The sequence below is a fragment of the Cadophora gregata genome (genome assembly GCF_030347475.1).
Source record: "Cadophora gregata isolate MNR1 chromosome Unknown scaffold_9, whole genome shotgun sequence".
NCBI lineage: Eukaryota > Fungi > Ascomycota > Leotiomycetes > Helotiales > Ploettnerulaceae > Cadophora > Cadophora gregata.
Genome location: NW_026695932.1, coordinates 305,078 through 1,277,242, shown reverse-complemented (window position 1 = coordinate 1,277,242; position 972,165 = coordinate 305,078). Strand labels below are relative to the sequence as shown.

General features: G+C 47.1%; 295 protein-coding genes and 4 non-coding genes across 326 annotated transcripts; 157 read left to right on the top strand and 142 right to left on the bottom strand.

The window, feature by feature from the left end:
- Nucleotides 1–28,642: 28,642 nt before the first annotated feature.
- On the top strand, nucleotides 28,643–30,232 carry ONS95_014726 (uncharacterized protein; the record flags this gene model as incomplete). Its single annotated transcript, XM_058508396.1, has 1 exon — nucleotides 28,643–30,232. One exon carries the CDS (start codon nucleotides 28,643–28,645, stop codon nucleotides 30,230–30,232), a length of 1,590 nt encoding a protein of 529 aa, XP_058356083.1.
- Nucleotides 30,233–32,677: 2,445 nt separating this feature from the next.
- ONS95_014725 (uncharacterized protein) lies at nucleotides 32,678–33,799 on the bottom strand (the record flags this gene model as incomplete). The annotated part of the gene is made up of 1 exon (XM_058508395.1): nucleotides 32,678–33,799. The coding sequence occupies one exon, from the start codon at nucleotides 33,797–33,799 to the stop codon at nucleotides 32,678–32,680; it is 1,122 nt and encodes a 373-aa protein (XP_058356082.1).
- A 1,059-nt stretch (nucleotides 33,800–34,858) lies between these two features.
- ONS95_014724 (uncharacterized protein) lies at nucleotides 34,859–35,792 on the bottom strand (the record flags this gene model as incomplete). The annotated part of the gene is made up of 4 exons (XM_058508394.1): nucleotides 34,859–35,385; nucleotides 35,453–35,565; nucleotides 35,646–35,717; nucleotides 35,779–35,792. The coding sequence occupies 4 exons, from the start codon at nucleotides 35,790–35,792 to the stop codon at nucleotides 34,859–34,861; spliced, it is 726 nt and encodes a 241-aa protein (XP_058356081.1).
- A 1,308-nt stretch (nucleotides 35,793–37,100) lies between these two features.
- Nucleotides 37,101–39,763, bottom strand: ONS95_014723 (uncharacterized protein; the record flags this gene model as incomplete). The annotated part of the gene is made up of 5 exons (XM_058508393.1): nucleotides 37,101–38,579; nucleotides 38,704–38,782; nucleotides 38,835–38,986; nucleotides 39,058–39,215; nucleotides 39,268–39,763. The coding sequence occupies 5 exons, from the start codon at nucleotides 39,761–39,763 to the stop codon at nucleotides 37,101–37,103; spliced, it is 2,364 nt and encodes a 787-aa protein (XP_058356080.1).
- Nucleotides 39,764–42,790: 3,027 nt separating this feature from the next.
- On the top strand, nucleotides 42,791–43,588 carry ONS95_014722 (uncharacterized protein; the record flags this gene model as incomplete). The annotated part of the gene is made up of 1 exon (XM_058508392.1): nucleotides 42,791–43,588. One exon carries the CDS (start codon nucleotides 42,791–42,793, stop codon nucleotides 43,586–43,588), a length of 798 nt encoding a protein of 265 aa, XP_058356079.1.
- Nucleotides 43,589–43,882: 294 nt separating this feature from the next.
- ONS95_014721 (uncharacterized protein) lies at nucleotides 43,883–46,603 on the bottom strand. The gene is made up of 4 exons (XM_058508391.1): nucleotides 45,499–46,603; nucleotides 45,127–45,365; nucleotides 44,846–45,079; nucleotides 43,883–44,799 (listed from the first exon to the last, which is right to left on the bottom strand). The coding sequence occupies exons 2-4, from the start codon at nucleotides 45,196–45,198 to the stop codon at nucleotides 43,927–43,929; spliced, it is 1,179 nt and encodes a 392-aa protein (XP_058356078.1). The 5' UTR covers nucleotides 45,199–45,365; nucleotides 45,499–46,603; the 3' UTR covers nucleotides 43,883–43,926.
- A 185-nt stretch (nucleotides 46,604–46,788) lies between these two features.
- Nucleotides 46,789–46,860, top strand: ONS95_014720. The gene has a single exon. It is a non-coding gene; the product is annotated as a tRNA-Arg (tRNA).
- Nucleotides 46,861–47,442: 582 nt separating this feature from the next.
- ONS95_014719 (uncharacterized protein) lies at nucleotides 47,443–48,678 on the bottom strand (the record flags this gene model as incomplete). The annotated part of the gene is made up of 3 exons (XM_058508390.1): nucleotides 47,443–48,091; nucleotides 48,168–48,396; nucleotides 48,474–48,678. 3 exons carry the CDS (start codon nucleotides 48,676–48,678, stop codon nucleotides 47,443–47,445), a joined length of 1,083 nt encoding a protein of 360 aa, XP_058356077.1.
- Nucleotides 48,679–49,472: 794 nt separating this feature from the next.
- NTO1 (nuA3 HAT complex component nto1) lies at nucleotides 49,473–53,146 on the bottom strand (the record flags this gene model as incomplete). The annotated part of the gene is made up of 3 exons (XM_058508389.1): nucleotides 49,473–50,487; nucleotides 50,535–51,571; nucleotides 51,623–53,146. The coding sequence occupies 3 exons, from the start codon at nucleotides 53,144–53,146 to the stop codon at nucleotides 49,473–49,475; spliced, it is 3,576 nt and encodes a 1,191-aa protein (XP_058356076.1).
- Nucleotides 53,147–55,248: 2,102 nt separating this feature from the next.
- ONS95_014717 (uncharacterized protein) lies at nucleotides 55,249–61,327 on the top strand. Its single transcript, XM_058508388.1, has 2 exons — nucleotides 55,249–59,365; nucleotides 59,420–61,327. Exons 1-2 carry the CDS (start codon nucleotides 58,427–58,429, stop codon nucleotides 60,956–60,958), a joined length of 2,478 nt encoding a protein of 825 aa, XP_058356075.1. The 5' UTR covers nucleotides 55,249–58,426; the 3' UTR covers nucleotides 60,959–61,327.
- ONS95_014716 (uncharacterized protein) lies at nucleotides 61,310–63,290 on the top strand. Its single transcript, XM_058508387.1, has 2 exons — nucleotides 61,310–61,759; nucleotides 61,818–63,290. Exons 1-2 carry the CDS (start codon nucleotides 61,455–61,457, stop codon nucleotides 63,250–63,252), a joined length of 1,740 nt encoding a protein of 579 aa, XP_058356074.1. The 5' UTR covers nucleotides 61,310–61,454; the 3' UTR covers nucleotides 63,253–63,290.
- On the bottom strand, nucleotides 63,291–64,635 carry RPS7 (40S ribosomal protein). Its single transcript, XM_058508386.1, has 2 exons — nucleotides 63,924–64,635; nucleotides 63,291–63,865 (listed from the first exon to the last, which is right to left on the bottom strand). The coding sequence occupies exons 1-2, from the start codon at nucleotides 64,196–64,198 to the stop codon at nucleotides 63,499–63,501; spliced, it is 642 nt and encodes a 213-aa protein (XP_058356073.1). The 5' UTR covers nucleotides 64,199–64,635; the 3' UTR covers nucleotides 63,291–63,498.
- A 510-nt stretch (nucleotides 64,636–65,145) lies between these two features.
- ONS95_014714 (uncharacterized protein) lies at nucleotides 65,146–67,312 on the bottom strand (the record flags this gene model as incomplete). The annotated part of the gene is made up of 2 exons (XM_058508385.1): nucleotides 65,146–66,172; nucleotides 66,225–67,312. 2 exons carry the CDS (start codon nucleotides 67,310–67,312, stop codon nucleotides 65,146–65,148), a joined length of 2,115 nt encoding a protein of 704 aa, XP_058356072.1.
- A 1,287-nt stretch (nucleotides 67,313–68,599) lies between these two features.
- On the top strand, nucleotides 68,600–69,112 carry ONS95_014713 (uncharacterized protein; the record flags this gene model as incomplete). Its single annotated transcript, XM_058508384.1, has 1 exon — nucleotides 68,600–69,112. One exon carries the CDS (start codon nucleotides 68,600–68,602, stop codon nucleotides 69,110–69,112), a length of 513 nt encoding a protein of 170 aa, XP_058356071.1.
- A 3,767-nt stretch (nucleotides 69,113–72,879) lies between these two features.
- On the top strand, nucleotides 72,880–74,094 carry ONS95_014712 (uncharacterized protein; the record flags this gene model as incomplete). The annotated part of the gene is made up of 1 exon (XM_058508383.1): nucleotides 72,880–74,094. One exon carries the CDS (start codon nucleotides 72,880–72,882, stop codon nucleotides 74,092–74,094), a length of 1,215 nt encoding a protein of 404 aa, XP_058356070.1.
- A 2,460-nt stretch (nucleotides 74,095–76,554) lies between these two features.
- On the top strand, nucleotides 76,555–79,372 carry ONS95_014711 (uncharacterized protein; the record flags this gene model as incomplete). Its single annotated transcript, XM_058508382.1, has 5 exons — nucleotides 76,555–76,662; nucleotides 76,879–77,150; nucleotides 77,223–78,157; nucleotides 78,207–78,357; nucleotides 78,406–79,372. 5 exons carry the CDS (start codon nucleotides 76,555–76,557, stop codon nucleotides 79,370–79,372), a joined length of 2,433 nt encoding a protein of 810 aa, XP_058356069.1.
- A 402-nt stretch (nucleotides 79,373–79,774) lies between these two features.
- Nucleotides 79,775–83,501, bottom strand: ONS95_014710 (uncharacterized protein). Its single transcript, XM_058508381.1, has 5 exons — nucleotides 83,425–83,501; nucleotides 81,825–83,367; nucleotides 81,607–81,723; nucleotides 80,843–81,553; nucleotides 79,775–80,735 (listed from the first exon to the last, which is right to left on the bottom strand). Exons 2-5 carry the CDS (start codon nucleotides 82,087–82,089, stop codon nucleotides 79,990–79,992), a joined length of 1,839 nt encoding a protein of 612 aa, XP_058356068.1. The 5' UTR covers nucleotides 82,090–83,367; nucleotides 83,425–83,501; the 3' UTR covers nucleotides 79,775–79,989.
- On the top strand, nucleotides 82,530–86,514 carry CDH1 (substrate-specific activator of APC-dependent proteolysis). The gene is made up of 3 exons (XM_058508380.1): nucleotides 82,530–84,140; nucleotides 84,327–84,454; nucleotides 84,510–86,514. The coding sequence occupies exons 1-3, from the start codon at nucleotides 83,815–83,817 to the stop codon at nucleotides 85,886–85,888; spliced, it is 1,833 nt and encodes a 610-aa protein (XP_058356067.1). The 5' UTR covers nucleotides 82,530–83,814; the 3' UTR covers nucleotides 85,889–86,514.
- On the bottom strand, nucleotides 86,515–89,002 carry ONS95_014708 (uncharacterized protein). The gene has a single exon (XM_058508379.1). The coding sequence runs from the start codon at nucleotides 88,509–88,511 to the stop codon at nucleotides 86,814–86,816; it is 1,698 nt and encodes a 565-aa protein (XP_058356066.1). The 5' UTR covers nucleotides 88,512–89,002; the 3' UTR covers nucleotides 86,515–86,813.
- Nucleotides 89,003–89,164: 162 nt separating this feature from the next.
- SMC1 (Structural maintenance of chromosomes protein 1) lies at nucleotides 89,165–94,694 on the top strand. Of its 3 annotated transcripts, XM_058508376.1 has the most exons (6): nucleotides 89,165–89,384; nucleotides 89,434–89,527; nucleotides 89,577–92,550; nucleotides 92,599–93,273; nucleotides 93,324–93,486; nucleotides 94,358–94,694. In XM_058508376.1, exons 1-5 carry the CDS (start codon nucleotides 89,354–89,356, stop codon nucleotides 93,339–93,341), a joined length of 3,792 nt encoding a protein of 1,263 aa, XP_058356063.1. In that variant the 5' UTR covers nucleotides 89,165–89,353; the 3' UTR covers nucleotides 93,342–93,486; nucleotides 94,358–94,694. The 3 variants fall into 3 exon arrangements, with proteins under 3 accessions (XP_058356063.1, XP_058356064.1, XP_058356065.1); XM_058508377.1 differs by lacking the exon at nucleotides 94,358–94,694 and having other exon boundaries at nucleotides 92,599–93,740; XM_058508378.1 differs by lacking the exon at nucleotides 94,358–94,694 and having other exon boundaries at nucleotides 89,165–89,527; nucleotides 93,324–93,740.
- Nucleotides 94,695–98,472: 3,778 nt separating this feature from the next.
- Nucleotides 98,473–101,026, bottom strand: ONS95_014706 (uncharacterized protein). The gene is made up of 2 exons (XM_058508375.1): nucleotides 99,646–101,026; nucleotides 98,473–99,599 (listed from the first exon to the last, which is right to left on the bottom strand). The coding sequence occupies exons 1-2, from the start codon at nucleotides 100,393–100,395 to the stop codon at nucleotides 98,568–98,570; spliced, it is 1,782 nt and encodes a 593-aa protein (XP_058356062.1). The 5' UTR covers nucleotides 100,396–101,026; the 3' UTR covers nucleotides 98,473–98,567.
- An 868-nt stretch (nucleotides 101,027–101,894) lies between these two features.
- Nucleotides 101,895–106,210, top strand: ONS95_014705 (uncharacterized protein). 2 transcript variants are annotated; one of them, XM_058508374.1, is made up of 5 exons: nucleotides 101,895–102,783; nucleotides 103,307–103,751; nucleotides 103,823–104,031; nucleotides 104,082–104,436; nucleotides 104,482–106,210. In XM_058508374.1, exons 1-5 carry the CDS (start codon nucleotides 102,703–102,705, stop codon nucleotides 105,174–105,176), a joined length of 1,785 nt encoding a protein of 594 aa, XP_058356061.1. In that variant the 5' UTR covers nucleotides 101,895–102,702; the 3' UTR covers nucleotides 105,177–106,210. The 2 variants fall into 2 exon arrangements, with proteins under 2 accessions (XP_058356061.1, XP_058356060.1); XM_058508373.1 differs by having other exon boundaries at nucleotides 102,761–103,751; nucleotides 104,482–105,172; nucleotides 105,232–106,210.
- Nucleotides 106,211–106,842: 632 nt separating this feature from the next.
- ONS95_014704 (uncharacterized protein) lies at nucleotides 106,843–107,424 on the top strand (the record flags this gene model as incomplete). Its single annotated transcript, XM_058508372.1, has 3 exons — nucleotides 106,843–106,850; nucleotides 106,942–107,161; nucleotides 107,329–107,424. 3 exons carry the CDS (start codon nucleotides 106,843–106,845, stop codon nucleotides 107,422–107,424), a joined length of 324 nt encoding a protein of 107 aa, XP_058356059.1.
- A 1,322-nt stretch (nucleotides 107,425–108,746) lies between these two features.
- ONS95_014703 (uncharacterized protein) lies at nucleotides 108,747–111,860 on the bottom strand. Of its 2 annotated transcripts, XM_058508370.1 has the most exons (7): nucleotides 110,827–111,860; nucleotides 110,734–110,774; nucleotides 110,363–110,685; nucleotides 110,105–110,307; nucleotides 109,906–110,055; nucleotides 109,783–109,816; nucleotides 108,747–109,731 (listed from the first exon to the last, which is right to left on the bottom strand). In XM_058508370.1, the coding sequence occupies exons 1-7, from the start codon at nucleotides 111,086–111,088 to the stop codon at nucleotides 108,924–108,926; spliced, it is 1,821 nt and encodes a 606-aa protein (XP_058356057.1). In that variant the 5' UTR covers nucleotides 111,089–111,860; the 3' UTR covers nucleotides 108,747–108,923. The 2 variants fall into 2 exon arrangements, with proteins under 2 accessions (XP_058356057.1, XP_058356058.1); XM_058508371.1 differs by having other exon boundaries at nucleotides 110,105–110,685; nucleotides 110,827–111,069.
- Nucleotides 111,861–114,549: 2,689 nt separating this feature from the next.
- Nucleotides 114,550–118,113, bottom strand: TIF32 (eukaryotic translation initiation factor 3 subunit A). The gene is made up of 2 exons (XM_058508369.1): nucleotides 117,778–118,113; nucleotides 114,550–117,719 (listed from the first exon to the last, which is right to left on the bottom strand). The coding sequence occupies exons 1-2, from the start codon at nucleotides 118,045–118,047 to the stop codon at nucleotides 114,768–114,770; spliced, it is 3,222 nt and encodes a 1,073-aa protein (XP_058356056.1). The 5' UTR covers nucleotides 118,048–118,113; the 3' UTR covers nucleotides 114,550–114,767.
- Nucleotides 118,114–118,480: 367 nt separating this feature from the next.
- Nucleotides 118,481–119,532, top strand: GNG1 (Guanine nucleotide-binding protein subunit gamma). Its single transcript, XM_058508368.1, has 4 exons — nucleotides 118,481–118,659; nucleotides 118,720–118,920; nucleotides 118,974–119,065; nucleotides 119,119–119,532. Exons 2-4 carry the CDS (start codon nucleotides 118,763–118,765, stop codon nucleotides 119,145–119,147), a joined length of 279 nt encoding a protein of 92 aa, XP_058356055.1. The 5' UTR covers nucleotides 118,481–118,659; nucleotides 118,720–118,762; the 3' UTR covers nucleotides 119,148–119,532.
- Nucleotides 119,533–119,541: 9 nt separating this feature from the next.
- On the top strand, nucleotides 119,542–121,262 carry ONS95_014700 (uncharacterized protein). Its single transcript, XM_058508367.1, has 6 exons — nucleotides 119,542–119,780; nucleotides 119,863–119,872; nucleotides 120,242–120,286; nucleotides 120,407–120,542; nucleotides 120,648–120,725; nucleotides 120,773–121,262. Exons 1-6 carry the CDS (start codon nucleotides 119,692–119,694, stop codon nucleotides 121,099–121,101), a joined length of 687 nt encoding a protein of 228 aa, XP_058356054.1. The 5' UTR covers nucleotides 119,542–119,691; the 3' UTR covers nucleotides 121,102–121,262.
- A 199-nt stretch (nucleotides 121,263–121,461) lies between these two features.
- ONS95_015079 (uncharacterized protein) lies at nucleotides 121,462–122,535 on the bottom strand. Its single transcript, XM_058508766.1, has 2 exons — nucleotides 122,214–122,535; nucleotides 121,462–122,043 (listed from the first exon to the last, which is right to left on the bottom strand). Exons 1-2 carry the CDS (start codon nucleotides 122,532–122,534, stop codon nucleotides 121,999–122,001), a joined length of 366 nt encoding a protein of 121 aa, XP_058356053.1. The 5' UTR covers nucleotide 122,535; the 3' UTR covers nucleotides 121,462–121,998.
- Nucleotides 122,536–123,368: 833 nt separating this feature from the next.
- Nucleotides 123,369–124,549, top strand: PP1 (Serine/threonine-protein phosphatase pp1; the record flags this gene model as incomplete). Its single annotated transcript, XM_058508366.1, has 4 exons — nucleotides 123,369–123,548; nucleotides 123,618–124,019; nucleotides 124,098–124,397; nucleotides 124,457–124,549. 4 exons carry the CDS (start codon nucleotides 123,369–123,371, stop codon nucleotides 124,547–124,549), a joined length of 975 nt encoding a protein of 324 aa, XP_058356052.1.
- A 2,646-nt stretch (nucleotides 124,550–127,195) lies between these two features.
- Nucleotides 127,196–131,833, bottom strand: ONS95_014698 (uncharacterized protein). Its single transcript, XM_058508365.1, has 2 exons — nucleotides 130,511–131,833; nucleotides 127,196–130,446 (listed from the first exon to the last, which is right to left on the bottom strand). Exons 1-2 carry the CDS (start codon nucleotides 130,544–130,546, stop codon nucleotides 127,945–127,947), a joined length of 2,538 nt encoding a protein of 845 aa, XP_058356051.1. The 5' UTR covers nucleotides 130,547–131,833; the 3' UTR covers nucleotides 127,196–127,944.
- Nucleotides 131,834–133,267: 1,434 nt separating this feature from the next.
- Nucleotides 133,268–133,567, top strand: ONS95_014697 (uncharacterized protein; the record flags this gene model as incomplete). Its single annotated transcript, XM_058508364.1, has 1 exon — nucleotides 133,268–133,567. One exon carries the CDS (start codon nucleotides 133,268–133,270, stop codon nucleotides 133,565–133,567), a length of 300 nt encoding a protein of 99 aa, XP_058356050.1.
- Nucleotides 133,568–149,950: 16,383 nt separating this feature from the next.
- Nucleotides 149,951–151,223, bottom strand: ONS95_014696 (uncharacterized protein). Its single transcript, XM_058508363.1, has one exon. The coding sequence runs from the start codon at nucleotides 151,004–151,006 to the stop codon at nucleotides 150,197–150,199; it is 810 nt and encodes a 269-aa protein (XP_058356049.1). The 5' UTR covers nucleotides 151,007–151,223; the 3' UTR covers nucleotides 149,951–150,196.
- A 359-nt stretch (nucleotides 151,224–151,582) lies between these two features.
- On the bottom strand, nucleotides 151,583–152,634 carry ONS95_014695 (uncharacterized protein; the record flags this gene model as incomplete). Its single annotated transcript, XM_058508362.1, has 2 exons — nucleotides 151,583–152,153; nucleotides 152,201–152,634. 2 exons carry the CDS (start codon nucleotides 152,632–152,634, stop codon nucleotides 151,583–151,585), a joined length of 1,005 nt encoding a protein of 334 aa, XP_058356048.1.
- Nucleotides 152,635–153,073: 439 nt separating this feature from the next.
- Nucleotides 153,074–154,518, bottom strand: ONS95_014694 (uncharacterized protein). The gene is made up of 2 exons (XM_058508361.1): nucleotides 154,370–154,518; nucleotides 153,074–154,307 (listed from the first exon to the last, which is right to left on the bottom strand). Exon 2 carries the CDS (start codon nucleotides 154,305–154,307, stop codon nucleotides 153,306–153,308), a length of 1,002 nt encoding a protein of 333 aa, XP_058356047.1. The 5' UTR covers nucleotides 154,370–154,518; the 3' UTR covers nucleotides 153,074–153,305.
- Nucleotides 154,519–154,758: 240 nt separating this feature from the next.
- On the top strand, nucleotides 154,759–155,949 carry PDX1 (pyridoxine biosynthesis protein; the record flags this gene model as incomplete). The annotated part of the gene is made up of 1 exon (XM_058508360.1): nucleotides 154,759–155,949. The coding sequence occupies one exon, from the start codon at nucleotides 154,759–154,761 to the stop codon at nucleotides 155,947–155,949; it is 1,191 nt and encodes a 396-aa protein (XP_058356046.1).
- Nucleotides 155,950–156,208: 259 nt separating this feature from the next.
- ONS95_014692 (uncharacterized protein) lies at nucleotides 156,209–158,059 on the bottom strand (the record flags this gene model as incomplete). Its single annotated transcript, XM_058508359.1, has 5 exons — nucleotides 157,489–158,059; nucleotides 157,343–157,443; nucleotides 157,257–157,273; nucleotides 156,292–157,133; nucleotides 156,209–156,232 (listed from the first exon to the last, which is right to left on the bottom strand). Exons 1-5 carry the CDS (start codon nucleotides 158,053–158,055, stop codon nucleotides 156,209–156,211), a joined length of 1,551 nt encoding a protein of 516 aa, XP_058356045.1. The 5' UTR covers nucleotides 158,056–158,059.
- Nucleotides 158,060–159,954: 1,895 nt separating this feature from the next.
- On the top strand, nucleotides 159,955–162,315 carry CYP7A1 (Cholesterol 7-alpha-monooxygenase). Its single transcript, XM_058508765.1, has 3 exons — nucleotides 159,955–160,090; nucleotides 160,139–161,943; nucleotides 162,000–162,315. Exon 2 carries the CDS (start codon nucleotides 160,738–160,740, stop codon nucleotides 161,692–161,694), a length of 957 nt encoding a protein of 318 aa, XP_058356044.1. The 5' UTR covers nucleotides 159,955–160,090; nucleotides 160,139–160,737; the 3' UTR covers nucleotides 161,695–161,943; nucleotides 162,000–162,315.
- A 2,668-nt stretch (nucleotides 162,316–164,983) lies between these two features.
- ONS95_014690 (uncharacterized protein) lies at nucleotides 164,984–167,354 on the bottom strand (the record flags this gene model as incomplete). The annotated part of the gene is made up of 3 exons (XM_058508358.1): nucleotides 164,984–165,827; nucleotides 165,876–166,356; nucleotides 166,424–167,354. The coding sequence occupies 3 exons, from the start codon at nucleotides 167,352–167,354 to the stop codon at nucleotides 164,984–164,986; spliced, it is 2,256 nt and encodes a 751-aa protein (XP_058356043.1).
- Nucleotides 167,355–168,206: 852 nt separating this feature from the next.
- On the bottom strand, nucleotides 168,207–169,167 carry SAR1 (COPII coat GTPase; the record flags this gene model as incomplete). Its single annotated transcript, XM_058508357.1, has 6 exons — nucleotides 168,207–168,247; nucleotides 168,303–168,602; nucleotides 168,655–168,720; nucleotides 168,795–168,834; nucleotides 168,955–169,058; nucleotides 169,149–169,167. 6 exons carry the CDS (start codon nucleotides 169,165–169,167, stop codon nucleotides 168,207–168,209), a joined length of 570 nt encoding a protein of 189 aa, XP_058356042.1.
- Nucleotides 169,168–169,805: 638 nt separating this feature from the next.
- Nucleotides 169,806–173,726, bottom strand: ONS95_014688 (uncharacterized protein). Its single transcript, XM_058508356.1, has one exon. The coding sequence runs from the start codon at nucleotides 172,802–172,804 to the stop codon at nucleotides 170,477–170,479; it is 2,328 nt and encodes a 775-aa protein (XP_058356041.1). The 5' UTR covers nucleotides 172,805–173,726; the 3' UTR covers nucleotides 169,806–170,476.
- Nucleotides 173,727–176,797: 3,071 nt separating this feature from the next.
- ATP16 (delta subunit of the central stalk of mitochondrial F1F0 ATP synthase, atp16) lies at nucleotides 176,798–177,575 on the top strand (the record flags this gene model as incomplete). Its single annotated transcript, XM_058508355.1, has 5 exons — nucleotides 176,798–176,899; nucleotides 176,949–176,978; nucleotides 177,109–177,262; nucleotides 177,314–177,492; nucleotides 177,543–177,575. 5 exons carry the CDS (start codon nucleotides 176,798–176,800, stop codon nucleotides 177,573–177,575), a joined length of 498 nt encoding a protein of 165 aa, XP_058356040.1.
- A 341-nt stretch (nucleotides 177,576–177,916) lies between these two features.
- ONS95_014686 (uncharacterized protein) lies at nucleotides 177,917–181,227 on the top strand (the record flags this gene model as incomplete). Its single annotated transcript, XM_058508354.1, has 1 exon — nucleotides 177,917–181,227. One exon carries the CDS (start codon nucleotides 177,917–177,919, stop codon nucleotides 181,151–181,153), a length of 3,237 nt encoding a protein of 1,078 aa, XP_058356039.1. The 3' UTR covers nucleotides 181,154–181,227.
- On the bottom strand, nucleotides 181,228–182,471 carry NAT3_3 (N-terminal acetyltransferase). Its single transcript, XM_058508353.1, has 3 exons — nucleotides 182,192–182,471; nucleotides 181,431–182,053; nucleotides 181,228–181,378 (listed from the first exon to the last, which is right to left on the bottom strand). The coding sequence occupies exons 1-2, from the start codon at nucleotides 182,358–182,360 to the stop codon at nucleotides 181,629–181,631; spliced, it is 594 nt and encodes a 197-aa protein (XP_058356038.1). The 5' UTR covers nucleotides 182,361–182,471; the 3' UTR covers nucleotides 181,228–181,378; nucleotides 181,431–181,628.
- A 758-nt stretch (nucleotides 182,472–183,229) lies between these two features.
- ONS95_014684 (uncharacterized protein) lies at nucleotides 183,230–184,457 on the top strand (the record flags this gene model as incomplete). Its single annotated transcript, XM_058508352.1, has 2 exons — nucleotides 183,230–183,885; nucleotides 183,950–184,457. The coding sequence occupies 2 exons, from the start codon at nucleotides 183,230–183,232 to the stop codon at nucleotides 184,455–184,457; spliced, it is 1,164 nt and encodes a 387-aa protein (XP_058356037.1).
- A 264-nt stretch (nucleotides 184,458–184,721) lies between these two features.
- ONS95_014683 (uncharacterized protein) lies at nucleotides 184,722–185,389 on the bottom strand. Its single transcript, XM_058508351.1, has one exon. It carries the CDS (start codon nucleotides 185,127–185,129, stop codon nucleotides 184,791–184,793), a length of 339 nt encoding a protein of 112 aa, XP_058356036.1. The 5' UTR covers nucleotides 185,130–185,389; the 3' UTR covers nucleotides 184,722–184,790.
- A 4,863-nt stretch (nucleotides 185,390–190,252) lies between these two features.
- On the top strand, nucleotides 190,253–192,261 carry ONS95_014682 (uncharacterized protein; the record flags this gene model as incomplete). The annotated part of the gene is made up of 3 exons (XM_058508350.1): nucleotides 190,253–190,501; nucleotides 190,799–191,453; nucleotides 191,576–192,261. The coding sequence occupies 3 exons, from the start codon at nucleotides 190,253–190,255 to the stop codon at nucleotides 192,259–192,261; spliced, it is 1,590 nt and encodes a 529-aa protein (XP_058356035.1).
- Nucleotides 192,224–194,907, bottom strand: ONS95_014681 (uncharacterized protein). 2 transcript variants are annotated; one of them, XM_058508348.1, is made up of 3 exons: nucleotides 194,282–194,907; nucleotides 193,035–194,233; nucleotides 192,224–192,983 (listed from the first exon to the last, which is right to left on the bottom strand). In XM_058508348.1, exons 1-3 carry the CDS (start codon nucleotides 194,285–194,287, stop codon nucleotides 192,920–192,922), a joined length of 1,269 nt encoding a protein of 422 aa, XP_058356033.1. In that variant the 5' UTR covers nucleotides 194,288–194,907; the 3' UTR covers nucleotides 192,224–192,919. The 2 variants fall into 2 exon arrangements, with proteins under 2 accessions (XP_058356033.1, XP_058356034.1); XM_058508349.1 differs by having other exon boundaries at nucleotides 192,224–194,233; nucleotides 194,282–194,448; nucleotides 194,501–194,907.
- A 2,759-nt stretch (nucleotides 194,908–197,666) lies between these two features.
- Nucleotides 197,667–201,486, top strand: ONS95_014680 (uncharacterized protein). Of its 2 annotated transcripts, XM_058508346.1 has the most exons (4): nucleotides 197,667–197,964; nucleotides 198,039–198,072; nucleotides 198,245–200,397; nucleotides 200,448–201,486. In XM_058508346.1, exons 3-4 carry the CDS (start codon nucleotides 198,817–198,819, stop codon nucleotides 200,841–200,843), a joined length of 1,977 nt encoding a protein of 658 aa, XP_058356031.1. In that variant the 5' UTR covers nucleotides 197,667–197,964; nucleotides 198,039–198,072; nucleotides 198,245–198,816; the 3' UTR covers nucleotides 200,844–201,486. The 2 variants fall into 2 exon arrangements, with proteins under 2 accessions (XP_058356031.1, XP_058356032.1); XM_058508347.1 differs by having other exon boundaries at nucleotides 197,667–198,656; nucleotides 198,724–201,486.
- A 1,378-nt stretch (nucleotides 201,487–202,864) lies between these two features.
- Nucleotides 202,865–204,390, top strand: ONS95_014679 (uncharacterized protein; the record flags this gene model as incomplete). Its single annotated transcript, XM_058508345.1, has 2 exons — nucleotides 202,865–203,596; nucleotides 203,719–204,390. The coding sequence occupies 2 exons, from the start codon at nucleotides 202,865–202,867 to the stop codon at nucleotides 204,388–204,390; spliced, it is 1,404 nt and encodes a 467-aa protein (XP_058356030.1).
- A 3,355-nt stretch (nucleotides 204,391–207,745) lies between these two features.
- ONS95_014678 (uncharacterized protein) lies at nucleotides 207,746–210,594 on the top strand (the record flags this gene model as incomplete). Its single annotated transcript, XM_058508344.1, has 4 exons — nucleotides 207,746–208,073; nucleotides 208,129–208,149; nucleotides 208,206–208,260; nucleotides 208,308–210,594. 4 exons carry the CDS (start codon nucleotides 207,746–207,748, stop codon nucleotides 210,592–210,594), a joined length of 2,691 nt encoding a protein of 896 aa, XP_058356029.1.
- Nucleotides 210,595–211,536: 942 nt separating this feature from the next.
- On the top strand, nucleotides 211,537–213,952 carry ONS95_014677 (uncharacterized protein; the record flags this gene model as incomplete). Its single annotated transcript, XM_058508343.1, has 5 exons — nucleotides 211,537–211,555; nucleotides 211,615–211,651; nucleotides 211,736–211,876; nucleotides 211,922–212,056; nucleotides 212,104–213,952. The coding sequence occupies 5 exons, from the start codon at nucleotides 211,537–211,539 to the stop codon at nucleotides 213,950–213,952; spliced, it is 2,181 nt and encodes a 726-aa protein (XP_058356028.1).
- Nucleotides 213,953–214,463: 511 nt separating this feature from the next.
- ONS95_014676 (uncharacterized protein) lies at nucleotides 214,464–216,170 on the bottom strand (the record flags this gene model as incomplete). Its single annotated transcript, XM_058508342.1, has 2 exons — nucleotides 214,464–215,730; nucleotides 215,815–216,170. 2 exons carry the CDS (start codon nucleotides 216,168–216,170, stop codon nucleotides 214,464–214,466), a joined length of 1,623 nt encoding a protein of 540 aa, XP_058356027.1.
- Nucleotides 216,171–218,569: 2,399 nt separating this feature from the next.
- ONS95_014675 (uncharacterized protein) lies at nucleotides 218,570–219,537 on the top strand. The gene is made up of 4 exons (XM_058508341.1): nucleotides 218,570–218,697; nucleotides 218,777–219,064; nucleotides 219,123–219,241; nucleotides 219,293–219,537. Exons 2-4 carry the CDS (start codon nucleotides 218,962–218,964, stop codon nucleotides 219,413–219,415), a joined length of 345 nt encoding a protein of 114 aa, XP_058356026.1. The 5' UTR covers nucleotides 218,570–218,697; nucleotides 218,777–218,961; the 3' UTR covers nucleotides 219,416–219,537.
- Nucleotides 219,538–219,598: 61 nt separating this feature from the next.
- On the bottom strand, nucleotides 219,599–220,680 carry ARC19 (Arp complex subunit). Its single transcript, XM_058508340.1, has 5 exons — nucleotides 220,572–220,680; nucleotides 220,183–220,509; nucleotides 220,008–220,133; nucleotides 219,915–219,959; nucleotides 219,599–219,863 (listed from the first exon to the last, which is right to left on the bottom strand). The coding sequence occupies exons 1-5, from the start codon at nucleotides 220,572–220,574 to the stop codon at nucleotides 219,855–219,857; spliced, it is 510 nt and encodes a 169-aa protein (XP_058356025.1). The 5' UTR covers nucleotides 220,575–220,680; the 3' UTR covers nucleotides 219,599–219,854.
- A 487-nt stretch (nucleotides 220,681–221,167) lies between these two features.
- Nucleotides 221,168–222,721, top strand: UBP6 (deubiquitinating enzyme; the record flags this gene model as incomplete). Its single annotated transcript, XM_058508339.1, has 1 exon — nucleotides 221,168–222,721. One exon carries the CDS (start codon nucleotides 221,168–221,170, stop codon nucleotides 222,719–222,721), a length of 1,554 nt encoding a protein of 517 aa, XP_058356024.1.
- A 471-nt stretch (nucleotides 222,722–223,192) lies between these two features.
- ONS95_014672 (uncharacterized protein) lies at nucleotides 223,193–224,263 on the top strand (the record flags this gene model as incomplete). The annotated part of the gene is made up of 4 exons (XM_058508338.1): nucleotides 223,193–223,260; nucleotides 223,400–223,595; nucleotides 223,660–223,976; nucleotides 224,062–224,263. 4 exons carry the CDS (start codon nucleotides 223,193–223,195, stop codon nucleotides 224,261–224,263), a joined length of 783 nt encoding a protein of 260 aa, XP_058356023.1.
- An 887-nt stretch (nucleotides 224,264–225,150) lies between these two features.
- On the top strand, nucleotides 225,151–225,496 carry ONS95_014671 (uncharacterized protein; the record flags this gene model as incomplete). The annotated part of the gene is made up of 2 exons (XM_058508337.1): nucleotides 225,151–225,267; nucleotides 225,320–225,496. 2 exons carry the CDS (start codon nucleotides 225,151–225,153, stop codon nucleotides 225,494–225,496), a joined length of 294 nt encoding a protein of 97 aa, XP_058356022.1.
- A 1,985-nt stretch (nucleotides 225,497–227,481) lies between these two features.
- On the top strand, nucleotides 227,482–228,506 carry ONS95_014670 (uncharacterized protein; the record flags this gene model as incomplete). The annotated part of the gene is made up of 2 exons (XM_058508336.1): nucleotides 227,482–227,982; nucleotides 228,042–228,506. 2 exons carry the CDS (start codon nucleotides 227,482–227,484, stop codon nucleotides 228,504–228,506), a joined length of 966 nt encoding a protein of 321 aa, XP_058356021.1.
- A 563-nt stretch (nucleotides 228,507–229,069) lies between these two features.
- ONS95_014669 (uncharacterized protein) lies at nucleotides 229,070–229,785 on the top strand (the record flags this gene model as incomplete). The annotated part of the gene is made up of 3 exons (XM_058508335.1): nucleotides 229,070–229,571; nucleotides 229,624–229,701; nucleotides 229,754–229,785. The coding sequence occupies 3 exons, from the start codon at nucleotides 229,070–229,072 to the stop codon at nucleotides 229,783–229,785; spliced, it is 612 nt and encodes a 203-aa protein (XP_058356020.1).
- A 442-nt stretch (nucleotides 229,786–230,227) lies between these two features.
- On the top strand, nucleotides 230,228–231,982 carry ONS95_014668 (uncharacterized protein). 2 transcript variants are annotated; one of them, XM_058508333.1, is made up of 2 exons: nucleotides 230,228–231,385; nucleotides 231,501–231,982. In XM_058508333.1, exons 1-2 carry the CDS (start codon nucleotides 230,478–230,480, stop codon nucleotides 231,775–231,777), a joined length of 1,185 nt encoding a protein of 394 aa, XP_058356018.1. In that variant the 5' UTR covers nucleotides 230,228–230,477; the 3' UTR covers nucleotides 231,778–231,982. The 2 variants fall into 2 exon arrangements, with proteins under 2 accessions (XP_058356018.1, XP_058356019.1); XM_058508334.1 differs by having other exon boundaries at nucleotides 230,228–231,389; nucleotides 231,501–231,909.
- ONS95_014667 (uncharacterized protein) lies at nucleotides 231,909–233,859 on the bottom strand. Its single transcript, XM_058508332.1, has 3 exons — nucleotides 233,067–233,859; nucleotides 232,532–233,013; nucleotides 231,909–232,477 (listed from the first exon to the last, which is right to left on the bottom strand). The coding sequence occupies exons 1-3, from the start codon at nucleotides 233,301–233,303 to the stop codon at nucleotides 232,207–232,209; spliced, it is 990 nt and encodes a 329-aa protein (XP_058356017.1). The 5' UTR covers nucleotides 233,304–233,859; the 3' UTR covers nucleotides 231,909–232,206.
- A 932-nt stretch (nucleotides 233,860–234,791) lies between these two features.
- On the bottom strand, nucleotides 234,792–235,238 carry ONS95_014666 (uncharacterized protein; the record flags this gene model as incomplete). Its single annotated transcript, XM_058508331.1, has 2 exons — nucleotides 234,792–234,889; nucleotides 234,986–235,238. The coding sequence occupies 2 exons, from the start codon at nucleotides 235,236–235,238 to the stop codon at nucleotides 234,792–234,794; spliced, it is 351 nt and encodes a 116-aa protein (XP_058356016.1).
- A 619-nt stretch (nucleotides 235,239–235,857) lies between these two features.
- On the bottom strand, nucleotides 235,858–238,206 carry TEF1_2 (translation elongation factor EF-1 alpha). 2 transcript variants are annotated; one of them, XM_058508329.1, is made up of 7 exons: nucleotides 238,145–238,206; nucleotides 238,019–238,082; nucleotides 237,828–237,895; nucleotides 237,702–237,760; nucleotides 237,308–237,446; nucleotides 236,255–237,259; nucleotides 235,858–236,203 (listed from the first exon to the last, which is right to left on the bottom strand). In XM_058508329.1, the coding sequence occupies exons 2-7, from the start codon at nucleotides 238,021–238,023 to the stop codon at nucleotides 236,136–236,138; spliced, it is 1,344 nt and encodes a 447-aa protein (XP_058356014.1). In that variant the 5' UTR covers nucleotides 238,024–238,082; nucleotides 238,145–238,206; the 3' UTR covers nucleotides 235,858–236,135. The 2 variants fall into 2 exon arrangements, with proteins under 2 accessions (XP_058356014.1, XP_058356015.1); XM_058508330.1 differs by lacking the exons at nucleotides 237,702–237,760; nucleotides 237,828–237,895; nucleotides 238,019–238,082; nucleotides 238,145–238,206 and having other exon boundaries at nucleotides 235,858–236,081; nucleotides 236,140–236,203; nucleotides 236,255–237,700.
- A 5,887-nt stretch (nucleotides 238,207–244,093) lies between these two features.
- ONS95_014664 (uncharacterized protein) lies at nucleotides 244,094–244,904 on the top strand (the record flags this gene model as incomplete). The annotated part of the gene is made up of 2 exons (XM_058508328.1): nucleotides 244,094–244,193; nucleotides 244,252–244,904. The coding sequence occupies 2 exons, from the start codon at nucleotides 244,094–244,096 to the stop codon at nucleotides 244,902–244,904; spliced, it is 753 nt and encodes a 250-aa protein (XP_058356013.1).
- A 1,527-nt stretch (nucleotides 244,905–246,431) lies between these two features.
- Nucleotides 246,432–250,133, bottom strand: ONS95_014662 (uncharacterized protein). Its single transcript, XM_058508326.1, has 6 exons — nucleotides 249,891–250,133; nucleotides 249,681–249,845; nucleotides 249,225–249,627; nucleotides 248,919–249,181; nucleotides 248,245–248,866; nucleotides 246,432–248,027 (listed from the first exon to the last, which is right to left on the bottom strand). The coding sequence occupies exons 1-6, from the start codon at nucleotides 250,039–250,041 to the stop codon at nucleotides 248,015–248,017; spliced, it is 1,617 nt and encodes a 538-aa protein (XP_058356011.1). The 5' UTR covers nucleotides 250,042–250,133; the 3' UTR covers nucleotides 246,432–248,014.
- On the top strand, nucleotides 246,850–247,881 carry ONS95_014663 (uncharacterized protein; the record flags this gene model as incomplete). Its single annotated transcript, XM_058508327.1, has 2 exons — nucleotides 246,850–246,951; nucleotides 247,018–247,881. 2 exons carry the CDS (start codon nucleotides 246,850–246,852, stop codon nucleotides 247,879–247,881), a joined length of 966 nt encoding a protein of 321 aa, XP_058356012.1.
- A 675-nt stretch (nucleotides 250,134–250,808) lies between the features above and the next one.
- ONS95_014661 (uncharacterized protein) lies at nucleotides 250,809–253,632 on the top strand (the record flags this gene model as incomplete). Its single annotated transcript, XM_058508325.1, has 6 exons — nucleotides 250,809–250,955; nucleotides 251,008–251,390; nucleotides 251,441–251,647; nucleotides 251,694–252,121; nucleotides 252,186–253,546; nucleotides 253,618–253,632. 6 exons carry the CDS (start codon nucleotides 250,809–250,811, stop codon nucleotides 253,630–253,632), a joined length of 2,541 nt encoding a protein of 846 aa, XP_058356010.1.
- Nucleotides 253,633–253,882: 250 nt separating this feature from the next.
- Nucleotides 253,883–255,655, top strand: ONS95_014660 (uncharacterized protein; the record flags this gene model as incomplete). The annotated part of the gene is made up of 4 exons (XM_058508324.1): nucleotides 253,883–253,954; nucleotides 253,999–254,108; nucleotides 254,166–254,780; nucleotides 254,827–255,655. 4 exons carry the CDS (start codon nucleotides 253,883–253,885, stop codon nucleotides 255,653–255,655), a joined length of 1,626 nt encoding a protein of 541 aa, XP_058356009.1.
- Nucleotides 255,656–256,541: 886 nt separating this feature from the next.
- Nucleotides 256,542–260,063, top strand: EFR3 (plasma membrane localization protein; the record flags this gene model as incomplete). Its single annotated transcript, XM_058508323.1, has 2 exons — nucleotides 256,542–256,756; nucleotides 256,832–260,063. The coding sequence occupies 2 exons, from the start codon at nucleotides 256,542–256,544 to the stop codon at nucleotides 260,061–260,063; spliced, it is 3,447 nt and encodes a 1,148-aa protein (XP_058356008.1).
- Nucleotides 260,064–261,642: 1,579 nt separating this feature from the next.
- On the top strand, nucleotides 261,643–264,832 carry ONS95_014658 (uncharacterized protein; the record flags this gene model as incomplete). Its single annotated transcript, XM_058508322.1, has 4 exons — nucleotides 261,643–261,827; nucleotides 261,884–261,955; nucleotides 262,092–263,629; nucleotides 263,685–264,832. The coding sequence occupies 4 exons, from the start codon at nucleotides 261,643–261,645 to the stop codon at nucleotides 264,830–264,832; spliced, it is 2,943 nt and encodes a 980-aa protein (XP_058356007.1).
- Nucleotides 264,833–267,004: 2,172 nt separating this feature from the next.
- ONS95_014657 (uncharacterized protein) lies at nucleotides 267,005–267,779 on the top strand. Its single transcript, XM_058508321.1, has 2 exons — nucleotides 267,005–267,242; nucleotides 267,307–267,779. Exons 1-2 carry the CDS (start codon nucleotides 267,220–267,222, stop codon nucleotides 267,536–267,538), a joined length of 255 nt encoding a protein of 84 aa, XP_058356006.1. The 5' UTR covers nucleotides 267,005–267,219; the 3' UTR covers nucleotides 267,539–267,779.
- A 53-nt stretch (nucleotides 267,780–267,832) lies between these two features.
- ONS95_014656 (uncharacterized protein) lies at nucleotides 267,833–268,723 on the bottom strand (the record flags this gene model as incomplete). Its single annotated transcript, XM_058508320.1, has 2 exons — nucleotides 267,833–268,050; nucleotides 268,142–268,723. The coding sequence occupies 2 exons, from the start codon at nucleotides 268,721–268,723 to the stop codon at nucleotides 267,949–267,951; spliced, it is 684 nt and encodes a 227-aa protein (XP_058356005.1). The 3' UTR covers nucleotides 267,833–267,948.
- A 326-nt stretch (nucleotides 268,724–269,049) lies between these two features.
- Nucleotides 269,050–270,717, bottom strand: ONS95_014655 (uncharacterized protein). The gene is made up of 3 exons (XM_058508319.1): nucleotides 270,428–270,717; nucleotides 269,445–270,348; nucleotides 269,050–269,397 (listed from the first exon to the last, which is right to left on the bottom strand). The coding sequence occupies exons 1-2, from the start codon at nucleotides 270,468–270,470 to the stop codon at nucleotides 269,639–269,641; spliced, it is 753 nt and encodes a 250-aa protein (XP_058356004.1). The 5' UTR covers nucleotides 270,471–270,717; the 3' UTR covers nucleotides 269,050–269,397; nucleotides 269,445–269,638.
- A 682-nt stretch (nucleotides 270,718–271,399) lies between these two features.
- On the bottom strand, nucleotides 271,400–273,009 carry ONS95_014654 (uncharacterized protein). Its single transcript, XM_058508318.1, has 2 exons — nucleotides 271,759–273,009; nucleotides 271,400–271,708 (listed from the first exon to the last, which is right to left on the bottom strand). Exons 1-2 carry the CDS (start codon nucleotides 272,733–272,735, stop codon nucleotides 271,582–271,584), a joined length of 1,104 nt encoding a protein of 367 aa, XP_058356003.1. The 5' UTR covers nucleotides 272,736–273,009; the 3' UTR covers nucleotides 271,400–271,581.
- Nucleotides 273,010–275,518: 2,509 nt separating this feature from the next.
- Nucleotides 275,519–276,665, top strand: ONS95_014653 (uncharacterized protein; the record flags this gene model as incomplete). Its single annotated transcript, XM_058508317.1, has 4 exons — nucleotides 275,519–275,646; nucleotides 275,701–275,972; nucleotides 276,028–276,245; nucleotides 276,291–276,665. 4 exons carry the CDS (start codon nucleotides 275,519–275,521, stop codon nucleotides 276,663–276,665), a joined length of 993 nt encoding a protein of 330 aa, XP_058356002.1.
- Nucleotides 276,666–277,161: 496 nt separating this feature from the next.
- Nucleotides 277,162–279,902, top strand: ONS95_014652 (uncharacterized protein; the record flags this gene model as incomplete). The annotated part of the gene is made up of 2 exons (XM_058508316.1): nucleotides 277,162–277,217; nucleotides 277,268–279,902. The coding sequence occupies 2 exons, from the start codon at nucleotides 277,162–277,164 to the stop codon at nucleotides 279,900–279,902; spliced, it is 2,691 nt and encodes an 896-aa protein (XP_058356001.1).
- ONS95_014651 (uncharacterized protein) lies at nucleotides 277,212–282,763 on the bottom strand. The gene is made up of 3 exons (XM_058508315.1): nucleotides 281,994–282,763; nucleotides 281,146–281,943; nucleotides 277,212–281,084 (listed from the first exon to the last, which is right to left on the bottom strand). Exons 2-3 carry the CDS (start codon nucleotides 281,481–281,483, stop codon nucleotides 280,433–280,435), a joined length of 990 nt encoding a protein of 329 aa, XP_058356000.1. The 5' UTR covers nucleotides 281,484–281,943; nucleotides 281,994–282,763; the 3' UTR covers nucleotides 277,212–280,432.
- A 55-nt stretch (nucleotides 282,764–282,818) lies between these two features.
- Nucleotides 282,819–285,327, top strand: SUB2 (Suppressor of the cold-sensitive snRNP biogenesis mutant brr1-1). 3 transcript variants are annotated; one of them, XM_058508314.1, is made up of 4 exons: nucleotides 282,819–283,278; nucleotides 283,763–284,173; nucleotides 284,223–284,583; nucleotides 284,634–285,327. In XM_058508314.1, the coding sequence occupies exons 1-4, from the start codon at nucleotides 283,041–283,043 to the stop codon at nucleotides 285,115–285,117; spliced, it is 1,494 nt and encodes a 497-aa protein (XP_058355999.1). In that variant the 5' UTR covers nucleotides 282,819–283,040; the 3' UTR covers nucleotides 285,118–285,327. The 3 variants fall into 3 exon arrangements, with proteins under 3 accessions (XP_058355999.1, XP_058355998.1, XP_058355997.1); XM_058508313.1 differs by having other exon boundaries at nucleotides 284,223–284,891; nucleotides 284,945–285,327; XM_058508312.1 differs by having other exon boundaries at nucleotides 282,819–284,173.
- Nucleotides 285,328–292,137: 6,810 nt separating this feature from the next.
- Nucleotides 292,138–294,744, top strand: ONS95_014649 (uncharacterized protein; the record flags this gene model as incomplete). The annotated part of the gene is made up of 5 exons (XM_058508311.1): nucleotides 292,138–292,174; nucleotides 292,334–292,454; nucleotides 292,506–292,546; nucleotides 292,609–293,041; nucleotides 293,100–294,744. 5 exons carry the CDS (start codon nucleotides 292,138–292,140, stop codon nucleotides 294,742–294,744), a joined length of 2,277 nt encoding a protein of 758 aa, XP_058355996.1.
- A 2,030-nt stretch (nucleotides 294,745–296,774) lies between these two features.
- ONS95_014648 (uncharacterized protein) lies at nucleotides 296,775–297,874 on the top strand (the record flags this gene model as incomplete). Its single annotated transcript, XM_058508310.1, has 2 exons — nucleotides 296,775–296,995; nucleotides 297,067–297,874. 2 exons carry the CDS (start codon nucleotides 296,775–296,777, stop codon nucleotides 297,419–297,421), a joined length of 576 nt encoding a protein of 191 aa, XP_058355995.1. The 3' UTR covers nucleotides 297,422–297,874.
- Nucleotides 297,875–299,085, bottom strand: ONS95_014647 (uncharacterized protein; the record flags this gene model as incomplete). The annotated part of the gene is made up of 2 exons (XM_058508309.1): nucleotides 297,875–298,908; nucleotides 299,013–299,085. The coding sequence occupies 2 exons, from the start codon at nucleotides 299,083–299,085 to the stop codon at nucleotides 298,034–298,036; spliced, it is 948 nt and encodes a 315-aa protein (XP_058355994.1). The 3' UTR covers nucleotides 297,875–298,033.
- Nucleotides 299,086–299,273: 188 nt separating this feature from the next.
- On the bottom strand, nucleotides 299,274–300,062 carry ONS95_014646 (uncharacterized protein; the record flags this gene model as incomplete). Its single annotated transcript, XM_058508308.1, has 1 exon — nucleotides 299,274–300,062. The coding sequence occupies one exon, from the start codon at nucleotides 300,060–300,062 to the stop codon at nucleotides 299,274–299,276; it is 789 nt and encodes a 262-aa protein (XP_058355993.1).
- Nucleotides 300,063–301,640: 1,578 nt separating this feature from the next.
- On the top strand, nucleotides 301,641–302,090 carry ONS95_014645 (uncharacterized protein; the record flags this gene model as incomplete). Its single annotated transcript, XM_058508307.1, has 1 exon — nucleotides 301,641–302,090. The coding sequence occupies one exon, from the start codon at nucleotides 301,641–301,643 to the stop codon at nucleotides 302,088–302,090; it is 450 nt and encodes a 149-aa protein (XP_058355992.1).
- Nucleotides 302,091–302,373: 283 nt separating this feature from the next.
- On the bottom strand, nucleotides 302,374–304,112 carry ONS95_014644 (uncharacterized protein; the record flags this gene model as incomplete). Its single annotated transcript, XM_058508306.1, has 6 exons — nucleotides 302,374–302,861; nucleotides 302,915–303,274; nucleotides 303,322–303,684; nucleotides 303,736–303,846; nucleotides 303,902–303,982; nucleotides 304,043–304,112. 6 exons carry the CDS (start codon nucleotides 304,110–304,112, stop codon nucleotides 302,374–302,376), a joined length of 1,473 nt encoding a protein of 490 aa, XP_058355991.1.
- Nucleotides 304,113–304,547: 435 nt separating this feature from the next.
- Nucleotides 304,548–307,193, bottom strand: ONS95_014643 (uncharacterized protein). Of its 2 annotated transcripts, XM_058508305.1 has the most exons (3): nucleotides 306,839–307,193; nucleotides 305,725–306,780; nucleotides 304,548–305,679 (listed from the first exon to the last, which is right to left on the bottom strand). In XM_058508305.1, exons 2-3 carry the CDS (start codon nucleotides 306,262–306,264, stop codon nucleotides 304,714–304,716), a joined length of 1,506 nt encoding a protein of 501 aa, XP_058355990.1. In that variant the 5' UTR covers nucleotides 306,265–306,780; nucleotides 306,839–307,193; the 3' UTR covers nucleotides 304,548–304,713. The 2 variants fall into 2 exon arrangements, with proteins under 2 accessions (XP_058355990.1, XP_058355989.1); XM_058508304.1 differs by having other exon boundaries at nucleotides 305,725–307,193.
- ONS95_014642 (uncharacterized protein) lies at nucleotides 307,036–308,831 on the top strand (the record flags this gene model as incomplete). Its single annotated transcript, XM_058508303.1, has 3 exons — nucleotides 307,036–307,268; nucleotides 307,324–307,686; nucleotides 307,730–308,831. 3 exons carry the CDS (start codon nucleotides 307,036–307,038, stop codon nucleotides 308,508–308,510), a joined length of 1,377 nt encoding a protein of 458 aa, XP_058355988.1. The 3' UTR covers nucleotides 308,511–308,831.
- Nucleotides 308,832–310,113: 1,282 nt separating this feature from the next.
- ONS95_014641 (uncharacterized protein) lies at nucleotides 310,114–310,587 on the top strand (the record flags this gene model as incomplete). The annotated part of the gene is made up of 1 exon (XM_058508302.1): nucleotides 310,114–310,587. The coding sequence occupies one exon, from the start codon at nucleotides 310,114–310,116 to the stop codon at nucleotides 310,585–310,587; it is 474 nt and encodes a 157-aa protein (XP_058355987.1).
- A 348-nt stretch (nucleotides 310,588–310,935) lies between these two features.
- On the top strand, nucleotides 310,936–311,616 carry ONS95_014640 (uncharacterized protein; the record flags this gene model as incomplete). The annotated part of the gene is made up of 1 exon (XM_058508301.1): nucleotides 310,936–311,616. One exon carries the CDS (start codon nucleotides 310,936–310,938, stop codon nucleotides 311,614–311,616), a length of 681 nt encoding a protein of 226 aa, XP_058355986.1.
- Nucleotides 311,617–312,298: 682 nt separating this feature from the next.
- On the bottom strand, nucleotides 312,299–314,934 carry ONS95_014639 (uncharacterized protein; the record flags this gene model as incomplete). Its single annotated transcript, XM_058508300.1, has 7 exons — nucleotides 314,152–314,934; nucleotides 314,028–314,104; nucleotides 313,919–313,970; nucleotides 313,684–313,858; nucleotides 313,517–313,632; nucleotides 312,929–313,412; nucleotides 312,299–312,879 (listed from the first exon to the last, which is right to left on the bottom strand). The coding sequence occupies exons 1-7, from the start codon at nucleotides 314,413–314,415 to the stop codon at nucleotides 312,299–312,301; spliced, it is 1,749 nt and encodes a 582-aa protein (XP_058355985.1). The 5' UTR covers nucleotides 314,416–314,934.
- A 127-nt stretch (nucleotides 314,935–315,061) lies between these two features.
- ONS95_014638 (uncharacterized protein) lies at nucleotides 315,062–316,882 on the bottom strand (the record flags this gene model as incomplete). The annotated part of the gene is made up of 5 exons (XM_058508299.1): nucleotides 315,062–315,086; nucleotides 315,179–315,755; nucleotides 315,821–316,095; nucleotides 316,144–316,365; nucleotides 316,428–316,882. The coding sequence occupies 5 exons, from the start codon at nucleotides 316,880–316,882 to the stop codon at nucleotides 315,062–315,064; spliced, it is 1,554 nt and encodes a 517-aa protein (XP_058355984.1).
- Nucleotides 316,883–319,137: 2,255 nt separating this feature from the next.
- Nucleotides 319,138–319,633, bottom strand: ONS95_014637 (uncharacterized protein; the record flags this gene model as incomplete). The annotated part of the gene is made up of 4 exons (XM_058508298.1): nucleotides 319,138–319,190; nucleotides 319,243–319,359; nucleotides 319,416–319,540; nucleotides 319,620–319,633. The coding sequence occupies 4 exons, from the start codon at nucleotides 319,631–319,633 to the stop codon at nucleotides 319,138–319,140; spliced, it is 309 nt and encodes a 102-aa protein (XP_058355983.1).
- A 1,978-nt stretch (nucleotides 319,634–321,611) lies between these two features.
- ONS95_014636 (uncharacterized protein) lies at nucleotides 321,612–324,363 on the top strand. Its single transcript, XM_058508297.1, has 4 exons — nucleotides 321,612–322,516; nucleotides 322,563–322,987; nucleotides 323,036–323,649; nucleotides 323,699–324,363. Exons 1-4 carry the CDS (start codon nucleotides 321,904–321,906, stop codon nucleotides 324,060–324,062), a joined length of 2,016 nt encoding a protein of 671 aa, XP_058355982.1. The 5' UTR covers nucleotides 321,612–321,903; the 3' UTR covers nucleotides 324,063–324,363.
- Nucleotides 324,364–326,015, bottom strand: ONS95_014635 (uncharacterized protein; the record flags this gene model as incomplete). The annotated part of the gene is made up of 2 exons (XM_058508296.1): nucleotides 324,364–325,074; nucleotides 325,137–326,015. 2 exons carry the CDS (start codon nucleotides 326,013–326,015, stop codon nucleotides 324,961–324,963), a joined length of 993 nt encoding a protein of 330 aa, XP_058355981.1. The 3' UTR covers nucleotides 324,364–324,960.
- A 1,841-nt stretch (nucleotides 326,016–327,856) lies between these two features.
- On the bottom strand, nucleotides 327,857–329,901 carry ONS95_014634 (uncharacterized protein). Its single transcript, XM_058508295.1, has 3 exons — nucleotides 329,503–329,901; nucleotides 328,650–329,452; nucleotides 327,857–328,602 (listed from the first exon to the last, which is right to left on the bottom strand). The coding sequence occupies exons 1-3, from the start codon at nucleotides 329,673–329,675 to the stop codon at nucleotides 328,106–328,108; spliced, it is 1,473 nt and encodes a 490-aa protein (XP_058355980.1). The 5' UTR covers nucleotides 329,676–329,901; the 3' UTR covers nucleotides 327,857–328,105.
- A 540-nt stretch (nucleotides 329,902–330,441) lies between these two features.
- On the bottom strand, nucleotides 330,442–331,788 carry ONS95_014633 (uncharacterized protein). Its single transcript, XM_058508294.1, has one exon. The coding sequence runs from the start codon at nucleotides 331,716–331,718 to the stop codon at nucleotides 330,849–330,851; it is 870 nt and encodes a 289-aa protein (XP_058355979.1). The 5' UTR covers nucleotides 331,719–331,788; the 3' UTR covers nucleotides 330,442–330,848.
- A 2,313-nt stretch (nucleotides 331,789–334,101) lies between these two features.
- Nucleotides 334,102–336,237, bottom strand: ONS95_014632 (uncharacterized protein; the record flags this gene model as incomplete). The annotated part of the gene is made up of 2 exons (XM_058508293.1): nucleotides 334,102–335,780; nucleotides 335,832–336,237. 2 exons carry the CDS (start codon nucleotides 336,235–336,237, stop codon nucleotides 334,102–334,104), a joined length of 2,085 nt encoding a protein of 694 aa, XP_058355978.1.
- An 8,057-nt stretch (nucleotides 336,238–344,294) lies between these two features.
- Nucleotides 344,295–345,739, top strand: ONS95_014631 (uncharacterized protein; the record flags this gene model as incomplete). The annotated part of the gene is made up of 2 exons (XM_058508292.1): nucleotides 344,295–344,641; nucleotides 344,698–345,739. 2 exons carry the CDS (start codon nucleotides 344,295–344,297, stop codon nucleotides 345,737–345,739), a joined length of 1,389 nt encoding a protein of 462 aa, XP_058355977.1.
- A 793-nt stretch (nucleotides 345,740–346,532) lies between these two features.
- ONS95_014630 lies at nucleotides 346,533–346,637 on the bottom strand. Its single transcript has one exon. It is a non-coding gene; the product is annotated as a tRNA-Ala (tRNA).
- A 382-nt stretch (nucleotides 346,638–347,019) lies between these two features.
- On the bottom strand, nucleotides 347,020–347,105 carry ONS95_014629. The gene has a single exon. It is a non-coding gene; the product is annotated as a tRNA-Ala (tRNA).
- Nucleotides 347,106–347,647: 542 nt separating this feature from the next.
- Nucleotides 347,648–347,866, bottom strand: ONS95_014628 (uncharacterized protein; the record flags this gene model as incomplete). The annotated part of the gene is made up of 1 exon (XM_058508291.1): nucleotides 347,648–347,866. The coding sequence occupies one exon, from the start codon at nucleotides 347,864–347,866 to the stop codon at nucleotides 347,648–347,650; it is 219 nt and encodes a 72-aa protein (XP_058355976.1).
- A 232-nt stretch (nucleotides 347,867–348,098) lies between these two features.
- On the bottom strand, nucleotides 348,099–349,367 carry ONS95_014627 (uncharacterized protein; the record flags this gene model as incomplete). The annotated part of the gene is made up of 3 exons (XM_058508290.1): nucleotides 348,099–348,236; nucleotides 348,292–348,793; nucleotides 348,844–349,367. 3 exons carry the CDS (start codon nucleotides 349,365–349,367, stop codon nucleotides 348,099–348,101), a joined length of 1,164 nt encoding a protein of 387 aa, XP_058355975.1.
- A 733-nt stretch (nucleotides 349,368–350,100) lies between these two features.
- ONS95_014626 (uncharacterized protein) lies at nucleotides 350,101–352,621 on the bottom strand. The gene has a single exon (XM_058508289.1). The coding sequence runs from the start codon at nucleotides 351,237–351,239 to the stop codon at nucleotides 350,217–350,219; it is 1,023 nt and encodes a 340-aa protein (XP_058355974.1). The 5' UTR covers nucleotides 351,240–352,621; the 3' UTR covers nucleotides 350,101–350,216.
- ONS95_014625 (uncharacterized protein) lies at nucleotides 352,622–356,879 on the top strand. Its single transcript, XM_058508288.1, has one exon. The coding sequence runs from the start codon at nucleotides 352,635–352,637 to the stop codon at nucleotides 354,111–354,113; it is 1,479 nt and encodes a 492-aa protein (XP_058355973.1). The 5' UTR covers nucleotides 352,622–352,634; the 3' UTR covers nucleotides 354,114–356,879.
- Nucleotides 356,880–358,639: 1,760 nt separating this feature from the next.
- ONS95_014624 (uncharacterized protein) lies at nucleotides 358,640–358,984 on the bottom strand (the record flags this gene model as incomplete). Its single annotated transcript, XM_058508287.1, has 1 exon — nucleotides 358,640–358,984. One exon carries the CDS (start codon nucleotides 358,982–358,984, stop codon nucleotides 358,640–358,642), a length of 345 nt encoding a protein of 114 aa, XP_058355972.1.
- A 3,731-nt stretch (nucleotides 358,985–362,715) lies between these two features.
- Nucleotides 362,716–363,120, top strand: ONS95_014623 (uncharacterized protein; the record flags this gene model as incomplete). The annotated part of the gene is made up of 1 exon (XM_058508286.1): nucleotides 362,716–363,120. One exon carries the CDS (start codon nucleotides 362,716–362,718, stop codon nucleotides 363,118–363,120), a length of 405 nt encoding a protein of 134 aa, XP_058355971.1.
- A 2,596-nt stretch (nucleotides 363,121–365,716) lies between these two features.
- Nucleotides 365,717–369,644, top strand: ONS95_014622 (uncharacterized protein). The gene is made up of 3 exons (XM_058508285.1): nucleotides 365,717–367,427; nucleotides 367,530–369,427; nucleotides 369,553–369,644. Exons 1-2 carry the CDS (start codon nucleotides 366,096–366,098, stop codon nucleotides 367,677–367,679), a joined length of 1,482 nt encoding a protein of 493 aa, XP_058355970.1. The 5' UTR covers nucleotides 365,717–366,095; the 3' UTR covers nucleotides 367,680–369,427; nucleotides 369,553–369,644.
- A 685-nt stretch (nucleotides 369,645–370,329) lies between these two features.
- Nucleotides 370,330–374,316, bottom strand: ONS95_014621 (uncharacterized protein; the record flags this gene model as incomplete). Its single annotated transcript, XM_058508284.1, has 5 exons — nucleotides 370,330–370,556; nucleotides 370,605–370,910; nucleotides 370,959–372,751; nucleotides 372,894–373,631; nucleotides 373,688–374,316. 5 exons carry the CDS (start codon nucleotides 374,314–374,316, stop codon nucleotides 370,330–370,332), a joined length of 3,693 nt encoding a protein of 1,230 aa, XP_058355969.1.
- Nucleotides 374,317–375,054: 738 nt separating this feature from the next.
- Nucleotides 375,055–376,021, bottom strand: ONS95_014620 (uncharacterized protein; the record flags this gene model as incomplete). Its single annotated transcript, XM_058508283.1, has 5 exons — nucleotides 375,055–375,088; nucleotides 375,474–375,518; nucleotides 375,577–375,649; nucleotides 375,811–375,817; nucleotides 375,971–376,021. The coding sequence occupies 5 exons, from the start codon at nucleotides 376,019–376,021 to the stop codon at nucleotides 375,055–375,057; spliced, it is 210 nt and encodes a 69-aa protein (XP_058355968.1).
- A 226-nt stretch (nucleotides 376,022–376,247) lies between these two features.
- SMC5 (Structural maintenance of chromosomes protein 5) lies at nucleotides 376,248–380,454 on the top strand (the record flags this gene model as incomplete). The annotated part of the gene is made up of 6 exons (XM_058508282.1): nucleotides 376,248–377,576; nucleotides 377,626–378,516; nucleotides 378,569–378,641; nucleotides 378,690–379,431; nucleotides 379,486–380,210; nucleotides 380,259–380,454. 5 exons carry the CDS (start codon nucleotides 376,248–376,250, stop codon nucleotides 379,853–379,855), a joined length of 3,405 nt encoding a protein of 1,134 aa, XP_058355967.1. The 3' UTR covers nucleotides 379,856–380,210; nucleotides 380,259–380,454.
- A 151-nt stretch (nucleotides 380,455–380,605) lies between these two features.
- Nucleotides 380,606–382,554, bottom strand: FUM1 (fumarase fum1). Its single transcript, XM_058508281.1, has 3 exons — nucleotides 381,928–382,554; nucleotides 380,853–381,876; nucleotides 380,606–380,801 (listed from the first exon to the last, which is right to left on the bottom strand). Exons 1-3 carry the CDS (start codon nucleotides 382,391–382,393, stop codon nucleotides 380,609–380,611), a joined length of 1,683 nt encoding a protein of 560 aa, XP_058355966.1. The 5' UTR covers nucleotides 382,394–382,554; the 3' UTR covers nucleotides 380,606–380,608.
- Nucleotides 382,555–384,147: 1,593 nt separating this feature from the next.
- ONS95_014617 (uncharacterized protein) lies at nucleotides 384,148–386,447 on the bottom strand (the record flags this gene model as incomplete). The annotated part of the gene is made up of 1 exon (XM_058508280.1): nucleotides 384,148–386,447. The coding sequence occupies one exon, from the start codon at nucleotides 386,445–386,447 to the stop codon at nucleotides 384,276–384,278; it is 2,172 nt and encodes a 723-aa protein (XP_058355965.1). The 3' UTR covers nucleotides 384,148–384,275.
- A 1,003-nt stretch (nucleotides 386,448–387,450) lies between these two features.
- On the top strand, nucleotides 387,451–389,039 carry ONS95_014616 (uncharacterized protein). The gene is made up of 4 exons (XM_058508279.1): nucleotides 387,451–387,569; nucleotides 387,650–388,426; nucleotides 388,478–388,705; nucleotides 388,823–389,039. The coding sequence occupies exons 2-3, from the start codon at nucleotides 387,933–387,935 to the stop codon at nucleotides 388,581–388,583; spliced, it is 600 nt and encodes a 199-aa protein (XP_058355964.1). The 5' UTR covers nucleotides 387,451–387,569; nucleotides 387,650–387,932; the 3' UTR covers nucleotides 388,584–388,705; nucleotides 388,823–389,039.
- A 1,114-nt stretch (nucleotides 389,040–390,153) lies between these two features.
- On the top strand, nucleotides 390,154–390,840 carry ONS95_014615 (uncharacterized protein; the record flags this gene model as incomplete). The annotated part of the gene is made up of 1 exon (XM_058508278.1): nucleotides 390,154–390,840. One exon carries the CDS (start codon nucleotides 390,154–390,156, stop codon nucleotides 390,838–390,840), a length of 687 nt encoding a protein of 228 aa, XP_058355963.1.
- Nucleotides 390,841–391,610: 770 nt separating this feature from the next.
- ONS95_014614 (uncharacterized protein) lies at nucleotides 391,611–392,818 on the bottom strand (the record flags this gene model as incomplete). Its single annotated transcript, XM_058508277.1, has 2 exons — nucleotides 391,611–392,034; nucleotides 392,109–392,818. 2 exons carry the CDS (start codon nucleotides 392,816–392,818, stop codon nucleotides 391,611–391,613), a joined length of 1,134 nt encoding a protein of 377 aa, XP_058355962.1.
- A 577-nt stretch (nucleotides 392,819–393,395) lies between these two features.
- On the bottom strand, nucleotides 393,396–396,112 carry ACU9 (Malate synthase, glyoxysomal). Of its 3 annotated transcripts, none has more exons than XM_058508274.1 (4): nucleotides 395,729–396,112; nucleotides 395,209–395,668; nucleotides 393,945–395,154; nucleotides 393,396–393,889 (listed from the first exon to the last, which is right to left on the bottom strand). In XM_058508274.1, exons 1-4 carry the CDS (start codon nucleotides 396,041–396,043, stop codon nucleotides 393,832–393,834), a joined length of 2,043 nt encoding a protein of 680 aa, XP_058355959.1. In that variant the 5' UTR covers nucleotides 396,044–396,112; the 3' UTR covers nucleotides 393,396–393,831. The 3 variants fall into 3 exon arrangements, with proteins under 3 accessions (XP_058355959.1, XP_058355960.1, XP_058355961.1); XM_058508275.1 differs by having other exon boundaries at nucleotides 395,734–396,112; XM_058508276.1 differs by having other exon boundaries at nucleotides 395,209–395,542; nucleotides 395,734–396,112.
- A 474-nt stretch (nucleotides 396,113–396,586) lies between these two features.
- On the bottom strand, nucleotides 396,587–398,056 carry ONS95_014612 (uncharacterized protein; the record flags this gene model as incomplete). The annotated part of the gene is made up of 6 exons (XM_058508273.1): nucleotides 396,587–397,088; nucleotides 397,153–397,408; nucleotides 397,465–397,614; nucleotides 397,661–397,683; nucleotides 397,736–397,889; nucleotides 397,945–398,056. The coding sequence occupies 6 exons, from the start codon at nucleotides 398,054–398,056 to the stop codon at nucleotides 396,587–396,589; spliced, it is 1,197 nt and encodes a 398-aa protein (XP_058355958.1).
- Nucleotides 398,057–399,923: 1,867 nt separating this feature from the next.
- Nucleotides 399,924–401,011, bottom strand: ONS95_014611 (uncharacterized protein; the record flags this gene model as incomplete). Its single annotated transcript, XM_058508272.1, has 3 exons — nucleotides 399,924–400,023; nucleotides 400,074–400,199; nucleotides 400,251–401,011. 3 exons carry the CDS (start codon nucleotides 401,009–401,011, stop codon nucleotides 399,924–399,926), a joined length of 987 nt encoding a protein of 328 aa, XP_058355957.1.
- A 3,244-nt stretch (nucleotides 401,012–404,255) lies between these two features.
- ZRT1 (high-affinity Zn(2+) transporter zrt1) lies at nucleotides 404,256–405,556 on the top strand (the record flags this gene model as incomplete). Its single annotated transcript, XM_058508271.1, has 3 exons — nucleotides 404,256–404,524; nucleotides 404,593–404,719; nucleotides 404,768–405,556. The coding sequence occupies 3 exons, from the start codon at nucleotides 404,256–404,258 to the stop codon at nucleotides 405,554–405,556; spliced, it is 1,185 nt and encodes a 394-aa protein (XP_058355956.1).
- A 515-nt stretch (nucleotides 405,557–406,071) lies between these two features.
- ONS95_014609 (uncharacterized protein) lies at nucleotides 406,072–408,101 on the top strand (the record flags this gene model as incomplete). The annotated part of the gene is made up of 6 exons (XM_058508270.1): nucleotides 406,072–406,270; nucleotides 406,439–406,547; nucleotides 406,695–406,897; nucleotides 406,988–407,086; nucleotides 407,200–407,396; nucleotides 407,567–408,101. The coding sequence occupies 6 exons, from the start codon at nucleotides 406,072–406,074 to the stop codon at nucleotides 407,867–407,869; spliced, it is 1,110 nt and encodes a 369-aa protein (XP_058355955.1). The 3' UTR covers nucleotides 407,870–408,101.
- A 4,108-nt stretch (nucleotides 408,102–412,209) lies between these two features.
- MCM1 (transcription factor of the MADS box) lies at nucleotides 412,210–413,008 on the top strand (the record flags this gene model as incomplete). The annotated part of the gene is made up of 3 exons (XM_058508269.1): nucleotides 412,210–412,461; nucleotides 412,544–412,678; nucleotides 412,727–413,008. 3 exons carry the CDS (start codon nucleotides 412,210–412,212, stop codon nucleotides 413,006–413,008), a joined length of 669 nt encoding a protein of 222 aa, XP_058355954.1.
- A 1,612-nt stretch (nucleotides 413,009–414,620) lies between these two features.
- ONS95_014607 (uncharacterized protein) lies at nucleotides 414,621–416,992 on the bottom strand. The gene is made up of 2 exons (XM_058508268.1): nucleotides 416,606–416,992; nucleotides 414,621–416,508 (listed from the first exon to the last, which is right to left on the bottom strand). The coding sequence occupies exons 1-2, from the start codon at nucleotides 416,645–416,647 to the stop codon at nucleotides 415,012–415,014; spliced, it is 1,539 nt and encodes a 512-aa protein (XP_058355953.1). The 5' UTR covers nucleotides 416,648–416,992; the 3' UTR covers nucleotides 414,621–415,011.
- A 2,690-nt stretch (nucleotides 416,993–419,682) lies between these two features.
- Nucleotides 419,683–420,564, top strand: VMA4 (V-ATPase V1 sector subunit E; the record flags this gene model as incomplete). Its single annotated transcript, XM_058508267.1, has 3 exons — nucleotides 419,683–419,715; nucleotides 419,818–420,326; nucleotides 420,414–420,564. 3 exons carry the CDS (start codon nucleotides 419,683–419,685, stop codon nucleotides 420,562–420,564), a joined length of 693 nt encoding a protein of 230 aa, XP_058355952.1.
- Nucleotides 420,565–420,896: 332 nt separating this feature from the next.
- On the bottom strand, nucleotides 420,897–422,957 carry ONS95_014605 (uncharacterized protein; the record flags this gene model as incomplete). The annotated part of the gene is made up of 2 exons (XM_058508266.1): nucleotides 420,897–421,523; nucleotides 421,587–422,957. The coding sequence occupies 2 exons, from the start codon at nucleotides 422,955–422,957 to the stop codon at nucleotides 420,897–420,899; spliced, it is 1,998 nt and encodes a 665-aa protein (XP_058355951.1).
- Nucleotides 422,958–425,221: 2,264 nt separating this feature from the next.
- ONS95_014604 (uncharacterized protein) lies at nucleotides 425,222–429,824 on the top strand (the record flags this gene model as incomplete). Its single annotated transcript, XM_058508265.1, has 4 exons — nucleotides 425,222–425,686; nucleotides 425,736–428,896; nucleotides 428,951–429,486; nucleotides 429,547–429,824. The coding sequence occupies 4 exons, from the start codon at nucleotides 425,222–425,224 to the stop codon at nucleotides 429,822–429,824; spliced, it is 4,440 nt and encodes a 1,479-aa protein (XP_058355950.1).
- An 841-nt stretch (nucleotides 429,825–430,665) lies between these two features.
- ONS95_014603 (uncharacterized protein) lies at nucleotides 430,666–431,988 on the bottom strand. The gene is made up of 3 exons (XM_058508264.1): nucleotides 431,698–431,988; nucleotides 431,099–431,641; nucleotides 430,666–431,044 (listed from the first exon to the last, which is right to left on the bottom strand). Exons 1-2 carry the CDS (start codon nucleotides 431,916–431,918, stop codon nucleotides 431,356–431,358), a joined length of 507 nt encoding a protein of 168 aa, XP_058355949.1. The 5' UTR covers nucleotides 431,919–431,988; the 3' UTR covers nucleotides 430,666–431,044; nucleotides 431,099–431,355.
- Nucleotides 431,989–432,952: 964 nt separating this feature from the next.
- SEN1 (DEAD-box type RNA helicase) lies at nucleotides 432,953–439,597 on the top strand. The gene is made up of 4 exons (XM_058508764.1): nucleotides 432,953–433,404; nucleotides 433,515–433,829; nucleotides 433,877–439,388; nucleotides 439,455–439,597. Exons 1-3 carry the CDS (start codon nucleotides 433,361–433,363, stop codon nucleotides 437,475–437,477), a joined length of 3,960 nt encoding a protein of 1,319 aa, XP_058355948.1. The 5' UTR covers nucleotides 432,953–433,360; the 3' UTR covers nucleotides 437,478–439,388; nucleotides 439,455–439,597.
- Nucleotides 439,598–441,870: 2,273 nt separating this feature from the next.
- ONS95_014602 (uncharacterized protein) lies at nucleotides 441,871–442,182 on the top strand (the record flags this gene model as incomplete). The annotated part of the gene is made up of 1 exon (XM_058508263.1): nucleotides 441,871–442,182. The coding sequence occupies one exon, from the start codon at nucleotides 441,871–441,873 to the stop codon at nucleotides 442,180–442,182; it is 312 nt and encodes a 103-aa protein (XP_058355947.1).
- Nucleotides 442,183–442,481: 299 nt separating this feature from the next.
- Nucleotides 442,482–444,824, top strand: ONS95_014601 (uncharacterized protein; the record flags this gene model as incomplete). Its single annotated transcript, XM_058508262.1, has 1 exon — nucleotides 442,482–444,824. The coding sequence occupies one exon, from the start codon at nucleotides 442,482–442,484 to the stop codon at nucleotides 444,822–444,824; it is 2,343 nt and encodes a 780-aa protein (XP_058355946.1).
- A 290-nt stretch (nucleotides 444,825–445,114) lies between these two features.
- Nucleotides 445,115–446,606, bottom strand: ONS95_014600 (uncharacterized protein; the record flags this gene model as incomplete). The annotated part of the gene is made up of 5 exons (XM_058508261.1): nucleotides 445,115–445,239; nucleotides 445,365–445,902; nucleotides 446,004–446,032; nucleotides 446,102–446,353; nucleotides 446,411–446,606. 5 exons carry the CDS (start codon nucleotides 446,604–446,606, stop codon nucleotides 445,115–445,117), a joined length of 1,140 nt encoding a protein of 379 aa, XP_058355945.1.
- Nucleotides 446,607–446,903: 297 nt separating this feature from the next.
- On the bottom strand, nucleotides 446,904–450,110 carry ONS95_014599 (uncharacterized protein). The gene is made up of 12 exons (XM_058508260.1): nucleotides 449,856–450,110; nucleotides 449,776–449,803; nucleotides 449,654–449,715; nucleotides 449,383–449,573; nucleotides 448,863–449,297; nucleotides 448,748–448,799; nucleotides 448,683–448,692; nucleotides 448,500–448,629; nucleotides 448,261–448,400; nucleotides 448,068–448,181; nucleotides 447,856–447,961; nucleotides 446,904–447,771 (listed from the first exon to the last, which is right to left on the bottom strand). The coding sequence occupies exons 1-12, from the start codon at nucleotides 449,913–449,915 to the stop codon at nucleotides 447,618–447,620; spliced, it is 1,482 nt and encodes a 493-aa protein (XP_058355944.1). The 5' UTR covers nucleotides 449,916–450,110; the 3' UTR covers nucleotides 446,904–447,617.
- Nucleotides 450,111–450,429: 319 nt separating this feature from the next.
- Nucleotides 450,430–451,311, bottom strand: ONS95_014598 (uncharacterized protein; the record flags this gene model as incomplete). Its single annotated transcript, XM_058508259.1, has 2 exons — nucleotides 450,430–451,037; nucleotides 451,119–451,311. 2 exons carry the CDS (start codon nucleotides 451,309–451,311, stop codon nucleotides 450,430–450,432), a joined length of 801 nt encoding a protein of 266 aa, XP_058355943.1.
- Nucleotides 451,312–451,631: 320 nt separating this feature from the next.
- Nucleotides 451,632–453,121, bottom strand: CHS5 (Chitin synthase, class 5). The gene has a single exon (XM_058508258.1). The coding sequence runs from the start codon at nucleotides 452,609–452,611 to the stop codon at nucleotides 451,835–451,837; it is 777 nt and encodes a 258-aa protein (XP_058355942.1). The 5' UTR covers nucleotides 452,612–453,121; the 3' UTR covers nucleotides 451,632–451,834.
- A 147-nt stretch (nucleotides 453,122–453,268) lies between these two features.
- Nucleotides 453,269–454,209, bottom strand: ONS95_014596 (uncharacterized protein). The gene has a single exon (XM_058508257.1). The coding sequence runs from the start codon at nucleotides 453,908–453,910 to the stop codon at nucleotides 453,302–453,304; it is 609 nt and encodes a 202-aa protein (XP_058355941.1). The 5' UTR covers nucleotides 453,911–454,209; the 3' UTR covers nucleotides 453,269–453,301.
- Nucleotides 454,210–454,355: 146 nt separating this feature from the next.
- On the top strand, nucleotides 454,356–455,041 carry TIF11 (Translation initiation factor 1A; the record flags this gene model as incomplete). Its single annotated transcript, XM_058508256.1, has 3 exons — nucleotides 454,356–454,376; nucleotides 454,463–454,541; nucleotides 454,674–455,041. The coding sequence occupies 3 exons, from the start codon at nucleotides 454,356–454,358 to the stop codon at nucleotides 455,039–455,041; spliced, it is 468 nt and encodes a 155-aa protein (XP_058355940.1).
- A 662-nt stretch (nucleotides 455,042–455,703) lies between these two features.
- ONS95_014594 (uncharacterized protein) lies at nucleotides 455,704–457,787 on the bottom strand (the record flags this gene model as incomplete). Its single annotated transcript, XM_058508255.1, has 3 exons — nucleotides 455,704–455,732; nucleotides 455,784–457,506; nucleotides 457,578–457,787. 3 exons carry the CDS (start codon nucleotides 457,785–457,787, stop codon nucleotides 455,704–455,706), a joined length of 1,962 nt encoding a protein of 653 aa, XP_058355939.1.
- Nucleotides 457,788–458,786: 999 nt separating this feature from the next.
- ONS95_014593 (uncharacterized protein) lies at nucleotides 458,787–459,044 on the bottom strand (the record flags this gene model as incomplete). Its single annotated transcript, XM_058508254.1, has 1 exon — nucleotides 458,787–459,044. One exon carries the CDS (start codon nucleotides 459,042–459,044, stop codon nucleotides 458,787–458,789), a length of 258 nt encoding a protein of 85 aa, XP_058355938.1.
- Nucleotides 459,045–459,566: 522 nt separating this feature from the next.
- ONS95_014592 (uncharacterized protein) lies at nucleotides 459,567–462,422 on the top strand (the record flags this gene model as incomplete). The annotated part of the gene is made up of 2 exons (XM_058508253.1): nucleotides 459,567–459,617; nucleotides 459,663–462,422. 2 exons carry the CDS (start codon nucleotides 459,567–459,569, stop codon nucleotides 462,420–462,422), a joined length of 2,811 nt encoding a protein of 936 aa, XP_058355937.1.
- A 425-nt stretch (nucleotides 462,423–462,847) lies between these two features.
- Nucleotides 462,848–464,474, bottom strand: MRS2_2 (magnesium ion transporter). 2 transcript variants are annotated; one of them, XM_058508762.1, is made up of 3 exons: nucleotides 464,367–464,474; nucleotides 463,792–464,299; nucleotides 462,848–463,719 (listed from the first exon to the last, which is right to left on the bottom strand). In XM_058508762.1, the coding sequence occupies exons 1-3, from the start codon at nucleotides 464,445–464,447 to the stop codon at nucleotides 462,923–462,925; spliced, it is 1,386 nt and encodes a 461-aa protein (XP_058355935.1). In that variant the 5' UTR covers nucleotides 464,448–464,474; the 3' UTR covers nucleotides 462,848–462,922. The 2 variants fall into 2 exon arrangements, with proteins under 2 accessions (XP_058355935.1, XP_058355936.1); XM_058508763.1 differs by having other exon boundaries at nucleotides 463,792–464,474.
- Nucleotides 464,475–464,670: 196 nt separating this feature from the next.
- ONS95_014591 (uncharacterized protein) lies at nucleotides 464,671–465,435 on the top strand (the record flags this gene model as incomplete). The annotated part of the gene is made up of 1 exon (XM_058508252.1): nucleotides 464,671–465,435. One exon carries the CDS (start codon nucleotides 464,671–464,673, stop codon nucleotides 465,433–465,435), a length of 765 nt encoding a protein of 254 aa, XP_058355934.1.
- Nucleotides 465,436–467,678: 2,243 nt separating this feature from the next.
- ONS95_014590 (uncharacterized protein) lies at nucleotides 467,679–467,958 on the top strand (the record flags this gene model as incomplete). Its single annotated transcript, XM_058508251.1, has 2 exons — nucleotides 467,679–467,699; nucleotides 467,767–467,958. The coding sequence occupies 2 exons, from the start codon at nucleotides 467,679–467,681 to the stop codon at nucleotides 467,956–467,958; spliced, it is 213 nt and encodes a 70-aa protein (XP_058355933.1).
- Nucleotides 467,959–468,780: 822 nt separating this feature from the next.
- On the top strand, nucleotides 468,781–470,664 carry MRS2_1 (magnesium ion transporter; the record flags this gene model as incomplete). The annotated part of the gene is made up of 3 exons (XM_058508250.1): nucleotides 468,781–469,398; nucleotides 469,481–470,112; nucleotides 470,226–470,664. The coding sequence occupies 3 exons, from the start codon at nucleotides 468,781–468,783 to the stop codon at nucleotides 470,662–470,664; spliced, it is 1,689 nt and encodes a 562-aa protein (XP_058355932.1).
- A 540-nt stretch (nucleotides 470,665–471,204) lies between these two features.
- ONS95_014588 (uncharacterized protein) lies at nucleotides 471,205–471,853 on the bottom strand (the record flags this gene model as incomplete). The annotated part of the gene is made up of 2 exons (XM_058508249.1): nucleotides 471,205–471,770; nucleotides 471,823–471,853. 2 exons carry the CDS (start codon nucleotides 471,851–471,853, stop codon nucleotides 471,205–471,207), a joined length of 597 nt encoding a protein of 198 aa, XP_058355931.1.
- Nucleotides 471,854–472,468: 615 nt separating this feature from the next.
- Nucleotides 472,469–473,068, top strand: ONS95_014587 (uncharacterized protein; the record flags this gene model as incomplete). Its single annotated transcript, XM_058508248.1, has 2 exons — nucleotides 472,469–472,649; nucleotides 472,743–473,068. The coding sequence occupies 2 exons, from the start codon at nucleotides 472,469–472,471 to the stop codon at nucleotides 473,066–473,068; spliced, it is 507 nt and encodes a 168-aa protein (XP_058355930.1).
- Nucleotides 473,069–474,384: 1,316 nt separating this feature from the next.
- Nucleotides 474,385–475,837, bottom strand: ONS95_014586 (uncharacterized protein). The gene is made up of 4 exons (XM_058508247.1): nucleotides 475,344–475,837; nucleotides 475,186–475,293; nucleotides 474,823–475,134; nucleotides 474,385–474,772 (listed from the first exon to the last, which is right to left on the bottom strand). Exons 1-4 carry the CDS (start codon nucleotides 475,648–475,650, stop codon nucleotides 474,699–474,701), a joined length of 801 nt encoding a protein of 266 aa, XP_058355929.1. The 5' UTR covers nucleotides 475,651–475,837; the 3' UTR covers nucleotides 474,385–474,698.
- A 210-nt stretch (nucleotides 475,838–476,047) lies between these two features.
- Nucleotides 476,048–477,546, top strand: ONS95_014585 (uncharacterized protein; the record flags this gene model as incomplete). Its single annotated transcript, XM_058508246.1, has 2 exons — nucleotides 476,048–477,040; nucleotides 477,090–477,546. Exons 1-2 carry the CDS (start codon nucleotides 476,418–476,420, stop codon nucleotides 477,544–477,546), a joined length of 1,080 nt encoding a protein of 359 aa, XP_058355928.1. The 5' UTR covers nucleotides 476,048–476,417.
- Nucleotides 477,547–477,871: 325 nt separating this feature from the next.
- Nucleotides 477,872–479,253, bottom strand: ONS95_014584 (uncharacterized protein; the record flags this gene model as incomplete). Its single annotated transcript, XM_058508245.1, has 5 exons — nucleotides 477,872–478,418; nucleotides 478,469–478,647; nucleotides 478,697–478,783; nucleotides 478,832–478,994; nucleotides 479,045–479,253. 5 exons carry the CDS (start codon nucleotides 479,251–479,253, stop codon nucleotides 477,872–477,874), a joined length of 1,185 nt encoding a protein of 394 aa, XP_058355927.1.
- Nucleotides 479,254–480,912: 1,659 nt separating this feature from the next.
- ONS95_014583 (uncharacterized protein) lies at nucleotides 480,913–482,358 on the bottom strand (the record flags this gene model as incomplete). Its single annotated transcript, XM_058508244.1, has 3 exons — nucleotides 480,913–482,027; nucleotides 482,083–482,195; nucleotides 482,306–482,358. The coding sequence occupies 3 exons, from the start codon at nucleotides 482,356–482,358 to the stop codon at nucleotides 480,913–480,915; spliced, it is 1,281 nt and encodes a 426-aa protein (XP_058355926.1).
- A 1,778-nt stretch (nucleotides 482,359–484,136) lies between these two features.
- On the top strand, nucleotides 484,137–485,102 carry ONS95_014582 (uncharacterized protein; the record flags this gene model as incomplete). Its single annotated transcript, XM_058508243.1, has 1 exon — nucleotides 484,137–485,102. The coding sequence occupies one exon, from the start codon at nucleotides 484,137–484,139 to the stop codon at nucleotides 485,100–485,102; it is 966 nt and encodes a 321-aa protein (XP_058355925.1).
- A 61-nt stretch (nucleotides 485,103–485,163) lies between these two features.
- On the bottom strand, nucleotides 485,164–487,590 carry ONS95_014581 (uncharacterized protein; the record flags this gene model as incomplete). Its single annotated transcript, XM_058508242.1, has 5 exons — nucleotides 486,645–487,590; nucleotides 486,381–486,598; nucleotides 486,158–486,331; nucleotides 485,568–486,111; nucleotides 485,164–485,507 (listed from the first exon to the last, which is right to left on the bottom strand). Exons 1-5 carry the CDS (start codon nucleotides 487,411–487,413, stop codon nucleotides 485,164–485,166), a joined length of 2,049 nt encoding a protein of 682 aa, XP_058355924.1. The 5' UTR covers nucleotides 487,414–487,590.
- Nucleotides 487,591–489,864: 2,274 nt separating this feature from the next.
- On the top strand, nucleotides 489,865–492,507 carry ONS95_014580 (uncharacterized protein). 2 transcript variants are annotated; one of them, XM_058508240.1, is made up of 4 exons: nucleotides 489,865–490,522; nucleotides 490,573–490,932; nucleotides 490,980–491,539; nucleotides 491,592–492,507. In XM_058508240.1, exons 1-4 carry the CDS (start codon nucleotides 490,286–490,288, stop codon nucleotides 491,677–491,679), a joined length of 1,245 nt encoding a protein of 414 aa, XP_058355922.1. In that variant the 5' UTR covers nucleotides 489,865–490,285; the 3' UTR covers nucleotides 491,680–492,507. The 2 variants fall into 2 exon arrangements, with proteins under 2 accessions (XP_058355922.1, XP_058355923.1); XM_058508241.1 differs by having other exon boundaries at nucleotides 489,903–490,522; nucleotides 490,980–492,507.
- Nucleotides 492,508–492,684: 177 nt separating this feature from the next.
- Nucleotides 492,685–493,325, top strand: ONS95_014579 (uncharacterized protein; the record flags this gene model as incomplete). Its single annotated transcript, XM_058508239.1, has 2 exons — nucleotides 492,685–492,859; nucleotides 493,045–493,325. The coding sequence occupies 2 exons, from the start codon at nucleotides 492,685–492,687 to the stop codon at nucleotides 493,323–493,325; spliced, it is 456 nt and encodes a 151-aa protein (XP_058355921.1).
- Nucleotides 493,326–493,514: 189 nt separating this feature from the next.
- Nucleotides 493,515–494,375, bottom strand: MET8 (Bifunctional dehydrogenase and ferrochelatase; the record flags this gene model as incomplete). The annotated part of the gene is made up of 2 exons (XM_058508238.1): nucleotides 493,515–493,698; nucleotides 493,750–494,375. The coding sequence occupies 2 exons, from the start codon at nucleotides 494,373–494,375 to the stop codon at nucleotides 493,515–493,517; spliced, it is 810 nt and encodes a 269-aa protein (XP_058355920.1).
- Nucleotides 494,376–494,589: 214 nt separating this feature from the next.
- Nucleotides 494,590–496,721, top strand: PEP7 (carboxypeptidase Y-deficient; the record flags this gene model as incomplete). The annotated part of the gene is made up of 4 exons (XM_058508237.1): nucleotides 494,590–494,865; nucleotides 494,911–494,933; nucleotides 494,980–495,842; nucleotides 495,910–496,721. The coding sequence occupies 4 exons, from the start codon at nucleotides 494,590–494,592 to the stop codon at nucleotides 496,719–496,721; spliced, it is 1,974 nt and encodes a 657-aa protein (XP_058355919.1).
- A 169-nt stretch (nucleotides 496,722–496,890) lies between these two features.
- On the bottom strand, nucleotides 496,891–498,900 carry LAT1 (pyruvate dehydrogenase complex dihydrolipoamide acetyltransferase component (E2)). The gene is made up of 3 exons (XM_058508236.1): nucleotides 498,408–498,900; nucleotides 497,684–498,358; nucleotides 496,891–497,629 (listed from the first exon to the last, which is right to left on the bottom strand). The coding sequence occupies exons 1-3, from the start codon at nucleotides 498,714–498,716 to the stop codon at nucleotides 497,213–497,215; spliced, it is 1,401 nt and encodes a 466-aa protein (XP_058355918.1). The 5' UTR covers nucleotides 498,717–498,900; the 3' UTR covers nucleotides 496,891–497,212.
- A 581-nt stretch (nucleotides 498,901–499,481) lies between these two features.
- SEC7 (guanine nucleotide exchange protein for ADP-robosylation factor) lies at nucleotides 499,482–504,985 on the top strand (the record flags this gene model as incomplete). Its single annotated transcript, XM_058508235.1, has 2 exons — nucleotides 499,482–500,738; nucleotides 500,786–504,985. The coding sequence occupies 2 exons, from the start codon at nucleotides 499,482–499,484 to the stop codon at nucleotides 504,983–504,985; spliced, it is 5,457 nt and encodes a 1,818-aa protein (XP_058355917.1).
- A 636-nt stretch (nucleotides 504,986–505,621) lies between these two features.
- ONS95_014574 (uncharacterized protein) lies at nucleotides 505,622–507,902 on the top strand (the record flags this gene model as incomplete). Its single annotated transcript, XM_058508234.1, has 4 exons — nucleotides 505,622–506,014; nucleotides 506,097–506,258; nucleotides 506,307–507,678; nucleotides 507,730–507,902. 4 exons carry the CDS (start codon nucleotides 505,622–505,624, stop codon nucleotides 507,900–507,902), a joined length of 2,100 nt encoding a protein of 699 aa, XP_058355916.1.
- A 1,277-nt stretch (nucleotides 507,903–509,179) lies between these two features.
- On the bottom strand, nucleotides 509,180–510,236 carry ONS95_014573 (uncharacterized protein; the record flags this gene model as incomplete). The annotated part of the gene is made up of 4 exons (XM_058508233.1): nucleotides 509,180–509,386; nucleotides 509,453–509,924; nucleotides 509,983–510,034; nucleotides 510,110–510,236. The coding sequence occupies 4 exons, from the start codon at nucleotides 510,234–510,236 to the stop codon at nucleotides 509,180–509,182; spliced, it is 858 nt and encodes a 285-aa protein (XP_058355915.1).
- A 3,036-nt stretch (nucleotides 510,237–513,272) lies between these two features.
- TEF3 (translational elongation factor EF-1 alpha) lies at nucleotides 513,273–517,279 on the top strand. Its single transcript, XM_058508232.1, has 3 exons — nucleotides 513,273–513,848; nucleotides 514,032–516,923; nucleotides 516,978–517,279. Exons 1-3 carry the CDS (start codon nucleotides 513,658–513,660, stop codon nucleotides 517,099–517,101), a joined length of 3,207 nt encoding a protein of 1,068 aa, XP_058355914.1. The 5' UTR covers nucleotides 513,273–513,657; the 3' UTR covers nucleotides 517,102–517,279.
- A 2,308-nt stretch (nucleotides 517,280–519,587) lies between these two features.
- Nucleotides 519,588–520,439, top strand: ONS95_014571 (uncharacterized protein; the record flags this gene model as incomplete). The annotated part of the gene is made up of 3 exons (XM_058508231.1): nucleotides 519,588–519,823; nucleotides 519,895–520,005; nucleotides 520,058–520,439. 3 exons carry the CDS (start codon nucleotides 519,588–519,590, stop codon nucleotides 520,437–520,439), a joined length of 729 nt encoding a protein of 242 aa, XP_058355913.1.
- Nucleotides 520,440–521,723: 1,284 nt separating this feature from the next.
- Nucleotides 521,724–523,148, top strand: MDH1 (Malate dehydrogenase, cytoplasmic; the record flags this gene model as incomplete). The annotated part of the gene is made up of 4 exons (XM_058508230.1): nucleotides 521,724–521,792; nucleotides 522,042–522,159; nucleotides 522,255–523,045; nucleotides 523,101–523,148. 4 exons carry the CDS (start codon nucleotides 521,724–521,726, stop codon nucleotides 523,146–523,148), a joined length of 1,026 nt encoding a protein of 341 aa, XP_058355912.1.
- A 2,157-nt stretch (nucleotides 523,149–525,305) lies between these two features.
- On the bottom strand, nucleotides 525,306–529,595 carry ONS95_014569 (uncharacterized protein). Of its 2 annotated transcripts, none has more exons than XM_058508229.1 (6): nucleotides 528,343–529,595; nucleotides 527,801–528,292; nucleotides 527,209–527,710; nucleotides 526,799–527,159; nucleotides 525,759–526,746; nucleotides 525,306–525,706 (listed from the first exon to the last, which is right to left on the bottom strand). In XM_058508229.1, exons 1-6 carry the CDS (start codon nucleotides 528,742–528,744, stop codon nucleotides 525,548–525,550), a joined length of 2,904 nt encoding a protein of 967 aa, XP_058355911.1. In that variant the 5' UTR covers nucleotides 528,745–529,595; the 3' UTR covers nucleotides 525,306–525,547. The 2 variants fall into 2 exon arrangements, with proteins under 2 accessions (XP_058355911.1, XP_058355910.1); XM_058508228.1 differs by having other exon boundaries at nucleotides 527,209–528,292; nucleotides 528,343–528,915; nucleotides 529,098–529,595.
- A 2,008-nt stretch (nucleotides 529,596–531,603) lies between these two features.
- On the top strand, nucleotides 531,604–532,125 carry ONS95_014568 (uncharacterized protein; the record flags this gene model as incomplete). Its single annotated transcript, XM_058508227.1, has 1 exon — nucleotides 531,604–532,125. The coding sequence occupies one exon, from the start codon at nucleotides 531,604–531,606 to the stop codon at nucleotides 532,123–532,125; it is 522 nt and encodes a 173-aa protein (XP_058355909.1).
- A 969-nt stretch (nucleotides 532,126–533,094) lies between these two features.
- ONS95_014567 (uncharacterized protein) lies at nucleotides 533,095–535,781 on the top strand. The gene is made up of 2 exons (XM_058508226.1): nucleotides 533,095–534,682; nucleotides 534,747–535,781. Exons 1-2 carry the CDS (start codon nucleotides 533,457–533,459, stop codon nucleotides 534,967–534,969), a joined length of 1,449 nt encoding a protein of 482 aa, XP_058355908.1. The 5' UTR covers nucleotides 533,095–533,456; the 3' UTR covers nucleotides 534,970–535,781.
- On the bottom strand, nucleotides 535,512–539,231 carry ONS95_014566 (uncharacterized protein). 2 transcript variants are annotated; one of them, XM_058508225.1, is made up of 6 exons: nucleotides 538,278–539,231; nucleotides 537,840–538,215; nucleotides 536,969–537,241; nucleotides 536,495–536,917; nucleotides 536,169–536,406; nucleotides 535,592–536,121 (listed from the first exon to the last, which is right to left on the bottom strand). In XM_058508225.1, the coding sequence occupies exons 2-6, from the start codon at nucleotides 537,921–537,923 to the stop codon at nucleotides 535,964–535,966; spliced, it is 1,176 nt and encodes a 391-aa protein (XP_058355906.1). In that variant the 5' UTR covers nucleotides 537,924–538,215; nucleotides 538,278–539,231; the 3' UTR covers nucleotides 535,592–535,963. The 2 variants fall into 2 exon arrangements, with proteins under 2 accessions (XP_058355905.1, XP_058355906.1); XM_058508224.1 differs by lacking the exons at nucleotides 537,840–538,215; nucleotides 538,278–539,231 and adding an exon at nucleotides 537,317–537,459 and having other exon boundaries at nucleotides 535,512–536,121.
- ONS95_014565 (uncharacterized protein) lies at nucleotides 538,800–539,099 on the top strand (the record flags this gene model as incomplete). The annotated part of the gene is made up of 1 exon (XM_058508223.1): nucleotides 538,800–539,099. One exon carries the CDS (start codon nucleotides 538,800–538,802, stop codon nucleotides 539,097–539,099), a length of 300 nt encoding a protein of 99 aa, XP_058355907.1.
- An 838-nt stretch (nucleotides 539,232–540,069) lies between the features above and the next one.
- ONS95_014564 (uncharacterized protein) lies at nucleotides 540,070–540,894 on the top strand (the record flags this gene model as incomplete). The annotated part of the gene is made up of 1 exon (XM_058508222.1): nucleotides 540,070–540,894. The coding sequence occupies one exon, from the start codon at nucleotides 540,070–540,072 to the stop codon at nucleotides 540,892–540,894; it is 825 nt and encodes a 274-aa protein (XP_058355904.1).
- Nucleotides 540,895–541,273: 379 nt separating this feature from the next.
- Nucleotides 541,274–542,936, top strand: ONS95_014563 (uncharacterized protein; the record flags this gene model as incomplete). The annotated part of the gene is made up of 3 exons (XM_058508221.1): nucleotides 541,274–541,468; nucleotides 541,519–541,782; nucleotides 541,839–542,936. 3 exons carry the CDS (start codon nucleotides 541,274–541,276, stop codon nucleotides 542,934–542,936), a joined length of 1,557 nt encoding a protein of 518 aa, XP_058355903.1.
- A 2,451-nt stretch (nucleotides 542,937–545,387) lies between these two features.
- ONS95_014562 (uncharacterized protein) lies at nucleotides 545,388–546,352 on the top strand (the record flags this gene model as incomplete). Its single annotated transcript, XM_058508220.1, has 3 exons — nucleotides 545,388–545,415; nucleotides 545,469–546,145; nucleotides 546,197–546,352. The coding sequence occupies 3 exons, from the start codon at nucleotides 545,388–545,390 to the stop codon at nucleotides 546,350–546,352; spliced, it is 861 nt and encodes a 286-aa protein (XP_058355902.1).
- Nucleotides 546,353–552,415: 6,063 nt separating this feature from the next.
- Nucleotides 552,416–553,075, bottom strand: ONS95_014561 (uncharacterized protein; the record flags this gene model as incomplete). Its single annotated transcript, XM_058508219.1, has 1 exon — nucleotides 552,416–553,075. The coding sequence occupies one exon, from the start codon at nucleotides 553,073–553,075 to the stop codon at nucleotides 552,416–552,418; it is 660 nt and encodes a 219-aa protein (XP_058355901.1).
- Nucleotides 553,076–556,232: 3,157 nt separating this feature from the next.
- ONS95_014560 (uncharacterized protein) lies at nucleotides 556,233–556,667 on the bottom strand (the record flags this gene model as incomplete). Its single annotated transcript, XM_058508218.1, has 1 exon — nucleotides 556,233–556,667. The coding sequence occupies one exon, from the start codon at nucleotides 556,665–556,667 to the stop codon at nucleotides 556,233–556,235; it is 435 nt and encodes a 144-aa protein (XP_058355900.1).
- A 2,759-nt stretch (nucleotides 556,668–559,426) lies between these two features.
- Nucleotides 559,427–559,882, top strand: ONS95_014559 (uncharacterized protein; the record flags this gene model as incomplete). Its single annotated transcript, XM_058508217.1, has 1 exon — nucleotides 559,427–559,882. One exon carries the CDS (start codon nucleotides 559,427–559,429, stop codon nucleotides 559,880–559,882), a length of 456 nt encoding a protein of 151 aa, XP_058355899.1.
- A 1,752-nt stretch (nucleotides 559,883–561,634) lies between these two features.
- On the top strand, nucleotides 561,635–566,729 carry ONS95_014558 (uncharacterized protein). Its single transcript, XM_058508216.1, has 4 exons — nucleotides 561,635–562,296; nucleotides 562,402–562,886; nucleotides 562,949–564,743; nucleotides 564,796–566,729. Exons 3-4 carry the CDS (start codon nucleotides 563,322–563,324, stop codon nucleotides 565,333–565,335), a joined length of 1,962 nt encoding a protein of 653 aa, XP_058355898.1. The 5' UTR covers nucleotides 561,635–562,296; nucleotides 562,402–562,886; nucleotides 562,949–563,321; the 3' UTR covers nucleotides 565,336–566,729.
- Nucleotides 566,730–569,302: 2,573 nt separating this feature from the next.
- On the bottom strand, nucleotides 569,303–571,611 carry ONS95_014557 (uncharacterized protein). Its single transcript, XM_058508215.1, has 2 exons — nucleotides 570,115–571,611; nucleotides 569,303–570,008 (listed from the first exon to the last, which is right to left on the bottom strand). The coding sequence occupies exons 1-2, from the start codon at nucleotides 571,089–571,091 to the stop codon at nucleotides 569,393–569,395; spliced, it is 1,593 nt and encodes a 530-aa protein (XP_058355897.1). The 5' UTR covers nucleotides 571,092–571,611; the 3' UTR covers nucleotides 569,303–569,392.
- Nucleotides 571,612–573,404: 1,793 nt separating this feature from the next.
- ONS95_014556 (uncharacterized protein) lies at nucleotides 573,405–574,475 on the bottom strand (the record flags this gene model as incomplete). Its single annotated transcript, XM_058508214.1, has 3 exons — nucleotides 573,405–573,755; nucleotides 573,807–574,259; nucleotides 574,326–574,475. The coding sequence occupies 3 exons, from the start codon at nucleotides 574,473–574,475 to the stop codon at nucleotides 573,405–573,407; spliced, it is 954 nt and encodes a 317-aa protein (XP_058355896.1).
- A 206-nt stretch (nucleotides 574,476–574,681) lies between these two features.
- On the bottom strand, nucleotides 574,682–575,175 carry ONS95_014555 (uncharacterized protein; the record flags this gene model as incomplete). The annotated part of the gene is made up of 2 exons (XM_058508213.1): nucleotides 574,848–575,175; nucleotides 574,682–574,736 (listed from the first exon to the last, which is right to left on the bottom strand). Exons 1-2 carry the CDS (start codon nucleotides 575,108–575,110, stop codon nucleotides 574,682–574,684), a joined length of 318 nt encoding a protein of 105 aa, XP_058355895.1. The 5' UTR covers nucleotides 575,111–575,175.
- Nucleotides 575,176–575,852: 677 nt separating this feature from the next.
- ONS95_014554 (uncharacterized protein) lies at nucleotides 575,853–578,271 on the top strand. The gene is made up of 4 exons (XM_058508212.1): nucleotides 575,853–576,803; nucleotides 576,861–577,029; nucleotides 577,100–577,290; nucleotides 577,433–578,271. Exons 1-4 carry the CDS (start codon nucleotides 576,209–576,211, stop codon nucleotides 577,486–577,488), a joined length of 1,011 nt encoding a protein of 336 aa, XP_058355894.1. The 5' UTR covers nucleotides 575,853–576,208; the 3' UTR covers nucleotides 577,489–578,271.
- A 279-nt stretch (nucleotides 578,272–578,550) lies between these two features.
- Nucleotides 578,551–582,214, top strand: ONS95_014553 (uncharacterized protein). Of its 2 annotated transcripts, XM_058508211.1 has the most exons (10): nucleotides 578,551–578,867; nucleotides 578,965–579,843; nucleotides 580,227–580,291; nucleotides 580,366–580,419; nucleotides 580,480–580,524; nucleotides 580,603–580,647; nucleotides 580,699–580,746; nucleotides 580,890–581,239; nucleotides 581,375–581,485; nucleotides 581,566–582,194. In XM_058508211.1, the coding sequence occupies exons 3-10, from the start codon at nucleotides 580,288–580,290 to the stop codon at nucleotides 581,980–581,982; spliced, it is 1,074 nt and encodes a 357-aa protein (XP_058355893.1). In that variant the 5' UTR covers nucleotides 578,551–578,867; nucleotides 578,965–579,843; nucleotides 580,227–580,287; the 3' UTR covers nucleotides 581,983–582,194. The 2 variants fall into 2 exon arrangements, with proteins under 2 accessions (XP_058355893.1, XP_058355892.1); XM_058508210.1 differs by lacking the exons at nucleotides 578,551–578,867; nucleotides 578,965–579,843; nucleotides 580,227–580,291; ... (2 more) ...; nucleotides 580,603–580,647; nucleotides 580,699–580,746 and having other exon boundaries at nucleotides 580,775–581,239; nucleotides 581,566–582,214.
- ONS95_014552 (uncharacterized protein) lies at nucleotides 582,212–584,242 on the bottom strand (the record flags this gene model as incomplete). Its single annotated transcript, XM_058508209.1, has 2 exons — nucleotides 583,566–584,242; nucleotides 582,212–583,506 (listed from the first exon to the last, which is right to left on the bottom strand). Exons 1-2 carry the CDS (start codon nucleotides 584,002–584,004, stop codon nucleotides 582,212–582,214), a joined length of 1,734 nt encoding a protein of 577 aa, XP_058355891.1. The 5' UTR covers nucleotides 584,005–584,242.
- A 32-nt stretch (nucleotides 584,243–584,274) lies between these two features.
- Nucleotides 584,275–586,516, bottom strand: ONS95_014551 (uncharacterized protein; the record flags this gene model as incomplete). Its single annotated transcript, XM_058508208.1, has 1 exon — nucleotides 584,275–586,516. One exon carries the CDS (start codon nucleotides 586,514–586,516, stop codon nucleotides 584,423–584,425), a length of 2,094 nt encoding a protein of 697 aa, XP_058355890.1. The 3' UTR covers nucleotides 584,275–584,422.
- Nucleotides 586,517–586,761: 245 nt separating this feature from the next.
- On the top strand, nucleotides 586,762–587,375 carry UMP1 (20S proteasome maturation factor; the record flags this gene model as incomplete). Its single annotated transcript, XM_058508207.1, has 2 exons — nucleotides 586,762–586,764; nucleotides 586,905–587,375. 2 exons carry the CDS (start codon nucleotides 586,762–586,764, stop codon nucleotides 587,373–587,375), a joined length of 474 nt encoding a protein of 157 aa, XP_058355889.1.
- A 632-nt stretch (nucleotides 587,376–588,007) lies between these two features.
- On the bottom strand, nucleotides 588,008–588,954 carry ONS95_014549 (uncharacterized protein; the record flags this gene model as incomplete). Its single annotated transcript, XM_058508206.1, has 2 exons — nucleotides 588,008–588,162; nucleotides 588,246–588,954. The coding sequence occupies 2 exons, from the start codon at nucleotides 588,952–588,954 to the stop codon at nucleotides 588,008–588,010; spliced, it is 864 nt and encodes a 287-aa protein (XP_058355888.1).
- A 1,945-nt stretch (nucleotides 588,955–590,899) lies between these two features.
- On the bottom strand, nucleotides 590,900–592,342 carry ONS95_014548 (uncharacterized protein; the record flags this gene model as incomplete). Its single annotated transcript, XM_058508205.1, has 1 exon — nucleotides 590,900–592,342. The coding sequence occupies one exon, from the start codon at nucleotides 592,340–592,342 to the stop codon at nucleotides 590,900–590,902; it is 1,443 nt and encodes a 480-aa protein (XP_058355887.1).
- Nucleotides 592,343–592,521: 179 nt separating this feature from the next.
- On the top strand, nucleotides 592,522–594,026 carry ONS95_014547 (uncharacterized protein). Of its 2 annotated transcripts, none has more exons than XM_058508204.1 (2): nucleotides 592,522–592,885; nucleotides 592,987–594,026. In XM_058508204.1, the coding sequence occupies exon 2, from the start codon at nucleotides 593,281–593,283 to the stop codon at nucleotides 593,749–593,751; it is 471 nt and encodes a 156-aa protein (XP_058355886.1). In that variant the 5' UTR covers nucleotides 592,522–592,885; nucleotides 592,987–593,280; the 3' UTR covers nucleotides 593,752–594,026. The 2 variants fall into 2 exon arrangements, with proteins under 2 accessions (XP_058355886.1, XP_058355885.1); XM_058508203.1 differs by having other exon boundaries at nucleotides 592,522–593,711; nucleotides 593,775–594,026.
- Nucleotides 594,027–594,690: 664 nt separating this feature from the next.
- Nucleotides 594,691–596,132, bottom strand: ONS95_014546 (uncharacterized protein). Its single transcript, XM_058508202.1, has one exon. The coding sequence runs from the start codon at nucleotides 595,582–595,584 to the stop codon at nucleotides 594,811–594,813; it is 774 nt and encodes a 257-aa protein (XP_058355884.1). The 5' UTR covers nucleotides 595,585–596,132; the 3' UTR covers nucleotides 594,691–594,810.
- A 144-nt stretch (nucleotides 596,133–596,276) lies between these two features.
- ONS95_014545 (uncharacterized protein) lies at nucleotides 596,277–598,662 on the bottom strand. The gene is made up of 5 exons (XM_058508201.1): nucleotides 598,583–598,662; nucleotides 598,375–598,531; nucleotides 598,029–598,276; nucleotides 597,304–597,957; nucleotides 596,277–597,254 (listed from the first exon to the last, which is right to left on the bottom strand). The coding sequence occupies exons 3-5, from the start codon at nucleotides 598,248–598,250 to the stop codon at nucleotides 596,574–596,576; spliced, it is 1,557 nt and encodes a 518-aa protein (XP_058355883.1). The 5' UTR covers nucleotides 598,251–598,276; nucleotides 598,375–598,531; nucleotides 598,583–598,662; the 3' UTR covers nucleotides 596,277–596,573.
- Nucleotides 598,663–600,933: 2,271 nt separating this feature from the next.
- ONS95_014544 (uncharacterized protein) lies at nucleotides 600,934–602,748 on the top strand (the record flags this gene model as incomplete). The annotated part of the gene is made up of 1 exon (XM_058508200.1): nucleotides 600,934–602,748. The coding sequence occupies one exon, from the start codon at nucleotides 600,934–600,936 to the stop codon at nucleotides 602,746–602,748; it is 1,815 nt and encodes a 604-aa protein (XP_058355882.1).
- An 806-nt stretch (nucleotides 602,749–603,554) lies between these two features.
- ONS95_014543 lies at nucleotides 603,555–603,660 on the top strand. The gene has a single exon. It is a non-coding gene; the product is annotated as a tRNA-Gly (tRNA).
- An 839-nt stretch (nucleotides 603,661–604,499) lies between these two features.
- Nucleotides 604,500–606,433, bottom strand: ECM4 (S-glutathionyl-(chloro)hydroquinone reductase). Its single transcript, XM_058508199.1, has 4 exons — nucleotides 606,095–606,433; nucleotides 605,804–605,938; nucleotides 604,975–605,712; nucleotides 604,500–604,873 (listed from the first exon to the last, which is right to left on the bottom strand). Exons 1-4 carry the CDS (start codon nucleotides 606,218–606,220, stop codon nucleotides 604,628–604,630), a joined length of 1,245 nt encoding a protein of 414 aa, XP_058355881.1. The 5' UTR covers nucleotides 606,221–606,433; the 3' UTR covers nucleotides 604,500–604,627.
- A 585-nt stretch (nucleotides 606,434–607,018) lies between these two features.
- On the bottom strand, nucleotides 607,019–610,328 carry ONS95_014541 (uncharacterized protein; the record flags this gene model as incomplete). The annotated part of the gene is made up of 4 exons (XM_058508198.1): nucleotides 607,019–607,756; nucleotides 607,805–609,791; nucleotides 609,839–610,209; nucleotides 610,323–610,328. The coding sequence occupies 4 exons, from the start codon at nucleotides 610,326–610,328 to the stop codon at nucleotides 607,019–607,021; spliced, it is 3,102 nt and encodes a 1,033-aa protein (XP_058355880.1).
- A 485-nt stretch (nucleotides 610,329–610,813) lies between these two features.
- On the bottom strand, nucleotides 610,814–612,414 carry FPR1 (FK506 binding protein proline rotamase rapamycin-binding protein; the record flags this gene model as incomplete). The annotated part of the gene is made up of 7 exons (XM_058508197.1): nucleotides 610,814–611,033; nucleotides 611,399–611,440; nucleotides 611,489–611,530; nucleotides 611,718–611,738; nucleotides 611,805–611,865; nucleotides 611,930–611,994; nucleotides 612,185–612,414. 6 exons carry the CDS (start codon nucleotides 612,412–612,414, stop codon nucleotides 611,413–611,415), a joined length of 447 nt encoding a protein of 148 aa, XP_058355879.1. The 3' UTR covers nucleotides 610,814–611,033; nucleotides 611,399–611,412.
- A 6,312-nt stretch (nucleotides 612,415–618,726) lies between these two features.
- Nucleotides 618,727–621,073, top strand: ONS95_014539 (uncharacterized protein; the record flags this gene model as incomplete). Its single annotated transcript, XM_058508196.1, has 2 exons — nucleotides 618,727–619,237; nucleotides 619,287–621,073. The coding sequence occupies 2 exons, from the start codon at nucleotides 618,727–618,729 to the stop codon at nucleotides 621,071–621,073; spliced, it is 2,298 nt and encodes a 765-aa protein (XP_058355878.1).
- A 2,176-nt stretch (nucleotides 621,074–623,249) lies between these two features.
- On the top strand, nucleotides 623,250–625,236 carry ADE4_2 (amidophosphoribosyltransferase; the record flags this gene model as incomplete). Its single annotated transcript, XM_058508195.1, has 8 exons — nucleotides 623,250–623,348; nucleotides 623,409–623,602; nucleotides 623,654–623,683; nucleotides 623,740–623,910; nucleotides 623,976–624,403; nucleotides 624,457–624,667; nucleotides 624,717–624,812; nucleotides 624,864–625,236. 8 exons carry the CDS (start codon nucleotides 623,250–623,252, stop codon nucleotides 625,234–625,236), a joined length of 1,602 nt encoding a protein of 533 aa, XP_058355877.1.
- Nucleotides 625,237–625,462: 226 nt separating this feature from the next.
- On the top strand, nucleotides 625,463–628,125 carry ONS95_014537 (uncharacterized protein). Of its 2 annotated transcripts, XM_058508194.1 has the most exons (5): nucleotides 625,463–626,155; nucleotides 626,221–626,772; nucleotides 626,897–627,031; nucleotides 627,078–627,907; nucleotides 627,958–628,125. In XM_058508194.1, exons 1-5 carry the CDS (start codon nucleotides 626,096–626,098, stop codon nucleotides 627,986–627,988), a joined length of 1,608 nt encoding a protein of 535 aa, XP_058355876.1. In that variant the 5' UTR covers nucleotides 625,463–626,095; the 3' UTR covers nucleotides 627,989–628,125. The 2 variants fall into 2 exon arrangements, with proteins under 2 accessions (XP_058355876.1, XP_058355875.1); XM_058508193.1 differs by having other exon boundaries at nucleotides 625,987–626,155; nucleotides 627,078–628,125.
- On the bottom strand, nucleotides 628,126–630,404 carry ONS95_014536 (uncharacterized protein). 2 transcript variants are annotated; one of them, XM_058508192.1, is made up of 5 exons: nucleotides 629,766–630,404; nucleotides 629,604–629,710; nucleotides 629,378–629,552; nucleotides 628,552–629,324; nucleotides 628,126–628,502 (listed from the first exon to the last, which is right to left on the bottom strand). In XM_058508192.1, exons 1-5 carry the CDS (start codon nucleotides 630,037–630,039, stop codon nucleotides 628,437–628,439), a joined length of 1,395 nt encoding a protein of 464 aa, XP_058355874.1. In that variant the 5' UTR covers nucleotides 630,040–630,404; the 3' UTR covers nucleotides 628,126–628,436. The 2 variants fall into 2 exon arrangements, with proteins under 2 accessions (XP_058355874.1, XP_058355873.1); XM_058508191.1 differs by having other exon boundaries at nucleotides 628,126–629,324; nucleotides 629,766–630,120.
- Nucleotides 630,405–631,109: 705 nt separating this feature from the next.
- Nucleotides 631,110–631,442, top strand: ONS95_014535 (uncharacterized protein; the record flags this gene model as incomplete). Its single annotated transcript, XM_058508190.1, has 1 exon — nucleotides 631,110–631,442. One exon carries the CDS (start codon nucleotides 631,110–631,112, stop codon nucleotides 631,440–631,442), a length of 333 nt encoding a protein of 110 aa, XP_058355872.1.
- Nucleotides 631,443–631,567: 125 nt separating this feature from the next.
- On the bottom strand, nucleotides 631,568–633,102 carry GRE2_5 (methylglyoxal reductase (NADPH-dependent) gre2). Its single transcript, XM_058508189.1, has 2 exons — nucleotides 632,556–633,102; nucleotides 631,568–632,491 (listed from the first exon to the last, which is right to left on the bottom strand). Exons 1-2 carry the CDS (start codon nucleotides 632,749–632,751, stop codon nucleotides 631,665–631,667), a joined length of 1,023 nt encoding a protein of 340 aa, XP_058355871.1. The 5' UTR covers nucleotides 632,752–633,102; the 3' UTR covers nucleotides 631,568–631,664.
- A 1,009-nt stretch (nucleotides 633,103–634,111) lies between these two features.
- ONS95_014533 (uncharacterized protein) lies at nucleotides 634,112–642,240 on the top strand. Of its 3 annotated transcripts, XM_058508187.1 has the most exons (9): nucleotides 634,112–635,446; nucleotides 635,501–635,921; nucleotides 635,974–636,193; nucleotides 636,246–636,358; nucleotides 636,421–636,853; nucleotides 636,915–637,364; nucleotides 637,433–640,443; nucleotides 640,495–640,827; nucleotides 640,880–642,240. In XM_058508187.1, the coding sequence occupies exons 1-9, from the start codon at nucleotides 634,932–634,934 to the stop codon at nucleotides 641,717–641,719; spliced, it is 6,336 nt and encodes a 2,111-aa protein (XP_058355869.1). In that variant the 5' UTR covers nucleotides 634,112–634,931; the 3' UTR covers nucleotides 641,720–642,240. The 3 variants fall into 3 exon arrangements, with proteins under 3 accessions (XP_058355869.1, XP_058355870.1, XP_058355868.1); XM_058508188.1 differs by having other exon boundaries at nucleotides 634,896–635,921; XM_058508186.1 differs by lacking the exons at nucleotides 634,112–635,446; nucleotides 635,501–635,921; nucleotides 635,974–636,193; nucleotides 636,246–636,358; nucleotides 636,421–636,853 and having other exon boundaries at nucleotides 636,914–640,443.
- Nucleotides 642,241–643,111: 871 nt separating this feature from the next.
- Nucleotides 643,112–643,600, bottom strand: ONS95_014532 (uncharacterized protein; the record flags this gene model as incomplete). Its single annotated transcript, XM_058508185.1, has 2 exons — nucleotides 643,112–643,176; nucleotides 643,231–643,600. 2 exons carry the CDS (start codon nucleotides 643,598–643,600, stop codon nucleotides 643,112–643,114), a joined length of 435 nt encoding a protein of 144 aa, XP_058355867.1.
- A 3,470-nt stretch (nucleotides 643,601–647,070) lies between these two features.
- Nucleotides 647,071–650,894, top strand: ONS95_014531 (uncharacterized protein). Its single transcript, XM_058508184.1, has 2 exons — nucleotides 647,071–647,503; nucleotides 647,678–650,894. Exon 2 carries the CDS (start codon nucleotides 647,867–647,869, stop codon nucleotides 650,543–650,545), a length of 2,679 nt encoding a protein of 892 aa, XP_058355866.1. The 5' UTR covers nucleotides 647,071–647,503; nucleotides 647,678–647,866; the 3' UTR covers nucleotides 650,546–650,894.
- Nucleotides 650,895–651,094: 200 nt separating this feature from the next.
- Nucleotides 651,095–655,555, top strand: CHS2_3 (Chitin synthase, class 2). The gene is made up of 2 exons (XM_058508183.1): nucleotides 651,095–653,697; nucleotides 653,763–655,555. The coding sequence occupies exons 1-2, from the start codon at nucleotides 651,453–651,455 to the stop codon at nucleotides 654,950–654,952; spliced, it is 3,435 nt and encodes a 1,144-aa protein (XP_058355865.1). The 5' UTR covers nucleotides 651,095–651,452; the 3' UTR covers nucleotides 654,953–655,555.
- Nucleotides 655,556–657,840: 2,285 nt separating this feature from the next.
- On the bottom strand, nucleotides 657,841–659,146 carry ONS95_014529 (uncharacterized protein; the record flags this gene model as incomplete). The annotated part of the gene is made up of 4 exons (XM_058508182.1): nucleotides 659,017–659,146; nucleotides 658,498–658,957; nucleotides 658,363–658,449; nucleotides 657,841–658,301 (listed from the first exon to the last, which is right to left on the bottom strand). The coding sequence occupies exons 1-4, from the start codon at nucleotides 659,092–659,094 to the stop codon at nucleotides 657,841–657,843; spliced, it is 1,086 nt and encodes a 361-aa protein (XP_058355864.1). The 5' UTR covers nucleotides 659,095–659,146.
- Nucleotides 659,147–659,346: 200 nt separating this feature from the next.
- Nucleotides 659,347–662,324, top strand: ONS95_014528 (uncharacterized protein). The gene is made up of 5 exons (XM_058508181.1): nucleotides 659,347–660,101; nucleotides 660,155–660,595; nucleotides 660,657–661,092; nucleotides 661,141–661,851; nucleotides 661,908–662,324. Exons 2-5 carry the CDS (start codon nucleotides 660,425–660,427, stop codon nucleotides 662,174–662,176), a joined length of 1,587 nt encoding a protein of 528 aa, XP_058355863.1. The 5' UTR covers nucleotides 659,347–660,101; nucleotides 660,155–660,424; the 3' UTR covers nucleotides 662,177–662,324.
- A 1,131-nt stretch (nucleotides 662,325–663,455) lies between these two features.
- On the bottom strand, nucleotides 663,456–664,530 carry ONS95_014527 (uncharacterized protein). Its single transcript, XM_058508180.1, has 3 exons — nucleotides 664,103–664,530; nucleotides 663,688–664,055; nucleotides 663,456–663,637 (listed from the first exon to the last, which is right to left on the bottom strand). The coding sequence occupies exons 1-3, from the start codon at nucleotides 664,217–664,219 to the stop codon at nucleotides 663,565–663,567; spliced, it is 558 nt and encodes a 185-aa protein (XP_058355862.1). The 5' UTR covers nucleotides 664,220–664,530; the 3' UTR covers nucleotides 663,456–663,564.
- ONS95_014526 (uncharacterized protein) lies at nucleotides 664,531–667,698 on the top strand. 2 transcript variants are annotated; one of them, XM_058508179.1, is made up of 5 exons: nucleotides 664,531–664,816; nucleotides 665,120–665,304; nucleotides 665,358–665,433; nucleotides 665,480–665,844; nucleotides 665,892–667,698. In XM_058508179.1, the coding sequence occupies exons 1-5, from the start codon at nucleotides 664,778–664,780 to the stop codon at nucleotides 667,351–667,353; spliced, it is 2,127 nt and encodes a 708-aa protein (XP_058355861.1). In that variant the 5' UTR covers nucleotides 664,531–664,777; the 3' UTR covers nucleotides 667,354–667,698. The 2 variants fall into 2 exon arrangements, with proteins under 2 accessions (XP_058355861.1, XP_058355860.1); XM_058508178.1 differs by having other exon boundaries at nucleotides 664,531–665,304.
- Nucleotides 667,699–670,056, bottom strand: ONS95_014525 (uncharacterized protein). Its single transcript, XM_058508177.1, has 2 exons — nucleotides 668,915–670,056; nucleotides 667,699–668,816 (listed from the first exon to the last, which is right to left on the bottom strand). The coding sequence occupies exons 1-2, from the start codon at nucleotides 669,631–669,633 to the stop codon at nucleotides 667,904–667,906; spliced, it is 1,632 nt and encodes a 543-aa protein (XP_058355859.1). The 5' UTR covers nucleotides 669,634–670,056; the 3' UTR covers nucleotides 667,699–667,903.
- Nucleotides 670,057–673,334: 3,278 nt separating this feature from the next.
- On the top strand, nucleotides 673,335–676,307 carry ONS95_014524 (uncharacterized protein; the record flags this gene model as incomplete). Its single annotated transcript, XM_058508176.1, has 4 exons — nucleotides 673,335–673,677; nucleotides 673,745–673,786; nucleotides 673,870–674,532; nucleotides 674,583–676,307. The coding sequence occupies exons 3-4, from the start codon at nucleotides 674,341–674,343 to the stop codon at nucleotides 676,305–676,307; spliced, it is 1,917 nt and encodes a 638-aa protein (XP_058355858.1). The 5' UTR covers nucleotides 673,335–673,677; nucleotides 673,745–673,786; nucleotides 673,870–674,340.
- Nucleotides 676,166–690,058, bottom strand: RO1 (Dynein heavy chain, cytoplasmic). Its single transcript, XM_058508175.1, has 3 exons — nucleotides 689,622–690,058; nucleotides 677,271–689,569; nucleotides 676,166–677,215 (listed from the first exon to the last, which is right to left on the bottom strand). Exons 1-3 carry the CDS (start codon nucleotides 689,911–689,913, stop codon nucleotides 676,748–676,750), a joined length of 13,059 nt encoding a protein of 4,352 aa, XP_058355857.1. The 5' UTR covers nucleotides 689,914–690,058; the 3' UTR covers nucleotides 676,166–676,747.
- Nucleotides 690,059–690,109: 51 nt separating this feature from the next.
- On the bottom strand, nucleotides 690,110–691,546 carry ONS95_014522 (uncharacterized protein). The gene is made up of 4 exons (XM_058508174.1): nucleotides 691,384–691,546; nucleotides 691,082–691,327; nucleotides 690,941–691,033; nucleotides 690,110–690,844 (listed from the first exon to the last, which is right to left on the bottom strand). Exons 1-4 carry the CDS (start codon nucleotides 691,442–691,444, stop codon nucleotides 690,744–690,746), a joined length of 501 nt encoding a protein of 166 aa, XP_058355856.1. The 5' UTR covers nucleotides 691,445–691,546; the 3' UTR covers nucleotides 690,110–690,743.
- A 150-nt stretch (nucleotides 691,547–691,696) lies between these two features.
- EXO84 (exocyst complex component exo84) lies at nucleotides 691,697–693,976 on the top strand. The gene is made up of 4 exons (XM_058508173.1): nucleotides 691,697–691,949; nucleotides 692,005–692,568; nucleotides 692,618–693,537; nucleotides 693,589–693,976. The coding sequence occupies exons 1-4, from the start codon at nucleotides 691,773–691,775 to the stop codon at nucleotides 693,935–693,937; spliced, it is 2,010 nt and encodes a 669-aa protein (XP_058355855.1). The 5' UTR covers nucleotides 691,697–691,772; the 3' UTR covers nucleotides 693,938–693,976.
- A 127-nt stretch (nucleotides 693,977–694,103) lies between these two features.
- Nucleotides 694,104–696,066, top strand: ONS95_014520 (uncharacterized protein). The gene is made up of 7 exons (XM_058508172.1): nucleotides 694,104–694,512; nucleotides 694,602–694,643; nucleotides 694,692–694,797; nucleotides 694,847–695,380; nucleotides 695,429–695,501; nucleotides 695,551–695,600; nucleotides 695,651–696,066. The coding sequence occupies exons 1-7, from the start codon at nucleotides 694,354–694,356 to the stop codon at nucleotides 695,671–695,673; spliced, it is 987 nt and encodes a 328-aa protein (XP_058355854.1). The 5' UTR covers nucleotides 694,104–694,353; the 3' UTR covers nucleotides 695,674–696,066.
- A 1,037-nt stretch (nucleotides 696,067–697,103) lies between these two features.
- Nucleotides 697,104–698,504, top strand: ONS95_014519 (uncharacterized protein; the record flags this gene model as incomplete). Its single annotated transcript, XM_058508171.1, has 1 exon — nucleotides 697,104–698,504. One exon carries the CDS (start codon nucleotides 697,104–697,106, stop codon nucleotides 698,502–698,504), a length of 1,401 nt encoding a protein of 466 aa, XP_058355853.1.
- Nucleotides 698,505–699,049: 545 nt separating this feature from the next.
- On the bottom strand, nucleotides 699,050–701,421 carry ONS95_014518 (uncharacterized protein; the record flags this gene model as incomplete). The annotated part of the gene is made up of 2 exons (XM_058508170.1): nucleotides 699,050–701,310; nucleotides 701,370–701,421. The coding sequence occupies 2 exons, from the start codon at nucleotides 701,419–701,421 to the stop codon at nucleotides 699,050–699,052; spliced, it is 2,313 nt and encodes a 770-aa protein (XP_058355852.1).
- Nucleotides 701,422–702,212: 791 nt separating this feature from the next.
- On the top strand, nucleotides 702,213–702,821 carry ONS95_014517 (uncharacterized protein; the record flags this gene model as incomplete). Its single annotated transcript, XM_058508169.1, has 1 exon — nucleotides 702,213–702,821. One exon carries the CDS (start codon nucleotides 702,213–702,215, stop codon nucleotides 702,819–702,821), a length of 609 nt encoding a protein of 202 aa, XP_058355851.1.
- Nucleotides 702,822–703,152: 331 nt separating this feature from the next.
- ONS95_014516 (uncharacterized protein) lies at nucleotides 703,153–705,138 on the bottom strand (the record flags this gene model as incomplete). The annotated part of the gene is made up of 3 exons (XM_058508168.1): nucleotides 703,153–703,858; nucleotides 703,967–704,750; nucleotides 704,817–705,138. 3 exons carry the CDS (start codon nucleotides 705,136–705,138, stop codon nucleotides 703,153–703,155), a joined length of 1,812 nt encoding a protein of 603 aa, XP_058355850.1.
- A 1,931-nt stretch (nucleotides 705,139–707,069) lies between these two features.
- ONS95_014515 (uncharacterized protein) lies at nucleotides 707,070–708,738 on the bottom strand (the record flags this gene model as incomplete). The annotated part of the gene is made up of 4 exons (XM_058508167.1): nucleotides 707,070–708,363; nucleotides 708,410–708,431; nucleotides 708,486–708,599; nucleotides 708,657–708,738. 4 exons carry the CDS (start codon nucleotides 708,736–708,738, stop codon nucleotides 707,070–707,072), a joined length of 1,512 nt encoding a protein of 503 aa, XP_058355849.1.
- Nucleotides 708,739–709,602: 864 nt separating this feature from the next.
- EGT1 (Ergothioneine biosynthesis protein 1) lies at nucleotides 709,603–713,320 on the bottom strand (the record flags this gene model as incomplete). The annotated part of the gene is made up of 13 exons (XM_058508166.1): nucleotides 709,603–709,787; nucleotides 709,859–709,940; nucleotides 709,993–710,246; nucleotides 710,294–710,679; nucleotides 710,732–710,807; nucleotides 710,855–711,536; nucleotides 711,937–712,226; nucleotides 712,280–712,301; nucleotides 712,362–712,375; nucleotides 712,430–712,544; nucleotides 712,590–712,828; nucleotides 712,882–713,000; nucleotides 713,054–713,320. 13 exons carry the CDS (start codon nucleotides 713,318–713,320, stop codon nucleotides 709,721–709,723), a joined length of 2,613 nt encoding a protein of 870 aa, XP_058355848.1. The 3' UTR covers nucleotides 709,603–709,720.
- Nucleotides 713,321–713,906: 586 nt separating this feature from the next.
- On the bottom strand, nucleotides 713,907–714,239 carry ONS95_014513 (uncharacterized protein; the record flags this gene model as incomplete). Its single annotated transcript, XM_058508165.1, has 1 exon — nucleotides 713,907–714,239. The coding sequence occupies one exon, from the start codon at nucleotides 714,237–714,239 to the stop codon at nucleotides 713,907–713,909; it is 333 nt and encodes a 110-aa protein (XP_058355847.1).
- An 802-nt stretch (nucleotides 714,240–715,041) lies between these two features.
- On the top strand, nucleotides 715,042–718,095 carry NUF2 (kinetochore-associated Ndc80 complex subunit nuf2). The gene is made up of 4 exons (XM_058508164.1): nucleotides 715,042–715,081; nucleotides 715,335–715,499; nucleotides 715,555–716,730; nucleotides 716,780–718,095. The coding sequence occupies exons 1-4, from the start codon at nucleotides 715,049–715,051 to the stop codon at nucleotides 716,891–716,893; spliced, it is 1,488 nt and encodes a 495-aa protein (XP_058355846.1). The 5' UTR covers nucleotides 715,042–715,048; the 3' UTR covers nucleotides 716,894–718,095.
- Nucleotides 717,000–718,095, bottom strand: ONS95_014511 (uncharacterized protein). Its single transcript, XM_058508163.1, has one exon. It carries the CDS (start codon nucleotides 717,901–717,903, stop codon nucleotides 717,058–717,060), a length of 846 nt encoding a protein of 281 aa, XP_058355845.1. The 5' UTR covers nucleotides 717,904–718,095; the 3' UTR covers nucleotides 717,000–717,057.
- A 137-nt stretch (nucleotides 718,096–718,232) lies between these two features.
- APL6 (AP-3 complex subunit beta) lies at nucleotides 718,233–720,900 on the top strand (the record flags this gene model as incomplete). The annotated part of the gene is made up of 3 exons (XM_058508162.1): nucleotides 718,233–718,302; nucleotides 718,377–718,522; nucleotides 718,639–720,900. The coding sequence occupies exons 1-3, from the start codon at nucleotides 718,263–718,265 to the stop codon at nucleotides 720,898–720,900; spliced, it is 2,448 nt and encodes an 815-aa protein (XP_058355844.1). The 5' UTR covers nucleotides 718,233–718,262.
- Nucleotides 720,448–725,546, bottom strand: ONS95_015075 (uncharacterized protein). The gene is made up of 4 exons (XM_058508761.1): nucleotides 724,963–725,546; nucleotides 722,464–724,699; nucleotides 721,632–722,356; nucleotides 720,448–721,585 (listed from the first exon to the last, which is right to left on the bottom strand). Exons 1-4 carry the CDS (start codon nucleotides 725,166–725,168, stop codon nucleotides 721,573–721,575), a joined length of 3,180 nt encoding a protein of 1,059 aa, XP_058355843.1. The 5' UTR covers nucleotides 725,169–725,546; the 3' UTR covers nucleotides 720,448–721,572.
- Nucleotides 725,547–725,732: 186 nt separating this feature from the next.
- On the top strand, nucleotides 725,733–727,414 carry PPG1 (putative serine/threonine protein phosphatase). Its single transcript, XM_058508161.1, has 4 exons — nucleotides 725,733–726,062; nucleotides 726,116–726,349; nucleotides 726,396–726,650; nucleotides 726,714–727,414. Exons 1-4 carry the CDS (start codon nucleotides 726,047–726,049, stop codon nucleotides 727,166–727,168), a joined length of 960 nt encoding a protein of 319 aa, XP_058355842.1. The 5' UTR covers nucleotides 725,733–726,046; the 3' UTR covers nucleotides 727,169–727,414.
- A 5,188-nt stretch (nucleotides 727,415–732,602) lies between these two features.
- Nucleotides 732,603–733,936, bottom strand: ONS95_014508 (uncharacterized protein; the record flags this gene model as incomplete). Its single annotated transcript, XM_058508160.1, has 4 exons — nucleotides 732,603–732,733; nucleotides 732,800–732,848; nucleotides 732,921–733,246; nucleotides 733,840–733,936. 4 exons carry the CDS (start codon nucleotides 733,934–733,936, stop codon nucleotides 732,603–732,605), a joined length of 603 nt encoding a protein of 200 aa, XP_058355841.1.
- Nucleotides 733,937–735,194: 1,258 nt separating this feature from the next.
- On the top strand, nucleotides 735,195–736,539 carry ONS95_014507 (uncharacterized protein; the record flags this gene model as incomplete). Its single annotated transcript, XM_058508159.1, has 3 exons — nucleotides 735,195–735,258; nucleotides 735,308–736,457; nucleotides 736,506–736,539. The coding sequence occupies 3 exons, from the start codon at nucleotides 735,195–735,197 to the stop codon at nucleotides 736,537–736,539; spliced, it is 1,248 nt and encodes a 415-aa protein (XP_058355840.1).
- Nucleotides 736,540–737,111: 572 nt separating this feature from the next.
- Nucleotides 737,112–740,501, top strand: ONS95_014506 (uncharacterized protein; the record flags this gene model as incomplete). The annotated part of the gene is made up of 3 exons (XM_058508158.1): nucleotides 737,112–738,121; nucleotides 738,234–738,685; nucleotides 738,739–740,501. 3 exons carry the CDS (start codon nucleotides 737,112–737,114, stop codon nucleotides 740,499–740,501), a joined length of 3,225 nt encoding a protein of 1,074 aa, XP_058355839.1.
- Nucleotides 740,502–741,834: 1,333 nt separating this feature from the next.
- ONS95_014505 (uncharacterized protein) lies at nucleotides 741,835–744,105 on the top strand (the record flags this gene model as incomplete). Its single annotated transcript, XM_058508157.1, has 1 exon — nucleotides 741,835–744,105. The coding sequence occupies one exon, from the start codon at nucleotides 741,835–741,837 to the stop codon at nucleotides 744,103–744,105; it is 2,271 nt and encodes a 756-aa protein (XP_058355838.1).
- A 40-nt stretch (nucleotides 744,106–744,145) lies between these two features.
- On the bottom strand, nucleotides 744,146–745,541 carry ONS95_014504 (uncharacterized protein). The gene is made up of 4 exons (XM_058508156.1): nucleotides 745,503–745,541; nucleotides 745,192–745,438; nucleotides 745,057–745,139; nucleotides 744,146–745,009 (listed from the first exon to the last, which is right to left on the bottom strand). The coding sequence occupies exons 1-4, from the start codon at nucleotides 745,510–745,512 to the stop codon at nucleotides 744,291–744,293; spliced, it is 1,059 nt and encodes a 352-aa protein (XP_058355837.1). The 5' UTR covers nucleotides 745,513–745,541; the 3' UTR covers nucleotides 744,146–744,290.
- A 351-nt stretch (nucleotides 745,542–745,892) lies between these two features.
- ONS95_014503 (uncharacterized protein) lies at nucleotides 745,893–747,040 on the top strand (the record flags this gene model as incomplete). The annotated part of the gene is made up of 3 exons (XM_058508155.1): nucleotides 745,893–745,956; nucleotides 746,006–746,331; nucleotides 746,381–747,040. 3 exons carry the CDS (start codon nucleotides 745,893–745,895, stop codon nucleotides 747,038–747,040), a joined length of 1,050 nt encoding a protein of 349 aa, XP_058355836.1.
- Nucleotides 747,041–747,049: 9 nt separating this feature from the next.
- Nucleotides 747,050–747,659, bottom strand: ONS95_014502 (uncharacterized protein; the record flags this gene model as incomplete). The annotated part of the gene is made up of 2 exons (XM_058508154.1): nucleotides 747,050–747,396; nucleotides 747,440–747,659. The coding sequence occupies 2 exons, from the start codon at nucleotides 747,657–747,659 to the stop codon at nucleotides 747,050–747,052; spliced, it is 567 nt and encodes a 188-aa protein (XP_058355835.1).
- Nucleotides 747,660–748,277: 618 nt separating this feature from the next.
- ONS95_014501 (uncharacterized protein) lies at nucleotides 748,278–748,733 on the top strand (the record flags this gene model as incomplete). Its single annotated transcript, XM_058508153.1, has 1 exon — nucleotides 748,278–748,733. The coding sequence occupies one exon, from the start codon at nucleotides 748,278–748,280 to the stop codon at nucleotides 748,731–748,733; it is 456 nt and encodes a 151-aa protein (XP_058355834.1).
- Nucleotides 748,734–748,996: 263 nt separating this feature from the next.
- Nucleotides 748,997–750,522, top strand: ONS95_014500 (uncharacterized protein; the record flags this gene model as incomplete). Its single annotated transcript, XM_058508152.1, has 4 exons — nucleotides 748,997–749,270; nucleotides 749,291–749,589; nucleotides 749,640–750,280; nucleotides 750,330–750,522. The coding sequence occupies 4 exons, from the start codon at nucleotides 748,997–748,999 to the stop codon at nucleotides 750,520–750,522; spliced, it is 1,407 nt and encodes a 468-aa protein (XP_058355833.1).
- Nucleotides 750,523–751,548: 1,026 nt separating this feature from the next.
- Nucleotides 751,549–753,666, top strand: ONS95_014499 (uncharacterized protein; the record flags this gene model as incomplete). The annotated part of the gene is made up of 3 exons (XM_058508151.1): nucleotides 751,549–751,812; nucleotides 751,862–751,940; nucleotides 751,988–753,666. The coding sequence occupies 3 exons, from the start codon at nucleotides 751,549–751,551 to the stop codon at nucleotides 753,664–753,666; spliced, it is 2,022 nt and encodes a 673-aa protein (XP_058355832.1).
- A 309-nt stretch (nucleotides 753,667–753,975) lies between these two features.
- ONS95_014498 (uncharacterized protein) lies at nucleotides 753,976–757,482 on the top strand (the record flags this gene model as incomplete). Its single annotated transcript, XM_058508150.1, has 2 exons — nucleotides 753,976–754,640; nucleotides 754,695–757,482. The coding sequence occupies 2 exons, from the start codon at nucleotides 753,976–753,978 to the stop codon at nucleotides 757,480–757,482; spliced, it is 3,453 nt and encodes a 1,150-aa protein (XP_058355831.1).
- On the bottom strand, nucleotides 757,217–758,527 carry VMA16 (H(+)-transporting V0 sector ATPase subunit c''). Its single transcript, XM_058508149.1, has 5 exons — nucleotides 758,423–758,527; nucleotides 758,342–758,376; nucleotides 758,197–758,288; nucleotides 757,836–758,144; nucleotides 757,217–757,786 (listed from the first exon to the last, which is right to left on the bottom strand). Exons 1-5 carry the CDS (start codon nucleotides 758,478–758,480, stop codon nucleotides 757,681–757,683), a joined length of 600 nt encoding a protein of 199 aa, XP_058355830.1. The 5' UTR covers nucleotides 758,481–758,527; the 3' UTR covers nucleotides 757,217–757,680.
- A 186-nt stretch (nucleotides 758,528–758,713) lies between these two features.
- On the top strand, nucleotides 758,714–759,182 carry TOA2 (Transcription initiation factor IIA small chain (TFIIA 13.5 kDa subunit); the record flags this gene model as incomplete). The annotated part of the gene is made up of 3 exons (XM_058508148.1): nucleotides 758,714–758,760; nucleotides 758,823–758,970; nucleotides 759,030–759,182. The coding sequence occupies 3 exons, from the start codon at nucleotides 758,714–758,716 to the stop codon at nucleotides 759,180–759,182; spliced, it is 348 nt and encodes a 115-aa protein (XP_058355829.1).
- A 903-nt stretch (nucleotides 759,183–760,085) lies between these two features.
- Nucleotides 760,086–761,266, top strand: ONS95_014495 (uncharacterized protein; the record flags this gene model as incomplete). Its single annotated transcript, XM_058508147.1, has 3 exons — nucleotides 760,086–760,432; nucleotides 760,684–760,780; nucleotides 760,847–761,266. 3 exons carry the CDS (start codon nucleotides 760,086–760,088, stop codon nucleotides 761,264–761,266), a joined length of 864 nt encoding a protein of 287 aa, XP_058355828.1.
- Nucleotides 761,267–762,077: 811 nt separating this feature from the next.
- ONS95_014494 (uncharacterized protein) lies at nucleotides 762,078–763,217 on the top strand (the record flags this gene model as incomplete). Its single annotated transcript, XM_058508146.1, has 1 exon — nucleotides 762,078–763,217. The coding sequence occupies one exon, from the start codon at nucleotides 762,078–762,080 to the stop codon at nucleotides 763,215–763,217; it is 1,140 nt and encodes a 379-aa protein (XP_058355827.1).
- Nucleotides 763,218–763,494: 277 nt separating this feature from the next.
- On the bottom strand, nucleotides 763,495–766,301 carry ONS95_014493 (uncharacterized protein; the record flags this gene model as incomplete). Its single annotated transcript, XM_058508145.1, has 2 exons — nucleotides 765,820–766,301; nucleotides 763,495–765,765 (listed from the first exon to the last, which is right to left on the bottom strand). The coding sequence occupies exons 1-2, from the start codon at nucleotides 766,240–766,242 to the stop codon at nucleotides 763,495–763,497; spliced, it is 2,694 nt and encodes an 897-aa protein (XP_058355826.1). The 5' UTR covers nucleotides 766,243–766,301.
- A 1,084-nt stretch (nucleotides 766,302–767,385) lies between these two features.
- On the top strand, nucleotides 767,386–768,274 carry ONS95_014492 (uncharacterized protein). Its single transcript, XM_058508144.1, has 2 exons — nucleotides 767,386–767,747; nucleotides 767,808–768,274. The coding sequence occupies exons 1-2, from the start codon at nucleotides 767,702–767,704 to the stop codon at nucleotides 768,218–768,220; spliced, it is 459 nt and encodes a 152-aa protein (XP_058355825.1). The 5' UTR covers nucleotides 767,386–767,701; the 3' UTR covers nucleotides 768,221–768,274.
- On the bottom strand, nucleotides 768,275–769,760 carry ONS95_014491 (uncharacterized protein). Its single transcript, XM_058508143.1, has 5 exons — nucleotides 769,421–769,760; nucleotides 769,315–769,346; nucleotides 769,224–769,239; nucleotides 769,043–769,130; nucleotides 768,275–768,984 (listed from the first exon to the last, which is right to left on the bottom strand). The coding sequence occupies exons 1-5, from the start codon at nucleotides 769,606–769,608 to the stop codon at nucleotides 768,835–768,837; spliced, it is 474 nt and encodes a 157-aa protein (XP_058355824.1). The 5' UTR covers nucleotides 769,609–769,760; the 3' UTR covers nucleotides 768,275–768,834.
- A 465-nt stretch (nucleotides 769,761–770,225) lies between these two features.
- SVF1 (putative cell survival pathways protein) lies at nucleotides 770,226–771,529 on the bottom strand (the record flags this gene model as incomplete). The annotated part of the gene is made up of 4 exons (XM_058508142.1): nucleotides 770,226–770,324; nucleotides 770,374–771,178; nucleotides 771,233–771,448; nucleotides 771,507–771,529. The coding sequence occupies 4 exons, from the start codon at nucleotides 771,527–771,529 to the stop codon at nucleotides 770,226–770,228; spliced, it is 1,143 nt and encodes a 380-aa protein (XP_058355823.1).
- A 410-nt stretch (nucleotides 771,530–771,939) lies between these two features.
- On the bottom strand, nucleotides 771,940–772,976 carry NIT2_2 (Carbon-nitrogen hydrolase; the record flags this gene model as incomplete). The annotated part of the gene is made up of 5 exons (XM_058508141.1): nucleotides 771,940–772,296; nucleotides 772,347–772,425; nucleotides 772,472–772,761; nucleotides 772,809–772,901; nucleotides 772,956–772,976. 5 exons carry the CDS (start codon nucleotides 772,974–772,976, stop codon nucleotides 771,940–771,942), a joined length of 840 nt encoding a protein of 279 aa, XP_058355822.1.
- Nucleotides 772,977–810,896: 37,920 nt separating this feature from the next.
- Nucleotides 810,897–811,444, top strand: ONS95_014488 (uncharacterized protein; the record flags this gene model as incomplete). The annotated part of the gene is made up of 2 exons (XM_058508140.1): nucleotides 810,897–811,025; nucleotides 811,118–811,444. The coding sequence occupies 2 exons, from the start codon at nucleotides 810,897–810,899 to the stop codon at nucleotides 811,442–811,444; spliced, it is 456 nt and encodes a 151-aa protein (XP_058355821.1).
- Nucleotides 811,445–811,766: 322 nt separating this feature from the next.
- Nucleotides 811,767–816,413, top strand: HRK1 (serine/threonine protein kinase; the record flags this gene model as incomplete). 2 transcript variants are annotated; one of them, XM_058508138.1, is made up of 4 exons in its annotated part: nucleotides 811,770–812,743; nucleotides 812,793–814,087; nucleotides 814,412–815,783; nucleotides 815,833–816,413. In XM_058508138.1, exons 2-4 carry the CDS (start codon nucleotides 813,830–813,832, stop codon nucleotides 816,411–816,413), a joined length of 2,211 nt encoding a protein of 736 aa, XP_058355819.1. In that variant the 5' UTR covers nucleotides 811,770–812,743; nucleotides 812,793–813,829. The 2 variants fall into 2 exon arrangements, with proteins under 2 accessions (XP_058355820.1, XP_058355819.1); XM_058508139.1 differs by having other exon boundaries at nucleotides 811,767–813,730; nucleotides 813,837–815,783.
- Nucleotides 816,414–817,116: 703 nt separating this feature from the next.
- On the top strand, nucleotides 817,117–817,937 carry HSP10 (10 kDa heat shock protein; the record flags this gene model as incomplete). The annotated part of the gene is made up of 4 exons (XM_058508137.1): nucleotides 817,117–817,119; nucleotides 817,311–817,538; nucleotides 817,782–817,840; nucleotides 817,913–817,937. 4 exons carry the CDS (start codon nucleotides 817,117–817,119, stop codon nucleotides 817,935–817,937), a joined length of 315 nt encoding a protein of 104 aa, XP_058355818.1.
- A 1,012-nt stretch (nucleotides 817,938–818,949) lies between these two features.
- Nucleotides 818,950–821,211, top strand: ONS95_014485 (uncharacterized protein; the record flags this gene model as incomplete). Its single annotated transcript, XM_058508136.1, has 3 exons — nucleotides 818,950–819,187; nucleotides 819,273–819,955; nucleotides 820,022–821,211. 3 exons carry the CDS (start codon nucleotides 818,950–818,952, stop codon nucleotides 821,018–821,020), a joined length of 1,920 nt encoding a protein of 639 aa, XP_058355817.1. The 3' UTR covers nucleotides 821,021–821,211.
- Nucleotides 821,212–822,475: 1,264 nt separating this feature from the next.
- ONS95_014484 (uncharacterized protein) lies at nucleotides 822,476–823,716 on the top strand (the record flags this gene model as incomplete). Its single annotated transcript, XM_058508135.1, has 2 exons — nucleotides 822,476–823,165; nucleotides 823,216–823,716. The coding sequence occupies 2 exons, from the start codon at nucleotides 822,476–822,478 to the stop codon at nucleotides 823,714–823,716; spliced, it is 1,191 nt and encodes a 396-aa protein (XP_058355816.1).
- Nucleotides 823,717–824,453: 737 nt separating this feature from the next.
- ONS95_014483 (uncharacterized protein) lies at nucleotides 824,454–825,554 on the top strand (the record flags this gene model as incomplete). Its single annotated transcript, XM_058508134.1, has 2 exons — nucleotides 824,454–824,722; nucleotides 824,782–825,554. The coding sequence occupies 2 exons, from the start codon at nucleotides 824,454–824,456 to the stop codon at nucleotides 825,503–825,505; spliced, it is 993 nt and encodes a 330-aa protein (XP_058355815.1). The 3' UTR covers nucleotides 825,506–825,554.
- A 463-nt stretch (nucleotides 825,555–826,017) lies between these two features.
- On the top strand, nucleotides 826,018–826,342 carry ONS95_014482 (uncharacterized protein; the record flags this gene model as incomplete). Its single annotated transcript, XM_058508133.1, has 2 exons — nucleotides 826,018–826,030; nucleotides 826,083–826,342. 2 exons carry the CDS (start codon nucleotides 826,018–826,020, stop codon nucleotides 826,340–826,342), a joined length of 273 nt encoding a protein of 90 aa, XP_058355814.1.
- A 753-nt stretch (nucleotides 826,343–827,095) lies between these two features.
- TVP15 (Late Golgi vesicles protein) lies at nucleotides 827,096–827,807 on the top strand (the record flags this gene model as incomplete). Its single annotated transcript, XM_058508132.1, has 6 exons — nucleotides 827,096–827,115; nucleotides 827,215–827,283; nucleotides 827,342–827,385; nucleotides 827,436–827,450; nucleotides 827,506–827,574; nucleotides 827,635–827,807. The coding sequence occupies 6 exons, from the start codon at nucleotides 827,096–827,098 to the stop codon at nucleotides 827,805–827,807; spliced, it is 390 nt and encodes a 129-aa protein (XP_058355813.1).
- Nucleotides 827,808–832,085: 4,278 nt separating this feature from the next.
- Nucleotides 832,086–835,977, top strand: CIR1 (putative electron transfer flavoprotein subunit). Its single transcript, XM_058508131.1, has 4 exons — nucleotides 832,086–833,285; nucleotides 833,339–833,887; nucleotides 833,935–834,482; nucleotides 834,526–835,977. Exons 2-4 carry the CDS (start codon nucleotides 833,487–833,489, stop codon nucleotides 835,347–835,349), a joined length of 1,773 nt encoding a protein of 590 aa, XP_058355812.1. The 5' UTR covers nucleotides 832,086–833,285; nucleotides 833,339–833,486; the 3' UTR covers nucleotides 835,350–835,977.
- A 371-nt stretch (nucleotides 835,978–836,348) lies between these two features.
- On the bottom strand, nucleotides 836,349–837,703 carry ONS95_014479 (uncharacterized protein; the record flags this gene model as incomplete). The annotated part of the gene is made up of 3 exons (XM_058508130.1): nucleotides 836,349–836,806; nucleotides 836,909–837,217; nucleotides 837,370–837,703. 3 exons carry the CDS (start codon nucleotides 837,701–837,703, stop codon nucleotides 836,349–836,351), a joined length of 1,101 nt encoding a protein of 366 aa, XP_058355811.1.
- Nucleotides 837,704–842,128: 4,425 nt separating this feature from the next.
- On the bottom strand, nucleotides 842,129–843,866 carry ONS95_014478 (uncharacterized protein; the record flags this gene model as incomplete). The annotated part of the gene is made up of 3 exons (XM_058508129.1): nucleotides 842,129–842,734; nucleotides 842,908–843,320; nucleotides 843,779–843,866. The coding sequence occupies 3 exons, from the start codon at nucleotides 843,864–843,866 to the stop codon at nucleotides 842,129–842,131; spliced, it is 1,107 nt and encodes a 368-aa protein (XP_058355810.1).
- Nucleotides 843,867–845,877: 2,011 nt separating this feature from the next.
- On the top strand, nucleotides 845,878–846,543 carry ONS95_014477 (uncharacterized protein; the record flags this gene model as incomplete). Its single annotated transcript, XM_058508128.1, has 1 exon — nucleotides 845,878–846,543. One exon carries the CDS (start codon nucleotides 845,878–845,880, stop codon nucleotides 846,541–846,543), a length of 666 nt encoding a protein of 221 aa, XP_058355809.1.
- Nucleotides 846,544–847,390: 847 nt separating this feature from the next.
- On the top strand, nucleotides 847,391–848,651 carry ONS95_014476 (uncharacterized protein; the record flags this gene model as incomplete). The annotated part of the gene is made up of 4 exons (XM_058508127.1): nucleotides 847,391–847,413; nucleotides 847,465–847,602; nucleotides 847,664–847,761; nucleotides 847,834–848,651. The coding sequence occupies 4 exons, from the start codon at nucleotides 847,391–847,393 to the stop codon at nucleotides 848,649–848,651; spliced, it is 1,077 nt and encodes a 358-aa protein (XP_058355808.1).
- Nucleotides 848,652–848,755: 104 nt separating this feature from the next.
- Nucleotides 848,756–849,693, bottom strand: ONS95_014475 (uncharacterized protein; the record flags this gene model as incomplete). Its single annotated transcript, XM_058508126.1, has 2 exons — nucleotides 848,756–849,497; nucleotides 849,563–849,693. 2 exons carry the CDS (start codon nucleotides 849,691–849,693, stop codon nucleotides 848,756–848,758), a joined length of 873 nt encoding a protein of 290 aa, XP_058355807.1.
- A 143-nt stretch (nucleotides 849,694–849,836) lies between these two features.
- On the bottom strand, nucleotides 849,837–850,562 carry ONS95_014474 (uncharacterized protein; the record flags this gene model as incomplete). The annotated part of the gene is made up of 2 exons (XM_058508125.1): nucleotides 849,837–850,054; nucleotides 850,121–850,562. The coding sequence occupies 2 exons, from the start codon at nucleotides 850,560–850,562 to the stop codon at nucleotides 849,837–849,839; spliced, it is 660 nt and encodes a 219-aa protein (XP_058355806.1).
- Nucleotides 850,563–851,715: 1,153 nt separating this feature from the next.
- Nucleotides 851,716–852,426, top strand: ONS95_014473 (uncharacterized protein; the record flags this gene model as incomplete). Its single annotated transcript, XM_058508124.1, has 1 exon — nucleotides 851,716–852,426. The coding sequence occupies one exon, from the start codon at nucleotides 851,716–851,718 to the stop codon at nucleotides 852,424–852,426; it is 711 nt and encodes a 236-aa protein (XP_058355805.1).
- Nucleotides 852,427–853,273: 847 nt separating this feature from the next.
- On the bottom strand, nucleotides 853,274–858,468 carry ONS95_014472 (uncharacterized protein). Its single transcript, XM_058508123.1, has one exon. It carries the CDS (start codon nucleotides 857,760–857,762, stop codon nucleotides 855,240–855,242), a length of 2,523 nt encoding a protein of 840 aa, XP_058355804.1. The 5' UTR covers nucleotides 857,763–858,468; the 3' UTR covers nucleotides 853,274–855,239.
- A 3,140-nt stretch (nucleotides 858,469–861,608) lies between these two features.
- ONS95_014471 (uncharacterized protein) lies at nucleotides 861,609–863,069 on the bottom strand (the record flags this gene model as incomplete). The annotated part of the gene is made up of 2 exons (XM_058508122.1): nucleotides 861,609–862,087; nucleotides 862,142–863,069. 2 exons carry the CDS (start codon nucleotides 863,067–863,069, stop codon nucleotides 861,609–861,611), a joined length of 1,407 nt encoding a protein of 468 aa, XP_058355803.1.
- Nucleotides 863,070–865,276: 2,207 nt separating this feature from the next.
- ONS95_014470 (uncharacterized protein) lies at nucleotides 865,277–866,518 on the top strand (the record flags this gene model as incomplete). The annotated part of the gene is made up of 3 exons (XM_058508121.1): nucleotides 865,277–865,312; nucleotides 865,433–865,636; nucleotides 865,704–866,518. The coding sequence occupies 3 exons, from the start codon at nucleotides 865,277–865,279 to the stop codon at nucleotides 866,466–866,468; spliced, it is 1,005 nt and encodes a 334-aa protein (XP_058355802.1). The 3' UTR covers nucleotides 866,469–866,518.
- A 2,032-nt stretch (nucleotides 866,519–868,550) lies between these two features.
- ONS95_015074 (uncharacterized protein) lies at nucleotides 868,551–869,507 on the top strand. Its single transcript, XM_058508760.1, has 2 exons — nucleotides 868,551–869,046; nucleotides 869,141–869,507. Coding segments are annotated over exons 1-2 (357 nt in total). The 5' UTR covers nucleotides 868,551–868,690; the 3' UTR covers nucleotides 869,142–869,507.
- Nucleotides 869,508–869,771: 264 nt separating this feature from the next.
- Nucleotides 869,772–870,465, bottom strand: ONS95_014469 (uncharacterized protein; the record flags this gene model as incomplete). The annotated part of the gene is made up of 2 exons (XM_058508120.1): nucleotides 869,772–869,914; nucleotides 869,970–870,465. The coding sequence occupies 2 exons, from the start codon at nucleotides 870,463–870,465 to the stop codon at nucleotides 869,772–869,774; spliced, it is 639 nt and encodes a 212-aa protein (XP_058355800.1).
- Nucleotides 870,466–871,098: 633 nt separating this feature from the next.
- Nucleotides 871,099–871,812, bottom strand: ONS95_014468 (uncharacterized protein; the record flags this gene model as incomplete). Its single annotated transcript, XM_058508119.1, has 1 exon — nucleotides 871,099–871,812. One exon carries the CDS (start codon nucleotides 871,810–871,812, stop codon nucleotides 871,099–871,101), a length of 714 nt encoding a protein of 237 aa, XP_058355799.1.
- Nucleotides 871,813–873,241: 1,429 nt separating this feature from the next.
- On the top strand, nucleotides 873,242–873,712 carry ONS95_014467 (uncharacterized protein; the record flags this gene model as incomplete). Its single annotated transcript, XM_058508118.1, has 1 exon — nucleotides 873,242–873,712. The coding sequence occupies one exon, from the start codon at nucleotides 873,242–873,244 to the stop codon at nucleotides 873,710–873,712; it is 471 nt and encodes a 156-aa protein (XP_058355798.1).
- Nucleotides 873,713–874,809: 1,097 nt separating this feature from the next.
- On the bottom strand, nucleotides 874,810–876,067 carry ONS95_014466 (uncharacterized protein; the record flags this gene model as incomplete). The annotated part of the gene is made up of 3 exons (XM_058508117.1): nucleotides 874,810–874,920; nucleotides 874,974–875,593; nucleotides 875,695–876,067. The coding sequence occupies 3 exons, from the start codon at nucleotides 876,065–876,067 to the stop codon at nucleotides 874,810–874,812; spliced, it is 1,104 nt and encodes a 367-aa protein (XP_058355797.1).
- Nucleotides 876,068–878,512: 2,445 nt separating this feature from the next.
- ONS95_014465 (uncharacterized protein) lies at nucleotides 878,513–879,459 on the top strand (the record flags this gene model as incomplete). Its single annotated transcript, XM_058508116.1, has 3 exons — nucleotides 878,513–878,689; nucleotides 878,763–879,009; nucleotides 879,065–879,459. 3 exons carry the CDS (start codon nucleotides 878,513–878,515, stop codon nucleotides 879,457–879,459), a joined length of 819 nt encoding a protein of 272 aa, XP_058355796.1.
- Nucleotides 879,460–880,413: 954 nt separating this feature from the next.
- Nucleotides 880,414–881,904, top strand: ONS95_014464 (uncharacterized protein; the record flags this gene model as incomplete). The annotated part of the gene is made up of 1 exon (XM_058508115.1): nucleotides 880,414–881,904. One exon carries the CDS (start codon nucleotides 880,414–880,416, stop codon nucleotides 881,902–881,904), a length of 1,491 nt encoding a protein of 496 aa, XP_058355795.1.
- Nucleotides 881,905–882,295: 391 nt separating this feature from the next.
- On the bottom strand, nucleotides 882,296–885,883 carry ONS95_014463 (uncharacterized protein; the record flags this gene model as incomplete). Its single annotated transcript, XM_058508114.1, has 3 exons — nucleotides 882,296–884,031; nucleotides 884,080–884,151; nucleotides 884,197–885,883. 3 exons carry the CDS (start codon nucleotides 885,881–885,883, stop codon nucleotides 882,296–882,298), a joined length of 3,495 nt encoding a protein of 1,164 aa, XP_058355794.1.
- A 1,109-nt stretch (nucleotides 885,884–886,992) lies between these two features.
- On the top strand, nucleotides 886,993–888,139 carry ONS95_014462 (uncharacterized protein; the record flags this gene model as incomplete). Its single annotated transcript, XM_058508113.1, has 1 exon — nucleotides 886,993–888,139. One exon carries the CDS (start codon nucleotides 886,993–886,995, stop codon nucleotides 887,977–887,979), a length of 987 nt encoding a protein of 328 aa, XP_058355793.1. The 3' UTR covers nucleotides 887,980–888,139.
- Nucleotides 888,140–888,605: 466 nt separating this feature from the next.
- RPS17 (40S ribosomal protein S17) lies at nucleotides 888,606–889,221 on the bottom strand (the record flags this gene model as incomplete). The annotated part of the gene is made up of 2 exons (XM_058508112.1): nucleotides 888,606–888,968; nucleotides 889,075–889,221. The coding sequence occupies 2 exons, from the start codon at nucleotides 889,219–889,221 to the stop codon at nucleotides 888,606–888,608; spliced, it is 510 nt and encodes a 169-aa protein (XP_058355792.1).
- A 424-nt stretch (nucleotides 889,222–889,645) lies between these two features.
- On the top strand, nucleotides 889,646–890,212 carry ONS95_014460 (uncharacterized protein; the record flags this gene model as incomplete). Its single annotated transcript, XM_058508111.1, has 3 exons — nucleotides 889,646–889,651; nucleotides 889,774–889,850; nucleotides 889,966–890,212. 3 exons carry the CDS (start codon nucleotides 889,646–889,648, stop codon nucleotides 890,210–890,212), a joined length of 330 nt encoding a protein of 109 aa, XP_058355791.1.
- Nucleotides 890,213–892,167: 1,955 nt separating this feature from the next.
- Nucleotides 892,168–895,964, bottom strand: ONS95_014459 (uncharacterized protein). Its single transcript, XM_058508110.1, has 2 exons — nucleotides 894,996–895,964; nucleotides 892,168–894,836 (listed from the first exon to the last, which is right to left on the bottom strand). Exons 1-2 carry the CDS (start codon nucleotides 895,081–895,083, stop codon nucleotides 892,399–892,401), a joined length of 2,526 nt encoding a protein of 841 aa, XP_058355790.1. The 5' UTR covers nucleotides 895,084–895,964; the 3' UTR covers nucleotides 892,168–892,398.
- Nucleotides 895,965–899,782: 3,818 nt separating this feature from the next.
- Nucleotides 899,783–904,937, bottom strand: ONS95_014458 (uncharacterized protein). The gene is made up of 12 exons (XM_058508109.1): nucleotides 904,610–904,937; nucleotides 904,007–904,535; nucleotides 903,735–903,952; nucleotides 903,545–903,689; nucleotides 903,342–903,476; nucleotides 903,059–903,292; nucleotides 902,246–903,009; nucleotides 902,038–902,200; nucleotides 901,533–901,982; nucleotides 900,574–901,462; nucleotides 900,047–900,524; nucleotides 899,783–899,986 (listed from the first exon to the last, which is right to left on the bottom strand). The coding sequence occupies exons 1-12, from the start codon at nucleotides 904,823–904,825 to the stop codon at nucleotides 899,864–899,866; spliced, it is 4,344 nt and encodes a 1,447-aa protein (XP_058355789.1). The 5' UTR covers nucleotides 904,826–904,937; the 3' UTR covers nucleotides 899,783–899,863.
- Nucleotides 904,938–905,734: 797 nt separating this feature from the next.
- Nucleotides 905,735–906,358, top strand: ONS95_014457 (uncharacterized protein; the record flags this gene model as incomplete). The annotated part of the gene is made up of 1 exon (XM_058508108.1): nucleotides 905,735–906,358. One exon carries the CDS (start codon nucleotides 905,735–905,737, stop codon nucleotides 906,356–906,358), a length of 624 nt encoding a protein of 207 aa, XP_058355788.1.
- Nucleotides 906,359–906,462: 104 nt separating this feature from the next.
- ONS95_014456 (uncharacterized protein) lies at nucleotides 906,463–907,528 on the bottom strand. The gene has a single exon (XM_058508107.1). The coding sequence runs from the start codon at nucleotides 907,334–907,336 to the stop codon at nucleotides 906,596–906,598; it is 741 nt and encodes a 246-aa protein (XP_058355787.1). The 5' UTR covers nucleotides 907,337–907,528; the 3' UTR covers nucleotides 906,463–906,595.
- Nucleotides 907,529–907,831: 303 nt separating this feature from the next.
- On the top strand, nucleotides 907,832–909,442 carry ONS95_014455 (uncharacterized protein). Its single transcript, XM_058508106.1, has 4 exons — nucleotides 907,832–908,453; nucleotides 908,517–908,609; nucleotides 908,673–908,803; nucleotides 908,862–909,442. The coding sequence occupies exons 1-4, from the start codon at nucleotides 908,165–908,167 to the stop codon at nucleotides 909,150–909,152; spliced, it is 804 nt and encodes a 267-aa protein (XP_058355786.1). The 5' UTR covers nucleotides 907,832–908,164; the 3' UTR covers nucleotides 909,153–909,442.
- Nucleotides 909,443–910,106: 664 nt separating this feature from the next.
- Nucleotides 910,107–910,838, top strand: ONS95_014454 (uncharacterized protein). The gene is made up of 2 exons (XM_058508105.1): nucleotides 910,107–910,296; nucleotides 910,348–910,838. Exons 1-2 carry the CDS (start codon nucleotides 910,200–910,202, stop codon nucleotides 910,542–910,544), a joined length of 294 nt encoding a protein of 97 aa, XP_058355785.1. The 5' UTR covers nucleotides 910,107–910,199; the 3' UTR covers nucleotides 910,545–910,838.
- Nucleotides 910,839–911,389: 551 nt separating this feature from the next.
- Nucleotides 911,390–914,029, bottom strand: ONS95_014453 (uncharacterized protein; the record flags this gene model as incomplete). The annotated part of the gene is made up of 7 exons (XM_058508104.1): nucleotides 911,390–912,210; nucleotides 912,266–912,579; nucleotides 912,635–912,740; nucleotides 912,793–912,892; nucleotides 912,942–913,375; nucleotides 913,425–913,807; nucleotides 913,889–914,029. The coding sequence occupies 7 exons, from the start codon at nucleotides 914,027–914,029 to the stop codon at nucleotides 911,898–911,900; spliced, it is 1,791 nt and encodes a 596-aa protein (XP_058355784.1). The 3' UTR covers nucleotides 911,390–911,897.
- A 541-nt stretch (nucleotides 914,030–914,570) lies between these two features.
- Nucleotides 914,571–915,068, top strand: ONS95_014452 (uncharacterized protein; the record flags this gene model as incomplete). The annotated part of the gene is made up of 2 exons (XM_058508103.1): nucleotides 914,571–914,760; nucleotides 914,887–915,068. The coding sequence occupies 2 exons, from the start codon at nucleotides 914,571–914,573 to the stop codon at nucleotides 915,066–915,068; spliced, it is 372 nt and encodes a 123-aa protein (XP_058355783.1).
- A 1,800-nt stretch (nucleotides 915,069–916,868) lies between these two features.
- ONS95_014451 (uncharacterized protein) lies at nucleotides 916,869–919,648 on the bottom strand. Its single transcript, XM_058508102.1, has 2 exons — nucleotides 918,776–919,648; nucleotides 916,869–918,726 (listed from the first exon to the last, which is right to left on the bottom strand). The coding sequence occupies exons 1-2, from the start codon at nucleotides 919,418–919,420 to the stop codon at nucleotides 917,089–917,091; spliced, it is 2,283 nt and encodes a 760-aa protein (XP_058355782.1). The 5' UTR covers nucleotides 919,421–919,648; the 3' UTR covers nucleotides 916,869–917,088.
- Nucleotides 919,649–927,477: 7,829 nt separating this feature from the next.
- Nucleotides 927,478–928,934, top strand: ONS95_014450 (uncharacterized protein; the record flags this gene model as incomplete). The annotated part of the gene is made up of 2 exons (XM_058508101.1): nucleotides 927,478–928,580; nucleotides 928,643–928,934. 2 exons carry the CDS (start codon nucleotides 927,478–927,480, stop codon nucleotides 928,932–928,934), a joined length of 1,395 nt encoding a protein of 464 aa, XP_058355781.1.
- A 2,127-nt stretch (nucleotides 928,935–931,061) lies between these two features.
- On the bottom strand, nucleotides 931,062–931,592 carry ONS95_014449 (uncharacterized protein; the record flags this gene model as incomplete). The annotated part of the gene is made up of 2 exons (XM_058508100.1): nucleotides 931,062–931,181; nucleotides 931,233–931,592. 2 exons carry the CDS (start codon nucleotides 931,590–931,592, stop codon nucleotides 931,062–931,064), a joined length of 480 nt encoding a protein of 159 aa, XP_058355780.1.
- Nucleotides 931,593–931,624: 32 nt separating this feature from the next.
- On the bottom strand, nucleotides 931,625–932,331 carry ONS95_014448 (uncharacterized protein; the record flags this gene model as incomplete). The annotated part of the gene is made up of 3 exons (XM_058508099.1): nucleotides 931,625–931,761; nucleotides 931,817–931,917; nucleotides 931,964–932,331. 3 exons carry the CDS (start codon nucleotides 932,329–932,331, stop codon nucleotides 931,625–931,627), a joined length of 606 nt encoding a protein of 201 aa, XP_058355779.1.
- A 773-nt stretch (nucleotides 932,332–933,104) lies between these two features.
- On the top strand, nucleotides 933,105–935,816 carry ONS95_014447 (uncharacterized protein). Its single transcript, XM_058508098.1, has 6 exons — nucleotides 933,105–933,716; nucleotides 933,764–933,827; nucleotides 933,879–934,074; nucleotides 934,120–934,599; nucleotides 934,650–934,940; nucleotides 934,988–935,816. The coding sequence occupies exons 1-6, from the start codon at nucleotides 933,577–933,579 to the stop codon at nucleotides 935,434–935,436; spliced, it is 1,620 nt and encodes a 539-aa protein (XP_058355778.1). The 5' UTR covers nucleotides 933,105–933,576; the 3' UTR covers nucleotides 935,437–935,816.
- A 1,095-nt stretch (nucleotides 935,817–936,911) lies between these two features.
- ONS95_014446 (uncharacterized protein) lies at nucleotides 936,912–937,191 on the top strand (the record flags this gene model as incomplete). The annotated part of the gene is made up of 2 exons (XM_058508097.1): nucleotides 936,912–937,019; nucleotides 937,084–937,191. 2 exons carry the CDS (start codon nucleotides 936,912–936,914, stop codon nucleotides 937,189–937,191), a joined length of 216 nt encoding a protein of 71 aa, XP_058355777.1.
- A 426-nt stretch (nucleotides 937,192–937,617) lies between these two features.
- ONS95_014445 (uncharacterized protein) lies at nucleotides 937,618–937,803 on the top strand (the record flags this gene model as incomplete). Its single annotated transcript, XM_058508096.1, has 1 exon — nucleotides 937,618–937,803. The coding sequence occupies one exon, from the start codon at nucleotides 937,618–937,620 to the stop codon at nucleotides 937,801–937,803; it is 186 nt and encodes a 61-aa protein (XP_058355776.1).
- A 686-nt stretch (nucleotides 937,804–938,489) lies between these two features.
- On the bottom strand, nucleotides 938,490–939,450 carry ONS95_014444 (uncharacterized protein; the record flags this gene model as incomplete). The annotated part of the gene is made up of 2 exons (XM_058508095.1): nucleotides 938,490–939,183; nucleotides 939,233–939,450. 2 exons carry the CDS (start codon nucleotides 939,448–939,450, stop codon nucleotides 938,490–938,492), a joined length of 912 nt encoding a protein of 303 aa, XP_058355775.1.
- Nucleotides 939,451–939,551: 101 nt separating this feature from the next.
- On the top strand, nucleotides 939,552–943,932 carry ONS95_014443 (uncharacterized protein). Its single transcript, XM_058508094.1, has 3 exons — nucleotides 939,552–939,901; nucleotides 939,986–941,167; nucleotides 941,220–943,932. The coding sequence occupies exons 2-3, from the start codon at nucleotides 940,215–940,217 to the stop codon at nucleotides 941,944–941,946; spliced, it is 1,680 nt and encodes a 559-aa protein (XP_058355774.1). The 5' UTR covers nucleotides 939,552–939,901; nucleotides 939,986–940,214; the 3' UTR covers nucleotides 941,947–943,932.
- On the bottom strand, nucleotides 942,122–944,492 carry ONS95_014442 (uncharacterized protein; the record flags this gene model as incomplete). Its single annotated transcript, XM_058508093.1, has 2 exons — nucleotides 942,122–943,932; nucleotides 944,000–944,492. The coding sequence occupies 2 exons, from the start codon at nucleotides 944,490–944,492 to the stop codon at nucleotides 942,122–942,124; spliced, it is 2,304 nt and encodes a 767-aa protein (XP_058355773.1).
- Nucleotides 944,493–948,718: 4,226 nt separating this feature from the next.
- On the top strand, nucleotides 948,719–949,261 carry ONS95_014441 (uncharacterized protein; the record flags this gene model as incomplete). Its single annotated transcript, XM_058508092.1, has 1 exon — nucleotides 948,719–949,261. One exon carries the CDS (start codon nucleotides 948,719–948,721, stop codon nucleotides 949,259–949,261), a length of 543 nt encoding a protein of 180 aa, XP_058355772.1.
- Nucleotides 949,262–949,511: 250 nt separating this feature from the next.
- On the bottom strand, nucleotides 949,512–951,737 carry ONS95_014440 (uncharacterized protein). Of its 2 annotated transcripts, XM_058508090.1 has the most exons (5): nucleotides 951,076–951,737; nucleotides 950,763–951,019; nucleotides 950,187–950,703; nucleotides 949,742–950,114; nucleotides 949,512–949,686 (listed from the first exon to the last, which is right to left on the bottom strand). In XM_058508090.1, exons 1-5 carry the CDS (start codon nucleotides 951,296–951,298, stop codon nucleotides 949,620–949,622), a joined length of 1,437 nt encoding a protein of 478 aa, XP_058355770.1. In that variant the 5' UTR covers nucleotides 951,299–951,737; the 3' UTR covers nucleotides 949,512–949,619. The 2 variants fall into 2 exon arrangements, with proteins under 2 accessions (XP_058355770.1, XP_058355771.1); XM_058508091.1 differs by having other exon boundaries at nucleotides 949,742–950,703.
- Nucleotides 951,738–952,905: 1,168 nt separating this feature from the next.
- ONS95_014439 (uncharacterized protein) lies at nucleotides 952,906–955,840 on the bottom strand. Of its 2 annotated transcripts, XM_058508089.1 has the most exons (6): nucleotides 955,644–955,840; nucleotides 955,480–955,491; nucleotides 954,408–955,430; nucleotides 953,938–954,357; nucleotides 953,640–953,875; nucleotides 952,910–953,582 (listed from the first exon to the last, which is right to left on the bottom strand). In XM_058508089.1, exons 1-6 carry the CDS (start codon nucleotides 955,661–955,663, stop codon nucleotides 953,209–953,211), a joined length of 2,085 nt encoding a protein of 694 aa, XP_058355769.1. In that variant the 5' UTR covers nucleotides 955,664–955,840; the 3' UTR covers nucleotides 952,910–953,208. The 2 variants fall into 2 exon arrangements, with proteins under 2 accessions (XP_058355768.1, XP_058355769.1); XM_058508088.1 differs by having other exon boundaries at nucleotides 952,906–953,582; nucleotides 954,408–955,491.
- Nucleotides 955,841–955,956: 116 nt separating this feature from the next.
- Nucleotides 955,957–957,273, top strand: ONS95_014438 (uncharacterized protein). The gene is made up of 3 exons (XM_058508087.1): nucleotides 955,957–956,515; nucleotides 956,571–956,707; nucleotides 956,757–957,273. Exons 1-3 carry the CDS (start codon nucleotides 956,260–956,262, stop codon nucleotides 957,231–957,233), a joined length of 870 nt encoding a protein of 289 aa, XP_058355767.1. The 5' UTR covers nucleotides 955,957–956,259; the 3' UTR covers nucleotides 957,234–957,273.
- A 287-nt stretch (nucleotides 957,274–957,560) lies between these two features.
- Nucleotides 957,561–958,129, top strand: ONS95_014437 (uncharacterized protein; the record flags this gene model as incomplete). The annotated part of the gene is made up of 3 exons (XM_058508086.1): nucleotides 957,561–957,692; nucleotides 957,747–957,943; nucleotides 958,024–958,129. 3 exons carry the CDS (start codon nucleotides 957,561–957,563, stop codon nucleotides 958,127–958,129), a joined length of 435 nt encoding a protein of 144 aa, XP_058355766.1.
- Nucleotides 958,130–958,506: 377 nt separating this feature from the next.
- On the top strand, nucleotides 958,507–959,636 carry ONS95_014436 (uncharacterized protein; the record flags this gene model as incomplete). The annotated part of the gene is made up of 3 exons (XM_058508085.1): nucleotides 958,507–958,789; nucleotides 958,846–959,161; nucleotides 959,216–959,636. 3 exons carry the CDS (start codon nucleotides 958,507–958,509, stop codon nucleotides 959,634–959,636), a joined length of 1,020 nt encoding a protein of 339 aa, XP_058355765.1.
- A 3,106-nt stretch (nucleotides 959,637–962,742) lies between these two features.
- Nucleotides 962,743–965,623, bottom strand: ONS95_014435 (uncharacterized protein; the record flags this gene model as incomplete). Its single annotated transcript, XM_058508084.1, has 6 exons — nucleotides 962,743–963,636; nucleotides 963,707–964,426; nucleotides 964,476–964,791; nucleotides 964,839–965,329; nucleotides 965,375–965,490; nucleotides 965,554–965,623. The coding sequence occupies 6 exons, from the start codon at nucleotides 965,621–965,623 to the stop codon at nucleotides 962,842–962,844; spliced, it is 2,508 nt and encodes an 835-aa protein (XP_058355764.1). The 3' UTR covers nucleotides 962,743–962,841.
- A 931-nt stretch (nucleotides 965,624–966,554) lies between these two features.
- Nucleotides 966,555–968,469, top strand: ONS95_014434 (uncharacterized protein; the record flags this gene model as incomplete). The annotated part of the gene is made up of 6 exons (XM_058508083.1): nucleotides 966,555–966,778; nucleotides 966,861–967,036; nucleotides 967,090–967,277; nucleotides 967,327–967,398; nucleotides 967,454–967,992; nucleotides 968,070–968,469. 6 exons carry the CDS (start codon nucleotides 966,555–966,557, stop codon nucleotides 968,467–968,469), a joined length of 1,599 nt encoding a protein of 532 aa, XP_058355763.1.
- A 21-nt stretch (nucleotides 968,470–968,490) lies between these two features.
- ONS95_014433 (uncharacterized protein) lies at nucleotides 968,491–971,863 on the bottom strand. The gene is made up of 3 exons (XM_058508082.1): nucleotides 970,274–971,863; nucleotides 969,635–970,225; nucleotides 968,491–969,589 (listed from the first exon to the last, which is right to left on the bottom strand). The coding sequence occupies exons 1-3, from the start codon at nucleotides 971,346–971,348 to the stop codon at nucleotides 968,637–968,639; spliced, it is 2,619 nt and encodes an 872-aa protein (XP_058355762.1). The 5' UTR covers nucleotides 971,349–971,863; the 3' UTR covers nucleotides 968,491–968,636.
- Nucleotides 971,864–972,165: the final 302 nt, after the last annotated feature.

Here is a 972,165-nt window from a genome sequence, read left to right as displayed (position 1 = left end):
GTGAATAAGAGCTACTTCAGAGAGCTAAGTGAGCCTATTAGCGTGCTCCTAGTAGCGGTAGAAAAGACTGTTTTTATAGCCCTTATTCTTTAATACGCGCGGCTCCCTGAAAGAACTAATTAAATCCTTGAGTTTAAATATATATTTAACTTATAAGTGTAAAACGCTAAAAAGAGTTATTTTAGTACTTATTACAACGGTTATTATTCTGTAATAGGACAAGATACGCTAGTACGCAACGTAACGGTTACTATTCTACGTTATAATAGTGAAAAGAGCTTTTATTAGGCTTATACGCTAAAGAGGTCGTTTTTATAATCGACTTACCCTTTAAAAACCCTTTATTATCACTTAATAATATCTTAGTTAAACGTTAACTAATTTCCGCGATTTTAGCAGCTAATTAATAGTACGAACTATAAGCTCTTGATATAATACTCAGGGTAGCTGTAATAATAGCTCTCTAAGTAGAAATACAACTTCTACAGAAAATTAAGATAAATTAAACTAATTAAGAGTTAATAACAAAGCTAAGTTATTCTCCTTAGTTTAAGGTACCCCTACTAGAGTGTAAATACCTAGCACTAGTAATATAAACTAATCAGAGGTAGAAGAAGCTTCTATAACTAGACCTAAGTCTCGCTTATAATAAAGAGATTCAGCCAATAAGAGTCTAGTAGACTAAATCGCCAAACTACATAGTATAATACAAGAGTAAGTTAAAGAGAATCACTTATTACAGCGAGAACTACAAGAGCTAAAAAACTCTAACTCTAACCCTAATCAAGTAAGAGATAAAAGCCCCTCAAGGTATATTCGTGAAAATACACTTGGAACAAATATTATAGAACGTACCAGGAGTAGGCAAAGAGATAAGGAAAAAACGCCTATAATATATATTATAACTCTATCGCCTAATCGACTAATCAGAGAAGTGAACGCTACGACTCGCTTTATAACTTAAATTCAAAGAGAGCTTCCTAGAGTGTCTCTACCTCTAATTTCCCTTGTAAATTCCTCTTTTATTAGAGATATAATTAGAGCTACTATCGTAGGGGCCCTTAACAGGTTTCCTAGATATAACGACGAGTAGCGTAAAACCGGAAAAATACGTGATCCGAAGCCGCTTATAGATAGCGTAAACCCTATATTCAAGCGATAGGAATTATCAATTATTTCTAAGCTAAAAGTAAATTAAGACTACTTCGATAACGAGTTTACTTATATAACTTATATATATAATATAACAGAGGGTAAAGCATAAGAAGCCTTATTTATAAGGCATAATACGTATAGCGGGGATCCTTATATGCATTATACGGAGCTAATAGCTGATTTATGTAAGATCTTTGTTATAAAGCAAATATTAATATACGAAGCCGAATACGACAGCTTATATATATCATCTACCGACGATTTTAGTGATTTTAAAGCTAAATTCCTACGCCTTGCTAATAAGGCTAGAAAGCCTAGGGATCGCTTAAAAGACCACTTCTATATAAAGTTATATCCTAATCTTAGAGCTACTATAAAACCTGTAGTAAACTTTATCAACGGATTCAACGAGTTTTACCAAGCTGCGCTAAAATCGCACGAATAAGAGAAGCTAATAGCTTATTAAAGAAGAAAAGAGTCTGTTATTATAACTAGCGGCTCTAAAACCTCTGGATCAGCTCGTAGAGAGCAAAGGACGTAAAATCGTTATAATAACAATTACATAAAAAAGACTACCGAAAAAACTACAGCTATTACAGCTACAAAGCCTAATCAGGAAGTACACTGTTATAGGTGTAATAAGGTAGGGTATTTATTACCTCAATACCCTGAGCCTAAATCAGGTGATCTTAAAGAGCTAGATTAAGAGGAAATCGACGAAATCAGCCAATCAGAGAGCGAAGCTGATTTAAAAGAAGAGGCTTAAAATAAGACCCTTTTTTAGGCGAATATAGCGACGTAATAGATCTAACTAACTTAGACCTATCGACGCTAATAGGCGGTCCACACTTTACCTACCCTTGTCGCCTTAGTAAAAACGGATATTCTATCCAATTACGCTCTTTAATCGACACAGGCGCTAATAGCTTCGCCTTCCTAAATAAGCCTTTTACTAGGAAATTATAATATCTCTTTGGCCTTACACCTCAACAGTTATTACAGCTTATTACGATAAAAGGCTACGACGGAATCGCTAATAATCAGATTACGTCTTATCTCTCTCTCTTTTTTACAATTAATAAGCGTAGAATAGTTAATATACCTTTCTTTTTACTAGAATTAGGTAATTATAACCTTATTCTAGGCCGCATTTAGCTAGAGTACTTTAAAGTATTACTAGATATAGCGGGAAAAGCCTTAATTTAGCCTAGCGAGCTTCCTAAGAGCGTTAGACCTTTTTATAAGGAAATATCAATTAGACGAGAGTAACTTAAAAAGAAGCTAATCGATAAAAATTATTAAGATAATGTTAATCGACGTCTAGAGGCTTAAAAGGCTAAAGAGCTTAAGCTAGCACCTATTATTATAAGTAAGAAAAGGAAGCGTAAAGCGAATCGCCCTAAATTAGTAGCTAAAAATTCGTTTAAAAGTAAGCTACGCGAATAGCTTAAAACTATAGAAAGAGAGTTATTAGGATTTTCTAGTTCTAGCTCTTATAAACCAGTTACTCTACGTTATAAACCAGTTACTTTATATTATAATCCATCTACCCTACTAAAATCGAGAAATCCTACTAGCTCTTCTCTAGATATTTTTACTATTAGCGCTACTACTTTTAGTTGAATAATAAATAGAGATAAAGGGCAGGGAACTAAGCTATTTATAACTAGCTTATACGAAATCGATCAGCTAATAGCTGAGCTTTCCCCTAAGGATTAAAGCGAAATAACAGCGAAAGTACCTAAGTTTTTAAAGGACTTATACGACACTTTTAGTAAATAAGAGTCTAATAAGCTACCTCCGCATAGAGACTATGATCATAAGATAGTTCTCAATAAACCTTATAACTTAAAATATAGTTCTTTATATAATATGTCACGGGAGGAGCTAGTCCTAACTAAGGAGTACTTAGAGGATAATTTACATAAAGGCTTTATAGAGCCTTCGAACGCTCCCTTCACTTCGCCGGTCTTATTCGTTAAAAAACCAGGGGGTAGCTTACGCTTTTATATTAATTTTAAGAAGCTAAATAAGATTACGCGAAAAGATTACTACCCGATTCCTTTAATCGATAAGACGCTAGCTTATATTAGTAAAGCTAAGATATTTATAAAGCTAGATATTCGATAAGCTTTCTATCGAATTAGAATAGACCCTAATAGCGAAGAGCTAACTATATTTAGAACACGTTATAAAGCGTATAAGTATAAAGTACTACCTTTTAGTCTTACAAATAGACCCGCTACTTTTCAAAGGCATATAAATAACGTCTTATTAGACTATTTAGACGATTTTTATACTACCTACCTTAACGATATTCTTATATATTCCGAAGATATTAATAAGCACGAAGATCACGTGCGAAAAGTTATTAAAAAGCTAAGAGACGCCGGCTTATAAATCAACGTTAAAAAGAGCAAGTTTTTAGTTACACGAACTAAATACTTAAGCTTTATAATTATAACTAAAGAAATAGAAGTCGATTAAGATAAAATCTCTATAATAAGAGATTAGAAAGACCCTAGCTTAGTACGCGAAATACAAAGCTTTTTAGGCTTCTATAACTTCTATCAACGATTTATAGCGAACTACAGTAAAATCGCTAAGCCACTTATTAATCTTATAAAAAAGGAAGTACAGTTTAAGTTCAATAATAGCTATAAAGATACGTTCGAAAAGCTTAAAAAGAGCTTAATTACAGCACTTATACTATATCACTACGACCCGGAATTAAAGACTATAATCGAAACCGACGCTAGCGATAACATAATAGTAAGGATATTATCTCAAAAACACCTAGATAGCGAATTTTACCCTATAGTGTTCTACTCTAAGACTATAGCCCCTGCTAAGTGTAATTACAAGATATACGATAAAGAGTTATTAGCGATTATAAAATCGCTTAAAAACTAGAGATCTAACCTAGAGCGTACTTACTAGCGTATAAAGATCTATACTAATTATAAGGCACTAGAGTATTTTATAATAATTAAAGCTCTAACCAGTAGATAAGCGTATTAAGCTGAAGCGCTAGCTGATTATTACTTTATTATTAGCTATCGTAAAGGTTCTGAAAATACTAAAGCCGATATTCTTATAAGGGACGAAAGTAATACTAAAAATTAAGACGTTATAAAAGTAAAGTATTATCTAAAATCGTTATTATAACCTAATCAAGTAGAAGAGGCTATAAAAGAGGATTTATAGCTAGCTTCTATAAGCACTATTATAGATGACTCCTACTTTATTAATAGGCTTTTAAGAGCTAATAGATAAGAAAAGTCCTATAAGCCTCTAAGGATAGAAGTAAAAGAAAAGCCTAATAGTAACTTCTCACTTAAAAACAAGCTATTATTATATAAAGGAAGACTATTAGTCCCTGACGTCACTAATTTACAATATCAGCTAATTAAGGAGGCTTATAATCAGATCTCTACAGCTCACCCTAGTAGAGATAAGACCTATTAGCTTATAAAGGCTCGATATTATTAGTCTAATATACTAGTTGATATCGCCAACTACATCAATAGGTACTACGATTATCAAAGGACTAAAAAATCGACAGATAAAACACCGGGGTTATTACAACCTTTACCGATTCCTAAGAAGCCTTAGTGCGATATTAGTATAGATTTTACGAAGCTACTAAAGGATCGACACGGCTATAACTATGTAATAGTAGTTATAGACCGTTTTACAAAGCAATCGATTTCTATTACTTATAATAGACGAATAAATACTAAGTAAATAGCTATATTATTTATAAAATACGTCTATTAATACTATAGCGCCCCGGATATGATTATAAGCGATAGAGGCTCTTAATTCGTTTCTAAATATTAGCAAGAGCTATATCACTTATTAGGAACTAAATTAAAGCTTTCTACAGCGTATCACCCGCAAACCGACGGTTAAATAGAGAATTATAATCGCTACTTAAAACAGCGACTACAAGTATTCTTAAATCACTATTAAGATAACTAGTCTGAAATACTACCCTTATTAGACTACGCGCAGTTAATATTACCGCACGCTAGCTTAAGGTGGCTAAGTCCTTATAAAGTACTTAATAGCTATAAGCCTAAGATGTCCTTTAATTAGAAGTAATTATCTAGCGAAGCCGCTAATAATATCGGAAAAAACAATATAGCTGCTATAACTAGATCTAAAACTCTATCAGAGTCCTTAAATTCAGGCGCTAGTAATAACGCTAGCTCGAATAATCGTTAAGTGTTAAGGTCAACTACTCGACACTTAAGCGAGAAATATTAAGGTAAACAAATATCTAGACCAGATCCTACACTAAGTAGTACCAGTTATACGCCAGTGCGGGAGCTAAAGGGTAGCTCTACCGTGCAAAAGGGTAACCAAAGTATAAGGGGAAATAGCTCTATACTATATAACGGGAGCGATATTAGGTTACCGGATTCCACACAGGCGTCAATTCCACACCAAAACACGGCAATTCCCGCGTCAATTCTAGGACCCGGATCTAACGACGAACCTCGCTTAGCTCTACTACTATTTGACGCTAATACGCAGTGTACCAGAGATAATAACACAGTTACGTAATACGAACGTACTCAAAGGAATAACGTAATAAACACCTTACGGCGTATATATGACGTAATAGAGTATACGAAGGTATATATAGGTAAAGCGCAGGCCTCTTAAAGAGAGTATATGAATCATTCGAGATAAGACGTCGATTTTACTATAGGAGATCACGTGTAGTTATATACGGAAAACCTCAAGTTAATATAGCCCTTAAAAAAGCTAGACTTTATTAAGCGAGGTCCTTATAAGGTTATACGATAAGTAAGCTACGCCTACGAGTTAGAATTACCTCCTTCGATGAAAATCTACCTTATTATTAACCCCTCTTAATTACAAAAAGCATATAAGCGAGCTGATAATAAATCAAATATCACCGACGCTATGGATAATATAGAATACGACGAAGACGAATACGAGCTAGTTTATATACTAGCTTATTGTTATTACAACAATACGATATAATATCAAGTGAAGTAGAGAGACTACCCCCCTGATAACACGTGGTACAACGCAAATAGCTTTAGTAATTCAGCTAAAGCTATATACGACTATCATAAAATCAATAGCGGAAGACCTCTTAGCTAATCAAAGCTCGCCTTTAACGCTCTATTACAAAACGACGATTTTACTTTTACAAGTAATAATCTTATAAGCGAATCAGAGGCTAAAGATTAGCTAGAATAGCCTATTATAACTATAACCCTAGTCGACGATTCAACTAATATCAACGAACTAGAGCCTAGATTCCCTGCTCTATAGCTTACGCCGTAACAAGCTTTAGAAGCTAGCGAATTAGCTTCCTTATTACCAGCGTATTTACTTTACCTTACTAAGCCTATAGCTCGATTCTTCACTAAACTAGACAGCGTAGTAAACCCCTTTTATCAGGTATTTAACGAAAAGCTCTTAATACTAGACGCTTATAAGTCGAATTATAAGATATAAGGCTTAAAACCTGATAGAGAGCGTATTACAACCTACGTATAAGCCTGGAACCGAAAACTCGTCGAAATCGCCTGTATTATAATACAAATAGAAAAAGCTTAGCGAAAGGCTAACCCTAATAAGGAATAAGCAGTCTAGGAATATCTGGTGAATATATACTATTTATAGTTATAACACTACTAGCGTCAAAAAAGTGCTTTGTTTTATCTGCTTATTAGTTTAGTTTTATACCTCTTTTTACTTGCTTTTAATCTCTAATATATAATAATTACTTCTACTTTGTTTTTTTAATCGTTTTATTACGCTTTTAGGCTTATAACTCGATTTTTTTAAAGGGGGGGGTGATGTAAAGGTAGTAGTAACTACTTCTTTACTATACCCGATTAGGAAGAGTCTAGAGCTCGGCAAAGCTCGGTAAGACTCGGTAGAGCTCAGTTAACTCTAAAGGGGTTTACCGATAGTTACCCACTTAGTTATACGCAAAGGGAAATAACTCTACGCTACTATGGGAGTTTACGTCAAGTTTTACGTTAAGTGTAATTAGGCCTAATCGGGAATAGCCCGGGGAATTTATCTATATAGGCTCAAGCGCCCTCCACGGAATCGAGGGCTCCTCAGCTTGATATTCGCGCTAATAGAGAGGTTATCACCTGATCCGTGGTTATTTCGCTCACGTGCTAGCTAACGCTAAACCGTGCTATTACAACTCTTTTACTTTCTTTTCCTTAAAAGAAGGAAAAAGCTATAAGAGTTAATAGTCTTAAAGAGAATAGTATATAGAAGTAAGAGAGTTTTAGCTTTATTTTAGATTAGTTTTATAATTAGTTCTTTATAGTAATATCTTCTTTATACTTTTTATATAAAAGTAGCCCTCTATAGTGAAACTAGTAATTAGTCCTTATTAAAGTATTATTATAAAGTTACTTATTAGTACTTCGAATTAAAAGGTAATTATCTTAAAATAAAAGTTATTCTTATCGCTATATCTTACTTAATTATAAAGAAATAAATAAGTAATAAAAGAGAGTTATAAGGAAATTAATATAAGAAAAATAAGTAAATATATTAAAATACCTTTACTATAAGTCTGAATCGACCTTAGTTAACCTCTTAACTTACTCTTTTACTTTTACTACTAACTAGTTAATATTAATAAACTCTTAGAGAGCTTTATTTAAACTAGCCTTTATTATAATATTAGTAAGGTTACTTACTCTATCGATCTATTATATCTCTATTAGTTCTTTATACTTATATAATTAATAAATTATTATAATATTAATTATTAAACGCTTCTTCTTTATAGTACTAAGCTTAATAATATATTTATAAAAGATAAAGAATTAGTATAAACTATAGTAAGAAGCTTTAGAAAGCTTAGATTATTAGTTACTATATTAACTATAGTTACTAGAGATATTAATATATTAATCTTTATTAATATAATATATAATTCCGAAGTAAGTACTACTTAAGTAACTCTTTTATACTTTATAGAACTTATATATATTAAGTTACTAGATAAAAAGAACCTTTAAAACTCCTTTGATTTAATTCTAATTACTAGTACGAAACTAATCTAAAAGCTAAGGTCTTTATTATTTATAAAAGATCTATTAATAAAAGCGTAGATCTTTATAAAATATAAGTCTATAGGAATATATTATAAACTTCTTCTTTAGTTCTTTATTTACTACTTAAGATATAGATTTAAAGCTTTAATATTATTAAGAATTAAGTTTTAGTACTATACTACTATTAATAAGTTAAATATAGCTTCTAGTTAATAGATTATTATAAAATAAGCTCTATAAGCCTATTACTCTATATAAGCTTTCTTATAATCTCCCTTAGTAATATTAACTTATTTAAGCCTTATACCTTAACTTTTCTAAGATATATAAAAGCTACTCTCTTTTATATAAATAGTATACCTATTAAATATTAGTGATTCGGATTAGTTTAGAACTTATATTAGTTTAGTTATAAAGCTAGCTCGATTAATCGCCTTTTACTTCCTTATAAGGAATATCTTATCTTCTAGAATAAAAGTATTATTTATTTATATTCTTACGATTCTGAACTTATTAGTTCCTTTAGTACTTACTAAGAGATATAAGTTATAAGTTAATATTTCTATTTAAAAGCTTCTTATATAATACTTATAGGATATATTAAACTAATAGTTTCTAGACTTAAATATATTATATAATAAAAGTATTATTATAAATATTATTCTAAGTATAAACTTATTAGTAATCTTTTCTAGTAGCTATATAAATATCTTATAAAGAAGCTTTATTACTACTTAAGTATAAGCTTAAGTAATATCTTATATTACTAGCTTTAATTCGGAGTTATTCTAAGTACGTTCTAAATAGCTAAGTACTATAGCTAAGTATATAAAAAATCTTTAACTAATCTATTAGATTATTAGTAATTAAGTTAAGATCTCTTATTTACTCTTATTATTAAAGTATTAAATAATAAGCTTAGATTTCTTATATATACAAGCTTACTATCTCTTTACTTTTAACTTTATTTACTATTCTAAACTTAAAGATATACTAGCCTTTTACTCTAAAGTTATCTTTATAAATAAGAATAAAAATACCTCTTTTAATAAGAGCTTTATATTCTACTTAATAAGATCTTTAGAATAGTAATCTTAAGGTTATAATCTTACTCTCTAATTATAACTTAATAAAAAGCTCTTAATCTTTTATCTCTTTCTTTATTAAGAATACCTTAATATTATATACTATATATATCTTAGTATTATAATTATTATTAAGTATTAGTAATCTATCGATCTATTTTATAAATAGGATCTTAATATAAATAAGTTTTAGTACTAATTCAGATATCTTTTAAATCAGTTATTCCTAATATTAAGTATTTTCTAATAACTTTTCTTTTTATAACTTAATATTAGAGTTATTTATAATAAATAATTAGATAGAAGTAAAATAAAATATATATATTTTATTATTTTTTATATTAATCTTATATTCCTTATTATTTATTCTTAAGAAATTATAAAATCTCTTCTACTTCTTAGATTTATTTTTCTAAATAAGAACTTTATTATTAATCTAGAGATTATAAATATAAGTAATTCTAAAGCTATTTTAAGTAACTAATATATTATTAACTTTATATATAATATAAAGCTTATATATAATCTTTATAGCTTTCTTAATAGTAGCTACTTATTATTTAACTAATAGATTAAGAGAATCTAATTCTATTATCTTAAAGTATATACTAAAGATTAATAATATAAGAACTAAGCTATTAGGTCTAGCTATATTATTTATAGCTTTAATAGCTATTTATAAGTGTTTCTTAGTATTAAGATCTTTATATTCTTTTATAATAATTTTATAAATATAATAAAATAGATAATAATATCTTTTTACTTTACTAATAGAATAATATACTTCTATTAAAATAAGTTTAAAAATAGTTCCGACTAACTTAAGTAAGCTCTAAAACTCTTTAAAGTTAAAGTTTATTCTATAGTTATAAACTATAAAATTAAGTAGTTTTAAATATATATTAATTTATATAACTTTAAATATATTAAAAATAAATTAAGTAAATATTAAACTAGACTCTTTTTAAAGCTATCTTACTACTTTAAATCTTATCGCCTTATTAACTATATAAAAAGTATACTAATTACTAAATATTATAATATTAATATAAATTATATAATTAAAGTTAATATTATTATAAAGTCTAAATTAGAACTAATATAAAGTATTTATATACTTCTAGTAGTACTTATATATCTCCTTTACTTATTGTTACGAACGTACTCAGAAGGAGTATCACGTGTGTTTTAGCCCTGAGGCTTAGTAGTATTACTATATAGAGAAGCCAAGAACTAGGAACGAAATCACGAGACTATATATCACGTGATAGTATAAAGCTTTTAGAACTATAGGATCTAAGGTTCCTAGAGCCTAGGATCATAGGACCCGTAAGGATCTAAGGCGAACAAAGGTTCTATATAAGACTAGCACGTCTACTATTAGATAGGAGCTTCGTGCTTAACTTTAAATAGTATTCTAATACTTAGTAACTATCTTCCTATCTATATAATACACTTACCTCTCGATTATTAGAGATCAACTATAGCCTTCTATATTTACAGCGAGTAAATACCGGACCGTTACACTTATTATATAATATTAGAATTTAATATATAACTTTCTTAGTCTAAAAGATATTATAAATATTATACTAATAAGTATCTAAATCGCTTATAGAGTCTATAAATCTCTATTTTTATAAGTTAATAAGCTAATACGTCTTTATCTAAATACTTTAATAATTAGTAATATTAATCTAAAAGAAGCTATATATACTTACTTTTCCGGATAATTAAGTACTTAATATCTCCTTAGACTAAGGTATTAGTAAGGTTATTATAGTAGATCTCTAGCTTATTAAGCTATTAAAGGTATATTAAGAATAGTATATTAATATTTATAATTATAAATTCTAGCTATCTAATAAGTATATTAATTATAATAATTCCTAATATAACTCTTATACTAGCTTTAAATTAGATCTAATAATATCTTACTTCTCTTTTATTACATATAACTTTCTTAATTTATTATAAAGCTTATAACTAGTTAAGACTACTTATATTTCTCTTTAATACTCTAGTATTAATTAAAAGACCTTAAAAAACTATCTTAGATTACTAAGTAATAAAAGCTTCTATTATTATTTTAAGCTTAAGTTACTTAATTATACTTTAAAGGATATAAATAGCTTTATACTTCTTAAAGTATTAAAGAACTTATCTTATATTATACTTTATTTCTAATATATAAAATATAATAATAAAATATATTACTTTATCTTTATCTTCTATATCTACTTTAGTATTATTAAAATAGTTATTATTATTTTCTATTAAAGTATTAGAATCGTCTCTTTTATAGTTTTTATTAGTTCCTCTGAATTAGTTCTAATTAAGCTCTAAATCTAACTTCTCTTCTTTAAAGTATATTATATATACCTTATAAGACTTTTCTATAAGCTTAATACCTTTAGCTTTCTATTTTATAAAATACCTTACTTTTAAAGCTACTTATTTTTAGTTAAAGTAATAGCTACTATAGTAGTTTATCTTCTTATAAATAATATAACTTATATAGCCTAAGAAAGCTTTAAATTTATCTTTTTATTTATTTCTTAAAGAGAACTTTATTTTTTAATCTAAGTAATAAGTATTATTATCTATATAATATACTTAAAATTAATTCGGATTATTTTTAAAGTATCTCTTAGATTTAGATTCAGAATCTTATATAGTTTCTATACTTATAGCTATATAAAAGCTATCTATTAATATAAGAAATATTAGAGATAACTTAAATAAAGCTATTTTAAATAAGAGATTCCTTAAAACTTCTTATACTAGCTTATTATATAATATCTTATTATTTTATATACTATTATCTTTAAGACTTAATTAGATACTTTATAGCTTTCTTATAAAGCTTTCTAACTATATTAGAGCTAATTTACTTTTCTAAAGTAGCTTATTCTAAAATATAGAAAAAGTTATATTAAACTATTAATTTAAGTATTAATTAGCTTTTTTCTTTATCTTATAGTTATTATAAGTAGCTTATACTAGCTTATTAAATAAGTACCTTTTATTCTAGAGGTATTAATAGTAGTATAATAAGGCTTTATCTTAAAATATAAATAGAAATACTTTATATTATAGTATAAACTCTACTAATACCTATTAATAAAGATTAGTAAAGATATAGAGCTTCTTATTAAGATAATTTCTAGCTCTATTATATTAAAGCTCCTTAGTATATATCTTACTAAAGCTTATAAGTGATTTTACTTATTCTGAAGAGATTAGTTCTATAATATACTAACTTAACTAAATAAGCTCTAAATATAGATTATTTTAGCTAAGTACTTAAAAAGGAAGTAATATCTTATCCCTTAAGTATATTATAAGAGCTAAAGTAAGATCTAGTAAACTATTATCTATTAGTCTCTATATTAGAGGCTAATTAATATACTATCTTTTTAATCTTATTAGAAATAATTCCTCTCTCTTAATATTAATAAAGAGAGAGATTCTATAGAGATCCTTACTTTTTATAAAAAGTTTAATATATAAAGGTCCTTAAGAGCTTAGATACTAAAATAAAACTTAGCTCCTTAGAGAATTATTTATTTATACTCTTCCTTAGCTATCTTAATACTTAATCTCTATATTCTTAGAAGTAATAATCTCTATAGATAAAGATAATATATTAAGTAAGTTTTAATAAAGTATTTATTATACTTAATTCTCTTCTAGATTATAATTCTAAATATTATCTAAAAAAAAGTCTAAATAATAAGTCTAGTAATAGCTTAGTTTCTTATTTAGTAAGCTAAGTATTCTCTTATACTTAAATTACTACTATAAGAGCTTAGGAAATCTATAATCTTTTTTAATATTAAATATAGACCTAATTCCTTAAAAGATAATCTTAGAGCTTTTATTATTACTTATTTATTATCTTCTTAAAATTATCTACTATTTAATTAAGAAAATACTCTTAAAAGTCCTGAAATAATATCTCCTTATAAATACTTTTTCTTATAAAATAGTTTGTAAATCCTTAAACTAGATTATTATTACGAACCCTTGGCGCTACGGTTCAGTTGGCACCCATATAATAATAAAACTATTAGTAGTACTATAGGGGCATTAGTACTAATAAGGGAGCGGTACTATCGATAGGGTAGCACTAGCCAGGGAATAATATAAGATAGCGAGTAGTACTACTATATACTCACGCTTCAGTAGTAATAGTTACCTAGATTATAGTAGATAATAGGTTACGTAATAAATCTCTAGATCCCTAGATCTCCTTATAAGAAAGCAGATCTAAGGATCTAAGGATCTAGTATCTTAGGAGATCTAAGGCGAATAAAGGTTCTATATAAGACTAGTACATCTACTATTAGATAAGAGCTTCGTGCTTAACTTTAAATAGTATTCTAATACTTAGTAACTATCTTCCTATCTACGTGATATACCTACCTCTTAATTATTAGAGATTAATTATAGCCTTCTATATTTATAGCGAGTAAATACCAGATTATTACACTTTAAGCACTTTCTTATTAGAGGTACTAACTCACGAAGATAATATATCCTCTATTAAAGGATCATTGAACAACTACTTAGCTCCTACTAAAATCTTCGACCTAAAGAATATACTTAAGATTACCGCCCCGGATCTCTACTACAGAGACTAATCTAAGCTTAAAGTATACCTCACGTAAGTTAAGCTCTATACAGGCTTTAATAGTTACTAGTTCATTACAGAGACTAATAAAGTCCTTTAGGCTTTATCTTTCCTCCGGGGATCTACCTTTAACTAGATCAAGACTTTCCTCTTAGACTATATTTAGAACTAGACTAAAGATAGAAGAGTCTCTATAGTAATAACTAAAGAATCCTAGAAGATCTTTATAACTTTCAAGGGTTTCAAGTATAAGATTAATCACGTCTTCAGCGATATTAATTAGAACTATACTACTAAACAAAACATCTAGAACCTAAAGCAGGTTAAGTTAGTAACTACGTATACTACTACCTTCTAGTAATTCGCGAATTAGACTAGCTAGAATAATAACGCCCTTCAAGTATAATACTATAAAGGATTAAAAGACAGAGTAAAAGATAAGATAATAAGATCAGATACGCCTACTAACTTATAAGAACTTATTAAAATAGCTATTAAGATTAATAACTAAAACTATAAGAGGGCACTTAAGAAGAAAGGCTAATACTACTCTAGAACATATATATACTAAGGAAAAGGGGGTAATAATAAGAAACTATTCTACTCTTAAGAAATAGAACTTAATACGATATTCCGGAAGCTAAGTTATTAAGGAAAGCCACATAGTAGCGGGCTATTTAAGAAAGTTATAAGCAAGTAATAAGAAAAGAAGCTATACTTCAAGTATAGCTTTCCTAGTTATATAGCTAGCTCTTATTAATAAAAGAAGTCGTAGATAAACAAGAAATATACTAACGTAATAGGATATAACTCTTATAATAAACTAACATAATAACTCGCTACGACATATTAATATATAACTATAAACGAGCTTAAAGAGAATTATATTCACACTTAGTTAGGCGATTCTAATAATAATAAGCGAGATTCCGCGAGTGTTATAGATTAGCTTAAGTAAACTATCGTTAGCACGCCCCCTAAGGACTATATATATTAAGATAATAATAGCTCTAGGCCAGATAATAACACAGAGCTAATACCAAGTAATAATAAGGAGGAAGCCTAGGAACCCGAGTAGACTCTAGAACTAGGGCTACCTTAACCTAAACTCTTAGGACTAAGAGTAAGTAAAACTTAGGAAGTTACTTAAAGAGAAGAGAGCTTATATTAAGTTAGCTATAATACTTACTACTAGACTAATATAGCTACCGGGGTTACTTATTAAGAACTAGGCCTTATTAGCTTAGGGGGTCTACTGTAAGAAGTAAGGTACGAAGTAGTCTACCGGGACTATAAGCGTATCAGATAGAGAATAGCTGGTAGCTAGGAAGGACTAATAACTTTTATATAGCACTTACTACTCCAGAATACTATTATTCTTAACACTAGCGCGCTACTAGAGGTAGGCGAGGAATAGGAAATTATAGCTAAGAACCGATATAATAGGATATAAGTCTATATTAATAATAACAGCTAGTACTATTACGAGATATATAACCTAGTAATATATACTGAACTCGGAATAGGGCTTATATATAAGATTAGCCTAAGCTATAGTAATCGAAGGGTATAGGAAAGTGTTCTTAACTATAGCGTATATTAGGAATATTTCTATATATAGCAACTTGCCGCTATTAGAGATAAATATCTTATATTAGAGGTTAAAATCAAGGGAGTTAAGCTTTAAGTAATAGTAGACTCTAAGGTATAAGGGAACTTTATATCTCTTACTATTATACTTAAGCACTACCTATTAACCGAAGTAAAAGATAAGGGATACTACCTGGTACTAGCGGATAGTAAGGTCGCCTCTAATAGACTAATCGAGGTTTAAACTACTCTAGTTTATATAAGTATCGCCAGATACTCTGAAATAATCTAATTTAATATCGTTAAGATTAGAAAGCACGATATTATCCTAGGATTACTATAGATAGAAAAGTATAATCCTATTATTAATTAGTAGATAGGAAAACTTAAGTTTAGTTATTACTAAGATTACTATTACTTACTAGGAACAGAAGTAGTAAGTATTCGAGAGGTTAGCGCTACCTCTAAGGAAGAGCTCAGATACTAAGATAAGGGTCTACTAATAAAAGATATACTATTAGTATATAAGAAGTTTATAGTACTATTCAAGGAGGAATAAAGTATTAAGGCCTTACTAAAACACTAGGACTACGATTATCAGATCAAGTTAGAACTAGGTACTAAACTAATATTCTAACTACTTAAAGAATATTTAGTGATAAACTTAATAATAATCAAGTAATACATCGATAAAAACCTAGTGAAAGAATTTATCTGAGAGTCTAAATCTCTATAAGAGAGTAATATCTTATTCGTAGAAAAGAAAGATAGTAGACAACAAATATATATCAACTACTATTAATTAAACGATACTATAAAGAAGGATTATTATATACTACTATTAGCTAAGGAGCTATAGGATAGACTTATTAGAGCTAAGATTTTCACTTAGCTTAACTTACAAGGAGTATATAACCTTATTAGGATAGCTAAGAGAGAAGAAGAAAAGATAGTATTTCACACTTATTTCAGTTACTACAAGTATATAGTTATACCCTTCAGCTTAACTAACGTATTAGCTATATTTCAGCGTCTAATTAATAATATTTTACAGCCTTACTTAGACGTAACGTGTATATACTATTTAGATAATATACTAGTCTACTCTAAATCAGAGGAGTAATATATAAAAGATATCACAGCTATTCTCTAGAGACTAGAGGACACCTACTTATTACTTAAACTAGAGAAGTATAACTTTCACGTGAACAAGGTTATTTTTCTAGGCTATATAATCACTACTATAGGATTAGCTATAGATCCTAAAAAGATTAAAGTAATTATTAAGTAGATAGGGCTCACGAATATTAAGAAAGTATAATCATTCCTCGGGTTTACTAACTTTTATAGGTGATTTATTAAGGATTACTCGAAAATCGCCGGGCCACTCACGGAGTTAATCTATAAGGATAAGGAATTCTACTAGTCTAATAGCGCACGAAAAGCGTTTGAGGCACTTAAAGCGGCTGTAATAGCACGGTTTAGCGTTAGCTAGCACGTGAGCGAAATAACCACGGATCAGGTGATAACCTCTCTATTAGCGCGAATATCAAGCTAAGGAGCCCTCGATTCCGTGGAGGGCGCTCGAGCCTATATAGATAAATTCCCCGGGCTATTCCCGATTAGGCCTAATTACACTTAACATAAAACTTAACATAAACTCCCATAGTAGCGTAGAGCTATTTCCCTTTGCGTATAACTAAGTGGGTAACTATCGGTAAACCCCTTCAGAGTTAACTAAGCTCTACCGAGTCTTATCGAGCTTTACCAAGCTCTAGACTCTTCCTAATCAGGTATAGTAAAGAAGTAGTTACCACTACCTTTATATTACCCCCCCCTTTGAAAAAATCGAGTTATAAGCCTAAAAGCGTAATAAAACAATTAAAAAAATAAAGTAGAAGTAATTATTATATATTAGAGATTAAAAGTAAGTAAAAAGAGGTATAAAACTAAACTAATAAGCAGATAAAACAAAGCACTTTTTTGACGCTAGTAGTATTATAACTGTAAATAGTGTATATTCACCAGATATTCCTGGACTACTTGTTCCTTATTAGGGTTAGCTTTTCGCTAAGCCTTTTCTATTTGTATTATAATACAGGCGATTTCGACAAGTTTTCGGTTCCAGGCTCGTACGTAGGTTATAATACGCTCTCTATCAGGTTTTAAGCCTTATAGCTTACAATTCGACTTATAAGCGTCTAGTGTTAAGAGCTTTTCGTTAAATACCTAATAAAAGGGGTTTACCACGCCGTCTAGTTTAGCGAAGAATCAAGCTATAAGCTTAGTAAGGTGAAGTAAATACGCCGGTAATAAGAAAGCTAATTCGCTAGCTTCTAAAGCTTATTACGGCGTAAGCTATAGAGCAGGGAATCTAAGCTCTAGTTCATTAATATTAGTTAAATCATCGACTAGGGTTATAGCTGTAATAGGCTGTTCTAGCTAATCTTTAGCCTTTAATTCGCTTATAAGATTATTACTTATAAAAGTAAAATCGTCGTTTTATAATAGAGCGTTAAAGGCGAGCTTTAATTAGCTAAGAGGTCTTCCGCTGTTAATTTTGTGATAGTCGTATATAGCTTTAGCTGAATTACCGAAGCCGTTTGCGTTATACCACGTGTTATCAGGGGGGTAGTCTCTCTACTCCACTTGATATTATATCGTATCGTTATAATAATAATAAGCTAGTATATAAACTAGCTCGTATTCGTCTTCGTCGTATTCTACGTCATCCATAGCGTCAGTGATATTTAATTCGTTATCGGCTCGCTTATACGCTTTCTGTAATTAAAAGGGGTTAATAATAGGGTGGATTTTCATCGAAGGAGGTAATTCTAACTCGTAGGCGTAGTCTACTTATCGTATAACCTTATAAGGACCTCGCTTAATAAAGTCTAGCTTTTTTAAGGGCTATATTAACTTAAGGTTTTCCGTATATAACCACACGTGATCTCCTACAGTAAAATCGATATCTCGTCTCGAACGATTCGTATACTCTCTTTAAGAGGCCTGCGCTTTACCTATATACACCTTCACACGCTCTATTACGTCATATATACGCCGTGAGGTGTTTATTACGTCACTCCTTTAAGTACGTTCGTATTACGTAACTATGTTATTATCTCTGGTACGCTATATATTAGCGTCGAACAGTAGTAGAGCTAAGCGAGGTTCATCGTTAGATCCGGGTCCTAGAATTAACGCGGGAATTACCGTGTTTTAGTGTGGAATTGATGCCTGTATAGAATCCGGTAACCTAATATCACTCCCGTCGTATAATATAGAGCTATTTCCCCCTACACTTTAGTTACCCTTTTGCACGGTAGAGCTACCCTTTAGCTCCCGCACCGGCGTATAACTAGTACTACTTAGCGTAAGATCTGGTCTAGATATTTATTTACCTTAATATTCCTCGCTTAAGTATCAAGTAGTTAACCTTAACACTTAACGATTATTCGAGCTAGCGTTATTACTAGCGCCTGAATTTAAGGACTCTAATAGAGTTTTAGATCTAGTTATAGCAGCTATATCGTTTTTTCCGATATTATTAGTAGCTTCACTAGATAATTACTTCCAATTAAAGGACGTCTTAGGCTTATAGCCGTTAAGTACTTTATAAGGACTTAGCCACCCTAAGCTAGCGTGCGGTAATATTAACTGCGCGTAGTCTAATAAGGGTAGTATTTCAGACTAGTTATCTTAATAGTGATTTAAGAACGCTCGTAGTCGCTATTTTAAGTAGCGATTATAGTTCTCTGTTTAACCGTCGGTTTACGGGTGATACGCCGTAGAAAGCTTTAATTTAGTTCCTAATAAGCGATATAGCTCTTACCAATATTTAGAAACGAATTAAGAGCCTCTATCGCTTATAATCGTATCCGGGGCGCCGTAGTATTAATAGACGTATTTTATAAATAACGCAGCTATTTACTTAGCGTTTATTCGTCTATTATAAGTAATAGAAATCGATTACTTTGTAAAACAGTCTATAACTACTATTACGTAGTTATAGCCGTGTTAATCCTTTAGTAGCTTCGTAAAATCCATACTAATATCGCACTAAGGCTTCTTAGGAATCGGTAAAGGTTATAATAACCCCGGTGTTTTATCCGTCGATTTTTTAGTCCTTTGATAATTATAGTACCTATTAATATAGTTAGCGATATCAACTAGTATATTAGACTAATAATATCGAGCCTTTATAAGCTGATAGGTCTTATCTCTACCGGGGTAAGCTATAGAGATCTGATTATAAGCCTCCTTAATCAGCTGATATCATAAATCAGTGATATCAGGGACTAATAGTCTTCCTTTATATAATAATAGCTTATTTTTAAGCGAGAAGTTACTATTAGGCTTTTCTTTTACTTCTATCCTTAGAGGCTTATAGGACTTTTCTTATCTATTAGCTCTTAAAAGCCTATTAACAAAGTAGGAGTCATCTATAATAGTGCTTATAGAAGCTAGCTGTAAATCCTCTTTTATAGCCTCTTCTACTTGATCAGGTTGTAATAACGATTTTAGATAATACTTTACTTTTATAACGTCTTGATTTTTAGTATCGCTTTCGTCCCTTATAAGAATATTAGCTTTAGTGTTTTCGGAACCTCTACGATAACTAATAATAAAGTAATAATTAGCTAGCGCTTTAGCTTAACACGCTTATCTACCGGTTAGAGCTTTAATTATTATAAAATACTCTAGCGCCTTATAATTAGTATAGATCTTTATACGCTAGTAAGTACGCTCTAGGTTAGATCTCTAGTTTTTAAGCGATTTTATAATCGCTAATAACTCTTTATCATATATCTTGTAATTACACTTAGCAGGGGCTATAGTCTTAGAGTAGAACACTACAAGGTAAAATTCGCTATCTAGGTGTTTTTAAGATAATATCCCTGCTATTACGTCGTCGCTAGTGTCAGTTTCGATTATAGTCTCTAATTCCGGGTTGTAGTAACGTAGTATAAGTACTATAATTAAGCTCTTTTTAAGCTTTTCAAACGCATCTTTATAGCTATTATCGAACTTAAACTGTACTTCCTTTTTTATAAGATTAATAAGTAGCTTAGCGATTTTACCGTAGTCCGCTATAAATCATTAATAGAAGTTATAAAAGCCTAAAAAGCTTTATATTCCACGTACTAAGCTAAGGTCTTTCCAATCTCTTATTATAGAGATTTTATCTTAATCGACTTCTATTTCTTTAGTTATAATTATAAAGCTTAAGTATTTAGTTCATATAACTAAAAACTTACTCTTTTTAACGTTAATTTATAAGCCAGCGTCTCTTAGCTTTTTAATAACTTTTCGCACGTGATCTTCATGCTTATTAATATCTTCAGAATATATAAGAATATTATTAAGGTAAGTAGTATAAAAATCGTCTAAATAATCTAATAAGACGTTATTTATATACCTTTGAAAAGTAGCGGGTCTATTTATAAGACTAAAAGGTAGTACTTTATACTTATACGCTCTGTAACATGTTCTAAATATAGTTAGCTCTTCGCTATTAGGGTCTATTCTAATTCGATAGAAAGCTTATCGAATATCTAGCTTCATAAATATCTTAGCTTTACTAATATAAGCTAGCGTCTTATTAATTAAAGGAATCGGGTAGTGATCTTTTCGCGTAATCTTGTTTAGCTTCTTAAAATCGATATAAAAGCGTAAGCTACCCCCTGGTTTTTTAACAAATAAGACCGGCGAAGTGAAAGAAGCGTTTAAAGGCTCTATAAAGCCTTTATATAAATTATCCTCTAAGTACTCCTTAGTTAGGACTAGCTCCTCCCGTGACATATTATATAAAGGATTATATTTTAAGTTATAAGGTTTATTAAGAACTATCTTATAATCGTAGTCTCTATGCGGAGGTAGCTTATTAGACTCTTATTTACTAAAAGTGTCGTATAAGTCCTTTAAAAACTTAGGTACTTTCACTGTTATTTCGCTTTAATCCTTAGGGGAAAGCTCAGCTATTAGCTAATCGATTTCATATAAGCTAGTTATAAATAGCTTAGTTCCCTGCCCTTTATCTCTATTTATTATTCGACTAAAAGTAGTAGCGCTAATAGTAAAAATATCTAGAGAAGAGCTAGTAGGATTTCTCGATTTTAGTAGGGTAAATGGATTATAACATAAGGTAACTGGTTTATAACATAGAGTAACTAGTTTATAAGAGCTAGAACTAGAAAATCCTAATAACTCTCTTTTTATAGTTTTAAGCTGTTCGCGTAGCTTACTTTTAAACAAATTTTTAGCTACTAATTTAGGGCGATTCGCTTTACGCTTCCTTTTCTTACTTATAGCGATAGGTACTAGCTTAAGCTCTTTAGCCTCTTAAGCCTCTAGATATTAATTAACGTTATCTTAATAATTTTTATTGATTAGCTTCTTTTTAAGTTACTCTTATCTAATTAATATTTCCTTATAAAAAAGTCTAACGCTCTTAGGAAGCTCACTAGGCTAAATTAAGGCTTTTTCCGCTATATCTAGTAATACTTTAAAGTACTCTAGCTAAATATAGCTTAGAATAAGGTTATAATTACCTAATTCTAGTAAAAAGAAAGGCATATTAACTATTCTACACTTATTAATCGTAAAAAAGAGAGAGAGATAAGACATAATCTAATTATTAGTGATTCCGTCGTAGCCTTTTATCGTAATAAGCTATAATAACCGTTAAAGTGTAAGGCCAAAGAGATATTATAATTTCCTAGCAAAAGGCTTATTTAGGAAGGCGAAGCTATTAGCGCCTATGTCAATTAAAGAGCGTAATTAGATAGAATATCCGTTTTTACTAAGGCGACAAGGGTAGGTAAAGTGTAGACCGCCTATTAGCATCGATAGGTCTAAGTTAGTTAGATCTATTACATCGCTATATTCGCCTAAAAGAGAGTCTTATTTTAGGCCTCTTCTTTTAAATCAGCTTCGCTCTCTGATTGGCTAATTTCGTCGATTTCCTCTTAATCTAGCTCTTTAAGATCACCTGATTTAGGCTCAGGGCATTAAAGTAATAAATACCCTACCTTATTACACCTATAACAGCGTACTTCCTAATTAGGCTTTATAGCTATAATAGCTATAGTTTTTTCAGTAGTCTTTTTTACATAATCGTTATTATAACGATTTTACGTCCTTTGCTCTCTACGAGCTAATCCAGAGGTTTTAGAGCCGCTAGTTATAATAACAGACTCTTTTCTTCTTTAATAAGCTATTAGCCTCTCTTATTCGTGCGATTTTAGCGCAGCTTGATAAAACTCGTTGAATCCGTTGATAAAGTTTACTACGGGTTTTATAGTAGCTCTAAAATCAGGATATAACTTCATATAGAAGTGGTCTTTTAAGCGATCCCTAGGCTTTCTAGCCTTATTAGTAAGGCGTAGGAATTTAGCTTTAAAATCACTAAAATTATCGGTAAACGATATGCGTAAGCTATTGTATTCGGCTTTATACGTCGATATTTACTTTATAACAAAGATCTTACGTAAATCAGCTATTAGCTCCGTATAATACGTATAAGGATCCCCGCTATACGTATTATGCCTTATAAATAAGGCTTCTTATGCTTTACCCTCTGTTATATTATATATATAGGTTATACGAGTAAACTTATTGTTAAAGTAGTCCTAATTTACTTTTAGCTTAGAAATAATTAATAATTCCTATCGCTTAAACATAGGGTCTACGCTATCTATAAGCGGCTTCAGATCACGTATTTTTCCGGTTTTACGCCGCTTGTCGTTATATCTAAGAAACCTATCAGGGGCCCCTACGATAGTAACTCCAATTGTATCTCTAATAAAAGAGGAATTTACAAGGGAAATTAGAGGTAAAGACGCTCTAGGAAGCTCTCTTTAAATTTAAGTTATAAAGCGAGTCGTAGTGTTCACTTCTCTGATTAGTTGATTAGGCGATAGAGTTATAATACATATTATAGGCGTTTTTTCCTTATCTCTTTACCTACCCCTAGTACGTTCTATAATATTCGTTCCAAGCGTATTTTCATGAACATACCTTAAGGGGCTTTTATCTCTTACCCGATTAAGGTTAGAGTTAGAGCTTTTTAGCTCTTGTAGTTCTTGCTATAATAAGCGATTCTCTTTAACTTACTCTCGCATCATACTACGTAGTTCAGCGATTTAGTCTACCAGACTCTCATTAGCTAAATCTCTTTATTATAAGCGAGACCTAGGTCTAGCTATAGAAGCTTCTTCTACCTCTAATTAGTCTACATTACTAGCGCTAGGTATTTACACTCTAGCAGGGGTACCTTAAACTAAAGAGAATAACTCAGCTTCGTTATCAACTCTTAATTAGTTCAATTCATCTTAATTTTCCGTAGAAGTTGTATTTCTACTCAGAGAGCTATTATTACAGCTACCCCGAGTATCGTATCAAGAGCTCATAGTTCGTACTATCAATTAGCCGCTAAAATCGCGGAAATCAGTTAACGTTTAACCGAGATATCATTAAGTAATAATAAAGGGTTTTTAAAGGGTAAGTCAATTATAAAAATAACCCCTTCAGTATATAAGCCTAATAAAAGCTCTTTTCACTATCATAATATAGAATAGTAACCGTTACGTTATGTACTAGTGTATCTTGTCCTATTATAGAATAATAACCGTTGTAATAAGTACTAAAATAACTCTTTTTAGCGTTTTACACTTATAAGTTAAATATATATTTAAACTCAAGGATTTAATTAGTTCTTTCAGGGAGCCGCGTGTATTAAAGAATAAGGGCTATAAAAACAGTCTTTTCTACTACTACTAGGAGCACGCTAATAGGCTCGCTTAGCTCTCTGAAGTAGCTCTTATTCGCTGTCGTAATGTAATAACGTTTCTAAAAGGGATATTAGCTCTTGTAATAGCTAATAGCGAATAAGACGCTAGTCCGAGTTGGGAGTGTTCTTGACGACTAGCACGACACTTAATGGTCGGATTATATAGCCAAGTCCCGTGACCTAGTTAGATATTCAGAGTTAATATAAGAGTATTAGGCAATAATAAGCACTTATCTGCTTTTAGCTAGCTTCGCAATTCTAACTAATAGTAAAGCTAGGCGATTCTAGCTTTCAAATAACGCTAAGCTAAGCGTAGTCTTATAACTTCGTATAAGTTATCTATTATTATATAACCGAGTAAGTAGCGCTAGTAAGGTAGCGACGATAAGGGTTGAAAAATAAAGGCTCGCTTAGGGTGATAAGTATAAGTCGTCGGGATATTATTACGCTGTTACCGGCAGTGTGATTTAAGCTTAATATAATATAATAGCATAGTTTAGCGTTAGCTAGCACGTGAGCGAAATAACTACGGATCAGGTGATAACCTCTCTATTAGCGTGAATATTAAGCTGAGGAGCCCTTGATTCCGTGGAGGGCGCTCGAGCCTATATAGATAAATTCCCCGGGCTATTCCTGATTAGGCCTAATTACACTTAACATAAAACTTGATGTAAACTCCTATAGTAGCGTAGAGCTATTTCCCTTTGCGTATAACTAAGTGGGTAACTGTCGGTAAACCCCTTCAGAGTTAACTGAGCTCTACCGAGTCTTACCGAGCTTTGCCGAGCTCTAGACTCTTCCTAATCGGGTATAGTAAAGAAGTAGTTACCACTACTTTTACAAGAGTTAGATTAAGTACTAAAGTATTATTACTACCTTCCTCTTCCTTAGAGAGTCGATTAATTAGTATAAAGCTACTACTTAAACTAGAATTACTAAGACTATTAGTTAAACCTTCTTTTAAACCGCTTTTAAGAGTTCTATAAGTACTTATCCTCTTATAATACTTCAATAGACTCGGATTATTTAATAGAGCTTTCCGCGTCTTATTAATAGTCTTTAGATACTATAGAGCTATAAGAATCTCTTATAATATAAGTTATTAGATTATATCTTATAAAAAGAAGTAGAAAGAATTAGTTAAGAAAAGGGAAATACTTATAGTTATTACAAACGCACTCAGAAGGAGTATCACGTGTGTCTTAGCCCTGAGGCTCGGTAGTATTACTACATAGAGAAGCTAAGAACTAGGAACGAAATCACGGGACTATATATCACGTGATAGTATAGAGCTTTTAGAACCATAGGATCCAAGGTTCCTAGAGCCTAGGATTATAGGACCTATAGGGATCTAAGGCTAACGAAGGTTCTATATAAGACTAGCACGTCTGCTATTAGATAGGAGCTTTATACTTAACTTCAAATAGTATTCTAATACTTAGTAACTATCTTCCTATCTATGTGATATACCTACTTCTCGATTATCAGAGATTAACTACAACCTTCTGTATTTACAGCGAGTAAATACCGGACCGTTATAATAGTATTCTATTCTACGATTTTAGCTATCTCCTTATATAAGGTATATATCTTCGCTAATATAACTAATATAACTAATAATACGTCCTTTAGTGTAAGAGCTTTAGTAATAGTTATAATATTTTAAAGGGTAGTAATAGCTTCCTTAATAATAACTTAGTCTCTATTAGTAAGGGCGTTAGTAAAAGTATAATATTTATTAGCTATATAAACTAGGATCTACTTTTATTAGTATTTAAGAGTTATAATTAAAGGGGTTATAAATAGGATTCGGAAAAGAGATACTTATAAGTTTATATTTATTCTTATTCTTAATATAATACTAGTACTTTAAGCTACTAGAACTCTCGAATTTATATAATCTTATAATAGTCCGGTATTTACTTATTATAAATACAGAAGGCTATAGTTAATCTCTAATAATTAAGAAGTAAGTATATTATATAAATAGGGAGATAATTACTAAGTATCAGAATACTATTTAAAATTAAGTATAAAGCTCCTATCTAATAGTAGATATACTAGTTTTATATAGAACTTTTATTCCCTTAGATTCTTTAAATACTAGATCTATAGATCCTTAGATCCCTTCTTTTACTATAAGATTTAAGGATCTAGGGATTTACTATATAATATTAAGTCGCTAAGACTAGCGCTTTTAACTATAGTACTTAGATTATATAATATATATAACTACTATAGTACTATAAAATCCTAGACGAGGAGTTCTCCTAGGAGTCCTTACCTCTTAGAAGACTTCTTCTAGGAGCAGGTGTCTCCCTAAGCTTATAGTCTCCTAGCCCCTCCTACCTAGGAGCCCTTAGGCACCTAGGGGAATCCCCCTAGGAGCGCTAGGCTCCTAGGCGGTCCGTGACAAGTCTCTTATTAACTTTCTTCTAATAATTAATATATCTATAGTACTATATATAGAATATTACTAAGAGAGTATTAAGAGAGCAGGGAATTAGTACTAATTTATATTAGTAAAAAGCTTTATTACTATATTATATCTTAAAATAAGATATATTTACTCTTAAATTACTTAATTTATTTAATATCTTTTAAAGAAATCTTATAATTAGTAAGAATCTTTAAGGTAAATAGTATTAATTTTGAACTTATAGTTATTATTATTATTATTTAATAAAGAAAAGAGAAAGTTTCTTAGAGGAAAGTTATCTTTATATAAATAAGTATATTAGATTTAAGCTTAATTTAAATATAATATAATATTATTTATTATTATTACTTAGCTATTACTATTATCTTCTACTTTTATATTATTAACTACTACTAGATAGAATATTAGCCTTTCGATTTCTTAGAACCTTATATTAACTTAATAATAATATTATTTAATTCTTTATAAGTTTATATATATTCTTTATATTCTAAGATATTATTTAATAGTAGATTACGATTTATTTATATCCTCGCTTAATAAGAGGAGTACTTTTAGATAATAACTAAAGATATTCTAACTATTAATATATATAAGTTAGATATTTATTACTTTATTATATCTTTAATTCCTTTTATTATATCTATATTCTCTATTTTATTCCTTTTATAGTTATTAGAAACCTTTTATTTCTAAAAGAAGTTTTACTAGTATTAGTTCGTAGACCTATATTATAAAAGTATAGAGAGTAATTAAAGGGGATAAATAATCTAAGTTAAAAGAAGGACTACTTTCGGATATAAATTAAGAGTTATTTAGGAAGTAGTATATATTCTAACCTTTAGATACTCTTTATAATACATACTTTTAAATACCTTTAAACTAAACCTTAGATTTTAATATATATTAATATACACTTGTTATTTGTTTACTAGTACGATACTAATAATATACTAAAGTTCGAGAGGTCCTAGAATTAGCTATAATCTCCTTAATTTTCTTAACTTTAGAATCTCAGTTAAACGCGTTGAAAAAACGCTATTTCGCAGGCGTATCGTATCCTTTAAGGTTTTTTTTTCTATACTAGAGGATATCTTTTAGTTACGCTCCGTAATTTCCGTACTATCGTGGTGATTTTAAAATTTAGTGTTGTTGACGTGTTATTTTCAAAAGGGGAAGATTAGCGTCCCACGAATTCCTGCACCCCCTGGTAAACCACCAGCCACGAGCAACTACAGTTGGAAACCTGTATTTGCCGTCAATATCTGCCGAACTCCAATGGCTCCTGCAGTCGTCTACGGAGGTACAGCTGGTATCTTTTACCCCCAGTCCAACAGGGGTCCCCGGAACGCTCAACTTCAACACAGTAGAACTCCCTCAAAAACAACTCGAATTCAATTAAAAAAGTACCTCTATACTCCCCAAGTAGGGGCGAACACAACGGTATAACTTTTGTCAACTTTTTGTGTTGTTGTTGCTGCCGTTGCAAGGGATTGAGAGGATGCCAAGAAAAACAGGGGGTAAAAGATACCAGCTGTACCTCCGTATGCACTCCATTTCAGCCGTCGACGGGGATTTCGGGGAGGAGTTCTTTGGGCGGGTTAGCGTCTCCCAGTCAGTGGCTGGTGCTTGTCGCCGCTAAAGCTTCAGGGCATCGCTTTCTGAAAGGAATTCCCCCACCCCGCCCCGCCATGCTGTGCTCTGCTGTGCTGTACTCCAGCGGGCAAATGATTCCGAGCCAGTCCTGGACGACACCTCATCAATTGCTGACCAACAAACAACACCAAGGTGTTCTTGATAGACTTCTTCAAGCAAAATTCTTCCTGTCTCTTCAATCCAGTATTTCGGTTAGAACCAAGGCAAGCGACGATGTCGTTCATCTCAGCTGTATTATCGTGGTACACACTGGCGGGCCTTGCTGCCCTCCCAGTTCTGATACTGTTCAATGACCTATGGACGTGGTATCGCATGCCACCAGGACCTACACCAGTTCCATTCATAGGAAACAAGCTGCCGACCTCAAAGCCATGGATCCAATTCCAAGAATGGTCTAAGAAATATGGACCAATTTTCACTATCTGGGTCGGCAGACGTCCAACCATCGTGGTCTCTGATCCTCAAGTGGCTGTTGACTTGATGGAAAAGCGAAGTACAAAGTACTCATCCAGGCCAAGATTTGTTGTCATGGGAGAGATGTACGGAAGCGGTTCTGTTCTAATGCAGCCTTACGGCAAAGAATGGTCAATTCGGAGAAAGCTACTTCACCGAGCTCTCACACCAGCTGCTCTTCGAACGTATAGAGCAAGACAAGAAGCCGAGTCCACACGTTTGGTCTACCAAGTCATGCAGAGCCCAGACAACTGGGAGCGAGCATTCGATAGGTTCACGTCTAGCGTTGTCTTTTCAATTTCGTATGGAAGACGTATCGACTCTGTGGACTCCAAGACCATCCGTCAACGGCTGGACTTCATGCAGTTCATGGCTTCTCTGAACGTTCCTGGGGCTTATAAAGCCGAGTCATTTCCATTCCTGAAACACGTTCCATCCATTTTGGCTCCTTGGAAAAAAGAAATCGAAGATCATGCAAAGATGGAAGCGGACGCCAACATGTCGCTTCTTGACGATGTCAGAAGAGATCTGAGGATCGGCGAAGAGAAGGGCCATGAGGTTACTCCTTCACTCGCTTCAACACTCCTTGCTGTTCGGGAAAAAGAGGCAATTCCCTTACCAGACAAAGATTTTTCATTCGTACCTGCCTCCCTTTTCGGTGCTGGAAGCGACACCACTGCATCTACGATGTGTTCCGGAATTCTCATGCTAGTCACAAACCAAAATATTGTTAAAATGGCGCAAGAAGAACTGGATTCAATCGTTGGCACTGACCGGCTCCCAACTTTCGATGACGAGGCCAACCTGCCATATATTCGAGCTCTTGTAAAAGAGATTCTCAGAATTCGTCCCGTCGCAGTTCTCGGAGGAACTCCTCATGCCTCAACTGAAGACGATGTCTACGAGGGATACCACATTCCCACGGGAACAACAATTCTGGGTAACTCGTGGGCCATCAACTTGAATGATGACTATTATCCCAACCCTCATCACTTCAATCCGGCCCGCTTCCTTGATCAGAAAGACCCACGTTATGTTCCCGAGTTGAAGGGAACGAAGACTCACCCTGCAAAAGCGGGACATTCCAGCTTTGGTTGGGGTCGACGGATATGTCCTGGCGCAGATCTAGCAGCGAACTCGCTGTTTATTGCTGTTTCGAAACTTGTTTGGGCGTTTGATATTCTACCCACGAGGCAGTACGATACTTTTGATTACACTGATGGATTTAACATCCGCCCAAAGCCATTCCAGTGTTTGATTAGAGTTAGGAGTGCGGAGCATCAGCGTGTTCTGGAGAAAGAAAAGTCCATGGCTGATAAAGAGATGGAGAAGTTCCCTGCATATGACTAAAGCTTAGACGGTCCTATTTGTAATAATCTTTGTGATCTGGGAGTTACATAGATTCCGCTTCCTTGACAAAAATTACAAACATGTGCATCACTGTGATAGCACAAATTATGCTTAAAATATGAAAATGGACTACTCTGTCAGCTGTGCAGTACCAAGCCAATGAGCCAGTTGGGTGGAATTAGCTGAACACACCTCTTTTCTGCGGCTTACTTCTCAACGTGTATATCAGTTCTAGGCTAGACCTAAAATGTTGTGAGGACAACTACGATCGAACCAGCAATGAGACATTTCATGATATTACAGGTGCTTCAACAAACAACTTTTCGAAGACGCCGTTGTGGGACCGATATCAGTATAATCAGGCTAAGGACGTTCACAGCTTGTTGACGATGCCACAATGTCGGAGCCATCGCACAGCAACAACGAGACAGCGGTCATGCACGCAATAATCTTCCTTTTTTAGCCTTTCCCGGCACTTATGATGATAGAAAGCGTTAGATTTCTCTCTAAGACCTACCTAGTCATCGATAGTCTCACAATTCTAGGATTCAGAGTATGCGACAAAGACCGGGACATGGCGCCGCGCCCACATTTGCTGCTGACATCGACATATGAAGAAACGCTCGAATGGTACCAAAAGCACACAAGGTCGACAGACAGCATCGAGCAGATATTTTTCATGTCACATTCAATCTCTAATTTGCAGTTTTTCTACTGGCAGAGACTTTGAGCAGGCACCTGCCGGCGCCACATCATCGGCGCCAGGCCAACCTCACCGTCGCTTTGCTTTCCAATCCACCAACTACGAACTGGCACCTACAAGGTGTATCCAAATAAGCGATTGGGCGCTCAATTGGATATACTCTACTTCAGCCGTGACATCAGTTCCAGGAGACATGTCCAGTCCTATCAGCGCGTTACGTGAGGGTGAAGGAGGGGGGAAAGAGGGCCACATGGTATTTGCTGCACGCCTCATCTGGAAGTATTAACTTATCAATACTTTGAGTCCAGCTCCATATTGGGCTGGCGGGCAAGGTCGCGACTCTAAAAGAAATGTATGGCCTGTAAGGTTCCATTCACTCGAGCCCCTTTAGGATGGTACAATTTTGCTTTGCAGGCAAAGTTCTTTTCTTGTTCTTGTTATCTGATTGCCTTTGTTTTGCCCACTCTCGCGACATCAACATCGAGAATGTCGTAAGCCGGATCCCAGACAGGGGTCCCAGTAACATGAATTCAGGACGAAGATGTTCATTCTTGCAGTATGATGTTGTAATCTTTCGCCCCACAATATATTCTGATCGAGCATCCGCACCTTTTAATCGAAAACGAGAGTAGTGCTCCACTCTGCTCTTGTCCTGTCGCATCCATCATCTTCTCAAACAGACACATCTCACCCCGCATCATAGTTAGCTAACCATATTAAAGGTTCATTTCTGTTCTTGATTATTGGATGAAAATTGTTCATCGTTGCTATACTATGTTGGACGGAATCTTGCGTATGAACATGATTCTAACGGCATCAAAGTGAAAATTAGAGTTAGGCCTATAATATAGCAATGAAAACGACAAATATTTCAGCTGAGATTATGTATTGTGCTTGTCAATCGTGTCTACCATCACCACTCAATTTCTTTCGATGATATAAGCTCAGATGGGACTTCAAGTCGAAAGAAAACAAACATTAAGCGAGCTGCTTCATAGACCAGGATATGTAGCTCCGGCACCACCCGCCAAATCCGAAGTCATTTACTAGGAGGAAGAACAAGTTCATCAATACTCACAAGTGTTTTCTTTTGGCTGCAGATATTACATGAAGCGAAATCGAGTTCGGTCAACTTTGGGACAAGTCTCAGATCAGAAGCAGTTGACTCCAAAAACAGGAACCAGCGACACTTCTGACTTAAGGACCACTGCTCATAATCCAGTTCCCCTACAAGTGAAGTGCCACGTTAACAATGCACGGCAAATTGTAGAAAGGATGGACGCAGTTGAAAGATTCGAGTCTCCAGAGTTAATTCGCATAGATACCATCGCGATTTTGAAAGCGCTTGGCCGCGAAAGGAAATTCTGCTATGGCAGAGAAAAAATGTCTAGCATCAGATATGTACTCATAAAGATCATTATGTCTGTATACAGGAAGAAAACACGCCCGGATTACCAAAGAGTACTGTACAGAATCCCAAATATTCCCAATTGTCACCGTTGACCCTTAAAACTCCCTGCTAACCATCAGTTGGGTCATTAATCACCGCTTTATCGAGCAACTCTAAGAGGACAAGTATTGGACCCTGCTGACCTATACAAAGAGTAGATCTTGCTAATCACCGTTCCACAACACTGATCGTATCAAATGTGCAACCAACGTTCCTCGCAAGGTGTCATGAAGCACTCCAGAGAAGAGAAATGGCGGAAATCTGCCAAATGCCTAGCCCTCAGATTAGACACTCAAGAGATTTTACCAACCCTTTTCTTTGCTACTTGGATTTTTCTACCCACACGATCCACATCCTCATCAACTCTCTTCAGCATCTCGTTCTGTAGCTCCAGCTCGCCATGTATTGCCAGTCCCATCTCCTTCTGCCTCCGCACGATCTTAGCCAATTCCTCAACATCTAGATCTTGGTCCTGCATCATCTGCTTCTGCAACTGTACAACGCCTTCATTATCCAACTCGCGCGTCTTGTCCGTCTCTGGTACGGGCGCTCCGAGGACTCGACCGGAGGGTCGATTTACATTTGGTCCGAATAGGGCATTCTTATCCTGTTGTGTAGCAGCCGCGCTTCCGTTACCGCTGCCCTTATGCTGACCCTTCACCGCAAGACTCACAGCCAGCTTCTCCAAGCCTTCCCTTTCGACTCTCGCACTACCCAGTAAGTCTCTGCGTCTCCTCAACTCTCCCGCTCCGACCTTCCCCTCGGTGCCTCTCTTTTCTCCCTCACTCATGATCTTCAAACCCTCCTCCAGATTAGCCATTAAGCCTCCAGCCTTAACAAGGCACCTCTTCGCATTTGCCCCAGCCTCATGTTGCGCTTGCGGGGTCGTAGCTCCATCCCTCCTCCCTAGAAACAATCTCGCATCATGCAGCTGCCCCTTCATCTCCCTATGCAAATCCAGCCACACTCCCGGATCCGAAGCAACATGTCCAGCACCCAGTACACCCAACCGCTGATTCGCCTGCACCAGTTCGTTCTTCGCACTACTTCCACTCCCACTGCTCGAAGGCAAGTTCAAAAAACTCCTCCACACGCTCGTCTCCCTCCAGCGCTTATCTGGACTCTCGGCTACGGCTCGCAGATAGGCTTCGAGTCCCACACGCCGAGTTTCTGTGAGCTCGGGGGACGAGGCTGTCGATTTGAACCAGGATTTTGCGGGGAGAGGTGCGGGGGGTGGGGAGGAGACCAAAGACGTAAGTTGGCTGTGTAGGGTACAGAATTCGGAGTAGCGTTTTTGTATGACGAATGTACGGAGGGGAAGGCGAAGGGAGATGTTGTAGAGGGTGTAGGGTTTGCTGGCTGGATCTGAGGAGACGATGGTAGAGGGGATGGAGAGCTCGATGGGGGGTGCCATGGCTGGCTGAGAAGATCTGCTATGTACCTCTGATGCTATTTGTATTGCGAAAGACCTTAGGACTACCGGGGACGTCGCGAGTCTTGCAGTAGTTGTTGATGGTGGTTTATGAGTTCATGTTGTATTTACCTCGGGTGCCTTCCTTGGTGGAGCTCGTGACAGGGATAGGGGTCATTGGCTTGGCAACGAAGAAGCTGTCGGGAACCAATTCGAGCCAGTTCTTTTACCCATCGTGGTCTGCATTTAGTCAGTCTGCAACATGAAAGTCCTAAATATGCTTCTTGAAATGGCAAAGTCATTGCTTCTTGAGCATTAGTGGCAATTGTCTTTCGAAGCTACAAGCAAGAGTTTCACGCAAGATAATTACCAAGGCATACTGACCTTTACAACAGTTACATCCTGAACTAGAAGGCAAGTAAGCAAATGCATTCACAAGTATGTCAGGTTTGGAATCAACACATCATAGATCATGTATACTGGAAGTAGAAATAATATTTAAGGGACTTCATGACTAGGATACTGAAAGTCAAGCATCGAAGTGACAGAAGACTCCCTAGCAGACATACCTGAAATGACTTCAATCTTTGATTCTTCTAGGTCTTTATGTGCCGAACTCTTTCCCAAACAGTGGTTCTTGTCATTTACTGTTAAGGTTGCAGAAATTACATCCTAGTAGAGTTCTAGGCAATGCCTGTTCGCATGGAATAAGACGTTCTGGGGAGACTGAAGCAATGGCTGAGGGAAATTGGGTACTTTGTTTTCTAGTCTGAACCAGACCGCATGACCCAAATGTTGTTCACACAACCAAGGGATCCAAAGAACCGAAAGTCTTTTTGAATGAATTGATTCATCGAAACCTGAAATCTTCTATCAGATCCAGTATGTCATGTCGCTATGAAAGTCTGCAGGCGCACAAGTCCGTCAGGAACCTATAAACAATGCATCTTCCTTCGTATGCTTTCGAGTAACTCCAACAGCCTAAGAGATTCAGTTTTGCATTAACTACAGTCACTGCAGTGTGCCATCGCCCATCAAGTCATCATTGCATCATTAAGGAGTCTAGAATGTCTCCTGGTCGTCAAGACCCTCCGCCTCAGCTGGAATTTCGAAGCCGTCCTCCGTCGAGTAAAGAATGGTTTGGATATGCTTGATCAAGCCGTCCTCCTGCTTCTCGATCTCGGGATCTTCTTCACACGCTTGTTGCACCAACAATTCGATATCGCGTAGTTTGCTGAAGTAGAAGTCTCGCTCTCGCTCCAAGCCTTGTACTGTTTCCTTTAATGTGGCGTTCTCCTGCTGTAAAGCAGCACTTCCTGCACCTCCTACACCCGCTACTCTTGGTCGCCCCGTGGTTGGTGTGGTACCTCTCTTAGCTACGCCAGCAGATGTCCGTGGTGCAGGAGCAGTTGCTGGGGGCGGCGCGCCGGACCCTCGTCGTCTGGCAACAGCATCGTAGTCACCACCAGGGAAGTATTGATCCCAATACCGCTTCGACCATTGTAGGAACTCAAGGTTATCTTGCATCTTGCACTTGATCAATTGCTCAACGTTAACGGGACGGTCAATGCCATGGCGGGTGAAGCAGTCTGCAGCAGAGGTTGATTAGTATTTTGTTTTCGGGGCTTGGCGTTTGACGAGGGGTAGATATCTTACTTTGGAGGATCTTGAAGTTCTGCAGGTATGCGTACTCGGTATTCACATTGAACTTGACTCTGGACATGGGAACATCGAGGTAGATGCTGTCGAAGATCTGGCAGAGCGCGGCACTGACAGCGGGGTTAGCAAGGCACAGATAGAATAGATAGAGAGATGGTGCGAGGCACTGCGGGGGAGGGGTCAAACCTACCCAGTTCCACATTGTTCGACTTTGGTTACGTTTAGCTGAAGCAGGTTGTTGAGCCATGCCACGAGCTCCTGTCTGCAGGAAACGCGCTGTTAGATTCTCGTGTTGCCGGTGTTGGTTATGCGATGCGACTTACCTGGATTCTCCCATCTTGAGGCAGTGGGATAGGGGAAATTATGGCAGATCGAACGTTATGAAGGGTATTCCTTGTAGAACCTTATAGTGTGTGCTGGAACAGCAGCCCCTAGCTGTTGTGGGAGTGTTCGCTGAAGTTGAGGTTTGGTACGGGTATGTTGAAGCGCGATTGAATTGCCTCCTTCGATCTACTTTTGTCACCAGGCAATCGCAAGCAGGCCTTCCAAGTGATCGCTAAGGCAACGGTGCACGTGACTAAACTCTCGATCCAATCATCTGCATTCATGGAGCAGGGGCAAAGTGGGTTGACTGATCAAGGTGGCCGTTATTTATGACCAGCAAAGACAAGCGAGAATTGAGAACATCAAAGACGTTGGTTTATACGACTCACAATGAGTCTTATAAGTACCGAAATTTTCTGAATCGTTTGGGAATCATTTCAAGGAAGCAGTTTTTTCAATGAGACCCTTTTTGTTACATAACTTTTAGAATCCGTTGTATAAGTTGAAGCTTGGTAACTTTCCAAGTTGTGAGGCTTTCGCCTGACACACCGTCTCCTCGCGTGCTACTAGGTACAAAACCAATCCAGATTTTGGTGATTGGATGTTTCAACTGGAAGATGTCGAAAGGTTCAAGAGTCATTGCCCTCAGAAGGCATTAGAGAATTGAATTCGGGACTATGAAATGGATCCGCCTCGGATTCATGAGGTCTGCATTCTTCAGTAGGTGTCATACGTGCTGAGGTGCTGATATTTATTCACAAGCCTGAAGGAGGATAAGAAACAAATCGACTGGATTTCTTGTTGAATAATCACTTATTCACAACATAAACTGCGTAAAGAATCCTCAAGGTCATGGCACTTTTGTCACCTGCTGCCGCCTGAAGAACCGGATCTCAAGAGCCATTTAGCCCATTCGGTGAAGTCATGCTTACCTAAGTTATGATATCTGCGAATTACTTATGCTAGTAGACTTTCAGTGACCTTGGATGATGGATGCATTTCGCAAGCCAATAACAACAACTGGGCTTCAACTCAGCCATAATGAATTAGTTATCACTCTCCATTTGAAGATCAACCATGTTCTCGGATGGCAGACATGATGCTTCATTGTTTTGCTTACGATCTAGTTGCGACGCAAGCATACCCTTTCTCTGTGAAAATGCCAATCGACATCAAACGCTCCGATTCATGTAATTCCCCAAACGCCTAGTTCTTCATGCCAAAAATGCATATAAAGTATGTACAGGAAGAAGGGATTGCTCTCCGCCGAGCCAAACACCACACAGGGCATTCGTTTTGTACGAGACAAGGCTCACAGCATCTAGCACTTAGGAGTAGTGGCACTAGCTACCTCGAAGTATGAGATTGCAGCACAGAAGTTGTTGCGGTTATCTTTGTCCAGCGCAGCACTCTTGCCATCAAGAGTAACCATGTTTACGGCAGCTTTCGTAGACAAGCCATACATGTGGATGCCAGCAGAGTTCTCGACTGAGACCATATTATCCTGGCAGCTTGCAGTATCAAGGCAAACTTGGCTGTAATTGTCGAAGAAACTGTAGAGACCAGCACCATAAACGAAAATTTCGTCAGAGTCAACAACTCGGAGACCCCAAGCCTTGTTGACAGTCGAGCTGCCGCTGAATGAAGGATCAGCGTAATTTGCTTGAGATCTGAAGGGTGTGGTGGCATCTGGGTTGCTTTGGAAGTATGGTGTCTCGGTTTGGATGAGAGCCATGTAGACATTGGAGGCATTGGTAAGCTGGTAATTGTAAAGAACGTTATGCTCAGAACTCGTGCCGTACAGCCAGACTGGACCCTCCTCAGATGAGATAAGTACACCACGTCCGTTGTAAATATTTATTTGGTTGTGGTCTGCGAGATCAAGCTCATGATCAGAAACCCAGAACCAGGTATTCTCGAGATATGCGGTGGCCTTTGACGTGATGTGCAGAAGCATAAAGGCACCGATGCAAGCTGGGTTTGCCGGAGCAGTAACTGTTGGGTTCTTGGAGCAGGTATCGGACTGCAACTTGGTTCCGGCAGATCCACCAATGCGGAAGTGGACATCCCATAATCCAGCAGAGCCTTGCGCGGCCTCCTTGACATTCCACTCCATCATGATGGCACCTGGTTGCGGGCCAATGGTCTCAAACATCAAGTCCGACATCTCCACGGATCCTACATCCCCAACTTCACCGACTTGGAAGACAGGCTTTGGGTTATTTTGGTCCTTGAATGTGCTGGAGCCTCCTACCATGATAAGTGGCCAGATTTCCCCGGTGATTCGGATGTTCTTTGGGACCTTGACTGTGCTAGTGACAACATAGGCTCCATGGTCGAAATAGACAATATCTGATGGACTAACGGAATTGAAGAGAGTTTGGATCGCAGCCGTATCATCAGTCACGCCATCACCCTTTGCTCCTGCAGCCTTGACACTCTTGAAAGCAGAAACAGGCTCCTTTTCATATTGTGGCTTGGACCTCGTGAAGATGTTACCGGCAGAGTTCAAGAGAGAAGCAGGCTTTGTGACAGGGGTTTGTGGACCTTGAACAGCGCTGCCGGAATTCGCGGCCTTGTAGTTCCGGCCTTGAGTCCATGAAGTAACCTTAGTATTGCCTGCCAGAATTGTAGCCTTGGTTGCAGGGTTGGAGATGGCGACAGGAACGTTTGGTGAGAAGTTGACGTTGTCGATTATGAGAGATCCATTTGTCGAAGCCTGGTTCGTGGAATAAACTGTGGAAATACCGATTGGAGTATTGGATATAGTGCTGTCTACGAGGAGAACGGATCCCACTGTCTTGACGGTAACAGGGCAGTCAGCAATTGAGATATCTGGATATTTTGAGAAGAGGAAAGGACACGTCTCTAGAGAGTCTTGAGACCTTCAGGAGAGGACAGAAATGAGTTCCCCCAATACCTACCTGGCTCGATGCACCTCCATTTGCCATGTCAATTCCTATCCCGCAATTGTTGATCGAGAGTCCGGACAAAGTCCATGCCCTTTATAGAATGTTAATTGGCGCCTACAATTCCGACAGCAGGGAAAACCCACCAGTTCCAGTTCATGAAAACAGCAGTTTGACACGAATTGAAAGTCAAATTACGTGTAGTAAATTGCTGGGAACCGAAGAATGCACCATACTTTCCGCCATTGAATATTAGATCAGTCATGAATCCGCCCGAACCATTGTCCATAAAGATTCCCTAAGGGCTATATCAGCACCGTGTCGCTATTCGCTCTGCAGGACTAAACGCAGTTAAGTAAAGTGGCTTACCAATTGCGCATTTGAGGATCCGCCATCCGTTCGCATGTTGAAAACGATATTTTGGAGACTCGTAGCTTGAGCAACTTGCCAATGAATACCAGCACCAGCGCTGACCGGCATTGCAGTTGTATCAAGGACGAAATTGCGGATTTGTCGGAAGAAGTTGTCTGTTTACATTGTCAGCTGATGCTTTGAACACGATTTAGGAAGCAAACATACTTTGGTTAGTGTACCAGTTCACGCCTCCGTCCGCATACGGGTCAGCATCCATCAATGCCATACCCCGGAAGCTAGGGGTGGCCTTGATGACCGGAAGGTTCGTGGCGTCTCCGACAAATTGAGTGTAGTAGTATTGGATTAGGGGTGCTGAAATGGAATAGGTTCCCGCTGGAAAATAAACTATCGCAGGTGTTACAGTAGTAGAGTCGCATCCTTGACCACATCGAGAACCTGCTGTGATGGCAGAATTTATGGCGGCGGTATCATCGGTGGTGCCGTCTCCCTTAGCGCCGAAGTCCTTGACATTTCGGAAGACTTGATAACCGGCGATACCATAAGCTACAGTTCCTTGACGGGCGATGGACTCGAGCCAGTAACCGCCTGCTGCTGCGGCTTCAGCGCCGGTGGTAGCTGGAGATGGGGACGGAGCAGGCGCGCCAGAGACGACGAGGAGGAAGAGGCACAGGGCCGCGAAAATGGTGGAGGAAATTGCCATCGTAAAGTAGTACCAGCTGCTGTAGGATGTTCGAAAAGAGCGTATAGACTGGTCGTAGATCGGTCAGCAATGTATGTCGAAGCCTTATTCGGGACGTTACGAGCAGATAGTATTGTGGGAGTGGAGTTTTCGGGCGCCTTGATCGAACACGTGCTTTTGCAGGAATATTTCGAAGAATGTGGAAACGAACGATGATGAGGAGAACAAGATTGAGAAAAGGGAGAGAGCGGTCCGCCCAGCACAATAGGAAGAAGATGTGATTGTCTTTGACGTGTTTTTTTTTGGCGGGGTCGCTTCGATGAATGTAGAAGTATGAAAACACGCGAAGGCGGCAGCCGAAGGAGGCAAGCGCGATGTGGAACACGAGCGAATCCAAAAAACTCACAGGTAATGACTTGGTTTGTCTCTCGCGGAGAAAGTGAGCAAAAGACGAGCGGTGACTGGAAGGAGGGTACTCTCCACTTTGGACATGTCTGTCCTCGGACGCGATACTTATATCTTGACCTACAGTATCCACGCCTTCCCCTACCTCAAACAGCGCCCCCTCGGACGAACCAATGTCCTGGTGGCTTCTCGGGACATGTGGTCCAAGCAAGCTTGAACTAGACTCATGATGAGGATTGTCTCTTCGCAGGGAGCCACGGCCAACGACAGCCATCAGATCTATCACAAGCCTCCGAAGCTAGCTGGGAATCTTCGATACTCTACTTTCAGGAGATGCACCGTGCAAGACCCCGACACGTCTGACCAGTAGTCAGGCGGTCGCTAAGCCAGGAGGGCCGAATCGAAACAGTCGATCTGGCGGGAAGCCGAGACTTGGGATGCGGGAGTGGCACTTGATTCGAATGGGTGTTTTGATGTACCGGGGTTCTGGGCATGTCGTTTGTTCGTAACTTAGGTAGTAGCATTGATATCCCCCTGCGCAATTACAGTAGCACAGTACAGTCTTTCGGCTCTAAAATCCGGATTGGGCTGGTACAAGTGTACAGAGAAGTTATGGAGAAGGAGCAGTCGCACGCACTCGATGGTTTGGCCTTGGTTCAAATCATGTAGAGCTGCCCCGTGCGTACCACGAAGCTGGGCTAGTCTTGCCAAGAATTGATAACCACGACGAAGATTGGGTTGAGATGGCTGGTATTTTGGACGTATATGTTCTGTTCTGTTCTGTGCTGTGCTGCGCTGTTTGTGTCTGCTGTCCCTGACGAACTGCCTCCCTTGAGGTGGACAGCCTGAAACTGCTAGCTGGATAGGGACGAAGCGCGCTGGACCTGTGGTTGGTAGTCGTTGTGCCTTCGGAGATTTCACAGATTCGCCAGCGCCTGCGTGGCGCATAACCGATGCTGCATCCAGGAAAGTGCCCGTGAGAATCTTCTTTAAGTCACTAGCCACCCATCGGATGCCAAGGAGGCCCATCAGATCCCCAGTGGGCCTGTGGCACTGATCAGTGGCCGTGAGTCTGGAGTAGTGACCAAAATGTCTTCAGGGGTTCAACGTTTCGCTACATCAGAAGATCACCCTAGGATCATAGAGTATGCACCCCGCAATATGCAACGTATCACTTGTCCTGTCCCCCTCCTCGTCTTCCCTGAGATCTATTACCAATATGTAATCTCTTTCTCGGCCTTTTTCATTCCGCTACCCCAGATTACGACACAATGTCGAAGTGTGACTGTGTATCGTGGTGTGTGTATTCCGAGTCATCCACGTTGTGTAAAGCATGCGGTTGTCATCCTTGATCCTGAAGTCCCCAAGCCACAGGTGCTCAGGCCATGTGTGAATGTTTTGTCCATGTCGTTTCACTGCTAGCCATGCACATGCTTTGGTTGGTTCGAAAGGCTGTGAGTTGTTTCGAAACATAAAGGGGCTGACACATCGGCGGTATCCGGCAGAGAAGTTCGGATGGAAAAGAACATCAAGTCTAAGCTTTTATCCGCCGACTTTCCAATACAGGGAGAGCAACAACTAGATCTTGCGGTCCAGGTTTGGGTAGACACCCCGTCAGCTAACCCCTTTTCCCTTGCTCAAGAGGAAACCATGCCCCGGGCCACTGGCTAATCGGCAAAGAAAACTTTCTCAATTTATGCTTATATGCGCGCGAGCAAAAGCTCATCATAGCCCATGTCGATTTACATTCCTGGGTCTTGACAGCAGTTCAAGGATTCGCTGGCCTCTCCCTCCAGTAGGGAGACTAGGTAGGTTGGGTAGGTAGGTAGGTCGATCAAGTCACGTGTCTGTCCGAGAGCTCATTCTCCTTCCTTTCCTGCTTTAGACTCATATATTTTGTGTGAATGGGATGTTACCAGAGTAGGTCGGGCCGATTATTGTGATTCCTGTTGACTAATTGAGCTTGAAAGGCACCTCGAGATCTATTCCCCGATGCATCTCGGCTCACTAGATGCTTTTGAATTGTCTTGTGCTTTGAAGACCGGCTTATTTCCAGGGGGTTCAGCCATTGTAGGCTCTCATATGAAGCCTCCAATCCACCTAGCCTTGTGAGTCTCACAAGCTCTATTCTTTCGTAATCTTCTCCGTTCATCCCCATGTTTTAACTTCACGTTCCTACCGCGCTTAAACTTCCTGTCAAGTAGAGGAACGGACCGAATGAGATCTTCCAAGGTCTTTTCCCAAGCATCTAATTTATTGTCCATAGATCAGAGAAGGTCCGAAGATTAATCTCAGCCGAGACGTCGATGATGATTCGTATCCTCGGTTTGTGCATGAAAGGATCGCTCAAAGTCACGTCTTTTCATCCTACCTACTCGGAACCCTTCATCCTCAAGGTACCAGACAATTTCTATAGGCAAATAACGTATGAATCATTCTTTTGAGTCCTTCCACAGAGCTGGGTAGATTATGTAGTATGGAAGAGATCATGTGATGGTGGATGCTCAAAATGACTCCTCGCCGCTGTGCCTTCATTTCTTACTCAAAACGTAATTCATAGCATAAGATGGGAACCTCGCACACTAAATCATCAATACTAGAGCAAAAGAATTTGTTAGGCGATATTATGCCATACACAAAGCAATGTCGTGTGCAACCAAACAAACAGCGGAGCCCAACGAAATCAATGCTCTCCCATATGGCGCTGAACTACTAGCCAAGCTTGCCGCACCAAATTTCCTTAGCCTACCAGTGGAATTACACCAAGAAATCGCCAGCCACCTCAAAACTGCCGCTATCCCAGGTACACGCCATCTCCGAATGACATGTCGCCTACTATGGAATACCATCGCCTCAGAGTCAAAACAAGACCTACTTGAGCTCGAGCGGTCGGAGCAGTGCATCGCCCGTGGATTTATAGCTTGCACCATCTGTCTGCGTCTCCGTCACGAAACGAAGTTCGTGGACAAGATGCGGACTATTAAGAGATCGGACGGCACTCTAGCCGTGCTTCGACGAGCCAAGAGGAGATTCTGTATCGATTGCGGCCTAGCACGTAAACTCTACACGCCTGGCTGTTATTTCCAGATCGATGGAGTTGGGTACACGATGTGTATCAGAGACAGAGGTACCGAGGAACTCCAAATTTCGGCGTATGAGGCTACGGAGCCAGATGAATGTAGAGAGTTGAAAATGCTGAGAAAAAGGTATTGCCGGAAATGCTGGCTAAGGATCAGGAGAGATGTCCTGTGCATTCTGGATGACATGGAGAGGGAGACTGAGCGTGGGGTCATGGATAACAATACTCCATGGGAACAAGATATCATGGGTCTTCAGTTCTCAGTGACGCCAAGACTTGTCAAAAGAGATCTCTTTCTCTGCAGGCTGAGGGAGGATTTTCGAAAAGAAAATGACGACAGCATGACTATCAATTTCGCGTAACATAAAATGAAAGTAAAATGCCAAATGCATGCAGGCGCAAATCTATTGGGGTCTCAAAGCACCACCCTGCATATTTCCATACTTTTCCAGAATCTGCCTTCTCCACTCCTTGCCAAAGATAGCGATTGGAATTCCAATACTACCGACCCCCAAGATGATTCCACCGAGTGTGGCGTGCATACTCCATTGCCCGACTCTTGCAATCCATGGTTTGATGATGAACGATAGCGCGAAAGGAAGGACATAGGACACGCCCATGACCACTGCGATACTGGCAGCGGCAAAACATGGAAATGCTTCCACAGCCCAGAGGCTATTCTGTTGCAAAGTCAGTAAATCTACCACAGATCAACCACACACAAGGCGCTTACGCAAGTGTAAAGAGAGATAAAGCTGAAATACATCATTCCATAGGCCGTAAATATCCAGCCATAATGTAAGTGCCGCTGCGCAGCAAGTCCATACAAGAACTGTGCTAGGAAACCAGTAATCACAGGAAGGATAAATGAAGGTAAATAATGCTCGACGCTCTGTCTCCCACCATTCCTCGTCGCTAGCCGTCTTGTAATCTTGCGATTTAGGAGGCCCGTGATAGGAAAAGTAGCAAGTGAGCCGAGCCCACCAGCCAGCTTGATCAGCGCTACCTGATCTATCGAAAGACTGTACGGTGGAGAAAGTAGCAGGACTCCGTACCCGAGATCGAATGCCAGAATACCGGTGGTAGCAAGAGCGTTGAGTATCATGACCCAGAACACCAAGGGGTTGAGCAGAAGCAAGAGGATTTGAGGATAGATTGCCCCCATTCGGCTCCACCTATTCGGTATATCCAGTCCCCAGACCTTCAACTCATTGACCTTCCGCTCAGCACATGTGAGCGGAAGCTCAGGCAGTTCCTTGTCCATGCCAACACCCCTCCAATTTTCATAAATTGTTACTCTTTCGGCGGTTGATTGAACGAGAACACGCCCGTCGAACGCAAGCGGGGGCCGGTGGAAGTAGGTCTCGGGACAGAGGAAGAACGCCACGACTGATGAGAATAACGCAAGTAGAAATAGAACGTGGTAAAAGCCCCGCCAAGTATGAAATGTGCTGTCGAGTTTCGGTACTACTGCAATGAGAGCATTCGATATTGCCCCGCCTAGCGACCAGAAAATTGATAGGACTATGATTCGTTCATGAATAAAAGTAAGGTCAATCAGCATCAAGCCGAGCTGCAGAAGTAAGTGAATGGAATCTTGACTGAAATGATATACTTGCAGCAGAGAATGTAAAGCCCGATGCAACTGACTGTAAGCTCTGTGCTGCAACATGGTGGTAGAAGTTTGGCGAAAGAGCAGCATAAATAGACCCCACTGCTAGGAGAATATTTGCGAGTAAGAAAACTGGGCGTCTTCCGATAGCTAGGGACAATGGAATCCAGATAAATTGAGAAAGCCCTACGCATAACAGCGAACTTGAGGCCATTGGTGTGAATGCAAGGATTGAGATTCCCTGTCACAATTAGAAGATAGCACAGGACTTGAATGTTAAGAATTCACCTGTGGTAGATAATCGACTGCCATTACTGGAACAAGAATACCCAAGCTCTGAAGCTGCATAACGGCAAGCATCGCAAAGAAGAAGACATTGCCCAATACAATCCTGCGCTTTGCCGGGTGCCAATTGAGAGGGTCTTTTGGCGAGGAGGACGGGATTGGGAGCTGTAGCGTTTTTCCATCCGAGGTGATCAAAAAAACACTTGTGCTGATGCTGGAGCCATACGGAGACTCTTCTAGAACTAATGACATGGTTCAATCAATAACCTATAACTCGGTTTGGGAGTGACCACTATTGATAGCTCCGGGAAGGAAGATATAACGATTGTCGACCAAAACAAAACATGGTGAACTTGGAAATCATGGGCAACTCACAAATCTTATGAGCATCACTTTTCCGGAGAGAGTTTGAACCTAGATCTCAGAAAGGTAAAAGTTCCTGTATACTACTGCAGGTCTGCCTCAGATGTCTCGCAGCTGTTGAATGGTCCATAGTGGAGGAGATCTCTCCGCTTTGTTGGATAATGCCATGAGAAGAATATCCAATCAACGCGAGTTGAAGACGGTTTCAATGATATCAAGCGCGAAAGGAATAAAGACCATGAAGTAAAGCTCGGGACTTTTTCCGCTTACGATCAGTCCGAGGCCTGTGTGTTGCGGGAGCAGTTTCAAGCAAACTTTAAGCAACCCCACCAGCGGTCGCCAGACCTTTAGATAAGCCGAGATAAGATAACTAGGTGCAAGACCAGGGCGGCAAATTCTGTCCCCGTTGAGTGGAATCCATTCCCATTGGAACGTTGTTCACTGCTCGCAACTTCGTTCTTCCTAGCGTTAAGCTGTCTTCACTCATCATACTTTGCAGCCATACACGTGCACCTTCTCCTCGCCTTAGACTTCCAATTTCATACGCCGGAGCTATGGAAAGTAATCCGGAGATTCATGTACCCCTGGCAGCTGTCGATACAGAGTACCGTCAGGTCACCATCTGGCCCAACCACCGGGATGGCCGTAGTGACACAGTCAAACGTGCCATATATTGACTATGTAATGTGCCAGAACCTTGTGCGTCGACCACAGTCAATCAAAATATGCGAAGCGAGGAAGATGACAGTGTGATGAACTATTGGCAGGAGCTTGGGGTCTAGACCAGGTTCCCCGCCCTTGGAAGATGGTGGCGCAGTTATGGTGTTGGATTTGATTAGTTTGGAATGATAGACCCATCTATTATCCAAACGGCCTTGAAACTGAAGTGACTTCTTTTCTCACACCGATTTCTAATCTGGCTCAAGCAACGGCACTGAAGATACCGTACAGAACCTCTATCCTATCTGATGCATCAGCAAGTGTTTTGAAAAATTAATTCTCGGGTCCTCGAAGTGTTGTAACTTCACACTCATCAACAAGGTATACAGCGTCTCACCACTTGGTGGTTTGCCAAGAGTAATTCAAGATGCGTTTGGAAGAGGAAACTGTAGGATGACGAAAATGGCTTGGAATCTGAAGCACAAAATGTGCAGAAAGTATTTGATGCTGACTAATAAATGTCCTCGATTGGACAAGGTATCTCGTACCATAAGTGGAAGAATTTTCAAAACAGTGGGCCCATTCCCATCGTCGTCACAATGTATTCAAGGATCCAAATAAGAACTCGAAACTCATTCATCAGGACCACTGGCCCAATGGCAAGGCGCTTGACTTCGAATCAAGAGATTGTAGGTTCGACCCCTGCGTGGTTCATCTGGCAAAATACACCTGTTGTATATTTGTCTTTTGCAGTTTTGAACAAACGCTTTTGTTGCTTGGCTCGGGTTTTGACGCATGATTTTTATGGTCTTGGCTGCACGCAGTCTTCTACCACAATTTGACTTGCCGTTTTCACTTGGGGTATGCCTGTGAAATTTGGTACACCATGAATACTGTAGGCATAAGAGATATAATTAAGTACCTTTGATAATGCTTTCTGGGTCTCGTTTCGTAGAGAAGAGACCGAGCCGATTCCCGTCATCATAATAAGGATAATCCCGTTTTCTTGGGTCCGGCAATCACCCGCCATCAATGTATTCAGCCAACGGCAACAAAACATCTTCAAGTGATGGTATTTGCAATTAGTCACAAAGATTGTACGTGATACCTATAGGGCGATCTATCTATATTGTTTCACATATCAAGATGTATCAAAAACTGCTGTCCAATGCTGGAAATCATATCCATACCTAAGCCCGCCTGCTTTTTTGTACTAGCAATTTGATACAGCCGCCCAACCATCCTTATGCTTGATAAGACTTACAACCAACTCCAACCCCCTTCGACAACTTCTCCTTAAGCACCAAATACATCTTCATAACCAGTCAAAGTAAACCGATATCTGACATCATTATTGTGCACCCTTGTTAACGCACTCGCCAGACCCTCCTTGCTAATCTTGATCTCCTCAACCCAACTCTCAACCTTCTTATCGACAGCTAATTGCAACATAGCAAGGACTTCCTTCCGGCTTCCCAAATGACTAGCACCAATCAAGCATCCGTTGCTCAAGAAGTCTTGCGCCTTGACCTCCTGTCCACTGCCCTCTGGCAGACCAACAGAAACGAACTTTCCGTGCACGTCCAACAGAGCAAGGTACTGACTCAAGTCCATACCCTCCGTTGAGCTTGCTGTGCAGACGATGAGGTCAAAGGTCATGATGTGCTCCTTGTTCCAGTCCTTGTCGGCAGTAGCCAAGAATCCATCAGCGCCCATCTTCATCGCGTCGGCTTCCTTGGAGTGTGACCGGGAGATGGCGTATGTCTCTGCACCAAGAGCTTTCGAGAACATGAGTCCAAAATGCCCGATTCCTCCCATACCGACAATGCCGACTTTCTTGCCGGGGCCAGCACCATTGCGGACAAGAGGGCTGTAAGCTGTAAGGCCGGCGCAGAGCATAGGAGCTGCTTTGGTGGTCTCAAGGCCATTGGGGATCGGGAAGACCCTGTGAAATACTAAAGTCAGCTTACTTTGCACACATGGGGAGAGAAGCTTTGTGGGAAGGAATCGAGGAATCTTACCAGTGCTCGTGTGTGCGTACATGAGAAGAATAGCCTCCTTGGGAAACGATTCCGGTATCTGGCCACTTCGCACCGTAGGTATCCAATTGGTGGCGGCAGTAGGTCTCGTTATCGTTCTTGCACTGGCGGCAGTTGAGGCAGGAGTAAGATTGCGCGCCTACACCAACTCTTTGGCCTGGCTTGATGAGAGTAACTTTAGGACCAACGCGAAGAGCTGTGCCAACAATTTCTGAAGTACAGAGTTAGGAAACGTGAACATTATTTTTTGTCTCGGAAGGAGATCCAAGAGACGACGGGAGGTCCTACCATGACCAACACACAATGGGAAATGCTGCTCGCCCCATCCACCGCTTATAGTGTGCAAATCACTGGCGCAGACACCGCAAGCCTGGATCTTGATATCGACATCGAAATCGCCAAAGGGCTTTGGAGTCAGCTCATTGAGCTTGAAATCGGTCCAGTGCTTTGGATCCTCAATCTGGAAGCCTTGGAAAGTGTCTGGGTAAACCATTTTGGGAGAAAACCACGAGATGGATGAAAATGGAAGTAGAGAGAAGATGGGATGAAAGAGACTTAAGAGGTCAATTTTTTGCAGCAGCAGAAGAGGAAGAATAATGTAAAGAGAGAAAAAGGACAAGAGGAAGAGCGGAGGTTAAATGTAACCTGCCCCTCACCAGGCGACTTCACAGCAAACAAAAAAGTTCCCCCACTCTCATCATCATGGCGGGGTTCTTGCATACCCATCCTTGCAGCCGTCCTGCGTAGGGATCCATATTATCCGTGGTATCGTATGGAGAGGCGTTTTCCCCAGAAGAAAAGTTGTACTGATGTTCCGACGCTCGGGCTTCTGGAGGAAGTTTTCCCACCAACGAGATTGCAGCTATCGGGGGAAAACGTGACAAACACAGCAAAGGCAGGACCATGGCCAGCACAAGAGATTCGCTTCTGCATGGAGATTGAGACTGGTGCCAGTGGGTTGGTAATTGTTACACTTTAGCAAAGAATCGGATCCCAAGATCTTTGGTAATGGTTGGGGAAATGTTCGTTGCACCGAGCCTCGGACAAACTTACGGCGAGTCACCCCGAGGCCAACTGGTACCAGGCAGCGCGATCTCACCACCTACAGATACTAAAAACAAAAGAATGATGTGAACAAAAATAGTGATACAATTGAAATTGCCGCGCGGATACCTTGCCCAATGTTGTCCCAGTGCTTTAATCGTTGACCCTTAGAACTCCGCACAATGAACGCCAAAACACAGCTGGAAAGATCTATGATACAATAGCAAATACAGTATCGGTAAATCAACGCCTCCGGGCTTTCTTCTTTGCCTTCCCTTTCTTCGCCTTTGACGGACTAGCAGTAATGACACTGCCAATAATCTCGGTTGGGCCGGTTTTGAAGTCAGCCCCGAGACCTTTTAGCTCCTCATCATCCATTTCACTGAGTTCCTCGCTGACACTCGACATGACATCTGCTCCTTGCAGAAGACTTGTGCCTTCTGGTTGGAAATCCTTCAGATAATATGGAATTCCGCCGTTTGCCAATATGTCCGCCTGATCGGTGGTTGTATCGCCATTTGAGGTAGGTGGTGTTGGTGGTGCGGGTTGCATGATATCTTGAGCTGAGACATATCCATTTGTGTCTGGAGGTGTGTCTGAACTCTTGATGCCATTTGCGTGAAATTTCTTTTTCGAAGCATTCGAGTCAGCCTCAGGGGGTGCAGTATCTGTATTAATGGTATCATCTCCAGATGGCAGGGCGATATTAATGCTCTCATCTACCTCGCCCGGTGCGTCTAACATGTCTACGTCTTCAGAAACAGCTGAGGACCGATGTGCTCCAGCAGTTTTGACGTCGCTTCCATCCGGTCGCGCTTGGGTATCTTGATCGATATCAAGATCTCGTTCTCCTACAGAACCTGCATCACCAAGAGATACCGAAATTGAATCCTGGCCGGCAGAATAGCTAGAGTCGAGTAGCTCCATGAGATCCTTCAAATGTCTGTCGACGGGCTTGCCACTGATTTCAGCTTCCGATTTCACAGCCGCTTCTAACTGTGGTTGGATGGCTTTGATGATTCGCTTTCCAAGTCGACGCCGTTCTTTGATGTCAAGAGGTGTTTTTTTGATCGTGGATCCTTTCTCAAGTTCCCTTGAAACTGCCGTCTCAGGCTTGACGGGAGGCTCGGATAGAATTCCATATCGAAAGATCTCGCTGAAGTCGTGCGCAAAGGACATTGCTGTAGTATAAAATCGACTATCGACCTTCGCTTTCAGCCTCAATAACCCATCTGTGAATATAGATCTGATATCAAGCCTAATTTGAATCAGCACTGAACATCTTAACGGCTGTAGGATACTCACGTAAGTGATTTGTCAAGGACTTTGGGCAGCATCCTTGCTACAGGGAAGTAGACCGAATCTACAAGGTCCTCTTCAAGCGCCACCGCTTTAAACTTCTCTACTTCTCGCATCACGATGTCATCCGACAGGGATTTCAATTTTTCCAGATCTTGGATTAGAGTCTGAGCGAACTCGATTCGACGATTGAGTCTTGTTCTGCCAGCAGGACCCATTCCAGCGAAGTTTCTGCGAGTGATTTCCATGGAAGAAAATGTTTCCATCTGTAGTTGTAGTCGCTTGAGTAAAGCTGCACCTCGTCGTGCCTCGCGTTTAAGTGTCCAGTACCTACATGCATCCGCTGTGTATTCCTTTCGCTTGTGGATGTTGAAGCGCTGAAGGGATTTTTCAACAATATCGAAGCTATAGCGTGGGATGACGGGCGCGCCAGAAGGGAGTTTCCATACCGGCTTCTGCGGTTGGACCCCTTTCTTCTTACCATCAGCGAGAGCTAAAGCAAACTTAGCACCTGTGAGCTGTGACTCATCTGGTTGATGTTCGGTGACGGCGTGCCGATGCGTTGCTGCCATTGCCAGTGCCGACGCCTGGCTGTCTGCCCATAAGCGACCACGCATAGTTTTCTTGTAAAAGTTCCTAGCTTCTCGAGTCGCTCGCGTAACATCATTCTCCTTAGCGTAGTCCGAAGGGCAATGTTTGTCGCAGAAAGCCTTCAGGACAGTAGTACCATCGAGAACTGCAAGCGTGCCATGGTTGTTTTTCATCTTCAGAAACAAGCGAGCTCTCCTGGCACATGTGACATGGAACGCTTGGTAGCACGACTTGTTCCCACACTGGATGCAAGCACCCATGCGTTGATGACAAAGGTAACAACTCAATTTCCATCGAGTCTTTGGGACCTTCTCCACTTCCATTACCGGTTCCATAAATGTATGGTTGCCAAGTGATACTTCCGGAATCCACATAGCGCAGAGCAGATGTGCCCATTTTGAAGCGTTTGTTTGTTTAAAAGCTCCGTCTGTGTTCGGGCAAAAAATGCAGGTCTGTTTGAGATTTAGTTTTGAGGCAATGTAACGGAATTGGAGGCCACTCACGGGGATGCCACGGCCAATTAGTTGACATTTCCGACAAAGCCACTGGCCTTCGGGTATAAATGGGACACCGTAACACTCCTGATGTACCGCCAAATCACAACCATCACAAAAGACAATGGCATTGGTATTTTCACAATCTCCATCATCACAAATGGCACATTTACTGTCCTGCTCCTCTCCAGCTTGCGGCTCACCGTTCACTGCCGCAGCTGAACTCGATCTAGGCCTGTGTGTCTGTGGTGGTTTTGGATTTGGCTTTGGTATACGCTTCTCTAGCGCGTGCCATTCTTTTTCGATCTTAGTGATGGTGATCTCGAAGATTTCTCGGGTGATCGGCTCCCAACTCGATGATTTGCGCTCCGCGTTATAGGCTTCCAGCCACTTATCATCCTGCTCGTCCATATCATATTCTACACGACCCACAGTACCAGTTCCTGTAGGAAATATGCCTTCCGCATCGCTCTTATGCCCAGGTCCTAGGTCTATTTCTTCGTCCAGATTTCCATCAGAGACTTTAATGAGGGTTCGCTCTGGGCGAACAAATATGTCACTCTCCTGATAGCCAACATTTGCCATGGATTTGTCCACGTATCGTACGAGCCCAAGAGCCTTATCTTCGAATCGAGCCAGGGTGTCGGTTTTTCGGTATGATGGTTGCGGCAAAGTCAACCTCTCCTTCGCATTTATGTTGGTCACTGGTGGCATCGCCTTGGGTGTCTTTGGCAGAGACAGCGCAGGGGCGACGATGACGTTGGTTGCACCAAGTTCCTTCATTGCTTTCGCCGTAAAGAATGCGACGGGGTCCTTTGGAGGTCGCCCCGGTCTTCTCTTCCCACCACCTGGTGTTCCAGGGATGCTGATAGTCAAAACCTCCCCATTAATAGAACCAACAGGTGTGGGTATGCCGTCACTCTTAGCCTTTGAGTCGAGAACACCGTTGGGTGTCCGGAGACCATTCGCAGATGTCTCGCCTGTTCCAGGCGTGACTGGCCTTGAATCCAGTATTCCTTCAACCTCGTGGGCGCTGAAGGCGCGCAGTGAGGCATCGATATCAAGATTGGGGTGAAATTCTTCCCACGCGCGTTCTTCTCGTGGTTTGTAGCCATCACTCTGTACTACAGCAGCGGCCTGAGCTGCAGAGGTAAATCTCATAGGGGGCTGCTGCGATCTCGGGAGGACTGTTCGTGTTCGCGTACTTCGATCTCGTCGATTATATACCTCAGGTATCAGACCCATGGCAGCGTTCTCTCGACCAATTCGTCCTCGTGGTCCAACGTAGTTGTATCCTCCTGGTCCAGTGCCACCTACTGGTACCTCGTTCCCCTGATCATCAACGTATCTGCCTCCACCTCCAGGGCCACCCGGAATGTACTTTCGTCTTTTCAGAGGTGGTTCAGAGGCGACGTTCGCAGGGATGGATTTGTCAGACGGGGCCGCGCCAACTGATCGCGGTCGAGCTGTACGTATTCTGGAGGATGCAGGTCGGCGGGGCGTTGCTGGCAGAGGAGCCATTGTCCTCTGCATTCAAAGTGGGCAATGTGTCGGGAGTCAGAACAGACTGTGGTGGGGTTCAGCGCGTGGAGTCCAGATGGGGGGTGAGAGGTAACGCGCTGGCTGAGTAAGGGATGGATCGCATCGAGTGTAGATGTCGAGAGGATCGCGCTTGACGCGTAGTATTACAGAGACTTGGTTATGTACACTGTCTGGTCTAACAATGTACCTCCGATGAAATCACTGGCGAGCACTGGACGTTGGCAAAGAAGGAGTTGAGGTGTAGTCACTATAGCGAGGTGGTTGAAAGTGGCCTAGCTCCGGAGAAAAGTATTACCGGTGCCAAGCAAGCAGAGCCTCATCTTGGATTGAGTCTGGGGTACGGAGGTATTAGTCTAAGCTTTGCATGGTGCTGTGTCGTCTTTTAGTAGGATCCTCAGATTTCTAGTTTCTATGTGACGTGAACCTGTGCAATTCCTATCGGAAAAATGGAATTGATTCGGATTCTCAACTCCTTTTAGACAGCTCAAAAAAATAACGTATTCCTCAACTCCACGCTTTTACCTTCCTGCGCTACTGCGTGCGATAACATGGTCGGCTCAACGTAGTACAGGCGTGCCAACCAGTACCTAGATGTATTTATTGTATGTCCAGTGTCCAGTATATTTCGTGCCACGCATGGTATATATATAGCACGCGGTCCAGTTCAACAATTCCAGACTCTGACTAATAATATCAGCAGATAGATGTGAGATTATTATACTTATTGCGAGACCCTGAAACTCAGTCAGGGGCCACTTTTCGAATAATTGCGAGTTGTCCAGCTGCAGGCTTCTGAGTCGATGGGCTCCATAATCAATTGAGCGACCAAAAATATTTGTGGGACACTGTGGAGTCAGCATTAATTGTCTGATTGACTTTTGAGCTGCAGGTGCCAAGCCCGATCCCATCAGGGAAAGAAATATCAGGCAAAATCATAGGAAATTTTCGAAAAAAAAAAAGTTCCACCAAGCTTTACTGTGCTGCTTTCGAATTGAATTCTCACATGGCTTTAGTAGGACGGATGTCCAACTGAGATTGACAACTCTCCTATCACTTTTTAACAGATTTACCAGCAAATATTTTGATCTCTTCCCACTGTAGTTTTCAGTGTCCCATCGGTATTTAATTGAAAAGTGGTATTGTTGGCCAAAATAGCATTCGTTTCGGTCAGTAATCTGCGCCATGTGTTCTGTTCTCCCTTCGCTTCTGAATAATATCATCATACCATGAATTTCAACTTTTGGTTTGCACCTGGAGCATTATCAATGATCGAACTCTACACTCGAGCTTCTTCGACACGAGAATTCTGCATCACAGATGTCAGATGTTCTCTTAATTCCTGGCATGGCTCTCCTGACATAGCTCAAAGTCGAGTATGCGAAGAACAGGAAGATGGACATTATTTGGTAGACGCCGCTGAGTGACATCTTCTCAAGGGGACACGAGCGGGTGTAATCCCGAACAATATATTCATTCTGGAGCTAAGTCAGACTTTCCCTGGTGCCTCTCTCCGCAGTGCACTGCTTCTTCGATCCCGGTTAGTGAAATTTCTGATGACGATGGGTACTAGACCAGAGGGAGAACACAAGTTGTGGTCGAATGTACAAAAATACCAAGAGACCGCAAGGTGGCCGTGATATTCGGAGCTCTACAATATGTTTCATTGATCTTTAGGCACTTACATGTGTGTAAGAGGCTGTTAAATCCGGGCCGTCGTTTGCTGCCAGCAAGCAGAAAATCTCGTGCGAGTTTCTGAAGATGTCAAAGAGGAGCCAATGCATCTCGCAAGGAAAACATCTATAGCTCGAATTTCTCAAAATTTCCGATTGTGTTCGACTTATTCACCATGCGTGGGTACAATACCGTAAAAGAATTATCTTATCTGGCAGAGATTCAGGGCTTGGGAAAGAGGGTGAGATGTGACCAGCGAAGTGATTAGCTCTGAATTGGGTGGAATCTCAATATTGGCCGACGTCCTGTTGGTTCTTATACAGCCCCGCTACTTTCACTCTTGAATGTAGTGCCTGTAAATAGATCTCTTGAACAATTGAGATTAAACGGTACTGACAGCTCTATTAGAAGCTCTGTTCGCCTACACGGATGTACCTCGCTTCTGGTGTTTGGGGAAAGTATACCTTTCAACCTCTGTGCTAGCTTCGCAGCTGATGACATAGCGTTATCTCATTGGCTTCCGGAGCACAAGTTAATTTAAGAAATGCGAACTTTGACTTGCATGAAAGTCAAAGCAGGCCTGCGTTTGAACGTGTCAGTTGTCGGACGATTCGCAAAAACAGTTGATTGTTGGCCACCGGTGGACTTCATCCAGTGTGATCAAGCACAGATATTGCCTGTGATATTGCTACTTCCACGAAAGTAACCATGGCCTGATAATGCCAATGGCACCTTCAACACTATTGATTGATTCGAAGTAGCATACTGCCGAAGTTGAGCAAAACCCCTTTACGTTCTCGGGGAGCCGCGTCTCTTGTGATTGATCGATGTCTCTCATTTCAAAACTTGAGCACAAGAATCATAGCGAAAGAGCACAAGGCAGCTCTTGCAGTCTAACATTAGAAGGATCTCGTGAAGTTGGGTCTCCAAATGGCCAATTACAAAACATTCAAAAAGCAGCAGCACTTTTCGGGTATTTCGAGCTGTCAGCCAGAAGTTTAAAGACGTGGAGGCGTTTTGGAGAGCCTTTAGTGCACCGACAATGACATCAGAAGCGCCTCGGAGACTCCGTACCCCAGATTCACCTATCAACAGGAGAGCTATTTCCCGTTGGTACACCATCTACTGGCCAAAGAAATGGATGGAAAGGGACGAGCGGAGTGTTCTCTTAGATTCCAAGGGTATCGAGAGAAGAAGGTTATCTTCATGAAAGAGCTGTCACGGTCGCAGGGCTTGCATCACCAAGCCCGATGACGACAACCCCGCTACCAAAAATCCAGGGTCCAATCATACCTTCCACCATCTTCCCCACGTTCTGTCTACTCGAGCTACTCGAGCTACTTGAGCAACTTTAGATACCCTAGGCTTCTTCTGACTGTTCTCACGACTGAACACTTCGATTGGGTCAGCTTCCCAGATCCCTCTACTGCCCAAAGTCGAAAGCTCTCGGTAGACAAACCTCCCGGACTTGGATGTAGATCTTGCCGGCGTGTGCTCTAATGCTTGCTGATGCAAATATTACTCCTCGATCTCAGAGTGACAGGAAGGAACTCTCGGCTATCGTCACACTCTCAAGAGGGCGAGGAGGGGTATCGGGCCAAGTGATGAGGTACCTGGAGATCCCCAATTCACATACAGTACTTCTTGGTTATGAATGTGGGGCATAGTAAGAGCGGCCGCAGCACGGATGGATCAACAATGGAATCAGATCCCTTGGCCATACCTTACTGTATTGATCGGATATCGCCAGTCCGGACCTACAGTACTGTACTACTGTACTAATGGTTTGAGCTTATCTCCCCGTCCACTTCCGCAATAATATATTTTGCCTTTCCACGGTACAGTGTGTCCTCGATGATCAACATGTCATGAAAGGAGATTCCGAATATTCGAAATTGAGGCGAGCTGGAACACTCCCCTCAATGCTCCTTAAAAATTCTGGACCGGTCGACGTTGAAGACGTCTCCAAAGTATATAGCTGTTTCGTATCATCGTGGCTGGCGGAACTCTCGCCTTGGCGTCTGGCTGGACCCCATCACGCCTTTTGTGGTGGTTGCTGGAAGCGTCGTGGGCTGAAAATCCCCAGTCGAGCCTCTGCCCGGTTCGGGCATCGCCAGGGCTGGATAGGGCTTAGACGGTGTGATTGACAATTCCAGGCAGCCAATAACGGGAGGATCGTCAAGCCCAGCAGATACAGTACAGTAGCACATTCACACGCACTGGAATCGAGATCCTTGATCCCAGCGCACATCAAGCGAGTCCAGGAGTCCTGGAGTCCAGCCTCCATCACGCTGAAGCTTGGAGCTCTGACAGCCCCGTTCCTCCTCCTCGGAATCCTAGTGTGGGGGAGAGGGTCACATCGAGATATCCCCGGCGGGCCTTGATTGTCTTGGGGGACCTTCGCTTGAGGGTTCCAGGTGCGACCGACTCAGCGACAACACCGTGCGGGCAGTTCATGATGGAGTCTGATGTACCTTATGCCCCTGCCTTGCTGCAACAAATTTTCCCATGGCCTCGCCTCGCCTCGCCACGCCACGCCACGCCACGCCACAAGAAAGGAAAAACAACAATTGAACAGCGAGACCTTATCAGATATGTAGGTACTGTACGGAATAGGTAGAGAGCACAGTGCAGGAGCTGCGCGGGGTGAGCATCGATCATCAACTCGATCCAGCAGACCACGGCCATCTCAGGGCCTAGCCGATTCCTGTCCCTCGTTTACTGAATCGGCGAAAGTGGTACAGCTGAGGGAGGATATAGCGAGCGGGGGTAGCGTCTTCCAAGGCGAAGAGCTCATGGCCATAGATTTGCCTCTTGGTCTGTGGTTCTAACTGTAGTTCCATTGCACACCACCAGGCCAGAACGGGGCCAAGCCATCATAGAGGGCTACGGAGGTACTGTGTACCTAGTACGGAGGGTAGGGTAGATAAATTTACTAGAGAGCAGAGAGTCGCTGCTTTCAGCTTCAAGCCACCACCACCAGGACCAGGGCACGACCAGGGCACTGCGATTCCAGATTTCGCGGACTGCAGCCAGCCAGCCAGCCAGACAAGCAGCGCGTGCCGGCCAGGCTCCTTGCTCTTGGTGCACCACCACTACACTGCACTGCACTGCACTGCACTGCACTACACTACACCTCACCCATGCCAGCACCTCCACCTCCACCTCCACGTCCACGTCTTGCCGCTATTGAAAGTTCACGCTGCGAAGGTCTCGTCCACAGGCGGCGGGGCGGCAACCACCACGGCTGGCTGCCCCGGCTGAGACACATGCTTGCTTATCATTATTCGTTAAGGTATATCAAATCCGAGTCCCATCATGGCTCCCAGAGCTGTCTCGTCACTTTTCTTTCGACTTGATTATTCGAGATTCCTAATCTCATACCTTTCCCTCTCTTGAGCCTCCATATTGTTTGGAACATCTGATTGAACTGTACCCTACCCAGAGAAGCTCCTCTGCGAGAGTCGGTCCCTGGACACTAGAGCTGCTTGATCGACAACTGGCGGCTCGCCTTGACGTCGTACCGACGATCACAGAACACCCAGCGCAGTGACGCTCATGCAAGTGGAAATAATCCAGTGACTTGTACAATATCTCGAAATGAATATCAGCATGTCCCTGGCCATGTCAATGGCTGGTAAGCCAAAAGTACCCTCCAGAGCAAGCTCGATACGAACGCCAGCCAAAGAACCTGTCAGATCCAGTTCGGTATGCTCCAAGGACTTTTCATTGTACAAAGGAGTTTCAGAGAGACCGCTGGGCTGGAAACCAAAACGACCAGAGAGGAACCCAGGAAGGCTCTCTTTCTGCAATCCAACTCTGGGAGAACCAGTAATTGAAATGAATGTAAGAAGGTGGGACGGCGCAGCAAGGAGATCCGTTGAATGGGATGGACTCAGAAGAGTAAGATCTCAACTTTTCTGTGTGGTTGACATACCTGCTCACATGTGTCGTCAGGATCCCGAATTATGGTACAACGATGGCAATTGTCTTGTCCATTTGTACGGACAGGGTCAATCCAGACGAGGACCGGCATTCAAGATTCCCATGGACGCCCTTCTTCAAACAAGTTGTCGCCCCCTTCTGGACCGATTCTTAGCTGCTTCGCCGGGAAGCTCACCGTCCTCGCAATGCAGCAGCGATGACAGCTACTTCGGCCATTCGAGGCAGAGAACTTACGAACTTTACATTCCAGCCCCAGCTAATGTCGACCGAGGAGAGGCGTTTCTATACCACACAGCAACGAGGAATTTTTTCGCCTGGGTTTTTGGAAAGTCTCTTGTCGGAGTCCACCTCGGCGGTGCGCTTGTAGGGCTCTTGAATAGTATGAATGAGTTTCGATCTCCAGACGAGGACAATGTTCAGGGTATCATCGACTATATGGATGAAGAAGGATATGCGGACATGAGGAGTGCCCCAGATCATGCTTTGGCAATTCTCTACTTTGCAGAACACTTCCGATTCAGGGACCTTTGGATTGATGCATTTGCACACTGTACTGGCATGAATGAGAGACTCATTGTCAGTCCTGGATTCGAGGTAAGTTGGAGTTGCAATGCTCTTAGAAAGTAGACCTCTGCTGACACGGCGAAGTTCATTGCTAGAACCACCCGCGCGCTCGTAACACGATCGAGATACGAAATGGATATGAGATTGGACCAATGTGGAGAAAGACTCAGCTCCTTCCTCTCAGACGACCTCTCCGATTCACACCTCGGCCTATCATCCGCCGCGCGAGCTCACCTCGACAAGTTCAGATCTTTCTTACAATCCTACTACGTCGCCAAATTTGGCTATTACCCACCAGCATCCGAAGATGGACGTGCTGCCTTTCCCAAACACATCTATGCTCAAATGTGTTCGGAATTTCACAAGCTATATGAATACATGGTGGATAAGTCGCGCACAAATGTCGACTCTCTCCCACTTACCCACTCGGGCGGAGTGTGTGTTTTGCAGAACGTGCAGGCATTCGACCAGCGGCACAAATACCAACCATTGGAGCATCCATTTCCTCTACTCCCAGAAAGCGAGGATAATTCGAAGCCTCCAACAAACAAGCGATTTAGTCTTTCCTTCAAAGCAGACAAGATGAAGCCAGATCCACGACTCGTGACGCTCGCTCACCTCGTCAAGGCTACCAACGTACATGACCAAAGTCTCCTTGACTCAACACTTGTCCGGGCATATAGAGGCTTCGAAAAAGACTGTGTCTTCTATCCTACCAAGGACAGACACGAAAAGTTGTCTCAAACCGATGCTCGCAAGGTCAGATGGATTCTCGTCTATTCAATACTGCAGACTCTACTTTCAGCAACCTTGGCTCCAGAGGAGGTACGCGACACACACAATGTGCCATACAACATTTGCGTGCTCACAGCCGGGTGTCCACCTTGGAAAGAACGGCCGTACGAGACTCTTGTGAGAACGCAAACAGACCAAACGAAACTTGACTTCGAGGCAGCAACCTCGCAGTCGCCGGTAGACAACGAGCCCTACTCTCCATCAGAGATCAGACCCGATATCGACTACTTTGCCATCACACATGCTCGACAGAACAGTGAGATCTCGCTATCTTCCACAGCATCGAAGAAGGGAACAGTCAGAAGAGCACTCAGCACTCTTGGTAATATGCCCGAGCTTCGCCATCCCAAACCTCAGCGAGCATCGTTCCACGAGATTTTGGTCCACGGATATGGCAACGGTACGAATAACGTTTGCATCACAGCCCGACCTGCAACCACAAGCCCAGAAGATTCGCCACACAAGGTATCTTTCGATTCTGGCTCGTCATCTATGGAGGATCTCTCCTCGAGATGGTCGAATACTTCTTTCGGTGGTCCTGACAGTCCTCTGACCAGTGCCTCCAACAGTCGAAGAGGTTCCGATGCTAGTGTTGAGATCTCGAAGAAGTCTATCAAGAACTTACTTGATCGACCATTGAGTGCATTCGGCCTGGCCAGACCACCAAGCAGTCTCTACTCAGAAAGCGTTTATAGCGTGGATCCATTGCAGCCAGACCCATTACAGGTGAAGAAGGCTGACCAGGAGTTTGTGAAAGTTACCACGGAGGTGAAGGTTGAGTATGAGGAGAAGGATGAGCCGATCCGAAACATTCATGTCGCATTCTGAAAATGTGGCTTTCAAGTTTTCCTTTGTGTTTGGAGTCTCTGGAGGGAAGGAGTTGTCCGGTTTTCATGATACCCAATCACGCTCCCTTCAAGTTTTGTTTCCTTGTTTCAAGATTGGATGTCGTGATAGACTTAATGTCTAATTGCATCCGAATACTGTATAATTATAATGTTAGATACTTGTTCATAGGGATTAGCTAGGCAGCGGACAATAAAATTTGGTCTGGATACTCAGAAACGTTCAAGTCCTCTCGAAGCTTGTCGCCAAATGAGAGCCATGAATATCATAAAGTCATCGAGACGACCAAAATTATGTTGTAGGGTGGTTTGTACCAAAGATACCCTTTTCAAGCTGACATGGCGGCGTGGAAAAGAAACGTGAGAGACTCAAAGAATTTCGCGAGACCTCGAACACGTCCTCCTGGCGTCCTAGCGCGTCGTCCCTTATCTCAGTCCGAAGACCACCACAGCTCTCCACACCACCCATCCACCCCACCATGTCTTCCTTCACACCGTACACCTACTTCCAGTGTCCCTGCACCGACACCTCGACACCTACGCGCAGACTCGGAGAAGATAGTCCCGTCGTCTCAGAAGCAAACTCCGAAGATGATGACCGAACCTTTGACCCTCGAGCTCCCCGCGCAAACTACAGCTTATATCCTCTCGAACACCTGCTCTACTGCGAAGACTGCCATCAGATCCGGTGTCCGCGATGCGTTCTAGATGAGATTGTGACATGGTACTGCCCGAACTGCCTTTTTGAGGTGCCGAGTAGCACCGTGAAGACTGAAGGGAATAGGTACGCTTCCTAGCATCTTAAGCTTCACATTCGGCTGGCTAATGGCATTGGGATTCAGATGCACACGTAGTTGTTTCCAATGCCCAATCTGCATCGCCCCTTTATCTGTCAGTAGCCTTGAAGCACCACCCGACGGCCTCGGAGCAGAACATGCTTCTCAGAATGGCACTTTCGTCCTCAATTGTGGATTCTGCACATGGAGCTCGAAGGAGATAGGCATACAATTTGAGAAGCCGAACGGGATCTTCGCACAGCTGGCTAAGATCAGAAATGGCGGAGAGGCTATCGTAACGGCAAAAGAGCGACGAAAAGATCGCGAGGACCGCAAGAGAGACTTTTCAGGGACGTCTATTTCTGAGGAGAGTCCTAATCAAGATTCATTTCAGCCGCTGGACCCGAATGAAAAGTTAGATGCTGCGAGTCAGTTCTCGAACTTGAAGGCTTTCTATCAGTCACAGCTTGCGGATTCAACATCTGTCGGGGCATTGGGGTTTTCGGGCGATTATGGCTATGGTTCTCCTGGAGCGCTGTCTAGAATCATGGGACTATATACTGGGGGAAGCATGGTGGACAAGAAATCCAAGAGTAAAACCGGTAACATGCGAGAAGCACAAGACGCTCTTGAAGGTCTCCAACTCACACCCTCGTCGGACGAAGAAGCTATCATGAAACTCCACACCCAAGGTTGGCACAGCACATCAACAGCAGCTCAGCGCAAGGAGCTACCAAACAATGGCGCACAGTTTCTTACCGATCTGCGTCCCATAGCATATCTCCTCCGCACGAAGCGTTCTAAGCGGTGCAAGACATGCCGACATATCCTCTCGAAGCCTGAATCTAAGATCCAGACCACTCGCTTCAGGATCCGTTTAGTAGCGCTGAATTACATCCCCGCTATCAACATCAAGCCGCTGCAAAACACATCCGCACTGGCACTTACACCTATGAAGCCCGTGCAATTTTTACTCACTTTCAAGAATCCTCTCTTTGATAGAGTGAAGGTTACCTTGGCTACGCCAGCAAAGACCCCCGGGAGATTCGGAAGCAAAGTCACTGTTCTGTGTCCACAATTTGAAGTTGGAGCCAACACCGATGCGTGGGAGGAAGCATTACGCGAAGGCGGCAACAGGAACAGCTCTGGAGAGAAGCGTCGCACGAAAGCTGAAACAAGTGAAGGGCAGAACCAAGCAGAAGCCGGCAAGGTATGGGAAAGAGGTCGGAACTGGACGAGTGTGGTTCTCGAGGTTGTACCTCCGCCGTTGAGGATTGATGGACCGGATTTCATGAGAACTGAAGAGCAGAAGAAGGACGATGGGCCGTTAAGGGAGGACGAGGATGTGGTGGAGATTCCAGTATTCGTCAGGGTGGAGTGGGAGACTGATGCTGCGCAGGAAGAGGGCGCCGGCTTGGGTGGCAAGGATAAAGATGCGAGAGAGAAGAGAGAATTGGCTTATTGGTGTGTGCTAGGTGTTGGGAAGATTGCCAGAGGTTAGATGGAACAATGGCTGGCGCAATATACCCATTTGATATTTGCACATTTCATTATTCTCGTGTCTCATGTAGTACTATACATCTTTTGGATTTGTGACGTGATGAATTGAATGGCAAGCATTGACATTTGCAAGCCGAATCTATCGAGAAGCCCTAGCTACGCCTCCCATGTAGAACAGATCCCATCCTTCCATCCCAACCACTCCATTCACGACGAAGCAACGACTTTTGACTATGAAGCACCACATCTAGTACTCAGCAGGGCCAGATTGGGGGAACTCGAAACCGACACCACGACCGGTCAATTTTCTGTAGACCTCAGAGTAGGTATCGAGTCTGTGATCAACACCACCCTTCTCCTTCTCATCCAAGACAACCTTCAAGACCTTGCTGCCATCTTCCTTGGTGCGGAGACGCTTGCCGACGATCTCGACTGGGTAGACGAGATCGCTGAGGATGGCGTCGTGGACGGCAGTGAGTGTTCGGGAACGGGGTCGCTTCTGAGTCTGCGAAGTGCGAGAGCGGTTGGAGCGCTTGGGGCGGGGGAGAATGCGGCGCGAGGCGAGGAAGAGGACGTGGCGGTCGGAGAACTTCTTCTCAAGCTCACGGGTGAGACTGCATATTCAAATCAACAATCATTCTTCCAGGGCAAGTAAGGGAAAGAGCTACATACCGTTGCTGCACACGGTGGAAGCCCTGAAGGGATGGGACGGGGACAAAGATGACAATAGCCTTCTTGCCGTGGCCAACTTCGACCTGTAGAGGATCAAAAGTCAGCATGCGATCTCCATGTTTGTTGAAGAAACAATGGTCCGCAGCCCGTCCGATTCCGAAAGTCCACAACAACTTGGGCGGCAGAAGCAGAAGCCAGCCAAAACTTATTCTCTCGAAAGAGGCAAAGAAGAGCCAGCCAAGTACGACCCGCCGAACGACAAACATCCATTGCATAGCATAGCACCACAATTGCAGTATGTATCCATTCTGTATCTCAAGTATGCTAATATAAACCCCTCATGCATGTATGTATGTTTCTGAATGTATGCTGTCTGCCAGCGGCGCCCGCGTCGTCATTTCGTTCGTTCGATTCTACGGCTGCGAGCCATTCCGATATCTCGTCGCAAATATTGCGACATTGATAACGAAAATCTGGTTCTAGAGAAAGAGCTTTTGTCAATTGCTTACCTCTCTGGCGGAGACGATCTGAAGAGGGCGGAGAGCGGCCTTGAGGTCAGAGGTGTTGCTCTCAAGGTCGTACAGAGCGCCAGCAATGCTGGTCTCGAGCTCGCTGGGCTTCGCACGCGATGGGCTGTTGGCCGCGATCTTGTTGATGGCACTCATGATTGCGGTTTGTCGTAAGGTCGAAAAGAGAAATGGAGCGCTTCGATATTTCGCAGTTGGTCTCGGGCGAGGCGTGGATTTCATCTGTGGGAGCTAAGAGGTTAAGCGAGTCACATGATACCCCTGCTCAAATTGGCCAATCAGCCACTGGCAACTCTTGATGCTGTACTGTGCTGCGTAGGAACGCGTATTTCCATACTGAGTCTACCTTGAGTGTTTACAAGTAGTACAAATTTAATCAGCATTCTGTCACTTCGAAAGCCGCCTGCAGCTATTTTTCAGCTCTCGTGTTATGGTTGACATTATACATTATTGGTAGTGAAAAGGAGCTCATCGAAATGAGCACGCAGGTCTTTGTTAAATGAAATTCCTGGTACGCCAATAGGACTCGCTAAGTTAACAATGCAGATCAAGCATGTCCTTCACATGCCTATTACTTCTTCGCGGCTTGGTTTTATAGACAGAAGGGTATATGTAAAGCCCAATCCTCGGGATTGCTTCCTCCAGTATACAACTTCAACCCCTAAAAATCCATGCAGTTGGCTCACTTCACTCAATCAAACATCTTCGACCATACCAGTTGGCAAATCGATTTTTCTGATATCGCTGCGCAGCTTGTCGATGTTCTTAATTCCTTTGCCGAAATCCAATATCAAAATCTTTGGATCTTGCCCAGTGCTGATGATTCTTCGGTAATCTGACTTGGCTCCTAGTACCCAGCTAGCATGCCAATGAGGAAAGACGAGGATTTCTTGTCCTTTCTCCATATTGAACACCTTGATAGAAGTGTCATAACTCCCAGATACCAATCTTCCGCTAATCGAATCGATGTGGAGTGACCGCACCAAGTTGTCGTGGGCTTCATCAATGGTGTACATGAGTTGATGCGTGTTTGCGTTCCAGACATTTATAAGCCTGTCGTTTCCAGCAGATGCAATGTATCTCGAATCCTCAGAAAATTGGCTGCATGCAAGGCCCTTGCTGTGATTGCTCAAGGTTTGGATGATATTCCCAGTCTCAATATTCCACATCTTAACAGTGAAGTCGCCGCTACAACTCACGATCGTGTTTCCGCGCAATTGAACTGCATTCACGGGTCCGCTGTGTCCTCGAAGCTGCTTGAGGAACTCACCCGTCTGGCGATCCCAAATACAGATACTTATATCTTTGGAGCACGTAACAATGTACTTCTTATCAAATGCTAGATCGAGGACAGCCGCTGTATGGCGGTGAAGCCTTCGTATCGGCCTATAGCCATTCTTGACATCATAGACAATGCAAGTGCTATCAGATGAGCCAGTGACTAGGATGTCCTCGTCGTATTGTAGACAGAGAATTGACTGTTCGTGATGTATAGGGAAAGAGACGGTCTCTGGCAAGCTTTCTTGTTCCCTGACAAAATCGCTTTCTTCAAATGCGCTCCCCGCTTGTCGTGCCGCGTAGTGTACTGGGAGATTGTCGTTATCTTTCAGAATGGAAGGATCGTGAACCACGTTTGGTGGACCAATGACAAGTGTACAAGAGAGAGTCTCAATGTTCCAAATTCTTATGGTCTTGTCACGAGACCCTGTGATGATTTTGTTCCTGTAACATGTTAGCATGCAACTCAGTGTCAATATAACAATACCACGCTTACTCATCGAACTGGACACAATAAATGCTGTCCAAATGGCCGTGAAGATAGTGGGCGTCACAAACCCCAGTCTCCCAATTGCCACGAAGCTGAGTTCTTGCTTGAGACAATGCCATCCAGTCATTCTCGGGGCTGTGAGCAGGGAGTCCAACACCAGCCCCTAAGGGAATAGGTTTCCCAGTAGCATATGCCTGAGTCTCCTCTCTCAGGAAAACCTCTCTCCAAACCTGCTGAGAATGCGCAACTTCATACCAACGTCGAGACACATGAAATAATCCCCTGAGTGTCTTCGCATCAACTTGGCCAAGAATTTGCATGGCGAGTTCATTCGGCAATGCAGTGATAAAGTCGCGGTTGATCGTCGAGCTTGCAACCGCTGCTACCACGGTGCTCTCGGCTTCAACCTCGCTCTCCATCCGCCCTGGATCCGAGCCGTCAAACGGCATGGCGATCGCGCTCTCTCTATCTACATCCCCGCTTGTATCTGACAGTGTGAGATATGGGTTGAGTCTTTCCCTGCCGTGTTCCATTCCATTGTGCAGAGCTGCATTTTGTCGTGCCGCAAACCCCCCATATCTCGGTATCCTAGGTGGCCGATTGCCACTCCCTGGGATAGGTGCAGACATATCCTCTTCGTGCGAGTCGAATGGGCCGTCTGTATCATAGCTGACCGACACTGCCCGTGAGTAGCGGTGGAAACTTGTGGCTGTCTTCAATCTCTGCCAAGGGCTTTCAGGTTGTGCGTTTTCTTCGCCAGCCACACAAGACAGATGTGAAAAGCGCCGCTGTCGGTTTTTAATGGAGACCGAAGCTTTTCGAAAAAGGCCTTTCAAACCTCCAGATTTCTTTGCGTCGTCTGGTGCCAGGTACATTGAATTGTCCGACAACCCCTGTGTTCTGAACAGATCTGTGTCCTTCCGAGTGAGAGGTAGGGATTGCAGCCTCTGTCTAAAAGGAACGGCTTTGAGAGGTCTCGAATCACTCTCATCCGGCCAGAGAGTCGTGCTGTCATGGCGTGGATTTGCTGCTGGGACTGGGGCATCTTCAGTGCCGGTAGACGCCCAATCCTCATACCGAAATATCCTGGCCATAACGCTCGGCTGTCGCGCCGTTATTATGTGCAAATTTCTGCTACAACCTTTCCGTCAAGCCGTTGGAAGAGGCTGTTCAAGACTATGGAAGATGGAATGTCGGCATATAGCAACGAACGGTGTGGTGGGGTATGCTGTTGTCCGGGCCAACAGTGGATTCGCAGTAGGGGATTCTCCGCGTGGCCGTGGTCATGAATTACTTTAGGTACCTTAGGGAAAGGTTGGTAACGTAGACTTCTTTGAGTAAAGACTGGTGGGAGGCGAGGGGAGTCAATATATGGGAGGGCGAGGAAAGGAATGGGCATAGGCATAGGCAACGAAAGATGAAAGGAAGGAGCGCATATTTTATGCGAGGGACGGAGGGAGGGAGGGATGAGAGACAGCGGCGCGGGATGTTGATGAAGGGATGGATGTGGTTGTCGCACCGAGCACTCTGCAGCGAGTGTTTACCCTCAAAGAGGAATCCATGGTAGACTAGCCTGCTTAGGGAAAAGGGTTTGCCCCCCTTCCCCTTCCAGTTCCAAGTGACCCACCACGCCCACGCAGGTTACCGTCCCCTGCGCTTCGAGTGCCACAGTGCCACATGTGATGACCAAAGGTCGAGTAGGTAAGGTAATTATTACCTATAAATTTTCGGTACGGTAGTAAATTTACGGTACTGTGCTGTGCTGCAGTAATTTACCTAGTTCGTCCTAACTTACCTAACCTCGCCAACCTTGCAAAGTTTTCACTCCCGTCTCAACAAGGCTGAGTCGGTCTGCGTCTGTCTGTGCCTGGATGCTGACTCTCTCTCGAAGTTCTGGAAGTCCTGGAAACCCACCAACGTGAACCGAACCAACCGACTCAACAGTCTCAACAGTCTCAGAGACATCGGTCAGGCCGCGACTCGTCTGCCAAACCAAAACCACTGAACCTGCGAGTAAGTCTGGGACACAATAAGGTACGGGTAGAGTACCGGCGATGTTGATGCTGCATGAAATACCCGACTCAATTGGACCCGCTCCGAGATAGGTTTCCTGCACTCCGTGGTGCATGAAATGAAATTTCATCTCAATCCCAGTCGATGATCAAGGAACGAGCCAGGGTCCAGCGTTTCAAGCCTCGTCCATTTCAGACCTCCAGACAACTGCATCTCAAACGTGCATCCAGGTATCAAAACCCTTTAGACACTCGACTGAGTTGGACACAAGAACCATCGCCAAAAACTGGAATAGACCCGTCTTCACCGCATCTGCAGTCTATCACACCACCCAGGTCCCCCGCACTCAGCCATCTTCCAACAGTAAAATGCCGACCCCAGCTTTTGCCCTCCCCAGGTTCTACACCGCCTTTTTCCTGATCATCGAGCCTATTTCTGCTCTGGTGGGAGCTTTCTATGCACATTTTCGACCATTAGAATACCTTCAGCTTACGCATACTGGTTCTGCACCTTCGTGGGAGAGTACCATACCCCTTTCCACGTCCATCGTCCTCTCTCAACTCGCCAACCTATATCTCCTCTTTGCTATAAATGAGGCTCTGGTCCTACGATCTACATCCGACCTCCGTGTATGGAAGACGGTCTTGTTTGGACTGTTACTGGCAGATTTTGGGCATCTGTATAGTGTGAAGGGTTTGGGCGCCCAGATATATTGGAATGCGTTGAAGTGGAATAGAATGGATTGGGGTAATGTGGGATTTGTCTATGCCGGGGCAGCCATGAGAATGCTGTTCTTGGCTGGATTTGGTATGGATACTGCCAGTGGGAGAGATGCTGCTGAGAGAGCCGCTCGCAGGGCGAATCTTGAGAAGTCCAAGTGAGCTGTAATTTTACTTCTATACCTGTATGCCTGAAGCGGAAGAGCATATTTCCCGACATTTCGACTTACCAGAATGCATCTTCGAAGTGGAGATACACCAGTCCCTTGGAATGTCCCTTCCAAAAACAAGACTGGAATCTATATTGACAGTCCTATAAATCGATCATAGTTGCCGGCGGAGGCTGGCAATCTTTTGAACGAATCGTAATACATAAGCTCCAATTTTGGAGGCTACATTTCGATGTTTCTCGGTATGTATTAAAGCCAATTCATTTTACAGATCTATTCTGCATGCTACCTAAACTTTGATTTCCGTAGATTTCTTGATTGAATCCCGTCTGGCATGGTTTACTTAACATATATGCTACCTCGTCGACCCTTTCATCCTTGCATTCGCTATTCAGAGCTTTGTGGTGCAGCTCTCTCCCAAGGATGCCCTTTCTCCACCTAGACAAGGATTTTCACTTCAGAAGAGGCTCAAATGATCAAGCAATCACTTCGAGATGTTTGTGCGCTACATGTACCTGCGGGCGAGGTCGGTCATCTCGCAAGTGTTGCAACAAACTGGTTCGCATCCGCCCGTCCGCTAAATCTTCCTATTACGAGCAAACCACTCCAATATTGTTTCAAGTTCTGATCTGATACTTTGTTAAACATAGCACCACGTATGAAGGTAAGGGCAATGGGAACTTCTGACAGGGTATTCTTCAACCTCATCTGATTTTCAAGCGGGTGACGGCGCTTGGTTCATCCTGAGGTAATGATACAGTCGTACGTGCCCTTGCGTCGGCAGTGTTCAAAGAGTAAAGACTTGATCCATCAATCAAACATATAAGATACCTAGTGCCAGTACAGTCGTTCACGTTGAACTTTCTAGTACATGTTGCGTCGCCATATTGGAAGCTTCACTTGTACGATTCTTCTCACGATCAGAGGTGAGCTCATACTCTCACGATACTCAATCCAGCTGATAGCCTCCATTCACTATTAATCAGATCGGAATTCAATTCTTAGCTACTACTTTTATTCATAAAAAAGTTTTATTGCAAGTACCCACGTTCCTTCGTCACATTGATGACTTTTTAAAATCATAACAGGCTTATGGTTTCTAATAGACTGGTCGCTTCTCGGTCGGATTGATTTCCGCCTTATCGCGATCAGTCTGGGAGTTTTGCACGTTTCCTTTGATTGGATGGGTTGGCCTTGGCTTTTTTCCACATTTCTTATAAGGTGAGGTGGTCTCTTAAAAAAAATGTTTGAAGCCTTTCATGCTCCCTTTCGACTGTTTCATGTGTTCTTTGATTTCTTGTCAGTCGCCGCACATCCTACATTGCTGAGCCGAATCTCATTGCAGGTCTCAATATCTTGCATTAAAGTCGCTTCATCCAAAGGAGCAACTTCAATAAGGTGGTGTATGTACGGGGTAGTGGCCGTTCCTCACAAACTTGACGCAGGTCTCCTGTTGTTGACTTTGACGCCTTGCGTTCGCTTAATCGTTTTCCTCCGGGTTGTTGCTGATGTGATTTCCTCCCCCTTTCAACAGCACATTCGCATTTCCCTCGCGCCTTAGGACTTTCCATAATTCAACCTCATTCCGCTTTCTTTCAGAGGCAAAGGCATTATGGAGCTAGTTTTACCATCTGTTGAGCTGAGTATGGTGTGTTTGAGAAGCAGTGAATTCCTCGGCACACATTGAGGAAGCCACGCAGGTTGTCAAAGCACATTATAACATTGTAGTATTTCAAGCTCCAATTAGTCACTGGTGAAAACACGATAAATCTGAGAACTCTTAGAGCCCTTCTCTTACCCTGCCTCAGAGTATAAATCTGACCAAATCTCGGCGCTGTCAACGACAGCAAGAAAAGATGGAAGAATTCTTGGCCCAACGCGTCCATTTGGACGCCAAGTTAAAATGCATGCGACAAGGAGTTAAGTCTGGGGATGTCGCGATCGAGGAGTTGAGAGCCCTTGAAAATAAGTTGTTCCGTGAGAGTGAAGCTCTCCATGCGGAGTCAATGCACGAGTATTAAAGATCTGAGGTTGGTGAAATAGACTCTCGGTTAGACCCTTGTAACAACATTGTCCCTGTTGCCACTTCGTCATTAGAATGGATTTCCGCACTAGCATTTACACATATGGGTGGCTCTTTCAATGTACTTGAACTCATTCGTGATCTGCTGTGAGAATGATGAAGCTGAGACGAGAGTTGAAGAAAGCTAATTCTCAGAAAGCACACTTCCAGCTCGCCAGAATTGAAAAGCCGCGACAGCCCATTCTTCCAGGTATCACGAAGCAGTGTGGACACACGTGTCTCCTCGAACAAATTGAGCTGATACTTGCCAATAAGTCAGTGAATAGACATTGGATTGTAGGCTGAAGATCAGCAAAGCTTCAATTTCACCGGCATCCTGCATTTATTGCGCTTCTCATCATCCCAAAGCGGGAAGAAAGGAGGATGTTGACCTCGGGTGAACCAACCCGTCCATTAACTGAACCGACTGCAATGGATCAAGCAACTTGTTTCGTTGCGTATCGTAGAAATCTGAAACACGGTATGTTAAGAAAGAGCTGTTTGGTTCGTTTCTGAGTTCTGTTTGCTGTCCTGCCGGAAGCGGGCTGCCCATTCTGGGAATGTTGGCTTGACTGCATACGGAATGCGGGAATATACTGCTTGTTGCACTCAATCCCAGCAAAGTTTCCGCAGAGACGGGAGAGTAAGTATGCAATTCCAGCAGAGCGCATGAAGGAGAGTGAGACATGAAAATGCGATGTGCAACAAAATGAGAGTGCTTTGGCAACTAGAAGGAGAGAGTGATATGTTGGGTCTCGAGGCAGTTGGAGAAGAGGTGTTTGCCCGTTTGTTAAGCGAGAAAGCGAACAACATCGCGGCACTCCAGTCAAAGTTATTGAAATATTAAATCTTTAAGGAAGCCATTGAATTTAAATCATCTCCTCTACCGTATATCCATGCACTAAACGTTATCTTTGGACCCTCCAAATGGCTAGGCGATCATCACTCACTCAGCGACAGTTGAACCATCGTCCCTAAACCCCAGCAAATTCACCTGCAACGACCCAGCCCGATACAGAGAGCATGATAATTGTCTCCGAGATTTTTTTCAATATCCACGAAGAAGGAAAGTACCTGGACGACGCTTCCAACTCCAAAAGTCATTATAAAATCACGTACTCTACTGGTAACAACTTCAACACTCAACATTATCTGGCTCCAAAACAGATCTTACTAAAAGCAAGAGCCACGTAAACCTCAAAGTTCGCCTCCAAAATGCCTCCTCACCTCTCATAGAAGTTCTTTCTCAGCATTGTCTTGCTGTAGTATACCCCATCATCGATTGAAGAAGATCTCGCAGTTTCGATAGCCGAAGAGACGAACTGCTGTCAATTTTCTCAACAGCGCACGGCAGCGTTTCATATTCAGGATCATAGAGACATCTCCTACAACGATCGATGATTATGTTTCGCTTGTTTTCTGATGATATGTCAATGTCGATTTTGCATGAAGCAACGATCACGTTCTTACATTGCTGCAGCCCCACTCCGAGAAGGGAAGGAGCATGAGGACGCAAGCCCTCAAACGCGGCCACCCAACTTAGTCTGAACAGCACAACTGTTATTGTATGATCCAAATCTCTTGTTGGACGCTCTATCCGAAACTGGTCTGACTATTCGTACCCGTGGCAACCAGTCACCACTTGATAGTGTAAAATACATGGAAATCTCCATCGCGTTTGTGCCTTGCCGCCAACAATGATGCCACTCCCCAGAAGATGGGTACCCATAATCTGCTTCTTCATTGCCACAGCCATACTTTGGATCTTCTCACCTATGCGAACCAGATCTCGACAGAGCCTCTTGTGGCTTCAGTTGAATGGCTCGGCGAGCCATGGTACCGAAGAACTCCAACTCGCTGCTGAAGGCAACAGAATATCGAATCACTTGATCCACAAAAATACTTTTCAGCCGGGAACTATCAAGCCAGTAGGACAGCAATATACAAGAACGCTCGTCATACCACGAACATCATCGGAAAATACAGATTGGGTCCAGGAATATTTCCAGAAGGACGAGTACTTTGACTTCAAGTTATACGTTGTAGATGATGTTGGTGCAGCATTATCCATACCAAAGAACAAGGGGCATGAAGTGATGGTATACCTGACATACATCATTGATCATTATCACAACTTATCAGACGTGAACATCTTCATGCACTCCCATCGCAAGGCTTGGCACAACAATGACCTGCTGGATGGTGATGCTGTGCAGGTGGTAACTCGACTGTCATCAGAGAGGGTTCAGAGAGAAGGTTACATGAACTTGAGGTGCCACTGGGACCCTGGCTGTCCAGACTGGATGCATCCTGGGATGGTAGAGGAGGATATTGGGAAGCAAGAGCAGACTATGCTGGCGAGGTCTTGGTCCGAGTTGTTTCCTCTGGATCCTATCCCCAATACATTAGCACAACCGTGCTGCGCACAATTTGCTGTCTCTGGGCACAGGATTCAAGAATTACCATTTGAGAGATATGTCTACCTCCGGGAATGGTTGCTGAGGACGAGCATGTCGGATTATTTCAGTGGAAGAATTTTTGAGTTTATTTGGCAGTTTATTTTCACTGGGAAGAATGTGGCATGTCCTAAGGAGTATGTGTGCTATTGTGATGGTTTTGGGATTTGTTTTGGAGGGGAGAAGGAATATGATGCCTATCAGGAAAAGGTCAAGGAGAGGACACAATTGGAGGAAGAGCTGAAGACATGGACTGATTTAAATGACAAATGGAAGTCTGGTGATAGAGCTGCGGAGCAACCAGAGCCTGGCAAAGACACGGAGCTATTCCAGAAGATCGATGCCAACATTGCTTGGTGCGAACTGAAGCAGAAGGAAGCAAAAGTGCGAGGCGACGTGGCGCAGTACAGAGCGCTCGAAGCTGGGAGGGAATGGAATGACGGAGATGGGTACTGAATGATCATAATGATCACATATGCCCTGTTCTTCTTGTCACAGTACGCTACTCTTTCAAGCTTCAAGAGGTTTCACACGATAGCCCATTGCGATGTTCTTGTGGCGGCTGGAGTCCCGAAACATGACGGAACACTATCATGCCTTACGCCTATCTCATGCACAGGACAGTGTACTTGCCATGACAGCTATTGCTTTTGTTGAGAGTATTTGATGGCAGACTGAGGGGCAGATATCTTTAGAGCTGTCGGCAAGGGGTCGCTCAAAAGAAATATTCATGCATCGCATAAGTTTAGCAGGGAATAGGAATATACTTTGCAGCATGTGCAAGTTGGTGTGCCCCTGACGCCCCTGCCCCCGAACAATTACCTCTCCTCGCAAAGTGGTAGTAAATTTACATCTGGCTTCTGGATCATCAATTTGTGAAAAAGAAGTTAAATAGCATGCAGCTCGCCCGTTACAGAAGTCGTCCACGCCACCAAAATGGTCCCTCCCCAACCGGCAGCGTGATGATCGAGCCCCAGCCGCAGGCGACTGTGTTCTTCAACGTCCTGATCCGGTCCATGCCCTCGGTTCTGTGAGGTTTGTTGTCACATCGCTTTGACGAGTTCCCGGAAAAAGTCAATTGATAGTCGTCCACTCATCTTATCGGACAACTTACCCCCGACTGCACCCTGTCATCCAGCCAAGCATCCTGTTTAGAGCTCCACACGAGCTCAAATTGGGCTTGCGCTTGTCTAGCTTGGGAAATGGGCAGATCAGCAGTCGATCAAAGCATCCGGTACACGAACGAGACTGATGAGACCTTTCGTCATCAGCGTGTCCGTTTGTCAGTCAACAGACACAAGGGAACGTGGAGAGAAGCCAAGGGGAGCGGGGGTAAATGAGAGGAAATTTGGGTTTCTGCTTTGGGATGCAACGCTGCGGTTGATAACCTTAAACCTTCACAGACATGTCAAAGCAGAGAATTGAGCAATTGATAGGCAAGCCACAATACTACCTGACGGACGCTTCGCTTGTTGCCATCAGTCGGGTAGCTCCAGCTGCAGATAGACCGAACCTTGGATTGTGAAGATATAATTTACATTATTAGATGGAAAAGAAGAAAACATGCTTATTGAAGTCAAACGCAAGATTGTTTTGTTTGTGCAAGCAAGCCACTGCGTCATCCACTCCATACCTTTAATCCGAATAGGGCCGCCACCTAATGCATTTCGGGATGATCACGGAGGATAGATTCTCAGAACCCTGCATGTTCCCTGGTCAGGTCCCTGAAGAAGCTCGCTTCCCCTGCCCTGCGCACACCACGCGCTATTGAAGAGGAACCTGGTCTCGTTGTTGATGATCTACATACAGCTTCCACAGGGCCTCTCTTTTGGGAATGAATATACGGGGAGCTCATCTCAATCTGCTCCAGACTCTTGACTCAGGATGCTGGTGCTGTTTGCTGTTTACTGCTGTCCTTCTCTCCCATGCCAAGATGACTTCACGACCTGACTCCATCACAGTCTCAGGGGAAAATAATAATCAAAGCACCCAGCAGCATACCCTCTGTACGGAGAAATTAAATGCTGCGCGGTCAGATGCACCAACGGGAAAAAAAAAACAATCATCGCATCGTAGAGTACTGGGGTGTCAAGATCGAGAGGATCTGATCGATGCTTCTGAATTGCGACCTGTCATCTTTTATGCCCCGCTGTCTGGGGTCACTGCCGGGTGAGAGTGGCTTGTTACCAACGAAGTCGTGCATAAAAGCGACCTTATGTTTACTTCTGCCGATCGTGAAACGTCGTGGACGACATCGCTTGATACTTTCAACTTGCGATTGAAGGAAGAGCAGCCGGGCAAACAGAAAATGAAATATTTATGTAAGGGGTTTTTAATGAAGTACATGCAAACGAAAACACATTCGTCTGATGGGTGCATCGCATCGATTTACGGGAAGTCCAAATGTGCTTGCCGTGCAGGGGATCCTGTCCGAAGTCCACTCTTGCCCTGAGAAGGGCCCGAGTATCGTGAGTTTTGCTGCTGATCTTCAAAATGGAAGACGTCTACAGCACGCAAACGCAAACCTATCCCGCGAATTCAATCCAATAATGGTCGCGGTCATTATTGGGTTTCATCGAAGTGTGTCATTGGCGGGAGGGGAGGATGGTGGTTGAGGTGGACGAAAAGTCTATGAAGCCTACACTGCGACTAGTGCAAATAGTGTCGACCCAGCGCTCGCTCTCAAGTGCAACGGCCACGATCCGATTCTTCAGCCCGTGCCCAAGCCAGTTTGGTCTGCGTCTGCCACTGCCACAAGCAAACACCGCCAACGGCACATAGTCTTTCTTGCCTGGACCCGACTTCGTGCCTGCAGCTTCACGCTGCTGCACGGCAGCCAGGGAGTTCAGGGAGTTCAGGGAGGCCCGGCCGGACCACTTACACCACTTTGGCCCACGGTGGCTGCATCATGGCGAGATGTCAAGCATAGTCAAAAGCACATGCACTGGCAAAGACGTTCACTTCAGCAGATCCCAGGCCCAATCCCCATCCCAGGCCCAATCCCATTCCCAGGGCTGGTCTTTAGTAAGTCTTTCCCCTGTTCTGGATCCCGTCCCAGTTCCTCTTTAGCACAGTGCGCGTCTACATATGGCTTCCCAGCCCCATACCCAGTCCTTGTAGTCTGCCCAAAGCTCCATACCCTCTTCAGCCGCGGCATACAAGACAAGGCACAGACTCTGGGCTTTCCTAGCTACAAATGTCATCAGACGACGCTCTGTTCATATAGCTCACAGTCCGTAGTTTCCCACTCCGTCAAATGTTCGCGAAGATATGAACACTTTTGGACTTCGACGACTTCCGCCCATCCACGACCAGCAAGACCAAGAATCAGAGGCTGGTGCAGAAGTAAAAGACATTCCATTTTATAGACCTCCAAGAATTTCTTCCCGGAAAGACGGGCACGAAAAGTCGAAGAATTTGGACGGTTCAAATCCCATTCCGCATACACACGATCTGGAAGCATTGATCGCTTCTCCACCTCGTTCCCCATTGCGAATTCCGTTCGAGTATAAGTGAGTTTTTTAGGTTTTTTCTTTTTTGTTTACATATGTTGAACGTGGAACGGTGCTGACAATACATGAAAGCGGCAGCAAAGTGATTGATTTTGCTCCTACAAACAATATAGCATCCCACGAGTCCACACGAGAAGAAGAGCAACCACAGCCAGAGGAAATAATGGACCGATTAGACCTTGTTGATCGCCCAGAATCGAGATCAGAATCTAGAGCTGAGTTCAGATCGGAGTCAAGAGGAGAAGCCAGAGGAGATTCCAGAGCAGAGTCGAGAGCTGGTGGTAGAAAAGCACACCGTCGTGCGAATGCAATGCCTTCAATCTCGTCTCCTTCTGAGGAGGAATCTGCAACTCGATCGGCTTCTCGTGCTTCCGACAGATCCTCATATCAGACGAATGCGACTTCCCTCCCGCCCCTCCAACAGAAAGGTGTAGACGAGCATGATCAACTAGAGCCATTGGACGAGGAGGACATAGATCCGGGCTCGTTTGACTTAGTTGCAACTGCACCGGAAGGCATCAAGCCATATTCTTTGGAGACCAGATCAGAGCAGCTCTTCTCAACTGAGCATCTCCAGGTCATTTTCAATGACCCTTCTCTTCTCCTGCGATTCACAGCCTTTCTCAGCTCCCATAGACAGTCTTCTATCCGTATTTTGATCTACTATCTAGATGCGATCAAGGCATTGAAAGCAATCAGCTATTCGAATGCAATCGCAGAGGCTTTGGAGCCCATCAACGGATACGATTTCACCGCTGCCAGGAATATTAAGACGATCAACAGTGCGCTCGAGGAGAAGGCGAAACAGGCTTTCGGTGTCCTTGTTCGAGAGGATCTGCCGGCCTACATCACGCACACTTATTTGCAGACTGTTAGTTTGTCAATTCAGCGAAGAGTAACTGGAACCTTGCCACCAAATCTCAGAGAGGCTTCGGAAGGTCTTGCCGAAGTATTTTGTCTAACGGATCCCTCAAGACCAGACAACCCGATTGTCTTTGCATCTGAAGGTAAACTGTCTAGATCAATTGGGAAATGAACAATCTAACAGTTGATCAGAATTCCATAGAACGACCCAGTACGGCATGTCTTATGTCATTGGCCGCAATTGTCGATTTCTCCAAGGCCCAAAGACGAATCCATTCAGCGTCAGAAGAATCCGGGAGAAGATTGAAGCTGGTGTTGAGCATTGTGAAGTCTTCCTCAATTAGTAAGTACTTCCAGGAAAATGATTCGGCGCATTCTAATCATTTGTCAGTCGACGCGATGGTTCACCTTTCATGAATTTGCTCATGTGTGCGCCTCTTTGCGACAGCCGTGGTACAATCCGATATTTCATTGGTGCTCAAGTTGATGTGTCTGGTTTGGTCAAGGAATGTTCCGACCTCGAATCTCTGCGACGTGTCGTGATTAAAGCAGAGGAAAATGAAACCCGCGACCATCATGATGATGACCTGGAGTATGTTGCTGCGGATTCAGCTCCTAAAGATGAGTTCCAGGAGCTTAGCGAGATGCTCAATCTTCAGGAACTGGATACAGTCCGAAGATGGGGAGGGAGAATGCACAAGGAGGCACAGGAAGAGACACAGGACACTAATTACCAAACTGGGAACTGGGGCAAGCCTCGCTTGTTGATCAATTCGACCAGTCCCGATGGACCACCTTCATTCTCCAAACCCTCCAGCCGAGGCAGCGGTCGACTCAGTGGAATTTACGAGAACTACCTTCTTGTCCGACCGTACCCAAGCCTGCGAATCTTGTTCGCAAGTCCCAGTCTTCGAGTGCCTGGTATCTTGCAAAGCCCTTTCATGGCCAAGATTGGAGGGTCGAATCGTGTTCGTGACGAATTGACACAGGCATTGGCAGATGGCCGTGGTGTCACTGCAAAAGTCAAATGGGTTTCCAAGTCTGATCTTGAAGGAAGAAACAGGTGGATTCATTGTACCCCCTTGATCGGAAGCAATGGTGCCATTGGTGTCTGGATGATTGTTATTGTCGATGATGAAGCTTCGACGGCCGCGGATAAACGGTTCAAAATGGCACCCCCTGTGGATCCCAAGTTCGGTCGGTCTATTCCTGCACACAAGGATGATAACGGCAGTCTTCGGGATTTCGCAATGATGAATGGCGCTAGACATCGCAATGAAAGCATACGGGACAGCAGCAGTGTTCTGAGTCACCACGAGACGGAGAGAAGTGCCAGTCCATACTCTTTGAGGATCTAAGTCGGGCAAAGACGAGAGTGATTTCATGAGAAGAAAATTGAGGAAAAAGGAAAAAGGAGGTAATCTGTTTCACTAGCCTGGGCGGTTTGTTTTTGATGCAGCTGTTGCTCCATGATTGGTCTGGGCACGGGGACGGAGCGTGTTATACCACATGGCGTTGATGGCTGCTACTTATTTTGCTATTATTTTGTTGTTTGGCGGGAGCTACAGGACAGAGCCCGAGAAAATTATTCTCATGTACAGATAGAGAGCTTCATTCACATGAAAGAGATTGTTACATCTCTTAGCTGATACCAAATTAATATATACTTATATCTCACATGACTGTGAACTTCAGACGTCCTATGATTTTTATATTGTCAGCTTTCAATATGCATGTGTTATTTGCTTCTCCTTTTGCTCAGTGGCTGTGGCTCACATCAGGGGCGGCCTCGCCAACGGACAGCGGCGAGCTCTTCTGAATTCGTGTTAAGCAGTCGAGGAGTCGTGGCATGCATAGAGCACCAGTTGACTGAGGCTTACACGCAGAACATTTTTCAGTTCATCATCGTATTCTCATTATTTGAGCTCCTCCTCTGCAGACTCAAACCCCCAGCCTCTTCTACAACTCGTTTAAATTACACCTTCCTCCTCACCACCTGCGTCGCATTTCCACTTGCACTTCCTCCAACATTTCCATACACAATTCCATCCTCACTCGCCTGCTCAGCCCACGTACTCTTCAACCCCCAAACCTCCACCCCAATAACAGTCTCCTCGTTCAATCCCCCAGCCCTAATCTCAACTGTATCCAGCACGCCCTCGGGATAAAACGTCACTGTCCCACTGCTTCTTCCGCCATCCAAAAACACCTCGAGAATACTCCTGTCGATAACACCCTCTAGCGTGAATGTTCCATCTGGGTTAAGCACATTGCCGATGGAGAATTTATCCGTGAAGAAGGGGTTGGTTTGCCCGAAGCCGAGGACGTTGGCCCGGGAGAGCCAGAATGGATTGTCGCCACCGAAATAGAATCCACCAGAAACAGACTCCCGCGTGGACGAGGAGGAGAACGTGAAGTTGAGTGTACCCTGTGCGCGTGAGAGAGCAGGGAGCTTAGTCACGTTGACGCGGAAGTAGAGAGCGCCGCTGGACACGGAGCTGTAGGAGGCGAGGAGGGTGTTGTTGCCGAGGGAGGCATTGGTGATGAGGGGTTCTGGGAGGAGGATGGGGGACAGGTCGTAGGGTGTGCTGATTAGAGCCCAGCCTGTGCGGGTGGCGTTGGAGACGAGGTAGGAACGCCGGGGAACGCCCATGGCGGAACGCCAGCCTTCTTGGGTACCGGTGGGCACCTGTTGGGCGTATTGCCAGTTGGAGGACCATGCTGCGAAGGGTGTTAGTGGTACGATTCGATGGCGTAGTGTATTTGGAAGAAGCGAGCAATGGAGAGGAGACGAGAAGTGAAGAGTTGGAGCTGGGACAAAAGCTTACCGATGAAAACAGGATCAGCCTCTTCAGGCAATCCATAGAAGAACTGCCCAGCATAACTATCCTTTCCAAAATCCGCAATCCTAGCTGCTCCGTCCACAGCCTCAAAATGCGTCCCGTTGAAACTTCCAGGGAAGTATTCCGTGATCGAACCACCCAAAGGCGCACCAGGGTTAACACTGATCGCCAACAGCCACATCTTGTCTCCGCCTAGCACAGGCATGGAGACCAAGTTCGGGCATTCATATTGCAGGCCGAGAAGACCGTGCGATGTGAAGTTCGAGGCGTGAGTCCAGGATTTGAGATCAGGGGAGGTGAAGATACCGATCACGAATTCTTGGGCATAGGCGATAACCATCACCCAGTGATCCTCGTACCAAATGACTTTCGGGTCACGGAATTGGGTTGATGGTGGAGAGGCGCGGAGGACGGGGTTGGAGGTGTAATTGGTGAAGGTGTAGCCGCCGTCGAAGGAGTAGGCAATCTCTTGCGTCTGCTCGGCTGCGGTGTTAAGTGTGTAGATTGCTACTACGCCATCTGTCTGGTTGGGGAAGAAGCCGGATGTGTTGTTTGTATCAATCACGATGCTACCGGAGAAAATCTGGGAATTGGGGGTGGCGAAGATGGCGATCTTCTCGTTTTGCCAGGTGTAGAGATCTTTGGATGTGGCATGTCCCCAGTGCTGGTTTCCTGCTACTGTTGAGGTAGGGTTGTCTGGTTTGTGTGTTAGCATGGAGTGTTCTTGTTGTAGTGGTGGAGAAATTTACATTGGTAGTAGAGATGCCATGTTCCATTGCTGTCCAAGAAACACCCATTCGGGTCATTCATGAAATTACTGGGTGGTGAGAAATGGACCTGTGGACGCCATTGGCCATTGTAGTCACCTGCTCGCCAATTAATATATACTTTTGTTAAACCTTGACCCCATGGGGTAGCCGAGAGCAGCCTTTTGAAAACACAACACTTTATGGGAAGAGGTGCTAACCTGGAATGGGCGCATCTGTCGGAACTCCAGCATCGAATGCTGTAGTCGTTGCAGGAGTAAGAGCGGTTGAAGCGTTCTGTGCAACTGCAATCGCAGCAAAGGCAAGACTTAGGAACAACATGATGGTTGGGATCGATTGGCTTGGGCTCTGACGAACTGGGGAGACAGTTTCGAGGCGGGATGAAGTACCGTCTTTATAGCTTTCTGACGGCACGTCTTCGCCTTCTCGATCGAGTAGGCAGTCGTACTCCATTGCAGTAGTCATTTTCAGATTGACTTTTTACTCTTTACCCATTCTCCTCTTCCTTCTCCTCATCTGACTAGGAAGCACACAGGTATGACGGGGGTTTACCAAGGAGCAGCCGCTTGACAGGCCCATCTCCAATCTCCAGATTCCCCTCACTGGTAATTTTCTGCGGGGTCTGGGACCAGCACTCTTAAGTCTTGCCAGTAGGAAAGGAGGGGTAGGTTGACAAGCGGGGAGAAGGCGAGCGAGCGGCTCCAAAACATGGATGCAATCGTCAATGACAAGGAGACTAGCACTCGTCGGACCGACAAGCACGACTGAAAAGTGGCCGTCGGGCTGCTGTCGTGCGTCAGGGAAGGGACTCACGACTCACGGTCCTGGTGGGAGTATGCCGGGTGAACTACACTACACCGTCATCGCGGCTGGACTTTTCGGGTGAATTATTCTCGTCCCATCCATGGCAGAGACTGGCAGAGACTGGCAGAGACTGGCAGAGACTGGCAGAGACTGGCAGAGACTGGCAGTCGATGCCAACAATTGGAAAACTTGGCGAGGGGGAGGCGGCGCCGCGGCGGATACAGTACATATTCTCCTCTCCATGGAGTACCCGAGTACCCTTGCTTCGTACCTACCTAGGTAAACATGCTCGCATCCTAGCAACTTTATCCAGTAAATTTATCTGGGTTTGATTGTCTAACAGCAGTCCAGCACTTTACTTTCCACTCTGAAACTCATAACAGCGGCAACAGATCCAGAAACCCCATAATAAAAAGTCGCGATGTTGTGTTCCATTGTCATGAAAGTCTCAAAGCCCCGCCTCCACCACCTCTTTACGCGCTTCAGAGCAGCGCATCCAATCGTTCCGTCCCTGCGACCCCCCGAGTCCAGCCCTGACCACTCGGAAGACGGCCTGTCGCGTCTTCTCATTCATAACAAAGAGCCACCAGGGGAGCGAGGGGCGAGCCGATGAAACGCTTATTACTGTATTGGGTATTTGTTTTGATCTGGCCTTGCATTGACATGAGCCCTGAGGAGCAGAGTCGCGATGTCGACCGCGACGTGAGGTCTCCTTGACGGTCTCTGCTCTGGTAGCTGCTGCACCATGGTGGAGAGGGATATCGAGCGTGCTTTGGTACTATCCTCTCTTAACTCAGCATTGTGCTTCTCTTCTTCATCTTCTTTCTTCAAATTGCGAGTTCGCAACCTTACAACAATTCATGTTCTGGGTTGTCGTTCTGGCTGGCTGAAAAGTGAAGTCGTCTATCGTGAATTGCAACGTGCAACTGGCTTAGGGCGCTTGATTCGGCTTAGCGTACTCCGGACTTCGAGTTCACAACCTCCCCTTACGCATACGATTGTCGAGCTCCCGCCTGCACGAACAACAATAACGACGCCCAATTCAACCTCTCGCGGACTACGGCTGTTGCGTGTGGTGGAGGACTCTTGCCGGCAATCTTGCAGTCGATGCAATTGTGAAGAAGGCTGAGAAGGACAATAATCATCGCTTGGGGTCGGAGAACGAGGCGATTGCGGTGGCAGGGCAACAATTGATTGTCAATAACAACATCTCAATTCCACGACTATTGCGCGTAACGACGAGCTTGCTTTCTTCGGAGCTTCAAACATTTGTGGACGGTCAACCAGTCGAGACCGACTCACCAGAGGCTGTAGAGCAGCGGCAGATCTGAAATCGAGCTCGAGACGGATCTTCGCAACTCATTCCTGCTTCAACCAAACAACACCATGGGGGCCCAAGAAGAGCTGTTCACCTCTGTGATATCTCGTGCGCATATTGCAAAAGCTGCAAATTCTCTCAATACACCGCCTGTGGCTACTCCACCCCGCAGCGCTACCCCTCGTCCAGCGGGCGAGAAGAGGAAATCAGATCGGAAGGCGGCAGAGGAGAATGCGCGACATGGAAGATCTTCTGGGACACCTGGTGCTTCAGCGATCGATGCGAATGACTTGAGCAAAGCGCTCTTGAAGGAATTTGAAGATGCTGGAAGGCCGCGAGATGTGACGCCTGGAGGAAGCCCAAGCAGAAAGCGGCAACGAGTGTATGGTGACAGGTGAGCACGTTACTTTTCTGTCAAGGAATGTGGCTGGGCTGGAGGCTGCAAGCTGCGAAGAGAAGGCAGATGTCATAGGACGACGCAATTGATCTTCAGACAGTCAGCTTCCTGTGCACCCGCTGTCACTTCAGCTCTGGCGTGGCGAGTAGGATTTGGGAACATGCAAAATGCTGACTATTGCAGATTCATTCCGAATCGAGAAGGACAGGATCTTCAAGCCAGCTTCAGTCTACTTCATGATGATGGATCTCCGGCAACTCCCTCTAAACAGAAAAAGCGTACTCCTCATGGCGAGCTTCATTTCCAAAAGAGTAAGCAGGAGAAGAATTATAAAATTCAACCCTTTTCGCTGACTTAATCTTTTAGCTGAAGAAGCAAACCGAACATTTTCGACGTTACTTCGACATGAGATCTTTGATACGACTATCCCACAACCCACACCCCCAGATCTCTCGCCAGATCCCTCCCGCTTACCATCATCTCATTCGACGACCGTTCATGACCCGACACGCTCACATACACCCCCTAATAATACATCTAATACATCTCTTCCAGCCTCTATGACACCCTCGACTCCTCACAAGAACCTCTTTACATATATGTCACCGAGACATCACACAAATATTGCTGGACACCCCACCCCCTCAAGGACACCCCAGAGTCGACATGGCCCGCATCTTGACTCCAGGTCAGAGCTTTACAGTCTATCTCCTGTACGACTTGGCAGCCAGCAGATGTTGTTGAGCCCGAGGAAACAGCCCCGGGCTGTGAGCAAAGTACCCTACAAGGTTCTGGATGCACCAGATTTAGCGGATGATTTCTATCTTAACCTTGTAGACTGGGGCAGTAGCAATGTGCTTGGTGTAGGACTTGGAAGCTGTGTGTACATGTGGAATTCACAATCTGGTCGAGTCAACAAGCTATGTGAGCTCCAGGATGATACTGTCACGAGCGTGTCTTGGATTCAACGAGGCTCACATATTGCCATCGGCACTGGGAAAGGATTTGTTCAAATCTGGGATGCCGAACGAGTACGGCGACTAAGGACTATGACAGGACATACGGCACGGGTCGGAGCACTTGCTTGGAATGATCATATTCTCACCTCTGGCTCTCGTGATCGATTGATATATCATCGCGATGTTCGTGCACCGGATCAATGGCTCCGAAAGCTTGTAGGACACAAGCAAGAAGTCTGTGGACTACGGTGGAACTGTGAAGATGGGCAGCTTGCTTCTGGTGGGAACGATAACAAGCTCATGGTCTGGGACAAGCTGAACGAGACTCCTCTCTGGAAGTTCAGTGAACACACAGCAGCTGTCAAAGCAATTGCCTGGTCACCTCATCAGCGTGGACTTCTCGCATCTGGAGGTGGAACAGCAGATCGAAGAATCATTTTTCACGATACATTGCGAGGTACCGTCGTCAACGAGATTGACACTGGATCCCAAGTCTGCAACCTCGCTTGGAGTAAGAACAGCAACGAGATTGTCAGCACGCACGGCTACTCCCAAAATCAAATCGTCGTGTGGAAGTATCCCAGCATGAGCCAAGTTGTGAGCCTAACAGGGCACACCTACCGTGTCTTGTACCTGGCCATGAGTCCTGACGGACGAACAATCGTAACCGGTGCGGGCGACGAAACTCTACGCTTCTGGAACGTATTCGGCAGGAAACCCGGACAAAGAGAGGATGGCGACGCAGGGGGCGGTGGAAAGCTTGGGGACTGGGGTGTGATTAGATGAGCGGCATCATCGCTCGTATCTTGGCTTTTGCGCTCATGGCTGTCATCCGCAAGACATAGATGGCGGAGGTTTGACAGGTGAATGGAGGAAGAGAGGCAGGCGTGGAGTGATCTTTCGAACAAGCATAACTGGCGTTTTCGGAATGTGCTAATATGGTACTGGAACAATGGGGTACACTATGGGACATGGTTCTGGTCTGGTTTACATTACGCATTTTCATGAAACGAGCGAGCGAGTGAGCGGCAACCGGAATGGGTTATTTTTGGGATCATTTGCTGTTTTGCTTGTTGCCTTTGCTTGCGATTTGAGCATAAGCAAATGCAGAACATATGTGTGTCGCGACCGCCGTCATATCATATGAGGCTGGCTGGTTGACACGGTGGCTAGATGGATGCATGCATGGATTCAGAGAAATATTCTACGCCGATAGCTAGGCAGGCTCTGTTTTGTGCACCTTGATTGACAAGCAGCTTAGCTGAGGTAGCAAGCTCGCTAGCTAGTGAGAATGCAGGACACTGCGAACGTAATCAATCTCAACTACCTAGATATCGTACACTTCGAGCTCCTTATTTATTCACAGGGTTGTAAGTGGTGATGTGAGAATCATCATTGATTTCAATTGGAAGTGGGGTATTATCATAATATCTTGAAACTGATGGACTACTATTCATTCATGCCTCATCAAAACAGACTAAGCGAAACAAACGATGGCGCCGTGGTATATCCTCCAACTTTCCCTGCCTTCCATTCTCGATGCCGAAACCAAACCAGACCCAACGCAATATACTGTCATAAACCATTGCCAAACCACAATTCGCTCCTTGTAAGGGAATATACTCTAGCTGCCCCCTGACATTTCATTCAGAAGGAGCTTGATACTGAGAAAGTTTAAACCCAAAATAAGAGATAGAGAAAAGCTCCAGAATCATTGAGGCAGGTCTCCAATCTTCCGCTCGCGTGCCACGTCCCTCGCTCCTCCATCCATGTCCATGCCCGAACTGCCTCCTTGGTCGTTCAAGAGAGGTATTCTATCAATACTCCTGCTCCGGGAATGGCCTTTATCCCCACCGTCACCCTCCAGTACAGCACCCAGCTCGGCACCTCCATCCGGCCTCGGCGTCATCAGCGGCGAGGTGATCATGTCCGGACTATTCTGCCACTTCAAGACCTCCTTCTTCATAGCCTCCAACTCGTTTTGAAAGCGCTTCCCAAACACGTCAATATAGTACGTCGCACCATTGTACACCGACCAGCAGAATACCGCCATCAGGAAAGTGGCTGATGCGTAACGGTACCAGAACCATATAGGGCATGGCAGCATAGTGGCCACGGCGTATGAGTACTGGATCATCATGAATGCCGGTTCCTGGAGAGAATTAGGGAGGGACAGCACGAGCTTGCCAATCCAGGCTTTGGAATAGGACTTTCGCAGCCATGTGAAGGATGTTGGACGCCCCGCTGCGATCTTCTCGCGGCGCCGGACAGTGATGAGGAAATGGTAGGAGAGTTGCCAGATTGCGTAAGGAATGGTGGACCAGAGTGTCATTGCCAGCAAGCCGTAATGTGTCTTCGAACCTGGTGGTGAGGTCTTGATCGTCCAGATTGCTGGGAATCGATCGTGTTGGTGGGCTGGTGTGATGAGATGGACCAAGCAATGCAGTGTCACGCAGGGCATGATGTGGATGAATAGACTGGTGACTTTGTCGAAGCTGTGGAAGACCATGCTATTCCTCCACATGGCAATGGCGATGGCATTGTTTCCGAATGCCAGGCAGTAGGTGCTGATGAATAGGCGTTTGGAGTTCGGGAAGAACCATATTGTCAAGACGCACATGAAGTTGACAAAGTAGCAGAGGTCTGCTAGGAAGTAATGGTAGCCTCGTTTGTGATAGGTGTAGTATCGGATGGGCATGAAGTAGAGAAGTTGAGCCGTGTACCAGTAGTGGAAGAATTCGGGGTACCCTCCGATCAGATATCCGCTGATGAGAACGTTCAACACACCGCAAATGAATGCGATCTTCTCTCGAGCCGTGACGAGCTTGGTATCATTCCAACGTCTTCCTAGCCTGTCGACATTCTCGCGCATCTTCTTTCTGTACCTGTCCAACTGCTCGTCTGCCGTTGGCACACGTCTCCTCCATTGTTCCACCACACGATCTTTGGCATACGAGCCCCGCGTTTTCAAAGCATCTCGTTGCTTTCGAACCTTGTCGGTTTGTGCTGATATGTTGCGTTGAAGCTTTTCTAACTGTTGAGGAAGTGCGAAATTGTCTAGTAAATCAAAGACTGTAAGTCTCTCAAGTGGGGGAAATGCTTCCCAATCCTCTTGATATGATGAGCTTCCTGAGAAGGACGGGTTTCGTGAGAGTCGCGGGCTTCCGGGAGTTGACGAGGACATGACAGGTGTTTTGCTTCCATCAGGCGGCGAGGAGCCCGTTGAAGCACTTTGAACGCGTGCCAACTCTGGAGATAATCTGCCGCTGTCTATGGCCTGCTCAGAGCCTGGTATGGGTATAGGTTCCGACATCTCGAATATAGTACGGGTGTGGACAGTGGATGAAGAGACCCCGAATGAGACCCTTCGAAGAAGACTTCCTCCTTTTAAAACTAAACCGTCAGCCATGGGAATTGTGTTGATTCCAGAGCATGTAAATAAAAGAGCAGAAGGACTGGTTTCTGTCCATGAGAGCCTTATGCAGCAGTAGCTTACCTCGGAGTAGGATCTGAGTAAGGTAGTCGTTCTAACGTCAACTAGGTTGCTCAAGTGATCAGAAGCGCGACCGCATGTGGCCAAAATATGCGGTGAATCGATTTCGGCAGCTGAAGATTAATAAGAGAGGCTAGAGCGGATGATACAGCGTTGTAGAGGAGATAGTTGCGCGTGGGCGATGGCGATATCTACGCGTAAGTGGTTGGAACCGTGTAGTTGAAGGTCGTGAGAGAATGGTTGGCTCAGAATCGTCTATGGTGCTGGCTTTGGACTCGACGTTTTGCGGATCGTGCAAAACATTGAATAAAGAACCTTGCTGCTTCGGGATTATGTTCTTTGTGGGATACCCTTCGTACGGTTATTGCATTGAGACATGTGTCATGGAAAGGAAAGTCACAAGCAGGCAAGGTTTCATTTGGGAGCTCTCTCACGCCTCCGTCATAGTACAGCTGAATCCCCATAACTTTTGGCACAGCGGCCCGTCGATTTTCCGACTTGATACACGTGACTGTAGACACTCAGACAAGCGCGACCATCTCGACGCGATCGCGACTTCCAAATGCCTCTCCCTCCTGACCGCATCAACAACCCCTCACCTTTGACGTCGCCGCCTGAGCAAGTTCGAGGTCCAGAATCTTGCGCTGTATTTCAATGCGCTTGGACAGAACAATTTCTCCATTGTGACCACTTCAGTCGACAATCCCACCTCGCAAAGAGCGCCCCTCTCTCCATATCGAAAACGCGTCAGATTCAACATGGGAAAGTTAATACGACTAGAACTCTTCAGTAAGTCGGTCGCAAACCGTCTTGAATCCCTGGGCTCACAGGTGTATAGACTTCAAGTCCTATAAGGGCCATCACACTCTCCTTTTCGGCGATTCCTACTTCACATCGATTATCGGTCCCAATGGCTCGGGAAAATCGAATTCGTAAGTAGTACAAGGCGAATCAAGGAGTGTCTATACTGATTCAATGCAGAATGGATGCCATTTCTTTCGTGCTTGGTATCAAATCATCCCATCTTCGCTCCGCGCATCTTCGAGATCTTGTCTACCGCGGCCGCGTTCTGAAAACCTCCAAGATCAATGATGATGGCTCTGCGGCTGCACCTGCCGCAAATGGCAATGCGAATGGTGATGGCGAGGCATCGGATGAGGAGACACAGTCTCAGCGTCCTGGTCGAAACGATCCGAAGAGCGCGTGGGTGATGGCTGTCTACGAAGATGATGCTGGAGATGAGCAGAAATGGAAACGCACAATTACCAGTCAAGGATCAAGCGAATACAGAATCAACGAGCGTGTAGTTACTGCGCAACAGTACAACGAGTCGTTGGAGACTGAGAATATTCTGATCAAAGCCCGAAACTTCCTTGTCTTCCAGGGAGATGTTGAGGCAATCGCGTCGCAGTCACCAAAAGATCTTACGCGATTGATTGAACAGATATCCGGAAGCTTGGAATACAAGGCCGAATACGAGCGCTTACAGGAGGAGTCGGAACAGGCTGCTGAAAATCAGAACTACAACCTTCACCGACGCCGTGGCATCAACTCCGAGATCAAGCAATATCAAGAACAAAAGAAGGAAGCCGAAGCATTTCAAGCGAAGGCAGACGAACGCGACGACGCAATTGTCACTCACATCTTGTGGAAACTTTACCATTTCCAGCGCGTCATGGAAGAGTCAACCGCCAGTATTCAGGAACATCAAGAGAATCTGAAGGAGTACCGCCGAGGTGTTGAGAAGTACGAGAAAACCCTCGATGAAGCCCGCCAAGCTCAGACCAAGGTCAGCAAAGATGTCGCCAAGGTGGAGAAGAGTATCAAGAAAAAGGAAAAGGACGTTGAAGCCAAGGAGAATGACTTGGTCCCGATTGTTGAGAAGGTCGATGTCAGCAACAAAGAAATTGTGATGATCCGGCGGAGGATCGAAAGCGTCATTAAGGAACGCGATAGTCAAGTCGCGGCAATTCAGAAGACGAAGAAGGATTTAGCGACCGTCGAGAAGGCCGAAAAGCAGTTCGAACTCCAGTGGCAAGAGACTTTGAAAAAACAAGGGAAGCAGCTGAGCGAGGCCGATTTCAAAGAATACAACAGTCTCCGATCTCAGGTTGTTGCCAAAACCGCGAGCAATCAGTCCAAGTTGGACAACCTAGTCCGACAAATGAAGACGGATGAAGTCACCGTCAATAGTCTTAAGGGAAAAGTCGAGACCCTTCAGGCTGCCGTTGAAAAATACGAGGCCGAAGTTGCTTCTATCAACGAGCGGAAAGAAGCTACGAAGCTGTCCGTGAAAGAAATCTCCAAGAATATCGACGCCAAGAAGAGAGAGTTCAACCACATCCAGTCTGAACGAGTACGAATTAATCAACTGCACACGGAAAAGGAAGAAAAGCTCCAAGCTCTGATGAAGACGATCGATGAAGCAAATTTTGGTCGAAGACAAAATGCAAAGGAGCAGCGGACCAAAGACACAATTGTTGCGCTCAAGCGCCTATATCCTGGAGTCCGTGGTCGTGTCGGTGATCTTTGCAAACCAAAGCAGAAGAAATTTGAGGAGGCCGTCAGTACTGCTCTGGGTCGAGACTTTGACTCCGTGGTTGTCGACACAGAAAAGATCGGGACAGAATGCGTGCAATATCTCAAGGACCAGCGAGCAAGCCCTATGACCTTCATTCCCCTCGACAACATCAAAGTTTCCGCTCCAGACGCCAATTTGAAAGGCCTGTCTAAGGCTCGCCTGACAATAGATACCATTGACTTTGATTCCTCCTTGGAACGAGCCATGGCCTATGCCTGTGGAAGTTCTATTGTTTGTGACGATCTGGCAACCGCCAAGGATATAGTTTATAGGAAGCACATGCAGGTCAAAGCCGTGACTTTGGAAGGATTCGTTATTTACAAGGACGGACCAATGACGGGTGGTCGTCTTCCTGAGAACAAAGGCAGCAAGCGAAAATTTGGAGATGATGAGATTGAAAAGCTGAGAGCCCAGGCTGAGAGGTTCCGAGAGGAGATTGAGGCACTTCCTAAAGTCAATCGGAGAGGCACAGCAGAGGAGGCACTTCAGAGTGACCTGGGCGCTCTCGAACAGCGTCTAGCTTATGCCAAAAGTGAGCTGGCTGCGTTTGAGCAGAATCTCACAAGCAAGAAAAAGGAGCTGGCAAATCAACAGCGCCAACTGCAGGAGATGACACCCAAGTACAGAGAAAAACAAGGTGAACTCGAGAGCATCACAGATACCGTCAACGAGTTCAAAGAAGCTGTCGCCAAAGTTCAAGACCAGATCTTTGCTGGATTCTGCAAGCGGCTAGGCTACTCAGATATTCGTGCATACGAAGCGCAGCAGGGTAGTCTAGAGCATGAAGCCGCCGAGGAGAAGAACAAATTTGTCGTACAGAAGCAAAGATTAGCTCGCCAAGTCGAATGGGAGTCTAATGAGCAAAAGGGAACGGATCAGCGAGTCAGGAGATTGGAGGATTCTGTCGAGGCTGTTGAGCGACACATTGAAGAGCTTGGTGAAAAGAAGCAAACCCTTGAGAATGCTATCGATGTGGACCGAGCGCAAATTACTGAACTCGAAGACGAGGTACACAAGTTGAAGGAGAAGCTTGCGGCGAAGAGTGAGAAGGTTAACCAGGCACGCAGCGAACTGCAAAAGCGAAGCAAGGAGATCGACAGCCGGACCAAGGCTATCGCATCCTTGGAGACCGAAGTACAGCGCAACGCTTCTGGCAGATACGCCTTGCTTCGACGTTGTAAGCTGGAACAGATCGCAATTCCTTTGACGGAGGAGTCGAGGAAGCTCGACTCGCTCCCTGTTGATGACAATGTCCTTCAAACCGACCCTGATGCGATGGACGTAGACGACGAAGATGATGAGGCAGCGGGGGAAGTAGTCAAGGATTATGGCATTGAAATCAGCTTCGAGGATCTTGAAGAGGATCTGAAAAAGGTAAGTCAATACATCATTCTTGTTGACTTGTCCCTAATGATATGGCAGCCTGATGAAGAAGAGGTCGAGGAACAACTGTTGCAACGAATAGCCGACCTAACTTCGGAACTTGAAAAACTCAATCCCAATATGAGAGCTATTGACCGCCTGGACGGTGTTGAGGCTCGTCTCAAATCCACTGAAAAGGATTTTGAGGATGCCCGGAAAGCAGCTAAGAAGTCAAGAGAAGCCTTTCAAGAAGTCAAAGAGAAGCGCTTCGATCTTTTCAACAAAGCGTTTACACACATCTCCGAACAGATCACTCATGTTTACAAGGACCTGACACGATCTTCGGCTTTCCCTCTCGGAGGTCAAGCATATCTTGATATTGAAGATAGCGACGCGCCCTACCTGTCAGGAATCAAGTACCATGCCATGCCTCCTTTGAAGCGATTCCGCGATATGGAGCACCTTTCGGGTGGAGAAAAGACGATGGCCGCCCTTGCACTTCTATTCGCGGTTCACTCGTATCAGCCAAGTCCTTTCTTCGTACTTGATGAGGTCGATGCTGCGCTTGACAATGCCAATGTCGAGAAGATCAAGAATTATATTCGGGAGCATGCTGGTCCTGGAATGCAATTCATAGTTATCAGTCTGAAAACTGGTCTTTTCCAGGGTAGTGAGAGCTTGGTTGGTGTATTCAGGGACCAGGAGGCCAATAGCTCCAAAACTTTGACCCTCGACGTAAGTTGTACTTATTCTAAAGTGATATCAGCATACTGACTCTAGTTTAGCTGCGTAAATACGTCTGATTTTTACTTTGCATTTGGTTTCGGTTCATGGTTGAGGAGTGGGAAACTTGACAGTCTCGCTGGCGGTGGCAAGTCGTCGGCATCAAGCATGATTACGAGGAAGCAGGGATCTCGAATGAGGTGGGGGGTGGTATATATGTTGGATGTAAGTGTTTCTACCTTGGGGTTCGGAGCTAGGAATTTGCTATGCGGCTCTTTTGCACATGAGACGTTTCTCTGCCAATTGGAGTGGAGAGATGAGGAAAGATTGATCTTTATTTCCTGCCTGTATTCTTGGCCCTATGTCGCTCCAGCATGTGAGCATCTACGCTGTCCTTGGGCAATTAGACATCCCTCACCAAGTGGTCATTGCCTTAAAAGTTGCCCTTGTGCCATCTTGCATTGTCCACCTTTTGGGATAATTGCACAATGAGTTCTGATCACCTTGAGTATCACTGTTTTGCGCACTCCAACCGCGCTCCAGTCAAAATCTGCATTAGCTCTCTCCTACCGACTTCCTTCACTTCGATGCAAGAGTTTCGATGGAGTGTTCCAATTGGATCCCGAATCGCAATTCTGTTTACCGCCAGTACTACATTCAGATTTGCTTAAAATGTCTTGGCTCGAATCTAAGCAGATCGTACGAAGTGGCAGTATGGTGTAAGCGTCGAAGTTTACGTTTCGTCACAGTGCCCGGGAAATTAGTAGATTCATTGTTAGGACAGAGCGGATCTCTGCTCTGCGTTCCGGGAAACTTAAGGTACCGGATTTTCAACGGATCATGCTGCTCTGAGTGCCTGATGAACTAGGTATTCTCAAGGCAGGTTCAGTTCGCACGTTGGCAACCAATCAGTATTAGAACTTCACTTGATGTGAATGCTGCAAAGGTACCTTCGACAATAAAACGTGCTAAAAGTATATTAATAAGTGACGTTGCAATTACTAGTGTATTTCTACAGCAATCCCCCCTTTGTTGATTTGCCAAGTTGTGCTAGTTGTAATGCCCCTACATAACCTGATTCCTAATCAAACTATAGAGGAGTCTTGCACCGGCAAAGACGGCGGGAAAGTATCAAGCTTGATACGAGAGCTTTGAGTGGTAGGCGTGTGAAGTCCAAGGTCACCAGGCGCTTAAAAGCAGGCCAGCAGCTTCCGGCAAATTCTGACTGAGGAGCTCATGCAAGGTCTCAGAAGCGCAGTTTTGGGGTTGAAATCTCTTCCCATTCTAGATCTCAATGATATTTTCCATATTGAGACCTCTTGCTTGAAGGCTTTACTGGTACTTGCCTCCACATCCAGTGAATGGGCTACCTGGGCACGGTCACAATTAATCAATATATAACAACACATGCAGCATTCGAGATAAAGTGGTTCATAGTAGAAAGTGACTTGAAAATATCAGCAACGTGTAATGCAGATGTTGATGTCACGGCTAATACTTCACCCCGACGAGCTCTTGTAAGAAGTATTTGTATATGGTCGATGGGGCTGTGCCTCGTAACAAGATTTTCACGCCCAGGAAAAGCGTTGTTTCTTTCACAATCAGTATCTCGTTTATTATTCGATACAATAATGATATATTGCTACTCGAGTTTGTGAAGCAATCACAAGTCTGTGTAGCTTCCTTCACTCATCACCTTACCAACCTCGACAGAATTCGGTGCTAGCATCCTCCCCGAGTATGACAACCTCCTTCCCATTTGGAACAAACTCCTGATCTTTCCACCAAACATATCCCGCTGTCTATCTATAGTAATTTTATCCCTTGCAAGCGTTCAGCTTACCCAAATTTTCCAACGCCTCCAACAACCGCCCAGGCTCAGCTTCAACCTGAGACACTTTAAATTCTCCGACGCAGCAACCTGCAGCCCGCACCTATCACTTCGCACCCCTCTTTACAGCACACTTCAGCAGCGTTTTCGTGACATTAACCTGTTCCAAGACGTGTTTGCGATCAACTTGTATGTTTGGATGTCACTGAACGGAGACACGCTCTCAAAATATTGTGCATTCATGCCATGCAAGGCTTCTGATCGATCTTCACCTTGTCAACTGCGAAGTATTGGACGAACCGGTTTCAACGAGGCCGCTGATCTTCACGTCAGTGTGCAAATAAATCATACGAGATGCAGAGGTGCTGTGATAGCAGATTGGAGCTTGAATTCAAGGGATGTGGTTCTGATAATTTCCGAGGAAAGCCTCAAAAGTAAAAGTGACTGCCTAGATTTGAAAGTCTGGTAGCGAGGGGTCTGAGAGTATCGATTAATTTTTCCGTCTGGATTTGAAGGTTGTTTTGTTTGATGATGTTTATGCGGTTTAAGCTTTAAGTGTTTAGGGTTCGGTTTGATGATCAAACCCCCAGCCGAACACCCACCTTCGAGAAGGTCTCACAACCTCTCTCCAAAGAACAGATTTAACAGAGAACTGTCTGTCTGTTCAATTCAGATGATTCTCAATGTTATAAGCTTCAGTACATCAGCAACGGATATGTAGTGCAGCCAAGAATTGAAAGCCAAATTACAATTCGAGATGATGCTGCATGCAATCCATTTCCGGGTTTCACTAGCGAGCTGCTTCAATATTGACAACCGTGCAGCCTCCCCATCCCTCCCTTATGGAACCAACGACCCCCACTCCAATGCAGGTAACCGCCCTGATTGACCTCGTTACCAAACTTGTCGTCTGCGATGTGCATCAGAAAAGTCGACTTCTGATATATCGATGTGAGTGCTTCGCTGATTCGAGGTGTTTCTCATGGAAGCACCGAGGTCAAGTCAGGGTCATGTACTGCGCTGCGGAACTTGCATGCAGTTTACAGCTCGCTACCACTCTTTTGGATTGCTACTTGCAACAAAGGCATCTTTGTGACACTGTTTCTCGGGTTGCTTGCTTCTTCTGTTCCATGCGTGTTGAGTCTGACCCGAGTCTCTCAACCCAGCTTAGTATCCGCTCGAGTCAAGAGTTGATAGTTTGAGGTATGGCTTGCATAATCGCAACCACACTTCTGATTTGCTACTTGCAACAAAAAGTTGTTTCTTTCCCAAAACTGAGGCGGGTCATCGTCTTATTCGAAAAGTTCTTCGAGCACAGAGCCTTCCGGACCATAGTTTGATTACTGGCATGCAGTCTAAAGGCTCGCTGCCATTCTTCTGTATTGCTACTTGCAACAAGGGTCAGTCTTTTCGTTATATCCATTCATCGATGGCTATTCTTGTCTACTTCCACTCGGGATGTCTCCCAGCACAGAACGCTCCGGGATGATGGCCCCATCCGCCATTGTCGACTTGCCTGCTTACATACTCCAACATCCTAGGACTGCTGCTTACAACAGAAACAGCATCTTTCTTGTATCCTTAGTCTCATTGCTGCCCTCAATCGGGATACTTCTGAAGCAAAGATATCTCACAGAACGAGTCTACCATCCAATTACATGCACGCCAAATTCGCTACCACTTTTCTAGACTGCTACGTCCAATGTAAGCCACTGTCACCCTTACCTATCCAAGACATCCTTGCATCCCTCACCATAAAAGCCTCTCAAATGGGAATAGCTCGAGTCAGGGCTAGACATTTGAACTGTCGTTTCTGACTTGTCGTATAGCGAAGTGCAACAGAACATCTTGCGTCCTAATATTTAGCTAGTATTCGACGTCTTCCTTCCGATTGGCTTGTGTTTCAAACTTGAGTTCGTAAACACCGCCAAGCAGCCAATCCCAACAGAGCAGAACACACAACAGAAGTCGTCGTCCCTACCACATATCGATCTCAGCTGTCAAACTCTTTACCTTGAATCGTTGACATTAAGCAGAAATCTGGGAATACTAGAGTCATGGGAGTTATCCGATGAGCCTTGGTCCGTGGGTGATCCGAACCGACCTCATCCGAATCAATCTCCCGTCCATATCAAACTCCCCACAATCCTCTGCCGAACAACCAAACTGCCGGAATGCGACATGCAACAGAACTCTATCCAAAGTGATCGCCCGTCAAACATTCACAGTGAAACTCAAATGCGGCCAATGTGACAGATGACTATGCATGGAGACGTGGTCCAATCAAAGTGCACGCAGTATGTTCGAGACAGCTTGGAATGCAAGATGTCTTGAGATGACAGGAAACATCAGAATTTGAAAGTAAATAAAGGAAGATCACCGTCTAAAAATGCACAAATCTACGACTCTTCGCTGATGAAAACAAAATGTCCGTTTCTGCGTTTCACCTTGAAACTGTACCAGATACAAACTTCGAGCCAGGCCAAACACAAACACAAACAACAGCGGCAAGTCGGCGACATGCCAACTCTCTCCGTCATCAAGCATCGCGGCTTAGTCACGGTCGAACTGGAAGATCTCCTAATTGAAATGACATGTCACTCCCACACGCCTTAGATGCAGATCTGCGACCACTCTGGCCCCATGCATGAAGCGAATGGACTCACGTTTGCTCTTTTCTCCTCAGTGTTTAAATTAACCCCAAGGAAGTCTGGACCTGACACGATTTGCAACAAAAATGAAGAAAGTGAAAAGTGTAAATCAGCCAATATACATTTGTGGAGGTCGCTTGACTTAGAAGAGACGGGAGAGACGACGGGCAGACTGCTGTGGCTTACATTGAACTTGCGAAGCCAGCAAAGGGTACAAGACCGACGACTTGATGAAGTATGAACGAGATAGAGGTTACGGAATAATGAGACTGAGATGCATCAAACGAAAACGCGTTAAGCGTCAAAATCAGGCTGTAGGAGAGCCAAATCATGTAAGCTTTTCTCACCAACCCTCACACACACATGTAAGGAAACAGGACAATCGCTTCTGCAAACGGGAGGATACAGAACGAGGCGCATCGGTTCCAAGTTTCTCGATCGCGACATGCAACAAAGAAGACAAACACATTGTTGACCAAATGTGACCTGTTGTTCTTAAGCCTCTTGAAGAGGCGGGAGGTGGCAGGCCTGGAACAGCGTCGTCTGTTGTGTGGCGGATCTAGATCTTGAGCCTGCCACGAGCGTGGCTGCGGCGCTGCGGGCGTGCGTGCTTGAAACCAGGTACAAAATTGCATGTCATGTTGCACAATACCGAGATCCAGTCTACACTGTAGATCGTGTATGCAGGATGATATATGTGGACGGTGCTGACTTCACTGTTTTTGATGGTAATATGTAGCCTGTTAAGATATGTATGCCTATCAAAATGTGAGGTACGCACCCATGTGTACGTCGCTTGCTTCCTGGATATGGCAACTCGACTCTTACCCCTCCACAACATCCTTCTCAACCTCCCATTCCTCCCAAGTCGGTTTATCAAAACCATTCGGCCTGCTCGCCCTCTCAAACCCAACCCTCAACCCTTCCACTGTAACCGGACTTCTACACCAGCAGATATCCTCCCCAAACCCCTTACTGTACGCTGTCTGCATCAACTTTCTCTCAAAAAGCTCTGGATGCACCCTTCGCATGCTCTTTAAAGCTCTCCCACCAACCTCATCAACGCTATCCGCATGTCTAAGCCCAAAGAAATCCTCATCGTGTTCACGACGCACGCGCTCTTTTACTTCAGGGCCGTAGAGTCCTAAACCAAGGAGGAAGACGTCATATTGACAGAGACTAGTTCGCCCTATCCAACTGCCTCCTTCCGTGGCGCGCTTGTAGAGAGCAGTTAGAGCTGCAATGGCTCCCATACATCCAGTACCATAGTCGGACATGGGAAACGGGGGGACAACCGGCTCGTTCAGGCCCATGAATTCGCCTTGCGCCCATGCTACGCCTGTGTAGCAGTCTGCAATTTGTTGCCAGCCTGGTCGACCCGCCATGTCGCCTTTGTCGCCGAAACAGTCTTCCGCAACATAGATTATGCCTTTTCCTCGGCCTTTCGTCAACTCGACGAGCTGTTCCGGTCCGTATCCCAGACGCTCCAGACTTCCTGGTCGGTATCCATCTAGCACTACATCGGCGCTTTGAAGAAGCTCTTCGAATGCTTGACGGCCGGCTGGGGTCTTCAGATCGAGATCACAGGTGTGTTTTCCAGTGTTCCCATCAACCTGGAAGAATGGGACGTCGGAGAGATTGGGAGAAGTGACCTTTATCACCTGTGCACCGTATTCTGCAAGGGTACGGCCGATGGCTGGCCCGGCAATGATACGGCACAGCTCGAGGACACGGATGCCGGAGAGAACTTGAGGTTCAGAGGAGGAGGACGAGGATGAGGAAGTTGGAAATGGGACTGGAGGAGAATCGGCGATCTTACGGACTTCCCATGGTGGAGTGGAGAGAAGTGTTTGGCCCTGGGCTGGGATTAGCTTGGGTTGTTCGAGAGAGATGGTTACGTACATGGTTAGTTTTCTTGAATTCTTCCCATTTGATAACAGGTACGCCTGCTTGCTTTTCCCTTAAGTTCATCTTCTCTAACTCCGGAATAGTAAACTTCTTGACATGGCTCTCGATCACATCGATACATTCTCGGTAGTCTGTCAAATCTGGTCGATATGCTTCCAAACCAATCATATTCAACGTCTTGCCTGCTTCCAGAGATCCATGGATATGATAGTATTCCCCAGGAGTCTTGGTCTCGTACAAGTTTGCAGATAATCTGCGATATAAGATCGCCTGTGCCTGGAGCAAGTCGGTGTCTTGGCACGTTAGAATATATGATTCCACAGTAGGGGCAGAGAACTTGCTCTTTAACTTGGATTTGACCTCAGGATCCTGCTTTCCCATTCCTGCAATCGTTGCTATGTAGGTTGAAAAGAGGAAAGTAGCCGTTCGTTCCAGATCCACCTCTATTTTTCTTTTCGTTGTTTCATTTGGGAATCTTAGATGAGCGAGAGCTGCAACTGCACTTGCCTCCACTGATTTCAGAGCAACAGTTGCTTCGGTTTCCTTGAACGGGCAAGGAAAATATATTTGAGTCCCATCAGTTGCTGTAGTTAAAGTGACATCCTCTAAATGCTGTGCGAATTCCGCTGGAATCTGGTCCCCCGCGACCTTTCTCAGGAAAATGGTCGCTTTCCTACTGCCATCCAGCACCGAATAGGAAGCACGAATGCCGTTTGTGTGACCAAAATGATTATTGACGACCATCGTGCTATTGCGGACGCCACGTTTGCTCCGGCATGACGATAAAAGGCATCATATAAATATGGGCAAGTATCGATGTATTTGAAGGCGGGTATGAGATGCAAGCGGCGGGTAATGCCTAGGTCTGACAGCGGTGGAGGGGAAAGCCGGACAAGATTGAGCCAGGCAACCCTTGATTTAGGAGGTTTGAACAAAGATTACACTACCTGAAATTGGCCTGGCGTTCGGGTTTGACAGTGCACCTGTAGTGATTTTACTTCGAAGCCGGGTACATTAGGTAAGTGTCGGGGGCGTTATCCGATGACGGTCCCTGAAAACTCCACTGTAAGCTCGCCGTAATGCGTCGTTTTGATTATCCCGAGGCGGAGCGCTTCAAGAGAGGGTTTTGCTGAACATGGAAGCCAAAAAGGTTGTAACCGGCATAGGATCGAGATGATATCCTAGAAGTTCTTCCGGGCCTTGATTGATTAGTTACATTGCGTCAAGGAGGGCATCATGGAGGGGTAGTTTCGTGGCGCCGGATATGCCCAGTCCAGACGGGGGTGTTCGCGCAATCGAGAACGCAACATCAACAAAGACGGCTACATGCTGGATCATACCAAATGAATGAGAACGGGCAACAAGTCGAACCGATCACACGGAATAGCATACATGGAGGGGTTTCAGGGCAAATCTCCTGTTTATGCATGCTCCCGCTGATGCAATCCAGCGGAACAGTCGGCAACAGCGGTTCTACAACAGTAACCCCTGTATTCCGGAGGAAAGAGCTGTGAACGAGGTTTGTGAGGGGTTGTATTTTCGGATGTTGGCTATTCGCGATAGGAATCTCGATGTCGGGAGTTAACTGATCAACGAGGTGAAATTGATGCCTGTGCACTTCTTGCACAGGCTTTCTAGTGCTGTCAACTCGCCAGATATCCAACCACTCCATCCACCCGGGCTACTTTGCTCCAAATCAGATCAGTTACCATATTGTAGTTGGCGTTGCAACTCTCGCTTATCTCTACCTCCTGGGTGTTGATGTTGGTTAGGGGTGATACCAAAAGAAACCCGATACAATAACGGATACCGAGTACTCGGGTCCACGAGGTATTGCTTTCTCAACCACATCTGCTTTGGAAGCGACCAACATCAAGGCACCGGATAATGTTCGGGCAATGCAGAGGTTGAGATGCGTGCGCGGAACGTGGCCAAACTGAAAAAGCTTTGTAAAATATGTTTTGATCACGACGGATCTTTCGAACACGCAAACATCTTTTATGAGGCGACAGCTGCGGACTTTTACATATCCAGGGCATCATCTGGTGGCGGCAGGGAAGCCGCAGTATCCATCCTCTGCCATCAGCTGCTGGATCGGGGGGACCTTGGCGACGCAACACCAAACATTCTGGAACCTACCTATCAAGCAAAGCCGTAAGCCGGAATCCGTAGGTATGCATGTCTCACAATATGTATAGAGAGAGAGAGAGAGAGGGGGGGGGGGGGGGGGGGGGGGGGCTGTAGATGAAATGAAAGGTGGGAGTTGTGTTTGTGCAGACAAGAGAGAGCAGGTTGAATTAATGCTAAAGCAGGTGCGGTGCGGTGCGTTGCAACTTTGCTTTTTCATAGTACGAAGGTACATGTCTAGATTTACAGTACAGTGCACTGCATTAGTATAATAAGTTACAGTACCAACGGGACTGTCCCAGGTCATACAGTATAATATTAAATATCAGATCAGAGCAGGCCACGCCAGACCAGGCAAGGGCAAGTGCAGCCCGCCCAGCCAAGCCTAGCCATCTCTTCACATTCCTGCGCTCTACGTAACGTACGTACAGTACAGTACAGTACAGTAACTTGACGTCGCCCGTCAAGAAGCAACTATCAATTGGTAGTCGACCGGTCTCCTGATAATACACGGCATACAATACTGTATTTGCCCAGCGCTTCATCGATCAGTAGACTCGGACTGTGCTTTGTGGTGTCGGTGTCTCTGTGTTCGCCCAGCATCCGACGGACTTGCGTCGCATTCCGGCTTCTCTCCGACCCCTCATCCGAGCAACTCCTCCTCTTTCACCCGCTCTATCGCCTCTCACAGAATTGCTCCTATACCTACAGTACCGACGATATCCCTGCCCTGTCCGATTAACGTTTGCAGTGAGCCGCAGGGTAGGTAGTCTCCAGCTTTCGTCGGAAGCTATCTACTACCCGGAGAGAGAGGAGCAGCCTCACGTTACACATTTATTGCATTGGCCGGATGTAGTTCAGCAGCACAGGCTTTAGTCTGGTCACTCTTGAGGGGCATGGTCAACGATAGAGACAGACGAAACCATGACACGGCCGAAAGTGGACCCTGACAAGCGGATTCGTACGGCCCAAGCCTGCGAATCCTGTAAGCGGAGGAAACAAAAGGTCAGTATTGCTTCTCCTTTACCTCCTGAACCTGATGTTATGTTTCTCGATAAAGAGAAAGCCCACTGGAATTACGTTCATATCACATGATCCATATTTCGATGTGAACACAGCCCACCTATCTGGGTACATCCGTGGCCTACATCGGTGGACATATATGCACACCAGTACATCTACGTCTAAAGCGGGGGAAGTTCCGCCTCGCACCAGATACGTCCAGTTAGTGGGACTGCTGATTTTCATAATCGAGTCCCTGATGCGGAAATTGAATGGCTTGAAGGAGTATTTCATATTGTTTCCACTTTCTGTCTCAGCGGGCGTATTAATATGGACTTCAATGGCGACCATTGCTTGCAATTCTTATACCGTGTAGTGTGTCCCAGTGTGTGCTTATGAATCATACTCTTGGTTCCTCACTCTGAGATTGCACGCCTCTTGTCACTCAATCCGATTTCAGACCTTTCACGAGCGGTTAAAGCTAGTGTAGGGAACCGACGACACTGACGCTGACGGGGTTCTATAGTGTAATGGCCTGCGGCCGTGTCAAACATGTACAAAGCGAAGCCTGACCTGCACATATGGAGAGGAGACCGGATCTGAAGGCATACAAACATCCCCTAAGCGTCGGATGTTGGAGGCTAGTCTGGACGCCCCCAAAAGTGTTACCCTTTCCCCTGGACACGGCAACCGTCTCTCAAATGGGAAGTCTCTAGCTCGACCGGAGAACAAGCAAAATGGAGGGAATGGGATCTCAGATAATGGGGATGGCAGTATCAAACCCCTAGATCAGTACCAGGACGGCCTCTATGGAGGGAAATCTCGGCGACGAGGCTCCAGCGATCGTCACATATCAGACGAAAGCATAGTATTCCACTCTGGAGCGTCGAACAATACCAACGGTCAAGAAGAGGAAGTCGCTGACTATTACGAAGAAGGCCGGATGTTGCAAGATCCAACCGGTAGATTATGTAAGTCTCCACGACTTCAAGAATCCCGACTTTCTTGGTGCAGGTCAAGCCATGCTAACAGGAGCTGGTAGTATATATTGGAGATTCGGCAGTATTGTCTTTCTTACAATTCATCCGAATGATTGTTGAAAGCGTGTCTGGGCACTCTGATTTTACTCAAGACCCGATGAGGCACATGATTGTCGAGAACACTACGTCTTTGCCGGTAAATGTGCGACATACTCACCTTCTTCCAGACAGGCAGACAGCCAATGTTTTGGTCGATTCTTACTTTACAAACGCAAGTTGAACTTGCCCCATTACAAGTGAATTCTTGTTAACAGCACACAGATAAACGGACTAATAGAAGTCTGTCATCGAAAGACTTTTATGACTTCACTCGAACAGTGCTACACAGATCCGCTTAGCATTGACCCAACATGGCTATGTCTGCTTCATCTTGTATTCGCAATTGGCTTGGTCATGGCCTCGCCAACCCCGGGATCGCCAGAGGATTTCGTTATCAAGAAATTGAGAGCAGATAGATCAATTGACAGGGCTGAAGTGTTCTATGCCAATGCAAAACATTTAAGCGATCCATTTACAGGCTTTGAAAATTCTGGATTTTGGAGTATACAGGCCTTGACACTGATGTCTGTTTACATGCTGGCTGTTTCAAAGAGGAATGCAGCTTACGCATTTCATGGTAAGAATATCATGCCTTCCACCGCTGTAGTCTAATTCCGTACAGGTATGGCCGTCCGATCTGCATTTGCAGTGGGCCTTCACAGAAAAGAAGCGATGAATCTCTTTGGCGAGGCCGAAAAGTCTGTTCGCAGGAACCTCTGGCGGACGCTGTTTGTCCTCGATCGGTTCCTTTCAACGTCTCTCGGCCGACCAACCGCCATTCGGGAGAGCGACTGTTCAGGAGACACTCTTCTGACCGGCGAACGAGCTCCATTTCCTCAGGCGCCCTTTCCAACAGCTGCGAATGCGAGTTTTACCAGTCCGAACGCTGTTGGTCTAGAGGCATCAGTCCGCAGTTGCCACGTCATTGGAGTAATTCTGGAAAAGGTTTACTCACAGCGAAAGATTTCAACAAAGCTTGCACAAGAGATCGCAGATCATTGCAAAGGTTGGCCAAAAGCCCTTGATCCAAGTCTGAACCACACACAAGCACATTCCGCTTCACCTAGTCGAGGAATTGCAATATTGCACGTCAACCTGCTCCACTTCCATTCCCTCATCCTGCTAACCCGGCCATTTTTCCTATTTTTGATGAAGAAAAAATACACAGCCCCTGAAGATGCTGGTCAAGGCATTCATGTATCACGGATGGAAAAGTTTGCTATAGCATGTGTGGTTGCTAGTAATCAAAGCATCGCTTTGGTACAAAGTGCAAGAGACAGCGGATATTTGTCACAAAGAAACCCTTTTGTACTGTGAGTTTGAGACATTCAGTTGTGTCGATATGTTGGGCGCTCTTCGCTAACCTAGGCAGATACTTTCTTTTCGCTGCAAGTCTTGTCGTCCTGTCCAATGAGTTCTGTGGTCTCTATCAGAATCCAAACGCCAGCACTTCAATGGTCACTGCCATCAATATCATGCATTACTTCTCTGAGCAAGACCCACAAGCACGCCGTCTACTTGTTATCTTGACATCATTTCGTGATGTCGTATCCCAGGAGCAAACAATGCCAGCCCAAGGACACGACGCCTCTCGAGCAAGTGGGGCCATTCTACCATCAAATCCTGCTCTTATAGAGGAAAACAACGACGCAATGGCAAATCTGTTCCAAGGAGGCTTGCCTTACCCAGGCAATAGTCCATCACTCTCCTCACCCCTAGTTGGATTCAATACCGCACAACGCGAATCTCAGCCAATGTCCTTCTCGACACTGAATAATACCACATCTCAAAATAACAACCACTTTTCTTCTCAAGGTCAACAAGAACAGCGTCCTTCATCTCGCCAAAACTCCATGGACGCCTTCGTAGATCTCGCACGAGTCACAAGCAATCCCAATAGCGGCGATAGCAACGATGGGAATGAGTCCTTCGCCAACGAGGAGATCGATTTTGAAGCCTTCTATAATTTTCCGTATTCAAATAGTGCTGTTATGACACCAGGTCTTATCTCTAGTATGACACCAGGTGGCATACTTGGGGAGTCACAATTAAGACCAGACGAGATCCAAGGCTTCGGCGACAGTCGGGTGCCAATGTTCGGGTTGACGAACATGGACTTTACGAATTATCCCTAGTACCACCGCCCTGATACCAGATCAGTGCTTATGAGAGTCTTGGGACAATTGGAATGAATTACTGATGTTATAATGCTACCTGGGCTTTGAAAGCGCATTCAGTGGGCCGGCTTTTTCTAAAAGAGGGCTGCAAGGGTTGTGTAAAATAGGCGAACTGGGTTGGACCATCAAAAGGAGGCTTCTTCTCGGAATGGAATTCACCATTGTTTACCTGTGCATGATATCGGCTTTCAAAGGAACGCTTCGCCCATCAATATATATGCTCAACAGTCCCTGCACTTTCAGCCCATCTACAGCAGATAAACACGTCGTTCACGCCACCTTTCTCATCGCCAAGCAACCCTACCCCACTCATAGGTATGCATCAATCCAAGTCGATCCCCATCCATCCCCATCCATCCTTCTCCTTCCTGATAATCATATTACCCCGCTTCTTGTACTGTATGTCCTTTTCGTTTCATGTGATACCAGCTGTTACGAGAGATTGATCCGTGCAATCAGCGTATCGCCTCCCCCTCCCGTTCACCTGTTGCCTACACTGTTAAAGTGACGTCAGCCCTAAAATACGTACCTTTTAGATTGTATTTCATGACTGAAAGGAGGAACGATATGTCGCGAGAAGGCTCAATAGAGAAGGAGAGTGTGCTTATCGACGTCAGCGATCTTCACATTCAATGCACACTCATCACGATCCATACCTGACCCCCACCGTTCTGGCCAGCCAGCTTCGAGTAGATAAGTAGGAACTGGTTCTCTGATCTACTTATTTATTTCTCTCTTCTGTTTACTTGATCAAGACAATTATATGTTGAAATATAACTCAATCCGATAAACAATAGAATCTTAAAATGGCAGAGTATGCCCCCCATGCTTAATACCTCTCCTTCCCACACCGTCTTCTCTTCTCCATACAGCCAGAACCTTACTAACCGCCCTCACCCTTTCAGATCTCTCACAACATCCACTGCAATCGCAGACGACAGCATCGGACACAGCCACAAGCATACCGCTGATCCCTCAACCACGGCCAACACCACCACCGAACATGGCCAAGAACACGAGAAGAAAGGTATCTTGGGCAAGATCAAGGATAAGCTGTCCCCGAGCAGTAACAACCATGGAGGCTCGCAGTCGGTAACTGGTGGGGACGCGACGCATATTGGACGGGTGAGTTTTTAAAATTCTTGTGGTTTGTATGGTTTGTGGTTGGCTGAGTTCGTTGTTTGCGATTTCACAACTGGCTGTGTTTGGACTTCGTTGCGTTTCAGTAGGGGAGGGATGAATGTTATGAGAGGAGGAATCAAAAGAAGCGATGTGTACTGACTTCAAAGCAGGACGAAGGAGTGAAGCATGCCTTTGGAGGAACGGCTGTCAATGCAGAGACTATGCATCGAGGTCCAGCGGCGGGTCAGGACTTGAACAGAGAGTAAGATAGGGTCCGTTAAAGCGTACCATTTGGACATATTGATTCTCCTTCAAGTATCTTTGGGGATGGAGCCAACATATTGGATCTTGGTACATGATTGAGGGTGGAAGCTGGGCGGGCCTGTCTGTTTATTGTTTGCGCAGTTCATGATACCTATTCGTGCGGTTTTTTTAAAGTTTTGAATCAATGTTGTATGCAATCTATTCAGTACATTCTTCTCATCTTCCGGCACTACTCACCGGACACCGTTTTGATCTACGCGAGCCTGCCAGCTCTCATTTCCATTGTGTCCACCATCAGAACACTGCAGCAGAAGCCTCAGATTCAATCAAATCAGACACTCTCACTATTTGATAATGCTCTCCAAATATGTGAATCTCACTGAACGGTTCTCCATCTCCCAAAGACACCATAAACTTACTGTCACTTGTTCGCTTGATCAATTGTGAGTCAGTTCCAAACCACCTACATACCATCTGTTAACCCCCTCTCAACCGCCTCACAATCACCTTTGAGAGGGGCCTCCAGATTGCGATATACAACAAAACCTTTCACAATTCTCTTCTGAAGGCTTATTGGCTACGGGAGAGGTGCTGGAGATCCACGTGCCCAGCAAGATGTTGCTTCAGGTAGGTACGGGTACCTGACCCATCTCGCATCCCACAATGTCCTCGTTGGAGTTCCACGGATATTGTCATTCGAACCTCTCGTGAAATTGATCTTATTCGCAGAAGCCAAGAGTCCCTCGCAGAGGACATACCTATTGAGTTCGGTCACTATGACGCGTGACCACATTAGAATTACCATCAACTGGATCTCTCGAGCTTCAGTCTTTCAAGGTAAGCATCCATGGTACATGAAAGCTGGCCAGTCAGGATACTAAGAGTACTAAACTCACCTTACTCTCCCTCGACTCTTCCAGACTCTAAGGTATCCAAACTTGGCTCATCCCACTCAATCCCAACCCAAGTAAATAAGAACAGGAATTTGCCCACCAACTCCAAAATCTCCGTGAGCCGCTTACCGACTCCCCTATCCTCCTCATTGTCACAGAGCCGAGTTTTGCAAGTCCACAGAAAGCCAGAATAATAGCTACATACCAGGACAAGTGAGACATCAGAATTACGATTTGCAACAAAGTCAATATCATGCTTTTTGACCGGGTTATTGATTTGTTTGTTGGCAATCGCATGATAATTCGCTTACGGCCCCTTGCTTGGCTACAGCCACAACAGTCGGCTAAGACTGGCACCACCCCACTCTGCCGCCTGGACGGCAAGTGCAGGTGAAGGCGGCTGAATCAGCCGAGGACATGCGAGATGTTGTAATTACAAGACTATTTTATTTCAGCTACTTTCAACTGGCTATCATTCCTCTCCACGGCTTGTAGCATCTACCACAGAACTAAATACTAAGGTAAAAACATTATGAACGAAAAGTAGTCACAAAGATTATTAGAACGAGTAAGGAAATGGACTCTAGATGGGAGCGCTCATCACCCGTCTATGACCATCCCGAGTTCCACTTGCCGCACCTGTTTCCAGGCTGAACGTCGTTGTTCCATTTGTAGCAATCCCACCATTGGCTCTTACATTTCTGAGTGGCGGTATCGTAATTGTCCCCTCGGCGGTTGTTGCGTCGGTTATTCTTGCATCCTTGAGCATATGTATCGATACAGCTCCTGTATTGACTGTCACAAGCATCCTTGCATGCTTGCGTTGGGCCGTTGTTACCGCCCCGGGGGTATGAAGGGCAGTTCTTGGATTGGGGTGAAGTGTAAAGCTTGAAAGGATATCCAGCCTTGTAGTCGGAGTAGATGTTGTTGCAAGTCAAGCATGGGAGCCCAATATTTCCAACAGGAGCTGAGGAGCTGTATCCTTTACCAGGGTTATGTGGTTGCTTGCAAATGTTCGTATCCGTTGGGATAGGTACACAAGTCGTAGGAGATGCTGTGGAAGATGTAGTGCTTGGCTTAGCAGTTGAGACTGGACAAGGGTAGACTGTCGTGGATACCGCTGGAGGCTGAAGGGGCGGGCCAGAGGGTGGATATTTTGACTTGCAGTTATCCTTCGAGCAGTTGTTTCCTGGGCAGTAGCCGTTACAGTAGGACGAAATTGAAGTACACCAGCTGGAGAATTCGAAGCAGTTCATGCTCTCTGGGAAACCAGCATTCAAGAAGCAGGACGCGACTTGAACAGTGCATGACGAGAATGCAGACCAGCACGAGTTCTTGTCGGTAAACTTTGGGATGGGGTTCGAGCACCATTTGCCGCATTTGTACTCACAAGTCGGGGTTGGTGAAATAGTTGTACTGGGAAGTGTCAATAGGAGCAAGAATGTCTCTCTGGTCAAGAACGCTTACGTTGATGTGCAAAGCGAAGCTGGCTTGGACGTTGCTATTGGAAGTTAGTGCATGAATCGTCCAAAGAATTTGTAGGATTTGAAGCGAAGTGGAAACTGAACAAGGTAGGAAATGGATGCTCACTGGTTGTGGGAGGGGTTGAGGACGATGATGGCAGCTTCGTTGTAGATGTTGGCGATGAAGATGTCGATGATGAAGTCTTGGTAGTGGATGAAATTGATGAAGATCTAGAAGAAGTCGAAGTCGTAGTTGGTGGCTGGGTGCTGCTTGAACCTAAAAATTGATCAACAAAAAGAAGCGGCAGAAGTTAAGTAAAACTCACTGGATGAGGTAGACGTTGGAGGAGAGACAGAGCTGGAAGATGATGACGATCCTCCCTCACATGGCTCTGTGGACTCCAAATCCTTGGCGACGTAAAGATCAAGTGTTCCCCGACCACCACAGGTTTTAGTAGAGTCTCCGTTGCAAGGCATGTCACATTTGCTGCTGTCGAGCGGCAAGGTTCCATTTCCCAACACAACACCACTAATGGCAGATCAACATTGTTTCCCAGAATGATTGCAAAGAAGTGGAGACATACCAATAGCACTCAGAAGCAAACTCGAGGCCTGCAAATGAGTAACCACCGGCCTTGCAAGCTTTAAGACAGCCCTCCACGGTCATTGTAGCGGCAACGACCTGATCCTGTCTCCAAGCCAGGGAGCGACCCATGGAACCCTCGCTATAACAGCCTGATTTGACATAATCGGAGACTGTAGTGTAATCGGCAACCGGAAAGGTAGGATCTTGGTAGATGCTGACACGATTGAACCCTCCACAGATCTCGGAGTCATCCCCTGCACAGGAGAAGTCACAGTCGGCCTCATCCGCTTGAATATTGTTGACTGAAGCACCACAGAAGCACTGTAGAAGTCAGCTTTATGCAATTCTGAATGACATTTGTCGACATACCTCCTCGCCATATTCAAGTCCAGCATACTGATAGTCATTCCCTAAGAAGGTGTTACACCGAAAGGCCCAAAACAAGTTGAGCTTAGAGCATACCTTTGCAGAAGGCGACGCAGTCCTGCACGGTTTGGTTCTGGTTTCTGGGCCCGGTATATAACAGGGTACGGGGGCTACCGTTATCAACAAAGCATCCAGCGTATTTAAAAGGAGTGAAATCAGTGCAAGAGGGCTGAGGTGGCTCCTCGTTACGCTTTACAGGGTAAAGCCCAGCATTGACACCGGAAAAGAGTGTAAGTGCTGCCGAAGCAACAGTCAAGGATTTGAGGTTCAACATGACGATGTTAAAAGGGCATCTCATCTAATTGGGGCTCAAGTTGGAAAGTAACGAAGGTAAAGAACGGAAGGTGGACGCTGTTGAACAGACAGAGAGTAAATGAGACGACGAGGAAGGAAGGCAGACCATATATAGAAAGCGCCCCCCGACATGACTTACGTTCCTGAAAGGTTACACCTGCCCTACAACACTTTCGGACGAGAAGCATGTTTGGACACAGTGAAAGTATGTGGAAGGGACGCTTAAGCATTCAAAGGCAGGGTAGCGCCAACCGAACCCATGTAATCGAGAAGCTCCCCAGGTGGCCAGACGCAGCGTGGCGCAAGTATCGTGACGCTTGTTGAAGTAGGCCAATCATGTAAACTTTGACCCTAACAGTTGTGGGAAGTCCGGTATGGATGGGGACGATTTGTGTTCAGGGTTTTTACAGCCAGGTTGAACAGAGGCCCTAGTCGCCGTGGGCTTCGTCCGATCATCCGGGAGGTGTTGAAGAGATTCGGAGAATTGAACAGTGGCCGAGAAGTGTAAGATCCATGAGCATTTAGTGGTAAATTACTTTAGCGCAGTAACTTCGCTATTATTTCTCCTTGCTATCAAGTAGCCCATGCATCTGCATCTGCTGAGTTGGGTGGACTCTGGCAGAGTTCAGCAGCAAATGTGACACCTCGAATCTCGATTCGTTCGGTCGACTCCTCATAGGTTCTGGAAAGACATCTGGAGCTTGGAGTGCATGGGCCCCAGAGATGCAGCAGAGATGTCTTCGTGATTGGATATATTTCGAAAAGGGGGAGGGGGGCTGATGGAGATGGAGGCGTCGGTGATGGAAATTAAATCCTCGGTTAAATAACTCCCGCAGTCTCTTTTTGGCCCCCCTGCACGCTAGATATGCAGGAACACTGAACACAAGCCGCCAGCATCTTTTGGAAGGTCGCCTCCAGAGCTTGGACGACTGCATCCTAACCTCTTCTCTCTTCGACCACAACAAGGTGAGGTGTTACACTAACTGCACTGCACAGACAGACTATTGATTTTGGAAAGAAAGAAAAAAGCTTTTCTACAGTCTAGCGAAGAGCGAGGCGCCAATCGGCTTCAATTTGGAACCGAGAGCGACTCGGATCGTGGCAACTGTAAGTGTAAGTGTTGATATTCCAGCTGGACCTTAGATTAGAAGACAATGCTTATGGCTTCTAGCCAAGAGCCCGGAACCCGACACCTTTGCGCAGGAAAAGAACCAGCTGCAAAAGAACGTCCTGTATTCGCTTCAGGACTTCCTGATCCTCAGACGTACGACAACAGCAAGTTGCACAGCATAATATTGCCGCGGTACTCTAGTCACTACCTGCACCCATAGGATTGTTGCTGTTGTGTTTCGATGCTCACCGCATGTAGATACGGCACTAAACACAACCATCCTATCAGATGCCACGTTTTGGAGCGAGCTGAGCGTGAAAGCCAAAACACAGACACATCCGATGGAGAAGACGACCGCACGGCCATTAACCCCCGCACAAAGAACCAGATAGAAAAGCCATTTGTTTCAAATGCTACCGAATCTTCCGATACCTCAGAGAGGCATGGCACTACTTCTGCAGACAAAATAAATGCCCGGATTCCTCAAATTAGAGATGTTGACTAGTTTCCTCCGAATTGACAGTCCGTTTGTTGATAGCCTCGGCGCTAAGGCAAGTGCAGGGACTCTCTGGACCACCATACAGGCACTGCCTCGATTCTCTCGTCGAAAGATGATAACACACGTCAAAAGGACACACGATGTTTGTTGGCCGTTCCTCCAGTAAAGACCCTTCTTCGGGTAAATATTCGTTCTCGTACTCTGTTCGATTTCCAATGGCCCCCGGATTGTTGCAATACTTCTGAATCGGGACAAGGGTATTGACGACGCATCCTATCGAGAGATTTCTGACTCTTTCGCAGAATACAACGGGGGTTGAGGAACGTACTAGTACCGAGAGGATCGTAGATTCAGCTTATGCCACTTTCCGAGGTCGAATGAGAGGTTCCTGAGACCGGTCAAGCCAATCATGTGCTAACCGCATAACCATCAGGGCTAAGAGACATCTCCAGAACCGATATCTGTCCAGCTAAATAAGTCCTCGGAAGCCGGCACTTCAACCACCAGCCAGATACCTACTGTTTCTACAACTTTCCGAGTGCAATCAGGCACATGTATGTGCTGCACATCCGTGAATACTGGCTCGTCTCCTCTCCTTTGACATCTCCTCGGCCAACTCGTGAGATGCCAGTCCCATGGCAATTTGCTCGGCACAGCACAAGATGATAGACTGAATGAGTAGACCTGACATTAATGTTGTTTGAAGGAGAAGTTTCCAGCAAGGCTTGAGACTTAAGGAGCTTCTTCGAGGCTCGATTCTGTTTCATGCGTCCCGGCATGGATTCCACCTAGCTGGCCCTGAGTCAAGCTTTTCCCTTCTGTCGATCTCCCGCAAGATATCACAATCCAGACTTACAACTTCACGCTAGAATAGAAGAACGCCCGGTGATTTTGTGACTAACCACAGCACTGCAACAATTCAAAGATTCTGCGCAACCTTACCCGTGCCAGCTCCGAGCATAAGACTTTGAGCAAGCTGTACATTCATTCCCCACGTCAGACCTCAACGCGCTCAACTTCTACAAACTTAGAGTCCGAGAAGACTGGGACCAATAACAAAATATCAAAAATGAAACGATCCCCAACATCAGCAACTTGCACGTCTCTCAGGCTGCAAGCAGAATTCCACACCAGCTTACTTCCGAAGATCTCATAGCTCACCTCCGCCCGCTAGAAGAGAAAAGGCCTTTCCACCCGAGTTCATCTTGCACAGACAAGCTTTTTCAAGACAACACTGATCGTCCCAAAGAAGCCATCATCCCATACCAAACTCTCAACGCAAAGCACACACGGAAATCGACTCCCTCCGAGTCTACACACGGCCTCATGCAAGCCATCTCATCACAAGAATTTGATCCTCGCAAAGCGTGAACTTCAACTTACCGAAAACCATTCGACGCCAAGCCCATTGGAGGAAGTACAGCTGCACGGCTCGCTTTCTCAAGGTTGCGACTCATCGGAAAAGGCTGCAGGTTACAGCTTTGTCACATGTGCCTGGAGCTACTGGACGCAATTTGCTGTAGATTTTGATTCGACCAAGATCCAACTAAGTTGGTTGTCTCTAGGCCCGGCAGGCCAGCCACAGCTAAATTAACAGCAGTGGCTAGTTCTTCCTGATTTAGATAGAGATAACGCCAATGGACAGAAAGGGAAGTAACAAGCTTGCGGCTAACTCCGGCCATATGACCACGGTACGGGATGATAAATTTACTTGGCGGCTATCAACACTGACTATTCTTACTGTGACTATCCAACTAAGTTTTCGGAGTACCTGGTCTCAGGAGCATCAAGTGAAAAGGTGGAGGAGAGAAGGGACTACCTTCAAAGGATTTATCGAGAAAATGTACTGTAAATCATCACAGACATAAATGTATTCCATTTTCACTTCCTTCATTCTCGACCATGCTTCGTTTCTTCCAGGCGAAGAGGCAACCTAGTCGCATGGAACCATAGAACGCCTATTTAATTACAAGATGCATGCAAACGCGACCCCTGAGATCGTGATTCCCCAGATTTGTCCCTCGAAACGCAACGCAACCCGCAACCGCAACCGTGCCCGATAAAGAAACCCAATCAGTTCTTGTTTCGGAGATGGGGAGGCACGAATCTTCCAGGGGCACCACTGGGCTTGAGACCATCACCTGATGGAGTCGCAGCCGGAGCAGGCGAGCCATCACGTCCCTCCTCACCTCGTCCAGACCGACCGCGCGAAAGTGGAGCTCCTCCGGATGAGGAAGGAACTCGGGCTGAAGGGGGAGGACCGGCTGGCTCTCCACTGCTGGCCTTAGCTGCTTCTCTGTCTCTCCAGCTGGGCTTGCCACCCGCGAGGGCAATGCGAGGAGGACCGGTAGCAGCAGGGCGATCATTCGAATCAGTTCGCTCCATCGGTGGAGCACGACTGGCTGGAGCAGCACGTGCCATTGGGGATTCTGTGCGAGTTGATGGGACCTCCTTGCCTTCTGCTCTGAGCTTCTCCTTCTCTCTCCATCCTAGCTTAGCACCAGCAAGTGGTAATGGTGGTCTGACAGCTCCAGATGACCCGGATCTCTCCATAGCAGGAGGCGGACCTCTGGGTGCGGCCTTCGCCTCTGCGCGTCTCTTCTCGGCTTCCTCAGCTCTCCGTGCTTGTAGTGCAGCCATCTCCAGTGCCTCCTGTCTCTCCTTCTCGCGAATCGCTTTTAACTCGGCAAATTCAGCCTTCTTCTTTTCGTCACGGGCAGCCTTCTCCTCAGCCTCTCTTGCTGCACGCTCTTCCTCCTCATGCAAGATGCGCTCTTGCTCGGCGATCTCTCTCTTCTCACGTGCCTTACGCTCGCGGAACTCCTTCTTGCGTAACGCAACAGCCTTCTCCAACTCTCTCTGAGCATCACGTCTGCGCTTCTCGAACTCATCGTGTCTGCGCTCAACAATAGTCTCTCTGTAGCTTTCGTAGTGGCTCACCAGGCGGCTCAATCTGTGCTTGAGTTCGACGCTTTCTTGATGCTTGGCTTTAGCGTCCTTGAGGGTCTGCTCTTTGGTCTTTTCATAGGCTGCTAGATCCTTCTCGCGCTGCGAAGCGTAGTCTTCAGGCAACTTCTTAGCTTCCTCTTTACGGAAAGCTCGCTCAAGATGATCGATACGTTTGCCAGTCACACGGAGCTTCTCGGTCATGCTGTTCTTCTCTTGCTCGAGCTGGGCGAGCTTCATGCGGCGGATGTCGTCGCTGCCAATGTTGTCCAAGTTCTCCATATCGATGCCGTCCTTATCCTTCATCTTGAGCTCCGCAATCTGCTTCAAGAGCTCAGCCTTCCGCACTTTCTCCAACTCAGCCTTCACACGCTTGTCTTCACGATCCTTTTGCTCCTGTGCAAGGCGCTTGTCTTCGGCTTCCTGGAGTTGGGCTGCTTTGATACGTTTGCGAGTTGCATCTTCCTTCTCCTTTCTAGCCTGAATTTCTGAGGCTTCCTCCTTTCGCTTCGTGATAACCTCCTTTCGCGACAGAATATCGAGATGCTCTTTCTCAGCGCCTGCTCGTGCCCTAGCATATGCTGCATCTCGAGCTTTGATCCTCGATTCGTTGAATGACGGATCGGTGTATTGGCAGGTGATGAAAAGCGATCTGGCAAGGCGGGTCAATTGAGTTCGGACGATTTCTGATGGAGTGCTTTGGAGTCTTTGCACAGAAGAAGTCTCGCTCTCAGCAGAACCACTACCAGAGTTGGCCTGAACAGCCTTGGTGGAGGAGAAAACATCAGTGTCAAAGCTGAGAACACCAGTAGCATGATCCATGCGGATAGCAAGGTCACCCTTCTTGTTTCCATTCATGATGAATTTCTCGATAGTATCTCTTGTGACTTGGAAAGGCTCAGGGAACTTAGCAAGATTCTCAACAAACTCGAGGTCAACGGTCTCATAGACTTGAGACAGCTGCTGGAAGAGTCTGGTAAGAATAACTTGTTGAAGAGGCAGGACATATTTCTCCATTTCGGGATCAGTGCCAATCTTGGCGAGGATAGGGGAAATCTTTTGGCAAATCGACAGGGGATGGAACTCGACCTCGAGGATCTGGTAAAGCTCACGAATCTCAGGGCGAGCACGCTTCAAGAGGCCCTTGCTCATAGCATCCTTGAAAAGGACTGCACGAGTTGGGGCTTGGGCCATGCCGAGAAGGTGAGTGAGACGAGAGTTCTTGTTCTTCTTGGCTTCATCAATATCAACCAACGCACCGCGGGATCTGGAAGTGCTGATGACAGGTATGGCGAGAGCAGATAGAAGGACGAAAGAAGCAGCCTTGGAAAGATCTGCCTCCGAAGTTGCTGGGTTATCGGCCTTCTTGCTCTGGCCAGCTGCAACCATAGAGGCGGATTGACGGAGGAGATTGTAGTATCTGGACCAAGCAGCAGCGTGGAAGAGGTAGTTCTCTCCAACCAAGAAAATGCGGGTCAACTTCTCGTAGTAGTTGGCCATCATAATGTTCTTTGGGGGCCGCTTGCTAAGGTTGAGTAATGTATGGATATCCTCAACACTTCTGAAAGCCTCCTGCCACAACTCAAGTTCAACTGCGACATTCAGCTGTTGGAAACGGGTTTCGAGATGGCGCTGGAGAGTATCTGGATCGTTAAGGTTGATAGCGTGCATCTGAGCAGAGTACTTCGCAGCAGTCTGAACATGATTTCGGAGGAGCTCGCAGAGTCTGCGGAATTCGGTCTTTCGTGTATACTTCTGGCAGAATTCAAAGGCTTGCATAGCAGTGCTCTGATACATAATCTCCAATCTCGCGTTGTTTCTGAGGATGTCCAAAACCGTTCTGTAGGTTTCCCAGAGAAATTTGAGCCATGGTGTAACGATAGCTCGATCTGTACGGTCTCTAGATTGTTCGCCAGAAACGGTAGAGAGGAGGATGGATTCCGGAGTTTCGCTGGCCTCGAGATCATCGACGCCTGTAACAGCATCGGTCGTCTCGAGAGAGGATTGTACCTCGTCGGCCTTCGCTTGTGCGGTCTTCACTTTCTCCTCTGCCAACTCGATAAATTTCTTCAGAACCAACTAATCCCCATTTATCAGCACTGCTATCCTGCGCCTAGCTTGATGGTTCCTCTCTTACCTCGATTGTGCCAACATTTGTATTCTGACTGATATTCTTGTACTGATACAAGGCATCCTTCGCCAGTTTTCCCTTCTTTTGCTCGACTGATTGCTCGACGAGCAGTATCATAACCGGCTCCAGGGACGTAATAGGTGCATTTCGGCTTCTCTTCGAAGTGATGTGTTCGTGGAGGAGACTCAAGGCAGCAGGCGACTGGCCCACGCCCATGAGCTCATGAGCGCGCTTCAGCACATTCTCCGGCTTCGTGTGGGGCGGCGGAGGAGGCATGATGGGCAGCTTGCTGATGGGGTTTCGATCAGCTTGATGCAGTTGTTGGGGTCGCGACGATGAGGTTTTTTCACTCTGGGCAGATTTCGTGTGGGATCACAAATTACGCGAGGGGTCGAGCTGAAGCCTTAGCTTGCGCCTGAGGCATAAGGCCACAAGCACTGATGAGAATGTTAAAGCGGCACTTAGAACTAGGGTAGCAAAACAAAGTAGCAGGTTTGGGAAGCAGAATTCAAGATGGATGATTTTGAACATAGGCAGGCAACGATGTTTTGAAATAGAACGGGAGACAACATTTGTGGGACAAAAAAGAACTTCAAGGCTTGAATGCTTCAGAAATTCACTACCGCGCCAAGTGACCCGACAATACAGAGGGGCACTTCTCAGCGCTGCTTTTGTATCGGAGTCAATGCCACTAAGCGTTAGACTAACCGCTCTTGAACCTCTCCAAATTGCTGACTTGCCCAGTGTCTGAAGGGGTAAGGTAGGGACAGAGCGACCACGACTTCAACTTCCGTCAATTCAATCCCACGGCTGACAGCTCAATCGCCTCAACAGCTGTCCAGGAAGCTGTCGCAACCTCCTAATACCCTGATTTCAGCCAGTCCTCAGGTACGCCGAGCTCAGATCTCGTCACTCTAACGTCGGATCAATCCTAACACGCTCGGCAAGTTGATTAGGAGTCGCGACCGCCCTGAGCGACGATATCTTCAAAATGCCTTCAGGATACTCCTCCCGCGAAGACCCCGGCCAGATTAAAAAGAACAAGCAATCGATGGCGGATCTTAAGCTACGACGTCTCACAGAATTGAACACACGTTTGAGGGAGGACTTGGAAAGGGAGCGTATTCCAGTTTCGCAAGCATCGAAAAGGTATTGACCGAACGGGATCTGCATGCACAGGGCTACAGGCTGACATCTCGAAGCATCATCTCGTATACGAACAGCACAAAAGACTTCATGGTACCATCTGTCTGGGGCACTGTCGACAAGAAGGACGACCCATACGCTCCACAACGTGAGTTATTCGGCTCCCACACCCCTTCATCGTCACTAACCAAGTAGATGCAGAATCCGGAGGCTGCTGCGCTGTCATGTAGTCTAATGCGACGGACGAGTTCGAGATCAACAGGCGTTCACAGGCGTAATGGATGAGTCTGCAGTAATACTTCGATCCGCATCAGTAGCGTTGGCGGATGGTTTTCACGACGAGGCTCCCAACAACCGATGGATGAATGGATGAGGAGCATGTAATATTTCAGTCAGTGGTGTTTTGCAGTAGGGCTGCTACTTCTTGTGTATAAGTTACAGAATGATTCACGAGCGCGTGTCGTCATGCCATAATCGATGGCCCATTTTCCTTTCCAATCTGGACGTTCTAATCACTCGCCCTGAATGCATTGTGAGCCCCATTTTTTGTGCCCAATCCGGTCAGTCGTGGGTGTCCACAAGCGAGCTAGAATGCCCAGCGGCGAAGTTTACAACCTTGATATCAAATCACCAATTCCTTACCTTACAAAGACCGCGAGTCAGTCCCAATACATGTTCTTCTCTTCCTACGACGGACCCATCAGAAAACTTTAACGCAACATATCGCCATTTCACAACGTCAAAGCTAAGATCAACTTACACTACCTCAAGGCCATGGACAGTCAGGACTCATCTTCACCAACACCACCGCGATACCCTCGGGTGACAATTGAGTTCTGCACACAATGCAAATGGCTACTGAGGTAGATTGAGTCCTCCTCCTTGGATCTTGCTTCTCCAAGTCCTAACCAACATCGATAACCAAGTACTAACACCCCTCCTCAGGGCCGCCTACGTAAGCTATTCCCGCTTGGCTCCTCAACTCATGCTGTCAGAACACAACATCATTCCGTCGAGAGTTGATCAGTCCTATCCCCAAATTCCCCACTGCACCATTATGGTCTCAGATCTCCTCAAAGGCATGGACTGCGGTCCCCCGCATTTGTCCCCCTCACCTCAGCATGACATGCCATAGGGTCCTCGTCTAGCACGTGATGCCTTACCTGAACTGGGTGCATTTCCCTGCATGCCAGGTGTGAGCTTCTGCAGGGGAAGATCATGACACATTTGATCTTGTCGAGTTCTTAATATGTTTCTGTCTGTGTGCTGTGTGTTAGAATCGTGATTTGGAAATGTGCTAATGGTATGACTTTCGGATGGACAGTTTGCTCAGGAATTGATGTCGACGTTTTCGACTTCTCTTGGTGAAGTAAGCTTTGTTTCCTCTAGTGTAATGTTTATCGACTTTAGTGCTAGAGATGGTGGAGCGTCTGTGTAAATTTTTTGGATGGCCAGATGAGTACCAGAGTGCGTGCTAAGCTGCTGACAGGTAGCACTGCAACCTTCGACAGGAGGAACATTCATCGTGAATTTACAAACAGAGCGTCGGGGCTCGGTACAAGGTTCTATAGCCTCGATAAATCAACATGTCCTCTGGGATAGGAAGGCCGAAGGAGGATTCCCTGGTTTGTTGTCTCCATCTCTCTTCGGAGAAAATTCTTTCATGGTCAACTTGACAAAGCTTCTTCTTGACACTACTTCATATCAAGCCTTGCTAAGAACAAGTATAGAAACGAGAGAACTGAAGCGCCGAGTGAGAGATGCCATAGACCCGAAGCGTGATCTTGGTCATGTAGACGGGAAAAAGAGTGAGTTCATTTCGCCCTTGCCAAAAACAGCACTGACAGATGAACAGGTACCTCGTCAAGATCACAACCCTCCAGCCAGCAAGGCTCCGAGCCGTCATCTCTAGAGCCTGCGCCCCAGAATACCACTGGCATAAACACGCCTATCCCAAGGGCCATCAACCGTCTTCAATCTCCTCTGGGTAGCAATGAGAGGAAATTCACGCCGATGGATGTTGATGTTGCCTCGAGGCCGACTTCCAGTAAAGGAGATGCTGGAGAGGGAGCTATCAATCAGGATGCTGGGGAGTTTGTGAACTCTAGAGGGAAGATTCAGGTCGTTGGGGAGACTATTGGAGGGTTTTGCAAGCCAGGAGAAGATTGTGAGGATTGTGCTTAGATTTTGATTCATCTCGGGTGTCAATTAAGTCACGTAAATTCACATCTACTGCAGATTCGTGGCTGTCTTGGGAGAAACGTAATGTCCCGGTGTGCTTCCGAAGATTTATGATATGCCCACTTATCTCTGTACTCCTGTTGCTTCGAGTTGCATTGGCAGTGTATGAATCTTTCAAACCAAAGATCATGGATGAGCTACATCATCAAGTTGAATCTGACGGTGGCAACATAAGGCAAAAGTAGACATCAAAGTGCATTCAATCAAGACACAAGAATCTCGGAGAAAATTTAGTGATTTGCCTGTCTAGACTTGGCCGACTTGGTGCTTGGCTTTGCTCAACCAATGACTGTTGTTGTCTGGATGTTCTTGAACAATCCTATGAGCTCTTCTCCTGAGATCTTCTCCAGAGATGTTATGAAAACACGATTCCGAGACGCAGCACAGCAAGGAAAGTGTTGGTCTCAATGTCGCTCCCGGGACTCGGAGCATAAGCTTCCCCTCGGTACCCCTGAGACGATCCAGGTCGTTCGATCTTTATTTAGATACCCCCCAGATCCCCAAGTAGTCGCTGCATTGAATCTCCAAATCGATGCAAACTACTAGAAGAAAAGCCATGGCACGCGATCTGGTTGGAACTCTACTGTACTGTTGAATAAAGCCCCAGATCAAGATCTAAAACCCCCACTGATCTCCACGTCTGTTTCGTGTCTGATGTGTAGAGATGCGTCTAAAAAAGTGGACCAAGTTCGTCACTGAGCCACGGAAGCAGCTCACCAAAAGCAAGTGCAAGGAAAAGAAGCCAATGCCAGCGCAGCTACCGGAGGAGTGACAGCAGGCCTAGAAGCAGCGAGCGATTCAGGTTGGATTTGCTGCATAAGGGCTGGAAGTCATTGCTGCTTACGCACTGCAGGCACTCGACGGCGTCAGTTTGAGATCCCGGGACTTTGATTTGATCAGTCAGCCCAGGAGGGGGAGGGGAGGGGAGGGGAGGGGACAGAGAGGCGTGAGTGGAAGGAGGGAGAGTTCGAGGGTTGACTTGAAGCAACAACTCCTACCTCCCCTACCTAATTTACAATACAATAATACTTAGCTAGATACTTATAGGTACTTACCACATCTTGCTCCTTACTGCTTGCTTGCTTGCTTGCTTGCTGTGCCCTCCACTTGGCCTGAAGGGATTGCCTCTTTGATCTGCCCTCGACCGCACTGCACCACACTGCACTGCACTGCACCACTCCTGTCTTCCAACAACATCTTCGACGACCAGAGCACCATCGACGAGCACTGAATCCGGCGACTGCGATCACGCAACCATTTTGACTCCCAGCAATCCATCTGCCCATCCAGCTACTGTGTTGCCCTTGTTGACTTGACTTGACCGACTTGACATTCTTGTTCTCGTCGTGCACGGAAACTTTAATCCCACACCGCATTCCAAGAGCCTTGCCTTGCCTGCCCGCACCCCCCAAGCCCAAGCCCGTCCGCTGCGGTGCTGAGAGCTCCCGACGATATCTGCCTCTGCCTCTGCCTCTTGTTGCTCTACACACCGAACAGAGCACTGCATATCATCATCTCTCAAGCTGCACCCTTTCTATCCGCCTTCTCCGCCGGCCACTTCATTGTGCGACGTTGTGTCAATCCGGCCTCCGAGCTCTGCGGCAGCGGCATACAAAGCATAGCCTTTTTAAGGCTCTCGTTTATCAAGCGCAAAACACAGAAATCGAAATCCGAACGAGCCCGCAACATCAACTTCACCTCACCTCGAGTCCCAACAACCACATCATCCACGAACTCATCTTCGACTCACCAGCATTGTCTGTGAATAAGCGAACGCAGCCCAAGGCTTGCAGTAAATATCTTGACGACCAAAACCTCGATCGCGTCGCCATCTCCACAGGCGAACCTTTCATCATCGCCCGCCCACCCCGATCTTCTACTGTGAATAACAAAGGCGACGAGCACTCGTGCAGTCTCTCATACCACGCGGCTTTCTGCAGAAAGCTCCACTGAGGCCGATCTCACTTCATTGTATGTAATCCCGCCTCTGCACTCTTTGTTGAGGATCCTGTCCACGCGCCGCCAAATTTGCATCCCCAGTTTGTCAGCCTCACACTAACGTTTGAACGCGTTTCCAGCTCGAGAAGTGAATCACAGTCCTCCTAACAGCGGATTTGAATATACGAAGTTCTTCATCCCCCACCTTACATAACTGCGGAAGCCCCAACACACAACCCCGTCTCCTTCTTCCCCAAGAGAGGACAGAAGCCATGGCGGACCAGAACGATGTAGATCTCGATTCCATCATCGATAGACTGCTGGAAGTTAGAGGCAGCCGACCAGGCAAACAAGTTCAGCTCCTGGAAGCCGAGATCCGTTATCTATGCACAAAGGCCCGCGAGATCTTCATTTCTCAACCTATCCTTCTCGAGCTTGAGGCTCCCATCAAGGTACGCTCCTGTGCCACCAATATCACCCCACTCAAGATGTACATGTACTGACCTGTCGCGTGCCTGCAGATCTGCGGTGATATCCACGGTCAATACTACGATCTGCTCCGTCTGTTTGAGTATGGCGGCTTCCCACCAGAGGCAAACTACCTTTTCCTTGGAGACTATGTCGATCGAGGCAAGCAATCTCTCGAGACAATCTGCTTGCTCCTGGCCTATAAGATCAAGTACCCTGAAAATTTCTTCATTCTCCGCGGCAACCACGAATGCGCCTCAATCAACCGAATCTATGGCTTCTATGACGAATGCAAGAGACGGTACAATATCAAGCTGTGGAAGACCTTCACCGATTGCTTCAACTGCCTCCCCATCGCAGCAATCATCGATGAGAAGATCTTCACAATGCATGGTGGTTTGAGCCCTGACTTGAACTCTATGGAGCAAATCCGTCGGGTCATGCGCCCAACCGATGTAAGTCTATCCATTTCTTTTCTTGCCATCTCTCGGCTCCCCGAGAGAGGGCCTGAGCTCTGACTAACCCAATTCTAGATCCCTGATTGCGGTCTTCTCTGTGATCTTCTCTGGTCTGATCCAGACAAGGACATCACTGGCTGGAGCGAAAACGATCGCGGTGTCTCCTTCACCTTCGGTCCAGATGTCGTATCTAGGTTCCTACAAAAGCATGATATGGACTTGATATGCCGTGCTCATCAGGTCGTCGAAGATGGTTATGAGTTTTTCTCAAAGCGGCAGTTGGTAACACTTTTCAGTGCCCCCAATTACTGTGGAGAGTTTGACAATGCCGGAGCAATGATGAGTGTGGATGAGAGCCTGTTATGTTCGTTCCAGGTTAGTTATCTACAAAGATCCGAAAACATCCAGCAGCCATTAACCTTTTTCCTGTCCAGATCTTGAAGCCAGCGGAGAAGAAACAAAAGTACGTTTACGGTGGTCTTGGTGCCAGCAGGCCCGTCACTCCTCCGAGGAAACCCAAGCATTAGTGAACTATTACGAACTTCTATGTGTATAGCAGGTTCGGACGCAGATAAACACACCTTCGCGATTTTCTCTCGAGTCTCCGGACAAAAATCTCGCCAATGCGCTACTCGAACCGTCTATTTCCCATCCTCAGTCTCGATTGACCCAAGCTCTACATCTCGAACATCACTCGACCTCTCATCCGATAACATAACTATGGTGGCGTGCGTGCATACCTTGCGTCACACGGCGGGCTACCTCTCGACGACATGTCTCGATTGTACACATCTCCTTTTCCCCACCACCCATTCAGCTAATACGATCGAACACCCCATGCATGAGCCTCGAAAGCTGCGAATCGAAACGACCAACCACGACTTTCACGACGAACTTATCCTCCAAAAGAAAGAAAGAAAGTTTACAGGGACAAGCGGGGGTTTTTCTTCTTCATTCTTCGTTCTGGGGGCGGCATATGGGAAACTGGTTAAATGGAGCGAGCTTGGCTCTGGTGGCATCTTCCAGTGTGTATATGAGATTATGATGTGCGAGAGGCCTGCTTCTTCTGCGCGCAATGTTAAGGGTTACTTTTTTATCTGTCTGTGTAGCTCTTTTCTCTTTTCGACCAATCAATGCGACTGACTGAACGAACGAATCCGCGAATTGACGACCTGTTTGTATGGCTATACTGATTGTGGGCAAGGCAATGGCAGATCTAGCGTTAGGGGTGTGAGAGCGGGGTGGGCAGGGTCTGATTGTGTTTAGGTTCGACTTGCAGTCGGCACTCTGATATGCTTGCGGTGGCTGTGTGTGGACTTCTTCTGGCTTTTCCCTCCTCTTCTGTTCTTCTAGTTTGACCCTTCTCCGTCTTGTCTACTGCTGCCATAATTAATAACTGCTTGCTTTCGATGCTTGCACTGCTCCACACCGAGCGATCTGATTTACATTGCGAGTGGAGCATGTGAACTGACACGGAACGAACCTTTGGTGATCTCAAACATTGTTTACATATTTGGTCGCGTCTGTTAAATGACACGGCAAAAGGAATTTACTACTTGTACCTGATTTGTTCAAACTACCGCTCGCTTACCGTTGTTTGTAGATTGTTGATGTTTCCCATTCCAGCCTTTCCTCTCGCTTGGTCGCCTTTATATTGACATGCCAAGCAGGGAATTCGCTTCGTGATGGAGAGATATACGTCCTTTCATTCCATCTGATGAGCAAGTACTCGTTTCAACCATCATCGGACGTTGGACAGTCATCTGCTTTTTAGCTTCAGCCAGTCTTTCCAAGCTGTGACATCCAAGCCCTGAGCTTTGGGCGGCAATCATGCCAATCGTTGTCCTCAAAACCGAGATAGCGTTTCCCTTGCCTATGCTAGAGGATTCGAATTGCACAGGTTATGTACCCTGCAAAAGCCTCTAGCTGCCAAAAAATTGTCAAAATTCACACTCGCCCATCACCAGCCTATGCACCGAAGGTATATACATGATCATTTGGTGGCATGAGACTATCTGCAAGCCCCCCTCCGTGTCCTTATGCCTGACCATTTGTACAAGTGATTTTCTAACCCCCTCCTCACATCCTCTATTCATTTCTTTTATTTGAGTGGTCTCGAGTTATTCTGTCATGCCATTTATGCGTTTCAAGCTTTCCAGGATAAGATAGGCAAACACTACGGTACTATTCCCATCTCACTCAACATCCAGTCGCTCGCGCCTTCATCCCCTTCACGAGCGCTCTAACCTTCCGTCTTCTCTACTCTGCTCGAAATAAATTATAAATTCGTTACGTCACATTCAGCCATTCATGGTCGGGATCTCAGCTTGACCATATACCATCCAGCAAGTCAGTCAATCAGTCAGTCGGGGTATCAAGGCCAGCCGATTCTGGACACCACTGGACCGAAATTAGGTGTGCACATCAAAGCAATCACTTGCATCTTATAGTGTCCTTCCTCTTACTCTCCAAAGGATCATTGAGCTTGCTTGGGTAGGTAGTACTTACCTAGCATATAACCTCTCCAATACACAGACTCTCCAAACTATCTTGGCTGATTGATTTGTATCTGTGAATCTAGCTCTATTTCGATGAGTCTCCGTTCTTGTGTCTTCTCTTCTGCCGGAATCTGGGAGGAGCCTGATACAAAGGCTCAGACTGGGCTCATCAGCAACTGGGCCGTGTCAATGGTGATTGATGATCTATGTATCCAAGTCTATATATGCTACTCGTCATCACGAAGTCACTGCAATGTTCTTCTCGCTACTACTAAGCTTGCTGAGCCTGACTTGAGACATTATATGTTTTATATACGGGAGAGACGGAGGGACGGAGGGAGGGTACGAGGGCAGGGACAAAGAGAGTTACGTCCATTATGGTAGGGAGATTTGGCTGAGCTTCGAATGAGGGGAAGTACGAGTTTTATTTTTGGAAATGAATGGTTGGAGAGTTCAAGGGGAGCGGAGAGCGTTCATAGGAGTGTGAGTGTAAGTAACTGTTAACATCTGCGAGTGTGTGGAAGACTAGACCAAGGCAAATCGGGAGGAGGGCGAGGTAGATATTGGGCCTCTGTATATAGCCCCAGAATGGGTGAGGGATGCTTTGACAGTCCATGGCTAGACTCACAAAGTGTTACTAAATCACATATCCCATCATAGTCAGTTTGAGAGAAGACGGCATCTTAGCAGCTAAAAAAGGTTTGTTTCATTATGCCTCCCACCTCCAGTACCAGCCGGGTCATGCCATGCCCATCCATCCATCCATGTCGTACGTGCGTTCGTTCGTCTGGTCATTTGTATTCCCGCTCGCTCAATGCAGATACAACAAACAAGAACAAATGCCAGCCATCATCAGGGTAAAAACCAACAGAATAAAGCATCAAACGCCCCATTTCCATCCCACACTCCATAGACCAACCCGATGTAAAGTAAAAAGGAAGAAGAAAAGAAAAGGTATCCCATATTTTACAAAGCCTCCATACTGTCCCACCAATCTGAGATCTAGCTTTCGCACCAAAATGCTTATCAGAAGAAGAAGTAAGAAAGAAGAAATAGGTGACATTCTCTCTCCACAAAGACATGTCACCCCACTCGGTAGAAGGAGAAGAAACAGCATAAGAAAAACCAAAAGTGAAGATGACCTCCCAACCCAGACGCTATGCTGATGACAAGGAATAAAACGAGAAACGAGTAGACCCCGTCCGCCCCAAATTTAATGCAAAAGTCTTTTTGGTTCAAGAAACAGCACACACACCAGAGTCGAAATGCAACTTTTTTGGGAAGAGAAGAAAAAAGACCATGGGTATCAAGAACAGCCTCCCAAACGTAACTACCGCCGCCGCGTGGACGTTGATGACCCGTCCACCGCAATCTCCGGTTGTGGTGGCAATCCTCCAGTGAAGGGGACCGCCGGCGGGACTTATTTATCCTAATGTCCGTTGACTGTTGGCCCGAGGTGTGGTAGGACTCGGCCGAATGGTGTTCGCAGGACTGTAATCCGGGCTCCCAAAGGTTTGTTGGGGATTCCGCTGCGAGTCCCAGCCTTCTTCGCTCAGGACGGAAAGCCAGCCATTACCAACCTCGTTCCGCAACGCTTCGAGCTTCTTTCTATAGATCTCTCCGCTGACTTTCCAGTCCTCTGACTCTTTGTTGTTTTGTGATTTGACGAGAGGAGTGTCGTATGTCACTGTCTCTATGGGGGGTAGTCGCGGCACTACCGATGTATCTATCCGAGGAATATCTGTCTGGCTCTGTGTCTGTCGAGGATCTGACGGCATATATGACGGAAAGGTACCGGGTGATGGATCGGGACTGATACCATATCCACTGTCGGACCCTGCAGCGGTAGACGTTGCTTGCTCTGTTGCAGGTCTGACAGCAGGTTTCACAGGCTTGCTAGGAGAAGTTTCTGAAGTCGAGAGGTCAACGATTCTTCTCTTAGGCGTTCTCCTCCTTCGCCCAGAGGAACTGGTATGTATCTCGCTTGTTGTAGCTGCTGGTATCGGCCGTTCCTTGCGTAATACAGAAGGCTCTCGAGAGGAGGGGTATTCGATAATTGGCTTGTTTACTTCGAACGCAGAGGGTCCGAGGTCTTGTGGAGGAGGCTTGACAACGGGCACATTCGCTTTCTCTGCTACCCTTTCAACGAGTTGCCGTCTTTCGCTGTAGCCTGGCGCATATGTATCAATCAAAATGTCCTCTGTATACCCAGGAGTGCTTCTGAAGAGGTTGAAGATGATCACTCTGTAGCTGCCATGAGTCCTCGTAAATGGATTACCAGACACCCAGATCTCTCTGATATCGGGTATTCCAGTCAGTCTCGCCAGCTCGGTAGGATCTGTCATCTTGTTGTCCCGCAAGTCGAGTCTCTCGAGAGGGTAGAGTCTCTCAACACCAGCAATAGATATCAGTCTATTTGACCGAAGGTTCAAGGCCGAGATCGCTGGGAGGGGATTTCTGGTCAATGAATGAAGGGAGTCAATCATACAATTCGACAAGTTGAGGGCCCGAAGGGCAGTCAGAGAGGCAAGACAATCGGGGATCTGTGCGAACAGATTGGACGAGAGATCCAGAGAGTGAAGGGTGTTGGCCAGCGGTGCCAAGCTCGAGGCAGATATGGAAGTCAGACCGTTATCAGCAAGACTGAGATGCTTGAGAAATCTCCATTTAGATGAGGGTAAAATCCCCATTGACAATAGATTCGATGAACTGCTCCGAGGATTGTGCCAGCTTTCTGACATGCTCGAATGAGAACTGCCTGATCCAGATCTCTTGACTTTGTGAGAACCTCTAAGATGGCCATGAGTAGAACCAGTTCTTGAACTGTTAGGTCGCATGGGAGAATTGCTCCTTGGCCTGGCCTTGGTGGGAGACTTCGCGCCATCCGACCCGGACCGCACAAGTGAAGCCCCTCGCTCTTCGCTTTCATCGCCAATATGATTCCGATCATCAGGTGAACCCGGTGCTGAGTTTGATTTGACCAGTTCCGCATGTGCCATTGTAGGACTGCGTCTAGGGCTGGTAGCCGCTGCCCATGTTGAGGTTGGAGACATTTGTGCTTTGGAAGATCTCCGCCGTCTCTTGTCCATGTCGTCCAGCACAATGTTGATGAGCAGATCTGCAGGGTCGTCTACTCCAGCACGCTTCACAGTCAAAGATCTTAATTGTTCAGCAAGACGATCCCATCCGAAGAACTGTCGAATGTCGATATCACTTATCTCCAATGCACTGATATTCTTGAAAGCGAGAAGAGGAACAGCGCTATCGAATGGGAATTCTTCGTAGCCTTCTATTAATCGGGCTCGACGATCCGGTGCCAGTCTCAGGCAAGGGATCTTTGTGAATGCCGAGTATAGGTATTTGAGGTCGGCTTCGATTGCAGCCTTCTGCTTTTCGGTTCTAGCAGCAGCGCCTCCAGATCCTAAGCGAAAATTTGACCATAACGAGGACATACCGGACATCACACTTCGCACACTGGATACGGAGTGTATGGACCCATTATCAGAGCCGCCGCGGCCTTTCGGGCGCTGTGACTGGCTCAAAAAAGAGACATAGTTGGCTGCGGAAGTATCTGAGTGTAGATTTTCCAACCGCACATTCATAGGCCCTACCGTTATACCTAGATCTTCGAATCGTGACAAGAGGTAGAAGAGGTGATGGGGCGTAAGAGCAAGTTTGGCAGGTTTAATGTTATGCGAGGCAAATGTCAAGTATGGGAGGGAGAGGGCTGCAGCGAGTGTGCTCGATGTCGTAGCAGAAGAAGCGGATGAGGGAGGGTGTGTACTTGTTGGAGAGGTGGGAGTCGCTGCCCCTCCAACGGATCCAGATACACTCTGTGAAGAACCATGCTTAGGAGCCTGCTGGCGTCGCAATTGTAGAGCGTTTGCCAAAGCCTTCTCGTGCGTTCGAACAAAGTGAGCCAAGTTCTGCTGGATGTTAGCCTCGTGTCGTCGGAACAGGGAATACATAAACCTGCGGCTGCCTGCCTACCTTTATAAAGAACTGACCATCCTCGGTGTCCATCATTGAGGATGCATGTGGTTTATCGCAAGTGTGTAGGGAGTCTAAAGCCCTTCGGCAGACACGACGCGTTGAGAAGGCTACCCACTGCCTTGTATCTCAACTTCGGAGGGGCTCGTGTGATAGACGTGCGACTCGAGTTATGGGGAGAGAGGAGGAGGGAAGGAGGGCGAGGCGGTCTAGAAGTAACACAACATTAGATCAGTCTTGAAATGCGGCTTGAATGAGAGGAACGGAAAGCAAAAGAGAGAGAAGTTAGAGACGAGCAGTTGAGCGATTGGTCGCGGCCTTCTCGACAAAGCTACGTCCCGGTGTTCTGGGTGAAGCCTGGGGCATTTGTGAAAAAGTCTCGACACGCTCCTGGGCACGATGGAGGGGTGAATAACACGGTGCCGCGAAGCAGACGACGTGGACTGACGTGCGAGAGTGGGAGAGAGCGTTGCAGACGTACCTCGAGGCAGAGTTGAGGCCGTGGTCGTGCTGAGCACCGTGAGCAACACAGCTCCAAGTACAAACGCTCTGGAGCAACGAGGGACAGAGCAGAGTAAGTAAGTGGAGGACGGAAGAGGAAGTTAAGAGGCCGACGACATGTAGTAAAAGTTCCTTCTCGTCTGTCTTCCAGTGCAGCACAGCGGTCCCTCTCTCTGTCTCTCTGTCTCGGGACGGGCCAATAATAGTGGGTGCTAGTGGAGATGGGTGGCTTCTGGCTTCACGACGAGTTTGTCTGCTCATGCAAGTGTATGCAGAGCGAGGTCGGGCAGGCTATCTCGTTCGTCCACAGGCCAGGCCGGCGCAAGCATCCACTCTGCTGGTTAGTGCTGCAGGCAGTTTGGACCAGGCAAGGGTGACTGATATGCGTCCAATGTCTTCCTTGTCTCTCGAGTGCTTGCAGATGCAGGCGCCGCACGCACAAAACAGCAAAGTCGAGTATGCGAGTATTGGAGCAAAGAAGTGGAGAGGAGAAGAGAATGGATGTCAAGTAGGTAGGTAAGTAGTATCACGATGAGGCCGCAGAGACGATAGCGTGTTTTAACAGACGGCCACGGCAACGGCAGGGAACGGACGAGGCCGAGAAGAGAAAGGTAGATGAGTGGGTGTGTGGGTGTGTGGGAGGATGTTGGATGACCGTGACTTCAAATGACAGAGGTAGTCATCAGTAGGTAGGTAGATACCCTTAAACTGGGTGTGTACCGTATTTGAGTCGTGAGTGAGCGCTGAGAGCGGCTTTGTTTTGCAATAATGCAGAGCAAGAGGCGCTCGCTGATAGATTTACGGCGCAATGGCCAGGCAAGGGCATGGGGTGGCATGGGATGGGATGGCATGGCATGGGACGTCCAAATTTCGGGTGGAGGGCCACGATGCGGGCAAATCAACGCAGAAGAAGCAATAGCGCCGCTGTCTGTGCTCGAACAGTGGAGACCGTTAAGCAAAATAGCGTTTGCTAGCGAGGTGAACCCTGAAAAAAGATGTCGTGATCCTTCCTGAGAACCCTGACAACCCTGACAACCCTGACAACCCTGATAACCCTGACAACCCTGACAACCCTGACGACTCCCTGACGGGCGCTCGCTAATTTGACAATCTGACAGGGTCGCTCTCACTTCTGCCCGTGCTGCTGTCGCCTGTGTTTTTGCCGTCGGACGCTGGCTTCTGTTGACTTTCTTGATCGGTGGGGGACGACAGAATCAATGTGGATATGGATGTGGAAATGGATATGGATATGGATATGGATATGGATATGGATATGGACATGATTTGGATAGTTATTGTACTGCACTGTACTGTACTGTACTGTAGGGTAGGTAGGTACGGCATCACCGCTCGTGTTGATAGTTGATACTGAACTTTCCTGTGCCTGCTTTCAAGCCATATCGATATCATATCGATTATGATAGTCAGATAACCGCCTGTCTTGGTACCGTACATCACATTACGGAGCACATTCCAACGATACAGTAGTGGGATGTAAACCCTAATATCTCTTCAGGGAGGGATCGGCCTTGTGTCAACTAAACCGTCCATCGACTGGTCGTCCCTCACTCCCAGCGCTGCTCCTTCGTTGCTGCATCTCCGGGATAGACAACACTATTCGCAAATGCAGTCAACAAACTGCTGATTACACGATTCTCACTTTTGCAAGTCTGCAAATCTGCAAATCGTCAATTCCTCAGCTCAGCTCAGCTCAGCTCAGCTCAGCTCAGCTCAGCTCAGCTGAACTGCGCACTTGCATGTTTTACGAATGCAGCAATTAATTACCACTGCCTGCCTGCGTCGCCCTTTTGCCGTGCCTTCTTTCCTTCAATCCTTTCAGACCTGTCAACACCACCAGCGAGCAAGACACATTTAGTGAGATATCCAAAACAGCCGCCCATCCTCCTCCATCTCATGCTCCAACCGATCCTCGCCAGACGCTTCCAATACCAATACGCGGTGTGAGTCGTGCCAATTTCTCTCTGCCCTCTTGGTCCATTCCATGACACTATCCCGACTGTCACCGCCGTCGTCCAGCACGATCGACGACATCAACAGGCTGGCCTCGAAATTGCCTCTCCGGCCTGAATTGGGAGATCCTGGTCGGTGGGGGAAAGTCGCTGGGTTGACCGCCACGCTGACTGGCTCCAGTGACATGCATGCCGGGTCAAGCCTGCAGTGCGTCTGCCTTTGGGTCTTGGCCTTGGAGGGGTCAAGTCTCGCTGTCTCAGATGCCAATATCAACTGCTAGCCGCGATGACCTCCAAATCTCCAACATCCAGTACCATACCGACCAATCAGCCACCGAGGTCAGATCTCGTTCTTGACCCCCGCGAAAACGACCTCGTCGCCGTCAATTTTGGGACTGGAGGCGAAGGCAGGCAAGGCGCCAACATGCTTTCACGGCACCTTCATGGCCCGGCCAGACTCACATTCTCTACTCCCCGCTTCAACATCAGACTCCAACACTCGCTCTTCGTTGCCACACTCAATGCCTTTTCATACGGTACACACCACTTCCAACAACAAACCCTTGGGCAAATCTACCTAGGGTGAGGGATACGAGACAGCCGAATCAGCCTCAAGCCCGGCGCGGGTGAGGTCAGGCGAAACCCTCCCAATCCTCTGCATTCCTGATCCGAGTCTCAACACCCACTTCCATATCAACCACCCTCAGTCAGCTGTCAGGTGTCAGCCCAAGAGATGATTATGAAAGCCTGGTCAGTCTTGTCAGTCTTGCGTGTGCAACTTCTGGCTCAGAGTGGCTAGCTATCTCAGCTGGAATGTGTTTTGATTTAAATGTTCTTCAGTGAGCATTAATAAATTGCCTTCATTCACGCTACAGAATTGTCAAATGCAGGACGACGCACTTACCACAGAGTGAACGGTGTGCAAGAAAGAAAAGCAAGTATGACGCTGTTTGGCTGCATCGCAGACTCACTATTCGACAATGGAATACTCGATGTAGACTACCGAGGCATCCTATGCATGCCAATCATTGGTCTGGTTTGGATGGAATCTGCAGCATTCCATCTCGCATATCACCAGTCACCACGACCGTCCATCCAACAGTGTGGGGTTGGCCGTCGGGACAATATGGAATGAACCCCAGCATCATTCCATGCCATGGCATTAGTACTTACCCAGGTCCAAAATACACACCTGACTCTATTCCTAAGCTTCTACCACATCTCGATATTCACTTTCTACTTCTAGCATCCGGAAGTCTCGGGGGTGTCTGATTCGATCCCATCGAGGTTCACCTGTAAACCCGTACTGGACGGACCTACCTCCATGAAACTTCTCAGTGGCGCGACCATCACATTGATACTTTCCACCACGGATCGCGAGAGCGAATGGAGTTCTAATCTGTACTGGAAAGGAAAAGCACAACACCACGATGACGGGCGCAATTGATCGTGAAGTCTGTTTCGACAGCTGTAGCGCATGGCGGTGAGTGAGGGGTTGACAAGTTGGACCCTTCCAATCCCACCCAGCCACCATCCCTCGTTTGCCCCTCTGCCCCTCCATGGTCCCTCCCCTCTTTGGGCGACCAAAAACCTTATTTTCTTATCACAGTTGCTCCGTGCACCAAAATGCACATCACGGAACGCTAAGATCCTGGCCTCATCCTGGCGGCATGTGCGCTTCATCGAGAAAGTCATCCGACGCGAACTCGAGGGAGTTTCCTGCCTCTCTGAGACTTTGAGCAGCGTCGATATTTGGCACCAAGAGTATTAGCTTCGATCCGATGCCGGTCTTCCACACCAGATTGTATTTCACCCTTGCAGTATCGAAACACTTCTGAAATCGTTTTGAGCGAGCTTGTTTGCCTCGTTGACCAGGGTCGACGATGCTCACCGATGTTTCATCAGTACATCAAGTAACGACAACAATTGATGTCCAGGCGGGTAAAACACGGATCTACCAACATGAGGGGAAAGACGAGAAAGGGTGAAAAAGGATAGGAGAGTCAAGCGACGGTCCTACTCTCCGTAACTGGCCCCAAACATCTGCAGTACAACGCTCATTTGGTGTAGATCTCCAGGTGGGGGATTTGACTATCAGCGAATGCTTCCAGAAACGTGGGATAGATCGAGTCAGGAGCCTCGTCTTGACTCGGCATCCAGAATGCTTGATGAAGTCATATTCACCATACCACCAGTAGTAACTCAATCTATTTCAAGCTTTGAACACCTGTTCAAGCGATTGGTCTGCCTGTAAAATGTCACGGAATTTACATCAGCATCACGTTACTTTAACAGGACCCCTATTATCTGGCCAAGGCCGCAGAAAAGCCTGGCGAGACACATTCCAACGTCACTCCGCCCCTCAATAATCACAACACAAGTCAAGTCAATCAAAGAAGTCGAATTGAGACTCGGTGAGAACGCCTCCCCAGGAATTGCCATCTGGGAGGCAGGTCGGCGTTAGTTTTCCATGCCTCGTCCCTGCGATTCTTCTTTACTTCATGCCCGATACCCCACCAACGTCGCATTGCGGGGGTCACCCTAGACTGTTGACACGTCGAAGGATCCAAAAACTACGTCATTTTCTCTATCTTATATCCTGCTGTATAGCTTTGAATGTACGAGTAGCTTCGTTCTGTTCGTTGGCTTCTGTGAAGGTCAACTCCTGAGACCAAGTGGAGTTTTCGCTGGTGATAGTGCGATGCGTGGTGAAAGGCAATCAAGGCTTGCTAGAGCACTGTACTATGATCGGGAGAAAAATCTCCTATGGACCCTGAATGTCCCAAGGTTAGTTACCATACGCTACCCGTACTATCCCCCCCCAAGCTTGAATGTTAAACTGCCAGTTTTATGGGCGAAGGCCTGACTGAAGTCTTCTGATTAGCTGAATACCCTAGACAGCTCAAAAGCACAAGCTAAGATTGTCATAATTACAGTTGCATAAGGAGCTACTACAGAGAGAGAGAATCTCCTATATAAAGGGGTAACGTACTCAGTAGTACGGCCTACAGTACTGAGTCTACGCCTATAATCCCTATATTTCTAACAGCCCTACTATTCTCTATATCTGTAGTAAATAGAGCCTTCTAAAGCAGTATAGCGCTAAATATTCCCGAAGCGACGCCAGAGTATCGCCGAAGCATTACCGATAACTTATATTATATAAGGAGCCTCGATTATACCTTATTAACTCCTGTAATATACTAGCATATATATAGTGCTTACGTCTCCTGTTTTCCTAGGAGTTTAGTAACTTTACAGTATTTATAATAGTCCGGTATTTACTCGCTGTAAATATAGAAAGCTATAGTTAATCTCTAATAATTAAGAGGTAAGTGTATTATATAGACGGGAAGATAGTTACTAAGTATTAGAATACTATTTAAAGTTAAGTATAAAGCTCTTATCTAATAGTAGACGTGCTAGTCTTATATAGAACCTTCGTTTACCTTAGATCCCTTAAGATACTAGATCTTTAGATCCTTAGATCTGTTTTCTTATAAGGGGATCCAGGGATCTAGGGATCTATCACGTGACTTATTATCTACCGTGATCTAAGTAACTATTACTACTAAAGCGTGAGTATATAGTAGTACTACTCGATTATTCTTATATTATTCCCTAGCTAGTACTACTCTATTAATAGTACTACTAATAGTTTTATTATTATATAAGTATTAACTGAACTATAGCGCTAAGGGGTTTATAATACTATCCCCCTCTTAGCTTAGTATAGTCCCTACGCTTAAGTATAACCTTAAGAAATATCGATAGTTGCTAATAACTATCTTCCTTATCTATTATATCTAGTGTTATAAAGAAATCGAGTATCGCTTAGATAAAGAAAAAACAGAGTATCTAGCTCGCGCTTTATATCAAGTATACTATATAACTTGTAAAGCCTTATTCCTTCTGCTATAGCTTTTCCTATACTTACTTCCTAGATTTATCTATTTCGAAACGATACTCTAAGTGTATTTACTTAAAGCGTTATAATTATAATACCTCAGGGTATATCAAGAGGTTCACTCTTAAATAACTTATATATTAGTTTAAGATAGGAAAAACTATAACCCCTGCTTACCCTCTAACGCCTCCCTTTAAGCCTGTCGAGGATAATTCTACTTCTTAGTTCCCTGCCTTTAAACTTAACACTTACTTAGTATCTTTTTTCAAGGGCCCGGCTCCTAACCTTAGGTCCCCTTCTTTCTAAGTAAACTTAGATTTCTTTAATAGAATCCCTGTAGAAGCTTAAGGTAGTAGAAGTTAGATTTAGGTTCTTAAGTATTTTCTAATTATAGGTACTTTTTCTATTTGATTAGATATTTTAGTTTACTATAGAAATACTAATAGTTAAGAATAGCTTCTACCTTATATTTAGCGTTTAGATTAATCAGTTATATTTCAGTAATAGGAGTAAGTAGTACTCCTAGTAGTACTAGTTCGAGGAGAGATATATAGAATACTAGGTAGATATTTATTATTTTTAGCAGAGCTAGTTAATAATTAACTAGTCCCTTAACTTTAGTAATCCTAAATAGTCCTAGCTTTTTATAATCTAATTTATAACTTAGTCGTTTAGTTATAATATTCTTTCTAAGTAAGTAGACTTTATCTCCCTCCTTAAGTATTAGTCTTATACTACGCTTTCTATTATAGTAGATTATAGATCTTTACGTGATAAAGAGAATATTAGTTAATAATTCTTTATAGAGCTATTTAAGCTTACTTACTTATAGTATAGCTTCTTACGCGGTACTCTGACCGGCTATTAGTAGATTATATACCGTAGGATTATACCTATAATTCGCGTAGAATAGCGATACTCTAATAGTCTCTTAATCCGCGCTATTATATATAAACTAAGTAAGTAAGAGTAGTTATACTTAGTTATCTTACTTATAATTTATATAATACTAAAGATAAGTCTCTATTATCTAGTTAATTCGTTCTATCTATGTATTAGTCTAAGGATAGAATATAGTTAATATTTTTTACTTTATTCTTAAGAGCGTGATAAGAGTTTTCTAGAACTTCGAGGTAAAGAGCTTATCTCTATCTAAGATAATCTTATCTAGTATTCTATAGCTTATAAAGATTATTTTAAGGAATACTTACGCTATTATAAGCGTATCTTATGTTCTAAGTACTAGTACTATATATATATACTTTATGAACTTATCTGTTATTATATAGATTGAATCATATATAATTCTTATAATTAGATCTTTTAAGAGTAGTAGCTTAACTATGAAATCTAAAGCGATTAATTTCTATAGGCGAGGTAGTATTATTAGTAACTTTATGAGCTTATATAAAGTATAGTATAATACCTTGTTCCGGATATATATATCATATAACGCTACTATATTTTTAACTACCTTCCTTATTCCTAAGAAGTAGTATTCCCTAGATAGCTTAGATAGCGTCTTAGCTACCCCTTAGTATCTATAAGCGAGTAGCTTATACTAGTACATAATAAATTTAATCCTATCCCTAGTAAGTATATAGATTCGTTCTTAGTATAGAAGCGTGTTATTTAAGGTGAAGGAGAATCCTTTACTTAGCTACTTCTTCTATTTAGTTATAACTAGGTTATTAGTATAGTCCTTCCAGATCTTCTTAGTGACTTAGCCTGTTAAAGCTAGCTATCGGTAATTAACTATTAATGAATTACTATCTCTTCATAGTATAGTATAAGATTCGTAAGTTTTATTTATAAGATATTCTAGTTTCCTACTTAGAGTATCAGCTCGAGTATTTTCTATTCCCTTAATATAAGAAATTCGAAGCTTAATAGTAGAGAGTGTTTTATACTAACGAACTTACTATTAGTTCAGTTCCTTAATAGTTATAAAGTAAATAAGATTCTTATAGTCCGTTAGGATCTATACCTTATAAGCAGCGCCCTTAAGGTAGACCTTCTATTTACATATTATATCCATAATTACTAGTAACTCCTTATTATATATATTATAGTTAAGTTCTACTAGTAATAGTTTCCGTGAATAGTAAGTGACTAGTTACTATCTTCTGTCCTTACCCAGCTAGCTAAGTATAGCTCTAATAGCGTAGTTTAAAGAGTTTATCTTTATACGTATCTCTTTATTAAGAGTAAAGGAAGTAAGTACTAGTTCCGTGATAAAAGCCGCTTTAAGTACCTTAAATACTTTTTATACGCTATTAGACTAGTAGAATTCCTTATCCTTATAAGTTAACTCTATAAGTAGCCCGGCGATTTTCAAGTAGTCTTTAATAAATCGCTTATAGAAGTTAGTAAACCTAAGGAATAATTATACTTCTTTAATATTCATAGGCCCTATCTACTTGATAATTACTTTAATCTTTTTAGGATCTATAGCTAATCCTATAGTAGTAACTATATAGCTTAAAAAGATAACCTCATCTACGTGGAAGTTACACTTCTCTAGTTTAAGTAATAAGTAAGCGTCCTCTAGCCTCTAGAGAATAGCTATAATATCCTTTATATATTACTTCTCTAATTTAGAGTAGACTAGTATATCATCTAAATAATATATATACGTTACGTCTAAGTAAGGCCGTAAAATATTATTAATTAGACACTGAAATATAACTAGTACGTTAGTTAAGCTAAAGGGTATAACTATATACTCGTAGTAACTGAAACAAGTGCGAAATACTGTTTTTTCTTCTTCACCCTTAGCTATCCTAATAAGGTTATACGCTCCTTATAAGTCAAGCTAAGTGAAAATCTTAGCTCTAACGAGTCTATCCTATAGCTCTTTAGCTAATAGTAGTGTATAATAATCCTTCTTTATAGTATTATTTAATTAATAGTAGTTAATATATATTCATCGTCCTCCGTCTTTCTTCTCTACGAATAAGATATTACTCCCTTATAGAGATTTAGACTCTCAGATAAATCCCTTCGCTAGGTTTTTATTAATATATTATTTAATCGTTATTAAGTCTATTACCGAATATTCCCTAAGTAGTTAGAATATTAGTTTAGTACCTAGTTCTAACTCGATCTGATAATCGTAGTCCTAGTATTTTAGTAAGGCCTTAATACCTTATTCCTCTTTAAATAGTATAATAAACTTCTTATATACTAATAGTATATCCTTTATCAGTAAACCCTTATCTTAGTATCCGAGCTCTTCCTTAGAGGTAGTACTAACCTCTTAAATACTTACTACTTCTATTCCCGGTAGATAATAGTAGTCTTAGTAATAACTAAACTTAAGTTTTCCTATCTGCTAATTAATAACAAGATTATACTTTTCTATCTATAATAGCCCTAGGATAATATTATACCTTCTAATCCTAACAATATTAAATTAAATTATTTTAGAGTATCCGGCGATACCTATATAAACTAGAGTAATCTAGACCTCGATTAGTCTATTAGAGGCGACCTTACTATCCGCTAGTACTAGATAATATCCCTTATCTTTTACTTCGGTTAATAAGTAGTACTTAAGTATAATAGTAGGAGATATAAAGTTCCCTTATACCCTAGAGTCTACTATCACCTAAAGCTTAACTCTCTTAATTTTAACCTCTAACGTAAGATATTTATCTCTAATAGTAGTAAGTTACTATATATAGAAATATTCCTAATATATACTATAGTTAAGGATACTTTCCTATACCCTTCGATTACTATAGCTTAAGCTAACCTTATATATAAGCCCTATTCCGAGTTTAGTATATATTACTAGATTATATATCTTATAATAGTACTAGCTGTTATTATTAACGTAGACCTATATCCTATTATATCGGTTCTTAGCTATGATTTCCTATTCCTCGCCTACCTCTAGTAGCGCGCTAGTATTAAGAATAGTGGTATTCTAAAGTAATAAGTGCTATATAAAGGTTATTAGTCCTTCCTAGCTACTAGCTATTCTCTATCTAATACGCTTATAGTCCCGGTAGACTACTTTATATCTTACCCCTTATAGTAGACCCCCTAAGCTAATAAGGCCTAGTTCTTAATAAGTAACCCCGGTAGCTATATTAGTCTAGTAGTAAGTATTATAGCTAACCTAATATAAGCTCTCTTCTCTTTAAGTAACTTCCTAAGTTTTACTTACTCTTAGTCCTAAGAGTTCAGGTTAAAGTAGCCCTAGTTCTAAAGTCTACTCAGGTTCCTAAGCCTCCTCTTTACTATCACTTAGTATTAGCTCTATATTATTATCTAGCCTAGAGCTATTATTATCTTAATATATATAGTCCTCAGGGGGCGTGCTAATAACAGTTTACTTAAGCTGATCTATAATACTCACGGAATCTCACTTACTATTATTAGAATCACTTAACTAGGTATAGATATAATTCTCCTTAAGCTTATCTATAGTTATATATCAATACGTCGCAGTAAGTTATCGTATTAGTTTATTATAAGAGCTATATCCTATTACGTTAGTATATTTCTTATCTATCTATAACTTCTTTTATTAATAAGAGCTAGCTATATAACTAGGGAGGCTATATTCAAAGTATAGCTTCTTCTTATGTTATTTATCTATAACTTTCTTAGATAGCCCGCTATTACGCGGCTTTCCTTAATAACTTAGCTTCCAGAACGTTATATTAAGTTCTATTTCCCAAGGGTAGAATAGTTTCTTATTATTACTCTCTCTTCCTTAGTATATATATATTCCGGAGTAGTATTAGCTTTTTTTCTTAAGTACTCTCTTATAATTTCAGTTATTAATCTTAATAGCTATCTTAATAAGTTCTTATAAGTTAGTAGACGCGTCTGATCTTACTATCTTATCTTTTACTCTATCTTTTAACCCTTTATAGTACTATACCCGAAAGGCGTTATTATTCTAGCTAATCTAATTCGCGAATTACTAGAAGGCAGTAGTATATATAGTTACTAACCCGACTTACTTTAAGTTCTAGATATTCCGTTTAGTAGTATAGTTCTAATTAATATCGCTAAAGATATAGTTAATCCTATACTCGAAACCTTCGAAAGTTATAAAGATCTTCTAGGATTCCTTAGTTATTACCGTAAAGACTCTTCTATCCTTAGTTCAGTTCTAAATATAGTTCAAGAGGAAGGTCTTAATTCAGTTAAAAGCAGATCCCCGGAGAAAAGACGAAGCTTAAAAGACTTTATTAGTCTTTATAGCGAACTAGTAACTATTAAAGCCCGTATAAAGCTTAACCTACGTAAGGTATACTCTAAGCTTAGATTAGTCTCTATTATAAAGATCCGGGGCAGCGATCTTAAGTATATTCTTTAAGTCAAAGACCTTAGTAGGAGCTAAATAATCATTTAATAATCCTTTAATAGAGGATATATTATCTTTATAAGTTAGTACCTCTAACAAGAAAGTGCTTAAAGTATAATAGTCCGGTATTTACTTACTATAAATATAGAAGGCTATAGTTAATCTCTAATAATTAAAAGGTAGGTGTATTATATAAATAAGAAGATAGTTACTAAGTATTAAAATACTATTTAAAGTTAAGCACAAAGCTCTTATCTAATAGTAGACATGCTAATCTTATATAGAACCTTCGTTCGCCTTAGATCCCTTAGGATACTAAATCCTTAGATCTTTAGATCCGTTTTCCTATAAGAGGATCTAGGGATCCAGGGATCTATTATATAACCTATCGTCTACTATGATCTAGGTAACTATTACTACCGAAGTATAAGTATATAGTAGTACTACTCGATTGTCCTTATATTATTCCCTAGCTAGTACTACCCTATCAATAGTACCGCTAATAGTTTTATTATTATATAGGTGCCAACTGAACCGTAGCGCCAAGGGGTCCGTAACAGTATTAAAGCATATAAAACAGTATAAGAGTACACCTAAATCGCTCCCTTATTAATAATCTCTTACTCCTGCTACTCTTATTCACCCTTCTTTATAACTACCTCGCACCTTCCTTTTATAGCTACTAAGATATTCCTTACTAGCCTTCTCTCTAGCCTCTAAGGTATATAAAGGTCGTCCTCTTCTAGTTCTATTTCCTTTCCTTTTTCCTTTAACCGCGGAATAAGATTTATCTTAACTATTAGGTATAATAGTTATATATTATATTTTACTTGATTCGTAGTTATATATTATCGTTAAGGAAGATATTTATTAAAAGACTAATTTTCCGCGAAGAATATTCTATTTTTTATAGGTTCTACTACTAGAAACAGCCTTGATTTATACAGGTCTACTATTAATTAGCTAACTATTATTAATCTTAGAGTTATTATCAGAGAATTAGTTATTACCAGGTAACCTTATATACGTCTTATATCGTTTAAACGATTCTAAAGGTAAAGCCTTTATAAGAGTATCTACTATATTATTATTACCTAGAACATGTTTTACTACTAACTTATTATATAAAACTATATTATCTCGAATATAAAACTAGCGGATATTAATATACTTTACCTTTAGATAGAATTTCTGTTCTTTTAAGAGAGATTCAGCTCTAGCGTTATTAAGATATAACGTAAGAATTCAGGATAGCTTTATATCAAGGTCTTTCTATAGCTTAAGTAACTAGGCTACTTCTCTAGAGCTATTACTAGCAGCTATTATCTCAGAATCTAAGCTAGAGAGAGCTGTAGACCTTTACTTATTAGTAGCCTAAGAGATTAGACCCCTGTAGAACCTTACTATCTATCCTTAGAACGATTTCCTATTATATTCTATCTCCTACGTAGCGTTAGTTCAAATATCGAATATATTATTATCTAGCTTTCCCTTGTATTCTATTCCGATTCTAAACGTTATTCCGTTACCTTCTATATGTCATAGATATCAGAGGAGAGGTTTCATATCTTAAAGGTGAGATTTAAGGGGATTTGATATATACCGCGCTAGCTAGCCTATTATATAGGTAATATCAGGTTATATAAAGTTCGAGAGGTATATTAGAGAGCTGATAATCTACTGAAACAGTGAGATCTCTTTAAGGGAGGCTAGTATAATACCTTTATCTTTAGCTAACTCCCTTAGTACTATTCTAGCAGCTATAAGTAAGGCATTACCTCTAGCTATAGCTATTCTAAACCTTTCTAGTAGCTTTTATATATAGGCTGTTTAATAAATCTGCAAAGTCTTATTCTTCTTATCCCTCTTAACTTATAGGCCTATAAACGTATTAATAGCTCCGAGGTCTTTACTTTTCCAGGTCTTCAAGAGCTATTTCTTAAGATATTCGCAGTCGGTAAGGTTACTTATAATTAGTATATTGTTAATAAAGACTAATACGTACGCTCTATTCTTAAAGATAAAAAGATTAGAGTTAGCCTCTAACGCTTCTAGACTTAGCTTTTCTATCTTATCTTTAATAAGAAGCTACTATTCCCTAGGTGCTTATTTTAGGCTATAGAGAGAGCGTAAGAGCTTCAGATATACGTCTTTCCTTCTATTTAGCTCTAAGTGAAGCTTATTCCATATCTCTAGCGTCTTATCGTTCGGAATTATTATATATATATCTTCTTTCAGGTACGCGTTTAGGAAGGCAGTATTAATATCGATATACTTGATCTCTAGGTCTCTTTTAGCTATAATAGCGAGTAGTACTCGTAAGGTAGAATAGCATATAACGCTCGCGAAGGTATCGAAGTAGTTAAGGCTATGTTTTTACTTAAAGTCTCTTACTACAAGCCTAGCCTTTCGCTATACTATAGAGCTATCAGAGTTGATTTTATTACGTATAACTAGTCTTAAAGATATTAGTTTCGAGCTAGAGGGAGGCTTACTAAAGTATACTCTATAGGTTCCAGCGCTTTATATAGCTTATAATTCCTTGAGAATAGTAGCCTTCTATTCCACTAGATTCTCCCTTAGAGCTTCTGCGACAGTTATAACCTTAAGAAGTTGTATAAGTTCACCCTCTAGCGCAATTAGCGCTATTTAACAGGTTAGTACCTTATTAAGGATTTACTAAGAGTATAGCTTTATAGTTGTCACTTAAGCGGCTTACTCGAAGTATTATTTTCTACGCTATTTCCTACTATATCTTAACAGTAGAGTATTATTAGACACGTTTACTAGTTAAGTCTATTCAGGGAGGCGTTAATTAGACGCTCCCTTAGTGTCTCCTACTATATTTTCTACAGCTAACCTTCCCCTTAAAGGATTTTCAGCTTCTATAGCTAGCCTCTCTCCTAGAGGTCTTTTAGCTTCTATAGCTAGCCTCTCTCTTAGAGGTCTTTCTAAGCTTTTAGTACCCCTAGCTAGCCTCTTAGTAAGTGCTAGACCGGTAGCCGGTAGTAGAGGTCTTTCTACTGCCTTATTACTACTTTTTAGTATAGTTTCCTTACTACTAGTATATATAAAGTATATTATATACTCGTTAAAGCCGCAGTTAGCTATTTCTAGTTCCTTAAAGGTTTCTATGTTTAAGAGCCTATAAGTTAAGGTATTAGCTATACCTACTAATACGAAACACCCCGGAATTATCCTTTACTTTATTTTACTCTAATATAGCCCTAATAGATACAAAGGGTACGCTATAGAGCTAAATACTCTTATTTTAGAGAGGTTTACAAGCTATCCTTTATACACTTCGATTAGAGTAAGTCTAGTAGCTGTTTTATATAGTAAAGCAGTAGTTAGGCGTCTATTCTTTAGCTTTACCGCCTACTTAATAGTATAGCACTATATATTCTCAGGTATCTTTATATTATAGAGAATTAAGCGTATAATCTTAGCTAGTTCATATATCTATCGCTCTACGACTCTATTCAGAGAGTATTTATATAGAGGAGAGGGTTTAGGAACGATTCTACTCTCTTATAGCTAGTTAATAAACTTAGGACCGAACTCTCCCTTACTATTATTAGTCCTCTAGTAGATAATTATACAGAATTTACTTTGCCCTTAAGTTTTAAGCTATAGCTTCAATTTCCGAATAACTAGTTAAATAGTTAACGTAGACTTATTAACTAAGAGATCTACCTAACACGTCCTCGTAGTATTATCTACTACTAAAAGGAAGTATTTATAGCCGCGAATTAAGTGTAGTAAGATACTAGAGATATTAGCGTATAGTCGACGAATAAGTATATTAGTTCTACTATCTGACTTCTTATTAAAGTACTTTTTTATATAACCTATAAAGTAAGTCTTGTAACACCTCTCTTCCTTTAGCTCCGGAATAGAAATTAGTCTTATTCCGTAACTACTATAAGTAACTAGTTTCTTTAAATAGGCGTAATTTATATAGCTTAAACGCCTATAGAGCAGATCTGCCTTTATTTCCTCTATACTAAGCTAACTCTCTATTTATTCCTTTAGTAGCTTTAAGTCTAACGGAATTACATTATATATAACTTAATATTAAGGATTTATATCTAGAATATATAAACCTCTGTTTCTTATACTTATAAAAGCTAGTTCACTATTCCGGTATCTATTTACTAATATCTTAGTCAGTTCCGTATTAATTCCTTTATCTAAGAGTTAATATATTAATACTAGCTTTATAGCTCCGAAGTTAGGTATATACTATACGTCTTTAAAGGTTAACTTATTAATAGTAATATCTCTATAACCTTTAGCTATTAAGTACGAATTAGTCGCTATTTTAATATATTTAGCGTTACGCTAGCGCTTAAGTTACTTGAACTTAGCTAGAACTCCACTGAAGTAGCGAGTAGCGCTAGAGTCGATTTTCTAGACAGATTCTATAATAGAGATTATTAATAAAGTATATTCTATGTCTTCAGCGTAGTAAATCTCTTCTAAAGGGAATATAAGATAAGTATTATTATCTTTAATTTCCTCTACTTTATTAGCGCTATCTCTCGCGTAAGTATTCTTAGCTTCTATATAGTCTATATACTAGTAGCTATAGCCTTTGTACCGGGCACACTGATTTCAGCCTAATTTAGGGCGATTTCCTCTCTTTTCTACGCGCCTTCTATATCTCTATTAGTTACTACCTCTACTATTATTATTCCGTCTTTCCTATCTTCTCCTATTCTTATATATATTACCTCTCCCACGTGAGTAGCTTCTACCCCTCTAGCCTCTACTATCTCTACTACCTCTCCTTCTATTATAGCCTCTATTCGCGTAGTTCGCGGTGTTACTAGTAGCTACAAGTCGAAGCTATTCCCTCTATTAAATTTAATATTCGTTAAGCTTTTATATAGTATCTCTAAGATCTAAGTCTTACGATTCTAGGGTAAGCGCTATAGTAATCTAAGCTCCGGACGCTAGTAATAACTACAATAGCTTAAGACGTATATTCTTATTAGTAAGAGGTTTACTATTACCGCTAAGCTTTACTTTAAAGAGTAAGAGCCTTATAATATAGTTCTAAAGTGTTTCCTCCCTTAGGATAAACTTTATCTTAAAGAAATCGTCTCTTATATTAGTAAAAGTAAGACTCCCTTAAACTACTTTACTTTTATCTACGTGAATAGCTTCCTAAAGAGGCTTAGTATCGTTTAGTTTAATAATATCTCTATACTTAGGAAAGAGAAGCTTAGAGATTAAGTTAATAACTATTTTAAAAGCTTCCTTCTTTTCCTTAGCGTGAGTATTCTACTAATTAACACTATTTAGCACGCTAACTTTAGTAAGAATATAATAAAGAACACTAGCTCTAGCTAGCTCTTATTTAGTCTTAAGCTCCTATTTAAAGAAGTTATCGAACTCTAATAGAGTTTTGCCTTTTAAGGCTCCGGCGACGTAGGGAATTAGTGCTTTTAATTAGGATAATATCGTAGCGTAGTAGCAGATATACTAAGAGTTAATAAAGTAGAGATCTTAATAAAAATGAAGTTTTTAAGGTCTTTTTCGATCAATTGGAATTGCTACTATATCATAATTACAGTTATATAAGGAGCTACTACAGAGAGAGAGAATCTCCTATATAAAGGGGTAGCGTACTTAGTAGTACGGCCTACAGTACTGAGTCTACGCCTACAATCCCCATATTTCTAACAAAGATATGGTCTCTATCAAGAGCAAGGGCAGGTTTAGAAGGTTCTAGAGACCTACCAGGGCTCAAAGCATTTCTATTTATTAGACAGACACCCTAGACAGCTATCCACACAGGCTCCAGTTTTCATGAGATTTAACATTCAAGCTTGGGAGGGGATAGTAGAGGTTCACCGTTACTGATCGTCGCCTCTGGGCAAGATGTTCAGCGCTCGCCTGCTTGTTATCCCATCGGTCTACGAACTTAATCACCTGTTTGCAGCTTGGACGGTTTAAAGGCAGTGGCCGAACCCAATCGTTTAGTAAGGCTCGTTCGCCCTGATCTACTCTACCTTGTGTACGGTGCACTAGGTCAGGAGAATTATTGGGGATGGCCAGGAGGCTCGGTGTTTCATTGATTCGGCGATGTGTAGGAGATACCTGCTCAGGTATCTCCCACCGTCCTCGGATAGTCCTCGCAAAGTCGATGGCAATCACCACGCTAGCAACCCCCACCGCTCCTCTCCTGCACCATCACCACTGCCGAAATCGGGTGTCTGCTCACTGTCGTCGCAGCTACCAGAGTATCTACATCCTGGAGTACGGAAAGTAGGCCAGGGAAGAAGTTCAGATGGTCAGGAGACCGCTGCTCGGAAAGAGAAGCCTCTCCTCAATCAGTTATCGAGCCCCTGACTACTGGTATACCCGCCCACTTCCAACTCCTCGCTCCCATCGCTGTTCTCCAGTATCCACTCGCCAAAAGCAACGTTTTAGTGCTGGCGGTGCCATTGGTGTGGGTATGTTTACTTACCGCCGGAGCTATACTGTATAAACAGTCCCCGCGTAGCCGAGTTGACTTCTGAGATCGGGATCGAGATCGTGCATCCTCTACGCACATGTTTGGTCATCAGATAATATTCTGTTTGCAAAGAACACCCGAGATCGGGACATCAATTTGATGATTTTGGATGTATCTGTGGTTTGGAGGTATCTCGGGACGTCGGATGTGGATAGAATGTGTTGGCAAGTATTCTTGATGGCCAGCTGAGGAGAAGAGTTTTCTTGAGGAGGATAGTATGCGATGTGATGGGATAGCTCGTAGTCATAGCTTGTGCAAGTGAATGGGAATTGGGATTGATGTCGTCAGGTGTGAACTGCGATGTGCGACTACAAGATCTCAGGAGCAAATGTGAAGTGGTTTGAGAGGGCAGTAGACGAGGCACGAATGATGTCTAGATGATGTGTAAAGTGCAGACCTCCTCCCATCTTGCTGAATCCGGTGAGTTTGAGGAAGTATCGCAGCGAGACAAGACAGCAATGCAGCTGGTCGGGTCTCGCTGAGGAAGGTGAATGCAACGAAAAGGTCAACAATAAACACGCACGTGACAACCGCCGCCTCAATCAGCCTTTCTAAGGTTTACGGAAGATAGAAATCAAGGAGACCTACAATACGATCATGTAACCAATATCAAAATATATTTGATCAAGAGCAATAATGTAATAAATCCACAAACCCCCTTTTGTACGGCAATCCTCCAAATCCATGCCATACCCTTCACGTGTTCCACTCACTTCCTCGTCGTCCTCCCTCCCTCCCATTTGTTCATTTAACAGTGACCTCATCTTTTGTTGCACTTCGTAATTTTACGTCTGATCAATTAAACGATTGACAAAAGATGGTGAGGCGATGGGAAGAGGGTGGTGAAGTGTTTGATAATCGATTGGGAAGCGAGCTGTGTGTAAACAGTTAAGCGAGACGCTGTGTGATGTGATGGAGGGGGGCCTATTAATGGGATTTGGGATTTGGTGCTGAGGAGTGGTGGAGAGCTTGGGGGGTAAAGTCGATGTGCATTGTGTAATCGGGGGAGAGCTAGAATCCTCACGGCGCTACCTTATTACTTGTCCAAGTTGATGCCTTGCTCTTCTTTTACTGTTGACTTTCACGTCTATTAGTAGCCTCACCGGGGAATAGACAGCACCAAAGAACTCTCGAAATATTTGAAAACAAAAACCTACACGTATTCGGTCTGACTGGCATGTTTAAACACTTCTTAGAGAAAAGGTACATTGATTGCAGACCTGGTAGTATGGGCATGTTTCCTTGGACCAAGAAACATTTTCTAATATGAAGCATCTCCAAAGCTTGCTCCTCAATTCCGCAATACAGGACCCAGGAACAACATCCACCGAAGCGCCAGCTTCAATTCGTAGGTTAGCGGCAGTTACTCAGCAGCTACAACAATACAACAAGCGCAAACAGTAGTGACCACCGGAACGACTGCTGACTGGTCCACGCACGTTCAAAGATTGAATGCTCAAAGTGACAACAAGAATGGAGAGTTTTCATCCTCGAATTCGTCGCAGGAATAGTGACCATCTTCCCGTGCCGGTATTCTTCTCTTTTCAAAAAAAAAGCAAGACTGACAGAGTGTCCTGTGTATCATTGGCGAATCGAGCATGTTTTGGTCTCGTGCCTCGAAAAGCTCGTTGGACCTCTGGATGTTGCCTGATCTCAACTCTTCAAGAGCAGAGAGCCAGTGAGCGTCTATGGGGGACACATAGGTCTGACAAGAGACAACACTCTGACACTGCGAAAGCTCCAGGGGTCGGAAGTCAAGCCTGAAGAGAAAGAGAAGTGTTTCTCGCGTCCAGCCCTCTTCAGCCAAAGGTGGTGTGGGAGGTTCGTCATTGACGAAATTTTCGATCTCGACGCCCACTTCCAGCAGTAAATTCCGAAATTTGAAGAAAGTCGATGAGTATCGTATCGCCATAGAAGTAGGAGTGTTGCCTCGTATTAAACCCAATTCGCGGAAGTTAGACCACCACCACCAATGCTTGGGGTAAAAAGGCTCTACAAAAGCCACAAGATGCAAGTTCAGTCCACCGTGGGCAAGCAAGTATCGAGCTGAGTCCCGGACACCAAGTATTGTCATTTCCAAAACAATCTGATGCGCAGGGGACAGCCACTTTAGAAAGGTAGGAGAGTTCACATCCGGTACAAGGGAAAGGACGGCGCCTAAAGCCTGACAATCGCTAATATATATGGTTTCGGAAAGGATCCGAGCAATACCTTGCATTGTGGCTGGGCAGTCCAGATTCATGAGATCTTTGAGAAGCGGCAGCATCCAGTAGAATGCCGCAGGATATTCTTTCTCGTGAGAACAAGCTGGGTGTTGGCACCTCGCGTGACGTAGAAGTGATCTGAGTGCATACAGGCCGGGACAATTCTAATCATCCAGGAACTCAAACTGGCATAGAAAAAGTCTCAATATATTGATCATTTCATCGCATTTCATCGTTTGGAGGTCAAGCGTCCCGGAACATGCCCATGATGCCACGGAGCTTTGCCATCCATTAGCGTCTCAATTTATATTGGACATATAGGTATGACTCACTCACGACCATCAAGAGACCGTGCTTCAATATCAGCTCCCTGGGTGAGTAGCAGGCGACAGGTGTCTAATTTCCAAGACCTGGCCGCATACTATATCCACGTTAACAATATCCAGTGCAAATGGTCACTAGCAATTCACAATACATCGTCCCAAAAACAAGTGAGTGAGACTTACAAATAATGGAGTCATACCCTGCGAGTCCCTATCCCATGGCGATGCTTGTCCGTTATCGAACAGCCTTTGGATAGCCTCGTTATCCCCTTGCGAGCACATTTCAAATATTAAAGCATTGTTGGGCACTGCTCGCTAAGACTTCAAACCCCAATTAAGCCCTTCGTTAGACGTCCCCAGTAACACCTGAATACCAAAGCTTAAGCCAAAACGTAGCAGCCATTGAGATGGATGAAACGTGATTATGGTTTGGAAATGATCTGGGGTAATTTCTTCTGCGTCGTCATCTGGCTCGTTAAGCTCAGCAGGTGCCTCCATGTACAGTGCCCAGGTAGCTGCTGGATGTTGAACTGTATGTTCTTGTCCCTCGATATTGAGACGGCGAAGATCTTCTCGGCTTTTCGGTCGCTGAAGCTGAGACGGAAACCATGGGAGATTTTGTCCAGCAAGTGCTGTCTCCCGAGTGACTAGCTTGAAGTCCTTCTGAAACTGGAACAAGGCTGTGTTCATCATGTTCTCAAACCCATATCTAGTAACCGGATTGGATATACCAGCAGACACCTTGTGGCACTCTCCTCTCAGAGCCTTGAGGTGGTCGTTTATGCCTTGGCTATCGCTAGACACGTTCATTGTACCTTGTGATCGCTGCTGTAAGAGCGCAGCTACTCCTTGAGTGATATTCGCAAGGCCCTGCTGTTGGAATTGGCTATCAGAATTAGCAAACTATCCTTCAGGAGCTTTGACTTGTCTTACTTCTTCGAATGTTGTGTTGCTAGTATTAAGGTCGACTTCATCTGGCTGAGAACATCTTGGTACTTTTTTAATTTATCTCCATTCCACGCAAATTTGATTGCAGCCCATGTCCGCCTACGCTTCTTCCTAGATACCAAACCACGCTGAGACTCAACAATCATCTCTTCAAGTGTCTGGATGCTCTCAGCACATGAACCTAATGCCGCATGTGTTGGAGATAATGCCCTCGACTGAGCCTGCAACGTAGAAGCTTCTTCACGAATGCCATCGACGATGTGTGAGATAATGTTCAGCTGTTTGGCGATGGTTCGGACATCCTTTGGGCAGTCCTTCACCGAATCCCAAAAGTCACAAAGTTTCTTGATACCACTTCCAACCTGGGCTGCCAGTGATACCACAGCGATGACCCCAGACGCAACCGACAGTCCATCCATCGTGATTTTATGTTCTCTAGCTCACGAGACTCGAAATTCAAAGCCGATTACTTGTCCAACCGCAAGGTTTTGTGACACTTCCTGGTTGTACTAAAGACCTGCGTCAAGACGTCCTCCTGCTGCAATTCCAAGATCGGAAGACGAGACGCTGATCACAAGGATGATGTTGGTGAGTTGGAGCACACCATGAAATCCTCCTCTGAGGATGTTCTCTTCTCGAGGTCCAATACGCAGCCTTAAGGTATAGACTGCACTCCTTGGCAGAGAGCCTCACATAAATCATCTTGCAACCTCATGCGCACACGGTGACGATTGAGTCTTGACCCGATTGGTCAATTTTGGCCCCAGCAAGTTTATGATATGGATCTACGAGTGGCCGTATTATTCGATATGATGGTATTTGTTTGAAATCGACGGGTCTCTAGTTTTAACATTGATACACCTATTGACGTAAAAATAGTTCAGACAGTGCTATTTATATTTGAGAATGTCTAGAGTTGTCCGGCTTGAAACATAAGTAACAAATCTCATACGTTTTTCATCTTCTCTTGAAAGTTTCTTTCCACTAAACTTGTTACCAGATGAGTACTGAAGATATCTGTATTCATTCATAATGGCGAGTATTCTGATACATACATTATTGTACATTGCCATAGAACACAGGATTGTAATTATGCCTTGATCTTAGCCAGTCGATCCAAGGCTCTTCCACCCTCTAGTGCCCATCCTGCTGAGATATCGACTTTGTATCTCTGGTTCTGAATGTCCACTTTCATCATTCCCTCTCTAGTCCAGACCCTCTTCAACTCAATAAATAGCTTGTAAGTCAGTTGACTCATTCTCCTGAACGGTAAAGTCAACAAGTGGTTTCGCTCATATTCCAACATTCGTTGTTTCTCCATGGCCTCAAACTTCGCTCTCTCTCGCGATTCATGTATTCTGGTCGTCTTGTTGACTGGCACAAATCTATGCGGCAGCTCGATCTCCTCTGGTTTGACATAGAATTTTCTTGCTGGGAAGAAAGGTACAGGGAACATTTTCCTCAGTTCAACCTCGATTTGCAGTTCAGACGCAGTCGGGCCACTTCCTGGTTTGATGAGTCCCTCTTTGATCATTCCAACGTTCCTAGGCACTGCTATGATGCTCTTCACTAATCTGGCAGGTCCCAGAACTAGCCAACCACCAAGACAAGCCATCAAAAAGCTCACTCCTCCCAATGCGACTGGAATCCAGGTGGCTAGATCCGGGGGCGCAAGCAAATAATTGCTCCAGAAACTGATGGCTGCATATGTGAAGCAGAAGCCAGCTGTTCCATAGCATGTCAAGATATAGACCGTATGTGAGGGAGCTTCGTAAAGATGCGTTGAATGTGTCTTCTCTGCCAAGCTCGTGGCGTAGGACTTGTAGACCAGAGGAGCTGGCGTAGGCGCTGGGGGAGCGGAAGCCTTAACTGTACTGGCAGATTTGAGTGGTGTACTGGAGGGCTTCTTCTTCTGTATAACCTTCTTCAGAGGCGTTGAAGAACGGACATTCTTCGCTGCTTGGAGAAGAGTAGTAGAGGATATGAACCGCGGCTGCTGATAGCTCGTGGATAGGAGGAAGAAGTGAGCTGTTCGGGGGATTTTGTATGCACACTGGTGCCGTAAGAGGCAGCCCCTTGAGAAGGCAGACATCTATACGTCACAAGAGTCAGCAAGATAGCACACGTTTAAAGAAAAACCGAGTCAGTGCCTACATTGTAGAAAATGCCTGTAAAGACTTCAAATCTTGTTGTCCAAAAATTGTAGCCGCATCGGTGAGTCGGCGAAAGTCACCGCCCTAGCGCGCGACGGAGGATTTGGCGGGTCTCAACACTCCAAGCATCTGGAGATTCTTCAAACTCGCGACCGGTTCCTCCCACCAAAAGCTCATTTGAGCTCCAATTGTCCTCAGAACAATATGTCATCTTTCGCGACAGCTTGCCGTCTGTCTGCGAGACTCACCTCGAGGCAATTGCGACAGGATGCTTCCGCTCGAGGTGCGTATCCCAACCAAGCTTTCAACAAATTATTCGCCGAATGAGTTACTGATGAATTGGCAGGCTTCCGCACGTCGACAGCATGTCTCGCCGCTCAGAACTTCACCATGCCAGCTCTATCTCCTACAATGACCGAAGGCAATATCGCAAAGTGGGCAGTCAAGGAGGGGGATACGTTCTCCGCTGGTGACATCCTGCTGGAAATTGAGACGGACAAGGCATCCATGGACGTAGAGGCTCAAGACGATGGGATAATGGCAAAGATTTTGCAAGGGGACGGAACGAAAGGAATCAAAGTAGGCGCTCGAATTGGTGTTCTCGCAGAACCAGACGACGACCTCAGCACTCTTGAAATACCCGCCGAAGACAGTACAAACTCATCTCCTCCAAAAGAAGAATCCAAATCCGCACCCTCAGAGACCAAATCCGAAGCTTCTCCTCCGAAAGCATCAAGTCCAGAGAGTTCGTCCTCTTCTACCCCAGCAAAGAAGTCCTCCGGCCCAGCGAAGAAGCAGACCTACCCACTTCTCCCCTCGGTCGAGCACCTCATTCACGAGCACAACATTGACCCCTCCAAAATCGACGAGATGACCCCATCAGGACCCAACAATCGCCTGCTGAAGGGTGACGTTCTTGCCTACCTGGGCACAGTGTCGTCTTCCTACCCTGCCGAGCTATCTAGCAAGATCTCCAAATTGAGCCACCTCGACCTGAGCAACATCAAGCTTGCAGCACCTGCTCCTAAGCCAACAGCAGAGAAGGCCGCAGCGTCTGCACCAACCCTCGAACCAGTTAAAGATCTAGAAGTTGCTGTACCGATTTCGATGAAGGCAGTGTTGGAGGTACAGAAGCGAATCCAGAGCACTCTCGGCGTGTTCATGCCACTTTCAACCTTCATCGCACGCGCCACAGAAGTCGCGAATGACGATCTCCCACGCTCAAATTCCTACAAGCCAACCGCAGATGACCTCTTCAACTCCGTTCTCGGTCTTGATAAAGTCGCTACTGCATCAGGTGTTCGGGGTTCCTTCCTCCCTCAAATTACTGCTCTACCATCAGCTGCTCCTTGGACGACATTTGCAAAGACTCCGGCAAAGAAGAGCGACATCATTGATATCTTGTCCGGGAACAGGGGGGCTGCTCCGAAAAGATTGACTGGGAAGCCTTTGCCAGGGTTATCAAACACAGTTAATGTATTCAGTTTGACTGTTCCTAAAGGAGAGGAGAAGAGGGCACAAATTTTCCTGGATAGAGTGAAGACTGTTCTGGAAGCTGAGCCAGGGAGATTGGTGCTGTGATTTCACTTCGTGTAATATAGTCGAACAAATAGAATGATGATACCAACGATTTTGAGAGCATCATTGATGGAGAACCTGTCGAAGTGCTAAAACCAGGAGCAGTCCAGCATCAATTTTGAGAAGACTAGTATATGTACCGTCCCTCGATAGTCTCTACTACGGCACCCCCACTGATCAACTACAGGTACGCTTTATCAAGCATGTCACCAATTACCTACATCCACTTACTGCTTGGCTATCGATCTTCCCACTCCATCATTCACTTCACTGGTAACGAGGGCTCCTGGGATCAGTCAGTATGTGCCTCACACTTATGAGAACTTGTGAAGTTTAGTATCTCACAATCGTTCCGACCGAGCTGCCTGGTAGTTCCACTAAGTCCTCGAAGTGGCCACCCATGGCGGCAAAGTTATATAGTCCATCAACAAGCACACTCTCACCATCGACGTTATTCTCATGCTCAAAAGCGCCGAATCTCTGACCAACCTGTCCCTCCACAATGGACTCATCATACTCACTCGCAGCAAATACGTTGGTACTCTTGTCTGGAGCGTTGGTAATACGTGGCTTCACGGATATGTGGAAGTGGATGGGTGTGAACACATCCTCATTCCTGATACTACTTGCGGTAGAGACTCTTCTGGCATTGGGCATCTCTCCAGTGACATGCAGAGGCTCGGGCTCAACATATGCCTTGTGGAATTTTTGCGACATGTGAGAGAGCTCGTTCTCCAGTTCAGTCGTTTTTGTGTGGACGCATTCCTCAATTTCCTCGAAATTAGATTGTGCTTTGGCGACCAGCGTATGTGCCAAGTCCATAGATCTCTTGATGAGTTTCTTAGGTGGAGGAGAACGGGGAGGCGTAGGAGGGACTGATCGGGGCTCCTGGAGGGTGGCATCTATCCCAGCGATCCTTTCGTATTTCAGAGCTGCAGATCCTTGCTTACAGCATACAGCCTCATCGCCTTCTGTAGCAGCCTTTCTCATCTGTGGCCTGCCTGGAGGCTGAACTGTGACTTGGCTCTGATATGCTGACTTCTTTGGAAGAGGTCGTTCGAGCAGGAAGACGAATGTGAATTCGCGTGGTAGACCACCTTCTTGCTGAGAATTCTCCTCGAGTGACCACACCAAAGTGGTATCAGGGATTTTTGGACCCGTGGAATAAGCGAGAGCTGGCGGGAGACCTACTCTAAGTCAGTATTGGAGGACAGAGCGGGATATCCAGCAGTTTGTCGGTCTCATTAGATTTATTAAGGAGCTGGGAGACAGGCATCTCCTTAAGGCAGGTTGTAATTGGTTCAACTCACTGCGTGTCGACCCTTGACTGAAGTCCCGTTAGCATGCGAAATTGAAAGTGACCACTTCTGAAAATATGAGATGTTGAACGACGTACATTCTCATGAAGCTTCCCACCACGAGGTCCTTTTCGAATCCTACTTTCGGCTCTAGGTCAGCTTTGGCAGGTCCCTGAGCGACCCCCAGAGAAGCTCCAAGCTATAATGATCAGCGTGGTTTGATAAATCATGGATCATTATCCACCTGAAAATTCCATTTCAAACTGGCACTGCTGATCCTCCCAAAAGCAAGATGCGGCGCAAATCTCAACACTTTCAATGGTGCACCATCGCGAGTAGTCGCTCTAATCTCAATCACTGCACTCTTGAAACGATGATCTTCGCTCAAAGAAGGATGCAATGTAAACGCGATGGCAGCGAATGTAACAAATGTCTTGGAAAAATGCTCGCCTTGATCATCCACGGCAGAAGTTGGATGTACATTCGGCGAAATGAAGACGCCATTTTGGAGCCGTTGAAGATGTGCTGAGATGAAGGAGTCACCGAAGAAGTGTCGTTCGTAAAGCAGGTTATGCGTCAATTGGTATTTGTGAAGAGGGATGTGAGTGTTTGTTTCGAACTTGATAGGTGGTTCGGCTGTTTTGCAAGAGATGACCTGGGCTGTTTGTGGGTCGGTTGTGAGGCTGAGGGGAGCCGTGGATGAAGAGGGTGATGAAGCCATTATAGGCAGAGATGTGCTGGGTAGGAATACTTGCAGGTAGATATAGAGAGCTTCTGGCGATAGTGATATATTGTACAATTGGAGGTTCATGAATGGAAGATTCTCGGATCTGCATTAAGCTTGGATTGCGTGCTTCATTTGTATCCTTTTAGGAAGGAACAGTTCATCCATGCAGATGTTGGTACTTTCCTTGCGGAGGTCATAAGTGTGCAGACACTTATGGAGGAACTCGAAAATAGCAGCAATAGAGCATGTGTTGACAATGGAAGCGGACTAACTCATGATGTTTGGATTTACTCATGTCAAGGCTCTCTTAGACTATTGTATACCCTTTCTTTCGTTACGACTTAACAGCCGCTCTATAATTCAGCATATCGTTTAAAGCAATTTGCACTAGGCATAGTAATTCTTCTTAGGCTGAGAATCGCAGATCACAGAGCGTGGATGGCGAATGGAATTACTGTAGCTCGGAACTCAGTCCTCTGTACATTTGTTGACCATTAAGCGAGGTTCTATCCCTGCGATCCCTAGCCGCAACGGCGGTGTTCTTCAACATCACTGGCGTTAGTGGAGACGGAGGTCTCCACTGCCTTTCCGATGTGCTGTCCAAAGCTATGCACATAGCTTCTGCAATTCCTTGAAGTTTAGACCACTACAGAATTTGGGTTTGCCGGGAGAGTCGATGAGGCTCAACCAGGCTGACTACAGGTAGCAATCACCAGGCCGTTCCACCGATGGCGTGATCGTCTATTGCAATACTGGCAGTCTAAATCGAGCTGTCCGGCTATTACAGCTTTAAAGTCTCCTGTAACCGCCCAAAGAGTGAACAAACTGCAACAACGTTGCCAATAAGTTCGAGCGCTGAAGGTCGTCAAACTCTTAATGACAACATCATGTCTGCCCCTCAGATTTCTGTTTCGAAGTACAAGATACTTTTGACAGTTGACTTTGCATTGAGGCTCATAAGAACAGACCGAAAATGGCATCCTGACTAGAAATTCCAGCCCTGCGAGCAGCTTTGCAAAGGATCCCTGTTCGTAAAGTCAGATAGAGGCTTGGTTTCTCTTGGGAGATGTCACATCCTGAAAGCTTCCAAAGCTTAGACAAGCAATTCTAACCAAGAAATACGGTATACTTTACCAAGCGGCAAAAGTTGCCCACTTCCCAACTTTCCACGATCTTCAAAGGAAGGTGTGTGAGGTCAAGATTAAGGTTTGGAGATCCGAGATTCATCCGAGCTGAATCCATGGATCATCTTCGATCCAAACCACATCGAAAATGTTTCCAACCGAGATCCATTCATCAAATCCCCAGTATCATCGATCCCATCCATGATCAACTTCACCAGTTCTAAATGAGCGCTTGACGACGATGACAGTCTCCGGAGGTTTATACAGCCGCGATACTCTCCGGCTCTCGACCTCCCGAGTCTTAGCCTTCTTTCGGGTGTCTTGAATGCTGAAACAGCTCTCATGCAGACCATGCAAAGAACACGCAGGCATCGCATCGACCGGTGGCAGTTGCAGATCCTCCCATTCTGATTGACCAGACCAGCAAGCTCGAATTAGAGATGATCTCGGAACAGGTCTTGCGGATTGTGCTTGGACTGTAGTTGGTCGACTACGACGATTAGCACTGAACTAGTACTCGACTAGCCTAGGCTATCAAACCGATAGAATCCCAGGTGTGCCTTCCTACTGGACTTCAAAAGTTGCAAAGTCAAGTTCATTCTAATTATTTCATTGTCATTTTCCCCGAAGCGATTGCTACGTCCTACTTTCTTTGGTTATCTCATGACGCACCAGGGTGCAGACACGGGAGCTTTGCGACCTCAATTGAGGTGATACATCTTCGAGGGTTTTGCGCACAAAGGAGGATCAGTGGCCGAGATGACGACAAATCTCGAGAACGGAGGCTCTTTCACACAGTCGATACTTCGCGGTACTGGAAGCGATGCATTAATTCTAACAGTGGCTGTGGCGGTAGTGGGGGTCCTAATTCTTGTAATGAATAGTTTATCAGTCTTGGACGAGGATGAACCATCCTTGTTGAAATCGCAGATACCCTTTTGCGGCCATTTATTGGGCATGTTGAAGTGGCAGGTTGGATACATGCAGATGTTGAGGTACTTTAGAATTTTTGAGTCAGCAAGTCCATAACTGACTGGAGACAGCGCGAGAGTTCCTTCGTACCCAGCCTTCACCTTGCGGATATTCTCATCACGGATCTACGTCATCTGCGACCCATCTCTTATCCAAGCTGCGTATCGGAATACGAAAACCTTCGACTTTGGATCCTTTGTTGTTGAATCGTCACAGCGTGCTTTCAATATTGGGGAACGAGGAATGAAAATTATACGTGGGGAAACATCCCCAGATTACGATCCCAATGGGCCCTTTTTAAATGGAAACAATGGAAATTCGTTTTTGGACGAGAATCACAAGATAATGGTGGAATCACTTTCTCCTGGCGCTGGCTTGTCGGAATTATATCAGGGCGTGCTCGAGAAAGTAGCGGCGTCTCTTAATGTAATCAACGAAGATGGAGCGACATTCGGTCTTTACAGATGGGTTCGAAATGTCCTGACCCTCGCAACTGCGGATGCACTTTACGGGCCAAAGAGTCCCCTAAATACTGACCACAGTCTAATTGACTGCCTTTGGTATGTTAATGTGCTACTCCTATCAAAAATCCAAGAAAAATTTCCACTATACGTCAGATATCAAATCTGGCTAATCTGCTAACAAGTAGCATAGGGACTTCGAGGAAAAGATGACTCTTCTAATGCTCAACTTCCTCCCCACCGTCATCGCTCCTAAAGCATATCTGGGGCGAAGTCGCATCAAAACCGCGTTTACGTCCTTTTACGCCAACAATCACGAGCTTACAGCGTCGAAACTCATACAGGCCCGCCTTGCCTGCTCCCAAAAATGGGGTTTCACTCCTGACGATATTGCCAATTTTGAGATTTCCACTCTCTTCTTGGCAACTACAAATTCAGTACCAACGTCATTCTGGCAACTGAGCTACATTCTCTCTTCACCAACACTCCTAGAACAAATCAGGACCGAGGTAGAGTCCATTGTGAATCGTCAACCAGCCACAACGGATGGCAAAGAGGAAGCTGTAATGGACATTACCCGTTTCCAAACTAAGTGTCCGCTTCTGCTCTCTACCTTTCACGAAACGCTCCGCTTAGTAGATGCTGCGACATCTGTCCGTGCCGTCACACAACCTACAACGCTGTCCTCTGGATCATCCTTATCGTACACACTTAAGTCTCCTTCGGTAATACAGCTTCCATCTGGGATAACCCATACGTCTCCTGCTATTTGGGGTTCAGACGCCTCACAGTTCAATCCTCGACGCTTCCTCTCCAGTACCAAAGCGACTCTTGACAAGCCCACACGCCAAGCACAGAAGCAGGGCTACTTTCCATTCGGAGGGGGCAAGCATTTATGTCCGGGTCGACATTTCGCCATGATGGAAATTCTAGCATTTGTGGCTGGTATTGTGGTTGGGTTTTCAGTCGACAGCCAGACCAACGACACTTTCCAGGTCCCTGATATGGCTTTCCAAAAACTCGGCACCGCAGTCCGGAAACCGGTCAAAGATGTCGACATCAGACTGCGGAGGAGAAAGGGGTGGGAACATGTCAGGTGGAGATTTGATTTCGTGGGTGAAAGCAGTGTTGATTTCAAAGCGTTGATTGGGGAAGATGAGGAATAAAATAATCAGCATCGCAGAGATACCTACCTATCCAGTAGTGGGGGGTCTCTTTCAAGAGTCTGTATAGATCTCAATTGTAAATAAAAGAGAGGCAACTCAGAAAAGCTGGCTCGACGGTTTAGATTTCAGAAAGATACTTATCTTAAATTGGGCAGCTCGTATCATTGGTTTGTAGAAACTACGAGCGATGTTTTATACCTAGGTAAGGCTGCGACTAGCTATCTGCCGCATCTCTTGGATCCACAGCAGGTGCGTAGATAATATTCAAAAGTACAAAACATAAGAGTATTAATCAATTGCGGAAGAACGTTGAGTAATTGTACGGCTGACAGCAGGGCGACAAAGCAACGTCAATCGGCTGGGTCCGGGCTTGATAGACTCCTATCATTGCTGTGGCGAACTAGAGAGCCAAAGAGTCGGCCTTGTAAAACCTACCATCCTCCTCAAAAGATAATTGATATCCAACAACCAGAATGCAAAAGGGATGATTCCGGAACGGGGAATTGAACCCCGGTCTCCTGCGAACAAATTTACTGTCTATTAAACAGATCATGAGAGGCAGAAATGCTAGCCACTACACCATTCCGGACATCTTACACCATTGCTGGTATTTCATTGTGGAGGAAGAATTCTTATTTTTAATCATATTATTAATAATTATCTGTGGGTTGCGAGATCGGTGCGAGGTGGGCTTTTAGTGGTGATTTGTGGGCTTTGATGGCGCCGGATCGGACTGTGAGATCCCTGTGGAAGACGGGGTGGTTGTTGAAGTCCCCCCACCTTTGTCAAAAGGGGCTGGGGCGTTTAGCGACTCACAGCCGAGGGATTGTAAACAGAAGACAAGCGAGCATGTTCAAATTGCAAAAGACCGAAATCCTTTGTCCGGAGGACATATTTAGCTTTGTCGTTGTCTGCCTAGATTTTTCTCGGTAGCTGTCATCGTCTCATATCCACTCAGGTCATATGTTATGTTGCCATCGAAGCTGAGTACTTTTGCTGGGTTCCTTCCATAGGCGGTATCTCGAAGTCATCACTTCTAAAATTTGCACTACCTGCTGCTTTGAACCGGACAACACGATATCACCTCATGACTGCAATTCTTAAGCGTATAATTATGATAAACGTGTAGCCTATCATACAGGATGGTTTTGTGGGAACATTTTAGAAATTAAGTGTTGTTTAAGTCACGCGAGCAGCAGCCTAGCAGGCTATTGTAATTGGGAACGGACACTTGAGTATTCAAAGTTGAATCTGGCGATAGCGAATGAAACTATAGCGAATGAAACTATAGCGAATGAAACTATAGCGAATGAAAATGTGTGATGAATGTCTTCAGTCTTATGTATCTGCTGAAAATTTTGTGAAGTTCGAATAGTCCATGATTCCCCCCTTTTGAGCCCCCAACTGATATGTGTGTTAGGGAGACCAGTTTAGCTACCATCATACTTCCCGAGTCTTAGAACTCGTCAACTACCTGTATAACATCAAATGGATTCCACTTTCACATTGGTCACCGCTGTGGCACGCTTGCAGAACAGAAGTCGCCTCATGTCTTGAGCACTTTCGTGTGATTCAAATGCTATCCCCTTCTTCGGTTTCCTTCGGTTCTTGGGCCCAATCTTGATTGAAATATCAGATTCATTCATTTTCCATAGTCAACATGCGGGCTGTTTTGGAAGGAGTAAGCTGTGCGGCATGGAACCAGCTTACCACTCGAAAACAGTCTCGGGACAGTATTCCGCAAGGAAAGGAAAGAGGGGGCGGGCCCTGGAATGTGCAACTTCAATGCAAACCCTAACTTTCTATTCTGGTTTGTGCCTTACGAGTTTAATCTTGGCCTTTACCATTGGCATGTATGTTGACACATACTTGTCATCACTCGAGGTGTTCATGCCGGTGTCATGCACAACTGGACTGGCACAAAATACTACTTGAACGTAATGGGTTCTTCCGAAGCTCACCTACTTATTTTATCTGCCAAATTATATCGATCAATGACTCATATGGGTGTTCTCATATAGAGTGGAAGGAGGAGGACTTTGAGTTGGTGTAATCTTGGCCTCCTGCTGGGTTGAGTCTGCCATTGTTCCGTGGTAGGACTCAAAGACGTGTGTGGGTTGCATATGTAAATAGCAGATGTCTTTACTTACACAATTCTCATTGGAACTCCTCGATCAAGTGTGATTCCAAGTCAAAAACTGGCTGGGAGGTCCCATCAGGTTTAGGAGGAGTGGCTGAGTCTCGTTTCCCGGAACAGATGCGAAGACTCTGTACCGTCTTTGTATGAAGCATTTGTTTCTCGGTATTAAGAATTGTTTTAAGTTGGTGCAGACATACCGCTCGTCGGCTGTTCTCCTGTCGTCTCGGAATCAGTGATGTCCTTCCAACCAAGTTGGAAGTCAACCGCATTGAGATTACTTCTCAGCTTCTCTGCATCATATAGAATAGCACTCATGTCATGCAATGGCGGTGGAGATAAGACCTTATGTATCCAAAATATCTGGCAGATAGATCATATGGTCATGTTATGTGGTGGCCAACGGCTAGCCAATCCGGTTTCATCAAGTTGAAGGCTTCTATGTATGTTTGTTACATCAAGGCCACTTGATATCCTTAGTCCGTCTGATCCTTTGATTCTTACATGGAAGGCCAGCCCACGGATTAATGTCTTCAGCCAGAAAACGCCCCCGACCAAGGAAATCCCACTGAGTGTTCGCTGTCAGGCATGACCGGCAAGGTAACAAAAAGATTAAAGGTCTTGGGACAATTTAATTTCCGTAACGGCTCCAAAAGTTTTCCGGCCCTTGCAGTTGGTGAATGCAACCAATAGTACTGTGGAAGAAGCATAGAAACTTTGCGGAAGCAGAAAATGTCGAATGCAGAAGGCTGAGTTCTAGTAGATCAGCTGGTGTAGCTTTTGACAGATCTGCTTCAAGATGATGGTACTGTCTGAATACGTGAGGTTGAATGCTGATAGCTGGGCTCGCTTCAACGTTATTTGTGGGAAGATGAAAGCCAATCGATGCTCTGACACGATGAGGCTGCTCATCAACCTGGGCGATCTTCAGCTCGTATCAAGGAAACAGCGACTTGCGGTCTAAGCAGAGAGAGCGTTCGATGACGAAAAAAGACTCCTAGACAAGCGTGTCTAATGCAATAACTATATAAATCAACCAAGGCAGATCGCCTCAAGGTGCTGTACTCCCAATCCATGCAGTCGTTTTAGTTCTGGTCCTATACAATCCCCTCCTCTCTCTGATCCGACAAGTAGCTCGCACCGTTCATTCATTCATATGGCGGCCTTCAAATCCAACAGCAAGCCATCCTTCTCCTCCTCATCTGTGTCTTCCCCGGTTGTCCCAACGTCCACATCAGTCTCAATCCCATCTTCATCTTCTGTGCCTGTAACCTCGCCCTCACCCTTCAGCAAAAGACTCCTCATATCATCCTCGCTCAAGATGCTCTCAATACTACCTCTCCTAACACCAACTCTCGTCTCCCTCCTACCCCTCTCAATCATTCTCTCCACCTTCATCCTATTTGCCAGAAACTTCAACTTGGGAAAAGCGCTCTGTTGTCCCACGTGTAACATGCGGCCCAGCTGTTTAGGATTAGGATCTGAGAGGATACGCCAGAAATCCGAGACGACGGTACGTGGCCAGATGGTGATCGTGCCCGAGAATTGCTGCAGCCAGATCTCGCTCCAGTCCTGACCCAGAGGGCGAGGAAGTAGCTCCAGATGCCGGAGGACTTTAAGCCATTTGTTCAAGTCAAGCTTGAGGTACTGCTCAGTCGCGGAGCCGAGGAAACCTCCGCGCCAGCCGCGACCACGACGATGGGTTACGGGTTGACCAACAGAGCCGCGTGACGAGAAGAAAAATAGATTGATGTGTGGGTTTACTTGGGAGACGATGGAGAAGTTGACATTGAAGTGCAGATTCAAAGCCTTGAGAGGAATGTCGGTGCGAAGACTGCCGTCTTTCCATTTGTGGCCAAAGGAGTAAGGGGTTAGTGTTCCGGTGCGTGTTTTCATCATTAAGACGACAGGATTGAGGATACCTGGCACAGCCGCGGATGCGAGAACCGCGGACCAGATTACGCAGTCTGGTGAAGTCAAGTAATTTGTGAGGATTCTGTCAACGGGTTAGCGAGACAAAAGGAGGGAGCTTGGGCGAACCGACGTAGGCGAGTGCGGATCTGCCGGGACGCAAGATACATTCAATATCCTTCCAGTCCTTTCATATGCCTCTCTGAAAGTCATGCTGCCTCTTGTGAACCAACTGCACTTCTTCGCCCACTCCAGCGAGTCGAATCTAGCACCCGTCTTCCACCATCTCGGAGCCCATGTAGTAAAGCCTTCCGAGCAGGCATTGATTCTGCCAGCAAGAGCCGGCACAAGGAGCTTTTTCAGTTCCTCATTTGTCCTAGTCGCAATCAGAGCAGCAACCAAAGCACCGCCTGATGTGCCAGTAATGACTTCCGGTAGAAGATTGGCATCCAGTAACGCTTTACAAACACCAAAATGGTAATAAGCAAACGAGGCTCCTCCAGAGAGGCATAGTGCTGTCCGACCAAAGTTGGTATGCATGCGCTTGAACAGGGTCCGCTTTTCCTCTGCGTCCAACTGGTTCGTATTAACCAATATAGTAACACCTTTCTCCACTATGAAGCTGTCAGTTACATATCCACTCTGGAAGCTGGGGTACAGGTACCCAGGGAATATACATACCCTCGTCAATAAAGTCCTGGACCAGATTTTTCGTTCCATAGTACGTCTGCGAATACAACCTCGAGTTTTCCACGCCCACGAAATTATTCTTCACACACGCTTCCACCAGAGCTTTGAGATCCTCAACTGCCTTTTCTTCGCCGCCAGAACTAGCACTGCCGTTACTCGAGCCTTCGATCCTCCTTCTACACCTTCTCATCTGGTCCAGCACCCTCTTGACAGTCTTGTGGTCATAATATGCATATTCATCATCCTCCTTCCACTTCTCGTTTCCCAGAAATGTATCCAACTCTTTGGCCTCCTTAACCCAATCCGCGTAATTAGTCGTAGCATGCAACTTCCTCCTCAGACGTTCTCTCTTCCCCCTCCACGCCACAAAGTGCTCATAAAGCCAAATATACAGCCGTGTCCACAAATAACTGATTCCTAACCCTGAAACCCATGCAATGACGATACATAGTAAAGGCCACTTCAATAATGTGTATAAGTAGCCTTCTCGCGTCTCATCGCTGCTCCGCTGCTTTTTCCGCCGGCTCTTACTGCCTGCTTTGGTTTTCTTGCTTTTGCTGCTGCTCTGCCGGACAGGGTTCACAGGCGCCCAGTCGTTCTGGGCGGTGATGAAGAGGCTTTCACGACTGCGGGCTCCGTCGCCTTTACTGCGAGCACTGTCCGTACTACTGCGCCCCATGCTGGGACTCCGAGCTCCTGTGACGCCATGTCCAAGTCCGCTTTCATGAAAGCTGCCAGACGGGGTGGGAGAGAGTAGGTCGTCGGTGGAGGGGCTTGGATCAGGGGCAGAGAGCGCGCTGGCGAAGGCTTGGAGGTGCACCTCGGAGAGGAAATCGCGGTGGAAGTCTGGGAGGAGGGATTCATCGTAGCCTTCGTCTGAGAGGGGCGATGGCCCGTCAGTCTTGTGGGAGAAGTCCGCCATGCCTGTCCACTGGGATGCTTGCTTGCTGCTTAGTGGATACCTGCGCTGTCTTATGTTGGGCGGGATCGAAGAATGGCGGTTGAGAAGCAGTGTGGCATTTTGTTGCCTCTTGCTGGTGCGGTAGAGATGTGAGTGCTGATGGTGGGGTGAAGTTTGTGGTGAGAGTCAGGATGGTCTGGTCTGGGGATTGTTGGGAGAGTGACTACTGTATCGCATGACGTCGGTGTGCCGTGATATCTTCTTAGTTAGACATTCCAGAACTTCCATACGAGAAACATAAAGTTTACTCAATTGATAAATCAAATTCTACCTGCCTTATTCAACTTATTACTTTCAAAACGCGTAATATTCTGGAAGTATGGTAGCTTGACGCCCAACTTCAAGCCTCTTTAGCTTGGACCGAGGTTTGATATCGTTAGCCTGACAGGTCAGAAAACTGGCCTCGACTGTGTAGGGCAGCTTTATAAAACCCAAATGAAACGGTTTTCAGTACCCTCTACAAAATAGACCTGTGTTGTTCAATCTGGCCTGAGAATTGCTTCGAGTAACGGCCAGAGCACGTCAACAAAGTTCGTTGGTAGTAAAGAGGGAATATTGCTTGATCGCGATACTATGCTTGGTACAATTATGCCGGCCATTTCAGACAGACGACTTTAGGAACTCCAAAGTCATACCATCCCCGTCCTTGCCCAGGAGCATGAAAAAACAACGACCTGTATAAACTCCGCCCAATCATAATGATCGCCAGCCATAAAATGTCTCTCCTTTCTCTCATCTCGTGTCGTCCACGCTTGCAATCATCAACTCCACCGGCCACCATGTCCAGTCCTCCTATGCCCTTCTATCAACTATCTAGACGTACTGGGACAACCATCTGATAGCATCACCATAACCTGTTATACCAAGTCAGAACCCACACTTATACCAAGGAAAGGTTGGCAGAACTACCTTGTCTCATAACAACAGAGCACATGAAAACCTCAATCGGTCTAATATTCTCAAGCGGAACCTTGCCCTTGCCCGTGGTTTGATATAAGCCCAACCGGTGTCTCAACTCATCTTCACTGACTGCGTCTGGGTGATCAATCTTGTTGCCCAGTACGACAAATGGAACTTTGCCCAATTCCTCCATGCACAACAAGGCGTCAAGCTCGGCTTTTGATTCGGAGAGACGTTCGTGGTCCTTTGCGTCGACAAGGAAGACGATACCGGACACCTCAGGGAAGTAGTCCTTCCAGAGACGGCGAGCTAGGAAATTTGTAAGCTGAGTTTTGCGGAGATGATACTTGTAAATATATACCTTGTTGATGGCCACCCAAATCGAATGTGGTGAACTTGACATTGCCAATGGCAAGCTCTTCGGATGCTAGAACGCTGTCAGTATGCCGCACGTGCTGATATGCTTGCGCCGCTGGCGTCTCGTGAAAGGGCAGTACTCACTGGGATGGAGAGTAGGCTGGAGGATAGCTACGCGGTCGTTCTACATCGCACTCGATCAGTATGTTGTCTCATATGAAGAGGCATGTAACTCTGTGTCCAGCGTCGCAGGCGGCCTCTACCAGTCCAACAATGGTCTTCCCCCCAAGCAGGCTCAACGCACCTTCAACATGTGCAACAAGGTTGTCTTTCCGGCGTTGTCGAGACCAAGGAATAGGAGTTTGGCATGCTTGTTTAGGAGCCCGAAAGAGGCGAGAGTATCCCAGACTGTGCAGAGGAGAATGTCAGCTTGTTGTTCCAACTCGCCCAACGTTCTTGCTCTCCTCGGAGTTCTGCAGAGGGTAGGTTGCCACTTACACCAGTTGACAATCCACATCTTGGCTTTGTGCGTAGATGGACTTCGGATTCGGTGGATTTAAAAGGGGTATTTTGTGGATGCTGCGATGCTTCTATCAAGAAGTGAAGTCAAGTCTTCCTGGCACAGGTTGAATGTCAAGTCAAGGTGTTCGATAAAGATGCGCTAAGAAATGCACTGAGACCTGGATTTCAAGGCAACAAATTCCGATTGGGATGGAACAATGACAGAATAGATGACGTTTTATTGTCTTGAGTGACACAAGAAGAAGCTGCGGCTCAGTATGTTTCTCTTGAGTTAATCACTACCAGTCAAACAAATTAATGCCGTAGTAGTACAAAAGCCACAGCAAAGGGGGGAAGATGACGATGGGTTTATTCTCCTCGGTATGTGATGGTACAGGTTTAAAGCAGCTTCGAATCTTCCTTGTCATTGCAAAATACCGAGGGTGGATGACAGATCCAGTACAATATCAGTACGTCTGTGGAAGTGATCAAGTGCGACTATTACACCTGGCGAAGACAATGTTATTGCCACGATGGTCATACAAGAAGGGTAAAATCAAAGATCTCGCAAGATTACCTCCTTTGAAAAGAAGACATTCTTAAGCCGCTAATGGAAATCCTAGTCCAAAGTCATCAGAGCTCTGATTCACTTGCAAATATGTATCACATGGAGATAATCAGAAATAGATGTAAATATTGTGCATCGCTAAATATCAGATCCCATCGCGGAACCCAAGCCGCTCAGCCAAAGTCATCGAGAAACAAAATACAGCCAGGCGGATGCTTGCCTCTCTCTGACCAAAAGCAACTCTATCCCCGAGCTATATGCATATGCTAGCTTTGACATCCCTAAAGCTTGCTCGCTCACTTGTTCAGAAGTGTTCATACTGCCTCCCATCTCCCAAATGCATCCGGCGCTATGCAATGCAACGATAAGCCCGCTAGAAGAACCAAATGCAGATCCCAAGAACACAAATCCCTGTCACGACTCCAGATCGCTGAAGAATTGAATAGAAGAAAATGTTATGTTGGATCGATGTATGCATGCATGGAAAGACTCAAATGTTGACTGTCTGTATCGCTCGTCAGGTTGCACGCGCTGGGTATCAAGTCGAACAATGATCTTAAATATGAATATGATAAGGAAATAAAAGGCGTGTATGTACAAGTGGCCCATCCCCATTCCAGACATTGTCGTCGGTAATGTATTGGGGTAGTAGAAGTGAGTATTTACAAAGGAATAGTAGAAGAATATGAGATGAGCGAGTAAAGTGACCGCGGTCAACTCCAACGCCCGTGTCTCCTAAGATCGTCGTTGTGACTTTCTAAGCAGACAACATGTATGGATCGTTTTGACCAGTCTTGCCGGCCATGAGCAGTCCTAGCTCTCGCATTCGTTCGGCTCCTTTCCCGGGTTGAGGTCTCCGGTCGGAGTGACCCTTACTCTTACGATTGCATTGTTTTTGATATTTTTCCTTCCGACGCTGGCGCTTTTCTTCCAGACCCTTGACGATGTCGATCGCGCCACGAACATGACCATCAATGTTCTCGTTGCCTTCGGTGGCATTGCCGTTGGCAGCAATTAGACGAGACGCATGATAGGCACGACAAAATGCATTGGGCGTGCGTGGAAGCGACTTGGTATGCGTCAGTCCTGGCCGAGAACCAAGTGGTGCGAATGCAATGGCCTTAGCAGACGTGGGCGAAGCGGCTGGGGATCGGACAGTTTGCGCTGGTGGAGGTGAATGGATGCGTTTTGGTGAATGGCCAAAGAGCTTTCGGGGAGGAGGCGACCGAAGACGCTGCTTTGGTGGTGGTGGAGAATGAAGTCTTTGTTTCGGAGGGGGTGAGTGATGTCTCCGAGGGGGAGGGGGAGAGTGGAGCCGTCGTGGAGAAGGAGCAGGTGACTTTCGGCGCATCGTTGTTGAGCGACGGCGACCGAAACGCTCATCATCCGACTCTTCAAACTTGCCATGCAGCCAAACAGGTTCGTCACTATCATGACCAGTGCCGATAGCGTCGTCCTCATCTTCTTCATCCTCGGGATCGGACGTTGGGAAACTAGGGTCGATATCCTGTGGTGTTTGTTTATGCCTTGCGTGTTTTCGGGCTTCCATGCACGACACATATGCATCCTCCAATGGACGATCCTCGTCAAGGGTTCCACAGACAAAGTCGGTACTATCAGGTAGGTCAGGGGTTCCTGGGCGGATCTTGATAGGACGACGTCGAAGTTTCTTTGGGCCAGCTTCAGGCTCCATGTGATCCAAAGAATCGATTGACGATGTTGAGGCAGTTCGGTGAGCTGATGGACGGTAGATGAGGGCTTCAATAGATTCTCTGCCGGGCAGTCTTTTGCCTGGAGTCCAGAATGAGAACTCCCCTTCAGCATCACTCTCGTCAGACTCAGCAAAGCCAGCTTCGTTGTCTGACTCGTTTCCATCAGATGCCGCATCGCCCGAGTAGTCGATGGAATTCCGATCTTCATCCTCGTCTTCGTCCTCTTCTTCCTCATCATTCTCATCATCGGTATCGTTTCCGTCCTGAGTCTCCTCATCCTCATCCTCTTCTTCTTCGTCCAATGCCTCAGCCTCAGCTTCATTTCCAAGTTGACGGATAGCATTCTCTTTCTTCAATGTATCATTAATTGTTAACTTGGCTCTGACGATCTCTGCATCCCTGAGGATCCAGTCATCCTCTTGAATTTCCTCGCTTGCAAATTCATGAAATCGAGTAGCTTCAGATGAATTGATTGTCTTTTCATCAGCAATGATGTATCTAGGCTTGACACGGGTTGCGACTGGGCTTTGCGAAGCACGTCGAACTGCTGAGTTCGAGTCCTTGGGAATAGAGCGAGGTGGCTGGCGTGGAGATTTCCTTGGAAGAGACGGTGATCGACTGGGGTTTCTTTTGGTAGCATCGGACGATTTCTGTAAAGTACTTTTGGGGGCATCATCCTTGGCTGGCTTGGCTGATGGCTTTGGTCCAGGACAGGCAAATTTGATCATACACTTTCTGGGTGCTGCTGGGGGTGGTGTGGCTGGCTTTTCTACCACAGGAGCAGCTGCTTCTTTGGCTGCCTTGGCAGCTGCTTCCCTCTTCCCATCACACATGAAAGTGATACATCTCTTCTTCGGTGCCTGGACGACGGGTTGCACGACTGGCTGCGCTTTGGGAGAGACGCCCATGACTTCTGATAACGGGGTGTGGCCTATAGTCTTTGTAGCTGCAGGCATTGGAGCCGCTTTTGCGGCCAAGGAGTAATGCGTGAAGGTTGTATTTGGTAAAGGAGGGCTCGGTGTGTTAGTTCTGGCAGGGCTCGTAAGCCCACCATCACTCGTAAGTTCTGCCGTCGACGCAATGCTGGCATTGCTCATCATTGATCGCCGACGAGTCAGGTCTGTAGTAATGTGGATATCGGATTTGTGAATCTCGGTTTCATGCTCTGGAGCGTGGAATGCTTTTGTTAGGAGGGACTCCTTTCGAGCGCCCTGAGGTCGGATCAAAGATTTTTGAAATTCAGCCTGTGCTTGATCGCGACGAGTTGAATGGTCTGGCGGCTCGTCGACGTCTGCTACAAGGTCTTCGTCTGCCAACGACGGGGATGTGGCAGACGTCTGGGGACGCCATGTGAAGAAATCCTGTATCCCCATTTCGGGCTGTTTCGTGTTCTGATGTATTAAGAAGGGAATGGATGTGTCCGCGTTGAATCGACTGAATGTCGTCGTTCGGATGCGGTATTAAAGTTGAAGGTTGAAAGTTGAAAGTTGGTGATGTCGTTGCGGATCCGGGTGGCGACTCGCAACAGAAAAGTTCGCGATGTGGTACGAAATTGCTGTGAAAATAATTGGAGTCTTCTGGAGACTTGGAAAATAATCGGAACTGATCGAGAAAGTGGTAGCAGGTCTACACGATGCTGTGTTGTCGTCGAATTGCCGTCGCGGGGCAAGGTCGTCGAAACGCTGCTGGAAAGTCGTCCCTAAGGACCGTATTGCTATAATCTAGACGACATAGTTCTGTATGCAGGTATCCAGGTTTACTTCGACGAAGCAGAAAGGACGAGAGACGAGAAGCAGTGTTTCGTGAGCGATGATCAGTGACGGAAGAGGTTGTTCGGGAGGTTTTGAGTTCGTGTTGGAGTTGTCGTGGTGTGGTTGAGGCTGCGGTGCAGGCTGGGCGACTTGATGTACAGTTGCAGGGTAGCGCAGGGCTCAGAGGGAGGACTGTCTGTCTGACAAATATAACTGAGACCACGCCTCTTGACCGCAAAAGCAGGGAGGAATGCTTGGCTGAGGACCGTTGTACGAGATCGATCTCAGCAGCGCAGCCTTGGCCACGCCTGAATATCAGAAGGATGTGCGAAGGCCAAGAGAGAGAGGTGATGCGAAGAGGTCGCGCGATGGAGTTTGTATTTGTTTGTGTGAGGGAGGAGGGGGAAGAGGAGGGAAGGGAAAGAGGATGGGAAGGTGGGCAGCACAAAGAATTTGAGAGCGCAATGGAAGCCAACGTGGGCAGGTGGGTGGGTGTGTGGTGTGTGGTGTGTGGTGTGTGGGTGGGCGGGTGGATTCAGGTTGGTGCGGGAAAGACGTTCAGGGCTTGGGCGCGCTGGCGCTGGCTGGCGCTGTTTTGCAGGACAAGACGAGCAAGACTACCTAGTATGTAACTGGGGAGGAGGGAGGCTGCTGTGCTGCGCTGCGCTGCGCTGCGCTGCACTGTCTCGAGTAGGCAAAAGGGCCGGGCAGGGTAGGAAGCGAAGCGAAGGGCAAACAAGCACAGGACCAGGTTACGGAAGCATGGAATTTTTGCTGGCGGCTAATATTTTACAGTACTGTACTGTACTGTCTTTGCTGCTAATAAAGTATAGGACGGGCATGGCGCTGTAACCCTTACCACAGGCAGGTCAGCATTGTCCTTCGGTCCTTTGGCTCGTCCGTCATTATTCTGGTACGGTATTTTTCGCTGCCAAACAAATCCGGAAACTACTGAACAGGAGGAACACTGCTCTGACCTTTGTGCGCGCGCCACGATGGCAAAACAATCTGCAATTTGACAATCCAGGCTGTTACTGTCTACGGCTTAGTTACGGTGAAGAATAGGACGCTGAGAAGCGGAACTGAAATTTGAGGTGCTGATCCGGGCACTCCTTCGGCGGGAATAATACGGCATGTTTTGCCCCAATCTCTCGGTTTTGTCTTGTCGTGCATAACAAAGCCAAACAGCCTCTTCTTCAAGTCGGTATACCGGCTACTCGACTGTACGGCAGGCCAAAGGAGGTATTATACTGTATCTTGTGTGGTGCTCATAACTTAGGCCCACACAAATATCTTGAGTGTCCCTCGCATAACAGAGTCTCATAGCTAGAGCGCGTTGAGGTCGAGGGTCTTGGAACGGCATCGACGCTCATCCGTCTGCCCAGGAAGTCAGCGCTGGCCGCTCATCCCCGTCCATCCCCATCCCCATCCCCATTCGGTCGCGGGAAGGGCTCCATCGTCGCCATCTACCGTAACTTTATCGTCTAGTGTTCACTTTGCCAATGCTTTGCTATTGTAGTAATTGCTTTGTGTTGTCCCGTCTGCTATTGGCAAGCTGACTTGTCAGTGGACCAACGGCGCAGCAAGTCCCTTCAAGCGACCCCGCTTTGCTTTCTTCTGGTAAACCCTATCGTCATTATTATGTTATTATGGCATCACGCCCAACAGCTTTCGCCTCGGTACCCTCAGGACTGGACAGCCACACGCGAATGTAGGCAGTCGCGGCAACAGATATATCTCTTCGTCAGTAAACCTGGGTCCGTGACCTCTTCCTCTTCATCTCCAGTCTCCACACGCCGCTCTGCATGCCAACAACTGACGAGTGGTCTGCGCCGGTGCGGGGTCGTGGTTGAAACATGATTCTTCAACGTGGGGGTTGAACTTTCTCCAAATTGTCGTCAGATCAGCCAAACATCAGCCGGAATCAGCAGCGTCTTGGAGCTGAGCTGCAACGTCGCATCCCTCATGTTGACGCCGCGACGACCATCTATTCCAAGACCAGAAACATGTTTCTGATCCTAGTCAAGCCAGTTTGTCTTTCCGCTGCGAGTACTGTATCTTTTCTCTCATGCATCGCGTCGCGTCGGCAGCAACCGCCTCTGCCTCTGCCTCTGCCTCTGCCTCCTTCATTTCCCAGTAGTACCGTTGCACCATGCAGGTAGTCGTTCTTCCACAACATGATGCGGTGCTCATTCGTGGCTTTCGTGGCGGCCAAACACCCAAGAACCCAAGACTCCTCTGCAGCACGGTGACAGCTGCATGCAAGTAAAACTGCATGCGGTGAAGTACATTTACAGTACAGAGCGTAGCACGAGTAATGGATGTATTTCTGTCCAATTCCCATCTCACGACTTTCTGCCAGGTGGTGTAGTTAGCCAATGGCTTGCCAGCAATCTGGAGATGTCAAAACGTGTTGTCCTTGATCTTGACCGCCATATGTACCCCACATTCTATCGGAAGAAGGTTGGAGGTTGCCCCTCTTCTTTTCCACCGCTCTTGACGTGTTAAATTGTGCATGGGCTCAATTGCAGTAGTACCGGTAGCTGCAAATGCTAGCAGGAAGACAGGTGCAAACCCTGATAAGCGGATCCTGATTTGCAACACTGGTACTCGTAGGAAGTAGCCTAAGTCAGATACGCGCGCCGACAACGGCCCCTTGAGTACTTCCGCTGAAGATGTTTTGTCCGCAACACTCGTTCGAAAAAGTCTCCATCCGCACACTGCCATACAATACGAGATACGCCGAGGCGGTGAAAAGGCTTTGGCTGTTGATGAATGAGAGTGAGACTACTCGCTACGGTCATCAGAAAGAATTGTCACCGCTGCGGATGACTTCGCAGTCAATAAACTTACTCAGACACTGAATCAAGAACGAGATGGTGTGACCATCCAATTGTGTCCGCAATGAATAATCTCACCCCATGCAAAGAGCTTACGGCTCAAAAGCTACACGCAGCACAGCATCGTAAACTCGCTTCCATAGTGTTTCTACCTCCGTAGCAATCCGGCACGACTTACCGATTGTGTGCTGATGCTTCTGCACGACAGCGAGCTTCTGCAGAGTAAAGGACCCTAGAGCATGGTTGAGCTGCATGGCGGGGAGAATTCAACATGAGGGATTAATGGTCACCAACCAATTTTTCGTGGACGAAAGGGACCGTCTCAACCGTCTGTTCGGGATCCTCCCTTTTGAAGGTTTTTGACTGGTTGAGATTTGGTGCAAAATTGGGGAGCAAAATTTACGGCTTTGATGAAGATGTGTAACACTGTAAACCGTGCGGTGAGGTAGAGATACCAAACATGACAGGGGATTCTATGGTGGTCGAAGAAGGCCAGGCCAGCAACTTTAATCCCACTATCACGTGAAAATAGTCAGATGACCTTACCGCATGATACATGTGATAAATCTTCTGAAAGATGTCCTTCTGCCCTCCCTTGAGAAGATGTTCAAAAATAGTCATACTGAAGCCATTGATATGTCTGAGCCGAATGCGGCAGCAATCGGGAGCTTCATCACATGACCGAGCTAAGGAAGCTAGCGTACGGAGCGAGGACATCGCAAAGCTCTCGCCGACGAGTTAACAACGCCAATTCCAATTGAACCCTCAACTCATCATGAACTCCCTCAAGATTGCTCGTGTGGCTCTGCGGGCGCGCCCTGCAGCTGTCAAGGCACCCCTTCTGCGCAGAGGATATGCTGAGGCTGTGTCGGATAAGGTCGGTAATTCGCAGACAGATTTTGCTTCCCTGGCTAACAACTGGGCAGATTAAGTTGAGCTTGGTTCTTCCTCATCAGGTACGTTCGAGTAACGTTATGGACAAGAGGGAAATGAAATGGTGGCAGTTTTGGCGGTGCGGGTGAATCGGATGTGTTGAGGACGGTTAAGGGAAAGAGTCAGTACATCCCAACTGACGGGCATCAACAGTCCATCTACAAGTCGCAAGGAGTCGTCCAAGTCAACATCCCCGCCGAATCCGGAGAGATGGGTATCCTCGCCAACCATGTTCCTTCAATTGAGCAGCTGAAGCCCGGACTTGTTGAGGTTATTGAGGAGAGTGGCTCCAGCAAGCAGTTCTTCCGTATGTTCGCCAACCCTATAACAGCAGTCCGTAGCTAAAAATCTGCTTTAGTCTCTGGAGGATTCGCAACTGTCCAGCCAAACTCGGAATTGAGCATCAACGCCGTTGAAGGTTTCCCACTGGAGGATTTCAACATCGAGAACGTCCGATCACAAATCTCGGAGGCACAGAAGATCGCTGCTGGAAGTGGAAGTGAGCAGGATATTGCTGAGGCGAAAATTGAGCTCGAGGTTGGGATACTGACCTTTGATTTTGAAGGTCGGCGCTAATATGAATCTAGGTTTTGGAGAGCTTGCAAGCTGCTCTCAAGTAAAGGTACCCTTGGTTCTAGTTGAGCACGAAGGACTTATAGAGGTAGCGGCTTTGTACATCACTGTTTCTTGAATGCATACCACGGAGACTGATTCATTGATTCTCTTTCGGTAAAGTGACTGAGAGTCGTTCCTTCCTCACTTGATATCATGGTCTGTACTGGACTTAGTATTTCGCGTTGCAGCATTGAATTTATTTCTCAACATCATCAACAATCGCTGGACAAGTTGTTCGGCGACTGTAAATCAGCCATTAAATGGTCATATCATTTGCTTTCCTTATTACTATCTGGTGATCCACTTCAGCAGCTCCAATGTCTTCATTCCAGCAGAGAACTTGATAATGGCCGCCAGCTACCCACGCCGAGCAAAACCTCCAGCTTTATCATCATACCAATATGACGGAAGGTCTCTAGAAACGTCTTCAACCATTCGAGTCCGGAAACGCTCGCGAGATGCCATTCCCCAGGGAGCTGTGGCTTCGCGCGTCAAGCTTTTACAGAGTTTTAACAAACCACGGCCAACGAGATCTTTTACCCCTGCTCCCAAACGCACTCGAGAAGACTCCCGCTCCGGTTTTGGTCGTCGCATAAGCCGCCGGTTTGGAAATCCTGCTATTCAGAGTGCCCAACCTGATGAGACGCCTCGAGTTGAGAGTAGACATTCATTTCTCGGACTCAACCCAGTCCGAACTAATCATGAAGAAGAGCATGCCTTGACCGACCAGACTGTACAGTACAGTCGATCCCCTGGTATAAATGGACAGATTGGTCAGGAGTTAGATGCAAGGAGACAGTACGACGCTGTATCTCCATGGGGTGTGCTCTCGAGGACCAGATCAGTTCGGGGCGTCAATCATCGCGGCTACAGTACAGACCTTGATGCTTTGAAAGAAAATAACTCTTCAGGACATTATAGACCGCTGAGGATACAATCTTCGAGGATGCCTGGCACTACCAAGAAGGATACTGCTAGCATACACAGTCACAAAATTGACCCACGCCGACCAAAGTTCATTGACTCGGAAGCTTCTATCGCGACAACCTCTACAATTCGCCGGCAGAATGTACGAGATCTCTTTGATGACTATGGAATTCAGAGGCCAGCTGGACTTACCTCTAGAGAGGTGTCGCAGGATGTGGGTGAGCTGAGAAACGGTTCTAGTACCCGGACATTTTGTCATGTGTGCTCATGGAGTAACAGCCGTACATCAGTCAAATGCATGAGATGTAGCCATCAATTTTGCATTCACTGCACAGAACACCCCTCCCATTTGCCTACTACTCAGGAAGAAGATACTTTAGATCATGTCGAGGTATTCACCAAGCACCGACAGGGAATCCGCAATTCAATGCCAAAGCCCACAGAGAATCTAATTGAGCATGACCCAATTAAGCGATATCAGGCAAGGCCAGATCCTACTCCACTGCAGTCAAGAAAGGGAACCCGGAAGCCCTCAAGTCCACCCATCAGGTTTCCCGATTTCTACGATTTCACAAATCCACAGAGATCACCGAGGAAGATGCCCCAATTGCAAGATAGTTGCCAAGAACCAGTGCCGATACAAGAACTATCTGGGCGCAGGACCACAACCAGTGTGAAGGATTCTCCTTTCTTGATTGCTGATCTGAAATCACCAAAGCAGTCGCTTAAATTGTTTCCTTCTGTGAGACGAGGAGAGGCATATCATACAGCACACAATCACCACAAGTACCATGGGAAGCACGATTGGCTTGCCAAATATGTATCCACGGTACAATCGGAAAGTCTTGGTTGTGACGTCTCTATCTGTCGTGCAACACATCACGGTCATCCGTCATTTCGCCATGCGTCTGACTGTCCGAGAAAGAAGCCGAAGCAGCGCGTTCCTGAAGACACCGAAAATGGTTACATTGCAGATACGAGCCGGGTCGATGATGCAGTCTATGTCCAATCTAGATGCAATTCTTCGTTGTCGAGGCCTGATCCTCGTCTGGTACAACAGTCGGGTCCGGGGTATTCTCATCTTACTAGCTCATCTGGACCAGACTCGTGCGATTCTCCAGTTATGAAAACTGATTATTCGACCCACGATATTCCAGAATACGTCGAATGTCGTGGATATCCTCGTACAGGCCACGCGCGGCATGGTAGTCCTGTCAGTTCGGGAGTTGTTGGTGAATGTCAACATTGTCTTGACGATTGCCAGTGTGCAGCATGCCAAAATACTCATCACAGTGTGAGATGCTGCGTGCATACAGATCATCAAACAATCGTACATCACCATCACACGCCCAGGAAGGTGGTCACAATCGAATGGTCTGAGGAGCACTTTCCGACCAACGTTAGAAACGTTCAGTCGCAGACTCATGTTCCACCAGTTCAACATCACTCGTTGGAGCTCCAGCGCGATGTAGAAACACATGCCAAAGAGCACGATACATCTCAAAAGCCAGCCTACACCGGTGAGATAGCCAGACCAGCTAATTCTACGTCTCCAATGTCAAAAGCCCCCGAAGAGATTGTAACAAGTACCAAGAACGTCAAAGAGACGGGATCGACTGGAGTTGAACAGAATGAGAAAAAATTCCAAGATGTTAACAGACGATCAAAAGAAGATACCCTCAATTTCCGAAGTACCCCTCAGGAACATTCAAGTCTCGAAGCCAGTGCCGAGCCAGCCGTTGGCGCATGGTTAACAATACCGTCTCCTCATGAGCATGACCATGTCCACAAACGGCGGAATAGCTGTTCACAATCCAGAACGAGCTCGCTCGATAAACACAGTCACGCAACAGAGATAACAGGTGCCATTAGTCCACCAACCCCACCACAAACCACACCTACAGAAGTGGAAAATATCACCCGTAAACTTTCTACTAGATTTAAGCAGAAGGATCACTCACCCGTACAACCCAAACAAGTTTTCGGCACTCGAGAAGAGCTCCAGAAAAGCAAACAAGACTACACCTCGCAACTCGGACTCTCAGCGCGGAGCGGCGTTGCGGAACTTGCACAGCGAATTGAACAAAAAGCAAATAAAGATCTAGATGATCCTTATCGAGTGACTCGCACGCCGAGTATCAGCAGCAAGGGAAGTATTGGCAGCAAGAAGAAGAATTGGAGGTTGAAACTTGTGGATTGGAATCCAGAGGGTCGGAAAAAGAGGGGCGAGGAACATCGCTTGAGTGATGATGAGGTTGTAAGTGAAATGGAGAAGGAAAGCTATAAGGCTATGCCGTCTGTTTCGACGGCTACGACTGACTGGACGAATTTGACCCACGGTGGCGAGAGTGAGATTAAGGATGAGGGAAAAGACGAAGAGAATAAAATCAAGACGCCGAAGGAACCTGGCAAGGAACATAATTTGAGTGTGGATGAGGTTGTACTGGAGGATTTTGTGATGGAGCATGAACATGATTGTGTCCAGAAGAAGAGGTTGGAGGAGGTTGGTACTAGCAGAGTGGTCAAGACTGAAATTGGAGAGGAGAAGGATCTGGGGATCTTGGGTATCACAATCCTGGTGCATCTTGCTGGACGAGAGGACTTGGTTGCCAGAGTTGGGAATTGGACGGGCGGTGAGTTGAAGAGCGAGGCGTAATGCTTTTGTGGTTGAAAAGGTTGGAGAAAGTGACCAACAGGCTTGAGTTAGGCTAGATCAGAATGTAATGAACTTGGTTTCTTTGCTTTAGATTAGGTTTGCAATGAAACTGTGCATAAGAGCAGCGCCACTTTGGAGCCCTCCTACGCGTACTGCTTCTATACCCACGCTCTGAGGTGCAATACTGCCAGATCGTTGCGCGCTGCCCGGCTACAGTATCACTTTCTAATGTAGGCAAGTGAGTAAGCGAGCAACCACTTATCGGGAGGCACATTACCACCCTGAGCCATCGAAAACCCATCGTTTCCCCAAGCTTGGTTCTTGGTGACTCGATATAGCATGACCATATCTGAGTAAAGCACCCAGTTTTTAGACCGCTATCCTTCCCAAAGCTCGACCCAAAGCCAATGTATTACCCGCCAACGCTGTCTCCCTCTCAAGACAAGAGTCTCTTCTCAGCTTCCCGATTAACACTTCACCACACATCCTCCGGCTGCACCTCATGCATCTCCCCATCACTCCTCACATGTTTATGATCCTTATCCCTCTTCAACGGCTTCCTCATATCCCACGCATCTTCTCCCTCCCCATCATCCTCCTCTCCAGCACTCTTCCCCCCACTCAAATCATCCACATAATACCCCTTCACAACCCTATACACGCTATAACCCAGCCCCTTGTACAGCGCCTGAGCGATCTTGTTACTTTTGCGGACGAATAGGTCCACAAAGAAGGCGTTGTATTCGTCGCCGGCGACTTCGAGTGACGAGGAGAGTGTTCGAGCGAGGCCGAGACGGCGCGCGTAGGGCGAGACGGTTAGAGCTGTTATATGGGCGTGGAAGGGGAGATAGTGAGGACTGGAAATGTAGTAGGAGGGTGAAGACTCGAGTTTGCCCATCACTGTGGCGAGTGTGTCAGTCTTGTATTCTGGGAGCTGTGTGACTCGCGATTATGGTTGTACCCCTCCATATCCACCCAATAAAGCCGGTATATAATGAATAACATGTATAAGGAGGAATGTAAGAGGTCTAGACCTACTGTACCCATCAATCGTCCCATCTGGCCCTTCAGCTACATTAAATAAATGTGGCCAGCGCGCCAGATACGAGAAGTAGAAATTCAAATCGTATGTCTCGGTCAGAGGATCGAGGTTGGTGGGGTTGAATTTGAATACATCACTTGCATGGAAAGGTCGAAGAGATGTCATTTTGTCGTTAGAAAAAGATTGTGTGACTTCCCATGGTGTCCAGGTGCTGGTAGCTGAATACAATATGAAGTTCTTGTCCTGGTGTTCTGATAGCACGAGGGTACGGCACGGGAGCGGGATGTTTTAGTTTGTCTGTTGTGACGGAGTTGATGGTTGACTTTAAATTCCCGGGTGAGTGTCGGCAAACATAGATCCTAGCCGGACATGCAGGAACAACAGCACAGCTCGATTTCCCAGCAAACATGTGGATGAACATTATGAAGCAAACAACAAACCTGGCGATATCGAACCTGATTCCTAGTATCTCGACATCGTCACAGCGATATCCGAAAGTAAACGCAACTTGGTAGGACTGGGACAAATCCAGCATCGCTTTGATTTGCATTGCATTGCCGTAATCTCAACGACAGGGGTCCTCCCACCGCCAATCGCAAATCCAGGAGCCGCGATAATATTGACCAGGACGATTATTTTATTACTGCGACTGCTGGCTGCTGCATCAACGCAATAATAAAGCACAAGTGCCTGAACCCTGTCATATCAACCACGTCAAAATCAAACTGAAAACAACCAGTGGAATACACAACGGAATACCATTTGACGCGTTGTGTCTTGCTCAAACGCCGATACCAGAACGAGGGCAAGGATAACGATTCGCGGTGTTGAAGGACAAAGGGGAACAGACGCAGACTTGAGGTTTTTTGAGAACACCGAGGACAAAGGATCCGGGTACTCGCACGGGACATTGTTTTGATCCGGCTTTGCTTTGCTTCTTGGTGTGAGATTTAGGGAGTTGCGTTACAAAGGAGACAGTAAGGCGACGGATATTCAAATTGGAGGACTACCACTCCTTCACCCATACCTTCGCGATGGCTGCTTCGCCGCGAACGCCCCAGCATAGTCGCGGACCGTCTGCCATTGACCTCTCCTTTGCCACACCCCTCTCCTACAACGAAAGCCCCCGGCGACATTCGAAAGGCAGTCTCACAACACCCACATCTCCCAATAGACACAGTCTCACCAGGTCCGACTCCATCAGCGCAGATGTTTTCGGTAGTGGTGGACCAGCTGCGCAGTCGAATGGGTTAGGGAATCTGGCGGACGAGTTGGCGGATGCGTGGGAGGACGGTGAAGAGGAAGAAGACGAGGACTATGAACCAGATATGAATTTCCAGGAGGGAGGGGACGAGGGTAAAGAACCAACGAGGGATAGTGGTGTGGATGTTACGTCTTCACCTGTACAAGCACAACCGAAATCAGCGAATCTGACTCCGCCGACTCTAATGCTAGCGAGAGGACATAGGAGGCAGACGAGCGAGTATGATGGGAGTGATTATGGTGGAGACTCAGATCTGGAGTCTCCTGGAATGCCGCCAGGTTTGGTGGCTAGGATGGATATGGTGGAGAGTTTGGCGAGGAGGGGAACGGAGAATAATGGGACAGATAGGGACGGTGTTGTGAAGAGAGTAATAGATGGCCTGAAAGATCTTGGGGGACAATCTGGTGTTGAGGGTAATGCTACGAGGTTCGTTTTTCCCAACTACGCAAATGTCGTTTCTCTCCAGGGATGTAATTGACAAAATAAACAGACTCGCAACCGCCCACTCCGCACTATCAACACACATCCTCCACCAAACCCGCCTACTCCAATCCCTCGCATACCCCCTCTTCTCCCCTCTATCTCTCCCACCAGACGAGGAACTCATCGACGAGCTCATGCCCCTCCTCGTCACCATCGGGGATTCAATACCCCGGCCCACAACCGCCGCCTTCACTTCCCTTACCCAACTCCACGGTCTAACAGCCGACCTCATCCAAACACTCAACTACCTCTCCGACACCCTCCACATGTCACGGCAGACGACCACCACAGCCACGCGGCGACTGCGCAGTGTGAGGGAACTTGTTGCGGAGATGCGGAAAGAGGAGGATGCAAGAGAGGAGGGAGAGAGGTGGCTGGAGAGGCATAACTGGAGTGAGAGGCTAGGAAATAGAGAATGTGCGGACGTATGTGGAGATGTTGTGGGCGGGTTTGAGGAGGTGTGTAATGGGTGGAGGGCGAGGCTTGTTGCGCAGGCGGAGGCTGTAAGTGCGTAATCGGAGCAAATCTACAAACAACCAGGTATTAGACACATCCTAACAGCATATCCATTATTTTGCGTGTTTGGTTGTTTTGGAGGAAGGGAAGAGTGCGTGGATAGGGAAGCGGACGTTTTTCCTAATCTGGTAGATTTGCATACTGGGAAGATTGGGCGGCTGGTTTGGGAATAATGAAATAACTGACTGACTGGAATGGAGGATCGGGGCGGGCGTTCGAGATTCTTTTTATCTTGAATATAGACATATTCTATAGATGTGAGCAAAATAGATGTCTTGCATTCTCCTAGATTTCCTCCCCATATTACTGAAACATCTCTTCGATCCTTCTCCTTATTCTTTCGTGTACAAACCTCTTGGAGTACCTTCTATTGAGATGTATAAGTCCGCACTATCGAGATACTTTGGGGAGAGACCATGTACAGGTATCGTTTCGCCATCTCTTGAGTTGACTTTCTCTCCGAACATTCTTGGACCCTGGAGAAGCCCTTTTGCAATGTTTCCCGCTACTTCATCGTTCTGTCGTCCCAGTGTGAGCATCAGATACTCCATTTTCAGATGTGGAGGAAGGAGAGGATTGAATTGAGAACATGTTTCAGAGAATGCTTGTGAAGAAAAGGTTACTATACTGCTCAGAACGCTCGTTATTGGAAGTGTTGAGAGGGCTTTCATATGCTTTCATACCGGGTAAATAAGAATATGTATGTGACACTCGCAGAAGTGGCTCTCGTCAATCTCTAAATCTGTGGTTTTGTTTTGAACAAGAGAAAGAAACAGGGGATTGGAAGTGGGAGGTGTAATACATTATACCCCACCTCTCGTATAGAACACATATGAAGGGAATAAACCGTCTCTTCAGCTGTTTGAATGGAATTGTGGATTTGTTGTGCACTGACTGTCGAAGGTGGGAAAATCCCGTTCGAGCCCGAAGCGAGCCATCTGCCAAGACATACGATTATTTTTGCTTCCTGCAGCTTTCAAATCGACTTTGCATGATAACATTTTATTGGATAAACTGCCAAAAGTTAATTGGTATATACTTTCGATGCATATCGTACACCTTGCCAATCTCTTGGCCCTGATAGAATTGACGCCGTGGTATTTGATATGGTGAAGAGTATCCGAGGGTCTCTGCTTGCCAAGACACCTAGGTGACACCTATTTTTCCTTTCTCTGGCAAAGTCTTGAAGTTAGTCCACAAAGCCAAGAGTAACAACCGTACAAGGCAACCAATCGTTTCCAATATCACTTTGATTTGTTGCAAGTCGTACAGCTTGCCAATTCCTTGGCTTCGAAATTTAAATGTCTTCACGGTCGGGAAGATCCGAGTCTTTGACTACTGCCAAGGATACGAGATCCTTCTTTTTCCATATTCTGGTTTGGCCAAGGCCTGAATGAGAGGGGCGATGGATCTGCGTGTTTTGGAGGGAGTTTGCAACGCGATCACATGGGATATAGCAAAATGAAATTATTATCCCCAATCTAATTGTGTTTTGTGAGGGAGGTGAATGCGTTGGATGTGGACAATTCTCGCTTGCGAGGGCGAATAGTGTTTGATTGCCCAAAGTCAATACAGAAGAACAGTACTGGCCGGAGATCATGGGAACGTTATTTGTCATTTGTTGCCAGCTGCTCAAGCACAGTTTTGTTGCAAGTCGCACTTTGTACCAAGGCATGGCATATCTGTTTGTGTGAACTCAGAAGATAAAGCTCCCTTCAGCCAAGAGAGACAGACATTCCTTATTCGATCGTCAGCCTCGACACAGAGACAATCAGGACTGACAACGAAAGCCTCAGAGGACGAATCGGATGGCCAGAACGAAAAATACGTTCATCTCTGTTGCACATCTCAGAATTCTCCAAGCCACGCCATTCCGGGAATGTCTGCTAGATTCAGGAAATAATGGAAATAAAAGCAGGGAGCTCGTCAGCCAAGGCCATTACCATCTCCATATCCACGTAAAAGTTAGGAGTGAATCAGCAACCAAGTGCCGCTCGTTCCACTCTCTTCCACAAGATGGACAGACATGAAGGTTTTGTTGCACATCTACAATTCTGGGCGTCTGATTAGAAGGTCTTGGAGTTGATGACTGTAGACGCAGACACTGTGAAGGAAAGGACGTAAAGTTCCGGCTGCATGCTGTTGACTGTCGCCAAGGCTCTGATGCCCATGCCCATGCCCATGCCGTACCGAGCAGCGAGCAGCGAGCGTGTCGGCGACACCCGAGACCCCTAGGCTCGCAAACGGAGAGTCCCAATATGAATATTGGTCTTGGCTCGAGATGTAAGGCGATTAAGGAGATGGGAGGGGGGTGAAGAAACTTTTGATGCATGTCTACAAATTGTCCAAGAGGAGCTAGTGATGTAGGGGCGGGAGGGTGCAGTTGATCTTGGAGGGCAAATTGAAGGGGTCATCGCTTCCAGAGTATCTCCAGGAACAAGGCGCCGCTTACAGAAATCGTGATGGCTTCTTTGCTGGTATGCATTGATAGAGAGGTATCTCCTGAAAGTCTCCGACTATATCGTGACATTTCATACTCAGCAGTTGCAAGATTCTCTTCAAAATGAGCAGGAGGGTTGAGAGGGGATAGGTTGTCCCGTCCACTACCAAGACAAACAAGCAGAGTCTAGATTTAGCGAGAACCGACAACCATCCCTTTTCCCTCTTGGTCCCAAGAGAAATGTAACAAACCCAACCGACCAAGCAAACCCTTGACTTCGGAAGCAGCCATCCTTCTCCGTCTCCTGCAGACAGAAGCCTCAGCGAGATGAACAACACCTGCTTGCAGCTTTGTTGCATGTCTACAAAGCTTGGAAGGGTCTTGGAAGCCCGCCCGAACACTCTCAAGTACCGGAGCTAGCTGGTAACCTGTTGGCGGGTTTGCTTCGGGAGTGTTCACCGACACCGAGTCTCTGGTCTGGTGGGGATAGTGTCGTATCAGGACTCAGGAGTCGTCAGAATGCTGACAGACCCTTGATAGGGCTGAGCAGTGGAAGGGATGATGGCAGACACAAACGGCAACGGTGTCCTCGCCCGAGTCATCTCAGCTCAGCTGATCTCGAGTCACATTCTTTTGTCTTTTTGCAAAAAGTTCTGATGCACATCGCACCCTTCATGCAAGAGAGCGGAGTTGGACGATTTAGAGTATTTTCTGGTGTCTCAGAAGAAGGGATGTTCCAGAATGCTGAGACCAGCTGACCTTGATTCGTCGTCTGAGACTCGAATAATCACCTCCCAGCCTCAGGAGTCAGCTCCTCGATTCTGATTGCTCAACAACAAGAACAACGGGATTTTCTGTTGCATGCCGACAGAAAATCATCTTCCGGTCTAGAATGATGTGGCTGTTGTGCCTGGAAATGTATCTTTGATTGCATCCGGGCATGTGCAGCGGCGCATTGCATTTTCCAAGGGATATACTCCAGTCACATCTCTCACGATCCAGTAGGAAGAGTTGAAAGGGGGGTGTCATCTTTTGTTGCACGATCTTAGCGGAGGCCCAGCTATCCAAGGATTCGGAAGGGCTTTTGGAGCGTCGAGATTGATGCATGACCTGCAGGTCATCCATTCCATTTATCCCATGCATGCGGGATGGTCGGGGTCCTTTCACCTGCCAGGCCACCGGCCATGCACGGGATCTCTCGAGGGAAAGCGTTGCAGGTTTGGAGAGGAGATCAAAGCTGGAGGAGGGTTACACAGAAAAGACGAAGGTGCCTTTGTTGCACGTCGTAAATTATGGAGCCATACAATGTGGCTTTTGACCGTTGTTGTGTGAGGGTTCTCTAATTCTACCTCGTCTGTCCGACTGTACAGCCTCAGGAACCTTACAACGATAGACAAGCATCAGCTGTCAACTTCGCACGGCAACGCGAAGAAAGCAACGGGCCGCCTGTAAGTTGAGAACGAATCGTTTTTGAGAGAGCTGGATGTTCTGAATTTCTGTTGCATGCCGTAGCTGGATCTGCACAAAATCGAGCGGTCCAGACGGCGGTTATGGGCTGAGAGATCGTCAACCTCATCCTGATTCTACCCCAGGCACGGCCATCTGCATCAGCCACTGTTCGAGGAAGATCCCCTGACCGAGCATCCGAACGGTCAAAAGTGAAGGGGAAGAGAAAAGATCACAATCTTTGTTGCATGCCGCACTTTGATCTGCAAAACTGGCGTCCACTTTTGGAGCGTTGGAGTCTCTCTCTCGCTCTCCATTATTATCGCTTAGAATCTTGGGTAATCTCTGCTTCGCCTGATCGTGCTTGTATCCTGGTTTGGCTGCAGCTACAAATGAGCATGCTCCTTTGCTCTGCATCACCCTCAAGCTTTGGACTCGCGACAGGCTCGTAAGGTCAAAAGGACAAGTTCATCATTTCCACAGAATCTGTTATTGTTGTTGCATGCCGCAAAGAGCGCCCAGTTGCCAAGAAGGCTTTTGGTCGTCCAGAACATCCGAAAGAGGAAATCCAACATCCCATTCCAAGCCCTGCCCAAGCCAGCCCAGCGACAGGTCATAGGAAGCAATCAAATCAGAACAGGACAAAGCGATGAAGGCGACTCTTTGTTGCAAATCGCAGTTCGAGCGACATTTCGACTTCCTCTTTGAGAACAAACTGGAGCAATCCAGACCGTGAGTTTGGGGTTTTGGCGGCAAGCTCAGGTCCCCCTTCCACCCCACGCCCACGATATCCGGCGCCTCCAGCTGCCAACCAACTGTAGGTTTTCAGTTTACGGACGTACCCACGCTCATGCCCACGCCCACGCCCACGCCCTCGCCGAACAGCAAGACCCCTAACAACCCATAAACAGCAGGATTAAGAGAGCACAGTAAGGTGAGCACGGTTTTGATGCACGTCGCATTTTCAGTGATCTGCAAAGAGATGGCAGCTTCTACGGGTCAGACAGGCGCATCTGGAGTCTAGACGGGGCCTTTTCCATCGTGGCTTCACCGGATGGGAGAAGGCAGACAGACGCCTTGGGCTTACTCCGCCCAGCAAAGCGAGGGGGTCGGGGGTCGAGGGAGTGAAGTCTTTGGATTGGGCAGCGAGCAATCATTGTTGGCAGAACAGAAGTCTTTGTTGCACGCCGTAGGGTCGATCTTTTACTCGCCAAGTTCAAAGTCGGATTTGGTCGGATGATTATTGAGGAAGGCCCGGAGGACATTCAGGATTTGGGGATTGGGGGGCATGAATCGCCCGGTCTAGACTGCGGATCTTCAGCGCAGGGGTGAGACGCGTGTCTGACATCCATGTGTCTAGTCTAACACGTGGCCGGAATGATTGCGGGGATCTGAATGGAAGTAGATATAGATAGATGGCAATGGGAATATATCTTCATTACCTGGCTAGAGTAGGAGTGCTCAAAATTGTCCTGGATTTCTGTGAACTGATTGAAACTGCGTGGTGTTTTCTTATCGTCACGAGCTCGCGGTTGCCAGGTTCGTTGGTGTTGGTCTCACACCTTAAGCTCGCTTCTCATCTGTCGATCAGCCTAGCCTAATCCTGAACAAACATTGGAACATCACCAAGGGAGCAGGAGATCAACTAAACCATATACGAGTATCACAGGTTCTCAAAGCATCAGTGATTATATGCTCTCTTCACCACGCAAGATAGGAGAATCTTGATTTCTTTTCCCTCTTGTCAAATTTCACTTTCTCGTTCAATCGCCCCATGTGTTGAATTTCTACCCACTTCGCCTTGTTACCTCATATCATCTAGAAATCTCCGGGAATGTTCTCGTCACTTAGATCCCCTGTCTCGCAACATATGATACTATCCTCTCCACTTCTACACCCACGTCCAAGATGATACACATCGACCACTCACTCCTCGCCAACGCCACCCAACCACCTCCAGAACCTGCACTCCCAATCTTGGCTTCCCATCTACTTGAGCTAGAAGAGCAGCAACAGCAACGGTTCACACGTTACGGGAGGCCACGACGACTGAGTACAGGGTGTAAAGAGCTTGATGATGTGCTTGGTGGTGGTGGTATTGAGAGAGGCATTGTGTTGGGAATCAGTGCGCCTGTTGAAGGTAGAGAGGGGAGGTTGGTGAGTTGGCTCGTCTTATTATCTATGTTGATCTGAAATGGGTCATATGGGCCTTGTGTGAGAGGTTGGATAAGCATGCCCGGAATGAGACTTGGGAGTACTCGCATTTTCGTGGCAAATGGCTCTTTCACGTGTGGGCTGTCTATACTACATTTTTTCAACGATTCACTGCTTTCCATCTTTGTTGATCTCCACAAGTCCCTTGATACGCTTACCTCTGTCATCCTGTCCGCCACTACTATCTCATCCTTACTCTTTGTCTCCAAACATGCATTTGGCCACGGCTAACAACTCCAGCTGTCCCTACACCTGCTCGCCTCAGCTCTACTCGTACATCTCTCCGGACCATCAACCACCAAATCCCGGTCACCAAGAACCAAAGTAACAATAATTGACACCACCGGCTCTTTTCCGCTCGCGCTCCTCGCTTCAGTTCTCAGAGCTCGATTTTTAGAAGCCTACTCCCTCGCGACTCAGAATGCTGTGAATACGGGGAACTATGCAGTCCGAGAACCTAAGACTAGTGAAAATGGTACTCGCATGGATATGAGTGAGAAGGAGAGTGCGAATATTGATGAGCAAGTCCAGAAGTGTCTGGAAATGGTGGCTATCAGTCGCGTATTTGACATCGAGGGTTTATGGGAGGTCATTGGGGAGGTGGATCGTGTTGTGTCTTTATCAAGCCCTGAAGTGGATGGGCAAAATCAGAACGCAAAAGCTGCTCTTGATGTCACACACGAAGTAGATGCTGCGGTAGAGCAGGAAATCAGAGACGACGCACCTGAAATCCTGGACAGTGAAGAAGATTCTACACCGCCGTGCGATATTCCACCATCCGTTTCGAAGGAGAAGGATCAACATGATAGAGAAGACGAAGGTATGGAGGTCATCGTTGTGGATAATATGACTCATATCATTAATGAGCTATTTGCTAGGAAAGAGAAGAGCGAAGGTATGTTTCGTTCCTCTTGCCCCCATTAACATTCTCAAGTTTCGAAATCTACTTTGCAACGAGAAAAAAGAAAAAGGCAGAATGGTAGAATGGTAGAGCATAAGACTGAAAGCCCTGACCAGCACACACTCTCCTAGCCCTCCTTTCCTCAACCCTCCACATCCTCTCCAGAACAAACAACATCCTCACCATCCTTCACAACTCCACAAACCCAAATACCATCAACACGAACACCAACACCGCCTACCAACCCCCAAATGCAAATCAGAACCAGCCCCATCGCCAAAACCAACACCAACAACAAATCCAAAATCCAACCCGCTCCATCTTCTCATCTACCACGCAGAAACCCGCACTGGGACAGATCTTCGCGCAATTCCCTGATCTCCACCTCCTCCTCCATCCTCTACCAAAAGGGAAGAGCGATGCCGAACTTCTGTATAGCGGCGAATCAGACCCAAGGGTCTTCAATGAAGATCACACTTCAGACATCGGAGGTGGTGATGATAGAAGCGTACGCTACACCACAGTCCTTGAAGTCCTCAAGGATGAAGCTCCAAGTCTTGGTGGTATACACGATGATGATGACGATAATGATGAGAACGAAGGCGGAGGGGGAGAATCGAAGAGGAAGAAATTCGCGTATAGAGAGCAGAAATGGACAGCTCTTGATGTGAGGGGTGATGGGTTGGCGCTTGTGCCTACGTTTGAGGACAAGGGTAATGCAGGGACGAGGGTGGAGGAGGGGTTGAGTGGAGGGGTGGGGAATGTGGTTAAGATTTGGGGGTTTGGTGGCAGGAGGGTTTGAGCTTGGGGTTTGGGTTGGGTGTTGAATGGAGGACAGGTATGGTGGTGAGAGTGAAGCGGGATTCAGTCACCATCGAGTTGCTGCTAATAGTCTTTGTGGTAGCCTCGTGTCTGTGGAATGGCTGATGGACTGGCTGCTTGAGGACTTAATAGAGTATCAGTCGCTGTTGTAACATTCAAGGAATAGCTTGGCTACGATTTGAAAACAAACATTTTTTGTCTGGTGACGCAGTAGTTCGCTAATTCTTTCAAATTCACAAGTAAAATTCCACGTCAGCTACAATCACAACCAAGTATCCAGGAGAGTTCAATGTCATATACAGTATTCGCATTTTTCTGTTTACTCACTGCGGAAGCCGTAATCCTGCTAAGGAGTAACTGTATCGGTATCAAGACCTTCATTCCCAAAATTCAGCCGCAACGCCATGCTACTGTAGTCCAGTCCAAACGACTGTGTACTTCGAAAAAAAGAACCAAAATCGGACAATATTTTTGTCCCGTCCCGGAACATGAAAAGGTAAGGAGACGGACTATAGATACATTGGTGGCAAGCCTTGCGCGGGTCGAGACAAGCCTAATATCAAAATAGAAGATACAGGTTGTCAAGGAGCTAGATGTCCATGAGGTGAGGACGAGTTTTAAAGGTTAATGAACAAGCTTCAAGCTGCCCATTCGACAACCTCGAGGGCACACATGACGAGGATGAGCGTTGAGGGTAGAATCCTGTTTCTTGTTAGCTGTTTTCGTGAAGAATGGAAACGAAGATAAACGTACCAGATAACGTAGCTCTGGAAGAGCAATTTGCTCATCACGCCCTCGTAGACACCGTTGATTTGGCAGATCTGTGCCAACTGCAGAGCGCTTGGTGCACCAGTAAGCAAGAAGCAAACGATGACGAAAATTGGATCGTCCAGGATGCTGACTGGGACGTATTTTGCTGCGAGAGCGAGGAGAGGAGCCATGATAATGGTTGGCAATAACATTCGCGAGATGAGAGATGCGATCATAAGTTTGGTTCCGATTTGGTTTTCCTCGGAATCTGGGTCAAGAGATTCCTTGGGGAGAGTGTTGCGTGCGAGGTTGGCGCCCAACACCACTAGAATGAGAGGAACTGCAACGCCTCCTGATTGACCAATAGCTCGTGTGACAGAGTTGGCGATGAAGGAACCATCTTCGAAGAAAAGACGTTGAAGGTTGGGAATCGAGGCTACGATAATAGCGAGGAGCATGGCCCATAGAGGTGGGTTCATGAATTCCCAAAGTCCAGCGAAGAAGTTGCCGAGCACAGAGTAGACCTTTGCAAGCACATTCTGAGCTGGGGTGGGGAGAGCTCCAAAAGCTTTCTGAGAGGTCTTCTTGATGCCGTGGGTAACATGGAAGATACCACGTCTTGACTTCAGCTGAATCGTAGGAATGATTCCTCTGACGCCATCTGGAATCTCCCAATCGTCACCTGGAGTGGGAGTGCGAATGCTTGGGAAGGAAGTGATGTTGCCGTTCGACACGTGAGGGAAAGCATTTCCATTTGTAGGCGTAGGTTGTACGTTCTTTTTCATGTCATTTTTGGTATCCTCGTCGTCATCCGAGTCGGCAAAATGGGCATGTGTGACGGGAGTTCTACCTCCAGACTCAAATGACACAGTCGAGGAAGAGCCATGGCCATTCAGTACTTGATACTCCTCCGGCGCGCTGCCATCAAGGCCAGGAATCAATTCCGGTTCATCTCTGTATCTGCCTCCCTCGATGTCGGAGTTTTCCTCTTCGTAACTCTCTGGTGGTGCAAGCAGGACGTGGTATCCCCAACTCCATCGAACGAGCTGTCCTAGCTGTTGAAAGACTAGCAAATAGAGAATGCCTCGTGCCGCCACTTCATCATCGTTATCCCCTGGAATCTTGTCCCAATGTAATCCGCGAAGTGTCTGGGCGAGTGATATAACGAGCGAGATTGGGAGAGAATTCGAGTTTCCGAACACCTGAGTCACTTAGTCTCTTGAAAATAGCCCCCATTGTGAGGAACTTACACCCATAGCAGTCACAAAGTTTGCAGGTCGCTTCTTGAATCCAAATCCTTTGGAAACAGCCACTGAGACCAAATATGAGACTAATGTCTGAACTACGAAAATGACTGGAATGACGGCGAGTTCCACCAACTTCTCCGCAGTCAATTGCTTAGCCAATTTCGTAAAAACTAAATCTAGTCAGCATTTTATTCTTGCTACCATATCCTTTATCGCACATACTCAGACATGGTGTAAAAAGAGCGACGTTCAAGTTCGCCACAAACTTCTGCTTGTCTGCATCGAACATGCCCTGTCTTGCGACAATATAGCCCGGCAAACTAACACACACGACCTCCATCACCGCCTCGAAAACGAGGAGGATGAGATGTCCCAACGGCGGATGCGCATCATGATCGTTGCGGATAGAGAGGAAGGAGAAGTTCGTGGTGGTGGCGATGGGAGGGCCATAGTTGCCAGCAACTGCATTGAGACGGTATGATGTAGGATTGGTGAAGAAGCCCATTTCGGAGTGAGGATTGACGGCCTCGACCGTGGTGAGGAGATGTGAGCGAGGAAGATGCCCTCTTGTTGTTGTTGCTGTTGTACTTGTATGAAGTGCTGAGGGCAGAGGAGACTTCAGATGTAATGCCGCTCGCTGCCTTTCAACACTTGGGCGGGCCGATCTGATAAGCGGCGTGGCTACGCGAAAAAAGCAAGGCAAGAGCTGACTGAGGTGGCTGGGCTTGGGCCTTGGCCTTGGCCTTGGGACTTGGACGTGCACAGCGGATATCTTCCAGAACCAACACCCTCCAACGAATTCTGCCGTTTTGCCTGGAAATCGTTTCTTGTTTCTTGTAAATTCCCGGATGAACCCGACGGAGGTTGTTTATCGAAAAATGAGGAAATGAGAATGAGAAAGGATTGTGGTGCTGCAAATCCAGCTGTGAAATGGCGAAGTTGTCCTTGCGTGTTTCTAGTTTATCGTTCGTGCCTTGGCCTTTGTGCTGTGCTGTGCAGTGCAGTGCTACTGGCCTGGAAAGTTACGCAATCCGAGTCGCTGTGATTTTCGTGATTGGCATCGAGTCGACAGCTCACAAAAGACGCAATATCAGGTGGAGGGTTGGCGTCGTGAATGTTTTCGTCCCCACGCTAGAGCGGCCATTTTGAAGCACTTAATGTGTCAATGTCAACTGTAGGTAGGCAGGCAGATACCGACTTTTTGATATTGCTATCATGAAGAGAAAGTGCCTCATCGCAATCGTTATCAGCGGTCACCGCTTCAAACTAGAGTACAGTACAGTACTACAGTACTGTCCTGTACCTGTGGATTCCAAAAGGCAAGGTTCCATTCCACGGGTAGTCTTCCGCCTGTCACGTCAAACTCGTCATGGTATTGTAGGTAGATCATGATCATGCACTGTGGCTGCAAAAATCCCCAGCCACGGCATGACGCGGTGTTCTTTCAAGCTCTGCCAAGGGTCCTTCTGTTCGCCTATTGCCTTGGAATTTGGGTTGGCGGTCAAGTCACCAGGACTTTCTCTTCCAATATTGTTTAGATGCACAGGTACACACGACCTTCGAATGAATCCTCAGATACTTTCCCAATTATGGTGTTTCTTGGCTTCTGGATTACTCGAAAACCTCGATCTTAGCCCAACCAGGCGTTAAGACCAAGGCAAAAGAAGTATGACACTGGCTCTCTTGAAGCAGCCGTTCCCTGCTAGATATCTGAAACCGTGGAGAACTCTTACTTTCGATCTGCTGCTACTGTAAAGGACAGGTGCCATCAGGCTCTTCATGTTGACAGTCTAATGTTCCCAATTTCTTGGCTCTGACAGAAGCCAGTACAGTAGCATTCATGACCTGGTTTTCACACCCCCGTCTTCGGCACTCAACTGCCGGTCTTGAACCCAACTGAAACTACAGCCTTTAGACCAGGCATTAACCTCTATCAAGTCTGGAGACAACCATATATTTCTTTTCATGGTAATCTAGGGTCTTGGAGTCCTGATTAAAGTCCGCTTCTTCCCGCCATTCGCTGTTTCTTAGTTCAAGCTTACCATATCTCCAGGTACTGCACGCTCTGTGCATGCTACATACTTTAAATGCAGAGCTGTCGATGTCTTGGTGGTTTTGAGTGTGGCCAAGATCTGCCTCGTAACAAGAAGAATACTGGAACGTTACATTTCGTTTGCTTGTTCAAGTATAGCGAGCTCAAGATTCTTTTTTTCTGCAAGTGGATCTGCTAGACTAAGCCTTCCATTGTTAGTAGGACACAAAGTAAGGGACCATGAAGTTGGGGCTTTCCCTGTAGGTTTCTGGAAACATCTGTGGTCATCAGGGTTTGATTATAGAGACACCATTGAATCCTCAAATATATGCTCCTTTGGAGACTAGAAGCACTGTTTTGAATGTACCTCTCACCTACCTGGGTATCATGTGAAGGGCAAGCACTGGCAAGTGTCACGATGGAAATGTTGGCGCTGTTCATATTTTCTTCTCTCGTCTGTATAACTACCGTTTTTGATAATCCAGGGCGACGAAAGGCTGATCAGAGGCTTTCTACGTGGTTACCAGTACCTTTGACACTAGGTAGATACGAAGTACCTACGATTTCATGTCACCTGATAGACAATGTTCAGTATCAGACGTTCTACAGATCAGCACGCGGAAAGTGCGCCATTGTGGCGACGAGAAAGAAGTGGTCGCTTTCAAATGTAACCCAAAATTTCCCTTCTTTCGCCTCCGAAAAAGCTCGTAGCTGTCTCCATAGGTACTCCACACTTGCTCGGCATGCCCATCAAAAAGTATCCATCACCACTTGACCCATCGACCAATCAGTGCCATGAAGTGCTATTTCATCAACATGCAAGAAGAGCGGTAGTAGTCCTTTAATTCGCAATATTCCGGTCAGCACGGATTTTATGATTTCATAGCCACAATGCAAAACTTCAACCCTTGAACGCTACTTGGAATAATCTAAATATATATTTCTCCAGACCTGACATGCAAGTTGGGATGGCATTCAACTGAATGTGGAAGGTCCAAGCAAGTTTAGGGGCGCCCAGGTGGACCTCGAGTTTTGAGAAGTTTCTCCTTCTGGAGTGCATCCGGCGGTGACCTACTGGCGTTCAGGTCCCAGGGAACATATCCACCCAAAGGAGATCATATGGCGACTGTGGCTTGCCTTGCCCAGATTTATCACCAGGACCACGATATTTTATGCGCCCTGGAACAGCTCTTCGCGGGGCGGAGACCTGTTCAGATTTGGATGTGAGAACTGCTCCGGTTCCAGTTTTGATATCGATAGCCACTCATAGTGGGGGAAACAAAGTCAAGCCACGACTGCCAAGGTCAGTGCCAGTCCCAGAATCCAATAATGCGCATCCTCGTCGAACCCCTCGTCCCCTCGTCCCCTCGTCCATGATAAAAGTACTGCCAAATAATGGTAGCAACGTCATCACACATGCTACACTCGCTGCATCTGCATCTGCATCTCCATCTCCGTCTCCGATGCCTTTGCAAAACCACAATTAATGTGATGAGTGTGAGCTGCTCAACCTTGCAGATGGTTCATAGCCAACGAGCTCCAGAGCATCACTGTCATTATCCCCTTTGCACGCCTCTGATACGTTTAAATTGTCCAGAAGAGTTGAGAGTTGCGAGCAGGCTTCCTAATATATCCCTGCCGCAAAAGTACATGAGTATGTCAACGCAAGAGCATACAGACATCATTTCGTTCCATCATACCTATAACGGATCCATTCTTACATCTCAGCATATAATCCCTTGGTTTTTCTCTACCAGGAAAAGTATAGACGCCCAGTCATTCAAGTCTTGTGTCGTCTCGTCTTAAGCCAGGCCTCTCTACTAGCATCTTCTTACTTCGCTAGATCAGATGCATCTGCTTCTACTCGTACTTCTGATCCAGCACCTCACCTAAGCCCAAACTCAGACATACTGACTGCGTCTCCACGACTCAAGATCTGACCTCGTTACTAAGGTCCTCGCCCGCGCTGCTTCTACCTTTCGATCGATGCGGCCATCTTCCGCATAACCTTAGCATCGCGCCTAATCGACTATCCAGCTGTTCAGCTAATCCAGTCCTCGTTAGCTGCACAGCCTCAGGTACCGAACGAACCACCCCAGCGACCATTGCCCACCCTGCCTGCCCTGCCCTGCCCTGCTCACCAAACCACTTTTTCCCCTCCAAAGTATCCAGACCCTTCTATTTCCACAACTCCATTTCGACGGTCCAGCTCCTCTTTGGCAGTCCACGATACCCAGACCGATCGCCCTCTTACTCGAAACGCCCCAGGCTACCACGTTCCTTTGATAGTTGCAGCCCGTCAACATCGGCAGAACCAATCGGAGCGTGCGGCATTTTGATAGCAGAGTCGGTCCTAATCTTCTTGATCCCCCAAATGCCAAGCGCCTTTTTGCTGACTATGCGCAACGAACAGACTCCGCGGATCTTCAATTTCTATTCTAGAGATCTCTTCGATTGGATCCTCCATACTCTGCTCATGCCACATAGCTAGAAACTTGGAACAACCATGGCTTCCCCGCCAGTCCCCACACCTAGACTCCCGCGCGACGAGTCGATCGAGGCGATTGATTTCGCTGCCAGTCCACAGTCGCCAGACTCTACCTTAGACGAAGAAGATGAGTCCCCTCTGGCAAGCCCTACCCCAGAGTCCTCAAATACTCCTCCTCCACGCCTCCCCTCCCTCAAGTCCGACTCTCAAGGTACAGCGTCCATGACTGCGTCCTCAACACCGTTAGGCCTACTACAAAACGCACGAAGACCATTACAACCACCACCCAGTATGTCGGGACTACGAGCAGCGCAGACTTCACAACAGTTACCACAAAGCATGGAGGCGAAGATGAAGGCGTTCCATCTCTCGAGACAGGGCACCCCACCCATGCGTCCAGGCGTTGGGGGGGCATCGTTGTCAACAGGTGCTGGTCCTCTGCCAGATCAACCTAAGTTTGGTGGACAGGCTATGGGAGGTCTGCCAGGAGGATTACGCTTGCCACCGAACATGCGACCTCAAGCCCATAACTTTGTCTCAGCTCCAGCAGTCCCGAAGATGCCAGTGAAAGGCGGACTAAGCGCCAGACGAGGCATGAAGCTACCGGGAGGCCTACCAGGTTCGGTTCCTGACAGCCCAAGCACGCCAAACCTCAATGGAGATACTCCGACCAGGACAAATAGTGACAAACCTGAATCGATGTTCGACAAGTTTTCAGAGTTCCTCGATGCTAAGAACGGCACTTTGAAGTTCAAGAACAAGGCAGTCATTCATGGAAACGGCATCGATTTCAACTCCGGCAGCACTTTCAGTATATCGTTAGACGAGGTCGATACATTGGAGGAGTTGGGTAAGGGAAACTATGGTACCGTTTACAAGGTCCGCCATTCGAGGCCTAGGATGAGAAGACCTGGACTTGGATTGGCTGGCAACAAACATTCATCCTCTATGTCGACCAACTCCTTGAACGATACTGTTGCATCAGAAACATCACCCAAACCCAGCGGGAACACTAGTGGGGTTGTTATGGCTATGAAAGAGATCAGATTAGAGCTTGATGAGGCTAAGTTTGCCAACATCATTATGGAACTCGATATCTTGCACAGATGTTTAAGTCCCTACATAATCGACTTCTATGGTGCTTTCTTCCAAGAGGGAGCGGTCTACATCTGTATTGAATTCATGGACGGTGGCTCGATCGACAAGATCTATGGAGATGGTATTCCAGAGAATGTACTGCGGAAGATCACCTACGCCACGACACAGGGACTGAGAACTCTAAAGGACGATCACAACATCATCCACAGAGATGTCAAGCCTACGAACATCCTTGTCAACACGAGAGGTCAAGTGAAGATCTGCGACTTTGGCGTCAGCGGAAACTTGGTTGCCAGTATCGCCAAGACAAACATTGGTTGCCAGTCCTACATGGCTCCCGAGCGGATATCTGGAGGGGGGATGTCACAAGCTGGTGGAGCAGGTGGAACATACAGCGTTCAGAGCGACATATGGAGTTTGGGTCTGAGTATTATCGAGTGTGCGATGGGAAGATATCCATACCCACCAGAGACCTACAACAACATTTTCTCGCAACTAAGCGTAAGTTACTTCGAGCCAAATAGTGGCGAACCTTCTCTAACTTTTCTCAGGCAATTGTAGATGGTGAGCCACCTGATCTCCCAGAAGAAGGCTATTCCGCTACGGCACGCGATTTCGTCCACGGCTGCCTCAACAAGATCCCTAAACTTCGCCCTACGTACTCCATGCTGCTCGCCCACCCTTGGCTAGCGGGCCTCTCGAAACCACTCACCATCTCCGAAGAAGATGAGGACGAAGAAGCCGAATTACCCACAGGATTCGCTGATGGAGAAGCTCCGAAGAAGGAGATGGGTGCTGGACGCGGAACCGAAGATGAAGAGGTCGCCGAGTGGGTCAAGAATGCTATGGAGCGCAAGATGAGGGGGCTGATGGGCGAGGCCGCTAAGCCTGCTCTTCATGCAGCACCCCTGGATACCGTGAGCCCTGCAGTGACGCCCTCAGCTTAGAGTAGGCTGGCCTGCTCTTTGATCGTTCGGGCATGTAGCCTCTGACTTGCACCTGTACGGGGTACTCAGAACCTCTCGCCAAAAGCAAGATTTCGTGACTTTACATTCGACCTTTTCCTCCCCCATGCGAGACATCCACTCAAGTCTTCTCATTTATTATGAGGACGAATAGGATACGAAGGGGCAAACGCCACTCCATTTCGACGAACATTATGATGACGGATTGCATGGATGATGAGTGATGATGGACTATGGATGATGATTGATACATGCATTTTCAGCGAAAGCCTGTGGGGATAAAAATTGAGTGGGTGGTTCTGGGCGAATTTTCTTCTTCTTTGTTTCAAGGGCACAATAACACCCCACACGTACATGTCTCTTTTTTCTTTGTTGAGGAGATGCTCATTTGAGATATGAGAGTTGAGAATGGTCATGGGGAAAGAATGGAGATGTGAGAAGGAAGTGTGTAGATGGAGAGTTGGGTATAAAGATTGAGAGGAAGGAGGGAGTTAGATACATACAGTGCGCGGCATTACTGGGCGCGCGTGTAGCATACATAGCTGGTAGAAGATGAGCCTGCGATCACCGAGAATGAACGGTAGATGGCAGCTGGAGGAACGAATGAAACGAAATTGAGAAGCTGGATCAATCTGCCCTCCTCGCGAATTTGACAGACGTGACTTTAGTAAATTTCATTCCACCTCCCGGGCTCTTTGCTTCCATGGCGGAATAAAATACATCCACTTTATTTGACCCAACAAGATCTCCTATGTTGTGAAGCGGTCAACCACATTTCCCGTTAACGTCTGTGGTCGATTGAATTCGGCTCGTAAAGCCAGGTGCTCATTGGTAGTTGAATGCACTTACCTGCTTGCTCTTATTGAGCATGGGACGATACTCAGACAGAAAGAAATGGAACCTCCTCTTGGTATTTGAAGCTTAGATGTAACATAGATGCGAGTTTGGCAGTGAGATTTTGTGTGACAAACATCATGGCTTTGATGACAACATTAACTTCTTGACACAATATACAATAAATGCCCATCTTAATGGACGTATGTAAGATTACTCTCGTATCTCAAGTTTACATGGCACAAGCCTTCTGTCTTGTGGCAGTCATAGTTGAGACTGATATCGTCCAAAGGTTCTTGATCGCAATGACCTCGTTATCGTAGCATGACTGACTTTTACTGCTCCTAGAGCATGGTCTGATTTATTTATATAGAGAGTGCGAAAGCTATGTTGCTTCGTTGTCAGAGCTTTTTAGATGTTACAATGTGGTTCAACTGTTGAGGTTTCGCTTAACGGGATTTATGTGAATAACAGGTCAGTTCACCTCGCCTCACGTCCATAGGTACACATCCAATCCCACATGATTCGCTAATTTACAGGTATTCGCTTTGCTGACTTATTTGAAATCCGTTGAGTACTCTGGGATCATCAGAAATTGTCTCTCATCTTAAGACATTTCAACAGATGCGGCCATTTGATAATGCATACGACGACTCGTGATCCAGATACTTTGTTGCGATCAATCAAACTCTCCAACCCATGAAATTCACAGAAGTTATGGCAAGCATAGGTGTGATGTCTCAATGCGGGAATCGGCATGACCCACTCTCATCCATTCCAAGCACGCATATCCAGTAGTTGAAAGGATCTCAACCGAGATGCGACACGATCGTTTACATTCCATCCAGATAGAAAATATTTAATAAGACTATACTGCTGCTTTCTTTGTCCATTTAACTCAGCGTTCTTGCGTAGCTAGTAAGTGTTCGGTAAGGCAGGTCGGGCCTGCCATTTTTAGCGAGGCTAGTAAACAACCTCCAACCCTCCTCCTTCATCTCAACAGCCATCGTCGATCGTCATACCCATCATCATCATCATCATCATCATCAACAGCATTCACTTTAGCCCGTTCCAATTTTGCTTGCCACTATTCTTTATACGATATATTCAACCTACAAGGACTGCTTGCCGTGATTCACCACTCGGTCAACCAAACCTCACTCCAAATCATGGGTGCTGCATGCTCCTCCGAGCAAGGATATGATCTCTGTGGTCCAGCTCGTCCCCGGCACCAGGAAACAGCTCCGGGACAGGACAAGCCAGTAGAAGTGCCTAAAGCTGCCAACGTAACCCCTGAGCCGGAGGATTACTCCACCAGAGGCACCCATCGTAGCAATCACACTCAGAACCACCACAATGGCTCAACACGACAGATCCGCACACAAACTATTCGACAACCAAAAGTCAAAATAGAACGCAGTTTATGGGGACGTCCTAAACCAGAAGAGCCACAGAATACCCTCAACGCGAACATTACAAGAGAGGCTGAGAAGCTGAGAGGAGACGCGAGGACAAGGTATGAGCATATGCGTCCAGGACCTGCTCCACCGGGAGATGAAGCTCGTAGAAGGGCTGAAGGGAAGATGCTTACCCCCCAGCAGTATCTCCAGGAAATGGGCAGGAAACGTGGTAATTATTATGCGAAGAAAGAGGAAAATGCGAGGAAAGAAGAAGAGGCCAAGATAGCCGAAGAAGCAAAGAGGGCAGAAAGGGCGATGAAAATAGAAGAAACGAGGAGGGTAGATGAAGCGAGTAGGGCAGAGGAAGTGAGGGAAACAGAAGAAAAGGAGGCGGCTCAAAGAGGTGACATGTTAACTGTCAATTACGATGATGTGGAACATGTACCCTCAGAGACAATTGGCCAAGAGGAAACTGAGGTACGCAACAATAACAACGTGTCGGTGAGTACAGGTGTCTTTCATGTCTCGAGTATCTTATAGTACTCCCAATTTGGCTTGAATGGGTGTTGAATTCAATGTAGACAACAGCTGCGGTTTCTGACTCCAACAATCCTCCCCACCAGGACAACGATGAGAATATGGCGCCCCCATCCAGTGTTCGTATTATTCAGAATTGCATGGAAAGGAACAAACATGCCATCGAAAATCTACATGACGACATGAATGTTTGGCTCAAAGCAAGTGTCATGTGCTACGACATCAGACATTACGATATGACCATCGAGAGCCGAAAGAGAATTGAGAAGAACGAAAACACCTTCTACAATACAGAGAAGACCAAGATTGATAAGCTGTTCGTAGTTTACCCTATACCGAATCATAGGTTTATCCCTTCACCGAACCAGAAGTCGGCTATCAAAGAAGGCGTCGTGCTGACCCTTAGAAAGCTGATGGACCATCTTCGTGAGGTTTCCATCGCCGCAGCCAAACATGAAGGAAGAGAAGCAGACTGGAGGGTCATCTTTTGCGAGGAGCTGGCGCCATACTACGAGTATGCACTTGGTATTTTCGATGGTGGCAAGCAGCTTGAGAATCGGCTCTGGTTTCTGCAACTCATGGAAAAGTTTGGCTCACCGGTCCCGGCTGAAGAACTTGCAAAGTGGGATGAAAAAATGTCTGGCGTGTATGGTATTGGTGACGAGGCAAGAACGGCGGAGGTTGCTTCGAGGTGGCGAGTTGCTCCGACTGGAATGAAGCCTCTGTCGGAGTGGATCAATATCATCAATGGACAGTAAACGTCTAGTGGCGGCTTGCCGTTTTGTACAGTCCTGTGCTAGTCCCAGATGGCACTGACGACGATCATCGGGGTGGTGAGTATTGCTTCATGAATCGGCATGCGATTTGCTATGTCCTGTATTGCTAGAAAGTGGTTATGAATGCCACTGTTATCATTGACCTGAAAGAACTTCCCAAAATCAACGTGTGACATTCGACCTAGCTGAAATATATATATATATATATATATGGGAGACTACTGACCGATTAAAAATCCAGATTTCTCATAGAATGTTCTCAGTCTCGACTTTAGAAGAAGGCAATGGCGATGCTGCAGGACCTGCAAATCATGATAGGGGGATTTCAAGATCCAAGAGTCAACAAAGCCTTAGGCATGATGGCTTACAATGCTCCCCGGCGTTACGTTTCGGAACACTCGGGGATTGTCGCTGGCGTGGAAACAAGAGTTGGAGCTGCATAGAAGACGCGGGGAGGGATGAGGGATGAGCTTTATTTGAGGATCTATTTCCTTGAAGTTGAATTTGAGTTTGAATGAGAGACTACTACGGAAGTTCGGAAAATGGCAGTTAGTGCATGGAGTTGGTAGCTAGTCTGGCAAGTTTCCTGTTTAATGCTCTTGTTTCCACCGTTCGTATTAGACATTGTGTGGAATTGAACACTGTTCGTTGATACTGGGGTGTTGGTACATTAGAGAAGGATTATGGGAGAAGTTAGTGGCTTGCTTGGGCTTCGTCATTGTTTTCGATAGTTTAGTGTCGATGTTGGTGTCGCTTAGCAAGCGAGTGTGGTTTTCAGGAGAGGGGGGAGAGAGAGAGATTGGTCTCGGCAGCAATGTTATGTTTGGGGGTTTGGGCATCAGCTTATTACTTACTTGCTAGCTATGTTTGTCAAGTTGAACTCTTGACCTCTGGGCTCTTGGGTTGATAGTTTGAGAACGTCGAAGAAATGGTTTGGGGGGGTCGGGACTTAGCGGCGATATCGAAGGCCTATCCTTTGTTGTCTTCCCTGAAGCTATCTCCGTATATGGAGTAGACATCTGCTATGTTGGCAAGTACCTGTGATCTGGAAGTCCATTCGTGTTTTGCGGTAGTTGGTGACGAGATGGGCGATGTGGTGAAAGTGGCAGGGAAGAGGTTGGGAGACAGGACTGGATTGAGTTTTTGAATTCTTTTAGCTGCAGATGCACGAGCGGTGAGAAGACGCCGGACGTGACGTGGAATTTTCTTGAGAGTGATATTGGATGAAGTTTTATACAGGTACTCGACGAGGTTTGTTGGCTTTTAATTTCGTTAAACATTGTCACCAATTTCTTATCGCTATCACTGGCCTTCGTACTTCATACCTGCGGTACTGAAGATTCCTCGATTTTGCGAGCGGGCGGTGTGTGCATTCATGGGGCTGGTGCAGGGTTTCCAGCCACACCAACCACAACATTGCCATGCCCGCCATGCCATGCCATGCCACGCATCTGCGGTATATCCGCATCCGAAGATGCCGTGGGCCACATCTGCGAGATGGACGGGATGCATGGCTATGTGCCAAGTCGGGAACACTTTCCTGCCCTGTTTCTTGGGAATTTTGGACCAAGATGCATCGCTTTCGGCTGGGGGGTACGTGGTGGTGATTGGTGAGGGGGAAGCTTGGAAGCTTGGGGGATGTGGAAACAGGTATTTTGGAGATTCTTAATTTTATGTAACTTGGAGGTAGGCTGAATGGGAGGGTGGCTGGTGGATTTCGTGGCTCTAAGTAATGAAATGTTATGAGCTTCCTGAAGCGGATGACATTGTTTGATGCAGGCCGCTGTGCTGGTGATCCATGGACACTGGAATGCAGGGTATTTGGATGTGGGCCAGTGGTAATTAATCCGTCTTGATTTATGCCCTTGCAGTCATACAGTACAGCTGACGCAGAACCTAATTCGTCCCGCAGGATATACTCCGTAGAGAAGTAATGAATTGACTAATGGCAGTAGTGTAGGGAGAGTGGTCACTTACACTGGATATCGTGAGTTTCATAGTATTGTGCACGGCCAGTTGGAGCGATTGTTTCGTCAGGTTGAGAGACCCAGCTCGGCTAACAAAGTGTAAACACGATCGACATGGCAATCGCCGGGTTTGTTCCAGACGCTTGCTTTGCTCTGTGCTGGTTTGGGAATCTGTGGGAGACATCTGTCTGATCTAATATTGGCATACTGTATCTATGTAGCTGCAGCTCGAGCTCGTGTGCAGAAGCTTACATTACTCGTGCCCCGACGTGCGTCTGGCTGGATCCATCCCTCTCTTGCAGAACTTTACTTTGGAACATTCGATTACTTGAGTCTATCAATCCCTTCTTGCCGGATCCCTTCCCTTGATGATGATGATGCGCACAAATGTTTCAATTGCGCAGGACTATTTCTAGCAGACTATGCCACGCCACGCCTAGCAAACTAAGAACATATGATTCTGAGTTGACCGCCGAGAGAGTAAATTACTAGGGCAGCGCCAGTTCAATTGCAGCCCAAGCCAAGCCAAGCCCACCACGCAAAGCTCGGCCTTCTACTCGTACCTCCGTACCTTAGGTAAGGTCGCTGCAAAGGAGGCAGGCAGGCAGGTAAGGTACTACTAGTACTCACTCGTAAGGTAGGTCTCGCTTTCGAGTTGCACCCGCAAGCGCAAGGTATAGGTAGGTATCCGCCATCCGGTATCCACACCACCTGGGCACATGTGCGTGCTGGCCAGCGCTCAATAATCCACCTCCACTTTCTTTATCTCCCTCATCCCAGGCCCATGCCCATGCCCATGCCCATTTCCATCCAGGGCACGACATTCGTTTGTTTCTCCTCAGCATACCCCCCTTCGTTGTCGACCAGTCTCAGGACTTCACGGTTGCTCTGCTCTCCCATATTTACAACACCGACACGAGACGTAGGAGGATGCAGATCATTTGTCGTGTTCATAATCTCTAATCCAGCCGTCATTCGCCAAATTTGGTGGTGGCTTCACCTTCGGAAGTCGCCAGCAGCCAACCAAGCAACGACGCCATTTGGTACAGCAAAAGTAATTTGAGCATACAATTTCTATCCTCAGCCTGCGATCCGTCGACCCATCGATCCAATACTATCTGCAACGCTCGTTTTCATCTGCAACCGAACAATCGGAGGAGCCTGCCCAAGTTTCCAAACAACGGTTGCGTCGTTTCATCTGGACGCCGGACGACCTGGGAACACGTCACTGAGCCTCGGGCTGCATCAAACAATTCTACAAGTGATACAACCTCCCTTTCAATCTGATCAACAACACCAACTCCGCCGGGCGTTGGCCCGTTTCATTCCTCGATCTCCAACTTCCGATAATTTAATATTCACCTCCAATAATGGCGCGTTTACCTTCGTTAAGGCCGGCATCCTGGGCCACTGCCGCCATCTCCTCCCTCGCGATATTGAACACATTCATACCTTCGGTACAAGCACAAGATGACAGCGGTAGTCTCGAGACGATACAAGGCACGAATGCTGCAGGCGAAACAAGTACGTTATTGGTGGACAGATACCCGGCATTGTACAGCGGGGACTTTGGGGACTGTATGGGAGGACAGAGCTTGCTCAACTTGACGTCTTTCGACGGTGCCTACTATGCCGATAATATGACCGTTCTGTTCAACCTCGCAGGCACAACCAACCTAAGAAATGAGTCTCTAATGTGTATGTTGATCCATGGGCCTTTTGTTCAGTGACATGCGGCTAACCTTGACCATAGTGTATATCTCTGTTTATGCCTGTAAGCTGAGGAAACTCGAAAAACAAAAGGAACGGGAATACTGATGTAGTTTTTAGATGGAGAAGATAGGTTCGATCTGGTTTTCAACCCATGTAATGCGAACTTTGGAAGGTGAGCACTCCAAATACCTGGATGAAAGCGCCTTCTAACAAGCACAGTCTGTGTCCATTGAACGCCAGTGTTCCCATCACCGGTGGAGCTGTCATCCCAGTATCGAGTTCAGATGTTTCCGCAATTCCTCCTATTGCTTTGGGTATCCCAGACTTCGAGGGAACGCTGATGTTGAGATTCTTCTCCAATTCTTCCAAGACAGAAATTGCCTGCTTCTCGGCCGTCATGAGGAATGGAGCAAGCTTCGCACACCCAGCAGCCGTTGGATCTACACTAGGCGTCTTCACACTTATTGCTCTTATGGCATCGTTCTTTACAGCCATTTACGGAGTCAGCATACCTCATATGCGAACCCATTATGCCCATTCCTTGTCAGTGTTGGTGATCATCGAAGTCTTCCAATCGATCTTCTTCTCCGGAGCACTCTCTTTGAACTGGCCAAGCGTCTTGCCTGCTTTCTGGAGTAATTTTGCTTGGTCAGCTGGCATGATCTCAACTCCAACAATAATCAGTTCGATCAACAGCTTCACCGGAATTTATGGGAACGCAAGCCAGGTTGGAGGCGCTGGATCCACAGTATTGAACAACAATGGCGGGCTTCAGCAGCAGATTTACGGACGCTCGATCTTCCAACGCAGCTTGGAGATCGCTCAAAAAGGTGAGCAACTTGCTAGCCACTTGTACAAGCGGGCAGCAGGAAACAGCACCCAATCAGCAAAACTTTATGAATGGGCCGGCGTTCCTATCTCTCCTGGACTACCAACCCCTGGAGACTGGTCTGGATTTGCCGGGTCGCTTTCGCTTGTCGACGTCCCAGCTGCTGACGCATTCATGGTTGGATTCTTGTGGCTGCTCATCCTCATTGCTATCTTGATCGGGGCTACAATCGCCTTCAAGTGGTTGCTCGAGGGGCTGAGTACCATAAACATGATGAAGAAGGATCGCTTCGTCATCTTTAGAGAGCACTGGATTGGATTCATCGGATTGATCGTTCTTCGAACCCTACTGATCGCATTCTTTATGATGATGACCCTGGCACTATACCAATTCTCTTACGGAGGGAAGGCAGGACCGATTGCGATCGCTGTTATTGTCTTTCTTATCTTCTTCTTCGGTGGATTTGGTGTTTGCTATTATGCCTGCTTCTACCGAATTCGTTTTGGAAAGTACGAGTCTTCTCCCGACCGAATCCACTTCCAGCGCAAGAAGGTTCTGAAGTTTATTCCATGGTACAGTGCAGCCCGTGAGAGCTGCCTCGATGAGGAAGATAAGGCGAAGACCGCGGGCTCCATGTCATTCTTCCAGATTAGATTCGTCAACGACGACCAGGAGCAGCAAAGCGTCCACCAGAATGCCGACTTCACCAAGCGCTTTGGGTGGCTTTCCGCTCGATACAGACGCACGCGTTGGTGGTTCTTTTCCTTCTGGGTTATCTACCAGTTCATCCGCGCTTGCTTCGTAGGTGGTGCACGCAACAGCCCAACTGCTCAAGTCATCGGTCTCTTCATCTGGGAGATCATTGCCTTCATCGCAGTCACTTGCATCAAGCCTTTCGAGGGACGTCGAAACACTGTTTTGGCGGTCTGGATGCTTGGTCTTAGTAAAGTGGCAACAGCTGGTCTCTCAATTGGTTTCCTCCCCAAGCTCAATCTTGCCCGTATTCCAGCGACGGTCATTGGTATCATTATCATTGTGATTCAAGGATTCTTGGTTGTTGCTGTCCTGATTCTCATCGTCTTGAGCGTCATCTCCAGCTACATGTCGGTCATGCGTAACCGCGAGGAGTTCAGACCCCATGGTATGGCAGACATCCGTCTCAAATACTTCGGACACCTGGAGGATAAGGAGAGGGATGTTCCCCCACCACCTCCGCCAGTGCCAGAGGAGCCAAAGGAGCCATATTTTACAGTCAAGGATGTTCGCCGTGCACCCAAGATCGAGGATGAAGACGTCGACTTCGTCCCGGATCTGACCGATCTCAACCCAGCAGCTTCGCAACACTCTCTAGCTGGTCCCCGTGCCAGCAGAGCCAATTCTATGGCAGGTAGCATGAGAAGCCACTACTCATCATACGGCAACCTACCATACGGAGCCCGTGTCCACAGAGCCAGTTGGAGTTCACGCGATTTCCAGAACTGGCAGGAGGATAATGGCCGAGCTTCACCACTCAACACCCCATCGAGACATGCTAGTGGACACAACACCGTCAATAACTCGATATCTGGAATTCCGCTTGTTCGACCACAGCCATCCCACAACAATCTGCGTCCTTCGACCCCAACGAGAGAACAGCAGAGACAATATCAAAACCAAAGAGTAGCTTCTGTCGAGTAAATAGCAGGGGACTTGACTTTTACGACATCATGAAAAGAGGATAGATAAATAGGGAAGCAGGAATACACCATGAGCAACCAGAATGTTGACTCTTGATACTTGCACAGCATAGGCGTTCATTTCCTTTGTTCATTGTCGGTTGGCTTGGCCTGTACACATGGTCGGTGGCCTGGGGTTTTCTGCTAGACTGGAGCTTGCATTTGCAATCTTGCATTGACGTTGGAAGGAGTACGCGTAGAGCGGCTTCAACACGTTGTAATTGGTTCTTGCATTTGGATGGGATGGAGTTGATGGAAATGAAGCGGTGTCTAGGTAATCTGCGGATCAGGGCATTGCAGGTTCAGCAAACAGACGAACATGAGTGCTTCTTGCGAAATGCAGACTCGCTCGTCACAATACAATTTCATAATTCACTCAAGCCCTGTCTTTTGTTGATGTATTTTATCACGAGTGTCGTGTATCTTCAAGGAAGGTTCGCTGATTAGCTGCTGCTATGAAGTTTTGTAAGAGCTGGTACTACTCTAAGATAGAGATATAAGGCCTCTCGAATATGTTTACGGCACAGGAACTTTCTTGGGTGAGTTCCGTGGACGTGTTGCGAAGCTGATTTGGTGCTCTTTCACAGGTGTGCACTTACCCTTTTGAGGGAATCCAGAAGCGAGGATCGAGAAGTTCACTTTCACTCACTTCCACCCGATTGCGTCGGCAACCTTCCACCTTGCCTTCTCTACTCATCAAGCCCTTTCTCCAAACCAGCGGGCCACTTTGAACCTTCTCCTACATACTTCTCCTCGTCTTCCAGCGCTCTGTCTGAAGAGTCAAGTATCCGCTGTGACGTTCTGGGCTTCTACAAGTCTCTCTGTCTCCTTCAACTATCTCCCCTCTGAACAATCCCAGGTTGATTGGAGAATTGGGACGCGCTCAACGCGTGGGGCAGCCGAGATGTTCTACAGTCATGAGAGTAAGTAGTACTTCCAGAGCGTCAACGCAGGACAGGTACCATACTAACATTTCTTGCAGTCTTAACAAGCCGCAAATATGGCGTTGCAACCATCTGGTAAGCTGTTCTGATCATTAACGCGTCAGATCTCTGCAAATAGCCATTTGGGAGTTTTCTAGAGACCACCGGCTGACTGAAAAGGTTGGTGGCCACACTCGGCGCGAAGTCAAACACCAAGAAAGTCTCCAAGAAGGCAATCCTCGATGTCAATGTCAAGAAAGCTTGCGAGACCATCATCGAGCCAGAGGCACCAATGGCATTGAGACTCCAGAGCAATCTTCTGTAAGCAGCTTGTCCTCCATAGCCCAAATCCAGCTAACAGCACAGCTATGGGGTTTCCAAGGTCTACAATCAACAATGGGAATACCTTCTCTTGGACACGCAGACAGCTCAGAATACCATGCGGACGCTTATTAAGGTTGCGCGTAGTGCGGAACTCGACGCGGCTGCAATTAAGGCTCAGTAGGTTTCAATTCTCGTTAGACAGATGACGAACTGACCTGTCCTAGTCCTGATCAACTGATTATGATGGACGATCCTGCCTTTGTCATCGACATGCCTGCTCCTCCACTCGATTTCGACTTCTCAAACATGGAACTCAACCCAAAAGGCGACTCTCAGCGGTCCTCGCAATCCATGCTTTCCATCCGTGGTCGCAGCGGCTCCGTACTTTCACAAGCCTCCGCATCTTCGCTGCTCGGGTTCAACATTCCTTCAAGCAATGGTGGATCATATCAGCTGCCTATAATTGACCCTTTCGGTGACTCATCTGCGCAGAAGCCGTTCGGAAACGGCCTTGGCATTTTCAATGATGAGGAAGACCTCATCTTGCAAGATGATGATCTCTTCGACTTCGATGCAGATGGGCAACTTCGCGATATCCCTGCCAGTGAGAGAATCGCCCGTCGAGCTGCTAGTATCAATCCCCAGCATCAAGTTGGAAGTGATTCTGCTGCCAGTGGACGTGTTCGAAAGGAGCACGCAGATGCATTTGTTGGTCGGATTCAGAGTCTCGACGGCGACGGCCATTTCGATCTGCCTCTGTATGATGAGGACATGCCCGTTTTTCCAGATGCTGAACCATTTCCTCTTATGACTGGCGGTCTTGGTGGAATCGATAGACCCTTGCATTTATCCGATGAGGATCGAGTCATGTCTGCTTCCGACGAATCTTCCGTCTCTGCTGAAGCTCCCCAGCGACGGAAGAAAAAGGCCAAGCGCCCAACCGTTGATGCTAGTACTGAGATTCGTAATGCCGTTCTCAGCCAGTGGATCATGGAGTATCCTGAGAACATGGCAGCAAGTGCTCGTGTCAAGATCAAGCATCACGCTGCTACACAAGCTAAAAAGAACGCTTTTTATTACGTTTACGGTTCTGGTATCAATTCTGCAGGAGATTTCATCGGAGCAGGAAGGTTTGCTAACCCATTGGCAATGTTCTCCGGCAATGAAATCATGGCCAAGATTACTGGCAACCCAATCCCTGAGCCGAAGTCTAAGAAGCGTACGAAGCGTACTCTTGTAGTGGACGAGGAAGATGAGGAGGAAAACCCTAACAAGCGAGCTAGGGAGGATGAAGTTGGACGTGGTAGTTATGAAGACGACATGATGTTGAACCTGGAGGACGACCAGTACGCAAACTCCCACGAACAAAGCGTTGAGGTAGGCAGAGATGCTGCAAGCGCTCTGGCCGACCATCCTCCATCAGCAATGCCATGGAACATCTCAGCGTCTCTGCACTCCCACCAGCGCGGTCAGTCGTCTTCCGTTCAAGGTCGTGTTGGAATACTCGGCTCTCAGGTCGGCTCCGTCACTGGTCGGCGTCTCACTTCTCCACTTGTAGGTCGTGGCTCAGCGATACCTGGGGACCTTGAGCAGTTTTCTCAGCTGATGGATGATGACATGGTTATGTATGGTCGTGACGATGATGGTCTCGGAAGTGCAAGTCAAGCCTCTGGTTTCCATCCTGGCGGCATGCGTACATCCAGTCAAGGTGCTGGAGGAGATGACTTTGAGATTTTCGGCGCCGCCGCTGGTGTTGATACCCAGACTGCAGGCAGCTCTCAATGGATGAAAGATGTCATGGATCGCGAGAGTAATAACTTCTTCGAATATCTCAGAAACAGTATCGAGGAGAAGTCTGGCGACGAGCTTGGTGATGAAGATGATGCTGAGCCACAACAAATGAGCGTCACCTTCGAAGAGCTGTTCGTTCCAGAAAAGAACTCCTATATTGTTGCCGCTCAGGCTTTCTACCATATCTTGAGTCTTGCAACGAAGAGAAAGGTATGGGTCGAGCAGGATGTTGGTGATGAGTTATTGATCCCATTCGGAGAGATTAGAATTGGTGTTGTCTGATCGCAAGGTGAGTAGTGCTTTGTTTTGCATGGTCGATTGTCAGAGTCATGTATTTTCGACTCTCATTATTCCAGAGGAAGCGGATATGAGAATACTGGAGTAGGGGATACATTTGCTACACCAGATATTGCTTGGAGATTTGAGATGGAATTATGGATGAATGGTCATGAGGCATGATTGATGGATAAGATACCCATTTTGCTACATAATTAGGGGTGTTTCTCATATGGTTAGAGATATTCCATTTGCTACACAACATACTTGCTAGAATAAATACACACAATTGACAGTCCAAGCATTGTTACGAACTGGGAATCGCGAATCAATATCATAACATTAAAGTGGTCAAGAAACTACTGCGTCAAGCGGACTTGCCAGACAAAACGTTGTGATCAGCATCAACATTCCTCCAGAGTGGGTTACTAAAAAAGTGACATTGGCTTACAACGCTCCTGAACCTGGGTTCTAAAGGTCTCTAAGATCCTGAATTGTAGAGGCATTCATATCTCCATCATCCCATCAAACCAAGCACGAACATCAACGCTTCATCGAAATGTACCCGAAGCCACCCAGTCGTTCCATCCTCTCTTCCCCAGCCCTCATCTTCTCCCTCATCAAGACCTCTCAAACCAAACACCCCATTCCCGAAACTCATCACCTTGTCATCCTCTGACATAAACTCCTCCCACGGCTTTTCACCATACGCAAACGCCGTCCAAGTCCTCGCCATCTCCTTAGAGATGACCTGGCATTCAGAAGGCCACGAATCGGAATCGTTGTTGAATAGGAAGATGGCACATTGTCCGTGGGCGGCTAGGCAGTGCGAGGGCCCGGGGAATGGAGAGGGGGTGCTGAAGCGGTAGAGGTAGGATTTTGTGTCTGAGGATGTTGACACAGAGGAGAAGGATTCGGCGACTTTGAGGGACGGGTAGTGGAAGATCACTGCGGAGAGGAATCTTCTTAGGGCGTCTCTATATGCTTCTGGGGACATCTCTTTCTCCTTAGCGAAATCGAAGCCGAAGAGAGAAATGAAGCGAGTGCTGTCCTCTGGGTTGGGGAATGCGGATAGGAGTTTGGAGTGGAATATGGATTGGGGCAGGAGTTTGGCGAGCACGTCGAAGATGATGGCTTCGACGAGGGTGTTGCCGATTATAATTTCTTTGCAGCGGGTACTGGGGTGTGCATCGCCAAGTTTCCATGCTCTGGGGAGATATATTCCGTCTGCTAGGGGGGCGAGAGTCGTGCTGAGGCCGTTGTTGGTTATTGCTTCTTCGGGGGTGAGGAGCCGAAGTGCTTCTAAGCGTTGATGAGACGTCTCAAAGGCGTCGACTCCGGACTTCTGGCAGAGTTTACTCCAGCTTTTGTCGAGGAGTGGGAGGGGAAAAGGACCCATGGTAGGGGCACATCCTGACATGAGGACGGCACGATCGAAGAGAGGGTTCCCGGACAGCATGTGCATGTGAAGACTTGCACTGCCGGCGCTGACCCCAAAAGCTGTTACATTATCTGGGTCACCGCCGAAATCCTTGATGTGGGATTGGATCCATTGGAAAGCTGTGCGTTGATCGTGGAGACCGAAATTGGCGAATGGGTCTGAGGAAGATGGAGAAGTGGAGGCGTGTTCTGAAAGGAGGTCTGAGGATGCGGCGAAGCCGAAGATTCCTAGGCGGTAGGAGATTTGGACGATGATGACGGGGTGGTTGTGAGTTGAGGCGATGGTGCTAAGCGTTGAGGGATAGAAGCGAGGATCTGAGGCAGATCCGTTTTTGAATGCTCCTCTGATAGGGTGTTTAGTAACAGCATTTCGAGGGTTATATCGCTATTGAGGAGGAAATTAAGGTAAGAAGGGATCTTTAGCCTACCCGTGTATCCAAACCATTACAGGTAGTAGGGACTTTGGATCATTACTCGTCGGCTTCGGCAGAGCATTTACCGGGACAGAGATATTCAGATTTAAGCAAGCGAATTCATCTTCCTCAAGAGCCGGAGCCTTGACATTTGCTGCTATCAAAGATACATGGGGCGGCTGAGGACATCTTGGTCCGAACTTCGTAGCATCGAATGGGGATGAAAGCGAGTCTTGAATCTGGCTTTGGGTCCATCTCTTAGAGACGGATGCGTAGGGTATTCCTCTGAAAAGTGCGAGACCCGCTTCAGTATCTTTTGCAGCTATTAGGTCTGCTGATAAGCTTGGACAGTTGTGTTGAAGAGAGTCCATGTTTCTTCAGATTTTTGGTAATAGACTTGATACTAGGTGAAATAAGGACTTGTTGTCTTTGAGGTATTGAATTTCGACAACGTGAGAAAGCTGGGCTCCGTCGGGGCAAGAATGGCCCGTGTCCCTGGACACGGCGAGTCGGGATCTCACCTGCGTCTTGGGATGGATCTCATTGGTTCATTAAGTCTTTGACGGACGTCGTGCAAAGGATTGAAACTCGACTGGTCAAGGAATCGAAGGGGTATGGTGCCTATGGTTGATATGTACTCTGGTTCAAGCCGAGGCTCGATGAACCGCAACGTAAAAACTCGTGATGAAACACAGCTCTTTGAGTGATTCTGATGGAGGGACCTTTTGGCGATCACCATCCAGCCGTATGAATGTTCACAACGGATGTGCGCGCAAATATTGGTTTGCACTGGAGGAGTTGTAAGCTGTCAGCTGGGAAAGACTTCGAGTGTTATTTCGGTATCTCGCACCACGTGACGGTCGGTCCCAACTTCAAAATCTTTTCTCCTTCTTTCATTTGATTTTTCTTCTAGATCTTGCTCTTTGGCATTGGTTAGGATCATTCTCACTGGATTTGGTGTTCAAACAGAGCTGGGCGGAACTCAAGAGAGTGTACTCTCATCCAAATGTGCACTGAATTCGCCCGTTGTCCCTCGTAAACACTCCTTCAACTGGAAAAGATGTTATTTATGCTATTCTCCAACAACGAATTTTTGGTCAAAGTCGTAACTCGAGCTGAGTACTTCAGACAGGTAGTGGACGAACGATGAAGCGGTCCCGAAATAGACCATCACGTTGTTTGCTTCGCTTAATTTAGCTTAGGGTTGTCATCATGTTGACTTCGAAGTTGTGTACAGCGCTTACTTTCTCCTCTAATGCTTTACATCAGTGCAACAAGCTGTAGCGTGATCCTACTTACAGATTCTCAATTGGAGAAAGCCGAACTATCCTCTTTCGTGCTCTTGGCTCCATTCCAATACAGCCATATCAAATTACCCGGTTGTCAACAATGCGGAACATCTATTGAAGACGGTCACACGATATTAATTGCTAGTATGTATCAATATTCTCACCATTTAGGAAAGCTGGTAGGCAAAAATCTAGAACTAAAAGGTAGAATCTTCTTGAAACCCACCCAGCAGTTCAGGTCCAGATAAGATATCAAATGTGAAGCAACACCACAGGAGATCTTTCTCTGGATAAGCATAAAGTCTCTACATGACTGCAGTTGACAGACATGCAAATTGTGCCAACCCCAATGGTGGCGGGACTCTAGAGTCTGCTTTTCACACATCAACTGTCGCTGATAGTCTCATGATGTCTACATTCTGCATGTTTTACTACAAAGAAATCAGGATCATAATCAGAACTATTCATCTATTTGCAAATTGTCAAGACAGCGAGGTGACATAGTCATGCCTTCTGACCAAAGGATACCCCTCGCATCCCTCCACTGCGTTTCATTCCACGTAGTGGTCGAGCTTCCTGCCATGAACCAGAAATTTACCTATTTATCAGATCTATGGGTACAGCTGATGCCCAGCTGAACTTCGAAAATTTACAGAAATGGGGTTCATATCTGTCATCATGGCGTGCTGAGGTCTGAGTATCGCAAGAGGCCTGTTTTTTTTTTTGACACGACTTCCAAGTGGAGGAAGCTCTGAGACTGGATCAGACTCGTCATTCTCCCCGCGCGATTTATAGCAGTCCTTCATCGCCACTTTCGCCTTACTCCTAAGCACTGCATTCGCAGCTGTCAAGCTATCCCTCACCGAACGCCAGGGAAACTGCCGCAAGGCTTGGGACTCTGGAGCAGAAATGTGCTGCTCTCAACACGCATATTATGGAAGTGGTGCTGAGTATTGTAAGTGACTGATGAGAGATCTATCCCTTTTAATCTCCAATCTGCACCTTCATGCAAGATTGGAGCATTTCAAAAGACAGCATTCGGTGCCGGCATGAGATCCACACTAGATGGAGCCAGCGGCATAGCTACAGCCCCAACGTCAAGCCCTAATTCTGGAGACTGTCCTGTTGGAATTTGTCGGGCAAAATGTGGATTTCGTGTCACTGGTCCTAAGTACCGGGGTTAAACATGAGGAGCTGCCTGGCCAGAAGTGCATAGATCGGAGCGTTTCCCGAGCAGCGGAAGAGACTTCGCAGAGAATGAACAGAGAACGATATTCTACTTTGCCCTTAACTGTTTGTGATTTATCTATTGAGGTGTGCATTGTATTTTCATTACTCAATTCAGGGTGGGATGTTTTGTTGAGAGACGGGATTTCGCTTCATGTTAAGCGAAGAGAAAAGGGGCTTGCACCTGCTGGGTTTGTGGAACGATTGAAAATGGGTCCTTCCTTCGTCGACATTCTCCCACTACTTACGATGGCCATTCTCTTAAAGTTCCTTCTCTCTTCACACATATCATCAACTTTTGGAACTGCAGAACATCGCAAGCATCATCGCTAGGACGTGTCAAATCCATCATCATTGTATCAACTTCTTTTGCTTGACTACTGTAAGTATTGCGTATCAATTCCAATCTTCCGCAGCCTGCTCAACATCTTCTGCAGCCGTGGCTAATCTGTCTAACCTAGCAAATAGGCACCCAAGAAACGAAAAACTTCTATAACATGGTCTATTCCTAATACTCGTAGCCACAAGTAGTGTCTTCGCCCAAGGCTACGGGAACATTAATCCAAATCAAGCTCACCATAACAAATTGCCACGGGTAGCAGATGCAGCACGGCCAACAGCAGAGTCACGCCCAAATCTTCCGCCAATGCTCCCAGAGTACAAGGCCGAGATCTTCCAGTGCCAAATGGGAGCTGAGATGAACGGTTACTGCTGCCAGACCGTGACCAAGGATGGTGTTGGCATGGGCTGTAAGTGATCCATTTGCTTTGCTGGCTCATCAACACGACCAGCTGACTTCCTACCGAGGCAACAATGCGACTCCCCTGATAGCAAACTTCATGCAGGAGATCATCACTTTCGATTGCCCAATGATAATTAAGGAGGTAAAGCAGAAGAATACAATCGGTGCATGCTGCTCTCCCAATGTGGGTTTCCCCTTCTTGAATTTCATTTGAGGCCATGCTGATGCTTTCAAGGCGACCATGGTTACTCCAACAATGTCTCTTTACAAGTGCCAGGGATCCACTCTTACCAGAATCGACGTCGAATCTAAGAAGCCGTCTGTTGTGGGACCAGTGCTGGACACCCTTGAGGACTGAAAGAGGCGTGCGGCGTGCTGGGCATCAGAAACGTGGTGTATTACAGACAGTAAGGAGGTACTTTGACGATTATGAGGTTCAAGGACTAGTGGAGGCGCTCTGGCACATTGTTTTGACACAGGACGGAGAATACTTAGAAGGCTCAGAATTTTAGATCTTAGCTTCAATCGAGCCACTCTTGTGTTCTTCCACTGCTCAGTGCTGTGCATCGGCAAGAGCCCATCTGTCACCGGGAGGTGTGCAAGATCAGCGATATAGGAAAACTCTTACGGCAACAGTCAAACTTGATTGATTCTGTCATCCAGGTAGAAGTCGTCATCATCTTTGCCTCGTAAATGACACGGTCTTTTGTGCCTCCAAAACGCCACTTTGATCTTCCATTCAATGCCAGACCTACAGCCACCCAACGTCATGTAGACTCCAATTCCTGCCAGAACGCTTAATCGAACTGTGTCTCTGTCAGTAAACATATATGTTTTGCAAAGTAGATAGAACTCACAGGTGTCAAGAAAGATTCCGCTACAAATCTAGCACGAGCGTTCAACTGTAGGGGGAATTAGTTTCATCGGAGCGAAGCATAAAGAGAACCTACGAAAAGCTTCATCTCCGAAATCTCCTTGTCAACCTCCTCCATAAATTGGATAATGAAGTCCACCAACTTGTGCTTCAGCATCTCCTCGGTATGGAAGTTCGTAATCAAGAATGAAATGTCATAGCCCTATCACTGTCAGCGTCCAGCTGTCCCAGCCTCATAGTCTACCACCTACCTTGACCGGTTTCCTCCGCAATATGAAGAAAGCCTCCGCTCTTTGCGTCAGGAATCTTGTGAACTTATGGACCAGAATATGCTCAATCTCATCTGCCTGCTTGATCTTAATGCTTATCCGGACGCTGTTGATACTAGGCTCGATCAAGACTCGCTCATTCTCATTACGGGCAACAGTGAGAGGATTCAGTAAAACTTCGGGGGATGTCTGGGCCTCTATCTCAGGAACGTTGTGTCGTTCTGAGGTTTGCGATGCAAAGTTCGAGAGACAGAGAGCCGCCGTCAAGGAGCTTCGGACGCATTGAAGGTATGGTCGCAACGATTGAGACTGCAGCGCATTAGAATGACCCGCAGCCAATTTCCCCCACTGGAAGCTTAAAGATGCCTTACCATGATATCTGCTCGTAAGTCGTGATGTTCACCAACTACTACCTCCAGCTGTGATGTGGGGGATGGTCGTTGTCCGGGCTGGCACTGGCTTGGTGGGGTTGGATCTCAGGCACCCCGGGCTTCGCAAGCGCGCTAGTTGAGCCACCGCCGCTCTTCTGTTTATTTGGCTTCAACCCTTCCTTGACTTCTTCACTACTTCGACACTCTGCCATATTCACGCTTTTGTCAAGGTAGAGGCAAGAGGCTATTTTCTGTGGAAATTCTAGAGGTCCTCCATACGATACTCTCCCAGCCCAATCTAAGAACCTTCTCTCCACCACCGCGACCCCGCCACAACCATGGCTACCATTCCAGGTTTGTAATCTACCCATTAGGCACTCGATGATATAATACTAAAAGCAGCAGTGGTTGTCAAGCACCAGGGCAAGAAATACGACGTCGAACTCGATCCTACCTCCCTCGGCGAAGTCTTCAAGTTCCAGCTTTATTCTTTGACTGGTGTCGAGCCAGACCGACAAAAGATTCTAGTGAAGGGTGGCCAACTCAAGGATGATACCGACCTCTCGAAACTCGGCGCAAAGCCAGGTCAGACTTTCATGATGATGGGAACAGCTTCTGGGACTGGTGATCTACAGCGACCTAAGGAGGCCGTTAAGTTTGTTGAGGACATGACTGAAGCTGAGGCCGCACAACAAGTCGGCGCTACTCCTGCTGGTCTACAGAATCTGGGAAACACCTGCTACATGAACTCGGCGTTACAAACACTACGGGCTGTTCCAGAATTGCAACAAGAACTGTCCAGATACACTGCTGCGCCAACTCCTGGTGGCGGCGCTGGTTCATCTGCCCTTGGAGACCTTAGCATGTTTGGACTCGGTGGCCTTGGAGCTTCTGCAGATTTGACTGCAGCTCTGAGAGATCTGTATACGCAGATGGGTCAAACTCAAGAAGGTTTCCCGCCATTGGCATTCTTGAACGCCCTCAGAACCGCTTTCCCACAATTCGCCCAGAAGTCAAAGACTGGTCATGGCTATGCGCAACAAGACGCCGAAGAAGCTTGGTCGCAGATTGTCCAGCAGTTACGACAGCAGCTCAGGATTAAGGGCAAGGGTGATGGTGACGAGGATACAACTTTTGTTGACAAATACATGGCAGGACGATTCTCGTCTGTCACCGAATGTGATGAGCAAGCTGCGAAAGACCTCGGCGAAGAGCCTGTGAACGGTGAAGATGTTTTCCTGAAGTTGGACTGCCACATCAGCGGTACAACGAACCATCTCCGGGATGGTATTTTGGCTGGTCTGGAGGAGAAGATTGAGAAGAACTCGAGCGTTCTTGACCGAGATGCGATTTACACCAAGAAATCGAAGGTCGCACGACTACCCAAGTATCTTACAGTGCACTTTGTTCGGTTTTTCTGGAAGCGCGAAGCGCAGAAGAAAGCGAAGATTATGCGAAAGGTCACCTTCCCAGATGAGCTGGATGTGGTTGAGTTTTGCACAGACGAGCTCAAGGCAATGTTAATCCCAGTACGAGACAAGGTTCGTGAGGTGCGAAAAGACGAAGAGGATATCGAGCGGGCCCGCAAACGCCAAAAGAAGATCCATGACAAGGCTGTCGCAGATGAAGCTGCAGGCATTGTTGATTCTGTGTCCGAATCAAAGAAGGCCGACGATAAGAAGACCGACGATAAGAAGAAAGACGACAAGAAGGATAGCAAAGATGCAACTGGAGATGTTGCGATGGAAGATGTCGTTTATAAGACCGACGCCGAGATCGACGCTGAGAAGGCCGCAGCTATTCTTGAGGCCAAGAAGGAACTTCACGCTTTGATCAATCCCGAATTATTGAAGGATGAAGGAGCAAACACGTCCGGTCTCTACGAACTTCGCGGTATTGTCACTCATCAAGGTGCCAGCGCAGATAGTGGCCATTACACTTCTTATGTCAAGAAGCAAGGTCCCCTTGACCCTAAGACTGGAAAGCGCGGCGAGGAGGACGGAAAGTGGTGGTGGTTCAATGACGATAAGGTTTCCGAGGTTGAGGCAGAAAAGATTGTCACTCTCTCAGGAGGTGGAGAATCCCATTCTGCTTTGATTCTTCTCTATAGAGCTATTCCTTTGCCATCCGCGGAGGGCACTTCCGAATAAGTGGTCATGATGTATGAAGGAATGTTTGCATGGCGAGGCGTTACGTTGAATTGGGGCGTGGGGAAAAGTGTGGCGGCATGTTCTCGATAGAGAATTGGAGGACGCTGAGAGCAAATAGATCTTCGTTGATGACCTGACGTGCTTGCGCTATCATTCGCCAAGCGTCTGATAAATGCGTCTTTCAAAGACTAAAACCTGGTGATATTGATGTTACCAGACCAAGCTATCCAAAAGTAACCAGACATGGCTCGTACGGAAACTTTCACAGCCTTTCGAGCAGTCATGAGCCAGATTTCGGAGACATGTCTAGTCCGGATGTCTACTCTCCTTTTATTGGCTGGCTGGAAAGGAAGTGGAAAAGTAGGCGAAATGTCTCCGGAGCTTTGGTGCCAACTACAGATACACATATAAACCTCAGTCTCTCCTTCAAACAATAATATACTCTTCACAACATCAATCCACTATCCCAACATGTCTGATCATACTCATCACCATCAGTCGCACTCTGAGAATACTGATAAAAATCATTCTCATTGGAAGTAAGTATTCTCCTTCATATGTGTGCCATTCAATTGAATGGGCGATACGAAGAACATTTGCGACGTCACCCAACCCTACACTTCAATTTGTCTACTAGCATTCTATGAAAACGTGATCTGTAAACTGATTCTCCTACAGTGAGGCCGCATCAACATACAATTCCAAGTTCGCCAAGACAATCCAGCAGATAATCGACGAGATCCAACAGCACCATGAATGGATCGGCGTAAACTGGACAGAGGAGTCTGATAGCGAGAATGAGAGCTCTTCATCATCACCAAAGAAGATCGTCCGGCTACTGGATTATGCTTGCGGAACTGGACTGGTGTCACGTGTAAGTGTATCCTCCACTTCCTACAGCAATCAAGAAGAGAACTATAAGCTAATGGATAGAACAGGCATTAGCACCATATGTCACCCAATGCATAGGTGTCGATCTTACTGAAGGAATGGTGAAAGAATACAATACGTCAGCTCGCAACCAAGGCATACCAGAATCCGAGATGTTGGCCGTACAAGGAAATCTCATTGATGCCAACACGCCGAATCCTCCAGTGTTAGCCGGCAAAGAGTTTCATGACTTTGATATTGCGGCTGTTGGGCTCGGGTTTCATCACTTTGATGATCCCGGGCTGGCAGCAAAGAGGCTGGCTGAGAGGTTGAAGAGAGGAGGTGTGTTGTTCATCGTGGATTTCTTGCCGCATCAGCACTTTCCGTAAGTTTATTTATATTTCATCTTACACATTCATATGATATTGGCCCATCTTTCAAGGCTCGGGTTCTCAGCTGACTATTGTCAGAGCAAATGGTGAGGATAGCCACAATGCTGCTAAGACTGTCACACATATGGGTTTCTCTCAGGAAGATGTCAAAAAGATGTTCGAAGACGCTGGTGTGGGTGCAAATTTCGACTACAAGGTTATTGGGAAGGGAATTGTATTTGAGGGTGGTGGGCAGAAGATGGAGCGGAGTGTATTTTTTGCCAAAGGAGCGAAGCTGTAATCGTATTGGATACTTTTGAAGCTGTGCACAAGGAGGACAGCAATGAGATCTAAAATCTATTTATCTTCGAAAGTCTCAGCGAGGGAACCTTACCCAACTTGAGAGCAAGGAAGACAGTCTCACAACTGGACGAGCAGAAAACGAATGTCGCTGGCCCTTGGCAGGGGATCAATAAGCTATGTTACAGTGGTGGACGGTAGGTAGACTGCTGTAACTCACTTGATCAGATTAGTACCACTTCTCAGCCTCTGTTTGACCACGGCTATTCCTGAACCGGCTCACAGATTTGGTTCGGGGAGTCGGCCACGGTGGAGAAAGTGAATCTTCGAAGACCAGATCTTTCTACTATGTGATCAAACTGTAATACTTTTGTTGCACATCGCAAAGTGCAATTGCCAATTCGAGAAAGCCATCAGTCGTCACTACGTCGTGTCAGACACTTCGGAACGTGCGAGTCCGACTCATGAAGGGCCTCCTAAACGGGACTCTCTCATAGTTTTTGACGCACGTCGCACTTCTGGATTTGCCTCTTCCGGAAGTCTGGGTTCGAAAAACGGGATGTTCCGTTGTCGAAAGAGGCAATTGCAATGTGGCCATGACATCTCCTGTTCAGGTGGCTTGCAGATGTCATCGACTTTTGATAGTGCATAATATGTGTTATCAAATATTCTTCGGGAAGAAGTATCACAGATCGTCTGCGATAGAAAGGCGCAGAGGAAATCATTGACTTCGGAGGAAGTTGTTACTGGATCGAGGCAGCCCTGAACCGAGGCACAAGCCAGACATGCCTTGCTGATCTTTTTGGCGAGCCAACTTCAAGTACAGGAGCGACAACAGCGATCGAACGAAGACTCTCAGCCAGCCACGGACGGGCTCAGAATTCCAGAATGTCAGCCCAGCAACAAAAGATCCGAAGGATAGTCTGGACGGGTGCAATTGCATCGGTGACAGCTACTGGAGCGTGGTACGGTGTGGGCCTGAAGACGAGATCTGAAATCAAACAGGTATTAACTCCTTTCGCCAGTTGGCCCTGTGATACTGACGTCAAATTTGCAGAAAGTGGAAAAGCAACGCGAGGCAACACCCGCAGAGAAGATCGCACAGCTCGAGGAACAACGTGGCGGGTTGGTCGCAAAGAGGATAGGCTTAGAAAGGAAGATCAGGGAGTTGGAGATGAGAGCCAATGGCGCGACACGAGAGGAGAGTATGCAGGGACGAGAGAGAAGACGCTGATCGTGCAAATCGAGTGTACTGGTGTTTGGACACAGGGAAAGAGACGCAATTCTCCGATGGAGATAGGAACGAAGCCGTGGTTTACGTCGGAACCAGCATCGATTACAGCCCAAGTTACGACCGTCCCGATGTTGCTCGGTTTTCCCTGGATGTGTTCTTAATAGCCTTCAACACTCTGGACCAGTACCAATCGTGTTTTCCCTGAGCCAGACATATAACGAAGCACCAGGATGAACACATCGACATCGTCTTCTACGGCCCCGAACGACCAGATCCTCGAATACATGCGCCTCTGCTAATAGTGACTCACTTTTTCAAGTTCACAAAACCCGCATCAACAGTGGACACAGCCTAGACCGAAGCACACTCCGACGAATTTATACAGTGCCATCCAAGTCTGAGGTTGTCAATGCTCTGCCTCCCACATCTTGCCCAGCTATCACTGGCAGTTTATGCCATTTGCGGCAGAGTTTTGGCATATGTTCAAGCAAATACTACTTCATACTTCTGGTACATCTGTCGTTCCACTCCAGTTAGGTTAGGATGCATTTGAGCCCCTATGGACTGCTTTTGTCGCCTAATTCGCGAAAGGAGTTGCCATCCCAAACTCGCTCCCATTCCGAGCGACCGAGGGACTCTATGCTTGGTTATATCGCCATTTCGTTCTCGTTCTCGGATTTGGCATCTATATGGGAAGTGTCGAAACGATTCTGGCATGGGAAACTTGGCATATCATTCCAGGATCTTTCAGATACGGATGGATAACATGGTTCGAACTGATGAGCTGTGTTTATGGATGAGTGACTTCGGCTAGGAAGTATGTGGTCGCGGACTTGGCAACCAGGCGGCATTGTAGCAGACCGAACAGCTGGAATGGAGACAAGGGCCCCTTCACTCTTGGACAGTGGGGATGCCGGCAACTTTCCAAACTCTTGTAAGGAAGAAGCAGATCATATAATTCGAATTCTACCGAATATATCGTCAGGATTATTTGCCCCAATTTTGGATCCCCAAACAAAGACTGTCACTAGGCTCTAACATGGTTTCTGACGAGAGCGATGGGCTATATAAATGGGGTTTGAATATGTGCCTGTGAATGAATACTGTCCTGGATCACATTTCGGTTCTTGCCGCAACTCATTTTGTGGACCTTGTGACGGACGAAATCTGATAAAGATAATCTGTTTTCATGGGGACTTGCGTAGTCCCAAACTCCTGGTAGGTTCAATTTTTGCCAAAGCTTGTCAACGACATGAACTCAAGCCACGGATCGAGATGGGAATCCCGCATTCCCGTCAGTGGGCTTTTCTCGCGCTGGTTGCACTTGAGGACTTGAATATAGAATGACCATGGGCATTCTTGTATTGGGTAATTGTGAAGAAGTCGATGACCTTTCCTCCCCTTGGAGATTCTTGAATTAGTCTCGTGACGATTATTGCAAGTAATATTATGCGTGTGATTCTCGCCGACTGGCGTACTCGAGATGAGTGGAACAAGGCACTGGTAATCTGCATTTCCAGATATTCTCCCATTTGAAACAACTAGGCCGCTCTGGCACTGGCAGGTCGTGGCAGCCGTTCGAGCTGTTCGGATGGCAGTCATCGTAATGACAGGCCAAAGCAATCTTAACTAACAAGGATAATCGAAGTTGATTCTGGTTCGAACGTCACTTAGCAGCCTTCCGACAAGGAACATACCAGCTTTCCCAGCCCTCGGACATCTCGGGAATCTATCTCGATGCTTGGAAAGCTGCATTCGCATTGATACACGCCATACTTCTTACTGGCATACGTGACCTGACCATGCTCATGTTCCCAAGTCTGCGGGCCTGGCCAAATATTGGTGGATTCCTCCGAAATATGATCCTCGAAGACCTGACGATAGAGTAATATGCGCTTGTGTTAAGGCTTTCCAATGTCGGCTTCGAATGCCCACAAATTCTCCAAGGAAATAAACCTGACGACGAACGGTGTCAACAATGCTCGATGTCGACTTTGTGCGGCTTGCGCAGAACACATCACCCACTGCCTCTGCGTCCGAGACGAGAGGCAAAGAGGGACAAGGGAAAAGGCAAGGAAAAGTCAGTGCTTGGAAACGAAACCTTTGATCCTGGTTCTCTTGACGTTAGTCGCGAGCCAATCGATTCAGAGCGAAGAAGCCTTCTTAATCGACCATCTGCCAACTTTGACTGGGCGCGAGACGACCAACTTTCAACGATTCTGGAGAATCTTGACGATACTGGAAGTCGAAGAGGCGACGACCTGGAGAAGGAAGAGCAACAGCAACAGCAACAGCCCCTCACTCCCACTCCCGAGCAAGCGCTAAGAAAGCCGCGAGTGATAAGAGCTCGTGTGAAAAGGACTCGTTTTGTGGAACACCTTTCGAGCCCAGGACATATATCAAAGCAATACAGGGAAAAGATGTCCTCCATGTCCGGCAGGAGAACTCCAGAGACCCCGCGGCCTATTGCGGCGCCACCGAGAGATGTGAGTTGATTGTTTGTGCGACCTGGGCCTAGAAGGAAGCTAATGCGTTATCTCTGAAGCTCGAGTCGATAGCTCATATCGACAAATCCCTTGTATTCGAACATTTTACCACGGACGATGCTTGGGAGCTCGGGTCTGCGCTGCGGAATCGCCTGCTACCTCTCGCCACACCTGTTGTAATCAATATTTCCCTCGCGAACCAGAATCAGATCCTTTTCCACACATGCACACATTCAGGTGTGATGCCCGATAACGACAGTTGGGTCTCAAGGAAACGGAAGACGGTTCTGCGATGGGGTTGTTCGACATGGTACATGCACTGCAAGTTTGACGGCGATGAGATTGCCTTCAGGGAGAAATATGGCCTGGGCAATAGTGCGGGGGAGTATGCCATACATGGTGGGGGTGTCCCAATCAGGGTGACTGGGGTGGAAGGTGTCGTTGCCGTCGTCGTCGTGAGTGGATTGAAACAGAGTGAGGATCATGGTGTAATTGTGGAGGTGATACGCGAGTTGTACTATTGACGGGGAGTTTGGTAAATATTGGCCGGGGCGTGTACTGTATGAATAAGGAAGTCAGGGGGCACAGGTCACTGAACATTTGGTATTTGGAATTTTTGTATCATGATAGATTACCCCAAGACCGAGCTGATTACAGTTTGGTTCCGCAATGAGCGAGTGTTCCTTCACGTTATGGATGAATGCGAATAATGTGTTACACCTTGACCATCTGTCGTCAGTCTCTATGCTTACTTGTTTGGCACTGGTTCATTCTCTCATAATTCTATAGGTATATCATGGCATACAGGTGTGTCCTTGGTCTCTAAATGTATGAGCACAGTGCAGCTTTGAGTACAACGTTTCCTCGCCCCGAGAAGAGGACTGGGAGGTCCGCTGAATTGACCAAAATGTCTCACTGGTAATGTACCTCGTGCTGGACTTGTTGACCCTCCAGATCCTGCGGACTGATGCAGCTGTTGTTAGATTTATACAAAATCATGTCACTTCAGTGCTTCGTTTCTGACTCTTTGATACCTGCCAACTCCTTTGCATTATTAGCCTTGACTTCAACTCACAAGTTTAAAGCCATGAATCAAGTGAAGTTCGTAGCAATAGTCGTTGCTCTCATTTCGACAATCTCAGCCATCTCCCTCCCAGCCAAATCCCTTTCTCAACGAGCCAAATTCTGTGTGCCAAACAACAGCTCATCTTCCTCCATCAATGGCCCCTTCTCCCTCACAGCAGCCGACACTATCAAAGACACGCATTCAACCAAGCCAACACACTTCATGTACTTCCCTCCTCCATCATCTGCTGCCACCGCTGGCAACGGTGATGTACTTGTCCTCTCCAAAACACACTACAAAACCGACTTCAGCTTGACGAACGGCAAACTCATAACCCCAAATGGCATGTCTTGCTTAATCTACTTCGAAGATCAACCACAGGGAACACCTGTCGTCTGTGGCGCATTCCAGAATCCAAAGTCAATGGCGAGAAATCAGACTTGGAGGGCTGAGGATCAGTGTCTCTTCAACATTCTAACCAAAGTGCTGGTTCCTGTCTTCAATGGTGTTGTATATCGTGAACGTAAGTTATTTACGTTCTGTATCACTGGTATAGTTATTGATTGGGTATACAGCTCTACAAATTCGTCGATCTGAGCCTGACAAGCTTCTTGATTACTGTGGAAAAGGGTGCGACAATACTTATGAGCATTGCAAGTTTCGCTGATCCAAGTTGAAGGATATCTCACTAACATCTTGCCCTAGATCCCGCGGCATTGATAGTTGAACCAGCCTAGCTGCATCTTTCCACTGAGGGCAATGCTCCAGGCGATGCCTTTGCTGGGTCCCATGTTTTTTAAGCCACATTACATAGATTTGTTTCTTCCTAAAGCTCATGTTCCTGCGCGACAAATCTTCTAAAACAGCCAGAGTGGCTCGCTTTGTTTGTATCATTATGCTGCCAGCGGTCATTGCTCTTAATGCAGTCGTTCTTTACTCGACGAGTTCAGATCCATAGTCTCTAGGCTTGTCCGTTGGATTGATAACCTCAAGCATGAGCTTGAATGTTAGAAATTCAAAGTACACTCTGTAGCGGGTAACACTCTATACAATCTCCACAGTTATAGAATCTCCATAGTTCAGGTCAACAAAGCAGAAGACAAGGTAAGCGAATGCCAAGACTTTCCTATGCGACACGGTGGAACTAAGCCCCGTAGCATCATCAGCTTCAACCCTGAAGAGGCTGTGTAAATCCTGCTGCAACATTTCCTCCAGGTTGGTTAAGTTGGCAAATGAGAGTCAATTTTTCTCATCACTCGCAAGCAGCCACCAATTTAAAAAGTTATCAGTGAGTACTGTAGTCAAGAGCCAACCAGACATGAAGCATCTGGCACGGTGTTGGGGATCGATGATGGTGTGACCATGTATCCTCACCCTCTCAAATATCCTCCCCCAAATCCTGTGCTCTCTATCTCTCCTGACCCTGAAGATGGTTGCTATCACGGACCAGAAACAGCATTCTGAGGGTAATGTTCCCCACCCAGAGATCGACACTACCAGCAACACGATTCTCTACCATATCTACCATACTGGACACTATAAAAATGGCTACTCGATTCATGCGCAGAGCGACTCAAACACACCTCTAAATCGCTTTCCCGATTCCCCAGTTGGCACAGATAGCCATAATGGGTCTGCACGATCGAGTCTCTTCAGCTGTCAACGAACGAACACTGCGAAGAAAATCAGCAAAGCGAAAGCTCTCGACAATCCACGATGTGATCCTAGAACCGAAACGTCTCCGTATTTCCTTCATCTACCAAGTCTCTACGGCAAGAATCCCCCATACACTCTCCGCCATGGTGGTACGAAAGCGGCACCTACAGCATGCTTGCTGCACTGTTCAGCATTTTGGCGGACATGGGAATTGGAATTTGGGGACATACTGGCACAGCCTGGAGTCGTCGACGGGCGAGGTGTGGTCAATATCAAATATGGGACGAACAAGGGTCTTGATGGGACTTTTCAAGGATACGAGGTCCGCTCGAAGAGATACATTGGAGAATCGGGCAAGGCATGGCATAAAGAACAAGCCCTGCAAGAAGAGAAAATTGTCGAGTTAGGTCAGAAACCGAAAAGGGAAGAAGTTGTGTCCTTGAAGTGGACGGCGCCTTTTTCTTTCCATACACGCGAATATCAATTTACGTGGAGAGGTTTCGATCTTGTCTGGAAAGGAACACAAACAGTCCGGCCAAGCAAGATGCTATTTCGTCCCTTTCTGCGCTACAATAATCTGAAGCTGGTTGTTGCCATCCCAGGGCAATACGGAGAGGAACCCGAGGCGTTAATATTGGCTCGATACGCGTCTGTCGTATCTGGACGTAAATCTGGTCGGTTGTAGGTATTGGGTGAACCCACTCTTTCCTAAGAAAACGTCCGAAGATTTGCTGGAGACAAGTGCTATTGTATTCTTCGATTATCCATGATATTAGACTTACTAACTGTCCGACAGAGAAGTCTACAAGCATGCCATTGACTACTTTTTGACCCAGAATGCGACTGTTCTACAGCAGTATGAGACCGCTACGGCTGACATGTCTCATGGTGTCCATGAGCAAGAGAAGTCTCCCACTGTTCGGAGTGCTGTCCCTGAACCCAGTGCTAAGACTTCCCAACGATTCTCTGACCTCGTGGTGGGTACTGCTTTGTGTATGATCATTGGGGAGTTCACAAAGCGTCAAGTTCTAATTTCTATATTACTTGCTCTGGCGGGAGCTTATGACGGTTGACTGAGTTTCAAAGCTCGTGTCGTATTACTTGGGTACAATTATTATACCCTCTGACGAATCTCATCAACTTTATAGCATTCAAATATGATGTTGCCCAGTGCCACTCGCATCTTCAAGAGGGTCCTTCTCGATGCTAGCCTACATTTGTCAATAGTGAAATCATCATGCTTCGCTGTGCCGAGTTCTGTACATGTAGCACCCCTTTCTCGCAGCTTTGTTCAACGTTTAAAATTTTCTCCACAATGCACTCAGGTGCAAATAGGTATGCAAGGGCTTCCGAGGATAATCATTTTTGGAAAGCTGGAACCGCCTTTTGTTCTAATAATAAATACAGCAGTGTGAGTACACTTTGGTATCATTCCAGCATTGCAATATTGCACGGTGATCCTCATGGTGGTTTGTTTGCTACTTCCGCGATCAACTAAATACTCAGTCTAAATCGGGAATAGGCAAATGGTTTAAAAGCTTCACTTTCCGTCCAAGAGCTTTCAGGGCCTTCAGAGCATTCTCATCCCTCAGCCTCTCAGTCTCTTTCTCGTCAACCAAGACGAAATCATGTCTTAGCACCTTACTGCCTTCCTTCACTCCGTATTCCTTTGCCGTTTTCGCATCGGCTGGGCTGAAGTCAACAATCAAAGACTGTTTAACACCAAAAACTGCATCAGAGGTCTCGTATGGATCGCCACGAATGTACAGGGCACTGCAATAAGTGTTAACTTGGTTAAAAATTTGTAGAATGTCGGTTGAGACCTACGTGATCAAATGATCCCAGCCAGGCTTTTCAAACATGAAGTGCATATGTGCTGGTCTCCATGGATGCCTCTTCAGCAGCTTCAATAACTGACCCACAGGTCCATCATGTGGAATTGGATACGGCACTGGCACAATTGCTTTGAACCAAAACACTCCATCCTTGTCACTCTTCATCACACATCTTCCATCTGGCCCTTCTCTGTCGGCATGTTGGACATCATAGTGGCCTGTACTATCCGTTTCCCAAATATCCACTTTGACCCCTTCAATTGGTTTCCCATTGACATCCTTGACGGTGCAGAGAACCAAGCAAGGCTCTCCCTCAGTATCTTGCGACATGAGGTCTCCATGTTTCATGGTTTCTGCTTCGTGTGTATGAAATGGACCGAGGACGGATCCTTCCGTGCTCGCTGGAGGTTTCGGGTGGTCAATTGCGTCAACAAGGAGAGAGAGTCCAAGAATATCGGAGAGGAGGATATATTCCTGGTAATTACGAGTCAATGAGAGGGCAGACTTGAGGCGTGCAGCAGACTTACATGGCGCACATCAGTGCTGATCTGTCCAACTCTAACAAGAAAATTCAGAGCTGCCATCCATTCCGTCGTGCTCAACCTCGTTTCCCTCGCGAAATCGTGGAGATGCGTAACCAGTCTTTCCATCACATAGGTAAGGCGTGGGTCCGAGGACTGCGAATTGATTATAATGGTGTTTTCTGTAATGTTGTCGATATTTAAGTCCTTCATAGGAGGCACGTTGATCTCTTCGGATGCCATTTTGAAGTTCAATTGCTGCTGCTATCTGAATGATTGACCTAGAGAGAGCGAGGATGGTTGGATCTAACGCGGGGTCGACAGAGTATTTGTAGCTGGATAGCTTCTATACTTTCCGCGTTTTCCGATCCGAAACAAGTCGGACTAAAGCCTACCTACCTAGGAGTCATGAACCTAAATCGCGGAAACGTAGAAAAAGGCAACGCATTGGGGTTGGTGCGAGGTTTGTCAGTGGTTGTCAATGTTTTGGACTTCACTCGTCAGCCGGGTACTGATATCGGCTCCCCATATGCGGGGGATTTGCGAGAGGCATGTGGGGATTTGTGTCAGGGTTGAAAGTACCTGTATCACGTGGCGGGATAAGTCCCCGCAGTTTCCGCAACTGCCGCAAGAGGTCCCGATCATACTGTTCAATTGTGAAAGATAATAATGGGTGAGTTGGGAGTGGTCCAGATCAAACATGAGATCTCTGAGTCTTCTGGGCGAGTAATAACATGCTTTTGGTTTACCCAATGGACATTGGGAAAGCCTCCAGATGCATGTTTTCGTGTGAGCTTCCTTAGCGAGCTTAGCTACTCAGAGAGAAGTGGCCTTGCATCCTAACGTGGATTGAGGTCTGATTATCCAGAGTCTGAAACTCCTTTAGGCTTGATGATGAACTAAGTGGTCTCAGTCTTCCCATATCTTCAAAGTATCCAACGACATCAAATAGAAAAATAATCCGACGGTAAGGCAAGCACCCTTCTGTTGACTCGCAACAAATAAGCGAGACCCGGGGTATTCTGATCACAGTTGACAACATTTCGGTCAAAGATTGTTGGTAAATAAAGGTGATTTAACATTCTATTGACCAAGGTCGGGTGCGAAGATTTGTCATCTCGACTTCTTTATTCAGCCTTCGATACCTGTGTCGTGGCCTGCGAATACAGCTCAAACCCTGCTAATTTTGGAGAACCTGGGAAAAAACATTGAGAAGCATATCCCGTACAGGGCCATCTGGATCCATCTTTTCGCTTACAAGTTCTCTTATTAAAGTCCTCAGACCTCGTGAGGACATTCGGCAGTTTCACCTACCTACCGATTGGCGGCGCCAGACATGAGTGGGGTTGCGGGATCCCAGCCACATCGCATAATCCGAGACTTTCAATCAAGTCGGATTATGCACTCGCCAATTCTTTGTCTCTGACCAATGCAATGGTGTCCAACAGTAGACTTCCGTAGTTGTAGAAGTACTGAAGACTCGTTGGAACATTGAGCTGAACGCAAGAATCGGCAGAATCCCCTCAGGAGTGCTTGCAAGAACCCTTCGGTGTGAGACTAGTAACTTCGCCCGTTCAACAGAACCATGCGTGACATTTCCATGCCATGGATCCGATATATTGTCTCGTAGTGTCTGACCAAAGTCCCATAAAGAAAAGAAGACATTTGTAAGCTGATCAACTATAAATTTGGACGCCTAGACAGCATAGATGTCGAGTCTGTTTTCGTTGGTCACATAATTCTCACTCTCCTGTTTCTGACAGATATCCTGGTCGTGTTATATTGATAGGAACTGCTTAGGAGAGAGGGACGAGCCCTCTGCTGGGTACCTGATAAGCGGTTAGATGGCTGGGGATGAAAGTACTTGCCATCATCCAGAACATCTATGATGTCAATATGTAGAACCGTTGAAGAGACGAGCATACTTGAAGTAATGACATTGTGTTGGCAGATCCCAACGTGGCCGATCGTAGGTGTGTTTTGAGATGTATGTCCTGAATGAATATCAGAGCACACGTTGGCCGAAACACCTCTCCCAACCACGATTTCAATGACTCTCCAACCTGATACGCGGATACCCAGAAAGTAGGTAGAAGCAACGAGTTTGCCGGGGTATATCGGTGCACCAGACGAACAAAAGCTCAAGCCTCTTGTTCCCAGCAGAGACACATTTTCCATTCTCCCCGAGGAGCTGCTGGTGTTTCAAACATTGGATTGACTATCACCAAAATGTCTGATGTATTTGGCGTATTACTATGTCAAGCGCTCATCAGGTAGGCAGGGTTTCTATGCCGAGCCTTGATGTAGCACATCGAGGTCTCCAATGCAAGATTGAGTTGGCGTTTCCCGACGCTTAAGACCTTAGCTGGGCTTCTCATACAAAGCTCCACCTATATTCATATGTTTGTACGATTTTCTTGTACTCAGGTCTAAGCGTCGGGAAACGCCAACTCAATCTTGCATTGGAGACCTCGATGTGCTACATCAAGGCTCGGAAAGAGGTGAAGGGGACAAGGTGGAAATTATACATACAAAAAGGTGGCGGCACTCAGGTGGGGTGGGAAGGAAGGGCAGGAGCGACGCATCAACTTGATGGTTGAGGCGTATCCCCTAAGCTGCTGTTAACACACTTTTACAGGGCGTAGTGCTGAAGCGAGGCGCTAACGTTCTAGTGACTGCCTGAATTACAGGGCATAGGCGCTACCCTAGGCCTCTAGAGAAATGTGTGTTCTGAACGGCAGCTTAGGGGATAAGCGGCAGGTAAATTATCATGCAAGTGGCGGTAAGGGAACAAAGGGGGTTTCAATCGTCACAGAGGTTTCACTGTCCGAGAGATATTTGCAAGTTCAGGTGTTCAGAAATCCATTGCCATTCTTCGCGAAAAATAGCTATCTAGACCGTAGCAACCCATACCATCTCCCAGCCTCGAATATCTTGACACATTGCGACCAGGAAAACAAATTTTCGGAAGTTTGGGAAGTTTACTTCTTGGCACCAGCCTTGACAGCAGCCTTTGTGACCCTGGAGAAATTCAGTTAGTGAAGCTCGGGGTCTAAAAATTTCGAATGAAATCACTCACTTTCCGGCCTTGTCAGACTTGACAACGGACTTGATAACACCAACTGCAACTGTCTGGCGCATATGTGAAAGGAAAGTCAGCAGAGATCAAGAAGCAAAGGGAAGGGGGTACTTATCACGAACGGCGAAACGTCCAAGAGGTGGGTAATCAGTGAAGGCCTCAACACACATGGGCTTGGATGGAATCATCTTGACGATGGCAGCATCACCCGACTTGATGAACTTAGGGGCGTTCTCAATGGATTTACCGGTACGACGATCGATCTTCTCCAAGAGCTCACCGAACTTGCAAGCAATGTGGGCAGTGTGACAATCAAGGACTGGGGCGTAACCAGCACCGACTTGACCAGGGTGGTTAAGAACGATGACCTGGGCGTTGAAGGACTCAGCTCCTTTAGGTGGGTCGTTCTTGGAGTCACCGGCAACGTTACCACGACGGATTTCCTTGACGGAGACGTTCTTGACGTTGAAGCCAACGTTGTCTCCTGGGAGACCCTCGACAAGTTGCTCGTGGTGCATCTCGACGGACTTGACTTCAGTGGTGACACCAGCGGGGGCGAAGGTGACGACCATACCGGCCTTGATGACACCGGTCTCGACACGACCGACTGGCACCGTGCCAATACCACCAATCTTGTAAACATCCTGGAGAGGAAGACGGAGGGGCTTGTCAGTTGGGCGGGAAGGTGGGTCGATAGCATCAATGGCCTCGAGAAGGGTCTTGCCGGAAGACTTGCCAGCCTTGGTCTCCTTCTCCCAACCCTTGTACCATGGGCAGTTGGAGGAGTTGTCGATCATGTTGTCACCATTGAATCCAGAGATAGGAACGAAGGCAACAGTCTTTGGGTTGTATCCGACCTTCTTGATGAAGTTGGATGTCTCCTTGATGATTTCTTGGAAACGGGCCTCGGACCACTTGGTGGTGTCCATCTTGTTGATGGCAACGATAAGTTGCTTGACACCGAGAGTGTAGGCGAGGAGAGCGTGCTCACGAGTCTGGCCATCCTTGGAGATACCAGCCTCGAACTCACCAGTACCGGCGGCAATGATGAGAATAGCGCAATCGGCCTGGGAGGTACCAGTAATCATGTTCTTGATGAAATCACGGTGACCAGGGGCATCTGCAGAAGATTAGCATGTATATGAGATTCTGAGAATGGGTAGCATACCAATGACGGTGACATAGTACTTTGGGGTCTCGAACTTCCAGAGAGCGATATCGATGGTGATACCACGCTCACGCTCAGCCTTTAGCTTGTCAAGAACCCACGCATACTTGAATGAACCCTTGCCCAACTCGGCAGCTTCCTATTGTGAGGGTCAGCAGCTGTAATAGACATTGCGGTGCGATAATGTAAAGCTGTGGTAATATCGAGTTAGGAAGGTGGGGTGAGGTTGTGTTGTTGTTGGGCAGCAACTGCGGCGAGGTGTTGCAGTGTAAACGCTCGGGCGCAGAAAAATCGAATGTGGGATGCCCCACCGAGGGGCAAATTTTGCGATAAGCCCAGCAGCAAGGCAGAGGTGAGGGGTAAATTCAAGACATCGACAAAGAAATATTCTTACCTTCTCGAACTTCTCGATGGTACGCTTGTCGATTCCACCGCACTTGTAGATCAAGTGACCTATTGTATATTGTGAGCGAGTTGTTTGAAGGAGACGTCGTTGTAAAGGTGTTGGAGGTTGGCTTACCAGTGGTGGTGGACTTTCCAGAATCGACGTGGCCGATAACGACCACGTTAATGTGCATCTTCTCCTTACTGCAGAGGGAGAACTGGATCAGTAAAGTGTCCATTAAGATCAAGATCGTCATCGCCATGATGTCCTCGATGGATGGTGGATAGCAGAAGGCTGGCGCAGGAAGGAAGATGGATTTGACTCACCCCATGATTGCGGTTGTGGATTATTGACGGTTTGTGTGTTTTTTTCTTTTGAAAAGAGTTGAATCTGTTGAGGTCGAAGTCAGCAAGGAAGGCTCTTGTAGTGGATCGTGGGTGTTGAAGACGTACTGCACAGAGTGATTGCTTGAATCGGGGTATGTGCGACGAAGAGGAAAGGAAGAGAAGAGATTTTGAAGAGGAGGGTCGAGGAATTTGTAGGTGCGGGACAAGTGGTGGACCAAAAAATTAAGCGAGCAGGCCGTTACACGCTAGGCCGCTAGCGTCTGGCCGAATTCTCCTCCTCAGCGTCAAGAATCAACGTCATTGAGTCAGGCCGACAGAGTGTATTTAATAGTGATACCATGAATACAGACGGAAGACATTATATGTAACTTCATAATGGCGACCTGATGATTTCAAAAGAGTGTGGATTCAATCAGATCCTACGATGCCCTCATCCTCCTCCGGCGGTCACATGAAAGTGGGGTAACACAGAGCAGGAGGGGTAGTCTCCCGGCCAACAAAGAATTCTGCACCGCCTTTGTTTGAAATTTTCTATTCAACTTGCTATCGGCACTATTTTGGGCTCAGATCTGAGTCTACATCGGGCTTGGAGTCATGGGCCAAGATGAGTAAATGGATCTAGGAGTTCAGAGCCCTCCATTAGACCACTGCTTCACATCCTTAGGAGCGAGGAAACAACGCGGAGATTGCAGCTCAATATATGATGATCCGATCTATGAGCTGTTGTAGTCAAGTCAATATTGTTAAATTTTGAGGAGTCATTACATATTTTTCCTCCCTATTACTGCCGTTTGTGTTTCATCCTTGCTGCAGCGGATACTATCTTCTGAAGTCGATATCAGTGAAAGCTCTGCCATCTGTCAGAATCCCTTTGCATATTTGACAATCAACTACGTCAGTTTCTATGAATTGTTGCTTTCACATTGCCACCATGCTGCTTTGTCTCTCTACTACACGGGTCATCTCTCCAGATTGAATCCTTCTTTGAGTTGCCATGACATTCTCACCTTTGTCTGCAGGCACAAAGACCCGCGAATCTACACTGTGAGGCATGAAAGTTATTCCTGATTCGCCGCCTGACTCACTCCAACCCATTCCATTTGCTCGCCGCCCCTACTCCGCCACTTTTGCATGAGCGCGATTTGACACTACAATACGCGTAGCAGCAGAGCGCAGCTTTACGGAAGAACGCTCAAATGCTACATCCGATGTATAAGTGGAGGTCACCATATGAGGGAAGGACTAGAGCAATAATTTCAACGCTCTCTAATAACTCGCAAGAGTACTTTAGCAGCTGTCTTCTTACTGTTCCAGCCAAGAACGATCGAAGTCTGCTGTTTGACAAGGGTTTTGTCACTTCGTTCAGCGGGCCTCAATTTATCAACTGTTTGTTGTCAACATCTATCCTGCTGCCATCGTGTCGCTCTTGATTCTGTAAAGCCCGTGACTTACCTCAACTTGGACTGAGCTTCCCGGCATTCTGCATCTCACTTTTCCTCCGCAGACAATTTTCCTCCGAGCACTATTAAAGGAGTCTTTCTCAGGATGTGCTGGGCGGTGAATTGTTCTATCGTGGTCATGGTAATCGTCTTTGCCGTAATATGACCGCTTACCCATTCTTTCCTGGCAATCTCGCCAATCTTGTACCTGCCTTGGTCTTTCGTTTCAAATGTAAACCAACATACAAAACATCTGAAGTTGGATAAGAAACTGTAGTTGCCTCACTTCAGCATGGATACACAAGTTCTACAACTTCGATTTGGATTGAATAAAGAATGAAAGATAGCCTGAGATCGTGACTGATGCTCAAGCCCAACCTAGCAACCCAAATAGGTAGGCTTTAACGTTTGCCCAGTAGCTAAATTACACGCAGCTACTGGTTTTAACTTAGTTCTAACTTTTTTGTCTCTGCCTATGTCCTTGATTTGGTTCCAGCGCAAGCCGTTGGAATCAGGACATACTCTATCGAACTATTAAAGGTCTCAGTCTGGATATCAACCTCGCTGGTATCGGAACCTTGACGGTCATCTTCACAATGTTAGAAGCGTCTAATGTGACTGATTGATAATTGCTATATAGATTCTTCCAAAGTTAACTACAGCAGTCAATAGAATGAAAGGGATGCTCTTTGCAGACGGCTAGGCATGAGTTGAAAAAAAAAGACGCCATTGAGTAGTACACTCTTCACGCCCTCTTCATACATACTGGTTGTGACTCGTAGCTTCAAGTGAAGCTGATGAAGCTTTAGCACCATAATCTTGGATGCTTAAATATGGTCAACACAGCAACATAATTCCTTCTAATGAATCATGCAACGTCTCTTATGGAAAACACCTCAGCGACGGTACCAGGTTTTCAAGTGGATACTGACGAGAAGCTCAGTTGTCAAGCATACTTACAAGCCTTAATAACGTGGTATGCCGCTAAACATTTGCCAATTTGAGGGGTATTAAGAGTACCCGTCAACAGCATTTTCCGAGAGATCCCTCATGAGGACAAGTCCTCCTCATCTCTGGCGTAGAAGACAGCCTCACTATTAAAGTCAAAGTCGTACATTTCACTCTACCGGCTACTTCTTCATTCGCCATGGTCTGGTGCGACTGTTCTAATGCAAAGATGGTTGGCCGCCCAAGCAGGTATCACTGCCATGTTCTTCGTCATTGTTTGACTCTCACAGGCCGCGCTTTTATCACGCTCCAAAGTGCGAAAATGACGAAACATGGCACTTTTGTCAAGCTTCAAGTCAGTGAGAACGTACTTGCTCATCTACCTCGTCATCATCTGGTCCCCGCATGAGTTGGTGATGGATTGATGCGTATATCTTCCTCATATACGTACCTCTATTGGGGTTTTAGCAACTTGTTTTCGTCACATGCTCGCCTAATTATACTCCCTACCGTCATGGTCGAAGCCATGAAACCATGGCCAGTCTTGGATGGTCTTGTGGTTGATCATCCCGAAAGGCTTTCACTCTCAAGTACGGTGTTCACATCTCAGTCCCCCAACGAACTTCAGCTGCTTCTACTCAGTGCATGATGTTGAATAAGTACATACCCACTATGACTGAGATATTCTGCCGATCCTATAGACTGAATATCTGTGCTGAGACAGAATCCGTGGCAGGAATGAGACGTCAGCTCTTTTCTTGACCGGAAACACTGGCTCAATTCTCAAGAGGGCCGATGGGGTCTCTTGATGAGCTCTGGCCGCTAGAGATGACCATTGCCTTACCTCGTAGTAGGCTCCGCCGAAATATATGGCAGCCTTTGAATGAGTGTGGCAACTACTCAGATGCAGCCCACAGGTCTCGCTCATGTCCTATGCCAGATCCGGAAGATATGGGCTAAACGCAAAGCTCCCAATGCTGAGACACTAGCTTAGCCTTTCAGCCATCCAGAATCTTAGTCTACCCTCCAGCGGAATGCTTATGCTAGACAATTGGTCCCCACCTTTGGTTGGTGCCATTGGTATGACGGCAACTGCAGCCCATCCTTAAGCCTATTTATGCATCTTAGTCTACTCAGAGCCGCTGGGGATGGAGAGTTCATCTACTGGTATGTCACATCCAGGCACAGTTGCTTTCAACAAGGCTGCTCTGAATGATCAGAAAGATATATACAGTAAAGACAGGAGATTGATCTCGGTGAATGAGGGGGAATGCATGAGAAGATCCAGAGATACCTAACTCATCATCGAAGTGGCATCAATACAAGCGTGTGTTTAGACCCTGGCGGATGGTAGTCTCTAGAATCTCGTCTCGAGCCGTCGTGATGAGATCCCGCTATTGGGCGCCATTAACCTTCTTCTCAGACCAGCCGGAGACAATCCTCCTCCAGCCAGATAAGATATTGACTCTAGAAAGATATCAACAGAATCAGGAGTGACGTCTATCTACCTTTTATGTCTAGCATTGTTGAAATGCAAGTTATTTCCTCCCCTTACCAATGCAGCACAAGAATTTTCCAACACGAATATCGTTTTGTCCCAGTTGCTCGAAATTCCGAAGTCCTCGAACACGCAAGCCTTCATGTAAGACTCGGTGGTGTAGAGGTAAATTTCGGAAACTTCTACAGAGTTGCACATTCTACATTTGACTCGACGAGCATGACAACGAGTTTTGACCAACCACGATAAGAGCGGAGTCGTACGAAAAGACGGTTCTCTGCATCGTCCGAGCGACATGATTGGAGAAGATAGTTAAATCTTGAGCAATTCGGTATCAAGACTTCAGAACCAATAAGAGCGTATGTATGGAGAACAACTAATTACGCTTCGGCTCTTCACGAAGTAGGTCACAGATACAACATGAACGATATTGAGCACAAGATGCTAGAGTCCAACCAGGGGCGAAATCTTGTAATAGTGGCAGGAAGTTTCTGTTGAGAGTCCAAAAAATATTATGCCAATATACCAATATGAGAATCATTTGTGAACCTTTCTGAAGTTCAGCGCAACTTTTATGGTTGCGCGAGGAAAAGTGTGAAAGACAACAGCTCACGTCTCGAACGCAGATCATTTCTCTTTCGGAACATTCCGTTCTCTTATCAGAATTTCAAATCAAGTGGATGTCGTTCAAGGCGCCTTCATTACATGATTTGGAATAGATATCCAATACTAGCATGTAATGTCGACCTGCATATGCCTCATCCGGCGAAGGCAATTGGTGCTTCAGCCGTGCATCCTTCCGTGAAGTCAGATAGTGAGAAAGACGCTCGCAGGAAATCACATATGATAGTGCTTTACTTTCATCAGGTAAACTATTGAATCATGCATACCGTCCCATGTGGTGTGAGAAGTCTCCATCAGCACCTAAGAGACGAGCGAAGCAAGAGGTAAAGCAATTGTCACATTCAATAACCGAACACAGCTCCCAAGCGCTACTCTAATTTGGCGTCATGCTGCATACTCACCTCATTCAAAGTCAGTCAACTAATTGAAGCCAACTTGTTTTCCCCGCACATGGGCGACTGGAATCTTCGCTTTCAAGAGTGGTCTCTTCTCAGAATCAACTCAGTCATCTTTTGGTTCATGTTCTTCTCCTGGATTTTCAACTAAGTTCGGAAGACCGGAATCACTCTCACTGGAGGCTGAAACTGAGCTCCTTAGTCTGGCTGAAAAAGGGACCAATTTGCGTCATCGTCTCCCAGACTCGTCTGCAATTGCACCTCTAGAGAAAGCCACATGCCCAAAGTAAGAAAAGTATAGTGTGTTGTCCACAAGAGTTAGGAAATAATAAGGGTCTTTGGGCGCAACCAAAAAAGCCATCTACGTCTCACTGGGAAGTCTAGAATAGGTCCGAAGATCCCCGCGGGAAAATGTGGCAGACTCTAGAGGCTATGATAGGGCTGTTTTTCAGCGGCTAGTGCTAAGCTTTAGTGCCTAAAGCTTGTTAAAGCTTGGTTGCTAAAAGCTACCACAGCGCTGGGACTAGGCGTCGTGGGGGGGCAGAGAGTGGATTGGTCAGAGGTTCTAAGCTGTACGAGATGGAATTTTGGGCTGAACTTTATTTCTTTGTTCACAGATTGTTCCGGGATGAAACTTCGGAGAGATCTACAGTCTTGTTCTGCGTTTTGAGGTTGGTGTTGTTGAGGGAGCTTTTCTACCATCACAGAATGTTTGGTCATTGTTGACCCTGCTACTGTCAGCTTACGTCGGGGGCTGTCAATTTACTCTTCGGCTCGACTATTTCTTCAATTTAGACTTTAGAGTTGAGGTCAACAGTATGAGTGTCCCAAAGATTTCGGTTATCTGTATTAAAGCTTCACGGGAGATCGACAGTCTGGACTCAAGGAGGATGCGGTAAGGGCGAGCAATCTATTTGGTAAGAGAACAATCGTCAAGAGAGCCACAACTGTAGCTGAATATTTCATCATTGTCGTCTCTTTTATGTGATTCGGATCTACTGAAAATCTATAAATCACCCACTCGTCACCTCACGTCACTGACCATCTTCTCTTCATCATCACAACAAAGCATTGTAAGATTTAAAGGTCTTCGGCACGCTTGACCTCAATACTACCTAGGGATTCTCCAGATCTCCAAACTTCCAGCATCATGCACTTCTCGATCGCCATCCGATTCCTCGCCCTCACCTCCACTCTCGCCGTTGCGGCTCCCATCCCACAGGGTGCTGGCGTTGGTGCTGGCTGTGATGGTTCGTCCCAACATCTCCCTAAATCCCATCAAAGGCCTCGAGCTAACAACTCTGTCAGCCATTCTGACCGACGGTGATACTGGCTCTGGCCTCCTTGTCAAGGAAGCCGGTCAAAACGCCGCCTCACTCCTCAAATCCGCTGGAGCTAAGCGACAAGGAGCAGGCGTCGGAGATGGCTGCAATGCCATCTTGACCGATGGCGATACTGGTTCTGGCTTAGCAGTCAAAGAGGCTGGGCAGAACGTTGCATCCCTCCTCAAGTCTGCTGGAGTAAAGCGCCAAGGTGACAAAGCCGGTGCTGGGACGGCCGCCATCATCGGTTTGATCAGTCCCGACGCTGCGGCGTACCAAGAAGGCTTGACTGATGTTATCGATGGTGACGGTACGAGTGACAGTGCTGTTATTGGTCAGCAGGTTGGTGTTATTGAGGCTCAGGCCGGGTCTGGTGCAGGCAATTTGGTGCCGTCGAAAGTTCCTGCAGGTGCAAAACGCCAAGTTGATAAAGCTGGTGCTGGAACGGCAGCCATTATCAGCTTGGTCAGTCCAGACGCTGCGGCGTACCAAGAAGGCTTGACTGATGTTATCGATGGTGATGGAACGAGTGATAGCGCAGTCATTGGCCAACAGATCGGGGTGATTGAGGCCCAGGCTGGTAGTGGTGCAGGGAACTTGGTTCCTTCCAAACTTCCTACAACACCCAAGACAGCTTGAGTGTCTGAAGCTGAAACTTGGATTGACTTCAAGGAATGGTAATGATGGTATGATGTGTCATGATTTATGACTTGCTTGTGCTCTTGACTTTTGCAGCGAGATGTAATTTTAGCGTTCAGCGATGGTGTTTGGGACTGAATTTTTTGTACTATATTTGGATTTGAGCAGACAGTATTAATAACAAGATAATTACTGATCTTTTTGCAAAATCTCAATAACTGCGAAGTGTTCAATTTACCTGTCCACAGAAGTCGTCAATGTAGCTGCAGGGTACGGTAAGATTTGTTTAGGATGAGGAGAGGCTCGCTTACCATGAACTGCCAAGCACCACAGTCAATACAAGATCCATTTCTATTTACTGTAGTTGCGTCACAGAGTTAATATTGTGTTGTCCAATAACTCCGCGTACTCACAACACTCGTCTTTTTACTTTTTTCTCATCCACTTCGACCTAACATCTAATTATCTTTTTGCACGCGGGACGAACCAGCAGCCTCAAAACGCCACGAGGATGTTCGAGCCGCACCCCAAGCAGCAATCCCACTTTGACAGCAAATGCTTTCATCACCTCATAAGAAGCCACAATCCAGGACACGTCAGCCATTGGTCATGTAGTAGAATAGCCTGGAACCAAGTATCGTGATTGTGTATGATTTACTTAGTCATATATGGATGTATGCTCTGGGCGTCGAAGCGACAGTGTTTGTAACGTCGAAGATGAGATTCTATCGTTCACCTGAGGCATACTATCGTGCTGATGGTTCTAGTATCAACAATTGTTGCTGATGCGTTGAACACCATCCCGCTCCATTCCTGCCCCTAAACGGTGTTCAAAAGAATAGTTACTGCATACATTCAAAGATAAGTAGTTGAGTAGTTGAAAGATGGAGTGATGATGACAGGCTTCAACGCGCCCTTTGAAATGCGGCGAAGTAGATTCCACCATCCATTATAAACTGGACAGATGCAAGTGGATACTTGCCAGACACGTTCAGCTGCCAATAGAGTGCTCCAAAATTCTTCTCCCGGCAGCCAGTCCCAACAGAGAAAAACGCTAATTGCGACTGCCATAAATTCAGAATGAGAAGTTGGCGATAGAGTGGGGTCCATTGGATGGAACTGGATAGTATTTCTCAGATGTAATGGACACTTCGACCACGCCACTGTAAAGATGGTCGAAGTAATGACATTTGGATGAAGGTATATTCGTTCAGTATTTCATGGCGGGATGGGCGCTTGCAGAGCTTTGATTTGTTGACAGGCTTTAGAGAATAGACATTACGCCCTCTGGGCGGTCAAAAACATGGCTTGGAAATTTCTATGAAGAATTACTGGAGAATAGAGCCACGTTTTGAATTTATTTGGGCTAAGACATCACCTGGACAGCGTACTTTCTCATCGTTGGCATTTAATATCATTCAGGCGAGTGTAGGTTTGGCTTCTGGGATTTGCTGGCTTGCTCTCAACACATGTGGATGTGTTCATCATGACCTTCGCTAGGGGCTGTTGGCCAACACCGTTCAATCCCTTTGCAAAACCTCGTATGTCGTCTCGGACTACCGAACCCCTGAACTCCTGAAGTTTCAGATGTGTAAACAAGTAATTCAGGGGCTCTCGGTTAAGTTATAACTTGCATGTGATGTACGCTCTCGCTGTACCCGTAGGTACATTTTACAGTACCAGGCGAGCCAGGGCGCCACACCTGATCCGCCAAGACGGACTGCCGACAAATGAAATGGGCGGCCGTGACTCGGTACGGACATGACCTTTCATGATGAAGCTGGGGCTTCTATGTTCAACAAAAGGAATGAAACGCGTCAAGTTCATCTTTCCAGTTCTCGCACCATTTAGACCTCCAATCCAAATCGATCAACTTCGGTATCCAGCAGCGCAGCGGTTCAACAGGTGTAACTCGCAGCGGGTTTTCCTTACACATTCAGGAATCATGGCGAATCGTCCAACCCTGGTTCCTCCACCACCTATCAATCCAAACAAAGCGGCCATTGAGAATGTGTTAGAGTTAACGGAGCTAGCAGCAATTGCTCCAGTGCGTATCCCTTTCTGCCATCTAAATCTGGTTGGGAAAATCCTTTTCTGATGTGTGCTGCGACAGGACATTTTCTCCAACACCAGGCCGCTCTGGCATCCACCAGGAGCCCGAGGAATATACGGCGGCGCTGTTATTGCACAATGTCTAGCAGCAGCGCAGCGGACCGTTCCTTCGAACTTCTCGGTCCATAGTATGCACTGCTACTTTGTGCTCGCAGGCGACTCCGAAATTCCAGTCATGTATTACGTCGAACACGTTCGGGAAGGCAAGTCGTTCGCAACTCGTACTGTGCAAGCCAGGCAACGGGGGAAGGCTATTTTTACAACGACGCTTTCATTTATGCGGGAAAATAGCGGAGGCAAGAAGCAGGTTAAGCATGCTGTACCTCTTCCGAAAGAGGTGCAGCTGCCGGATGATGATTGTCAAGATGTAGAAGCAATTGGGACGAGCCCCTTCATAAGTCGCAGGATCGAAATATTGAATCGAGACAGCGAACATCCACACGAAAAGCGGACGAGACAATGGATCAAGGCTAGGGGCAAGATCAGTGAAGAAGGAGGACACCAGGCACATCTCAGTGCGTTGGCATATATGTCAGATTCATATTTCATCGGTACAGTGTCGCGGATACATCCTCTATACCGACCAGGAGATCCATCGAACCTGAGGGACGAAGATGGTTCTGAAGGTGTCAAGAATCCAAAAGGGTTACCTGAGATTGGTATGATGGTCAGCCTGGACCACAGCATTTATTTCCATGAGCCAAAGGGCTTCAGAGCTGACGAGTGGATGTTCACTGAAATGGCGAGCCCTTGGTCTGGGGACGGGAGAGGGGTTGTTCAGCAGCATATGTTCGCTGCAGACGGGACGCTAGTCGCGACTTGCTTCCAAGAGGTGTGTACCAGTTCAGAGTTCCGAACAAAGTAATTTATTAATGTTTCATTAGGGAGTCGTGAGACTCAAAGAGTCACGGGTATCTTCATCGAAGTTGTGATTTGTGTCAATATTTTGATATAGTGGTTCTTTGATTATGTCTTAGATTTATATCCATTGTATATGTTCACGTAATTATGGTTCGTCCACCCGTCACCTCAAGGACGGCAAACTCGTTCAAACAGGCAAATCTGTGGACTTACCAAAGCCTCGATAGTGTCAGGCCAAGTAGTTGTCATATGTGTTATGCCTCCGTTGCTTATATGCTTTGGCTGTATTAACTTACAGCAAAATACAGTTGTCTATATCCCATATACTCTCTTTCAATATGAATTCTTAACTGATAAGTCCTTTTATGCATCCTCCAGGTGCTCACTCTTGAGCTTTTCTTCGTTACCCACTAATGGCACCAATTGAGTACTGGCAAACTTCCTTGGAGGAATTCCACGACTCCACAGCTCGTCCATCTCGACATACGTCCTACCCTTGGACTCTGGAATCATGAAGAAGATAAACACAACCGCGAAGATCAGAATGCCGCCAAATACAAAAGCGATCTTCCCTCCCATATTTCCTTGATCGGGATTTACAGCATACGGCAAGGCAAAAGCCCAAATCGCGCCGCTGAGTCCGTTCATCATAGTAGCCAGTGCTTGTGTTGGGCTTCGAAGGCGGGATGTTGGATTCTCGGAGATGATGGGCCAGGCGCAAGACCCAATTGTTGCTTGGTAAACGAACGACCAAACAGCCATGAAAGCAACTTGAACCCAAATGGCGCTCGAGGTATTGATGCAGGCGACAATCCCAATCACGAGCAACGTCACGCAGAGAATGCTGCAGCCGTAAAGAGCTGTACCGCGACGGCCGAATTTCTCAACGAGGAACCATCCACACATGTTTCCCACAACCATCATCCCACTAAGACCAACTGTGGCGTCAAAGGCTTGTCCGGAGGGGAGACCAGCTAGTTGCATGAAGTCTGTTATCTTGGTCAGTATGCTGCGTTAAGAGAAGTTGGGAAAGACGCTCACAGCTCATGTATCCGATCACCCAAGAATTACCACATGCGTTTTGTATGAAAAGGGTGCTGACAGCAGCCAATGTACGCCTCCAATTGGCCTTGTTGAAGCACTCTGCGTACGATCCCGAGGTCTCATTCTCCGCTCGCTCGCGGTCCAGTGCAGCCTTGATATCAGCCAGATGACCATCCACATCATAGTTGGAGTTGTGCAATTTCGCAATGTTCTTCCGCGCCTGGTCCATCTTCCCATGAGAAACAAGCCAGTACGGAGATCTGGGATGTCAGCAAGTTCAAGACATATTCAATGGTCACTCACTCCGGGAAGAAAGGCAAGAAAGCAAGCCCGACAGCAGCAAAGCCCCACTGTACAGCGAACAAGATACGATAGGACATTGGTCCTGAGTATTGACCCAGAGTTGTCTGCCTCATCACACCAAACCCGATCAATTGACCGAGGACAATGGAAAAATTCATCCCAGACGTCAGAGCGCCTCTGATGGACAGTGGTGCAATCTCCGAAGCGTATGTGGGAGCTACGGTAGTGAAGCAACCAAGTGGTATTCCAGTCAGGATCTTAGCTCCAAAGTACTCTGCCGGGGTAGACGAGAAGTATTGCATAAATACACCTCCAATGGTAAGGAAATAAGCAGAGAAGATGCAGACTTGGCGTCCCCATCGCTGGGTCGCCCATCCGGTTACAAAGCCACCAAGGACAATTCCTAACATGTCTGTCAGAGCAAATCACGGTGCAGCGAGCGTGAGGATGAAGTACCGCCAAGTGTAGCAGCTTGAAACCCCAATTGCCAATTCGCATCAACAACGTAGTCTCCATCATATGGACGTCCGAATGTCTCCCTGAACGCTGGAAGAGAGATTACTGCGGATCCGGCTAGAGAGTCGTATCCGAACATGCAGCAGATGAAGAACGAGTACAGACCTAAGAAGATCAGTACAATTGCTGGAGGCACGTTTTGACACTTACACCAGAGTACTCCCTTCCAATTTTCTTTCAAGGCATCGACTCTCGTCTGAAGATGTTGGTTCTCTTCATAATTAGCAACAGTCTCCGAAGTGGCCATTGTTGTTCTTGGCACGGCTTCGACTTGTGTCGTAGTTGATGTATCCCTGTCCATTCTACCCAGGCTGCGGAGCGATGTGGTATAGAACAATGCAGAATAAGAAGGTTTGCTTGACAGGCGTGCAATATTCGCGGAGATTGATTGTCATATTTATAAAAAGAGAGCCCCATGGTGTTCATGGTCCCATATCTATGCGGAGATATGCGGAGGCCAACCCTGGAGCGGCGGAGGAGACTAGTCTCCAGATTTGTCCAGTTTCCAGGTCCAGGGGCATGGAATCGACTTAGGAACTGGGGGAAAAGGGACCGTGTCCTCATTTTCAAATAAAAATGGTCGGAGAATACCTGGAGAATAAGCAGGCGAAGATGGAAGTAATCAAGAAACAGGCCAGCTGATTGGTTTGTGAGTGTTGACGTGGTGGTAGTGTGAGCTTGCGAGTCAGGACAAATGGCTTGGCTTCCTCCATTACTCAGATTTAGCTGTCTAACAGGGATCAAGATCTCCAGAATGGGGCGAAAGTCTCTGTGCCGCTTCTCAACTCAGCGCCTCGTCCCCACCTCGCTGGAGAATATACGGAGAAAGGAATCTAGCGTGCAGCATGTGGGATTCGGAGGTAGATTGAGAGTGGGGGAACGTCGAGAATGTCGTTTCCATGAGCCGTCATGCTTTATGCTACAAATGTATGTGACCCTGAAAGCGAACGAAAACTGGGACTGATTATCTCTTTAGCTTGGCAGAATTTTGCTGTGTGGAAATGAGACTCATCTATAAATTGAACATGATGAAATGCAGTCCGACTATAAAAAACACGTCCAGCAATCATGTCTCCGATAAGACCATCTCACGAGGAAGTCGACATCAACCTGCTCCTGACCCAGCTTACTCTTGATGAGAAAATCTCATTGCTCGCTGGAGCAAACGTTTGGGAAACAGTTCCCATTGAACGCCTAAACATCCCATCTCTGAGAGCACGCACTCCAATGTATGCTGTAATCAATCTCAGCTAATTTTTTGAAATAGGTCACAGATGGCCCAAATGGAGCACGTGGTAGCCAATTCTTCGATGGGACAACAGCAGCTTGTTTCCCCGCGTGTGTCTCAATCGCTGCAACCTTCGATCGTGCTTTAACAAAACGGATTGGCAAAGCACTCGGTCAGGAGTCTCAGACCAAAGGTTCTTATGTGCTCCTTGGACCGACTGTCTGCTCTCATCGTTCGCCTCTCGGAGGTCGTAACTTCGAAGCATTCTCAGAAGATCCCATCCTTTCTGGTGTTCTTGCAGCGGAGTATGTGAAGGGCCTTCAGTCTGAGCATGTGGGAGCCACGATCAAGCATTTCTTGGGAAATGAGCAGGACACCAGACGGTTCTCTGTCAATGAGTTGATATCAGAGCGTGCATTGAGGCAAGTACATTTGAAATAAGATGATAGTCAAACGGCTAAATCTAGTGCAGAGAAATCTACTTGCGGCCTTTCGAGATAGTCGTCAAGACATCTGATCCCTGGTGTCTTATGACTAGCTACCCGAAAATCAACGGCGCCCACATTGACACCAGTCAGGAATTCTTGCAGAGGATTCTTCGGCAGGAATGGGGGTACTCGGGCCTGGTGATGAGCGACTGGGGGGCAACCACCAGCACAGTTGAGAGTCTGAATGCAGGGTTTGTATTCTGGTCCTTACCGAGTGGAAATGCTTACCTGCTCTAGCCTCGACCTCGAAATGCCAGGAAAGTCCAAGTGGCGAGCTCTTGAACAAGTCAAGCCAGCCATTGAAGCTGGTGAGGTGCCAGAAAGCACCATTAATGACCGTGCACATGCCGTTCTGCGTCTTCTGAAGAAGACTGGCAAATTCGGTGAGCGCAGGGCAGATCTTCCAGAAACTGCCCAGGATTTGCCTGAGCATCGAGATTTGATTCGACAAGCTGGAGGAGAAGGCATCGTGTTGCTGAAAAACGAGGCTATTTTACCACTTAACAAGGGTCAACTCAAGAAGATTGCTCTCCTTGGCCCTCTTGCAAAGCACGCTGCTGCCCATGGAGGAGGCAGTGCGTCGTTAAATTGCCATTACAAGATTTCCCCGTTTAATGCCTTCTCTTCTCGCTTGGGGTCTGATGTTGATGTGACTTATTCGAAAGGTAAGTTACTTCTAAATTTCAGTATCGTACACGCATTGCTTAGAGTCAAGCTAAATTATTGCAGGAGCTCATATATTCAGGGTATATCCTGACATGGAAGAAGACTGCAAGACTTCTTCCGGGAAACCAGGGTTCACCGCCAAGTACTGGAAGAACTCCACATTCGAGGGCGAACCATTCCATACGGCGGATTTTCCTCGAGGTTCTTTCACAACCCTCATGGACACCGCAGTCGAAGGCAAACTTGGTGTCCGATTCACAACAACATACACACCATCTAGCTCGTCAAGCCCATATCTAAGCTTCAGCACAATGGGACCATCGAAATTGTTTATCGATAGTGTGCTCCTCTTCCAGCAAAACAAGCCTACTAAAGATTCGATGTCTTTTCTTCTGGGCGTGCAGGACGAGCTCCAGTCTCAGTATGAATTCAAAGCTGGCAGGTCTTACGAAATTCGCATTGACACAATTCCGTCCCCCGAACCAAACGGGGAGCTCTACCTCCTCGACGGCCAAATAGCTGCTCATCTCGGCTTCATCTCACAAGCGGAAATGGAACTTGATGTGCTCTCAGAAGCTACCAAACTCGCAGAAGAGGCAGACATAGCCATAGTTTTTGTTGGTAACAACGCGCAGTGGGAAACGGAAGGCCAAGATATGAACGACATGAATTTGCCCGCAAATGGATCTCAAGATCGGCTTGTTGCAGCGGTAGCGGCAGCTAATCCTCGTACCATCGTAGTGAATACGACGGGTGTTGCTGTCACAACACCATGGCTTGACTCCGTTCCAGCATTTTTGCAAGCTTGGTACGCCGGACAAGAAACGGGAAATGCTATCTTCGACGTCCTGTTTGGGGAGGTAAATCCTTCTGGCAAATTGCCAATCTCATGGCCAAAAGAATACGAACATACAGCTGTGTATGGAAATTTTGGCATGGATAGCTATGAGTCCAGGCAAGTCGAATATGTGGAGGGTATTTTCGTCGGATACAGACATTTCGATAGAATGTGGGGTACCGAGAAGGAAGTGCGGTGGCCGTTTGGCTTTGGCCTGAGTTATACGACCTTTGAACTCACCAATGCAGGGGTCGATGGTAGTTTTGAGGATCTAAACGGGAATGGAGTGGTCATAACTGCTGATGTTGCCAACACTGGGAAGGTTGCAGGTGCCGAAGTTATTCAAATGTATATCCTCTCACCTAATTCTGGGTCAGAGGAGCATCCAATCAAGTGCCTTGCTGGATTCGAGAAGATCAGATTAGAGCCTGGCAGGAAACAGAGCATATCTATCAGGCCGAGTGCTCAGCAGGCAGCTTACTGGCATGCTGAGACAAGGAAGTGGAAGGTACAGGCTGGAGAATATAGACTCTGGCTGTCGACGAGCTCGAGTCCCGATGACAAGAAAGCCAATCTCAGTCTAAAAGTAGGCACTGATTTCTATATCGATCCATAGGTAGAGATAGAATCAATCAACGAAGACATTAACTTACGTAGATATTCCCGGACTAAGCGTCGACCTTCTGGTTTGACGTATCTTCGCAGCGGGTTCCATTTATTAAAACGAAGGTGGAGACCGAAGCACGTGCCGTAAACACTATTTTGACCGCATCTGAATTGGAGAGTCGCCGAGAAACTCGTAACTTATTCCTTTTATGTAAAGAGGTGCTCTATCATATATTTACTCAGCAAATATATCAGCAATTCAGCACTGCTCATGCCAGCGAATATTTCTTATTGAAACCCTGTTAAAGATTGTGTAATGACCACGTCACGGCGAGGGCAGCAGATTGCTCGAAAAGCCTGCGATGGTTGCCGTGATAGGAAGATCAAGGTCAGCCCTTTGGGACTAAAATTTGTCTTACCTAATTGAAATAGTGTACATGGGCTGATGGGGCCGAAAGCGAGTCTCGGTGTGATGGGTGTATGACAGCAGAAATTTACTGCACATTCCAAATGACCCGGAAGCGAAGGGGACGTCCTCAACGGTCAGTGGTCTTATGATGTTTAGGTACTCTTCTGCCCCTGATTTGACGAATATGCAGAGATCTTGAAAGATTCAGACAAACACAAGTTGTTCAGAATGACTTGCCAAGTCCGAGACTTCATCACCAAACTCTGCCATTGAACACGCAGGTGGCGATCGAGCACTTTTGTCCTATACAGATCTTCCACCAAATCATTGAAGACTTTTTGCATGATCTGTATCCCATCGCTCCTCTAATTCATGTCCCATCCTTCAATTTTCAGATTCAAGAAAGTCTGTACCAGACGGACCCGAAATTCCTTCGCCTTTGCTTGTCGCTCTGTGCGATGACAATTGCCTCTCTTCCGCGAAAAGCAAACATTTACCGCTTTGGACATTACACCAGTACAAAAGGTATGGTAAATAGAGCGTGCGTATTGGTGACGGCTAGTCGGCTTGCTACATCACCAGACTGGGCAGAAACGCCGTCGGTCAATGATCTGATATGCTCGCTGTTTCTTGGAATGGCAAGCCATTACGCCCAGTGTCCAAGACAAGGATGGATTTTGATAAACGAAAGCAACCATTGTTGTAGGTCCCTCAATTTGTGCCACCAAGATGGCTACAGAGACTTGGATGCTGTTCAAGCTGAGATTTGCAAAAGAGCTTTCTGGATGCTGTACATTGTCCAGATGTATGTTGGATCGTTAAACTTAGGAGCAATGACTGACAATGAATAGACATGATCGAATTTCACATCCGGAACCTTACACTTTGATCGGAGAGATTCCTAGCTCTGCAGATTGGGACTTCCTCCTTCCCATCTCCGTCTCAGATAACGAGTTGGGTACAGCTTCGTTGAACGCGCTTGAAGTAACAACTACGCCCAGTATAGCAGGCTTTGTCACCCTCGTCAGGGTCTTCCGCTGCTTGCGAGGTCTTCTTTCTGTACATGTCACCAACACTTTCTTCCAACCAAACTCTCAGACACAACAGAGCCACTTTCTCTCCCCAGCGTCTCTTCTGGCCACCTTCACTGCTCTCTCCTCGGCTCTGGATGACATTCCACCAGAGCTCAACATCCTTGAATTCCAAAGACATCCCGATCAACAAACTCGAGAAAGCAACCACTTTAATATCATGAAATCAAATATTTACATCACTAAGCTTTATCTTCAATGCTGGATCCTCGACCGCTATCTCAGCATCCTCCCACCCGTTACCTCGCCACAATCCCCCACTTCAACACGTTCTGAGGCTCAGCGGCTTCGAAGTTACAGGCAGGATATCACTCGACAGGCACTTCAAGTACTGAAGTTCTCTTCCCAGAACACTCTGGAAAGTCATGGTGAGAGCATGGTGATCAAGATTCGAGAGATAGCAACGAGCCTCTTGGAGCAGGAGCAGGAAAATGCTGGGTCACAAACAACAGTTGACGGACAAGATGGTGACTTGAGGAGCGAGACTGATGAGAGTGGAGCAGGCGGTGGAAATGATTGTGTGATGGCGTCGTTTTTGCACATTTTGGCTGCTTTGGATTATGCTCATCGGCAAGCGGTTGACATATAGGTCGTTTGCGAAAGAGGATTCCTATGGTCACCTGTACACATAAACTAAACGTTAACTCCTTTGGGCTTCACGTCCTTCCATTGTCGCTATTGGTATCTTCAAGTCCTGGTGTTTCGTTTCCTCGAGGGGCAGGGCATAGCGCCTCAACAAAGCGCAAGGCGTTGCATTATGATGCTTTCCCATAGTTTCTCTGAATAATAGAAGATCCACTCCATACTTGCATCCTTCCTCGATCATGCATTGTCAAGAGGAGTCGTCCAGATCCACTCAGCGGACTCGACCAAAATCACTTGACTTTGTGTGTCTTGCTCTAAAGTGACGTGTGATCTCCGAGACATTGTGATGCAGAGGCTGACAACCTGGACAAGGATGCGGTCTCCTAGTTGTCCGGTACGTGTACGACAGATTAAACGATCAAACAATACTCGAGCTGAACCACCTGGACGGTCTGTTGTTGCTCAACCGCTTTTCTCCCTACCTCACTCAGTAAACACTGAACAGGGACAACACAAGGGGTCTTTCGCTTGATGGTTCTGCCCTGCGTCATCATGCGCTGTGCCACGCTAACCTGCTTCCGGGCGGATCAATTTTAATGCGCGCGGCGGACTTATGAACGTGGCCATAATCCGTCTTGATCTGGCTTGTCTGCACTGGCTGGAGTCTGACTACTGGATGCCTCGGATCAAAACAAATCAGGATAGACTCAGCTGACGCCAACGCCTCTCCCTTCGCTCGGAATCGCCATTCGCAGATGATGAATACACCTTCCAGATACCCAAGCCTTTCACCATTTCCATTTCGCAATTTCGAGCAATCCCTCCTGCGACGCAATTGCCTAGGCTGAAACCCTGACGGTGATCCCGGGTTGTTGACGCGGCCAGACCAAATGCACGCCATACGACAAAAATGTCGGCCGAAGCATCAAGTATTGATCTTGAAATGCTACCCCAGAACTACCAAGGGTGCCGTCGATGTGAAGCCAAATTCGAGCGAGTTGAGCTACTTGCTGTACTATGCGACAACGCGACGCAGCAAGGTGCAGAAGGTGGGAGCATTTCTGGAGAAGAAGACAGCTAGTGATGTCTGGCGAGCAAGAATAGGGTATGTGAAGCTGCAGCATACAGACTGGAGAGTATCTTTTTGAGTGCTGTATTGCCTGCTAACTTCATCGCATAGAAATGTACAAGTTACGCTCCAGATCCTGGCCTCGTTGATCGAAAAGGCACCAAGAGACCTTCCTTTGTACGCCCCGTATGTTCTCAAGATCCTTAACATAATTCTACGTTCGCGCGACATTACTATGGTCGAATCGTCCATCCCAACCTTCGAAGCTTTCTGCGAACACCACGATGGCGCATCTCTTTCGGCGGACCAGGAGTATTTACATCAGTATGAGGAGATAGTGGGAATATACGCCTCGTTTGCCTCAACAAGGCCCCCCCAAACGAAACCGCCCACAAGTGCACCAGTGGCGATTCGATGGAGAAGTGCTGGCTTACAGGCAATCAAAAGCGTGGCTTCCTCTGAAGCCTTGGCCTCACTTGCTGGGAGACAGTTGGATGTAGTAGTCCCGATCTTGTTGGAGAATCTTTGGACCGATAATGATGAATTTATCGATCTTCTGGAGCACCGAGCTGGAGTGGAAGAGAAGGTTGATACTGAGAAGCTCCTTCGGCGACGGACCAGTATTGCAACTGTAAGAACAGCCGATACAGCGGGAGAGGGCAATGCTCTGGCTTTGTCTGCCACTACGGCCGATGCGGACAAGGTTGCGGAAGAAGATATTGGGGTGAAGGCCCTACAATGTTTGAAACAGGTTTTTGTGGTGAACAACAGGTCGCAAATCCATGCCGCGACTTTAGCCACGCTGAAGTTTACTGCGGATCGAGTTGCCCAAGGAGAAAGTGTAATTGAGAAGAGTTATCTTCGTGGAGGAGAGTACAGAGGTTGGGCAACGAGAATATTTGAAATGATTGCTAGATGGACCCCCGTACAGGATCGGTACATCATTCTGGTGACTGCCATGGATGCGTTGGTTCGAAGCCAGGTTGCCGACGCCAATCTCCGACACCAACTTGTTCTTGCTACCATGGTTGACTCGCTGCTCAAGTCGGACATAAATTTGATCGGGCTGAGCGTGATGGACGTTTTGTTAGGCCTCATACAGCATGTACTAAGATTGCTCCAGTTGGATGGTGCTACACCTCATTATCAACAGGAGAATGGAACAGGCGTGTCTAAGTATGAGTCTGGGGATCCATCACCCACTGCCAGCGGTGGCGTGGCGACAGCTGAAACTGCCGCGGTGCCAACACACCTGAGAAAAGAACTGTTGGATCGACTTCAGCAGTGCATAGGTGATCTTGCCACGCACGTATATTATGCTGATCAGATATCTGATATGGTCTCCGCTATCCTGTTGAGATTGAAGCCGTCCCCTATGGGTGGAGGATTCAATGCAGTTTCTGCTATTGAGAATCCAGTGGCTGCATCGGCTGCCATCACGTCTGTTGGTGACCTGACAGAAGACTCTGGAACAGATGGATTTTTCTCGTTCGATACCGCCAAAATTAAAGCTCTCGAAGCGATCAAATCCATTTTAATTGTAGCAAGCACTCGCAACAACATGAGTGGCGTTGGGAGCTTGGGGAGAAATCGAGTCCCAGTACGCGTCTGGGAGGGAACCCAATGGCTTCTACGGGATGCGGATGGCCGGGTCCGAAAAGCCTATGCAGATGCTTTGTTGACTTGGCTCGACCGAGAGGTGACAAGAGCCGATCTCCGAGTATTCGAAGAGAAGCCAAAGGGTTTGACCAAAACAAATCGGGACGAGTCAGCGACAAACTTATCAAAGCGAGCAGTGTCAAATGCATCACACCGAGAGAAACCCGTCAAACTATCTCGGATGACTTTCCTCCAACTACTTCATCTTGCGATCTACGAAAACGCTCTCCAATACGTCGACAGTGAACCAGACATCGTTCTATTGCACCTGTTGCTTGCAAATCTTGTAGAGAATTTGGGTGTCAATGCTGTCAAACACGGGTTACCTATGATATTTCGGCTGCAAGAAGATATTCTTGAGGCCGAGACTCCTTTGGCAAAGATTCGAATGGGCAGCTTGTGTCATGGATATTTCTGGACTCTGAGTGAGAAGTTCGACTTCGATACTTCGCCGATTGGCAAAGTCATCGAGTCCGAGATTACTAGGCGCCGCAGCAAGATGTTTTGGATTGAGCGAGTCCGCCTCCCTCCAATAAGCCTTGATCAGATTGGTACTCCTGGACAAACGACGTTGGAGCAAGCACTTCCCATGGGAAAAGTTGAGACCGAGTCACTACGGCCCTTTGACGATCGCTTTCAAATGGTCATGCTGATTTCACTTTCTTATGCCGAATCGTTATCAGCCCCTTCATCAAGTCCACCCACGTCTCCTGGCAGAAGCTTCAGTCATCCAATCCTAAGCAATGCTGGGCCTACAGGAGAAGACGCCCATGCAATGCCAGATAAGATCAAGGAGCAGATGATGACAGAATGGAGCAAGGAGGCTGTAGTTGCGATGGTGCTAGAGGGCAGCAAAACAGTGTCCTTAAATGGCTCTAAGACTGGTACTAATGTGACTGGGCACCGCAACTTTTTAGCTGTCAATGGGCAAGGAAATACTGGAGCTACGAATAGTGGATCACAATCTCCGCAGCATCACACTCACCACAGCCATCGAAGCCGGCCAAACTCAACCTATGGCCTTGTTGGGGGACTCGGAGCCCTACAAAAACTCAGGAGAGGCAGCGAACAGTCTCCTGCACCCGCAAGCGGGTCTAGTCGGAACTCTGTTACTCGAGTGGATCAGTTAAAGAGAGTGTTATCTGGCCAGCAGAACAACGTCCCTGGTACAAGTCGCGTCGCACATAGTGATGCAAGCAGCGACAGTATGGTCAGCTATGACTTCACTGCTTCGGAAGTCTCATTCAACCCCAACCAGCAGACGGCTGGTTCTTTGGAGCGTTCTGGGTCACTACGAGATTCAAACGACAGGCCAAGATCGAAGTCTCGAGACCGAGTCGCGTCAAATGGGGAGCATCAACGTCCGTTGTCATCCCACCCAGTTCTGCAGAATATCAATCCTAACATCAAGGAAGGAAATGAGGATGATCGTGACGGTGTTCCCCCTGTGCCGCCTCTTCCCTCATCGCTTACTGCGGAAGGCACAGCTGTTCACGATCACGCACTTCCAGAGCTGCGCAAAGGACGCAGTGTGAGAAGGTCTGTGAAAAGCCGGGGCGGCCAGAGTTACCAAGCATCTCCATGGGGCGAAGATGTTAATCCAAGTGTGGATCTGGAGAGCTTACTGAAAGGGATCGAGGTTGGTGGAGAACAAAAAGGGAATGTGGCAAGACCGCCGTACTGAACATACCGGGTCACTGCACATAAATTTTTGCTCATTGTTGATAGGTAGCTATTCAGCCAATGTGTATTATTATCACTTTATAGACTGGAAGCGTGGCGCAAAAGCAGAGCGGGTTTATAGCGAAATTGATTGTATAATTGGGCTCTCATTGCCCAAGATAATACATACTGAAAGACTCCTTCCTGGGCGAGTCTCTTCATTGGCACCACCGGTCTTTTGCACTGGCTTGAATTGACTGCCACACCGTTCGCCGTTGTTCCGGGCGGGTTGTGGAATCCGCGAACAATTGAGGAGTACCAAGGCTCACTCCGCCAGCCCCTCATTCGTTACCTTATCTCACCGACCAGCTTCTCACGCCAGCCCATGCAGCTGGTGCACCAACTTCAGCCAGCCAATACAGTGACTCGTCCTTCCCTCTGGTCATCTCGAGTCCTGCAGTCTTCCACCCTCCAGCGAGTCCTGCAAAGTCCTGAACTTGTCCCACCCCCCTACCAAATGGCGACAGCCTCTCAGAGGGCTGCTTTCGTGGCCCGATGATCGCCGCGAACATTGGGATCCGCTCGAAAATCGTTGCGTTGAGACAGCAATCGTCGCGACAGACAGAAATAGAATCAGTAGGCTTTGCTCTAATTATAGAGAAAGGGGTGCTGGAATGCTGTATTTATATGAATAGTCCTTCTCCTCCATTTCAGAGTCCGACCCGACGTACAGAAACATGACTTGACACCAAGCTGGATTTCGCGATCCAAGATGTCGTTTCGAATCATCGAAAGCTCAACCATCAATCCAAAACGTCCAGCCCTATTTCGCAGACCGGCTTGGATACTTCTCAACTGGAGGCAGTACTCCCTACTATCTCCTTTGAGGACTCCCAATCTACGACGGAAAGACCGCTATTCAAGTCCTTCACACGCACGCGCAGGACTTGATGACAGTCGAGTGAAGCAGTAGCCTAGGTACTGCTCACTGTCACAAGCATCTATCACCAATGGCAGGACTTCGACATATCGGTAATTTACCCAAGCAGCAACGCCTATCAGCCTGGTCAATCGCAATTGACGCCCAATGGTAACGCAGCTGCCCCCCAACCATGATCGTCGTCCTCGGTCAGCCCAGCGGTGTGCCTTACGGCAGTGGCTGAGGTTGCTGAACCCAAAATGTGAGGCGAGCGCAAGGCAACCATCACAACCCACACCCACTTTGGCTGACAACAGCTCAACGCACCTCAAGGAAGGACGCGAATCCATAGGCTGGTGTGCAATTTGCTGTTAGTAGGTCGGTTTGCGAGAGCGATTGACTCCGTTCGGTGAGAGCGATGCCTCGTGCTGCTGCACCTTGGACCTTGGACCATGGACCCCACACTCCACTCCACGTGCTCCAGGCGCACCTTGGAAGAAGTCCTAGAGTCCTGCCTGCTGTTGTGTCATGGACGTCTGTTCATGGCCGAAAGGACTTATACTGCTTAGGTGGCAATGTGTGTTGTTTTCTGCATCCCTTCTTGTTTCTTTCAAAGTCGTGGCAAGTCACCATACGATTTTAGTCATCATTTCAATCATTTCCAGTGCTGAAGGACTTCACAATGGCATTCCTTCGCAAGAGAAGCGGTAGCCAGTGCTCGTTTACCGAAGGAGAAGATGAGATTACTGTAAGGAGGATAGAGCAAACAGATCTCACGCGCAAGGCACGATCAGACACAATTCAGTCTGCGAGATCCTCATGCTCAAGCGTCGACATTTCGGACTTTGCAATCCACGATTCTTGCGTGTAAGAGGCTCCTCGTTCTTGTCGATTGACAAACGATCCATAAATTGACCAATTAGTATGCGTAACTTCCCAAAACATAAGTCCTCACATCTTCGGTTCTTGGCGTGGGTTGCATACGTCCGCAAATAGTAGGTGTTCTCGGGGTCTCTTTGGCCCTTTCAAAACTATGACGAACGATCCTTTACCTCTCTGGATTCTTGCAATCATCCAATTCATATTTAGTTGCTTCTCAATTCCGCAATACTGATCTCATCTCTTTCGCAGTACCGACGAGTATATCACGGAAGATGAGCGTAGGACATGTCCCTTATTATGGTGTAGAGAGGTCTTCGCGAACCAAGAAGCCATGCTCCAACATGTATGGAACTGTCCAAATCTTTCTAAAGGACTGTATTGGTGCTTCCATTGCCAAAAACCGGAGCGAGTCGGAAAGTTCAATTGCAAAAGATGTCAAGGAGCTCCATCCCGGACCGATCGTATGACCTCGGTTGCGAAGAAGATATTCTCAAAGCTTGGGGCCAAACCACATCGATCAGATCACAATACGAATTCATCATCATCGGATTCCCCACAAAATTCCTCAAAGAGCTTCGAGCAGTCGGAAACCCCCGTTCCTCCCTATTTCCAAGACCCCTTAATGAGCTGGAGCCATTCAAGTACCCAGGAATTGCCAAACTCGTCTCTCATCCCTGAAATGGCTGGTGACTGGACAGCTGCATCGCATGAGTTACCCGATACATGTATCTCTGAAATGGCGGGCACCGAATGCCCAATTGAGCTTGCCGGTGGGATCGAAACATGGGAGGACAATTTCTATACCGATAATTTGGAGGACTGGGACATACCTGCAGTATCTTCTCCGAAGGTTAGAAGGTCTTCTCCAAAGCTCGAGATCGACACTTCTGTTGCTCATACTTCACAAACGACGAGTTGGATCGATACGCCTCTATCCGCGACAATTATATCACCAATGAGCGCGTTTAGTAAACTCAATTCCAGCAGTGACGCCAGTCCTATCGAAATTTCTCCTACCGACAGCGTTGTGAGCGGAAAGTCATTCTTCACGGATTCTGGGTATTCCAGTGCTACAACACAGTCCGCTACTTCCTCCTCAACGCGCTTTGATCGCTTCCCAAGCATTGGCAATAGGAAGGGAAAGAAGCGGGAATTCGGGACCGTCTCTCAGGCTTGGATCGAAACCACCGCCTTTTCCATTCCTCACTCAATATCTTCAATGGTGGCGAGACCAGATGTCATGGAAAAGGCTGACAGCTCTCCTAATGTTGTACACTCTGCTGGCAGATGTACGGGGTCTTCCAAACCGACATTAACCTCGCCACATTGGCACGATGCGCCAAGTCTCGTCCGGGCCTTCTCAGAGAGTCTAAATGCTCACCTGAAGCACACCAAATCTGCTCTACAGATGCTACCACAAACACCAATCACGGTGGAACTTATGTCTATGTCAAGGACATCAATCTTTTCCGTTGGGCTGGAGGTGCTAACAGGCATTCTCGATGGCCGAAATCCAACGGCCCTTGTCCAGATATTTGCCTTCACACACATTGCTTGCGCCCTAGCGATTGCGATGGAAGATGATGAAGCGAAGATTCATACTCATGAGTGGTTTCAAGATTCTTTGCAGTGGGCAAGTGCCTTGAGAGGAGAGAGGCAGCAGAAGGGTTACGACACAGTGGCAAGGGTCATTTGGCAACCTCTCGAATCCTTAGTGTACGCCATGCCCAGTTGTGCTATTTCCAAGGAGAATTCCTTGGCTAAAGCATGCATGCATTTTTTGGATAGTAAGCTAATCCTCCTATGCTTCACTATACTTGAAAAGTAAGCTAACGTCATCAGTATTCGAGAGCTTTGGTTCCCATCAAACAAATGTCTCTATAGCAGCTTCGCAATTCAACTTCGCTCAAGCTTCATTCGAACACAGAGCCAAAATCTGTGTGATTGACGAGCTAATTAAGAAACCACGCATTGAGGCTTTCATTGAGGATGTTGTCAACGTTGAGAGACGACTGCACCAGGGCCAAATTCTCAACACTCGAAGCCTTGAACTTGAGCTCATATATGCTGGCAAACTTGCATCTCAGTCAGATGCCACATACAGCAGATTTCTGCAACATGTCACATCACTCTGTGACGTTTTGTACGCCGCGGAATCTTTGGGCATGTCTAGAAGGGGATACCAGGTGCGAGACATAAGTCAAATCAAGCAATTGATGCTTGATGACAACTTCGACGAAGAGTCGGAACATGGTGATTTCAGACATGCAGAAGAGCAAAAAACCTGCATGTCCGATCTCTATGGTGATGATGATGATGATAATTTCTTGCTCCTAGATCAGGATTTCGTGTCAACTTCTGAGGAGGCTGTGGCAGTCGACAAACATGACGTGGCAGTGTTCAGCCGTGACTGCGACGAAATGCTCGGCTTCATAGACGATAGCCAAACCAGTGTCCACCTTGAGAGCCATCAATATCGCATGGTTGACTCATCACCACCGACCCAATCTCGAAATAAAAATACACAGCGCTCACAACCACCCAGAATAAACGTCCTCCCACCAACCCCGGTGCCACCACCAGACTCCATCGCGCCCGCCGCATCTTCTTCCGCGTCCATCTCCCCATCACCAACAAATACAAACCCTCCGACCCCCTGGAACTCCTCTTCCCAACACCGCTGCCACTGCGGCTACATCCCAAGCGGCGAAGAGAAATGGAAAGCCTCCAATCTCCGCCGCCACAAACGTGTCCAGCATGCTGCGGAATCGAAAGTTTATGTTTGTCGCTGGAGAGGGTGCAAGAGCTCGTTTACGAGGAGCGATAATTTGAGGTGTCATGTTAGGGAGAAGGGCCATTATGAGGGGGCTGAGGGGAGGAATGGTGAGGGTGGTGGTGGCCGAGGCAGTGGTGGCGGAGCTACGGAGGAGGAGGAGCCGACGAGGAGGAAGAGGAGGAGGGTTGGTGAGGATGGTAACAAAAGAGTTTGATCTGATGATGCATTAAGGGAGCTGGCTTTCTGTTTCGCTATCGGGACTGTATTTATTTAAACTGCATTGGGATGGGAATTCGCATTCGCATTACTGGAGTTGGGACTGGAACGCATCATAGTTTCGTCGATACCCAAACTTCTTAAATACTGTAACAGCACGAAGAGTTCAAGTAAATAGATATTGGAGCTGAATTTGACCCTTATCACCTCATGCTTGCGCAATCCGCCTTCAATTCCTTCAACTTCTTCAATACGCATCTGGACTGCGTCGCCGCAAATTGACTTACTACTGTAGGGTATAAGAGAGTCTTAAAATCCAAGTCCTGAATATCTTCCTCAAGTCCATTGGCAGGACTTCAAGTCCTGACATGAGCACTGGTTTCTCTTTGAAGTTCCACACGTTGGTGGCGGTACTAAGGAGTCCTGATTTCGGAACAAAGGGATCGAAACTTTTTGACTATGATGTGCAGGTGGACTTAGAAGTTGCATCGATAGTTTCCTCCATGGATTGATAGGGAATGCGATGCGTGCCCAGACTCCGAGCACCACATATCTAGCCTCAAGTTCATACAGCGCAGCAGTCGCATAAAGTCATATACTTTAAAACATTGTAATAATTGATCAAATTCCTCGCCACATCAGCCTTACGGGCTGCGGGCGCTATCTTCAACAATTCTACCAGAGGAATCATGGTATCACAGTCCTGATGCCCCACTTCGCAAACGCTTTTGGAAATTGTTTGTCACTCCTTGTGGCGCATGAGGTTCATAGATCAGGGCATGAATTCCTGGATAGCTCAACTTGGCTACCTGCCTTGCTGTCGTGTGATTGTGACATCCTCCGGGAAGATGTGGATGCCCTAGTGGAGGGAGGCTTAGTGATGAACCTGCTTCATGAAGAAGTCCAAATGTCACGTGGAGTTGAATTGTTAGGTGACCGGTCTTCTTGCGTGACGAAGGGAACGCTTGTGAAGTTGGGAGCTGTTCATTATGACACGGAGAGAAGATGCGACATGTTGTATGAGTTCACATTCTATAGTTGGGATGGATCCATTCATAGTCATTCTTTTGAAGCCGCGTGAGCCACTGTCTGAGGATGCAGTATCGAATGCGATCGCCATAATACATGTTACTCGTGCTTACATTGGCGACCACACTTGAGAATATGCTAAGACTGGGCATAATATCAAAACAGGTTGTTGTGTCATACGTTGATTCCTTCGTCCAGCTTGACAAGCAGGCTTACCACAAATGTTATACCTTGGCGATGTGGCGAGGTTAGCGAGTCATCAAGGACTTCAGGCGAACTGCATGTCCTCCACATGCTAATAATTATTAAATTAAGTGACTGATAGATCATTATAGTACATTTACTGTGACCAAAATACTCAACTGGTGGGGTGCGCGGCTTCCGTGGCCAAGTTCATGGAAGCGTTTTTCACGGGGGCCTGCCTCTCAAGTACCGGAGGATAAACTGTCGGGAACTGTGGAAATATCAATTGGTTGTCGATGATGACTTGGCCGTGAGACTCCAATCAGATCAGATACTACCCGAATGAGTGCGGCTTCAATGCCAGTTGCTCTTCCATTTATCGGGTATCTGCTTGAACTCTGCCCAATCGTTCCGAAAAGCCAAAACCGCACCTTCAATAACTCTATCGAACCACGAGGTCTACCGATATGCTTTGGCTGTCGACTTTTCTGCGAATTCCCAAATGGCGCTACCTGAGACATGGAAGGCTGCACAGTCCCACAAGGACCATTCAGCGAGGTGGTGTGGCACAGAATGATTTTCAGGACTGGTGCCCAAGAAGGCTGTCACTTTGCAAAGGAATTTTTTGGAAAGACTGCATATTGTTGAAATTTGACAGTATCGAGATATGGCACAGCATGATCGGCAAGGACTGTAGCATAACCGTTCCACGTCCCACCCCAATGCACCGAATACTGTGGTAGAGAAAACCAAAGCGCGGACCAATTCCTCGCTTATTGAAAAACAAAACAACAAGGATCCTGGAATCTCACTGCCGAGCTCTGTGGACTGCCTTTCTGTAATCCGTTCGTAGTGTATCGTATTGGCTATCTTTCGAAATTCCTTGCTGACGTGTTCGTCGGCTGTTTGTTAGGATTTAAGGATCGAAAGGCCACTTCTTAAAGTTGTGAACAGAAATCGCCTCTGCAAAGCTTGACCACTTAATTTCCTCTGAGGAAGCCAGCGACATATCTGCCTTACTTCTTACAGGCTCACTCTGTCATGTCAACTGACCCATTTAGATATCTCTCGTTCAGTTTCGTGCACGAGTGGGTTCCTGCCTCCAATTCTCCCTCACCGCGACTCGTTCTCACCCTTGAGCCACACACGCTTCGCTGCCTAACGACTTGACTCATGCTACCAGAAGTCTCCCAAAAGTAACAAATCAATCTTTATATCCAGTCATGTCTCTCTGATTAATCTCTTGCTAACATAGTGTAGCCCTTCTAGACCAGGTGCAGCTGTGATGGCGCCAATCAGTCCGGAATACAGCCCACTCACACTCGAGAACCTAACGAGGCTTCAAATCGCACCTCCAAATCTGGAAGCATATCTCAGTACTCCACAGGACTTTGAGAAAGTACTCGTTGGAAAGATGACGTGTAAGACGGGCATGGTTGATGTGTTGAGAGCCTGGGATCGGCAGTGGGAAAAGGCGGCGAGAAATTCATAGGGCAGCTCGAATGGGCAGTACGTGTGGGGAGATGAATTTGGACTTTCCTATTGATTTTTGGAGTAAATCTAAGGAGAAAACCTCTGGTTCTTTGCAGTTTTGGGTAATCTTGATGGAGGCTGGGTAATCGCGGATGTTCAAGAAGATTCGCATATGATAAGAAGTAACAAGAACAGCAAAGCTGAGCGGATGCGTCTGAACTTTAAGATACAGGGGTAGTGTGAGATAACGCAACAGGAACAGTAACAGTAACGAAATTAAAATCTTCTCTGCAAAAATCGTTGAAAAGCTGATCTCCGAACCGTAACAACCAGCAAATCCAAGAAGAGAAGTAACATCAAGTCTGCAGGGTAATGCTCTTATCTGTCCAACTTATCCTGGCAATTCTAATACTTCTGTGGAAAAGCCACCTAATGATTCGTGCAAGTGCTCGCACATGTGATCCAAACCTTCTCCCACTGCTTCCTGAAATCAGAAAGAGTTTCTTTCTTCCAGCCCTTTGGAACTTCCATCTGCGTGCCATATTAGTCATCCTTGCTTTATTCAAATCTCAATGGCATATATAGTGCCGTAAAATGCGGGTACGAAATACAAGCTGCTTACCTTCTTGCCGTTAAAGCGCTCAAGATGCTCTGCCATACGATTTGCCATCTCCTCAGTCCAAGCTTGCACAGCCACCAATTCGCCCTCGACACCATCTGCTCGGCCCATACAACCTCTAACTTCTGCCGTCAGATTGGCAACCTGCAGAACCCAATCCTGAATATCAGCACAAACATCTTGCATCATGTGATCACTCCGGAGATCATGAACAATGTAAGTAACGAGAATGCTTTGGAGGCGGTTCTTGAGAACGTATGATCTCTCAACTAGATAGAGTAGCTCGTGAGGTGGAGAGGAGAAGAACCTTGGGTTGTGGAAGTAAGCTGTGAAGTCGAAGCGCTTGCCCTTACACTGGGGACATTTTGGTGATCGTAGGGAGAAGGAGGCGAGTTCTTTGATTGGTTGGAGAGCTGAGGATGTTTGACTGAACGAAAGAAGTCCATTGCTCTTAAATCCAGGAGTAGCTGAGAGTGGCGACTCGGGAATTGCTTCGACTGCTCCGCCGCGAGAGTTGCTGCCTACTTGGTAATTGCCGAATAGTAGTGTTTGTTTTTCAAGTAAGGCTTGTTCAGAAGGATCCATTTGGGCGATGATGAATCTTGTAGGAAGCGCATCTTAAAAATGAGCAGCTCTTGAGGACTTTCAATGTAGATGTTAACAGTGAAAGGATGCTAGCGAACATGCATTAAGGCTCATCACGTCCTCGAACAAAGCATTCTTTGAAGGCTGGATTTGGACTGGTGGGTCACAAGTCGCAACTTCAAGCACACTGGATAGAAATCATTTCTCTGGGGGTGTAACATGAAATTATGTGCTGGTATGCTGTCACAATGATTTTTGATTTTTCGATTGTCTTGTTTCTGCAATGACATACATTCTCGACGTTCTCAAGCATACAACTGGCGGGCCGTGAATTGAATTCTCTTACCTGCTTAAAACTTCTACCTATTACTGTAGCCGTGCATAGTGTGCTTAAGACTCAATTTTTTCTCCAAGCACAAGAAGAGCGGAGATAATCTCTTCTTCTTGTATACCGTAAAGTGGGCACAATGAACGGGTGGGCGATGTTGTGCTGAAGCGTCACAGAAGGCTTTGTGTAACGTACCTGTGTAGGATACACTATTGAGAGAAAAGAAACAAAGACTGCTGACAAGCCGCAAACCAGGACATTATCTACTCTCAGGATCGCTAAAGACCGAAAGCAAATCCCCAAGAGAGGTTCACGTGATCTTCTGAGTTGATGGTCATCTGTTGTTCTTGCTAAGTTGGTTTTACTGCCCAGACAGAAAATTTGAAGACGTACTGGAATAATACGACGTGGAAAAGTTGAATTTTGATATCACTGCTGCCGCTATTCGACGCGTGATGCTCCTGAACTCAGATGATTTATTGAAGTCTCCCAGTCTATTTGGAGTTCTCTGGCAACTCAAATCAAATCTGAGGCTCATTCTCCTGAGGGGAAATCTTTGTTTCAAAAGTAAAAAGTTCCCCTGTACATTACCAACTTAAGATCGTATCGTCTTGTCCGCTCAGAAACTTTCCACTCGTAAACTCTCTCGTTGCGTTATCAATCTTGGCTACCACTCCCTTGATCCCATCGTCCACGGAGACTGGAGCTTGCTCCATCCCCGCCCCTGTCGCAGCATGGTTTCCTAAATCTGTCCTCAGCCAGCCTGGATTTATCGGAAACGCGATGATTCCCGGGTTCTCCATATGGATCTTTCTCGTCACAAAGTTCAGAGCGCATTTGCTCGCTCCGTAGGCAGTATTCTCAACCTTCAAGTGGTCCGTGCCACTTATACTGCCGGCACCACTGGAAATAGTAACAAACTTGGGATTCGAGCTAAGGTCAAGGAGTGATGCGGTGGCCTGGAAGAGAAGAAGTGGACCCATGGTGTTTACAGTATAGTGGGAGAGCATTTCCTCAGGCGGAGTGTCTCGGGCTGGCCCGAAATAATTCGAGATTCCGGCGTTTGCAATGACGGTGTCAATATGAGTGACTTGGTAGGTCGATTTCAAGGCTTCAACGACACTCGATGCATCTGTTGTTGATGCAGAGTCCAGCTTGAGTAAGATCAATCGAGTATTCTTGCCTTTTGGAATGGCATCCAGTTCTGCCAATAATGAGGGGCTGGTGTGTCGAGCTGTACCGATTATATCATGGTCAGCTCGAGACAAATAGATCTCGAGGAGGCCTCTGCCAATTCCTAGGTGAATTTAGCAAAGCTTCGACGAACGTCCCTCGAGAGTGTTGATGAACGTGAGGAACTGGATCACGTAAATTACCTCGATTGCACCCAGTAATGAGAACGGTGGTATTGGATACCATTGTTGAAGACTTTTCTGCCTTCTATTTGCAAAATCTTTCGTTGTCAAAGAAGGAAATGAGCTTTGGTGGGTTATAGTTACGGTCATGAGTAGTCACTGCGCCATCGGGCTAATGACGTCAAAGGCTCTCGGCATTCACCAACGAGAAGGCGAGGCAGCAGAACAACACCAGCCAGTAAAAGAAAGTATCAATAAAGCACTTACAGTGTGTTATTAAAGAACCATGATTTGTTTAGCTATCCCGTGATTAACGCTTTAAGGTAGCTAGCTATCTGGAAAGCTTTCATCATGGCACAAGGACGGCAGGACGGATCTAGCTGTACAGTAACGCTAACAACCTACGCGAGACAAAAAGAAAACACCACGTGATGCGGTACAGAACATTATCTAGGTATACCTAGGTAAGCTATCGACCATTGACTGATTTATGAGTCCATTCAGCTAGCTTGGCATTAAACATGCTTATCATAGTGATCGATAGCTTCAAGCAGTCATAAGTCCACCACGAACAACCCTCCGCATTTCCCGAATCCGGATTTGATGCGCCACATGCCTAATAGTGGATGGAGACTCTAGCAACGCGCTGATTGTTTTCCCCCAAAAGGAAGTAGCATCTTTAACAGTTCAATACACCATATGACGACTTTTTCTCTTAAGCCATCAATTTGCTAATAAAATCTGCCCCCGAAGCGTCCGTAGGTAGTGAGACAGTCGAAGGTTTGTGTGGAGCCTCTGCAAGTGACGTTAGTTAATATACTGTATAGAGTGTGCCCCATACCTCAATGCTGCGTTCGAACTCTGAAAGGTCAAGTTTGATCTTTAGGAGGAATATTGTGGTAAAGCAGATAAATTGATAAGTTTACGTCCTGGATCGCAATAGAGCCGAGTTGATATTCCTGACAAACTTTGAAAGCAAACTAATCAAGAGTTGGATGTATTCTAACGCTTTTGGTTATGTGCCGGTCCCTAATCTTACAATATTTTCCCATTCCTCAGTTGTTTTGAAGCAGTAAATCATCGAGCCAAACGGTCAGCAATTTGTCTATAGAATAATGATTCAATCCCAGAGAGAGAAACCCCGGTCATCCACGCCGTATCACGCGGGTTCCTGCTCAAGTCGCTCTGTGGTCACGCTCAGCGGAAAGAGCAGCTCTTTCCGTCTCAGCCAATTTAGGAGGTCCCTCACCATTCGGGAATGGTGCATATCTGTCGATCAAGTAGTACATATCGTCACAGGCTCTATACTTCTGGTCAGCGATCAGACTGTGTTTTATCCGAGGAGTACTAACGTTTGTCTGACAGCTTTGCCTTGATCCAAGTGATTGACGGAGTAGATGACATTGTAGTAGATACAGTACATGCGGTTTCTGTCGTCCCATTCCTCCTTTGGCTCACTTGGTCCGCAGTGGCGGAGATATGTTTTCGTGTATATCTTATTGTGGACTTTGTTGTAGTGACACCTCCAGTCACCAATCTCCATTTCGTGGTGGGCGTAGTATGCACCTGAATCATACACGTATATGTTGCCGCTATCGTACGATGTGCCAGTGTTACCCTCCCACAGATCGCCGTGTATCAAGCAAGGCTTGATACTGCGACCGTCTCGCTCGAGATTACCAATCAATCTTGGAATGACGTGGGAGAAAATCCTCCTTTCCAGCGTTTTTAACTCCTTCCAAGATCCGTTCGCCTCGAAGTCAAGATCAGCCACATGGCGCAACAACCGGGTAAATAATACAGTCCAACTCTCTTCAAAAGGTTCCACCGCCTGAGGTATTCGACCCTGGCAGGTCGTGATGTGAAAACCGAACTTCCCTGTGGGGGAAATACTATTGCGATGAAGTGCAACTAGTTTGGTGCATAGCTGAATTGGGTCCGGAGCTCGGTCACTCATATCGACGAATTCCTGCAAGAAGAACCATGTGTCGGGTTCGCTGACCAGATATTTGCCCCATGAGTGTGGCTTAGGAACAAAATCCGGCATTGTCTTATATATCTCAGACATTGCATTGAACTCTCCTTCCATCATGGTGCGACCTGAGTCCTCGGATGCACACTTAATGAAGTACTGGGACTGAGAGCCATCAGGAAGCTCAACGTTGAGACGCGCGGTGATCGTCCAGGCAGAAGTACCATATCGATTTGCAGAGAGGACTCTGCTTCCCACGGGAAATTTGGCTAAGACATTTTCATCAAGAGGAAAGTCGCCTTCAACTTGAGCATTCGAATGAGGGCGAGTCAAGAGCTCATGGATCGTAAAGCTCATATCGCTGCTATGGCAAGACGCTGGGGAGGTGTCAACGCAGAGAATAGGAAGATGAGAACAGAATGTATATTCGCGATTTCCTTTCGATTCTCAGAGACAGAGAGAGGTATAGGAGTGCTTAATAAATTGATCATGTCCGACTGACAGGATGGGACGGAATGCGGGCCAAGTGTAGTACCACATCGACGGCAGTTATCCTCACGTCCAGCTCTTGATCCCGCGGCGACTCACTGCTAGTTACGTCAACTGATTGCTTTATTGAAACACGATTTTTGTAGTGAATAGTAATCCTCAGGACTATAGCTGAATTGTTAATAAAAGACTCTAGATTTACACTGAGCTTGAGCATGATGACCACCGTTGCGGCACACGCAGCACAACAAAGGAAGCATTTCAAACAAAGGGGTGCATGAGCTGCACCAAGGACCATTTCGATCCACTTGCAGGTGCTAATCATTCAGATCTGGGAATAATGAAACAGGAAAGCCTTTGTCATGTTGGCTCGCTTTTTCAAGAACCCAACAAGGGAACATGCAGCTATGCGAAGTGCTCACGAGTTTATCTTTCAGTCGATTGCCGACGTTTCTACGACTTGCGTGGCGGATCTATGACCGCGAGGGAGCCAAAAGTGTAGATTGCCCCAGCATACCGAGTGAAGCTATTTCGATGACATAATTTGAAGTCTCCATGATTTTACTTGCCAGCAAGCTCATCTGAGAGGCCCGCAAGAATAACTACTGTTGTGTCGGCTGCTTGCAGCTGGCATGATCTTTTTATCTCACCAATCAGAAGCCGAAGCTAGGATTGATTTCTATTTTCGCGAACGATATTTTTCCCGAGCGGGAACGGGAACGTGAGTAGAGCCCTTTGTGAATCGTAAGAAATATATCTTCCGACCTTCCGACCTTTCAAGCCCTTCCTTGTTGAAGAGCTTCAGACGCCCACATGAGAAGAGGAGCGAAGGTTTATATCTTGAAATTAATTTGGTAGATCTTTCGACCTGCAAGCCTATCATGCCGTCTTGCAGTGACAGTTGTGAGCCAATCCACTTTGGTCTCGAACCGATCCCAGTATCGTGCAATATCGAAATGACTCGCGAGGCAGAACCAACAACACGACAGCTACCCATCCAGATACCTTACAGCAGTTTTGGAAATTCTCAGAAGTGACTCCTCACAGTTCTGTTAGGCCTTGCAACAATCACGTCGCCTTTGACAGCAACAATCTACTTTCCGCTCATTCCCCTCCTGAGGTATCACTTCAATCAGTCAGCTCAGGCGACCAATCTCACAATAACTCTGTATATCGTCTTTCAGGCTCTTTCTCCAGCAATATTTGGGCCGCTTTCGGACTCGCTCGGTCGTAGACCAGTCTACTTATTGACATTATCTGCTTATGTTGTTGGTAATCTCGGGCTAGCTCTCAATAAACAGAGCTATCCAGCCCTTCTGGCACTCAGAGCTGTACAAAGTCTGGGTGCAAGCGCTGCATCTGCAGTCACTTATGGTGTGGTAGCCGATGTATGTGTACCAAGCGAACGAGGCAAAATGTTGGGTCCAGTTAGCATGGCACTGAATTTGGGTGCTTGCGCAGGACCAGTCGTCGGAGGATGGGTTGCATTCACAAGTGGCAGTTTTGAGTGGGTTTTCTGGGCATTGGTAATTGTTGGTGGTATTTTGTTGTCAGCAGTTGCAATATTCCTTCCAGAAACATCCCGGGCCATTGTTAGCAACGGCGACAGGAGGGGAGACTTACATTGGTGGGAGCAGAGCATCTGGACAATTGTGAGCCTGCGGTTGAGTCGCTCAGGGCATGATCAAGAACTCCAAAAATCAGCCGCTCGGAGCAAAGTGCGCCATGAACATGAGCAATGCCAAGACAGGAACTCTTTCAGCAAAAGATTCGGAATACGAAACCCACTGGCCTGTCTGCTGGTCGTATTTCACTACGATACTTTCCTGACGCTTTGGATACATGCCTCTTTCTATACCGTTGACTATGCTATCGTTGCTGCAGTTCCGGATATATTCGAACATAAGCTTAAATGAGCTTCAGATCGGTCTCACTTACCTGCCACGAGGAGCTGGCATAATCATCGGTGGGTATTGCGTAGGGAAGATCATGGATCACAACTACAAAATAACGGCGAAACAGATCGGTTGGACTGTGGATTTTGTTGCGGGTGATGAATTGACCACATTTCCAATCGAAAAAGCGAGGACGAAAGGCAGCTATTGGATCCTTTTGATTTCCACACTAACATTGATAGGGTACGGATGGGCAGTGGTATTCCATGTTCATATCTCAATTCTTTTGATATTGCAATTCATCCAAGGCTTTTGGGGGACTTACTTCTACACAGTCTATAACACTCTTCTGGTTGATGTGTTTCCAGAAAGTCCAAGCACAGCTGCAGCTGCGGCCAGTGTCACTAGGTGTGCTATGGCAGCAACTGGCGTTGCCATTTTGCAGCCTTTACTGGACGCACTTGGACGAGGGTGGGTATTCACCACGTTGGGAATTTGAACTGGCTCTTGCGGAGTGGCTGCTGTATGGTGTATCCGAAGGAAGGGAATGGAATGGAGAAGTCAAAGATTTAGTAAGAAGGATGATGCAGTCCACGCTTTGACGTCAAGATTTTGAGAAGCATTTGCAGCGCAGTCGGGTGCTGTGGTCGCTTGGCGGTGCTCTGCACGTGGTGCCAAGACTCGAAAAGTAAATACTTTCCCTATCTTACGTGGTTCGTACTTTCAACTATTACCTTCAATTTCTTCAAGAAAGGTATGCCATCAACGAACAGGATATTGGCAGTATCGAAGCCCCTTGGTTTGGCTGGCTCAACTGGACGTTGTTATCTATTCAAAAAGTTGATCCAGGAAAGACCACACCTAGGCCGCGTTTGGTTAGCATCGTTCGAGCAACCTTCCATATCGTATGCATTTTGTTGTAACTAATACTCCTGCAGATCTGGGAACGATGATTTCATCTTGAAAGACATCCCGGAAACTATATTCTCAGCTTTTAATGAGAACATTCGACTAAGGCTTCCTCGATCTCCCCGCATTCGCTTACCATTGGATACCATCCCTGAACAACGTATATTTGTGTACAAATACCTGAATGATGATTTTTTAAGTCTAGTTCGGAAGCGAATCTCTGTCCGAGCTAGGAAAGAGATCCTCAAAGCTACTTTACAAGGAATTGCAGATATTCACGACCAGGATATTGTACATTTAGGTGATCCAACGATTCCATCCTCCGCACAGTTAAATGATTGACTGAACCTCTTTAGATATCAAGCCTGACAACATCTTGGTCGATTATCGTCATGTTGACGAAGAAGTTATAGTGGAACAGGTGCAAATCTCCGATCTTGAAAATGCAGCGTATCTCCCAAAGCCTAGCTGTATCAAAGGAATGTTAGCTGGAAATGAGAACTGGCGCAGCCCAGAGGGACACTTTAAGGGAGAGCTCAACAAACCATCCGACTTATACTCATTCGGACTAGTCGTAAGTGCCTAATCTGAGCAGAAAGCTTCTTGGCTAACATAATAGTGCCTCTATGCTGTCCTTGAGCGTGTCATACAAGGGATTGATGATGACTTCAAATTGCACCTTTCGAAAGGCACACTTCCTGCGTTGATTCGCCTGCAACGACAAATATCGTATTTTGGAGACAAAGAAGGGTTGAAAGGGCTTATGAAGCACGTCGGTGATGAAGAAGTGAACTGTGAGGTTCTTGGAATGCTTTGGGAGGAGCGACGGGCGGACTACATCCCATATGTGCAGTTCTCAGATTGGACAGATGTTGACTCGACATTCAAGGACTTAATTCGAGGGTTGAATCATCTGGATCCCTCACAGCGGCTTACAGCTCGTCAGGCATTGGAACATCCCTGGTTTGCAAGCATCGAAATTGCTTCCTTGTAGCGTCGACTCGTTTTTGATAGGGACGACGGTGCACAATAGGATGTTGCGGTGGATGCACTAAACTCTGTAGTGCATAGATGGAGGAAAGGCGTCATGACAAAGCTGTTTCATAGTTACTCTGCGAACAAATTTGTTTCCATATTTTACCTACGCTGATACTAAATTTTCTATGCTTAATAGAATTGACTTGTCACTCCCTGAGTCCCTGTGGCTTCAGATACACGTGGAACGGTTCCCTAATATCAGTCTAGATCTCACTGTCTTAATGCGTACCAACCGAGAGCAGTGTAGTTCAGACGCTAATATTACTAAGAGATCTATAGCAGCAACAAACACACCACCTTGACCTTCACTTCGACCATGACAACCAACTGCTGAGCCCGTGTAGTTCCACCTGTTTAGGTCAACCTTGGAACAGGCTGCTTTGATTCAAGAAGCGAGTGCCAAGACCCGCCTCACAGTGTCCAAAGCGGTGACGAGCAGCAGAATCTTTCAGATGAGAACTTTATTTTGGCTAGAGGGACAACACCATGGAGAAGAGCCGACGTCGCTGTACAGACAATGCCACTCAAAAACTCAAATTCGGAGACTAATTTTGCCAGTAACAGCGGGAATAGGAAGCGTAAAGATGCTCCTAATTCCTCTTCCAGCAGCCAAAACAAGCCAAGCAAAGGGCGCAACTTTAAACGCGTCAAGTATGACGCGCGATCAATTTTGACAAGCTCTCCAGATGGAGCTTTAAACAACGGGGAGCTAGACTTACAGTCTTTTCTCAAGTCACGCGACTTCGAGATCAAAGCATTACAAGATGGCATGCAAAAGTCGAAGAATAGCGGGACAACGAGGGCATTTCAGCAGGTTCCACGCGATCTCCGCAGACGAACAGCTAGCCACAATGTTAAGAGAGTGCCGAAGAGACTGCAGAAGAGGGCGGCCAAAGAGATGAGAGACGATAATACACCAACTGTCAACTCAAGGACTAGAAAGCCAGGAAACCCACGGGCCAGACTGCGGGCGGAGACTGCAAAGCGACTCGGCATTTTGGCAGCAAAGAAGGGAGCTGTGAAAGAGAAGAAGATCGGTGATGTCAGAATAGAGGCCCGAGAACCACGACCCAAGATCCGAAAGAATGCGTTGAACGACCCGCCGAAGCCCAGGTCAAAGTTTAGGAAGAGGCAGATACACAAGACCTGGTTGCCTACTCACTTGTGGCATGCGAAAAGGGCGACAATGACCGAGCCCAAGGATCCACTTTGGAGATTTGCTATTCCGCTTACTTCGACCCAGAAATCATATAGACCTACTCATCGAGCCAGTGGAGTAAGGGGAGCTGTATGCTGGGATATGAGCTACATGAGCACGATTGGTTTAGAAGGGCCTGAAGCAAGTCTACAAAAGCTTCTCAAGGCTGTCGGTATTAAAGAGGAGGCACTCTGGGATGCAAGGGGCACAAAATGGAGAGAAGGGAAGCGAAGCTGGACTGGGTGGTTGACTAGGGAAGTGAAGGAGAAATCTATTGTCGTCAGTCCCGCTACTGTCTTATGGTCCCCCCCACCGTCTGGTACGGAAAGTGATGAAACCTCGCAAAAGAAGGCGAAACAGTCTCGAATATTTGTCAGGATACATCCTGCTGCTTTTATTGAAGTATGGACAGAAGTTCTTCGTTTGTCGAAGCTCCAGCGCCCCATAGTCCATATCGAAGATCTCCGCTTCGAGATTGGAAGCATTGAGATCGTTGGGCCGTCTTCAACTGAAGCTCTACTAAGTGTTCTGCATCCATACGATGAGTCAGAAGAGCATGCGAGAGCTTTTAAGGCCTTACTTGGAATTACAAATCCTGGATCACTGCCATCTAATTCTGTATTGAGTTTCCCCGTAATGGACCCTCGGATTCGATATCCACCCAGGCCAGTCAAGCTACCGAGCACCAGCGACGAAGAAGCCAATTTCAAGCTCTTGGAAATGGCCTCGTCTTGGCCCGTAGATCGATCAACAGGATCATCAGCATTATTTGACCGCGAAGCAAGATTTAAGGCAACACGGCTTCCCTCTCAGAAAGCACTCAATCGAAGGAAAGCTATTGCGAAGCCGGGAGATTACCCCTCTTGTCTAGAAAGCGACCCAAGAATACCAATCACACTGATCGCTTCCAGATCAGTCTCATCAGGCTCCGCACAAGGCACTTGGATACTTCTGGCACCTTGGAAATGTATCTTGCCGATTTGGTATGGGTTGATGCACTGCCCTTTGTCCTCTGGCAACAATCCCCGATTTGGTGGCCTGCAAGAGCTTCGCCAGGTCCATTTTGAACAAGGCGTTCCCTATTTTCCTACAGATTTCCCTGGCACTGCTTCCGGCTTCCAGTGGGAGCTGGATGAAAGACTGAAGAGAAAAGCCAATTGGGATAAGCGGCCGAAGGGTAAGAGGGTGGAATGGGATTCTCTTGACCTTGGGGCCGGGAGAAAGGGAGAAATTGGTCGAGGATGGGCCTCTGACTTTGAAAGAGTCGTTGGCGTGCCACTGTTAACGGCTAGCATTGATCTGATAGATGCAGCTCAAGAAACTGAGAAATCGAAGGCGACCACATCAAAACGCGAGGTGCCACTGCACCATATTCCAAGCAAAACTTTCAAAAGTCTCCTTTCCTCATATGAGAGTCAGCTGCTACAGCAAAATGCAGTTGCCACATTTCGCATCACTCTAGTCACCAAAGGAATCGCATTGCCGTCAGCTCGAATATACCGCCTGCCCAAAATAGCGGAACATCCCTCATCGATAGAGTCCGAACCATCTTTAACCAGCGCTCCACCACCTAGTACCCGTGAGCAATGGCTCGCCCTTCTCCCGCCACCCGCCCACTCTAAACTCCCACTCAACCCCAAAGCCAAAGCGGCAAAATTCCCCACCCGGATCCCACTGAACACGCCTCTCCCTCAGCGAATCCAACTCCTCGCTCGATCTCTGCTACAAGAACCACCTTGCCAATACTCGCAATTCCTAACTGGAAACCACGAAGAAGACTTCCCGCTTGTCCCAGATGAGGAGGACCTCATTGGGTTTGTAACAACGGGGGAGTTTAATCTGGCAGAAGGGAAGGGAGTTGCGGTGGGAAGTGTGGTCGTGGAGAAGGTTTTAGAGGGGTTGAGGAGGGATGGGAAAGGGAAGGACGGGCGGTTTTGCATTGTTAGGAACGCGGGGGAGAAGATGGGAAGGTTGGCGAGGTGGGAGGTCGTTTGATGTGGACTTAATCAGTATCTGCTGTAAACTCAATAGTCATCCAGACTGTTCTTTGAACTACGCTTCAGTATACGCGAGATGTTTTGTGCCCTCAACAGATTTCAGACATTTTTGAACCTCCCCAGCAAATGAATAAAATCTCGGGTAAAATATTTGTGTTTTCCGATTGTTTTACCTTAGGATCATTGGACTTGGCAGTTACTGCTCAATTCACACCCATTATCAATCACTTGAGGACCAGTGCTGGATTTTGGCTGGTTTTTCATCAGATGTGACCCCGGAAAGGTCCCATAACGATCCCGGACATAGCTCTCGTCGTTTTGAGGCACTGATGCTGTTGGTTTTGCACCAGGGGTGGCTGATATGTGGGTTCACTCATCTTCGTGAAATGCAAGCTGTCAACGATAAACACTCCACTTTGAAAGATTTGACCGGCGCTTGGAACGAGTATCTAAGTACCCAGAAACAGACACTATGGTAATATGTTTCCCATAACCTTACTGCTATCGCTCTATACCATTCCTTATCCGTCATCGTCCATCCAATCTTGACCATGTCAGGGGAGCACCATTGCTCCAGGCAGCGTGGAGCACAGTACCGCCGCTCAACTCTTTATAAGCACCAATGAAGCCTAGACCAACACTGATCCAACTGAACATCTCATGCACCAAGTCTCTGTTGCGACTCGAAAACGGGTTGCAACTTTCCGTCGTAATGATTAGTGTGGTAGGACCGCCATTGCCATATTGGGCGGCTCTGATGAGAATGCGTACGAGGTCATCCCGTGGGTGCGCCCGAGAATCAACAGATTCTGGGTCTTGTATATTGTGAATCTTTATTGTTTCGAAGTAATTTCTCCAAGTGCAGTGACAACCAGACAAGGTGGGAAACCCAGCACTTCGGTACATAACTGAACAGTCTCTCCTTATTGTGATGTTCGTGATGCGTTCCATACTTATTCGCATGGCCTTGAATGCCTCGAAGTTCATCGCCGTGACGGTAAAACTGTGGTGCTGTCCGTGGTACCTTTCTGCTATCTTCAGATCATGCTTTTCAAGCTTGCTATCATGAGCTAGTGTATGGAGCAACGCGCTGGATTTGATGTTGCAAGGCCACACGAAGGAGTAAATGATCACGCGGAGCTCTGCAGGTAGGCCTCGAAAGTCAAATTGGCCGGTTGACCTGGCGAATGAATATATTAAAGAGTGCGCGTAGACGTCCAAGGCTATCTTGACAAACTCACTGGATAGTGGTACTGTCATGGTCTGAGTCCGATTGCGAGCTCTGAGAAGGTGCTCGAAGAGTTGGGCTTGTAGAAGATGCTGGTCCATCCGAACTCTTGGAGCCCACATCACCTCGTTGCAAGGAGGATTGAGCACTTGCAGATGATTCTTGCTCAGGCGCCTTTTCCAAAGCCCTTGTATTGATTCCGTGGCTGATGGGAGCGTTTGGGATGACAGATTGGTACATATCGCTGAGTGGTTGAACAGGGGGTTGATCTGGATTGGTGCTGTTGCGTTCACGACGATTTTTAAAATCCGTAGCCATGTTTTTGGTGAGAATTTCGACACAAATGACCATGGAAGTAGTGCGTAGAACTGATTGTCTCGAAGACGTCGAGGAGGTGCACCAAGTGGAATGAACGTATAATTCACAGAATGAACATAAGAATATTTGAAGGCCAAAAGAATGACTTAATTTGCGGGATGCATTGATTGTAGAAAATACATTCAGTGCAGAGCACAGGATGCTCTTTAGATGTGCGCGGGTTCTGAAGCTTTAGGAAGGAGCATCTCTCCAGTTTGGACAGAGCCAATACAGGAGCTGCAGACCATATCTTCGATATTCTGGTATTTGGGGGATTATCAACTGCACTTTGCAAGCACAACTAGCAAGAAAGACTTCGAAAGTACCTTGCGGACCTGGGAGAACCTCATACCATCTTACATCTGCAGTCAGTAGCTTGAGAGCCTGAGCTCGCCGCACAAGCTGACATGTAAGGCACATCTGGGACATTCGGGGCTTTTAAATCCCCAGGATTCTAACTGCATGTTAATGATTTACTTGCAGAAATGTTTCAGTCAAACTTGCCTCGCTTGAGAGTCATCAATTGCCCAGCGTGTTGAGCTTGTCCGTCACTCTCGAGACGCATTGGCCCTTTATTCCACATTCAATGACCTGCTCTCCGCTAAACTCAAGAAAGACTGTTGTCTACTTCAGCAGCCTCTGGCGGCTGCCTTTGGCGCCGCCTCTTTTGCCTCGCTGAATTTAACGGCAACCGTTTCTCCAGCCCGCAAGTATTACATCTCCTTACAAGGATATCTGCCCACGGCTTCTTGCCACCCTTACTCCTATTCTCAATCACATTCTTGCACGTAGACCCATCTATCATCATTGTATCGCAGTTCTTGCATAGTGAATGCTTCATGACAGGCGACATCCGCATCAAGACTTTGTGAGAGACAGTTCGTAGTTCGGATACCAAACGTCTGGAAGCAGGTTGCGATGGAGACACTCGAGGATTTGAAAGTATCTCTGGCGTAGTCTCAAAAGTCTGCTTGGAATGATGTTCAGCGTCTGCCGTCGATCGACACCCCGTGGACCGGGAGAACTGTTGCTGAGTCGCCATGTATGCTGCTGCTTGGTAAAGATAGGATACCCTGCTGTACAATGCCTTGTTTGGTACACTGCCAGTTTTGGGTTTTGCCATGATGGGGAGCGGCTACGCCGTGCGACAGATTCCCCAGGGCCTTCTGAAAGAAATAATATTTGTCACGTTGGTTGTCCAAGTTCGAGATGATTTTCGCAATTGAAAAGTGATCCGCAAGACGCCAATATCAGCCTCATTGTGAATTGTGTAGACTAATCAATTATAAGCCTAGCGCATCTGGAGCCGGGATCTTGAATCGCGCTCACCTCAATCCCTTCTCGCAGCCTGGACCACGTCTCCCTTCCCACTCATCCTCCTTCAACGTTTGCATCAACAAGCAACTCTCTCAGTTCCTCTCTATTTCCATATCCTCGATCGTTGTTCACGATCTAGCTTGCGATACCTACCCTTTTCACAGCATCTGCGACCGTTATCGTCGCGTCAGTTCTGTACACAAACCCTCGCAGCCTAAACTCACGACCGTCAACATGGCCACCGAAGAAGATCTCATCGATTACTCCGATGAGGAGCTCGGAACCAACGACGCAGCACCTGCAGCCGGCGCAAACGGTGGCGCAAAGAAGGGAGAGTTGGCAGTCTCGGGAGGTACAACCGACAAGAAAGGTTCCTACGTCGGCATCCACTCCACTGGTTTCCGAGATTTCTTATTGAAGCCCGAGCTTCTGCGTGCCATTACGGATTGCGGTTTCGAACATCCTTCGGAGGGTCAGTCATAACTTTCATCCCCAAGCCCCATCGTTGTCGTTCCACCGCGCGTCCGTCCATCTCGCAAGCAAAATAAAAAATCTGGCAATCCTGTATCGAATCATGATCGATCCTGGAATGTCTCTATCGGCTGGGTGTAGACCTAGGCAAGTGGTGTGGAGAGAGATGTTCTGCGAAAGCAGATTTCTCAAGATGGGTTTGAGGCTTCGGCCAAGGTTGGAAAAAAGCATAAGGCGGCGAAGCCAAGAGACATCCAGGATCGGCTCGATTTCGAGGCTTCACATATTTGCCTGCCTCTTTCGAGCGACGATTTGAACCTTTAAAGGCATCTCGCACCTCTGCGCCGATATTGTTTTCTTCTGGTATGGGATGATGTATCGTGGGTTCTATATGCGGATGGACGGACGTTGCGATCTTTTGCACCTACCACATTTATGCACTTGGAGAACACTTTGATCTAACATCGGCTCGATTTACTCTACAGTTCAGCAAGTTTGTATTCCTCAAGCAATCCTCGGAACGGACGTTCTCTGCCAGGCCAAGTCCGGTCTTGGTAAAACCGCCATCTTCGTCCTCACCAGTCTTCAGCAAATCGAGCCTGTCAATGGTGAAACATCCGTCCTCATCATGTGTCACACTCGTGAGTTAGCATACCAGATCAAGAATGAGTATGCAAGATTCAGCAAATATATGCCCGATGTCAAGACCTCTGTCTTCTATGGTGGAACTCCCATCCAGAAGGATGCCGAGATTTTGAAGAATAAAGATACACACCCACATATCATCGTTGCCACACCCGGTCGCTTGAACGCTCTAGTCCGTGACAAGTTCCTGCGATTGGGCAGCTGCAAAATCTTTGTTCTGGATGAGTGTGATAAGATGCTGGATCAGATCGGTAAGGATACTCCCAAATTCCGCTTTGTCCATCTCGCTAAGTCTGCCAGATATGCGCCGTGATGTTCAGGAGATTTTCCGCGCCACACCTACTCAAAAGCAAGTCATGATGTTCAGCGCCACCCTTTCTCAGGAAGTTCGACCTATCTGCAAGAAGTTCATGCAAAACCCCCTCGAGATCTATGTCGACGATGAAAAGACTCTCACACTCCATGGTCTCAATCAGTTCTTCATCAAGCTCGACGAGAAGGAGAAGAACCGCAAGCTCAACGAGCTCCTTGACGATTTACAGTTCAACCAAGCTATCATCTTCGTCAAGTCAACTGTGCGAGCCACGGAGTTGGATAAGCTCTTGAAAGAGTGCAACTTCCCATCGGTTGCAGTCCATTCCGGTGTCAGCCAAGAGGAGAGGTATGTTTTTCACCTTCTTCTAATGTCCTTCAATTCTAACTTGTCGACAGAATTAAGCGCTACAAGGCGTTCAAGGATTTCCAAGAGCGTATTTGCGTTGCCACGGACGTTTTCGGACGTGGTATCGACATTGAGCGCATCAATTTGGCCATCAACTACGACCTCCCTGCTGATGCTGATTCCTATCTTCATCGTGTCGGTCGTGCTGGTCGGTTCGGTACCAAGGGTCTTTCGATTTCGTTCGTGAGTAGCGAGACTGATGAAGAGGTGTTGAAATCGGTTGAGAAGCGCTTCGAAGCAGATATTCCGTACGTAGATTATTCCCTTCTCCGCAGATACACATTGCTAACGGCCTTTGTAGAGCATTCCCTGCTGAGGGTATCGACTCCAGTATCTATATGGCCAATTAGAGATTTCGGGAGATCCCCAATCGAAGGTCTGCTTCCGGATTCTGCTTTGGGACAAGACGCCAAAAATGTACTCGTTCCGCTCTTCCGCTTTCTGATTTCTGATTTCCTTGCCCGTTATGGTTGAGATGCGTCGTCTTTATGATATGAGCTTCTGGGTTTCTATGCTTGCGAACTAAACGGAAAAAAATGGATGCTGGTGGTCGAGATGTACCACGATGGAGACTTTCACTTTCCATACTGTCCAGGGCAACCGGGATTCGAATATGGGATGGACATCATGGGTTGAATGGTACTGCTAGTGGGCAACAAACAGGGCAAGCAATCAATGAATAGAAAAGTTCTTCTTGAGACATGAATATCTTCCTACTTGTATATTGATTCGTGTCTTCTCTCTAGTCGTGAAAGCATCTGCCTGGCATGCCACGACTGACTGTTTTCACCAATCCCGTGCTGTATCGGTTGTTTGCTTGTATAAATCCAAGGACACCGAGACGAAGGTTCGGAGGGAGACAGGCTGAATTCTCAAGGAGGTTGAGACCATTCAATGCTTCTCGTCGAGTCTATTTGCTTTCTCTCGCTTGTCAGTACAAGTCGACGTGACTAGGAAATGACGACGCTTCGATGCGGACCCCACAAAACTGTTGACGTGCTCGCGAAGAGTCATTTACGGAGTAGAAGCTCCGGCAATGTACGCTGTAGTTGGCTGAGAGCCCTTGTTACTGCACCGAGAGTCGGTATGAGGTTCGCAGGATGTGGGGGAAAAGGGGAAAAGGGGCCAAGGGACTTGGGAGATGAGCAAGGAACTTTTGGGGCGAGATGACAAGATAAAAAGTGGTCAGCTACTGAAGAGTTATGGTACGCGGCAGATGAAATTCTCCCGTGTGACTCGACCATGGTAGACAGATCGAGGAGGAGGCGGACGAAGTATTCATCGGCTCATCTGTTTACTAGCACTGCAGGGTATGTTTAAGTCCATTGGATGGTATTCGGAAGTATAGGCAGTGGTCGTTGAGACTGCTATCTTGGTACGGAGTTCTTCCTTTCCACTACTATAAGCTCGTGTTCCGTTCGTGGCAAGAAGGAAGGGGCAATGGTGATCTCTTGACAGATGTGTCATATGAGAGCTTGTATACGATTCTGCTTGTGCTGCTATATGTGCCTGCATAAGCGCCAAATTTTGATCTTATCTTAGCCAACACTGAGATATAGGGCTCATCTATGTGGCAAGTAGCTCGCTTTTGTTTCTCAATAGCAGCCACGAAATGAATACCATAAAACTAAAAAAACATGCATCCGAGTGCGACCCTCGGTCTTGGAACCGAATTGATTCACGATTGGATAGAAGCAGAAGGGGCTCTGCACTCGGAGAGTTACCTTCCCGGCGGGAGCGCCGTTATTGCAACCAACTGAATATATGGAGGAAGGAATCGCATCCTGGAGGTTGCAGATGCATGGGCATGTAAGGCTTTGTTGGCTCTGAAGACCCGGATGGAGTATTCAAGCTTGATGTTGGTTTTGCCTCTTGGGACGGCACATGCTGGGAAATTGACTGGGGATTTGCAGCTAGGGAAATATCTTGGTTTCAGTGCTTGCATGATGGCTTTGTACGGGAGATCGTCGATGGGTATGCGGGGAGAAGGAGAACGGGGAGTTTGAAGAGGCAAGGCAGCTAGACATTCAATGGACAACAGAGTACAGAATAAGCTTGCAGGTGAGATGAAGGGACAAGTGAACAACACGTCCGCAACACACGATAACCACTTGACAACAAGATTTCTTCATGAAGCCAAGTATGCGGCCCCAAGCGATTCTTATGCACTAATTAAACAAGTATCCAACACCAGAGCTTTCCGTTGTTCAGATCGTACTTAATTATTGCAATACAAGTCGACCTCGACAAAGATGTAACACGGTACCAGAGAACAGCACAAAGAACAAACCCTGCCTCATCCTAACATTCAGATATCTCCCCTGGCTAACCTTCAAGGCTCAAAACGGCCGAGTCTTGATTTTTGGCGATGTACTCCATAGGGTGTGATTGGGAGACGTTAAGTCACGGCAGCTAGTTTGGTACGCTGTTAGGTTGTCCAAAATCAAGGTTTTGACAGTTGACATGGTCCGCTTCTGGAATAGGGGGTAGTGGTACGGGCTGGAGAAGGACGGCATGGGATTTTGCCACGCGAGCACTCCTATGCTTGGGATTTGCAAGGCGCCAAGAATGGCTGTTTCCCGTGCCCGGGGATTGACCAAAGAGAATGGCATGTCGGTTGCGGTGTGGAAAAGAAGGATGTCGTTGATGCAGTTGATAAAACTAAGAATAGGGTGGCGTTGGCGTTGCAACTCTTTCAGGAACCCTTTCGAACTCCATGCTTCCGACTGGTCAGACCCCCATTGTAACGGGCATTATTCGTCGATCGCGATCTACCTTCCTTTACTTTGTTGGAGTTCTGGGGTTTGGGGCACTTCTGAAGCTTTGTTGAGTCGGATACCTCGGATATGGTGTCCCAATCATTGTTGACGAGTACCGGAACGGACTTTTGCGCGGATTTTGGTAGAGCCCTGGCTTGTAGATAGGTAAGCGATGGAAGAAGCCCTGGTCCATGCGACTTCAACGGCTAGGAGCTTTTGACAGCAATGATTACCAGTAAGAACCATGGAGATTCGTTGCCAGGCATGGCATTTAAAAGAAATCCGCCAGCTGTGTCCGTTTGTGGAGTGCGGCTAGCTCATTTGGGAGGTGTTCGCGAACCTACGGTTTCTTGGTCTTGCACTTCTCTGTAATGGGCGGTAAAGATCTTGATTCTGAAGCTTCGTTACGGGGGGCTTCCTCGTTCTTTACCACGGAACAGACGTATTAAGTTTACCCTTCTCTTGGATGCAAGTATTCCACTCAGGACGGAGGTCCACCTTGGGATGAAGTTGTCAATTGACTAATGTAGCTACTAGCTAGCAAGTAGAGTTGTGAACTTGACCTATTTGAGTTGTCCGATTTGCTGGGTGGTGTCGAGATTTTTCAACGGCTTCTTCGGTGATTGGGTATTGTGGTGTTGCGCGGCTTTGGTCTACTAAAACTGAAGGGTATTGAAGAGCAGAGGGCAAAATGGGCAAAATTAGACTTGTTGAGTGGATATTAGATGCCCCCGATAAGGTAGCCTGTGTAGGTTTTCAGGACTACGACCCTGCTTATGGTGTGGTGAGCATTTCGGTGCGGTCGCGATCCAATGATTGTGACTTCTGTGCGAGAAAGACGGGCTCTCCTGCAGTGTTTAGGGGGGCCGTATAGATTCGTATTTCGCACTGTACTGTACAAGCAAGTATTGTGCTCATATACCGGTCGTGCTGAGCAACAGCGGCCAGCAAGCAAACAGTCTCAGAAGATAATTGTGTAGGCCGATGTGGCGATGAATATAAATAGATTGAAAGTGGCCGCTCGTGAGCTATTCCCGAAACGAGGCTTCTCGGCTGTCTGTCCCTGCATATTTTGGAAGAGCTTGAAGTCAATTCTGGACAACACACTCCGTAGGTCGAAAGCCCCCGTCCTTCGCTGACCTCTCGTGCGTATTGAAAATTTTGCGTAGGTGTCGCCCCCAAAAAGAGAAAACTCCTTTGAGCTTCAAACAGCTCACGGCTCGTGAAGCATCTGCCTCAGTCACGGATTTGATTCTTGCACTTAATGATCTTTCATCTAGGACCCCCACTCGGTACAAAGCCACAGCTACTGGTCGCTGCTTTGTATTGACCATCATAAGGACATGATAATAATATGCCTCGGGACATGGTAACATTGGTTGGACCGGTTGACGAACCGTGCAAGCGGGTGCAAGAATCGTGGCTTCGTGAGCAACAACGCGACCTGACGCCGTGGCCAGGAATGTGTTTCGCGTCAGTACTAAGTGGCACAATGCAGTGCCAGGGGATGAACAGCATGCCAAGCACAACGTCATACATCTCTTTCTCGTGAGATGACCATTTTGCGTGAAATTTCCAATTGCAAAAAGTTAGTTAAGACCGCGTATTAGGTTGATGTGAAGTTGTAAACCGAGGAAGGAGAGCAGAGGCTGGACGCGACCGACGCAGAATTCCGAATTTCAATACCTACTTGCTTTCCGGACATGCCGTCGGCCAACATTGCAGTAAAAGGGGACTCGGGCTGACTTCTGTATGCTTATCGACATTGTCTCGTTATCTGCAAAATACCGGTTTTCGGTGTGCAGGACGTGCTTGAAATTGAGTTTTCCCCCCGTTTATCCTAACTAGCCATGGCCCATGGGACATGGGACGAGCAAGGGACCAATATAGTCATGTCTGGGCAGATGGCACGGCCGCACCGGTTTGGTATGCAATGCCCTGTTGTCATATTGTGGGTCACTAGAAATCACAGCCTGGCAAAATATCTAAGACAAACGCCGTCATTGATAGGAGCCCTTGTTCGTGAGAAAAGTCTTGAGTTTTGAGTGTGAGACTCCATTTCAAAGAGATGAGAAGGGTGAGCCGGTGACAGTTCCATAGAGAATTATTGGAAGGTCCAAGTCCAAACCATTCCAGGCGGGCCCTTTTGCTAAGGCTTGACGAGGGAAAGTACACAAACGACATAGAGTTAATTTACTGCACCAACGGCGTGTGGCACCACACCGTTCCTTGGTCACTAGCTTTGCGGGAGCGAACGGCTGTGGAAGCTCCAGAAGAAAAAATGATCAAGCTTCGCGGTGGAGCTTGGAGATGGGCGCAAAACGCGTGGTTTCCGTGTTGTCGTTCGTGAATGCCGGGACGTGCCAGAGAGGGAACCTGGAATTTAGGACACCGACTACAAATATATTGGAACAAGCCAATCAGGGAATGGTTCCTCAGGTTCGGAATGCGAGCTTGGTCTTAACTAGGCTCACAGAAAAAGTGACACGGAGTGACGGAGCAGCGGCGGACGAGCAGAGTTTGGATGGATAACTTGAAGCGGGTTTCTATTCGGATTCCGGGCTGTTTGACCAAAGCCAAGGTCCAGAAGCCATCGCACATTCTGGTTGCCCCTGTTGTCGCAATCTTGTGAATGTGCACAGCCTGTTATCTATCCCTGCAGCAGCTCCTCGCTGTAATTGAACGGCCGTGCTGGAGGACCTGCCAAGCTGAAGCCTCAAACCCAAAATATCGTCAGCAAGGTGGAAAGTGGGTCGACCATGGAGCAAGGGCAATAAAGCATTTGGGCATATGGCACCACCAACCTGCAAGAAGGAGAACATGAACATGAGCAAAGATAAGTCAAAGTAAAGCAATCTGAATTCACCACCGGGCCGCCGCAAATCAAATGCTGTAGACACTTGACAATCCATATGTTGTTGTGTCTGAAATGTTGTCAAAGACAAGCGGTAAAGCTTATTTCAGCTCAACTGGAAGAGACTCCTTGATTGAATCTCGTATGTCTTGTACTTCGTGTTCACATTGCAGAACGAGGTGATTGGAAGAATTTTCGACTGTTGTTCGGGACGACGAAAAGCCTCCGCAAGCTTGCCAAGTAGGTACTTGTGAATGTGCGATAACTGGTCGAATGTGGAGAAAACTTCAAGACCATTTCCTCCATACCCACTCCAGTCTGGCCTACTTACGGAGGCTCTGCCATCTTTTGGTATATATATATATATATGAATACATTGACCGAATACAAAACAATGCTTAATTCTGGGTAGTTGTTCGCCCGTCAGCCGCGTCTTCCATATTCGTTCTTGTGGATTTGAATATCATGACTTGACATGGGTTCCAGCAAATTCAACATTGTCCATGTAAGAGAATAGGACAGAATAGAAACACACGGCTTGGTGTCTGGCTATCCATGAGCTGTGGCAGATCTGGATAGTAGTGATATTTGCAGTTGCGCGCTCTCGATGATCTGGAGGCAGCTGTCCTGTACAATGTACAAGATCAGACCAGATCTGCTGCTGCTCATAATGCTTTGGAGGCGAAAATTGAAAAATAGCTAGAAGGCCGGTCGGCGATCATGAAGTATCGATGTCTGATATCCACAATTTGCAGGCAGGGCTTGAGCAGATCAAGGAAGGCGCAGGCATCCCTTCGGCTCTGTTGGGACGGGTGTGCTGAGTTTTCTTCCCTCCGTACTGTAGTGTAGCTGGAGTCACAGGGGTAGCGGGGAGTGGGTAGGCTCGTAGGGTAATCTAAGCTGCCCCATCCGACCCTGCGGTAGGTCGGTAGGTATCTTTGTGAGAGAGGGAGAGAACATGGGAGAGAACACCAGCAAGCAACACACCAGGCATCTGGCATTCAGGGCACAGCACAGCACCACTAGCCCACCACCACCACGAGAGCCAATCCGTACGTACTCAACCTTTCCTTTCTCCCCGGACGTTCCTTTCGCTGCTCCTCTGCCCTGCCCTGCCCTGCCCACCATCGCGGTTCCTCTGTCCAGCGTCGAATCGAGCGAGCGATCACCACTGCAAAGATACCCAATTCGATATCGCTCTCTCCTAGTCAACACAACTTCGATTCCTCCACCAGCCACCAGGACCCCTTTTGTCCCTTTCTGGCCGCCCTGGACAGCATAACAGCACCGAGCCACCGGACAATATTTCGTCAGGGATCCTGAGCTCGATGGCCCTGTTGCTGCAGCAGATGCTAAAGTAATCTACCTGTCCGCCAATCCAACACGTCGACAGCCACTTTTGGTCGTCCTACGCGAGCCAGCCCTGCTCACCCACCCTCTTTCCACCACCATACCAAAACCACACCACACCATACCTCCACTCCATCCGCAGACAGACGACAACTCCCTCTTCTCGTCGGCCCATTCCTCAGCCAGGAGTCCTCGAACACACGCTCTTTACTGTCCTCTCCCAGCCCGCGCCCCCATTTGCAGCTCGAGACCGGCACAATCTCTTGCGGCGTCACGCTCGTTATTAGCACCCCATTATCTCTGCCACTTCTGCCCCTGCCAGGGTCGTCCGCCCAGTGCATCAGCCTTCGTTTGGTGCCGAGACAGGAGGTGTAAGTGCAGCCAAAGCAACAACCATTCACGACAGACGAACGCGACGACCTGAAGGCCACTCGGCCAACTTTACTCACAGCGGCAGCACCAAGAGCCATCGCACACAGCTGCTGCAGCCCACAGACGGCGCCGTGAAGAGGCATTCCCAATCTGGTCAAGATGGCTCCGTCTCCTCCACGCCTGCGGATTCTATCAGGTTTGTCGATCCGTCCCTACTTTTATTGATAAATTTCCACCTTCCCTTCCCCACGAAGTCCAGAAGCTCCTCAGCATTTTTCGCGCCACTTTCGTTTTCTCTTTTGTGCCAATGTGTCAAGTGTTATCATGGAGATGGAACTAATGAGAGTCTGTGTAGTTGGCGGAAATGCAGTGTCAGCTTTTCTGTCCTGGCGACTTCAAGCCACAAATGCCTGCGATGTAACATTGGTGTGGAAGAGTGGTTTTGACGCGGTCCACCAATACGGAATCTCGTTCAAGTACGTTTGGATATCCGTGGTATTCATTTTGGCAAGTACTGACGTTTCCAGGTCCACATCTTTCGGTAACGAACGGTTCAAGCCTCGCAATGGTAATTTACTCTGATTTGTGTCTTCTACTATCGTGAACGAAATGCTGATATAGCCTCAACAGTGGTGCGAGCACCAGAAGATGCTGCAAGCGTCAAAGACGGTGCTTTCGACTATGTTCTACTCTGCGTCAAAGCCCTCCCAGACGTCTACGACCTTGCGTCCGTTATTGAATCAGTCGTTACTCCGCAACATACATGCATTCTTGTTAATACCACACACACGTTAGGGGTTGAGGCGCATCTTGAATCGAGATTTCCGAGCAACGTTGTGCTGTCACTCGTTTCAGGCGCCGAGATTATACAGTTAGGAGCAAGCGAATTCGAACATAAAGGCTCAACAGAGGTATGGGTGGGACCGGCGAACAAGAATCCTGCAATGCCCAGCACTATCCAAGGAGATATGGCAGATGCTCTGGCCATGACATTGAGCAGTGGGCAAGTGGATTGTCATGTTTCTACCAACATTCGACAACAGCAGTATGAGCGGATGATCGGGTAAGCACACTACAGAGATTCCGTGGAAATATCGATACTTACTAACCTTGCCATGTAGCCCTATTGCTTTTCATCCTCTAAGTGTAATCTTCGAAACCCCGACCCATAGCGCGTTGCTTGAAAAGGTTGGCGTCAAGGCGCTAGTCTCTGAAGTATTCGATGAACTCCTCACAATCGCAAATGCTCAGCAGTGCAGTTTCCCTGCGGATTTCAAATCAAGAATTATGACAGAGATGGTTAAGCCTACAGAGGCCAACAGCATCATGTACCAGGACTTCATGGCAAAGAGACCCATGGAGGTTGAGACATATCTGGGTTCTCCCATCAAGCTCGCACAAGGCGCTGGCGTTCGGGTACCCAGGATCGAGACGCTTTACGCCATTTTGCACAATGTGAACATTGTAAATCAGCAGCGGAAGGACACTACGGTCGTTTCTCCTCTCGCTGTGAACCCCCCGATCAGATTATCTTCAGCACCTCCTCCTAGACCGGCTATGAATGGCTCAGTCAACGGAAATGGTCCTCCCAGAGGCCGAGGACGAGGTCCTTCAATGAATGGACCACCACCTGGTATGATGCGCCGAGGACCACCTCCCATGAATGGCGGACCTGCAAATGGCTATGGACGTGGTGGCTACGCTCCTCGAAACCAATCTCGGCGGGGGTCCTTGGAAGGCAACGATCTGGAAGAATTTAGTCACTTGGTATTATACGATGATATTCCAGAGTCTGGAGAATCGAATTATGGTGGGGATGGAGGTGCTGATATCGGTCTTCGAGAACGGGAGTTGATGTTACGGCAACGAGAACTCGCTCTGCGGGAACAAGAATTGCGGCTGAGAAATGGGACGGGTTCTCGTGGTCCTCCTCGCCGGGGACCACCCACACCATCCGTCCGAAATGGAGGTTTTGACGATGACGACGATGATGACTACGTTGATCCTGCAGATGGACCACCGGTCCCATTGATAGACCCTGACAACTTCGACATGATGAGCGTCACATCTCGACGAAACAGAAAAGCTGGCCCGAGTCAGAGCCAGATCCGTAAGAATCCGGAGTTCGGTGACGCTCCTGCTGGACGAAGAGGCGGTGGCTTCATGCGCCCCAACTTTCCCAGGAACAGATCTAGCGCACGAATAATTAGCCAAGTACCTGGTTTACACGACTCTCTCATGGATGACCCTTTGATGGGCTACTCATCTAATCGATATGGCAATGTAGACCGAGCTCAGATGGGAATGGATTCTAGAACGAACTCATTGACAGCAGCACGATTAGACGAATTGCAGTATGGCGGCCCACTTGGACCTAACGGCCAAGGTGGTGCATACCCTCGGAGAGCAAGTCAGTCACCCGCCAATCCATACAGTCCGCAGATCGGTAGAGGTGGTCGGCCGTCTCCGCCAAACGGGCATATGGGACCTTCGATGAACGGCAGACCTTCGCCTCCAGGAGGTATGAGACAGCCTGTTCCCCGTCATCCACCGGGACAAGGCAATTCAGTTGCACCGCAACAAGTTGAGCAATATGCTGGGGTGAGCGCCCTTCATCCACCCAAAGGTCCTGTACAAGTTCGAAGTCTGACGGGTAGTGCGAGCGCTAGCGCGGGGAGTGGTGACAGCGCCAATATTGATTCGGAGCCCTCTGCGCACAGCAGCCAAAGCAGCTTAGGGCCAAGGCCCCCCATCGGCGTACGGTAAATACAGCAGGAGTTTAAAGCAATCATCGATGACAGTCATGTCCAAAGAGCGGCAACAGTCTCACCCGGAGATGCCTGTGGATATCAAGCCTTCCGTTCACACCTAGTTCTGCTCACTGCGACTGTCTCTACTTCGAATCACGGCCTAATCAACTTCAACCTGCACATACAATTATTTACTTTGTTTTAATAGACTTGATCAAAAGGGTAAAATGACCAGCATCCACGAGAGCGCTGAGGCCTCTCCTAGGGCATAATGACGAGACCGGGATTTAGATTTTGAGGCTTTGGTAACATAATTGTCAGTGGTCTATCCGGGACGACGACGTAAATACGCATGCTGCGGCACAATGCACACATTCTTGTTTCCTTTCTGGTAATATTGCATTGGGCTCGGCGTCTTGCGCAAATAATTTCTACTTCCGCCTGCGAAGCAACATGGAACGGTGGATTTTAAGTGTGGTGCTCAAGCGAACCACTGATCGGCTTGTGGACGGAGTTTTCAGCATACGAAAAATGAAAACCTGGATCAATGGCTGGGGCGACGCTATCGGCACCCTGTATCAATCAAATAGGGAGGGAGGATGGAGAGGGATCTGTCAGTTGGAATGGGGGACTGTGACGACGCTGATGACTAGCGGTCTCTGTTTGTGGTAGATAATTGTATAGAGACCTGAGCTTCACTGACTGGGTTGAATGGTACCCCAGGGCAGGTAGTCAGTCATTTTCAGCAACAAATACGAGAGTTCATTGGACTTTTTCACCCCGGTTGACTTTCAGACCTGACTTTTCACGTGACTTTTGACTGCCCATTCAACTTCGACCTGCCCTCCGTCTTCGCAGATTGCCATTCCGATTTATTGGATATGTTTCGGGAAGGTGAATTACTTTGAACAATTGAATGCAGCTGTTTCTATGTTCTTCTAAATAAGCCCAGCCTCCCGGGGCTCTTCATGTGGGTCGCCACAGCAACGTTGTTTTCACAGAGGTGAGCTCGTCTCGCTTAAAGCTCCTCAAATTCCTCTTCAATACTACCACAACCTGCGTGTTCTTAACCTTTCAAAAATGAAGAAGTTCCTGCGTATGAAATTTTTAAGTTCTAATTACAATTGAAACGGCCGTCCCGTTGCTTGCAGTCTAGAGTGATTGTGATGTCGTTGGTACCATGTGGGAGGTCAATGAATGTGATATTCACCTTTGCTGCAGCGACATCAAACTCATCACGATACCTTCATTCGCATGAAGAATCTGCCAACGCTAGCACCTACTTATTTAATGTGCCTGTTTTCCTTCCTCGTCCTCTTCCTTTCTACTTCATCCTCGAATTATGCCTCCGCACATAATCCCAACTCCGCTATCACCACTGTGATTCCAATCGCAGCTTCATTACCACAAGTACAACAACACACATCCCAACTGTACCATGAGCTCCAATAGCAATAACCCCCAGACCGTTGGTGGTAGGCCTCGTGCCACCCGTGCCGCAATTCGCCCTCCCTCCAATCGTGGTCAGTGACGTGGACCTGGTACCAAGAAGAAGAATGTGTCTACTCCAGCTGTAGCTGTAGCCGTAGCTCCTAAGCCTGTCAACGTCTTTCGAGTTTACACACCCGGAGAGTTTACTGATCGCGTAACCATTGAAACCGCCATTATTGAGCACGTTATGCGCGCCCGGAAGGAGTCTGAGGGTGAGCGCAACTCAGTTGCTATCCACTATATCATTGGCTCTACTTTCATCGCTTTCACAATACTGAGTCTCTCTTTCTCTCTTATAATGAGCTCATCGACTTGGTTCTTGCAGACAAGTCCACCGCTACTCAGCTCTGTGCCGCTCTTGCAGCCACTCTAATCCCTCTCGCCATCGCCATCAACATCAACCCAAAAGCCAAGTTCTCCACCACCAACTGGTTTCAAGCTCCTACCATCTCTTAATATGAGGCTACCAATTGAGGACTTGAAGAACATCTACTCCACCTTCCACTTCAAGAAGTTTCCCCCCGAGGTTCGCAAGAGGAGAGGTATTTTCGCAAGATGATATACCTCTCCTCTGACGTCTTTGCTCTTTGTCATGATGGTCAAATTCCTCCCTTCTACCAGGTCGCTTTGTGCGACGACTTCCTCTACGACGAGGCAAAGGCAGCTTACAAGGAGATCAACTTCCAACTCACACTCGCTAATGAGGCGATGTTCAACAAGATGAATGCCCACAAGGTCCAATATCTTCGCCACCTATACTTCCAATGGGATGATCTGTCAGTTCAAGTCGCGTCTTCCTCTGCCTTCTTATGTGCAAACAAGAACATAGCTGACATGAAAATTACAGCGGAAATGATGAATACAAGTTCTGCTTTCTTCAAATGAAGGCAAACAGATGCCAACTCATCAGCAACCTCCGTACCCTCACCATGGACTTCTCGAAGCCCAACACCGAGCCTAGCTCCTTCTCCGTCATGCGTAACATTGCTCGGGCTTCAACTGGTGTCGTCTGTCTCAATGTCCGTCTCCAGTCCTTCACTTCACTTGAGTCCAGAAGAACCATCCACTTCGCTGAGGAATGTAAGGCCGCATGGCACCGTCTCCGTCTCATCGAAACAGCAAACAAGTGGATCCGCTCTCCGGGCCGCTTGGTCTCGGTTAACACTGCTGATGTTACGAAAGGAGTGGTTCTGGGAGCGTGAGGATGGCAATCCCTTGGATGTCAATCTCTATGGAAAATACCACTTCTTGAAGGCCTCTGTCCAGGGTAACTTGACTTTGGTTGACCGCCTCAAGGGGCCCACTCTTGGTCTTTGAGAACTTCGAGGGTTCATCCGGCTCTTCGAAAATCTTCGAATAACCTTCGAGTAACCTTCGGGTAACCTATGAAAAGTCCTTGAAGAGCCCCTTTCCCTCTTTGATATTTGCACTTTCCTCCGTCCGTGTAGTAGACTTGACTTGTCAAGTCCGATTTCATTGTTCAATCTGCTTTCAATGAAGAACATTTCGAACTTGAAGCCACATCATCACTCTTAGCCTGTATGCCGCATACTATGATGATAACTTCAAGCCGTAAATGGCTACAAATGCGCTTGCCATGTGGCTAGGCTTTACAAGAGCATGACATTGGCCCTATTTATCTCAGGTCTAAATTTACCTGTGGGCCGCTGGATGCCTTTTATATTCTACTCGTATTAAGGAAAGCCCTGTGATACCTTCATAATACAGCATTACGTTTTGGCCAGGCCCAGTAGTCGGCGCCATAAAAGGAGGGGTATCGTATTAATTCTTTCCGTTTCATCTAGCATATGCAACTAGCCATCTTCATCGTCGACTTCTTCCATCGTTACTGTCCTTAGTCCCTTCTGCGATGTGTACTCTCCACCGCCACCAGTGCCAGCAATATCGTCACTCGTAGCCGTCTTGCCCATATAACCAGCTCTTTCAAGTGCATCAGCCTCCTCAGGCTCCACCAGTACTCCAACGCCCTTCGCCTTATCCAGTTTTGCCCTCACAGCAGCAGGGACAAATGCCGTAGCCTCCTTTCTCAAGTCTCTGATCACAGGCTTGGCCTCATATGTAGTCTTTGCCTCGACCACCACCCTCTGCCTCTCCTGCCCAGCCTCAGCATCCGCATCCGCATTACCCACTCTCCTCTCGTTTGCTCCCAAAGGTGTATTATTCGCATTTGTAGCTCCTCCTCCTCTGCCACCTCTCGCAGCATCTGAGCCAGGATATTGCGCTGCGATCCGCTCTCGTCTCCTCTGATACCATTTATCAAGGACCTCCTTCGGTATAGGTGGCGGCGTGTCGCGTGGCATGGGAATACTCTTAACATCCTCTGGAATATCGCTCTCCTCACTACTTTCCCCATCATCCCTCCTCCTCTTACCAAGCACACCCGCTCCTCCCCTTCCTCCCCTCATACCTCCTCTGCCTCCCCGCTCCCCCCTTTCGCCCCTGTCCCTCCGCTCCCCAGCTCCAAATTTTGGCGCCGCATCACCCAATGCCTCTCTAGCTTTCTTGACTGCTTTCAGATCTCGCTCCAGACCTTCGAGGACAGACTTCTCGTGGGATGTTAGGGTGCCGGCAGTTTCGAGGGATTTGAGTTCTGCAAGCTCTTTCTCGAGGTGAGCTGGATTGCGCTTGGCAAGTTTTTCATTGCGCCGGTTTTGGGCTTCGGCTTTGCCTTTAATTTGCTGTCAGAGAGTATACACCTTAGGTAGAGGTTGAGAGAGCAAGTAATTGGGGATAGAAGTGGGCAGGAATCAGTGTGTTTGGCTGTTGGCATACCTTTCTTTATGGCTTTTACTTTTTCCGCTTTGCGCTGAGCTTGCGCAGGATTGACGGATTTCTCTTTCGGCATCTTGGAGAATAAAAGACACTGCACCGTGTAGAAAAGGGGATCCTGTCTCTACATTCATAGAAATTTGAGGTTGAGCTCACTATTCTGCCCCAGCAACACAGCTGAAAATGGTCACCGCTTTACAGTCACGTGTATGGCGGTCGATGGTTACTCTTCTTAGGTACGAATTTGTGGAGGTTGCATAGAGGCTACGTGATGGTTTGTACCTCAATGGATTGTCCATGAGACTCCCTCTCTTGCAGACAACCATGTGCTAGATCATTGATGACCGTATACATCAGCTGCCAGCAATTCGAACCTCTCTCCTTACTTCTATTAAACACTGCTCTTGTACAACTCTCATTCCAAGCTCCAAACCACCAATGATCCCGACATCTTGTCCCTTGATCTAAGCATCTGAGTCTCGGTAATTTGCGTGCCTTTGTCCCCGGCAGGATAGATTTGACCCAAGGCTTGAAGGCGCATTGAAACAAGGCAACATTCCCAATGGCGTCTGGGACTTCATCTGTACAGCCCTCTATCTGAAGTTCCTCCAAGCTCTCAAACTTGATTAGTTCCATCCCGTCATTGAGACGGACACAGGCGTCTATCATCAAGAATTTGATGCGTCGGCAGTCCTCTCCCAATGAAACTGCATGCTTAGCCGGCCTACGGCCAAAGGTTTTCCATCTGAAGGAGACCGTATCGAGGTCGAAGTTGATGTACACCGGAGTCGATGAATTGGAAGTGTTTAGAACGGCGTGATATATCTTCAGACCCTCAGCCCTGGACTCCCTCGAGACCTGCAAGATAGCTGGGATATCTGGCGACAGACATTGGCGACGGGGTCTCGACCACTCAACATGTACGACTCTCTGTTCTACAGCGAATGACCAGATTCTCACGCGGAGCTCGACCGGAAGTCTGTGAAACGGTGAGAACTCAATTGATACAGGTGCAGGTACGGAAGCTGAGGTTGATGCTGAAGCTGATTCCATGATGTGATTCGGGACGAGAGTGATAGTGCCCAGCTGACGATGTTACTCAAGACCTACTTCTCGGAGACGCGGTGGACCCAGCATTCTGGGAGAGCGGGGCTTACATGAGATCCTCGGAGAGATTAAATTCACCTCGAAAAACGCTGGTTGTCATGTTCGGGGACTTTGCTATCAGCGATAGCTAAATTGGAGATTCCTAGCTTCTCCGACGACGTCTGGTAATAGTACTGTACGTCCGTAGCTTTGCCGTTGAACAGCATAAGTTCGACGCCTCTTGTAGGATAGATTCCATCTTGTTCAACATTACAATGTCATAGGTGATTGGATCTGGAGTATAATCAGCTGTACGAGTACAGTAGCTGCGTTTTTGTTAAGAGGAGAATACGTCCGTATCATGCGGACTTTGTCCATCGGCGAGTTTCCTGAATAGAAACTCGAGGCAATGCTTGTTGATGATGACCCTAGGAGACTCGATGATTTCGCTGGGACAGAATGGCTCCCATTTCTGCTCCGATGAGAGATTCCTTTACGTCCGTACTCCTTCGACTGAGGTTATACCGACCCCAGATTTTCCGAGTTTGCCATGCCTGATGGGAAGAAGTTGGATATTGACTTCGTTAAAAGCTTGGCGAAGTGGCCTGTGCTGATGTCCTCGGCCGAATGTTGCCCCTCCTCTTCCGTGCGAAACGAATTGTTGTCACTGGATATTATGGACTCCCATTCTTTCAACATCATCGCTTCCCTTGAATCGGCTATGTGATAATCTGCCGTCATAGTAGTGGGAGTATTTATCTCTGTAATCCGTACAATAATATCTTCATTGCATGGATGTGGAAACTTTGACTGCCGATGATTTCCTCCGTGAGAAGTCTTGTCACTTCTGCCCTTCTATGCTTCTTGCTTTATGACCGCCAACATCTACTCACATGTAGCAAGCCTTACAGATGAGATGCCAGATTTGTTCCCTCGTAAGTTCGTCAACATTTCCCTCCTCCTCTTCTCGAGTCCAACGAAGACTGAAATGGCTAGATTGATAAATTGGAATCTACATTGTTTCGCTTTGACAATCCACGTATAATGCTTGTAATTCTCATCGATTCAATCTATTTCTCTTGAGGTTGGGTATTCCTTACGCTCCTTCTTCAGCTTTTAAGCTTCTAAATGTCTTGTTATGGTCGCTTAACATTTCCACAAATTTACCGAAGCCATCCCAGCTTGGGGCTTTAGCGCTAAATGTACCCCGCCATCAGACGGACATTATCTGCACCTCCATTAGCAACTTATCGTCACAATACCAAAATCACCACTATACATATCGGGCCATTTATTTGGAAAATGGACACTTTCAAACTCTTTCCCCTTCTTCCGACCGAGCTGCGCCTTAAAATATGGGAGTATTCTATCCCTCAAACCAAAGCTCTCCTGCCCCGCACTTACACAGCAGACAGCTGCCGCGCAGCTTGTCGAGAATCCCGTTTGGTCCATACTAAGACCTTCGTGCCTTTCTTCTCCCCATGTGCCCGATCTCTGTTCACACATCCCATCTCTCTATATGGCAACCCCGACTTAGACGACACGATGTACCTCGACGATATCAACACCCTAACTGCCGATTTCAGCGACTGGATTGTCCCGGAACTAAGAGGAGCCATCACACACCTCGCTTTGCAGGATGAAATGTGGAAGATGAAGTACGCGAGGCGAGGAGGTGCAGTGCTGGAAGCGGGCGGGGACTTGAGGTTCATGATTTTCCATCCTGGTGCTGGGCTCTGCGGATTGGAAGTCCTGACGCTGGTGTTAACGGGCGGAGTCTTGGTTGGAGGGAATAGCTTGATGGGGAGGGATAAGGAGAGGAGGAGAGCGGACGAGAGGAGACTGTTGGAGTGTGAAGAGGTTTTCTTAGAAGACAAGAAGGTTGGCGGGGATGTGAGAGATGTGTTAAGGACGTTGGGAAGGTTGAATGATATGAAGCTTAATCACGGATGGAGAGAGCCGGAATTGAGGTTTGCTAGGATTTTGGTGGAGTAAGTAGGGATGGGTATTGCTGGTCAATGGTCAAAGAGGGGGTAGAGGTACGAAGGTTAGACTCAGTAGACCTCAACAGAGTTATGTCAAAGGGAATTTGCTTGGATCACACGTGGAAATCAACGCATACATGGGTAGAAGTAAGACTATGGCAACGAGGACTATCGTGTTCTTCGCAATGATACGAATGCTAGTACAATTTGAGTTTGTTCACAGACCAAACCGATAACATTTGTTTGGACAGATCACACCAACCAACAAAAGCAGGTGTCTTCCTTGCCCATTATCAAGCACTCTCCACATGCTTGGTAGGATTTATTCTCTCCTTGCCACTAGTATCAATGTCCTCCAACTGCTCCGTGGCCAACGCATCTCCAAACAGCTCCGCAATTTCCTCAAGACTCTTTCCCTTTGTCTCCGGCAGGAAAAAATAGTAGATCAAACCAGCAGCAAAGTTTGAAGCAATGAACAAGGAGTAATATCTCCAATGAACGTTTTCGATGGCGATTGGAGTAATTTGGGCGAGAACGATGGCGACAACAGCTTTAGAGAAGACAGCTAGCCCGAGCCCCTTGGATCGCAGGAAGAATGGGAAGAGCTCCACGGGCACGACCCAGACCATGGCGTTGAAGAATAGGGCGTAGCCAAACGAGTAGATGAAGATGAAGGCGATAGCAGCTCGAGGCCCCGATTGATCGGTCGTTCCGGCTCCGAACTCAGCGGATAGTGCCATGATGATACTGATCATTACGCATAGAAAGCCAGACCCAATCCCTACTTGATGTCAGAACGCGATGCAACCTAGATAGGAACTGGACGGAATTTACAGAGTGTTCTTGTCCTCATCCACTTGTCTGCTACAAAGGCTAAGTAGGCGATCTGTCCGAAAATGCCCATAAAACCGTAAATGCCAGAAATTAGAAGCCCTGTACGACCAGTATATCCGACAGCAGCATAAAAAATGCTTTGGTAGTTCTGTATGACAGTCGAACCACTTAATTGTCCCATCATCAATATAAAACAAGCAGTGGCTGTGCGACGAAAATACTGCTTGGAGAAGAGCTTGCCAACCGAGGAAACCAGACCCGTGTTCCGTCCCTCGTTTTCAAGGAGGATTTGGTCGTGGATCTGCGTGAACTCTTGGGCAAGGAACTCCTCTGTCTGTTCTCCGTGGAGGCGGATAATAACTATTTCAGTTAAGCAAGTACTAGTTCATGGCATATATTGTTCATACCTGCTTTAGCCTCGTCATATCTCTCCTTTCCGACCAGCCAACGAGGAGTATATGGAATGAAGAAACAGCCAATGGAGAGAAGTATGGCCCCAGGCATCTGCATAGCGAGAGGGATTCTCCATTGAGCATTGCCAGAAGCGTAGCCCCCTGCATAGCCAATCCAATTCGCGACCATGAAGCCAATCGAGATCATCATGCCTTGCAAACCGACAATGAAGCCACGATTCTTGGGAGGTGATACTTCCGCAATGTAAACAGGCACAACAGCGAGGATCATGCCGCATGCGAGACCAGCAATAAATCTGCCGGCGATCATCATACCAACGTTCTGGGCGGCCGTTTGTAGAGCTGCTCCAAACGTGGCTGAGCATGTCAGTGACAGTCAAGGGCTTGACAATAGAGTCTTGTTCATACCCAGAACTCCTGCGGCGCATATGGTCCATCTGCGACTAAACCTATCTGCGCTATATCCAGTGATGAAGGTACCAAGAGCTTGACCGGCATTGTAAAGCGAGACGATGGCACCTAAGATTTATATGAGACTTGTCCTATCTTTTGAATGGTTAAGAAAGTGGCTCACCTGTCAATGACGCGTTTTTGGCTGAAGGACCATACATGTAGATAGCAAAAGATTTATGTCCAAGTGTTGTTGCTATGATGCCTGGAAAGTGTTAGTGACAAGCCTCTTGTATGGACGAAGACATTGATGGAGGGAACTAACCAGAGTCGACTCCAAAAACGAAGCCTCCAGTAGCCACCACAAGGGCAATGAGAAGAACGTAAGAATTCATGATCGCGATGATAATTTCGTACTCGATGTCTCTGTTGCTCTGTTATGTCTCCCGGAACTCAGATTCTCGGAAGGGACGTCGCCTCCTTATATCTTCATCAGCCATCCAGTGCACGGTTCACGGTGAGGATAATGACTGCAAGCTTCGGGCGCCACACGTCGTGAGTTGTCCCGAGGACGAAGAAGCGGACCGCCATCTTTGAGCTCATGATATGTGGTGTCGTACAGAGGCAAATTTGAGTCTGGGGAAGGTCATGTCTGAGGTCAGGATCCTGGCCTTGGCAGCGGGGAAGAGATACCTTAGGCTGGGTTGGCTTGCGGAGGTCCTGAGCTGTGATACGCTGGTTCGCCGCCGTGCGGTGTCGGTATTTTCGGGGGCTCGCTGCCGAAGCTGGGGAGAACCTGGAGGACTTATTGGGATGATGGAGACTTGTTGGATCAATTGGACATGTCGTCTGCAATATTCGTCACTTTGATCACCTCTTGGCAGTAAAAAACAACGTGAAGATCAATAGAGTATATAAATTCAACGCACGTGGTGCTTTGGTGGATTTAGTAAATGTTACTGTAAAGAATTGATATTCAGTTTTCGCGAATATAGATTACACAATTACAAATTCATGGCGTCTGCCCCCCTTTACGCTATCAATCCACTGGTAACCATCAGAGGATGAGCTCTTGATATTGTGCCCATTCGCTGACACAGTCTGTCCGATTCCATTCGGTCGTCTCACTCTTCCAGTCGTCCCCACTGGAGCTTCCACCCAGCAAGTGAATACAATACTACCATTCTTCCTCTCCTTCCTCCATCCAGCCGAGTACTTGCCATGTACACCCGTGAAACCACCTTCACAGTGTTCCAAATCCCCTGGCGTTGGTCTGAACTCCCACGCGGTACCTCCAGCTTCTGTGATATTAAGACCAAGCAGCTCGAAAGTCATCACTAAAACTGGTCCTGTGGAGAAAGGATGACAGTGAGATATGAAACTAGGCTTATCTTTGTAGAATGGATAAGTTAGCTGGCCGTCTCCTCCCCAAGCTTCCAGCATCGTGCTGTTAGTGCTGGCTGGATTGTTGATCATCCAGCCCCAAGCAGTACGGATCATTTGGAGAGCATCGTTCATCTTGTTGGCACGTACAAGAGCCTGCAGTTCGAAGCCTGAAATAAATGGAGAAACAGGTCCGGAGCATTCAGGATTGATCGGACCGTAAGGACCCCATCTCTTCTTAAGATTTGTTGTGATGGTACTAGCTCGATCAGTGTCCGCAATGCCGAACCAGCAAGCCAACGAATTTCCATCCTGCGGATGCAGGCTGTGGTCGTTCAAGTTGTCAACATAGAGTCCCTCGATTGGATCCCAGAACTCCTCCAAATTTGCCTTGAGGGTCTCAGCCATTGCTAGCCACTCTCTGGAAGCGTCCGCATTGCCAAAAAGTTGAGCTAGAGGTGCCATGTTGACAAGAGTCTCGTGGAAGAGAATGTTGCAAGACAGATTGTATCCTTGCACTGAGCTACGGCCCCAGTCTAAGATTCCTGCACAATAGTAAAGTCCCTCTAGACGTCGAAACTATTGTGGTCAGCAATGATGAGAATGATGGCGAGAGACACATACCCTGGAAGTCGCCAGCTCCATTCCCAGCATGATGCTACGCCATTTGCTCTTCAGCCATGTCAGGTCACCAGTCAAGTGATAAAAATGTCTTGTAACAAGTATAGTCCAAAGATGGTAAGAATCGGACATATAGGGCCACTCTTCTGACTTTGCGAGGTCACTGACGGAGTCATGACAGATAGGCGGCCCGGCCCAAGGAAACTGCCCCTTTTCGCTCTGTACATCGAAGAGCGTATCTAAGGCATTGCGCATAGAGATAGAGTCCCCAATAGTCGCGAATTGAGACCAGAGAACAATGGCCAAGTCTCCAGCCCATACCGTACGATCTCTTCGAGGAGCGTCTGTGATGACCGTCTCGCCAGACGTGCAGCAGACAGCATTATTCAACCATCCAGAGTCGAGTTCGCATCGACGTGACTGATCCTTCGCTAGTGTGGAAAGCTGATTGGTATACGCAGATGCATACCATAGGCGATTGAGAAGCTCGTCGTTGCAATGAAAATATGACGGATAGGCTCTCAGATTTTCCCAGTGAGGCATCGAAGTAAAGCGTGCCGAAACTTCTTTGATATCCAGAATCGCATCCGTTGTCTTTGAAAAGATAGTCAGGTACCGATAGCCACCTCTTTGCTTCTCCAATGGAACTTCGTATGTCTCGTTCGGTCCAACTTGAAATTCGAAATGCCCGTCGGACACGGAAGGTCGCAAGGAAGATGCATCGTCACTGTCAAAACCAACCCACTGCGAGCTTTCGGCGTATGCAAAGGCAACAGTTTGACGAGTCGATGCTGGGCCGCTTCGGATCGTTACTGGCCCACATACTTCCTTCCCGAAGTCAAGAGTGATGGAAGAGTATAGGTCACCAGATATATGACCGTTAGTGGCCGGCAAAGCGCGGATGATTGTGCTTTGAAAGTCCAACAACTTCGTTTCGCTTTCGACATGACCAGTCGTACGGAATATACGGACGGGGTACTGAGTCCTGGATTCTGGTGAGAAATTGTATCGGTCCCAAGGACCAGGGAAGGCTGGCTGGAAGCCTTCAGTTGATGGTGACTTTCTCATGATAGTTGGCAATGAATTCTGATCTAGACAGAAAAGATGTAAATATTACTTTGTGAAAAAGGGAAGTCCGTTCAAGTCCAGCTTTGCATCCTAGTTGCTCTAATGTAGGTCGGTACCTTCTGCACCGAGTCTACCTCTCTTGACCACCATGACAATAGCTTATCCATTGTTTTAACCACATAGAACTTGGCCCTCGACCCAAAAAAAATTGGTAGAAATTAATATCCCGCGTCCGAATACTCGGGCATGAAAGTTGATTTGGAAAGAGTGGGGGAACATGATCCGCCGCCACAAACATCTGCAGGATGTGGGCAGGCGGGGCTGGGGAAATGCCAAGTATGTGCGGGGATCAGCCCAATCAAAGTCATATTTCCCCGCTGCGACGTTTCGCAGTCGAGGAGTGTCCATCAACCTGTACCAACAGGAGATTCGGACATGTTAGAGAAGCGTGGAAGGTCGAGTGCGTGTCGAAATTGCCGGTAAGAAGTCATTCTCTTTGAGTTGGTTAGGACAATAATGCTGAACCTCGTCTAGGTTACGAAAGCGCAAATGTCTCCCGATTGATAGTGAAGGATCAGGATGCTGCCAGTTGTGTCGAGACCAGGCATTGCCCTGCAGTTTGGCGACAACCAGCAGCAAGAATCGTCGCATAGTTCCAGCAGACAATAGTTCTTCCCCTGTCAACTCAGAAGTCATTACTTCTTCAAAAATCCTACCAAAAGAGCCGTCATCACTGCTCCCACCACAACCTGTTCTGGATGAACTGGTGGACCTGTATTTCAGATTAATTCACGATGGGCCTCATACACTCTTTCATGAGCCAAGCTTTGTTTCGAAAGTTGCCTCAAATTCGGCACCAGCCGCTTTAGTTTTCGCGGTCATAGCCCTTTCAGCTAGGTGAGGATATTCTGAATGGCCATAGCCACATACTAATGTTCAGATTCTCGACGAACGAGTATTTTCGAGGGGATCCTCAAGGCTATGCAAGAAAATATGCAGCTACTTCACTAGAACTTCTCCAGAAAGAGATGATCAGCCCCAGTCTGGAAACAGTGCAAGGTTATATCCTGATCTCCCAACATCTTGGAGGAGAAGGGGACGCGAAAGCAAAACACATTTGTACTGGCTTGGCAAGACTTCATTGCCAGTCACTTCGCCTGTGGGAGACTGAAGGACTGAGCCTTCTCGATCAGGAGCTTCGTAGACGTACATATCTGTCAGTGGTCATTACTGGCAAATGGAGCTCGGCAGATATGTCTGTTGCTCCAGCAAGAGCAGAATATCCGCCAGAGAATCTGCTCTTGCTGGATGAAGAAGATTTCCTTGCTCTTCGACTGAAGTTGCCTCGTCATGGTATCTGGACCCAGATGGCCAAGACAATAGACCTCTTTCGCGAGATCCTAGATGTCATCTTTAGGTTGGGAACTGGAAGAACGCTGGCTACACAAATCGGCGAAGTAAAAAGACTCGCAGATCGTTTGGACAGATGGGAATATGAATTGCCGCCTATATTGAAGTACAGCACCGAGAATTTTAAGTACTTCCAAGGCGTTGGGTTTGGGAAAACGTTCCTGGCTATGCACATCGGATATCATCACTACCGACAGCTGTTGTATTTCCCGTTCCTGGACCCCCGAAATGATGATCGTCTCGCACATGAGTGCAAAAACCACGCGATTATGGTGTCCGAGATTGCATCCAATGGTGGCCAGCTTGTTTAGTGAGTTAAGCAGTGTCCATTTCCACGCAGTTCTCTTTTTCCAAGTGTTTATTCCCAAGCCTGCTCAAGAGACAGGGAGTAAAGTGAGTGATACTGCTGACATTCCAATCGTCGCAGCTATATTATCGGGCACATTTTGGTCGTAAGCAGCAGCGTTCACCTCCATACACTGCTGCTTGGTGGCGGTGATGTGGACAGAGCAAGGTTGTGTCTGTTGTCAAACTTCGAAATTCTTATGAAGCTGAAGCAATACTGGCCAGTAATTGATTCTGCGGCAAGTACCTCTCCATAAGAGACCCTAGTATTCACTGACAGTCAAACAGGTTGGTCGTCTTCGAACATTTCAAAACCACTGCCAACTGAGTTCACTCAATTCTTTTCTACTCGATGACTGGATGTGGAAGTTCTTGATGGAGCAATCTGCGGTCCTTGGCGAGGAGAGGGTTTCAAAAAGCTCTGACCGGGAACCATTGGTGAATGACGAAGCAATGAGCAATGATGCTTTGGTCGAGAGCGCACTATCATGGCTACTAGACTGATGAAAAGCCTGGGTCGAGAGAAAACTGAGACGAATCTGGCTTGTGGAGTGGGAATGGAAGTTGAGCAGTTCTGCGAGAAATAACATGATAGTGATCTTACTGTTAAACATATGATGCCTGGTTGGATATAGTTTCCTGGTCGAGCATGGATGTGTCCAGCCCAGGAGGAGAGTATTAATATGGAGCGTGATGTAAGTCGTCGTGGAAGTTCATTTCTTTGCCGAGATCGATGTCTATCCAGCGCAAATGAAAGGAGAAGTGAATCTTACATCTGAAGTAGTTATCTCTAATGATGTCAAGTCTCGGGGAAGGAGTATTAGACTCAAGGTGTTGGAAGCTCCAGAGCGGTGATGATTGATAAACTCATCATTTTGGCACCACTGCTGCGAGCATCTGCAAAGCCTAGGACAAAGGAGCATGTATTTCTTCCTGCGAAAAGAGGACTAGATTATCCGATTCTAGATTACTCGCACCTTTTCCTCAGAACTCTCGATACGTCGAGAAGGCCACCAAGTCGGCATCTTGATAAGCGCCTGCTTCGAGGTCATATTAACTTTAGTGGTGGCGTGAGCAGCGACCCGAATGCATCACGCGCGTACAGTAATTAAGATATGGACAAAACGACCTTAAAATTCTGAGTTGGCTGATGAGCTTCCAAATGATTTTGTTCATAAGTTACTGTAAAATTACCTAGTATTGGTAGAGCAGCCGCCACAGGCAAGAATTTAGCTTTCGGCCACTAAATTTTAGGCTGCTTAGCCCGTAACCTTAATCACGAAGTCACTTTCGTTCCGCTATGAGCAGTTAACAACATTCAACACCTCACTTCAACAGCACCCAGCTTCCAAAATGCGAACCCGATCACAAACGTCTCGCGCAACCACAGCCTTACACTCTTTTCCACTCCTTCCACCTGAGCTCCGAATACAGATATGGGAGCACGCCATTTCTCGAAAGCCTGCTCTTCTTCCTCGAGCCCAATTACCCTCTCGCGCGCTCCTCACCACATGTCGCGAATCTCGCGCAGTCTTCCTCTCCGTATATACACTCTGTTTTCATCCAATCATGCACCATGTCATGCATCTGATCGAGTGGCCCATCTCGCTCTACGGCAATCTCAAGCGCGACATTCTTTACATCGATCCCGAGATGGACGACCTCTCGATCTTCGAACGAGAGCTTGACGAATGGTTGACGCCAGCCGCAATGGGAAAGAATGGAATTAATCACATGGCCATAGAGAAAGAATACTGCAGAGAACTAGATCCAGCGAACGGATCGGGGCTGTTTGACAGTGAGCAGGATCAGAGGCTAAAACTCGCCGGGCTGGAGGGGTTGAAGAAGATGACTTTGGTGCTCAACTGGTATGATATTGTGGATATAGATGACGTTCCACCACCTCTGGATGAAAGGAACTTACTAGAGTATCCGGATAAGGTTGTAGGACTGGGACACGCAAAGATCTTCTGTGATATCTCCCAGAACACGCCCGGACGCGTGGTCCCAGATATGGGCATAGGCAGGATTGTCTATGACTAGATGTGCCAATAATGCGGAAGGTGCTCTTCTTGTCAAGAAGTCTGTTAGAGGACATGTATGTTGTATGCTCCTCCAGAGGCTTTGGAAATGGCAGCAGATCCGGCAGTCTCAGTACCCCGCCCCCTCTATGAAAGACAGGGCCGAGTAAGTCTAGGCAACACACGTCTCTGACAAGGATTAAATGGCCTGTTAGGCATCGACTCCCAATTTAAATCTTACTGTACGTGAATTTCCATAGATAACCCCTTTCCACCGACAGAATACACATGAACAAATATCGCTCTCTGATAACTGTCATCACTATACAACACGACACACTCATAATCAAAATCATTTTCTTAATTCAACATGTCTACATTCACCTGCTTCCCTCTCCTTGCCGGCGAACTCCAACTTCGAATCTGGGAGCTATCGATTTCAGACAAACCAGCCTTGCTCCCTCGTCGCCCCATGGCTGCTCTCGCAGCCTGTCGAGACTCTCGAACCACCTACCTCAAAGTTTACACGCGTTTCTTCAAAAGCAGTGCACGTTCCCTCTTCGAATATCCCATATCTCTCTATGCCAATACGGCTCTCGATTCCACGCTTTTCTTGGATAACGAGTCTATCCTCCTGAAGAACTTCGAGGATTGGATCGAACCTGGCTTCAAGGATACGATCCGGCATTTGGCAGTTGAAGACACTTTCTGGCGACAACCGGAACCACGACCAGAGCAGCTCTCGAATGATTTGCGGTTCAAGCTCTTCCATGCCAACACAGGGATCGAAGGGATAGTAGTCGTCAATGTTGTCTTGACGAGCGCCGACTTCCCAGGGGAAGTTCAGGAGCAGACACGAGAGACTGAAAAGAAGAAGCTGGACTTGAATGATAGAACATTGGCTATCTGCGAGGCGACATATCCCGAAGATCCTCTTGTAATGGAAAGTGTACGCGGCGTTTACAGAACTTTGAATGAATTACATCAGGCGGGGTATTTTGAGAGCTGGGTTGAGCCCGAGTTGAGAATGACGAGGATTTTGTATAATTGAGTCTTCTAGTTGTCATCAATGGGGGTAATCGAGCTACGTCTTTCTGTAGGAAGACTCTTCTTGTCAGTACTACATTGGAACTTTAGAGCCCCTTGATCCTGCTATACGCTGGCGGGGTAAATTATGGCGATCGCGGGGTCATCCAGCGCCACAGTGGCAGCGATTCAGGGGCTGACAGCTCTCTTCCCAGTCCAAAATCATTTACCCCTTCAACACTTCTCCAGATAACCTAAAGGCACTCTCTTTCTCTCTATCTAGCCCTACTCTTGCGACTTTCGACCTTTTCCCCTCCTACCATCAGAAAATAGCTTCAGAGCATGAGAGCTGTCTACTCCGCAAACGCTAGCCCTCGTCGGATCCCACGCCAACCAAGTCACCTCCTCTCTGGATGCCATGAGCCCAGAGCCATGTAATTAGAACCCAACTCGCCGTAATGCATACATCTATCACATCGTCGAGTGGATTATCCTGGTTCGCTGTGCTTATTGTCCCGTCTTCTTAGATTGTTGATTTTTCTGCTCTGCAGCGAGTAACTAACACAGATGATGAAATGCTATTATAGCAAATAGAGTACAATGAGCCAGCCTAAGTGGTATATCTACCGATCGAACGCCTTCAAAATGCTAAGAAAAGCCATTCTACATGGCAACCATTACTTCTCTTGATGCAAACTTCCAGCTTTTTACCCGCCGGCAACTAACTTAGGCTTCACATGTTGAAGCTTCACACTCTCAACATCCTCCTGCGCCTTCTTCGTTTTCAGATTAGTCCAACCAAGACCGAAGCTCGAGCCAAACGCAATGACCGTAGCTCCAGCACCAAGATAAAATACCTTATTAAATGCGTCATTATACGCCAGTACAACACCCCTCACCTGCTCCTTTGTGATTACTGTCCTGAACGCCGAAGCTCCGACGGCATACACGGTCTCGGGGTCGACATCTGGAGCGTAATGCTTCAAAGCAGGTTTTAATGAATTGGAGAAGATTGTCTGTCCGAAAGACACGAAGAGAGCACCTCCGAGAAGTTGACAAAACATCAGGAATGAGTTGGCGACTGCGAGTCTGGATTTCGGGATCACGGCTTGGATTGCCGTGAGAGGCTGCTGCATGGTGAGACCGCGAGAGAAGCCTGAGATGATTTGGTAGCCAACCCACATTCCGGCGTTCGACGTTGGTGTCAATGTGCTGAAGAGGCCGAAGGAGATCGACGTCAGAGCTGTCCCAGCAATTGCAAAGGGGGTGTAGACACCAAGCTTTGAAGCTGTACCGTATGGTTAGTCATTTGACGTCTTGAGAGCGAAGTAACTTACTCAAAGCGCCGGTCATGATGGAGCCAATGATTTGGGAGCCCACAGAAGGCAAGTAATAGACTCCACCCATTGTCGGGCTTGTATTTTTCACTACTTGGAACCAGAGCGGAATGTAGTAAGTAACTACCATGAGCGAGCCTTGTGATAAAGTCATGGTGACACACGCGCAGATGACGACCCTATTCTTGAGCAGGAAATATGGAATCATAGCGGTATCACCACGACGTCCTTCCCAGATAAAGAATATGATGATAAGCACAACAGATCCACCCAGCATTCCGATGACTTTCGCAGAGCTCCAGGCATATGTGACGCCTCCCCATTGAACAGCTAGGAGGAGCATCACGCATCCTGGCGCAAAGAGCGTGAAACCAGGTAAGTCGAGGCGGTCGAAGGTTTGTAATGGTGTTGGCTTATCGGCGATGACCAATTTCGCATTTGGTATGTGGATGAAGGTAAGTAGAGCAGCCGTTATGCCGCCAATCTGAACAGAACATGTTAGCTGTTGTTTACTTCCGCCCTACAGCTGGACGCCTGTGTCCCGAAGAGACAGAAATTTGTGGGTGGGTGATTGGAACATTAGCTTACAGGCAAATTGATCCAGAAACACCAGCGCCATGATGCATGTTGAGATAAGATGCCTCCGATGACTGGACCAAGGACCAGTCCGAGTGAACCCACGCCCATCATGAAGCCCAAGTAAACTGTTCACCGTCTATCAGCAATGCCACCATATCAGAACGAGGCTCACGAACGAGGCCTCTTGGCCAGAGGAGCCGAGGATGCAAGAATGGTAAGCATCCCAACCGACAGTCCTGATGAACCAATCCCGGAGATTGCTCTCCCAACGATGAACGTATTTGAATTCTTTGCTAGAGCGCAGATCAATGAGCCGATTTCGAAAATCAAAACACCACCAAGGAAGAGTTTCTTATTGCCCAAAGTCAGTAATGAAATTTGGAGTTGGCATCTGACGTGGATGAGATGTACCTTTGAAGTGTGGTACTGGTACAGTTTTCCAGTGAGGGGCTGCAAAGCAGCACTACACATCGTCAGTAAGTACATGACAAGAAATTAAGGACGCTGCTTATAGCCTTACGAGCAGAGTAAGTACGCCGTCCCATACCAGCCAATGTCTTTGATAGAGTCGAAGTCATTCGAAATGCTAGGAATTGCCTGTCGATAGTCAGCATTCAAGTCAAAACCAAGGGATTGCAATTTACCGTTACAACGATTGTCATGTCGAGCATGACGAGAAACATAACAGCAGTAACTCCAACGAGAACGAGATGTAAGCGAATCCCGGTAATATATTCTGAGACTTCAATATCTGGATTGACAGGAAGAGGTGGAACCTCAGGCTCTCCGTTGAACAGCGGCGATGTCAATTGACCTCCACCGGTGGCTCCTCTCACCTTCGCGCCATCATTTTGAAGTACCTCTTTTTCAAGAGTGATGGACGAAGTGTTTCCGGAAGTAGTAGTCATGATGAAGATTGAACAAAAGTCAGAGAGTGCTGCTTGCCCATTTTTTCCGACAGCGACGCGTGTCTTGTTATATACTAAAGATGCGGTGGCTGCAGAGTCCCTAGATCCCGCCTCCGACGGAGAAGCTTAAGCCTACGGTTCAAAGATGGCTCCATCAGATACGCAATTTGAAATCATGCCTTCAGCCAACCAATAAGGCAATGGAGTGAGCTGGCAAGGATGGCACGCTGGTGTTGGGTCAATGGAGTTGGGCGGTCCGAACGGGCTTTCATCTTTTGTTTGTCCGGTCTGCCGATTTCTCAATTGGGAATACGACATAAAGGTAACAGGATTCTGCACAGTTGCCTGAAAGTCCTTGCTACCTTCTTATGTTTACGGAATGATTTTCTCGATCACATGCATTCTTACTCCGTTTCATCGTGCTGTCTCAATAGATCAATTCCTTTGTGCTTTGGAGTTTCGAAATACCGCATTGTTTAGCAATTTCGTGGTTTGTTTATAAGAGATGTCTAAGTCTTCATTTCACTATTACGAAGATCTGTCTGCTCAAGGAAATTTGTACCTGAGCAATACTCGCATGTCAGATTAGAAGTTACGTTTGGGCGAGAGGAGTCCTCAAGTCTATTGCAAAACAGGTACGCTAAAATTACAGTCCCCCATCAAATCCAACCCTAGTTAAAGCGACAGTCAGCAGTTGCATTGCCACAAGGTTAAAGCCTTTAAGTCATCCCAAATGGCCTCCCAGGAAAGGGAAGCGTCATACTTACAGTTTGCATCGTTCATGAAGTCAAAATCATCTAGCATTATGTCGTCCATTCCCGCCAGAGATACCGCCGGCTCTGGTACAGCATGCTGGCCGCTTTGAGCAGCATCAGCCGCAACCTTGGCTTCATACCACTGTTGTACCATTCTCATCGCCCTAGAACAGCCCGTTGCAAATGAGCTCGCTCGATCTTTGACAGGCCTCTTCTGCATCCGATCGACAACCTCGCCAATCTGTTCAAACCTCGAGCCAAGCTCGTTGAAGTAGTACGAGACATTTAGGGTCTGTCGAACATGTGCCAGATCCCAACCTGCTTCTTCGATCAAAGAGAGTTTGAGAAGTGTTGAGAGTCCACGGCCCATGTGGGATAGGTCGATCACGGAAAAGGCTTGGTAGGCGGATATTGGCTGGTTGATGTAGCCGTTGAGTAGCTTTTGACTAGAGACTAGACATCCGTAGAGCATGTCGATGCGCTGTGAGTTGACGCTCCCCACTGTACTGCCTTGGAAGAATGGTTTGTATATTGCTGGCTCGTATGTGAAGACCTCGTCACTATTGAAGCTCATGAGCATCATCGCTAGTTGTTAACTCGTCAGTGTGCTCTAGACTTCTCAAGAACAAAGGTGAAGAGGAAAAACATACGATCCTGTTGAATTCTTGGTGGGAGCGAGTTCCACAGATTGTCCATTTCCGCTCTTACCATCTTTACTAGCATCCATACTGGAGCCCTTGTGCCGTCAGACTTTGTTTTATCTGCAAAGCTCTGGTAGACCGGGTCTACGATGTTTTGCAGCTTGCATAGAGAAGCGAGCAGAATATCCGAGTCATCTTCTGGTGCTGACAGTAGTACATCACAGCAGTGCTCGATATAAGCTGAGTACCGTATTCCTTCCAGTTTCTTGAGACAGTAGGCGGACCTACACATGTAAGTCTTGCTCGGTGAATAGAACAAAGAATGAACTTACACAGATGTTAGGAAGTAACAGCAGAGAAGGGCTCTACGCTCGTCGTGTGTCCGCTCCTGCTCGTCTTTCTGCGATCTTGATCTTGCCGTTTCTAAAACAGATATCGGTCCATCATTGTCACGCAATGGTCTGGTTAGCCCTAAGTCGAAGAGCAATGCTAGAGCAAGTTGATGAATTCCCGTTGACTGCCACGAAGGAATTACTGGACAATAGTAGTAAGACCTGTTGAAGTCCCGTCCCGATTAGCTCCTGTAATTACTTCAAACAGATTTTTAATAACTGACCAAGCATTGTACAGAATCAAGCCCTGTAGCATATCCAGACTTTTGTCGCCTCGTATGAGCATAGCCGCCGAGATCTCCATCAGGAACTGTTTACTGGTCTCGATCTGACGGTGCCGATCGTTTTGAGAAGCAATCATCATCACAGCTTTGTAAATCCAGGGTTTCTTACTCCGAAGCAGATCCGCAGATATGTCGTTTTGGACAGCGATAAAAGGGAAGCGAGGTTGGAATTGCTCTTTGAAGATCATAAGAAGGGCATTCGATTCTTGCATGGGTGGTCCAGACTGCGTCACTTGCCGATTTGGAAGAGGTGGTTCAATTCCTGAATCATTCGGCATTGGTGGGAAGAGATCATGGCCACCAACGAAGTCTCTAGCGCAGACAATTCCAGATGTCATCCATGATTGGCCGTTGGTAGCTTTAGGGCGAGGATCAGCCCAACGACTGCTCAACATATTCAGCATTGGCCATCACTTGGATATCTCATGAAATGTCATCGAACATATAAAATGCAACAGCTTACCTGTCAGGGGAGGGGAAATCTTGGGGAAACCCTTCCTCATGTTCAAGTTGTCTTTCATCAGGAGGCGACGGCTCGCTAAATCCTTGGCTTTCTGGTGGTGTGAGATGTGTCGAAGTCCGGATTGACACACCCCGGGAACTCGAAAGCAGTGACACCAAGCTTTCAATCTTCTGTTCCAGAGCTGCAGTATTTCTAAATCAACATGTCAATACATTTACTTCAATAAATCCAACCAAGAGCTTCTTGGCAAGGGTACCACCCCTCACGCGCCAGCTCCTAGAAGACGGGAAAATCCTATCGCTGAGAGTCTTGAGCAGAATCATCGATCTCTGTAGAAATTCAGAGTACCATGAGTGTTTTGAGAGCTCATAAGAGATTAGCACGAGAATCTCAACTTACGAAGTGGTGTTTGGAGACCTTCGCTTCCGTGACGTCCGAGGTATCACTACGCATTCCTCATTGAGGCGAGCACATCTGTTTTGGTCAGCTAAGAATATTTTGATAATAGGTACTTGTATAAATATTGGACGCCAGCATGGATTTAGGAATAAATTTGAGCATTTGGCGGCCAAAGGCAGAAATGAAACAGAAATTGAGGCGGAAAAGGTTACCAATCAAATGAAGTTCACAAAGACCAAGCCAGGACTTCCAACGCAAGTAGAACTAAAAACCAACTAACCTCGCACATTTACTACCACCATTACTCAACGGCAAACACTTTGCCTTCGCTCTCGAACAATTTTGACAGGCCTTCATCGATGCCGATGTCCCAGGACCCACACTAGGACTTCCACCTCCAACTCCGCTTCCAGACGGTGACTGAAGCATCATCTAGCCATTTACATATCCAAGCGTGCACTGGAACGCTCCAGAAACGCTTAATAACCAACAAATAAAGTTTCGGATTAAATCAAATCAGTTACACAGCAGGAGAAACTCAAGCATCGGGAAGAGAGGACAATATGGTACCGCCGCGAGAGCTGGTCTTACCTTGCCTTTTCCCCTTCTTTTGACCGGGGCGGGATTTCGCGAAGCGCCGTGTCCGTTGGGTCAATCAGCACTGAAGCGGTCCTGGCATGGTGGCTGTGATTCGTTGGTCGTATTCCGCTTATGGGGAACGAGAGGCCAGGGGGGTAAGAATGAGCATATTGACAGCATTGAGAGGAGGAGAGGACGATGGCCGATTTGTTGTTCATCAGACAGACACGGTTGCTAGTTTTCTGCAATGATTCTCATTGTTTTTGGCCTGGTCATATGACAAGATCTGACGAAGAGAATATCAATCACCGTTTCCATCCTCGCCATCCACAATCTTCGCCTGTAAAACATCTGTCAACAGAGGCTAAACGGAATTAGGAAATGCCCTAGAAATCTGTGACAAAACTCGTAAATCCACGAGATTCTAAAAAATTGTTCCAAAATGCTTCGTTGGAACCTTCAAATGTATCAATACATCTCTTAACAATTTTTACAAGTGAGAGGTGTTGACCCACATCAGTGGAGGCAGATTTGAGGCACAGCAGCCTGGAAAATATCCGCAACTAATACCTTACCAACTTCCCACTGGCTTGCGAGAAGGAAGACGCGCATTTCTTTCAATCCGTCTCTGCAAGTACCTGGAAGGTCGTCATTTCTCGGTCGTGAGACCCTTTCACAAGGAGCTAAAATAATCTTTGCTGGTGTTTAGTAGATTAGAATTTTTCAGTGCGTTCAAGAACTGTAAGAATTAAGGTGTTAAAACATGACCTGTAACAGTATCAAACACTGTAGCTAGGACGATGTATGAAGAGAGTGAGTAATGCCACCTGTTGTAAATCGTTGAGTTGTTGGACCAGAATGGAGATTTACCACTATTTCGCTTTTCAACTTCGATGAAAGAACACATCACTTCACGGTACGGTTTTGTGAAGACTCAGTATGTTGAATAATGTTCATGTTGAATGATGTTCATCATTGGCCCGTAGGCGATATCATGTCCATAAACCCATCGCGAAAAAAAAGAAACTTATGCTTATCATACAGTCATGAACCACCTAAAGCCCTACGCGCATAACCAAGTCACCCATCACAACATCTGACAGCGACAGAAAAGACCACTGGACCAAATACCGGAAGGCAAGAGGAGTAACAATGCCTTAAGCGTCAACCACTGCGAAGATTGAAGGTGAAGGAGGTAACGTTGGGAATCTACAAGTCGTTCTTCTTGGCAGCGTTCTCGGTCTTGCCGGTGACGGAGTTGACTGTGATATATGTCAGGGTTGGTCAATAAGATGGATGAAATGGAATACATACAGGTGTCGGTGACGGTCTTTGAGACGCTGTCGATGATACCACCACCCTCCTTCTGAGCACTATCGCCAGTGCCTCGGACGCTGTCACCAGCCTTCTGGGTGGTTGACTTTTCGCTGCCTGAGTGCAGGCGTATCAGTATATTGTCTTGAGGGTTCGAGAACAATTCGACTCACTTGGCTGAACTGCGCCAGCAACCTTGTCTCCGGCACCGGTGAGGTTCTCGCCGATGACCTGTCCAGTGGACTTCTGGCTTTGAGGGGTAAGCTTCTCCTGGGCCTGCTCGCCGAATCCCTTGCGTCTACAGGTGTGTTAGCTTCTGGAAACGAACGAAGGCAGGATGACACCGGAGTCAAGCTGCGAGGGTGGTATTTGCTTACGCTGCGTCAGACATGATGATGGAGTTTAGGTTGAGTGTTTTGAAATGTGTTTGGTATTGAGTTGACTGGAAGTGTTGAAATCGTGAGACTTTGTGATGAAAAAGGAAGATGGTGCTTGGGGATGGGAGATGCTCTTTATAAAGAGGGGAAGCGAGAGCAGACGAGGCTTCCTGCCTGTCGTGAGACAAGGCTGGAAGACGTCATTGCCTCCTGTGGAATTCAATTTGCCACAGATGCAAATTGGAACAGTTTGCGGGTGAGGCAGGCAAGCTGGAAGAGGGGCAGCGGGTACGGAGGTACTGGGGCAGCTCCTGCTTGTTTTGATAGAAAGAGTGGAGGACCAACCCACAGAGCTGCCCACATCCAAGGTGCGGCGTGGTGTACAGGTACTGGGGCCAGTCTCACAAACCTCACCCGCCTACAATACCAAGTAAAACGATGCAGCTGTGGCACACGAGCATGTCACAGCCTGAGAGAGAGGGACAGAGGGACACCTGTACATTCACCATCGCCCATCGCCCATCGCCATCATCATCGGGGCCTAGCCTGATGTGCCCCTCAATTGCCCCTCAGCTGCCCCTCAGTAGGAGCTATGACCAAGGGTCTTTGGAGATTTCCATGTGAAGCTGATGGCGAATTATTTGGCCACATCCTGCCATGTTCCACGAACGGACTGAAAGGTCCGGATGTGAACACATCCACATGCACATGCACATGCACATACATACACATGCACAAAGATATGAATCCTGCACCTGCAGTTTCTGCAAGTGATGTCATCCATTTTGATATCTCCATGTGATGTCATGGCCCAATTATTCCAAGAATTTCCGGAAGCAGAAGGTAAGGTAAGGTAGGGAGATACGTACGACCAGTACTTGGCCAGTCGACTTGGAATGGGTGTTGGTGACAAGACCAAACACAGGTGAGCTTGAAATGCAGATTGTCCCAAGATCGAAGATTGAAGATGACCTTGACACACGTGATGCATGCATGTACCAATGTACCCACATTTGTCTCCAGAGACACACAGATGTGCCTATGGTGAGCAGTACGCAGGTACAGGCTGGGTACCTGATGGACATTACCCTCCAAGCTTGATTGTTTACAGGAAAGCCGATGCATCTGCTACCACTTCCTTATTGACGGTGGTTAAATACCAGATCATTAGGAGAGCTTTGTCTGCATTCAAGGATGTATGACTTGCCCGAATACACTCTTCTATTAACAATATTCAGGAAAGCAGCAAAGTCACGATTGCATCGCGAAAATGTATCCAGAAAATACTGGAAGGAGACTTGTAATTGTAAAGCACGAGAGGCTATGCATGCACTTGCATTTGATCTCTTTACCTCAGCTCTCCTGGTTTTCTAGAACCTTACGATTCTCTATCCCAAATCGCACATAGATTCCACGACTTTCAATTGAGTGCCAATAAACGACATCGAGGCCGGCTACAAACTTGGTAAACTTGAAGACGCTTCAGGATGTCCTAAAGCAGGGACGGTCCATACATTCCTGGCCGGTGACACGGGGAACATCTCGATGACTGCCTCGAGAGTGTAACTGCGCATTCTTTCCCAAAAATGTCGTGTACTCGATACCGAACTTCTGCAAGAGGGCATCAATGCCTTTGCAAAGACATCGTAAATGGTTGAATATTGAACGTTGAATATTATATCAACAACGGCAAGCCTGTCGCAATGCTTATCCGACTGACGGTGAGCCCTTTCTGCAACCTGCACCAGGATCTTTCTCGGCGGTTGAAGTCAATGGAGGGTCCGTAGCGTCAGTGCCGTAACAGTATGGTGCCCATGGGCATCATTCATCTGGTTGCCCGAGCCCGGATGCCAACATGGAGCTCAACTGAAGCTTAGGATCCCATCCCATCCATGGAATGAGTTGAGAGTTGGCTCAGGGGAATTAAAGTTTAGCGGCGGCTGGCTAGGGGCAGACACGCTAAAACGCGATGGCTCCGTTGCCGTGGTGCGCCTGCCACTTGTAAACAAACCCAGAAAGAACCCCACTTCGCTTTCAAGCACATACAATCCTGGACTCTGCATACCAACCTAGGTACAACTACAACGCCAGCTGCGAATATTCCAATTTGCTGCAGGCACTTTCAATCTAGCCGTGGGCACCGAGTACCTCCTTTTCTTCAATCTATTTCCCCTGCTTGCCCGTCGTATCTTCCTGCAACTCGCACTCTTTCAGTGCAGGACGACGACATCTCTCACTGACATCAAGCACCAAACCCCTTTCGAGGAAGACAACACTGCTCAAAATGTCAAACTTCATTACGAATCTCTTTCCCTCCTCCCAGGCTGGCAAGCATGAGGGGATCCTACCTGTGCCCCCTCCTCCTCTCCATACTCGCTCCAGCCAAAACGAGGCCTTCGAGCGACCAAACACTCCGACTCGAAATAACTTCATCACTCCAGCCTCAACCCCACAAGGTAGTCCGAGCAAGAACCGAAACCCTCCAGGTGCCAATGATCTATCCACAGCTTTCGAAAATGCTATGAAGATTGCTCCTCCTGTTTTCGGTGGAAGTCGCTCACAGGTTGGAACGCCGCTATCACCAGGGAAAGGAAACACCTTGGCTGTGGATGACTCGTACTTTGGCAACTCTTCTGGAGGTGTCGACGACAGTGTTTTACACAAATCCGCAGTGTCACCAGGGAGCCCTCTGCGGAAGCAAGGAAAAGAAAATACACCACCAGGATCCAGACATGGACTTGAGTCTGCCCAGAACCAAGCCGCAATCTCCAGACAAGAGCCATATCAGACGCAGCAAACTACAAGAAAATACAATACCCAGCGAGGCTTGACCGCGGAGGAGTTAGAGATCCTACACAAGCCAAATGTCAAACGCCTTGCAAATGTCACACAGCTTTGTGGGTACTATTCCCATGGGTGCTAGTCAATTCTAACGATTCGCAGACTTTCTTGACTACTATTTCGATCTCCTCAGCTACGTCGGCGCTCGCCAAAATCGACTCAACCACTTCCGATCCGAGTTTCCAGAACCTCCAGAGACTCCCGAGGAGACCTACAACCCAGTTTGGCAGAAGTATGCTGGTAGGGAGCGTGCAAATCTGCGAAAGCGTCGCGTTCGTCTTCGCCAGGGAGATTTCCAGATCCTCACACAAGTTGGACAAGGAGGCTATGGTCAAGTTTTCCTGGCCCAGAAGAAGGATACTCGTGAAGTCTGTGCACTGAAGGTTATGAGCAAGAAGCTGCTGTTCAAGCTCGACGAGATCCGACATGTTCTCACAGAGCGTGATATCTTGACAAATGCAAAGAGCGAATGGCTCGTTCGACTTCTCTATTCGTTCCAGGATGAGAAGAGTATCTACTTGGCTATGGTATGTTCAAAGATGAACTCGATTTATGGCAAGCCTAACCAATGCTAGGAATACGTCCCTGGTGGAGATTTCCGAACCTTGCTCAATAACACTGGAGTCCTTGCGAACCGTCATGCCCGCTTCTATATTGCTGAGATGTTCTGCTCTGTCGATGCCCTTCATCAGCTTGGCTATATCCACCGAGATCTCAAGCCTGAGAACTTCCTGATCGACTCGACAGGTCACGTTAAACTCACAGATTTCGGGCTTGCTGCTGGTTTTCTTGCTCCGGGCAAAATCGAATCTATGCGCGTCAAGCTGGAGAAAGTTGGAGAGACATACGTTCCTTTTGGCAAGCCGATGGAGCAGCGTACGGTTGCTGAGCGTCGTGAAGGATACCGGTCAATGAGAGATAGGGATGTCAATTATGCGAAGTCAATTGTTGGCTCTCCCGACTACATGGCTCCAGAAGTCTTGAAGGGTGACGAGTACGAATTCTCGGTGGACTACTGGAGTCTTGGGTGTATGCACTTTGAGGCCTTGACTGGCTTCCCGCCATTCGCAGGCGCAACAGTTGAAGAGACCTGGAAGAATTTGAAGCATTGGAGAGAAGTTCTGAAGCGGCCAGTCTGGGAAGATCCAAACTACTTCATCAGCAATCGTACTTGGAACTTCATTACTAGGTAAGTCTGTCTCATAAGGTCTATGGTCCAATTTTGCTAACACAAATAGCTGCATTGCATCCAAGTCGAGGCGGTTCTCGTCAATAAAGGAAGTCTACGAGCACCATTACTTCGCCGAGGTTGACTGGACTACACTTCGCTCACAGCGCGCTCCTTTCGTTCCTGAACTGGACTCCGAGACTGATGCTGGTTACTTCGACGATTTCAGTAATGAAGCCGATATGGCCAAGTACAAGGAAGTCCACGAGAAGCAGGAGGCTTTGGAGAACATGGCCGATAGAGAGGATCCTATGAGCAAGAGTCTATTCGTCGGTTTCACTTTCAGACATCGCAAGCCCGCAAACGAGGAAGGTGGGAAGTCGAGCCCAAGAAAAGGCATTGCCACTGATGGCACATTTGGTACAATGCTGTGAATAGACAGCACATTGGTCAATACCCACTTCGCTTCTATCTTCGCGTTAGGGACTTTTGACGGGCGGCGATAGAGGATGGGACATTGCGGGAAAGTCGGTCTGTCTGGTGTCTGGCGTGCAATGAGCTTCTACTTAGGCACTTGTCAGAGTGTTTATCCATGATTGTCGGGGGGGTTCTCGTGCATGTTTTGTTTCGGCCAAGCCGTCGTGTTTAGAGCTCGAGATGAGATTGGGCAATGCTATTCTATGCTTGCGAAGCTGTACTAATAGCTATGAATACAATTGATGACTTTACTACGAGCCTCGGCGCAGTGCAGCTTTCGTCCAAACGCCTGTGGACTTGACATTGCTTTCTCCCGTGCTTCGACTTTGGCTACATACGGGTGTTTATTGTTGTCTCAGTGCATGTCTATCCCATTCACAACATCATAGCCCTGGTATTAGTGTGCTATTTCGTACAATTATTTATGCAAGCAAGCTGTCGAGCAGAGGTGAGAGATGATCATTCTCCTTGCCTTCTAGGGACCCTCGATGTTTCCTCCATATCTGACCTCCTGGGCTTTCAGTCTCTCAGAAGACAGTCATCCAGATCAAATAAACTCATCGCCAGGTATCTTTTTATTTCTGCCAAGTCCGCTGGCAGGAGATAGGGAAATTTGGGTGTGGATGTATGGAGTCGATATCAAAGAAGGCGGATTTGCTTTATGTGTGAGTGGGAACATCTGTGGAAGGTTGAATGTTAAGTAGGTTGGTGATGGGTTTTAAATGCCGAATGGAAGTATATTGGAAGAGACTTGGAGACGAACATTGTGTGGAGAAAGAGTGGACAAGTTTTTGTCTGTTGGAGGTCTTTGGTTGAATAGAAGGGGAGTGGTTGAAGACGGAGAAACGTGTCGAATTATCGATCCTGGAGGATGTTGTAATGTCGCTTGAAGGTCTGCTGTTCACAGTTGAAAATTGAGCAGTGGTATTTACTTCCAAGCTTTTTCATCATCTCCTTGGGTCTTTGATCCTGTGCAATTGTTAATTTCTTTAAAAGCCAAAATTTCGAGAGAGCTGGTAGATACTACATACCAAAGTGCCAATGTAGTCGTATACCCGCACTGCCACTTTCTTGTTTCCCCGGTTGTGATTGAACCCCTTTTCAAAACAAGCAATATCTTCTTTGTACAAGAGCCCATTCTCGACGGGAGCAACATCAAATCTGATTAGCCTATTCTTGGAGCTCCAGGGTCCACAAACGATGCTGACTTCCTCCAAGCTGGCAAAGTCATTGAAACCATTGAAGAAAGACAGTCCCAACGAAGACCCTTCTATTTTCCACCAAGGTAGTAGCAAGCCATACTTACTATACGTGCCCCAGAACCCTTGATCAGCTGATCCTGCTAGCTTTCGGAGGTTTGCTTTCATATCTGGGACGCAGGCTCCGAATAGGTCCGACCAGAGCCGGTCAAATTCAGCTGTAGAGCAAGGTGGAAAATCTCTCGCACTCCTGATGTATAATGTATCAATCTCCCAGTTCACCTTCAGATGCTTAACAAGTCTTAAACTCTTTGAAGTAAACTTGAACGGCGCCGAGTAATACCTCATCACCTCATCTCTGATTTTGCGGGTAATCTGTAGCATAGGGTTGATGCAATTTGCAACGACTTTGTACTTTCGGCAGCTGGTCCTCATACTTTTGACTTGCAGGATGCGAAGGAAGTGAGGGATGGCGCACTGAATGATTTTGAAGCGGATTTCGGGAGGAAGTTCGGGATAGAGGGTGAACTCTTTAAGTGAACTTGCTCCAACATTGACTGTATATGGAGTGTCTATAGATGCTCCTGGGGCGTAGAAACTACGGCTGAGGACTGACTGGTTGTACGGGTTGTCCATGGTGGGACCAATGGTGGTAGATTTCGTAGAGGCCTTTGACTTCATGTATAAGACTTCGTTGGTAGAGGTTGACATGCTTGTTTCTGGGTGTCTCTTGGAGAGAAAAATGGAGGTGTTAGGATGTTCAGGTGCCGCTTTGCGGATAGGCCCTTCGAAAGTGGTCTAAGGTCTCGCTGTTGGAATGAAAATATCTGAGAAAATGCAGAACTTTTGAGAATAGCCTGGAGTTGAATTAAATAGTGCTGTATGAGGAGGCCATGAAGATTTTACAAGCGTAGAAGAGGAATTCACCACGAGTAAACAATGGTGAGGTTAAGCGAGTAGGTGAGAACTTTCCTGTTTCAAAATAGCCTCTTGTTTTCGCCGAGGCACACATATAATCGAATCCAACCTTATTAATCTCTGTCAGAAGTCGTATTGCTGCCAGGCTTACTAAATATACAAGCGGTACGATTCCACGAGGGTTGTATTCGTGTCTATTCTCCCAAAAACCTGCAATGCAAGTGTAAATCATGCCGCTTCTTGGCTGCGGACTGTCGGACTGTCCCATCTCCTCACTGATCTGATATTGTTGTCTGTGTATTCCCCTATTGTTCAGCTGCTGAAAGATATTGGATACCCTCTCTAGCACTGTGCGGTCGAGAATCAAATAGACGAGGAATGGGAACAGGACCACATGACGAGAATTCGAGGGAGGTTAATGTCAGACAAATTCCGCCTTCCCTGGTGGCACCTTTCTATCTTTTCAAATTCGTCAAAAGCCTCATGACTCTTGAGAAGAAGCTGAAGAGCTCTGATTTGAGACACAGGATCGTGGAGGGCGATAAGTCTTACCTACTACAGGTGGAATCCAATTATCAGCTCGTACTTGCCAAGACTGCATGGTGTCCAAGTGTGTTCAACGACCAAAAAGCGAGGTTACTCGTCTTACACCGTTCGCACCTACCCAACTATTGTACTCGCCTGCTGTTTGTAGTCCAAACAAACAGCAAGACCCAGATTTAGCTACTTAGGGTTAGTACATCCGCTACTTCTTCTTTGCGTCCATTGATGTTGACCTGATCCGAATCATGGCGCCATGACATGTTCTATTGTGATTGTGCCTAGCTGTGACTTAGAGAACGCTAAATGAATGGCGCTTGCAAACATTCAAGCATATCTAGCCAATTTTGTGATCACAGTCTATTTCATTTGACCGTTAGTCAATAAGAAATGCTTCGGTGCTGATGATTGTGCTGCTGCTGCTGCTGTGGCTGCTGTGTCTGGGATGTCGTATGTTGGGCTTTTTTGTTATTCAGATCGCAGAAATATATGTTATTCACAGTGAGACTCAAGGGAAAGGGAGCTCATGTAGCCTGTTCCGCAAGTATAAATACATAGATTTCTAGTAGTCTTCTTTCCTTCATCAGCTTCCAAAACCATATCAAGCAACTTCCAAAAGATCAACACAAGGAATCAACAAACCGAAAAGCCAATTCAACCAAAGGCAGCTTAGGGAAACATCGAAAAGAAACAAAAAGACAAAGCAGCAACATGTGCCAATACTTCTACACCAAGTATACCTGCGGGTGCGTAACGAAAAACTTTGAATCTTGCGGAGAATACCCATGCCCGGGGGAGCTGCCACCTTACTTTTCCGATGCGCCGCACACGTGTCGCAAGTCAGATTGTATCGACAAAGCTCGGCAAAAGACGTTGGATAGGCAACGGGAGAAATTGCGCCGATAGTCCTAGAAAATGTAAGGGTAAGGGTGGGCGGGAAATGCGTGCTACTTGATGGGTGAAATCGGAATATGACTGGGAGTTTCATGTGAATGGGTGGATTCTGGGAGGAGAAACTTTAGAAAGTGCCTGAGACAATACACGCCTGATATTTTGATCTGTTTCCACAGTGCTCTAATTTTACTCAATTGGCTTTCGGCTAACAAGGAATCGTCTGATATTGGGCAGAATTTCTATAAGCAAGCCTACAGAATAGTTCAGTTCATCGTGAAAGTAATCTTTTCCGTTCCAAAAATGATGTCTATATGTCTACACGCGCCTGAGATCTTTTAACACACACCCATGAAAACAATATCTGAACCATTCATTCCCGACTCCCAATGGATTTAGGTACCAGATTCATTCCTTGTGGCAGCATAGAGCTCGCAACCAGTACCAGCTATCTACTCAGTTCTGGTGTACACAGACTTCTGTCGCCAACGAGACCCATAACGCATCATCAAAACCGGGAGAGGAATAACCACAAGACAAATAGCTGCCATGACTAGAAACCCATTTCCAAGTCCAAGCGCGTCGGTAAGCAATGGAATACAGAGGGGCAACAGAGTCCCCATTGAGCAGCGAGTGAGGAGTACTACCGTCATAGCAGAAGCAGAATATATGCCAAACGAGTCAACAATATAAGAAGACATAGGTATTCCGATGACGATCGACACGAATCCAAGAGCGGCTACTACCACGAGAAGCAGATAGATCGACCAGTCTGAGTATGGAACCCAGCCATACAGTCCGACGACAAATGGGAGGAAGGCTGCTCCTCCAATCATAAACGGCAGGCGAAATTCAGGACGACCAATGCCTCCGTGGGACTTGGCTAACTCGACATAGATACGATCGATTGAAAGCTTGCACACGATAATTGCAGAAATGGCTCCGACACCTGGGCTCGTTAGTATTCAAACACCATAGTGGACAAAGATTACTCACTGAAGCATATGAATACAGACCCGGTCTGAGCTGGAGAAAAGCCATAATGTTCTTTCAAAATTCCGGGTAATGTCGTGGCCACAATGTAGTAGAAAGTGAATGCAAATCCGGCATACAACGACATGATCTGCAGCACAGCAGAACTGTACATAACCAAGAGGGGTCGAGTAATCGCTGTCCGCAATTTACCCCATGACTGGACCACATCTCCACCCTCAGTCTCCCAAGCACACTTCAAGGATTCATCCTTGGTCTCTCTACGCATTCTAGCAGCTCTACGCTGCAAGATCGTGACTTTGTAAGTCTCTCTGAGAAGAATGCAAAACAAGATTTCGCAAAGAGTGGCCATTCCAGCACAGAGCCACAGGATGTTTCTCCATCCAACAGTCTCAGCAAGGAGGCCACTGATTGCAGGACCAATAGTTCCACCTATCAAAGGGGCAAACATGACGAGGGACATACCGGACCCTCTCGATTCTGACTTGTAGATGTCGCCGATGATGGCAGGGTTGAGAACATTTGAAGCAACAGCAAATCCAGTCAGAAGGCGAGAAAAGATGAAGAGATTCGTCGTATGACTCAAAGCACCGAGTACAACACCGAAAATGAAGATTATGTTGGCAATATTGAAAACAGGATAGCGACCATAGATTTCCGATAGGGGTGCCATAAGAAATGGCCCTGCAGCTTCTCCAAGTTCCCAAACAGTGACGAGCAGGATGCTGGCGGCCTTGCTATCACCGCCACCCAAATCAAATACGATCCGGTCTGCTACTGGGACGACTCCGATACATGTAAAGGAACTGAACTACGTGTTAGGAAGTCAATTGTGAAGAGTCGTGATCTGACTCACACTGTGAACGCCATGAAGCTGAGTAATGCCACAACTTCCAACTTGTATGCTCTCGACCAATCCAGCGGATTTTCTGAATCGCCATTTGGGTCGAAGTCAACCACTTTCTGGTCACCATTAACGATTGACTCTGCCCGTACATGGCCCAACAAGGGCTCCGTCTCATCTATCATGATGTTCACAAGAAAAAAAATCCTTGGGGCGCAAAAATCTCAATATCCACAAAAGTGGGGTTGATTTTTGATGCCCGCCAAGGGAAATGGAATCCAAGAACTTCAAGAGATGGAGCAGAGGAAGGATTGGGAGTAAGATAAAGCGTTGTGTGTAGAGCGGGAGACTCGAGGTATCAAAGTAACTCGAGCCCGAACGTGTAAAAGAGAGGAACTTAAGGTATTGATAATGCATGACAACGATGCCCTGTCGAGGTTGCCGAAAGGCGCCAAATCAGCGGGTCCTTACGCGATGCTGGCCCAGTCCCGTTCGTGAGCTTCCAGCCCCTTTTCGCTTACATTGCCTCATTGAGCCAAAACAATTTGCCCAGTGTTGTTGTGGTATTTTATATTTTCTAAAGTAGCTATGGCATGGCTTGAACCGCCGAGGAAAGTAGTTTCGAGCGCCTGGATTTCAATTTGTCCTCTCCAAGTAGGGAACATTGTCAGAGACGAAATATGAAGTTCGGACAATTTGAACAGCGGCAACACCCGGAAATCAAGTACGGCCCAACCAACTTCATTTTTCTGGCATCTGTCGTCATGACGCATGTGTGAAGATATACTCTTGGAACACCAGAGCATATAAATCAAGACTAGTCACAAATTCACTGAAGAAATGAGTTCTAGGACAGGACTGCAGTCAGAGCGAGACTGAGCTTAATTAAACTTCACCAAGCACTTGTTAGTATATCACATTAGCCAGAAAGAAAACCCGAGGCGAATTCAACGCTTTTATTTGGGTACTCCTACCATGATTTTAGTGTATAGAAGCATAATTCGTGGAGTGGGGAGAGAACAGCAGGCCAACCCTAATTGGTTGATCCTCAATTCAAAGCTGTCCTTAGTGTCAAACCAAGTTGTTAAGGAGAGCAGAACCAATCCGTTTTGCCATGTCGATAAGAGACTCAAGAAATCATATCAGCCACCTATTTCCAGATGTGACGGACGGCTCCATAAGAGGAGTACAAGTATGCTCCACCAAGGTAATATTTCCATCATCCGAGCTTCCTCGTGTATGAAAATATGACTGCCCGAGTAGTCCACCCAAAGATGCAACAGAAAATCGTATACGCCCAGCCGATTGTTCGGAGTATTTGTACAGGTGCTTGATCGATGAGTATGACGGACGTCATTTCATTTAGATTCCGGTAGTAGGTAGCATGTGCTAAGTTCGGGGACGATCACATTAGGATGGAGGGCCTTGAAGGCAGCGAAGACAAACTCGGTGGACTTTTTGATAAATATCCCGTCAGGCGTCTCATCGCCGAGAGTATTATTGTTGGAGTTCGTGCCATGTGGCGAAGGATCGACAACCATGACAAGCTCTCTGACATTTCGTAGCCTACTTCTCTCCCATGTCCATGGACCCAACTGTGTATCAGGATGTGTCAGCTGCCACTTCTTGTCCTGGATCATATAGTACAGCTCGGTCTTAATGCTTGTCAGACTGTCCTCGTCCAGCGCAATGTTCATGAATTGATCTTCGGCGGCAACCATTCCCTCCACGAAAATCTCCTTGAAGCAATAATTGAGGTGGATGAAGTTGATATAGATCAAGTCGTGGGCAAAGTTGACATAGCATGGTCCACGGCGATCGGATTCCTGACCTGGGATAGCACTTGTATCGAAAGGCTTCTCGTACATCTTCAGTGATTCAGCACGAGACTCTACGTTGACTGAGAGCAAAGCGATGGCACTAGAGGTTGTTGCTTTCCAAGTAACACGATCAGCCGATTCATCTCTTAAGATGGTGATGACGCGTGGTGTGATAGCTTCACGCCAGACTTTCAGTCGTAGTTCGAGTGGGAATTTAGGGAACAGGGTGAATTTTACTGGCGGCATTGCACTGGCAGATGAAGAAGTTACCGAGCTTCTATTGATGCTGGGGATGTTTGATGCATCGTTGGATTTGCTTTCCGTCGAGATAGTGGAGGTTGAGGAGGAAGTGGAACCAGATAGGTAGATACCAAGCGCAGATTGGACATCAACGAGATTAGGTGTCATGCTGACGGCTCGAGGAGTAACCAGACCTCAGATTGTAGTTGAGACCTCGAATGAGGATGTTTGAAGGCCTTAGTGGGGAGACGTGACTTTTAAGAAGCTTCGAAGAAGAGGTATGCTTCGAAGATAGTTGTAATAGATAAGTCGAGCAACGCGACGCGACCACATTTTATTACAGTTGTTGCCTGACTTCGTCATGGCCAGGCTACTAGCGTATCTCTCATCGGAGCGGAGAGTTAAATTTGAAGATAAAAACATGTAGGTGATTCACTTCCAGTGGCTTGGTCTCATAGTTATTATCACAACAAAGCCGAGAAATTCCGACACAGACTGCAAATCGCCTCTGGAAGAACGCTATTCCTTTCAATGTTAAGGAAATATATTGGAAATCCCCTTTCTCACGTGTATCGGTATAGAGATTGATTATTATTTTTATCTCGGTTAAATTTACCCTAGTCGGAATAAACAAAGCCTGCCTAAACAAAGCCAAAGAGACAAAGAAAGCCACGTGCGAAGGTAACATCTCAGGAATTTGCACCTACTGTAGGGTTAAAACAAGTAAGTCTCACACGCAGCAACTTCAGAAAACTTTCCATAGCAGTGTCCAAGAGGAGAACAAGAACGCAATCCAAGGAGCTGAAATTTCAGAGGAGCAAAGGAGGTCAGTTAGAGCAACCTTAGAAACCTGACACCACTCAACGGTTCATATAGATTAACACCCATGAGATGTGTAAGTAAATGAGACCATCCATATAGCTTACCCTATTCCAACCTTTACACCTCCGAATAAAATGTTTCGATGGGTAGAAATAATCTTCTGTTATTACATATCAAGGTACAAAAGGTCAACTGACCGGTATCTAGTCTAGTGATCTCCTGGAAAAGAGAACATCTTTCACGTCTCAAGTTTCAGGCAAGTTTTCTGGAAGGAGAGATCCAGGTAACACAGAGATGTTTAGAGCACTTGTTGTCAGTGTCTAGTGGATGTGTGTCAAGTGTCTTTTGACTCACATCCACTATCCACTGCACTTATCCATCGAAAGGACGCCCGCCATGATCAAGTGTCTGCTTCTCCTGAGAACATCGCTGTCTTCTAAACGTTTCGCCTACTCCTGAAAATCACGGACGTAATCAAAACATCTAATCATCCAAAATCCGGGAATTACCTTCCGATGGGATTGGCTGATGCCTTTCCAAAACCTCTTGGTCATTACAAGCAGTAAGTAGGTATCTCACCGACAGAGCCAGACAATTAGTCTAGGGAGGGGCTCAGGTCAGATCCTTCCCCTCCCCCACAGCTAACCTTACTTATCCCTCACCGCGCTCCATGTTCTTACCCCCCCCCCCCCCCCCCCCGCCTTGAACATCTCATCACATACCAACTCATCTATCATTCCACTCAAAGACTGGGACGCAGGAAAGAATAGAAAAGGAGTTCACGTTCACAGCCCATACTGTTCCAAACGCCCCTTATGAGATTTCCACGTGCGTGCCCATGGGCTTGACTGAATGTCTGGGAGGACGGAAACATATAGGCACTTACGTATTCGATGAGGAGTCTTGAAACCCGAATCAGCCACCACATGCCGCAGGTGCTGATGATCTCCATGCCCCGGGGGTGGACGGGGTACGCGCCTACGTAGACTGTGGAGACCGTAGTCGAAGTCATTAGCACGGATCACCAAGCGACGAAGAGAGGGGGGAATGAGATGTGATGAGAATGCACTAAACCTCAAGCCAAGTAGTCTCAATCACGAAGACAATCGAAGAAGGTAGGTACGGTACGAAGGATAGATAGATCGATCTCTGAAGCCATTGCATTTAGGAGGAAGAAGTTTCTTATGTACTAGTTTATGCGCCTTTCTGCAGGATTGTCCAGGGGTACGTTCGGCATCCGTTCAAGCACAACTCAAATTCAAAGCTCCCCAGACCAAGATCAGAACCATGCGCGCCGTTCCACAATCGTTGAGGATTCGATTGAGTGTAAACTCCAATTCCGTGCAGATGACCATTCCCTTACCCCAACCAGCCAGCCAACCACCTAACTCGCCAGTTTCCCGTGCTAAAATCCACTTTACTTGAATTCAAAGCCACCGCTATGCCCTCTCAAACGCTTCTCTTAACTTACAAGTGTCCAGGCACCCAGGACACCAACTAGGAAGAATTCATGCGATGCAATACAGAGAACTGTAGTGGTATTTCTCAAACGCTCCGGTCCCATCTATAACCAGACAGACACCGGAATGATGCGATTTTGAGTAAACCAACAGTCGGCGCCGTATGCGAAAAGCCCCAGTGTGTTGAGCCGAGCCCCGGTTTTAACAAAGGAAAAATGTACTGTTGTGACAATAGAGAGATGTATGTATAGGTCGGAAAGGTGTAGTAACTAATTTAAAATAGATTCCCACATTCCAGGGCCACCAAGGCCACCAAAGGCAGGGTGGATGGCTTGGGGTAGTCCACGAGCGGCTTCTGTAGCACAGCAGACTCTCTTACGTCCAAGAGACGAAGAAGACGTAGAGCGAACAGCAACTTGAGGGCTGACATCCATGGCCTGACTCGAGCGAGTGCGGACAAAGTTGTCTGACCAGTTGCTCTCAAATGGTTGATAGTGGTCACCTAACATCTCTCTAACATTCTCTTGGAGGGAATTATCAATTGATTGCGGTCTGCTACGTTTGGCACCGGCTCTGATGGGAGAGTCTGATGACCTAGGGTGGCTATGGAGCTCTTGAAGAGCCCGTGCAGCTTCTTCATCTTTTGAGTACATGTCCAACTCAACACGTCGAGCCAAGGGAGTATCCAAGGACAGGTCAAGGAAGTCCTTGCCCACTGGTCCAGCATATGACTCTGGCGACGATGTTGGTCCATTGTCGCAGTAGCCTTCAGGTACTGAGGCAATGACGGTTCTGTTTTGCTTCTCACTGCACAGCTTCGCATATCGACAGCGCGCTTGGACATCCAATTTGGATGAGAGAGGCGCGCTCATCAAAGACGAGGCAGAAGAGATTGAAGACGAACGAGATGACCGAGAAGACGTATCCGAAACCATTGACTCAGGCGATGACATTGATGAGACCGAATTGGCCAATGATGATCGACGATGTGAGACGTATGACTGTGGTGAAGAAGACAAATGTTGTTGCCACTTATCATTGACTTGGGAAGCACTGATGGTTGAAGCTTGTGCCATAGCAAAGCCCATTGACGACTTGCCAAGCAAGTAAGACGCAGCACTCACAGCAGGAGTGTTGAATCCGGCGCTTTGCGGGGTCAGTCTTGGGGTTGGTAGCAGACCAAGAGCTGGCGCGGGCTTGCTGGCAGGGTAGACCGTGGATGGTGAGGGCTCCAAAATACTGGGAGTGTAATATTTGGGAGTCGGTGTCGACTCGTTGGAACCATATCCAAAGGTGTTTCGGTCGGCAACCATAGGTGCAAAAGATCGTGGAGAGGTTGCACTAATAGATTTGGCGTATGCCTTGGCAGACGTCGAAGGTGAGAGACCCTCGATGTTATCCAACTCAGGGGTGAGTCTAAGAATGATTGATTTCCAGTCCTGCTCGGCTAAGCGAGACGAGGCTGAGCCAGGCGAAGGTGGTTGTGTTGGTCTGTTGCCGAGAACAATCTCGGTCCATCTTTGAAAAACCGACTCCGTAATATGTAATTCCCAATTGACGGCCAGGAGGAACGCCATTTCATTTTGGTTAATCTCCAAAGTGTTCAGTCCAGAAATCTTACTCCACGCACGCGCAGAGTAGTTGCGATCCTGAAGATACTTGGAAGCGAGAATCAGAGCTGATAGGAACATGCGACGTCCGCATTGAAGTGCTCTGATAGAGTGTGCATCATCCGGCTGTTCCATTGTAAAATCATGTTTTGGTACATGAGGCTTGATCAAGATCAGGTAGTACAGAGCGACTTGGAGAGTCGAGTAACTTGTCCGTGATCGTCGAAGAGTCTCTTGAATAAATGTGCGTAGAGGAAGAACGCCTTTGTTCCCCATCTCGCTACGGCAGACAACCGATGAGAGGGGCCAAATTGCCTCGACAATTTGAGCAGAAGAATCTGGAGGGATCATTGAGTAAGGGGACTTATTTGAGGAATTTCATATCTTACCGACAAGGCCGTCGACGAAATTGACCTTTCGATCGCATTGGCGTACTAACGAAGGAGGGCATCCTGTTCGAGTATTTGCTCCAACACTTGTCCTTCTTGGATGTCGTTGCTCTGGTGCAACTTCACCTGACTTATGTTTTGACCAGTAGGCGACCGCAGGTGCTTGTTCGCAGACAGTGCTGGCCGATGTAAAGGAAGGTTCAGGCTGACTTGTGCAGCAGTTTGTTTCTGAGATCTCATTGTCGGAAGATGCGCCGGTAACTGAGGAATCGTCGGATGATTGTGAGGAAGCATCAGACCAGACCGAGGCGGAAGAGGAGGATGCGGAGGAAGCTATTGAGGAGCTGTATGGACCATTTCGATATGAGGTGATGTAAGGCGGCGAATCATCTTCGCCGCAATTCATCTTCGGGGAATTCGAGGGTTATGGAGGTATGGTAAATTCTCCAGTCGCCGTCTGTACAAAGCCAAACCGATAAACCGTTATTAACTGAAGCCGTGGAACCTTCTGACTAGATACAGGCCCAAAACAACCGCGTATGCCGTTGCTGAGCGAGATGATCGAGGGAGGAGGAAGCTAACAGAGAGAAGAGACTTTTGGGTTCTCTTCACGAACGATGGTACCGGTAGACGATGTAAGACTGGCGACTGGGGAGAATTCGTTGAGGGCGAGGATCATTGTGAAGCTTTCGACGATGAAAGTGGAAGCTGTTGTGGTAAATGGTGGGCTAGTTGTGGGATCTAGCTACCATTGAGAGAGGTAGAGGTGTAGAGTATTCGAGGAGGGTTGTATGGGGTGAAGATTATCTGAAGACCGCGGGGTGGACCGAGGATAATATCGACAGGTGACAAAAAAAGATTGAGTGGAGTGTTTGCGGAAGACAAAGGTGTCTTTGCTAGAAGCAGGCGTCAACTCAGAGTCAGAGGGTACCTGACAGAAGTCGAGTGCGAGTGACTGGTTCGGAGTGGGTTTGAAGTGGCAAGCTAGCCGGTATCGCGACCACTACCAGTAAAAGGGAACGAAAGCTGACGCTGTTGCTACTGAAAACAACAACCAGGCTTCTTTCCCAGGGGTATCAAAGGAAGTAAAATAAGAACAAAGAGGTGCGCAGATAACGAAATGTGGCGAGAGGTTGAATTAAGAGGAGTTGTGGTGGTCGTTGGAGGGAAGCGGCGTATGACTGGGTGCTGGAGTCACCTCTGCTGGGGGACGAGCGAGGTGGTCGCTTTGTCGCAGAAACGGAGATGGCGGGAAGGGGAATGAGGACTTGAAAAATAATATAGAAACAGGAGAGATTGCAGATGTTTGATCGGTGTTGGTTTGGTTTTCGAGATTGTAATGGGGCGGCGGCGGTCGTTGTGCAGACTTCAAAGAGCCGCTGGTCTATTCTTTGGGATCATACATTGCTGTGGTGAAGAGCAGAAGCAGAGAGGAGGCTGCGGGCATGGCTCGGTTTTGTTACAGACGGGGTGAGATTTGGATTTGGGGGGGAGGGGGACCAGGGAGGCAGCGTGGAGCGTGGAGCCCTTCGCCTGGCGGGCAGTGGCCAGAGTGGCTGCTAGCGAACAAGCGAAGGAAAGTGAAGAGTCACAGTCACAGCAGCAGGAGCGAAGGCAGAGGTGGCCTGTGCTTGGGCAGTGTGCTGGGGAGGAGCAGGCAGAGGCAGGTGTAGGTGTGGGTGTGGGTATGGTACGGTTGACCTGCGTCTCTGGTCACTGTGGCAGCCTGGACTGGGCTGGGCTTCGGCTTCGAAGTTGAGGGTGAGGGTCAGGGTGAGGGTGAGGTGCAGGTGGGGACGGCTGGCACGACACGATGCGATGGCGATGGCGAATTACGGTGCCTGGCTCAAGCGAGGCATCCATCATTACAGGGGCTTGGACGGATCTCTGACTGGACTGGACTGGACTGGACTGGACGAGCTGGACTGACTGGACCGCACTACTGTGCTGCTCATCCTCCTCAACCTCCACGCACGCCGCCACTCACAGGTCGTCCACCCTCTTTCCCAAGAAACCCTCCGCCACCGCAGTACAGTAATGGAACACATCCTTATTTCCCTGCCCCAGGAAACTCAACTCGAGAAGCGTTGAAAATTATGATTATGACTCGCTTAGTAGGTAATGCAATTTTTAAATTTGCCGCTTGCATCACATACCCGTAGCCATGCACAGCACAGCACAGCACAGCACAGCACAGCACTCGACAAGCCCTGGGAGGAGGCTATCCCCAGCTTCCAAGCCTGCCTGGACGGACTGGGCCCGAGACGAGAATGAGAATGAGGGCCAGAATACGCATGAGATGTGTACTGAACTTACCTACCTATCTCTTGCGTCTTTTCTATCCGGATATCCAGTCTATCCTGACTTCTGCAGCAAGCAGCAAGCAGCTACTTCGTATCATGTTGGTCCACCAGCGGCAGCAAATGAACTTCTCCTATTTTCCAGCCTACCACAACCTCCGCAGTTACAACCTATGATCGTGGGTCCAGCCCATGCAATGTGCTGTTCTCCTCTGGGGCACCAGTCTATCTCCGGCACAATCAGATCAGATCATGATGATGAACCAGCTACATCGCGTACAGTCCTCACGAACACCTCCACTTTACTGGCATTATTACTCACCATTCTGAAAGTCTTGGATCGTCAACGGGGCTTGCGATGCTCTTCCCCTCCTCAGCCCGTTCGTAATCCAGATGTCTGAAGCATAGCCTTGCCACTAACACTGCCATCGTTCGACCGCTAGACTTGGTAGCCACAGGCATAGCAGTGTGGAGAAGCACACGAATCTCTCCCCCTTTTCATTGCCATTTCTGTACATCTGTCTCTCTTTCTGGTCCTCTATGATCTATTTTCTACTCACCTGAGCAGCAGTGCGTACTGCGTACATACCAGTAGTCATGCAGCTGGGCATGGACCCGGCGCTGTCCAGTGCGCCGCTGCGAGAAGGCGCTGTGCAACGGCAAAACCTCGAACATTCAGAATGCTTCTAACCAGGCACTGAAGGCTCTCAGCCTCCCAAGATGTGCGCATACCCAAGACTAAAATCGAGTCCCAAGTCTCAGTCCAAGTATCCACCTTTGAAAATGCTTGCCATGGTTCACCTGTCCTCAGCCGGACACACGATGGTGCTGATGATGATGATTATCAGCCTGATCATGACCAACAGGCGTTCCAATTTCGTGCACCATATCGCCACGTCAATTGGGACGAGGCGGATCCACACATCGCCGGATACGGTATTTCCTCCTAGTGCCCATGTATTCGCCACCAGGCTCAGAAGTACTCACCTAAGCACCTTACTTTCGTCACTTCAACCTTGAAATTGCAGCACCGTCAATTGAAATCCCGCCAAGCTGGAATCTTGATAATGCAACTCGCACGAAGGAGGCGCTGGACGTGGTACCGGACTCCTGCTTGCCAACCTTCGTATCATCTTCAGTTTCAACCACACCAAACGTCCGTCAGCTCTTCTAACCCTGGATAATCTGGAGGGTTCTTCTGGGAACAGCACCAACGTTATTGCTATTTTGATACTCTACCGCCCGATTAATCACAGTATTCATGGATCAAAAAGCTGCAGAGGGAGCAACGGCAAGAATCATCCCAGACATTCCACAGGTGCCTCGATCCAAGGCGTAACAAAGCAACGAGGGTAATCATCAACTTCTGTTCTCATTATCATTGAAAACTGTTGTTCCTTGTCTCACACAGCCAATAGCCGCCGTGCGAGGCTTCCCCGCTCCCAGATGGAGAGCCGTGATGATTGGCCTCGTCTACCACAACATCAGCATCATGCTGCAGCTTGCTTCATGCTGGCGGCCGGCGCTGCCAGTAGCAGCCAACTGGCCCGCGCCTGTCTGCAAATATCGTCGAACCTGCAATCCTTCCTGTCGACTGTGCTTCCCAAGATCCTTTACTAAGCAACTTCATGGATCGTGGATGGGCCCCACGGCATGCCATGCCACGCAGGCTTGCTTCCTATCCCCTCACGATTGCAGCATCACAAGCCATGCCAAAGAAATCTCTAGAACTTCTCCAGGATATTTCTGAAATTTCGAAGATCTAGAGCCATCGTTCTAGATGTCAAGATCTCAAAACCATCCATCACCTCCTCCAGACCAATAGCAGAGCTCCTGACGAAACCCTCCGAATGACTCAAGTTCCATCATGCCTGACCTCACTTAGACTTCTCACTCTCACATCTCACTCCGTACCAGGCTGCAAGCGTCAGACAGAGTAATACATTGCTTTAGCTCCCGCTAAACGGGACCATACATCTCCGTCGGGGCTACTAGCCCTCGTATCACCAAGTCTGGAACAAAGACACCTCGTCTTGAATCATCTGTGGTGCAGTGTGCTGCAGAAAGGACCGAAGAAAAATATCCCAACAAGTCACGATTTAGTCATTCCCAAATCGTTTCCTCGTGACTCAACTCACTTTGGCCTATTGGGCTCGCCACTCGTTCAAGACAAAGAGAAAGAAGGAAGACCAAGAAATGTACACCCCACGCACACATCCCGGATGGATATCCCAGAATGAGTTGTTTTTTGCTCATCGCCCATCATGAGGAGACTTCCTTGTAGAATACCGTGATCATGATCCATCGACACGCCACGGATGAAGCAACTCAACGCAATATCGCACCAAGGTCCATGAGTCAGCAAAGCCAAACTCGGCGCGATTTACTGTTTCCGTAACCGCGCGCCTTCAAAAATAGGATCCGAAATCTCCTGTCTCAGCAGCTCACAAATCAGGCGCCTCCCTCGCATCGCTTCCAACTCTCTTCAATTTCCGTGACGGCAAATCAAACACCTTCTGCCCTGGATCCCAACACTACACCACGCTGACTCACGCAGTTGTTTTCGCAAATGCTGATCTCATGACATTCCGAGATTTCCCACAAATTACAGCCCGATCGGCCTATATCGGAGGTTCCCCATTTTCACAGTTTACCAAGCTCAAGCCCGAACTCTCCAAGCCCAAGCCCAACGAATCTTCAAGGATGAAAGGAGCGGGAGATGAGTCGATCTGGCCACCTCTAGACCTAATGCAGCAAAATTCCAGAACATCTGGACGGAAGCCTGATCGAAAGAGCGTCGATCCATCATTCCATCCCACACCACACGCAAACAAAAAAGTCTCAACCCAAGGACGGGAAAAATGTTAATCCTAAATTTCTAATCTTGCCACTTTGATTGGTCTGCACTCCCCATTTATCACAGGTCCGGAGCGGAGAAGGGTTTCCTCAGCCCCTAAAGTCCAAGCCCCAGCCACACTCCGTCCACCATCTTTTGCTGGCTGAGTATTACTACGGCAAACTGGAAATGTCATGAACGCAGAATTAACACGGGACTTGGCATGTCCGGCGCGAGAATTCTCGCATGAAGAGGCTTGACTCTCGGCTTCTGAAGGCAAAGAAGCACCGCCATCGGATCGGCCGCAGAGCAAAGCAAATGAATCAGATGTCTCCTTTCTTGATTTCTTGATGGCTGTGTGAGCATCAAGAAAAATCTTCATGGACATCATGGAGGGTTGTTCGTCCATACCATGGATGTCTCAGACCCCTCGACTTCCATCCGATCCTTCGGTTTTCCAGCACACCCTCTTCAGAATATCCACCTACGTGAGTAACTAGGTATGCAGGCAGGCAGGCCGAATGAAGGATGGAGCTGGTGGAGTATCTCCTCGTAAGACGGGATTTCATTATCTTTTATCTACAGTATCCTTTTCCTTATGCTTGTGCGCTTGCCTGTTTTGCTTTCACCACATTGGCCGGGATTCTCGGCAGCGATGACCTTCGTCCTCATATTTCTCGTTTATTGCCATGCAATCATTCGTTCTTTCACGCATTTCAGGGTTAGGGTTGGGAAGGTTAAGCCAAAAGTGGTGGCCGTGGTCGTATTGTTGATGCGAGAGCTGCTGCCTACACTCAGCCAAGCATCTTCAGCCGAGCCATGACAAGAAACCCTCACCTCATCAAAGACAGGATAAGCAGGAGTGGCCAGCGCCACTTCCCAGCTTCATGCATCCATCCATCAGGCTGAGAAAGAAATAATAAAGAAAAGCAGAAGGATCCATATCTGACGTATGTGACCCCTCCATCAAACGGTGAAGAGGGCAGGAGGGGTACAAATCCGCCAGCCTTGCATCACGAGAAGCCTAGCTTCCTCTCACAACTTAGGCTGCGAGGCGGAATTCAACACTTTGACATTCTTGGGGGCCAGAATACTTTTGTTTGCGTCCAGCCTTGTACTACTTTGGTACATATGCAGATGACCAGATCTATGTCATGCATGTCATGCAAATAACACGTTCGTTTCGTTTGTTTCGTTAGGCAGATATCTGTACCTGTTTCACATCTTCACATTCTATTCTAGAAGCACACATATGATGCCTACAATACTATTCCATCTCTACTCGCAAGGATTGCCTGTGTAACCTGGACTTATCCAGATCCATTCCAATCCTGTTGTGAGCACGCGTCCATTATTCGCCCCAGTGGATCCATGTATGGAATATGAGTCACGAGTATATCACCTGCCGCCGGAAGCTCAGCACCACCCAGCATAAGCGCCAGCTGGCTTCTGCATCCATGTGTCTCGTCTCAAGTTTGCGGCTGGTAGAGTGGTCAGTGGTCACTGGTCACTGATTCTCTAGGAGCTGTTGCTCCGACGTTATCCATCCTTGACTTGTGGACTGGGCGGGTGGGTGATTATTGTGTTGTTCAAGGGTCACCGTGCCAACGTAAGCGGATTCAGGTACTTGGTGCGGCTCGAGCTTAGTTGACATCGTGAAACTCGTCACATGGCTCGTGGATTTCTTCATGCTGAGATGTCTCTGTTGCCTCTAATTTCCTCCATTATCAGCCGAGTTTCATTCAAAGTCATGAATCATCGTGAGAACTTTCACGGTTACGGAGAGTTGAGGCGAGGCAAGGCGAGGCTCCAGTCTCGCATCCTACGTTCTAGGCAAGGGAGCAAGGGCTGATCTCGTGTGTGACTCGAGTGGTTCCGCCGTCGCCCCTGACATGACCTCTCAGGCAAGGCTACGTCTCCTGAATTCCACTGTGACTCTTCTATGCCAACGAGAATAGAAACGCCGAGGTCAATAGCCAGCCAGACTCAAGAAAAGTATTGAATCCATCCAAATCTCTGACATACCAAGCATGGCTACGATCCGCCTGAGTTCGCATCGTGATTGTATCGCTATGGACGAGAACTCCTCGGGATGAGAGTGAGTGACAGTCACTCATGGGTTAGTTAGTGGCGAAGTGGACCTCCCTCACGCCCTTTTCGTACACTTGTACTTGTCAGTCATGAATCATCCTGGCCCGTTACTACCTGTATCGGGTACCCATTTCAGACCCAGACCGAAGTCTGGATCGGTTGAATTTGGTGTTATTACGTGTAGCCTAAAGACATTTCCTTCTTCTCTTGCTACCTCATGACCTTCATTCGAGTCACACCACTTCATTCCACTCCCCTTGAGACGAACACGAATACGAACGGGCCATCGGCCTTTGATTTCATCACATCACACACCCGTTAAGCCGAGGAACAGTCATCGTGAAGGCGATAGCAATGACAGCCTAGTTTGGTGCAATGTCATGACCAAACTCTCATCCTCCAGGCAAAATAACCAGTTCAAGTTCCAACTTCCAGACTTGAGTACGCGGCCTAAATATGGCAAACAGCTTCCTTATTATGAGTATACCATATGACAAGGTCCAGGGCTTTCTCTACCATGGAGACTTTCCCACAGGAAGATGACCCGGGAAGTTTGCAAGCCAAAATTGAAGCGAGGCCATTGCCTGCGTCTGGATAAACAATGATATTCACACCATTCAAACGGAGCTGATTGAGGTCCTTCGCAGTTCCTCAGGTGCAAGCTGGTACGTATGTATCTAATGGAAGCTTATAATTCCAGCGTTGATTCTCCATCGGTCTACGCAAGATTTCATCTTGAAAAAGTTATCCCCAGGAGGGCTTCTGGAAAGGTATGTGATCGTGATCTTAAGATGAGCTGCTGTTTTCCGAGTTCTGCTTAATTCTGTCCTCGTGTCATCATCTTTATTTGAGTGACGGTATGTATGCAGCTCTCCTCAGATGGCATCAACTCTGCTGGAAACCCACATTGACGACGAATGGGAAAATCAATCCAAAAAGTCAACACATAATCGCCAGCAAGAGAAGAAGGGCTCCTCTCAAAATCAAGCCAAGCGCTTAACGGCGTCTAGAAAGGCGACAGAAACTTAGTTTTATTGATAATGGTGTTGGATTGATTGTGTCGTCAACGCGAGTTTCCAGCAAAGCTGATATCATTTGAGCAACCTTATATTCCATCTCTCGCCAGAGTATCAGTCTCGAAGTCAGCCCAAACTTTTAGTACCGTCTAATAAGGTGACCATGACCTAAATTCTAGAGATGATGATGAGGTTAAAGTAGCGGTCGAACTCTTTCATAATGTGTTTCGATGTCGTAGGCGAATATCAGAACTCTGTTGAGTCGACATTCACTTTCCGTTCGTTCCTTCCCAAAATCACGCTTGCAGTTACTGTTTCGGTGAATCCACTCATGTTGGCTTCGGTCATGTGCTCCCAGTTCTTAGGTACTTTCGGTAACTCAGCTCATGTCTATGTTTCTGATGTGCCAGAACACAACTTCAACATCTCAGATAAATTGCTTCGACCGGAAACAACGCAGCAACATCTCGACCAGCATGACCACCGCAATGGAGGGGAAGCTTGCACCCGAGAGTGTAGAGTCTGGAGCAGCACATCAATCTTCGGACACCTCTGGGTTTGGCATTTGTAAGCTCTGGACCGCGTCCTCATCACCTTTGGTGGTTGCTGACAAAGAACCACAGCTACGCACGACGTGTTCTTGCCTACCATCGAAAGATGCGCCATTGCAGACACACAAACACAAACAGCACTTCTCATACCGACAGCAGTTCTCGAACCTCCGAAGTGACTACCGACAATATCCTTGAGCAACAAACCTCCAATAAAGGTAGACGTTCGACAGAGATAGCTCTCAGCACGGTCTCCATCACGAACAGCAATGATGTTGCCGCTGTCCAGCTGCTGTCCACTCCTATGGCTTATTGTCTCGGTGGCAAATATCAACAACTGCCCACCACTTCGGATCTTGCGCCATCCGCTTCTACCTCTGATCCTTCTATAGGTCTGCAATGCCGAGTCAACTCTACGACACCTGATAAGTTCACGCTCTTTCCCAGAATGCCAGCAGAGTTGCGCCTTCGTGTTTGGACAGAAGCCTATCCAGAGCCTCGATTGATCGAGATTCGCGTCGAAAGAGGTGGCATTTGGTCTGTTAGATGCAGCACGAAATTATCGTCATTGTTTGTAGTCTGTCATGAGTCTCGGACGGAGGTGTTTAAGAGACATCTTTCCATATCCCGTCACCTCCACAGTGCCGTTACTATTCCTTTTGATGGAGAGAAAGATGTTCTCGTATTTCGACGTGATGGATACTCCAACTGGGAATTCCTGAGCGCCTTTTCGAACTATCATTCGCTTGAAATAACCCACAGCATCAGAAGGATAGTCTGGGAAGATAAGTCATATACCAGACGTGTATCACCGTTTTGTCTCACAGATTTGTTCAGGTTTAGAGACTTGAAAGGAATCCTTAGGATGCCTAACCTGAAAACAGTCCAGATTGCGAAGTTCAATGCTCGACAGGACGCCTGTGTTGTGGTAGGCTGTGTGGAGACACCGGCCAGTGAGGAATACCAGAAAAAGAAAGCCAGGATGAAGGCAGATATGGACGCCATGTTACAAGGATACAGACGTGACTATGCCAGCCAAAAATCCAATGATACGGCAAACAAGTCGATTGAGGTCACAATCGGAGAGCTTGTTCTTGCAGATTGGAAATCTTGAAAATAGAGAGACAGCTTGCTGTCCTTGCAGTTATATGATTAATGGTGTGATAATCTGCACTTCTTGCAAACCTTGTTCTTTCAAGTCTGCAATAGACGTCTTTTAGCATGTTTGCGTGTTGAATATACTACATGTTAAGTGGGCACTGTGTCTAAATACGTGGTGTAAGAATGCGTGGGTAACTTTGCTTTTTCACTTTGTCCCATAAGGATTGAGGGCTCATTTGGTACAGGAGGAGATATCTGATCCAGAAATAAGAAAGAAGTACTTCCACTGTCTTCGCAAATTAATCGTATGGATTCCATGCTGGAGATGGATCCTTGCCACGTGCCTCTTCGACTGTGCGTAAGGGTATCTCGCAACCCGATTACAGGAAGCGTTTTGCGGGGAGTTTCCCAATGTCAACACTGCACCATAGTTGACAAGCATTGCCCAAATTCCAACAACATATGCTCTGAGAGTGGGACGAATAGTCAAGCAAGTGGTTACTCTTTCGCCTTTCGAGGGATTGAATCTCGTGGAGAAAAGTTGGCATAGCATGAGGGAGATAGGTAGTAGATCAAGTTCATCTACTTATCAAAGAGTGATAAATGCCTCTCTTCAGTCTTCAAAGTTTCGACTTGCCCGGGTAGGTAGACTAACTCAATTTATCATGTGATCAAATACGGGTCTTGAACCCTGTCCGCAACTCAGCCCTGGCCTTCCCCTGAAAAAGATAGATGAACAGTTTGTCGAGTCTATAAAAAGCAAAAGTAGAGCTGAGAACATCATCCAAAAAAGAAGGATATATCAATGGACGCACTGGGAATCGAACCCAGGACCATTCACATTATTCTCATTCAGAGGAATGATTGCTAAGCGAATATTATACCACTTTTGAAGAAGTTAGTTGATGACCCGGAGGTTTTTGGAGGAGATGGAACTGACCTAAACCATGCGCCCTGTTTTCTGAATGACGCAGATTGTGTTATTTGGATATCTCAAGTGGATAGTGATTTGTGGAGGGAAAGGGGAAAAAAAAGGGCTTAGACTAGTGAAGAGGAGTGAGTAATGCTTGATCTCTCCTCATAGTGACTTCGAGGTACTGTGTTCTGGTACATGTCGTTGCAAAAATCAAGCGAGGCGAGGCTGGCTGCAGATCAACTTCGACCCGTATTCCCCACTGTAACCTCGAAGTGTCAAAACATTTTTCAGTCTAGAAGCCAAAACTTTGTTGGGCTTGAATAGGTACGGTACGGTCAATCCAAAAAAAGAAGCAAAAAGAAAATTTGTAGTTGTATTGGACGCGCTGGGAATCGAACCCAGGACCATTCACAATTGTTTAAACAAGTGCTAAGCGAATATTATACCACTAAACCACGCGCCCGAATGTGATTGGATGAGAGAAATGTTGTTATTACCTTCTTTACGTGCGGTTTTCAAGTGGGTCTTTAGGGTTTGATGTGAGACTGCCGAGTAAGGACCGCAGACCAGTGGAGCATTGATTAGCGAGCTAGGAAATAAATAGGAGTCTCCAGAACATCTCGGTATCACTTGAGAGGTTCATTTTATGCCACATGCCATACATAGAGTGCTTCGCTATGCTACTTTGTTGCAATTCATAATTGGGCAAGTTTTTTGTACTTGTGCTGGGATTAAGCGAGTTTCGCATCAACACAAAGACGAGTTCATCACTTCAACGTTATGGATTCTTTCCACGTCCTAAAACTCTAGGATCCAAGGGAAAAGGCTAGAAATTATTCAATCACAATTTGATACGGATTCATATGGCTTACAAGTACCGCCCGATCAACTGTTGTTGTTAGATTTTAAGAGCTTGCCTAGAAAGTCAACTCCCATCAATCCATGAAAGCTGGGTCTGTGTACACTAGCTTTCAAAGACATTTCACAAGTTTCCCCAGGTTCACATTATAAGTCATGCAGCCCCACATGATCCGGAGGAGCTGCCCCCCGAATCGCAGTAGGGCCATTACACAACTCGGCAAACTCACTCAAAGGGATATTTGGCGTCACCTGGCTGTCCCACGCAAACTCCAAAGCATTTCCTCCTGGAGCATACGCTTGCCATCCCTGACTTGGCAGGCCATTGACGGGATCTTTCATGAAAGCTAGCCAGAGATCTTGCATTCTGTGCGAAACGGCGAACTCGAACGGTGTGGATTCCGAGTGAGCAATGTCGTGGGTTCCGAATATCAGAGGGAGCTCGGAGGAGTGATAAGCGCCTTGCCACGGACGGGGAGAGATGTTGGAGAAGTTCCCCGTGTAGTAATAGCGGAAGGTGGTTGCGTTAGCCGCATATCGATTTTTATTCCCATGTCAATTTCAAGTTGAGTTCAGAAGTAAATATAGAAAATAGATCTTACTCGGTAGTTTGCTGTGCCCAGCAGATTCGTTGAACTGTGTTGGCATTAGCTGCTGTTTCGTTGTACGTCGTTCCGTTGTTGACCCAATCGGTAAGTGATGAACCCTCATTGTTGTTGGTACCATGAATGGCAGGCTTGATAATTATCAGCTGATCATCCCAAAACTCTAGGACGACGAGTGCAACCCACAAATTTAGAAAAATTGCCAGCCAACGCTCTTGCAGTATAGTTCGAGAATCTCGTCACATTATCGACCACTGGTGTGAAGCTGACACTCGGTAACGCCCCATTATCCTGATACGATTTCAGGAAAGCTTCAATATCTACAAAGCTGACATCATTTATGCATGTGAGCTCTGCGTCGGCAGTCAGATTACCACAGCCAAACTGTCCTGCCAGAAAAGTGAAATTGAATCCTGTCGGATCGCTGCTTGGTGCATTGCTAATAGCTGAAGAAGAGTCCAAAATGATTCCGGAAATGATAGGGTCTTCAGGATATGCGAAGTTGTAGTAGTCCGTAGAGCTGGCTCCAGCAGATTGACCGCACATAGTGACTCTGGAAGTATCACCTCCGAAATTGGCGATGTTCGACCGGACCCATTCCGTGGCGAGTCGCTGATCTAGCAAACCAAGGTTGAGCGTTGGCTTTATTCCGGCAGCATGTGGATTGCCGAAGATATTCAGACGGTTGCTGTATTATTGTCAATGTGTGTTCCGAAGCTGCAGGAATTACTACTTTACTTTTCTTGCACCAAGATATGCTCTTGGCTTCTCTGAACCCACGGCGTCGGAATTTGATACTCGATTTGAGCACCTCCAGTAAGTTGACCACCACCATAGATCCAAACAATGACCGGTAATTTCTCGCTGCAGTTGTTGGCTGCCGTGAGAGGAGCCCAGATACTGAGTGTCAAGCAATCCTCAGATGTTGGACCTGAGATGAGAAAGTCTCGTGCGTCGATCTCATATGTTGATGGGATTGAGGTGTCGTATTGAGGACATGATGGGCTCAAAGATGTAGCATCGATGTCTCCTGCGGGAGTTTTGGCTACGAAAGGCGTCCATCGACGGTCACCGGTTGGAGGTTCAGCGAAAGGGATACCAAGGAACTGGACAACATCAGGGTGCGTTCCAATAATAATGATGTAGACTGTGCCAACTGTTATATCGACTCTAAGCGAAGAGATTGCTAAACAAGCTTGGAAAGTCAAGACAGTAAACAAAATGCGAAGCAAGCCTCGAACGGAAAATTTCACTAAGTGCATGCTGATCGTCAATTATGTTAGAATCTTAGCATTTACTCTGTGAGATATGAAATGTTGAAGGGCGACTTTAATACTTTTCTGACATCAATGATGGAAGACCACTTCCAGAACAAGCTCACCTGCTGGAGAAATTCATCACGACACTGAATATGCCAAGCCTGTAGCACTCATGATGACGGCAGCGAGGCTTGACGAGCAATGTCTAGCTAGCCTCTATGGGGAGAACTGGTCGAACTGAAGCTTCCAAGCTCATATGAATTAAGCATTCAGCTAGTGAAGGACCGAATGTGAGGTTCCAAGCATATTTCTCGGTCCCGAAAGACGAGCCAAGGATTGATATCCAGGCAATTCCTAGAAGAGATGAACATGTATATGGATGAATCAGGAAGAGTAGCTCCTCGTGGAAAACTAGGTCGGCAATGTGGTCCGTCAATGGCAGGAAAGCCGTTGCAGGGTAGCTCATTCGAAGGTGGGATGTTTTGACGAATACTGGGGGTCCCCACAGCTTGATAGATCGAATATCAGGAGGAGGAAATCCGAGTCAGAGGCAGGTGAGAGTCGGTTCGGTTCGACCCAATACAGAGATAGAACCAGATAAAGTTATCTACGAGAAATGAATGCAACTAAAACCACGGGAGGTTACAGACACTTGTCCAAGACTCACGGAGAGAGGAACTCAGAAATAGAATGCTCTGCAGAACTTTAAAACAAGCAAGACGATTGAAGAGAGAGCGTGGAAAGGGATATATTATTTTATAGCCAATGTTGTTGGACTGGCTCAAGATGACCGGAAATTATCATGAAACTGTTAATGCTCCTTCCCTTGCGCCAGAAGTCGGTTAATACTCCTCAATACGCATCATATGAATCGCAATCCTTGAATGCCTTCAACTTGAACAACCCTCTCGCATTATCTCTCCCAATTTTCTCCTTCTGACCTAAATCCAGCTTCAACGCGTCGAACCAAGTACATGCATCGTGGTAATTCTCGAAGGGGTAGTCCGTGGCGAACATGATCCTATCCGCGCCGCCCAACTCTTCTATGCAATATTTCAGCGTTGGTGTCGAGAAGTGCCCGGATGTTGTGATCCAGATATTCTCGCGGAAGTAGTCACGAATCGTCTTCTTGATTGACAGACCTAATGGCTTCTTGATGTCTTCAAACCAGTGGTTGATGCGCCACAGGTCGAATGGAATATGCTCGCCCAAATGACCAATGATTACTTGCAGCTTTGGGTTCCTGTCGAAAACACCGTTGACAACCATTCCGAGGAGATGTAAGCTCACTCCTTGAGCAAATGACAGAGGTGGCCCGATCAACCATTTCCTGTCCGCCCACAAGGTGTCGTGGACCACGCCTGTCGGCTGTTTCGGGTGGAGGTAAAATGGAACGTCGAGCTCCACAACTGTCTGCCAGAAAACATCCCATTCAGGTTGATCGTAGAAAATAAGTGACTTTCCATCCGAAGCAATCTGGATGTCATTCACCAAAGCACCCTTGAATCCGTATTTCTCAACACAACGTCTCAGCTCCTTAGCTGCAACAGCAGGGTCATGCATGGGCAAAGCAGCAAAAGAACCAAAGCGATCTGGTTTGTCCTTTATTTGCTCATAGATCCAGTCGTTGGTCAATTGAGCCATTCGCAGTGCTTCGGCTGGGTCGGCAATATCTTGAATACCGGGTGCTGTGTACGACAAGATGTGGTATCCGACACCATGTTTGTTTGCATATTCGAGCCTGATCTTATCGACGTCGCTGATTTCGCGAACATGTCGATCGGCATCAACAGCAAAGAAGCCAGCCCACCACTTTGCTTTCTCAGCAAAGTCCGGAAGGTTGAAGTGGTCCTCGATAGTGACCTTGCCAAACATCTTGAATTGTGGGAATGTGATATGCTGTATGAATAAAGTCAAGGAAAGAATCTAAGGAAGTTCCGGGTTCAGCTTCTGAGATGTGAGAGAGACCAAGATGGTAAGATGTAGGATGCCCAGAGTAAGATCACGAAACCACGAGGGTTATATATCAAGTCTCTAGCACACACTCGGGAACTCGGGCAAGTGGGATAGTCCGCAACCGCCTACCTAGATGTACACTTGAGCATCTTCCGAAGCGAGATCTTGCCTTGAAAAGATCCGCACTTGGGCGTTTCACGAAGACTCAGCATGCTCACCTCAAAGTGACGAATGATACTTTGTTTCGCATGCCCAGGCTAAGATCGGCTCTTCGCGCACTGAAATGCGTCCAGACACTTGTTCAAAGCTGAGAGCTACCTCGTCGCTGCGGTTGTAGAAGCTTTCGATCGGCTTCCGAAGCCATATTCGAGCTCAAAGATACTGGCAGTGCGACCCGCGAACCTTGTTCGTCAAGAGGTTACTACCCCGCAAAGTACTTCACGTCGATTCTCCATTCCCCAGAACAGCAACTCAGTGCTGCCAATCTCCGCACATTGACCCCAATCTGAAGCACGTCGGCAAGTGCACCTATTGGCAGCAATTCAGTAATACATGAGATCAGATTACGAAACATATGCATCGATCGAAGTACATACAGGGAGAGTTGGTTGATGTCGGATCTTGTCAATGGGGCGTAGCCGCTCGGTGGGAGGAGGCGGGCCGCGCACCTCGCCCTCTCGGCATCGTTGACCCTGACAATCTAGGATATTTCACTCTTACCAGAGTGTGTATCAACATCATGAAAACAAGGAGTGAAGAAGTGACCCTCTGGTCCAGAGCTTCTTAGTATCTGACATCCAGCACACACAGCGCGTTGTGCATGACCGGATTTCCGTCACCTAGGCGAATCAGGCCACTTCCAAGTCGATGGAAAGGCTATAGAACCTTGAATCACTTTCAGTATTCTGAGTATGGGCTGTTCAAGTTTGAAGCTTGTCTCTGGGACAAAGCTAGAATCCCACCTGCTGGAACGCATGGTGGTCATGATAACGAGTGCAATTGTTCTGGCTGCTCAAAGATCCGATATGGCAGGCAGTTGACGGTAGACCTGATCGGACCTCATCGAAATCTTGATGCAAAATGGTCTCTCTAGACCTGAGGTTAACCGGTTCGCACTGCGGATGTGTTAAATACCGCTTCACACAAAAGTGAACGAACACTGATGAGACTTGGTTATGACAGAGGCAGGAATTGGATAGGTATCTTGGAGAATGCTTGGCATTGCAGTTGTGCACAACCGAGAACCTTCAGACCCCTATTTTGGAGGCGTTTTTGGTACAACATCGGCTTCTCGTCCCACTCGTTTTTGGCATTATGCCACCACATTCGTTCAACAGACATCAATTTAGAGATGCTGTTCTCCTTCTTTCCATCGCATTCCCAGCTCTGTCTGCTGCCAGCGGACCAGGAGTCTGCGATGACCCTAACTTCGGTTCTGACATCCTTCGATTCGAGCTGAGTTCCAACCCGTGGACCTCGGACTCCTCCCTCTCCTCTCAGCGTGGTACATATCTCTGGATCGGTGTGCAATATGAAGGAGGGTCACAGAAGCCCCCAGGGCAACCATACCCCCTAGTTGCGGCACTCTCGACTGCCTACAATCAGACATACATCGCTACGACATCAACTGGTTCCAAAGATGCGCCTTGTCCCAATAGCTTCAGTTACGATGAAAATTATGATCCGAAGAGCTGGGATAATAAGTACACCTTCGACCCGTCGTTCACCTGCCACGGATACTACGACCTCGAAACCTCGGCGCCGATTTACCTCGAAACTTCATCGAATTTCACGGGCTCACCCGAGAACGCTCTCACGACCGCAGCTGTGAAAGATGCAGATGTCAAGTATGGTACCGCTTACACGAACTTAGTTCTGCCACAGCATTACTACTCGTCCAGTGTTAAAGGGCAAATATTCGGCTCAATCTCCCATTACGACTCGTTCGGAAGCAATGCTACTGCAGGAAAGGGCGCAATGCTGGGATTCGTGGATACAAGTGAGCAGCAAGTGCTAGGACTGGGCCTGAACTCCACGTTCATGAAATACGTCTACGAGAGTGGCAGAACTGCATCTCGGTCTATTGGGCTGTACTACGGAGTGCCAGCTGCAGCTGGTCCGGAACTCGAGCGGAATGGTACCATGATATTGGGCGGCTATTCCAAAAGTCGAGTACAGGGCGATCTTCTGGAGGAAACCTACCCAGTTGGAGCATTCAAATTAGCTAGACAGTGTCCATGGGAGGTAGAGGTGGCATCCATGGCTGTCTCGGGTCAAGAAATCAGCAAATCCACCTTCACAGCATGTGTCGAACCTCAAGAAGCTGCGCTTGTCCTTCCTCAGTCCGTCTACCAAAGTCTCCAAGGCTCAGATTCCCCCGAGATAACAATCACACTCTCCAATGGTCTCAAAATCACCGTACCCTCCAACCTCGTATCTTTCCGTAAAGAGACAGACGCAGATAAATCACCTATTCTTGGAGCGCCGTTTCTGAGCCAGGTCTACGTCTTCGCGGATTACCAAACCAGGACTCTGAGTGTTGGGCTGGCGAATAATACGTTGGCCTATACAGAGGGGCCAGACGAGTTACAATGTGTATCGCATAATGTAACGGATGGGGATCTGGGATGGGCCATCGGTAGCCAAGCAGCGTACGAAGCTTCGATGACTTCCTCAAGTTCTCCTTCTGCCACTGCTACTGGTGAAGGTAAGAAGAATGGAGGAGTTAGACTGAGTACTAGTGTGGGCTTGTGTATGTTGGTTGCGACTCTAAGACTTGGATTGCTTTTATAAGATCTGATACCCTGTGACGTCCATAATGTGTACAGAATGTGTATGATACCATAGACCTGAATGGAGCAGATGCTCTTCCATGTTGGAGCTTGTCCTGCAATGCACAGCTACGAACGATTTGTTTACAACAGCCTCGCCTGAAGATGTGAGTGGATGGCTATGCCAATGAGTGCAGAGAAGATATTACAGTGACGTAGGGTCCGAGCAGGTCCTTGAGTAGGATACTCTAAAATGTTTGCCTCGATGTTTCTAGATTCTGCGAAGTGGTCATTTGGCCAACATTTCCATAAGACTGAGTGGACTGGGAATCTCTTCTAGCAGGGCAAGAACGATATGAGCATTTGCATGGTAGAGAAGTCTATTCTAGCATGCAGTGCTTGTTGATTTAATACCATAAATGTTCTCCAATGCTCAAGAGCACCTCACGTCCGTATGGTAACATGTCCGTATTTTCGAGAGTCTGATATCAAGTCACCATCAGGTCGTATGGAGTGGCTAGATGCTGCTCCCATTCATAGCCTAGGTAGCAGGATCATTAGGAGGATTGTCTGCCTATGGTTCTGCACGTCAAACTAGGTGCTAAGTTAGCTGCTCTCATGTCTCGGCGGGTAAGCGAACTTCACGATCACACCTCAGCTCATCAGCTCATCAGGACTAATCACGAATCGACTGACTACCCAATAATTTCACCTTCGTGACAACAATGATACAATTCCCTGACCCAGCTAGGATTTACTGGACCCCGACAAATCTCCATTTCCTGATTTGTAGTGCGCCAGAAAAATTCCATTTCTGTCTCCAGTAGTCTGACTTGCCAATAGCGTCCCTGACGTCCAAGTCTCTGCCGGTGCCAGTCTTCCCGTCCTTGGATTTGTTTTCTCCGACTTTCTGTGCCATCCTTTCACCATCCCCATAGCTTGGCTAAACTCTACTTATTGACTCCAGAACCCGAATTTCGGGATTCCAGGAAGTCCTTTCAGATCCAGACCCAGATCGACCGCCGCTTCGGTTAAGCCCGAGACTACAGCGTAACCAGTTTACCACCGGCACCAGCACCAACACTAAGTAACTTTCTAGTAATACCAAGCCAAACTAAACTAACCTGAAAGATTGCACCGGACCAGTCTGCTGGGTAAAGGCCGGAGCTTGGTAGCTGGGATCATGGGGTAAGTATGGTTGCCAACTCTGAGTCTCTGACTCGTTTGGCGAGACGCAGTCGGACTTTACTGCTTGGAGTGGTGCTGGATGAATCTAGAATCGACGGCTGGTGCAGAGTAGGTGACAATTCAGACTCGCAATTGTTTGTAGGTCTAGATGTGAATAGATTTACAAGTTGAATACAGAGCTGCTCGGTGAGAATATATGGGGGACGAATGGGCAAGAGCTGGAGTGGACAGTTGGATCTGATACGGGGTTGCATTCCGATTTGTTACGTTCAACTGCTTCAACATCGTTGCTGGAGAGACTCTCATCGTACTCGGCACTCGTCCAACCATTAACTTCTCATGCTCTAGAAAGTTCACGGAGCGTAATTGTATGGTATCCAACAAGGGAAGACGTCTCGAACATGATGCCTTCTTGTCGCATTCGAGGGGGTTGCGCTCTATCGTGTCGGGGAATGGTAGTGCTAGTTGATATTTGTTAGCCCAAGCTAATGAAAGATGAAACGTATTTCTACTTGGCTTGTCAACCCGTTCCCAGGCCAGGTAGGCAAGTTATCTGACCTGGAAAGCGGGAAGCTGCCCGAGAATGTACTGGCGCTGCAGAAACACGGACGGCATGACGCCAGCTTCACTGTGGCTTCGAATAGCTCACCCGAATCGCGAGAGTTGTAACGGTTTCTGCACCGCTTGCAAACGCATCTAGGAGTAGCTTCTCTCGAAGAGCCTTGTCGTAAGTAAGCCAATAGAACATTCGATAAGCGGAATGGGAGGGAAGAACAAGGGGCAGAAGTTCTGGTCAAGTCTTGATATCTTGGAGCCGATGAGCTTCTCCTCTGTAGTGCATCTTGGGTGTGTTAGAGTGCCAGACCGACGGGTAGAGTGATTTGGAGAATCGGGTCTCGATTGCGCGTGATAACGGATTTGAGATTAATCGTTGCTTTTGCAAAATTGTGCTTCTTGACACCAGCATGAGGCCGTGCTGTACACGGCATTCACAGTTCAAGGACTAGAGACGTATCAGTAGGAAATGGTAGCTGGAGTTTTCAACAATTGATCTTGTTGATCGGGGTTTTGCTCAAGCCTCGAAGCACAACTCCAGGAACGAAGTCCAGAGGCGCTTGTCAACAGTTGACGCTTCGGTTGGCGTATGAACTGTGGATGCTGAGGCGTGTCCTGTGAGTGTGTCGATGGCTTCTGGGTGCTGTGCAGTGGAGAAGGGTACTTTGTGTGTAATATTCGTCTGGTGGGTTACTGCTCGAATAGTGTGTTTAGTGAAGAACAATCACAACGACGCTCGCCTTGTAGGAAGAAAGGCTATGTGTCAGGGTATTCTGCCGTAAGACGATGGAAAGTACGCCGGAAAGCAAACTTTTGCTGTGGAAATAGTCTTGGGCTCTAGATCCAAGGCTGTGGGTTGGAAAGCCCCCCTTTCCTCTTTCCTGCTTCAAAGAACAAGACCGTGAGATTTGCGAGAAGGAAAGAAGTGTCTTGGCCCGGCAGTCCCAAGGATCATGTAAACAACACATTCAGCGTGACCGGAGCATTCTACGCGAGACAATAAAACCAAGTCGAGTGCCCAAGCAATAATCAACTTATAATCATTTTACAATCCACACAGTCTTAAGTTAAACGACCCATGATTACCACGGATACAACGTGCTGAAGAATCCCAAGATGGAATGTTAACCTCCTCAAACTTTGACACTTGCATTCTGTACCAAACCCGGGCCACACCTGCACAAGAGTGACAGCAGCCACAGTCTGCATCCTTCTTACAATTCTAAATCACATCCCGCTGTTCCAGTCGAAGCTACGACTAGTTCGACGGGACCGGCGCCGTGATTTCTCTGAGTCGAAGTCTTGGAGAAGGGGCTGGATCCGATGGCTTGCAGGCGAACAAGCTATTGGGTAACTCGAGGCGAGTGGATTGGAACAGGTTGCAGATGATGGTATGCTAATGTCTCCTGTATGCGATGTGATTGAGTGCCGATGTGTAGGTGGACGCTTCTGGCACGGTGGCATGGGAATGAAGACGTTGGAACGTGGTTGGCTTGCGGATTGAGATGTCTTGAGTTCCCGTCCGAAGTCGTAGGATTTCTTTTCTTTGGTGCTGCGGGAGGGAGTCGTTGACTTTGACCTGTAAGTATAGGTTTGCTGTTGAGGTTGATGGAAATTGTTAGTGTATTGCCGTCTTGCCAGAGAAATACTGATATTGCGAATATGAACATTAGTCTCATTCAATATTTGGCATAACATGTAAGAGTCGATGGATTGTCTGGCTTCGTTGAGTCTAGAAGCATTCGGCAGTTGAATTTTTCTCTTACACATCAGTGGAAGACAGCTCTGAACCTTGGCATGACTTGAACAGCCTTTCATGCTGCATGCTTGTTTCCCACCTCGATCAGTCTGATCTATCGTTTTTCATCAGTCGAATGCTGAGGCGGACGTCCAGCATGGCAGAGCGCTTGGGAAGGAATATTGGCCAAATTAAAAAGTCCATACACATCGGGTCTAGTAAGTGAAACAGCTGAAAACTTCCCAACTGCAGCCACAGCACCTGCCGAACCACTTTCTCAGATGATCGGGACCGATCTCTTCCGGCAGACAGCATCCCGCGTCTGTGCCAGAAAGACGTTGGAGTTGATCTGAGCGGGTTGTTGGAACGGACATCATTCTATCATCAGCCGTGTGTTCTTGTAGATCAGGGGGTCAAACTTTTCGAGATGTCTTGTGACGATTGTTCAGAAGTGAGTTCTCTCTCCTCGTCTGGCATAGGCAATCAATCAAAGTCTATACCCGGCCACGAGTTTCTAATGATAGCAACTTGTAATCTGAAGAACCCGTCCCGGCAAATGCTGATGATCCCAGTCTCCCATGCGAGCCAGCGAGCAAGAGCACGCTTCATTCCTTTTCCAGACGAAGCAATTCTCGCCAAGATATTGGGGTCGAGAGCTGAAGCTTTTCCATCGATCAAATAATCGGACTGAACAGGATTAGGAACGGACACGGACCAGAAGCAATCTCCAAGGAGCTCCTAGCGCCGAGTACGAATTCAAGACACCGAACAGATGTCAACATGTACAAATCCCGGCTTTCGGTAAAGAGATGCGGGGGATAGGATGGGTTGTGCTCCTCCGCTTCGTGGCTGTCGAAGCGGCATGGCTGCGGGTGGAGGTTGTGGTGTTCAGGGGTTGGGCCATCTGCTCCCTCGCCAGTATGCAGTGGAAGTACAATTGGCGTCCCAATGCCCTCATTCGGCCTACGATGAGCGCCACCGGCGACGCCGCCACTGATTCTAGGAATGCTGGGAATACTTCTAGACAGCATGGGACGAGACGAAAGGTTGCTCAAGCGATGCTGCATCTATCCGTTGGCAGTGACTCTGGAGGTTCGGGGAAGCTTGACCAAGTCGGACGAACAAGATGTGCGGAAACACAACGGTCGTGCACCCGTCCGTGAACCGTGTTGTGCTTTGAGAAGGATTCCGTCCGATAGAAGGGAAGGGTTCAAGGGAGTATGCTCTGGCCGCTGGAGGCGCTGAAATCCAGGAGCTTGGGTGTTCCTCCAGTGCTTGACGCTATTCTTGGTCCTGTATGTTTGGGATGGCATGGGCTGGGACATGATGCGGTGTGCTGCTGGGGTTCTCCGCATGGGATGGAATGGCTTTTCTTGGTAGGACAGCTGCATGCAACATCGAAAGGGATTCATTCCGAGGGCCGCTTTGGCTGAATCTTATCTGGAACCCTGGAGAACCAGACGACGTGCTACGAGTACGGTTGCATTTGACATGTTCAGCCGGAACTGCCAGTCTGCAGGGCTCGTGGCGACGAGGAGGTTTCGTAAGGACCACCACGCTTCTTCTCTTGCCTGTGATTTGGCGAATATATTCGTAAGTAGCATCCTACCTGGCCAATATCAGGGGCAAATATGCATACGACAAGGGCTGCACCACGGGGCAAGTGGACGTGCGCAAGCCCAGAAGTACGAAAGTACCGTCTTACTCGCTTCGCAGAAGAAAAGTGCACTCCGTGGACGCCCAAAAGATGCGGCTCTGCGTTGAAACCAGCATGTCACTTCTTGTATCTGGTTGGCGTTCAGAGATGTCTCAGAATTCTTATCTTGTTTTGTATTGGATGAGTGATGCTGGCTGGGAATGAATGAGACGGAAATTTCCCAGATGTGTTTCTGTTAGAGAACAATCCTCTTCCACGTACTCTGCACTACTATCAGTGACCTTCCAGAAGTACCACTTGTGTACCGGTATGTCTTCCAGAAATCCCAATATCGCCTTGCAGTACAGCGCCGTCCCGAGATAGTGCGCACATTGGCACCTCGTCAGTCTTGGTACAACAACAGCTCGAGTTGAGACATGGTGCCACTCCCGGAATGCTGGGAAAGCTCGACACTGGGCGTCGGCAAGAGCAAGCAAGCCCAGCCGACTTCCGAGCACAAGCAGTAAATTACAATCAAGTGGATTGAAATACGGACGTGCTGGGGGTTAGAACACTACCTTCCCATAATCGAGATAGTATTCTTGCCTGTGATGCGTCCTCTTGCTGCTCATCCTGCTCGTATTGACAGAACAAGAAATGTGACATAGAACAAGCATCAACTTATGTTTCTCCGACGCTCTATTATTATTAATTCTTGATCGTGACTCAAGAACGATATTAGAGCTAAATGGGGATTCCGGTAACCAGAGCCGATATTATCAGCATGAAGCAACCACAGCAGTCATTTTCCATCTGCCAGGCAATGTCTGCAGCCGAAGGCTTAACGCCTCATGGGTTTCTTCCGTAGTCCCTCGTTGTTCCCACGAGCATGTTCGCGCCAGAGGCCAGCCTGACTCAAGCCACCAAAGAGAATGAAATCGGATGATCTGCGCATCAATCAGAATAAACTGGTTCATTATTAGTTTCTTTGCCAATGAAAAGCGGTCTGCATAGAGGACCAGTCGTCCAATGCCATGCCATATCGTTTCGTTGGTCGAGATCACCACTATCAGCAGAAGGAAAGAGCATGATGCGAAGTCGGCTGCTGACAGGGGAGCAAAATACAGTACAGTAGTAAGCCAGCAGTGACAAGGGCATGGATCAGGGCAAGGACAGGGGACGACCAGACAGGGCACTACAGGGTCTTCAGGGCTCGAAATAAGGTAGGCTGATCGCTGCCCTTTTGTCTTTAGTGAAGCTGGATGGGCTTGCTGGCGTTTTTTAGCGACCCGAGAGATCGCGGAGGGCGTTCCCATGGTGCACTGTGTGTGTTGAGCTTAAATCGAGAAACGCCAGCCTGAAAATCTTCCATTGGAAGCACCATCACACGTTTCTAGCATCTCCTCTGACCTGCTTTGACAAGTCCAATGATGATGCCACAGACAACAGATGAACAGTATATAGAACACGGCATAATATATGAATCTTGAAGTCTTCTAGGCCATCGTCTCCTTGCTTCCCTTCACTCCTTTGCCCTGTCACACTTTCCTCCACCGAGTGTGCCAACAGAAACACGACATATCTTCCCTCCCCCTCACTCCGTTCTGATCTTCGTCACATTGGGCAACCCAAGCGATGCCATTCGTGATCCTGGTGCTGTGGTCAATCTTGGCATTGCTTGCTGTCGCTCTGGAGAAAGCCGAAGGCCTAGACCACGGAGCGTACCCATGGATGGGGAAAAGATAACCGAATTGAACATGTCGCCCTATATTTTGTAGACTGCTGAGAATGAGCCAGAGCAACATTTAATGATACTTCAGGGACAAAGATGAAAGGGAAGATTTGCGAGATTACTTCGTGTAGCATGGTATTAATATTGGAGAGCAGAAGAAAATCGAGAGCGAGTCAGAATTGCGGCGCGAATACTGGTGCCACCTCAGCGAAGGACTATTGAATTGACAGCCAGCAGCCACCCGTTGGCTTGACCAGAATAGAAGCTTTCACGTTTCCTACTATTAATTACCAGGACCCGAGACAGCGGGTACAGGATAGGTAGCATAAAAGTACCTTTATGCTCTTCTCATCCGACCTCTTGCGGTATGGCTCTCGCCAGACAAGTATGCTCTGTATGTGATTAGATCGCTGGGATTCCAACATGGCATATTTCGGGTCCATCGAAACAGATGCACTCTGCTCTCAGCTCGAAAGCGACAAGGGCAGAACATGAGATTGGATAGAGGGGTTGATGATTGGTGGCCCATGTCACAAAAGTGCAAAGGGCAGGCCAGCGATCGCTTGATCGCAACTCTCATCAATCGTCGTTTCGCCATTTATCATTGGTTCAAAGGCTCCCAGATTCCAAAACTTTAAAACTATGGTATTGAAGCTGTGATCACTCTGCGGTCCGCGGGAGTGCATCTCAGCCGTGTTGAACTGAAGAAAGTAAGATGAACAATTATTGATAGCCGACTGTAGTTGCCGGAGCGCAACTGGATCGAAGATACAGCGCGATGTGCCAAGACGAAATGACACATAAATAATGGATATGATATCGAAGCCGGTCAGGTCAGTGCAGGATTACATAAGGCTGAAAGGAATTGAGAGATCCTCTTCCGGCGCTTAGAAGACCATTGAGAGGACGTCGATCGTATACAAGTGCGTGCCTGTCGACTGCAGCTACCTACAGAGGATATGCGATATGCGTGAAGGCACATATTTGCTTAGTCCTCCTTTTCCTCTCCATACTATCCTCGGTTGGCAACATCAAGATCCTCAGCAACAGTAGTAGTACAGTACCTCAAGTCTCCAACCCACACGTCAAGTCAAGCTGTAAGCTCGCCGACCAGATGCCTATCACGCCAATCACCATGCCCCTGATCCACCCACCCACATCCACCTCATCCCCACCTCATCCTCAACCCACTTCAACCCCCTGGCTTGGATCGTTGGTCCATGCGCGCCCTGTCACTGCAGTCTGCACCGCACGCATCCCACCACCACCCAGCAATCCAGATTTCCAGTTTCTGCCACCAAGCCCAGCCCGCACCTAGCAAGGACTTCTCACCCACCACCCACCACCCACCACCCACCACTCACCACTCACCTCGAGACTCACCCCTGACCCCTGCGTAGATACCCAGTCACCGTCGCTGATTATCTCCAAAGATTTGGACTGCGTATCTAGCCATATCAGGCCTTTTCACCTAACAGTGGTTTGACGTTGCCGCGAGCCTCGTGCCATCTCCGACTTTTTCTCTCAATTCCACTGTGCTTCGAGTCGAGGGGAATTGATTGGAGGAGAGATAAGAGCAATATTGCATATCGATGCAATTTGTCGGACGAAACAAAAACCTTGAGAAAAGGAAAGAGATGGGAAGAAATAAACAGGCTGTGAAATAATGCAGCACCTGTTTGAGTTTGCATAGCCAGGTCGATCGAAATGATATGTTGATGCGAGTGCGAAACTACCTACTGTGAGTCTACAGTACAAACAATCCTGGTTCGGACATGGCAGCCCAGGGCTGTCTGTCATCCTCCCTCCTCCTCTTGCTCCTCCTTGCATGCCCGTTTCAAGAAAGAGATCAATCAAGACGAAGCTGGGGGACATCAAACTGCACAGCACAGCATTGCACTTACCCCCTTTTCCCACGCATTTCATCGCATCGCACACAACAGCAGCTGGCGAATACATCCCTTCTTTCAGCGTCCTCTCCTCTCCTCTCCTCTCCTCTCTTCTCACGATCATCGGGACCAACACAGCGGAGTAAAGAGAGGAAGCGAGGAGATGCTGGATCGAGCCCAACCCCAACCGCAACCCCAACCGCAACCCCAACCCCAGAGATTGGATTCGGGCTGGTCACGGGCCACTCCCAGCGCCAGCCGTCCCGTCCGCCAAGCAAGCGTGCACACTAACTCTGCCTTGCTCGCTCGTTCGAACAGAAATAATCGGGGGGAAATAATGCTAATTGAAAGTGGATGCTTCAGCTGGGAATCGAATCTCCAAGGGCGGCTTCATAGTCTGATACTCTCCTGCAAAGACCTAGACCTATCCCACTACCAACCGCTACTTCTGTAAAGTAGACTCTCCCTCACCGAGCAGTAGTAGTTCCTGTCCCAAATCACCAGTTCCAACTAAATTTACTTTCTCCCCTACCCTCTCTCCCATATTTGCGCGCCTGCAGAAAGCAGATGGATGGCTGCATTTTAGACTCAGCGGCTTAAGCCAAAAACCCTTTCTCCGGGTACAGTAGTAGTAGTAGTAGTAGTAGTAGTAGTAGTAGTAGTAGTATCGTTTTCACATCTGCTCATGCCCATTGCCCCCATGGGCTGCTCTCGCAGGTAGGTAGCCGACGATGCCTGTAAATTTCCATCCCAGGGGGGAGGGGGCCACACCCACACCTTCGGAGCCAGCTGCAGCCCCACCCCATGCCCATGCCCATGCCCATCCCCATCCACCAGCATCTGCTGTTCTCCTGCACGACAGCGGCAGCGACTACTACTCGAGCGAGCCCTTTCTTCTCGTTTTCCTTTTGCCTTTTTGCCTTTTTGCTTTTGCGGAGTTTTCTTGGCACGCAGAGCAGTCTAACTGGATCGATTAGCCCTGTGACCCTGTCCTTGCTTCCGTCTGTTTTCAATTTTCGGGCCAGAGAGCCTGAATCGAACGAGATCCAGCTGCACGGGATGGTGAGGGGGTCTAGGCCTAGCGATTCTTGGTGCGAACTCTCGAGGTGTGTGGTCGAGACTCGAAGTCAGGACACACTGAAAATACGCAAGAGCATCGTGATACAGCGAGAGTAATCGAGTTATTTGAAGGATTTGAACGGATCTCAATACATCCTTTGTCTAATAGTCCAGTCCATCTCTGCCTCTCTGGCCTTGTTGTCTTGGCCTCGAAGGATGGGCTTCAGTCTGTGTGTGCCCTGAGGATTAGACATCCTACGAACGATCACTGACCATCTCTCCAATCATGAGCCGAGTTGCGATCAGCTAGCTGCCCAGCATCCTCCTGTCTCAAACAAAATCGCCAGAAGCTTGTCATATCCTCAAGCTTCTGGCCTCCGAAGGCAGTGCTGAAAGAGATAGGATAGGGCAGAGTAAAGTAGTCCGTCTGTAGTGTGTTTTGATTTATATTCCACCCATTATTTGCCTACTCCTGCACTACTATGATTGCCGTCGCGTCGCCTTCCCACGGAATTCACCCACCGCCTGTCCTAGACCCAGAACGGAGTTTGAGTTTAAACTTGCCTGTTTTTCACCTAATTTACAGCCCACAGCGCCTCCTCAGTTCTTCAGGAGGGAAAAAGACGAGACGAAAGGAGACAAGATGCTGTGCAAGGCTGGGCTGGAGGGCTGTCTACTGACGCTCCAGTTGCTAGTTTGCTGCTGTCCCTCCTCCCGCCAGCGTGGATTGGGATGGACTAGGAATATTTAAAATAAAGTAAACTACCCGATTTGACTATCGTCGACTGGACGCGACGCGGTGCAATAATCTACCTAGCTTGGGGTTGCACAAGACAATATTTGCCTGGACCCTAACCTGGGAGCTGAGCAAGCGAATAATGAGTGAGTGAGTTGGGTGATGCACCCAACACCGGAACGCTGCAGCGGACCCGGCGAATGGAAACGGGCTGTCCTGGTCTTGGAGTCTCGGGTCCACGTCCGAGTCCAGGTTCAAACGAGAAGATGAGCGAGAGAATGAAAAAAGTACGGAATGAAGGTGAAGACATACTTGTGGAGTAAAGAGTGCCATGGCTACAGCAGAGACAGATAGACCCTGATGCCTGGAGAATGATCATCGTAAGTTGCTCGCGCCTGTTGAGCACCTCACCTCGTCCATGCTAGCACTCCGCGCATCAGACCAAACCAGACCACCGGCCAGTCCACATCCTCAGGTCCTCATGTCCTCATGTCCTCAGGAGTCAGGAATCAGGACTCCCTCATCTGTCTGCGATGCCGGATCCTCCCACGTCCGACCCAACGCAACCCAGATTTACTGTACTGTACTCCGTACTGTTCAAGTTCAAGTGCAATTCCACCTTCCCATCCCCATGTCATGCCCCCTTCCAGCTGGGCCAGCTCGCTCCACTCCCACGCTACAGGCTCCGACGGACAACCCTCCTCGGCTCGCTGGACATGGCCATGGCCGGCCTTGGACATACTTGGGGGCTAGGATAAATAAACCCCTACCCTGAAGGTGTGGTTCTAGGGGTTTCTCCCACACAAAAGAACTATTCTGATGAACCTATTGGATAGTAGCCCTTGCTGAGGCTCGTGCTGATAGAGACAGGGCAAGGGTTTATTTATCCCTACCACAAGTAGACATGGACATGGACATGGACATGGACACATGGCGTATCGATCCTAGCCTTGTGTTAGTGCTCTATTAGTGTGCTGCTAGTGTGTCCCCCCTGTAAATACCCCCTGTAGGTAGCCCCTGTCCCCCCTCTGCCACGCTTCCCGCTGGTAATCAACACCATCCAGCCAGATGCACGCGGAGCACACAGACCACGCCTGAGGGTCCCCCATCTCCAGTAAGCTACATAAATCGACAGCGCCTCCCCGGCCGCCATCCAGGTGATTGACGACGCTCCGCTCCACAATCTTCACTTCATCCACGACTTACTCATTTATTGACTTACTATTCGCCTGCTTGACCGGATATCCTCGACTTGATTCCACTTGTGACTTGACTTTCACGAGGACGAGAAGGAGCCGAGACGACACCGGACGAGACCAGGAGAACAGACGAAAGTAAGACGAGACAACGACTGCAAAGAAGATAACAACAACAACAACCAACAGTCGAAGCAAGGCAGACAAGCCGAGACTACACGAAAGAAAAGCGAAAGCGCGGATAGCAACATTGACCAGAGCTTCACGAACTTTATATGCTACAGGACTGTTTACTGTCTGGCGAGGTTGTCAGAAAGCCGACATCTGACCTGCTCCTCCACCTCCTGTCGAACCCCATTCTACGCGACCCTCAATCTTCACTCGGCGCGATTCTCCCCTCGTTTCCCTCCAAGCAATCACCGTGGACTTCGCAATCATCTTCCATGATGGAGACACAGAGCTTTACCGCTCGCCGCGGGGCAGCCAGCGGACTTCCAACTTTCTCCCTCCCCCCGCCAGACCATCTTTCCCAAATCCATCGCCTTCCGGCGTATGCCCCATCGACATCAACCCAGCCAACTCCAGCGATTGTCAGCAGCGTTCTGACTCCTCCTGCGGGTCTGGCAAGTGATCTCAGCCCTCTGGCTTCAAGCGTAAATAGTGGCAGTTCCCAGAGCTCGGCCGGAGGCGTCCCTCCATATCAGCCCATGGGTTTCTGGCCAACTCCCAATCAACCCTCTTATGGCTTCAGCTCAGCTCCTCCGATGCCCGCATCTTTTGCCCAATCTCAACAGCCATATATGGGACGACCGCTGTATTCTCCATCCATGAACTTCCCCAATCGAAATACCAATTCTCCAACTGCAGGCGAGGGGCTTCCCCCGCCTCCATACGATATCAATGTTCCGTCTTTCCCAGCTCCGATGTCAAGCGGAGGACACTCTCAACAACAGACCCTTCCAGCCCTTTCCACCAGCCACCAACATCACCAACAACAGCAAGCCCAGCAAAGCCAGCAAAATCACCAACAGCTGAATAACAGCAATGGTCTGCCAGCGGCTTCGCAACCGCCTCCACAAGGACCTCTCCATGCCCCAGATACTTATGGCGGGAGACCCCCTCCAACACCAACTTACTACACACCAGCCTCAACACCTCAGCAATCCTCTTTCCCAGCCTATACCCAACAATCTCCCACCCAGCAATCTCCTAATACATCCTCCGCACCCTCTAATCGCATTTCTCCCGTCTCAGCACAGAGTCACTCATCGATGGCCGCACCCCAAGGCTACCCACGGCCTTATAGCGGGTACAGCTTGCCAGCAATGGCCGGTCCCATCATGTCCAACGTGCACAATCCCGGAAACCAAATGGCGCTCGTAGGCGGAATGAACATGCAAGGCTACCCACAGCATCCTCATCAGATGTACGGGCAACACCCACATGGCCAGCCCCCACCGAATGACCGCCCCTTCAAGTGCGATCAGTGCCCACAGTCCTTCAACCGCAACCACGACTTGAAGCGACATAAGCGAATCCATTTGGCGGTCAAGCCATTCCCCTGCGGCCATTGCGAGAAGAGCTTCTCGCGGAAAGATGCATTGAAGGTTCGTTCTTTATCCGATTCTAATCCCAGTAATTGGAGGCAGCTTCCTCTTATATCATTTCATGAAAAATCCTTGAAAGCAGTTTGCTGATTGAACGAACAGAGACATATCCTCGTCAAGGGTTGCGGAAAGGGTCCCTCAGCTGGCGCCGCGAATGCGAATGGTGACAGTCAGTCACCAGTCGACAAGAGCGAGATCATGAGTGATTCGGCCGATGATAGCCCAGAGATGGGAAAGAAAGAGTTGCAATGAGAGGTCATCTCAGCCGGGTCACCGTACACTAATGGACGCAGAATTCGCACACTTGTTTAATGTGGTTTGGGGGGGGGGGGGGGGGGGGGGCGAGAGGTCGGGCATCGGTGGCGTACATGACGGGCTGTAAATTCGCTTGCCAGACAACAACGGAGATGCTTCGATATGCGGCGTTTTTTGTGTGTGGGTGTTTATGTCTTGATTGGGGGTAGCGGGATGAGAACAAGGACGGTTGGGTTGAACGAATGGAACGAATCTCGATGTCCATTTATTTTTTTGGTTTCGGGACGGGTTGGGGGTATAGGAGTTGTGGTTGCTGGGTTTTGCCTTTCTTCCTTCTTCACGGACTGGAAAAATCGTGGCCGGAAAACATTGTGTATTGTTGAGAGCTGGCCGTGTTGGTGTGTTTTGTTTCTTTTTGACGAATGGATGGCTGGATGGAAATACCTCTTTTTTATGGCGAGACTCTTGCTTGGCTCATTCTTATATCATTGCGATCGATATTGCTGCTCGCGCTGCGAAGTCTTCGTCCTATTCTTCGGGTTGATGGGAGAGATATCCGACGGTCTGGTCTTGCTGAGGAAGGGACAAGATAGATCGATCTTGTTTGTTTGATGTATTTGTATTAATCTGCGCCCGTCGATACCTATTGATGAATGAAGAGATGCTCAAAGAAGAAGACGATTTGCCACTCGATGATTTGAGAAGTTTAGTTGTGAGAACAGGACCATGGAGAAGTTAGGGAGTGAGGAAGGGAAGAAAAATAAAGAGGTAGCGAGACGAGATAGACATTTAGGGAGAATGCAACACAAAAGCAGAACAAACGTCCAAATAACCTTTCTCCACACTCGCCACACCATCAACTTCGGTACCAGACGAACTCTCAGACTTGACGCCATCCAGCATGAAGTCGCATTGCATTTCTCCACTGCCATGCCCAGAATCCCTGGCTGGTCAAACGAGAGATCTGCGGCTCTCCACCAAGGACATTCCCCAAACGCGCTGAAGCGAGAATGATGTACGTGCTGGATACGAGAACGATGGGGTTCATTGCTGTGGCTGTGGATGCAATGTGTCGATCGGTACGGTGTATACTGGTTGATGATGATGCTGCTGTTGCTGGAGTGGTGGATTATACAGTATTGGGTAAATTCCGACCAGATCGGCAGTCGCTGAAGATTTTCATTCGGAGATATTTCGCAGAGTCGGGTGGTTCCCTCCTCATCTCATCCCCCGAAGAAAAAGTTGTTCATCAATGCCCAAGCACAATTCCATAATTCCCAAAAGGGCTGACCCACCATCCAAATAACCTCACATACATCCTGTAAGCCACGTCCGATCGTGGCGTTGGGTGACAGAAGCTTAAAACCGCCCATTTTCCACGCACACACCCCATATCCATGCCCTGTCCTGCCTCAAAAGCGTCCATGGATGATGGATGTCTTCTTCCGTCCGTGATAGCCGTTAAGTTAGGTTTTGAGGCGCCCTCGCCTCGCTACCGAGTTGTCGGGTCCAGAGGTGCTGGGATTACGGGCTTTGAGTGAGAGTGCGGGATTTGGGTTGATGTGAGGTAAGTAAGACATTTGGCGATTCGGCGCGGATTGATGTCGGATATTTAACTGAAATGATGTGCGGATAAGGCGTGGGCGATTGATATGTATGTAGGTACCCGTGTGGCATGTGTGGAAAGGCAGGTCGTGGTGTTTGTGTTGTGCAGGAAGCTAGGATCTACCTAGTTACCCATCAAGGTGAGAGAATACTCAGTAACTCATACTTTAATCGACGTTTTGTTGGATACTCCAATATGCAACTACTCTCTGCTTATCTCTGCATCATATCGTACATAAGTCAATTCTAAGCAGCGGCTGTCCAGTGGTTAATGGCTTGCTTCCATTTGCTGGGCTTCACACTGGGGCAGTCCTAACGTCACGCTCTCGTTGCTGTTCATTTCGGACTCATGGGCTTGAGAAGTCTGTCCTTCCTGAAATCCGAATAGATAGATTAGATTAATACTCGACCAACATTGCGTGAATGGTCGATGCATGACGAGACATTGAGGATTTAGCCTCGGATGTGCCATTGGAGCCCTCTGCTGAGCCGCCCTCCACCATCCAAGGGTCATCTGCTCAGGACATCGACACAACTTTAAGATAGTTTCCAAGTATTTTCGATTATTCATTAATCTATCTTCTCAGTACTCTATACACACACCCAGTCAACTTTTATTTGCAAGCACCCCATTCCACTCCTACCCATCACCCTCCTTCCATTCATTCACGTTCCAAACGAAGTCTTTTCGCATTTCCAGCTCCGTAAACACCAGCCAGCCCGGAAACAGAAAAGAAGCCAACATCTAAATACTCTACAAACACACAGCAATTACGATTATATACCTTGCCCAGAGCAAGAATACCACCAATGCAGAACCCAAAGGACGAATACGCAGAACCCGCTATGCAAGCAAAAGCAGCAGCAAGATTAAGAGAAGCAATGCCAATCCAACCGGTTCAGAACAGGTTATTCGTCAACCAATCTTAGGCAACAATCCAGAGTTCCAAGAGTCAATACAACCCATCGATAGAATGCTATTGATCAGACCTCGGTGATGGTGGGGAGCCATTTCGCCGGGTTGTGATGTGGAGAGTAGTCATCAAGTGGCAGCCTGGAAGGTCTTGATCATCATTCTCTTCTTGCGTTCATCGGCCACCAAAACATTTTTGACTTTCAGAACGGATTCCAGGGTCTCGAGGAGGTGGTTGAAGGTACTGGCAGCGCCCTTCTCCTGTGTAAGACGCGCGATGCTGAGGTGGTTCTTCTTGCCATGTTCGATGACAGTCATGATTTCAATAGCGAATGAAACTTCCTTCATATCGAGAACTGTCTGCTGTTAGTCACACACAGAGGTTTTAGGCCACAATGACTTACAATTTTGAGCTCCAACTCTAGCAAACACGATATTTCGTTCTTTGTTAACTTGAACGTCCCGAATGCCATAACGCTTCCAATCCTTCAGTAAAAATGTAATTTCTCGTCTAGTACGTCGCTGCGATAGAGTGAAGCAAAGGAATCCAGAAGCAGCCTTCACATGGAACAACTTGGCTAGCCAGCTTTGCTGTGGTACAACTTGTCGAGCCTTTGCATCTACACTTTGATCACGTCCACTGAATGCCTTTAGTCGAGCATCTGTGATCGAGTGCTGTACACTGTCTTCGTCCTCGTACGCATCATGAGCTAGCTACATGTTAGTTTTCGGTAGACAAACGCCGTTTTTGTACTTACCACTTAGCGACATATCAGGCTTTGAACTTCTCTTTTTGAATATCCTGCCAAATCCAAACTGTTTCTTCTTAGGTTGCTCCATATGTGGGCTCCGGAGATGCGGATTCTGGGGGCGTTCATATGGAGGCTGCATTGCATCATTGCTCAGAGTCTTTGTTGGCACTGAATTAGAGCTGACGGTGGACAATCGCGAGCCGTCGTCTTCGGTCTTGGAACTACGCTTAAACCATCCCGACTTCTTGCGGACTACTGTACCAGTAACGGATTCAAATTGGTCTTCATCATTCCGAGATTCGGTGATGGGGGCAAGGTCTGCAGAGCTCTCGTGCCTGGTTGCAGCCTTGTATTGCTGTCGAAGGTCAAGCCCCGATAGTCGACGATTATTCACGGAAGCACCTTGATCGATTCCAAGTCCGCCTGCCATCAATGGAGGTGGTGTACCTAGCGAGCTCTTCTTCCGGATGGTCAAAGGCGCTGGTGGTCTGACAGGACTTAAGGGCGATGATGGCTGTACGACTCGAATTGTGTTCTTGACACCATGAGAAGCCAGTGCGACATCTTCATTGTCCAGACGATGGCTGAACTTCCAAGCCTCAGGGGCTGATGCAATGCGGCCACTCTTAGCCTCGACTTTATGTTGATGTTCGAGGAAGGAAGCTCTCTCTCGTGCTCTGCGAGGTGACGGATCTTCGCCTCTTGACTCGTCAATTGATGGGAGTGCCCGGGCCAAAGGCTGATATCTGGTGTCCGAAGGGGCGGAAGTTACACGACGGTCTATCATCATCTGGGTTGGAGATAGTGGCTGTATGAGCCGATCGATGTGGTTGACCATCCGATCCAAATAGCTCGGCGACTCATCGTTTCCGAGTTGCTTCCGCAGCTCTGCCTGCTTTCTTGCTTCCAATAATTCATAATTCACAGAGTCAGAGCGGGCTGGAGGTGCAGGGAGTGGTCGTGTGTCTAACGAGGAATGCTTAGTCTTTGGATTAGAATATGCCCGATTGGTATTTGGGTCCTCATTCGACGGCTTCCTCGGCTCGGAATCAACCTCTGATATCATAGATATCCGATTGAAAGCTTCGTCGCAATCCTTAGCTAGACTGCTGCTCAGCTGCTGAACGTCTTCACTCCATATTTGGCTGATGCGACCAGGCTTTGCTGGTCCGGCAGTGTTAGATTGTGAAGCAACGGATTGTGCCTTTCTTGAGCGAATGTATCTTGTGGAAGCAGGTGTCTCATTGACTGGACGTAATACACTGCCTCCATCGTCCGTGACTTCGGTATGATTACTGTGTCTGCCATGAAGGGCGCTGGGGAATGGCGGAGCGGACGCATTTCTTGGGGTCGTGTTCGAAAGTCTTCGGGAATGCGAGAAACTTACGCCTCTCTTGTACCCAACTCTAGCACGGACTTGTCCATTGCTTGTCCGGCTTAGGGAAGAGCTCATAGAACTCCGAGAAGCGTATATTTTAGGAGGAGGGTCGAGTTTCTGAAATCTACTGCGATCTCCAGGGGAAGGACGAGACCTCTTCCGTGGCGTAGCTGTTGGCTTGTCCTCTTCCAAAGCCTTGCTCTCGGCTGGATGATGAATGGTGATCTTGGCCGCTCCGCCACGATGTGCATTGAGATGTTGTGGTCTGGATGCCTTGAAAGGATCATAACTCTGCTCAGTCTCTGCGCCATTGCTGACGACAGTAAATCTCGAGGACTGACGGCCGTGTCCTTTTGCAGGAGGGAAGTGGCAAGTAGAGTATGACTTTGGAAGATCGAGCGGTCTAACATGATGGTAGTCACTACTAGAATAAGCAAGCTCTGGCGCGTAGTTCTCCAATGCTGCATCGCGATACTTCAATAAAAGACTATAGAACAACTTTGGCTCATTTGGCCCGGAGGAAGTTAGATGACTGCACGTGCTTGAAGACTTATGATACTTACTTATCGCTGAGGAGAGCATCGATCAGTTGCTGCTCCGTGTACATGTGCCACATTGATCTCAAATTGCGGAGAAGGTCTTGATGGATGTCACTCTTGCGGATAACAGTGAGATCGCAATCCATAACATTTGGAGATTGAGGATAGCAGCCGCGACTCAAGTTGTCCAAGTAATCGTACTTCTTGATCAAAGGATGCTTCCAGATCTGCTGAAGTCTGATTCGGTCGTTTGGGTTAATTTGTAATATTCTGTGCACCAGACTCTTCGCGTCTTCACTAAACTCCGCTGGCATCGAGTACTGTCCTTTCCTGATCTTCCGAAGTAGCGGCCGAAGTGCTTCCTGGCTTGGTCCCTCCACATCGAATGGAAGACGGCCGGCAAGCATGGCGTAGAAAACGACCCCTAGACTCCATATGTCAATCATATCTCCTCGATATGCAGAGCCACTAATCAATTCCGGGGCGGCATAGTGGGGACTGCCACAGGATGTCTTCAGCCTGTGGTCTGGTGCCTGTTGCAATGCAGCCATGCCGAAATCTGCAATCTTGACTTCTCCATGCTTATTCAAAAGAATATTCTCGGGCTTGAGGTCTCGGTGGCAGATCTTGAAGGAATGACAGTATCCGATAGCGCTGAGCATTTGTCGGAAGTACTTCACAGCTTCTTCTTCTTCAAGACGGCCGCTCTTCGAGATATGCTCGAAAAGCTCTCCGTTGTCAACAAACTCTAGTACTAGGTATCTGTGACTTGTAAGTGCCAGTATGATCTAAGTCGGAAGAGCTGCCACAAAACTTACATCTCTGTGCGATTCTCCCAAATGTCGTATAGTTTCATGATATTTGGGTGTTGTATTAGCTTCATGATGGCCACTTCTCTCTCAATACCCAGCGGCATTCGTTTGACACCATCTCCCAAGTCTGTTTCGGTCGCCTCTATTTCTTCCAGGTTTGCAAGGCTTCCAGCCTGAGAGATCTGTGCATTCTTCTTCTGGACTATCTTGATGGCCGCCTCCTGTCCAGTGTACATATGCCGAGCAAATCTGACCCGTGCGGTGGCCCCCTGCCCCAAAGTCTTGCCTAGCTTCCATGGCCCAATGCACTTCTTGATTATCTTGGCATTAGAATCATTTGAGGTTGTAGAGTACTGCGAGTTGCGATTGGAATCTGGGTAGTCCTTGACTGCTGACAGCCGTGGGTTCTCTATGTTGGGGCCAACAGATGGCACGCGACGCGACTGCCGCTGATGACTCGAGTCTTGTGACTCTGTTTGGTTTTGGAGGAGGCCATTAGTCCACAGACTCTCATGGTGTGGTATAGAGGGGGGTTTGGAAAGCTGTTCGGGGCTTGGAGGCGGAGCATTGTTCACTCGTCGAGTCGCATCCCCCAGAGGCGGACGGCGCGTCGATGGTCGTGAGTAATTGTTCATCTTGCCAGACTGTCCTTCTCAAAACCTCTCCAACCTTGCCTACACAACTGCGACGTAAAATTGAGACTTCTCGACCAGCGAGGTTTCGACTGGACTCGAATCCCTAGCTGGAAGAATGTTGCATCGAGTTGGCAACGAGACGTGAATCTCGAATTGATAGGTAGGAATGGAGAAGGAAGACAGACAAATCGAGATGCCGAGAGTGTTCACCAGGGCGGTCAGCTACAGACACCAGAATAAATGAGTCCAGTGTGCTGAGATACGTGGTGGTATGTTGCGTTGGAGAACGGGTGGGGGACGAACCAATCCGGGAACAAACCACGGGATAATGCGAAGAGCAACGATGCTGCAAAACAGTCTGTCAGGCTTAGAAAGGAAAAAGAAAAAGGTGCATAGCACAGTGTATTGGAGGCAAGAGAAAGAAAAAAGTGATAGATGCAGGTACAAGCAATCTAGGGCTGGCGGTGAAATGTGTTGTTGCTGTGACAGAGGAGGGATGTTTTTTGTTGACTTCCGATTCCTGAGTGGGTACCCGGCGCACTTGGAATGTAGCGCCGGTCTGGTCTCTCCCTCATCCACGTGCTGGGGCTAAACTCTCATTGAGAACTCGAAGAGACATCAATCTAGATTTGGATTTAAGAATACCACATAATAATATCAAGCAAGATATCAAGCAAGATACCCACATTGAAGAGAGAAGTACGTACCAGACGCATCTCCGCAATTGTGCATATCATGTCATGTCTCGGGTCGGGGTGTGGAGTTCATGGGGCTACAACGTTAGCTGCAGGTAGAATTCCTCGCAATACATTAGGAGAGATGAGATGAGATGATAAATGAATGAATGATAAACATGTTCCTCAAACCTCGACCCCAGTGCATCCAGCTTTGCCTCCTCGTCATCAGCGGTAGATATCAGACAACAGCACCTTGCAACTGCTTCAAGTAGAGGTACCTATACATCTCAAGGTCCGTAGACCTTACATGAGGTGGTGCCGCCTTTATTCAATTCAATACATAGGTGCGGCAATCCCTATCTACCAAGGCAGGTATGCTTGGAGGGTTCGTACGTACAGCATATCGCTCGTAGGGTTGGAGCTAGCCACAGGCGAAAATACAAGACATGTTTTACCTGGGTTGATTGAATGGTACCTTACAGGGAGTACGTATGGAACTGATGCATTCCATCTCCTTGATACTGTCTAAAATTGGCTCTGGTAATTAGTAGGACCGACGTTCAATGATGGCAGGTATACCAACCTTGAAACGTCTCCTATGAGTGTGCTGGATTCAACGCCTTTAGGTAGGTCCAGAGACTTCTGGCTTGCGAGTCCTGAAGCTTATGCTTTTTCAGATCGGAAGCAGGTCCGCTACAGCGAAGGTATATACAAAGCATCCCTAGGTTGGTATGGACCTAGGTAAAGCCTTATTTGAAGAGCATTCTTCGGGATGAGAAGGAGCAATGGCTATGCTCGCCTCTGTCGCCATCCCCACTTTCGAACTGTGGGTAGTAAGCGTCAGTCTTATACAGATAACTATCCCAGCCGTCCCAACCTCTCATACAATAAGTGGGTAGGTCATTAAGTTGGCAGGCCGTGAGAAAGAAGTACTCAAGCTAGGGAGGCTTTCTCCACAGCTACCATTATGACCTTACCTGGGCGATGTTATTGGGATATGTCCTTCTCCTTGGCGATAGTGGCAACATGACTTTGTCTGACAGATTTACAGAGAAATGAATATTTGTATGCTCGATTGAAGGTGAGGCAAACTTGAGTGAAGTGAAGTGAAGTGAGGTTGTCCTTAGTTAGGTATTTTAGCTCCTGCCGGCTTGGCGCCGGCTCTAATCGCGTCACACCTTGACGCGTCGCGATCTTCCTTTCAAGCTTCAAAGACGACAAACACGTTTTCAACGATAAAACTGAAAGGCAACGATGCCGGTCTCAAATCCCCGTCGCAGACCTCGGTCAGATATCGAGAGCGACGATGATGGTGACTTCGTCAGACGCTCCCAAAGCTCAAGCCCTGCGGAGTCCTCGAAACGCGCCAGAACGAATGGCTACCACAGCGATCAGCTGTCTGAATCACCCGAACCTCTTGCTCACCATATGAATGGCACTGGGAGGGGGAATGGACGGGTCTACGAGGACGGAGACGAGGACGAACATCGTACAGGCCCGGACGAATTCCAGCCTGGCGCTATTGTTCGGGTCAAGCTGAAGAACTTTGTTACCTACGAGAGCGCCGAGTTTTTCCCTGGCCCGAGCATGAATATGGTCATCGGTCCAAACGGTACAGGCAAGAGCTCTCTGGTTTGTGCAATATGTATCGGACTTGGCTGGGGAACCATCAACTTGGGCCGTGCCAAAGACTTTGGAGAGTATGTCAAGCACAACACGAAAGCAGCAGATATCGAAATCGAGCTGCAGAAACGACCTGATGAGACTGAAAATCATGTTGTACGCGTTAGAATCACCAAGGATGGCAACACACGAGATTGGTGGTTGAATAATCGGAAGACTTCCCTGAAAGCTGTCCAAAAGCTAGTCAAGGATTTCTCTATTCAGATTGACAATCTTTGCCAATTCTTGCCTCAGGAGAAGGTTTCCGAATTTGCAGGACTTTCTCCCATAGAACTTTTACGCGAAACTCAGCGAGCCGCCGCACCACCACAGATGCTCGAATGGCACGAGTCGCTCAAAGACCTTCGAAAAACACAGAAAGCGTTGGAGCTGCAGCAAAAGACAGATAGAGATCAGCTAGCAAATTGGGAAGTCCATCAACAAAATCTAGGGACCGACATCCAGAAGTTGGAGGAACGAGAAGTCATATTGAAGGAGATCAAGCGTCTTGAGAGAACTATTCCATGGGTTGAGTACCGTGCTGCTCGCGATGCCTACAAAGTGCGTGCCGGGGTCAAGAAAGAAGCACAACGGCGTCTTAGAGAACTGAAAGCAGAAGTTGAGCCGATCATGAACCAAATCAAGGCCAAAGAGCAGTACGCCAGCCAAATTTTAAGGGTCGTCAGTGAACGAAAGACCGCTGTTGTGGACGCCGAGCGAGAAGCAGACTCTAAGGTTCAGGAAATGGAATCGCTGGGAGAAGATATTAAGAAGTACACTGCAGATGTTGAAGGAGAGAACAAACGCCACCAAACCCAAAAGGCGGCCGTTGCAAAAGTGCAGAAATCAATCACAGATATGAAGAGCAAGCTTCACGACGAGCCTATCGAGTTCGACGGTCCTGCTTGGAACGAACGTATAGTATGTATCACCCATCAAAACTCTTCAGCATGGGCTAACCTGAGCACAGAGAGCGAAAGAGAATGAAGTTCGGCTTCTGAGAGGGGAAATCGAGGAGCTCCACGCTAGCAATTCTGAGAAGAGCCAGCAGGGCAGAGAGATCCGCCAGAAAGTCGACATGCTTAAGATAGATTTGGCCGCTTTCGACACCCAGCAAGGGCAGCAGCTAAACAAACTTGAAAGATCGGCTAAAGATGCAGCTGTAGCTTGGAAGTGGGTACAAGAGCACCGAGACAAGTTTCAGGAAGAGGTTTATGGGCCACCCCTCGTCACCTGTTCACTTAAAGATCCTCGATATGCAGACGCAGTTGAAGCTCTTCTTAGCAGGAACGACTTTCTCGCATTTACGGCCCAAAATCTGGATGACATGAAGACATTGAGCGGACAATTTACAGGTACCATGGGTCTTGCTGATATCACAGTGCGTTCTACGACTAGTGGATTATCCGCGCAGCGTCGATTATCTGACCAAGACTTGCAACGGCTCGGCTTTGATGGATGGGCGATTGATTATATCGATGGCCCAGAACCAGTGCTGAGTATGTTGTGTGATGCTAGAAAGTTGGATAACAGTCCCGTCGCCCTTCGCGAAATCAGCGAAGAAAGCTACAACGAGATTGTCGACGGAGAAAGAGTGACTCATTTCGTCACCGGCAGCAATTTTTATCAGGTGTCGAGGAGAAGGGAGTATGGGCCTGGAGCAGTTTCAACTACGACCAAGCACGTCGCAGATGCTGTAAACTGGACCGACCAGCCAGTAGATGTTTCCGCCAAACGAGAGGTTCAAGAGCGAATCGACGCATTGGAACGAGAATTCGAGGAGCTGAAAGCCGAGATAAAGCCTTTGCGAGCGGCTTTGGCAGAAAAGAAAGAACAGCACCCTCAACTGCAGGAGGAGATCGTAAGTTGCTGACCTTCCTTCTTACTATCAATAAATTGACACTTCGACACAGAAAAGCTTGACCAAAGAGAAAGCCGACATTCAGAAAGTGTATAGCGAGCAGCAGAGCCTTCCCGCCAAAATCGGTATGTTAACCCTTCCATTAAATCCTGAAAGCGCTGACAAGTTTCCAGCACGCGAAGAGGAGCTCCTTAAAAGAAAGCAATCCGGATTTGCTGAGATTCGGGAGGAAATCCACAAGATCAATGTTCAACATGATCATGCTGTCATTCGAAGATCGAAGCTTGCTCTCCAGTACAAGGAAATCGTGAAAAAGATCCGAGCTTGTCATGAGGCGGTTCTAGAAGCGAGAGTTATGGCTATTGAAGCAGAATCCGATGTAGCTGGCTTAACCGAACGTAATGCTGACATTGTGCGTGAAGTCAAAGAGGAAGAACTTCGACTCAAGGAGGCGCAAGAGCAGCTAGAAGACTTCAAGGCAAAAGCCAATGCAGCTCTCGTTGCAGTAACAGCGATCCAAGCCGACCCAGAGAACGAAGAACATCTCGAGAGCTGGAAGCACCTGGCACCAGAGCTTACTGTCGATGAATTGCAAGCTCAAATGGTTGCCGAGTCGACTAGGCTCGAGTTCGTTGTCGCAAGCAATCCTAACGCCATCAACGAATACAAGCGGCGACAAGCCGAAGTCGATAAACTTAATCGAAAGGTAGCCGAGAATGAAGAAAAGCTCGAGGATGTTGGAAGTAGCATTACGGAGATTCGCGAGCAATGGGAACCACAGCTGGATACTCTCATTGCTGAGATCAGCGAAGCTTTCTCTCACAACTTTGAGCAGATCGGCTGCACAGGACAGGTTGGCGTTCATAAGGACGACGATTTCGATCTTTGGCAAATTCAAATCAAGGTCAAGTTCAGGTATGACTTCTTTCTGAAACTTCTCAAAAGCTGGAAACTAATTTATGATAACAGAGAAAACGAAGATCTTCAAATCCTCGACTCACATCGCCAGTCTGGTGGTGAACGGTCCGTTTCCACAATCTTCTTCCTCATGTCCCTCCAATCCCTCGCACAAGCACCCTTCCGAGTCGTCGACGAGATCAACCAAGGCATGGACCCTCGAAACGAGCGCATGGTCCACGAACGTATGGTTGAAATCGCCTGCAAAGAACACACCAGCCAATATTTCCTCATTACGCCTAAACTGCTGACTGGACTCCGATATGACAAGCGTATGAAGGTGCTGTGTATTGCCAGTGGGGCGTGGATGCCGGAGAACTACAAGAAGCTCGATGTCTCGAAGATCATTGGCATCAAGAGATCTCTCGTGGCTGCTGGTTGATTGAATGGCACTAGGACTGAGAATGGGGTTGAGATTGGCAACTTTTGATACTTACGGCGTTGGGCTCGGAGTTGATGATACCTATGTTCTTGCAAGCATCATTTTGGGACGGAGCACTCGCCACTGGAGGCTCACGTCATTGTGGAATTATACATTAACGCCATACACGACATTGGTAATACTGCCAGAATCAAAGGGGCACGGCGAGGACGGAATGGACGGATGTTATTCTGTGGGATAGAGAGACAAATATCCTCCCCGTCTTGAAGTATGTAGAAGAGATGCCTCGCACTCACAAGCTCTACGTTATAATTGAATGATCACCAAATCTCCAATTTATTCTAAACCTGTACATGTCAGTAGATGAACCTAGGTAATGAGATCGTTTCTAAGGCCAGAAAAGCTCCCAGGACTCTCGGGACTCTCAGGACTCAAAGCGCGCCAGGCTTTGGGCATTTGTGGTTGGGCTGAAGTGTGAAAAAGCCTCCACGGGACGGACGTTCTTGACTAACTTAATTGTGTGCTTATTGTTTATCGACTTGTGTATAAAGAGACTGAGAAGGATCGTGGGTACCTAATGAGCCATTAAATTTGCAAGATGATGCTTGCCTGTCCTACGTGAAGCTTTCCATTAGATTCTTGTATCGTGCTTTATATTCATTTTTTCAAAATCTACAAACGTTCTTGGGTATGCGAACGCGGCGCGAATGTAAAAGCTTATACAATAGGATTCCTCCACATCCAACAATCCGTCTATTTCTTCTTGTACTCTTCAGGACCAATCATCAGCTCTGGACGGACCAGTCTGTCGAAGTCCTCCTCGCTTAGCGCCTTCAGCTCCATTGCTGACTCCTTCAATGTCAAGCCCTTCTTGTGAGCATTCTTTGCTACTTTGCTTGCCATGTCGTATCCGATCTTTGGGTTGAGGCAGGTAACCAGCATCAGGCTGAGGTTTTATTAGCACTAGTCCTGACTTTGGGGGCAAGGGGAGACTTACGATTCCTTCATGATGTTTGAGATCTTGTCCTCGTTGGCTTGCAGGCCAGCAACCAAGTTTTTCTCGAAACTCTTCATTCCATCGGTGAGGATACGGATGCTGTGCAGGAGATTTCGGATAACCAAAGGCTTGAAAACATTCAACTCGAACTGACCATTCATGCCTCCGATAGTAGTGGCAGTGTGGTTTCCGATGACTTGAGCACAAACCATAGTCAAGGCTTCGCACTGAGTTGGGTTGACCTTTCCAGGCATAATACTGCTTCCAGGCTCGTTTTCTGGAAGAGCCAACTCTCCAAGTCCACAACGTGGTCCAGATCCAAGGTATCTGATATCCTGGGCGATCTTGAACAAAGAGGATGCGAGAGTGTTCAAAGAGCCTGAGGCTTGCACGATGGCATCGTGTGCTGCTAAAGACTCAAACTTATTTGGGGCGGTCTTGAACTCGGTGCCAGTCATCTTGGTGACTTCAGTAGCAATTGCCTCTGCGAAACCCTTGTATGTGTTGATTCCGGTGCCGACGGCAGTTCCACCCTGAGCCAGCAGACGGAGATCTGGGAGAGAAGATTCCACTCGCTTGATGCCAAAGTCGAGCTGAGCCACATATCCTGAGAACTCTTGAGCAAGAGTCAATGGTGTAGCATCCTGCAAATGTGTACGTCCAATCTTGATAATCTTCTTCGCCTCGAAATCATCAACCTTGGCTTGGAGGGCTTCACGGAGTGACTTAATAGCTGGGATAAGCTCCTGCTCAATCTCGAGCACTGCAGCGATGTGCATAACGGTAGGGAAAGTGTCGTTCGACGAGGCACTCATGTTGACATGATCGTTCGGGTGAACCGGCTTCTTGCTTCCCATAGTTCCGCCCAGAATCTCAATGGCACGATTTGAGATAACCTCGTTGGCGTTCATGTTCGATTGGGTTCCGGAACCGGTTTGCCAGACGACGAGAGGGAAGTGGTCGATGAGCTTGAGGGAGGCCACCTCAGCAGCGGCTTCTTGAATGGCTTTGCCAATTTTTGGGTCTGTCGGAATCGTAAGCGTATGTTATAAATCATCGTCTCAGAGCAGCGTACCAAGTCCAAATTGCATGTTGACGGTCGCAGCAGCGCCCTTCAAAATTCCAAAAGCCTTAACAATTGGAGGGGGCATGCGATCTTGCGGCTGGTTGATCTTGAAGTTCTCCAACGACCGTTCCGTTTGTGCTCCCCAGTACTTGTCTGCTGGTACCTGCACCTCTCCAAAGGCATCTGTCTCTGCCCGTGTAGCAGCCATTCTGTATGCGGTTGCGTGGAAGTTTCTTTGGAAGCGGGGTTGAAGGGATTGTGAAGATGTTCGAGTTGCTGCAGCGGATGTCGAGGATAAGGCGGAACGGCTGGTATATATGGACCGGCAGTTGGGAGGTGCAGAATTTGAGGCGGTGGATCTGGAAGTCGAGAATGTGAATGAGGGGTTCGACGAGAACTTGAGGGAAGCTCCTGCCCGCGGTTTAGCAGCTGACGCTGCGAGGACGGAGCTGGTCCCGCGTGCCGATCGAAGCATTGTGACGATAATCGACTGCGACAAGTATCAAGAAATGAAATATCCAAAAATGCCAATTGGATGCCTGCCAGGCGGTCAATTATAGAGTGAGAATATGAGGAAGGATGTCTGTGCAGCGACAGGTGAGTAGGTATAATATGGGAGGAGATGCTTCGAGGTGTTCGTGAGATTCAATATAAAAAAAGTTCCAAGCTCCGGAGCACGGGACGGGAGACGCGCAGGGGCCGACCTGAATTGTGCAGCGGGAAAAAGCCGGCGCGGGATTCTCCGCGGTTTTGAGCAGGACCTCAACTTGTTGATCTATCTGGAGGCTCACGAACGCTGTCAAAGTCGGACAGTCAATTATACGGCCTTGATAGATAACCCTATGTCACGTCGATTGCTATGTCATATGCCGTTGAAGTATTTTACATTTGTACAAGTATGAATTCTTTCAATCTGGCAGCATTCTGTCCAGCTTCTCCGAATCGATCATGGCTGAAGATTTAGCCGGCATACGAAACACCAAAATTTGGAGGTAGCCGTATACTCCCAATTTGACTCACGCAATATCTTCTATATTGTTTCGTTCGTCCTTGAAGTAAGTTGATTCTGGGGTCCACTTGAGTCGACTCCTTTACACTCAGCCACTGAAGCTTCTGTCGAAGTTCAGCCAACTGAAGTGGGTTTGTGACTATCCTGCTGCCCACAGTGATTTTCGTTGACTCTCCTTGCAAACATACCAGTCCGCAAACTTCCGAAATAAGCATGTATATTCGTTTATAAGAATTACGTCTCCAGGTCTTACCCAAGTCCTGAGTTCAGGGAGCGAGATGAACAGGTTATCGCCAATAAATGCTTCGCTTTTCTCTCCAGGTCAACAAATCATTAAGCGAGCCACTACCACCAAGTCAACAACCTGACCACATCTCTTACCATTTTCCTTGTCTCCGCTTACCGCATTTGCCGTAAATATATCGCCTTCTGCCAAGCTCAGTGATACCCAACAATCTTCAAACTATTCAATCTCCAACAACACTACCCAAGTCTATCTTGACCCAAGTCCCAAGTCAGACCCTCCATCTCAACATCTATTTTCAACTCTTCATACCACCCCACCCACTCAGCCAACGTCCCCAGTCTCAAGAGAATTCTAAACTTACCCCAAACTCCAGACCCAAAGAATCTGGGGGACTGGGGAAACAAAGCCAAGTGATCCAAACAAACTTGGATATCTTGTAACGATGGTCTCACCTTAACATCATCCAAGCATTGGCACTCTCGCGATTATGTGGCTTGAAGAGCCAGTCTCATTCGTGTCAAAGCCTTCGAATTGTTTTTTCAAGTTGACCAGAGTTGAGCTGGGATGAAGCGAAATACGATGAGATGAGATGAGATGACGAGAAATACTGTTTGAGCTCTGATGTTCTGACGCTTAGTAATTCTGGGCAATTCTGGGCTGAAGCTGTATTGGATTGAGGCCGAGTCTTGGGACAGTTGGGATGAAGTTTGAGTTTGGGGTTTTGGGTCTTGGGGTTACGATAAGCGATGCGAGTGTGGGGAAAGCGAGGAGGCCTAGATTCTTGAGAAGTACTTTGTTTTGGTTTTGTTTTGGGTCATCATCTTCTTCTCTGATGAGAAGCTCAGGAGAATTGGATTTGCTTTTGGCATAGGTAGTGAATGCTAGAGCGGCGATGAAAGTTGAACGCGATAAGCTGTGAATTAATCATTTGTTTCAATCACAAAAATAGAAGCGAGGTGCAAGAATAGTATCAATTCCTAAAGCACGTACAGTACAGATGTCATAAATCATTCTCATGAGCCAGAGCCTATCCCAGGCCCTCTTTCCCACAACCCTGAACTCCAACCAGCCGGATTGCCTAACCCATCACCCAACCTGTAATCAAGCATACCCAAAAGTTTCCGCGTGGACATAAATTCCCTGTGCCCCAGTCCCCTTATGCACACCCCTTTCATCACTCACAGCAGCCGCTGTATTCCTAGTCCTCTGCACCAGGCCTTGCGGTCCACAAACCACAACAGCCATCTCTCCCAACGCACATTCCGCTGTTCCCGTAATAATCTCACTGACATCTGGTCTTCCACTCAAAATCGCAATGCGATTATCCACAACGCTACTCCCTGAAAAGTAGCTGCTGGCGCGAGAACTGGAAGGTCGTATGAAGGGCGCTGGGTCGCATTCGCAGACAGGTACAATTGCATTTTCGTCCGTGACGAGCTTTCTGCATGGACACTCTGCGGATGGGTAGCGGCGAACTTCAGAAGTAATGAGGCGTTTCTCATCAACCTCAAGGGAGCTAGAGGAATCTCTGGATGATGCTAGCCCACTCGTCATGTCTTGATCACATGTGACGTAGATGCTCATATCAAGACCGACGCAGTAGCCGTCTTGTCTTAGATTATCCACATCACGAATTGAGCGGTCGAGTTCAGATGCAAACCAGTTGATGGCAGAGCTTTGCTTAACTACCCAGACGAAACGGATGTACCTAGTAACAGCACCGGGAGGAGGGTCGAAATGCGTTTTGCGGGATTGACCCAAACCTTTCCATTGCTGAACGATATCTCGCATCAGAGGAACTGTGAATGTTGCTCCAGTAGATCCAGCAATGAAGACTACGCTATCAAATTGTCTCAATGGTCGGATACGAGAATACGGCCCATCGATGAAGACTGATCTTCCCGAGTTTCTAGTAGAGTTTTGTCCACTCGGGTATGATTTCTCTGCATATTTGAAGAACCTCTTGGTGGCTCCTTTCTTGGCTCGAACTACAAATTCGATTCTGCCATCTGATGGAATGCTAGATATTGTGAACGGGTGTGATGATAGAGGGGCAACGACATGGTAAGCTAAGAAGAGATGCTGTCCTGCTTCCCATTTGACAGGTGGATTTGAGATGGTGACCCGGGTGTGGCTGTCATCCAAAGGCTCGAAGGTAGCTTTGCAGGCCAAAAATCCCGAGCTATTTGGGTGAAAGACAGCCAGATTGTTGTAGACGAGATAGACTGCGCGCACCAGCCGATCGAACCCCCAGAATGCAAGGGGCACCCAAAGCCATATCCGATTCTCCGCTGGAACATGCATGTAGGTCGCTGCAACAAGTCCGAGCCACGATGTGATGTGTTGAACGACAAATACTTCGTAGGACAGTCCACGAATGGGCGCAACTGACGATACGATGATCCACACCAAGACACCAGCAGCTGCTATGCCTTTCTGCGTTATAGAATCTGCTTTGATCTTGATCATTATGTAATCGTACTTTCCCCATTCACATAGAAAGAATCCCGCATGGATCACGACTGTGAAAAGAAGGGCTCGAGCAATCCAGCGATGGAGCCAGGCCAGTCGTTCGTAACCAAGGCCAGTGAAATAGCCAATGAAGTTCCGCTTTGCAGCTAGGACGACGATGAGAGGCAGCTGTGCTATGGCGATGCATCCTGCCCTGTATCCCACATCTTCCCATTGTCGGATATTTTCCGTATTGAAACCGTATAAACAACAGACGATGATCAGAACCAGATACGCAATCAATATTGTTGACGGGCCTAAAGGTGCGACGTAAATTTGTGTTTTCCGGATGGTTACTGGCAAGGAGTAGTAGCCATATTCTCTGATAACCGCTGCAATCGTAGCATGGACCCGGAAAAATAGAGACTTTGGTTTTGCTGCAGTGGGATTATCCCGAGCCGCAGATATGCGCTGGTGATAGAGGAGTTTGTTGAGGCCATTCACAATGACCGTCACACCAATGGCAGTTCCAATGAATATCCAGAAGATCTGTTGCATGTAAAGCGCATCGGGCGCAGCAAGGACCTTTGTTTCTTCTTCCTTGACATCCTCGCTCGCAGATGGAGCAGGTGCCTTCACAGGAGTCGTAGCCACAGGTGCAGCAGCTGCCGCCCCAGTTGCTTTGGTGTCTGCAGGTTTTGGGCCTTGGTATTCCTTTGAGGTTTTATCTCCTGCTGCCGGTAGTTCAGGGCCTCCGACCGGGCGCGATCCTGGCCGAACAGATTCCAGTGATGATTCAACAAATTCGCTCAATGTCTTCATATCTTTTGCTCCCTCCAGTCGCTTGATCTCCACTCCATCCTTGTACAAGACAAATGTTGGGAAAGACGCAATCCACCGGAGCCATGATTGTGTTGCCTAGCAACTATCGACGACATTCTCAAGTTGTCGTGAGGTCGACAGTGGATAAAAGATGATCAGAAATACCCCACCTGGGATTAGGAATCAGAGGAAATGGCAATCATCAAAGTACAATGATAATGCGCCAGGCGTGTGTCTCGATATCAGCAACGATATAGGAAATTCGATATGGCAAAATGAAATGCAGTAATAGAAAAGATCTGGGCGCGTATCAAGGTTATCAATCAAGCTTGGCTCAAGCTCGACCTCACACATTATCAAGCAGTGCTACCACAGGTAGGAAAGTTAGAGAGAAGGGAGCAACAGAGCGCAAACATGAGAAACAGAGTGGACGAGTGTCATGCGTTAGGCTGTACAGTGAGCTCATGATTGGGCAGTTGTTTCAAGTCTGAAATTCCACTGGAAAGTTTGGCTGAGGCTGGACCAGAAACAGTGATCTGCACCACGCTCTTGAATGAGAAGTTTGTTCAAAACTCGAGACCCGCTACGAGCATGTTGTTAAGACAAGACTTCATGCCCACAAGGCGAATTCCCATGCCGAGTCACTGGGATTCTTGTCCACGGATGCGGCTGTTTAGGATTTGGAAGTGAGCGCTTGGCTGAAGCTCGAGATTCCTCATCGAGATCGCCAAGAAAAAGTCGGTCAATGTAGACGTGGAGAAAAGGGGATTATTCGTGGTATGAGATCGTAAGACTGTAAAGCTGTTCTCTCCAAAAAAAAAGTATAATTCTTTTCATGATAACAGTATTCAAAGGACGAAAGAACACATCCGGCCAGGGATGAGGATCGATTGCACGTGATCAGATACTATTTGATGTGTCTTCCGGCCAATCGAATGTCTTCGTGATCCGATCTAAAGCAGCATTGCGCTTTACCCGAACAAGTAATTATTCCTTCCTTAAACTCGCGCAAACTCTCTCAAGGCGTCGACGTCCAGGCTCTTCATGCGCTGGATAGACGCAGCGTGCCCCAAACAGATCCCCGGGCTTGGAAATCTTGGGCAAAACCGATGGTAAGGCTAGGTAAGGTTAAGCCTCACATCAAACAGCACCGTGTCGGTCCGGACGCAGCTCAAGAGGTCAAAGTTAACTAACTATCTTAGCTTGCGAGATTACTTGTACCGCTCCTCCTTTGATATCCCACTCATATCTTCTCACTGCTTTCCAATACTGCATCACGTCCCCAGTCACTTTCCTTTATTAAACGCGCCTGCTGTCCCTCTGTGCAGTACTGCCAAGCTTCATCGACAGTACACCCTCCCCATCTGCTGCGACCTAGTCTGAGTGTCTCTGCGAGTCACTACATTAATTGGCACACCCAGTGTATCCCTCCAGACTATCCACTGTACCTCTATCTTCCACTCAAATTCTCCCTCCACCACCAAGATGTCTCCCAATCCCCATGGCGCAGAAGCAGAGATGGATATGGGCGGAATGGACATGGGTACATCGAGCTCCGCTAGCAGCAGCTCAATGTCAATGTCCATGATGTCCATGACATTCTTTTCCAGCACCACAACACCTCTGTACTCGACAATGTGGATGCCAAACAGCCCCGGCGCCTATGCTGGAACATGCATCTTCCTAGTGATCCTGGCAACCGTCTTCCGTTCGTTGTTGGCAGTCAGAGCATGGAAGGAAAGGGCATGGCTAGATGCAGAGTTCAACAGACGATATGTTACCGTTGCTGGGAAGCTCCCGAAATCCGAGAGGATATCGCAAGATTCAGATAGCAAGCGTATGGTCTTGTCGGAGAATGGTGTCGAGGAGGATGTAATGGTTGTGGGGAAGCGAGGCATGGCTGTGCGTCCGTGGAGGATTACCACCGACCCTGTACGCGCCGTAATGGATACTGTGATTGTTGGAGTTGGCTATCTTCTGTAAGTGCTTCTCTTGCTAGGCCCTGGACTCATTGGCTTATTATTGAATAGCATGTTGGCGATCATGACCATGAATGTTGGATACTTCGCGTCAGTTCTCGGAGGGACGTTCCTGGGTAGTCTCGCACTGGGAAGATACGTCACGAACGAGCACTAGGGGCCGCAGAAATAATGATCATGAAGAATGAACAGGGCGTTTGGTTACTGAAGCGGGTACTACTGGTTGGGAAAACCGTCTTTACAGACTGGTGGCTTACATATCGAATTTAATGATAAGCCGTACATCTTTCACTCATTTACTCAAATTACCTTCCATATTCAGTCTTCAGATTTCTACGCTCATGCACTCAAATGATCTTTATTTACAGTTTTCAAAGTTCTAAGATTTCATTGCAGCATCTTGACCCACATGGTAGCCAATGGGACTACCATGGTAGGCCCTTTGGGGTCAAGTGAAGCACGATATCCCTACATGATCTACGTCTAGTGCGGATTCAAACTGGCTATCTTCATCCGAAGTCTTCAAAGAAACAGGAGCTCATGCCTCCTCATTCACATTCTTTCCAACATGTATCTAGGCTCTCATGAGTAAGGTTCTATGAAGCGCTCACGAACTGCTTCATGTTTGCCGCTCGAAACTTTTATCCTAATGAGAACATTTCTTTGGCCTAGGTCGCCTAATTGTTCATTTCAGATTGCATGTTTGCAATTTAAAATCGCCTTAGCACCAACATACACTTCCGCATCTATTACATCCGAAAGAAACAACCAGTCAAGCCACCAGTGAATTGTCCATGTATCAAATCGCAACCATCCACATCTTAGTCTCGAAAGCAAGAATTGGTCCAGCCAAACTCTCGCAAGACTCGCAAAACTCTCATCTCAACTCATTCCCGTACTCGTACTTCTTGAAACGAAACAAGTCCTCTGCCAATTAACCGAACCACCACCACGTCCAAAAAATGTTAAGCCTGCCATACTTTGCGAGCACGTCCCAAACCCAACAAACCCAACTCAGAGTTTTGAGAAAGTTCTCAGCACAAACCCTACCGGAAATTCGTTCAGATCGACTATCATCTGAGGGTCAGTTTTCCCCTACAATTCTCCGCTGCTTTGCTGAGCCTCGCGAGCCATCGTTCGTCTCCCCGAAGCTACTGAAAAACCACTCGCTTCAAACCCACATCTCTACCCCACCATCTTGCTCATACTTTCTATCTCGATACCAACGACAAGTACAAGCTTTCAGATCGTGTAGCGTACTGCAGTAAAGCTTCGCTAGAACCTCCCAGATCTAGGACTGTTGAGGCATGATTAACATGACGTCCGAAAGTTTGGTCGTACCAGTCATTGTCATCTTGAGGTACAGTACTGTGTAAAAATCTGAGTTGGGCGCGTTTCGTTCTGCCGATAGTTCTACGGTTTATCGGGCATCGGATTCAGGAGTTGGCTGTTGCAGGAATATGCTCTTTCGTACCGGGTTCGGTGAGGTGTAGCCGGCCATGGAGGAAAGAGTATACTGGACGTAGTTGTATAAAGTGAGTACATATGCCCTTGCGAACTTCCGCTTTTCCTGGAGCAGCAGCAGCAAGCGAGTCTTTCTCTGTTCATACAGATCCAGATACACATTTTCATATTCCCATTCTTGCATTTCTATTCTCAACATCATTTCTGTACATCTCTTCTTTCAGATCTTCAGACCCAAGAGTTCTCACCACCTGACAATCAAAATGCCTGCAACATCCTCCACCCTCCTCGCCCTGGCGGCTCTCACTTCCCTCACCACCGCCCACTTCAACCTCAACTTCCCCGCCGCGCGAGGCTTCGATGAAGACAAACTCGGCACCTTCCCCTGCGGCGGACAAGACACTGTCTCTACCACACGCACACCATGGCCCCTCACAGGCGGGCAAATCGCTTTGGAGATGGGCCACATCGACGCGAATGTTGAAGTCCTCATCGGAGTCGGTAACGATCCCGGCTCGTCTTTCGACACTGTTCTCCGTCCAACATTCATGGAACAAGGGCTCGGCGCCTTCTGCATGACGGGCATGGACATTCCGAGCAGCCTGGGCATGATGAATGGTATGAATGCCACCATTCAAGTTGTGACCAATGGAGATCCTGATGGTGGATTGTATAACTGTGCGGACATCACGTTCAGTAGTACTGCGATGATGGCGGGGATGGATATTTGTAAGAATGCAACGGGGGTGACGGCGAGTGAGGCGCCGATGGGCGGGAATCCGAATGTCACGAATTCCATCTCGACGAATACGGAGTCGGTGAGTCCAAGTTCGACGTCTGGAGCGCCTGGAGCGTCGGCATCGTCGGCAGCGAGTGCAGGGGGTGTTGGGAATGCGTGGGGTGGGGGTTTGATTGTTGCTGGTGCTGCGGCTTGGGCCGTCGTGTTGTAGAGATCAAAGAGAATGGATGTCGAAAAGGGCGTAATGAGATATGACTTCGATGATTTTGAGTTGCTGTGCAAAGCTTCGATAAGTGATACTCGTATTCTTCTACTGTATTTTGACATGAATATCATAGTAGGTGATAACCTGAGTAGAGTGACATCGCAAACAAGAGAAGCGAGGCGAAGAAAAGCAAATAAAAGAGATACCCAATATTTAACCAATAAATACCAATTATCGGATGAATCACAAGTCTCGTAGACTCCCATAATGGTGGCACATATAAGCTCAAGTCCTTATAGCTTGTAACCAAGGCTCATATTATGTCTACTCATCACTAGCGAGCGGATCGAGCAGATGGTGGTGAGAGATTCTTTCCTGAGGTTTCGTTCTTAAAGGAAGACCCGAAAAAGCTTGAGAAAAAAGGACGACAACTCTTCAGGAGACTGCCATACTGCTAGGGCTTGAATTGCTCAGCCGGAGAGTCTCTCGCTTATGTCTGATTTTGGACTTGTATAAACACCTCTTTAACCTGGCGAGTTAAGGGAAAACAAGGAGGTCTCCTGAATGCTCAACCCCTACCTTTGAGCCCCCACAACTGCCCAACCTCACGTACTGGGTTAAATCATAGGTAGAGGTATCCTGGCACCTGAATACATCACTTGAAGCTGCCTGGGTAGGTCAGACTGTATTGCGCGGTGTCCAATATGAGCACTTACCTCAAGAGCCAAACCAAACACAACATTGGACCTACCACTTGATCAAAGCAATTCCATTGCCTACGGCTCATAAGCTGCCATCTCACTACAATTTACATGCGGATTCCCATTCTCGATCTCATTCCAAAAGGACTCTCCCTTTGGATCAGTCATCCCATTCCCCCTCTCCATCTTCGCCTCAAACTCCTGCCTACTTTTCACCGCATAATGGTGTAGGCCAATCCTCGTCCTCGTAATTGGCCTTCTCCAGGCATCAGACTCAATCACATCCCCATTCTCGCCCACGGTGTGCGAGCCGGGCGACGTCTCGAACTTATGCGGGTTCATGGGCGGTCCCGCGTGCGACATCTTGACGATGGATTTGATGTGGCTGTTGGCGGAGCTGTCGCCATTGTGTTCGAGGTCGTCGTAGATACAAGTTGTGAATGCTTTGCGGACAGACTCAGGACGTGCTATCAGACCGGAGGAACTGTGCATTCGCCAGCTGGGGACGATTAGCACTCATCTTGCACGAGCCATAGTTGGCATTATTCAGAGGTTGACGATAGGTATACTCACTTAATCCCTAACGCTCCCACACTATCATCCTCCTCAAATGTCTTGAGGATCTCCCCCAATGTCTCCGGCCCAGGCGTCTCCAAAAATTCATCACCATCCAAAAATGCCATCCATGTGTGACGCTCCCTATACCTCTCTATACACCACGTATAGAACGTCAACTGCATGTATCCATCTCTACTCTCGCGCTCCTGGTACGTGAACGTCAAAGCCGTCCGGGGAATTCCAGGATACTGGAAACTCGACAGCGGTGGATCGGATCCATCATCCATGATATAGAAACGCCGGATCCCCATATTGTGATAGTGATGTACCAAGAACTCGATCATATCGACGGCTTGGTCTTTCACGGACATGCATACTGCGATCGGTTCCGCGATGGGAATGCTATCGTATGGTCTGTCGATATTGCCGTCCGCTGGCTGCGCCACTAGGAACGGAGGTGTGTTGTCGACGTGAGGTTTCTCTGCGTCTGAGACATCGACCACGGGAAGTGGTTTGGGTTTTGGTTTGGCCTTTTGTTGTGCTGGTGGGGAGGGAGATGCTGGCGATGCTGCTTGAGGCGGAGTGGATGCGCTGAGGTCGGAGGGTGTTTCTTCGAAGAGGATGAAGTGGAGGCCCATAAGGCAGATGGTGAAGATTAGGATGTGCTTCCATTGTATCTGCTGGATGCTTTTGAGAGCCTGTTCGGCACTGAAATCGGAAAACATGGCTGACTCTATATTCTATCGTCGCAGGGGGGCTTTCGTTCGCGCGCTCGCTCGTTCGCAGCAAATCCAAACGATACACAAAAATCAAATGAACAAGATACGAAGAATACTCCGGTACTTAGAACGACATAGATACGAAGTATATTACTAAATGAGAGACGTGTCTGAAGACCATAAAGGACTTGCAGCAGAAAGCCAAAATGCGAAGAAGACGATGCTCGAAAAGAGGTTGTCACAGAATACTTGCCTCGCCATATCCAACGAAATCTAGACCCCTACCAGCGAAGGAAGGCTGACCCAGTGCCTACCTGGACCCTAGTGGGGGGCAGATAGTGCCAGAAAGGTACATAAACTTGTCCATTTCGGGGCGATTGTCAGTGCAGATGCGGCCAGCCAAGTTGGCTGTGGGCCTGTGGCTGACTGGCTGACAGTTTTGCTTTTGGTGGCATGAGGTTGAAAAACACGAGGGGGAAATTGGGCCTGGGCGGCAACGTGGAAAAGGGGTTGCGCTATTGGAAGCGAGACTACTGTAAGTGGGCGGCAAGGCTGAGAGGCTTAATGGATTAGGGTAGTTAGAGAAAAATCTGGCTGGCTTCTAATTCAGCTGCTTAATCAATGACTTTGACTTGGACAAAAACACCATACCTACAGTAGTGCTCTTTCAACTCTAAAGTGATTTGAACGCTTCGCGTCAGCAAACACAGAATGCAACTCTACCGAATACATCAAACAATGTACAGTACGGAGGTACCCCTGAAAGAGTGGCGTGGCGCCTAAGCGAGACCGAACACGAGCTGAGAACCGTCCTGTTACGGTGAAGTGAAAGAGGGTGAACTTCTTTGTATGGAGTTTTGAATGCCTTGCAGATTTCACCAGGTCTCAAACTCCCTGCATGCAAATTCGCGATTAAAGTCCTTTTAAAAACTTGAGATCCATTTGATAATATAATTCATACATAGAGCTTCAAAAAAGCTAACCATTTTCGCTTTAGAGATATAGAAAAAGATATATATTTACAACTTCGATGCTGGTGATGCGCTTCCTACACTGGTGATCTCGTTGTACAGCAATCTATAAAATTTCGTTAGTAAGTTCCGAGTATGAGGTGTATGTAGTATAGACTTACGAAGTCAAGAAATCGGCATAATCCTCCCCAGTGACCTGCCCAGAGAAGTACTGAGCAGCCAAGTGGTACTTGTTACCCTTCTGACCCTTCGAGGCCAACTCATCCGCCTGCTCCTTCAACAGCTTCAGTGCGTACGACTTGTCGACCTTCTTGCCCTCAGCAGTATTCACACCGTGCTTCACCCATTGCCACAGCTGACTGCGACTCACTTCAGCGGTAGCAGCATCCTCCATCAAGTAGTTGATAGGAACACAGCCGACGCCACGGAGCCATCCCTCCATGTATCCTAAACCGATATTCAAGTTCTTGCGGATACCGTCCTCGGTGATCTTGCCTGGGACGTTCATGTTCAGGAGGTCGTTCTGGCCGATCTTGACGTCTTCACGGCGGACGAACATTTGATTGGGAGTTGGCATGTGCTTGTTGAACACTTCCGATGCAATGGCAGCGAGCGCTGGGTGAGCAACCCAGGTTCCGTCATGGCCAGCCTTGACTTCACGGAGCTTGTCAGCGTAAACACCTTCCATGGCCTTGTCGTTCGCAGCCTTGTCGTCCTTGATGGGGATCTGAGCGGCCATGCCGCCCATGGCGTGGACTTGACGTCTGTGGCAGGTCTGGATGAGAAGTTTGACATAAGCGTCCATGAATGGGACCGTCATGGTGACGGCTGATCTGTCGGGGAGGACAAAGTTGGAGTTCTGGCGGAACTTCTTGATCACGCTAAAGATATAATCCCATCTTCCGCAGTTCAAACCCGAGGAGTGGTCGCGGAGCTCGTAAATGATCTCGTCCATCTCGAACGCAGCGAGAATGGTCTCAATCAATACCGTGCCTCTAATTGTGCCGCGGGGGATAGCGACGAAATCCTGAGCAAGGTTGAAAACGTCGTTCCAGAGACGAGCCTCGAGATGGGACTCCATCTTTGGGAGGTAAAAGTATGGTCCAAATCCCCGCTTGATGAGCTCCTTTGCATTGTGGAAGAAGTAGAGACCGAAATCGAAAAGACTGCCAGAGATGGGTTCGCCATCAACAGTCAAGTGTTTCTCGTCCAGGTGCCAGCCTCGAGGACGGACAATGAGTGTTGGGAGTGTGCGGTCGGTTCGTAGCTTGTATTGTTTCTCTCCTTGTTTGAAATCGACTTGCCTGCGGATGGCATCGTACAGGTTGACTTGACCATTGACCATATTGTCCCAGGTGGGGGCGCTCGAATCTGTTCAAATTCAAGTCAGTGCATACTCATGCGACAAATACTCGAAATGCATACCTTCAAAATCTGCCATATATGTCCAGACATTCGAGTTCAAAGCATTTACAACCATTTTGCGGTCCGTTGGGCCTGTGATCTCCACTCGCCGGTCAACGAGACCTGGTGCAGGCTTTGCACCCCTCCACGCATCGTTCTCGCGGATATGTCTAGTTTCTGGGAGGAAATCTGGAAGAGAGCCTTTGTCAAGCTCTGCTTGTCTGATCACACGCCTCTGGAGCAGCTCCTTTCGTGTGCCGTTGAAGGATCTGTGGAGGAGTGCGAGGAATGCAAGGGCGTCTTTGCTGAGGATCTTGCCGTTAAAGTCGTTAATTGTGCCAGCGACGTTTACGCCCTGGAGAATAGATTCAGTGGTAGCCATTGTGTGTATATATTTAGTGGTTCGCAGAAATGTGCTTTGTTCCGAAAATGAGAAGCTATGAGGATTGGGAGAAGAAGGGCGAGCACGGCGAGCTATATGCTTTTCATACGTCAGATGGGACTGCTACATCATTGGAGGGGAGGGGAGCTTCAAAAATACCTTACCACGGCAATGAGGAGCTACCGGGGCAGAGTGCAGAAGAGCGGATAGAGCAGCACGGGCTCCGGGTGGAGGGGAATGCAGGGTTTGGTGAGAGCGAAGCTTGTGAATGTGGGGAACCCCAGCAATGGCGTTGCAATTTGGTGCCGCTCTATTATTGCCGTTCAAAGTCTGGGGATTGTCACCGAATGACGTTGTTGATCTTCCAATTGAATCGTGATGAGGTGGTAATTCCCAAAGATTGCGAGTGTTTGGTGTTGAGGAAATGAGATACCAGCAGTAGGATGTACTGTTTTGTCTCCTACACTCTTGCATGTGTTATCAAGCGAAAATGATGATATTGACTTCTGCATCGATATGTAATCGAGCCTCGGCAAGCTCCCTCTGCCCGCAAAACCCCTTGCCCACCGCCTCTATCCGAAGCGACAATGCCCGCGAGACAGACCAGCCGAGGCAACTCCGCTTTATCCGATCCTATTTCCGATCCTACTTCCCCTCCGCTGTGCTCTCTGAATGTCGATACTGCGGAGAAAAACGCATAAACTGTCACTTCTTCTGGTTCTATCAGAATCTGAATTTTCAGCTCGCCGCTTTTCGTCATTCAGATAACCCAGGCATCAATCGGTCGAAGTATGCTTGTTGGTTTTGGTCATGATGAGCCCTTGCCCTCCCATCACGCTCATGAGCTGCGCTGAGTTGAGCATTGGCGTGCGTTTGTTCACTTGCTTGTTCAGTCAAAATCTGGATAGGTTCAACAGTTGGAATGAACCTCTCCCGACTCATATTATAGTGCCCGTGGCTTGGCTATTTAATACCCATCTCTAGTAAATGTACAGGCTGATGCAATGCAGTTTGTTCTCAAGGATAAAATTCTTTCGTCTCCGGCGGTCCCCAGATCTTGACCGTCATGCCCATCCCTCCCGCTCTCTCAATGCCCGTAATGTTATTACTGGCTCCCTGCATCATGAACTTCTTGCTTGAATCCTGTTCCTTTAGCGGAAATAGATCCTCCTGGCCCTCCTCGTAATTTCTGTCATCCCAGGTTTTCCTCGACAGGCTTGCTTCTGTGCTTGAACTTCCCACGCTTTTCCGCCGCTCGACGACGACATGCACTTCTCGTTTTGCGTTAAAGGTTATGTCTCCCATTTTCGCGGATGCTCCGGTTGCACAAGAATCCATCTTCCAGTTGACATCCTTCGACGTTCCGAATGTCTTCGTAAGTGAAGTAGCGACGCTGTTGTGATGATGGCCCATTACATTCAGGTTCTCCTTATCCGAGGCTATCCTGACAATCATCTCGGCCATCGACATTTCAATGTTGAGTTTGACCATATATGCGACAGGGTGGAACTGCATGTATCTGTTCGATCAGTCGATTAGTGCTGAGATACACGGCTTGAGGAAGTATTTCCGAAAACACTTACACAAACCCATTGTTGAGGCTCATTGTTCCGATGATGAGACAGTCCATGCTGAGAGAGAGAACGACGATGCCTTGATTGAAATGCACCAGTCGATCATACTTGATCAAGCCTTGATGCACCAACCTGGACTTCACAATGCGGATAAAATAATAGTTCAGTGCCCCATCAACGAGTAAATAGATACACTTCTCACATCGATCCCAAATCTCGTTGATATTGATGTACCTTTCCGAAATCTGCAGTCGAGCTGGGATCCCTGGAGCATATACTATTAGCTTTCCTTTCTGGCCATCAGAACCCAAGCGAGCTTACATATGCAGTAAACAGATATGTTGATAGCAGTAATTAATACTGCAACTGCAATCTTGATTTTCATTGCCTTCGTCTTATCTGTGAGAAGAATAGCGACTCGGTTGATGATGATCTGGAGCAGGAACTGCACTTGGAGTGCCCATGTCGTCACTGAGCTTGTTAGGCTGCTGATGCTGATACTTTGTATGTTACTTACGAATAACGAAGAAGAAAGCAAAGCTTTTAAATGTCAGAGAAGACTCATCTGGATAGCTATTCCTGAAGATCATACCTTGGTGGAATATTGCCGTTTAAATGGAGCCAACATATAATGCAGAATACCATACAGACGAGGATCTCCAGCCATATCATGACAATATACGGCGAATGAACTCTGGAATATCCATATTGTCGACCCACCTCGGACGTCTGCTTGATGGCAGTCCCTACCAGTACCATTAGAACCATCTAGCATACACCTACGGCTCAATATCTCCTTACATGTGGTGAGAAAACCAAAACCAAGAGTGAACCCCCAAGCAATAGATGCAATGACCAGATCAGACTGAGTGACAACGAGCGGCTTGAAATCATCGGGAAGTAGAGTGATCATGTCGATTGATCAGGCTCGATGGAGAGGAGAAGAGGAAGATTGAGAATCCAGTGTTGTAACATCAAGACAGAGTCAATAAGTCTCAGCGTGGTTTAGACAGAATCAGAAGCAGAAGTGAGACTGGATGACCAGATGAATCAAGCCGTCCGTGGCTATCACCTTTGTATGCATCTGAGAATACCTCGCTGGAGGCAATTTCCATGTTGTTCGGCGAGTCAGTTCGCTTCTTGTATCACGGCGAGTAGAAAGAGGGTCATCATAGCCTATGGGAGGCGTTCCTTAATCCTTGAGCCTTGATGCTCTGTCGGAGATTTTCAAGCATCATCCAAATACCTGTGTTTTTAGAGTTTAGTTTCAAGGGCTTCGCGAAACTTCGTCGGCCAAGAAGAGAAAATCGAAGACCAGTCAAATGACCTAAGCGTCGGACAACGATACTAGTAAGTAGATTTCAGGGGTGCAGGACCGATTTTGCAATTCGCAGCAAATGTTGAAGGCTTAATCACGCTAGGATAAGCCTAGACTACTCGAAGGGAACCCCCCGCAAAAGAGCCGCAAGCTTGCCAATGCAATCGGGAATGGCGATCAATTTTGGAGCAACCAGGAAAGGGGTTTGCGAGAATTATGGACTGCTGAAGATCATGGAGGTATCCTTTGTGGGTTGCTAGGCCTGAAAACCATGGAGGTGGATGCGTCCTCCCGCAGAACGAGAGAATGTCTTCGAGAACTACTATCTTTGAAAACGGCTGCGAATGTCTAGCACCATGAGCAAGTCTATAGAGTTGTAAGTGGTTTCAGAGCGGTAAACATACACACGAACGGATGAAAATGTTGCCATTCAAAGCTTAAGTGGGGAAATATAGATACTCCAAAAGCAAAGCCGTACGATGGCCCAACGCCACCAGCCGAGGCATGTTCGCTGACAAAGTTATAGTTCTCGGTATCTCGTTTGATGTGGTGAACACAGCTGTGACTTTCAACTGTGCAGAAGCTTTTATGTACACTTGGACGAGATCTGAGCACTGCAGCATCGAAAAGCTCGGCTTCACGAGAACATTCGGTTCTGCGCAATGAAAGGCAAAATCGGATCAGCTGAAGCATACCAAGCTTATTATTAGACAAATAGGATAGAGAAGAAATCCGCTGCAGAAGGTATGGGATTCCCTTGTAAGAGCGCCTAGTGAGGAAAAATAACATGGTGGTTCAAAGGAAGGAGAGGAATAAAAGCTCCGCAGGAAATAGGCATAAGAATCAAGAAGCTCAACGCCTCCAAGTTAGACAGCCTATCCAAGAAGCCAAGAACTTGCAGACACGACTCGTTTCCAATTTGATGGCTGTGATATGGAACTATCTCCAGGTGTCGTTTCACGCCAAATCTTGTGTGGCGAATCCGACGACGGATGAATGGCTCCTTCCAAACTTTAATGGTCACGATTTGGCATATTGAACTATGATATTACTCGACAGACTCAAAAGCTTCTCGACTGGCAAGGTTGATTGAAGAGGAGCTCTGTCATGACGGATGATGGTACAGTCCGGAATTTTTATTTCTCTCTTTTGGCCACCACGCCATGGGCGAACACTGTCGTACTCTCCACATCGTAACCTAATCGCCGATGAAAGGGAAGTTTTGCTCCGATGAGTTCCTACAACAAGCCGATCTCCAAATCCGATCATGATTACAAGACTGCTATTCTGACTCGGGGAGTCTATTCTTGGGACGGCATTTCAAATCTCTCTCGCTCACTGCGACTTCCTGTGATCCCCAGTGTTCGTCACTATCGAACGGCTGTCATCCCGATCGAGCCCCACGGTCGTTGTTTGATTTCGTTGTTATTTTTTGTCCAATATCTGTCTATTTCCCATTATTCTACTCATTAATCCGATCTGTTCGCGCCAATTTATATTCCGGACACCAGTCGTCCAAGGGTATCATATGATCATGTGCAGCTATAAACCTCGTGGGTTGACTAAAGGATGTCAGTACGATGCCGCAAGGTAGGTTTTCGCACAAACTCACTGTAGTCCCAGCGGCGTCGGGTAGTCTATCGTCTCTACAGCAAACGTTCTCGCCGTTTCCATACTTGGTAACCGAATACCGTTTTCTATTCCACTCTCTTCATCAGCTGTTCTAAGCTCAGCCATTCTATGCAAGTCAGCGAGTTGTTCGTCTTCTTCAATACTGAGATTTGCATACCTGGCAAAATACCACTGATCTTCAGGACCTCCACCCCACTGGAACTCTTCCAGAACTCTCAACATTGTAGTTCTCTTCCTTAAGCTCAACCCTCCATTGTATCCAACTCCCAGCTCAGGTGCAATGGGCGCACCCACATAGTCATATTCAAAGAAATCTTCCACGCTCCTCACGCTGTTCGTGCACAGTACACTGTCACTCTGGAAAATAAGAACATGGTCTGCCGGCGCAAGATCATTCCACAACCACGGAGTGGTCAAAAAATTTGACACCGAGTCCCAGTTCGGGAAGAACAGCCCCTCAGGCAAGGACCGGATAACCACTCTCCCGCTTTTCTGATGCCGCAGCAAGGCTTGTGATGTAGTAAAAGACCCAAAATTCTCCGCAGAGGTATATATGATAACAGGCCAATCGGGACCCAATACAGCACTGAAATGTAGCACAAGAGGGATGATGGCAGCCGATCTCCGCGTCTCGATTATGACCGCAGACTTGATACTCGTGCTCGCATTGGCAGTGACGCCCGGCTGGTTTCCGCCATTCGATACGGATCCTGAGGAGTCCGAGTGTGAGAGATCGTGTACGATGTTTGACAGCGAGGAGTTCGTGAGGAGCCGAGTGGGTGCTCCATGGTAGTGACCGGTCTTATGGACGGTGGAACTGAGGAACCACACCACGAGTATGAACCACAACGTAGGGTACAGCCATTTCTTCGTCTGGGGGTTGTTGAGGACGGAGAGAGAGGGGAGCGCGAGAGCCATTCTCTGCCGTGCAGAAAGGGAAGCAGGTCAGTACAAATGCATTGCTGGCAGTTCAATCAGTGGGCAAAAGAGTGTAGTTGAAGAAGGAGATCAAAAGCTAGAAGATATATTTGGACGAGAAAAAGTACGCCGTCGGAGGAAAAGATGACGGGAAGTACCACTGCCTTACAGCAGGGATGTCTTCCAACCTCCAGGTTGGGATATTGTGGCGTTTGATACCGATATTGGTATTTTCTGGGCGTACGGCGTGGTCATTTACTCAGCTGAGAGAAGCCACATCAATGCACCTTGGAGGAGCTGGCTCTGCAACATCCTACTTCCGAAAGGTTGCATTTCTTAGTCGTGTTCAAGTATCCCGTTTCTTTGGGACCCTAAATAAAGGCGCTGGGGAGAACGTGGACAGTATTTCGAGCTTGCCAGTCTAGAATGGGTCCAGACTCGAAGATAGCCGGAAAGCTTGGGATCGCAGGGAGCGAGGCACTCGCTACCCCTATCTGGGATCAGCTATCTCCCGCCTAGTAGATAACGCTAGGACCTGATCTACCTACTCTACTGCTGGACGCCCCACCGATTTGTTGACCTGCCTTTCAGCGTCTCTTTGTTGAAAGACACCATTCTTGATACATGACAAGCCTTCTACGAATTCATGGTCAACTTATGATCCATTTCATTGCACAGCTATCATTCTCCCATCGCTTGCCGGAGTTTTGTATATGGTGAATCGCCAGTCCGTCCTGTGGTTTTCCCATCCAGCTTCTCTGATCTTCTTTGTTACTGTAATGCTTTCCATTAAACATCCTCTTCGGAAGTTTTAACATATTCCATTGTTTTTATTTACTTCAGGTCCTGATCAGTTGACGTCTGCCTGGATCATCTGTGGACTGAATCATTTCCTAGTGGGCTCGGTTTTGAGTTCTGTATTTATGAGTGTTCCTATGTTGAGCGAAAAACAAAGCAAAGTCTATTTGTGGTTTCTAGACCCATCAAACTTATATCAAGATGTTGTAGCTGCGATAGCTATCTTCACTTACTCTCGAAGCTGCTTGCCTAGCGTTCTGTTGTCGTGTCGCTACATTATGGCAGTTTCAATTCAGTTTAAAGTATGCTGTCTGCGCTGCGCTAGTATCATCACTGAGAATTGCTGCCATCATGCTCTCTAAAGGGCGCTCCGAAGGGCACCTAGCAGTTTAAAGCTTGCCATGCTGGCGTATCGACTCCTGTATTCTAGGCCCAGATCTTTGGTTCTATCTTGCACTTCACCAGAAACTTACCGACAAAGCTAGCAGCCACCATCTAATCACTGAAAGCTTCTCACTTCAGGTGTTCCTCGTTCCACCTGTGGCTATTTGTTACGAACTCGACAGCGTTACTTTACCGAAGCCTTTCCGTCTTTCTGGATCGAGTCGATGTAAACACAGCTTCGGTCTCGAGGCTGTCACCAGTCTCGTCTCACCTTCTCTAGAGTTGAGAGTTGGACAGCTCAATAGATTCTCGGTGATAGTGGAGATAAAGGGCAATCCTTCTGCAGATCCTCAGAGTCGCACAGAGAGCTTGAGTATGTGTGAATCTCTGTCGATGTGCGGGTGGAGAGAGCAAAGGCGACGGCAGGGTTCGAGAAATCTGTTGCAAGCGAATCCACAATGCTACAACTTGCACAAGCTTATCGTTTAATTTCTTCCACTCGACATTTGGCTCTTTGAGTTTATATTGGAGTTGGGGGTACCTCGAATGCGATGCCCGAGATTGAAGTAAGTCTGTGTCGCTTTCATGTGCCCCTCCTTGTTAATACCATAATGAATGCAGACAATCTTTTATACACAACAAGACTATTATTCAGGTGTCTGCGAAGCTTTGATCTGACTCTTGCTGGCCAAAAATGGCCATTGACACAGCAGATCGGCAAGACACTCCAGCTTTCCTCTGCGGCAAACTTACGCTGAAGGCAAAGGATGATCGAGCTCTGAGCCTCCTTCGCCGTTGTACTGTTATGCGGTCACGACATTCGCCTGGCCTGCGGTACCTATTCTCACAACATCATGTGAGCATTTAACTCTTCGAATGAGGATGGCTGCTGTCTTACCGTATCCGCGGTAGGAGAGAAAATGCGTCTACTATCTGATATGTCGAGGTCAGACTTTTGATGGATCCACTAGACACGCGACTGAGCAAGTTCCTCGCCATAGTGAGGCTCACAGGCTTGATGATTTGGAGAAGTCTGGGACGATGAACCGCGCCAATCCCATCAACCCAGGACGCTCACGAGCAAATATTTGGAGGGGATGGGTCCTTTTGTTCATGCCACAAGACATTTAAGGAAGGCTGAGGCTGAAGCCATGCACCATCCAAAGTACCTGGGTGGTACATTTGTACTCCATCCACAGGATGGGTACCACAACGACTAATGCAATGCATGCCTGCGCGACCAAGAAACGTGCTCGTCACGTCAGCGGGTATTTCGGGTCCTTACTTTGTCCCATTCTATGAGGTTCCCATTCCCATCGCACCGGATTGCTTAGTCCCTCAAACGCTGTCGGAAATTGGCGATGTGTTTGGAAGGTGTGGGAAAACACCTTGATGGTATTGATCCAGAAATGCTTGATGGCGCGAACGGAAGGCCCGACAAGGAATTAATGCAGACATAGCGGCGCGGCAGCATGGAATAAGCATCGGAAGGAAATCTTAGTTGACCTGCCGAGACTTTCCAGTACTACCATAGAGACTTTAAAACCTTTCTGGCTTGCTGCTTGTCAGTGTTGTACGTGTGCAACCTATGACATGCAGCTTGAGCCGGCTGTCACACCACACACTTGACTGCCATTTGCCAACGATGGAATCTCCCTCTTAGCCTTTACTCGAGCTGAAAATCATCCATCACACGGCCATGTGATGGAATGAGCAAAAGCAAGTCTCGCTGGTCGGGATGATTTGTTCTAAGTCCCGTCCTGGGACTGTGGAAGTTGAAGAAGAAACTCGCTCTAGCGCGACCATCAAGGTGTCTGTCGTACCCACCACTGCCCCCAATTGCGAACGGCGGCGCCGTGACCGAACAATCTGACATTCTTTTCTCAGGATTGGTCTGTTTGATCCCTCTAGTAGAGATATATATCCTTGTCAGCCTGCCGTGCTTCGGAGACGCTTTTCAGATAAAGAGGAGTTGGCTCCCTTCCTTCGAACTCTCGTTCTTACGTGAAGCGATCCCTTCGATTTCACAAGAACTCATCAAGCGGAACTCGACACAGCAGATATGTCGGCCTCTTTCGATCCAGCTAGTGTCAATCTCGACGAGGCTGACCCAACTCAGATTATCTGCTACTTGCAACGAGGAGAGAATGATTACGATGGTCGCATCGGAGCTCGAGTTTCAGCTCTTTTCGTGATTCTGATAGTTTCATCTGCAGCGACCTTCTTCCCAGTCCTCGCAGCACGCGTCAAATGGCTACGGATCAACATCTATGTATACCTGTTCGCTCGATACTTTGGTGCTGGTGTTATCATCGCAACAGCTTTCATTCAGTAAGTATCCCTGCAGTCCTCGCCTACAAACTGTTCTTGTTTACGGTACGCGAGCTAATGGGAGATAGTCTCCTTGACCCAGCATATGCAGAGATAGGTCCAAATACTTGTGTTGGAATGACTGGACATTGGGCCGACTACGCCTGGTGCCCTGGTATTGTCCTGACATCAATCATGCTTATCTTCCTGATGGATGTATGTTAACGTATCATGTCCTTGAGATCCTTACTTACTTTTAGCCAGTTCGGCGCAGAGCAATACGTCGATCACAAATACGGCTTTGCACACGGTCCCGCCATCGAGAGCGTTATCACCGATCGACCTGGCCAAACTGAAGGAGGAACACACGTCCATACGACCAATGCAGCGCACCCTCGTACGCAATCCATTACACACAACCAACTCCACTCCGGCGACCAAGACGAGAACTTCCACGACCAAATCGCAGCAGCACAAGCGCAGAAGGACCTCCCCAAGAAGGATTTCGACGATTCTGAGAAAGCCTCTCCCGCACCGTCCGTCAATGAAGTCATCGAGCGCTCCTTCCGTCAACAAATCGCTGCGTTCCTCATTCTCGAGTTCGGTGTAATCTTTCACTCTGTCATCATTGGTCTCAATCTCGGAACTACTGGCTCAGAATTTAGCACTTTGTACCCCGTTCTAGTCTTCCATCAGTCATTCGAGGGCCTGGGAATCGGTGCGAGAATGTCGGCTATTCCTTTCCCCAAGCGACTGCACTGGCTCCCTTGGTTCCTCTGTACAGTATATGGTCTCACTACCCCAATTGCTATTGCTATTGGATTGGGAGTTCGCAATACGTATAATGCTGGGAGCACAACGGCGAATATCATCAGTGGTGTGCTGGATGCGATCTCAGCTGGTATCTTGATCTACACTGGGTTGGTGGAATTGCTTGCTAGGGATTTCTTGTTTAATCCTGAGTTGTCCCGGAGCTCGAAGAGACTGACGTTTATGATTTGCTGTGTCTTGCTTGGCACGGCTTTGATGGCATTGCTTGGGAAGTGGGCCTAGGCTGGTCAGTCATTCATCTTTTTGTGCTTGCAATGGAGGGGTGGGTTGATGATACATAGAATGGTAATGGAATGGGAATATGAACTCCAAGTGGTAGAATAGGAACTGGAGGAAAAAGCCAAAAAGGGTCATAATGAAAACTCCTTGCCCACTCTCTCGTGCAAGCCTGAAAACCTCTATCAACAGTCGAATTACCGTGTTCGCAATCCACAGGGTTTCCTTACTCCATCTATCAATGTAACCCAAAACTCCATCAAATGCCGCGTTCAAGCCCTCTTTGAGATTTTGGTAACAGTGGATCAGCATCTGGCACAGCACACATCAGCCGCCGAGAATCCTGCAAGGCAGTCACTCGGCTCCACTACCATTCCAACACATACAACATTTATCACGGGCAGAAAAACCCCACTGAGCTGATGTCATAAATTCAATTCCCAACATTGAACGCACGCAGTTCGCCAAAGCCGATTGTACATCTCCAAACCTGTGAACATACAGACCGCATCGCCCCAGCAATGGAGCCCCCACCAGACTACAGTGAGCATCCGCAGCAACTCACAGACATCGATCTGAAGATGTGGATCCCCTTCGCGCAAGGCGATAATATGTTCTTCAACTATGCCGTAGGGGTATCGAGACGTATGGGGTTGATTGGGGAGCGCTTGTTTTGTGGTACGAGGACGGCGATGCGTGTTGAATTCTGGGATATTAAGCGTGAGTTTCGCTGAAGCCAGTCAAAATCATATTCGTCTTCTCTACCCTTCTTTATTTTTCAGGGAGGCTTTAGACTATTACAGGTGCATGGCATGTCCCGATTGAGATTGAGACTATTGTATTTTGAAATTGTTTGGGTGGTTGGGCGTTGGTTGACATTTTTGAAAGCGGTTCGGGGATCGATCCTAGGCAGGCCGGTTAACGCGGAAACGATACATGATATTGGGAGTATGAATACGTATTTGAAAGAGAACTTGACGATTGGAATAAGGACTATGTGAGTGTGTTAACATCATCTTGTTGCTTCCACACTAGCTCTCTGCTTCATATCAATTCTCTGTCACTCGACTCCTTCTTCAGCATTATTTACAAAAAAGGCGATGTGCATGAACAAGAATGCACAAGACTAAATGCAGAATTGTAGATCAATTCACGCCAACAGCCCAAACTCACCACTGTCCATTACGGCTGAAGCTATGAATGTACTCCTCACTCAGCTCCGTGTGGGACCTCAATTTCTCGACCTCCTGTTCTCATTTGCAGGACATGGGAAAGATGTTGAAGCTGGGTCCGGGAGTTTGGTGTACAAGTATGTGGCAAATGGCCCGAATGTTGCGGGCATTTTGGGTATGTAACAGCACTTTGTGAACACCACTCTATTTCTTCAGAAGAGAGCTGGTAGCTGCAGGTAGAATACAGAGACTAATGAAGAGACAGAGGTACAATACATCCTGCGATATCCCATTCTCACTAATGACAACACATGGATCATCTCTCAGACAGCAGTCTACCACCGCCATGTCCTCAAAACACATGGTAACATTCCCTCTCCTCTGTCATTCCCTCTTCCCAAACCAAAGCTATCTCTCCTGCGAACACATCGCCGGTTCACCAAAAAATTACTCTTACTGACACGGTCCTTACCAAAGGTAGCTTCTGGATCCTCCTCCACTCGGACGCCGATTCGCCTCTGCAGGCTCGTCTCCAAGCTTGCATGCGACAGTGGGAGCGCAGCCACAGCTATGTGCGTGATGGGTTTGATCACGTACATTTCCTCGCGCTGAGTAGCTATCTTGGGGAATGGAGGTGGTTCTTATTGGATTTGGAGAAGGAGGTTGAGGCGTTGGTGAGTGAAAAACGCAACTCTCTTTCGTTTCCTTCAGTTGTATCCTCTGGGTTTATGTCTCTCTTCTGAATGCTGTGGGCCGTGTTCTCAAGTTATGATTTCCCTTCCGATGACCCAAAACGTATGGAAGATAATTCTTCCCAAGCGCCACAGCTAACCCCTCCATCCAGGACACATCATCCCTCTCCCTCCTCCATAACACATCCTCAACCTCGCACTCCGACAGCACCCAAACTCGCCTCCACATCGAGAACACCACCCGTACTCTCCACCGACGCATCGCACCCCTCAAACCGATTCTAGAATCCACTCTCCAGACGGTCAAAAATTTAGGCGTGGTGGCAGGTAAGCCGCCGAAGATGGCTGATGAGTTCCGGACGTATGAGGTGATGATTACGGGATATTTGGCGGCTGTGGAGGGGTTGAGGGGCGCTGTTGAGAGGGTGGGGAGAGTTAGGGGAGATTTGAGTTAGGGAAGATGGGTGAGGGGTTGGGTGAATGAGTGTCGGTAGTTTGATGTCGGGACTTCAAGAAGGAGGAGGAGGAGGTGGAGGATTACGAGAAGCTTTCGACCTGTGATGACGACCGTAGGCGGTATCCATAGAGTGTCTAGTATATGTATCTAAGCATCTTGTTCAAGGTTTGACATATTACTGAACGACGTTTGTGTGTCTAGCTGTCGAAAACTAGAAATGGGCAGTCTCCCTTTTAACAGTTGAAGTTTCACATGGGCTCCAAACCGTTTCAAGCTTCTACTGTTCAGGGTTCAGGATCGATGAGTATGCGAAGCGCCTTGTACTTTGTTTCTGAACTGAGTATACAGAAGTCTGGAGCGAGTTCCAATTCTACCTTGTTTAGGTCTAGCTGGAATAGGAAGTTTCGCTTACATGCCCTCTTTGGAATCTCTAGGTCTGGATTTCTATCGGTTTCTGTGGCGCATATAATTTCTAAGTCTGTCCATTATGCCATGAAAGTCACGGATTACAGAGTCTGAACACCTAATCATAGGCTTCTCTTTCGTCATTTTCCTGGTCCTTCGGTACAGGGCTTGCCTGAATGTTTGTTGGAGCTGGACTCAAGGATATCTATCATTGCCACCAAATGTCAAGCCCCAACGGCGAAGTACAGCCAAGGCTCAAAGCCCAGTAGTTCAGACTTCATAGCCGGACTGATGTCATAACGTCTCGTCTCGAATCTCGTCATAAACCTACAGAGGTCCGACAGGATCGTAAACATGACTTGACTGAACAGGCAAACTCGAAACATCGGTCCTGAGCCAGCCCGTTCTTGGACTACATGCAAAACAGAAAGACGAAACTGGAGGTGCAGACAAGATGAACTACTTTTTGAATCCAAGATTCAAAGCTCTCTTTACAATCAAGTCAAAACGAGCGGACGGCTTAAATAGTTTTAGCTTTTCAATGTCGCAATCGAGTCTCAGATCGAGGCGGGTGAAGGTCGAATGGTTAATTTGTGGAGTAAGACGAAGATAAAGAATGTGCTGACAGTAAGAGAAAGCCTAACTCCAGCAAACTTCCGTACCTGACCATGCTTGCGAATAAACTGGTTGTGTACTGGTAGATAAATTGCACTTACACAGATCAAAGGTGATCTGTTCCAGCCTTGCAGGTCAAACCTCGGAGAATGGACTCGACTTGGCAAGTTCGTACGCGAGGGCAATGCGAGGGCATCATAGGCAGGGCATTCTGACGCTTCTGGTGCAGCTCGCTTAGTGATGCAGTCTTCGTCTTTGTCCCCGTCGACTCCCGTGTTGTGAGGGGCTTGGCGTGGCGCTGGGGGGCGTGCTGCCGGTGGGTAAGGGTTGGGTATGCTTGAATCGCTTGACAGGTTTTACTTGGTAAACGGTGTGGCCGTTAAGAATGGTTAGTCAGGAACTTGCTTGATTAGTCGGAGGATTGTTCCTTCTTGCTTTGAGAAGTGTTGATGCTGGCAGTGTGACACCAATGCCGGCGGAGAGGACTGAAAGAGGGAGGAGGCTTGAGGAGCACGCAGAATATCTTCAACTGTGGGCATGGTACAGCCGGAATAATTTGATGCGAGCCTATTGGACGGTTTACACGCTTGCAACAGGGCTTGACATCTCGAGATATGAGCTCTTGAATAGCACATGATTTTCCGGCTTCTCGAAAGGGAAGTTATAAATGCCATCCGTGCTGGGAATCAGTTTGATGCTCGGACTCGACTCCTCCAGACTTCGTTGAGCGGCACTGGATGAAGAAGCAGACCGGCTTCTCTCTATACACGTGGTGCCTCCATCTCTTCTCGGAATGAAAATTGCCCTTCAACTGGTCGCTCCTTCATTGTGTGCTCTCGGCTGAGGAAATGAAATAAAATGAAATCCATATGACTGAATAAGCGGAGGAGTGGGGACCTGTTGGGATATTGCCTGCCCTGGACGGGATGTCTCCAATTCACCCAGCCATACTCTAGGTATCTTCTTTGTGAATCTCAATCGATCTCTTTGACCTCGAACAGCGAATGAATGAATGTCTGCAACACCTCAAGGTATACTTCAGGTCAACGTGACTTAAGCTCTGGAAGCAGGTCTCAAGCCAGATCCAAAGTCCAAAGAGAGGCATATCTGTCTGACCTTACCTTGCATCCCCTACCTTGGTGAATTAAATATACATGCAACCACGCTGGTGTCAACGTGCCTGTAATCAAGCACCTGCAACGTCAAAGATAAATCGATAAATCCAACCCCCCCCCCCCCCCCCCCCACTCCTTCCTATTCGAGCGGTGATCCCTCCCCTCCTCGCCCCCATTGCCTCCAATCAGAGCATGTGCAGTCCAATCACGTGCTTGACCCTTCGGCAATTCGGCGACTGCGACCAGGCCTGGATCGCGCTTACACAATTAGCTCGTTTCCGCTCGAGCTTAACTTAAAGGGCGTGTTTCCTCCTGCTTTCAGATTCCCACTTGACCTCTTTGGATTATTGCAGCCAGCATTGAAACCCCAACGCAACGCAACGCAACGCAACGCTCACGCTCACGCTCACGCCCACGAGATTTCGAATCCCTGCACAACATCCGTACACCACAGACAGTGACTTGACGAGTACAAACAGTCACCCGCACGCATCCTCAGCTTCACCCGGCTGAGCCTTGCCTTACCTTACCTTACCTTACTTTACCCTCCTTAAACAGAACAGAACACATCATCCCACAGGTACGTCAGTCTTGAAAGTGTTTTCTTTTGCATTGGATATTATGGTTCGTCCGCGTTGTGTCAGTGCTTCTCCACCTCCACATCCTCATCCGCCGTTCCCCTAGCACATCTGCACCTCTGCACAGAAGATCACGACACTTTCCTGCAATCGAAAGACCCAGCATTGCGCACCAACAAGCCAGAGCTTTGCTCTGCTTTGATGTGCATCATCTCCTCGCATGCTTCCTTGGGCTTCAGCCTCGGGCCCATCGAAGAAGTCAAGACAGGAGATCGCTCCTCCCAGGCTCCAGGACGAGGCTGTTGTCGGTCGAGTCTCTGCTTTGAGTATCAAACATGGCGATCCGACATGCCCTCCCCCACCACCAACTCACCGCCACCCCTTTTCCCGTATGGGGTCGGACTCAGCTCCCTTAACCCCTCATTCCTCGAACACCAATGCCGCTCACATTGTTCTGGAGTTCGTCTGTTCTGAAGTTGGCGCAGAACAATCGCAACATCCGAACATTGTGATGTGACTGAAGGTGCAGCGAACGAACAATTGATTGAGGCACAGCAGAATGGACCAGATCCAGAGCAGAGCACGGCACGGCCAAGCAAGATTGCATGCATGTGCTCAACAGGGTGTGCCCAGCGCAAAGTTGTGCGGTGTGCTGTTTGGTAGCTGGGACACGGGCACATTCTTCCCCTTCCCCTCCCCTCCCCTCCCCCTTTTTTCGTCCTGTCCCTATCCGGCCACAGTTACTGCTCGTTCCACAAGCTATCCCCTTTTTTCTCTGCACCGCACTGGACATTCGCTGCACCGCACGGCACCGTTCAGTGAGATGGAGCAGCAACAAGGCAGAGCTGCTTCATAGCTTGCTTCGTCTGATCTCCGTCTCCTGGACTTGGCTTGGTGCGCTGCAGTTGGTGCAGTTGGTGCAGTTGGCTGCATATCTTGCCCAGCCCAAAGAAACCCCCAGGCCTGCGGAGCACAGCACCAGCATCTGCCAGTGGTGCCGGGGCATAGCTGCCGATATCCAGTGGTCTCACTGGTCCGCCTGTCCACTCCTGGCCACCGCAAGGAATGAGTCTTGGATGCACCAGTCGGCGCAGTCTATCCTGGGCGGAATTACCCCCATTCCTTAGCGGCCGCGCTGCATAGAAAGCACGACAGCGGTCCTCAGTGCACCAGAACCATACTCTCCAATGCTCCCCAGCCTCCGCTTTTTCCTCACTGCTTTCCCTTTCCTCTCCCACTACCCAAGCCAACCCTCCCAAGTCCGCCCGCCTGTGCTCGATCAATCTATTCTTCTTTCTGTCATCCCGCACCGCATCCGTTGCGCAGCCTCCATCGCCTTACCTGATCAATCATTAATCCCACTGTTTGTTATTCAGGTTTCCTATCCAGGTCTTCTAACCGGTCGGAACGCCTCCAGTCAAATCGGACCTCGATTCAGCTCTCTCACTCGCCGTCGCAAGCAGCCAGCCAGCCTGAATTACTCGGGTCATCCCTCGCGCCAACCTCAATCCAGCTCTTCGCGACCAGGTTTCTGCGACAAGCAAAGAGCAGCCTCCGCTCCCCATAACCAGTAAGGTCACCGGCACGCAACTCAAAAGAGTCAAACTCGTCATACCATAAACACAATGGCCGATATCACCGACCAACACGACCAAGGCTCGCCATCCGCCCTTGATGAACACGCTGTCGGAAATGGCAATTCAATTGCAGGAGAGAACCGTGGTGTCAAGCGCCAACGCCCATCAACTGCGGACGACGATGATGATGATGATGATAAGCCAGGACGCGAGCGCAGAAAGATCGAGATCAAATTCATCACGGACAAGTCGCGTCGCCACATCACCTTCTCCAAGCGCAAGGCTGGTATCATGAAGAAGGTTAGTGAAATGTTTTAAATCGCGCGTTGGCGCGCCAATCGCGATCGCGTTTCAACGACCTTTACTGATTTATCAATAACAGGCATACGAATTATCGGTCCTCACTGGAACTCAGGTCCTCCTACTCGTTGTCTCCGAAACTGGTCTTGTCTACACTTTCACCACACCAAAGCTCCAGCCACTCGTCACGAAGGCCGAGGGAAAGAACTTGATCCAAGTACGTTGTCTCGCCGATTGATATTATACATATACTGACCTATACCAGGCCTGTCTAAACGCCCCCGAGCCTGCCGGTAACGGAGAGAATGGGGTAGACGATCAAAATACTGTTGACTCTCCAGAGGAGCAACCTGCTCAACACATCCCAGCTCCGAACCGAGCCGGAATGCCACAACAAGCAAATATGCACCCTAACTACATGCCTCAGACTCTGGAGCACCAGCAAGCCCTCGCCTATCAGAATTACATTACTCAACAACAGAGGGGGGGTGGTTACCCAATACCTCCCCAGGGCGGTATTCCCCAGCAACATTCACATCAAGCATAGAGCCGAATCTTGAATCCCAGTACACGGAGGGTCGTCTTTAACTCTGATACCCGGCACATAATACAACGTCTGATAACGTTCGTGTCTTGCGAGACGTGAACCTTCAAAGTACTCGTTCTGATTGGTGTTTTGGTGTCATTTTCCATTGGGGGGTTTCTTTAGTCAACTTGCACCTTGTTTTCCAAAATCGAAAAACTATACCACGCGAGATAATGAGTTAATATTACCTCCAGTATCATCATCACTCTTGGGAGGGGTTTTGGTTTGGTCCGGTAGCATAGGTAGATGGATGGACGATGATGACGAAGTGGGTTTTCATGGTAGATGTCTGCATGTGGCTTGCACTTGATGGATGGGACGCAGAACTCTTTTAAGAATCTTTCTTGCGAGATATGTGCATGCTCACTGGGGCTTACGGGAGATCATGGATTGCTTGCGTTTTTCTTTGCCGCGCTTGGCTCTTTACTACTTACTAGCTACTGATTTGGTTGGGATCAGGGATGGTGGATGGTGGATGGTCTGTCATTCATGGTTCCTGTCTCTCTCTCGCCTCTCCACAACTCTCTCTCACTCTGTACAGTACAGGCCTCTCTGGCCGGCCATATGGGGGGTGGTCATGCGCGCGAATAGTGGAATTGACTTTTTGATAAGAAAGCTCTCCTCCGCTTCTATTGCTTCCACGTGAATCCGCCCCATTATCAGACCTCAAGCGTTGGGCTGAACCTCCTCCTCCTCTCCCACTTCACGACCGTTGTGGTCTCTCCACTTCCGGAAACAGTAAAGTGGAAGGTGGGTAAGCAAACTAAACAAAACGTGATATGATGTGAGATCTACCGGAGCCCCGAGACATCCAAGCTCAAGATCTCGATCTCGGCTTCAATGTTCGACTAGGCTCAACGTCCGATGAACTGAATCAAACTGATGTATGCTTAACGTTAAGCTTACCTGTACCTGTAAGCTTGGACTTTTACGTATGAGATTTGTAGTATGCAATAGTGGGGTTTGATTCGATTTGGTGTGTCATGAGTTGAGAAGTGTGGATGGAATGGTAAGTTGGAGGTCTGGAGATCTGGGAAGGTAAATGCTATCTCATATGTTACTTGGTGGGGTTTTTGTCGGAGGCCTGAATGAGCATAAGGAAACGTTTCTTAGCACAAGTAAACGGATGGTGGGGGGAGAGATATATGTCTGTGCTAGTATGGTGAAGTGGAGTGGTGGGGGTGATTGGGAATAGGCAATAAAGGAATGCTGTTGTTGGATAGGTTAGCAGATAATTTCATGGGTGCTAGAAAGATGGATGTTAAGTTACGTTATATTATATGAATAGGGACATATACGGGAAAGAGATGAGATATCGAATCACTGGGTCGAATTTATATGTCAGATCATATTATATAATATCATACTATAACATATGACTAACCCTGCTTGCTCTTATAAGTGGAGCTGCGTTGGAAGAAGAGGGCTTGTCAAACACTAGATGGCAGTGAAGCCTGGACGGAGTAAGTACGTACGAGATAGGATATGTTAGCGAGTCCGGAAGCTGTCTGAGCATTTGTTACAATCAATTATCTGCTCTTGTTTCTTCAGCTAGGTTAATCGATTTCCTAACTGCCCTATCTCTCTGCTTCCCTTTCCATTTCCTTGCTCTTTAACGCACTGATCCCCTCTTCACTTTGTATAGTGATCGAGAGAATAAGGCACAGCGCTGCTTCTGCTTTCCTTCAAGCACAACGTTAAACTTCTTTCTTCCAAGCCCAGGGTCCTGTTCCTCCTTTCCATCAAACGCCTCTGTATCCTGGATAGCTTACAACCCAACGCACCATCGATCATATCCCTAAGAGAACTCCGTTGTGATGCCAGACAGCCAAACGCCTTGCCGTGATCCGATCCTTGGACAAAAAGCTTTCTATGCTTTGACTGTGATATAAATTTATTATTCTCTCCTTCTCCACGACTCCAACATTTAGATTAAGTGGAGAGTTATAGGAGACAGGCAGAACTCATGAAGCAGTACCAGATGGACCAGCTCCCGGTCCATCAGAGCTAGGTGGCAAAGAAGGAGGTCCCTTCCCACTGTCATCCCTCTTCCACCACTTCATCTTCCAGAATCCGCCTGTTGCATCCTGGGATTTATGTCTCCTCCCGGACCCTCTTGGTGAAGGTCTAGCCGTAAAGCCCGGGAACCCAGTCGAGCGTCTCCTTCTGCGCCGAGAGAAGGTATTCGAGCGAAGTAATGAGGTATTCTCATCGGGCTCATCTCTTGCAGCAGATTCCGGTAGGCCAGAAGAGGCTCGTCTCGGTGGTCTAGCAGGTGACGGCGGTTTTGCCGCTGTATCATCTTCCAGCTCTCCCCAGATCTCATTCGCTTCAGTGACGCGCACTGTCTTGCGGACGTGTCTTGTAGCCCCTAGCACAGTGTCGAGCTTCGTGGTGGGTGTCATGGGTTCGTTGCGGAGGAGGGCTTGGTGTTCTGCGCCGATGGCAGCTTCTTCATCGGCGTTGAGAGAGTCGGATGATTCGTCGTTGTCGGTATCTTCGACGAAGCCTAGGCCAGGCGCGAGTGCGCTCTGCGAGACTGCTGAGGGGGTTTGTTCGTCGGAGAGGCGCCAGGATAAAGCGAGGACGCCGGAGAGGAGGATCACGGTGCCGAGAGCTATGAGGCAGGCTTGGAGAACTGTGAGGCGGTCGGTTTGTTTAAAATAGATGAGGCCATCGAGGATGGCGATGATGTTGTAAATGCAAAAGACGAGGGGATAGAGGACGCTTGTTGAGACCAGTTTCAGGCCTCGGTGAAGGTAGTAAAGCTGTGTGAGTGCGAGGGTGACCAGACTGAGGAGAATTGCCCAAGACTGCCACCTGTTAAACTGATTAATCCTGTCGATAATGGTACGGACCAAGAGCTCCACTGCTGATTTGGCCACCAGCAAAGAATGAGCTGACAGTATCCCACTGATTGAACCGTATGCCAGCCCTCGAAACAACCGTATTCGTGGTGTTGAGGAAATGCTCGGTATCCTGGCTAAGAAGCCAGCAACTGCAATGACTGCCAGAACCAGAATAAGCTGCAGTATCATCCAGATCACAAACGTCCTCCTGCCCAGCAATTGTAGCAACTGATCCAAACTATGCGCCGGTTCCGGAATGGCTCCAAAGATAGCAATCAATACAGCACCGCTCGAAACCAGCAATGTTCCTCCCAAAGACCAGCGAGTGAAAGGCTCCCCCAAAATCAACGTGGCGCATATCGAGTTAAAGACCAGTCCAGAAGCCTGGAGCGTCGAAAGAACAGGTAATGGTAGGGTCGTTATCTGAATGGTACTCCCGACAATATTGGATATAATGAACATTCCCATCCCAAGCTGCCACCGCCGCCTTCTGTATGGAGGCCGTCGCACATCATAAGGATCTTTCTCGTCTTCTAACAAGTGTGATTTGCGCTGGAGGGTGAGGCCGAGACTCTGCACGCTGGTCGAGATGAGACCAACGAGAATTCCAATCTGCGAGTCGCAGACCTGTCAGTTGCTTTCCTGAAGCTGGGTTGGGGGTTCTGGACTGGGGGGCAAATGTCAATGAAGCTAAGCAGGAGTTACGAACAGCTACGCTTCCTCCTGGCGACAGGTCGCCCAGGTTTCCCATCACGCAGATGATATTGTATCGCAAGGCTTCATTTCACTTGGATGGTTGTGTCTGTGTCTGTGGTGTAACTTCCTTTGAAATGGTTGAAGTGGGCGTTTTTCTGTGAGATGTGAGGACGTCACGTATTGAGCGACTCGCGGTCAAGGTCGAGTGACCTCCTGGATCGTCGTAGCCAAGTCTCGCTTGGATGGGGGGTGGGGGGTGGTTCTAGAATTGCGATCCAAAGTAAACACGGAAAATATCCAAGCTAGAAACTGGGACTAAAAGTATTTTATAAAGTCATAGATTTGATTCAGGACATTGAGCTATTAGTAGGATGCCACTCGAGGTCGAATCTGGGACTGGATACGGAAGAATGTGGGAAATGTTGCAATACTATTTTGAGACATTCCGATCAAGTATTGACTGTCAGATCCGGGCTTGGAACAAGCCCTGTGTATTACGAACAAATGACGTTTGTATTGCCATGTATAGACAACATGACATGGACATACCATGTATTGACAGTCGCTTCGCCTCTAAGAATGTCTAAGAATGCAGGACTTTCTCGACTGTGATGCTGCACACTATCACGCCCTGAAGGTCACAAGCTGAAATCAGCACATCAAAGACTTTTGTAATAGCACTTGATTAATATTTAAGCCCGTGATCCACGTGGAAACCTTGAGATTGGTCACTGCAACTTCGTAATAAATTGCTTCCATTGTATATTGCCTCCAGGTGATCTGAGAAAGTCCATTCCATAATATGCTGTAAGTTGGACGTCTCATGTCACCAAATTATGGTCCTGACAATGGAGGCCTTCAAGAATTACTATAAACCCGCTCGGTAAGCTCAGACTTCAGATACGGCTATACCAAGTTCTATATGTGTATTTCGATTTTAGTTCCATGTAGTAACAGGCCGATCTTGGTATTTTAGAAGAGGCCCTTTCAAACTTCCAGCATCTTCCTCTCCCCTGTGATCTTCAATAATCTCCTAGCCTCCTTCCAACCTCTGTCACTGTCTCTCCATCCATCCTGCTTCAACAACTCATTGATTTTCTCTTCCCGCTCATCTTCCTGCGAATTTCTAAGAGTCCAGAGCCGCGCCACTCTACCTCGTCTCTCTGCGATTATTCCTGAGTGAGTAGTCCACGCGCAAGTCATGAATATCCAGAAGATATGTGACAAAGCGGTTCTTATTTCTTTTTCAATCCCAAGATAGGCTGTACTTGTAAATACACACAGGAAACCACATGGAATGCTTTCTGATGAGTGGATTGGCTGTCTGAAAACTCGTCTCGAAAATTGGACATCACTTTGGAGAGTGAGCTCCTGGTGTCTCAAGAAGCGTACATATTGTTTCTGAGCTTATGCCGTGGGTGATATTGGTTGTGAGGATTGTAAATAGTAAGTTGGTGATAAAAATCTTCCCATCGAAAAGAAGTGAAGAATTTGAGAACGAGCCGGCTTGGCTTTATTTGGGTCGTGAGAAGGAAACGACGTTAGAATGTGCTTTGAACAAGCAGCTGTAAACCACTCAGTCCCATGCTATCGCGGAAGGTACCAATGACTAGAATCAAGAATCGCCGACGAAAATTGGACCCGAACAAATAAGACTTGAGCCAGTGAGAGCAGTATAGAAGTATGGCAATATGGTAATAAAATTAGCCGTAAATGGTGAACTTGGGCACTCGCCTCCTAGACACTCACCAGCTCCCACGCTCGAGACAGACTAATGCTCGCGCCATAAAAGTCAGAAGCCTGTCAATATTACAAAATAGACTGACCTGAACGGCAGTCTAAGATCTGGCAAATTGGCACTAACTTCTGATTCAGAGTCAGACGCTGCTATTCAACGCAAACAACACACAGCGAAAAGTTTCACACGTCCATTGAGAGAAGAAATCCCCTGGACAGGTGATTAGCTCCAATCTCAGTGGTAAAACAGCCAATTAGAAAACAACCATGAAGCTGGGTATAATTTTGTACATACTCACAGCAGTGCCAACAGAATTTCCAAGCATATGTATTGTCCTGAGCCATACAACATGCCGATTTTCTGGAAGATTGCCACTCTATTCTTGATCGTAGACTCTGCTGTGTCGGTGGCGGAACTAGTCATGCCCAAATTCCTGGCAGGAGACGAAAGCCTGACGTCGAGAGTCTCACGAAGGGAAAGAGAAGAGATGAATGATGTGTTTCAGAAGAGCTGGATGAGGTGGAGGAGTGGACAGGACACTGGCGGGTTGGTTGGCGTATTGGATGATTTTTGAGCCAGAAAGGAGCAAGGAGTTCGAAAAGAACCAAGTGACCAAGTTTTGTTTTCTCAGGCAAGGAAAGGAAATGTTAATTTTTCTCAAAGAGGCTACCAAGTAACCAGCGGAGAGGAAGATGCGGTCATTGCATGAGACTAAGCTGCCCCACATAGGATTGGAACGTTTAGCAGTTTCCGAGTACTAGAGAAATATCCAAAGCTCTAAAGGCAATGCTCGAAAACGACGAGCTGACATCATTTGAAAGCAATGTCGGTAAACGAATATCAGGGTGTGTGTACCAGCTCTGGTGAAAGCCCTTTCGGTAGGCCCTGGATAGTCGTCACGTTCCCTCTGAAGCCTCTGATGATCAGGCATGTAGAGAAACTTCGGTTTGGAATTACAGAATTGACCTAGTCCGTATGTTAATGAATGAATAGATCTAGCCAACTTGACGAGCTTTTGTGAGGGGGAAGGAAAGACTGGTTCAGACGAGCATAATCAACATACTGCCGTGGTCCAGGCTACTGATAGCCAACTTAATCTCAAAAGAAAGAAGGAAATAAGATCAGGAACCCCAGCTGGGTATGCTCACATGTTGTTGGCAAAGACTGAATCAACATCCTGTCAAGCTTGAACGACATGGCAATATCCACGTGATGCTCGCTACAATGACCATGCCAAGACCATGCTGATCGTTGCTCCTCTTATCGCAACAGCTCCATCCAGCTTGACAACCTCACAGCTCCAGCTCCCCAACTCCCCTCCTCCCACAAACAACCCACCCACAACCGTCAAGATGTCACAATCCCACGCTCTCTCGGACGACCAGGTCAGACCTCCCTCCCTCAATTTCCTAAGTTGCAATTGGCAGCTTGGACGAGCATCCCAAACCAAGGCAGAGACAGCAAGTAGCTAACAGCAATGGGAACAGGTCGGCCAGGAGCTGAAGAAGATGACAGCCTTCATCAAGCAAGAAGCCATGGAGAAAGGCCGTGAAATCGAGATAAAAGCCGACGAAGAATTCGCCATCGAGAAGTCCAAGCTTGTCCGCCAGGAAACCGCCGCCATCGACACAACATACGAGAAGAAGTTCAAGACAGCCCAGATGTCGCAGCAGATCACGCGCTCAACTGTTGCCAACAAGACACGCCTAAAGGTTCTCTCTGCCCGCCAGGAGCTCCTCGATACTATTTTTGAAGCTGCGCAGAAGAAGTTGGGAGAGCAGACGAAGGACAAGGGAAAGTATCAGACTGTTTTGAAGGGGTTACTGCTAGAGGGTTTCTATGCGTTGAATGAGGAGAAGTTAGTGGTTAGGGCGAGGAAGGCGGATAAGGATGTGGTTGGGAAGGCAATTAAGGATGCCGAGAAGGAGTATAAGGAGAAGACGAAGAAGGATATCAGTGCGAGCATTGATGAGTCGAATCCGTTGCCTGATGGATGGTATGTCCCTGTCTTTCGCGAGACTCCTTTGTCTCTTCACTAGGCACATCTGGGAAGAGAATGACATGTGCTAACTACAGGATTTAGCACCGGAGGTGTCTCGATTGTTGGCGGCAATGGCAAGATTGAAATCACCAATACCTTTGACGAGCGGCTGAAGCTGCTAGAGGACGTGGCTCTGCCCTCTATCCGAACCAAGCTGTTCGGACCCAACGAGAACAGGAAGTTCTATGAATAGAGTCGGCAGGTTGTAAGGGAAGATGAAGGGTACGTGGGATTTGCGGATACCCATGAGCGGAAAGAGAGAATTGGGATTGCTGTTCGTCAAGTCACAGTTCCTACAAATGGACATTGCTAGCGTTGGGAGATACAAGAAGAGGTTCTAGACTGCTGTGTATGATACAATGAACCCAAAAGAGACTAGATTGGAGTCTCTAATCGATTGGTCTTCTATTATGAATTATTCATCCTCTGAGCTAGGTCTCAGATCTCTACAGTTTTCTACGACTAGATAATGCTTCTCATCAACGCCACTGGCACTGGTGATCGTAAACATAGCAGGACGTCAGTCTACTCCGCAACCTGCTTTTTCAGGAAAGAAGCCATTCCCTTCTTCTCCTTCTCAAAAGTCTCCAACCTCTTCTTCTCCTTTTCCTCATTTTCATTATACCACGAATGCTTCAACTTGCTCTTCGTTCTCAACATCCCCACCGCCCTCTGCTTCACCAGCGTCAACGCCTCCTTCGTCTCCAACCGCGTGAAGAACGCAGCGCCCCCTGTCTGAATCTTCGACCCAATCCAGTCCAACTGCTTACCAAATTCCTCGATATCCTCATTGAATATCTCTTCCTGCTCTTTGTCGCTCAGGTCACGATCCGACGATAGGCCATCGTCGAGCGTGACGTCGAGGAGATAGACCAAGGCGCGGAGCTCGTGGTAGTCTGTTCCTGGGGAAGTGTCGGTTGCTGGTATGATGCGGAAACGAGGGCTGTGGAGGGTGTTCATTATAGAGCCCAGGGAGGTGCTGTAGTAGCTGGATTTGGAGGCGTGAATTAGGGAGTCGTGGAAAAAGCAGGCTGCAAGGCGGCGCCGGAGATCGTGGGTGCGTGACGAGGCGGAGGAGATGCACTCGACCGCTTGGAGGCGGAGGGGGGAGGAGGAGGTGCTTTTGAAGATGCTTTCGCAGACAAAGATGCACTGGCAGTTGTAAGTTTATAGCACGAACTTATGTGAAAGGAGGAGATAGGTAGGAAGGCTTACTGTATCATCCCAGTCATTAATATACTGACATAGCCGAGCAATGGTCTCTTGGACTGCATCTTGAATATCGGCGTTCTCGGAAACAATTCTGTCTAAACTCAACTTTAGAAGTACAAAGATGAGATGTCGTCTAGGCTTTTCGTTCAATAACTTCGCTACCTGCCCGAAGAACTTTATGGTCGCTAGTAGATTTCCCCAGTCTCGCCTCGGGTACGGATTTTTGAGCTTGTTGACTGGCTTCAGACCTTCTACTGCTTGAGCTTCCGGAGTGGCTCCTAAGCGGAGAAACGTGGAGCTTATAGCTTCGACCGTAATAAGTCTTTTGATTTGTTCATCGCTCTGTTTCATGACGTTGAGGTATGATGACCGAAGAGGATCTCTTGATTCCACTGATACCTCGTCCAATATCCAGAGGAAGAGCTCGTCTGGGAGATCATGGCCCATGGAAACCATATCTTCGGCAAAGCCAAATGCAAAGGTCTGTTGCCTCATCTGAGGATCAACTAGCACGTCTTTCCAAATATCAGGTACTGAAGCAACTGGAAAGCGTTTGCGTTCCGGCTTCGCTTGTTTGATCCCAGTCTCAAAAAAATACCATCGTTGCTCTGTTACTGTAGCTTCTGTCCTCTGTATAGCCCTTGCGACTCTGTGAGCTCCTCCATCTTCTCCGCTCGCAACCACTGATTCCAGCAAGGCACTGTGTTTGAATTTCCCTCGCTTCGCAGGATCTAGAGCAGATACATCATCTTCCTCGATACCTGGCTCCTCTAACATAGCTTTATACCTCTGGGTGGTAGCCTCAGCAGCCTCGTCATCTTGAGCATGACTGACTAGGGATTTCAGGTCGAACTTCTTTTTTGATAACACAGGCATTGGTGAAACATGGAAGTTATTTGTCCGTGTTTTATACCGTGGCGCCGTTGGCGTAGTAGGCTTTGCTTTATCACCTGACGTTTTAGACCGGTTTGCAGTGTTGGGAAATCTTGCTGCTAGGATTGTGGAGAGATCTTCTAGAGAGTCATCGGAATCATCTTCATCGTCTGAATTTTGGATAATACGGTCTGATGGCCTCTTTGCTGGCAAGGATTGCGGTGGTACATTCTCCCTTTGTTCTAAATGCGGCTGGTCTGAGGCATCACTGCTTGGCGGCGGTGATAAGCTGGAAGTGTAGCTTCGCTGATTTGAGGAGTTGGGCGCAGATGGAAGTCGAGGCGCCATTTGGAAACTTGATGCGGGTATATTGGAAGCTCTCATTGTTGGTGCAGGAGGGCCTTTGACTGCTGGTGACGGAGCAGATTTACCGGTAGCTGGCTCCATGACGACCTTTGGTTTGAAGAATTCTCGGATGGATTTATTGGTCGCCATAGTCATGTCACCGCGAGGTGGTTGATTTTGGAAGATGGTCTGCTTCGTGTGCAGTTATAGTAGCTCACAGACAGATGTGGCTATGATAGTGACGCGATGCTAATAAAGAAGTTCGCGTAGACCGTGTGAGTTTCGCGGACGAAGTCACGTGTAAATATAATAATCACGACTGGTGCGCCAGCCATTGAGTTGTTAAGTTTTTAGCCTTCAGGGCGTAAACAGCCCTCGCTTTCCCTCTGCATCAATTTCATCAAATAAGGTAGCCTCGTGGAGAGACAACAGCGCAATTCTACCAAGGAGGTGCGTGCCCTTCATCCACCACTCCTGTTTGGAAGACGTTTGGGCAGCAGCCACCTACCGGTTTCTTGTTCCGTGTGTTTTGACAGCGAGCGAGCTCTCTGCTACCCCCATCCCGCCTATCAAGACCGATTCCGAAGGATAGCGGACTCAAAGTTACGGATCATTGTGTTGTCAAAATACTGTACAGTTCACCTCTTAGGAACTTCGGATCTGGATGTTGTTGCGTCCGAACATTGGGCGGATCTGTCCAGTGTTCTGGCCTGTGCCCAAGGCCTTGGGACGATGGGATCATCTTCTTTGTCCGCCGTTCCCGGGCTCGGCTTTAAGAAAGCCGTATTGCTTTTAGATTTGATCCAGACGCGAATTAAATTCGTGAGCGGTGGAGAGGAGTGGACCTCTTTTGGGATGATCGTATCCGCTCGACTCGGTTGACGCATTATTATTTCTTAATTTGACTGCCCCTCCAATACAGGGACACGAGCCTTGGCCATCTCCAGAATTGTTGTGTTTGATCTCTGCACTCGAGGCCTTTTCCCTTTTCCCTCCGTACGAAGAACGGAACGAAAAGGGAGCGAATGTACCTCCGTACTCATCCACCATTTACGGCGGGCCAGACATAGCCTGGCGAAGTTGACTGCACTGCGCTGCACTGTACTGCACTGCACTGCACTGCAGTCTGTATCATACATTATCGGATCATAGTTGGTTGGACTGTACAGTCTGCACCAGAGAATAGCACTTGACTTTGCATCGCCAGTCGCGAATCGACTACGATCTACTCGCCTGCAACTTCAATACCCTCGAGCTTTTCCTCTGATGTTTAAGATTGACATGATGGAGCCGGAGCCGGGGCTTGGAGTTCGGTCGTCCTTCTTCCAGTCAGATTTCAGGAGCGCAACAAGAATTCGGCACCTTTCCAACTCCCACGCCCATCCTCCACCCAGCTGTGCCACGAATGCTAAAACAATAATAATCCCGCCGGCGAGCGCGACGACGGGTAGATATCCCCTGTAGCGTACATCTTACAATAATCAGTCCCTCTCCCGGAAATGCCCCTCTGATTGGTGAGCTCGCTGGCAGTAATGTCTGGTGCTGAATGTGTATTTGACGGCATCATCGTCAGTGGTGTCAGCTCGACTCATCCTTCGTCTGCTCAGGCAGGCAGTGCAAGCACCAGCAGTGCACGGTAGAACAGAAACAGACAATGCCATACTGTAGAATTAAATAATCTTAAACCCCCCTCTTATAGAATAAATGCTTATCAGATTTCGCTCTTGCACACCCAGTACAATACCAAAGTCCGAAGCCGAAGCTGAAGCCCAGCTTTGTACAGTACTCTTCCACCGGCCACAATTTGTTCTGACTTCTGACACGGGTTTCGGGTCGGGAGAAGTGGCGTTTCTTAGTCAAGTTCAGTTATTAAGCAGTCAGTCGCGCAGCTCCTGAAGGGTGGACAGAACAAAAAGGAACTAAAGTTTTATCTACTTACCTTACCTATCCAGCAACAAAACCTTGTTTTCTTTTACCGCAATATCTGGCCTTCTGAGAGGATCAATTCATCTCAGGATATCTTTCTCATCGCTTTTCACTTTCACAAGCCAGAGTTGACTGTCTACAACGCGCTTCCCCTGAGCAGCGGGCTGGGTCTTGGAATTTGAATAGAGCGCCTTGCTTGCTTACAGTGCCATACCCGCACCTACGCGATTGATCCGCCTCATCCGGTCCCCATTCAGCCAGCCAAAGTAAATTTCCCCTCGACTTCTCATTCCCTCGACATCAAACAATTCAACGCCGTCACTCGTTACGACACCATCTTTCAAGAGTATCCATGTTGTTGTAATAATATACCCTCACACCATCTGGCAGATCACCACGACATTCTGGGCTGGCTTTGAGGTGTCCAGAGGCAACTTGTCTCTCCGCGAGAGGCCCTCGGCCCTTCTCACCTGCTAATCTGCTAATCTGTCGCCATGGCTGCCTCAACCCACGAAGAACAGGACGCTGCGCCGAACCCGACGAAGCGATTACGATGGGCCACCCAGAGGCTGCCAGGGAAGAAAGGGAACAAGAAACGGGGTTCGATCTTGGGCCGTCTGGGACATAAAGGATCAACAGGTAGTGAGAAGAAGAGACAATCTACAGGAGGAGAATCATTAGGCACAGATTTGGGAGGCATTCAAGAAGAGCCAGAACTCAGTGAAGCTGCTGAGGAGGAGAAGCCAGACGACCAAGAAGGCCAGGGTCCAAGGACACTTTACTTCAACATCCCTTTACCTCGAGAAGCTGTCGATGATGAGGGACGTCCTTCACAGCATTTCAGGAGAAACAAGATCAGGACAGCCAAGTATACACCGATCAGCTTCATCCCGAAGAACTTAATGTTTCAATTCCAGAATGTTGCCAATGTGTACTTCTTGTTCTTAATTATTCTGGCTGTAAGATTAACGCGGAACGATCAACGCAACAAAGCTAACTAGCGAATAGTTCTTCAGCATTTTTGGTGCTTCGAATCCAGGCCTCAACGCTGTTCCTTTGATTGTTATTGTCTTCATAACGGCGGTGAAGGATGCGGTGGAAGATTACAGGCGGACAGTTCTTGACAACGAATTGAACAATTCCCCTGTACACAGATTGATCGACTGGAACAATGTTAATGTTAGCGACGATGATATTTCAATCTGGAGAAGATTTAAGAAAGCGACGACTCGAGGACTGGTGGGCATCTGGCGCAAAATGAAGAAGACAAAACAATCGCCTGGGAAAGAGAAACCCTCAGCCGCATTGGACCGTCCTAGGGAGTCTTACGAAAGCAGGGACACGAGAAGACAATCTGCGCTCACGGGCAATACCCGGGAATCATTCGCTTCCGCTCGAGAAGAGATCCAAATGACACCCGTTCCCTCGCCATTACCACGCGAAGAAAGCCTACAGATCCCAGAGCCCCATGTGCGTCCAGGTAGCGCCTTTTCCTATGAGGACGGGCATCGTTCCCCAGCCGTGAAGAATTTTGGTAGTTTGATCAACCCTGCCAGGACTGCCACTGGAAAGTCCAGATTCCATCTCGACTATTGGAAGAATGTAAAAGTGGGCGACTTTGTCCGACTTTACAATGATGACCAGATTCCAGCTGATGTGGTTATCCTATCAACGTCTGACCCTGATGGCGCTTGTTATGTCGAGACGAAGAACTTGGATGGAGAGACAAACTTGAAGGTCCGACATGCCCTTCGAAGTGGGCGTGATATCAAACATGCCCGCGATTGCGAAAAGACCGAGTTCACAATTGACAGCGAGCCTCCTCAAGCAAATCTCTATCAATACAGTGCTGTTGCGCGCTGGACACAAAGAAGTTCTCCGGATGCAGAGGGAGAGGAAATGGCAGAGCCTGTTTCTATCAACAACATGCTTCTCCGAGGATGCAATCTGCGCAATACTGATTGGGTGCTTGGTGTCGTGGTCTTTACCGGATTTGATACCAAGATCATGATCAACTCTGGAATCACACCTAGCAAGCGTTCCCGCATTTCACGAGAGCTTAACTGGAATGTCATCTATAACTTCGTTATCTTGCTCCTCATGTGTCTGGCTTCTGGACTATACCAAGGCATTTATTGGGGTCAGGGAGGAAACTCGATCCAATTTTTCGAGTACGGCTCGATTGGTGGCAAACCATCCTTGGACGGGTTCATTACATTCTGGGCTGCCATCATTCTGTTCCAGAATTTGGTCCCAATTTCCTTGTACATTTCATTGGAAATCATCAAAACTTGCCAGGCGTTCTTCATCTACAGCGACACCGACATGTACTACGATAAGATCGACTATCCTTGTACCCCTAAATCCTGGAATATTTCGGATGACCTGGGACAAATCGAATACATCTTCTCCGATAAAACGGGTACTCTTACTCAGAACGTGATGGAGTTCAAGAAGGCAACGATCAATGGCGTTCCGTACGGAGAGGCCTATACGGAAGCTCAAGCTGGCATGCAAAAGAGACAAGGCATCGACGTTGAAAAGGAGGGCGCGCGAGCACGCGAGGAAATTGCACGAGCCCGGGTGAAGATGATCGAAGATATTAGAAAGCTCCACGACAACCCGTACCTTCACGACGACGATTTGACTTTTGTTGCGCCGGACTTCATTTCCGATATGGCCGGTCAATCAGGTCCGGAACAACAGCATGCTAACGAGCAGTTTATGCTAGCACTGGCTCTCTGCCACACAGTCATTGCTGAGACGACTCCTGGCGATCCACCTAAGATTGAGTTCAAGGCACAGTCTCCTGACGAGGCTGCATTGGTTGCTACTGCTCGAGATGTTGGCTTCACCGTATTGGGCAACTCAACTGATGGAATCCGTTTGAACATCCAGGGTGAAGATCGATCTTTCAAGGTTCTAAATACGCTCGAATTCAACTCTACTCGGAAGCGTATGAGTGCTATTATCAGGATGCCTGACAACAGGATCATTCTGTACTGCAAAGGTGCAGATAGTATGATCTACTCGAGACTGAAGCGAGGAGAGCAATCCGAGCTACGAAGAACAACAGCTGAGCACCTCGAGATGTTTGCACGCGAAGGACTTCGAACTCTCTGTATCGCACAGAGGGAGCTCGGTGAGGAGGAATACCAAAAGTGGAATAAAGAGCACGAAATTGCTTCTGCTGCTATTCAGGACCGCGAGGATAAGCTCGAAGCAGTCTCTGACGTGATCGAGCGTGACCTAACTCTTCTTGGAGGTACTGCTATCGAAGATCGTCTTCAAGAGGGTGTTCCTGACACTATTGCTCTTCTCGCTGAGGCGGGTATTAAGCTTTGGGTTTTGACTGGAGACAAGGTTGAGACTGCTATCAACATCGGCTTCTCTTGTAACTTGCTCAATAACGACATGGAACTCATTGTCTTTAAGATTGAGGACGAAACAACTGCAAGCGCCGAAATTGAACTCGACAAGCACCTCGCCACATTCAACATGACAGGATCGGATGCAGAGCTGAAGGCCGCACGAAAGAACCATGAACCGCCTGCGCCTACTCATGCAATCGTTATCGACGGAGATTCTCTCAAGCTTGTTCTCGATCCAGAGATCCGCCAAAAGTTTCTGTTACTTTGCAAGCAGTGCAAGTCTGTTCTCTGCTGTCGTGTCAGTCCTGCCCAGAAGGCTGCCGTCGTTGCTATGGTTAAGAGTGGTCTGGATGTTATGACCCTGTCTATTGGTGACGGTGCAAATGATGTGGCAATGATTCAGGAGGCTGATGTCGGTGTTGGTATTGCTGGAGAGGAAGGTCGACAAGCTGTTATGTCTGCTGATTACGCTATTGGACAGTTCCGCTTCCTGCAGCGACTGGTGCTCGTACATGGACGCTGGTCTTATCGAAGACTGGCGGAAACTATTGCCAATTTCTTCTACAAGAATATTGTCTGGACGCTCACTATTTTCTGGTACCAGATTTACTGCAGTTTCGACCAAACCTATCTCTACGACTACACCTACATTCTGCTGTTCAACTTGGCCTTCACGTCTCTTCCTGTCATCTTCATGGGTGTGTTAGATCAGGATGTCAGCGACAAAGTGTCCCTTGCTGTTCCACAACTGTATCGCCGAGGTATCGAGCGACTCGAATGGACTCAACAGAAGTTCTGGTATGTTTTTTGTTTTTACATTTACTGAGATGATCGCTGCTAACTGCTCAATAGGTTGTACATGATTGATGGACTTTACCAATCCTTGATCTTGTTCTATATGGCTTACTTGGCCTTCCGCCCAGGAAATTTCGTCACTCACAATGGCTTGAACATTGACGACCGGGAGCGTTTCGGCGTGTACATTGCTCCAGCAGCCATCTTTGTCATCAATACCTACATTCTGCTCAACACCTACCGATGGGATTGGCTCATGTTGCTGCTTGTCATTATCAGTAGTCTGCTTGTCTGGTTCTGGACTGGTGTCTATTCAGCCTTCAAGTCTTCCGACTACTTCTATAAGGCTGCTACAGAGGTTTTCGCTCAGCCTACCTTCTGGGCAGTAACATGTTTGTCGATTGTCTTATCTCTGGCACCTCGATTCTTCGTCAAGGCTATTCAGAAGATATACTTTCCATATGATGTCGACATCATTCGTGAGCAAGTTCGTCAAGGCAAATTCGAGCACCTCGACAAGCCTGCGCAAGCCACTACCGAAGATACAATCTCAAATGGGTCAAGTTCAACATCATACGAAATCGCAAAGCCGAGTAAGCATACCCACTATCCGAGCGTTGATGAAGACCAACGACCCATTTACCCACCTTCAGTTGCTCCAACAGCTACCACACACAACCCTCGAAGCCAAAATGGCAGCGACGGAACAGACTTCACTCGGCATCGACCTTCCGTCGACCAACCGCCGTACAGCCGTCCATCAATGGACAGAGCAAGGCCATCCTACGATAGAATACGTGCCTCAATGGACCGTATACGACCAAGTTATGAGCAGAGCAATGACTTTACATCTGCGGCTCTGTTGACTCGTCTTGAGTCAAGTCACTCTTTCGGTCCAGTGCAAAGTAGGAGAAATGATAATCGCGATTAATTACCTACTCTGCATCCGCGAACCTCACACATTTCGCGACGCTCATCTCACTGAGCACGATGACTTTGTACATTACCAACAAACAATACCCTGTCTTTTGTTGCTAAGAAGGAGATCTCGGAATTCACGATGATCTGCATAAAGCGATCTACGACCTGGTTTACTTTTTCTTTTCAGTTTATGGCTTTCGTCCATGCATTCAAGTTTGCTGCACAGGCGTTGGGGGAGTTTTCCAATGAAGCGATTTGGTTTGGATGGGAAAGATGGACTCGGCACATTGGTCTTTCTCTTTTCGTTATCGGAGCTCCTTATTCCCTCTCTCAAACAGTCACACAGCTACACCTCTTTTACTTTTTACTTTTTCGCTCGAGACAAGCCTGCTTCTAGTACCCATTCTGTTTCTGGCGATGCGTGTCGATGGGTTGATGGGTCTGATAGACAGTTAGTCGCGGTTCAGTCGTTGTATCTACAACGAGTACAGTGGTTGGTTTGTCGGTTGGTTGGGTTGGTTGAATGAAATGGATTGAGCGAATTGACTGGATCGATGGATAGGTCGTGGATCTGACGATGTATATAAGGGTTTCGGTTGTAAGCGAGAAAGATAATTGAACAAAACTCTACATGTCTTTCCTCTCACTGTACGTGATACTTGCTTGACTACAACCTGTATCTAGGGGGCAGTGGCCTTGTTCACGTACACCACTGGGCAGCTTATAACCTTACCTCATGATGAACATTCTCGGACTCGTTCGAATCAAGCCTCAGTCAACAGCTGACCTCTCTGCAGCCCTGCCTCTTTCTATTAATTGGTGGGCAGTTATCTGTCGTGAAGACCATAGGAAAAGTGGTTAATTCGACGACTGTATTTGCTACTCCTCGACCTGCTTCGAGCATGTCTGTAGAATAGCTCGCAGTACCTTTAGCGGACACAAATATACTACTCGAATAATTCCCACAAATCAAACTTCCCAGCCTTCTTTCGCATGCCACGATATGAGTCTCAGCCCCAGTCGCATCCAATGTTGCGGCTGTACCGCGCTTCTCCAAGCTCTTAGCGACCGGAGTATTACTTCAAAGACCTCAGCCAACTCCTCCGGGGTACGTTCTTTTGTCTCAGGAAACAAGAAATGCACATAAAGTCGAGATCAATGAGATCCCAGAATGCGAGGAAGATGTAGAAGTAATAGCCAATATCGTGGAAGGCTGGGCCGGATGCGTTTCTGATCAAGACTTAATCATTTCCTCGGGATCCAAGAGAACGTTATAGGACATACTGGATGATGGTGCTTGCAACGGCGGAGGTAAGGTTGCCCATCGCGGTTCTTTTGGATCCCGTTGACGTCGTGAGAGTCTCGACGATATACATCGACTGAAGCGGTGTCCGTCCATAGAAAATCACAACCGAATACTTCGGATTTGGACCACGAGTAACACCGGTTGAACCTTAGGCACACTGTCCCTCCATTACACCACTTGAGCATCGTCTGATCCTCGAATCGGCGTCCGTACCGTCGGCCACATAGAATTCGGTCTATTTACTAGCGTAGTGCTGCCGTCTGACTGCTGGAATGAAATCGATGGCGTAGCTCCAGACATTGAACGTGTAAATGAAGGAGAGGAACCATTCACAAACGGCAGCTGGATTGTACTTTTTCTGATGGTTAAGGACCCCAAATGCGATTGCCAGTCCCAACTCCACGAATATGAAAACAAGTTTTATCCAAAAAGATACCCGAAGAATACGGTGTTCGCGATAATGAATCCCGAGACGTTGATATTCCACGCAGACGAAGATAGCGGAGACGATATATCCAGCACTGTAGAGGAACAGATGAGCTTAGAGCAAGAAACAAGTTCGAATAGATATACCCACATGAAAACAACGAGACATGCATCGTGAGTTGTAGAGTTGTGAATGTTGTTTTTGCAAATAAGAATGATTAAACCAATCATACCAATTACAGCAAACACGATTGCAAGAGTACTGAGAAGTTTCTGAAACCAGGAAGTGTTTCGAGCGATTGTCCCTCGGTGTCGTAGCCAGCGCTCTGTCACGAAGACGGTTGTGAAGGCCACGACAGTGGTCGTTCCCATAGCAATGAAGAGGGGCTGGAGTTGATGAGCCCCGATATCCGAAATGTACCTACGAATATGAGATATCGTGAGCAATAAGAGCAAGAGATTCCACAAACGCGATATGCTTAGTTGCATCCATCTGCACTAGGCGTACCGAATTCTCTTCCACACTCCACCATAGTAACATCCCAAGAAGCATTCCAAGCCAAATGAATCCACTGAATATCGGCACAATAATATATATTGTCGCCCACCACTGTGTCTCAACAACAACGTCTGACATTATGGTTACTATTTCAAGTTGTAATGGTATACAGTGTGAGGTGTTGACGTCGACCTTGTTGATGACTCGGATGTGCAGAAACAAGGCGAGCACACCTGGATCAAATCCCGGGAACTCTGATGAGAAAACGATTCAAGGAGAAAATTGAAAGAATTGAAAACAAACACGACGAGGAAACACCACTGTACCTATCTTGTTCTCAACGTGCTGCGTCATTCTTGCCGCAGATCTGAACTAGCTTTGGGTCTGAACACTCACAGTTTCGGCAATGAATTGTAGCCGAACCAAAACAAATAGCTATGCAGAGGATATGTTAAAGAACGAACTCTTGTAATACACTCTCTGTATGGATATTACACGACAGTTTTGACTGACAAATCTAGAGATGACAAGATGGACTTCCCAAGCTCGCTTTTAACGATATTTACAGACGGTCCAGCGAAGAAGATGCTGCCAACCAGAGTCGTAAGAGTAGGGTGCCAGATTGAGATACTCCCTAGGCAATGCTTTGAAAACCATACCGTGGAACCTCAATTCGATTAGTTTAAGTCTTAATTTTGTTCATATCATCGTAGGCTCGTAGACAATTCATGCCCGTTGAAAATTTGGAAATGCTTGCTGGTGTGCTGGTTCCCAGGACATCTTCGCACGGTTTTTGCCGGGCTGAACTATTTTGCTTCTTTCTTGACATCAAATGCGTAGAAGCTAAATCTTTCCTGAAAAACTACCGTCTCCGGGTCATACGTTCCAATACGTGACAAATTTGCAAGAATTGACCAACACCACAGCCTCGTCTAGCCTTGTTGCGAGGCTGAACGCACTAGTCCGGCATAAATTTAGGAGGCGCGATCTATGGCTCGCGTCGTCCGAAAACGACTTCAATATTTTGGTGAACTCGAAATTCAGCTTCACCATCTGCCACATTATTGGCTCTTGCTTGCTCTGAAGATTTCACCTCCATTGTAATAACGAATTTTAGCATAGCGTTTCCAAGACCAGAGTTAAAAGGTTTCTTCCAATCGAGATTCTTCTTCTTTCAACAGCAGATTCCAGGTCACCAGCCAACATTATTTTCCTCATACTACCAACTTTTCATATTCAACGCTTCGCTTTAGTCCGAGCTACAAATCAGGCTCTACTCAGATGATTGGCTCCTAGCAGACAATAGCCCTTCGCCATGAGGGAAGAGGAACTATGGGACCAGCTTCAGGAGCTCGACGGGTATGCAAGCCCCTCTTCGAATATTACGTCCCTGCTTTAATCAGTGCTCGCGCAACATTCCCATAGCGTCTGCTGCTGTACGTATACCGTACTGACTTTCCAACCGATAGTGAACTCAAGAGTTTTCCTCCCAGTGCGCACTGGTTCTGTCCCAAACGATTCGACGATGACAATGTCGACTATGATCAGCCGAACGAGCCAGAGGAGGGCATGAGCCAAGAGACCAAGAAGGAATTAATACAAGACTTCAAGAAGAGATGCAAAGTCGCATATCGATACTCTCAGATCCTTGGACTCAACGAAGACACAGCAGGTAAGGCAAGGGAGGATTATTCTGCGGCCTTAGACCATGCCCTGAAGCTTTGCGATAAATGTGTATTCAATTGGCATCTTGGACGTAAAGAGCATTTGAAATGGCTTTCCGAGTAGGTCTTGAAGAAGTGTTGTTTTCTATCTTACTAATCCATTACAGACAATATGACGATGAGGTGGTTACGGAACTTGCAAATCGAATCAATTCACTCGACTTCCAGAGGATCGACAAAGGTTTGAAATCAGGAGAAGAACTCCTCAGAGCGGTAGAACCTCAACGGCGCAACCAATCTTACCTGGCGAAACAAGATACCGCCGCCCTGATGGCTATCTATGAATCTCTCTGCTGTGCAGAGTACCATCGAGACGACTCAAAACTATCAAAGCACTTCGATTATGTTTTTGAACAAGTTCAACAGCGAAAGGTTCTCAGACTTGGCGATATGTTACCTGCAATGGCACGTTTTCTATTCAGTAGAAATCATTATAGACATCGATTTGCGGCGACTTGCTGGGATAAAATGACCGACAAATTATCAGCAAAGACATTCGACTGGGTTGTGAATGACAATCTTGCTGAAGCTATCGTTCATGTGGCAAATTTTTCCGCCGCACCGGAAGACATCATCGCGTTCTGGAAGGCGTTCCTGCTCATGCTGGAGAGAATGGATCAAGATCTTGTAACTCATCGCTTGCGTGGTATGGAGGTTCAGCCAGATATCTACCGCCTTGCACTCCAACACTTAGCCGCTAGCTCTGGAACAATTATTCAACTTGTTGTCAAGGCTCTCAGCGGACTTCTCGCCAAGGCCCCAAAAGTTTTCTGGTCAGCCATGGAAACCATCTCTCCGGGCGCAGTGATTGACTGCATATTTCAAAGTCCTGGATTTGAGAGGTTACTTATGAATGCTGAGTTCTTTCAAAATATAGCTGAATCCCCTCCGATATCCTGGATCCCGGGTTTCCTCAACTCGATAGGTACGGATCATCGGTACGATGCCTGCCGATCGCTACTTCGCCATCTTCTGGAACGATTTCAAAGTGACAAATACCCGGATGACACGAGAGTTGCCTGTTGTGCTGCTGGCATGGGAGCACTAAACCTTACCTTGGAGACTTTCGTCAGCTCCGAATACAAGATCAATCCTTCGACCTCCTTGATAGTCATCAGTGAGCTTATGGGACTTGTCAATAAGCACCGCAGCATGGTCGATGGATGTGCAGATTTGGAAGATGGCAACATAACAGCCGCACAAAAGACTTTGAGAACACTCGGAATGTCGGTCATAAAGAATGCTCTCAAACTGGATTGCAAGAGTGTAAGAGCTGAATTCGACAACTTATTACATGGTCAGCCTGTTCAACGTGGTCTGAGAAGCCATTCCCAACCAATATGGCAAGGCGTGTTAGACATCTTTCGACCTGGAAATATTGAACTGGCTAAGAGCATCATCCCTGCTACCTCAATTCTAGCTGGTCTGGATAGATTTCACCCGAAAGATAGAAAAAAGGCGGAGTTGATGCCCAAGGATCGGGTACAGTTCAACAAAGATTTGGATGAATTGATGGATAATATTTCACGAATTATTGACCGCTTAAGCGACTTTTCCAGCCTAGATCTGGCTCAATTTTCCCAAGACTCTTCAATGATTCAACCACTCGTTGCGACTTTAGTCTCCTGCGATCAAAGAGTGTGCGAGGCTACTGTCGGCGCCATCAAAGCTATAACTGGTGAAGATGTGAGGCAAGACGCCCTGCAAAATCTTCTTGAGACTTCATTCAGCCCAATGCTTGCTTCGATGAACTTAACTGTCAAAGAAGTAACTCGCGTACGGACTTTCGGCGCTGTTCCATACATGATCAAAATCAATAGTGAAGTGCTCACCGGCTTGGCTGGGAATACCGGTGTGCTTCGAGCCCGTTCGAACTTCTCCAAACAGGACCGATACCTCATCAAGGACTGGTGGCATTCGCAATGGCGAGCACTCCATGTATCGTTCGAATCGACTGAAGTATGGTCGCCTAGTGTCAACAAGAATACCGCAGAAATGCAGGATTTCTGCCGCGCTGTAATGGAGTACGCCGAAGCACTTTTCGATGAATATTCGGTTTTCGCAGCTGCTTTGAAGGGATCTATTCCTTCACCAAGCACTCAAGAAGACTCTGAGAGACATGGGTCTTCCAGCGAGTCCATTAAAGACATCTTGACTGTTGTTGGTAACAACATTAACGGAATGGTCACCTGGCTACGCCTCAGAGATGGTTACCTTGTTAGCATCATTACAAAACTTTTGGGCAAACTTCTCCGCGCCTTAGGAGAGTATAACGTAGATGTCCATGACTTTGCAGACAAGTATATTCGAAATGCTTGCATGTCTGATGGGTCGGTTAGGACCAATTTGACAATGCAGCAAAAGGGCGAACTACAGAGAGCACTTGATGAGCTTCATGGTTTCTCGGAAATCGTTGAAGTTTCCAAAGTTTCTTCGATCCCCCGAGCTCAAATTTCTCTTGATTCATGGTCAAGGTCTGCAGGCGGGATGCAGCATGAGCCAAGACTCCCCCCAAGAAGTGAGAAGAAGAGCACCGTGAAGACCGGGCTTGTATCGGCATTCCAGCCTTTAAGCAAAATCAAAGCAGACACAACCATGTCGGCCGAGGCTCAAGAAGCTTTCAAAGAGAATCGTCGGAAGATGCAAGAAGAACGAGAGCGCCAAAAAGCCGACGCGATCGCCAAAGCGAGAGCAATTCGAGCACCCGCAACCATTCGAGGGGAGGGCTCTGGTCTGAAGGGTATTGATGGAGTCGCTGGCAAAGACCATGCTCCAATCCGAAGTGAAATCATGGTTGGATCCTCCGACGAGGACTCAGATGATGACGACGACGAGGATGAGACTAACGCTCTCGTGAGACGAAGAAAAGAGACTTCAAAGGTCGTTTCCGAATATGAAGAAAGTAGGCGACGAGCCTTGAAGCAGTTGAACCAAGGGCCAGTAAAGAAGACCAAGGTGCAAAGATCAGCTAAGGATCTTCGTGCTCGCGTAGAACCGAATATGGATCCACTGTATGAGGAAATCCTCAGCTGGGACATCTTTCACGACAGCGACACTCCTCCCAGCAGCACCGTTTGTCGGAAGATTGATAACAAGTACTTGGACCTTGACCTCTACAGGTCAACCTTTGCACCTTTGCTCATTTCCGAAGTGTGGCGCTCTCTTGTTACCGCCAGGGACGAGAACAACTACAAACCTATTGAGATCAAGGTTCTAAATCGCATGTCTGTCGACAAGTTCATGGAAGTGAGTACGAGCATGCCAATGTCAAAGAACCGAGATCTTATGGTGTCTGAACGTGACATCGTCCTTTTATCCCAGAACCCAGACCCAATAAATAATCCGTCCGCTCCACATTGCCTGGCTCGAGTCCAACGGACGACTCGGAAGAAGGACGCTCTTGAGGTTACATATAGCATCAGCAGAGGAACCGCAGCAGTTCTTTTGAACAGCTTTGTGCCAAATGGCAAGGCATATGCAGTTAAGATTGCAGATATGACAACGACTCAACGGGAGTTCGCGGCTCTAAGTGCTTTGTTGTACTATGATTTGTGTAGTGAGATCTTGGAAGCGAAACCATCTCCTATCCAGAAGTACTCGGACGAAAAAATATCAGCATACTCATCCACCTACAAGCTCAATAAAGGGCAAGCCCGAGCCATCTTATCGGCCAACGAAAACGATGGTTTCACTCTAATTCAAGGGTAAATTTTGACCACTTCTCATAGCTGCATCCACTAAGTCATTCACAGGCCACCAGGATCTGGGAAGACGAAGACCATTGTAGCCATGGTTGGATGCCTTCTAACTCAGACTCTAAAAGAGCAAGCATCAAATGCGGTCCAACATAAGCCTGCGGTTCAAGGCCAACCAGCTGCGAAAGCAACAATGAAGAAGAAGCTTCTGATATGCGCTCCTAGTAATGCCGCTGTTGATGAACTGGTCGTCCGTTTGATGGAAGGAATTCAACCTTTGAACGGACCCCGTCAAAAGATTAATGTAATCCGGATTGGAAGAAGCGATGCGATCAATGCCGCGGTGAAAGAGGTCATGCTTGACGAGTTGGTACAGAAAAAGCTCGAGGGGGTTGATGGTGAGAAAAACAAGCTGTTGAACGAGCGCGAGAAACTGCATAAGGACGCTGCCCTTATCAAAGAACGGCTTAATGTTATCAGGCCGCTGATGGACGAGGCCCACAAGACGAATGATGTCAAGAAGGAGCGTGATCTGCGACGGGAGTTTGACGACCTAAAGAGAAAACAAGCCTCAATAGGTGCCAAGATCGATGAGGACAAGCAAAGTGGAAACACTTATACACGGCAAAACGAGATCAACCGACGTCGATTTCAGCAGGAAATCATTGATGGTGCTCATGTTCTTTGCTCCACTCTCAGTGGTAGTGGCCACGACATGTTTCGAAACATTGATGTCGAATTCGAGACAGTCATTATTGATGAAGCCGCACAGTGTATCGAACTTAGTGCGCTGATTCCACTGAAATACGGAGCTACTAAATGTATTCTAGTCGGAGACCCCGAACAACTTCCGCCAACTGTTCTCTCGAGATCTGCTCAGAGCTTTGGCTATGAGCAGAGTTTGTTTGTCCGCATGCAAAAAAATCATCCAAAGGATGTGCACTTGCTTGATACGCAATACCGCATGCATCCTGAGATCAGCAGTTTCCCATCGGAGCAATTCTACAATAGTAGACTGATCGATGGCCCTGGTATGGACAAATTGAGAGAACAACCATGGCACGCAAGTACAATCCTTGGGCCGTATCGATTTTTCGATGTCGAGGGTGTTCAGACCAAGCATGCGCAGGGCCACTCGTTTATCAATATTCCGGAACTGAATGCCGCACTGGCCCTGTATGCGAGATTGAAAGAGGACTACAGAAACGTTGATTTCAAGGGCAAAATCGGAATTATCACGAGTTACAAAGCTCAACTGACTGAGATGAAAGCGCGTTTTGCCAGAAAGTACGGCGACGACATTTTCGAAGAGATCGAGTTTAATACTACGGACGCATTTCAAGGCCGTGAGCGGGAAATCATTATATTCTCCTGCGTTCGAGCCAAGGCTACTGGTGGTATAGGCTTCCTTGGAGATATCAGACGTATGAATGTCGGCCTTACTCGTGCCAAATCGTCGCTTTGGGTTCTTGGAGATTCACGCTCCTTGCAGCAGGGCCAATTCTGGAATAGGCTCATCGAAGATGCCAAGGCTCGCGAGAGATATACAAGCGGAAATGTGATGGAGCTGTTTTCGAAGCCCACATCCCGCGGAGGCCAGCCAGCTTGGCAGCCACGACAAACTCCAGCCATTGAGAATCAAACACCCTCATCAAGCAACTACCCCGTTACTTCTCGTCCGAAGGAAGAACGCGAGGACCATGATATCGTGATGACAGACGCCCCAAGTCTTTCTAGCTCAAGGAAGACTTCTTTAACTGGAAATGGTGGTAATGCTGCAGTGACTACCAATAAACCTCAAGGGGCGCTGGGTATAAGACCAGGTGTTTGTAAGCCTACTGCGAGTAGCATAGAAGGAAGTCGTCCCAAGAGACCACGAGATTCGGATGTCAAAGATGAGCAAGGGCAAGGACCACCAAAAAAAGTAAGCACATCAAAACTCTACATTTGCTACATTTGAACCTTCGACAGCAATGACTAACAAGAATAGGCACATCCAACACCGCCCCCAGGTGCCGAAACGTCCGCTCTTGAGGCAGCTCTCCAAGCTCAGCAAGCAAAGAAGCCACCACCAACGTCCCGTCCTCGACCCCCAGGAGTTGTTCCGCCACCCCGACGTCCTAAACCGGCGGCTGATCCATTCATTCAGCGTAAGCCCCCAAAGCGGAGTTGAGATCGCCTTCCTTGCTCATGATATTCCCTTCGTGTGCTGTGGCTGGCGTTGATGCCGGATGGAGATGGAGCATTTTATTTAATAGAAGCATTTAGAAGCACAGCATAGATTCGGGGCCGGCATGTGGACCAAGACGTGTGGTCATGGAGGAGTTTTGTTATCACCTAGGTATTAGCCACCGGCGATGGCCGAGATGAAGCAACGCAAAGCCCGCACTTGATACGTGACATGAGAACCTGAGATGCCACTGACTGACCGTCCATTATCCCCTATGCCATTCAACATATGCCTTCGCTACCAATTTTCTGAAGCACACTTGCACATACGCCTAGGCCCGAGGTAGCGAGTTTGCCTCAACTAGACAGAATGTCTGCAAGATCTATGAAACTTGCCATTTAGTGGATTAAAAGAAATGCTGCCCTGGCTGGCGAGTTTTTCGTCCCACCTGTTCAGGACGGGTGGCAACGCTACAAGTCCGGCATGCTACGATATGGTCAAAATACAGTCTTCACCCACAAACTCTACCGAAGGAGGAGGACTGGCAAGGAAACGATATCTTCCCCATTTCTGGCTGGCTAGTGCTTCGCTTGGTCTCTTCTTTGAATTCCAATGGAATACTTTACGCGAGCGCGAGTGTCTTGATTGGGGTTGAGCGATATGGTGCCCACCACAACTGTTTCGCTTGCACAGAAGGGATGTCAACAGAAGCCTCGCTTAAACTGAGAGGCGGTGACCCAGCAAACCCAAGAACCGGTCGGGTTGGAAGTGACAATTTCTTGCGAGATCAGTTCATGCCTAGATCGTGCACAGCGTCTTGTCACCCATGAGCCTGCCAGGCGCTTGGACGCTCGTTCAAAAATACTTAGAACATAACGCACAACTGCTCGGACTCTGTCGATGCTGGCTTGTAGCGACCTCTAAAGCACTGGTACATCAGTGAAGGCCTCTACGTATTTAGACAAGAAGGGTACTGACTACGTGTACATGCATATGTAGAGCGTATGCGTACCAAAGTAAGGGCATGTAATAGCTCTAATGTCTGCCCTCAAAATCCAATCCGCCCTGAGGTAACCTCCGGAATCTGGACTTGAGCCTGATGGTGGCCAGTAGTGCCAGCGAAAGGAGTCTCCTGGCAAAAGTTCTGTTGCACTACCGGAACAGTACAATCAACGCTAAGTGCTGTCAACTGCATTGGCTGAATGCAAGCCACATCCAAGTTCGAACTCTTTTCTATCACAGGCCACCAAAAGGGGCAATTCCAACTCCGTTCCGTCTCTCGTTCACAACCACTCAAGAAGCTACTGTAGCGCAGCGCCCCCTTAGAGTTCACGGATCCCGGTGGTGCTCACTCCCCACATAAAATTACCCCCCCAACAAGCCCATCCCACCCCGCCTGAAGCTTTGTCAGATTTAAATTACTGCATTGTTTCGATAACTCAGTGCTTTTCTCGGGATTGCCATATCCGCACGATGGAAGATTGATTTTTGCTTCTTCGAGAAAAAGCTCGCACATAATATTGGGCCATGTGGTTTTGTAGACACTGGAAATTATCCCACTGCTCAGCTCGCGGCCTGGGCCTGAGCCAGGCGAGCCAGGGCCAGTGGGCGGCCAGTGGGGGGGGGGGGGGGGGGGGGGGGGGGGTGAGTGGGGATTGCTCAATGATGTGCGCTAGGATCTTGGTTTTCTCCTAGCGCAATCGCCCAGCTCAAGCCGCCGCGTCAACACTTCACCACCGGCACAGCAATTTACCAGCACCAGCACCAGCACCAGCACCAGTAGCAGCACCAGAACCAACACCATGGGATCCCCGGATTTCTTCATCGCTTATCCTGTTGATGAACAGGATCAATCTCCTGCAAGTAGCAGGATGCTGTTTCGGCAGAGGCAGTCGGAGCTCATGACTCCCCAGGTTCGATGACCTCCCAACCCTACTGAGGATCAACTGTGAAGTCTGGTACCAGTACAGAATCTGAGATGGTACCCCAACGGCTCTCTCTCTCCTGGGTATTTTACCAAGGCGTCCTTCGTCGAGGGACGGCAGCGGCAGCACGCCGATCACCAAACTTGTCCGCTCCCTCAGCCCTCGGGGAAATTCGACGTATCATGCCGCGATAGCTGCGGCTTTCCTGGCGCTAGAATTTAGCTGCTAATGCGAAAAGCCTCCTCGCGCAATCAAGTCGAAACTCCTCACTGGATTGGCTTCTTTGTGCGCCTGTGGACTTAGTACATTGAATGAGCGACGAGCGTCGTCTGAGACCTGCGCCGTGGACCGGCACATTTGCTTTGTCTTCTTTGTATTCCCTCCCAACCTCCTTTTCCTCGCATTACCAGTACAATTCCCTCTCTTATACTTCTGCTGGAGTTGGAGTTCTTGTCGTCTCGAAACACTTTCTCACGTTCCATTACTTTACTTCGCAATCGGGTTGTTGCGCTGACTCCAGTGCCTGTCATCCGAACTTTTTGGTATCGGTACCTGCGGCGTTGACGTCGTCTCATCACACTCAGCTCACCAGCGCACTTTCCTTACCTCTAGATCTCAATTGACTCTCGAGCCGCATCGCAGCATTACATTGGCATATTCTACTGCATTTCCAATCTAGATATAGTCGCAGCGGTCACTCTTGCTCATTACACCGAACTGCCGTACCACACTTTGTTCCAAGATTGCCATTCCTGACTGCTTGCTGGATTCAATCGATACATCCCGCATCACTCGGCGTATTCTGAGACTTCAACACTAAGAAATGGGGTGATGATTTCCCGGTACGTTTGCTACATTTGTTGCCTTCTACAATTTCAAATGTCTGGCAAGCTGCAGAAATTGACACAAGCTTATAGCCGCAATGCAAACTTCCGTTAGATCAGAGGCTCTCCGGCCTGTGGACATCAATTCTCTTTCGGATGAGTCTGTACATGTCAGTAGAGAGGTATCGGTTGTCTCGAGTCGGGTCCCTACACCAAACATCATCCCCGCCGTTATCGACGAACATGTCCCTGCCGAATTTGCACCAGGGATCACATCCGTCACGGCTCAAGGGCCCCAGTTGAATCGGTGGAACTCGAGAATATCTGATAGATCATGGAGGAATTCGAGGAGGACTAGCTTGCAGGCACCTCGAATCCCACAGGATACGGGCATGCTCCACAGTAATCGGGAGAGCATGAGAGCTCTGTCAGACTTTTTGATGACTAGAGAGCCCCCACCAAGCAATTTCATGAGTATTCCTTCCGACGATGAAGAAAACCTCTCTCCATTAAAGAAAACTGCTTTTAAGCTGTTTGGGAAGCAGAAGAGATTGTCCAAACCTCCACGGCTTATGCAGCTTCCTGATAGCGCTGTAGCTGCTCAAACTCGAAGTGGAGCCCGGCATATTGCAATTTCAATCCCAATGGAGCACGATCGTTTGAAAACACCGCCTCCTGTCAATCAACCAAATCCACTTCGGTCTCATCCGCCGACGAAAATGGAGAGAGGGGCTGTTACTGTCCTCAAGTCTGTTGCTGAAGTTCGAGAGTCTGCATCGACAAATCTCAGACCTGAGACAAGAAGTCGAGATGGGACAGGAGACAGTGGAAGTCGCCCCCAGAGTGCAGGGACACGTTTGCAGGGAGAAAAGGGCGGAATTGATGCGACTCGGATCATGAGTGCATATCATCCGGACTCAGTATCCACTGTAAGACAACCGAGAGTGGAACCATTACCAGCGAAGTACGACCAGCGGCCGCAGAAGAGCTACATTGCAGTATCTCCCACACATCAACAAGACAGTCAGCGAGCAGATCTTCGCCATTCAGGTGGCACCATCTACAGCCAACTGTCTTTTGCCAGTACTGGTATGGGTCATTCGCGGAACATCAGCAGTGTTTCCACAGCACCAAGTGCGACAATGATCAGTGGGCTAAAGTTGGATCTCCCTCCACGTACATCTAGCATATCCAAAGTCCCCAAAGCTATTCAGGAAGAACTTGTAATTGCTTCAATGCTAGCAAATGAGAAAGTGGCAGGTAATACGACAGTTTCGCCCAGGAAGTCCGCGGAGAGTGAGGGTACATCGCCTTCCCCACCAACTGTGTACGGAATTGCGGTACGGGGATATAATGCTTCCCCGGTTGGTCGTCCTCACGTTGTAACTCAGCGATCACATCATTCGAATCCCCGAGGCGCGCACGAGGAGCCTGTTCCTCGACCATCGACTGCGCCTCCTCTAAGAACACAGAACCTAACGGTACCTCGAAATAAGGACACAGCTAAGCGAACTGCATCAAATCGGGCTGCTGGAGCGACGGAGCCAATTGTAGTTACACGCCAAAGTCGACAGGAGAAAGTCAGGGCCAGAAAGCTCCGCGATCTGGAAAACATTCGATCACGTTCGAGTCCTCGTCGGCCATTATCAGAGGCAAGAGGCACGAGCATCAGTCAGAATCCAACGCATGTTGTAGCACCTCCACGAAATCCTAAGCGAGGCGCGAACGCAGACGGACATCGAAGAAGGGCAACCATCAACACACTATCACCAATCATGCTAGTGGCAAATCTCCCACCATACACAGGCCACGTTACTAAGGCAGATCTCCCACTTCAGCGATCTTCCAGACGATCTAAATCCGTAGCAGCCAATTCCCCAGAGTCAACAGCCAGGAGTACCCATACCCCTCCGCGCTCAATAACCTCATCCTTCGGCTCCGAAACTGATGCTGACAACGAGAACGATAACGACAACACCCTTCCCACCTCCTCCAGCAGCAAGAGGAAAAGTAAATCCAGGCGGCGGTCGCCTACACAGTCCCTTCGCAGCAGCGTCCTCGAAACTCGCCGCCAAGAGCGCCGCGCAAAGCGTAACATGAGTCTTCGCGAGAAAGAAATGGATGCGCGAATGTCGAAGATCGAAAACGACAATATGATGTTACTACAGACGCTCGGTGGCATTGCGAGGAGTTTCGGGGAGATCCATCGGATTGGGAAGGAGACGAGACGGGATAAGAGGGCTGCGGCGAGACTTTTAGACGAGGAGTGGAAGCCTAGTGATGATGAGAAGAAGAGGAGGGGGGAACTGGAGAGGATGGAGCCTGTTATGAGAGAGATGCAGGTTTTGGCGCCGAGGGTTAGTATGGAAATTCATAAGGTCAAGAAGGAGGGAGTGGAAGCGGATGAGGATTCGGATGATGCTATGAGTATTTTGGGGTGACGGATGGAAGGGAAATAGGGAAGGGTGACTTTGGGTTTGGACAAGCGAGGGGATTTATTGATACCAGGTTCTTTTTCGGCGTGTGAAGCGAGCGAGTTATTTGGTAATGCTTAATGGTATCCAATTTCATTAGTTATTCATACAACTATCAAAATGCTAGATCCTACATCAATCTGAATTGTTTGGCTGTCTCAGATTATCACATTTAGAGTGGTTCCGGCACTTACAAGTCATCCTGCCCCTTCCCAATTACAACACAATGAAAACAGGTTAAGAATAGACCTGCATTATTATTGTACCTCTACGAGTACCTTCACATGATTATCTTTGTCATTAATCAAAGTCTGAAAGCCTTCCGTCACTGTATCCTCCAACTTGACTTTCTTGGTGATCATTCTGCTGGGCTTGATGGCTCCTATTTCCTGTTAGCAAGACTACCAGACTGTCATACACCCACCAAAGATCATAATTGCCTGTATGAATCAATAGGAAGAGGGGAAGGTAAGTGGAAAGACGAGGAGGAAAGAAAGTAAAACCAACCAGAAACAATAGCCTCCAAAACCTCCTTGAAATCTCCCTCAACAAAAGTCGCCACCCCCATATACTTCTTCTCTTTAAACACCAAATCATTCGGAAAAATCGGCACCGGCTTCTCCCACACCGCAATATTCACCAGCGTTCCATGCGCCCTCAACGCCCCAATCGCCGCATTCATCCCGCTCTGCACACCCGCCGCATCAAACCCCACATGCACACCCTGCCCATCGCACAACCTCCTCACTTCACTCACGACATCGACTTCCGTCGGATCAAGCACATGATCCGCGCCGAATTCCAGACTGAACTGTTTGCGGCGGGGTGAGACTTCCGAGACGATTATCTTACCAGCGCCTTTGGCGCGGAGGGCTTGGATTACTGCTAGTCCGATGGGACCGCCGCCGATGATGAGCACGGAGTTGCCCGATTGGAAGGGGGAGGCTTTCACGGCGTGCCAGGCTACTGAGAGGGGTTCGATGAGGGCGCCGAGTTCCATGGGGATGGAGGGAGGGAGGGGGATTGCGCTGGTGGAGGGGCAGACCTGTGTGATATTAGATTGATGTTTTGCTTTGCTCTGGAAATATGATGTTGAAGGAGGGGGATCTTAGGTTAGTCTGAAGTCAAGAGCAGAATAACACGAACCATAAAATCAGAAAGGCCGCCTCCACAGCCTGTATCATGTGAGCATATATTCCGAATAGCGATGGTAGATGTGAGGAGAATGTTTGGCCTTGACATACCACTGAGACCGATGAACCCATTGCTGTAACAGCAGTTGATGTAACCCTCTACACAAGCTCCACACGTCCCATCGAAGATAATGGGCTGCACACACACCCTATCGCCAACATGGTGCGTGGTGACACCTTCGCCCACTTCAACCACCGTTCCGCTGAACTCGTGACCAATTGTCAGTGGAACTTTCTCCCCCGTGATGGGGTGAGGATGAGCTGAGGGTATGAGACTTGCTCCTCCCAGGTATTCGTGGAGATCTGGTTTGCCATGTTAACACCGAATTTTTGAAGCTCATGAAGCTTGAGATAACTTACCAGTCCCACAAATCCCGACAAAAGCAGGCTTCACTTTCACCTGGCCCTTCCCACATTTCGGAATTGGGATTTGATCAAGTCGGATATCTTTCTGGCCGTGGAAACGCAAAGCTCGCATAGTGGGCTCTTCGACGCCTTCTACCTTGGCATCGAAGGTCTGCTTGAAATTATATGAAGGCATTGCGATGCTGCCCATTGTCTCCACTGGGAGAGCTTCACTTGGACCTGGTAAACAGGATTGAGAAGGAGCAGTCAGCTAGCTACAGCTGAGTATGCCAGGTCACCCGTCTGTCAATGCGTAGTGATAGTAGTAACAAAAGCAAAAAAAAAGATGAAGCAAGGAACAATTGGAGCCTCAATCAACGAACGAACGCGCCCCCGAGTGGAACGAACGAATTTTTATAGACTAGCCCAGCCCACAAGTTCCGCGTGAACCTAACTGACAGCTGGCCTAGTCGCACAGAAACATCATCGTTATCTTCCCCTCCCCTCCCCTCCCCTCACCCCTCATCGTTGAGGTAACCTTTCGCCACATACGTCCTTGGTTGGAGGGTCGTCGTTCGCCAGCTCGAGACCGACTACCCCGCCCCCAAGATTTAGCCGAGTCGACCCCTATCTTTCGGGCCGTCCGTATTGGGAAACCCGAGAGGAATATCTCCATTCGAATGGATGACGGACTGGAAAGCTAGATGTGTTGGGGCCCCCGCGATGCTGGGATAGAAGGTTTCTGGAATGGGATATCCGGAGTGTGAATCTGCATGTGGTGGGTTGTTGTAGATGTGGTATCATTGGAGCGACTGGAATGAGGGGAACTACGAGAGTGTTGCGATTGTTTTGGTCTAGGCCGAGGTTTGGCTAGGGTGGATGTTGATTTCGATATCTTGAAGTGCTTGGCGAGTCAATTTGTTGCTTGGTTTCTACATTTGATTCCTTGTTGTATTTCGTCAAATTCTTTTCCTTGTTGCTGATATGCTCAGCTTGCTTCCCCCACTCCTCAAACTGATTCCAGGAAAGTCTCATCTATCGAGGCTGAGTTTTGTTGGCAGTGTACTTTATTCAACTTCTATCTGCAATTGCAGAAGCAATATGTCGATCGCCATGCTTCTTTCGATCGGATCCTTCACTTTCCAATCGTCTATTCTCTTCATGAGGAATTTGAACGTCTTCGGTCCACACTCTTTTAAATGCAAGATCCATACTATAAATCTTACACACTCTCCTTCTCTCCCATCTCCAAATGCTCAGTCCTCGTCATATCTCCTCCTGCCTTCCCCTCTGCCTCAAAATCTCTCTCCGTAAGTAATACCACCTTATCTCCAAAGGCGGCGGCAATCTCTTCGAGACTCTTCTGTTTGGTTTCCCTGTTTACTATTAGTGCTCTGTTCTTCACCATGTTCCTTCTTGAAGTGTTTTGATTCGCGTTTGATAGCTAAAAGAGAACTTACGGAAAGAAAAAGTAAGCTATGACGAGGAAGAAGAACGAGCAGGCTACGAAAACGTAGTAGTAGTTCTCATGAATTGTTGCGAAGGCGCTTGGTCCTGCTTCTGTGACTGTTGTTGCCAGGTTTTAGCATCGGGCATCTGTGGGTTTTAAAGGGACGTAGGGAGGGAAATTGAAAAAGTGAGACAACTATAATATGAGACATCGATGACTTACGAGCGACATTTACGATGAAATGCGACGCAGCAGCTAAGCCCATGACTTTACTCCTGTACACCAGAGGGAGAACTTCAGCGCCATAGAGCCACGTTGTACTGTTGAGCATGCCATCTGGAATTTGTCAGATTGCCCATACATGATTCCTTCCCCTTATTTTTGTTTATGTTTTCCGGGAGCGGATGTAACTTACAGTACACAACAACGAAGAGGTAAATACCCAGAACTGCGAAACCTTTCCCGATCTTGTTTTCCGTGTTCTGGAATTCTCGCTGCATTACCGCAGCGAAGATTTCAACGACGACTATGCCGGAAAGACCGGCGAGGATCATTCTTGTTAACCTGTTAGCTCTGTTCTCATGAAAAGAGGTGACGAAGATAGGGAGAGCCTAGGCAAAGCCGCCAGGAAAGAAGGAGAATGAAAGGACGTACTTTCGACGACCCCATTGATCAGTGAGAAATTTAGTTGTAATGGCATTGGAAACAAATGCCACTGTGCCGTAGACGCCTGCCAATGCTAGGATGGTTTTCGGATTGATGCCGAGAGATTTGTAGAGGATTGCTGTAAGGAGTCAGCTCGTAAAGGTGAGAAATCTGTTGATGGATGGAACTCACTCTGGTAGTACTGTTGACATGAAGTCAGCGTCATGTAAGCAAACCGATTTGAAGCTCTAACATACCTGAATGACATTAACACCGGTTAGACTTGTCATAGTCTGCACCGCAATCGACCTATATGCTGTCAGCTGTCTCTTTTCGCCATCAAAATACACACCGCGAAGAGCCCGAACTTACACCATCACCCTATGCCTAAACAATCGCCAAATTTCTCTATAAGACGTAATCTCCCTCTCCATTTCAAAGTCTATCTGGCTCCTCATCCCGGCAAACTCCCTCACGATCTCTCCCTCTTCCACACCCTCTCCCCTGTGAATACGTCCAAACTCCTTCCGCGCTAAGTCAATCTTGCCTGTCCGAATGAGCTGTCGAGGCGAATGTGGCATAAAGGTCGCCAGACCCGCGAACATAACGACTCCGAAAGGGATCTGAAGGCCAAGAGGAAGACGCCATTGTGTCGAGCCGTACGGTGCGTAGCTGCAGGCAAAACCGACCCAATTGGACATCATGGTGCCGAAGGAGATACCACAACCGGATATCCCGCCAATAAGGCCGCGATGAAGGGGAGAGGAAATTTCGGAGAGGTAGATGGGGACGGTTGCTACCATGCCGCTTTTATATTCGTCAGTCTCATTCACACTCACCAAGTCCCTTATTTGAAGTAAAGTGACGATCGAAGGAGGTCGAATTGACTTACCCAACAGCATACCCGGCCAACACTCGTCCGGCAAGGAACATTCCGAAGTTCACAGCTGCAGTCTGGATGGTCGTTCCAATTGTGACAACGATACACATCAATTGCATGAAGCGAATTCGTCCCAGCTTGTCACCAATGAATGTCTGCGTCAGAGCCCCGAGCGCTTCGCCTGCGATGTATACGGCTACGACCTACATAGGAGATCAGAAGTCATTCTTTATGACAGTTGGGAAAATGCTCCCTGAGAGTGGGATGAAATGTATAGTCTTACCGCCCCTGTGGCTCCATTTGACGGGTTTCCCATATACTCTATGAAGCTTTTGTGTGCGATTGCTGAGTTGGCCGTCAGTTTTTTATTGTATTAACTGTGGATAAGATGAAGAAGGGACTCACTTGTTGTCGCGATACCTGTATCAAAACCCTATCTGTATGTTAGAAGCTGTGTTCGGTTCAGATTCAAAAGAAGTACCCACGAAGAGAAATGTCCCAATCGCTGCAAAGAGCGCAAGGCCTATTGTATACCAGCCAGCCATTCTTCCCGACTCTTTCTGTAATTATCGCGGGAAAGGGGATAAGTGACTTCAAGCTCAGGATACATCTGTGATGTAATTGATGAACGAGGTTACACAAAGAGAGATAAATAAGATAGAGTCGGCATTAGACGGAGACGGATACTCATGGCGGGGTAATACATAGCGAAGAGTAAGTACGTGACAGGGGATCGTCAAGACGATCTCGGAAGTTTGGTGCCGTTGTAAGGTCAATAGTGGGGTCCCCGCGTTTTGAGGACTTCAATTGTGGGAAGCGAGTGTGGGCGATTTGAACAGAGTAAACATGTGTTTGATACTGTCATACAATCCATGCAGGTTTTCTGCAAAGAAGCGAGAACTTATGTTGTTGAGCTCCTGGTGGTTCTTGAGTCTTGCTCGCTACCCCTTTCCTGCCTCGCCTAAGATGTCGTCAACAACACAACTCAACATGGCTTGTCCTGCAACAATGACTCTCCACAACACCCAAGTCCATCAGCGCTCCAATTCTCCCAATCAATCAAGGTAGAATCTCCGTCCCCTTCCAATCCCAACATTTTCCCCTACCCTCAACCCCCAGACTCTTCACAACACCGACCATTTTCTCCACCGCAAACTCTGGACTAAACAGCTTCTCCTCTTTAACACCTGACCAAAACTCCTTACTCAGCTCCGTCTTCACCGTCCCAGGATGGTACGCCATAGCCATGGCCTTCTCACCACTTCTACCCCTCAGCCACAAGTCCAAGCTCTTACTCACACTATTTACACCCGCCTTGCTCGCTCGGTAGGAATACCACCCTCCAAGTCCATTGTCGGACGTCGAGCCCACCCGGGCAGACATGTTGAGCCAGACTGCTTGAGGAGGGATTCCTAATTCTTCACATTCGGAAGCGGAAAAGAGAGGGGTGGATTTCTTGGGGAGAAACGACGAGAAGTGTTTCGCGAGGAGGAGAGGTCCGATGGTGTTGATGGCGAAGGTTTGTGTAAGGTGTGAGTGGTCAAGTTGGGCAGGTGATTTTTCGGGATAGAGGATTCCTGGAATTGAAAAGGCGAGGTGGAGATGATGAGATGACGGGGGATAGAGGGTTTTGGCGTCTTCTGCTGCACGGAGGATGGTAGATTCGTCTGCCTTGTTGTCAGCTTTATTCCAAATATCTTATTCTCTAAACTGGGACGTAGGGTGAGATAGAGACAGGGAGGTCATACTTGTAACATCAACCTCCAAAACATGGAGTCGCTCGGGATCAACATCCGATAAATCTTCAAGAATGCTCTTCTTCACTCCCGCGACATCTTGCCTAGCTGTTGCAACGACAGGGATCTTGGTCGTTTGTAAGAGATGCCGTGTCAAGTGGAAGCCAATTCCCCGGCTTGCTGGACAGACTAGTGACCAAGCCATCTCAAGGAGTTTTCAATTAAGTCCTTATGGAATGAGAAGAATGAATACATCAGCGGAAAGCGCCTGATATAGACTTCGATGTTGAATATCAAGTGACAGAATGTACAGGGTTGATGATCGTCAATCCCCTTACAAGCGGCGGGAGCTATGCCCAAATCAGCATGGCTCGTATCTTTGATGAACAAGTTGTCTCAGCTTCGAGTACAGATTTCAGGGTCATCGATCGAAAGCTGGGAAACATTCATGACTTACGAGGTTTAACATCAAAGAGAATCCGGTGAATGCACTTAAGCCCAAGCAGGAAACAAGACTGACAGCCGCTTGGCTTTCTGGAAAGTAAAAGAGTTGGACCTCACTCTCATGAAAAGCTACTTGTACAAAGTGTCCATCTTATTTTTTGAAGCTCTTCTAGCTACACACCAAATATCCCCCAACACCATGCTGCTCAAGCAGATCGCAGCCAGCCGAAGGAATCCTAGGTATATTGTGAAAAGCGAAGCATTGGTGACCCAAACCAGTCCAACTAGAGAGCTACATCTTGGAAACTCGAATTACCTGGCGTCTGAGAACCTGATCCACTGTTCTCATCAGCAGGCTCTTTCAACTTCTCGTCTTTTTCCTCTGATTCGGATGTTGATGCAGGCGCTGCGGGCCGTAGTGCAACTTTATGCTGATCTCTGTCCTCAACCCTGACTTTCTGCTCGTCCTGAACGGCGGTCTTGTCTTCCTTGTCTTCTTCCTCATCATCGCTACTCTCCTGTTCCTCCTTGGGCGCATCCTTCGCGGGTGGTGTAGGAGGAATTGCTTGACTTGAGCCGTTGGTTGCAGGTGGACTAGGTAAAGGCGATTCTTTAGCTGGCTCCGGTGGTGACTGAGCAGGTATTTCGGCTTGAGCAATCTGGCGTTGTCTTGGATCGGCATCCAAATAATACTGCCTGACACCCACGATCCTGCCTCCTCTCTCACAACCCTCGACCCATTCCGGCCGAACCACTGGGATGTTCATCTCAACCGCCTTCTCCCAAAGTAGACCTCTCCCTTCCGTAGTCACGAAGTGTGTAGTATCGATCCGGACTGTATCCGCCAACTTGGCTCCTATCCTCTCCACGGCCCTGGTGAGACTATCCCTCAACTGCGCAGGTAGAATACCAGGTGTGACTGTAATACCACTCAAGTCCGTCATCTTATGCGTCTTAACAACGACTTTATCACTGCTGAAAGTGCCTGCACTTGTCCTCAATACCAAGTGAAATGTGTATTCCGTATCGACTGCCAGACCACTGATCTTCGTGCTGTGCATCGTCGTGGGTCGGGGGATGTTGCCGGCTTTCTGGCCATTGCGGAAGAGGGAGAGGGAGATAACATCTGCCGTTGCGACCTCGATTGGGTCCCATTCAAGGACTACGGATGTTTGAGTTGCATTTCTGCAGCTTAGTTTGGGTGCGACAGGTTCCGAGTCGCCGAAGGAGGAGTAGATGGAGTCTTGGAGCGCAAGGAAAGCAGCTTGGGATTTGGTTTCTGAGTTGAGGTTTCGGGCGACTGTGATGTCTACTATACTTCCAGAGGAGATATTGGGAGGTAGTAGAATCGAAGGAAATTCGATCTGGACGAGTAGTTAGATTGCTGGCATCTGGTAAGGGGCCATCCGGCGTGAATGCGAACATACAAGTCGTTTGTCTTGGGTCAGAAGGACTGCAACACCGGCATCGACCTTGCCGACTGTCAATGAGATCAGCATTGTTGCGATTAGATTTCGAATGGATCAGTTGGTTTGTGAGATACGTTGCGACAACCTCGAACTTGGTTCAATGAACGCGACTGGGGGAGCTCGGACCCGTAGTGCAGCCTCATTGGCTGAAATGGCAAGGCTGGGAAAGTAAGTCGTGCAAGGAAGCCCTGTGGACTTCGACTTCACAGCATGGGAACGTCTGCATGGTTTCACAACTACAAGCTTTTGGCACATTTGTTCTTAGCGTGGGAGAGTTTACATTCACTTCCTATTATTTGTGGTCCATGGAGTGTGTCCTCGAATTTTCCTTTGGCCGCTCCTTCGGCTCTCTTTGCCATTGCCATTGGGAAATCCAGCGGCCTTCTTTTTGAGCCCTTTCTCCCTAATCCTCAACACTTCCTCCAAAGCAGCATCTGTCTGGATAACCAGATCGCTCAGTCTGGTCTTGAGAATAGTCTCATTAGGAGTGAGTTGAGCCGTCCCAGTCAAAGGACCTGCCTCCCCTCCCATAAGCGTATTCCCGTCTGGCGCAAAGCCCTTCTTCTTCAAAGACTCTGTGAACGCTATCCTCAATTTCCTTGCTGCATAACTCCTCACCACCCTCTTTGATTCCAAGCTTTTGTACGCAATTGCCGACCACCAGAAAGGATCCATCCTTTCGTCCCATCGCTGCTCAAAGAGCTTTCTGAGTGGGAAGTTATTGGGGTGTGTATCGCGCCATCGCAAGGCGGTAACGGTGTAGACTCGCGCATCTCTGTACCTGATGGTGAAGGCGCTCCAGGTATTGCGGCCTGCAGGGTTCAGTGAGGTGAGCCAGGTGATGTCAAAGATTCTTGAAGCGGACTTTGTTGTTGTGGCATTCCAGGCCATCGTTGGAGAGAAGAAGGTAAAGACTGTGGATTGTGGAGCTGGAAATGGACTATCGTTCCATTATCGGCCTTTGGATGCCATATTTTCTGGCACTGCCTTTCGTGACTGGTCGTAGCGAGGGAAGGGTGTTGCTGAAGAGCAAACAACTTTCATTTGGAACGAAGCTCAAGTTGTCACAAAGTACCTTCAGTCCCAAAATAAATGCTGGGCTCGCTTCGGGAACAAAGCGCCGCTCGAATGTGGATTTTGACGCTAGTGGTGACGCACCACAGAATTTAGCCCCTCCACTGCAGTCCAAATCACAACAGCCAGCGGCGACCTTCTCTACTTAAAGACACAACCACCCAGGCTCACTTCGGTATTGACCCACTCAAATATACCCCTCAAAACCGTATCCAGAAAACCAAGCCACCACAGACAACTTCGATAAAGAAAATCGGTCGATATGCCTAAGAATAAGGGAAAGGTAGGCAGCCGCGCAGACTTCAGGCTGATCCGTCTTCAGCACATCGCACACAGACAAGGCAGATGCTGACTGGGATAATTACATAGGGTGGTAAGAACAGGCGTCGTGGAAAGAACGAGAACGACAACGAGAAGCGTGAACTCACCTTCAAGGAAGAGGGTCAAGGTAAGACAATTCATCCCCTCATTCCGACGTACCCCACCATGCCACCATCCCATCCAACAGCACCCTCCAAGCACTCCCTCCAAAGCATCAAAATATGAAGAAAATACTCTTTACTAACTCTCTTTCCTACAGAATATGCCCAAGTCCTCAAGATGCTCGGCAACGGCCGCCTCGAAGCCCTCTGCTTCGATGGGTCCAAACGCCTCGCACACATCCGAGGCAAGCTCCGCAAGAAGGTCTGGATCAACCAGGGCGACATCATCCTGCTCTCGCTCCGCGACTACCAGGACGAGAAGGGCGACGTGATCCTCAAGTACAGCGCGGACGAGGCGCGTTCGCTCAAGGCGTACGGCGAGCTGCCCGAGAGCGCGAAGATCAACGAGACGGATACTTATGGCCAGGAGGGAGACGGAGATTGCAACTTTGAGTTCGATGAGGATAGGAGTGAGAGTGAGGATGAGGATGGAAAGGGCAAGGAGGTTGATGTTGATGAGATCTAGAGGGGCGGTGGGGCTCTACTGGCTGTTCGGCTGTATCACTACCTCCTACTTCTCCTTCTTCACCTGACTCTAGATTTATGTCTAGATTTTGGCATTGGCAAAGAGAGATTCGGGCGCGTTGGTACGGGCGCTACTGGTGGTGATGGCGGTGACGAAAAGAAAGTCTGTCTTCTCTCTCAATCTCGCGGAAGTGGCCGTGGTCGTTCGTCAGGACCGAGACGCAACCCATCCATTTCCCGAGAACCTCGACAGCATGTTTCTTTTGGTTGTGGTTGTTTGACTGGTGGTGGCCTGCAGTGGGAGAGACGTTGCAAGTCATCGGCTAGGCTGTTTTCGCTTCTTCTTGCATTCGTACGCAATCCTGCACGTTCTGCCTTTTTACACTCTCGGGTGAAGGGTGGCTTGGATTCGGGATGTGCTGTGGTCTCTCTAGGTACTCATGGATTCGGGCACTTCACTTCATAGAAAATAGAAATACGCTGCATTTACATACACCGCTTGAGACCATAACTGATCCTGGTTTGACGTATTTGGTATTCAACACTAACTACACTACCCTCTCTTTAGCAGCAAGCTTTGCAATCGGCGGGGCCAAAATTCGCCCTGTAGGCACAACGCCTGTTACACCTATCATCAAACTACCCCCGAGAACCAACATTCATCTACCAATCATCATCATCCGCTTCATCATCTGAGTAAACATTAGCATGCGTTTTTTCTTGGACTCTGTGGAGTTACTTACCACTTGCACTAACTTTCTGCTTCCTCTTATTCAAAGCAGCCGCCAACGCACCAGCCAAACCACCATCTGCTCCACCACCACTGGCTCCAGCTGGAGGCAATCCGCTTCCAGCAGGTCCTGTATCCGCTCCGGGAACCATTGCTTGACTCCTGTCTCGGATTTGAGATCGGTCCACCTTCTTAAGTGCTCCAATGCCGCCTGCTTTCTGGATGTTCGCCATCAAGTCTGCACGATCACCAGTAGGCTGTGGCAAAGAGGCGGGAACTCCAGACTGATATCCCGAATCCCGGTTTGGTGGTGGTGGAGGAGGAGCGGGCGGTCCACCGGACGAGGGCAAAGGGGGCGGTGGAGGAGCACTGGAAGACGGTAAGGGCGGTGGAGGAGGGGCATTTGAGGAAGGGAGAGGAGGTGGAGGGGGAGCATTGGAAGAGGGTAATGGAGGTGGAGGAGGGGCACTCGATTGTGGTAATGGCGGTGGCGGAGGAGCATTGGAGTGTGGTAAAGGTGGAGGAGGTGGTGCAAATGATTGTGGGGCCCCGCTGTCTCTTGAAGGAGGTGGAGGAACAGGCCTTGAAGAGGCAGGCGGCAAAGGAGGTCCAGATGGAGTCTTGGGAGGTAAAGGGGGTGGAGGTACACTCGCTGGAGGGACCGCATGCGCAAGTCCTGTTGAGTCTCTTTGTGGAGTCTCTCGTTGAGGAGGAGGTGGGGGAACTGCTCCTCTGGCTGGTGTCGGAGGAGGAACTTGCTTTCTCTGGCCCATGAAAGGAGGAGGTACTCCAAATTTGGAACCAGACTCTCCAGGCTCGTATGAGTCTTCGATTGGTGACTTTGGGGGTCTTGGGGGAGGAGGGGGGCCTGGATTTGACAGGCTTTGAGCATGAGCACGTTGTGGTTTGGCATTGGTATTGGCGAATTTGCCAGCATCTGGCAAAGGAGGTGGAGCCGCAAATCTGGGAGGGGGAGGTCCTCTGGGTGGAGATGGTTCTCGAGGTGGAGTAGGTTCTCTCGGTGCGTCGACTTTCGCTGCTGATCTTCTGGCTGGAGGTGGTGCTGGCGGTGCTCCCCTCCCACGTCCCGAGGAAACGTTCTGTGGACTTTCAGATCGTGTGCGTGAAGGTGCTGCGGGAGGAGGCGGTGGTGGAGGGGCTCTGTTTCGTTGATTCTCAATCCCATTTGCTGGAGTTGGGACATTTTGCGCGGCCTGTTGTTGGCGAATGTAATCCGCGATGAAATCCTGGTTGTCTCGAATCAAGTCATCTGTAATCCCCATTTGCTTCAAATCGTCGCCCCAGGTTTCCCTCCAATTCGGATCAATAGCATCTAATGCAGCAAACTGGGATGCTTGCGGTTTCCCTCCATTGAAGCTTCCACCTGACATTCGGTTGTTCTGTGCTGGTGGAAGTGTATAACTCGGCGAGTCTGGAGGAGTTGGCTGTATCGATGGAGCGGATGAGTGTCTGTGTCCACCGAATAGACCCCCAAGTAAGCCATGTTTCTGTTGCTGCTGTCCACCTCCACCGAATGGATTAGATTTGGTCATTTTGCTGGCATTCTTCTCTCGATCATTCATCTTCTTCAGGAATTGCTTCGCCTCTTTCTCATCCACAAAGGATAGTCCGGCTAAGCAATCCTCAGTTTCGAAGGTATGGAAGAATGTCCTGTCCTGGTTATAGGACCAAGTGTCGTAGATTTCCTGATCCCATATTACCCCTCGATTAAGTGGCTACCTCGATGTTAGCATGTGGTGTCTCGATATGTATCTTTAGTCCAAGATATGGAGATGGGCTGACGAACCGACACATCAACAAGCTTCAGCCAATATGTATTTCCCACTAAATCGTTCGCAAGGACCGCAGCCCCCTGAAGTCCGGTATATGTCCATTTGTTCCTGTTTGGGTACGCAATGTACAGTCTGGCCACGGCCACCGCCTGTATCTTATTCGTAGCCTTTGGAACCTGCCTCTTGACCGTCTCCTTATCGTCGTCGGTGAGAATTGAAGGCATCTCTATCGATCAAAGTTGTACTTTTCCCAAGAGATCCGCGTAGATCCCGCCCTCGAGCTCTATCGCTCTGTTTGTCGAGATGGTTTCGAAACAGGCAGTGGTCGTGTGGGAGATTGGCCTTGCCTGGCACTGCCTGAGCGCATTGGGACGTGGAATTAAAGGATGCCTTCGAAATCTGCTACTGGCGAGCGCGTTGGATGTTGTTGTGCAATTAGTGAGTCGACGATAGGCAGCCAGTGGCAGATGCCATTCACGGAACAAACGATGCGATGTGTTGGTCAGGTAGGTAGGTGGGAGCTTGATGTTCACAAAGTGCCCAGTGCCTGTCCTGTCGGCGGTACGTAACAAAGGCCGCCAAGAGATGTTGGGTCAAGCCTCACCAAGTCCACTCAGCTGCGCTGGAAGTGCTGCACTCAGCCACGTCGAAGGCGGGAGAAGCAAGACAAGGCGCTTCGATGCGAGCTTCAACGCGCGTCTCTACTCTATGATTACCGAAAGAGAGGGCAACATTGGAAAGGAATAGATATGAAAATGTATACAGAACTACTTTCTTGCTTTATGTTCTTTGATCTGGATCTGAGTTACTTACTCGGCCAACTTAGTCTGTTCCTTTTTAGACTTTGGAGGACCTTGCTCGGAAACAGAGCCGAGTAACACTAATAAATCACCGTCATTACCTCCTCCAAGATACATCATGCCTAGGTATTACGCGAGTTTGAATATTCTCTAGACCAACCAAGCCAATAATAAATGGGTGCAGAATGGCGGCATGCATTCATGATTCATCGGCCTAGCTGGAGGTGTTTTGCTAATGTACAGCTGTTTGAAAGCCTCCATCCTCTCTGCGAGCTCCTCCCTTAGGTTACCACTTGGACTAACGCCATATGCCCAAACCGAATATGCCACCCAACAATCATAATTTAGAGTCTCGATACAAACCAATTAGCTATCAAGAGCACAAGTAGTATAATACAAGTTTGAAAGCATACCGGGAAAGCATTACTTGTTCAGCTCCTGAGTCTTAGCAGCACGCTCTTCCTTGGTACCCTCTTGCTGGACATTGAACTCTTTGGGAACAGCTGGTCCTGGGTGTGCCTGGTGGTGAATAAATTCGACCTTGTCACCCTTTGGCTCGCCTTGGTCATGAAGAGGATGAGTGCTGGCATTTGACTCTGTCTTGGAGGAAGCGTGCTTTGCTGTGAGCTCGGTGGCAGCGCCAGCGGCGTGGTTATCAGTCTCGTCTGGTCCGGCAGGCATTATGGATGGTTTTGAGAGTAGGTGTTTAGAATGTCCAAAATAAATTTGTGGTTTAAAGTTGGAAGAATAGATTTAGAGAACTTTACTTAAATACTTATCATACAGTATTGTACTTACAAGATGGAACAGCCTTTTATAATATGAAAGCACTTGCCCCTCCATGCTAAGACCATGACGTCGCGAGGGTGAGGACTTGGAGGCGAGAGGGGAAGCACGCGAGATCCATTGCCAAATGCCAATCAGTTCAACCGCTAGGGTATAAGTAGCTCAGCGCAGTTCAGCACCTAGCCTCTCTAGCGTGACCTACCTACTTATACCTGGTGATACAGTACCGTACTTTCCATTCTGACGCGTCTTCCCGATGTCCACTTCCCGGAATCGAGATCCAATGCATTGATTATCCGAGTCCACACTCCAAGACTACGAGCCAACTTCTGATTACAATACAATACTGAATTTATCCGCGTCCCAGACCTTGTGCTCATGGAGGGGTCAGGTCGATCATGACCGCCACAGCTGCAGATGTCTTCCGGGAACGGTGATCAACAGCCAGTGAAGCTGTCCCTGCCACTCGTAAAGACCTTCAGAACAGCATGAAGACCCCGCTAACCAGCCCAGAAATACCAGCAAGAGATATTCCAAGAGCTTCGCCAAAAGGATGAGCTCGTTGTCATTGCACGCGGCCTTGGCCTGCTGCGATTAGTTACGAACCTCCTCCATTCCTACGATGCGGCTGGAAACAACCTGATACTGCTCGTCGGGGCCGAAGACAGAGAGAACGGATGGATTGGGGAAGCTCTGGCGGAACATGCTGCCATCAGCATGGCTCCTAAAGCTAGGGGGCTCAGCGTGGTCAACACAGATGTCATGAGCGTGGGCACAAGAGAGAAAATGTATAGCCAAGGCGGCATTTTCAGTGTCACTTCACGAATCCTCGTTGTCGACCTCCTTACAAGCTTATTGAATCCGGAAACCATTACAGGGTTAGTGGTACTCCATGCAGACAAGATTGTGGCTACGTCTCTGGAGGCTTTCATATTGCGGATATATAGGCAGCGGAACAAAGTCGGTTTCCTGAAAGCCTTCTCTGATAACCCAGAGCCAATTGCCACTGGATTCTCGCCTCTTTCAACCATGATGCGAAATTTATTTCTACGGAATGTGTCATTGTGGCCACGGTTCCAGGTCACTGTGGGCCAGGCACTGGAAGGCAAGAAGAAAGCCGAGGTCATTGAATTGGAAGTCCCTATGTCCGATTCTATGCGCGACATCCAAAATGCCATTATGGAGTGTGTTGAAGTGAGCATTTCAGATCTCAAAAAGAGTAATTCGGGCTTGGAGATGGAAGATTGGAATTTTGACAGCGCTCTCCACAAGCAATTTGATATGGTTGTCAGGCGGCAGCTAGATCCAGTTTGGCATCGAGTCAGCTGGAAAACCAAACAAATTGTTAACGACTTGGGGGTGCTAAGAGGCATGCTTCATAGTCTTCTCACATATGATGCTGTCTCTTTTAACCGCCATCTCGATACTATTCTGGCAGCTCACTCTCCGCCACCAGGATCTACAAGACAGAATCAATCTCCATGGCTATTTCTCGATGCAGCTCATACCATATTTGATACCGCTAAGCGAAGAGTGTACACCGGGAAAGCAGCACCAGGAGCCACAGAGAATCTAGAGTCACTTCGACCTGTCTTGGAAGAGCAACCTAAGTGGGCAGTTCTTGCCGAAGTCTTGGAAGAAATTGACCGAGACCTTTATTTCAATCCTACCATCAGAGACGATTCAAATGGATCGATACTGATCATGTGTAGCGATACGAACCAGTGTCGTCAATTACGAGATTACCTCCAGACTATGCATGTCCGAACAGAGATCACTGAGACAGATGGTGACGAGGAGACCGAGCATGAGCCATCTGCCAATTTCATGATGAGGAAGAGACTGCGCGGTTATTTCAAGTGGAAGAAGGAGTTTGCAAAAGTTAGTGCGGAATTATTCAAGGAGACTCAAAATTCCTTGAACGGTACAACGGAAACAAAAAGCACAAGCGGTAGCTATCGAGGGAAGCAACCACCAAACAAGCGACGCCGAGTCCGAGGTGGCGGAAACGCTGGAGCTGGTCCTACACGAGCTGCAAATGGGAGCATTCTAGCATCCGAGGATAAACCACTTGAAGTCGCTACGCTTATGACTGAGATCCAGCCGACGGAAACAGAGGCTGCTCAGAAAGAAGACATCATTGCAGATCCATTAGATGACATGGAGGACTTCTACCAACTCTACGATACCCAGAATCTGGTTGTAATCCATGCCTACGATGGGGATATGGACGAACATGTGCTCGAAGAGGTCAAGCCTCGATACATCATCATGTATGAGCCAGATACTTCGTTCGTTCGCCGAGTGGAGGTCTACCGCTCATCTCATAACGACCGCAATGTACGGGTCTACTTCCTTTATTACGGCGGCTCTGTTGAAGAGCAACGATATCTGTCTTCCGTCCGGCGCGAGAAGGATGCTTTCACCAAACTCATCAAAGAGAAATCTAGCATGTCCGTTGTCATGACACTCGATGCTCATGGCATCGAAGATCCCGAAGAGGCCTTCCTACGCACGATTAATACTCGAATAGCAGGCGGCGGTCGGCTAGCCGCTACGGCCCAACCACCTCGGGTCGTCGTCGACGTCCGCGAATTCCGCTCCTCTCTTCCCTCTCTCCTTCATGGCCGCTCCATGGTAATAGTTCCCTGCATGCTCACGGTCGGCGACTACATTCTCTCACCCAGCATCTGTGTTGAGCGTAAATCCATCAAAGATCTCATCTCCTCCTTCAAAGACGGCCGTCTTTACAGCCAAGCCGAGACCATGCAATTGCACTACAAATCCCCTATGCTGCTCATTGAATTCGACCAGAACAAGTCCTTCACCCTCGAACCTTTTGCCGATCTCTCAGGCACATTGAATTCCGTCTCCGCGTCCAATGCCACCTCAGACCTTCAATCCAAACTCGTCCTCCTCACCCTTGCATTCCCTCGCCTCCGTATCATCTGGTCATCTTCACCCTACCAAACAGCCGAGATCTTCGAGTCCCTCAAAACACAAGAGCCAGAACCGGATCCCATCGCTGCAGTGCGCATTGGGCTCGAAGGCGGTCAAAAGGCCGAGGATCAGAGCTTCAATAGGGAACCGCAGGACATGTTGAGGATTGTACCTGGTGTTACGGGCAAGAATATCAAGAATTTAGTAGTGGAGATGGGGAGTTTGAGGGAGGTTGCGAATGCATCTGTGAATGAGTTAGAGCCGGCTGTTGGGAGGGAGGCGGGGAGGGTGATACATAGGTTTTTCAATAAGAGTGTGTTGGGTGATGAGTAGAGTAATAGGTTGAAATATTAGAATTAAACATTGTCGAGACCAGGACTTTGAATATCGTACAATGCAAGCAGTTATCGAAAGTGAATACACAAGCCACAGAGAGGTTCGTAATACAATGATTCATTTCAGTAATCTTATAAACTACCACAGCATAGAATTTACAGACGTCACCACCGTGCCAAGTAATATCTCTAATACCTATGTCTCGCCAAAGTCAACAGCCCTCTCAGTGTCCTGAAAGTAGCTCGGGGTTGAAACCAAGGGCAATGTTGAGTGTTCGCTTAATCTCGTCATTGTTTACCTACACTTTGAAGTTTGATAAATACAAACATCCGAAACAACTTGGCGCCAGTGACCACTTTCAACGTGAGGATCCAGCTGTATCTTACAGTATTCACGTGAAAGAAAGCCAAAGATGTCCTTGGAAAGTTATATAGGCGCGTATGAGGATCGCCATAGTTTCTAAGTCTATATTTATGGATTCTGCTATAGCCAACACTCTAGACTCTTACGTCCACCACACCCTTCAACGTCTCACTTCCTACAATTCTTCTCACAAACTCCAATCCCTCCTCATAATCCCTCATAATTGCCTCATCCCTCATCACCAATAACTCCGCTTCGATCCTGCCCCTCTCCCAGGAGTCCATTGCTGTAAATCCAAGTCTCAATATTTGATTAATAGTTCGCACTTTCTCTTCCAGACTTAATACCTTCCCTTTTCCTAGTCTTTGTTCGTCCTCATCACCAATATTAGGAGTGGGAGCAAGTCCAGCACTGGATCCAACATTCCTCATCGCCCAAACTAGCACCTCAACATCCATCCTCTCGAGTAACCCACTCCACATCAAAAGATGCACAGCTTCTACATTACCCTCCCTGATCGCCTCCTTCAATCCCTCGAATGCTACTTCACCGCTCGTAGACGTCAACCACGATACTCTAGCGCCGGACTTGAGTAGATAGAAGAGGTGTTGGAGCGAGATGGAAGTGAAAGGGGGTGTGAGGAGGGAGTTCGGGATTTCGATGTTGGGGGAGAGGGTGGAGGTGGAGGACCAGGTTATATGTGGCCAGGGGGAGGGGCCGTCGGGTGAGGAGACGAAGTCCAAGAAGTAGGCGTAGTCCTGGTCGTGGTATTGTGTGGACGTTAGGCGAGATGTTGGGGGTTCTGGTGATTCTGATGGAGGCGGTGGTTGCTCGGGTGGTGGAGTATTTGGTGTTTGGGAGCTGAGGGGTTCGAATGGAATAGACGAAGGTGGTGGAAGACCTCTGGGCTTGTTTTTGGCTTTGAGGAAATCTGTAGAGTCTGTTAGTTGCTGTTTTGGAAAGTCCAGATTTGATGTAGTGCTCAAGCAGAGAATAAACTTACACAACGGTACAAACGGACTATCCGCTGCATATCTCTGTATCCAAGCCTCCTTCGCTTTCAGCAGAACTTCCAGGCTTGTCCAACGACACCTCAGTACTTGACTCTGTAAGTCGCTATCTTCTTCACCCCAATCTCCTCTGCCACCCATCTCCCGGTCTCTCTCGTCACCAGCCTCGTCCAAGTCCTTCTCACCAACCACTGTGTCCTTCGCATATGCCCTCTCCCAACTCGCACCAAAAACCCTCATCACAGTCCAATTGAATACTGTATTACTACTCAGTTTTCCCGCAATCACAGGACTGGCTTTTGGTAAATCGAGATTTAGACAGAATTGGAAGACGCGCTCGAGGAGTTCGGTGGGGAGTTTTTCTAGAAGGGACATTTTGTGTCTGGATTTTAGGGTTTTGAGGGTTCGGATTTTTGGTGGTTTGGCTACCTGAATGGTACTATGTCGGGGGTTCGAAAGTTCATTTTGGAATGGTTTGAGGGGACGGCCTGGTTTGCGATTCTGGGAGATTTGTTAGCTTTCATTTCCTGAAGTGACGGGGTAATGTTTGTGGCGAGCAAGGAATTACCAGGGCTTTCCGGGCTGCTACGGCGCTTTTCGTATTAGATCGTTTTCTTTTGCCGGGAATTCTGATGGGCGTGAGTTCCATAGGTGGACTGAGCGAGTGTGTGGTTCGTGATGTATTTTGACAAACAATACTTTCGAGAAATTATTTTGTCAGCCTTGTCTAGCCCCGCGCTAGACGGAAGCTGGGCCGAGGTGGAGCTCTTCAGCCTTCTCTCTACCTTATGAACTCTAAAATATCCAACCTTCCATCATGAACATGGAGCACACAGCAACCCATACGAGATCCCAATGTTGAGAAGCTAGATATGTGCGATCTTTCTCTGAATCAAAGGGCGTCTGCTAAAGCTGCCCTTCCTCAAATCGAACATCTTTCCCTCTCAACTCTCCCAATCGAACTCCGACAACACATCTACAGTTACATCTACACCGAACATACCAACGTCCCTCTAAGCCGCTTTCCCTACTCAGACTACAATCACACCGGCTGTCGCTGTGGCGAAGGGCTCTCCCTCACGAACCGATTATTTTACTTCGAGACCAGACATCTCTTCTACGACCATGCTCGTTTTTCTTTCAAAACACCCGTGTCCTGCAAACGCTTCCTAGATGGCATCGGACCTCACATCAAAGATCTCGGTGCTCTAGTCATCACACTCGAATACAATGAGATACACCTGCTGCGCAGCATATTCAATAACTTCCCATCTGAGTCTAGCTTGCACACTCTGTATCTTGAGTATACCAGTCAATCTGCTTGGCCGACACCAGGCCCTATATATTTGCCGTCTGTACAGGAGAAAGATGCGAGTATTACGTATGATGTGAGATTCAGACCCGAGTTACATCCGTTGTCGAAGTTGAAATCTATGAGGAAAATCACAGTCATTGGCGATATTGAAAGCCAGGAGGTGCAAGAGGCTGTTGTTAAGCTGAGTTTGAAGATTGAAGATGCGGCTTGTAGAGATGGCGCGATGGCTAAGAAGATAGAGCTTGTTGAGCTCACGTATTTTGGGAAACCCCAGATATGGTTCAGCATCGAACACCCCGCACTGAATGCGGTATCAATTTGAGCCCGAAAGACATCCCGGCTTACCTTTCCCTTTCGTCCATGCGCTGGAGCAATAAAAATTCATGAAAGTCGAGTAACTCGACTTCAAAGACGGCTTGTTTCGTCGTTTGGTAGCCAACAAGTCTCAGTCGCGATTCTACTCAGCCTATTACAGCCCTTGGCAAGGTCCGGGAGTCATATCCATCAGCCCATATCGACTGTATCCAACCAGTCAACTAGTCAACAATCATGAAGGGCCCTTCAGCGTCTGGTTTGATTGTACTGCTTAATTCTCAGGAGATTTCTGCAGCCAGCTCTGCATCTAGAGTCACATCCGAACATCACATCGGAGCATTCCGGACCTACGAGATAGCCTCGCTAGCCAGGCCAAAGAGCTTGTGATCAAAAACTGGAAGGTGGAGCAAGGAAAAGATGTATTATTGAAGTTCGGAGGTTTCAGTAGAGATCTTTCAATACAAATTGGTTGGAGGTCGTGACGGTGAAAGTCTGTGAAAGTCTGTGAAAGTCTGTGAAAGTCAAGAGGTCATTTGAGACTTTGTGCCAAGGTGGGAAGTGGGCGGTTATGGAAGTTCTGCTCAGAAAAGCATTCGGTCTGTCTGGGTATGTTGCTGAGTTTGACGAAGGCTCGGGAGGTTAACTCGACTTGAGCTGACCAGCTGGGACTTCCTCAATTTCTGGGCACTCGGAAAATAGCCAGGACTCTGGTCACAAAATCGTTGGACTACGCTCCTACCCCAGACGAGACGCAGAAGAACCACGTGTCAATATAATGCCCTGTGCAATGACAACAGAGGAAGCAAATCGGTTGTACACCACTCTGGCCATTTTCCCCGTCCCGGTTCATATTGATGCAAATATCAGACTGTCGGAGGTACCTGCGCTCCAGATCCTTTTTCAGCCATTTGAATCAGGGTCATGGCCTCCGGGTATGCTTCAAAATAAAGATCTTTGGCAAAACTGACGATTGAGTTCATCTCCGTATTCATGGTTGGAGGTGGAGATTTGCTTCGGTGTAATTTGGCTCTTCCTCGTTTTCGACCATGTCGCGCCAATAAGCCCTAGCTTAGCCTGGCCCAAGTTTGACTTTTTCCTCGAGATCAAGCTTCGGGCTCTAAAAGCTGCAAGGGCTGCTTTGATACCGCCTTTGGCTTTCCCTCAAATTCGATCATGGGTTTCGTTCAGGCCAATCACAGCCCTTGGGTGTCTGGAGGCTGAGTTTATATTGAAGTCCAAGACGTTGCGAGTCCCCAGAGGCTCTTGGGGCCAGTCTGGGTGTCCATACCGGAAGGTTTGCCTTGGTAAAGATAGTACAGTACTTCAATTTCCCTTTCCAGGCCCTTTCCAGGAGTGTGCGTGTCACCAGTCCCATCTCACCACCGACGTCATCGTCAATTTCTCAACATTTGTTCGACAAGATTTTCATGGAAGAAGAGATCATGACCTGTACTGTACTGTACTGTACTGTACTGTACTGTATGCATGTTCTCCACCGAGTCAACTCCAATGATACAGTAAACGGACCATTCAGCGAAGCACGAGTCAGCTAGTGATCGATCGAGTTTTTCGCATCTTGCCGAGTATTCCGTAGTCCAACGACGGACCGCTGTCAAAACAGACGACCTTGGTTAGGAAAACTCGTGGTGCGGGATGTGGGTCTCTGACCTCACCAGCCACACCTTAAGTGTGGCGCAAGTAACATCGCAGCGATCATTGCCGCCCCCGGATCTCATCTTCCTGCCTTCCTTGATTTTGACCTCTACTTGAATTGTGAGGGTACCAATGAGAGAGTTCTCCGGTCACACCCTGGGCATGCAGTTTCAGTTCAAAGACAAAGGCGGCAGTGGAAATTTCAATATGCGGGAAGCTGACAAGGGAAATTCGTAGGTAACGACGTCACACTTTACGGCTCGTGACCCCTGCTCGCGCGTTGACTTTTGACGAGGCGGAACGAGCAGGATCAGATCAGTTGTTTGTGTTTGGTTGCGAAGCTGCCTATGACGCGCCTTCTCAAGGTGAGGTGACACGGTGAATGCCATGAGCAAGGCTGGCTGGCCAAAGGTGAGGGAGCGTATATATTTCGAGCCTCCCTTCCTTCTGCCCAAGGACTTTCCTCATTCAAACCACAACACAAACAAACAAACAAATAAAGCCACTCAATTTCGAGACAACAAATCTTGAAGCTCTCCACCATTACCACTTCAAAAACATAATCAACAACAAGCCGCAAAGTGCAACTTCTTCAAAATGGGTGCCGTCGTATCATGCGTATGTTCTCCGCCTGAGCTCAGCCTTGCCACATTCAGATCGATGCAGTCGCTAACGTCAACAATAGATCAAATCTGTCTTCCAGACTATCGGAGCCTGCATCATGGCAGTCGTTAACGGCATTGCGGGCATACTCAAGGCCATCATCAACGCAATCGCATCCTTCTTCGGTATCATCGTCAGCTGCCTGACCTGCGGTCGTGGTGGTAGAAAGCGAGGACATGGAGGACGCGGAGGACACACAACGAGCCATGTCTGAGCTTTCCCATCTTATTCGGCACCAACCCAAACCAGCACAACTTTAAACCGTAAGCTATTCGAATAATACCAGCACACGCCACTCGAATTAGTTGGTCTGAGCAGATGGATTGAGGAGGATGCTAGAGAGTGGATGGGAGTTTATACGATAGGATCGCAAGGGGGGTCATGGATGGACGGAGCGATGGCATGAGACGACTTCTCTTTGTTTTCTTTCAATACCCGGCATGAGACTGCCACTCAGCGCTTGCTTGCTTGTACCTCTCTGATAATAGAGCAATGATGACGACATGAGCCAAATCTGCTTTGCAATGATTCCCTCGTGTACTGTGACTTTAATGCGGTGATTCCAGAACTTGTACAACTAAGACTTGATGTCATGTTGGCTGGTGCAGAGTATGTTACGCATATAGCTAATGTAACAAAGATTGTCTGACTGCGCACGGTATGTTCTTCGCTGCAAACTACCTATACAATCCTTATATTCCAGGTTGTTTAGGAGAGTTGAGGCGGTTTGTTATGTATTCGAGGCCGCTTGGAAGTCAGAGAACCTCAAAACTTACGTGAGACCTAACATAACCACATAGGATTGATAGAATCTACTTCGAATGTTCAAAAAAAATCACACTGTTCAAAATAATCGCCTTCCTTCAACAAGAAGAAATGTCAAGCACATGTAAATCAATCATGTGACCTATAGCTGCCAAGGATCAGACCTCGAATTTCCAAGCTTCAAATTGAGTCGATGCCAGCATCTCAACCCTCCACAGCAGATGAAGGTATACACCTCATCCCACCATAACAGACACACTGCATAGCGGCTATGCGGTCTCTGCACGCACCCGCCCCTTCTTCTACCCTCCTGAAATTCCTCAAATCGCAGTCAGAGTGCATCTGCTTCTTCAGCCCCAACCCTCGACCAGGCTTCTCCTTCGACCATGCTGCCCCTCGGGTTCGAGTACCACAGCTGCCAACATGTCGTAGCGTAAAATCGCCTTCAAATGCGAGAAGATTATCTACGTCTTCTCCGCGACGCGCCACTGTTGAAGCTTCGTTCCTGAATCTGGAGTTTCTCTGGCCGAGATCTGCTCCGGCGCTCAAAGCAATGACAACCGATTCACATGATATAGCTCGGAATCGGAGTCTGGCATATAAGGGCTCACTGACGGTTCAGCGGAATGCCCATTCGGGCTCGAAGAAATGGCACCAGAAGCTCTGGGGAGTAACTTCTTTGCGAGGGGGACGACCTCTACGGCCAGACGATTTACCAGCGACTTTGCATGGCTCTGAGGAGGATAGTGACAATTCGATGTTCAGTCTTGGAAGGCATATATCTGCCAAAGCGGCAGCGCAGCCGAAGCTTCGCTGTACTGAGTTTGATGAGAATGGGAATGTGGTTTTGGCGAGTGGGGAGTTCAAGAAGAGCGAATTGATTGCGAAGGTATGTACCTCTTTCTCCCTAATCTCTTTATGTTCTTATGTACTTTATGCTGAAAGCAATGCTAATTTTGGATCTGACATAGTATGGACTCCTCCCCCGCGATCTCAGGAAAATAGACAGTAGTCTCCTTCCCCATATCCTCGTCCGCCCCTCCGCAATTCTAATAAATCTCCTCCACCTCCGTGTCCTCATCAAAGCCAATCGCGTGCTCGTGTTTGACGCCTACGGCACAACAGACTCCTACAACCAAAGCGCTTTCATCTACGACCTAGAAGACAAGCTACGACAGAAACAGGCCTCGCCTCTAGCAGGCGGCCTACCCTATGAATTCCGGGCTCTGGAAGCTGTTCTCATATCCGCGATAACCAGCTTAGAGAAAGAGTTTGAGGGTGTGCGAAAGCCGGTTGTGAGAGTCCTGCGACAACTAGAAGAGGATATTGATAGGGACAAGCTTCGGGTCCTGCTTATCTATTCGAAGAAATTGGGAACGTTTGAGCAGAAAGCTAAATTGGTGAGAGATGCTATTGATGAGCTACTAGAAGCAGATGATGATCTGGCCGCCATGTACCTCACTGAGAAGAGCCATGATTTGGTCCGTGGAGAGGACGACCATACGGAAGTCGAGATGCTGCTTGAGTCGTATCATAAGCTATGCGATGAGATCGTGCAGGAGTCTGGGAACTTGGTGTCGAATATCCGGAATACGGAGGAGATGTACGTTTTCCTTTCTCAACTTTCATTCCTAATTCATCGGACATTACAGCCAATTCCATTCCCTGAGATTGCCTAATAACTCTATACTGAAATCAAGCACTAACTCCTCCTAGCGTAAAAGCCATTCTAGACGCCAACCGCAACTCTCTCATGCTCCTAGACCTCAAATTCTCCATCGGCACGCTCGGTATCGGCTCAGGAGCCTTCATTGCTGCCCTTTACGGCATGAACTTGAAGAACTTCATCGAGGAGTCTGACATCGGCTTCTGGGGGGTCACGGGCTGGAGTATGGTCTTCGCGGGCGTCGTCTGCGCCTATGGTCTCACAAAGCTGAGGAAAGTCCAGAGGGTGAGTATGTGGGGTGAGGGTGGGAGGAGAGGTCGCAGTTGGAGAGATGAGGATTTGGACAGGGCGCTGGTCAATAGGGAACTCGAGGCCGGGCGTAGGGAGAGGAGTGAGAGGGAGAGGGTGAGGAGGCTGAAGGAGGGGAGAGTCGATGATAGGGCGGCGCCTGTTATGGCATTGGGGAAGGTGAACACTAAGCTCATCTAGGCAAGCAATGGTGTGCTCCCTGCGGTGTAAGAGAGCTTTAGGTGCATTTTCGGCGTTCAGTGCTTGGGAATGTGCTGGGCTGTAAATTACCACTACCACCACGGGCGGTGTATGGCGTTGAGCCCATGTAGATCCGACAGATCTGTTAGATATCTACACACTTCTCTCTTGTAGTTGTCGTCTGGATCTTGCACGCGCCTACCTCACTCTATGTTGGGCCACATGGCCAGTCCTTGCTTCCGGAAGTCGTTGTTCTAGCGGCGCCACAGGACAACTGCAGTCCGTTCTCTGTTCTGCGTGCCTGGTTGATTGCTAACAACACGCATTGTATGCCACATACTTCAGGTTATTGATCTAGGCGCGCGTCATGGTAAAGTGGTTTCTGGTGAAGCGAATTTGTCGAGATATTAGATGAGTGATGGTGGCAGGATGCGACATGAGAAGCGAAAATGGAGAATTTCCTGAGTGGTTAGAGTATCGCCAAATTTCATCTCTGCTCGCAGTCAAAAGCTAATAGCACGGACTGCAAGATATACCTGGCTATCTTGAAGTTGTACCCGAGAGTTTGAGTAGCTTGTGCAGCCAGCAGCCGGCTCGCTTAATTGGAGTTTGGAAACAAGCTATGATATCGCTTTTGCCAAGATGGTCTGTCCAGAGCTTGAGAAGAGTCGTACGAGCAGTGGGAGTTTGGGTTCTCGTTTCGAGCTCATAAGCTTCGCCGTCAGAGCTGGGAATCACGGGAGGTAAGCTGAAATTGTGGCTGTTAGATCCGAAAAATTTCTGGTTCTGCTCCAAGTCAAAATCCAAAAAGTTGAAGTCCTCGTCCTGGCATGACTCATCCTGACTGGATAACAGCCAATTCATGTTAACCAGGTCATAATTTTGTGGCCCTGGTGCGTAGAGAGATTCATTGGCTGGTCGGCTGATTCTGACTATCTTCAGCTGCGCAAAATACTCATACTCCAATCCTAGACGGTGAGCGAGAGCTTGAAGTATTCTCTGCTCTGAGTTCGCCCTATCTCTGAATACTAACTCTTGCCGCAGGAGATCGTCTTTGAATACCAGTATCTCAGAGTAAAGATGAAGATTTGTTGGGTCATTCATGTCTATGAGAGTCAACGGAGCCTCGAGATAATTGGAAAAGCCTTGGAAACTGACCTACCCTCGAAAGATCGATCAAAGTTGTCATGATTGCCAACAAGTAAAGCTATCAGAAGTGCTCCACAAACGATCGATGCTCTAATCCGAGGCTGAGGTTTTAATCGTAGATATAAGCTGGACGCTTGAGCCTAGTCAATGCTTCAGCCACGCTCCAATCGATGTAGGAGTGGGATTACAATGTTCGACATGAATGGATTGCAAAAAGTCTCTTGTAAGAGAGATAACCGATATTTGATGGCGGAACTCCAGCAGAAGCATTGGAAGAAGCAATTATTGTCGAGGCTGAGGGCGGTCTCCCAAAATGGAAATGCGAGGCTATACCGGATTGGGAAGACCACCATTGCTGTGATCGAATTTTCTTCAGCATACCGCGTTACAAGACCACTTTCACTCTATTTCATTCCTTGTCTGAGAACAAAATAATGGCGGTCCTGGCATTTGAGCTGGCCATGGGTGTCTCTTTCGAAAACGGCACCAGAAATCATCGAGCGGTCTCCTGCAATGTGCCTGCTGGTCACGGCCATAAAACTAAGCGTGTCAGCGACTTCAACAAGAACGTCAAGACTATCCTTCAATTATTGTACTGTGTCAATCTTTCTGTATTATCCAACTCGGCAGTGCTTTCCAAGTCATATTAGCAGAAATGTCGAACAGTGCTTTGATGAACGCTGCCAAGCCCTCCAGCCCGCCCGCTACAGGAGCCACTCCTGGAGCGAGGTCTTTACGCTGTCCTTCGAAAAAGACGTACACATGCAAAGGCTATTTGTCTACGACTCGTCAATTGGATGCGGATAGATCTTCTGCAACGCAGCAAGTCAATTTTGGTAAGTAAGGTGCGGTCGAGTGCTTCTCTGAACACCGTCCACACACCATGTACCATCCCACATCATTGGTGTCAAGTACTTACCACACTCAAGATATTATCCATGATATTCAAGACTTTTACGTTGTCGAAAGTAACGGCACACAGAGCTGTCACACCGTAGAGTACGACAGCCCCGATTCGAGCGCGGCAGCCACAGAAGACAGTCCCATGCACCTCTCATATCCTTTTGGAATCACCAGAGATTTGGACCTGGACACATTTGCCATTGGTTCTTGGGTTGATGATGCCAGTCTCATGAACCATGCATGGGACCAACCACCAACCTCGAGGAATACCAACACCCGTCCATGTGTGTTGAGCATTGGGTCTGCGGACTTCATATTGACTGATGGAGAAAAATTCATGGTAAAGGAATAATACACGAACATCAGAGATTTGAGTATCGCTTTGAATGTTAGGGTTATAACTGTTGAAGGAGGAGCTGGGACGATTTCATGACTGGAGACTTTAGATATGTTGTTCGGTTGAGTTATATTCTCAGTCATGTCATGAGCGTAGGGGAATGACAGTTTCAGGAGATTTCAACTGGACTCATATCACATCATTCGTAGTTCCGCCGTGATGTTGATAATTCATTCGGCCATTAAGTAGATCGTCAACAATGACTCGGCTATTTTCTATTCAACTTGAGCTGACTCCATTTTCCTAATTCTCCCTTCTATCCCAAAATCAACTGCGACATTTTTCACCGATATTTCCTGTTTCTGTTTCTCTGTTATCTTTTCGGTCTCGAGGCTTCAAGTTCTTGTGAGAAGCCTGCTTTGCTCCCTGTTGTTTCTAACTTAATTTGCCGAGCGTTAGCTTCCATCGACGAGGCACCAGCGCTACGAGAAAGCAAACTCTCTGAAGGTATGGTAAACTGAATATGGTTTGGGCAATCAGCCATTACGCTCTACCTTATGAACCCTATGAAATGTAACCAGTCGATCAATGGCGCCCCAATAGGAACTGGTCACTCTTTAGCTGTCGAGCTGAGAGCAGCCCCCGAATCGAGCGGGTTCATGGAATAATCTGGAGAAAAAAGATTGTGAACATCAGAACTAAGGCGATACGTGAATAACCAGTGCTATATAGATATAAAACATCTCACATTGCACACTTAGCTGTGGACTTTTTGTTTATTTATCTAACTACTCGGTTACGCCGCGCTTATTATCCTCGCTTAGCAAAACTTCTCAACAGCTCACGCGACACAGTCCATAATTCCGAGACAAAACATTTAGCGTAGCACCATCAATCGAATCATACACGAGTTTCACACTATCTCGATTCAAGACCTCTGGAAGTCGCACTTGGTGATTCCCCATTGCGATTCGCACATGACCCGTTTACTTGGAGAGCTCCAGAAAGTCGAGCCGATGTCCCAAGCTTGGCTGACGACAAGGCGTTGCTTAATTTTGCAAGCGAGAGTGATAGAACTGACTCTTTCACTTCAGTGGAGAGAACAATAGATTGCAGGTATGATGAGGCAGAAAGACGAAATATCAAGCAGTCTCAAGCTGACCTAGTAGCTGTATGCTATCTTATCTTTGCTGAGGCTGGATTGATTTTGGGGACCGATTCCAAAAAGTAAATTTGAATGGCTTTGGAAGTCTGTATTATGGTGCCGAAAACGAGGATACAGTATTGTAGTCAGGCTGTTCTTAGTTGAAAAGAAGATAATGATATTATCTATATGCTCACCAACAACACCAGATCAGAATGTGGTTCTGCTTGACGAATATGTAGACATGCTACCAAATGAGTTTGTTTCGCTCGCCACCCTCTCACCACTCCGCTGATGCTCACATGTTCCGGCCGATCGATGCATAGTGTTCAAATCCACTTTCGTCATCACTTATGAAAGACGTTTCGTCAGTCATAGCCCATGAAGAACTTCATTTTTGGCTGTAGCACTCGGCCACAGGCTCCACCACAACTTTATCCCAAAAGCTTCTAAGTGTCATGTCGAAGTCAGGTACCGCTACATGCTTCCTTGCGGCCTCAACTAATAAATCTGTTGATCATCATACGCCCTGACACTTTCCAGATAGTTGATGACCTGGCTATAATCCTTGCAAACTACCAATTGTTAGCCGAATCCACCTTGACTGAAGGATGGTCAAACTTACCATGCTTCGAATCCCAACCATCCGAGCCTCCATTGTGATCCGGGAATGTTGTTTCCAAGCCCTCCAAGGCCATATCGGCCGAACACATAATTGCCTGGCGCATGTAATCAAAGCAATGGATCATATGCCAGTGGTGGTCTTCTGGTAAGGTTGTATTGGACGTCAAACCAGAGTAAGTCTCTACAATGGCGAACAAGCAGTGCAGCTGATGTGTCATGGAAGTCGTAAAAACGGTCTTATTCGGCCAAATGATGGGAGTTGGAAGATCGTGGTATCTGTGTGTATCGTTGACCCATTGAAATCCGATTCCATCTGCTTCATTGTCAGTATTTGATGCTTCAACATTGCCGGACTTCTGCTCACGAGGCATCAATTCATTCCATGCCACGAGCACCTCTTCTCGGAAAAACTCCGAAGTGTTGTAAGGAGCGAATGTCTGATTGATGTGGAAGGTCGTGACTTGGGTCCCAACTTTTCTCTTGTTAGATCTTCCGCTCCCATGGTTGGAATCTGGGTCTTACAGTGGGGTCCAACACCCGTCATATCTCCGCCCACTTCATGTTCGCTGGTCTTTGGAACAGCATTCTCGGATTGATTCCGTAGCAATAATGCAATAATAACAAGCAGTAATCCGATGTCCAGAAACCATCGTGCTTCTTTCAACACAGATAGGCATGAGGTTCTTTTCGACCTCCTTGAATATCTCTGTCTGAACTCCTCGGCAGTCAAAAGTTTCTCGTCTCCCATCAACGACTCGTCTACCTCAGTGATGGAGGAATCATCCTGTTCGTCCATATGCACATTCTCGTATTTTGGCTGACTGGCCATGGTGATTATCGAAAAGAAACAAACAACGCCAGCGTGTTGGAATTAAAATATGGTAAAGAAATCAGAGAATACAAAAGTATATGGATGAGTACAGAAACTGCACTGCAGAGAGACGGGATGATTGAAAGAAGGTGCTGCAAGCAAGACTTCTAAAGTGATCTCTGGTGTGGCGACAGCAGAGACAAGTGATGTTTGACAATCACGATCCTCTTGGCAAGGCCAACCCAGGTTCTTCGCATTTCTGCTCTTGTCAATGACCTCGCAGACCATTCCATTTTGGAGATCTTCAAACAATTATGTTTCGGGTCTGTTCCTCACCAGCCCGTTGGATCGCTTAAGTCTCCCCATGAAACGGCCCAAACAGGAAGCGAAGGAGGTTGGCACTAAAATCGTTTCACCACCTCACCTCGCCTCGCTCGCCTCGACATTCCTCTAGCACGCCCTGTTGCCGATCATCCAGGTCAGAGACACTCTTCATTGATCTTCGTCTGGTTTCCAGTTGCAAATCTTTTCACGAGACCTTTTTTTAGGGACCATAGAGGCTCCTCTCTACTCGTATGCCGGCTTGGTGTTTGCTTGACCCCGCTGACGAGCAAGCACTGTCAACTTCTAAACAAAAACCCGTTCGACGTACCATGAGCTTTCCTCACATGATTTGACGGGATTCTACGTATACATGACTTCTCAAATGGGTTATTGCAACATCGGAATATAGTTCGAGGTAGTCTTGGCTGCTGGGTTACACTGAATGCTCGTCTCTTAGAGCCATGAAGACCAATCTTTCGTCGCTCATCAACCATGCTATCATCGTCGTGCTGGCTCTGCAAAGCTTTCTGATAACTACTCATGCTTATATGCCACTATCGGATGATTTCTTACGAAACATAACTTCCGGTGGTCCAGACTTCGAGCCAGGAAATGGAGCTATTCTTTCTCCCATTTTGACGCCTCGTGTGCCTGGAACTACCGGTCATGCATCCGTCCAACACCACTTCATTAATTTCTTCAGCACCCAGCTACCAAAATGGAATTTTCAGTGGTACAACTCAACAGCCAAAACTGCCAAAGGGGGCCAGATTCCAATATCAAATCTTGTTTTCAGCAGAGAGCCACCGTGGACGAAGGTCGGTCAAGCAAATTGGCTGACACTAGCTGTCCACTATGACAGCAAGAGCATGCCACAAGGGCACATCGGCGCTACGAGTGCTGTTCCGTGTGCTATTCTGATGCATGTGGCTCGAAGTATCGATGGATACATGACCCAGATGCATGACGAGATGAATGCGCTTGGTGAAGGAGGAACAGTTGCGATGGATATGGGTATCCAGTTGATGTTTCTTGACGGCACTGAATCCCTCGATGGAAGAGAACCGGCTCTTTATGGCTCAAGGTAGGTCTTTCTATTAATGATTATGAATGAATACTGATGTGTAGTAAAGAGACTTGAGCAACACTCTGGAGAAGAGCATAAATCCCGTTGGCTCTGGATATCCAAACGCACTGAGCCAGATTCGCATTTTTGCATTGTTGGATGGCTTAGGATTAGCAAGCCCAACGGTCCCTTCGTACTGTCTCGTGACAAGTTGGGTCTATGAGAAAATTGCCAACCTTGAAGCAAGAATGCGTATCATCGGCCTCCTGGAGACGACAAAACCTACTGGGTTTCTGTCCGAAGCAAACGCGACGAGCATACAAGCTGGCATGATTGCAGATTCTGTACCATTCATGGAGCGTGGAACTCCTTTCTTGAATATTCAGCCTTGGCCTCTTCCTACCAGCCAGAATGCTCTGGATGATGCCTCAAATCTTGATTCGTCAACGGTCAGAGATTGGGTAAAAATTGTCACGGGATTTACCTTGGAATGGTTGGACATGATGGAGGTATGGCCAGAGTAGAACTAAGCGTAGACTGCAAGCGGCATAGTCACAACGTGTCTGTGATGAGAGTAGACAGCTTTGGATCTTGGAGGATGGAAAGGGTCACATAGAAGACGTGTTCAATCAACGTCAATGAGCTCAGGGTCCGGACTGTTCCCCCCAAGACTCACGAGAAATACGGAGCAACAAGAAGGAGAAGTCAGCCATGTTGATGGAATGTCAATAACATTGCTGGCTATAGGGGTCTATAACCTGGGGACGATGTGCCATTCCCCTCCACAGCGAATATGAAGCTCTTAGTGCATTTCATCTTCGCAGGCCAGGGGAATGCTATCAACATACCCTACTGGTAGATATAACAAAAGGGGCCAGAAAGGGTGCTGACCAAATCTTTGCTCGGAATACCTGCGTATCCCTTTGGTGCCGTGACAGATAAGTTCTGGATATCAGTGATCTTTCCAGGTGGGCTGTTCGGCTGCATCATGATAGTTCCACCTTTGTACTGCTGAACGCGATTCGCTGAATCCTGATTCTGCCAGATCCACCAATGTCTATCAACCTGTCCATGATGCAACCAGAAGACAGGCTCAGCAGGACTGACGTAGAAATCTCCACCAGGATCTCCCCAAATGCTGTAGTGACCACCCGTGTGAAGTGAAAAGGCTTTGGTGGTGTCGGTTTGGAGGGTCTTCTCGAAGGCTTCGATGTCTTTGGATGAGGTTATGTGGTTGGCGATATCTTGGGGACGGAGGTATTGCGACGTGAAGTAGTTGTTCACGTCCCGGCGGAGACAACGAGGGTTGTATCCGTAGCCATCCGAGCGAGGGTTTTTGGGGATCTTCAGAGCAGGATCAACAGAGCCTGCGAGTGGACCGAGGTTTACAGTCATACTAAAATGTATTAGTGGAAGTGTCAAATATTTGATAAAATACTGGCTTACTTTGCGAATGGGCCTGTCTTTACACATCCGCCTCCTTTCCCAGGTGGCACCATGACCGATGCCATTCCGAGGGCGTAACCTTTGTGAGTGACCGACTCGCCATTACCGCCCATGCTGTGAGCATCTCCATTGAAAATTGGGGAGACGGTTGGGTCTGGATATTTACCCCAGTTCCAGTACTGTATCTAGGTAAGGATCGTTCGAAAAGTGGGAGACACTTTCACTCACAGGTTGATATCCCTTGTATCCACACTCATCACGCAAGGCTACCTCGTAAGCCCAGATATAATACCGATGCCAGTGAAGAAAGTTTGCCTCAAGGTAGTCAGTACTGATATTGCTTGCTTCGATGACAATACTCACCGTGTCATGTACACCCATCGTCATGTTGATATGTACAACAACGAAGTCATCATAGCGAGACTTTGCTCCTGGGTATTGCGTCGCACTTAACTTGGAGGGTGTAGCAAGCAAACACTTGACAGCCTTGACGTAGTCGTCCTTCTCATCGTTCGTCAAATCACCACTGGATATCAAAGTCAGCACTAGTCTTCGCATCTGATCTCAACTGCTCACTATTCTTTTCTCACAGCAAGCTTCTCTTTCGTGCATGTCGTTCTCACGCTTCCATCCGACAGCGTGCCGCTCAAAACTTTGTAGGCATTCTCAAGTGCTTTAGCAGCAAGATCATCATCAGGCCCTCGCTTCAATGACGGGTTCGCAAGAGACAACGTCGATAACAACAAAAGAAGCAGTCCCATGGACCTGAAAGTGAGGATAGCCATTCTCTCCCTGATTATCGTTTGAAAGATTCACACAGAAGAAACTGGATGCAGCCACAGGTCAAGCAGACTATATGCTTCACCTCCCGAGATACATTTGTGAGATAATATGCCATCTCAGGGAAACTTTCTGCCCAAGCAATATAATTTGAAATTGTAGTGATGGTCACATTACCCTCAATGGTAAAAGTGATTGCTGACTACTGGTAAGCAATATCAAAGGTTAATTCGAAACGTATCCCAAGTCCTTCGCATACCTTATTTCCATGATCTTGATTTTCTCTTGCGACACAGCAAATGAAGATCCAGTGTCGTGTTTAATTATCCTTGCTACTGTTCTCATTTTGCCAAAAGGCGGTTGAGTGGTGTCCAATGAAAGCCCAGAGCTCTCGCCTGTCCGGTTGTATAAACATGTGGCGGGGAAGCCGACATGTCGTGCGGTGTTGGGAGGGATTCATTGTAAGAAATAATGGAGTCTTATTCCCCAGGCAGGTTGCTTCTACGAATTTCTCCCTGCCAGCCAAGCGTCATGTGAACTGCCTTACTGGCGAGGATCTGCGAATTGCCCGCAGCGGCACTTCATGGGTACCACCTCGCCAGTGAAAAATAAACAAGACTCACAAGTATGTTTCACCCGCTGGATATCAGTGGTTACCAATTACTGGTAGCTGGTTGGACACGGCGACACAAGTCGGCAGTGGACGACCATGTGCCATCCATAAATTGGCTCGATCCGAGTAACCCAACTCCGCTTTCAAATAGAGAGGAAATAATTGCGGATGATAAAGGCAAAATTCTTACAGGTTCAGCCAGGATGAAAGTTTTTACCTGTAAGCACTTGAGCAGACTGGATTGAAATTTTGGAATCATTTCTTGGAAGCAGAGATAATGGTAGGCTGCGAATCCGGAAGCGACTGTGACACTACTTACGCTGAGGAACTTGAGCCGCAGCGAACATTATAGGTAATACGTCCAAGCAATTTATCGGGGAGGATAAGTTGCATAAACCCTGGTTGATGCTTTGAATCTCCCCGATGCCTGAATGAAAAAGTGGCGAGGTCGCCTTGGTAAGGAGTAAGCTGGCCCGACTTTCCACAAGACTGATGAGTCGAGCAGTAATGGAAGACGATACGAAGAAACAGTAACTAAGCGGGAAACCTCATGCATTTAGTCTAAGACCATTAATATCAAAGGAGACTACATGACAGTACTTGAGACTGATCTTGTATTCTGCTCGTTGAGCTTGGCCCCCTTCTCCCTGCACTTCTCTACCTCTAGCTTCAATTGTGTCAGGAGTTGAAGTTGAAAGCACAAATGGATATCAAAAATATCACAAAAGTTGTTAAAATATAAATCAGATAAAACAACGGATAGAGATACCATGGGAAAGAAACCACCCAGAATCCCCGACCATACTTTGACTGATCATGGATGACTGAGGAAACCCATGCTGGAAACCACTTTCTTCAAAGGATAATAGTATACAATGGTCAAAATGCCGCCAACAACTATGTAGAACATATGAATCCAAATTCACAAGCGAGTTAAATGAATCTATAAAATACAAACGGTCTAAAAGGCGCCAGTTGTTCATCCACAAGGATGCGCACTTGCGCGAGGTGTTGTACAATGTCGTTGCAGAATAATCGTAAAGGCTGCCACTTAAACCCTCGAATCGATAGGCAACAGCCCTTTCGCGAGACGCTGAATCTGATCGGCGTAGTATTTGGACTGGAGGCCGCCGCCCAAGGCCTTGATAGGGATCCATTTGATCCATCTAGGTACTGGTATGGGGCCAAGCACCACACGTGCATCCTCGTCCGAGACTTTTTCATTCAGGATAATCTCCTTCGGCAACTTGGGGAGTACTGCCGCAGGACGGGCCAGTCCGATGAGATCGCATCCACCGCTCTTCAGTGCTGCTTCCATGCCGACGCGGGTCCGGAAACCTCCAGTTACCATGAGAATGGCCTTGGGAAAGCGTTCTCGAACTTCTTGGGCAAATTGTAGAAAGAAAGCTTCCCGTAGGAGAGTGCTTTGTTTAGTTTTTGGCTCGCTGGTGGCAGGTTTCTCGGTATCATGAGAGTCTCCTTGCATCATTCGGGGGTTCTCATAGGTGCCTCCTGAAATCTCCATGAAGTCGACTCCGACCTCGTTAATCAACCTGATTTGCTCCATGACTTCTTCTGGGGATTCTGATGAAGCAGCGTCAACGCTGTTGAGCTTGATGCCGATGCAAAATTCTGGACTCGTTTGCTTGCGAACCTCTCGGATGATGCGGAGAACGACTTCAACTCGCTTGGCGGCTGATCCTCCGAATTCGTCTGTTCGGTAATTTGTTGTTGAGGACATGAACTGCGCAAGAAGATATCCATGACTTGCATGCAGCTCGACGCCTTTGAATCCGGCCTCATAACACTGCTTCGAGCCTTCCACAAATTGTGCAATGATCCCTTCAGGACCGGTTATCTCATCGATTGTCATTTCTCGTGGTGTACCGAAAAGTAAAGACACAGCTGTCTTTGCAATTATGGATTCTCCCAGATTCAGCTTTACTGGGGATGGCGCGATGTTCTTTTGGAAGAGTCCACTAGACCCAGCTCCCAAGGGTGATTGACGTCCTGGGTGGCAGAGCTGAATGACAGTAGGAGTTCCTGACCGTTGACAAACAGCTGCCCAATTCTTCCACTGGGCTTTTTGCTCGGGAGTTTGACCGTGTAAAGATGTCTCCACGTCGCCTGGCGATCCGTGAAAGATGGTTGAGACTTGGACGTTGCCTGAATCTGTGTTAACAACAAATTCAAATGCATTCGCTTGAAATTCATGTCTTGCCTGTTATGACCAATCCCCATCCACCATCGGCCCATTCCCCATAAGCTGAAGAAAACCCTTTGCTAGGATTGTGATCAGTGGACATATTTTCCGCCATTGCAGCTTTTGCAAGCCTACTGAATGTTAGAATCGGAATTCTAGTGCTCGATTGTCGCAGCAAAGTCTCGAGTTGTCACCGCGAGACGTCATTTTCGTCACGAGGCCAATGGAGAGGTAAACTGACCTGTTTGGAAGCTCGAGACCGCATGGCAGTTGAATCTTTTCTGAAAGCTGCATTATGTAGAAATATCAACTGGACTCTGTACCATATATTTTGATATGTAGCAAATCATGCGGTGGCCAGATGCTTGGAAGAAACGAGAAACTATTTTTCCACAAGATATGGGACGAAGATATACTTGATCTCCACGCCACTTCGGAGAGATAAGAAGAAGCAATGACAGACAAATACAACCCCTTGATTGAAAAGCAGGCGATGAAGTGAAAATTCATGTCTCCGAAGCTTGTCGCGATTGATGATAGCCTTTCCAGTAGTCTCAGAATTCGCTCGGGTATTGTCCCAGACCCTTGGGATTCTCGCATCAAACTCTGCCGCGATTGGCTGGCAGTAGCGGTATTCACGGTGAAGCGGCATGATAGCACGTCCGACCCCTGCCAAGACGGTGCTTCTCTCAACCGAACCGAGGTACATCGATTTGATGTAAATAGAAGAGTTTTGGCCAAAAAGTCAAACTTGTCCGAAGTTTGTTGAAGAGACGGAGAGACTGGTAGGAAGAATGAAGCTCACGTCCCAGTGAGATCCCTGTGTGTCTCGGGTGTCAGCACTCTAAATTATAGCCATCTCGGCTATGTGATGCCAAGCTTCTTCTTTACAAATCAGTCCTGGTCCCCAAGTTGCCAAAGCTTCTTCCATCGTGTCTCCATTCTTTCTTCTCTTCAACCAAAAAGAAAACGCATGATGAGAATGCCATCACATCAACTCACTGACAAGTTTTGCTCAGCCAAGGTCTCTGGCAATAACTTGCTCTCATGGCCTCCGAGCTCAGATCTTCGACCTGTAAACATACAGCTTGATCTCGCGCCCATTCAGTTGTTCCATAAGTTTCGCAAATATGTGATCATATTGCTATGCATTATCCCCAGTTGTCTGTGGTCGACGCGCCGATTCTACGAGGGACGAGTCTATGATGGTTTGTCGTGGCATACGTTGCGAAGCGAGACTGATTTTGTATCGCAAGTCTACGAATCGACTTCTCGTTGCCTGGTTTGTTTTGATCTGGGCAAATACTATTGCATTAGTAGGCTCGCTCAAGTCTTCACCCCAGATGCCCAGGCAATACTCGCAGACCCTGGTTGCATGGTTTGAGAATATCGGACATGTTCTGTTAGAAGCTTTGGAATTGGTCTGTCCGTACGTCTTTTGAGTCTTTTCTGGAGCCTGAATAGGCCTTCCATAGCAATCTTGATCTTCATCTGCGACTGGGAATTTGCGCCTAGAGGCTTCCCAGGCTCTGTTCGAATGAACCAATGAGCGCCAAGTTTTCGCGAATACAGCCAAGACATGGAAAATGGCTCGGACTTTGCACATTATTTCCGCTCTGCGAACACAGTTTCCAGTGAGTGGCTACTGCCTACATATTCATGCTCAAATAATTCCACAATCATTCGAAAAGGATACGTCTCGCCGTATCAGGCGATACTCGCGATCGCCAAGGACCAACTAGTGGTTCGGATATCGCACGTACACGAAGGGCACAGCTACATATTCTTCTTGCAGTATCAGTTCGAAGAAAGTGGTACTCGTAGATAATGGCTTTACCTCCGTAAGTCCCGTCACCTCTATGTCATCAAGTTCAGAGTGGAGACGACCAACTGTGACACAAGTTATGGAGGTATAAAGGGAGGATGGAAAGCATATCGAGACATCATCAGACGACCGAGCAAGGTTCTTCTACATCGAAATACCTGCATAGGAAGCCAAAATTTCGATCCTCCAATTTCACCCTTTACTGAGCCAGAAATAGACCGATGGAAGGAGTAGCTCAAAACGAAATATGCAATTCTTCATAACCGGCGCAACAGGCTATGTTGGCAGCACTTTGACAGAGCAATCCATCGCACAAGGCCACACTGTTCACGGTCTCTCTCGGACTGAAAGCGGCGATTCAAAACTAAAAGCTCTAGGAGCAATCCCGGTCCGTGGTGATCTGACAACGCTCGATGTCCTCCGCCAAGAAGCTGCTCAAGCAGACGCAGTATGCCACCTAGCATACATCCACGACTTCACAGCAAATTATGAAGAAATCCTCGCCATCGATGCTGCAGCAGTAGATGCTCTCGCTGAACCTCTTCGCGGCACCAACAAAGCTCTTGTAATCACCTCCGGCACTCCGGTCGCGGAGCCGGATCCTGCAGGTGGCGAGACTAACGAGAGCTCGCCCTTATTGAAGAATCCTCCTGTTGATCGACATCGTTCGGAGAAGCACGCCTTGAGCAAAGCCAAAGAAGGAGTGCGAGTCAGCGCTATCCGTCTCACGCCGTATGTTCATGGCAGGGGTGGTTCAGGATTCATCCCAATGCTCCTTGACCGGGCTGCCAAGGACGGGGAGTCAATCTATATCGACGACGGAGCCACTCATACTAGCGGGGTCAATGTCGATGATGCAGCTGCTATGTATCTCCTTGCGGTGGAGAAATCCAAGCCAGGTGATGTTTGGAATTGCTGTGAGGATAAGTCTGTTTCGATGAAGGACTTGGCGGGGGCTGTCGGCGAACTGATGAGAGTACCCGTGAAGTCTATTACGGCGGAAGAGGCGACGAAGAAGGGCGGCCAATTCCTGGCTTTGATCTTGACTATGGTCAATCGTCCATCGAACCGGAAAGCAAAGAGAGAACTGGGTTGGAAGCCAACACGACTCGATATTTTGGAGGATGTGAGAGCCGGCTCTTATTCGGAGTTGGCGTCGAAGTTGCTGCAGGGCGAAGGTGTCGTCAAGCACTATAGTACGGAGTCGTCATAAAGAGTTTCTATCCTACAAGGAAGGGAAAAAGTCGGTCTCTGGGCACGCCAACTGCTTTACCTTAATGCGCGAATCTAAAATCCAATCTTTTGTTACCCTCGTCCGTTGTCGTCGTCAAATAGTTCAGCTTCTCCTCTTCAGTCATCCCATTCCATATTCTATCTCTATATGCATTCCTCTTTACATAGTAGATCTTTGTACCCAAATAGAGAAAAATGTTGAGAGCGAGTAGGGAGAGTAGGATGTGGTTTCCTCGTTTGTAGCGGGGTGCGTCGTCTTCTTGGTAGATGTTTGCCGCAATTATCCCGGACGTCTGGACGCACATGTTGTATAAAGCTGCAGAGACGGTACGTGATCTTACAGTGTTTGAGTTGCGGGAATTCCAGCCGACCTGGATTGGATGCGCTAGAAATTATCAGTTGATATCTAAAAGGTGTAACTCTGATGGGGGACATTGAATCTTACCGTCAGGATAACACAACAAAGCTGTCATGATTGCCCAAGCTAACCATTTGTTGATCTGATTGATATCGACGAGGTTGATGAAGATCAAAAAGGGTAGCGCCCAGATCTGACCGATCAAAGCAGTTATCGTGAGCTCCCCAAACACTTCCCCAGCATAAGTCAGAGCTAGCATGGTTGTCACATGCAATACTTTGCTCGGAATGACGAGCAGGTTCGTTTTGAACGTGTCGAATCCAAGACCCTTCAACGAGAGAGTCAGGTAGTTAGCTGGCGTAGACATGGGAGTCTGGAAATTGAGGCCGAGGATATAGATCGGCCAGAGATCAAAATCCTTGATGCTTCGCCACACCAGTGCTGGGGTCAGTGGCTCGCGATTGTGCATTGAGCTTTTGCTGGGGTCTTCGCGAATGATTCTATTCACCATGATCTTCTCTTCCCGCTCAGTGAACCATCCTCGCTCTCCGCGGAACCAGCTTGCAGTAGAAGTTGGACTCGATGGCATAAGAACGAAGGCAAGAAGACCGACGACAAGAGTGAGCAGGGCCTATGATGAGTTAGAACGAGTCTATGAGTCAATGGTAATGCCATACTTCAATTAGGAATAGCCATCGCCATCCGGCATGACCGTCAACATCCCGCATATGTAAAATCCCAAACGCAAGAAAGCCACCCATGACATCCGCAAGAGCAGATGCGGTCCAAAAAAAGCCAAGTCTTAACGATAATTCATGATGCTTGTAGAAGTACGACAAGTATAAGATGACCTGCTTCAAATAAGTTCTACAATCACCACAGGCAGGAAAGCTGACTTGCCTCAGGAATGAAACCGCCTTGCAGGGCTCCAAGCAGTGCGCGAGTAATGAAGAATGATGTTCTTCCATTGAGGAAAAATTGACCTGAGGCTACCAAAGACCAGACCACCATCTGTGTCGGTATCCATATGTCTGGTCCTATCCACTTTGCGATGAGCTGAGAGGGTAGCTCTGCAAATAAGAAGGCAAATTTGAAAGCTGTTTGACCATAATTATAATCTGACAGCATTCAGCATTCGTTTTAACGCATCTACACGACTCTTACCGTTGGTGGTCATTCCTAGATCTTCTAGAAAGTTGTCTGTCAAAGCCTGAGAGATATTCGATCGATCTAGCTCCAGTGCCATGAACATGACCGCTGCAAATACCATGATCCTTGAATCGATTTTGCGGATCAGCAGGTGCTCTTCTCCCCATGTCCACCTCTCGTCAGGATCAAAGCGATGTATATTTTCCCAATCATCGCCAGGTCGAAACTCTTCCAAGGTATCCGGGTCATCAAATACCGAAGCCTGTGTTGCTATTGCAGATGGGTCATAGACAACTCTCGATCTTTGGAAGAAGAATCTCCTCTCTTCGCCTGGAACACCTAAAGCCAAAGACTTGCCGCTTTTAAGTAAGGCTGCAGTGGCATGGCTGCCATCTCTGCTTGGATGTGCATATCCTAAAGGAAAGTCATGTGAGTCCTCGTGATCGTCTTTATCAAGTTCCAGGTCTTGGTCCTCGAACCGTCCTGGATGTCCAGTGCTCGATGTCCATTCCGGACCCTCCGAATCGAGACGCTGATAACGAGTACTTGAGAAGCGTTTCATTGGGATATCCGGATGGGTTTCCTTACCGGACGCTAACGGCGCCCTCATGATGGAACTATATATGGAGGTCGGAGCTCGAAAGTGAAAGGATGACACCTTGAGCGGATCCAAGACACCATATGCAGTGAAGTCGCGTGAACGAGTTATATCGAATAGGATTGCGAGATCGATATCCCTATGCGCGTCAAGCGACGTGTCTGAGCTGTCGTAATTCGCCAGCATTTTGCGTGCTCGATAAGATCACGTGATCGAGCTCTATGCAGGTGCTCACCAGGGTCAGCTGTCAAATCGCCAACGCCAAACCAAGCCTCCTGACTGGTAGAGTCTGGATTCTTGAAACCAGTGGTGTGCAGAGTAGCTACTATTGTGAGTTTCTGGAGCATAATGGTTGAGTGATGCTTCAGGAAAGGTTGGCACTAAGTTTTGGTAAGCGACGCCACTAGGAAAATGTCAACAAGCAGCCGAGCATTCGGGAAAAGCCAAGATTATTGCCTGAGAGACAGTCACAGCTACAGATTGATTGAGATATTGATCTGAGCTAGAATAGTCGTATTGTGGGCTGAAAATAATATAGAGCGGTATCCCCTGCAGAGTCGAATCAATCCATTATTGCCTGAAGGAGACCGAAATGAGCCCAGAAGCGCTTGAAAAGGGCATCATTCAAATAGCGAGGAGATAATAGATCAATAGAACAGGATAGAAGTGAGATAGCCATGTGCCTGTAACATGACGCTTTCATTTTAGAGTTCTGCCAAGAGCAACAAGTCTCATTAACGCAGGTAAAAGTACACGTTGATCATAGGTCCAAACGCCTTAACTCCATCTGGAAATCTACTACTGGTACATAAAGGCGATGTGTAGCCAATTGCAAGACAACATCATAATGCGATCATGAATTGTGGAAAATTGCAACCACCGGGTTACCAACAAGTTTTGGATATTTTGAACTCAACAAAACACTGCCAAGACTTTCCTGCCGTATGATGTGAGGCTGGTCCTTCGGAATTTCGAAATTATCGTGGCGATTGTAGATGTTATTTGCTTCGTCACAGGCTCCACCCTAAGCTCGAAGCCGGCGTATATTTCTCACGCTTGAATGGAGGTTTACCACCCGCTGCATTGTGAACAGGACGAGTTATCCGCCATAATCTGGATAATTTGTTAGCAAAATGCCAACAATCGTAGCCTTGTAGGGCTCTCAACCTCCATCGTTTGCAGGATAGGGGTCTGGGATATCGACATCCTGTGTGTCGCCCTCCTGCCAATTTGTATCTTTGCAACGTCTGGAATTATGTCGATTACTACTTGACATTTGGTCTTTTCTTCGTTGGTAGGACGCGATAATAATGGCCGAAGCTCAGATTCAATTGAGCAAAAAGTAAAGATTAACTCGGATTCACGATTAAAGGAACAATTTGATGCGTTGAATGATCCAAGGAGAGGATTGTAGAATTGTGTTTAGGTGGCATAGTATATCAATCACAGTCCGAGGAGAATATCCAAAGTTATAAAGTATTGGTGCCCTACAATAAGGATGATTTCTTTCCTACTGCAATGATTCACCGGGTCCTTGCGGTCAGCATTTATTCCTCCTTGCGCATGTGAGGCTGCTGGACATCCACACCGAGACTTCCAGAGTTCATACTTGCCGTGAGGGCGTGATGTTTAGGAGGGTGATGCGCCCAGTAGCTATGAAGTTGAAGTGGCAAAATCAGAGGCTGTGCTATGATTTCGGAACATTGGGCGGAATGAGGCCAAACCGCCCGATTGGCATGCTTCATGACGAGAAACTCTGCCAGGATTCGGAAAGCCGAGATCTCACGAAAATCGCCCTGTTAGTCAATGAATAGTTTCATTGGCCTTACCCTTAGATTGAAGGCTATGCTGCAGCCTACGTAGGCTCCAACATCTGGAGGCAGTGCGGCGGGCGTTGCGTGCGAGGCGAGCCGTTGTGCATGACGGGCGAAGCTCTGCCCTGAGGCTTTAGAATATCTGACGTGCCAAACTATAGCACAATAAAAGACTAAGAGCAAGCAAAACACTCATAGATAAAGAATGAGGCACAACTGAGAGCTGATGTGCCACTGAATGCCTCGACGTCATTAAATCTACCTTGTGCCGTTCGTCTCATCTCCTGGCCGTGCTTTCGCTTCAGTTCAGGGGTGACAATAATGCAAGGTCCAGCCTGCTGGTAGATTGCAATGTTATTTGCTGAAATTTGAGTTTCACCATCCACATAAGCTTGAGCAACAGAAGCATTCTCACGAAAAGTTAGATTCAAAGACAGGCCACTTGGGGGTACAGATTACCCCTCGATGCTGCCGCTGCACTGAAATACTGGTGTCGTTTCGCGCCACTTTCTCATGTGTAATAATCATGTTCGTTTCAAAACATGCATTCCTGCGAATCTCATTGTTGCGTTTGGAGGGGGTGCCACTCGAGAATATGTGCCCACATCGGAGCGCATGCCTCAAGAGGGCATAGTGGACCTCTTTCTCGGGACCTTGCGAGGCGCCAGCAAGAGATAGATAGCGCCCAGGCTCGGTTAAGCAGCCACCTCGGTACAGCCATCCGAATGGGAAGCAAGGTCAGGCTCGAGGTCAGGGTTCGAAACAGCAGACAATAACAGGCAATCTTAGACGTGATCTTGGCGATCATAACCATGCTTAAGCGACTCCAGGATATATTAAATATATAGTTTTTTTGGTTTCACTGATCCCGAAGGAACATGCGTGCAGCCCAGAACCCGCAGAGTCGGCGTCTCGACACTTCCAACTGGTGGTGTTCCTGCGGCACTCAGGGCGGATGGAGAATTGGACGATGTCTAGACTTCGATATCCATTCTGACTTGGCTCCTCTCTGTGGAATGAGCGCCTCCACTGCGGCAAGGTTAGAGAAGTACATATGGTCTGCGGTTCCCAATTGTTCGATTCCTTTTCTCTCCTCATCGCGCCAGTCGCTCATTACTTGCACATTCTTGCACATTACATTCATTTGAATTGTCCTTCTTTTGCTGCTCATTCACTCGTTTGTCCATCTTTGATTTTATCCTTCAACAATCAACTCATCTCGATCGTCGTTCTCCCTCATCAAAATGAAGTACTCTCAGTTCATCGCCAGTGCTGCTCTTGCCTCTGTGGCACACGGGCACGCAACCATCTGGAACATGTTCGTCAATGATGTTAACCAAGGCGTTGGAAACACTGATGGTGGATACATTCGTTTCCCACCATCCAACAGCCCAATCAAGGACATCACCTCGACTGATATGACTTGCAACGTTGCCAACAAGAAAGCTGCTAAGACAGTTGCTGTTGCAGCTGGTGACAAGGTAATTCACCAACAGTTGCCTGCTTTTCGCTGGTACTAACTTCCGCCCAGCTCACCCTCGAGTGGCACCACGACACCAACACTGCTGCAGACGACATCATTGCCGCTTCCCATGTTGGCCCGGTCATGGTGTACATTGCACCAACAGCATCCAACGGTGCAGGCGATGTCTGGGTCAAGTTGGCGGAAGACGGTTACGATGGTTCTAAATGGGCCGTCCAGAAGTTGATTGCCAACAAGGGAAAGCATGATGTTACTCTTCCATCCACCTTGGCTGATGGTGACTACCTTATCCGTGGGGAGATCATTGCTCTTCACGAAGCCGACAAGGCATTCAGTGCTGATCCTGCTCGTGGTGCTCAATTCTATATGGAGTGTATCCAGATCACCGTTTCTGGAGGCGGCGCAACGGTAAATATCTGTTCTCCTTGATGACTTCCATGACTAACAATTTCCAGGTTCTCCCAGCCGGTGTATCGATCCCAGGTGCCTACTCGTACTCTGACCCAGGAGTTGTGTTCAGCGTCTATGAGGCATACACTTCCTACACCATTCCCGGCCCAGCTGTTTGGGACGGCGCCAGCTCTGGATCAGCTCCAGTTGCCTCTTCCGCCGCCCCAGTCGCTTCTAGCACAGCTGCTGGCATCCCAGCCACGACTGTTGCTCCAGTTTCCAGCAGTCAAGCACCTGTCGCCACCGATGTTGCAAGTGACCTCGAGCCTGTCACCGAGTTCCCATCTTTAACCACCCCTGCTGCAACAGCAGCCCCAATTGCGACCTCAGCACCAGCTGTTACATCCGTCAAGAGCGCATGCAAGAGCAAGTCTTCTGCCGTTGCCCCCGTTGCCACCTCCAGCAAGAGTGCATGCAAGGCGAAGACTTCTACTGTGGCTCCAGGTCCCACAAAGTCCGCATGCTCGGCTAAAAGCATCGCCGCTGTTCCAACTACTTTGGCCACTGTTGCTAAGCCAGCTGCATCCGGAGTTTCTGGAGCTGCAGTTGCAAAGTACGGACAATGGTAAGCAGACCGAACAACCCCGAGGCATCACGCTCAATCTAACATCTCTTAGTGGCGGAACCGGATTCACTGGATCGTCTACCTGTGCTGAGGGAAGCACTTGCACTGTGCAAAACCCATACTACTCTCAGTGCATCTAAACATAACATCATGAACTCCTTTACGAATAACTCGATTTAAGCGACGACGTCAAAGGACGAATGAAAAAAACACAAAACTAACAGCAGAAGCAAAACTATCGGACACTTCGATTCACTGTATATCTTCTTCCCTGCTGTGCAGGATTTGCTTCCCGGAGACACTTTGATCAATGGGAGCCTTTGGGTAGAGAGTGGAGGCAGCTTTGCCTATATTCCTGTATATATATGCAAGCACAAATGTGTTGAATCATGAGACTATCATGTCTAACTCTTATCTTGAACTTCCCAAGCTGCCGTGAATAACAGCGCCCATGCGTATCTTGAACGGGAAGCTGCAGAGACTTGATTCTGTAAGGCCAAGTCCCAGCCGAAGCTTTCAAGGTGATAAAACCCCTCCCTTTGTGGCTTGGAATAATCTTATGCTCATAGAGACTTGGGAAGCCTAATAACAAAATTGTTCAATTGTGTAAAATGATAGTGTCGAAACATCAGTATGATTCTCTTCAATCTCGCCATCATGTTTGCAGGCATAGAACACACGAGCAAATCTGATCTGATCAGTGGCTACACCACCAAGACATGAGGTAGAACTTTGCAACTAACGCCACATTATAAAAGACAAAACCTTAGCACTGAAAGTTTGCAGATAAAGCTCGACTATACAGACAAACAATCTTGCCGGGCCTCGACTGGAGGATGGCTAATTCCGGACAGAAATGGAAGCTCCTAAGGATGAGGACGCTGCCATGGATATTGAAATGGTCAGCTCACGTCGGGAAGCCCATTTTGTCGTGTAAACGCAGAAGTTGAAGTTGTTCAGTTCCGAACCAGGTTCAGTTAAGGTTACATTTTGGCGCCGAGGCTCTTCCCCTGCTTGTTGATCTCCCGTACAGCCGAAACCATTCTGTTATCGATAACTTGACCGTGATTCCAAGCATAACTTTCCATCACCAACTCATCCCTCTCATATTCCTTGAGATCTCCAGTCAATCTGAACATAACCAAATGGCCACTAAAACACAAGAACAGCTCACCCTCGAGGGAGCGAAGGTCGCTGTCGCAGCCGCGGAGAGAGAAGCCAAGCAAATCGGGGTAGACATGAATATTGCGGTTGTTGACGCCTCAACGCATTTACTGCATTTCTCAAGGATGTCAAATGCGAAAATCACAAGCATTAGTAGTAAGTCTTTGTGTGTTTATCAAGATGTGTTTGTCTGGTCCAGGTAGAATAATGGGTACACAGCTGCCCCTCTACTTGATCATGGCTTAAGTGGGATAATGTGACTTCAAGTCAAAGAATCACCTGAAAATTACCAAGAAGGAATACAAGATGCATTGGACAGTTGATACTAACAAGACCTCTAGTCGCGATGGATAAGGCATTCACCGCAGCTGGCCATCGTGTTGGCACACATACCTACAAGGAAGCTGTTTGGCCGGGTGGACCAGCCTACGGACTTGGCAATAGCAATGGAGGCCGGTTTACGACTTTTGGAGGAGGATTGCCGATTCTAAACGCAAAGGGTGAAGTTATTGGTGGTATTGGTGCGAGCACGGGGACACCAGCGCAGGATCAGCAAGTTGTTCAAGCTGGGGTTGATGCTTTGGAGGAGGTACTGAAGGGCAAGTTGAAGTCGAAGCTATGAGGATTAAAAAGGCAACTAATCTGGGTTTATATTGCATTCTGATCACAGACGATGTGACCTGAATCAGTGCTATTGGTATCTAGTCTTCGTACGCCTCGTTTCTAACCTCATAAATACCATGTACCATAATGTACTGTACACCCAGCTCGAACCTCGACTCCTAATGTACACCCCTAGTTGACTGTGCAATCATCCCCATCCTACACAGAACCCAAAAGAGCCATCAAATGCATCAAACTCGCCTTCCATTGCTTTCAGACAGTCGTATCGGGGAACTTGACCTGGCGCATAGAATCGTAACAACGTTTCCATATCCTTTTCGTCCATTGCACATAGGTCCTCCAAGCTGTAGGCATCGCTGACCTTGATCATCCTGTTCTCGTCAGTGCTTTGCGCCGTCTTGTATGCCACGGATTTAACCTACCATGCCATTCTTTTGGGACCCTCTTCAATACCTGGCGCAACCTTCCTCAGCATCTGTCTCAATTTCCCAACCTTTGTGATAGCCTCTCCAGTATTCGCGGGTAGCTTCTCTGCTATTGATCTCCTCACAATATTCGCAAAACGTGGACCCTTGCCATTCGTGCTAACCATAATCTGCAGAGGGCCATCTCGATGTACACTTCCGAAATAGAAATCACACTCAGGTGGTACGTCTGCGATGTTTGCCGCAATCTTTCTCTCTTTGCATAGCTTCCATATTTGCGACGAGGCCTCTGGGTCGTCGACGGCGGTTAATACCATATCAACATTATCCAGGTCTGAAGGTTCGAACTTTCGGTCCACATAGTCAACTTCTCCTTTTTCAATTCGATATGCGACTTCTGGGTTCAATCCCTCTCGGGGAGACACCACTGTAACTTTAGCGTCTGCATTCAGCACATTTAGAATTCGACCTGCGGCGACCTGGGAGGAGTTAGTAAGCTTTGATGGAAGTAATGAAATACTCGCCTCTCCACCACCAACAACAAGAACTCTCTTATTCCGAATCTGCCATGCTAGTATCAATGAACCACCACCTTGAACCTCTGGGAATTGTGCCTCGCCCATGTTGCGAATTGTGAAGTTATTCAAAAGTATTTTCGGGGAGATCCCTACCTTACCACTCCGATAAGACATCGACGCTAGGGCTTATCGGAAAGCTTGGCTCGCCTCGCCACATGTCTTAGGTTGTTCCAGGGACAGTCTGCAGACGAGGCGGAGATCCCTTAAACACCTCGAGCTGGCAAGGCTCTGAGGCAACAGATTTCGATATACTCCCGCCATGTCTGGTCGAAAGCTGGGAGGCGGGAGGATTCTGGGTAGCGGGAAGTCTCTGGCACCTCCTGCCCCTCCAGCGCATCAACGAACCTCCGATCTCATATCCTCACCAGCAGCAAGCACAGTTTCGTCCGGAGGATCGTCTGCATCTCCTTTGGCTACGTCGCCATTACCGGAGAGTAGTCAGGACTTGAGCTCTATTGTCTCTTTGCAAAATGGGGTGTCATCCGTCACGGCGGCAAGCAGTAGGCTTCTATGCCCGATTTGCAATGAGGAGATGGTAAGTGCCTGGTATATCTTAATAAATAGCTACTAACAGCTCTAGATGACCTTGTTACAGCTCAATAGGTATGGGTGCTTTCATGCATCTGCAAGTACTAGCTAATGGAAATAGACATCTCGACGATAACCATCAGGAATTGCCAGAGGTGGAGCAGGACGAAGTTAAGAATTGGTTCGACAAGCAAGTCATTAAGGCCAAGAAGTTTCAACCGCTGGCAGTGATTAATCAGAAGTTGAAGGGGCTGGATGTTTTCGAATCAAACGACTCGCCAAACCTAGCAGTTTCCGCTCCAAGTGCGCTTCCTGGAAATCGAATATCGACCTCCGAACCAGCTCGAGTGGATCCTGACGAAGTAGTCACTCGGGCACATTGGCAGAGGTCTGGATTTAATGACCTATGTACGGAGCCAGCATGTGGCAAGAGGCTGGGAGCTGTCAATGGAACTGTAAATTGCAGGAAATGCGGGCGTTTATTCTGCGAGGATCACACCATGTACCAGATGAAACTATCGAGATCAGCTCAACACGAACCGGTGCGAGGGTTATGGTGTCGAACCTGCGAGACCTGTTTTAAGTCGAGGGAGGGATACAACGATCACAACGGGCTTATTCGGGATGACACTGCCGACTTTCTTGCCATGAGAAGGAAAAAAGTCGACAAGGCATACCTAGAGATTTCGAGGCTAGAAAAGAGACTCACGAAACTCACCCAACTACTTGCAAATCCACCGGAAGACTTGTCGGGAAATAATAACGGAATATTATCACTCTCTGGGCAGAAAAATCAAAGGAAAATACTGGAACAGTCAGTTGTAACCTGGGAAGAGGATGCAAAAGTCCTTAAATGCCCGTTTTGCCAACAAGAATTTGGATCTTGGTCATTCAGAAGGCATCATTGTCGACTGTGTGGACGAGTTGTCTGCGCAGATCCAAGAACAGGATGCTCATCCGAAATAGGTCTCAACGTCACGGCGCGTAAGTGAAATATTGATCCTCATATCTGTCGTCCATTGACATCCTTCAGTGACTGACATTCAGTCAGAAAAAAACGGTACCTCAGATATGAACATCGATGTGCGAATGTGCAGGGACTGCAAAGCCACCGTTTTCAGCAAGAAGGACTTTGCGGCCGAAGCATCACATAAACCAGCTGATCAACGATCCTACGAAAATCTCCTCCAATTCGAGCGAGGAATTCGGACCCTTCTCCCTAATTTCCAGCGTCTTCTCATGGCACTCCAAGATCCAGACAAGCCGCCATCACAACAAACACTAACCGAAGCCTCCAAAGTCCGAAAACGCCTCATCGACTCCTTTGGAAAATACGATCTTGCAGCAAAACGAATACGTGACCTACCAACCAAGAGTCCAGCACAAGCAAAGCTTCAAAAGGCAATCTATCAACAAAGCGCCAATTTCTTAAGCATCCACATGCTCCCTCTCCAATCCCTCCCCAAGATCCTGAAGCACGCCTCCCCACACGGCTTCAGCTCCAACGGCCTACCCAGCAGCGGCCGCAGCGCTCTCGCAGCGATAAAGTACAACGACATTGATTCCGCTTCTCAGATGAGTTCCAGCTCAGCCGTCTCGGCTATGGAAGCCGAAGAAAAGGAACTTCGTGAACGGCTTATTGTGTTGGAGGAGCAGAAGTTTATGGTCGCGGATATGGTGGCTGATGCAAAGAAGGCCAGGAGATTCGATGAAGTGACGGCTCTAAGTGGGAATCTGGATGATTTGAGTAGAGAGATTGACAGTGTTAATGGGATGATTGGGCAGTTGGACTTTGCCGGCGTTTATGCAAGGGAGCAGGGAAGTGGAGCTGGTGGTGCGGGGCCATTGGCATTGGTGAGGTAGTCTTAAGCATTGGAGTAGGAGGCAGTTTGATTTATGGTTATTACTTGTTGACTGTTACAGAGCGGCATTGGGTGGCGTTATGGCTTGCGGGGAATATAGTCGGCTTCAGTGGCCATGGTTGGGCGGGAGTTTCAGGAAGATGAATGAGGCAATTTCACAACAGGCTTACTACATAGTTCAAATACTTACTATACACAATATTTTCTTCTCTTTGAGGATACCCCTTACTCTCCTTTTGAGGCGGATACAATGACATTTAGTCCTCTTATTGATGAGAGAGTTCGGCGACTTTTCAAGCGAGTGCGAAATAATAACACAAAAAAATGGAGCCGCAAGGTTTCTTTTGAGTTGCAAGAAATGCAGAGGTCATTGTACACGGTTACATGGGGAATCTCTATGCCAATTACAGTCACAAGGAGCCTCCCCATCTCCCAACTTCGAGTCCTTCGTCACCACCTTCTGAGCTCGATGTCCTGTCCATTAACACCAACTTATAGCAACAGCTCCAAAGGATTCTCAACCACCTTCTTGAACTCCTTGATCCACTCGCCTCCAACAGCACCGTCAACAACCTTGTGGTCAAAGCTACCGGTGACTACTATCTGGTCGTCCCACTCGATTGATGTGCCCTCCTCTGTCTCGACGGGAATGGCGACCTTCTTGGTGGTTCCGACAGCAAGGATACCAGCTTGTGGGGGGTTGATGACAGCTGTGAAGCGGTCGATGGCTGAATTCATACCCATGTTGCTAATAGTGAAAGTTCCGCCCTGGTACTCCTCTGGCTTGAGCTTGCCGTCTCTGGCGCGCTTGCCGAGATCCTTAACTTGTGCGGAGATGGATTCGAGTCCGAGGCCTTCAACTGACTTGACGATTGGGGTCATAAGACCAACTGGAGTTGCAACGGCGACCTGTTTGATTTTGTTAGGTAGAGCTCAGACAGGGATTGTATGACTCGAACTTACGCTGATATCAACATTGTTGAATTGGCGGATGAAACCGTCCCTCCAGCTCGAGTTGACGGTAGGAACCTTCTTGCATGCAACACCACAGGCCTTGATCAGGAAATCATTGACTGAGAGCTTGTACTTGCCATCTGCGGAGGCGTTAAGAGCAGCACGGAGCTTCAAGAGCTTGGTAACTGAGACTGAGGCAGCAACGAAGTAGTGGGGGTTTTGGTTCATAGACTCGGTAAGGCGGTTAGCGATGGTTTTGCGCATAGAGGAGATAGGTGTGTCGGTATATGAAGCTGCTGGGGTGGCGCCCGGTGCAGCAGATGAGCTTCCAGATGAAGCCTTCTTGACATCAGCCTCAGTGATCTGTCCACCGGTTCCGGTCCCTTTTAGACCAGTGATCTTAACTCCGCTCTCAATTGCCAACCTGACAGCAGCTGCGCTTGCATTTGGTGCTCTCTCCAGAGCTGGTTGTAATCTGCCCCCACTCGACACGGGTTGCTCGGGAGCTGGTGTTGATTCGGCCTTTGGTGGAGCAGTTCCGGACTTGGTGTCCGCAGGCTCTGAGGATTCGCTTGCCTCCTCCTTTGGTGGTGGTGCTGGTGCGCTCTCTCCTCCAGCATCTTCGAGTGTGAATGATTCGAACGCCGATGCATCCTCACCCTCCCCAACCATAACTGCGATAGGCTATAAAATGTCAATCATTGAACGCTTTGAAGCTTAAAAGAATACTAACGTTACCAACTGCGATATCCTTCTCGCCTGATTGCTTCAAGATCTTTGCCAAAACACCATCTTCTTGGAACTCGAAGTCCATCTGTGCCTTGTCGGTTTCGATCTCCACCAGTACATCTCCAGGAGCGATTGAGTCGCCGACTTTCTTCTGCCACGTCCCGATATTACCAGCTGTCATAGTAGGGGACAGAGCAGGCATTGTGACCACTGTGTGGGGCGGGAAAGATTTCGAGGCATAGCATCGCGCGAATTGGTAGGAGAATGAGGTGGTGGATTGCACCGCGCGCCGTCTAAGCACCGCAGAGAGCATTTTGAAAACGTGGCAGAACGAAGGACAGGTAGAGAAGAGGACGAGACGAGAGGTGAGGAACTGGTCCAGACAATTGAGGCCGTGGACAATCTGCGTCGAGGTTGATGGATTGAGGAAAAGGGCCCGACGACGAGAGGTGGATAAATCGTTGAGTTCGGAGCTTTCGAGTAATTTTCTGGGCTGGGCTGCACAGGCGTTGGGAAGGCCAACCAGCGGCCACAAGGGGATAAGCGCGAGAACGGCCGGGCTTGCTCTCCGTGATAAAGCGGCACTACCTGGACACAATATCACTGATGCCTTTGCAGCTTCTTCTTGACTTGATTCTATGAATTTTTATGCACATATACTATTTCATATGCTCATTTGCGTCCAGTTAAGATATTTTTCTTCTGCGTTGGGTAGCCCTGTTTGGACCTTGGTCAGCCCGCAATCTAAATAGCCCGAATCATTACGGAGGTACTTCTTAGAATACCATCGTGTTTGAGAGACAGCATCTAGTGCCGCTTTTCAGGTTCTCGACAGGCCAGTGAAGGACGAGGCTCAAAGACACCACTACTGAGCACCTGGAAAGGGACCACACGGGAGCGACAGGGATCACGGAGGCCAGACCATCTCAGCCGTGCTGATGCTGGATACGTGGTTAGAGCTTCAAACAATATTTCGAACCGACAAGCAACTCCGCGACCCCGGAAAACCCGGCAAATTGACGACCAAAGCAGTGGAAGGGTCACGAATGGAAACCTGCACCAGTGCATCCACAAGCCCATGATGAGCTCCATCGTCTTTGTCGTGTCCGCTTTGGAAACTATTGCTGCCTCCAAAGAGGCACATAAGAACAAACCTCTCTCGGAATCCGTTCAGAAAGCGCTCAAGGATATCAAGGAACATGCGCCTCAATTGCCGGACCCAGAAGTCATCTTCGCCCCATTGCAATTAGCTACGAAAACTGGCAGTAGCATCCCTTTAATCACAACTGCCCTCGACTGCATCGGGAAGCTGATTAGCTACTCCTACTTCTCCGTTCCATCCTCTCCCAATGCCGACAAGGAAGCATCTCGAGAGCCCCTTATAGACCGAGCTATCAACACAATATGCGACTGCTTCCAGGGAGAGACCACGCCGGTGGAAATTCAATTACAGATTGTCAAATCACTGCTTGCGGCTGTGCTGAATGACAAGATTGTGGTACATGGCGCTGGACTCCTGAAAGCTGTTCGGCAGGTCTACAATGTCTTTCTTCTCTCGAAAAGTAGTGCCAATCAGCAGGTTGCGCAGGGGACTTTAACGCAGATGGTCGGGACGGTGTTCGAGAGAGTCAAGACACGCATACACATGAAAGAAGCCAGGTTGAATCTTGGGAAGCTCGAGAAGAGTGGAGGAAATACAAGCTCTTACACAGTCGATGCCTCGCCAGAAGCCAATGGAGATAACGAAAGAGAGGAGTCGGTGGAGGAAAGTGTGGCCTCCGAAGTGCCGTCCGACGGAGATGGACCAAAACTTACTCTGAAGGACCTCGAACATCGGAAAAGCTTCGACGATTCACAGATGGGAGATGGATCGACCATGGTAACACAACTGAAGCATGCGCAAGCTTCCCCTCGATATGCAGAAGGCGAAACTCCCCCAGAGAGCACAATAGATGAAGGAATGGACTCCGAGGATAACGAGGACGAAGTCTACATAAGAGATGCGTATCTGGTATTTCGGTCCTTCTGCAATCTCAGCACGAAAGTGCTCCCGCCAGATCAACTCTATGATTCGAAGGGCCAGGCTATGCGCTCAAAACTGATTTCGCTTCATCTCATCCACACCTTACTCAATAATAATATGCTCGTTTTCACTTCCCCCCTATGTACTATTACGAACAGCAAAAGCAATGAGCCCACGGGGTTCTTACAGGCTATCAAATTCTACTTGTGTCTGAGCATCACTCGTAATGGCGCCAGCTCTGTGGACAGGGTCTTCGAGGTTTGCTGTGAAATATTCTGGCTCATGTTGAAATTCATGAGAGCTCCTTTCAAGGTTTGCTGAATCTATCCACTTTAATTATCGGCGCTGATGATTTGTAGAAAGAGATTGAGGTATTTCTTAACGAGATTTACCTGGCGCTCCTAGAGAGACGAAATGCCCCTGTTTCACAGAAGCTGTATTTTATGGGAATTCTCCAGAGATATTGCGGTGACCCAAGAGCGCTAGTCGAGACCTACTTGAATTACGACTGCGACCGGAATGTCGATAATATGTTCCAAACGCTCATCGAAGATCTTTCCAAAGCAGCCAGTCAAGCGGTAATGGTCAGCCCCCTCCACCAACAGCAGTACGAAGAGCGAGCTGCCAAAGGGGCGTTGAACGGATCTGGATCAGAGTGGCAAGCGCGTGGCACACTTCCACCATCACTAACGGCCGCTCATCTGACAGACAGACACGCGAGTGTTGATGAAGAGATACCGAAGGAATACATCATCAAGCGTCAAGCTCTAGACTGTCTTGTTGAAGCGCTAAGATCTATGGTCAACTGGTCTCAGCAGGGCATTGCCGATGTTACTGGTGGCTTAGAGGGAGACACCAGACAATCGGAAGATACCAGACAGTCACTGGATCCATCTCAAAATGACAGCTCCTCACGAATTATCAATGGTGACACACCTCTACCTCCTTCTACCCCAGTTGCCGACGATGACCCGAATCAACTGGAACGAGAAAAGCAGCGGAAAACTGCTTTAAGCAACGCCATCAAGCAATTCAACTTCAAGCCCAAGCGGGGGATTGAGCTCCTGGTAAGGGAAGGGTTCATTCCTAGCGACAGTGCTGCAGATATTGCACGTTTCCTCATCTCTGAAGAACGCTTGGATAAAGCCCAGATTGGAGAGTACCTTGGTGAAGGTGACGAACGGAATATTGCAATCATGCACGAGTTCGTGGACACCATGGACTTCACCAAACGGCGATTCGTTGATGCCTTGAGACAATTTCTGCAATCATTCAGGTTGCCTGGAGAGTCACAGAAGATTGACAGATTCATGCTCAAATTCGCAAATCGATATGTTACCGGAAATCCGAATGCCTTCGCCAATGCAGATACAGCTTATGTTCTTGCTTATTCCGTCATCATGCTGAACACCGATGCTCATAGTCGTCAAGTGGTGAAGCGTATGACGAAAGAAGATTTCATCAAGAACAACCGCGGTATCAACGATAATGCAAATCTTCCCGATGAGTATCTCAACGGCATATTTGATGAGATCGCGCAGAACGAGATCGTGCTCAAGAGTGAACGCGAAGCTGCAGCAGCTATGGGAACTGTACCGCAGCAGTCGGGCGGAATTGCGGCAGGTCTTGGTCAAGCCCTAGCAACCGTCGGACGAGATCTCCAGAGAGAGGCGTACTTGCAACAGTCTGAGGAAATCTCGCACAGGTCAGAGCAGCTGTTCAAAAACTTATTCCGCAACCAAAGAAAGAATGCTGCAAAGTCTGGAGGCATCAAGTTCATCCCGGCCACCTCTTTCAAGCACGTTGGCCCTATGTTTGATGTGACTTGGATGTCATTCTTCTCAGGCCTTTCAGGACAAATGCAGAACGCACACAACATTGAGATTGTCAAGTTGTGTATGGAGGGAATGAAGCTCGCTATTCGAATTGCATGTCTGTTTGATCTGGAGACTGCCCGAGAAGCTTTTGTGTCAGCTTTGAAGAATGCCACGAACCTCAACACACCCACCGAGATGCAGGCAAAGAACGTCGAGGCTCTGAAGGTACTGATCGAGATTGGACAAACGGAGGGCAATCTCTTGAAAGGCTCTTGGCGAGATATTTTGATGTGCATCAGCCAATTGGATAGGTTACAACTGATATCTGACGGTATTGACGAGGGGTCAATTCCTGATGTTTCGAAAGCGAGAATCGTCCCTGCATCAAAAACAGATGCACAATCGGCGTCTAGGAAATCGAGTCAGTCACAAAGACCAACACGCCCCAGACCTCGTTCAACAACTACGAGCACAAGCTACTCCATGGAAATCGCTATGGAAAGTCGGTCGGACGAGGTTATTAAAGGCGTTGACCGGATATTTACCAACAGCGCGAATCTTTCTGGTGAAGCTATTGTACACTTCGTACGTGCTTTGACGGAAGTCAGCTGGGAAGAAATCAAGATCTCAGGTCAAACAGAAAATCCGCGAACATACTGTTTGCAAAAATTGGTCGAGATCAGTTACTACAATATGACCCGTGTCAGGTTCGAATGGACAAACATCTGGGCTGTTTTGGGCGAACATTTTAATCGCGTGGGGTGCTACAATAACACTCGGGTTGTCTTCTTCGCGCTGGACTCGCTCCGCCAACTTTCCATGCGTTTCCTAGAAATCGAGGAGTTGCCGGGTTTCAAATTCCAAAAGGACTTTCTGAAACCATTCGAGCATGTCATGGCAAATAGCAGTGTCGTCACCGTCAAGGACATGGCACTGCGCTGTCTGATTCAAATGATTCAAGCTCGAGGATCCAATATCCGATCTGGATGGCGGACGATGTTTGGTGTCTTTACTGTGGCTGCTCGAGAGCCATACGAGAGTATCGTCAATCTTGCCTTTGAGAACGTCAATCAAGTGTACAAGACGCATTTTGGAATGGTTATATCCCAAGGAGCATTCGCAGATCTTGTTGTGTGCTTGACAGAATTCTCAAAGAATATGAGGTTCCAGAAGAAGGGTCTACAAGCCATGGATACTTTGAAGTCGATCATTCCAAGGATGCTCAAGACTCCCGAGTGTCCTCTATCAAACAAGTCTGACGCAAACTCCGACGGGTCTATCAAAACCGACACCTCTAAACAGGTCAGCCGGACGTCGCAAGAAGAAGCCTTCTGGTTCCCTGTTCTATTCGCCTTCCATGATGTCCTGATGACGGGTGAGGATTTGGAAGTCAGATCCAACGCTCTCAACTACCTTTTTGAGTCCCTCATCAACTACGGCCGCGACTTTCCCCATGATTTCTGGGACATCCTTTGGCGACAACTGCTCTACCCTATCTTCATGGTGCTAAAGTCGAAATCGGAAATGTCAAATGTTCTCACACATGAAGAGCTTTCTGTGTGGTTGTCAACGACCATGATTCAAGCCTTGCGAAACATGATATCTCTATTCACATACTACTTCAAATCGCTCGAGTATATGCTCGATAGATTTCTAGATCTTTTGACATTGTGCATCTGTCAGGAGAATGATACGATTGCCAGAATTGGTAGCAATTGCCTCCAACAGTTGATCCTGCAGAACGTGACGAAGTTCCAGCCGGGCCATTGGTCGAAAATTGTTGGAGCTTTCGTAGAGCTCTTTGAAAAGACGACGGCATATCAATTATTCTCAGCTACAACATCAGCAGGGAGCGGAATGGAGAATGGAATGTCACCAGTAGATGAAGCAACTTCAGATGAGAAATCATTGAGGATAACCACTGCAAATGGATCTTCGACATCCGATGCCGAAAGCATCAACGACGATGAGGCTAGGACACCAACTTCAGCTGCGACAGATCTGGAGGACTATAAGCCCCAGTCCGGACCCCAACAACAGCCGGTTGTGGTCACAGCTGCTCGCCGACGTTTCTTCAACAAGATTATCACGAAATGCGTTCTGCAACTCCTCATGATCGAAACCGTGAACGAACTTTTCTCAAATGACGCTGTTTATACTCAGATACCTAGTCCAGAGCTCCTCCGCTTGATGGGTCTACTGAAGAAGAGCTTCCTTTTTGCCAAGAAGTTCAACGAGAACAAGGAGCTCCGCATGCGTCTTTGGCGTGAAGGCTTCATGAAGCAGCCTCCCAATCTTCTGAAGCAAGAAAGTGGTAGCGCCGCTACATATGTCAGTATCCTGCTCCGGATGTACCATGATGACAGCGAAGAACGAAAGAGCAATCGGGCGGACACAGAAGCGGCTTTGGTACCGTTGTGCGCGGACATCATCCGTGGCTTCACAGTACTAGAAGAGGAATCTCAGCAGCGGAACATTATCGCCTGGAGACCTGTTGTGGTGGATGTACTGGAGGGTTACGTGAACTTTCCTCGAGAGGACTTTGAGAGATACATTGAGACTTTCTATCCATTGGGTGTTGATCTCTTAAATAGAGACATGGGGGCCGAAGTGAGGATGGCTTTGCAGGGCTTGTTGAGAAGGGTAGGAGAGATAAAATTAGGACTGCCAGAACGAGCAGAGATGCCGTCCAGCCCAACGAATTCAATGACTCCTGCGAGGAGGAGGTCGAGTTTCAAGTAAGCGGCATGGAGAGCTGAGTGTTTACGGGAGAACACCAACTTCCTGGAAGAATATTTTCGAGGTCGTTTTGGGTCTTGCTATTTGAGCGTGGCATTTACGGCATCCATTTTTGGACTGATGTTCGCCAAACAGGTTGCCTGCTATCTTTTGGTGAATGGGTTGCCAGGGAGTTGACGGATGGGTTTGGCAATTCAAGACTTGTAAATTGGGTTTCTGTATGATATGATATAGGTATACCGTGTGCTTGTGTATGTCTTTGTGTGATGTTTGTAGACTTTGGAGTCGCCATGGCGATTTTATCTTCAATGCATATTCATTCTTACTTCAGCCCCCTCTTTCTTTGGTCTGGTCTGGGCTGGAACCAGCAGAGGAGAGATGGTGCAGGTGTATGGCCATCTTGAATGGTAAACTGAACAGGACAGGCGGAACTTGTTTGTGTCTCATGATCATCTCGTCAACACCGTTTGCTTAGATCAGGTAAGAGGCAGGTGAAATAGCTTTTCCCACGAGTCGAAGCAGAATCGATTTTCCAAGCGTTGGAGCAGTGTCTATCTGCTCAAGGGACATGAATAGCTATGGTAATCATCCTGGTACTGTTACTGGAGGAAGATGGTTCGACCCTTTCACACAAGCCGAATGCACTCATGCGCGACTACCATTCCTGACTCCGACGAAGGTGAGCCCGTCCAAATTGGGAAGTCACAGTGCTTACCACTCCCGCTTCTCTCTGCTTCCTCACTTCCAGTCCACCTCAACTCCACCCTTCCCAACGTCTCTTCTGATCCCATCGTATCTCGTCCCCTCTCCCTCCGCCTCTATACGGATGGTCACATCCGCAGCTGCAATCAGGCACAACCCAAGGCCGGTTCTCAAATTCGCGGCCCGACCGTCAAGATGCCGAAGAACATGATCAACCTCAATTCCCTGCCATTGGGCGACATGCCTGATGGTGGGCTGACTACCCGTCCGGGTGATAATATCACGATCAGGGATAGGGTTATCATCTATGAGACGATTGAGAATGGGAAGGTGGGTTGATTTTTACCATCCCTTTTTTTCTTGTATATTGTTTGGTCGTTGAATGGGGGTGCTAATTGGTGGTGTCTTGTAGAAGGTGGTGAAGCTGTATAGGCAAGATAACAGACCACAGCAGATTCAGCCAGTAGCCCAACAACAAAGCGAGAAGCAGAATAGGAAGAGGGCTGCAACTCCGGATACCGATCGACTTGTGAGGAAACGACCAAAGCCGTCAAGAGGAAGTGGTTCTCAACTCGTAAGTTAAGAAAGGACACGATTTCCGGGGCAACACTGATATAGCCAGACTGCCGAGCAAGAACGACGACGGATGGAAATCAACACAGAGTCGAAAAGACTTGGAGTGGAGAATGCCGCAGTCAGCCAAGAATATGCCGCCATCAAGCTGCTCAAGCATCTAAATCCGCTGAATCCCGAGGTTGCCCGTCGAACGGCTCTTAATAAAGCACGAGCGACAGATATCAATAGACGTGGAAAAGAAAACGGCGACAGGCGCCGAGCATTGAAGCTTGAGCTGGATCCTGAAAGTGGAGGCAAAAGAGAAGATGAGCAGAAGAGAGCCTATTTGAGCGACACGAAGGCGCACGAAAAGGACTTCGAATACTTTGACAGCTGTTCGAATAGCTCTCGCATCTCTAACAACACCACGTTAACCAATGAACACAATTCCAATCCAAGCATATTTAGATACAATGCTACAAGCATGGACTCAACCACTGCCGTCCAAGACCGATTTCGACAATCGTATGCCAGTGCCCCAGGATGCCCGACTCATCCGTCAAGCTTCCAGACTAAGTTGATAGAATATGCTACTCCTAATAGGACTGCTCTTCCTGAGAACAAAATCCACCCTGCGCGTCTTTCGTTGATGAAATCCGATTTCCAAACCCCCGTATACACTTCGACGGAGCCAAAAGTCTTGATGAAGGTTACAGGCGAGAATATGGTTCCGATTGCAAGGCCGAGGATTGCAGATAGACAAGCAAAAGTACCCTTGAAGCATGAGGCAGGAGCACCCAAATCGGAAACGATACACGAAGGAGCATCAAGCCATATAGATCAATATGTGAAGAGTCAAGAACCTCACAGAGATGCCCCTCCTATAGGGCAACAAAGCCTGGTCATTTCCAGTTTGCTAGACGAGCAGATCGAAAGGTTCAATCCAGATGACGCGGTGGCTTGGTTGGATGCAAACATATCACTGAAAGGAGAATCTTCTTTTGATACGAATGTTCTGGCACAAGTACATGGCCTACCCGCGTCTGGTCGTCAAACCATTCAAGAAGTTTTGAAGCCCAGATGCGTCGAAACTCGTTCCACCGAACAAGCTCACGGCATAAATATCATTACCAAGTTAGGACTACAACCCTACTACGGCGGTGAAGAATTCGCATATGACTGTGGGAATTTCAAGCTTTCCCCAAGTCCCAACGTCCCCAACATTCATCCGAATGATATCAAAATCAAGAAGGAGGCTATTGATCCCCATGCTTCCGAAGAGGACAGGGATGTTTATGTTCCAATCCAGAGAGACCTGATCCTTGGGTACGATAGAGAGTTAGAAGAGAGCCACGGAGGTAACATGGCCATTAAGCAGGAGCCACATCCTGAACATCAACATGCTGCCACACGAATACAAATTGAAAATGTCGCCATCAGTAAGCATCAATCAGATTCATTCGTTTTTTCTTTATGCTGATACGTAGGAGAAATGGAGCCCGATGAAGATGAGGAAGCCCTGTCATGTATAGGAGCTTATGTTGAGCCCAAGAAAGTCGCGGAATATATAGACGCTCCGTCACCTAGGAGACAAGTACTTGGAGAACGAAGTATTAATACGATCACCATTCCTCAAGATGAGACTGTACAGGAGATGGATTAAGATAGTTTCCGAAGTATCGAGGAGGAGAGTTGTACGCTTCGCACAAAGTCATTATTAGCCGTTAGCTAGTTGGAGGGGCCGGATTTCCGAGTATCGCTATCAAGTACAGTATTTTAGGCAGATAAACACACTGTCATGTTCGGATATTTTGAATTGTAGGTACGATGGTAGTACACAGTGATTTGGAAGCCCATACTCGGATGCGTGTGAGGTTCCAATCTACAAACCTAATTGAATAGGTTTTCCGACTCGGTTTCGCCATTTGTTTGTTGTTAGTGGCTATAGATGGCGCTGGTGTTCGATTGGTGATGGGAGGAGCCGCTTTGACCTGAACCACCGAGGTGGCCGCCCACGGATGGAGGGGTTTTGGTTATTTGGGTTCATGAGGCGGTTGTAATTTATGGTGGGGTGTGGTGGGAAAGTGGATGGCGGAAGGGAGGGGAGTTTACAATCAATTTGAACTTGAGATTATATTTGACGCTCTACTAATTGAGCTATTCTGTCCTTTCAATTGCGGCTTTCATGTGTTTGCAATATTCCTTCGCCGGGACGTGAACACGAAGGGGAATGGTACAGTGAAGTGGTATCAGCAAGGGAACTGGAGTTTCGGAATTCTTTCTCTTTATGATATATTGGTCTCGGTCATAGTTCTGCTGCGTTTTGTAGACGCTTGGTAACTAGTGGTGGGGATTGGAGATGATTTCTTGGAGGTGGGGACGCGTTTTCTGTCCTCGCTTAATCCTAATGTCAACAAATACACTAGCAGTGAGCAGTTAAGGGGTGCAGTAGACTATGAAGACCGCGTTTCTGCTTCACTTCATTTTCACATGATAGAAGGCGGATTAACTGATCATTATCTGTTTCCTTCTTGTTGGCCATTAAGTTGATAACTTTTGAAATCAGCGCCAACCCCTACAAAGCAAGTTTGCCAGGACAGCGTTCCTATTTCTTCGAAACTGCCTACTGCGCCTACCACTCTCTACTCAGCTCCTCCTTTATCCCAGTCACCCTCCACACGCCACCCCTCCCAACAACCCACAGCTCTTCCTTATCTCCAAAAGCTATATTAACCGCCTGATGCCCCACCAAATCACTCTTCGTCCTAATCCTCCCCAAAGTCGTCCCCTCCTCATCAAGGACATCCACCCCATCACCCATCGCACAAAACACGAATTCGTGCTTACTAATTCTCACACCATCACAGTAATTATTAACGGTCGTGCTGAACAGCCTCTCATCCCTCAACTGAGGCTTTCCTCCTCGCGTGTCATACGCCATCAGCTGTCGATCTTTGTAAGGATCTTTGACATTGGGACGACCGGATGAGATCCCTGTGCTGGAGATGTAGAGCGTAAAGGAGGATGAGATGCGATTCCGTTTGCGTTGCCAGGGGTTTGGAACACCCATTTGGGGACGAGGGTGGTGGCGTTGTTGAAGTAGACTGCGGGTGTTGTTTGCGGGGTGAAAGCCGTTACATCACGGCCCTATTTGAGTCAGACTAACTTCCATTCTTATACATGAAGGAATGAGTGGGAGAAGTGATAACATACCCATGCGGAAATCGAATCCGTGACCCAGAAATTCCCGTTCCGGTCAATATCTAAATCATTGAACCCCAAGAACGGCATCTCGTAGAAATTGTTTATCACCGTCTCAGCCGTCCAGTTCTTCGGGTCAATCTTCACAATAATAGCATACTGGCCGCCTTCACCATCATCTCCTCCATCCGTAGCTACATACAGGAAGTCGTCATAGTGCACACACCCGTGAACATTCCATGTTGGCGGCGAAGTCGTGATGTTTTTCAAGGTGTTGGTCTCGACGTCGAGTACGAGCTGCCAGTTATGGGAGTAGCCCCAGGCGACGAAGAAGAGCTGCTTCGTTGAGGGGATGTAGCAGGAGGCTTCGTGGTTGGTGATGTCTGCGAAGGAGATTTCGCGGGAGACTTGAGCGGAAGGACCGATGAGGGAGAAGAAGGAGGGGGAGAAGGCGATGAAGTCGCTTGTGTTGAAGACCTCGTTGCTGGGAGAATATTAGCCTTGGTTTCTGCGAGCGGAGAGAGCACAAAGAAGGGACTTACGTGGAGAGGAGAGAAGGATTCTCCACTTCAGCTACCCATGGCGGATCGAAGACTGTTTGATGTCATGTGAGTTTTCGTCTCTCGTATGAAGTGACAATAGAGAGTATAGTGAGAATTGAAGACGTACTCGAGCGATTGAAATGACCAGGTAACACAGCAAGTTTCTTCGCATCATAATGTGCCCACGATGACCCTGAGACATTGCTGCTAAAGCCAGCAGGCAACGCACCAAGAAGACTCAGTCCAGAAGCCATGATAAAGGTCCTAAAGTTTGTAGATCCCAACACTCGTGGATCTAACTGAGAAGCTTAATACCAGTAACGGATGAGGTGCCGGTGCAGGCCAAGCTGTCAAGTGCAGATCCATCTTCACTACTTATACTTCTCAAATCACATCCCACTTCTAAGATCTCGGAGGGTTCATCTCGTGTTGTTCCGATCGAGGTGATCTGCAGCTGTGGGCTGTAATATGGGGTTAAGTCAGTTGTGGGGGAGATGGGTGGATACCCGGATGGCTGCCGGTAGTTTTCCCATGTTTTGTTTTGTTTTGTGCGCGGATGGCGCGACGTGGATGTAGAAATAACAAATTTATTGTAGAAAGGTAGAGGAAACAATTCAACACTTTTCCTGTCTTGACATAGACAGGCTTTCGCACCGTCACACCGTTTTTGTGGCTTCCCTTTTATTTCATATCAGTGTCGCTGCTCATGAGACGCCCCTGAGGACAGTCGCGAATACTGATAATACAGTACCTACCTGGCCATTTTTGTCGCAATAAGACGTGAGATTGACTTTCTCTAGTAGAGGCAGTTGCTGGGAACATGCATCGCCTTAATTGTTGATCAGACGGATGCTTCCGTCGCAGAGGAGGACTGTTCCGCCACCCCAGCTAGTCTCGCTAGCCGATAGTACCTACCATCCGAATAAAACTCCTTACCTCTCACAATGTTGTAAGTTGCTCACTGTATTTGTTTAGTTCCGTGCTCAGAAGTAATGGGCTGTATGAATCGTCATGTAATTATCATCGCTCATCAAATCCTCATCCACCATCCTGTGTGTCGTTAAACCGAGGCGGATTCAAAACAGAAATCAAATCAGTAGCACGCCAAATCAAAGAAGCTACAGAAATAAGATAATAGCTCGGAGAACCGTCTGCGAGAGCTCTTGGAATAACTCGAGAGAGACTGCGAATATGAGGAGAAGCGATTTCCAATTCCGTATCCAGAGACTCTTCCAAAATGTCAATAAACCTCTCGGTTGCGACAAGAGCTATAGTATGCGGGCGGAGTATCTCGATACAAGAGTGGTGATAAATGGAATGTCCTGGCCTCTTTGGGGGCAGAAAGTGTAGAGATTTTTGCTATTGGTTGATGTTGACATTTCCCCTTCAGATCGCTTTCCTGAGAAGAACCACGTTACTGATCTCAGACTGATCCCGAACGGAGCTTTGCAGGACGTGAAGCTTGGCCTCAATATTCCTCTTCCCTCATCATCCTACTCCAAGCCGAACCTCTGACTACACAACCTCTCAAAGTAGTTTCCTGGTTGATCACCATGAGGTGGTGGTCATGCCGCTGAGTTTGATGTAGCAGTGCTTGAACTTGGTATGAGGAGAGGTAGGAGGTGTGAGATAGAAGCGAGGACTCAAGAGGCACTCAAGAGGAGCGAGGAGATGGGAATGAAAAGTCAAAAGTTGAGAAAATAGGAAGAAAAACCTGATGCAGGCGAAGAGTAGAAGGTAGATGATGGAGTGTTTGGAGGAAGGTTACTTGTTCGATCTATATTGTTTATTGATATGTGAAAATGACCCTCTCTTCGGTATGCGGCTCTCAACAATTTCGCAGCCTTTTCTCCCGAATGCCTGTATACAAGGGTACTCAGTGCAGCTTAGGACCGAACTTCTTTCGTAATGATAGGTTCACGGCTCTCTGTATCAAGTTGTGTTCAAGAAGCGAGCAAGTGGGCCGCTCATCGATGAGCGACCGTGATTTCCTGGGCATCGATTTCGAGTACCACCGCTATTTCTGACCAGTTGAGTAACAGTTGGTAGCACATGACTGGAGACGGATTAAAGAAAGTCAGAATTGAAGCTATCTGCATGTAGTCAAAACGTTGCAGGAGTGAGAGGAAGAGTGACTGCGTTGAATAACGACTGCGTTGTTGTTCAACGATGGCGCGGGAAGCAAACAAGCGAGAAGGACCCTGTGCCAAGACCAAATCTTCCGACCCACAAATCCGTCTTCAAGAAGGCAAGCGCGAATTTCGATAGCTTATCAGGTCTCACTCATCCATTTCAATCTGTGGAGGGGTTCGGTGGGGTATTGTTTTTGGAGAGATGCGGACTCTCCAATTGGTAATGGCCAGACTGGGAATGTTTGCTGGGACGTCTGAAGGGAGAGGCGGTGAAGGCTGACTACTCCATGCATTGAGTTTTGGCGGTAAACGGAAATAGAAATCGTGGTTGGAAGTGGGGATGTGATTGGTGAGCAAGGGATCGAAGAATCGTCCGGATTGGAAGGCAGAATATGGATGATCGGTAAGTATCTTGTGCTTGGGTAGGGGAGCTGGAAAGAGCTGATGTGAACTTGAGATAAAGTCCGATATCTTATGGAAAGAATTTGAAGTACCTGAACTGGCCTTTTTCGAGTCATAGAGATTAGGACAGTCGTTCCCTCAACCCCAAATGCCGGCATTTAACTTACTTGCAGCCGCGGCCAGTATCGGACGGAGCTCAAACGTCCAGGCTCAAACAGAATAACGGCAATCCCGGCGCGTAATTTTCTTCTATTGCAATTCATGCTTGGACGTACCAAATACGCTTGTTCAAAGTGTTGGGGTACTTGGGGGGACTCCGGGGTCAAAGACGACATTAAGGGCCCCAAACATCTTTCCCTGCAAAATTAGTGGTGGTCTGGCATCGCATTACCTGGCTATCCAAGAGGCTTCACTGGTTCCGAGGCTGTGATAAGCGGCGAAGCTGTATTCCATAGTCCATCCTTCCATGCATGCTCATTTTCTCATATTCGGGGCTGAGTAAGGAAGGGGTTGCTGTGCGACGTTGAGATTCTTGTCGTGCACACCACAGAATGCGGCACTTCAAAGTGTGAATTTCGGGATAGGTACTTTGATAAGCAAAGATGAAAATCGAGGGGATGTTTGCCTCGATGTAATAATCAATATCCGGATTCACTTCTCCATCATTATCAATATCACCAAATCACGTTTACGGTGGCAAGAACTTTCACTGTTTTGGCCTGGTCTCGTCTTCGCCGGGCCGTGTTGGGAGGAAGTCCACTCGCTTCTGACGGGCTAAACACGCTAGTTCGCCGACCCCTGCCATAATTTTTCGACAGAACCCAGAGGCCAGAAATTTATTAGGTATTAAAGACTGTTCGCCCTCTGCAATTTTCTCGTCTTGCTCATTTCTTCCCTTCTCCTCCCACTATACAAACAAATCTCCCCTCACTCCTTTCTTGCTTCACAGACCTTCTTCTGCGCAGGAAGAAGAGCTGCGAACCCCCCCGCCACAAGGACACTCTCTCCAGCGTATCGATTGCCCCTCCAACCTTTTTGCGGGCCCGCCGATAACGACGATCGCACTAGTGGTCGACAATTTTTCTCCCTCTCCCACACTTGATCCCCTCCGCCGTCTCCCCTTCTTCTCTTCTTCTACAACATGCCCGCTGTGACCGATACATCAGCAACCGCAAGCATGGCCTCAAAAGAGAATCAAAACAGTGTCAAGGTCCTTGATGAACTTATGGCAAAGCTCTTGATTTCCAAGGCTCAGGAGGACATCAATGCCGCCACCCACAACCTGGCTATCTTCATTAACTCGCCCATCGAGGAGAACGACGCCCCAACCAAGTAAGTACAGCCTTGCAATTTTTTCACAGCAGTCGATTGTTTTTATATACTTGGAAATCTATGTGTTTCAGTGCTGGATTCTGCGTCTGCGCACTGATTTGGAGAGGCGTGGCCACTTCAGCGGTCGCACTGTGGATTTTTGAAAATGGGGATTTAAACAATTGCTGACCCGACTCCCAACAGGACCGTCGAAACCCTCAAGAAGCAACTTGGAAACAAGAAGGATGGCAACGTCAGAGAACGCGCTCTCAATGCCATCCAGGCTATTGCTGAGCATGCCGATACCTCCCCATCTGTCGAGCCATACCTGGTTGTCCTCCTCCCCTCGGTCCTCTCGGCCGTTGGTGACAAGATGGTCCCAGTCAAGAACGCCGCTCAAGCTGCTGCCCTTGCCATCATCAAGGCTGTCAGTGCCAACGCCGTCAAGGCTGTCCTCCCACCCATCATCAACTCCATCTTGACCGCTCAAAAATGGCAAGAGAAGATCACCGGTCTCACCTGTATCGAGGCTCTCGTCGAATCCGCCCCATCACAACTCGCCCTCCGCGTCCCAGATCTGATCCCAGTCGTCTCCGAATCCATGTGGGACACCAAGCCTGAGGTCAAGAAGATGGCATACGGTACAATGGAGAAGGTCTGCGGTCTTATCGTCAACAAGGATATCGATCGTTTCATTCCCGAGTTGATCAAGTGTATCGCCAAGCCAGAGAATGTCCCAGAGACTATTCATTTGCTCGGTGCCACCACTTTCGTCACTGATGTTCACGAGCCAACTTTGGCCATTATGGTTCCTCTTTTGGATCGTGGTCTTGCTGAGCGTGAGACTGCCATCAAGCGAAAGTCTGCCGTTATCGTTGACAACATGTGCAAGCTTGTCGAGGACCCCAACATTGTTGCGGCCTTCTTGCCAAAGCTTATGCCTCAACTCACCAAGAACTACGAGAACTTGGCTGACCCCGAAGCCCGTGAGAAGACCAAGCAAGGTCTCGATACTCTCATCCGTGTCGGTGCCGTTGTCGACGGAAAGATCCCAGAAGTTTCCCACGCTGGTGATGTCTCGACCGTTTCCGCTATCTTAAAGGAGATCCTCGAGTCTGGCAAGCACAAGGCTGTTGTTAACAAGTTCGCTCCAATCCTCGACTTCGTTTCCGCCCTCGCTGGTCAACTTATTGATGAGAAGGATGCCGATACCCAGAGCTGGACTTCAAACATCAAGCCATACATCGCCTCAATCATTCCTGAGTCTGACGCTCAGGCTGTTGTGGATGCTCTCCGAAAGAAGGCTTCCCCACTTGCCGAGGACGCAGATGCTGAGGAGGCTGATGATGAGGAGGGAGAGGATCTCTGCAACTGCACATTCAACTTGGCCTACGGTGCTAAGATTCTCCTCAACCAGACCCATCTCCGCCTGAAGCGTGGTCAGCGATATGGTCTCTGCGGTCCTAACGGTTCCGGAAAGTCCACTCTCATGCGTGCCATCAACAACGAACAAGTCGAGGGTTTCCCCAAGAAGAGCGAAGTCAAGACTGTTTTCGTTGAGCACGATCTTGATGCCGCTGATACCGAGCAAACCACCATCGACTGGACCATGAAGAAGTTGAAGGAGGTTGGTGTCGAGACTTCCCGTGAGGAGGTCGTCAAGCAATTGACTGAGTTCGGTTTCACCGATGCTATGATCACCAACTTGATCACCGCCCTTTCCGGTGGATGGAAGATGAAGTTGGCTCTTGCCCGTGCCGTTTTCGAAAACCCAGATATTCTCCTCCTTGATGAGCCGACTAACCATTTGGACGTCAAGAACGTCAAGTGGCTCGAGGACTACTTGATGGCTTCCCCTTGCACATCCATCATTGTTTCCCACGACACTGGCTTCCTCAACAACGTCTGCCAACACATTATCAACTACGAGAGATTCAAGCTCAAGCGTTACCGTGGTAACGTCCGTGAGTTCGTCAAGAAGTGCCCATCTGCCAAGTCATACTTTGAGCTTGGTGCTTCTGAGATGGAATTCAAGTTCCCTGAGCCAGGTTTCCTCGAGGGTGTCAAGACTAAGGCCAAGGCCATTGTTCGTGTCTCCAAGATGAGCTTCCAGTACCCAGGTACACCAAAGCCCCAGATTTCCGACATCTCTTTCCAATGTTCGCTCGGTTCCCGTATTGCCGTCATTGGTCCCAACGGTGCTGGTAAATCTACTCTCATTAACGTCTTGACCGGTGAACTCATCCCAACCATCGGTGATGTCTACACCCACGAGAATATTCGTATCGCATACATCAAACAACACGCTTTCGCACACATCGATCACCACTTGGAGAAGACTCCTTCAGAGTACATCCAATGGCGTTTCCAGACTGGTGAGGATCGTGAGACTATGGATCGTGCCAACAAGATCGTCACCGATGAGGATGAGAAGGCAATGGACAAGATCTACAAGATTGAGGGTTCCCAAAGACGTGTTATTGGTATCCACTCCCGCCGCAAGTTCAAGAACTCTTACGAGTACGAGTGTTCGTTCGCTCTTGGAGAGAACGTTGGCATGAAGAACGAGAGATGGGTTCCTATGATGACAGCCGACAACGCTTGGATTCCCCGTACCGAGATCTTGGCTTCCCATCAAAAGATGGTTGCTGAGGTTGATCAGAAGGAGGCTCTTGCCAGTGGTCAGTTCAGACCTCTGGTCCGAAAGGAGATTGAGGCTCACGGTGCCAACTTCGGTCTCGATGCCGAGTTGATCTCCCATTCCCGCATGTTGGGTCTTTCCGGTGGACAGCGTGTCAAGGTCGTTCTCGCTGCATGCTCGTGGCAACGTCCTCATTTGATCGTTCTTGATGAACCTACCAACTATCTTGATCGTGACTCTCTCGGTGCTCTTTCCAAGGCTCTCAAGTCCTTCGAGGGTGGTGTTATTATCATTACTCACTCCAAGGAGTTCACTGAGAACTTGACTGAGGAAGTTTGGGCCGTTGTTGACGGAAAGATGACTCCATCTGGCCACAACTGGGTTCAAGGACAGGGTGCTGGACCTCGTCTAAAGGGTGACGATGATGATGAGGAAGAGAAGTTTGATGCTATGGGGTATGTCTAATTCCGCTCAGATGTCGTTGAAGCATATGCTAACTATTTGACTAGTAATAAGATTGTGTCGACGAAGAAGGCCAAGAAGCTTACTTCCGCCGAGTTACGGAAGAAGAAGAAGGACCGTATGGCCCGACGCAAGAGAGGAGAGGAGGTCTTTTCGGATGAAGATGATTAGATGCACAAGTCGACGTAGGGAAGGGAAAAGTGTTATCTGTAGGGTTTTGCGCATTGGGAATTGTCTCCGGAGTTTTTCTGCGTTACTCTTTCGTGGTCACCATGGTTTTTGCAGACTAGAAGATAGATCAGCAAATAGACACTTCAAAATTGCAATACAAAAATCAATTGTACAAGAACATTTACTGCTTACATTACCTTACGAATAACAATTGGTGAAATCATATGCCTCTGGCGAGAAGCGGAATGCCATAACACATAGCGGCAACCCTTACCAGAATCTGGACGCCTCCTTCCCATCCATGCCTGCAAAAATCCGCGAGTGAATTTGTATCTTATAGAAAAGAAATATGTCCATAATCCAGCCTCAACTAGTGAAATTATCCTGGTTCTACCTATGAGCCACGTTTCTAACTTGACTAAAGAATTGACACTCGGTTTTCATCACAAAATCGTGAGGTAATGAATAGATTTATGGATGTGAGGACATCCCAAATCATCCTTACCTTTCTCTCCTCTTCCAAACGAAGAAGAAAGAAAAGTTAAAAGTCCAACAAGCCTTCTGTAATAATCTCAGGCCCGAGCCGGAAAGCTTCGTCCAGGAACTCACCCACCTCTTCATGAATCCTTCCTTGCACCAGACCTCGTTTTTGCGCTGTATAGGAAGCTTAATGTGATTGCCAGCCGGTCCGCCTCGTGGTTTTTGCTCGGGGCTCGGATACCTACAATCAGGGCAAGCAATTATCACGGCAAGCAAAGGTGTCGCGGCCGACAACACACTACAATCTAGTAGAATTTCCTGACACTTCTATATATGCGCGAATAGTTGTTCTCTAACATAGCTCAATATAACTTGATAATTCTACCTTTTAATTGACTAAAAATTAAAAATATATATTTTATCTATTGATATATCTTTATTTAATTCCTTACTTATTAAGAAATAAGTAGTATAAAAATAAGTTTTTCTTATAAAAACAACTCCCCCCTCCCCCCCGAAAGTCCGAGTTCTATATTTTGTAGTGTTTTGTAATGTCTTTTTTGGTGCATGGAAAGCTCCGCTGCGTGGCACCTTTGCTTGCCCTGAGTGTACCTATGCAAGCCCCGAGCCCGAGCAAAAAAAAAAAACGAGGTGGGCTGGCTAGTAAGTTTATCCACAAGCTATCCCAAGTTGCTTCATTGCCTCTTGGACCGGGGAAAAGCGAGTTAGTCTATCTGTCTCAACAAAGATCTCAACCCGGATCTTCAAGTCAGAGTAAATTGGATGCAATCAGAAGCCGCGGGTAAGCCTCGTGGCTTCTTCTCCAGGTGTCTTCCCCCGGCGATTCTCCGAATGGAAGGAAGATTCCTTGCCGGGCAGGGGATTGTGCATCTGTGTTCCTGTGGAGGAAGTCCAGAACGCGTAATGCGTTACAGTGAGATCGTCGGCGACGAGAGGGCAGGTGAGAACAGGAACAGGAAGGTCTTGTGATGGTCTTGCCCACGCCCTCGCTTACAGTTCTGACAATAATAGGTGCATCAGGGGACTCTAGCTAGGTAAGTTACAGGGCAGGAGTGCGCCGCGCTACCGCGAAGCGAAAGCCTACCGACAGTAGAGGAGACAGTGAACGTCTTTGCATGAACTTAGCCACTCTCACGAATCTCCACTACTGACTCCTGGGGAGCCAGATACGGGATGCATACGCAGTTCAATCCAGCTCTACAAGATGAGACGACATATCTAAAGCCGTAAAATTGATAATTCAGATTGGAAGTTTAAGATCAGATGCGCAGGCATATCATATCTCCCGGGACTGCCCAAGGAAGACCGGCGATGGGGCCCAGTTTTGGGGTATGTTTCCGCGTGGAAGGGAGAGAATGGGACTTCAGTAGGTAATTAATTACCTTATACTTTTGTGAGGCTGTCACGTTCTGATTTCTATTGTTTTGTGAGGGTCGGACGTAACGGAGAAGGTGAGTTGAGCTTTCGCCAAGCTTCCACTGCCGGTGGGGTTAGTGAGAAGAAAGCCTGGAATATGGTTCTACTGCAGGAGGATGTTTGGAGTTGCAGAGGGAGGATGGACGGTGTACAACGTGGTGAGGGCAAGTATTTGATTGGTAAATTATCTCCCGAGGAGGAAACGTCTCTCTGCAAGAGGTAGTCTTTGTCCGGTAGTAGGTGCTGTCAGTAAGGGTAGCACGGGCCTGTAATGGATGGAGGTATTACTTATTTGGGAACCTGAACCTGGTCATGTTTCCATCTCGTGAGGAGGGGCAGCGGAGAAGATGGCCAGGAACATGAAAGCTTCTTCTCCAGATGGGTGGGAGGGAAGAGGAGATATAAACTGCTGTGATTCTGCTGTTTGATTGTGTTTCGCCACCTCACCCTTCTCTCATCCTCTTAGCCCTCTTCAAGTCTCACTCAAGACTTTGTTTGCCAACTCGCTTATTTCGAATCAGAATAGCTAGATACTTGATAAATCATTCACTCGAGACAAGTATATCAACATGGTAGTCTTCTCCTCCCTCCTCAAAGCCCTCGCTGTCGCCAGCGCTGTCATCGCCTCACCAATTGAGCAACAGCTCGAGAAGCGCGCTGTCATTGGCCATGATAAAGTCGTTGGTTTCCCACAGACGGTGCCGAGTGGAAGTCTAGGTTCTTTGTACCTTGCGTACAAGCCTTTGCTGAAGGTTGTCAACGGCTGTGTGCCTTTCCCTGCTGTGGATTCTGCTGGCAATACAGGGTATGTTTTACGTTTCTCTGTTGTCTTGTGACTTTGGAGATTAGAGAATGTATAGCTAATGTTTGATATAGTGGCGGACTCGCTACTTCTGGCGCTTCAAACGGAGGATGTAGTTCCAGCACCGGACAAGTCTATGTCCGTAGTGGTGCACATAACGGAATGTACGCCGTGATGTACTCTTGGTAAGTACATCTATGTCGATATAAACCTGCAGGACTTATATATCCCCCGTAGGTACTTCCCTAAAGATTCACCATCCAATGGCCTAGGCCACCGCCACGACTGGGAAGGAGTCATCGTCTACCTCTCCTCCTCAACCAGCACCGACGCCTCCAACATCCTCGCCGTCTGTCCTTCCGCTCACGGCGGCTGGGATTGTGCCACTTCCGGCTACTCTCTCACCGGAACCTCTCCTCGCATCAAGTACGAGAGTATATTCCCTGTCAACCACGCCTGTGGTCTTACGACTGCTGTTGGTGGCACGCAGCCGCTGATTGCATGGCAAAGTTTGCCTGCTGCGGCGAGGACGGCGTTGGAGAATACGAATTTTGGGGATGCGAATGTGCCGTTTAAGGATGCTAATTTCGAAGCGAATTTGGCGAAGGCGACTTTCTAGATTGGTAACTTCCAAGTTGATGAGAGAGGGGTTTGAATGAGAAGGGTTGAAAAGATATGGTTATGAATGATTTGCTGATAGTGTTGTCATGGAGTTGAGGCATCCGTCGATACGGCCTCGCTATTGTATATACTTCTATTTTCATTTGTTATGGGGATTGATGGGGACGCATTGCCTTTGCATATGCAGGAGTTTTGTATTCATGGCATGACGAAAGTTGGGGACTGGCTTGAGATGAGATGAGTAGGAGAAATTGCAGAGATGATTGATCAACTTCAATCAATGTGTGCTGAATGCTTAAACAGAACCTCTCTGGAGTCTTACTTGCTTGAACGAAAGAGAGTCTAGTGAATTATGACCCGAGTGACACTCTGGCAGGAATAACAGAGTGGTCCGACTTCTCGGAGGGCCTTGAATGGAGATTGATGGTACCATTGCATACTCGAGCGTACGTTGACTTCAAACATAGTGGCACCAGGTGGAGGCTGAAGGATGCTTTCTGACAAGGTTCCGGGTCATGCATGGAAGGATATAAAGTTCGAAGGGACCGCAATCCATAAATGCAACTCTTGAAACAGGAGAGCACAGCCACCTTTCAGGATGACAGGCAACAAACTTGAAATAGAATGCGAAGCAGTGGGTAGTAGATATAAATATCAGGTTGAAGACTAAGTGAAGTGGAAGCCACCAGAGACTTGGAGTTCAAATCTTTGGTCAAACGCCAGCGTGGCTATTGCAATTTTGCTCGTTGTTTTTTGGGAGCTCTTATAAGAGATGGCGCAAACTAAATAACACAAAAAACATGATTTAAGATCAGTACCATTCTACCTGGAAGTTTCGAAGTGAGTCGGAATAGATCTACTCTTCAGCATTTGGATGTCTTGGATGAGAATCTGGGGAGAGGGGTCATTGCGTAAAGTTGAGGCCGAAGGTCGATAGCTTTCCGAGCCAGCCTTTGTGACAGCAATAATACTTCACATAGCATCCGATTTTTTTTTCTCTTTGTATCTCTTAGAAGTCGATATTTCGTACTTGTAAACCTGCTCTCACAACGACCTCGAAATCTTGTTTTCGGTCACTTTACACGTGACCAACCGACGCCGCTTCATCCGGTCGGGGATTAGCTTGCACAATCAATCCCTCTCGGACCGGAAGCTCTGGTCACGCCTAGCTCAAAATTCTCTCAGCTACTCCTGCTCTTCCTTCCCTCCAGTCCATCCGTCCGACTTTCACATATACCCAAATCTTCATCCCCCTTCTCCACAACAACCACATATTCACATAATGTTTGCTGCACGCAGAGCATTGTCGGGCGCTGCCCAGAGACGAGCATTCTCCGCAACTGCCAGAGACGTGAGTGCAACCTTTCAAGACGCAATTACCCCGAACTATCTCCAGATCCTCGAGCCGAGGCTGCAAAGCTTCAATTGCTGGTCGCAGAGTCAAATATACTTCTGCAGATATATGGAAATGTTCTGGCTGCTCTGAAGGTGTCAATTGATGCATTGGCGATGCAGATTCATTTTGTTGAATGCTGGCAACCGGAGTCAACGCAATAAGCCATTGTTTTGATTTGTCCATTTGCTAATCCATCCATTTCAGTTGTCGAAAGTCACAGTCCTCGGTGCTGCTGGTGGAATTGGACAACCTCTGTCTCTTCTCTTGAAGCTCAACCCCCGGGTTACAGATCTCGCTCTTTACGATATCCGTCTCGCCCCAGGTACGTCGACTTTCTATATGGAGGAGATTTACGTCTGAAGGAGGAAGAATGTCTTCTGGGCACAACTTGGCATCTATGAGTCTGACTTTATACAGGTGTTGCCGCTGATATTAGCCACATCAACACCAAGAGCAAGGTTACCGGATATGACCCAACACCAAGCGGTCTCGCTGCTGCCTTGAAGGGTGCTGAGATCGTTCTCATCCCCGCAGGTGTCCCCCGTAAGCCAGGAATGACCCGTGATGATCTTTTCAACACCAACGCCTCGATTGTCCGTGATCTCGCAAAGGCCGCTGCCGAGTCTGCCCCAGATGCCAACATCTTGGTCATCTCCAACCCAGTCAACAGCACCGTCCCAATCGTTGCCGAGATCTTCAAGGCGAAGGGAGTTTACAACCCAAAGCGTCTGTTCGGTGTTACCACCCTCGATGTTGTCCGTGCTTCCCGATTCGTTTCTGAGATCAAGAAGACCGACCCAGCTGATGAGGCTATTACCGTTGTCGGAGGTCACTCCGGTGTTACCATTGTTCCTCTCTTCTCGCAGTCCAACCACCCAGATCTTGTCGGTAACGCTGAGCTCCTAAACCGTGTCCAATTCGGTGGTGACGAGGTTGTCAAGGCCAAGGATGGTGCTGGATCTGCAACCCTCTCTATGGCTATGGCTGGTGCTCGTTTCGCCGAGAGCTTGTTGAAGGCTGCTCAGGGTGAGAAGGGTGTTGTCGAGCCAACTTTCGTCGACAGCCCATTGTACAAGGACCAAGGTGTTGAGTTCTTCGCCAGCAAGGTCCTCTTGGGCCCCAGCGGTGTTGAGGAGATCCAGGATGTTGGCAAGGTTACTGCTGAGGAGCAGAAGCTTTTGGATGCCTGCTTGGAGGACTTGAAGAAGGTAAACAATCCAATCCCCATCATTGACATGTCATATGCTGACTCAATATCCTCAGAACATCCAGAAGGGTGTTGCATTCGTCGAGGCCAACCCAGGAAAGTAAACTTTCCTACACAAACAAACTGGGGGATACGGAAGGGGATCTGGGGCGGGCGTCTAGAAGGAAAGGGAATTTTTGATGGATAATTTGCCTAAATACCAGCAAAACACCTCTGTCACTACCCTCGGAGTCTGCATTTTAAGCGTGTAGATTTCGAAAACACCACCACCTTTTGTACTATCAAACCTCAATGCTTCTTCGTTTATGATTTCAAAAGCTCTCCACTCTATTTTTTCTTGCAGATATTTTGTGCTTCATCTTACTGTGTCTTTTGCTTCAGAGCTGGATCAGGAATGGCGTGCATACCTCCGTTGATTTGAGGTAAGGCTCGGTAAGTGTATAGTGAATGATTTGCTGTGTGCGAGGGAATTCAGTCTACATAAAAGCTGTCTCAAAATATTGCTCTCGTTTCTACATCGGATCTTGACACCAGCACAAATACGCAATATGTGCGTAGACGTGGTGCTAGATGTTATCCATATTGATCTGTTTTGTCAATAGGCCATTTTCAATCTATATTATGATATCCCTTAAGTATAAATCCTTTCTGAGTTGCAGCGAGGTAGCTCTTCCTCACAATATATGTCTCATCTACGTGCAATGTGTTGACGATGTATCTGTTGCTGTCAAAAGCAAGTGTTAGTCTTCTTGGTAGTTTGAGCGCTGTGATTGAAATTGATGTGCCAATCATCGATGGATGTAGCGGAAATCCTGGCAGAACAGATTATCCCTATTTGCGTTGACCATGCCAGGATCATGCAACAACTCTGGTCTTTCATACTCAAGCTTGAGATCTCTAGCAAGCTCTTGCGTTGTTATAGCTTTCATAGGCCCCTTCACGATGTCCTCAATCTTCAAAAGATTCTTCGACCTTCGACGGAATACGAAAAGAGATCAGACAAGAGCGCTCCTCTCTTTCCCACACGTCTCGCCATTCACCATCCATGTCCAAATCCAAGTCCACCCTACGCCACCGAAGATCCCCCTCCCCCCCTCCCCCTCTCCCCCTCAAAGCAATATATAAGTCTCCTCCTGTCATTACTGGACAACAGCAGCCGCAGAATCAACCTAGCTCATGAATCATGCCTCCTGCCCCTGCGTTGACTTGTATTCTGTACGACCACCCATCAGAATGGAACAGCACTACCCAATTCCCTACGTCTCAACTTTGCTCTTGTTGTTTGTATCGAAAGTAGGATGGTAGTTACATGAGATTTGTAGCTAATGACACTAGGATTTGAAATGGATGTGTTGAGTGTGGTTGATAATAAAATTGACGATACTGAATCTGTGAGATGTGGTAGTTGAGCTGCACTGAAGTATTGAAAGAGTGGAATATGTATCAAATCTCATAGTCACGTCGTTGAGTAAATCCCATGCTAATAAAATATCTTCTTTTGCTAGTTAGAACTGCTAGGTTTAATTCTCGGCGGGATTCACACTGCTGTCAAACAAACTTGTGATGTTGTCAATGAATTTGGCACTGTCATGTTAGAGGTCATCATACCTGGCTTGTTTTCTATCCAAGCACTGGAGAACTCCTCTGAGGTGCTGGTATTGACGAGCAGCTGGAAAGGTTTGAGCGTGCAACAATGCAATAGGCTGAGAGATTTCATCTTGGTTGAAGGTTGCTCGTGGAGCACCGAGGACACAGGGTCTCGTTCGTGAGGCGGTTTCGCGGCTGAAGTCTGTGAGTGGAGAAGTTACTTGTATATAGCAGTGAGTCGGATCAATGAACAAGCAGTCCTCCGAAATGAAAGTGAAGTTTCAAGAATATCAGGCAAGTAGACTCAATATGAAGAATGTTGTATTGAGGAGAGAATTCATGCAGCCAGCCGCCCAAGCAACCCATAATTACTTCCCTTCCCTTCGCTCGCCGTTCTCAATACCACGCACGACATCTACTTGCTAATCAACCAATCCGATAATCACGAACCATGGCAGAAAATTCGAAATAGACTCGATATCTACGGTATCGGCATTTTCAATCCATAAACACACCCCATCACGTCTCATCACACAAACCAACAATCCAGAAGGGCTAGAGCGGGGGGTTTATGTTCTACCTAAATTACAGCGCATTCCGTTCGTCCCAGCAGAGTAAGCAGAAGGAGCAAAAATCAAAAAGCATAATTCGCAAATGAACAACAAATTCAAATTATGCTCGCTTGCTCGCCGAAATAGCATTCCATTCCATTTGTTCAGTTCAACCCTAAATAGTGTGCTGTACTGTGCTGTGCCGTGCTTCCATGTCATACCCGTCATATCCATAATCATGCGCCGTGAAAATTCTGCCTGAATCAGGAGAATTGAAATGAAGAATCGAAAAAGAAAACGAGAAGTAAAGTGCAATGAACAAGTAGGACGATGGTCATGTTGTAAAGGACGAGGGCAGTGACAGCTTAGAAATAGCCACGCATGGCCTCCTCGAAGCCTGTACCTCCCTTGAGGTCGCGGTCGAAAGCATTCGAGACGTCGAGGACACGCTTGATGTGTTCCATGCTGAGAGGCTCGCCCTTGTTGACAGCCAGAGCCTGGGCTGTGCGAATTGTGTTCTTGATCTACGAAATTGTCAGCTTGAGCCTCAGCAATAGGAGTTGTTAGTGGACATACCTGGCGACCATTGAGGTTATTCCGAGCAAGAGAGTTGTAGTCTTCCTCCGTGAAAGGCATCGTGTCGACACCCTCGAGGATCCGTACACGCTCAATGAACATCTTGAAGACGCTCTTCTTGGCCTTTGCAGTCAATTCGCCATATCGAAGAGCGATGTGAATTCTGGATTGGAAGGCATCATCGAAAGTCTCCACACGGTTTGTGGTCAAGAAGAGAATGCCCTGGAAGTACTCCAACAAACGAAGGAAGATGGAAACGAGAGCATTTCGGTGGATGTCCTGAATGGTTCGCTTCTCCAAGAACACATCTGCCTCATCCAAGAGAAGAACCGCACCCCAAGCGTGTGCGATATCAAGGATCTTCTGCAGCTCGCCCTCAAGTGTTCGAGGATCAGTGCCTAACTCGCCCGCTGAGACCATGTAGAGTGGGCACTTGAGGAGTTCTGAAATGCCTTCAGCGGTTAGAGTCTTGCCGGTACCTGGAGGACCATGAAGGACCGCAACCAGACCCTTGCCCTTGCCCTGAATGACATCGTCGATGCTCTCTGCTGGATGGTACTTGTGAGACTCGACCAAAGCCTTGACAATTTCCTTCGTATTGTCCTCCAAAACAAGTGATTCGTAAGCACCTTCGTTCCAGACAATCTCCTTGACACCAGAGACCGTGAATTCAAGCCAAAGCTTCTCGGCGAACGCAAATCCTAGAACCACAGGAGAAGCAATTAGATACTCCTCGTCGGTAAAGACGGGAAGTGCCTTCTTGTCCTCCTCTACAACAGCGGCAGACTCGCCTTCCTTGGAGACCATCTTGCTTGGGACTTCCTCAAGTTTCTCGACTGCGATTTCTTGGCCGTCGGCATCCACTGGAACTTCAACTAGACGAGGTTCGTTCTTCTCGTCCAGAACCACCTTCATCTTCATCTTTGGTTCATCATCGTCCTCCTTGCTCTGGCGAGTTTCGAAGGTATGATTTTTTTCCTCGTCGGAGCTGGTCAAGGATGTCAGTGAAAGCATGGGTTTATGGGGACGGGAGGACATACTCGTCGCCACAGCAACAGCCACCTTCAGAGTCAGACTCATCAGAATCGGAGTCGATGATATCTGGGTCCTTTGGCTTGACGGTGCTGACATTGTAATTTGGTAAGATCCGACGATGGATTGCTGGATCAATCATGATTCTGCCGTTGATGTTGACCTTGATGACCTGTCTCTTTTTCTTGACGTAAGCCATACCCTCGTGGCATTTGTAGTGGACGCCTTGGAGAGAGACGAATTTCTTGCCGCGCGTGATGAGTTCTTCTCGGAGCTTCTCTTCGTTCTTATGATACTTCAAGGGATAGCAGTTCAGACTGGTGATCTTTCGTGCCCCTTTGAAAGCCGGAACTTCGGATTCCATTGTGCCTAAATATTGTCAGTAGGATCAAGCAAACATGCTTGGAATGAAGCTTACCCATTCCCCAGGTCTTTCCATCATACTCAAGGTACTTGCCCTCGATGCTGTACCATTCGCCCTTCATGAAACTGAACTCCTTCTCGGCCAACTCAATCTTGAAAGCGCGAGGTTCATCGACGGAGCCATAGGTGGTAGTGTATGCCAGGGTATTAGGCTTGTACAGTGCCCAGAGATACTCGAAAGAAATCAAGCCTGACTCCAGCATAGGGTACAAGGTCTTCTTGGTCGCGGCATAGTCTTTATCGAGATACTTGAGGAGGACTTTCAGGTGCTTTCTCTTAGTTTCGTTGCGCTTGATGGCCTTCTTCTTGCCCTTCTTGACAGTGATCTTCGTGTTCTTGAGCTCCTTGGAAAGCTTGCGAAGATCCTCGAGATAAAGGAAGAGGAGGTTTGGGTCAACACAAGGTGTCTCTTCAACGAGACTGACACCCTTAACACCGTCCATAACATCAGTCAGAGCTTCCTTAATCAGTTTGCTTTTGATGTCTACGACAGTAGTCTAGATCAGATATCAGCGAATATTCTTGACTCAAAGTAACCTGTTGGCTTCGGCACAGAAAGCCGGAAAATGTCAAGAAGGACGGCTTACCTTGTACTTCCCCTCCCAGTCAAATGTTCTTCGGACGTTGAAGAGGTACTGATCGTACTCAGAGCTCTCTTCGTCTTCAGCCGTGTCGGTGAGTTTGTAGTTGTGGATTGTAGAATCCCACAGCTGATCAACTCTCTTGAACTCGAGCTTGCTGCCCCGCTTGCCCTTCTTCTTCTTGTCCTTCTTGATCTTCTTACCACTAGGATCAAGACCGAGAGCTGCCAGTTGCTTAGCATTTCTCACAGCCTGCAATCGAGCAGCAGCTCCTCCTCCCAAACCTCCCAAGGCTCGGCGGCCAGGTCTAATGCGTGATCCTAATCCGCCTCCAAGACCAGCCTGACCAAGACCTTGTAGTTGTTGCATCTGCTGCATTTGTAGAAGCTGTTGTTGAAGTTCCGCATTCGCATCAACCTCATCGTCCTCATCTTCGTCTTCTATATCGGTCTCGACTTCGCTCTCACTTTCGGAGTCTGAATCGGAATCTGAGGATACCTATAACCTGTTAGAAGCTGTCTTGAGGGGAGACCAGACTTTGAACGTACCTCTTTACGAGACTTCTTCTTGGATTTCGTCTTGCGTTTGTCCTTAGCTTTCTTTGCCTTCTTCTTCGCTTTACGCTTCCGCTTCTCCTTCTCAGTCTCTGTTTCTGAATCCTCACTTGACTCGCTTGAATCAGAATCACTATCATCAGAGTCAGAGTCGCTCGAGCTATCAGAAGAATCGCTCTCAACGACTTCCTCCTCCTTTGCCTTCTTCGACTTGGTCTTGCAAGCTTTGTCTGGTTCCTTGTGTTTCTTGGTCTTCTTTGATTGCGTAGTCGACTTCTCGGAGGATTTTGGTGACTTGATCTCTGCTTGTGTGCTTGAGCTTCCTTCTCCAGCTGCAGGAGCTCCGCCCTCTCTCTCGACCACCTGCTCACTCTGACTTGTGCTTGGAGTATCCATGATGCTGATTGTCTGTGTGATTGGGAACTTGGAACTTGGAGGTTGGAGGGAGTATTTGAGGTTCGGGAAGCTGCAAAGAGTTGCAGGATCTCTCAGCTTGTTGGAGAGTTGCCTTGTTGCTGCCTTGACTGTGGCTGCAAACGGAGCTTGATATTCACTATCCCTGTGGCACTGCAGCGCTTCGTATTAGCATGAAGGTCGTTATTTGGACATGAGGATCCGTCGCCGGAAGAGAAAACAACCAACATCTGGCTGTGAAAGGTGGTTCAACAAGGGTGTAACTTGGAAGGCTCCCTTTCACAAGGCAGGCGGCTACAGTGTAGACGGGATGATCAGCGGGTAGGTAGGCTTACCGATGTGTTCTACTCCAGCGGCTTTCCAGACTGAACGGCGAAACCGAGGATGGGTCTCTTCTTATGTGACCCGGCTGCTGGGATCTCGGTGACGATGACACGACTGTTCTCTTATGCCAACGGTTTTTATGACTGGAGAAAGGCGTTGCAAGCTGCAGATACGCGGCAGTGCAGTGCAGCTGCACTGGAAGATGTCTTGTCAAGACTGATTGGGTAAGGCTGTACTAGCGTCATAGTCATCGGCTGACCCCCCTGTCAACACCAACAAGGCTGAAAGGGCGAGAAGAGGTGGGCAGAATGTGAAGCTCGGAATGCCCGAAATGGCCATGATATGAGGATAGTTTCGGCTTGGATCAGGTATCGCTCCACGAGAAAAACCTCGTGGGGCCTCTCGAGGGCCTCTCTGCCTACTGTAGGTACGGTACATGGTACATTGACTCAGGCCGAGTAGAAGGCGTTCAGGCGTCAGGCGTCAGGCGGAGAACTGGAGACAAGGACAGGCAGCCGTGAGGCTGAAGTGGAGACATGATTGTGGCAAATTGTGGCCATAGCTCCTTTGATGTGGGTTGCCGTTGCCGATGTCAATAACGGAAAGCTACTTTATCGAGATACAGTACAGTATTATGGGGCTCTTTGATTTTTTCTCCTCTTCTTTGATCATCCTGTCAGCACGGTAGGGTTTCACAGGGTATTTGAACTGGCATTGCCAAATATAGCAAGCACTTTGAGACTTGGCTACACAACCCTTACCTGCGTACTCATATAGATACTCTATCGGCATGTGCTTTGTCGAGTCCTGGTTCAAAAATGCCTGGTAGCGATATTCACCAATAGAGATTCTCATAATACCCCCCCAACCAAATATAAACATCCCTCCAAAAGTCTGGATGTCCCTGCTCTAGAGCCTTGAAGCAAATCCTCAACAGAACATTTCACTTACGTATCATTACAGCAGACAAACCTAAATACCACGCACAGTGGAAAATATCTAAATTTTCAGAAAAGTCAACAATAATACACTGCTCCGTGAGACGCTGAGTTCTTCCTAGCAAATCAAACCTGCAGGTGGAGAATCTGGGGCAAGGCCCAGCCACAAATGTGGGGCCATCTATTTGTGGCACTGCAGGTGCTGCTTTGAGACTCGATTAGCAGTGGAACCTTTGTTCAGAACAACGAAGAGGAAACGTCATTACAATGAGGGCAACAGTCAATTTCATAGGTATACTTGATGATCAACAGTTTATTTGTTCCATCTTATTTGTTGATGCTGTACTATGAACAATCAGATATGATTGCTTGAATCTGTAAGTGTGAGAGTTTGCTGTCTGAAGGCAGCTGCAAACAAATCACAAGCAGGTTAACAGCTAAGTCTGAACAAGTCTAGAATTATCAATCCAACTTGCAAGAAGTATTGATGCTATATGTTGGCAGATATCCATTTTGCTCAAATTGTTCAAGTGTTTGTAGCAAATATCTGCTCTATGACTGGAAGGTAACCACACCCCCCGTCACGTGCACTGCAGGCAGATTTTGAAACCAGGTTGAGATGAGATATAAAGCTGTGGGGCCTCTGCAAGTTCTAGCGGAAAATGGTTCTATTAGCACTAATGGACGTGGCTTTGGCGCTGAAGGAGGGAAATCGGATGTTGAGGGAGAGTGTGAGGGAGCTAGGGGTGGAAGAGAACCAAGTTGGCTTGTCCTACTCTTGCACTCGATTGATGTGATCGAAGCTACTTCACAACTCATTTCGAAAGTCTATTTTGCTCCTACAATCTATTATTGAATCGTACTTTGGAGCCTCATCTGTGACCTCTCTTTCATAGCTGGGACTTCCTTCTGTGGGTTCAAACACATCTGGTCATCATCTCCCCTCCCCCCGTCTTCATCCACATATTTGAAACACTTTCACTTTAACCTACAGCATGAAGTAAGTTCATGCAGCAAATGTAAAAGCATGATCCTGAAGTCCTCGAAGCGGGCAGAGCATCCAAGGAACCGACATCAACGCTCGATCCGGCAACAGACATGCATACTCATCACGCTTATTGTTCTAGAACTTCTATCTATTTCGAGTCATACGCCGTGAAAAGAAACCTCGAGCCGTGAATTCTTCTTTGTTGGTGATGTATACCTGCGAATCGGAATGGAGGTCCAGTAGAACTAGAAGAAGAGTAGTAGGTAGGGCTAGGGGTAGAATGATGGAGACAAGCTTTTGAAGCAAGATTCTTGCAGAAACGACTGCTGAGAAAAGGTACTTAAAGGGTGCATCACTGGAGGAGATTCTTTTTCCCTTTTGGAAGGTAATTTCGACCTCGTTCTCGACACCACACAGAATCTTCACGCAACAGCCTAGATCTTCTGGTCCACTAAGCTAACAAGTAATAAGTGACCAAACATATCTGCACTTTCTACATCAAAAACAGACCAAAATCCATCAAGATCAATCATAAGGTAAACATCTCACCAACGACAAGTACACCTATTCTAAAATCTCTTCTACCAGAAGATGTCCGGACGTCAACCCGCACCACATATCCACATCCAAGGCCGTATCGGCATGCAATACCCATCACAAACTCGAGACGTCCTGTTCGGCACCATGGGTCTTCCTCCCCACTCCAACCCTCCTCGCCTCCCACAAGCATCCATCGACGCCGCACCCCCAACCGGTCGTCCCATCGTCCGACAGGCACCTAGAGGTATTCGAGGCCGAGGTCAACAAATTGCCCGTCGGGTCGTCAATGCTGTTCGACGAAAAAGTCACGCCTCAAAAGTCTCCGGTAATGGTTCTGATCAGGCTGATAATCACGCTCTGATTCCAGCTCCCGCATTCGTTCGACCAGTTCCTGGAAAGATCATGTACTTGGGAGCGGGTATTTGGCATTATGCTGCTGATGTAGCTGGCTGGCCGACTGAGGATGAAAGTCGGGTTGATGTTGGATCGGTTAAGCTTTTAGGAAAGAAAGACACGTATGTTGCTAATATTCATGAATTGACGGAAAGATACGGTAACACTCATGGTCTCTGAAGTCTTGATTGGCTATTAATCTCTTCTTTAAAATACATAGAATCTCGGAGTTAATGGGTACCGAGACAGAAGGAGTCATAATCCTTGCCAGAGAGCGGAGCTGGACGCATGGGTTGATTATGCCTCTCATTGGAAAATAGAAACTATAGACTGGCGGAACAGCTTCGGAACTCTGGCAATGATCCTGTCAATTGAGTACTCTCGGGAAGTGGGTGGATTCTTGGGTGTTGCGTCAAAACATCTTGTATATGAAGGAGTAGTTCTGATTAAGAAGAAGTTGTATTGATGCTTGCTCCCTTCCAGACTTTCGTTGAAGTCCTTCACTCTTTGATATACATTTCAGGCGACAACTCAAAAGAAGGGTTCCTTGTGATCATGCCCTCAGTCAGAAGCTCATGTGATGCAGTCTTAACAAAGCCTTAGCGCATAACATGTTGCAAGAAACCTCACCAACTGCAAGGAACACGGCATCTATTAGCGAAGCTGAAATTGTTTCGATGGAATGTCACACCAATGAGAAAGTACTTGGTGTCGGGCGAGTGAGTCCAAAGTCGCGCGCGCGACACAAGTCGCACGCACAATATAAGACAAAAAAATAGTTCTTTGTCCAGTTGAAAATAGAACTTTTTATATGAAATTCAAAACAGCAAAGTGAAGGAAGTCTCTCCTTGCCATCTGAACAATCATGCCGGTACTTCCAGCATCTCTGATTGGATTGAGCGGAGGCTTGTCAGAGTCGGACTACTTAGTATCACACGCTCTGAAAGCCCTAACTTGTGGTAATATATATAGCGTAGTAAGAAATCAGCGTGTTCATTAAAGTGTCGCTGAGTCTTGGCGGCTCTCGCTTAAGTGACTTGACGATTCCCTGAGGTAAACAAAGTGAAAGAATGCGGCATGTCGCATGTCACGACACGCCTTGAACAATCCAGAGTTATATTAAATGACTCAAAAACGTCTTGTCGCAGACCGCGCGTGATTCTGTTGATGGGGCAGCTGGCATGGGCGGCGAGCGCCTCTATATTTGCCCATCTAGAACCAGCTCCGTGCCTCCTCCTCTTGTTTCTTCAACAACTTCGACAACTTCCCTGTCCTACTTTGTAACTCCACCTGAAAATTCTGCTGTCTTAATTACTGTACATCAACAGCAAAGAGATCAAGTCTTCATACGCTGAAGCATATCTCCATCGTCACACCACCTCGGCTACCTCTGGGCAGTCTCGAGGCATCAACACTCACAGTACCGCATCAACAAGCAAACTTCCTCTACTCGTCAGTACATTATAGGATCGTAATAGAAAGGAAATGTAGCTGCTAACATCATCCAGACAATGTCAGACCGCAGACTTCCCCTCGGTCCAAACTCCAAGATCAGCGCCTCCGGCAGACGTACGGCTGTGCATCCACCACTCCGCCGCTCAGCCGGCCACAACAAAAGCAACCCCGTGGAGGAAGTCGACGACTTGGACTCGGAAGACCCAGCTCTTCTACTTTACCAGCGTCCGAAAATGCCTCGATTCAAAGGCCCAACAAAGGCACAACTGACGGCGCGGCAATTCAACCCGCGGTCAGGAGTCCCGCTGAGCAAGGATGAGCAGTGGAGAAACTGGGAGGCAGACCAAATCAGGCTCGAGAGAGAGCACAATCAGAGAAGAGAAGTCCTTCTCCGAGAGCGCGACTTACAAAGAGGCCAACAAGCAGTTGAGGAGGAGGAGGAAGACCTTGAGATGGAAGAGGAACAGGAGAACAGGTTCCCATACCTTCCACCAAGAAGACACTTTACTCCCGAACCTTTCCATGACGAGATGCTGGAAGGCGACATTCACGATCTTGCACCTGCTTCTAAACGACGAAAGCTGGGTAGGGAAAGACAGAAATCTTCTCACGCCTCAGAAATGCTTCGAGGGCCTCGAGGCAATCCAAGTCCACTTAGACGCCGGAACAGACAGGAAAATGAGTGGCACCCTCCCCAAAACCGCTTTCGGTATCGCGCGGGAGAGACATATGGTTCCTCTCCACCACAGCCACCACAGCCACCTCGTCCAGAGTCTGGATACCAGCCCTCACATCCAGGCTCAATGAGACCTTGGCTTCTTCAAACAAACTCCGGCATTCCGACCAGGTTTTCTCCTCCACGTCCAAGACCACGCTCTCGACTCCCAGAAATGCCTATACCTCGGCCCCGTCAAACAACAGAGCCGGCCTCCCCTGGTCTATTTGTTGACCAGTCACCACCACCGCCAGTACCACAGGGCGAAGAAGACTCTTCAATGGCTGCCGTCAAGGAAGAAGAGCCAGAGGAAGACTTCTACGACAAATCTGTACTGAGCAACCCTATATCTTCGTCTCCAGTTCGGGGAACACAACCAGCAACTGGTGAAGAAGAAGATACTGGTGATGGTCAGACTACCAATCCCGGAGATCTTCCATATCTGCCCTTCAAGGACGTAGTTTTCGCACCATTAGAAGCTTTGCTTGGAGCCGAAGTCGGAGATATGGAAGTCGTTAGTAACGGCGAGTCCAAGAAGACTCTTCCAGTAACAGAAGTTTTCCGAAAGTAAGTATTCTCTCTGCCCGCACATATGTCCCTTAGAAGACGTCACTAACATGCACCCCGACAGAATTGAGGGATACACCAAAAGGGCGGTGACTCAAGGCTCTTTGGATGAGATCGCTGTGGTGCAAAAGAAAGGTCTTATCGACTTGAAGCAGGGTTATCGACAAGCCACAGCAAAGGTCGAGAAACAAGAGGAGGAACTGGCAGACAAGGACCGTGAGATTGATCGTCTGAAGGAGATCATTCAGCGGAAGAGAAGGGATCCTGAAGAGGATTGGGAAGAATGAATCTTGGTGTGTAATGGTTAATCAAGATGCTTTCGTTGCTGCAAGAGATAGGAAAGGATAATATAAGAACCTCATCTTAACATCCCATGATTCCTCTATTGTACTCGTGTACCGCTCGTGGACTGAATGAGATTCTGTTGTTTGGTCTCCCTGTGTGCCAGCTGCCGTTCAAATAATGATAGTGATATTTTCAGTAGGGCGGGTGATGCCGGAATATACCAATATAAAATCAAATCTGCAATCCGAAAGGTAACTTGACTTGCAACTTGGATGGAGCAAGCTGAAAGGTCCTGTGACGTCCGAATTGCTTCCAACTCTTTCGTGTGGTGCCAGTGTAGGTGGGCCCGCTCAGTGTACAAAATTCCTATGAACGAACACTTGCTCCTGAGATTCTTTCCCACAGTTCTCCGTTCAACCACAGAGCTATATTGGAAATGAACTGCGGCAATGCTCTGTAAACGTCAAATAATTTCGCGCTGAATGATGACACAGGTCGTGGAAGCACGTCCCAGGATATCAGCAAGGGATACCAGAAATTATGAAATCACGAATAGCGGAAAGAAATCAGGATATTGAAAGACCCATTTCATATCGAGTGCCTCAGCACAGATGTCATGCACGTAAGGTGCTTGCCTGCATATGCAACTACGCCATCCTGAGTTCAGAATCCCCATCCTAGTATTGCAAGCAGACACGAATGTGCAGAAATTATTCCCCATATTGCAGAAACCCTAAGCAGCAGCAGCAATTGCGCGAGCAAGTATGTATCAAGCTGTTGCGAGAAATGAACATTTATCCAGATCAAGCGTGCAAGACGGAACGAGCAAGCAGCTAATAACAGCAAAGAATATCAAAAGAGGAGCAAAGAAGAAAAGTGAACCTCAATATCCTCCGGAAACAAATGAACCAGAGTCAAAGAGTATGGCCAAGGCAGGTGATAGAGCAGAGATCGAGCGAATCAATCAACAAGGTATCGAACCAAAGTGCTGTCCATCTATTGCTCCATGCGGTCACCCTCAGCGTCCTCGACGTAATCGATACAATTTGTGTCAGCAGCGTCATCAGAAACCGATAGGTTCTCCATATCGCCATCGACGGCATCATCATCTTCTGCGACAGGACCTGGGAGGTTGCCATTAGCATCGATTTCACCTGCATGTGTCAGTGAGGTTCGCAAAGCAGGAATGGAGTCCAAGTACCGCTCTTCTCCAAAGCCTTCCACTTCTTTTCCAGCAAGAATGCCTTGTAATCGTCACCACCAGCAGTCTTAATGTGCTCAGAGATCTTGCCCCACATGGCAGTCTCTTGCTTCTTGAGAGCGTTAATCTGGTCATTCTTCATCTTCTCAAGGGCGGCTGCTTGGTCAATTTGCATTTGTTCCTTTAGTGCGATGAAATCGGCATCGATGGATTTCTTGGCGGCAACAAGCTTGGGGAGCTGAACAAAACAAAGTCAACACGCTGGTAAGAAAGAGGTATGGGGGCGAAGAGAACTTCAAACGAAGGGAATGGATGAAATAACTTACATCAGCCTCATTGAAGTCTTGAGCAACAGCTTCCAATTTGGCGAAACGCTTTCGAAGAGAATCCTTGCCAGGAACTGTACCGGTAATCTCAGTCCAAGCCGGCTCAATCTCCTCCCACTTCTTGCCCTGGCGGCGCATATTGACAATAAGCTTGTCCTCCTCACAAAACTCAGCCCAGCACTCAGGGAACTTGGTACCAGCAGCGCGCTTAGCAGGAGTATCACCATTGGTAGCCTTAGCTTTCTTGGTGGGTGTCTCGCCATTGGCAGCCTTGGTTGGACCACGCTTCTTGCCGGCAGACTTTGGGGCACCGTTGGTGGCGGGTGTGGTCATCTCAACATCACCGTTCTCAGCACCATTTGGGGTTGCAGGAGTCGCATCGGCCTTCTTCTTTGCAGGACCGCGCTTCTTTGGTGCCGCAGCCTAAGAATATATAAGCAGAGATCAAGAGCAACGAAGACCGTTTATAATTACCTTGGGGGTAGTTGGCTCCTCAGCATCACCAGTGGCTTCTTCACCCTCCCTGGGAGCAGGCTTTTCCTTCTTGACCGCAGGCTTGCGTGGCTTCTTAGCTGTCTTTGTTGGGGTTTCTGCTTCAGCATCATGGGTAGCAGTCTCGCCATCCTCGGCGTCGTTGGTGACTGGCTTTTCCTTCTTTACTGGAGTCTTGCGGGGTTTCTTGACCTTGGTTGGAGTCTCGGTGATAACAGGCTCTGGGGCACTGACAGCTGCGGTATCGTCGGCCATCTGAATGAAAGAGAGATATTAGCAATAGATCGCTGGCACAAGCTGTGAATAATAGAAGCTAGGATAGATCGAGACCTTGACTTGATGTAATCGAGAAAGCAAGCTGAGAAGATGGAGAATCTCAAGAACTTGAAGTTGAGGAAGTGCGCGGCTTGTACGATGTTACAGAAGAGCGAGAGCGAAGTACTGTGATGTACACAATATGGAGTGGGTGGAGCGAGGAAATGGGGGTTTTGTACAGAAGCGGACGAGAAAGAAAACAAAGCCTGCTCGCGTGGCGAAGGCGCTTGTTTGTTTTGATTGATTTGAGTGGGGCAGGGAAGGAAAGCGAACGTGAAGGTGAGCGACCGATAAAATAACAACCACAACCCAAGACATGGAGAAGGTTGTGGCTCAAGCAGGTAGCCAGGAGATTGAGATTGGGACTTTAGACAGATCGAAGGCTGAATTAGTCAACCACAAATTGCGATTGCTTTCTGACAATGCCATCTCCAAGAAGCCAGAACACTGCAAAGATCGTGCAAGAAAAGCGCTCTGCAAGGTCCAGTAACTCGACAATATGGGACAGAGGTAGGAGAATATAGCGTGGCAGACTTACCTCAGGTTGATCAACAGCCTCTACGATAAGGTCTCCTAGAGACATGCTGGGCCCGGTGGGAGTTGCGAGGTCGACTGTAGACATTTTGAATGTTGAGAGCGATGAATCACAGACGTTGTATGAAGTATGTGGGCTGGATGTTGTATTGCTGATCGAGGTGTAGATAGATCGAAGCAAGGCGCTGAAAAGAATTCTGTTTGTTGTGTATAGGTGGAAGAGATGTTGGAAATGGCGGGCGACGGGCCTTTTGTAGGCTCAACGATGAGTGGTGACAATCAGAATCAGGCAGCAAAAGTTTAGTGGAATTGATGAGAGTAGCGAGAAAAAGGTGAAGAGCCTCAAATTACTTGACAACACCAAAATGGTAGGCTCTGGACTAGATTAGGTTCAGAATTAGACACTCACAGAAAACATACAACCCGCAATAGAAATACTCACGCCAAATAATCTCAGCTCCAGTAGAGCAGGAATGCATCTCGAGAATGACTTTAGATTCTGGCTCCTGCGACTTTAAAACAAGTCACAAATCAGCAGATCCAGGAAAGTGTCGAGTGAATCTGTTTATACGCTTCAAGAACGCAACCGTTCCACCAAGCTCTCACGAATTTTGAGAATCAAACATTAGAGTCTAGATGATAAGGCAGCACATAGGATATTTCTAAAGCAAAACTCAAGTAAGATTGCAGGATTATCTTCGAAATGAATTCGATGGTCTGCAGAATTGCAAGAATTATATAGCCCTCACATGACATGGGGGATGAGCAACGATTCGGAGGCAAGAATAGAAGACCTCAAATGAGACCATATGCAGGTTAAGCTTTGCCTTTGCACGAAAAGAAAGATGTCTTCATGACAATGAGATGTCCGAAGTGAATGCGACCAGGTCACGTGACACATATGTGACAGGAAATAAATGCTAGCTTCCATTTCGACGTTGCTAGCTGAGGAAGATGCCCGATCATGGCTCCCAAACAGTTTTCCTTCGGAAAACGGCGAGAAAAGCATGAAATAAATCATACCCATATTCCAGATCTAAACACTCTTCACAGTCTTGCGACTGTGACCTGTGTTGACAGCAAAACTTGGCTAATCAAAACCAGCGAGACAAAAACCAATCCTCTGGAGAAGCCAAACTCAATTTCTGAAAAACATAAACATACATGGAAGTACAGAAAAAATAGCACAGTGCTTGAAGGTCTTGTCTGTCCCTTATGGTCATTTCAAGGACTACTTGATGCTCCAACGACCCTGATCAAATGAAGTAATAGATGTCTGCTGAGTATGCGATCAAGCTTACTGAGCATAGTGCTCGTTCAAATGCTCTCGTTCTCTCAGATGATATGATCTGACCATAGGTATGATCTCCGGCTCAGCAAATGTCGTTAGATTAGGTATCCAAGGACTGCTTTGTCATCAGCCGAGGCTCCGACCAATTCCACTTCTTGGATTCCAGCCTTCTGCTCTCCGTCAAACTCTTTATTCGGACTACAAAGCCACGCATAATATCTTCTAAATATTTTGTTTGTCAAATGGGTTTATGTGTAATGTCAGTCGATGTTTGCCATACATACTGGGCAGTATGCCCTTGGTCCCGTCTCGCGGACATGCCAATGGTTCCTGAGCTTCACGACATTACACGGTCAACAGAGACTTAGCAAACAGCCCCGTTGACAGATGTACAGGGTAGAGGTTTGAATACTTCAGCCCGCCCCGTTCTCTTGTATCCATCGAGTGGCGGTTCAGATTCTCGTATTCTTGATTCGAGCGTCATGTGACATTCGCTCTCCACTCTCATCTATTGGAGAAAAGTGCAAACGCACCATTCCGCTCATCGTAGTGTTCGACCGAAGATCTGGAATACATGGACACATGTTTCTTAACCTGCCAAGTTGTTTGTCTTGAGGACAACAGGCTGCCATCCCTTTTGTTAGTTCTGGTTACTTTTCCGCACTCATCGAGTTCATTGTCTCGGCTCGTTGCATACGAGTGAACAGCCATGCTGTACGCTGGATTGATTCATTTTCCTACTGCCAACACTTCGTACGACAGCCTCACGGGGTGGTACGAGTCATCTAGATTCCAGTCGAAGGTCTGAGCCTCGACTACTTCATGCTTTTGTACCCCATAACCGCTTCGTGGATTTTTCTCCATCTCTGCTCTGCACTGTGATTCGCATCAGCAAGCATCATAACACTTCTCAAGTTGGAGCCAAACTTTTTCTTATGTCACAATGTTTGCTCTCCCCTTCGCTCCTCCTTTTGCCCCTCCCATTCCTCCTCCAGCTCTTCCTCCATATATTGCTCCTTTCGGGCCCCCTCGACAGCCATTCGGCAGGGGTTTACGGCAGCATAGGTCTCTCGGGAGTCCTCTCAAAAGAATCGGAGGAAATGAGCACCTCTACATTGAATCACCAATGACGAACAGCATTTGGCCAATCCGTCAACGAAAACTAGCAAGGCACATGCCAGGACTTTTTCAGAAGATGCGAGAATCTGGCAACAGAATCATGAATCCTTTGAAACTTGTTCCTTGCAACACACAGCAAGATATGGACGAGGACCCAATTGTGCTCGATTTATTGATGAACGGGATTGGACAGCCTTATGTAGGCTCACTGTTTCGCTTTCCCTCGCCTACTGGGGGTCTCGATATCAACGACTACTTCCTACAACTCTACATCGCGGGCACCCAGGCGATTTCAGCTCCGTTGGTTCAAACCATTTTGAATATATTCCAAAGACTTTCTGCCATTTTGAGAAATGACTCTGCATGTGGCTTCGGGGATGATATCTACAAAGTCATCGTGGAATGGGCTGTGAAGTTTATGCCAATCATTGGCCCTATACCAGCGGCTATATACATGCTCATTGATGCATTGTATACAATGACAAACAAAGACGAAGCTACCCTGAGAATCTTGCTGGGAAAGGTTCCGGCTCAGTATCAATTGCCACTGGTAGGGGAGGCGTACCAACGCACAATGACAGAGCAAAGTTTTCTCTCCAACAATATTATGGAAGTATACCAGGGCCTTCCTCTAAGCTACCCAATATGAGAGCCTATATATGATATGGCTGCAGTCACCAGGTTATTTATCTCCAGACGAATTCCGGTCCACTTTACTAACTTTTTCTAGAACGTCGGTGAGACAGCTTTCCTTTCTAGTCTAGCATCAACCCCTCTATTCAGTGGATCCGCATAGCTATTTCCGTCACGTCAACCTTGCACTACTACCTGTCAGGACCAATCATGTCCACACAGTTAATTTTTAACTCAAGCATGCCCCGGGATCGGAACTCAGCCTTACTTTAACTCCAACTCTATCGTCATGCTATATAGCATAATGACGGCGAATCCGAACGTTGGTACAAGAGGGATTTTATTTCCGATAAAGACATGTTTCTTTCAACTACAAAAGTTTGCGGAGAGCAAAAATGCCGGACAGTACACACAAATTGGAGGATAGAACCATGAATGATGTAGTGGAGGTGGAAGAGGACACTATTAGCCAATTATCTGAGCAGGAGAAACCCAAATCTACATGGCAGCTGGCCTATCAATACAGAGCAGCAATACTCTGGTCAGCCTTCGTTGGTTTGGCTGGTATCAATTGGGGAATGGACACACTTGTGAGTATAAATCGATCTAATTTATGGACACCAACTAACAGGCTGTCGAGCTCTCGAACGGCGTAATCGCAGTTCCCTCTTTCCAGAAAGACTTTGGATATCTCTTCAATGACCATTTCATTGTCAGTGCTTCTTGGCAGATTGATTTCAACACTGCATCATCAATCGGCGGCTGTTTTGGGGCATTTGCATCTGGATATTTGGCAGATAAGATAGGAAAGAGGTTTGCGCTTGGTATCGGCTGCTTCATTAGCATTGGCGCGGTTTTCGCACAGCTATTTGCGAAGCAGCCAGGAACGTTACTGGTGGGAAAGGTGAGAGACCACTTTTAATTAATTTCTTTCATTAGGCTTGAACTGACCATTCCTAGCTCATCAATGGCCTGTCGCTCGGCTCCTTCCTGGCAATACCATCCTCTTATGCCGCGGAAATCTGCCCTGTCGAGCTTAGAGGCCTCACAACCTCCGCTGTCCAACTGTTCATCGGTTTTGGACAACTAGTGGCAAACCTTATTCTCAAGGGCACTGGCACATTGGACTCAGCGTGGGCGTATAAGATACCATTTGCGCTACAATTCGTCTTCCCAGTCATCCTTCTAGTCGGCCTGCCTATGTGCCCAGAATCACCATGGTACCTCCTCAGGTCTCGAAACCCGAACACAGCAACCAGCACGCTGGCACAACTCGGATACGATAATCCTCTCAAAACACTCGCAGAAATGCAAAAGACCATTACATTCGAGGAACAGAGGGTAGAAGCTACAACTTACCTCGACTGTTTCCGCGGTTCCGACCTACGGCGAACAGAGATCGCCATCGGAATCTTCTCTGTCTCGCAACTGGTCGGTGTAGTTTTCGTCATCGGGTACAGCAGTTACTTCTTCCAACTTGCCGGCCTAACACCTTCAGTGTCATTCTCCATGTCTGTTGGCGTCTCCGTCCTTGGTCTCGTAGGTGTCGTATGTTCCTGGTTCTTGCTTAACCGAGTTGGCCGACGACCAACTGCTATGTTCGGCACCAGCATACTCGTCTTAATTCTCTTCTTGATTGGAATCCTTGACGTTATCCCTATTCGAGCAAGCAACCTTGGTCCCGTCTACGGCCAAGTAGCTTGCATCATTGTCTTTGCGTTCATCTACCTTCTCACCATTGGGCCCGTGGGCTATGCACTCTTCGCGGAGGTATCAAGCTCACGTCTTCGATCTCGTACAGTCAGTCTTGGCATCGTGGTACAGAGTCTGTTCGGTATCTTGATGAATATCGTAATCCCGCTTCTGATCAATCCTGATGCTCCAGCTCTGGGTGGAAAAATTGGGTTCATATTTGGGGGTACGGCGTTGATGTCTGTTTTTTGGCTTTATTTCAGGGTACCGGAGACAGCGCATAGGACATTTGAGGAGTTAGACTATCTGTTTGCGAAGGGAGTTTCAGCGAGGGCGTTCAAAAGGGTGCAGGTGATTGTTACTTAGGACAGAGATACCCAAGATGTCGAAGATGTCGGAGACAATGATAGCCGATTGGTGTGTATACATACCTTCTCGATCCAAAGTGCTTGTGGACCATTCCTTGTCAGCCATGCTGGTTAACCTGTTCATGGGGTTCCTGGCCTGATTCAACTTATCAACCCTTCGATCGCCCGGTGTTCTCATAAGCTGAGTCGAAAATGTGGGTCTGGAGAATCTTCCCCTTGAGCAATTCGTCCCACAAGGTGTCCATAATGTTTTTTTGATCACAGATATGACAGCAGTTAGTAATGTTCTGCGAGTCGTTCACCCTATTCCACGAAAACTTTTGACTGCTAAGTTTGGCATTCGCTCAAAATCCCACAAGATCAAGCACATTGTTGCTCCTTCTTAGCTAATTCATTTATATAGGTAATTGCGAATGCTTCGGAGTCGCTGTGGCTTGGAGAATCCTTCACAAGGAGACCAGTCGTAGTTTTGTATCCCAACTAAACTTCGTGGTTTTCACCATAAGCCGATTTTTTTTCCATTGAATTTTTTTGTCCCATTTGAAGAAATGCCAACAAGCTTCGATGACTTTTCTGCAAGTGCTTTAATCGCTCAGTAAGGTATTCCCCCTTCACGTGAGCTCAGCACGAAATTCGGACTCGCTCGGTTTTGTGCTTGTACTACTCCTTGAATAAGGCTACGAAAGCTGTGCTTCGTCGAAAGGATTATAAGTGTGCATCTTGTTTCCATAATTTTGACGGCACTTGTCAACCTGCAAGATTGCAACCCAAGACAAACTATGGAAGTTCTGGTGGAGGTTCAACACACAGGAGTCTATTTCATGATATACAAGTGTTTCTGGTTGTTTCTTGCACATTGCTAAGTGCTTGAAGGGAACCAACAACTTCACTGGGCACTCATTACCGACCTATTTTGGCATATCTTGTCATCACCTGACAGCAAGGTAAATACATATAGACAGTACTCAAATACCCTCAGTTTGACATCTCATCAGATAAGACAGAGGGACTTTTGAAATAAACAAATTCTACATCCTCACAAAAGTCGTGCCTTCAAATGAAACCTCGCTCTCAGGAGTTCTGGGGCAATGAGTATCTCGGGAACCACCCGCAGTCAAGACGAGGGAAAGAAAATGCCGCAGAAGAAGATCTTCTGCTCTAGAAACCAGCTAGAAGTAAAGTTGAAGATCGTTAACATAACCAGTTTGGTGTACGCACAGTGCTCGCAGACTAGGAAATGCACCAAACTGATCGTCAACGGGAAGAACGGAAAGTGGAGGTGGGTAACTGTCTTAGTCCTCCAATCGTGTGCTATTGCTTGTAAAAGTCGACTGTGATCTTCAAAACAAGAAACTACGCCCTGGGTATTTCCCGTTCCCGCCCTCCTTAAGACCAAATATATCTTTAATAGTGGCATTGCAAAAGGGATGTGAGAATATGCAGGGACTCCAAACCTCGACAACGCCCTCTCATTCATCCCAGAATTTGACATGAATCTGGTTTTACTTTGAGGACATTGACGTGAAAACACAAACATTCCAAATAGCTCGAAAAGATCGACACGGCCCCTCGATATGTCCCGTCAAAACTAGGAGGAAGCGAACCAGGGAATTCAAAGAAGGCAACGAATAGTTACCTCGATACAGAAAAGTACAAAGTATAAACAGTGCCTAAAAAGAAGCCAAAAAGACGGGAAGACTTCTAAACGCAGGAATCAGAGGTGTTTTCGATCAAGAAGTCAGTTGGGGCTGGTGAGGAGGGTCCTAAGACTGTCAGGACTGCAAGCAACATCCCCTTGATCTTGAATCTGGATGGATACGTGGCATCGAAACAAATGGCCTGCTTCCAATAAAAAAGGTAACTATCCAGATATGATCGAAATGTACCATATCCGCGGGTTCTCCAGATGTATCGTGGTGTTGGTGGATGGGACTGATCACTAGGTAGGCAGATCCACGACCTTGAGCCGGGAAGTGGGGTGGGTGCATAGGGGTGTTTGCATGTGCAGCACTTGGCGTGGAAGCCCTGTCAGCTCATGCAAGCCACCCGCCATCCTGCCCTGCATTTACCCCACATTCTCGACTTCAGCCTGAAGATGGCGGGCGTATTTCACCCATCTTCATTACACTGGCCGACAACATCAACACTTTGAAGCTTCATAGCAAGTCCATGAGAGCAGCGAAGATATCACAAACGCGAGTGGTTTTACACTGCGCAGCACAGCTGAAACCCAACAGCCAATTCGAATCTCCACAAAACTCAAGCTCCGTCCTTTTATCCCTCCACATCCTTTCCGTAGTTCTGTCGATCGATGTCCTTTGATCTGCGCCCGCCCAGAGATCGTCAATTCTCTGCTGCTGGGTACAATAAATGTACATATTAAGAGACAGGGACTTGCTGAGATGCTAATCATCCAGGACTGGGTTGACGCCCATATCATGAAGATACAATGGGGGTCAATGGCAAACGGTCTGGTGGTAAGGTACCTTGACTCCAAGTAGAGGATCATATGCATCTGACTCTGTGCAAGCATGCCATACATGCCGAAGACGGCGTGTGAAGTGCGATTTCGAAGCACCAAATTGTCAACGATGTACCAAAGCGAAATTGCACTGTGAGGGATATGAAAGGAAAGGAGGTTTGAGGTTTGTGGACGAGAAGGAGAAGGCGGAGAAGAGAGTCCAGCTCAAGAGGGAGGCCTATCTACAAGCTGTACAGGCGGAAGAAGCGAGGGATGAGGCAAGGCAGAATCATCTGAAGTCCCCGAAGGAAGTTGGCCAGTTGCAAAGAACAGCAACATTCTGTTCTCCTGAAAGATACGTGCAATCTACCGACGACATTGTGGCATCTCGAAAGTCGAAAATGAAGGACTTCAGCAATGTAGCCATTGGGAAGGTACTCTCGATGATCGGCTTTCAGGACGAAATTCACCTGTCATTTCTGCTGTCCAAATTCTTCGTTGGAGCAAGAATGTTTACACCATGGATGCTGAGGGGTTGCAGATGGAGCGAAGATTGTACAACAACACAGACAGTGAGAGCTCTTAGTGGTATTTATTTTGGTCGAATGCACCATCGGAAGCAGAGTCTAGACTTGGGTTTTCAGTGTTACAGCAAGGCTCTGCGGTTACTCAGCAAAGATCTTCTCTCAAAGAAGGCTTGGGAGCTACCTTCCTTGACGAATGTGCTGTCTCTAACTGTATTCGAGGTACATCAATTATGCATTCATTCGCTCATGGTAGACTGATAGACTGGACAGATCATGGCGTCGCCAACCGGGACTGGATTCCTCCAACACAACTGTGGCATAGCAAGACTTATACAAGGCTCCAGCCCAGAACGATTCCAATCAATGCCTGACCTAGAAGTCTTTGAGTCCGCCAGAATGCCTATCGCTTTTGGATGTGCAGATTGACGAATTCGGTGCTTTCTGGAGGAACCTAGATGGAAGACCATTCCATGGCTAAAGCATCCAAAAGCCAAAGACTTGTTTTCACTCCTATGCGACCGCATCTGCGACTTCCCCAGTATACTGCAAGATCTCGAAGCTTTCCAAACTGGCAGGTTGCAGGACCCGGCTTTTGTAGCAAGACTTTACCAAACCATTTGCAACCAGCTCAAGAAGCTCTATGAATGGCGAGTACAGTGGGAATTACAGAATGGCCACTGTTGCAGCGTAAAATCCTCACAAGATCCAAGATCACCATTCCCTCAAGCGCTACATTTCCAAAATCTCCAGCAAGCCGTAGAAATCGCGCACTACGACACTATTCTTCTTATCCTGCTACGAGCTGGTCGCATGCTGAAGGGACCAAGCTTCTCCTCCAACACATCTTTCAAAACCATTACCGTTACTCGATCCAACCCGGACCTCCTGCTTCCCCAAGATCCCAAAACACTGCACGAGATTGCACGCGAGATTTTACGTTCTGTCGAGTTCTGTTTCATGGAGCCTCATACCAACGGGGGCTGTTTCCAAATGCTGTTTCCGTTGAGAGGTGCCGTTGAAGTGTATCAGCCGGGCTGTCCTGAGAGAGATTACTTGATCAGGGCACTTTCTGATCTCGCGGATAAGGGAGGCTTTGAGATGAGCCGCGGGCTGGCGCCAGCTGGACTTTGCGGGAGGATGATTGAGGATGAGCACCTTAACACTTAAAGGCTGGAGATCGCTTTGATGCTAACACTTCCGCATTCCCCGAGTCTCCTGCTTTGAGAAAGAGATGCCGAAGATATGACGATGGCTTGCGGTTACAAATTGCCCATGAGAATGGATTGAAAGAAATGGCATCAGACCGAGTACTTCCGTCGAACTATCCCCTTCGGACATGTCCATGGTATCCAAATCACACCGGCGGAGAGACATGAGCCGCACAGCTGGACCAGTTTCTCCAACAAGACTGGCCACGCCGAGTCATGCTGCCATAAAGAATACCGGAGACTCATCGACATGATCTCGGGGTCCAAAATATCCATCCAAGTGCAGGAGGAAAGAAAGAAAGAACGAAAGTGGCATGGAACCATGAGATTCGAATACAACATCCCAGTGTAGCAAGTCGAGACGTTTTGGAGAAACCATGCGAGGCTTGATGTCGTATCTACATTCTGTGTGCCTCGACGAATGTCATTGAAGTCCATCGTATCTACGAAGTCTATGTTGACTTCCGTCTTTACTTCTCGCGAACGGTGCGAAAATTCAAGCAGATAATTGGTCAGGTAGGCAGGATGGAGAATTAAATCTGGCGACAAGCGGTTGGGTATAATGGATCTGTATGCTAGAATTGTATACTTCTATCGTATTTATGAACCATATCTAGCTCCCTTGATCCCTTCTTTGTATTTGATCTTGAGTTATCAACTTATCATACCTTGCCCCTACCACCCAGTGCCTATATAACCATCATCCACGTCCGTGAAGCTTCCATTCTCTCTTCTCCTTTCGTCTTTTCGGTGTACGACGTTGAGTTGACAGCATATTACGCCTGCTGAAGACCTCGTATCCGGTATCCAAGCTTCGGCCTCTAGGCCTCCAATCACTTGAATGAGGAACTCCTTAATGTGTACTTGCCATCACAGTGGTCAAGTGCGGAGTGCTCATGAGTCTATTGATGGGAAATGGGAATTGGGGCGGGACAGATATAACCTTCAAATTTGTTTGAGGGTGGAGAGTGGTACTGGCCCTGTTGTGTTCTAGGTGTCATTTGTGTCGAAAGCTTCAAGAGTACAACTCCGTTGTGTGCAGTGATTATTACATGAGACGGTTCACTATTTACCATGGGTCGGTGGGAATGGGCTACCTGTTTGTGAATTCGAGAATGGGATTCGACATGGGAATTGACAGCGGTTATCGGGTTGATATGTCTTGCTGAAAGAGAAGGAATGAGACTTGTGGGAGTATGGACGGCGGCAGAAGTGTATGCTGAGGCGCTTTGTGGTTGCTGTTCTTCTTTGGATGGTAAGTGGACTGTACTTATTGATCTCTGCCGTTGAAGTCTCGACGACAAGGAGTTCAACCAGGGCAGCAAGTAGCTGTCCTTGGACAAAACTGCCATGTACACAGCACTTCAATGTATCCTTTTCCCAATTCGACTTCCTCATTGTTGGCTATTTGGCTTTCGTTGTCATTTTTCGAAGTTGTGGAGTGATGATCGAGAGTTCGGTGTTTGTTTACTGCAAAGTCTCGCGTCAGCCAGTGTCTCTTTCTGCTTGGGGTTCTTGGATAGAACCGGAAAACACCTTACCTAGACGATTGAGGAGTGAGGGAAGGAGAGAAAAGCTCTAGCAGAAATCAAGGCTTTCTTTCGAGGAATTGAAATGTTGAAAGTGGCGCGCGGAGGCCTCGAGACAGCACATCATCGCTGAGTAGTACAAGATCAACACCTCCTCCGGACAGTCTGCCCCAGGTACATAGTCACTGAAGGAAGGAGAATTCGAAGTGTGTCCGATCGAAAGGCAGTCCCGGACGGAGGGAGATAAGATGCAGAGAAGTGCGTGAACTTGATCGAAGAGATTTTAGAGCTTCCCAGAACAGTTTGTACTGTCTTGAGCATTTTGTAGCTACAGGTGGATAGGGACACAGAAAGTAAAATTCTTATACAACTATTCGATATCTCTAAGTGCTGAGAGGAATCAAAAGCACAAAATAATAAAATCACAGCCTCCAGCCCCCCCCTCTACCCAGTCAACAGCAATGACGCGCCGGCACTCATCATTGCTCCAACTGCACTTGCCTCACCGATCTTTATATTAGGTCTCAGAATACTCTATACAAGGCAGTAGACGCCACGAGCCAAGACTTGTCTTCTCTTCCTCACACGGAATAACAGTGTCTCCTACTCTCCTCTCCTCAGCTTTGATTTTCGAACCCACCCACTCTATTTGCCTCTACCCCTCTCCCGTTACATTTTCTCTTTCTCATCCACAACGATCTCCTTTACCATCAAGCCAAGCTGGCACACCCGGCCGAATGTAACGCATCCCATCTCTCGAAGATCAACCGAGTCCAGCCGGTGCAACTGTCTCCAGCATACCAGACTCAGCAGTGTCAGCACACGCCCTGCTGCATCTTCAAGACCCGCTCCACCGCCACCCCCTCCTTGAAAGGAGATGTAAGACGAGGGGTCTGAGCGAGGCAAGCGACGCGCTCAGAGCACTGAAAGCAGGAATTACTCCTGCGAATGGCCCGTTCCGGATATTAACGGTTGGCTGTGAAGCCTGCTCGATGCACGGCAGCAGTCAAGGTGAGATGAGCGGAAAGGGGAACACAGGGGAGCAAAAGACTAAAACAGGCGTGGGGAGTTAATGGCTTAATCTGTATGGTGGAAACGAAACCCTCAAAGTTTGGATAAGCCTGTGGGGAAGGAAGGGAAAGTATCATACACAGTAAGTAAATACAGTGTCAATGCAACTTTGCTTGGTATAGGGACAACTTTGTGGAGCCTGTAAGTTGCGAGATGGCCTTGATGAACCAACGAGGCAGCAGGCAGGCATATATCAGAGTTTAATGCTTTCATGTGACTGTGATGAGGATGAATGACCGCAGGTGAGAAATGCTATCTGACAAGCACAAAGATTTTGGACGTGAGAAGTAAACGTCTGTGAGCGTTTTGCGTTTTGCGTTTCGCATCTTGTTTGCGTGATTTGTGTTTGAAGTGAATTTGAAACTCTTACTGGACGTTACTGAACCCTGCCCTGTTCATACACTGCCTCGCTACCTAACATGTCAGTTGCTGAGACTCGGCCACGCCGATCGAAGAAACGTGAGCACTGACAGTTCGAACCTCGGTGACCGGAGGACATGAGAGAAAAGGGAAAGATCGAGAGTTCTATCCGGTGCTCATGCTTTTGGAGCTATAGTACCGAGGTATAAGTGTTCGGAGGATCAACATAAACAAAACACCTAGTCAAGCATCTAGGTTCGACGGAAAGCCGTGGTGATCAAACAAAGCTGAACCGGGGCTGAAGTTATGTCACTTGACAGTCAAACGTCTTGAAAGCGAAATCAAGCCGTTGATTATCAGAGCTCTAAGATGTCCACACGGCGTTCAGACAGTGGAGAGAAAAAGAAAATACTATGCTCAAGGACGAGCAAGTTCACCAGAAGGACAAAGCTCAAGACAGCCAGTCCAGATCAACTAAAACTACCCAATCCGGCCGAAGAGATGCTCTTCACTCATGCCAGGGAATCAATTTTGCAATAACTGGATGTGCTTAAGGGGTTTTTGCTGGATGGGGAAATTGAGGTGCTGGTCATGTTGGCTCTCAGATCATTCGGAGAATAAAATAATTCGAACATCAAACCACTAGACCGTAATTGAGGAAATAGCCGATCAATAATCCGGCGCCATGGGAGACCCCCAGCGAATTAGAGACGTAGCCCTGTGAGGGGGCGCTTGTGCTTGTTGCTGATTTTAAGTGATATGAATATTGAAGGGGTCAATTGTTTGTTTACATTTTTGGAAATTGACGTTGGATGTTGGAAACGGGAATTGGCATCAGCAGCTGGGAAGTGTAAAATGAGGGATAGAATAAGATATTCTGCAGTGCCAAAATGATGTGTAGGGAGAATTGATAGATGCGCTGATCATATTTTGGTCAATATTTGTCTGCGATGATCAGGTTTATGTTCGTATTCTGCAAGCGAGCTGTGAAGCGCCACCCAAAATTCTTCAACGTTAGGTCCTAGAACCCATTTTTCGATGCAAAGTCCTTGCTTTCTATTCGAAATATTGATCTGCCGATATCATACTCCCTTCCTCAGTGGACAGGACAATGAAGCCTATCCACCATCAAAGAAAGGGAAAATTTGTTAGCTCTCACTGGAGGCCCTCGGAGTGGATCCGCTCCAAAATCAGTCCCTTGAATGAAAAGGGTTTTTGTATACACGACGCCAGACTCCTCACTTGAAGTATAAGATATTGAATCGAGATCCCTCGATTGAAGCCCTCCGGAGCTCGTGTCCGCCGCCACAGATCATCGCAAGGGAGTTTAACAAAGTTATCTCGGTATTGCCTGTCTCATCTCAGAAACATAATCTCAGAAGAATGGGGCTGTATTTCCAGCGAGGTGGTACCGACGCGAGACCGTGAGGTCAGATCACTCGGAAATGTCTTGACTCTTGAGATTCAAGTCTGAGAGCGGGTGCAGGGAAAGACAACGCAAGGAGATTTTGGATTGGACTTGTGAGGGGTAGATTGAATAATGGGGCCCAAATTTAATTTTGAGGTAAGGAAGGAAAGGACGAAGGAAAAAAATCAAAGAATAAGTGGTTTACTAGAGAAATCTCATGATGAGAAAATCACGTGATTGGACGCGAGACTAAATCTTGTGCAGGACCTGATCAAAAATATCAGGAGACAGGGTATAGAACTGTAGCTGAAGTAACAAGCGAATGGAAAGAAACAGCACAATTGAAGTCCAATATGCGTGGAATCGCTGTGAAAAGAAAAGTACAGCGCCGATGCGTAGGTGAATTCAACAAAACTAGACGTTCGAGATGATTAACGACATCAAAAACACAGCATGGGACTGACGTCTCCCCCGTCTGTTTTCCAACCTACTCGCTCAATCCACCACTCAGCCTTCTCTCCGCCAAATACGGCAGACATGAAGCTATTGATCCAGCCGTTCAGCTCCAGCAGCAATACCAAGCCACCCCCCGTCTCCCAATAAAAGAGGCCAAAATTACCAACCAAGCAAACAAAAGTGCAATCAATGCTCATTCCGTTCCAATCGACAGCGACCCCGAAAACGCCCGTATGCAAGGCCAAGCTCAAAGCTCCAAAGCCCAAAGTCTGGAGACGAGCAAGGGATCGTGCATGATGGGTGAGCTGTCGACAGATACCTGGGACCAATAATGGAGTGGAGTGGCTTGGGAGCCATTGCAGGGTCGCATTTGGGTGTGCAGTGCAGTGCAGTGCAGGGTAAGGGTAGGGGTGTGTGGGATGAACCGCCAGCCTGCCCTGCCCTGCCCAACATCACTTCACTTGACGGGTAATTCCCAGTAGAAAGGGATTGCCTGGAGACGAAGCTTGCCTTTTGCCGAGAAGTTTTTTTTCTGACGACGGTCATCGCGATCCACTGCGTTATCGAGGATGCAGGAAGGGGTTGAATTCGACTTACCTGAATTGAATTGAATGGGTTTCGATAGTTTTATTCCTTGTCTTTGGATGGATTGCGACGAGAAGAGAAGAGGGATGGATGGTGTGTACCTTGGTAGCTTTTCGCTGGTCTCCACAATCCACGTCCAAGCATGCAATCCCTTATCAACTGGTGAAGGCCTGTCATATGTGAGTTGTGATACATACCACGGAAGTACGGCTTGACCAGATCTCTCAGGGAAGGGAACCCGCCGGTAATGTACGCGTGGCGTTTGCCAATGGAAGGAATGTGTGATAATATGAAGTCGCGGGGTCTGAATCGTAGCCGCGATATCCTCTTTTACGATGACATACGGTGACAATCGCGCTGGAGTTTTTGGCTCAACTCGTACATGGCGGAAAACGTGGCTTGGAGGAGGATTCGGTAGCGACAGACTGGTTCTTTGCATTCGCTGAGAGGAATTGGTGTAGAGGGGGTTGTATACGAGACTTTCTCCGCTTGTCGTGTCTTCTCCACGATGAGACTGGAAGTATCGTGCCATGTGGCCTAGGTGGGGTGGGCAGCATCTCGTAGAGTTTTTACACCTCCACTTCCTCGCATCTCAGCGCCGAACGCGCTGAAATCCTTGCTTGTCCACGTGGAAGTTGTTTTGCACGGGCCAGCTGTTCAATCCTTTTCAAAGTAGCCGGCGAGCGGTTCCTGGGTTATTGAGAGACATCTGCCAGGTACCTTGACGAATGTCAGATGTCGTTGTCCTTTTCTCGCTTGGTTGCGGATGGCTTGACAAGGAAGAAGGGAGCGAGAAGCAAGGGATTGGTAGATTTCATGGCGCAAGTGCAGGGCCAGGATTCATATTTTGTTTCTCCGGGATCCGAGATGACAAGCAGGAAGCGAGGGAATGATGGTTCATTTGCAAGGAAAAAAATATTCCGAGTTGAGGATCTTAGCCGGCGATGTGCGATTCCAGGAATGGAGATGCTGGTCTAGACCAAGACTCTAGAATGAGACGCATGAACTAGCAATTGAACAAACTTGAAAGACGCGAGTAAGGAAAACGAGCAAGAAAGAAAATAGTTCGTGAAAGGAAGGAATGGAAAAGAAAGAATGAGACAGATGCAACGGGTGTCTGACAACTCGGATAATCATGCCGTCCTTGTTCGTGAAGGTATATGCTAGCCTTGCCAGGGTAATAGTTACTCAATGATCACCATGAAGCATTGATGAAATACAGATAACTAAGGCACCAAGATTCTAAAACGAAACTAATTGTGCAAGGGAAGAAACTGAAGCCAGAACCAAAGCACGAGACGTGCCGGAAATGGAGGGCAAGCTTTTGGACCCTTGGACAGATCGCGGTAGCATGTATCAGTTCCTGCAGGTTGCCATCCTGCTGAAGATGGCAGTTTTTTGATAGGCTGGTTGCTGAACAGACTTAGTAGTGGTGGTTCCGAGAAGTCTTCTTGCATAGACGGCAAAGCCCAGCATACCTATCGCCAAAGTAACCATCATCATGTGGATCGAATTGGAAACTGAAGAGGAAAGTCTCAGGTAAGGTACAAAAGTACAGCAAGGGATGCGTGCGGCATTCTTGTACTACTTATGGTTTCCTCCACCTTTGGAGCAAGATGTCAGAAAAGCAATGCTACTGTAGCAGACAACGGCCTGATGTCTCTCCCTAAGCGTTCGTTCCTGGATCTGAGTCCAGCCCGCCCACCGCTTGTGGGATGGTCCAACGGGAACGGCAACATTTCTCCGCGCGGAATTTGAAGGAGACTTGGATTTCTACGTATGGATCTGAGACAGTCGATCGGAACTAATACTTCGACTTTTATCGCACGATGTCGTGATCCAGTCGACCTCGCCTTACTACCTACCCCTCGCTACTTCCTGCGATCGACGCATATAAGCACAGTGAATTCACCTACGTACTCGATACCTTGATTTGGGCCGGGCTGGGCTGGGCTGGATTGGTCGGCGAAAGAGAAAGGGACCTTGCATGGTGTAACTCGAACTGGTAGAATACTGGTACACTAAAGCTAGTACTAGACTCTTTCAATGGTGGTGGTACGTCAAATTTCACGCCTTCCAGGAGACTCAACAGAGTGCGTGATGCTCCTGTGCTGTGCTGTGCTGTGTACCCTGCCGAGCCGCTGGATGATTACCCTCACCTCAGTGCTGCAGGAATTAGACTTTGTGATCTGGAATCCCAACAATCTGATCTGAGCCGATGTCACGCAACTAAGAGGAGATCTTAACGGTTGTTCCCAGACCATAAAATGACAATCGCCGTCCGTAAAAAGCCGATCTCGTCACCTGGGCGTCACCTGTCTGAAGACCAATGCCAAATCCAGCTAAACGCCAAGGAACCTGACCAAAGTCTCCCATGTCCCCCATGTCACTCACATCTGCCCTCCTCTCCCATCTCTCCCATCTCTCCCATCTCTCCCTAGCCTGCTGCCGATCCGACCCTAGAGGGCCGGCCCCCAAATGCTACGAAGGTATCAATCCATCCTCCTTTACCAAGGCTTGCTGGCCTAATACTGTATTAATTGCCAGCCAAGCCTCGCATATCTGACAGCTGGCATTCCAGCTTTCCAAGAATGTGATTGGGCGTTCTTTGCAGCTCGCTTCCTAATAAGGTTCTCAGTGGCAGATGCGTGCTGGTGTTGGCTAGCTGATTATTGCCGTGCTGGGTGCTGGGTGCTGGAGAACGCGTATCTTTCCTTACTCTGGGTGTGGAGATACTATACATTACGGCGCATGTGTGCGGAATGGTCCGGGACTAAGGTGATCCCAGAAGAGCAAGAGGAATTGTGAGTATGGCAAGGGCAAGATGAGAGAAGGCTGAAAAAGCAAGGAAAAGGTGGATTATGATAGGGTAGTGACCCTGGTGAGGTGACATTCGACCGTTTGGGTGGTCCTCGCGGTTGTCCTTGGTGAATTGACTTTGACCGGTTCGTATTGATCGATATTCACGACCGGCAAGGAACAAAATAGACTTTTGCACAAAAAAGCAAACACCCATTCCCAGCCGGTCAATCATCATGAACACCTCCTCCTCCAGAACCCCAGATCAAATCAGTAATTTTGCTGGAATTGCCAAATCAAATCCTGGTCGTCCAAAAGCCTAAAGAAATCGTTTCCGTCCCTGCATAGCGGCGATCTTTGGTGATCTGCGTTTCCGTAGACGGTCTAGCATACTGAGTGGCTTGCTTCCCTTGCACAGCGAGCACAGCTAGAATAATAATGCGGACGGGCTAGCTGTAGCTGTCGGGTACTTTAGTTGTTGGCCTGAACCATGCAGGTTTTCAGCTGACAGGTGCTCGGGCTTGAGGCTTGGGGCATCAGGGGTTTGTTTGCGTTCTGGTTGGCTCGACCCGCTAAAGCTAAAACGCTGTGATGGCATTGGAGGCAAACTGAAAAGGGGTCACAACTCAATACCGTATCGTGCCGCGGTTGATAGAAAAGCCAAACCAAACGTGCGGGCTCGATGGCTGGGGTTGGTTCACTCGCGCCACAATAATGGTTTATTGGAATCGTTTTGGGTTCGAAGTTTTGATGCGGAGGCGAAAAGTGACATTTTGGAGGCGAATAATGGCCAGCGCCGTTGTTGGTAGCAAAGTATTGTAGGTACGTGTGGAGGTGCAGACACGAGGGTTTCGTGACGTCGTTGTGCGTGAGCTGGACTTCTGGGAGGTCTATTTTTGAGCATTTGTACCTGTGCTGCCCATCAAGCAAGCTTCAACACAAGAGTGTTTGAGGATAGAGATGAATGAATAGCTGAAGATGCAATCAAGAGGTGAGTGTGGCGATTGGAGCTCGTAGTAACTTCTCAGCTGCCAGTTTTTGGGGTTTCTGGTTTGGTCGTCGTCTGTTCTAATTGTGGCAGCCGATGAGGCGAGAGCAGGTGAGGACAAGGCGATGTGAGAGAGATGATACGATGACGGAGGCCAGCGCACACAGAACGGATATGCAGAAATCAAGTTGTTCGGTATCACGAAATGAGGTCCTTGGTAATTGAGACTGCGCCGTTCGAATGCGCGCTGTCGCCGGCCAGATGGTTCGACGACGTCGTTACAAGTTCTGGTCCCGTATCTGCTGTTGTAGCATGTTTCTGGTGACATTTTCAACATGATGAGGCGCGGGATGTTGCACTACTCTTTCGACGATGAGATGATGCAGTACAGCTCGTACAGCTCACTGCTAGTTACGCGTAAAGCACAGGACACAACAGCGGTGAGCTGCCCTTGTTGGTGGTCGATGATCACGACAGGAAGTTCGAGAACGGTGACTCGGGCTTCTGTAGTAATATTCTCCAGGTGCCACGCTTCAGAGATTCAGAGATTAATTGGAGAGATCTTCCTGTATATTTCGACCAAGATTGAACCAATTTTGATTCGCAATTCCAAAGTATTGAAACCCATTTTTAAAAAAGGAGGGGGCTCGGGGGGTAAGGTATTTCCTCCTGCATATTGTTTAAAGTTTCTGTTCGCTCTCGGGCTCGTCTCCCGAAATGCCTTGTCGTGGTGGCTGTGGCTGTCAGGATAATGCGATCTGGGATACCCTGGACCCTGACCCCGACCTTATCCCTGTCAGTCTCGATGGTTTGGAGAGAGATGCTGGATAACCTGACACACCCGTCAACCACATCCAGGTGTCGATCAGCAGCGCGAGCGATGATTGGGTGAGGATGGCCTGGTGTGAAAGCGCGACATCAGCCTTCCCTTAGTTTGGAAAAGATACCAAGATACTTGTTGACAAAAGTACATGCCGAGCGTCTAGACAGAGGGGTGATCTGAGGTGTCTATCTTGGACATAGTGATGATCGTATCGTGTCCAGCTTTATCAATCGTGCATTTTCTATATTTCGATAGGGATCAAATATTGGATTTGGAGGGCTGGTGTTGTGTAGAAGGCTTCTTTAGGCAATAATTAGGTCACAGGGCTAGGCGAATCTATTGGGAATGCACGGCCAGGGTTTGTTTTTTCTCATCCAGGTTAGTTTTCACAACAATTTTCAAGGAAAATGAATTGAAGGAGAAAATAAGGTATCTGCTTACCATTTCAATTGCTCAGCGGTCCCGCGCCGGTTATGATCCCGAGGTTCGGTCGGGTAGGGGAATTGTAGAGATTGCTAGGCCGGCTGTTTGTTCGCTAGCTGTATTTGGATGGGATACTTGACTCGTATTGCGCAAGCAGCCTGGCTTACTAAAAAGCAATGGGCAGGGCTGATTCCACACCCGTTTGGTTTATGTACAGTCGGGGTACTTATATCGCGGCTCGTGAAGAGGTGATTCGATGTATGGATGCGAGCAAAAGATAGAGGTGGTCATCAAGTCGGTCATACGTGTAAGTGATGAGATGAGATGAGATGAGACGAGATGAAGATGGCCGACGCGATACAATGGAACAGAGAGAAGTAGAGCATAGACCCTTCTCTTCCCCCGACCGAAGATTGCCGGAATTGCCTACAATACTAATTGAGTGTAATTATTAGACTCAAGCGAATACCAATCTGGCGACGCCGACGGCTGCTAGATGTTGGTTGTTGGAAATATTGCCCTCTGGAAATTGCTGGTTGAATTGGGGTTTGTCGATGTAGGCTATCCTTGTCTATCATTGAACCAAGATTCATCGGTGCCAGGACAGCGCTGCCATGCCATGGATGCCAGGGCAGAAGTCTCATCGCCCTTCAAGTGCCGGGACGATCTGTCCACTGTGCCGGAGTGGTCTCAACGCTGGTTTGGCTTTTGGTTCCCCATCCTCGCATCCCCATCCGCATTCCGCGTACTTGCATCATCAGAGAGCTGCACTGTACCGCATCGCTGCAGCAAGTGACGTTGGACATGACATGGTCGCCGGTTACGACTCCGAGAGCATGGATGAGGCGGCGAAGGGTAGTTGCATAAGATGGGCACTGGTTCTGCAGAGAGAATCGAAGTGGAGCAGGCCGTGGCTCTCTCGTTTGGATTAATATTGCCCGTCCCGTAGATTGCCGTAGCTATTAGGTAGCTAGGCAGTAGGCTAGGTAAATAGCAACCCATAAGTTATCTCCGTAGTCCACTCAGGCCAGCGTCGCATTAAATTGGCTGCTACGATTGACGATTTGCAGTGCATGCTGCACGACGTGCAGGCTTTAGCTATGCCTGCAATCATCATCATCAGCATCAGCATCAGCGGACGCCTGAAAGGGACTGAAGTGTTCGCATTGGGACAGGCTGCTCATTTGCAGTCAAAATTAAGGCCATGTGCAGGTGTCCATCGCGGCAGAAATCGAGACGGTGGGCTTGAAGAGCTGCGCGGATTGGGCAATGCTTCATGAGGCTGGGCTGGCCTTCTGGGCTTGCGATGGATGTGCTTCAGGGAGAGGGTCTGACAGGGCCGGGCAGGGGACGCTGGACTTTTGCTTGCAGGCATCGTGTCTGAAGGAAGGCTGCTGGAGGAGGGCTTTGGAAGACGACAGGGCAGGTAGGCAGGCGGGCGGGCAGGCAGACAGGCATTCCATGGAGGTCGCTCCTCAGTACTGTAGGTAAATTTACCTAGGTAGGTAGGAGGTAGGGACGGTAGGTAGGTACGGTAGTGCTCGAAGTCTTTACAGCCTTTACAGCCTTTACAGCCTTTGCAGCCTTTGCAGCCTTTGCAGCCTTTGCAGCCTTTGCAGCCTTTGCAGCCTTTGTAGCCTTTGCAGCTTTTTCGCAGACGCCAGCCCTCGGCCGCCTATCTTTAGCTACGAAGGTATCTTTAGCTTTGGAGGCTTGCGGGCGATGCCTCTTCGGGGCGCCTCTATGGGGGGTGGGCCAGCAGGGCGGTGCGGTACACAGGGGTGCGGACGCTAAAACACCCGAAAAGCTACCTGAAGCTATGTCGAGCTAGAGCGGACTAGGGGCCTGTCATGCCCTGTCATTTTGCAAGGAGCTGCCCCCGGCTTGCTGCACTGCACGCCCACGAACCCTGGGTATCAATCGGATGGGGTTTGGCTTGTTCTGATTCTCGACGTCCGGGCGACCCAGAGAGAGGAGAGAGCAGAGCAGAGAGGAAAGAGGAGATGCGATCGAGGAACCCCTTTGCCTGCCTTGGGCTTGGTGTGGTGTCCTTTGCGTCTCCTCTGGTCTGCTCCGATCTGGTAGAGAAGGGCTTCGTGGCTGATTCTCGCGATGTCATCGTTCTCGCTGCGTGGGTGGACCGAGGGACATCAGAGCTGAGTCGAGTACCTTGTGCCCGGCCCGGATACCTGGCGTATTGTATTGTCCAGTGCAGTACTGCTTTGCTTGCTTCCTTTGCCCTTGGGTACCAGTCCATCTATTGCCTAGCGAGTAGTCAGGAGTCAAGATCTAGGTCATCTAGGTAGTCTAGGTTGCCTTGCCTTGTCTACACTAGCACTCCTCCCGTTGTCGACTTACCTGCCTTCCGTACGATCCATACCAATACCTTCTCACATATCATCCCCATCCTACTGCGATCACCAGCAGATCACTGGTGTGGCTTTCAGTCCCCCACCACACCACACCACACCACTACCGATTTCCAGCACCTCCACATCACACGTCGCTGCCGCCATAGTCCATCTACACCATTCCTCGTGCCTAGCCGCAGGTCGCCGAAGTGAGGTCGACTGGACAGAAGAGGACTGGACGGATAGGAAGCTAGCCCTGCCGGGACAGGATAGGAAAGGACTGGACAGAACAGAGAGAACAATACTTTGGAGAAACAGAGAGAGAGGGATAGGGAGAGAGACAGAGAAAGATAGAGATAGAGAGAGCCCTCGACTCGACTTAACCTGGAATACTTGGTTGCGCCTACCTCCACCGCAACTTGATACAGAAAAGGAAGGAAAAAACCGAATCAATATCCATATCCAATCCGCGCGTGTCCTCCTTTAATCCCAGCTCCAGCTCCAGCTCCAGCTCCAGCCCCAGATCCAAGAGACAGACGTATCTGCGCCCAACCTCAGGACGCCTCTGCTGCTTCTCAATCACACCAACTCCTTTTCACCATATGCGGGCTGCGGAAAGGGGCAGACATATCATACCAGACAGACATACAACCCGCAGAAACGCTTCCACATTTTCAGGCCATCCTCATCCAGACCACCGTCTCCTTGGAACAACTACCAGTAATTCCTTCTCGTCTCCCTACAGCGCGCGCCTTCCAGAAGACGCCTTTGAGATTTCCTTCTGCTGGAAAATCTCGAGCTTCATGTCCGTCGCCTACTTATAATCCTAATTTGTGCCCAGCTCATTCGTTCGTTTGGCGGCGCGCATATACTATAAGTTTCCCCGAGTCTCAACATCTCAACGTCTTTTTACTCTCCTGTATGCCACAGCGATTGGACTTGCAGCCCGAATTATATCTTTAAAGGCGCGATCCCCCCACGTCGTCTCTAATCTCCATTCTTGCTTTCAGCTCTTCAACAAGGCCGAGGCATATTCGACAGAAGGCTGTAAAGCATCTGGCCTGATCAGGATACATTCCCCCGCTTTCCAGATCCTCCTTACGAGAAACCGGCCACAGCTTAGATCAGTTGTGTTCAGCTGCCCCGGATTACTGTGGTTTGGTTACCGGAAGTGCACAGCACCCTCTCCACAAGTCACAGCATATTCCCGCTCGCGAGCGCCCATAAGACAGTAGACCACGAACAGACAGACGGCCGGACAGAGAGACAGCGGTACGGATCGTTCAGAAAGAGGCTCAAGGACTGACTCTCGGCACGCACCGGAACCCCACTTAACTTGTCCAGCTCCCTTTCCGTGTGCAGTGGCAATTTGCGTGTTTTCAGCCAGCAAGAATCCAGAAGGCTGCAAATCGAGCATCATCCGTTTGGGGGCGTGGCCTGATTGAGAATCTCAGCCATCAGCCGCCTACCCAGCACGAGATCTAAGTGGAGAGCCCACAAGCTTGGCGCCAGCTTGCTCTGTCTCTATCTACCCTATCCGGACTGTCTGCTGCACTTGCTCCTGCGCTTATATTTGCAGGCCATTTCAACACTGCTGGCGCTGTCGTTTGCACTATTGCACTATTGCACTCCCTTTCTGGCACTACTGAAAAGCCGCAGTTGAGTTGAGAGGAGCTACTCTGCTCTCTCGACCCCACCACCCACCACCCACCACCCACCACCCACCACCCACCTACGGTACGCTACGCTACCTTACGCTACCTTGCCTCACGCTACCGGCATCGACATACCTTACCTACTGACCTCCAATCATAATAATAAATACGCTAATACCGTACGTTGCCTGTAAGTCTCGCCCTATCCGTTTCCTGCCTATGCATCTGTCACTTCCCCATTATTACTCATTACCTGCCTGTTCGCGATCCACTCTCCTTGCCCTTTTCAGGCCCCCTTGCCTGGCACTTAACTGTCATCTGTGCGCACGCATCTGTCTTGTCTTAGTCTTAGTCTTGGAACCTTCCGCTCCACCTCCCCTTCCCTGCCCTCCCCTACCCAGCACCTACCTACCTTGGCGCCGCTCGAGCAAGGACCCTGGTCCCATCTGCCATTAAGCTTGCGCACATCTCCTGTCCGTTTACACTTCCCCTCCTGCTCCAACAACATTTCCCAATCTTTGCGAACTGTCTGTTGTCACCCGGTACTTACAAGCATGATCATGACAACCACCCGTACAGACCGGACCGCATAGCATAAACTGACTCTGACCGCCCATCCGAACAGGTTCATCTCTCTACGGGTAGCTGCATAAGTTCAAGAGACCCCGACCACTGGTTGAGCATCAACAGCTTCAAGTCTTTGTCTCTTCATCAGTAAGTGATTCAGAACTCTTCCGCTATGAACGAATCCCAGTAGCTGCCAGCCTTTCATCGCTGCAACACTTTGCCCAAAATCCGGCTGACCCGTTGTCAATATAGGGCGATTACTTGCAATACTTTATTCTTAGTTTCAGCCTCCCGAGACCTCCATTCAAATAGAGAAAACCGCCACTCGTTGACTTGGTACAAGATTCGGATAGTAAGCGCAGTGAAAGTCCCATCGTCTAATACTTCTTTCCAATCTATTCTGCAACTCTCGGCTCTTCTGTCTAGTTTGACACTGGACGACACCTTCAGCCTTCCACGTTCAAAGGAAGCCAAAACGGCTGCCCCGTGAACGGTTCTCCGAAGAGAGGGCAAATTTGGGCTGAGATCTGCACGAAGTGCTTGTCGGAGTTGTCACATTGGCAGTAGCGTTTGGTCAATTTCCTCCACATTCCATGGAACGGCACAACCTTACGCAACACTCCAATATCCACCACAGACTTTCGTCAGAAATTGGGTTGTTTCTCCTCGCTGCTCGCTTTTGAGCTTTTACCTTTACCACCGCCAAACTGGCATATTCAACGTACAGACTGTTCGACGTAGGTGCATCCTCTGAAGCTGTGACGGGTTTTCTCGAATTCTCACTAACACTTGAACACAGCCTGAACCCCCTTCCTCGAACAGACCGATTATACTCGACGATTCGTACGCGTCGCCCGAGACTGCGGCTTTTCACGAAGAAGGGTACGAGGGCGGCCTTGTGGCCAGGGCGGATTCCCCAAAGGATTCCCTCTCCATGTCTGCCTACGGGAAAGCGCAACCGCCACAGCTTCATGGTATGTTCATTTTGAGGCGGGATTCTACAATGCGTATTTGTGGTATCCAAGTTTACTTACAATTCAGCAGGCTATGATTCTGGGCGAAGTTACCCCGACAACACTTTTCCTTACGCTGCCCCTAGCTATGGCTCTCAACCCCCCGGTCCGGCATCAACTACCGCCCCAGTCTACCAGACGGCGCCTCAGCTGACACCCATGGCATACCCTCCGAATCAGGTGCGGACTCCTTATGACGACCAATCTGGTCCTTACTTGAACGTGGGGACTACGGTACCAGAGATAACATCGTACACTCCCCAAAGAGGAACATCTGGCACCAAGATTTACGTTTATATCACATCTCTGTACGAGCTGATCACAGATACTGCGCCCGTTTTCTCTCTGATGTTTGGACAACGCAAATGCCCTGCGTCTTTACAGAAAGTGAGCCAGCAAGGAGCTGTCTGCTCATACACAGTGACTGCTGAAGTTCCACCCTTCAGTGTAACCGGATGGAGCTCTTCAGTAGTCCCTCTATGCATGTTCATGGAGACTGGCGACGGAGACGCGATTGAGAAAGTAGATGCTGGACAGTTTACGTTCATTGATGGCCAGAACGAGAATACCATGACACAGGAGAATTCCAGGAAGCGGAAGCTTTCCACGGATTCCACTGATCTGATGAGAAGTCCTCTGAAGCGAACTTCTAGTCAACATCTGAGGCCAAAAGAGGAGTACGGCACTTATAGCTATGCTCAAACCGAGGCAACTCAAACATTCTCACCTTACCTCCAGCCCAGTAGCAACAGCTACAACAATCATGTTCCACAATACGGTCGTCCCGCGGGAGGTTACCAGGGACAACAAGCACGGAATCTAGGATACTATTCAACGTCCGCTGCAGCATCTCCGCCAACGATCAAGGCACAGTCGCCCCAAGCGGGCAACTGGGGTTCCTACGCAAATGCTTCGATGGCACGGAGTCCAGGTATACAATCAAGTCTAGGGGGACAACGGCCAAGTCTAGGGTCGCTGCCGACACCTGCGTCAACGGCAAACCCACCCCTAATTAGGACTTCGACACTTCAACAAAGTACACCGAGTCCAGCATCTACCCCGCACGGAGGTCATCCGGGCCCCTTCAACGCTTATGCTTTGTACCACCAGAAAGCGAAATTAGAGATTACGGGAGATCTGGATGAGATGGCAGCACATTGGTCAGACGAAGAATTCGAGTCGAGAAGACGACTTGTCCATTTCAGACGGTCACAGTCAGGAAGTACAATTACGACGACCTTCCAAGCTGTTTCACCAGACGATCGACCTCCGAACAGCGTCTGTATCAGCTGCATATACTGGGAGGAGAAGAATGAGTGTTTCGTTACAAGCGTTGACACAATTTATCTGTTGGAACAACTAGTGGCTGCTCGATTTACAGTGGAGGAAAAGAACCGGATACGGAGGAACTTGGAAGGATTCCGGCCACTAACTGTATCCAAAGGGAAGCCTGACAGTGAAGAATTTTTCAAGGTCATCATGGCTTTCCCGGCACCGAAACCAAGAAACATCGAGAAAGATGTCAAAGTCTTCCACTGGAAAGATCTGGCTTCCGCGTTGAAGAAGATCATTGGTAAATACGTAAGTGTTGCGCGCGATGTTGACCGTAGTTCAGATGCTGACGTTGGACCAGTCTGCTAGCCCATCCTCGACACTGCCTCCAGGACCGACACTTCTGACGCCATTCAGTTCGTCAGGGAATGGCCCCGACGGATCCAATGCGGGCATCGCATCATACGCAAGTGACCATCATGGAGGAGTCTCTCCCCGATCGATATCTGGCTCAACCCCTTCGGCCTACAATTCCAATATTCCCGCTCGAATTGTCTCGCCTCACGACCAGAAGTCCATGGCTCTTCAAGGTGGTCCTTCTGATCTTCGACTGCCACAACACCCCCACGAAGGACCGAGCCACTGGCAAGGAGGACAGCATCACATGCAAACACCAAATCAATATCAAACTTTGGGCAACCCTAGCCATCGAGGCTCATGGGACATGTTTGGCGAAGCTGGCTCTGCGACTGCCGGCGGCACTTCTACCCACTTGCAAAACTTGAACTATCCAAATCATCGAAATACCGCGGAGTCGGCGGCTGCAGGGGGTGACAACAGGATCGCCAGGATATTATCAGCGCAGCAACAAAGCCAGAGTCAGCAGATGCCGCGTACGTGAGTTGCGTGCGCTCGATGATTGGCGAGGGCGGATGTTGAGGGTGTCCTCGACAAATCAGATGATCCGTGGTTTAGCGCGTCTCAATCCTAGTCCGATCTCGTATTCCCTCACATGCGCATACCCTCTGCACAACATCTTGCAACCTGGTCGATATTGCGAGTTGGACTCATCATTGGATTCGTGATATCGATATCACGATGATAGGTCTTCGTCCTCCCATTCGACGGTTGCCTGGACACCCTCTTCCTGGACGGAGTCATCATCTTCACTTCCATGACGCCCCAAACACTGAGTCGAATCGAGTAGAACTCGTTCTAGTTCTCATTACTTGTTTTCTCAACAGCAATACCTTGTTTATCTTGCAACAGTCAGCAGACATTAGATATCCTTTTCGCATCATGCATTTGTTTATGGTGGGGGATTTGGGTTGGGTTCAGGTCAGGGGATGGCATTCTTGGACTTAAGTCCTGGCCAAGGTCAAGGTCTGGCTGTCAGGAGTCTTTGGTGGCGTTCAACGATCCATGAGCGGGCTGCATATTCAGGGGAGTGTAGCATATACCTGATAATTAGGGTTTGTTTTGGTATTGGCGTTGTCCTGCTCATTTGTGTGCTAATCTACAATATCGTCATATTTCCTTCTATTGTCTCTATCATATTATTTATCAGTACCAGATATCCCTCATGTTCTTTATGTTGAAGTTACATTGCATTTGGCTTGGTGTTATTGTTTGGCCATTAGTACGCTGGAGAAAGGAGAATTCGTTCATACAGATATGGAACTGTAACCAATACAATAGTCTGCTCCGTCTTTAAACTGCTTGTTCATTGCTTACTCGCGCTATGGAACACGCTTGCTCGCCCAGCACACCTTGGGCGAAACCAAGGACCGTATCTTGTATTATTATGTGGTGGATTGCATCGGAAGTCTGCGCTGTGGTGATTTGGATTAGGTCTGCATTCTGCCTAGTCTGTGTTCGATTTCTAATATTGAATTTTTATGGGTCTATCAGTATTCTGGTATAGAGATGAAGAGGAAGGGGCATTCTGAATCGTGCTTCAACGAGGTGGTGGTGTGGCAATTTCGTCTTGGACTATGTGTGTTGGTGTGCATCTCAAGCATCGGGACGATCTGTTTCCGAAGCGATGAGGGTGGTCAAGAATCCAGTAAAGAGGAGATGGGAAACAGGATCCGGACGGCAAACATGATCCGGGCTTCTATATGCGTCGCCAATTTTTTGAGTTGCGCTGGGAGACATTGAGGAGGTAAGTTCACCAACATAGATAATTCATACTGCATAGGCGGCGACTGGTGGAGGGATTTGCGAGATTGTAACAAAATAAATACCTTGCGATTTGGGACTTCGGATTGGTTATTCGTGTGCGCAGTATACCTATTTATTTACCACTTCTACTCAGTATTATTTAACATCTAAAATCCGAATTACACCTTGCTCTGCTTCAAGAATTACTGAATCTATTCATTCCTCAGTCCGAAGGCCGAACCTGTCCATCCGAGCCATCTCAACACCCCGCGCAAGCCATCCATCACCAGGGATCCTCGCTAACGCATCACCAACACAAACAAGCATCAATCCTGCAGCCGCCGCCCCCCATCGAGGATCATCGATCATCAAGCTCAAGGTTTACCACCATCGAATCGGGTTGAACTCTCAATTTTAATGCTGGTCGTCGATCCTTCTCTACCAGATATCAATATCCTTGGATCTTGCTCGGATGTTGGGATGTCCGATAAACTGTATCTGTATCTGGGGTTGCATCTCCCAATCATGGCGTCATGATCTACGCGGGCTGGCTGCTTTGGAGAGGCGGGCGGCTTGCATTTTTCAGGGATTTTTCAGGGTGCTGGCTCTGGCTGTGGTTGAATGCAAAGGACAGGCTAGATGCTGGGAAGTAGTGATGAGGCTAGGAGGGGAGATATCTCCGTGCCGTGTGCGGTGCGGTGCGGTTCGGCCCCCAAGGGGTTTGTCTGGTTGGGTTGGGTTGGGCTGGGTTGGTTAGTTAGACTGATCGGAAGAGGACTGGAGAAGACGACTCGACTGACAGCGGCCTGTGAGCTGCTGCGGCCTGCGGCCTGCGCTGCAAGGGGTGGAAATGTTGGAGAGGTGAGGTTAAGCTTATTCCCTTGGACGGACGGGATGGAAATGGGAAGGGAGGGACGGAGGGAGGGATTAGACCCTGATGAAATTGAGGGATCGGATGGAGGGATTTTGTGTGGAAGGAAGGGATGATGGATGGGACGGGTGACGGGTGTGAGGAGAGGGGGAAGAAGATAACTGACTTCGACTTGAAGTGAGTGCTTGATAAGTGGATTATTGTGGTGTGGTGTTAAGACTGGAAGTCAGGGAGTAGCCTGGGGGACGGGGTGTTTTGGAGGGGTGAAAGGTGGGGTAGGGAAGTGAGGGGTAGTATATGAGCTACGTAGACATCGGTACTTCTTGGCATATCTACTAAGTAGTTTTGAAATTCACTTCTTCGACGGCTAGTATTTCTGTCAGTTCTTGATGCTAGGCCTGCATGAAGCAGCGGAATATCAATTGATGTCTCGTTTTATTCAACCGCATCCAGCATCTATCTATCATATCTCTCACTTTCCTATCCGAACGAGCCGAACTCATTTCCACGAAGTTGATTTCTCTGCCTTGTCATTACTCATATGCTCCCTTTCTTCAATGGACCGGTTGATGAGCCAATAAATCTCGTGTTCACTCCTAGTGGAGAACTAAATTACCGGTGTAATAACTTAGAGAAATACGTACAACTCAAATCACTCAGTCTCTGCTGCACCTGTTTTTCGGATACCTCAGCCTAGGTAGCTATCGATAGATCTTTCGCGAGAAAATAATTTTAAGATCCCGAGTTTTACTGCCAAGAAAGGACAGACTACTACAACAATTAGATCTAGATCTAGAGCAATGACTAGATCAATGGGAAAGCGAAAAGGGTAGGACCTAATTGTCCTTACTTCGCACCAGATTGGACTGGGATGATGCTTGTGGCGGGCTTGAGAGAGATGGCGGGGTGAACTTTTGGGATGTTGGAGGCTCAGGGAGGACGAAGGTTTGATGGCGGTCTTGATGAGGCTGTTGAAAGGTCTGGTTGCACCATTGATTGATCATCGTGCTGATATCAAAAATTGTTTGGCCGCCTAACGTTTTACCGTCTAACATAAGGAGAATCTATCTTTCAAAATAGCACATAGCGTTAGGCATTTTACGAGCAGGTAAGCATGCATATATTACTTGAAAGATGGTATCGTCATGACATAGGGGGACAAAAAGAGCCTATAGGTTTCGTAGATCATTCTTCGTCTCATACTATCAGATTTTACTATACTTACATGTTTCTCTCAGCCTTTTTTTTTACTATCAGTCGTACATGAGTTTCTCTTGCCACACTCAAATCGGAAAGATCCTCTTACCCTCCAGCGTGTTTTTCTAGTATCCTAATAGTGCGAAAGAAGCGGTGTTCCTAGCATTGAGGAAGACATATCTGAAGCAAGAATACCGCCGCAGAATATATAAAGGGGTCCACCTCATAGACTAACAAATCAGAGACTGACGTCTGGATATCATTCGCGACTTTAGCTTTACATGTAACTTTCCGCCTGAGCTATCCCTCTCGGGGACATTGCAACTTTCGATTGTTGCGGTACGTCACAATAGTTACCAACGACCAGTTAAATCCAGACTGCGCGGCCTAGGTGTTACGAAGAAACTTTGCACCTTGATCTCGATGAATTGTAGAGGAAAATAAGAAGAACCCTTGAGGTCCTAGCTAGGAGTGTAGGTAAACACCACTATTTTAAGCGAGCACACCTGGACCAATCATGCACCCTGCACAGGAGTTTGAAGGTGGACCTCAGAAGAGTTCTAGAGAGAGATTCCGTTTAGATAAGCAGAAGGTAGTCAATGGTATGACAAAGGTAGTATAATTTATTGAGGAAAACCAGCTATTTACAAATTTCATAACTCCCCTGCCCAAGTTACGTTATTTCATGTGCTACCCTGCTTCCCTATCTACAAAAGACTGTCAGGAGCTAAAACACCTCCACGTATTGAACATTCAAGTGCATAGGAATCATGAAGCTAGGCAAGACAGAAGAAAGAATGGAGCTAGCCAGAGCAGGTGCCAGCGACAAGTCCTTAGCCCGACTCAGAGCCCCAATCGCAGGTGTTGTCACGGTTGTCTTCGGAAGCTTTGGCTGCACAAAGTCGTGTTCTGTTCCCAAACCTTGTACATCACCGCCCGTCATCTGCTTCACCGATGTCAGAGACGAGTCCAGCGCACCTGCAATCCATGTGTGGTGCTTGGAGAGATGCTCGCCAGCGAAATGGACATTTCCCTCCGCCTTCTTCCCCACCTCGTGGAAACGCGTGAATTGACCTGGTAGGAACATGGCATCACCACCGCAGGACTCGTTAGACCATAGCATATCGAAGGCTTCCATGAACTGGTCATGAACGTCAACATTATCATCATCGGCGAAGTACTTCGCGAGATCATGAAGACAGATGTGAATGCGCTCTTCGCGAGTTAGTGAGCCCCACTTTAAAGCATCGGACATCCAACAATAGAGCAACAGAACGCCAGAGCCAGTATTGCCTATGTGGTCAGACGGGTAGACGATCCACCTGAAACGTAAATCCGTTGCACTACAATTCGCGATCCAGTCAGCATATGCGTAGAGAAACCCCTCTAGTACTCGAAACGCGAGTGATCCATTTACTCGTCAAGGAAAATTCGTAGGTGATCACTAACCTTTGACCCCCGAAGCATGGCTTCGGTGTATGCTCCCAAAATCGAGTACGAAAGTGCAAGCCGATCTTGTACAGAGGCTCAAACCAGGCCCCGCGAAACGACTGCTCTTTCATGAAAGACCACCGAGGCCGCTGTTGAATGCTTGCTATAGCCCCTGTCGGAATAGCGAGGAGAACCTTATCAAAGGAATACGCCCGACTACTGTGCCCGGAGACTTCGACCTCAATATTGTCGTGGTCGCCATCGGCAATACTCCAAACGGGTGCATTCAAGCGAATGTTGTTGCGACCGACCATGTTTGCACAAGCATCTATCATATTGGACATGCCTCCATGGACAGTGCACCAATCCTTGGTGTCGAAGTCGAGGTTTTGCATGATGAGTTCGGTGAAGCTTAGGTCATACTGGTTGGTCTGGCTAGTGGTGAGCTCGACGTGCTCAATCACCTCATGGGGCCATCCCTGCTTGCGAAGGTATCCACGGAATGAGTATTCGTCATACTCTAGTAGCTTCTGAAATCCGGTTTCGAAATCCAGTCGTAACAATGCCAGCCAAGGGAATACTATTTCTTCGAGGAGAGCCCTGGGAGATCTTTTGAGAAACTCTGCTGGGATATTTAGGGCTTCTCCCCAGAAAACGTCGTCGACATCGAGCTTTCGGCCCATGATGAAGTCCTTGTTGTTTTTGTGCTCAAGGACATAGGGTATCAAATTAACCTTCATTTCCGGAGGGTTGTGCGTGTTGAGGTACTTGATGAGATCGTATACCGGTTTATGGAGTGACGATCGAGGGATCCGCATTGCACCAGCTTCAAAGTAAACTTCGCTGCCATCGGTGCCTTTACCAAATCTGTGGGTGTAAATGCGTCCTCCGAGTCGAGAACTGGCTTCAAAGACAGTAACTTGGTGGCCATTGCGACGGAGAAGCATGGCAGCGCTAAGTCCAGAAATGCCCGCGCCTACAATACCGACATGCATCTTGAAGGTGTGGATTGAGTGAGTTGAGTAAATTGAGGGAGTTAGGTGAATTGGGTGAACTGGGTGGACTGGATGGACTAGGTGAACTGAGTAACTTTGGGGAATTGAGTGATTTGGCTGATTTTGGTGCGTTGGGTGAATCGAGTGAATTGAGTGGTTTCATGGAAGATTGAGTTTAAGAACGTTTGAAGATAGTGTGAATGATTGATGTGTGCAAATTCTTCGTTCTGTGTGGAAACTTGGATCATATAAATACATTGAGTCCCTTCCCTTCATCTATCATGATGCCCAACACAACTTGGTGATCTTCATGATCATCGTCCACGGAAGGCGACAAACAGTTACAGGATGTCAGATTAATCATTTCAAGTGCGGATTGCTTCAAGAATGAGATGAATGCGATTATCATTTGGTGATCCCTCTGTACTTGAAGGGGAGTAGATACCCGAGAAGGCGTTCTAACTACCTAGGTGGGCAGCGCAACGTTGATCTTCCGGTCGGCCAAGCTTGCTGTGAGATCATTGCTGTGTGATGTTACATTCACCGACTGCTAAAGTTACTGAAAGGTGTAAGATCCTGCCATGCAGTATCCTGACGTCACGGAAGGCCATTTCCGAAGTTGACGAGAGACCTCAGATCATATCCGTCATGACACCTCTGTCTCGATTAATATGTGAAAAAAGGCCAATTAGCTGCTGTGTTTTATTCCTAAGAGATCTTTGACTACATTGGGCAAGAAACAAGGCCATAGCCCTTGTCCAATTACGCCCTGTTGGGCATAGAAATGTGACGGGGATTCATCAACAATAGAAGTTAGCAATATGTACATTCTCGCCAGAAATAAAAGTTAAGATAAAGACTTAATTCAAACATCGTACATTTTTTCAAGCACATATAGAGATCTCAAAGTTCTTGGGTAGATATTTCCTTACCGTAATAGCTAATTGATACAATTCACCAGTTTCCAAAATTTTGCAAATGTCACAGATCTCAGCATTTCGTCTTGCTGCGGCTATCCCCGCACAAAGTCAAATCTGCCAGAATTCTCCTTTATTGCCATGGCCCAATCAAAGGAAGCATTTTTTACATGTGGAGGGGTAAATTGAGACCGATGCATGGTGATTGAATGTGAGCCACACGCATACACGCTTACGTGGGGGCATCCAAATAAATCTGCACCTCAAGGAAACCAAAGGACAGAAGGGTGGAATGAAACCTGCATTCTCTGTACACCCATAGGAAATCGGATCATTCCCATATTAAACGGCTGCACGTCATGTCCACCCACTAAAACATTGCCGTTGTAGGCTGCTGCAAGCCTTACGCGATATTGACGCCACTCAGCAGAGAATTTCTTGTTCCTCCCAGGCACATATTGCACGATGCAGGTTTGAAGCATAACATTTTCGGTCGTGTATGCTTAAAGTGCCAATCAACAGATCGACAGTACTGTCAGGACCTTGCATGCGTTGAGAACGGCCACCAATCATGGTGCCATGCTCGGGAACGAAATGACAACCATGCAGCTGGGACGCAAAGAGCGCTTAAGTCGGTCTACATGGAAGCCGCATTGAGCCTGAACGGGAATGGACGAGGACTTCACACTATTTCCGTTGGTGCTACGTCCCCCCTTGTGTGGCAAAGCCTTGGAGGTTTAGATTCCGAAAGTCCGACTCGATGGTCAAATAACGATGGCATACGGACGTAAAAGAGAAGGATGTGACAGTCTATTCGGGTCGGATTTGGAGCCCGATATTGAGATGAGACATTAGGGCCACTAGAATCCTTGAAGATCATGTGTAATTGGGCAAGATTTCATTCAATTGTCACTCACAATCGCTGAGAGTCATTGGTACCGTAATCAAGATGTCTCTTCTCGACACCCAGATATTGAAAAAAGCTGTTCTAGTCAAATTGCCATCATGTGGTAATGATAAATACAAGATCACTTGGTTGAACGACTCTCGAAAGCGAGTGTAGAAGCTAAGTGGAACTGATATTTTGCTCAAAATAAAGAAGAAATAGATGAAAATTAAACGCATTCAGATACAGTTCAGTAGTAGCTGTGAGCCCCAAAATAATTGAGTGTGCAAAATACACATCAAATCTTGTCTTCGCTCATTCCTCGCCTCCTATATCAAGGCCATGGCGTTAGGTGGCGACGCAATTCCACCTCTAACATTCAGGGGTTGAACAGTCAAGAAGAAATGAGACCTGTTACTTGCATGCAAAGCAGCTGAAAGTTTCTCCAAGTCGATGAACTCCAAGATACCCTGGCCCCAACCTGAAGTACAATTAGCACTGGCTTCGTTATCATTTTGAGCAGTAGGGGAACTTGCCAGAGATCATAATCTGGTGAAGACTTCTCTCTTCCCCGTCAAAGTCTTGTACTGCAACAGGATGCTCTTCAAACGCAGGGTTGTCGCCACCTACCATTGCTAGCTTCTTACTCCACAGCCATTCAGCGGTGGCAGGCGAAGCCGGAACACCAATGTATTCCCCTGAGCCGAGAACTATGGCTTGTCGCTGGTTGTCATCAAGCTTGCTGAAGGCTTCAATCCAGCCAAAACGCACAAGTAGGATGTCTCCTGGTCTTGCCCAGTCACCCTTTAAACCCTGCCATTCGGCGACCTTGTCCAGGTCGGACACGGCGACTGCATGTGCCTATACTTACGTTTGAGTTCAAGTCATTCCCCGAGGAGGTGTTTTGCTTACCTTGAGCGGATCAAAGGACATGTTCTTGCTGTCCATCCATCCCTTGTAGTCCAGTAAGATACCTCTAGCAGCAATGCCCTTGTCAGCTGCCTGTTGGATCCCCAATACGTCGGTCATATTCCCGCCAATGATTTCCTCATAGTTGGTGATGAGATCATTGTAGAAGCGATATGTTCGACTTCTATTCTCCACAGGCTCGCTGTATGGATAGTGGCGCAACCCATCGAGCTGGGTTGAAGCCTGGGTGTTCAGCGTGATGACATCGTCATTGGACTGAGGGCCTGGCTTGACCAGATGAATGGTGGGCTTGCGTCTTGCCAGGATAGGTCGTGGAATGAAGTTCAGTTCGAGGTTCAGGTTGAAAGCTTGTCCCGTTTGAATCTCTTCTGTGGCGGCCGTTTTGATGGTTACCTGTGTTATGTGGTTGAGCGCACCATGAACATCATCAGCACCCTGCGACTACTTGTCAGTATCATAAACTATCACAAATTATCGAAAATGATATGAATTTGGGCTTACCCAGACTCCCCATGCGGCCTTGGTAGGGTAAGACGGGTCGAGAGGCAATTCGGCGTAGGATGGCCAATTCTCGTAGGGGTTTTGAGGATCGAATGCCCGTCCGGAAGACACCATTCGGCTTCTTGTTGGGTTCGCCACCATTTGAGACATTGTAACACAACAGTGTTTGCGTTTGAGATAAATCGGGTGGATGTTTCGTTCCAAGATGAAGAAATAAATCCACAATCAAAATCAAGGTGGTCATGTATCCCCAACGCTTGAGAGAAAGCGTTATTAACGTATGCAAGGCCTAGCTTAACGCACCGAGCATGATATTGCTTGCATATTGAGTAGCCGGTCAGATCAATCATGTCATTTCAGCCAGCCTGGTCTTTCTCCATCTGGGATCTTTCCGTGTACGCACAGGAGAGACTAAGCCCTGTTCAGTTGATATTCCATGCATGCATGCTGCTTCCAGATTATTTCCCCTCAATGTCCCACACGTTGTCTTCACCCAGATCTCCAGTGGTGCGCTAAGCTTACCTGTCAGACAAAACTCGTGCGGCTTTCACTTCCGTCTGCATGAAATTCTGCATGGTTGGACGCATGCAGGCTAGGGACGGACCGCCGGGGCTGATGTGTCGTGTCCGCTGTCCAATCATCTCGACATGGTCTGTACCCCGTGTTTTGATTAGTTTCTCCACCCCATGGACTTCCACATCCAATTCGCACTCGGTAGGGATGATGAGAATGACGACGTCAAGACTCAAAACAGCTGCGCTGAGCAGTAAACCCGGATTGCTCATGTTATTCCCGGCGACTTTGTCCTTTCAAGCAAATCGGACTGTTGTCCTCGCATACGCTTTCTGTGCCTGGTCAGCTGAGGTGATCGAAGGACTTAGAATCACCCCACGGTCCAGAACTTGAATACCCGTGCTGCGGGAAATGCGACATGGGGAATTGCGTGATTGCTATGTGTCAAGAAATCTTTCTCGATGCGGCACAATGCAATACATCCCAGCGCATCTATCAATCTAGGATGCAGTATCAGGGATAGAATTTTGCTGCTGAGCTCGTCTAACATTGGCTGAGTTTTATGTACAGTAATCACAATAAACACTCTTGATTTGATCACAAATAAACATACCTTATATGGAGTTAAAGAGAGGTTGTTTCGCGTTTTTGGCAGATCTCTATCTTGTTTTGTGTCTGGCAGTAGCTGATCAAGGATAGCGCCGATCTGTTTACATCAGATCGCGAAGCGAGTGGGCAGAATCCACTTTGGCAAGACACGAACAGATCTGATTGAGTGTAAAATTTGAGTGAGGAGAAGACAATACTAGAAAAAAAAAACTTCCTCTGGTAGTTTAGCTTCGTAAGGTCTTCAGATTCTCCTCCTTAGCTTTTAATTCATGCTTGTGCAGACGATGTGACTCAAGTGGTGCCGTGTGATGGTGTGGCGTCGTCCTTGAACCCCCTGCATTATGCGAGACTGGCTCCAGGACGCACATGTTTACCCATTTACACCACCAAATTATCCCGTGAGGCACTTGGACAGAGTAAGCACTTGATTGAAGCCCGTGGGTGACGTCGTTCTTTGTGGCAATTCAGATCTACTCACGATATTCGATCAACTCGCGATATCCGATCAGCTTGTAGGCATGAAGGGGAGTGGGGGGTGGCTCACAACTTGGAAACGTTGAAACGTCATAACGAAGATGATGCCATGGACCGCGATGGAAGGGATGTGGAAAAGGTATACAAGAAGCTTGTGAGCCGAGCAATTTGAATTTCAAAATCATCAACCATTATATCACAAGAAACCAACCAAGACAACCAAGTCTCCTTCAGATTATCAATTTTAAACTTCTTAAGATCCCAATCCACCACAAAGCTTCAATAAAATGTCATCGCCAAGAGCTCCTCCAGTTATCGACTTTAGCGACTTCCTATCAGGAGACGATGAGCGGATGCAACGATGTGCCTCCCAGATCCGTGACGCTTGTTTGACACAAGGCTTTTTCCAGATCATCAATCATACCATCCCCCTCTCTCTTCAACGCGAGATACTTGAGCTGTCGAAACAATTTTTCGAACTGCCTCTAGAGGAAAAGTTAAAGTTAGACAAGTCCCAGAATGAGTACAACCGCGGATACCAGAGGATGGCCTCCCAGATGATTGAAGCCAACACTGCTCCTGACCTGAAAGAGGGCTATTACCTTGGTCGCGACCTCCCTCTTGATCACCCACAGGTTGCTGGCGGCAAGTTCGCCCATGGTCCTAACCTTTGGCCTGAAAGCTTGGGAGACCCATTCAGGGAGACCTGCATGCTTTATTTAAAGCACATCATGGAACTCGGAGAGCATATCATGCGAGCTCTTGCCGTGTCTTTGGGATACAAGAAGAACTTCTTCGACGAGTTCTCCAAGGATCCAATGTGCTTCTTCAAGATGTTGCATTATCCTCCTCAGCCAACAGACTCACACGCGCTCCAAAGAGGTCAGTTGTCCGATACAGATACTAGGCAGACTTAGACTAACAAATTATTGCTCACAGGTCTTGGTGCACATCGTGATTTCGGTGCCCTGACTCTTTTGCTCCAAGGTGATGTCCCTGGCCTCGAGGTCTGGGATGACGAGTCAAAGCAATGGGCTGCTGTTCCACCCGTAGAAGGTGCCTATGTGATCAACTTGGGTAATATGTTCCAACAGTGGACTAACGACGAGTGAGTCCAATAACTCATATTGAGCCGCATAGAGCCCCCTCAACTGCTGATATTAATTTGCATCATATAGATATCGATCCGTCGTCCATCGTGTAGTCAACTACTCTGGGGTTGAACGCTACTCCATTCCCGCCAACTTCAATGGAAACCCCGACTTCATCATCAAATGCATCGAGAATTGCCGTGAGAATGAAGAGGAGGAGAAGTATGCCGCAGTTACTGTGGAGGACTACATTCGGCCTCAATATGCTGACACCTATGGTAAGTAAATTTCTTCAAAAGCAAGTGACCAAAGCGGAATACATGTAGCCGACTTCCTTTTGAGGAGTGTTTCCGCTCTTACCAAGCTGCAAAGTTGAAACGTGTAGTTCCAAGGCTAACCACACAAAATCTTAACGTGCAGGACGTGCTGGCATTTACGAAATCACGCCAAAGGTTGCGAGTGTGGGTGGCAACTAGGATTGAAGCTTGGAGATCAATCGTTTCGAGGCTTTTCTTTTTCTTTTTCTGCTTGAATGGCATGAATCGTACATTTTTTGTACGTGACGACTTTATGACGAACATCTCGACATTTCATCAAGCGGGTTGATCGTACAGGAATTTCCCATGCAAACTACCTTCTTGCTGACATCAACTGTTTCTGTTTATTTGTTTTGCTTTCATGTATACGAGTTTAATACGATCTTTAGCTAACAGCGGCGTACTCCATTTCTTTATAACAACAATTTCTCATTTCCTGCAAGTAAATTTGGAAGTAGTCTTGGTTCCGAAGACGTAATATTGTCCGACACGTGTTCCCAGTTCATTGGAAAGGACAAAATAGCGAAAAAGAAACTAACTAGTCGAGCTGCTGCAAATCTACAAGTAATTGGAGGTGGTTCTTCCATTGTCAGCAAGACCACTGGGGCCCTGCCTTCGATACCTGAAAAGTTGAAAGCCAATAGGTGGCCACTGTAGTCCGAGTGAAGAAGTAAGACGAACTTTGATCACAGTGTAAAAATGCGATTTCGGGGAGCTCGAAGGTAGAAAAGCACAGAATGCTAGAGATGAGGACAGTGGGAAGGAACGTAAACGAGCGATGAGGTGGCTCATATGCATGAAGCGCAACATTGCAATCGAGGACCAGTAGAGGAGTAGATGCGAGAACTCTCCATTGGCTCCTTTCGGCCAGGTGGACGCACCTTGAAAATAGACGACCACTGATAGGTACTGAATGGTTAAGATACCCTGCGTAGTTCTTCCAGAGTTCCAATTCCCAGGGACGAAAAGCTGGTAATCCCCTCCCTAACTTTATTCGTCCTTACACTGTATGGCTTGAAACTAAACAAGAACCCCGTGCATAAAAGGTTGCACTCTCCATTTTCTGGGGATTTTCCGCTTTGGAGGCCCCCTGACAATTCAACTCACTCACGATTCGCTAGCCCGCGATGACAAATGGTCAGCCTCCGCGCAGCATTTTGCGTGTCGGGAAATATTGGAGCCGACTTGGGGACATAACTATGCGTCATGCTTATTTATAAGGGGTGATAGACGGTACTGGGTTCTTGACGGTGTCCTAATACCCCAATGAGAGCTCATGAGACCGACCCTCTTTGTGCTTTTCCGACGCGTCAAAAATGAAGGATCCTGCCTCCTTTTGATAAAAAAGCTGTAGCCCCTCCCAATTACATAAGTCAACGAACTCTATTAGGTTTCCTGTCCATATCAGCCAAGTTAGACAAGTTTTTCAGCATCCAGAGTTGTTTCTATATGATATTTTCGGCGTTTAGCTGATCTGTCGTGCTTAGCCTATCCTCCCTGCACTTCTTTGAGCCACGACTTCCGGGCTAGTAAACAAAGTAAGAGCAAAGCATCTGCCTTATCATTTGAGTAATGCAAGCGAATTCTCATAAAATACTCCAATATCTGATCAAACACTAACGGTGCTTACTCTAGTTGTTATCATCAAGTGAGAGCTAGTCTTAGCATAACATAAGCCTTCGAAGACAGTCGCGGTCACTCTTGACACTTGACAACTGCAGGGCAGTTCTTCACTTCAACGAATTGAGAATCATATAACTGAACTGAATTTGAAGTTGTTGCGTGATACGACTGTCTAGACTCTCCCAGAAAAGCTTGAGCTATCAAAAGTTGGGGTTCCAGGAGACACTTCGAAGACATTATCAGCCCCACTAACTATACACTTGACAGCTTCGAATGCTCCTCTTGCGAGATAAAGCACGCTAAAACTATCTGAAAAGCATGAATCGATAGATTTACAATTTTTCTTCGAAATAGTGTTAATTTTGTTCAGTGGAGAGTTGTCGGCGCTTTCCCTGTCTTGACCTGATCGACTCAGCAACCATACATGGTGCCTCATGCCTCCACCAAACCACGCATCCTGGTCCTGTCCACAATTTTAACATAGAAAACAACATATCCTCTCCTTACGAATTCGCGCCTCTGCTCTCTATGTACATATTTTCTCTTGGCATTCGAAACCAGACAACTACCTATATTTGTTTATGCACCGCCAGATTCTTTGGTCGATGACATATGTTCATGGAGATCAACGTCGCGTCTACTCTTCTCGCTCCCTACAGACTCTCCATAATCCACAAGTGGAATTTGAGAGCCGTTCCATCGACCTAGAATCTAATTTCCGCGCAGCCAATCTCTTCGGTCAACAACATCAACACGCACAGCATTGATCTCTCTCCCTTCAACGCCACAGCTTGTGGGCACCTCTCTCCTCTGAGGGAAATCATCTTGCGCATTCTATCTGGTATCTTCCGCCGGTCCGTCGCGTTGTTCGTCGTTCGTTCTGCTCTCAGGGTGAGTAAACAACCCTGGCTCATACAACCATCAGGAGAATTCTCTCCAGAATGGGCCCGGGGAGCCTCTATAAGGCGTGTAGCAATCTGCAAATTGCCAAATGATACCCATAATCCTTTTCCTAGCCTTCAACTCTCACTGCACGAATTCGGACAAGCTTGAGAGTTCTTCAAGAGATGCCGTGCAGGGTATTGACGTTCTCCAGGTTCTCCTACGGCCGCATCTCCTGGGTCGCTAAGAAAGCCAGAAAATTGGAACGCTTCTCTAGCTCATTGAGAATTCTGATAGAGTTCCATTTCACTGCATTTCACATCGTCAGGTCCCGTTGTCCTCATCCGCCGATTGTTTGCAGTGTGTACTCTGACAAGCAGTTTCTTCTCCAGAGGACCAAGACACCTCTAACCACTGTTAGAATACCGCAATCAACTTGAATAAATCCGTATTATGGGTAAGCAGCTCTTGGGATGGAATTTGTCGTCAGCTAGGTTCACTTTGCTCTGTATCGTGCTAACATAAATGCAGCTCCTCAAGGACCAGTCACGCCATCAAAGGCTGCCAAAATCCCTGAAATTATGAGTAGGTAGCATATACGAGGGAACAAGACTTTGCAATGAATGGTGTTAACTTCATTTTCAGTCACTGCTGCCACCCCAAGTGCTGCTATACCATCTCCGGTCGTTGGTAAGTAATCTTCTATTGTCCAGATGGCTTAGATACGCTTCGGATTTTGGGCGTTTGGTAAGGCTGACTTGATTTTAGCTACAGGTCCGAGTCTCGCTCGTTCTACCACTCGCTTCAACATTGGTATGCCCATTGATCTAGGTGTTTCTGGGGCAATTACTGATTTCTCTCCAGCAGCTGCATTAGCCGAAGCCTCTTCTGATCCTTTCAAGGACGATGTCGGTAAGCGAGTTCTTGCATACTCCTTGCCAATTTACACAGCTACATCATTCACATTATCACTCTTCTACAATGTTATTCCTCATATTCAGATCCAGTATTGCAACATTTTTCATCAAACAGATGCTAATCATCCCATCCTACAGATACTCCCTCCTCGTCCGATCCAGCTAAACCATCCCGGCCCACGACATCCCCTCCCGACACCTCCGCCCACGCCCCCAACACCACAGACCACCTTTACTCCTCATATAAGCCTTACTACATGGACAAAAATCCGATCAGAATGCACACCCTCGCCGACTTTGTCGTATCTAGGAATCCCTTCCATCTCAAAGTCCAGAACGAGAACACCGGCCAGGAGAAACTCGATATCACCCCAGGCGAGATTCGAATTCTAGCGCAATGCTATGGGGAGAGTATAGTTTGGACGATGAAAGTTGAGGAGGTGTATTGTGAGAGGTGTCTTGAGGAGGTTAGAGCGAGGAATGAGAAGGTTAGTCGATTATTTTGACTCCATGCCCCTCTTTTGGCTGTAAGCGGGGGTCGTTTAGGAGGGGAGGGGGGGTTATGTTTATTGTTTTGTTGGTTTACTGGCAATGAAATTGAAGGCTGATAAATTTCACAACAGGATTACAGGACATACGTCAACGAGTTCCTTGACAAGAACCCCGACATCCTGCGGGCTTACCTCCGGCTTCGTGGGAGACATAATCCGGGTCCTTGCACGCATAACAATGGGGTATGACTATTGCCAACATTTTAATTCCACATTCGACCTCTTTCCAAGTCAACACCCCACTTACTAACAATAAAAAACAGATCGCTCAGCTCATGTCCCAAGTCGGCACCGAAGACAGCACCCGCATCAAATCCATCCTCCTCACCAGCTCCCAATCCAACACCTTCCAAAACGCCGACAAAGTCGCCTCCGCAATCGGCATCATCATCCAATCCTTCCCCAACATCCAACACGCGACTATCAAGCTCCCTTCCTCGTTCGAACCATCCGACCAAGAAACGGATGAGAGCCACGAAGATCAGGAGATTCTCATCGCAGACGGAGTCGCCGTCAAGCTCGCGCGAGCGTTTGCTTTGCTGGAGAAGCAGTTGCCGGAGGAGGAAAGGCTGGTTGTGATGGGTTTGGAGAGGCAGCCTGTGCTTAGGGAGAGGTGGAGGGCTGTTAGGAGAGGGTGGTGGGATAGGAGGGCTGCGTTTGGACGGATGGTTTTGGGATGATTTCGGGACTTTTTGGACAGGACTTTGGGATGGGATGGGGTTTTGAAGATTGAAGTTCGTAGGTTATGAGATGTGAAAGGAGAATACCAGAATGTTAGGATTTGAATGTCTGACTTTGAGTTGTGACATCGAGCCGACTTCGGTATGCAAATTTGCAGAAGCTACTTTCGTATTTCACTTGCAGCCAAAATGTCAAGGTAGATTGGACTGGAGAGTGGATTTAAACCATCTATAGCATATACACAAACGGCCTCTTATGCTTCCCATTCTTCCCTCCAACGAGTTCTTCCCCAGCCTCCCCAACAAGCCCATACTCATGCTTCCCCTTAGTATTCAACCTCCCAAGATAAAGCCTCAGTACCAAACTCAAAATTGCCACGAAAACCATCGCACAGCTACAGATCGCCATCCCCTTGATATATAGCGGGGCCTCCTCTTCAGGATAGAGTCTCGTGCCGACCAAGGGTCCACACTGACCTATCAGTTGCAGCATGGCGAAACCAGTCCCTTGTTTCGACTCCGATTCTTGGTTGTTGATCGTCCATGTTATGATGATAGTGATAACGCTGAAGAATCCAATGGCGGCAGGATAAATAGCTGCATAACGCCACCAAGTCCCTAGGCCGTAGTGATTAGCTACAGCCATGAAAGCGTAGCCTGAAGCGGACAGGAGGGCGTGGAAGATCACGAAGTAGCTCCTGTTGCGCAGGCGATCGGACAGGTAGGCTGTTAGGATGACGATGAAGAAGGACATCAGATACGGAGGCGCGGAGAGGGCTTGTGAGACGAGGACTGTGTGACCCATTTCGTGGATGATGGTTGGGAGGAAGACGGGCATAGATGAGAATGCCATGTTGGTGAAGAAGAACATGAAGGCTGTGAGATAGGATTTAGGATCGATAATCGTGGAGAGCATTTCTCTGAAGTTGAGTCCCTTTCCTGGCGCAGAGTTGGGATCTTTATCTTTCCGGAGACGGAGACGGGCGACTTTCTTCTCACGCCGTGTGAGGTAGTGGGCGCTGTCGGGACTGTCCGGTATAGTATGCCATGCGATGACTGCTACCAACACACTTGGGAAGCCTTCCAAGAGAAACAGTAACCTCCATGGTGCTATTGGACCATTACTACCTAGCTTGACGATAGCCCAAGCCAGAGTACTGGCGAATGAAGTCGCCAATGGTGCCGCAGAGATGAAGAACCCTGTCCGTAACGCCAATTCTTCACGCTTGAAGAAGAAAGACAGGTAGAACGGAATACCCGTGAACCCAGCCTCTCCAATCCCTAAAAGCGTCCTCAAAACAAGCAATCCCGCAAAAGAAGTCGCAACAGATTGTAGCGAGGCAACAATCCCCCAACTCAGAACAATGACCGTCACGTAGATGTGCGCCGGTACTATTTTCCACAGCACGCTCATCCATTCGAAGCAAATGTACGCAATGTAAAAAGCCGTGATAACCCATTCATACCTCGGGGAATCAAGATCAAGGTCGATATCCAGACCAGCTATTTTAGCATTTCCGATATCTGGTTTCTTGTCAGTGACATTCTAGATACAATGTAAAAGCAGAACTTAGATGGCTTACTTGACCTATCCAAGAAGCTCAGCATATACAGCAGCGCCACGAACAAGACTAACTTCCTGTCAAACTTCCGCACCACAGCTCTCTCCTCGTCAGGCGTATACAACTGATACGACTGCACCGTCGAAACACTCGCAGCTCTGCGCCGTCCTGGCGTGGTATATTCATCACCTCCATCCTCTTCGTCGTCCTCCTCATCCTCATCCAACCCCTCCTTATCACCAACCCCTCCTTTCTCCACATCCCTCCCTCGTGTCCGCATTTTGAAGCTTTCCCCAGTCTCATCCATATCCATGTCCAGATCCAGATCCGAGTCATCTTCAGATCCAGAATTTGAGTCGGAGTCTGGCGTGAGTCGCGTCATCGCGCTCGAGTCGGGGGAGAGCTCCCCTTCGCCGTCTGAATGTCCGGGGGGACGGAATGGGAGGGTTCGCGGTTCCATTTTGAAAGGAGTGGACGGCGCGTCAAAATTTTTGGCGTCGCGGAGGAGACTGTGAGGTCATGGGCGCTCAAGATGAGGTGTGGGCATCGTGTCGCATAGAAGGCGTTGTCGATGTTGGAATTGGGTTGCTGGAGCTGTCCAGGTTTGGATGTCTTGACCCCAGGCTCGCTAAGAAAAGGGATGGGATCAGCGTTAAGGTTACCCGCCTTGGCGAACTTTATTTGACATGTGTGGAGAGCAATGTATGGGACGAGGAGACGAAACAACACTATCTCGTCCAATATTTGGGACAAGTTGCGACTGCAGATTGTAGATAGAATTCCTTATCTTCTAAATGCGAAATCTGCGATCGCTCCCCAAACAAACACTAGATCACAGTATGAACAAGCAAGTCATGCTTTCTATTTGGTTTAGACATCTACATCCCCCATATCTCATTCCACCTCCTATAATCTCCCTCAATCGGCCCATCCAACCTCCCAAATCTAGCGGGCTTCCCGGTATTAGCCTCAGGGAGACAAACCCACTCTCTGATACTCCCAGGTATTTCCTCGCGGACATGGCTGATGCAAAGAAGGGCTTGATCTTTGCCGAGTCCAGGAACTTTAACCTGATTACGCTTTGAGACTTCTGACTCTAAAATTTGAGGCTTTTGGCTTCCTGCTGCTCGTTTTGTTGATGAAGAAGGAGAAGAAGCGGAAGCAAATTGTTTCGTTTCTCCGTGTGCGAGGAATAAGAGGCAGCGATCTCGCACTCCCTCATCCATGCCGCTGAATGCCTCATCAAGAATTACCAGATCTGGATTCTTGATGATAGCGCGGAGGAAGAGTGCAACTCTCTGCGATGAGAAGGGCACGCCTCCAAACAGAAGTTCATCAGCCCATGCTGTACCACTGACATCAACAGAACCTGGTTCTGATCGAAGATCATGCTCGAACCACTTCAAACACGCCTCAATCTTGTCCTTGGCAGATTGGTCCAGCTTGGGGAGTCCTCTAAAAGTATCTGCCCATGCATTTTCCAAGACCTGGCGATGTGTCAGTGATTTTGGAATGTGACTGTGAATTTCAGGACTCGAATGGCCAATTCGAGCCTGTAAGTCAAAGATTGAGACTCCTCGTTGGCCTGCTTCGGGGATTCTTGAGCGGCCGAAGAGCTTTATTGGAAGACCGTATGTCTGTGGATGGTCTGAACAGATGAGGGAGAGTAGAGTTGTCTTGCCGGATCCATTTGGTCCAAAGATACCCCATCTCTCTCCTCGTTTGACATCCCACCATAGGCCATCTCGAAGCTCCGCCTGGCTATCGCTAGGAACTTCTTGTTTCCAATTACCCAAAACAGCTTTATCGCCATACTGAACTCGCACACCATCCATTTGGACTAAAGGCTCTCCAATGACTGGCTTCTCGATATCATGGAGAGGGAAGCCATCTCGGCTGAGAGGAGTCTCTTCAATTGTTGGTGAAGCAAAGGCAACTCTATCCTTGGCATTTCCAGCATGCGATGGCTCAATAATACCATCACTGGTAAGACTCCGACCAACCTCATGCATCGAATGTAACGGCATACCCTCTTCTGGCTCCGCATTTCCCTGCTGAATGTTTTTAACATGATCTCTCAACCCTTCCAAAACATCCCCCTTCTCTCCCTGAAAAGCAACCTCACAATTTCCCTTCAAATAAACCACATGCGTAATCCAATCCGGAATGGGATCCTGCGGCCTCAAAGAAAGCACCAATCTCGGCTTATTCGCCTCCGCCAGCCCATGCAGCATCGGACTCAAACTCAATAACGTCGGTGGATCCAACCCCATAAACGGCTCATCAAGCAGCAACACCTCCGGATCCCCCAACAACGCACTCGCAATCCTCGCCCGTCTAGTCTGCCCATTACTCAAATTCGAGACCGGCATATCAACCAATTCCTCCAATCTCAGATCCCTGACCACCCTTCCCAGCAGTTCCGGATCCACTTTCTTAAGCTCCTCAGAAAACGGATTCAGTTCTGTGTTCCCCTGCAAGTAATCCAATACACTGAAATCCGTGTCTTCACGCCGTGACTCATATCTCGCGCTGAGATACGCACTCTGCGGCGCCTGCTGTCCAAGGCCCTGCTCGCCATCAAATCCCACCTGTTTAATCGCCGCATTCGGATCTCTCAACCTATGGTCCTTCTGCTCGATTTCGTCTGATTCGAGGTATGGCCATGACCGTGCCGCTGCAAGGAGACAGAGGTGTTTGCCGCGGAGGATTTGCAGGAATGTGGTTTTGCCGGAGGCGGATGGACCGATGATGGACCAGTGTTCGGGTTTGGATGCGAATGCTGGGAGGGAGAAGCTCAGGTTGGGGAAGAGAGGGGGGTTGGAATGCGTGGCTGCGTGGTGGGAGTTTGGGTGATGGCGGTAGAACGTGCCATTGACGATGCTGATTACCGGTGGTCGAGTTGTTGATGTGCCATATTGACGTCGTGGTATTACACCTCTGTTAAACACTCGTGCTGTCGGTATTCGCATTGCAATTGTTGTGTTTACATGGTTTCGGAGGGGTGATGTTTGAAGTCGTAAATGATGCAGGCGAGGCTAGCGAGGCTGCGTACCCCAGAATTTGGAAACCGCGCTAGTGAGGCGTGGACCTGAGCTTTCCACGTCCGCTTTCGTGCCTGGAGCTTGTTCTATCAACCACCACACTCCTCAAACCACGAACCTCCCATCAACACCACAACAACCTCTCAAGTCAACTCCCCTTGACAAACATCATCATGGTAAGCATCTCCCGTTCCAGCAGCAATGCAATGAGCTTCCAACAGCTGCTCTGAATCCCAAGGCTGTTCCACTGGAGCTCGAAATCAAGCAAGAGGCACACCATATCATATCGCTAACACACACTCTTCTTTCTTCACAGTCAATGAGAATCGCCCCCGCCTCCGGGCACTCCACAACCCACAGCCACCTCACCAGCAAGAACATCGGCGCCCCCTCCGCCCCGGGCATCCACGACACACTGCGCGCAGGCGTCGGACCCTCCCTCTCCCAAACGACATCCACCTCCCCATCATCCACACCCGACTCCGCGCACCCGCTCGAGAACCGCCTCAAGAAATGGGAAGAGACGCAAGCCGCGCTCAAGATGGAGGGTCTGCGCCGCACGTTCGGAATCGCTGAGCCGATCCGTCGCGGTATGGAGTTGAAGATTGCGAGGGAGGGAGAGTGGAGACCTGCTGTGCTTGGAGGTGGGTTGGAGAGAGGTGTGCATGAAGATATTTTAAGGGGTATGGATATGGATATTACGTGGGAGGATGTGTTTAAAGGGGATGAGTTCAGGAGCGTGCCGGGCTTCCATGATGAGGTTGAGAGGAAAGTTCGGATGCAGTAGATTGGGATGGGATAAGCTGAGAGATGGATGGTGGGTTCAATATGCGTGCGAGAGAGGAAAATGATGGGTGGATTGAAAGATGGGTGAAATCGATGGCTTGTAATATCACTGGGCTCCCGATGGCGTTGAGGATTGGCCATAGAGGAATCAGACATGGGTTCTTGCACTTGGAAGTCTACCATTAGTGACGATGGAGCTCTGAAAGCGGATGGAAGTGGATAAGTAAACAGTGACCGCATTCTATCCAGGGTCTTTCGAGCCCAAACCCAGACAACCTAACTACCACTATACACTTATCGATATGTAATGTTCAACTCCTCGTAACTTTACACTTCACCCTCCACAGCCATTCACACCAAACCATGCAGCTCTGATTCGTACAAGTCAGATATGCCAAATCGCTGCTTCAGACCAAGCCTTGTAACCAAAGAAAATGGAATACTATGTCCGTAACGCCCTCTGAGACCTTCGTCCGTCGCATTTATCAACTACGTGTCGAGTCCCCGAACCAAAATGAATGCCGTTTGTACGTATGCATCTCCAGCCTGGTAGAGTGGCTGGAAGTCCTCTATTATCGTGGCCCCTGAATTTGGAACCGGATGTGATGGGATGGTTGATTGTTGCCCTCCCACCTATTGTATCACACATCGACATCCTGCTGTAGCCTCGCCACCTTCTCTATCTCTAGCCAAGGTTTTGCTCTTCGATGCATCTTCCTCGTCGACGATGTCTTGTGGTCGAACTGTCATGTGCACCACATTTGCTGATTCGGCGTTGAACCTGCACTCTGTAGTAGGGATGGATGTTAGCAATGTAACTTCAGACCTGTGCAGCTAGTGGTTTCATATGAAAGTAGCGGAATAACAATACCTTTTAATGGCGTCTTATCATCCAATAATCGGCCGAAGTAAATCAACCGTATACTGCTTGGGCTGCTAGGTTGAGTCTCCCACTCTTCCCTCCATTCCCGCAGAATCAACTCCTTCAACGTATACACACTGATGCTGAATGGATCCTTTCTTCCACTCTCGGTCATGCCCGGCACAGTAACATTCCTCTTCGTCAAGTACTTCTCGTCAATTCTGTATGGATGCCGTGCTCCGGTTCCAAGGAGCAGTGTGATGACCAAGACTGGTCCTGCTTCAGCAACTGGTACTACAAGACTGCTATCTGTAGATGGACCGATAGCCTCTGAATCCAACCGTTTGATCGCAGGTGCTGAACTTGACTCTCCAGCCTCAGGTGTAATTGCCTCCTTAGCCGTGGGTAACGGAGTCGATGTTGATTGTGACGTCTCGGCCGCTGGCTCGGGCTTCGTATTCTCATCGACTGGAGCTGATTGAGCCATGGTGGAGGTGTTGGCGAAAGAAGTGTCTATGGGTGAGGAGCTGGGAATCGAAACGTCATTGAGGAGGCCCTGCGAACCTGCGCCTGCTCCTGAATCTGCTGCTCCTGCTGCCGGCCTCTTCGAAACGTCAAGGTCGGTCATCTCGACGGGAATATGGGATGGTTGTTGTGCGGTGGTCGACGACGAGAGAGGTTGTGAGGCATGGGCATGGCCTGCCCCGGAAGACTCCATCTTGCTATTGGCTGAGGTGTTGCTGGCGAGTGGATGCGAGATGCTGGGCTGAGGCAGGTTTATCGGAGATGGGTATGGGGGATACGGGCTAGCGCCACCGTGCTGCAGAGTAGATTGGATTGGATGCAAGGAATCAATTCAGTGAGTAAGCAATCCGATCCGAAAGGAGGTCGGATGTTGAATGATATCGGGCTGCTCTGGCTCGTCAGCAGCAGAGGTTTGGAATGGCGAAGGCAAAGACGGGAATGCCCTCACATCTGGCGGGTTCGAACGACTGGACGACGAGGTTGGCAAATAGAAGGCAAGTGGTTTGTTTTATTATTGGGGCTGTGAGGTGATGGCGAGCAAGTCAAGGAAAGTCGGCCAGAATCTGGACTTGGCTTGGCTTGGATCTTGCTACTGTAGGTCTTGGGCGGGCGGGCGGCGGTGGTGATGCTATTATTCGCCCGGCTGGATGTTCAGCACAGAACGGTGGAGAGAGAGTGGAGTGGTGGTTGAGTTCTCCCTAGGCCTCTTTCGCCTAGCAGCTCCAGCTCCAGCTCCAGCTCGGCTTCGTCCCGTCCGGCCCAGGCTATGTGCTGAACGGCGGGCGGGGGGAAGCAAAGAGACCTGATCCTGACGACAACAGCCATGGACCATGAGACACCCCCAAATGTCTCTCTCACTCTGCCGGTATTTTGAGTGGGGGACTTTTGAGCATACAGTAACTTACTCTATAGCCATGTGAAAATAGCATTTTCCGAAGCCTTATCCGGCGTCAGGTGCAACGCAAGTGCACTCGTTGACGCAGCTGCCAATGCTCGAATGCAGCATCTGGCTATCAGCCATAGGCTGAGTCTGGCGGACCACCAGGACCCATTCTGAATCTGGGGAAACCGCTTCTTGGCGTTGAAACTCTACTGTCCTGTACTGTACTGTACAGTGTCGCATCCCTGTCTCGTCCAGCACTGTCATGCCTGGCCTGGAAGGCGAATATTTCAACGACCTTCCCTTTCTCATCCTGAACAACCACACCAAACGTTCCCCCGATCCTTTCTTTCGCCAACACTACTGTAATTTCCCAGGCACTCCCGCAACTAAGGTTCTGTACTGCACTGCGACGAAAGTATGAGTAGGGGTGCAGCATGGATTGAGGTTGGGATTGGGCTTGGGCTTGCATTTAGGGGTCACTCGACTGCCGCATGGATATCTTTCTATCATTGTGTCTCTCTCACACACACTCTCTCTCTGTTTGGCTTCCTTGGCGCGTGGCTATGGCTTGATACCTCAGCAGCCTAGCTTTACCTCTCTTTTATCTCTTCATTCCACGTGCTGGGGTTTCTTCCGAGTTACATTTCAAAATTGCATCGTCGTACTGTTTTGCAAATGCCTTCCCATCGTGCCACAAATCAGGGGGTGCTGCCGAGTGGCTGCCAGATTCCATGTTTGTGTTGCCTTTGAAGCGAGACAAGTCTGACTCTGACTGGCTGCAGTCAGTTTTTAGACATTGTTTAGGAATAGTCTCTGTTGTCATGTTCTTATTATGATGCTTACTTTCACGATTTCTTTTCATTATCAATAATTTGGAATCATGAGTGGAATCAAAGACACATGATGTACTCCGCCTCGCTCAGATCCTGATTCATCTGCACTCCCTACGTAGACAGTTGTCGACCGATGTGTCCGGCGAAGAACACACAGCAAGACTTCAAATTTGACCTCAGAGTTGTCATTAAATGCTATGACCAAGTTTCGAGATTTTGGGTTATGGTAAGGGTGTAGTAAGATTAGGTTCAACCAACACACTGGCCCCCTTGTCGCCTTCCTTGTCCGTATAGCCGATATGAAACTGGCAAATGAAATAAGCACAGGTTCTATCTCATCCCCAACTCCTGTCTTCTCTCTACTGCAAAACAAGCACGAAAGTTCTGCTGGAACCTGTAGGTGCGATAATTCCGACAGAGCTCTAGAGATTCTCAACTGCATTTCCATTCAACTTCCAAACTTTTGCATCTTTCATCACGAAATCCACACTCTTCAATGCACCAATATCCACCCTTGGGTCCATCTCAAAAGCAATGATATCAGCCTGCGTGCCTTCCTCAAACCACCCAAACCTCCGACCACAAAGAGCACCTCCACAACTTTCCCACCCACCAACCATACAGCTCTCCAACACATCCTCCAGCGGGATCCCGCATTCGACCATCAATTCCATTTCTCTCACTTTATCACCATGTCTCAGAATTCCCGTACGTCCCCCACACGCAAGCCTCACTCCAAGATCATACGCCCTTTTCGTCTGCTTCGACAAAGCCGGCAACCTCAACGGTTGCAAAACCTCAGCACTCGCGAGATTCGGCACAAGAATAACCCCCTTCTCAGCCATAGCCCTCATAATCCCCTCCGTAACCCCATAGCCCCCCTCAATACTCCTCACACCCGCCTTAATGGCCGCCATCGCGCCCTCCAAGCTCTCACAACTGGCAGCAACAGGCCGCCTAGCTAATCTCGCCTCAGCAACAATCATATCCATCTCCTCTTGGGAGAACGTCACGAAATCCGGATTCAGCCCTTTCAGTAGACAGAGCACTCCTGCCGTGTATGGATGCTGCTGCCTCGATGGCGCTCGCTTCGTCTTCGTCTTCCTCGGATAGTCGGCGAAGAAACTGATCACGTCCGCGCCGGCAATGATTCTCTTCCTCACCGCATACCTGATCTCCTCGACGCCATTCACACCTTCTGCACCAACAGGTATACAGCTATCCCTCGCACTCCTCCCATCGTGCATTCCGAATGTATCACCGCTCGCAAGTGGTCGCGTGGCGACGAAGAGCCTAGGACCTGGAATCAACCCCTTGGAAATGGCGTTGCGGAGTTCTGTATCTGCGTCTTTCATCCCCTCGGATCCTAGATCTCGGTATGTCGTATATCCCGCGAGGAGAGCCGTCTGAGCATGATTTACAGCGCGGATGATGCGCTCTGTCGAACTCTCTTCCCGCTTTAAGAAGCCAAGAGTAGGTGAAGTTGACGAGGATATCTCCGTGTCGCCGCACCAGGAAGCACTGAGTAGTGTATCCACTCCGAATCTGACATTTAATTCTGTGCTCCGAAGGTTCAGTCCTGGATTCAAATCTGGATGAGCGATCGGTGTAGTGTTCTGAGAGAAGATATGTGTATGCGCATTCACGAAGCCTGGCATCACGAACCTCCCGCGAAGGTCAATAGCATCATCAGGTAATGGATCTGGAAGCGGGAAAGCCATATCATCTCGAGTAATGATACTTGTTATCAATCCAGTGATTGTATCAACTGTGATGGAGACATCGGATAGAAATTTCTTCTGTCTGGGATCAAAGAGCGTGGATGTGTGGATCGTGAGTCGTGAGTGTGGATGGGTCATCGTCATCTTCCAAGTACAGCTGTGGTCTCCTCCAAAACAGAAACCCGGACAAGAGAAATGAAAATTGTGATGAGATACGAGTATCGGTTTACATATACTCTCTATCCTACATTCATTGTGCTTTAAAGGTGTGTTTTGAAAGCGCTGTTTGCGGATACCCCAACACGTGGAGATGTCATGGTGGATTCGAAATGCTGCAGTGTGAGTTGTGCGGTTCCACTTTTACAACTAAATTTCACCGTCTTTCGAATTCCACCTTTTCACATTTTCAGTTGAAATCCCATCCCGAGAGGACAATTCATGTATCAAGCCCTTTAAGATTTTCGACCGCTACCTCCCTAATAGCAATCCCCTCACCCAGTCACTTTCAACCTCCCACTTTCTCCACACTCAGCAGCAATTTTCTTGGCGCCGAAATACTCAATTCTCGGTACACATCACAGGAGTAACTATCATATCTCGATCTTGAAACGACGATACTCAATTGGAACGCCCTGCATATGGTTTAGGTCGGATATGTGTTTTGTTACATGGTGGCAAACGTTCCTGGTATGGCTTAATGGTTGACTTTCGGATCTTTGGTGATCTCTATTTTTTAAAATTGCAAGACTTTCGCTCGTAATGCTTTTCTAATGCAGTATTATGTCTAGTTCCAGTCACTACGTTCATTGATGTAGACAAGTAGGTAAGGATAGGGACGTTGCCGGCCAAATGCTCGGTAAACAAGTACTCGGCCCGATGCCGATGTCCCGACCGGCTATCAACCCCCCACTCTTGACTGTCCCATTTGGGAAGCTCCAGTTCCGTGACTTGCAGTTCCGGACAACCTTTCGGCCATTCACTTCACGTTCCCGGTACTTCAGATCAAAAGTAAACATCAGCTCGCCTACCCACCCACCAAAACATCTACCAAAACCCTCGCCCCGCTCCACCACCCACCAAACATGTCCGACCCCCTCCCCACAATCCTCATCACCGCAGGCCCCTACCAATTCCTCTCCACCCTCTCCCCCTCCGCCCCCCAAACCGTCTCCCTCTTCCTCACCCTCCTCCCCTACCAGCAAAAGCTAATCCACGTACGCTGGTCCGGCGAGGGCCTCTGGATCCCCCTCGGCGAAACGAACTTCGACCTCCCCTTCGAGAACCACACCGCCCACCCGGCACCCGGCCAGATCCTGCTGTACCCAGGCGGGATCTCCGAAACGGAATTCCTGGTGTGTTATGGAGGCGTGGCGTTTGCGAGTAAGATGGGCATGTTGGCTGCGAACCACTTTTTGACGGTTACGGAGGGGACGGAGGATTTGAGGAGGTTGGGGGAGTTGGTGCTTTGGGAGGGGGCGAAGGATGTGCGGTTTGAGGTTGCGGATGAGGAGATGTATGATTTGAGTTTCTTTTGGCGTTTGTGTGGTTTTTGAGTGGGCTTGCTGACCTTTGTTAGGATTCGGAAATTTAGACAGGAGAGGAAGGCGAAATTGTGAGATGGGAAGAGTACGGGACCAGGCGTTTGAGAGCAGCAAGATTAAAAGTTTATGGGTTAACACTTTGTTGTAGATGGATAGATTATGGCAAGAAGGGATTCTCAAAAGGCTGTTGCCATTGAACTAGACACGAATTCTTGCTCTGTGAGATATACACTTCATATCTCGCAAGCCCCAAAATCAGTACCGGAATCCTATGTGAACTATCTCAACTTCCATTCTCTGAAGATGAGAAAAGCGATTTCATACACTACTGTGAGACTTATTTTCAGATATTGCAAGAACCATATCGAAATCGGCGGTGCTTGTGTTCGATTTGATGAAGAGAAGAGGAGTCCCACTAGAATGGGCTCTATATAACGCTTAACAGACGCTGATTGAACGATTTCAGTTCAGCGGCCAAAGTCGACCATGATATTTTGAATCCGAATTTATTTTTGATTGCTTTTGGGGTTTCAGATAAAATATTACAACGCATAGGGGGCAGTGCATGCTCAGAAGCCGTATTTCTCATACAAGTAAACATAGCTAAGCGAGAAATGTCAGATCAACCGAGTCCAGATCTGAGCACATTCTCTGAAACACGCAGTAGTACTATCCATTTCAACTCGATAGCCATGACCTAGTCTTACGCTTAGTAGGACTGGTCTACGAGACGCTTACTACCAAGCCACATTACAGAAAGATCAGGATGTCTCCAATCCACCAAGGCTTCAAATTTTGTCGGAACACTCCTTCCACAAGCACAAAGCAAACTTGAGCACAGGACGTTAGTCAACAGTACAAGTACTCAGTTGATCTTCAGGGGTTCTACTTCGTTTAGGTACATCTTTTTGAACAGCAAGTGACACGGTCCAGATCGACGTGTTTGACAGTCTTGGACGGAGGGCTAAAATTGAACAAGCGTCTATTCGCAAATCATCTAAAATTATGTTGACACAACGAGACTGTTATAGGAAAACCAAGTTCCACCAAAACTCTATCACAAAGCACCCACTAGTAGGTCAAAGTGACCATCTTACCATGCCACTTGGAACCATCGCCCCTGATACATTCTTCCACAATCCATAATGCCACATCCTCTCGATGAATCACATACCCAACAGCCACATCTTTAATGTTCTCTGTCTCCGGCAAAGCACCAGGCGTCTCAGTAGAAGTGCGAATCCTTCCAATTCCCTTGCTCTCCCCATTCCACAGGAAACTAGGTCTGATCAAGACCCACCTGCGTGTCCTTCCTTCGCCATGGATCATCGCCTCCTCCATCTTCTTCTTGTCCTTGTGAGGAGTGCTTAGCATCCAATGATACAAGGGCATCATCGCTATCGGGATATCGCGTCCTTTGGCACTGATACCAGTTGTGCTCAAAAGGACGAATTCAGGCCCACCGACTGGAATCTGCACCGTCTTCTCCGCCTCCAGTTGAGAAAGCGCTGAGAGGATGGATTTCGTGCCATCTTCGCAGATCTTGGGGTCTCTGGCAGTGAAACCCAGGCCTTTAAGCTCGATGACCATACCGATTGCTGAGACGACTATATCGACCACTCGGTTGTTGATAGTGAGAGTTGACTTGATCGCGGCGATGTCGCGGATATCGCCTTTAATGATGTGGAGATTGGGATATTGAGATGAGAGGTCGGCGAGCTTGGCGGGAGTTCTGGCAAGGACATTGACGCTGTGTCCTGCTTTGAGGGCGAGGTTGAGACTAGCCAGTCCAGTTCCTCCTGTTGCTCCAAAGATGGCGACTGTCTTTTGAGCGGATGTTGACATTTTAAGTGCGGGGTCGGTTATTTGAATACTGAAAAGCTGGATAGTTGATGTTTGAAATTTGAAATTTTAAGGTGAAGATGTTATTCAGAAGGTTGATGTAGTAGATGAAAGATTGAGATGGAGCATGAAGAAACAAAATAACTAGAAAACACCTAGACTTATATATCTCCTTATCATGTAAACACCTCAGAATCAATGCCCCTATACCGCGACATGAGGAGGTCGTCAAATCTAATGGTTAGCCCGGCGGCGCATCGCATGAATATCAAACGACAATTGAACAGCTACAGTGGCTTGAGCTGATCGGCCAAGAGAGGCTGTACGTACACGTATGAGAGAAGCAGATCCGTTCTACGCCGCATGCTAATTTCGGCTGAGAAGGAGCTGCGTACCTAGATGAATCCAAAGCATGATTCGTCAAAAAACGTGGAGCAAACACTAAATAGAACAGCAGATAACAAATTGATAAGGTACGGCCGTAGATATACCACTTGGTATTCTATTCTGAGATGTGGTTTGAGAAAGCTGTGAATATAGGAAAGAAATCGGGTCTTCAATTGTTTGAAGTTAAATGTCCCCCAGTCGCTAAGCCTGAGTGGCGTTCCGAAGCGGGAAGACTTTGGACCGGTCACGTGAATTCGGCCAAACACAAGATTCTTGAAGCGCCACCAAGCCCAGCCTAACAAAGCTCTCCCTTTGGCACTTATCCATGATACTGGTTGTCTCCGGAGATCCTCAGAGACTGGAACTCTTCAGCAAGCCATTCGCTAGACTATTACGAGCAGCCCAGGACGTCTGTCCAAGTTCCCTGGTGACATAGATACAAGTTCACAACGGAACATGTCATTTTTGAAACGAAATTCTATTTCATATATACAGCATCAATTCCATGCCAGAAAGCTATATGTGCGTGTGCCAATCTGTCTCGCTGCTCCCCTCTGGATTTTCCGTCGTAGGGTCCTCGACTGTCATGATCAAATCCCGTCACCCTACAAGTTCTCTCTCATCCTGGCGGCTCCCTTCTCAGTGTCGCTGCTATCAACACCCATCGCCTCTTGTCTCCGTCTCAAAGCTGCATCGATTGTGTCATGTCCCGCAGCTTCTGCAATATCGGAATCCTCCCTAACCTCAAAGCTTCGCTTCAGGTACTCCGGTCCAACGAACGTCAAAATGATGACATACGCGTAAACACATCCCATAAATATACACATTACTTTGCCATATTGGTATCTCTTGGTGCCGTCTGCCTTGGGAGGAAGCGGGAACTGAGATCCGATTGTTGACTCGATGGTGGAAGATGCAGATGAAACAAGATTGCCAAGCTGGTAAGCCGTGCCGACTACGAAAGTACGGAAGGAACCTGGGGACAGTTCCATGAGATGGATGGGAATCACACCCCATGCTCCCTGAACGCAGAACTGCTCAAAGAATGCTGCAGCAATCACAGCTTTGCTGCTAGTGAAAGTATATGGATAAAGCAGAGCACCACCGATGATGCTGATGATGATAATGGAGAAGCGACGCCCAAATATCTGAGAGCAGTATCCGATTACTGTACCTCCCGTCATGGCTCCGAGGTTGGCAACAACTTGGGTTACGGTAACTGCGTTGGGACTAAAATTGAACTGGTTTTGAAGCATGGTGGGGTACAGATCCTGAGATCCATGAGACTTGATAACTGTTAATGAAGATCTTGATACTTAAGATGGAAAAACCTACCATAAAGTTGAAGCCAGCCATGAGAAGTACCAAATAGATGAGGAGGAGCCAATGGCGCTTCAAAGCGACTTTACCTTCAGCGATGAAGGTCTTTCCGATATTTCCACGCTCGTTTCGGACCATCACTCGCTCCTTGTACGCATCGGTCTCGGGAAGGCACAACCGAAAAGCAATAAACAAAACTGGGGGGCAAGCACCAAACCAAAAGAGTGGTCGCCATCCATGGGAAGTGGTGTTGACAAGAGCTCTCGCAAACGCAGTAGCGAGAAGATACCCAAAAGCGTAGCCCTGCTGCAGCATACCGGAAATCAGACCACGAGCCTCCTCAGGACAATCTTCAAGTGCTGTAGCAGCGGCATTTCCATAAAGACCACCCATTGCGACTCCAAACAGGGCTCTGCAGGCAAGGAATTGTGGATATGTTTGGCAAAACCCGGTACCTAGTTCGAGAATGATGAAGAGTATATTGTTTACGACGAAAGGCCACTTTCGCCCGTATCGATCGGCTGCGAGACCGAATATGATGGAGCCGACGGACCTGAACATCAAGACCAACGTGATTCCCCATGTGATTTGTGTATTTGTTTTGTCGAATGTCTTCCCAAGATCATGAACTGTCAAACTGACGGTGAAGAAATCGAAGGCATCCCAAGTCTGCACGGCTTCATCAGCCAATATACTCCAAAAAAGAAGGGAGATAGGCAAGGAAAAAAGTAGGGACATACCCAAGCAAGGAAAGCTACTAAGAAAAACATCCATTGTTTGGTGTTCAGCATAGCAAGTAGCCTGAACGGATTAGGTGCCTTGTGCATTGGAGGCTTGAGGGTGCTGAATCGTGTTGTTGCATATTCGGCCACAGTCATCTCCTCTGGAGCATGACTCTCGTGAAAAGCATCAGGGCTGTGACTCGGACGAGCGATTTTCTCATCGCTGATTTGGTCTGCCATTTTGACGTGGACTTGAAGTTGTTGTGCTGGTGGTGTCAGTGCTGTCCTTGAACGGTTATTGTTCAGCTGAGACGGAGGGGGACATCTAACCAGGGAAGGTACGATGATGCTCGTTATCACTTACCAAAGGACCTTTGGGTATTGACTTCTGCTGTAAGGGAAGTTCACCTTCACGACGAGGTTGAAGAAGAATTAGAAGAAAAGAACAAGGGATCTCCACGACTTATCTGTTTATCGTATCTCTCGACGACATTGACCACGAGGCGGACGGAAGTGCAACCCTGTCCCTCCTACATTAGTCCCTGTGAACCGTGCCGTCAAAGTGGTCCTACCTCGTACAGACCAAACAAACTGCACTGTTAGGTGACGATCATGACCTTTCCTAGCCCGTGGTGTTATATAGCCCCGTCGTCATACCCTTAACGCTCCACACCAGACGACTGTCCCCGCACCAAAAACAAGCCTTTGGCCAGTGAGGTGGCTGACTCTTGGAAATAGCTTCTTTTCATTCCCCTGGTACTCTACCCTGTCTTTCTTGTGCTATCCAATCACCAAGGAGGTCTTAGGACAGTCATGCTTCTCAACGGTCCTGTCGACGAAATCCCGAGAATTCCCCAGTTTTGGTTCTATCGCCTGGAAGAATGGATCCGTGGCAGATACAGTTTTAACCTGGGCGTAGGCCGCATTTTGGAATAGTTTTCTGTCATGCAGATGAGCCTGGTCTAACAGTATCGGCGAAAAAAGAAGATCCGGACCTGACATGAGCGATTTTGGCCATTCGAATTCGAGCATTCTCGTAATCAATTTGAAGAGGATTGGTACAAGAACATGAGAACAAACCAGGATATCTCGACCGCTACCGAGCTAAATAAAGGCTAGGTAACGTCCTTAATTCATAGTTTGTATTTCCCTCGACCGTTGCACGGCTGGAGAATCGATTACTGTTCGTGTTAGCGCTGTCATAGAGTTCGAACATCACGTTCCAAGTCTTTCGCTCCGATACCCCACCATTACTTTGCAGCCTGACTCGATTGACATGCACCGACAAGTTCCATAGGAGAAGAGGATATCCCGACAACGGGACCCCATGAGATCTGCACGTCAAGCGTTTAAATAAACGGCGATGAAGAGCTACAGTCTGGGCATCGTCAAAGATTGGCAATGCCCAGACATTGGGCGGCATGACAGAAGGCTTAATTGAAGTCAGCGAGTCTGTGCTGTGACGTTGTGGCTTTGAGAGCACTAGGAAGTAAACATGTACGGCTGCATTGCATCAAGTCGGTAGACGGAAGTAGCTGTGATTCGGTGACGGCATCACGAGTTCTGAGGGGCTGTGTGAGGGGTTTGCAGGAGCTTGTGCAACTCTGCGGAGGAAGTCCGCGTTTTGTTAAATATGCCCACCTTGAGAACAGCTTGCCGTCGAGGAACCAATTTTTCGGCTAGACAGTGTCTGATGCTTCAGTTTTGCTGCTTTTCAGACACAGATACTAATTTCTGCTTCTCATGTGAGGCATGACTTTCACGTTCCCTGCAGAGCTACTTCTCAAAAAGTGCGGGGTATTGACCGGAGCTGCCATCACCACGAAAGAAGACACCACGCCGGGCCGTGTGAAAACGGTAGTTCACCCTTCTTATGTATTAGTCTTGGGTTGTTTATGCTCCCTTTTTTTTAAGAGACAGGTTCGAAAGGTGGCGCAGACAAGTCTGATAATGCATCCATGTCGTCCGTCTGTTTTCCCAGTTACCTCCACATTCAACACTCAATGAGAAGCTCTGAAAGCTATGTTTGGTCTAACATAAACATAATATACTCCGAAGCGACACATACGAATTTAAGCTGGCGAAGTTGATAGGAATGATATTGGCCCTTGCTCAAGATCTTTTTCATCCTTAGGCATAAGGCAGTCCTAGAGTCCATGACATGCCTACAGAGCAAGATCGCAAGATATTGGGCTGAAAATGTGAGTGTTGCCCCACCTGATCAATAAGACCTACATGTAAGAGCATTCTGGAACAGTTCTCCTCAAATCTCTAGCAAGCTGTCACCAACCGTCGCTCAAAGTCAACAAGGCTCTATTACACTAGGGCTGAGAACCTGTAAGCATCCCAACTTAAGTCTCATGTCAGCATGTAATAAGGCTGACTGGCATTTAAGATCAGATCTGTCACGCTCAGGCTGAAACAATGAATGACGGTGACACCGCCATGCCAACGCAGTTTCGGGCAACACAAAGATCATGAGACTAGGTTTCACCGAAATGGCCTCGAGATGGGGTGGATTTGGCCCCGAAGAGATGGCCTTTTACAGCGGACATACCCTCATACCAGTAATCTGGGAGTCTGCCCAGTCTGCAGCCTGTCTGCCCTTACTTCATGGTGTGTCAATCTTCATGATGATTTGAAGGGCGAATTTAGCGAGCAAATCGCTTGACGAGACTTGCAGCCATCCTCGGTCACGTTGGCATCCTTCAAAATATACTTTCTTCGTTAAAAGACGCAACGGGAATGTGATGACAGCTTTCAATCACCGCAGCCTTATCATCTAACCTCTTCGCAAAGATATAAGAGTTACTTGCTTCTTCGTGTCTGGAGAAAGCGGGCGACCACAGATGCCGATCGTGGAGATGCAACGAAGTATTAATGACAACAACCTTCGAACAAGGCTGCCAAGACTCAAATCAGAATGGCGAATACACCATCGATCCACATTCCCTACCCATATGAGACGCTGAAGTCAGGTGAGATCCGTCTCCTCAAGATACTTCCTGGGTCTCAGCCCGATAGAATCAAATGCAAACTCATCTCGGAATATCTTGAATCCAAGCCCAGCTATGACGCTCTGTCTTATTCTTGGGGCAGTAGCAAAGATCAGCATCATGATATCTGGATTGATGGTTTTTCGGCGCGTGTACGAGATAATTTGTACGATTCACTCTTGTCACTCCGGAGGAAGTGCCACGAACGGGTGCTTTGGGTTGACGCGATCTCTATCAATCAATCAAACGACAAAGAGCGCAGTTCGCAGATTCCTCGCATGGGCGAGATCTATGAACAAGCCGACAAAGTGTTCATCTACATTGGTGCAAAATCAAACAATAGCCGTCAGGCTTTCTCCTTCGTCAGAGAGATCTACAAATTGATGTGTCCTTATGGCCCAGAGAACGACCCAGAGTTGCGGAAGTACACTTTGTTGAATTTCATCAACGACCCACAGAATCTGCACAAGTGGTGGGCTCTTGATGATCTTTGTAAGAGAAGATACTGGAAAAGACGATGGATCATCCAAGAGATCGCACTCGCGTCCCGACGCAGAATACAATGTGGAGAAGACTATCTGGATTGGGAACCTTTCGAGGCAGTCTGTCAGGAGATCGAGAAACTTCCCAAGCCGAACGATCGTGACCAGCCATTTCCGAGCGCTGTTGATTCCATCCGAGAAAGTCTCGCAACAAGACACGCATCACTTCGAAGCCAAGGTCGAAGAACATTCAGTCTACAGTTTCTTCTGGAAGCCTTTGAGCATTCCCGATGCAAGGAGCCTCGAGACAAGATTTACGCAGTTCTAGCACTTGCCGACCTCTCGTCACCTGAACCTCTCATTGCCAACTACGAGAAGCCTCTACTTGAAGTTTACGTGGATGTCACTTGGTTCCTCGCACGGAACTATGAGTCCAAAACACCACTTGGAACTCGACATCTCGGTTTTTCAAAGTCCATTGTGCGGGCTAGCCAGGCTGTTCAACGAAACCTTGGAGATGTTTCCCTAAACATCAAGCAAGACGTCTTGGAAGCAATATCAGCATCTCTCTCCATCCCACGGTCCATGGCTGCTGGAGTAATTCTGATCAAAGGACTTCTAGGCGGAGTCCTCACTCATACCCATCCGTACACCAAAGACACATCAATCCCAAATGTCGCAGATACATTCCGAAAACTTCCTTCATATCACTGCAGACCGAGGAAAACACTCAAGAGGACAACGATTCTCCAACATGGTGTAGATGGATTCGACGAGGATGATCAGAAGAGAGTCGTTTCCTTCAACAGTCGAATCTCCTACGGCATGCGAGGCTGGTCTCCAGCACAGTATGAACCTCGCGACGAAGAACAAGTGAGCGATGGAGGATTCATTCCCGAAGCTCACGGACGCAACGTCAAGAGACGAAACAGTATCGAAGTGAAGGCAGGCGAGTTCAAGGTTTTCCTCGAGAAGTCCGGGCTCATGGGTATTGCTCCCGCTGAAGCGAAAGAAGGAGACTTCACTTGCCATTTCTTGAACTGTGATGCCGCTGCAATTATTCGTCGCCAAGGCGACAAGTACTTTTTTGTTGGGAGGACTCTGATATTCAATCGAGAAGGATGCAGCTCGATGCGGCTCAATGAATGGTCGACAAAGAATTTCAAGTATTTTGTTCCGAATGAGGAAGAGTTACCGGCATGTACCAATAGCATAAGCTTTTACGTCGATGTTGCAACGTTGCAGTTATTGACTAGATAATACGGAGGTACTGGCCGCCATATTCATTAAGCGAGAATCAACACAGCATACCTGTCTTGCGTGCTTTCCTTCAGTAAACTCTCTCCGTCCAGCTTAGCTCCTGACTTCATGACCTGAGAACATATGTCACTCAACTTCCTGTACTTGATAGCAAATAAAGTATTTATGTCCACTGGCCAGGCATAAGAAACTCTGGGTGACTGTGATTAGGGGATACCTTATCGTCCGTCACGTGGCTCAGACAGCAGACCCCAGTCCAGATATCATTGAAAACAACAAGTCCAAGAATCTCAGACCAGAAGCCACAGAAGTAAAGAAGTCTTTCATGACAAGTGTTACCCTGCTCTATCATCTTCTCCTCTTGTGCCTACCTATCTCACTCTTTGAGATCACGATACTTGGCTGATCCACTAAGTCAAAACAACCCCCAAAATATCTCTCGAACTTCCCCCTCCTAAGATTGAAAAGAAGTTCTCAGGTAGGCGCTAATGTCTCCATTCATCCATGAGCCTCCAACTTTCCATTCCATCCCATTCAAATCACTCCGCCACCACTAGCACAAAGCCTACCTACCTAACTTAACCACCCGCCGGCATCTTCCCTCCGTCTCCCCTCCTTAGCGCATCAATCAACCCACATCTCCACCTCACCTCACCACACCCCGTCAACCCCACTCTTCCACAAACACAAACACGCACACACACTCAAATTTTCCTTTTCCTATCATATAACGAAATAAGCATAACCCAAACATCCAATCAGCAAATCCAGCCGATTAGATGAGCAATCATCAAACAACACAACAAGCGTTTGTGGTTTAGTGGTAAAATCCATCGTTGCCATGTGACTGACTCTCTTTCCAAGAGTGGTTCCAGCGTCGATGGGCCCCGGGTTCGATTCCCGGCGAACGCAACAGTAAAACTTATCTTTTTTTGTTCTTTTGTCTTTTTTGCTTTTATGTTTGAGGGGAAGAAAGGACTGCGTTGTGGTAGGGGTTTTTTTTTTCTGCGTTAAGCAAGTGGGGCTTAGCCGAAGTCACTTTACCTAGGTCTCAGGTATTGAGCGAGGAACTCTTTCTTTTGCACATTTTTTGGGGATGAGACAGAGACAGACAAACAGAGCTGATTTGGCTACCGTAATGATTCCTTCTAGATTGAGATAGTGAGCGCCGTGGTGTGGTGTCGTGTTAGCAGGACGGAGTGTATGTATCTATCTAGGTACGCTGCGTAGGTGGAAGAAGCGGTGTGAGAAAAAGGGATGGACAGCACAGTCTAAGCGAGCGAGTGTTGTCACCATGGAAATGGTCCTCATATCTGAATATGAACACGGAATAATCACATTATCTATCGTCTCGTTGAAGTACAATTAAAGACTATATCTGGCAATAAAAGAACTCTCAGGGTTAGAACCAATTAAGACATCCAGAAAACCTCTATGTCAAAAAAGTCAACATGAGAAAACAGAGCTCTCTCGTCCAAGAATCTCAAATCTGCAACTCTTCTATCCTCCAGACCTGATTACAATCTATCCAAATTCAGGAACTCACTGATCAGTAAGTACATCTTATGCAGTACATAGAAGCCGCGCTGGATTGGGGAAATGGGTTGAGCGTTTCCCTCTTTCTCATCTCTGGTGAGCACCAGTCCTCTTACTTCATGATTATACTGGCAGGAAAGCACTTTACCTATCTGGGAAGTAGAGTTCTGCTGAATTCGTGTTAATACACGTGTTATTGCACATTGTTCTACATGCCCGCATCATTAAATTTGAGAAATAGGTTTCATTAGAAAGTTCAGAATATAAAGCGGTCCGTTACTCGACTAGCTACCTAGGTATACACATCCCCTTCCTAATCACCTCACCAGCTCCCAAGCACCTTCTACTTCTTCCCCGTCATCTTCAACGCATACGCCACGGCCGGGACCTCCTCATCAACCTTCAAGATCGGCGGTTCCGGTCCCAGAGGCGTGATACTGAACGGATTGATCTGAGTATGGCTCTTGGTGTAATGATTCTTGATATGCGTGAACTCAGTTGTGTCTTTGAACGCCGGGATGTTCCAGTAGAGGTTGCGCAGCCACTTGTGGATGTAGGGGTAGTCGGCGCGGATGGTGCGGAGGTTGGTCTGTGATGATTGTATCAGTATGTGGCTTGGTGGTTTATTGGGTTAGGGGGGAGGTGAGAGCGAGAAGAGGAGAGATAGATGGTAAGTGAGAGGAAACATACCTTGAAATGCTGCACATAAACCACATCGAACCTCACAATCGTGGTATAAAGCCTAACATCCGCCTCCGTAATCTCTTTCCCAAAGTAAAACGGTCCATCTGTCACCTCACTCAAATGCTTCTCAACCTTATCTAGACTACCAAATAGCGTCTTGACGGCTTTCTCGTACGCCTCTTGTGTGGTTGCAAATCCAGACTTGTAGACACCGTTGTTGATGTCGTTGTAGGTCCATTCGTTTGTAGCTTCGATCTGTGATTGGAGGGCAGAGGGGAAGAGGGATACGTTCTTGTATTCGGGGGCGAGGAGGTCGTCGAACTGTCCGAGAAGATACATTAGTCTTTGAACAGACCGCTTCCATATATCGTCCTTGAATAATTTGAGGAGATGAAAGGGGGAAAGACATGCCTCCGTATAAAACATCCTAATAATCTCACTACTCTCATTACTAACAATCTTCCCCTGCTTCACATCATACAGCGTCGGCACCGTAAACCGCCCCTTATACTCCGGATCGACCTCAAAGTACACATCCCGGATATGCTTGTAGCCTTCATGGCCCTTGACAGGATCAGGTCGGACGTTCTCGCCGGGAGAATTGTCCGCGTTGGGCGAGGATGCGAAGTGCCAGCCCAGCTCTTGCATGTGCCAGTGGACAGACGTGAAAGGGATGATGTCTTGGAGACCTTTCAGTTGGCGGACGATCAGGGTGCGGTGTGCCCACGGGCAGGCGTAGGAGACCTGTATTGGAGCGAAGTCAGTTTAGAATCTGGAGAAGGTGGTTTTGCGAAGAGAAGAAGAAGGGTGAAGTGAGGGTTCAATGGAAACGTACATAGAGATGATATCTCCCCGCCTCCGGTGGAAACTCCCCTCCCTTCTTGATGAAATTCCGGAATTGCGATTGTCCTCTCTTGAACTCTCCGCTCTTGTCATTGGGAGCTACCCAGTTGGTGATCTTTTCTGCTGCCTGTCCGTCGCACACAGATTAGCAATTATTCAGTCTTCTCTCTCATATCTTCCTCCTGTCGTCTCTTTAATGAAGCTCCTCATAGCTCGCGAATGCAATTGCCATACCAAAACCCAAAAATTGGGTGTGAAGGAGGAGAGGGGTAGCTCAACCTACCATCTTTCCCAAGCTCCTACTCGAAAATCCCTTGTAATCAAATCTTCCCTTCCTAAACCCAGATATCAAGTTCGAATTTCTCTGCACTGTAACTGTACCTGTACCGAAGCGGGAACAGAGGAGCATTAAATAGTTCTTCAACAAAAAGCGCTGTGCAGTAAAATTGCAAGTATCTATCGAGTCGAATTGAAGGCGGGGTCCAAAGCTCCAAGTACTTTCTCTACCTTCGGTATCCCTACCTCCCCGCTGAGTGATGAGTACTGGTTGATAATTCCAACCAGGGTGCTTGATAATGATGACGGCACAATTCCTCGCTAACTGGCTAGGCCTAGGTCAGCGTCAGCCCCTAGAGAGGAGAGCGGGGTCCTGCAAAACATTGAGGGTTGCCCCTGCAGGGGGATTACTCAGCGTGACAAAGGGCATTGCTGCCCCGCTATGGGGAAGCAGTTTTGCTGTGCTGTTTCTTTCCCCACCTTAGTGATAGAAGAGCGTTTTCTGTATTGAGGGGCTGTTGAACTTGGTGGAGATAGGAATTTGTCAGAGGTTTGTTGGCTGATGCGTTGTCCTATTTGAGATTTGCGATGAATCCACGAAAGTAGAATCCAGATGCTGGAAGAATAGGTAGCACCAGCGAGGGAATGTTCGTAGGTCATGCAAGTTACTTGTTGTAATTGGTAAGTGCATTTGACAGTGTCAAGGAGAACGCATTTTCTATTTTGTTTACTTGCTACGCGCTAACTGATCGCAATCTGAAGATACACCGGTACTTTCTTGCTTTCTGTCTAGGTCTCATGAGCTCGCGCATCCATCCACCAAACACAACCGCCCAAGAAGACAAGAGAGAAAACACCGAGAATTTCATCGCTCATTCACCCTTTCATCCATCCTATCATCAATCATTCCCCACGTATGCATGCATATCTATCACTTTCCCATATTCATTGTAACGAAAGGAACCTCAACATCCTCACCCGTCTGATCCTCAACGCAAACCTCGAAGATTACAGCCTTTTGGTGTTCAGGAACTGGCTTCTTGGAGATGTGGGCCACCAATTCACTCAGCTTCATTGCGTACCGGTCGGCTAGCTTGGAAGGTGGGAAGAAACTGGCGTAGAGGAGACTGACACCGGAGCTGAGCATGGTGACTGTGAGACCCTTCTTCTCAAAGTATTCGAGGAGCTCCTTGAGAGTGACATTGTCGACCTCAAAACGGTCCCATATCTTGTCGATAGCGACATCGCCGTTGTGACTCTTGTACTTGGCTTTCGGGCTCTCGACAGGCTCTGAGAAGCCGAAGAATGGTAGAGCGAGATTGACGAAGCCGTTCTTATATGCCTCGAGCTTGTTCTTGCCATCAACAACCTTGTAGAGCTCCAGGATGACCAAGCCAGTCACAAGAGCCGTAGTAGTAGCGATCGCGGGAATGATCTTTCCGGCAATGAACTTAGTCTTGTGTCTATCGGCAAGCTCGATCTTGTAGTTCTCGGCACGAAGATTGCTGGCAGCGGTGATGAAGTCGATGTGGTGGTTGGTATCATCATCCTTCTCAAACTCAACCGGCTCGAGCTTAAATCCTGCAAGCTGTTTTGGTGGTGGAAGCTTTTCCACAATCTTTTCAAGCTCTGCATTGTCGTCGAAAGCAGATGAGTTTGCATTTGGATCCTGGTATTGTTAGTGTTGGAAACTTCATCGGGGTTACAGAATACTTACTGGCTCACTGTCATCAGCTTGGATCTTTACAGACGCGTTTGGTGAAAAGTCGGGAATGATCATATTATCCAAGACCTTGAGAATCAGAGCTTCATCCAGGTCCTTGGTATTGATACCATAGTTGTAAGCGTGGAGGTTTGCACCAGCGACAACAAATGTAAAATGGAACTCGTTCTTTGGATCGAACTTCAATGGGTCAGGAGCTCGCTTAGGGCCTGACCAGAAAGGTTGTCCACTGGAGGAGACTGAGTCCTTAGGGAAGTTGTAGAGTAATTGCTGGATGGCGTTATTGTATTGCTTCTCAAAGAGCAATCGAGCCCACTTAATGCAGTCCTCGACGCTTAGAGGCTTGTCGTCGACCAAGAAGTCTCGAATTTGCTCGAGAGTGGCTTTCTCATTACCTCCCTGCTTCAAGGTTGTCTCAATGTAATTTGGCTGGCTCAAATACAGGTTGACAGTTTCCGCGGGCTTGACGAAAGATGATTCGAACAATTCGCGGGCCCATGCAATCGTGTGCTCGATCTTGTTGGGGAAACTTCGCAGAGTGCACATAGGGAAAGACTGCTCCGGAGGATCCTGAGATGAGGAGTATGATTCGGTCAAGCTGGGAATGACGACTTGGGTGTTTCCCTTGGTGCCCAAGGTACCGCTCTCCAACAGCGGCTTGCGGAAGAACACGCAGCGACGATCGACATATGTACGAGCATCAACGTTATCCAGGGCATTGGTGACACCATCAAGGGCAGTCCAGAACTCCTCGTGGAAGATATGTTCCGTGTCCTGTCCGACGCGGTCTCGCATAGTGACGATGTGGCCCTTCAGTTCTGGGTTCATTGCTTGAACAGCAGCAGCAGCACAGTCACTCTTCAGCTGTCCAACATCCTTCGGTCGGAAGAGGAATTGTCGGTTGAGATTGCTCTTCTCGATAGAGTCCATATCTGTTACGCTGATCTTTCCCTTTGGTCCAGTAGCAAGACCGATCATAGCCCAATTTTTCAACATCTCACAACCGATAGCACCTGCACCAACCAAGAACTCTTGAACATTTGAGAGCTTCTCCTGGAATTCTCGTCCGAACACAGCAATTTGGCCGTCATATCTGGAGTTCAGAGGCTTGCAGAGTTCTTCGGATCTAGCCGAGTTCTCTGGGAGCGACTCCAAGGAGTCGAAGTATAGCCACTGGTTGATGGGCATGAACTTTCCAGAGACAGCCTTCAACACCTCTTGCGCAGCAAGACCACCAAAGAAAGCAGCCATAGGACTCAGGTCACCTTGGGCTTGGTAGCTCAGCTCTCCAAGCAGCTTTTTGTCGATTTCGACATCAAGCTTCTCCTGCTTTGCAAAGGCCTCGGCAGATCCAATCACAATTGCAGCATCGACTTCATTATGTGGATTAGGTAGACGGCCATGTTGTTCAGCAAATGCGTGCAGGGCCTGAAATCCAACATGAAGTTGTGATGGGCGATCGAACTTGGCGTAGTCGGAGATGAGGTGTTCGGGCTCCTTCAGCGCAACTGACAGAGCCTTGAAGTCAACAAACTTTGGCATCTTGACTTGTGTGAAAATACCGCCTCTCTGGTATTGCCCTAGTCCGGAGACATCTCCGATTGAGAACGTATATGGTCCCTTAACTGTAACCTTCCGTGGTTCAGCAGAGTTGAGTGCCTCAAGTCCCTGCAGCTCCGTGAAAGTAACATAGTCCCCATCTTCCAAACCATGTCTAGTCTCGTCCAGGGCTGATACCAGTCCTTCTTCGTCGATACCTGCAACGATACCTGATACCGGGGTCTCTCCTGTAGGATCGATAACAGTGAACTTCTCTCCAAAGTCACAGAATATGGATCCAAACAAGCCGAATGTATCCGCAACAACCAAGTATATGCCCTTCTGGTGTAGATAGTCTCCAATGATGATCTGATCTTTGATGGGGGTATTCGTGAGAACGACGACTTGGAAGCGATCGAATTGTGGGAGGTTTGTGGTAAGACTTAGGGAATTAGCTGATGCTTACAACACACGGACTCAGCAGCCTACCTGGTAGAATCAAGAACAGAAACCGGTGTGTAGGCATTTAATTCAGCTACACGTGGTGCTGTCACTGCTGCCCGAGGCTTTCCAACATCCTCAGGGTGAAGGAAGAACTGGGAGGAGAGGTCGGCGATAGCGGCGGGGGCGGGGTCGTAGAGGGTCAGACTCTTGACACCTGCCAGAGCAATGTTCTTTGCAATCTCAACACCAAGTCCTTTTAGACCGACAATAAGCACGTTCGACGCACTCATACGCTTCATGGCTTCGTGTCCTAGCACGTAGAGCTGTCTGCTGTACAGGGACTCATCGATGTCGTTGTTGCCTACCACCGACTCGTCCACCTGCATCTTGGTCTCCATATCGACGTCTTTGGAGTCCTGCAAGGCCTTAAGCATCAGTAATATATCTCACACGTAGATTGGAACCATCTCATGCCAGAAGGAAGCTCTTTTGCAAGCTTGTTGGGCGATGGAGGGGTAAATCAACATACAGTCATGGCTTTCTTCGAAGGCTGGGAGAAGTCTGGATTTGACAGCTTACGTTTCCCCAGCTTGCAGTCACCGTTCGGAATCACCTGCGATGGAATTGTGGCGTTTGACTTGTGTCCCAGGTGTTGATGCTCGTCAGGTACGGTGGGTATTGGACCCTGATCGCGGGAGGTCTAGTTTCGGTCCCAAGAAAAGTCAACCAATATTGTTGGCTTTGTGGGTGTGTTTATTGCTAGTAGAGATCGCAGATACTTCAAGTTGACTGTGCAGTAGAGAATATGGAAGATTGAGGGTTTGTTCAGGTAGGGTCGTAGAAGGCAACAAAACAGAACTGGGCCTCACAGCATCGCATCGAACTGTCTGGAGCTAATGACATAACAGCAGGGGACATTTGAAATCCCGTTATGCCTCAGGCCTCACGGCATGGATCAGGCAGAAGTCACGTTTTCCATTACTTCTTTGAACGCATATTTTGCCTCGAGAGACCTCCACATGGCAATTTTTGGCTTATGATAAGATTCTGCTTTCATCCCCTTCATATTAATATTCCACCAAAGCTACTCACCGAGTGAGCAGAGCAACCCTGGACTCAAACGACGTGGCGGCTCTAGCGCTCTTCTCGAAGCGGTCAATCTTCGGCATCTAAGTCATCCTGAACCCCGCGATTCCGTTTCGCTTTCTCTCCAGTATTAAAGATTGGCGATGGGCATAGGCTTGAGATTCCGATTAGCTGATAATCTGGAAGTTTAAACCCCAATACCCAGCAGGAAGATATTTTGGGTCAAGCGAAAATACACGTGGCATGAACTTGGAAGGATTTGGAGATGGTCAGGCACAGTGATGCAGGAAACCAAGGCGATCCCACCAGCTCCCACCACACCACATTTACCCCCCGCCAAGACCGAAGGCTGATGAAATTCACCACTGCATGCATAAACCCTTGTCAGAAAAAGCATTTCATTTTGTCCACTGAGAAGCATCCCTTGAACGAACTGGTCGTAATGACACAATTCCCTAATTCCAATCCAAGCCTGAGCTTTGCTGCCATGATATCAACGTCTAAAGAAAAAGGAAGTACCGGTCTAGAATCCTCTAGTTGATCTTTTGAAGCTCAACGTCGCTACGCCATACGTCAGCAGCTGCAAGGGGCACTGCAGGGAGCACATACAAGATAAGATCAGCCTTAGCTGGGATGTGACCTGGGAAACCACTGGGTTATGTCAGTTGTGGTGGTCCTGTGGTATACTTTTGTCGGGATGCGGTGTGGGAACGCAGATTTGGCAACGGTTCAGGGTCCAACGCCATGCGGCCAAATATGCCCGTGTGTTGTGTACGGAGTACGAAGACACCGTATAACCATTGTGTGCAAAAGGTATTTGAATATTTGGATCTCTTACCGGTCGCCATATGCAAAGTCGCTGTAAGAGAAATTATAAGCATTGGTCACTTTACCCAAAAGAAAGATCAATGAATGGTTTACGTACCTGGTAATGTCCAGTGTGGCCTTCTCGCCGACCTTCATGGTGGTGACACCTTCGTCCCAACCTATGGTGAAGCTGTCAGTTCTCTATTCCGGGACGTGTCGTGGAGCTCTGCTTGGAGGGTATACCCTTGATGACTCTGCCAATGCCGATTTCTGTGACAAAGGCTCCACGGCCAATGGATGAATCGAACCTGGAAATCCGTATGTCAGCAAATGGTTCAATCTGCAAATCTGCCAGGTGGTGGGGCAGAGATAGCGAATGTGCAAAGTTCATATTTTAGCTCAAAGTCAGAAGCTATGTCGTAGAGCCAAGCCAGAGGGAAATAGAGCTCTTGCAATCGCCAATCGAGAGGGAGAATGTCATTGGCAGAAAAGACCTACTTGTCGCCCTTGTTCTCAGGCTTGGAGGTATCCTTGAGATAACCAGTGTACTCGATGGTGACTCTGTCTCCGACCTTGGGGATAGCTCCATCGCCCTCCTTGAGAACAGTCTTGGTGACACCCATAGCTGCTGATGTGCGAGAGAAGCTTCGGATTGAGCTTGTAGTGGTGGTGGTTGGAAGAGATGGCCTTGCGAATCTGAGAAGTCTTGATGCTGAAGAAGAGAACATGGTAAAGAGAGGTAAGCAAGCGGGAGAGCAGAGGTCTTTATGCTGCTTGCCCGAGGCGGATGATGTCGTTTGTTCGGCACAGTGAATTGTCGCTTCCTCTTAGGTACCAGCAACCCTGTCAACCCTTGCCTTACGCCCTCCTAGCCTCCTAGTCTCGCTAGTGTAGGAGCCAGGCTACCTGTGTATAGCTAGCTTTCTTTGTTAAGTAAGGTAGGTAGACCTGGGAAGCTGAGCTGCGTGCCTCTTTTCCTTCCGGGGATGTATCCGGCTTGATACTTTCTGGTACAGTAGTGGGCCATCCACGGGGCATGGTCGTCTTGTACTGTAGGCGTCGCCCTGTCGCTTTTCCCCCTCCCCCTCCCCCTCCCCCCTTCCCCCTTCCCCCTTCTCTCTTCGACCCCTCACAACGCTTTCCCACGCACTTGGCTTAAGGTAGGATGTGCGATACCGTCCCGCCATGGGCATGGGCATGGGCATGGGCATGGGCATGGGCGTACAGGGAACTGGCATATCATATTGTGTCTTTGTGCATTCGTGCCTCTGTGCTTCTGCGGGCTAACTTGTGCAGACCCTTCGCGTTAGCTGCCTGCCCGGCGGGCATGGCGGTTGTTGTAGGTACGGTACGGTGCGGTACGGTACGGTACTTGAAAGGTAATTTTCCGATGTTTTCGCAGTCGCAGTCGCAGTCGCAGTCGCAGTCGCAGTCGCAGTCCATTTTAGAACTTCGGGCTCTTTTGCCTTCGAATCCCATCCTGCCCGCCCTGCACTGGTGTGCTACAGGCATCAGTCGGCAGTGTAGTGCAGTGCAGTGCGGTGCAGTGCAGTGCGGTGCAGCTTCTTGCTTGCTCCCTCCCTCGCTGCCAGAGGCGCAGGTTCTGTCCTCCCCTCCCCCTCCCCTCCCTACGTCAGGTCAGACCAGGGCCCAGGGTTGGGGTGCAGCCCGCCTCGAACTTTCTCACTCTACGGAGGTACAGCAGGTAAATTTAGGTACGAAAGGTACCTTAGTACCGAGCCTGCGAGCCCCCAAAAGCCCGACGAACCACCATCAACCCTCCCTCCCCTCCCTCCCCTCCCGAGCCTCCCCTCCCCTCCCTAAACTTCCAGATTCCCAGACTCCCGGTCTTCCAGTCCTTCCGGTCTCACAGAACCTTACCATACCTTACCATGACTTGCCTACCCGACGCAGATCAAGTCTCTCCTCCGCCTTACGAGCTCTCGAAGTCTGGTAACCAAGACCAAGCCTCACTCTTTCTGAACAAAGTACAGTACAGTACAGTGCTGACCTGACAGTACCTTGTCCTGCCGCTCCGGTTGTGCCGCTACCATGCCGGGCTGCCCATCCGAGCCATCATCACGTCTCAAGTCAAGAATAATAATAGCCTCGCTATCCAAACCTTCACTCTCGCGCCGCCGAATCGGTACCTGTGTCTCCATGCCTCTTCCGGCTTCCACGCCCTTGCCTTACAATCAATCAGCAGCTAGTCTACCGTCCGAGTGAAGCCCAGACTTTCTATTCTCCGCAAGCCACCTTGAATTGCTGCCCTCCACCAGCTGCCTGTCCACGCCATACTTTGCACCGAAGTGAACTGCAGAGTTCCGCTACCAAAAAGATACTTACTCGCGTTTGCCGCCAGTAAATCCTCGAATTCTTTCTGCCCATTTTAAGAATCCGCGGAGCTACAGACACCTGGGTCTGTGAGCAAAAGTTACACCGCAATCTGCGGTCATCCATACAGAGAGTATCGCAACAAACATTGGCTCTCCACACCTAGACGCGGCTATCCACAACACTGTGGGCATGGTTCGATGTGGCTTCCCTGGACCTGCAACACATAGATCGGACTCTACCATTTGGCAGGCTGGATGGCAACAGCAGCCACAGAGCCACAGGACCGGTTTTATGACATGAAGACGGCCTATGGCGTGCAGAGCAAGAATCAATTCTTGTGCTGGAAGTACCGAGATGGTGGCAACGGCAACCCGACTGGCGGGCTGGAAACCTCCTCAATATTGCCCTGCATATTTTGCAGGAGGAACCCGACCAACAGATGGTCACCATTTACGGCGGTTTACGCGCACTTTCCTGCGTCTTGTTGAGCAGTGTCGTGCTATCATTCTACTTGTCCATTAATGGCCGCATACTCTGCAACGCCTTTTTTGATTGCTTGGAAGAGCATCAAGAAACATGCAAGATGCTAGGAATCAACAGAGATTATGGGCCGTTGGTGACGCATGCCAGCCTCACCTTACACTAGCATTAAAGATACCTTTCCCAAGGCTTTGAGGGCCCCGGTCGTGAAGCTCACGGCGCAATTAAGCTTAACGCCGCTTCGGTTTAGCATCAACTTTCTTTGGAAATTTGCTCGGGTCACCAACCGCAAAGAACACAACGCTTTGTGGACTCCACATATCCTTATGTTTATGTCATCTTATCAATCCTATCATGAATATCATCGGTCTTGCCGCCCATTGACCTACCGGATCAATCCCGACGTTGATATAGGGCCCTCCTCCCTTTCAAAAAGCCAAGGTGTGGGCGTACTTGAAGTCTTTTCATAACAGTACAATATGTTTCTTCTAGGCCGTGTCCGGGACTCCTTGTGGACTCATTCAGCCCGTCTTGACCTTCATCTTTCCTTCCGTTTAGCATTTCTGCCTGTTTTTCCCTGGTAGTTTATCCAAGCATTGTACTTGGAGGTTGGCCAGCCACGGCTATGCCACAATCAATACGAAGCAGGGCAGGTACAGCAATTCTTGATCACGTTACTCGGCTATCATAACTCTTCCGAGTCAAGGGCGCATATTTGACGTCGCACTTTTGGTAATCCTAGAACGTTATGCGCCATTGTATGTCACTGTAATCCCTTGAACCATCATCTCAAGTCCTAGTCTTCCGAGGACTCAGCTGGGCCCATATCCGGTCTTGCGAATTTTGCTATTTAGTCACAAGCAAGCATTCTGCTCTTTTGTTTTTGCCGTTGGACCAAAGAAATGCCTCTTAGTTCGGGTTTCAAATTACAATAGAAACAACAAAATATCCGGCGAGCTATAGTTAACGCCTGAGCCTGGTCAATACAGCATCTGATTGATGACTTCCGGGAAGCCGGACGGTTGCTCCCGCGATATTATTGCTTCATGATTCTATTATTCTCACATCATGCACGATCCAACTCGCATCCATATCTCTAACTTTGAATTCTTGATTAGATGCAAGACTAAGACATTCGAGACTTTTAATGCCTATTCTGCTTTGGTTGATCATAACACGAATACCATCTGGTTGAACTGCTCGGTTTATCTGCTGCCGCTCCATTAATACGATTGAATCAAGTTGAATTTATATTTCAAACATGCTTACATGCAAAGGCAAGGTTCTCGTGCCCCTTTCTCAGAAGTAATTATGTCACCCGCTGAAGATCTTGGTAACAGTCCTTGCAGACTGCGAACATCCGACTCACCGCTCCACAAGGGGGTGCAAACAGCTGGCGCTGTTGAGTACACATCAAAACTGAGATGCAGTATTGATTTACCTTGTTCGTCCTGTCATGGGTATATCTTTGGGATTCTAATGCAACTCACACATGTCTCTTCTGGCCAGATGTGTCGAGTGTCTTCGTTGACCCCGCACGGTGAAGATGTCCCACTCTACTTGAACTGTGGTACCGCCATTCTTCCAACATATCTAGCTCAAGGAACCGATTATGACGGGGGCGCTTGCTTCTTTCGGAGATGTGTGCATTCGGTGTGGCTGCGCAACGCAGCAGACTCCTCTCAGAAGATCCCTCGGTGTTGTTTTCGCTTCTTCATTGAGGATATCTCTTGGCTCGTCACTGCAAATCCATCTAGACAACCTTTGATGGCGGTCTGTCATCTGTCGTATTCTCTGACTGATGAGCGTAGCGCGGCTTCCGTCTTGACCACTGTGGATCTTCTTTGGAATTCGTGATAAAGAAACCAGGTCACAAGTCTTACTGTGGGGCAGAGAGGAGATTGCGGATACAGACCATGCTCTCTTGATACTTTTCATACTTATTGATGCGTGATCTTGGTATTGTAAGCGAGACAGTTGTCTTTGAACCCTGCGGCATGAATAACACGAGCACAATTCGTTGGTGGAACAGGTGTCCAGTGCCATCTTCACCCCCTCCTGTGCCGCAGTGGTTGCCACCGTTGGCTTTCCTCTGAAGAACAACAGGCGCAGCGAATCCACTTTCGCGGTGCATTTCTAAGGAATCTATAAGACGATCTTCGTCGTTGAAGCCTCGCCTCATCACACCATACCGAGTGTAACCGAACGTCCTTGGGCACGAGGCCTGGTCCTCAGCTGTGAAGCATCAATCTTGGCCTCCTTCATTCTTGACCCTTCAATGCTCCAGGACGAAAGGTGTCTCGGAATTCGAGCTTAATGCTTTGGCTGTTTGTGGATTATAGGATGCTATCGCAGCACTCGCTCAGGAAACACAGATCGATACTTGTCGGGCTCTGCAATCATCCCTTTCTACCTCTTTACCTTCCTCTATTACCGACACGCATCGACAGAAGACACGAGCCAGCTTGATATAGACCCTCGGCGATGCAGTCTAACATAACAAACGTCACTGGCGACTTTAGAGAAATCGCAGAACAACCTGGAGCACATATCCAGATCTCGTCTCCTGAGACTCCTCTTGCATGTCGTTGCCAAAACAAATACAGCCCAGTTGCATGAGCTACACCTCGTTTGGCTGCAGCGAAAATGGGAGGATAGCATGGAGACGAGTAGTTACATCTGCGACGTACATTTGACTCCGGATTTCGACCAAAAGCTAAGACGGTTAGGGAAGAGGAGCTTGCGCCTTGCTTGCGTCATACGGCAACCCACTGTCGTCAATTGCATATCTTTTGTCAAGACTTCGACTGCCAAATATCTATATTCCACAGAGTATGAGAAGGTCTTATCTCCATGAGAGGGAGGTTCTCTATACTATACGGTTCGAAATTCCTCTGAAGGGGGCTGGTTACTACACGATCTGCAGCCCGGCGTAGTTCTCAAATTACTTCTTGCTCCCAGGGGCACATCACGAACAGTGTTTACTGGTGGCAGTCGAGTCTCTGTTTGCACTTTCACACGGTCCTGTGTGAGGGTATGGGTATATATACTTCACTACATTCACTTTGCGTTACATGACAGTTGAGAATCACCTGTTTTGGTTTCTGTATCTTTGAATATGGAAGCTGGAGATTTGATTCTTGTAGGAGCACTTTGCTTCGCCTCGTCAAGGGTGCCAAGGTTCCTCCCGCATTCATGCCACTTGGCCAGGCCTTAAAGAGCACTATGACATGTATCTATTTGCTTTCGCTCAAAGCCTCACACCTCACCGAAGAAGCGAAGATCTTCAATTGAAATTGGTGGAGAGTCTCATTGGGAAAGGTATGAATAGTGGTTTTGGTTATTTGTTGGTGACAAGATACGGTGGTTAGATACCTCTCCTCCAACAAATCCCACTTCCTCGCCGTAAGTGGCGGCTTTGGTGGTTGAAGGAAATAGTCTCAAGATGTCCTTCGCTGTCATTTGGGATCTGATTGTCATTGGCAATCTTGCTGTCAAAACATACTGTCGCCACTTCTTCATTTGTGCAGTCTTTCCATTTTTCCAGGACTGTCCTACATCAACAGACGAAAGGAGCTGGTTGTGCACAAGAATTGCGATCCACTGTGCTGTATAGTACTACTGCTCACAAGTCTTTCTTGCAAGATATCGGCAGAAGACATGTCCATGGCCGTGTGAATAGGGCCTCCCATTATGTTTCGTGGTGCCGCTATTTATACCGGTATGTATCCATGGCTTGAGGTGAATGTCTGTTGGCAGTGAAGGCTAAGCGATAGAAGTTCTCAATCATTGGGATTGTGCAGCTGAACCTTGGACAGTCTAACGTACATTTGTTCAGTTTGAGATATCTCCTGTGGGGAGATGATGAGTTCGGAGTAAGTCAATAGGTGGTAGTGCAGGTAAGCGGCATGACACAAAATACGTTGACAGCGTACGCTTCGGCATCACCCCTCTGAAGAGACCAAGTCATTGTTGACAACGGCTGCGCCCATATGCAACCAGATATCATGAGAACGATGGACAAAGACGAAGAGGCTGTTTGGTTCTTCAGTCAAGATCCACTGGATAGCACCCTGTCCTAATGTTCTCAGAAATCAAAAGCAATTTAGCGCCAATCTGACTGACATTGGCGCAAGCCACCCGCGTACCACCCCGCAACCCAGTCGTTCTTCACAAGCTGGCGACTGTCACATCTCACAAGTCATGGCTGAGTCGGCTTCAAGATGTTCAAGAAAGCGAAGCAATTTGCACTTGGCCGGCTTATTTCTACTACTAAGCAAAGAAATGATGCCGGGCCGGCGGGACTATCTCCAGACAGTGCCGAAGTCGCATCACCTGAGCTGAGAACACAGGTTGAGCAATCATCCTCCTTTCAACATTCTACGCCTGCTGTCGATGGATTACCTACAATCACAATATACGATGAGGAAACGAGCGGCTCGCAAGGCCCTAGCACGGCAACACTGTGCGAGACCTGCGGCCCTCTCACGACATGCACTGAACAACCCGTCTCAACAATAGACATTTTCAGGTCTGCTGACGGGCATTGCTCCATCTGTCTTCTCTTCTCAAGTGTGTGTCTCTTAGCAGACAGCAATGATTCCGTCGGCTATCTATCATCCTGGTCCGGCAGCAAAGGCGGCTTCGGTGTCTACCTGATCTCGAAGAGTATTGAAGGAGGTGTTCAAAGACCTGACGCCACTGTTGCCGTTGTTGTCCTCGCCGTGGATGGAGGTGAGTGACTTGACCCATCTTCCAGGCTATCTCTACTAAATCTGAATAGAGAGATCTCCATCGCCGTTTCCGTGGCTACCGAACGTTACCAAGTCTCCGTTTGAGAGGGGTCAATTACGAGATACCCAGAATATCTCTGCGTGGATTAGTGATTGTCTGGTGAACCATCCATCGTGTCGGCAGGACATGTTGCCGAAACTTCCTACCAGAATCATCGATGTGGGAAGTAGCACAGTCCAGCCAGCGCTCAAGATCACTAATGGTGAGGTTGGAAGATACTTAGCTCTCAGCCATCGTTGGGGGATATTGGACACCCAAGTCAAAATGCTGGTCACGAAACGGGCATCCATCGAAGAATTCTGTCGCGGTATTCCCATGGCTTCGTTTCCTCAGACGTTTAGACACGCAATCGAAGTATCCCGTTCGCTTGGAATACAATATCTCTGGATCGACTCACTGTGTATCGTCCAGGATGACTTCCAGGACTGGGAGATTGAGGCTGCTAGGATGGGCGACATCTATGAGAACGCTTACGCAACACTCTTTGCTGAACGAGCGAGTCATTGCGACGAGGGGCTTTTTTCGACTGAAGAAGACAAAAGTACCACGAATGAATTGATACGAGAAATCAAGTATCAAGACCCACGGACTGGTGACAGTTGCTGGATATTGGCATCCACTCGACACACATACTATCCCAATTCTCTCGCTCCAGACGAAGCGTTTTGCTTAGTTGACAAGGCTGTCTCGCAGCTCCAAAATCGAGGCTGGATCATGCAAGAGGAAATCCTTTCCCGCCGCAAGATCTGCTTCTCTAGCACCGAGCTCCACTGGCAATGCGCCTCGATATCCCGCTGCGAATGTGGTCTGCAGTCCCTCACGGAAGCCCGATTCACCGACAACGACCTGACCAGAAACCTGCTCTTAACTGAACGCCGCGACGGCATCGTCACAAGAGGCCTGTCAGCCAGCAACAGCACTAGACGCCTTGCCGGCCGCACTACGGATCTGAACAAATCCTGGAAGAAGCTCGTCGAGATGTACGGTGAGCGAACTTTCACTTACGAAAGCGACAGGCTGTCGGCCCTCGCGGGAGTAGCATCCAAGCTCGGGCGTCCACCAGAAAATTACTGGGCAGGTATCTGGCGCGAAGACGCAAACAGCCAGCTCCTCTGGCGCGGCTGGAACCGACCCGCCGCTCCGTGCAGCAGACACGAAACGTACTGTGCGCCGTCCTGGTCGTGGGCTTCCATCCAAGGAGGTGTAGCGTTCTGTTCGTTCGGGACGGATAGTCGTCAGCATCCATCAACGCCGATATGGGTGGTTTTGGAAGGGTCTTGTGAGCCTTCTGGGGAGAACCCCATGGGTCCTGTGTCGACGGGTATGGTTCGCGTGCAGAGTAGAGTCGTCGAGGTGTTTGTCGATGAGTGTGAAGGCGTGGCGCCGAGGATTGACAGTTATGCTAACATGCAGTCGTTTGAGCGGAGGGGAATCTACCAGGTCAAGCGGGGTGGGGAGATGTATCACTTGTTACTGAGGTCCCCGCGTCAAGGGGGAGGAGATACGGCCGATCCTTCGGTTGTGGCGCTGGATACGGCGGAAGATTGGGGATTTTTTGCGGAGAGGAAGGGAGTGAGGTTGCTTTATCTTATTGCGCAGGTGGGGTCTGCGACGGGGGCGGCGATGACGGATTATACGTTGAGGACTATGGGGTTGCTTATTAGGGAGTCGGTGTCGTATCCGGGGTGTTGGGAGAGGGTGTGTGTTGTTGCGCCGCAGGGGTGGTGGGGAGATTGGAGGGTTCTTGGTGAGGATCGGGAGATTGTACTGAGATAGTCATGAAGAATCTATGGTGCTGTTCTACGAAGCGGCGTACACGATGGCACTCTCCAATCTAGGTAGAATCTACATAATGGCCTAGACATCACTCCTTTTCCAACCGCGCTTTGTCCCACAGTGGACTATTCTGTATCACTGTTGGATAGGGGAACAATGCTCCCAAGCGTGTATAAACATCAACATGATACCGACATTCGAATACTCACCATGACAATCACGCACCCTGTCACAATCCCATCTCTTCGCATTCCGATATAAAAACTCCTCTGTTCACAGCTCTCAATTCCCAACACAGGATAATGTGCCATGTGCAGGTCATACCATACACTTGCGGTCACGGGCACGACATCTCGCTTGGCACTCCTCGCCTCGTTCGCTGCTGGGCCAGGCGCAGAGCCGAGAATACTTGCAGTGCTCCTCATAGGGAGGTTAAGCTTGACGATGTATTCAGTCTAAAGCAGTGTCCAGACTGTTCGAAGATCGGTAATTGGCTTTCTAAAGTCAATAAGCTAGAAGGCGAAGCTGGGAAGGAAGGGAAAGGAGATGAAAAAGACGGGAAGGGCGTCGAGGATAACCTTCCTTCACAAAGCTAACCTTATTGTGATGGGAAATCCTTCCGAGATCTCATTACGATTCATGGTGAGTTTTCAGCGACCTTTTCGCTTATCAGAAGCTGGTTTCGCCGCAGGGCCAGAGAGGCCAGAGCTGAAAGCCTCCCAGTAGCTGCGTAGACTCTGTTCAACAATGAATGCTTTAAGTTCCGTCTGATTTACTTCGTACATCCCCAAAGCTAGACAATAGATTCGTGTATATTTTGTTGAATTTGTAGGCATGAACACAGAGAATAAATGAAAGGTGTGTGATGTTCATCGGATGGCGGCTCGCTTGAACAAACAGTTCGGCGGAGCCGTATTTTCTTTCAGGTGCAACAAAGTGCAGCCACTCATCAAAGACATACAATGTATCATTCTAAGCCCTTTGTTAACTCTGTTGACATTTCGTAGCCTGTTTTTATTTGGGAAACAACACGTCAAGAAGCACTACATTAGTTTAATTCAGTCCAATTAACCCGAATTCCTCTCTGCCATCAATTGATCAAAATTTCCTTCCGAACTGTCAGTGGCACTTCATCTTGCTTCAGATAGCAATATTTGAGTCTCTCTCACATCAATAACTTCCCAGTTGTGTACTTACATTTTCATCGACAAATCTCGAAGCAGCGAGCAACATGTGTCACCGTGCGCTCCATCCCTATTCCTGCGGTCATGGTTGGGGCCAGGAAACCATTCATCGCTGCGAGCTGAGCTGTGTATCTCCATATAAAGGAATCATAGAGCCAATCAATCAGTGTGCTGATTGCATTGCAGCCGAGAAATGGCGAGAGAGAGTAGCGGCCCAGAACAACAACCAGGATGCAGGCTCCTCTGTATCTCAAACTCAGAAGTTGCTTCTGGGGAGACAGGCCGGCAACAATCAGAGTTCATGAGTCAAATGATGACCAAAGCTATCTAGAAAGAGTTCAGACTCGTGTAATCAAGATTCTTCCCTGGGAAATACATACCTTTATTTTACTCGATAACCATTACCATAGTGATGTAGAAACAGTTCACCCACATGTTCTGAGCAATTTAATTGTCACGCATTGACCTGAATATAACTTAATGAACTTGAAATCATAGACTCGTAATGCCCATCCTTTCGCTTTGTATGTACTGGGTTTGTGAGAAACTTGGCCTGGTAAAAGGGCTTAGCCTGGCTGAGTCTCGATACTTGAATTAAATTTTGCACTTGTTCATGACTGCCTACGGTATTTATTATTTTAACCGAGGTTTTCATGACAGTCAAAAACTGCTAGTGCGTTTCTGGGAGCTAGAATAGCCTTTACCAAGTCCTTGGGTGAAATGATCCGCTAACACAAGACTGTCACAAATTAGTCTCGGCACTTAACACTCACCTAGTCAATTATTATCAAACCGACTGAACAGCTTGGCTAAATTTCACCTAGTCAATCATTATCAAACCGACTGAACAGCTTGGTTATATTTCACAAGTACTTCCTCAAATTGAAAATTTCTCTCTGTGTCATCAGTCTCATCCAGCGCACTCATCCAACACCCTCACCGGATACAAACCCAAAAACCCGAATTACGAAATCTCCACTTCGTACAGCAAAATGTGTGGTGTTCTAGCACTGATACTTGGGAACTTGGACTCTAAAGATGCAGCTATCGAGTTGCATAATGCTCTCTACGCACTGCACCATCGTGGTCAGGTAAGCCATCGTCGCACATCATCAAACGTCTACCTGCAAGACCTGACAAAATCAATACAGGACGCGTGTGGCATTGCAACATCCCACAAGTCTGGACGAATGTACTCTTGCAAAGGGAAAGGATTCGCATCGAAGGTGTTCCGAGATAGTGCTCTGCTTCCTGAGCTGCCTGGATTCATGGGCCTTGGCCACCTCCGCTATCCCACAGCAGGTACTTCGTCGAACGCCGCGAGTCAGCCATTTTATGTCAGCTCGTAAGTTATGCTGATTACTGAAGTTTTCAATACTTACTGACTGAGACAAAGGCCGTACGGCTTATTATTTTCCCATAATGGGTAAGTGATCTGAGCAGCGCGGTAGTGTTTTATCGAGTCACTGACGCCAGTTCTAGCAACCTCTTGAATACGGACAAACTTAAGGAATACCTGGATCGTAAAGCACATCCTCCTATTAATACAGACAGTGATTCTGAGATTATGTTGCAAGTTCTGGCTTCTCAGCTACTGCAGAGAGACAAGCGGAGGGTGGATGCTGATGATATATTCACTGGCCTCGAAAAGATGTGAGCTTCTACTCGACCACTCCATAGCAGGCATCTATGGAACTCAGATCTGACCGTGACTTTAGGTTCAAGATGACTGTAGGAGGCTTCGCCTTCTGCGGCATGGTTGCAGGTTTTGCAATTTTTGGTGCCAGAGACCCCAACGGGATCCGACCTCTGGTGATGGGATCGAGAAATAACCGGGATGGGAAAGGGGTGGATTACATGCTAGCTTCCGAGTCCATTGCTTTGGAACAACTTGGATTTACTGATGTTCAGGACATCAGGCCTGGCGAAGCAGTAATCATTCCCAAGGGAGGGAAGCCTATCTTTCGCCAAGTCCACCCAGAATTGAGTTACACACCAGATATCTTCGAATATTGCTACTTCAGTCGTGAAGACTCAACCATTGATGGCATTTCTGTGTACCAGAGTCGGCAGAATATGGGGTACAAACTCTCGCACACCATTTGGGAGATATTGGGGCAATCTAGCGTAGATGACATTGATGTTGGTGAGTATCAATCCTTGGAGCAGGCCCACTTTGGATTTTACTGATAGGTGTAGTGATTCCAATTCCCGACTCAGGAGTTGTGTCCGCACTAGCTGTTGCTGAATCTCTCCAAAAGCCGTATAGACATGCATTTTCTCGAAATCGCTACACTTTCCGGACGTTCATCATGCCGAGTCAAGAGAAACGCCGTAAAAGTGTCCAGTCAAAACTCAATCCACAGAGAAGGGAATTCGAGGGGAAGACTGTGCTTCTCATCGATGACACGTACGTGACGAGTGCTGCTAATTGGTTCGAGAAGCTAATCACTTGACAGAATCGCGAGAGGCACCACTAGCCTGCGAGTTTGCAATATGGCACGCGACGCCGGAGCAAAGAAGGTATACTTTGCATATACTGCTCCCCCGGTTACGTAAGTCACATTCTAGCCTGTGTGGCAGATGGTTACTGAGACATATCCTAGACATCCACATATCTACGGCATAGATCTAGCCACATCATCGGAAATGGTCGCTCACAACCGCGATCGCAAAGCGATTGCGGCATCGATAAACGCAGATGAAGTGGTCTTTCTCAGCCTAGAAGATCTCGAAGCTGCTTGCGCGGAACTCAGCCCTCGACCAAACCAGCGTTTTGAAGTCGGTGTGTTCTGCGGAAGATATGTCACGCCTGTGTCTGATGGTTACTTGAAAAAGTTTGAAAGCACTCGAGGCAAATCCAGGATTGAAGATGCGAGCGTCGGTGGGTTTGCAACCGTTGGCGATAGCATGACAACACCACCACCTGTGGGTGGGCGCTCGGATGTCAGTCTTCATAATATGGTAGCCGACCAATGAAACCGAGGATTATGTAGGAAATTGCATGGAGAAAACCCTTCATATGTCTTTTGTTTTCTCTTAGCCATCCCCTGGCGAATCTGGCTTCGGACCAACATGTCTACATAATGTTGTGGGTTTTGGCATTCAGCCGAGACATCTTGCAATTTGTAATCGTCAATAGACCTCGACGAAGCTTGGGGGTGCACTAGTATTGTAGTTGAAGATTGGCAATAGGCATAGAATAGTACTAAACAGGTTTACTAATTTTTACATAGATTCTGTATAGATGCCCAGCGCCCTGATTTGAAGTGTCATCTCATTGATGCCGAGTGAAACAGATCTAGAGGCCTACTCTTCGCCAAAGAACTAAATTTAAATGGTCATTGAATGCGAGAGCGGCTCTGTGGGTTTGACAATAGTCAACAACTTGACAGCAAGGGGAGGAGCAGCTACCGCGAGCAAAACTCCGTGAAAGCGCACCAACCGCCTTTAAGGTCCACTGACCCACGCACCACGCACCTTCGTACCTTAGCAAATAGCATGTCTTTATTCAATCGCTAAAGATAGAACGTTGAAAACTTGCTAGTAACAAATTTACAAGACCACGCCGACTTGTAGAATCAAACTCTAGAACAAAAACCGTCCAAGTGGCTATCAGGAGACAATCGCCTCATGTAAACAGCACTAGTGCTCTTTAAGCTTAGCTCGGCCGGAGATACCTCCACCGTCATCTTTATAATCACTGGCGGGGTTGCACCAAGGTTCAGGTCACTTGCACAGCAACTGTTCCTAAACTCTTCAGTCGTACTATCCATCTCGAAGGGTGCGTGTTAAGTCTGCCTTATCTCACACTCTCCTTCTGTTCGTCAAGTTACACATGGTCGGCGTCGCTGGGAAGTCGCAGGCTTGCAACACCTGCAGGAAGAGGAGAGTAAAGGTATGTAACCATTCATAGATCATGTAAGCAAATGGTATATCTTGCTAATCGAAAACCCTGCTTAGTGCGACTTGGGACGGCCCTCTTGCCTAAAGTGCACCACATCAAATCGAGCTTGTACTGGCTACGACCGGGATCTCATTTTTGTCAACAGGACCCCCTCGGACCCTTCGTCCACCGCGACATCAGTGCTGTCACAGATCAAGGCTCAGCAGAGGCTGAAAGACGCAAAGAAAGAGGCTGACTTGCATCATCTTTTTACCGAGTCCTCGCACAAAAGCCGCGATTTTCGACATTATGCTGTCGAGCTATTAGAAGCTATCTATCTCCCGAAAAAGCCAGTGTCAAGCAGCTACAATACAAAGACCAGCGGAGGAGGCTTCTCGTGGGTATACTGCCTGAAAGATCTAGTGGCACCTAGCAAATCGTTGAATACTGCCCTCTTCGCGTTCTGCCTTGTCCAGCTGCACATTACTGGCGCAGGTAATGCTTCACTTTACGAATGTCTTGATCAGTACAACACTGCTCTGCAGCACCTCTACGCCGATCTAGCCGATCCGGAAAGACAATTTCTAGAAGAAACATTGGCCGCTATTTTAGTACTATCTACGTGTGAGGTATGTATAGAAGATCCTGTGAAGCATCGTGGTGAGACTGTGAACTGTAGCTTAGATAATATGTGGCGCATCTATCAATTCCACCCAGCCCTTCAGGTATAGAATTACTGACAAAAATTCCTAGCTCTTTGTGTGTCCTACAGAAAATGGCTGGAGCGTTCACGCACGCGGCATTGCAGAGATCCTACGATTGCGTGATCAGAGAATGGCGAGTACTCCGGCTTGGCGACACTTATTTTCACGTCTGAGGATTGTCTGCGTAAGTTTAGCCAAGCATCTTTGTTTTCCATCTAACGATCTAGTAGACTCTGGAAGCTCTAACGAAGCGACAAGCTGACTTTCTCGAAAACAATATATGGCGACAAATTGTCAACGAATCCAACCTTGACGATGCTCTTGGCGAAGTCTATCAGATGATCGCAGATATTCCTACTCTGCTCGAGCAAGTGGTATCACTCCCTTCCATCGGTGACAGAAATATTCTCCTGAAGGAGTCGGCCGACATTGTACGATCAATATTAGCTAAGGTGAAGTCTATCAAGTCGTGGTACGATAACTTCTGGAAAAATTCGCCGACTCCTCGATCTTGGCTGGTCCCAAGCTGTGCATCGAATCTTGCTGATGTAGACCCTACGAACAAAGTCTTCTCGTCCTGCTTCGAGTTCGAATCCCTCAGCGTCGCTGCCACGGTTGTGATGTGCTGGTCGGTCGCCGCTCAGCTGTACAGCAATGTTATTCAGATACATTCCCTTGTACAAGCAAGACTTGATCGTCACATTGCGCTCGAAGATCTCCTGGCTCAAGTTGATACTACTGTGGTAGATGCGTCAAGCAGGTTAGAAGCTTCTAGTCAGAACACTCTCTTAAGAGAGATTCAAAGCGAGGGTACAAAGATGGCGCGCAACATATGTCAGTCAATGGAGTATTATCATCGAATAGAGATGGGAACATACGGGAGCCACGGAATCACCTATCCGTCTTGGAGCGCTCGACAGTATTTTCGGCTGCATCCGGGTCACGAGCAAGAGTGGTCATGGTTGCAAAATATGCACAAGATGGAAGGTCCTGGTACACGTTGGGGACTGTCAACGATGGCATTCGCAGACATTGTTGAGCCATTGGGAGGTTGGTCAAGGTAAGGCTTGAGCTGCTGCGCAGCATGTCATCCTGTAACATTTTCTGCAGCTATTGCGATTCGTCGAAATACTACTGGTGAACTCCCAAGAGCTCACACGAGCAAGGCAGAGCGAGGGCACACCAGAAGGGATTTGGGGAGTAGAACACGTGGAAATCGAGTTGGGGAACGATCACAATATGAAATTCCATGCTACATATCAATCAGCGAATGGGGGTTTTGGCGTTCAAAATTTTGTATTCACTTCGCCCCGCTACTGTAATCAATATTCAATAATTGACGGTGAGCAATACCGATCAATGTCCAAAGCATCTGTCGTCAATGACTGTGAGAAAGAGTACATTATTTTACAGAGAAGAATCGAAGGAGACTTCTCCACTAAACAAATCCCATGGAATCCCCAATTGTTGTTTTGAAAGTCAGACTGTTGCTCCACCTGCGCCTTAATATGCCATGACGCTTCCTTCTGACGCTCATTAATATGCTCACCGAGTTTTCATTCTAATATACATGAACCCAAACACGTCACTCACTTCTTGACCAGCAGTCCAGGACCTACTAATATGACCCGCGAGAAAGCGATGAACACACCACCCTACGATCGTTAGTCTTCATGATAGAGATGTTGCACTTGACGTGCTTACCGCGATCAGCATAACACCACAAAAGATCTTGAGGCCGGAGTAGCCCCCATTCTGTGAAGTCACAATCGCTCCAGCAATTGGGCTGCCGAACAAAGCACCGAATGAAGAGAAAGCATAGAGCGCGCCGACGCGGAAGCCCAGCTTTTGGATATCGGATATCGAAGCCACCAAAGCAGGAATGATGGCAAGTGTCAAGCCCGACACAAATCCGTACAGCACTGCAAAGACGATGATTGGAGCGTTGGAAGCTGCTGGTAGCCACAGAGCAAGACTTATGACTCCGCTAAACAACGTGAAAATGATGCAGACGTTGAACACACCATACACATCTCCAAGGTGAGCAGGGAAGATTCTACCGAAGACACTCGCTGCATTGATGATCGGAACGAGATAGTTCGCGAGTCTGGTCGACATGCCAGCTTGCTTCGCCTGAACAATGATGAAGTTGAAAGGCAAGAATGCGCCGATGTAGACGAAGAGCGAACCAATAGCGAGAAGTAGGAATGGTATTTCGGCGAACGGCATGAAATACTCCTTGAAGGTGAACGGCTTTTTCTTAGGGGGTAGACGAGACTTGACTGCGATGTTGCCGAAGATTAGCAGCCCAAGGATAAGGAATGCAGTGATACGCATTGCCCATCCAAATCCGACTTCCCCAATCAATTCCTGGACCATAATTGGAAGTATGACACCGCCCATACTGGAACCAGACACCATGATGCCGAATGCGAGTGCTCGGTGTCTCTTGAACCACGTTCCAGCCGCAGCAATAGCTGAGCGCTATTAGCCATGGGTTTCACAATGACAGAGTCATGGATGTACTTACTAGGGTAGAACAGGAAACTCGTTCCAATTCCACTGCAGATACATTGGGCAAGAAATATTTGATAGTACTCGGTGGATATTGAGAGCATCATCAATCCAAAAACATGCATAAATGATCCCACAAGCAACGGCCATCGCGGACCATAGCTGTCACTTAGCTTGCCGGAGAACAAACCCTGCGAAAACATTAGAATTCCTCTAGCCAAAGGCGTGTACCATGAACTCACGAAGAAGAAGAGCATGAATGATTCTGTTGCTGGGATCCATGCCACGGTACTTGGCGAATACGAGGAGAGCTGGTTGGCTTGGTAGTAGTCCTGGAAAACGCCAATACCTGTTGTCTTGTTAGTTCACAATGTTTACAGCAAGTCTATAATAATGGAACATACAATTTACCCAGCCAAAACTTGAAAATACGGTACAGAATCCTCCTGCAATACAGAACCATGCCTGAAAGCCGCCATCCGGGAACTCGTTTGGATCTTGTCCAGCGGGAGCTGAATTTTGCGCCTGCTTTGATGGGGGCTCTGCAACGTTGTTCTTCTCGAGGTCACCGTTTTCCAACCTTCCTAATTGTGGGTTTGAATCGTCGTGTAAGTGATCTTGCGAGCCTTTGTTCAAGGTAGGAGCCTGAGAATCAGTGTCCACTTTCGACTCCATCATGGCAAACGAAGAACGGGAGAATAGCGTGTTGCTTCTGGTTCCACAGCGGAGTTGACTATCGACGAAGAATGAAGTTCAACGAAGGATGAAGTTCAAGTTCGAGGAGTAACTGGTGGAAGTACCATAGTCCCTTTGAGAGACGCTAGTCCGAATGCGGTATTATCTTTCGAGCCCCAACTTTAAACAGTGACGCACGGGTGTATTAGTCAGTGTTTTGGTTTGTGAGCCTCATGGCTGCTTTATCTCACCCGATTAGGAATCATCTTTCGAGCAGTAAACGCGGGTGGCGCAGATAAGGTGCAGCAGGATTCACCAGGAGTGATACGGCAGCACCTGCATGCAGCCTTAATTTGTGGACTTCAGTGGGCCGGCCTAATCAATCCCGATCAAAAATGCTTACTTATTCTCCGCGTTTGCCAAAACATAGGGAATGGCAGGGGGGATTTTACCCGGCACTATGCCATTTCCAGCATATCGTTTACCAGATATGATTCTGACAACTCCCTTTCACCAGCCTTTGTGCCAACGAATGCTCAGAGCTTCGTCTGAACCTGCATGATTACGTTGTCGCGCACCACACCAAAGCAAGCGATAGGCCAGTTGGACATCACCGTAACAAAGCGCTGAGGCGCCTCACCAGCCTCGGCAGATCTAGCGCCTCGAAAGATGTCACCGAATCGGGAAACAAAAAGACCTTCTCCAAAGCAGACAAGGAAACTCTTGATAAGTCTGGCTACTAAATGGCTCATGGCATTTGCCAAAGATAGAAAGAGAAAGATCGACAACGCACCAAAGACCCGACCCGACCCGATTTGCAGGAAAACGCAACCAAAACGAGAAACTGCTTCACAATCTCAAAATCCAGAATCCACATCATCATGGTGCATTCCTGGTGCATAATCTACTGATACAGGCTCGACAGCTCTGAAGTCCGCTCCGAGCTGGCGTATTTTGCATGCATACCTAGAACTCCTGCAGAGCAAAGGAAGCAACAATGATTCAATGAACTAATTAGGTATTGTGATTGAGTGCCCTCCTGTATCTCCAAATCCCTGTGTACGTTTACTAAAATGCCCCAGCATGCATGTGATATTATATACACTGCTCTCAGCCCGATCTCTGACATCACCAAAGGATTAGAGGTGAGTGCTTGGAGAAAGAGATGGTATTCGAGGAGGATGCATGGGCAAAGGGAAGAAATCCCGCTTGACGGCCCGATTTTCCTATCAGTAACTTCCAGTGGAGTTTCCTTTACTGCTTACCAAGCTGTTCATGATGGTATTATCAATGGATCTCAATGGAATGCTCATCGGCAGTATTCTGTTGATTCAGTTCATGTTGACTTATATCACGTGATACATCCGTATCTCGCTACTGAAACCTCACCTCCAAGCGAACATTAACAGAACGGATTACACCTACACCATTCGCATATCATGATTTACCATTCCAATCTACTCGGTGTGGTATAGTGCAGTCTAACAGTCATGAACATTTAGAGTTTTGAGGAAATAGCTCTCAAGACAAGTTCGAGTTGGACAATATGTTCATTTGTTTCCTAGCATTTCAACGAGTACAAAATGAGGACGCGTGATATTGATTGCGTGATTTTCGTGGAATGCAATTTACAAAAATCTCTTAATGCTTTCCACGACCCCTACCACCGACTCTCTGAGCGGCCTATACTTCATGCCTAGAATCTCAATGCTTCTCCTATTATCGTACCCATTCACACCAGTAGCTGGCCTCTCACCCGGCTTCAGCGCCTCCCCAACCGGCATCCTTTCTTTGTATTCGGGATACTCCTCGCCAATAACCTGTGCAATTTCGGCGTTGCTGTAGTTTCCTGCGGTGACCAAGAAACGCTGGTTTTCTGCTTCCGGGTTCTCCAGTGCTAAGACGTGCGCCAAGGCCAGATCGCGCACGTCGATGAAGAGATAGTTGACAGTTGGAGGGCAAGGAGTTGAGGGACTACCTTTGAGGAGGCTGACGAATCGTGCATTGCTGGTGTTGATTGAGTCGAGGGAGGAGAGTGAGTGGATGACAGGGCCGTAGACCATTGGTGGGTTCAGAGTAGTGAGTGTGAAGTTCGGCTTTTCACTTTTGATGAACTCCCAGGCTGCCTTTTCCGCAAAGGTCTTGCTTGCTAAATACGCGAATGGGGCACTTGAATAGGCTTGCTCGTTGGTGATGGGATTCCAGTCTACTTCGGTGTAGACATGTGTCATTGGTTTACCATAATCAACCATTGCTGCGTATGAGGAAAGGATGATTACTCGTTTTACCGCGGGAGCATGGGACTTGATTGCCTTCAGAATGCCGGTTGTGCCATCAACAGCTGTAGTGATGAGCTGGTTAATCTCCTCGGGGGTTTTGGCATTGAAGTGATATGGGCTGGCGCAATGAACAGCCGCTTCGAGAGGTGGGTCTGATACCACAGCGGAGTCAAAGGCTAGGTGATATTATTTTATCAGTACAATGTCTGTGATTTTTGTCTGGAGAGGAGGGTGACCGACCTCCAGGCTTCGAGATATCCTCGACAATAGCGTAGTCGAGCTTGTCTTTGCCATATTGCTTGTATGAATCAAGTATTTGCTGGCCTTTCTGTGCTGAGCGAACGGTGGTCACGACAGAGTAGCCATGAGCTAGCAGACTCTCTAAGACGTGGGCTGCAATAAAGCCTGAGCCACCGGTGAGAAGCACTCGCGTCATGTTTGAGTAGGACTGTAGGAGCGAAATCTGGTCGAAGGTATTTTTGGCTTGCCAATATGATATGTATTTCTCCTGAAATGGGGTTTATACAGTTCTTTTGTATGAAGGACGGCAAAAGCTGGCTATATCAGGAAGATCCACGCTAAGGACGAATATAGATAGCGTAAAGGTCTTCTCTGCCTCCATGCTTTTACCACCTTTTTACACGCACCACGTCCAACCACTCGCTTCCTTTCGTATAATGTCAAACTATGGGCTCATGGTTCGTTTATTGTCCGCACGTCGTCACTAAACACATTTTGACAATTGCATTTAAATGCACGCGCAGATGGCGTTGAAAATTCACAGGTGACAGGTCAGTAACACGTTATGCAAGAACCTCGAGGTGGTCCTCCGACTCAGTTAGTGTTTTGGTGGATCAGTCGGCTCAAGCGATAAGCTTGTGTTATGCACAATAGAATAAACCCGGAACGGAGTAAAATAACCCTAGTTCGGATTACTGTACTGAGATTTGCATCTGGCCAGTATCTGCCGGTACAGTGGCACACTAGGCCCGCATCTCCGAGATAACCAATGCCTAGTTGGGTTTGCATGGGGCGGGCCGAAGCGCGCTCGGCAAACAAGCGTCAACGGCTAAGGCTGACACTGTGTTGAGACAACAGAGCGTCGTTTGCCATCTTGTAGCACTTCTCTTAGCTCTTAACTATGACGATCTTCTGTCTTCTGCACCAGTGTCCTACTTTCGCACAGGCCGTAGTCATCCAATATCTTCCGTCTGTGCTTCACAACCAATGGGAGCCTGAGAATTGGCAGGTTTTTACTATATGTAGTATAGAAAGCTCTTCGGAACTCAGAGTTCAAAGGTCCGGATTATTGTACCGCGTATGGAGATATCTCCTTCACATGTCAAGACACTAGTATAAACACGCGGGATAGACTCTTGGCATATTGCCGTTATGCAGCCTTATATTGGGTTTTGACCGTTACTTTCGTAGAGCACTACCTGCATTACCTTTCCTAACTTCCTAACGCAGAACAGCTGTTATCTCACTCATGCAGGTATTGCGTATTCGGCTTTCTGCAGATCTATGGCTTCTAAGCAATTGTCAACCAGGTGCGGCTCACGGCTGAAGATTGTTACAGTCGATCGACTCGATCTTGTCCGATCTGTAGGCAGTAAGGACGATGAGAGACCGCGGCACTGCCAAATTTAGAAATAATTGCAGCTTCTACAGTTTCCCAAACTGCTCCGTTCCGAAATATAGAATATTTAAACAGTAATGTGGCGCTATTATGTGGACGAAGACCTTTGAGTTGATATTGTTTGGACCTGTAGATAAGAAACATAGGCAGAGTGACATAATTCAAGGATGATTGCGTGCTTCACCCGTTCCTAGACTACCGCACTATGATGTGGGTGGTGATACGGAAGAATTCTTCCATCATCTCTCAGGTACGATAGTTGTCCATCAAATCAAGAAAGGACGGGCTGATTCAAAGATCGCTACGGCCTTAACCTTACCATACTACACTTTGATATGCATGGTAGTACAGAAGAATCCTTCTCTTATCTCTGACATGCAAAAGTTGTCCATCATATCAGAAAGGATGTGACATGTCCATCAAATCGAGAAAGGACAAGCGGATTTAGCCATCGTTGCGCTTTAACCGCTTTCTAAAACATTGCACTTTGATACAGATGATACTATGGAAGAATGCTTTCCTTATCTCTAAGATGCAATGGTTGTCTATCAGATCAAGAAAGGGCGGGCGGGCGGATTCAAAGATCATAGCAGCCGCCTCAACCGCTCCCTAAAATTCTCCAATGAGAAATGAAGAGTAGTGATGGCGATAAGCTAGCGGAGAATATCCTTTCCATTATCTCCAATTGTCACTAGTGGTCCCTTGTGTGATACATATAAGTAGGCACTCCCATCGTCTGTGAATGAGTTGAAAACTGGCAACGCACTACCTTCATACACTTTTACCTACATCTTCATACACTGTAGACTACATCTATTAGATTCTACCAAGTGACGACAAGACCAGACGACAATAATACCAGACGACGATAATACCAGAAGACGAGACGACGACAATACCAGAAGACGACAATACCAGACGACGACAATACCAGACGACGACAATACCAGACGACGACAATACCAAACAACGGCAATATGGTCGGGCCAAATGGACAATATTCTGAGCCTATTGCCATCTGCGGAATGGCTATGCGCCTTCCTCGCGGCGTCAAGACTCCCGAAGCCTATTGGGATGTATTGGTCAACGGCAAAGACTTGAGGGAGCCAGTACCAATTTCCCGTTACAACATCAAAGGCTTTGATGACTCCATGGGTAAGACGAATATCATCCAGCAAAAGGAGGCATACTTCCTGGAAGATGACCTAGCTGCTTTCGACGCTGGTCTATTCACCATGACCAGGAATGAATTGGAAAAGGCCGACCCACAACAACGTCTTCTCCTAATGGTTGTTCGAGAATGTTTGGAGAGCGCGGGTGTGACTGATTATCGAGGAAGCGTCACGGGATTTTTCGTTGGTACATTCTCCGAAGATTGGCTACAGACACAATCCAGGGAAGAACAGCATGCGACTGGGTATGTTCTTACAGGCCATCTCGACCCGATGTTGGCGAATCGAGTGTGCTTTGAGTATGACCTTCGTGGCCCATGGTAGGTCGTTCCTCCTTCCCTAAGTATAAATGATCTGCTGACAGTGCTATGAAGTTACGTGGTCAAAACGGCATGTTCCTCGTCCATGATTGCAATGCACAATGCAGTTCGAGCTGTTCAGAATCGCGATTGCGATGCCGCAATCATATCAGGATCAAATCTCAACATGGGGCCCATCACGACCGCTTCCATGACTCAGGAAGGTATCATGTCTCCAGAGGGTTCGTGCAAGACCTTTGACGCACGTGCCGATGGGTATGGACGTGGTGAAGCAGTCAACGCTATCTACATCAAACCACTGTGTGATGCAATCCGAGATGGCAACCCAATTCGAGCAGTTATCAGGAATACTGCTTGTAACCAAGACGGTCAAAGCGTTGGCCTATTCGCAACCAGCATTGTGGCGCAGGAAGCCCTGATGAGAAAAGCGTATGCGGGCGCGGGTCTCAACCCAGTTGATACCGCTATGGTTGAAGTAAGAATCCGCTGCTGCTGCTACCCTACAGTGATCTGACGGTTTATTTTAGTGTCATGGAACAGGAACTCCTGTGGGCGATCCCGTCGAGGCAATCTCAGTCGGCAATGTTTTCGGTGTACCAAGCGGAGGCGTCTATATCGGGTCTGTCAAGCCAAATCTGGGCCACGCAGAAGCTGCAGCTGGTATCTCGAGCTTGATGAAGGCTGTTCTCTCTTTGGAGCATAAGATCATTCCTCCAAACATCAAATTCGAGATTCCAAATCCTCGAAGTAAGTCGAGCATAGGTTGGCTTCGAGAAACGAAGAGTTAACATATCTACAGTTCCATTTGAGGAGAAGAAAATCACGGTACCTGTCAAGCCCATGCCGTGGCCCGAAGGAAAGGCACATCGAATCAGTGTCAATTCCTTTGGTATCGGGGGCACTAATGCGCATGTAAGTGTTCATCCTTTCCTCCTTGAGATAGTTCTACTTGCACTCACTTACGCACATCCTAGATCATTCTCGATTCTGCTGAACAATACCTCAAAGATCACGCGCAATCTCAGCTAAGCTCTCAACTTGCTGTCATCTCTGCGAATTCTCAAGATTCCCTGAAGGCCGGGATCGAGAATCTCAAGCAGTATGTTGCAAGCCATCCTGACTGTTTACCGGATCTCGCCTATACACTCTCTCGACGCCGGGAGCATTTCAAATGGAGATCATTTGCAACTCTTTCCAACCTAGACACTGTGAATTTTGCCCCTCCTACCAACAAGCCCGTTAGGCAACCGACAGTTGTTATGGTTTTCAGCGGCCAAGGGTCCCAATGGCCACAGATGGGTCATGACCTCCTGGCTTCGCTTCCGGGCTTCAAAGAAGATGTGATGGCAATGGACGAAATCCTGCAAAGCTTGGAAGCTCCCTTCCGCCCTCAGTGGACAGCTATCGGTAAGTTTTAGTTCTACCTGCAGGAGTGGTTACCCTGTTCGCCAAGCTAACACCGTCGCAGAGGAGTTGACCAAACCCACCGGCTCGAGTCAATTGCATCGTGCAGAGTTGGCGCAACCTCTGTCCACCGTTGTCCAGATAGGTCTGGTAAACGCACTGAAGAGCCTGGGGGTTCGCCCACAGGCCGTGGTTGGTCACTCCAGTGGTGAGATTGCCGCTGCATATGCTGCAGACGCACTCACTTTGCGCGAAGCCGTCACTGCCGCCTACTACCGTGGTTACGTTTCGAAAGACGCTACCACGCAAGGTGGAATGGCTGCAATTGGTCTAGGAGCTGAAGAGACGCGTCAATTTCTTCCTGATCGAGTCGTTGTGGCCTGTGAGAACAGCCCTGCAAGCACCACCATCTCGGGGGATGCAGATCAGCTACGGGTGGCACTAGCGAACATTCAAGCCGCACAGCCTGATACCTTTGCCCGAGCCCTTAAGGTGGAAATGGCTTATCATTCCCGTAAGTTCTGCTCTTGTATTACTGTTGTGAAGCGGTGGTGGTTTGCAGTTGTTGACAAAATGAACTAGATCATATGGTCGCCTTATCAGAGGCGTACGAGTCTCGCTTGGGCGATGAGTTTACAAGCTTTACCCAAGGACGCGAGACACTTGATGGCGAGCTGCAAATCCCTCTATTTTCCAGCCTACACGCCAAAAAGATTACAGATGCCCGAGAATTTGGACCACAATACTGGATCGACAACTTGACACATCCAGTCCTTTTCAATTCAGCTGTTCAGGGCATCTTGCAGGAGGTCTCGAATCCCTTGTTCCTCGAGATTGGTCCCCACTCCACCCTTCAAGGACCCCTTCGCGAAATTTGTACCAGCCTCAACAAGAAGTTCGACTATATTCCCACCATGCTAAGGGGCAAAAACTGCACAGAATCATTTTTGTCTGCAGTAGGACAACTCTACCAACAAGACATCAATGTCGATTTTGCTGCCCTATACCCGTCTGGGCGAGTCCTGACAAACCTTCCGGCATATCCTTGGTCTATGAAAGAAACATATTGGTATGAGCCAAGAATATCAAGAGAATGGCGTCTTCGTCCACATGGCCAGCATGAGTTACTTGGGCGCAAAGTTGCTGAAAGCACTACGATCAATCCTTCTTGGAGACTAGTCCTTAACCTCGACCATGTTCCTTGGATTGCCGATCATAAGGTTCGCGAAAACATAGTTGTTCCTTTTGCGGCCTATGTGAGCATGGTAGGTGAAGCAATCCGCCAATTCACTGGAGTCGAGGAAGGGTACAAGGTCAAGGATATCCAGGTCACCACGGGCTTAGTTCTCACCGAGACACCGAAAGAAATTGTGACCGCACTCCGACAGCAACCAAACTCGGAATACTATGCTTTCAATATCGCGTCTCATAATGGATCGACCTGGATTACCCATTGTGAAGGTTTGGTAAAGGCCGTTGAGAATGGTGCTCCAGCAGCAACCGAGGCACCAGTCGAGCTGCATCGAGCAGCAGATGTGGGAAGATGGTTTGAGACCTTCGCCAAAGTCGGCTTCAACTATGGACCCAAATTTCAGCTCCTTGACAATTTGTCCGCAGCCACAACCAACGATGCTGCATCTGCATTGGTGAACACTGGAGACGAGATCATAAAGGGTCCATTCCTCTTCCACCCCACAACCATGGATGCTTGCTTGCAGCTTGCTATCATCGCAGGATCGAAAGGATTGCCGCGTAACTACACTGAACTCAAGGTACCCACCGCGATCGATGAACTTGAAGTGTATCGTGGCGTGCCATCAATGCGAGCTGTTGCCCATAGCTCGGACGATGGCTCAGCTATGAATATCGAATGCGTGGCAGACGGGAAAGCCTTGATGCGTATCCGCGGTCTTCACTTCACTCTTTTGCCTGACGAAGATGCCGGACCTCAACACCATACTGACGGAGCATATCTTGAATGGCGACCCGATTTCGACTTCCAAAAGCAGACTACCGCACTGGTTAAGCCACCTCCATCAGACGACGTTAGCACACGCCTATTGGAGGAATTTACCCAGCTGTGCATACTGGATTCCGCAAATCGACTCAAGGGCCAAGAGCCAACCAATGCGCACTTTGAGAAGTACGGAAGATGGCTTTCTCTAGAGTCTGAAATAGCTGCCACCGGACATTCACCAGTCATCGGGAAGAGGATATCGAAATTTCTTTCGCTTACCAGCAGCGAAAGGTCTAGTTTGATTGACGACATTTATTCTCGACTGATCCACTCACCCTCCAGAGCTCCCTACGCGGTTGCGATAGCACAAATCCGAGACAACATTGAAGGTCTATATACTGGCTCCGTTGATCCAGCACAGCTTTTGATGGAGGACGATATCTTGCCAAATATATACAGTGCGATCAATTTCGATTATGCCGGATACATCAGCTCGATGTCGAACTCCCGGCCAGCCCTTCGAATCCTTGAAATTGGTGCTGGAGCAGGCGGTACTACTGAAGCCATCCTATCCCAGATCGTCCGGGAGGGCGAATTGCCTCCTTACTCAGTGTACACATACACTGACATTTCGCCTGGCTTCTTCCCGCGAGCCCGCGAGCGTTTCAGCGATGCGCCAAACATTGAGTATAAGTTGTTTGATGTCAGCAACGATCCTCTTTCACAAGGGTTTGAAGCTGACTCATACGATCTCATATTGGCACCGTATGTTGTCCACGCAACTGCCAATCTTCAGCAAACGTTGAAGAACTTGCATAAGGTTCTGAAGCCAGATGGCCGCCTTCTTCTCTCAGAACCTGCAGCTATTGGAAGATCGCCCAATTTCATCTTTGGAACGTTTGCATCATGGTGGTTTGGTGAGGCTGACGGCCGTGAATGGGAACCCTTTGTTTCCATTAATCGTTGGAATGATGAACTCAAGGCTTCCGGCTTCACTGGCGCAGACAATGTTGTGTATGACGCACCAGTGCCGTACCGATACTGGTCAACCATCATTACGCAACCTGAAGCCCGCACTGCGAGCGAGAAGAGTCTCCCTGTCGTGTTGATCTGCGAAGATACCAAGAGCAAGCTCTCCTCCGATTTGGTCGAAGGACTGACAAAATCTGGCCATTCTATCATCAAGAAGGGTCTAACCGAGGACATCGCCGATCAACACAATATTATCTTCGCACTGGATCTGGAGAAGCCATTCTTCGAAGATATCTCTTCGCAGGATTGGGCCACTTTCAAGAGCCTAATGGAGAAATGCGAATCGAACCCGTCACGAAAGTTACTGTGGTTACTCCCACCAGCACAAAAGAACTGCCAAAACCCCAACGCTGGGCTATCGATTGGACTTCTGCGATCTGTCCGCTCAGAACTAGACTTGTCGCTGTCGACTTTGGAAGTCGATCCAACCGATGCTGATTTGGCAGGCCATGTTGCGAATGTCTTCAACAAAGTTCTTAACGAGCAATTATCTGACAAGCTGCTTCCTGACAGGGAGTTCTTGGTCGAGAACAATACCATCGAGGTTGGCCGATACATTCCATTCTCAATTGATTCGGAGCTATGGCGGAAGACCCAACCAAATGTAAGCTTAGAGCATTCTCGAGACTGGAGCAGGCAATTAACCGCACAGCAGGGCGTTCCAAACGGTACCGCCGCTTCTCATACCGCTGGTGGTGCATTGAGTTTCGATCCCGAGGCTTCGTACATTGTGACTGGCGGTTTCGGTGGTCTTGGGAAAGCCATTTGCTCTTGGATGGCTGAGCGAGGTGCTCGCTTTATCACCATAATCTCCAGGTCTGCTGGTCGTTCAGCAGAGGATAAGTCGTTCATTGCCGAAATGAAGAGCATGGGTTGCGTTCTTACTCCAGTTGCTGGACCTGTCCAGGATTTCAAGTTGGTGAATTCTGCAGTCACACATTCACCCAAGTCTGTGAAGGGTGTCATTCACTTAGCCATGGCACTTGGGGTACGTACCAAAGGATCGCTGAGACGGGGATATAGTGCTAACATCTTCTCAGGATGCTCTTTTCCCCGAAATGACACATGAAGGCTGGAAAGAGAGTCTCGCACCAAAGGTTGATGGTGCCTGGAACCTCCACAATGCCCTGAAAGATGTATCGCTGGACTTCTTCGTTGTCACCAGCTCCATCGTTTCAACCATCACCGTCCCAGGTCAAGCAAACTATAACGCTGCCAACACCTTCCTGGAGGCCTTCTGTCAATACCGAAATGGGTTGGGACTCACCGCATCCGCCATCGCCGTCAGTCCTATCGACGATATTGGTGTGGTAGTTGGCAACGAGAAAGCTCGTCGCAACCTCCGCTCCAACGGTCTACAGTTCCTCACAGAGCGCGAAGTGCTTGAATACATCCACCTGGGCATTCTGCATCGCGGGCCAACACCAATCATCATGGGCCTTCACTCTGATACGCATTTGGATGACGCCGCCAACCACGTAGCTTGGAAGAAAGACCGCCGTATGGGTCTTTACCACAACACTCCTAAAAAGGAGGGCGCCGAGGACGATTCTGGCGAAGGCGATGGTTTCCGCGAGTTCATCGCAGATGCTACTGTGAGCCCAAGCAAACTCGATGCCCCTGAGAGCGCCGCGTTCCTTGCTTTTGAACTGGGCAAGCGTGTCTACACATTCATGCTCAAGCCTGTCGAAGAGGTTGATATCTCGCTGAGCCTGGTTGATGTCGGACTTGATTCGCTCATGGCTGTTGAGCTGCGACGTCTCTGGAACCAGATGTTTGGTACAACCATTAGCGTTTTGGAGATTATGTCGTTGGGTGCGTTGGAGAACTATGGCAAGCTCGCGGCCAAGGGACTGAAGCAAAGACTTTTGGAAGGTTAACTATCGGTGTCTGCTGTTGCCTTCCCTCGGATTTTCTAACATAGAGCGATTCACTCTTTTACCTGCGTTTGTTTCCCCTCAAATTTCCTACTATATATAGATACCTTAGTTAGTTATCCACCCTCAGAAATAGAATTAGCTTCATTTTGCGCCCATTGCACATTTTTCATTCCGAGAACTAGACATTTCCGAGTGACCCATCCTGAAATTGAAATGAAGCCAATTGAGCAAAGCTCTTTAGAAAGCCAACCTTCTCCCCAAGCGAGATCAAATTACAAGCCTGCCACCTTTCCCATTGATGTGCTCTCTCAAAGTGCCGTCCACTCAGACAAACAAACCAGGAGATCTGCTTCGGGACTTCAAATTCTGTGCCACTTGGCAAGAGCATCTTGATTATACCAGAGATGGAAGGAATCAAAAGCCAAGATCATGCAACACGAGCAAATAACCATGAGAAATGAAGATTTAGAAATGAGAGGTGGCAAAGCGAAGGTGTTGTTGCTAGGAGGGGAAAAGAGAGTGACGTTGGGTTAAGCGAGAGAGTGCGAACTGATTGTGGTGTGACTCCAGTGACGTGGACATAATTCGAATTGCGACGTGCAACAAACCGATTATCATTACGCTGAATCTGGGCTGTCATTGGTTGAAACTTCCAAGAAATCACCTGCATGGAAAATGGATATGTCACGTGTGTGCCCCTTCTCTTCGCAGGTTTCCTGAGATGGTCCCTGAGGCCATCTCTGTCAAGAAGCCACGTGAAGCATCAACATCGGAATTGCAATTCGAAGAGGCTCTCGTGTTGTAAAGTCGATTGTTTATTTTGATTTTTTGCAAGCTGGGATAGTGAGAAGTAGTCAACAGTAGTGAGTTTACTACCGAGCTTGGCTTCTGCATTAATCTTAGGGATAATGAAGCCGGTGACAACACGAGGCGTCAAACTATCGAATACGCCAGATCAAGCGCAAGAACTTCATCTCACCTTCATTTCACACCGCCAGCTAGCGACCGGGCTCTGTCTCTACCGAAGTCTCTAATCTCCAAGTAAACTTATTTGAAATGATTGCAATCATTTCACCTGTGGCGGGCATGAAATAATGCCATTAAATCTCGTGAATGTTTGGTTATGACGATCGTGGCTTGTCTTTTGGCCTCTGGTGGCCTCTCCACGTTATGTCTCAAGCAAGCGGATTCCACAGCATTTAATAGGAAGTATTTCGGATCGGAGAGAACTTTGTTTCCGAGATACCTAGGTATGAATCCCCCTTCTCCTTCGTGTCTAAGACACGTGAGTGCGTGGAGAGAGTTCGGAAAGTGAAGTGAAGTTATTATTCAGGGGGGAGGAATGGATGAGATAGGATGACGACGATGAAACGAGGAGGAATGCTTGATTTGTTAGTTTGGGGGCGGGGTGGGGGGGTTGGATATGAAGTTTAATTTTTTTTTTAATGTGGAAGGTTCTGGTAAATTATTATATCAGCATAAAGTCTAATCAAAGAGATGGATAGATATACCTTTTTTTGAGGGATTTTGAGAGAAAAGTAAGAATATCTTTGTGGTGGATGGATGGATGGTATGGGGTGGGGTGGTTGGGTCCTTGTTGGAGTGAGAGGCGTTACAGGTGTGAAGCAGGAAGATGGGACGACGACTGCTTGAGATGAACTGGTTCTGGAGCTGAAGCTCAACTGAAGCAAACTGGATCAGAACTACTCGGTTGTGCCTGCAGTTTTCTTTGTCCCTCTTTCCTCGTATCTTTGCGTATCTTGTGAGGTGGTTCACGGGTGAAACCATTGTGAGGGGTTTTGGTTGTGCGACTCTGGTACGTACCTCCGTACTGTTCTGTTCGGTGTCTTGTAGCACGGAGAAGGGGCTGTGAAATGGCATGGCCGTTTTGGAAGCTACTTAGCTAGAATATGGGGGAACAATGGAATGTGCGAAGAAGCTTGACGGATGGGTTGGTGAAACGCTGTGGTGTAGTATGGGCTTGACAGTGACCTCGACTTTCAGCTTCGATTCATGGTGTGGCAGCCGGATCGCTACAGATAAAGTAAATTACATCTACGTGGAAAGACGGCTGGACGTACAGTAGGCAAGATTCGTATTTTATATCTTCAAATATGCACTGGTTAGCTGTCGCAGCAGCCGAAGCTGTCAAAGTCACTCAAGCTTTATCAATGTGGAGTGTTCGTGATGCGATGTCATGTCGTTCCTGCATGTTTGGTGATGTGCAAATTGTGGAGACAAAAGAGATGCGCAGCGCAGCGCAGTTCGGCCGATACTCCATCTCCATTTATCCTGAAACAAGGCCTTGTCCTTGTGTGGAGGTATTTAGGTTCTTCCATCCGTTGTTTTGTCTTGGCGGGTGGACTCTTACAAGGGGAAGATGAAACGTGCTTGGGATTGGAGATGATGTTGAAGAAAAACATGCTGTGTGATTTTGATTCAAAGATACGAAGGGAAGGAATGGAGGCTAATTTTGTCGTGATTTAGATGTAATTTACAATGCACGTGGATTACGCGTAGGAAGTTGCGAAATTTGTTCACCAGATTATTCCGAGTCATGATGAACAAGTGCCGGAATTACAGACACGCATCTAGAAGGACTGATCGTCTGAATGGACGGATTGGGTTGTAAGTTTTGCCGATGATTGCGTTTTTGGGAGGGACGTCATTTTATTTTCCTTGCTTGGGACTTGTCACCTGTAAGGATAGAAAAGGTCTAGACTTTGGAGATGCTTTGTTTCTCGAAATTTGCCTGGAGATGTTTTGACGATCGTGAAGCTCTCTTGCTTTGCAGAAGTCAGGGCAACCTGGAGGTTTATTCGTGAAGCGCTCGGTCGCTCAACGGCTCCACATGGGCCTGAGATCCAGGAACGAGATCCGGATCTGGTGTCTTGGCGAGAAAGGGGAGGCGAGGGAGGGAAAGCGTTGCGCGGTGTTGTTGATTGGTGGGTGAAGTCGGAGGTCCGGACTTCCACGAGAATCAGTGCAAAACCACCAAAATGGGGGGGATGTTTCTGTGACTTGATTATGGGTGTTGAGAAGTTGAAGATGAGGTATTGAAAAGAGTTAAGGTTTCGCTGTGTGGATATTTTTGGTTTTCTGACAGCCTGAGAGCATGAGGTGGTGCTCTAAACCTTCACTTTTGTTGATGGACGGGATGTGCAAGGAGGCGCTCACTACCCAGGAGCGCGGCTCGGGGGGATTTTTGCGAGTATGATGAACCTTGAAGTTTTCATGATGCAGAAGTCTGGTTTGCTTGTCACTGCCATCCGAGCAACTTGTCTATCAAATGCTGCTTTTGGATTTTATTGTGCGAGCAGGTGATGGATTTACGCTGCTGTCTGCTCGTGGGTATATTAACATTGATCATACAACTGCAAATGATGCAAGCAAGATAGATTATCCGATGCAGTGAGTCCTGTGAGCGCTGAGAAGTAGAAATTCGCAGAGGACAAAGTTCTGATTGGCTATCGTGAGATCAGCAGCCTCCAATCCGTCTTTCAGGCAGGACTGCGGCATAATACAGTACGTGCATAAATATTATCCAGATTGAGAAGAGGGGTGCGCGTCGTCTCTCAGCCCCATGCGAGGGAGAGATGTTGGTGTCGAGTTGATTCGTTTCCACGAAGCAAGACAGCTTAGAAACCAAATAAGACATGCTGAAATGTTTGATTTTCTTCTAGTAAATGTTTCTTGTGATGGCATGATATTTTCCTATCATCACCAACATCAAAACAAAAGACCTCGACCTCGACCTCGACCTCCAAGCCTCGAGATGCTCGGCACCCCTCTCCAAATAAGGCAGAGACAAGCAGTCCCCTGTACCAACAAGCGACTAACTCGCAGCACCCGGAAATTAATTGCCCTCCTAGGGCTCGCTGGGGCTCATGCTCAAACGCGCTACAGGACCCGACTCGCTACCCTAACTGGTCCGGTTGTGTCGCGTAGAGCCGTCGGCTAGGGATATCCCTTGGGAAAGTGATGGGATTTGTGGGTTTCTTTGATTAGTCTTGCGGAGCGAGGGTGAGCGATGCCCTGTTCATGCCGTCCCGTGGCGGCCCTTGCTGGCTCCAGGGGAGAAGCCAGGGGTTGAGGGGACGGACTGCAGTGAGTGGTGGGGATTGCGAAATATATGGGTCCAGGTTGGGGCTGTGAAAGGGGAGCGAGGAACGGGAACGGATTGGCGGAGCGAGGGAGGAAACCTGGAAAATGTTTGGTGGGGTGGGTGGATGTGAGGATAGACTCAGGTGGATGTTGACATTTATTTGTTGGATAAGGTAAGATATCTGAGGGTCAAAGAAAGGGATTGTTTATCGCGGCGATCACAGAGTGGATTCATGGAAAAGGCAGGTGAGATGAATGCTATGCAAAGCAAAGCAAAGCATGCTGCAGGGCCGCGGGATAGCACTGCCCAGGTGGTCCTTTGCGCTCGCGTAAGTGGTGGGATTATTGATGTTGATGTTCTTCGGTACGGATATCCCCAGCCTTGACCGACACCGACATGAAGACTTGAAGTAGAATAAAGAAAGAAACCAGCCGCCAAAAACAATGCAGAACAACAAGAGAATACCACCGAATACAACGGTGATTCTCTTTACCCGGTCTTATCTGGTAGATTTCTGGCCCGGTTACACGGGCGATGCGATGTGTCTCTGGCACTCGACAAATTCGAATACCGTGGCACGAGTGCATCCTTTCCGTCTGCCCTGTCAGATCTCAAATATATTGGCTGCGGGCTGGGCTGGCATCTACTGTATCAACCCACGGTATGGCTTATCGCCGCGTCCTCGAAAAGAATAATGCGCTGCCATTTAGTGATTATTGTAGACAATCAACTTCAAATCTATTCATTGACCTCCGAGGTACCTCCTTGATGTAGAGTCTATATTGAGTTTATGTCCAGGTGAACTGAAGTCTCTTCTTCGTCCCATGCCGTCCATCTGCTTTGTCCTCCCATGATCCAAATACAGACGCCTGGCCATCTCGTATTTGTAGGACCGTCCGAGGTTTCTGCCCCGTATTTTTACAGGAGGATAAGTCCTTATACTTGACTTTTCGGTCAGCAAAGCGTGTTCACTGTTCAGCGCCAGGCAGGACCTTTGCGCGCGCGCATCATTCCAGCACCATCCAATTTTGCCAAATTCGGAGCGTCTGCCGAGAAACAGTGCGGTGTTCAACTTCGGCGCCAGGCCGATTTGGTGCATTTCAATTCATACCTACGCTTGCCTCCGCTACGCTGACGCCTGCACTGGACCTGGACACGGTGCCCTGCAGCTTTCCCCTAGTTACTTCGTTGCCCAACACACTCAAATTTCACTTGCTGGCCGTGCCCCGTGCCCACCCTCCACCCTCCACCCTCCACCCTCCTCTCCTTCCTCGCCCAGTGCCCACCCACGGCCACGGCTCTTACGCCTAATACTCGCGCTACCGCCCTGCTAATCTCGCCCTTCCACCACCCTTCCTCTCTTCTCTCTCCTCACCCTCACCCTCACCCTCACCCTCCTCGACCACCCGCTCTCCTCGTGGACCTTCAACGCAAAAGACGTGCAACCTGTCTGCACGCCTTCTACGAGACTGCTCGACAACACGCATCGAACCAGACAGACGACAAGGAGCCTCGGGAGGCAGACGGATAATGGTTGTGGCTCGCTGATCGCATTTGATTGATGATAGCGGACGAATTGAAGCTGAAAACGACCCAACCACCCTCTCGACGATTTCTCGTCACGACGCTCATTTAAGATTGCGATTCGAAGTTTACGACTGCTACAATAATCTCAATTAGTGAGTATTCTCCAGAATCTGCGAGGGAAAGGTCGAAGATGGATTGTTTGGGGGATGGTTCTAGTTCTCGCGGTCTCTTTTGCGGCTGAGGATGTGTTGATCATTCGTGCGAACGCATTCAAGATTTATTCAATAAGGTCCAGCAATGACGAATGCTGACTTCAACCTTTGCAGAACCTCTTTGACATTTTTGTCAAGTACACTCGTTACATAAAAATTTACTGAGACAGTCAGTTTGCGTTGTGGCCAACCAACACCTCATCGCTCATTTGGCTGACTCTAGGTCCAGATCTTAACGCTTACTTTTCTCACCAACCTCGTGGTCCCAACAATACCAACGCGTATCTCATACCAATTGCCAGGATGCATACACCTACACTATTTGTGGCCTCAGTGGCAGTCCTTTCTACCTTCGCTGTTGCGGAGCCTCAGCGACCTAAATTCTATTACCCCAGGCAAATCAAACGACAAGTCTTTTTCAATTCGACCATCACGACTGCGCCGCAGCAGACAAGCCAGGAGAGGCTTTCGTCGTCCTCATCACCTTCTTCTAGTTCGTATTCGTCCACGAAAAGAGGATTGTCGGATTTCTTGAATTCGATAACGGGACAACAGGACTCGACCTCGGATTCACCTGGATCAAGCTCCAGCTCGGCGGCAGGAACTGGAGGTCTGGATAGCTTCTTCAATCCAATTCAGCCCACGTCGTCGTCTAGTTCCAGCTCTGGTGAGTCGACTGGACCAATCGAGACCTCGATCCCAGATACAACAACCAAGTCGGGGGGGTTCTTGGGGTTCATTACAAGTATTTTGGACCCTACCCCGACTGGATCAACTCCCGATGTTATCATCCAACCGACACCAAGCCCATCGACCGCTTCGTCTCAATCTGACATCGCAGTACCAACAACGACTTCTGCTGGGGGAATTACTTTTGGACCAGGTGGAATCTTAACCGATGGAACTACATCGGCCACTCCAACAGCAGCTCCAGAAAGTGGAGTTGGAAGCACTAGCGATGGGGTTTCTTTCTCTGGATCAGCTGGACCAACAGGAGTGGAAAGTTTGGTTCCAACCACGACCGAGGAAGCGTCTGCACCCACCAACACTCCAGCTGGAATCTTGCCTTCCATTGGATCAGTCATCAGCTCTATTTCGGTTCCTGAGCCGACATCTACCACTGAGCCAGCTGCTGAATCAACTAGTGCGCTGGAATCATCTGCGCCCACCACAACCACAGATGCTACCACCACATCTGATGCTGTGCCTACAACCACACCTCTGATTGATTTGACCTCTCTTCTTGGTACTGGCAGTACTGCAACAACGACCACGGAAGCGTCAGCCGAGCCTACCACGACTCCTCTTATTGATCTCACTTCGCTTCTCGGTACCGGCAGCGCTCCGACGACCACCCCTGATGGAACCGGAGCTACGATCACACCTATCATCTCGCCGTCGGCTGAGCCAACTGTGACATCTTCCCCAACGACCGATCTTGGAGGCATTCTTTCCAGTATTTTTGAGACTGCTACCAGTGATTTGGGTTCCGGTACAGCCACCATCGAGCCCGTGACTCCCACTCCTGAGCCGACCCTTGTTCCTGAGCCCACCCTCAACACCACGATTCCAGATCCATACACTCCAACGGTTACAGGTGTCACTACTTCACCCACGGACTTGACCACTATTCCTCCCGCGCCTACGGAAACCACCACTTCTGGACTTATCACGGCTGACCCAACTCCAACGGATATTACCACGGGCCCAATTACCACCATTCTACCGACTACTATCCCAACGGATACTCCAACCACGTCGAATAATTCGAGTATTCCCGTGGTCACTAGTGAGCCTGTGACATCTGTGAGCACGACCAATGGCACCGATATCACGATAAGTCTCCCAAGTGGATCTGTGACTTTGTCTGGAACTCCTAGCTCGACTATCACGGCACCTACTACAAATGCTACCGAGCCAACAGTGCCGCAAACTTCATTGCCATCCACAAGTGCTGCTCCGATTGAGACGTCTTTGTCTATTACAACAATTGTACCGACACCCACCTCGGCTCCTCAGACTATTCCTCCGATCACCACAAATTCTGCTACATCTATGTGGCTCCCGACAACGATCATCGCAGCATCGTCACCCACTGTATCTGCAGGACAAACCGAGAGTGCTGCGCCTACCGGAATCAGTCCCCAATTACCCAGAGTCATTACCAATCCAAATGCTACTGTGCAGCCAGAAGATACCACCCAGATCCAACTTGGTTTCTTGTTCCCCTTGAACTACAAGTTCGTTGTGGACAATCCATTGTCGTCTGCTCAGATTTTCGAGTACTTGCCACAGGGTGTCTCTGATGGATTGGGATTGAGAAAAGATCAGATCACCATGCACAGTCTTGTTCCTTTGGACACTACGCAGAGAATGAAGTACATCACAACTCTGGCGTTGGCATACATCCCCAGCAATATGGTCAGCACTCTGTCTCTGGATCTCCATATTCCGACTGCTCCAATTTACAACAATGACGATCCAAGCATCAACACGCTCATGAACTACATCAACCCCGCCATCCCCCTCACTCCAGGATCAAACGTGGAGACTGGTGGAGGAACCCCGGGGACCTCAGGTGGCAACGAGCCTTCTTCCAGCTCCCCTTCAGGGAACGGCAACTCTGTCTTTGGTGATACAAATGAGCAAACCCAATCTCCTGGCAAGACGGGAGCAACTGCTGGTATCGCAATGGCTGCCATTGGTGGCTCAGCAGCCTATGGTGCTGCTATGTTCTTGATTGCTCGAAGGTACAAGAAGCGCAAGCAAAGCCATCGCAGATCAAGCTCTGTTCTCCACGGTGGCGAGATGAGACAATCTGGCAGCCCAGCACTGATGGGAGGTGGTGCCTTCATGTCTGGTGGACGAACTACCCCCGGTTACGATAGAAACAGCAGGGGAAGCGGAAGAACTGGTAATTCTGCACGCACTCAACAAATCTCGGCACCAATGATGGCTGAGAATTCCCTTGGCTGGAACTGAGCAATCACATAATATACCAGTCAATATTTTCCAGCTCTATTTTTGATACCCATCACCCGCCTCGCGATCTACTAAACCTCGCTGTACAATACAACCAAACCATATCAGCACTATTGGTGTCTGATCCTGAGCAAGGCGCTCCACATTTTCTTGTCATCAAAGCTTCATCTCGGCGTTAGTAGACGCCATCTCACCCCCTCTGCATCGATAAGGATCTGCTGTCACTATTTTCGACATTTGATCTGATCAGAGGCTTATTTCAGTAAGAGTAGCGCGGAGGAGACAGGCTTGGGGCATACAGCGGAAGAAATGGGGAGTCAAGAGGCATTGTATATTTTACGATCCGATGATTAAGGATTCCAATAAAAAGCGATTTGTATTGGACTATTGGCTGTGTTGTGACTTTGTGATATCCTGGGCCTGAAAATGTGGTACGCTGCGTACAGAGACTCTGAGACGTGACAGGTGCTGTGGGTCCGATTGTTTGGACAAACTTACGTGCGGATGGACTGTGCTGCGGCCCCCTGGTGTTTTAGACACGTCCAATCAATCACAAATTTCCTTTCTGACTAGGATGCCCCTATCCCGGTTGGGTCTAATCACCATGTGATTTTGCACTTGTCGCTGTAGCAACGGCGCCCCAGCGAGAAAAACACCCGAGCCGACATCATACTGTCTCTCATAGCCCTGCTTTACTGCTCTCATATTGCGCGCTGTCTCATTCAAGACCATCTCCTACTCAAGACATCTAAATTCTGTCAATTCTTGTCGGACAATCGCTTGTTCCTCGAGATTCAATTCCAGACACGAAATCCTATGACGCAGATGACTACAAAGTAAACAAACATTATTCAACTGCGGCCCGGCGCATTCCACAGCGCAATACGCTTCCAACATCACAATCAGTATGGACGGCCCAAACACTCCAGGAGGACGTCCTCCAATGTATTCCGAACCCCCATCGTACGGTGAAGAGGATGGTTCCACACCAACAGGTCAACCAAGCAACTCGTCACACGTCCGATTGTTGACATCCGTCGACGAGCCGGAGATGCGTCCGTATGTACAACCAGCTCAGTACCAGTCTCAATCTCAGTTCCAGATTCAACCTGAATCCCAATCCAAAACTTTACTACCTCGACCTTTGGCAGTCAAGCTGCAAAGAAAGAAAGTCCAGCAGAGACCAGTCCCGCTCTCAACCCCCGAGCACCTCGCATCTCTCAAGGAAGAAGAAGAGGTTGTCTCCTCGTCGAAGACCTGCAAGCTGCAGAAAAGATCTTCACCGAGAGCAACAGCGTCAGCGGCATTGATAGGCACAGACATGGACATCGTGCACGGCTTGCCATCTATCCCAGAGGGTCCTTCTCGCAGACGCAGTCTCAGGCACCCCATCCACTCCCCTCTGTCTCAATTAGAAGCCTCTTTGAAGAATCAGTCAAGCTTACATAATTCCCCTCATAGTCATTACACACCCCGCAGATCCTACCAGCCGTCTGTGAATTCAGAAACGGCTCCCTCCATCATCGATTCTGCGCCAGACATGCCACCTCCGAGCTCGACATACATACCTTATTCTCCTTCTGGACGTACATCGCCTACAAGATCGTGGAGTCCTTCGCGGGGATCCGCTGAATATATCAGACCTCCTCCTCCAAATATCAATTTCGAGCCGTCGGAGATCAATGGTGGTTCAAGGCCTGGTACACCGTCTTCTAGGTATGGCGGAAGTCCGAGACGACCACTGCCTCCTGCACCGCTTTTCTCAGGTCCAGGTGCTTCAGCAAGAAACTCGACCTTTGCAGATGACGCCACGATTGCCATCCCACTTGAAAACGACATTGGTGACGGCGACGACGTGTTCGGTCCATCAAGTCCTACGAAATCCGGAGCCAGACATGGCCTGAAAAATCGCGATTCCTATATGACGAGTGTGACTCTACAAAATGAAGATGACGATCAGTACGAGGACGACTACGAACATTATGGCCCGGCCCCAGATGGCAAGCAAGAGAGACGCGGTGCCAGACAGGCACAAATGGCGAAAAAGGAGGTTAAGCTCATCAATGGCGAGCTGATCCTCGAGTGTAAGATCCCAACTATTCTCTACAGTTTCCTGCCCAGGAGAGACGAGATCGAATTTACTCACATGCGGTACACGGCCGTGACATGCGACCCCGATGATTTCGTGTCCAAAGGCTACAAACTCCGCCAGAATATCGGCTCGACAGCCCGAGAAACGGAACTCTTCATCTGTATCACCATGTACAACGAGAACGAAATCGATTTCACGCGTACAATGCATGCAGTCATGAAGAACGTCGCTCATTTCTGCGGCCGGTCCAAATCCCGCACTTGGGGTGAACATGGATGGCAGAAAATAGTAGTCTGCGTCATCGCCGATGGTCGTCAGAAAGTCAATCCTAGAACTCTTGATGCTCTGGCAGCAATGGGTGTCTATCAAGACGGCATTGCCAAGAATCTCGTCAACCAGAAAGAAGTTCAGGCTCACGTGTACGAGTACACTACACAGGTATCCCTCGACTCTGAACTCAAATTCAAGGGTGCAGAGAAGGGTATTGTACCCTGTCAGATGATCTTCTGTATGAAGGAGAAGAACGCTAAGAAGTTGAACTCCCATCGTTGGTTCTTCAATGCTTTCGGAAGAGCTCTTACACCAAATATCTGTATTCTCCTCGATGTTGGCACTAAACCTGGTGGAAACTCTCTCTACCATCTCTGGAAAGCTTTTGATACCGACTCGAACGTCGCAGGCGCCTGTGGTGAAATTAAAGCCATGAAAGGCAAATACGGCACAGGTCTCCTCAACCCCCTCGTTGCCTCCCAGAACTTCGAATACAAACTATCCAATATCCTAGACAAACCGCTCGAATCGGTGTTCGGCTATATCACTGTGTTACCTGGTGCGTTGAGTGCGTATCGGTACCATGCTTTGCAGAATGATCATACGGGTCATGGGCCGCTGAGCCAGTATTTCAAGGGAGAGACGCTGCATGGACAGAACGCAGACGTCTTTACAGCGAATATGTACCTTGCTGAAGATAGAATTCTGTGTTGGGAGCTGGTTGCTAAGAGGGATGAGAAGTGGGTGTTGAAGTATGTGAAGAGTTGTACGGGGGAGACAGATGTTCCTGGTGAGTTGTCTTTCCACTATATTATTTTCTTCAATGGAAGAGTGTGTACTGACCTGTGTATGCAGATGCCGTTCCCGAATTCATCTCCCAACGCCGTCGCTGGCTCAATGGAGCCTTCTTCGCAGCAGTCTACTCCCTGGTACACTTCCGGCAAATCTGGCACACCGATCACACGATCGGACGCAAGATCCTGCTTCATATCGAATTCGTCTACCAATTCATCAACCTGTTATTCACCTACTTCTCTCTCGCCAACTTCTACCTAACCTTCTACTTCGTCGCTGGCTCCCTCTCTGATCCAACAATCGATCCCTTCGGCCACGGTATCGGCAAAGTCATCTTTGTCATCTTCAGATACACGTGTATCCTTCTCATCTGCACACAATTCATCCTCTCAATGGGCAATCGTCCGCAAGGAGCCAAGAGGCTATATCTCATGAGCATGATCATCTACGCTATCATCATGATGTACACCATCTTCGCCGCCTTCTGGATCATCATCAAGCAGCTCACAGCAAAAGACTCCCAACTCAAATTCGGCAACAACGCCTTCACCAATCTCTTCGTCTCCACAGCCTCCACAATCGGCCTCTACTTCCTCATGAGCTTCCTCTACCTCGACCCCTGGCACATGTTCACCTCCTCCGCACAATACTTCATCCTCCTCCCAAGTTACATCTGCACGTTACAAGTCTACGCCTTCTGCAACACGCACGACATCTCCTGGGGCACCAAAGGAGATAACGTGATCCACACCGACCTCGGCGCCGCCACGGGCCACGGCTCCGGCGACTCCAAAACCGTCGAGTTGGAAATGCCCTCCGAACAACTCGACATCGACTCCGGCTACGACGAAGCCCTGCGCAACCTCCGCGACCGCCTGGAGGTCCCTCAACCCACCACTTCCGAAGCCCAGCAGCAGGAAGACTACTACAAGAGCGTGCGCACGTACATGGTTGTATGCTGGCTTGTTGCGAACGCGATCCTTGCCATGGCGGTGAGCGAGACGTATGGCCCTAAAGCTGTCAGTGATAATGCGTATTTGAAGATTGTGCTGTGGAGCGTGGCGAGTTTGGCGCTGTTTAGGGCGCTGGGGAGTAGTACGTTTGGGGTGATTAATTGTGTGGAGGCGGTGGTGGAGGGGAGGGTGAAGTTTAGTATGAAGGCGCCGAAGTGGATGGGGGGGTTTGGGGAGAGGGTTGGGGAGAAGTGGAGGGATGGGATGAGTAGTGTTGGGGGGAGTAGGAAGGGGTGAGGTGTGAAGGTTGTGGTGGATAGAAAGAAGAGGCGAAAGGGCTTGATTTTTGGGTGTTTGGTTCGGTTCGGTCTGGTCTGGTCTGGTCTGGTTCGGTATGGGTAATGGATGGATGATATGGGCTAGGCTGGAATGGACCACCACAGGATGGATGGAATATACTGGGAAATGATGATTGTCATGACAGGAAGAAAATTTTGAACTGCAAATGTGGTGTTCATCTTGTTGATCTACCTCGGGCTGCAGTTCGGAGCTATGTTGGAGTCTATCTGTTGTGTTCTGTGGTCTTGTACAGTAGGTATCAAATCCTCTACAAAGTCGATGGCGTTTTTTGATCCAGGTCGGCGTTGGGGAATATAAATCAAGGGTTCATTCACGATGTGTTGACTTCGCTCTTTGATTCTTTCATGTGGCTGTGACTATAACTTAATTGATTGGGCTCAATCTCTGTCATACATTGGAATCATTACCAATTATTGCTTGGCCAGTGAATGGTTCATGTTATGCTTATTCAACAAGAGAGACTGTGGGATAAGATGTGATGGGTAGGGGTACATATAAGGTGCGATCCACTTCTCTGCTGAAGGGATGTCAAGAACAGAGTAAACGTGCTCCTCAGTTCGTGGTTGTGCGTCTGTGTAGAAAGCAATTGGGTGTTTCTCATCCAAAGGTTAGGAATGGAGTCAATTGTTACCCACGTCGTGTTGTATGGGTCCAGGTTTCTGTGATGCTGAATTTCAGATCATTCGGCGCGGCGATGATTAAAAGTTTGCAGATGACAACAAGAGGTGATTCTTGTCATCAGAAGAGTTAGCTATTATCTTTTTCCACTCGTCTACCACCCATGAAGCGAGAAACTTTTTGGACTCCTGTCTTATCAGAAGAAATTCTAGAGTTACTGTCCTTTCAGTCAACACAGAGTTATCTCAAGCCCGCTTTTAGACTACAAGTCGAAACGGGATTATAGATAGAACTCAAGTCACGGTGGAGCGACGAGCGTCGTCTCCCTGGATGTTTCATTCTGACGGTTCCAAGTTTGCAGAGCGTGTTCTAGCCGGCGTTTGAGTTATATGTATATATACACAAATGTCAGTGTGGTATTGAGGTGCAGGGTCGAAGGAGATAGGAGCAGGTTGTCCGGGGTGAGTCTTGCAGTTCAACTGTTTCGTGATCGGCTATTAGTTGTTAGGTGAGTGAATCTTTGGCAAGATCTCAAAATCACTCGAGGTAATAGAACATAAAAGGCATAAATTCACTGTCCGTAATTTAGCAATTCAGTCATTTGCAAAGGGGTCAGCCTCAAGGTGGGAGCGGTATAAAAACTGAGATTGATAGTAGAATAGTCCTGCAAACCAACTTACATCTACGTATCTTGGAAGCATAGGGAGTATGTGGAAGTAACTCTTCTCTCTCCCGCTTCCTGTTTCGTTTATTATTTGCATATGTCCAAGGTATAATTCACAGTAGAAGTGAAGAGAAATATAGATTAGTTTCATAAGGCGGCAGCGCGATACTACTCGATAATTATTGGTGATTGAACTGGTGCCATTTCCCATTGTCTTGCCGATACAGGGTCTGCTCTCAACTTTTTATCTCTTTATCAATAAATATACTATGAATGGCAACTGCTATATGGTGACATGTCTCACTCGCTGTCAGTGGTCAAGTAGGCCCCCATCTTTCAGTCCTTCTGCTGGACTAGATTCCAGGTAAATCCTGTGATTCCTGTCTCCAGTGAATCTACTCACCATGACCGAACTGAGACATGTGGCAGTGTGGATCTATGTTTCCAAGTTTGCATTCAAGCTGGAGAGACTATACACTCTTACGGCTCCTTTCTGCACTGGGCTGACAATGGCGAGTGGTGACGTCTACTTCTTGGCCATGGAGGGCCAGAACCAACAACTCTTTCTGTTCCTCAGATACAAAGCGCCTGATCAGCTCCATAGTTGGAATCATCTCTCAACCCAGACGCCGATATGAACACCAATTTCACAAATTCAATAGCGGTCAAAGGCGTTGCTGTAAATATTGGAAGCTGTCACGATCTGGTGAATGCCTATGCCAGACTGCAGAGAGGCTGGCCAATTTCCTCACAAGATGTCCCGATGAAATGTAGTGTGGTATTTTCATGTTATAGTAAGGGGCCCCGTCTGGATGAGTGCAATAGAATCGCATAGGGTCAAGTCTAGGGCTCTCGCTTATCTGGTAGGCGTTGTTTACTTTAGGCAAGTTTAGAGTTTCGCTTGCTATCACGCATTTTCTTGGCAATGTTTATCCCAATTGCAATGCTAACTTAAAAACTGGTATCTCAAAGGCTCGTGGGTATTGATACAATGAAATTGCTACCAAAAGCTTCTATCTGGAGAACTGGTCGAAACCTGGTATGAGACTTTCCTGATCATGGACCTGCTTTTTCTTCGGTTAGATGCCGCTAGGTGTGGATTAGTTAAATCAATTCTTGGGTAGGCGTGCTAAGGACGACAACAAAACATCGAATGACGGTGGAAATACTTTTGTCATGCACGGTCACAACGCTGCAACATTAATTCTTGATCATACCATGGTGACCGTTGAGAGCCAACAATAGGCTAAGATTTAAATACTTGGGACCAATATTACAGCAACTCCGACTTCTCTTGCGCCCTAAGTGCTCGTTCCACCAATATGGCTTCCTTGTGGAGGTGTTACAGTTTCCAGAAGCTGGCTTTTATCTGTCACTTCCACATGGCTGTACAGTGAATTCTATGTAGAATCTTCGGTGGCTACCTGGCGAGCCAAGGAGAATCTTGAGGTTTTTGCTCAAGGGGGTCCCACTCTCATTTGGATCACACACGGTAAGACGTCACAACTCGGCAATATTGGAACTTGACGAACAACATGCCGTTTTATCGCACAAGAATTTCTTTAGAGTTATTGCTTGTAGTTTCCCCTTCCATTGTATTGCCCATATCGTGTCCTTTGTGGGTGCCAAAGGGTCCACTAGCCGGTACGTCACATAGTGGGATCGACCCATTCCCCTCTCCATCCCTCGTGTTTCTACTTCTTGTAAACCCCACCTCCCTCGTATACTGCTGGCTTCTATATCCCGTACTTGGCATACCATTCTTCTTCAAGAAGACCTTGAAAGATGTCAGGCAAACTACAACCACAGCCACAGATGTTTCAATTGAAGACCATAGAGCAAGCCATATAACTTCCGGATGTGTACCTGATGTGTTCGTGACAATTATGCGGATGACGGCGAAGACGACGATGATCAAGCCGAGTCCGACGATGGATCCGATGGCCAGCTTTTCTTTCCGCGAAAGCCTTACGATCCAAAGAAGTCTCCAAGGCAGCGCCATAACTATTGAACATTGGTTACAAGATATCTCTTTGGAAAACAGCGCGATGCTAGGGAGTCTTACTAGCAAGATCTGTTGAGACGTCAAGAATAGTGCTCATACGCAGGCTAACAAGAGATAAGTCTATTTGCCGCATAGTTGCACATGCTCCTGGGTTGAATTAATATCATGTTAGTACTAGGGCGGCGAAAGACTGACCAACAGTGAACTCTGAGCAAGAAATGGGATAGCTGACAACGCAAGCGATGTAACCACCAGCACAAAATGCAGCAACGGCGTACCAAAACCTCCTAGCCCATATCAAACCATTGGTAAGTGGGAAAAAGAAGGCTAAGAATGAAGCCTTTACCACCCACAGGCAAGTCCAGAACGCCAGAGTTATCGCGAATTGGACACGCAGGTAGAAGTTGGTGTCGCTAATGAATTTTGCGACTCCAATGGCATCCATAGGCATAGGTGACAGTCCAGCAGCCACCCGGCTCATTGTGTATAGCGGCTTGAGAATGATAGTGTACATGATTGCTGAGGCGATCAGCAAGAGGAGTGCGAAAACAACAAGAATATCGTCTAGCTTCACGCGGCCGTCGTATTTGATGCGTATCCATCCTCGGATTGCAGTAAAACATACTGCACTGGCTACGCCAAACCAAACAATAGTCTCGAAGAAAATCAGCGTGCGATCTTCCAGCTCAGGATCTGAAGAAAATGGTAAGTTACCATTAAAGTCAATTCATTCACGGTCGGTGGCCGCTCTGGACGTGTGTCTGTTGGCGCATCATCAACAGGCATTGCCATGTGCTTTTGTGTTCAATGAATTTTTTTCAAGTTCGGTCAAGTATACTGTCGTGGGTCTTCTTGATTGTTACATTCAGGATTAGAATGTGGATATTTCCAAGTTACTTCAACCCAACAGCTGAGCTCAACCTATAGTCCAGAGCATAATAGTACGATATCTACATTTCTTTTGCAGCCATCAAGTATCTTGTACAAGGATTTCGAACCAGATAAACAAGATATCGGCTGGATTCAAGATGAATTTTTGTATGTGCTTGGTCGTACCTGCAGTCATGTCGGGGCCGTATCCACTCGGATGGCGAGAAAATGTGGCCCGGAGCACCCAGAACTTGGCAGTCCGGGACAGCCGTTGAAGAATCAAAATTCCCTCATGCACTGTGGGGCATTTTGTTGGTATGTCGAGGTTCGTCGTACTCAATTGGCTATTGCTAATATGTATCTCGGAATTGTGTCCCGAGAAGGTTGCCCGGATGAGATCGCCGGCCCATACGACGTGATATTTGCCTTTTGAGGTGACGGATTTCTTGGACCCTTCCTTCGTGGAAAAACTTTGACCGACACGAAATTGCTAGCAAATGAGTAAACCAGTAAAACATGCATGCGTACATGAGAACCTTGGAGGTCCTGCCGTAAATCAACGGGTTAGGAGTGCGGCACAGGCAGTCTAGATTGAAGAACCGTTCGAGAATGTCGGTGCGTGCCGTCCCTTCGTGGGGGCCGTGGGGAAGATAGAGAGACTGGAGTCGCTTGATAACAAGGTGTTAGTTTTGCCTTAATCAGCAAGAACCGGCGTGTCGACTCAACGTCTCGGTATCAAGTCTGAAATTTCAAGATCTCCATGACCATTTGTCACCGTGTTGCCAGAAAGCAGATGATAAAGTGTCGCGGAACACTGCATCCCTTCTGTCCCTGAAGAATAAATAAAATAAGCGAGATCAAGGCTAGGCCTCAGTTGTGTCCAGTCGGAAGGTTCAGCGAATGGTGGTGGCGTCAGTGTTTTGTGACAGGTAAAGATGTGCGAATCGTATTCGTTCTTTCTCCCTTGCTAACAGGGGGCTAGTAGGGGCATACATATCATTTTTCAGGGGCAGCTATGGATCAACAACCACTTTACCACAATGGCCTTCCTGTTCCAGACGAACATCCGCGGGGACGAACAATTTCTTCTGCAAGGGATGCTGCAAGACGGCATCAACGTGGTCTTGATGAAGATGGAAATCAATAGCCCGTATGGCATAAGACCGGTATCTCTGGCTCATCTTTCAAGTGTGTGCTTTCAAACTTCTGTTGTATCAAATCATTCCTTTGAACCGGAAATCCAGGAGGAGATATGCGTTTCACACTCGTCACAAGCCAACCATGGTTGCAGCTTCTTATTCTGACGTTCGGTGCCTTACTTCATGGATCTTATGCAGCTCCTGCTGATATTGCATCTGTTATCACCCAATCGCGTGTGCAAGAGATTAAACAGTCAACCAATAACAACATCGGTGCTGCTTGTGTAAGTTCTGTTCGAGATGAAGATTAAGTCACTGGCGTGTGTTCTGACTGGTTTGAACTAGTGTACGCTGCTCAAGCTCGGCTTTGGTTCGTTGGTTTCAAGTTCAGGGTCGACAAAATACCAGACTTCATCATCGTCTTACTGGTCTTCTCAAGCCCAGAGTGCAGCTCCTAGCTGTGTGGTATCCCCCACCACGACTGTTCAGGTCTCTCAAACTGTTGCGGCAATCAATTTACTCAGAGTTCTGGGGCTTCAATGCCAGTTCGCTATTCGAAGTGGGGGACATACTCCTTGGGCAGGAGCGGCTACAATCCAATCTGGTATTCAGATTGACTTATCCGCTATCAACCAAGTGACAGTTGCCGCTGATCAGAAGACTACTTCTATTGGCCCTGGAGCAAGATGGGTGGATGTTTATATGAAACTTGATGCTCTGTCTCTCGCGGTAATCGGAGGTCGTGCTGCCACCGTCGGTGTCGGAGGGCTTGTAACTGGCGGTAAATGATCACTTGCACTCGCCTAGTTCTCACTCACATTCTTTCCAGGTGGAATCTCATTCTTCTCCGCACGCTACGGCTTTGCAGCCGACAATGTCGTCAGCTTCGAAGTCGTCCTCTACGATGGATCGGTAGTGAAAGCAAGCGCCACATCACGTCCTGACCTCTTCTTTGCTCTGAAAGGAGGATCCAACAACTTTGGTATCGTCACTCGTTTCGACCTCGTCACTTTCAGCAGCGGCAACTTCTGGGGAGGCTCTGTGATATACCCTATCTCTGCGAAAGCAGAGAACTTAGCTGCCTTCGTCAAGTTTGCCGGACAATCAACCTACGATGTTTACGGAGCCCTGATTCATTCGTATGCCTGGTCAGCAGCCAGTGGTGGTTGGATCATCGCGAACAATATTGAGTACACAAAGCCTGAGGTCAATCCTCCGGTATTTCAAGACTTCTTGGCCATTCAACCGCAGTACGTCAGTACCATGAGGATCTCCAATTTGACCGACTTCACACTCGAGATCGCCGCTTCCAATGCCGGATCCAGGAAGCAACTCTTTTACACCAGCACCTGGAGCAATGATCTCCAACTTTTGACAGACATTGTTGCACTCAGTGAGCAGTCCTTGGAAACAGTTGCAAGCGTACCAGATCTAGCATGGAGTTTGAGTCTGCAGCCTCTGGTCACGGCAATCACCACAAAGAGTGCTGCAACTGGCGGCAACCCTCTCGGACTTGACGGCTCAGATGGCAATCTCGTTCGTAAGCTCACCTCAATATGAATCCCGTATTCTATACATGACACTAATATCTTGTAGTTGGACTCATCACCGCCAGTTGGACAAGCACAGCTGACGACGCGGCTGTTCTGGCTGCCGTTTCTGGATTCTATGCCGCTGCTGATGCGCTGGCTGCCTCAAAGGGACAGCTAAACTCGTACAAGTATCTCAACTATGCGTACAAGACGCAAGATCCAATCAAGGGTTATGGGGCTGCAAATGTGGCTAAGCTTCGTGCTGTCAGCAAGAAGTATGATCCTGCTGGGGTGTTTCAGAAGTTGGTTCCTGGAGGATTTAAACTCGCATGAGCCGAACCGAAGCTGTGCCTTTTGTAGATATTATGATGTCGAGGCAAAGTTCTGGAGATTACCATTATGTTTTTAGACATTAGAATCGTCACCAATACAATTACAGATTTGAGACTGTCTAAGGGTATTGGTCGTATGTCAATGCCTGGCGCCTAACAGGCATGCCAAGATTTCCGAAAAGTACCTGGTGGATTTAGGTGAAGGGTCTGTCTCCAAGATGAGGTCAGTACATTCTTATATGTTTATGAATCAATCTTCATAAAAAGCCTATGCAACGTTATGAAGCATGCTTACCTGACCAGGTTGGAAGGTTTCCTTCGTTTCTTGGTTGCTCGGATCTAAGTGATTTTATTCGCCGCCAAAACATTGTGATACTGCCGCTTGATATGCAGCTGTCACCTCTCTTACTTGCAAGACAAATGATTCTAGCTCTGCTATCCATCAATTGAGGAAACAAGAGCCACCGCACAACTCTTTCTCAAAGCCCTCTCTCAACGCTCCTGGCACACCAGAAAGAGCATGGAAGCTTCTCATCTCCACCCAAGTAAACTCTGGTGCTGTGGCGGGCTATACTACGAAAGGAGATGCCCAATCTAAGACTTATACATTAGTACTGATTCGCAGGGGAGCACGCCTTGATCAGAAGTTGATGAGATGTCATACTTTCCTTCAACTGCTACTTCACGATGATCAAAGACCATAGATGGCATATTCAAGTCCACTTTCCCTTTATACCAGTTTTGGGAGTATGCAGGTCTTTATAGATATGCAAGCCTACGCTCACAAATATGTTGCTTCAGATCAGATTTATCTCGGAAACTCAAGCTAGAGTCGGATTGGTATACCTGGAACTATACCTGATTGAAACAATTCTGATTGACTAATACTGGCAGGTATGTCTATTTCATCATCACCGTCAATGGGACCCCCAGCTGGGTCCTAGTATGTACGATGTTGTCACCGTCATTGTTTGGAGGTTGCGACTGTCAAGACCCGTGTGACTGTCAAGTTCACTTCCCCCGTCCTGTACTTCTGATTCCTTATGATGGAGTCACATTGGTTTTATTGAACGGTACTTACCTCGTCTGACTACTTTTCAATGTGGAATTCCGGAAAAAATAGCTGGTCAGACCAGTATTGGTTGCCATGCCAGTAAGGTGTTTCTCAGGCTCAGGTGGAATTCATGCATGGGCAAATGAATATCTATGCCGGTATCTATACCTCGCTTGACCGAAATACAGATTGCAATGTTCACCTAGAGTAGATATATCGGGGGGAGTTTTGTAGCGAATTTTGTATTGAGTTCAGTAAGGCTAATGCTGAAGCTGGGTAAGTATGTCCCAAATCACATAAACGCTTCTCCATCGTCGGTCTATATTCACACCAACTCAGAATGCTGGAATCGCAGTCTCCATGGGTACTCTCCTTGTCTCCCAAGCCAACCAATCTGATCTCGTAGTCCTGTGAATCATTAGCAAATATCCCACAGCTATCGTCGCAATCAAACTCACGGTAAAAGTCCCATCCCATTCACCTTCCAAACGCCCAAAGCCAACGCCAAAATCTGCATCGCCACATAAACCGCCTTCACCATCAACAGCTGTCCGTTCGTCCCGGGGCTCTCGAATTTCTCAAATGCCTGATTGGTAGCCAGTAAACCCATGAATGGATTCTTGAACGCCATAACCACCATCATGATACTGAATATCTGCAGCGAGTTTCCAGACATGTACATCATGATTGCTGTCATGGGTAATTGCTTGACGGGTGCCAGAGCTACCTCCCATGCCTTCTTGAGCTTCAAGGTGTCCATCTCGGCGGTTGTGGGAGCGGCGCGGACTGTGGCGGCTTTGGAGGAGGATGAGGAGGATTGTTGCTTCTATCTCCGGTCAGTCAAATGTCTTCTGAAAAAACAAGGAGACATGCCTTGTTTCCTGCTGCTGCTGTAAATCCTGGGGGGTCCGGAATGCTTGGAAATTTTGATTTCGCGGTGGGGGGAGAGTTGAGGTCAAGAACCCATTGTGGTGGCGGAGGGACGGCCATATCTGATTCTACTGAGCGCAATACTCAAGATACTTTGCGATATTAATGTCCGAAGCCGTTGCCGTCGTGGTGTTGAGGAGTGACAGTCGTCAATCATTGATTGATGTTCGATCGCAGCAGGCGGCGCGCTTGAATCGCGGGTGTTCGTCTCGTCAGCACCAGCGAGATCAGACCCTGGCACGTCCAGTCTAGTCAAGCTACCAGTGGGTGCTCCTCCTCCGTACCTCTCCTATTGGACCCTCGAAGCTTCAACCACGTCTCAAAAAAGCTGCTGAGCGCTGCCGAACCTCGAAATATATCCTCAAATACCCCCTGGACTCATGGAGCACCGTCTACAACGCTGCGGACTTCTGTGCTGGAGGTGATCCATCAAATCTATTTGGCGCAGTGCATGTGACGGCTTCTGCGTCTTGTCCTATTCCAAGAGTCGATTCCCGTTGGTCGACGGTGGAGGGGTAGCAGCAGCACCTTATCCCCGACAGCAGAGTACCAATATTGACTATCTGCCACACCTATCTGCGACGGCAAGCGTGAGGAGGCGTCCTCCCTCTTCTCATCATGAGTTCAGGCGGCGGAGATGCGAAGCTCTTTGCTCGAGTACGTACTGTCCTATAACATCCGTCTGTCTCTGTCCCTTGCGCTGCTATTATTCTTTTCACCACAGACTATACCCCGTTCTATTGTCCTTGTACTGTACTGCAACGCGCACATTGTGCCACCACATTCCAATTACCTATCATGCTTTGACGGCGCCAACATCCCACCTCGAGTGATTGATCTACCCCATATCAGCTCACACGACGGTCTCCCTCCCCTGCCCTCATGGCAATGTTCCTCCCTCACTACATCCCTCCCATGGGCTATGGAATTGGTGGCTCACCATACTTGCGTTCTGCACAGGGCAAAGTCGCCGAATTACGATTGGAGTTGAATAGCGGGGGAAAGAAGGACAAGAACCATGCGGCAAAGAAGATCGCCCTCAAGAAGATCGTGGCCAATATGACCATGAGCAACAACGACATGGTGGCTTTGTTTCCAGATATTGTGGGGTGTATGCAAATACCGAGTTTGGAAATCAAGAAGATGTGGGTTGCGGATACTATGTGCTGATGTGGAGTCGTACTGATAAATGCCATAGGTGCTTCTTATTTCTTGTGAACTATGCTCGCATGAAGCCAGAAGTTGCGCTGAAAGCCCTCCCTACATTACAAGAGGTATGGAAATTAGAGTCAAGTGATATCAATAACTGATTGTGTCTAGGACATGAACGATTCGAATCCTCTGGTCAGAGCTTTGGCATTACGAACCATGTCATATATCCACGTTCGCGAATTTGTCGAAGCCACCGTTCCTCCAACTAAACTCCTCCTACGAGATGCAGACCCATATGTGCGGAAAACAGCAGCTTTCTGCGTCGCGAAATTATATGATCACGACCGACATTTAGTGGAAGCATCAGATCTTATTGATCGGCTGAATTCGATGTTGAGAGACGATAATCCGACGGTTGTGGCGAGTGCTCTGGCGAGCTTGATGGATATTTGGGAAAGAAGCGACGCGATCAAATTGACAATCGATTATGGGAATGCTTCGAAAATGGTGCAGATCTTGCCGGATTGTTCAGAGTAAGTGTTTTGCGCCGTGCTGGGTAGACGCAGCTAACTCTCTACAGGTGGGGGCAAACATATATCCTGGAAGCTTTGATGTCCTATGTCCCTCAAGAGTCTTCCGAGGCCCTGTTACTAGCCGAGCGAATATCCCCACGACTGTCACATTCGAATTCTGCGGTAGTGCTTACTTGCATACGAGTAATTCTCTATCTCATGAATTACATTGCGGATCAAAAGCAGATCTCCATACTGTGCCGCAAGCTCTCGCCTCCTCTGGTAACGCTGCTTGCAAAGGGGCCAGAAGTGCAGTATCTTGCGCTAAGAAATGCACTACTAATCTTGCAGCGACGACCAGAAGTGCTGAGGAATGATATTCGAGTATTTTTCTGCAAGTACAACGACCCCATTTATGTCAAGGTTACCAAGCTTGAATTGATATTCATGCTGGCAAGCGAGAAGAACATCGAAGAAGTGTTGACCGAGTTGAGAGAATACGCGACAGAGATTGATGTTCATTTCGTCCGGAAATCTGTACGAGCTATTGGGAAACTGGCCATCAAGATTGAGCCTGCTGCGAGGAGGTGTATTAACACTTTATTGGAACTCGTGGCAACAAAGGTTACGTACATTGTCCAAGAAGCGACAGTCGTGATCAGGAACATTTTCCGAAAATATCCCAATCAATACGAGTCGATCATTTCAACGTTATGCGAGAACCTTGATTCTCTGGATGAGCCAGAAGCCAAGGCGGCTATGATTTGGGTTATCGGACAGTACGCATCGCGAATTGAGAATTCGGATGTTCTCCTTGAGGATTTCCTGTATTCATTTGCAGATGAGCCCGTTGAGGTCCAGCTTGCACTCCTCACGGCTACAGTCAAACTCTTCATACAACGGCCAACAAAAGGCCAAGATCTCGTTCCGAAAGTGCTGAAGTGGGCGACGGAAGATACAGACAATCCAGATTTGAGAGACAGAGGTTACATGTACTGGCGTCTTCTTTCATCAGATATGGCTACTGCAAAATCCATCGTGATGGGCGAGAAGCCACCGATCACGGCCGAATCTGAGAAACTGGATCCGGCCACACTGGAAGAGATGTGCTTGAATGTTGGCACCCTAGCAACAGTGTACCTCAAGCCCGTTCAGCAAGTTTTCCGCTCTGCTCGACCACGAAGACTGCAAGACAGTCCAGCTCTCCAGAAACACATGCTCCCTACTGCCAATGGTCTCGATGGGCAAAAGTCTCTCTCCACATTTGGCATGGGGGGCCAACCAACAGTTCGGCCACCCCAGAATGGGGACCTTGCAGCGGCTGTCGATGCAGCAGATGAATTCTTCGCTGGTGTCGGCAGTCACCAAATGGCTGCCATGAACATCAATGGTAGCAACGACGATGGGTTCGGAGGCAGTCCAGTCGTAGGGAGAGGAGAGATGCAGTATGTGGTTAATCAGAGTGCGCCTGAGCAGGTCTACCAACCTACAATGGGACGTGGCTCCAACGGAGATCTTCTTATGCTGTAAGCATGCCTCTAAAGGCTAGGGTAATGAAGGGCATCTATCGGCTGAGGTGTCTGGGTGGGAATTCAAAATATGTTTGTCTAAGCGAATTGCTTGATGTTGATGTTCGTTGATGCATGGGAGGTGTTTCCATATGCATAGATCGCGGATAGGAGCTGCGACGTCGATAGTTTGAAGATGTCAAATGTATATTGTTGTAATGCGAGTATTGAAAACAAGTGTTTGAATTCTATTTTCACTGTCTTGTCGATCTAAGCATGTCTTGGAAAGTGCCTGGCATTTTTAAATTCCGATGGAAGTTTCTTCACAATCCTTCAAATTTGTAACATAATCTACACGCAGAAACCTGTCGAGGTTCACCATTGTTGCGGGAAGAAGACCCGTCCTTCATACCAGTCCGTAATTCTCCAGATCCTAAATGTCCAAGGCGGACCTGTTTTGACGCTGCACTACATGCCACTAAGATTTATCTCTATTTCTTTTGACTTCCTCAGATAGCCATGGGCCTGGTATCCCGCGCATTTAATAAATGTCAAGCTTCGGACCAAGTAATCTAAGGAACCTTATCTATAGTAAAGTCCACAGAATATATAGGCTCATCGAAAATAGACTCAACAACACCCTTTACGAGCGTAACTTTCACAGCGAAGCTCGAGCCTCCTACGGAAACCTGGATACAATTGGTAAAATCAAGCATCTCCTTCACATTCTCTCGGACATCGCTCCAAGTAGCATCATGGCCATTATACCCAAGTCTCCTATGATGAAACAGCCAAACCGAGATATGACCATGAGATTTCTCGTCAAAGATCAAGCATCGAGGCTCCAAATACCCAGACTTAGATCGCGAGAAATCCACGCAGAGAATCATCTGCGCCTCAAGACCGGGCGCTAGGGTAACAGTGATCGAAGCCGCAAGAACCAGATCGACACTTTCTGCTGGGGCAAAAAATAGCTGTCTTGAGTGATCCCAGTGGCTTTGAGGAATTGTATTCTGGATCCGCAAGCTGTCTTTCCGTGGAAAGTGTACGGCGTTCCGCAGCTTCGAGAGCTTGAAGTAGAGAAAATCATGGGTATCCGAGGCAATGTAAAACATGGGCATAGGCGAAGGGACGAATTTACAGCCATCTGGTCGTCGCGAGATGGATTCTCGAAGGAAACTGTTCGGCCCGACTTTCCAGAGGTTGAGGTAAATATCGTATTCTTCAGACGCTTGCCCTGCTGTCTTGCGGTAGCCAAGAGGCAGAACAAACCCGGTGGCATGAGGTGTGCTGGTATCGGTCTTTGGGATGACTTCGTGGACGTCGACGCACTTGTCAATTCGCAGGCCTTTGTTTGTTAACACGAAGTCGAGATCCATGTACCGTCTGCCGAAACTGTTGATGTCGCCAGTTTGGGCAAAACAGGCAGGAGATGGTGCGAATAGTGCTCCCGCTGCAACTTCACTTTGACCTTCGGGCTTGGTCCTGGAGGTGAACATGGAGTTATTAATTGCTACTCCCCAAATGTCTTGGGAAGAGACGAAGGAATGTCTCTAGGAATTTAACGTGGTATTCAAACCTACCATGCAAATATTGTCAAGTCGTTGCTGCGCTTGATAATTTCCTCCTGCAATCGACCAAAGGCTCGTATACCCTCGCCATAGAGCATCGGCATGGTAACATCGAATATGCCCAGGAGACAGTACGCCATATCTTCGACACGCTTTGTCTCTCGGTTCGCTGCCCAGGACATTCTTGTCGAGATGGAATACATCTCGGGACCTTTCGTTAGTCTCAAAACAGGTACTCTGATACCCGTGATCCTCGAGATCAATTCTGCAAACTCCCTCTTCGTTCCAAGCATTTTCCAATTCTGATCGTAGAATCGTATCTTCCTAGGAGCTATCAACTCCTGCAGCGTCCATCCTCGCGTAAACCAGCGGCAATTCTTCAATCCTTCTTCGGCTGGCGTGTCTAGTGGAAGATCAGGAAGATACACGTAGCACTCTCCGGCATCTTGGTACCACTTGAACATGGAATTGATGCTCTCGGTCAGCTCGGCACTGCTCCTCTTGTCGATGCAGCACGTATCGACCCATGCATATTCGTAGCCGTGACGGAGTGCTTTGGTGCAAGTTTTCGTGATCTTGGACCAGCCTTTTTTCAGGACTGAGGATTGAGATCCGAATTCTTGGAAGGAGACCTCCTCTTCCTCCCAAGTGTGAGATAGAATGGCGTATCTTGGTGTGTCGGATCCGAAGAACTCCTCAAGCTGGATGGTCGTTGTGTTGATGAGCCACATGACGGAGCAGACTACAGAGATGGATACCGGACCACGATGAGCTTGAGATGCAAATTTCCGGAGATGTCAGGTCTCTTGAGCTGTAAAGTCTCAAGATGTCGAGATGTTAAAGGCTCGAGGCGCAAGGCTGTGGAATAGAGATTTTGGGGGCCAAATGGCCGCCCGCGACGGGCCGCCAATGGAAATTGCGGCTGAGCGGGATGATTTTGAGCTGTCATGATTATAGTTGTCTGCGAGTGGATCTAACCCTGAGGTTGTATAGAATCAATATCGGTAGAGACTGGAATCAGACCAAGAGAACGAAAACGAAGCGGATGTTAGGTAGATCTTGGAATTGGGTAATCGTGGAGAGTGCATGTCACGTGGAAGTCAAGGAGCACGTCAATAATAAGGATTGGCAAGGGCCGTCAACAGTGAGATTAGTAGGATTAATCTTTTGGATTTAATCTCGTACATCCGCCGGTGAGACAGTACGCTCCACGGCAGAGCATTCTAGCTCTAGGTACCTTAGGTAGGACCGAATGAAAACATCACGTGTTCTAACCGACCACTCCAAGGGAAATCTCTCACTTCGTAAACGTAAATCATTCTCTTCTAATAGCAGTAACCGCAGATTGTAAGGCAGTCACAGCCGGTGTAACGAGTCCATTCAAGCTGGAGGACGGAAGTGGACCAGCAACGAATTGGCACAGAAGACAGGCAAAATCAGATGGCTTTGCTGTAGTAAGATTACCGGCTTGGATGTACGGAGGGAATTCCAAGCCGTTAGTCTTTGCTTTGGTTTTCAAAAATTATCAGGCACTTACAAGTTGGAGCCATCTCCTCTACTTTGAAGGTATCTGAACTTCGCCAAGCCCTCTGGGCAGTTCAGTGGCGCGCCTGGATTGGCACCTCCACTCTGTGACACGGTTGCAAGAGCACAATCCTCTGGAAAACTTCCTTTGGGTGTCAAATGCGAAGTTAATTTGTTGACGCCTTTCGAGGAATGTGTTTTTTGGATACAGGCTGGCTTGTAACGAAAGGATAGAAAAGAGCCAACTCAGCGAAGAGGGAAAGCACGAAAATATGCACTAGGAAGGATTGTGGCAGATTGGTACCTCGTGTCCTCCGATTCTTGATGGTTTCGCACAGCCATCGGCGGCAGCGGAGTGAGTGTCTTCCCAAATAACAACAAACTTCTCTCACATGGAGCCTCGTTTTTCGACCACTAATGAAATGGAGAATAGTACTATTGCTTGTTTCCTAGTCTTTTTCTTTCGGTACATTGAGACAAAATGGCTCGGATCGTCTACCAGTGCAACTGGCAACAGGAAATCCTTGCCGACGCCGCCTTTCATTGATATCATTATCCTATGACATCCAGGATAGGTCAATGTAGAGACCTTTGGCAGTTGGAATTAACGAAGAGCTAGATGGGACCTTTGGGCTTCTCGAAGAGATCGACAGGTCGAAGGCCATGGAATTTGCCGTGCCTAATAAACATGGTATCGAAAACGTGCTGTCAGCGTGGGAAGTTTCTAGTCTTCTTAACGCCGAAAGACAACTGAGTGCTAATGGAATAAAGGAAGAAGGACTAAGCAAGCCTATGCTGAAGAAATCTACCAAGAGCGATGATCTTGCCCAGACCGGCACTCAGATGAAGCTATTCCTAAAATAAATGTGGCCTCCCCGCCTTTTGATCGACAAGTGGAATATTAGCTCTAACGTCCCACCCCACTATTCCGCTTACCCCCCTATTCCGGCCACCTCGCTTATATTCCGTATTTCCTATTTAACACTTAATAACTCTATATTGTGTTATCTTTTTAATTAGATATTATAGAATATGATTCTTCTTATTATTCCGGTTCTATAGGTACAATTTGATATTCTCTAGCTGTAATTTAAGCTTCCCTAATAGCACGTGTTATAATAAACTTAGAATTCGGGCTTATTTGAACCTTCCTCTTTTTCCTTAGTCTTAATCGCTCTAATCGTGCCTCTAACTCTTTAATCCTTATATTTACTTGCCTTAATTTATAGTCTTTCTTATTAAATCCTTTTAAAACCTTCCTAAAAAGTAAACGACGTGTTGAAAGTTGGTTATGTAACCTAGCTATTAAGGAGTGTAGTTATAAGTAGATCTCTTTTCTAGCCTTCGGAGTCTGTATCTTAATTAACGTGCTAGAAACCTTTATAGGTAGTACTAGTGTATCTTAAGGCCTTAGAGAAGTTAGATCTATCGATTTGTTATTGTTTTCTAATAGTAAAGGGCTTATCAATAGCTTTACAACTGATACCGGCTATAACCCTGTAGTTCTCTACCTAGCCTTAATATTAGATAGGGTAAAACTCTCTTGCCGTGCCTTATAGTAGTATATAAGGAAATTGCGCTTACTAATTAGAGTGGAATCGATTAGAGAACTTAACTTTTGAAGTTCTTTCCGGTAGGAACGTTTAAGAATAGAGAAAACTGTTAGATTAAGAGGTTATAGAACGTGTGACGTATATGCAGGTAGGAACAGAAGGTAGATATTGTTTTTAAGGCATTTCCAAAGGAATTCTGTAGTTTCGTGACTCCTATAGCTGTCTAGAATAAGAAGCCTTGCTGAATTATTACGTGGTTACGTTTAAGGGATAAAGACTTTCTCTAGCTACTTAAGAGCTATAGTATTAGTTGTCTACCTATTTTCAGTGGTAGTAAAGTGCTACTGATCGAATAGGTCTAATTAAGACGGAAACCACTATTGTTAGACTGATTTTCCCTTGTATATTACAGCTGAGTATATAGAACTAGCTGTTATAGATATACACTTAATAATTGACGTCTAAACACGTATACCTGGCTGTTTCCCTTGTATCTTACGAGATTCGGTACTCCCTATAATAAGTCCATTAAGACTATAACCTTTTATAATACCTGTTTCGTCTATATTCTATCGTTAGTGAGCTGGAATCGCTTTAATAGCCGGAATCTCTAGTTTTTAGAACTACGGCTATATAACTTCGGAATAAGCGCAATTGATATGTACGGAATCAACGTATATTTGCTTCTTAGTCTTTAGAATAGGGTTACGTGCTAGAAATCGAGTTATCTAGTGTTTCCTAAGTAGTCGGTAGTCTCCCTGTAAAGCTAGAAGCCTCTCTCTAAAAACCCGAATCTGTGTGTGTGTAACTCTATAGCTAAGAGACTCTTAAGTAAGAACCTAATTAGTTAAACGATTCTCTACTACTATAGGGAGTCTTTGTAAGTAACTTACAGCTTCCTTATATGATAGAGTCGTTATGTTACGGTCACGAAGTGTAGACCTTGGAACACCCTAGTTAAGCGATGCCTTCCGTAAGGACTTGCTATTTGCTACGTCCCTAAGTGCACATATGACGTTATACTTGGTATATTAAGGCTTTATAATAAGATCAATTCATATTCTAAATATCAAAGAAATCTATTAAGGAATAATGGAATTAATAATTATTGAAGTAGGTAGGAAGAACTGGCGGTGAGTTAAGCGAGGTGGCCGGAATAGGGGGGTGGGCGGAATGGTGGGGTGGGACGTTACAGAACAGTATGATTCGAATGTCAGTACCGAGGAAGTACAACGAGTGAACATAAAAGTACATGTGAAAGCCTGGAAAGCCTGAATTTACGACTCAGGTCGGTCGTCTGATGATGACTTCGTTCCATATTCGGGAATGAATTGGAAAATTGGAGAATTGGCGACAAAATTCAAGAATATTTGGGGAAGCGGGGTTGGAGCTTTGTTTTTTATCCACTCAGATGAACAGATAGCATCCACTCAGGGAAAAGGCGAAACTACCGGTTTACCACGAACAAATTTTCAATCATCCTGGGTCCCTTAACATGAACAGGCTGTCTGAAGACCAAACAACAATTAACAATTCCAGGAAAACATCCTTCTCCCGGCACTTTTACCTCCGCGATGTGAATTTGGACACTGCTGGTGGAGCAAACCCCAAGCTGTCCATTTTCGGAGGCTTGGCCGACACTGTGGCTGGCTTCAGATTCCGCCAAAGCAATTGCCGTGGAGTTTATCCAAACTAGATGTTAGACCTGCCATTTAGAACAGACGCCCTACTTGTCTACTATTTCATCGCTGATATCATGGGATAGTCTTAGCTTTCTACAAAGCTAAAGCTGAAAGTTACAACAACAGTTGAGTACATGGCATGACCCACTTCAGCCTATCCATGCGCACCAGGAGCCCACACCAACCAAGCAAATTTCGTCCTGAACAGGAAGGAGGGGACGAACAGGTCAAAAAGCCGAGGTCGGCGAACCTGACTCTCTTATGCATCCCGCACTTCAAAGTAGCTAGGCTCTGCTGGTGCTTTGCAATACTTAGAGCTACCGAGGCCATGACATAGAACAAGCCTTGGGGATGAGAATGGTCGCCACCACCAGGAACTCTGGGATCGGAACTCAGGCCAATATCAAAATTCTAGTACGAAAGTTAGCGTGCGTGGTGATGCAAGGTCGGAGAAATCCATCAGCTGGTGGAGCATCGTCCTTTGTCATGGGCAAGACATTCAATTCGATCTACACAACCCCTACGTAGCGTACGGGGGTACCTGGAACTAATCCCGAAGCGTGCACCCATTTGACTGCTTCTTTAAGAAACAGATGATCCGCTTGTAAGTGAACGATTTATTTCTGGGTCGCTGATTTCTTGTAATCTTCCTCGAATTCCAGTTCTCCGATTCTTCGCCATGAAGTCGTGGAGTGTATTTCCTGTGCTGCTGGCAGCTATCGCGCCTTTCTTAGCCGCTGCCCCAGCAGCAGCCGTGAATCTTGAGTATGAGTATATTGTTGTTGGATCTGGTGCCGGGGGTGGACCGCTGGCATGTCGTCTGGCCATGGCAGGACATAAGACTCTCTTGATCGAAGCAGGTGATGACCAGGTGAGTGCTTGGCTAAGCGTCCAACACCCCCTGTTTAACCGAGAACTCAGAATGGCAACGTCAACATCACAGTTCCGGGTTATCAAGGCGTTGTAACACAAGATCCAAAGTTACGCTGGGACTTTTTCGTCAACCATTACCAAGATCAGACAAGAGCGCGGCGGGACCCGAAGTATTCTTATGAGACCGCACCATACACTTACCATGTTGGTCCCAATCCGCCATCTGACGCAACGGCACTTGGAATTCTGTACCCTCGAGCAGGAACACTTGGAGGATGCGTCACTCATAACGCCCTTATATTTATAACGCCACATGCGAGTGATTGGGACGGTATTGCATCGATTACAGGCGACAATTCATGGGCTGCGACGAACATGAACAAGTACCTCAATAAAGTTTACGAATGGCAGCCAACGCAACCGACTGACCCTACGATTCTTCTCCGTGATCTCAAACTCACTCAGCATTTAGCTGGGGGAGCAGCAGTCATGGGATTCGGACCAGATCCTTTGAACGCTGTGACCGGACTTCTAGGAACATTGCTTGTCGATCCAAACGGCCGAGCAAACCCAGCTCGTGACTCAACAGAAGGATTCTTCCAAATCCCACTGATTATGAAAACTGGAATGCGTACCTCAGTTCGAGACTTCATCGCTGCTACGGTGCAAGGTGGATATCCCTTGACCATCCGCCAAAACTGCTTCGTGACAAAGGTCACTTTCAACACCAGCGGCAGCACACCTGTCGCCACCGGTGTCGAGTTCCTCGATGGGAAGCAGCTTTACAGAGCAAGTCCTTTGAGTGGCGCCGCTGGGACTCCTGGAACGGCTAGAGCTACAAAGGAAGTTATCCTCTCAGGTGGAGCATTCAACACTCCTCAATTGCTGAAACTCAGTGGTATTGGTCCGCGAGCAGAGTTACAGAAGTTCAACATCCCGGTAATCAAGGACCTCCCAGGCGTCGGCACTAATATGCAAGACCGCTACGAAATCGGGGTGAATGTCAAACATGGGACTGATTTCTCTATCCTGAACGGCTGCACTTTCGACAACAAGCCCGAGGATCAGTGTTTGACAAGATGGCAGAACAATCCGTATTTACTCGCTAGCAGAGGTGCTTATGCTACGAATGGGTTGGCTGCTACCATGGCCGTGAGATCTGATTTCGCGTCCACGACTGATGTCGATATGTTTATCTTTGGCGGTCCTGTCAACTTCATAGGCTACTTCCCACAGTGGGGTGATTATGCTATTGCGGATCATAAACATTTCTCGTGGTACACGCTGAAAGCACACACTCGCAACCGTGCTGGGACTGTTGAGTTAAGATCCAGCGACCCGTTAGATACGCCACTCATCAACTTCAACTACTTTGATACAGGGACTACTACGGGCGGTGCAGATGATTTGGATCTCAGGGCCATGATCCAGGCTATCAAGATGTCGAGGCAGGCTTTAGAGGAGTACAAGAAATACTCCATCCTTCTAGGAGATGCGTTTGTGGAGGAGGAACCTGGCCCAGATGTCACTTCGGATGAGGCTCTTGGCCAGTATATCAAAGACAGGGCCTGGGGACATCATGCGTCCTGTACCAATCCTATCGGGGCGGATGACGATCCGATGGCGGTACTGGACTCGAAGTTTAGAGTGAGAGGCGTGCAGGGTTTGAGGGTCGTGGATGCAAGTGTGTTTCCTCGTATTCCGGGTGTATTTATCCAGGCGCCGATCATGATGATTAGTGAAAAGGCGGCTGATGTCATACTGAATGGATAATTCGAGGCGCGGGGGCAAGCAAGACGAGGGCGGTTGTTCAATATTGATCGATACCATGATTTAGTACGATTCTGCTGTACTCACAAACCAGCAGGTAAGAACTAAACACGCAAATATTTGATAAAACACAATATATTTGGCAAAAACGCCAAAGACGCATGCTATGCTACAACTATTTGCACAAAAAGAAATTGTAATCTGAAGGTCTATGCAATGCAGAACAAATGCAGAGCAAGACTGTGGGTATAATAATAACAATGAATGACCGCCAGATTTCCGTCCTGTGCCCATCCCTTTCAAATCAATACAGCCCGAATACAATTTCCGCAAGCAATGCATGGCAGAGAAAACAAAATCGCAAATGCACAACGACCAATCTGCTCTCAAGCTAGACCAGAAAATTACAGTCTTCCCTCTTCCACAATATCCTCATCACTCACTCATGACGCCTCAGCCATTAGCTGCTCGCCTTCATCCAACAGCTCCGTAATCTTCCCCAGGTTCTGGATCATGCTCAAACCCTGTCCAACAAGTAATAGCTTCTCCGCATTGGCTGGCAGGCCCAAATATGTAGGCGGTTCGCGTTCTGGCAGCTTTTTGATCCAGTCCGTGAAGTCTTTGAGAGTAGTCCCGCTGGGCACGACCAAGCTGCCGTCCAGTCCATTTACACCATTACCCGTAACGCCTTCGACGAGCTTGTGACCGATATCGTAGGCAGCAGGAGTTAAGAATGTGTTGACAAGTTGTGTGAGACGGGCGAAGTCACCTTCGTCATCAATCTTGCCGCCGTAAGTCTCCGTGATCAACGTGCGAATCATCTCCCATGGCAAGTTTTGGGGGGCGACGTTTGTACGGCCTGAAGCGACAGACTCTACCCATGTATCGATAATGAATGCTGAACATTCATACTAAGCTTTGTTAGCACTGATATCTCGACTTTTGGCAAGAAATAAAGATACTTACATCGCTATCGTTGAACTCCCAGAAGCCCTTCCATCCCAGATTAGGAGCATATCTCAATCTTTCTTGGACCACAGCATGCAAGAAAGACAAAAGGAGGTAAAGCCTAGTTCTCTCGACTGGATTTTTCGTAGCTCTCGTGGAAAGCGAGGCCATGGAGTCTTTCATATTTGCTCTCACTCCAGCTGGTTGCTCGTACATTAGGACACGAGATGCTCTGAGCAGATTCACTGGAATCTTCGGACTCGACTCCATCGACAAGAAGAGTCTAAAATTGGCATGTGGCTTGAGAGAGTCCATTCGCTTTTCGAGACTCTGCAGCCACGTTGGAGCAAGATGAACGTTCTTGATCAGAACCCACGAGCCGTTCGCAGCAGCGTTTGCGATGGCTTTATCGGCAGTAGCTAAACCTTCATTGGAACCCATGGCGATGTTGGTACAGGCGGCACGCGAACGCTCGACCAGATTATCGACCTTGTAACTGGCATCAAAGCCAGGACTTGAGCAGAGTGCGACAGGGCGGCTTGCAGATACCTGCTCGACGATTTCCTTGAGGTCTTCATTTGTGTCGAAGAGACCGGATCCAAACACAGCGGTCACAAAGCGTTCAGCGGCGGGAACAAATCGATCGAGACGGAAGAGCTTGACGAGGAGCAGAGACAGAAGTTCTTGGTCTCGTTTCTCCGAGTCTGGATCCCATATTTGTGGAACATAATTTTCTCCTATTTCCTCACAGAGGAAACGGTCCCAAGTATCAGACGAAATAGCATCAAGCTTGCCTTTCAGTACCGGAAGTTTTGATGCTTTTGCCAATACTTCATCTTTCTTGTAGGACTCCGTTGAGACATCAGTGCCTTCGACACTCTCGTCTAGGATTACGTCGATGAGACTCTTGTTCATCTTGTAGGGTGCAGCTTGTGCCAGGAGCATGGCCAAGGTGATTCTATCCTTTTGGAGAAGACCAAGCGATGTGCGTTGATAGGTGGTGATGAACAGCTCCTCGATGATATAATCACGGCGTACGTTGTGATTTGTCTCACCCGCTAATCGCTTGTTGCCATGCAATACTGAATGGAAAATGTCCAGGAAGTACTGAAGTGAAAATTGGTAGAAATGGTTGAGATAGTGCAGCTGCTCCAGGACAGCGAAGACTGCACTGCAAGATCGCGCAATGATGTTGTATTGAAGAGTGATCTCGTCGACCTCGGCCATAACTCCCTCCGTATTGCTCATCTTGACCGAAATTTCAGCAGCCTCTTTCTTGAGAGTCTCCAAAGTCTCAATGACATTATCATCATCAAGAATGTTGCCGCGAGATTCATTGAGAGCTTGTAGCAGGCGCTTCTCAAGTTGTCGGAGATGGACTTTGAATTCACCCTGCAGCTTGATGAGGTTGGATCTACGCTCGTCAACGTCAGGACGTTCTGACTTGAGAACCTCGTTCAGGGACTGGGTTTGAAGACTGCTTTGTGTGACGGTAAAATTGACGAAGGTGGTACGACTGCAGATGTCAGGTGCAAAAGTTGCTGATGGATCTCTGGTGGACAGGTAGATCTTGAAAGCTGGAGAGAAATCGATTTCTTGCTTTCCAAGCTGAATGAGAACACGACCACCAGTCTTTTGATACTCCTTATTGAGGACGTGGTTTAGCACGGGATCGAGGTACTCTGCATCTTGGATGAGAATTGGGTTTCCAAAACGCAGGGAACTCTCCAGTTGCTTGGTGAACGAGTCATCCAGGAAACTCGTAACCGTTAGGCGTCTGTCTTTGCTCTCCTTCTGGAGGAACTCAGTAACTCTGCCAGAAGGATCAATGATCAGTGGGTATCGGTTGAATCGCTTCAATATGATAGCATTCTCGGTGCAAAGATCATCAACAGGTAAGGAGTTCTCTTGCCACCCGAGTCGCTCGTCAGCCGTTGACAAGTATTCCGTGATGGGATTGTGTGATTTGTAATTGATACCGGATAGTTGGAGTTGATGCAACCAGTCTTCCATCATATTCTTTCGGAACTGCTGATCGTAAAGACCACTGTATGCTAGGAAAGCCGCTGCGACAAGAACATCACCGACCAGGGTTCCAATCTGAGTTTCGAAGGACTTGCTACCCTCCTCCCAACGGACTCTCTCGGAGGAGAGACTGTCGAGCAATCGAACACTTCGGTCAACCTTGAATTGTACACGAGACATCTCGGTCTTGATGGCTTGCGTCTCGCTGATAAGCGCAGCATATTCAGTTTTGTAGGTTGCAATACTCTGCTCGAGAGTGTTGATGGTATTTTCAACGGCTTGTGCTTCAGCCTTGGTCTGTAGTGCCTGCTCCTCTAGCATGCCAACCTCTTCTCTAAGCGGGCCAACGCGATCGAGAATTTCGGAGTAGTTGACCTGGGCCTGTACCCACTGAACGAGAGGGCCACAAGCCTTACTGGCACGGTTGACTTTCTCGTATGTGAAGTCTTCGTTGGACAGGTATTCGTTCCGCATCTTGACACGAAGATTCTTGGTCATCTGTTTCTCGTTGTCGTAGTTGACAATGCTGGCAATGAAGTCGTCCTTTCGAACGATTCCCTGAATAGTCTTCCAGCTGTCTACCTTGTGACCCAGCAGAGTACAAACGGAGTCTAGGGCAAGCTTGACACCTGCTGGTGGATTACCCATGGATCGCACTTCCGTCAGATGTTGGCGCTTGATGTTGCTGACACTCTTTTGTGCCTCGATGACTGCTGGCTCCGCATTGGCCAAGTCGTTCAGGACCAATGTTCTTCTCTCAGCGACCTCTGCCTCCTGCTTTTCTAATGCTGCTTGGATCTCCAGAGAAGTTGTCTTCCGCTGTTCAGCCTCTCGCTGATCTGCCACCATACGCTGCAACTTCTCATTGGCTTCCGCGTCCTTGCGCTCTAATTGTCCCTTCTTCTCCGCAAGGCTGACTCGTAAGTCCCGAACTTTGTCAACGGTATCTCTCAACTTTTCGAGACCAACATTGAGATGTCGTTGTTGCTCTTCCAAGTCTTCTCGCTTCTCATTGTAGAGCTTGACATACTGAGCGACAAAATCCAAGAAGTGGCGAGGCGTGAGGAAAGTGACTCTGTTCTGTTGCTTGAGAAGCTTGATGTTAAAGCGATGGAGTGAGTAGTGGATGTACACCATCGAGTTGACAACCGCCGCACGGTGAGAAGCTGGAAGGATGAGGTCTCGGTATGCAACAGGAATGCTATCGGGAGCTGTAAAATTGGGCCTATCGAGGTCGACAGATTGCGTCAACTCAGTACCAACTTGGAATAATGCTTGATCCGACCAATCTCCGAACCAATTGAGGACGCAACGATTGAAAAGGGCAGGACTGGTTGCAGCCTTCGAGGACAGGCCATCCTCAGGTGGATTCATTGTGAAGACAACGTGGAGGTTCTTGACAATCTGTCCGGTGAACCATTTGTACAACTCTTCCTGTGAGTCCAAAAGGAGACCCTGGCGTTGGGCACCTTCCTTGCAAGCCGTCATCAATGACGCGAGCTCATCACCCTCAAACAAGCCTGGTACTTCAGCGTTCGCCAGAAGAGTGTTCATTCTCTCCAAGAAACCGGAGTCGAGAACATTGGACTCGTCCATAATGAAGCAGATCTTCTCGCCCTTGCATCCAGAGCGGCGAAGAACATCTCGAAGATCGTCATCAAAGTCCTCTGCTGAGTATTTTCCATGAACTTTGATTTGGAAAACCTTGAGCCCGTTCATCCAAGCGACGAATCGAGACAGGGTTGTCTTTCCACTACCACTGACTCCAATCAAGATCAGATGTCCCTGTGGTTGTCTAAAGACCCGATCGATACGAAGTACATGCTCGAGGACATCATTGAACAATATCAACGGAACATCAACTTCCTCCTCGCAGAAAGTCTTCAGTCTTGCCTTGACAAATTCACGTAATTGCTCGCGGTCGACTGGCATATAATTCTTAGAGAGCCAGTTGGAGAACAGTATTGGACCTCCGAGAGCTTTGTCCTGCTCAATTGTCGGGAAGAAGTCAAGTGCGATACGGTTCACGGCATCATTAGTCCAGTTGCGCTCTTCCTCTGCAACAAGACGATCCTGGAATAAACGCAGGGCTTCGTGAGCCCAAATGCGGACCAGTCCCTCCACTGACAGCGTTTCGAGTGGTCGAATTGCCTCGTAGATACCTCGAACCCATCTCGTCAATTCACGAGGACTGTAAACGTAGTGAGGTTGGATCTTTGGAGTGAAACGCTGTTGAGATTCCAGATAGAACTGAACCATGGCTTTGGTGAGCGACTCAGAGTAACCTCGGAGCGACGGAATGATCTTGAGAACAGCGCTGTTGAATGTCCCGTAAATCTGCTGAAGAGAAAGTTCACCAGGATAATCAACCATGACGAGCGGTGCGTGTCGCAGGAAGCGTGCGCCCATTGGAGTACGGCCAGCATCGGTGGGAGGATTGCAGGCACCAACGAACTGGATTCGGTCTAGAGTAACCCATGTCTTGTCGGAAGTTCTCCAAAATCCATTCTGTTCTACAAGTTGTCGAAGGAAAGAAATGGCTCTCTGTGTGCCATACTTGTCGGGGGCTGGAAGATTGATCTCATCACAGAAGAGCACCAGCCATCGCCCAATCTGAGTGGGCGACAGGATCACTCCGCTGACTGTCTTCTTGTACTCGCAGTACTGCTCGAAGGTTTTGATGAGCAGATCAGGGGTAGTCGCGCTGGAAAAATTGAGTCCGACAACCTCCATACTCGGAAGTTTGCGAAGAGCACTGAACAATGTCATCGTCTTTCCAGAACCAGGTGGACCACACAAAAGCAGAGGCTTGTGCTCCGCAAGCCATGAATACAGAACATCTTCGTGACGTACAGTATCGAGTGTTGGAATGACAACATCAGTCTGGGTAATGGAATGTGTGTTGACTTCAATGGTTGGGACCGAGTTCTGCCATGAAGTCCATTCAGCTTTCGGCAAAGTGACGTCGTAGTCGATGAGGGATGAATTGTCTCCCATGATTGGCGATCCAAAGGTAGCAAGCCCAGCCAAGCAGTCCCCAAAACTCTTGCGGTCTCCAAGAGGACAATCTCCAGTCAATGACCAGACCAGAGCAAGGAGAAGCTTCTTCGCGATGAAAGATTCGACCTGTTCAGGGCCAAGAGGAAAGTCTACGTGCTGGTTGTTGTACTCAATCACATCTCGAACTGCCTTGTTCAGAAGTGAGAATAGAGTGTTTAGGACACGGGCGACTGTGAACTCCATAATGTGGTTGAAACCTTGGGCACGTTCCAGAGCGTTAGTGATGAAGTCATCTGTTGTCATGAACGCATCAAGTAGGTCTGCGACCTGTGATTGGATTGCAAGAGCCTTTGCAGCAGTCTGTCCAGTAGAAACAGAGTCCTCATCAAGGTCCTCGAAAGCAACGGTCCGCAATGTGTCGAGATAGTTAGAAACCATCATGGCGGATGTCACTGTATCCTCGCTAAACCAGACCATTCCACAACGACTGACAGTTGCAAGAGTGGCATATTTCAGAGTCTCAACCTCAAACATGATCCGAACATTCGAAGGTAGGTTAAGACGCTCTCCGTTCGGAAGAGTGAGCAACTTGTTGTCGTCGAGCACACTGTTCAAGTTTTCGACCCATTCGGGATCAACATCGCCATCGAACACAATCCAGTGTCTCTTGGCCTCTTCTCCACGCAGATTGTCAACAATTTTGCGGAGGATGCTGGTGAAGAGACCATCGGTCCATTCGCGGGTGGTAGAGTCCAAATTACCGTACAATGCTTCCTTTGACATGACCTTCGAATCAATGATATGGCAAACTCCCTCAACACCTTCCACTTGCTGCATGGCTTGGAGAAGGAGCTTCCAGGCAACCGACTTTCCAGCCCCGGAATTTCCAACCATCATGACACCATGGTGGATGGTCTGGATCTGATAGAGCTGAAGGATCTTTGTCATCCACGTTTCATTGATAACAAGGTGTCTCTCGTTGGCAATCGTGTGGATGGCTGCCTTCAAATCCTTCAAGCTGGCCGGGACATATTCAACACCCGGGAACGATTCAGCTTCGATGGATCTCATAATTTCGACATCGCTTTTGATCAGCTTGGGGGCAATAGTTTCCCGAATACTCTGGACAATAATCTGAGGCTCTACTTCTTCCTCTGGGCCAAGGTCACCGCCAGTATCTGTCAAACGAGCACGTTTGAGTCCTCCGGAACTGACAAGCACACTCTTGAGAGCACGAAGTCCAAAGTCGTAATGGGCCTGCTTGGAGAGCCTAGCAGCACAGCTGTCAAAGAATGGGACTGTCTGCTTCGATAATTGCTTCGCTTGGTTGAAACCTTGAGAGTAGAGCATGACCTCTGCAATGAGTTCCTTGTCAGGCTTCGACATTGCAACACTTCTAAATAGCTTCTTCAAATTGTCTGGAAGGTTGGAGCGACCGGCATATCCAGGGTTCATCGTGATGAAGATGCCTGTGTTCGCGTTGACTCGCAATTGACGGCCGACAAGCTCGATTTGCGACTTCTCATCTTCAATTCCTTGCTTTAGACCAAGTTGGATGTTTTGAACTTGCTGAGATACGGCGGAAAGGATGCGTTCCTCAAGTCTGTTGAACTCATCGAAACAACCCCAAGCTCCGACTTGACAGATACCCAAGAAGATGCGACCCATGGCTTGGAAATCGAAAGTGTCGTCGCAACAGAAGACGAGAGTAAAACGTCCCAGTTGGACACCAAGAGCCTTGACTGACTCAGTCTTACCAGTCCCAGCAGGACCATAAGGCGAACCTCCAAGTCGTTGACAAAGTGCTTGGGTGAGGGTCAAGAAACAACGATCGGTGAGCGGTGTTCTCACGAGACGCTCCGCAACCCCAAGGTACTCGAAGCCGTAATTGAGTTTGGCATTCGCCATCTTGATGTGCAAGCGCTGAAGCCAATCACCCTCGGCCTTGTAAACGTAACGCATTTGGAGAAGCCACAAGTAGTGGTTGGGTGTTGAAGCGTTCAAGTTCTTGAGCTTCTCGATGACATCCCGCTGGTGAACACATTCAGTGATGAGATGTTCGCATCTCTTGCGCATAATTGGATCAAGATCACCCAGGACAGTGGATGCAAGAAGTCGCAGCACCTTGACCTCTTGATCGAAGAGATGTTGAAGAGTGGTGCCACCAGCTTCCAGTGACTGCTCGACAGTCGAGGTCCATACAGCTTGGGTGGCTAGGACAACAATTTGACTTGGGAAGGCAGAAATGTAGGAATTCAACGCCGCCTGGTCGATTTCCTCCGAATCAAAAATTGGCTCGTATTGCTCAACTGCCTCTGCAAGTAACTCGGCAAGGGTGGACTTCATACTGCTTTCAAGCAACGCTAGCCAGTCATTGATTTTTGGTGTCTTGATGAGGGAGATCTCTTTCTTCAGTCTCACCTCTTCACCCTCCTTAGAAGTGAAGCCGGATATGAGATGGTCTTCATCCATTATCAGTCCAGAAAGACCTGCAAACATCTTCTTGAAATGCTTGGCAATACGAAGCGTATCGTTGCTGTTACCAATAATCTCGAGCAGATCCTCGTCACCGACAAAGTAGAATCTGGGGAACGATACACGTTCTCTCTCAAGATACTCTCCCAAGGCTTTCTGAATTTTGTTCAGCAATTCTGCGAGGCGCTCTAGTGATTTTTGGACTCCGGAAATGTTGAGTACATCAAGAACGAAAGGCTGCTTGTAAACTTTCTTCATGACAGCAAAGAATTCGGAGTTGATGTTCTGGAACCGGGACGATTCGATTGGAAGTAGATGCTTGATGTCTGCATTTCCAGTAAAAACACCTTCCAAATATACCCACTGGCGCTGAACATCGATCCACACGTCAAATAGCACATGGACACGATTGAGCTTATCTTCCCAAGACGAAGCCTCCTCTTCAAATTCCTTGTAGTATGGAGAGTGTCTCATCGCCTGCAAAGAGTTGAGGTTCTCGCTGCATTTCGCGAAAAGATCGTCCCAGCCACGAATCAGTCGGCATTTGTTTTGATAGTTAACAAGGTCAAGTGAGTAACTCGACCAGATCTCGCGCACTTGCTTCAAGAATTCTTCGAGAGCCATCTCACCCTGAGCCTGAGCAATAATATCTCGGATGACGACTTCACTCGCAGCAAGCTGTAGATCCCAAACGTCACCGAGAGTCATGGAGATTGGCGAGTAGCGCTTGCCGGGCTTGAGAGCTTTGAAGATCTTATTCCAGTGACGCTCACGGACGGCTTCGGACTTCAAATCTGCGATGATAGGGTTGATCTTGAGAAACTGTCGAAGAATATTCTGGATGTGCTCAAAGGCCGCGTACTGGCGCATACGACTGGGCATCTCTTTAGTCATCTTAATAAGTCCGTCAATTGCAGATCTGAGTTTCCGAGGCTGAACAGTTGTCCATAGACTTTCTCGGAGTTCATTGAGACTCTTCCAGATTGTTGATAGAGCAGCCCAGACAGATTTGAAATCCTGAACCTCTTCAAGGATAGCAGCAAGGGCTGTGGCGGGACTAGAAGGAAGATCCAATGCTTCTTTAGCACGGGATACCATCTCGGACTCTTCGTGAAGCGTAGTGATACGAGTTTCGAAGGACATAAGTGTAGCTGACGCAACTTCTGGTACAATGGTGCCAGACACTGGCTTCTCTTCGTTCCACTGGCCTGTAATCTCAAGGATCTTGTCTCCCACAACTTTATCCTCGGCTGTGATCTTAGCCCGAAGAGCATCCGTCTGATCCTGCACAATCTTGGCTTTCCTAGAGAGAATCTCGTTGAGAGCAGTCCACTCCGAGTCTACCTGCTCAACATTGAGCCAGTCTACAGGAAATTGATATCGCTGCCGAACCAAAGTTGTCTGGCCTTGTCTGAAGATCTCCACCTCTGGGCCCCAGGCCTTGACTTTGCGCTTACATGTCTGCACAATGGTAATGAACTGTACAGCCTGGGCTGTGGATGTTGCCTCTAGTGATTGTACCTCAAGATCCTTTCGTGCTCTCTCGATCTCGGAATAGACTTCACGAACGCGATTGCCAAGGCGAACAGCGAACTTCGTCAGGATTTCATGCTGCCATTGGTCGTACTTGGCATTGACTTTGGTCTGAACCTGGTCATAGTCGATCGAAAGATGGCCAAACGAGCGACTGACTTCAGTGGTGTCAAAAGTGGACCGCACTTTCCGAATATCTTGAAGCATTTGGAGCCACTTCGATAATTGTTCACCCAGTGCTTCATACACTTGCTCGGATTGCAGATCCCAGAGCGATTGGAACTGAAGCCATTTGTCGACGTAGAGGCTGATCTCGTTGAGCTTCGTCTCAATACTTGTGTAGACTAGAGAAAGGCTGTCTGTACATGACCCTGGAAGATCAGTGAAACGGGCTTCGGTATCATTCCCATTGGTCAGGCTCATCTCATATCTTGAAGCCTTGACTTTGCAAAGATTGCACACAATCCCAAGCCATTCGTGTAGCTGCGAGAACCAGCTTGCCCGAGCAAATTCAAGCGGTGGATCCAAATAGATAACTTGATTTCGCATGGACACCTCGTGAACCAGTCTTTTCAGAGATGGGCCTTGGTCTTGGCCCGATGTCGTGGTGACGCTGAGATGCTTTCGCCGACTGTCATCATTGACTCCTTCCGAACGCTCACTCTCAAAGGCATCAATCCAGGAGGCAATAGCCTTTCGAAGACGCACCAAGAGAGTGGCTTTGATTCTCGCATTCATCTCTCTGACCCAATACGACAAATTGACATAGTTCTCGAGGTTTAGTTGATCCACAGCCATCTGCACTGCCTCAAGTCGTTTTTGAAATTCAGCTGCGTCATATGGGCAAGTCTCTAGTTCAGTGAGTGCTTTCTGAATGGCAATGTTGGAGACAGCCAGTGAAGCAGTCTTACTCTGCAGCAGAGAGACCGAGGCAGCAAATTCTCGAACAAATTGTACGTGTTTGCTCTCGTTACGGCCGCCGATGGCATGGTCGAGATTGCCATTGGCAAGGTGGTAAGATGAAGTCTGCTTCACGTGGAGATCAAATGAGTGAACAAACGACTCCCATTTCAAGGGAATACCCTTGATTATCAAAGCTTGGACGTCATTCTGATATCCGCTGAGAAGTAAAGCAACATCCGACATCTGAGAAATTTGTCGACTGGTCTGAGCAAATGTACGTGTACTTTCCATTAAGCTAACAGCATATGGATAAACTCGCTTGGCTTCTTTGGAGATGTTGTTGATTTGGTGAGGGACAGCATAATTTAGCCACAGCAGATTCCGGGTCTCCTTGAAGAGCGCAATCACTTGAGGATCGAAGTTGACAGCCAATTCAAGTGCATTGTTGGATGCTCGAATCTTGTTGATGTTGAAAAGACGACCTGCGATGGATATTTGCTTTCTCTGGACATCGTGCAACCAAGCCTCGAAAATGGGTCGTGTGTCCAACTTCTTCCGGAAAAGGTTGCTCTCGCTTTGGAGCTTTTGTCCTTCGGAATGGAGAGCCCAGTCATTTCCAAGGACGTCCTCAACTCTCTTCATGTATCCATCAAGCTGCCTCTCGATTTGACGAGCCCAGATGATTGCACCTGACACAGGAGGAAGATCTCGAAGTTGTGCCATTGCATGTGCTTCGGAATGGCCATACTGCTGCTTAAACCGCTCGTGAAGCGACGAGATGTCGTGCTTAACATTGTCGATGAGTTGTGTTTGATACTCTGTGATGGCACCACGAATCTTTGGTCTGACGAAGAGGGCATTGAACTTTGAGAAGACCCGAAACATCTCGTTGGCAGTCTTTGCAGTTGCCAGTCGGTCTCGTAATCTGGCGATAATGGAATTTTCGACACGAGAGGTACGCTCATTGTAAGTGATCTCAGCTTGCACCCAAGTTCGGGTGCCTTCGGGAGTAACATCAAGCAAGTCCACGTTGTTCAACGCTGCATAAGCTTGCTGGACTTCTTCCACAGCATCGACGTCGCCCATTTCTTCTACAATAACCACCCCATTGGTAGTACCTTCGCCTTCGCCAAGTTTTGGGCCCAGCACATTGACAATGGTTCGCTGCAGCTGCTCATGATTATCGCGGAAAGTGCTGACATACTTAAGTCGGGCTTGAAGATCGGCGTGTTTTGGTACGATTTTGATTGGAATGAATTTCTCGTTTCTCCGGCGAGTAACTTCTCGGGCAACATTGGTGAACTCCTTCACGTTTTCGTCCCAACTCTTCCAAATGGAATCAGCTGTTGCCATGAGATTTCTGAATTCCCGGTAATCAAGATGCATCAATCGTCGGCCATGGAGTAACGAATGTAACTGGGTATCGAGATCTGCCGAGATGAGTTCGACTAAAGGTAAGGCTCTCCGAATAGGATATGGGCAAATTCTGAGCTTTTTGTTGAGATGGGAGAAGATCAAGCTAATAGCATCCTCAACCTTGGGCAATGATGTCGCAGAGAGTAACTCGTCCAGTGGGAAATCTCTCATCAACTGGTTGTATTTCTGAACTTTGTCCACAGCCTCCTTCAGACCAGTATCCGCACTAAAACTGACAGTTGCCTGGAAACGTTTCGCGGTTCTGAGGATCTCTATCGTGAGGGCTACACCACTGCTTCGAAGTTGCTGTTCGATCCCCTCCAACGCGGATTCCATCGAAAGCCAAAAGTTGATTTCCTGCGTAGCTGTCCCGCTGGATGCCTCCCTAGACATCTTCGTGACTGCTTGTATCGATTTGATCCAACCATTTACATTGCTTTGCAGACTATTGAGAAAGGCACTGTCCTGCAGCAGGTTCGCAGGAACCAGTTCTGGTGTGGGCTTCATATTTCGTGCGGCAGCTTCGTCAACAGCATTTTGGACCATAGGATGTAGAGGTAGGATCAATTCAGGGATCTCGATGTTCTGCTGAAGATGTAACAAGCTTAACTCCAGCTCTGCTATCCTCTTCTTCGTAACTGGAATTCCGGTCTTTGCCTCCACATCTGATCTGCCCCGAACTCCATTCGCACTATGCTGGTTCTTGGTGTATGCATCGAAGTAAGGCGCCAGCGCAAGATGCACGACTGAATGTAGAATTTCGTAAGGACTGACAGCAGCACCGCCCTGTCCGTTTGTGGTACTGCTCAGCGATGCTGCACCTGGTAAATTAATAATTTGTACTTGCGAAGTAATGGGTATCGTCGGATCTATAGGGTATGGCCGTTTCAAAAGCGCGATCGAAGCAGTCGTTGAAGGAGAGAAAGAAATGTCTGTAGTAACGAAGTAGTTGTAAGTCACCGTGTCTATATTCATGTCAGCGATTTCCTTCAGCTCTCCTCAGCTCCACAAACATACTGGATTCATCTATTATGCCGTCTATTCCACCGGCCGCGGCGATATCCTTCGTCACGTAAAGTGCCACTTGGTTCTCTGAGGCAAACCTTGAGCATCTCTGAATGGTATGTATCCTGGATTCTGGTGACAGCAGACTCCCGGCATTTTCCAACTCTTTCCTCGTAGCTCCCAAAGTTATCTCAAGGACACTGGCGAGGTACTCGACGATTATCGAAGGATCTACCGCAAATGCGTCGGTGCCATTCGGTTTTGGACTGGCTGGCCCAGGAGAAGCTACCAAGCTCTCCATCATGTTTGTTTCGGGTGAGGAGGATTTAATAGTCGCAAATACCGTCCATAATCAGACTCTCAATGTCCACTGGTGACGGAGTGGAATCAGCTAGTCTGCGTTGATGCGGTTTGGTGTGTGTTGGCGGAAAGGGAGTGTTGACTTTTATCATATGCACATGTCGCGTACTGGTTACAAGACTACGCGATAACGGGTTGCCCCTGAAGCCTGCCGACTACATTACTAGCGCCTTTTGCCTGCAGCAACAGAACTACGAATTGAAGAGAGGCAATAAATCATTTCCCGAATCACGACAATCTAGATATTTGATGACATGGTTCCGAATAATATGACCGATGACAGCATGCACGTTACTTTTGCTTCCACATCTAGATAGAGCGCACGTCCAGCGCACGTTCACAGCAGTGCAGGGGAGCAAGGCTGCTGCAAAAGCAATATCATGGAGGATCTGCTCGAACCATCAAGTGCAATGCCCTCAGAGATACTAGACGGCCAAAGCCATGATGGGAGACTACTTAGGGTCTTGAAAGTCAAGATACACACAGAATGAAATAAACCAATAAGTGTGGTATCGACCTGATTTTATTGGTATTACGATCGCTTTTCATCAATACAGTCGTATGGTATATTCTACCGTCATAAATGTACAAGTGAGACAGAGAATCGAAGGTACGCCAGATGATGTACACAGGAGCGGAACGCCTTTGTAGATGGTAGGTATCCAGGTCGCTCCTGAAGGAGGAGATTTGGTGGGTTGGTGGCCTGTCGGGTCGAGTGTTCGTGGAGAGGAGAGAGAAGAAATGCAGTCCGGGGGTGTATCATGGAATGGGGGTCTAATCCATGTCCGAGCCAGGTCCACCTCCAAATGGTCCAACGTTGAGTTCTGTATCGGCTGCTATCATCTCTGCGAGTATATCAAGGACCGCCTTTGGCACTGCAGTCATAGTTAGCAGATATTCTCTTCCCCCAAGAGTTCGAATGCCAGCTATCTAGGCTCTACTCGGAAGTTGAGCTGTACAATAAGACATACCTGTTTTGTCATAAATCGTAATCAAGTCCGATGGTGTTGGGTAGACCTTCAATGCCTTGTAGAAGGATAGAGCAGCCTCGACGTTATCGGTTCCTAGAAATCATTAGATCTGGTCTCCGGGCTTCTCAAGGTTGCAAATACCAGCTCCTGCCAGTCCCTCTCCCTGAGCAACTTCTTGCATGAAATACGCCTCTCTCTCCTCGACATCTGATGGGAATCCCTCCTCCTTAGCTTCCTCCACAGCCACCCTGATGGCTTGCCTTTGTCGGACAGTATGAGCTTCTGCTTCCTCCTTCGCGGCTCTAGCTTGTCGTTTTGACTCTTTCTTCAACTGCTTTCTGAACTGGGGATCATTGCGGCGCTTGTAATCGAAATAAACGGCGTATGCTATTTCATTCATTGTCAGCCGGGTGTGCAGCATTGCATATATCCCGAGGACATACCAACAAAGCCTGTTGCAAATGTGCCAACCGTGGCGGCAACGATTGTTGATGTTTGCACCATAATTCAATTGGATATGTGTGTACCGAAGCTGTTGATGCAACGCGGTGACGAGAGTGTTGACGGGAAGCTTGGGCGAGACGTGATGCTTTGAGGAGCTTGACCTTTTGGGAACTTTTTTTGAGTTTGGTACGAAGCATCCCTGCCTTGGTCTGCTCCGTCCGAGTCCGTCCTGAGGCAGGCAAGGTGGGTGCAGCGGTCTTGGCAACGGGACCATGCCTTGGAGCTTCACTTCCGAAGCTTCAACGTCGCGACTTCAGAGCTTCGAGTCCAATATTCTCAGCACAATTTTCCAACTTTGACACAGCCTGCACTACCATAATCTTCCGCCATGTCGGAGGAAAAAAGTAAGGGGATTTCTCTCCGAACAAAACGAAGCAAACGGCCCGCCATAAGTGCTCCCAAACAGATCTCCGGCCCAATACAGCAGCCAGGAGGCCCGCCGCGAAGCAATGGCGGACAAGCAGCATTTGATCCCCCTCCCCAACGACCGCAGATGGGAGGGAAGGTACTGAGAACCTCTCTGACATATTTCAATTCTATTTTCCTAACAGCTTGCCCAGACGTCCGACTTAGTCAAGCGCAGATACTCTACCAGATTCAACAACCTTCCTGCGGATTACGATGCAGCCGCTCCCCCGGTACCGTCGATGCCATCGCTACCAAACCAATTCGCTCCGCCCAATGATCGAGGACGTGGCCCTTCGCCTGGCAGAGGTCCCGGGTTGAATGTTGATGTGAAAGCTTTACGAGATCCCAACCTCCGACCAGAGCAATACATCGCTGGGCTCTTGAGTGATGCTTCCGAGCAAGATATCGACGAATATCAGCAGGCTTTGCAAAAGCTGCGGAATCGTGCCTCAACTGACTTGCAACAGAATGTGTATCAAAATCGAACACAATTTATCAAGATCAGTAAAGAGGCAGAGAAACTGAAAGGAGAGATGAGGGCACTCAAAAACTTGATGTCAGACTTGAAGACCAACACAACGGCTCTAAGGGCAGCTTCGTCTCAAGGGCCTGCTGCCTCGAATGACTTTGAATCTGGGTTTCCGTCTACCTTGAGTAAGAGAGACAAGCGCAGTTCGGTTGCAGACCGAACTGCAATGTGGAATTCCCAACTTCAGGTGAGTGCTGGAATTAAGTATATACTTCTTAGTACGCTGACAGTCTTAGGCGCTGTGGAAAACAATTGAGGGGTCACAGAAGTTTCTTCCAGCAGTACAAGGGCGGCATGTTGTGCAGAATGCTGGTCTTTGGATTGAGTTAGACAATGCCACCTGGAAATCTCGAAGAGCTATGCAGATTATTTTGTTGAATGATCATCTTTTAATCGCATCGAGAAAAAAGCGTAAGGTTGAGGGTAACGGCGCTGATCAACGACAAGCACCGTCAAAACTGGTTGCGGATCGTTGCTGGCCATTACTAGACATTGAAATGGTTGATTTGGCTGGGACCAGCGAATCGACAAGCGGGCGGAACAAAGTAGCTGACGCGATAATGATCAGAGGAGTTGGACAGGAGTCTTTTACCTATCGAACAGAAAAGCCCGATGACAACGAGAAGCAGTCTTTGATGATGAATTTCAGGAAAGCTGTGGAAGAGCTACGAAAGGGTCTTCGATCCGAGATGGAATCAAGCAACAAGGCCAAAGAGACTATCAACTACTTTGCCTCACGCGACCCAGGATTGCTCAAGAAGACTGAACTGCTTGAGACCTTGTCGGATATCAAGGATATGCTAATCGAAGTCGACGGTAAACAGCAAAACCTACGCTGGGTGGAGAGTCAAGTAGACGAGCTGGACATCGACATCGCCTTGCAACGTTTTGATACTGCAGTACAGCGTGTTGAGAAGCTTAATGCCCTTGCCAAAGGCCTCAAGAGCAATGTAGTTGCACAAGACTTCATCAGTTTCAAGGCAGATGAGAGAGCAACGAAGTTGGCAGGACTCATTACCCGCGAGCTTGTCGACACCCATAACGAACCCAAGAAAACGCGACGCAACGTTCTCTGGCTTGCTCGACTTGGCTTTGAGGATCGCGCCAGAGAAGCGTACTTGGAAGCACGAAGCAATATTATCCAGAAAAGATCGAGGTAATTGGGACGTCCCTGCGAAAATAAATCCTTCGCTGACATGTCAAACAGGCAATGCATCTTTGAAGGAAATCTCCACCAATATATTTGGGAAGTGTCTTTTGTGTACTTTACCATTATCCGCAACACAGTATTTACATTCCAGGCTTGTTTTCAAGCGTCAGTGATGAGTGTTTGTGTCAAATGGGCCAAGGAACAAGTTGATGCCTTCAATATCATTCTCGCCAGACAGCTAAGCAGTACGGAGCGACGAGGACCGCTGTGGACGGAGTGTATGAACCAGGCAAAAGAGCATGCCAAGATGTTGTCAGAGGTTGGGTTGGACTTTAAAAGTCTGGTAGGGCGTGATGTTTCCGATTCAGGCCAGACTGGAACGCCAGTTGGCTTGGGCTTGGTCTAGTAGAGAATCACAAAACTTATCTAGGTCAGCATGACAAAGCCTTCTGATCTTTTTGTGACTTTTGTGAATAATTTGCCTCCAATGACTCTGGAATTTCAGTCTGCACGCTATGTTCTTGCCGTCCAGTAAATAAGCGAGCTAGCCTCGACCTCACGATTTCAGGTGCGATAACCAAGGCTCTTCCTCCTCAAAGCCAACCTCTGTGATACCCCGCGCGCCGCGAAGCAATCATCTGTCGCAACCTTGCTACCCCACGTTACCCTACCTCTTCCTGCCTACGCGATATTTTCGTTGCACACGAACCGTCCAGCCTCGTCTGGGAACCTCACCGCGTTCCGTCATTCGAGCTCAAGCTCCCCGCCTACCCTCAACACAACTCCCCGCCACAGCAACGTGCACAAGGAATATCACGAGCCATGGATACCAACATGGAGGATGTTGGCAGAGCGCCAGAGCCGTCTCAACTGTCTCCTGTCGAGGAGCCCACGACGATACCTACTCTCGATGGGTGGATCGAGAGTTTGATGAAGTGCAAGCAATTGGCTGAGGTCGACGTCCAGAGGCTCTGCAACAAGGTATGTGGTCTTCGCAGATCTCAATGGTGCTGTCAGACGGTCAAGAGCGCGTTTTAGGTACAGTACATGTCTAACATCATGATGAATAGGCTCGAGAGGTTTTACAGGATGAGTCCAACGTCCAACCAGTGGTATGCTTTCAATCCAGATCCTGCTTGCCACGCGCTCACACAATACAGAAATGCCCTGTCACAGTCTGCGGTGATATTCATGGTCAATTTCACGACTTGATGGAGTTGTTCAGAATTGGCGGTCCCAACCCAGATACCAACTACCTTTTCATGGGTATGACGCCCCTAATCCTTAGGCAACTTGTGAAACTGACCCTACCTAGGCGATTACGTTGATCGAGGATACTACTCCGTCGAGACTGTTACTTTACTCGTTGCTCTCAAAATTCGATATCCCCAAAGAATCACAATCCTCCGTGGAAATCACGAATCCCGCCAGATCACGCAAGTCTATGGTTTCTATGACGAGTGTCTCCGAAAGTATGGCAACGCCAACGTCTGGAAGTACTTCACAGACCTCTTCGATTACCTCCCCCTGACCGCCCTTATCGACCAACAAATCTTCTGTCTTCACGGAGGTCTTTCCCCCAGTATCGATACTCTCGACAACATCCGTGCCCTTGATCGTATACAAGAGGTTCCACACGAAGGTCCGATGTGCGATTTACTATGGTCAGATCCAGATGATAGATGCGGATGGGGAATATCTCCTAGAGGAGCTGGGTATACCTTTGGGCAAGACATCTCGGAGGCATTCAACCACAACAATGGCTTGACGTTGGTTGCAAGGGCACATCAGTTGGTCATGGAGGGTTACAACTGGTCGCAGGATAGAAATGTGGTCACCATCTTCTCGGGTATGTTGATCATTATTTTATATTGTATACAAAGGCTGACTTGTGCAGCTCCAAATTACTGCTACAGATGTGGTAACCAAGCCGCTATCATGGAAATCGATGAGCACCTAAAGTATACCTTGTGAGTCGCAATTGAAGGCCTTGCGAAAGAGATGACTGACATTTATCAGCTTGCAATTCGATCCTTGCCCAAGAGCTGGCGAACCCATGGTTTCACGACGTAAGCCTATCAAAGTCCTCTCTACCAGGTAATCTTCTAACTATCAGCAGGAACCCCCGATTACTTCCTCTAAATCACGATCGACCGGCCCCCACTTCGTCTATGAGAGCATGCTACAAAACAAGCAGTGCTCTGTTTGTGTACGTACAAAACATCATCCGAACTGCTCCGGGGTTCGAGATGGCGGGGTAGTTCAGAGATTCAGCAAAGGGATGCAAATCCAGGTGCTAAGCGCGACACATTTGTACCGTAGACTTGCATTAGACTCTGATATGAATGCAAAAACGATTGATATGATAGGGCTGTGTGGGAAATCTATTTTGGCTTTAATTCACATGTGGTATGAGATCATGGGCAAAGCTCTCGGGCTCCTGTAAGCGAACGGAACGAGACGAGGCGATAGCACCGTGTTTGCGTGATGAGATGAACCGGATCATTCCTTTTCTTGTTTGCCCTCGTGATCCACACAAAGAGCTCTACTGCTGAATAGAGTCTTAATCTCTCATCTCCTGTCTTCCTTCCAGAAGTCAATATATAGCATCTCCAGCCCCAAGCTCACAGCCAGACTGAGCCAAACCAGCATGCACAGATGCTGTCTAGATTTGGATCCGTCTGGCCCAGCCAAAACCGGGAACGCACTCCTTACAGCTTTGATGCACGTCAGTCTATTTTCTAGTAGTACGAGACAGGTATTTGTGTCCGTAACGGGAATGGATGTCTTGAAGCCATCCGGACTCTATTGTGGGATGTCCGGTGAAGGTAAAAGCGGCGCTGTAGACACTTCAACACTACTCTATGGATGTGCTGTAGTACTTTTGTAATACTGGTATTGTTTGAAATCTGCTTGTTCGTGACTCTTATGCAGATATGGCAACTTTCTATAACTTAAATCTCTCTTGATTGCGATGCATCTGTTTCTTATATCCCAAATCGATGTTAAAGTCGACGCCGCCTCAAGCTCTCCCAGCTTCCCTTTCATGTCCGATCCTTGGCAACATTCCTGCTTCCAACTGGCCACACAAACGAGAAACCCGGTCTCGCCTCCTTCAGCACCGATATTTTCAGATCCTCAACCAGGGGAAGGACACACTCCGTGCTGCAATTAGTTCATCCACATTTCGTGCGTGCGGCTTGTCAGATCGTCGGAGCTTATCACTAGGAAGAAGACAGATATGTATGCAGCATGGGACGGTGTGGTACTGGGCTGGAGGGAGATAAAGAGGAGGTGTGCCCAGGTTGGGGGGTTTGTTTACTTGGATTCGGCACGACATCGCCCCACGAGCACGAGAATCACAGCTCGAGACAGATTCCACGGAATTGACGGTCAAACAGATCAAGAGATGAACTCATGTTAACTTAGATTTGAGATTTGGCTGGGCAATTGAACGGATCGAGAGAAACCAGATCGCGACGGACAGGCATCAGTAGCCTAATCACTCCCATTTCGACTTGTGATACGAATATCACACCAAATATTTGAAAATCCAGGCATCCTCGTTAAAAATGGCGTCTCGCGGTACAAGAGTAGTCAGCTTCGCTACATCTACTCTTCCCAGCCCAACTCCAAATATCAACCTGAATTCTTCTCAGCCAGCAAACTGGACACTGTCGGGATCTCCACGACCGCCAGCAATGCCCTCAATGCCACTTCACGCACCTTACCCTCTTCCAATGGCTAACCTCGGCGGCCTTCCTATTAAATCCATCGATGATCCCATAACAGCCGTCTTCCTCTTCCTCTTTGTGCTCGGTGCTGTTGCACACATGACGATTCTCATCACCAATCTAAAACGCGGCCATAAATTCATAATCTCAGGTTTGCTTTTCGGTTTTTGTATGGCTCGAATAACGACATGTACCATGCGTCTTGTCTTCGCAAGTTACCCACGGAACGTGTCGATAGCCATCGCAGCACAAATCTTCGTTGCAGCAGGCGTGCTACTACTGTTCATCATCAACCTGATCTTCACGCAAAGAGTGGTCAGAGCAACTCATCCGCACTGGGCATGGAGCAAGCCATTCTCAGTAATTTTCAAAGTCTACTACGTCTCCATAGTGCTTATGCTCATCGCCCTCATCTTCTGTACCGTCCAAGGCTTCTACACCCTCGACACCAACATCCGGCGTATAGACCGAGACGTGCAACTCGTCGGCTCAACATACTTCGCCGTCGCAGCATTCCTACCCATTCCTCTCCTAGCTCTAAACTTCCTCATACCAAGGAAATACAAACCTTCTGCTCCACGAGTTGAGAAATTCGGTTCGGGAAGATTCAGAACCAAGATATGGATTCTGGTTGTAACTTCTGCTCTCTTGACCTTCGGCGCCGCATTCCGTGCAGGCATAGCATACGTCCCTCGGCCTAAAACAGATCCAGCATGGTACCACGACAAAGCCTGTTTCTACATCGTGAACTTCACGGTTGAAATCATTGTCATAGCCATTTTCGCAGCTGTGCGAGTAGACAGGCGTTTCCACGTCCCAGACGGGAGTCGGCGACCCGGTGACTATCTCCGGAGGAACGATGGGTCAGTGGATGGGGATCTGGACAGGCGACTTTCGAGGAATAGCGACGGAGGATCTATGACGAGGATTGGTAATGAAGAGGAGGTCTTTGGTGATGGGGGATTTGTGGTCGTAGAGAAGACGTCGTCGCGAAGGTCGAAGGGGTCTACAAGATCGAGAAGATCTAGACATTCTATACCAGGTAAGGATGTCGAGATGGAGACCGGAAAGGACAATGTGGATGCTGGTCAGAGGCCGAGTACGGAACTGCTGGAGAAACCACCTGCTCCACGCATACCCGGGAATAGTCCGAGGTTGAGTGAGTCGTCAACGTTGACGGCCAATGAGGCGGCTCGTCTTCAGTGTGATTACGAGACAGAGATCCAGAATAGGTCATAAGTCATTTGCTGGTCCGGAAATAGTTATTGAGAGGTACGGAGCGGTCTGTGTAAAAGAAAACGTAACAAGACGTAAGAGAGACGGCAAGACCGGGAGTATGCTCTCCATGATCGGTGAAACATTACAATTCTCGTCTTTTAGCATTGCGGTACGGCGTTCCAACTCGACTCCGAAAGGTGCATGCTATTTGCTGAAGTTGTCCTATATGGACTTATTCTGAAGTCGAAGCAAAACAATTGTAGTTGTAATCCTAATCAAGATCCTGGTTAGACAACTCGTCAATCTGGTTGATCAGGAGGTGTTTCCGCTATAATAAGAGCCACTACGATGTTGCAAAACAACAAGAGGAGGAGGACGAAGAAGAAGAAGAAGAAGAAGAAGAAGAAGAAGAAGAAGAAGAAGAAGAAGAAGAAGAAGAAGAAGAAGAAGAAGAAAAAATAGCACTACTTCAATGTTCACTTGCACTTTAGATGTCCAATTTTTGAAATTTAATCAAAGGCTAGTCCAGCAAAACAACATCCCTCTCGAAGTCATCAGGTGCAATTTCATATCTCCATGACCTCGCCCTGCTTCTCCGTCAAAGCAATCTTATTCTTCCCCTTCCGGTATACTCTCTCATCCCTGGGATCAAACCCTCCATTTCCCCAAGTCGCCCATTCCGGCGTTTCAGGGCCCATGTAATCCTCGGGCCTAAAATCCTCACCACTCTCCAAACACTCAAAGAACTTTTGATAATCAATCCGAGTATGCCATTTCCCCTCGACCTTGAACCGTTCGCTCGCAAGCAGAATACAGCAACTATGGGCATGCTCGGCAGCTATGCCGTAGCCCAGACCGCGGCGGGCGAGAGCAGCATTGAGAGCTTCGACGAAAGCACATACTTCTTCGTAGAAGGGTACATTTTGCATTGTGAGACCTGCGCCAGCCGAGGAGGAGGTACCACAGTAGGTCACGCCTTTAACTTCGACGAAGCAGGGGAGACCTTTCTCGACGAGAGCTGCATAGCCTTCCGCTTCATCTTCGATGTTGAACCCCTTCACGAGCGTGAGGCGGAACACAGTGCGCTGTTCAAAGCGGCGCTCGCGCAGGATATCGAGGCAGCGGTTAAATCGCTTCCAGAAGTCTCGGTGGAGAGGTCTGTCGATTTTGCGGAGGGATTCGCGGTTTGAGGCATCGATGGAGACGTAAAGTTGTGTAACGGGCTTGAGGGTTGCTAACTGGTCTGGGTGTTGCGCGTTGCAGACTAGGAAGGAGGAGATATGCTCTTTATGAAGCATGGCTGTAAACTCATTGATATGAGGGTAGAAGATGGGCTCGCCAACTAGTGACAGAGCACAGTGTCTGATGCGCATGGCTTCTGCAAACCGCTCAGCTCGAACGCCTGGTACGCCACGCATCATCTTGATCTTTTGGTAATGGCCAGCTTTCACACCGTCGAATATCATTTCTGGAGGGTCGACTTTCCACCGCCAGGTTGTTCCAACTGGATTGGTTCCGTGACGCCAACAGAAGACACACTTATTAGAACATGACAGTGATGGTGTTGTCTCCATACACTGGTGAGAAGCAATGCCGTAGAAGGAGTATTTGTAACAGGAACCTCTGCCTCGAAGTGCTGATTTGGTCCATCGACATATCTTGACACCCGAATGCGAGCCAACTATGGAGTAACCCTGTTTGGTTAGTGCCGTATAAGTTGGTGAGTTCTTAGGTACCATTTCCTTGATGACCGCCGCTGCTTTTGACCCTGGTTTCTTGCTGTATGTTGTGAAATCCAACTCAAGCTCTTCCAGGTCGGCTTCTGGGACTTCTGTCTTATTCAGAGTACTTCCAATATCTTCAAGATCATTCAGAGCGTCTTTTTTCTGAGCTTTGGTTTTCCTTTGGGCGACGTTTTCCTCATCGAATAGCACGTCACCTTCCTCATCCACGTCCTCAACGTCACTCTCCACGGCATCACCACTGCCAACAACCCCCTCTCCCAGAGATCCTGTCGTCGCAATATGATTCAAAACGTCTTCGATGCCGTCTTTCCATTCTGCGAGTCGGTCTGCGGCATCCTTTTTCGTGTCTCCCATTCCAAGAGGAAATGCTCTTTTCCTCCCGGTCAACTTCGCCATCCACTTATCCACATCTCTAGCCTGGGAACAAAATCCCTCTTCCTCAGTAGGCCATCCTTCCCTGTCTCCAAATCCAAATACCGAGTATCCCAAAAGTGGCGAGAGAGGCGCCGTGTCTATCCTGAAATCATTATGTGTTTCCTGCAAATGCTCGAGAAAGTTGTCGAGCACAGTGTCGATGTTATAGGTAGGCAGTAGTAATAAGTAAAAGTAGCGAACTTCAGAATCCGATTTGGGAGGATTGATGAAATACTCGTCGTAATCTATGTATGATAAATCGAGTATTTCGGGCTCCAAAAAAGTGGTAGAGGTAGTATCCTCAAGCTTCTTTGTGCTCTTCGCAAGAGCTTCTGTAAAAACTTTGGCAGTCTTCTCAGTTGTGCCAGTTAACGAGGAGAAGAATACCAGAACTTTGATATTTTGCTTGTCGGATTTTATATCCTCCTGAGAAGACTTTCTCTTCTTAAGCCCGCCTACAATCCTTCTGGGAACCTTCTCTACAGTGGGCTTCTTCTCTGCTGGAGCTGGTTTCTCTTTCAAAGCTGGTAGAGGGGGGGATATCGGTGGCGTGTCTGTAATTTTGTGTCGAGGAAATCGCAGATGCAAAAACGTTCGAACAATTATCAAAGTTACTACCGTGGTGAGGATGATCGGGATTCGATAGATGTGCCAGACAGCTACAAGATCTATAGCCATGTGGTAAGCTTTATTTGTGCGGCAGATTGGGGGACAGAATAAATCTTACCAGTAATTTCAACCGGTAGCGTTGGCCGTAAAGTCCAAGTATCGTGAGCCATGTTGTCTTTGCGAGTTTTCGTTGTCACGAACATGGACTCGAGGGGAGTTTGGAGGGGAAATATTTCGTGGGGCACTGAACAGCGGCGCTAGCGGCCGCTTCAGAGAGAGAGGCTTCAACTCCCGGCACTGTTTCACTTCCTCCTGCTGGCTCCTGGCATCTTCATCATATCCATCTTTCCGAGTGCAAAACTGATCAACCTCTATGATTGAGAACAGATCAACATTAGTCTCGCGCTTCGTCATTCTGAATACGCACTCGAAAGTCTGAGACCTTTGATCCACCGAGGTCTGGTAATCCATGCTGTCAGATCGCTTTGAATACGGTAATAAGTGCGGATGGACTACTTTCACTGGCCCGTCTGGTAATACGCCGAGCTCAAATCATAGCACATTCAGTGGTCTGAAGCACGATGTTATCGAGTGTGACATGTGTATGTCTTGGAAGCGAGTTGATAATCCCGTCCTACGACGTCAACTCTATCTGTCAGCCCTAGATCTAGTCGAGACGGTAACAGTATCTGCAGCTCGATCTGCTCCAGACTTCCCAATCAAGGCTTTCGACTGGATGAAGCAGCCTCCAAAATCACCGACTTAGGTCAATACCCGAATCTTCTTTTCCGCCTACAGAAATATACCCGACGAGCTGATATCCGCATACGTCTGACAACTTACGTGAGGCCATCTCGTTTAAGTACCCGTTGATGTCAACAAACCATTCATGCCATCTCTTGACTATTCCCACTACGTCGTATTTGCCCCTTTCATGTCTTTCAACCCAATGCATTTCACCATGTCTACTCGCATAATCTATTTCATGTACCACCACACCCATCACTGCGTCATCTCCCGAGAAAAACGCCTAGCTGTATCCTCCGACTCTTTCACCCTGTTTCCTCTCCTACCAGCAGAACTCAGACTCAAGATTTGGGAAGCTGTTGCTGATGAGCCTCGAGTGGTGGAAGTCACATGCACTCCAACAGCGTCTCACATTCCCGAAGGACGCTGGTTCTCTCACAGCAAAGCACCAGTGATTTTCTGCGTGTGCTCCGAGTCTCGCTACATCGCTCTTCAGAAATTCGAGGTCCTCAAGTTCCATGCAGATCAGATCGGTATTCCGCCCAGTATCACGCTCTACATCAATTTTGCCTCAGAGTCGCTTCACCTGTGTGGAGATTTGCAGGCAGCCTGGGCACGGGATCTGTTGGAGAAGAATGAGCAGCTGAAGGAGAAGCTGAGGTTTATTTGTGTGAAGGAGATATTGTGGCAGGATCTCAATCAGGTGCACCTTACGCCTGTGTGGAATCCTGAGAGTAACGTGGAACCGCCACTGGCTGTTCGAGGCGGATTGAAAGCGCTGGTTGACGTCAAGTTTCACAGTGCGATTGTTTCTATGCCGTGAGAAGTCAGGGTGGACGTCAGTGCGGGCTTTAGAAACTTAGCCTTTAGTAGCAGCTGAACTCCTGGAAGAAATGTTTTGAGATAGAGCTGTGGCAGGATTTTGGCGTTTATGGAGCATTGGACAAGTCTATCGGTGGTGATGGTGATGATTATGCAAGGGTGACTAGGCCCAATATCGAGCTAAGGAAGCATCTATACTTTCAAGCACTTGAGAATATTGTCCTGAATACCGATGGAAGAGATAGATACAATGTTTCTTTATTAACGAGTTTTCGATATTATGGCAACACAGATGTTCATGACCATGCCACTTATCCTTCACCGGTTCCTCATCACCGACCTGGTGCATCATTTTCCGGAACTGCCGTCAGGTTCGATACTGGCCTCCGATCGTCATGATAATCATTCAAGTTTGGCGACATTGGTCTATCAAGCCTATCATCATGATACATTGGCAACTCGCCCGCATTTGGCGCTGACGGAGTGACGTTTCCTTGCACATCCTCAGGCGAGTGAGGGGCTTGACTTGCAGAGTGCAGCTCTGAAGCATTAATCGTAGGAGACAAACCTCCCCCTCCATAATAGCTATCCGTCGTATGATTGTGCTTATTGGACGGGTCAGCGAGTTCTGAGACTGGGACTGGTGCAGGCGGTGGTTGAGAGGATCGAGATTGAGATTGACGACGACGGCGCCACCAAAAACAGAATCCAAATGCGGCAGCAAGGAGTACGACTACTGGAATTGAGACGCCGACACCAATTGCAATTGTGTGGCTGTTGCCAGAAGACTTTCCGGTGGCGCTCTCCGAAGGTCTTGATGACAGTGTGCTTGGGAGCTCGCTTGGGGCTGAAACGGGCGTCTTACTGGGAAATGGAACGCCGGTGGATTGTGGTATGCTCGCTGCGCCTGGTGGGACTTCCACAATGTTGCTTGTGACAGACTTCTGATTCGATTGGGCAATGCCGATGCGGTTGTTCGTCAGATCGAAAACAACATACGCTGATCGGAGGAAGAAATCGCCAAGCAAGTAGCCACCTCTGTATCCTAGTCAGCATTGTTTACCCAACCGCGATACAAGTGGTTCCTTAGAAGGTGGAAAGACTCAGCAGGTTATAGTTGCTAATGTGATATTTAGAAATACTTACGGGACATAGCCTTCCAATATCCCCAGTATGCAAACATCTGAAAATGGCAAGGTGGTTGGTTCAGGTGAGGAAACGAAAATCTTGTTGATCAATTCCGAATAAGCGACCTTGACCACTGAGCCGCTCTCAAATGTGAAAGTCATATATGATGAGTTACTGTACTTGCAATCGACATAAGGTGTACTATTTGTGAAAGTGACGTCGAACAAGCTGTAAATTGTGCTCACAACTTCACCTGGTAGGTATATCACTGTCGTAGATGACTCGAGGATGATTGGTGTTGAAAAGCTGGGATTTGTGATTGGAATGGTCGTCCCATCTTCAGGAGTGATGGACATTGATGTCAACCCCACTGTGAAAGTAGTGTAATTTCCTTTCTTGTCTTTGTGTATTGGCATCGAGTACAGCGTCCCATAGTATTTTTCGGTATCGACGCCTCCAAAGAGGATACTACCAGTATCGCTGTCAACGGAATTTAGCCACAGACTATAGACTTTCGTATTTGTAAGTCCGTTGCTGACCATCTGGTCCATGAAGTTTGGATATAAAATCGACGTGGCGACTTGACCTGAGTACCCGATTCCCATTATCCCTTCAATAGTGCTCAGGACGCCAGTCATGTTACTAGCGAGGCCCATCTGGAGCATAATTCGAGCTTCACCATTGTCTCCGACTGCAAAAATGTCTTTGATATAATCGCCTCTTGCAAAGGTTCCATCTACATAAGTGATGTTAAAGCCACCAGCCGAGACTGTAGATATGGTTTGTGAGGTATTCGGGTTGACTACAGATAATGTCTGTTCAGCTTCAAGGCTCTGCAGAATCTATTTGAGTGAGGAGAAGAGCTTACAAGACGTGAGACAACCTCCTTCTTTGCATGCTGCTGCCGTATCTGCGATGACCCAGATGTCACTGCTTCCCGTGCTTAACAACAATGACAACTTCTGTGCCGGCGTCCCGACTTCAACAGAGGCATAATAGATGCCACGAGACTTATTGTTTGATAGTAACTCTTGGAAGTTAGAGCGTTGAGAGATCTCTCGACGGAGTAATTGCTCATTCCTAGCCAAGGCTCTGGTGACAGGGTAAGAAACAACCTTCGCTGCGGAGCCGGAGCCGACTAAGTAAACAAGGCTGCAAGTGAGAAGCCAAACGAGCGACTGTATGGACATGATGAAGCAATTCGATTTATACGTATGGTGTCTGTTTCCACAAAGCAGAATTTTCTAAGGCAATGCCCTTCGCAATGGTGTCGCGGGGTTTTTAATCATGACCGTAACCAACAACAACCCCCTGGAATCCTTCACGTTGGCGAAGCTTCGCCGTATTCGCGAGCCTGCAGACCAACATTGTGTTATCTGAAGGATTCGCTCGATACAGTCAAGATTCGCACAAATGTATTGTTGGCGAGGCTGCGGCTGGGTTTCCCAGCAAATGATATCGCTTCCAAAAAGCCAAACAAACATCACGAATTGTGGTACCTGGGTGTTGACCGGGCTCCATCGGATTCAGGGAAGTACCTGTCGTTCTCCAGGGTTTGATCCAATATCCGATTATGTTGTACAACGCAAGTCGCATTTATTAAGCGTTAAGCTGTAGCATTTGTGCAAGAGTCAATGGCTTTGATTCCGTTGCTGTGAAACCAGATGGTGACTTATTGTCAATGTCCCCTGGAAGCCATGATCAAAATAATGGTAGTCGACCTCTCCCGCGAGCATCTCAATTTCTTGGAGACATGTCGTGAGCCATGGACAAGGACCGATGCCTACAAGTTTGTGCAAATTCGCAGGGTGAGACGGCCGTTGAAGAGCCCTTGTCGGACAATATGACGGCCGCCATGGCTTCTAATGTCAATCTCAGGTTGGCCACGTCTGCAGGAGGAAGCAGTGCAACGATGCTTTCGATTAGCTCCACAGAGAAGCCTGCAAGTTCGATTGAAGTGATTCGAGCGAAAATAAGGTGCCCATGTTTATATGTCGAATTGTTCTTGATAAAGGAAGCCGGGTTCCGATTAGAACTCAAAATAACACAGAATCAGGCGGTGAGAAGTGGCAAAGCCGTCAGGCCTCAACGGCCCCCAACAGCCCCCAAAGACCCCTCACTTCTCTATCCTCGTACATGCACTTCGAAATCTCCAGTCTATGCTTGAGGAGTTTCTTCATTTTGCACGAAGAGTTCTATCACAGTGACAGCATGAGAGAAGGAGGGGTATATGAGCACATCTGGGCGAAAGTCATGGTTGCCGAGACATCGTGTTTACAGTCCCGCCTTTATAAGCGAAGAGGGCAGTCAAACCCAACTAACAAAGGATTTCAAGAAGTGTTTGACCAATTAGAAGTGCTCAGAACCTTTGTGGAGTAAGCACAATGAGAATTCATGGTATTTGTTCCAGCTGTTCTATCCTAGCTCCTGTAGCGTATAGATTTGCATTGTTTTTGAGCCCACCCTGGACGAATTAGCTTCCGCGACCAATCCTTATCCTCACCATCTAGGCAGCCTACCAATGTCTACCTAGAGGCTTAATAGAAAACAACTTTGATCAATCGCCACCTTCTTGGGTCTGTGTTTGAGTGTTATTACTAAGGATATCAGACGACATTATCTTTTGAATTGAGTAGGGAGCTTAGAGTTGTCAACTTCGACTCGTTAAATCTTTGTCAAACGTCAACACAATTGTTCACGAATGGAGAATCAAAAGTCTATACCGGATATTTTTTTTTTTTTGCAATTACTCATTACATACCATGACCTCATAAGTGATCCGTGATCTTGTTTGTTGGATTGCGCTCGTGCCATCCATAGCAAAGTAGAGCTGAAGAAGGAAATAGCTCCACCTCAAGAGATCTACTCTCCAAGAAACAAAGAAATCTGCCAGCCATAGCTCCTCCCATCGTCCTTCGTATCTCATGACGTGATCCCTGGGTGTTTAACGCCTGTGAAGCAAAGAATGTCGCTCGCTAAAATGATCAAAAAGGAGATGAGAAAATCATTCGACGAGGAATGCACCTGCTCCTCGTCGTGTCGTGTGGAAAGAGAGGGGAATTTTGTGAAATCAGAAACAATAAAGTGCGACATGTAATCAAAACATCCACCATATGACACCTTACTTGATTATAAGGGTCCGCGCCTTGCCACGTCCAGGGCGACGATCAGGGGTAGATCCATCGTAGATACCTCCAAGATTGCGTTCTCCACACTTCTTTTGCTCATACCGTCGAAGCATCTCAACAACATCTTCTCCTTCCTCTTCCTCATCGATTTCCAGAGAGTGATTGGCAAGCTTGTAATTGAGTGGGAGCTTGGTGAACTTCTTCGAATTGCCTTGAACCTTCTTGGTGGACCCTTTCTTGCTTGATGCAATTGTGAAACCATCTTCGTCAACTATCTTAGCCTTGAGGACAGTCTCTGCTATCGCTTTGTCCAAGTTTGGCTTAGGCTTTTCCTTCTCAGCTTGTCCGCCCGGCGCTTGATCATCTTCTTCCATGTCCTCATCATCGAAGTGCTCAAACTGCGGAAGGCGAATACCCTTCTTTTGGCCCGTTGCCCAATCCAGATTCTCTCTTGTTTGAAGTATGGTGTTGTATGCGTTTCTACCGGCCCACCTCCAGAATCCCTCGGCCCTCATTTCGGTCTCTTTATCTTCTCTGGTTATGATCTCTATATCTTCCTTGACCGCAGCAACGAGTTTGGCAACCAAATCCTTCCGTGTTCTGGAATTCTTGGGAGGACTAACAACTTCGATGCCGAGACGGAAGAAAATCTCAGGGTCGACACCATCATAGGCGTCTGTCGCGGCGGCGGCGAACTGGGTGGAGTACTTTCGGGATCCGAGACCATGGCTAGCATACTTTACTGGAGTACTCGTCCTCTTGACAATCTTTCGTTGCCGAGGTGTCATATCCCTCAATGGCGTGGCAGGAGACTTGACCGCGAAAGATTCGAAACGAGCCACCATGCTCTCCTCATCGTACTCGGCATCATTTTCCTCGATGACTGGGCTTTCGTCAACAGCAGTGCCACTGTAGTCGTAGACATAGGTGCCCTCCCAAGCTCCCTTGCTCTCATGTACGGTTAGGTGTATCGCTTCACTGATGAAGTCGGTTTCGTCTAGGGGAAACGCTTCGAATGACTTCCTATCTCTTCTACCATTCCCCGATTTCTTGGCTTTCTTCTTTTCCCGTCTGGTAACTCTTGTATCATCTACGCTTGGACACTCCGAACCCGTATCTGTTAAGGTGCTGTTGGAGTTTGTCGCTGAAGATCCACGTCTCCCTCTTGAACTGGACGCTTTGGCAGGCGGAAAGACAGTATTAGGCTCGTCTAGGGCTGCGATTTGTCGTACAATCTTGAGAATTTCCTTGTGGCGGCTATGGTGCAGCTCATCGGAGGAGTTGCAGCTGAGGAACGTTAGCTAAAGCTCTGCTGACGTGGGGTTGTTCGTACCCAAAACATTCGTGCGATTTGCCTATCGGGCTACATCAGTATGGAATATCTTTCTAGAAGAGAATATACAACATACCAACGAAATGTAATTGCTGGTGGAACCTATAGCAAGGCTCAACATGCTTCCCTATGCAACTTGTCTTGGCACGTCCATTGTGCAAAGGCGTAGCACAGATGCCACAGTGGTGTTCTACGTCCCATTAGCAAGCCCCCTGCGAATATAGCGACTCATATGATGTGACCATACCAAGGCCTGGAGACACTTCCCACCTGAATAGTGCTTTTCCCTTGTAGAGGCGGGTCTCGGGAGCAATCGTTGCCCAGTTCATTGTGGTGATGATATGGGGAGGTAAGGACTGGATTGGATTGGAAGTAGACAGCCTGCTCGAGCAAGATTAGTGGCAGTATTGAAAGCAGGCTATTTGTAAGTTATAATGAAGCTTAAGCTCACTATCCAGCACATTCTGGTTTAGTATTGAGCAACAGAACGTAATTCAAGGTTGCGATGACTGAAAGGCTGGCAAGACCGCGCTCAGTGTCAGGAGAGAAGATTGTGGTATCGAAGAGGAGAGTGAGACGTACTGTGTATGCTACTCTGCGTGAAAGCGAATTGGGAGCCTCGAGCAAGTTGGTGTTCGATCAACGAAGCCTTCGAAGTTGTTGTGCAAGAGAAGGTGCTGCGTGGGGGTGTTGTAGAGAAACTCGACGTTGAAAGGAATAAGGAAAACACGTCGTAGAGGAGGGAGGAGTGTTGTGGTTTTCCCTATCTAGGTAATCACGCGGGGTCCTCGTCTTATCAGGCCAGGGACGCTAACAGAACGTAAACGAGGCACAAGATGATTGATAGAGTCAATCGATCATCTTCTGTGTCTGTGCAATGAATGTTCCAAATCAATCTTTCAACATTCACGAGATGTGAAGAAATGGAAAGGGGTTCATTTGGGGCAACTCCGTTTGTAGAGTGGTCCGTACACACCGCCTCAACACCACGACGGAGAGCGAGAACGGCAACTTACATGCCTGCTCCAAAATATGCAGCCAGCCACTGGACTGGTCTCATTCTTCGAAGTAGTCCTATCACATATACCATGAAGATCAGGAACCATGTACACGGCACTCAAGGAAAAGTGGATTGGGACAACACTACCAAATACATGCTCAGAACACCACCCATCAAAACCAATCCGATGTCAAACCAGCCACACCCAGATACTTTTGACACTTTTCTGGACCCTCGCAAAGTTGATTTGCCCATTGAAACATCAAGCTTGCTGGCCCAGTGTTGAACTGGTAAGCTTCCACAAATCCAGTCTACAGGTCGCGGACTAGTCGAGCTCCGGCCCAAGCGTACGGATAGTTGCGTTGATACCAGTTGACACTGACACAGTGAGCAAAAAATCGTTCAAAGAGTGGAATTTGTCCAATCAAGCACCCGGGAAATTAACTTACAAGGTCTTGCGCCCTGCAATACGTGGGTGAGTTGCCCACGAGCCTCCTAGGACTATATTATGCTTCTCGTCGAAAAAGTCGGCTACAGTCGTCAGGATACAAATAGCCGGGCAAGTAAGATATGGTTCTCTCACCTGTATATGCAGGATACAGTTTCATGGGCTCAAAACCTTCATGTTTTGCGAGTGGGGAACTGGTCCATTCCCACACACCTCCCATGTCGGCTTGGCCAGCAAGTTTGTTGCCATTGGCCGTCACAGCAACAGGGTGCCAATGCTTGAATCCAACATTGGCATTTTCTAGATTGGTGAATAGCTCTTGCGAGCCCTCACCAGGTTGAGAAGTGCGTGATGGCGGGCTTTCTTGAACTCCATCATTGACGAGGTGACTAGAATTGGGTCAGCATTTGGCTTCACCTTGGCTCAAGTCACATACCCATTGACAGCCGGAACAGTCTTTCCTAAATGCTGCTCCGCCTCTTTCAATCTCAGACCATCTACATGGCTGTAAATGCTTCGAGCCTCCTCGAAAGTTGGAATTCTCCCGTCCATCCATTTGGCACAGCCCGCAAGCTCGTCATAAGAAGCAAAAACTGGCCAGTGTAAGGCATGCTTCAGCGGAACCAGACCATACACGGTACGCACAAATTTGCCTTCGAGGTATGCCTGTGTCAGAGGTAAAGAACTGTTGCCTCCAAGAGTGTTCAAGTTCCCATTCGACACCACGTGGGAATGGCCATTTGTATGGCTTGGACTCGCTGTTGCACCAGTCCAAGAAGCTGGAATGCTAAAGCTGTGAGTCTGTTCCAGATACCGAGCATACTATAATGTAGTGAGCAAAGCTTCATCATGGGGAATTGGTGGTGTGTCATACATCTTGATTGGTAATGGGCCTTGCTTGGGCCTTGAATGCTGGTACTAGGACAGTCCGAGGAGGTTTTTCATTGTCCCTGCTCTCATATCAGCAGTGGCCATTTCTCAGCATCGAGTTACCTACCATCCGAAGTGGCTATCACCACCAGAGTTGTCTTCCGGGTCATTGAGTCCAATAGTGATCCTTTGCTCCGGAACATCGAACCATTCATTATCAACCTTGGCGGCTTCAGCTATGGATGACATTCCTTCGAAGTCAGGCTTGAACTTAGATGGTGGCAAGGTCTTGTCACTCTGAAGAAGCATATAGAGAAGAGTTTCCAGATGCATGATCTCATGCTCGAATCCAATCCACAAAGACCTGCCAACTTCACGAGGAACTGTTTTGGCAGTTGTGAGTTTCTCAATTTTAGCCCGGACTTGATTTTGATATACGAGTATTTCTTCGACTGGTGGCCACTCCTCAGGAACCTCGGAATGGTCGTGGCAACGCTCGGGGTTGTCAACGTCTGGGTCAATACCTCTTTCAAATATTTTGGGGTAGTACGAAGGCTCACACATGGGCTGTTTCGTAGCCTTAGTGAGCTGGATGTCCACGAATGTTGGAATATGTCCCAGGTAGAAAATACAAGCATTACGGAGCTTGATGGGTTTCTCGTTCAGTTCGGCCTCGGGGATCATGCCTCTGGTCACCAAATCCCAGACACTCCACAAGCCCTTCCAGTCTTCCATGGTTGGGACTGTGGAAGCAGCATACAACGAGGGATCAGTTTTGAACGCCATGTTTCGCTTGAGTAAGTGAAGGCCTGAGAAGATGAATTATATATCAGCAGATATTTCAACAAGTACGTCAACAAGTTTGATAGAGGTACACAGTGCAGCACCAAGCAGGTTGAGTAATACCATGAACCACAGACTAGTTTAGTGCAAAGAGGCAAACCCCGAACATAACATTGGCCCGTGCAGTGTAAGCCAAGATCGTTGTCAACCTGGGTTTGACCCCCACACTTTCCGCTGTGGCGGAATGGTCATGCGATCTACAACCCAGCCCTCTGGCCCCAAGAAAGAGGGTGTGCTGTCAATGGAAAGTAAGGGAGCCTCATCTGGCAGCACTCACTTTCACCTACGGCCCGAGCATTGTGTGCGTCAACCGCCCAGCCCTGCAAAGTGAAATAAGAAAGTATGAAATAGCACGAAAAAGCTTACTGTATGTGTCAGATGAGGCTGACATCCGCTGCATTTCAACTAATCCTGAGGCCCTCCAAAGCTGAGCCGCCCCTTCTGGAGAATATTTCAGGCTTTCCTCGATTTGGATCCTTTCTCCAGCCTTGATCTCAACCCCCTTAATGCTCACATCGCGGACGGGTGAGCAGAAGGCTTGGTGGCGTCCACCTTCGGCGTCAAACACATATTCGCCGATCACTTTCCAGTCTTCTAGTTCGAAAACCTTCTCTTTGTATATGCCATTTGCGTTGACAAGTCCGTTCATGATGAACCTATCGGAACCGTCAGCTTGAGACTAATAGTGCCAAAGAAGATTCGCTCCTACCTATGGGTAATTCCCTCGCGGTCTTTTTAACAGCCCTTGTCAGCTTGCTTAAACTATGAACATCAGAAAATTCAATTCTTACCATTATACGCATGGCTGAAGACAATTGTTTAGTGAGAAGTTCTCATCTTTGGCAAATCAAGAACTTACTAAACCTTCGATGGATCACTTGTTGCATCCAGTCCTACAAGCATCGAGTCTGAAGCTTGCAAAATATCTGAAAACCCTTTCAGAAACTGGGCACTACCCTCACGGGAGAAATTCCCTGCAATTGTCAATGGGTGAGCTCGAATAGTGGACGAATACTCACCAATACTGGATCCAAGAGACATTACACATTTCGGACGAGAAATGTTCTCTGGCGTTTTCAGCCAGTCCAGTCCATCATCGTATGTGCCATGCAGTCCATGGCATCTGACATGCTTGAACTCAGGTACTTGTTCAAGCGTCCGATGTAGCTCTTTCAGAGACAGATCCAGGGCGTAGTAGTCGATGTCCTTGCCAGCAGAATCAAGAGCCTCAAGCAAAATACTTACCTTACGAAGGTTACTGTCACGTGTTAGTTCTGAGACATTGGCAAAGTCCATATTCATTCGACCAACCCACTGCCTAGCTCAACAACCATGGAGCCAGATGGAATGGCCTCTGCAATGTTACGAGCAGAGTTTGTAAGGACCTCGATTTCCGCATTGGTAAGATAGTATTCTTCCAAGTATGTTATCTGTTCCACATAAGCGGTTTCCCGGCAGTCGTCAACCCGTTAGGTTCACTCACTTCTTCAAATAACTGCAAACCTCGCTCATCGTACAGAAGTAGTGTTGGAAGCCGTCTTGGGCCTTCTTGCGGGTTCAAAGAGTTCAAGATTTCATCCTTGAGACTGATTTCGACCGCATCGTGGCGAATATCAATGATATCTACGTTTGGCGCCATTTTGGGATGAAGAGCTGCTGGGGACTCTAGACTTTCGGCCCTTTTGGTTCCCTGAACTCCTTTGACTTCGATATACTGAGCATCACTGAATACTGTGCTCATCGGAGCCATGACGGGATGTCCTAATGTAGTGGAAGGGCGTGAAAGGTAAAAATGAAGCTAGAGGTGGGGTATGGATACACGGTAGTACATGGGGTTTTGGGAGCAAATAATAAAGAGAAACAAAGAAGAACTAATATATAGTGTCCGCTGAGCGACTTTCGCCAAAGAGCACATATCGAATGGAGATCCTAAATTGGAGAACGCCCAATCCTGGGCACTGGCCCTGGACTCTGGAGACACTAGCTGCCACTCGAAATGGAACGGCGCCTTGAATCGATCATCGAAGCCTGGGCCCAATGTACCTGAATGGGACAATGGAATGCAGAAACCTCGCCCCGCAGTCAGCAATAGATCCCGGAGACCAGCATAATAAGAGCCCCCCACGCTCAAAAGCGTCAAGCGTGACCTCATCATTAATAACTCACATCTCAACCCCTCGATCGCCCCGCCGAATAGGAACTACTTCTAGCAGCATACGATTATTCATGACGTCCGCTTGACGGAACACCGGGTTCTCCAAACGGGCCATTTGAGCCCCAGTAGTTACTGATGTTGTTAAGATTGAGTTTGCCGGGCGTCAGGAAAATTTGATGGGTCAGCCAGATTTGAGATCTGATGTGGAATCAAAGTGTCTGGCCCGTGCAGCGAAGGAATGCCATGGCTGTCCCATGCCACGTCTATCACAAGTCAAACGACAGCGGCCTGCAACGACAAACCAGCCCTGTAAGGTACAGTCTCGCCCCAGCGGGCAGTGCTGAGAGCTGCTACCAACTTTGAGTTGCTGCACAACACAGTTTTCATCCAAAACTGGGGGTAAAACCCCCGAAGGAGCTCTCTGCATTGTGTGGAGGGGTAATCCAGGAAGGGCAGGCAGAGGCGTCTGTTGGAGGATGACGCGGTTATTGGACTCACATGTAGTGCCACTCATCCTCTCCGGAAGTCCTCTTGAACCCTGTCATGGCGGGTCTGATGCGGGGGAAGAAGAGTTGGTGGCGCTGGCCTGGCTTTATTATTGAAGCCTCCTTCCGGTGACAAATATCGTCATGTCAGCAATAGAATGTACTTAGCTGAGAAAGCAAGAAGCTCCGAGGACGGTTTGTTTGGAGTGAGATCTTCTCATTGATATTGGATCAGTCATCATTAAAAGAGGAACACGGAGTTCCTCAAAAAGCCTTTGATGATAATACGAGTTACCAGCTTCAGACAATGCGAGGCTTGGAGAAAGACACTTGCAAGAATAATTAGCAACGAGGTGGAGAAAATAGGGAGACGCATAGGGAAATTCGTGCACATACTGTCGCCCGCTTTCAAGAGAGCTATGGATCGATCCAAAGCAGAGCACTCCTGTAGCCGCAAGTAACACAACATGTTTTTGAGGATAAGTTCTCCTCCAATGAGAAAAGTGACTCCATGGAGTTGACCAACACAGAGTGACTTTGAATGCTGTTTTGGAAGTATTCGTCTTGGCCACGTTGGTAAACTTGAAATACTTGCTTGACTGGCTCAGATATCTTGTGCAACCTCAGCTAAAGTCCGAGACCGTATGAGACACCCGCCCGCCCCGAATATGTGGGTGTAACTGTACTTCTGAAGGAAGTTGTGATTCTAAGACAAGGGAAACGGCTGTACAAACTTCACAGCAATCCTCAAATAAACTTCCCAGAAAGCCGTATACAATTTGTGAGATCCTCTGAACGTTTCCGGATGTCATCTGTAACTATCATGGAGCCTGGGATAATGAGAGCAGTTACTGATTCGACTTCTCATCTCGTAAGGTAAGGTACCGTCCATCGTCGGACATGCTAGAAGTCACGTGAGACTATAGAGACCTTCGTCCAGAGACTGGGCCAAGTCGGAAATTCGTGAAAATGAGTCTGATTCTATTAGAACATCCAAAAACCTGAATGCAAACTCTCTTTCTATTTTGTTTGCGTCGTGCGGTCCAAAATCTACCACGTGGGTTGGTGACTAGCCGGCGTTGCGCCGAGCGCGCCAATGTTGACGTTGCAACGAAAGTAAACAGTCCCGCCATCCAAACTTGCGACAACCTCAACACATACCTCACCAAGCCTTCTCAAACCCCAAAACATACACCATGTCGTACAATCCGCGCATGAGTATAGTGCCTAATATGCAACAGCGAAATCGCAGCAAAAAGAAGGAGGAGGAAGGCGACGATTTCGTTCTGGTATGCGATTTCACGCCCTTCACTTATTCAGAGCGCAAACTAATAGCTAGAACAGAAAGATAAGGAAATCGTAGGGTGTATCAACGATATCGGTGTTCCATTCACGGCGGCAGACCTCCAGAAGCCAAACCCTCAGCAAATTCAGATAATCTTCGAATGGTTTGCGGAAGTACTGATGAACGCGACTCGAGAAACAGTCGACCCAGCGATGCGCGCGGCTGCGGAAGATGTGTGCGGCGAATATATGGATATGATTCCTGCGGAGACACGAAATCTGATGGGATTCTATATCAGCCTGCGCAAACTGCTAATGGAGTGCGGCGTGATGGATTTCTCATTTCAGGATCTTTACAAGCCGACGCATGATCGCCTGGTCAAGATATTCTCCTACATAATCAATTTCGTCCGGTTCAGGGAAAGTCAGGCGCCTGTGATTGACGAACATTTCAACAAGGCGGAGACGACCAAGGCTAGGATTGAGACGCTGTACATGGAGAACCAGGATATGGAGGCGCGCCTGGAGGAGATGAGGCGCAACAAGAAGGCCATGGAGGCCCATGTTGCAGACAAGGTGAAGCGAAATGAGGAGCTGAAGAGACGTCTTTTGGACTTGCGCCAGAGCCAAGAGAAGGTCACCCGTCGATTCGAAAATGTTAAGACGAAGAAGAGCGAGATGACGGCTGTGCTAGAGGACAAGACTGCTACGATACTGCAGCTGAGACAAGAGAGTGCTAAACTTCGACCTTATGTTCTCCAATCACCTGCGGCTCTCCAGGCATCTTTGACCGAGTTGAGCAATGCGCTGAATGCGGAAAAGAGCCAGATTGATGCTATGGATCGACGGGCAAGAGCACTTCAGACATCCACAGATACCTTCTCTGTTGTGTCTACAGATGTAGCATCATGCATCAAGCTTCTGGACGAGATCTCTGCGGAATTAGCGAAGGAAGAAGAAGAGAATGTACGCATCGCAAAACAGAGAGATGCGCTGGGAGAACGAGGCAACAATGTTCGCGAAGTTGAGAGAACAGAAGGCTTACTGCAACGCCAACTTTCTAAGTGGATGGAGCGGACGGATAAGCTTCGCGAAGGCAGTAAGGAGAAGGCAATGAGCGCCAAGGAGAGAATGGAGGAGCTGCGGGCAGTTCATAGGAAGCTGACTGAGGAGCGGTCGGAGAAGGGCCGCGAGATGGAAAGGAGGAGAGTACGGATTGAACAAACGGAGAAGAAGGTACGGTTTGCTTCCTTTCCGCTTCCAAGAAATACACTGACAATCTTAGATGGCGGACTTGAAAGAGAACATCGAGAACGAGATTCACAGTTCACATGATGAATTCTTGAAAATGGACTCTCACATCAAATTGTATATAAAAGAGATGGAGCAATCCATTTGAGTGTGCATCGGTTCTTGTATTCTTGTTTATTGGGCTAGGTAGGGTCGGGAATGGTGGATACTGGGGCTGGGATAGTAAAGGCGTTCTGGTATACCTGTTGATAGCATGATTATGACCGCAATATATTTCAGTAGACTTTATCAGAGGAGCAACCTGTCCAGCACTTAGTTTTCTTGAGCCCAATCCCCTTTCTCAAATCTAAACCACCTCCCTAGAACCCTTCCAACCTCTACCGTCCTCCCACTCCACCCACCATCCTCACTCTCCAGTCCAATACGCTTCACACTGCCATTCAACATCGGCAACCTTTCCTCCCAACCCGTCGTCCTGCTCTCCCTTCCTTCCCCTCCATCACTATAATTACCGCCAATATTACCATCAGCATCCCACTCCCTCTCCTCAATCACCACAACGCCCCTCCCTCCCCTCCACCCAGCCTCCACCAAAGCCGCAACGCTGATCCCCAGTCCTTGCGCACTCCACTCACTTGTGTCTCTATGCAAAGCCACCAACCCATACACAACCAGCAACGGCGACCTATTACTCATCTTCTCGAACTTCTGCTTTGGTGGTCCTTCTCCTGTCGTCTCCCTTCCCTTTTCTGCCTCGCCTGAGAAGACAGCTAAATAAGCACGTAAGTGTGAGAGTGTAGGTATGAAAACCAGATTCACGAATCGTGATGCGACGATTTGGTGGAGTGTTGCGACGAGGAGGGGATGGTGGATTACGCGCTGACGTTCTTGGGCTTCTCTCTCACCCTGCCTTTCTGGCTCAAATTCCACTGGCTCGCCTTCATTCTGGCCATGACCCGGTAATGACTGCTCTACGTAGAGAGGCGGCTGGCGCTGGACAGTGTTCGGCATACATCTTTGGAGAGAGGAGAGGAAGTTTGCGCGCGATTGGCAGATTAGGAGGGTTGTTGGGTAGGTTTGGTGGCTTAGAATATAGGTGAGGAGTTCGGAGGGGAGAGCGGGCGTGATGGCGAGGGGCTGTGGTTGTCGTTGTGGCATTGAATTGAAGTCGTTGTTGGAACGTTGTTAACTTAATGGAGGGGTAGATTCCGGGGGTTGAGATTGAGATTCCGGGGTACTGGATAAATGCGAGCTTGAGATTAGTGCTGGTTGTTAATTGATGTCAAATGGAGATTATGGTGTATCAAATTCCCAGTAGTCATCCAACATTTTCATTGTCTTGAATGTGGCATCTTGAATCTTGAGCTGGAACCCAGATTGGCCTTCTAGTAATCTTGGGGAATCGGCGGACACACCACCCCCTGTCAAAACGGTGCCATCACTGACAGCCCCACCAAGGAATATCAAGCTCTAGGTTTCCCCTCCACGCGACTTCACTCCCCAATCAACTCTCCTCCATGGAGTCAATATCTCGAATATCCAGCTTGCTGGAAAGCGGTATGTTTTTCGCCTCTACCCAGCGACTCTAGATATGCAGAAGACCAGACACTGACAAGTCTCCTTGTATGTAGCAAGAGAACTGACTCTCGATGCTGCGCAATCAGCAGCAAGGAGCTCACGCTCCGCCGTCAAGACGCTGCCAGCGGCGCAGATCAAGAAGTTGCTGGATAGCAGGAATGAGAGAGAAGTGTTGGAAGGGCTGAGGAAGGTCATCTCCGTACGTCTGCCTGGGCGATTTTCAACACCAGTTCCAATCCCAAACCATGTCCACCACCATCTCGTACTCTCCGGAGAGCATTCCAGTATATTATACTGACTATCTACAATAAACAGATGATGTACCGCTCCCTCCCAACCCTAACATTCTTCTCTTCTGTCGTCAAGAACGTTGCCTCCCCCAACATCGAGATCAAAAAGCTCGTCTACATCTACCTCCTCGCACACGCCGAATCCGAGCCAGACCTCGCCCTCCTCTCCATAAATACCATCCAGAAGTCCCTTTCCGACCAATCCCCCGCCATTCGTGCCCTCGCCCTCAAAACCATGTCCGGCATCCGGGTCCCGGTCATCTCACAGATCGTGTCGCTAGCCATCAAGAAAGGTCTCGCAGATATGAGCCCGCATGTCAGGAAGGCGGCTGCACTGGCGGTGCCGAAGTGCTATAGATTAGATCCGGGCACGAGGAATCAGTTGATTGAGTATTTGGCGGTGTTGCTTGGGGATAGGCAGTATTTTGTGGCTGGGGCGGCCGTGACTGCGTTTCTAGAGGTGTGCCCCGAGAGGCTGGATTTGGTGCATCCGCATTATAGGGGATTGGTGAAGAAGATCGTTGATATGGATGAGTGGAGTCAGCTGGCAACGTTGAGGCTCATGACGGTTTATGCGAGGAGGTGTTTCCCTAAGAGGACGAGGAGGGTAGTGAAGAAGAGTAATGGGAGTGCAACTACCAAGGGCTTTTACGATGATGAAGGGGGTGAAGGAAAGCAAGAGGATGAGACGGATGAGGTAGAGCAGGTTCTGGATCCGGATCTGGAGACGTTTTTGAAAAACATCAAACCTCTTCTGCAAAGTCGAAATTCGGCAGTAGTGGTTGCGGTCACAAGATGCTACGTCAATCTCGGCACTCAAGAATACATCAATCTTTCGATCGGGCCATTAGTAGCATTGTTACGCGGGCCACAGGATATTCAACATATGGCACTCTTCAACATCGTCTCGGTGTGTCTCACACGGCCAGAAGCATTCGTCAAATACGCAACTCATTTCTTAGTCCACTCTAAAGATCCACCACAAGTCTGGGAATTGAAGTTGGAATTACTTACCCTGATATTCCCGTACTCCGACGCCTACCTTAAAAGCCTCATCTTGAACGAGCTCGAGCATTTCTCGCAAGGCTCAGATAAAGAGCTGGTCCGGGAATCAGTACGAGCTATTGGACGATGTGCACAGAGCGATGCCAGGACATCTGCACGTTGTCTACGGCTTCTCCTCAAACAGATTACCAGTCTGCATGGGAATCTGGTAGCCGAGTCTTTGACTGTGATCAGACATCTGATACAGCAAGACCCCGCTTCGCATACAAATACCGTTGTTCGCTTAGCCAAGAACCTCGATACAGCGACAAATCCTCGAGCCAGAGCTTCAATCATCTGGCTGGTTGGAGAGTTTGCTGGCAATGATGGCGAGGATAATATTGCCGCAGATGTGCTGCGTATTCTAGCCAAGGGGTTTGCAGATGAAGCAGAGCCAGCGAAGCTGCAAATCGTCCTGCTGGCTGCTAAAGTCTACCTTCATCATCTCAACCGCTCGGAACAGGTACCTCCCCAACCTACCGTTGCAACACAAATTGCCTCACCCGATTACTCATCTGCTGGAAATGAGGGCTTTGCGGAGCTTGATGGCCCATCCCAAACATCATTCTCTCCTCCACCTCCTGAACCGGAACATCCTATCGTTCTTTTGTGGAATTATATCCTCTTACTCGCACGGTACGATACCTCCTACGATCTGCGAGACCGCACACGACTATACAAGTCTCTTCTGGGCGTACCGTCCTCTACCCAGCTGGCAAGCCTCATGCTACTCGCACCCAAACCAGTACCACATACTCCCAGCCCTTCAGAAAATCGGACGGGATTCACACTTGGCTCGGCAAGTCTTGTCATAGGTGAAGTCGGTGGTGTTCATGGCTTGCGCGGGTACGAGGCACTACCAGAATGGGTCAAGGCAGGGGAGGAGCCCGACCCATCATTACGAGAGAGCGATGTGACGAAGGCCGAATATGAGTCGAATAGAGTGATACCTGCTGGTGAGCGTCTAGATTCGGCTATTAAGGAGGCGAGGATGGGGTCATCACCAGGCGCTACAAATGGTTTTGGTGCTGCTGCGGCCGGAGCGGGTAAAGAGAAAACTCTTGATGACTGGTTGGCGGAGGAGGACGAGGCCGACGAAGGAGAAGAGACGGAAGAGGAAGAAAGCGAAGAAGATGATGAAGAGGAAGTCGAAGATGACAGTGAAGAGCAGTCCAGCGACGAGGCATCGGACGCTGAAGAGGAAAGCAGCGATGATAACGAGCATGATAAACTTGTAAAATGAATTGAATTAAGGTAATTCGAATCAGACATTAAGTACGCATCGGAATTCCAGATATTGCAGATATACAATCAGTCGTAGCCACGGACTTTGAGGCTTATTGGTATCTTGAGGAAGCGAAGTGCATGTTTCAATTTCAATCATACGCCTAGAGATAAGTTGGCATCGACATTCAAGAACACTGCAAAACAAAAGCCTCTGGAACGAACCTAGGAACTAGAAGCTTTCCTGAATTGAGCCCGGTCCACAAAAATCTCTTGAAATGGCAAAAGGTGGCGTCGTCACGCGTCTCTGGGCAGCATGAGTATGGCTGTGCCAAGCCGAAACAAGGTGGAGCGACAACACCAGAGAAGCGGAAAATTTTCCCAATCGAAGCCAATGGAAGCTAATTCGCAATGCAGTAATGCAAGAAATCAATTGTACAAAACAGCAACTATTCGGTACGCCAAACGAGCAAATTCAGGATGAAGACTGGCCAATCGGCGACGCTCAATCGATCGCCACGTGCAGACATAATTTACAAGAAAAGAAAAGAAACATGTGGTCAGAGACCAACCATCAACTTGAAGGCATGCGGAACTTGAAAGAGGCTCGTTGCAACACTGCATGATGTATGCTCGAGATGCCAGTGATCTAGTCCAAGCTGTGTCCATCTGCTGGTTGACACGTCATCCCTCACCAACGACGGCTACAGGAATATTAGCTGCGTGAATCCAACAAAACGTATCACTGACCTGTATGCTTCGGCAACCACTGGCTGTGGTCGCTTTGCCTTGCGGGCCGCGTCCTTCGCCTTTTTCTTCTCTCTAGACTTCGAATCGCTGGATCTTCGCTCCAACTTGCCCAGAATTTCCATCGAAGTAGGACTCAGTGGAGTTCCCGTAGAATCAGTAACTGGGGATCCGGTGTCACTGTCCTTACGGGACATCTGCTGGCTTGATATGACGTCTGCTTCGCCTTGTGATGGTTCTGGCTTGGGACTTGAAGTTCCATCCATTGTCGAATGTACGGGAGGACCTGGGGGTACATTTTGGTTACCATTGAAACCTGGTTGGCCGCCGCCATTGCTGTAAGAACCTCGCGCACTCATATAGCCCGAGTCTTGGCGAAATGGCTGTTGAGGTGGGCCATTCGGAAACTGATTGCCATGATGTGACCCGTTGGTGTTACCATACTGATCTCTTGGACCTTGGCTGATCTGGGGTTGCGGAATATTCTGGGGGAACACGTTTTGTCCATTTTGTGGCGGGAAGAATTGGTTTGGGCTGGCCTGTGTCGGTGGACCATAATTTCCAGGCATTGATGGGTTTCGCTGGTGACCATGCTGCGGGATCTCTTGAGGATAGTAGGGATTAGGTGCATTTTGGTACGGCGCAGGAGTGTATTGTGGGTTTACATATGGGGCATTTTGTTGTTGCGGATATGACGCATAGCTTTGAGGAGCATTGCTAGGCTGTCCCTGGAAATTCAAAGTCAACATTGACCACTCCGAATGTGTTACCTAATGATATCATAGTATGTCTCAAGGCAGTTATGAGGTATACAGAGAGATACGGTGATACTCACATGGTTGTAGGGCTGATTTTGAGGTCCCCATTGAGGCGGACCCTGTTGTGAGAAGTTGTTAGGAGGTCCAAAGTTGTTAGGTGGAGGTGGCGCATTGACATAAGTTGGTACAGTGGCTGGCGGTGCGTATGTAACATTGTTATAATTCGGTGGGCCATTTTGGTAGCCATATTGCTGGCCGCTCTGCGGAACATTGGCAACTGGTGGATTGACAAAGGATGGAGCTGCAGGTTGACCATTGAGATAAGTGCCACCCGCAGATGCTGTGTACTGCTGTGGGTTTTTTGGAGGAAATCCATGCTGGACATGTGTTGGCGGTCCTTGATGATGGTGTTCACTCGCAGGAGGAGCTCTCTGCCCATTGGTGTTCATCGGAGGACTTGGTAGATTGTTTGGAGGATGGCCGTGCTGGACATTGGAGGGGACATTGCTGTTGGCTTCGAGCCCTTTGACTGGAGGTGGATTTGGCGGCGGAATGGGGGTTTGACTGGTCTCAGCGCGCTGTTGTGATGATTGGGAATGATGTGGTTGCTCTTCCAAATCATTCATGTAGGCTGGAATAGGCTCTTTCTTAACCGGCTTTGGAGAGCCAGTTACTCCCAACGAAGCCAGAAGTGCTTCTGTTGGGTCTTGGGGTGTGCTGGCGGTCTCACCTGGCTCTGGAGCCCAGGCATCGCCCTCAGTCTCAACACAAGGTGTTCCTGCTCTATACCCAATGACTGGTGTACGGACAGTTGGCATTTGCATCATGTCGTCTTCATCCTTTTCGGCTACAGTTTTCAGGCGTTTGATGCGCGAAGTCCCCTCATCTCGGTCGCTTGTATCTTCATTCTTGATACCACCAGTCTTCTGACTTGGATGGTCTTTATTCGATTCTGCCACTTCATCCGATCGGCGTTTTCGAGATGATTCTGATTGCTCAACTATGGGCTCCTGAAGCGAATCATCCATTAATTCCACGTTACTTTCCATATCCATCTGCTCGTGATGCGTGACAATCCAAGAAGGAAGGTCTTCAAGAGATATTGAAGGGCCGTCAAGCTCCATTTCTGCGAAGGCCGGATCTTCTTGCAGGTACGACCACTGGGGCAGTTCTCGAATAGGACGTACAAACTCCTTCTGGTTATCTTTTCTTGCGTATCTGGAGATTGAGGGCACGTTCATGCTCCAAGCTTGGACCAGGGGAACCGGGGTGGATCTGAAGTTTGCGGATAGTGGTTGAGCAAGTGCTACCGTCTCGTCTCTCGCAGGCTCCTTAAAGACCTGCTTGAACTCCCAATTAAACATCGCCTCCTCATCTTCAGATTCCCCGACTTCGCCATCTTCGGGCTTATCCTTGTCGTAGCTCTGGCTAGCCGTTGGGGTTGGTGCAGTGTTAAAGTTATCCAAAGGCAAATTGTCGTCAGCTCCAGTGCGGCCATAAGGCGTGCTAGCTCGGCTCGAATCTTTTGATCCATCATCCAGCTTACCATCAGGAGTCATGAGAGAACCTTTGCGTGAGGCGTGACGAATACTTCCATGCGTAGAAGCAGGCGTCTGTGGGGTTTGATGACGTAACTCAGAGTTGTGGTCAAGCTGCTGAGATCTTGACCGTTGCCCTTGTGCCGGATGGCTCGGGGTCCCAGAGCGTCCTCGCTGACTAGAGCTGCGGCGCAGCTGTTGTTGATATGGAGGTCTTGCTATTGGTGATGGATTGTGCCATTGTGGCTGAGGTGGTTGATAGGGTGCGGAAGGTGCTGGATGAGGTCCTACATAGCCAGGATTATGAGGTGGATAGGTATTTGGTGGCTGTTGGTATGGCGCGGGAGGCACGGGAGCAAACTGTTGAGGTGGTCCCTGGTAGCCTGTGGAATTGAATTGAGCCGGACCTACAGGAGGAAATGGATTGTAAGGAGGTTGTTGGTAGCCAGGTTGACCATACTGCGGAGGTTGACTACTTTGCGGCGGTTGGCCATATTGCTGTGTTTGACTATATTGCTGTGGTTGGCTGTATTGCTGCGGTTGGATGTATTGCTGAGCTTGGCTGTACTGCTGAGCTTGGTTGTATTGCTGAGGCGGAACGTACGGTTGTTGTGGTTGCGGTTGACTGTATGAGTATTGCTGCCCTGGATTACCATACTGTTGAGTAGATTGATATGGAGCGTGCTGAACTGGTCCCCCTTGTGGAGGATAAGGCTGGTTCTGCAGGTTGGGACCAGGAGCTGGTTGGTACGGCCTGGGTGGTGGATTGAAACCCCTGCGACTGTCAACAAAGCGTCCCTTGAATGTTCCCTTTAAAGGTGCCATAACGTAAAGGAATGGTGCGGGATCTGGGGACAATGACAAATTCTGCTGTCATGATCGATGCTGCGTAGAGTGAGAAATTGCACGCAAAGATAAAAGGCAGTTCCGAGCTCGAGGCACGTGTAGTGCAGTCGACAAGCTAAGACCAATGCGGTTCGTCCCAACTTCTCAAATCTCTTCTGAAAGTGAATCCAGCATCTTGAACAGAAGACTTACCCGGGAGTGCTGCGGGTTGCCTCAGGGCAAGCGACGAGAAAGTGTCCTTCAACTCCACAGTTGAAGCAGACTGGAGGAGGATTCGTTTTCCTGCGCTGAACTGGCGGTTGAATTGGTTGCTGAATTGCCTGCTGGACTGGCTGTTGATAGTAACCACTGTTCTGCACCAAAGGCTGGCTCCCTTGATGCCACGGTGTCGTGGCCATCGCAGCTCAAAGACTGACGTAGCAAGGGATCATAGAGACAGCGTGTGGTGTAAGGCGCGTGCTGAAAATCCGAATGAAGTGCGGTACCAGCAGGATGTAGAATTCGAAAAATGACTTCCAAATGTCGCCAAAGTGGATTTGTACCAACAATGAAAAGAATGCAGTGATGGTACGACAAAGTTGGCATGTATCGTCCCGTTCGCTCAACAGCAACTCTAGTCTAGTGTGACGATGTATTGGCCTCAAATTCAGCAACGACGCAAGCAAAGAAATCAATCAAGTCACTGAGCGCAAGAATGAGGAAAGCTTTGAAAGGCAGACAATGCAACAATAGTAGAAGTACAGATGAAGGAGAGGGGGGAATGGAAGTGATCAAGGTTGGTGAAGGTGAACAATTCAGATAACGTGAGAACAAATTCCCAGGGCGGCCAGACCGGAACGGATTAACCTTTGAGCTAGTGGCCCGAGCTCGCCGAGCTGTCAGGGGAGCAGGGGAATGAAGCGAGCTACGGTGGCTCAAAGAAACTGCACTGCAGGAAGCGCAGCTTTCAACCTCGCGTGTATCGCCGGCTTTCTTAATAATCGCCCCCCTCGACCTGATATTTCTTATACAATGCTCTTGGGAAGTTATTATTGAGCCAGAAGACTCCTTTTCAAATCGGCCAATCATAGAATGACCTAGGACCTGTTGTACGAGCGACCATGTTGTTGCGCCAGCACTCTTTACAGCCAGAATCTTCATCAAGCTCCCGCTCAAGCTCTAACCCGCGGTCAACACCAGAGCCTCGTGGCGGCTATCGTCCTCGATAATCCCTGGCACCTTGTCGTCATAATTTCTGGGAGTATTTTTCGAAGCATTTCGTTTCGGAGCATACAATATGCCTGGCCTGCCTTGTAAGCTGGGGCACTTTCCTGGTTCTCCATAGCTTCAGAACTGACCATTCCAGCTTCGGTCGATCTGGACGAATGTATAGAAAGCCTATACAAGAAGAATCTCTTGGCCGAATCTGTCATCGAGGCAATATGTGCGAAGACTAAGGAGCTGCTGATGCAAGAGAGCAATGTCGTCCACGTCCAAGCTCCCGTTACAGTGGTGGGGGATATACATGGTCAATTCTATGACCTGATAGAGATATTTAAGATTGGAGGATGGTGTCCAGATACCAACTACCTATTTCTCGGTATGCTTGAGATCTCTGGATCTGTGAAGCAAGCTAACTCTATTAGGCGATTATGTTGATAGAGGCATGTTCAGCGTGGAGACGATTTCCCTTCTTGTTTGTCTTAAACTACGATACCCTCACCGCGTGCATTTGATTCGAGGCAATCATGAATCGAGAGGAGTAACACAGTCATATGGATTCTATACCGAATGCTCGAGGAAATATGGAAATGCCAACGTATGGCACTACTTTACGGATATGTTCGACTTCCTCACTCTGAGTGTTGTGATTAATGATCAGATCTTTTGTGTACATGGAGGTGAGGTTTTGCGTGCCCCTAGATGTTGGTCGTCAGACATTTGACTAATGAGCAACGTGTTAGGCCTCTCCCCTTCAATCCATTCAATAGATCAGATCAAAATCATCGACCGCTTCCGCGAAATTCCCCACGAAGGTCCCATGGCCGACCTTGTCTGGTCAGATCCCGATCCCGAGCGTGATGAATTCTCCCTCTCCCCACGCGGAGCAGGCTATACTTTCGGCGCACAGGTTGTAAAGAAGTTCCTCGAAGTAAATAATATGTCGCATATCCTCCGCGCGCATCAGCTCTGCCAAGAAGGCTACCAAGTCCTATACGATGATCGTCTGAGTACGGTCTGGAGTGCGCCTAACTACTGCTACCGATGTGGTAATATGGCAAGTGTGCTGGAAGTCAGCGATACGGGCGAGAGATTCTTCAATGTGTTTGCCGCCGCTCCGGAGAATGATTTGCATAAGGATCAGCAGGGTCAGGATAAGATTGCTGATGGTAGTCAGTTGCCGGATTACTTCCTATGATAGGATAACACGAACGGAGAGGATGATGTACAGTATGTGATGACTAAGGAATGAGTTTTATGAATGAAGGCTTGGCATGAGCAGCTTCAGCTGAATGAAGAGACACTTGTATCACGAGAAAGACTCTTGTTGAGAGAGAGATATAAAATGAAGAAGCTTCTCCAAGCCCAATATACTTTTCGCAGCAAAAAATTTCACTCGGCTATGGGCAGATATAAACAGAACATCGATTCAACTAATTCCATCACTTGGCACTTCCCGAATGTTTCAAGAAACTTCACACGAGTGTCTAGAAACTGTTTTTTGAAGTCAATGATGACCGATCATCAAAACTTAGCAGGGCCGGCTAGTTGCCGTCTGCTTCTGCCTTTTGCGATTCTTTCGAGCGGTGCTGTTTTTGTCCTCGATTGACTTGTGGGGCTTTCTTGTTGTCAAGAGCAAACATCCTGTCGTTTCACTGTCGCGATTTCGGGGCTGATTTCGACACAAGTCTATCGAGCGAGCTCTGGCATCCCGACTATGACGATGCGTCAGATTTATTCAAGTACCTTTCGTACTGCAAGCAATGTTCTTTGAATATCTGAGCCAAGTATTCCTTCAGAAGGTTCGAAAGTACGCCATGAAGATTCTCTAGTGTGTTTCCTCTCCGTCATGCGAACATCTCGAAAGGAATCCATAAAGACCGATATATGGAAAGAGAAGCTGCTCAATTTCCTAGACTTCGTTCCGGATTCGACTGTCTAAGGTAGTAGGAGGGAGTGAATGATGGGTTTGTATTCAACAATCAACTCTGCTATAACTGAGGTGGGAAGTGAATATTTACGCGATCAATTGGTCGTAAGCGTTATAGATTTCCCGACCAGTTTATGCTCCTCTCGCTGATCCCTGGACTGATAAGAGATATTTTCAAACAGCCAGAGAAAGCCTGTGTAATCTTCTCTCAGCAGAGACACTTGGACTCATGTCAACATTCTCTGTGATACTACCTCGTAAGTAACGAGCTGGTAGGAAGTACGGGCATCTACATGTTTCAGAATAGCTCACGTTGCAGGTGCTGGAGTGGATTGTGCTACGTCTTATGTTTACTTCAAGCTGGTCGCTTCATTTCCCCATGGGCCAATTCCCGGATTTCTTATTGTCGATCATTGGTTGGCTGTCGATGTGGCTCACGTCACCATCAATTTATATAAACACACGGAACTTGAGATAGACTTTCCAACTGTGCCTTGTAATATTGTCGATTTGTACAGTAAATTTTCCCAATTTGTCTGTTGGATGGCCGATGGAGTAAAGAAAATGCGCCTTGGGCTTCCCCAATGGCCAGAAAGGCTGAGGGGATTGATATGTGTTGGTGATGCCATCTGTACCCAGACTTCGAGTTTATATACCAATCTTAAATTCCCGATAGCTTTCCTTGAAGTACTTGTATCGTGTCTTTCGATCCCAGAACGATCCCGAGTCAACGGTGTGAGTGGGCAGCTGGTAAAACTTACAGCGAGCTCCAATCAATTATGCTCTCCAAGTGCCACGTTTATTGATATTTTCGAATGCTGCTGTTCTTCTCGAGTGCCCCCAAGGGGTCTATTTAGCTAAATACCATTGCCGTCATTCAGGAATCGCGAAATAGATCATACCTTCAAGGGAATTGAGACCAGTATGAAACGATTTTGAGCAACCCGCAAAATGACAGTTGTCGACGATCAATGAAACTGACCACAGACTGGTATTATAGCAGTTTCACCATTGTCAATCAAGTTCATCACACAGCACCTGATATTTACATTCCGGCGCGTGAGGTAGGTGGTTGTCAAAGCATTGTTGCTTGTCATCTTCTGGTGAACCTCTCTCGAGCATTATATAAGCCTATGCATATGTCTTTCAAAACAGACGCTTAACTCTGCTGCACCGGTCAGTTCACCTCCCCTTTTCAGAGCCTCCGAGCAATGCTCGCCGCAGCAAAAGGCGTGAGCAGTCCGTGCTCCCGTATGTTCTGTTTGTGACATTTTTTTTTACTACCTCTTCATCACTCAAAATTAGCTGATTCATAGAACTAGTACCACTGGCTAATTAGCTTGAACTGTGAGTGAATAGCCTGGATCTGTGAAATGCTAAGATAGTGAATGATGCTAACTAGTTCTTACATCCTACAGACCTGGTTGAACAATTTTTATAAAGCTTTTGAAATGCTCAACATTAATCTCTTCCATGTAGAAAGCATTTTTGGGATAGCATCATGACAGATAGGCAGAGCACCGAGTTCTCCTTGCCTGGGTCCTGTATATCTTGGGCGGGCAAAGAGGGAGGCAGCTCAAATACGAGCAGACGACTGACACAGGTTTTCAATCCTCGTTCCTAGCTTTCACCTGGAGTGCAGCGATCGTTGCTCGGAGCTATCCTATTTGCTGCCAAGTGTACTCCCCTGTCGTTTGTGAATCTGTTTGTTGACAATTAAGCGAGAAGGTAGAAATGTGAGCTGCAAGACTTCGCAGATTTCCAAGTCCAACATTTTCAACAGATTATGGCGCGAAGCCAAGTAAATAATTCAGCTAATTTATCAAGATAGTCCCACGGCCTAACAGCACGATCCCGAAGGCTCAAGCTCAATCCCCAAGTTAGACGTGCTTTTCACATCACCAAAACTCCTTTTCGCTTTGCAGTGGAAACACACCACAATCCCTGCATATATGGTTACAAATACGATAAAAGCTGTCACATACGACCATAGATTGAAGAGAAAAGGGCATCCCGTCCGCTCTGCCAAACTCAAGCTTCAAATCGGTGGATTAGTAGTTGGGTGGGTGACCACCAGCGAATACCCACTGTTGTATGTACCTTTTTTTTTTTTTTTGCCTCGACTTTTCTCACCTCATAGAACAGAATGTGGGTACTTGATTAGAACTATGCTTGTTCTGATGCTTGTCCAAAGGTATAAATAAGTATTCATGGAAGTCGTGAGCAGGGATACCAACTGTGTGATACCATGCAATCAGAAATGCCAGAAGTCAATTAGAGATCGCTACCGACACTGGTGGTAGGCTTTGGCTTCAGCTTCATGACGCAGCTTGTGAATATGACTTGCTATGAATTGGGAAGATCAATAAATTATCGATGTCCTTCAGCTTAATTGAAGGGTAAGCGCAGGGGTTTGGTTTCGTTTTCTGTTGTCAATCGATGCATTGCCTTTCTTTTGCGCTTGCATTTCTGGCCCTCATCGACTCCAACTGTTCGTTTAGAGCATGTTGGATTGCCTCAGGTCCTCACCAAAGGCTCGAATGATCATGCAGAAGCTGTAAAAAAAATGCTTGCTCGTCCTCTATTCAGGTATTTCTTTAGATCCATCAAACTTTTGGGATTATGCTGTCCAGTGCCCAGGTGTTGCCAATTTACACATCTCTGCCTTTATCTTCGATATCTGAACATCGAAACCTACATACAATTGGACTAATCTTCTGCCATGACAATCCTGAAATCTCAGTCCCCCAATCCTTCAAAATCTTGAATACATCTGTCAAAAAGATTATGCCGCCACAATTTTTCACCAAGGAGAGCCATAGGTTTTGTTTGGAGAAATGTTGTTTCGACCTTGGTCTCCTGAAACGAGGTAACAATTGGAGATTATGTACTCTCTGTCTCTTCGTAGAGAGATCTGGGTGTTAAGAGAAATGAGCGAATGGGTTATTTACTGTTCTAGCTGTGTCGTGAGGAAGTCAATGCCGAGGAAATCAATTGTCACTCAAACTTAGCCATTGAGATAAAAATCGCATTACCCTCCACCTGATCAAAACTTCGGAACAAGATAAGAGCGTACAAAGCAGGTCTAAAGTCTCTGTGATAACCTAATATATATAAGGACGGACTCTAGAGACAGGAGAAGGGGATTTGTTAAGAGATCTAGAATGTGATCGAAGAGCTGGGATGGTGGCTCTAATCTGGCTTCTAGCTTCAGACGAGGAATTTTGCTTGTACAGCTGAGACAGATGGCTAGCGGGATTCGTGTCCTAATTGATGTTTGTGCGCAGAGATACAGTGTACTGTACAGCATGTCTGAATATTCGCTGCATGAGGAGAAACGTGCAGTTTGTTGTAAGAGAAGAAGTTATCTTCAATGTTTCCAATCATCTCTTACACACAGCACCTCAATGCGGTCGCAAACTGACCCTCTGGTACTTGTCATAGAAAAATGAACTCTTGTACCATAGCAGCCAGACCCAAAACCTGCAGGTGTGCTGGATGTGGTCCCTCAAACACTGGCACGGGAAGATATGTGGCCGGTTTGGTTCCCTTGAGCGAGCTGGGTAGGGTGAGCAAAGGAGGCGCGCAAGATGCCTTTTTATAAACGCGGTATTGATTTACTCACGGTCATTGTTGAGTGAATGGAAGTTAGTACTGTACTGTGTTGGTAGTGAGTGGAATTGACTGAAGTTCGCTTGATCTGGACCTTGCATTGATTTTTTCGGTGACACCATTGACGTCAACTCAGGTCGAAGTCCAGTCCCATGCAGTAAGTATATATTATCTCATCTTTCCTACCCTGTTTCTCTTCTCTTCCAGCAAATCTCTTCCAGCAAATGTCAAGATATCAGGCCGCTCTGTCAGGTCGTTGGGTCCGAGGCAACGTGAGGGAAGTCTCTGACCACCGTCGGTCCGCCAAACTCGCCGATTTTCAATGGGAAATATGGATGCCCTGTAGAGTGAGAAAGCATTTTGACGCTTTGGAACTTATACCTAGATCTGGAGTCAGGCAAGCAGACAGCATCAAGACGTTGCTGTTGCTGACAGAATATTTCATTGTCGATCACTTTTATGTTGTCATTCCTTATGCTAGTTTCTTGCACAGCAGTCCGGAGTTACTTACTTACTCAGGTTCTCCAAAGTAGGAAATGTATGTAAAACACATCAAGCGAGGGCCGATTGTGCATCTGATTTGCTCTCTAGAAAGGTAGAGTTCCGGCTTCTATATTAGGCGAGAAGCTGACCTATCAGCATTACCTATTCCTTCCAGTCGTTTAGTTTCGGATACTTGTGAGGGAAGAGAAAGTATGGAGAGCAGCAATATATACATACTCCATTGAAGTATTATGGCGGGGAGAAACGTATGCGGCAGCTGCTTACTGTCGAGTCAAGGAAAAGTAAATAAAGAGATGGTAACGATACCTGGTACAACGGGGTACGCATATAAGCCAATATATGAGAGTAGAATTGAATGAGGCGGTTCCATGATCACGTATATTCATATCTCATGTACTTTCAAATCCCTCTCGTCCCCCACCAATTGCCAACCACAGTCATCTAACCTTCGTCAATCCTATCCGCACTACGTCTCAGCACTAAAGAATGCAATGAATCTATCACCAAACACCAATTTGAAAAGGAATGCATGCCGCCATATCGCCGGATCCAAGTTTTTAGTTAAGGAGAGTGTCTGTGAACAGATTTACCAGTCCTTGGCAATATCGAATGCCCATTCGAACTCTAGATGCTTCTTCTTGTCGTCGTCTACGAATGTGCTGACGGCGGTGTAGTGGCCGCGGGCGAGCATTCCGGATGGAGCTTCTTCTTCGGCGACTAGGGGGTGGAAGTGTTAGGTTGGGATTTGTAAGGTATGAATTGTGGGATGGTGAAGTGACTTACAGGCTTTGGTGTGGATTGGGGTCTTGTCTGTGTTGGGGGCATATGAACCCTATTTCCATGTCAGCAAGTAATTCGTTGGTCTGCGTTTTGGTAATGATAAAGAAAGTGAAAGAGCACATACAATCATCTCTTGATCCTTGCTAACCCTGATACCCTTCCTCTTCACAATCTGGACATAATGCAAACCTGACAAGATCTCGTGCTGCACCTTGAACTTCGCAGTCATGTGGAACTTGGCACCTTCCTTGATCTTGAAAGGCTTGTCCTTGAGGGTCTTCTCGGCGTCCTTGGCGGATAGGTCGATGGTGACGGGAGCTTGGCCTTCGGATTCCATGGAGAGGGAGAGGATGATGCAGTGGCGAGGGTCATTTGGGTCGGAGAGGTCTTTGCCGCCGCCGCCGAGACCGAGGGATTGCTTGTAGCGTTGCATCGCTTCATCGTCGGCATCTGGGAAGGATTAGCTGGTGGTATGGTAAGTGAAATACATACATGCTTGGGTTAAGAAGAAAAGAATGGAATATATGACGAGGATAATGGCAAATGAGAAAAACTTTGAACCCCTGCCACCGCAGTGACAAAATCTGGATGAACAAAATGTGATGGTTGCATTTACATGGCCTTTCAGAAGACTTTCATAATACATAGTCTTCCATTCTGTGCAAGTACGGAAACAAATGGAGGGGCTACGTTGAAGCTATATGTGCATGTTTCAGAAGCCAAAAAGTCTGCAACCTCAATTATTGCTCCGAATGCAGAGCTCCAAAGTCAGACTTCTGATTAGGTTTGAGCCGATAATTCTGACAGAAGTCTAAAAGAGAAAGCGTAGCATCTGGACAGGTACAAGCGAAGACAAAATGAAGTGGAGCCATTCCACGTGATGGTGATAAGGGGAGCTTGACCTCAATACCATCGAGGTCTCTTGAACAGACCATAAAAGCCGAACTTCGAGAACAAACAGAAAGATAGAGTAAAAATTGAAGAAGATGATTTCCCAGAGCATAAATCAAGGCTGCAGGTATGTAAGTAGCTGTCAAACATACCAAGCTTGCTATATTCATCCATGGTCTTCTTCTCTCCCACCTTGAACCCCTCGGTCTGCTCAGGCAGGAGATCCTGATCATTGCTTGAGGATGCCATGTTTGCGGTTGATATTCTGGTTGATATTTTGTGTTGCAATGTACTGCCAATCGGTTGAGCTGGCTTCTCTTCAAATTCTATGGCGTTGTGAGGTTGAAATGGAGAACAGAATGAAGGCTGGGCGGAGTTGGGCTGGACCCCTCGTGTGTTGTTGGTGCTTTGTAGTGGGGTTGGGGTTGGTTCTGACTCAAAAGCGGCACCTGCAGTCCCCTATTAATTGTGACGGCGGCGGCTTTGTCTTTCTCCACTGACTGCAGATGCGACACGTCCACCGCCTTTTCCGCAAGGGCAAGGGGCTGCACACGTGCATCGCGGGATCAACTTTGAGGACGAACACTGTGATTCTTCTTCAAGACATCTTGCTTCGTCATGGGAAGACTACTGTATTACTATTAAATGTTAATTTAAACCTTGGGGCTTTAAAGCAACGTTTGCGGCCAAAGGTTCTTTTACGGTTCAGTGATGTCACGTGATTAAAGGGGGCTGCAGATTCCGGGCACAAAAGTGCACGGCAAGGGGCCAGATAATGAAGACGAATGTTGGACAAATGGAAGGCAATCTACTGCATCAGATAGTTTCTACCTGGGCTTCCTTCAATTGTCTCCTTTTCCACTCTACATATCTCTCCACACCTTGCTTGCCGCAAGAGCGCAATTTGGGCATTGCGGGCGACGGAGCCAGCACAGCACATAGGTCCTTGCTCTCTCAATTCGGAAAGGCCCGTCTCTCCGCGCTCTTAGCACCCCAGCCTCGTGGTGTGAACACTGCGAACCTCTCCTCCCCTTCAGGGATTGTCTTGTTCTTCAACCCATAATCCCCATTCCCTGATTTCATTATCGCAGCGCATTAATCCTGCGCCTTGGTGGGTTTTGCCTCTTATCGCCTCGTCCTCTGGCTTCCACTCCTTTTGATATCTCGCGATTGGCGCCATCAGCTTCTAGGTCTACTCCTCCTCCAATCAACAGTCAACGGAGCCTCGATACCACTTTTGCGCGAAAAGACGCTGGACGACATCGGCTTCAGCTGTTAGCAGTCGCAACTCATCGCGAGGACAGTGCTTTTAGGTAAGTCGCAATACTAATATTGGTGGAAGTAATGAATGCGCTTCATGCGCGTTGGAAATTCCGGTGCTGACATTGGTGTTGCAAAAAGCGCGCTCCACGTATCACTTCTCGAGACCCTTCGCGGCGCTGTAGGAACTCGAAAATATCATCGACCCCGGCATCTTCTCTCTATATCATTCTAATTAAAAAGCACAATGGCGCCTACTCGTCGACTTCCGGAGCGGGTAAACCCCCTCATGACCGAGGCCGTCCCTGAATGTAAGACGCGACGTTTGCGACAATAGCTTCAAACATTAACACAATCCAGATTCGGTCCTCGTTTCGCGCCGCCGACTTGGTCAGACTGACCTGACTGTAAAGGCCGGTCAAGTGGGTACATCCAATTCGACGAAGCCGAAGAATTTGGGTACTTTCGATTATGCGCACCTGCGAGCACCACTTCCCAAGGGCATCCATTCTGGCATCTTCAAGCCTTCGCCAGCATCCTACTTCCTCATGCGCCGAAGCCATGATGGGTATATCAGTGCGACTGGAATGTTTAAGGCTACTTTCCCATACGCTGAGGCTGCTGAGGAGGAACAAGAGCGAAAGTACATCAAGAGTTTGGAGACAACCAGCACGGACGAAACAGCTGGCAATGTCTGGATCCCACCCCACTACGCGCTCGAGCTGGCTGAAGAATACCAAATTCTACCTTGGATCAAGGCACTATTGGACAATACACCAATTGAGACCAACCCTACCAAGGATGCCACACCAAAGACAATTTCCCCGCCTCCCAACTTCCTGATGCCCCAAGAATCACTGGCAGCGCCGACTCCAAGTCGTGGTCGTCCTCGAAGAGCAGCTTCACCGAGCAAGATTGCGTCACCAAAGAAGACAGCTGGATCAACGAGAGCACGAAAGACCAGGGCTACATCAGAGTCTGTCAAGTCGGAATCTGTTGAGCCTTCGGTACAAACTGCGAGCGAGAACCTCAACAAGTCATTGAAAGCTGCTGCTGCCGAGACCAATGGGGAGGTTGAGCCTAAGTCCGAATCAAAGAAGGACGCTGAAAAGCCCAAGGAAGAGACAATAGATGAGGAGCCTAAGGTTCGCGTTCACGTGGATACCGATGTGGAAGTCAAAGGCGACTCGGAAATCACGCACACTCATGTTGAGGTGGAGATGCCAGTTGGCTTTGCCGAGTTACCACTTCCTGAGGACACTGAAGCGATGATCGCAAGGGCTAAAGAGATGGTTGAGGCAGCGGTGCAGGCTCAGAAAGAAGAACCGGCTGCTCTCCCACGGAGGAGCAAGCGCAAGGTTGAGGAGGCAGAGGATGAGGAGAACGAAGATGGAGGCGAGTCTGTTGCTCAAGCTCCTGCAAAGAAGGCTAAGACGGAAGTTACAGAGCTCAAGAAGGAGCGCATCAAGACTCGAGCTTTACTTGGAATTAGTGCTACGTTGGTTCTTGGGTAAGTTTCACTTCCTTTAACGCACAAGCCATACTAACGACATGATAGCGCTGCTGTACAATATGCCTTTGGTGCTTTCTGAAGGGTTACAGTACACTAGACCGGAGATTCCATTTTGTCTTTCAGTTGAGGGTTCCTGGCGTTTGTTCATGAGTGTGTTTGGATTGGCGGCATACATCCCTACACTCTGTCTGCTCTGTGCTCGAGTCTTGCTGGATACCCCAATGCTGGAGTGTGTTCGGTACATACTGCCTCCCGCCTACCCGTAAAACAAAATTTGCCCACGCTTGGTTGTAGAACCCTTCAATTGGGTTATGTTTGATAGTCTCTTTTAATTTCAATGTCCAGACTTTACATCCAGGAGGCTGATACAGGGAAGCCTATTGTGGACGCAAGTATGTGAGAGTTTATATCGTTCCTTCCTGAGCCCGGATTTGGGTTTATATTGAAAGTCACGTGCAAACCCTGTCCTCGTTCCTTCCTTTCTTCGGTTGATTCTAAATCAGGACGGGACCCTTCTCGCGGAGATCCTGTTTTCTTTCATCTTCTTCATATAGCAGCATATGGTCCCAGGTGCGGGCTCAACCTGGCACACTGTCTCCTCGCAGCCTCTCATATGATCATCACCTCGTCCCAGAGAAGACGCTGACCACCATGACTACCGAGACATCGCCGCAACAAAAGCGCACATCACCCAGGACAGTCCGAAAAGAGCGATTACTACCCGCATTGGAGCAAGATCTATCTGACTACACTCCCCAACGTCACTTTAAGAAGTTGCCAGGACGGGTATTTCAGCGACAGGTTGTGAAGTCGAGCAGAGTGGAATCATGGCGAAATGAGGTTTCAAAAAAGGACAACTTCACACCGCAAGATGAAGTGGCGAGGAATATCGAGACTGCTGATGAACCATGTGCTGAGTGTCTAGCTTCAGAAGCTGTGGTCTTGAGAAATGGTGGGATGAGAGAGACTGTAACGGGACTTCCAGTTCGGAACGCTGCTGTTGAGACCAGCAATACCACACCAGTTGCTGCCAAGCCCAAGATCAAAGCTGCCGAAAAGACACCACGACAACCTCTCAGTGTGATCTTCCGAAATGGTCACAGAGGCGTACCCAGACGTTCACTCCCTGTCTCTCAAATTCGTGATGTGGCGAGCACTGCTGCTCAGTGGCGGGTCAGACCTACCCAGGAGTTAGATGATCCTGTTCCACCACCTCCAGCTCCTGTCTTCCCTAAGCCAAAGCCAAAGACTCAAGCTGTGAAGACTTACAAGACGAAGTTCAGGTCCACACTACCGAAGCAGTCCCAAGAGAGTAATGTCATTGACCATGACGCGGAAGAGGATGGACATGTTGTGTTTCCTGAGAGCAAACCTACAAAGATTGGATGTGATCTGGAGCCTGCCACGAGTAGCTTTCAATATCCTGAGGACAGTTCGCCACTTGTGGTATCTCAGGAAAGTAGATCTCTGGAGGAATACCTACGTGGTGGACAGCGAGCTACTCAAGATCTCGGCAAATGTCACTCCAATGAACCACATGAAGCTGAAGGATCACACTCTGATGAGCAGCTTATTGATGAGCTTCGCCAAGAGCAGGATGAGAATGAACCCGAGGAGCAAGAGAACGACAATGAAGAGATGCAGAATCTGACGCTGAAAGAGTGAGTGCGATTTTCCATCTTCACTAACCGTCCCTGGTCAGCTGGTACTGTTTTGCTCTGAAGACATCTCATTGTTCCTGCAGAAAGTCACAGCTAATAATTTATTCTTAAGGGAAGCACTCAGCGACATGGAAATTCTGCTACTAGAAATGGTTGATGGCTGTGATAACAGCTATTCACCGTCAACCTCTTCAAGCCCTAAAAGACCAAGAAGCGAGGGTAGTTCTGAGGAGGGCGGAGGCAGCCAAGAGAATGAAGGAAACGGAAACGGGCTTGAGGATGCCGACCAACAGAAACTTCATGTCAAAAGGAGACGAACCGAGCGTCGGGTACCAAGTGCTGAGGTTCGAAAAGCCGCTCTTCGGGATTTGAGTGATAGGAGAGTATCAAAAGCTTCACGACAGACTAGAGACATTGGCCCCGACGTCACAACAAGGCCAAAGAAGAGTAAGAAGTCTAGTCAGTCCAAGAAGCGAACCAAAGAACCTCGCCGACTTCCAGACCGTGGTGAGTTGATGACGGCACCAGAGAGACTGGAAGAACTGGAAGTGGAATCTGCGCCTAGTAAGTCGTTGATTCTACTGGAAGAGAGCAAACACTGACTGGTACCACCATAGCTCCGCCACTAGAGCTATCGCAAGATCCAATCTCCCAGACATCTGATGGCGGAGACGATGATGATGTAAGACGACACCGTCGTGGTCCTTTGACTACCATCAGGATACCCAGAGGCTTTGGAGAGGTGGACATATCGTTGTATCGCATGCCAGAACGCCCCAATGCTCAAAGTCGATTCGCTCAGATTACTACATACTCTGATGGATTCAGTGGGAAAGAAAGAGAGCCGATTGGTCGATTGATGCCAGTAAAACAGCAAAGTCGACGAAAGGAAAGCTATAATCATAGAACGATCAGATATGGAGAGCTTCAACTTGTCCAGGAGAGGCCTCCAGAAGACCCATCAGAAGATCCGCCAGAAGGTCCACGCCGTCGGAAGAAGAAGCAGAGATTGAGGAAAAAGGTTCCAAGATCTATCCCTCACCAGCCAGAGGATGATCAGATGCTTATGGTTGACGAAGAGGATTCCGCACAAGGCGCGATAATTGCTCAGAATAAGCAATCGACGGAGGCTGTGGCACAACCTTACACACCCGTAATTGCGAATCAAAGTCTGATGTCCATTACACCTGCAGGTAATACATCCCCACCGAAGCGAAAATCACAAAGCATGCGTCTTGACCCTAAAGCCAATAATCAACTGGAATCGAGAGCCATGACCCAAAGATCTGTTGCTGAAAAGCCAGAGGAACATCTTAAACTGCCACCGAGTACTGTTCCTCTGCTTACCAAGCCTAAAACTGAGAGGCGAAGGCGGAATGATCAAATCGCCTCACAAGAAATTAGTCTAGTTACCATGAAACGAACTAACAAGCATGGTAGGAGAGAGGCAGAGCCAGAGCTTTGTGACCAAGTTACGGCTGGCCATGGTGATGACGACCCAGACACGAGAAGTGAAGACGCATCGCGGGAGGTTGAGGCGAACAATACACCTTCTGAGAACGAGGATGGAAATGGGCTGGATAACGTGTCCCAGCAATCGAATCCACAGTCAGAACCTGAGAATTCACTGGAGCGAGACTATGCGGATGACACGGAGGAGAAATCAAATGATTTCACCAGTGTTCCTAGCGACATTGTGGTAGATGAGGATGATCAGGAAGGATCAGCTCGACCACCTTCGAGCACACATTACCAGCTATGTGGCAACGCAATAGTCCAAGTACACCGGCAGGAGATTGACATTTTAGTAGCAGAATTGAACGAGCAGACGAAGTCTGAGAAGGCGAGGATCCGAGAGAAGCTTCAAGCTCCTCCCACAAGCCAGCAAGCGAAAGGCAAATATCAGTATGAGACTCAAGGACAGGAGCCTCGACCAAGCCAGCAATTGCCAATACTCGCGAGTATTGCCTCAGAAGCTTTGAAATTAGAGCATCTGTCCAGTCAACTCTCACAGCATTCAGCCAACGATCTCGATGGCTCTTGGCGACCTCGCATTCCTGAGACGAGCGGGTCCGAGATGCAAGCTGACGAGGAGATCTTTGATAGTCCGACGCCGCCACATGAGCGTGAAAGAGCTGCCTCGTCTCGTCGTCAATCACTCAGGAGACGACCAAGTATCAGAAGCCAGTCCTTGTATGTAGTCGACCAATTGCCAGAAAGTGGGTCTTCACAAATAATGCCCGCAATCACGCACGATAGCCAAGGAGGATCTATCATCCTTGGGGATACCCAAAACTTTCGTCGTTCCTATCCAGCGGATATCCCAGAGACACAATTTGAGGAGGACGAAGAAAGAAACGCAGGTCTTCATGGTCCTTGAGGGAAGCTACTTCAGCCAGGCATCCCAACAATTGAGCCAACGTCCTCGTACGTCTATTGTCAATCGGACAGTACCTACACCAACTCGTTCTCGATCTCGAGTTCATTTCGATCTTCACCAACGAGAGAGTGGCAATAGTTTGATGGCGGGTGGAATCAGTATGTCGGATGCATTTCAGCACACAGCATCACCGGTCAAGAGCTCACCAAGTAGACAATCGAGTCAGCTCCGGACACCAAGCCAACCTCGGACATTGAAGGAGTTAACAAGATCTGTTAGTCGGGGACTAGGAACTTTGCATGGGAGTGCTAGGAGGAGGACAGTATCTCTGTCTTTCAATCCGCCTTTCAAAAAACCACCACAGACTTCACAGGCATAGGAATTGAGAACATGCTGATATTTTCACAATTTTGGAAGTATTACTGATGCACAGTAGTTGCTATGTATAGGCAGGGACGAGTTGTATGTACTTGGTTGTGGAAGTGGCATATCTTTAGGTATGGAATTTACTAGAAAGCGAATAGTCAGTGTGCTGGCTTGCTAAACTCATATTGCTGAAGATGAGCACTGGAGAGAGAGATAGATACCCCGTATTTTTCATTCTTACTGGGACAAATGAATTAATCGCAGCGGGAAATTGGTATCTCATATCCGCAGCTATTTACTACCTAGAGTTGTCCATACATATTTCTACCATTTCAGCACTGTCAATGGTTCATAGCATAACAAGAATGATAAAAAATTCTTCTGTTTCGCACTACTATCAACATCAACACTCAAATTCTTCGCTCACAGTACTCATTAAATCTTCACGTCGGAGAATACATACTATATATCGTCCTTGCCGACTTCAATGAAATCTCCCATCTCATAATCAAAGGTCATACGGGGCTCTGCCGGATGAATTATTAGGTATCCATCGATACCTACCTACCTGACTCGTACCGTGAGCTATATCCACGAAGCCAAAGAGGACTAGCTATATTTGAAGTGATAATGGATGCTGCGGAAAGACAAGACCGTACAGTCAACATGGTCAGGTGACAAAGTGGGATTACCAAGCTGCGAGGTATCTGACAGGGCTCTTGCCACAGCACAGAATTTTTTAGAATCAGCTCAAGATCTTCGCATGCTCTGAACGATGTATTCTGAGGAATCGATATCTGGAGATAGATTGCTTAGTGAGGTTATTGAGGAAAAGATTCAATAAAAGCTGACCTATCGGGCACTTCTGCCAGTCCGAACTGCCTGTGCGCTGGACCATCACATTTCCCCGTGGGGCTCCCAACCCCCTGAACTCGTCTGAACCTGCCAGTCTTCTTCAATTCGAAGAATGCAGGTACGAAGGGCTGCATGTAAGAATCTATTGCAAAAATCTGGCCAAATTCTGACCGAATCACGACAAGGCCAAGCTCACTGCTTCAGGAGACGACCTACGCACCGCTTCAACTCGACTGCCAGCCCCCTGCGTCAGGCCTGGAATCAGCTGTACCAATTCCTTTGGCGTTCGAATGAGAGGAGACGCAAGATTTCAGAGCCGTGTCAATACCGCCAGTCAAGAAATGTGGGACCTGTGTTTACCTACACACCATTACCGAAGCAAGATGGAAGTCAAAGGGAGATTCGCTTGCTGACGGTCCACGAGGGTGACGGGACTGAGATCCGCTATTCTCTAAACACTGTGTCCTTGGATGAAGCACCGCCATATGAAGCACTCTCTTATGTATGGGGAGATCCGAACAGGACTCGAGAGATCATATTGGATGGCAAGTCATTCCGAGTGACCACAAATCTCGCTCGAGCTCTTCGACATCTCCGTGACGGGCAGAAACCAAGGACGCTGTGGATTGATGCAATATGCATTGATCAACAGAATGCAGAAGAGAGGTCCTCTCAAATCCTGCTGATGCGTGATGTCTTTCAAAGAGCATCGAAAGTCGTTGTCTGGCTGGGGGAAAGTACCATGGCTAGCAAAGCTTCATTCTCTCTCATACGAAAACTCGATTTCGGGAGTAGCAGCTTCTGGGAGCAGAAAGAAAATCAAGGACCTGTATCACTCTCACAAGATGCTCTCGGTGGACTCCAAACGCTGCTGAATAGGCGATCGTCTCTCACAGGGCTGCGAGGCATCATCAACGATATTGCTTCGAGACCGTGGTGGACGAGAGTGTGGGTCATTCAAGAAGCTGCCGTTGCTCGTTCAATCGTTGTAAGGTGCGGTGATGATGAGATGCCATGGTGGCTCTTCTCAAATGCACTCTCTGCTATAGCGACCCTTGCGCCGGACCTGTCAGGGCCTTCGACGGAGAGATTGATCCTGTTTAAGAAGCGCTTGAGCATCCACATGCATATTTCCAAAGGACCCCTACGGAGTCTTGAAGATCTTGTCGCCAATACTCGTATCATGGTTGCCACTGATCCCAAGGATATGGTCTATGCACTTCTGGGACTTGCTGGGAATATCGGCGATCCGACTAGCCATCCTATCTGTTCACCAGACTATTCGTCTGCAACATCCGTGGTGGATGTATACAGAGACTTTGTCGCATATTGCATATCACAAGGCAGCCTGGATATTATCTGCATGCGACGTAACTACGATCATCTGGACGGATCATGGCCATCCTGGGTCCCAGATTGGACCTCAAGCGGGATCTCAAGCTCAGACACCCAAGGTACTGGGAGTTCGTATCATGGCTTCGACATGATAGAAGGCAATAGCTTGATCAACAAGCCACTTCTGATGAAATACCGCGGCCTCAACCAACTCACACAAGATCCAAAGTCACCACCCTGGCAAGCCTCTCGAAACACTTCACCAGTCACGAAAATAACAAAATCGCCACCCACTTTGACAGCAAAAGGAATATATATCGACCGGATCCAACACCTCGGTGAAGCCCCAACATTTCGCGATAGGAGACTCCTCGTCTGCGATTTCTCTCCCTGGGAAAGACTCATGATGCGGCATTTCGGCGAAGGACCCGAACAGCACATGTTCCATATCCTCGACCAATGCCACAAGATCTGCCTCTCCAAAGCCTTCGTCCTGCAAGAAACACGAAACAAAATGATAAAAAGCATGTACAAGCTCTTTATCATGCGTCTTCCCATGGAACGAATACGCGGCAGAGTCTACGCGCGTCGAATGTCCGATAGGCGGTGGAGACATGGGAAATATATCGCGAGGGGATACTCGATTGCGCAGGCTTACACGAGAACATTATTTCTTGATAGGGTTTTGGGATTTCCCAGGAAGTCGAATGAGGGTGTGAGGTATCTGGCGAATCAGGCTTGGAAGTCTGCTGTTGAGCTCGGGCTGTCGAGGAAGTTGGCTGTGGGGTTAAATGTGCTTCGTGCTAATGTACTGCATCGGCAGTTGATGATCTCGAAGAAAGGGTATATTGGACTTGGGCCCGTGCCTGCGAAGAAGGGTGATTTGATATGTGTACTTTATGGGTGCTCGGTTCCTATTGTATTGAGGAAGGTGGGTAAACATTACATACTTGTTGGGGAGTGCTATGTCCATGGGCTTATGGATGGAGAGGCTCTGGATCTACTTGCGATTGGGAAGGCAACTGAGAAGGAATTTGAGATCCATTAAAGCACAATGTATATGAATGAAAATACACTTGTATAGAAGAAAATGAATCTATGTATTTAATGCAGATGTGCTTGATATTGAAAATGTGGGAATTGAAAATAGATGATCGATCTCAGTTCCATTTTGGTTAACCGGAACGCCTTGCTAAACTGACAGACTTGCAGAACCCTATTAGTTACGACTGATTACTTCGCTCCTTTGCCCTTTGCCTCGGTTTCGCTCAGCTCTCTGATGTAGACATGTGTCTCTCCCTCTCCCGTGTAATCTTCCTGTCCATTCTCGAATCCGGGACAGACACCGACAGCCAGGTACTTCCCATCGCTTGAGAAAGCGACAGCCGCAACGCTAGCTTGGTATTTCTGATACTGTCTGATTCTCCGCTTCGCAACGGCATCCCACAAGGCGACTACCCCGTCTCCTCCCCCAGAGGCGAATGTTCCATGAACCGGATGGAAGGCTAGTGCGTTCACTGGATAGACAATGTCTGTTCCGTCACCCTCGGGGTCTGGCTGGCGATGGCACTTGAACGCGTATTTCCTGGCTTGAGATTCGGTGGAGGGATCGAACCACTCGACTGCTACTCTGCCTTCGATACTGCTCGTAGCATAACCATCATCGTTTGGCATACATGCCACCGCTCTGGTCATAAACTTCAGGGAAGACTCTCGTTGTTGCCAGGGCTGTAGATCGGCGGTTGAACCGTTCGCTTGTGAGGCGAGCATAGCGGTGCTTTGGAGCTGGTAGATGTAAACAAGGCGAGCGGCCATCGCAACAACGAGTTTCGAGGCTGTTATCGAGAGGGAATGGGGTTTCGCCGGGAGTGTGATAGTTGTTGGTTCTTTTTCGGGGTGCTTGAGATCGTGGAAATGTAAAGTCGAGTCCCAGGAAGCTGAAATGAGAAGTGCTGGAACAATTAGTGACTACTGTTGTATAGAGTGGCCAGAGACTTACAATGTTCTTTGCTGTAAACCACAGATCTGACTGGTGCGCCATGTGCGCTTAATACAGTCTGCTCTCCAGTTTCCAGATTTATCCTTCACAATTTCGTAAGCAGAATATCCGTAAAAACGACAATGGTATCCATACCTCTTCACCTGCCAATCCATCCCCGCGCTGAAGGCTTCATTGTCGTCGGCGCCGAAGCACACATCGAGTACGGGGGCTCGGTGCTCGTACTTCTCGATCAGTTTTCCGCCTGCATCTTGGTCTTGTGTATCATACAAGTAAACATTCTTGTCCCAAGAAGAGACCAGTAGCCGTGTTGGAGAATTGGGCGCGAATTTAAGGGAGGATACCGCGTCGGACGGGGGCTGCGAGAGCTTGAATTGTACTTCTGTAGATTGTTAGATGGGTCTTGTTTAGGACTACAAGAGTATAAGGTATGCTAGCAGACTTACGAGGAGCCATAGTGTCTGGTAATTCACCGAGAGACTGCAAGAGTTGTTTTGGCTCTGATGTTTAGACACTGATGTTGACTAGATGCGCCAAAATTTGATCCGCGACAGACCGCCTTCGGCTCGCCAGAAAGGGGAAAGCGCTTTGAGCTTTCCTGAAGCTTTGAAGAGCTTCCAAAGCACCCAGAAAGCGAGCAATAAACAAGCACACTCTGAGACGACCTGGAAAGATCTCGTTGACTATCTATCACGATCTAGAATATCTACACCCAATTTTCATAACTTTTAGGACTGTGAAACATCAATACAGCACGGCCATTATCAGGGAAACACCCCACCTGCCCCTCATCTGGACTCTTGCCCCGCGCGTACTTGAGCTTTTGCTCCTCCAAGATGCCGTTCGCCCAACTTGTTCTTGGAAGTCCGGGATCTGGAAAGAGTACATACTGCAATGGAAGTTAGTATATCGTTCTGGACTTTCCCGAAAGAGACTAACGGGCTTCCAGTGCAACAATTCATGTCCGCGATAGGCCGAAAATGCTCTGTGGTGAACCTCGACCCAGCAAACGATCAGACCAGCTACCCATGTGCAATAGACGTACGTGATCTAGTCAAGCTTGAGGAGATCATGGAAGACGACGAGTTAGGGCCTAATGGTGGCGTGCTGTACGCTCTCGAGGAGCTGGAACAGAACATAGATTGGCTTGAGAAGGGATTAAATGAGCTCGGAGAAGATTATGTGCTATTTGACTGCCCGGGACAGGTTGAACTCTACACACATCACTCATCATTACGGAACATATTCTTTAAGGTGCAGAAAATGGGATACAGGGTTGGATTCCCAAAACCATGTTCTTGGTTGCATGCTGACTGATGTACAGCTTGTAGTCCTCCATCTTTCCGACTCATACTGCCTGACCATGCCTTCACTATACATTTCGAATCTTATCCTCTCTCTGCGTGCTATGCTACAGATGGATCTTCCACATCTGAACGTCCTCACGAAAATCGACAAGATCTCGAGTTATGGCCCGCTCCCGTTCAACCTCGATTTCTACACAGAAGTACAAGACCTCTCATATCTTCTCCCGCATCTTCAAGAAGAATCGTCCGTGATGGCTGGCTCGAAATTCGAAGGGCTGAACACAGCCATCGTGGAACTGGTCGAAGGCTTTGGATTGGTAGGGTTTGAGACTTTGGCGGTAGAGGACAAGAAGAGTATGATGCACTTGCTACAGGTCATAGACAGAGCAGGAGGGTATGCATTCGGTGGAGCCGAAGGCGCAAATGATACTGTCTGGCAAGTTGCGATGCGGGAAGGTGTTACCACAATGGATGTGAAGGACGTCCAGGAGCGGTGGATTGATGCCAAAGACGACTATGACAAGGCAGAGCTGGAGCAGTGGAAGAAGCAAGCAGAGGCCGAAGCTGCGAAACAAGCCGAGCTTGGTGAACATCTCGAGGATGAGGACGACGATATGGAGGATATGTCGTTACCTCCAGGTGGGAGCGGTGTAAAGGTAGTTCGTAAAAACCAATGATACCCCAATTCATCCTACATCCGAATCATTGTCGCCTTCACTATCGGATCTGTCCACCATGAGGATATCTTTCGAAGAGTCCTCATCAACCTGTGCGCCGAATATTCCCTGTAATGCCGTTTCTCCTTTGTCCTCGGCCTCCCGTTGTGCTTTCAGGATCAATTCTCTTGCCCTTCGAATTGCCTCCTCTTCGGCTTTCCTGATTGTCCCACTGACCCTCACAACCCTAAATACGCACTTCTTTCCATCCTGGATCGGTACAGAATTCATGAGCGTCAACGCAGCCCAGACGATTCGGTAATGGGCGCGCGCCACTCGAAGGATAAATGTCGAAGTCGCAGGAGACAAGTATTTAACTAGATATAATTAGTATCGTTCAGATATTGAGAGGGCAAATACCATTACCGTTAAGAGATTCAGACACAGCACCAGATCCGTAGTCCCCAAATAAGCTAGATATTGCTGCTCGCAGACCCCTCAGCAGCACTTGATTGGTGAGGCTGCTCGAGGTCGGCTGATTGAAGACCACTACATCTGGAACCTTTGACTTCGATTGGTTCTTTTCTAATTCTGGATACAATATGTTCACCAGTAGATACCGGTGCTTGAGGCGGACCATATTGTTGACTTGGCTTGCTTCCGTGCAAGAGGAGACGCGACGTCAAGAAAAGTGAGTCGCGCGAGAATGACAAGCCACGTGATGTCATAATGTGCTGGCTGTCCGCTGCATGCCGTAGCTTTCTCTCCCTTCTCATCTTTATTTCTTTCCCATTTCATATTCTGGGACGCAATCGTATCGCATCTTTATTCATTTACTCTCATTCCGTTCTTTCTTTGTAAGTACATATTGCTATCTAGCGGAAGCAACCATCTTCGGGAAATTTGTTCAACCAGAATTCTCTTCCTGCTCTCCATTAGTACAAATTTCGCTTCTATCATATCGTATCGTTTTGTCAGCTTGACTATCGCTTGATATGCGGGGGAAAAAATCGATAGCCCTGCTCTAAAGCCGGTGAGCCATCACAGCGATAGCTCCTACGCTTTGAATGGTTACCGAGAGTATGCATCAAGCACTACTGTCACAAACCATGCAAGCTCCGCAGTTGGAAAGTGCTCGATTGAGACTCCTACCCGAAGGCACAGCTATGGCCGAGTACTATCCACTTTCCTCTTTATGCTCGATCATCTGCTTTGCATATTCTATTTCGTTTACATATTAAATCCTTCTGAATACATCATGGCAAGCTATAACCACCAAACCCCTTCCCAGAGCCCCCATCGTTTTACGGGAACTCCAAAATCAATCATTGATGATGCCAAGCGTATTATTGCCTCTCGGAAGGCTCAAGAGCAAATCGTCAAAAACGTTCGCCAGGAGGAAGCTACTTTTGCCAATGTCCTGCTGCCACTCATGCGTGCCGAAAATACTTTCAAGCTCAACTCTCATATCCTTCAATTCTATCAACATGTATCACTAGACAAGGACATAAGAGATGCATCTGCCGAAGCTGAGAAACTCGTAAACAAGTATGAAATCGAGACTTCTATGCGCGAGGATCTGTATCATCTCGTAGATGCTGTAGTGGGCAAGGATGAGAAGCTGGACACGGAATCTACCTTACTGCTAGAGAAGAAGCATCGGGATTACATCCGAAATGGCTTGAAGTTGCCAATGGGATCGACGCGAGATTGATTCAAGGAGATCCAACAACGACTGGGCCAGCTAAGCATCCAATTCCACAAGAACCTGAACGAATCGAGCGTTGAACTGTGGTTCCTGCCTCAAGAACTCGATGGTATTCCTGTGGATATCAACGACGGTCTGGAGAAAGGTGTTGGAGAGCACGAGGGAAAGCTACTGATGACCTCCGACTTCCCGCACTTCCTCCCAGCCATGAAATATGCGAAAATTCCGAGACTCGCAAGCGTTTCCAGCTCGCATATGAGAATAAGTGCATGAATAACGTTCCTATCTTGAAAGAAATAGTTATGCTACGTGATGAGGCGGCTCGTCTTCTTGACTATCCCAACCATGCTGCCTTCAGGTTGGAGGAAAATATGGCTAAGAACCCGGCAAACGTCAATGCATTCCTAACGGACCTACAGTCTAGACTCATAGCTGGTGGACGGAAAGATCTAGAGGCCTTGAAGGCGCTCAAGAAGTCTGATATGGAATCTCGAGGAGAGATCTTCAATGGTCACTACTTCATCTGGGATAACCAGTATTATGGTCAGCTCCTACTGGAGAAGGAATATTCGGTCGACCAGCAAAATATTGCAGATACTTCCCACTGCAAAGCACCATCAAAGGGATGCTGCGGACTTTCCAGCAGCTCTTTGGTCTTGCATTCGTGGAGATTCCTAGTGCCGAGAGCAGCGGGTTTTCAAAATATGACGGCGGAGAAGGTCTTGCCTGGCATGAAGATGTTCAATTATACTCTGTCTGGGATAGTAAAGATGAGGGTGGTGGCTTCCTTGGATACCTGTATCTGGATCTGTACTCACGGGAGAACAAATGTTCGAATCCCAGCAATTGGAACTTGCAACCCGTAAGTATTACATCCCGTATAAACGCATTCAGCGATTTGACCACTAGCAGGGGTTTGTTCACGAGAATGGCACCCGCCACTATCCATCCACAGTGTTGATTTGCGCATTCTCCAAGCCGACACCCAAAAAACCGACCCTACTGCAACATGGCGAGGTCGTCACTCTATTTCATGAGCTTGGACATGGCATCCATGATCTGGTGTCGAAGACTCAGTTCTCTCGATACCACGGCACGATGACCGTCATAGACTTTGGTGAAGCACCTAGTCAGATGCTGGAGAATTGGTGTTGGACACCAGCGACGCTGAAGTCCCTCAGTCGGCATTACTCGACCCTATCAGAGGGATGCCTTAGATCGTGGGAAGAGCAGGCAAATGGAAATCCGCCCCCGACTGAGACTATTCCTGATGAGATGATCGAGAAACTGATCAGAGCTAAGAACGTCAATGGTACTTTGTTCCAGCTACGCGTCCTGCATCCCAGCGTGTTGGACATGATGATTCATCAACCTGAGACTCACGAGGCATTGGATCAAATGAACTTCTCCGAGCAATACAACAAGATCCGGAAAGACCTCACAGGTATGGGTGGTCCCGAAGTGCTTGGCGAAGGTTGGGAATGGGGGCATGGTGATGGTAATATGGGCCACCTCGTCGGAGATTATGACGCTGGCTTGTACGGGTATCTATAGTAAGATCTCTTGCACATTATACTGACCCGATTCTAAGGTTTTACTCAGCTCGAAAGTATTTGCGGACGACATGTTCCAGACAGTCTTCGAGAAAGAGCCTATGGATGCCAAGGCAGGCAGGAGATACAGATATGCAGTTCTTGAGAAAGAGGGAGGTCAGGATGAGATGAAGACTTTGACTGACTTCCTTGGTCAGGAGCCGAAAATGGATGCTTTCTTCGAGGACCTAGGTATTGGTTAACAGCCGAAAGGCAGGTGGGATTGATGACAAGGACAGCACTTAGTTCGAAGCCTGATCGCTGTCCCAGAAGCAACCCATATATGACAGTGTGACTTCTTTCCATTTTGCAAGAGTTGTAGTCATTTATAGTTTAGAGGCAAGACGTTTCTTTACTTTCTTGCTGATCTTGCCCTTTCCATTGTCTGCTCAGCAGGCACGGTATCACATTCAAAGTCTCGCTTACGAATCAACAACAGCCAACCGGATAAAGAATCGACTCACCAAATCTATACGATAACGATCGATTTCCAGGTTGTAAACTGCAGAGAAAAATAAAAGGGAAATAATGCAGAACTGCTGCACCTATACTGGGCAGTGAAGCTCGGTGACGGGGCATGGCAGAAGTTTGGCTAGCCACTAGGTAGAGATGGTTGTTCCAAGGAGGTTCCGCCCCTCAACCTCCGTCATACATGCTGGCTGAAGTGAGAAGAAAACAACGATGGAAGAGATCGAGGCGTGAATGCAATTTGAGTGTCGCTTCATGAGGATACAAGAATATTCGTTGGTAAGCAATGCTTTGTTGCACCCAGATGAGTATACAACTACTAGAGTATGTTCTTCAGTAGGTAATGCTCAGTTCTGTGAGAAGTACATCAGATGAGAGCCAAACGATTGGTTTACAATACATTACACTCGACATTTAAGTATATTTACAGCTGACGGGCAATGATGAAAGTTCAAGTATCCCCCGAATTTTGGTAATGCCTAACAGAAGCAGAATAACCAAGGAACCCTTGTGGTGGAGAATACCACCCTTTGTAAAGGTTAGACATCTTAGAAGAACATGCCATTTTACACTTAACTTACTGCTATGGCAATTTTCTCTTCCTGCTTATGCGAGCCTAAACCCTCCACATCAGAAAGAGAAAAGGCCTCTCAGTAGTACCTATGTCAACAAGGTCATGTGATGCCCCGCTTCTCACTAAGCGAAGTACTTCATCACTCGGCTTCCCTAATCTCAACCTTCATTCATCTTCACTACTCACCATGGCCACCTTAAAGGCCGCCGTCTTGATTGTCTCTACAACGGCTTCCAAAGATCCATCGGCTGATTTGTCTGGAGCGATCTTGGAGGAAGTCTTTGAGCAAGAAGGTGGGGGAAAGTGGGAAGTCGTCGAGACAAAGATCGTCAGCGATGTGGTGCTGGATATCCAACGTACGATCACTGGTTGGGCCGACCGAGAAGATCCTCCGAATTTGATCATTACCACGGGTGGGACCGGTTTTGCAGTCCATGATAGTACACCTGAGGTTGTTAAATATTCTCTGTTATGGAGAGGTTGTGACTAATTTCTGGAAGGCTGTTACTCCACTTCTCCACAAGCAGGCACCTGGGCTTGTCCACGGCATGCTTGCAGCTTCGTTAGCCGTTACTCCTTGTAAGCTCATTCTCAGCGTAAAGGTATATACAGCTGATCCTTCGTAGTCGCTCTGATGTCACGACCAGTCGCCGGAGTTCGGAGCAAGACCATCATAATCACACTTCCTGGATCTCCCAAAGGCGCCAAAGAAAATCTCCAATCGGTATTGAAGCTACTCCCTCACGCTTGTATACAAGCAGCGGGTGCCGACTCCAGAACAATTCACGCCGGTGGTGTCAAGACACTGGAGAAAGAAGCTGGGGTCAGTGCTCACGGTTCTGGTGCACATTCTCACAGCCATAGTCACTCACACGGTCATTCTCATGGTGGGCACAGCCATGGCCATGCAATGCCCGTTCGACATACAGCATCAAGTGAGAATCCTCGCTCTAATGACCCCGCACTTGGCCCAACGAGACGAAACCGCTCTTCTCCGTATCCTATGATCGCTGTTGACGATGCAATCGGACTGATCAAAGAGCACACCCCATCTCCGCAAGTTGTCACTGTTAATGTCGATGGATCTTTGGTTGGTTGTGTACTCGCAGAAGATGTTACAGCTACAGAAGCTGTTCCTGCGTATCGAGCAAGCATAGTAGATGGCTATGCTGTGATCGCACCCGAAGATGGCGGTTCAAGCAAAGGTGTATTTCCTGTGGCTTCGATATCTCATGCTACACCTGGAGAGATTCCACCGCTTGAGGTGGGACAGATTGCACGGATCACTACTGGTGCTCCTCTCCCTCCTGGTGCGACGTCGGTTGTAATGGTGGAAGACACTATTCTCAAGACGATGACAGAAGATGGGCAAGAAGAACACGAGATTGAGATCTTAGCAGAAGGGGTCAAAGCCGGCGAGAATGTACGAGAGGTCGGAAGCGACATCAAAAAGGGTGAGGTGGTCCTGCGCAGAGGAGATGAGATCTCAGCTATCGGTGGGGAGCTGGGGCTATTGGCTTCTGTTGGTAGAGCAGAAGTCAGAGTATATAACCGGCCAGTTGTGGGGGTCTTATCGACGGGAGACGAAATCATAGAACACGGAAGACCTGGCGACTTGAGACTAGGGGAGGTCCGCGACTGCAACAGACCAACCATCATGTCCGCTATTCGAGGTTGGGGCTTCGAGGTTGTGGACCTGGGAATCGCGAGAGACAAACCTGGAGCCCTCGAGGAGACCTTGCGGGATGCCCTTCGCAAAGTTGATGTTATAATCACTTCAGGCGGTGTGTCAATGGGTGAACTTGATCTGCTTAAGCCTACAATCGAGCGATCACTTGGGGGAACCATCCATTTTGGGCGTGTCTCGATGAAGCCAGGAAAGCCCACCACATTTGCGACGGTACCAGTGAAGAACAATGCCGGCGAAAGAGTATCAAAAGTCATATTTTCCTTGCCAGGAAATCCAGTTTCTGCAATTGTAACTCTTCACTTATTTGTTTTGCCCTCTCTGCATCATGCATCCGGCGTGGCACCAGCTGGATTACCCAGAGTCCAGGTCACATTAGACCACAAATTCCGACTTGATCCCCAGAGATCAGAATATCACCGTGCAATTGTCGTCTTGGGAAAGGATGGCTTAATGCATGCTAGCAGTACTGGTGGGCAGCGAAGTTCCAGGGTTGGGAGCTTGAAGAGTGCAAATGCGCTGCTTTGCTTGCCAGCTGCAGAAGAGACTTTGAGCAAAGCATCGAAAGTTGACGCTCTATTGATGGGTAGGCTCAGGAGCGAGTTTGACATACTGTAGAATTTACAGCTCTTCGTCTTTTTGGAATTACTTTTTTTTTCACTATGCCCTGCCTTTCCAGTTGTGGTAATCATCTTCATTTCGTGCGAAGTGGTGTTGTCCTCCCCGCGCATAATCGTATTGCACCTTCCCCTTCAATACTGTAGTCTTGTATGATGTGTTTTTCCTTCACACCGCAAATGGGCGTACCTGCACTCTTCAAGGAGTTGATGTACCAAAAGGGAAGTGACGGGACGGAGATCTAAGATTTCTTTTGCTCAAGTTTGGAACACACCAAGTGTATCCCAAGCTCGTGTCTAAATATTCATAATGTGCCAATTTCAGTATCAGATTTTCAAGCAGTGTTCTCATGGAGTCGTCAACGTCGCCGAGTATTGTCGTATGCAGCAGTGGATGGCAGGCATAAAGCGGCAGCTTCGGCCATGCTTTGAGACGACGTACAATATATCGAAGTACATGTATCAAGGACCTCAATGGCAAGTCATTTCAGGACCATGCGCCAATTGTGTACTGCAACGCCCTGCAACCACACAAGCAAGCACTCTACGGAGTATCGCCACTGTCGGCAATCTGACTGCTCAGCTTGCGGCAGTGGGCTCATACGGAGAAGCGACGGGAGAATATAGACCAATGAGGCCCCCGAATACGCTGGAACTACTCAAAAAAGACTCCATGTCGCCGATCCCGCATGAACGACCCTTCGTCTCCTTGCCCGGTATTACTACTACCCTACCCGAGCTTCTTGGGTTCAACGATAAGCTTTACGACAAGACTGCTGCTCTATTCGATAAAATTGTGTTCCCACCTCGATTCATTCCATATGTTGATCAAACCGAATCATCGTGGACAATAAAGGCGTTAGGGGTCGCTCGACCATTAGAACTATACTTCATTGAGAATGGAGGTTTACTTGTGATGGACAGAGAGTCTATTCGTATTCAGCTATCGTGGAAGGATGAACAAGCAATATGGAAGTGAGTTTCTCTTCACCAATTTGCAGTCTATAGACTATTTTAACACGCACACAGAACTGATTTCGAACCACGGGGTATGCCGCTCGGAGAATTCGAGGCACAGTGCAGGAAAGGAGAACACAGCTTCCCCGGTGACTCCGACGCTGCAAGTATCTGTGCCAAATTCTACCAGCTACACGCAGAGTCAGCCGCTGCTCAAAGAAGGAGGGATCTGGAAGATTCAAGAAAAATAGAAGGGTTGCGTCCATTATCGGAACTTAGCAACGCGCTGGGGCTGAATGTAGGTCCAGGTGAGGCAGTCGCAGCAAAAGACAGAAATGATTCAGAGCCACAACTGGGCCCAGATCCTGGTGATGTAGGCGTACGAAAGGACAAGAATAACGCAGCAGGGTCCCAAAATCATCTGGGGTCACAAGTTAAAGATTCCCGTGAGGCATCATTCGGCTCTCCAAGCGGAAATCTCGACGCAATAAACAAAGCAGGACCACCACCACGACCATGGATACCAAACTCATCGGTCTCATTAACCAACAACTTTGGAGCATCCGATAAAAATATCGGTATCGTAGGGGGACATGATGCTAGCAATGCAGGATCTACCATTGGACAGACGAGTAATCTCGACCCGCCGCCTGTGTCAAGGTTTCCACAAGGGCTTCCACGAAACCAAAACTTCCGTCACACGGAGCAGGCTATTGCCAGCAATATAGGATATACCACTGGGCAGACTAAAAACTTCGACCCTTTGGCTTTCCCAAGCGTTCCAACAGGACTTTCGCGCGGTCAAAACCTCGGAAGTATGGGACAGGTTACCCTCAGCAACAGAGCAACTGTGCAAAATAAATCTAGTGGCTCATCGAATATATCAAGAGGTCCACCACGACGCTTTGTACCTATTTTGCCATATCCTTCCTCAAAAGGACAGATGGATGATAAATGCCAAAGTGGATCTAGCCCGTCGATGTTCTCCAGTGTCCCACAAGGACAGTTCAATTCGCCTGCAGCATTTCCTTCCATAAAAGGACAAACGGGTGCCATCCATAACGGCGGAACTGGTCCGACGCCCTTTTCAAGCGTTCCGCAAGGACAGTCCATCCATTTTCCAACAAATGTTTTTGTAAAAGGGCAGATGACCGGTGTCAATCAGACTGGATTTGCCCCAATTTCCCAAGGACAGTTCATGCCTCCTGTAACAAATCCTTCTGTAGAAGGACAAAACCAAAGTGGATTGGGCCTCACATATCAAACCCTTCCGCTTGTCCCAGGCGGAGGTCTGTTAGTCAAGCCCACAATGTCTAGAGCGAAGACAACCTCTGCATCGGCATTTGAACCAACGAGCCAAGTCCTAGCTCCAAAGCAGAGTACATTTATCCAAGAAACACAACAGTTCGTGGCAATGTCAAACGCAAATGGATACCGTAAAACTCCTGTTCCCACCACGCAGATGGCTGCTGGGTCGATAGTTCATCCGGTAGGACACTTTAATGCCGCCATTCAAGGTGGAGTATACTCAAAAACTCAACAACGTTTGGACATGTTGAGTGCAAATTCGCACAGCGACGGTCCAGTCTCCGGCGCACATAAGGCACCTGGCCCAACGGTACAATTTCAAGCCCCTGTTCAAGATGGGGCCGACCCGGTAGATCAACCGCCTTTCGAACTAACGAATGAAAGACTCCGCCCACATCAAGAATCTAATTCCACCATAGCGGTGGCTCCGGTATTGGCACCTGATCCAGCAGAAGAGTTTAGTAACTTTGCTCAAAGTGGTGTCCACTTTGAAGACCAGCAGCTTTTCGATGCGTTAAATGTATATGTCTCTAGCCAAGAACCAGTCTCTACGGTCCAAGCAACGTCTAGATCGACTCACGATCCAGCGGGACAGCTGGATGGGATAGATGGGATAGCCCTAGGAAATGTTGACTCTGGAAATCGGCACACACCCAACCTATTGGATGGACAAATATCTGCTCAAAAGTCAGTGCCTCTATCACAAGCAGAATTTGCACGGGCCGGCAATTCATTTGAGCCATCCGGCCCCATTGGTGGAGGTGAGATCGACTCTGGGAATCGTGACCTAGATGCGATACTGTTTGGCCGCATCTCTGAGCAAGCTCCAACCTTCCGGCCACAGACACCTTTTGGAGCAGTGACTAATTCGGCAGGACAACTGGAGTCGCTTGGTTATCAATCATTCACCCTCGCTGCGGGTGATGATATTCTAGATCAATCGGCATTATCACCACCTGGTGGAAAAAGCATTTCTCAACCAGAAAGGGCTGGGTATGTCAATATCCTCAATCGTGCTGAAGATTCTCCAGGAAAAGGTATAAACCTAGATCAACCACTCTCAGGAACACTGGATGAAGACCCTTTGGGCTTTGATCAAAACTTGCCGGAGCAGCGAAGAACTGCGACGGGAGAAATGCAAGAAGTCTCACATGGCGGTGATCAACAAATGCCTAACGCAGGTGAGAATCATCTTGGTCTTGGTGGTCAAGCCTCGCAGGTATTTCCGAATTCTTTGGAGTGGCAAGATGCTCCAACAGGTGAAATGGAAGGAATTATATACGGCAAGGTTCAAAAGACACTTGCCGAAGCTATTGGAACTTCTTCTGGTCCTGATCAAGAACCGAATGTGTCTGCATCGATGTTTGGAGCCGAGGATGTCTTTCGTGATGGTTATAATGATTTTGATCAAGATACACCTGAAGAGCGAAATGAAGTAAACGAAGGAGAGGAGATACCGAATGCAGCTGACTTCGAGCTTCAGAGTCATCGGGGTTGGGCTGAACAGGCTATTGACCCACAGATCCTGACCAAGAATGGTAACGAAGAATGACGATACTTAACACAAGCAAGCTGCCGTTAGGAATATAATACATACAGTCTAGCAGCATTACAAGAGGAAAGTGCAGCGCTCCAAAATGCCTCATTTCTACCTGAACGCCCTTCATTCTGTGCCGAGCTGATATACACACTCTTGTCCGCCTCCACTTTCTCTTTTCATCGATGCTGTCGGCGCCTTTAGCCTCGTTTCTTACTCTCCCAACTCAGCAGCTTTTGATGCAACCAGTAATCCAATGATCAAGCCAAACAGGCCGAGGACCGAGCTGAAGATCTCGACAACGAGAATCTTGACGAATCTGATCAACTGTTAATAATGATGATGGCGACCAAATATTCTATACTCACAAACTTGGATCCGCAGCATCAGCCAACGCAGCACCACTTCCATTTATACCAACCGACACACCACAAATCAAGTTGCACATTCCTACAGTCAAACCCGCCCAGAATACAGCGTATCCGGTGTAGTAGTTGCTTCCCGAGTAAATCGCATCTGCGTCCATGCCCTTGATTTTCGAGGAGAAGATGATCGCCATGATGACGCCGTAGATAGCGACGACTTCGCAGAAAATGATGGAGATCAGGTTCTTCGTCCTAATGCGAGGAGCCTTTACTCCACCTCCGAGGATCGAGGAACCTGTGATCATGATTCCCCTTTGCACCCGTCAGCCCTTCCCTTTTGATTCCTGTACTGAGGGGTATGTACCAAGCTGCACCGACAACTGATAATCCAATGCACAATCCGATGCCAGAATCCGCCCACGCATACGGCGATACATCTTCCAAGAATTGTCCGAACTGTACCAAACGTCAATACTCGGTCCCGAATGGTCTGCCGACTTCGAACATACGTTGAAAGCTTCTCCGTCACCAGTGAAGAGCATATCTGGTCAACATTAGATGTATCATTCTCTCGTTTCTCAAGTACTCACAAGCTCCCACTACTGCCAATGCAGTCGTAGCACCGCCAACTCCATATTTGAGACTCATCTTGACGGCACAATTGTAAGGTTGTTGAGGTCCTTGGAGAATGGCGAAGCTATTCGTTGACTTGCTTTCATCTTCAGTCAAATCACCAAGCTCCCAGGCGAGATCCAGGCTGCCGTACAAACGGCGCTAGCGTCTGCGGCTCCGGCTTATGTCATGGGCCCGACCATATCACAGCCGCCTGGAACAAAGACAACTTCTCCTCTACAACGTCGCTCCCCACAAGAACAGCAATCATGGCGACGACGGGACAGTCCTTTTACGAGCTCTACCGCCGTAGCAGGTACTGTGCCTTTGCTTTACCAACCACTTTGCTACCAGTACTGACCTTGCGCTTCCTTCTAGCATCGGCATGGCTCTCACGGATACCCTCGACGACCTGATCAGCGAGCGTCGCATCGAGCCGCAGCTCGCGATGAAGATCCTGGCGAACTTCGATAGGAGTATCACGGAGGTGCTGGCTGAGAAGGTCAAGGCGCGCTTGACGTTCAAGGTATGGCTTGCTCGAGCCTGACACTGTGGGGAAAGGCAGGGGCTAATGATGGATTGAAGGGCCATCTCGATACCTACCGCTTTTGTGATGAAGTCTGGACTTTCCTTATTAAGGATGTCACCTTCAAGATGGAGAACTCGAGCCAGACGGTTCAGGCGGACAAAGTCAAGATCGTGAGCTGCAACAGCAAGAGACCCGGTGACCCCCAATAGTGGGCATAGGCTGGAGGCGAAGAGGATGGTTTCCGGGCTCGTAGAGGCGGGACAGAAGGATATGCTTCTATCTCACCTCGCCATACCTCGAATATGGTCCACCGCCTGCCGGTTGCTTCGATTACGCTCTTTTCATCACTGCCGCCTTCCCAGAATGATACCACGTCTAGCAGGCAGGATAGACACAAGGCTAGGGTATGGTTTTCACGGATTTAAGGCGTTATTATGGCATGGGCTAGATGCATTTTGGAAAAATGGATACTCTCAAGAGATCATTGAGCATATAGTATCAATGAAGCGATGATTTATACAAGTCTTCACTGCTCAGGGTTTCATGGGATGTGACCGGCCGGTATTTGACTGATGGGCGACTTTGAGAAGTCTTTTTGAGACAACCGTGCAGGAACGAAGATAGAGTAGCGTCCACTCCCTTTCACTTTGAAGTGAGAATTTAATCTTGTGCTAGGAAGTCTTTCCGTTGACTTGAGGTCTGGTGGAAACTCCACTGTGGAGGTCAAGTGGCGATTGGTAGATGTTAGATTTCTGGGTTTGCTTTTGGACGCTTTGGTCTGAGGAAGCAAATGGCCTAGGGGAAGATGTTTTGGGATTCTCCCTTTTCAGGAGGTTGGGATGTTGTCTTTATTAGCACTTTTCCTACTTTCATATCTAGGTAAAAATAAAGTCCTGTTCACTCGATTCGTACACGCACATGTTTCACTCACAATGCCGTACTTACTAAATACCTGTAAAATACAGAAGAACACCCAACCTAAATATGAATTTTACACTGCAGTGATATTGGTAGCGAACGAGAACCTATGCCAAGCGAGCAACCGTTCATAAGTTTCAACATCTCCTTTCCACACTCCCAAACCCAATCAAACAACCATCAACCAACTAACCATGCCCACCCTACGTCAGCGACCACCCAAAAAGGGGGATTCCAACACTCCATCCCTGAAATCCTCTTCTCCATCCACAACCACGTCCCCTCCATCCTCACTCTCCACATCCAAAATGTGTGAACCAAACACGCTTACCCCTCTACTGCACGCCAAGACCAACCCGGAAGCTTTATCTGGACGACATGTACACCCCTCGTCGCAACCGGAACAGCGGGTTTTGGAGCAGGAGTATTTAGAGCAGGAAAATACTGTTGAAATGGAGAATCTGAGCAGGAAGAGTCAGTGGATTGTTCTTGCGCTGGCGAGCGGTGGGTGTGCGGCTTTTAATGGGGTGTTTGCGAAATTGTAGGTTGTCGATTTCGTCATGATATTTGTTTGCGATTATGGAATTTGTGTGAGAAGAAATGGAATTGGAATTGGAGGAAGAGGGAAGAAGTGTCATTCAAAGAAAAATAATTGCGTGGTTGGAGTTGGGAGGATAGCAATACCAGGAGCTGGTGGTTGGTTTAGATTCTGGGCTCGCCGGGATAAATGCGGCTGGATACTCACTTGCTGTACTTTCTATGCAGGAATGAATAGACTAACATATATTGCAGAACAACTACGGAATTAACAACAAGCTTCGCAACATGGATCGCCGATGCAATAGGACTCGGGGGTGTAGAAGGTGGCGTAGAAGTCGTCGTTAGAGCAGTAAGTCGCCGTCTCCCAGATCCCACCAATATACACAACGAGAACTAATCGCCTATCAATCCGCAGATATTCTTCGGCCTTAATCTAATCTTCAACGGCATAATGTGGACGTTATTTACCAAAGCCCTTGCACGAGGTACCTCCACAACACAAGTCAGCATCCTCAACACATCTGCAAACTTCATGTTCACGGCCGTCATGGGCTGGCTTATATTCTCCGAGTCCCTGCCGCCGATGTGGTTCCTGGGTGCGTCGTTACTGGTTGCGGGGAATGTGATTATCGGGAGAAGAGATGAGGGCGAGGATAAGGATAAGGACGTTGTTGGAAGTGCGGAGAGGAGGAGTATAGACAGGGATGGTAATGGACTGGAGGGTGAGAGTTTGCTTGGTGAGGAGGTTGAGCTCGATGCAGAGTTTAGAGAGGGGGAGAGTGTGGAGGAGAGGAAGAGGAGGGAGGGGGAAGAGGATGTGCTGCAGTTAGACTAGGATGATGATCGGGGGCGGGAGGGTAGATTGATTTGATTGTCTATTTTGACCATATGTTGGATTCAGTTTTGTATATGGGCATTGATACCCTTCTGTTGGATATTCATAAGACATAGACATAATACTATACGCTATATTTTCAGGCTGGGGAGTGTCAAGTAACCTGCGAAGTCCCGGGCGAAGTCTGCAGCAAGAAGCTAGCCAATTTCCAAAGCGACGGGGCTTATGTCCACAGTAGTTCGTTGCATTACCTTTATGAACACTATCTAGGAGGACGAGTTGTATTATTTCGTTCAAGTTTCAATTGTTTACCTTACACATGGATCTTCAATCTCGCTAGTTTTCCGCGTCTGGATTTCTTTTCCCGGACAATGTCCGGTCCTGCTGCTAGACGCATGTTTTAAATGCACATTTGTAGATTATCCTAATGTGTTGTGAAGAGCCGTTGAACCGCGTACTTGTTCTTGGATCGGAAGTCGTTATCAGCTATCAAGGCGTTTGGAATGGCAACTCTTGGATTACAAGTGAAACAACAGACAGTGCTTTTTGGAAATAAAATCTGCCGAAGTTCAAGTGGGCTTGAAACTTCTTATATCATGCTAGCCCTGCACTTCCATGGTTCTGATGTTGTTTGATCCTATCACTTGTTCCTTCCTGAAATGTCGACCTCTGCAGCCAACTTGACATATCCCATCTGCCTTATAGATCAGTCCCTCAGCTATGCCTCAACTTCACCTTCATACTTTCCTCTCTTCGTCGTCCCTAAGATCCATTATTTTTATCCTCATACCATAGTTGTTGAATCACTGCGATGTCATCTGAATGTCCCTGCACTCCTAGATGCGATCCAGCAGAAGACCGCATCGAGCAATCTTCAAGTCTCCAAACTAACGCTACTCGACCCTCAGCATGTCGAATGACAACTGCTCCAATATGTCGACCCAACCCTCAGCGTCCTCAACAGTCTACCAGACCCCGCTCGATGTCTACGAGTCCATCTCTTCCATGCCTCACTCCCAATGAGACTTCAACACGCGCATGCACTCCAGCACCTCTTCGACCATCCACGGCGCCACCTGAAACCTACCCTCACATCCCAGAACGCTACCTCCCACATCTGTACCTCATTGGAACAGGCCAATCCGGCAAGATCCACCTCCTGACCCCAACTACAGTCCTCAAACTCCCAATGGAAGACCATCTGATCGACTTGGAGAACGAGCGTGATATTTACACTCGAATCTCAGTCTTCAAACATCCAAGTATACTGCACTTCCTCGGAACATTACACACCGGCATCGTACTATCCTACCACCCGCTTGGTGCTCTGCGCATGTTTATCCACGGAGCAGCCGACACGGGACTCGGCGTGACAGACGAACACATCCAGCAGCTCACTCAACATAGAATGAAATGGGCTCAACAAATAGCCCAGGGCGAGCAGTTCCTTCATCAGAACGGTATTGTGCACTGCGACACTTCTTCAGCCAATACGCTCATCACATCATCTTACGACGTCGTGCTTTGCGATTTCAGTAGCTCGATGATGGATGGTATGGCGAAAGGCGGAAAGACGAGGTGTTCGCGCTGGTACAAATTTGTCGAAGATGAAGGCGATGATAGTTTCGGTGAGGGAAGACACTATACTATCCAAGATGATTTATGGGCTGTTGGAACCGTGTGCTATGAGATGTGGGCGAGGAAGAGATTGTGGGGGAACTTTCCTGATGGAGAGAGAGTTTTGTTGTATAAAAAGAATAAGTGGCCTTGCTTAGAAGGAGTTGGCCACATGGGAAATGTTATCGCGAAGTGTTGGGCTGATCTGTATGGCTGTGCTGGCGAGCTGTTGACGGATGTTAGCCAGGTTGCTGAGTCGGAGAATAGTCAAGAGAGAGAAAACACAGAGTGTGGGGGTGATCAGGAATGCATTGCCTGGGATGCAGTGGATTGATTATGCTGAGTTTGTATTGCTCTTGACAAGGAAATTTTGGGCTTTTGGTATACATGGCGCTGGCGCGATCCGTCTAGAATGTAATGTACAACAGTGATAGGAAAAACTCCAAGATTTTGGTACAAGAAATTCCCATCAAGAGGGAAACTGCAGCAAAGGCAAAACAGGCTGCCAGTATCTGTGGCACCATGAAGCAACCGACAGCCCAAATAATCAAATGTGCTTTTGTGAAAATTGCAACTGGCAAAAATAAAACACCGCGAGAGCAATGGAAGACCTAACCCAGCAACTTCAAGATATCTCCCATCCTGGTAGTCTTTTGCTTCCCACCCTTCGCCTTCTCCTGGAACGCCTTCCCAACCAGCAATCTCTTCTCCGCCTGAATATCCAGTACCCGCTCCTCAATACTGTCCTCCATCACCAATCTCCATACCGTACACGGTCTCGTCTGACCCAATCTATGCACCCGATCCACAGCCTGATCCTCAATAGCTGGTGCCCACCAACTATCAGCCAGAATGACCGTGTCGGCAGCAACGAGGTTCAAGCCTACGGAACAAACGGCCAAACTGGCGAGCAATATCCGACAATCCGGATCGCTTTCTAACGCAGTCATGCCTTTGTCCCGGATAGTGGCTGACATGCTTCCATCGATGCGCGCAAACTTCATGTCTTTTTCGACGAGTTGTGCTTGTATGATATCAAGGAACGAAGTCCACTGCGAGAAAATAACAACCTTAGATTTCGGATCTCTCCTTGACGCGATAAGGATACTCATCAGCGCCTCCGTCTTACTACTCTTCGTGTCAACGTCAATATCTTCGTCCTTGACAGCTGATTCCTCAACGGCAGGATGAACGAGACAATCCTTGTCTTTAAGTTCGGCGCGGCACATTGGGCATTTATGCTGCAGTTCGATGGTCCGCTCGATGCATTCTTGCCCGAAGACGTGCTTGCATGCTGTGATTACTGGGTTGTGCAGCTCATCGAGACAGATGGAACATTCTTCGTGAGAGTCGATGGTGAGTCGGAGTAAAGCTTGTAAAGCAGTGACATTCTCTTTCGTAAGTGCAACGACCTCGTCGTTCTCTAGCAAGGCTAACAGATCCGTTACGCGTGTACCGCACAGTTTCCAGTGGCAGCAGACTTGACGCATACGGAGCAGCACTTCTAGAACGTGCCGGTAGACGTTCTGTCCTGGTTTTGCGGCTTTGAGCTTCTGCACCATACCTTGTGCTTCGGCTTGCAGAGCGTCGTATTTCTCGCGCTCGTCTTTGCGGAAGGCGATGCGGTGGACATATTCTGAGAGTTCAGGGAGTTTGAGGTCCACGAAAGCCATGTCTTTCTTACGGCGGAGACACATCGTTCGCATGATGGAGTGGAGGATCAGGTCGGCGTTGCGGTCGCCATATCCGAGGGGGCGGGTGAGGATCGCGTTAAAGAGCTCCAGGCGCTCGAGACCGCCGGTTATGCCAAGGAATTTGAGCATTGAGTAAAGATCTTTGATTGTGTTGACGATGGGTGTGCCTGTCAAGACCCATCGGCATTTTGCAAGACAAGCAGTAGCAGCAATGGCGGACTTAGTGCTGGGATTGCGAATGGTGTGGCCTTCGTCGAGCACGATACGGGTCCAGTTCATGGAGAAGATTCCCTCCTTTCGAGGAAGTTTCTCTGGGTTCTTGGTGTTTCTGGGAAGATATTCCGTGCTTAATGTGCCGTATGTAGTGATAACGACGTCGTATTCTGAGAAGTCTTCGAAGGTCATCCGTTTGCGACCACTGCCGTGATATGTAAGGACTTTCATGTTACGTTCCTTCTTGACATGTCGCTCGATTTGTTGGGCCCAATTGGACATTACACTAACTGGAGCAATGATCAAGGTTGAGCCAGGACCTCCTTCGAGAATCGTACTGATAACCTGAAGAGTCTTTCCGAGACCCATGTCGTCCGCAAGGATACCGCCTCTGGCCAAAGCTGGTTTCTCTGAAGTAACAAACTGCGTAGCAATGTTCTGGAATGCATTTGGGCGAGATCCATGTCTCTTCCACAGCTGTACAACATCGGTGGATCCAGCGGCAGGAAGCGTTGGGTTCTCTTTCTCCAGCATCCAAGCCAGACCTTGACGCTGATACGGAAGTAGTGTCGCAATCAGATCTTCAGGCTGCTCAGCCATCGGCATCTTGGACAAAGCCTCTTCACCTTGTCCCCAAGCCTCGACCAACTTCTCAACATCACGAGGTTTGAAGCGTTCACTATTCGCCACAAAATGCTGGATATCGATTTCTGGCTCTGGTTCGGGCTGACTGCTTGATGACTGGGAGCTCTGGAAACCCATTTGCTGTCTCCTTGGCGGCGGTACGGGAACAGTTGGCTTTTTGGGTGCTGCTATTCCCTGCTTTTTGATGGGCACCCGCTTCGCTTTCATGTTATCTTCAAGGAGCTTTCGGGCAGCTGGATCACCTGGACCGTATACTCGCAGACGTATAGGGCAGTCCCATTGACCTTTTTCTCCAGCAAGAATACCTTCCAGGATGATAGCTCTTGAGTCCTGTTATTAAGTAAGTAATGTCCGTTGTCAAGCATGTGACTTCTAAGGACTGACCAGAAAGCCTGCGAGCTTCGAAGCCAGATCTCGAGGTAAATGTCCAATCTGGGTTCCCTGAACATTGTTGATACGAATTGCGTTCGAATCGTATGGATTTCCTGGCTCTCTCTTAATCATGACCTGTTCACCAGGCGTGGCATAACCGTTGTAATATCTGATACCAACGATTTTGCCATCAATGGCTCCAACACAGACCCATCCAAAGCCCTCATCAGGATCCTGAGTTGAGCCAATAATCTCATCTTCTTCATCGACTTCCGCGCCCCACGCATCGCGCGTCAAGGACTGGCTTGCTCGCGGCTGTGTACCTGGGATGGGATTGCCGGTAGTACGCGCTTGCTTTCGTTGCGGGCCAGCATTTTCATCTTCTGATGCCGAGCCTGTGAGATCAACAAACGATGCAGCGCGCTTTCTGGACATCTTGAATGATGTTGATAGTTGATGACTTGTCTGATGGCTTAAACTTTTCGGAGACGCGTCGTGATGTTGTGCAACAGGCCAGGGTTCTACAGTAGGGGACCGGGTCCACGGGTCGCTTCCGGCTGGGCTGGTTGGGCTAATTTCGTCTTCGGGGATAGGGGTTTTTGGTATCTCTGCCTGTGCTGACTTGACGGGACTCGAATTTATATTCACCGATGGCACTTCACCAGGAGAGATTTTCTGATTTGGTTACACTCAGTCATCAAGCTCATATGTCGTTGCTGGCTCCTTTGTTTGTCATGTTGCGACTTCTTTGAGCTTCGATGAATTCCAAATCGAAACGACCCAAGACTACCCAAGGTGATACTGGAGGCTTCTGCTAGCGTCTAACAGCTTTTAGAACATCGTGTCTATCAAAACTACATTATAAGAATGAACCATTCTTTCTTTAGTGATGAGCTTTCCTGAGAAGTCCGTCGCACATATCAGATGCATAACCACAGAGCTCCAGATGTACGCAAAGGAACTTGGAATTCTATTGAGGTCCCTTCTCGTCACACTACATGTACCATTCATAGAGCCTGTCTAATTATGGGATCCTCCTGTCAGCTTACGAGATCAGCCTTTTAAATTGCTGCTAAGCAGTTTGCGCTAGATCCTCAGATATGTACGGCGGATGTGGTATCTTCGAAAATCTGCAAAGACAGAGAACAGCTGATTGAAGTTTTGACAACAAAAGCAGGTAGAGTCTTCTCGTAAGTCCCTCTTGGCTTAATTGAGCGAGACTGAAGTGGTTTGAATTTATTTCAAATACCAGATTAGGAATGCACGTCTTGCAGTGCTGCATCGATATCTGTGGTCATATTGTGCGAGTTCCTCCACCATCTCAACCATGACCACTAGGGATGTCTGTATATCATGAGCCATGTAACGGGTATTCAGGAGTAATGGGAAGCTGAGAAGCTCGCTGTGACTTTAAGAAAGAAGATTAGAGGCCGTTGCAGACTGGCGGCTCGCAAGACATGCATGAAGAAACTGCACAGCCACAGCCACCCCGAAAGATCCACAACATGCCAAGCAAGGCCCAGGACCCTTGTCCTCGGCAAGCCACAATATAAATTCCTGTTTCTTGTGCATCAATTTCGTCATTGTTGGAGATCCTGGCCAAGAGTGAAAGACCCTGAAATTCCGTGAATGGTCTGATGATAAGATAAGTTGATATATGTGGCTGTGTCCATTTCTGTTATCGTTTTGATCTTCAATTCTTCGGCTTGCGCCTTTAATTTGTGAATGCGCTAGCAACCGCGATATACCCTTCTGCTCTGTATTTTGTCACTCACGTTACTTCTTTGCCGATGTTACGCTCTGCCTCGGTTTTTCCTCTGATCGATAGTGTCACAAGCACAAAGTAAAGCAAGAAAGGCCAAATACAGCTTCGGCTGGCACAAATCTGCCCACCATGGCAATCATGGAACGCATCCTAATCTTCACCATCAACATCTGCTGTCCGTCCCGCCCAATCCCCCCATACCCAATCGACTCTACTCACTAACCTCCTCCCACAGGCCCACCCCTCTCGGTACTTCTCGTCGCCGGCCCAGGCATGGACTGCCTCATCAACACGCTCTTCTTCATTGCTGGCGTGATCCCGGGCCACATCCACGGCTTCTACGTAACGTGCACGTATTTCCACCGGAAACACAAAGTTAAGAAGGGGAGGTATCCGGGAGGTAGGAAGACGGGTATTTATAGCGAGGAGGTGTGGAATGGGGGTGCGACGAGAAGGCATGTGGATCAGTTGTGGAGGGAGGAGAAGAGGGTGGCGGAGGAGAAGGAGATGATGAGGGTCAGGAGGAAGGAGGGAAAGAGGGGTAGTGGGTTGGGTATGGGAATGGGTAGGTCGAGAGGAAGTGAGATGGTTGTGGAGGAAAGTATGGTTGCGAGTACGAGTGGAGGAAAGAAGTGGTGGAGGCCTTAGTGTCAATTACTGTAACGATGAGAGGCTTTCAATGTCAATAATCTCAGATCAACATTCGAAGTTCCAAACTCACATTTGAGAAAATGCAGAATGGAGGCAAGTAGAAGCATGTTTCCTTGATCATTCCATTTCATGAAAGCTGACCGAAAGGTATCCTTCCCGTCCCATCCTTCATATGACCGTGGATATCCCACGCTTACAGGCAAACCTCCCATTCCAGTCATCTGCTCCATAGCTAGACGTAAAAGCACTCCAAACTCCGGGCAAAAAATATGTACAGGCATCTTGCATGCCAAAGAGTGCAAAAGCAAACAAATTCAAGAATGCCGTGTTCAGCAACCATATGTACCACGACATACGCTGACGGTCACTTGAAGAGCGTCGGTAAGCAGAGAACCTTCGTACGCAGAGGCAAGAAGGGTTCGTGTCCCAGTGTCCGAGAGACATGTCGTATCGACGTTGTCAAAGGCAGAAGCTCTCGTAGCTGATGGTTTTGTCGTGGTTCGTTCGTCAAGATTCAAAGCCAAATCCCGTTGGAATCGGTTAGCGGGTCGCCTTCTTGACTTTTCTACTGGCATCGTAGCTGTCAGTATCGAAGCCATAAATGGGGCGGCCTAGACGCTTGAGCGCGAACACAACCTAAGTACATGCATCAGTATGTGCCAAACCGGTGTAATTTTGCCAGATATTAAATAACATACGTCCATAACAGTGACGGTCTTTCTGTTCTGGTACTCAACGACCACAACAGTAACCTTCAGAATCTAGCAGAGGGGCTGGTCAGCTAGGTGAACTTGAAAAGGCGCAAATTAGTATACTTACGTCCTCAAGTCGCTTCCTCAATTGAAGGCGTACTTCATCGTAAATGCCACCAGAGATACGCTTGACACCACCACGACGAGCGAGACGTCTACGAAGATGTCAGTTTTAGTTCAAATGGTAGCATAAGGTGAACATCTAGTAGAGCTGTATACAAGGAGGGGGAAGCGCAACTATCACGTACCTGATATCACCTTTAGCTGTAGATGGTTTCACAGATTAGCAGGCCATATTTGATGACATTGCGCAGAAAATCAAAGATGAAGTCCACTTACTAACACCTTGAATGGTGTCCTTAACGATCTTTCTGTTTCAACACGTAATGTCAGTGATTTTCCGTTAACAATTCAACAAAGGATTGTAAAGAGTCGTGATACGTACCGAGACCTCTTCGATCCCTTTCCCAGACCCAAACCCTTCGCGCCCTTTCCTCGTCCAGGAGCAAACTTCGAACCCCCTCCAAGAAGACCTTTTCCCGCGAGTGTTGGTCGTCCTATTGGACGCGCAGTGCCACGGGAACCTGATGGACCAGCTTGTGACCGGGCGGCCGGTGATTGATACGGAGCCATGGTGAGTGATTTACGGTTGCTTGTCGGTACTGTTGATGTTGCTGAAGAAAGGGGCAGAGTACTGTACAATGGAAGATGAACTTGTGAGAATAGTCGCGGCTGTTGATTGTCAATATTTACATGAACTGAGACTGAGAGTGACGAAATGTTGATGGAAACGCGACGGGGACGCTAAGACTAGCTCCCGAGCAAGGCTTATTAGCGGGGTAGAGAACTGTGGTTCCTTGTCTCGGTGCCTGAAACCAACTCCAAGCAGGTTAGGCGTCGAGAAAAACACTTGAATTGTTCAGAAAAAAAACCCCTTTAGAATCGAGAATAAGGAGCAGGAATGAAAAAAAGGTACGTTAGGGAAAGAGCCAAGACGACAGATTATTCAAAGGTTGATTTATGTGATTCATGTTCCAAGTCCCTGTTGATAAGAGACTCTATTACGCGCTATTTCCACCGGCGCTGCCAGCCGTCAATCAGTCATCAATCAAACAAACAATGCCCTTGTACATATGCATATGCAACGAATGTGGTGTTTGCCTCTCTATCGAACGCCAAGGGAATAATCGTGATAAAACAAAACAAACATGCATTATGTGAACTGCGCCAGCAAACTTGCTCTCATTCCATCATTCCGATATGAAGGTTGCCTCTGCGTACAGAATTCCCTCTTCAACCACTTCTTCATCACCAATTTTCACCTTCAGCGAAATGGTAGTCTTGGGATACTACTTTGAGTTAGTATTGAAAGGGCGCTAGGGATAGGAAAACGCTAACCTGGTAGATGTATGGCTTGGTCCCGGCTGCTCCAGCTACAATCTGCTTGATGAAGCCGGGAACTTCGGCCATAATGTCGACTCTGTCATAATGCTCATCAAGTGGCCCATCGATCAAACCAGTCACAGCCTTTCCATCCTTGGTCTTTCCATTCCACTCAAACTTGACAGCCTCAGGTGGTTGCCATCCAACTTCGGCATCATCCTTGACCTTGCTCCAGGTCGTTTTGCAATCCGATCCAGCCCAGACGATCTCATTACCCTTTATGATTCCACCAACAGTAACAGTTGTAGATCCATAAGATGGGGGAGTGATGTATTCCATCGCGATGGCAGAGTAATTCTCACTCTGAAAATTGCAGAACTTCCATTTTGCAGCAGCATGATGTGGTTTCATGCCTTGTAGACAGTGGATGAAGCAGGCTTTCCCCTTAAAATCAATCGCTCCATCTGCCGTTGTGATTGTTCCTGAGCTGGTAGCTCGAGGCCAGAAAGCATGTCTCATAGTGCCCCATGGTGCGTTTGGATCTGTGCCGAAAGTCGAATTGCCGTCCTTTCCAACGTGGAAAGCTGGTGCGGTTCTGGTGACCGAGAGGTTGACTACGGAGGCTTGGTTGGTCAGAGATTTGATCGTGTATGTATTGCCATCCTCCGAAAGTTCTACGGCGAGATTGTCGGCATAGAAGCTGTTTTCGTCGTCGCTGAAGTCGACATTTGAGAGCTGATCCGAGGACCAGAGACTGGGCTTATTGGCGCTCTTTGGGTAGTAGATTTTGCAGTTGAACTGGGACGTTGTCCGCAGACCGCTTCATTCAACATTAGCATTCAATTTAATCCGAAGAAGTCTTGGAGACCCATACGCAACATTGCTGTAGATGACCTGCACAAAAGCAATTTGCCCGCCCTCTGACATCAAGTAGAAAACCTCGGTCTCCACGCATGTCGTGTTCAAATGAGACCATGTGAAGTCCTTTCTGGTAAGCTCGGTATATGGGGTAGATTCTGTCTGCTTCGCAACAGACTGAATGGCCTCCGGGCCGTATATTGGTTCACGGGTGCCGGCGACATCAGCCAGCCTTATCGCAGAAAAAAGTGGTTAGCAAGGTGCGGGGTTACCGGAAAAGTACAGCTCACTTTTGTTTCGCCCAGCTCATCATCTTGAAGGATTTCTGCGGGTGATTTTTGGGGGGTTTGCGGTTGAAAAGGGTTGTAGTAGAAGAAGGGGATGTCTTTCCTCTGAAGAAATTCTGATGAAGGCAAGTGAGCCTCGCCCTCGCCTCGCGTCACGGACTCACGGTGCGGCAGGAGGGCTGGCTACGTCAGCAAAACATGGGTGTGTGTCTAGCAAGGTTCTTCCTAGCGACGAATTCATGTGCAATTCAACAATTGGATATGCGATTTTTAAAGTCTGTATCAGACAGACGGGTCCAGCTTTATCGAGTCGTGTTGTTCATTTCAAGACCAGGTTCCCACTGCACGTTGGGCAGAAACTAATTCATGCGGCCATCCGACGAGACCTCTCGACAGCGATAATGCTTCTCTAAAAGTATTGACGTCTTACCTGACTCTACAGCTCTGGATACACATCTGTTCTCCGTCTTAGCGGTACTTCTCTTCTTAGTCTGTTTACTTCCGAAAGATCGATTGACGCTGTTGCTATCTCCGGCCCGCCGAAATCCCCTCCCAGTTCCGCGACGATTTCTCCCCATGGACTTACTACCATCGAGTGGCCGTACGATACTCGGACATCATTATGATATCCAGCTTGAGCTGCTGCAATCACATATGATTGGGTCTCAATAGCTCGGGCACGAAGCAAAATTTCCCAGTGAGCTTTCCCAGTTGGAACCGTGAAGGCCGAGGGGTAAGTAATGATCTGAGCTCCTTGCCTCTTCAACGACAACGGAACTTCGGGAAAGCGAAGCTAGAATTGTCAGCATGTTTCCACACTATCTTCGTAACAGGAGTACTTACGTCAAAGCAAATCAATAATCCAACAAGCCCAACAGGTGTCTCAAAAGGAGGATGTATCTCCATTCCCTCTTCAATGATACTGCCATGGGTCAGCTCATAAACACACCCATACCAAGTATACATACTCTCCCTCATGAGCATGCGGCCCATTGGTCAGTTCCATGTCAAATAAATGTAACTTTTGATATCTCTGAACAATCTCCCCATCCTCCGAAACCCAAATCGCAGTATTCTTTACCTTCCCTGAACCCTTCTCGCCTGGTTCATGAATTCCAGCCGTGATAGCTAGCTTATGCTGCTGGGCCAGACTCTGCAGTCCACGGACATGTAGACTATCTTCTACTGAGCGGACGAGACTTAATGTTTCCTCGCCAGAATGGCTGATCCAGTCGGATGCCTCTGGAAGGAAGAGTGCCTATAATCATCTGAGACTGGTCGATACATTTCGTCATAGGGTCGCACCTTGGCTCCAGCTGCCACTGCTTTGCTGACAAGGATTTGAACCTGAGATAGATTGTGCTTCATGCTCGAGGTTGAGCACATTTGGCCCACAGCCTGTTCATGGTATCAGAACTGAAATATATTAACAGCTCACTCGGAGCAGCATACGATGATCGTCTCTCCTCCCATGTTGACAGGCTGGCTCTTCTAACAAAGTGCTTGGAGGAAATTGCTGACTACAATTCAAAGACAACTTTGTCAACTGCCAGGAGAGGAGAAGATTAACTTATGATCCCGTCTATCAACAAGAGTTGTTGAATCACTGTTGACAAAACGTGCGGTAGAAGGCAGCACGAGTCGCAATCAGATTTGCAATCAGAATTGGAATGCTTGACTCGCCCCACATCCCGTCCTCCGTCTCTCGCTTGTCGCTCTCTCTCTCTCTTCCAAAATCCACAACATCAACACTTGCCTTGATATCATTGTCATTTCCGAGTTTCAAACCAAATCCACTGTAATCCAATCCAATTCTTTCTTGCAAATCATGACGTGCAGACGCCACAGTTCCAGATATATCAACCTTTCGTTTCGATCGTTTCTTGAAAGTGCTTGAAACGTCGAAGCTCGTGTCGGGAGGAGGGCTCGGGGCTACAGTAAGGTTTGGCTTCTAGATTGCCTGGAAGCCCAGACCGGAATATTCCAAGGTTCTGGAAAGCATCCATAATTCTAGATTTTCCGGAAAGCTGTCCAGAAGCTTTTGGGGCCTGCGAACTTTGGGAAGTCGATTAAGCCCGTGGATGAACAAGGATATGTTATGTGAGTTTTGAGAGGTACGTTCTGGGAACTGCGCTAAGATCTATGTAAGTTGCTTGTAGTATTGGACCCAGAGACCGACGTGCTCCTATTTCGACTCCAAGAAGTATTCAGACTTTGGTAGGTTGGCATTGCAGAAGAGAGTGGTCCAACCGACAGCAATTGATAGAGCACAATCGAGGCGCGGAAAGCCATCTGAATGACTGAACCAAAAGAACCAACCCGCTCCAGTATTAACACGACTTCTCTCATCAAAATAAAATTCAAACGTCTTCGAGTATCCCGGGAAGAAATACCATAAACAGCTCCATGCTTTCCTCAGAACTGTTGACCCCCACGCCAAGCACTTTATTGAACGTTAGTTCTACTAAATTCTCGCGCCCGCACGTGAGGCAGATTGAATACCGGATTTTGGGTAGCAGAGGGGGTCAAATTTTCAAGTTTTGCTAAGCTTTCTTTCTCGCTTCCTGATTAGTCCTAAACTTTTAGGGTATAACTAATCTTCTATCACTCGCTTTCTTATTAGTTATAGCCTCTTACCTTACTACCTAAGGCTTACCTTATATTAGATCTGCTTAAGCTACTTAACGTCCGGACCTGAGCTATAGCTTAAGTTCCTTTATTATTCTTAATAATAATAATAATAATAATAATAATAATAATAATAATAATAATAATAATAATAATAATAATAATAATAATAATAATAATAATAATAATAATAATAATAATAATAATAATAATAATAATAATAATAATAATAATAATAATAATAATAATAATAATAATAATAATAATAATAATAATAATAATAATAATAATAATAATAATAATAATAATAATAATAATAATAATAATAATAATAATAATAATAATAATAATAATAATAATAATAATAATAATAATAATATAAGTGTACTTTTAAAAGGAGTGATAAAAGAAGCTATAATCAAAGTGTCGTGTACCTGGCGCACCTGAGGCACTCTATAAGGCGCTTCAGCTAATCAGAGGCTACTTATATAACTAGAACTCCTGGAGCTTCCTCTTATAAGGGAGCTTTAGAATACCTTAATAAATTAAGACTTTTATATTATATAAAGCTCTTCTCTATAGTATACGATAGTTAAGAGCTATATTCGCTTATTTAAGCTATTATATAAGTATACTATATAGTATAAGTAGAGTTATAAGTAGTATTAAGAGACACTTATACTACTATTTAAAGAACTCTTTTAAATACCTCCCTGAACTTCTTAAAACACTTTTAACGCTATTAGTTCTGTAGAAAGCCTCTCTAATATATCGATATACTTTTAAGATAAGTTAATTAAATATAAGAGTAATACTCTTAATTAAAGAAAGTAGTAGCTTTAGTAGTAGACGACTTTCTAGTATTATACTAAACTTAAAGGAATCTAGAGATTTATTAACTCTAACGCTAATAATATTAGAAATATTATTAAGTAATAACTAAATTTCCTTAGTATTAATAATTTTATATAAGAGGAGATAAATAGTTACTTTAGTAAGTAAATAGCATTATTAATATAAGCTAACTTAGATTTACTAGTGAAATAGAACGCTACTACTACTAAGGAAAGAGAGAGTATAATAGAACTACTAGTATTTATAAATAAGCCCTTAGAAGCTAAGTTTAAAGATATTAAGGTACTCTAGGAAGCTCGAATAAGAGAGTACTCGAATAAGCTAGCTAAATAGATAGCGCTTAATAACTATATTTAGAACCTCTTTAACTAAGTAAATAGTACTATTAGCTAGTCTATTCTAACTAATATAATTAATAATAATACTATTAAGGGCGCCGCAGGACTATAAGTACTAGTTAGGTCTATTAAGCGTAATATAGTACCTTTAGACGTAGTAGTACTAATATCGTGTACTATAGGGAGGAGCTTCATGTAGTATGAAAGTCTTAATTTATTAAGGTATTCTAGAGCTCCCTTATAAGAGGAAGCTCTAGGAGTTCTAGTTATATAAGTAGCCTCTGGTTAGCTAGAGCGCCTTAAGGAGTGCCTTAGGTACGTTAGGTGCATAATATACCCCCTCGCTTAGCTTTATAATAGTAAGTGAAGCGATATAAATAGTATAGATAATACTACCTAAACTACAATAGGAGTTAATACTAACTAATAGCGTTAGGTCTTAAGCGCTTAGTAGCTCTGAATATATAAACTAGGTAGGTCCCTCGGAACGCTCTTTCTTTAAATAATAACTTCGATATAATATTAGTAAATATAGCTAAAAGCTCCCGCGCTACCTGCGCTTTACGCGCCTCTAACCTTACTACTACTCGTGTAGTAAAGAAGAAGATTATAAGTTATTAATTTAAAGATTCCGATATAATTAGTGTTATAAGGAATCATTAGAACTACGCTAATACTTATAAAATAGGCTTATAGCTGCTGTAGCTCCCCTGCTACTGCTACTCTACTACTACTACTATCACTATCACTACTATTAGTACTAGTACTAACTCCTGCCCGCCGCCCTACTGTAGTAGGGGCTATCTGTACTATACCTTATAGCTACTATATTCGCAGTAGTTTATAAGGTGCGCTAGGCGACCCTTATCGCGATAAAGAGATAGCTTCACGCTGTTTTTATTATTATAAAAATAATAAATCAGGTTATATCGCTGCCCCCGCCTGCGCTACTGAACTTTTCGCCAGCTACTTAGTAGCCTAAGCCCTCCTAGAGAGTATATATATAAGTGTTTCCTTATATTATAGTGTTAGAATAACGAAGTATTAAGGTATTAATATTAAAGTACTAAGCGAGGCTAACTCTATAATATATATAAACTTTTATAATCCGCCGGGCCGCTATTCGGAAGGCCTTAGAGGCTAAGAAAGATAAGGATAAAGATAAGGATAAGATCTATACCGCTATCTGTAAGTTGTAATAGTAGTCTTATAGATTTCAGATGTTATCTAACTGTTAATATTAGCTGCTACCCCTACTCTTGCCTCTACTCTCTGTAGAGAGACTGCTGTTTCCCCTTCCTCGCCCTGTTTTTAGCGTTATAGGAATAAGCTCCGGCTCTATAAGAGCTATTATTGTTGCCCCCGCGGTGTGTTTAGCTTTATATGCCTCTATCTTAGTAGAGGTTAATGTTATAGCTAGCGCTACCCGGCAGTTAATTAACCTTCTCCTCCTTTCTTAATAAGTAGTATAAGCTTTATAACCTTTAAGTAGTAGCTTAGGAATATTACCCCTTTATTATTATAATTCGAGCTAGCGTATTAGTATAGCTTTATAACCTAGAAGTCGTAGCTTAAGATTAGGTCCCTTACTCTTCGTGTTATTTTAGCGCGGCTTTATAACCCTGAAGTAGTAGCTTAGGATTAAGTCTTATAATTTTATCTCTTCTCTCCTCTCTAATAGCGTTTAAGAACTATAAATATAAAATAAAGGAAATATAATAAAAGAAAGTATTTATATAGATTATATAGCTTAAGTGAGCTTCTTAATATTAGCTTAAAAGTCTTAAAGGTTTAAAAGAGTGATAAATACTTTAAACTTCTGCCTTAGTAGGTTTTTAGTTAAGCTATCAGCTAGTATATTATTTATCAGGAGATATGTTACCTGAAAACTCCCTTTTTTATACTCTTATCATAGCTATATATTCTGTATATTAATATACTAAAGCTTTATCAAGATTCGCTAGTTCTCTTTAACTATTAGCTGAATTATCTATTTATTATCGCAGAATATATTCCACGGAGCTCTTATATTAAGCCTTAGCTCTTTAAAGAACTTTTAAAGCGCTATTACCTCCTTAGTAGTCTGTTTTATACTAAGAAGCTCTGCCTTAGTTATTAAAGTAGTAATAGTATCTTATTAAGAGGCTTTCTAAATAATAGCTCCTTTAAATAGTATAATCAGGAATCCTTAGGAGAAATAATACGATTTAGTGTTATCTATAAAAGATATATCTAAGGTAATAAGAAGGTATATTTCTCTATCCTTCTGACTATAGATAATAGTTAAGAATCTTAAGCTAAATAGATATTATATAGTCTAATTAACTGCCTCTAAGTATAGTACGCTTAGGTTAGTAAGGAAGTATAATAGTTAAGAGGCTATAAAAGCGACGTCTAGCTAGAGTATAATAGCTATATATAGTACTAACTTAACCTTCTCTTGATATTCCTTGATTTACTTAAAAGTTACTATACTAAGGTTCTTAACTAGCTTGTAATACAGGAGAGGCGTGCTAAGGCATTTCCCGTCTATTATATTAAACTTCTGAGCTATCTTCTTAATATAAATATTATATAAGAGAGATACTATCTTCTTTTCCCTATTTTATATTACTCGTACTCCCAAGAACTATTCCACGTCTCCTAGGACTATTAGCTCGTACGCCTCGTGTAGTTTATCTATAATTATCTAGCTCTCTTCAGCGTATCTGATATAATATAAGACCTAAATATTATTAATATAGAATACTACAAAGATAGTCTTATACTAGTTTATAAAGATATATAGCTCCTCCGCGAGTAGAGATAGGTCTAGCTTACTAAGTATCTTTATAAAGTCGCTATATTAAAGTATAAGTAAGTCTCTTAAGCTGTAGAGCGCTCAGTTAATTTCTACTACTATTCCTAGTCTTTTCCAGCTTTCCGGAGAGAAACACAAGACTAAGGCGCTCCTCTTATCTCTCTTTATATTAATAAAGGTGTTAATTATATTAAACTACTTTACTTTTAAGTCGAATTAAGCTGCTAGTGCTATTATAACTTAGAATAACCTTACTATAAGTATAGCTACGTAAGTTAAGAATATTATAAAGTTATCTTATATATCACCTTGTATTATAATCCGAGACTTATAACACTTAAGCTATCCTATAGAATCTACCTTATAAGTAAATACCTACTTTAAGGGAATTAGTAAGGTAGCTACGTTTTCCCTAGGAATCAGTCTTTAATAGTCTTAAGCTTCCAAGTTTAATATCTCCCTTTCCGTGTTAGCTTTAAACTACTTACTATATAGGTAACTCTCTAGCTCCCTCTAGTTCTTAGGTAGCTTCAAGAGCTTCCCTTAATATTAGTTTTATAAGTTAGAAGCTCTTACCTCTACTTAGATATCTGATATAGCACTTAAAACTACTATATAAAGTATAATAATATCATAGCTATTAGCTCGCGTCGGAGTCTTACTATAGAAGGTTATAGTAAACTCTTAAAAGCGCGAGTAGCTATCTTATCTTAGAGCTACTACTATAGAGTAATAGCCGTGTGCAGTAAGTCTTTCATGTTCTCTCTAAGCTTCCTAAGTTACTTAGATTCGATCACGCTCTATTACTCGCTATTATTAGTAGCTATTTCTAGCTGCCTATAGAAACTCAGTTCTTATTGCTTTAGGAGAAGCTTCTAGAAGCTTAGTAACCTATTACTTAAGGTCTTATAGCTATTAGCTAAGTAATACGACTTAAGGGTATATTTATTAGCGCGCCTCCTTAATACTTAGACTAGTATTATTACTACTTATAGCGTCCCTCCGGTACTAAGGTAAGAGATAATTAGTCTCTATAGCTTTAGTATCTCTTAGAGCGCCTTAACTTAACTTCTTATAAGGAGTTAGATCTCTACTACTATTAGCGAAGTTATTATTATAAAGGACTATATCGTTACTCTTCACCCCTAAGGTCTATCTCTTATAAGGAAGTAATTCAGAGGTCTAAGGGAGCTCTAGTGAGTCGATCTCTATTAGCTCTTATACCTCTAGTACTACCCCCGAGCTTTATAGAAGCTTTATTAGAGTAATATCTATTAATTCTAGTACCTCCTTAGCGACTAGTATAGTAGTCTTAATACTAACGTTAACCTTAAATATAGCTTCATTTAGTTTAGCTATATATTCCGCTATAACTATATCGGTAATATTACTAATACCGTACTCTATGTCTAGAGCGATAATATTCTTTTCTAGGTCCTTAATAAGCTCCCTTAGAGTAAAGATAAGTTAGCCGACTTTCTTTTCTTTCTCAGGGGAATAGAATATTATCTTATTAAACCGGATATTACACGTGATTACTATATAGCGTAGCTAGAGCACCTAGATCTTATATAAGTTAGAAGTAATATAACTAACTAAGTATCTAACGTGCGCCCTAGGGCTGACTTTAAAGCCTCTATAATTCCTTCTAGCCTCTCTATTAGTTATAACTAGATATACACGCGCCTTATACGCGTATACTCTACTCTAGTTAGGTCTTAAGTTAGTTAAGAGCTTCTTCACTATTAGTAGATTATACTACTGAAAATAGTTCCGAAACTATTCCTAGAGTACTTAATTTAGACTCCTTATCCCTTAGTATATAAGAGGACTTATATTATAAAGGTAGATTACCGTATAATATACCTCTAGGTAAAGCTTCTCCGGCAGGTTCGCCTAAACATGTATCTTAATAGATTTAGTAATAATCTCCTATCCTACGCGCTCCGCGCCGCCTATAAGTTCTTTAGTATATAGCGGGGGATTCTTTACCTTTATCCCTTCTCTTATAATCTATTCCTCGTACCTTAACGTACCTCGAATAGCTATAACTAAGGTATTATTATTATACTAAATAATATAGACTAATAGTCTATATTAACGCTTAGTCTAACGCTCGAAGTTCTCTAAGACTAGTATAACGTAGCTAGCTAACTTACTTAGTAACGTATAGCTAAAGAGCTTCCTACTATACTTGTCCTTAATAATAAGTAGCTAGCAAGTACTATTATAACCTACGTTAAAGTCAAATAAGTCCCAGAGGATTCAGTAGAATAGCCTAGCTACCTTATTCTCTAACTCCTGTCTTAACGTGACGTTTCCGGCGTATATAATAGTACAGTCTTTATACTAGATTCTTAATACTCCGTTGAATTATACGCCTCTCCCTACTTTAAGTAACGCCCGTAGAGTACTCTCTCCTAAATAGCTGGTGTGTAAGTACTATAGTTACGGAGTTACAGAACGCTCCTTAAGTAGTTAACTTAATAATTAGAAACCTTACTTATTCAAGCTATAACTTAGAGTTGTATATATTATAATAAGCGTATATATCAAGGTCACTAGGTTATAAGAGTAATAAGAGTATCTAAAAAGCTTATATTTAAAGAAAGTTAGGTTGAACTTTTAAATTAGCTATCTAATAACTACGCTTATTTAAACCTCCCTATACTGTAAAGTAGTATCTTTCCCTAAGTACTATAGCTTAGCGTCTTTTAGTAATGTCTCTAAGATAATATTAATATAGAAATCACGGATTATAGCGATATTATTAAGTAATAAGTCTTAAGTATTTAGACTATTTAGCCTAGTTAAGGAGTTCTTAAATACTCGTTTCCCTCTACTAACTACTAGAATTTATTATATTCTAGCTTCTATATAGTTATTATTAGTTAATCTCTTAAAGGAACCTAGAACTAGCTTATTCTCGTGATTAACTAAGTGCTAGGCGCTATAGTTATTAACTAAGGTACTCTCTAAGAATACGTGAGGAATGTTAATAAAGTCCGTAGTATAAATTCCGAGTGTCTCTTTAAGGTCTAAGAGCTTTAAATTAATAGTAGCTACGTTAACGTTTCCGGGGTACTTCCCTTTAGCTTACTGAAATAACAGTTCTTAGTTTTTACTAAGCTTCTTCCTAGTAATCTAAGCTATAGAGATAGTAGTCTAGCTTTCCTTAGAGATCTCTTAGTATAGTTCTATATACTTAAGTGCCTAGATAGTCTCATGAATCCTCTTGATTTACTTATTATTTAGACGGAATCTTATACTATTAGCTTAAAAGCTGTTATAAGTGAAATAAAGCTTCTAGCACTTAATTAGAGGGTACCGGTATCTGATTCCATAAGGGCAGTTAGTCTTCCTATCTTCTTAATTTAAACGGGAGTGATTCTGAGAGCTTCTGGAATAGTCTTATAAGCTTCTTATATTAGAATAACTACCTAGTATTAGTGTAGCGTAGAAACTATTAGCTCCCTTACCTCTGTTCCGGTAGTACTCCTCTATATTCGCTGTAAACGCTAAACTGTACTTCTCTAGTGTTATACTATACTGACGTCCTAGAGTATTATCTCTTATAATATTAGCGAGTGCTTAAGTAGCCTAAGTCTCTAACTAAACTAATACTACGTTTAAGAAAGCTTGTATATCACGTACTCCTTATATATTAAGAATATTATACGCTCTCATAAGATAGAAGTTCTTTTACTATAGCTTATACTATATACGAGGTTTAATTCGCGACTTCTTATCTTAACGTATTAGTAAGCTAAGTGTATTAGTATAGTCCGAAATAATAGAGGTTAGTACTACTATATCTAAAAGTACTATATCACGCTTAATAGACCTAACTAATACTTATAGTCCTACGGCGCCCTCGGCCGTATTATTATTAATTACGTTAGTTAGAATAGACTAGCTAATAGTACTATTTACCTAGTTAAAGAAGTTCTAAATACAGTTATTAAGCGCTATCCATTTAGCTAGCTTATTTAAGTACTCCCTTATTTAAGCTTCCTAGAGTACTTTAATATCTTTAAACTTAGCTTCTAAGGGCTTACTTATAGACGCTAGCGGTTCTATTATACTCTCTCTTTCCTTAGTAGTAGTAGCGTTCTATTTCGCTAGTAAATCTAGGTTAGCTTATATTAACAATACTATCTACTTACTAAGGCGACTATTTATCTTCTCTCGTATAAAATCGTTAATACTTAGGAGATTCAGTTATTACTTAATGATATTTCTAACGTTGTTAGTGTTAAAGTTAATAAATCTCTAGATTCCTTTAAGTTTAGTATAGTACTAGAAAGTTATCTACTACTAGAGCTACTACTTTCTCTAATCGAGAGTATTACCCTCGTGTTTAATTAACTTATCTTAAAGGTATATTAATATATTAGAGAGGCTTTCTATAGAACTAATAGTATTAAGAGTATTTCGGGAAGTTTAGGGAGGTATTTAAAGGAGTTCTTTAAGTAGCGGTATAAGTATCTCTTAATACTACTTATAACTCTACCTATACTACGTAATATACTTATATAGTAGCTTAAACGAGCGAATATAGCTCTTAACTATCATGTACTATAGGGAGGAGCTTTATATAGTATAAAAGTCTTAATTTATTAAGGTATTCTAGAGCTCCCCTATAAGAGGAAGCTCTAGGAGTTCTAATTATATAAGTAGCCTCTGGTTGGCTAGAGCGCCTTAGGGAGTGCCTCAGGTGCGTCAGGTACACGATAACTAATCTCTATTATTTTAGACTATACTAATACACTTAGCCTTCTGATATATTAAGATAAGAAGTCGCGAATTAAACCTTATATATAGTATAAGCTATAGTAAAAGAACTTCCGTCTTATAAGAACATATAATATTCCTAATATATAAGAAGTACGTAATATATAAGCTTTTCTAAACGTAGTATTAGTTTAGTTAAAGACTTAGGCCGCTTAAGTACTTACTAATATTATAAGAGATAATACTCTAAGATATTAATATAGTATAATACTAGAGGAGTACGATCTAGTATTTATAGTAAATATAGAAGAGTACTACTAGAATAGAAGTAAAGAAGCTAATAGTTTCTATGCTATACTAATACTAAGTAGTTATTCTAATATAGGAGGCTCGTAAGACTATTCTGAAAGCTCTCGGAATTACTCTTATTTAAATTAAGAAGATAAGAAGACTAACTATCTCTACGGAATTAGATATTAGTACTCTTTAATTAAGTACTAGAAGCTTCGGTTCGCTTATAATAGCTTTTAAGCTAATAGTATAAGATTCTATCTAAATAATAAGTAAATTAAGAGGATTTATAAAGTAGCTTAAACGCTTAAAGTATATAGAACTACGCTAAGAGATCTCGAAGGAAAGCTAAGCTACTATCCCGGTTATATAGATTACTAGAAAGAAGTCTAGTAAAGACTAAGACTTATTATCTTAGTATACTAAAGGGAAGTACTTTAAAAACGTTAATATAGCTACTATTAATTTAAAGCTCTTAGACCTTAAAGAGATACTTAGAATCTATATTATAGACTTTATTAATATCTCTTATATACTATTAGAGAGTACTTTAGTAGATAACTATAGCGCTTAGTACCTAGTAAACTATAAGAGTAAGCTAGTTCTAAGCTCTTTTAAGCGATCTACTAATAATAACTATATAAAAGCTAGTATATAATAAATTCTAGTTATTAGTAAAGGAAAGTGAGTGTTTAAGAACTCTTTAGCTAAGAGCTCGAATACCTAAGATCTATTACTTAATAATATTACTATAATCTATGATTTCTATATTAATATTATCTTAGAGGTATTACTAAAAGACGCCGGGCTATAGTACTTAGGGAAAGATACTATTTTATAATATAGGGAAGTTTAAATAAGTATAGTTATTAGATAGCTAATTCGAAAGTTTAACTTAACTTTCTTTAAATATAAGCTTTTTAGATACTCTTATTACTCTTATAACCTAGTAACCTTAATATATACACTTATTATAATATACTTAACTCTAAGTTATAGCTTAAATAAGTAAGGTTTCTAACTATTAAGTTAACTACTTAAAAAGTGTTTTATAACTTTATAACTATAATACTTATATATCAGCTATTTAGGAGAGAGTACTTTATAGGCACTACTTAAAGTAGAGAGAAGTATATAATTCGACGGAGTATTAAGAATCTAATATAAAGACTACGCTATTATATACGCTAGAAACATTATATTAAGATAGGAGTTATAGAATAAGGTAGCTAGGCTATTCTACTAAATCCTCTAGGACTTATTTAATTTTAATATAAGTTATAATAGTACTTATTAGCTACTTATTATTAAAGATAAGTATAGTAGGAAGCTCTTTAGTTATATATTACTAAGTAAGTTAGCTAGTTATATTATACTAGTCTTAGAGAACTTCAAGTATTAGACTAGGTATTAATATAAACTATTAGTCTATATTATTTAGTATAATAATAATACTTTAGTTATAACTATTTAAGGTATATTAAGGTATAAGAAATAAACTACGAGAGAAAGGATAGAGGTAGAGAATCTCTTACTATATACTAAGGAACTTATAAGTAGTGCTAAGCGCGTAGGATAAGAGATTATTAATAAATCTATTAAGATATATATTTAGACGAACTTACTAGAGAAGCTTTACTTAGAGGTATATTATATAGTAATCTACCTTTATAATATAAGTCCTTTTATACGCTAAGGGATAAGAAGTCTTAACTAAGTACTCTAGAAATAGTTTCAGAACTACTTTTAGTAGTATAATCTACTAATAGTAAAGAAGCTCTTAATAGACCTAAGACTTAACTAGAGTAGAGTATATATATATAAAGCACGTATATATCTAGTTATAACTAATAGAGAAGCTGGAAGGAGTTATAAAAGCTTTAAAGTTAGCCTTAAAGCGCATGTTAGATACTTAGTTATATTACTTCTAACTTATATAAGATCTAAGTACTTTAGCTATACTATATAGTAATTACACGTAACGTATAGTTTAATAAGATAATATTTTATTCCCTTAAGAAAGAGAAGAAAATCAGCTAACTTACTTCTACTCTAAGAGAGCTTATTAAGGACCTAGAAAAGAATATTATTACTCTAGATATAGAGTATAGTAATAGTAATATTACTAATATAGTTATAGCGGAATATATAGCTAAACTAAATGAAGTTATAGTTAAGGCTAATATTAGTATTAAGATTATTATATTAGTTACTAAGGAGATACTAGAACTAATAGATATTACTTTAGTAGAGCTTCTACGAAGCTTAAGGGTAATACTAAAGATATAAGAACTAATAGAGGTTAACTTACTAGAGCTCCCTTAGACCTCTGAATTAGCTTCTTATAAGAGTTAGACTTTAAAAGTAAAGAGTAATAATATAGTTCTTTATAATAATAATATTACTAATAGTAATAGAGATCTAACTCCTTATAAGAAGTTAAGTTAAAGCGCTTTAAGAGATACTAAAGCTACGGAGACTAATTATCTCTTACTCTAGTACCGGAGGGATACTATAAGTAATAATAATACTAGTCTAAGTATTAAAGAAGCGCGCTAATAAATATACTTTTAAGTTATATTACTTAGCTAATAGCTATAAAACTTTAAGTAATAGGTTACTAAGCTTCTAGAAGCTTCTCTTAAAGTAATAAGAACTAAGTTTCTATAAGTAGCTAGAAATAGCTACTAATAGTAATAATTAATAAAGTGTAATTAAATCTAAGTAATATAGAAAGCTTAGAGAGAATATAAAAGGCTTATTATACGCGGCTATTACTCTATAGTAGTAGCTTTAAGATAAGATAGCTACTTATATTTCTAAGAGTTTATTATAACTTTTTATAATAAGACTCTAATACGAGCTAATAGCTATGATACTATTATACTTTATATAGTAGTTTTAAGTATTATATTAGATATTTAAGTAGAAGCAGGAGCCTTTAACTTATAAAACTAATATTAAGGGAAGCTCCTAAAGCTACTTAAGAACTAGAGAGAGCTAGAGAGTCACTTATATAGTAAGTAGTTTAAAGCTAATACAGAAAGGGAGATATTAAACTTAGAAGCTTAAGACTATTAAAGACTAATTCCTAAGGAAGATATAGCTACTTTACTAATTCCCTTAAAGTAAGTATTTACTTATAAAGTAGATTCTATAAGATAGCTTAAGTATTATAAGTCTCGGATTATAGTATAAGGTAATATATAAGATAACTCTATAATATTCTTAACTTATATAGCTATACTTATAGTAAGGTTATTTTAAGTTATAATAGTACTAGTAGCTTAATTCGACTTAGAAATAAAGTAGTTTAATATAATTAACGCTTTTATTAATATAAAGAGAGTGTAACGGTCCGGTATTTACTCGCTATAAATATAGAAGGCTGTAGTTGATCTCTGATAATCGAGAGGTAAGTGTATCATATAGACGGGAAGATAGTTACTAAGTATTAGAATACTATTTGAAGTTAAGTACGAAGCTCCTATCTAATAGCAGATGTGCTAGTCTTATATAGAACTTTTATTCGCCTTAGATCCCCTAGGATACTAGATCCTTAGATCCTTAGATCTGCTTTCTTATAAGGGGATCCAGGGATCTAGGGATCTATCACGTGACCTATTATCCACCGTGATCTAAGTAACTATTACTACTGAAGCGTAAGTATACAGTAATACCACTCGCTATCCTATATTATTCCCTAGCTAGTGCTACCCTATTAATAGTACCGCTCCCTTATTAGTACTAATGCCCCTATAGTACTACTAATAGTTTTATTATTATATAAGTGCCAACTGAACCGTAGTACTAAGGGTCTATTATACTATCCCCCTCTTAGCTTAGTATAGTTCTTACGCTTAAGTATAACTTTAAGAAACGTTGATAGTTGCTAACGACTATCTTCCTTATCTATTATATCTAGTGTCGTAAAGAAATCGAGTATCGCCTAGATAAAGAAAAAACAGAGTATCTAGCTCGCGCTCTATATTAAGCGTGCCGTGTAACTTGTAAAGCCTTGTTCCTTTTACTATAGCCTTTCCTATACTTACTTCTTAGATTTATCTATTTTAAAACGATACTCTAAGTGTATTCGCTTAAAGTGTTACGATTATAATACCTTAGGGTATATTAAGAGGTTCACTCCTAAACGACCTATGTGTTAGTTTAAGATAGGAAAAACCGTGACCCCTACTTATCCTTTAACGCCTCCCCTTGAGCCTATCGAGGATAATCCTACTTCTTAGTTCCCTGCCTTCGAACCTAACGCCTACCTAGTATCCTTCTTCGAGGGCCTGTTCCCTGACCTTAGGTCCCCTTTCTTCTAGGTAAACCTGGATTTCTTTAATAGAATTCCTGTAAAAGCCCAAGGTAGTGGAGATTAGATTTAGGTTCCTAAGTGTTTTCTAATTATAGGTACCCTTTCTATTTAATTAAATATTTTAGTTTACTATAGAAATACTAACAGTTAAGAATAGCTTCTACTTCGTATTCAGCGTTCGGATTAATCGGTCGTATTTTAGTGATAAGAGCAGGCGGTGCTCCTAGCGGTGCTAGTTCAAGGAGAGATATATGGAATACCAGGTAGATATTCATTATTTTTAGCAGAGCTAGTTAATAATTAACTAGTCCCTTAACTTTAGTAATCCTGAATAGTCCTAGCTTTTTATAATCCAATTTATAACTTAGTTGTTTAGTTATAATATTCTTTCTAAGTAAGTAGACTTTATCCCTCTCCTTAAGCGTTAGTCTTATGCTACACTTTCTATTATAGTAGATCGTAGATCTCTGCGTGATAAAGAGAATATCAGCTGATAATTCTTTATAGAACTGTTTAAGCTTATCTGCCTATAGTATAGCTTCTTACGCGGTACCCTAGCCGGCTATTAGTAAGTTATATACCGTAGGATTATGCCTATAATTCGCGTAAAATAGCGATACTCTAATAGTCTCTTAGTCCGCGCTATTATATATAAACTAAGCGAGTAGAAGTAGTTACACCTAGTCGTCCTACTTATAGTTCATATAACACTAAAGATAAGTTTCTATTATCTAGTTAATTCGTTCTATCTATATATCAGTCTAAGGATAGAATACAGTTAATATTTTCTGCTTTATTCCTAAGAGCGTGATAAGAGTTTTCTAGAACTTCAAGGTAAAGAGCTTATCTCTATCTGAGATAACCTTATCTAGTATTCCGTAGCTTACGAAGATTGTTCTAAGGAATACCTACGCTATTATAAGCGCGTCTTATATTCTAAGTACTAGTACTATATATATGTACTTTATAAACCTATCCGTTATTATATAGATCGAGTCGTATACGATTCCTATAACTAAGTCTTTCGAGGGTAGTAGCTCGACTACGAAATCTAAAGCGATTAATTTCTATAGGTGAGGTAGTGTTATTAGTAACTTCATAAGCCTATATAGAGCATAGTATAATACCTTATTCCAGATATATATATCGCACGACACTACTATGTCTTTAACTACCTTCCTTATTCCTGGGAAGTAGTATTCCCTAGATAGCCTAGATAGCGTCTTAGCTACCCCCTAGTATCTATAAGTAGGTAGCTTATACTAGTACGTGATGAATTTAATCTTATCCTTAGTAGGTATATAGATTCATCCTTAGTATAGAAGCGTGCTGTCTAAGGTAAAGGAGAATCCTTCGCCTAGCTACTTCTTCTATTTAGCTATAACCAGGTTATTAGTATAGCCCCTCTAGACTTTCTTAGCGACTTAGCCTGTTAAGGCTAGCTATTAGTAATTAACTATTAGTGAATCACTATCCTTCCGCAGTATAGTATAAGATTTGTAAGTTTTATTTACAAGATATTCTAGTTTCCTACTTAGAGTATTAGCTCTAGCGTTTTCCGTTCTCTTAACATAAGAAATTCGAAGTTTTATAGTAGAGAGCGTTTCGTACTAACGAACCTACTATTAGTTTAGTTCCTTAGTAGTCGTAAAGTAAATAAGATTCTTATAGTCTATTAGGATCTGTACTTCGTAGGCGGCGCCCTCAAGGTAGACCTTCTATTCGCGTACTACGTCTACAATTACTAGTAACTCTTTATTATATATATTATAGTTAAGTTCTACTAGTAATAGTTTCCGCGAATAGTAAGCGACTAGTTGCTATCTTCTATCCTCGCCCGGCTAGCTAAGCACGGCTCTAATAGTGTAGTCCGAAGAATCTGTCTTTATATGTATTTCTTTATTAGGGGTGAAGAAAGTAAGTACTAGTTCCGTGATAAAAGCTGCTTTAAGTGCCTTAAACGCTTTTCGTGCGCTATTAGACTAATAAAATTCCTTATCCTTATAGGTTAACTCCGTGAGTAGCCTAGTAATCTTCGAGTAGTCTTTAATAAATCGCCTGTAGAAGTTAGTAAACCCGAGGAATAATTATACTTCTTTGATACTCGTAGGCCCTGTCTACTCGATAATTACTTTGATTTTCTTAGGATCTATAGCCAATCCTGTGGTAGTAACTATATAGCTTAGAAAGATAACCTTATCCACGTGGAAGTTGCACTTCTCTAGTTTAAGTAATAGGTAAGCGTCCTTTAGCCTCTAGAGAATAGCTATAATATCCTTCATATATTACTCCTCTGATTTGGAGTAGACTAGTATATTATCTAAATAGTATATACACGTTATATCTAAGTAAGGCTATAAAATATTATTAATTAGACGCTAAAATATAGCTAGTGTGTTAATTAAGCCGAAGGGCATAACTGTATACTTATAGTAACTAAAATGAGTGCGAAATACTATTTTCTCTTCTTCACTCTCAGCTATCCTAACGAGGTTATATACTCCTCTTAAGTTAAGCTAAGTGAAAATCTTAGCTCTAATAAGTCTATCTCGTAGCTCCTTAGCTAATAGTAGTATATAACGATCCTTCTTTATAGTATCGTTCAATCGATAGTAGTTAATATATATTTATTATCTACTATCTTTCTTTTCTACGAATAAGATATTACTCCCTTATAGAGATTTAGACTCTCAGATAAATCCCTTCGCTAAGTTTTTATCGATATATTACTTAATTATTATTAAGTCTATTACTAAATATTCCCTAAGTAGTTAGAATATTAGTTTAATACCTAGTTCTAACTCGATCTGATAATCGTAGTCCTAGTGTTTTAGTAAGGCTTTAATACTTCGTTCTTCTTTAAATAGTGCTGTAAACTTCTTATATACTAATAGTATATCCTTTATTAGTAGACTCTTATCTTAGTGTTTAAGCTCTTCCTTAGAAGTAGCGTTAACCTCTCGAATACTCACTACTTCTATTCCTAGTAGATAATAGTAGTCTTAGTAATAACTAAACTTAAGTTTTCCTATCTGCTAATTGATAATAGGATTATACCTTTCTATCTATAGTAGCCCTAAGATAATATCGTGCCTTCTAATCCTAATAATATCAAATTAGATTATTTTAGAGTATCCGGCGATACCTATATAGATTAGAGTAGTCTGAACCTCGATTAGTCTATTAGAGGCGACTTTACTATCCGCTAGTACCAGATAGTATCCCTTATCCTTTACTTTAGTTAACAGGTAGTACTCGAGTATAACAGTAGGAGATATAAAGTTCCCTTATACCTTAGAGTCTACTATCGCCTAAAGCTTAACTCCTTTAATTTTAATCTCTAACGTGAGATATTTATCCCTAATAGCGGTAAGTTACTGTATATAGAAATATTCCTAATATACGCTATAGTCGAGGACACTTTCCTATACCCTTCGATTACTATAGCTTAAGCTAACCTTATATATAAGCCCTATTCCGAGTTCGGTGTATATTACTAGGTTATATATCTCGTAATAGTACCGGCTGTTATTATTAATATAGACCTATATCCTATTATATCAGTTCTTAGCTATAATTTCCTATTCCTCGCTTACCTCTAGTAGCGCGCTAGTGTTAAGAATAATAGTATTCTAGAGTAGTAAGTGCTATATAAAGGTCGTTAGTCCTTCCCAGCTACCGGCTATTTTTTATCCGATACGCTTATAGTCCCGGTAGACTACTTCGTACCTTACCTCCCACAGTAGACCCCCTAAGCTGATAAGGCCTAGTTCTTAATAAGTAACCCTGGTAGCTATATTAGTCCAGTAGTAAGTGTTACAGCTAACCTAATACAAGCTCTCTTCTCTTTAAGTAACTTCCTAAGTTTCACCTACTTTTAGTCCTAAGAGTTCAGGTTAAGGTAGCCCTAGTTCCGGAGTCCACTCTAGCTCTTAGGCTTCTTCCTCACTATTACTCAGTATTAGCTCTATATCGTTATCTAGCCTAGAGCTATCGTTATCTCAATACATATAGTCCTTAGGGAGCGTGTGTTACGAATCCCTTAGCGCTACGGTTGGCACCCAGATGCTGATAGTACCATCAGTGGTACTATGGGGGCATTGGTACCGACGAAGGAACAGTGCTATCAATAGGGTAGTACCGACCAGGGAATGATACAGGACAGCGAGTGGTACCGTTGTACACTCACGCTCGGTAGTAATGGTTACCTAGATCACGGTGGACGATAGGTCACGTGATGGATCCCTGGATCCCTGGATCCCTTTGTGGGGGAACGGATCCAAGGATCCAAGGATCCAGTATCTCAAGGATCCAGTATCTCAAGGGATCCACGGAGAACGAAGGTTCTATATAAGACTGGCATGTCTGCCATTAGATAGGAGCTTCGTGCTCAACTTCAAATAGTATTCTGATACTTAGTAACTGTCTTCCCGTCTACGTGATACACCTACCTCTCGATCATCAGAGATCAACTGCAGCCTTCTGTATTTACAGCGAGTAAATACCGGACCGTTACACTTTGAGCACCTTCTCGTCAGAGGTACCGACTCACGAAGACAACATGTCCTCCGTCAAAGGATCGTCGAACGACCACTCGGCTCCCGCCAAGGCCTTCGACCCAAAGAACATACCCAAGATCGCCGCCCCGGATCTCTACAACGGAGACCGATCCAAGCTCAGAGCATACCTCACGCAGGTTAAGCTCTATACGGGCTTCAACGGTCACCAGTTCGCCACGGAGACTGACAAAGTCCTTTGGGCTTCGTCCTTTCTCCGGGGATCTGCCTTCAACTGGATCGAGACCTTCCTCTCGGACTACATTCAGAACCGAACCAAGGATGGGAGAGTCTCCACGGCAATGACCAAGGAATCCCAGAAGATCTTTATGACCTTCGAAGGTTTCGAGCATAGGATCAACCGCGTCTTCGGCGACATTGATCAGAACCGTACCGCCGAACGGAACATCCAGAACCTAAAGCAGGTCGGGTCAGCGACCACGTATACTGCCGCCTTCCAGCAATTCGCGAATCAGACCAGCTGGAATGACGACGCCCTTCGGGCACAGTACTACAAGGGGTTGAAAGACGGAGTGAAAGATGAGATAGCAAGATCGGACGCGCCTACCGACTTGCAAGAACTCATCGAGATGGCTGTCAAGATCGACAACCGAAATTACGAGAGGACACTCGAGAAAAAAGGCCAATACCGCTCCGGAACGCACATGCACCAAGGAAGAGGGGGCAATAACAAGAAACCATTCTACCCTCGGGAAATGGAACTCGATGCGACGTTCCGGAAGCCAAGTCATCAAGGAAAGCCACGCAGCGGCGGGCTATCTAAGAAAGTCATGAGCGAGCGACGAGAGAAGAAGCTATGCTTCGAGTGTGGCCTCCCTGGTCACATGGCCAGCTCTCATCGACAAAAGAAGTCGTGGACAGACAAGAAACATGCCAACGCAATGGGACGTGGCTCTTACAATGAACCAACACGACAACTCGCCGCGACGTATCGACACATGACTACAGACGAGCTCGAGGAGAATCACATCCACACCCAGTTGGGCGATTCTGACGACAGCGAGCGAGATTCCGCGAGCGTCGTGGATCAGCTCGAGCAAACCGTCGTCAGCACGCCCCCTGAGGACTATGTGTATCGAGACAACGACAGCTCTGGGCCAGACGACGACACAGAGCTAATGCCAAGTGACAGCGAGGAGGAGGCCCAGGAACCTGAGTGGACTCCAGAACCGGGGCCACCTCAACCTGAACTCTCAGGACCAGGAGTGGGTGAAACTTGGGAAGTTACCCAAAGAGAAGAGAGCCTGTATCAGGTTAGCTGTAACACTCGCCACTGGACCAATGTAGCCACCGGGGTTACTTATCAGGAACCAGGCCTTGTCGGCTTGGGGGGTCCACCGTGGGGGGCAAGGTACGAAGTAGTCTACCGGGACTATAAGCGTATCGGATGGAGAATGGCCGGCAGCTGGGAAGGACCGACGACCTTTATGCAGCACTTGCCACTCCAGAATACCGTCATTCTTAACACCAGCGCGCCACCAGAGGTGGGCGAGGAATGGGAAATCATGGCTGAGAACCGACATAATAGGACATGGGTCCACGTCAATGATAACGGCCGGTACTATTACGAGATGTACAACCCAGTAACATACACCGAACTCGGAATAGGGCTCGTATACAAGGTCAGCCTAAGCTATGGCAATCGAAGGGTATGGGAAAGTGTCCTCGACCATAGCGTGCATTGGGAATATTTCTGTGTGCGGCAACTTGCCGCCATTGGAGATAAACACCTCACGTTGGAGGTTAAAATCAAGGGAGTCAAGCTTCAGGCGATGGTAGACTCTGGGGCACAAGGGAACTTCATGTCTCCTACTGTTGTGCTCGAACACTACCTGTCAACCGAAGTAAAGGACAAGGGATACCATCTGGTACTGGCGGATGGCAAGATCGCCTCCGATGGACTGATCGAGGTCCAGACCGCTCCAGTCCATATGGGCATCGCCGGACACTCCGAAATAATCCAATTCGACGTCGTCAGGATTGGAAGGCACGACATCATCCTGGGGTTGCCATGGATGGAAAAGCATAATCCTGTTGTCGATTGGCAGACAGGAAAACTTGAGTTTAGTCGTTGCCAAGACTGCTGTTATCCACCGGGAACAGAAGCAGTGAGCATTCGAGAGGTTAGCGCCACCTCCAAGGAAGAGCTCGGACACCAAGACAAGGGTCCACTGATGAAGGATATACCATCAGCATACAAGAAGTTTGCGGCACTGTTCAAAGAAGAACGAGGCATCGAGGCCTTGCCGAAACACCAGGACTACGATCATCGGATCGAGTTAGAACCAGGTACCAAACCGATATTCCAACCACTTAGGGAATATTCGGCGACAGACTTGATGACGATCAAGCAATACATCGATGAAAACCTAGCGAAGGGATTCATCCGAGAGTCCAAATCCCCATGGGGAAGTAACGTCTTATTCGCAGAAAAGAAAGACGGAGGACGACGAATGTGCATCGACTACCGTCGATTGAACGATGCCACAAAGAAGGATCGTTATGCACTACCATTGGCCAAGGAACTGCGGGACAGACTCGTTGGAGCCAAGATTTTCACTCAGCTTGACCTAAGAGGAGCATACAACCTCGTGAGGATGGCTGAGGGTGAAGAAGAGAAAACAGCATTTCGCACTCGTTTCGGTCACTACGAGTACACGGTCATGCCCTTCGGCTTGACTAACGCACCAGCCACATTTCAGCGTCTGATCAACAATGTTTTGCGGCCTTACTTAGACGTAACGTGCATATGCTATTTGGACGACATACTGGTCTACTCCAAATCAGAGGAGCAACATGTGAAGGACGTCACAGCTATTCTCCAGAGGCTGGAGGACGCTTACCTGTTACTCAAACCAGAGAAGTGCAACTTCCACGTGGACGAGGTTGTCTTTCTAGGCTATGTGGTCACCACCGCAGGATTGGCTATGGATCCCAAAAAGATCAAAGCAATCATCGAGTGGACAGGGCCCACGAATGTCAAAGAAGTACAATCATTCCTCGGGTTTGCCAACTTCTACAGGCGATTCATCAAAGACTACTCGAAGATCGCCGGGCCACTCACGGAGTTGACCCACAAGGACAAGGAATTCCACTGGTCCGACAGCGCACGAAAAGCGTTTGAGGCACTCAAAGCGGCTTTCATCGCGGAACCAGTACTCACTTCCTTCACCCCCGACAAAGAAATACGCATAGAGACAGATTCTTCGGACTACGCTATTGGAGCCGTGCTCAGCCAGCCGGGCGAGGACGGAAGATAGCAACCAGTCGCTTACCATTCGCGGAAACTATCCCCAGCAGAACTCAACTATGACATATACGACAAAGAGTTGCTGGCAATTGTGGACGCAGTACGCGAATGGAAGGTCTACCTCGAAGGCGCCGCCCACGAGGTACAGATCCTAACGGACCACAAGAATCTCATTTACTTTACGACTACCAAGGAACTGAACCGACGCCAGGTTCGATGGTATGAAACACTCTCTACTGTAAAACTTCGAATTTCTTATGTCAAGGGAACGGAAAATGCTCGAGCCGACGCTCTGAGCCGGAAACCAGAGTACCTCGCAAACAAAACCCATGAATCCCACACCGTGCTGCGGAAGGATGGCGATTCATTGGTTATCAACAACCGACAGCTGGCCGCGACAGGACAGTTGGTCGCAGAGAAAGTCTGGAAAGGCTACGCCAACGACCCGGTCGTAGCCGAACAGCGACGCCAACTGGGCGAAGGGTTCTCCTTCTCCCCAGAAGGAACTCTCTTGTTCCAGGGACGAATGTATATACCCACTCGGGATCGGGCCGAATTCGTCAAGGACTTCCACGGGCTGCCTGCCCATGGACACCAGGGATTAGCAAAGACGCTGTCTAGGCTATCCAGGGAATACTACTTCCCCGGGATGAGGAAGGTAGTCAAAGACGTGGTAGCGTCGTGCGACACATGCATCCGGAACAAGGCGTCACACCATGCTCCGTATGGGCTCATGAAGTCACCAACAACACCACCTCGCCCATGGAAATCAATCGCTTTGGATTTCGTGGTCGAGCTACCACCCTCGAAAGACCCAGTCACAGGAATCATATACGACTCGATCTGTGTGATAACGGATAGGTTCACAAGGTACGCGTACATGGTACCAGTACTTGGAACACAGGACGCGCCCATGATGGCGCAGGTATTCCTCAGAACAATCTTCGCAAGCCACGGAATACCAGATGAGATCATCTCAGACAGAGACAAGCTCTTCACCTCGAAGTTCTGGAAAACTCTCATCGCGCTCTTAGGAATGAAGCAGAAAATGTCAACCGCATTCCACCCTCAGACCGATGCACAGACAGAACGAATCAACCAGATAATGGAGACTTATCTTCGGTGTTATGTGAACTACAAGCAGGACGACTGGGTGCAACTACTCCCACTTGCCCAGTTTGCATATAACAGCGCGGATCAAGAGACCATTGGAGTATCGCCGTTCTACGCGAATTATGGGCACAATCCCACGGCATACAACCCACCAATAGCCGGTCAGGGTACCGCGCAAGAAGCCATACTACAGGCAGGTGAGCTTAAACAGCTCCATGAAGAATTGTCAGCCGATATTCTCTTCATCGCGCAGAGATCTGCGATCTACTACAACAGAAAGCGTAGCATGGGACCAACGCTCAAGGAGGGGGATAAAGTCTACTTACTCAGAAAGAATATCGCAACCAAACGACCAAGTCACAAATTGGATCACAAGAAGCTAGGACCATTCAGGATTGCCAAAGTCAAGGGACCAGTCAATTATCAACTAGCTCTGCCAAAGACGATGAACATCCACCCGGTATTCCACATATCTCTCCTTGAACCAGCACCGCCAGGAGCACCGCCGGCTCCTGTCACCGAAATACAACCGATCAATCCGAACGCCGAATACGAAGTAGAGGCTGTTCTCGACTGTCAGTATTTCCATGGCAAAACAAAATATTTGATCAAATGGAAAGGGTACCCACAATCAGAAAACACTTGGGAACCCAAATCTAACCTCCACTGCCCTGGGCTTCTGCGGGAATTCCATCAAAGAAATCCAGGTTTGCCCAGAAGGAAGGGGACCCAAGGTCAGGGACCGGGCCCTCGAAAAAGGACGCTAGGTAGGCGTCAGGTTCGAAGGCAGGGAACCAAGAAGTAGGATCATCCTCGACGGGCTCAGAGGGAGGCGTCAGAAGGCGAGCCGGAGTCACGGTTTTTCCTATCTTGAACCGGCACACAGGTCGTTCAAGAGTGAACTTCTTGACATACCCCGAGGTGTTGCAATCGCAACGCTTTGAGCGAACACACTCGGAGCATCGTTTCGAAATAGACAAATCCAAGAAGCAGGTACGGGAAAGGCTGCGGCAGAAGGAACAAGGCTTTGCGAGTTGCGCAGCACGCTCGATACGGAGCGCGAGCTGGATACTCTGTTTTTTCTTTGTCTGGGCGACACTCGATTTCTTTGCGACACCAGACATGATGGATAAGGAAGATGGTCGTTGGCAACCATCGACGTTCCTCGAGGTCATACTTAAGCGTGGGGACCACGCTAGGCTAAGAGGGGGATAGTGTTACGAATCCCTTAGCGCTACGGTTGGCACCCAGATGCTGATAGTACCATCAGTGGTACTATGGGGGCATTGGTACCGACGAAGGAACAGTGCTATCAATAGGGTAGTACCGACCAGGGAATGATACAGGACAGCGAGTGGTACCGTTGTACACTCACGCTCGGTAGTAATGGTTACCTAGATCACGGTGGACGATAGGTCACGTGATGGATCCCTGGATCCCTGGATCCCTTTGTGGGGGAACGGATCCAAGGATCCAAGGATCCAGTATCTCAAGGATCCAGTATCTCAAGGGATCCACGGAGAACGAAGGTTCTATATAAGACTGGCATGTCTGCCATTAGATAGGAGCTTCGTGCTCAACTTCAAATAGTATTCTGATACTTAGTAACTGTCTTCCCGTCTACGTGATACACCTACCTCTCGATCATCAGAGATCAACTGCAGCCTTCTGTATTTACAGCGAGTAAATACCGGACCGTTACAGCGTGCTAACGATATCTTACTTGAGCTAATCTATAACACTCGCGGAATCTCGCTTACTATCGTTAGAATCGCCTAACTAGGTGTAGATATAATTCTCCTCGAGCTTATCTAGAGTTATATATTAATATATCGCGGCAAGTTATCGTGTTAGTTTATTATAAGAGCCACGTCCTATTATATTAGTATATTTCTTATTTATCCACGACTTCTTTTATCGATAAGAGCTAGCTATATAACTAGGAAAGCTACACTCGAAGTATAGCTTCTTTTCTCGTCGCTTGCTTATAACTTTCTTAGATAGCCCGCCGCTGCGTAGCTTTCCTTAATAACTTAGCTTCCGGAATATCGTATCGAGTTCTATTTCCCGAGAGTAGAATAGTTTCTTATTATTACCTCCTCTTCCTTAGTACATATATATTCCGGAGCGGTATTAGCCTTTCTTCTTAAGTGCCCTCTTATAGTTTCAGTTATCAATCTTAATAGCTATTTCGATAAGTTCTTATAAGTTAGTAGGCGCGTCCGATCTTATTATCTTATCTTTTACTCCGTCTTTTAATCCTTTATAGTACTATACCCGAAAGGCGTTGTTATTCTAGCTAGTCTAATTCGCGAATTACTAGAAGGCAGCAGTATACGTAGTTACTAACCTAACCTACTTTAAGTTCTAGATATTCCGTTCAGTAGTACAGTTCTGATTAATATCGCTAAAGATATAATTAATCCTATACTCGAAACCCTCGAAAGTTATAAAGATCTTCTAGGATTCCTTAGTTATTACTGTAGAGACTCTCCTATCCTTAGTCCGGTTCTAAATATAGTCTGAGAGAAAGGTCTTGATCTAGTTAAAAGCAGATCCCCGAAGGAAGGATGAAGCTTAAAGGACTTTATTAGTCTCTGTAGCGAACTAGTGACTATTAAAGCCTATATAGAGCTTAACCTACGTAAGGTATACTCTAAGCTTAGATCAGTCTCTGTAGTAGAGATCCAGGGCAGCGATCTTAAGTATATTCTTTAGATCGAAGACCTTAGTAGGAGCTAAGTAGTTGTTTGACGATCCTTTAATAGAGGATATATTATCTTCGTGAGTTAGTACCTCTAACGAGAAAGTGCTTAAAGTGTAATAGTCCGGTATTTACTCGCTATAAATACAGAAGGCTATAGTTAATCTCTAATAATCGAGAGGTAAGTATATCACGTAGATAAGAAAATAATTACTAAGTATTAGAATACTATTTGAAGTTAAGCACGAAGCTCCTATCTAATAGTAGACGTGCTAGTCTTATATAGAACCTTCGTTCGCCTTAGATCCCCTAGGATACTAGATCCTTAGATCCTTAGATCTGCTTTCTTATAAGGGGATCTAAGGATCCAGGGATCTATCATATAACTTATTATCTACTGTAATCTAGGTAACTATTACTACTGAAGCGTGAGTATATAGTAGTACTACTCACTGTCCTATATTATTCCCTAGCTAGTACTACTCTATCGATAGTACCGCTCTCTCATTAGTACTAATGCCCCTATAGTACTACTAATAGTTTTATTATTATATAGGTGCCAACTAAACCGTAGCGCCAAGGGTCCGTTACAGAGAGATAAGAGAAGTACTTTAGTCTTATATTTCTCTTTAGAAAGCTAGAAAAGACTAGGAATAGTAGTAGAAATTAATTAAGCGCTCTATAGCTTAAGAGACTTACTTATATTTTAGTATAGCGACTTTACTAAGATACTTAGTAAGCTAGACTTATCTTTATTCGTAAAGAAGCTATATATCTTTATAAACTAGTATAAGATTATTTTTATAGTATTCTATATTAATAATATTTAGGTCTTATATTATATTAGATACGCTAAAGAGAGCTAGATAATTATAAACGGATTATACGAAGTATATAAGCTAATAGTCCTAAGAGATATAAAATAGTTCTTAGGAGTATAAGTAGTATAAAATAAAGAAAAGAAGATAATATCTCTCTTATATAATATTTATATTAAGAAGATAGCTTAGAAGTTTAATATAGTAGATAGGAAGTACTTTAGTACGCCTCTCTTATACTATAAGCTAGTTAAGAACTTTAATATAGTAACTTTTAAGTAAATTAAGGAATATTAAGAGAAGGTTAAGTTAGTACTATATATAGCTATTATACTCTAGCTAGATATCGCCTTTATAGCCTCTTAACTATTATACTTCTTAACTAACTTAAGTGCGCTATACTTAGTAGTAGTTAATTAAACTATATAATATCTATTTAGCTTAAGATTCTTAGCTATTATTTATAGTTAAGAAAACAAAGAAATATACTTTCTTATTACTTTAGATATATCATTTACTAATAACACTAAATCGCGTCGTTTCTCCTAAGGATTTCTTATTATACTATTTAGAGGAGCTATTATTTAGAAAGCCTCTTAATAAGATACTATTACTACTTTAATAACTAAGGTAGAGCTTCTTAGTGTAAAACAAATAGCTAAGGAGGTAATAGCGCTTTAAAGGTTCTTTAAAGAGCTAAGGCTTAATATAAGAGCTTTATAGAATATATTCTGTAATAATAAATAGATAATTCAGCTAATAGTTAAAGAGAACTAGCGTATCTTAATAAAGCTTTAGTATATTAATATATAGAATATATAGCTATAATAGGAATATAAAAAGAGGAGTTTTTAAGTAACGTATCTCTTAATAAATAATATACTAGCTAATAGCTTAACTAAAAACCTACTAAAGTAGAAGTTTAAAGTGTTTATTACTTTTTTAAACTTTTAAGACTCTTAAGCTAATATTAAAAAGCTCGCTTAAGCTATATAATCTATATAGATACTTTCTTTTATTATATTTCCTTTACTTTATATTTATAGTTCTTAAATACTATTAAAGAGAAGAGAAGAGATAGAATTATAAGACTTAATCTTAAGCTATTACTTTAGAGTTATAAAGCCGCGCTAAAATAATATAAAGAGTAAGGAACTCGATCTTAAGCTACGATTTCTAAGTTATAAAGCTATACTAATACGCTAGCCTAAACTATAATAATAAAGAAGTAATATTCCTAAGCTACTACTTAAAGGTTATAAAGCTTATACTACTTACTAAAGAGGGAAGAGAAAGTTAATTAACTACTAAGTAGCGCTAGCTATAATATTAACTTCTACTAAAGTAAAGATATATAAGGCTAAACGCGCTATAAGAGTGATAATAGTAGCTCCTATAGAGCCGGAGCTTATTCCTATAGCGCTAAAAATAAGGCAGAGGGAGGGAATAGTAGTCTCTTTATAGAGAGTAGAGGTAGGAGTAAGGGTAGTAGCTAATATTAATAGTTAGATAATATCTGAAATTAATAAGACTACTATTATAAGACTTATAAATAGTAGTATATATTATTTCCTTATCCTTCTTTTTTTTAGCTTCTAAGACCTTCTTAATAGCGGCTCAGCGGACTATAAGAGCTTATATATATTATAAAGTTAGCCTCGCTTAGTACTTTAATATATTAATACTTTAATACCTTATTATTCTAATACTATAATATAAGGATAGACTTACGCGTAAGCTCTTTAGGAGGGCCCGGGCTACTAAGTAGCTAGTAAAAAGTTTAATAGCGTGAGTAAAAGTAGAGATATAACCTGATTTATTATTTTTATAATAATAAAAATAGCGCGAAGTTATCTCTTTATTATAATAGAGGTCACTTAGTATACCTTGTAAACTACTACGAATATAGTAGCTATAAAGTATAGTACAGATAGCTCTTACTATAGTAGGGCGGCGAGCGGGAGTTAGTAATAGTAGAGGTAGTAGTAGTAGTAGTAATAATAGTAATAGTAGTAGTAGTAGAGTAGTAGTAGCAGGGGAGCTATAGTAGCTATAAGCTTATTTTATAAGGTATTAGTGTAGTTCTAATAATTCCTTATAACACTAACTACGTTAGAATCTTTAAATAAATAACTTATAGTCTTCTTCTTTATTACACGAGTAATAGTAAGGTTAGAGGCGCGCGAGGCATAGGAGGCATAAGAGCTTTTAGCTATATTTACTAATATTATATTAAAGCTATTATTTAAGGAAAGAGCGTTTAGAGGAACTTACCTACTTTATATACTTAAAGCTACTAGGCGCTTAAGACTTAATACTATGTAACGGACCCTTGGTGCTACAGTTCAGTTGGCACCTATATAATAATAAAACTATTAGTAGTACTATAAGGGCATTAGTACTAATAAGGGAGCGGTACTATCGATAGGGTAGCACTAGCTAGGGAATAATATAGGATAGCGAGTAGTACTGCTATATACTCACGCTTCAGTAGTAATAGTTACTTAGATCATAGTAGACAATAGGTCACGTGATAGATCCCTAGATCCCTGGATCCCTTTATAAGAAAGCGGATCTAAGGATCTAAGGATCTAGTATCCTAGGGGATCTAAGGCGAATGAAAGTTCTATATAAGACTAGCACGTCTACTATTAGATAGGAGCTTCATGCTTAACTTCAAATAGTATTCTGATACTTAGTAACTGTCTTCCTATCTATATAATACACTTACCTCTTGATTATTAGAGATCAACTGCAGCCTTCTGTATTTATAGTAAGTAAATACCGGACTGTTACACTTTAAGCACTTTCTTATTAGAGGTACTAACTTATAAAGATAATATATCCTCTGTTAAAGGATCGTTAAACGACTACTTAGCTCCTGCTAAGGTCTTTAACCTAAAGAATATACCTAAGATTGCTACCCCGGATCTCTACTACGGAGACCGATTTAAGCTTAGAGTATACCTCACGTAAGTTAAGCTTTATATAGGCTTTAATAGTTACTAGTTCGCTATAGAGACTAATAAAGTCCTTTAGGCTTTATCTTTCCTCTGGGGATTTACCTTTAACTAGATCGAGACCTTCCTCTTGAACTATATTTAGAACTAGACTAAGGATAGGAGAGTCTTTATAGTAATAACTAAGGAATCCTAGAAGATCTTTATAATTTTCGAGGGTTTTAAGCATAGGATTAACCGCGTTTTCAGCGATATCAATTAGAACTGTACCGCTGAACGGAATATCTAGAACCTAAAGCAGGTCGGGTTAGTAACTACGTATACTACCGCCTTCTAGTAATTCGCGAATCAGACTAGCTGGAATAATAATGCCCTTCGGGTATAGTACTACAAAAGATTAAAAGATAGAGTGAAAGATAAGATAGTAAGATTAGACACGCCTACTGACTTATAAGAACTCATCGAAATAGCTATTAAGATTAATAACCGAAACTATAAGAGAGCACTTGAGAAGAAAGGCTAATACCGCTCCGGAACGCATATATACTAAAGAAGAGGAGGTAATAATAAGAAACTATTCTACCCTTAGGAAATAGAACTCGATATAACGTTCCGGAAGCTAAGTTATTAAGGAAAGCCACGTAGTAGCGGGCTATCTAAGAAAGTTATAAGCGAGTAATAAGAAAAGAAGCTATACTTCGAGTATAGCCTTCCTAGTTATATAGCTAGCTCTTATTAATAAAAGAAGTTATAAACAGATAAGAAATATACTAACATAATAGGACATGACTCTTACAATAAACTAATATAATAACTCGCCGTAATATATTAATATATAACTCTAAACGAGCTTAAGGAGAATTATATCCACACCTAGTTAGGCGATTCTAATAATAGTAAGCGAGATTCCGCGAGCATTATAAATCAGCTCAAGTAAGATATTATTAGCACGCCCCCTGAGGACTATATATACCGAGATAACAATAGCTCTAAGCCAGACGACGACATAGAGCCAATACCGAGTAATAGTAAGGAAGAAGCCCAGGAGCTAGAGTAGACTCCGGAACCAGGGCCACCTTAACCTAAACTCTTAGGACCAAAAGTAAGTGAAACTTAGGAAGTTACCTAAAGAGAAGAGAGCTTATATCAAGTTAGCTATAACACTCGCTACTAGACTAATATAGCTACCGGGGTTACTTATCAAGAACCAGGCCTTATTAGCTTAGGGGGTCTACTGTAAGGGGTAAGGTACGAAGTAGTCTACCGGGACTATAAGCGTATTAGATAGAGAATAGCCGGTAGCTAGGAAGGACCGATAACCTTTATATAGCACTTGCTACTTTAGAATACCGTTATTCTTAATACTAGCGCGCTACTAGAGGTAGGCGAGGAATAGGAAATCATAGCTAAGAACCGATATAATAAGATATAGGTCCATGTTAATAATAACAGCTAGTACTATTATGAGATATACAACCTAGTAATATACACTGAACTCGGAATAGGGCTCGTATATAAGGTTAGCCTAAGCTATAGTAATCGAAGAGTATGGGAAAGTGTCCTTGACTATAGTATATATTAGGAATATTTCTGTATACAGTAACTTACCACTATTAAGGATAAACATCTCATGTTAGAAGTTAAAATTAAGAGAGTTAAGCTTTAAGCGATAGTAGACTCTAGGGTATAAGGGAACTTTATATCTCCTACTGTTATACTTAAGTACTACTTGTTAACTAAAGTAAAGGATAAGGGATACTATCTAGTACTAGCGGATAGTAAGGTCGCCTCTGATAGACTAATTAAGGTCTAGACTGCTCTAGTCTATATAAGTATCGCCGGATACTCTGAAATAATCTAATTCGACGTTATTAGGATTAGAAAGCATGATATTATCTTAGGGCTACTATAGATAGAAAAGTATAATCCTATTATCGATTAGTAGATAGGAAAACTTAAGTTTAGTTATTACTAAGACTACTATTATCTACCGGGAATAGAAGTAGTAAGTATTTAAGAGGTTAGCGCTACTTCTAAGGAAGAGCTTAGATACTAAGATAAGGGTTTACTAATAAAGGATATACTATTAGTATATAAGAAGTTTACAGTATTATTTAAAGAAGAATAAGGTATCGAGGCCTTACTAAAATACTAAGACTATAATTATTAGATCGAGTTAGAACTAGGTACTAAACTGATATTCTAACTACTTAGGGAATATTTAGCGATAGACTTAATAATAATTAAGTAATATATTAATAAAAACCTAGCGAAAGGATTTATCTGAGAGTCTAAATCTCTATAGGGGAGTAATATCTTATTCATAGAAAAGAAAGATAGTAGATAATAAATATATATTAACTACTGTCGATTAAATAATACTATAAAGAAGGATTGTTATATACTACTATTAGCTAAGGAGCTATAGGATAGACTTGTTAGAGCCAAGATTTTCACTCAGCTTAACCTAAGAGAAGTATATAACCTCGTTAGGATAGCTAAGGGTAAAGAAGAGAAAATAGTATTTCGCACTTATTTTAGTTACTACAAGTACACAGTTATACCTTTCGGCTTAACTAACGTACTAGCCATATTTCAGCGTCTAATTAATAATATTTTACAGCCTTACTTAGATATAACGTGTATATACTATTTAGATAACATACTAGTCTACTCTAAATCAGAGGAGTAATATATGAAGGACGTCATAGCTATTCTCTAGAGGCTAGAGGACACTTACCTGTTACTTAAACTAGAGAAGTATAACTTTCATATGAATAAGGTTATCTTTCTAGGCTATATAATTACTACTACAGGATTAGCTATAGATCCTAAGAAAATTAAAGCAATTATCAAGTGGATAGGGCCTATAAGTATTAAAGAAGTACAATTATTCCTCGGGTTTACTAACTTCTACAGGCGATTTATTAAAGACTACTTGAAGATCGCCGGGCTACTTATAGAGTTAACTTATAAGGACAAGGAATTCTACTAGTCTGATAGCATACGAAAAGCGTTTAAGGCACTTAAAGCGGCTTTTATCACGGAACTAGTACTTACTTCCTTTACCCCTAATAAAGAAATACGTATAGAGATAGATTCTTTAGATTATACTATTGAAGCCGTGCTTAGCTAGCTAGGCGAGGATAGAAGATAGTAACTAGTCGCTTACTATTCACGGAAACTATTACTAGTAGAACTTAACTACGATATATATAATAAAGAGTTACTAGTAATTATAAATATAGTACGCGAATAGAAAGTCTACCTCGAGAGCGCCGCCTATGAAGTATAGATCCTAATAGACTATAAGAATCTTATTTACTTTACAACTACTAAGGAACTAAACCGATAGTAGGTTCATTAGTACGAAACGCTCTCTACTATAAAACTTCGAATTTCTTATATTAAGGGAACGGAAAACACTAGAGCCGACGCTCTAAGTAAGAAACTAGAATATCTCGTAAATAAAACTCACGAATCCTACACCGTACTACAGAAGGATAGTGATTCGCTAATAGTTAATCACTGATAGCTAGCCTTAATAGGCTAAGTCGCTAAGAAAGTCTGGAGGGGCTATATCAACGACCCGGTTATAGCTGAATAGAAGAAGCAGCTAGGCGAAGGATTCTCCTTTACCTTAGACAGCACGCTTCTATACTAAGGACAAATCTATATACCCACTAGGGACAGGATTAAATTCGTCACGTACTAGCATAGGCTACCCGCTTATAAACACCAGGGGGTAGCTAAGACACTATCTAGGCTATCTAAGGAATACTACTTCCTAGGAATAAGGAAGGTAGTTAAAGACATAGTAGCGTCATATGATATATACATCCGGAACAAGGTATCACACTATACTCCGTATAAGCTCATAAAGTCACTAATAATACTACCTCGCTTATAGAAATTAATCACTTTAAATTTCGTAATCGAGCTACTACCCTCGAAAGACCTAGTCACAGGAATCGTATATAACTCGATCTATATGATAATAGATAGGTTCATAAAGTACATGTACATAGTACTAGTACTTAGAACATAGGACGCGCCTATAATAGCGCAGGTATTCCTTAGAATAATCTTTATAAGCCACGGAATACTAGATAAAGTTATCTTAGATAAAGATAAGCTCTTTACCTTGAAGTTCTAGAAAACTCTTATCGCGCTCTTAGGAATAAAGTAGAAAATATTAACCGTATTCTATCCTCAGACTAATATATAGATAGAACGAATCAACTAGATAATAGAAACTTATCTTCAGTATTATATAAACTATAAGTAAGATAACTAGGTATAACTACTTCTACTCGCTTAGTTTATATATAATAGCGCGGACCAAGAGACTATTAGAGTATCGCCGTTCTACGCGAATTATAAGTATAATCCCACGGCATATAACCTACTAATAGCCGGCTAAGGTACCGCGTAAGAAGCTATACTACAGGTAGATAAGCTTAAATAGCTCTATAAAGAATTGTTAGCTGATATTCTCTTTATCGCGTAGAGATCTATGATCTACTATAATAGAAAGCGTAGTATAGAACTAACACTTAAGGAAGGGGATAAAGTCTACTTACTCAGAAAGAATATCACAACTAAACAACTAAGTCACAAATTAGATTATAAAAAGCTAGGACTATTTAGGATTACTAAAGTCAAGGGACTAGTTAATTATCAACTAGCTCTGCTAAAAACAATGAACATTCACCTAGTATTCTATATATCTCTCCTCGAACTAGCACCGCTAGGAGCACCGCCCGCTCCTATCACTAAAATATAACTAATTAATCTGAACGCTGAATATAAAGTAGAGGCTATTTTCAACTATTAGTATTTCTATAGTAAACTAAAATATTTAATTAAATAGAAAGGGTACTTATAATTAGAAAACACTTAGGAACCTAAATCTAACCTCCACTGCCCTAGGCTTCTGCGGGAATTCTATTAAAGAAATCTAAGTTTACCTAGAAGGAAAGGGACCTAAAGTTAGGGAATAGGCCCTTAAAGAAGGATATTAGGTAGGCGTTAGGTTCGAAGGCAGGGAACTAAGAAGTAGGATTATCCTTAACGGGCTTAAGGAGAGGCGTTAGAGGACAAGTAAGAGTTATAGTTTTTCCTATCTTAAACTAATACATAAGTTATTTAGGAGTAAACCTCTTAATATACCCCGAGGTATTATAATCGTAACGCTTTAAGCGAACACACTTAGAGTATCGTTTTAAAATAGATAAATCTAAGAAGTAGGTATAGGAAAAGCTATAGTAGAAAGAATAAAGCTTTACGAGTTATATAGTACGCTTAATATAAAGCGCGAGCTAGATACTCTATTTTTTCTTTATCTAAGTAACACTTGATTTCTTTATAATACTAGATATAATAGATAAGGAAGATAGTCGTTAGTAACTATCGACGTTTCTTAAGGTTATACTTAAGCGTAGGGACTACACTAAGCTAAGAGGGGGATAGTGTAATAGACCCTTAGCGCTATAGTTCAGTTAGCACCTATATAATAATAAAACTATTAGTAGTACTATAGGGGCATTAGTACTAATAAGGGAGTAGTACTATCGATAAGGTAGCACTAGCCAGGGAATAATACAGAATAGCGAGTAGTACTACTATATACTCACGCTTTAGTAGTAATAGTTACCTAGATCACAGTGGACGATAAGTCACGTGATAAATCCCTAGATCCCTAGATCTCCTTATAGGAAAGCAGATCTAAGAATCTAAGGATCTAGTATCCTAGGGGATCTAAGGCGAACGAAAGTTTTATATAAGACTAGCACGTCTGCTATTAGATAGGAGCTTCGTGCTTAACTTTAAATAGTATTCTGATACTTAGTAACTATCTTCCTATCTACGTGATATACCTACCTCTTGATTATTAGAGATCAACTGCAGCCTTCTGTATTTATAGCGAGTAAATACCGGACCGTTATATACTATTAGTTAGTATTAACTCCTATTATAGTTTAAGTAGTATTATCTGTACTATTTATATCGCTTCGCTTACTATTATAAAGCTAAGCGAGGAGGTGTATTATATACCTAGCGTACTTAAGGTACTCTATAAGGCGCTTTAGCTAACTAGAGGCTACTTATATAACTAGAACTCCTAGAGCTTCCCTTTATAAGGGAGCTCTAGAATACCTTAATAAATTAAGACTTTCATACTATATAAAGCTCCTCCCTATAGTACACGATACAAAGTTATTAAAAGAGATTATTAGAAGGAATTATAGTTTATACAAAGAGTTATAAACAGAGTTATAAGAGTATTTATAAGAGATATTATTAAAAAGAAGTTAAAAGTTATTAGAATAGTTTTAAAGACAGTTATAAGTAAAATTATAAGAGTAATTATAAGAGAAGGTATTAGTAAAAGTTATAAGAATAAGTTATTAAAATAAGTTATTAGAATGTCAGGGGCTCCTGCTATTTCGGGCAGGCTGCAGCCCTTAAAGGCTGCACGCCTCCTAAGCTCTATAGCTTTCCTCAAGTTTCAGTCAATATAATATTGCCTCTTTTGCTCCCCGCGTTCCCAGGTACCCTGTGACATAGAATAAGGTATTAGAATAAGGTATTAGAATAAATTATTAGAAAGAAGTTATAAGTTATAAAAGTGTTATAAAAAGCGTTCTAAAAAGTAGTTTAAAGAGTATTAAAAATTATTATAAGAAGACTTATAAAAATCGTTATAAAAAGCGTTATAAAAAGTACTATAAAAAGAGTTCTAAAAAGTAGTTTTTAGAGTATTATAAAAAATAGTTTAAAGAGTATTATAGAAAGAGTTATAAAAAGAGGTATAAAAAGAGGTATAAAAAGAGGTATAAAAAGAGGTATAAAAAGAGGTATAAAAAGAGGTATAAAAAGAGGTATAACAGGAATTATAAAAGAAATTATAAGAAGACTTATAAGAAGAGAGTTAAGAGAGGTTTTAAAGGGAGTTATAAAACAATTATAAAGAGAATTATAAAGAGAATTATAAAGAGAATTATAAAGAGAATTATAAAGAGAATTATAAAGAGAATTATAAAGAGAATTATAAAGAGAATTATAAAGAGAATTATAAAGAGAATTATAAAGAGAATTATAAAGAGAATTATAAAGAGAATTATAAAGAGAATTATAAAGAGAATTATAAAGAGAATTATAAAGAGAATTATAAAGAGAATTATAAAGAGAATTATAAAGAGAATTATAAAGAGAATTATAAAGAGAATTATAAAGAGAATTATAAAGAGAATTATAAAGAGAATTATAAAGAGAATTATAAAGAGAATTTATAAAAGAAACTCTTAAAAAGAAGTAATAAAGAGATTTATCAGAAGATATAAATAAAAATATAAGATAAATTCAAATTATAAAAGACGCTATAATTAAAATATAGTTAAGATCCCTTATATTTAATTAGTTCTATTACTTATTTAAGTTTTTAATTTAATCTTTACTTAATCCTTAACTTATTATTACTTTATAAGATATTACTTAATTTCTTATTTAAATCTTTATTCTTTTTTTAAAATATCTCTTTAATCTCTTATTTAATCTCTTATTTAATCTCTTATTTAATCTCTTATTTAATCTCTTATTTATTCTCTTATTTATTCTCTTATTTATTCTCTTATTTATTCTCTTATTTATTCTCTTATTTATTCTCTTGTTTCTTCTCTTATTTAATCTCTTATTTAATCTCTTATTTAATAATAGTTCTGACTTTTAAAATACTTTTATTTACTTAGTTTAAATAGTTAGTATAGTATTAAACCTTAATATTATATAGTATATTATGTAATTTACGTGCCTAATAGAGATTTAGTAAGAACTAGCGTTCAATACTCCATTCAACGGTCAATGCCGCTTCGAGTGGCAGTCCTTTATAGAGATGCCTCAACTCTCAGGCGACAACAAATTTTTCGAATGGTTCGAGCTTCAAGTTCAAGCTCCAGCTTCGAATCCCAATTGCAATCCCAAGCAATCAACCCACCACCCAAAATGTCGCGCGCCAAACAAGCAACAGATCAGATCGTCAAGCTGATAGTCGGCGCCGGACAAGCAACACCCAGTCCGCCCGTCGGTCCAGCACTAGGAAGTAAAGGTGTGAAATCGATGGATTTCTGTAAAGTATATACCCCTTCCTTTTTTCTCTCCACCCCTCGTCCTTGCCCTCCTACCTTCAAGAACCTCCCATCTAACGCTTTCCCTTCCTTCTTTAGGAGTTCAATGCCCGCACCGCTCACATGACACCGGGAGTCCCAATCCCCGCGCGCGTCACCGTCCGCCCCGATAGATCCTTCCACTTCGATATCCGGACGCCTACAACTTCCTACCTGTTACTGAAAGCTGCGAATGTGCCGTTGACGAAGGGGAAGCTGAAGGGGAAGAGTGGGAATGAGATTGTGGGGACGATTAGTTTGAAGCATGTTTATGAGATTGCGAAGATCAAGCAGAGTGAGTTGAGGTTGAGCGGGTTGAGTTTGGAGGGGTTGTGTAAGAGTGTTATTAGCACTGCGAAGAGTGTAGGTGTGGAGGTTAAACCTTAGGAAGAGTCTGATTGGGCTGGGTAGGAGAGGCAGATGCTGGGTAACGGGAGGGCAACACGGGAACGGGGGAGGAGAGCATGTTGAGAGGCATTGCACAGCTTTGATGGTGCGGCCGTGTAACGACTATGAGAAGAGGGTTCTTGGCTTGGTATGCCACATATGCCAAGAATGAGGACGGAGGCAGAAGTTCTAGAGGATATTGTGAAGTATAGCATGAGCGAGAAGGATGTGGCATCGGCTGGATCTGTACATCATCATTGCGGCGGCGTTCACGGATGCATATCGAAAGGCGGGTTGGCATATTAGAAGCCAGATATACTGTATTATATGGACTCGTAAATTGTATGGATTATGGTCTTGGCTCTTCTATTTATCCTGATATGATCTGTGATGAAGTTAGGCATCTCATGAACAGTAGCCGAGGTTTCACAATACTGGGGGACCAGGTGAATCGATGGAATTGCGGTCACTTGTTCATGCCAAAGCAGCTTTCGTTAGCTGAGGCATTGCAGTGTTTACTCATAGGTGAGCGAATGTATCTTCACTCCCATTTGGGAAGTATCTAGATAGCTAGCGACGCATCCGAGTTTTCACCGAGATGTATTAAGCTTGTCGTTTCGTACACTGGACTGAAAATTTTGTGAAAGAATACTTTAGTCTGATGGTCTTCCAACTGCAATCCCGCAAAGGTCTTGTAAATTCTTTTCCGCCGAACCGATGGACGAACGCAACTATATTGGTTTTATATTCACGAAAAACACAAGCAGCAAAGCCGAAACGAGGCCGAAACGAGGCCGGATATCGGAATCGGATTACCCATTCCAGCCTCGGCACAGGAGTACCCACAGCAATAGTAAGGCTGAGACTATCAAGATTCAAGCTTCTTCTAGAAAATGTCGGCCTTCCATAGGCTTATGGATCCGTGCTTTCCGATGAGACAACGACCCACCAGCTGAAGCACCTTCCCGTCTGCGGCGGAGGATACGCACCTTCACTCCAAGACTGAAGACCTAAGATCAATAGTGTAAGCAAAGAAAGGGGAGGGCGAAGAAGGCGACATAAATATAGAAGCTCAACGACTTGGTTTATCGCCTTCAGATGAAGAGGCGGTCTGCTTGGATGTTGTTAGTGGTTTTGTTAGTTCTGAAAGGAAATTGTTGGCCCCAATATAAAATATCTGCTGAAAATATGAGTCTTCCCGGTCACGATCTAGCTTATTCGGCAGAAGGGAGGAGGATAATAATAAGACACCAAGACGCCGAGTGCAAGTCATGCCGAGTGCCCGGACATTCTCGTCAGGTCAGCCAGCCGTGAGTAAGTGGATGACTATGAGTCTTACAAGGTGCAGCCCATTTTGATTCTCCGGACTTGCAGGTCCATTTGTTATTCACTGCTCGCATAGGGCGGCTTGCTGAAGTCGATATGATTGATGACCGCTATTTGCACGTGGAATGTTTGTGTAAAGAGTCGTGTTTCAGACCATGGACTATTCAGGCGACCCAATAACCGGCCGAAGAAGTTACCTAGACTGAATGCCTCATCATCGCCGGTTTGTTGTCGTTGTCTCGTTGGCTTTCACGAGCGTTAAGTCCGCCCTGGTCAGCTCGCTTGGATCCCGGCGCTCGAGTATTCCGTCACCCTCTTCCCTTCCACTTCAACACTACTGCTACGGGATTGATAGGGAGACTTTCTTTGTGGCTTCTTCTTACCACTATTTTGAAATCTGGAGCTACGGGCGTACGATTCGTCAGTCGGTCTTACCAACCTATTCTTATCACCTGCTCACGAGTCGTGGAGCCGTCCCCCAATTCGTCTTCATCATTCTGTTCATTCTTATCTTATCCTCCGCGCATTGCATTGCCTTGCATCGCCTCACATCGGCTTTTGGAGCTGCTCTCGTTGCTTTGCTTTGCTTTGTTGTAGCTGTTGCTATTGCTGGTCCCCTGGGCTTCCGCACTCGCCGCACCGTATCGACGATTGGTGGCGCATCTTTATCGCGCCCCTCTCCCCCCTCCCAAACTCTGTAGCACATCTCCCGTCGCCCTCGAGATTTGGTTTAGCCCCACTACTGCCAACGACAGACCCGGTCTTCTAGCATTTGTTTTGCAAAGTCTCCTACCAACGACCTCAATCCACGATCATCTATCGTCAACCCACCCTTTTGCCCAGCCAGGGGAATTGCTCCCGCCTGTCGCTTGTTCCAAGCCCTTGTTATCTCCTAACATCCTCTGTCTCGAATCATGGCTGAACGAGATCAAGTTCCTGCTCCCCAGAAGGGCCCGATTGGTACGTCAGTGCTTACAATTCTATGTTCAATTACACTATTGCGGACCTCTGGATAGGTTTACGAGGTTCATAAGCGCTTTTTCTGACAAACAATCTGGGATGACAGGCTCCGACCATATTACCGACTCGTCCCTCAATCCCAATAAGCCCATCGAGGGTTCTCCAACAGTTCGCTTTGCATCTGCCAACGAGGAGATTGAGCCAGTCCCTCTCGACGACAACAAACCTATACCACCGCGATCACAACAAGAGGAACAGAGCATCAAGGAATTGTCACAGTCGTTGCAGAGTACGCAGCTCCAGGGACGTCGAATGAGCCATTTCGCATTCGAGCCAGTCTCTCTTCCAGCATCAAGGGTACGTCCGGACTTTTTATACACACATGCTTTTGTCCGAACCTCCGATATAGAAGATCACCGAGTGATAAATGACTACGTACTTCATACGTGACGGCGGGCGAAGTTCGGAAGCCCTGGGTGTTTCCCTGCGTTGCCGGCGTCATCTTTTTTATCTTCATATGCATTGAAAACAGACGAGATCCTAGATGCACCCCCACGAAACTAAAGGCTATTTTGCCTGGGATACCCCACCAAACCCCATCCATCCTATATAGTTCTTTTGCTGCCCTGTTTCTCTTTGGTCACTTCAACTCTCGAACTGCGGCTCATCGAATGTCCATAGGTTCCCTCACAAGAAGATAGCTCGCGAGAACCAAGTCGACACAACACTCATACTTCCTCGAACCAGCCTTCGTCTCATCACAGTCCTCGGCCGTCTTCTATGCACTCACCGCCCATAACTCCTGCGGCGACGCGATCGAGAGACGCTATTGATTCTACTCTGAAAGGAGGAAATCTACAAAAGGTGGAAGCAGTTGATGATCAAGCCGCCGTCACCCCACAGATATCTCCTCCCGGCACATCTCCGTCAACGACTAACCTTGATGATTCAAGGCCTACATCATCTGGACAAGGGACTGGTCCAACCAGTCACGCCTCGGATGCTACGGCACCCACAAAACATCACGGTCATTTCTCCATTGGCCCAACTACACACGATTCCGTTCCCGTTTCCCGAGAGCAGAGTCCATCTCGAGGTATTGGACCAGGAGCAACATACAGTCGACCTTTCACACCTGCAGGAGATGCCAATGACCCCTATGCGGCACATAAGCGGGTGCCTCAACCTAAGGGTCCCGAAAACATAGACTCGAGGTTTAAGTTCCAAAGCCTGAGCTCGAAGAATCGTGTGAATTCTGGGTCATCGATGAATCTGCCACGATCATCACGAAGTACAGGCGATGTCAGCTCCTCTGAGAAACGACATTCTCATATTTTCGGTGGACACAAGGAGCACCTTGCCCATGAGGACAGCTCGTCGACTCTCAATGGTAGCAAGCATGGCTCCATGTCAGAGCTGAAGAGGTTCTTGAAACTTGGAGGGCATCACAAGGCGAAACGAGCAGCATCCCCGACACCATCAGCAAAGTCTGGTACCAAGACTCCCCCGCATCACAGAACTCCTCAACAATTACCGTTTGGCGACGATCATGGATTACAATCTAAATATGGAAAGTTTGGCAAGGTCCTTGGCGCAGGTGCCGGTGGCTCGGTACGTCTGATGAAGAGAAGTTGCGATAATACAACTTTTGCGGTGAAGGAGTTCCGAGCAAGACATTCCTACGAGACGGAGAAGGAGTATGCGAAGAAGGTTACCGCAGAATTCTGTGTTGGGTCGACCCTACACCATGGCAACATCATCGAAACTTTGGATATTGTACACGAGAAAGGAAGATGGTACGAGGTCATGGAGTACGCTCCATACGACCTGTTTGCCATTGTTATGACCGGAAAGATGTCGAGAGAAGAAATCACTTGCTCTTTTCTACAGATTCTTAGTGGCGTCACCTATCTTCACAGTATGGGTTTGGCTCATCGGGATTTGAAGCTGGATAATGTGGTTGTGAATGAGTATGGTATTATGAAGATTATCGATTTCGGGAGTGCAAGCGTCTTCAAATATCCATTTGAGAACGGGATCACACTTGCAAGTGGTAAGAACAGCTTCTATCCAATGCGTGGAACTTTACTAATGCATCCCAGGCATCGTTGGATCTGACCCTTACCTTGCACCGGAAGTGTATGACGAGCGAAAATACGATCCCCAACCTGCAGACATCTGGTCACTTGCAATCATATTCTGCTGCATGTCCCTCCGTCGATTCCCATGGAAGATGCCTCGAATGACGGATAATTCTTACAAACTATTCGCCTCTCCTCCATCTCCTGGTACCGACATGAGAAGGTTGTCGGATACTCCGGCACCCTCCAAATCGACAAACGACCTTGATACTCCAGCCAGAGATACCGAACCAGAACCAGTGCCAGTAGTGAAAGTCAAGTCTAACTTGAAAGTCGCACCTGGCTCTGACCAGCCAAAGCCAGAAGTTATCAAAGGCCCGTGGCGTCTACTTCGTCTCCTACCAAGGGAGAGTCGGCATATCATGGCTCGCATGCTGGAGATTGACCCGAGGAAGAGGGCAACGATGGAAGAGGTTCTAGCTGATCCCTGGGTCTCCGGCACTACCATCTGTCGACAGGACGAAGGAGGAGAAGTCTTCCACGCTCCGGGACACACCCACACTCTGGAACCTCCAGCAAGTCAGCCAACCCCAGGGAAATGAGTAACTAGTTTGAAGTGATTTAGATTTGGAATGGGAGGTGCATGGATTTGGGTTGGTGTTTGGGACTATGGGCGACTGTCAAAGGCTCATTTGACGAGTCCAGTTGGGTTATTTCTTGCGTTTCTTCTTTTCTCGAGGACTGCCTTTTCGATCGCAAAGTGTGGTTCATAGAGGCTCCCTACGACAAACATGACAGAGAAGCTGTTATTTGTAGATTGTATATTCGGCAGAGGCTTGAGTAGGAAGAGATACTGAGAGTTTTAAAGACTCTGTTGATTGGGCATTGGGAGGTCAGAAAGTATGGATGGGTTGACCAATATTGAAAAGGAGGCTGGCCTACCTAGCTTCTTGGAGGACGGGAATCATGCCTCGATTTAATGCACTATTACTGTACCCATTCACATTGAGCTATCAGGTAGCAAGTGACTCGCCAATATACTTATTCCCATCTCATCCGCCCCAGTCGCACGGAACTTCCCCTTAGAAAGTAAACATGTGGCGCACGGCACCTCATCACCTGACAAAAGTCGGTTGATCGTCGGCAAAGAAAAAGTTCCTGGACTGGAACCTTCTTCGGAGGTTCGTCAACAGAACAACACTCACTCTTCAAACTTACGAACCCCTTTCACGAATTTCTCTACGTCAAGCGACCACTCGTTAATCTTCTCAATTACACTCTGTAATCAAACAATCAATCGCAAATATGGTATGTAGCTACAGCTTTATACTACTTTTCAGCACTGCGACTCCCATCCGGACCAGCTCCGTCGTTCCATCCAAAGAGCTTCCCTCTCCTCCCCTTCCTCCTACGATTCCCTCTCCCTCCCAATTCCTCTCCCTCTTCCCATCAATTCCACACTTCGGACCTCAAAGCTGACTCCCTGCCTCCCACGATAGTCCACCTCCCTGAAGTCCATCCGCTCCCTCGCACCACTCCTCGACCGCGTCCTCGTGCAACGCATCAAGGCAGAGACCAAGACCGCATCCGGTATCTTCCTGCCCGAGTCGGCTGTCAAGGAATTGAACGAGGCGAAGGTTTTGGCTGTTGGGCCTGGTGGTTTGGATAAGGATGGGAAGAGAGTCGCTTGTGGTGTTAAGGCTGGGGATAGAGTTTTGATTCCTCAGGTATGTTGATTTTTTGGATTTGTGGTTTGTGGTTTGGCTTTTGGAAATGTGGGGGAGAAGATCAGGATGAATTCAATTCTGAGATGGGGGTTGGGTCTGACCTTTGGGGCTGTCTGGAGGGTTAGGAGGAATACCAGACCAGGGGGAAGACGGTGCGCTGTGTTGTCGAGCGCAGGAGTTTAGGAAACGGGACTTCGGAGTCGCGATGCAAGACGGTCCTGGGCTTTACTAACATCTACACAGTACGGTGGATCCCCAGTCAAGGTCGGAGATGAGGAGTATTCCCTCTTCAGAGATCACGAGTAAGTGTTCCCTTTCACCACCATTACCACCCTAGGCCTCTTTTCAGACCTCTCAACTAACAATCCATTCAGCATCCTCGCCAAGATCAACGAGTAAATTTTCCACACTCACTCGATTCGAGAGCACCAGGAGCGGTGGGATGGAATGTACTATACGTGTATAAAAGCATAGCGATCTAGTGATGGGACGATTACCGTGTGCGTGAACAGAGTGTTTGCATATTCAGATTTGAAGCTTGGAGGTGGATTCATGGAAGAGGGTGGAAAGCCATATGTAAGCTTGATCGGCGAAGATGGAAGGGGAAGTTTAAGGAAGTTGATGTGATGTGAAAATGATATCTCCTCTCTTGTGCTACTCTGGTATCTTCGTTACTTTTTTCAGTTGTTATACCAAGCATATGAGCGTTCTCTCTTGGTGCTGCCGATTGATGAGTATCAATCTGCATTGGCGCCTTGATTCCTTTAATGTATAACCCTTTCACTTCTCTTGGATCAAGCTCTTCTTACTTAAGTGGGTGACTCCTCACCGCCTGTCTTCGGTTCCTCTTTATGGCATAAATGGAAGAAATCAGACAGAATGATATCGATATTGGTGTTCAGTAATACTCGCAACCAGAGGGCATCGTCCAATCTCTACTGCTAGGCACCTAGGTATGCTTCACTTCATTCGGTCTTATCATTGGAAGTTCTTGTCAACATATTTATGCGAGCACAGTGGAGTGAATTATTTCGCCTCATTCACTCTTTTGCCAATTTTAATGTGTTTTGGAGGATTGCAGGGCTCGCAAAAGAGCTGTTCGGGTGAATCATACTGATAGAGTACAATGAGCCATGCTTGTTTATGATAGCAACGAACTTGTTATTCGCTAGAAGTCTGTTGACAATAACATCACGCTTGCTTAATATTGTCGACTCAGATTCAGCATTGGACAATCACGACAACCAAGTGTGTACTTACTCCGGGTTTCTTTAGAACTCTCGTACACTTCTTCAATTTATACCTGTGGCAAAGTCCGCCTTCTTTCCAGACGATATTCTGCACGAACTTCCATCAATACAGACAACTAAATTCAATTGCATATCGCAACCGGGAGACCCTAAAGTCAAAGATGTATATCTCAAGAATACTCCCCACTTCTACCCCTCTAGATTTGTCCACTTGTGCCCTCAGCCTCGTACTCTCGCTCCTGCTGGGCACTGTGAACACAGTGGCAGGCCACACGTTGTTCACAAACCTCTTTATTGACGGCATCGACGAAGGCGACGGCACCTGCGTACGCATGCCGATGACACCGCATAATGCTACATTTCCGATTGATGATCTCGAAAGTACAGACATGGCATGTGGTAAGTCTGCGCTCCCTCCAACCGTACCGTTCACTACTTGCATTTTAGAGAAAATTGAGAGGAAATCGAACTGACCGATCTCCAGGGTACAACGGCATGAACGGCGTCGCACGAGTCTGTCCCGTCCCAGCATCCTCAAACCTAACATTCCAGTTCCGCGAATACCCAGACAACTCCCAACCCGGTGCCATAGAATCTTCCCACCTCGGGCCATGCGCAGTCTACATGAAGCACGTCGACTCAGCAATCAAAGACCCAGCCGCAGGTGACGGCTGGTTCAAGGTCGCTTCTATGGGCTACGATCCCGAAAGCAAGAAATGGTGTACACAGCAACTTGCCGAGAAGAACGGAATCCTCGATCTTGGTGTGAAGATTCCGGAGATGTTGGCGGGTGGGTATTATCTCGTTCGACCCGAGTTGTTGAGTTTACATGATGCGGACAAGGATCCGTCAAATCCACAGTTCTATGCTGGATGTGCTCAGATCTTCGTCGCCTCAGAGGGCACCACGCTTCCAAAAGTTACGGTTAAGATCCCGGGATATGTTGGGATAAAAGACAAGTCTGTGCTGTTCGATATTTATAATCCCGTCTGGCCGTATATTGAGCCTGGACCAGAGGTTTACAAACCAGGACAGAGTCCAGGGAAGACGGTTAAGCTGCTGCAGAGACAGGATGAGGGGTTATTACCCGGGAATGCGAGGATCGTGAATGCGAATTGGTGGGGGGTTGAGCTTGATCCGTACGGTGATGAGGATGGATGTTGGAATGTGAGTATCTCCTCCCCTTATTCCTGAATCAAGAGAAGAGTATCTAACATGATTTTCTGACACCAGGCAAGCACAGCGTGTTTTTCACAAGCCGATACATGTTACAAGAGCGCTCCTCCAACTGGTTCAAAGAATTGCAGGGTTTGGGAAAGCAGGTGTAGTGGTATTCAAGGAGCGTGCAAGGAGCATATCTTTACTGGTCCACCGAGTTTCTCGTACCCGCCGAATTTGCTGCCTCCTACGACTCTGAGCAGTACTGAATCAGGGAAGTTAGAGACGACTTCGTTGACCAAGAGTCTTACCACGATGTATGTAGTTTCTTCAACGACAAGTCTCCCGACTTTGAGTATTTCGAAAACGATCTCCCCAACGCATGAAGCATATCAACACCCAAATTCAGAGTGCACGGCCAAAGCTCCAGCTCCTGTTCTTTCAGTAGCTTCTAGTAAGACTACCGTGAGCATCAAGTCACCACCATCACCAAATCCAGGAGATTTTACATCCACGAGAACAATTGTGATTACCTCAACCGTCACTCACTCCTCCACTGAATCCAGCGCTGGTGTTGTTGCTACCCAAAGTATGGAGGCCTCATCAACATCTGTAGCTATTTCTCATTCAAGATCTATAGTAGCCTGCGCGCAAAATGCAGGCTGTCTTATTGCTGGTCTTGATGACTCACTGCCAGCCTTTAAGATCTTGCACGAGTCAATATCCCCGGTTTCCAATGCCAGGCCTCAAAGGTCTGTCTCTGATTCTTCTGATCCTTCTTACAATACATCTGGTGAAGGCAGTTCACCTGAAGCCTTATCCCCGTTCTCAAATTCTGCTACCACGACACGTCCTAGCCCAATCATCGCATCAGTACTTCCTACATCTTGCTCCACCACCAGTTCGAGCACGCCGACAGAGACAGTCATATCTATTGAAATCATACCTTCTCACCACAGGTCTTCTGATACGTCACAAGCTATCACCATTTCTAATACGGAGGCTTTGGTAGGGAACAGGAGCGGGAATCCGGGTGAGAGAGTTGTGAGATCGGGAGTGATATGGAGAGCATAGAGTAGGTAATTGTGCGTACACAACATTGAGAGTGAGGCGTGATAATGTGCTGAGCTGGAACTCACTCACTGTCAAGTCAGGTAATGTAGAAATCAACAAGGTTCCCGGAGCATTGATGAAATTATGGATGGAAGCTATCATGCTCGGCGAGGCTCAATGTTGATTTTACATTTCCTGGAGCTACTGGTGCGAAAGTTGTTTCGCTGGATTTGATGCTCGAGTGTTGTTAAATTACTCTATCGTAATATTGGGCTTTATGATACATCAAGAGTATATTGCTTATACCCTGACGCCGGGGTTTATACTTGATTTTACCTGGGCGAATCAAAGGTAGGTCGTGCAGTAAGTCTCATAGAAACGCGTACAGTTGCACAGCCCCCACGCCACACAATAGAGCCAACCAAACCGGGGCCCTGCCCAGGATACAAAGTAAATTTATATCTCTCACTTTTTTCATTAGGTTGGTATCAGCCATACGCTTGTCTGCTCAGATATCTCAAATTCCATGGGGCGCATTTATTTATTTTCAGTGGTGTGAGGCTAAGCGAGCGAATCGAATCATGCGATTTGGATCAAGGTGACTTTATGTTGACCACTGTCACAAGGCCATCATGTATTGGTGATCGTAACTCACCTTTATATCCTTTGAATATCCGTGTGAAAAGGGTGGTAGTGCCGAATACGGAATATAAAGAGGAGGGTGCCATAGGGCTCATTTCCCCAACTTAAATGTTCGACAGTGCTCCACAGGTTGATATTCTGATTATTTCAGTAGGAATTGGGATGTATGCAACTAGTCCGAGATTGAAGAAGACGATTGCTATTATTTAAGGGGTTTCTTCAAAGTTGGGGTATTTGATGCCGGTTTGTAGGGGTTGGGAATTGCTGCCAGGCAGGAGTATTGGGTGACAGGAGGGCGACGACGAACGAATTCGGCGTGAGTGCAGGAGATTCCTTTGCGTCCGAAGGCGATTGAGTTGCTGCGGCGAGGTGAGTAAATAGAAACTGTTGAACTAAACCCCAGAAAGAATACAGATAGCTAGTAAGTAGATACTTGAAATGTATTCAAAAGTGTTACTATCAGCATACTTGGTGGCAAGCTCAAGTTCATTCAGCACGAAGTCAAATCGGGGCATTCATTGCTGTAAGCGAGCCGGGACAAAAAGTTGATTACTTGGATTTTGTAAGAATGAAAGAGCGGGATCTGAAATGAAAATCTGAACAACAACACCTCAAGTACCAGGCCTAATTCGACGTGAAAACTTGCAAACAGACCCAGACATTAAATCAAACTTGGTTTGCCAGCCCCTCTTGTTCCCTCCGAAGGCGAGAGGCGTCACGTAAGACCCATTATGAAATGCGCACTTCTCGCGTCGCTCATCACGATTTCGTTTGCATAGCTTGGAACACGCGAACCTCTTCTGAATCATCGAACACACAGGCTGATGACTCACGATGTCATCTATTGTGGATGCTAGTGATCCTAGCTACTTGAAGCTCGAGAAAATTCTTGCCGGCCAAAGAAGCGCTGTCAAAAATGCATTGCGAAGAAAAGGGGAAAGGCCTCAAAACCTTCCGGCTCGTTCACAATGCATCAATGAGTTTGAGATGGCTTCTCTTAGCAACCAGATGAGAAATATGCAGGCTGGCCATTTGATGATGACAACTGTCCTCGGATACCCGTATCCTCCAGCGACTGCGTCTGTCGATAATCTCAGGAAGCTCATGATCAAGGATCTGACGCTAGAAACCAACCACCGGGGCCATTACTTGCTCCTGAGATTTGTTTGTACAGCTATGCGAATGTCTGCAGTGATGAACATTGTTGAAGACGAAGCTGGATCGGTCATTCCGTTTGCACTCGACATGCAAGAACCGGAGACAGTGAGGCGCGCTGACAGTATCTTCCGGGAGAACGGTGTGATCATTGTCAAGGAGACATACTTCAAGATTGGGACAAATGGACAATATGCAATCCGTGTCGATCACCCTACAGATATTGTTTGGCTATCGGAGAATGATCACAGAGTTCCAACAAAGTGGAGAGTTCGTCCAGATGACATGCCGAATGCCGCGGAACATTGGAAGAAGAAGGGAAACGATGCTGTGGGCAAAGCGAAGTATTATGATGCTATTGATATGGGCGTAATCAGGATTTTCAAAACAAATTTCTAGTCTCCAATAGGTACTCCAAGGCACTTCTATCAAGCCCATCAGTTGAGGAGCGGGATATCATATACCGTAACAGAGCCCTAGCATATCTCCAAACTGAATCTTTGGACGGCGCCTTGGAAGACATAGCTTGCGTGTCCGATCCTCAGGAGAAAGGACTTTACCTAAAAGGACTTGCTCTTTATGGTCTCGGAAGATTCAACGATGCTATGGAGGTGTTCCAAGCTGTAGTGGATTCCTACCCATCCAGTGGATCTGGAAAAGAGGAACTTAATCGATGTCGACTTAGGATGGCAGAACACGAAAGCGGGATCTACGACTTCAAGGCAATGTACAAGGCAACGAAGCTGCGACCCCCACGAGTTGATGCTGCAACATATAAGGGACCTGTGGAGGTGCGAAAGTCAGAGGGTCGAGGCCGAGGTTTATATACAACCCGTGCCGTGAAGGCAGGAGAAATTCACTACGGGGGTTTTCATACAGACAACGTCTGTAAATTGTCTGCATTTTGTTTGTATTCCTAGTATTAGTAAAATACAGACAAAATTCAGACAATATCTGCTATAAGTGTGTCTAAAAAATACAGACAAATTAGCGTGTGTTAAGGGTAGGTAGGAGAGTTCAGGTAACTCAGACCTTCTCTATTTTAATATAAAGTTAAACATGGACCTATTACTTACTTTCGGAACACTCAGAGCGGGAAAGAGGGAGACCTACCTAGAGGGAGAAGGAGGGAGACCTTGGAGGGAGACCTTGGAGGGAGACCTACCTTAGAAGGAGACCTACCTTAGAGGGAGACCTACCTTGGAGGGAGAAGGAGGGAGACCTTGGAGAGAGACCTTAGAAGGAGACCTACCTTAGAGGGAGATCTTACCTTTAGAGGGGAGGGAGATCTACCTTAGAGAGAGACAGAGGAAAGAGACCTTACCTTAGAGGGAGACAGAGGAGAGAGATAAAGGAGGGAAACGGAGGAGGGAGACGGAGGAGGAAGACAGAGGGAAGGAAATCAAAGGGAAAATTAACTTTACTAGTCAGGAAACTCTTAGAAATATAGATAGTAACTGTATTTCCCTTAAATTATAAGCAATGTCTATCTTTTCACTCTAAATCCTTAAAAAATCGATTAAAATTAGAGAATCTAGCTAAGAAAAATACAGACAATTGACTAAATTATAGATAAAAATCCGTCTAAAATACTTGTTTATAGACAGTATCTGTAGGAAGTGCAGATAGTATCTGTAAAAAAACCCCCGTAGGGATTATGCTCTGTGAGAAAGCTTTCTCATACTGCTTTGCTACGAGCCCAGAAGAGATCGCCAAGACCTCATCGAGCAACATATCGCAGACCTCATACTTGGTTGATGTTGCTGGAAATCGGACGACTCAGGGCACTCATGCAGATCTTATTCGCGTTACGTCGAATAAATTGGTCCTCAATCCTTCCCTGAAATCAACATTCGAAGACCTGCACAGTGGCGATTACAGAATTGTTGCCGATATGTGGATCGATGGAAAGCCCGTCATTGATACGTAGGATGTCCTTAAATTATCTGAGTTTTGTATTGATTTGTGATGCTAATATACATCAGCTTCCTTGTGGCAAAAGCCATCAATATCAATTGCTTCGCATGTCCTCTGACCTCAAAGCATATGATCGAAGACGCGGTTGCTTACAGAAAGAATAAGCTAAGCACCACGGGGCTCTGGATCAAGGCATCCTACATCAACCATTCGTGCGACGACACTTGCGCTCGTAGCTTCATCGGCGATATGTTGATCGTCCGAGCAGCTAGAGACATGCCAACGGGAAGTGAACTCACGTTCAGCTATATTAACCGCGATGAGCCGACAGCAATGAACAAGATTCTCAAGGAGGGTTGGGGCTTTGAGTGTGATTGTAGCAGATGTGTGGATGACAGAGCAACTTCCGCTACAATCAAGGCAGAAAGAAGCAAACTTATCAAATCTTTCAATGCTGCGGGCGTAAGCAGCAACAGAAAGTTGGACATAGTCAGCCAGCTCAACAAAACCTATCAGCAGCCACCTACCAAGGTCCCCAGATTCGACATGTGGGATCTTCATTACCGTCTTGTTGAAGAGTCAGCTAAGAAAGGAGACCCCGAAAATGTCATTGAGCATGTACTGGCTGCGTTTGAGAGCTTGGGCTATGTCATTGAGGGTGCTAGAATTACGCCTTCGCCAAGCACAAGGCTCATTGTCCGCAAATGGGGTGCTCCTCACGATGAAACCACTTCAGCATTCTTGAGCCTGCGGAACATTTATAAGCTTTTCGACTTGGCTGAGCTGGCGTAACAAGCGAAGGAGTATGCTCGAATTACTTGGCTTTTACTTGCTGGAGATGACACCACGTTCGTGTATGGCAATCTAGCGAAGAAATAGGTTGACCACGAACGTCGTTGAATTCAAGTACGATAAGCGCTAAGCGAGGCACACCAACAAGTCAATTAACATTCTTCAAAAGTAGACCTGGCTTCCACTGAGGTTATACAAACGCGGTACGAACTGCAGACGACATGATGTGGCACAGCTCGCATTGAAGACTTCCAGATGAGATCATATAAATATTGTTCAGCAAGGTATCCACCCAACCATAGCAAATATCACCAAATCACATGAGGACATGGAATAAAAACCCTGAAGCTGAACTCGTGCCTGACACAACAGTGAATCTGCCCCTATTAGGTATGGTTAGGTATTAGGTCGGATTTCAAAGTAACCAGAGCACCCCATGGCTTTTGAATTTGTGAACTCCTTCCCTCGGGTAAAAACGTCCACGCAACCACAATCACAAAAGCACCACCACAATGCCCCTCTCCTGTTCGTACATTGTCCCTATCTCACTGTCTGAGACTAACTGAGAACATTGCAGACATCCAAAGCGCCACCATTGGCCTCACCTTTGGTGTTGTTGGAGTAGTCGTTGGCTCCTTCCTCCTCACCTCAGTGAGGAAATGCTTCTCTGCCGCTCCCTCTCCCGTCCCCGCCCCAGCCGCTTCTGTTGTCACCCCAAGGGGCAGTATGGATATCCCTCTGCTCCCAATAGAGCCCCCGGCTGCTATTGTCGTGCCTTCCCGCCGACACACCGTCGCTGCGCAGGATGTTCTTCGATCTGTTGTTGATAGCACGTGATGTGGATGGCCAAGCGAGTCTTGGATTTTGGGTCTTCCAACGTGTGTGTACCAGATGAGTATCTGGGTGTTGTTATCTAGGTCTGATTAATGCCTCGAGATATTTTCAGTACCGAGAATATTTAGCCCTATTATCGTCTGTCCTATTTCTCGATCGGTTTAAGTTTCCGTTGGTGGGCATTCCAACACACGTGATGTTTTGAATTTGTCCTCTTACTCCTCTTATTTTCTCTCCAAACCTCAAGCTTTTGATATTCTCTTGGAACTTTGCCATCTTAATTGACACCCGCTTGTGGCAAACCCCGTGCCTCCAGCCTCTTGCATCACTTTACTTGTCACAGCCTTCAACAGCATTGGTCTCTAGAGGCATGTGGCTTGAAAACAAACATTCAATTATCATTTCGTCTTCAGGCAACTCCATTTCTAACATTTCAATAGGCTCACCAGAGCAAAGGTCGATGAAGAGGAAGCCCACCTTGAAGGCAGCAGGTAAGTTGTCGTCGTCGTCCTTCTCAAAGCAGTTAAGCGGGCTTAGACCCTTGCGCTCAACGCCAAGGCTGGCCCATGCGCAGCTACGTCTTGTCTTTCGCGACATCAGGGCTCAACTCAAGCTTCAAGTTTGCCAACCTCCCCAAGAAACATCACCAGCTCACAACAACCTGATCACGTCTAGCACAACGCTGATCTCCTCAGCCAACAGCAGTCTACCAGCCGTCATTCTCCGCGCATTCATTAACTAAAGAACCCTCGCAAAATGGACTTCTCTGATGCTTTGTGAGCCTCCTTAAGCCCCCAACAGTCGCAGAATGCTGCAAGCCATTGCGCAGGCTCTATATCTGCTGGATGAATGCTAATTGTTGTCTTGTCTTGTAGCCGGATTGTCAACTTGGCAGTGGGTGCCCTTATGATCGTTGGAGCTGGCTTCCATTTCTCGTCGTCGATGTACGCAGGCCCCTTGTTCCTGGAGCTCTGCTTCTAAAGTACTGACAGCAGGCTTTAGTTCGCACATTATCGTCTCTGTGTACATCATCATCTTTGGCGCTGGTAAGTACTTCCTATTTCGGATTGAAAATGAATGCTAACCTCTGCTACAGCAACTGCGCTCCTCGGTTCGTCCACGGCACTCTGCAAATTGACGAAGCTGCATGCTAATTATAAGCGCAGAATTCCAGATTCCTCCACAAGTCGCCCGATACGCCTCATTCCTTTTTTCTTTCATCGGCCGCGGAGTCTGTAAGTCGAAAAATTTAGCAGTCCTATCCCGGCCCAACAACTAACAGCTTCTCTTTACAGTCTACATTTTCGTCGGGTCGCTCCTCATTGAAACCGGAATAATGGACATCATCATCGGAACCATCGTCGGCGCTGTCGGTATTGCATACGTTGTCCTCGAATTCATGCCATCCATCGAGCCTCCTCAGAACATGCGCGAAGCGGACGGAGGATGGGGAGCTGAGCAGGTTTAAGGAATGAGCTTCACAATGTCACAATCGAATTGTCTATAGAAGGGTCTTGCTCGCTGCGCTAATGATGGAACTATTTGTATTGGGAAATATGCTGCGGAATCGGTCGTGCTATCTACTCGCCCACGTAATTTTCTCGGTTAGGATACATGTTCTCTGAAATCGGTTCTACAAGCATAAGCATGGATTTCTACAACAAGTCGGCTGTTATGGGATGCTATTCATATGAAATCTTCGGATGATTGGGATGGATTGCAGTATATTGGTCTGGGTCGATATGGGATGGAAGGAAATTTTGAGGATGGATGGATAGGGTGGCTGGCATGATGCCAACGGGCGGTTATGATACGATAGACGGTTGGGTTTTTTCTTTTTTTCCGTGTACATCAGTGACCTGGTCTCATAATTCCGAAATGAAATCATCTGGACGTCAGAGATGAGATGGGACGATTTCCGCAATGCATGGTTGATGTTCATCCGAAGTCTCGGCTCTGGAAACATTTCGGGTACAAAGTTCAACTGTCTTGTTTTAGGGATAGCACGAGTTGTGTGTATTTTTCGAGATCTTCATAGGAGAAGAACTCGGATACTTTTCTTAACTGCGCGCACCTGCACCCTTTTCTTGTTCAGAGGTGATGTTTCTCGAGATTGCTGCTGTCTTACGTATTACAGTTGCTGGTACGAGCTTGCAATGCTAGAAGCGCCACATACGACACACGGTCTGAAAGTTCAGAAAGTCCTCCGCAAACATACGTTCAAACCCTCATTGACTCCCTTTGCTAAGAAAACTTCAGTATACCTCACTCAATTTTACAGATCATTCAACCCACCAAACACATAAAGGACTGGGCCCCCAGAATTTTTTCAAAGACGCATAGAAAGCCTCTCTGCGACCTCCAGAGAAGAATCAGAGACACCCCGACGCAGGCTTGCCAAGTCATGGAGGAGAGTTCTTGTGCCGCTCGTTGATCACTTGAAGGTCAGGCTGCCTTGCATGTCTGGATTGAGCGTGGGTTAGAGTCAAGTGTTCGTGTGCTGGGTGTTTTGGTGTGGTTTGTGTGAATGAAAGTGGTGGGGTTTAATTAGGAAAGAAGGTCATAGTGAATGGGAGGGCAGGCAAAGAAAAGGAATGACGGCAGTTGGTTGGTTGAGAGTGGCGGTAGACGTGGGATTGACAATAGAAATCCATGCGAGAAGGTTTGGTGCAAGATGGATAGATCGAATGTGAAAGCAAGACAGCAGGGAAATTGTCTTGGTAGGTGGAGATCGCTAAGGTGGAAGCTGTTAACATGGGTTTTGTAGAGGAAGTCTTGGTACACACGAAGCTGGTGGCGACACCATAAGCGTTCTAGAATGTACTGGGCAGCTGTCTGTTGTAGATCGACATCAGGTGGTGGTCGAGGTTTCTTTTATATTCGAAATGCCAGGCGGTCGTGGGTTGTTCAAGCTTCTTTAATACTGTCAGCGAATGCCATGCGAATGAATGAATGGGAATGCTCTTCTGGGAGGTGAATGTAGCAGAGCGCCAGCTCGACCTTGCGCGGCTTGCTATATAAATCCTCAGGTCAAGTCCATGGAACTCCTTTCTTCAAGAAAACTGACTCTAGCTGAAGCGATCACATGTGGCTCTGCACTGTAGTAGAATACTGTTGACGGAGAAGACCATTCAAATCTGCCATAAAATTCTCGCACAATTCACGATCAAAAGTGGTATATTCTGAGATTTCAAGAGTCCTAGCTTGCTGGGGATTTTCATGTGATGTGCTGCTGGGAGCAATGATAACCAGATTCCCGTTGACAGCAGTTATTTGGAAAAGCCTTTAGATAATGATTGGCAGGAGAAGGAAAGGCAAGAATTTTCAAGAACAGATCATAGCTGAACGTCTTCACTTCGCCCTCAGTCGTTCGCGTAAGCTGGCTTAAGTCTTTGACACTGATTTCCAAACAACATGAATCTCAAAATGACAAGCACAGCTGTGCCGCATGTTCTTCAACATTTGCAGTGCCACCTTTTATACTTATTTCTCTTCCCACGCCAGCACCTGGCTAGAGGCGAATTCAATTTCTTCACACTCCTCGCAGTTTCGTACACAGTGAATCCTAAAAGGTACACAATGGCGATCTAATCCTGCCCAATCAGGAACTAGAATCCACTGATGTCATTTCATTTCATTTTTGTTGCATGCCGCAAGAATCTCATCTCATAATCTGTTTTCATATTAAGGTTGGGGTTTACATAGTTTGAGGGACGGCGTGGGGTGGTTTTCGAGCGCGATTGAGGCTGGTGATGCTCATGTTTATGGAGATTAGCTTGGATATTGTGGTTAATGAGTGGAGGCATGAGATAGTTATCTGAGTGAGTTTGATATATGAGAATTGCTCTCATGAAAGTATGTTGTTTTGTGGTATTGACAAGTTGTGAGACTTCCATTCTCCAAGCGAACAGCGAACAGCTGACTAGTCCCGTGATCCGCGTCTACTACAATACCTAGATAGGTAGGTAAGTAGGTAGGTAGATACCCTTTCTGAATGAATCCTATCAGTAAAAAAAAGCACGCTGTCGCAGAGACTCTCAAGGCTAAATTTGGATTGCAACACCAAGACCGCTCCTTCGGCTTCCATGGGGACTCGAGTAGTTAGTACTGTGTTATAAGCACTCGAGCATGTGTATCTTCGTGTCTTGTCGCCGAAAGACGGTGTATTCCAATTTCTATGAGAGCACATAGAGACCAGACTGTGAACAACTAGGGTATATAAGAAGGAAAATATTCAACAGCACTAAGTATGAACGTGGTCAACTTTGACAGCACACTGGAAAATGACGGCAAACAAAAAGAAATCTATCTGATGGTCTGGAGCTTAGGTCTAGCTTCTTATCTTTTCACCTTTGAATTGTGATTGCTTGAAAAGCTGTTTGAGTAGGGTTTTCGGGAGACTTCCAGTAGAAGAAAATTAAGTATTCTGCGAGACCTGGCCGAGACATTCGTCTCCTCTTTGACAGCTGGACCGCTGGTGATTGCCTTCCAGAATGAAGAATTGGGACCCTATTCCAGCTTATATGCACTTCCTAGCTGACTGACAGGACTCGTTCCTCAACTTCACTGGCATCTCTATGAATGGTCAGGGAAAGCACACGTGATGATCGCTTGTACTCTGTGGTAGGTAGGCACCAAGTCTTTGTTCTCCGGCTTACACGAAGCAACACTAGCTGTCCCGTGCAGCCAGCCAGACGTCATGAGGCTTGAGAAGGTAAGACGACGTAATATTAGGTGAAAGCTAGAAAGCTTGATCTGACCCACGATGGTGAGTCTCTGCCAATACCTCACTGATAGTCTGATAGCATAGCATCTGACCCGAGCACCACAAGACCCGCCAATTCTGGTCTCGTAGTGCAGTTGTAGCTATAGACCCGTTATAAGCGAGAAAAATATGGTCGAGACCCGAAGTTCGGGCCGAGCGCAAGGGGTGGGTCAGCCATAATCTAATCAGTTCCGAGAGAGGCAGTCCAGTCTGCAAGGGATCCCTTTTCAAGCGGGGTACATACGGTAGAGAGAAATCCTGCATCTTTGGATCTTTTCTCACCGCCATCTGGTATCTCTTGGCAGATCAGATCAGGATTGTGGGGACAGTGATTGATAACGTTAAAGTTCAATTTGGACCGCCGGTCCCGCTGTTGAAAGAAACAATAGTGGGTTACACCAATCAAGAGTGGCGCGATTGAAGAATCGTAATCTGATGCAAACGGTGAATGACCGATTGCACGGAACAGGAACTGTCGGCATTTTGAATGGCCCACAAAGAAGAGCGCAGTGACATCCACTTTCCGCCGTCGGAGTTGGACGAATGCATGTTGCTGAAGAGTGTTTGGCTGGATAAATCTGACGACTTGGAATGCCGTCCGGGTAGGTAAGGGAGGGGGGGGGGTGTTTGTTATTTGTTCTCATCCCGATTATCAGATATTTTGATGATCGGCTTGGCCACACAGGACCGCAGCTGGATCGTACTGCATTCTGGTCATCATTATGAACTGACGACGACTATGTCACCGTTGCATACAGATTGGACTGATGTTGAGCCCCGGGCCAAGATTCAGTGCACTAAGCCGCGATTGGTTTTATCTCTTGGCTGGTCCTCCCCGGACCAGACTAGTCACGGTACAGCGACCAATCAAAAGTATGGTATTGTCAATTGCATGTCCCGGATGTGACAGTGGACCCGCTCGAATGACATGAGACTACGAGATTAGATTCGCCGAGTCTGAGCGTGAGCGTGAGCGTGAGCGTGTGCACACCCCAAGCAGAACGTGACCTGAGCCTGCCTGTCCTGCGTTGACTTGCCTTGCCTTGCCTTCCATACCCTTCGTACCTTGCCCTGCCCTGCCCTGCCCTGCCTTCAACCCCATCCAACGAACGAGAAGACTCTGCGCACATCCAACTGTTTGCTCACCCGTCTCCCCACTTCACTCACACCCATAACCACCCTCGACCCCCACGAACCGTTTCACCGCAGTATCTCACAACTGCATCTCCACGACTCATCTCATCCTCAACATCTCGAGGGTCTGAAGCACCCTGCCCGAAGCCGGACTGAGCCAGTTCTGCCGGTGAGAGAGCACACTCATTATCCGACATCATCAACTCCGAATCTAGAACCAACAGCCACATCTCCCGGATCTGTCTGTCACTCCACGACGAGGATTGGGATTAACGACTTGCACCAGATCGAAGGAGCTTAAAGGGGATGAGGTGGACGCGAGGGTCAAGATTGATATCCACCGCTCGAGTCAGCACTCTTCTCTAAACGCCTTGCTATCCCACAATCTTCCCCCATATCAAGCTTTTGCGACCGAGAAAAAAGAAAAATACAGCCCGCATGAAAGACACATTTTGAGTTCACGCCACCTAGATTGACGACAGATTAACGGAGTATTCTCAGGTCGACTGCTGAGTGGACCTTTGCCTATCAGCTAATTGCAGCCTTGCATTCCTATCTAGACCTCACGCTTTGGTGCGTGGGAACTGAATCCTCACTTGCTTCTTCAGCCCGAGGATCTCGGGACAGCCTCGTCTCGAGAGAGCTGTCTGATCAGACCGGAACCGAACTCTTGGCAAGCTGGGATTCTCCTGAACAGTCGCGAACGAGAAGGAATATCCCGAGAAGCAAGTCACTTCGGCATCTCTTGTCTATTACTCCTACTCAACGGCTGTGAACCACACCACCCACCCATTCAACGGCAAATCACCCCATCTGGAGACTTCAAACCAGCCATCTGATTACCTCACTCTTCTTTCGTACCCTCAGTACTCAAGGTAGTGGTGTGTAATTTTTACATATCTGATTTTACTTCTCTTGACTCCTACAGGCAATCGAGGAGCATCAATACATCCTCCGCCTCGCAAATACATTCATATGAGCTAGTCGCAAGCCATTCTCGAATCAACACAAAGAGAAAAGCTTATCTTGACCGAGCCCCGCACTCAGGTACCGCTGCATATTGCATTCTGTCATTACCTTGACATTAAAGTATCACTCAGCATTCCTGGATTGCCATCAGCTCGATCTTACATGACTACTCCTGTTGACACTTGATTTACGGAATCGGACAAATCATTGTCGGCACGAACGGAGAAAGGCTCGGTGTGTATTGTCTACCACCACACATCACGTATCTATCGACTATCTATGTCCTGTGTTGTTCGACAGCCTCCAGGGACTGACTTCATGTCGGATCACCCGATGTCAAACCATCCATTCGGCAACATGAGCGACACAGATTCAGCACAGCAGCGGAAGGAGGAGACGTTTTCCCTCCGAACATCTTTACCAGCAAGGGAACGATCGAGAGAAGAGATTGAGCTAGCGCAGCAACTACTTGGGCATGCGCAAGGTCAACGTGACGTTTCTGGAGACAGTCCATCGCCACGATATGATGCGCAACGACCCACCTCGACAAGTCCATCTGCAGACCGAATACGTCAAGCAACGCCAGGTTCAGCGACGGAAGAATTCGGCCAAAGAGAACAGTCTTATGCTCCGATGTCTTCAGCGCAATCAGATACGACTCCTAGCGGCCAAGTATGCAGGTAGGTGACACTGATCCGAGTGCAAAGTCATTAGCTGATAATCAAAGTAATTGCGGAACGAGCAGAACGCCGCTGTGGCGACGATCTCCACAAGGAGCTACAATTTGTAATGCTTGTGGTCTCTACTTGAAAGCAAGAAATGCATCAAGACCAACAAATCTGAAGCGACCTCCATCCATTGTACCATCAGGGCAGCATACTCCTGAGCAACGTGTTGATTCTCCGTCAAGAGCGGGACCTAGTGGACATGTTGCGACTGGAGCAACATATGTGACAGCGGATCAGACTTCCGTAGGATCATGCCCTGGCGGTGGGAGATGCAATGGAACGGGAGGAGCGGAGGGGTGCAGCGGATGTCCCGCATTCAACAACAGAGTAGCCAAAAGCGCCCATGTCGCGGTTTCACAGCAATCGCCTGGACCATCGCAGTCCAATAATGACCAACTAGCAGATGCTCCTTCTCCAATCGATGTTTCTGCACTCAGTTCGCAAAATCAAAATACAACAGTTGTAGTGGCTTGCCAGAATTGTGGGACTACTATTACTCCATTATGGCGCAGAGACGAGAGTGGTCACACCATCTGCAATGCCTGTGGTACGTACATCTTCTAGTTCCTGGTATTTTCTCACATTTATAGGCTTGTATTACAAACTCCATGGCGTCCACCGCCCTGTAACAATGAAGAAATCAGTCATCAAGCGTAGGAAACGAGTGGTTCCCGCAACTCAAGGAACACAAGCCTCGGAATTAGCAAGCACATCAATGGGCTCACCCGAAATGGATCACCCGTCCCCATCAGACGAAGCTCCGCGCGGTAGTATCAATCCAGACGGCTCTGTGAATCTCGGACTACGTCTCCGCGATGATCAAGGTCGCTCTCTTCTCCCTGACCCACTTCAATCGAGTCGTGGCCAGAACGGTCTCAGTTCCGATTTGACCGCCTACTCATCATCTTCACATTCGCACACACACGATCACTCCGATTCTCTGAATAACGAAAACCGCTTGCCACCTATGACATCTTACCCACCACCCACACACCAGCGGCCATCCGTCTCACCAAACTCGTTCCTATCACCCTCGCGCAAGCGCTCCTTCTCAACCACAGAGATGGAACAACTGCCTCCAATATCCGACGCTGCCTCCGCCAGTTCCACACAACCCAAACGTCTCAGCTCGATCAAATCCATCCTAAACCCAGGATACACTGATCCCGACTCCGAGATGCGGGGCGAGAGACGCAGTCCGGGTGGATATCGAGGGAGCCAGAGCCCAAATATGGGATACGCGAGTAGTTCTGGGACGGCGAGGACGAGCAATGAAAGGGAGAGGGATCAAATGACTGAGACTGAGAGAAGCAAGATGGAGAGGAGAGAGATGCTGAAAATGGAAGCCGAGAGAATGAGGGAGGCCCTTAAGGCTAAGGAGAGAGAATTGGAGGAATTGGGAATGGGAGAGTGATATTTGGGAGTAGGAGGTGGGTATGCTGAGGGGTGGGCTGTATGAGGGTGGTGGCTTTGATCGATTGGTGAACGAAGTGGAATTTCAAGCAGAGCGAAATTGCATACTTGCGTATAAGCGCGCGTGTTTCTCTACGACGTATGCTGCATAGAAAGGGAGGGCCACCTCACCTACAGGAGTTTATGGGGTCGGAAACGTGCAATTGCGAGGGGCGGAATGCCCCAATAAAATGGGAGGTGCCTTTTATCGTTTTGGTGTTATGGGTATTAAGGAAGGGAGTGCGTTTATTCCAATTGTATCCAAGACCTGTAGAGAAAACCAAGGAGAGAGAATGGCAATCGATGAATCAGTCAACTTGCCTGTCTGGCCTACCCCAGAGGCGCCGCTTTTGAATGGTGTGGGAGTTGAATTAAAACGAGATATTCCAAATGACTGAATTTATGGAAAAGCGCATGGATTATCCTCCAGTGGCTGACGATGAAGTGCGTTGCTGTGAACAGGGTCCTTCGCTGGAACAGGGCTGCCAGATGTGGAGACTTTGACCAGGGTTGGAGAGCAGGGGGATGATTGCTCGCTTAATTCAACAACAACCAACAGGAGAACGTGCCTTTCTCCTGTGAATCTATGACAAAATCTAACAAAAGTACTTTCGCAGTGTATCATTTCGAAAATCTGGAAAGTTAACCTTTGCTAGAATTCATTATATTATATCATGTACATGCTTGTATAAACATATTATCATTAACGCCTGGCTACATACGGGTAATATCTTGCCGACGACATAGGCATGCAAACGCAGACGCAAATGCAAGCATCAACATCAAGAACTGTACTGTTCTACCACGGTTCTGTAACTCGTCACAAGCCAAACAAGCAAAAACATATACGCTATACTCATAAGCATCGTCAAAGTCTTTCGGAAACACAAAAAAAGCACACCAAACACCACACCCCACCAACACCAGTCGACCACACCCAACTCAACCACGATGTCGTAAATTAGTACCCACTCATCTTATGCAAATCCGGATCCTGCGGTAGCGCCGCATGCGTATTCTGCACACTCCCCAACCCCGGCCCATGCACACCCTGCACCCCCTCCGTCCTCGCATTCTGATGATGCTGATGATGATCACTCGCCCCCAACGTCGTCGCCTGACTAGCCGGACTCCTCGGGATTCTCTCCCCACCATTCACACCATCATCTACTCTCCCAGCCTCCAAATCCCTCTCCCTCCCCTTCTCCTTGCCAGCAATGTGCGCCGCGACATCGACCTCCTCGCCATTCACAGTGGTGTATTCCAGAGCTTTGATCAGCTTGAATTCAATGACTGCGAGGATGGCGCCGGCAAAGGGGCCGACCCAGTAGATCCAGTGGGTGCCGGCGAAAGATTTGGTTACGACGGCGGGGCCGAAGGAGCGGGCGGGGTTGAGGGAGCCGCCGGTCCAGAATACGCCTGTGATGGTTTGATGTCAGTACGAGGTCACCATATTCACAAGACTGTGAGGATGTAACGAGAAAAGCAGGGAGGGAACAAGGGAATCAGGAGTTATCATACCAGTCAACTCAGCTATAAAAAGCGCCAACCCAATCCCCACAGGCGCAATGAAATTCCCCGTATGTTTCTCAGCAGCCAACATGAAAATCGTGAAGACAAGCGACATCGTCAACAGCATCTCGATCAGCACGCCTTGCGTGACGGTCGTGGTGGCGCTGAGTTCTGTGCTGACGTTTAGACCGCCGGTGAAGAGACCGTTAACGATGGCGGCTGCGGCGATGGCGGCGATGATTTGGGTGACGAAGAGGAGGCCGGCTCGTACGATGTCGATGGCGCCGATTAGGTACATGCCGACTGTTACTGCTGGGTCTGTGGGAGGAAGAGAAGTCATTAACTGCTTTGTTGTGAAGACGATGGCGAAGTGGAGCAACGAAATAATAAGTTCTATTACACAGATGAAAAGAGCGATGGAAGGAGGAGAAAAAGGGCTGAGATTTGAGAAGGGAATTGGGGAGACTCACTGAACAGTCCTCCGGAAATTCTGAAAAATGTCCAGGCATTGACAGCCAGCGAGAAACCGAATGACAAACTGATATACAGCAATTGCTGTGGTGTCTTCTGCACTGTCTCTGTGATGACAGTCGTCCCGGTGTTTGGGTTCGACGACACATTTGCAACTTGTGTTCCTGCAAATGCGAAGAATAGGAAGAGGAGTGTTCCCACGAACTCGCCTATCACGGCGACGACATGGCCACGGACTGACTTTGGGAGGGAGTGCAAAGTTCCCTTTATCATACGCGCAGCCGCTTTTGCGGCTTTGCTGTCGTTGTAATGCCCAGTATTCTCGGTGAGCATTGTGACGATTTCGTCAATTAACGATGACTTTGAGTTTCGGTAGAGAGATTAACAAAAGTTTGTAAACAAATGGATTGAAATCGAATGAAGCGAACCGAAACTATTGGAGATGTTAACAGCAGGGGAGGGATGTAATATTACTGCCACGGTTCAGGACAGGGTAAGTATGAAGTATGGAGCCAGGACATGCAGCAAAAAACAAAAATCCTAGGATGCCAGGAAAGGAAAACGTATCCACCTTATACCCCCTCCACGACGAACCTACCTCCCTACTCCCCAGATTATTCTTCCGTACCCAGCCACAGCCACGATCCTCAAAAAGTCCCAAGGATCGACGACCGGGATGACGATGATCCCCCACAGATCTCTTTCTCTGTGTCTCTCTCACACAGCACCTTCTCCCTCCCTCACTCTCTCTCTGATACTCTAGAGCCTTCTACAGTACACAGTAGTAAGAAGCACATACCAAAAAAACAGGTATTTCTCACACCAGTACTAGCTCCTGTTTTCTCTATACAGCGAGAGAGCAGCCGTGCAAAAGATCGCGGCAGCAGTAGTGATGCTGATGCACTAGCAGCACCACCCACAGGAACTAGAAGCAGGACTAATGCATAATCTCCGTCATTGCCTTGTCCTCTCTAGACCCAGACGAGCCTCGTTCAGCCACACCTGAGACCCTAGCTGCCAAGCAATTGTCTGCTAGCTACAGTAGCACGAAAGAGTAGAGAAAGTCTATCTAATTTAGTAGGACGAGTCCAGGGATGGATGCAGGTGTGTGAGAACGAGAGGGTGAGACGGTGGGATGAAAGGAAGGGAAAGGCAGGGAAAGGCACGCTCGTCATCGATGGGTGTGGTGCATGTGGCAGAGCCCGTGTGCCGGACGCCACAGTTGGCGTTGGGGTTAGCTACTCTACTGTAGGCGTTGCGGGTTAGTGCTAGCTACCTTAGTGTTGCGATCTAGATCCCCTCACTGTTTTGGTGGGTGGCTGTTTAGCGAGATCGTGGCGGGTGGGCGGCGGGTGAGCGTGGGCAAGACAAAGCAGTCAAGCAATTGACTGACGATCGAGCGGCTCGTCGAGCTAGTGATTTGGGCGCTTAGTGACCAGTGCTGGGTTATGACGAGGGTCTTGTTGGTGGTAACGCATTATTTATTAGATCATCGTTTGAGGGGAATGTTTGGAGAGAATTATGGCTTTTCATATGGAAAGCGATGATGAATGATGAATAATTTCAGCTTTGTGACTACATTTAATCGACAGTATTGACCTTATTCGCAGCTCCGAAGAATAAAAGAATTTACAGGCGAATCTCTCCGCTGCTGAGCCACTTCTGGGCGCCAACATCCGTGGTTTGGACATGACGATCATGGCTTGCCAGTTCCGGCAATAACAACTGAATCGTCTTGGGCTTCGGCACCTCCTAGCTCTTCCTTACTGTACTCGGCATGCGAATGACCTTGGAAACAAGTACTGTGTCCAGGGACTATATGCCTTGATTTCCAAGACTGGTATGGCTGTGTTATGACTTATGAAAATTTCATTCCAGGATGACATTTTTTGATTAGTGATTGAATAAGAAGGATGAAACGGTACTTTGAGTAAGCTTTGCGAGTTAGCTTCAACGAACATGGATGGGAGTAACGCTGGCGAAGCGTCGTCATGAGTTCTTCTGCGGTAAAGGCGGGACACCTCGAACTTCAACTCAAAACCTTGAAGTATTTGCGGCTTTAAGTAATGACTTTTTATGAAATCCTTGAGAGTTGGTTTCGTTATTTGCCTGACTTGTCCCAACGATCTCTGTTATGTGACTGCCATTCTCGTAATCGCAGTCATAAAGCATCAACTCATCAGCTATAGAATTTACAGAGCATGTTGATTCTAAAGCCCCAAGTACTTCTTCCGTGAGACAAGCCGAACTTTTTGCAGCGTTCATGCACGTTCATCATCCAGAAAATCGTGACCTCTACTGATGCTGTCTGACCCGTCTAGAAGGAATGTACCGCTGGAAACAACGACCTACAGATCGACCTTGTAGGCTGTGTCTGGGCTTTCAAGCTGAACTTCGTGGTGTCTGAGGGTATGTAACATTAGAGATGTCCACGTGGAGCAACATCTTCAACTCCTCGTGTAACATAAGAACACTTGCTCAAGCACTATTTACCTCATACTGTGCGGCTCTAACCGGGTATGGAGCTGATCCAAGAGCCTTCAACTATAATCACAAAACCACGGAAATTTCTCCTGATCGCAGGAGACTGAAGTATCGTCCAGAAAGGGCCAAGCAACAACATCTGTCGGACCTTTATCTAGTCTTGGACGGGGGAATTCCATTAACGGACCTTACATTGAGTTAGAATCTTGGATGAAGGGCAAAAACAAAAGTCATTTCGATTTACCAACCTCTCCGCGTTGCCAAAGGGCTTGTTTGTCGTTTGAAGCTAGTGAGTGTCGTCATTTGACGCTTGGTCGTCATCCTGCTGAGACCTGTTCTGTGGAGGTTCAGTACTTCTCAAACAAGATCAGGCCTCAATTGATACTCTGGAGTCTGAAAACGCGAGAGGTAAGGGAAACTCAGCATTCACTCATCTTGGGAAAGTCAAATTCACCACACTTTTTACAGCCAATCTGAGGCACCGTGTGAGACTACTTTTCAAAATGAAACCGTAACGTTGGCTGTTGGCTATGTAAAGGGTATCTTGTCACTTGCTGGCTAGTTGCCATGGCTTGTTTGATTCAGCGTATACTCGGTTTATAATTTATAGAAATTAGAACTTTCCGTGAAAGAACATGGGATTTGTTTGGTGATTAACATTGAGAAGTTCACTTTAATTGTGGTCTCGTGATTGTTATAGGCAGCTCGTCGAACATGGGGCTTCTATGGGGCTTCTGAAGGCCATCGGGCCAGTGTTGGTATAAATAAGTTCGCCGCATAACTCTGCAGAAGAAACCCTGAGCATATGAAGCGAATCAGTACGATCAGATTATTTTGCATCCAGGTTATGCACATCTTAGCCATCGAAGCCTTGTCGTTGGAGGTTGAGGAAGTTGAGGAGTGGAAGGGAGCAACGCTGCACTGGTCTTTTGAGAATCGAAAGCTCGTTAGAGATGAATGGTTTTATTTTGGTAGAGGGATTGTTGTCATGTTGAATTTCAGTATCATATTACTCTTTCAAACACCCCTCAGGGAGACTCCCGTCTGGACTCTGGAATCAAGAAACTGAATACCACTAGAATTTCACGGAGCTCAATGCATGGCTTAAGAATAATGATCTTGGCGGATGTTTCCTCTTTGAAGTTGTTCAAATGTGCCGTCTATGTTGAAGACCTAACTCTGTCGCGCCACTTAACTCAAGCATTGGAATCTACTTAGAATTTATACCCTCCTGGTGGAGTATCAGATCTTATTGTCTCAAGATGAAGCTCAAGAAGAATTTCGAAATCCATGTGCCACCTGTTCACTACAGTGTATATATAGTATTTAAAAAGGCATCCAAGATCATCGAGCGCTTCTGATCCAAGAGAAAACACACGATCACTACCATCTTAGTCTCTGGCTGGATCAGAAAGTCTGCATTAGTCGGCGCGACTGCCAAAATTGAGGCATTGCCTGTTTGCTGCCAGTGTTTAGCGTTTGTACCAGAGATATTCCAGTCCAACAAGCTCAATTCTTTCATTCCAACATCTACCATTTTGCTGTCAATCTTGGCACTGCTGTTCCTCAAAACTGTAACGCCATACCAATTCGCAAGGCTACACCCTCCCACTTGCCAATGAGGTACAATCATCTCAACAAAAAGTAGATTTGAATGGAAAATTACAAGAGAAATGGCAACAAAATCCAATTTCCAAGGCGGTGCGTCCACTGAATATCTGCAATTCCAAGTGACATCAGTCATTTGTGCCTGCCCCGCATGAGATCACGACTTTCGCACTTGCCATGCTACCAGTTAATAAGAATTTGAGATGAGTCATTCTGACCCAAACAACCCAATGTGATGATCATCATGAACTACGAAAGACAAAATTATATTCTCAAGTGGGTACAAATGAAAGTAGCATCTGCATTTAGAGGTGAGGATACATTATCACAAATAGATCACTGTCACTCTTGTTTCCAGGACATACGAATCGGAAGACGAATAAAACTTCATTGAACCCATTCAGCCGACATCATCACTATCCCAAAACTTGTTACATGCAGCAAGATTTCGCATTAACCTCTGCTCATATGTCTCCCAACGATGCCCGATGTCAAAAAACCGTATCAAACAAAAGAAAATACAAGACGTTCTCGCTACACCAACTCCACGCTATGCCAATCTCATAACTAGCTTTCCACATGACACATTCCACATTACAATCTCATCTGAACAGACCCATACAATGCCTACTTCTTCTCTAACATCAATTTAGGGAAGGTCTCGCCTCAGCGAAGCTTAGTGCGCTTGCTTTTGTTAGCGGCACTGATTATTCCCCCTCCCCAAGTCTCTTCATCCGAGGATTCTGAATCGGAGCCCAAGAAGGAAAGACCGCTGTGGCGGCGCTTCCTACTTGGTGTCGGGCTTGGTGAGGGCGAAGCCGACCGCTTACGGTCCTCCTTCTCCTCTTTCTCCTCCTTCTTCTCCTTCTTCACCGGCTTCTTGACCACCGATATCTTCTCCTCCTCTGGTTCCGAGTCCGAGAAAAGAGCTTGAAGTTCTGGATTCTGGCATGGCGGCGGTGTCGACCTCTTAGCAGCAGCCGCATTAAGAGCTGGTCCTTTAGCAACCGGCTTCTTTTCCGTCTCATCCTCCGAGTCACTCCAGCCCTCCATAAATGCGAGGGGATTGTGTGCAATGCCCGGTGTTCTTGGCGGCGTGGGCAAGGTTGTCGAGGTGCCTGGATTGGCGGAGTTGTCCTCAGACGAGGAAGTTTCATCAGATTCATACCTTTCCAGACGTTCCCTGTAGGTCAGGTCTCCAAATGGCAAGGTCTTAGCTGGTCCAGTGTGAGGACCTTGTATGTTCCTGACCGATTGGTAATGCTGATTTTTCTGTGGGGCATTAGTTGAGTGTTCGGTGGAATTAAGCGAGGTTTTCGGTTCCAGAAAAAGGGGCCGGGGTTAGGTAAACAAACTTACCCAACCCTCCCTAAGGACGAAGTGCCCACTTAGACAGGGCGCGCAAGACCCAAGATTGAGAGATTATGGAATGACGAGAGGCTTACGAATGCCAGATGAAGCCTTCTTCGTGGCTTGGCCTTTGGGTCGTCATCGGCTTGGAAGCAGTCGTGGTGGCCGTGGGTAGTGCCGTCTAGGTGAATTTTGACGTCCATGTCGTAGGTTTTGGCGAATGCCCGGACCTCCAGTTGGCTCGCCCACGTTCCGAGTTGGCGCAAGTCCTCGAGGTAGTTCAACCATGATTCCTCTAGCTCGGCCGGTGAAGGCATTGTGGTGGAGCCCTTTTTCCTAGTGCTGCGCAGTTCATTGCGTCTCGCACCTCGTTCCGCATCCACATTGTGGAACGGCTTGTAGTCCTCCCGATTTTCTTCCATGTATCTGATTACCTTTGCACGTATCCGCTTGTGCATATCTTGGTGTCCGTACAATTGATCGGACAGCGCTCGGAAGAGACAGTTGCCTATGAAATAGTCAGACATGGTTCTGGCAGATAAGTTCGAAGGAAATGTAATCCAAAGTAACCAAACAGCAGTAGTGAGTATAAACAATCGAATAGACTGTAATTTAGTATGAAAGCAAAAGACGACGACGAGGTACAACGACAGCAAGGGAGCATCAACAAGGTAGCAACAGCAAGATGAACGACGACAAGGTTACCAGCGACAGCAACATAGCGACGGCGAGGTGAATCAACGACGATACAATCCCAACTCAGCTAGGGGCGGCTAGAGCCGAGAAGGACCGATGTACTTACTAGTACAAACTAACTACGGTATCATACAGCGCACAAGAAACAAAAATTATTGGCCTAGAGAACACAATGCTATGTTGGAAAATGACAATAGGGTAGGAACCAGAAAGGAAGCGACGATGATAAAGGCAGTGACGGGGAAGCAAAGCAAGCAGAGAAATACATACCGTCTCCTTCGACATTTCTTGCCTTTAGACCCCACTCAGCGAGTTCAGGGAATTCGATAGGGGAGGCTTCACGCATGGTGCGACCCATTTTGTCGTTTGGTTGTTTCTTTAGAGGTAGGTGAAGTGGAGTTTGAGAGTTTGGGTGTATATATTGAATATGGATACGCTGATAGAAGGTGGAATAGCTGTGAAGGCTTAGATGAGTGGATATATGAGCTGTTTGATGGACGAGAACAAGAAAGGAAGAAAGTGGAGGAGAAGGTCTGAGCTTTTTATGCTAAATGGAAAGCTTAGAGGCGAAGCTACTTGCTGAAACAGTTCAAATTCAAATCTGGTTCAAAAGTGAAGCCTAAGATAGTTCAAACTGGCACCCTACGATAGTTCACACTGGAACCCAGCCAGCCTAGGTAAATTATGACGTTCACTCGGAATCACGGTTGATCTAATTCGACTAGATCCAAAGCTATCTATGTATATTTGTTAAACTTAAGTGTAGTTTTTGCCTTTTTTCAAGTTAGATTGGCTCTAGTTTCTAATTCTGCTGAATATGAGGCTCTGCTGAATCTCGAAAAATTAATATGGGCCGACACTAGGGTGCGGTAAAAGTATGGTACACTATCATTAGGGTGTACCATTTCACTTCGCCTGGACTTAACCTTGTTTTCCATGTTTTGAAAGGCACTTATTAGCCCGTCCTTGAATGTTCTATGACATTCAGGGGAAGGACCTATGTGGGACTCGAAGCTCATGGAAGCACCGGTGATGCGGATTTCAATATTCTAGAACAGACCTAAGCCTGCTGCCCTGACTCGGCCCCCTGACTTTCACCTTCGAACTCTAGTTCCTAAGCTTACTTTGTTTTGAGGAGACCGTTTTAGGCAGGAACGCAGGAGAATTGTGCCTAGATTTTTTCACCAGAGCTTGGCCGCGCTTTCCTGCGCACCAGAACCTCGTGGCCTTGGGCGCAACTTCAGTCTATACATTTCCAAATTTGGACATTTGGGTGTCTTGAAAATATCCATCGCGTGGAATGGTAAGCAGGAATTGCAGGGAATCATTCCAACAGACTCTAAACTTCATCAGCACCTCAACACCAAACTGGACTTTTCGCCAAGACTTTTTCGCTTGGGATATGAAGCGAGGCCTGGACAATAGCAACCAGGCTTCAAGATCGTTTAGAAGAACTTGCACTAAGTAATTTGTGCTCTCAAAGCAAGTGACCGGTAACGCTTGACCCAAACACCCTGTCATTATGGCGTCATTCGTCGCGGATGACACTATCGCGCGCGAGCTACCTACACCACAGCTAGTGATAACAATTTGCAGGTCAAATGCCGTAGGCTACCAAAATTGCCACTTCAATAGAACTTACTCGGGTCCCAGCTTTAGATAAAGGAAGGCATAGAATGCTTTCCAAGTTCGCTCAAGAAGTCAGTGCGGGGGCGGATTTGCTGTCAGTCGGACAGGTTGTAACACCCTACAACGAAGGGTGCGGAAGGGCAAGAATATGTTCGAATTTCATAGGAATTGCGGTAAACTCAACGTCAAAATTGCTTGAAGCTTGCACTTGAAGATTCATATGGCCAAAGCAGGACTTGCCTCCCCGATTATCTTCCAAGTTCATCGCTGTGACACGTGACACGGTTAGATCACAGCAAGAGTCACTAACCAGGACCGACTGAGAACCTGGCCTATACGATTGCCATGAGTCTTTAAATGACTTAAAAGAAATAAGTTTGACAGCGCGGCGTCAAGTGCTCGATTGATACCAAGCTGCACTTGATCTTTGGAAGTGAAGTGGGTGATGTATTCACGCAGACACTAGCCAGATTGAACCATTCACTACCTCTTCATTGTAAGTGAACTTTCCTATATTATCGTCTACCATATTGAGCTAAGATCATTATCCGTGGTACCAACGCTCTAATTTTGCGCAGTCAAGGTTGGGCCAAAATTCACAGACGGTGTGTACTCACTAACTCGATCCTAACCTAATCAAATCTCGGGAGCGCACCGAAACTCCATGGATAATCACAATTGAGGTTTCCAAAGTTCACGCTGACGAACATCCAGATCCACCGTTTAATTCTGCTGCTACAATGAATACTCCACACTTTCGCCAGCCTTGGCGACGACAGAACTCAGTTCCGAACCACACACGAAACCGAAACTGCAAACAAAAATTTGCAGAAAAGCCTTATAATGGAAATTCCCAGAACACCTCCCAGTCACAAGACAGTACAAAGCCCCTGAAAATTATCACACATCCAAAAGCCAGTAAAGACATTGCCTACAAGAAGCTCTGGGCTTGGGACGACTACGACCGACGAGATCGCAGTAAGAAAGGCAAATTTGTATGCTTCAAATGTCTAGGATACCTAAATCCACGAGACAAATTCTGCTCAGACTGCTGGTCAGACAACGACTGGATTTTTACATGGCTTAAAAGTCTGAAGCCGCCTTATGAAGAGATGAAGGAGTGCGCGGATGCCGAAGGAAGTCAAAGTTCAGTCGATTCTAGGGTAGCTTCTGAAGACTCGGAAAATGTGGGGGATGGACTTGTCATCACTACCAGAGAAGAGTTGGAAGACTCTGAAGATGGAAATTACGATAGTATTTCGCAACGGTATGGCAATAATAGAGATCAAATCATGATCTCGGAGTATCGGAGGAAGAGAGCGGTATGGAGACATGTTCCCATTGTCGTCAACCTTCCTAAAGAGGCTCCGCGTGGATGGTCAGCTATTGAATGCGGAATGTATTGATGCTTGATATACTCAGTAGGAAACTGTATTTTCTCAAGTATTGCTAAGAGGCTCGATGGCTCCTGGCTTGCAACAGAGTCAGGCGATCAATTCCATCACACACTACTCAACCCGTTGGGCTATCTGCCAGAATTGAGAGATGGCCCAGCTTCATAACTGTCAACCAGCTAAAAAAGAAATCTACCCATTGCTAATTCCAAGGCGCTGAGAGTCCTGGGTAGAATGTAGTCTGAGTACTTGGTACAAACTGGTAAGAATTAGAAGAGAATCTTGGTTAAGCAAGAACTGTGCAAGATGAAATACATTCGAGTACGACGGCTCTTGTGTTAGATATTTCTCTGATAATCTAAGCATTGTTTTATTTTGACAAGCCCGTAAATTGAAAATTCCTGAATCCCAAGTTAAGATTGAATTGGATTTTCCAGCGACGTTGTGATGTCTGGCGCATTTGTCCCGAACCGAGTCGCACAGCCGAGTGGTCGGCTCAGCACAAGCGATGCCGGACGACTTGCATGTTTCACCCATGCAAATTTTAGGATCGCGTATCCAAGTACTCAATTGGAAGGTAGAATCACAATGTTACTTCATAGCGTGTCGTTGTCTGCTCAATTTTCGCCTTCTGCCAATGAGAGCCAAGCGGCCTAGCAGCGATGGCTTTGTCGGGTTTTCCGTCCCAAAAGTCCAAAAGTGGGGATTGAACGATGCTAACCGAGATCTTGTTCAACATCGCCGTGGAGGTTTGACTCAACCCGACGTTCTTTCATATAGACCTCTCTATCGCTTCCAAACCTCATTGGGACGTTGATTTCGGATTATTTATTGAGTATATCTTGCCATAACCACAATCATGCCGAATATTGTTGTCGTCGGGTTCGTCCTTCTCCTCAAGTAAATGGACATTGACTGACATGTTACACCTAGCGCTGGCGTTTCTGGCCTCACAACTGCTCTTCTACTATCGAAGAATCCAGATTATAAGATCACAATAGTTGCCAAGCATATGCCTGGCGATTATGATATCGAATACACCTCACCGTGGGCAGGCGCCAACTATCTTCCGTAAGTCGCGCCACATCAAATCATTGATCACATAAAATCAAACGTACTAAGTACATTACAGAGTCTCTCCAGCATCAGATAATCGCTGGGAAAAGAATACATGGCCCGAGCTAGCCCGTCTCGCCAAAGACGTCCCCGAAGCAGGAATCCACTTCCAAGGTATTTTCCCTCCCCCAACTCCCAGACTTTCCCCAATCTATCCAGCAATCACTAAACACAAAAAAACCACAGACGCAATAGTCTACAACCGCACCAAAGACGCCCAAGCCACAACCGGCCAATGGTTCAACGAACTCCTCTCCACCACACCCTGGTTCGCCTCCATCGTCCCCAACTTCCGCGTGCTCTCCCCCTCGGAGCTCCCCCCCTCCGCAGACTCCGGCACGGTCTTCACATCCGTCTGCATCAACACCGCCATCTATCTCCCCTACCTCGCCTCTCAATGTCTTAAGAACGGCGTGACTATCACCCGCGCCGTCATCTCGCACATCAGTGAAGCAGCCGCGCTGCACTCGTCTGGTGACAAGGCAGATGTAGTGGTGAACTGTACGGGACTCCTGGCATCTAAACTTGGTGGCGTGATGGATAGCAATGTCATTGCGTGTCGAGGCCAGATTGTCGTTGTGCGGAACTCGCCCGGTGCGATGTTTACTGTTTCCGGGACGGACGATGGCGATGATGAGGTTTCGTATGTGATGGAGAGGGCGGCGGGTGGGGGTACCATCCTAGGCGGCACGTACCAGAAAGGGAATTGGGAGTCGCAGGTTGATCCGAATCAGGCGGTTAGGATTATGAAGAGGGCGGTGGAGATGTGTCCGCAGTTGACGGGGGGGAAGGGCATTGAGGCATTGAGTGTGGTTAGGCATGGGGTGGGACTGAGGCCGTTGAGGAAGGGGGGTGTGAGGATTGAGAAGGAGAGGATGGAGGGGGGGCAGTGGGTGGTGCATAATTATGGGCATGGTGGGTGGGGATATCAGGGTTCGTATGGGTGTTCTGAGGGTGTGGTGGAATTGGTTGAGGAGGTCTTGTCGAGTAAGTCGAAGTTGTAAGTCCAGAAAAGTTGACTTCCCTATTTAGCTGCACAAGATAAAAGTAATGGCAAGTCCGTATTCCAGACGAGAATGTCCGCCTACATTGAAATCATGGGTATCTTCTATGCTACAAGAACGAAAATTTCGGATTCATCCCACAACAGCCACCCACCAGCACCACAAGCACTTTCAAGCCAAAGAAAGGTCTCAAACACCTTCGTGGCATCTCCCCAGCTGATTTCCAACCTGTCTCTCACCCTGGACAATTGCTCTACAAACCACTTTCTTTCAGGCTTACCCAACGCCGAAATCCCTCCCAAGGTCAAAATCCACACAAGTAACTCCCCAACAGCCCTGTCATCACAGCTCAAAACATCCGATTCCTCAATCGCCGCTTTCAGCTTCGTGACATAATGCTGCAACACATCAAACGTATTCGGAATAGGAAAAGTCACCGCAACACTAAATATGAACGCCGTAATTCTACAGCACTCATACATATTCGGCAATCCTTCCACTGCAGCAGTATTCTCACCAAGCTCTTCGGCTGTAGGCAGCAACAACAATCGCTTCATAATTGCCGCTCGCGTCCTTCCAATTTCTCCGATAGTAAGTCCGTTCGGCCTTCCTTGCAGATGATAGCTAATTGCCCAAGTCGTTACACCGAGCGGCTCCAGGATATTCAGTAATGGCTCTGAGAGCCCGAAGTCGGTGTACCGACGGAATGATGTGGCTAGGATTTGGGCCGGGAGATGAGGGGACGTTTTCGCCCAGTCTAGAGCTGAGTCGATATATGCTTCGTGGATCTGGATTGGTGGGAAAGTAGGTTTAGAGAATGTGTTGAGAGAGGATATGATGTCGCCTCTATATAAAAAAGAGAATCGTAAGTAGAAGCCAGGTTGTCACACTTGTGGGGAAGTTCTACTTACAAGACGATCATCTCAGCCATACACGGCAACTTGATGACTTCCAGCCCTCCTCGCATACTAACAAGATCATAAAGCGCTTTCATATGCGTCGGATTATAGGTGCAATTCCCGTAGATATTCAGCCATTGCATAGTCTTCAGCGGAGAATTAAACGGTTTATTCGCCTCCTCCTTCGCTTGAAGCGCATCATGCGAAGCGAGAACAAGGATAGTGAGTAAAACCTCATCACGAAGTGCGTTCTTCGGATCTGAGATATTTTCGTTGAGGTCTTGGATTACGAGAAGTTTTTTGATAGCACGTAAGGTGATTCGAGACGTAGTTGCGAATGCCGGAGGAAATCTCGCTCGATGGTACAGGCGACTAGCATGGCGTTGAAAAGACAGGGCAGTTCTAGAGCCGCAGCAACCCAGGTTCTGGATGAGGCGCTAGTGAGGCTCAGACTGCGGTTTGGGTGGTCATCGGGCATGAGTCCCGGGACTAAGTAATTGACTGCTGTGTGGTGGAAGTAAGTTCATGTTGTGCGTGGATATTTCAATTGCACACAGAGTAATTACATACCAAGATCCAGTATCTCATGACTGGCTGGGTCGAGAGTTTGGCCGGTGCTCGAGAAAGGATCAAATCTCCCCGATCCAAGTATCTCTCGAGGACTCAGTCGTAGCAAGGCTCTCCACATCTGATTGGGAGTATGAATATGCTGCTCACTCGCCGGTGTATTCTGCGCAAACGATGCATCGATGTAACTCCCACACACCTTGCAAAATAACATGAGACTTCCTTGCGGCTCATATGATCTCGTCGATATCCCTACACTTTGGGCTCCTGCATCCCCTGGTGTCAACTCCACCTGCTGCTCACCATGGACAGACTTCCTTTTATTCAATCCCCGCGCGACATGTTTCCGAATGTGTGAGCGAACATCAGCTCGATAGCCGACCTTGTAAGTAGGCGATTTATTTGTCTCATTCACAAACAGGAAAGGGTTTGAAGGACTGGCCATCACTCCAGAGGCGACAAATCCAACGCCGATCTGTTGACTTTCCTAGCGAGCTAGGTGGCGAGCGTGAGACCTGCTCTGTCAGGAGGAACCCAGCTCATATTTATTCAATCGCCATCAGTGGTAGAATTATTTACCAGCCTTGAATGTTCGTTGATGTCATTTCTGAGTGTTTGTTTTCTTGTTCTACGGCCGAAGGATATACGGCCGTGGAATAAATCTGGGGTTATGGAGTTTGTGTTACCGTGAGGTGAGGACTGCATGCGATTGGGCTCGCTGCACCTGCCGAATGCGAGGGGGCAATTGATTATTCAGCCATTCAAGGAATGCCACAATTTCTAGAGGCTGCCTGGTACTGTAAGAACATGGGTTTCATGGTTTTGATCTCCGTGGAGAATGAATTTTGGGCAGTATAATAATAGAATAGAATTTATCGTGCAGGCCTCGGCGATATCCGAGGAGCGACACTTGGGATCTAAATTCGTACACAAATCCAGGCCATCACTACCAATACGCTAGGGTTAGGAGGGAGGAGCTCAAACCCTTACAGGATACCTATCTACCTAGCTAGTGGTGAAATTTCACGTTGATGGGAGGGATCGCCAGGGCTCTCCATCTAATCAAATGTCTTCCCCAAGGCCAAGTGGTACCTGGTGCCTATGTACCTCCAGAGTGGCAAGACCACTATTTTCCACGCTGCATTGTAAATTCGTCCTTGGAGCTACGGGCAGCCGCTCTTCATCTGTATGTGAGCATCAGTATCACGTTTCAAGCTAGGGTACGCTGTGCTATGCGCCTACCCAGCTATGCAAAGCTCAAGCACGTAGGCAGTGAAAGTTACCATTTTATTATCTAATCTCCTTCAGAAAGAGGCCACACCTCAAAAAACACCTCCTATACATTCCATACCCCTTGCCCGGGGTTATTATGCACAAGATCAACCCCATTCGTCCAGTGTACCAAGAAATAACTCAGCAGATAGAATTCGTGATTCAATTTTCACGGTGCAAGTATCAGCGCGCCGTGACAAAATGTAAAGTCTTGGAAAATCATGCATCCATTCTTTGATAATCTCTATCCATGACCACTGTACGGGTAGAATCTCTATCAACCAACGCAATCATAAATTCCCCCCAAAGCAAAGCAAGGCATCTCAATGCAGAGCAAAGCAAAGCAAGGCCATGTATCCCATCCATCCACCAATTCCACTCCATTCCATCCCAACCTATCGAAACATCCTCCTATCCCGTCACATCCCATCCTCGCAAGTTCAATTGTAGGTACGTATGCACGGATATTCGCAGCAGACGATCTAAACGACCGAAGCCTCAATAGCCAACTTCAACGCATTTGGGTTGGCGCCTACAACCTCCTTGACCTTCTCGCCGTCCTTGAAGATGAGGAAGGTGGGCATGGCGCGGATACCGAGTTCTTGGGCTACGTCTGGGACTTCGTCGACGTCGAGCTTGGCGAAGTGGACGTCGGGGAATTCGTCGGAGAACCTATTTGCGGACCAGATGTTAGTATGGGGTTTCTCGATGTGTGGGGATTGGCGCGGAGGAAAAAGAGAGAGAGAGAGATAAACGTACTTGACGACTTGAGGAGCGATGACCTTGCAGGGACCGCACCAGGTAGCGAAACAGTCAAGAACAACGATCTTGTTCTTCTCGAGGGCGGTGGTATATTCATCCTTGCTGTGAGAGAACGTTTGTTAGCATATCTTCTTTGTAGTGCCAGAAATAATAAATCGATATCATTGTCAGCAGGTGATGGCGTTGTGGATTCGAGGACTCGAGGGGCGTCGAGGTCGAGATCGAAAATCGGGATAGAAGGCACAGTTGGAGCTCGAGATGGGGACTTGGAATGATAGCAGAGGAGATTGTTGCAGTAGTGCAGACTCTCTGTTCTTCCATCTACCAAGCCTTCTCGATTCAAGTCTTATCCATCCTGCTCCAACAGCGTGTCTGTCGTTCAATCCGCCATCCCATCCCATCCTATCCGATCCGCAGACCTCTTCGTCCATCCATCCACCGAGTCCATCAAGTCCATCAACCCCTTGCACTAATCCACGAACAAGGCACCCAAAAAAAAGAAAAAGAAAACGTGTCCCCTACGCACTTAGCAAGATTGTGAACACCCATTTTGGCAGTCGAACTCTTGAATCCTCTCGTCTTTATGTTCTTGTAAAGGTTTGCGTAAACCGACCTATTGGCAACTGTTCGCGTCGATATTGTTGTTGATATTCTTGTTGTTGTTATTGTTGTTCGTAGTAGAGAAGCGGCAGAGCGGGCGGAGAGTGACATCAAAGGAGGTTTAAATACTGTGTTTGAAGGTGGAGGGGTAGCTGGGTAGATAAAGGTGCAGTGCAGTGCAGTGCAAGTGGAGTGGAGGGGCTGTGAATGGATGGATGCGAGGATGCGAGAGGTGGTAAGAGGTGAGTGAGCGCGAGTCGATTGGTGCTTGGTGCTTGGTAAGGGTCTAGCCGGGACTTGATTTCTAAGGCGAGGATGACGCCTTCATCCGCTGTGAGAGGAGGGCCTTGGCGGTGTGGAAGGGAAGACGAAGACGAAGAGAGATGATGATGAGTAAGCGGACTTTTTCGGGGTTCTCTTATTTTCTGTTGATTTGTGTGGAATCAATCGCCATGAAGGAATAATTCAAATACTACACAGCCCTTTTTGCTATGGAATTAATTAGGATTGGCTGGTTGTGTAGCTGGATTTTTGTGTATCTCTGCACCCTCCTCTCGAAACACCGAGGAGATGACAATTCCTAGCTTACCTACACATACCCCTCAGCCTCTTCCACGTCATATCACCAGGTACATTTTCAGAAGTACTACAAATCTATCAATAGCACCGCCTCATACTTCTCAATAATCTTCTCTTTTACATCTGAACATTAGTTGGAAAAGGATTGAGGTCAGAGAAGCCGAATTCATCAATTCATCAACAACCTCAGAATATAAATACTAACCAAACCCCATCAAAACAACCTCGCTATAGCTCTTCCTCAAACTCGTTGAAATACCACTGTTACCTTCCGTTTACCTTTTCTTTCCTTTTCCTTTCTTTTCTTTGCCTCCCCCCTCCTTTCATTCTCCATCTTTATTCCGACCTTCTCCCGCACTCAAATCCCCATCCACCCCCAAATCCACAACTCCAACCAACAACCCAGTCCTACTCCCTAGGTCGGAACTGAAACATAAATACATACAAACATACATACATACACACACACATACATACCTAATTTACCAACCCCCCAAAAAATCCAAGACATGCAATGCATCGCCGCGCCACACCTCACCTCACCTCACCTCGCCTCGCCTCGCCTTACCTTATCGATAGGAGGATTTTGATGACTTACACCAGAAACAGATCAGATAACAATGTTTAACCCACCCCACCCCACTTACCTATCTGAGAGAAAAGTAATAAAAAAAAGCAAAGAAACCCGAGAGAAACGAAAAAGAAAAGGAAAAGGAAAAGGAAAATATATATACTTTATTATGATATTTGAGTTTGGGATAGATAGTATCTAGGAAGGGAAATGAGGGGGGAAGGGATGAAAGGATGAAAGAGGTGGGGATAGAAGAGAAGAAGCAAAAAAAGATAAAATAAAACAAAATAGGGAGGAAATATTCTCAAGGTTGGTTGGTTGGTTGGTTGGTTGGTGAATTACATCTCATGTCATCTTTGTCTGCTCCAGATAAACTACAGAGATAGGTAGGTAGGTAGGTAGGTAGGTATCTTGATTCTCGCTCCTTGCTTGCATATCAATAAATACTCCATCTTCCATCTCATCCACATCACATCCACATCGCATCCAATATTCAGCCAGCCGAGCAGTCCAGTCGCTGGGAATAAAGCGCGCCCAAGTACTTTAGTACAAAAACAAACAGACAAAGTCAACAGAGCAACTAAACCATGCACGCAGCTTGCTCGCTCGCTCGCTCGCTCCTCATTACGGTCCAGGTAAACCCATCGATCGGTAAGGGTACGGTACAGATTCGCCTGCCTTCCTTCCTTACCCAGCCCCGTATTCATATCCACATCCATATCCAGCCAGCAAGCCATCTATTCCCAGTCCTTATCCTAACGTGAAGGAAAATCGTACTGCTGACCACGGCCGTGATTATGACCGAGTAAGGATTGTATGAGATATGACTTTTGATTAACCCCGATCCGAGCCACCCACCTGATCCCCCGAACCGTTCCCCAAACCGACCGTCCGTCCGTTCGAAATACAGCAAAAAAAGAGCAGAAATGAAAAGTCTATGTGCGGGTGGGGAATCATAATTAAGAATAGAAATTGTCGGTCAATTGTGCGCTATATTGTCTTGTTCTCAAGGGAGAGGCCAAGGGGTCAGTAGCAGAGAGGTGATGGAGTATCAACGTGCTTTCGAGGAGCTTTCTAGGACATGATCTGACAAAGACGAAGTGTAGCGAAGATCTCATAAAAGAAAAGAGTTAAGCGAAAGATTTCGGTCCAAGGAAAGGTTGTAGTGAATGTTTGTTGAAATTGATTGTCGGTCCTAGGAAATGTTTAAAGGAGTGTTGATGTCGATAGTCGACGATGTGTACGTTTTGTAAGGAAATAAAAAGCGAGTGTCGTGCTTGTTCTTATCTTTGTCATGTCATGTCCTGTTAAGTCTCGAGAATTTGGTCAAGTCAGCCATTATACCTCCTCTGCTAAACTGTTCCTCTTGTGGTCTCCTGAGGGTCGAGCCTTCAGATCCAGTAACCGCGCACTGCCAGCACTCATGTGGCGTGCATGCTTCTTGGCCAGATCAACGCTGGTTGCTCTTTGCAAACCATTGTCGGGATTGGGGGAATCTGGGGTATCAGGAGTCTCGCTTGCGGTATCCTCGTCAAAGTCGTTGAGAAGTCCTTCTCTTGACTTGGCTCTTGGTTCTCGATGTACAACTGTGGGATGTCTGCCCACAGCTCCCCATTTTGACTTTTCTGAAGCTGGGCTAGCAATACTGCCACCCTCTTCGTCGTCGCTAGAAGGCATTGGGTTGCCTGCTGATTGCCTTCGGATTTTGTGCTGTTCTTCGGGACCAGGGGTTAAGCGACTGAAGTATTCATCTTCGGCAATACCAGGCTCCTCAGCTGACTCGGAGAATTCCTTCCTGCCAAACGGACTTGAGCTGTCGGCGATGTGTTGTGGTGTCTGGACAGATCCTCTTTTCGACCCTGCTTTTCTACCAGATAGCCACGATCCCTCGGAATCAATTGATGCTAAGGATTGTGACAAAATATTGGCAGGTTCTGGAGAGGGATCTTCAACAGTTCGATGCCCACTCGTAGGCGTCTCATCCCGTAAGCGCATCGCATCAATCGATCTATAGCCACTTGTAGGCGTGTCGTATCGTGTTCGGGGATCTTCGATTCGTCGGTCTGGCACAGGCACCATATCAGCTTCGGGAGATTGTACTCTAGAATCTGGTGGTGATAATGGCAATTCCGGAAGGTCTTCTCGGAATTTTGACATGGTTCTTTTGGGAATATTAGATGTTGATCGCATTGGTGTATATCCAAATGTTTGAGCTTGTCCACCACTATGCATCGAATCTCGTGATGTATTAGAGAAAGATGATGGGGCAGACTCTTGTTGATGCTTCTTTGCGCCGCGGATCCTGAAAAATGAAGTCCAAGACTGGTGTGCTTTTGGTGGTGTGGGAGTTTGCCGAGAATCTCTCCTTGATGCTGATTGAGCAGGAATTGGTATTGGTTCCGATGGGCGAGGGTCTGCCTTAGAAAGATCCATCATCTGGGATATACTAGATGCGCCGCGAGCATGACCTTGCATTCGTGGTGACGAGGTGGGTGAAATATTCGCCCGTCCAACCGTTCCCACAACGGCCGTTTCGATGACTGGGTCTTGTATTTCCGAAGTTGGCGTGTGGTTCTCTGTCCCAAGACTGGCACTTCGGTGAAATGCTGGTGATTGTGTGCTGGCAGTAGAATCTTGTCTGAATGTTTCAGCAGGCCGTTTCCCTCTTCCATTATCAGATCCCACAGATCCTTTTCGTTTGCTAGACGTGACTACCGCCGAGGTACCGATTCCCAATCCGACCACCTCCCTTCCAAAGACACCTCGTTCCATATTGGCTGGTGGGGGGGTTCCTTCTCGAGCTGCCGTAGCCTCGTCTGCCGTTTGCTTCTCTTGCCGCCTTGCTAACCTCCTTTCCATCTTGATCCTTTCCGCAATCTTCTTCCTATCTCTCCTTTTCTGATCTCTCTCCATAAGTTCGCGCAACTCGCCAGCGCTCAAATCGTCTGCAAGGTCATCTACTCTCTTGTTGGCCTTCAATGTCTCCTTTGGTATGGATACCCGATCTGATATCCTCCTTCTCCTTGACTCTGACCCGTCAGAGCCAAATCCACTTGCACCAGGGACATATCGAGGATTCTCAGCATATCTGATTGTAGGTCGGGGAGCGAGCATATCAAATGCATTCAGGATGTATGAGGGCTGGTGATCGGAGTTGGCGGAAACCGAGGATCGTAATGACTCAGCTAGAGGTAAAGATATATCAGAGGACGGGTTATCCATATGTCTATTGAGTCCCCCACGCATTTTCTTGCTCTCACGCTTCATTGGTCTTCCAGAGGCAGTTGAATCTGTTGCAGGTCTACTGGGCATGAAAGCAACCATAGCCTTGATCTCAGCTTCCCTTTGATGTTCTTCCTTCCGCTTCTTACTCGACTTTCTGTGAGCCAGCTCCTGAGCGCTTCGTTTGTGTAGTGTAGGCATCCTTTGCCAGGTCGGGGTGTCCTCTGGAGGTTGTGTACTGGCTCTAAGAGGCCTCTTCTCAGCTGCAACTGGATCTGGTTTATCTGCGTTTGACCGTGCATCCCCTTTGATATTGGCAGGTAGTGGTGGGACAGGAGGACGATCTAGAGTTCGAGGCACTCGGATGCTGTCTTTGCGACCTGGCGAGAAGCTGTACGTGCGTCGTCTTTCTGGATCTCGCTGTAACTTCTTGGACTCCCTCGAGGACTTACGTTTTGTGTCTCTCCGGCTCCTTCTCCTTTCTGGACCCGCAGAGGTTAATTCGGAGGCATTATGCTTCCCAGGGTCTCGGAGAGCCCCAGCGTCATGCATCTCGGACGACTGAGGAATTGCTGCCCCACCCGCCGCAGATGCAGACTTTCTGCGATTGCTTCTCCTCCGGAATGGCCACATGCCCATCTTTCCATTCGGGTTGTTGTGTGTAGCACGACGCTGCCGCGCTGCAGCTTGGTCTTCGTCGTCCTGGTTGCCGTTCTTCTTGTCTTCAACCTGACTGCCGGACTACCCAATGACCCAGTCGTCGTCCTAGCCGGTGTGCGTGTCGAGGAGGGCCATGGACCCGTATGTGAAGAGGGGCGCAGGGATGTATTCGAAATATATTCCACGCCGGCGAGGGCCTTCCTTGCGGGAAATTCTTTAGCAGGCCGGAATATGGGGATGTGATTTCTAAAGAAGGTCGTGCGGTATGCGCTGCATGGTCAGTGCGGTGGCAATTCGAGGTGAAATATGCGTTGTATCGTCGTCAGATCGAGGCTGGGAATGGAGTAAGAATGGGACGTCGGCTGGGTGAAGTATGTGGTGGTGCAGTCGTGTAGTCAAGCAGTCAGTCAATCCCGAGGTGAATAGAATATGAAGCTCTTAATGCAAGGGGTCGCTGATTACTGCGTCGCAGTGGGGAGGACAGTGACGGTGAGGCAAGCTGATGTGTACAAGGAGTGGGTTTGCAGAGAATCAGGAAGAGAGGAGAGGAGAGCAGAGCGGAGCTTTGCAGTGGTGCAGTAAGTACAGTACTCGTAGTAGGTAAGAAGAAGTAAATGCACGCCTGATGCAAAGGGAGGGATGAGGGATGAGGGATGCCCTCGACGCCCGTCTTGAGGTTGGCGGCATATGGGAGTACTGTAGTAAAAGCAGAAGCAGGCCAGGGCAAGCCGGACAGGAACGTCCCTATGCAGCAGCTCCCTCGCTCGTCTTGGCCCTTCCGATGCCCTGGCTCGCCTGGCTGGCTGGCTGGCTGGTTGGCTGGAACCCAAAACCAAACCCAGTCCAAACGATCAGCACTTCCACTTCCCTCCTCTGCTTCTGATGCTTCTAGCAAGCCGGGATGCACAGCTTCATTCGGCGGACTGCCAAATTAAACCTCAATTGGTATTAGTAGCAACACTCATTGGGAGGGATCTAGTGATACTTCCACGAAGGTAGGTGGTGTGTATCGAACAAGTTATGCATCTTGCAGAACATCTTGAGCCTACCTTCCATACAGTAGCTGAGTAGTACTCGAGGTACTGGAGTGGTGATCATTCTCCTCGTCTCGAGTCTCAGGATGCATTCTATTCAGTGTTTCTTCACCAATTACGAAGCCTTTCAGAAGTGCGATCACCTGGATACCACCACCCTCCTCCACAACATGCCAACATCGTTATGTTATCTCTCGACCTTGCAGAGCCCCGAAGCTGCAGGTCCTCCCAGATACCGAGCATAACGTGGTGTACGTACAACCAAAGCTGCAAGAAAGAGGGCTGTGGTACCCTTGAGACTTCCGAGTTGACAAGTGACACGTTGGAGAGGGAGAGGGGCAGGGGCAGGGCTATCAAGGGTTGCTCGACCGCTGACCCTGGACACATCGTGGCGAGCATGAAGTGATTCAATTGAGGCCCAGAAAACACTTCTTTCATCCCTTGTGCAGTCCAGACAGATTAATTATGCCCGCCCGGCAGGCTGCATTAAGTGCGACTGGGAGACACCAGACGAACATTTCTCTGTGCATTTGACTGGACAAGCGGACCACAAACGAAACGGGGCATTGATTTGATGCCAGGTTCTGCTGGCCATCCGTAATGCGCTCATCATCGGGAGGTTGACTCGATGATCTTGTCCCTTCAACGGCCAGTCCTCCGACGGTTCAGCCACAAGTGCCGTTTCTACGGCCATGTGGCTTGCAAGTCAGGTATGAACGGCCTCGGTGATGCCCCAGATGACCCCTCGAGATTTTGACAGCTTGGAGAAGACGAACGCCCAAAGGAAGGTATGATGTCGACTACTCGTAGATCTAGACAGTAGCACCTATCATATCCTGCTGTGGCTGCTCGCGCTCGGTATTCTATGCGGGAGGGTGGGTCCTGCTGCCAATAACAGCTATACCCATTACTCGTATGCTTTGGAGTACAGGAAATCAAGAGAGACCAGAGAAGACACATTCGCGCTGAATTATTATAATGATACGACAAACCATCCTGAAAGAGAATCATAATTTTTGCCAATGTTTCCGAGGTTTCCTCTCCACCTCGGAGTCTGAGCGTCTGCCCTGCCCGCGATTGCGAGGTCGATCGATCTAATTTTGGGGCCCAGCCAAGCCGTTCGCGAAGGATATTTCGTCACATAATCACCGAAAGAGATGAGATCAAAGCGGATCCGGCACCCAAAGAACGACCAAAAGTCGTATCAACTAACCCGAATCATCGTTGGTGGTAGCCTTGCGACCGAGGGTGAGATATGTTTCAGTGATGCACTGGATCCCTTCTTCATTGGCACTCACAATGTTTCGAAAGAAAGAATAATCCGAAACTTATAGCTATGACATGCTGTTCATATCGCACCCCTTCATTCACAACTCCAGGCTGTCGAATCATCTCATGATGGAAGCTGCTGCGGGCGGGCAAGGAGAGACAAAACAAGGACGAGGGTGCGAATTCCCAGGTACGATCGCTGATAGGCTTGTCGATCAACCAGTCTAGATGCAGGGGGCTTCTGCAGCATCAAAGTGCGTACATTGCCGAACTCCTGAACCGACGAATAGAACTCACGACATTGGAATATCTCGAAGACTGCCTTAAAACCTAGTTCATGGACTGTCAAAGTACAATCCAGGGCCGGCTACTAAGAAGGAAACAATCAGGACGAGCATGATATCAGCTGAGTCCCTCGAAGCCTCTTGATTTCTCTCCGAGTCAGCCTGCACACCTTCTACAAAGATCTCGGGATCGCGACAGTTCAGTGGAATGCTGCCGCAAATGAACCGTGGTACGAGCGAGATCACGACAACCTGCACGATAATCCCATTGGAAAGTCTATTCAAATTCCCAATTTCCGGGAGGGTTTAAGTTTTGTTCCTTTCCTTTTGTCATCTGTGACACGAGTTGCCACAAGTTTCCCCTCTGGTTCTTGGAATTCTGTCTCCGTGTGAAAGCTTTCGTTTTGATGGTACCATAGTCCGTTCCGAGGGCTTGAAGGAACAAAACCTTCTCGTCATGCACATTTCGCGGCTTACATCCGAGAGCCGTCTTCCTCTTTTAGTTTGTACGCGCAGTCCGTGATCATTTTTCCACAGACAGACTGTTTACTTTGAGTTCGATGGACTCGTTGGCCGTGGCGGGAAAAGTCTCGTGTGGTTAGTTCCAGACCACTGCTGCATCCGTGTCAGAGCGCAACGAGAATTCGCTTTCTGGACCTTGAGAGTTTGAATTTTCACTGCATTGACTTTCTCCTTCGAAGCTACTAGCGAGGTGTACTTTGCAGTTGCTGCTCGATTCGGACCGTACCGGTATCGTAGGGTTAACGAGGCCAACCGCTTTGGTCCCACCATCATTCGAGGCGAGTTTGAGCCCCAGCAGTTTGTTTTTCCGAGCAGTGAGTTTCGCGATATCACGAGCATGTCTATCACGCCTTTCCCTCAAAAGAGATAGCAGGACGGAAGTAGCCGAGAACTGTGTTGGAGCTTTACTTCATTGTATGACGACGAATGGTTCTTTACAGTAATAGGCCACTCAATGAGGAGGTGAGCAGTTTTGTACGTGCTTGGTATGCACATCTATTCTTCAAAATGTTTAAGTGAGGGACTTTGCCTGGGAGTTCCACCTCTTAAATCAATTCACATGAAATCATGTCTGATGTGCAATGAATCTTTCAATATTCTTCAGCAAGCGGATAGAGGATGGTGATTGGACCAGGATAGAAAGGCACTTGTTAACCTTTTTGGGTCCCACCGCTGCTGTATGCGGCATCTGAATATTCTGGCCAGCCTCTTCCACTCTAAACCAGATTTGCAGGTGTGAATCGAAAGAAGTTCTCCGGATCAATCCTTTTCTTCAACGCTCTAAGCCTTTCAAAGTTCTCCTTCCCAAAGCACTCCTCAACACTCAATCCCTCCTCCAGAATCGCCACATAGTTTGCCTTCACCAGCCCCTCCTTTTCTAATGCCGCAAAGATACCTTCAGGCCACTTCACAGCCTCCTCAATTCTTGTTGGATCCAAAAGTGGAGCAAGGGCATGGACAAAGACATACGGCTCCCGCAGCCTGTAGGACGAATCCGGTCGAGGTTTAATTGCTTCACCACCAACAAAGAAATTCCCGATGCCAAATTGCACGCCCTCTGGGATTCTATGCGTTGCAGACGAAAGGATCTCTACAGCAGCTGGGGTCATCTTGCTGATGAAGAATGACCGAGAGTGGTTGTGTGAAGGTGGGGGAAGCATCGGTCCCATAAAGTCTGACCATTTCTTTGGGGTTGCTACCAAGAATGTCAACGACGACCCGATATAGAACGGGGGAGATGGAAACTTACTTTCCGAAACCATATCCATCATTACCTTGCCCAAACCTTTGATTCTCTCGAGCCACTTTCTCCCCTCCTCAATATCCTCCGAGACCCAAGAAAACGCCGACGACAGCATAGGCGCCCCTCCCCTCTTAGAAAAGTGCACGCCAACACACAACTCCTTAGGAACCACTTCATTCTCAAAAATTCTCTGCGCCTCCTCAATGACCTTCCCAGCTTGATCGAATTGAAACAAGATCATACCACCCAACATCCTCTTCAAGGGATGAACCTTAATCGTCAAGTCCGTCACGACTCCAAAAGCACCACCAGCACCTTTAACACCCCACAACAGCTCCGAATCAGCCTCCACCACTTCCCCAGCCGCAGCAACAACTCTAGCACCAACAATCTGATCCACACCCAACCCAAAAGCATTAACCAGCGGCCCAAACCCGCCCGCAAAAGCCCACCCCGCCCAACCCACTATCCCAGCCAGCGAAGCCGGCGTCACCAGTCCCTTCGCATCAAGAAAGTTGACCAAATCCACAGTCTGGACCCCTCCGCCAATAACGACCGTCTTCTCATCATCAGCGAGCTCAATGCTGTTCAGCTCTCGAATGTCGAGAATCACAGCGTCCGGTACGATAGAGCGCCCGAATAAGTCGTGGCCGCCTGATCGGACGGCCAGAGAGATGCTGTGAGCGACGCAGAACTTGACGATGGTGGATACATCTAAGGCGTTCGTGGGGCGGATGAGGGCGAGGGGTTCGTTGCTGGCGTACTTGAGGTTCCAGACTGATTTCAGGACTTGGAAATGTGGGGAGGCGCGGGTGTAGATTTTGAGGGCTGGGTTGGAGGATATTAGGGGTTGTAGGCTTGGTGGGGGGCTTGGACCGATGTCAAGGACGGGATTGAAGTCCATGGTTTTGAAGAGGTTGGGAGTGGCTGACATTTTGGTTGATGAGGGCGTTGGTTAGGGTGAAGCGAGAGGGTTAGTTACAAATATGATGAAAGGTCCATTGAGAAAATATCTAAAGGCTATTAGGAACATATTTATATGACTATCACACTCTTTTTTTGGATGTTGACACAAAGTCCAATACTGTGCCACTCTAAAGGGAGCAGGTATTCGGTAGCTGAGAGCAGCTCGTGCATTTCAGCCAATGAAGCGACGAGATCTACCTAAGCGATTGGCTATGTAAAATCCCGATGGGACAGAAGAAAAACATGGGGATTTCCATGCCTCACGTCAGCATTTCAACTCCCCCACCCTCTTTCATACCCAATGTACGCGCACGTCGTTGCAAAAAGGATCAAACTCAAGCTAACTATTTCTAAAAAGAACAACATATTATGTACGAACGTTGAGCTTTGTTGACGTGTTAGCAGTCCCTTGAAGCGAGCATGTTGATGGAGAAATCTCAGTTTCCTAGATATGCCAGAGGATGCTAGAAGGGTCAACATATGCCCACAAGAACTGAGCAGTTTGTAGTGCGAGTTTAGATACCACGTTGGGATGGATATAAACAAAGCTGCATAGAACAGTGCAAAGTAGTGATGCATGCTTAGTACCGAAAACCCTGCGAAATTTTCACTCTCACTGGAGCAACGCGTTTGAGGTTATGTCTTGACATTGATGTTGAAATGTGCCTCTTCAGTTCCGCGAGGAATGATTGTGAGAAATTGACGATTGGTCGTAAGTTCATGCCAGCAGATACTCATTTCTATTCCTCACACAGTTCGCTTATCTTGTATCAAAGCGATCAATTTTCAAGCAGTATTTTGGAATAGCATCATGTATTATGTAATACAATAAAGAGGAGGTAAGTATAGGCCTGGATGGATTTCCTCGTCCGGAATTCCACGCTCCTAGCCGTGTTCGACCTATCTTGATGTCTGCTGTGTATGCACCATGGGAAACCTTAAGATGCTAGGACCGTTCAATTATGGACTGCCTTATAGATCCCCTTAAACATGCAGAAAGAAAAGCTGTAAGTCAGTCTCAAGTCGATGGTGTTGCATCCAAGTCTAGCATGTCATTATCATTAAATTATGTGGCAGACCGCAAACTCATCCTGCCTGCAAAAGAGATCAACCACGGTGTTAGCTGTTTGTATTTTTCGACAGACTGAGTCAAGGTAATCCAAAGTAATATCACAATAGCTTACATATCATTGCAATAACAACTACCTCATAAATTTGAGCGAAAAGTGTGGTAATTCGAGGAGGCTGTCGAAGCAAGTCACTGAAAGTCACGTGCTCGTAGGGACAAACTCCAGCAAGGTTTCACATGAGCCCTTTCATCCCTTTGAAACAAGAACGAACAGTAGAGAACACCGGCATCCGGCAGAAAGAGGGCACAGGATGGCCTTAGAGGCTCGAAGTCCCGGTCGCGAGCTTCCCAAAAAAATCGGAAAAGGTTGCAAACGTAAACTCACTTAGCCTCTACGAGCCGGATTCAGCAAAAAGGCTTTGTTTGAAAGTTTTTCCTATGAAGAATGCACTCTAATGATGATTAAAGGGATCTGTAAAAGATAATATGGAGTGGGTACGAGCTAAGCCTCTTTGTGAGGAATAGTGAAGCTCGTTCCGGCGTGTTTATGTTGAAACTACCAGGATAATCTGGCCATCTGCCAGAGCGGGGCCAATTGCACAGGCTATGTTGGAAATTGAGGTATGTGAGGCACCTAAGCTCTCAAAGAAGACTGCCTGCCGACTCAGAAAAAATCTTTTCCAGGTATGAATAGCGGTTCACCTGGAATGCTGATTTCTTGGACTCGAGAACAAAGACACCACCTATCATTTATATCTCTGCTCTGGTATTCCGTCGAGGGGTTGGTGAACTAATCCTTGTCAAGCCTCCTCAGAGTTGAATTTCAGGTAGAATTTCCACAAGTTTATTTCCATCACATACCGTCAAGTGTCACAATGGACCCAGACCCCAAGCATCCAGAGAATCATGTCAAAGATATTATTTTTCTGCCGAAACCAATAAGACTATCTGAATTTAACGAGAGTCAGCTGGACAAGTTGAATAAAGTCAAACCCTGGCTTGAAACTTCAGAAGGGGTTGTGGAGGAAACAGTCGAGTTATGTCGCTCCTGCGGTTGGCATTCTAAGCACGAGCTCTTGTCGGCATACGTATCGCGGGTCAGGATAATGTATACAAACGCGAATAGAGGAATGTGGACTCTGGTATGTAACTTGCAAGCATGAGATTTCCCCTGAATTCTTGTCCTACCATCCAATTGACGTCGTCGAGTCCTCCCAAACATATGGTGTTCAGAGCCAGTGTTGACACGCTCTTTAACCTAGGGTGGGTCGCAGTGGATACTTATTGATCAACCAAATGACCCTGACACCCTCGGAAACGATTTCATGACCCAAGACTTTTTACGGAATCAACCTGGTTGCAAAATTCCGCTTCTAAAAGAGATGAGATGCATCAGTCAACCTACAGACAAAACAAATTTCATTTTGATGTCTCGAGCACAGGGAGTAACCTTGCAATCCATCTGGGTATGATTATCGCTCGTCTGAGCCCTTCATTTTAAACATACGAACTTTCATTTGACAGGGACCACAGGAAGAATTATCCAGCGACCAGAAATTGTCATACTCGAAACAAGTTGCTGATGTCATCAAGGAACTCAGAACATATACTTCGCCCGTTCCACAAAAGGTTGATGGTACGCCATTGGATGATTTTATCATAGGATTTTGTTATCCGATGGTACCGCATTGTAAAAAGATAGGATCCACTGGGAAAACCTGGATTGACAACTTAGCTGAAGAGCTTCGACATGGGCTGGCTATAGAACACGACACCAACGATCCTGCGATCATTGATGAAAAGTTTCGAGATCTCAGAGAAAATTTCCCAAATCAAGAACCATATGTTCTTAGTCACCTAGATCTCCATGCTAGTAATATCATGGTAAAGGACGGGAAGATAGAAGCAATACTTGACTGGGAGTACGCTGGATATTACCCTTGGTGGGTTGAGCGATACCGTAGTTACGCCGCTGGGGACGACGTAAAAGATGAGTTGTTCGAGCCAATATGGGCGAACGAGACTAGTCTTAATGTCGAAATGGATCGCAGCGAGTGGGATGCCTACACAAATAAGATTGGTGAAGTAATTGGATTGTACTCGCGTTGTCCGAGAGAACATCCAGAATATGACGGATGTTGGCAACGACCAGCGTTTTGTGAGTGTAGACCATTCGGAGGCTTCATCAGACTAGAACATCTTGGGGGACCAACGGGGCATCGTATCGCGGGCAAAAGTTTGACAACAGAAGGGGGCACGAACCTAAATGAATCAGAGGAAGAAGGCCTGAGATCTTAGGGTAAAGGTGTGCTTCAGTGAGATGATAGCATTGAGGAAATCTGGATGGAACTTCTGGTCATTGTGGTTTGTTTCAGGCTAGTAATTGGCTATCATAGTACCTTACAAATTCGTCGAATATGTATGCTTTAAGTGATCGGAAATGAAGCGAGAGCCGCCGAGAAAACATGCCGTTCTCTCGAGTAAGGATAGACGTAGAATATTATTACAAAAACACTCTTCGGTGTGGTTTTCGACGTCTAATTCAAAATCCGCCTGTAATTACAACGTATAAAATACCGAAGAAAAACAGCGTACAGGCTGAAATTAAGCTGAACTAAGGTGGGAATCGTGCCAAGGGCAAAGCGAGGTGTGTATAGAGACAATTTCAAAGGGGCGCTGAACGCTGAGCCTTGCTTAGCCTCACTTACGTTACTTTATTAAGTTTATAAGGGCAGTCTTCGATGTTAACGTCGAAAAGTGCTTTTGTAGGCCATGCTGAACGCAAAGGAAATCCCATTCCAGCTAGAATGCGTAGAATATGGAATTCACATTGACTAACAGAGTGCTTTAATGTCTTCACATTCAAGCGTCAGGTAATGGCACCAATCTTTCATACTCTCTCAAACTACCCAAATACCGAGCCTTTCAGGGCTTAACGGCAGCCACGAATACGATGGTCAGCCCGGACATAGCCTACCACCAGTGATCCGTGACCGAGGCGACTGTTGAACAATGATCTCAGCAGAAAATCGAAACAACAAGAAGGCATATCACGTCTCAAGGAAGAACGACAAGCATTATTTTAGCTGATGAGGAGTATTATTCCATCTCTGGGTGCTAACGTTCTTCTCGTTCAGCTTCGGTCCTCCAGAGCCACCGATAAGTGACGTTCGAAGTTGGACGAGTCTCCGGACTTCACGAACAGTGAAAAACGCGAATTACGCGAGTTACTTGTGGTTCAAGGACGTGGAACGGCAGTAATCCACGACTTACGTCAGAACTAGACGCACGTCCACAGGGAAGGTATGATTTCTTTTATCCCCCAAACCCCTCAACACCCTTTTCCAGGGAACAGTGCTGATGCCGGGCGCGAAGGCTGCCTGGACGACAACGTCGCTCACAAACTTCACACAAATTTCAGCGTTCTTCGCGTAATTTCAGGGTTTCGCTACATGCTGTGTGCACTGCCATAAAAAGTGTGTTCCGTTCGGCAGTCCACCAGGTCGAGGGGATAATGTTCAAGTGGCTGGCTCTCCTCCGTTCATTGTGTCTGGACATTCTGCGGCTTTCCCTAAATGACAGAAGTGTGCGTGATGGATGTCATATCCAAGAAATCTCCACTTGCGAGGCTTGAACTGTTCAAGGAAAGGAAAGTCATGTTACATTCTTGTATTTTGCATGCCTCGACCGGTGAAGGCAGGTCGAGAGTAGGTAACATAATGCAGAGCTTCTAGTGCTCTCCATGCCTCACAAATTAAGCTCTATTCTTCGGCTGCGTCACGGGCGCGGGGAATTTTCGCCTCCGTCCCCCGCCCCGCCCCGCCCCGCCCGGCCTCTTTTTGGTGCTTTGGGACCCACGGAGGGGGAAATCCCCGTGCAAGGATAAATTTCTACAATTCTTGTATAACTTAGAGAAATATATCAATATTGTGTATAAATTAAGCATTTCTTGTATAAAGATGTATAATCCCCCCGGCGGGGGATGTCAAAAAAACCCGCGGGTCCCCAACAGGTGGGGGGGTTCGAGCTATCCCCCACCCGCGAGGCTCTATGCTGCAGCTTATCTACCTACCTTAGAGGCGAAATGAGGCCAAAACCCAGTGACAATACAGCGCTTCACCAAGTGGATAGTTGCACGGCTGTCTAGCGCGTGTCAACTTTTTAAGGGGTTGTCAATGGAGAGTCTACCGAGAGTCTACCGACTATCAAGCGAGGGGGTGCGGTTACTGTTAACTTAGCGCTGTATTGTCCCTTGGTCTCGGCCGCATCTTTCCTTTAAGGTAGGTACTGTACTCTAGTGCGTTGGGCAATCATGTGACACTTGGATCACATGAAGTCAACAAGACAAAGGCTTCGAGGTTTCAATGTGTGCTTGCTTATATTACATTCGTGGAGATTCCTCCTCCGTAAAATCTCATAAAGTTGTTTAAATTTTCTCATTTCGATCTAATCAAAATTTTAGCATCCTCTGTCACAGGACGAGACGCTATCATATACCCATCAGGTCGGCGAAATTACCAATGAGCCCAGAAAGTTTACTTCACTTGTCGCTCGGAAGGTTGATGGTACTCCGTTGGATGACATTATTCTGGGATTCTGTTTTGATACCTAGAGAACCATTCTGCAAGAAAATCGGAGCCACAGGGCATGAGTGGCTCGATAACTTGTCTGAGGAGATACATGATGGGCTTGCCAAGACTCACCAGACCAACAATCCAGTATTGATGGAGAGAAAGTTGCAAGAACTTAAAAGTCGATTTCCAGACCAGGGACCTTACGTCCTCACTCATACGGATCTATCTCCAGCTAACGTTATGATAAAGGATGGTGAGATTGAGGCAATCATTGATTGGGAATGGGCAGGCTATTATCCTTGGTGGGTGGAGCGGTTCCGTTCTGTGGGTTTCGAAGATACTCAAAGAGAGTTGTTCGCTCCACTCTGGGATAGTACTGATGGTGAAATGAAGCAGAATGATTTCAAAGCCTGGCTGGAACCAGTTCATGAGGTTGGGGACCTATTTAGGAGATGGATAACAGAGCATCTCGGCCGCGACGGATTCTGGAGGCGTCGTGCTTTTTGTAAATGCTAGCGATACGGGGGTGTAGTCCATATAGGAGCGTTTGGTCAGCCAACTGGGCACAGGGTCATCAAAAAAGGCTATGACCCTGAAGAGGAAGCTTGCAGAAATCAATTCTTAATCCCAATTGATGGTGAATAAATGGGGCAGCAAAGCACCTCGGCCTAGAGATTTTGGGATGGACGAAGAGGGGGAAATTGTCTTAATGAACTGGAGCCTCCATAATTTATTTCGCAAACCCAAAGTTTTATAGCAGTTCCTACAAAAGCACCTGGAGCATGACTACGGAGTTTGATCCTGTTTTTAATTACCAAGCGACCGTAACTTCCTCCCGAATTATCAGCCGCAGTCCCTCTCGCTCAGCTCCCAATGCTCGGCTAGCAGACAAACAAAAAGAGACCCTCAACTACAGCACATGATGAAAATCCCCTAGTGACTAGCATTTCTGTCTAGCACAAGCTCAAACGCCGGTGAAAATCAACTTCAGACATTTGCGGACGCCATGCCTACTGCGTTTTCTGCCTCAAGCCTGGCGACCTCCAGTCTGCCTGCCTCCAGCCTGGCTACCTCTAATCTGGCCGCCTCCAGACTGGCCGCCCCGAGACTGGCCGACTCCAGCCTGCCTGCCTCCAGTCTGGCTACTTCCAGTCTGGCTACCTCCACTGCCTGTATCCAATCAGTAACATATCCGAAACGGAATAGGAAGACTGAGAATACTCACTTCCTGCTACCTGGGAAGTGTTATGGTTATCATGGAGGCAATTGATGAAATCATGTTTGTCCCTCGGGGTGACCTTTGCCCAATCTTCTGTCTCGACTGGAGTGTGGACCTGAGTGTTGACCTGAGTGCTGGCCTTCTTGGACGAGAAAGTTGGAGTACGACGTGCCAAAACCGAATCATTGGATGGATATCGAACAAGGAGATATTTATCACCTCTATTGGAAACGTGAATGGCGAACGCGTTCTGTCCGTGTCGCTGTTCGAACTCCTCCACGGCTCTTGGCAGGAACCAGTCTGGAAATCGATCGGCCCGTGGGATTTCGTTCCCAAATTGATAGACGTCCCACTGTAGAGCTCCACCGCCAGAGCCTTTGGCAGGAGTAGTCACACCTCCACAATTGCCACAGGTCGAGGCTCTAGACATTTCTTGGCTAGAACAGAACCGGCATCGGACCACGAGTGTCTTAGGGGGAATCCACAATGCGGGAGCAGACATTGTTGATGAAGCTTTGTGGAGTCGTTCTTGTTTGAATTGCAGGTGGGAGAGGGTGGTAAGGGAGGGAAGTGATGTGATGAGGTTCCTGTTTTTCTGCCCACATCCATTCGCATCTCAATACTTATGCTATTCAGAACAAAGGAAAGCATCATGTGGTTTCAATTGTCGCCCACCACATTCCCTTCCAACAGGATTGAAATCCCTCAGCTGATGATGCGGATGTGTTTGAACCTTGAAACTTGTCAGTCAGGCACGATGCTCGCGCCCATGATAGAGGGCCTTTGCTTGGACCCTGGTTGATTTTGTCCCAAGCAGAGCTCTGCTTCAGGCGGTCAGGTCCGTACAGTCACGAAAGTTTCAATTTCCTTTGTAAACAATCAAGCGAAGCAAGCCACTACCAGGGTTGATTGGATGGCTCGGGCACTGACATCCACCCATCCAACGGGTACTGACATCCACATACTCATCAGAGTGTTCTAGAATCTCAAAATGGCTGACGCCACAGGTCATGGGCGCGGTACCAGGAACCTGAAAATGTTTGAGAATCGATGCAGTCTCCCGCACACCACAAGCAGCGAGCAAGCCCCCAGAAGCAGGTCACCAACTCATCACCAAATCCATCACAAGAGGCATTTACAGCAAAGCGGTCGCAAAAGTCACAGCGACCGCGACCGCCAACACATTCCCACCCACCACAAAGTTTCCAGCTGCGCCACCACCCTCTCCAGAAAACTGTTTCTCAAACGGATCTCTGAAGTTCCCCACATCCGCTTCCGAAACATTAACCACAATAACCTCCCCATCCATAATTGCTCTCGGATTCGTGCCCGTAGTATGATAAACAGGAGCACACGCCTCCAGCACCACCCCATCCGTCAGATTCCCAGTACAGTTTGACATGGTGCCCACAAAACACCGTTTCAGCGTCGTGAAGTTCAGGTACGCGGATGTACCGGGCTCGATAGCCTCCCAAGTATTGACAGAGGCAATGACGCTGTTGTTCCAGGGCTCGCCGTTCAGCGATGCATTGACGGCTGTCTTGACGATGGATTCGAGGAAGCAGGCTGGGCCGTCCGGCGTGTTCCAGCAGCTGTCGCGGAGGCTCGTGACGTTTTTGCTGTATTGCACTTGGATGTCTCCGTCGGCGTTTAGAGCGCAGTAATGAGACTCATTGTTCCGTGGGGCGCATGTTGAGGCTCCCGAGATGCGTTCTGGTGGGCCGTACACGTAGTAGGCGGGTTGTTGATCCCACGAGAAGACGGTGCAGTTATTTGCGGAAACAACTTGGGCATGGACAGTCGCAATGGACAGGAGCGCAGAAAGTTTGGCTATGTTGTTGGCCCTCATGTTGATTTCGTGAAAAGCAGATTGATGTATTGGTGTAATATTTGGAGTAAGTGGTGACAGTGACCGATGATTAGAAATGAAGGCAGGACAGGCCAGTTAAATACTTAAATCTCAGCGAAAGGACAACAACTTTTAGGACACAAAAACAACGTGTTGGTTACCACGTTACTTAAATAAGCACAGGAACCAACAAAGTAATTGTAATGATGCGGTTCTGCTTAAGCGAGAAACCAACACGAAGCGCCTAATTGCATGCGCCGCTGCCAAGACATAATACCCACGGCAAATTCGGAACGGTTTTCTAAAGATCTACCGAGCCAAGAAGATCCTCTCCTTATCCATTGCATTGACTGGCCTACAGAAGTCTAAGGTTCTACTCGTTTGTGCCTTCTTGGAAAAAGGTCGTACTCGAAGTTGAACAATGACGGGAGCCAAGGGACTAGGTGGAGACTTGGGGGTTCACCTCGCTTAAATATCAGCCGGACAACATGACATTTACGTGATTGGCGATCACCTAGGTAGCGAGGATTGACGTGAAGGGAAATATGTAACGTCTCTAATGTGACAGACAAACGAACCTCACTTGAGTACACAGAAGAAGGAATAAACTTGCATTCCAGAATCTGATTGCCTGGCCCGGACTTTGACACAATGGGATTTGACATTGAAGACAGTAGACACCGGTTACAACTTGAAGGCTTCAAGGTATTGATACAAGGAAAAATCGATTATTACGGAAGGAAAACAATTATATCATCATCCAAATCAGGACCTCACCAGCACTGGAATAAAATTTCAAAGTAAGAAAACTTAAACATGCAATCATTTACTCTAAAACACTAGAATGATCCAAACTCACGTTCCCACCCACGACGTGAAGTTCTTCAAACATCAGTCCGTTACAAGAAGTCAAAGTGGGGTGAGAATTTGCAGAAAGTAGTTACACTCAAACTCGTGCCCAGCCAATTGACCGAACAAGCTTTATTAAGTAGGATCGCAGGTTCCGAATTCAAGTTGGCAGCCGAGGAGGCGGCGACAGTAAAGGGATTCACCGCCACTTCACATCACATATATTAGCAAAGACTTCTAACATCAAATGAGGCGAGACGAGAAGCGCCGGCTTCGAAGACTGCAAAGAATGTAGGACCGAGAGATGTCGTGAACTGCGATGGGATGAACATACCAATACCCAAAACGCGAACAACAAGGTCCATCCGCCCATCCAGTGCAGGAGAACCCATTGCCACAGGTTCCATCTCTAGTTGTTGGTAGACCACCTGGTGTCGGCGTCGGTGTAGGAGTTGGCGTCGGTCGAGTCGAAGATGAGGTTGTCGATGTTGTAGTTCCAACTGGTGGTGTTGAGGAGCTGGAGCTGGATCTAGTGGACGTTGTCGATGTTGTCGACCTGGTCGTTGATGTAGTAGGGGTTATGACGCTTGTTGACGAAGTGGTAGGAAGAATTACAGTCGTTGATGAAGTGGTCGGTAGGATCACAGTCGTGGAGGATGAGGATACACCGCCACCACTGCACGAACCGAAGAGAGGATTGCATCCATTCCCGCAGTACTCGGCTGAGTTACCACAATACCAATATGGAGAACAGCATTGTCCGAAGCCTGATCCAGTACATACTGTGTTGTTACCACACATACCGTTTGTCGAGATAATAGTTCCGGACGGCAAAGGTGGACCCGTCGAGGTACTGGATGTTGTTGGAACTATCACTGACGTCGAAGACGAAGTCGTACTGGTCCTCGAAGATGTACTGGACGTCGAAGACGTAGTTGGCGGCAGTACAGTTGATGTGCTACTCGTAGTTGGGGTAGGCGTAGGTGTTGGCGTGGGTGGTACAGAGGTCGTCGGAAGAGGCTCCCCTTCACACCAACCATACGCCGGCTGACAGCTAGCAATCTGAGAGCAATGATCCTGACCCAGACCACAGTACCCGAAGAACGAGCAACATTGATCATTTGAACAAATCTGTCCACCAAAATCTGGCCCACAGCGTCCAGCTTGTTGTCGCCGAGTCAAATCCGGGCGCGTGTAGTTTGCTTTACTGGGAGGTTGGTATGAAACCATGATGTCAGGGATGAGCTGGGATCCATCGATAACATCGGCCTCCAAAGAGGAGCAAATACTGCCTAAGGGATAGAGAGATGCCAATAAGCAGGTAGATATCCAGCGCATTGATGGCATTGCAAGATTATTGGTCAAACGAGACGGCAAATTAAACAGCAAACGAAAACACGAATAAGGCTTCAGTAAAAGGAGCGTTAGGGCAAGGGCTGAGTCGAACAACAAATATATACAGAAGTACAGCGTGCCCGACAAATCATTGAGATGGGACTGAGCATTAAATAGATCCAGGATGGTGCTCGAAGTCCAATATCGTGATCCCAAGCCGGGATTATGGTTATTTGTTGTTCCTAAAAGAGCTTCTAGAGGGAGTGACGCCCTTGAGCCAAATTCCGGATTATATTCTCATCCGGGGAGGTGTTTGGGAGAATGATCAGAAGAGGCTAAACGAGGTTGTGGGGTGCTGGTGTACCGGTAGTTGGTATTAACAAAAATGCAACCACCTAATTGATTCGGATGAACATGGCCACGTAAGTGAAGCAGCTCTCGACAAATCCGTATCGTATAACAAATATTGGTTCTGGGTTTCAACCTTGGCACTCCTCCGGCTCCGGTTGTTATGGTTAATCTGATGGGTGATTTGAACCGCAAGCGATTCTGGACGACTTCCTTCACGAAAAGAGATGGCTGTCTGCAACCAAATTGAAAGATAACATTAGCAGGTCAATTTAGCAATAGCACAATGAAACATATGGGTATCATAGAAAATACAAGTGCGCCACAAACTCCAAGGTATCCGGGCACATATTGTGTGAAAGTGCACCGAGATCGTATCCTCTCACAGAAATTGCCCCTCTTCTTGCCAACTCTTTAAGCAACAGGCAAACGCACGAATAGTCTCAACCTCCTGGAAATATTCCGCTAGGTCGCAGTAGCCGCCGTCTCTGCTTGAGACTTACGTGCTTTCTTGGTGGCCCCTTTAGCCTTCTTCTCGACTTTCTTTTCCTTGGTACCGGAACTTGCACTAGAAACCTGTATTTTTGTCAATCTCGCATCTCCCGGCTGTGCCAACCAATAAACAGTACCTTTGGTTCTCTTGATTTCGTCAGCTCCTTGACCACAAAGGCTTCGAATGCCCGGATCTCAGCATCGCTGGCATCTTCTGGTTTGATTTTACAGTTATCACTGGTCGAGTTTTCAACTGTGACTGTTTCGAGACCCCGCATACTCATCAGGTTATCAAAGCCACTGGTCTTGTTAAATTTGGCAACTGCGGGCTCATTCTGATGCAGGAATTGGCGTGACGATCCAGGTCGGGTGGGAGAGTACACACAATACTTTGACAATACAAGATGAAAGACCGTAAGTTTCTCGAATTCCTGGAAGCTCCGAAGGGTGTTTGCGTCTTTGATCTTAAATCCCCACCAGGCCCAGGTGATCTCTTGGATATTCGCCGTCAACTTTGGAAGTAGAGGCTTGAGCTGCCTGCAGATGTCATGGATTCGGAAGTGGTTCCGCCAGAAAATGCCAGAGGATTCTTCGTAGATCTGTCGACATGTGCCTCTCAGTTGGATACCCGGAAGAATGCTCTCTGCGCAGTATTTCCAGCTTCCAATATGAAGCTTATCGTTAGCACGCACAGTGAGATCGTAGATGGTGAGTCGAAGCTCTAGTGGCAACTTCAGAAATCTGAATATTCTCAAATCTGACGATCAGTTAGCGGCATTGGGCCGGGACGAGACTATGTTCGTCCGAGGTAGAACGACAATTCTTTGATGATGTTGAGATTAGATGAATTTAGCTTACTGGCACTGCTCAGAACTTGGCCAATCTTCAGTTCGGAGTCCTTCCAAGACTTCTCGACATCTTCCAAGGCCCGCATTCTGCCGCCAGTCTCGTCAGCGAGAACCAGACGACCAACCTCCTTGCTTCCGAACAGCTCCGCACTAGCTGAGTTGAGGTTTACAATCTCGTAGCTGCCATCTTCGATTTTGCGAATGACACAATGGCCTTCTGTCAGAGCTGTGGTAGTCTCAAATGATTGAAAGATTGCTGGCGCAGCCTTCATTGGGTCAAGCATGCTTTGCGACGGCTCATCGACAGCCTGCTCTCGGGATGTAGTCTTCTTTGCAGGTACCTTGGGCTTGGCCTTTATTGCTCTGCGTGTTGTGACCGGCATGGTTGAGGAGAAATGCACGCGAGGCTGGCGGAGGCAAATCAGATCAGAACGGAATCAAAACGCCGGCACCAGGCAATGATGACAGACAATGACGTTCAATTGCGGCTGGGACGGTGAGATATTCAGCGTTGCCCACCGAGCCGATATCAAATGGACGTTTCGGTCAGGTCAAGAAGCCGAGAAGGTGAGATAGACAGGATGACCTACCTACACACAGGTAGGGTTGTCATGAAGGTGGAAGGCTCGGGAGGAGGAGAGGGTGGGGCCGGAGCTTCCAAGCAAGCAGTCGCGCTACCTGCACGTGCCATCCGCTCGTATCTTGTATCTTGACCCAGGAGTCGATCTGAAATGCCACAAGACCAGACCTTAGCTTACTGCAGAGTCGCATCTCAAGTGCCACAAACATTATTTCGCTTAGAAGGGGGGAGGAAAGGGGGACAGAAATAATCTTCGTGGCTTACTGACATTCCCATCAGCTGAAACCGAAGTGACCTCAATGCTTCTCTTCGCATTCTGAGTCAAGAAGTCTACCGCGATGTTGGAATAACCAAGATGGAGCAGGATGCTCTGTTCGTTCCAGGTTTTGGTTCCCACATCATTTATACAAGGGGAAATAAAAGATCGGAACAGCACAACAATGAATACATGCGTCCCTATCATATATCCATGCACTATGGCATATATCGAAGAGGTATCGCTTGCCAAAACCACTTGTCAAGAGGTAACGATCATGCTGTCTGGTTGCGACTTCTACTGCGTCAGACTGAGTCTCGTCTCTGATCATTCTGCTCGAATATAGAGGATGCACGAATTAACGTGTGTGGAGCATGTCTATGAAGACTGAGCTCCTACGTGGAACCCATGCTTGATGTTACTTCGTTCTCACCAGCCCAATGGTCAATCGGTCCTCGGCATATTTGAGTCGAGCGAAAGGTCGATCAACTTGACGTAAAGGGCCTGTGGGGTAAGCTGACGATGATCAGTTCAGAGGCACAGCACAATACAAAACCAGCCCAAATCCAGACTTATATATCTCACCGATATCAGGAACTTCTTGAGTTGCATCATAACTCCAAACTAAAAACAGAAATCAATCAGGAGAGATGTCTTGCGAAAACCCCAAAATCGCAGAAGACCCAACTCATTCACCCGACGGTCGTCCCCTTGCACGGGTCCAATATGTCGAGCCAGACACCAGTGTCGACCCGTGGAAATGTAATTACTTCGGCATCCCTGTCGCAAAAGAAGTAATCCACTTCGTCCAACCCCTAACCGATCTCCGTCCTTCCATCTTCACCCCTTCAAATCCATACCAGCTCTCCACCCATGCCTTCACAGCACTTAAGCACAAATCCGCGCTGGACATCGCAGGAGGAGAAGCTTATGACCAAGTCAAAGCCTACGATGTGCTTATCCCAGAGATCAAAGACATTTTGAAATCCGTCACAGGCGCAAAGACAGTCCATGTTCTTGGACTGGGTATGCGGTTGAAGGAAGCGGATCCAGATACCAAGCCTCTCCGTGAGCGTGATCCTAATGCTCCTCCTGAGCGATGCGGCATTGACCTCCCTGTCAAAACGATGGATATGACAGTGCCGTACATGGGAGGATATGAAGGCGGCAATAAAATTGGACCAGCACGCTCAATCCATATCGATTATTCACCCGACGGTGCAAGACAGATCCTGAGGAATGTACGTGGCGATGTCATCGCTGACACCAAAGACATCGTTGAAGGTGAAGATGCAGCGGTGGCGGAAGGCAAAGACATCGCGTTCTACTCCGGACGACGCTACGCCATGTTCTCGGTCTGGCGGGCGTTGAAGAAAGTCGATCGGGATCCGGTGGCGATCTGTGATCCCAACAGCATCAATTTTGAAAGGGATCTAGTGGAGCATGTCAACAAACAGCTTAGCGATAGGCGGGGTGATTATCTGGCTGGACTGTCGATGTTAACAGGCAATCATGCGGAAAGCCAGAAGTGGTATTGGATCAGTGAACAGGATGTTGATGAGGTTTTTGTGTTGCAGTTTTATGATAGCTACGCGATTAGGGAGGGAAGGCCATGGGGTGCGCCGCATGGAGGTGTCACCCTTGTTGGAAAGGAGGAAGGTGAGCCGAGACATAGCGTCGAGGCAAGATGTATTGCCGTCTGGTAAAGTAAAAATAGTATATAATGAAATGAGATTGTTCTGTTTGCGTTCGAATATGACAGCAGAGTACTTTCTCGCTTAGTCACAGAGTCTCGGTCGTTCCTTCCTCCCTCCCGTCAACAAGGACGCACTCGCTTTGCAGTCGCCAAACGATCTCACAGAAATTTCTGCTCGATCATTCAAAATCAACTTCCGTTCTCATGAAAACATCTTGACGTCTTCCTCCAGCCATCTCAAAACATCCTTCATCTAAAATCTCTATCGCGGAAATTTACAGATTCACCTTGCAACAATGACCCGAAGAAAGCGCCACGCGGTCGAAGAGCCTGATCATTTCAATGACCCTCACGAAAGCACACGCAAGTATATCAAAGCCGAAGCAGGAGACGAGACTCCTCATGCTCCAGATCCTTCGTACCCTGCCGTCATCTTGTCGGGCTTTACGTGGAATATGGATGTCGATGCACGAGTAAGCCTTCCTTTCACTACTCCTTGACCCCCTATTCAGGCTCTATTGACACGATACTGACACTGAAATGCAGATCTCACGAGCATTGGAGATATATAAACCATTGTTTCTTGAGGTGTCACTTGAGCTGCCTGCTCATGAGAAGCTCGCCATTAAGAACCAGTATGGGATCCAGACCGATTTCGTCAAGGTGGTTTGCGGTAGTGCAGAGGATCAGGAAAAGATGGCGAACGACCTTAATCATGCCAGGTACACGTGGACGAATCCTCATCTTGAGGTGAGAAAGGTAGATGGAATAGGTAGAATCAATGGTGTTAAAGGTTGCTTACCTTGCATAAGATTTCTGGAGGAAGTTTTTGCTAACAGGCTTTATAGCAAATTCGCAGCAACCGCGAGAGTCTTGTAACCTAAACACCGCATCGATACTCAATCCCGAACAAGAGAGACGAGAAGCACAAGCCAAGGTGTGGATTAAGCTTGCCGAAGCCATTACTAATGCACGAACGCACCTCTTTGGCGACGATCTCGATACATTCGAAGCTCTGATTGCCAAACCCATACCTGGAGTCGACCCAATGGACAGAGTAAATAGCTGGATTCGTGGTGGTGCGCCTATTTCACAACCACAGAAACTGAAAACGGGTATTCAAAGAATCAAGGTCGATAATGCACGAGATGCTGGCGAGGACAAGGAGAATGTCACTATGGATGATGAGATGGCTGATATGGGCGTGACGTTCGGGCGGACTGATATGATTCCTTGGTGGTAAATACATGGCTGAGGCGGAACTTGCTGTTAAGTAGGTGTTCTGTGAGACTTGACAAAGGATGTCAAATGACAATGGTCGGAGGACAGATTTCATGTTCGATCTTCGCTATGTTGGGGTTATGTAGCCGGAGGTAACTGGTGGAGTTATCAGAGTGATCAGGCAGTTCACAACTCAGAGTGCGGTTTCAGTAAAGCCAGGGACTCTTCATGTCACTTTACTCACTTTGCACTCGCAAGTATCACAATCGTTCCCTCCGTATGGGGCCGGTTCTCAAATGCCCAAAGACTTTGAGAGCATCCTGAAGCAAATATTTTCCCAATCAGCACCTTAACCTTTCCCTTTCTCTATACCCTGGCCAATCTCCCCAAAAACCTGAGCCTACTAGTGGAAGCCACGAGATCTAAAGTCCCTACCAAAATCTTCAGGAAGTCTTGATTGGCGATTACTCTCATCAAAATCCTGATTACAGCGATAGGAGCAGAACACCTTGCATACATGAAGAGGATGTTTGATTTTGAGAAATTATTCTCGGAGTGCTTCAAGAGGTGTTGCTAAATCCCTTAACTTATCGACAACGACTGAATAGGTTTGTCCTTTTGTCTGTTGAGATGATATTGGGAATATAGACAAAATGAACGTGTTGTTCCCAAAGCATAAGGTACCAAGGTACGAGGACGCGAGACGTGAGGTGATGTGCATGATCACGTGATAATGATCCCTGCTAGTGCATTATCAATTGAGTAAATTTCCCCAGCAGCATGTTGAGGCTTCATTTGAACAGCTTCTAATTACACCACTACACGCCCAGGAATTACTTGGAATCTGGCAAGTTGGCATTGAGACTACGCGGGTACAGAGCCCGAGTCTCTTGACGGCCAATTGCCTTGTCTTTGACTCACGCCTGACCCTTTAAAACCTGGGCTTTACCCCCAAAGCCATCCTCCCGAGGTCGCTATGGCATCTCGAAGTGTGTCGCCTGGTGGTGCTCTCCTAAGGGCATCAAGAGTATTCTCACTTCCTCCTCCACTTCCACGGCCGATGGGCGAACTGTCATCAGCAGCAGTATTCAACTCCGACACTGCAACCCTCCCCCATCCGATCCACCAGACAATAACAACACCACCATCATCACTCGCCAGAGGAGACTGGGGATTCAAGAGACCACTACCTCTTCGATCGACTACGAAATCGTCTACTCCTTTCATACGAGTCGAGGCAATCGACACCTTCGAACACATCACGGAGTTCAATTCGTCGGCAGACCATTCGATAACTCTACAAAAATGGCAGGAAATGGGAGTGCCACTGACAACGGCCATACCGGACACAAACCGAGGAGACTTTAGGGCAGGTGAGGTCAGAAGTGTCTTCGAGAGCGGCCTTGACTCAACAGGGGACTCGAAAGGAAGTAATCTTGGGAAGGAAGACACGCGGTGGAAGTTCAAAGGCCCGTGGCTAGCAGGACAAACAGAAGGAGATTTCAACGCCTTTCTCACATCCGAGGTTCGCAAACGAAAGTCAGAATTCCAACAGTACTTAAGAACTGCATGCACACACGCCTTGACAGCAGAGGCCCGGCACTCCGCAGAAGGAGAAATGCCTCCCGCAATCGAGGAGAGCGAAATCACCGAAGCCCAATTCACAGAATTCGTAAAAGGGCTCCGAAACACCCGCGCGGAACTGTACAAGCACATCAGGGACTTTTTGGACCTCCCGCCCGCGCCGGCAAAGAAGGTGGATATCGAGCAACTCCTCCGGAACAACGGTGTCAACATCCCTGACAACAACGTCCTCCCACCCTCGAGATCTCCTTACGCAGAGACTGGCCCGCCCAAGACACATCCCTCAGCAGGCCTGTCCTACAGTCTCACGAACGCACATACCTACAACCATCCCGTCTGGGGCCCACAGAAGCATCCCGCACCAGTGCTGAGTCGCGTCGTGATGCCCAAGAACGCAGCAACAGGGCAATTCGGCGCCGCATTAGGTGTGGGCGGATTCGTGACCGAGCTACCAGCCGGCCAAAATTCTTTCAATCTCGGCGGCTCAGGCAGATACAGTAGGCAGACGAGAACCAAAGAGACGCCGGGCACGATCACCGTTGATCCAACGAAGGTCGGCGGTAGCAAGATGTGGGTACACCCCACCAAAGCACACGTCGATCCGAAGGGCCGTGTTGTCTTGACTGTTGAGTCTGGGGACCCAGAAGCTGTTGCCGTGCATCAGGGGACGACGGACCAGATCCCTGTTGTGGCGACGCCGAAACTCAGCTCGAGGACATATGGTATGGGTGCTGCGCCAACATTTGACAATATGGGATATAGAAGGAACACGGGGAGGGGGTATGGATTGGATCTTGGTGGGAAGTTGGAGGAGCAGCCAGTGAGGAGAGAGAAGCCTGGAAAGCAGGAGGATCCTTTTAGCCAGCTGACGGGGTTGATGTAAAGATAGAGTGGTATATGTAAAGACGAAGCACAGTATAGCCTTGGCGGACTAGATGTAGCATAGGAACGATTGTATATCACCACAATTTACCGAATATTCTCCTGGACCAATTTCGAGCACTTGGACTAGTTTCTATACTGAAAAATCTTGATACGCTCGTAAATAGGCGAGAGGCGAGACTATTTCTTTGGAAGCAGAGTAAAGGATTCAATTGCAATGCAGGCAGGACAATGCTATGCGTAACTCAACTAACTGTTCCCCTACAACCGCTCCTCACCACCCTTGCATCTTAATTCTCATCATCAAGCGACCGTCACGATCCTCCACTCCCACCATGTCTACATCAACCCCACCCACACTCCCATTCACCCCAATTTCAAAGACAACTGCCTCAATTAGGTCCCTGCCAGCCAACCCAACTCCTCGGCATAACCCTCCAAATCTTAACCTCACCACTCCTTAAATCATCCAACTTGAAGCTCTCCAGCTTAACCTTCTTACTCTCCCGTCCCTGCTCCCAAGCCCTAACCTTTTTCTTCGTACCATCCCATTCAGCTACGACACCCACGTGATCCGGCTTGCCGACTTCCATGCTGTATTTGGCGTGCATGGGTCCGTGCTTGCCTTGGAATTTGGTGTTGCGGAGCGTGATGATATCGCCAGGTCGGATCTCGTCGTTCTGTTGCGTCGAGGCGTTGGCAAGGTTGCTGTAGACAACGGCACCGTAAGCCCGACTTCCGATGGGCAGGAGGGCGTCAGAGAATGGCTTGAGCAGCTCCTGAATGAGGCCTTGCGGTGTTCCGTCTCCAACTACAGTTTCCTTTTTCGAATGGACAGCCTCGTATATGCGACGGCCGTATTGCTCATGGGCCTGCTCTAGTTGATCCTGGCGCTGTCGAGAAGGAGGTTGGTCATGTCTTTGCTCGAGTCTGACATCTTTAGGGTCCTGGGCGTCAAATTCCGCTGTGATGATTGTTTGAGAATAATCCTGGAACAGAACGGAAAGATGCTTGGTGACAATTGTCCTTCCCCCACGTCCACCAGTGCTTGATTCTTCAAAGTCAAACAGAATATCCCGTCTGCCTTGGAAGACCGGAGGAATACCTCGTGGTTGAGTCCACCAGAAGGAGTTTGGTGCAAGATCCACATCATTTGCGACAAAACCAGAGTCCATTGACATTCTTCCAAGCTCCACAGATCTTCTAGTTCCAGTTTGGGACCGTGAAACATCTAAGGATTGTCGAGGAGGAGGCCGACTTGCAGAGGGTGGAGGAGGGGGAACTGCTCTGTCTTGGGGAGGCGAAGCGAAGGACCTGGGTGGAGATGCGGAATAGAGATCATCTTCTGTATCAGCACGTGGAGGAGGCCCCGGTGGTGGGGGACCTGGCGGAGGAGGACCAGATGGAGCTGCAGACTTCGGAGCTGTATATTTATACGGATCATACTCATCGTCATCTTGCTCCCATGGTGCTGGCGCTTTTGTCGGTGGTGGGGGAGGAGGGGCAGCTCGAGGAATGTCCGTAGATTGCCGAGGTGGTGGCGGAGGTTGTGCTGGCAATGGCGGGGGAACTGCACGAGGAGCCGCTGTAGGTGGAAGGGGAGGTGGCGCAGATGTTGGTGAAGTGACAGGTGGGGATCGAATAGCAAGATTCTCATCCGGTTCTGCCGCCTTCAAAGCATCTTTGTGCGGTACGGTAGAGGCAATATCTGTATCATAATCACCCTCATATTCCGTAACTTCTTCCTCACTCTCCTCTTGTGGTACATCTTTAGTGGAGAGAGTATGTTGGTCACCAGTAGGAGTTCGGTTGATTCCAGGAGGTGGAGGAGGAGGAGCTCTATTTTGTGGCTGTGACGCAGGCGCCACACCAGGAATTGGAGGAGGAAGTCGGCTGTTACGCTTGTTTACTCCAGGCGTTGTAGGCGAGGATGGCGAAGCTTCAGACCCAAAGTACGATGCTCGCCTAGCGTTAGGCGACTTTGGAGAGCCTGGTCCTTCGACTGGTCTTGGCGGTGCTCTAGGAGTATCAAGAGGCTGAGGCACGGATGTCGACAGTTCCCTTGCGGACATCTCATCATCTGATTCAGATCCAGCACTTGGAGACATCGTCGTAGTCTCAGGGCGAGCTATTCATTTTAGTACGGGAAGATTTCATGGATCGTCGTACAACTTACATTCTTTAGGAACAGGCGGAGGAGCTGGTCTTCCGCCTGGTATCGGTGGAGCACCTGTCTCACGTTGTGGAACTGCTACATTTAGCTCGGAAAACCCCAATGTGGTGTAAATCTTACCTGGAGGTGGGGCAGATCTATCACTTGAAGGAACAACATCTTCAACGTCAGGTACCTCATCAGCAGGGCGAGAGGCAGAGATTGGAGTAGTTTCCTCGTCATGTGCATGGGGTTTATGTGTCTCCTCTGGGCTTCGGACCCGTGACAAACCTGGCAAAGGAACTGGAGGGGCAGCACGAGAAGTGGGGGATGATCCATCATCTGCTCCATATTCCCCTACATTCTTCTCACTCGCCCCTGTAGATTTCTTCTTTTTCGGTGGTAAAGGAGCAGGCATTGGCATACCACCACCAAACATGCCGTGCATACCCATCCCACCACTCATTTTGGCCATACGAGCTCTCAATTCCTCCTTTCTTCGTACCTCAGGGTCAATATCATCTTCCTCTTCTTCTTCCTCCTCCTCTTCGGCCTCACCTTCCTCCGAAGCTCCCTCTTCTTCTCCAACATCAGCCTCTCGGATTGGCGCAGTCGGAGCTCTAGCAAGTGGCGCGGGCTCTTTCTGTTTCGGCCTTTCATCGCTGTCATCTTTTCCAGTAGACATTTCCTCTGGTTCCTCCGTAGTCTCGCCAGCCCCAGACATATCTGCCTCATTGCCATCGCCAAATGACTGTCGAGGTTGGATCGAAGCTTTGCGTTTCTTTGGCTCCTCCCTCACAGAATCCATAGATGCCTTACCAGCTGTCTCTTCCGTATCATGTCTCTCCAAAGCACTGCCTTCATCGCCTTCAACTGGCTCGTGTGATTCAGTCCGCTTCTTAGCAGGACGTTTAGGCTTCTCCTTCTTCTGTGCCGCATCAGCATGTCGAGATGCCTGTTCCATCTGCTGCTTCTGCAGAAGTGCAATACGTTCCTTCAGGCTCGTTGGCTTTGGTTGCTCTTCTCCATCTCCCTCGGTCGATGTGGGGGCCAAACCCGCCCTTTCTGCTTGTTCCTGAGCCTCCGCTTGATGTGCTGCCACTTCAGGATCTTCTTCACGTCTGTATATCTTCTGTGGCGGAGGATCTCGAATGACAGGTACATATGCATTTTTGCTCGGTGGCGGGGCCACAAAGGGCTTTTTGATGAAGTTGTTCGATCCTCCTGAGCCCAATCCACCGGGCTTGAATGGTGCTGGAGGCGGAGCAGCTTTGTTGAATGCAGCAATGCGATCTCTGAAAGAACCACCACTTGGTTTCTCGGAAACTGGAGGCGGCGCAGAGGGCTTCGAAGCTGGGATCGGCTTGACGGCAGCAGGAGGTGGAGAGAATTCTGCTTGCTTTGGCGCAGGAGAACTCACAGCCTGCGGCTTAGGAATCGACGGAGGAGGCTCTCGTGCCACCGGTGGTTCATGAACTTCCTCGTGTTCTGGCTCGGGCTCAGGCTCAGGTTCGTGAACTGGCTGTGGAGGTGGAGACGGGGCGCGCGTCACTTCAGGCTCTGGCTCTGGTACATGTTCTGGCTCTTTCTTTGGACGCGGCGCACGATTTGGCCTCGGGGGTGCTGTAGGCTCATATTTCTCCACGAAGTTCTTGGGAAAGATGCCCTCCTGCAAGGTGCCAGAAGCGTCCTTGTATTCTCCAGCATACCAATCATCGTCTTCCACCGCTGTGACCGTGATTATCTGTCCATTCGGGAAATGAAGGTCGTCTTCATGAGGAGAGGTGTATTCGTATACGGCCTTGACTTTGAAAGGTAGGCTGGCCATTTTGGAGGCGTGTAACAGCAACTGCTATATTGCAATCTTGCTTGGCCTGGAGCCTACACAGTTGTTGACAGAAAGAGCCCGGAGGCTGCCCACAAGCTGGCGTTTCGAGTATTCGCAGATTAAGATCTGTACGAGGGTAGGTAGCAAATTCCGGAGTATTGGAAGGTGGTATAGGTCAGGGGCGAGGAGAGTTCGGGTTCGACGTGTCTGAGGTGGGGGGGTGGCTGTTGCTGAGGTCTGAATGTACGCCTAGTCTTGAAGTACGTCAGCGCATGAACTTCGTTGTGTGAAACAGCTTCAGACAGGATGGATAAATCAGAAGCTGGAACAACGTACTAGACGACTGTATTCAAGCGACGACGAGCATCAATTAGCAGAAACAAAGGTTCCCAGGCAGTTGTTAAGCGGCATCTGCCATTGAGGAGTATTGAAATCGCTACGTAGCAATCCGTGGAGCAGAGAGCGGTGGATGGATGGTTGATGTTGGCTTGGTCCGGGTGAATAGTGGGACAGGTCGATTGAAGCAGGGGTGTTGATCGCTTCCCGAAGCTGCCGCATCACTTCGACGTCGACGTCCACATGTCTTCAAGGCGGAAGGGAGGGACTTTGAGGCAACAACAAAACTGACTTTGTTTACAAGGAACGCCCGGGATTATACTCTAATCTGAATGCACCCATCATCACGCGTCTCTTTTCAATGAGATCATAAGTTGTCAGCAAAGTCTAAGATTGAGTGATAACCAAGTGAGGGGTCTGGGTGGCAACAGCTGAGGAATGTGCTGCAAGGCTACCAAGCCTCGGGATAGGATACCATTGAGAACACAGCACCAGCTCAAGTCAAGCTAGTAAAGAAGCTCCGGGGTTTATTCAGGTAGGACTTTTAGGGTAAAACACCAACTTCGAGTTTGTATTGCAGCTCAGGTCCCCTGCTCAAAATAAAGCTCCGCCTTTGTTGCCGCGACTAAAGCTCTTCACCCAACGGCAAAACAAAGACAACAACGTCCATCGAGGATTGCCACACAACGACTTATAGCAAACAGCCTCCAAGTCCCTCGACACCGAAAACACAACATCCTCACTCCCTCCCTCCAGCCAGCGAGCACCTCATAATGGCCACAGCAACCCCCCAACAAATAAAATCCATCCTCAAAAAATACCCCTCCTACCCACCCACGACCTCCCCCTCCCAGCCATCCAGCACCCCCCCTCCACCGCCCCCTCCCGAATCCAAAACCTTCGAAGAGCGCAACCGTGAAATAGCCCTCTACCATGCCCAACTAATCCAACAACGCAAAGACACCGAGCTCGAAATCCTCCTCTCAACAGAAACACTAATCGACTACCCTCTCTCCCGACCTCCCATCTACACAGCCTCCTCGCCCTCTCCCACAGACACCAGGACGTTTAAGAAGCTCCTCGCGCCCTTCACTACAAGCGATTATGATGCCCTGATCGAGGAGCGGAATATCAACGAGCATTGCGGGTACACGTTATGTCCGAATGAGCGGGTAAGGGAGAGAGGTGGGGGCACGTATAGGTTGCTGGGGATGAGTGGGAAGGCGAAGGATTTCAGGGTTGTGAGGAAGGAAGAGTTGGAGAAGTGGTGTTCGGAGGGGTGTGCGAGGAGGGCGTTGTATGTGAGGGTGCAGTTGAGTGAGACGCCGGCCTGGGAGAGGGGCGTGAGTGCGAGTGTGGGAAGGAGTAGGATTGATTTGTTGGATGAGCCGAAGAGTGAAGAGGATACGGTTATGGAGGGGATTGAAAGGTTGGATTTGGACGGAGATAGGGATAGGAATGGGGAGGGGAGTCAGAAGAAGGGGAGGGAGGAGAGTGATTTGGCGCTCGAGAGAGGGGATAGAGGGATGGGTTCGAAAGGGGGACTGGTGGATGTTAAGGTGTTGGAGAGGGATGTTACGAGAAAGGCTGAACCGCCTACTTTGGGAGAGGAGGATTTGAGTGGGAGGCTGGAGCATTTGGCTCTTGAAGGTTATACGTCGAAGTTTGAGGATCAGAGAAAGACGCTACTAGAGAGAGAGCGTGAAACGGATGATGATGAGATGGACGAGGATGAAGAGGATACGGATTGGAAGTTATAGGTATTACGAACATCATGAAGGCATGCACAAGATTATGGGATTACGGGGTTCTGGCGTTTAACGTTCTGAAAGATTAGAAGTTGTGGCATCGGCATGCAAGTTACAAGCGGGTATGACAGGAAAAGTATAGCGTTTGTAAAAATTTCATTTGACAATACTATGATACCCATTGAAGAAATAATTCAGAATAAAATATCCGCACATCAGTTATTTAGATCGTTCACATTTGCCGCCAAATACCCAATGTCGAGTTACTACCTCAATTAGCACATCACAATGGCTGAAAGCCTATCTCAGATACAATCATTACAGCTCCATCACCTACCTGTGAGTCGCCTGGACTTCTCACCAAATACCATCTCGAGTCAGAGGTTCACCAGCACAGTCACAAAGCAAGAAGGGGAAAATGGCAATCAAGCGTCATCTCCTTGCAGAGAATCGGCGACACCTAGGTGGGAAAGATCTCACATTGATCTAGTATGCGCAAACCATCCATCCAGCCGGCCTGTCATCCAGCAGAGACGCCGAGAAAGCACCCCAGACCCTTAAAAGTATCCCATCCTTCAATTCGTGACTTTTTTACTTGCTTCCTGACCTCGAATCGTACTCGAATCGCAATGCGATATTTATGCGCGTGCAGGACGGTCGTTGCCGAAACGGCGGCGGGGCTCGATGGCTTGTTGTTGGGAAACAGCGACGACGCTGACTGGGATGGAATCGAACTGTAACCAAAATGTTAGAATTATTTCTGATCGGGGTCGGAGTTGTGAATGGAGGGGCAAACGTACACCAAGGCTCTTGAGCAAATCCTTAGTCTCGGAGTCGACCTCGAGTTGTCCACCGTTCTCGTTCTGGGAGAAATCGAGAGCGGAGATCTCTGGGACGTATTGATCCTTTCTCTCACGCTCCTCTTCTTGCAGCTTGAAGGAGATACCACGGACAGGACCACGTTGAATACGCTTCATCAAATGGGTGGTGTAACCGGCAATCTATTCAGGCTTCAATCAGCACATGGTTCCAACGCCGCGACCGCGGTTTCAACCTCCAAACTCGAACTCGTTCGCTGAAGCCCGTGGATGGATAAATCGTTCGTACCTTGTTGCGGAGACGCTTGGAAGCAATAATGGCAATCTCATCGCAGATTCTCTTGTTGGTCTCGAAATCGAGAGTCAACTTGGGGTAGTACCGCTCAATGATGACCTTGGCGGACTTCTTCACAGTCTTGGTACGAACGCGACCCATTTTTGCGGTTTATCGTGGTTGTCGAGGAGGTCGAGAATTAAAGTTGTCGTTGCGATACAATTTCTTGAATCTCAATTTCGCTCTTGTGGGATGGCTCGCTTGTGGTGGAGCTAATGTAGCGGCAATTTGCACGCAGGGATTTGTATCACGTGATCTGACAATCAACCTCCCCACGAGTGCAGTTTCTTCTTTAGTTGTTAGACGTATAGCGATAGGGGGTTTCATTGCCTCACATACTAAATTCACTCTATAATCAATTCTCGAATTCTTTTGCCTTCTCAAAATTGCCGAATGCCCTACTACAGTCCCACGACCAGTTGCTTTTATTGGCTGTCGGCTTGTCACCCAAGCTTCCCAGTTGCTCGCCTTGTTGACTCTGTCGAACGACAAGCGAGAAGGCTGCTGTACATACCTTTAAGCAGCCATGACTGTAAATGTTTTTTTTTTTGCTCAACTTCACAATCATTGAAGCAGCTGTCACATTTGGCGACGACTGAAGAAATTCTTGATACTCCAGTTTCGCTGACGGCAGTGACGGGTATTGTTATTTAGCTCGCTGACCTTCAACGGCAAGATTTCACGACGGCCAAGAAGCAAGAACTGCCTTTACGAGAGGCATCAATGATTCAGTGAGCTCGATCCTGAAACTTTGAGTCTCTAGGCTCACATATGATGATATGGATGAAGCAGTCCAAATTCATTGTTGCATATTTCTATCCTGACCTCTGTTGATTAATTTCTCAGCCTCTATTTATGGAGAAAAGCCATGCTTCATTATTACCCTCATAAGTCTACCTACAGACAGATTATGATACGGTCATATTCGTGGCCCGCCAGCTACTGGAAGCCACATTTCAACCCTCACAGAAAAGCCTGGCCTGCAAGTCCTTCCACCTCAACCTACCAGATATTTGACTCCCCAGGCGGCTCCCTCACCATCTCCTCACCTTCCCACCTCTATCCGCCCACCCCCACACCACCTACATTCTAATCTCATCCCCACGCCCGCAAACGACCCGTTTACGACATCCTAGTACCAGCCCGAATCGTCATAAAAATGCGCATATGGATCAGGCCTAGGCCGCGAAGGCACGAAAACCGCAGCATTGGGGTTAAACGGTCTCACGGTTGGGCCGACTGGGACTCTAGGAGGGGCTACGAATGGGAACTGCCCTTGTACGACGCCACCGGGTATGAATGGTCCACCGCACACATAAGTCCGCCAATCCTCGATGAATGGCATGCTGGCTGGCTGGCCCCAGGGGTTGTTCCACAGGTGTCGGGGATCCATTTTATGTTTCTTTGATGTTTTTTTTGTGAAGTTGTTATACTTTTTGGTGTGTTTGGGGTTTTGCGAGAGGGTGCTGGTGTTTGAGATTTTTTGGCTGATGAGAATGGAAAGGTTGGAAGAGGATGAACTCGTCTCTTTTTATGCTTTGGGAAAAGACTGCTGTTATTCAAACATTCTGCTTCGTGGTTGGACAGTAACACTCCTGTTTACAGATTTAGAAGTCTTGGAAATGGTCCAAAAAATCTAATTTTCCCATACGATCACATTCGAATATTTTATTTTTATGCTTTTTACTTTGACTTATTCCCCGCCGAGGCAAGACTAATCCGATCACCGTATTCACACCTTCTTTCCACCCTAAAACGACCGATCAAGTGTGCTTACCACCTCAAATATTGAATCCCAGCAAATGTTCCAAATGCTGAATCCGTTGTACCGCTACTCAACTGACTGCTTTCTCCTATTTGACGTCACGCTGCAGGTCCCTGAAGCAGAAATCTCCAAGTAAGATGTAATTCAGACAGACAGACAGCAGGTCCTCAAAAACCACTCCTTCTAATTATCCCCTACTTGACACTCGCACTTTGTAAAAGACTCCATGTTCCATACAAAAACACCGTCCTCTAAACCTCATAGTCAGTGATAAGTCGCTAACCCCATTCACAAACCACACAAACCGCGTCAAAACCCCATAAATCCAGCCGCGACTCATAGTTCAAGATCATTACTTCCCAACTGTTTCAGCCCCCTAGGGAGCCTTTCCGATGATTCAATCCAAGCCGAACCCTTCCCGCCGCAGCATGTTTACTTCTCTAAAATTAAGCGAGCCCGCGCCTTGGCCCCAGGCCTCACTCCCCAAAAAGTAACCCCAACTGAAATCAGTATCACAAAGTCAAATTTCTCCACACCCGAGGAGCATCAATTATCACCCTCTAAAGAAAATGTACCGATTCTCATCCCGGATATCAACTCTTTTGAGTCGAAGTTCGAATATAAGATAAGTCCAATTAGCCACATTCACTGCCTCAGGTACCTACCTCATTGGGGTTTTCTTGTTTCAATACAGTCACATGATATGTGCAGTCTCCTTCCCATCCCTGCATAGGTAGCCTTGAATATACCTAGGTAGCGTTGAATAATTTATCTATGGCTGTGAATCGAGTTGTTGAGTGAGACAACAAGAAGGGGTTTGAAGAGAAATTAGATGGGTAGACGGATAGATGGATGGGAGGACATGAGGGGCAAATATGAGTTTCATTCCTTCCTATACTTCATACTGCTCCAATACCACCACCACCACCGCCAGATTTTCGTGGCACTCTACAACTGCCTACTCATCAACTACAACACGATCGCCCACCACTTTCCCTCTACTATCCACCAACAAGTACCATGCCAAAATGCCAAGATCCTCCCCACAATCTACTGCTCTCTTCAACAACACACCAAATACCCATCCATTCAACCAGGAAATCATGCACCATATATTTTCGTCTCAAGGTTAAAGGTTCCCTACTCAGAAATGTCCATTATCAAGCCAAAGTCGTCCATGATTCCATTAAAGGAATTCACGCCATATCCAATCCCACTCCTCCCACCCACCCAGCGGAACTTGAATGCCAATTCCAATTCCAACTCTAACTCCCAATCCCAATCCCAATCCCAATCCCAATCCCAATCCCAATCCCAAATCTCCCATCCAGCGCTAAAACACCAGCCATCTCACATGTACCAAACCCCGTAGAACTGACCAGCCGAGAAAACACTCCGCCCCGCTCCCACCAATCCAGCACCAACAGAAATCTAGAGAAAACGGAACCCGAACATCCATTAGAAAATCCAGCCATCACTCGTAATACCCATTCAAAACCCTCCACTAAACGGCCCTAAGTCCACGTCGCACCCGCCAAAGGTCCTCCCATAGGCATAGTACTACTCCACACAACCTGCATATGATTCGGGATAGCTCTGGAATCCTGCTGCAACACCCACGCATCACCAGGATTCTCCTGCGCGAAATTGTCAAATCCAGTATTCATTCGGATGGCTTCCTGGTCGCCTATCCACTTCTTGTATTCCTCGTCAGAGGGGTACTGTTGCTGGACAGTTGGTGGCGCCATGGTGTGCTGTGCTACCGAGGGGTATGCGGCTACGTGCTGCGGTTGGTTGGGCTGTTGGTATTGCTGGACGTTGGCGTAGGGGGAGTTGATGCCGGGTGTGGACTCGCCGTTGCTGGGACTGATGAGGCTTGGTGCGTTGGAGGACTGATTGGGGGATTGTTGGTAGGAAGGCATGCCGTATGGGGATGGGCCGTAGTTGTATTTTGGTCGCTCGTCAACTTCGATTGAAGGACTGGCGGCGTTGATGGGTGCCCATGCACCATTCGGTCGTTGTTGCGGAACAGCTTCAATACCTTGCATTGGCTCGCCATTCGTACCAGGTCCCACGAGATCGTTGGTACTTGCTCGTGAACGAGATTGATCGACGGTGTCTGACACGTCTGATCCTATCATTTGATCTGAATCTTTCAGCTCACCAAATTCCTTCAACAGCTTTTCATACTTCTTGTACTCTTCCAGACCTCCCCCAGCGAAGAAGGGCTTCCGCTTGAATCTACAGCAATACTCTGCCACTACGCGCTGGAAGTAATTCCGCATCCGTGGAAGTGTCTTCAAATACCCTCTTACCATCTTCAGTCTGGGAACCATCTCGCTGAGCATCTTCCTCGTGACTTCTGCCAGACCTGAGTCGTTGTCGATAGGATTCAGACTGCCTTCGGGAACTAGATGGCAAGCCATGTCCATCTGTGGAAAGTGTGCCGCATAGAGACAGACGAATGATGCCTGGTAGATAGCAAAACCCATGAGCGGGGACTCTGGCAATACATTGTCTTCTTGACACGTCTTGACAATCTCCACGATGTCTCGAGAGGCTTTCATAATGCCTTCGGCACTCTCTTCCCAGAATCCTGGAGGAATTGTGTACTTGTCTTCTGGAAAGGTTGGCTCATCCAGAGGCCCAACCGGCTTCTCACAACGGATTGGAATGAAAGGAATATATTCGCGGTGCAACATGATGAGGCAGAGCGAATACAACGTGTGAAGGGAAGCATATGTCGTAGCGTTGCGCTTCTCAATATGGGCCGAGAGATTGGCTTCGGTGTATGTAAGGTTCGAAGGTAAAGCATCATTAAAGTCTTTCAGTTGTTGGCGTAATTGGAAGAACTGTGTTGATTCATCCCAAGGAGGTCGTTTTTCGGCTCTTCTTCCACCAGCGTAACTGTACTCAGACAGACGTCCAAATATGTCAACCAATCGGATGAACCGACTCAAAACCCCATCATCGTTGACTGTTGAATCATATTCCGATGAATCGCTGTCCAGCCAATCCGAGTCCAGGAAGCCAGTTTTAACGTTTCGGACAAATAGAAATTGGTCGTCTGAGCATGGGAGCTGGACTCGAAGCTTGTTAACGCTCATCATGGTCGGTCGGTACTTTCCAGCTGCCAGCATACGATCCATGATGAAACAGCTCCAGACTGTTCGCCTACGGACTTCCTTTTCAATGGCGTCTTCCCGCGGTGATGGTGGCTGTTTGGAAGGCTTTCGCGTATCTGCTATAAGACTGTGTGATTTTTGGTCGGGATCATCCTCGTAAGCTAATCCCATGGGGAATGCAAGCCTGATTGCCAACCCAACATAAAGCCAAGCACTAAGACCTCGTGTTTGGCCCCACTCGTAAAGGCCAAGCATGAGCAATGCTTGAATATTCTCCAGAGATGGGATTGTGAGATTCCGGATTGTTGGTCCAAATGCAGCTGCGAGTGGTACAGCATAATATTCACTTGCGGCAAGTGGATCATCATGGTTGGGCGAGTGATAAGCTACCAAGCCAGGATGGAAGCGCGCAGTCAGTGTCAATACACCAAGAAGCAAAACTCTCCCATCTTCCAGATCCGCTAGGGAGGTTGATGGATCTCTAGGATAAGCTGCTTGGCGCATTCGATTTCGAAACGTAGGAGGATGAAGGAACGGCATTTCCGTAGAGAAGTGTAGCTTGAAGATCTCAAAGAGCTCATCCCAGACCTTTCTAGTGAGAATTGGCGATTCCAGTACATCTTCACCAGGCCTTGTGCTATTCCTCCGTCCGTGATCCTCGAGCTTTCTAACCCGTTTCTTGCTCTCGCCAATATCCCCTTCTTGTTTTATGCCCATCGGTGGCTCGTTCCGTTTTGGAGCTGGTGTCGATCCTGCGATGGGATAGGTACAGTCTCGGTTGCTCGAAGCACAAGCTTTGCATGTTGAATGTACCCCATTATTGACACCTGGAAGAGGGGATTAGCATGAGTCCAATAAGGTTACGGAGGTTTCCTCCGCTCCTAGGCTCTTGCCAGAGATAGACGATTGAAAACATCTAAAGCATGCGCCAGTCCCCATATAATCTACAGATCCTACAATGCAAATGTAAAATGTGTCGAACTTACATTTGACTTTACTCCTCCTACACCGAGCGCAGGCAATGGAACTCCGCACCATCTTCTGGGGCTTCTTCTCCTCCTGCCCTCCTCTCATGGCTCCACCACCCCCGTCATCCGCCCCGTGTATGCCTGGACTCGGTTCCCCAGTCGACACGATACTGGCACGGTGTTGGGTCGGTGAAGCCAGTTGAAGATAAGGCTGATCTGAGTTGGACGAGAAGGCCTCTGCGTGTGTGCGCTTTGGGGTCGAAGACCGCGACACACCTGGAATAGGAGCTTCGGGACTGGGCGACAGGATCGCGGCGAGAGAGTGCGGGGAGGGAATCGTGGCGGTTTGGGACCTATGAGGCCCAGGGACTTGGTGGAGCGGAGGGTGATTTTAAAGGATGTCTTGTCTGCTCTTTGCTGCTTGGGGGCGCGCAGAGAGAATCTCGCCCATCAAAGAAGTGTCGTCTCTCTGGGTCACTGCAGCTTATCGATGGTTGTTGTGGATCGTTATGAGGTTGTTGTCCACAGCGCGGTGAGAGTGAGGTTTGCTTGTGTTACCCCGGGATCGCAAAGTGCTTCGCCGAAGGCAGACTCTCCTCCAATGACAACGCGTTCTTGGTATCTTTAAAGGCAACACGAATAAGGATTGGGTAGGCGATTGATTGCGTGGAAGTACCAAATAGCTTGTGATTTGGGAAGCTTCAGAAGGTTTGGAGTCTGAGGTCGGTGGTGGATTGTTTCGATATCGAGAAAGAAGCCGTGGTGGAGTGGTGAAAACAACGGGCGCAGGATGGCAGATGAGGATGCGCAAGAAACAGGCAGAGCTTGGTTCGCTCACTCTTTCGTATTGGTGGGGTGAGAAACGAAAGGGAGGAGAAGAGAGAGGAGACGATGCTGGGGAAGTTGAAGAGAGGGAGCTGCTGCCACGAGTGGAGTGAAATGAGTGGATGGGATGAGGTGGGTGGACCCGTCAAGGTCGAGAGTCGCATGGAGCGGCGAGAGCGGGCAGCGGGCAGGGCATGGACAGGGCATGGGCAGGGCAGGACAGGGCACGGCAAAGCCTGGGGCTGGCCTGGAAGCACTGGAAGCACAGGCGGCACGGGCTTCTCCAGAGGGACTTCAACAGGGCAATTCATTGGCTGGTGCCCGGGCCGACAGGGCTTCACTCCTACTAAAATCTGAGGGCCCCATCCTTCCCTTGACCCTTCTCCTCTTCCTCCCAGACAAGACAAACTCCTGCACCACAGTACGACTCGTGCCCACGATGGTCGGCTAGGGCTGGGGATGATGAGCAGTAAGATCTTAATGTCAATTCTGATATTGACTGCCTGTCCCCCGACTGCTCAATCAGTCTCATGTCTACCTATTTTAGTTGAACATACTTAGGTAGTCTTTCGTACCTGGACACCTACAACATCTTGTTGCCCTAATGATCCCTTGGCAAAGTGTCTAGACCCAAGATCAGTTGTGGGCTTGACTTAGGATATTCGGCTTTCAAGTCCCGGGACTTGTCCCCTCCTGCTCTTCAACTCCCCAATTCAGCCCCTGTGATAGGTGGGAATGTGTATCTCGAAGTATCTGGCCCCCAGGCCCCCAGCAGAAGATACATCCGTCTACCCGACACCCAGCCAGCGTTCCACGATTCAAGATGCCCGGAGAACACTAATTACGACTCAAGTCGGGAGTGCAGCACAATATCCGCCAGAACGGACGGCTTGCTGGCATGGGACACGGTTCTTTGCTTTTTGCTTTCTCGGGATAACCTCCCATACTCGACCCAGACTCGCCAGATCTATTTTCAAAATAATATTCCGGTCCGAGATGTTTGATCTTCCCCATGACTCGCATCACTTAGTCTTGGGTCATCGGACATATCTTACTTCTACAACTACCGACTACCGAATGTCAGGACATCTCCAACTTTCATCAGCGCACAAGTACTTTTGATCGTCCACACTTACTCGTGCTGGACATGGACCATCTCGGCCGCCTCGGCCTGCCCACCTCTAATGCATTTTACCCGGTTAGTGTGCTAATACCGTACGGGACGGAGTGGAGGTGCGATCCTCGGCCCCTCTTCCCTTCTGAAGACATCGGTGGATGTACCTCCTTCGAGACTTGTACAAAGCTTCTCATCTGTTCGCGAGAAAGCACTCTCAGGTCACCAAAAATGTGCTCTACTCTAGTTTCCGGCCAGGCCTCACGAGCCTCGGCAATCTTGATCCAATCTTCACGTCCTCGTAGATCCAAGTTAGTGGTACAAATTAATAAATCTATCACCCGCTGGCGCAACCATACCTATCCCATGCCATCAATTCCCATTCTCAAATCAGAGGTCAGGAGACTCGTAACCGCCTAACCTTTCCCACCACCCAGGTTATCTGACTGCATATGCTGTACCGTCCGTTGTACCACATCATGACATGCAACGCCACCCACAAGATCCTCCGACTCCAAAAGCAAAATCAAAGGCTCCGAATGGGGCGAAGCCACACCCGTACCACACAAAAAACACACCGATGATGTTTGCTTACGCCTCGAAAGAGCGTCTTGCATATCGTGTGTGTTCGGCTGCTCGGCCGGAATTGCATCGTATCAACAATTCTTGTTGTACAGTGATGAACGAAGAGGAGGATAACCCGACTGATTGACTGACAGGAGTCGTAACCCCAAGGTTACGATATCAAACGCCGCAGGAAAGCTGCAAGACGGTACGAGTTGCCTGCTTTCCCACGATCGTTAAAAAATATCGTCCCTTGTATCCCCTTCTTTCAATCCCGATCTCCCTGTGACGCCTTACTTGAGATGTGAGGGGGCATCTATTCTAAAATCGCTGGATATCGTTCGACGCGGCTAGATTCCTGATTCGTTGTCTGTCTGTCTCACTTTGCCTTCCCTCCCGCTCCGTCGAGGCACTCATGGCACAGCACAACACGGCACATCCGTCATACAATACTTTCTTTATCCCACTCCCACTCCTCATCGTTCTTTACCGAACGAGTGCATCTTCGTCCGTCTATCGCATCTAGATTTATTTCTTTCACGTTAAACCATCTGTTTCCCCCACATTACCGAACACAAGTGGAGCACCCATCGACCTGCCAAGCCGAGCCAAAACTCCCGTCCGGAATAATGGCTTCGCTTGGAATATTCTGCACCGCCACAACTCAACTCGAATCGTGGCGTTACCTTCACCTCGACCTCCTCTCTTCACATCTCCTGTCTACCGACAAGTTATTGATGTCTTTCCACCCATTTCCTATCTACAATTTTTCTTCAGAGAGTCCTAGACAATAGTGTCCAATCAAAAGCGCACACTCATAATCAAATGCACAAGAGCTCGCGCCTCTTACCCAGGTATCTTTGCGCTGCGGGCGCTCGCCCCTCATTAATTGACTTCGTGAAGCGAAAGTAAAGCTCGCCAAGAATCTCGAGATTTGCTCCTCAGCGCATTTCTTCGAGGCGTGCGATGTGCGACAAAAGCTTTAGTTGCGGCCGCTAGCGGGCTAGCGTGCTCTGGGGAGGTACATCACGTGATGACCTATAACTAGAGAATTTCTGCTCGGAAGTTCCACGCATCAATGGATTGAATGCTCGCTCCCTGGGAAATCTTGCGACTGATTAGGGTTATAGGCTTGTAACAGATATGGGGATACTAAATTCTCAGGTGGATTTTGATTTTGTAGGAAGGTATGGAGAGGCCATACGTACAGCCTGGTTTTGACCTGACAATTCGCAGTAATGTATTTGCTACCACTGGCCTCGGACACCAGAAGGAATATCTTTGTCTATTTTTATCCAAGGAGCTGGTGAATTTGATTTTCGATTCCACTGCGCATGTTCTCAAGAACAAAATCTCTTGCGGAGATTTCATCACTGCCCCTACCACCCCCAAGCGAGAACACGAGACTGTACTTCCTGCATCGCCCACATCTTTACTTCCTTACCCTCGCAGCTATCCAGAAAATCTCCCTCTAATACCTACTCCTCAACACACAAAAACCCATCAATTACACCACCCCTTGTCCATAACATCATCAGACCACGCAACCAAACAAACCCCAGCAGAACAACCACCTACCCAACCCATCCACTCACCATCACCTCCCCCACAAAAACCTTCAAAACCCCCACATCCCCAACTCTTCCTAAACTCGTACCTCCCCTCTCCATATCTCCTCACCATCTCAATTATTCAACCACCAACTCGCTACTCTCCCACAACTAAAAAGGGCCTGGGAGAACGCTGGATCCAAGTCAAGCGAACCGGGTAAACAATGCCACTTGAGATTAAGCGAGACGGGCCGCTGCAGCTTCCCGCGCTGGAGCTGGACCCCACCGTCTGGACCAACATCGCGGAAAATTGAAGAGAACCAAAAAAGCCAATACAGAATTAGTCTTAAGTTTTGTGCCCATATGCGAGGTGTTTCCCCTTATCGATGTAAAAATTTTTTACACATATTTGTTAAATCGAACGGCCACCGGGAATTCTCTCCACCAGCCTTCAGTAGGCTGGTAATGTCGCGCCTGCTTCGGCCATTTCGTCTTTACAGAGTGCTGTGATGGGAGGAAGTGGCATGGTGGCTGTGAATGGAGTTGTGGAGGGATGTGTGATTGTCCTTGGCTGTGTGGGAGATTGGTTGGGATTTGGGAATCGGAGCGTGATTTGAGCATTACCAGAAACTCTAATTTCTGATGGGCATCCGCTATCCTTGAATTTATTCTGTGCTAATATCAAGATGGGTTTAGTTGGTTTTTCATTGCAATTGAAAGCTTTGTACAGCGACTGGAGTTGACATAATTGGGGTAATTGAATATTTGGGACATTGTTTCCATGTGTTTACAGTCTAGCTCTATTGTAGCATATCATCTAGTCTATCCGACTTCTAAGCACAGTACATGTCCTTGAACAGACTCTCCCGTGCAAGCAATTCTTGAGGGCTGTCGAACTCCACCAACTTGCCACCATCCATCACAGCGATCCTGTCACAATCTCTGATAGTATCAAGCTACACCGGAAGACGCGTCAGTGAAGCTGCCTCTCCATATTTGGCAGCAGATTAACATACCCTATGAGCCACGCATATCACCGTACGATCTTTGAACTTCTCTCTCATCACTTTCTGAATCAAGATATCAGTCTCGCTATCCACACTACTCGTCCCCTCATCAATAATCACAACAGCACTATCCCTCAACATCGCCCGTGCAAGACCAAATAACTGCTGTTGGCCCTGCGAGAGGGGTCTCTCAAGTAAAATTGTGTCGAGACCACTTCGGTCGCTACCCTCAGTTTGGCCTTCCAACGCGTCCCAAATTCCGACATCTCTCAGCGCGGCGATGATCATGGTATCGGAAGCAAGACCGAGAGGATCGGCATTGACACGAACGGTACCGGGGAGGATAAATGATTCTTGAGGGACAACTGTAAGTCTTTGCCGAAGGCTGTTGGGAGAGATGGTGTTGATATCGATAGTATCTATTTTGATAGAGCCCGAGGAGATTGGTACGACGCGAAGTATAGCATTGAGCAACGAGGTTTTGCCGCTACTTCAGTATCAGTATGATCCGATATTCATAGATTGATCTTACTTACCTTCCTGTACGACCGCAAACTCCTATCTTCTCCCCAGCCTTGATGCTCATTGTAATCCCATCCAAGGCAAGAATGTTGGAACCATAAGTAGCAGTAACATCATCTATATCCATAGACCCTGTTGATGGCCAGCCAGCTGGTGGTTCAAGGCTCTCGCCAGGCTTCTCTTCGGATTCAGTCGTCTCCGCAAATGTTTTGACTCTGGCGACTGCTCCCAAAGAGGTCTCAAGCGATGTCCAAGAGGTGACTAACTTCGAAAGCGACTTGTTGAAACCGAGGATGTTGTTCAACGATAGACCTAACAAGCCTGCTGCTGTAGTGCTTTTCAGATTGACAGCCAGCGCTATCACAATCACGGCGAGCGCTGTAACCAATAGATCCAATACGAGATTTAGCCATCGCTGAATGCAGAGGAGCATGTAATATGGCTTTTGCGAGTGATCCAGGTGGCTGTCGAGTGTCTGTTTAGCTTTAGTCTCCCAGCCAAAAGCGCGTATCGTAGCGAGACCGTCAAGGGTCTCCATGAAATGTGTGAACAGTGGACTCTTGTTCTCTAGATCAAGGTAACGAAGCTGGCGACTCGTTTTGAGGTAGACATTTTGGATACAGTAGATTGCCAAAAGCGTGAACGGTATTGTCAAAGCCATGTAAGAAGAACCTGTAGATATCAAAGCGATCTGGGCGATGCAGCCAAAGAGAGAGCCAAGGACTGTGATTGCGGCTATCGGTAGTTGGAGGTCGACTAAGCTCATGTCCTGAGAGAACCGATTCAAGACCACACCGGAATCCGTTTTTGCGAAAAATGACGGTGGTGCATTCATGACTGTTTGCAGCAGGATGTGATGGAGCCGGATTGCAGCTCGTGGCATAAGATTCATGAACATCACCCCTAGCAGTCGGAGACTATCAGCTTGTGCGGGTAGATTGTGTTTAGCCTGGGGTGAAATTCGAGCACGTACATATAGAGAGCATTGAAGAAGTTGTTGCGAGCAGAGCCAGGGCGGCATAGACAGGCAAGTAAAGCGACAAATGTTTGCCTCCTGCCTGCACCCACCAGTTCAACCAGACGACAGGGAAATTTTCAGCGAACGCTACCAGGGCTGTCGTAATCACAAAGCCAATCCAAACAACTGGTTCCACATTACGAATGTAGTATTTGTAGATTTTGAGATCACCAGTTCGCCTGGTCAAGTCCATCATCTTGTCTGTCTCAATCACCTCCGATGCTTCATTTGAGTTAGAAGGATATTCTGGAGCTGGTGGGCCTGATTCGGTTGATAGCTCGACGAGCTCAGTTGCGTATGCCGCAAACTCTTTCATGTTGCTCAGTTCGCGATAAGTCCCCTGCATGACTAGGTGCCCCGAGGTGCCGAGCACAAGAATTCTGTCCCCGAAACGTAAATATTTCACTGTGCAGACCACTTTGTCAGTTTCAGTTGATTCAAGTCGACCATGTAGACTTACCAGTGTTCGTGACGAAGATCACGGTAGTTGAGAGTCGACGGAAAAGTCCATCGCTTGATAGCAGTCGGTTGCTTAATATACCTTGGGTTTTGTTATCGAGCGCGCTGAAAATATCATCCAACAGAATGATAGGTTGCCGGGTATATACTGCGCGAGCCAAAGCCTGGATATCGGTTAGAATATACTGGGTTCAATTCGGGGAACTCACCACGCGGTGTTTCTGCCCGCCAGAAAGTGTGATTCCTTTACTCCCGACCACACTTTGATCACCTTTAGGCCATTGATGAATGTCTTGGTCCAAAGTGCAAGCGTGTAGAACTGTTTGATACCACTCTGGATCCCGATCTGCATCTGCCTCCGCCGAGCTCATGGATCCACATATAGTTTCCTTGACGGTAAGATTCATCAACCATGGCGACTGACTGCAGTATGCGATTTTCTTCGAGTTCACCTTGATTTCGCCGGTCTTACACAACAACTCTCCGAGGATAGCTTTGAGCAATGTTGACTTCCCAGAGCCAATTGGCCCAAGCAGAACAGTAAGCGAGCCAGCTTCGAGCGCGAAACTGATATTCTGTAACGCTACTTCTGTCACAGTTGGAGCTGGGCAGACGGTGACATTGTCCACACATAGAGCATAGTCTAATATCGACGAATCTTGTAAAGTGGCGTGTTTGCTTCCGTCTTTCTCGTCGTTCGTCGATGAAGAACTCGTTCTAGTGGTTGTCTGGATTCGAGAGTCCTGTAATGATGGTGATCTCAAGTATGCTTGTAAACGATCGAAGCAACCTAGTGCAGCTGCGAGCTGCGGTATGACCGCGAGTAACTGCTCAGCGGGTGACGTGACAAGGGTGATGATGCTCAAGGCGGCGAAAGCTTGTGCAGTGGTCAATGAGTCTTTCTCTCTAACTTTGGCTTGAATGGCAAACACGAGGAAAGAAATGGCAGGTGCCCAGACTTTAGGAAAATCCGCTATTTCTGTTAGCTACAAGGAATGCTAGGGTGGATCAGGTGGCAGTACAAAGTCCATTTAGCCAAACGATACCCCAGAAAAATGGCCGGGAGATCTTAAGCTCTTGCTCTCGTTCTTTCTGGATGTTGGTTGAGATTTTGCTTCCAAGTCCTGTTCTTTTGATTTCATTTATTGCGCCGAGCATCGACGATGTGTTCTTCACACGTTGTTGTATAGCTTCATTCCATTGCTGTTGGTACTTGCCGATGGACATGGCAACCTTCCCTTGCCCAACAACACAAGCTGGGAGGAATGAGTGTAAAGAACGAGTTAGCGGCTAGAAGATGCTTACCAAGTGCAACAATCAGGGGCACAACGAACGCCGCGCCGATTTGGCGCTCTAACAACCATGTTCCAATTACAATTTCCAGTACGCAAGCCCATATATTGTTAATTTTCTCCAAGAATTCGATTGCGTTGTCAAGATCTTGCGCAATCAAGTCAGTCGTGAAGAAAATACAAGAACACAGTACTATGACGTAAGACTAGACCTACCAGTACTCATATGCGTAAGAACTGCACTTTGGGTACTTGAGCTTTCTTGCAGCTGCAATGTTTTGTTGTAGAGTAGCGAAATCATTCCTCCTCTTAGCATGGTAGTAAACCTAGAGAATTTCTGATTGAAATGTACAGTTGAAATCTTCGTTCATCAGCTCGGAAGTTCTTAACACGAGTGAATCCTTACCGCGATACCCATGTATATGAGGAATGCAGCGCCAATTAATCCATAGCCATCATTCTTGGTCGCTTCTTGGTTCTTCAAATTCTCAATCGCCGCAACTATCAGGAAGGGCTGGGAGAAGTTGAAGCCAATCAGACATAGACGAGGGAAGGTTGCAGCTAAGAGTGTCCACCGAAAGCACCAAGCCACTGCCAGAGGCAACCCATATCGTGTTTCGAATGCTTGTGAAATCAGTCAGAATCTCCTTATGACATGGAGAGACATCATTTAACTACCCTGGTCATCCCAAGAATCTTTTAATCTATGTCCTGCCACCTTGGATGTTAAGTTGCGGTCTATGTCGAAAAGATCTTGAGTTGTCATGAGCTTTTGAAACCCTGTGACAAAGAGTTTGTTCAGCCACCAAACAAAACTCAAGTTCCAGAAGCCACTCGTAGCTTCGGGAGGGTAATCTCTATAAGGATGCAGAAGATATTGGCTCTTTTGCTTCGCCTCCAAGAAAAGCATGCCGATTTTGACGGCAATGCTGGCGCTCTGGACGGCGGCGACATGATTGTATTTAACAGTCCACAAACTTCGGACTGCGGCTGCATCGAACAATACCGAGAGTAGAAGGTATACATTCAACAGTGTCGATGGCCTTGCCGCCTTTCGATCTTCGAAATGAGAAAGTAACAAGATAATGCCTGACGCAAAAAAAGAAATTGCAGCAGAAGGAATACTCATGAAAGGTCTGTTAGGATAAGATGTTGACCATAGCACTATTAATGCCAATTGGAGGACTATGTATCCTGTCGCGGTAATCTGTGGAACATCAGTGTGCATTCTATTTTGAAGACTTTCACGTTGAGTGCTCAACGGTATGGGATGAGGCGCACCGTCTTGAGTGTGTGGCGATAGTGAGGTAAGGTGCGAGAATTCCTTCGGAACAATTGCGCCAGGCGAAAAGATGCGGCTCCAATAAACAGCACAGAGGGTAGAACAGTCAAAATACTTTGCTCGAAAGTCAGAGTGAAATCAAAATCTCTCGTGGAACTCGCTGGGCCAAAAGCGTCGTCGCCAGCATGAGCAGCTGGGAAACTTCCGTTCGCCATGGCCACATGGAATGATTGGTCAAGGATTCTTTGCTGCCGAATGAGCGGACATGTGAACAATGAAAGAATCAAAATGTCAAAAGTGAAAATGCCTATCAATCATCCAATGCAGATGATAGAAACAGGCCGCAAGGACGTTACGCACAACTGCCGCATTGCGTTTAAGGTTGCCAACGGCATGGTCCTGGTGGCCCCCGTAGGGAGACGACTTCCTTGGTGCATGGGAGGAAAGGCTGCAGGACGACTGGGAAGCTGACATGTCGCCGCACAATTTGCTTCGTCCTATCATCTCCACTGTCATCACAGCAGGGGTAATGGGTAACGAGGCAATTCGATCTTCCTATCTCCTTCCTTGCTGCTGGAGATAGGCATGTACAGCGGACCTAAATGGGCAGGTGACGACAATCTTACTATGCCGAATATGCAAAGGCTGCATCGATGTTAATGAACCCGAGGGTGCACACATCTTCATCTTGTGAATCGTCAGCTCCATAATTAAAATGATGGGTGATCAATCAGAGCAAAGTTTAAATTAATATCTGCCTACTATTCTGCAAAGCGTTTGTCATGCTAAAATTAATGTAAGCCTGAGTCAAATTCTGGACAAGACTTTCGATCATTATTACTCGCTTCAGCATTACGAAATTATATGATAAACTAGAACTTGCCCTCACTCTTGTCCTGGCACCTGGTCATTCCATGACATTTTGATTTCGTACCCTCAACAAAGGCAAATATTCGGAACGATCAGAAACATGTCAGAGGTACCTCTTAACAAACCAGAATTTACTCCGCCGCTGAACTAATCAACGGATTTGGCAGTCTGTACTCTTGAAATCAGCTGAGGATGGATCTCGTGTGTCTGGTGAATATGAAAAGCGCCATAATCGGTGTCCTCAAGATTCAGGGATGCTTATTGAGGGTCGAATACACTTGCCACTACGTCGTCCACGTCATGCGCCTCTGGTCTCCCGGAAATCCATTATTTACCTGTGCACTATCATACTCTTATCAACCGTCCTTGGCGTTCAGACGCTCTATATGGGGCAGAAGCTTCCAACTTCTCCTACAGGACGCGAATTTGGTGGGTGTGGAGATAGTGTAGCATCAGCAAGAGCTCTCGGCTGTCGTTTTGAGCCCATGTCCTGGCAATGGGTCCCAGAGGCATGCTATTATGCTGAGCTCATCGAGTCTTTCAAAGAAACAACGGAATGGCGCTTCTATGGAGACTATAAGCTGGAGTCAAAGGACGAGCTAGACTGTGCTGAGATTCTCGCTGGCGATCATGAGGTTGTCTACACATCTGACAAGTATCATCTTGTTCACTGTGCATATCAGTGGATCAAAGTGCATCAAGCTTGGGTCAACCAAAAACCAATTGATAACACTGCCATTGCACTGGGACACTCGAAACATTGTCTAATGAATGTCTTGAATCCTTACACAGGGAAGCTTGGAGCTGGTAATTGCACTGCGGATGGAATTTGCGTCACCAGGCTAAAAGCTAGTTTCGGTACTTGTGGGTTCTATTGAAGAGGATGGAAGATATGGTTTCATGAATGGAATGCGCTACAGACTTTAGATATGCAGTACTGGACTTCAGAGTTTGAATTCGGCAGAGGTAGAAAATCGAACACATCAATTTGTTTCTCTTGCTTCTCAATCTAAGTTGGTCACTACAGAGTTGTGACAGATTCGTCCGGCCAACCTCGAAGCTAATCGTCATCATTCGCAACCAGAACCCCCACAGGGAGAGACCTGAAGTGTTCTTCATTCTATCCCACAGTCCGGGTATTTCACCTTGATTCTAGTGTTGAAATCACTGAGTTCAAACCCTTCTCCCCTCGTCAGGAGCATTTTCCCACAGTGCTGAGTGTGAGAGAAAACTCCGATGTAACCATCTACAGCCCGCTTTCCTCCTCCCAAGAAAGCCCGATGCATCTTCTCCCACATGAAGACACAGTGCTGAACATGATACTCCCAACTGACGTATAGTCCATCCAGCTCTCCAGTCAGTGCGTCAGACTTGGCCACAGGCTGTGTTTTGTTGTGATCCAGAAACCACTCCCAGTTCGAGAGTTTGTCGAATCTTTGAGATAATTCTGCGTCGTAACATCGATTTGGTAACCAACAAAACGATATGATGTCAAATGTACAGCCCAGCGCCTTCGCCTCGGCTGGGGATGAGCCACAAGGGGACCTGAGAACATCTCGGTTGACATTCAAAAATGCACCAGTCTCCAACTCTGACTTGGTCGAAACATACTCGATGTGATGCCTATCGCTCAGCATGGTGAAGACGAAAATTCCAAGTGAGGTTGTGAAACAACAGATCGCTATGATGTAGTGCATCATAGTGTAATTCTGGGCTCGTTTCGGTAGTCTTTCGTTGGAGAGTTGATTGCGGCAGGTTTTCTGGTAGGACTCATCCCCGAAATCATCCACTTCCAAATCTGAGAAATTGGAAGGGAGTATTTGATTGACTTCATGAGGATACATGTCGGTGTCCATACTTTGGCGCAGATATGAGTGGAGAAGTTGTGGAAGTTCGACAAGAAGTTGAATGAAGTTGAGCGTAGCTCAGGAGCAGCCAGTTGAATGTGGCTCAGTATAAGAACCGAAGACAGCACTCAGATACAGAATTCCGCAAGAACTGACCTCATGTTAAGGGGAGTCTCCTAGACCCTGAAATTCAAGCTTTCCAGGGTTCTGGGCAAATGCTCCGTTTCCAGCAAACGTGGGTCCCGGAAGCGTGCCGCATGTCAGCATGCAATCGTTGTGCAGCCACCGGCAATGCAACCTCGACAACATGCAGATAACCGACAGTCGTTCTACCTCGAATGTGAATCGTATGCATCCTTTTGTGGAAACTTGCATCATATATCCAACGACAATTGCCTCTTGCTTACTGCGATCAATCAAGTGATACGATGTCCGTCAGATCATTACTATTACTGGCAATTTAAGAATGCTGGATAACATGCATTGACAGCACATACAGTCAGTCTTTTTTCGAAATGTCTAAGTTACGTGATCAACATAATATACGATTGCAGCCGCGGCCGATTTATTCAGTCATTGATCGTCATCTTGTGGACCTGCCTCATATCGGTATACGAGGTGCAGAGCCTACCACATCGGGAAGGTAGCTTGATATCAACTTCGTGCGAAGGCACTGCCAATAGCAAGCTGTTATCATGTGGAGCTTTCTACTCTTCTCGAACAGCCATCACTAGGTGGGCAAAAGCCTCTTCCAGATCTTAGATTTTGTCCGTGGCCGACGTTCTCCTTTATTCTTCCTCTGGTTGATCTCCAAGAAAACCTCTGTAAACTACGATCATGGCTTTCAGTTGGCTGCCCCGGAGTCAAAAGACTTCGACTTATCGACTCGTTAGTGAAGACGCGTCCTTGGAAGAATCGAAGTCCTTTCTTGAAGAGTCATCAAAAATCGAGAGGCAGCCTGCTTCTCGGCGATCTCAACTTACTCTCCATATCTTATATGGAATTTCTACTATCTTTGTGATATCGGCACTTATTTTGACATTCGCATTCAACTTCAGTATTGTCAGAAGGGGAGGTTCACAAACATTGCTCCCCCAGCCTCCGTATGGTAACCCGATCAAGAATGGTAATCACACACTGTTACTCCCTATCTCTGCATGAAATGGAAGAAAAGCCTAATTTTATTCAGTACCATGGGAACTAAAGAAGTTCGGCCCATCTGAGATATTCACGGAACGGCAAAGTGAACGAAGCGATGCTGCTTGGATGGCTCTGGCAGGTCGTAAGTGGCTCTTTAAAGTTTCGGAGTCAATATGAGGACCGATCTAACTTACACTTTATGCAGCCACAAAGAATGCACAAGGTTTCATCTACATCCCTAATGCCCGAGAGCTAAATCTGCCACCTGGCTCTCAAAAGTCAGACGGCTCCGGAGAGCTCTACGGTATCAGCATGTTCCATCAAATCCACTGTTTGGTCAGTCCGAACTCAGAATCATAATAATCTCAAAAACTCATTTACTGATGTAACTCAGGCTGCCATTCGGCACGTTTTCTGGCAACTCATGGATGGGAAGCTTGACCCCAAGGAATTTGAAGCTTCAGATGGGGACACTACTTCTCCAAATTACGTTCCCCATGACCATGGTCTCTGGCATATCAAACATTGCTTCAATTACGTTCGCCACGCTTTACAGTGTGCTGGTGACACGACGATCGAGATACCAACCTTGTTCAACGGGCATACCGTCTTCCTTGGCTGGAATACGACACATCAGTGTCGGAATTATGAGACAGTGTGGGATTATACTTTGAAGCACTCCTGAGTTAGAGTGGGAGTGGAGTGGATTTGGGCGGAGGATGAAATCTCAAATAGGAGATTGGAAGTTTGCTCCAGGAACTCCTCTTGAATATGTGAACAAGAGAGGTTGATGATGCTTCACGTTGACTGAGGTTTGAAATAGTAAAAACCTATTAATGCAACCCACGTGAAAGCTTTTCAGTCTTTAGCACTACTAAAGGCTCATGGCTTGTAATTGCAAGCTAACTTTCAATGCCAAGCAAGATGTTTGCCCACCTCGGCTCACGTTTAAGCAAGCAAGCACATCTCATGAACCTCTTCAAAAGGTCTAAATAATCATCGTATATCTGCCAATCTACGGTTGTTTACACCGAAGAGAACAGTTTTGTTCATTATTCAACATGGAGACTATTCGCCATAATTCTTGTTCCTATGATCGTCAGACCCTAAATCCGACATGCGGCTCTCGCAAAACTCTTACTCACTTCATATTTCCAAAGCTGCCCCAGAATTCTGGTTTCCCCTGTGGGTACCACACACATTCAAGGAAGCCTGCTTCCGTCATAGCAGAGCTGCTGACCCATACCTCGTTCATATGCACTTCGGCTTATGGGTTGCATATGTCCAACACATACCTCATATCAGCCAGATAATGCTGCATGCAGTACTACAGCTGCTCTCCCAGCGGCGGCGAGACCAGTAAGACATGAGAAGCTTATCCGCAAGCTATGATCTGCATTCAATTTCAAAGAATAATCCCTGGACCTTGCAGCTGGAAGGTGTGCGCATCTCTCGCTGGTTTTGGAACAGTGCATCCCCCCACTTGGTAATAGGCTATCTACATACAATGTAACGAACGATACCTTCCTAATCAGGAATCTCGATAGTGTTTGCAGCAGTGTTATGTGTGGTTCATGGAAGAAGACATCCATATCATCAAGCCAGCTCAAGAAGTCACAAGTTATTGCCCCTTTACCTATATATCATTGCTTGAAGCCCTCTAGACATCCTTCATCCCCCCATCCATTCCAACAGTCCTGGACCCTCAAAATTCGTTCATCCAACTGCCATCATGAAGTTCACATACGCACTCTCTATTGTTGCACTATGTGCCAGTGTCTCCTTTGCGGCTCCAGCACCGGTGGCACCATTGCCAGATTATGACCTCGGTAGGAGAAATCTCTGCTTTAGGAAAGGTGAGATGCTGATCCTTAGTGTAGCCAAACGTGAGGAAGCCATCAATTGGATCAAACGCAACCCAGAGGAAGCTATCAATTGGATCAAGCGTAGCCCAGAGGAGGCTATCAACTGGATCAAGCGTAGCCCAGAGGAGGCTATCAATTGGATCAAACGAAGCCCAGAGGAGGCTATCAACTGGATCAAGCGAGAGCCTGAAGAGGCTATCAAATGGATCTGAGTGACAGGTTACGGCAGTCCTCTTTTCCAACGGTGCTTGGATAGTGAGTTACATGATCGGGATGAGTGGAGCTTTGTGGGAAGAGTCGTGGAAAGTCGCATGACAGACTGGACCCACATTGGATAGCACGTTCTCGTAAAGGATTAAAATACATTCCTTCTTGGGGTCAGAACTACTTTCTTTCACCAATTATCCGAAAATGCCGTTTTGCCAGTGATTGTCAGTATTCACCAACCATTCCACAACTTTTTGCGTATGCGAAACATAATGTCCGCTTGTTCAGATCCGTCCAGGAGCAAAATCAGTACTCCGCATCTTTTAAACCATTTACGGGGTGTGCACATGTCTTTCTGGATATAATTTTAGTGTCAAGAGGGCCGGAAGTGCAATTTTGACGGGGCTAGGCACTTACTCTCTTGTCACTAAATGAGGTACACGCATTGAAGGTGGATTTTTCACTTGTTGCATTCCTTGGGGTATGAGTGAATTTCGAATTGCCTACCTTGCTCGTTGCAGCTAATGTGCAAAACGATAGTTTCAGTAAGAATATGTCACGATACATCATTCCAAGTTCAAAGGACGTGGACACCAAGCACGTAGCGATGTCATACATATACTCATAGACCGGGATAATCGAGCTCATAAGCGTCGAGTTTCGGACTAGGGCGACATCTTCGCTGATAGCTAGGCCTCTATATCCAAGCACGTCAGTCATATTGGAACCCCCAGACTATTCTTGCTCGTAGCGGTTCAAGTCTCTTGTTTGGCAACGCTATATAGTCACACCGAGCGGCATTTGTAGGATAACTTCAAACCCAGAAGACATTCCTTAACGTTCCTAATTCCAGGGGCAGAACAGATCATGTATCAATTGTATTGAAACAGGTGCAAGCCGCCAGTATTTCCACATCACTCACGTGATGGGCGTACCGAAATCCTCCAGCTGCTTTCATGTCTTGCATCAAGGAAGAAGAGAATGGAGACTCATTATGTCGTACAGGTAGCTAACATCGCTTGGGATTCTTCACACCATACTCGCTAATCTCTCCAGTCAATATCTTTGCTCTTGCTGTTGCTCTTGTGACAGCAGCACTCGATCATACCTACTCATCTTCACTCCGGACGCGCATCTTACTTCAGGTCAGTGCGCGTGTTCTCCTTTTCATCTCGGAATCCCTCGAGAGCAACAGACCTGACCTCGACGGCGTTGTTTGGCTCAAGAAATTCATTGACAAACTCAGTAAGGGCGACATCACTTCCCCTGTTTGCGATGATTCCGATTGCTGCTGGAAGAAATTCATCACGCTCACTGATACGTGAACGAAAGCGCGTTTGACCAGCTTTAAAACCCTGTTAATGGGTGTTCGGCGTTTTTGCTAGCGGGGAAGTGAATGCTTGCTTACCAGGAACTATAAGTTCAGGGGCTCCAGCATAGGGTGAGAGATTGTAAAAGAAGAAACCGATGCCAGTGAACTTTTGTGCAGACTCGCGATATTTGTCTCTGTACTCAGGCTCTCCGTTGCTCCAAGGTATCACCATGATCGTGTCAATACAACCGGTAGTGTCGGACGAAGGGATGACGTTATTCTCCCACCAAGAGCTGAATATGCGCAGTCGCTTGGTGCCTTCCTTTTGCTGTTCCTTGGTAACAGTCGGTAGATAGTCTCTGTCAAACCAACAGTTAGATCAGTACGATAGCTACGTGCAGGGTTTCGTCTTGCCTCTTGAACTGCAATTGGGGATTCACGGATGCTGCTTGTCCGAACTTCTCCGCGTAGTCCTCGAAGAACTGTTTCATAAACCCAGTCCACTGGTCGGGGTTTGCGACCCATTCAAAAACGTGCTCAAAGTATTGTGCTAGACTGAGGTTGGTCTTGACAGGATTGGTCTTCCGCCACACATCTTCCAAATCAATGCGAAATCGCTTCACGCCAAGATGTGACTCCAGTGCTGCGACAAATCGTTCGAAGACTTCTTGAGACTCACCATGACTAACAGGCCAATAGTTTACTGGGTACAAAATCTTCGCTGGCCTCTGAATCTCACGTTAGTATTTAAATTCGTAGGTTGAAGTGGAGAGAAAAGACTACCGTCTCGCAAGTGGAGCCTGAGCCAATCTCTGGCCCATAAAGCGCCTTTGCAAGCTTCGTGAAAGCTGCCGCATCGCGAGCAAATCCTCCTACTGTATCAAACTTACTGGGAGACAATTTAGCTTGATATACTCCCGAGCTGTGATCTCTAAACTCACTCTGAATAGGGAATGATGCCCTCAAAATTGGCAGTGTCAATAGAAGGTCGCATGCCAAAAATACCCTGTACTGTAGCAGGCGCACGAGTACTCCCAAGAGCTGTTGACACGTAAGCAAGAATAACATGAAGAAAGTGTTAAATGCGTACTATCAGTGCCTATTGTGAAATCAAGCCATTCGTAGCTTGCGATTGCGGCTGCACTCCCCGCGCTGCTTCCACTCGGCCCCTGATATCCATCGGCTCGAGGGTTGAAAGGAGCGTGATAATCCACATAGTCACATGTCGCCCACTCCGAATCCGCGAACTGTGTAGTCTTCATCTTGCCAACGACGACCATGCCAAGCTTCAAAAGTCTCTGAACGACTGCCGCATTTCGATCCCGAGGCCCGTAGAGCGCAGTGTACGAAAGGAACGAAGCTCCAGTTCGAAGTCCTTTCAGATCGATGATGTCTTTTATCCCTAAGCGGAGGCCTGCATAAGGTTGCTCGTCCGTCTTCGTGAAATACAGACGAGACGGCACTGCAACTGTAAGAGCAGAAGGATATGTTTCTCCATACGCAGCCGCATCGAGGGATTTGTAACTAGAGCAGTTGTAAAAATATGTTTTACCAGGAAGTGCAGAAGACTTACTGAAAGGGATCATGGGTGGGAACTGTGGCCACGATGAAAGATTCAGAGGTATCTGGGTACAAACGATACGCTTGATGGAGTTTCCCTCGATCCAAGAAGTACGGGCCTTCTGGATACTTCTTGGACTTCGTGAGAACCTGGCTGTAGTATATGTTGCGGGTGCCCAAAAGTGACAGGAATTGCTGAGTATCTGGCCGAACACTGGATACGCCACCGTTTGTCTGAATCACGATATTTCTCAGAAATGCTTTCGACCAAACATCATCAGAACGTCCGAACCTGGTGATGATTTCGTCGAGAGAATCTGGGCACATGTGGGCGCTTCCAACCTCTATCACTGTGCAAGGTTCATGCATTTGGTCCATGCCGAAATTGTTGTCAATCTACACTGGAGTGTCAGCACAGCTTCCTCAAGAAATATACAAATGAGTTGAGAAAAATCAAGAAGGGAACTTCAGCTGTACCTCTGGAACGTCATACATGTAATAGGCAATATCGCCCAATCGAATGACGGTCGAGCCCGATATCTGTTCTCTTAAGGCCCCAGAAAAGCTGATCAGAGTAGCCGTCACCAGTAGAAAGGTTGGAAAGATTCGTGCCTTCATGATTGTCTGCTGGCTGAGGTTTCAAGGTCCAAGGAGGCAGAGGTAGAGGAAGAGTCGTGAAGTGGTGGTGTACTGAACGCTACCAGCACAGCAGTCACGCAAGGCAGCGAGAGAGCGGGTTTTCATCAGAATTGCATGGTACACCGAGAGACTGTGAATATGGTGGGGCTTGATATTAAAGAATGAATAGCGTTTGTCGTCGAAAGTATCAATATGTTACCGCTTTGAGACAAGCGGCAAGATGCCAAGGCTTCTGTGGAACGACACCTCTCTCTGAATACTCCTCTCGAAGCGGACCAACACAACAACTGCTTCTCTTCCTCTACTTTTCAGATTCGAAAACTCCAAATTTTCAATCCACCCGTACCTCAAATTTGTGTCGATCAGTTCGTTACATAATTCTCAACGATCCTGCACGGCCTCGGTCACGGTTACCCCTCTGTTTAATAAATAGCCTCAACCCCTTCAAAAGTCCATCATAAGATAACAAACTCTACCACCACCACCACCACCACAAAAACAACAACAACAGACGATCAACATGGTTTCCTCACTAGCCAGAACACTACTTTATGTAGCAGCAGCTGCCAGCTCGACGACTGCTCTGGGCCATACGAAGATGGGTTATGATCTCGTCTTTCCAGCACTGAAGAAGTTAGGCGTTAAAGATAAAGGGGCTATTTCCGCGAGGATTGGATGGTTGGAAGTCAACCAAGGCTTTGTGATATTGTGTAAGTCATTTTACTTCTAAAAGTGGTCTTCCACTCTACCCATTCCTCAATCATTATGCTTCAGGGCTCTGCTCGAAGGAAAGGATGCCTGCCCACGTGACCAAAATGCTGATGAAATTGGACCAGCTATTTTCTGCCTCAAATGGGCTCAATTTGGTATTACGGATATCTACGATAAGGCTTTTGCTGGTTTCTATTGCGCCTGCCAGTTTTATTGGGGATGGTGCTATTTACAGGCGGGCATCAAGGAGCCTGTCATTCCTCTGTGGGGTATCCCGGCGTTGGTTGGCTTGAGCCAGGTGGTTTAAGTTCGTGAGGACTTGTGGGCTTTTGGAGGATAGGAATTGTACTTCTTGTGCGCATTTGTGCATTTGGTAATTCTAGGTTGGTGCGGATCTCCCTTGTAAAAGCTTTTGTATTGACATGAAGAATTATTGTCTTCCACATTACAAGGTCGAATGGAATGCACACCATGTCTGCTGCCCTTGGGACTTCTTTCCGTTCATTTTTGCCTCAACTCCTTGCTCCAATTCTCCTAAGAACTGCTTGATCCTGAATAACAGATTGTCCGATACAAAGCAAGGTTTGACTGTGACATCAGAATACGAAATTGTGATCGAATTAGAGTATTATGTCAGCGGCCTCGCTCGCCAACTCTTCATCAGACAGGGAATAATGATACTGAGATGCACAATAGACTATAAGGGAAAGACAGAAACAAACAGTCGGACTATAGATACGTTGACATGATGCACTGGAATATCCCCATGATCAACTACGTGGAATCACATTCATTGACCAGCTTACTCCTGCCTTGTTGTCATCCTGTTCTTATGCAAACCGACGAGCTTCGGGTGAAGATAGTTATTACATGATACTTGTATTGTTTGACTGGCGTGCTATTATTTTCCGTCCCAGCAACATTTCGCCCCTAAAATCAGAAGGCGCCAACTTGGAGTCAGAACCGCGTAAGCTACCAAGCTTTAAGATTGAACTGCTGCACTATCTCAAGCCCATTCAACCCAACAACACCGTTTCTCCATCCAACCACCTCCCCACACGACTTCTCCTCCGGAAGAAAAAAAACCCACAGCAATATATTCAGTCTCAACGCAAAGAAAGGAAAAAATACCAACCAGCCTTTCCCGGTCCTCCACCCATACTCAAGCTCCTGCTCCAACACCGGCTATGCATAATCCACCCAAACAGAAACGAAAATCTAGTCACAATTCCCCCAGGTACCCCTCAAAGCTTAAATCGCATTTCCTGTCTCAGAATACAATGCCGAGTATGTAAAAAGGATATCAAGATGAAAGAGAAAGACATGACCTCTTCTAAGATTACTTGTCCGAAATGTAAGTAGGACAGGTAGAAAGGGAAAGCAGCTCATGCTGTTACTTACATGAAAATCAAGGAAGCTGCGGGTAAGCTTTCCGATGCTGTGTGACGGTTTGAGAAAGCGTTGTGATATTGTATTAGCTCGATACTATGGTGTTGGTGGTGGTGGTGGTATTGCATCTCAAATAGAGGAATTCTCTGGTATTCCAGATTTATTTCCCAGCAGCTACTTGATAGTTGGTTCCGTGATTTCAATCTATCGAAAACACAATTCCCCACTCCCAAATCCCAACCCCCAAACCCCTTCCCACCTCACAACTCCTAGCCGCAACGTAAATCCCATACCAACACATGTTACACATCCCCATCCCCATCCCCATCCCTCAAAATTTCTCCAAAAGGTGACCTTCCACCTTTCCCTTTCTCTTTCCCCACCTCACAACATTCAATATCCCATCTCAACCGGATCAATCGGAAAGAAATATCCATTCATCCCCTTCATCCACCGAAATAAAACACTATCTCCTATACTCACCCACCTTCCACGTCACGGTGAGGCCCCTTCAAAACCATGATGTGACAAGACAAGCTCCTGGTTTCTAACAGTTTGCGGAGCTAAATCGCTTCTCGGTCGGATTTCATCCACCTCACCGCGATTAGGTCTGAGAGTTTTGCTTGTCCCTGCGAGACCAATTATTTGGATAGTGAATTTAGTGAATATCTTCTTCTTTTTGGCATCTGTGCATGTTGTTCCCTTTGTATATAATGACGTTTTTTCTTCTTCTAGATATATTTCGACGTCAGTCACTTTGGTTCTTTTTGTTTGCATTCTCGTTCCGCGAGAACAATTGACCAATCGTCATGAATATCATAAATTGTTCATTCGTGCCTGCCATAATACCTGCCACAATGCCTTCCAAACGCCGGGGTATCGTATCACCAGGTATACACACACATACGTACATACATATATGCCCCATCCCTCATCCCTCATATGTCATAATCACTATCATCACCCCCCAACCCAAGATCTACCCCATCCTTCTTCGCCCCATCAAACCATCCCCCAAAATCCAATTTCATCAACAACCGATCCACCCTCCCAACCTTAGTCGGCACATACGCGCCCTCCTCGCCACGTACCAATTCCGCAAAACCATTATCCCAGCCCTCCTTCTCTTGATCAATATCCCTTAAATTCTTAACCAATTCCTCAATCCCGCTCTTCACCCGATTCGCAACAGTAACCAGCTGCTCTTTGATATCCCTCTCCTCCTTGTGGAAATCCGAGAAGGCATCGACGACACCCTCATCGGTTTCCAGATCTAGTGACTGCCAGATAGAGTGGACGCGGTAGACTAGAGCGACGAGATGGTCGATTTGTTGAAGGAGGTGGTAGAGTGGATCGGTGAATGAGGAATTTGTTAGGAGTAGACTTGTCGCCAGCGCGGATAGATATCTCCTATGGGCGTCGGCGAGAGTCTGTGGATCATGAGTGTTTATATTCCCAGCTTGTTGGCGTGGTTCTCGTGCTGCTTGGAGCCATATATCGTCGCCGTCGTCACCTGAGCTTTTTGCAGAGGTGGGTCGCGACTGTGCGCCACCAAGCCAGGTCTTGAAGCCATCCCATGTACCCTTAACAACTTCTCCTTGAAGATATGCTTCTGTCTCCCCCAGGAAGAAAACAGCTGCGCTACTAGTTGCCCAGACGCTACGCATGGCTTGGGATCGCTCTTTACCACGATTTCGCATTGTTCGGACTTTATTTCGCCCAGCAGTCGAGCTGCCATAAGGAGGCCCTGGTGGAGCCGGGTGATCTCGGCGTAGTGAAGTAATTTTCCAAAGATCTGTCAGACGCAGATGTGCTCTGTGTATCGACAAGAGATACGCATTAACACTCGAGTAGGTTTGGACATCCGCAGGCGTGAGAAACAGATCCAACGGAGAGGGAATATGTAGTGATAGCGAGACAGGTACCGAAATTAATAGATTCTTGAAGGGTGTGGAAACAATCGTAGATGCAGATTGCTGTCCTTTGGAGGGGGTCGTTGAGCTTGACTTCGTAATAGACAGCTGGACGAGGTCTCTGGCGAGTTCAAGAAGTTCGTCTTCGTCCTGCTCATCCTCGTATTGGCCTTGAAGAGCTCCCATCGCGGCCCACGTGCGTGCTAGAACCGCAGAAACCTCGCCGTCCTTCACGACGATGTTGCCCATCCCATCTCGCTTATCGTAGCCAAGATTATCAGCTCGTCTCCATCTTGACCTGATCTTATCATCCGCCTCGGTGATCAGGGCAATTGCAAACTCGCCACGACCAAGTAGGAAGAATTCCCGCAAAAGAGACAATATTTCAACCACTTTGCTGAGAGGTAGAAGTTTTTGCAGTGTTGTCTGAGATAACGAAATCCGGATGGAAGTGATAACCCTGGAGAAGTGTGCGCTGTTGATTGGAAATTTCAATGTTGAAAGCTGCTGTAGATGAGATGATAGCAGATCCAATTCAGGAGACTTCGCACTAGATACACCTTTGACTCGAATGTGGTTGAGGGATCGGCCTATAAAGAGCAACGAGTTTGCTGTTGACGTCGACACAAACGCAGGTAATAGTTCTGGCCTGCTTTGATATTCCTGTGACTTATCAGAAATTGGTCCTCTTCCTTCAACAAGACTTACTTACCTGAATATCCCCATTCACTACTTGAACAAAAAAGTCCTCCCTTCCAAAGCTAGGCAACCTCCCATACAGCACCCAAGCAGAAACCTGCTTCAACCACGCCGTCTCCGCAACCCGCACCAAACTCAATGCCGCCTCTTCAATATCCACATATCCCGTCTGCATAGACTCACACAACCGATCAATAACCATCGCACCACTACAATTCTTCCCATCCCCTCCACCACTACCACCCCTCATCATAAACTCCACCACCTCAAGAAACCACTCCATCCTCCTAGTCCACCCGGAGAACTCCCCCACAATAGCCGTCAACGGCACAATGTTATACGCCCCCACAATCCCTGCATCTTTCCTCAAAATACCATCTTCCACTTCCAAGACCTTCCGCTGGAACTTCGCCAGGTGCGTCGATTTGATAGCCGTCGCTACAGCCTGACAGATACTGGAAGGGTGCGAGCCGGCTATAGTAGCTGTATGTGCAAGCAGCTTGCAGTGGAGATTGCTTAGGTGGGCGATGGAGGAGAGGAGGGCTTTCTCGGGAGGGGAGAGTATTGAAGTGGGGGATGAGTGGTCGGCGGTGAGGAGAGGGGAGGGGTGCCCGGAGAGCGAGAGGAGAATTTCGTGGAGCATGGTGGGGATTTGCATCTGGTAAATATTAGCAGATTCTGTCTACCAGGCGTTTGCTGCTGCATACGGAACTCTGTCCCCTCGACGACCTTGGAATCTATCAATGAGGTCCTGTTTGAGCAAAATGAAGGTGCCGAGAAGTTCGAAGCGGCACATTGAATCACAACATGCTAGATTGTTCTATGCCTTTGGCGACTAACAATTTCCTGCGCCGCTGGGTGTAGCTGTCGCTGTTGTCGTCATGCTTTCGCAGGGAGATACAGACGAGTTGAAGTCGGCAGTCGCGTAGATGCCTTGGAGGACGCGATGAGGCACGTGATGTGTATAAAACACGACTTGATGGCAATCCTCCTTTGTTAACTTTCTAGACTTTGATCATCCAATCGCACAAACACATGTTGTAAAATCCTCGCAATTCCAAAGCAAGGTCACATGGCAGAGGCATAAATAAAGCCGTGCGGGAGTGTATACTCTGCAGTATCAAACCTCAACATGGTTGTATACGAATCAGCAACTCTAACCCAAATCCTTCTGAAGCATTTACCTATCATCATTTTCGGCCTTCAAATCACAATTGTTTTTTCTTCCACTAATTCGACCTTCAGCCCCAAATTAATTGATATAGCTGTTAATCCAGCTTGCAGACTAACTAACCTAGAGAATCCAACAGGTTATGATGCCTACCTTATCCCCTCCACTGCCGAAAAACACGCTTTTCTCGGGCAGGGCGCTGAAGCGAGGCGCTAAGGCTGCTTGGACAATAACGCAATATTCAAATTTCAGCGTTCTTCGCTTAATTACAGGGTTTCGCTACAGGTGTGTTTGAAACGGCAGTGAGGGGGCAGGTATGAAAATATACTATTTTAACTTCCTCACCCGTTCTGTCCTATCTCGTCCCATCCTATCATGATAAACATGCAAGAACGCACTCTACGTAATGAGCAGTAGTATCACGATATCATCTCATTCCCCATCATCTCCTCACCGCCCCTCTCCGTCCCTTCAGTCCGTATCTAGGCAGGACGAGATTGTCATGCGCTACATCATTTACATACACCATTGTGCATGGACTGAACTGCAGAAATGGCACTGTGGTATCGTGCTATATCATACTATACTATACTACACTATGCTGTGCCGGATTATACTTCTACTCAGCTAAATACCATTCACGCTTCATGTACGAGAGAGTAGATGAAGGAGAGGTTAGGAGGAGCGGACAAGAACGTCGTTGTACTTACTTACTGTCCTGTACTACAGAGCCTCAGCTGCCTGGTTGTGATACTGATCCTTAATTTTGTGAGTGAGTGATTAATGGAGTTTGGTATGAGTATGAGGATATGTAATAGCGTTTAAGCTCTGCACATCGTGATCCAGTAATTTTTGGGAGAAAGAGATACACTGATCATAATCATAATCGTGATCGTGATTGGGGAACTGTAATATGAGATGAGATGAATGTCAGCTTGTAGTGAGCTAGCAAGCAGTATTAACTGCTGATGATGATATTCCCAAGGTGGCAGTCTCAATCTCAACTGAGACTAAGGTTGGTAAGTAGTTAATATTCTATCTGCTTAGTACCTAGGTGCGGAAGTATGTTCGCTACCTACCTTCGCATTAGTATGAATATCAACACTTCAAAACTTCAACACTTCAACACCTCAACACCCTAATACCCTTCCTCAACACCCTCCCTCAATCCTCAATCCTCAATCCCTCATCACATCTGACTACCTAGCTGGGCAGATAGATAACAACCATTCCAATCAAACAAACATCCATCCATCCATCCATCCATCCACCTATCCACTACCCCACACCCCATCCCATCCTCATTCCTCCTTAATCCCCATCCCAATACCCGTCCCCATACCCAATCTCAATCTCAATCTCAATCTCAATCTCAATCTCAATCTCAATCTCAATCTCAATCTCAATCCACACACCTCCAACCTCCAAACTCGCTATCTCATCGCCAGCTTTAAACGATTTCACGATAGGTAACGCTACGGTGGCAATGGCTCCATTGGCATGGAAAGACTCTCTATTAGCATAGACAGAATCTCTATCCTTATGGAGATTCTTCCATAACTATAGATATTCTTTCTATACTTAAGGATAATTTCTATCCTTATAGAGATTCTTTCTATACCTGTAGAACCTACTTTCTCTGTTAAAGCGTGTTTTATACTTAAACTTTAATCCTTCTATATAATCCCGCTTCTTCCCCTCTCCCTTTTCCTTCTCTTTTTATCTCTCTCCACGGTAAGTATCTCTCTATAGTAGGTCTCTCTCTATAGTAGGTCTCTCTCTACGGTAGGTCTCTCTTCACGATAAGTCTCTCTCTACAGTAGGTCTCTCTCCACGATAGGTCTCTCTCTACGGTAGGTCTCTCTTCACGATAAGTCTCTCTCTACAGTAGGTCTCTCTCTACAGTAGGTCTCTCTCTACAGTAGGTCTCTCTCTACAGTAGGTCTCTCTCCACGATAGGTGTCTTTATAGTTGGTCTCTCTAATCTTTCTACAGTAGGTCTCTTATAGTAGGTAAGGAGGGAAAAGGGTCCGAAGGTCTAAAAGTAAGAAGGTTTAAAAGTAGGAAGGTCTGAAGGTAGGGAAGTAAGTAGGTAGTAGGAAACTGTAAATGTTATCTATAGAACTAAATATATTAAAATAGAGGAAAATCTATATTTATAGAGAATATTTCCATTGGAATAGAGAGCCGTTGCCACCGTAGTGTAAGTAAGGAAGGTAAGTGAGGTAAAGGTACCCAGTAGAGCAACATCCTCATCCTCACCAGCTTCACCAGCCTCGCCAGACTTACTGTAATACTTTTTTTCCACTCTAAATCCGGGAGTGCGGGCGTAGCGTTGGGCAGCAATACCGATACCTACAAGAGGATTGAGCAAAGAAGAAGAAGAAAATGAGGCTGTAGGCTGTAGGCTGTGTGTGTGTGTAGATGAATGGATGGATGAGTGGATGAGTGGATGAGTAGATGAATGTATGAACGCGAGTAAACTAGGTAGCTAAAATGGCGTTGCGCTCACCTCAGCTCAGCCTGCTCTCAAGTGAAGGGAGGTATGAGTTGAAATGAAATGGATTGAAATGGAATAAAATAAACTGAATATATCTAGCCTTAGCCTTAGTATCACTTAGCCTCACCTAAACTAGTATTACCTGAACTAATATCACCTAGCCTTAGCCTCACTAAGTCTTAGCTAGATAAAGCACTTTATTTCTCTATTCTTTAAAGCTAAGTCTAGGTCCAGATCTATCTATCTCTTAATTTTCTATTATCACTAATAATATTAGAGTAGTAGTAGTAGTAGTACTAATACTATAGTAGAAGTAGTATTAATAGTAATATAATTCTAAAAAAAGAAAAAAACAGAAATTAAATCCCTCCCCCGCTAAACCTACGCATAAAAATCAATAGCATGAAATATAATACTTAAAATTATCTTATCTTATCTCATCTATAACTACTACTATCACCCGGTACATTTCCTATTCCTATTCCTATTCCTAATTCCTAATTCCTAATTCCTAATTCCTAATTCCTAATTCCTAATTCCTAATTCCTAATTCCTAATTCCTAATTTCCTACTTGAAAATTCAGTAGGTTCTAAGTAAGTAAGTAAGTAAGTAAAAGCCCGATTAAGCTATCCGTTTATCTATTTATTTATCTTCCTCTTCTTTCTCTCTCTCTCTCTCTCTCTCTCCCCTCCCTCCTCCTTCTTCCTTTTCTTCTCTATAAGCTAAAGCTAAAGTTAAGGTTAAGATTAAAACTAAGTTCAATAAGTACTGTAATTAATTAATCTTTTAATCTATTATAGCACGAAGTAAAGTAAAGTATAGGACCAAACGAGACGAGACTTTAGGGGATATAACCAGATGTCTTATTACCTGTCTGTGTCTGGAGGCTTGCAAAATTTTGCTGAAGAATTTTGTCGATAGGAATAAAAAGGAATATAGAGACTGATCTAGAACGTTTCGGAAGGGGACGGGACGGGGGATGGGGGGGGTTTGTGATGGAGCAGTGGAGAAAAAGTAAATAAATAATGAAGGGAAAGGAGAAGAAAATGAAAAAGCAAAAAAAGTAAAGAGATTTCCGCTGTACCCCGCGCTGCTTACTGCGAGTTGTAAATTACCTCCGGAAGGCTGGCTGGCTGGCTGGCTGGATAGATGGACCGAAGGAAGGATGGATGGAAAGATGGATACGTGATGTGGTAGGCGGACCACGATCGTCTCCTCTCTCTATTCGCATTCTGCCATTTCATCGCACCGGGCAGTAGCTCAGACACGAGAGCAGGACAAATACCTCCCTCGTTGACTCCAGAACAGTGACAACAGAGACAGACAAACAGACAGCGAGTACCTCCCCTCCTCCCGGGAAGTGAGTAAAAAGCAAGTTAGGCAAAGAAGGCGAATATCGGGACCTTGCCCAGCCTCCAGCCTAGGTACTGGGGCGTGCGTATGGAAGGTGTTTATCGGGATTCGGCGTATCTGGTTGCCTTTCCTTGGGTGAGATGAGACGAGACAAGATGGGACAAGACAGGACAAGGACAAAAACGGGAATTTGCATGCGTCGTGGGTGTCTTGTGTGCACGCGACTGCAGAATTCTGTTTGTCGGCCTTGTGATTGATGGATGCTGGAGCTAGAGCTAGAGTCTTGCGATGACGAGTGAGGTACGTACGTACCTTGAAATTTGAAACTTGACTATGTGAGATGTGAGGGCAAGGCGAGCGAACTTGCTTGACTCACTTACTGTGTACGTACTCGTAGACTTGTTGCGTGTCGGGCGAGGCTGTGGTATTCGAGCTGGTTAAAGCACAGCAGGGCAATAATGCAATTCCAACCCATCTCCCAATATCACATCACGATCCTGATGTCCAGATGGAGTCAGAATTGGGTATACATGAATTGCCACTGGTCAGTCAAGACATGGATATTAAGCTCATAGGCCGCGGCCCACTGAACCCAGGAACCGAGGACAAGTAGGAGGCTGCCAGCGTTCCATGGCTTGCGGTTGCAGCCTCGTCCAGCCATACGGAGGAAAGAGGCTTTATCATTCATTGAAGAGTATGAGGCATTATTTGCCCTCACTTTTCGCCCTCGTTGCAAGAGCGTGGGAGAAAGTTTAGTTTCCGTTATCGGGAATATCGCCCCGTGGAGAATTAAGGTTGGCCTTGATCGGGCAATTGGGATAAAAGTGCAGAAAAAGAGAGTTTGGGAGATAGAGTCTGGACCCGAGATCTAAACTCTACCCAACTTCAGATGCTTCAGATGCCTCGTACTGTAGCATGGGAGTGCTGGCGCTTGCTTGACCCCGTGCACAACTCAGTTGTGAGGGAGACCACGAATTGTGCATTTGACTGCAGAGGTGTCAGGTCGTACCATGAAACTTGGGGCGTATAAAACAGATCTTAAGCGCAAGTAGTGGAAAGGCAAAAAGGGGAGAGACGTATGAGAGATGGACCCTACAGCGATGAACGCTGTACTTTTCTGCGGGAGGGAAAATCCGGAAAGGGTCGTGTGAGAAGAACCAAAGCATGTGAGTGAACTATTGCAGCCAGAGAGGTTCGTGAGAATTGCTGGGAACGGCTGTCGCGGGGTGCTGGCGATTTTTGATTCGCTTGACTGCTGTCTGGCAGTTGATGGATTGGATTGGTCGAGGTGGATGGTGGGGTAAAAATGTTGTGGTCCTTGGTTGGAGGAAAGAGGACGATAGAGGGTGGAGGGGTTCGTTGATTGGGGTGATACGAGACAGGTCGTGCAGATTTGGCGGTAAACGTGAAAATGGATGCATCTCCATGTATCTCCATGCATCCATCTGCATGATATCTATCGGCTGCACATGCAAGTATTTCAGGCCACCTGAACGGTCCGCTGCTGTCAGTGAGTGGTACGGTGCGGAGCGCTGCGGTGCGGTATTGTGGCTGCAGGTGTCAGTCAGCCAGAGAGGATGGGAAGGATGAGGGCAGGCCCGGCCCACGAGACATCCAGCTTTGGTGACGGGAGTCAGGTACTCAGAGTGGAGTTCTCAGCTTATGCTATTCTTGTACGATTCGAGTAATTCGAGGCTGTATTCCTTCCAGCTCCGTCTTACAGGATTAATTGCTCGCTCACTTGCTCGGCTCGCCCTGAAATCATGATGACTGTCTGAGGTGAGGTGACGACTCATCATGATCTTGAGTTGGGCATCATCTAGGCAGACTCGTTTCGTTTCGCGCGGGAAAGAGGTGCGGAAAGTAAACAGAAAAAGCGATGCGAATTAACTAGATCAGTAAATGGTGCCAACGCTGCAAGTGCGGTGCTTCTCCGATGGGAGATACGGCGAAGCATCCCGAAGGCGAAGCTTGCGTCTCCAATGTGATGTTGCCAATACCTATTATTTTGCTCTCCTCTTGCTTGGGCTTGGGGGGTCGGAGGCAAAAGGGGGCTCTGTTGATGCGAGACGAAGCGAAACGAAACGAAAGCAAACGAACGTTCGAAGTAATCACATCGCACCTGTCATCGAGTCGAGGACATGTTACTCCGAGACTACGAGACTACGGTCATCATGGCGATACTTTTCGTACTTCGTACGTATGTGTTCCGATAGATGAGTGGTTTGGGACAATGTGAGGACCCGAGTGCCAAGACGGGTTTTCAGCGATTGGATGGTCGTTCGTTCGTCATGGTGCATCCAAGTTCCCAAAGTGCTCGCGCTGCTCACCCCTCACCCCTCACCCGCTGTCGATAAGGAAAAGCGCTGGGATCGATGAAACCTTCGATGACCAGACATCTGAGCAGATTTCTGCGAATATCGGCTCGACACTTCCTGACTTTCCTCGTTCGTTTGGAAATGCTGAGACTGGTTTGTGATTGATGTGCATTTTGGGGCGACCTACTCTACGACGGAATCACAGCCAGCGCATCTCCGCCCGTGTGTTACTGAATCCTCACTTTTCCTTTCCCACCGCTGGTCTGTCTGCCTGGGGGTGGATACTCTTCTTTGGAGATGGAAATGCGAACTGCCCTCATTCCTCCGGGCGAACTGGAGCTGGCTGACTGACTTGCCTGCAGCGGCGGCAAGGATAGCCATGGGGGTTAGGCTGGGTCGGATTGTGCTTCACGATGGGGTTGTACCCTCGAGCCTCTCTCGCCTCTCTCCTCCGTAAGGTATGGTGGCAGGACAGGGCAGGGCATGCTGTCATCAGAACCGAAGACAAGGTGGGTGGGGTGGTCTGCACGATCCAGCCCGCCATCGACCAGACAGGTGCCCTCGGTGCCAAAGTGTGAAATCCAATCAAGTATTCCATACCACCATTTAATCATCCAATTATCGCGCATGTTGGGGGCGCCAAGAGGCTCGATGCTTCACATCTCATTCCATCTTGGTCGTCGCCCCTGTTTTTCCCGTGCCCGTGCCCTGGCCCACGCCCACGCCCTGGCCCTGCAAACCTTCACCGTGCTTTCCCATCGTCTGTACTACTACTACTCGTGGGCGTGGGAAGCGAGGAAGGGCCCGAAAGCGCAACGCTCCGAATCCATCAGCGAGGGAGAGGCAGGGAGATATCCACTTTTCAACGACCATCAAACCCGAACCCACCTAGGTAAAGACTGATCAACCCCCATGCTTCCTCTCGCTGCTCCCACTTCCTCCCCTCTGCTATCTAATCATCACATCATATCACTCCATATCCCGACATAATTGTCCACAAAACATCCCACTCACTCATAATCGACAGCATTCCAACGTGCTCTCATCCCATTGACCGGATATCCATCCTTCCACCCATACAATACATTCGCCGGGTTTTAATGCTACATCGGTCCACCAACCTCCACACTGATGCACCTTCAAGACCTCCCTCCTCCATTCGAAAGCTCAACCATGTCAAGTTCAAATTGCGGAATCAACCGATCGTAGGTAGCTATTGCTTTTGTTCAGAGTTTTACTACTGCATCTTCGTCGACGTTTACCTGAATTAAACACCGCATACTTTGTGGAGCAATAAATACTTGCATACTCCCATGCTCGATATCGACGCCACCAAACAACAGCTTTCGTGAACATCACACATTCATCCATCATGTCCCATTCAATACGAAGATACAAGACCGACATCAGCGAGCGTAGTGCCGCAAGTCATAGCGGCGAATCTCAAGACTCCCAAAGCACAACCCCAACATCACTCTACAGCAGTCCGAGTCCCTCATTACGGCAAGCCACAGACCTCTACTGCAAAGAGCAGTACGACATCTCACCATGCACAACATTTTGCGCTCGCTCGTCCACAGAAACATACTCTTCAACCGTTGAATCCTTCGAGGAACTCTGCGAAGAGCCCGAATCTTATGACCCCGAATATGAAGTCCCCGAATACCGCGACCCCGTCTCGCACAACCTCCGACCTTCCACTCCCTCCGACTTCGCCGAATTCTTCCCAACCATGAACCGACTCTGCATCCGACACGACGACACCACGCACGACGGGAACATGAACCTGCGAGTCGACACCGAGAGGAGGAGAGGCACGATCCAGCTCTTCCACCTGAAGATGAACGACCTCAAGAAACGCGAATTCTCTCTTCGCCGGTACGAGCGCTCGTCTGGCCGAGAAGTATGCCATTCAGCACGCAAATTCACGACTCCCTCGTCTGAGAAACGTCCTGCTATGGCAAGGTCCGTATCCAATGCATTGGCCAGTATCGTGAAGCCGGACTTCAAACGGGCAACTTCGGCACTGTCCTCGCAGAACGCTAAGAAGCCAATCAAGCGTCAAGACAGCGGCTATGGATCGAACTCGGAGGATGAATTCGACGAGGACTACTTCCCGAGTCCGAAATCCAAATCAGCTATCCAAATCCCTTCCAATACAACAAAACTTGAGTTCAGCAACTACTCACAAGTCCTCGTCAAGCGTCGAGGTGCTAAATCGTCGAAACGATACGAGTTCGAGTACTGGGGCCACGACTACACGTGGAAGCGAGTCGTAAAGAAGGACGGCGATGACAAGGAAGTCAGCTACCACCTTTACCAAAACGAAACTGGCAACGCCATAGCGCACATCGTCCCCGAGCTTCGAAGTCGAAGTCAAGTTCGCGAGGAAGAGCGCAACGGCGGCTGGATTAAGCCCTGCTCATTATGGCTTGCGGACAAAAGCGTCATGGAAGCCGTCACCGACGTTGCAGAGTACGTACCCTATCCAATTAGAGATTATCACCATCCCTAGTCTAACATCCCTCCCCTCACAGCGTAATCATCGCAACCGGCCTCATCGCCCTCGTCGACGACAGCATCAAATCGCACTTCCACGCCACCCACTCCTCGTCCTCCTCCTCCTCCTTCAACAATAACAACCGCCCCTCCCTCACACGCACACACACCCTCCCCCTCCCCAAACTCGGCCTGGATCTCGAATACGTCGGTCCCCGCGCGCTGGTCGAACATATGTTCAAGCGGAGAAATAGCGGTGGTTCGAATAAAGACCGCGATGCGAGGCCGAACCCGAGCCCGTTGAGGGCGAATGCTGTTACGGCGTATTAGCTGGCTTTGGCGGCATCGGAGGGAAATACACGTCGACAGTAGGAATGTCTCGCAGTGAGAGACGAACAGGAATGGGAAAGGGATTGGGTGGGAATGAACAGTACGGCGCAGTTGCGCTGGTTGGGTTATGGGATTACATATATGGATACAGGGATATATACAGGACCGCCCTAGATCAGATCAGATCAGATCAGATCAGATCAGATCAGATCAGCTTCCCCAGTCAAGCAGGCTGGTAGGAAGGTAGTCTAGGGCGGGGAGAACGTTTCTACAAACAGGACAGAACAGCACGGGAAAGGACAGCACTGGATACATGTACGTTACGATAGGATTGGACGGAACTCACTTTTCTTGCATTGGGATGGTTTGATAGGATAGGATACCTCGGATAGGAACTCGGAATTGGGACTTGGGAATCTAGGTATAGGGTATGGAACCAGACATGGCATGGCTTGGCAAGGCATGGGACGGCGCACACATTGGCTGGCATATTTATTTTATATTATATTATATTATTCATTTATTTAATGATATGCATGTATGTATGCATGGCGTTTTGCATTGGGGCTTGTGCTTGAGATCGGGGTGTGGATTTAACTTCTTCCTTCCCTTTGAATTGTTAGGGAGGATTGTGGATGTGGATATGGATATGAATATAAATTGGAGGATGGTTCTTATTCTTATTCATAATATTTTATTTTATTTTTCAAAAAAATTTGTCGTATCTTCTGGGTGTTGTGTTGTGCTGTGTTGATTGTTGTGTCATTTGCTTTAGTGTTAAAACTGCCAAATGTACTATACCATTCCATATTCCGTACTCCGTACCGTTAGAGACGAACGCAGAAAGATTCTTTTCTTAACTCACAACCTGCTAGCTATAGAAAGAAAGGTATAAAACCTCTCTCTCTCTCTCTCTTGAGTTTCCCTCCTTCTGTCTGCAGCAAGAAACCCCCAAGTCACGTGGTGTGTAGATTGGGATAATGGACAGGGGAGAGAGAGGGACAAGAGATAATATCTCCTCTCCTCTCCTCTTCTATTTTTTTTTTTTTTTTTTTTTTTTTTTTTTTTTTTTAAAAAATTAGAGTCCCTATACTTACTTATTCATGCTTTTCCAGATACTTTACTATTCTTTCTCTTGATACGTTCGTTATTGAGTCTAGAATAAGGGAAGAAAAAAGAAAAGAAAATCCCATTCTGCCTGGACAATAATAGTATAAGCAAGATATGTCTCTTTTTCAATACAAGTAGTTACTCCGGCCATCGCTTTACGCCTTTTCATATTACATCACTCTTGCACTGTATTTACGGTGCTGCACTGTACGGCACCACTGCACTGCACTCAAACGAACGTATTCACGAAATCTATAAGTCAGTGCAGTTGAGATACGCGCTAGCACTCCCGCTGGTAAAATATTATAAAAGCCTCACTATAGATCAAAGTACTATATCATTTCAAACATGAGTTCATCGAGTCTCTGCCAGGAGCTGTGCAAAAAAAAAAAGAGAGAAGGGGCATTCAAAAGTTTCCGTGGTTTGTTTTGGTTTTGTGAATTAATGACTGGATTAAGCGAGCCGCTAGTTTTGGCCCAGTCTCACCAACAGCGCTCTATGTAGAACGCAATATCAACTTATGAGCATCTCTGGTTAGCCAGTATTGGCCGAGAGCGACGGTGGAACTTACAGTGTCAGTTTTATGTCACCTGCGTGGGCGATGTGAATCAATTTTTACCTCGACGAGAGAATTGAAATTGTACGGTTTGTTTTGGAAAGGTTGAGAAGGTGGCTCCGAGCTGTATAGTCAGTCAGTGTCTCTTCGGATTACAAGTCAGCTGTGGCTTGAGTTTGGAGGATAGAGGGCGCCACCACCTATCGATCGTCTGCATGAGTAACGTGATGGACTGGGAGTTTGGTGGAGCAATCTGGGTGGTGGGTGGATTATCCTCTGTTTGTGTGGTTTTGTTGAAGCAAGGTTTAGCAGCATATCGGCTGGATGCGGTAGATGATGAAAGATATGCGCATGCAGTAGCACTAGAAATTAATGTCTGCAACAAGGGCAGTCTAGAGAACTTCTACATTTAACGAATATCCAATCATAGTACAATTATTGGACTAATTCGTTGCCAAGCCTCAGGATATTCCTAGAGCCTCCCTCCTAGAAGTCGATGCAGGGTCGAGGTACGGTTGTTCCCCAATAGAAGAAGCACGAATCCCAGTTCGCACCGCTCCAGGTACCAAATGTGTATCAGGCTACAAAACCAGTCAGCGATGCACGACGAAAAAGAAGAAAGAAAGTCTCACGGTAGCAGCATGCCAAACACACGAATTATTCCAAATAGCCGCAGCACCTTTCGTCCAATGCATACGAGCAACACAATCATGATTAACCGTAATCAACCGCAAAATATAATCCCTGATCATCTTCTCCTCAAAATCATAAAGTCCATTGATCCGCGTGACGTGCAGCCCAACTCCAGCGAAAATGCTCTTCCAGCCTGTTTGACGGTTGGTCCGAACGACGGGGTGGACTGGAGCGAAGGAATCTCCGATGTTCAGGGGGGATCCTCGGGGTGACATGACTTCGTATCCTCCTGCTGCACAGGCTGTGCGGAAGACTGGTTGGGCGCATGTGGCTGTTAGGCCATCGAGGAATTCTCGCATGGGTGGTGAGATTCGGTCGTATTTGGAAGGAGTTAGTTTACGTTACTGCGAGTTGAGTCAAGAAGATCATACATCTCGTAACCTGAGCACCAAAGAGTATCTCCACCATGTGCTGGTGTCTCTTCCATGAGAAGACAACTGAAGTCTGACGGGCAAACTTCAAATGTTGCTGGTGTTGTTATTAACTTGTGTCCACCAGGTCCCCTTCGCTAAGCGAGACTCACCATCACTGTGCCATTCTCTTCCAAGATCTTTCGGTTGCTGCGAATCTTTACCTGCCATCGTCTTGTACAGTTTCTTCGCTGCTTCGGAATTAATCACGTATCTACCAAAGGTCAGAAAATGTTTTTCTCTCAAGGACCCAAACGCACATATTCTCATCTGTTTCTCCATTTCCCATAGGAATATTACCAGGGTCTCGATACAGTGGATGCACATGAAGTCCATTTTCCTTCGGTCTCCCACTCAATTCGCCCACCTTATCAGTAAAGTTTTTGAGATCCTCAACCGATAAATCATCCTGATTCTGTCTGAAGAAGACAACACCCCTTTCGCTGATGACGACTGCCAGGTCACGGATTTGCTCTTCTGAGTTGTCGGCTGTTAGGATATCCTTTATTCTTGCTTTGGTGTATTCGCGTCCGATGATGGGAGTAACTTCTACAAATTCGAGGTGGTCAAGGGAGCCGCCATATTTCATGGGCTGAAAGATAAGTTTAGACGTGTCGGCAGCGATCATTTTGAGGACGAATGTAAATCCAGTGGCTTTTTGTGATGCTTTTTTCGATCCTTTACCAGCTTGTTATTGATATAAATCGCATGGACCGCTCCTCTAGAGTGAAGCACGCTCTTTTGCAACTGCCGAAGGAGTTTTTCCGTGCGGCGGTCAATAAAAGCAGTCACACGAAATGACCAAGTGAGGGGTAGCATGCCAAAGATGGGAGTCAAAATACTATTCGCCGTGACATTTAATGATCCGAAACCATTAGCTCGCAAGTCGTCTTGGACCGTGGGGCTGATGTCGAAGGATTAAGTTCCCTTGACGATGCTTGTTGTTGCTTTTGGCTTTTCAGGGTCCCCCTGGCGAAAGTTTCCCCAGATACTGCAGTTTCAATAACTAGTTAGAAACCACGGGCTTCGCCCCGCCCTCATCAAAATCGATTTCCCCCCCCCTCTCTGAAAACCTACCTACCTGCATCTCTACGAAAAGCGATTATAAAACACTATAACTTCATAGAAATAAGCTAGAACACTAATAAACTAACTTACAAGTTTCCTAGTTTTAATTGAATATCTAGTTGTAAAGTTATTAATTGATTAGGCTGCACAGGATTTGCGGCTTAAAATTCAAGAGGTAGCCTAAGGTGGTCTATGCGTAAGGCAAGCTGAAGGAACAGATATTTGAAGTTCTAAAGAAATCAGATTAATTCTATTAATATAACGCTACAGATAAAAATAAATTATCAAATTGAATTAAAATATGTTAATCTTCAATTCCTTAAGATATCTAAGTGTTATATTAAAAGGTAGTTGTGATACAGGTAGGTAGGACTTAGAGAGGGGGGTGGAAAAAGATTTAGATAAGGGTGGAATTTCAGCCCCGCGGTTTCTCACTAGTTATTGAAACAGCTGTACAGTATCCATGTGCGGGGTACCGCCAAGCTATTCACCCTAACGAACAACTCTTCAGTTCTGAAGCCACAATTTTGACAGCCCACACGATGATACAGAAATCCTGATTGTATTCCCGTGTGAATCAAGAGGCCAAGACGGGTGCCGACTTCCAGCCAAGAAATATCCCGTCAAAGAGTCTGTTTACGAACTTTGGGGGGTCGGGGAGGAGGTTGATGATCGTCGGTTTGGCGCGGATGCAATGCAACCTGTAAATTGAAGGGATTGGCGACCTGATTGCCTGACTGGAGATAAGATAGGGCTGCCCTTCGAGTAGGATTCTCTAATCAACATGCTCTGAAATATCGTCAATATGCGTGCTGTACCGATTTCTGCGAATCCTCTTCAGCTTGACTTACGAAGTCATAAACGATGTCTAACGATCTGTTTTTTCCTGACGATTGGCACATTTCAATATGGCCTTGATTATGCGCTTGTGGGAGGGTTTCTCTCGCTAGTATTACCGTTCTCGTAGGATTACTGGGTCTAATGGTTTGCAGAATGCCAGGTTTTCTGAAGATCTACGGGTACTATTCTTCAGAACTTGGAAAATGGAATATTGATGTGAGTATACAACGACAGAATGCTGAGCCAGAACTAATGGATTCCATGCAGCCAACAGTTCAACAACTCATCTCATCATTGATGACGATCGGAACATTTATTGGGTCGCTGCTAGTTGGTCCAGTGAGTTCCAAATTCGGCCGACGACACGGACTATGGGCAGCATCAGCGCTCAATGCTATTTCGACAGCAATGATGCTGGGTACAACCAGCGTGGGAGCCTTATATGTTGCTCGTCTCATTCTTGGTAGGTGTGCCATTCATTTTGGTACCAATTCGCTGACCCTTTTAGGTGTTTCCGTCGGATGGTTCTTCACTTTCTCTCAGCTCTACGTCCACGAAGCAGCACCAGCTCATCTCCGTGGGATCGTTTTCGGATTCTATCAAGTCATGCTCTCAATCGGATCCATCACAGGGGCCAGTGTTGACTTTGGAACGCACACCATAATGAGCAAACGAGCGTACCAAATCCCGTTGGCTATTTTCTTCGTGGCTCCCACAATTCAAAGTATTATGATTATTTTCTTCCCAGAAAGCCCTCGATGGCTTATGGTTCAGGGTCAAGAACAGAAAGCCGAAAAAGCGCTTCGAAGACTTCGCAATAGCAACATTGATGAGCATGAACTCCAGGCCGAGTTGAACGAAATTCGAGGCTCAACACGAGATCAACTTGAGAAAAACAAGAAGTGGTTGTTCGTGGAGATGTGGCGTGGTACGAACCGACGTCGAACTCTTCTCTGTCTTTCTGTCGTCTGTTTCCATGCAGCAAATGGTACGTAGCAAAATATTGCCTGTTGTGACACATGATGCTGATACTTCCAGGTTCGTCATGGGTCAACATTTACACCACTTACTTCCTCACCATTGCCGGTGTATCTAATGCGTTCGCAATGTCCGTCATGATCACTTGCATCGGACTTCTAGGCTGTCTCTTCAGTTTAGGCTTCACCCGGTATGTCGATCGCCGAACGGTAATAATTATTGGTTGTGGTGCATGTGCGATCTGCCAACTCTGCATGGCGATTGTCTGGAATGTCACGCCAGGCTCTGTTGTTGCTGGTAAAGCCGTGGTTGCTTTCATATCTCTCTTCACGTTCTTCTATGTGGCATATTGTAAGTTAAATCCGTCGCAAGTGTCGAATATTCTCTGACTTTACAAGCCCCGACTGCTTGGTTAGTGGGAGGAGAGCTCCCCAATAACCAACTTCGCCCTTTCACATATGGTCTAGCTACTGCTTTGAATTTTGTCGGCAACTGGCTTGGGACATTCACTGCTCCATATTTCATCAACCCTGCAAAGCTTGGTTGGTCCGCCAAGTACGGATATATCTGGTTCGGTACGAACACTCTGCTCGTATTCTTCACCATTTTATTCCTGCCAGAAACAAGAGATAGGACGCTTGAAGAAATCCACGAAATGTTTGAGAACAAAGTGCCGACTCACAAGTTCAAGCAATATGTCTGTACTGGCGTGGAGGGATACGCTGCCCAAGGAGTTGCTAAGGCCGAGGTTCTGACCGAGAGACGCTCTACCCATGGAGAAAAAGAGACGGTAGAGCACGTTGAGGCACATGTACCTGCAAAAGCAGCGTCCAAGCAGGAAGTGTAGTGAAGTTCTGAGTTTTTGAGGTGTTTGAGTTCTGGGGTTTTGAATTTAGCGGGCCTAACCTGATGTGAGACCAGCGCGAAGTGGCGGGACGGACCGCAGCAACGCTTCCCATTGTCCGTTGAAGGCTAGATAAAACTGAGACTCACCCACCCTAAAATTATCAATTAGGTCGCTTTAGCTGGTAGTGACAGAGACCAGCTTCAAATTACCAGACCACGATTGCGATAACTAGGTAGCGAGAAGCCTAGATGCTGCTTTTGGACCATATGGCATCATACTGATACGTCTAGTAAACTCCACGAAGCCAACAAGAAAATGAACCAAAAATAGCACCCATACATAGATTTCTGAAGTTACTATTCACAAGCCATTATTTCCTCATAAAATCATACCAACACCGCCTTGATTCCCAATTATAGTGTGAATTTGCGACTATCTCAAACGAATCGAACTCTCGACGAATAATACACGGCACATAAAAATGGCTGTAAACCCACCAGATGACAGAATGTCATCTCTTTCTGGACGTATAAATGCTCCAAAACCTCCTCAACCACATGATTCAGAGACAAGCACCCAAAATCAATCATCATCACCCTTCCAGACCCAGAACAAGCAACAAGAATCAGCACCACTCCCCAACTCCAGCAAAGACAACTCCCTCTCCCCAAACCTCCATTCATCCACAGAGATCCTTCTCCCAACAAAGTACTATCGGTTTTACTGGACATGTTGCCACTTTAGGCAGAAGGGGGGGATTTTCACGGTTGTGGTATGTATCCTATCTTATATCACCAATCCCATGCACCTAATCCTATTTTTACAAGTTGTCAAACTGAGTCTCACTCCTTCTCCTTGTAATTAATCCGAAAATGACGAACGTGGAGTACAGTCTGTAAGATGGAATATGAATATGTTTACTGACAAATGAACCGAACAGATGAAGAAAAAATGTAACACAACCAACAACCTCCTCGAAGAAACCTGTAGAAAATGCAGACATGTAATCTGTGATTCCTGCAACAAATTTGCGCGGAATAACGAAGAGTTCGATGCAGCTGCACTGCATGCCGAACCGACGTCGATTCCAAAAAAGCGCTTGACGGGTGCGTATCTGGTGACGTGAAAATAGAGCTTAGGAAGCCTTGATGACCGAGTATGGTATGAACGGGCGTAAGGAGTGGGAAATAATTTGTGTGTGTGAAGAAAGGTCGTGTTGTGAATATGAGTACGAATGAATCACGGGCCTGGGAATTGAGTTTGATGGGAATGTGCTCGAATTCTCTCATGCTTGGACAGAGTATAAGTATTATGATATACCTCCCACGCTTGATGATATGCATCACCGACAACTGTTTCCCTACTGTCGAAACTGTAGCGTTCGAAAGAAGAAAGTTTGGACTGAGGGAGAATCTGTTTCCCAATTCATTATCCGACCGTAGTTCAAAAATCCGAAAATTTCACCACCTCCCAAAATGCCGACATCTTCTCCCAATCCCAATCCGCAGCCATACTCCCTTTTCAACAACTCGCCACGCTGGCTATGCTGCAAGACTCCTCCTAACGCAGTCGTTGAATCTCCCGTAAGTAGTCCCTTTCAAAAAGTAGAAAAGTGTACACAGGGACTGATAATGCTCCGCACCAAAGTGCCTCCAAGGAAACGCATTGAGTGAGAAAGGATGTAAGAAATGCCAGCATCAGAAATGTGATCTGTGTTTGACGTTCGATGGGCGAGAAGATGGTGGAGAGAGCTAGAATGGTTGGGGTGTGGGATGAGAGATGCAGGTGTGATGCGGAGGGATTGGAGGGAGATTCGAGTTTGACCAACATAGGGACAGTGTTTTGCTTGAGGGAACGAAGATGACTTTTGGGTTGGGAATAAGCCCGTTCTTTAGCTTTTGCGTCGTGTTAGTCATTTTCTGCAAGGCAAATGAGAAACATTCTGCGCTATCGTGAATGTGAGTAAAACCGAAACTTCCTGGAACTTTTCAGTATATATTCAACTTGTCACTCCCAGTTTCAACACCAGCATTCGACACCCACTTCTCAGTTCTCACTCTCAGCATCAAGCTTCCACTGTTCAACCACATCCTTAACGCTATCTGCCAACCTCCCTGCTTCAACACAATTCACCAATCGTCCCATTCTCGTACAAGCATCTCAATCATCATCACCATCACCATGCACCCAAACGGAGCAATCGCCATAATCATCATCTTGATTCTCCTCGTCTTCGGTGGGCTGACCTACGCTCTCGTACATTGGATTACGAATACGCCAAAGAAAAGCCCTTCAAGTGAGCAGCAAAGCGGCACGACAACTAGTCGGGGACAGAGTACTTCGCAGGCGCGAACTTCATCATCATAGAGGGTGCCAAGCGAGGGAGGTGAATGACGATTTAAAGAGAAAAAATTGGATGGGTATGTGACGAGAGCGGGATCTTGGAAAGGGTTTTGTATACTTCGTGATGGTGGAGAGAGATTGAGGACATGCGAGGGGAAGAACGGAAAATATGAAGAGATGCGAGTATTGGACTTCGGGTAGGTGACAATAGTGTGATGCGGCGGTGTGATGATATATGAACAATCATAAAAACTGATCTCAGAGCAATAACATATACGCAAATGATCGCAGAAGAAAAGAGTAAGAGACAACTGAAGACTTCTTCTACATATGTATATGATGCAATGCTGTGTATATACACCCAGGGTATTACAGTACTGTTCAATCCTGCACCTTCTCAAAACGCCATGTGAAATGGGAGGTATATGCCCATCCACAAATCCCCACCCAAGGAGCCACGACCCAGCCACGATTTTCCCAATTGTCGCTTGTGAGGCGAACAGGCGATCATTGTCCTAGTGGCCTCGCTTGGATTCGCTTCTTGCCAAACTCTTGATTCTGTTGCAAATCGCTGTTTAAGCGATGTGCGCTTGTGAAAGAGAGGCAATCCGCAACCGAGTCGGTAGTGGGGGATACCTGGTCCCTCATTTCGGAGCATCCCAATGTAAACAGATGCCTTTCTTGTTTCCAACGCCAGATCATGCAGCAGCTTAATCTAACTTGTCCATGACGTGTTTCCGGAATTTCCTGTTGACAACTCCGCCAATGCCAAAAGCTGGGACAATACGGCATATTCTCGCAACGGCACTGATAGCCCAGTTCTTCTTAACAATCTGCCATCTGTCTCCCAAAGAGAGCTTGTCTCCTCTGTTGTACAAATCTAGTCCTAGCAAGTGCATAGGTGTGCTGAGGATCTGGATCCCAGCCGGCGCAACAAATTGTGCAACTGTCATTCCGCTCACCCTCTTTTCCAACTCCTTGTTCATGTTCCTGGTCAATACCGGCCCAAGAAGAGGCGGTATATTGAACGACGCAAAGATTGTGAGGCAGTCGCGGAATGCGAAGAGGGCGTAGGAAGGTAGAGGAACAGGTCTGGGCGGTCCGCCAGAGCCAAACATCTTTGCAAACGTCGAGTCCTTGATCAAGCAGAGCCCAACATTAGCTGTCGAAGAAGCTGCGAACTTTGCAGTTCCACCTGTGACAAGCGAGGCAGGTTTGTTTTTGGTAGTCGCAGTCAGAGTATCGAGGGTATTTGCAGTGACGTATGTCCCGCCGTAGAGCATGCAGATGAGGGCGAAAGGCTTCGAGAAGATAAGGTTATGCGGTCGCAGCAAGAAGGTCTTGAACGAATCTTTCAGAGAATTCTTGAGAGATGCCTGCCCCGAGGCATTCTGCATTATAGCCCTGCGAACATGTTAGAGGAGTCAGAGGCGTAGTTGTGGTGAATACTTACTTATCAATGACTGTAATGAGGGGTGCAACCATTGAAGCTGCGCCAGCACCAGAAACAAAGTCTGTTGCCAACCGCAGACCCAGATTCTTTGTATTCCATACTCGAGGCTCTTTTAAAGGTGACTCTGCAGCCTTCGCGATAGGAGCTATTCCCTTCGTCGGGTTGGCCATGTCGAGATTTGGTGCTGGAGATTCCAGCTCCGTCGATTGTCGTGTCATATGGGAATCATTGACCCTATCAATGCATTTCCCCTGAAAGCTGCAATAGAAGCAGACACTGCGGCTTGGGCCGGATTAATCGCAGAGATTTGGAAGGCTCTGCTGCCCGTCAAAATGCTCCCGGTGCATCTTGCATGGTAAGCTTCGCTGACGACCCACCGATTTCGGGATTCCTTGTTTTCATGACGCACGGATTTTGGTGCCCACGTGACTATACATACCTTCGACGTTCCGAGCCGTGGACTGCTTTTCGCGGCATAGAGACAGCACGTACTTCTGATAGCGATCTTGTTTGACGAGGAAGATGAAGTTGGATGGATATCCACGAGGATTCAAGCGCTAGTTTGCGTCTTGTGAACTCGCTTACCATGTTGAGAAAGTTTCGCCCATGCATTATGCTTCATTGCTTTTCCTTCTAGTGGCATTCGATTGCATGGAAGTGCATCACCTGGTGAGCCAATATCAGGGACAGGGGAAGCAACTATAAAGGTTTACAGGATGGAATAGAGCCCATGCTGACAAATAATGACGAAAGATGCAGTTAAATAATTACTCCAAAGACACAGTCCGATGGAGCACGAGCATCTAGAACGACATCCACAGGGCTTTTACCTTTTTATAACAGAATTTGGGCAGGATGAGGTGCCTAGGTAAAGAAGAATATCACGTGAGTGGCTTGTGGCAGTGTTTTGACTTCGAATGCCTCACACTTCCCGTCAGAATCATCTCTCATCTACCATCTTCAATCATGCCCAGCTATCAACATGGACTCACATGGTCTCTCGACAGAACCCATCTCATTCAGTCGCTTGGCCACTCAAAACATTCGTCAAATTTATGCCCATAAGCTACAGGGATTCCGATGGTTGCTTGGCCTAGCTGTAGTCTTCCAACTCACGCCCAACACTGGCAAGCTATACTGGCACTACTCTACTCATCATTCACCGTCGATCTTGCCCGACTTTCTAGCCTTCTCACTTTCTCTGGCGGCCAGAATTACTTGGTTGTTCCTGTTTAGGAATCCAGCTGAATTTCTGCTCTTTAGACGACCAGGACGAGGATACCAATGGGCAGTATGTGGAACAGTAATCTTGACTACGCTGCCCAATGGCGTGGTCCATATCTGGGCGTTGAAGATGGCACTCAAAAATGACACCGTCGTGCTCTCTGGGATATGGACTGCGATTCTCGCGATCATCTTCTTGGTACCTTTGGCGGGACTTGTGTCATGGATGGCTTGGAGGTTTCTTTTGGGCTTTGAGGAGACCGATGAAAAGTTTGAGCCCACAGTCAAGTACGGCCCATCCATCGCAGAGTATAGGGACAATCCAACACCGATTTTGACACGCACTGATATTTCCTCGGGATATCTTTCTCAGGCGTACGAAGCACAAAAGATTAGCGAGCAGGAAGAACCTGCGCTTCAGAGCCTTGCAATACGTGAAGTTGTACCAACATCAGCGGATGCACAGGTCGATACAGTTCAAGAATTTTTCGTTGAGGCTGACCCCATTGTGCCTGTGGATGCTGCAAAACCTCCCCGCTGTCAAACCATCGCACGATTTGAACATATGTCTGAAAGCCATTCTGGTCCACATTCTTGGTTCTCCTTTCCAATAATACCAGTTGTTCTATCTGTCTACGCTGCCCTTCTTCTGGTTGCACTCATAATATGGATTCATGAGGATCGAGAGTACAAGCTCAGGGATCCTTCACAGTAAGTCCACTTCCTTTCCACACTTTGAATTTCGGCTGCTGACGCAGCTTAGATTACTGAAGAGGACCCTATGCATGCCAATTGGAATGTGTCTCTTAGCCTTCTATGCCTACAAACATCATATTCGCGCATCGATATTTGAACGCTTCGACGTAGAACCTCCGCAGCCATGGAAGAAGATGCTCTCTATTCTTCCATCCTGGTTCGGAACGGGAGGCACGTACAAGAACCGAGATACGGGAGAAATCACAGTTTTTGACCCGGGCCGTCGTGCGTTCCCATGGCGTGCTACTCATCGGTCCAAAGTGATTGATAGCCGTGAGTACATTACAGCATTCAATGCAAATCCAGGACTCTGCACCACCTATTGGGGGCATTCCGGGCGAAGCGTCAAGACAGACTTCAAATTTCGTGCAACGATACACCGACTTGGTTTCCTCGTTCTTGCCATATACCTGACTTTGAAAGGGTTCTGGAGCATAATATGGTATAACGTTCCGAATGTCTACGACGAAGTGTTGAAGCATCCGACGACGATCACGAAAGAAGACATAGCGCGAATTTCTAGAATCCTGTCCATCTGGCAAGTCTCGGTATTTTCGGGTCTTTGGGCAGCATTGTTTGCTTTATTGTTCGGATTGGGATGTGTGGGGAGTATGTTGGTACTTTTTGTCAGGACGGTCTGGAAGTATGTTCCGCAGGAGGAGAAAGATAAAATCGCCAGGGACCACAGAGCATGGGAACAGGGGAGCGCCGAGCGGCAGGGCATTCCGGCATGATGTGCAAATACAAAAAAACAGCATGCTATGGAGATTTCATGATACTTGTGCACCAGCCACATAGTACATTTGAATTCTCAGATGGGGATTAGATGGATGTCGCTACACATATACGCGACTTTTGATTTCGAGGCTAGAGGATATGTTCGTGGGATTGCGAAATAGGAATAATCCTCTACACTAGGTGGAAATCACGCTCCTCGGCGGCTTCAAATTCGGCAATCAGCTGCCTATCCGCGATCCTCCCCACACCAAGTCGCCGAAAAGAAATAGATCCAGCGTCTACCTCCTCCACAAACAAAACATCAATCACGGGCAAAGACGTCTTGATCCACAGCCCATGGGTCAAGTATCTCGTCGATACATGCAAAGCATACACGGCGATTCCATAATCGGCACAAGCTGTTGGGTGTGGCTCAAGCTGTTCAAGAGATCCCCATCCTGCAATGACATCTGGCCGAAAGGCAGAACAAATTGCACGCCACTTGCAGGATTTCGGAACTGGGGAGTAGCTAGTTGACAGTGCAGCATTCTTCAGATTGTCTTCCGTCTCGAGATATCCTCGAACATGGACGGTGTGCAACTTTCCTCGGACGTGGAGACATGAAAACATGTTCGTTGGATCGAAAGTCGGTCTCTCGATCATTTCAATGTAAGGTCGAAGTCTACAGCCATCGATGACGAGATGATCAGGGATGTCATGCCGTCCTTTACGCTCAAAGCACAATCCAGTAATGGCGCAGCTCGGTTTCGTCCCTCCACTCCTTGCTGGCCAATGTACGACGGTCAGAAGTGATGCCCAGGACCAAGACGGCGCCTCCTTGACTTTCTCTGTCCAGAGTTTGGCAGTGTGATTTTCCTCCCAAAGCAAGCCGTGATGGATATCACGAAGCCACAATCCAGCCACATAAACCTCATTCTGCTTCTCATTCTCCAAGCTCGGAAGACGGCCTGGATTTGCCAGGATCGACCCAACTTCTTTCGCTAAACCCGCTACCGCTAGGATACGATCCAACTCAGGTTTGGTGAGATGTTGCCCAGAATACACTTCCAGAACTGGATACCAAAAGCTCAATATATCAATATTCGAGAAATGGAATGATGCTTTTATCCTCAAGTATGCTTGAAGATCAGAACTTGCTCGCGCGAATGTGAGCTGAGATTGATCATACGACCGTGGTAACTCCTCTTGACACTCGAAGAACAGCCCGTGAGGAGTGTACCAGAGCAATCGCTTACTCAATAGCCACTCTTGCAGGATCCAGCCTCGACGAAACAGAATACTTGACCACACTTGGTCCACGTATTCTTCTACCACTGGAACTCGTCGTCTGTAACAATAGAAATGACCTGCCACCGCCCTTCCCTTGTCTCGATATGGTAAGCGAACGAGCTTTGAAGACCATGGTATTGCGTCCTTTGCATATGGTCGAAGCAGTCCATTAGTCATATCTTCTGCTGTGCCCGCGAGTGTGAACACTGAGAATTGGTAATACTGAGCCATTTTTGGTGCTTCATGGCGCCAGTCAACATAGTTGTCCCCTTGTTGGATGATGCAACTTGAGTCGATCCAGATGAAATTAATCCCCAGCTTTTCCGCAATAACAAACGCGTCACGGAATAGCTGCGGCAACTCTCCGAAATCTTCCCCAAGCAAACGAGCCTCAATGTTAGAAGTCGTGGTGATACATCTGCCTGTAAACTCGTTCCAGCGATGGGTAAGAGTAATGTAAGCGCCAGTTAGTCCGTCCGTATGGCGCAGATATAGTCGTTGGCTGTCGCCCTCTCGAACAATTTCAATTAACCGAGTCGGAAGCGGAGCATCGTAGGGATTGATATTGATAGACCCCGACACGGTATCGTTGCACTTGGAGTGAGAAGTACATTCTTGAAGCCATTTCTGGGCAGTCTCGTAGTGTGACGCTGATGATGGATCACCACCAATGTACCGCCCGAGGACATCTCCACTCATAGCTGCTGCACTTTCTATCATGAATGTATTAGTGCGGTTCCGTTTGTTTGTGTTTCGCACCCGAAGAAAGAGGTGACATACGGGGATCTGCTGTGATGCATATCTCGTGACTCGACGAATTCCTCATGCCACTGAACCGATCCCCAAGCTCAATCAACAAGCGATTAGCGCGCAACCCATGCGATATCTCAACCTCTTTCACATCTTTATAACTTTCAGAAATAGTCATATGAACATATAGATCCGGATTCAGGGTCGTCCTGCCCATGAACGCATTGCTGTAAAAGTAGTCCGGCTTCTCCGTATCCTTCACCGCATCCAACAAAAGGATGCAAAACTGACAGCCTTCAGCTGCAGCTGCTTCAACATCTTTCAACAGATAGCCTTTCCTCTTGCTCTGAGTGAATGACTGGATATCGAAGCTCTGGCATCGTGAACACAGTGAGGGTTCAACCTCGGCTGGCTCGTCGCTGTCCTCGAGCGGTGGCACGTCATACTCCCAGTCGTCGTGGTATGGTGTGATGCTCGGATCAATGGTCTCGAGCGAGATAAGACTGGCTCGCTGCCTCAGCATGGTGGGGGTGCATAGTGTCTGCTAGATGCTTCTCGAGGTATGATAGTTGAAGGGAGAGGTTGAGCGGTTGGCGAGGAATTAACCGATTTGAAGGATTCTTGCCAAGCATTTCTAAAAATAGTTGTGAGGCAAGAGGAGTCACAAGCACAAGTAGGAACTGTCTTTCATTCTCAGGCTAATGGTGTTCGGTTTGTGAGCTACCATCAGAGTAATGTAGTGTTATTTGGTGCAGAATTAGTATGGAGTGCGTTGCAAGAGAGCTCGTGCTCTTTGCTTGGCGATCTCAAATTCTTGATTGTCGTATCAACAAGGAGAATAAACATCTACGAATGTAACTTTGTGACTGATTGGGACACCAAAGAAATGAGGATGTATAAATCAAATGTAACGAAGCTGAAAATGCGGGCAATAAAGTGCTACAACCGAGTCAAGCGAATTGAGTTTTGACAACGATGCGAAACGTTCTTTCTGAAATGCCAAGTACCACATGTCAGAATATATTAGCATGAGACTAATTGAATTCAAATGCATTATTTCAAGTCAACTTCACCTGAACACGCAAAGATGGTTACGGACCAATATATAATGCTGATATATTGCAACTACCCCACTCGATTTCTTTAAGCGAGAGCCAGATTCCCTGAACCACCCTGGGGTATTTTCGGTATTGGGCCAGGCAATAAAGATGACACAAAACTCAATGATGTGTGGAAATATTTATATCGTTACACTTATGTTGGTGGGTTCTTTTTCAGTAGCTTCTCCGAATTTCAGAAATTTTTCTTCCCCCGCATCACAAAGCCACGCCTGGCGTCCAGGTGCGTCCCAGGAGGTATTAAGTGAGTGACACTTGACAGAGAGGTCCATCACTATACCAAAATTTATAGCTAGGAGTCAACTGAGCAAATAGAATGGCTCAACTCACTGCGGCTGGCTTTGCCAAACACTGTTCCCATTGAATATATTTTAAGCTTCTTCTATTTCATATCAGAAGAGCGTACACAACTAAACACCATTCAAGCCCGATCAGTGGTCTAGAAATAGCAGCTTTGGTATCCACAGTCTCAGGATTAATATCCCATCTTTCTGCTTCCGTTTTAAGTCTATGGACGTGAGCGACTGCTGCTTTAAAGCTGAATTGACAGTGCGCATGCCTAAGCCGAGATACCAAAGCGGCAGAGCTGATACTCCGTTATTCTAACATGAAAGATAAAACAGGATATAGTTCTTATTCATCACCCGCTCCAGGAAAAGTAAGATGGGAAAAGTGACTAAGAGCAAAAGGTACGTTCCGCACAAGTGACAAGCCTTTTCATCGTTCTCGTCTTTCAAGTCACAATCTGTGGCGTGACTGCAAAGATAATTGCGGCCCGTACCGCTCCTGAACTCATAAGATCGTGGGGTCTAACCTCGTGCGTATGGAACTTGGTTGAAAAGCATCGGTCTCCCGAAACATTTGGCAGCCCCCGAGCACGTCCATGATCACTCGGTCTGGATCCGCCTCCCTCGAATTCTCGACTGGCAGTCAATTTCATTCCTTGTTTAGCATTTCGTTCAACAATAAGACAACAGCTCCATCCATCTTCCTTATGTGGTGGGAGTTGGTCACTGGATTCAAGCACGGTAACACCTACAATCTTCGAGACCCCCCCGCTGGACATGTGCTATATCGATAGGGTGTGACGATTTCTGTTCAAACTGTGAGCCATGCAAAAATGGCGTTAATGCAGGTCATTCTGGTAACGATTGGTCAACGCAAAAGAAATGCAACTCTACTACTTGGACAACGGTCAAGACCGTAATCAGAAGAAGTAATGAGTGCAAGGTTGATTCGACTCACTGTCTCCAGTCTTCTAAATGCAGTCAGTGGATCTACCACCTATGACCAATGATTGTGTTCCTTTTCGCATTTAACCATCCACCGTTCACGGGTGCTTCCTGGGGCAATGGAAGAAGGGCCGAGCCGGCCGTTGTGCCGCTGAAGAATCTTTCAGCTCATTCAAACGCGCATTTAAAAACCAACTGCATTGATAACCACTGCATTCAATAGCCAACTGTATGAAACTCAGCAGCCTGCAGTACTGTAACCCCGCTGGTGTAGTTCATTGGGAGATCACGGAGACACCATTCTGACAAAGCTACACCGACAATAGCTTTGCAGGAAAGGTGCGTCTTCGATCCCCCAGTTACGATCGCCAGTGAGTCAATTGCGCCAAGCCTTCCGGAAAGTTCACCAGTGCAAGGGGCAGAGCCACCACAATCAGGGAATTGGAAATCAAATGAGCCAGCCCCGAAAGTGCGATTCGCCGCACATGGTGCAAGCCAGTGGGAAACCCTGCCTCCTGTAGTGAGCTTTAGTTAAGCGAGCAATACCAAAACACATGCTCCACCACCCAAAGTCAAATACAAGCATCCATCGAAGGCTAAGCATTATTACCAAAGGAGTTTTTCCGCTGTTTAAAAGGGTACGATGAACTTCCCCTAGTACTAGCTTGGCCAGGATTAAGAGCAATGTTCTGCAGGTCCACCTGTTTTCGATGTGGGATCTCCCTGCCTCTGCCCTGCCAAGTACCCCAATCTCCTATTGTTGATATCTTCAAAAACTAGTTGGACTACGCAGGTAACTCTGAATCACCTCAAATCATATGTGAGTAACGCTCTTTTCAAGGGTTTGGGGCATCTCTACCCACGTCTTTTGGTGCTCGATCAGTTGAAACCGAAAATCATCTTGCGTGCTGAACATAACAGTTTGATTATTCAATTGACCCTGTCGCTAGTTTATATGAAATCAGGCCGTGCTCAGACATGCATAGGAACACTTGATCTCTGCGCAGATTCAAGCGGTAGCTGCTTAATTCCAGACACTAAAGGCGAACCAACAAAACCAGCAAAAGAAAAGGTTGGGTCTGACTTTCTGGAAATCATATGCACTTGGAAAACAGCGGTGACAAGACCTGCTATTATTTTCAACCCCTACAATCAGATTTGAACTTCTACATGCAGAATGCTTGGTAGAAAACTAAACCTCCAATCTTATTTAATAGAATAACGTCGTTCAGGGATTTCTCAACTATCAACCGCTATTCATTCTAGAAAACGGGACGTAAAATCTCCAACCAGTCAGTGGGCTCTGTTCACTAAGCTTCACGTTCGAGCTGTTCAGAAAGAGGAAAGTTGTCAATTGAAATGCATGTCATTCCATTTCGGGTCTTTGGTGAGTGGTTGACAACTACTACCAGAATTTTTTAAGACAACCCCTGTCGTTGCAGGAAGGGAGCATCACTGTGCCATTTTGACAACCAAAGGATCTGTCTCAATCAAGACCAACATTTTACATACCGCAAGCATGACTGGCCTCTCCGGGGACCTTCCGGGAAGGTGAATGACCAGGGAACGGTCTCTAGAAAGATAGTACTCACCTGTAATTACGGCCTCACATAACTTAACAAACGATATCTAAAGAATACTAGTGTCTTTTAGCATCCTTTACGATCAAAGACAACAGCTAGAGAAAATAGAACTTTACATATAAATAACAGGGAAGCACTAATGCACTTTTTTAAACATTTAGACGAAGTTCGTCATAATCAATGGATAAGGTAGCTCAACACGATCGGACGTCTCAGCCTTCCATTCCGCGCTTTGTCTCTTTCTGCGATGCTCTTATGTTAATCCAAAAACACAAAATCCACACTTCATGTTAGCACGTTCATTGAAAAGAATTCAAGAGCCAGATAGATATAGTGGCGGCTCGTAATTGGAGAGTCGAGTAACTGCATCGGAATGTCGATGAACCTAGTTGATTTGATGCAGGTCGAACGCAACGTGGTGGCATAGTGAAGTCAATCGAAAGAGGGGCAGGGAAAAGAAGAGTCCAGTATTGACTGCACCAGAATGTCGATGGACGTACTTATTTTAATGCAGGTCGAAGGCAGCATGGTGGCAAAGTACAGTCAATGGAAGGAGGGGTTGAGGAAAGAAGAGACCAATGTAGAAAGAAGTCCGACAGACAAGCAGAATAGAGCAAGGCAAAACAGGTAGTGTGGCCATTCCCAATTTTCCAAATAGCCAACTCAGCAAGATAATGTGCCCCTAAGAAGCCAGAAAATGGCTATAAAGGAAAACCACTTCCTCAGGAGAGGAGGAAGACATTACCTCTCCAAAAGTCGTCCACCATTACCTCCTACATTTCCAAACACTCAAGCAACGTCAAACAATCTCCAACAATGCGTTTTACATCTCTGATCTTCCTCATCCCAGGCATCACCGCCTACATGGTGCCAGAAAATGCCGTCGATGGCATGTACACAGTCTTTACCGCAGCAAATGGCAGCGAGATCCACACTCTTCTTCCAGATGGCCTACTTGCCGAGAGAGACGCGCCCATAAGTAGTGATCTTGTCTTCCCATCTTCAGCAAAGTTTCGACTTAAACGCCAGAACAACCCAGGTCCAAACCAAATCACCTGCGGAACCACCGTTCTGGACGTGACGAGCACCAACAATGCCAACAACAACATAGATACTCAATGTGGCGCGGGAGCAACTGTTGGCAAGGGGAAAACTTTCTACGCAAAATTCGGAAGCACAGTCTCCTTCTACTGCAACTATGCCAATGGAGCTAATGTCTGCTATGCTTCGGAGAGACAGCTAGCTGCAAACCTGATCAATGGCAACTGTGGTGGGTTTGTGGCTGGGTACGACCATGTAGTCAATAGGGCCGACACGTATGGATGGCAAAACATGAACATTTGCTTCTGCTTCTGCTGAAGGTAAGCTTAAAGTATCCTTGTTGGCTACTTAATAGAGACTAACTTGTGGTATCAGAGGACCGCCGCTCCATCACCAGGCTTGAGGACCTTAGGCTCAATGATCTTGAAAAGAATCGTAGGAGAATCTCATTTTGGATTGGGACGGTAATATACGAGCAGTTTTGAATGGAAGGGCCTTGAGAACTGAAATGTCTAGCATCTCATAATTTGTTGGTTGCGCTTCATTTCCAATTGGATCGAAATATAAACTCTCATTTTGATGAACATGATACGAGCTGGGTAGTAAAGTGACGAACGAAACAAAATTTTGAACATTAATAGAGAATGGACAATTTCACTCATAATTATTTATACTTCTAGCATTGCAGTAACAGTTTGCGGAACCAAGAACAACCATTTTTCTTCTGCGTTAACGATTGTATGCTGGAAAGAGTGTGTCAGCCAGAGCAATGCAAATAGAAAGACCAAAACCACTTACACAAATGTTTCGAATGGTATGCCTCGTACTCTTCTATGGCCTCCGTCTACCCCCACCTCCCACAAAGTTGGTACAAAACTAACCTCAGCCCAACTGGTTATCAAGCGCCTCCAGTAACAAGCCTGCGCTGCTGGCGTTAAGTACCTGTCGCGAAAGGTCTCCGTGCTATTGATCGCGATCTGTTGTGCCTTTGCAGGATCTGCCAATAAGCTAACCATTGTTTCTTCCAGATTGGAGAAGTCTTCCTCCACTTCCACAAAATTATGGCCAGATCTTAGAAGGGAGTGGTGTGGTTCGATCCAGGTTCTTTTTGGAATAATGACAACGGAGTTGCAATTTTGGAGATATTTGCCGCGACCAGAATAGCTGTGTCCTGTCACTAAAGTGAGTGATTGTGACATTCAGGGGTTTGGGTAATGAAGTGAGCAGAACAGTTGTTTCGAACCTTCAGTTTGTATCAGAAACTGATACAGACAGTGTTCTGGAATTGAATTAGCCTTGCCATAATCCTGGGCTCTCAAATCTGTCGCATCTTTCCACAAAATGCCTTTCACATCAGCCCAAATCTTTTCATTCGTGACCCTGATCAGATCTTGGCGAAATTTGTTTGTCTTTACAGCGCCTCTCCACACCACTTGTGGCTTCTTCTCAGAAAAAGCCACTTCTATATCGGCAATTTCTCGCCGTATTTGATCATATCCACCGACCAGATCCAACGGCCAGCTCCAGTAACCAAAATCTGACATAAGCCACTTCTCTTGCTCTGAGGCCGTCCTGGCTAATGCCCAGATTGATCTTCCAAGGTGGTGTTCATCTGCAATATCCGATACCGAGAAAGAAAATTCGATTTCTGGTAGCGGCGCAGGCGATGTAATCATGGCTCGGTGGATAGCGTGAAGGATTGCAAGTGCTCGTGGAGAATCGTAATCACTCCCAGAGACCTTTTCCTCAATTACGTAGAGCTCCACGTATATGTTAGCCTCGCAAGACACAAATAATAGAGGATCACGCAAGCTTATACCTGTTGATCTGAAATGAGAGCTCTGACAAGTCCTTCTTTACTCCACGATATATCCACATCCTCTGGAGAAAGTCTGCCAATCTTCTTTCGGTATGCCACTGCTCGCTCGATCTCGGCATACAGTCCAGGGAAGGCGATATTACATTGATCTGCGGTAAGCGAATAGTCTCTTGTATCGCGACTCTTGTCGAAACTCCACTCAGAAAGGGTGGCAATGTGTGTAGGCGTCGCTAGAATTCCCGACGTGGGCGCAACACCTGAAACTTTGTTAGTAACTTGATCCAGTCGCAAGAATTGTGACCTTGAGGCATACAAATTGTATCGTTTACTTGTCTGTTCTTTGCTGCGTCGGCCATTGTAACGCATGTAGCTGGATACGTCGTCATTGGTAAGCTATTGGTGGGTCGCAATGTGAAAGGCAGGAGACGAAGGTGCCATGGCCTCAGAATGAAAGCTGCGTAAAAGAGAATAGAAGATGCGACTGCAGCACATGCAAGGAGGACAGGACGAAGAGAGCGCCTTTTAAACAGACTCATGTCTGACGAGTTGACAGACGTGATTCACGACATCGAAGGTAGATTGGTTGGGTCTCATGAGGTTCTTGCGATGGTAAGAATTTGCGAACAGAATATGGGGGCAGCACTGGGGATTCCCCAGGGGCAGTACATCCACTTTTAATGGTGCCGCTCGAAGGTCAAGGGTACTCAGACTGCTGCCTGATCTGCCCTGTTCCGCGAGACCTATCATGTACAGCATATTTGTCGCTGTCAAGATACTCTTCGCTTACAGGCTGTTGCTTAAAGGACCTTCAGTGTGTTGGTTGCGTAGGCGCTCGGACTCTGGTAACCGTAATCATAAAAGCAGCGCAACGAAGAGTAGAGACGCAGCACCTATTACTTAAATTGATGTCAAGAAAGATTATAGCTGCTTCAAATCAGGAAGAGAATTATGTCAGTAGGTTGGTTTTATATGCATTGGCGCTAAGGGTAAGTTTTGAATTGAGCTTTGGGTTTTTGAGTGCAGTTATGGCGGGCCTTGGCACTTCGGGACGTCCCGCAGTTAGTTTAATGACAGGGGGTGGAAATCGCGTCTGGATTTCTCCACTAGCATGAAGAAACGCGATTTAGGTATTCTCCCTACACTGGTCGATTCAGTCCAGACAACAAAATCCGCCTATTATGACCAAAGATACGCCTCAAATCAAGCACGGAGGGCGCTCAGGGTCCTTAGGGTGGTGAGGATGCTCAAGTGAGTTGCCCATGTTGCTCTGGTGCCTTAGGTGAGTTCACTAACCCCTAGGTAAGGTAAGCCGAGGGCGAGTCGAGGATTAGCACCTGAGCAAGAGCGGCAAACTTACGAACTGAATGCAATGCGCCAGAAGGAGAAAATTGATCCATCATACCTGTTCATAGCCTAAATTGTAGGCTTGAGTATATTTACAATCACTACAGTCGAAAACCTCTATCCTCTTGTTGTGTGTTGCCTATATACACGCCCTACGGGGTTTTTCATGCAGATAACGTCTGTAAATTGTCTGTATTTTGTCTGTATTCCTAGTAGTAGTAAAACACAGTAAAATGTAGATAAAATTCAGATAATGTCTGTTACAATTTCATTAAAAAAATACAGACAAATTAGCGTGTGTTAGGGTATAAGAGTTTAGGTACCTCGGACTTTTCATGTTTTAATACAAAGTTAAACACAGACCTTTTACTACCTACCTCCGGAACACTCAGAAGGGAGACCTACCTTAGGAGGGAGGGAGACCTACCTTAGAGGGGTGAGAGGGAGACCTACCTTAGGAGGGGAGGGAGACTTACCTTAGAGGGGTGAGAGGGAGACCTACCTTAGAGGGGTAAGAGGGAGACCTACCTTTGGAGGGGTGAGAGGGAGACCTACCTTAGGAGGGAGGGAGACTTACCTTAGAGGGGTGAGAGGGAGACCTACCTTAGGAGGGGAGGGAGACTTACCTTTAAAGGGAGACCTTAAAGAAGGGAGAGAGAGTAAGAAAAGGGAAAGGAAGAAAAATATAGGAGGAAATAGGAGGGGGGAAGTTAACTTTATTAGTCAGAAAACTCTTAAAATACAGATAATAGCTGTATTTCCCTTAAATTACAGATAATATCTATATTTTCACTCTAAATTTTCAAAAATCGATTAAAATTAGAGTTTCTAGCTGAGAAAAATACAGACAATTAACTAAAATATAGATAGAAAATCTGTCTAAAATACCTATTTACAGACAATATCTGTAGGAAGTGCAGACAGTGTCTGTAAAAAAACCCCCGTAGGGACGTTGATAGTATTCCCACTCTTCAGTGCTTCCATATTCCATACTCCACCGCCTAAGAGAGCGCATAATTAATTACGTGAAGCCCTTCATTCCAATAACAAACACTACATTAAGTACAGGCTTACTGAAGACATGAGCACAGCTAGTTGGACTTCATGGGATATTATTCAGCCACGACATGTCCTCAAAATCAAACACCACATTCGGGAACCCCTCGGGTGCATGGCCAATTCCAGGCTCCATGCCACTAGCAATCCCATCCGGGCCACCCACCCTGCCAATGTCACCGCTCTCTGTACCACCGCCAGCTTGCTCATCGACAGCCGAAACAGTAGCAGCAGAAATGGTTGCCGACAGGATCTCCAGCGCAGCCACACATCGCTCGGCTAGTTCTCCATGACAGCAGAGTGCTTTGAGCATTTCGATGGCCGAGGACCAGGACTCCGCGATTGAGTAGATGGGACTGCTCTGCTCAAGGGCTGGTCGCAAGCGTGATGTCAAGAAAATGGTGGACGCCGTGTAGATATCTTGCATTCTACATTAGCTGGGTAGTAGCTAAATCCTATCGTGGGGTATATACGTACAGAAAATACAATACCACCACGCAGGCAACATCCCAATCTTGCCCCTTGAACGGAAGTGTGTGCTAATATGACCAATCAGATTATGTGCTGCTGTAAGACAGAGTGCAGAGCACTGAAAACTCATGCGTTCGCCAACGCTCTCGTCAAGAATCGTGCCGGCATAGAGAGGACGGGATTGAGGGAGGCAGAAGCGAGAGAGAATAGGGCGGAGTATGAGAATTCGTGCATGGAGAAACCTTAGAAAAACATTAGTTCAAGAATTCCTGATGTGCTCGGTTGAATAGAATATATATCTCACCTGGCTCTAAAGACAACCGCCTGCCGCTGGAAAATCGGAGATGTAAATGAATCTAATGAGGATATCCGCAGGTATGAAGGTAGGCTACGACCACAACCCATGAGATCATGATCCATCTTTAAAACCGTGGCTATCTCGGAGGAATCCACATTGTTCGTTACAGCGTCTGCATGTCCCCGGTTGTTTTTCTCCACTCCAGGAACAGCATAGAGCGTACTTGAGAGGGTTTCGGATATGATGTCGTAGAGTTGAAGGGTCTTGACATAGAATGTCAGGGGCGAAGCATTGTGCTCTGGGGAGTCTATGTGTGGTGCTTGGACTGGTGGTCGGGGATCGTGAGGGGAAATTTGTGGTATAGGAACAGCTCTGGCGACCACACTGGAGATCATAGCCGGACGACCAAATGTCATGGACAATATCCTGTCATCATCATAAGCTTCGGAACAGCGAGTTCTGTGTGTGTGATGTACCTATCCATTAATATACACCCGTGCCAAACCCGTCGGGTAAGTTCACTATCCTGAGCGGAATGATTCTCATACGCGTTTGACTGTGGTAAGTGTAGTCCTAAGCCTTGAGCGATCCGGACTGCATGGCCGATAACCATCCAGCATTGATGGGCATTACTTGTACTCTGCAAATATTGTCCCATGATGAGTAGACACTGGACGGTCTGTATTGATCCCACAGACCATAAGCTCTCATGGATGAGGTCCTGGGCCCGTGTAAAGAAGGTTGCAGCTAAAGTTGCCCGCTCTCCACAATCCATACTCTCTTCTAATTGACATGCCGAAGCAAATATCGAGTTGAGAATAGCTATGAGGACAGGGTCTTCTGGATCCGGAGACTCTCCAAGCCAGATCGACGTGTAAGCTTTGTGCATGAAGTTTTCATCGAGGAACGGATACAGAGGATGAATCAGCTCCCAATATGTTTTCATTAAACTGTCTGCCACCCTCCGAGGAGGAAGTGTATAGTCGAGCCTCACACGTGAAGCTTCAAGGGCTGACCGGTGCGGTGAAGTGCCAACAGGATACATGTACACAGGCTGCTCATGACCACGCGGAATTTGTACTTGGATATTTACAGCTGACTTCAGCTGCTGCATAAAAGAACTGGCACAGCTATTTCCGAAGAAACTTGGACTCGATGATTCGATCGGACCAGTCATGGAATTGATACTGTCAACAGTCGGAATTCCAGCGCCATTTGGAGTGTGCATACTCCCTGTTCTATATGGACCGCGAAAGTTGGAAACATCATCGACTCTCGGAGCTTCGTCTGTTGACTGATTGATGTTTGTTGATACAAAAGTAGACGGATGAACCTCATGGCATTCTTGAGAAGTTCCGACTGTGCCTAAACTGGTTGAAGCTGGAACCGGGAGAGGGGGCTGGGCTACGGGCGAAGCACCGTGCAGTGTTCCATTCGTTGATGATGTAGGCTGGTGATTTTGGATCGTCCCAGCTGGCACCCGAGTCGAAGCAGGAGGCCTGGGACTGCCGTCATCAGTGTAATTACATTGAGCATTGCGTCGCATACATTGTGCACACACTAGTTTGAGGGCCTGTCAGCTATACTGCTCCCATTGGAAACCCAGAACTCGCAGGTCCTTATAAAATTCAACCAAAATATCACCACTGCCATGGAGCACCTAGGACTGTTCCCTAGCGCTGCCCTGACAATGAGTGTCTGATTCCACTCACCTGGCCTGCTCCCACAGCATTTAACCTTCCGAGCTCGGCAGCGATCACACGCAACATCAATCTTGTGGCGCTTTTGTTTTGGAGCATCAGACATATCTTTGACGTTTGAATACCCTGTTCGGCAGAATGGAAGGGAACATCGGAAGGCAAGACAAGCTGGAGCGGAGAGAGTATTTGTGGGGTTGTGGAGAGAGGGGTTTACGGAACAGGGTTCTTCGGAAGGGCGAGGTCGATTGAAAGTGGCGTACTAGCGAGTCAGCAGCCAAGGCCATTCGCCAAATTCAGGAGTCCTTGGCCTCGTATCATGCAATATCGGAACAGTATTGACCTACTGTAATTGTGACCTCGCCGAAGACCAAAGTGGCTTCAATCACATCCACAATTAACCAAGTTATGAGAGCTCCGGGCGAGTTCGGATGTCAATGTTGAGTTTCATCCTGCTCCGAAATAGTCTTGCATTCAGAGAGTAGAACTGTTCACATTCCTTACATAAGTAGTCATGTACAGGTTTTCCTGCGCTTCCTTCTCCCTCAAACGATTTTATCCATACATAAACTAACGGCTGCGTTTTGTTTCGACTCCCTGAATTTCAACCAAGTCTTCTCTGCAAACAAACATGGCTTGGGCAAGGTTAATCAGATTTGTAGACACGAAGGGTATCACGTCTTTTGGAGAACCATGTATTGAGCACGCGGAAGACCTACTTAAGTCACTTGCCAGCCAGACGCTGTATGCTCTGAAGCTCGAGGGCTCAGATCCGTTTGCTCTGTCAGCCCCTGGGGAGAAAGTTCAAGTACAGAGCATACTCGAAGTTCTGAAACCTACGGATGTTCCAATCATCAAATGTATTGGCCTTAATTACATGAAGCACAGTAGGCAATCATTGGCATGTGTATCTTGGGATATTTGATCTAACAACCCCAACAGTTGCAGAGGGAGGCCGCAAACCCCCGCCATTTCCTTCTCTGTTTATCAAATCTTCACCATGTCTTGCGAGATATGACGAAGATGTCCCAATTCCAAAGATAGCACAGGGAAAGAATCTGGATTATGAAGGAGAGCTGGTCAGTTCTGATTGTGTGAATTGCTGCAATATGAACTAACATATCAAAGGCTGTTGTGATCGGCAAAACCGGCAAGAACATCAGTCCTGAAAATGCACTTGAGTATGTTGCAGGCTTCACGCCATCCAATGATGTCTCAGCAAGAACATGGCAAAAAGATCCCGCATACGCAGGAGGTGTGCCACAATGGTGCTTCGCCAAAGGATTCGACAAGTTCGCTCCCATCGGGCCAATGCTAGTTTCGCCATCAGTAGTCGGTGCAGCAGACAATTTGAGACTGCAGACGTTCGTCAATGGAGAACTTCGTCAGGATACGAGTACAGATGATCTGCTGTTCAATGTTCGCGCCATTGTAAGCTTTTTGAGTCAGGGCTCCACGTTAGAAAAGGGAACGGTGATCATGACGGGTACACCAGCCGGTGTAGCGATGGGAATGGCTGAGCCGAAATGGCTTATTGATGGTGATGTGGTGGAGGTTAAAATTGAGCATCTGAGTAGCTGTATCAACAAGATGGTTTATGAATAGAGCGTATGAAGACATCCTATTAACACAATCTAAATGCATGAAACTAAGATATGTCCTTTCCAGATTGCAGAAAGACTTTCGAAAAACATAAGACTCAATCTTAATTTACAAAATATTGCGCTTCATGACACATAATAAAGAGCTTAACAAGCTTTCAAAGTTTACTTAATGTCCTCGTGAGCAGTTCGGAGAGTGAAAAAGGTTGTCCGCCATTACGTGGCGCCGGAGTTGTTGTGAAAACATAAATAGCAGCTTTCGCACCTTCTATTCGATCCGGCTGCAATTCGAGTGTCTTTCTGTAGACTCCTCACCGATTCTCATTACACGATGTCACTTCAACCCATCAACGGTGCCTGCTTGTGCGAGGGCATACAATTTAAAGTGACAGGCTCGCCAGAAAAGGTGTTCGCTTGTTACTGTATTGATTGCTCCAAAGGAGCGGGCGGGCTATATCAACTTGTAAGTCAAAAACCTCTACCTGTAACAACACACTCGCTTATCTCTCCTTCTTAGATGGCAAAGTTCCCGAAAGAGTCCATAAACCTCTGCCAAGGTCAAGACCTCTGCAAAACGTGGATTGTGACCGAGACCACAAGCGGGAAAGACAAGCACAAAGTTTTCTGTGGTCAGTGCGGGTGTACGCTCTGGACTATTCCCATGAACCATGGAGGAGAGAAGATCATCGTCCGGACGTCGTTGTTTGGAGAACAGTAAGTGATGCTCCTTGGTATTCTCCGCTTCCTTTTGTTTTGGCAGCCTCGGAACCAAGCTTACAAGTCCAACTTCCTAGATTCTACTCATGTCAACCCACTGCCGAGTTCTTTGCCAAATTGAGACCACCTTTCCTCGCCCCAATTATAGGAGGGAAGTCATTTGACAATATGCCTGGTGCATAGCAATGGATCTCGTCACAGTGCGTCCAATGTACTTCCGAGCGGAATGGGCTTGGCTTCAGAATTTCGGAAGCCTAATCCTGGTTCCGCTTTTCGGAGGAGGGGTCTCAACCCCATCCCGTGGTGAACGGCGGCCACACCCTCTGGGGGCTCGGGGAGGATCTCCTGATGACTGAGGGTAGCTGGACTAGACCAATGAATGTATTCTGACACGGAATGTACGGATTAGGACAGCTTTCTTTGAATTTCATGTCTACCACGGTGACCTTCTCAGATTTTTCCGTGTAAACACCATATCAACTAGTCAAGTTGTTTGACTTCATTAAAAGTTGTTTCTTATTCCTCCTAAAGGAAGCCTTTATCAATCGTCTACCAGAGAAATGTCTCAAACAGCTACTGCCACTGCTGCCGCTGGCACTGCTGAGAAGCTGTCACTCCCAGCAATGACTGCCGAAGAAGCATTTATGGCTCCTCTACCAGAGCTACACCTTCAACCTCTATGGACTCAGATGAGCAAGATGGTTCCACCCAACCCAAATCCAACATCAGTTCCAATGAAATGGGCATACAAGAAGTGCAAACCTCTGCTCATGGAAGCTGGAGAAATTGTTGGCGCAGAAGAAGCTGAACGCCGGGTTCTCATGCTCGTCAATCCAACGCTGGGTAAGCAATGGCTTCTCTCATATATTAAAGAAATAGCGTCGTTGATAGTTCCATAGATGCACCATACACCACAGACACCATCTATGGTGGTCTGCAGCTGATCCTCCCAAATGAAATTGCACCTGCACATCGCCATATAGCCTTTGCCATGCGTTTCATTATCGAGGGCTCGAAAGGCTTCACTGCCGTAGAAGGCGAAAAGATGTTCATGGAGCGCGGGGATGTTATCTTGACCCCATCCTGGCACTGGCACGACCATGGAAATGAAGGCACAGAGCCAGTGATCTGGCTAGACGGCTTGAACCTCCCGCTATTCAGACATATCCCAGTTAATTTCGCCGAGATGTATAGCGAGAGCAGATACCCAAGCACGTAAGCGAAGTCTGGCCTCCAATATCAAAGGAGAAGGTACTGATCTTGATATAGATACTCCGAATCATACAAATGGCGCCATCCTTGGAAAGAGGCACAAGATGGCTTCGATTCTCAGACAGGACCTCACCGCGTACATCATTACAACAGTGACGGAGCCCCTTTGTCGACCACTCTCGGTGCGCAAGCTGAAATGATCGAAGCTGGTCATCAAACATCTGAAACGCAGGAGTCAATATCATTCATGTATCATGTCTATGAAGGCGTAGGACAAACAACCATTGTCAGCCCAGGAGGGGTTACCGAAGTCATCGAGTGGGAAGCGAACGACACATTCAGTGTGCCTGCATGGTCGAAGATAGCCCATCTGAATAAGAGCGACGAGAATCCGGCGTTTCTGTTTGCAGTACATGATAGACCATTGTTAGATAATTTGGGATTGTATACGAAGGCTGGCCAAGAGAGGAAGCTGTGATGGATTTTCGGTGGTGGCCGTTCCTGTGTAATATATTATTCTTTCTTCGCCGTGTACATTTTCCCTGCTTCGATCGTGGTAGAGGCTGAGACTTGTCTTCCTGCCAGTGTATCTCTTGCTAACATTCAAATGAAGCATTCTTTTCACAGCTCAGTCTGGCGTGACCGAAACGTGATAAAGTTGTTGCAGGGCAACATGTCTACTGGCTACGTTCGCCAGGGTATGAAGTTTCTACGAGGATTTTGAACCGGATCTCTCTAGCAAGGCTACCTTCGTATATCAAAGATGGAAACGTACTGCGCTGAGCTGCGTCAAGCATTGATGAAATTTCGCTTTTCACCCCGCTTGTCTTTCCGGCAATGGATGAAGATCCATATCCTCTTCCCAACTTCTCATCTTCTCATCCCGTTTTCTTTAACAACACTGCATAACGAAACTTTGCGATGCACCTACCTTGCGTCATAACGACGAATGGCTGAGGGAGCAGCCCGTCTCACCAACCTAGCCCGTGCGGATCAGCCAGCCTCACAGCGCAGCGCAGAAAAGCAGGGGGCGGCAGTCCCCCGCAACCAAGGGACCCAACGAACGAACCCCAGGCTTCATGGCGTTGAACTAAGTAAGCCATTCTCGCAAACATTCGATAAGAGCTCGCTCTGATCGAATACAAGCCTTCAAATCCCTGTGCCTGTGCAGATAACCACTGGTTACATTTCACAGGCTCAGAGCGCCGGTCTCCTTCGTTATCCTTGCTGGCAAGGGCCCCAAGTCGACGCTACAGCACAAAAGCCTCTCGATTACCAGATTTCATTATTTGTTGCACGTCGAACATCCCCTGCTCCCCTCTTTGATCCCAACATCTTCCCTTGTTCTGAGATCTCGGTCGTGGTGGCGTGAGCAAGGCTCTGCTTGACTTTGCACCCTAAACCTTGACAAAACTCGCTTGGGCTGAAGCTGAATGTTTGATTTGTGTCTGTTGCATATCGAGCATCCCCTGTTCCTTCGCAGATACCAAGTTTTGCTTCTTTGGCGTTCCAATAGACAAACTCAAGCCAGCACTATGCTTCCGAATCTGGATTGATGCAAGGGCTCACAAGATCGTCAATCCTCGAGCTTATATTTGTTGCATATCGTAGAACCCATGTCGTCTAAATTCTCCCTGTCGATATCTATGATTTTCGATAGCGGGGTGGAGTCAAGGAACCGAGTGGAGGGGTCCGTTGTGGTGAGGCTGAAGCTTGAGAGCAAACCTTCAACAATCTGCGAGTAAAACATCACATCTCCTTGGGTTAGTCCACTGGATTGGTCTTTATATATCTCAGAAGAGAATGAAAGATTGTAGGCTCGCTAGCTGCGGAAAGGATTGCCGGGCAAAAGACTGGAACTTCGTTTCTGGAAGATCCATTCTCGAGAGCCCATCTGAATATTCCACAAACTTTGGAATGTTCACTCATTGCGTACTACATGTTTTCTGCCTCATATGCGACCTTGCAATGGGTTCTACTCAGGTGAACCCTTGGCAGCACCTAGACCGGGATGAGGACTTCAAAGAAAGACATGGCTGACGTGTCAATTTTACTCGCGGAAAAAGACTGTCCACTTATTTTGGAAGTGAATTATTTTATTCTTCATGTTTCGTATCATTTATAGACATGGGAAATCAGCGACCTGGAGGACGTTGGAAAGTGTAAGTAAATGTATAATGGTCGCATCACATGACCAGGCCCAGGCCGACACCAACGTCATGGGCACCCTTGGGCTTGCCAGCACACTATCTCTACATCCCTGGTAAAAACCTAGCCCGGTCTTCCCGCCCTTTCTAGTCTTTCCAAAAGCAGTAATCAAAAGCATCTGTTGCACATCTTACCACCCCTGCAAACCTTGCTACTTTGTAAGCGTGCCACATATTCCAGCTTTGGGACCGCCTGGCTCAATAAGTTTATCTTTGTTGCATATCTGAGACCCCTGCGGATTATATCGTTATTGATTAGCTTGATTCATAGTCTGATTTCTCGTCTTTGTTGCATTTCTCATACCCCTGCAAGTCTGATATTTTGGACCAGAAATGGTACTGGCTTTGTTGGCCATTCGGAGCCCGTCTTGGACCATGATCGTTTGTTCTGTGGTTTCCATTTATTGTAACAACTTATAGTGAACTATGTTAGACATCTCCTCACTTGGTTCGGGAAGAAACTAGGTAGTAGCTGCCAAAGCGGTCACTTAAAGACCGAGTGCTCCACATCGTCCTTTTCAGGATCCACAGTTCCTCTACAACACAAATGCTAGCACCAGCTTGAGTTATACCAGCAAGGCCACTAAACTATCGAACGCGAATTTTGTTGCACATCTTAATCTCTTGGCACTCAATAGCATGTGAAAATCGCAGAATGCCGTTCTGCGAGCTGGACAAGGCAAGGACGGCCGTCGCAGCCTTCGAAAGGGTCAGGCAACGTTTCCAGAATGCCATGTGTTTGTTATGTAACACTGGACGAAAGAAAGACTCAAGTTCTATCATCTTATCTCATAGACGTAATCCATCGATCAAACAAGATCAGGGTCTGCCAGCTGGAAAGGATTGTTTAAAAGCTGTCACGTGAGTTCAGTATCTAGTCGAACCATATCGAGAGGAAAGAACAGCGTTGGAAACACGATTCCGTTGGTCATCCCTCCCCTCTGATCGTCACATGTTGCACTGAGTGGATTTTTTGGCAGCTTTTATCAGTATTCGTGCACTATCGCCAAGGGTCTTCCAAACGGTTGTTCTTCTGGGAGGAGCCGCAGGCGAAGTTGACGAGCATAGCAACTAGCCAGAACCGGTGTCTAGTCGTCTCCATAAATTAAGGTCTTGTTCTACACTATCTACCTCTACTAAGATGCTAAGGCCCTGGTCACCAACCCGCACTATTGCACACCTGGGACTGGACTCTCAAGCCGATGCGTCATCAGACCCTGGAAATACCGAGACACCGGGACGCTACTCTCTACTCAAGCATTATATTTAGAGTATCCTTCTGTAAATGCCCAGAATCAATCGGGGTTTTATGTATCACAGCGAGGCACTGTTTTTTTCCACGGTAAGGTAAGCGAACAACTGTATTTCTTATCTCAACCCCGCTTCTGTTACTCCATCTAACAATCTAAAACTCCAACCCATGACTTTCATCGTTGTATATATATCTGTTCTATCACCCAATTCTAGTCGGTGCTTCTACAAACCCTTCCACCAAGTCGTCCTAGCAATAATAAAGCTCCCCCACAAGATCTGTCCACTCGCCGCACTGGTATTTGCAACGAGTACGTCATACGTATCCTGCTCCGACACCCACTCATCCCTCTCCTCATCCCAAAAACTCGTCGCATACTTGGTCTCAATCTCCACAACGCCAGTCTTCTTTTCTCCTGGCTGAAGGTGTACTTTCGTGAAGCCCTTCAGCTCTTTCTTTGGCCGTCCGATAGATGGATTTCGCTGCGCAACATACACTTGCACCACCTCCGCGCCTGCAATCGAACCGGTATTCTCCACAGTAACGGACACCTTAACGATCCCCAAAGTCGTATTATGTTCAATTTCTAAATCAGAAAATTCAAAAGTCGTATAACTCAGCCCATGACCGAAAGGGAAAAGCACCTCGCGTCTGACAGACTCATAGTACCGATACCCAACATACACATCCTCGCCATAAAGCGTGCGGCCACGCTCGCTCTTGAAGCTGAGGAAGGTAGGGTTATCCTCAAGGATCTTGGGGAAGGAGAGGGAGGTTTTGCCGCTGGGATTGACGGTACCGAACAGGACGTCCGCGATGGCATGACCAGCTTCGTTGCCCCCGTACCAAGCCCAGACCACAGCTGAGACGTCATCTATCCATGGCATGGAAACTGGTGTTCCAGCTTGCAGAACAACTGCAGTATTTGGATTTGCGCGAGCGACTCGGGATATCATTGCGTCGAGATGCCCTGGGAGGGACATGTGCTGTCGGTCGCTGCCTTCAGTCTCCCAATCGGCCTATGTACACGGGTTTGTCAATTTATACTTTCTTAAAATATTTCGGGTAGAAGACAAAGTGAGAACTTACATTGAGGCCAGCGCAGATTATGACTTGGTCAGCACCTTGAGCCAGCTTCACAGCGGATTCAATTTCAGCCTCAGGATCAATTACAAAAGCTCCTCCGATACGGAACCCACCACCACCGAATCTCACCACGCCTCCGGAGCCAAGCGTATTGGTAGGTGCGCTTGAATACTCGACTTTGACATGATATGTCTGTCCCTCCTTGACTGAAATCACCGCCTTCTCTTCTACAGTCCCACAGCCAAAGAAGGCAGTCCCCTGGCGCTGCTTGGTGGAGTTATCTATTACCAACTTTGCATCTACAAAAAGCTGACCTTGGCCATAAACACATAGACCGAGCTCATATTCCCCGCTGATTTCCGGGGTGAAATAGCCTTCTATGTCGGCATACCAAAGGCCACTTGTGTTTGTTGGCACGACGTAATCCATTAGCATGGCATCAGTCTTAGTTATGACCTTCCGATCGACTTGATAGCGTTCAGATGCCGTTGGAGGTTCGTTGTAGACGCTGAAGCTCATACCGTCCTCACCTCCTGCGGTCTTGACTTGTAATCCCAGAATGGGAAGCTCCTTGTGAGAGTAGGCTCCTACTGTGAATGGAACCTTGATGCCCAAGGCTGCTTGGAACCCTTCATATGGTGTGCTGGCATTGTAAGAAGGTAAAGATGCGGACCCACCACCACAAATTGTAGCTATCCTTGCATTCGGTCCAATCACAACTGTCTAGCCCGAAATTAGTGCTGAATATCTACGTAACATTCTAAGATCTTACAGATTTCGTCTTCGAAAATGGAAGTGTTTTGTTCTCGTTTCTCAAAAGCACGATTGAGCTGCTCGCTAATTCTCTCAACAGCGCTCGACTTTCCGGACTATCAATTTCTAGTTCTGGTGCATTTTCGGCTATTCCTGATGCAGCACAGCTGTTGACAAGCTGAAGCACTTCTCTCACTCGCGTATCGATGACGTGTTTTCCAACCTTATTCGTCGTTATTGCATGGCCCAATGCTGTTCCGCGAAACCTCGAAGGACCAGGCATTTCTAAATCCAACCCCGCGTGAATAGCAGTTGAGGTGGAGTAAGTGCCGAACCTGAAATTCGTTAGCAGTAGAATCATATTGCTCTTTCGAGATCTTACCAGTCACTCATAATCAGTCCCCGCCAACCCCATTCTGTCCTCAGCACATTGTTCAGCAACTCTTTACTCTCACTGACATGAATGCCATTGATTTTGTTGTACGAGGACATCATTGCCCCTGGTTTCCCGCCTTTGATAGCAAGCATAAAAGGTAGTAAATAAACTTCCCTCAGAGCTCGTTGTGTGATTCTGACATCGACACGATTTCGCTCATGCTCTTGATCGTTACAGACAAAATGCTTGAGACAAGCAACCACGCCGTTGGCCTGAATACCCTCGATTAACGATGCTGCAGCGAGACCGCTCAGAACCGGATCTTCAGAGATTGACTCAAATCCACGTCCGCCGAGTGGTCCTCTTTGGATATTGATTGTCGGCCCTAAAACAACATGGACGCCTTTTGCGACAGCTTCTGTGCCCACAAGCCGTCCCGCTCGAACAAGCAAGTCACGATCCCAAGTTGCACCTAATGCGGTACCACATGGAAGAACCTGTTCTGTCAGTCATCAATTTTCCTTGAAAAGCCAGAAACTTACTGCTCCCCGGGTTCCAGCAAAGAATGTCTGACCTCTGATTCCATTTGGTCCATCTGAAAGTCTAAGTCCCGGGATGCCATGTTTCGGTAAAGATTTTGTGTGCCAAAAGCTTCCTCCTGAAATTTATCAGCGAATGTGGTCGCACAGAAGGGTTTATTTCAAGTATCAGAGGCAGTTACCTGATAAGAGGTCGATTTTCTCTTTTGGCGACAAATTTGACAGAACATTCTCCACGTCGAGTGCCGCCATATTGTGGAAAAGATTCCAAAGAGAATCTGAATTTTGGAAAGAAAGCAAACAAAAGCTGACTGGGACTACCGTGCAATTGTCAGGACAAAATGGTTCGGGATGCGATTTCGACAGGATGCTACTTCGGTTGGATGAGACTTTTCAGTGCTGGCCAATTACGCTAAATACAAAATCAACAGAGCGCAATCACAGATGCCGCAGATAAAGCGATATACAAACGGAAATGGGGAAGAATTTTGGGGAGAACTCTCCTCAGAAGAAGTCGGAGAGACGGGTTCACCATATCACCCACTTTTGTTCTTTATTGCAAAAAGGCGATCCTCCTCATGATCCATATATATTCGGGTTATCATCGGAGATCTACACAATCATCGGACGACTATCGACAATATTAGGTCTTATCTCCGCTTTGCCCAGACACATCCAAGATAGTCGGAGGACAAGAGACAAATGCCAACTTTCGGAATGCCAAGTAAATGCATTTATAGGAGGTTGGGTTGAAATGGAGGACTCTGTGGCTTCGGAACAGGGGCAAAGAACAAGGTTTGTAATTCTCGGAAGGTTCCCAGTACCTGGAATCTCCTCCACAAAACACGAGTCATGTCTCACTCGATACCTGGCTTCCGATGAAACCCCCTTTTTCCACCAGACTTCATGCCTTGGACCTCTTGGAAGCGCAAATATTGGTGAATTACTGGAGTCACAACCATCTCCACTCCAGATCCCCAGACTCCAAGCCCCAAGCCCCAGAAACTGGTTCTTTGCTAGCAACATATTTAATAGATGGGGCTAACGCCTTCGTTCGGCAACTCCGCCCAGGAGAAAGTCAAATCGAGCACTTCAATAATTGCTTCTCGTCTTCAACTCACGGCTCACAGCTCACTCTCTCTCCCTCTCTTTTCATCCTTAACTCCATCTTCCAACAGCAGCCATGAGCAGTACTAAGGATAAAGATATGCCCGAGACGCATGTTGAGGACGCAAGTCCTCACGTCCTACCACCGGATGTCAACAATGAGATGTCCGTCAGTATCTGGGATACTATCAAAGCCAATCCAAAAACAATCGGCTGGTGTTGTACACTGGCTTCAGGACCCATGGTATACGGATTCGACCTGATTATTGTCAGCCAGGTTGTTGCCATGCCCGCTTTTCAGTATGTTTTCCCTCACATTCCCTAATCGTTGAATCAGCAATGAACATTGAAATGAACAATTGCTGATTGAATACCTTTCCAGGAGGAGTTTTGGAACTCTTGTTGGCACGAAATATATCATCCCTTCCATGTGGCTTGCTCTCTGGAATTCCATGATCCAAGTTGGTGCCATGGCTGGAGCTCTTGTGTCTGGTGGTATATCGGATCGATTCGGTCGAAGGACTACATTTCTCTTCGGTGCCATCGTGACAGCTATCGGTGAGTACATGCAATCTGTATATCACCGGTTCCCAACTAATCATGAGCTGTAGCCACTGCCGTTATTTACTTTTCCGATTACCCCGCCAATAGAGAAAGTAGACGAGTGATGTTTCTCATGGGCAAGATCATCGCTGGACTTGCATTCGGATTGATCACACCCGCATACCTAACCATCATATCTGAAATCTCACCCTCCCGGTTGCGAGGGCCTCTAGTGTCATGCTTCACTTTCTTCACAGTACGCACATCTTCAGTTTGGCTCATCCGTATGTTCACTAACGTATCAGGTCACTGCACAATTAATCGGTGTTGGTCTAGTTCGCTCTCAAGTCAATGATGTCAGCCCCTCTGCATATCATGTAAGATCTCTCCCTGCCAGCCAACACATCACCACATATCTAAGCTCTCAAACAGAGAGTTTTTGCCAGTCAGTGGGCCCTTGCAGGTGTCGCAATCATTGCCGGAATCTGTATCCCAGAAAGTCCCATCTACCTAATCAAGCGCAACTACATGGACAAAGCTCTGCGATCATACAAACGTCTCTACAGCCACGATGACCCAGAAGCCAGGATCGCAGCCCTACAGACCGTCGTTGAACATGAGTTGATGGCCGAGAAGAACCAAGATTCCGTTTCCTACGTTCAATGCTTCAAAGGAACCAACCTGCGTCGAACCCGTATCGTCATCTTCGCCAATGTAGCGCAACAGCTCGTTGGCATGACGTTCATCATCAACATGACATACTTTCTCCAACTCGGAGGAATGGATCCTGCACTCGCGGTCAACATGAACTTGATCAAGCTTGCTATTGGAATTGTTTTCTTGTTCGGTACCTTCTGGACAATGACATGGTTTGGACGCAGAACACTGATGCTGGTGGGGTCAGCTGTTGCAGCCGTCTTCTGGGCCGCTGTTGGTATCGCGGGTTTCTTTTCAAGTCCAGAAGCTCTTCTGTGAGTACTTCCATCACGAACCTCTGCTTCAACAATATGGTAAATTTGAAAACTTGACTGACGTGGGGCATTATCAGATTCATCGGTCTGGGCATGATCATCGTCTATGAAGCATACGCCCTATCTGTCGGCGCCGTCTACCCAGTCGTCGCCTCTGAAGCATCTTCAGTCCGCCTCCGCGCTGTATCAAACAGTATCGGCTTCGTCAGCCAGTTCTTCGCGGCCTGGCTCTTCGGCTTCACAGTACCGTACATGTTCGGTGCCGATGCTGGCAACCTCGGCGGCAAGACCGGGTTCATCTTTGCGGGGTTGAGTATCATTTGTGGTGTCGTCTCATGGGTAGATATTCCTGAGACGAAGAATCGTACGTATGCTGAGCTGGATGAGATGTATGAGATGAACTTGCCAACGAGGCAGTTCAAGAATTTTGTTTGCACTGGTATTCAGGTGCCGCATGTTAAGTCTGAAGATGCTTAGATCGATGTTTAGAAATAAATACTGTATATTTTGATTATTGTAGCGTTTTATTCACATTTTATTGTGTGTTATTCACCTTGGTCCATCATGAGACCTCTGGGACATCCAAAGACCTAGAAGAAGCACTTCAGTTCTTTACATGCCACACAATAATTTGCTCCCGTGAACTAGAAATATATCTCGATATCCACTTCTCCTCCATCAGCTCCACCAACCCGGATCTCTTGCTCCTCATGATCTTTCTCTACCTCATTAATCTTCAAACTCCTCCTCTTTACCCAAACCTCCTCCGGAACCCTCGCAACTCCATTCAAACCCCCAGGAGTCTTACACCACAACCTCCAGCCTACACCAAACAATTCCCACCTCACAACAATCGGCTCCCCCACCGGAGTAGGCACTCTCCCCGCCGCCCACCTCACGCCATCCATCTTGAATCTCGGCGCCACGAGGAATGTCTTGTATCCAGGCGTGACAGGCTCTACGCCTAGCACGAATCTCGATAAGATTGATGTCGGACCAACACTGAAGAGCTGCGCATACGAGCAGAATTGATCTTCGAATGGTGTACCGTCAGGATTCATAAACTCCCAGGTCGTGCCTGTGAAGTGAGGCGAGAATACATCACACATTGGTGCCCATACTGTGCGGAAGATGTGCTCGGCCGAGGAGACGTCGCCAGCTTGTAGGCATGCGAGGATGTGGAACGTAGAGGTGATTGGGGAGATGGTCCGTGGCACGTTTGGAGTATCTTGGGAGAACTGTGTAGGTGAATTGTTGTGTGTACCAGTGTAAAGGGCATTGAGTTTCTGGAGTAGGGAAGCTTGGATTGGCTCGGGTGCAATGCCCGTGGTGAGGAGCCAGGCGTTGGTTTCTTGTTGGAATCCAGTTGGGCGGTCAGCTGTAATCTTGTAGTGACCCGTTTCAGGGTTGAAGAGATGCTTGTTTATGGATTCTGCTGTTCGATTCGCTTGGGATAGATAGATCTGGGCGGCTTTTGGATCGTCTATGGCTGCAGACTGAGCCATTGTAGCGCACTTCCTGAGTACTGCGACATAGAGGACATTGCGTTTTGTAGCAACTCCCGCTTGCTGACCGTTATAATAGTCGTAGTCCATAGCTATCTAGGTCAGCCCTTTTCTTGGAACGGGAGAGCAGTACATACCAGCCATTCCTTCAACCGAGATCAAGCCATCATCGTTCGCCAGCTCCTCCATGAACTTTAAACATCCTTGCATTTGTTCCCAATAAGTAGAAACTAAAAGGTCATCGCCTGTATAAAGCCAGAAATCATACACAGCTAGGATGAGGTACAAAGAATAGCTTGCCGACAGAACTTTGAACATGGTGTCGTCGGCACTACGTTCAAATTCTCTGCCAGGCGGAATTCCTCCTGGTAGAAGACCCGCGGCGCCGTTCCTTGCCGTAGACCTCATCATAGAAGCTTCAATGTTCCCTCTAATATATTCCAGACCTGCTGTTGAGTAATATAATGCCGGTCCTCCAGTGATGATGTCGGCAGTCCACGCATACCGGTCTCGCTTAGCTCCATCAAAAATGTATGGCAGCGGATTCCAATTGATTCCAAAATCGCCCAGTACCGAGGGGTTATTGAGACCGGATGTGTACAGAATCTCGTCAGAATTTGCGGACTTTACTGTGACATTACGAAATCTACAGATCTGATCCTCGCCAGCCCCGAAACCGATTGATCCTTGTGGGAATCCTTGGGGTCCGAAAGAAAGACTTTCTGGTTCTATGGCAGAAGTCAATAAAAGGTTCTTGTTGAATGCGAATGACTAACTTGGTGCATTAGAGGCAGCTGTCTTGAAAGTACCCACAAGCTGGCCATCAATAAAGACCCTGTATACTTCGGTTCCAACACAGACGCATTTGATGTTATACCACTTGCTGGCCTCAATTTTGCGGTTCTTCAACTCTTGAGACTCCAACAAAAGAGGAACCAAAGTCTTCTGTGGCTTATTGTAAAGTCCAAACCACAGTTCCAGTGTGGTTGAAGTGGCGCCTGCATCCACGTTGAGAACGAAGAGGTGGCCGCCAATTGGCTGCATCCTCACACCCCAGCAGAGACCCCCTTCAATGACCATCCCTTCAAACTTCACTTCATAATCCCCCCACCCGCCTCCCCACCCGTAGGCATTGCATCTCTGTGAATCGACTAAAATTCCCATATCTTCTGAAACTTGCCATGGAGGAGGAACAGTCCTCGCAGGAATACAGTTAAGTTGCAACGTACGTGCTCCGTACCCCCAGAGATCTGTGAGCTGGGTATCTGAGCAGGCAAAATATCCCGGAAGTTGGTCTAAAGGCGTGTTCTCGGTAGTCGGCTTGAACGCAGCTAAACTCAATGATATCGAACACGGCTGTTTTGATGCCAAAGTGATTTTCATCCATCTCTGACTTCCTTGGACATGTTTCGCTTCGTAGAAACCAGGCCCACGAATCCTGAATCTGTTCCGCCGCTGTGTGTCTGCTCCGGCTGAGAAAGGGAAAGGCCCATCACCACCATGTCGTTCGATGCCTGGAAAGCCCTCTGAATATGTCAGATCCAGAAGAACGGGTAATGAGGTATGTTGAAGAGTAGCAACTCGAATTACAGGTATACCAGCAACGGCAAATCTAAAGTCAAGAATGAGTGAAGCGGTCTCCTCTTGTCCAGCAACCTGCTTCAAAGTACATGACGATTTTGGCTCATGGTCATTTTCTCGTGATAATAGGACATCTGGAGTTGAAACATTTCCAGTACTCGAATGTACCTTGAAGGGAAGAATATGTTGTGGGATCTCAATAGTGTTCCGATGCTTGTACTTCGTATTGAGAAAAGCCCCGGAGGAGCTGAAAGCCAGACTTGACGACATATGGATTCGGATTTAAAGCGAACACAAATTGGAACAATTATGACGAGACAAGGAATCTTAAACGAATGTCCAATGTCTTCGGCGAAGCCGTCAACGAGGGAGGCTGAACTTCACGGTCGTTCCATTGGTGGGGTTATGTGTTTCCCATTTGCAGTAGGTTCCGGTGGGGTGCTTCCGAGCCCAGACTTTCTGGTGGGTACTGTATGGTGTGCGTTAACGAAGAAGGAAGTCGTATGCACAACAATCCGAACCTAAAATCTGCACCTCTCCACAGTCTCCATCTTTTGGTGCGTTGGTCATCCAACTTTGGGTCAAGGCAGAGCGGGCACAGAGGCCCGGGGTCTTCAGGCGGATACGCCGCAATGTGGGGGAAGCTGGGAAGGCGAATGGTTGAAAGAGAGGCAACATAATGGACATTGGCTCAGTGGTAGCCTGTACGCTTAAATCCAGATTTCGATACTCGAAATTCTTCAGTATGATATAGAAGAATTGAAAATCTCATTGGAAGCTCCCTATTCTGTCATGTCTATCCACTCAACTGCCGAAGACACAGTTTTTTAAGGGACCAAAGCTGAAGCGAGGCACTAACGTTACCTATCTTACAGGGAAGTAGCGTGTTACAGGCTGTTCTTCGCTTAATTACAGGGCATTTCCTCAGAATATTAGCCCCCTGCAGAATAGGTGTTTAGTTTACTAGTTGAAGGGATAGCTAATCCTGTGCACTCTAGACAATCTGAAAAAGTACTCTTGTGTCTCGACTTTTGGAATCAGATTACTAGAAACGATACCCAGAAAAGATCTTTGACAATGGGACCAG

Bases quoted from the DNA above. Each gene is read 5' to 3' on its own strand.
- ONS95_014440 (XM_058508090.1), bottom strand. From the start codon at position 951,298: ATGAGTCTGTTTAAAAGGCGCTCTCTTCGTCCTGTCCTCCTTGCATGT. The intron at 951,020-951,075 runs GTATGCCTCAAG...ACAAAGTTTCAG, and splicing joins ACAAGTAAACGATACAATTT to GTGTTGCGCCCACGTCGGGA. The intron at 950,115-950,186 runs GTTCGAAACAAC...CTTTAGTGACAG, and splicing joins GTTTCTGATACAAACTGAAG to GACACAGCTATTCTGGTCGC.
- ONS95_014459 (XM_058508110.1), bottom strand. From the start codon at position 895,083: ATGAGAGGAGGGCAGGAGGAGAAGAAGCCCCAGAAGATGGTGCGGAGT. The intron at 894,837-894,995 runs GTAAGTTCGACA...CCCCTCTTCCAG, and splicing joins TAGGAGGAGTAAAGTCAAAT to GTGTCAATAATGGGGTACAT.
- ONS95_014662 (XM_058508326.1), bottom strand. From the start codon at position 250,041: ATGGACAGGGATACATCAACTACGACACAAGTCGAAGCCGTGCCAAGA. The intron at 249,846-249,890 runs GTAAGTGTCAAA...TGATCTTCTTAG, and splicing joins TTGGAAGGGAGTACTCTGGT to GTCTGTACTCGTTCTTCATC. The intron at 249,628-249,680 runs GTACTTCATCCT...CAGACATGTTAG, and splicing joins TCAAGCTGCTACACTTGGCG to GAATTGTCCTTGGTGGCTTT.
- ONS95_014472 (XM_058508123.1), bottom strand. From the start codon at position 857,762: ATGGGCATGTGGCCATTCCGGAGGAGAAGCAATCGCAGAAAGTCTGCA.
- ONS95_014447 (XM_058508098.1), top strand. From the start codon at position 933,577: ATGCGTGCTGTACCGATTTCTGCGAATCCTCTTCAGCTTGACTTACGA. The intron at 934,075-934,119 runs GTAGGTGTGCCA...TGACCCTTTTAG, and splicing joins TGTTGCTCGTCTCATTCTTG to GTGTTTCCGTCGGATGGTTC. The intron at 934,600-934,649 runs GTACGTAGCAAA...TGATACTTCCAG, and splicing joins CTGTTTCCATGCAGCAAATG to GTTCGTCATGGGTCAACATT.
- ONS95_014511 (XM_058508163.1), bottom strand. From the start codon at position 717,903: ATGCCACAACGACAACCACAGCCCCTCGCCATCACGCCCGCTCTCCCC.
- ONS95_014643 (XM_058508304.1), bottom strand. From the start codon at position 306,789: ATGAGAAAGTCACCATCAACTGAAGGCTTCCAGCCAGCCTTCCCTGGT. The intron at 305,680-305,724 runs GTATGTGTCTCT...TGACCACAATAG, and splicing joins TGGAGCTGGCGACTTCCAGG to TTTCGACGTCTAGAGGGACT.
- TEF1_2 (XM_058508329.1), bottom strand. The intron at 237,761-237,827 runs GTAAGCCAACCT...AATATACAATAG, and splicing joins TGGAAAGTCCACCACCACTG to GTCACTTGATCTACAAGTGC. The intron at 236,204-236,254 runs ATAAGTACCCCC...CTTTCCTTTCAC, and splicing joins TGGACGTTTCGCCGTTCGTG to ATATGCGCCAGACAGTTGCA.
- ONS95_014694 (XM_058508361.1), bottom strand. From the start codon at position 154,307: ATGTCTGCCTTCTCAAGGGGCTGCCTCTTACGGCACCAGTGTGCATAC.
- ONS95_014706 (XM_058508375.1), bottom strand. From the start codon at position 100,395: ATGGTCGTCAATAATCATTTTGGTCACACAAACGGCATTCGTGCTTCC. The intron at 99,600-99,645 runs GTACGTAACCAT...ATCCCAGCCCAG, and splicing joins AATTCAAGAAAACTAACCAT to GGCCAAACACTTCTCTCCAC.
- ONS95_014557 (XM_058508215.1), bottom strand. From the start codon at position 571,091: ATGCATGTCGGTATTGTAGGCGCGGGCATTTCTGGACTTAGCGCTGCC. The intron at 570,009-570,114 runs GTTAGTGATCAC...CGCGAATTGTAG, and splicing joins CCATGCTTCGGGGGTCAAAG to TGCAACGGATTTACGTTTCA.
- ONS95_014504 (XM_058508156.1), bottom strand. The intron at 745,140-745,191 runs GTATGGATACCA...GAAATTGTGAAG, and splicing joins ATGGATTGGCAGGTGAAGAG to GATAAATCTGGAAACTGGAG. The intron at 745,010-745,056 runs GTAAGTCTCTGG...TAATTGTTCCAG, and splicing joins GGTTTACAGCAAAGAACATT to CACTTCTCATTTCAGCTTCC.
- ONS95_014553 (XM_058508211.1), top strand. The intron at 580,525-580,602 runs GTAAGTAATCTT...ACTTGATTTTAG, and splicing joins TATACCATCTCCGGTCGTTG to CTACAGGTCCGAGTCTCGCT. The intron at 580,648-580,698 runs GTATGCCCATTG...ATTTCTCTCCAG, and splicing joins TACCACTCGCTTCAACATTG to CAGCTGCATTAGCCGAAGCC.
- ONS95_014526 (XM_058508178.1), top strand. From the start codon at position 665,042: ATGGCAATGTTCCTCCCTCACTACATCCCTCCCATGGGCTATGGAATT. The intron at 665,434-665,479 runs GTATGGAAATTA...GATTGTGTCTAG, and splicing joins CCCTCCCTACATTACAAGAG to GACATGAACGATTCGAATCC. The intron at 665,845-665,891 runs GTAAGTGTTTTG...AACTCTCTACAG, and splicing joins ATCTTGCCGGATTGTTCAGA to GTGGGGGCAAACATATATCC.
- ONS95_014569 (XM_058508229.1), bottom strand. From the start codon at position 528,744: ATGGATACTCCAAGCACAAGTCAGAGTGAGCAGGTGGTCGAGAGAGAG. The intron at 528,293-528,342 runs GTACGTTCAAAG...AACAGGTTATAG, and splicing joins AGAAGAAGTCTCGTAAAGAG to GTATCCTCAGATTCCGATTC. The intron at 527,160-527,208 runs GTAAGCTTCATT...GACAATATTTAG, and splicing joins TGGAAAGACCTGGGGAATGG to GCACAATGGAATCCGAAGTT.
- CIR1 (XM_058508131.1), top strand. From the start codon at position 833,487: ATGTCCTGTGTTGTTCGACAGCCTCCAGGGACTGACTTCATGTCGGAT. The intron at 833,888-833,934 runs GTAGGTGACACT...TGATAATCAAAG, and splicing joins CCTAGCGGCCAAGTATGCAG to TAATTGCGGAACGAGCAGAA. The intron at 834,483-834,525 runs GTACGTACATCT...TCACATTTATAG, and splicing joins CACCATCTGCAATGCCTGTG to GCTTGTATTACAAACTCCAT.
- ONS95_014633 (XM_058508294.1), bottom strand. From the start codon at position 331,718: ATGACACCTAATCTCGTTGATGTCCAATCTGCGCTTGGTATCTACCTA.
- ONS95_014525 (XM_058508177.1), bottom strand. From the start codon at position 669,633: ATGTGGCTCATCAACACAACGACCATCCAGCTTGAGGAGTTCTTCGGA. The intron at 668,817-668,914 runs GTAGGTTTGAAT...GTTCACCTCCAG, and splicing joins GACTTGACAATATTTGCATG to GACCAAGCCCGAAGGTCAAA.
- ONS95_014537 (XM_058508194.1), top strand. From the start codon at position 626,096: ATGGTCGGCGTCGCTGGGAAGTCGCAGGCTTGCAACACCTGCAGGAAG. The intron at 626,773-626,896 runs GTATGTATAGAA...AAAAATTCCTAG, and splicing joins TAGTACTATCTACGTGTGAG to CTCTTTGTGTGTCCTACAGA. The intron at 627,032-627,077 runs GTAAGTTTAGCC...ACGATCTAGTAG, and splicing joins CACGTCTGAGGATTGTCTGC to ACTCTGGAAGCTCTAACGAA.
- TIF32 (XM_058508369.1), bottom strand. From the start codon at position 118,047: ATGCCTCCTCCGCCGCCCCACACGAAGCCGGAGAATGTGCTGAAGCGC. The intron at 117,720-117,777 runs GTAAGAGAGGAA...AATGGGGATTAG, and splicing joins CAAATGTTGGCACAATCGAG to TTGGTTCTGAAGAAATTTAT.
- ARC19 (XM_058508340.1), bottom strand. The intron at 220,134-220,182 runs GTAGGTGGTAGA...TGACAGTGATAG, and splicing joins TGCGGAGGAAACCGGTCAAG to GGCTATGACATTTCATTCTT. The intron at 219,960-220,007 runs GTAGGTTCTCTT...TTCCCCCTACAG, and splicing joins TTTCGGAGATGAAGCTTTTC to TTGAACGCTCGTGCTAGATT.
- GNG1 (XM_058508368.1), top strand. From the start codon at position 118,763: ATGCCTTCAGGATACTCCTCCCGCGAAGACCCCGGCCAGATTAAAAAG. The intron at 118,921-118,973 runs GTATTGACCGAA...GACATCTCGAAG, and splicing joins GTTTCGCAAGCATCGAAAAG to CATCATCTCGTATACGAACA. The intron at 119,066-119,118 runs GTGAGTTATTCG...AAGTAGATGCAG, and splicing joins CGACCCATACGCTCCACAAC to AATCCGGAGGCTGCTGCGCT.
- ONS95_014710 (XM_058508381.1), bottom strand. From the start codon at position 82,089: ATGACTACTGCAATGGAGTACGACTGCCTACTCGATCGAGAAGGCGAA. The intron at 81,554-81,606 runs GTAAATTTCTCC...CACACAAACCAG, and splicing joins ATGGCATCTCTACTACCAAT to ACAACCCTACCTCAACAGTA. The intron at 80,736-80,842 runs GTAAGCTTTTGT...CACCCTTCGCAG, and splicing joins GGCTGATCCTGTTTTCATCG to CATGGTCCTCCAACTGGCAA.
- ONS95_014680 (XM_058508346.1), top strand. From the start codon at position 198,817: ATGGCTTCCCCGCCAGTCCCCACACCTAGACTCCCGCGCGACGAGTCG. The intron at 200,398-200,447 runs GTAAGTTACTTC...AACTTTTCTCAG, and splicing joins ACATTTTCTCGCAACTAAGC to GCAATTGTAGATGGTGAGCC.
- ONS95_014580 (XM_058508240.1), top strand. From the start codon at position 490,286: ATGAAGTACTCTCAGTTCATCGCCAGTGCTGCTCTTGCCTCTGTGGCA. The intron at 490,523-490,572 runs GTAATTCACCAA...ACTTCCGCCCAG, and splicing joins CTGTTGCAGCTGGTGACAAG to CTCACCCTCGAGTGGCACCA. The intron at 490,933-490,979 runs GTAAATATCTGT...AACAATTTCCAG, and splicing joins TTTCTGGAGGCGGCGCAACG to GTTCTCCCAGCCGGTGTATC.
- LAT1 (XM_058508236.1), bottom strand. From the start codon at position 498,716: ATGCTCTCTGCGGTGCTTAGACGGCGCGCGGTGCAATCCACCACCTCA. The intron at 498,359-498,407 runs GTTAGTATTCTT...GACATTTTATAG, and splicing joins AGGATATCGCAGTTGGTAAC to CCTATCGCAGTTATGGTTGG. The intron at 497,630-497,683 runs GTAAGTTCGAGT...AAAATCAAACAG, and splicing joins TCAACAATGTTGATATCAGC to GTCGCCGTTGCAACTCCAGT.
- ONS95_014527 (XM_058508180.1), bottom strand. From the start codon at position 664,219: ATGGCCGTCCCTCCGCCACCACAATGGGTTCTTGACCTCAACTCTCCC. The intron at 664,056-664,102 runs GCATGTCTCCTT...GACCGGAGATAG, and splicing joins CAGCAGCAGCAGGAAACAAG to AAGCAACAATCCTCCTCATC. The intron at 663,638-663,687 runs GTGAGTTTGATT...AATGATTCACAG, and splicing joins AATGGGATGGGACTTTTACC to GACTACGAGATCAGATTGGT.
- PPG1 (XM_058508161.1), top strand. The intron at 726,350-726,395 runs GTATGCTTGAGA...TAACTCTATTAG, and splicing joins TACCAACTACCTATTTCTCG to GCGATTATGTTGATAGAGGC. The intron at 726,651-726,713 runs GTGAGGTTTTGC...GCAACGTGTTAG, and splicing joins GATCTTTTGTGTACATGGAG to GCCTCTCCCCTTCAATCCAT.
- TEF3 (XM_058508232.1), top strand. From the start codon at position 513,658: ATGCCCGCTGTGACCGATACATCAGCAACCGCAAGCATGGCCTCAAAA. The intron at 513,849-514,031 runs GTAAGTACAGCC...GACTCCCAACAG, and splicing joins GAGAACGACGCCCCAACCAA to GACCGTCGAAACCCTCAAGA. The intron at 516,924-516,977 runs GTATGTCTAATT...CTATTTGACTAG, and splicing joins GAGAAGTTTGATGCTATGGG to TAATAAGATTGTGTCGACGA.
- NAT3_3 (XM_058508353.1), bottom strand. From the start codon at position 182,360: ATGACATCTCTTCGACCTTTCCATGCAAGTGATGTATTCAAATTCAAC. The intron at 182,054-182,191 runs GTAGGTCTAGAC...CACTCGCCACAG, and splicing joins TGGGACGATTGATGGGTACA to TGATGGGCAAACTCGAGTCT.
- ONS95_014654 (XM_058508318.1), bottom strand. From the start codon at position 272,735: ATGAGCTTTACGATCCATGAGCTCTTGACTCGCCCTCATTCGAATGCT. The intron at 271,709-271,758 runs GTTAGTACTCCT...CCAGAAGTATAG, and splicing joins GGCAAAGCTGTCAGACAAAC to AGCCTGTGACGATATGTACT.
- ONS95_014657 (XM_058508321.1), top strand. From the start codon at position 267,220: ATGCTACCAGAAGTCTCCCAAAA. The intron at 267,243-267,306 runs GTAACAAATCAA...AACATAGTGTAG, and splicing joins CTACCAGAAGTCTCCCAAAA to CCCTTCTAGACCAGGTGCAG.
- ONS95_014558 (XM_058508216.1), top strand. From the start codon at position 563,322: ATGGCATACCCTCCGAATCAGGTGCGGACTCCTTATGACGACCAATCT. The intron at 564,744-564,795 runs GTAAGTGTTGCG...ACGTTGGACCAG, and splicing joins AGAAGATCATTGGTAAATAC to TCTGCTAGCCCATCCTCGAC.
- ONS95_014528 (XM_058508181.1), top strand. From the start codon at position 660,425: ATGCGTTTCACACTCGTCACAAGCCAACCATGGTTGCAGCTTCTTATT. The intron at 660,596-660,656 runs GTAAGTTCTGTT...GGTTTGAACTAG, and splicing joins ACAACATCGGTGCTGCTTGT to TGTACGCTGCTCAAGCTCGG. The intron at 661,852-661,907 runs GTAAGCTCACCT...AATATCTTGTAG, and splicing joins CTCAGATGGCAATCTCGTTC to TTGGACTCATCACCGCCAGT.
- ONS95_014439 (XM_058508088.1), bottom strand. From the start codon at position 955,737: ATGTCTGATGCTCCAAAACAAAAGCGCCACAAGATTGATGTTGCGTGT. The intron at 953,876-953,937 runs GTGAGATATATA...TGTTTTTCTAAG, and splicing joins GCGGTTGTCTTTAGAGCCAG to GTTTCTCCATGCACGAATTC. The intron at 953,583-953,639 runs GTACGTATATAC...GTAGAATGCAAG, and splicing joins GTGGTGGTATTGTATTTTCT to ATATCTACACGGCGTCCACC.
- ONS95_014705 (XM_058508373.1), top strand. From the start codon at position 103,412: ATGTTGGAGGCTAGTCTGGACGCCCCCAAAAGTGTTACCCTTTCCCCT. The intron at 103,752-103,822 runs GTAAGTCTCCAC...AGGAGCTGGTAG, and splicing joins AGATCCAACCGGTAGATTAT to TATATATTGGAGATTCGGCA. The intron at 104,437-104,481 runs GTAAGAATATCA...AATTCCGTACAG, and splicing joins TGCAGCTTACGCATTTCATG to GTATGGCCGTCCGATCTGCA.
- ONS95_014554 (XM_058508212.1), top strand. From the start codon at position 576,209: ATGTCATCGCCAAGAGCTCCTCCAGTTATCGACTTTAGCGACTTCCTA. The intron at 576,804-576,860 runs GTCAGTTGTCCG...TATTGCTCACAG, and splicing joins CTCACACGCGCTCCAAAGAG to GTCTTGGTGCACATCGTGAT. The intron at 577,291-577,432 runs GTAAGTAAATTT...CTTAACGTGCAG, and splicing joins TCAATATGCTGACACCTATG to GACGTGCTGGCATTTACGAA.
- ONS95_014721 (XM_058508391.1), bottom strand. From the start codon at position 45,198: ATGCTTGCCGTTATGCAGCTTCAGAGCTTGGGTATTCTTGTTCCAGTA. The intron at 45,080-45,126 runs GTGAATTCTTAA...TAATTGTGACAG, and splicing joins CAGTCGATTATCTACCACAG to GGAATCTCAATCCTTGCATT. The intron at 44,800-44,845 runs GCAAGTATATCA...TTACTTCTGCAG, and splicing joins CGGGCTTTACATTCTCTGCT to CTCGGCTTGATGCTGATTGA.
- ONS95_014443 (XM_058508094.1), top strand. From the start codon at position 940,215: ATGGACTCACATGGTCTCTCGACAGAACCCATCTCATTCAGTCGCTTG. The intron at 941,168-941,219 runs GTAAGTCCACTT...GACGCAGCTTAG, and splicing joins AAGCTCAGGGATCCTTCACA to ATTACTGAAGAGGACCCTAT.
- ONS95_014596 (XM_058508257.1), bottom strand. From the start codon at position 453,910: ATGGCCTGGAATGCCACAACAACAAAGTCCGCTTCAAGAATCTTTGAC.
- RPS7 (XM_058508386.1), bottom strand. From the start codon at position 64,198: ATGCAATGGATGTTTGTCGTTCGGCGGGTCGTACTTGGCTGGCTCTTC. The intron at 63,866-63,923 runs GTATGTAGCTCT...TTGAATATGCAG, and splicing joins TTCCACCGTGTGCAGCAACG to TCTCACCCGTGAGCTTGAGA.
- ONS95_014567 (XM_058508226.1), top strand. From the start codon at position 533,457: ATGTCAGACCGCAGACTTCCCCTCGGTCCAAACTCCAAGATCAGCGCC. The intron at 534,683-534,746 runs GTAAGTATTCTC...GCACCCCGACAG, and splicing joins GTAACAGAAGTTTTCCGAAA to AATTGAGGGATACACCAAAA.
- ONS95_014667 (XM_058508332.1), bottom strand. From the start codon at position 233,303: ATGGCATCCGAAGAGATCAACGTGCCTCCTATGAAGGACTTAAATATC. The intron at 233,014-233,066 runs GTAAGTCTGCTG...CGTAATTACCAG, and splicing joins TCAGCACTGATGTGCGCCAT to GAATATATCCTCCTCTCCGA. The intron at 232,478-232,531 runs GTAGGTCTCAAC...CACTTATTGCAG, and splicing joins GGCTGGGATCATTTGATCAC to TGCCCTGTACATTCGTGGCG.
- VMA16 (XM_058508149.1), bottom strand. From the start codon at position 758,480: ATGAGTCTCAAATATGGAGTTGGCGGTGCTACGACTGCATTGGCAGTA. The intron at 758,289-758,341 runs GTATGTTCGAAG...CGTTTGGTACAG, and splicing joins GTGACGGAGAAGCTTTCAAC to TTCGGACAATTCTTGGAAGA. The intron at 757,787-757,835 runs GTGAGTATAGAA...ACAGTTGATCAG, and splicing joins GATGCTGCGGATCCAAGTTT to ATTCGTCAAGATTCTCGTTG.
- FUM1 (XM_058508281.1), bottom strand. From the start codon at position 382,393: ATGCTTCGATCGGCACGCGGGACCAGCTCCGTCCTCGCAGCGTCAGCT. The intron at 381,877-381,927 runs GTACGCTGCTCT...CGATTCCGACAG, and splicing joins CAACATGCAATTTGGACTTG to ACCCAAAAATTGGCAAAGCC. The intron at 380,802-380,852 runs GTAAGTCTCCCC...ATAAAACCTCAG, and splicing joins TCAAACATCATGAAGGAATC to CCTGATGCTGGTTACCTGCC.
- ONS95_014438 (XM_058508087.1), top strand. From the start codon at position 956,260: ATGGCTTGGGCAAGGTTAATCAGATTTGTAGACACGAAGGGTATCACG. The intron at 956,516-956,570 runs GTAGGCAATCAT...CAACCCCAACAG, and splicing joins CCTTAATTACATGAAGCACA to TTGCAGAGGGAGGCCGCAAA. The intron at 956,708-956,756 runs GTCAGTTCTGAT...AACATATCAAAG, and splicing joins TGGATTATGAAGGAGAGCTG to GCTGTTGTGATCGGCAAAAC.
- ONS95_014566 (XM_058508225.1), bottom strand. From the start codon at position 537,923: ATGTCTACAGTCGACCTCGCAACTCCCACCGGGCCCAGCATGTCTCTA. The intron at 536,407-536,494 runs GTAAGTTATTTC...TGTTTTGTTCAG, and splicing joins AAGACTTCAATGAGGCTGAT to CTCCCCAAGCTTGTTGCCGC. The intron at 536,122-536,168 runs GTACTTGGACTC...TGACACATGCAG, and splicing joins GAAGGCTTTGGAGAAGAGCG to GTGAAATCGATGCTAATGGC.
- ONS95_014522 (XM_058508174.1), bottom strand. From the start codon at position 691,444: ATGGTGCAAACATCAACAATCGTTGCCGCCACGGTTGGCACATTTGCA. The intron at 691,034-691,081 runs GTATTTGCAACC...AATGATTTCTAG, and splicing joins AGAGGGACTGGCAGGAGCTG to GAACCGATAACGTCGAGGCT. The intron at 690,845-690,940 runs GTATGTCTTATT...CTATGACTGCAG, and splicing joins TACGATTTATGACAAAACAG to TGCCAAAGGCGGTCCTTGAT.
- CYP7A1 (XM_058508765.1), top strand. From the start codon at position 160,738: ATGACTCTTCTAATGCTCAACTTCCTCCCCACCGTCATCGCTCCTAAA.
- ONS95_014651 (XM_058508315.1), bottom strand. From the start codon at position 281,483: ATGGTCATTTGTGTCGAAATTCTCACCAAAAACATGGCTACGGATTTT. The intron at 281,085-281,145 runs GTGAGTTTGTCA...TTCATTCGCCAG, and splicing joins CATGACAGTACCACTATCCA to GTCAACCGGCCAATTTGACT.
- ONS95_014433 (XM_058508082.1), bottom strand. From the start codon at position 971,348: ATGTCGTCAAGTCTGGCTTTCAGCTCCTCCGGGGCTTTTCTCAATACG. The intron at 970,226-970,273 runs GTTAGTCATTCG...CTTCTGCCATAG, and splicing joins AGCTGCCTCTAATGCACCAA to AACCAGAAAGTCTTTCTTTC. The intron at 969,590-969,634 runs GTATGTACTGCT...TGACCTAGATAG, and splicing joins CTCGGTTGAAGGAATGGCTG to CTATGGACTACGACTATTAT.
- ONS95_014688 (XM_058508356.1), bottom strand. From the start codon at position 172,804: ATGGGGATACAGGATTTCTTCACATGGCGTCCCCAGACGTCTGCCACA.
- ONS95_014696 (XM_058508363.1), bottom strand. From the start codon at position 151,006: ATGCTGCCGCTTCTCAAAGATCTCATGAATCTGGACTGCCCAGCCACA.
- ONS95_014546 (XM_058508202.1), bottom strand. From the start codon at position 595,584: ATGTCAACATCCGCTCAAAAGACAGTCGCCATCTTTGGAGCAACAGGA.
- ONS95_014492 (XM_058508144.1), top strand. From the start codon at position 767,702: ATGGCAATCATGGAACGCATCCTAATCTTCACCATCAACATCTGCT. The intron at 767,748-767,807 runs GTCCGTCCCGCC...CTCCTCCCACAG, and splicing joins CTTCACCATCAACATCTGCT to GCCCACCCCTCTCGGTACTT.
- ONS95_014683 (XM_058508351.1), bottom strand. From the start codon at position 185,129: ATGAAAGCCCTCTCAACACTTCCAATAACGAGCGTTCTGAGCAGTATA.
- ONS95_014681 (XM_058508349.1), bottom strand. From the start codon at position 194,783: ATGGGCTTCTTCACCAATCCTACATCATACCGTCTCAATGCAGTTGCT. The intron at 194,449-194,500 runs GTATGTGCGATA...GACTAGATTTAG, and splicing joins TCTTTTTACACCATGTCTGA to TTTTTACGAAATTGGCTAAG. The intron at 194,234-194,281 runs GTAAGTTCCTCA...TAAGTGACTCAG, and splicing joins ACTTTGTGACTGCTATGGGT to GTGTTCGGAAACTCGAATTC.
- ONS95_014708 (XM_058508379.1), bottom strand. From the start codon at position 88,511: ATGGCTGACGGTTTAGTTTTAAAAGGAGGAAGTCTTCTTCGAAGGGTC.
- ONS95_014531 (XM_058508184.1), top strand. From the start codon at position 647,867: ATGCATACACCTACACTATTTGTGGCCTCAGTGGCAGTCCTTTCTACC.
- ONS95_014717 (XM_058508388.1), top strand. From the start codon at position 58,427: ATGAATATCAGCATGTCCCTGGCCATGTCAATGGCTGGTAAGCCAAAA. The intron at 59,366-59,419 runs GTAAGTTGGAGT...GACACGGCGAAG, and splicing joins TTGTCAGTCCTGGATTCGAG to TTCATTGCTAGAACCACCCG.
- ONS95_014698 (XM_058508365.1), bottom strand. From the start codon at position 130,546: ATGATGGACACCGAGGATGGTCAGTTCTTTATAAAG. The intron at 130,447-130,510 runs GTAGGCAGGCAG...AACATCCAGCAG, and splicing joins ATGGTCAGTTCTTTATAAAG to AACTTGGCTCACTTTGTTCG.
- ONS95_014675 (XM_058508341.1), top strand. From the start codon at position 218,962: ATGCTCCCAGAGTACAAGGCCGAGATCTTCCAGTGCCAAATGGGAGCT. The intron at 219,065-219,122 runs GTAAGTGATCCA...CTTCCTACCGAG, and splicing joins GGATGGTGTTGGCATGGGCT to GCAACAATGCGACTCCCCTG. The intron at 219,242-219,292 runs GTGGGTTTCCCC...GATGCTTTCAAG, and splicing joins GTGCATGCTGCTCTCCCAAT to GCGACCATGGTTACTCCAAC.
- ONS95_014491 (XM_058508143.1), bottom strand. From the start codon at position 769,608: ATGGCTCCGTATCAATCACCGGCCGCCCGGTCACAAGCTGGTCCATCA. The intron at 769,347-769,420 runs GTACGTATCACG...GTGTTGAAACAG, and splicing joins AAGGGATCGAAGAGGTCTCG to AAAGATCGTTAAGGACACCA. The intron at 768,985-769,042 runs GTAAGTATACTA...CCCCTCTGCTAG, and splicing joins TGAGGAAGCGACTTGAGGAC to ATTCTGAAGGTTACTGTTGT.
- ONS95_014634 (XM_058508295.1), bottom strand. From the start codon at position 329,675: ATGATAGATGAGACGGAGCCCTTGTTGGGCCATGTACGGGCAGAGTCA. The intron at 329,453-329,502 runs GTGAGTCAGATC...CACGTAGTTCAG, and splicing joins AGCTTCATGGCGTTCACAGT to TTCCTTTACATGTATCGGAG. The intron at 328,603-328,649 runs GTGAGTAATCTT...TAACGAGCCCAG, and splicing joins GTCTGTATTCATATGCTTCA to GTGTCGGAGCCATTTCTGCA.
- ONS95_015075 (XM_058508761.1), bottom strand. From the start codon at position 725,168: ATGGCCACGACACCGTGGCATCAAGGGAGCCAGCCTTTGGTGCAGAAC. The intron at 724,700-724,962 runs GTAAGTCTTCTG...TGACAGTCGCAG, and splicing joins GCAACCCGCAGCACTCCCGG to GGGTTTCAATCCACCACCCA. The intron at 722,357-722,463 runs GTGAGTATCACC...TTGAATTTCCAG, and splicing joins AAAATCAGCCCTACAACCAT to GGACAGCCTAGCAATGCTCC.
- ONS95_014636 (XM_058508297.1), top strand. From the start codon at position 321,904: ATGTCAAACTTCATTACGAATCTCTTTCCCTCCTCCCAGGCTGGCAAG. The intron at 322,517-322,562 runs GTGGGTACTATT...AACGATTCGCAG, and splicing joins TGCAAATGTCACACAGCTTT to ACTTTCTTGACTACTATTTC. The intron at 323,650-323,698 runs GTAAGTCTGTCT...TAACACAAATAG, and splicing joins ACTTGGAACTTCATTACTAG to CTGCATTGCATCCAAGTCGA.
- ONS95_014716 (XM_058508387.1), top strand. From the start codon at position 61,455: ATGTCTTCCTTCACACCGTACACCTACTTCCAGTGTCCCTGCACCGAC. The intron at 61,760-61,817 runs GTACGCTTCCTA...ATTGGGATTCAG, and splicing joins GTGAAGACTGAAGGGAATAG to ATGCACACGTAGTTGTTTCC.
- ONS95_014607 (XM_058508268.1), bottom strand. From the start codon at position 416,647: ATGGGAAACCTGGGCGACCTGTCGCCAGGAGGAAGCGTAGCT. The intron at 416,509-416,605 runs GTTCGTAACTCC...TGCGACTCGCAG, and splicing joins CGCCAGGAGGAAGCGTAGCT to ATTGGAATTCTCGTTGGTCT.
- RO1 (XM_058508175.1), bottom strand. From the start codon at position 689,913: ATGATGGAGAGCTTGGTAGCTTCTCCTGGGCCAGCCAGTCCAAAACCG. The intron at 689,570-689,621 runs GTATGTTTGTGG...ACATGAATATAG, and splicing joins CGGCATAATAGATGAATCCA to ACACGGTGACTTACAACTAC. The intron at 677,216-677,270 runs GTAAGTATCTTT...AACAAAGCTTAG, and splicing joins GGGAGTTCAACGATAGCGAT to TATGAATGTTCAGCATTCAT.
- ONS95_014668 (XM_058508333.1), top strand. From the start codon at position 230,478: ATGGTTGCTATCACGGACCAGAAACAGCATTCTGAGGGTAATGTTCCC. The intron at 231,386-231,500 runs GTAGGTATTGGG...ACTGTCCGACAG, and splicing joins GGACGTAAATCTGGTCGGTT to AGAAGTCTACAAGCATGCCA.
- ACU9 (XM_058508274.1), bottom strand. From the start codon at position 396,043: ATGCAAGAGTGTAGGAGACAAAACAGTACATCCTACTGCTGGTATCTC. The intron at 395,155-395,208 runs GTATGCATTTCG...GAATTTGAACAG, and splicing joins ATATATGGCAGATTTTGAAG to ATTCGAGCGCCCCCACCTGG. The intron at 393,890-393,944 runs GTAAGTCTATAC...GAAATTTTATAG, and splicing joins TATGCCGATTTCTTGACTTC to ATTGCTGTACAACGAGATCA.
- ONS95_014616 (XM_058508279.1), top strand. From the start codon at position 387,933: ATGTCTCCCAATCCCCATGGCGCAGAAGCAGAGATGGATATGGGCGGA. The intron at 388,427-388,477 runs GTAAGTGCTTCT...ATTATTGAATAG, and splicing joins GTTGGAGTTGGCTATCTTCT to CATGTTGGCGATCATGACCA.
- ONS95_014622 (XM_058508285.1), top strand. From the start codon at position 366,096: ATGCTACAGGACTGTTTACTGTCTGGCGAGGTTGTCAGAAAGCCGACA. The intron at 367,428-367,529 runs GTTCGTTCTTTA...TTGAACGAACAG, and splicing joins CGCGGAAAGATGCATTGAAG to AGACATATCCTCGTCAAGGG.
- ECM4 (XM_058508199.1), bottom strand. From the start codon at position 606,220: ATGCTCCTCTGTTCCCGCTTCGGTACAGGTACAGTTACAGTGCAGAGA. The intron at 605,939-606,094 runs GTAGGTTGAGCT...TGCGACGGACAG, and splicing joins GTAGGAGCTTGGGAAAGATG to GCAGCAGAAAAGATCACCAA. The intron at 604,874-604,974 runs GTATGTTTCCTC...CAATCATCACAG, and splicing joins TTTATGTGCAGCATTTCAAG to ACCAACCTCCGCACCATCCG.
- ONS95_014626 (XM_058508289.1), bottom strand. From the start codon at position 351,239: ATGTTTGGCAAGGTCACTATCGAGGACCACTTCAACCTTCCGGACTTT.
- EXO84 (XM_058508173.1), top strand. From the start codon at position 691,773: ATGTCGGAGGAAAAAAGTAAGGGGATTTCTCTCCGAACAAAACGAAGC. The intron at 692,569-692,617 runs GTGAGTGCTGGA...TGACAGTCTTAG, and splicing joins TGTGGAATTCCCAACTTCAG to GCGCTGTGGAAAACAATTGA. The intron at 693,538-693,588 runs GTAATTGGGACG...CATGTCAAACAG, and splicing joins ATTATCCAGAAAAGATCGAG to GCAATGCATCTTTGAAGGAA.
- ONS95_014536 (XM_058508192.1), bottom strand. From the start codon at position 630,039: ATGATGGAGTCGAAAGTGGACACTGATTCTCAGGCTCCTACCTTGAAC. The intron at 629,711-629,765 runs GTATGTTCCATT...ACAAGACAACAG, and splicing joins AAGTTTTGGCTGGGTAAATT to GTATTGGCGTTTTCCAGGAC. The intron at 629,553-629,603 runs GTGAGTTCATGG...ATGTTTTCGCAG, and splicing joins CATTCATGCTCTTCTTCTTC to GGTTTGTTCTCCGGCAAGCT.
- ONS95_014533 (XM_058508187.1), top strand. From the start codon at position 634,932: ATGGTCGGGCCAAATGGACAATATTCTGAGCCTATTGCCATCTGCGGA. The intron at 635,447-635,500 runs GTAGGTCGTTCC...AGTGCTATGAAG, and splicing joins TATGACCTTCGTGGCCCATG to TTACGTGGTCAAAACGGCAT. The intron at 636,359-636,420 runs GTAAGTGTTCAT...CGCACATCCTAG, and splicing joins TCGGGGGCACTAATGCGCAT to ATCATTCTCGATTCTGCTGA.
- ONS95_014456 (XM_058508107.1), bottom strand. From the start codon at position 907,336: ATGGACACCGACATGTATCCTCATGAAGTCAATCAAATACTCCCTTCC.
- ONS95_015079 (XM_058508766.1), bottom strand. From the start codon at position 122,534: ATGCGGTGTGGGATTAAAGTTTCCGTGCACGACGAGAACAAGAATGTC. The intron at 122,044-122,213 runs GTAAGTACCTAT...ATCAAATCAAAG, and splicing joins GCAGTAAGGAGCAAGATGTG to TCCCGGGATCTCAAACTGAC.
- CHS5 (XM_058508258.1), bottom strand. From the start codon at position 452,611: ATGCACAGCACGAAGATCAGTGGTCTGGCAGTCGATACGGAATACACA.
- ONS95_014455 (XM_058508106.1), top strand. From the start codon at position 908,165: ATGGCTTTCAGTTGGCTGCCCCGGAGTCAAAAGACTTCGACTTATCGA. The intron at 908,454-908,516 runs GTAATCACACAC...AATTTTATTCAG, and splicing joins TGGTAACCCGATCAAGAATG to TACCATGGGAACTAAAGAAG. The intron at 908,610-908,672 runs GTAAGTGGCTCT...CACTTTATGCAG, and splicing joins TTGGATGGCTCTGGCAGGTC to CCACAAAGAATGCACAAGGT.
- SMC1 (XM_058508377.1), top strand. From the start codon at position 89,354: ATGGGAAAGTTAATACGACTAGAACTCTTCA. The intron at 89,528-89,576 runs GTAAGTAGTACA...GATTCAATGCAG, and splicing joins GGCTCGGGAAAATCGAATTC to AATGGATGCCATTTCTTTCG. The intron at 92,551-92,598 runs GTAAGTCAATAC...ATGATATGGCAG, and splicing joins TTGAAGAGGATCTGAAAAAG to CCTGATGAAGAAGAGGTCGA.
- ONS95_014454 (XM_058508105.1), top strand. From the start codon at position 910,200: ATGAAGTTCACATACGCACTCTCTATTGTTGCACTATGTGCCAGTGTC. The intron at 910,297-910,347 runs GTAGGAGAAATC...TCCTTAGTGTAG, and splicing joins ATTGCCAGATTATGACCTCG to CCAAACGTGAGGAAGCCATC.
- ONS95_015074 (XM_058508760.1), top strand. From the start codon at position 868,691: ATGAGCCCAGAAAGTTTACTTCACTTGTCGCTCGGAAGGTTGATGGTA.
- GRE2_5 (XM_058508189.1), bottom strand. From the start codon at position 632,751: ATGACGCGAGTGCTTCTCACCGGTGGCTCAGGCTTTATTGCAGCCCAC. The intron at 632,492-632,555 runs GTCGGTCACCCT...AATATCACCTAG, and splicing joins GGATATCTCGAAGCCTGGAG to CCTTTGACTCCGCTGTGGTA.
- NUF2 (XM_058508164.1), top strand. From the start codon at position 715,049: ATGAGAGCAGTTACTGATTCGACTTCTCATCTC. The intron at 715,082-715,334 runs GTAAGGTAAGGT...GAAAGTAAACAG, and splicing joins CTGATTCGACTTCTCATCTC to TCCCGCCATCCAAACTTGCG. The intron at 715,500-715,554 runs GTATGCGATTTC...TAGCTAGAACAG, and splicing joins AAGGCGACGATTTCGTTCTG to AAAGATAAGGAAATCGTAGG.
- ONS95_014655 (XM_058508319.1), bottom strand. From the start codon at position 270,470: ATGGTATCCAATACCACCGTTCTCATTACTGGGTGCAATCGAG. The intron at 270,349-270,427 runs GTAATTTACGTG...AAATTCACCTAG, and splicing joins CATTACTGGGTGCAATCGAG to GAATTGGCAGAGGCCTCCTC.
- ONS95_014603 (XM_058508264.1), bottom strand. From the start codon at position 431,918: ATGGGAACGACCACTGTCGTGGCCTTCACAACCGTCTTCGTGACAGAG. The intron at 431,642-431,697 runs GTGGGTATATCT...GTTCCTCTACAG, and splicing joins GCATGTCTCGTTGTTTTCAT to TGCTGGATATATCGTCTCCG.
- ONS95_014520 (XM_058508172.1), top strand. From the start codon at position 694,354: ATGGATACCAACATGGAGGATGTTGGCAGAGCGCCAGAGCCGTCTCAA. The intron at 694,644-694,691 runs GTATGCTTTCAA...CACACAATACAG, and splicing joins AGTCCAACGTCCAACCAGTG to AAATGCCCTGTCACAGTCTG. The intron at 695,381-695,428 runs GTATGTTGATCA...TGACTTGTGCAG, and splicing joins TGTGGTCACCATCTTCTCGG to CTCCAAATTACTGCTACAGA.
- ONS95_014586 (XM_058508247.1), bottom strand. From the start codon at position 475,650: ATGGCCAGTCAGCCAAAATACGAGAATGTGCATATGGACGAACAGGAT. The intron at 475,294-475,343 runs GTAAGACCCAGA...ACAAGAGAAAAG, and splicing joins GACGGGTGTTGGACCCCACT to TTGGGACCCAAGTCACGACC. The intron at 475,135-475,185 runs GTGAGCAGAAGT...ACAATGAAGCAG, and splicing joins ATGGAATGAATTGATGCCTC to ATGGAATCGGATTTCAATGG.
- ONS95_014599 (XM_058508260.1), bottom strand. From the start codon at position 449,915: ATGGCTGGCTGGTATACAATAGGCCTTGCGCTCTTTGCAGCGATTGGG. The intron at 448,401-448,499 runs GTACGTCCTTTC...CAGGTTAACAAG, and splicing joins GATCAATGGGGTCGTCGAAA to AATGATCCTCGCCGGTCTTT. The intron at 447,772-447,855 runs GTAAGTTCTCTT...AATAGTAAACAG, and splicing joins ATAGCTTACTTTTTCTTTCC to GGAAACCAAACAGAAGAGTC.
- ONS95_014703 (XM_058508370.1), bottom strand. From the start codon at position 111,088: ATGAGATGCCCTTTTAACATCGTCATGTTGAACCTCAAATCCTTGACT. The intron at 110,056-110,104 runs GTGAGTTTTACT...ATCAATTTTTAG, and splicing joins TCCAACGTCTACCTCATCCA to GTTCAAGCAGCACCCAGCCA. The intron at 109,817-109,905 runs GTGAGCATCCAT...AACTTCCAATAG, and splicing joins CTCAACCCCTCCCACAACCA to CAACGTCCAAGCCAGCTTCG.
- ONS95_014458 (XM_058508109.1), bottom strand. From the start codon at position 904,825: ATGGCGAACGGAAGTTTCCCAGCTGCTCATGCTGGCGACGACGCTTTT. The intron at 904,536-904,609 runs GTGCGCCTCATC...GATGTTCCACAG, and splicing joins ATCGCCACACACTCAAGACG to ATTACCGCGACAGGATACAT. The intron at 903,010-903,058 runs GTACTGCCACCT...TAACAGAAATAG, and splicing joins CGTTTGGCTAAATGGACTTT to CGGATTTTCCTAAAGTCTGG.
- SUB2 (XM_058508314.1), top strand. From the start codon at position 283,041: ATGGCCACCGAAGAAGATCTCATCGATTACTCCGATGAGGAGCTCGGA. The intron at 284,174-284,222 runs GTAAGGATACTC...TAAGTCTGCCAG, and splicing joins TAAGATGCTGGATCAGATCG to ATATGCGCCGTGATGTTCAG. The intron at 284,584-284,633 runs GTATGTTTTTCA...ACTTGTCGACAG, and splicing joins GGTGTCAGCCAAGAGGAGAG to AATTAAGCGCTACAAGGCGT.
- ONS95_014547 (XM_058508204.1), top strand. From the start codon at position 593,281: ATGTCCGACCCCCTCCCCACAATCCTCATCACCGCAGGCCCCTACCAA.
- CHS2_3 (XM_058508183.1), top strand. From the start codon at position 651,453: ATGGACGGCCCAAACACTCCAGGAGGACGTCCTCCAATGTATTCCGAA. The intron at 653,698-653,762 runs GTGAGTTGTCTT...CTGTGTATGCAG, and splicing joins GGGGGAGACAGATGTTCCTG to ATGCCGTTCCCGAATTCATC.
- ONS95_014545 (XM_058508201.1), bottom strand. From the start codon at position 598,250: ATGGCAGACCAAATCAGCGATGAGAAAATCGCTCGTCCGAGTCACAGC. The intron at 597,958-598,028 runs GTATGTCCCTAC...GAAGCCGTGCAG, and splicing joins TAGTAGCTTTCCTTGCTTGG to ACTTGGGATGCCTTCGATTT. The intron at 597,255-597,303 runs GTAGGTTTTTCC...ACAGTTATCAAG, and splicing joins TGGCTGGCTTCAACTTTATG to TCTCATGGATCTCAGGATCT.
- SEN1 (XM_058508764.1), top strand. From the start codon at position 433,361: ATGAGGGAAGAGGAACTATGGGACCAGCTTCAGGAGCTCGACGG. The intron at 433,405-433,514 runs GTATGCAAGCCC...TCCAACCGATAG, and splicing joins CAGCTTCAGGAGCTCGACGG to TGAACTCAAGAGTTTTCCTC. The intron at 433,830-433,876 runs GTAGGTCTTGAA...AATCCATTACAG, and splicing joins CATTTGAAATGGCTTTCCGA to ACAATATGACGATGAGGTGG.
- MRS2_2 (XM_058508762.1), bottom strand. From the start codon at position 464,447: ATGGAACTCACGCCCATCAGAATTCCCGGCAAAAGAAAACGATCTAAT. The intron at 464,300-464,366 runs GTAATTCCTTGC...CAAATCTCCCAG, and splicing joins TAGCAGCCCGGAAAGCCCTG to AATCGCAAACCAGGCCGTCC. The intron at 463,720-463,791 runs GTAAGTTTATTC...CAGACTCTACAG, and splicing joins TAGTCCGTTTGTACCGTTGT to ATTTCCTCAAAGCCAAAAAC.
- ONS95_014451 (XM_058508102.1), bottom strand. From the start codon at position 919,420: ATGCAAATCCCCACCATGCTCCACGAAATTCTCCTCTCGCTCTCCGGG. The intron at 918,727-918,775 runs GTAAGTAAGTCT...GATAAGTCACAG, and splicing joins TAGTGAATGGGGATATTCAG to GAATATCAAAGCAGGCCAGA.
- CDH1 (XM_058508380.1), top strand. From the start codon at position 83,815: ATGGGGGCCCAAGAAGAGCTGTTCACCTCTGTGATATCTCGTGCGCAT. The intron at 84,141-84,326 runs GTGAGCACGTTA...TGACTATTGCAG, and splicing joins CAACGAGTGTATGGTGACAG to ATTCATTCCGAATCGAGAAG. The intron at 84,455-84,509 runs GTAAGCAGGAGA...TTAATCTTTTAG, and splicing joins CGAGCTTCATTTCCAAAAGA to CTGAAGAAGCAAACCGAACA.
- ONS95_014700 (XM_058508367.1), top strand. From the start codon at position 119,692: ATGGACAGTCAGGACTCATCTTCACCAACACCACCGCGATACCCTCGG. The intron at 120,287-120,406 runs GTAAGCTTTGTT...AGCTGCTGACAG, and splicing joins TTTCGACTTCTCTTGGTGAA to GTAGCACTGCAACCTTCGAC. The intron at 120,543-120,647 runs GTTTGTTGTCTC...GAACAAGTATAG, and splicing joins GGCCGAAGGAGGATTCCCTG to AAACGAGAGAACTGAAGCGC.
- ONS95_014625 (XM_058508288.1), top strand. From the start codon at position 352,635: ATGCCACCACATTCGTTCAACAGACATCAATTTAGAGATGCTGTTCTC.